Raw genomic sequence first — 1107142 nt, forward strand, 5'->3', positions numbered from 1 at the left:
TTATCACCTCGGCGATGTGCGTTGTTGATAATGCGCTAACTGGGCAATAAATTCCAGAGATAGCCGGCGATAAATATGCAAGCACTAAGCACGCTTTGCGATATTTATCGCCGGCCCTTGTTAATATGCCCCTATGTTTCTGTGTGAGTTCTGTCTTTGATTTAGGAGATGGTTTATTAGGCTGGGAGCTTTCTATTTGGTGAGTAGGCCTCTCTACATTTCTTTTTGCTGATCTGTAACTAGCGAGGGCAGAAATACCTCTTGACGGTTGCTGAGACTGTCAGTGGATATCATGGTAGGTAAGATCCCAAGACGTTCGTACGAAAAGCATAAAAACTGTCAAAGTTCTTTCAGGCTGGGAGAAGGGCGTTTACATTTTAGTCCTTTTGTCTTGTATGACTGCTGTCTTTGTACAGCGTTACCTCTTTATGTGGCTCCAACCGGCTAGTTAGTTGAAAATCCCTCTTTGCAAGTCTTGTTGCTGTCCCTAGACTTTATCTGAAGCGAGCAGGGAGCCAGGGAAAGCAAATGCCCATGATAGACGAACTGGATTCATCTGTCTCCCTTTTCCAGCTCCTTTGCTGCTAAACACAGAAACTTCACTGCCTTACATGCTAGCTGGACTGTTGATCTTCCTAGTGTTTTTATTACGGCGGATCTGCATGTTCTTATTTGCTGTTGCCTCAATATTGGCCATAATAAGTTTTTCAGAAAAGTTCAAAGTGCCGGGCAAATACATAGTAGGTGAAGCAATTATTCGCTACTGTGTCCGCAAAGGCGGCACTCCTGGGTTAACCAAGTCTGTTTTTGGAGTAAGATCTTTAGATAGATGTTAGAAATGAGGGGGCTCTGGTTGACGCAGGTGTGAACCCACAACAAGCAGGGACCCTTTACTTCTTGTCAGGGCGAAGGATGACTCCCCAGAATAACCCCTGCTCACCCTCTAGGTGCGTGGCGCGAGCAGTCTAGGCTAAGTCTCAGGCGTACACGGTTAAGCAAATGCAATTACACATACAGTAAACCCCCTGCATGCACCACAAATGGACACCAATCCGGTAGTATATAAAAATAAGCTTTTATGTAGTTTCAGCAGAGTTAAATACAAGGCCCAGTAACGTTGAACTGATGGGGCCACAATTCTTAGGAATACGGTAAAAGTTCTCTTTGTACGGAAAGTTCTTTAGGCGGGCACAAGGTAACTGTAGGCCTCAGCGCACTTCGTGCTGAGGCAGCGCCCAGGGAGCACACAGCAGATGACAGGGAAATAAGAACGTTGCGGACCCTGGATCCGATGCGAGCTCGCGGTCGAGTTCGTAAGTACAGTACCTTGTTTCTTGACGCAAAGGCGGGTGCGGGATTTCAGCGGCTCTTCGACAGAAGAGCGGAGCGGCGTCCGGGGCTCCAACACTTCACGATAGGGGTCTGATCTTCAGGCTCACGACACGAGCGGGTGTTGCAGGTGGCGGGTGAACAAAGCGGGGCAGCCGGGCACGCAGATACGTCCGGGCCGTCCGAGGCTGGGGGATGCTCACAAACGCCGATTCCGGCGGGAGGGTGAAGGTGCACAGCGAGCCTCCAGCGAGCGAGGTGACAGGGGCAGCCCAGCACAGCGTAGGGGGAGCGGCTCCGATCGAGCGAGGCTCTTCCCAAGGCGGGGGCGGCTAAGCAGTCCTGGTCACGGCTCAGGGAGGGACTGCGGCACGAGGGTCACAGCTCCGGCGAGGGAAAGGACACCACGGTCAAGCAGCAGGCGAGTGAAGATCAGGTAGAGCCCAATGGTCCTGGGGCTCCGTTCAGGGGGCAAGCTCAGTTCCAAGCCCTTGGAGATCGTTTTGGAAAAGCACAAGTCTTGAAAGTAAAAATAAAGCAAAGTCTTCAGCAACAGTTTCTCTTCTCCCCTTTGGCAGCGAGGTCACCACTGCAGGCCAATCCCCCAGGATAGGGACAGTCTTCCTCCTACAGCTTTCCCGGTGCCTCCTCCTCCGGCAGAGATTCTTCTTGGTCAAAAGCGGATCTAGTTTCTTAGGAGCAGGGCTCCTCCATTTATACCACAAATCTTTTGTTCTCCCAGGCCAGGGGGGCCCTTGCCTAGTTCAGTCCGGTTTCTGAGCACTTTGTTTACGTGATGCAGGCTTCTTCCTTCAGAGTGCAGGGCAGAGTCATCAGACGCTCCACAGGGGGTGGAGCCAGCCTCGAGGTAGCGGAGCACTGTCCTATTCAGAACCTAGGAACACTCCTCCCACCCATCTACCTGTCGATCGTCCTATTCATACCAGGCTACCTAGCCCTGCCCATCTGGGTTCCCCCAGCCCTGCCACTCACACCAGCCAGACACCAGATACACATCACGCAGAGGCGGCTGAAATGGTTAGGCAAGCAAAGGCCAACTTTCTAAAAGTGGCATTTGCAAACCCGGAATATTAACATAAACCTTGCGAAAAGATGTACCTTAACATTTCGAGTTCAGGCATACTAACCTCGATCTCCTACCATGTTCCCTGGGTCGGTTAGGATCATAGGGTGTAATAATCCAGGCCGCCCATACTGGCCTATGAGAACAGGGTAGCCTTACAGTAGTGAACAACAAAATGGCGGTCATTCACTACCAGGACATGCCACGCATCTAGGCTTGTCCTACCTCAGGTTCACAATGCACCCTGCCCGTGGGCCTACCAGAGGGGTGACTAACATGCAGCTAAGGGAAGGTTTCAGGGACCGGCAAGTGTGGGCACTTGTCGGTCGGCGCGTCAGTACCAGACTGCACGCAGGCTCTGCGATGGCAGACCTTAGACGTATTTTACCGGCCGCTTCTGTGGGTGGCACAACCCGTGCTGCAAGTCCACCAGCGGCGTTTGCCTTTACATGCCCTGGCACTCCTGGCGCACTTTACTGGGGTCTGATAGTAAATCAAACAATCCAATCATGGAATCCAACCAACATATACAATTTACATAGGGAGCACTCGCACCGCGACACTGGTTGGCAGTGGCACAGCGCGCTGAGCGGCCAACACCATAAAATCACATGAGGCACAGCGACAAAAAGAGGGAGGGAGACTCACGCCAAGGTGCCAGGTCTAACACGTGTCCCCTCCAGCTGAAAAGTGGGGGGAACTACCCTACCCCAGGGAGTTCCTCATCACTAAGGCGGAAAAATCTGGACAGACCGTCAGCATTGGCGTGATCCGTACCAGGGCGATGTTCCACCGTGAAATCCATCCCCTGTAGGGAAATGGACCACCTCAACAGCTTTGGATTCTCACCCCTCATATGCATCAACCATCTGAGGGGCCTGTGGTCCGTCTGAACCCGGAAGTGAGACCCAAACAAGTAGGGTCTTAGCTTCTTCAGTGCCCAGACCACAGCAAATGCCTCACGCTCAATAGCACTCCACCTCTGTTCCCGTGGAAGTAACCTCCTGCTAAGAAAGGCTACGGGTTGATCTAGGCCCTCCTCATTAATCTGTGAAAGAACGGCCCCCCCACCATGCTCTGAAGCGTCTGTCTGAACGATAAACTCTTTGGAGAAGTTGGGAGCCAAGAGCACGGGCGCCGTGCACATAGCAGTCTTCAAGGCCTCAAAAGCTCTCTGACAGGTGTCAGTCCAGATCACCTTCCTGGGCTGCTTCTTCGAAGTCAGCGCTGTCAAGGGGGCAACCAGGTTGCCATACCCCTTGACAAACCTCCTGTAGTACCCGGTGAGACCTAGGAAGGCTCTCACCTCTGTCTGGGTTTTGGGCGCCTCCCAATTCAGGATGGTTTCTATCTTGGGCTGAAGGGGTGCCACCTGGCCACTCCCAACTTGGTGTCCCAAGTACACCACGGAACCCTGCCCGATCTGGCACTTACTCGCCTTGATCGTGAGGCCTGCCTTCCGCAGCGCCATCAACACTTCCCAGAGGTGACGCAAGTGTTCCTCCCACGTGGAGCTGAACACGGCGATGTCATCCAGGTAGGCTGCACTGAACGAATCCAGCCCAGCCAACACCTGGTTGACCAATCTCTGGAAGGTGGCAGGGGCATTCTTCATACCAAATGGCATAACCCGGAACTGGTAGTGCCCATCTGGGGTGGAAAATGCTGACCTCTCTTTGGCCCCCTCGGTCAAGGCGATCTGCCAATACCCAGACGTTAGATCAAACGTGCTGAGGTAGTTGGCAGCCCCTAGCCGATCGATGAGCTCATCAGCTCTGGGGATGGGGTGTGCGTCAGTCCTAGTGACTGAATTGAGTCCTCTGTAGTCCACACAGAACCGGAGTTCGGGTGTGGCTCCCGGCGCTGCAGCCTTTGGGACCAAGACCACGGGGCTGGCCCAAGGACTGCTAGAAGACTCAATGACCCCGAGTGCAAACATCTTGGAGACCTCCTCCTTGATGCATGTCCTCACCCTGTCGGTCACCCTGTAGGCCTTGTGCCGCACAGGTGGGCTATCCCCAGTGTCCACATCATGGACGCACCAATCAGTGACACCAGGGACCAGGGAAAACAGATCAGAAAATTGTCCCAGTAACTGGCGACAATCATTCTGCTGCTCAGGGGTCAGGGTGGAAGAGAGGATGACACCATCCACTGACCCATCTTGCTCCTTGGCTGACAGGAGGTCCGGAAGAGGTTCTGCCTCCTCTTCCATCCCCGCATCTGTTGCCAAGAGCATGCCCACTTGGGACCTCTCCAAGTGGGGCTTGAGGCGGTTGACATGTAGGACCCGTAAGGGGTTCCTGGGAGTCTTCAGGTCCACCACGTAGGTAACAGGACTCTTGCGCTCCACCACCTCAAAGGGACCGGTCCACTTATCCTGGAGCGCACATGGCTCCACGGGGGCCAAGACCCATACTTTCTGCCCAGGCTGAAGCTCTACCAGAGTGGCATTCTGGTCGTACCACCGCTTCATCTCCTCCTGGCTGGCTTCCAGATTTGCCTCAGCAAGTTGCCTGAAACGCCTAGTCTGATTCCTGAAGGCCAGCATGTAGCTATATACATTCTGGGGAGGTTTCCTGGGAGATTGCTCCCAGCCTTCCTTGACCAGACTTAGAGGTCCTCTGACGGGGTGACCATACAGAAGCTCAAAGGGACTGAACCCCAGAGACTTCTGTGGCACCTCACGGTAAGCGAAGAGAAGGCATGGTAAGAGGACGTCCCACTTGCGCCTCATGGGTCCTTCTAGGCCCATTATCATGCCTTTGAGGGTTCGTTGAATCTCTCAACCAACCCGTTTCCTTGGGGGTGGTAAGGTGTGGTGAACTTGTAGGTTACACCACACTCTTGCCAAAGAGATTTCATGTACTTGGACATGAAATTGGTACCTCGGTCAGACACCACCTCTAGAGGGAATCCCACTCGGGAGAAAATTCCCATCAGTGCACGTCCCACCACGGGGGCCGTCACTGTCCTCAGAGGGATGGCTTCCGGGTACCGGGTGGCATGGTCCACCAGGACCAGGATGAACCTATTGCCCATCGCTGTCTTGGGGTCCAGTGGCCCTACAATGTCAATCCCCACTCGCTGGAATGGAGTACCGACCACAGGGAATGGCTGGAGTGGAGCCTTCTGCTTCCTTCCACTCTTTCCACTTGCCTGGCAAGTCTGGCATGTCCTGCAGTGAGTATCCGAACTCCTGCGCATTTGAGGCCAATAAAAGTGGGTGACAAGCCTTTCAAAGGTCTTGTCCTGCCCCAAATGCCCTGCCAATGGCACATCGTGAGCCAGCCCCAGTAGGAAGGCTCTGAAGTCCTGGGGTACCACCAGCGCACGGGCTGACCCAGGCTCAGCAACCTTAGGCTCTGTATATAGGAGGTCGTTCTCCCAGTAAATGAAATGCGATCCTGACTGATCACCTGCGGCCTGGGCTGCAGCCTGCTGCCGCATACCCACGAGAGAAGGGCACTCCTTCTGTGCCTTACAAAAGTCCTCCCTGGTGGGACCCCCTTCCTGCTGCCAATGGGTCAGCTCCGGTAGGTCTCCCAGTTCAGCTATCTGTTCCCCTGTAGGCTCCAGGGCATCCCCCTCAAGGTCTGCTTCCTCCTGGACCGTGGGAACTTCAGGGGCCGGCTTCCCGCGCCCCTTGCCCCTTCTCTCTGAGGCCGGCTCCTGGGCCTCCCTCTCAGGCTCCAGGACCTCTCGAGTACCTTTACTGGCTGCCATGGACCGTGTGGTGACACACGCCCAATCCGGCATACCCAACATCTCCAGGTGAGCACTCCGCTCCACCTGAGCCCAAGGTGAGCTCTCCAAATCGTTCCCTAACAAACAGTCTACAGGCATGGCGGGCCTCACAGCTACCTGAAGAGTACCAGAGACCCCCCCCCACTCGAAGGGAACCTGAGCCACCTTGCAGTGTCTCTCTGTGTTGTCAGCGGTAACAACGGGATAGAATGCATTGGGGACCACCTGCTCCTGAGACACCAGGTGACACCTGACAGCTGTCACACTGGCTCCTGTATCTCTAAGAGCTTCCACCCTATGGCCATTTATGGTCACCCACTGCCTGTACTTCTTAGTGTTCTCAGGCAGCTGGGTTGGAGGGACCACTTCACGGTCTCCTAGCGAGACCAGGGACATCTCTGCGGGACCCCACCCACCTTGGACATCCCTCTCCTCCCCCAAGGCTACACTCGTCACCTGCCGGGGTGGAGCACCAGTGGGTGCGGGTTTACCAAACATCGGACACTTCACATCAGAGGCAAAATGCCCCAAATTGTTACACCTGTAACATCTTACGGGCCCCTTCTGAACAGGAGGACCTGTCGGGGCCCCGGTCGGTTTCTGGGGTGGGGGAGGCCGAGAACCCTTCCCTTGGTTCCCTTGGGGATTATTTTGGGGCCCTTTTTGGAACTGCTTCTGTTTACCCCTGTCCCCCCCACTCTTCTGCTGGGGACCCTGCCCACCTTTGGCGGAATCTCCCACGGTACCCTTGTGGACCCTGGTACTGACCCAGCGGTCCGCCTCCTCAGCAAGCTTCCTCGGGTTAGTCAGCTTACTATCGATCAGGTGCTGGCGTAGCTCAGGAAAACAATTACTGGACAAGTGCTCCCATGCCATTAGATCAAGCAGCCCTTGATAATCATTCACCTTACTACCCTTCACCCAACCATCCAGCGCTCTGCAAAAGAAAGTCACATACTCCACATACGTACTATTGGGAATCTTAGTGCAACCCCTGAACCTCTGTCTATATAACTCAGGGGTCAACCCATACCTAGCCATCAATGCTTCCTTCATATGGGAATAAGAATTACGAACATCAACAGGTAAATCTAACAGTGTGTCCCGCCCCTCACTCAGGAACCTTCCCCACAACCCCGCTCCCCAATCTTTCTCAGGGACCCGGTGGGAAGACATGGCTACCTCGTAGGCTCTGAACCACTGCCCGATGTCGTCATTCCTGAAGAACTCCTTCACTACATCCTTAGGAATATAAACTCTTGGTTCCGCCGATCCTGGCGGTGTGCTGCCACCAGAGGGATTAAGCTCCAAACTTTTGGCTTTCAGCTCCAGCTCCCTCAGCTTCATGTCATGCTCTAATTGTAGTTTCTTTTCTTCCATGGCTAATCTTTGTTTTTCCATATCCATCTGCCCATGGAGTTTTGCCATTTCCACCTCGTGTGCCCGGGTTGCTGCCCTGTCCGCCAACTCCTCTGGCGACAGGCATCTGCCGAACTCATGGACACTTTCTGGGGGAATCACTTCCACCTGATTCTCTGGTGCCTTTGACTCATACCAGGCCCTCAGCGCCTTCACGAGTTGGGCCTTGTTTTTTAATCCAGTTTGGGCGATCCTGAACTTGGAGCACAAACCTTTCAAGTCTTCATTGGTACGATCCATAAGCGCGCCTTCTTCCCAATCTACGTCCTCAAATCCAGAGATTATGGAAGCCGCCCTTCCGGCGGAAAGTGAACCAGGCATGGCTCTAACAACGGAGATTCTTGGCAAAACAAAAAAACAAATGCTAGCCTTGTGGCTGTGTTACTGGTCTGCTCTTACTACGTGGCGATCAGTGATTCACTATACGTAAACCACAAATGCAAATCCGTAAATCCCACCGCTGCCACCAATGTTAGAAATGAGGGGGCTCTGGTTGACGCAGGTGTGAACCCACAACAAGCAGGGACCCTTTACTTCTTGTCAGGGCGAAGGATGACTCCCCAGAATAACCCCTGCTCACCCTCTAGGTGCGTGGCGCGAGCAGTCTAGGCTAAGTCTCAGGCGTACACGGTTAAGCAAATGCAATTACACATACAGTAAACCCCCTGCATGCACCACAAATGGACACCAATCCGGTAGTATATAAAAATAAGCTTTTATGTAGTTTCAGCAGAGTTAAATACAAGGCCCAGTAACGTTGAACTGATGGGGCCACAATTCTTAGGAATACGGTAAAAGTTCTCTTTGTACGGAAAGTTCTTTAGGCGGGCACAAGGTAACTGTAGGCCTCAGCGCACTTCGTGCTGAGGCAGCGCCCAGGGAGCACACAGCAGATGACAGGGAAATAAGAACGTTGCGGACCCTGGATCCGATGCGAGCTCGCGGTCGAGTTCGTAAGTACAGTACCTTGTTTCTTGACGCAAAGGCGGGTGCGGGATTTCAGCGGCTCTTCGACAGAAGAGCGGGGCGGCGTCCGGGGCTCCAACACTTCACGATAGGGGTCTGATCTTCAGGCTCACGACACGAGCGGGTGTTGCAGGTGGCGGGTGAACAAAGCGGGGCAGCCGGGCACGCAGATACGTCCGGGCCGTCCGAGGCTGGGGGATGCTCACAAACGCCGATTCCGGCGGGAGGGTGAAGGTGCACAGCGAGCCTCCAGCGAGCGAGGTGACAGGGGCAGCCCAGCACAGCGTAGGGGGAGCGGCTCCGATCGAGCGAGGCTCTTCCCAAGGCGGGGGCGGCTAAGCAGTCCTGGTCACGGCTCAGGGAGGGACTGCGGCACGAGGGTCACAGCTCCGGCGAGGGAAAGGACACCACGGTCAAGCAGCAGGCGAGTGAAGATCAGGTAGAGCCCAATGGTCCTGGGGCTCCGTTCAGGGGGCAAGCTCAGTTCCAAGCCCTTGGAGATCGTTTTGGAAAAGCACAAGTCTTGAAAGTAAAAATAAAGCAAAGTCTTCAGCAACAGTTTCTCTTCTCCCCTTTGGCAGCGAGGTCACCACTGCAGGCCAATCCCCCAGGATAGGGACAGTCTTCCTCCTACAGCTTTCCCGGTGCCTCCTCCTCCGGCAGAGATTCTTCTTGGTCAAAAGCGGATCTAGTTTCTTAGGAGCAGGGCTCCTCCATTTATACCACAAATCTTTTGTTCTCCCAGGCCAGGGGGGCCCTTGCCTAGTTCAGTCCGGTTTCTGAGCACTTTGTTTACGTGATGCAGGCTTCTTCCTTCAGAGTGCAGGGCAGAGTCATCAGACGCTCCACAGGGGGTGGAGCCAGCCTCGAGGTAGCGGAGCACTGTCCTATTCAGAACCTAGGAACACTCCTCCCACCCATCTACCTGTCGATCGTCCTATTCATACCAGGCTACCTAGCCCTGCCCATCTGGGTTCCCCCAGCCCTGCCACTCACACCAGCCAGACACCAGATACACATCACGCAGAGGCGGCTGAAATGGTTAGGCAAGCAAAGGCCAACTTTCTAAAAGTGGCATTTGCAAACCCGGAATATTAACATAAACCTTGCGAAAAGATGTACCTTAACATTTCGAGTTCAGGCATACTAACCTCGATCTCCTACCATGTTCCCTGGGTCGGTTAGGATCATAGGGTGTAATAATCCAGGCCGCCCATACTGGCCTATGAGAACAGGGTAGCCTTACAGTAGTGAACAACAAAATGGCGGTCATTCACTACCAGGACATGCCACGCATCTAGGCTTGTCCTACCTCAGGTTCACAATGCACCCTGCCCGTGGGCCTACCAGAGGGGTGACTAACATGCAGCTAAGGGAAGGTTTCAGGGACCGGCAAGTGTGGGCACTTGTCGGTCGGCGCGTCAGTACCAGACTGCACGCAGGCTCTGCGATGGCAGACCTTAGACGTATTTTACCGGCCGCTTCTGTGGGTGGCACAACCCGTGCTGCAAGTCCACCAGCGGCGTTTGCCTTTACATGCCCTGGCACTCCTGGCGCACTTTACTGGGGTCTGATAGTAAATCAAACAATCCAATCATGGAATCCAACCAACATATACAATTTACATAGGGAGCACTCGCACCGCGACACTGGTTGGCAGTGGCACAGCGCGCTGAGCGGCCAACACCATAAAATCACATGAGGCACAGCGACAAAAAGAGGGAGGGAGACTCACGCCAAGGTGCCAGGTCTAACAATAGATAATCTACCAACCTCAGTAACATCAGGTTGTGCTTTTTTAATTCTGAGAAGTGTTCCTGCAGATATTGTTGAGGTTTTAAATCTACATATGTTGACATCACCACCCACACATGACTGTTGTTCGCCAGGGCTGCTTCGTCTGTTATTGATGATTGCAGGCTAGTAGCTTAGTTAGTTATTCGTTTGACCTCAAGGTAAGCGGGTATTGTGTGCCATGCCTCGTCTGATTTTAGAGATACAAGTGACTGGAGAAGCACCGAGTAAATTCAGTAGTTTAGTCCGGATTGTTTTTCAATTTATAGCCAGCATTGGTGGGCAAGGGAGTTTGCCTCTGCTGCCCTCATTCTCCAGTAGAATTTTACTAGGGCACCTTGTCTTGCTGGAGTCTGTTTTTTAATCCAAATTCCAGCCTGATATATGCTTGTGATATGTGTCGTGGGATTGAAAATAGTTTCTAGAAGAGACTAGATTGTAAGGTGTTCAAACCTGGTGCATCTTTGGTTTTGAGCAATTTTGATTCGTACAAGATTGAGGGCATACATTTTGCTGCTACTACCTTCAAAAGGTGGTTTGTTGAGCAAACTGAGGGGTTTTTTGCAATATTTTGAATGCAAATAGGAGCTTGTTATCTTGTACTTGCCTTGAGGCAACGTGTTGCATATAGTTAAGGTGACGATCTAGATGTACCCCCAGATATTTATAAGTTGCGAACCTGTTCCAAGATGTTGCTGTTTGCCGTCCAGGTTAATATGGCTTGTCTTTTATGGGGACTCAAAAAGCACAAGACTTTTGTTTTTTGATAATGAATGTCCAGGTGTGTGGTTGTTGTATAATCTATTAGCTGAGTTATCAGTCGCTGTCAGCCCGAGGGGTTTTGCTGAGCAAGATAATAGCGCCAGCGTATTCCAGGCTTACTAGTGGTACATTTCGCCATTTTGAGGGGTCTCCCTATACTTGGCATAGATGATCCTCTAGGTCCGCTGTGTAAATGTAAAACAGGCAGGGGGGGGGGGGGGCAGGACGCACACCTGTTTTAAGCAATTGGTGGTTGATATTTTATTGGTTACACTCCGGCTGTCTCCTGGTTTAATTTGAACCCATGTTCTCGAATAAAGGTTAATAATTGCCTCGAGCAGTTTTGTAGGGCCTCCCCAGCTTTCCATTTTTTTCCGTAACTTTGCTCTGGGGACTTTATCGAAGAAGGCTTTGAAGTCTATGAGGCACGCAGGGAGAGTGCTTGATTTGTTGATGGCTTGCTCAGCCAGGAGAGTAGCTGCTGACAGGTTTGTTAGGGTGCTCATTACCACAAGGAATCCAGTTTGTGTTTTGGGGACTGCGTTTGCACTGGTCACTAAGTCCTCTAAGTCAGGCAGCAGGTTTGAGGTGTAGAGCTTGGCCTCCACGTCTTTAAGTGCAATTAATCTGTAATTGATAGCACCCAGGTATTATATGTCAGTTGAATAATGCTGCCGTGCCATGAATCTGGCATTGTGCCGGGCTCCAGTGCATGAATGAACAAAGAGGTTAGATGAATTGACCAAAAGGCGGAGTCTCTTTTGAACAAAGCTTGAGGCAGGCCATTAGGCCCTGGTGCACCTTCGGACCTTAGTTTTTTATGATGTGCCTAGCGAGCTTTTGCGTGATCTGTGGGCTGAAGTCCTTTCGGTCAGCCCACGTTGTTGAGTCCTTGCTTGAGTGCGTTTCTCTTTCAATGGGGCATATCATCAAGCGGCAGCGATAATTATCGCTGGCCGCGTATAGCGTGCACATTTCTAACGCCATCCATCACCGGATGCTTTCGCCCGGTTAGCGCACTATTAACAACGTGCTACGCCGAGGCGATAGAAATCCCGGCAATAGCGGTGAAAAGCGGCAATATCGCAGGATGTCCAGCGATACAAAACAGCATTAGGGAAAACATTGTAGATAGGGAGATTTGGACTTAGCATTACAATCCACCTCCCATGCTACATATGACTAAGTCAGAAAATTAGCAGGCATAAGAAACCGGCGATATACCCGGTTAGCACTACTTTTTATGTCGCTAGGCGGGTTAGCGATTTCCTTGTTGATAGGGAGAAGCTGTGTTAGCGATTATTTTCACTGAATTTCAGTCGGGAACGCCTACTTCGCATCTCATTAGCGAGGTGAGGCGCAAAGAAAATGGATGGTAAGGCATGGATTCACGTGTTAGCGTGTCCATGATGATAGGGCGATAAAATTATCGCCGCTTTTCGCCCGAAAACGGATGATAAAGCGGCGATAATTTTAACGCCGGGCCTTGTTGATATTTCCCAATGAGACTGGTTCCATGCTTAGAGTCGTTATCAGTTTCTAATGAGGAAGGATTATCCTTCGGTTTGATTGTGAGTGACGGGCGTTGATAGCCTCATTTAAGCTTGGGACTAGCTGAATCCCATCCAATTCTTCCTGGGTAGTAGGTGAGCTGTGCTGAGCTGCATCTTTATATGCAGTGGGTATGTGAACTCTCCAGGTAGATTTCATAATGTCTGCATTGTGGTGACTGTTGTGTCTGTATAATAGGCTGTTTATATTTGCCCAGAAAAGTTTAGAATTTCTTTGCCGACTGGCGTGGAGCATTGTCATCCAAATTGCCTCCTTGTGTGTATACTTTGCTGCCCTGATTGCTTTTTTATAATAATTTTTCATTTTTACAATTGTCGCTACTAAATCCTGAGTTGGTTGGAGGCCCTGAGAGCACGACATTCTAAGCAATTTGTTTAGTTGTTTTAGTAAGATCCTTAAGTTTCGTTTGAACCCCGCTGCACAGGTGCTCCCTGCTGCATTGTCTCTTGTGTACTTGGTCGGAAATTTGGAGTTTAAGGTTGTAACAAAATCCTCACATACCACTATCCTAGTTGATTTCTCGTTCTCAGGAGACAGTAGGGTTGTGCAGGCCTTCATGATGACATCAATGTTATCTTCGTTCCTTTTGAAGCGTTTTAAGTTGAAGGGCTGTGTTGTCGAATGAGGGCCTTGGCTAGCCAAGTCCTTTCAGGAGTGAGTTCTTGGGTGAATGTTCAGGGAAGTGGTCACTGTCAGATCTTTCTATTATGTTAAAGTTAGAGATGTATGTAAACAAATCTGGGTCCGCCAGGGTGAAATCTTTTATGGAACAGGTTCTGCTGGTTACCCTCGTGAAGGCCGCTAGGCAATCTGAAGGTCCTCGTCCGTGAACACGGACAGTTCTACCAACAAGGAGATGGATTTTTTACCTAACACGTCACATCTGGTGGCGTTGCCCTGCTTCACCTGTATGTAACCAGGTAGATTGTTGTCTCGACCCTGCAGTAGGTTCATGTTAAAGTCCCCTGACAGAATTATCCTTGCCTGTGGGCATGTTTCTTTTAATGTTTTAATCGACCCTACCAACGACTGGATTTTTTTTCCTTGTGATTGTGTGCGGGATGTATGTAAATGTTCAAGATTAACATAATGACGGGGTGTGGCTACTAATTTGATGCACTGCATCTAGGACGAGTCTAGGTCTACCTCTTCGTGTTCCCAGAGGATGTCGGTGGAAATGTAGATGGATAGACCACCTTTTGCTCTCCCGAAGCGGACTTCTTTTGTGGCTTTGTCATGGTGTTCTTTGTAGCCCACGACTGGTGTGTTAGTTAGCTGGCATGGGGCATATTATCAAGACAGGCGATAAAATTATCGCCGCTTTAGTGGCAGAAAACTGCCGCTAAAACGGCGATAATGGGCTTGATAATATGCCCTTGTGAAGGACATCTAACCTGAGCTTCAATTGGAATTCCATAGGACATATTGTCAAGCCCATTTACTGCCGCTAAAGCGGCGATAATTTTATCGCCTGTCTTGATAATGTGCCCCCAAGTTTCCTGAAATAGCAGGATCTCGTGTTCTTGGAGGAATTCTTGAAAGTCGTCCTCTTCGATCTTGCTGCTTGAACCATTCACATTCCAAGAGCAGATCTTACAACCTTGGGATGTTGCAGTGGAGTAATGAGACGTGACTCATGCCTGCAGTGATTAGTATTATGTGATGCTGGGGTAATATTACGTGGAAGCAAAAGTGTTTACCACTGCAAGGTCACAATTCCTTGTAGTTGTAAATCTAACCATTTACACCTGTAAGTCTGATTTACGTGCGCACGTCAGCTTGTGAATGGGGCCCACAGAGGTTTGTGTAGTCAGTTTCAGAGACCACAATGTTGTAACTTGCTTAGTCTATCAGTTGGATGTCCAGTGGTTATTTCTACTGATTTCTCAGCTTCAGCGGGGGCCATTTAATTGTGAACGTGCTCTCTATAAATGAATATTGCATACCACATTGCATTTAGATTCTTGCAAAAATGTGCTTTAAAATGCACCACGACAAGCCATTCTACCCAAAAAGGTTTGAGGGTGGGCACTAGGTGGAAAGGCATCATTCCCCACAAGAAAGGCATGGCTAGCTCTAGAATGACGTGTTCACAATCTCAATTGTTTAATATCTCCATGATGTTGTGGGTGTGGGAGGCTGCTGGGCAGTGATGTGACTTCCTGACCAGCAGCCCCAGTCTGAAAATAGTTCCAGCTTCACTGAATTGGGGTGAGGGCAGGTAGGGTGGCCAGGCTTCCATTGCCATTTGCAAGACACTTTGTAATCGTGCAAACTGCAGAGGGTGTTTGTATGGGCAGCAGCACGCAGCCTAGGAATCGCAGAAGACATTTTGGGGGTTAAGTTCCATAACCATGTCCTCTACATCAGGCCATTGTAAAAGATATAACTTGACTAGGCATTAAATATAAGTGAGAAATGGGGGGGCCAGGGCCCCTCTTCACATTCTGAAAGGGGGCCCCATTATTTAGTTTTACTCTACTTGTGTAATTACTATTCTGAACTTTCCAGTTTCTTTACCAAGTACTAAAGTATGCGGTACGCAGTAAAAAAAAACTTGCAAAAAACAGTAAAGAGTGGATGCTGAAACATCGAAAAATGCTGTGCCCCTGTTCCAGGACAGAGCAGCTTAGGATTTAGGATAGAGGCTATGAAAGGGGCAAAAGGAGAGGATCAGGGGCCAGGGCGCCAGAGCTATATTCCAGAAAGAAAAGTGGCTGAGTAACATATATACTATAAAAAATTAGTCTAATGAAAATAGATGACTGCAGTGTTATAGTGCCACCTACTGATGAAACATTGTGTATTTAATTAAATGGCAACCATACACAGTCACAGAAAATGTGAGTGGAACCCATTTTCGTCATTAATGAGCCATTGTGTCCCCCACAGTACAGTTAAAAAATTATAGCTCACAAACCAAAAACCTTTTTATTTCAACATTTTGGGAATCGTCATAGTCAATGAGGATGGTCGCATGATTATAAAATTAACAATTTCCACTCGACTTTAATGTAGTTTACTTTTTTATCCTCAACTTTGTTAGATAGATACAATTAAGCATTGACTGTTGTTCATTGCCACTTTTGAAAGGGAAGTTTGCAAAATGAGTTATTCTGGAACCATGGATGCTGCCCAATAACCACCTACTGTACCAGTATCCACAAAATACAAACAAAAGTCAACGAAATACTCTTAAGACCTGAAACAGCAATGGTAAATATCAGTACCCACTGCAGATACAAGACAGAAACCACCTAATGAACCAGGACCAGAAGAAAAGGTATTGCAATCTACAAATGTCTTTTTCCCATCAAATGAAAATATTGGTGGAGTTTGAAACAGGATCAATAGAGACATCTAGTGCTCAAAATAAACCTTGGCAGGACCCCTAATAAGTTGGACAAGTCCCTGAAGTGGGTAGACCATAGAACTAGATGTGGTCCAGTGGGCATGTTTTCGCCATGGAACTAGGATACTTGAGATCTAATCCCTGCTTTTTCACTTCATGTAAATAGGCTGGGAATAAACGCCGAATTCTAGATCTGGTCAGGGACCACAACACGGTGGCATTCCCCTAGGATGGGCAGTCCCTTGGCCTTGCCATCAGAATCACTGCAGCCCAAGTTGTGGTCTAGTAGACTGGCTGGAAACTGTGAAACAAGGAGACACGGGTTTCAATGCCAGCTTCTCCATGTGACCAATGGTGTTCTCTGGGTAAGCACTTTTTTAATGTGTTCCTCTACTCCGTTTTGGCAAGACTGGGAATATGTAGAATCAATCATCTGAAAGTTACTGGTAAATATGTGGTTTAAAACTGGATTGGCTATTACCTGCGGAAAGGGTCACTTCCACGTCTCATGGTATATTCACTAAAATGAAGTATGGTGGTAAATGAATAGCCCTTGAGGAAGTATTACTGTTTTGCTATCTTCGCTGCTTAATTTGAGCCTGTGGTTTTCGGTGCACTTAATTGGCAACACCGGCACTTATAACAGTCTGTGCATGGTGGCGTTGTTTGTCAAATGTAGAGATGAGCACAACAGCAGTTGTATATTAATCCCATATACATTAAAAACGATGAATGCCTGCCGACTGAGCTATTCTTAAAGTTTTGCGGGCCTGGGATGGTCTGAATTGTCAGATTTGTAGAAGTGTGATGGCAAGTAGTTGTGCTGGTATCGTTATTACCATCATTGGCAGGGACAATGGATGGTTTAAGCCCTTCCATGATCATGACGAGCTCAGCTCGTCATGAGTCACAGTGGAGCTGTGCTCATGACGAGCTGAGCTCGTCATAACTGCCGCGGCCCGCCCACGTGCGATAAATTCCCCGCCTGTGCGGGAGAATTAATCAGTGGGCAGGGTCGTGACGAGCTCAGCTCGTCATGAGCACAGCTCCACTGTGAGTCATGACGAGCTGAGCTCGTCACGAGCACAGCGGTGCCGCGGACCCCCCCCCCTGCACCATGGGGGAATTACCCTCGCAGGGAAGGGGTTAAATTGCAATGCCTCCTGAAGAGAGCCTCGGCACTTATGTTTTTACAAAGTAAGCACTGGCTATCTTGGGTCACCTACTTTAACAAACCACTTGCTCTTGGGCAAAATCTACTATACCTGTGCTTCCGTTCACTACAATGACAATATATGAGAACTTTGAAACAGGCTTAATGGAAGAAATAAACATCAAAGGCATATTCTCAGTGCAAGACACAGCACGTATTTCATTCACACATTCAAGGCTGTTTAAGGGCAGGTGGCAGCATTCTGTATTGCCTTCTCTGAAGCTAAACTTGCGCTTGAAGCTGCATTGCACAGGGCCCCTCCTGTTCTGCAGCTCCACATACCCAACCACCAACCGGCACCTCTTCTACAGCGCAAACAGGACTGAGAGAGAGTGAACAGAGCACCCTGCTAGCAATGGTGTAGCTAGACCTTTGGCCACCCGTAGCGGCCCCTGTGTTTGCCCTGCCCCGCGACGGCTGCAGGTAAGAGCGGGGAGAGCCCGCTGCCCCAAAACCTTGTGCCGCCCGGGGCAGACCAACCCCCCCAACCCCCTAATGCTATGCCACTGCCTGCCAGGCTGGTATATTGGCAACTCCAATACTCCTCTCTTGCTTGTCTTGATAGTGGGAAAAAAGTGAGACACTTAGAGTACATTCAGCAGCTCATTGTGGACCACGAGACAGACCACTCAAAAGGGGAGCTAACCCACAGATAATGAGATGGTTGGCCATCCTATGAGAGAGAAGAGGTGACAGAGCAAAACTAAGAGAGAGAATGAGTGCGCAGAGAAGGGCATGGTGCAGTGGAGGAGTGCAAGTGGCTCAAATGTGAAGAGATTAAAATAAAAAAGGGGCCCACAGAATATATCCCCGCAGTGGCAGCAGAATGCCTGGAGGTAGCCATGAAACAGCTGGGATCTCCTAGAAAAATACAGCAGTTGCAAACATATAGATGCTGCCTGTACTATACCTGTACACAGACATCACAATATTCATCCACTGAACTGTGGTACTATCTTTAACTCATCTCATGGCGGACTGGAAACTCTGACACTCTTTTGTTTCCCGGTATATCAGAGGCTACGGGGCCTGCTTTTAGAGGGAAAAGGGCAGGCAGGACCCAACCTTGAAGGCTTATGACCCTCAACCCGATTCTAGTCGCAGCCTCCTGCGTTGGAGCTTCTCATTTGAACTTTTTTGCCTTTGGCAGGGCTGACTTTGGTTTCAAGGCCGGCTCTGCCCCAGCTGAATTGATTGTGACTGCAATTGTTTAGCAAACTGCTTTCAGAGACCTCTGACCTGCCTCAATTGGCCCCTATTCAGTGGCAGCCAGCACAGGTAAGCGCGGTGTGGCGGGGCGGGACGGGGTGGGAGGAAGACGACAGGCGACGGGCTAGGTATAATTAATTAAATAAATAAATAATAGTTATTCTGTCGTCTGCCATCTTCCCCCCGCTGCGTTGCGCCCCGCCTCACCCCACCGGTCTTACCTGTGCTGGCCGCCGCCAGAGGCGCAACTAGAGCCGAATTTCGGGGGGGCTACTTGAAATTTTGGGGGGTATCTAATTCTTCCAGCAATAGCCAGAGTGGAGATGAAGGGGTGGAAAAACAACAAAGCCCCGTTAACACGTAAATGGTCTTTTAAAGAACCGTGAAGTACTCGGGTGCGGCTGGGATGAGCTCAAAAAATGTCTGTCTGTGTGTGTGCCCGGGAAGCTGTCTCAGCCCGGGCTGACACTCAGGACGAGGGAGGGGGCGGGGGGCCAGAAGCCCTTTGAGCCCAATGGGCATTGCGCGCCTGGCCGCCGCTGTCCTTATTATTTATTTATTTATTTGTTTATTTAAAGGTTTTATGTAGCGCTGGCTGGACCCAGAGGTATCAGAGCGCTTTACAGAAGCAAGAGCAAGGCACGCATCCAAGCTGCAATGGATACCAACAAAATACAATAAGGGACATGAGCAGCAGGATACACAATTAAATATGCAAAGACACATTAAGACACATGTGTAGTTACAGGAATGAGGTCAAAATCAAATAACAAAGTTAGTCAATAAAAAGTGCAAGCTCGGGTGGAGTCAGCACAAACAGAGCACTATACAGAAATTTACAGAAAAGTGGATAGACCAGAAAATAACTGAAGGACAATAAAGAGCAGGGCTGGAGGAAAATAAGGGGAGCACAGGGCGAAGCAAAGCCAGCAGGACAGCCGAGTATGAGCTGAAACACAGCAGCCGAAAGAGATCAGGTTCAGTAAGATTCATGGGCTGCAGTATTTATTAAGAAGATGGTGTTTCGGGTCTCTTTTGAAGCCAGGGTAATAGGGGTTACAACAAAGGTCACTCGATAAGGCGTTCCAGATGCTGGGCACATTTCCTGAGAAGGAGCGAGTCTGGGTGTATTTCTTTTTTAGTAGCGGGGGAACAAAAAGAAAAACATTGGAGCTTCTCAGTGGCCTGGTACTACCTGCTCTAGTGAGTTTATTGTTTAGGTAGTCCGGAGATTGAGAGTGAAGAGCTTTGTGGGTGATGCATGCGGTCTTGTAGATGCATCTTCCTTCAATGGGGAGCCAGTTAAGGGACTTGAGGGCAGGCGTGATATGATCATACCGTTTGCAGTCTGTAATAAGACGGGCAGCCATGTTGAGCACAGATCTGAGGGGGGCAAGGTGAGTTTTAGGAGTTCCGGAGAGTATGGCGTTACCGTAATCGAGTTTAGAGAGGACAAGCGATTGAACGACCCATTTGAAGTAATCATAGGGGATGAAGGTTTTGATTTTTTTCAGGTGTTTCAGAGTGTAAAGTGCTATTTTGGCTGAGTTGTTGATCTGGTCCTTCTGTGACATATCTTTGTCCAGGGTGAAACCTAGGGATTTAGCCCTGGTGGATAGAGTAAGCGGACAGATCAGGGCTTTGAGGACAGTGATCCAACCTTGAATAGGGAGGTGGTTACTTTTGGGTGAGAAAAGAATGATTTCCGTGTTATTGGGGTTCAATTTAAGATGGTTGGAGCAGAACCAGGATTGAATCTTACTCATTGCGGCATTGAGATGGAGAATGTCGCTGTGTGATTGGATTTTATAGTAGAGTTGTGTGTCATCGGCGTAAAGGTGATAATTGATCCTAGCTTGTTTCAAAATGATACTATTATAATTAACAATGTTGGTTTATGCCATTCATCAGAAAAAAAATAATTTCTTTCCACATTTCATGAATTAGCCTAATTTGTGTGCTTTACCTTTCTAAATCGTTGGATACAAAAAACACAGCTGTGGTTGGTACCACCACCGCACCTTATCATGCTGATTTGGCTGCAAACAAGAGTCTGCTTCAGAATTGTTTTTGTAATGAGCCCTGAACTACCAGCCACCCATAACACTCACATACACAATTCCTACCACAGTAAACACAGCCCCAACACTCCAAGCAATAACACTTCAGAGCTCAACAGTATACAGCACTTTCTTTCCCCAATGGACTGGACTAATAATGTGAACCAATTGTATCCCGCGTCATATTTCTAGAAGCTTCTTAACTATTCTCCACAATATAATCCTTTCATGATCCGAGGAGACGTGCTGGGGGCCTTTATTTCTCGGGTAATAAAAAGGACATCTCTCGCCTTAATGCCGCATTTCAGATTACCGGATGTAATTAGTCAACACATGCTGAGCGATTCAAATGGGAAACGGTGTACTATTTAAGCAAAAAATAATAACTGCCTGTCGTCCTTTATCAGGCGCCGGTGCCCTTTAAACTGAAAAGGCATGTGGTTAATGTTTCTCTGCCTCTTACCGAGGGGGGAGATTTTGCAAAATAAGTGAGAGACGTTAAGCAAGCAACTCCGGCGCGGCCCCAGTGTCAGTGGGAAATCATTGTATTTAGATAAAACAAGCTCGGAGACAATGGACTGCGAGTCCATCTGCACAACAGCTAGTCACATTTAACATTTTACAACGGGAAAAGGCGAATTGCTTTTGTAGCATTAATCAGCGCCTCGTCCTCTCCTTGTTAATGCTCCTGAGCGAGCAGAGTCTGTGATTACACCGAGCCTAATTCACTTTTCCCCCCGATGTTGGTTAAGCTTTAACCAGAAATGTGTCTATTCTAATGCATGTTGACAGCGTGTGTCCTGTTTGATTTTCCCTGGTTGGTTCAGTACATTAAAAGTCACAAGTGAGTCGGGCAGACCCATGATGCATTCGTCCTCAATAGGAAGTATATTTCTGCACTTTTTACTATCATAGGGACAAACACAAAGTTGTTGGAAAATGTGGGATTCAGTCTTGCTCACTAAGAATCTAATATAACTTTGCACAAACATTCCATTTCATTGTTTTAACTTATCAGCGCCATTTTTAAAGGGGGCACCCAAAAGCAAATAGCCAATGGCCCTAATCCAAAAGACGCAATTCAGCTTGAACCACTTTAGCCATCTTCCTTTTGGACAGTAACATCAGCAACCCCCAGTCAGACTCAAAGTCATAAAGGATTCAAGCTGTTCTTCACCGATTAGACGCAATGCACTAATCCTTTTTGGGTTCTGGAGTAGCGTGCTACTCGCCGAAAAGCACTTCAACACCCCAACAGGGGTAACAAGCGCTATATAAATGAAAACCTTTTTCCCTATTCAATCCCTCCGCTACCCTTCTGAATCCAAATAACTGATTAACATATCCACCACTCAAATGACTTTCATATTTCATTATACTAATTCAACACTAATCATGTATAGGTACCCGAGTAGCATGCTACTCGCCAAAAAAGCTCTTCGACGCCTCGTCAGGGGTAGTAAGTGCTATATAAATGCAATTACAATACAATGACGTTTTCTAGTACTCCTGGACACACAGGACATGCTCTAGTAACTCATGCTGAAGTACTACCTTTGATGTGGGCCGGGCTTGCATATATATATATATGCCTGATCACTTTTTGTGGTGACTGTGACAAGCTAAAATAATGGAATGGAATGCTACTCGGAGCAGTTCCCATAAACTAAGGGTGTCATTTAGAGTTTGATGGGAAGTGAAAAACCTTCAGTTTCTAAAGGAAACCCTAAATAAAGAGCAGAATCCACAGCGGAGATAACTCCATCTAGGAATACTACTGTGGAGGAAATTCAGTGGTTGGCGTCTATTACACACTATTTAGACTGTACACATATGCATACACTGCAATTAGGAGGGACTGGACGTCTGCGATATTTTTTGCATATGCCATACATCCACAAACTCTCCCCAACTCCCAGAGTTTTCAAAATCGTGCCTGATTTAGTTGAAAAAAAACGATATAAAATTTTAGGAAAAATTTCCAATTCTGAATTAAGAGCCACATGTACAAATAAGCAGGTGGCAAATCGAGATCACAAACCGTGCACCAAATGTTTGCATCTCTCTATAATTATACAATGCAAGATATGCGCTAACGTCATGTCACAAAATGTTCAGTCTCAGGAGGTCACAGGATGTCCTTCCTAATTAGTGTTAATTAAGAAGATCACTATTGTCGATCCCTAGCTATTGGCTATAAACATAGTGATATGGGCCTGCACAGGACAGTAGACCACCATCCCTGTATTAGCATTCCTAAACATGATGCTGGTGCTCCTTTAATACAAAATGTTTCTCATTTAGAACCACACTGAGGAAAGTAGGCCCCACAAGGCTGCCCCACACAATTCTCAAAGGTGCTGTTGCACTGTAGGAACAGCCTATCCTTTGCAAATGGGTTTACACCTCATTTGAGGAGTCAGAAACATTTCACTACAAATCTCAAGTAAGAGGGAGTGGTTTTGGAATAAGTTGGTAAACCATTTTTATGATTCAGAAAGTTTCTTCCAAATTGTAAAAGGGGTTTAGTACTTGGTGAAGTGGCACTTTATGTTTGTACACTTTGTAATTTCGTGACTTTTAGGGTTTGTGACAACAAACCCATTTCGAACATCTGGCCCTCGATTTGGTGAGATGTTGCTTTTAAATTATAATTTAACCAGAGGATAATGATGATATAGCTTTAATAGAGCCAATGAACAAAGCCATTCCAACCCATTGCTTGAGCTGGTGATCTTTATGCTGCAGAAGGTCCCTGGGAAAGGGGCGAGTGGATTTTTAGACTTTAGCCAAGTCCTGAAAGGACAGTCAGTTTGCTAATGGACCTGAGTAGTAGGCTATTTTTCTATACTAGAAATAGAGACGTTTATAGCTTCAAGACGAGCAGGCATGGGGCATCTCTTATTTCTACATGGTCACTTGACTTTGAACCACTCGAGTTGGAAAATGAAGGGATAGTAGGGGCTCTTACTACTAGTCAATAGGCCTGTGCCATCTTGGAATTCAGAAGTAGATACAAAGCTGGCAGTGCCAAATACAAAGTCAGAGTTCAGTGTGTAGTAAAAGTAAATGTTGGTTAGTGTGGGAACCTTTGTGATTTGTAATTTTTAGGCTTGAAAGGGTTTGTATCTTGAGGACTTTCGGAGTTTCTGCCTGTGAAGAAAAAAATGTTGTTCTCCCTTGCTCCATATTCCCTATGTGATTGAAACTGGCAACCAGGTTAGGTGACCAGAGATCCACAACATACATTTTGGATCAGTAATGTAATGATACTTCTAGGCTTCCAGTGTGTCTACTGTTGGCAACCTATCAATGGGGAAAAGAGAAAAGAGAGAAACTGCAGTAGATGCTCCTAGAAGCTGAAAGTACATTTACTTTAAACTTAGTGCCAGGATGTGTAAAGGATAAGTTAAACTATTGCCTGAACATGCTGCTTGATTTTCAGGAATGAAAGTCACAAAGAGCAACTGAAGACTTCTAGTGAACACTGTTAAGCACCATCAACAAATCTGTGAATCATTGCATAGCAAGAGTCCTCCCCCTTCATGAGCACAGTGAACGGCTCAGAACTGTTTCAATTTCCACAGCTCTCTCTCCCACAAGCTCCTACCAGCCCCATTCAAGGTGAAAATGTGTTGTAAGATCTGCAATGTGAACAGATTAAAAGCAGCAGTCAAGAGAATCAAACAACTTTATATCAAGCCACTGCTGTCCAGCTATATTGTTTGTTCCTTTATTTTCATCTTCATTGAACTGCCCCAACAATAATATCAACTATGTGGAGCCCTCATCAAATGAATCATCTGAACCTTCTCTGCTTGAGATTTTGAGTGCCATAAAATACTCTGTGTCAACGTTTCTGCACAGGGACAGATATGTGCATTAGCAGCTGTGGCTGACTGGCTTTTGGTGGCCTTAGCGCTATATGACCTTTCGGCAACTGTCAATGGTGATGTTACAGATAATTTGATTTAGTCTCATTTCCCCCAAAAACAAACACAAAGCATTCCTTCTAATATACTCCAATTAAAAAATTAGTTTGGCTGAACATTTTAAAAATTTCACAGGTTTATGGGTTTTTTTCTCAATCATTTTTGGGCATTTATCTTCAAGGCAATCAGAGATACGAGAATCAGTTCTTCAGAAGCAAGGGCTGTTCAGTTTCACAGTATATAGCTGTAAACAATTGTGATGTACAGGACCGGCGTTTATGCTGGGACCGCAACCCTCCACCTATTCGAATTTGGCGCTTACAAGCGGCGGCGCTGGATGATCCTCTCTTTCGAGCTTCCCTTAGTAATAGCACATCAGAATACTGTTACATTAATGGTGACACCTCTTCCTTTTGTCTGGTTGAGTGGGGCGCATTCAAGGTAGCATTCAGAGAGCATTGTCTGGGTGGTGCTCTGAATATGCACCGCCAGCTCGATAGTGAAATCCCCCAAGTGGAGACAGCATTGGTACACTACGAGAGACAGGCACAATTGTTTGCAGAGGGAAAGGAGCGCCTAGACCAAGCACACCGTGAACATGTTGCCTTACTGGAGAGACTTCACTGCCATAATGCCGTTCATTCTGCAAAGACACATTCTGAATTGGATAAATCAGGAGCGCTGCGTGCCTGGCTTGTCCGACAAGATCAGCCCCAATGTCCCATATTAGCCATAGGAACAGAGTCTGGGCCTCTCATTCACGCCCAGAGGGATACACATGCTGCATTCATGCAGCATTATACGTGCCTATACACATCGGCATCCACTGTGTCAGTGCCGGTGGTCGAGACCTTTATAACTAATGTGTCTTCCCCATGTGCTAACAAACCAGAGGTAAGAACTTAATAGCAACACCTCACTTTTTGAGATCAAAGAAGCTATAGGCGCGCTTGCTTCTGGCAAGACTCCGGCCTGGATGGGCTACCGCCTAAGTTCTATTAAAGGTACGCTTCCCTTCTCACCCCGCCCTTGAAACACACTACAATGAGGCTATGACAGCTGCTTGTCTGCCACCCTTGCTTCACAAAGCTCTTCTTATGTCTCTATCTAAACCTGGCAGAGATCCATTCATGCTGGAGTCTTATAGACCACTTGCAATCCTCAATACAGATTACAAAATACTCACTAAGATTATAGAAGATAGTCTGGCTCCTTTGGTCCCACATCTGGTCCATCTGAACCAAAATACGTTTGTATCAGCCAGAAATACTTCCCTCAATTTGCGCAGGCTCTTTCGCGTACTGGAGTATGCCTCTGCTGTCTAGCACCCTGCAGGTTGTCTGGTGTTAGATTTAGAAAAAGCTTTTGATTCACTGGAGTGGACTTATTTGTTTGAGCCACTTCTGAAATATGATCTGGGAACCCGTTTCATTTGCTTGAATAATCTCCGTAACACGCACCCTTTCGTCAGGGTAAAAATGGTCTGTCTAATTTCTGACCCCATATGAATTCGTAGGGGCACCTGTCAGAGATGTCCACCACCCCCACTGCTATTTTCTTTAGCAATGGAACCTTTGGCTCATGTCCTCCGTATGCAAGGTCATCAATAGGGTATTCCACTAGGAGATACAAGGACGATATGCTCCTGTACCTTAGGGACATACATCATGTTCCGTCGAACATTGCACGGACAATCACTGAGTTTACATTGTGTATTTGGCCTCAAAGTTAACTGGGCTATATATTGTCTTTTCCCATTGGCTACTGCCATGACTGATCCTGTCCTTAGAATAAAAGGTGCTCTTTTACCCTAGCAACCTGTCACATTCCATTAATTAGGAAAAATAATACATTATATGCCTGCAGACTTCCTAGATGTCAATCTTAAGCGAGCAGTGACCACACAGCGAGCACAGATGCTTTCGGGTGGCCCTACCACTTTCAGCGGAAGGGCCCATACCCTTCATGAAAATGGGGATGCTACTACCCCTACTGTATTGTTTTGCTAATCAAACATTTATAAGCCACGGCAAATCGCCCGTGAGGGTCTCGAGGAGCTGGAAATGTTGGTTGCTGCGAATGGTCTGATCATTCGAGCATCCACATCTTTAGTTCTTTCCTGACTTGCTGGACTGACGGTGCAGTCTGGAGGTGCAGGGGGAGGTTGATCCATGCCTTGGCTGCCAGGTGCGAGAAACAGCGTCATCTGCTGTTGGTTCGGTGGATCAGTGGGGTGTCTGCAAGGAAGATGGAACTGCATCAAAGATGTCTGGTTGGTTAGTGGAAGGTCAGGCGTTTGTTGATGTATGCTGGTCCTTCGTTGTACAAGGCCTTGTAAGCGTGGGTCAGCATCGTGAACTGTCATCACTTCTGAACCGGGAGCCAGGTGTGATGTGGATCCTTCTGGGGAGGTCAAGTATCAGTTTTGCTTCTGAGTTTTGTATTTTCTGGAGGCTCTTAAGGAGGCATACTGTGATTCCTTCATAGAGTGTGTTTCCATAGTCCAGTCTGCCGGTGATGAGGGCCTTCTGGAGTTGACTGGGAGCCACCCATTGGCATGTCCCAAGGGTGGTGGGGCGGGGAGACACATAACAAAATAAAAAATAAAAAGTACTTACCTTTTCCACAAGCACGACACCCTCCTTGATCCTTCTCTTCTCGAGGCAGGTAACAGGAAGTCTCCCGACTCCCAAGCCAATCCTGGCACTGCTCTCTTGCAGCATGAGAGCAGCGCTAGGATTGGTGGGAGCAGCCTCTATCAGAGCTCACAAGAGCACTGGAGGCCTTTGCTCTTTTTAACCCAGCTGTCTTGGTTAAAAAGGTTTAAAATGCACATGCCTGGCTGGCCGTCTCAAGCCGGCCAGCCAAAGAGACATGCGCTTTCTAAACTCAAGAGCACAAAGCTCCCTGCTGCCACTCAGCAGCAATGCGCCTGCTCCGTCCTGATGCTTAGTTCGGGAAGAGTCGGTTGCTGAAAAACAAAAGGGTAAGAAATAAACATTATAACCATTTCATTTTTCAGCTCTGGGCTGGGGGTTTTGTTTGTGGGATGACGCTCCTCCGCTCAAATGGAAGAGCCTCCCCTGGAGCCACCTGAAGATTTTGCGGATCATATAAATGGTGTGGAAGCAGTCGAATGAGACTGGATTGACTTTTTCTTCATGGATAGCTTACTATCCAGGATTTTGCTGAGGTTACAGGCATGGTCTGTTGGGCAGGGGGGTGGGCTGAGTTTTCGTGGGCCACCATGCGTCATTCCATGGCGAAGTGTTGTTCTCAAACATGAGGACTTCTGTCTTGTCTGTGTTGAGTTTGAGACACTTGTCCTTCATCCAGTCCATGGTGTTCATCATGCATCTGTGGAAGTTGGCTTTGGTGGTGGAGGGGTCTGTGGACAGCGAGAGGATGAACTGGGTGTTGTTGGCGGGGGATATAATGTTGAGTCCTTGCAATCAGGTTGTGTCACCCAGGGGGGTCAAGTAGGTGTGAGAGAGGCAGAGGGGCGATCCTTGGAGGACACCGTAGATGATCTTCCTGGGCTCTTAGGTGAATGGTGCGAAATGGATCCTTTGGGTTCTACCAGTGAGGCACAAGGGCATCCATTTGAGGGCATCTGCCTGGATCCTGATGTGGTGGAGTCTGTTGATCAGGATATGATGGGAGACAGTGTCAACATGGTGAACAGGCCATTTCTCTGTGGTCCAGGAGGGCTCTGATGTGGTCAGTGGCTGCGATCATGGCAGTCTTGTATGGTGGTCAGCTTGAAATCTGGATTTGGAAGGGATTCCGGAGGTTGTGGTCTTCTAGGTGTTGGGTGAGTTGCTGGTTTATCGCGTTCTCAAAGACTTTTTCTGGATAGTGAACCAGAGAGATGGGTTTGACTGCGTTGGCGGATGGCTTTTTCAGGAGGGGCCTCACTTCAGCGTGTTTCCAGTACTCGGGGAAGGAGGCCATGGTGATGGAGGTGTTCAAGACCTTTCTGATCTCGTCGCCAATTGTCTTGCTTTTTAAGGTTAAAAAGTGGTGGGGACAGGGGTCCATGGGTGCTCATGAGTGCATGGAGTTCATGATGGATATAGTGTCTCTCATGGTGAGGAGGTTCCAGTGGGTGAGCAGGTGTTCTGGTTTGTGTTCGTGGTTGTAAGATAGTTGATGCTGTCAGCAGCGGAAAGTTCCTGGGAGGGTGTAATGCTGTACTCGGTGGCTGCTGGATTGGTGAACTCCTTCATGATGGCAAAGAGTTCCTTGCTGTGGTTTGTTCTGGCTTCAAAGTGGTCAGCTAGGGCATTCTTCTTAGTCTCTTTCTGGAGGAGGTGGTACTTTTTACAAGCAGTACTGAAAGCAGTGTGGTCTCTCTCTATATGTCACCAAGCCCTTTTTTCCCTCGCTTGAACAACTGACAGGTGATTTTATTTGGCATGCTGTGTGGCAGAGGCCAGCAATCACTAAGCTTTACCTTCCACCTGATCAGGGGGACTTAGGAGTCTGACATTTTGAGCATTACTATCTGGCATCTCAACCGCAGTGGCTGTGATGGAGCAGGGTTTTTACTTTAAAAACCAAATACCTGTTTCATTTTCGCATGTTATAACTAAAAGTACTACTGATTAATTATTAAGTATTAAAAGTTTTTTTAATGTTGTCTAATCAACCTTATTAACAAGAGAATTACACGTGGAAAAGCTATTGCATGGCTACAATAATAAGTGAACTAAGTTGGTGAGCAAACTGACAGAAAACGATGTTGCTTATGTGATGTTATTGTGTTTGCGCTTTAAATTAATATGCATTAATGGCTTTTGATGTCGCAAATGGCTAGATAAATACACACACATAAGGGTATTAGCAGGGGAATAACACTGTATAATCATTTCCGTGCAGTAATTCTGTTTTATGTTTATTTTTGCTTAAGTTGTCCAATGTGGCCTACCCGAAAATGGCTGCCATCTACAGCCTGCATTTGAGTAGATGGAAATTTACAGAAAGGCTTCGCTCTGCCTGTGACCTTGCACCTCTGATGAACTGAAAAGCCATAAGCATGATGACAAGTCCGGGACATCTGCCAAGAGCCCCTGGAAGACGGAAAAGTTGATACGAACTTGTTATGAACTCACTATTGAAACAAATTCCCCTAGTAGAGACATCCGTAAAAGTATCGAATTAGTCATGGACGTTCAATTCTGCTATTCATTATTTGGGACAATCTATGCGTGAGAAAATCTCGCATAATATCGAAAAAGTACCAAGATGACATTATTTCCGCCATTCATCCGTTCTGAACAAAGAAATGTAACTTTATAGAATGTAAATTTTAGTATAAATAATAGTAGACTAGAGAGGTCTAGCGCCACTTCTTTCCGAGCTGATGATGCGAGGTCCCTATGCTGACGGAGAGGACGATGACTCTACATGACGACAGAAGATTCTAATTCTTCTACAGAGGACCGGTTCTGACTTAGGATCTGACATTTAGACAGAATAGGTAAATATGAGAGAAATGAAATTTGCATTTAATTGGCTTTTCTTACAAATTTTAGATAAATGAACAATCTGTTTGAATTTCTGTCTCGGGTGGTTATTTCTTGTCATGATTATTGAATTTATTGGTGTATTCTATGAAATGTTCTCGTTAGATCTACAAGCAACTAGCTGGTCGCATTGACCTCAAAGTACAGGCAGATTAGATAAAGAGTTCATAGAAGGTGTTTCTCCTTTACAGGGCATGGATAGAGTGATTTAGGGTGTATGTTGGTGTAATGGGCCCCACCAGCGTGTGATGTGTGTATGCGTGTGTGACTGTGAAATCCTTCCGTCCGTGGAAGTAGAGGGGATTCGGAAGCTCTGATCTGCACCAGTTTCTTGGTAGCAGAATGATGGTTAGCTATTGTCTTGATCTGGCGAAATTGCGTGTATATAGGCTTGCTGATTATTGATTGATATTTGTACTAACACTATATGTTGAAGGCGTGTTGAGTTCTATGTATTGTGGACGGCTTCTGGGATGTAGGGAGTCGGTGACAGTTCCGTACCAGAGCAGAGGGAGTGTTGCTCTCGGAAAAAGGCGGGATTGTTGGCCCTGTATGCAGACAGGGGAAAACGTGTGACAATTGAAGTTGCGCGTCGCATTGTCTGGGTTCGATAAGGTAGCATCGCCGTGTGTTGCCATAAGAAACGTATTTCTGTGTGAGAGAAGTGTATATGATAGCAAAGGTTATCTGTGAAACTCTGGTCTTAAGTCCCAGGGATCCGTAAGGTATTCCGTTAAAGCTTACTGCTGGAGAAGTAATAGGTATTCTCGGAGCTTGTTAGAAGGACAGGGCAGAGGTAAGCGCTGCTTTGTTAACATGTGATATAATTCTGTAGTAGGACAGACTGTTCGCTGTTCTCGGGAAAGACAGAATTCTGTGTGAATGTACTACATTTTCTGGTGTGAAAGTGCGGGAATGAGAAGGCATTTTTGGTTAATTGTGAAACTTTTAGGAGCATTCCGGAGGGAAACAGTTAATTGATGCTTGTTAGAAGGGTAAAGTAGAGGGATGTGCTACTTTATCAACGGAAGTAACGATTCTGTAGTAGGGCAGAGGTAAGCGCTGCTCTCGGGAAAGACAGAATTCTCGTGGGAAAGGTCTTTTGCTGTACTGTGGCTAGCGAAGCAGACAATGGAGATGTTTGTATGTTGTAACTAACGGACTTGTAGAAATTGAAACAAAGTCTACCAAGTAGTCTTGTAAAGGAGGGGTAGATGAAAGAGACAGGAGACAGGAGCAGAAGCGACTGCAGCGACTGCTGACGTCAGGGAGACCGCACTGTGATTGGACAGTGGGTTGGAACAGTGGAAGCGCAGAGATTGGTGTGCTAGTGTACGCCGCGCTAGGATTGGAAGACATACAGGGTGACGTAGACACTCCACGATTGGTGCGTTAGTGTGAGTCGCGCTGGGATTCGCGGACTGAGTCAGTGACGTAGACGCTCCAGGATTGGCACGTTGGTGTGAGTCGCGCTGCAATTGGACAGGAGATCGTACAGCTGTAGAAAGAGTAAACAGCTAGTGGAAAATAAGAAAGATGTATTACCACGCTGAGGAAAAGAAGAAGAAATCCTTACTTAGTAAGGTTAAGAACTGGTTTGACAAGGATAAGGATATTGTGACTAGGGAAGGACAGTTACTTCCTCCGATCAGAACCCCGGCATCCTTCATGGTTGCAAAATATGGGTATCATACCTGTATTTGGTTAGATGAAATACACTAAAGATGATGGAGTGTTAGCGTTCCCAGAACATGGTTCATTTAATCTGGCCATACTGAGGAACTTACGGGAGCAGATGATGGATCTAGAGCCTCGACCTAGGCCAACGCAGTTAAAGGCGTTGACTGAATGGGAAGATGAAATGCATGAACGAGAAAAGCAGAGGAGTGGAGGTAGCTACAGGTACATGTTTGGGCGAAAGTATGATCGCGAAACCCATCATGACCGAATGAGAAGGTGGCGTGATGCCAGTATGACCGAGGGATTATATCCTGTAAGAACGGCAGAGGAATCAGGAGGGAGAAAGTGTACAGAGAAAGAGCATAATGTAGAGACCAGAAGATATGGGGCAAATGAGTCTGATGATGATGTCTTAGAGGACATGCTCTATAAAAGACCACCCCCGTATAGACGAGAACCGGAGGTAGGAACAGCAGTTACCCCAATGAGAAACACTCTGCGGACTATAAAGACAGAGGCTACAGCCCCTGAGTTGAAAAGCAGTTGTTCTCTGGCGGAAAGAGAAAGAGAGAGAGATAGAGAGAGAGAGAGAGATAGAGAAAGAGAGAGAGAAAGAGAGAGAGAGAGAGAGAGAGAGAGAGAAAGAGAGAGAGAAAGAGAGAGAGAAAGAGAGATAGAAAGAGAGAATGAACTTGAAGATAAAAAGACCAGAGAACTAGCGAGATCTACTTCTGAACTAACAGAGAAAATCAGGGAACTGACTAAAAATCTTGAGGCTGTTACAGTGCCTGTGACAACAGGCCCGGTTATGCCGATTTTTGACAAGCAGAGGACGGGCGAAAGTGGTTTGACGGTGCCATATGTGGGCAATAGATTGATTGTACCTTCGGAGCAGGCAGAAATGAGAACGGGAGAAACACAGTGGAGAACAGGAGAAAATCAGTGGAGACATACCATATGTGGAGGGGAATTGAGTGTGCAGACTAACTCAAGTTTGAATTCTGGATGTGTGGAAGGAAACAGAGGATCAATTTTAGAACCACAAAGAGTGACAGAACCAGGGAGTGCAGAAAAATCTGTGATAACTGCTGAGGATTTGAATGATTGGCTGAAAACTTTACAGAAAAAGGAGAAAGTCACAGGGAATTGATGTAGCTAGGCTACGTATGGAAATGGAAGAGATGATTGTAGGTACACTCCCTACAGAAACGCTGAAGAATTATCAGGAAGGGGAGATTCTTTTCCTTTGCAAGAGTGTCACATGGAGAGCAAAGAACATACATGATAGGTTGAAAGGAATAGCCAGTGAATTGGGAATTGACATGGACAAGGTGAAAGTTTTACAAAAACCTTACCGAGTGGATTTTTCAGACAAAGATATTGAGAATCTAAACAATGCAGGCCGAACAGGACAGATTAAGGAAATGATTGCTTTGCTGAAGAAATGGGGAGATGTAGAGAAATGGAAAGACAGATGGTATCGAAAGCGAGAGGATGGGGCAGATAGAACTTACTCAGCATTTCCCCTAAAAGAAAAAGAGAAGGCAGTGACAGCTTACCCCATGAGAGAGATTCCAGGAGGTGGGTACGTACATGTCCCATGGACCAGACAGGATATTTTATCATTTACGATTGATTTCCCTCGACTAAGGGAAAAGCCCGTTGAGTGGTACAGACAGGTCGACAGATTTGAAAAGCTGTCAAAAGTGCTGTGGATTGACCTGAATAGTCTGTTTGATATAATTGTACCAGCAGACCTGTGGGCAGAATGTAAAATAGTCATAGACTGGCCCACTAAGGAATACCCGAGAGATCCAAAAACAGGAGCTCCAGACCCGGAGGTCATGAAGAAGTACGAGCAGGTTATGGCCTTTTTGAAAAATAAAGTACCCTCCAAGGAAACAGATTGGGTTAAAATAGATCGAACACATCAGGAATTGAAAGAGTCAGTACATGCTTATTATGAAAGACTGATACTAGCTTTTAAGCAGTTCAGTGGAGATGAACACTTGGGTGACAAGGATCTGAGTCATTTCGTGTATAGATTTGTGTACGGTTTGGTGCCTGAAATCAGTGACATGATAAGGCAGCGCACCGTAGACTGGCAGAGTAAGAAAATTGATGAGATTCTAAGACATGCAAAATACTTCAGTGATGAGATTGAGGCAAACCAGAGGAAGTTAAAAGAAAAGGCAATGTGGGCACAGGTGAAAGTCGCAGAAAGACAGGAAGCTCAATTGATTGAACAAGCAAACAACCCAGGAAATAAACCCAAGTTTGGTCCAGGAAAAGGGAAAGGGAACATAGAAGAGGCCAAAAAGAAGTTCCCGTGTCACAACTGTGGAAAATTAGGGCACTGGAAATCCGAGTGTAAGAATCCACCGTCTACTAACGATGATAAATCATCATTGAATTCACAGGTGCAGAGTGAGGGGTGTGGTCAGCATCGGCAACAGCAGAAAGCTGATAAGCAGCAGAATCAGGTGCTAAAACCACCCTTGCCACAGAGAAAAGGATCCCAGAAGTACAGCCCAGAATCGGGATTCTACGATGAAGAGCAGGTAATCAAACCAAAACGCGCAAGTGCTGTTTCACAGTACTGGCTGAAAAATGAGGGAAGTGACTCTGAGGGAGACTTCTGACGGTGCCGAAGAGAGGAGGAGGAGTGCGTACTTGGCGCAACTCTAGAAATAGACCAGGCAGGGCCTTTTGTAGATGGGAAAATTAATGGTGAAAGTATCACTTTCGTAGTTGACACTGGGGCCACGAGATCAACTGTCAGGTCAGCTGATATAAAGAATCTTCCTCTCTCGGACGAAGCAATCCAAGTAGTTGGTGTGTCCAACACACAGATCAAAACACTACTTACTGAACCAGTAAGGGTTAGAATAGGGAAATTTTCAGACATGCACCGATTTGTAGTGTGTGACACAAGTCCTGTCAACTTGCTAGGCAGGGATCTGCTGTGCAAGATGAATTGCACTATTTTCTGTACACCAGATGGAATAACCTTTGAGACACCTGATGAGGATGTTCTATACAGAATGACCATGGATAACAGAGAATGTGAGGCTTTGGGAACATATGCAATATTTAATCCAGATGCATTGCCCCCAGAGTTGAAACAGACAGTGAAAGCAGCAGTTTGGGATTTTACTGGAGAAGATGTGGGCCTGATGAGAAATGTAGATCCAGTAAAAATTACTGTAAAAGAGGGAGTGGTTTACCCAAACATACTGCAATACAGATTGACACCTGAAATAATTGAAGGAATAACACCCTTAATTGAGAAAATGATCCAGCAAGGGGTGTTAAGAGAAATATTGAGCAGCCCATGTAATTCACCGATAATGGGACTGAAGAAACCTAATGCAAAGTTCAGAATAGTACAGGATTTGAGAAAAATTAACAAGATTGTTGTGCCATGTTGTCCTATTGTGCAAAAACCATCAGTGATTTTGTATCAGATTCCCCATGATGCAGAATGGTATACGGTAATTGATTTGTGTCATGCTTTCTTTTCTATCCCATTGCATCATGACAGCCAGCCAATATTTTCTTTTAGATTTGGAGAACGGATTTTGGCATGGTGCCGAATTCCACAAGGGTATACAGAGAGCCCTTCAATATTTAATCAGTTGTTAAAGAAATCTCTGGAGAGTCTGACAATGCCTGAAAATTCAGTCTTGGTCCAATATATTGATGACCTACTTGTGGCATAAAAAACACGTGAAGCTTGTGAAGTAGACACCATTGCATTACTGAATCACTTGGCAGATGGAGGATTAAAGGTGTCTCCAGCCAAATTGCAGTTCTGTAAGAAAGAAGTCCAGTATCTGGGACACAATATTGAGAAAGGCCTGAGAAAAGTGACTATTGACAGGATCAAAATCATTAGAGGAATGAGAGCCCCAATGACACAAAGAGAGGTGAGAATGTTCCTGGGAATGGTGGGTTACTGTCGTCAGTGGATAAGTAATTTTTCCCTGATTGCCAAACCATTGATTAAATTGACCAAAAGTGAGGTGAAAGACCCATTAGAACTAAACCCAGAAGAAATGGCTGCATTCAGAGAGCTGAAAGACAGACTTTTTGAAGCTCCTGCCCTAGGAATGCCTGATTATGAAAAGGAATTTGAGCTATACTGTAGTGAGAGAAATGGATGTGCACTTTCAGTGTTAATCCAGAAACATGGACGTCTGAGAAGGCCAATTGCCTATTTCTCAGCAACTCTTGACCCAGTAGCTGAGGGGTTGCCAGGAGGCCTAAAAGCAGTAGCTGCTACCTGCAAAAGTCTGGAACAAAGTGAGGGAATCATAATGGGATACCCTGTAAGGGTATTCGTACCTCATGATGTGGCAATCCTTTTGACAAGGAGCCGGACACAGTTCATGTCTCATAGTCGGCTGACTAAATATGAGAAAGTCATTCTTGGTGCAACTAATGTAAGCCTGGAGAGATGTGTAAATGTGAATCCAGCGACACTGTTGCCTGATGCTGAATGTGTGGGAGTGAGAAATGATGTGGATCATGATTGCCTGGATGTACTTGATTACTGCACAAAGCCAAGGCCAGACATAAGAGATCAGCCACTGCCTCAAAGTGATCATGTGTTGTTTGTGGATGGATCTTGTCTGAGAACAGAAGAAGGAGTGTTGAGTGCTGCATATGCTGTGTGCAAAGTTTCAGAAGTTGTGGAAGCATCACCCTTGAAAGGAGTTAAATCCGCTCAGGTGGCAGAATTGGTGGCACTGACAAAAGCATGCAAGATTGGGAGGAGTGTGAGAGTGACTGTGATGACTGACAGCCAGTATGGCTTCGGAGTTGTCCATGATTTTGGCCAGCTATGGCTACAAAGAGGTTTCCTGACCTCAAGTGGAACTCCCATAAAGAATGCTGAAGTGGTTGGAAAACTGCTAGAGGCGATACAGCTGCCTAAAGAACTAGCAGTTGTAAAATGTGCTGCTCATGGTCATGGTGACGATTTTGTAACAATGGGTAACAAGTTTGCCAATGACATTGCACAATATTGTGCAAGGAACAATCACTCAATTAACAGGAGTAAAGAACGGGAAATGTCTTCTTGTTCATTAATGTTTACTAATGAAGTGGGGACATGGGAGGAAGTAAAACAGCTGCAGGATGAGGCAGAAGATGACGAAATGAGAGATTGGGTGAAAGCAGGTTGTGCACCTAGAGAAAAAGATCATGTGTGGGTCTATAGGGATGGAAGACCAGTCATGCCAAACAGCATGTTGTCAACAATGGCAAGGATGTATCATGGCCAAGGACACCTGGGGAGGGATGCTATGATAAGAGCCTTTAAGCAAACCTGGTACAGTCCAAAGTTTAGACTGATAGCAGAAAGTCTCTGCCAGAGATGTCTGATATGTCAGCAATTCAATCCTGGAAAGAAAACAGTGGTGAGCCTAGGAACAATAGGCAGGGAGGGAGGACCCTTCACAAGAATGCAGATAGACTTCATTGAAATGCCCCCAGTCAACAGATTGAGGTATGTCCTGGTGGTGGTCTGTTTGTTCTCAAGGTGGGTGGAGGCGTACCCAACTAGAAGAAATGATGGGATAACAGTGGCCAAATTACTGTTAAGAGAGTTCATCCCAAGGTACGGGTTCCCAGTAACCATTGAATCAGACAGAGGAGGACATTTTTATAATGAAATCATGAGTCTAATTTGTGAAGCATTAAGTGTACAGCAGAAGTTGCATTGTGCCTACCGACCAGAGGCTTCTGGGGTAGTTGAGCAGATGAACGGTACTATCAAAAACAGAATTGGCAAAATGTGCTTAGCCACAGGAATGAAATGGCCCGATGTCTTGCCTCTAGTCTTGATGACCATTAGGTCTACTCCAGACAGAACAACAGATTTGAGTCCACATGAAATTATCATGGGACGTGCTATGAGGCATGCATATGTACCAGTGAACAAGCTGATGACTATAACTGATGACATGATTTTGGATTACTGCAAAGGCCTGGCTGACGCAGTTCATTCTGTGTTTCACCAGGTTGGAGAAGACGCCACGACACTTGAAAAGAAACCAGCCCATGATCTGAGCCCAGGGGACTGGGTAAGGATAGAAGTCCACAGAAGAAGGAATTGCCTGGTTCCAAGGTGGGGAAGGCCAAGACAAGTCATCTTGACCACAACGACTGCTGTGAAGTGCGCTGGTGTGAAAAATTGGATACATGCAAGCCACACACTGAGAATTCCAAATCCAAGAGATGGTACTGGAAAAGAATACTTTGAAGAATCAGATTCCAGTGATTATGCAGACAGTGAGGCAGTAAGAAGGAAAAAGAATCCTGAAAGTGGGGAAAGTGAGTCAAGAGAAATTTTCATCCCACCAGAAGAGGTTCTGAAGAGAACAGTGCAAACTGCAGAAGCGAGTTCAGGCTCAGAAGAATTGCCTGAGGTTTCAATTGACAGTGACCAACACAAAAAGAAAGAAAGAAAAGAAAAGAACATTCCAACAGAAGAGACACCTGAATCGCATGAGGAAATTGGACAAGTTCCACCTGAGATAAATATTGAAGAAAAAGGGACAGACAAAGACAGAGAGGGACACATTGCAGAAAAACCCCGCGGAGGTGTAGGGAACATCAACCACAAGCTAGGTGAAGGGACAAGTAGACAGCAAGAAGATTGCGTGTCGGAGACACGAGGAGGGACAGAAGTAGGGAAATCTCAAGTGGTGGAAAAGGAAACTGTTGGGGAAAAGGAAGTTGTTGGAGAAAAGAAAGCTGTTAATGAACCAGAAGCAACTGGAACAGAGTCTGATGAAAGTGACAATGAGATACATGGAGGACGAGTTCTGAGAAAGAGAACTTGGCTTGGAGAAAGAAACAATAAAGAAGGAAAGCAAAAGAGAAATGCTAAAGGAGATCTTTGGCCAAATAAGATAAAGAGACTAAGGTACAGACTGACACGAGTTAACTCTTCGAAAGCTGAACAAGTGAACGAAGTGTCCAGTCAAAATCCAACTAAAGAAGAAGAAGCAAAGATACCTGAGAGAACTAAAAGAATAAGGAAACCAAACCAGAGGTACAAGTCACCAGAATGGATGTATGTGGCACTGCCTGAACAAGGAGAAGAGGCGGACAGCCAAGGAAGTCCAGAGGAGGCTTTACTGAAGGAGGTTGCTGAAGAGGAAGCTGTGGGAATCCTGAGAGTTATCTTGTCCGACATTGGAGAAAAGACGGATGTTCAGGACCTGATACAGTTTGATGATGATGAAGAGACAGTGAAAAGTGATGAAAATCCAAATTGAGTGAATCCAAGGAAAATCACTTGGAGAAGAGAAGAAGAAGCAATACTAAAATTAGTAGATTTTAATAATCTGGTGGGTACTTGCTGCCCTTAAAAGTTCAGTAGAAGAGTAGAAGAGGCTAAGTCAAAAGACACGGTCAAATTAACAAAATGGCTAACACTGAGAATAAAAGTAGATGTACCTTTCTGAAAAGATGGTGCAAAATGTGCTGCTGCTGTACAGGTTTATTAATGCTGCTTTGGAGCGTGCTTGCTCTATTGATTTCATTTAGAGTCACTATAGACAATTTAGAAGGTCATACTGAGAATAAGACTAATATAGGGAAGAGTCCATTAAAGGTAGTTCCAACTAGAACTAGTAATGTACATATACATAAGGATAGGTCAATTAACGATTTTTCTTGCAATGTTTTTTCTAAATTGTTGTATGAGTACGTAAAGACAATGGAAGTAAGGGATTGCTACGTCTGCATGCAATTACCTGCCTCTGTTTCGGAAGGAGTGACTTATCATCATCTTCCGGCTACGTATGGAATTTCCTGTAGTGTGTTGATTAGTATATTTTATCAGTTAGGGAAATTAGATTACAATATGTCTTAATATAGATAATATTCTTGGGCAGTTGCCTATGAATAAAGCACTGAATCCTGCAAAGGATGCTAACACTTTAGGTGAGATTTTTCTGGAAACCAAAGAATTAACCTTAGAATATGTTTTTAGAAATAATTTAACTTGCAGTTTGAAGGGAGAAGAGAAGAATTTTCTAGACATGGTTGAGAGAAGAAGATTGAACATGCACAAGAAAGCAGAAGGGCATAAAATGAGTGATGCAATGTGGGATATTGAAAAAGAAAAGGAGTTGAAAGATGGAGCCAGTCCAACTATGGCTATAGATGCCCCACAGAAAGGAAAACTGTGCATTACTAGGAAGAGATCCCAATATGATTATTATTTCATAGGGACTAGTGAGTGCCATGATACATACTTTATTGCAACCGGATGGGGATTTAGAGGAGGAGAAGATCCAGTTTTCCCGGGAGTGTATTATATTTGTGGGAATAAGGCTTATTACCGTTTGCCTGACCATTGGTTTGGTACATGTTATGTTGGCCTGGTCTTTCCAAAGATTTTTCACATGGATAGAGTAGATGATGCTAAATATTCTAACACATTAACACGTTATAGAAGAGAAACATGGACAGAAATTGTAGGAGATATTTTTGGAGCTTTAATTCCAGCAGTGGGAATTTCTTTGAATGCATTTGGCATTCGGAAGCTGTCAACAGTGGTGGATCGCTTGTCAACAAGCACCGCTGGAGGCTTTCTTTTGGTTAATACAGAAATGGTTCCTTTGCGTGCTATGGCGATGCAAAATCGACTTGCCCTTGATATTCTTTTGGCAAAAGAGGGTGGAGTCTGTGGAATGCTGAAAGTTCAACATTGTTGCACTTACATTCCTGACGAAAGTAAAGATCTAAAAGTCTATATCAAAAATATTACTGATTTCCATGAAGAATTAGTACCACTGGAAGCTGAAAGTATCTGGACTAAAATGGCTAACAAGATGATTGCTATTAAAAACTTTGTAGCTAAGATAGGTAGTACCATATTTGGTAAGATACTGTTTCCATTAACCTGTGTAATAGTTGCATTATTGATCCTTAGATTAGGATGTATGTGTTGTAGATATAGAAGAAATAAAAAGAAAATCACAAAAGAAAATGTTAAAAGAAGACAAAAGAAACCAGAAAGAGATCCACAAGAAATAGAACTAGAAGAGCTAAGAGAAAGCATGTATATAGAAACTAAAAAGGAAGATGAGATGGAAACTAGGGTCTAAAAACAAGAACAAGAAGATATTTCCAATTCTTCCAAAAAGGGGAGACAAAATTGATTTTTTTGGGGGGTTTTGATTTTGTGGTGATTATATATCACCAAAGGGGGGATTGATGGAGCAGGGTTTTTACTTTAAAAACCAAATACCTGTTTCATTTTCGCATGTTATAACTAAAAGTACTACTGATTAATTATTAAGTATTAAAAGTTTTTTGAATGTTGTCTAATCAACCTTATTAACAAGAGAATTACACGAGGGAAAGCTATTGCATGACTACAATAATAAGTGAATTAAGTTGGTGAGCAAACTGACAGAAAACGATGTTGCTTATGTGATGTTATTGTGTTTGCGCTTTAAATTAATATGCATTAATGGCTTTTGATGTCGCAAATGGCTAGATAAATACACACACATAAGGGTATTAGCAGGGGAATAACACTGTATAATCATTTCCGTGCAGTAATTCTGTTTTATGTTTATTTTTGCTTAAGTTGTCCAATGTGGCCTACCCGAAAATGGCTGCCATCTACAGCCTGCACTCGAGTAGATGGAAATTTACAGAAAGGCTTCGCTCTGCCTGTGACCTTGCACCTCTGATGAACTGAAAAGCCATAAGCATGATGACTAGTCCGGGACATCTGCCAAGAGCCCCTGGAAGACGGAAAAGTTGATACGAACTTGTTATGAACTCACTATTGAAACAAATTCACCTAGTAGAGACATCCGTAAAAGTATCGAATTAGTCATGGACGTTCAATTCTGCTATTCATTATTTGGGACAATCTATGCGTGAGAAAATCTCGCATAATATCGAAAAAGTACCAAGATGACATTATTTCCGCCATTCATCCGTTCTGAACAAAGAAATGTAACTTTATAGAATGTAAATTTTAGTATAAATAATAGTAGACTAGAGAGGTCTAGCGCCACTTCTTCCCGAGCTGATGATGCGGACGATGACTCTACATGACGACAGAAGACTCTAATTCTTCTACAGAGGACCGGTTCTGACTTAGGATCTGACATTTAGACAGAATAGGTAAATATGAGAGAAATGAAATTTGCATTTAATTGGCCTTTCTTACAAATTTTAGATAAATGAACAATCTGTTTGAATTTCTGTCTCGGGTGGTTATTTCTTGTCATGATTATTGAATTTATTGGTGTATTCTATGAAATGTTCTCGTTAGATCTACAAGCAACTAGCTGGTCGCATTGACCTCAAAGTACAGGCAGATTAGATAAAGAGTTTATAGAAGGTGTTTCTCCTTTACAGGGCATGGATAGAGTGATTTAGGGTGTATGTTGGTGTAATGGGCCCCACCAGCGTGTGATGTGTGTATGCGTGTGTGACTGTGCAATCATTCCGTCCGTGTAAGTAGAGGGGATTCGGAAGCTCTGATCTGCACCAGCTGCACAGGGGGTTATCAGGTTGCCAGTTGTATGACACCATGACTACATCCCCCTTGTGGGAGTTAACATGTATACTGCACCTTTTACATCCTTTTTCCCAAACAGTACTGTCCTGCTCATGACTCATGCTGGTTGTGTTTTGTTGCTTTTGCTTTTCCTTACTCGCTCAGTGATGCTGTATGCTCCAGCACTCCCGCTGCTTGGCACACCTGTGGGTAGATCGGCCACTACCCTAGCAGAGGTGGGCCCTTGGCATGAAGTAGGACTCCATAGTCTTGGTGATCTTTATCAGGATGGCGTTCTCCTGGAGGACCTCATCACTGATGCCGGGATTCACCTGGATCAGTTTCTACTATACAACTTTCTAACCCAGGCGATGGGGCTGCACTGGGGCGCAATTCAACAGGAAAACATGATGCACCAAGTGATTCAATATTTGCATGCTATGTGGACGGGTCACCATCTAATAAAATAGTTTGCTAGCTCTTTACCTACACACAATTCAGCGCCTCTTACATCACTACACCACTACTGGGACCGTGAGCTGGGTCACCCATGTTCATACAAACAGTGGCCGAGCATCCTGGCATACCCAGCCTTGGTGTCTCTTAATGCTTGTTTTTAATTAATTCAGTACTACATATTAAACAGGGCCAACCTCACTCCAGACAAAATCAACTGCTACTTTCACCGTACAGATGCTGCTTGCCCCTGCTGCCTCTTTCCAGACGCTGTTTTCCAGCATATGTTTTGGACTTGCCTCGCACTCTCCCAATACTGGCTGGGTATCACTACTCCCCTAGCCCACTGTACAGGGAACCCCTCATTACACACATCGGAGGTGTGCCGGCTGGATATGTTCCGACGCACAAAAATGAACCAAGTAACTGCATGGTTCTTGGACCTGGCAGTTTTGCTTGCTAAAAGTTTGATTTCTCACAGATGGAGATCACCCGCCCCTGTTTAGCACTTCACCTGGGCCCACTCCATGGATGCATGGGCTCAGGCTGAGAGCACAGCCCTGCCCCGAGAAGATATTAGAGCCTGTGTAAGTGCCCTATCTCTGCCAGCTGGGACACTCTGCTGACTGAGCTACAGTCTTCCTTGAGGGACGATGACCTCCCCTCCTTGATTATATTACGTCTAATGCCCGTTCACAGTTCTTAGTTTCACCGAATGGCACATTCATTTATGAGCACTGTTACCATCCCTCCATTTTATGTAGTAGAATTTCCGTGCTCTAGCATTCTACCAGTTTTTCCTCATTTACTGCGAAGGTATGGGCTAGTTATTTGGTTTAAAGTGGAAATGTGTTCTATCTTTTCATGCCTTCTCCACTCCAATGCTGTAGTCTGCACACTTCTATTAGCTACTGTTCTGCACACCTCTGCATTATCTATTATGCCACTAACAGGAGTGGATTGTTTGACGGTGTTGGTAACTGTATGTTCTACTCGTACACTACCTGTTACTCTGTATAAGTAAAACGATAAAAATGCTTCAAAAAAATATTCATTTTTTAAACAATTGTGATTTACAGTCATTCCCCATAGGCGTTTTAATTGCCACCAAACTAGGACCCTTGGCAACCTTACTATTATTTCCATTGTGTATGCCACTACTCTTATGGAATTGCTTAGGTAAGTTAGGAGCTGTCCAGACTGAATTAGTCTGCATGTGCTGTTTTGATGCAGGACACTTGATGCCAAAAAGCATCAAAGAGAAACAATCACCAGACTGCAAGTGATCACCATCCCATATATGAGCACTACCCTCAGTCACTCACTACAAGAGTTTCAAAACCTTTGGGTATTACATGCCTCATTGGGATTTCAAATCTCATTGATACGGGATTTTCATGATGATGTGCGATTGATGACATTAAAGGAATCAATGCAAACACAAGGAAATGATGGACGGAGCGATGAAACTTTTCAGACACTTACCCCCAGTCACAGATCTGGGTTGAATCCATCATCATTCTTTAGCTCACTTCGCCACCTCAGTTCAGACCCAGCCATATGCAAATCAGTCTTGACCCTGTGCCTTATGGGAACAGCCCAGCCTGAACTACCAAGCCAGGTCTGCCCTGAATCGGAAAGAATCATCCTGGGACCGGTTTCTGGGTAACATCCTTCATCAGCCAGGCTAGCTTGAATCCAGTGGCAAAGTGAGCAAGGGACCCACGTCAGGGAATACCCTGCTAACTTACAGTGAACAAAGCAAACACAAGGAGATGATGGACGGAGCACTGAAACTTTTCAGACACTTACCCCCAGTCACAGATATGGGTTGAATCTATCATCATTCTTTAGCTCACTTCGCCACCTCAGTTCAGACCCAGCCATATGCAAATCAGTCTTGACCCTGTGCCTAATGGGAACAGTCCAGCCCGAACTGCCAAGCCAAGTCTTCCCTGAACTGGAAAAAAGCATCATGGGACCGGTTTCTGGGTAACACACCTCATCAGCCAGGCTAGCTTGAATCCAGTGGCAAAGTGAGCAAGGGACCCAAGTCTGGGCATACCCTGCCAACTTAGGGTGAACAAAGCAAACACGAGGAGATGATGGACGGAGCACTGAAACTTTTCAGACACTTACCCCCAGTCACAGATATGGGTTGAATCCATCATCATTCTTTAGCTCACTTCGCCACCTCAGTTCAGACCCAGCCATATGCAAATCAGTCTTGACCCTGTGCCTAATGGGAACAGTCCAGCCCAAACTGCCAAGCCAGGTCTTCCCTGAACTGGAAACAAGCATCCTGGGACCGGTTTCCGGGTAACACACTTCATCAGCCAGGCTAGCTTGAATCCAGTGGCAAAGTGAGCAAGGGACCCACGTCTGGGCATACCCTGCCAACTTAGGGTGAACAAAGCAAACACAAGGAGATGATGGACGGAGCGCTGAAACTTTTCAGACACTTACCCCCAGTCACAGATCTGGGTTGAATCCATCATCATTCTTTAGCTCACTTCACCACCTCAGTTCAGACCCAGCCATATGCAAATCAGTCTTGACCCTGTGCCTTATGAGAACAGTCCAGCCTGAACTGCCAAGCCAGGTCTTCCCTGAATCGGAAAGAAGGATCCTGGGACCGGTTTCTGGGTAACATCCTTCATCAGCCAGGCTAGCTTGAATCCAGTGGTAAAGTGAGCAAGGGACCCACGTGTGGGAATACCCTGCTAACTTAGGGTGAACAAAGCAAACACAAGGAGATGATGGACGGAGCTCTGAAACTTTTCAGACACTCACCCCCAGTCTTAGATCTGGGTTGAATCCATCATCATTCTTAAGGTCAGTTCGCCACCTCAGTTCAGACCCAGCCTTATGCAAATCAATCTTGACCCTGTGCCTCATGGTAACAGTCCAGCCCGAACTGCCAAGCCAGGCCTTCCCTGAACTGGAACCAAACATCCTGGGACCGGCTTCTGGGTAACACACTTCATCAGCCAGGCTAGCTTGAATCCAGTGGCAAAGTGAGCAAGGGACCCATGTCTGGGCATACCCTGCCAACTTAGGGCGAAGAAAGCAAACACAAGGAGATGATGAACGGAGCACTGAAACTTTTCAGACACTCACCCCCAGTCACAGATCTGGGTTGAATCCATCATCCTTCTTTAGCTCACTTCGCCACCTCAGTTCAGACTTAGCCATATGCAAATCAGTCTTGACCCTGTACCTCATGGGAACAGTCCAGCCCGAACTGCCAAGCCAGGTCTTCCCTGAACCGGAAACAAGCATCCTGGACCGGTTTCTGGGTAACACCCTTCATCAGACAGGCCAGCTTGAATCCAGTGGTAAAGTGAGCAAGGGACCGACGTCTGGGCATACCCTGCCAACTTAGGGCGAGCAAAGCAAACACAAGGAGATGATGGACGGAGCGCTGAAACTTTTCAGTCACAGATCTGGATTGAATCCATCATCATTCTTAAGCTCACTTCGTCACCTCAGTTCAGACCCAGCCATATGCAAATCAGTCTTGACCCTGTGCCTCATGGGAACAGTCCAGCCCGAACTGCCAAGCCAGGTCTTCCCTGAACCGGAAACAAGCATCCTGGACCGGTTTCTGGGTAACACCCTTCATCAGACAGGCCAGCTTGAATCCAGTGGTAAAGTGAGCAAGGGACCGACGTCTGGGCATACCCTGCCAACTTAGGGCGAACAAAGCAAACACAAGGAATCAGTGAACTTTGCATTAATCTGATATGAAAATGATTACATGATTGTATACATCTTGTGAGATGGCATTTGAGATTATTAAATCACTTTTGATACTGAATTTCAGTTAAGATTCTTGAATATTTGGAAGTCTAGTGCTGTTTTGAAGTTTTGAGGTTTGTATATTCTTATTGAAGTTTTTTTATAGTTATGCTTTTAAAAGTGCCATGCTTGTGTAGCAACAAATTTGTTAAAGGCACGTAAATATCTAAAATGCAGTCAGAGTTCTAGGACTTCTACACAGAATGTGTATAAAGCCAATCTCAATACTTACAATGGATATTATTAAAATTATTTTCATGTTCGTTGTTTGTTCTTGAAGCCCAACTGGAGAGTAATATTATAGAAATCTCAGAACTTTGCAAACAATGGCACCCGGGCTTCGATAGCACACACGGAGTTACACAGTTTTAGACAACGTTATTGTGTTTTCAGCATTTTAGGGGTATACTTGATTGTGCTGTGTTTTGAGGTTAAGCCGTTTTTATTTTAAATAGGGTATTAGATTTCATTTCAGTTTAAAATGTTACTAGAGTTAAAAATGTTGGACATTTACAGTAGATGTTTCCACATTTTAAGGAGATTTTCTTCAATGTGTTTTTAACCAGATTTCCTCCGATTTTTAACTTTCACTTCCCCTTAAGCTCACAGGTGGAGTGACCTACCCACGAGAATGTGCTCGAAAATGTTATCTGGAGGGATTTTCTCTGACTTAGCATATCACCATACATAGGGAGTGCTATCTTCAAATTCTTTAAGTGCCTCTTGTGAAGAAGAAAAAAGCAGAGCCCGTGGACAAAGGTTTTCATGGGAGGACACCACTCACTGCTATGGCTGGCACCAGTCCCTTCCACCTCAATTTATTTATTTATTTATTTATTTATTTATTTATTTATTTCTGACATTTGTTAGCTGCAGCTTTCCGGATAAAACGTCCATATAAAAAATTGCCACTTCTGTTAGCGATAATGACATGCAAGAGAGGCATTCCCGTGCAAAAACAATCGCTAACCCCACTTTGCAATATGTACAAGGGAATAATCATTGAAGGTAGGAGGACTCAAAAAAATGCCTCTAACTGAAGTTAGAAGCAGTTTTTTAAGACCAGAAAATATTTGGTGTTAAAAATGGAGAGAACACCTAGGGCCTCATTTCAGCAGGTTTTGGTGCTGGACAGCGCTGCAAGCAATGTTGCTGTGCTCCCCTGCGACAAAACTACAGGGTAGGAATGCGCACCATCAATAAAATAGTGTGCATTCCTGGGCCTCAGTCATGAAAAGTGTTGCAGCGCTGCAACAAGACAACGTTGCAACACTTTTCACTACGCCCTTCTTGCGACACCACGGATCCGCTGTATTCACTGGACAGCGCTCCATTATGCAAGTAATGACAGATGCGTCTGAAATCCTGACATATCTGTCTGGCCAAAGTCACACATTGCTGCAGTTGTGTCACAAGCATGATGCAACGCCAGCAATGCATGGGGTCAGCCTATCCCTGTGGCACTGCGTCACCCTTACGCCTGCCATCAGGCAGGGGTAAGGTACTGAGGCAGTGCCGTCCTGCAATTGTCGCAGTGAAATCTGAGGGATTTCACTGTGCCACTCCTATGATGCAGGTATGATATGGCACAGGGCTTCACAGGGTCACGCATATGCCTACATGCATCACTTTGCAAATATGGCAAACGTGGTGCTAGTCTTGCCTGGTCCATTCTTGAGGGGTGCCAGGGTGTCGGCACAGTTTGAGATTCATCAGTGGTGGTTGCGCACTGCGGTGTCATTGTCTGTAAGCATTGGCGGAGTGGTAGTGCTGAGGGAGTTGACGAGACGTTCTTCTGTGGCCTTGATTCAGCTGCGAGGGGGGGCAATGATGGCGGTGGTGTGCAGTGGGCATGGTGAAGACGTGATGTATACAATGGTGGTCGGTCCAGGATAGTCCAGTGGTGTGGCTGTAGTTGAAGTTCCCCCCTGGCGGAGGAGACGTGCTCGACCGTGTGTCCTACTATGTGGCTTGCTGCGGTGACTAGCTGCTTGAGTCTGATGTTGGGGAGCTGGGGGTGGGGTTCTGGTCACTGGGGTTGTCCAAGTGGAACTTGAGCTCACCAAGTAGGATGTCATCGGTGGATGGGAGAGCCCGGGGTGCAATGAGGTCTACAATGGTATCGGAGAATGGGGGTCCTTGGCCCGGGGGGCCTGCAGATGAGGGTGCCGCAGAGGATGGGGTTGGGGTTGGTCCGGATCTGGAAGTTGAGGTGTTCCATGGTCACCGTTGGCTCATTAGAGTGCGTGGTCAGTCGGAGTGTGCCTCTGTAGGTGATGGCAATGCCTCCTCCTGGACGGTCGGGGTGGTCCTTGCCGGTGATTTAGTAGCCGTCAGTGATGGCGATGGTGATGTCCGGTCCGGTGCTTAGTCTGGTCCTGGCAGGCGATGTGGCACCCGGGGTTGATGGCAAGGAGGGTGCTGGTGTCGTAGTGGTGGAATGTCCGAGAGGAAGTGTGCTTGGTGCTGAGCGCGTTCCAGGGGCAGACAGATGCAGACGGGCTTGCCTTTGGCACGGGAGACGCGCATTACAACCCAGGCATTACATCGTAATGCCTTTACAATGCAAATACAACAACGCAGGTGCCTTTACATTGCATTCCATTACAATGCATTGCGAGGTCAGTAATGGGATACTTTTAAGTTTTAGGGCAGGTATGGGTTTCGGGTGTCGGAGATGAAATTTGGGGTGTACTATGAGGTAAAATTCGAAATTTGGGGTGTGTTTTGGGGTCAATTATGAAAATTGGGGTGTGCATTTGGGTTAAATATGACTTATAGGGTGTGTTTTGGGGGCTCAAAGATGAATTTTTGTGTTCAGGGTTTGCTTCGGGGTGCAAGGGTTAGTTTTAGGGTTGCACTCGCTGCAGTGGGAATAGTAATATTTACATCTCCCCTATCCAACACCTTCCCTACTGTGGCAATATGCCTAGTATAAATATGTATTATAATGTAATGTGATGTAATGTATGCATCGTAACTTCATATATTCCTTTGGCACACCAGTGGCACGCCGGCTGCGCATGGCAGCCCAACGGCCGCAATTGAGAAGTGCTGCGGGGGGGACTGGACAGCTGGGAGGTGGGAAACGCCGGAAAGAACACTCGATGGGGCGTGGACACGGGGTGTATGTGTGAGCGGGTGTTGTAAATATTTAAATGAGAGAAATCTTACCTCGAGGCTGGGTCCTGTGTCTTTGTTGCTAATGGTCTCCCGAGTCTGCTTCCAGGAACAGAAAGTAGGCAGCCAGGCTCTCTCCCCTAAGCCAATCACAACGCTGCAATGCGGCATTGGGATTGGTCATTGGTGCCGGGACAAGGAGTTCAGCCAGGGGCTGGAGGGGTGGGCATGTTCTTCATGCAAGCTGTAATGCAGCCTGCATTGCGAACAGGACAGTGCGCATGACTGCTTTGGGCGGCCTGAGTGGGCCCACCAAACAGTCATTGCGCACTAGAGTGGGCATGCCACTCCACCCCTGCCCTGCTCCGTGAGTGGAGCAGCCCTACCCACCCTCCCGCCCGCAAAGGAAACATAGCACAATTACATCAGGAAGTTATCATCATGTGATGATTTTTCCTCTTCTTGCACAGCTTGAAAGCAGTGGGGCGACGCTCTTCTGCCATAGCGGATGTGCCGCCCTGGGGGTGTGTCATCTACAGGTGCTAGGCCTATGCGACTCGACCCCCGGGCCTCCTCTGCTATGCGTTCCACCTTCTCCTTAATTGGACATTGACACTGTGGCGCAGTCCGCTGCACTCTCTCCAAATTTGTGACTCAGCCAGCAGGAGCCTCAGCCAGGTGGCATTTCACAGGCCTGGGTAAAGCAGTCGCCGATTAGTCCGCTGGTGAACCTCCTGATGCAGTTGATGCAGCAGGGCCCCCTTAGGCGTGAAGTTGCAGCGCTCCCACCACACAAGTTCGGCACAGCTCAGGGGCCTCACCCTCCACAGTGTTCAGCCAGCGCAACATCATCCGGCCTGTGATGCAAAGAGGCGCCACCCACCGTTGGCAATTCCCTCCGTGCACCCCGGTGTAGTGGTGGATCGTAGTATGCGATGCAGACCTCCCTACGTTGGTGCGCAGGAACGCCTCTACCATTCACAGCTCCAACGGGCTCAAGGGGGTCTTCTCACACAGGTCAGCAACATGTCTCCATGCAACCTGCCAGACTTCACCACCCGGTACGGGCGATGGCCGTGCCTCAATGTCTACCACCACCGCTCATCGACTCCACAGCCCCTCCACATCCCACTCCAGGCCCCAGATGCAGGTCCAGCGAGGCAGCCAGGCTCCAGACGCAGGTCCAGCGAGGCATCCAGGCTCCAGACGCAGGTCCAGCGAGGCATTCAGGCTCCAGACGCAGGTCCAGTGAGGCATCCAGGCTCCAGACGCAGGTTCAGCGAGGCATCCAAGCTCCAGACGCAGGTCCAGTGAGGCATCCAGGCTCCAGACGAAGGTCCTGCGACTCATCCAGGCTCTCATCCTGGTCATGCTTGATGTTGGGTGGCTTGAGAGTGTTGTTGATGTGTGCTGCACTTGGCCATGGCTGCTCCATTCTGCATTTCATTGTTTTGTTGCCTATTTTCCATTGGAGGTCGACTGATAGGCTATTTTTTCCAATAGAGGCAAAAAAACTCGCGTTGGGCTAACCAAAGTGCGGTTTTTTTGCCCAAATGGGCCTTCCGTTGGCTTTCGCCCGCTAATGTCGGAATTCCTATCGCCATCACGCTAATGTTAGTGGCAGTTTTCACCGCTGATCCATGAAGCTATTGCCATGTAGCGACGTCTTGTCGATACGTCGCTAACAAGGCGATAGTTTTCAGTGGTACACAGTGGTAAGAAAACTGCCGCTAACTAGCGTTAGCGGTAGTTGTCGCCAGTCCTTGTACATATCCACCAGTGTGTGTACAGAGTTACTCTATGTCACGGTTCTCCAAAGTTGGTTCTGGAGGGCCGGATCCATGCCAGATTGTTAGCATATCCCCATTTAGATAAATGTAGTTATCTTAAAATCTGGCATGAATCCGGCCCTCCAGGACTGGCTTTGGAGAACCCTGCTCCATGTTAATACTTGATATGGAGCAATAACTTTTTATTTTGTATTATATAATACCTGTTCCTTCCTCTAGGTACAGAAAATCCCCTTGAGTCACTTGCAGTTGGTTCCTCTGAAATCACCACATTTGACTGCAATTCCTGATAACTCCTAAAAGAGAGAAAATATGAAAAATCGAGTTAATGAAGAACCTCCAATTAGTTCAAACATTATATAATAACTTCACTTTATAAAAAGTATATGGCTTCTGTCTATCTTTCCACCTACAGACATCAAGCTTTAAGAAAAACAGATCAGGGCTTATGTCAAAATCGAAATTGACTCAAAAGTGAGGAAAATAGAGAATGGGGAAAATTAATCAACAAGAAAAAATTTCAGATCCCTGGAGTGGTACAATCCTTTAACCGATTTGGCATCAAATGGTTAAAGGTAAAATAAATAAGTTCCAAAATTACAACAGAAAGTGCTTTTTGTGATAAAAACTCCCAAACATTTTTATAGATAGTATTGAAGGGAAAAAAATGGTCCAAAACATTTCAGACATATTTACAAATTTTTAAGGCAATGGTAGCAGTAACCACATTTGCTGCGTTACGTTGCACTAAGGGGAAAACCCAGAGCATAGCTATATCTACCATGATTGGCCTGCCATTGGTATTATACCCTGCACCTGTGCTCTAGTGCAATGGTACAAGGGTGTAGCTACTGCTGGTGCTGCCAGTGGAGTGCAACAGGACCCAGAGGTGGGAGGGACCCAACTACAACAGCCTCTTGAGGTCTGAGGGCACTTAAATAACCATGCTGTAGTTCCAAAGCTGAAAACCATTAAATGTAACTTTTCATTTTGTTTTTATTTTCTGACATTTGCTGTGCGTTCAAAGACAGGGGTCAAATATCAGTCTAGTGTTCGTACAAATTGCTACTTGCTACGGGCCTATTAATCAAGGGGTTGCACCACTTTTGTGCCAGGCAACAGGGTGCAAAGCGACACAACCCTTACGATGCGATTTATCAAGCCACGCAAGGCCCACTTGCGTGGCCCTGAGAGGCTTGATATACCTAGGGAAATGCGCAAATTGCTGCATTGTGTTACTCTGTCCCAGGGAGGCGATCTATGGGTAGTGCATGGGTGTTCCAATGAAACACACATGGATTTTGGCACATTCCTAGGTTTACCATGAGTAGTAGACCTGCGAGTGCGTCAAAATGCTACGCCTCCACAGATGAGGCGTAACAAGGCGAAATATCTTTATTGCAGTAACGGTTTTTCCATTAGTGCTCTGAGGCTCCTCCCCCCTGAAATTCTTACACATTCCTTTACAAATAATAAATAGATTGATTTATTTAGAGATACAATCGTATCACGAAACAAATCAATGTATTTAAGTCTGGACTGTCTGTCCAGGCTGCCTGCCCAGCCTGCTCTGAAGCATGAGATAGAAGCCAGGCAGTAAATCAGCTTTCTGAACTATGATGCATGAAGCAGAGCTTACTGTTCTAAAGCCCTTCATTGCCATTGTAGTTTATTGCAATATCCACTATAGGCCAGTGATGCTTTCAGCATCATGTTTTCGGGCATTGGAGCCTCCGTCCCTGCGTGAGAGTAGCCGTCCGATCTTTCACAGGCATAGATCCCACCCTTTTCCATTCGTCACAAATAGGGGTGGATGCAAACACGTGTGTTTTGGTGCCTTGATCTTGGTAATGATAAGTGTTAGAATGCTAATCTTCTGTTATGTGTATTGTGCTGAGGCCCGTCGCCACACTAACCACACCCACTGTGACACCCCAGGCCCTGGCTGCACATCTCTGGCCCATTAGAAGTGGGAATGCTGCATTTGTACACCGCAAAATTGATCCAATAGACAAGCAGGCCAGGGTTCCTGTTCCCTTGTGAAGTTGATCCAAATATCTGAGTCAAGCCCAAAGTGAGAGATTTTTGCTTACAGTAGACAGTTATCTGCTGTATGGCATTAAAACTAGCCCTATCTTGTCCTTAGCAACATTAATGCCGAAAATATGGATTGATTTCTAAACAATTAGTGTTAATAACCTTAAGGCAATGTATGTCAGCGATGTAGTTCTTCTCCTATTTCACATTTTACTTAATCTTGCCTTCCTCAAGAGTTAGCTATTTAATCATGTTGTGTTACTGTATTTTTTCTGAGCATACTTTGAGCTGTGCCAGGTGTTTCTGAGGGGCTTTGCTTGATAGCTCTGACACTGAAACTGAAGCCAAAGCAAAGTGCCTGTCAGTGGGTTGGCCTCTCTGCAGAGCACACAGAACAATGGTCATGTATTCTATCTGCAATTGCAATTCTGTTCAAATGTGTGTGAAGGAGGTGCACAGATGGCAAAATATTTTCAGGGAAAAAGCACAAAGAAATAAATTGCTTAAATGTGAGTGAGTGCCGTGTATGTTTGGAAGTGGTGAAGTGAGGGAGATGTGAGAAAGTGCATTTGGCAAAGAGGTGGTTGAAGATGTGCAGATGGACTAGATGTGCAGAGAAAAAGGGCATACATATCTAACGTAAAGCGCACATAACTGAAGGTCAAAACTCCTTCAACAGGCCTCAATACTGTTGAAATTTCAAAATGTAAACATTTTCAAGGTTTATTATTTATAACAAATTCTCGTTGTTACTCATTTATCTTAAACAGCTAAAAACCAATGACAAAGCCAAATGTACTGACAGGCTTTAGGTGTAGGTCAGTTTTTGTGTTATATATCTGGAAGCAATTACATCTCGTTGTTACTCATTTATCTTAAACAGCTAAAAACCAATGACAAAGCCAAATGTACTGACAGGCTTTAGGTGTAGGTCAGTTTTTGTGTTATATATCTGGAAGCAATTACATCTCAGAGAGAAACCAAAATACCGTTCAGGTAGCACACTATGGGAATCACAGAAGTTTATTTTACATGTTCAATTTAAGAGATCCCCACATTTTTCAGCCCACTTAAAGAACTGTCTTCGCATATTCTATATGACTGATTGCAGTCATCAGCTAAGGACCCTTCCTGAAGCCAGGTTAGAGAATTTTCTTCCAAATTTGATGCCGCATGCAGTGCAACACTGAGCAAGCACACACTTTAAAAAAGGCTGAAGTTGTTGCGTTGTACAATTTGCACATTATAGTAACTGTTGAACATATTAATGCAGTAAGATATAGGACAGTTTTTAATGTGTTTAATATTTCAAGACTATATGTTCCCAGTGGTTTATAAGCCTTGCTTTAACACTAAATTGATTTGCTTTAAAAGGCACCATTTGCCTTTGCCAATCTTTAAAAAAAAAATTCTGGAGGAGGACCCAGCCTGGACCACGCGTTTGCACATTAACCTTGCTTGTGTTGCTTACTACATAAAAGTCACACCAAAGTTTTACACCTCACCACTTTCAAATGACACCAGCTGCCGCTGCTTTATTGCTCCTTGTTTTTTAGAAAGAGGAAAATGCCCAGGGGATTGTTTTTTTTGCCAGAAGATGTCTCTTCCTGCATAAAAAAAATCTGCTTACAATGCAGGCCCCCTTGCACCATGGTGCAAGAGTGCCTGCATTGTTCGCCAGCGCCAGGAAAAGGCAGGAATGCACCGTATTATATCAAATAAAGCATATTCCTGTCCTTTCCTTGTCACGCAGCGCAAGATGGCTTGGTGCGCTGCGTGACATATTGATAAATATGCCCCTGATTCTTTTAATACAGAGACTATTGTTTACAATTTGTTCGCTTACTGCAAAGTGTGTGGATTTTGTAAAGTGAACTATCTGAAAATGTTGCTTGTGTGAAAGTAAAGGCTGTAGAATGTTGTTTTCATCTAAAAGATAACAACATGTAAACACCTATAAATGAACTGTACAAATATTTTAAAATAAATAGACACGAAAGCACAAACAAAGTGCTCTTTTTCTAATTTTAAAGTGTGGAGGAAACAAAGATTTTAGTAGGGTCAAAACAAATCAAGAAACTTTATGTGGTGATGTGCAAATGACAGGTATTCTCTGGCACACATTATCATGTGTGATATACAGTTTAATCGATAACATTTTTTGTCTGTGCAAATTTAGAGGTCATTTCACTGAAAAATGTGCTGTATGTAAATGTCAGGGGCTACCACACCATGCTCTAGTAATATATTTGTGACAGTATGCTCCTAAATGCAACACCAGCGACATATTACACCCTTATCACTCTCCTACTGAATGGGCGACGTTCATTTGCGATACTTGTGCTTTGCGTGATGCTTAGATTTTCCAGAATTCTTATGAGTTCAGTTCATTGACGGCACCACCCCTAGTCTGGAAACCATTCCAGCATCACTGTTTACCAGGCCCGCAGGAGCTCTTAAAGCACTGGGAGATTGCTGTTAGCTCCATCTGATTCCCTCAGCTGCAGGAGTCAGACTCTAAGCAGCAGAATCTACTTAAGCACCTGTGGATGTACTGCAAAGGACTCATTGCATGTGCACTGAATGAATGTGCAGCACGCTTGCTCATTTCTGTAAATGCAAAGTGCGCCGTTCAAACCTGGCTGTCTGACACCAGAAGAGGTCAAAGAAGAAGTTATGCCCATGTTGCTGGGTGGCTTCCGGAGACAAGACGGTCACAGTAATCGAAACGTTCAGCCTGACGGTGAAGGGCAGACAATGGCAGTTAGTCGAAGAACATAGACTTAATTAGGACAGAGTGCTGGAATTGGGAAAATTCATTATCTGAGCATTGCTTGTTTAATTTTATGCTAAAAAAAAACAGAGGTAACTTTAAACAACTTTTTAGAGCCACTCATGCACAATTCTTAGTTATTAAAACCATAAGTAGGAATAGTTATCCTTCTGAGACCTGTGAAAAGTGTCCAGAATCTCTTTAAATAAGATTTTGCTCCCCAAAGTGAGATTCTCAGATGGATGGAACTCTTGTAACTGTTCTACACACTACTGTTTTAGAGATGGATGAGCCGACAAATTACCAGGGAGGACAAGTTAAAGGTCTGTCTTGGCCCTAGGAGACCGTCTTGGCTCTAACAGCCCAGGAATGAGCTGACCCATGGGAACATTTGGCATGAAAATCATGCACTAAAAATTATGCATAAATATTATAAAGTGTCTTTAAAGTTCAATAAAATATATATCTTTGACAAGCGTTTCAACTTCATCAGATTATATCACTGCATTCAGAGGCATTCATTAAATGTGATTGTTTTTAAACATTCATGTCCCCACCTCCCACACTGAGGACAATACCATTAGTGAACTCAGAAACAAGTCAGTATTTCAAGGTTTTCTCAAATGCAATAATTAAAAAATACTGGGCACAATACAATTAAATAATTGCCAAAGATAATGCAATCTGTTACCAAGTCTGGATTGTTGTCAGGTTTTGTGGTCTCACATTGTGCAACTCAGCCACTAGATTGGTATCTCATTCTCATTCTTGTTTGTTAGAAACGGGGGTCTCTAGTTGGCAGAGGTAGGTACCTTTGTCCAAATAGGGACCCTTGCTTCTAGTCAGGGTAAGGGGGATACACTTCTAAAATAACACCTGCTCACCCCCTTGGTAGCTTGGCATGAGCAGACTGGCTTATCTCAGAGGCAGTGTGTAAAGTATTTGTGAGCACATACAGTAATACAGTGAAAACACTACAAATGGACACCACACCAGTTTAGAAAAATAGGTAATCTTTATCTAAACGAAAACAAGACCAAACGACAGAAATCCACAAAACAGTATAAAAAATATCCTTAACAATAGGTTATTCTCTTCTAGACCAATGTGACCTGTAACAACTGTAATACTCTGTACACAGAAAAAGACTTTCATTCGATGTATATGGGCCGAATGAATAAATGTATGGTCAAATGTTATGATAACCCTTCTGGAAAACCCAATAAAAACAAGTTTGAGAAAAAAAAATAGGTTATTCACTCAAGTAAAGTTCCTAGCAACAAATAACTCCACCTGGAGTTATTACGACATCATGACAGGTGAAAATCCCAAAAAATGGCACAGACCGCGAGGTGCGCGGCGTGGGGCCTTGAGTCAAGCAGATCGACAAAGAATAGTACCTTGGAATTGATGAAAGCAAAGACGGTGCACCTCGTTGAGGAGGTAAAGCTTCGTTGGCACCTTCAGCATCGTTTCCTTACAACCCCAGGGGAGGTGATGCTTTTGTTCCTTACTGCAGCGCAGGGAAGGTGAGACGTCGGTTCCTTACTGTCTCGGTGAAGTGACGTCACGGATAGCAGCAAGGCGTTGGTTCCTTACGATGGTGCGATGTCGATAGATTCGGGAGTCACCCATGCCGAGAATCGGGTCCGCGTTGATGAAGCACCGGTGTCGATGAAGTCGGGACTGCGGTGCAAGACGGGACGGTGCGTCTTGGACATCACGAGCGGTGTCCCTGGCTCCGGTACAGGCAACGCCCTCAATGGCGGCTTTGGAGTCAATGCGACACAGCATCAGCAGGCATCAGACCTACGGTGCAAGTCAGGGTGGGGCGTCGCGTTCTTCACGGGCAGTGCCCACGGCTTAGGTGCCGGTTACGGCATCGTTTGCCGGCATCGGTGTTGCGATTTCCTTCTGTAGCAGCTGAAACAGCAGTTTCAGATGCAGAGAGACAGAAGGGGTGAAGTCTCTGTGTTCCTGAGACTTCAGAACAGGAGGCAAACTCAGTGTCAAGCCCTTGGAGATCTTTTCTTCAAACAGGTGACAAAGCAAAACAGCAAAGTCCTTCTTATCCTTTCCTTGGCAGCAAGCAGCCACTGCAGGCCAACCCCAGACAGCAAACAGCACAGGGGCAGTATTCTTCCTCAGCTTCTCTGGCTCTTCTCCTTGGCAAAGGTTTCCTCTTGATTTCTCAGAAGTGATCTAAAAGCCTGGGGTGTGGGCCCCTCTTTTTATACCCAAAAATCATTTGTTCTCTGAAGGCAGAGAGTGTCTGTACCCAGCCAAAAACAGTTCTGTCTTCACTGGTGCAGCTTTCTGGCAGGAGGTGGAGACAGCATTGTTGAAGACAGACCAGACCCATTCAGGTGAAAAGGAAATCTCCTTCCCCTACTCTAAATGCAACCCAGGTCTATTCAGCCCTGCCCTGACTCATCAGACTTCTGGGGCCACGGCCCTCCTCCAGCCCCTGTCATCCAAAAGCCAGACATGCAATACACAAACCTAGCAGAGGCACACTGGATAGTTAGGCAAGAAAATACCCACTTTCTAAAAGTAGCATTTACATACACAGAATGTAAAAATCACCCTCGCTAAAACATGCACTTTAATATTCTGAGTTCAGACATCCTAAACTGTATTTTCCTATCTTGTTCCCAGGGTCAGTTATGTTTATAATATGTTATAAACAAACTCCCCATTCTGACCTATGGGAAAAGATAGCCTTGCAATAATGAAAAATGAAATTGGCAGTATTTCACTATCAGGACATGCCACACACATCAGGGCATGTCCTACCTTTCACATACAATGCCCCCTGCCCACAGGGGTACCTTGGGCCTACCTTAGGGGTGACTAATATGTAGAAAATGAAAGGTTTAGGGACTGGCAATTGTGTGCACTTGCCAAGTCAACATGGCTGTTGGACTTGGCCCGTTTCCCTGAATTTATTTTTCTCGCTTTTATGGGAAGCAACATGTTATGTGAATGCATGTTAAACGCAGATGTTAAATGCTGGGCAATGGTGTACACACCTTTATCTCCCCCATGGTAGAGAAATGTATAGGCCATGTGTGGTGTGAGATGCCATAATGCATGCTGCGAAATGGCGTAAGCAGACTGACTTTCCCTATTTTAACATGCTACTTTTAAAATGGATGTCATGGCTGTGTGGTTGTGCCGCCTGACTGAGTTGGGTTACCAGTCTAGTTGTTATTTCCCAGCAACCCCAGCTTTTGGAGGGAAGTCTGGCACCCAGGGTGCTGGACACCTCCCCCTAGGACAGTTAGAACCAGTTACCCCAGACGCTTCTAGAAGCTTCTGGCACTGTCTGGTAGGTGGGGTGAGGGGCATATAAAAAGCAGAGCTGGGCTGCCATGTGCTCAGTCAGAGCATGGACCTGAGAGAGAGGAGACCTGCTGCCAGGGGGTACCGCCACATGGGCCTGTGTGCTGGGACCTGAGCTTATCTGCACCCCTCTGCTGTCCACAGGGTCAGGGAGAGCCTTAGCTAGGGCACCACTGGACCAGGGGAACCTCTGCCGGAGTATAGGCGGTTGGAGCTAGGAGGGGACTACACTACTGTGGCTGACTGAGCTGAGGCTCTGCTGTCCCCAAGATAGCTGAGTAATCCTGCCTGCCTGTCTGACCTTGCCCAGTGTGAGGGGAACCAGGGAGACCAACTCCAGAGTGCCTGCTGCTCTGCAGACTAGTGCCTGAGGAAGAAGAGCGCTATACTGGACTGGCCTGTGCTCCCTGCCTGCACCCTAGCGCCTCGTGGGACCCGGACTGCGTGCCCTGAGTAAGGTGAGCGCCATATTTGGTGGGCGCTGCGCTTGGAGGGACTGTATCCTGCCTGCTATCTAGCGCTTGGTGTGGGCGGCGCTATGTGCTGAGTGCCCAGGAGGAGAGGAGCACTACCTTTTGCCCCTGAAGCTGGTGGGGTTGATTAGCGCCTGGTGAGCACTGAACTTTATGACCCAGTAGCGCTGTGTGGCCAGGAGGAACTGTTTTGTACTTAAATGTTTCGCGGGAGCCTACCCTGCATGATTGCTGCCCTGAGGTTTATTTTAATAGCCGGTGCCCACCCTGCGGTATTGCGCCATTGCCCTGTTTGAGATACAGCGTGTGCCCACCCCGCCTGATTGCCGCCAAGGAATAAATCACCACTGCAGCCCGAGTGTAAGCGCGTCTGAAGCGCTTTGAAAGAAATCATCGCCGCAACCCGGGCGCTGAGAAAACCCCGGGCCGCTGCGCTGCCTACAGCGACCCGGAAGTGAGGCCGGATCGCGCCTGGTTGGGGGCGGGGCCTGCCCCGGGTGAAGCCGGAAGCCAGCAATGGTGTTGCGGGGCTCCCGTGGTGACGAGGGAGCCCCGTGTTGGCCGAGAAGTCAGGCGGGAGCCTACCCCACGCCTGTCACCCAGCCTGCAGCGGAAAGGGGAAGAGCTGATTGCCCGAGAAGGAGCGGGATTGTTATTGAAGCCCCGGGTCCCAGGAGGGGGCCCGGGTGAAGACCGGCGGCGTGCTGCAGGTGGCGGTGCTCTCATGCGCTGAGGAGAGCCCCGTGTGTGCAGCCTGAGAGGCAGGGGCACGATTGAAGCCTCGCGGGCCCCCTTTCTGCCCACATGGATCCGGGGAGCAGAGTCCCTGCCCCAGGGGAAGTCCGGCGAGGCGTTGCTGCCGCTGACGGGGCTATCATACACAGAGGAGAGTCCCGCGATCTCAGCAAAGAAGGAGACAGAGCCCAGAGCAGAACAAGGAGAGTCCCGGTGAGTGTGGGGCTCTAGCGGCAACGTGGGTGCCAAGGGGACCCAGGCCTACTGTGGTGGGGGGGTGTCAGGGCACACTACTGGTGCCCGCCCCCGGTGACTGTGCTGACTATACTTTATGCCCCGCCGGACAGTGAGTTCTGTGACGGTGGGCAAAATTTGCTTCCGAGTCCCAGAGAGGGACTCCAACTTCACCAGTCCTCTGTGTGGGCTCCTAATTGTACAGGGCCGCCGCAGTTAGGGGCATTCTGTATGTCCGCGCCCCAGAGGAGGGGGCGCTAAGGTGAGCCAGTGCCCATTCATTATTGCCACGAAGGGGGCAACTTGGATGATTAGAGTCCCAGAGTAGGGGGCTCCCAGGCACAGTAGCGCCAGAGGTTACTCTGCAAGTTTGGGGCAATTATCTCAGGTGGGACTACGTGTGCACCCCTGGTTATGTGTTTATGCCTTATGGTTATATGACTCATGCCTATTTTGATACCACGTGCATATGCGAGGGCCTGATGAGAGCTCCTAATATGATTATGCCAAGCTGTGCCTCTGCCCCATGAGAATGCCTCCATGCTCCCAGGTCACTGTATAATGCTTTTACCCTTATTGCAAGGTGGCGAAGGTTACGCATAATGTACTTAGGCCTCATGGACCTATGCTGTTGGTGTTCTGCCTCATGAGTTCTGCCTAATGTTTATGCCCACAGGTTCATGTTCGAGAATAATGCCTTTATGCCTACTACTGGATGCCTACTATGTTTATGCCCACAGGTGGAGGCCTAACATTTTCCCCTTACAGCTTTCCTGCCTCCTGGGTTATTCATATTGTTCATGCATATGGTGATGCCATGATGTTTCATTGCAGGTGTTCCGGCCTAATGCCTAGTATTATGCCCTGATGTGTTTTTATTGCAGGAATTGAGGCTGATGGACTTATCGTCATTTTCTTTGTATATCGCAATGGTTCTGGCAGGGGCCCGATTGGCCCCGCCATGTATATACTCTCCCCTGTAAAGATTGACCAGGTGCCGGTTGACGCAGTATAGAGATTACTGAAATCACCTTGTGTTTCCACAATACAAAAGTTATTCTTACACAATCTTGTGTAGCGTCTCTTTTTGGAGTATGCCTTGTGTGTCGCCTGTGTGTACTGCGTGGATGCTTTGCACATTTCCTCTGGAGTTTGGCCCACCCGCTCTGCACCACGTTACCCGTTTCCAACAATTGAGAACCTTGAGCTAAACTGAAACCTGGCATCTGGCTTGAGTCTTCAATGGCTCACCAACTTCTATTCTTAATTCTGAATATTTTGTGGCTGAAATAAGCTTAGATGCTGCTGCAAGTGTGATACCTGTTTTGTATGTGAGGATGTCTTGCCTTGCACTGCTGATTGCCAACTTGTACCTGTGCTTCATGTGAAGGTAGCTTACAATGCTGCATAATGCTGCACATTGTGTGTGTGTTTACACACACAGGCTTAGACTGCTGCTGCAGATGCTGTCCATATTCTGTGCCTGGAAAACTTGCATTGTTTCTGACTAGATCGGTATGTGTCCTTCCTGGTGCTGTACAGGTTTGGTGTGCGGAAATCTTGCTATAAGTGTGTGTCAATCTTGCACTCATACACCTCAGTGCTGTTCTTTACATTTGTATCAAATCTTAAATGCTGCTTGTTTGCGGTATCCAAGGAAGGCATTAAATTGATCTGGTCAGTGCTATACTGTTTCGATGTCTTTGAAGGAAGCTCACAGTGGCCCTGGAATAGCACACTTGTTACTTATCTTTGAAGAAAGCTTGCACTGTGTCAGAGTATCACACTAGTTCCATGTCTTTGAAGGAAGCTTGCACTGGCTGGCCCTGCAGTAACACACAGGTTCCATGTCTTTGAAGGAAACTTGCACTGGGCCAGAGTATCACACTAGTTCCATGTCTTCGAAGGAAGCTTGCACTGGCTGGCCCTGCAGTAACACACAGGGTCCATGTCTATGAAGGAAGCTTGCGCCGGACCAGAGTATCACACTAGTTCCATGTCTTTGAAGGCAGCTTGTATTGGCCCTGTAGTAAATTTGTTCCATGTGTTTGAAGGGAGCTTAAAATGACTAGCCCTGCAGTAGCATACTTCTTCCATGACTTTCAAGGAAGCTTGTACTGGCTAGCACTGCAGTAACACATTTGTTTCATGTCGTTAAAGAACACTTGCTTTGGTCCTGCAGTACCACCCTAGTAACATGTCTTTCAGGGAAGATTGTGATGCTCTTGGCCAGTGCTTTATGTCGTTTGTATGTGAACCAAAGACCCCACGCTCCTTCTCCTTGTGCTCTATTTCTGTCTGACCAAAAGACTGTTTTAGCTATCTCCCCAGCCTCACGTTTTCTCAATTTAATTTGTGTTGAGAGAAGCCGGACTTTAGGTAAGCACACTTCAGTTATTCATCAGACAAAGTGTTATTCACATATTAGTTCAGCCATTCAGGACAGCGTACATACAATTGGGCAGTGGATCAGACCTCGTCAGCCATTGGCTTTGTTGCCAGTTTGGCTCTGTCTATTACACAATTGCTGGTCTTTAGGATGCCAGGTAGTCTGAGTAACAGTATTTTGCCTCCTTACTCTGGACCTCAGGAGATATTTCCTTTAATTTATCCCCTAGCAGCTAACCTGAAAATGCAAGCTAGTGCTAATTGAGTAATGAGAGTACCAGCAGCTCTGCTATCATTGGACCACAACTTTGTTATGCAGATCACCAGGCATCACAGTTGCAAGCTTCAAAACCATGCCACCATCTTGAAATGGTATTATGCATACTTTATTATTTTTAACTGTTCCAAGACAGACCAATGTGAAACTTTACATTTTTATTTTGAGTGCCCCCCACATTTATTTGGCATGTTAATTTATTTTCTTTTTCATTATTGTTAACTTTTTCTATTTTAGCATATGGTCCCTATTACAAAAGTCCACAAAGGTCAGGGTCTGTAATCTGCAGTGTGACCGATTGGAGATTAGATAACCTCCGTGGGCATTCAGGATGCAGCGTAGCTTACTTCAAAAGCTTTGAATTACACAAATGGACCGATGCACCAGATAGTCAACCTGTGTGTCCTATGCCACCATTTGTTCAAACTCTGGTCCTTGGTATTGAAAGGATGTACCTGTGTTTGAGCAGTGTGCTTGTATGAGTGCAGGATATCCACCATGTTTTGTGAATGCATTATGCAGGATGCGCCTCTGTGAGTGCAGGATTAACACAGTCTTTTGTGAGTGCAGTTTAAGTGGTCCATGCGCTGAAATTTGTGCCTGTTTGAGTGCAGAGTAGGGCCTATTCCTGTGTGAATGCAGTGTGAGGAATGTGCTTGCATGTGGGCAGAGGTGTGAGTGTGGGTTGCCTGAATGTCTTTTAGTGCATGCGCTTTACCAAGGCCAAACATTTGTTAATGCTTTTTTATGGTTATGGCTTTGACATGCAAAAATGCAGTGCAGGGAGTGAAAATACAACAGACAGTGTATGTAAGTGGTAGTGAGTTTTAATATGGCAGATGCAGATTCTGTCATAGGAGGTTGAAGAGTGTTGGGAGCAGCTAACAGACTGAAATGTCATCCTAGTAGGGGGGTCCAGTTACTTTGCTTGCACTACTGTCCATGACAAACTAGCTATGCCACTGTAGAGTTAAGTTTGCACATTCTAGTTTAGGATTTGTACTGGAAGCATTCTTTTTCAGTACAAATGTTATTGCATATTCAACCCTAAAAGGACCGCATGCATTAAATGTATGCCGTGCACTTCAGCACACCTGCAATGTGTGGTTCTCTTGAGAAATGAAAACATTTCCCCTCATTAACACCTGTTTCAAGGTGTTTAATTTTGGATGCAACACCCGGCCTTGCTGTCTTAGTAGACTGGCCTTTGCATCAAAATCTATGGATGTTTTGGCTGATCTGCCCCAAGTAATGCAACTATAAAGAACCTTGATACAAAATGATGCAAGCAGCACACATTGCTTTTTTCACTGACGGAGGGGTACATTTCCAGCACAAAATACCTCTTGCGCTGGGAAGTAAATACTTTTGTGTCACTTTGTGACAGTACAATATCTTAGTAATTTTGGGCGTTAGTGTCAAAATAGGTAAGTCTCATAAAAGTGGCTATTCTATAAAGCAGTAATGCACCAAAAATAGATAGTAAGAGAATGCAGTTAAATGGTGTGCAAGGTACGGGGAAGGGGAAGGTGTTGTGTTCTAAGATTAGAACCCAGAGTATGAGCATGCTCCCATGGAGACTGTTGTTGGGGAGAGCATGGAATGTTAGAGGTTCTGAAATGGCAGTTGCCATCTGTTATTTGCCCATACCAGTCGCACTGTGTTTACTCAATAAACAACTCTTCAATCAACCTCTATACCAGCTCCAGAGATCTTTTCAGGAGGGTAGTCAGTTCCCTTGATCAATACGTTTTTGCTCTGGTGATATTCCATGCCATTCTCTTCCAAACATCTTCAGGACAGTTATCCAGAGACTCTTTCCACTTGCAGAAAATGTGTGAAGGGTATTCCTAAAAGAGGATCTAGGATGCAAACATCATATTCTGGTGAGTGCTAAGAGGAGGCAGATCAGGAAGGTGATTCATTTTTTTTTAATGGGGGCCCTCAGCAGCACAGTAAACTTGTGATGATGTCACCACTTTGTATGAGACACCTGTTAGGAATAGAAGAACATGCAATTGTTCTTGACACATCTAAAGAAGGCACTGGCAAAGCTCCAATTGCCACCTGCATCATTCTGCTCACCTGCCATCCTTAGCTGCATGTGATGTAGAGATTTGTACAGCCTCTCACCTTTATGTTTATAGATACCTAGCACTGACCTCTTTTCACAATCAGGAAACACAGAGATTATTTACGAAGCGGCCATCATCTGTTCCAGTCATGGCAGAAAAAGGCAGGAACCTCTCATTTTTCAATTTATAGGTGTAATTACTCATACTTGCCTCATTGTAACATTTCTTTTCATGCTTCTCCAGTGACAGCGAGATCAAGACAACTGAACACCACACAGATTCCCTGCACACTCATACTCATGTGAGTTTATCAGATCCAGTGCTGCAGTTAAGCCATTATAGGTTGTATACAGTATTTGAGGCCAGAAAGAGCAAAAAAATAAACTAAGGGCCTGATTACAAGTTCGGTGGTAAACCGCCATACCGCTGTGGCAGCCGTCCCAAGAAGACCGACAGCTCGGCGATCTCTACCTGCCATATTGCAATGTCACTGTTGGCCCCACTAGTGTTACTGACGACGGTGAATGTTTTTTTCATATGTGTCGATGCAGGTGTGTATATTTTTGACTGCACAAGTGTTGACTGTACACATATGCATTACAGATGTGAAAAAAACCTACTATCAGTACTTTGCCATTGCTGGAATCTGGCCCATATGTGCCCAGACCAGTCAGAGGGTAAATACTGCAAAACAGACGTACCTGGATTTTGGCACCAACAGGGTCGTTTTCTTCAGGGTCAAGATGCTGAGGTGAAGGAGGACCTGGTGGAAGGGATCCAAGTGGGAGAGTGAAGAAAGAAATGGCAATGGGCGAGTATGCAACCCAATTCCTTTGATTCCGACAACTCAAAGCAAAAGATCTTCCCTCCACGGTCGGCTCGTCTAAAAGCCAACTTGTAATTCGGACGGCAGTGAACTTGACTTTACTGCCCACTGACATCTGCTTTATCTCCTACCGACATTGCGGTGGTCTGAGAATGGCTGCAGGGTCGGCGGTGGTCCAGTGCTCCTTTCTTCTGCAAACCGACAAAATCATAATACGGTAGGTGGACTGCCTAATCGGCAGGCATTGAATCCGACACCAATGCTACAGTGGTCCCAATACCTCCAGACTCGTAATCAGGCCCAAAATCCAGAAAGTAAAACTTGTCCATACAAATCAGTGTATGTATATATGTGCTAATTCTCTAGCACAAACCTAGCCAAAAGGCAGCGTGTTTAATATCTCGCTTTTGGCTGTCGAACCTTAGAAGTACTTTGAAGATGACCACTGTTAGGACGGAAAAGTCCTCTGCATGGTAAGAGACATGTACCCCTGCCCTGAATTTCCAGCTGTACTGTTGTCTGGATCCCTAATGCTGATATTTTGTCATAGGTTAACACGGATCATCCATGTGTGCCAGGACATAAGTATGCCTCACGGAATGCAGTCTTGTTGGATCAGGAGGGGCGCCCAAATCACTACCCTCATAGCGGTAGAAGGCTGCTGCCTTCCCCAGGAGTTAAGCAGCACAAGTGCAGTGGTGGCAGCTTACTGTGTAGTGATCAGTAGTGGTAAACCTTTTTACCTTTTTAGGACCTTTTTACCATGTCAGTAGAGTGGAGCCCACAGGTTCACTCACAATTTTAAAAGTTCTGCTGCTATGTGCTTATCTCTGGTGCCCTTTAGGCTGCCTTGCGCCATGCAATCACTCTTGCAATATCATGCAAGGGTGTATGCGTGATGCCTAGCATAGGTTTTTCACTGCAAGGGCAGCCTTCCAGCATTAAATACAATGCTTATACATAGTTTAAAACTTTCACCACCTTGTACATGTTCTGTACATTACAGCACACATTCAAAGTTTTAAAACTTTTTGGGTGCAAAGCATTGTTTACCATTGAGTAGCTACAGAGTTGCATCAAAAACAATGGGCGGGTGCATAGAACAGCTATTTACCCACCTTGGTATGCCCCTTGACGCAGAACAGCGCAAAGTAGCGTTACTTAAGCAGTGGCGTATCCAGATCTTTTGGTGCCCGTGGCGGTCCCTGCATTTACTGCCCCGCAACGCCTGCAGGTACGAGCGGGAAAGGCTACTGACCCCAAAACTCATGCCGCCAGCGGCGGACCACCCCCACTTGCTACGCCACTGTACTTGGGGCTACTTTCCAGTGTAAACAAAGATTTTCGCTTGATAGTAAATAGTTTACCAAGACTTTACGCCCATACATATGGGTGACCTTTTCTGACACTGCACGGAGCAAAGCCTTGATAAATCTGGTCCTAAGTGTCAGAATGCTGCCCACCTCTCCCGCTTATCAATTTTCCTTTTTAGGACCAATAATTGCTTTCTCATCAAACATCATTGTCTTCCACATCAGCCAGAAAAAAAGCAAAATCCCTTGGAAATCGGAGAAGGCCTGCTGCCAAAAGTGGATGAGCTAATATGAACTCACTGAAATTGGCACTCCATAGGTGGGACCTCGTTGAATATTTCATAAAGTCATTAACCTAAGAGGGGAGATAATGGCTGCTCTCTCGTATTTGCCCAGAGGGCCTTGTGTTGAAGTGAGCTGCATTCCGAGAGGACAGAAGTTCCCTTGCCTAAAAATCTATGAGGGTCAGAGATGAAAGGCTCTCAAAAGTCCCCCCTGGTTTAATTCACAACACAACAAGAAAGTGCCACTCAGCATGCAGGCGGGGAGCCTGCCTCCCCTTACTGTAAGTAGACCGCAGCCTCTTAGATCTACCGAGACAAGGGACCAGCTGGGGATGGGAGGAGTCACCGACACATTACAGGAACTCTTGAATTGTGGGAGTGGGGGCAGTATCGGTCCAGGCGTCAGTGAACGCATGTGACGCACTTTTTTTAATGTCGTCTTTTAGTGATGGAGCCTGCTTGCTGATCGAGGCGGCCGTTCTGCGAATCAGCTATATCTGTTGGTCAATCTGGTCATCCAAAACTGACCGTAATATAAAAGAAAATCTAATTTAAAAAAATGCTTTTAAGCTTTACTCAGCAGTGACCGAAGTGCACCCGATTAAATCCATATATGTCACCATGCGTTTTGCTATATTCTTATGTTACAGGTTAATGTTCAAATAGAGTAAACTACCGTTTATATGATTATGACAATTTGTGTTTATGGAGAAGCTTAGGAAATAATAGCAGAAAAAAAAGAAAATGGTGCTAGCCTGAAGTGTTCTGCGACTTGCAATGCTGAAACGGCAGATATTTTACGTCTGCTGCTTGTCATGTACACACAGGTTGTAAAGTAAAATGGCAATTCGAAGATATATTTTGCATTACGGCCTTATGAAAACATGGCTTCTTCAGTCCCATGCACTTAAGCAGGCCAGGCCAAGAGAGGGGGCTGGATGGTGCTGTTTTTTCTCTCACTCTGTCACAACAAAATGCCGCAACATAGATTGGTGCGCTGCTTTGTACCAAAAATGTGTACATTTTGCCGATGGTGATGGTTGACCTACACTAAATTAGACAGGCTTTCTGGTGCATTACCTGTTGGAGTTGGAGGAGATCAATTAGCAGGATATGCCTTCCTCTAAATAGGGCACATCTGTATGAAGAAAAAATATATGTGGTTATCAGGGGATACCCTGTTACTGCTCCTACACCACAGTTTACAATTGAAAGTCATCAAGGGCCTGATTCTCAAAAAGCAGTTGTAAATGCACTCTCTCAGATTTTTCACTGCTGTCCAATCCAGTTGCAGTTTTATCAGAAGTACTCAGAGAAATTCTTTGTGAATTCCAAATGTGAATGAGCAAATAAATGTGAGTATTTTTTCTCATGGGAAAATGTCTGAATAATTGCAAATCCACGCGAACGCTATTTTTTCTTTATTTTAATTTTTTACATTTTTTATTGGGAAATCAGAGCAAGCAGAGAAAGTGTGTAAATTCAAGCAATACATAAAATGATTTAGGCTGTTAAATCATAGGAGAAAAAAAGAAAAAAACATTAGCTGACAAGTTGAAATCCAGACATTATTATTTAAAAATTGAACAATTAATTGAAATTTTGCCTCTGTTTTTTCTTTATTCTACATGGCAAAACTATTTTCTCTCAAGGAGAAACCCCATTCTCTGCACTCTAACCAATTTTAGCATTGTTCCCTACCCATTCTTACCTTGAAAATGGATTAATTCCTACTCTTTGCATAAGTATATCTGACCCCTTCCATGGGGCGAATGTCATGAAATGCATTTAATGCCCACCTTAATTGCACTGCACATGTATATAGCTAAAATGTTAGCAGTAAATGCTGTAGTTATCATATGCCTATAATTGCCTAGATTTCCACATTTTGTATGAATCAGTCTCACAGTTTCCTGACATCTTCAGTGCTCTTCGTGCAATCCAAGGCAGTTAGAGGTCCTGTACTCAAGTAACAGTGGATTTTCCATGAAGAAGAAAAAAAAAACATTAAGGGGTCGATTACGATGTGGCCCGGAAAGGCTCTGACCAACGGTCGGTGCCTTCCAGGCCACATCGTAATTGGCCCCTTTGTTTACTTTACGACCGCCGCATAACAATGCTGGCAGTCGGAAACTAAACCGTCCGGTCATTCCAACTGGCTTCCGACGGGCCAATTGGCCTGTCGGAACCGGCTCATAATCCCACAGGGTGGGCCTTTCCATCCTTGGGATTACGATGCACGGTTTCCAGCATGGTTTCCATGCCGGACTGTCCGATATGGAAACCATTTCGGAAAGCGTGTTTGAGGGCCCCCAGGAGGGCCCCCCTTTGTGTGTGCAGCCTCCAGTTTAGTGCTCCCTCTTGATCCCTGTACCCCATGGCAGGCACCTCAAGGTGTCTGCCTCGGGGTACAGGGATAAACAGCACCTCACATTTACCTATGAGAGCTTGTATAATGGACGGTTTACGGTCGTAATGCATGCTTCCATAGGGAAATGTAGGAATGCAACTGAACAGTGTTCAGTCACATCCTAATTAGGTGGTCGGGACCGCCGACCAGAGGTCGGTCCGTCCCAGGACGAGACTGTGTCAGGAAGACTTTAGTCCGCCCAACATCGTAATTAGGCCCTAAATATCATGAGTGCTACTGGTAGAGGACTTCTTGAGTTTCCATTCCAACGATATATCATTGTTTCTACATGTATACAATGTTGTACTCAGTACCTTGGATGTAACAAAATGTAGATTGTAAAATAGTGCAGAGTATAGACACTAAAACCAATTCCTTGAGTGGCATGATACATCACGAACCAGATAAAGAACCAATGAGTGGTGCTGCGCTTCCTGGCCTATAAACTGAGGGTTCATTACACGGAACAACACAAAGCAGCATGGACATTTGAAAAGTGGCAAGTAGGGAGATATGGAGACCAGTGCCATAACGAATTTGTTAGAAAAGAAGAGGAAGTGATTAGAGAACTGTCAGAGGTCACATTTTCATGTGATTAGGGAAAGGAAAAGAACACAAATCTCGAACACCCATATTCATAAAGTAGTTTCAGGCTGCATAATAAAGATATGGATCCATGCTTCTAAACCATTCATATTTTAAAATCTGGAAGCAGAAATTGAGGAAGAAAATTATTTGACATCAAAATGACAAAAATCCAATCAGTAGAATTGGAGTTAGGATTTTTTTATGTTTAAAGTAAAGAATAGCATCTAAAAAAATCAAAACGCCAACCACAGACATCTAGTCGCACAAGACCAGGGCAAAGTCGAAATTTATGGACCACCACAATGGAGCACATTTTGGATACACATATTGGATTTGGTCCAGTCTCCACTTACTTATGGACCAAGAACAAATCTTTTCAGAAAAATGCCTGAGAAGGTGAAGTTCAGCAGAGCAAGGCTACTCATGGTGTCCGAGGAGCAATCGTCGTCGTCAGAGAGACGCTCAATGAAGTTGTGGTGAAGATTTCTATGTTCATACTTAGTCTCTTTGATGAAAGTCAAAATCAGCAGCAGGACGAAGGTGCAGGCCGTAGCTGGCTAGGGCTCCACAAGGCCGGATACCCCTTCTGTGTGGAGCCGCTGAACAGGATTTGCTGTTGCAGAGAAGAACACTGCGGGAGCTACTGAGACATCAGGCTGACCAGCGATGCACCTTGGGCAGATTGGCGAGCAGGTAGGTCTTGGTCTCCCTCAGTTCTCAGAGCACATTTTGGCTGAAAATGATTAAAGTCCCATGTTTTGGATTTGGGCTATCTGGTCACCTTTATCACAACTTCCAAGGGTCCAGGACTGGATGGGCACCACTTGGTGGTTCAGAACTCACTCAGGTCAGGTCCAGGTGCAAGTTCAAGATGATTGGAGCCTTCTCTGTGAATGAGGCTCCAATCAGGAGGCCAAGCAAATAGTCCTTAGGGTCGCTATGGAAGTGCTGGTTGCAAGCAGAAAAGCAGGTCTCAAGCAGCAGAGCAGTCCTCTGAGGGCACAGGGCAGGCTTCAGGCAGCACAGCAGTCCTCTTGGAGCAGCAAGGCAGGCTTCTAAAGTACACAGCATGCAGGAGCAGCAGGACAGTCCTTTGAGTCCTTCCACAGGTCCAGAGGTAAACTGAAGAGTGGGCCTGAGGGTCCTAGTTTTATACCTGGTACCAGCTTTGAAGTGGAAGAAACTTCTGAAGCTTTCCCCACAGAAGTGGCTGGAATTTTCTATCCCTCTGCCCTGGTCCGAAGGTGTCTGGAGTAACAATGGCCTAGTGTGAAGTTCTTTATGCATGTGCTAATGCAGTGTCTTTGAAGTGTAAATGTGGCTGTGCACGGCTCTGAAAAAAAGACAGTCCCTCTATTGTGTGGCTGTCTACAGGGGCGTAACACAGGCCTCCACATCCCCCGCAGTGCGGGAGGGGCCCCAAGCTCCAGGGGGCCCCCTCAGCACTGCACTTCGGCCGGGGAGCTACTGATGGAGTCCGGAGGGGGCCCCTCCACGTTCCTTGCAGGGGGGCTCCCTCAATTATCGTTACTCCACTGGCTGTCTGAGAAGAATACACAAAGGCCAACTAAACCTAGTCATGTGACCCTGGAAAAGGCTGCAGGCACCAAATGCTTAGGACAAGAAAATACCAACTTTCTAAAAGTAACATAGAAAGAAGCGCAGCACATATGCACTCAATCAACTAATTCCAAACATGTATCAGTGATAAATAATAATAAACAAGATTATGCGAACATGGTGTGTGCACCAGATGAGGGGCTCTGCAGGCCACCTGATTCAAACAAGGAAAGCAATATACCTGGAAATGTATCCAGGTTAAATCTAGTGCACTACAAATGATGTCACCAAAAAGGTGTACGAAAAGTAATCACAAAGTAAACAAAATTCGTTTTCATTAAAAAGCTATCACAGCAGTAATCTAAACAATGTATCAATGTTTCAAAGTGTCCATGAAGTTCCAAACGATTTTCAGGAAACAGAACTGTATCAAAATCTGTTTTAATTCAGAATCCTCATAAATGGAATCCAATGATGCGCAAATGAAATGACTTGTATACAGCATACAAAGACATAAACTTCATAAATCCCAATGCATTTCGGGCTGAAAACCGCCCTTCATCAGGGGCATCTGAAAAAAGTAAATATGCAAATATAAACATTCAATACAATCTGTTGGTTGTCAAAAATAGCATGCAGACTGACAATTAAGCTCAAGCGGTCAGATACAGGAAACTACATGACAAATGGCATTTTCAGATATGTGACTTAAAATCCAACTTTACGATTAAAGAGGATTTTAAATTACAATTCCTTAGACACCAAACATGCTCCTAAACAAAAGTTATCACTTATTAAATGTAATAAGGTAAACCAATGTTATTCTATACGAGACATAGGCCTTGCAGTAGTAAAAAATGAATATGGGAGTTTTTCATTAACAGGACATGTAGAACTAAAAGTACATGTACATCTTTTTCATTCATTCATTCATATAGCTTTATTTCGGTTAAAACCCATAAAAGCACAAGTATATAATACAGGAACATATTGATAAAAATTCATAGAACATACTAAACCATAATACATTGGATAAAATAGTTAAAATATGCTAAAAAAAATCAAGCAATGAGACAATCAATGACCAAGAAAAGGAACAATAAATCAGTAAGTAAAACATCATAATACTACACATGATTTGCCTTAATTATTACATTTCTTGCATACCACATGGAGAGAAGAAATCTCGAAGTGACAAAGACAAACACAGGGGTCGTATCATGTTTTAATAGTCTAAAAACTTCCCTATAATCCCTAAAACCTCTTAATTTACAAAAGGAAATGATCCATTTAAATTGTGCCCTGATATAAGAGGGACAAAAAAGCAAAACATGCAAATCGGTCTCCTCTACATGCTCGCAACCAGGGCAGGGGCACCACCTAGAAGAGGAGGGCATCCATTTATTTGTCAAAGCCCGCAGTGGTAAAGATCCGTGTCTGAATTGGAGATAAAGTTTTTTTGCTAGCGAGGGCTGGATGTCATCCAAAAATATTTCAAAGACATAATGATCCTTCACCTCCAAAAATTTAAGAGACAGCCTGCCCAGGTTAGAGTCCAGATCACAGAGATTCAGGTGATGCTGTTTAAGAATACCCCCCAGCGCCCTCTTGCTAATCAGAGGGCAAGATGTTTCTGGCGAGGTCCACAAATCTTCCCTATGTATATCGTAGCAAAGTTGTTTAACATGTTTAAGCCACAAAATTTTACCCAATCCCCTAATAGACAATAGGTCGACTAGCTCCTCCTTGTAACTTAATAACTCTGGAGTAGACCAAAGTCTCCTCCAGTAAAACAAAGGTCGATGAAAAATAGTCTCCTGGATAGGGAACAATCCCAAATCCAGTCTTAAGGGGATCAAAGGAGTACTCTTAGGGAGGTTTAGAAGACGTCTAATGAAATTGTTTTCAGTAACGGACATAGAGCTGGCGTTAACATGGCCCTAAAGCACTACGCCGTATAATGCCGCTCCCCTAGCTTGAGCCCTGTAAATTTCCACTGGGGGACCCAAAGGTTTATAAGAACATTCATTAAAAACCTTTAGGATTCCACCTGATGATTGAATCAACTTGAGATTAGCCTTGACCATATGGGAGTCCCACTCCATCCTATCATTCAGGGTAGCTCCCAAATAATCAAATGTAGAAACTTTCTCAAGAAAACATCCCTCCAAGTGTGGATGGGGGTAAGTTGATGGTTAGGAATTAAAAACCATATATTTGGTTTTAGAAAGGTTTATCTCCAAATTTCTAGAGGAGCAGAAAGAACAAAAGGCCGTCAAGGTTCGCTGGACACCCATTGGAGATTTTGAAAGTAGAAGGGTGTCATCAGCGAACATTAGGGCCAGTATTCTGCGTGCTGCTAGAGTCGGAGAATCAAGATCCTTAGCCCCCAAAAGATGTGAAATCAAACCATTGATAAATAAGGTAAATAAGGTAGGGGCCAACACACACCCCTGCCTAACACCCCTATCTACTGGGAAGGGCGCAGAGAGCTCGCCATTCATACCATATATGAGGGAGCGCCCATCTCAAGTAAGATTAACCAGAGCTTTTTCCTCTGTACCAGATCAAAGGTGGATCTAAGATCCACAAAGATCAGGTAGAGAGAACCCTTCCCCAGAAACACCGTTTTCCAGTGTACCAGCTGCAACCTAAACAGTTGGTCAATTGTGGGGACTCTAGGATGGAAGAATATGAAATTCTTCCATCCAACTTTCAAGCCTAGTCAATAGAATTCGGCCAAACACCTTCTGGAGGACGTCAATGAGGCTGATAGGCCGATAATTTACTGGATCTAAAGGGGAGGCCTTTTTGTGGATAGGGATAATTTCTGCACCCTTCCAAGTATAAGGGATAGCCATACCAGAAAAGATTGCATTATAATATATCAATAGGTATGGTACCCAAACCGATGGTTCGCTTTTAAATAGATCCCCAGGGATCCTATCTAGACCAGGGGCTTTACCAGAGGAGAGCCTCAATAGGGCAGCCTAAATTTCAGAGGAAGTACAGAGTAATGGTTCGGGGACCCCTACTTCAATAAGGACTTGGGGAGATGTATTAGTTAAAAATGGTAATGATTCAACCACAGTGTCACTTGTCGGAACACTAAAAAGGGGCTTAAAGTGCCTCAACCAAACCTCCTCACTGAGGCCAGGTGTTATAGCTGGGGATCCCTCACATCTACCACACCTGACTAAATTCCAGAAAGTCCTGGAATCATGGCTATCCAGGGCATCCTTTATATTGGCCCACCTAGCAACCTCCCAATCTTTTTTAGATTCAGATATAACAGATTTATACAAGGATCTAGCTCCTCTGATACTATAAGAAGTACCATTTTTCACCTCCCATAAGAGTGCCCGTTTAGCATCCCTACAGCTAGAATTGTACCAATTGGCTTGTTTCCTCACCCCATTAAGCTTAGATTTTACCGTGATATAAAAAAAAAACTAGCGGCCATTGAAAAAAGTTTGGTGTGGATAACCTCTAGCTCTTTGAAGTATAATAAACCCTGTCTGGCCTCCATGAGAACAGATACTTCAGCCAGATGGGTGACCACATGTGAATATAAAGCCGCGATTTTGTTTGGGGTAGACAAGAACTTGGCCCACCTAATGCGACGTCCGCCAGCCACCGCTATTAGGTTGGATACTGCAGATTGGACCAAAGACCCTGGGGCTCGTGCTGGGTCCAAATGATGCAAAAATTCCAGACTGAGGAGATTACGGTCACTATCGGCCCTGACCACTATGGTAAGAGATTTAAGATGGGACCAAAACTCCACGGTTACCAAGATGTAATCAATGGTTGAGCTTTTACCCAGTCTGTTATAAGTATGCTTCCCAGGGGCATCTGGAGCAAGTCTGCCATTACAGGCTCACAAAGAATGAGATACTACAAGCTTGTTAATCTCAATAGCCAGAGGTGTAAGACGCAGAGCAGGGTACATAAGACAATCCTGTATATTCCAGGATAAATCTACCTCAGAGGTAATGGAGGGCATGCCAACCAGGGGTTCGAAGTGGCAATTAAAATCACCCCCAATGATCTTGTAAGGAAGTGTAGAAAACAAAGTCAAAAGGTCATTGAGGGCATTAAGAATGGTAAGTCCCAATTGTAAAGGGATGGGGCGTAGATAGATATTAATTACCAGTATCGAAGTACCATCCCCGAACTTCAGAATAGTACAAAGAATATCCGAGGAGTGGGAATCGATGACACTAACTGTACACCCCAGGTGGGTAGCCACCCAAGTACATAGGCCCCCCGAGGGTCGCCCCCTGGGACCCTGCACCGCCGGGACACTGTAAGAAGCAAAACCAACCCTGACCGGAGAAGTCGTCATCCAAGTCTCTTGAAAGAGACAGAGGTCGTAATTATCTATCAGTGCCTCCCAGACGGGGTTGGAGAGTTTAAGACCCAACCCCGCTACATTCCATGACCCTATCTTTTTAAATACAGTGCAACCTGCCCTATAAGCTGTTTACAGACTACATTAGGGGTGACATATATGTATTAAAAACTAGTTTTAGGCTTGGCTATGTTTTTCTTTTGTCAAATCGAATTGGCATTTTAATACTGCTTACAGGCCATAATGGCAGGCCTGGGATATCTATTAAGGGGCTACTTTAAGTGGGCGTCACAATAAGTGCTGCATGCCCACTAGTAGCATTTAATTTACCAGCCATGGGTGTATGGTGTCCCCCTTTACTAGGGTCTTACTAGTAAACTAAATATGCCAATCAGGTCTAAGCCAACTTTATCAGAGTGAGATCAAGCACTTTAGCACTGGTTAGCAGTGGTAAAGTGCATAGAGTCCTAAGGCCAACAAAAATGAATTCAGATAAACAGGAGGGTAAAAGGCAAAAAGTTTGGGGTGATCGTCCTGAGAGGACCAAGTCCAACAATGAGCTACAGCAGCTCTGTAGACATGGTTAAGTTCCACTTAGCATTACAAAAACCTTTTTTTTTGCTTTGGTATTAAAATTTGTGTCATTTACAATAACTGCACAAAATTGGCACAGAGCATATTCAGCTATGTTCCACTATGTCAATCTTCTTGCAGATATGTCCTATTCCATAGGAAGGGTGAGTTTAAAGAATTGCTCTCCACTACAGCAAACACTGCTTAATGGAATTGCACCAAACCTGGTATGGAAATAAAAAAAAAATCATAAATATGGTAAGTAGTTCATTAACACATTTATGTTACAATAATATATAGACAGTCTTCGAAGAGTTAAAGCTACAGATACATTGACCGATTGGAATAGATGAGGTAACCCTTTTTCTAGTTGTCTAATGCAGGATTTATGGATCCTCATAGGAAGTGTGGATGTTCACAATATGAAGAACATTTTGTTACAGGTACCGTTATGCGATGAAATAACGGTACAGGTGTGGGGATCATAAGGAGCAAGGAGGGCATCCATTGACCCCAAAGGGGATATGTTTGAGTTCCAGACTATACAATATAGGATTATACAAGGGAGATTTGGCACAGGGCCTGGCTTAATTCAAGGCCTCATGCTTACTCCGCACTGCGCACAGCTGAATAATGTGTGCAGCATTATGCCCACACAATAGCCGTGACATATAACTATGCCTAACAAGTGCTGTGTACAGAGGCTTTTGTCTGCATGAGGGCTCAGAGCATGTCCTACTAAAGGACAGGCTCTGTACAACCCAATCCTCACACAATCAAATACCATGAATAGTGTTATCAGAGTTATATAACTCACCTAAAAGGTACTTCAACGTTATTCTGATTTTGGGCACTGCCTGAAGCATCAAGCCACAGACAATGCCAGTATCTTGTAATTGTGTTATCTCTTAAGTGTGGCTTCTATAAAAATTAGAAGCCAAAAAATAATAAATAATAACGAACGGGGATTAGAAAGTCCTTTATAGGTGAAAAATAAAGATCTGCTGGCAGAATAGGGTGCTATTTTCGACCAGTGAAGATGGCTCTAATAAGAGCCTTTTTGTTAATTTCATTTTCTTATTACATTTCTTGAACTGTTGGACTTGGCCCTTTTTGCAGGGTCATCCCTCAACATATTGCCTTTCTCCTGTATTTTTTCTGACCTGTTGTTGGCGGTTTTATGACTCTGGGCACTTTACCACTGCTGATCAGTGCTAAAGTGCATATACTCTCCCTATTGTAAATTGATGTATGTATTAGTGATTCCATGATTGGTTGGTTTGGTTTACCTGTCAGACCCTAGTACAGTGCACCAGGAGTGCCCAGGGCTGGTAATCCAAATACTGCTGGTGGGCTTGCAGCACTGGTTGTGCCACCCACAGAAGCAGCCTGTAAAAGTGTGTCTAAGGCCTGCCATTGCAGAGCCTGCGTGCAGTCTGGTACTGTCATGCTGACTGGACAAGTGCACCCATTTGCCAGTCCCTAAACCTTCCCTTTTCTTCATATCAGACACCCCTATGGTATGCCCAAGGGCAGGGTGCATTGTAAGTATGAGGTAGAACATGCCCTGGTGTGTGTGACATGTTATAATAGTAAATTACAGCCATTTTCGTTTTCACTATTGCAAGACTACCTGTTCTCCATAGGCCAGAATGGGCAGTTTGATTATTACATCTTATAATCCTAACTGACTCAGAGAACATGGTAGAAATTCGAATTTAGTATGCCTGAACTCAGAATGATAAAATACATGTTTTAGTGAAGTTGGTTTTAACATTCTGTGTATGAAAATGCCACTTTTAGAAGTAGGTATTTTCTTATCTAACCATTCAAACCTGCCTCTGCTAGGTTGTGTATTCCTTGTCTGGAGTTTGACTGACAGGGCTGGGGAATTCCAGGAGACAGGGTGAGGTAGCCCAGTGGTGAATAGAGAGATCTGCATCTAGATGGGAGGGAGGAGTTGCACCTGGGACCTGAATAGGGATGTGCCTTCCATCCACAATGCTGGCTCCACCTCCTGTGGTGCGTCTGATGTCTCTGCCCTGCACTGTGAAAGGAAAGAAGGAGTCATGTAAACGAAGTGCTCCAGGACTGACCAAAACTGGTTTGGACTAGGCAAAGGCCTCTCTGCCTTCAGAGAACAAAAGGGAAACATAGTATAAGTATCGGGACCCTGATCCCAAGAATTTAGATCACTTTGGGAAACAAGAAGAAACCCTATGCTGAGGAGAGGAACCAAGAAGAAACTGAGGAGAGACTATCCCTGAAACTGGGGGATTGGCCTGCAGGGGTTGCCTACTGCCAAAGAGAGGAGAAAGGAACTTTGTGTCTACTTTTGCTCAACTTGTGAAGGATCTCCAAGGGCTTGGAAAAGAGCTTGCCTTCTGCTGAAGTCTCAGGGACAACAGACTTCAACCACCAGCCCCCCAGAGTTCTTTGGAAGTGCCTACTGCTGTTTTGGGCCTTCTGAGGGTCTGCGTGTCTCAAGGAACTGGAAGTGCGACTCACGGAGAAGAAGCGTATCACCGTCGCTGCCGCTGCCGTCGCATCACTGAACAAGGGTGTCGCCGCTGTAGCTGTCGCATTGCACCACATCACGACAAGCGCCCCACAACACCGAAGAAGCGTGTCGCCATCGCAGCCATCGTAGCTGACGCATTGCACCGCATCACAAGAAGAGTCTCGCATCGAGGAAGAAGCGTGTCGCCGTCGCAGCCGCTGCCGTCGCATCTTGGATGACGCAGCTGTAGCTGTCGCATTGCACCGCATCAAGAAAAGCGCCTCGCATCCACGGAGAAGCTTGCCGCCGTCGGAGCTGCTGCCATCGTATCTCTGAACAAGGGTGTCGACGCTGTAAACTGTTGCATCGAGCGGAAGCGTCTCACATCACTGGAGAAGAGTGTCGCCGCCAAAGCAGCTGTCGTCGCATCACTGGACAAGAGTGCGGCCGCTGTAGCTGACGCATCAAGCCAAGATCTCTCGCAACATCGGAGAAGGGAGCCACATCAGGAAGATCTTCACGTCTTTATTTCTTTGCACCAAACTTTCATGGCATCAACATCGTTGCAACACTTTTGTTGCCCTGCGTGTCGCATCTAAAGGTACATTGACTTAAAGTGTTGCATTTAAGAACTAAAGAGAACTAAGCTAAAACTACCATTTAAAGTAACAGTATTGTGGATTTTTGTCGTTTATGGTCTTGTGGTAAATCTATATAAAGAATACTTATTTTTTATATAAAACTTGTGTTGTGTCCATCTGTAGTGTTGTCACTTGATTACTGTATGTGTTCACAAATGCTTTACATACTGCCTCTGAGATAAGCCTGTCTGCTCATGCCAAGCTACCAAGGGGGTGAGCAGGGGTTATTTTAGGTGTGTACCCCCTTACCCTGACTAGAGGCGAGGGTCCCTATTTGTCACAAGTGCCTACCTGTGCCAACTAGACACCCCCAAGTCTAACATGAACCATTAACATACTTTTGCCTATTACTTCTTTGATTGCAATCTGATTATAATTTCAGCTAAGGCACATCAGGCCCTATTAGACAATGTGCACTAATCATAAAATTGTGTTGCGAATTTTGAGACATCACATATCTCGAAATTGGTGGATAATTTTCTTTATTGCCGCAGTCAGGGACACCAGATCTTGCTTAGCATGAAAAGAATGCAATGTCAGGAAACCATTTGTCCAGTTCTATGAAAGAGAGCTTAATGACTATGTCAGACATGCTTATATTTATTGTTCCCAATGTCATACATTAAATCTGGATGTGTAAACCTGTGAAGATAACAGTTTTCTTGAGGAGAAAATATCAACACAAAACGCACAATCGACTTTACATTTTCCCACAAGCCACAGTATATTTGCAAGGTCAATGCAATCACTTTTGTAAGACATTGTGCAACACTCTAAAGTCTCCAACTAAACTATACCCGAGAGGAAAAGATTTCCATATATAGAAAAAAAATCCATATATAGTAGCCTCTTGTGAGTGGACCTCTCATGATGATATCCTACAAGTCGATTATAGAGTTGTCAGGCAGATTATATATTAAAGATCATAATGTTCCCATGTATCAAGTGCCTTTTGATTAAAATCTGTACTCTATTTTACTTTTTTTCACGAGTATTTATCATGCTAAAGCAGATTTCCATGGCACTAGTTTCGGCTATGGCAGTGATTGTATTTGAACAATCTAATATGTGAAGAAGAATGTATTCAATCATTATATAAGAACCATACTTTGAACCCTCTAGGACTGTGATTAAGGTTATTGATGGTGCCTTATAACAACGTTTTTGCTTAAGGTTTAACAGATTAATGCCAGAGGGTAAGCAGAAATTGGGAGTTCAATGTAAAGCGCCATGCATAGTCTTCTCACAACACCTACAGTGCTTTAATTCTGAATATTTTTGCTTCAGAGTCTAAATATTTATTTTTCATGATCAATCTTAACAAATAGTACAGATGTGCAACAGTGAGTAATGGGGATGTTTTTCACCGAGCAGTTCTGAGTGACCATAAATAGATAACGAGAGCGATGAATGTATAAGTATAAAAATCAAAAACAAAGGATTGATTCAGAGCAGTAAGTGGGCAGACATAGATTAAAAAGTAATAATATGCATAGGGAACACATTTACTCAAACATTTATCAAATATTCTTAGATGTTGGGCTGCTTTTTATTTGTACGTGTAGTCCATAATTTGGTTGTGGTCACTACTGTCATCTTACCTGTACGTTTTCTGACACGCTTCCTATACATCTTTTCAGTCTCTTTGAAATATTTCAAAATTACACCTACGACGTTGGACCAGAAATCAGGTTAGTGGAGGTGTAGCTGCTGAGTTCACTCCCAAGACAACTGTGCCGCACATGTTCAAGGCCATCTTCGTAAAGGTTGGTTGCTATTTCTGGGTGACATTGCTGTGATTGTGAGCACACATCTCGGGGCACCCTGGCTATCAGCAGAGATGCTTCGCAAGCAGAGCGTGTTCTCCAGTGTTGAAGGTGACAACAGCTACTGTACCTTTCAACACAGACTCATCCATTAACTCGCCAGGTTCCCGATAATGACAGTTCTTTAAATGAACCACCAGCAGGAGATGTGAAATGTCACAGAAGAAGGTGTTACAAAGGAGATGCGGCAAGTACTTGCTCAAGGGCATGAATGGGGCAATTTACATAAAATATCATTACATTATACAAAACAGATTCAGATATTTCCCCAAAACGGTAAAACACCTAGTCTACTCATTTTCTTTCAAATTAATCTATCTTTTGATGAACAAATAGAAATTTCACTGCCACTTATTAAAAGGTATCTTTGTAAGAGAGATACACACACACACACTCTTCCTCTCTCTCTCTTACTTCTCGAAACAAGATGGATGCTGGAAAAAGATGGAAAACTCTGAAAAAGTTTATTTTGTATAGACACCAACAAATCACGGTTCTCCTCCGGGAAAGCAAGCATAACAGCATTTATATGTCTAATAACCTTATAGAAACAAATAACATTTCATACAATTTTATAAAAGTATCACAGATTATAAGGATGATTATTATTAATATTCATGACTAACACATGTATCGCAATCGTCTTTAACACAGACATATTTAGTATGAACTTAAGGACATGAAAGAAGAGGAGAAATAAGAATGTCTGACATCTTTAGTAAGCACTGGTTCACTGCACTTTTACAAGCTATCCCCCCTGCCTGGCGTTTTGTCTCACATAATAAAATCTGCTGCTCCTCTCTGCGACAATAAAGAAAATGAGGGACCAATTTTGAGATGTGTGGTGTCCCAAAATCCACTGCACCATTGTGAGACTAGCACGAGCAGTCGAACAGAAACAGCAGACAGTAATTAGCACACATTGTCTCCCTGTGTGATTAGAAGAGCACCTACTGGAACAAAAGAGGTTCTAAGCAAAAATATGTTAATGGTTCAGATAATTAAGTGTTCAGTGCAGCAGGTACTACAGAACTATTAGGAAATGCAAATCACACTCTCTTGAACATACACACGCACTCCCACATTTTGCTATCTTTCTTAACCAAAACAATCACCAAGCCTAGACAGAGAAAAGGTGCCTGTTATTGTGAAGATCAGACAATGTCAAAACATTCTTATGTCCAGGAATCGAATACTTGGATGTACAGAGGTAAAAAAGATTCTCTAACCATGGAAAATCTCAGATTACATGAAAGCTACATATAGATTATACAATTGGCGAGAGTGATAGAGGTGAAGGAATAAAACAATAGGAAATCTGAAGGCATGTGAGTTATGTATATGTTTTCTAAACCTCTATAGAACATAGCACGCATGGAAATCTTTAACAGAAAACATGGTGCCCATAGCTGTAAATCTTGGGATGCGTATGCCGATGTTCACATATTGAAGAGGCTTAAGAGTCTCTACCCCCTACTCAAAACTATACGAAGTCAGATAGGAATAAACAAGAGTTATGTAACTATCCTGCATAACTATCCTAGCATATTCATTCTGTATTGAAAAAATTCTGCATGCATACAATTAGGAAATTTGTGGTTGATGGGATGGAAAAGTCCTCTGCTTGGTAAGAGACGTGTCGTGTAGCATTGTCCTGAGTGTGCAACTGCACTGATGTCTGGATCCCAAATGCTGACTTTTTGGCATAGGTGAACACAGATAATGCGTGTGCATCATGCTAAAGGCCTGTCTCATGGATTGCGGTCTTGTTGAACTGGAAGGGGCGCCCAAAGCATAGCCCTCATAGTGGTGGAAGGCTACCGTCTCACCAGGGGTTAAGCAGCACAAGCGCAGTGGTGGCAGCATACCTTGTAGGAACAGTAGTAGTGAACAGGTCCTTTTTACCTTGTGTCACTGGAGTGAAGCCCAGCTCATTCACCTTTTTAAAAGTTCTGCTGCTGTGTGTTTAACACACCCGTGGGCTACATCAGATAGATGTGAAAGTGCGTGCATGGTGGAAACATGTGCTGAGTGTATGTGTGATCGCAAGAAGTACAATACACAAAGGTTGACGTGTTGTATAGTGCATACATGGTAAATGTGTGTATGCTGACTGTGTGTTTTTAAATAACTCACTCCGGTACAATACAGAAGGCTTTCAGTACTGAACAGTGCTCGCAGACTGTATGTGCTTGCTGCATGTGGTTATGCTTGTGGTGGCTAATACATGAGGATAACAATGCTGTGCAGTAAGTGTGCTGTGGATGTACACTGAGTGCAAGTGTGACTGCACTGGTGCATTACATGGAGGACTCTGAGTTCCATTTTGGACAGCCTTGCCTGGTGAAAACATGAGTAGAGAAATCCAAATGTGTGTACTGTTGCATATCTTAATAGATGAGAGGAACATGCACTGGAGAATAGGAAAGCCAGACTGTCTTTGTGCAGTTCAAAGGGCTCTTTGATTCAGCGATAGATCACAAGGAAGGGCCCTGGACACATCTCAGGAAGACAGAGATGAGGCTGATAAAGGTAATCATAAAGAATAGGGCTGGAGCCCGGTTGCGAGGATTTGGGTGTATGGCTGTGAAGCCTTATCGTGTAATACACTTGCATAAACTGTCCTGGGTCCAGTCGGGCTCATTTGCAAACTTTAAGCTCAACCTTCGGTAGCTGTGGTTGTGAGAAGCAAGAAATAACAAAGAAACAATGTGTAAAGCATTTAACAGTACCAAACAACGGAATACGAAAGTCACACAACAAGAAAGAGACACAACAACCATTTTTAAATATAGGGCGTATTTGTATGAATTTTCGCAGATCTTGATGATCAAAATCTACCTGAGGGTTCCGAAAATACAGATAGATTTCTGAACTTATGAATTCTTTTAAATTCAAACGCAAACAGGCATTGGTTAACAAAAAGTGTAATCTTTTGAAAAGTTTGAGAGAAATAGTTAAGCAACTCCGGCACGTATTGGGTGACCAAATCCGACAGGTGTTAGGGTTCCCTGTTAGCTCCCACTGAAGTGTACAAGGAATCATAACATTGAGCATGTGCCACTCTCTCATTGGTTCATTAGACGAGAGTATGTACTTTTGAGAGGATCCCTAGACCTGAAGGTGCATACTTTAGAGACGCTCCCTAACTCCTTTAAACTGAAGTCGCTTCCACGTATCAGTGCTTGGCTTACTGATCCGTCGTGTGAATGGTGACCACGCCCCCTACTTTCAGCTCATCGTTGTGTACTGCTCCGACTTCTGAACTTACTCTAGCCTCGTTCGAAGTAATGCAGCTAAGGTAGCATTTGTCATCTCCTATTTAGCGGGTAATGCCGCAGACTGGGTCGTTCCTTTAGTAGAAAACAACGATCCCTTACTATATGATTTTTCCCTGTTTCAAGCCAAGATGAAAAGCCTTTTTTCTAAACACACTTTTATGCAAGCTAGTGATAATGCCCTCCTTAACCTTAAGCAAGGAAATAAAGACCTCCTAACGTATATTACCAACTTCAATGGATTAATTGCTGAAACTCACTGGCCAGAGGAAAAAAGGACGTCTCTTTTCTATCGAGGGTTAGGGGATGAACTGAAGGACCTGCTCTCACAAATAGTCAATCCCCCAGAAGATTGCGCAGCGTTTATAGATCTAACCGTGAAGCTGGATCACCGTCTTCATGAAAGGAGAGGCGAAAAGACCCGTCTAAATCCTCCACGATATATTTGAGGAAAAACAGAAAAGAAAGACATACCCGAACCCATGCAAATTGGTGGAGTAAGAGGTCCGCTCTCTCTGGAAGAAAAAGACAAAAGAAGAAGAAACAATCTCTGTCTCTATTGTGGAAAAGGAGGACACTTTGCTAAAGAGAGCCCAGTTCGTCCTCGTTCCCCTACCAAAAACCTTGCCAGTAGTCACTCCTTTTCTACTGAAGCGGGAAACTAGAGAGCTTGGAAAAGGTAGAGGCCGATTTTCCAAGTATAGCGTCTTTTAAGGTCTCATCCACCGAAAAGAACCCACCTTTGACACCTAAACATTTTACGCTGCCTGTCACGCTGGTCCTATCACCTCACTGTCGAAAACAATTGTCTAATTTGCTTGATTCAGGAGCCACTGGCAATTTCATGGATATTCAGGTAGCCCGAACTGCTGGTATTCCTTTTTTGCGCAAACCTCTACCTGAACCCGTAAGGGCAGTGGATGGGTCCGAATTATCATCAGGGCTCATCACCTATCAAACACCTCAGATGGACATGATTTGCAATAATGGTCACTCTGAGGCTATCGTTTTTGACCTCATTGATGCCCCTAACTTTGGAGCAATTTTGGGGGTTCCATGGTTGCAGAAACATAATCCGTACATAGATTGGTACTCTCGTACAGTAACACTTAAATCCCAGTACTTAGTACTGAATTGCTATCAAGAAGCTAACAAAGGGACTGCTTTGTTGTGCTGTGCGTCAAAGGTCGACTCCCTAGCAACTAGCCTTCCTGCTATGTATGAGGAGTACAGTTCAGTTTTTGATGAGGCACAAGCTACTGTTCTACCTCCTCACAGGTCCTACGACTGCCGCATTGATTTGATTCCCGGAGCCCCATTACCGGTTAGTCGCATTTATGCATTGACAGCACCTGAAACAGAGTACTTGAAAGAGTACATCCACGATATGTTAAAAAAGGGGTTCATTAGACACTCTACATCTCCAGTTTCTTCTCCTCTTTTTTTTATCCCAAAGCGAGAAGGAGGTTTACGGGCTTGCTTGGATTACCGCACTCTTAATAAGCGACCATAAAAAACAAGTATCCACTTCCCCTTATACCTGTTCTTTTAGACCAGATCCGAGGAGCCAAAGTGTTCACAAAAAAAGATTTGAGAGGGGCTTACCATCTCATTCTAATCAAACCAGGAGACGAATGGAAAACAGCCTTCCGTACCAAATTTGGACTTTTCGAGTATGGTGTAATGCCGTTTGGTCTTTGCAATGCTCCTGCGGCTTTTCAGTACTTTGTCAACGATATACTGCGAGAGTATCTCGATATTTTTGTGATTGTATATATCGACGACATTTTGATATACTATCAAAACGAGCAGGAGAATGTCGTCCATGTGAATAAGATCCTTAAAAAACTGAAGGAACATCAGTTGTTTGCCAAACTCGATAAAAGTATGTTCCATACCACACGTGTGGAATTCCTGGGATTCGTGATCTCGCCTGAAGGGGTGCATATGGATCCAAAGAAGGTAGAGGCATTAGGCAAATGGCCTAACCCTAGTTCCGTTAAAGAAGTACAGTCCTTTATCGGTTTTGCCAATTTCTACCGTCGCTTCATACATCATTTTTCCGACGTGGTGAAACCCATAACAAGACTTGTAAGGAACGGAACACCCTTCAGTTGGACGAAAGAAGCGGAGCTCGCTTTCTCTTTATTAAAAGAAAGATTCACCAAGGCACCCATTATTAAACATGCAGACAACACGCAGCCATATTATGTAGAATCAGATGCTTCACAAGTGGCGGTAGGGGGTGTCCTCTCACAGCGTGATAAAACTTCAGGATGCTTACATCCCGTTGCTTACTTCTCCAAGACTCTCTTACCTGCAGAGCAAAACTACACCATCGGGGAAAGAGAATTGTTGGCTAATAAATTAGCGTTCCAAGAGTGGAGACACTATTTGTTATGTTCTACCCATGTGATTACCATTTACTCTGATCATAAGAATCTTCAATTCTTTAGAACAGCCAGAGCGCTTACCCCTAGACAGATGCGCTGGGTAGCGTTTTTTAGTGAATACGATTTTGTGATCACATACCGTCCTGGCTCTCAGCAGGGTAAGCGAATGCTCTTTCTAGGCTGGGTCAGGAGAAGAACATTATACAGAACGAAAGCACCCCCATCATTTCTGACGACAAGATCATTGGGGTAGGATATCAAAAGAGCGACCAGATCCTACGATTTTCTAGAGACCCAAAAAGAAATCTACCTAGAAATCCCACAAGACGAGTGGAACAAAGATCCTCAAAATCACATCCACGAAGGACTTTATTATCATGATAATAAATTGTTCTTACAACAAAAAGGGTACAAAGTTCCTCGTATACAGTGGCGAAGAGAGTGAAGTTGGTGGAGGAGATGTCTCAACCAATCAATAAGGGGAGACACGGGGGAATCCCCTTGGTGGAACTAGAGCTCTCACACACCCAGCAAGCTAGGTGTCATGCTTCATCATATGAGCACTGCCCCTCGTCAAGTCGGCGCTGCAATCCTTGACGGGCTCCCGAAATCGGGGCTCTTTGTCGGGGATCTTTTGTTCCTGCCGATAGATGCTTGGGGGTGAGGGGCCTAGTGAAGGAAGATGTAGCAGAAAGTGGATTAAAACTGGGTCAGTTAGTCCTAATTAACTATTTATTCCAGAGGTAAACTGCCCTATTAAAAATGGTGCAGAGTGGCTAAGTGCTAGGGATTAGGTATCTAGACATGTAGCTCTACTCTATAGGATCGACATGTTTCTTGCCAGTGGTGTCAGGAGGATCTAGGCAATTCATCAGGATCAGGGAAAAAAACTGTCTACATAAAGTGGTAAAGTGACAATTACATACCACGTCCTAAGGTCTGTTACCTGTTGGAGATGAAATAAGGAAATTAAAAACCATCTCTTCAATTTCTGCATAATTATAAATAGTGTCATAAGATTCACCGTGCTGAAAGTTTGTGGAAAAACAGTTTTAAACAGAACAGTGTCTCAATAAAGTGGGAGTGAAGGTCGGGGATTAAAACCACTACTAGGCCAATTTGGAAACTATGGAACAGCACAAGGACACTCACCTAATCGGGTTGCTACTAATGTTAGCAACGGTACTGGCGGCTAAAAAGGAACACCGATTGGGTCCTGTTAAAAAAGGAAGAAAATTACTGTCATTAGGTGGACCTTACGTAATGTTAAAGCGGAGAGCAAGGTGCCATCCACGAGGGTTTGTGAAGGCCATGGACGCCAGATTGCTGGGGGTGGAAACCACCCATAACGAACCCACAACAAGCCGACCAAGGCACGGAGAACCGGGGACCGGGCAAGCGTGTCATGGCCTTGGTAACCGGTAACCAGCGCATTAAATCAGCGAGGGGAGGGCTCGGCGTACGGGAGGCTCCAACTGCCAACAGGTCAGTGCAGCCCAGCGGAGGACGAGATTTAATCAAGTTACTCACCGACGTGAAATCACGCAAAGCAGATGACCTACCCAGACCGCCAGGAACCGGGGTGGTGAGGAGGTAGACGGAGCACGGCAAGATATACTCTGCTTCCAGGTGATTCACGGGGTTTGTCACGTAATGTCACGATGACTCTCATTGGATGTAAGAGTCACGTGATGTTCCGTGACGTGGTGACGTGACTCGTTCCTAGGTAACGAGAAGTAAACTGTATAGGGATTCTCGTTTGAGCAGTGGAGTTACGTGATGTTACGTCGAAAGATGACGTGTCTAATTCAGAGTAAATAACGTCTGTCATAGTGTTATGACGCGTGTAGTTGGTAAAAAAGGGGGTATTAAACTAAAAGGACTCATAAGCAGAGCGGCAGACATTGGAGGTGATAATCCATATTAACCGCAAGGTAGATCATGGAGTCAAAATACATGTAGAATACCAACTTGCGGATGCCATGTAAGCAACTAGTGTTGTTTAAACAGAGTTTCAGCGTATGTGAAAAACCATCTTGTGTCACATAAAAGTAAGTTCATTATATCAGGGGAGCTGGATATATGAAGATTATCTCCTCGAAATATCTCCATGTAGGGGTGTGTTGTATCGTCAATCATGTAGCATAGTAGCCAATACATAAACAACTGGATATCGAGTGTGGAAGAGGATGCCACTAATCATATTACTATACTGTGTGGAGCACAATAACGTACAACACGAAGGATGTGATCCTACCCTACTAGAGCCAATGTTTATAGCATCGATCAGAGTGAATCCGAGGTTGAATTACCAGTTAGGATAATGAGCTCCAGGGGATGTCGTCATTAAGACCATCGGTATGGCAAGATAATCTGTGTACCCATCTCTGTTCAAGCCGGAATAGAGCCGATTTGGAGATCCGAACATGGGATTCTAATATGACCCAATGGAGTACATCAGGGGAATGTTGAGCCTCCGTAAAGTGTTTGTAGAGCCTTGTTGTTGTGCGTAGGCAGCGTATATTACTCCTATGTTCAGTTATGCGAATCTTTACTGGGCGCATGGTCATGCCTATGTATTGTAGATTACAAGGGCAGGTAATCAAGTAAATACACTGTTTGGTATTGCAATTGGTGTGTTTCTGAAGACTCCACTTAAAAGTGGATCGTAACATGATTTCTTTGGTGGCTGTGGTGAATTTACAAACTGTGCACATGCCACAAGGGAAATGTCCTCTGACAGGTGGTAAGCCCCAAAGGGTGGTTTGTGGTGAGTTGTTATGTTTTGTAGGTCGTGTGTGAATCAAGATGTCTCTCAGGCTACAGGTTCTCGTGTAGGCAAACCTAGGTTTAGTTATCTGTAGGTCACCTGTATTGAGAATTCCCCAATGTTTAAGGATGGTCTTCTTGGTTAGAGCAGAGTTGGGTGTGAATGAAGTAACACATGTGATGACGTCCTCAGGTTGTTTGTGATGTACTTCTAGTAGGGCCTCTCTAGGGCTATTTAAGGCTCTCTTCATAGAGTCCTTAATCACCTTGGATGGGTAGCCCCTGGTCTTAAGGTTTTTCGCTAGAACTGAAGCTTCTGATTTGTAGTCACTGGTGGATGTACAGTTACGTCTGATACGTAAGAACTGTCCCACAGGAAGATTGTCTTTCAGAGCTTTAGGATGATGGCTCTGGTACAAAAGAAGGCTATTGCGGTCTGTAGATTTTTTATACAAGCTGGTAGAGAGTTGTCCCCCTGATAACTTGATGTTTAGGTCAAGGAATGCAATAGTCGTGTCTGAGATGGTGTGCGAAAATTTCAAAAAGGGGTTCTGTTGGTTTATCCATTGGACAAAGGTATTACAGATATCGACAGGGCCATGCCAAAATATCAGAATATCATCAATAAATCTTTTCCAAAGAATTAGATGTAGTTGAAACGGGTTGTGTTCAGTATTGATGATTTCTTTCTCAAAGGTCGCCATATATAAACAAGCCAGGCTAGGGGCAAAGGTACTCCCCATCGATGTACCTTGGCACTGGTGGTATAGCTGACCTTGGTACTCAAAAAAGTTTTCGGTTAGTGCTATGGATGCACAGTCCATTATAAATGTGACTGGGGTTGGAGAAGTCCACTCCAGCGAATTCAGGGCTGCTTCCACTACTGTCAGGGTGTCTCCCTGAGGAATGTTGGTGTACAAGGCCTCCACGTCGAGGGTAATGAGAAGGTCAATGTGGGAAGAGTCCTCAATCGAGTCAATTGTTCTGGTGGTATATCCCTCACCAGAGGTTGCAGGAAGTGATCCACAAATTTGGAGAGTGGTTCAAGTATTGAGCCGATGCCAGAAACTATTGGTCGGCCAGGACCGGGGTTATACCGTTGTGTATCTTAGGTAAGGTATAAAAGTAGGGGGTCCTAGGTTCAGTAGAAACCAGAAAAACTGCTTCTTTCTTGTTTATCCACCCATTGGTTAGTGCCTCATTAACTAGTATTGAGATAGTGTTGGAGAGACGAGGGGTAGGGTCAATAGTGATTGGAGTATAGTATTTATCATCATTAAATTGTTCTTACCCACATCGACAGTACTACAGCAACTAATGCAATGGTGTCACAATAGCGCCTTAGCAGGACATCCAGGTAGTGTTAAAACGCTCCACGCATGTCAGAGATGGTTTTGGTGGCCAGAAATGTCTAAAGATGTCGTCACTTTTGTGAATTCCTGTCCTACCTGTGCAAGGCAAAAGGCTTCCCATTGTGCTCCCACCGGCCTATTGAAACCTCTGTCGGTACCCCCGGCACCTTGGCATTCCATAAGTATGGATTTTGTCACCGATTTACCTCCGAGTCAAGGGCATACTGCTATTTTAGTGGTAGTCAACATGTTAACCAAAATGGCACATTTTGTCCCCTTAAAGAAATTGCCCTCTTCCAAAGAGCTAGTGCAAGTATTTACAGCCAATGTCCTTAGATTACACGGGTTGCCCTCTGTGATAATCTCAGACAGAGGGGCGCAGTTCGTTTCGAAATTCTGGCAAGGCATGTGTACAGCTCTGGGCATTGACCATCGGTTATCCACTGCTTACCAACCCCAAACCGATAGACAAACAGAGCGTACCAATCAAACCCTCGAGCAATATTTAAGATGCCTTCTTTCCCCTATCACAAGTAGTTGGACAGAGGCTCTCCCTTTGGCAGAATTCACCTATAACAACGCCATACATGCCTCCACAGGTGTTACCCCATTCTTTTTCACATCAGCCCATCACCCCAAGTTCATACCCGTGCCTTTCCCCAAAGAACTAGACAGCATCCCTGCGCTTGCAGAACACCATAAGCACTTATCGTCTGTGTGGGAAAAAGCCATAACGGAATTACAGAAAACCAAAGAGAGCATGAAAAGACAGACTGATAAACACCGGCGTCCAGAAACTGCCTATCAAAAGGGGGACAAAGTCTGGTTATCAACAAAAAATCTCAGACTAGCAGGACCCAAAAAACTACAACCCCGGTATATAGGCCCCTTTGTCATTACTAAAATAATCAACCCAGTCAAACTGAAACTACAGTTACCAGATGACATGCAAATACATCCTGTTTTCCATTGTTCTTTTCTAAAGAAATATCTCCCTCCTCTGAATCCTGAGAAACCCCACACCCATAACAGTGCACGGGGAAGAAGAATTTGAAGTTCATAAGATTTTAGATTCTCGTAGACTCAAGGGCAAACTTCAGTATCATGTGGACTGGGTTGGATATCCGCCAGTGGATAGATCTTTGGAACCAGTGGAAAACATCCATGCCCCTGTTCTAATCCGTAGATTTCATGCCCTACATCCCGCTAAACCACGCCCCGGGAGAGCGTCTTTGGGTGGGAGAACTGTTAGGGTTCCCTGTTAGCTCCCACTGAAGTGTACAAGGAATCATAACATTGAGCATGTGCCACTCTCTCATTGGTTCATTAGACGAGAGTATGTACTTTTGAGAGGATCCCTAGACCTGAAGGTGCATACTTTAGAGACGCTCCCTAACTCCTTTAAACTGAAGTCGCTTCCACGAATCAGTGCTTGGCTTACTGATCCGTCGTGTGAATGGTGACCACGCCCCCTACTTTCAGCTCATCGTTGTGTACTGCTCCGACTTCTGAACTTACTCTAGCCTCGTTCTTCCCTGTTCCTGCGTTGTATGTTGTGCAAGAAACTTCCCCGACACGAGACTTCGGAAAGAGGCTTTCCCCCGCTATTTCGCCAGAGGTGGTCACGCTACATAGCAAAACCAAAGGAAATGATGGACGGAGTGTTGAACATTGCAAGCACTCACCCCCAGTCAACTGATCTGGGTTTAATCCATCACCGTTCTTTAGCCCACTCTGCCACCCCAGTCCAGACATGGCCATATGCAAATCAGTCTGACCCTGTGCCTCATGGGAACAGTCCAGCCCGAACTGCCAAGCCATGTCTTCCCTGGACCGGAAACAAGCTTCCTAGGACTGGTTTCTGGCATTTCAGCCGTCTTCAGCCAGGCTTGCTTGAATCCAGTGGCAAAGTGAGCAAGGGACTCACGTCTGAGCATACCCTGCCAACTTATGGCGAACAAAGCAAAACCAAAGGAAATGATGGACGGAGTGTTGAACATTGCAAGCACTCACCCCCAGTCAACTGATCTGGGTTTAATCCATCACCGTTCTTTAGCCCACTCTGCCACCCCAGTTCAGACATGGCCATATGCAAATCAGTCTGACCCTGTGCCTCATGGGAACAGTCCAGCCCGAACTGCCAAGCCATGTCTTCCCTGGACCGGAAACAAGCTTCCTAGGACTGGTTTCTGGCATTTCAGCCGTCTTCAGCCAGGCTTGCTTGAATCCAGTGGCAAAGTGAGCAAGGGACTCACGTCTGAGCATACCCTGCCAACTTATGGCGAACAAAGCAAAACCAAAGGAAATGATGGACGGAGTGTTGAACATTGCAAGCACTCACCCCCAGTCAACTGATCTGGGTTTAATCCATCACCGTTCTTTAGCCCACTCTGCCACCCCAGTTCAGACATGGCCATATGCAAATCAGTCTGACCCTGTGCCTCATGGGAACAGTCCAGCCCGAACTGCCAAGCCATGTCTTCCCTGGACCGGAAACAAGCTTCCTAGGACTGGTTTCTGGCATAACCTCGCTGTGGCCAAAAGTTGCGTGTCATACCCGATTGGGAGCGTCCGCCCCTGCGTCTGACTAGTCCCGGCCGGAGCCGGCCAGAGAGGTGCACCCGCTTCTCAGGTAAGCGTGTTTGTCGTCTGCTCCGCTCGTATTTTAGTTTTGAGCCGGTCAGCGCAGCACGTTTCCTGGGAGGTAGGGGAAACCTTGTCTGCTCCGCTCCCGTCCAGACAGTTTTGAGCAGGTTCAATGTTCGTGGTTGCTCCGCTCCTGTAGACGCTTGACAGGAGCCAGCCAACATGACATTCAGACAGGTTCCAGACAGGTCTTGGCTGCTCCGCTCTTCTGTAGACTTTGATAGAGCCGGCCAGCAGGATTTGTCTGTGCACTCAGGGTGTAGTAGTATGAGAGAACCCTAAACCCCCCTCAGCATTTGAGTCCCTCTCTCCTCCATACGCTCCCATATCTCTGATGGTCTAGAACCGTTTCTTGGGCTATACCATCCTTATTCTTACCGTAACCCTGGTGTGTATGAAGGTGAAAGTGTTCTCTTTTGGTGTCGCTCCTTTTTAAGACCTAACGGCATCCGAGAGAAATTCTAAGCCTACTCATTGATCTCCCTGGATTCAAGAGGCACTTCTGGTTTTCTAGTATTCCGAAGACTCACCAGAAGTAAGTGAGCCATATGAGTAGAGTGGACATGTGTTAGACCTGGCACCTTGGCGTGAGTTTCCCTTCCACTTTTTGATGGTGTGCCTCGATTGTTTTGCTGGTGTTGTCCGCTCAGGGCACTGCGCCACGGCTAATCCGTGCCGCAGTGCAAGGGCTCCCTAGGTAAAGTGTACCTGTAATTGATGTCCATGATTGGTTCATTGGATTCACTGTCAGTCCCCAGTAGAGTGCACCAGGGGTGCCAGGGCTTATGGATGCCAATGCTGCTGGTGGGCTTGCAGCGCTGGTTGCGCCACCCACAGAAGCGGCCTTGTAAAATGTGTCTAGGGTCTGCCACCGCAGACCCTGTGCGCGGTCCGGGACCGTCGCGCTGACTGCGCAAGTGCCCCCACTTGCCAGTCCCTAAACCTTCCCTTACCTACATATTAGCCACCCCTCTGGTAGGCCCAAGGGCAGGGTGCATTGTAGGCATAAGGTAAGACATGCCCTGGTGTGTGTGGCATGTCTTAGTAGTGAATTACCGCCCTTGTCGTTTTTCACTATTGAAGGCTACCTGCTCTCCATAGGCCAGAATGGGCTGCTGGGATCACGCCAACGCTGTGACCCCAGTGGACTCAGAGAGCATGGTAGAAGTGTCAAGTTTAGTATGCCTGAACTCAGGATGATAAAATACTTCTTGTAGTCAAGTTTATTTTAGTATCCTGGGTTTGTAAATGCTACTTTTAGAAAGTTAGTATTTACTGACCTGACCATCTCAGTCCGCCTCTGCTGTGTGTGTGTGTGTTCTGCCCAGCAACAGTAAGGAGCAGGGTGGGGGGATCCCCAGAGACAGGTTGGCTGCCAGGTGGTGGGTAGAGAGATTACACCTGAATGGGTGGGAGGAGTACACCTTGACTCTTGAATAGACCTGTGCTCTGCCACCACAAAGCCGGCGCCACCCCCTGTGGGGCGGCTGATGTCTCTGCCCTGCTGCTGAAAGGAAAGAGCAGAGTCACCATAGCAAAGTGCTCCAGAACTGGACTGAGCCAGGCCTAGGCCCCCTGGCGCTAAAGAACAAAAGAATCATGGTATAAAAGTAGGAGCCTGGCTCCTAAGAAATCAGAATCCTGTTTACCACAAAGAACCTCTGCCCGACTAGAAGGAGAAGAAGACGCCGGAGGAGCTGGCCTGCTGCTTGCCTTGCTGAGAAAGGAGAGGAAGAGACTTACTGAAAAGACTTTGCTACTTTGTGCTTGAACATTCTCCAAGGGCTTGATCTGAGCTTGCCCCCTGAACTGAACCCCAGGAACAGTGGGTTCTCTGTGCTTCTTGCTCGTCCTCCAATTCGAGCCGTGTGTGCATCCCGCTGGAAAAGAGACTGCGCCCCTCATCGCCCCTCCTAGGGCCGTGACACTCAGAAGCTCGCCTGCCTCCAACCCGTGAGAGCCCCGCTCCGTCCGGAGCCGCTCTCTGTTCCCGGGCCAGGCCGCCTGCATCCCTGTCACCGCCTGCCATTGGAGTGCACTGAACGCGCTATCACCCCTCCTGCCGGAAGCCGTCCGACGACTGTGATCTACGCCGGGTCACCCAGCTGCACTGACCGTGCCCTGCGACCCCGCTTCGCTCTCCCCGGACATCTCAGGCCGCGCCGCCCCCGCTGTGGAGGCCCTCCTGCACCGCCGTGCTAAAGGGTCGCTGGCCGCGCCTGCCTACGTGCCCACACCTGCTGATTGAGGACCCAAGAACACTTCCGAAGCTGAGAGTCGCACCGACCTGTGCCGACTCTCCACATCACGAAAGAAGTTCCAGTATCGGGCTCGGGGCCCGCAACGCCTTATTTCCCCGTTCGCAGGAGCCGATCGCTGTGAGTACTGGAACCACAAGTAACACTTGCAAGAGACTCTAAAGTATCCATTTGAAGCTACGAACAACGAACATTTGCCCGCTTTACAACCTGGGGGCATAGCGAAAACGTTATTGGTCTTGTGATAAGTCTGCTGAGATATATATACCTTATTTTTACATAAAGAATCGTATTTTTATATATATCCAAGTCTGGTGTCCGTTTCTGGGGGGATTGATGTATTTACTGTGTGTATGATTGTAAGTGCTTAACCAACAACGCCTGAGGAATCGCCTTGGCTGCTCACGCCACGCACCTAGAGGGTGAGCAAGGGTCATTCGCGAGGGGTTATCCTGCGCCCTGACGTGGAGGAGAGGGTTCCTGCTTGACACAAGGGCAACCTTGCGCCAACCAGAGATCCCCGACTCTAACAACATGTATTAATGTGATTGTGGGCAGATCATCTAAATTCTCATTGTATTCCTTTCCAGGTCTTCCCTGATCAACTACCCACATTACCTGACACACAAACAAAACTTTAGGGGAAGAGTGGTGGTCACTCATGGGTTATTCCCCTCACTTTTAGCAAACAAGATCTCATGAGAGAGTGTTTCTGTCTCCCTCTGAGAATTGTCTTCTGAAAGTGTGGAGAGCAGCATCTTCGCTCCTGTGGAAAATCGGAACAGAAGTTTCCCCCTTCTTGGGACTAGCGCAACAACAGGATGGCGGTCTAGGGGGCCAGAGAGGAAACTTTGAACAGTTACCTTACCACCGAACATTTTTAGGGCAAGTTCCAAGTTTTATAAGATGACTGCCATGGACTACAGTGGAGGGGTCCTGCAGATGGGGATGCAGGCTTCATATGCTCAAAGGATGCTACGGTTCAGATGTGGTGGACGGGGGTGTCTCTGGGGTGTCCCTCGGTCATGGGGTGATGAAGGGCAGCTCTGGCTACAGCCATTGAAGGCTCTCAAAGTCCTCTACGTTGCAGTAGCTGGCTAGCTGATAATGGGCTGCTGGTTTCGTTGCGCCTAAGTTTGGGCAAAATACTTAGGTGGGGGCTAATGACCCTTGGGTATGATGAATCAGTACTCTGATAGCACTCTTGGCAGACATGGGAGCAGATTTTGGCTATCTTCTATTTGACCATTTGTTCCAGGAGATCAGCCACCTGATCTTTGGAGTCACTGAAGTACGTTAAAACTGAAAATTAACTTTTCCCTGGGTCAGGAACAGCAGACCCAGTCCAAACTTTACTAGCCCAAAGAGCAGCAGGTGCAGTCCTTCTGATGGTGCAGCCTCTCTCCATGCAGTTTCAAGGGCAGCAAGGCAGTCCTTCTTCAGTCCTTTCTTCAAGTTGAGAGTAATCTGGTGAGCAGGGTGTCAGGGGAACCATATTATACCCAGAAAAGTGCCCTGAGGGGACCACGCAGTTACAAGCCAATGTGCGACTGGGACCCCTCCAGCCTAGTGGTGTGTTTCCTTTAAAGTGTGGCATCTAGCTATCTACGAGTGCAGTATTCTAGTCACACTCAAAGTGTTGGAACCCTTCCTCAACTGTCAGGAGCTCAGTTTGGGAATGGGTTTTCCTGCCCTGTCCTTGTCTCCAATTTGTCTGCAGGAACAACCGGCATCATGCTTGGGAGTGCTGTTGCAGGCAGCCCTTCAAATGCAGTTTCCCCTTTGAAGCTCTCCTTTTGGGCTAACACGCTGAGTAGCCTTCCTGGGTAAGAAGGTAACCCCTCACTCTGTGGCAACAGCCTTTATGCCTTAGTCTGGAAGTCATTCACACGTCTCCCCAGACAGGCAGAAAGTTGTCTGTATGCTGGGGCCTTCAGCAAGGCCACAGAGCAAGCTGGACACAGAGTGGCAACTTCTTAAAAGTATCTTAACTTTTAAAGTGACATAAATCTTAACTTGGGCACTGAGTCGGATTTAATGCCATGATTAATTTGAAATAATACAGCACCCAGTTGGTAGTCCCGTTCAGAAGTTATGCAAAAAGAGGCTTTTTTTACACCGGGATTAACCTTTTGGTGCACAGATCACTGTGACTGACATCCAGGTGCAAACTCTGGTCACTCCCATGAATCTTGGTGTGGGTTTATCAACATCAGAGTTCTATCTGTTGTGACAGACATCCTTCACGAGGAAGAAGCAAGGGGAAAGATAGCCACTTCAAAGAACCTGACCACCCCAAAATAAAACTTCAAAGACTCAGACATTAAATTACATTTTGTTTCTTGAGAAAAGGACTATAAGTAAAGGAGTTTGAGACCCTGACTTTGTCATCTGCCCTGCAGCCAGACGGGCTGTGTGAGGAGGGGAAGCTCTTCAAGACTTCTGCCTGTGACCAGGACTGGGGGGCCAGGCCTGCCAGTCTCCCTGCTGTGTGAGGGGATATCACCCAGGGAAACCAAGATCACCTTCCTTGGAGCACCAACACCTGCCTGCTTGCCAAGATCAGTGTGCCCGGTGAGGAAGAGGAGAGCATTGGAAGGAGCAAGGTCCAGTGGGGAACCCTACTGTGAGGATTCCCTGTGTGAGGTGTGAGGTGTCCACTCTTGCACTGATCAAGCAATATCCCATGTGCTGGATTGTTTCAGCAACCCCCGTGTGACCGGAGGGGCTGCCGTGGACTCAGCCAAGGAGCGAGGGTTGTGTTGAAGGTGCCAGGCCTGCACAACGTCATGGTGGGTGGCCCCATGTGCCATGGAGGGGCCACTGTGAACATCAAGTCAGAGAAAGGAGATCAACCTCCCCCGTGCAAAGGGGAGTGTGCCTTACCATGTAATCACCGGAGTAGGAACAACCCCAATCACTAGAATCAGCCGGAAGTGTGGCCAGAAGGAGAAACCCGGTGCCTGCCGGGTGCTGTCACGTGTGACCATGCACAGCCCGGCTCTGCCGATCTGGAGCAGGACTTCACTGCGCTGCTGAAGGCTTCTATACCTCCGGAGCGGGTAAGCCTTGAACTGGGCCTTTGGGCCCCAGGAGACATACTGTCTTCCGGGCTGCAGCCCCATATACTCCTGTAACTGAACTTCCTAAAGGAGTCGGGAGGGAGAAATTTTGAGTATGGCCTAATAGTTTACTTTCCCTTGGTGCGGTCATCAGTGGATGGGGAATAACATCAAACCCTTTGCACTAAAGTTAGTAGCACAGAGAGTGGCCTGACAACTACTAGAGCCCTGACTTCAAGGGGCTTTGTGTTTTTGCTTTTGAATGTCGATTACCTTTGCATGTGCAGAACCAGAATTAAAAAACTTGTTTTTATCCCAAAACACGTATTTGTCAGGACATTGATTTATTGTTCACGCTCCTTGAATGTTGAGTTATGATTCGTATTCACTGATCTGATCATTGATAAAACTGATGATCTGTTGTCCCAACCAGTCCTGATACAAGGCCATTAACCCCTTCAGTGCCCATGACGAGCTGGACTCGTCATGGGCCGCGGTGGCGCTGTGCCCATGACGAGTCCAGCTCGTCATAGACCCCGCCCGCTAATGCAACGGCCGGCACTGGGCGGGGAAAGGGGCGGGCACTGAAGGGGTTAATATAAAATACTCTAATGGCAGAGAGTGAGCGAAGTGACCTACCTGGATGTCAAAATCAGTTCCCTTCATCATGCATCCATCCAGCCATCCATACTTCCATTCACATTTTTACCAACCTACCCATGCTTTTACTCATCCTTTCAACATCGACCCTTATGCCCTTCCCTCGTATTTCCCATACCGTCACTCATCACTTCACCCTCCCATTGACCCTTTCATCTTTACATCTACTGATCCTTTCACTCTTTCTTTATTCTTTTGTTTCACATTCGTTCACCCTTTCTTTCATCTTTCCTTCATTCTTTACCGGTTTAATTCCTTCTTTTCAGCCATCCTTCCTTTTCCCTTTCTTCCTTTCCCCTTTCTCTCTACCGATCTTTAATTTCTCTACTCCTTATGTTATGTTATGTTATGTTATGTTATGTTATGTTATGTTATGTTATGTTAATAAGGCTCTTAAAGCGCACTTTTACCCAAGGGTGCCCTGGCACTGAGATTTGTCTAGCTGGTATCCCTAGGCACCTGTACTTATTCTGTGAACAACCACGTTTTCAACCCATTCCTAAAAGAAAGGAGATCCGTGGAGTACCTAAGATGCACTGGTAGGTTGTTCCTGGCTTTAGTGGCACATAAGATAAAACTGCTGCCACCCCACTTAGCCTTTTTTACTCTGGGAACGATCACTTGCTTTGCTTCCAAGGAGTGCAGCACTCTCCCAGGGACATACCATTGAAGGCGTCTTCTCAGGTATTCCGGACCACTGCCCATCAAGGACTTAAAAACCATGCAAAGTGCTTTAAATTGTGCACGTTGTTTTATTGGGAGCCAGTGAAATTGTCGTAAGCCATTTCTAACCGAGACAAACCTTGGTGTGCCCGTTAGCAGCCTTTCTGCCGCATTTTGCACCATCTGGAGCCTGTTGAGATGTTTCTTTTGAATATTCAAGTACGGACTATCACAATAATCCGGATAGGACAAAATGAGGGCTGAGACTGCTATCCTAAAGCTTTCCTCTGGTAGGAAACTTTTTAATTTTCTCAAGGTTCTGGGGAGGAAAAAACTGGTCGAGACCACCCCACTGACCTGGTCCCCAAACGTAAGTTTGTTGTCCATCATCACCCCCAGGTTCTTGGCTTTCAACGTGGGGGATTGCCCATTTCCAGAGGTTGGAGTTATTCCCAAATATAATCACCTACGTTTTGCCTGCATTCAGCTTCAGATAGTTCGCAGACATCCAACCAGTTACCGCTTTCATACAGTCGTGACATCTTGAGGCAGTTTCGGCTTCTTTACCCCACTGAAGAAACAACACAATTTGTGTGTCGTCCGCATTCGATGTTAATTGCAGCCCAAAAGATCTTATTAGGGCAGCCAGCGGGCTCATGTATATATTAAAAAGTGTGGGGCTAAGGGCAGACCCTTGTGGCACCCCACAAGGAAGGGAGAAAGGCTTTGACCTATCCCTTCCCAGATCCACCGTTTGTAATCTGTCAGACAAAAATGATTTCAATAGGTTCCAGGCCTTGCCCTGGACCCCTGCTCTCGATAATTGGCCCATTAGAACTTTGTGATAGACCGTATCGAAAGCTGCTGACAGATCCAACATGATCAGGATAGCCTTACTGTTTCTATCTTCCCTTTTTCTATTGTCATCGCACTATCTCCCCCATCAGTCCCCTTTTTCCTGTTTTCATGATTTATCCTCCTCTCATGTCCACCACTCAAATTAATTTTAAAATCTCCCTATACTAATTCTCCAGAAATCCTTTTTGGGATCCTGAGTAGCGTTCTACTCGCTGAAAAAGCGCTTCGATGCCTCGTCAGGGGTCGTAAACACTATATAAATGCAAATGCAGTTACAATTCTGACTCTCTCACAGTATTTGGTACACGTGTCAGCCCTTTGGCCACGCCTCCTACACTGTTACAGCGTTATTTATGATCTGTTTCCTGGAGGTCGGCAGATAGAATGTGCTCATGACGAACAAGTCAATTTTTGGCAGACCATGGCAACCCGGCTGTAGCTGGAAAAGTGTGGGGAGGGGATGCGTGGGGCTCATGGCCTCCTGTGCACACATTTCGTAGGTAGTAAAAGGGAAAGGTGAATAATGTAAACCATTTCTTTGTTTTCATGAGAATAAAAAATACTTACAACTCTAATCAATTTTGGTAGTGCATTTTTTCAACTTTTGATCAAAGATGTTATAAATTTCCAACATCCAATTCCTTTTCCTTCTTGGAACACTTTCGTCTCTAGCCCATCTGAATTCTGTTCATCTCCGTGCATCGCCATGCGTGTCTTTTTGCAGTCACTATCTCCACAGGGTTTACAATTTTAATCTCTGGAACTCATTTACTAACTACAGTTTGGCATCAATGTTATCTCCACGGTCTGTCGTTTAATTATCTTCTGCTGAGGATTAAACACCAATCCTGTACGCGAAAAAAAAGCAGCAAAAAAATAAATGATGTTATTTGGGCTGATTCTTTCCTGCACATTAACGCGGGAAGCTTCCCGCTGGAGTTGCTGGTCTTATCTTCGAGCTGTCAAATCCTCTTATATTTTTCAAATAAGCACGTGTTTGATGTTTTTACGTTCTATTATACAAGCAAGTACCGTTGTGTGACTGCTGAAGGCACATCATGCCAAGCTCAAAAGCTTAAACAATGCAACTTGTTCATGTTTTGTGGACTGTTTGCTTAAGTTGAGCTACCACCGTTTGGTGGTACAGCTTCCAACGGACAACGCTGCAACAGGCGCGCGTACTAACGTCACGGCTGCTGAAAAGCGTGTAATCAGGGGCGTAGCTTCGGGGGTGGGCGGAAAGGGGTTTTTAGGGTGTTACCTCCCTCCCCCCCCCCCCCCCGAGATCTATCTGTCTACAAATAGGTGAGTCCATGTGCTTTCTGTCGGGTATGGTGAGATGTCTGTCGCATTCCATCAGAAATTGTTCCATACACACAGGCAAAAACGCAGGCACACTCTGGCCCTCACTGTTTTGAAGGTCCTCAAAAATATTGGTTATTTTGAAAATATTGTGTTTTCACTCTTAGTGCTCCTACCAGTCCATATTCCTTTTCCTTTCCACTGCCCCTTAGGCAGCTCTCATGCACCCTGCTTGTCATACACTATATTTAAACATTATTGGGCTTATTTATGAACCCCTTGCGCCGTTGGTGCGCCATGCTGCGTGACGCACTGGTGACGCAACCTACTGCGTGATATTTCAGAGCACACGTGAAGCCACCCTGCGTGGCTTTACGTGTGCTCGTAAATATCGCCCGTTTTCACGCAACATGTTGCGTGTTAGGGGCATGACATGGGTGTTGCTGTGGGTGTTCCCACGCAACAACCATGTTCACTGAGGCATTTCCAGATTTACAAGCAATCGTAAACTTGGAAATGCATCAGAATGCTACCCCACCACCAGGGGTGGCGTAGCGAGACCCAACAAGGAGAAATGTTTTTATTTCTCTTAGATTTTTTTCCTCTTTCTATGCGTACTGCATTCTACAGCACGCATTGGAAGAGGAAATTACCTCAAGTGATTGTTTTTATGCAGGATGGTACCCCTTCCTGCACAAAAACAATCTGCCCACAATGCAGGTATCCTTGCACCATGGTGCAAGGGTGCCTGCGCCAGCGTATGGTGGCAGTTTGTGCGCCAGCGCAGGGGAAGGCACAGAAATGCAACTTGTTGCTGTAAATATGTCACATCCCTGTGCTTCAAAACTAAGGTAGCGTGGCGGAGCAAAATAACTTGCGGCCCTGCACTGCTTTAGTTTCTCACAAATAAACCCTATATGCCAGCCTTTTTGTGCAAATTCTGAAGTTCACATCCCTTCAGTCTCACTCTGCGTGTAATCACCTACATTTTTTACAGTAGCGGCTGGCGACCTTCGAAAGAGGTGCAGCGTTAATGTTGATGACAAGATCCACAGAGCGATTGACGGAAGCAAGGAAGAGCAATTGACAAAGGGACTGAGTCGATAACGAAAACTGGACAAAATCATGGAATTGATAGCACATTTTCATAAAAATTTGGTTACAATGCAATACATTAAAAAAAAATCTGAAAGGTAGTTTACCAGGGGCGGCTCCTCCACTAGGGCACGGGAGCATCGGACCTCTACTTTCTAGCAGTGCGAGAAGCAGAAACAAAAAATGGTAACACTAACATTTTATGTTTCTGCTTCTTGTACTGTGAAATAGCAGAAGTGTTTATTGGGGGGGAGGGTGGGCGGGTCAGCTTTAGGGCACGGGAGGAGTGGCTTACCCACTGTTGCGGGCGCTGACTGTTTGGTCGGCCCTCTGGGGCTGACCAAACCAGTCATGCGCACTCTGCCCTTTCTCCATATAGGCTACAATGCAGTCTACATGTAGATAATGGCCTCCCCATAGGCGTCTGGCTGCTCAGCGTCCCAACTAATCACAGTACTGCCATTGCAGCGTTGTGATTGGCTTAGGGGAGGGGAGGGAGGTGCCTGCTTCCTGTAAGTTTATTTTATATTTAAATTAACCCCACCCCCTGGCGTGAACCCCCGCGCGACTCCCACTCCCCCTGCCAACCCCCCCCACCCGTGAGTCATGCCGGCCACGACTGTAGTATACCAGTAATCATTAATGGCAGGGAAGCTGTAACTAACAAAATAGATTAGCCATAAGGTACAGTTACCTTTCAAGAAAACACAAGAAGGCTGGAACCGAAGAGTTAGGTCTTTGAACTTGAAGCACAGTTGAAATTTGTAATTGTTTAATAATTATATCTGAATCATAGTCATCCACAACAGTAAAAGAACGTAACGCAATATTTTGATTCATTACCTTTTCCTTTAATTTTACGCATTCAAGTTTAGAAATAGACAAAGTAGGGGAAATCGACAACTTTAGCAGCATTCTTGTGAATTTGAAAGGGTGGTATCTTAGAGGCAAATATGTCATGCATGAATCGGACTCTTCAAGGGCCTCGAAGGCTGTGGTGCTAGTGGGTCTATTGCGTGACTGGCTTTGCTTTAAACATGCTAACTCACAGAAACCAATACAAATTATGCTTAGTAAATTCTTTACTCCTTTGAAGCAAAGCTGATTTGACTGACTTGGGCCCAGCCAAACCAGTCTTTTGGAAGCAAGCCTGTTCTGTGATTGACTTGTCTCCACCTCTACAGATCTTTCCACAAGAAGCCTGTCCTTCTACTGACTACATCACAGTCCTAGCTACGCCTACTGCCTTATCTCATGTTAGTTTGCCATGTCTCTGGCTAACAGAGACACATGCCTTTCATGAAAGGTCATGATTTCCTTGCCGGCCGGGTGGGACTTCACCGCCAGCAAAGACAATGGCTAGCCAGGGTCTCACTTCCATGTCGATACAAGGAATCAAGGAAGGGCAGGGCCGGACTGGTGTAGTGGGCATCGGCCATTTCCCCGAGAGGCTGCAAGGGTGGAGGCTGTTTTTTCAGCGGTGCGGTCTGTCGTGTCGTTCCGGCAGTACAGATGACACCGACTCTATGTAAGTAAACGTACTGGAGCTTTATGGCTGTACATCGGCTTCTTCCTAACTCCACCAACTATCTGCTGCCCCTAGCTCCTCCTTTTCCTCTCCTTCCGCCTCCCACCTTTCATTTTCCCTTGTCCACAGGTCCTAGCGCCCCTGCATGTATTTTCCCACAACATTACAGGGTCTAGTTTTGGTTTTGTTACTGGGGCTCCCAGTAACAAAAGCAGCAATGCACACTTGCGCATTCCACCCCTCCCCCCTCTCCCCGCCCCCCCTGACAAATTTGCCAGGGCTGCATTGGGTTCACTGTCCGGCCGTGGGAAAGGGCACAAACCCAATCTGGGAGTGATGTTTGAAATGCACTAGTAGTAGTCATAAATAAATAAAAAAAACGGACTGACCGGGCTACGCTTTACGAAAGCAGTCCTGAAAAGTGCTGCTCGTATCAAAGGCAATGCAGTTCTATAAATATATTCAATTAAGCTGTGAACAAGAACTGTCCTAGGTAATGCATTCAATATGGTCATAGGCATGAACGCATGCGCACACACCAGCGCGTGCTTCTGGACTCACCAAATACACTTTCAACAGTTGCTCTCTCACTGACAAAGGCAAAGCAGCTCTCAATCCACATCCGATTCCTCACGGCTTGAGCACACAATAGGCCACGACTTCGGGTCGGAAATATAGAGGGTGCTCAGTAGAGCATGTCTGAAAGACAAAGAGTGAGATAATGAGAAGGAGCTAGGAAAAGGGAGTGAAAGAGAACGAGTGAAAATTGACGAGGAGGGAATATAAACAGAAAAAGAGAAAAACAGCAGGGTTGCGTTCAAGTTAGAAGAGGGCAGATTTATCTGGCAATGTGTGGGAGGACAGACATCTTTTGGAGTGGACTTTAAATGTATGTTAGATAAACCTCCCCAGAAAACGTATAGTTAACTCTACCTCAGCATTTGGTTTACATAACATAAGAAACATGCTCTTTGGTTGCAGAAAAAAAGATAAACAAGATGTATTTCTAGTCACACAAAGTATTGGGTGGTTCGACCTGCAGGTTTCAAGGACCTTTAAGATGGACAATGAAGGGAGCACGCAAGCAAACTCAATGGCTCAGTTTCAAAAGCTTTTCACTAGAAAGAGTGCTATCACCTCATCGAGGGCAGATAACACATGCTGAAGGTAACTCTAATGTATGGCTAGCTTTTGTAAAGCTCTTGGAAGGTAGTGTAGTGTACTCGTTCTACGTATTTCAATTTACATCGTAATCCTTTCAACCTTGGCGTGCTACACTGGCAAGCATACTGTCTAATGTGCTTCTGGGAAATCTGAACTCATGAATACAAGTACATGTACTTGGACCAATGTGCACAATTCACAAACGACAAATGTCAGTTTGATTCTTCTCAATTTCTTTACATTCAATTGTATTCACAACAGTGATTTCTACAATGCAATATATCAAATTACATTCATATTAATTTGCATATGAATATTACATAATACCCATTATATTTCATTGATTTTCAATTTAGCATAAAGGAATGCTTGCTTGCGACGTACAAAGATTCAAAATCTTCATGCCCGCCCAATGCATTTCGGGACCTGTGTCCCTTCGCCAGGGGACAATCTGTAACAATACACAATAGCAATGTACAGGGTAGCGTTATTATTCATTTGTTGTACCACAGACTGCAATGTTACTGTGTGGAAAGGTGAAACTGTCATGCTTTTCCGACCAAGTGATCGTGCTCATGCTGAAACAAATGTGTCCTAATGTACTATTCAGCTCCATGCAAACCTCACCTCGTGTACTGGTAGCATGACCAACATTCAAACATCCTGCTGTGTTTTATTTAACTGAACCATATCACCCATGATATAGTACTGTTCAGAAATTAAACTTACTCAATAACACCTCCTCTAAAGACAACCTCCACTAGGTGACGTTCCCGAAAGTCTCTATCAGAATACAATACCAAATTAAAACCTAATTCAAAGCCTTTTTCTGAAAATGACTCTTGGTTTGACAGCCACTAACCTGCTCAAAGAATCTTCGTATACACCTAAAAATGGAAAATGTGACCAACGCCGTTCTCTGCAAAATTGAAAATATACCGAGTTGTCAGTAAGTATACGTACACTCGTTTAACAAATCCTTAAGGATTTGTCACACGAGTGCCCGAAATGCATTGGGCAAGATGAAGAATTTGAATCTTTGTACGTCGCAAGCAAGCATTCCTTTATGCCCAATTGAAACGCGATGAAATATAATGTGTATTATGTAATATTCATATGCAAATTAATATGAATGTAATTTGTCATATTGCATTGTATAAATCATTGTTGTGAATACAATTGAATGTAAGGAAATTGAGAAGAATCAAACGGACATTCGTCGTTTGTGAATTGTGCACATTGGTCCAAGTACATGCACTTGTATTCATAAGTTCAGCTTTTGTAAAGCCCATATCTATCTGATTTTCAAATAAGGATTACACAGTTCTTCTCAGGTGAAACAAGTCTGACTGTCTAGTCATGCCCACCCATATGTCAGCCTTGGTTCACCAGAGAAGAACTGTGTGATTCTCATTTGAAAATCAGATAGGTACGTGTTAGTATGTAACTAGGCCTTTGTTTTTTAAATTTATGAGTGGAGGGTGTCCTGGTTCTTTTTCCCTCTTAAGCTCCTTTCTGTGAAATGATAGCTTTTGTAAAGTGCCATGGCACCCTCTGGACAATCCTATTTATCAAAAGAGGGGGACTCTAGGAGCTATTCAAAAGGTCCGGTGACCCGTGCTCCCGAAGTTAAACTTATACCAAAAGGGAGTCACCGTTCCTAAGTAGAGAGAGAAAGAAGGGACAATGTCAGCGCTATAGGAAAGTAACATAAATTCACACAAATCGACAGGACAAGCTGCATGCATGTCTGAAAACAAAATAAAGGCACCCACTAACCTTCGTCTGTTCTGCTTGTACAGCTGCAACAGGGCGAGGCAGTGAGGGCTTCACCCTCAACGGTCTCTGCCTCAGTATCTCAGGAACTCTGTTTACACACCTGTTCGCTCTTTGCCGACATATGAAGCCGTAGTGCTTCCCTTCCTTACAATTCCCATTACTGAACCTTCAGAAATGGGGCGCACAGTGCTGTCTGCTGCACTTGTGAGTGAAAGATGCACGCCGAACACAAGAGACAGCAACACAGCCACTTTATTCTTCAAGCCACAGCTGAGTCTGCAGACTTATGTGGGATCAGAGGGTGTAGGATCAGGTTAACAGTCAATGGGGCAATTGAGGCATTTTTGCCTTAAAAAATAAATGCAGAAAAGCTTTCCAGGCAGGTGTAAATGGCTTTACAGTTGTATATTTGACCAGCACAAGATCAGAGAAATGAGCAGTAGAAACTCCTATGCAAGGGATGAGGAGTGAGTGGTACAAGGCATGGTTAACCTTATAAGTTTATGAACTCCCAAAAGTGTTTAAGTTGGTGAGCATTCACAAACTCCGATACAACCTTGGAAATGATCACAGATTTACTCCATCAAAGGGCTAGAGGAACTCTCCTTTCAAAATGGGAAGGAGAACGGGTTACCTCCAAACATGGAAATCTAGGGGAAGTGATCTCTCAACAAAGAACATTTTTTCCCAATGCAAAACAGAAAAGAAAAAAAGTATACATTTGTACAGCAACCTCTATTTCTGAGCCAGTGCTTAACTTTAAACTATGAAGAATTATGCATCAGGAAAATGGAAGCCCAGGGAACATGCCACAAGACATTCCCAGTAGCACCTGCCCCTGGAGTGTAGTGCTGGAAATGTTTGTGAAATCCAAAAGTAGTTAATCACACCCAATAGTAGGAATAATTTTACAGGTGCTGTTATAAAATGGGCTACTGGTTGATTGGGGTGTGAGTACTGGTCAAACAGCAACTACAATCCTAGTCAGGGTTAGGCACAAGCAAAACCCTTATTAATATGTGCTCACCCTCTGGTAGCTGGGCACAGAGCAGTAAGGTTTAACTTAGACCACAATGGAGCATGGATTGGCTACAGTTCAGATTGGTCCTGCTGAAGGTTTACTTTCTTAAGTTTTGCGCCAAGAGTCCTGTTCGTATTGAAGAAATTAACTGAGAGCGTTTGCTGGTGGTGGTCGGCGTGGCACGAGGAGCAGGCCGGGTGTCGCAGACAGGTGGGCTGCTACTTCGTGTTGGTGGTCCTCCATGGGTGATTGCTGGGAGAAGAGACTGGCTTGTGGCAGGTCATGCTTATTTTCTGTGCGAGGGGCATGGTTCTGGTGGGGACGGGCCTGTTTGCAATTGCGAAAAGTCTAAAAGCTTGAATTTAAGAGCTTCAGAGTCACACCAAGGGCCCAGGACCTGACAGGCACCTCTTGGGGGTCAGGAATTCGCTGAAGACTGGTCCAAGAACTGTGGATAGCCTGGTATGTCCCTGAGGCTCAGATCAGGAGGCCAGCTAACTAGCCCTTCGAGTCAGTCTGGAGACCTGGTTTCTCAAGATGGAGTCACAGGTCCAGTTCTTTTTCCACAGGCAAGAGGGCAGCAGGCTGCAGGGCAGCAGTTCAACACAATAGGTCAGCAGTTCCTTGTACAACAGCGGCCCAGCAGTGTGGCAGTCCTTGTAGCCGCACAGCAATCCTTCTTTCCGGCAGAGTATCCACCGATCCAAAAGTGTACTGAAGTGGTGGTGTCTCAGGTCCTTCTTTTATACACATATGTGCCTTTAAAGTGGCAAGACGCTTCTAGATGTATGCCTTTGAAGTGCACAGATGCCCTTACTCTCCGGCCCTAGCTGCAAGCTGGCTGAAGTGCAAATGTAGGGTTGTTAAGTCCTTTTGTGTGCAAACAGGATGTAGCCTATTCAGGTGTAAGTGAGGCTTGGCCAAGCTCCTCCCTCCCATGTTGCCAGTGATGGCCCATTCAGTCACACCCAAGTTCTCATTGTGTGTGGCTATCTGGACAAATACACAAAGGCCAGCTGCCAACTACACCCAGTCATATGATCAGAGACAGGCTGCAGGGACCAAATGGCTAAGGGAAGAAATTGCCAACTTTCTAAAAGAGGCATTTTCAGAATGTAATTTAAAATTCGATGTCACCATAAGTTAGGATTTTAAATTAGGATTCCAAAGATACCAAACAAGAATGTATTTCTTCCCTTTTAGAAATTACACTTATAAAATGTAATTAGGCAACTCCAATGTTATCATATGAAAGAAATAGGCCTTGCCGTTATGAAAAACGAACGTAAGAGTTTTTCATTACCAGGACATGTAAAACTTAAAAGTACATGTCTAACAGTTTAAATATACTGCTCTCTGGGCTATCCAGGGCCTACCTGTCACAAGCCACTTACCTGAACTCCAGCCAGTTCCGATGGGGTGACGACTAGACCCAACTCCTTTTGGGACCTAACTGTGGTAGCAATGGGAAGAGAAAACGCACTGTACTCAAGGGGAAGGGGGGATTGGAGGGAGAAAAGAGAAAACAAACCACACTGGACCACCGCACGTCTTTTCGTCAGGGTAGAGGGCCTCTGGGAAGAATGCCAGGTAACAGGATGTGCTGGATTCGAGTCGGGTACTGTGTCTGTAAGTAGGGAATAGTCACAATTAGCTAGGGCACACAAAAACACATAAAAGTGAATATTTGCTATTCGTAATGTCTTGAGTGAAGTTCGTTTGCAGTCTGGGTGGGAAGTAGGTGAGGGTTCCATTCTGGGTGTAGTTGGCTCTAATTTAGAGCTTGAAGAGAAGGTGCTCAATGAAGTGGATCGTGTTTTCAATTGCTGTGATGCAGTTGAGAGATTCCTTGAAAATGATCACAACTCCTCCTCCTAGTTTGTGTTGTCAGTCCCCTCTTGCGATCTTGTATCCTGCCAGGATTTATGTGATGATGTCTAGGGCTAATGAGGGGAGTCAGCCAGGTTTCAGTCAGGGGTAGGAGGTCCTGGGCCTTGTTGCTGAGCAGGTCCCAGATCTTGGTGGCGTGTTCACAGAGTGAGTATGTGTTCAGTAGCATGCATGAAAGTGATTCTGGGGGTGCTAGTTTGCTGGTTGGGTAGAATGGTGTTCTGTGGGAGGGCTGAGTGATTATAGGTGGTGCTTGCATTTTGGGTCTGGTATTGCATGTGAAATGGCAGTTTGTGCATGAGAAGGCTCCTTGTGTGGTGCAGCGTGGTGGCAGTGGGGGGATGTGCCGCCGGTGTTGAGCAATCACAGCACCACAGCATAGTATCTCGTGGAGTGGTAAGACCAACGTTCCTGTGGCTGGGAGAGGTCCAGTCACAGACGGGCGTAAATGGGCTTCAGCATGCCAGTGGTTGAGCCTCCTTTAAACAGGTCCAGGGAGGGCTGCGGGGAAAGGGGGATGTGCGGGGCTTAGCAGGAGCGAGGGAGAGTGGGAGAGGAAGAACGGTTGAAACAGTTAAGAAGCAGGGGGAGAAGCAAGGGAGTGGGTGGCATGAGGCGGGAAGTAGACATGTGGCAAAAAGGTGGAAAAAAGTGGAAAATAAGAGACACCGAGATGGGCACAAAAGGGAGAAAGAGCAAGCAAAAGTGACATGAAAAGGGCAAAAAAGTGAGCAAATGAGGTTCAAAAGGGTGACAAGCAAACACAAAGAGGCACATAAGGGTCCTCCAGATGACTTTTAGCATTGCAGGAAATCTGAGCTGAGCATTCACCCCGATTTTCCTCAGTTCCTCCAAGTGTTTGCCTAACTTCCATTGTCTGTCCTCAGTAGCTCGGTAAATATCCGATCCAATAGAAATGCCTTGAACTTTTGAAGTATTCTTTGTAAGGCCAATACTTAAGATTTCCTGTTTTACTGAATACGTCAAGAAATTAACAAGAATTCTGTGAGGTTTCTTATGCCCTGGCATCAACTTGAAATGATCTCTGTGTACCTTCTGTATTTCTTGCATAAGGTCAGTTGAGGAAGTAATTTGAGGAATGGCTTCTTTCAGAAAATGTACTACTTCACCCTGTCCAACAAGACTCATATGGATTCCTAGCTCAATTTTTGCCTTGAAATAGGAATGCAGGGGGGACACTCCGTTTTGGAGTAACCAGGCGCTTTACAAATTTCTTACATAGCATAACATAACACAGGGACGACATGATGTTAATGTTAGTGTTTCCAGTCCCTAGTGCTACTGAAACCGCTAAAGCTGCTGAGGCTCCAACGAGGGCTACCTCCTTTGGGAGAGGGAGGATTTAAGCTAGCCTTTCCTGAAAGGCTGGGGTTTGTCTTAACGTTTAGCTTAACTTTACCTTTCTTCTGCTGACCTCTGCCAATACTTGGTGTAGTCTTTAGCGTGGCATTAACAGCCGGGGTATTAATGGTTTGTGCAAGTATTTCTTTCTTACGCCAACGTTATTAGGAAATTACTAAAGAAGTAAAGCAGCAGGTCTAGATGGGATCCAAAATGAAATATACATCATCTTGGTAAAGGAGGTTACCCCAGTCTGGATAAGACAGTTAAATTCCATCCTATTGAGTGGGTCACGTGAGTCTAGAGGCAGCATATGAAAACCTGATAAAAAATCTGGCTGAGTGCCAGTCGTAACACCTGATCTCCTTGCTGAACTGTGATTATAAGATCTTTGCTAGCATTTTGGCTTCAAGGCTCAGAAGGGTGATGACTGGCTTATACATAAAGATCAAAAGGGATTCCTCCCTGGTAGGCACTTAACGGAGTTGATGCACTTATTGATAGGCTCCTTAGATTTGCCAACATCTTTAGAAACTCCTTTGGCTATCTTAACACTTGATGCAGCCAAGATCGTTGACAGAGTAAACTGGGAGTACCTGACAACCAGAATGAGGCATTATGGGATAGAGGACGTGTTCCTCAAAGTTATTCACCAATTTTATAATTCCCAGAGGGCTTGATTGTTGGTAAATAATAATTTATCAGAGCAGGTCAGGATACATCAATGTACCAGACAGGGTTGTCCCTTCTTCCTGCTCCTCTGTGACTTATATATAGAACCTCTGGCCCAAAGTCTAAATGGAATAAGAAAATGTAGCCCTTCGCAGTCAGCGAATTCTCGAAGAAAATAGCATTATACGCCGACGACTAAATGGTGTAAACCTCTGAGGAAGAAAGTGCCACCTTACAAATGACACTGGAGGTGAAGCAATTTGGGGAATTTTCAGGATATAAAATCAACAAATCAAAATCAGGAATAATAACTTGGAACTTCGTTTATGAGGGAGTTGAACATTATAAAGAAATAAGATAACTGGGAATAAGATTTGTGGAGAACTAAGGATATTACAAGGGTCAGTTTAAAGAGTCTTGGTAATGAGGTGGATAAGCAACTGAAAAAATGGTAGAACCTGCCACTCACAATCTACGGATGATGTAAACCTGGTAAAAATGCTCATCTTGCCAAGGTTTACCTTTCTAATCGATAACATCCCACTTAGTTTCAACAGGAAAGAGCTTGCCCAAATTCAAGAGAGAATGACCTCATTTATTTGGGCAAATAAGGCCATTCGGCTGTCCTGGAATAAACTCAGGAGGAAGCTGGATAAGAGGGGCCTAGCATTACCTGACATTCAGCTGTACTGCTGGGCATTCCAGATGAAAAACTGTTGATTGCTTCTCCTCAACCCTCATAAGTCACTAGCAGGAGACATGTTGTTGGAAAGTGGATTATTGGTAGGGGCAAATGTAGGTCTGCCACTGGCAATAAGGCCACTAACACATGATAGGACTCAGCATAGGTCTTAGAAAATTATTCCCATGCTCAACCCTTGGTAACGTGGCTTCAGGCAGAAAGGCTTAACTTCAAAGACAGGTATGTAAAGCATTTAAAAACACCAATTCAGTAAATAATTAAGACACAATACATAATAAAAATCCAACACCAACTTATAAAAATAGGAAATATTTTTATCTTTAAAATGACACCAAAACGACAAAAGTCCTATGTAGGGAACCGGAGATATGAATTTTCAAAGATTTAGCATTATATAGCACTTAGAAACATTTGCAGCCTCATGCATCAACCCAAAATCCAGTCGGTAAAATACCGATTCGGTAATAGCTCCCGGTATTAAGGAAAAAATACCCAATCCCAATGCATCAACCCAAAAGCAGAAATCGCTATTTAAGGAATCCTTAAATAGCGATTCTTTAAATAGGGATTCCTTAAATACCGATTCCTTAAATAGCGATTGCATTTAAGGAATCCCAAAGTGAGATTCCTTAAATGCAATGCATCAAAGTTAAAAAATTAGCGATTTCGCTAATAGGGGGAGCAAATTACCATGAAGATGAACTGCATGGTAATTTGCAAAAACTTTGAAAAATGCACTTTTGTGCATTTTTCAAAGTTTCATGTTGCGCACACACATGCCCTTAGAGCATGTGTGTGTGCAACATATGTGTACATATCATTTTCAGGGGTGCAACAGGGTGTCCTTTTGACACCCTGGCACCCTTGAAAGTGCTCCCGCTATTAGCGATTCGGTAATACCGAATCGCTAATACAGACTGGCTTTACATTCATTCCTATGGGCCTCCAAGCCCATAGGAATGAATGGGTAGGTATTCCTTATTACCGATTCGGTATTACCGATTCGGTAATAAGGAATATTAAGGAATCGCTATTTGAATAGCGATTCCTACATGCATAGCCTTTTGCTATTCCTTATTAGCGATTCCTTATTTTTCGCTAATAAGGAATCGCAAATGGCATTGTTGATGCATAGGCCCCATTGTGCCTTATTGGGATATCTGGTCACGATAGAACGGCTCAAAGTTTCAGGCCGACTGCAATGGAGCCCTGAGCAGCTACCACTCGCGGTAGGTCCCGGTCACAGTTTTTACCTTATGACTTAGAAACCTTTTCGGAGCTTTTCTTCCCGGGGTCCCTTGAAGCTCTCAGCTAGTGCAGTTTCGGGGAGGGTTCGCCGGATTGCCTTGCGATGAGCTCCCGGTCAAACTCATGGAAGTCTGACCTCCGGAGCGCTTCAGCGGAGCAAACCCAGGATCCAGGCAGGCACGCAATTGAAGGCAGGTGGCTTGGCTTTCGCGCTTGCTCCCGGTCACCTTTGCTGCGGTCGGACTTAGAAACTTTTACGGGGCTTTTTCTTGCGGGGTCCCTCAATGCTCTTCACCAGGCCGGATTCGGTGAGGGTTCGCCGGCCTTGGATTTCTTCTATTCCCGGAGCTTTTAGTGGGACGACCCCGGATGGCTTGGCCAGCTCGCGGTTGAAGGCAGGCGGATTGGCTGGCCAGGTTGAGTCAGTCACCTTATGGAGCTTTTTTTCAAAGTTGCTCCAAAGTTCTTCAAACTTCTGGAACTTCTTCCTGAAGTTCCCCAAAGGGTCCTAAAGTGTCTCAAACTCACTACAAGGGTCTGGAAGCTCCAAGATGGTCCTTGAAAGTTGAGGACTTCAGTTCCCACAATCCACTTGGACAAAAACCTTACCAATCCACTGGTATTTCTCCAGATTGAGGATCCTTGGTGGGGATGGTCCAGGTGAGTTTTGTAAACTTGTAGCTTGCAGGGAGTCCACTCTTTAGTTCTTTTACGGCAAGGTATTCCACAGGGCTATAGTTTCAGCTGGTGCAGTCTTCAGAGGGCAGGCCTTAGAATTTGCACCCCAACTTCTCAGCATGGCAACGTCTTGCTTTCTTAAGTTTCAAGCAGCAGATCTGAGAGACTCTGCCCCTCTCAGATTCGTATTCCAAGTTCTCTGGGTCAAGCAGGAGGTCACTGCTGACCAATGGGAGCAGGGCAACTCCCCTAGAATATGACCAAATCCTGTAGAGTGTGGCATTATTTTGTCCCAGAGTGCACCAAATCCTCCAAATTCATAATGGCTGATTTTCCAGCAAGGAGGTAAGAGCTGGCCAAACACACCCCTAGGATGGCTACTTTTCATAAACTCTCCCCCTTGCATCTGTGCATTCCTTCCATAAGCCTAGCTCTGGCTGAGGTGAAAATTATAGAGTTGTAAATGACACTAAGGCCTCCTCTTCTCTGAAGACCATGGTTTACGACTCCTCTCTGTGCTATGGAATTCCTGTGTAGCAGCTCACTACCCTCCCAGCAGAGCTGGTTAACCCCAGGGGCTCTTTATCACCTCTTCAAGGCAGCTTGGCTAATCCACTTAACTCTGACCAATCAGGATAGACCACTGGAAGGCTGAATCTGGACTTACAAACAAGAAAGTCTTATAACTTCTTGTATGTACACTGTAGGAGAAATTCAACCATATCATATTCTTGAGTTTATTAATACCATTCGGGGAAATCTTTGAATGGTACTTCTAGCCCTCTCCTACCAAGAGTTATAAGTTAATAACTTCCTGCTATGTTAACCTATGTGGCAGGGGATTTGCAATGAGAAAAATGACTTTGGCCCTTTTTCCAGCACCAGGACTTACAAAAACATATTTTATAAGTGCTTTGCTTATATCTACAGTACCCCCACCCCATGGGACAACTAGGGGAGACTTCAGGGGTTCTGAATCTGTAGAAATATTGCAGATCCCCCCTCCACAGGGCTCCTAGACACAAAGTCGAATTTGGGCAGCACTTAATCACAATGTGGGGAGTGAAATGTGAAATTTCACTTAACACAGGGCATATAAAGCTCATTTTATAAGGGTCTACTTTATAAATATCTGACTCCCCACACCTGGGACACCCTGGGGGTTCCTAATATGCCAAAACAGTGTAGGTTATCCATGTTCAAGTATCCCAAACCCCAAAGTCAAGTTTGAGCACAATTTACTTTTTAAACTGACCTCAGGCTTCAGCAGTGCACACATGCAAGTGCAGAAAAAGCTGCTGGCCTCTAAACTGCCATGCCCTATTGTGGGCTAGGGACTTCTAGGTAGTTGTAATCCCCATGCCCTACTATTTAATAGGGTCTGATAGGGTAGATCATGCCAACCCTTAGTGTACCCTAGTGTATGTAGGTGTTTTCACTGTATTCTAAATGTGTCTCTTTCGGCATATCACTGGCCCTGGGCCTGGTTAGGCAGAGCCCAGGGTCAGTCAGAGTCAGTTACCACCAGTACCATTCAGCAAAATGTTGGGTGGTGCCCAGGGCACAGGATGACTTTGCAACACATGTATAGAACAATGCTAGCAGGCCATCCAAGGGAGGGTTTCTCCTACATGTTTGATGGGCTGAAATTCTTCAAGAAGGTGAGGCTGAAGCGCCTTCGCCCAGCTGCAAGATTATGGTATGGGACTGGATCCTTACTGGGAATTCCAAACCACAACAAGCTATCACCAATGTGGGACTCCCCAGGAACCCCTGAAAGTATGGAAGACTGACTAGCGAGACTCTTGAGAGAGAGTGGCATTAATAAATGGGGAAGATAGTGGAAGGTGGTAAAGTGTTTTCATGGTATACATGGCAGGAACTCACCAAAGGGACATTATTTAGATTTAAGTACTACTAGATGACTGCTGGGTTGGGAACTCAAAGGTGATCTCATTTAGAGACCCATGCAATGGAGGAGGAGCTTCAGGACCTCTCATAAAGAAAAAGAAAGTAACCCTAAGCCACCACTACCTTCTTAATGCGACAGATTAAAGTAGGAAACTACCTCACCATGTCTGGAATGGATACTTGCCCGAAGCAGAATGGAAGGAGTTATGGCAAGTATCTATGAGATTACTTTATTCACTGGTGAAGTCTGCTGCATTAAAGAGTGTTAGAAATGTAGCCTCTAGTTGGCAGAGGTTTGCACCCTGTCCAAGTAGGGACCAACACTCTAGTCAGAGTAAGTCAGATTCACACCCAAAATTAACCTGTGCTCACCCTCTGGTAGCTTGGCACAGAGCAGTCTGGCTTAACTTTTGAGGTAAAAAGAGGACAAAAAAAAGCAGCACATAAGGGTGAAAGAGAGAGTCAAGAAACTCACAAAGGTGAAAAGCAAGCAATAATAGGCACAAAAGGGTGAAAGAGAGAGAATCAAGAGGCTCCAAAGGAAAGAAAAGCTAGCACAAAGAGGCACAAAAGGGTGAGAAGAAAGAGAGAGGGTGAGAAGAGAGCAAGTAAGGAGGGTGGAGGACGAGATGGGTGCCTCGAGGTGCAAGAGCTGGGTAAGTCATGGTTTGGAATATGAAATTCAACACAATATCATGACCATAATATTGAGGGACAAAATATCGAACATGTAAGTGACGTGCCATTGTGCCATGATTCCATAACAATGCAAATAACATCCATATTATATTCAAGTCAAAAAGGCTTTATTTCGATAAAAACATATCCTAAAAGCTGAATATAAATAGATTTTCCATTTTTTTAAAACATTTACAAGAATCACTAGATTTCATCAATTTTCAACAAAGAAATAAATACATTCTGTACAAGTTAAAAGCAATTAGCAATTTAACAATAAAAAGGAATTAAACATTAATTTTAAGCCTTTTGCTACGTAAATACCAGGCCCATGATAAAAATTTAGATAAACCACAGACATAAAGTGGGCGTGAATCTGACGTTCGGATACGCAGGGCCTCAATGTGTGACCTAGTGCCTAAAAGCCGACACAATGCTTTGAGCCACTTTTTCCTGGGTTTTACATATTCCGGGCATTGGAACAAGCAATAGTATAGAGGCCCATCAAGCACTCAGAACCTGCTCTCTTACGAAGTTTGACAATACACTTCCTTGAATGTTGTTGATACCTTACCATAATCAATGTCACATTATATCATGCTATGTACCATTTTGTGTTCTATATGTATCTCTGTGCCACAATCGTGTTCTCAGTGCTGTGACCTTTACATCAATTCATGTAAATAACACATAACAGAAACATAATTGATGGATGTAGGTGGTAGACTCTGCGCATCTAGGTCGATTGATTTATCATTTGTGTTTGAAGCCTATCGTACAATTAAAAAGAAGGGTAGGAACTGAGGGTAACTCACACCTTAAATACAGTGCCCATGATCTCACTATAGCTATACCAACAAACAAGAGGACGTACCGATGCACAAACAAATAAAAAAAATGCTAAACTAAAAATATCGATGTCATCCACAATGTCAATGTTAAGGTGATATGTCTTGTCGAGGGGCATGTTCAAGATGGCAGCTGTTTGTTAGCTCCAGCCCGGCCCAAAGGAAATTCTGCAGCATCCTATGGGACTCGATCTGGAGGCACCCACTGCTGTGTGGATGTCCCCCTTCAAAGTGATCCAAGCGAGAGGAGGTGTCGGTTACCTGCGTCCCCGAAATTGCAGACTGTGCCGGCTATGGAGTGCGCCAGGGCCGAGACAGGGCCGTCGTCCACAGGGTTGCTGTGAGACCGCACTGTGCTTGAGGTGGCATTGTGCAAAATCCTGGCTCCCTCAGCTGTTCACCTGAGGCCTTGAGCGGCCAGAGCATGTGGAGTATGGTGGAGAGAGTGACAGGGTCTCGCGACTCCATCGCTCCCCGCACGACCAGAGGGCTCCATCTGGTGCGGCCCGCGCTGGACCTAGGGCTGCAGGTCTATTGGCCACAGTACTACTGCGGCGGGACCACACTACACCTTGGGGCAGCAAGGAACCGGCCCCCTTCCCCCCAAAACAACAGACTTCTTAAGGCCTGGAGGGGCAGTTGTTTGCAGGACACTGTGCGGTGAGCAGCAGGGGCACGGAGGATCACAGACCAGCTCTGGACTATCGGCCTGTGCTAGTGGCGGCCTACACTGAACCTGAGGGGCATGTTTGATCCTGGCAGGGGGCCCCAAGATGAGGAGGTGGTGGATTGCTCTGAGGCCAGACCCACTTGCTGTTTGCTCTGTGGGACGATGAGCACCCCCGTGAGTTGATGCCTGCCTTCTGGTGCTGCTGTGATGGTGAGTGCGGGACCAATGTTGAGGGGCTCCTGCCTAGGGTATGCTGAGCCCTGAACAACGTGGTGAGTGCGGCCTTGAGAACTTAAGGGTCCTCCTGAGCACACCCTACCTAGCTCCTCAATGGGTTTACTTATCTGTGGACCCTTGCCCCCCCTCCTTCATCATTGAAGGGCCATATGTATTGACCCAATGGGGCTGTAGCGCTCCCCATGAGCCTCATGGTTGATGTCCACCACTCCGGGAGTGTGTTGTGATTTCGGGACAAGGACCTTGAGGGGGTTTTGGGGGCATTTACGGACTGACAAGCCCTTCCAAAGGTGATCACAGGTGGCCGGTGTCATTGTGGCCATGATAGTAAAACCAAAAACCTGCAGGAACTCTGCCCCAGGTACTGGGGAGGCTTTGGACCTGACCGTTCCTCTTGATTGTGGCACTGGAACTCTGGATCATCTTGAGGCCACTCCATGCGATCACTCAGTCTAGTTTGGATGTGTATCTTCTTCGGGCAGACCATTGGAAGCTGGCGGATTGCATGGATGAAGCTGAATCCTCCTCGACCATAATGTGACCCACACTGCAGGAAATCCAAGCCCAACTGAAAGACATGAAGACTGAGCTGACCTCCCTATAGCGCCGGGCAGAAGATATGGATGGCTGCTCAAGGCCTAACAATGACTGCTTCTTGGACTTCCTGGAACGTTCAGAGGGTCCGAGCATGAAACTCTTGCTCGAACATTGGCTGATTTCTACTGTGCTGGAAGGCAAGGTGCCTAAATTCTTCTGTGTGGAACGGGTGCATTAGCTGCTAGGGAAGCCACCTCCACAGGGTGCCTGGCCAAGGGCTGTTATTACCAGACGCCTTAACTATATGGACAGAGACCGAATATTGCAGTTGTTTCAGCCAAAGGTACCTTGGCGCTCTAAGGGCAGTACCATCACCGCATACCAAGACTTAATTGTAGAGGTGCAGTGTCTTCACACTTCATATACTGTAGTCAAACAACGCCTCCCAGAGCTGGACCTGAAGTATGCAATGCTGTACCCTGCGAAGCTCAAGGTGGTGTAGGGTGAGTCCTCTTACTTCTTCTCAACCCCTGGACCTTGCTCTATGCTAAGGGTATGGTGGAATTCCCACCAGACAACCAGAGCGCCAAAGTCTGAAAGACATCCTGACCGCTGCGTAGGAGATGCGGCCAGACCAAGAGCCACCCCTCCAGTGAGCAGGTGGCTAATGAGCCTGTGCATCAGGCAGTTGAGGAGGTGCTGCACCATGGACAGAATTATTTTGTCTTTCTGCGATCAGACCACACCTCAGTGGCTCTGTAGCCTCTGTCGATTGGCGCACATATTTTTCAATACTTTGAGCTTAACTGGGACAGCACTTGCGCCAGAGCACTGAAGTAGGATGCCCACAAGGTGGTCATGCAACACCACTGCATTGCCACTATGTGGAGGGCCCATTGAACCATGAGCATGGAACTATTGACCAGGAGCGTGACCTGCATCTACTTGAGACTGAGGTGCCCCTGCGAACGGCTGAGGTGGAACGACTCCAGCAACTGCACAATACTCATAGAGAGTTGGAGGCGTGCCTGGGGTACCGCAATTAGACATAACCTTACCCATCTACATGCGGAAGGGGACTGTTCGGGCAGGCTCTTGGCATGGCTGGTTTAGGGGGACAAGGCTCGCCCATCCATAGGGGCCATAAAGCTGGAGGCTGGCATGGTGGTCAACACGCAAGTAGCCATTAATTCCACCTTTGTTGAGTACTATAGCTCTCTCTATATGGCTGTGGACAGTGTATTTGCTGCCCGGTCCCAGGGTTTCCTGTAGGGGTTTCAGTTGCCCTGCCTGACTTTACTCCAATGAGCAGAATCGTATGAGCCCCTCCTGCTCAAAGAGAAATGTACAGCAATTGCACAAATTGCCCGGAACAAGATTCTGGGAACAGGCGGCCTACCAATTGAATCCTATGGCACCTCCAGCGCACACATTTCCCAGAAGATATCAGAAGTGTTTAACAAAGCCAGGACGAGGGGCCATCACCTGGACTTGCTCTGTGAAGAGCTGATAGCAGTTTTACACAAATTGGACTGTGACCCCCTTAATGGATGCTCCTACCATATTCTTTCCTCATTAAACTTAGGTTAGAAAATACTGGGAATGGTCCTAGCAAACAGGCTGCTATCCACTGTCAGGACCCTGGTGCATGAAGACCAATCTTACGCACCAGATAAGTGGCACAGTGGTGCTGGCACACATACGTACATGGCAAGGGCCCCCTTCCTCCATACTCCCCACTGATCCCTGTCTGGCATCTACCAGCACTCTGAGAGGTGGCCCACAATTATGACTTGACACCTTGGAGAGAGGCAGTGATTGACTAACGGGGGCACCTATTTATGGAGGGTGTACTTATGCCCTTAGCAGATTGCAAACTCGTACGGGGTCACAGCACATACTTTTTGGATGTATCATACTGTACAGCATGAAATTCATACGTTATGGGCGCTGGAAAGGGTTGAACCACCTCATTCACTGGTACTACATGCCATCCTGTTGCACAGTAGCATACAGAAAAATATTACGACCATTTACACTGCACTTCGCTTATCCCGTTGCACGTCAGATGGCAGGGCTAAAGCCAGATGATGATAGCTGGTCTCCCAACACCACTCACGGATAGTCATTTGTTTTGGGCGCTCCAACACCTCAAGGAGGTTTCGCACAATGGACCTAAGGCTAAAGGGGACAAATACTTGCACAGGTTCATTGTCCCCGCTTTTATGCTCTTCAAGCAACAGATCACAATGTCCTAGAAAGCGCATGCAAGTTCCAACATACACTGCTGCATCTCCATATTGCTGCGGTGGTCAAAAGCTGGGCTGGATGTCCTTGCAGTGGCGCATACATGTCGGGGAGAGACTGCTGGGGGTTGGAGCTGGGACACTTATATTAGCAACCTGGAAGGCGAAAAAAGACACACGTCCACCTTGAGTGCTGCCCTAGATCTTTGGATCCCACCTTGCAGTGCACATAATGGGTTGCCCTGGAGTGAGGAAGGCTGGCACTGTGCCCCTTCATGAGCTCCACGTCTAGTTTGGGTACTACCCTTGCTATGCTGGGTTCCCCTGAGGCGGTGGAGGAGATCCCGCTGGGGGTTCTGGTGGGCACCCTGGGATTAGTGCACCTACCAGTAACATACACACACACTGGTATGTAAGACTCCTTGCTATTGTCACAAAACTTTCCCCTTGGAGACCACGGGTGGGCGCCCCTGTGTTTTCCTCCAGGCTGGGGTCACAAATCACCTCTCCCGCCCTATGGCCCTCCTACCACGCTCCCGTTAGTTGCGTCCACGAATGTGCACATGCTTCCTTTTCATGGGCATTGCATTTGGGGTGCATTTATGGAGAGAATGGGCCTCGTTGCAAACTATCAGGTAACATAAACACGAGCACCTAGCCATCCTGTGCAAGGCAGAAGGTTAGATGTGAGGCACAGGGCTTGGACTCTGGACAAAATCTGCACCCTACCCTCCGTGGGTGGCCATGTGCAATAGGGGTAGAGCACAGTTCCTGCTGGAGGCCAGGCCCTTTCACGCATCCTCAGCAAGTGCAGAGCAGGGGTGAAGAGCTGGGCAATCCACCCTCTGTAGGCACTTTTCCCCCAGCTGTGCACATTCATGAACAGGAGGGATGTTCCACAGATGCTGAAGGGTCAAGCCTAAGGTAAGCTTCAAGGACCAAGCTTTGCAGGTCTGGAGCAAGAGCTGCAGATCCTTCAATAGGCTAACATGGGGCAATAAACTTTGCCCTGGGTTCATGGTACCAGGCCAGTTAAGCTTGCAGGTGCCACAGATTACCAAATGGTCCAGTGGTATCAATAATAATAATATCCCGGTATTTGTAAAGTGCAAACTAATCACCTATAAGGGTCTCAAGGCGCTGGGGGCCGTCGGGGAGATTAAGTGAGCTATTGCCCAGAGTCACATGATGCTGGCCTGATCTGCCTCCGGCGCTGGGGATCGCTACGCTCCGGAGTCAGCTGCCCCTGCACCACACCTCTCCACAGGGTATCTCCTGGGAGCCGCAGAAGATCCATGGATCCTGCCAAATAATCAGCTTTTTTTTCAAATTGAACTACAAGGAAGTCTCTATGGGACTACCTTGCATAGGCCTGGGTGTCAGGGTGGGCTCATAATACCCCTTTCTGTTTTTACCTTTTACGTTGTGGCGACCAGGTGCCCATGTCCTGTAACTGCGGTTATAACATTTTCCCTTGATGTTGCAGCCAGCAAATTAAATGATCCAGCTTTCACTGATCTGCCTTCAAATCCATGGTATAAGGTGGCCAGTGGGAGAAAAAACTACTTCAACCAATCAGATCATAGCATTTTTTTTTTTTATTATTGGAGCTGCAGAGGTCTGCGGATCTTGTACAGCAGATCTTCGAAACTTAATGGTCCACTCATCTCTAAAATGTTACTTTTTATACCCAAACAAAGCATGTAAAAAAAAAATTTAAATCGCGGGGGTGCGCGCACCTTGCGCGCACGGAGAAAAACCAAAAAAAAAAAAAAACATTTTTAATACGTAGTTTATTGTAAAATAAATATATAAAAAAAATAATAATACATACATGACTTAGCATTTGAAAAAACGTACAAATTCACTGAAAAAACCATAGGTTTCACACACGTTATAGTTAGGAATTAGCATTTAAAAAACCTTGCAAATTCACTTAAAAAACCATAGGTTTCACACATGTTATAGTTAGGTGGATATTTCACTCGTAAAAAACCAATGAAATTCCCCCGTTATAGTTAGTTCAGATAACTATAACTCGTGCGACCGCCACTCTATCACAAGGATGATTTCATCAGTGATGTCATGAGTGATGCCACTGACCATGTCATGAGTGATGTAATATGTGACGTCATGAGCAGGATTGCGGGCGCGCAAGTTATAGTTATCTGAACTAACTATAACGGGGGAATTTCATTGGTTTTTTACGAGTGAAATATCCACCTAACTATAACATGTGTGAAACCTATGGTTTTTTAAGTGAATATATATATATGTGTATATATATATATATATATATATATATATATATATATATATATATAAATATATATATATATATATTACCTACTGGCGGTCGCCAGTAGGTAGTTATAGTTAGGACCCTGTTTCCATAGGAAAACCGCAACATTCTATGTGGAATAACTTTGGCGCCGGTCGACGAATCCTCGCGAAATTTTAAAAACGAATGGGGCGCTACGCTACGCTCCTACCCTGAAAGTCTCGGGGGGATTCGTCAAGCGGGGGCTGAGAAAAAAGGGGGGTCCCAAAACGCGTTTTTCCCATGCATTTTTCCATAGGACCTTTAGACACAGCTACAGCCCGAACGGCTGAACAGAGTTACTTGAAATTTGGCAGAGAGGTAGTCTACAGGTCAAGGAAGTGCCTTTTGTAGGTCTGGTGTAAATCTGTTCAGTAGTTCCTGAGAAAATAGCATTTAAATCAATATATATATCTGTGGCAGCTTACGTGCGCTTACCGTGCGCTTACGGTAAGCTTACCGTACGCGTACGGTGCCGTGCGCGAGCGCGATTCTGATTGGCTGTTAGATCTTAGTAAACATTCGAATCGGTCGAAACCAGGAAGCGGCGGCCGCCATTTTCTCTCTCGCACTCTGAGGGGGGGAGGAAAAACAAAGGGTGAAAACATGTAAAGGGGCAGGTTAGACAGCTCCCAACCACCTAGCCTTGATTAAGGTGTCCCAAAAGAACCCCCAAGGCAAAAAATGCAATTTTTTTTTTTCGAAAAAACGCCGATTACGCTTACCGTACGCGTACGGTAAAAATTAATTATAAAAAAAAAGTATCCACACTTTCCCACCCCCGTGTGCAAAAGGTGCCCGCAGGGCACCCTTTGTGCATTGCATTTAAGTTAATGGAACATTTAATAGATTACCTTTCACAACGAAGCGCATAATATGTCCTCCGTGAGCGGACGGTGCGCGAAGCGCATTGTACGTACATGGCCCATCCAGCGTAACGTGGGCACGCGGTGCGCGTAGCGCACCGCGTGCCTACCGTGCGTGCACGGCACTAACTGCGTAAAGTGGGCGCACGGTGCGCGAAGCGCACCATGCGCGCACGGAACGCGAAGCGCACCGTGCGCGCACGGAACGAACTGCGTTAAGTGGGCGCGCACGCCACGAACGGCGTAAAGTAACTTAGCATTTAAAAAAACGTACAAATTCACTGAAAAAACCATAGGTTTCACACAGGTTATAGTTAGGAATTAGCATTTAAAAAACCTTGCAAATTCACTGAAAAAACCATAGGTTTCACACATGTTATAGTTAGCTGGACATTTTACTCATAAAAAACCAATGAAATTCCCCCGTTATAGTTAGTGCAGGCAACTATAACTCACGCGACCGCAATCCTCTGCTGATGACATATGTGTCTTTATGAAAAAAAAAAATTTGTAATATATGTATAGCTAAAATTTAATGGAAGAAGACATGGGCAAATAAGTGTCTAAATACAGTATTAGCATCAGCAGAGGATTGCGGTCGCGTGAGTTATAGTTGCCTGCACTAACTATAACGGGGGAATTTCATTGGTTTTTTATGAGTAAAATGTCCAGCTAACTATAACATGTGTGAAACCTATGGTTTTTTCAGTGAATATATATATATATATAACCATAAGTAATATATACATTTGTTAAGCCAACCTAAAGAATATCTATATATATATATATTTGAAAGCATAGTTATTATACATATTCATACAAAGAAATACACATATTTAGATACATACATATAATCAACACTAAGACATACTGCACAGCGTTTTCGGGAAACACAAAGGGAAATTAAGCAACATCTTACGTGCAAAATGGATTTTTGTGTCTATGTGTTACAATGTGACTGCCCTTTAAAATACATAGGTAGCACCAAGCTGGCAGTCCACAAGCGTATTTTGCAGCACATCAGAGCTATTGTTAATAAAGACCAGAATTACCCTGTAGCCAGACACTTTGAAAAAGTGCATGAAAGTAACCCCAAATGCCTTAGGTATTTTGCCATTGAATCAGTTCCCCAGAAGCGAAGGGGTGGCAATAGAGAGGCCATCAAACGTCGCTTGGAAACCCAGTATATATTAGAGTTTGATTCAAAATGGCCGGGGGGTCTCAATGTAACGGAGGACCTTTACACTTTTTTATGAGTTAAATTAATCTGTCTGGCAGTAGTGTATAGATATGGGGTACTTCTCCTCCTGGAAATGTTACATATGCATCTGATGGCTCTTGGGCTTGTTTTCTATGAACATATATTTTTAGTGATTGGTTTTTAAGATACTGCAGGGTAGGTTTTTATTTACCAAGTGTCTTTTTTATTGATCATTTTAAATATGTCACAAGCCACATTTTAGCCTATTACCTTACTATTGCACTTTAAAATCTCATGTTAACTTGTTTACTGCCCTACATATATCTATGTCTCCTACCTCAGTTCGTAAAGATTGCCTCATTTGCACCTCTAAGCATCAGTCACTTTATGTCCTTATAGCACTGTTGCATTCATGCACCTTATTTGATTAACTCTTGTTAAGTAGAGTATTGGACTATTGTGGAAATATACATAAATTAATTTTTGTTTTTTAATTTTCAAACACGGTTAGGTGAGCACAATATTAGTAGTTACATGTTATGGAATGAACTCTCTATTGTCATTAATTACCAACAAGGGGAAATGTTTAGAAATATTGAATCTTATAAATAGAGGCATTTAGGCCTTCAAATTTCTAAATACACATTTTGATATCTGCTATGCATTAGCAAATAATGATTATGTATAAATGACGAGATCAGTAGTATTTCTTCCATGTCTACTAGAAATGTAATGAGCACTTGCACTTTAAATAGTGGGCCTGTCAATGCGTGTGGTCAGGTGATCAAGGCCGCTTGGACGGCCGAAACGCGTCTGGACATTGGGGAATAAATAAATCAAACTGTTTGGTATCACAGAGGTCTGTGCCCGTGATTTCCTCAAGGAAAAAGAATTGCGAGTTGTTTCATATATATATATATATATATATATATATATATATATATATATATATATTCTACTGGCAGTCGCCAGTAGATAGTTATAGTTACAACCTAGTTTCCATAGGAAATCTCAAAATTCTATTTTGAATAACTTTGGCGCCGGTTGACGAATCCTCGCGAATTTTTCAAAACTAATGGGGCGCTCCGCTCAGCTCCTACCCTGAAAGTCTCGAGGAGATTCGTCAAGCGGGGGCTGACAAAAAGGGGGGGTCCCAAAACGCGTTTTCCCCATGCATTTTTCCATAGGACCTTTAGTCGCAGGTACAGCCCGAACGGCTGAACAGAATTACGTGAAATTTGGCAGAGAGGTAGCCATAAGGTCAAGGAAGTGCCTTTTGCAGGTCTGGTGTAAATCTGTTCAGTATTTCCTGAGAAAATAGCATTTAAAAGCATATCAATATCTATACGCGCGCACCGTGCGCGTACGGTAAAATATACCGTACGCGCACGCTGCCGTGCGCGAGCGCGATTCTGATTGGTTGTTAGATCTTAGTAAACATTCGAATCGGTTGAAACCAGGAAGTGTCGGCCGCCATTTTGTCTCTCGCAGTCTGAGGGGGTGAAAAAAAAGGTGGAGAACGTGAAAAGGGGGCAGAGTGGACAGTTCCTGATCCCCTAGCCTTGGTCAGGGGGTCACAGAAGGACCCCCAAGAGAGAAAAAAACATTTTTATTTTTTTTTAAATCGCGAGGTGCGCGCACCGCGCGCGCACGGCACGCACTGCGAACCGTGGATGCTCGGTGCGCGAGGCGCACCGTGCGCGCGCGTTGCGCGCAACTCGCGATTTAAAACAAATAAATAAATTCACGGTGCGCGCACGGTGAAAAACCTGAAAAAAAATAATTTAATAAATAAATAACTTAGCATTTAAAAAACCGTACAAATTCACTGAAAAAACCATAGGTTTCACACACGTTATAGTTACGAATTAGCATTTAAAAAACCTTGCAAATTCACTTAAAAAACCATAGGTTTCACACATGTTATAGTTAGCTGGACATTTCACTCGTAAAAAACCAATGAAATTCCCCCGTTATAGTTAGTGCAGGCAACTATAACTCACGCGACCGCAATCCTCTGCTGATGACGTCAGATATTACATCACTGATGACATATGTGTCTTTATGAAAAATAAATATTTGTAATATATGTATAGCTAAAGATTAATGGAAGAAGACATGGGTAAATAAGTGTCTAAATATAGTGATGTAATATCTGACGTCATCAGCAGAGGATTGCGGTCGCGTGAGTTATGGAGGAAGTTTCTCAGTTGCTCGTTGACTGTATTCCTGATTACATTTGCTGGCTAGGGAAGAACGTTGTATTGACAGCCACGTATCCTTTTCTCTTCTGTTCTTGTACTTTGACAGATATTCTTTACAAGACAGTGTTCAGGTCAGTTACTTATATATTTCCAATTGTCCAGTATAGCGAATTATCGATTTATACCCCTAGCGAGCCCATATTTTACGAGCCCATTTCTGTCTGCACTCTTGGCCCGGCCTTTATAGACTACACATACTGCATGAAACATTTGGAAAATATCACATGGAACGTACTCTCATCACATCTATAACCATTTTCACATACACCACCCACGCGCTATATCTATACACGTTCGGATAGTCACCATCTTATATGATAAGGCTATTACTCACCTGAATTCACGGTGCAAGACTGTACACGATAGCCTTTGGATACCGCCACCTACTTAAAAAACCCCATAACTCTGCCACCTACCCTGGGAGCACATTTGTTTGCATTTGTTAACAAATGTCTGCAACATCTATAATAACATCTGACTAATGTGGAATATCATATTAATTTGTACCTAGCCGTGAACAAGTCGCATGTACAATATTACTAGAGGCGACGAAACACGTGTTGGCTTGGGAACCACTGTGAAGACTGTGAAACCACTATGAAAACGAGAATATTAAATTGAAGGAATACACAAGAAAGAAACGAAGACTTGTTTATTGTGTTACATGCCTAAATTACATAACAATTTTTGTAACCATATTTCTGCGTGTGCTTGGGTACTCTTAATTTTGACTTTGTGTTGCTTTTGCCACAATTACTTAGGGAGGCTAGTGGTTCTCTCCAACCCTTTAGCACCGTAACTAATTTGAACTCCACAGATACCGGGTGTACTCACCATATGCGCCTATTATCTATTAACAATACCACTGCCTAGAACGTAAACTACATAACATAATAGAAGGCGGCTTTGGTGCACCATGAATACCTTTGAAAGTATTAAGAGTAGTAGAGACAAAGAAGCAGATTACCTCTTTAATAACAGGGATGATAATACATCGTTTTTCTCAGCTAACCCAGGGGCCACATCCAGACCGAATGAGGGCCTCAAAAACAAATTCCAACGTCTGGAGAGGCTACGGAAAAATGAGGCATCCAAATGGTGGGACGGGGCCACCCTGCGACAATATATTAAAATAAAACAAATACCTAGGGGGCTCCGTTCCCAAATCCTACTGACTTATGATGATTTAGACCCAGATCTGTTAACAGCATGGGAACAAGAATTAACAGAAAACTCCAATAAATTAATGGGGATACTGATCGAAAACTGTGATAGGAAAACGGCAAAACTGCAGACAGAGATAGGGACCCTAGAAGCAGAAATCAAACTACTTAACCTCACAGAAGCAACTGAAAAAAATTACAATATCTTGAATGACATCTTGAAACATCACATCTCAGAAATCAAAGCACGCAAAACCAAGAAACTCAAGAGAGATGAGGCTGATTACCGCAATGGTAGGATCTTTACCTTTGCTTCCAAATATGATCACCTTGTATCCAAGGATGACCCCACGAAACCTAAACTGGCAACTTCCGCTAGCTCTAGCAACACCTCACTCGACACACCAGCTACGAGTGGATCAGAACAGGGAGATACACGGACTGAAACAACAGATTTAGAGAATCGTTTTTTACAAGAGGTCTTACGCATCAAGAAAGGCAACAGGGAACAGAACAAACGCCCCCTAATAAGCCCAAGACAAGGAGAGGGAAGAGAGGAGGTAGAAAAAGAAGAGAAGGCAGGCATGAAAACGAGGTCATGGACCAGGAGAAAGTAGATAATGTCAGTATAATCAATCTATCTACCAAAATACTAACAAATGACGACGTAGCTCTCCTAAAAAAAGGTCTGAATTTTTGTCCCAAGAGTCACGGGAATGTGGTGGATCTAAAAATAGATTTGTTTAAATTCATTAGGAAAATGAAAATTAAAAAACATTTCATGTTTGCTAATGAAGTCAATAAAAGAAATACTGTTGATCGACAATCATATCCGTTGAGTGAGATAACTATCCAGGAAATTATTGATACCAGGCTACTCTTGTCACTAACAGATTGTGAGGATGAGATTACAACTGCAGATATTGTCATGCGGGATCTGAATGTGATAAGTGATGCACGAGTGGAGAGTGGTCTGAGAGAAAAATCAAAATGGACACCCACCTTACAGAGTGGGAACAGTATAGACATTTTCCACAATTTGGTTAACAATGATTTGGACAGGTTTGATCTAAAAAAACATACACCACATCTAAGGAATGACAACCTGACACATGGTGAGAGACAGGCATTAAAAAAGTTAAGAATTGATGACAGTATAATTATAAAGGCGGCAGATAAAGGGGGCAATCTCGTCATTATGTCTAACCTAGACTATGAAAACCAAATTCTCTCACAATTGGGAGATTTGGAATGCTACGAACACCTCACTACCAATCCAATCTGGAAACTGACAGACCATATCAATAGACACCTAAAACAATGGTATGGCATGGGTATTTTAGATCATGACGAATACAGCGATTTACAGGTAAACAAACCGAGATTCCCATGTATTTACACACTCCCAAAAATACATAAAAATCTACCCTTTCCACCGGGCAGGCCCATCATCTCAGGGATAGAAGGCCCCATGGAAAGAATGTCTGAATATGTCGACATTTTTTTAAAACCATTGGTATACAACCTTCCATCATTTATACGAGATACCAAACATATATTGGGGCTCATATCGGACATTACGTGGGGGCCTGACATGACACTAGTAACACTAGATGTGACAGCTCTATATACGAGTATCATAAGAGAATGTGGACTAAAAGCAATCAGGAAAATTCTAAGCACTAGATCTGCTAGCACATGGGAACACACAGAGATGTTAATTAACATGATAGAGCTTATCCTTGACAATAATGTTTTTCTTTTTAAGGATAAATGGTATCGCCAAAAACAGGGAGTTGCCATGGGCTCCAGATTCTCTCCTTCGTACGCTAACCTTTTCATGGGATGGTTTGAGGAGGAGTGGATCTGGGGCCATCATGGGTATGAATGGACAGAGTTCATTCTCTTTTGAGGCAGATATATCGATGACTGCCTGATGATCTGGACAGGAGACGATGAAAAACTTATGAAATTTGTTGAACACCTCAACAATATATACGGGGTTCCCACAACAGGCGCCATATATAAGAGGGTTAAAGATAGTATTCCAATAATGTCAGAAAACTCCAAAATGAGAGGTATTAGTTCCTTGTATCATTTATATCGGGAAAAGAATGTGTATGTACAACCTGAGCTAACGGTAATATTTAGAGGTCGCAAGAAGGTATGCGGCAGTCATGCATAAATCTATTCTAATATCCTACTAATACAAGGATATGTAGTATAAACATGAGACCCCAAGTACGGGTTTTTTATCGTGATTATATTGCCACTATCAAGCACTTTTGTGAACGGTGAGTTTCTGAAGAGTGGCAGCCATTTTGGGTGAGGACGTGATCCACGGAGTGTAAACGAAGAAAACTTTATTAGCAGCCTATCGCGAACATAAGTTGGCGTTATTAAAATCTCGTATTCCTCACGATGAAACCGCCAGAACGATATGTCTGTTGGGTTTGTGTATGTCATGTATTAGTAATTTGCTATATATGTGCCGCAATATGAGTGGTGGTTGATATATAAGGCACGAGTAACCCCCGAGAAAGAATAAGTGCACCGCCTGTCGAGTGGCTGAGTGGACATAATGCTAATCATATCGGATAGGGAATGCATCTGTGGGTTCATGTGTATCCCGGTTCGGAGAGTTTGAGAATTCTTGTCTATAGGAGAAAGACTAAACATGTGTCATCTGGTGTTGACTTATCAGATGTAGTTGTCAGTGACTATAGTGCATAAGTGAGTGACATCTTCAAACAAAATAATAACATAATATTTGGGCAAGGAAATTCTATTCCATACATAATTTCGAAAAAACATCGTTACTTAGTCATTGTATATTCACGACAAGAAATAATATATCAGTATGGTTATATATAAGACCTTACTTTCATTTGCCAAGAAAATAATGCATCTCATCATCAACAGTCATCCCCATGTCAGTCGCTCGTAGTTTCAGAATCCAAGATGCTTCGTTTCTACGAAGCATGAGTTCTCTATTTCCCCCTCTGGGGTTCCTCATGGTTTGCTCTATACCATAGAATAAGAAGTCCTTATGTATACCCTGCGATTGGCATTCAAGGATATGTGTCGCAATTGGGTATCTTAGATCGCCCTGTTTTACCGCCCTCATGTGTTCCCCTAAGGGACGAATCGTGCTACCCACATATTTTTTGTTACATCTGCACTCAATGTCTGCAACATCTATAATAACATCTGACTAATGTGGAATGTCATATTAATTTGTACCTAGCCGTGAACAAGTCGCATGTACAATATTACTAGAGGCGACGAAACACGTGTTGGCTTGGGAACCACTGTGAAGACTGTGAAACCACTATGAAAACGAGAATATTAAATTGAAGGAATACACAAGAAAGAAACGAAGACTTGTTTATTGTGTTACATGCCTAAATTACATAACAATTTTTGTAACCATATTTCTGCGTGTGCTTGGGTACTCTTAATTTTGACTTTGTGTTGCTTTTGCCACAATTACTTAGGGAGGCTAGTGGTTCTCTCCAACCCTTTAGCACCGTAACTAATTTGAACTCCACAGATACCGGGTGTACTCACCATATGCGCCTATTATCTATTAACAATACCACTGCCTAGAACGTAAACTACATAACATAATAGAAGGCGGCTTTGGTGCACCATGAATACCTTTGAAACTATTAAGAGTAGTAGAGACAAAGAAGCAGATGACCTCTTTAATAACAGGGATGATAATACATTGTTTTTCTCAGCTAACCCAGGGGCCACATCCAGACCGAATGAGGGCCTCAAAAACAAATTCCAACGTCTGGAGAGGCTACGGAAAAATGAGGCATCCAAATGGTGGGACGGGGCCACCCTGCGACAATATATTAAAATAAAACAAATACCTAGGGGGCTCCGTTCCCAAATCCTACCAACTTATGATGATTTAGACCCAGATCTGTTAACAGCATGGGAACAAGAATTAACAGAAAACTCCAATAAATTAATGGGGATACTGATCGAAAACTGTGATAGGAAAACGGCAAAACTGCAGACAGAGATAGAGACCCTAGAAGCAGAAATCAAACTACTTAACCTCACAGAAGCAACTGAAAAAAATTACAATATCTTGAATGACATCTTGAAACATCATATCTCAGAAATCAAAGCACGCAAAACCAAGAAACTCAAGAGAGATGAGGCTGATTACCGCAATGGTAGGATCTTTACCTTTGCTTCCAAATATGATCACCTTGTATCCAAGGATGACCCCACGAAACCTAAACTGGCAACTTCCGCTAGCTCTAGCAACACCTCACTCGACACACCAGCTACGAGTGGATCAGAACAGGGAGATACACGGACTGAAACAACAGATTTAGAGAACCGTTTTTTACAAGAGGTCTTACGCATCAAGAAAGGCAACAGGGAACAGAACAAACGCTCCCTAATAAGCCCAAGACAAGGAGAGGGAAGAGAGGAGGTAGAAAAAGAAGAGAAGGCAGGCATGAAAACGAGGTCATGGACCAGGAGAAAGTAGATAATGTCAGTATAATCAATCTATCTACCAAAATACTAACAAATGACGACGTAGCTCTCCTAATAAAAGGTCTGAATTTTTGTCCCAAGAGTCACGGGAATGTGGTGGATCTAAAAATAGATTTGTTTAAATTCATTAGGAAAATGAAAATTAAAAAACATTTCATGTTAGATAATGAAGTCAATAAAAGAAATACTGTTGATCGACAATAATATCCGTTGAGTGAGATAACTATCCAGGAAATTATTGATACCAGGCTACTCTTGTCACTAACAGATTGTGAGGATGAGATTACAACTGCAGATATTGTCATGCGGAATCTGAATGTGATAAGTGATGCACGAGTGGCGAGTGGTCTGAGAGAAAAATCAAAATGGACACCCACCTTACAGAGTGGGAACAGTATAGACATTTTCCACAAGTTGGTTAACATGATTTGGACAGGTTTGATCTAGAAAAACATACACCACATCTAAGGAATGACAACCTGACACATGGTGAGAGACAGGCATTAAAAAAGTTAACAATTGATGACAGTATAATTATAAAGGAGGCAGATAAAGGGGGCAATATCGTCATTATGTCTAACCTAGACTATGGAAACCAAATTCTCTCACAATTGGGGGATTTGGAATGCTACGAACACCTCACTACCAATCCAATCTGGAAACTGACAGACCATATCAATAGACACCTAAAACAATGGTATGGCATGGGTATTTTGGATCATGACGAATACAGCTATTTACAGGTAAACAAACCGAGATTCCCATGTATTTACACACTCCCAAAAATACATAAAAATCTACCCTTTCCACCGGGCAGGCCCATCATCTCAGGGATAGAAGGCCCCATGGAAAGAATGTCTGAATATGTCGACATTTTTTTAAAACCATTGGTATACAACCTTCCATCATTTATACGAGATACCAAACATATATTGGGGCTCATATCGGACATTACGTGGGGGCCTGACATGACACTAGTAACACTAGATGTGACAGCTCTATATACGAGTATCATAAGAGAATGTGGACTAAAAGCAATCAGGAAAATTGTAAGCACTAGATCTGCTAGCACATGGGAACACACAGAGATGTTAATTAACATGATAGAGCTTATCCTTGACAATAATGTTTTTCTTTTTAAGGATAAATGGTATCGCCAAAAACAGGGAGTTGCCATGGGCTCCAGATTCTCTCCTTCGTACGCCAACCTTTTCATGGGATGGTTTGAGGAGGAGTGGATCTGGGGCCATCATGGGTATGAATGGACAGAGTTCATTCTCTTTTGGGGCAGATATATCGATGACTGCCTGATGATCTGGACAGGAGACGATGAAAAACTTATGAAATTTGTTGAACACCTCAACAATATATACGGGGTTCCCACAACAGGCGCCATATATAAGAGGGTTAAAGATAGTATTCCAATAATGTCAGAAAACCCCAAAATGAGGGGTATTAGTTCCTTATATCATTTATATCGGGAAAAGAATGTGTATGTACAACCTGAGCTAACGGTAATATTTAGAGGTCGCGTAGTAAGGTATGCGGCAGTCATGCATACATCTATTCTAATATCCTATACAAGGATATGTAGTATAAACATGAGACCCCAAGTACGGGTTTTTTATCGTGATTATATTGCCACTATCAAGCACTTTTGAGAACGGTGAGTTTCAGAAGAATGGCAGCCATTTTGGGTGAGGACGTGATCCACAGAGTGTAAACGAAGAAAACTTTATTAGCAGCCTATCGCGAACATAAGTTGGCGTTATTAAAATCTCGTATTCCTCACGATGAAACCGCCAGAACGATATGTCTGTTGGGTTTGTGTATGTCATGTATTAGTAATTTGCTATATATGTGCCGCAATATGAGTGCTGGTTGATATATAAGGCACGAGTAACCCCCAAGAAAGAATAAGTGCACCGCCTGTCGAGTGGCTGAGTGGACATAATGCTAATCATATCGGATAGGGAATGCATCTGTGGGTTCATGTGTATCCCGGTTCAGAGAGTTTGAGAATTCTTGTCTATAGGAGAAAGACTAGACATACCGGACTATGTGTCATCTGGTGTTGACTTATCAGATGTAGTTGTCAGTGACTATAGTGCATAAGTGAGTGACATCTTCAAACAAAATAATAACATAATATTTGGGCAAGGAAATTCTATTCCATACATAATTTCGAAAATACATCGTTACTTAGTCATTGTATATTCACGACAAGAAATAATATATCAGTATGGTTATATATAAGACCTTACTTTCATTTGCCAAGAAAATAATGCATCTCATCATCAACAGTCATCCCCATGTCAGTCGTTCGTAGTTTCAGAATCCAGCATGCTTCGTTTCTACGAAGCATGAGTTCTCTATTTCCCCCTCTGGGGTTCCTCATGGTTTGCTCTATACCATAGAATAAGAAGTCCTTATGTATACCCTGCGATTGGCATTCCAGGATATGTGTCGCAATTGGGATCTTAGATCGCCCTGTTTTACCGCCCTCATGTGTTCCCCTAAGGGATGAATCGTGCTACCCACATATTTTTTGTTACATCTGCACTCAATGTCTGCAACATCTATAATAACATCTGACTAATGTGGAATATCATATTAATTTGTACCTAGCCGTGAACAAGTCGCATGTACAATATTACTAGAGGCGACGAAACACGTGTTGGCTTGGGAACCACTGTGAAGACTGTGAAACCACTATGAAAACGAGAATATTAAATTGAAGGAATACACAAGAAAGAAACGAAGACTTGTTTATTGTGTTACATGCCTAAATTACATAACAATTTTTGTAACCATATTTCTGCGTGTGCTTGGGTACTCTTAATTTTGACTTTGTGTTGCTTTTGCCACAATTACTTAGGGAGGCTAGTGGTTCTCTCCAACCCTTTAGCACCGTAACTAATTTGAACTCCACAGATACCGGGTGTACTCACCATATGCGCCTATTATCTATTAACAATACCACTGCCTAGAACGTAAACTACATAACATAATAGAAGGCGGCTTTGGTGCACCATGAATACCTTTGAAAGTATTAAGAGTAGTAGAGACAAAGAAGCAGATGACCTCTTTAATAACAGGGATGATAATACATCGTTTTTCTCAGCTAACCCAGGGGCCACATCCAGACCGAATGAGGGCCTCAAAAACAAATTCCAACGTCTGGAGAGGCTACGGAAAAATGAGGCATCCAAATGGTGGGACGGGGCCACCCTGCGACAATATATTAAAATAAAACAAATACCTAGGGGGCTCCGTTCCCAAATCCTACCAACTTATGATGATTTAGACCCAGATCTGTTAACAGCATGGGAATAAGAATTAACAGAAAACTCCAATAAATTAATGGGGATACTGATCGAAAACTGTGATAGGAAAACGGCAAAACTGCAGACAGAGATAGAGACCCTAGAAGCAGAAATCAAACTACTTAACCTCACAGAAGCACCTGAAAAAAATTACAATATCTTGAATGACATCTTGAAACATCATATCTAAGAAATCAAAGCACGCAAAACCAAGAAACTCAAGAGAGATGAGGCTGATTACCGCAATGGTAGGATCTTTACCTTTGCTTCCAAATATGATCACCTTGTATCCAAGGATGACCCCACGAAACCTAAACTGGCAACTTCCGCTAGCTCTAGCAACACCTCACTCGACACACCAGCTACGAGTGGATCAGAACAGGGAGATACACGGACTGAAACAACAGATTTAGAGAACCGTTTTTTACAAGAGGTCTTACGCATCAAGAAAGGCAACAGGGAACAGAACAAACGCCCCCTAATAAGCCCAAGACAAGGAGAGGGAAGAGAGGAGGTAGAAAAAGAAGAGAAGGCAGGCATGAAAACGAGGTCATGGACCAGGAGAAAGTAGATAATGTCAGTATAATCAATCTATCTACCAAAATACTAACAAATGACGACGTAGCTCTCCTAAAAAAAGGTCTGAATTTTTGTCCCAAGAGTCACGGGAATGTGGTGGATCTAAAAATAGATTTGTTTAAATTCATTAGGAAAATGAAAATTAAAAAACATTTCATGTTTGATAATGAAGTCAATAAAAGAAATACTGTTGATCGACAATCATATCCGTTGAGTGAGATAACTATCCAGGAAATTATTGATACCAGGCTACTCGTCACTAACAGATTGTGAGGATGAGATTACAACTGCAGATATTGTCATGCGGGATCTGAATGTGATAAGTGAAGCACGAGTGGAGAGTGGTCTGAGAGAAAAATCAAAATGGACACCCACCTTACAGAGTGGGAACAGTATAGACATTTTCCACAAGTTGGTTAACAATGATTTGGACAGGTTTGATCTAAAAAAACATACACCACATCTAAGGAATGACAACCTGACACATGGTGAGAGACAGGCATTAAAAAAGTTAAGGATTGATGACAGTATAATTATAAAGGCGGCAGATAAAGGGGGCAATCTCGTCATTATGTCTAACCTAGACTATGAAAACCAAATTCTCTCACAATTGGGAGATTTGGAATGCTACGAACACCTCACTACCAATCCAATCTGGAAACTGACAGAGCATATCAATAGACACCTAAAACAATGGTATGGCATGGGTATTTTAGATCATGACGAATACAGCTATTTACAGGTAAACAAACCGAGATTCCCATGTATTTACACACTCCCAAAAATACATAAAAATCTACCCTTTCCACCGGGCAGGCCCATCATCTCAGGGATAGAAGGCCCCATGGAAAGAATGTCTGAATATGTCGACATTTTTTTAAAACCATTGGTATACAACCTTCCATCATTTATACGAGATACCAAACATATATTGGGGCTCATATCGGACATTCCGTGGGGGCCTGACATGACACTAGTAACACTAGATGTGACAGCTCTATATACGAGTATCATAAGAGAATGTGGACTAAAAGCAATCAGGAAAATTGTAAGCACTAGATCTGCTAGCACATGGGAACACACAGAGATGTTAATTAACATGATAGAGCTTATCCTTGACAATAATGTTTTTCTTTTTAAGGATAAATGGTATCGCCAAAAACAGGGAGTTGCCATGGGCTCCAGATTCTCTCCTTCGTACGCCAACCTTTTCATGGGATGGTTTGAGGAGGAGTGGATCTGGGGCCATCATGGGTATGAATGGACAGAGTTCATTCTCTTTTGGGGCAGATATATCGATGACTGCCTGATGATCTGGACAGGAGACGATGAAAAACTTATGAAATTTGTTGAACACCTCAACAATATATACGGGGTTCCCACAACAGGCGCCATATATAAGAGGGTTAAAGATAGTATTCCAATAATGTCAGAAAACCCCAAAATGAGGGGTATTAGTTCCTTATATCATTTATATCGGGAAAAGAATGTGTATGTACAACCTGAGCTAACGGTAATATTTAGAGGTTGCGTAGTAAGGTATGCGGCAGTCATGCATACATCTATTCTAATATCCTATACAAGGATATGTAGTATAAACATGAGACCCCAAGTACGGGTTTTTTATCGTGATTATATTGCCACTATCAAGCACTTTTGCGAACGGTGAGTTTCAGAAGAATGGCAGCCATTTTGGGTGAGGACGTGATCCATGGAGTGTAAAAGAAGAAAACTTTATTAGCAGCCTATCGCGAACATAAGTTGGCGTTATTAAAATCTCGTATTCCTCAGGATGAAACCGCCAGAACGATATGTCTGTTGGGTTTGTGTATGTCATGTATTAGTAATTTGCTATATATGTGCCGCAATATGAGTGCTGGTTGATATATAAGGCACGAGTAACCCCCGAGAAAGAATAAGTGCACCGCCTGTCGAGTGGCTGCGTGGACATAATGCTAATCATATCGGATAGGGAATGCATCTGTGGGTTCATGTGTATCCCGGTTCGGAGAGTTTGAGAATTCTTGTCTATAGGAGAAAGACTAAACATACCGGACTATGTGTCATCTGGTGTTGACTTATCAGATGTAGTTGTCAGTGACTATAGTGCATAAGTGAGTGACATCTTCAAACAAAATAATAACATAATATTTGGGCAAGGAAATTCTATTCCATACATAATTTCGAAAATACATCGTTACTTAGTCATTGTATATTCACGACAAGAAATAATATATCAGTATGGTTATATATAAGACCTTACTTTCATTTTCCAAGAAAATAATGCATCTCATCATCAACAGTCATCCCCATGTCAGTCGTTCGTAGTTTCAGAATCCAGCATGCTTCGTTTCTACGAAGCATGAGTTCTCTGTTTCCCCCTCTGGGGTTCCTCGTGGTTTTCTCTATACCATAGAAGAAGAAGTCCTTATGTATACCCTGCGATTGGCATTCCAGGATATGTGTCGCAATTGGGTATCTTAGATCGCCCTATTTTACCGCCCTCATGTGTTCCCCTAAGGGATGAATCGTGCTACCCACATATTTTTTGTTACATCTGCACTCAATGTCTGCAACATCTATAATAACATCTGACTAATGTGGAATATCATATTAATTTGTACCTAGCCGTGAACAAGTCGCATGTACAATATTACTAGAGGCGACGAAACACGTGTTGGCTTGGGAACCACTGTGAAGACTGTGAAACCACTATGAAAACGAGAATATTAAATTGAAGGAATACACAAGAAAGAAACGAAGACTTGTTTATTGTGTTACATGCCTAAATTACATAACAATTTTTGTAACCATATTTCTGCGTGTGCTTGGGTACTCTTAATTTTGACTTTGTGTTGCTTTTGCCACAATTACTTAGGGAGGCTAGTGGTTCTCTCCAACCCTTTAGCACCGTAACTAGTTTGAACTCCACAGATACCGGGTGTACTCACCATATGCGCCTATTATCTATTAACAATACCACTGCCTAGACCGTAAACTACATAACATAATAGAAGGCGGCTTTGGTGCACCATGAATACCTTTGAAAGTATTAAGAGTAGTAGAGACAAAGAAGCAGATGACCTCTTTAATAACAGGGATGATAATACATCGTTTTTCTCAGCTAACCCAGGGGCCACATCCAGACCGAATGAGGGCCTCAAAAACAAATTCCAACGTCTGGAGAGGCTACGGAAAAATGAGGCATCCAAATGGTGGGACGGGGCCACCCTGCGACAATATATTAAAATAAAACAAATACCTAGGGGGCTCCGTTCCCAAATCCTACCAACTTATGATGATTTAGACCCAGATCTGTTAACAGCATGGGAACAAGAATTAACAGAAAACTCCAATAAATTAATGGGGATACTGATCGAAAACTGTGATAGGAAAACGGCAAAACTGCAGACAGAGATAGAGACCCTAGAAGCAGAAATCAAACTACTTAACCTCACAGAAGCAACTGAAAAAAATTACAATATCTTGAATGACATCTTGAAACATCATATCTCAGAAATCAAAGCACGCAAAACCAAGAAACTCAAGAGAGATGAGGCTGATTACCGCAATGGTAGGATCTTTACCTTTGCTTCCAAATATGATCACCTTGTATCCAAGGATGACCCCACAAAATATAAACTTGCAACTTCCGCTAGCTCTAGCAACACCTCACTCGACACACCAGCTACGAGTGGATCAGAACAGGGAGATACACGGACTGAAACAACAGATTTAGAGAACCGTTTTTTACAAGAGGTCTTACGCATCAAGAAAGGCAACAGGGAACAGAACAAACGCCCCCTAATAAGCCCAAGACAAGGAGAGGGAAGAGAGGAGGTAGAAAAAGAAGAGAAGGCAGGCAAGAAAACGAGGTCATGGACCAGGAGAAAGTAGATAATGTCAGTATAATCAATCTACCAAAATACTAACAAATGACGACGTAGCTCTCCTAAAAAAAGGTCTGAATTTTTGTCCCAAGAGTCACGGGAATGTGGTGGATCTAAAAATAGATTTGTTTATATTCATTAGGAAAATGAAAATTAAAAAACATTTCATGTTTGATAATGAAGTCAATAAAAGAAATACTGTTGATCGACAATCATATCAGTTGAGTGAGATAACTATCCAGGAAATTATTGATACCAGGCTACTCTTGTCACTAACAGATTGTGAGGATGAGATTACAACTGCAGATATTGTCATGCGGGATCTGAATGTGATAAGTGATGCACGAGTGGAGAGTGGTCTGAGAGAAAAATCAAAATGGACACCCACCTTATAGAGTGGGAACAGTATAGACATTTTCCACAAGTTGGTTAACAATGATTTGGACAGGTTTGATCTAAAAAAACATACACCACATCTAAGGAATGACAACCTGACACATGGTGAGAGACAGGCATTAAAAAAGTTAAGAATTGATGACAGTATAATTATAAAGGAGGCAGATAAAGGGGGCAATATCGTCATTATGTCAAACCTAGACTATGAAAACCAAATTTTCTCACAATTGGGAGATTTGGAATGCTACGAACACCTCACTACCAATCCAATCTGGAAACTGACAGACCATATCAATAGACACCTAAAACAAGGGTATGGCACTGGTATTTTGGATCATGACGAATACAGCTATTTACAGGTAAACAAACCGAGATTCCCATGTATTTACACACTCCCAAAAATACATAAAAATATACCCTTTCCACCGGGCAGGCCCATCATCTCAGGAATAGAAGGCCCCATGGAAAGAATGTCTGAATATGTCGACATTTTTTTAAAACCATTGGTATACAACCTTCCATCATTTATACGAGATACCAAACATATATTGGGTCTCATATCGGACATTACGTGGGGGCCTGACATGACACTAGTAACACTAGATGTGACAGCTCTATATACGAGTATCATAAGAGAATGTGGACTAAAAGCAATCAGGAAAATTCTAAGCACTAGATCTGCTAGCACATGGGAACACACAGAGATGTTAATTAACATGATAGAGCTTATCCTTGACAATAATGTTTTTCTTTTTAAGGATAAATGGTATCGCCAAAAACAGGGAGTTGCCATGGGCTCCAGATTCTCTCCTTCGTACGCCAACCTTTTCATGGGATGGTTTGAGGAGGAGTGGATCTGGGGCCATCATGGGTATGAATGGACAGAGTTCATTCTCTTTTGGGGCAGATATATCGATGACTGCCTGATGATCTGGACAGGAGACGATGAAAAACTTATGAAATTTGTTGAACACCTCAACAATATTAATGGGGTTCCCACAACAGGCGCCATATATAAGAGGGTTAAAGATAGTATTCCAATAATGTCAGAAAACCCCAAAATGAGAGGTATTAGTTCCTTGTATCATTTATATCAGGAAAAGAATGTGTATGTACAACCTGAGCTAACGGTAATATTTAGAGGTCGCGTAGTAAGGTATGCGGCAGTCATGCATAAATCTATTCTAATATCCTACTAATACAAGGATATGTAGTATAAACATGAGACCCCAAGTACGGGTTTTTTATCGTTATTATATTGCCACTATCAAGCACTTTTGCGAACGGTGAGTTTCAGAAGAATGGCAGCCATTTTGGGTGAGGACGTGATCCACGGAGTGTAAACGAAGAAAACTTTATTAGCAGCCTATCGCGAACATAAGTTGGCGTTATTAAAATCTCGTATTCCTCATGATGAAACCGCCAGAACGATATGTCTGTTGGGTTTGTATATGTCATGTATTAGTAATTTGCTATATATGTGCCGCAATATGAGTGCTGGTTGATATATAAAGCACGAGTAACCCCCGAGAAAGAATAAGTGCACCGCCTGTCGAGTGGCTGAGTGGACATAATGCTAATCATATCGGATAGGGAATGCATCTGTGGGTTCATGTGTATCCCGGTTCGGAGAGTTTGAGAATTCTTGTCTATAGGAGAAAGACTAGACATACCGGACTATGTGTCATCTGGTGTTGACTTATCAGATGTAGTTGTCAGTGACTATAGTGCATAAGTGAGTGACATCTTCAAACAAAATAATAACATAATATTTGGGCAAGGAAATTCTATTTCGACAAGAATTCTCAAACTCTCTGAACCGGGATACACATGAACCCACAGGTGCATTCCCTATCCGATATGATTAGCATTATGTCCACTGAGCCACTCGACAGGCGGTGCACTTATTCTTTCTCGGGGGTTACTCGTGCCTTATATATCAACCAGCACTCATATTGCGACACATATATAGCAAATGACTAATACATGACATACACAAACCCAACAGACATATCGTTCTGGCGGTTTCATCGTGAGGAATACGAGATTTTAATAACGCCAACTTATGTTCGCGATAGGCTGCTAATAAAGTTTTCTTCGTTTACACTCCGTGGATCACGTTCTCACCCAAAATGGCTGCCATTCTTCTGAAACTCACCGTTCGCAAAAGTGCTTGATAGTAGCAATATAATCACGATAAAAAACCCGTACTTGGGGTCTCATGTTTATACTACATATCCTTGTATTAGTAGGATATTAGAATAGATTTATGCATGACTGCCGCATACCTTACTACGCGACCTCTAAATATTACCGTTAGCTCAGGTTGTACATACACATTCTTTTCCCGATATAAATGATACAAGGAACTAATACCTCTCATTTTGGGGTTTTCTGACATTATTGGAATACTATCTTTAACCCTCTTATATATGGCGCCTGTTGTGGGAACCCCGTATATGTACGTATGACTGATTTCCGGTCATGTGACATCGTTCTTTTGAGATAAACACGCCGCGTCCCGTCTACCGGCAACTCGAATTCGGAGCCAGACGCGAGGGGGTAGTGTCACATCTCAGATACGTTCTCTTCGACCCAGAGGTAAGAAAGAACTTTTAGCACATTGGGCACAATTATATATGTGGCTGACCTTCTCTTGATTGAGGGACTATATCTTTCACAGTTAGAATAGACAAACTCGTATTTAAACGGAGACAATTGTATCTCATTCTTACTAGATGGGGTTCGAACTAAAAAGTACCGAATACCGCCTGTAATTGGAAGTCCATACCTTACAAGGGCCTGTCCCCCACGTCGTATGAATGTATGACTTGGAATTATCGTCATACTTGATGTACGTATTAATCATCTTGACTTACAATATTTTTCAGCATTGTTATTATTTCAACTCGTGTCCTGAGACATAGGTATTGATAGCCACGTATCCTTTTCTCTTCTGTTCTTGTACTTTGACAGATATTCTTTACAAGACAGTGTTCAGGTCAGTTACTTATATATTTCCAATTGTCCAGTATAGCGAATTATCGATTTATACCCCTAGCGAGCCCATATTTTACGACCCCATTTCTGTCTGCACTCTTGGCCCGGCCTTTATAGACTACACATACTGCATGAAACATTTGGAAAATATCACATGGAACGTACTCTCATCACATCTATAACCATTTTCACATACACCACCCACACGCCATATCTATACACGTTCGGATAGTCACCATCTTATATGATAAGGCTATTACTCACCTGAATTCACGGTGCAAGTCTGTACACGATAGCCTTTGGATACCGCCACCTACTTAAAAAACCCCATAACTCTGTCACCTACCCTGGGAGCACATTTGTTTGCATTTGTTAACAAATGTCTGCAACATCTATAATAACATCTGACTAATGTGGAATATCATATTAATTTATACCTAGCCGTGAACAAGTCGCATGTACAATATTACTAGAGGCGACGAAACACGTGTCGGCTTGGGAACCACTGTGAAGACTGTGAAACCACTATGAAAACGAGAATATTAAATTGAAGGAATACACAAGAAAGAAACGAAGACTTGTTTATTGTGTTACATGACTAAATTACATAACAATTTTTGTAACCATATTTCTGCGTGTGCTTGGGTACTCTTAATTATGACTTTGTGTTGCTTTTGCCACAATTACTTAGGGAGGCTAGTGGTTCTCTCCAACCCTTTAGCACTGTAACTAATTTGAACTCCACAGATACCGGGTGTACTCACCATATGCGCCTATTATCTATTAACAATACCACTGCCTAGAACGTAAACTACTTTCTCTAGTGTTGCACAGAGTGGAGTGGGAATAGTAAATTTTACTGCTCTGGAGTCCAATGCTTTCCCTACTTTTGCACAGACAGGAGTGGAAATAGTAAATGTTATCCCTCTGGAGTCCACTCTTTCCCGATTGTTGTACAGACTGGAGTTGGAATAGTAAATTGTACCACTCCGGCATCCAATGCTTTCCCTACGGTTGCACAGACTGTAGTGGGAATAGTAAATTTGACCCCTCCAGAGTCCAACGTTTTCCCTACTGTTGCAGAGACTGGAGTGGGAATAGTAAATTTGACCCATCTGAAGCCCAACGCTTTTCCTACTGTTGCACAGATTGGAGTGGGAATGGTAAATTCTACTCATCTGGTGTCCAATGCTTTCACTACTTGAGCACAAAATGGAGTGGAAATAGTAAATGTAACCCCTCTGAAGTCCAGCGCTTTCCAAGCTGTTGTGCAGACGGGAGTGGGAATAGTAAATTTTATCCCTACGGCGACCAACACTTTCCCAACTGTTGCACAGACTGGAATGGAAATAGTATGTCTATTTTTCACAGACTTTACTATCTTTTTAATATTTTCTAAATATATGTAATATTATTATTTGTTTAATTTTATACTATATATATATATTTTGTATTTTATATTTGCTTTCATTTGTTAATGTTTTATGTTTTATGTATTTATATACATGCTTTTATAGTAGAACATATAAAATAAAAACACAAAAAGTTTATATTTTGTAAAAGATATATATTTAATAATAGTGGTATGTTATGGGTATATATATATATATATATATATATATATATATATATATATATATATATATATTCACTTATAAAACCATAGGTTTCTTATAGTTAGCTGGACATTTCACTCGTGAAAAACCATTGAAATTCCCCCGTTATAGTTAGTGCAGGCAACTATAACTCACGCGACCGCAATCCTCTGCTGATGACGTCAGATATTACATCACTGTATTTAGACACCTATTTACCCATGTCTTCTTCCATTAATCTTTAGCTATACATATATTACAAATATTTTTTTTGCAGAAAGACACATATGTCATCAGTGATGTAATTTCTGACGTCATCAGCAGAGGATTGCGGTCGCGTGAGTTATAGTTGCCTGCACTAACTATAACGGGGGAATTTCAATGGTTTTTCACGAGTGAAATGTCCAGCTAACTATAACATGTGTGAAACCTATGGTTTTTTAAGTGAATTTGCAAGGTTTTTTAAATGCTAATTCCTAACTATAACGTGTGTGAAACCTATGGTTTTTTCAGTGAATTTGTACGGTTTTTTAAATGCTAAGTTATGTATTTATTTTTTTAAGGTTTTTCACCGTGCGCGTACCGTACGCGCCCGGTGCACTTCGCGCACCGTGCACGCGCTGTGGGCACACGGTGCGCTTCGCGCACCGCGCGCCCACGTTATGCAGTTCGCAGAATTTTTCCGTTTCTACCGTACGCGCACGCTAAGCGCACTCTGCGATTTTTCGAAAAAAAATTAAAAGAAATTTTGCCCCTTGGGGGTCCTTCTGGGACCCCCTGACAAAGGCTAGGGGGTCAGGAACTGTCCACCCTGCCCCCTTTTCACGTTCTCCACCTTTGTTTTTCACCCCCTCAGACTGCGAGAGACAAAATGGCGGCCGACACTTCCTGGTTTCAACCGATTCGAATGTTTACTAAGATCTAACAACCAATCAGAATCGCGCTCGCGCACGGCAGCGTGCGCGTACGGTATATTTTACCGTACGCGCACGGAGCGCGCCTATAGATATATATATTGATTTAAATGCTATTTTCTCAGGAAATACTGAACAGATTTACACCAGACCTGCAAAAGGCACATCCCTGACCTGAGGACTACCTCTCTGCCAAATTTCAAGTAATTCTGTTCAGCCGTTCGGGCTGTAGCTTGGACTAAAGGTCCTATGGAAAAATGCATGAGGAAAACGCGTTTCAGGACCCCCCTTTTTCTCAGCCCCCGCTTGATGAATCCCCCCGAGACTTTCAGGGAAGGAGCGGAGCGGAGCGCCCCACCTATTTTGAAAATGTTGCGAGGATTCGTCAATCGGCGCCAAAGTTATTCCAAATAGAATGTTGCGGATTTCCTATGGAAACACGATCCTAACTATAACTATCTACTGGCGACCACCAGTAGATAATAAACATACACATATGTATATTCACTGAAAAAACCATAGGTTTCACACACGTTATAGTTAGGAAATAGCATTTAAAAAACCTTGCTAATTCACTGAAAAAACCATAGGTTTCACACATGTTATAGTTAGCTGGACATTTTACTGATAAAAAACCAATGAAATTCCCCCGTTATAGTTACTGTAGGCAACTATAACTCACGCGACCGCAATCCTCTGCTGATGCTAATACTGTATTTAGACACTTATTTGCCCATATCTTCTTCCATTAAATTTTAGCTATACATATATTACAAATATTTTTTTTTCATAAAGACACATATGTCATCAGCAGAGGATTACGGTCGCGTGAGTTATAGTTGCCTACAGTAACTATAACGGGGGAATTTCATTGGTTTTTTATCAGTAAAATGTCCAGCTAACTATAACATGTGTGAAACCTATGGTTTTTTCAGTGAATTAGCAAGGTTTTTTAAATGCTATTTCCTAACTATAACGTGTGTGAAACCTATGGTTTTTTCAGTGAATTTGTACGGTTTTTTAAATGCTAAGTTACTTTACGCCATTTGTGGCGTGCGCGCCCACTTAACGCAGTTCGTTCCGTGCACGGTTTTTATCAACTTTAATAAGCCCTGTACATTTGGTGGCCTTCGGCCACCAAAAGCACAGGGGGTGAGGTCAATGTGGATAGTGTTTTTTTTATTTCGATTTTATAATTTCATGTTGCCAAAATTACGTTTTTTTTCTCTATTAATAAGCCCTGCACATTTGGTGGCCTGCGGCCACCAAAAGCACAGGGGGTGGGGTAAGTGTGGATAGTGTTTTTTTTATTTTTATTTTTTTACCGTAAGCGTACGGTAAGCTTACGGTAAGCGTACGGTAAGCGTACGGTAAGCGTACCCCGCGAAATTGCCGAAAAAAAAATAAAACCGTTTTTGCTCTTGGGGGATGTTTGGGGACTCCCTCAACATGACTATGTGGGAGGGAGTTGTCAAAACAGCCCCGTAACATGTTTTTGGCCATCATGTTTGATAAACAACACTCAGTGCGAGAGACAAAATGGCGGACGCCGCTTCCTGGTTTCGGCCGATTCGAATGTTTACTAAGATCTAAGAGCCAATCAGAATCGCGCTCGCGCACGCCACCGTAAGCTTACGGTAAGCGTACGGTAAGCGTACGGTAAGCGTACCGTAAGCGGGCTCAGATATATATATTGATTTAAAGGCTATTTTCTCAGAATCTACTGAACAGATTTACACCAAACCTACAAAAGGCACTTCCTTGACCTAGGGACTACCTCTCTGCCAAATTTCTAGTAATTCTGTTCAGCCGTTCGGGCTGTAGCTTGTTCTAAAGGTCCTATGGAAAAATGCATGGGAAAAACGCGTTTTGGGACCCCCCTTTTATCTCAGCCCCCGCTTGACGAATCCCCCCGAGACTTTCAGGGTAGGAGCGGAGCGTAGCGCCCCACCTATTTTGAGAAATTCGCGAGGATTCGTCGACCGGCGCCAAAGTTATTCAAAATAGAATGTTGAGGTTTTCCTATGGAAACGTGGTCCTAACTATAACTACCTACTGGCGACCGCCAGTAGGTAATCTATGTGTATGTTCATATATATATATTTGTTCTCAATATTAAATATCACTTACATTTATTAAATATACATTATATTAATGTTATGTATTAAAATGTTTAAGATTTACCATTTTATGCCGTGTATTTATTAAAAAAACTATATTTGTCTCATTTTTACTGATGTTAGTGTGAAATGATAATTTTGTAAATTATATTTTTATACTTACCTTTATAAGTATAGGGAAAACATATTTGTGTCAACAATAGTTTTTGACACGATATTTGTGTCACAATATTTTTGAAATCAATGTTATGTTTGTGATCCGTGTGTGTACGTATATATATGTATATATATATATATCCAAAAGACCACATGGATTCTCCGCACTTCCGTCAGGTGAACAGAGAAACACGAACCACAGGATATTATGGCACTTTTCTTTATTGTTCCTAAGATGTGACGTGTTTCGGACACCACTTGTCCTTGATCATATATATATAAATATTCACTGAAAAAAACATAGGTTTCAGGGGCGTTATAGTTAGCTGGACTTTTCACTCATACAAAACCATAGAAATTCCCCCATTATAGTTAGTTCAGCTAACTATAACTCACGCGCTCGCAATGCACTGCTGATGACGTCACATATTACATCACTCATGACATGGTCAGTGACATCACTCATTAGCTTGCTGCCCCATCCACCTCCTCCCTATCCTCTGTTGTATGAATCCATGGACTAGCCTCCTCCCTCCTGCCATGCATGGTCTGATGTGCCGCCACTGCCCTGCATTTAGCATGATGTACCAGTCCACTCATCCTGCCCTCCATTGCCCAATTCTATGGCCCATCATTGACCTCCTGCTTAGCCTCTGTGCTTTGCTTGCTGCCCCTATTCTCCTTCCCCCTGCCCTCCGATGTCTTTGTGCATGCCCCTGCCCCATCCTTTTTGACCACCATGTTCCATGGACCTGCCACTCCTATCTACTCTGAGTGTTCTGTTGAGCTGCCACTCCCCTACCACCTGCCTAGCATTGTCAGATGACTGTAACCTGTCCCTGCCACCTCCACCCTGCCTGTCCACATGCCATGCCCCTATCCCCTTCCTCCTGTCCTCCATGGTCCATTTTACTGCCACACCCTTCTGCCCTCCCTGGTCTGTTGTGCTGCAACTGCTCCTCCTGCCTGCCCCGTGCGGTCTGTTGTGAGGCCCCTTCCCCTGAACTCTCTTGTCTGTGCCCAGGTCCTGACCCTCCCTTCTATCCTCCATGGTCCTTTGTGCATGCCCCTGCAGGCTCCTTCTTGCCCATCATAGCCATTGTGCTGCCACTAACCCTCCCGCTTGCCATGCATGGTGTTCTGTGGTGCCATGGCCCCTCCCACCTTCACTGTGTGGTCAGCTAGCTGCTCCTGACCCCCTCCCACCTTCCCTCCATGGTCTGTGTGTATGCCATCATAGTCTCACTGTTGCTCTCCATGGTGTGTCTTGTTTCTAGTGCCCATCCTGCCTGACCTCCATGGTCATCTTGCTGCTCCTGCCCTGCCCCCTTGCCCCCAGCCCTGTGTTTCCATGTGCAGACCCCTATTCCCGCCCTCCTGGCTTGTCGTTCCATTGTAATGCCCCTGATCCGTCCCTCCTGCCCTTTATGGTCTGTTATGCTGCAGCTTTCTCTCCTGTCTGTCCATTATGGTCAGCTAGCTACCATTGCCTCTTTCCCCTCTGTTGTCTGTTGTCCATGTGCATGGTCCTGTCCCCTCCCTATTGCTTTCTATGGATTGTTGTGCTGCACTCCCGTCCCACATGCCCTGTGTGGTGTATTGTGCTGCTGCAAACCCTGATGCCTGCCCTGTAGGGTCAGTTTGGTGCACCTCTCAATGTCCCTCCTGTCCTCTGTTATCCGAGTCCATGTCCCTACCCCAATTCCTCCTGCCTACCATGATCCAATGTACCATACTTGCGAACATTTTGAACTTGGTAAGAGGGAGATTTTGAAATAAAACTGGGGTATTGATTTTCCCCTTTGAGTTACATTGAAAAAGAGAAGATTGTAGACAGGAAACAGATCAAGTAAAGCCCATTTGAGCTTAAAAACATTGGACGTTTCCTGGCTGAAACAGGTCTGTTGGCATGTATGGTTGTATGACCACTGCCTCTTCCTTCTGCCCACAATGGTCTATTATATTGCCACAGCCTCTCTTGCCAGTCCTGTATTGTTGGTTTGTTGCCCCTGCCCCCCTTTCCACTGCCCTCCATAGTCTGTTGTGCTGCCACTGCCCTTCCTGCCTAGTGTGGTCAAATTGTTGCCTCTGCACTCTCCTACCTGCCTTCAATTTTCAGAGTCCGTGCCCCTGGCCTCTGCCTCTCAACAGTATCCCAATGAACAACTAGATTGCTAACATTCTATATTTATTACAAAAGTGTGGAATGTCTGACGTCATCTTGATGTAATCAAAACTGTAATGCCTAGAGCATTTCCTTTAGAAATTACATATATGAGAGGGTCTTATTTGCATCAAAATTATGGTTAGTGCTCTAAAAAACTAAAATGAGGACATATTTTCTGAGTTTTCAAATAGCGACAAAGAACTTTTAAATTATTTGTAATCTTAGTTTTTTTATCCAGTTGACCACTTGATTAAATGTTGCATCCAAGGGGAGAGGGTGTGGTGTTACTTCCAGAGCTGCAGACTTTGCAACTGGGGAACCAGGTTGGAGTTTCTGCTTCAGCTCAACATTATGTGATTCTGGTCAAATCACTTAATCTCCCCATGTCTACAACCAAAATGAATTTGATCTTGTGTGATGTAACCAATGTTCATGTAAAGCACTCCAATACCTGACAAGTCTGCACTATATAAAACTGCAAATACACAAAAAATAAGTGCTTTGCACACTTCTGTCATTGGGCTACATTTGGGCTACATCACGGTGATATTTGGGCTACATTTGGGCTCTTTTGTCTCTGGTGGCCATTTTAGGAGATTTATTTGTTATGAAGTTTCCTAATTTCCTCATTTACTGCTGTCTCCTCAGTAGGAAATGCTTTCAGTTTTTTACTTTGATTCCATCAAGAAGGTATTCAGATATGTCACACATTTGCCATAAATTCTGAATGTTAGTAAAGCTACTGCTCACCACGGAAGTCTGCTGCTAGTATTAGAAGTGCATGTTTCAGTCTGCATATCAGAATTTTTTAATGAAATAGAAGAGGATTTGAGAAGTCACTCAAAATGTGCCCTAATTTTTCTTTCTTCAGCACTAATCATAATTTCTATGGCAAAATGAACCCCCTCATTGTGTTCCTTTTTAAATTAAATGTTTTAAGTGTTACCAGTTTATTCCAATCAAGATGGCTTCAGGTGTGCCATACTTTTGTCATAAGTAAGACAGTAAGCTCTCTAGTTGTTCTTAAGAACACTCTGGGACATTCTGTCATTGGGCTATACTTGGGCTACATCTGGGTGATATTTGGGCTACATTTGGGCTCTTTTGTCTCTGGTGGCCATCTTGGGAGATTTATTTGTTATGAAGTTTCCTAATTTCCTCATTTACTGCAGTCTCCTCAGTAGGAAATACTTTCAGTTTTTTTACTTTGATTTCACCAAGAAGGCATTCAGATGTGTCACACATTTTCCATAAATTCTGAATGTTAGCACTCTAGTTGCTCATTAGATCACTGTAGTAAAGCTACTGCTCACCAGGCAAGTTTGCTGCTGGTATTCAAAGTGCATGTTTCAGTCTGCATGTCAGAATGTTTTTATGAAATAAAAGAGGATTTCAGAAGTCAAAATGTGCCCTAGTTTTTCTTTCTGCAGCACTAATCATAATTTATATGGCAGATCTTGTAGCGGTGGTGATAATTTTTCCAAAGATGTTGATGGCTGTTTGAACATTTTGACTGCATATGTATCAAATACACACATATGCATGATACTTGTGAAGAAATACCATCTACCCATTGCCGAAGTCTGGCCCATATGTGGGCAGTCCAGGCATTGGGTATATGGCACAAAAAGGAGTCAGCTGTCTCTCGCTGCAGACAGGGTTGTAATCCTTGGTTTGAAGATGCTGTTGTGAAGAGGGGATGCAGTATTCCATATTGCATTGTATTAGATGTTGTCTCTTTAATTGCATGATTCCATGTTAGAACCATGTCTAGGTCACGGTTGGTAGGGTTCTGGGGAGGGAGTAATCTTTTGACCAGGATCTGTACTACACGCGACTCTGTCTTCTTCTGTTACTTGATATTCCTGATGCTGAATATGTCACAATAAATCTACTCTGGATTTATCTCAACATTTGATTGGAATTTGTACAACGTGGAGTTCGCTACAATTTGGTACCAGAAGTGGGGTGCTCTTGTTGTACAGCAAGCTGACCCTCTGGACTTCATTGGACTTCTCGTTTTGTGACACGGTACGTTGAGCAAGTTTTGAGTTTTGGGAACGGAGTCGCTGTGTTTTGATCTGCTGGATGTGTTTGTGATTAAGGAAACTACTCTTGCCCAGCTCCTTGTGGATCTACTGTCGCTGCGGCTCATGTTGCGAGGGGCCTCGACCGTGGGTCGACAATCTACATCAAGTGAGTGTTGTTTTATACAACTTTGAGACTTTTGGCCCTCCGAGTGCATTGTAATTCGGAGAACCGTTAGGCTAAGCAATTTTCAAAGTGTATCATCGCTTACCTCGCGACACCGCTCGGGAGGAGGTGATCTCCAGCGGTGCTCTTAATTCCAGGTTCCAGCGCTCTTCTTCCTCCAGCGTTCTTCCTCCTTTCTGTCTGGCTGCGGTGCATTCTGGGAAACGCGTTGACGCGCTGACGTCATACGCACGTTGGCGGCCATTTTGGATTGGGAAATCTGTTTTTCTCGGCGTTTCAAAGCTCAACGAAAGTAATTTCACATAAAGTACAAGAGGAGAACAGGAGAGGAATGAAGCGACGTTTGCTAGTGTGACACGGTGATTCACACACCACAATTCAAGGATTTAAGTACAGTGAGTTTCGGAATATTTCAAAGTGAGAGTGAAGGGAAAAATAAGTTCCTCATTGTTTATTTTTGCTTAACTGTCGTCGATAATAATATTAGACATTTGTTTGCAATGGCGTCCAGTCAGGGTGTCATTCAACCTGCGGCATTTTTACCAAAAGCAGGCAAGCCTGACCTAAAATGGGCAGAATGGCTCAGAGATTTTGAGAATTATCTCACAGCTATAGATGCAGACAATTACTCGCCGAAAAGGAAATTGGCTCTTTTGGTCAACCATTTAGGAACTGCAGGTCGCAGAGTTTTCGATAATTTACCAAGGCATCCTGCTCCTACGGCTGAAGACACAGTTTGGAATGTTTACACTGAAGGGAAACTACGTATGGCTAAACAATATTCTGACACTTCAAGCGTCCTTCTTGAAAGGTTTAGTTTTGCAATGTGCAAACAATCTAGCGAAGAATCAGTTGAAGATTACGTAGCGACTTTGAGAGTATTAGCCGAAAAGTGTGAATTTGGACCCGAGATTGATACTTACATTAGGGATCAACTTGTGTTCCATTGTTTTTCAAAGAAAGTTCAAGAACGATTGCTTACTTCACGTAATCCTAATTTAGCTGAGACAATTGACATAGCGAAAAGCATCGAGAGGTCGATTGTTACATCTAAAGTGTTGTCTGGCCAGTCAAATCAAACATTAGGTACTAATTTACAAACATCGGTACAACCGGTGTGTGCCTCTAATGTAAGTCTGGTTGCTGATGAGAATGCTGTGTGTGCTATTAATGACAGACAGTCATATAACAAGAATAGAATTTACAAGAACCAATCTCCAAGAGGTCAATTGGTTTGCTTTCGATGTGGCTCAAGAAGTCACATCGGGAACAACCCCAGTTGCCCTGCTTTGGGGAAAAGGTGCACTAAATGTCAAAAGATTGGTCATTTCCAAGGATCTTGCAGGAGTAACACAAACTTTAATGCAAATAGGGTCAGAGTATCCAATATTTCATTGTAAGAACAAGAAGTTCAAGAATGTATGACAAAATTTGAAAATATAGTAGTCACTATTGAAGTACCGGAGTCACTTGGGAAACCCATCAAAGGACCATTAGTTGATATGAGTATAGGTGGGATAACAATTCCAGCAATGGCTGATTCTGGAGCCCCTGTTACTATTCTCGCGGACTGCACATTCTATCAGTTTTGGCCCAATAATATGTCACTCACTGCCCCTGATATTAACCCCAAAGCATTTGGAGAACAAGATATAGAGCTTTTGGGTTATTTTCTGGATAAACTAGAGTGTCTAGGAAGGGCTGTTAGGATGAAAATATATGTGGCTGTTAAGGGAAGAGACATCATAGGTTGGAAAGATCTTGCTTTATTAGGTATTATATTACGGCCTGGTCAGGATCCTCCAATTGTCCTTGGTGATCTTCCTTCGAGCATTGTAGCAAGTATTCAATCTGATATGGAGGTGGAAAACATCATAAAGTCTTTCCCTAATGTGTTCACAAATACAGTAGGTGAGGTAAAAGGGTATGAACATAACATAAAGTTAAAAAAGAACCCTGTACCAATAATACACGAGGTCAGGCCGGTACCCCTCACTATCAGGAAGGAGCTAAAAGCTCTACTCAATAATTTAGAAGCTGAAGGGATAATATCGCCGATTGATTCCTCAGCATGGATTTCTCCGGTGGTTTTACGGAAGAAAAGGAGTGGGGATCTTAGGTTATGTGTAGACTTAAGGTCTTTAAATCAGAATATTCTAGTGGACTGTCATCCATTACCCATTATACATGAGATGTTAGCAAAGATAGGGAAATCAAGGGTTTTTTCCACCATAGATCTACACTCTGCTTACCATCAAATTAAACTCACCCCGGAATGTCAAGCTCTTACTGCGTTTGTGACTCCCTTTGGAGCCTACAAATATTTAAGACTGCCATTTGGATTAGCATCGGCGGCAAGCGTTTTCCAAAAACTGATGAATGGTCTATTTGGTGACATCCCACAGGTACAGGCATATCAAGATGATGTGTTAATACATACTGAGACTGAAGAGGAACACATTTGGATTTTAAAGAAAGTTTTGTCCATTTTACAAGACAGAGGCATGACAGTCAAGGCTAATAAATGCAAATTGTTAGTCAGTAATGTTGAATATTTAGGCCACAACATTTCACGAGAAGGCACAAAACCTAAATTTTGCAATGTGGAAGCAATACGTGATGCACCACCTCCCACAGATAAAGATGCTCTACGCTCATTTTTGGGCCTGTGTGAATATTACGCTAGATTTGTACCAGGGTATGCACAAGTAATTCAACCATTAAGGCATCTTCTTAAAAAAGGGATAAGATTTGAATGGAGTGACACTTTACATGAAGTTTTTGGGAAAGTGAAATTGTTAGTTATTGATGCCCCAGCATTACACCCATTTGTCGTAGATGCGAGTTCTTTCATTTCAGTGGATGCAAGTCAGAAAGGCCTTGGTGCAGTTTTTGGCCAATGGATAAATGGAAAAGAACAAACCATTGCGTTTGCTTCTCGCACCTTAACTCCTACCGAGTGCAACTATAGCACAATTGAGCGTGAGGCACTCACTATTGTTTGGGCGGTACAGAAATTTAAAACGTACATTTGGGGTATTCGTTGTGAGATTTTCACAGATCATAAACCTCTAGTCTCTTTACTATGTGGCAATGGTTTGGGGAAATCTTCAGCGAGACTAGTTAGATTACTATCCAAACTGCAAGAATATAACCTTAACATTATGTATATTCAAGGAGGTAAAAATATTCGTGCCGACTGTTTGTCTCGAATACCCCTGCCTGATTGTAGTGAAGGTGAGGATGATTTCCACAAAGATTGCGTAGTTGGCCTTATAGATGCTGTTGACAAATGCAATGGTAGCATTTCCCAAGAAGAGTGGGCTGCTGCAATGGAACTTGATGACACGCTTAAGAAGGTGGAAATTTTCAACAAAAGCAAATGGCCGGCTAGTAAGGGGTTGAGTAATGAGTTAAAAAGTTTTGCTCAAATTAGTGAACAAATTTCGTTTGAAAACGGGGTTTGTGTAAGAAATGGGTTGTTTGTTCCTCCCATATCGTTAAGAGACAAGATCATAGATATTGCACACGAAGGCCACTTAGGGATTTCTGCAACATGCAGGATTCTTAAAAACATATTCTGGTGGCCATGCATGGACAAGCAAGTAGCATTGTTTGTAGACAATTGTCCAAGCTGTGTTGTATCAGATAAACATTGGAAAGTGCACACAAAACCTTTGATCACCGTCCCTTTTCCAGAATTTCCATGGGATAAAATTGCATTAGATTTCTCAGGGCCGTTTAACATACTACCCACTGACAAAAGATACTGCATAGTGGCTATAGATTACCATTCTAAATGGGTATATTATTCATTTGTTGAAGCAGCTAATTCTATCAATGCTGTCTCATTTCTTCAAAACATTTTCAAAATTGAAGGCACTCCCAGTTATGTCATTACTGACAATGGCCAACATTTCACATCACAACAGTTTACCAATTTTCTGGAGAGGGCTGACATAAAACACGATTGTGTCGCTCTTTATAGTCCTTCATCTAATGGATTAGTTGAGAGGGCCAAAAGGTTTATTAAGGAAGGGGTACAGACAGCTATTGCAACAAATGTTGAGGTAGGTGCTTTCTTACAAAAGGAAGTTTGGGCCTATTTAACGACGCCTCATTCTACAACTGGAATCACACCTTTCAAAGAACTCAGGGAAAGGGAAGCTAGATCTAAACTGATGCCACAATGGTTCACGGATCTGGAAGCTGGCTCCTCGTTGCTTAACAAGAGGAACATCATGACGAATTATCAAGAGGTGAAATCTAGAGTTGCTCACAGGCAATTTCTACAAAAGAGGAACTATGATGGCACCTCTACTCATCATGTTCCTTTTATCAAAGTAAATGATTGGGTTATTATAAAAAAAACTTTTAAAATTTGCAAAGGCCAATCTAAGTTTACTTTGCCGGTTAAGGTAGTGAAAGTTACCGAATCCTCTTTATTCTTAGGGAGCAGAGGGTGGTGGAATAAAAACAGTGTGGTGAAGGTTTCTGATGATCAGGTTAAGATTTTCAACGAAGTCTATTCAAATGCATGTAATGGAGATGATGATGGGTTTAATTTTGGTCCTGATTTGAATGACAATTTTAGTCCGGATAACATTACTACCAATCCTAATTTGGATTTTACAATAGACCCTTCAGACCAATCCTCTATTCCCATGGATGAGGTATCTACACGTGATCATCGTGTTTGTAAGATGCCACAAAAGTTCAATGACTATGTACTGTATTGATGATTATTATTGTGTTGGGGTTTTGTTGTTTTGTTTATGGGGGGAGGGTATGTAGTATTCCATATTGCATTGTATTAGATGTTGTCTCTTTAATTGCATGATTCCATGTTAGAACCATGTCTAGGTCACGGTTGGTAGGGTTCTGGGGAGGGAGTTATCGTTTGACCAGGATCTGTACTACACGCGACTCTGTCTTCTTCTGTTACTTGATATTCCTGATGCTGAATATGTCACAATAAATCTACTCTGGATTTATCTCAACATTTGATTGGAATTTGTACAACGTGGAGTTCGCTACAGGGGACCTGAACAAAGGGATCCACGTCGAACTCTGATTGGAAGAACAGGAAAAGGGTGAGTACGCACCCCAAACCGTTCGGTTCTGCCAACTTGAAGCTGGCAGTCCCACCGCTGCGGTTGGCTCACCAGAAAGCCATCTCGGAGTACGGCCGGCGGTTAAACTCCTCTGTACTGCCCTATGGCAGCTGCTTTTCCCTGACCGTGACCCCGGCGCTCTGTGGTGAGCTGGCGGTGTCGGCGGTTCAGTCGCGGTCTTTGCAATAGCAATATGCCCAACTCGTATTACAACGGTTGAACCGCATTGCTCATGGCGGTCGGACCGGGTGTATGGCGGCTCACGGACCGCCAAACTCATAATAAGGCCCTAAGAGTGTCGGTGGTGTTGTAAAGTGCTCCATATAAAGGAACTGCTCACCACCTAAAAGTTGCGACCTAGGCAGGGTTTCTTCCTTCCTTTTAGGCATATATATATTTATATATACAGATAGAGCGAGATTACATAAAAAGTAACTACAGGACATGGTCCAATGTTGCTTTTGAGGAGTTGTGGTGACTAAAAATGAGGCTGAAGGCCAAGTGGTTTGGAGCTATCAACAGAACCCTGAGATGGCAATATACATTACACAAGTTATCCTTTATGTATTTTTATATTACATGGTTATTATGAGGTAATTTGATAGAAAACGCTTTTTCTTCAAAGTGCAGCTAATATTCAGCACTGATAGAAATGATATAATGTCAAGATTTTTCTTTACCTTTCGTGAATGTATACTTGATTAAATTATGGAAAAGAGTGAATGCCAGGGGATATATGGGTTTCTGTGGCTGCAGCATTTACCACAAAATTATGGATTTACTGCATTTGCACATAATTTGCATGCATGTGAGAAAATGTGCCTTGTGATTTGTTTTTCCTGCATTAATTCCGATACCCTTGCCGTACAATTTGGTCCTCTATGCCTGTGATGCCAGTTGCTCCAACAATGGCAAATCCCTGCAGAGCAGTTTCAGGCTGTTATTATGATGATCAAACCCATATTGTACAGGGAACCGTGAAATATTTATCATATGTCATTGGTCCCTGTCAAAAATGGGTTTTTATTTCATTGTATTTTGTATAATAAAAGCACTCAAACATGTAAATATATATTTACATGCAAGCAATATAATAATGGATAATGTAGTGGCAGTGTTAAGGACAACCCTGATGCAGGCGATGTAAGGATGAATAATTCTAGCACACAAAAGCGGGTGTTCACCTCAAAAGACATCCTTTATATTAAAAAAACAATGTACGAGCTATAACATACTGGAAGGCAGTTAACTTTCTGATGGGATTTCTGTTTCTTCTACATTGGTACAGGGACGCGAGCAATTTACTTAGCAACTGTCTTGAACGGTAGCTGTTCTTGGTGCTATATTGCCACCTTGTGGCCAGAACACAACTCCAGAAAAAAAATTCCTCTAGTAATGAAATGGTCTCTTTCACGATGCGTCTGTCAGCTCACACATATTTTTGTCCTGTCTTCTGTTAGAATGCAGCAATGGACATATGACGTTGACAATTCTACAACTAAGTAATACATTAGTAAAGGTATCAAAATCAGAGGGTTAAGAGTGTGTGATATTTTAGAGCATAGTTATATAGTCTTACGTTTATTCCTATTTTTGTCCCCCACGTAGTAAGAATTCCCTGCTATCCCTCCATTTAAGCCGGTGTCTCCCACTGTATGGAAACTCTTTCTCACGAGTGCTAGTGGCACTGAAATTAGTGTTTTTTCCTCACAAATCTGAAACTTGATGAGCGCCGACCATCTTTTTTCTCTCCCAAACAACTTGAATCGCCCATGAAAGTTCAAATTAAATGTGAAATTCCAACTACAGAAAAAAATGAAAACTGAGCAATCGTCGCATTTGCAGTGATTGTGAGACTCACCTTTAGCTGCATTGCTACTGAAGCACAATATTAATCTTGTGGAAATAATATCTTGGATATAAATGTTCTAAATGGAAAAAATTACAGCTCATGGAAAAATAGGAGTTCCATTTAGAACAATATAGCAACTCCCCTGTGCTGTTGCTTCTTATACCTTTATGCACACACAGGCACACTCTTACATGCACACACATACACTTACACACATAGGCCCAATTTATTCGATCAATGTCGGTTCACTAAGATATATAGGAATACACCATTTGGGAATATGTTTGCCCTAAACGTGTTCTTCTCATTTTTGCAAGTCGTTCTCCCCACTATCTCCAAGAACACTACAATGTTGTCTTTACTAGATCCTCTAAACTCCTTCTCTGTCGTTTGAATGCAGATTTTCGTAAGCATTCTATAACTTTAAGCTGGAAGCCAAAATGGTAAGTATTTAATGTACTTTTCCAGATCAAGGTGTTTCCCATATAGTGAAAGTTACATTCTGAACAAGAATAAATGTGAAATAAAAAAGTGGCAGTGTTAGGCCTGTCAGTCTTAGGGTGGCCTTCCGCCAAACCTTTTGTTTTTATCCTCAATTTTTTCTATCTCGTTTTTGCTGGCCTTAGGACTCTGCACACATTACCACTGTAAAGTGCATATGCTTGCTCCTTAAAACATGGTAGCCTTTGCTGATCCCCTATTTGCATATTTAATTTACTTGTAAGTCCCTAGTAAGGTGGGCATTGATATGCCATGGGCCTGTAACTTAAATGCTATTAGTAGGCCTACAGCACTGGTTGTGCCACACACTTAAGTAGCCCTTTAAACATGTATTAGGCCTGCTATTGCAGCCTGTGTGTAGAGTTTTACACATATATTTCAACCTGTGAAAATAAACCTTTTACCAGGCCAAACGTTCCTTTTTAATCCATATAATTCACCCAAGGGTAGGGCCTAAACAGCCCTCGGGGCAGGGTGCAATGTATATAAATAAAATTGGGACATGTAATTTGAACTTTTACATGTCCTGGTAGTGAAAAACTCTAATAGACTAACGTTAGAGTTACCTTATTACATTTAATGAGCTACAATTTCCAAATGGGAGCAGGTAACTAGTTCATGTTTGGTGTATTTGGAATTGGAATGAAAAATCCTAGCTTATAGTGAAGTTGGATTTTAAATTACAATTTTGAAAATGTCCCTTTTAGAAAGTTGACGTTTACCTGCCTTATCCATGTAGTGCTTGTAACCTGTCTCTGGGTCACATGACTCGGTGTAGTTGTTAGTCGGGCTTTGTGTATTCCTCCACACACCAGAGATCTTAGGTGTGCCTGGATGTGCTATCACTGGCAGGATGAGAGGGCGTAGCTGAGAATAGCCTTACTTACACTTGAACAGACTCTGCCCTGCCTCCACACAACGCGCTGCATACCCCCTGTAGTTAGTCTGTAGCCAGGACAGAGAAGGCGGGATGCCTGGGAACTTCAAAGGGAAACCTCTAGAAGGTCCCCCCGACACACTTTAAAGGCACAACTGTGTATAAAAACTGAACCTCAGGCACCAACTTATCAGCAGACTTCTGGACCTGTGGATAGATATAAGGATTGCTGTGCTGCTGAAGGACTGCTGCCCGCTGGACTGTTGCCCTGCTGGACTACTGCCTTGCTGGACTGCTGCCTTGCTGTGCTGACCTGCTGCCCTCTTGTCTGGGTGAGAAGAAGGACCGCACCTCCATCTCTTGAATACAGAACCCCAGAGTGACTCAAAGAGCTAGATGGCTGGCCTCTTGATCTGAAGCCTCAGGGACACAACAGGCTTCCAACAACCAAGTACCTGGACTCTGCCATCTGTGCGTCTACTCTGCCAAGTAGTGCCACCCCTGTCAAGGACCCTTGGAAGTCGGCCTATGGTGCTCTGCCAGACTCTGTAGATCTAGTGGAACTGACGTAGCTACTCTGCTGTGCGGCACAACCCTGAGCAGAACAGAGGCGTCACTGCTACTTCGTGGATCGGAACTGCTGCTAAGACACATTGGTTTATTGATAAATCGCAGAGCACAGTAGGCTCAGAGACGTTAGACTAAGGTAAGCCGATTGAACACAGGGGCTGTTGTTTTTATGAAGCTGTTGGCTTACATCATTTGACTTGACTAGTAAGAGAATGTATTTCTCCTTTTTTCTCTAGATTTCTTGGTCCTGAAGAGAACCCTGTTAATGATTGGGTTCGAAACGCGTCAACCTAGCGTTGTTTTTTGTCAAACAAACATTTTGATAATAATTTTACTGTTGGTTCACTGTAAATAATTTCTTGTTCACTGTGGAATTTATGACTGATATTATTTTGTGTACCTCCCCAAGACTGTAGTATATTTATACCGTTGTTTGGCTTGCTGCGCTGTTTTCCCTTCTTGGTTTTGCCTCTCAAAAACAAAGTAGTGTGGCCTAACCGGATGGGGAACGTGTTGTTGCTTGTAATATGTCTGAATTGTTGGTTGGGCTATGAATGATTGTGGATTGATTGGATGAAGTGATAGAGTGAGTGTGGTGTCTCTATGGTGATTATTTGTATTTAGATACAGTGTTTCATTGTAGTTTCAATTTCGAGTGAAACTGGTAAACTTTTTTGCATTGTTTGAAAATAATCGAAAGAATTGTGAAATAAAACGGAGAATTCAAATATGTTGGTCAGGTACTTTTGATTCATCTTCATTGGTACTTTTAGAAGTGGGCATTTCTGTGTGCTTATGATTCTTTGTGCCCTGCCTGGTTGTGTATTCACTGTCTGGTTTAGACCAACAGGAGAAGGGGATGTGCATTCACTCTAGACAGTCACAAGGGGGGTTGAGGTATGTCCTGCCTTTCCTGGGTGACTTAGCACTGGGCTGAATAGACCTTGGCTGCATTTAGAATGGTGGGAGGAGTTGCACCTGCACCTGAATAGGGCTGTGACTGACTTTCACAATGCTGTCTCCCCCCTACTGTAGTGTGTCTGTTGCCTGGGTTTGGGATTGAATGGGGGTAATGTGCACTTCTAAAGTGAGGTTGAAGTGCCACAGAACAAAGACTTTTGGGCTATATGTACAGGTGCTGTGACCACATGATTTTGGACACTGCTTGGACTTATAACCAGACGCTACGGGCTCTACAAACAGCACCTTGCCAGGTGGAGCTGTTATGCTGCCAGAAGGAACCACCATGGGACTTTATTTATTGTTCTGCCTGGCTCAAAAGGAGCCTGTGTGCTGGACTACTGCCTGCACGCCCACTTTGGTGCCTCACTGCTCTCCAAGGAGTGCCGTTATGCCCCCTTGTCCTTGTAAGCAAAGCGCAGGAGGAGCGCTTGTTACCTCCATAGCCGAGGAGGAGCGCGTAGTTTCTTTGCCCTCAACTGAGTGACTGGAGAGCACTTTTTATTACCTTGCACTCTTAGCCCTAAACCTAAGCGTGAGGAGTGCTTCCAATTTTGGAGACAGGGTTTGTTCTTCCTTTCTCCGGCATCAGCGCTTCCTGTGTGGCCAAATCAAACTGCATCAGCACGTTTGGGAACTCCCCAGGACCGCAAGGAGAGAAATGCGCCCCGATCGTCAAGCGGGCTAAAGCACTCCTTTCTTTGCCAAGAAGGGGGGGAGGGGCGGGTGAGCCCCTGGCCGAACGTGGCAGGGCCCCTCCTATTCTGACAAAGAGGCCGCTGCATTATCACCCAGGCAGAGCATGACTCGGCTCTTGCCTGACTATGAGAAAAGGAGGGCTTAGCCTCTAAAGTCCAGCCCAGCACTGCAGCGTCTCACTGGGAGAGGGGGTCCCCAGGGCTGTGAGGACCGCTCTGACTGCAGAACAGGCCTCACTGCCCAGACTGTGTTGCCAGGAGACCTAAAGCCTTCAGCCAGCAGTCCGCAGTGCTTCACCCCACCCACAGTGTTTGGCGCAGAGGTGTGAGTGTTGCATATTTTCTTGGGACTGCAGCAGTGGTGTGCTGAGCGTGGGGACCAGGCAAAGTCTCCCACGCAATCCCGAGTTGTCTGCCTTATCTTGCAGCAGTGTTAACTTCTGGCAGGCCCCGGAGAGGTCCTGGACACGCCGTGAGGTCAGAACAGCTTGTGGGGGTCATTCCGACACAGCCTTACTGGTGGCAGCTGCACCACGCATTCCTGGACAGCTGCCTTTCACAGAGTGGTAAGTGGGGGACTACGCAAGGGTTTCCCTCCTAAATCCAACAGTGTGTGCCTCCCCGTTCGTGCCTGCATCTACCTGAGGGCACGTAGCTGATTTTCAAAACAAGGTGAGTCCTTGGTGGGGGCCCGCTGCATTTATGCAGAAATTGGAAATATTGCACTCCCTGTAATAGGAGTGCAGGAGTAGCGAGGCCTGTTTGGGCTTCATGCTACCGGTCGAGATGGTGAGGCTCATTCTGAAATTACCCTATAGTGCCTAATAGGAGCGTCAGAACGTGAATTGGTAATCTGGGTGCATTAGTAACTACTGCCTGTTATGCCCTGATGTAATGATATTGTTGTAGTGGTTTACATGCTCAGGCCTAGGCAGTAGTGGTAATTGATGTTCCCTTACATACTACAGTTCATGTCCACAGGGATATGCACAGTAATGGTACCTCTCTAGGTGTGTTTAGGACATAAGTAATTACTTGATTGCACTATCTATACTGTTATGACAATTGCAAAGTCATGTATGATCTATGTGAAGTCATGACAAGTGCCTAGTGGCACAGTGATTTATGTGATTATGGTCTAATGTGTTTTATTTGCAACATAAAGGATATTTTTCAATAACCTTATGTTTAGTCTCTTTATGTGGTGTGCCTCGTGTGTCACTGGTACGTCTGTTGCCAAAGTGCTTTACACATTGCCTCTGGGATAAGCCTGACTGCTCTGCTAAGCAACCAAGGTGGTGAGCAGGGGTTATCTTGGACATATAACTCCTTTACCCTGACTAGAGTGGTGGGTTATGCCTGGCTCAGATGTACACCCTAGCCAACAAGAAATCCAGTTTCTAAGATTTTGCTAAACACATTACAAGCTGCATTCAGTATTACTCCAGGTAGTTCAGAAACTAGGCTCTGTATGCATACATCATTACACTGCAGAAGGAGTAGACATAGACTAACATTTCTTAGCTGCAGAATGCTCCCCAACCCATATCATACACAGTATTTTAGACCATGTGAGATAGCTCACTTCAGTAGACAAAAGAGTAAATGTGTATTCTCTTCAGGTCTCAAAGGCATGAGACGAAAAGTGGGTCCGAGTGAGGGTGCTATACCGTGTCTTTCCCAACTCCCCTTTTCCCCCTGTGATCTCATTAGATACTTTTAGCCTCCTTAGAGTACAAGGCGGATGTGACGAAGCAGCATTGAAGTCCAGTCACCCCTGCAGTGTCACATATGCATATCCTAAGAGTCCATAGTATTTTCAGAGTATGTAAAATTAGAATGTTCCAATTTGAATATCAAACGAAAGAAGTGCTTTCAAAATGCGTTCAATCTTTTATATATTTTGACGCGGTGTTTTTCGAAGCTTTTCAAGTATTAAGGCATTTTCAAGCCCTAAGAAGACAGATGTTTGTTAAAAGCCACAAAGCAAAGTTCCACGCTGACTGCAGACTGCTGCTATAGTCGGCGCGCCTTTGAATACATTATGTGGTGCTTTCATTACTGTTTTCAGCTGGCTTCATCTCTTTCGCATCAGGCAGGTCTGTGACAAAGCCTCAGAGCGGTTGTATTAATATTTTAAGGTATGCTTAGAGACCTTCAAAGAATAACTCTAGACTGTTTGTGATGAGCACAGCCATCAAGAGAGGCTGATTGTGGTAATATATCTCAACAGAAATGGGTTCTTCACAAAGAGGGCCTTTCTGTGTGATTCATGCGTTCACTTGCTTGACAATGCCACACTGATACGCACTGCCTTTCCTGGTAAATAGGTAACACAGTTGTCATTTACACATTTTATCCTGCCTCTTTTAAAATAAGAATGACTCTTTCCATGAACCTATATTCTAAATTGAAAGAATGTCTTCCGGTTTAGAGTGTATGCTCACCTGTCATCGATGACAGCGCCTGTGCTCCAATTAACAATTCTGGGAGGTGGGGGCTGTGGGGGGGCGGTATGGAGTATGCTCAACACAGAAGGGACTGATTTCTAGATGTTTTTACTCCATAGAAGATGACTACAGCACAGATGCTATCCCATTAAGAAGTAGATGTTGTACCGCAACAACAAGTGCAGGATATCAACATGCAAATGAATGACTCCAAGATATTGATTACAACTATAGCGTCAAGGTAAGCATAAAGGGTAAGAAATGTAAACCCATACCACATGCAAAAACACTGTAGATATAGCCACTCAATACTGTGGAAGGTCGATATTTTGTCACTCCAGACTGTGACATGCATTTGGATGAATATGGGTGGAATGCAGATGGGTTCATCAATGCATCACTTGTGTGTATGCCAGCAGCGGACAGTGCAGGTAAGCACGGTGGGGGTGTCGACAGATGATGGAATAGGACAAATTAAATAAATAAATAACTCCTATTCCGTCGTCTGTCGACATCCACCTGCAGCGCCCGCCTCACCGCGCTTACCTGCAGCGGCCACTGCTGTTGTATGCGTTGAACCAGCACACGAAGCATGCCTAAAAAGTGGTGGTATACAAGAAAGAAAGAAAGATGGAATTGCACATCTGCTAAAATATGATTTAGATGAGGGTGCCCAATTTTCAGGTACTTAGTAGCATATCCTATGTTTTTGATTTTGCACATTACTTAAAATGGAAACTTAGAAGAGCAGGTTCTGACTATCTCAGAGTACCTGTTTGCTAGTAAGAAGTGCCAATATTCTTCCATTAAAGTAGTGTGCCCCTACTGAAAAGTGCTGTCAATAAACCTTTCGAATTCATGGAGTGCCTCTACTCAGTACTGGACACAGTGCTTAATTTTAGCCGGGGGTTACAGGTGGGGCTCACCAATATTCATTTTTGAGGACCGGCGCTTAATTTTTTCCATCAGATTTTACCTACAGCAATGGCGTGAAAACACACAAGAGGGGAAAAAAGGAGAAATAGAAAGATGGCAAACGTGACAAATGGGAGTAAGCAGGAATCCACACGAGTGAGATAATGATGCAGGGAGTGTTTGGTGGTGGATGAAAGGCATGAGGTGGAATCAAGACTATGCAGGCTTGGTATTCATCACACCAATCTACAATAGTGCCAGACGCAGGCTTCTAAGCAAACCTTTGGGCTCCTGCACAAATCCTTTTACAAATTAAGCACTGACTTGACAGTACCTGCCAATTTACAAAACAGTTTTTTGGTTCATTTGTTTGGTCTTGTTGGGGACGCAAAATGAAATTTGGGAAGTCCAGATTAGAAAAGGACATAACTTGAACAATAAAACAGACAAAACACTTGATGTAGTCAAAAGACTACAATTTTTAGGCAACTCTACATACATTTCGCTCAAATTTGATGTACAACTGAACTTCAAAGTTTTCATTGTGTTCAGTGGAGATCACTGTTTCTCCCCGATTATTATTTTATCGATGAATCATTTACGAATTGCTGCTGGGAAACCACCAGTGGGAAGATGCACAGCTCTAACCATCAAATGATGACCAACTTACAAGGAGCTTGTCCCCCACATTGCCATAGGATAAACGATGTGTTAAGTGGTTTCAAGCCACACAGAGGTTTCAGAGTACTTACGTCTCTACAGGAGTCACATACGCAGCATCAAACCTGCAGTCCTTCCTGACCACTGTAAGTGCTAGCTTCTCTTCTCCTCCACTAATAATGCTGCCTCCACATGCCTTTAGGCTACTGTGATACATCATAGGACATGATTTCTGACTGGGTTGCCAGGTGATCAAGTTCAAGTACTACCTGTTTAGATAATCTACAGAAAACATTATGGGGCTCATTTATGAGCAAGTCATGCAGTACAGCGCAGCACAGCAAGTGACCTTGCTGCATGACAGAGGAAGGGCAGGAGTGTACCACATTTAAGTCAATATGGCACATCCCAGTCAATATGGCACATCCCATGGTGCAAGGGTGAATGTGTTGCATGCAGGATTGTTATTGTGCAGGAAGGGGAACCTTCCTGCAAAAAAAAACTATCCTGGGAGGCATATTCCTCTTGCAGCACACATAGAAAGAGGAAGAAACAATGAGAAATAGTAATATTTCTTTTCATTACGCCTCCGCTGGGAAGGTATAAGATTTTTGTGCATTCCCAGGTCTACAAGTTCTCATAAATCTGGGAATAGGTGAAAAGCCATGGAAGCTCCGTGGGAACACCAATGCAATGCCCATGGAACGCCTACTCTGAGCAGAGAAACCCAAGGCAGTAATTTGCGTTGCATTGCGTTACTCCAGATTTTTGAAGCCCCTTGGAGCCACGAAAAGTGGCTTTGCGAGGCTTTAAAAATCTGACTTAGAGGTTTGCGTCATGCATGCACCACGTTGTGTGATGCAAACGTGACACAACTCTCTCATAAAAAAGCCCCAGTATGTTCTGGAAGGCTCGGGAAATATACAAATAAGATATTCAACATATATGACTACATTTGTTGGATATGATAATCTTTATGGATGATAGGAAAGCCTATATGGCCAATTCAGTATGGAAAGTAGTACTCTTTCACATACTTGTTCATGCCTTTGTGAATCCTTCCAAAACACACAAAACTCGTTTAGTAAAAGTGTGAAGACTGCACAGTCTTGGGGCCAATTCACAAAAGTATTTAAGAGTATTGTAACACAGACATCGTGCAGCCCCCAATAACTTTAGATGACGATTACATACCTTGCCATGTCAAGTTGAACGAACAATCCTCTTTCTCCCCACAGCCTCTAATTAACTCTCCTAAAACAGGCAGCTCTGTCTCGTACACACGACCTGTCTAAGGAGCACATTACGTGCACGACATGGAACGAATCACAAAACAGCGCAGCCCCTTTAAGAACTCCAATACAGAAACAGGAAGTGGAGAGCTGGACGAGAAAGGTGAAGACGACGCGGAAGAAGCGGAGCAGCAGACGGAGAAAAGAACGGGGTCACGACCAACCTGGTTTTTAAACTGGGAGATCAGGAGAAGAAAGACCGACTTGGGTCCCAGCCCTTCTCCTGACAGCCAATCGACATTGCTACCAATGGATGACAGGTCCCCACCATGGGGGACCTGCCATCCATTGGTAGCAATGTTGATCTGCTGTTTATTGTACGTAACTATGTTATGTCTCCTTTTCTCTTGCAGAAATTATCAAATTTGACAGAGAAAACCGTTAGTTACACACCTATGTACACCTTAGTGTGTGTGCATAGTTCACGTAGGTTCAGGGTTATTTTACTCTGAACCACAGGTCCTGTAGAATGCCAATCAATTGGAAACTCATTGGCTGAAACATGTAGACCATTTCACTTGGATTATTTCACATCCTTTAAGAGACGTGCGAGATAACACTCTCTCATTCACGTTCAATTAACTTGCTTTTAACCCTACCCCAGGGACCGCATAATGAGAATTTGGTACCCCAGAGGCAGTTTACAAATTTTCACTTTCACGGTATCCACTCCTCACCTTCAAAAAAACACAACAAAAAACAGCTCCACATCGAAGCACGCCTAAGAGGCACTCGGCCGACTGGGTTGGAACCCTATGATGAAGCATGCCACCAACTAGGTTGGTGGGTGACTGTTCTTCTATAAACCAAATTGGTTCCCTGCAAGGGAGACTTCTTCGGATGACCCTGATGACCAAGGTTTTGAATACACTGCACCCTGTTCTATGGGCTCTTTAGGGCCTACCCTAGAGCTAAATTATATGTATTAAAAAGGCAGGTTTAGGCATTGCAAAATGTTATTTTGCGGGTCTGAATGGCAGGTTTAAAATTGCACAACAGGCTTCAATGGCAGACCTGGGACATATTTTGAAGGGCTACTTAGGTGGGTGGCACAATAAGTGCTGCTGCCCAGTAGTAGCATTTCATTTACAGGCCCAAGTACCTGAGGTACCATATCTGAGGGACTTAAAAGTAAATTAAATGTACCAATCAGGGGTAAGCCAATGGTACCATGTTTTAGGGAGAAAGTACACACAAGTTAGCACTGGTTAACAGTGGTAAAGTGCACAGTCCTAAAAAGTCAACAAAAAAGGGTTCAGAAAACAAAAGGGGTAAAGGCAAAAGGTTAGGGGGTAACCCTGCAGAGAGGGCCAAGTCCAACAGTCGGGATCCTGATGAGTTACATATTCACAGTAATTTAACTGTGCGTATTATTATAGCCTTGTGAAACTTTAGTTAATCTGCTATGTTTTCTGTATCTGTTAAGAAGCCTACACTTTGCAGTGACTTACATTTTGTCTGAATGGATGCTGCTCGAGGAGCTTCGGTGCTCGTTTGTGGTTTTGTGTTTGTTTTGTTGTAGCTGTTTGCTGAAGAAATAGTAAATTAGTAATGGTCTGTTGTCTTCAATAGTTTCAGATAGAGAAAATCCAGGTCTTCATTTCTTTACTGAATTTCCAGATGGTTCTCGTTGGCATATATTTCAGCTACAAATTAATTCAGCTTCATTGCTGACGGAATGTTCTTTGTTCAGTCTACGTTTACTTTTCTAAGAAATTGGATCCTATGCCATTAATGATCAATAACCTGTTAGCTGACCACAGTCAGAGAGTAATGGTACATACAGAACCAGCTTCTTACTCAGGGAACCCTCTATTTTAGGGTAATTATTAGATAAATTATAAAAGATCTTATGGCTGGAATCCGCAGCATGGTGATAATTGTTTCTGATCAGAAAAAAAGAGAAGGAAATAAACATACAAAAGACATGCAAAATGAGAAGTAGTAACTTGGATTGCTGTGGCTCTGAGAAATATGTGTATGTAGGAGTAAACAACAAACAAAATTATAAGCCTGCAATGGGACGGTTTGTGAAAAGGGAACATTCAGTACTATACTATGTAAAAAGAACAATTATTAATATAGATATTGAAACATTAATTCCAATTATGATGTATTGGGAAACACACATTTGGAGTGCTGAGTTTGTTTATGTTTAACGTTAATTTTCATATAATTTATAAAGCAGTTGCTCACAATAAGTGTTACTGGGCCAGTTTGTATATATTGCAATATTAGTAGGTCTCAGAGAAAAGCCAGGTTTTAAAGGCTTTTTAGAAATGACTCAGAGCCAAGATCGAATGTGGCTTCGATGGCGGTCGATTCCAGAGAAAGGAAGCTGGAAAAGAGAAACTTCAGACTTGAAACAAAGCCCTACACAACATAGGACCAGAATACCTGAACAGCCACATACATTTTACCCAACTGTCCAGACACTTGCCCTCTGCTTCACTCTCACACGTTCCTTGCATCAGCAAGAGCAATACTGGATGTCGCTGACTCTCCTACATGGCACTAAGACATGGACCAACCTCCCTCAAAACATCAGAGCCTCCTCCTCTCTTCTTGAGTTCCGCAAGAAGCTGAATACCTGGCTCTTAGTATAAGCGCCTTGGGGACCACAGACCTAAACACCTGGCCAAACGCATGGACACAGTCTCAAGTGATTAGTGTGCTATACAATTCAATATAACAAAACAGAAGCAGTACCCTCATATAAGAGCTTTTTTGAACTACCACTAGATTATCTGTGGTTTAGCATAGTGATCGAGGAATGTGATATAGCAAAACACTTAAATGACAGAGCGGCTTCAAAATGCACGATGCACAACATAATGTGCATTAAAATAGATTCATTTTTTAATGAGCAGCCAATGTATGCATGACAAGAGTAGATGTACATGACTAAATTTACCTGCACCTGTGCCCAGATGTGCTGCCTTGAAGGACCTAGATATGATGCAAAATGTAGTCATGGAGTACCAAGTAAAGCTAGTGGGCATGATCCATCTTTGGCCCAGTCATAGCTATGATTGCCAACCTTATGCATCATGAAAAAAGGGAGACATTGCCTCATTTTGCATAAGTGCGCAGTCCAAAAAGCAGCCAGAGTGGATATCTTGAAATCCATTGCAAGTTTGCAATCAAACATGCTTCCCAAAATGCAGATTAAATTGACAGATGTGCGAAGTTCACATGACCAGCAAGATTCAAACCACGGACCGGATTTTTCATTTACCTCCAACTTCCATGGTTTATCTGCATTAAACATGAGCAAGTGATTTCCCACCGCCCCCAGATGTGCCTCATACACTGCTGCAACTGCACAGCCAATGATAATACCCCTAAGCCTAAAACTAAACTGGGTATAGTCATCCCGCATGCTGAAGTTCACACACCTGGAATGGACAAGAGTGGCCAGAGGTACGGGAATGGGTTGGCCCCTGAGAAACTCCACATCCTACAGCAGTAAACAAAGTTGAGTAACGCAAACAGTTTGGGGCAACCATTTTGAATTAGCCTGTCAGGAAAGCATTGAGCCAGTGATTCTACAGATCCTAAGAGATCAATCGCACTCTGGTGCTCTCCTTTAGAGATTCAAGAGAGTTCCTCATTACTCTAAAAAGTACGTAATATTAAAACATAGAACTCAAAATGATAGCAAGATTAAAGGCTAGTAATCCCTGTAGCATTTTGAAAGCAAGACTGAAGCATGCCTTTAGGGATAGACCTGTGCACATCTGATGCTGAAGTAAAGCAAATTTGTATTTTCATCCCCATCATGAGGATTTGCTATATGTAGCTATAACTCATATCTAATAACCTACAATGAGTTCTTGGGTCTGAAAGTGTAGTGTGGGAAGTGTGACCAGAAAGGGGTATTTGGTTATTTCAGCATGGAAAATGCAAAGAATAGAATAGAATGGTACATGAATTGGAACAACAGTGTAAAGACAGAAACAGAGTAGAAAATAAAATACATGTAGATTCAGATCTAAACTCGCCATCGTCTCCAATAAGTTTCAGAAAACAATTGACCAGAGGGAAAAGTTAAAGAAAACAGATGAGGCCAAGGGCTGTATTACATAAAGTTCCCTGGCAGCACAACGAACATGAGCACCCGCTTTCTGGGCCCCTGGGGTATTTTGGTATTCCAGAAAGGGCCCCTTCAGTAATACTGATAGCACTGGCGGACATGTAGTGCTAGCACTATTGTGAGCAGGTATTCCTGCATTTTCATGGGAGGTGGTCCATGTAAATGTCGGAATCAGTTTGCTTCTGTGCCTATGCCGAATTACATACGTGAGTGCAGTGGCAAACATGCGCTGAGAGTGCTCCACAATGATGAGAGGCGCATTGTTAGCCTGCTCACCGAGGGCAGCCCTTTGGAAGCTGCAAGGAGGTCCCAAGGGCCACCCCAGACATGCCCCTGCAGGTAGGTAGAGTCACTCACTGCACCCACCTGCAGGGGGGATCTCGTTGCCCTCTTTAAAGTGCAGGTGAGTTGCCACCTGTACAGAGAAACACAATCGACTGTAAAAAGCGGCTCCATATTTTGCATAATTTCCAAGTGCGACACATGAAGACGTGTACATTTTACAGAAACTCGGTAAGCCAGTGCTGCCCTCGATAACAGGTTCATTTGCAAACACCCGACATCAAAATTATGAAACCTTACAGTATTCTAGGCAAGGCTCGTTTCTGAACGCAGCCGACCGATAACAGTATTCATTTCTGAAAAATGTTCTAATATCATATCCAATTCTCAGAGCTTTGTAGTAGCTGAGATGTTAACTGCACTGCCAGTGCGCGATGTTACAAGGAGTGCATTTGCGCTGTTTTGACACGCCATAGCTTGATGTTTGGAATTGTCTCATGCTGAGGGACCCCCACACTTGTCACTCTCCTAGGTGACGCCCCACCGCCAACACCTGAGGTGAACAGTGCTTGAACTTGCCGTGGCACGAGCCAAAAGTGCACGCAGGAAATTAACATGACAAAAAGGATGGGTTTAGGCAGTCTCCCTTAAAGAGGGTTGGCTGTATTGAGTAAGGAACAAGTCACTAAGATGGTTTTCTTCTGCGTATGACACTCAACAGCAGTGTATGACACTTTCAGTATGCCACTGAACCTTTCGCCCCCCTAGAACAGGCCCGTACTCCCACGCCCCAAGCCGCTGAGCCCCAGTGCCCAGACCACCTGCCACAGCCCCTACAAAGGCTCACCTGCTCCGTAAACAGTACAGGGACCCCTACACACAGCTCATCACAGACAGCTGGATGTATGGGACCAGCAGCAAAGCGCACAGAATACATATGTACAGCAAAGCATAGAATGCAGTGGAGCATACAGGCCATCATAGAGTGCATAATGCACATACAGCCTAGGACGGCGTGCCTGATGTACACATACTCATGTACAAGATGTAGGACAATCGCATGCCCTAGGCTAGGCTCATACTACTCAGTAAGCAGTGCGCAATTCATACAAACAGCTCAACAGTGCAGGATGTGTGTGTGTCTAGCAAACAGTACCCGATGCACAAACAGCACGTCACAGAGTACACAGACAGTTCAAAACCTTTTGGAGAACAGCTCAGTACGGATTGCAGTTCGCACACATACTGCCTCGTACACACTGCATGGTACAGATACAGCCCAATATAAAATTTAGGGCGCACAGACCTTAGCACACAGTACAGGATGCTCAGCACAGAGTGCATAAGGTGTGTTGTGCCTAGCGTGCAAACCAAGGTGCACGCAGCCCAGGATGCAGTGCAGATACACACGGCCCAACCTAAACTGCAGGATTCACTCACACAGCCCGACACAGACGGCAGGATGCGAACACAGCTGGTCGGAAGAAAATCTGACCGCACAGACAGCAACAGACCCCATAGCTCCGATCACCATCCACTATGCGGTTTGTGCGTGTAATCATTAAACAACTTTACCACATTATTACCACCCTGAACAGGTTTGGTTCCAAAAAGGGGCTTCCACCTAACTCCCGTCCCACCCACCACCTGACAAAAGTCGGCTTGTTAGTGGGCGCTCAAACAGAGACCCCACATATAACAAGGAAAGTATCCCTTCCAACTAACACGCCGCTTATGCCATTGAGGTTGGATCTTAACATCCGTCCCATCTTAGAGGTCATTGCCACTAGACCGGTGATGTACTGGAAAAGGCTCTGGAGTACACCAGAGCTAGTATGTTACAGAGACGAATTGAAAGTAATCCTGGGCACACTTGGGGCCGATAAGATTCCTTGGCTCCAGTATGTAAGGCATACATTAACTCATATTGGCCTTGCCCATCTCTGGGTTAACCCAGAGACTTCTACTCTAGGCATTTTCAAAAAAACTCTTGCCTTAACCTTTAAAGATTACTTTCTAATGAAAGCTTATAGCTCAGTCAGTCCATCTAGTCTGACAGATGCTTTCCTTGATGTTAAACCTTACTACGCCTTTGTACCTGACCTTGATGTAATCCAACCCATTTTAGCAAAGAAGCTGTACTTACAGTTCAGATATGGAACCCTCCCTCTTTATTTCTTTACTGATCGATGGGCGGGCGGTTCCAAGCATACTTGTCCTGGTTGTTCATCTGAACTGGAAACTACGATCCATGTTGTGCTTTTCTGCCCCGCATATGTCGGTATCCGGAAAAAATGGATCATACAATTATGTTTAAACTTGGGTATTAGGAGTTATCTTGATTTTTTTAGGATCATGCGAAGCGATTTAAACCCAGTTGTTGTGGTTGCAGTTTCTAAGTTTTTGTTCGCGATGTGGTCAATTCGTAGGAAACTAATACAGCAACAACACTGACTGACCTATTGATTATAAAAGGGGTTTGCTTACTGATTAATTACTATGACATCCTGTTTTTTTAAGATGGGCTATTGTATTAACTGGAATATGTATTCTAAATGAACTGTTTTATATTGTACTTTTATGATTTTAAACAATCGCAATAAAGTTTTTTGGATTGGATTGGTAATGGGAAGGGCAGTTTAAAATTTGGCAGTTTATTTGTACTATAAAAGCAGTGACAGAAAATGGACAGAACATGCGTTTTAAGCAAGCATTTCCTCCTGTACGCAACTAATTAGAGATGCTATTTTAAGCTCTGCCTGGAAATCCCCAAAAATCGGTTCAATGTCGTTTCCCTTGATTTAACTACATGGACAGCATTTCTAAACTAACAAACACCGAACGCACACACGCAGTAAACAGCAAAGGGGCGTGCACAATGCATTGTTAATATAACACAAATAAAAAGGATGGATCAAAGAAACCAACTAAGAATATTGCTCAAAACCACTATTCTCTTCTGCTGATGGACTAGGAAATAGGAAAACCACAACTAACGAGACACCATAGGTGAAGATTGCAATCAAACATGACAAGCGCGCGCGCCTTGCGCTCAAAGTAAAAAAAAATTGACGGGAGGCAGCAGGGGGAGGGAAAAGAGGAGGGGGCCTGCGCCTGTTTCCCTTGCGGGAGCGAGCAGGAACCAACTGTGAATTACTAACAGATGGTTTGAAAGCTCACTCACGCAAGGGAATCGCCAAACTTGCACGTGTTGCCTTTCAAAGCAATGCAATGCGTGCACGTTTTTGACTGCAAAACGGAATCGATTTCTAAAGGTCTTTTTCCTATGCAACGCATGCGCGCTGCGTAGGCGAGACCTAAAAATGTTGTATATATAAAGCAATGGTCTACCGTAAGCCACTGGTAGAGCTGCAAAAGTATTGCCTTCAATCAGGTGAAGTTTCCAAAACATGCATTATTGGAGTTTAGTATCATGTGAAATGGGAGGACCCGGACAGGATAAAGTGCATATTTCCATGTTAGGATAAAGCAACAATTCCGTATCACAAACCACTTATGACAGTAAGTTACAGAAAAAAAACTCAACTTAACAGTATAAAACATTGCGCATCAACTCATTAGATCCCCTTCCGTACCACCCCACCGAGACCCCTCTTAGGTAGAAACATTGGCTAGCACAGTATTATTTAATTGCCGTCCGAATTACATGATCTCAACCACCGTTCCCTTTAAGGCGCGCGCGCACCTTCCCTGATGTCGGCGCGCACTGCCGGATGTGGAGCGCGCACAACGCAACCAGGACGTCCCGCAGGAGAGAGGCAGAGGGGCCGCCGCTTTAAGAAGCGGGCGGCGCGAAAGGCAGGCACTTTTGCTCTGGTGCCGGAGAGAAGTCGTCAAGAGTGCAGGTAAGGGGGCTTGTGGGGGCTTGTGGGCTTGTGGGGGCTTGTGGCGGATTGGGTGGGCTTGGGGCGGCTTGTGGCGGTTTGGGGGGGCGTGTGGCTGCAGAGCGAGGGGATGATTGTTGCCTTTTGTTTACGTATTGATGGTAATCACAGCCCGTGAAGGGGTTCTGATTGCCATCAATACTTAAACAAAAGGCCACAATCGTCCCCGTGCTTTACTAACAAAAGAGTAGAGTCAGTTTAAAAACACAGCGTGTACCAAAGTACACGCTGTGTTTTTAAACTGGCTCTACTCTTTTTGTTAGTAAAGCGCGGTGCGGGGACTATTTCAGGCTTGAACTTTGGGGCCAGAGTTCGAGCCTCGAGGTCGCGTCCACATCCTGTGATTGTGGGCAAATCACTTAATCTCCCTGTGCCTGAATATGTAATGTAAAGACGGTGCTCATTTAAAGAGCTCCAATACCTTTGGGTCGAGTTTGCGCTATCTAAAATATGCACAAAAAAAAAGCAGTGGGACAGTAACAGAAAGTGAGTGGGGGCGGAGGGGTAGACGGACAAATGGGGAGGTATAGGGCAGGTTTCAATTATCTAATGTAGCACAGAGGGTTAATATGCCTGCTGCAAAGAACGCATACCATGTATTTTACAAAAACAGTATTTTATGTGCATAGGTCAGTTGGTTACTGCTTTTGTGACATAGATTCTTTTGTTACTCTGCAGCTCATAAGAGACAATCATAATCTAGCACAGTGACCTATAAACTGTCATCAAAGATCTGCTTACACATTGCATGGTACAAATTAGTAACTTATGTTTTTTCCTGTCTTTCATTATCCTGATGCTGCTAAAGCGGTTTATTTGGGTGGAAATACATTTGTATTGTTAAAGTCAATGCTAACCACTGTGTTATGTTCCGAATCCTGAATTTGTGCTTTTCCAGACAAGCACTCTTTAAAAATGCCTACCAGTATGAATGACATGTGACTTCTACACCTTGTAGTCCCCTTTTTACGTAGCATTTTCTCTACACTGATTTACACACATGATTCATTGTCTCTGTGTGTGTGATGTAAAGTGCTCTGACATCCTACAATGGCATGAGACAGTGGTTCCCAAACTGGGGTCCACGGACCCCCAGAGGTCCGTGACACATTCCCAGGGGGGGCCACAGGCAGCAGTTTTAAAAAGCAATGCAAAGTTCCTTGTATAAACAGCAGTTTTTGGGCAGCAATAAAAGGGTCAAGATAACTCCAGTGATTCATGTACCTGCTGCAGAGAGATAGGGGGTTTGTCTAGTGGCAGCTTTGAGTCATCTCAGGAAGCCCAGATGGTTAATATGCCTGCTGCAAAAAATGTCTACCACGCATTTTAAAAAAAAACAGTATTTTGTTTTGTGCATAGCTCAGTCAGTTCCTGCTTTTGCTACAGAGACTCTTTTGTTATTATGCAGTTCACAAGTTCCAATCGCATTTAGCACAGTGAGCTATGAACTGACATCAAAGAGCAGCAAGCAAACTGCATGGCACAAGTTAGTAAGTTATGCTTTTTCCCAGTCTTTCATTAACCCGATGCTGCTAAAAAGGTTTGTTTGGGTAGAAATAAATCTTTATTATTAAAGTCAATGCTAACCCCTGTGTTATGTTCTGAATCCTGAGTTTGTGCTCTCCAGACCAAGCACTCTTAAAAAATGCCTACCAGTATGGATGACTTGTGAATCCTAAACCTTGTAGTCCCCTTTGCCTTATGTAACATTTTCTAGTCACTGATTTACAGACGTACGATTCATTGTCTCTGTATGTGTGTGATGTAAAGTGCTCTGACACCCTACAGTGGTATGAAAGGTGCTATAAAACAAATTAAATACATGTGACAGTGGGGCTTTGGAGAGATGAGAGGCACTGTTGGAGGGTAGTAGTGAGGGAATCAATGAAGATTGACAAAAGATTGTTGTTTGCTGGTGCATAGTAAGGTCATTATTTCAATTCAATATATAATGACAAATGTGTTGTAAAATGCACAATTTCCCCCAAATGTTCTTGGGGGAAGAGGCCTCCAATGCCCCCTTTGTAGTGGTCAGACTCACTTGCTGCACTTGGTGTGCACTGTATAGGGACTAGTCTGCCAACATTTGCCAGAGCAGCTTTAAGTTTCCAGTCCAGCCTTGGCAGGAGCAGGAGCCCCAGGCTGTGAAATAAAACCAAACAATGGAAAGTTAGTCGCGAGATGCAGCACCAACCTTCCCATTAGGATTTTTCTATTTTTGCAAATATTTTAATATAAAAATACTAAAATCTTTAGTAATTTAAGTCTAGTCTTTGTTTGATGCACACACGTGTGTTTTTTTTTTCTTCTTCGAATTAGTTTTAATGTTTGACATTTAAATCATACAAATTGCCTGGGGGTCCCCGGCTGCCAGTAGTGACTCAATGGGGGTCCTCAGGAGTGTAAAGTTTGGGAACCACTGGTATGGGAGATGCTATAAAACAAATGAAATACATGTGACAGAGGAATGAGAGGCACCGTTGAAGGGTGATATTAAGGTAATCATTGAGGAATCCCAACAAAGATTGTTGTATGCTGGTGCATTGTAAGATTGTCATTTACTATTCCTTAAAATACAATTCAATATATAATGTTAAATGTGTTGTAGAATGCACCGTTCATTCCTAATTTTCTGGGGGGGGGAGGCCACTCACTGCACTTAGTGTGCACTGTATGGGGACTGGTCTGAAACCACTTGCCTGGGCTGCTTTGGGTTTCCACTCTGGCCCTGGCAGGAGCCTTGTACTGTGAAATAAAACTAACTATTTAAAAGTTAATCACCGAGATAGAGCACCAACCTTCCCATTACATGTTCCCGTTTTTTGCAAACTCTTCCAATATAAAATACTAAAATCATTAGTAATTAGAGTATTTGTTTTTGTGTGCCCATGTGTGTTTATTTTTTTCAAATTACTATTTAAATGTTTGAAATTTACATCATGCTAATAATGAAACACATTGGCACACGCCTGTTTGTCCTAGACTGGAATCCCAGGTAATTATTTGGTAATTTTTCCTATTGGGGTCTCTAGACCGGTCCCATTCATAGTTTGTGATTCTTCAAGCGTTTGCTGACTATCTTGTCTTCAATTGCAGGTTTGCAGTCTGTAAGGTATTTGGATATGAGTGGTCAGGTGCGAGTACCCACAAAGACAAGGTAATTCTGTGTACGTTCCTCGTTGGGTTGGGGGTTGCTGGGTAAATAGAATCACAATCTGCACCCCTTTTCTTTTGCAGGTTTGTGAGACCGTACTATGAATACAATTGCACAGGCAGACGGGAGTACAGGCAGAACAAACAGGTAATTGTTTGCTAGAGTTAAAGTAGTGCATCTTCTGTTACAGGTTTCGCTGCCAGAACCCCACATATTTAAGCTGGCTTACGTGAGTACAGGCAGAAGAGGTAATTGTTTGGTAGAGTTGGACTGTGGTGCGTCTTGAACATTGTAGTATAATATACTTACCCATGTTTTCTTCTGTTGCAGGTTTCGCAGCCAGAACCCCATACATATACACGGGCGTACGTGGGTACAAGCAGAAGAGGTAATTGTTTGGTAGAGTTAAACTGTGGTGCATCTTGATCATTGTAGTATAATATACTTACCCATGTTTTCTTCTGTTGCAGGTTTCGCAGCCAGAACCCCATACATTCACACAGGCGTACGTGAGTTCAAGCAGAAGAGGTAATTGTTTGGTAGAGTTAAACTGTGGTGCATCTTGATCATTGTAGTATAATATACTTACCCATGTTTTCTTCTGTTGCAGGTTTCGCAGCCAGAACCCCATACATTCACACAGGCGTACGTGAGTTCAAGCAGAAGAGGTCATTGTTTGGTAGAGTTAAACTGTGGTGCATCTTGATCATTGTAGTATAATATACTTACCCATGTTTTCTTCTGTTGCAGGTTTCGCAGCCAGAACCCCATACATTCACACAGGTGTACGTGAGTTCAAGCAGAAGAGGTCATTGTTTGGTAGAGTTAAACTGTGGTGCATCTTGATCATTGTAGTATAATATACTTACCCATGTTTTCTTCTGTTGCAGGTTTCGCAGCCAGAACCCCATACATTCACACAGGCGTATGTGAGTTCAAGCAGAAGAGGTAATTGTTTGGTAAAGTTAAACTGTGGTGCATCTTGATCATTGTAGTATAATATACTTACCCATGTTTTCTTCTGTTGCAGGTTTCGCAGCCAGAACCCCATACATTCACACAGGCGTACGTGAGTTCAAGCAGAAGAGGTAATTGTTTGGTAGAGTTAAACTGTGGTGCATCTTGATCATTGTAGTATAATATACTTACCCATGTTTTCTTCTGTTGCAGGTGTCGCAGCCAGAACCCCATACATTCACACAGGCATACGTGAGTTCAAGCAGAAGAGGTAATTGTTTGGTAGAGTTAAACTGTGGTGCATCATGAACATTGTAGTATAACGGATTGCATTCATGAGCTAGGCGTCAACGTAAGCCATGTTTCCTTATCTTGCAGGCTTTGTGGCACAGCAGGTTCAAACCGGCGGGCACGGAAATGTTCAAGCACAAAGCTGCCACTTTGGGAGAGTGCAGTGCTTCACCACAAAGGAAGAAATGTTGCCTTGTATCCAAGGAAGAGTGGATGAAAGAAATTGTGGAGGCTGAGACGCAGAAATCACGAAGCAAGGTTCGCGTGCAACTCTGGGAACTTTTTCAATACAGTCCAGACGTGGGCTTGATTTGCAAAGCATGTGCCGAAGCCAAGATTGTTGGGGACTTTTCCACAGGGAAGAAATGGAATGATGGCTGGAAACTGGATTACATGAAACGCCATCTACTTAGCAAAGTACACAAGTCTGCCATGGTGATATTGAGAAACAGAAGTGCTGCTGCCAGGTTTGGTTATAGAGTGCGGGCAATGCTGACAGAAACTGCCACTGACAAAGCAAATAGAATGGAAGTAGTTGAACGCAAAAGATCTGTGCCTGAAGAGATAAAGATTCTCATCAACAACGTGTTGCTGGCAGTCAAGATGAATACTTCAATGTTATCTGTACAAGACATCCATGACCACCTAGCTTTGTATGTCAAGTTACCAGACAGCTGGAGGAGCAAGAACTATGCCTTTGAGTTCCTTGAGGCCATCAATCGCGTGATACACTGTGAAGCTATGGCAGAACTTCGGCATGCTTTGTATCACACATTGATAATTGATGAGAGCACTGATATTTCTGTTTCAAAAATGCTCAACCTGTACTTCAAGTTCCGACCAGTAACATCAACAGAGCACAAAACACAGTTTGGTGGCATAGTGAAGCTGACTAGTTGTAATGCTGAGGCTATCACTACTTCTGTGAAAGAATTCTACACTGCCAATGAACTGGACCTTATGAAAATGGTCATGTTCACATCTGATGGTGCGTCCGTGATGCTGGGTAAGAATAATGGTGTTGCTAGTCGCCTTAAACAATCCATACCTCATCTAGTTGAGCAGCATTGTGTCGCCCATCGAGAAGATTTGGGAGTTGATGATGCCTGGAAAAGGGTTCCAATGGTTAAAGAGATGGAGACATTATTGAGGACTGTCTACACTGTGTTCTCCAGATCTCATGCAAGGAAGTCCAAGCTGGATGAAATTGCATCGGTCACTGAATGTGAAGTGGTCTCTTTTCGACCACTGAATGAAGTCCGGTGGCTTTCAAGGCATTTTGCTGTTGGTGCACGAATTCGTAATTACGAGGCTGTTCTTAAGTACTTTGAGCATGAGAAAGTTGAGGAGAATGATCCAGTTGCTAAATATTGTTATAAAAAGCTATCAAACTCCAACTACCATATTTCACTTGCAGTACTTAATGACATTCTGGGTGAATTTGCATCTTTGTGCAAACTATTCCCAAAAAGTTCTCTGACTACTGTTGAAGCTGTACAGTATGCAAGAGCAAAGATTGGCCAAGTTAAGCAACAGTATTTGGGGGACACTGTCTTTTGGAGCAGCAATGTAAGAGATCTGATGGTGTTGTACAAGGAAAGGCAAGAGTTTGACAGTGGGACTATTTTGTCTTTTGTTTCCCTTCTTTGTGAGCACATGCAAAAAAGGTTCCCTGAAGATGAGCTGAAAGAATGGGCAAGTTTTGAAATCCAGGCAATGGCAGCACAATCACATTTTGATTTTGGGACTGAGAATATACAAAGACTTGTAGAAAAGTATAAAAATGTCTTGGTCCTGGGTGATTGCGAAACACCAGAAGATGTTGTCCGACAATACAGAGACTATAAATATGTGGTTGCAGAACATGTAAAGGGTGGGTTATTTACCACCTTTCAAGACATGGTGAATTTCACTGTACGCAATGCTGCTCAGTATAGTGTGGTGTCTCAGCTTGTTGATGTCTGCGCAACGTTTCAGGCATCTAGTGTAGCTTGTGAACGAGGATTCAGCCTCATGAATACTATCAAGAGTAAATTAAGGAATAGACTAGAGCAGAAGCATTTGGCTATGCTGATGAGGACAAAGGCCTACCTCCTGAACGGGAAAGTTGACCTAGATCGAGTTTATCACCACTGGAAAAATGCCAAAGATCGCCGTGAGAAGCAACCCTGTCACCCCTCTAGTGATGCCACTTGACATGTACCCCTTATTGCTTATATGTGATATTGTATAGGCTCCCAACATTTCCCCACCCAATTAACAATGCTCAAGTTAAGAATATTTATTAAAATCTTATGATGGTACCACCGTTTAAGTCTTGTGCTTTTCTAAACTTGAAGTGTACTTGCCTGTGTAACCAATTCATGTCATGGCGTGTTTATCCAATTTGGAAACTGCCCTTAAGACACTTATTGTGGCACTGTATGTGTGAAAATGCACTATCTTTTCACTTTTTAAAGTAAATGTTCTGAGTGACATTTGGCGCTGCGCACACGCACGGTCTGGTTCCTGGCGCACATTGCCATGGTTGCAGTGCACAGAGACCCTCCACTGCCGCACACAGAGGAAAGAAATTAGAGGGCACATTGATCTCAACCTCTAATTGTTGTCCCATTATGGAGTGTGGTTCCAGTGAGCAGCCTCTATATCCCGCCCACTTTGCCATATTTTTGTGTGTTTCTGTGGGCATCCCCGTACCGTAAAAACCGGGCGTTCCAAATCCATATTGAAATCCATACCTCTTTTCCAAACTCCCAGATGGGGTGGGTTCTCCGCTTTGCATTGCCTGTCAATGTCACGTTTGGCAAGGGTGAGGCCCAGAAACAGTAAATGTGGTTTGTATCTATTACCCCCCACTCCCTCCATGCAGTGCAAGTGCAGGAGCTTCTGGGAAGATCCCATGCCAATACCTCCACCAGGCAATTGACCACCCCCCACCAGAAGCCATCTAAGGCAGTGCAGGACCATACTGTATGTAGGAACGTGCCCTCTTCCCGTTGGCAGCGCAAACACTCGGGGAGGCAGTCAGACCCATCCTCCAAAGTCAATGTCTAGTATAATATTTCCTGTGGGGATACTTTAATTGTATGAGCCTCAGGCGTGCTGAGATCGCCGCCCCCCCCCCCTGGGAGGCTCCAGCGCTTCTGTCCAGTCATCATCATCAACTGAGCCTAAATCAGTTGCCCAGTCCACCCTCAGGGTGTCTAAGGTAGTAGGGCTGTTCATAATTAGGGACTTGTAGATCTTCATGAATGGCCTAGGCGAAACACATAAGTGTTGGCATTGTGGGCCCTGTGTATATTATGACATGTCGCGTGTGGGGCATAAAGCCATCCTGATCCGGGTGTATCAGGTCGGGCAGGTGGGATAGCAATCTATTCGCCAGCAACTTTGCCGCCAATTTGACCTCTATGTTTAAAAGTCAAATTGGCCAATACGATGAGCAGAGTTCGGGTGGGCAACCTGGTTTCAGGAAGACCACAATTTTTGCTTGCCTACAGTCGGGAGGCATACAGTTTTCTTTCAGGGCAAGATGGACTGTGGCTAAATAATTGGATCCCAGAAGGAGCATGAACGCTTTAAAAAATTTGCAGGGAAACCCAATGGACCCTGGAGCTTTCCCGGGTTTCAATTCGAATATGGCAGTAGTCAGTTACTTAGCACACTTAAGAGACCCTGAGCAGATTTAGAGACCTGCAGGGACCACCTCCAATGTAATGGGGGCTTCTAAAGACTCTTGCGCATCCATGGATAGCGCCTTAGGTGGTATGTCACCAAAGAAGTCGTTAATTTGGGAATCTGTCAGGACTTCGCGTTTAGTATAGAGGGTTTGATAGAATTCAATAAAGTGGTGGACCACCTCTACCAGGTCTGTGAGTGTTGTGCCGTCACAAGTTCGAATCGCTGGTATTTGAACTGGTTACACGGTATGTTGGCACAGCCTATGTAGGAGCTTTACTTATTTGTCACCCCAATGAAAAATCCTGCTTTGCGAGGACAGCCATGTACATCTGGCCTCTTCCAGCAGTTCCCCTTGATATTGTTGTTGTAGTAAGCCTAATTGTTAGCGGACGCCAACCCCATCTCTCTCCCTACCACGTCTCTCTAATTCTAAGATCCGTGCTTCCAATTGTAAGAATTTGTTTTTTCGTCCCCTGTCTGCAGTGCAGTGGCTAATGTTGATCCCACATATAGTTAGTTTCATGGCTTCCCAAAGGACTATGGCAGAGGGGGTCGTCTACTCATTAAATGAGAAGTAATCGAGCAATGCTTTGTCTATATGTGTTCTGTAGGGTAACAAGTGTATTTGCCATGGCGATAGCCGCCAGCGAAGGGGAGGCTCGCTGTGGCCCACCAACAGTCGCATTTCCACAAGGGAGTGGTCCAAAAGGCCTCTGGGCATAATCTCTACTTCGGGTATTCTGTGGGTGTGTTCGCTGGTAACAAAGATATAATCAAGCCTGGAAAAATGAACCGTGGATGGGGGCGATGTATGTGTATCCTGCTGCCGCCGGGTGTAGCACCCTTCACGTATCTGTCCATACCAACAACTCTGCCATTGGTCCCAGCCTTGACTCTCGTGTTGCCCCATGTGACTCAGTATGTGTATCCCGCTGCCGTCGGGTGTAGCGCCCTCCATGTATCTGTCCATACCAACAACTCTGCCATTGGTCCCAGCCTTGACTCTCACGGTGCCCCATGTGACTCAGTAAGTCTCCAGCTGTCACGCTCAGAGTGTATCACATCATTCGAATCTCCACCGATAAACGCGAGGCCCTAAGGTATCTACCTCCAAATGTCTGTTACAAGTTCAACAAATGTTTGGTTCAGGGGTGGGGGCGTAAACACTGCCCAGCACCATAGATTCACCGCCCACTGTGCCCGGCACAAAGAAATATCTGACCTGTGTATCTACCGATGTTCGGATGTGTGTGAACGGGACTTTATGTTGAATCAATATGGTTACCCCTCTAGATCCTCTTGTATATCCAGCGTGAAAAACGTGTGTGAAGCTGAAGCGGGCCAGGCATGATGTTTTGGTCCCCAGTAAATACGTCTCTTGCAAAAGCAGGATGTCGACCCCCATGCACTATGCTTGTCTAAGAACAGCGCCTCGATGCACCTGGTCGAATAGACCCCGGGCGTTCCATGTGACAATGTGGATCTTCCCAGCTGGTGCTGCCTACTTCTGAGTTGTCATCGGGATACGGGACATGTACGATCAGGGGTGTAACCCATGGGAGGACCACTGCGTTGGGGCACTAAATGCGCTAACATAGCAATTGTGTAAAACAGAACAAATAACCAAATCCCCCTTTCGAATTTCCCACAGCAATACCTCAAGAAACTTTGAAGCATCTGTCGCAGAGAAGGGATTCTGCGCCTGTCCCAATGGGGATTGGGCACAGGATCCGTCCAAAGGATCCCCAAACACCCCATCTATTGAAAGTTTCCTGAGGAGGTAAAAATGGCCTGACTGTGTTGTGGGCCTCCAGATGATGAATCCGAGTCCTGAGGCTGGGTGTATGAGGCATCAACTGTCGTATCTCGTCTACTCACATGAACACCTCCTCAGGTGTGTCAAAAAACATGGGGCAGTCCTTATAACGGACACTCAGACGGGCCGTGTAAAGTAGCATATAAGCGATCTGTAGATCTTGGAGGTGTGTTTTCGCTTCAGTGCAAGACTGATGTTGTTGTACCAGCCGGGTGTAATCCGGGAAAATTATTATCCGGTGGGAGTCAAATGAATGGGATTCTTGTATCCTGGCCAGTCAAATGGTGTCTCTATCATGGAAATTGAATATCCGGGCGATAGCTAGCAGTGGTCTGGCACCTGGGGGAAGGGGTGGGGCGGGTACGCAGCCAGGGATCTGTGAGCACATTCTATAATAAAGCAGGTGGAAAGAGATTCCACTGGGACCCAGGATTAGAGCCACTGAGCGAGAAATGCACCATATGTGCCCTAGCAGCACTCAGGAAAACCCATAAAGTGATGGTTGTTTGTACGGGCTCTTCATTCAGCATCTTCTACATGAGGAGCAAGCCTGCTTGTGAATTTTTCGAGGGTGTCCACCTTTCCTTGAAGCGTAGAGACTGCATCCTCCACCCCGTGACCCTGGTCTCAGCTTGAGTGAGACGCTCCACGGCACTGCATAGATCTTTGCGCAGTAACATCACATCGGACCATAATGCTCCAATTTTGGCATCTAAAATATCCCAGGATTGGGTTATCACAGCCAGCAGTGTGGCATTATCTGGGGTACCACTCTAGCCTCCTGTTGCCACGGCCCTCCCTGCGCCCGACCCAGTGTATTTGTCCAAAGTGCTTTGCTCTGAAGAGGAGCCCGTGGGCATATCTTTGGACATGGTAGGCTTAAGCTAAGTGCAGTTGTTATTGGCGTTGGAAGATCCCCTCACGCCAGCAAATCGCAGCGTACTGCTTCCGGTGGACTGGCAGTTATGAGGTGCATCCATGCACTTGATTCACAGTGTTTCTGTGGGGGTTGGGGTCCAGGGGTTGCCTTAATGAGTGCTAGGGGCCGTCTCTCCCAGCCACAAGCCACACCGAGACCTGGCCCGGTCACCTCCATGGACAGGGAAACACCCATCCCTCGTGTAGTACGTGCTGCACTGCCCTGGCTCTGTTTGCTCTGCTCGTGGGTTGCTGGATCATCGATGGTCCCTCAGGATATGACAAGCAGGAGGATCTGGCAGGCCTCACCTCCTCTGTTGCTCTGTCCTCGATCAATGTTCTGCAGCCACACGTCACTAATTTCCACAGCGCTGGGTCTCCGCCATCTCCCACTGTCTGAAGGATTAACCACGCGGTAGATGGGCTCTCGCTGTCAGAACGTGTCTTGGTCTCTTCACTTGATGGCACACAATTCCAGGCACACACCGTTTCTGCTGCACCCCTTGCGGTGCCTCTGGGGAGTTGCGGGCCGTATGTGGCCGCCGGGACACTCACCTGCATGGCACGCATCACTTTGCCTCGGCCAGAGTCGCAGCTCGGGGAGAGCACAGCGGTCATACGTGTGTCATCATGGGCCAGCCCTCAGCCGATGGGGATTGGAAAGCTGCCGCTGTACACCTGATGTCTGTCTGAGTGCTGGAGGTATGTTTTATGGCTTTATGCAAGCCGGATTGCAACGGATAATGTACGGGCAACAGAAGCTCGCCTAAAGCGCATCCGCCATGTTGGACCGCAAGGCCACGCCCCCTTATTACATTGATTTGATTTATTTTGAGCAATTAATCACACTTTACATTGCCTCCTGCTAAGAGCAATTGCTAACTTCTTATCCCAGAGTTATTTACAGTTGCATAGATTGTTGACCATATTGTATCCGTGAGGATTATCCTCTGTAAACAGGGGGATGACGAAAGTCTGGGATCCATTAAACCATTAAAAGAGTTGGATGCAACTGAAGTACCCAAGTCACATATCACATCATGGACAAGACTCTTGGCAATATCCTGGGTGCTGCACCCAACAACGACCCCCATTGACTGTTGTGAGAAAATCCTACAGCAGTATACACTCATCCGTAGCTGAATAGCAATCCTCACCCTGGCATCATTTTCATGATAGCGATAATGGGACCTCTTGGTGAGCGCACCACTTCAGGTGTGACATTTGCCCCACGTTTGGTATGAAAGCACACATTTGTAAAGGTCACTGGAGTTTGCAGGCTGTAAGAAAAGATTGATGGACGGCTCTGGGTACTATCATTAGGGAGAAATTAAGTGAACAAGTTTGTAGTTAAATTACTGAATGTCTGAAGGAAAATTATACACAATAATCATAAGCGAACATTCCCACTAGACTTCTTCACATGCATTTTTGGAATTAACCCAACAGTCGCTGACCCAACATTTTATTTCCAGGATTTATAACATTCTTCTTTGACTACTTTAACTTGTATACATTTTAAACTTTTACATATATTACACCACATTTCTTCATAATTTGTTTTATATAAAAGCTATCCATCTTGCACTTTTATCTCATCAAAAAAGACACTACAATAAAATATAAATAAGCTACATCAGAATAAGAAAAAATGATTAACAGAATACTACTCTGTACCCCACTCGTAATCTACTGTCTCTCATTTATACCCACACGCTACACTAACACACATTCCCCATATATAATTCTCATGACCCACAATAATCCTAAATAGCACAGCAAGGAGACCTCTTCTTTTAGTCTTTCCTCGTGGTGTCTGGGTCCAGGGTCTCCACATAACCTTTGGCAATGTATGTTTCGGTGGCTACATAGCATACTTAACCACCTTCTTCAGGACCTCAGTCCAGTAGATTAATTCGCCAGCACAAATGGGGGTACATTTCAATAAAATGAAAACAACTAAATCTATGGATCACTGTATAAAAACATATTTAATAAATAATTTGAAACAATCTTTCTATACAAGCGAAAATAGAAAAGTAGGCTCCACCAAATCGCCTGAATCCACTCACCAATATGAGCAGTGAAAATTGTGCAACAAATTAAAAATAGAATACCATTATTAACAGTGAGTGGTGAAGGAAAAATATACATAGGGAAGGAAAAATATACACAGTGGCAGAGTTTGTTCAAGCCTTCAAGGGAGAGAGCTCTGCATATGGCCACGGAAAAACAATTTCAACAGAGTAAAACAGTTGTCTATTTAAACAGTTCCAGAGCAAATAGAACTAGTAGAATGATTGGCCTCATTGACTGTTGTGAGAACATCCCATGGCAGCATTCACTCATACATCGCTGAAAAAATATCCTCACCAAGGCATGATTTTCATGATAGCAATAATGGGACCTCTCAGTGAGCTCGCCACTTCAGATGTGACATCTGCATACCACAAGTTTAATCTGTACCTATTCTCAATATATCTGACAGTGCCAATCACATCTCTAGGGACTTTTTATTTTCTGTGGATGATTTTTGGCCCGTGTCAATAGCCACAGTCTTCCATAAAGTGATTGGAGAATGGAGTTCCAAGAATGTGAGATTTTTAAGTGAAATCCTGGCGCTCAGAAGAGACACGAGTTAGCAAGATGAGTAATTTAATAATGTTTTTAACATATTATAAGGTAGCACTCTGATATTTAAGAAAGACAATTTGAGTTCAAACAAGGAGTGTTAAGAGTATTTGCCAGGAAATTGGTGCATGAAGAGTGAGGCCAAAAATAGATATGGTAGCATCCATGTGCAAACACTGAAGCAAAGTATTATGGAACATATTCCAGCATTTCTTGCCACAGCAAATTATCATGCCACATGTTTAAAGAACTATGGCTCGAATGTATCAAAGCCCTACGTATGGATTTTTAATTTGTGAGAAATACTGACTCACAAAATGTTAATTTAGATGTATTAACATTACCTGTACTGCAATACCAAAGTGTTATGATCTGCAAACGCAAACTACTAAATCAGAATTAACATTTTGGTAAAAGTCACAAATTGCAAACTTGCGTGAGTGCTGGTAATATTGTGGCAATGAGGATGATAATTACTGTAGTAATAATGATGTGGCAATGGTACTAGATGTAAGGGTAGATGTAACTGTAATTGTGGTTAATAGTAATTAAACAGGTGGCTGGGAGAAACTCTCAAAAGGTTATGCACTAGCAGTGGATCACCTTCTGATAACCATTGCTATCACGGTTGGCTGTTGGGTGCTCTCCATATCAAATTAGCATCCTGAAAACCCCATCATAGGGCCATGGGTACTTTCTATAAACACAAAAAAGCAAGTAGGCGACCATCCTTAGGTGAGGCGCGTACTCAAGCAGCGACAAAAGCATTTTTTTAAAAGCACTTGTTGAAAAAAGTTTGCTGCTTGTATATAGTGCACATATATGAAATAAGGAAATTAATGTGTGTTGATTGAGTGTATTTTTCAGATGTAAAAAAGCCATTCAGACACTGCAGTAAGCTAATTACAAACAAGAAAATGTTATACAAACCCTATTATCCTATATCTGTTAGATGTAGCGCTGTCAAACTCCTGTGGTTCGTCTCTTCACATTTCTTGCACCGGACATATTCCAAGAAGTAGAGATCAGTGTGTGGATTTACATGCTACAGAAATATTCAAGCGTCTCAACAAAAAGTTTGAAATAAATTATGATTTATTGTGTATCAAAATGCCAGCAAGTGGTTCAGAGTTCGACAATCTTACAATTTGTAAAGACTTGCACATTGGTAAATCTTGTGACACATTTTAACCACAGTTTTCTCAACACCAGGGAGATGAAAGTGCTTTGCAATTATCATTAAGACACTAAAATGGACAGAGATAACTAATGGTGCATGATCTAATACTGGCACATTGCAACACATTTTAAGAAATGAGGAACTGCAGCAAATGTAGGTCATGGTGTTCCCGAGATAACTATATGAATACACAAATGCCCTGCGAATATGTATGTACAAAGTTGGACAAAAGTAATTGATTACTAGTTTTCAAAACAAGCGTATGCTGTGACACATTTGTACGAGCATGGACATGACTCAGCTTGCATGGAAACTGCTCACCTTTAGTCAGGTTTCCCTAATTTGTATGACACTAGAAAGTGGACTTCACTGTTATACACTAACACACCCTGTGATACAAGTATTTCTGAACAACGCAACATATATAGAATATGGGGACGATAACATAGCTCAACATTCATATAAATCACTGAGTTCCAATAGGTCATGAAACACTTGAAGGATTTTGAAAACAAGCACTACACCAAAACGTTAGTGTTACATTTTTTCTCAGTGCAATTCTATTCGGTTTTCGAGTACTCCAGTGTAATAAAAAATAGATATATTTTTATTTACAATTGTGGAAGCACACAGACTGCCCGGCTCCTTTCTTCCCTTCCAATCAATTCTTGGACCAACTCCTTCTAAAACAAGGAGACAACTGTCGCCAGCCTGGTTTACGTGCATTCTACAACCGCAGCGCTTCACAGCACTGTTCGCGTCTGCTACATCGATTCATAGTTACAAAAACTGAATTTAATTCAGTATGTAGAAAATATAAGCTAGTTTATTTCTAAAGCCTACTTTATGTTAGTACATTACTAAATATGCAAATATTGGAGACAAATATAGGCATTTGTGTTGAACAATGAAGTCACTTTTCGCAAAATGAGGGCAGTTGTTTAAAAGTGGTCAAAACCAAGATAATTATCAGCATTATGGGGCTGATTGCGATGGCGGGCGGACTTATGTACGCCCGCCATCGTATCCGAAACAAGGCCGCCCAACAATCTGTTGGAGGTCCCCACATAGGCATTACAATACGACCGCCACCACGGCGGTCGCAATGCCTTTATTTTGTGTTGCGGCAACTGCAAGACAAAAAGGGGACACTGCACATATCTCTGCATTATGTGGCAGGCACCATGCGGTGCCTGCCACATAGTGCAGGGATTTGTAGGGGGGCAGTCCCGATATCTGGGGTGCAGGGGGAAAGGGGGCCTGCTACGGGCCCCCAAGTGCCTTTCTGCCTGCCTTTTCATGGCGGGTTACCTGCCATGAAAAATGTAGTTGGAAAGGGACATCATAATCCCTACGGCGGTGCTTGGTAGGCACCGCCACTATTGTGGGAATAGGATTCCCCTCCGACAGGCTCCTTGAGCCCATCGGAACCGTGGCGGTCGGTCTTTCCGACCATGCCCGCCACTGTTATGTGGCAGGCTTAAAACCTGCTTACGATGGTGGTGAAACCGCCACTGACAGGCTGTCGGTGGCGATTTCACCACCATCGTAATCAGCCCCTTAGAGGGGTTGAGGACAGGGGTGATAACTTGTATCTGTAAACATAGTGCTTGTTCAATGGGCACAGTTCATCTGTTATTGACGGTGTGAAGCAAAACAAACAACTCAGACAGAAATTACATCACTCTGCTCCTCTAGGGGCCTAAATCACAAAATGAACATAAAATAGATCAACTACCAATTGCTGAAATAAGCAATTCCACAGGGGTTTTCTTTGAACATTGTAGACTGTTCTCCTGCCTATGCAGCACACGTGGGCAACAGTCTTGAAATACAATGCAATAGAAGATGTTGAAAAGGAGCCCCATTATGGCTGAACCACTGGCAAATATTTTCCTAATTACCCATCTACATTATGACTACTTTATCTCAATGTACCATTTGAAATGGCTTGTTTGTTCAGTGTGCTGCAAAGTTTAATTCTTTTACTCTTTACATGTAAAAGAAATACAATCGAAGATTTAAAAAATCCATGTTTTCCTGAAAAATTTGCTTTGAATCATTCAGTGAGAGCAGTCAGCTCTTGGTCTGAAAATGGAGCTAACCTTAAATCATCAGACCTTGAGTAAAATTCTTCAAGAAATTTTCAATTATGCTACAAACGCCCATTAAATTTGCATTTTAAAAAAAGTGGCTTCAGAAATAGCGACCAGAGGCAGAAATCGTATTAAATTATTTCTATCTATATTAAGACTCTGAAATTAAGACAAAAACATGCACCAATTAAGAATCACAAATGCCACATGGATTCATCGGTATGATGAAGTTCATTCGTGGAGGTTAAAGGATAATCTCGCAACTACAGAGGAGGTTTGTCGATGTACCTGATTTACACAACCGCTTAGCTCTACAGGGAGTGAGAACTAGGGCGGTCGTGATCGGTGAATTGGTCTCCATAAATTCTATTCTCATTTTTCCCTGAGCTTTCGGTCATCTGTGAAAATTTAAATATCCATGGAGGATGATGCTTTCCAGCTCCAAGCACTATTCTCCTTATATTTGAGGACTAAACGTCTGCAGATAACTTAGAATGGCAAATCTCTTGTCATTTTAGCTCAAAATGTCTACCTACTGGTCAACAAAGTGGTCAGTAATGAAATCAATGTTCTTGGAGGCTGATCAAATTTCAGGGGCTGCTGAACATCCCTATTATAAAGAATAAAGGCTGTTATAATGGTACCCCCTTGTTTATGTGACTTATGAGACACCTGTGAGTTGATGTTATTTGGTTCCACAATACTGGGGGTGCACCAACCTCCAGTACCATTCTAAGAGGCTCATACTCCATGTCTGTGCAAATACTACAGTGTACTGTGGCCTGTGGAAAGACCACGACATTTGACAGGATTTGTCCAAAACCATTTGAATGGTTTTAACATTCTTGACAATGTATCATCTTAAAATGGTCCACTCTCCCTTTCAGAGAAATAGACGAGAACACTGCCACTGGCCAATTTCAAGGTATAAAGCATATTTGGTACAAGTTTCTCCATGCTACTGGCATTCAAGGCACATAGAGGCCAGATATTTGCACCATATTGATATGATCACATCCCTGCCATGCGCTGGAAATTTACCAGAGAAGTGGAGGTCCCAGACAGGTCTGAGTAGCAGCTAACACAAGCCCGGTGTAAGTACTGATCCATAAAGACCCACATTTCAGGTGAACCATCTTTGGCATGAACTGAGAGCAGACGTAAAGAATTATTCTTGAAAAGTGCATAGTACACTTCTGCGGGTCACAAAACAACATACGAGGGTTTGGAAACACAAAAAGGAGAAAGCTGCAACAACTAAAACTGAATCAAGAGCTACAATGTAATAAGGACTTGGCCAGTTAAGTGAAAAATTAATGGGCTCCCTCAATTCAGTGCATGGAGATTTAGCAAAAGCCAAACAGTGGTTCTGTACCAAACGCTGAGAATGGGGCCAGCAGAAGAAACATTTGTTTGCTAAATTAAAAAACACATTTGTAAAAGATGACCAGTTTGGCTACTTATAACTTAACAAAAGCCTTCGAACAAGGAGGTTGCCAATAGTATTAGAAAATATGTTTGGCCAGCAGTGAGAATGTTTCACATAAACGTCACAACATATGTCCTTTACTGTTGGATAGACAGTAAGAGGTTCAATTCGGCATCTGGTCACTTGTAGTATTTTCTTAAATCTCAGAACTATGCTGGGATCTTTTTTTTTTTTGTGTTCCAGTGACAATGGACCTTTTGTTCAATTTTAAAGAAACCTAAATACAAGAAATAAAACGTTGCCTCCAACAGAACCTCCTTTAAATAAGAAAAGCTCATTCACCTCAATTGTAAGTATGTGAACAAGGCAAACAAATGACAATTTTAAGTGATATTTCGAGAAAATCTTAAAACCAATATTGAAATGTAAAATTGCAATTAATAGGTAATAGTATTTGAGTAAAATCATCAGCAAATATATTACATAACATTTTTTCTAAAATTAAAATGGCAGTTTTTGAAGATAAAATACAGAAATACAGTATGTTGCATGTATTTTTTTACATCATAAAAAAATGAAATGGAAAAAGAGTTTTCTATTCATCTGGATCATAGCTCAAAATGGGTCCCAACCATTTCTCCACTTCAGTCACCGTCATACCTTTCCTCAATGCATAATCCTCAACCTGAAGTGAAAAAGAACAAATCTTGGTGTTAGCTGCACGCTGACCAAAGACTATCGGTACATCGTTAATCGACATTGGATTTTGACAAGCCTGGACTGGTAATTTTCATTAGCAGTGCATTTAACCCCTCGATGAGTATTTAGGATTATCTTGCAGACTCACCTTTAAAACTCTTTGCAGGAGACATGAACAGGATGCGGACTCAGCGAATGCTGGTCAAATAACAAGCATCTGCAATGCAATAGGACTCGCATTTACGCGTGTTTGTGCTATTTGGCATTGTAAATGACAATGCCATTTATTTATGTTTTGGTTTTTAAAACATAAATAAAAGGCATTGTCATTTAGAATACCAATAGCTTAAACCAATAGCTTAAGCTCTCGCAAATGCAAGACCTGATGCATTCCAAATGCTTGTTTAAAAGTGTGTGTGTGGTGGGGGTTGCAAGCAGAAGGTAGCAGAAGGAACACAGAGTAGGGGGATGTGGGGAAGCAAAACTGAGGGTGCGGGTGTGGGGAAGCAAAACTGATGGCGCAATGGGGTAAGGAGCAGGGAGGGCATAGGGAAGCAAACAATAGACAGAGCAATGTGGCGGGCAAGGGGAGAAAAGTAAATGAGCGAGAGCAACGTTAAGTTAGGGGTCAAAGCACACCCTTTACAGGTAATCTGAGCCGAGGAGCAGAGCACAGCGAGCTGCCACTTTGGAACTGGAGAACTGCTCAGTAAAGCGCTCCAATACCTTACGGTCGGGTTCGCACTTGTGGTTGCCGTAGTGTGTGTCCAAAGAGACAGTTGCAACCAAATAGAGTTTATTTCTTTTTTGGATCCATTTCAGAGAGGAACACATTGAGAAAGCAGGGTAGTAGCCCTTTTTTGAAGTCATTATTTTTAGCAAGTGAGTGGAGGAGCAAACCTAAAGCATATTTATGTTTAACATAAATGTTAGTTCTGAAAATAAACACGTCAGATCTAGCGGAATTTACATAGGGCACCTTTGACCTCCCTAAAGGCATCGCTGAGCTGCCCCCTTCTGTCTCCCATGGACCCTGAAGAGCTCCCCGTTTGCTACGAGTTATACAAGCCGGTGGTCACAATTGTGCTCCAGCCCTCCTGCAGTAAGAGAAACTCATTAAAGAAAATAGTGCTTAGAGACTAAAGAAGACGTACCGTGTAACAACCGAAGTAAAAGGGCCAGTCCTCATGGGAGGTTACAAATTAAGACAAGGTGGTACTAACAAGCCTAATAACAAATAGGAAGCCAACATTTACGAAGGACAATGACACAAGCCAATGACAAATATGGGCGGAAAGTGGGTGGGGCTTCAAGTACATACTCCAATACAGCATGGCTCGCAGAGCAGCGCATGTGCTGCCCAGGCTTGACCTAAAAAACAGAGCTGACTCCAAAGTAACAACACCGAAGACCAAATTCTACCGTAAGCATCGAAAGTAGAGGCAGCCCTGCCACATGATGTAGAGGTGTAGCTCACCACCACAGCCGAGTAGGGACCCTCCTGTTGCACACTGACAAGCAACATGGCTTGTTCCTTTGTCTGGATGTCGGGAATACAAAGGCTCAGAGTGCCGGCCTGGTAACAGCAGAATCAACCAGCAGCAGGTGGCGGTAAGCAGATCCGTTCACTGCCACAGGTGGCTCAGCGAGCATGGACATAGAGGACATCTCAATTTATAAGACACTTCCTGTGTAGCACACCACTCTAGAATGCCTCACAAGAGTCTAAGCAGCAAATATCAGTGCCTGTGACGACCCACGACCATGTTGGGACTATCGACCATGAAAAGTACATCCTTCGCTGGAGAGCCACATATGCCCCGATTGGACAAGCATGGAGGGGCCCATTTTGGGAAAATCCACAGCCTGCAACCCAAGGAGACAAAAAGTTGGAGAGGCAACAAAACAGGGTTAGATTAGGGTAAAAAATAGGCACGGGCAGCCCGAAAAAAGTGGCCCACATTTGCGGATTGCGCCTTTACGCAAAACACCACTTAAGTGTTTTAAATAAAAGGGATGTTCTCTAAAAAATACATGTTTTCTTAACTTCACGGAGATAAATAAAATGCAAATATTGTCAGGAATCTGTGCATGGATTAGTTCACAATGGTGAACCACACCTGAATCTAAGTGAGGCCACTTCTGCTCAGGCCCCCTACCCCTGTTCAATCTGCGTACATTAATGGGCTGGCTCAGCGAGAGACTAGGAATCACACCTCTGCCCTGTTGGGAAAAGGGTACATAGAGGCCCATCTGCAATCAGAATGGCTGCTCAGACCCCCCCTGGGCCACTGGCAGTATCCGAACAGCACAGACACAGCCCAAATAGTCCACCACGCTACCCAAAAAAGCGGCCTACAGCTGCAACTCAGAAACGGCCCGTGGACCGAGTACTCTCCTTACCAACCCGACCCTGGAGGCAAACAAGAAACAAGAGCTTACGTCTCCTGTGCATACGGGAACCCTAAAGCAAGAGGAATGGGTTATGAAAAACCTGTGGCTCGGATTTCAAGCTGGAGGTAGGTGCCACCCTCAAGATGTAACGGTGTGTCTCTACGCCACACCTGAGTAACTCTCGAGAAACTTAACATCTAGGTGAAAATAGGCACAAATGGAATCTTCAGATCATTCAGGAAGATTTCTGGGATTGGAAAAGCTTCCGTTTCATAGGGATCATGTCAGCTCACACGGAGTCAAACAGCAGGTGTGAACAGAAGGTAGCTACCAAAATCTGGGAGTAGGAGCTCTAAAAGTGGAATGTCTGGATACATAGAGGCGGATAATTTCCCTGTGCTGAATCACACAGCAGACACACTAATAATGGGTTTGGGTGGGGCTGATCCAAATACAGGCACCTGGCATCGTGAACCTCCTGACTTCAGGTCCAAAGGAAAATTTGGTGATAAATGCAATGGGAGACACAGAAGAGGTAATTGTTTTGGATGTATGCACGCAGAGGCATCGTGAACCTCCAGCTTTAGTAGTTACAAGGGGGGTTCTTTATGGACAACACCTCTGAATTAACGCTATAAAGGAATACCTGGTGTAAGAAATTGGGGTAATTTTTAATAGTGGAGGAAAATTTACTGAAGCATCAACCACAATCCTTGTCAAGGTGAAGTACCAAAGTCACATGATTGTACATGACGTATTCTCTTTATTTTTCAGACAGCTTAGAACATTAGTGTGAGAAATTGTGTTGTTGGTTCAGTGGGGTGTTACCCTACTAAAGCAACAGCCACAATGCCGTCAGGGTGAACCACTAACGTCACAAAATTAACATGTGCTTAACCCCATGGTAGCTTGGTACTAGGCAGTCAGGCTTAACTTAGAGGGACTGCGTAAAGTATTTATGCAGCACACTAACAGTAATAAAGTGAAGACACAACACAAGAAAAATCGCAAACCAATTTAGAAAAACAGAGAAAAGTTTAATGAATAAAAGGACATCCAAATGAATAAAATCCAATCAGAAGAACCGAGGTAATAATTTAAGTCTTAGTGAAAAAAAGCACCTAAAAGATCAAAGAGTCAACCATAGGTATCTGGGCATGTGAGACTAGGACAAGTCAAAAGTTAAGGCCAACTGCGATGGAGCGAGCGTTGGATACACAAGGTGGGTTGGGCTAGGTGTCAGCTTACCTTCGGACTCTTGAAGAAAACTTCCTGAAAAGGTAGAAATTTAGCGGACCAAAGCAGCAGGTGGTATCCAAGGAGAAGGCGTCCTCATCAGGGAGCCGCTGGATGATGTCGCAGGGAAGGTTTTTATCTTTGGACATAGTCATATTTTTGATAGTTAAAAATCTCCACGGGGTGAAGCTGCAAGCTGTAGCTAATGAGGGCTTAAGGAGGCTGGATACCTTTGCTGGGAGGTCCCGCTGAAAAGGATTTGCTGCTGCGGAGAAAAACAACGGCAAAATAAGGCCGACCGCCAGTACATCTTTGGTGGTGCGCCTGGCTGGTAGGCCTATCGTCGGTTCTCCAGTAACTTTTTAGTAAACATTATTTTAAAGTCCTAGGTTCTTGGAGGAGTACCACTTGCACCACTACCAAGGGTGCAGGACCTGGTGGGCACCACTTGGTGGGGGTTGGGACTGACTCCAGCAGAGGCCAGGTGCAGAGTCCAAGGCCCCAGGAGCTTGTTATGTCCCCGTAGCTCACATAGGAGTTCAGCAAACTTGACCTTTGAGTCACTTCTGGTGGTACTGGGTTCAAGCCGATGGTCCAGTTCTCCTTCAAGCAGCAAGGCAGGCCGACAAGAAGCGGGGCAGTCCTCTAGTGGCAGCAGGGCAATCTTCCAAGGCAGTCCTTCTGAAGTGTTCCGCAGATCCAGGAGTGCACTTAAGAATTGTTCAGAGGGTCCAATATTTATACCTGGTGCCATCCTTTAAAATGGGGGGAGATCCTGGGCTACACCCACATCTAGTTCAGGAAAGTTCTTCCCTTCCCCTGCCAAGGCTTCAAGAAGTCTGGGATGACAAAGGTTGGTGTTAGGCTCCTTTGTGTGCATTAGAGGGAATAGTCTGAAGTGTAAGTGGGGCAGAAAACAGCTCTACTGCCAGCCATTGGGCCTACACCTATTACCCTCTGCCTCTCTGTCTGGCAGGAATACACAAACCTCAACAGCAGAGCAATTCACAATCATGTGATCCAGGACACAGCCAACAGGTATCAAATGTATAGGGCAAGAAAATGCCAACTTTCTAAAAGTGCAATTTTCAGAAGTGTGAATTAAAATTACCATTGAAGAAGATTTTAAATTACAATTGATTTGATTCCAAACATGATATTTCTACCTGCTCCCAATCAAAAGTGGTACCTATTAAATGCAATTAGGCAACCCAATGTTAGCCAATGGAAAAGATAGGCCTTACAGTAGTGAAACACAAATTTAGAGGTTTTTCACCACAAGGACAAGTACAAGGTAAACCAAACATGCCCTACCTTTTAAATACATGGTTTATTTGTCAGGTTGAATTGACAATTTAAAACTGCACTGTAGGCTGCAATGGCAACCCTGAGACATTTTTAAAGTGCTACTTTAGTGGGAGGCACAAGGAGTGCTGCAGGCCCTTTAATTTAATTTACAGGCCCTGGGTATATGTAGTACCACTTTGCTAGGGACTTACAAGTTAATCAAATGTGCCAATTAGGTGTAGGGCAGTTTTACCATGTTTAAGGGAGTAAGCACTAGCACATTAGCACTGGTTGGCAGTGGTAAAGTGCACAGAGTCCTAATGCCAAAACAAATAAGTTCAGAAAACAAGAGGGGTGACAGCAACAAGTTTAAAGGAACACCACATCAATTATGTCAGGTCTAACACAGGGTCAATAGGAGAATAAGCTGGAGCAAGTCTGAAAGAAGAGATGGATAGACAGAAAAAGGAAAGGAAGAAGAAATACTGAATGGAAGGAACAGTGAAAGAAAAGTAGGAAGGGTGATTGGAAGATTGGATGGGTGAGTGGGGAGATGGATGAATGAGTGAATGGACAGTGGATGGATACATAAAAAGCAAGACAGAGTAAACGTAAATCTGAGTGTGGGCAGATGGATAGATGGCTGACTGGCTTTGCTGACAATGGGTAGGTCAAAGGATGGAAATATAGGAGGAAGGAGGTTTGGATATATGCATAGAAGAGGGATGTGTGAATGGATGGATTGATTGATGTAATGGCTGATGAATTTAATAGGGACAAATTGAATGATTGGGTGACAGAATGTAAAAGTGAAACAGTCAGTATCAGTGGGTGGAAGAGTGAAAGAATGAATGGATAGATGCTTGGATGGAAGAGAAAAGAGAGGTCTTTTTAGGGAGGTTTGGGCTTACTTTCTTTACTTTCTTGGTGTCATCAGAGCTTTGGTTCAAAGTGGGGGGTATTTTCTGGCTACTCCCTTGCATGCAAGGCAAGGCAGTGACTGGGAGCCACCTTACAGCAACAACAATAATGAGGAAGGAAGTGTGTGAGATTAGTGTTTAATGGGGGAGCTATTGAAATATTAAAACTTAGACAGGTTGACAAGACCTTTAGCTAACCAAACGGGTGACAAAACATTTAAAGTGATTTCAGGGGACACATTAACACAAGACTGACGGATAAAACAGAATACTAGCTCTCTAAATAAGACATATATAGGGGCTAACAAAACAACATGTCAGCTGGACACCAAACCAATGATGTTGGTTAAGTCAAACATATTGCTTGAGAAAGTTGGTGGCACACTTCACCCCGTACTATCAGTAACTGTACAATATGAACCCCATAGAAGCAATGGATTATGATATATTCCTGGATGAGGAGAAAGTTCTACAATAACCGAAAAATAATGGTGAGCCACTGACACTCCAATTGAAATAGGGAATTAAAATTTTCCTAAGGAGACTAAAATCAACAAATGATCAGGGCCAGATGGATTTGTCACCTTTTCCAACAGGACAACTGTTCCTACTTGATTGGGATTTCTCACCAATTTGTTTACCCGTTTTAAAATGTCAGACAATGCCACACTGATCATGCTAGAAGCAGTAGTCTCCATTATTTCTAAACTGGGTAGGGATACAACGTTTTGTGACTTATACAGAGTGACAATTCTGAGAAGGCAACACTTTTACCAAGATTTTGTCTTAGAGACATTAGACAATTACAGGCCATCTGGTTAATTCTGACCAGTGCATCTTTTTTTTTTAGAAGACAAGGAGTGTATGGAAACATGAAAAACAGGTCCATTTCATCTGTCATGTTTGTAAATAAAGCAGGAGGATCAGAGAACTGCGATGTGGAAAAAGTGTTTAAGGAGGCGAACGGGTTTATAATCAATCAAGGATCTTGAGTAAGATTTGACTTTGTAATAAGAGGAAGTGTATGGCTCTAGAGGCTTGTGAGACTAAAATGGTAGAGGAATGCCTGATAGGCAATTTTACAGATTAATATATAGATTGTAAAGAAGTTTGGTAGAGGCTTGTAGAGTGGTTCCCAATGCAGTTACTTCTGGTAGTATTTGGAGGACTAGTCTGGGTAATCAATTTGAATATAGTGGTCAGTTGTTGCTGGGAAGCGTAGGGCAGAGTTTTAATTCACAGATAGGTTTTCAATGTCCATGATATCTGCTGGGAAGTGATTAGATAGCACTGTTCACTTAATCATGTTTATTTCGAGGAATATCATAGTTTGTCCAGCCACATTTGTGGAAAGGCAGAATATCCAGCATTGCTTTCTCTGAAAGTGCGATCTTTGGTTTAATTTATTATTTGCCTCCAGGATGGCCAACCTCAGGTCGTCAGGGGTGTGGTCTTTTACTAGGAAATGTGAACTCATTTTGGTGGCAGTCCTTTTGCAGTGAACCGTACTCTGGTAATCCGTAGTTTTACAAGTCTGGTGTTCATGCCGATATATCATAGGTGGCAAGGGCATTGGATCAGATAAACACAATCCTTTGTATTGCAATTTGTATGTGTCTTTTAGATCCAAACTTGAGTGCTGTCTAGGTGTATCTCCTTGGTTTGTTCCGCAAATTTATAGATGCCATGCTGCCCGAACGTTAAGTGTCTAGAGCCAGGTGGTAGGTCTCATAATGTGTATTGTTCCTCTTTAGATCTTCCACGTGGTCTTGTATGTACCAGCTGGTCTCGAAGGTAGCTCGTTCGTTTGAATGCAAAGCGAGGTCTTGGTAAATCCAGAATACCAGATTGGAGAATGCGCCAGTGCTTCCCTTTGATTATTTCTTGCCCTCGTCCGTTCTCTTTTGATGACCAATGTGTGGGTAATTGCAGGCCTCAAAATTCTTACTCAGTGTGGACGCCTCCTTCTCATAGTTGTGGAAGAGTTGCAGTTATGGCGTAAGCGCATGAATTAGCCAAAGGGGAGATTGTCACAGAGGGCTTTTGGATGGTGGCTGCTATATAGTAACAGATTGTTGCAGTCCGTTTCTTTTCTGAAGGTAGTGGTAGTTCGTTGTTCACAGTGATCATAAGATCCAAAAAAAACGTGACTGTGCTGTCAGAAACGATTTTGGTGAAGTTTAGAAAAGGGTTGAGGAATCTGATCCATTCGAAGAAGGCTTCACATCTTGGGAGATCGCTGCTCCAAAAGATGATGATGTCGTCTATGTAGCATCACCACAGTTTCACATTGTACAGAAAGGGATTGTTGTTGGAGATGCGAATGCGTTCAAACTCTGCCATACATAGGCAGGCCAGACTGGGGGCTAATGTGCTGGCCATGGAAGTTCCCTGGATCTGGTGAAAGAAGGCCTCCTGAAACTGAATGACATTTTCTTTCAGGGCTATAGTTGCACATTCCATTTTGAAGCTTACTGGGGTGGGGGATGTCCATATCTCCGCCAGGAGGCAAGTCTCGATCACTTCTAGTGCTTCTTCCTGTGGGATGTTGGTGTAGAAGGCCTCCATATCTACTGTCATCAGAAGTGTAATATCAGTAAAGACTGTATTTGCTGCAATCAGATTCAGGACGTCTCTTGTGTCCTTAAGATATGATGGAATTTTCTTCAATAGTGGTTGTAGAAAGTAATCACAAAATCTGCTGGGAGGTTTCAATAGGGATCCAATCCCTGGAACAATGGTGCTCCCTAAAAGGGGAGAAATGCCCTTTTGTATTTTTGGTACAGTGTAGAAATAAGGTATCCTAGGGTTGGAATTTATTAGAAATTCTGCTTCCTTGTGGGAGATCCAGCCTTGTGACTCAGCCCAGTTGACAATTGTTTGTATTTTAGTCTTTAAAGTTGGTGCTGGGTCTCTGGGTATTTGGCAGTAATATTTTGGTTGAAAAAAATGGGGGCTGTAGCATACGGTAGATCGGGTTCCACAGTTGTTGTGGAGCCGGGTAGGGGCCAAAAGGGTAACCATACATTGGTGGTGGTATGCTTCTATTACTTTTGTGGCTACCCACACTTTCGCCACTCAATGAGCTACTGAAAGATCACTGTGTACGGCAAAAGGACATGGGTTCTTCTTCCCATGAGCTTTCACCTCCGGATGCTTGGTAGTCTTTCCTAATATAGGGGTACACTTTCTCTTTTTCAACATTTTTATTGTCTTTTTGGAGTTTAGAGATTTTATGTTGCATTAGATACTCTTTATGTTAGCTCATTTCTGAATTTATCTCTGCTAGACGGGTTTTAAAGGTGGAGATTTGTATTCCTGCTTTAAGATTCTTCTCTGCAATGGTGATCTTGATAACCAGATCACCAGAGAGGTGTTTTGCTGTGTCAGGCTATTTGTGACCATTCACGTCTGAAACCTATATCCTCCAAGAAGATCTGGGTGCTGTTGTCACTAATTTTCCATTTGGGGCAGTATTAGCCCGTAAGTACTCTGTCATAAATACCCCATGTAGGGCTATCTTTTTCTGTTGTTTTCTGAGGGCTGCTACAGAGTTCTAATCTTCACCATTACTACTTGCTGGCCCACTGCCATCTGCACCCAGTAGAGAGGGGGCTCTTAGAATTTCAGCAACAATGTCATCATCATAGCTTAACACTTGGGTGGCCATAGTTAGTAGTGTATGTATATTTCTTAGCTCGTAGTGGGAAGCGAGATCAAATTTCCCTGGACTGTGTGTTTTGTCTTGAGTATAAGGTATTTTTCCATGGCACGGCTGCCATACATACATGTGTAACCAAACGGAAGGGACAGGGAATAGCATATTTACCGAGGCCCTATACCCATGTTCCTCAGGCACATGAATCGCAAAACAAGATAAGGTAGTTGCTCTGGAGGAGTTTAGTAGATCCTGAGTTGAGGTGGAATCAGCCTTGTCTGACCTAGTGACTCAGGGGAATCATCGCTATCCCATTTTGAACACCCAGGTGCACTAGTGAAGCCATAGGGGAGCACAGGGAACTGGAAATGCGTCAGTTTCACAGAGAACTGCAGATAGCACTGTGGGTCTGCTAAAAAGGGATATGGAAATAAGAGTCATTAAGGTCCAATGCAACCATTCAAGCTGGAGGATTGAGGGTAGACAGGACGTGGGCCAGGGTGAGCATCTTAAATTTATCCTTTTGTGGACAGGCATCGAGAGAGCAGATATCTAAAATATGATGGAAGCCTCCAGCCTTCTTTGGTACCAGGAAATAGTGGGAGGAACACCCAGCTGCTACGTCCTATGCCGGGATCCTCTCTATCGGTCCTCTAGCCAAAAGTGCGACACTTCCTGCTGCAAAAGGGATAAATGGTCCTCTATCAGCTATCCTGAGAATGGTAGAAGGTGCAAGGGGTGGAAATATAGGGAAGGGTGCAGTTGTAATGAACAATTTGTATGACCCACCAGTCTGAAGTGCATTCCGCGCTGGGAGAAAATGCTGGATTCTGCCTCCAACAGGTTGGCTGTGTGCCTGGAAGGACTTACTAAAGTGGTTTTGCAGCTGCTCCAGCTGGAGAGTCGGGCACTATGCAGAATGGGTGGTAGTGGTAACCCCTACCATAGCCACAGAGGGGGCAAAACGGTGAAATTGTCTCAGCGGAGCAGACAAACCCAGGGAACATGCTGTGGGCTTGCTATCATTGAATCGTTCAAGGGCCAAATCTGCTTTCTCGTCAAACAGACAGGAGCAGTCAAAGGGCATGTCCATAAAAAAGGATTGACCTCATCTAGGTGTGATAACTGAGTGCCACACTGGTACGGATTGTCTGGTGGAGGCACTTGGTTGTGTCCAGCCCACAGTAGATCACAAATATTGCTGCACTTCAGTTATCTTCAATCGCTTGATTGAGAGGGACTCTGTGGACTTCAGGCACAGCAAGTAAAACTTGGGCTATTGTGTCCTAAAGTGGAGACGCAGAGACAGCTAGCCTTGGTGGAGCGCAAGGCAAGGCCGGTAGAGAAAAACATGCACTTGGCGAATGCCTCAGAGTGCTTTAATTCACGGTCCAGAGGGGGTTGGGAAGGCATTCAGATTAATCCTGCCAGTTAAGGCCTGTATCACCAAGCCCTCAGGTGTCAGATGTTGAGTAAAAAAAGCTGGGTCGTCTAGGGCGCAGTGATAGCGCCAAGCTATTTGTCTTTCACTGATGATCTAGAGCATTGCTTCACAAATGCAGCTAGCAGGGCATCTGTTAGGGCCTTGTTATAAGGTAGTATAGGTTCAGTATGTGTCTGGTCTGTTTGTAAGGCCATGGTTTACCTTACCTCCATTGTTGATAGTTGTACATCAAGATTCTCAGCTGCTCTCCGCATTATGACTGCAAAGTAGGCACTGTGCTTAGTGGCAGAACCAGGGGTTAAAACCAAACCAATGTCTACAGAAATGTACAGACCACTAGCATCTTGCATTCTTCATACCAGTTGTCCTCTGCTTATTAAGGTATAAAAACATCTTCATCGTCTTGACTGTCATCATCTGAGTTTATTTCGACAAGGTTGTGAATGACTTTGACCCCGCCATGAGGCAAGGACAAAGTGTCTGAATCCAATGGGTTGCCAGAAGGCTGTGGCCCAGTGGGTCACAGCGCGGCCTCGGTCGTGGTCAAGACTAGTTAAGCTCAGTAGTCAAAGGGCATGATGGTCTGAGCCTTCTACGGCGATGGCATCAGCTTCAATGCATGCTGGTCCAACACAGGCACCAGAACCAGAGTCAGCACCGAAACCAGTGCAAAATTTGAAGGGGTTTGAAGAATCCAGCTAGCACAAAAGACAACCCCGTCAGCACACATCCAGCCAGAGGTCCTTGCTGTTCCTTGTGTCTTTGAAGAACAACAGAGGGAGCCTGTTGGGTGCCAACAAGGTACAACATGGTATTGTGGAAGGCCTCTATCTGTTGCAGCACAGCTGATGGACCCGGAAACTTGGCTGAATCAGGACGAGACTCGGAATGCAGTGCAAAGGTGTTCAACATCAGAGGTTTGGTGACACTACTGCAACTTCTCTGGAGATCAAGAGTACCATAAAGGGGCTAAGCCCTGCTTGACTTTCCTATGCTTCTCTTTTGACTTACTCAATGACTTGGACTGCGCGTGATAACCTGCGGCAGGAATGACTTCAGGAGCGGGAATGGGACCTTCCTTTCAACCTCTACTGGTCATGGCGGGGAGTCTTTAGGCATTTGGCAACATAAAAGCTTCACTTCACAGTCTCATATAGCCTGAAAATTAATCTCAGTTCAGTCGTTGCAGGCCCTGGAGTCATGTTCTGACCCCTAACACCAAAGGCATAACGCAGGAGGATGCATCAAAGCCATCTGTTAGTGAAATTGCTTTGAAGGTTTAAAACCTGTAGTTTTGGGAGGTGACATTTTTCCCTTGCATCATGGATTTACGGTCATTTTAAAGAAAATAAAGTCTCACCAAAGATAAAGGAGTAGCTGCGGATCTGTGTCTGGTAGAACGGAAAGAAAGGAACTGATGTCAACGAACAGGGGTGGCGTTTTTATGCGGTTCTGCATGTCACTTCTGGAGTGGAACAAAGGGGTTACGGAGCCGTATTACACCATCTATTGGCACAGAGTGGTACTGTTGAAACGTTTCCATATCAAGCCTGAACCCTGAGGAAATATTCAACGTGTGAGGAATGTGGGGTTAGAAGTAGCCATCAGATTTTTTATTACAACAATTTGTCTTTAGAATCTGGAAAGCGAACTGGTGCCACAAGTTGAAAGTACTCACAAATAAAACACAAAGTAGTTGAATGGACACATCAAGGAATGTGGACAAAAACTACAAATATAACTGAGTGTTGCAGATTGGGGAAATAGGTAGTTTAAAGTAAAATGCAGTATTAAGTGAGTTTACAAGTGAACAACTTGCACATACTATAAAGGTGCTATTACAGACCAGTCAAATGTAAGAGAATGGATAAGACATGGCTCATCTCTCCTCAACAGATGCAGGAGATACGGCAACATATCTCATATGATAAATCTGCTCTACATTTACTACATTTTGGAAAATAACTCTGTTAAAAATAATTATGATACTGTGGTATGACTGATCTATATGACCAAACTTTATATTTATCTTCCCATTTGCTGACAAAAACCTATAACACTCTCCAAAGAGGAGACTCAGAATGTTGGTTCTAGCGGACAAATTAGAGCTGCAAGTAGGATGGAAGACACAGAGGAAGCATAACAGAGGGTTTGTATTAGAAACTATGAAATGTGTTATATGTGGTGAAACTATTGCATTCACTCTTACAATACATCTGGAGAAGCATCAGCCTCAAGCATAAACAGAAACTCTGCTGTGGGAGGGAAACAGCCTTTGCTACAAAGTTTTTACCTTGTTTTACATTTTACATGTATTTTTAACATTCTAAAGACTGTTGGCATGCAAATCTTTACCCCGCAAGACAAAACAACGCATTTTAGGGTAATTAAAAAAGGGGGCTTGTGGGGTTCCCCACAATTATAAAATGTTCAAATAGTACCAAACCTGTAAATGAATAAGGCAATTAATTAAATATATTAAAATTTAATGTATAATTTCTTAACACTAGGTGGCAGTGTTTCAGAAACGGTAAGCATGGTAAAAGTATGCGTGGTAGTGGAATGCGTGGTGAAGGTATTTCTAATGTGAGTGAATGAAAATGCGTGTGAGTGATATGCGTTGTAAGCATTTCCCAGAGAGGCTGGAAGGGTAGGGGGGCGGTTTCGTAGCAGTGCAGTAGTTTTAAAATTTGTGCATAGCTCACTGGGTTACTACTTTTGTCACAGAGATTCTTTTGTTACTGTGCAGTTCATAATTTACAATCATAATCTAGCACTGTATGCTATGAACTACCATCAAAGAGCTGAATGCAAGCTGCATGGTACTTGTTTGGGCAGAACTGAATTCTTGTTATTAAAGTCAACCCTAACCACTGTGTTATGTTCTGAACCCCGGGTTTGTGCTTCTCCAGACCAAGCACTCTTAAAAAGAGCCTACAGGTATGCATGGGAATTCTACACCTTTATGTACTCTATGCCTTATGTAATATTTTCTATACACTGATTTACACATGTATGATTCATTGTCTCTGTAGGAGTGTGTGATGTAAAGTGCTACGACAACCTACACTGAAATGAGGTGCAATAAAACAAATAAAATACATGTGATAGAGGGGCTAAGAAAAGATTAGAGGTGCTGTTGGAGGGTGATAGTGAGGGAATCATTGAAGCGCCCAAACAAAGATTGTCATATGCTGGTGCAAAGTACGGTCATTTGCTATACTTCAAAAGCTAATACAAATGAAAATACAATAACAAATGAGTTTTAGGATGCAGCATTTTTCCCCCACATTTTCTTGGGGGAAGAACCCCCCAAAACCACCCTTTGTAGTGGTCTGTCTCGCTCGCAGCACTCACTATGAACTGTACGGGGGCTGGTCTGACAAAATTTGCCAGGGCTGGTTTGGGTTCCCAGTCCAGCCTGGAGTGGAAAACGCTTTCCGCCACATCATGCAACACAAACTTCATTCCCATCCGCAGAAGATGTCCTATTACCTAAATCCCATGAGTGAAACAACTCTAAAAGATGGCAAACTATAAAAAAAACTTCAGCTAATTCCTCACGATGGAAAGAGAAGGCCAGGAAACAATCACTTCAATCATTTGTGGGTCCTTCTTTACTCAAGGGGATAAGATGACAAAACCTACACATTCCAGTTGGGTAATATGGAATATGTTTTTTCCAGTTGGGTACTACAAGCTATGGGATCATAGATGTTGAAAAATAGCTTTCACATATGCAGTTTGCACAATACATATGCATAAAACATCAAATATTAAAGGAAAATCCTCAAGATTTAATGTGATTTAAAAAAAAAAAACAAAGGTAGCGGGGAGTGCCATAGTTAGAAAGGCACAACTTGGTATTCATAAAGACCGCATTTCACAGGAAATAAGGTCTTCCACTCAACACCCTCCATATTCCTTGAAGACACTAAACTCCCACAGATCCGTTTAGCCCAAGGATACTTGTGTTTTTTTATCATTACTCTTTCAAGGGCCTATGATTAACACAAATACATAACTTATCTTACTTTTCAAGAATAAGAAACAACAGACAATACCGGGGACTGTGAGTGTTGAAAAAAGGCTATCTGCTACAAGCTAATAAAAGCACTTACAAATGTATGCTTTTTCTGCTTCCATAAGAGTAGACACTTTGCCTCATGCTAACTGACCAGTGGTAAAGTGATCTATCTAGAGGGAAAATTATTTGTGTGGTAGCAGGGTATCTGCATTCCCTTTGTTGAACAAGTCTGCAGAGTCCTTGTATACTTCAGAATTTATGAGCATGTCTTTGGTGCTGGAGTGATTGATTCTATAAGGCGCGAGTGAATAAGACATTTACAGGAACTTTTTAGAAGGCAAGGTGACAGTTCTTGTGACACACTCAAAAATAATGCAGTGTGTTGAAATAAAACCTTGAAAAAATGTATAGTTCTAGATTATGCAAACTAGAATGTCTAGAAACAGTAAAACAGGTGTCAAAAACATTTTTGAAGTGTCTGATAAAAAAGCTGTAATTAACCCAGATAGAAGTTAATCTCTCTGAAGCAGATGCAAGATAAAGGCAACTCTTTGGGCATCGCTGCACAACCCTGCAGATGTAGCACAACTTCGGGAATAAGAGCCGATACACTTTGTCAATCCCCTGGCACTTATAGGCCATAATGTTTAAGTTGCCAACCGAAAGGTTTAAGGGAACAGTGGATAATGTTAATGAAAAGCCAGGATTTCAGAACCATCATGGACTAAACTGTGCAACTTGAATGAAATTTTCAGAGGTGAACACAGCTAGAAAATGTGAATGAATACAACAGGTAGTACATTTCACTGTAGTTAAAGGGATTGATAATCCCACTAATCTAATAACAAATGTGTACCTATCTGGATACTGAACATTTTTTCAGGCATCTGAGCTACTTATTAGCTGAAGAGCTACCTGTCTAGTTTTGGTTCCAACTGGATTACAGGCCTTTTAAAGAAACACTCTGACACTCCCCAGACATTATACCTAGGGCCCTTCAAGACATTCAGCTTATCCCTTGGTGCCTTGGGACAACCTTGCTCTGACCCAAAGTGCCTGAAAGTCATATAAGAAATGTTATAAATCCCAGAGCTATTGATTCTAGGTGAAGTGATAGAAGCAGAGTTGGAACTGTAAGAAGGACCACAGCTGTTGGCTTTGGAACTAATACCAAACTGGACCATTATCTGGTCACAGTGTGCAAGGTAAATTGTGCGGTGTCAACCCAAATGAAAAGCGACACATGATTTTCAAACCAGTCACCGCTCTAGCTTGAAATCCAACCAATCACACTAGTTGAAGGAAAAAAAAAAAGAATCTGCTCGGATAGCAAGAGAAACTGGTAGATGCATGAAGTTATTTTGGCTCAAAGAGCCTGTATGGAATTCTTTTTTTTAAAGTCCAAAATGTACTACTGCAATGATCTGAGCAATATGCACGCCAGCTTTGGCAGTAGTTCTCAGAATGTATTTTTTTTTTTATAGATTAAGGATCCTCAACTGTAGGCTTCCAATGATTTGTTTTTTTTAATTGTCTTAATAAACTTCACAAAGGAAGTCATTTTCCATTAGACAGTCATTCGACAAAAAAACATCACTAACGATCCACTGAGTGAATCCAGCAGACACAAAAGCAACCCTCATTCCCTAGAGATTTTTTTTCTCCATGTAGAGGTCTGTCTACAATTCAAGCCACCTTGATCATGCTGCTATTGTGCCAATCGAAGGCAGTGGAACATGTTTTGGCGATCATAGGCTAAACAGATAAACATTCACTACCTTCCTATTGATCCCCAGCAAAAATGACCAAATATTTCCGAATATTTTTAACATGAAACTTGAATAAGTGTGCTTTGATAATACTTATTACAAAGTACAACAGACTAAACTTATAAAATAGTTACATATATTTTGGACCAATTCATTCCTCTTCTTATATCCAGCCTTGAATGCATTGCAGTAAGATGATCCATTTTATTTATGTATTATTGTTATAACAGACTTTTCTCACATCTTAATTTTCTTACATCTTAACACTGTTGTGTGTGCTTAATTCTTGCACCCCCAGCGGCCATGGTCGGTTTAAGCCTTGAGTTCTACAAAGCTACCAGAAGGGTGGTGCCAAGGATGTCTTAATGATCTTTTGGAACTATGGCTTGGGGGTGCCTCTGATCTAGAATGACAGATTATTACACCTTTTAACTTTCTTTATTTTGCCAGTGATTTCCGAACATCTGAAAGGTGGCTCCACACCAGCAGAATTTAACTACAATATTGACAAAGCAGTGGTTTAGACGAAAACAATAGAATAAAAAACAGTTTCAAAGGAAATCATATGCAGGTAGATTCAGGATCTCTAGTTGCACAGAGAGGGTAGTGCCTAACTGGTACTCTGTTGTGTGTTATATACATACACAAATTGATTATTTGGTACTAATCTGCAGGTAAATGTATTTTTTGTATAATTTATTGGGTAAGGTGTACTAGGGCCCTTGTAGTCTGCAGGGGAAGAATCCCTTTATGCTGTTTTACATTTTAAATGTGTTAACAGCTGTGTGGGAGCTAAACGATTATCTTCTTTCTAGCAGCTGAACTGTTTACGGGTCAACAAGGAAGTGACTCTTGGGTGTTGGGTCAGTGTTAAAGGACACAGGTCAGCTCTCTACACCTCTAATTCTTCCTCTAATGGCTGACTGAAGAGAAGGTGGAGGGACCATGTCTGGGTAAAATATATCAAAAGGTAGATATCCCTGAGCATGTTGGTCATGTGAGCATATCTGTCCCTTAGCGTAGTCTCGCTCCTCAAGCACTAAAATGGTCGAAGGCAGAGATTCTTCTCAAACCCATCTAGACCTTTCTTGCTTTCTATGTCAGAGGCTTGGAACTATTATGCTTACGTCCCAAGAACCACACCCAACAGGGTTGCTGGGGAGAGAGGAACATCAGTGAACTTTTCCATTGCACTTCTTATGCGAAGGCACTTCTCACAGCTTCAATTATTAGGAGGATACATGGTGAGAAATCCCCAAAGCTTGGAATTACTACAGAAGAATGGAAATCTCTTACAAAGTCCCGAAGTACTTATTTCAGGTGCCGCAAAAGGAATAACAGAGGAACAAAATAACAGAAGGTTCCAACGCATAAGCTTGCTCCTTAAGATAGCTATGCAAGTGGTGCATTTCATGCAGATTTGAATATTTTGAAATCGATAACTGGGCTCTGTTCACATTACATATTTTGGGGAAGTTTGTAAATAATAAAACAAAATAAATGTTTGTCTGTCTCAGGTTAATGCAATTAATGATATGAGATCTTATTTAGAGTTTGGCGAATGGGACGCTACATCACAACGTGTCAAATATCTCATCTGCTGTATGACAAGGCCATATGTCATAATACACCTGAAATAGGGTGGACAGGATATCTGCCAAGTTTGTGACACAAAATACTGCCTGCCAATCTCTAAATAAAGCCCATAGCTTCTATATCTTTTACTTGAGAAAAAAGTTGTAGATTGTGTAATGGTGTTAATGCAATATGTAAAGACTTGTCGATTTGGTCATATATAGTTATTTTACGTAGCCATAGCATACATTGTCAACAATTACACACGTTGTTGAACTTACCCATAAGATTTTGTTTTTTTCATTTGGTTACATAAATAGATAAAATAGCAGTGCTCAACAATTGTAATATTTGGGGTTCATTGGAGAATGGTGGGCTACAGAGGTATTAGTACATCACTGACAACATTTATTAACATGTAGCTAGAAGTAGCTATGTTTTTAGATTACCAATTTATTTGGAAGAAAATTACCTGATCCTTTGAAATTTTACCAACAGCAAAGTATTTGGACTTTGGGTTGGAGAAATAGAGACCAGATACTGCAGCAGCAGGTGTCATTGCCAGGGACTCCGTTAACACAATGCCTATAAAAGTTAATGGAAAGGAGACTGTTAAAGGTACAACAAAACATTTCTTTTAGTTAGGTTTACATTTCAGATAGTTAATGCATGCGATTTATGGAACTCATATACATGTTGCTGATATGCAACAAAGTGAATGTTAGCTGAATGTGAATAGTGACTTTAAGGAACAAATGACTTATGTTTAGTAACCATATTTTGGATTAATACATGCCTCTGCAGAGTCATCACTTTTTTGAAAGAGCGCCCGGATACCAAGTGGCTACATAAGGGGTGTTGGAGTGGGTGTGGAACTCGGGCACCAAAATGGTGCACCCTTTAAGCTGTATGTGATTATACAACAGAATAAGCACTAGGAGATCAAATTCCCAAAAACGAAAATCGCACTCCACCCAACAATCATCCTAGAAATCCTTAAAGGAATTTTCATTGATGCTGGTAAGAGGGTCACCAGGACCTCGAAAATACGAGCAAAAAAATATAAAATTGACACTGGTCAGGTGGAGGGCCATAAGAGCTGCGTCCCCATTGTGATCAAAACATCCTTGCAGAGACAACTCATATCTACTTAAAGTTCACAAAAGATAGCCTGGAAGGTAACAAGAGTCAGTCCTCTGGAGCACCAAAGGGGGCATAATATTATGCTCCAGATCCCATCATCAAAATAAAAAGAGTTCAGGGAGGCTTCTCCCTCCCCCGCAAAGATCAATAACTTGGAGAAAACATTAAGGGCCTGATTAAGAGTTTGGCAGTCCCACAGCGGATGGTGCAACGCGCTGTCCGCAGTGGGACTGCCAAACCTGTGGTTAGACCGCATGCCCGATCAGGAGTTTTTTCCTGGTCTGGCGGGTGGTCTTGCATTCGTCTGAGAGCGGTGATCTGTCAGGCTCATAAAAGAGCCTAACAGGCAGACTGCCGTTCTTAGAGCGTCGACTGCACCTTCCTGCAAGGTGTGGCACACATGCCACACCATGCAGGAACTGGGGGTGCATATTTACAGGGGGGCACAACATGTGCCTCCCTGCATGCACCTCCAGGCTCAGAGGCACAAGGGGCCCAGTTAGAGCCCCTTTTGTTGCCTCACCGCCATGAGAAGGGTGGTTTTGCGGCACCACCAGCATATTACTGCCTCTGACTGCTGCAAGACCGCTGCGGGATCCTGGATCCCCAGCCGTTGCAGCTGTCCAGTGGTGGTCAGACCGCCACACTCAAAATGCCGAGGGAGGGCCCGCAGTGTGGCGGAGGTGGGACCCCCACCACAGTTCAGCGTTACTATGGATCGCCAAACTCGTAATATGTCCCTAAATGCCCCACAAATCTCCAGCTGGAGGAACACTATATAACATTAATGTTATGATGCAAAATTTAAAACTGTGTGTGCAGTCCAGAGCAGTGCATTCCAGAGGGTTTCCGGGGGTTGGAACGAGGAGTATGTAGTAGCAAATTTGTACACTGGCACAAATTTCTTGGGATGAGGTCAGAAGTTATTGCTATTTAATTGTTAGTGTTGCGATGCATGATCCTCTTCTAATTTTCTTAAGCCCCCTTTCCCCTTGGCCTAGGCGAGGGGGAGAGGCCAATTTCGCAACATTAACCTTGGGCAAGGTGACCGTGGGTGTAAAGCAGGGTCCCCTTGCACCTTGAAAATATTGAGGGAGGTGGCTAATTCTTCCCTTTCAACTGTGGGCAGGGTGAGGGGATTGAAATTGGCCCACTCTCACGAAGAGTGTTGCGTGGAGCGTGGCTTGGATGGCCAACATAGCAGACACATTTTGAGAGTACTCCAGCATAACCCCCACTATCCTGTATTATCCCGTTGATAGCAGACAATTCTGAAACCAGGTCACTTAAGTTCGGGACAGACCAAATGAAGCAGTTTGGCAGAGTGTTGAATCCTGAGGCCAACTGTTCTCAGCAGTCCAACCAAGAATTTGTGCAGTTGTGCCATGACCGGCCCACGATAGAGGTCACATACACACTCATTCCAGTGGGTTCACCTGAAACCTTCAGATTCTCCTGGGCAGTCTCAGCGGTCTGCCACAGGTTACTGGGACAGGGGTGAGGCTGTTCCCACCCACCTCCTATCACTTCGACTTAGCCAGACCCCATACCTGGCATGTTGAAGGAGGCTTGTTGTACCCCATCCATTAGAGGGTTAGGCCGATCGGTCCGGTTGTGGGAAGATGTCAGGGGTGCTGGTTGGACCAACCCCTGGGGCAGAAGATGGGGTGGACCCGCTGACTCAAGGAGGGCACTGTTTACGTGGGCTTGTTTTAGGTGGCGGTAACAAGCTCAGGTCTTAAATTGTAGTCTATGAAAGTGTCTGTGCCAGGCTTTCCCTGATGGTTGAGTGACAGTGTCCTTCAACACCTGCGATGTTGGCACAGAGGGCAGGAGGTACCATTATGAGGAGGTTCTCCCGCCCTGTGTCTCTCCTGGTTAATGGGCTGCCTTCCAAACTTGCTGCATATACAGATGATATTTCTTTATTTACCACCACCACCCCCCACCTCACTTCCAGCAATTGAAAACGCTGCATCCAAATATGGAGAAGTCTCTGGTTATCTTCTTAACTCAAGTAAGACGCCAGTTCTGTATAACAGAAAACAGTTTCCCCATCGACCCTCGTTATCTCACAAGTACTTTTCGCAAATAGACGGTGCACCAAAAAAAGTCTTTTCAAATGATCCAATTTATGTTCTTTTATTCTTTGTCAACTTTTTAAGATTCGGACTCAGCCAACGCGTTTCTTTCTAATGAACTTCGTCAGGGCTGAAAAAATGAATATAGATACAAACATATATATAAAACACTATATATACATCACAAAACACAACATACCACGATACTCATAATACATAACAAAGACATTTCAATACCATACACTTATATACAAATGAGAGAAAGGAAAAATAAATGGCACACATTACACATATAAATACACCACAAACAATATTAAGAATTTTAAAAAAAACATTTGCCAGTGAAGTATAAGAGAGAAGAGTCAAGCAATTGGAACCTACTACTTAAATGTCTAGTCTGAAATTGTATACAGCCTAACACATAATATAGAGCATTTGATGTAAAGGTAATATGATTAAAATCCCCACAAAAACCAATTGATTTCAGGGATTTAGTGTCATCGTGTTGATTGCCCCATACGTTAAGTGGCCTGATGATTTATAATGGTAAACGATCAATCAGAAATGCTTCTAGAGGGATATCGGCAATTATTAAGACTGACACTCACAAAAAGTTATTAATTATATTTTTCTCAGCCAATTCTTACCATGAATAATAGTTCAAAGGTAACCTCCAGACTTTTTGCTAAGTGTTCAAATTCCTGGTAGCGTTGTTTACTGTTATTCAAAAGAACCGTGTTCCCTAGTGAAAATAAATTACGCAATTACCGTATCCAAATCAGTTACCGAGAGGTTAAAGGAAATAAAAAAGGAAAAGAAAAAGAAAAAACGAAATGAATACGGGATACAGGAAATTTCAAGAGGAAAGCAAGCGTAATCTTACCTCTTAGTAAATCAAATGGTGCATATACGGTTAAATTATATGTATACCACCAAGTAAATCAAATGTACATAAAACTTCCAAGTGGATCCAAGGAAACAAATTCATTGGTAAATCAACATTGTAGTTGTATAATTTAATGCCAGTGTATGGGCTCCATTTTCTAAAAGAAAGAGTGAGGAATATCATGAGCGTATAATTCTAATCCCCCATCACACCAACCCAATTCCAAAAATCGGTCCGCAGAATTAAATACGGATTCATGATACATTGTTACATATTAAGCCATGTCAGTGGGGCCACTAACTATCACCGCCAAAATAAACGGGGCGATATGTTTATAAGTAAGTCATTGACCTATTTTTACTTCCAATAGAAAACGCTAATATTTAGAAATCTTTAATATATCTACAACGTGAGGTATTTACAATCGAAAGCATCAGAGATCACCTGTAAGACTTCGACACGGCAAGATTGCTAGATTGCTATGTAAAAAATACGCACCAAGTGTGGTCTTAAAATATTCTAATTGAAGTAAATTCACGCCGTACAGACTAAAGACGAGTACTAAACAAATCCTAATATTTCTTTACATACCAGTTAAGATATCTCATATAGATTACACCGAATCTCTCTACGAGCCACTCGATATAAAAGGGCTATATAAATATTCCATCTCGTAAAAAACATAACAAAAGGCACCGGTATCCCAGTCTTACCGTATGAAGGAGTATATTCTCAGATTAGCGGCGAAACCGTATGCCATCAGTCGAACTCTTTAAATAGAACCGCCCTTTGTATCACATGTTTAGGGATACGCATAGAAACATGTAAAACAACGTTACGATATGTAATCAAGGTTCCAGATAATTGGGCGCCATATTGGAGTGGTGTGTACACTAAGCGATTAGATATGAAAACCTAACTCCCGATTATGCCGATCAGATGAAACAGTAAGACATAAGTTTTAAGGAGGATTCTACGGAACGATTGACAGTTTAGTATATCGAGAGTAATCGGTCCGATGTCGTAATAAGTACATGTCATGTACCTTAAGGAATTTTATCATGAGAATTCAGACGCCATATTGGAATGGTGTATGGACCTTAAGATTATATATAATATTCTGGCTCCAATTGAAATAATCAGTTTAAAAACAGAAGAAAATGTGCGACAATTGAAGTTTAAAAACCAGTTTCAACGCGATTATTCCTTTAAATTGAATAGGAAACAGCTACTCATGGAGAGGGAGAAAAAACGCACAAGGTCATGAAGTAGAAAAGTTTTTTGGTCAAGAACAACAAATAATTATTTGTGTTAATGCGTTATTATGTAAACCTCAGTTGAGAGCTCCAAGTGCAAAACTCTATTTATGACACCATATACTCCCCGGTTTGGCATATTGTCCAACCGTCTATTTAGTAATATACTCGATATATAATGCCTTCTTGGCAAGATGGCAAAGAGGCCATTCTATGAGAGTGCCATGCCAAACAATACAAGTCAATATGAAAAAGTATATATATCTCGGTATAAAGAAGTATATGTATCTCTGCCAGTAATTGATATAATACTATACCCGGGCTCTATTGATCATTAAACAAGTGTAGTAAACAGCCATTTTTACTTCAAAATTAGCCCTTATTCCCATATCAGATCTAATATACTTCTAACGAGCAACCATATGTTGAAGTTTATGGTACACCTAATAAATAGCGTGTTGTGAATTAAGGCAAGTAGTTTACCAAATGAAGGTGGAAAGTATCATTCTTAACCCCTTGTGTGCCACGCCCTTTCCCCGCCCTGTGCCGGCCGTTGCATTAGCGGGCGGGGTTCATGACGAGCTGGACTCGTCATGGGCACAGCGCAACCGCGGCCCATGACGAGTCCAGCTCGTCATGGGCACACAAGGGGCTAAACATGTTTCTGAATATGGAGAAACCCACATTCGTTAATGCTTGCACAAAGAACCCTTTGTCTCACCACCGAGTTATAGAAAAGGTGGAAGAATAAATAGATGAAAAACCATCATAAGGTCCTAAGTATCCTAAATACGGACAGAAAAACCTAAAACAATGATGGGGAAAAGATCAGCATATTGGTTAATCATAGTATTAGTATCCTATAGAAAATAATGCATTTCCCCATCAGTGTTATGTCCCAGACTGGTTGCTCTCAAGCGACATATCCATTTCGATTCCTTTTGTCTTAGCAACAGGTCCCTATTGCCACCTCTCTTTGGTGCTGGAACATGTTCAATGGCATGGAACCAAAATGTTACATCTTCGGGATGTTCCTTGACATAATGATTAGTAATTGGATACCTGTGTGTCATTGGTTCTTATAGCCCGTCTATGTTCCTGAATTCTTAGTTTTAAACTGCGGATGGTGCTGCCGACATAAATGATGCCGCATCTACACCCCAGGACATATACCACATAAGTGGTGTTACAATTTATGAAATCCTCAATCATAAATTGTCTAGAGGTGTTAAATGAAAAAACAAGGGTTTTATTTCTACCCCATGGGCAGACATTACAAGATCCACAAGTAAAAAAACCTTTAGGTTTATTTGGTAGCCAGGTTGTCGTTGTTTTTGGAGTAATTACATAACTGGGACATAGAGTTCTTTTTAAAGAGGTACCCTTTCTGTATGTGATAGATGGTTTACTTTCGATCACATCTTTTAAACCAGGAACTCCCACCAATAGATGCCAATGTTTGCGAAAAAGGTTGAAAATGGTGTTACTATGGGAAGTGTACTGGGTTATAAATCTTGCTTTTGTATTGGTAACAATCTTGATTTGTTTATCTTGTAATGTAACATTCCTACTCATCTTGCTGATTCTTAATTCCGCTCTATCCAGAATCCTTTGGTCGTAACCCCTTCTAGAGAATCTATTCCTGGTGTCACTGATATGTGTACAGAATGTCGCATCCTCGCTACAATTCCGCCTAATCCTCACCATCTCACCAAAGGGAATGTTGTTCTTGACAGAACGAGGGTGTGCACTTGTTGCATGTAACACAGCGTTACATGCGGTCTCCTTCCTATATAATGTACTATGTATTTGTCCATGCTTGATATAAAATTGGATATCAAGAAAGTTGATACGTTCTTTGTGACACATCATAGTAAATTTTACATTATACGTATTGGTATTTAGAAATGATACATACTGGTTGAGTTGGTCAGTGGACCCAGACCAAAGGCAGATTACATCATCAATATACCTCCCCCAGTACACGATGTAATTGGTCCAGGGGGAGGCATCTCTGTTCCAAGCATGCTCCCTCTCAAACCAGCCCATAAAAAGGCATGCGTAAGAGGGAGCAAACTTGGAACCCATCGCTGTTCCGTGTATCTGCTGAAACCAATGGTCATCAAAAAGAAAAAAAAAAAAAAAAATACTACTTGCCTTGGAGTTAAAATATCAGCAAATCATGAGGAGATCATCTGCTTAAACTATGAAGCACTTAAGTTAAAAATAGGAACGGTTTAGCCAAATGGAATAGATTACCTCTAAGTAATCAGGGTCGCTCTAACATAAAAATGACAATTCTTCCTAAATGTTTACTTTTGTTTAGATTAATGCTCATTTTAATACCGATGCGTTCTTGTGCAAAATAGAATGGTCTTGGTCGCCATTTATTTGGAGCCACAAAAGTGCCTGCCGTGCCATGAAAACGTCCGATTCTAAAGGGTGGGTGGGCTCTTCCATCAGTAGATTACTGTTATTGGGCTTCCCTCTCTTCAAGATTTTTTAAATTGGAATCAGTAACATCTCACGCCGTCTTAAATGCTTTTACTCAGATCTATATAGTAATTTGGGATTTTTTGATCGGTCCTATTTTAAAAGGCCAGGTTTAAAACAATGTTTGTTTTGGCCTTATTTAAGAGCTTATTTTTAAGAAGTTGAAGATGTCAAAACTCATGTGGTGTACATCACTCTGGCATAATCGTAGCCTCTCTAGCTTCTCACATGACATATTTGTGAATCAATGATCCAGAAAGCAGTTACAAAGCACTAGCCAGCTTTTTGACAGAAATGCATTAAAATCTTTTAGCAACATCACCTCTCAATTCTCGTAAGCGACCTCTAGGTTCTTTAAGCACCTACAAATGCAGGTTTTGCTGGAAATTATCAGGGGAGATATTTCAATTTTGCGCATACCGATACTAGATTCATCATTATAAACTTATTCAAAACATCTACTATTCTCCTAAAACATTACATGAATGGGGTTGCCGGCCTGACTAACTGTTTTGGATGTCTTGATCGAGACGCAGATGTTGTCCATATTTTTTATCACCCGCAGGGAAATTCAATAGTTTTTTAAACCCAGGTCTTTCAGGGAATGAGCAAACTGATCAATATTAACATCAATCCAACATTAGCAACCATCATATTTGGATTGGCGCAGACAGGCATCCTTCATAATAAAGGGTTAGCGGCGGTGTTATTCATCTTAGATTATTATTAGTTCGCTAATGGCTGCAAAAGAATGCCCCGACCGTTATGGAAAGGTGGTACCAATTTTTCGACATTGCTGGTATGGATGGGGTCTTTAGAGGCTAATAACTAACATAAAAGGCTGAGACAAATTTGGCAACCTAGAACTAAAGTATTACTCCAGCATTCAGGCAAGTAAATTGAGAGGCAGGAGAGGAAAGAAGACAAAGTGCTCAAAACCTTGAATTATTGAATTATTTATGCGCACTGAACAACATGCCACTTGGTTTAACATGTTAATTGACTGCCACAAGTCTACTTATCTACTTCCTTTTATTTTCAACTCCAATTTATTCAGAATACATCTTTTTGCTTGATTACCAATACAGATAGAAGAAATCCATTTAGTTCAGTGTAGAGATCCATGCCTTGGACCACCCATTAAATCTAGGATTGTCTTCAAGGGTATGACAATTGTTCTTTAGAAAATCTATGCTAAAACCCCACTGTTTTGAGCCTAAAAAAACATACCTTGCACTTCCCAATTAGTACTCTCTCTTCTAGACATTCAGATAAAATTTATTCTGACTTTTCTTAAGCTCTCCTTTTCAGTAGAAGACGCCAAAGGAACAAACTTCCTCCTGCTCTTCTGACAGAAGAAACTCATGTTTTTTTCAGACATCTGTTGAAAACATGGCTATTTATTTTGCAATCCTTCAGATCAGTGAGCTTTTACCTTCTGTTATGTTGTTTCAGCCGCAAGAAGCTGTATGTGGTTTATAAATAAACATAATATCACACTTCAGCAGGCTAGCACACAATAGGGGAGCCAGAAGTTGTTTCGCTACAATGTTGATTGCCCTCCACCCTTGGGCAAGGTCGAAGGGCAACAATGCCATCTCACTCCCTGGCGCTTAGACAAGACACAGGAGGGAATCCTTTATCTCTCTCTTGCTCTATGGTCAGGTAAGGAGAATATGGCTCCTCCTGACCCTGGCCAGTCCTGTGGATCAGAGCAAAGACCTTGCTTTTTTTTAAACAAATCTGTCTCCAACCACCTTCACATGCTGTGGAGAGAAATTCATAAGAGGAGAGACATGCCTGCACAACTATGAATAATGCAGCATCAGGTCTCTCGATCCGTGCAGTTTTATTTTTTCAATATTTCTTTTCTTTTGTAGGGTTTTCTTCTCCAAAATTGTAAACATTAGGAGGAAAACACTTGAGAAAGTCCAATTCGCATGTACAAAGAGTTGCAAATGCATACTGTGGATCTATTTGTCCAAGCATTGGGTGTTCACAAACTCTTAGAAGTATAGCAATATTGTGAAAAGCACACTGAAAACTTATATTTTGCCTTTGATTTCCAAAATGACTAATGATTTTTGCCAAACCAAGAACAGGCACTAAGTACTGAGAGACCATGGACAATAACAAATTGGTGACCATCTGTTGAGTGGTTTCAACGTTCTGTACAGAGAAAAATTTCCTACGGTTAATTCCATTTTAAAGGTAAAGGAAACATTTGTTTCAGACCCCTCTTATAACTAATGAACCGTATGACTGATAGGCATCAGATGTGTATACTCTTGGATATCTCCCTACACACTTTTTACCACCATATCTAGAGCATATTTGTCAAGTGGATGGGGACTGAAGCAATGTTATCAAGGATACAAAATTTGGGTTTGTATGGAGTGAGGTATCAATCTTTACTAAAAAGACATGACCTTGCCTTTGCCATATATTTGACCAAAAAACAGTGGCAAAATAATGGCTAAACTGCCCAAAAATCACAATACAGCTCAACATAACTTCTGACCTTATAGGGATGGTGGCAGGGGGGAGATGATTAATCAGCACGAGAAGAATATTTCCTTCAGAAAGCGGGTTAACAAATGTACTGTACCATGACCGCCCAAGTCAATGCCATCACCGCCTTGTAATAATCTAACGTCAGGCTAGAATTGGAATGCTCTGTGTGTGTGGGATGTAGACTTAGAATGTTATGATTTAGAAGAGAGGCATTTGTTTGCTTCAGCATGGAGAGATAAGGAGCAGAGAGAGTCTGAGTAGCTGAGCAACAAATAAACCTTCTTCTACTGAATCCAGCCATGCCCGTTTGATAATTGAGCATGACGTTACAGGTTGGTGATGAGCGCTGAACAAGCCATATTATGGTGATATTACTGATAAGTCGCAAGAGTGCACATATTTGGTGAAGGGAAAGACCAGATCCGGCAAAAGTTTTGTCTTTAAATTCTGCCATCAGTCCTAACAATATATCTGAATTACATTATTTTTTAGGGATGACTTATTATTGCTCAAGGTATATTAAGAATTATGCCACAACTAGCACACCATTTAGATAATTAAGCAGAAAGGACAAGTATTCAAATTGAACAAAGACTGTGAAGAGGCATTCAAAAAGGTAAAAGAAGACATATCTTCAGCAGCAAACTTAAAATATTTTGATACAGAACTTTGCACAGAACAGATGGTCGCTGCTAGTCCTGTGGGACTTGGTGCAGTTTTGGTATTACTCAAACCAGGCAGTGAAACACCTCGATATGTAATATCACATGCCAGTACAAGCTAATTGGATATAGAAAATAAATATTTGCAGCTGGAAAAAGAAAATCTTTCATAATTTCTTGTATGGTAAACCTTTTGTAATAATAACGAATCATCAAGCATTGACCAGTATCATTTGGAAATCCAAAGGTGAAAATTCCCCTACAAATTGAGAGATGGGGAAATTGACTACAATATTAGAGCTGTTCATAAACCGGGAAAGGAATAGAATTCCAGCTGGTTATTTATGTAGACACCCACTTGGAAGTAAAATGGAACATGAGTCTGAAGCTGAAGAATAGATATGTTTTATAATAAGATCAGCAGTACCGGAAGTAATTTCAGAAAAATAATTACTTGATGCTTCTTAAAAAGGATGAAACAATTCAAGAGATTAAAAAAACAACTTAAATAAGTGGAAATATATAAATAATGCAATCCAATTGCATTATTTATATATTTATTTGCAATAATTGACAAATATTTTCGTTTTCCAATTGTAAAAGTCATATGGTCAACTTCGGCAGTGACATTTTCTCGACATGGGGAATACCAGATGTATTCAAAATCGATAATGGACCACTTTCAGTGGGAATGAGTTTGAAAAGTTCACAAATTAGAAAGGAATAACACACAGGAAAATAACTCCAATATGGCCTTAAGCAATTGGAATGGTAGAAAGGATGGCCACTATTAAGAAAGCTACGCAAAGTGCAAAACTATCTTAAATTTCTATAAACCAGGCTTTGTGTCAAGTCTTGCGTGATCATAGAAATACACCTCATGGATCTTCAGAGAAATAGCCTTCTGAATTTATGTTTGAGCAATCTCGACAAACACGTCTACCACACCTCCTGACAATTCCGACAAAGAACCATGATGAAATTGTGAAGAGAGACAAAGAAGTTAAAGAAAAGATGGTGTATTATGTAGCTCACAAAAGGAACATTCAGGAGTAAGGGTATCAAGTGGGTGAAACAGCGAAGAACAGACAAGAATTTCACAAAGTAGGTTCCACCCATCTCCATCAAAAGTGATGAAAAACATGGGATTGCAGTTACAGCACAAGATGATAGCAGAACAGTAGCAAGGAATAAAACATTTTTCAAGAGATATGAATTGAGAGATAATGAACAGAAAAGCAAACAAAGTGATGATCAACTGGAGCATAAAACTCTGATCAGAATATCTACAAGAGCTTTAAAGAAACCACAATGATTACTTGAACATTGTTACAGTTATTTGGGACAATCCTTTCATTTTTATTTTGTTTCTTTCTTCTCTTGGATTAAAAAAAAAGGGGGGGTGAAGAAATGTAATGATGTAATGTAATGTATGATTTTGAAGAGAGGCTGTTGTTGATATTGACATGGAGATGAGGAGCAGAGAGCAGTCTGAGTAGCTGAGCATCCAATAAATCTATTGCTACTGAATCCAGCCATGTCTGTTTGTTAATTGAACATGTTACACTCCTCATGCTTTCATACCCTGAAGATGCTGAGGAAGATTTTCATTTGGCTCTCAATCAGCACCTGGAAAACTGTCATGCACACCCTGGTCACACACAGGTAGGACTACAGAAACACCTTCTATGCTGGGATCAACAAAAAAACTCACCAGAAGGCTGAAGACCATTCAGACCTTGGCAGCCAAAATCTCTAAACCTCTCACACCCCACTCACATGACACCACTCCACACCTGAAGGAGCTCCGCTAGCTCCACATTCACAAATGAGCACAATTCGGACTCCTCACCTACACTTTCAAGGCACTATATAACACTGGCCCAGCATACCTCAACATTTGCATCTACTTTCACAAACGGTCCAGAAATTTCTGCTCGTCTGGACTCCTACTTGCACAAATCCCATGCATACAGATCTGGCGGTCAAACCTTTTCCTACATTGCTCCTAAGGCAGGGACCGGCCCGCTGTAACACATACGAACCTACTCCTCACTCTTGAATTGCGCAAGAAGCTGGAGACCTGGGTTTAAGATTAGTACCGCGAGGCACTAGCTGTGCCTAGACTCACACCTGCTAAGACCCAGGATACTCTCCGGGTGATAGTGTGCTCTACAAATCTGTATATTATAACTTAACTGCTTTTCAAATGTTTGCAGGAAGTTTTAGCTGCAGCAAGGCAGATGTGATGGAGTGAAATACTTTCTCTGAAGTACAAAATTGTGATATGAATCGTTGAATGAGCTATGAGGCCCCTAAGGGACATCCTTACTAATACATTTATCGCACGTCTTGATGAAAATTATGATCTATCTCTAGATCTGCTTTGAGAAAACCATTAAAGCCTCAATCTGACTAATAACCACTATAACCTTTTTCATGCTCTAAGCACAAGAGCCTAAATCCCTCTTCAGGTCCAGCTGGTGAAACCTCATCTTTCTAAGAGGTGTGAGAGGGAAAGAACACAGGCAGGACTACTTTCTGGGACAGGTGAATCTTAGAAAGGAAGTTGTCACTCATAGAACAACATTGTCATAGAAAAACACAGGCAAGCCCTGTATCTCTCACACTCAATGAGATAAAGTGCTAGAGACCAGAAATATCTTGAAGAATCTAGTTGTAAAATTAGATACATTATATTAATTCTATTGGCTCTATAGGAGTAGAGAGCAGATTGTTTAATTTTAATTTTTTTGAACATATTTTTATTGGCATTTATAATTTTCAAGTCATGAATACAGAAAATTATCAGTTTCCTGAACATGATAGTAGGAATTTGGCGTTACATCAGGTATAAAAGGATAATACAAATGTTCATTACTAAGGCAATTGACACTTCTGTCCCCGTCCCATGTACATTATGAAACCTAATCGGTATCACATTCAAGCTAGTGTTAATACTCTGTAATCTGTCACCGAGAGCCTCTTGTACACATAAGGTGCCTGGTGTTCTATGGTCTCTCTATTCCACAACACAATTGTCTAGCCAATGACTTCTCTCGTTCTAGGCTTTCAGGTATTCAGTAATCATGTCCAGTCCTTAGTGTTACTTGTAATAATGTTCAGTAGCATCATTAAGGGAGTCTGCAGTGGCCTTACGATGAAATGTATAAACAAGAACATAAAATAGAACAAACTGTCTCGGGTCTGTCACCAGAACCAGTGATGCATTATCAGGAGGTCTCAAGAAGAGTCACGAAAGGGGTTGCTTAATGGTCTGTAGCAGGGGGGAGGAGGGGTGAGGCTGAAGGGGAAATAGGCCACCTTAGCGCCGGTCAGTGATTCATTCCCTAGTGAGAGGGAGAGAAATGAATTGGGGGAGGCGAGGGGGGGGGGGGGGTCGGACCACCTAGAGAGCCATGATTCTGTCCCTCTGGGATGCAATACATCTCCCTCAACTGTTGCAATCAGTTGCTTTCCTTCAGTGTGCATCGGTCTCATCACCTGCATCCTTAGCAGAGTTGTTCTCAGCTGCTCCAGTCAGTGTGCCCTGTTCTTCCATCTCGCTCTCTGTATTTTTCCCCAGATGTTCCCATGACTCTAGTATCTCAGCCCATAGCCCCACTTTTGGGCATCTGCGAACACCCAGAGCATATCCTCTAATCAGGGCTCTCTCCTCTGCTCTTGCCCAGACCATAACATCTCCTAACTATGTCATAAGCCCTGGGGTCACCACTGATTTCCACGTCATTGCTATATGCCTCTTGGCCAGAGCTAGTACTAAGTCTATGAATTTGGAGCTACTTCCATTTCCGGGATCTGGGAAACAGCCCCAGGAAGCTTCCCCCGAGCTCCCAACCACTCACCCCACCTCGACCCCTTAGGGAAATCCAGCAATATCTCCGGCAATATAACTCCCGAGACAAACATTTTGAATCCCAACCCGAGATAACCCAAGCAATGGCCATGCACCCAAAACTGAAAAGTATAAATGACATTAGTAGAATACCACCTCCAGGTATCCAGCAGGGGCAAATCCGAGTGGAGTAGGCTGAGTATTGTGAGCTTTCCCCATGCTGCGTCAGCCCCAGTCTTAGTGTGTGCCCCGGCAAATGGACCAGTTAGTGTCTAGTATTCAGAGAACCCACTATCTGGGGCCCCTGGCTGAACAACAAAGGCAGAAATAGGCAAGCCTCAGCAGTCAAAGACCCAACTGAGCACTCGAGTTCCTCTTCTCCCATGCCATGCTACAGCCCCAATCAAAGACCACAGGGCAGACAGCCTCTAGTGCAGGTCCTTCATATCAGAACATCTATGGATTGTGGGGTCACTTTAGGCAGATGTTCCTTGTTAAGAAAGAGGTGTCCAATTTCGATGCAAATGATCTATGTTTCGAGGGGGTGCCGGTCTCAGCTTCATTCTATTGAGTCAGTGCTATGTCAGCCACTGCTATCAGTGCCACCACCTGTTCCTGCTCTGTCTGGGAAGGGGGATGATTTCTTCAGGACCCTACCCTGGGATGCACCCCATGTTTATTTCTTGGGTCTCTGTCTGGTGGGCCCTATCCTGGGCCGAGTTCTAGGGAATGTCGACCCAGCCCTATAGGCTTCCAGCCATTCCCATGCTGCACTCGGGTCTTCACAAAAGTGGCTAGTACCATCCAGGAGGATCCTAAGCTTTGCAGGGAAAATCAGGAAGAATTGCAGTCCCTCATCTTGAAGGGCTTTTTTTTGCAATAACATTTTTATTGATTTTACAAAGTACATATATAGAGTAGCAGTTGCATCATCAGCACCATAATACACTTATTCTGAAATAAGATACAATGAATTACATTCACAATTTTAACACTTCTCTGAGTTCGTTCTTCCGTAGTGTTAGGTCCACCATTAGGGATGTGCATAAGTTCCCTCGATACCTATTGCATGCTTTCCATTTCTTATCCCACTTCTTGGGGCACCCTCGAATTAGGAACACTTCCTTTTCAGCAATCATGCATCTGTCTAACTCCTGCACCCATACTCGTATGGATGGTGCATCTGCAGTCCCCCAGTGGCATGCTATTTCCCGTTTAACCAAGGTGAGGCCCAGCGTTGCCATCTGCTGCTCGATCTCCGTGAGGCCCGTAGCCTCCCATATGTTAAGCAGGCCCAGCTGAGGCGTGAGGGCCAGCGTTTTCCCCAGCGCGGTTTGGAGCTTAGTCGTGGCCCCCTCCCATATCGACTTGATCGCAGGGCAGTCCCATACCATATGGTAGAAAGTGGCCTCATGTTGGCAACCCCTAAGACACATTGCATCTCCCCTTGCCCCTATCTTTGCGAGGACGACCCCGGTCATATAGGACCTATGCAGGATCCTGAGTTGGATCAGGCGGAATCGGAGGGTGATCGCCGCCCTCCTAGGAGACATTAGTGCCTCCCTCCAGTCCTCTTCCTCTATGGGTCCTATGTCTCGTTGCCATATTTTTATCGAAGTGTCTCAAATGTATCGGGGAGGTTGTTGCAGAGTTTTTTATACGTCAAGGAGATGGCCCTTGAGTGTAATGGTCCGTCTAATAGTCTGTCCTCTAGAGGCGACGAATCCGGTATGTCCTGCAGGTTAGTAAATGACGTCAGAAGGGCATGTCGCATCTGGAGGTAGCGGAATATCTCTCCTTGCGCCATGTGGTAAGTCCCCGTCAATTCCTCAAATCTGAGAATGGAACCTTTTTTAATCATGTCCCCTACCTTTGAGATTCCAATCAGATCCCATTTGTCAAACCCCGGTTGAGAGCATAAGGTACCCAGTCTATGGGTTTGCCATAGTGGTGTCGCCTTCGTGAGGGTGTTTGCCCACCCTAATTGGGAATTCGCTCGGCGCCAGACATCAATTGTATGAGCCATGGGGCCAATAAATTTGTGCTTTTTGGCTTTAGTGTAAAGCGCACCCAAGTACCCTGCTCGTCCCGTTTGATATTTGTCTAGTACAAACGCCGGGTCATCAGGTGGTCGATATACCCAATGATTTACCACCACCAGCTGCGAGGCCCAGTAATATAATTTCAGATCCGGCAAGGCTATACCTCCATCGTACCATCCCTTGGTGAGCTTTGTCAGCGATACCCGGGGGGCCCCGCAATCCCACAACAACGTACAAATCTCGCTTTCTATAGCTGAAAATAGGAATCTGGAACTGGGTTCAGGAAGTTTTGGAGTATATATAAAAACCGCGGAAGAGCAAGCATCTTAAAGAGGGCGGCCCGGCCCACCAGGGAGAGCGGTAGGGTCCTCCAGTGTTCAACATCGGATCTCAGTCGGGCCAGTGGGGGGGCCAGGTTATGGCTGTAGAACAGGACCGGATTAGCCGTAACATACACCCCCAGATAACGAAAACCCTCTCTGGCCACCTCCAGCCTGCAGTCAGACGGGAGGGACCAGCCCACGGAGCATATATAGTACTGACTTTTTCCAGTTAATGGCATAACCGGAGTATTTTCCAGAGTTAGTGAAGATATTCAACACAGCTCAGATGGACCTATAAGGGGAGGCCAGATAGAGAAGGATATCATCTGCGTACAGTGATATTTTATCCTCCTGGTTCAGTGTCCATTTCAACCCCCTTACCATCACATCTCGCCTTATCCACGCCGCCAGTGGTTCAAGCATAAGGGAGAATATCAGTGGCGACAATGGGCAGCCCTGCCGGGTACCTCTTCGTAACCCGAAGGCCCTGGATGTGTGGTTATTGATCCGTATCTGACCCTGTATATCCTCATAGAGTAGCTGCACCCACTTCAAAAACTTAGGACCAAATCTGAATCGCGCTAGTACCTCAAATAGATATGGCCATTCTATGGTGTCAAAAGCCATGGAGGCGTCTAATGATAGGATCGCCGCGTCTTCATCACGCTATGGAGACGACGGATATTTAGTGTCGTGTTCCTACCTGGCATAAAGCCGGATTGGTCCGGGTGGACCAGGGAAGAGATGACCGTGCCCAACCTTGTGGCCAGTGCTTTCGCCAATATCTTAGCTTCCACACTGATCAGGGAAATTGGTCTATACGACCCACATAGATCCCCGGGCTTTCCGGGTTTTCGGATTACTACTATGGTAGCTAAACGTTGATCAGGTGGAAGTCGCCCAGTAACATAACTTTCATTGTACATGGCCCGGAGGTGCGGGGCTATCTGAGAGCTCGTCACTTTTAGAAACTCAATAGGGGTGTCATTGGGTCCAGTCGCTTTGCCCGAGCGGCTTTGGGCAATAGCTTTCTGGAGTTCCTCATCAGTGAGGTCTCCATCAAGAGTGTCTCTCTCTTGTTGAGAAAGGGTGGGCAGGTCACTATCGGCAAGGTGCCGGTGGGAGTCCTCTGCCGTGTATGTGGTAGACGGAAAATAGGCTTTCTCAAAATACTCTACAAACACGTCTGCTATGTCTTTGGGGTGTGTAACCGTCTCGCCGCTAGACAGTACTAGTCTCTGCACCCACCTATCTCCATGATCCCTTTTCTCAAACCATGCTAATGTCTTTCCCGCCTTATCTCCCAACTCGTATAGTCTGTGCTGCATATTTAAATGTTTAGTCATCATATGCTCCCTCGTCTTTAGTTTGTACTCCTCTTGTTTGAGTGTGAGACGGTGCAGTGTATCATCTACGGGATTAGTGGCATATTCAGATTCCCAGTGCTGAAGCTCGGCCTCTAACTGGAGTATCGTTTTGCGTTTATTGCGTATATAGCCTGTTTTTAGTGCCAGGGCCCTCCCTTTCAATACCACCTTGAATGCATCCCAGATGGTAAGGGCCGAGTCTACCGACCCTACGTTTTCGTCGAAGTGCTTCTTGGTATGTGTGCACAGGTCTTCTTTGATATCAGGTATTTTCAGCAACCATGGGTCTATTGCAATCGTCATTCGAGGCTGCCGTTCCCAGTGTGTGTGTGTGTATTCGATCCACACCGGGGAGTGGTCCGAGATGCCTCTCGGCAGAACCCTAGGCTGTGTAAAACTCCCTAGTGTGGCTGCATAGTTCAAGAAGTAGTCAATTCGCGACGAACTTTCGTGCGCATTTGAGTAATAGGTAAACTGCGGTGCGGCTAGATGTGTTGCGCGTCCAATATCTATGAGGCCCATAGCCTTTGTGAATTCTGAGATGAGCCCATTTGGTTTGATCCGGGGTCGCTGCGGGTGTCTGTCGGTTGTGTCGTCGATTGTGAGGTTGTAGTCCCCGCCTAGGATCATGGTGCCTGCCGGGAGGTCAGTCAGTATCCTCCCCAAGTCCGCTAGGGCGGCCTTACCCAGTGCCGGTGGTAGGTATAGCGAAATTATATTCAACGCTCTCCCCTCCCACTGAGCCTCCACAACAGCAAATCTACACCGAGGGTCAGCCCATATCCGGTGTACAATCAGGGCCAAGTTCTTCTTAATTAGGATACCTGTTCCTCGGGAGCCTGTGGTGTATTCTGCATGCACTAAAAGTTTATATCCCCATCGCGTAAGAACTTTGCTTTTGTTCCCAACTAAGTGTGTCTCTTGTAATAACACCACGTCTGGAGATTGGCGTTTTAGGTATTGCTGCACTATTTCTCGCTTTATTTTGTCCCCCATCCCATTTACATTCCAGGTAAGAATGGAAAGCGACACATCCCTGTCACCCCCAATCATCGAAAAGGTGGAAAAGCAGTATACTGCGGATCAGCAGCAGTGTATGTAACCTGATTGGTATCTGGTGCCTTGACATTGCAATACCTCTACGCTCCATATCGACTCTGTGTGGTGGAAGGGAGTCAGCACATACACCTTTGTGGTCACTCCTGCGACAGTCCCCCAAACACCACAGCTGCCCATGCATAGGCTTGCTACCCCCTTACTGCAGGGGTTTAGCTAGTAGGTACCGTATAGCTGCCAATTCCCCTGCCCAGAACTAGCTATACTCACAAACTTTTTCTTCTGCAAATCAACAAAACCAAAACCTTGTGAACTCCCTCCTTTTCCCCTCTCCCCCCTTCCCTCCCCCCTCCCTGCCCCACTGCCCGTGGATTTAGAACTGCCCACTCCCCAACATGGCAGAGTGCCTCTCACCCCCCCCTAGGATGTGAAAAATGTGCGTGGTCAGCAGTTCCAACCCTCGCATGATCACATTACAATAGTTAAGCCTTGCCATCCATTAATAATAACTGATGGGACTCTATATAGTCCCCTTTCGTAGGGCCCCGCCCTCACCCCCCAGTGTCTAAGGGTGCATATAATGTCTCATGGCGGGGATTGTTGTACTAGTTACCTTCCCCCCATCTCATTTGCTGGCCGGCGGGGAGTCTTCCTTTGCATGTCTCTCCTCGATTAGTCACTGTGGGTCAGTCGGCTGGCCCCCCCCCCCTCCGGAGGCCCGGATGTGGACGGTTTCGGGCAGCCCCCAGCTGGTCGGTTTGAGTTACCAGTGCGACCTCGTCTCTGTTTTCCAGTGCTGGCTTTACCCTCCATCCAGTCCCATGCCTCCTCCGGGGACTCAAAGAACCAAGTTGTCCCACCTGATTCCACCCTCAGTTTCGCCGGGAACAGCATCGCATATTTGATTTCTCGATCCCGCAGTTCCCGCTTTACTGCCTGAAAGCTACGTCGTTGGGCCTGCACCTTGGCAGTGAAATCCGGGAAAAAGGCCACTTCGCTGTTACTAACTTTCAGTGGGGGACCAGACTTAGCCGCTTGTAGGATGATGTCTCTGTCTCGATAGTTGAATACTCTGGCTATAATCGGCCGCGGAGGGGCCCCAGGTTTAGGCCGGCCCCCCGGTACCCTGTGTGCTCTCTCAATTGAGAAGTAACTAGACAAGGCCTTAGGTTTAAGTTTCTGGGCGATTAGTTCCTCCACATAGAGGTCCACCGCCGGCCCTTCCTCTCGTTCCGGAACTCCTAAAATTCGCACATTGTTGCGGCGCGCGCGACCTTCATAATCGTCAAGCAGCTGTGCCATTCTGTCCTGTTTTTAGTGCATATCGGCCATTTGAGCTTGCAGCTGTGATGTGTCCATCTGTAAAGCGCCAGTCACTGTCTTAAGTTCTTGTACCTTCTCGTCCATTTTCCGAAGATCCGCCCTTATCAGGGACACCTCCACTGTTGCAGAGTCCAATGAGGCACGCATTCCATTTATTGCAGCCATAACATCATGCAGCGTCGGCTCTGTCCCCTGCTTGGCACTTGTTTGTGACGGCTCTTTCTCCGTTGGCGGTGGTTCAGTCATGTTGCCTGCTTTGGACCAAGCGAACTTCGCCAGTTGTTTCTGTGCGTTGGCCTTAGGCCCTTTGCCACCCATCTCCATTGACGCCGGGCTCCCCCGCCAGGGCCGATCAGGAGACAAGGTCTATGTTTGGTAGCACCAAACTCACGAGCCCGGGGCACCCCGGGGGGCCCTGCTGTCTCCCGCTGCGTTATCGAATGCTTATTTCTTGCAGTCCCGGCCCCTCCAGGGACGCCCAGGCCCCCGCCTGTGACCAGATGCGAGCGCAGCAAGGGCCTACCTGTCTCGCTTTCCTCACCCGAGGTAGGGCCCAAGCCGCGATGGCTGCACTTGTCCGCCCGCCCTACCTGGTGCTCCCCTTCCTTTGGGACCCCCGTCGGTCTCCTCGCCTCTGCAGCCAAGGCCGGCCGCGTCGTCTCGCCTCCGGAAGGGCCCCGCGCCCGTATAACAGAACAATCGCTTAGCCCTCAGTGATGTACCCTGTGATTCGGGGCCATCCGTATCACACACTCGCCGCAGGCGGCAGCCCCATCAGTCCCAGGCCGGTGCGTTCGAAGGGCTTTTTTGACTTCCAGAAAAGAGGCCTGCTGTGTCTGAACTGCCACTATGAAATCCAAGAACACGGACACCTTTCCACTGTCCACCATAAACGGGCTTCCAGTTAGTGCTCTTTGGAGTATGGTGTCTCTGTCTTTATAGTGAAGCAGTCTATCCACAACTGGACGGGGTGGGCGACCGTTTGACAGTCGGAAGGCCGGCACCCTGTGGACCCATCCCAAACCATAGAAAGAGGTAAGGTGGTTCGCTGCAACTTCCGTCTTAAGCCAATGTCCCAAGTAAGACACCATATCGCTCCCCTCCGCCCCCCTGGGATGATCCTTCACTCTAATGCTGTTGAAACGTTATCGCCCTTCCACATCCTCAGCGTGCCACACTAGTGTACGCACTCTCTCTGTCAAGTTCTCCATTTTGTGAACCAGAGATTGAGTCCTTGCTGTAATTCCCCCATCGAGGCCTAAACTCCATTGACTCGGTCAGCCAGTTTACTGTGTTCAGCTCCTAAAAGGCCTAGGCCCACTGATACTGCACTAAAGTCTTGCTGGAGGGTGACCTTAGTGTCTGTTATTGCAGCAAGAACTTTGTCGAGGTGCACGTGTAGAGACATCAGGAGGTTCAGAGTCCTCAGTCTTCCCAATTTGGGGTTGGGAGGGCTCTCCAGCACTAGGCGGTGCCTCTGTATGTTTGGTCTTCGTCTTCCCCATCTTGGCGTGAGTGTCTTTCCCACCAGTGCATGTGGATTTGTTAGTGATAGGCGCAGCACATGTGGGTCTGGAGTCAAGAGGAGCGATCTGGGCTTTGGAGTAGGGGTCCACCCAGGGAGCCAAGGGTCTCTGCTGCCACACCAACACCCAGTCAGCCTGTAAGCTCCTCAGCAGGCTCACCTACATGTAGGGCACCACCAGAGCTCCTCCCCAAGACACCTCTAGCATGCCGCAAAAATAGCGCACCAACAGTCAGTGGTATTCAGTGGTCGGCACACAGTGGCCCTCTGACAAAAAGGCTATCTGTGGTGTAGACAAGTGCATTTTGCACTGATGCAGGAGACTCACAGGGGGGGAAGTGAAAGCACAACAGCTGCAGAAAAGAAGGAAGGGGCAAGTCTATGGTGTAAAATAGTCATCATTTGCTAGAGGTAACCTTCTATAAGATAGGCCAGGATTGTGTTTTTCCTGCACTTCTACAACAAATTAATGTGAAGACAGATATGTCCTGGCACATTAAATGGTGGTCCTTCACACTTGTGTGTGTATGCTCTGCACACTGCACCTATCATATGTTAGATAACTTGTTGGTTAGGTTAAACCTAGATATATTGGTACCATTGATTTGTGGATGGGATTTCAATTGTGTGTCTAGAGTACACATGGACTCTTCCCCCCCCTCCCCGGTTCCCTCACTGCCAAGGCGGCCCAAAACTTTAGATAGCAATGGGATATACATGATGTGCGGAGTAAAGCACATAATAAAAGCAGGGGGTAGTCATACTATGCAGTAGTTCACCAGTTGCATACCAGGCTAGATATTTTCCCCACAGAGCACTGAATAAGATACAAATGCAATGAAGATTATCTGTGTGTGACTTGTCCACTGTTGTATATTGTTTCCTGGTGCCGCCATGCATACCATCATGGAAACTTCAGTCTGACACCCTACAAGATCCAACATTCAGAGACACAATATGGGATGAAAATTCAACTACTCTGCAGAAAATGCAGACCTGAATAGGAATATGGGTGTAAAATGGGACACTTTCTAATTTTTAAGGGAGATGTGCATTAGAAGAGTGTATAGAGTAGGGTGAGTTACTGGAAGGAAAATTGTGTTTAAGGGGCTCTGCAAAATCTTGAAATGCAGGTAGTACATGATCAGCCCCAAGAAGATATTCTTGTGAAGTAAAGTAAATATGCAGCACTGCCTAAAAGATTGAAGTACAGACTGCAGGGAATAAACTGCAAATATCCATGAGAAGGGGGGACAGATGTGGCAGACTGCTGGTGCAGCTAATTAAAGCAGAGCAATGCACCCAAGCACTAAGGATAGAGTGGGATACAATTGGGGTGCAGCAGTTTGCACAAGGCACAATAATATCATTCCAGAGTGTTATGAGTCAGTGAATTCAAACAGGACAATGGAAAGCAATGTGAAGCTTGAGCTATTTCTTAGTGCAGCTCCTCTAACTCACTATCACGGAGAAATCATCTGTGATCAGATCTCTGCTGCATTGTTAAGATTCCTAGTGCATATGGATGGCTTCCAGACAGAATTCTACAAGATGTGCAAACAATAACTGGCTCCTGTGCTACTAGAGTTTTATATTGATGCACTAGAAATAGGATGCAATCCCCACCAAAAACAGCTGAGGCTTTAATAGCAGTAGTCCCCAAACCAGATAGAGAACCCCCAGCTAGTGCTCAATAGCAACTATTATCAATGTTATAAAGATATAAGTGATTTGGCTACTGCTGTTCCAACAGTATCTTGTCAATCCAGACCAGAATGGGTTAATTCCTGGATGCAGCACCGCAGGGGAGGATGATTCATCTCATTAATGAACTCCAGTAGGACCGCCTGAATGTGAGTTGGCCATGCTCAACATCAAAAAGGTATTTGATATGCTAAAGTGGAATTACCACTAGCTCAGGTTACAAGCCATGTGGTTCAGCTGAGGTATCATGTGATGGATACAGTTGCTGTATGCAGAAACCACAATCAGGGTGTATACTAGGAGGATTATATCCGTAGTTGAAGAATGCAGACGGGCACCCAACAGGGTTACACACAGTCGCCTCTCTTGCTTGCCCTAGCTATGGGGCAGTTGGCCTGTCTGGCTAAGATGGAAAGTGGCTTCAGCAGTATACCCATACAAAACAACATCCTACATCATATCCCTTTTTGCAGATGATATTCTGCTGTATTTTATTGATCTTGTGCGAGAGTTGCCCAAATTTGCAAAGTTTATGAAGATGTTTACTGACCTAGCTGGCTTATAGCTGACCTGGGCTAAGTCTTGCTCATTACCATTACATATGGACGCATTACATAGTGCAACACTTGTACGTGCCCAGACACATTTAGATACCCTGCTATAAATATCGATCACAATGAATATGAGGGTAAGTTGGTGTGGGCTATAGCACTGAGGGTACATTTATCAAGGCAACGTATGTTATCCATGATGAGTTGTGTTGTGCTGTCAAAACTGGTGATGCTTCCTCAATTATCGTATTGCTTTACAAACGTAATCATATTTTGCATTTTGAGGTTGTTGCTCCTAGACCTCCTGTGGAATAAAGGTAAGAGTTGAGTGGCCAGGTGAAAACTCTGCAATACCTATGGTGGAAGGTGGTGTGCAGGAAGCACAATCTTTTTTCCTGGCCGCACTGCTGCAGTGGCTGCCAAATTGTTTTGCCTCAGTACGAAGTGTGGAAATGAAATAATTATCTAAAGATGCAATCCTATTGACTATAGACACTATCGTGTGGGACAAGAAGGTTGACAAGCAGCACCTACCAAAGTTTCTGTATACAGCATCTACTTGCTGGCACAGGTGTATATCCCATGCAGGAGTCCCTTATGATCTGGATCTTCCCATATCGGGTATGACAGGTTTTTAAATATTGATGTATTGTGCACATGAATGCCAGTGATCTCAGGCAGGTATTATCAAAAGTGGGAATTTGAAAAGATTAGCTAATGGAATTATCTCCCAGCTTGGCAGTTCCTGATATATGTGTATCTGGTCTCTATAATATGGCATACATCAGGTTGTGATAATTCGGAGTCTCCAGCTTGCCTGGATTTACATGTGAGCTCCCACTTCATGTGGTGCCTATGAGGGTATCCCATAGCTGTGCGAGGCTCTTAGTAGTTTTGGGTGAATAGGATTGGAAGGACTTGAACTGAACTGGGAAATGTACCTGGTGAGTGAAACTCCTGAAACAGAGCGGAATAGTGCCAAGAAACATGTGATGGGAGTCCAGTCCAATGTGTGCATCAAACCCCTTCAATTCCATTTTCTCCAGAAGGTGCCAACGTTTATCATATGGTGTGGCTGGTCCAAATATAATCGTATTTTGGGGAAACGTGACTACCATTCTGACATCTGTGACATAAAGAATTAATCTCAATTTATCTGAAATATAGCTCATTGGTATTAGGATACGGCCTAAAATGCCATGGTAGTAAATAGACTAATAGATCTGGCTATGCAATAAGCCAAGTGTAAAATGCCTATGAACTGGAAGTTCAGTTTGGCTTCAAATTTTATAAGATTCAACTACAAAGTTACATGGTTAGCAGAAGCCAAGGGGAAGGTACTCAAGGTCATAGGAAATATAGATATAGCGGAAAGCTGAGATTCAGTATTAGAGGAGTGGTTGAATGTGGTGACTGGGGACACTGTGAGGTTTATGGAAGTTGTCATGGAAAACATTATTACTGTCTACATCACAAACATATCTATTCTTTGTGCGACTGGACCTTAAAATACATCGGATCTATATGAACTACACAGTGTTCTATTACTTTTTAAGTCTCGCTTGCGACAGCGTATGCCCTGCATGTGCTCTTGCTTGTGAAAGATATTGTATGCAACAAGGGGCTGGCAGCCCGCCCATTGCTTAACATTTGTCTGCTTCATTGACACTCTTATGTGCTGCCTTCTAATTGCCCAGCGTGTGCTGGCTTCACTTCCTCTTCTTTTGGCTGGAGCATGGGCCAAGTACTGGTGGCTTAAGCTTGATCACTGTCATCCCGCTTTTCGCGAAGTGATTGAGCACTATTTTTAATTCTTCTTCTTCTCCTGTTGTCCTTGTTTAATCTCTTATCGTTTGTAGCTATGTTTTATTATGTCTCACACACTTCAAAGATGCCCCTTTCTCCTTTGAAAAGAATGTTTATAGTGACAACCGATGTTATCTGCTTTTATTGTGACAACAGATGTTATTTGCGTCCAAATGTATTTTCATTAAGACATGGGTGCTTTCTTTATGTGATAACAGTTTTTGCCAAATATCATATTTCTTCTCATTTTCACGCATGGGGAGATTAACTGATGTGCTCATAATTACAGGGATATTGTGCGAAGACCTAACTAGAATTAGTAATGTCAATAGGTCTTGTCTGTAAGACTTTTGGCGCTGCCATTGTCTTTTGCTCATGCTGTACAGCATGGACATTGCAGACTTTGGTACTGGTATGTAGCCGCACTGTATAGCAGCATGGCTAACAATAATAATAATAAAAAGACTATAATGCATCCAGCACTAATGCACTAAATAAAAAAAGGTGCATTAGCCCGGACTGTGTCATAGCGCTTTTTTTAATTTGTTTTAGCAGCACTGAAGGGCATCCGTGCTGCTCTTCAGCATGGCTACAAGAAATTGCCAAAGCTAATAGCTTTTCATAGGTGAGACCTACTGTATTTACCAATGCTTATTCTCTCTGTATTAGGTAGTTCTACAAGGAGGTATACTTTGTGTGAATGGTTCACAATGTACCGCTCTATTTGCCATTGTGTTTGCTGATTGAACCCATCTGCAGAAAGTCAAAAAACATCATGAAAAAAACATTTATAACAAAGGCTGAGCTACCTGCAAGTCTGCATTGGGGACTAAAGGAAGAAACAAGAGTGTAACTGCCTATCAGGCTTCCAAGTGGCTTTTCTCCCTATTACTTCATCAGAATTCTGAATTCTGGTACCCAGAAGTACTGATACTCTGGGAACTGGTACTTCCAAGAAGCGGGATTATCAGTCCAAATAAAAGACTGACCATGAGAAATGAGGAATCACATGCAGCTATCTGTGTTTTCACACCAATTCACATGTTACACCTCATTTGCTGGCCAATTTTCACCCTGTCACATTCCCTTGAGTGGATCCGAACTAAACAAGAACTGGCAAAGCCAACAGGTTTTGGCTTTGCTTTAAGAGCTACTGACTTTGCCAATGTATTTTAGCAAATTGTACACCAGCGTGGCTTCTGTTCAGAATGGCTAAATGTTAATGGCATAGAGGAGAGTGGCGTGGAGAGGAGTGGACTATCAAACAGTTGAGTGGCTTACAGTAGAATATCGTGGAGAGTCATGGAGTGTTGTGGAGTGGTGCAGTGTGTCATGGAGTGGTATGGACTGTTGTGAAGTGGTGTGGAGTTGGGTGTCATGGAGTGGTGTAGCATGGTGTTTGGGGAGTGCAATAGAGTGGAAGGTCACAGAGTGGAGGGGTTTAGAGTGGACTACAGTGTCGTACAGTGGAGTGGAGTAGAGTGATGTACAGTGGAGTAGAGTGACAGAGTGTTGTAGAGTGGAAGGAAATTCAGTATCGTAGAGGGGAGTGGCACAGAGTAGAGTAAAGTGGCGGAGAGTGGCATAGAAGAAGCAGTGGAGTTGAGGGGTGTGGCGTAGAGTAGAGAAGATTGTTGCATCACGGAGAGGCATAGTGTGCCACAGAGTGGAGTGGCAGAGAGTGGAGTGAAGGGGCATGGAGTGGCGTAGAGTGTTGTAGAGTACAGTGACATAGAGTAAAGTACAATGGAGTGGCATTGAGAGGAATGGAGTGTCATAGAGTGGAGTGTCATAGAGTGGAGTGTCATAGAGTGGAGTGTCATAGAGTGGAGTGTCGTAGTGGAGTGTCATAGAGTGGAGTGTCAGAGTGGAGTGTCAGAGTGGAGTGTCAGAGTGGAGTGTCAGAGTGGAGTGTCAGAGTGGAGTGTCAGAGTGGAGTGTCAGAGTGGAGTGTCAGAGTGGAGTGTCAGAGTGGAGTGTCAGAGTGGAGTGTCAGAGTGGAGTGTCAGAGTGGAGTGTCATAGCGTCGTAGAGCAGAGTGGGGTAGATTGTAGTGGCATGGAGTAGAGTGGAGTGGAGTGGCATAGAGTGTCGTGGAGTGTTGTAGAGTGGCATAATGAAGTAGATAGGAGTAATGTGCCATAATAAAGTTGCTTGGAGTGGCATAGAAGGAGTTGCACAGAGGGCTTAGAGTGGAGTACATTGGATTAGAATATTGTAGAGTGGAGCAGAGTGTCGTAGAATGAAGGGGCGTAAAGTTTCAGAGTGGAGTAGAGTGAGTGGCATAGTGGTGCAGAGTGAAGTGCCGGAGTCGAATAGAGTGTCATACAGTGGAGGGGCATAGAGTGGAGTAGTGTGAGTGGCATGGTGTGGACGGAGTTGCATAGAGTGTCGTAGAGTGCCGTGGAGTAGTGTATAGTAGATTGGAAGGGCGTGGAGTTGAGTGTCATAGAATGGAGGGGTATAGAGCATCATACAGTAGAGTAGAGTGAGTGGCATAAAGTGGAGTGGTGTGCAGTGGGTGTTGTAGATTGGAGTAAAGTATCAGTGGTAAAGTGGTGAAGTGTAGAGTGGAGTAAAGTGTCAGAGAGGAGTAGGGTGGCAGAGTGTTGTGTCGTAAAGTGTTGTGTCGTTGAGTAGAGTAGAGTTGAGTCTTTGATGAGCCAAAGATAGAACAAACAGCAACACATCTGGCACTTTGGCTTGCAGTGGGTCTGTATTACGGATGCCACACCGAGCCACAAACTTGTTCCAGTGTTCTGCATAAACGGATTTGCAGAAGGACACCTGACTTTCAGAATGAAATCCACTTCTTTGGGAGGTAGATCGAATGTAGTTAACTGCTGCTGCTCAATCTCCATGCATGGAGATGTAGATTGTACCAACCCAGGTGCAAAACGCTGCCTTACTGCTGTGACAGAAGATACTTCTGATGGGGCAGCCTGATCGGAAGATAGATGCTCATGCCTCTGGGTGCCACACTGCCAGGCCCAACCTGGAGCCACCAGGATGGTCATTTCACACGAAGCGGAATTTGCCTCAGAGACAGCCTTCTTGGGAACTTCAATGCGCAAAAGTGTTGACACTACACGTTCACAGTGGTGCTAAAGAAAATAAACCTTGGGCTCTCACCACTGTGCAACTGCCATTCGTGATCCACTAGGAACCACCCACTGACTTTGTCCGCCCCGGTGATTTAAAATCCTGCCAGGTGTATAATCCGGCAGATGCCCTGGTGATTCTGCCAGGTCTAGAGGCACAGGGCCTCTTGGCACAAAGTCCAGGACCCAACCCCGCCTTGCCTGTTGCAATACCACATGGCGGTGCTGCCATACAAGAGGACCTGAACCAGCCTCCCCTTGGCAGATGGCAGGAAGGCTTTCAATGCCAAGTGATTGGCATACAACTCCAGCAGGTTAATGTCAATGCAGACCTGCACTGGAGACCAGAGGCCTTTGAACTCCACCTCTCTTAGAGGCCACCCCCAGCACAGCAGTGACAAATCTGTCACTATTCAGCTCAGGTGCGGCAGGGAGAAGGATCTGCCTCTGGTCCAATTGCAGTTGAGCAGCCAGCACTGCAGATCTCTTGCAGTCTCCTCTGAAAAATGGATGGAGTCCAACAGGTTCCCTGGGTGCTGGGCCCACTAAGAACTGAGAACCCACTGTTGAGGCCACATATGCTAGGACAAGCAGGATGCAGGAGGCCCATAGTCCCGCAAGCCACAGTGCCATCCTTACTGAGACCCAGGACTGAGGCAGAAATATCAAGATTACATTCCAGATGTCCTGGACTTGTTGTTCTGGAGGAAAGGCTCGAAAACGCACTGTATGCAGAATGGCTCAGATGAAAGGGAGCCTCTGCAAAGGAGGATGGTGTAACTTCGGCAGATTGATTGTTAATTCTAAAGATGTATGCAGGTTTGCCTTTGTCTCTGGGTGGTCTACGACTAACTGAGGTGAGCTCACCTTCAGAAGCTGGTTATCAAGTAGGGGAAGACTGGTACTCCCAACCGGTACTCCCAACCCCAGAAGATAAGCTTCGAGTATAGCCATCACCTTTGCAAACACCCGTGGGGCACTGGTGAGGCTGAAAGGGAGCACAGCAAACTGAAAATGCCACTGTAGGCCTGTAGGATGGGGTCAAGGAAATAGGCACCATGCAGGACCAACGCCACCATCCAGTCTCCTTGACTAAGAGCAGAGAGAATCTGGGCCAATGTATCTTAAATATGTGTTTCAATATGAAGTTGTTGAAGAAATAAGGCGAAGGCCTCTGTCCCTATTCTGCACTATTAAATAGCAGGAGTAGCAGCCATTTTTGATTACTGAGGCCGAGACCCTCTCTATGGCTTTTTTATCCATAAGAGCCTGGCCTTTTGGACGCAAAATGGACAAATGGACCTCCGAATGCTGCTGTGATGTAGGCTGAATAGGTGGCAGGATGGAAAGGAGTGCCAGGTGTAGTCCCTTTAAACTATATGCAGGACCCACCTGTCGAATATTATTTCTTGTCATCCGAGGAGCAAATGAGTGATCCTACATCTCACAGGGAGGTTATGTGACACAAAAGGGTAAACTAAAGTGGACTGAGGCTGCTGCAGGAGGCTTGAGGACTAGGATGTTTGTTGCCCTTGTTGGCTTTAGTGCTGCCTGCTAGATCTCCTACCCCAAGCCCAAATGAATTGGGTTACCTTTTAGTAGAGTGGCGAACCTTGACGTTGCCTGAAGTTGAAGCCCCTAGCAATGCCTCAGACAAGCTGAAAATGCTGTGGGTGCTGTCTCACATGAGTGAAAAGACAGATGGAGCATGCAGTTGCTGCCCTCTCTTTAAAGGGCTCAAGGGCATAGCCAGCCTTCTAGTCAAACAGGCGAGGCTCGTCGAAAAGCACATCGATGAATGACACTTTAATGTCTCTTGAAAAGACAGTGGATCTCATCCATGCAGAGCATATTGTGTCCAATCCAGAGCAGATGACTCTCTTGGCCACATCCTACATCTGAATGTTCTGTGCAAAATTTTCGCAACTGAGTTCCATAATGTGCGGGAGTATTGTCCTACAAGCAGCTGGTGTTAACTGATTAAAGGGCAAGGGTAGCTGATAAAAAATATCCTCTTTCCAAAAGGCTCTATTCTCTTCAGCTCCTTGTCTGACGGGTTGTAGAAAATGAATTGAGGTTAACTCAGCTGGTGGAGGCCTCTACCACCTGGCTCTCTGAAGCAGAGGGCTGCGTGAGAAAGTCAGGATCACCAGCCAGAAGCTGGCTAATGGCGATAATCCACTAGTAAGGTTTGGACTAAGTGACCACGAGACTGTCAGTCAGGGCCATATTAAATGGCAGCACAGGTTTGATGAGGCTTAGCCAGATTGCAACACCTCTCTGAGCATGCCATTCTTCACTTTGAGTAAAGGCAGTTCAAAGTTTAGGACTTTGGTTGCCCTTCTAATAATCATGGCAAAGGATGTCGATTCTTCTTTGGCAGTACCCGGTGAGAAACCAACCACTTGTCTGGGGAAGTACCCAGATTCTTCCAGGTCCGTATTATAATTATCATCCTATTGTGGGGAACATTCGTCCCCACCATCGACATCATTACCAAAAACTGCCTGGCTCTGGTCTGAGTCCAACCAAAAGAGGTGCTGAAGTACTGGAGGATGTACACTAAGTAAAGGCAGTGTCTTGTTGCAGTAAAAAATAATGGGTCTGGGCATATAAGAACTAAGCACACATGCAGCTTTGTCCAAGAGCAAAATGGATTCAGCTTGGAATCGGACCGTACAATGGGTTCAACGTCCTCATACAGCATCAGTGCCAGCATGGACACGGCAGGGACTGGCACAGATTATGGTGCCAGGTGTGAAATAGGCTCAGGAGTCTGATCTGAACTCAAAATTAGCTCAGGAGGCACAGCTGGCACCAAGGGCAGACCTGCTGGCGGTAGCATGGTTAGAGGCATCCACGAATCAATGGGACCCAAAGGCGCACCAGAGGGAACCGGTAAGGTGGTGAAAATGTGGTGGCCTACTTAGAAGTCTCTATTTGCTGTCTCATCATCGACAGAGAGGAACTCGGGGTGCATCAGACTCCACTGCAGAATCAGCTCTTCAATAGGGCATGGGAAAAGAGACAGTGGGTCACCTCGATGTCCTCAAGACTTGTCAGATGTAGAGCGGCGAGGCTGGTATGAGGGCTGCTTGGACTTCCTGCGTCACTTTTTTTTATCTTGACCTACTCAAAGACTTGGGGTGTGACAAAGATCTGTTGCATGACTTCTGTCGGTGCTCAGGGATGTGCTGTTTGGTGTGGTAATCCTGGATCATGTTGAGGTTCATCAGGGCACATCCCCCGCACAACCAAAACCAGAAGGATGCCTCATATGGATCGATCACAGACAACTTCGGTAGTCCCTATAAGGTGTAAAGACGTGTAGTCTTAGAAATGGCCATATTACCTTTCCACACTAGTAAAATTTGAAAGAAAAAAGCTTTGCAACTGACAAGAAAAAATAGAAGCTACCTCCAGATTTGTGTATGAATACATAGAAAGGAACACAATTGTTGGCACCTATATAGAGTTCCTGTTGTCACTTCTGATTTGGAGCAGAGTTGACACAAAATCACACATCATTACATATGTGCGTACATGAGCTATGCTAAAAAATCTTCTGGATCTTGTCTAGCCCCCTCAGGAAGTTTTAAAGGTGAGAAATCTGCAGTTAGGAGTACCCATCAAAAGCTTTTGATTCAGTGTTACGAAACTGCAAACAACAATTATTTGAATGAGAAGGGAGACTCTTCAATACCAATAGTGTAACTTATATTAAATAAACAACAACCACATAGCTTAGTTACATACTTCATATATTTTGGACTAGAATAGCTTCCAAGAGGCACCATGTCATCCATCATAAGAGTGATCTTCAGCCAGTGTTTAATTTGTAAAAGAATATGTTCTGGGGCCTAAATTTTTGCTGAAATGCCCAGAGTCGGCACTATCGAACATCGGGCAGCAAATGCCAAGTCTGTATAGTCTTCATTCAACCTCATATCTCTTTAGCCAGCACCAGAAGACACCTGCCTCTTTATCTCACTTCTTCAGGTTATTTTTCATCTCTGCTTTGTTCCTTTGTTGCTATTTGTCATTATTGTTCGGTCTTTCTCTTCCTCATTTTCCCTTTTTGTATTTTTCTCTGTGTTGCTCTGTATCAACGGTTGTTGAGGAAAAAGAAGTGCCAGTCTCCAAAAAGAGTGCCTGTGGGCACTACCTGTATGGAAAATGCTACTTACCAGTATGCATCTGTTCTTGGCATGTAATCTGCAGATCCACACACTAAGCATAGATCGCCATCTGGTGTTGGGCCCGGATGTTTGCACTTGTTTTTGTCTTGGAAAAGTCTTCGGAAGTCACAAGATAGGTGACTCCTCCTTTGGATGATAGTGCGCATGGGCATCGGCTCCATCTTCAGATTGTTTTATGCCAGCAGGGAAATGATGGAGTTTTGTGAGAAACATAAAAGATGCCCATGTATGCTGTATCTAAATAAGATAATACTAGAACAGATAATGGTAGCCGGGGAGGTGGGTGGGCGTGTGTGGATCTGCAGCTCTACATGCCAAGAACAGATGCATACTGGTAAGTAGCATTTTCTGTTCTAGGCATATGAGCTGCAGATCACACACTAAGCATAGATTGTATAGCAGTACGCCTCCTTAGCGGCGACCACCAGTATCTGTTGCAGTAGTTTGAAATAATGTTTTGAGTACAGCCTGGCCCACACTAGCTTGCTGTTTTGTTTGCACATCTACACAATAGTGCTTTGTGAATGTATGCGGTGTGGACCATGTAGCTGCTTTGCAGATGTCATGTAAGGGAATGTTCCCTAAAAATGCCATTGAAGCCCCTATCTTTCGGTAGAGTGTGCTTTAGGGGGAACTGACAATGTTCGTTTTGCTCTGCGATAGCAAATCTGTATGCATTTGACAATCCACCTAGCTATGCCAGATTTTAATATAGGGTTGCATTTATGTGATGGTGAGAAGAATACGAAAAGTTGTTTTGTCTTGTAAAAAGGTTTTGTTCTCTCAATGTAATAAAGCAATGCTCTTTTGACATCCAGAGTGTGAAGAGCTCTTTCTGCGACTGTTTGTGGTTGAGAGAAGGACACTGGCAACTCTACAGGCTGATTGAGGTGAAAGGGAGAAATAACCTTAGGGAGGAATTTAGGATTAGTTCGTAGAACCACCTTATTATGATGTATTTGTAAGAAAGGTTCCTGAATGGTTAGTGCTTGGAGCTCACTAACTCTTCTAAGAGAAGTGATAACCACTAAAAAAGCAACCTTCCATGTTAAAAACTGTAGCTCACATTTATGTAGAGGTTCAAATGCAGGACCCATTAGTCTTGTGAGAACTATATTTAAATTCAACACAGGTGAGGGTGGTACTCTGGGAGGAATTATTCTTTTGAGGCCTTCCATAAATGCTTTGATGGCAGGTACTCTGAAAAGTGATAAGTGTTGCCTATTTTGTAAATAGACCGCTATGGCAGCGAGGTGCAACCTAATAGATGTATAAGCCAAGTTACACCTTTGGAGATGTAGTAGGTAACCTATGATGTGTTGGATAGACAAATTCAGGGGATTGATGGTGTCGTTATGACAATATATAAAACATCTTTTCCACTTGGCTGCATAGCAGGCCCTAGTGGTGGGACGTCTAGCCTCCTTAATAACGTTCATATAGTCAGGGGGAAGGTTAAGGTAACCAAATTCTAAGACCTCAGGAGCCAGATCGCAAGGTTGAGCTGAGCTGGGTCCGGGTGTTTGATCTCTCCACGGTTCCGGGTTAAGAGGCGTGGGGAGAGGTGCAGTTTTTGGTGCGGAACCACAGAGTTCCAGTAATGTGGTGTACCACGGTTGTCTGGCCCAAGTTGGAGCAACTAGAATGAGAGTCAGTGAGTATTGCTGTAGCTTTCGCACCACCAATGGAATGAGTGATAGAGGCGGAAAAGCGTATGCAAATCTGCCTGACCAATTCATCCATATTGCATTGCCTTTGGACAATGGGTGTCGGAATCTGGCGGCAAAGTTTGGACATTTGGTGTTTTCGTGTGTGACGAAGAGGTCTATGTGTGGTTGGCCCCATATTTGAAAAAATGGTTGGAGAACTTGCGGTTGAAGTTCCCACTCATGAGTCTGTTGCGTTTGACGCCTTCACAGATCGGCTATGTTGTTTTGGACTTCTGGGACATGTTGGGCTAGGAGAAAAATGTTCTGCGGTACAGCCCATCTCCATTTGCTTTGTGCTAGATGAGAGAGCTGTAGAGAGTGTGTCCCGCCTTGTTTCTGTATGTAGTACATGGCTGTCATGTTGTCCGTGCGGACTAGGACAGCCTTGCATGATATTTGCTTTTGGAATGCCTTTAGGGCTAGGCATATGGCTAGTAACTCCAGGTGTTTGATGTGGAGTAATTTCTGTTGAGGAGTCGACCTGGCCTGCATGGTGTGATGTAAAAGATGAGCTCCCAAGCCGGAGAGCGATGCGTCCGCTGTAAGGACAATTTGTGGAACTGGCTCTAGGAACGGGCGCCCTTTGGAAAGGTTTTTGGTGTTCCACCACTGCAGAGAGCGGTGAGTGTGACTGTCTACCAACACCAGATCTGTTAACTGACCTTGAGCCTGGTTCTATTGGCGTCCTAGGAACTCTTGGAGAGGACGCATCTGGAGTCTTGCGTGAGGCACTATGAATATGCAAGAGGCCTTCATCCCTATGAGTTGCATGAACACTCGAGCTGGAAGAGAGTGTTGAGGCTGAAATTTGGTTATGAGGGCTTGCATGCTTGCTATCCTGGCTGGAGTGGGATACGCGAGCGCTTTTGAGGTGTCTATTGTGGCCCCTAGGTCCTGTTGTATGTGGGACGGTTGTAGGTAAGACTTTGCGTGGTTTACTGTAAACCCCAAGTCGTGGAGTAGTTGAATAGTGGCGTGAGTGTGGTGTACACACTGACTGTATGAGTTGGCTTTTATGAGCCAGTCGTCTAGATATGAGAAGACGTGACTGTGCTGTCTTCTTAGATGAGCTGCCACTACCGCCAGGCACTTGGTGAATAACCGGGGTGCTGTGGTGACTCCAAAAGGGAGTACTTTGAATTGGTAGTGTTGACCGTCCACTACGAACCTGAGATATTTCCTGTGAGATGTGTGAATGGGAATATGGAAGTAGGCGTCTTTGAGATCTAGAGTGGCAAGGAAGTCGCCTTGTGAAAGAAGAGGAAGGACCTGCTGAAGTGTGACCATGTGAAAATGGTCTGACTGTATGTAGAGGTTTAAGGATCTGAGGTCCAGAATAGGTCTCAGAGAGCCGTACTTTTTTGGTATGAGAAAATACAGAGAGTAAACCCCTGTGTTTTGTTGGTGCAGGGGAACTGGTTCTATTGCACTCTTTTGTGGGAGGGAGATGACTTCCTGCTTGAGCAGTGATAAATGTTCTAACGACATTGGGCGCTGTTTGGGTGGCTTGTTTGGGGGGGTAGAGGTGAGTTCTAGACAGTAGCCTGATTGAATGATTTGTCTCACACACCTGTCTGTGGTGATGTTGGTCCAAACAGGCAGGAACTGTTGTAATCTTCCCCCGACTGGAGTGGAATGGGCCGGGGGGGGAACGGTGGGAAGTCATTGGGTAGGGGTGGAGGCAGAGCGGGTGTTGTTGGTCTTGCCTCTACCTTTGTTATTGTTGCCTCTGTAGCCTCCTCTCTGGTAACCTCTGGTGAATGTAGACTGGGTGGGAGTCTTATAAGAGGTGGAGGGGTTGTCAGAGGAGTAGCCTCTGGAGGTGCCCTTGTAAGAGGGACGACAAAAGGAACGTCTGGGAGCTTCCGATTGCAAGGCTCCCATTGATTTAGCTGTGTCCGTGTCCTTCATCTTCTCAAGGGATGAATCAACATTAGGGCCAAATAAGTGTTCCTGATCGAATGGTTGGTTTAAGATGGAACTTTGTACTTCAGGTTTGAAACCTGAAATGCGTAGCCAGGCATGTCTACGCAGGAGAACACTTGTGTTGACAGCTCTGGAGCCGGTATCTGCCACGTCCAGCACGCAACGAATGGAGGTGTTGGTGATGAGTCTCCCCTCTTGTATAAGATGATTGGCTTTGTCCTTATATTTGTACGGGAGGTGTTGCAATAGGGTTTTAAGTCGGTCGTAATGTGCCCTATTGTACCTAGCTAACAGTGCTTGAGTGTTGGCGATACGCCATATGTTAGCTGCCTGTGAAGCGGTTCTTTTGCCAGAGGCGTCTAAGAGTTTGGACTCTTTATCGGGGGTGGAGAGTCCCCTGATGTTTGAGAGTTGGCCCTTTTTCTAGCATTGGAGACTACAAGAGAGTCCAGCGGTACAGGGCCCTTAATGTACGCTGGGTCTGCTGAGGCAGCCTTGTACTTTTTCTCAATCCTGGGGTTAATAACCCTAGCCCTGACAGGATCTTTAAATACCTCAGGTACATCCTTGGTAACTCCTTTTAGCATGGGCAGAATAGTGGTGGACCACCTTTGTGGGTTATCAAAGGTGTCCATAAGGAAATCCTCTTACACAGGGTCAGTATGTAAGTCAACCCTGTGGTATTGGGCAGCTCTGTGTAGAAGCTGATGAAAACCCATTGTGTCCTCTGGAGGGGAAGGCCTGGAAGGGTAGATGTCATCCTGTGGAACATTAGGGACATCTGGCGTACTATAATCGTCCCAGGGGTCAGGGGAATAAGGTGGATCCCCTAGTGGCTCATCATCCGCACCCCTTCCTGTGTCATCAGAGGTGTCATCATCATCATCCATTGGTGGAGGAGATGATGTAGGAGAATGGTGTGGTGGAGGAGGAGGTGGGTGAGGTGGTGGAGAAGGGACCCTGAGGGGAGATGTGGCAATGTCCCTTTTTTTAGGTGGTGGAGCCGGCACAGGCGTATCCAATGGTCTCTTCTTTGTACTTAAAGTCAGCTGACCAGCTTTAGGGTCTTTTAGAAGAGTTTTCTGTTTAGGGTCTGGTTTAAATATCTCTTCTGATAAAGGCTGGTCTTTCGGCGCCGACCTTATAGGTTCGGAAGACTTGCGCAACACCGACTCTGGAACGGTTTTGTGCTCCTTTGGCTTGGAACTGTGATGTTTTACAGTCTCTATGGCCGCTTGTGGAACTGGGTGTTTTTTCGGATCCGAAGGGTCTGAATCCAAAGCTTTAGGGATCGGCTTTTTGCTCAGCTCCGAGTGTTTTTTCAGAGTTGAGGGGGCGGTGCCTGTAGATTTTGGTGCCGAGTGCTTGGATGTGGGGGCAGCGATCGGCACGGAGGAGGAGGGCGGTTTCTTTTTCGGTGCCGGTGTCCACTCGGTACCGATGGTAGACTGACTCGAGCCTGAGTCACCTGAAGGCTTAGTAGGCTTCTTTGCCGGGCCCAAGGGCGGGGCATGGGAAGCAGTCTCTCGGTGTGCACCTGGGCCCGAAGGTGAAGGTGTGACCGAAGCCTTTTTCGATAGTGTAGGGAGGGGGTCGGCGTCGACATCTCAACTTATGACCTGCTGCCCAGGAGTGATGTCCTCGAGGTTGGAATCATCGGCTACGGAGGCGCTGACTGGGCCTTCTTCGATGCGCTGCTGTTCTGGTACCTCGACGCCCTCCTGGAAGATGTCATCAGGGATGGGTGCCGACGAGCGAGCCATTGTTCTCCTGGCTCGACGATCTCAAATGGTCTTCTTCGAGCGGAAAGAGGCACAAGCTACACAGTCTCTGGCCTCGTGCTCCGGAGACAAACAGAGGTGGCACACCTCATGCAGATCGGTGTGGGGAAATTTCGACCCACATTGAGGACATTTCTTGAATGGCGTCCTTTCCATGAGCCAGATACCAAGGCCCAGGTAGGCCCGAAGGCCTTCGTCGACGACCGGAATCGAGGACTTCAGTGTTGAAGAGACGCACGATGACTGGGAATCGTGATCGAAAACAATACCGGAGAAGGGTGAAGGATTGCGCGTCGAGAGTGGAATCGGTGACAGTTCCGAACTGGAGCGCGAGAAACACATCCGAGCCCGATGGCGGGGAAAAAAACAATCTGAAGATGGAGCTGATGCCCATGCGCACCATCATCCTAAGGAGGAGTCACCTATCTCGTGACTTCCAAAGACTTTTCAAGACAAAAACAAGTGCAAACATCCGGGCCCAACACCAGATAGCTATCTATGCTTAGTGTGTGAACTGCAGCTCCTATGCCTCGAACATACTGGTTCCAATTAAGTACTTGTTGCAGCCAACGTCAGCAATTAAATCGGGACATAAAGGTCCAAAAGTACAATGAGAAAAGCTAAATATAAGTATCAGAATTCAAGGGTTCTTTAGGCTAAAAATCTAGAAATCCCTCACGGCGAGTCTCATGACATGGGACCAATTGGCAATAAGTACTAGAAATCAATGAAAAATAAGCAATCATAGTTGGCCTGTCAGTGACAGACATATTACCAGTTTTCTCTTCAATGTTCGCCAATTTCCACATAGTCAGTTTTTCGGTGTGGTCAGGCTGGCTTGGGTAGCCTGGCGCAGGTCGAATGCCCTCGTAGCGGATCTTGCGAAGTTCAGCAACATCCAGCTGTTCACTGCTGCAGTAACTCCAGAACTCTTTTCGAACCCTCTCGTGGAGCTCCTCTGCAAATGCCTTTGACATGAAAAGAAAACACACGCCAAACAATTAATTGTGGGTGGCTGTTAATACACTTGAGGTTTTTTGCTAAAAGTCTGCATAATAAAAACAGTACTTAATAAAGACACTTCCCGCTTAACCCATCTACATTCATCAGTGGACTTAATCCCATGTGGAAAGACCATATTTATTTAATTTTGCATGATTTATTTTTTGACATTTTTTCTTATTTTCATAACATGGACTTTCTCATAAATACACTGCTTAAAACTCATACATAGATGCACAAACAATACTACAATAAATACAACATCACAACAATACACTGTGCAACAATAGTATTGCCTCCACTCACCATAGGACATAGGATTCCCCCCACTCATCAATCAGTATACATCACTCATTCACCACTCCCATGAACTCCATATACACAAATCTTTCAAACTCACAGAAAAAAAATCTTTAACAGATCGCAAAGGAGGCCATTCTTCTTTAGCCTTCCATTGCGACATGTACTAGCAATTTTTAGAAACACAAATAATGTAAGCCACCTCCTTCAGGACCTGACACTTTGTATTTTTTAATTCACCAAATTCAACAAGCAGGGGAATCTAGTAATCGAGGTCTGATCAGAGAAAATTCCAATTATTCATATGTAATCAGATATGGCTCACTAGGGGTGAACAGTGCATCTCCACTAATGGTTCAACTTCCCCATCATCTGGTTCTAGGGTCCATTCAGAAAGCATGGTACAAACAGCAATAACACCCATCTTGGAGCTAATCGCACACACAACCTGAGGGGTACCTCCTCTCTTCGTGTGTTGTCTCCAACCGGCGCCTCAAGGTCAGTAAAATGCAGCTGCTCTCTGCTTAAATTATAACTCGTGGGAACATACCATTTGTTTGCATATATTTCCCTGTATTGTGATCAAAATAAACGGAGGAATACATACCCTTTCTTCACCTATTTGTTTTTCTACAATCACCTCATAGCTTTTTCCACGTTTACCATTTTTTCCCTTCTATAGGTAAGCCCATTTTTACTATTTAATCATTACCATCCCATTATCTGTATATTTACCATGAGACTTTTTCCTTAACTTTTATATCTAAATAAATAATTATGTTATATATTTTTTTATCATCTTACCTTGACCAAATCCCCTAAATCTATCTATCTATATCCCTAAACAACCTTAAACCCTTACCCTTAACTCCCTACCCTAATTCCCAACACTTATTACCATAATGTTTCACCTTTAAGCCCTTAACTTTCACCCCTTACTTTGTCATCTTGACCCCCTCACCCATAAGCCCTTACCCATAACAACTTAGCCCATTTCACTTTACTCCTTATCCTTAACCCATAACCCATTGCTTGACCTACCCTTAACCTCTAGCCCTTATTCAGTTGCCCTCATCCTTAACTCTAACCCCTACTCTTACGCTTTAACTCTACTGACACACCTTCACTCTTTCCCTTTAACCCCTTATTCTCGGTCCCTTTAACCCCTTAGTCTCTTACACTTCACCCCACTCTTGGGCTCTTTCTCATATCCCTTTACTACTAACTCATCCCTTAACCAGTTACTCTTAGCCTCTTACTCCCTTTCATTTACATTCTAATATGAACCCTTCGCTTCCTTACCCTTAATGTCTTGCTCTTAACCATTTCCCCCTTTGCTTCATCCCTTACCATCACCCCTTTACTTCTTACTGCCTTGCTTCCTTAACTTAGCCCCCTACCACCATATCCTATTCTACTTACCCTTAAGTCCATACCCTCAGCCATTTACAAATACCAATATCCCCTTAACCTTAATCACTATCTCCATCCCATTCACCTCTTACCCTGAGCCCTTGCCCACTTACCCTAGCCACTTATCCCTATCCATTTCCTTAAATCCCTTAACCCTGTACCCTTAACACCAACCTTTAGAACTTGGCTTCAACCCCTTATCATTACCATTCAACCACTGCCCCTTAGCCTTAACCCCTTACTGTTTATCACTTATAGGTGTACCTTTAATCCCTTTCTGTTAACTTCTTATCTCTGAAGCCTTAACTATTTATCCTTATTTTCATTGTATGAATTGCAATGAACTGGCAAACGATTAGATGGTCTACAATGAAACTGTAGTCCATTTGGAAATACCTATAAGGAAATGGCATGACAAGGGACTGAATGTAAACAAATGATATGTGATCACCAGTTGGTCAAAGAAGACGTCTGACTTAACTTTAAAGCGATCTGTACTCTTAATTTTGTTACATGTCATGTTGTATAAGCAGAATGCTGAGAAAACAGCTGAAAATATAAGGGTGCCATGGCACACAACGTAGATTGAAGCCTTGCTCAAGAGAAGAAAAATTATTGGACAGGTTTGTTATGCGAGCAAGGAGATCCAGATCTGTGTCTGGAGGAGGAGACATAGTGAAGGCATTATTTTGTCTGAGAAGCATGCAAAAGGAATATGCTACTTACTAGTATGCATCTGTTCTTGGCATGTAGAGCTGCAGAGCCACACACTTAGGATAAGATCGCCATCTGGTGTTGGGCTCGGACGATTGCAGGTTGTTGTTGTCTTTGGAAGAAGCCTTTTGGTCACGATATAGGTGACTCCTCCTCTGGACAACAGTGCGCATGGGCATCCACTCCATCCTCAGATTGTTTTTCGCCATGATAGGAATTGATGGAGTGTATAAGAATAAAGAGAAAGGATGTCCATGTGTAATGCCTAATTAAGACAATGCTGGAACAGATACAGGTCCCGGGTAGGTGGGTGGGCGTGTGTGGCTCTGCAGCTCTACATGCCAAGAACAGATGCATACTGGTAAGTAGCATATTCCGTTCGAGGCATATGAGCTGCAGATCACACACTTAGGATAGACTATATAGCAGTGTCTCCCCTAGCGGTGGTCACCTGTATCTGTTGCAGCAGTTTGGAATAGAGTTTTTAGGACAGCTTGGCCTACGGAAGCTTGTTGTTTGGATTGCACATCAACACAGTAATGTTTAGTGAAGGTGTGTGTGTGGTAGACCATGTGGCTGCTTTGCAAATATCTTCTAAGGGAATGTTCCCTAAGAATGCCATGGAAGCCCCTATTTTACGTGTGGAATGCGCTCTAGGGGGAACTGTAAGAGTGCGTTTAGCTTTTTGGTAACATATTTGGATACATTTAACTATCCACCTGGCTTTATACCTGATTTTGAAATGGGGTTGCCTTTATGTGGTGGAGAGAAAGCCACAAACAGTTGTTTGGTTTTGCGAAAAGGTTTGGTTCTGTTGATGTAATAAAGCAAGGCTCTAAGGTATGAAGGGCTCTCTCAGCTACTGAGTCTGGATTAGGGAAGAAGACTGGCAGCTCGACTGATTGGTTAAGATGGAAAGGGGAAACGACTTTTGGTAGGAATTTTGGGTTTTTCCTAAGAACCACTTTGTTACGATGTAGTTGTAGGAATGGTTCTTCAATAGTTAAGACCTGTATCTCACTTACCCTTCGCAGGGATGTGATTGCGATAAGGAAAGCCACTTTCCATGTAAGGAATTGCAGTTCGCATTTATGCATAGGTTCAAATGGAGGGCCCATGAACCTTGTTAGAACAATATTTAGATTCCACACAGGAGAAGGTGGTAATCTGGGAGGAATAATTCTTTTGAGACCTTGCATGAAGGCTTTGATGGCTGGTACCTTAAATAGTTACAAGTGTTTTCGATTTTGTAAGTAGGCTGCTAACGCTGCTAGGTGTAGACGTATGGAGGAATACGCTAAATTGCATCTTTGCAAGTGTAGTAAATAGCAAATAATGTTTTGGATGGAAGCATCCAGTGGACGTATATTATTGTTAGTGCAGTAAATGGCAAATCTTTTCCATTTTGCAGCATAACACGCCCTAGTAGTAGGTCTTCTAGCTTCTTTTATGATATTCATACAGTCTGGTGGGAGATTGAGGTAACCGAACTCTAAGACTTCAGGAGCCAGATCGCCAAGTTCAGTTGCTGTGGATCGGGGTGTCTGATTTCTCCATGGTTCTGGGTTAATAAGGCCGGGGAAAGGCGCAGTTTTTGATGTGGAACTAGCGATAGTTCCAGAAGTGTCGTGAACCAGGGTTGACATGCCCAAGTGGGAGCTACTAGAATCAGTTTTAGAGACTGTTGTGTGAGCTTGCGTACCACAAATGGAATGAGTGGGAGAGGCGGAAAACGGTACGCAAATCTGCCTGACCAGTTCATCCATATTGCATTGCCCTTCGACTGTGGGTGTGGAAACCTGGCGGCGAAGGTTGGGCATTTTGCGTTTTTGTGTGTGGCGAACAGGTCTATGTCTGGTTGGCCCCATTTTTGGAAGAATGGAGTAGGACTTTGGGGTGTAATTCCCATTTGTGGATTTGTTGTGTCTGTCGACTTAGGAGATCGGCAATCTGGTTGTGAACCCCTGGAAGGTGTTCCGCTAGCAGGTAGATGTTTTGGGGAATTGCCCATCTCCAGATGTTCTGTGCGAGTTGGGACAGTTGGAGAGAATGTGTCCCCCCCTGATTTTGTATGTAATACATGGTCGTCATGTTGTCTGTGCGGATGAGGACAGTTTTGTTCCTTAGATGTACTTGAAAAGATTTCAGTGCTAGGAACACCGCTAGAAGTTCTAGGTGATTGATATGGAGCAGTTTTTGTTGAGTGGTCCATTTTCCCTGAGTGGTGTGTTGAAGGAGATGGGCTCCCCACCCTGTGAGAGATGCGTCGGTTGTCAGCACTACTTGTGGAAGAGGCTCTAAGAACGGTCGCCCTTTGGACAGGTTGATGGTGTTCCACCATTTCAGTGAGCGAAGTGAGCGGCTGTCCACCAACACCAGATCGGTAAGTTGTCTGTGAGCCTGGTTCCACTGTTGTGCTAGACATTCTTACAAGGGACGCATTTGAAGTCGTGCGTGAGGCACAATGGAGATGCATGACGCCATCATGCCTAATAGTTGCATAAACACTCTTGCTGGAAGAGAATGTTGAGTTTGAAATTTTAAGATGAGGTTTTGTATGTTGGCTATCCTGGCTGTGCTGGGATAAGCTATGGCCTTGGAAGTATTTATGGTGGCTACCAGATATTGATGTATGTGGGAGGGTTGCAGTTGAGATTTGGGATAGCTGATGGTAAATCCCAAGTTGTGTAAGGTTTGAATAGTGCGGTGAGTGTGGAGAACGCATTTGTCGAAAGTATTGGCTTTTATGAGCCAATCGTCGAGATACGGGAAGACATGGATTTGTTGTCTCCTGAGGTGCGCTGCCACTACTGCTAAGCATTTGGTGAATACCCTGGGTGCAGTTGTTACTCCGAAAGGGAGGACTGTAAACTGATAGTGCTGTCCGTCTACCACAAATCTTAGGTAATACCTGTGAGCAGGATGCATGGGGATGTGAAAGTATGCGTCCTTGAGGTCCAATGTGGCAAGGAAGTCGTCTTGTTGAAGTAGTGGGAGGACTTGTTGGAGAGTGATCATATGGAAGTGATCTGAGTGTATGTACTGGTTTAGTAGTCTGAGGTCGAGTATGGGTCTTAAGGTCTCGTCCTTTTTGGGGATTAGGAAGTATAGAGAATATACTCCTGTACCCTGATGTTGGAGTGGAACTGGTTCTATTGCGTGTTTTTGAAGCAAGGACCGAATTTCCTGTTTGAGGAGCGTAAGATGGTGTGGTGACATTGGACGGTGCTTGGGTGGTATGTGTTGGGGGTGTTCGTGAGTTCGAGGCAGTAACCAAACTGGATAATTTGTCTTACCCACTTGTCTGTTGTAATGGAATTCCAGACAGGTAGGAACTGATGGAGTCTTCCCCCGACCGGAGTGGAATGGTCTGGGGGGAGTGGAGGCAAGTCACTGTTTAGTGGCTGGAGAGGTGTGGGTGTTGGTATTGCCCCGACCTCGGCCCTTGGTGTTGTTTCCCCTATATCCTCCTCTAAAATATCCTCTGTTAGGGGATGTTTGTGCAGAGGTTTTGAAAGTGGAAGAGGTGTCTGTCCCAACGTTTTTGGAGGCTCCCCTATAGAAGGAGCGTCGAAAGGAGCCTCGAGGTTGTGGAGACTGTAATGCTCCCATTGATTTAGCAGTCTCGTTATCTTTTTTCATCTTCTCAAGTGCAGTATCTACTGCGGGCCCAAATAGTTGCTCTTGGTTGAATGGTTGACCAAGTATTGTTGTTTGTACTTCCGGCTTAAAGCCTGAAATACATAGCCATGCATGGCGTCTAAGTAGTATGCTTGTGTTGACCGCCCTAGAAGCAGTGTCCGCGGCGTCTAGTGCACATTTGATTGATGCGTTAGATATGAGTTTCCCCTCTTGGATGAGGTCATTGGCCTGGGATTTGTACTGATCTGGTAGGTGTTGTAAAAGATCTTCTAACTGATCATAATGAGCCCTATCATATTGGGCTAATAGGGCTTGTGTGTTGGCAATATGCCAATGATTAGCAGCTTGTGCTGCAACTCTTTTGCCCGAGGCCTCTAATAGCTTGGACTCTTTATCTGGGAGCGTTGGGTCTCCTGTTGTTTGGGAGTTAGCCCGCTTTCTTGCGTTTGAAGCTACTAAAGAGTCTAGAGGGAGCTGTGCTTTACTGTAAGCAGGATCTTGTGGGGCAGGTCTATATTTTTTTTCAATTCGGGGGTTAAGAACCCTAGCTCTGACAGGGTCTTTAAAAACCTCTGTGGCGTGTTTTATGACTCCCTTAATCATGGGCAAGATTTGAACTGATTTTTGAGACTGTTCGAATGTGTCTAGAAGAAAGTCTTCTTCGGGTGTATCTGAGTGCATGGTGACGCCATGGAAAAGTGCCGCCCTGTTTATCAGCTGCCCAAACCCTAGGTGGTCATCTGGAGGGGAGGGTTTGGAGGGGTATGTAGTGGGATCAGGAATATCAGGTAAAGGGTAAGCCCAGGCATCTAAGGGTGTCGTATCCGGGAGTGTGAAAGGATCATTAGGATCGTTAAGGTCATCCGGATCACCCCCTCCCCCTAAGTCATCATCATCATCCTGTGGAGGTGGTGTTCGGAATGCGGCGCAGGCTGGACAGCTGGATTCTTTATGTTCCGGCGAGAGACACAGGTTGCAGACCTCGTGGTGGTCACTGTGGGGGAACTTTGCTCCACATTGGGGGCATTTTTTAAAAGGTGTCCTTTTCATGAGCCGTGTCCGGAACCGGTCCGATTGAATTTCGACGTCGAGTTGTAAAGATTTTTCGCTTCGAAAGCTGGATTTTCAGAAGTTTTCAGCCGGAGTGGAAAAGTTCATCCGAACCCAATGGCGGAAAAAAACAATCTGAGGATGGAGTGGATGCCCATGCGCACTGTTGTCCAGAGGAGGAGTCACCTATCTCGTGACCAAAAGGCTTCTTCCGAAGACAACAACAACCTGCAATCATCTGAGCCCAACACCAGATGGCGATCTTATCCTAAGTGTGTGATCTGCAGCTCATATGCCTCGAACAGAGAGTTTCCCCGTACACCTCAGCGAGAGACCATAACCACAAAATCATTTTTTAAAGGTAGCAGTGAGACACAGTAGGATTCAAAATCAGACTCAATATTCGATTGATTTCTATCAATAACTATAAAGAAGCTCATTTTCGAAAGGATCCTAGGATGCAAAATGCCATTCACAAATCTAAATATACACAGGCACTGTGACATGCCATTAGCTCTCAACAGGATACTCCTGTTATTTGGGGAAATTTCCTTTTTTAAAAACAGAAGTAGAGAAATCATCCAGTCATGTTTTGCTGTAAAAGAAGGTTGTAATGACCAGACAAAAGGGTTTCTAACCAAGGCATGAGGGTCGTTTGTTCTTAGGAGATAGACTAATGTTATTATCAATGGCCTGTGCTTATAAAATAACACTTATGCAGTTAAATCAGAAGTAAAGTGTGGGTGTCTTGCTTTAAGCAGTAAAAGAATAGATTACAGAAATTGACTTTTAAAATTCAGCTCACATCAGGGAATAAGTATCTATCAAAATTACACAGAAGAGGCACATGAAGACTAAGGACCTTATTTAGCCTTTGGCAATAAGGACACTCCGTCAAAATATGACAGATATTGCATCAGCCATATTACCAGTGGTATAGGCTACAATGCACTTGGAATACAGCAGGCGGAAACTTTGTCAAGTTTCTGATAGAGTATCCTGTCCGCCAAACTCTAGTTAAGGCCCCAAGCTTTCCACCCACCAAGGTGTTAAGTCTTGGGAGTCCACCAGGAAGCGGTGTGGGTGAAACCCACTGGAAGATGTAATTTGCGGAAACGACCTGTCTGGTAAATGTTTAGTCACAGACCACAAAAGTGAGTACTCTCAATGCCACCAACATCATAGTGACTTATACAGTTTTTACCTTGGGAATTGTATAGTGCTAGAAGGGGAAGGGAAGGTGTACTAGAAAACATAAATTTGTCATCGTTTATTTGGAAGGGTTTTTTCTGTTTTCAAATGAATTGGTAATGTTGCCAGATGTTAATCTAATGGTCACAAAAAGAAGATAAACAAAAATACGTGTGCACATAATCATGGGAACTGAGAAACCCTGTTTTCAGATTAATGAAACCTTGATCCTTCTGAAGGTAAACCAGTCATTGTATTCATGACACTTCTCACAAATTGTAAATCTGATACTGTGTAAAGAGTCTAGGGGTTGCTTTATGAGTGGACAGGGGCGTGCTAAGGCAATCCCAAAGTGTTCTGTGATGGTGTAGTGAGGTTAAGCAGCCTTAGGCTTAACACAGAGGAGTCGGTACCTTGAAGGCTTGGGGACCAACCTGACACCGTTGGCCCACTTCGACAAGGGCTGGGGGGCTCGTGCAGTGGCATTTGGCGACATCTGCTTTTGACTGACCGGAGTCCTCTTGGTCTTTCTTTGGCTGTCTGCAGAATGCAGGGGACAGTTCCGCTGTCCCTCGGGAGGCCTTGGTTCCTGAGCGAAGGCTGGCAGGTCTACCATGCTTTGGGGGCTCAGAAGCTGCAGTACAAGTTGACTTCTTGTGCAATAGGCGAAGTCAGTGAGCAGGCCGGCAGGGTTGGTGCCAAGTCAGTTGCTGGGTCTTTGGTTCACACTGTGCGCCTCTCCTCGTCAAACTTGTCTTCCTTGAAGTCGTCAGGATCTGTTCATCTAGTGCCAGGGCTCCCCTAAATACTCAAATTAGGGGTGTTAGGGGATTGTATAGTAGTAGCCAATGGGCTACCGACCCTTTAGGTCACTACGCCTCCTATATGACCACTTCCTGTTGGAAGTGCGCATAACCCTGTCTCAGAAATCCTAAGTATGCCATCAGAAAGATGTCTACTTCTGAAAAATGGTGTTCACCTCTGTTTAGCCCACCTTAGAGGTGGTACTAGCCTTGGGGCGGCACGCCTACCTGACTAGCTAATCTTTGATCAGGTGCTAAAGGGGCTCTGGACAAGGGGGTCAGCTTCCTCTCCTGTGAGGCGGAGCAAGGTTCGCACTTCAAAGGCAGCAGCTCTTTGAAGCCTGCCAGCCTAGGAAGGCTAATCAGCAGGTCATCTAGTGGGTGGGGGCATTACACCTACTTCCCGGTAAGGCTTTTCTTCTGGGCCTCCTGAGAGCAGAGGCGATCACCCTAGGAGGTCAGAACAGTGTCTCGGATGGCAACCTCCAGAAACCAGTCAGGGAACACACCAGAGGCTGATAGGCTTTCAGGGCGGCACCTCTAAGATGCCCTCTGGGTGCCTGTATTGGTAAATCCAACACATGGATCAGAATGGGTTTAACAATACGAGATGTTTGATACCAAATATCCCTATTCTCATTGACGCCATCAAGTAGCTGGGGAAATTGTTTTCGCAGTGTCCAGCACATATTTTAAAATGGCTTCCCTGTCCACTGGCAGTAATAAGACTGACCAGCAAAGGGGCATATCTGCTCATGCAGGGATGCCCTCACATGTAATCTAACTTAGGGCTGTCAGGCATGTTGTAGGGATGATTTACAAATATTACATGCAGAATTGAGGGACATGACACACGAGGATGTGTGACATGTCGGGTTTTCACTTTCGTCTGCAAGACACGCAGCCTGCAATAGCAGCCTTGCATGTGCTTGGCGACGGGTCCTTTAGGGTGGTACAATTCGTGCTGCTGCCCTTAGGGACCCTCTTTAGTACCACAGGCCCGAGGAACCAGGGGCACCATTTACTAGGGTCTTACAGAGGGTGGTAAAAGTTTTGCTAATTGGGGAAACAATTGAACATTTTTAGGGAAACACTGGTACTAGAGACCTGGTTAGCAGGAATCCAGTACACTTCATTCAAAGTTGCATCAAATACCAGCCAAAAGTATGTGGGGGGGGATACTGCAACAAGAACCCAGCTCCCTACACGAATAATCACATAAATCCTGTTTGTCTCTCAGGATCCAGATGTAGTAAAATATGCAGGTAAATTTCAAGGAAAATAAACAGAACACCAAACTTGCATGCCTGAACAGCTCAGGAAACTCCAAAAGGACTGTAGCAATAAGACCGCCCAAGAGCAGCTTGAAGCTAACTTTTTCTCAGCCTCCACCCTTTTCTAAGAGGCCCTCTATTTCTCTGTTGAACTATCCCCTAGGAAAACATTCAGAGGCATTTTACTCTATCTCCCCCCTGGCGCTAGAAGCGCTTTCGTTCAGAACCTTGATGGTCTCTTGGAACCCATCCACGTCAGTAACGAGTTTACTATTCTCAGCGGATTTAATGTTTATCTAGAAGACAATGAGGACAAGGAGACTATCACCCTACTAGAGACGTTAGGGGCTTTGGGCCTATCCCAGATGATTCAATCACCCACTCATGAGGCAGGACACACGCTTGATGGGATATTCACTTCCATGCAAGGACTATTACAAGAAGAAATTCTCTCACTGACACGAACAGATCATTTTTTAATTAAGTTTGACTTGGCAGTTCCTAAAGCTCATCTGGAAAGGATAACAAAAACTCTCTCTTCTAACTATATAGGTTGGAACAAAGTAGATAAAGCCATGCTTCAGACTTATCTAGACGAGACACGTCCATAGCTAAATCTTTCTTCAGAATCAGCTGCCCTTAAATATACTGATTGGCTCAGTGAAGCATTTAAGGTCTCAGGACCCACTGGGAAAACCTCAGGGAATCGGAATTCTCCATCGACCCCTTAGTTTACCGATGCCCTGCCATAGGAAAAACAAAAGTGCTGTAGAATGGAGAGACGCTGGAGAGCGAAATAGGGCACAGAAGAAAAAGAGATGTATAAAACTGTCTTAATCCATTATAAAAATTTACTGAGGGCTGAAAAAAGGATTTTTTTACTAAACAAATTGAGAAAGCTAAAAACACCTCTAAAGACTTGTTCAGGGTAGTAAATAAATTGGTGTAGTTACCGAAGATCGAAGGAATCAAATGTGACCAAAATATTTGCGATTCGATTGCAGCAGCCTTTAAATCTAAAGCTGTGGATATCCATGACGCTTTTGTAGCCACGTCAGATCACAGCCCCAACAAATTTCCCATCTGTTCCAAATCTAAGAGGAACCATTTTTGTTATTTTGTCCCCAACCTCACCTGTGGTGGTAGACAAGCACATAAAAGAAGCCAAATCCAGGTCGCCAGCTGACCCCTGCCCACCGGCAGCTCTTAAAAGAGATAGTGGAGGTGGTGAGCTCTGTACTTAGAGATCTTCAATAACATGTTCAGCTCAGACAACTTTCCATCTATATGGAAAGATTGCTCCATTCTCCCTCTGTTAAAGAAACCTAATCTAGATGTGTCCAATCCAACTAATTATTGTCCTATAGCCAGTCTGCCTTTTCCGGCAAAAATAGTTGAATAAATTATGAATAAACAACTATCCCAATTCATTCAGGATTATGACCTGCATGTTCATTCCCAGTTCGGCTTCCGACAGGAGCACAGTACCGAAACGGCACTGTTCAACACCACTGAGGAAATCAGGGCCGTGATGGACAGCGGGGGTACAGCCGCCTTGGTTCTCCTCGATTTATCAGCCGCATTCCATACTGTTGACCATAATCTTTTGCAACAGCGGCTGGAATCGATGGGGGTCAAGGGAATGGCATTGACCCTACTGTCCTCCTTTCTGAAGGAAAGGAGATTAACAGTTACAATGGACAGGTACCAATCAGAGCCATATGTTTTACCATGCGTTGTCCCTCAAGGATCTTCTTTGAGTCCAACTCTTTTTAATGTATATGTCTCAGAACTCTCCCCTTTGATCCGAGAATTTGGCTTCAGCCTGACGTCATATGTTGACAACACCCAGATAGTCGTGGCAGCATATAGGCAACAGGCCTCACACACTCTACAGTTTCAGAACTGTATGAGAGAAATAAATAGACGGATGGGAACTCATTGTCTTAAGCTCAACTCTGAGAAAACCGAGGTGATAATCTTCGGTAACTTGCAACCTAGATGGGACAATCGTTGGTGGCTGGTAGAGATGGGTATAGCACCTAAACCAGTGCAAAAGGCGAACAATTTAGGAGTGTGGATTGACAACAAATTAGCACTATCACACCAGACAAATGCTATTGTCTCTGCCTCCCACTTTCTGATAAAGAAACTCAAGAAGATCCTGCTATACATCCCTATGGACTCTAGAAAGATGGTGGTAACAGGACTAGTCCAGACAAAACTGGATTATTGCAATGGACTCTACCTAGGTATGCAGAAGCAATAAGCAATATCAAAAAAAGCCCCAGATGGTTCAAAATACAGCTGCCCGGCTGTTGGGAAATATTTCCGAAGTATGACTCAATGTCCAAGGCGATTCGTAGACTCCACTGGCTCCCGGTGGCACAGCATATCAAATTTAAATCTCTTTGTTTAGCATCCAAGGCTTTGAACAACACAGGACCTCTTTCTCTCAGAAATCACTTTGCCTGGTACCAACCGTCCAGACAACTGCGCTCTACAGGAGCGAGACTGATGAAAGTGCAGAGAAAACAATCCACAGGTTGGGGTGGCGGAGGTTTATCATACGGCACAGCAAAACTGTGGAAAACGCTACCTGTTGAGCTTAGAGGGGCTACCTCCCTCACAATTTTCAGGAAGAAGTTAAAAACATGGCTATTTCAGAATTATTCACCGGACTGGGCGTACTGCATTCATAGCGCCGAGACACCCTCAGGTATTTGCGCGCACAACAAGTTTCATTAACATTAACTACCTAAGCGATGTCTCATTGCCATAGTGCAGCAAGGATGAGGATTCAAGTAAACATCAGGTCTGAAGCTTGGGGTAACTACAACAGGGAGTCTGAGTCAAGCTCCAGATGCCGTAGGCAATGCCATCAGGGATGGAGATGGACTGACACAAAAGCACAGGACACCGATAAGTGGGAAACAGGAGTGGGAGGCAAAGAGCCATATTGGAAATCAAACTGCCAGATACTTTGCAGCTAGTGGATTTAACATAATCTCAGATTATAGCGAAATAATTCAATTCATGGCAAAAAAGTGCATGCAATTTCAGTACACTTTTTTACTATTCATAGTTGGACATTAGAATATAATGTATTGCATACTGTAAAGGGGTGCAGGAGATTCAATGAACTTTGAAGGCATTTGCCTAAGTTAAATAGGAGAGCCTCTCTGATGTCACTACTGCTAATGTATTTCCAACAGCTTGGGTGGACCCTTTGTAAGTAGGTTTAAGGCTAGGACGTCTATGCTTTCTACTAGAATTGTTTCCCTGCTCACTTGTAACATATTCAGAAAGATGTCTGGAAGAAAAATGTCAAATTGAGGATTCATGTTGTGAGAAATATGTCTTCATAAATCAAATTTTAATAAGCAGGTGGACAGCAAGAGTGGGAGAAGAGCTGGGAATTCATTTTTTTGGGGGGCGGGGTTTGCATCCAGTTCTCTTCCTAGTAAATATTGCCTGCATGTTTGCAACTTCGATTATCATCTGCTTTTCTATTTTTACAAGCTTTATGTAAACACAACCTAGTGAGTAATTGGTGGCCCTTTGACAAGCACAGGTATGGCCCAAGTTACCAAATCTGAGCTTAAAGAACAAAGAGTTAAGGCACACACACATCCTTCAACCTAGCTGGAGATAATGGTTATTGGACATGTAACAATAACAGAGACCGCCAGGACTATTTATTTATTGCTGTTGTGAGCTCTGGTAACCTTTTGCCACAACAGCACACACACAATAAATCTACACTGTTATTTTTAGAGACTTTATTGCAAGCCAATTTTAGTGCAGAATAAATTAAACAAAATAATTGCACAACTTAGTAAAATCATAGCAAGAGTGTAAGCACATAAAGCAAATAATATGAAAAAAGACAACATATTATATACAGTGCATTTTTTTTAGAATCCCTATATGCCTAATCTTAAAACACCAAAGCTAGTGCCATAATGAAGGTTTATGTATTTCCAACAAATTCTTACCTGAACTTCATTTATTTACCAGTTTGTAGGTCTTTGTATTGGAAAAGGCTATGCTATGTCGCTAAGGAAAAAGAGGTTATGAAACTAACAGCCCTGGGCCTTCAAGGGCCCAGTTCGGAGCTGCACTGTCTGGAATGTCACGTCAAAGTCCTAATCAAGTCAAAGTCCTAAACCGAGAGCTCTGAACAGTTATTGTATAATCTATCATCTAAACCATATATTTGATATATACATATATCAGATTGTTGCACAATAATGAAAATATATATAATCTTTGCAAATGAATAACGACTTTTATGGTCCAAGACTATAAGCATGTGCATGGCATAGGGGGACCCACCCCTATTAAGCAAAATATGACACTGGCTGAGTTAGGAAGTCAAGGCCAATTACTTGCCACTGGTAATGGTCTTTTTGCTGGATACTTTATCTACCTGCAGATTCCTCACCTTTTGAATCTCCCAGGTGCTAGACTGGATCCTGAAAAACTCCTGCAATAGCTCCAGTGCAACGGTAAGTGGTGTAATTTGCTTCCGCAGGAACGCCAAGCCACTCGAGACATGAAAACAAGGGGATGAAAAAAGGTGTACCCCCTGCACGCTGCCATCAGTTTATATCCTTTTTCCATCCCTCACAGATGCTGAGTGTGGCTCTCTATAGAGGAATGAATACTGAGAGTGTGGAAGTCTAGTTTTGAATCTTGTTAACTCCTGAAAGTTAATTTCACAGAATGGGGAAGCAGGGGGTTGTGGAGAATCTGAAGGTAGAAATGCACCAGAAAGATAATTAATATGCATCAGAAAGAGAATTACTATGCAACAGAAAAACTATTATCATATTCTTTTGAATCAGTACCAAAGCAGCTCTCTCAAAACGGAGATCAGTGGATTTACACCAGGAAGTTCTTAAGGACCGAATGGGCAAAATGGCTCTCGTTGCGGAATTGATAGTTTTGGTGAAATAATGGATGAAAGCCCTTGTAGCGGCCTGGCAGATGTCCAAGAGAGGAATACCTTAAGCTAGGGCTCTAGTTGCAACTATTGTCATGGTATATTGAGTCATCATTATCATCATAGTATTTGCGGTAAATCACCCCCATTGTCAAGCTAATCACAATCCGAGACAAAAAATTGGTGAAGCCTCTGGGAATGCCTTGCGAAAGAGAAAGGGGTTGTCTAAATCGCAGTTTACATGAACATAGTGCGTTAAAGTGGAGTCAAGACTTGACCTTAGTCGGGGTCAAAATAAATTCGGAACAAGGTCGGACACCACGGTCAGCAGAGGCTTAAGCTTTGGCACCAGCGGAGTCGGGACCACCGTCGGTAGAAAAGGAACCAGCGCAGATCTTAGAGTTTGAATGGAAGTCGGCCCTGGAGTTGGTGTGGAACCTAAAGTGGGTTCAAAAGGCACAGATCGTGCCAGGAAGAATAAGCTGGTGGTAATCTGGCTGGAGGTTCCTGGGGATCCTTGGTGCTTGAAAGCATGCCTGAGGAGCCAAAAGAAGGCCAAAAATACACAACATGGCCTCCTTTAAGACCTTGAACTGCTGCAGCATAACTGATGGCCCAAGAAAATCAGAGTGCAACAGGACCAGTTGAGAAATCCATTCCATTATCAGTAGTGAGATTGATTGATACCTTGACGCTCTCCTGACTTCTCTTTGGACACAGATTGGTGGGATTGGGTCAAGTTCTTCTTCAACTTCTTATACTTCTACTTGGACTTTGATGTGGAATTACAAGATGACCTTGACTGCGAAGAGGACTGGTTAAGGGAGCGACCTCGACAGCAGGAACAAGTATGCACACTCGATTTGGAGTGGGACTTATGTGAGGTCTATGTGAGGTATGTAGCTTCTGGTGTTCGGCGTCATACAGCTTTGCTTCACAATCCCAGATCGACTTTGGATGCATGAGGCACACCCTTCATACAACTTGGAATCATGCCCAAGCCCAAACACCAGAGGAACACCTCATGCAGGTCTGTTACCGACATCTATTTTCAGCAGTCACTTTAGAGCTTGAACCCTATAGTCTTCGGTGGGGTCATAATTACCTTGCATACTGGGAAATATTTTAAAAGGAATATGTCAACAGACAAAAAGGGAGCAGAGCTCCGGATTCGAAGGCATGAAAAGAACAAAATTGACATCAGCACACAGGGTTGGTGCCTGTATGCGACCTAGCCACACACAGCATCGCTGCTGGGATAACGTCCGGATCCAATCTTGCACCTGGGGAATATCATAACGGTGAGGAATCTGTGAATAAAAATATCTATCAGAAATGATACAATTCGAAATGTCACATATTGTGAACTAAAGTTAATGAAATATTATAAAATTACTCTCTCATAGAGAGGCATTAGTGTGACTACATGGATTCTAAATCCAATAATTCACTGCAATGACATAGGAACAGTGGGTATCAGAACTTGTTTCCCACCGCTGATGTGTCAGAGAAATTTCAGGCAGCTCTCACTGACCTCTCTAAGAGCCTGCCAGACCAGCATATGAGAGCAGCCTACACAGCTTCTGGAGAGGAGGGAAAGTTCGGCAGAGACAGCTATTGGGGTGGGAGGCAGGTATTTTTTTTTTTACATTTGGGACAGGGAGGAGAGGCCATATTATGTATAGCGCTCCTATTAATTACTCCTTTGCATCTGTGTAGCAGTTGAAAGTAGTGGCAAATGATTTTTAGGGCCATACATAAAGTTATAGATGGGTAAAAAGTGAATAACTGTGGAATGTTTTTTGGCTCTGAGTACCATCAAAAACACAACTTCAGATTTACACACAAAGATAGACCTACCCAATCTGCCCTTCCACATGACAATCTCAGCCTGTTACAATTAATAGTGTGTACTACTAAATAGGTACAACTGAATTACTTTTCAAAGCATTAAAAATATATTTGGGGAGGAGCCTAGCGCTTGACCAAGATGGCCGCGTGAGCCTTGAGCTCCCGCGACCCTCGCGCCCTCCTGCATTTATCCTGTCCTAAATCCTGTTTTTCATGCACGGAATCCTGCAGATGATTCACAGCTGGGGCGATTGACGTTGTCCGGGCTAAGATCGCCCACCGGGAACCGAAGTTGTGCATGGCGGAAGATTGCGGCCTACCTCCGAAGGATGCCAGGGGCTCGCGTTGGCAGGATGCCCGGCCACTAATTGAACAACAGCGGCCTTGGAAGGTGTGAACTGGCGGACGGGTGCCGCTGCACTTTCACTTTCGATTTCTCGCCCTTTGCTTGCTCTGGCCCCGGAGTGCTTCATGCCGATCCCCTGATATCTGGAAGACCTGCACCCGACCCTGGCTGGCTGTTGAAGTTCTGGTTGACTCTGATTCCTCTGGCTGAGCGAGGGACGTCTTTTGTAACTGATCGCCCTGCTGTTCGAGATGCCGGCCAAATCGGAGGTAGACAAGCCGAAGTCTAAGGCTACCAGGCGGGGAGGCTATACCCAATCCAACATTATGGATCGCTATGCCCAGCAGAAGGGGTCGCCTGGTGGATCGGGACAGTCGCTGGAAGTACAGAAGGCCGATCCATCCCCAGCCTCGGAGTTATCATTGCAGGATATCATGGGGGCGATTGAGGGGATGCAATCATCGATTGGGCGACAGTTCGAGACCCTGGCGCACAAGGTGGACACGATTTTGGTCGATGTCAACTTGATTCGCGCGGACCTGGGTAAAACCAATGAGCGGGTCAAGTCCCTGGATCTCAAGACCACTGGCCTCGCGGATGATGTCTCGGAACTCCAGGTTGAGGTTCGTAAGTTACGGACCGCGAATGACCTCTCCGCCCGCCGGCTCGAAGACTTTGAAGGTCGGGCCCGGCGCAACAATGTGCGCCTTATTGGGGTCCCGGAAACTTCGGAGGAGCTCTCCGTGGATTTACTCGTCGAGGACTTGGTGGTGAACCATCTTGCGCCTAAGGGCCTCGGCAAGTTTTTTGCGGTTGAGCGGGCTCACCGAGTGCCTGGCGGAAGGCCTAAGGTGGGAGCCCCCCCGCGACCGATAGTCGCCCGGATCTTTCATTTTCGAGATCGAGACGCTATCCTGCAAGCATCGAGGGTGACAGGCCCGGTGCCTTTTCAGAATGCCTCTGTGAGCTTTTATCCTGACTTCACCCAGATGGTGCAGAAGCAAAGGCAGAGTTTCCTCGGGGTGAAGAGGCGGCTTAGGGAGATGGACCTGAAATATGCCATGCTTTTTCCCGCCAGGTTACGTGTGGTGTATGAGGATCGGACTTTCTTCTTCGAATCGCCGGACATGGCAGGGGACTGGTTGGATGCGCTCCCTCAGCGACAACCCGGCGGGGACCGTGTGGTTGGAGCGGAAGGCGACCGGGATGGACAGGAGTGATACCTCCGGTGTTGGTCTGTTTTGACTCAGCCCCAGACAGTGACTAACACCCTACTGCAGTAATGGGAGGGCGGCGGGGGGAAGATAGGAGCTCTTTCCTCCCTTGGGGTACTTTTTGTAGATTTGTTTTTTATAGGGCGACAGGCACACTGCAAGTTGGGGGGGCTTTGCAAGCAGACGCAGGGGTGCAGGGAGGGGGGGGGATTTGGGATGTTGGGGTTGTTGTTGGGGTTTTTTTTCTTGCAAGGCGTAGTAATTGTTGTCAGTATTGTCCGATTGTGGTTCTCCGGGGGGGGGGTGGAGGTCTCTTTGCGTTTGGGGATGGGGGGTAGGGGCTTAAACATAATTAGCTGGAATGTTAATGGCTTAGGGGATCGCATTAAATCGGGGATAGTCCTACAATTCTTGAAACGGACCTCGCCAGATGTGGTCCTCTTGCAGGAGACCCACCTTATAGGGAATACGTGTTATGCACTTAATAGAAAGGGTTATAAATTCATTGCTCACTCTGGGTTCTCCTCGGGCTCCAGGGGTGCGGGCATACTTGTTAGAGCTTCCCTACCATTCGAGGTTGACTCCACCATTGCTGATGATAGGGGGCGCTTTGTGGCTGTGGCGGGGAGGTGGGAGGGCAGAACGTTGGTATTGGTTTCTGTTTATGTCCCTCCTGCCCTGCAGGCCTCCACGTTTGCTGATCTGGGCAAGGCCTTGTTGGAACTCCCTGAGGGGATGCTGGTGGTGGGAGGAGACTTCAATGCGGTTGGATCTGGATTGTTCGATAGGTACCCACCCAGGGACACAGGGGGGGCCCAGAAGTGGCTTCCCGACTTTATAGATACCTTTGGCCTGGTAGACTGTTGGAGGCTACGGCACCCCACTCAGAGACAATACACCTTTCACTCCGGGGCCCACGGTAGTCTCTCTCGGATTGATTACTTGCTCACTCTGGCTGCGCACGCCTCATTGGTATCTGAGGCTAGGCACATGGCACGGGGTATATCCGATCACTCGCCAGTGTGGGCCCGTCTGGATATTGGCCGGGTAGTGGGGGGCAGGGTGGCTCCCATTAACCCCTGGTACTTTCGTGACCCCAAGCTGCGCAGTGCGTTGCTGAAGGCAGTTGATCACTATTTTCAGGATAATCAGGGTTCAGTTGAATCTGCGGTGTCCTTGTGGGAAGCGTTTAAGACCGTATTGAGAGGGGAGGCCCTTTCCTTGGTAGTGGCCGCCAAGCGGCGGAGAGACGCCGAGGTGACACAAGTTGAGGACGAGATTGCGGCTTTAGACGTGGCCTTGGAGGAGGAGGTTGCAGCGGCCACACTGCATAATTTGAGCTTGAAGCAATTGGAATACAGGGATCTGGTGACGAACGCTGCCAAGACCCTCAGTAGGGAACAGCAGGGTCGATTGTACGATGTTGGTGATAAGGCCGGGAAACTGCTGGCGTGGTTGGATAAAAAAAGAGCGCGTTAATCGAGTGGTGCCGGAGTTGTCGATGGATGGGGGAGAGGTTGTCGCTGACCCCGACGGTATAGTCCAGTGTTTCTCTGACTATTTTCGTACGGTATACACCTCGGTTTCGGATAGGCCGACTGAGGACTCGTGCGACCTTCTGCGTGATATTGCTCTGCCCTGCCTTTCTGCCATAGATAGGGATGACCTCGATGGAGATATAACTGTTGACGAAGTAGCGTGTGCTATCCGTGCGTTGCGATCGGGTAAGGCCTCGGGCCCAAATGGTTTGCCGATTGAGTTGTATAAGCTTCGTCCTGATAAGTTTGCTCCTCACCTGCGCGCCATGTTCGTGGAGGCGCGGGTGAATGGGTTTCTTCCGCTCGATCAACGACTGGCGACGATTGTGGTAATACACAAAGACGGTAAGCCCCGGGATAAGTGTGGTTCCTATCGGCCGATATCACTTCTCAACGCCGAGCCGAAAATCCTGGCCAAGATCCTTTCTTACCGCCGGGTGCTTGGAGATTTGATCCACCCGGACCAGTCGGCTTTATCCCGCACCGTAACACTGCACTGAATCTTAGACGCCTTCATGGAGTGATTGCTAGGACGGGCACGATGCGAGAGCCGGCCATTGTGGCGGCCCTCGATGCCACGATGGCTTTCGATACGGTGGAGTGGGCATACCTGTGGGCTGTGCTAGCCAAGTTCGGCTTCGGGCCTGGCTTTGTAGGCTGGGTGAGGTTGCTTTATGAGGGGCCCCTTGCTAGCGTCGTGGTGAACGGGCGGGCGTCGACACCGTTCGAGCTTGGGAGGGGCACCCGGCAGGGCTGTCCCCTGTCGCCGTTGTTGTTCGCCCTTGCTCTCGAACCGCTGGCAGCGTGGATACGATGGCACCCGGATATACGTGGGATTCGATGGTCGCCTGACCACGAGGACCGTATTTCGCTTTACGCCGACGATATTCTGTTATACCTCACCTCGCCTAAGAAATCTCTCATAGTGGTTTGTGACGTCTTGACTTCTTTCGGTAGGAATTCTGGTCTTGTTATTAATTGGGGAAAGTCATACTTGTATGTCCTGTGTGGTGATGTCCCACCTGTCCCGCGCAACTGCTCGATCCAGATCGCCCGGCAGGGCTTTTTGTATTTAGGGATCTATATTTCCACTGACCCCACTTTACGATACGAGAGAAACTTGCTCCCTCCCTTGGCACGCCTGCGGCGAGACGTGGCGGGTTGGCGGCGGTTGCCGCTTTCCCTCCTTGGCCGCGCCGCCCTGTTTAAAATGATGTCTCTTCCCCGTTTCCTCTATGCCTTGCAGAATACCCTTGACTTGGTCCCGGCCAGTTATTTCCGAGAGGTCGAAAGTCTCCAGCGTGCGCTATTGTGGGAAGGGCGACCGCGCATAGCGATTGCTAAGTTGACGCTTCCGTGGTATGACGGGGGTATCGCGCTTCCAGACATTCGACGTTATTATTGGGCCACTCAGTTGAGCGCGATTAACCATGGTGTCTATGGTCCGGCGCTGAGCCCCGGCTACGCCATGGACCGGTGGTTGCTGCGCGGGGGTAATTACCACAGAGCGTTGTACTCGAAGTCGTTGGACTTAACCCTTACGGGGCCCACCAGGGTGGCCGTGCACGTGTGGAAGGTGGCGACGGACTCACTGGGCTGGAAGGGTAAGCTTACCCTTGCCACCCCGTTGTTTGACTCCGATATTCTGGGAAAGCTTTGGCATACAAAAGGGTTTGAGAAATGGGACCTGATCGGTATATCCAGGGTTGGAGACCTTTTGGTTAAGGGTAGGGTGAAGTCATTCGAGGAGCTGCAAAAGGAATATGAGCTAGGGAGCACGGAGTTCTTCCGATACGCTCAAGTGTGTCACGCCTTGCGGTCAGTCCTTGTAGAGGGGGAGACGGTGCCTGAGTCCTCTCCACTAGAGGACCGGATCCTGGATGGCCATATGCCAGAGAGTACGATCTCTCTCATTTATAAGAAACTAATTAATGTTCGGGCAGATCTTCTTCTAGGGTTGCGCGATCAATGGACTAGGGATGGCCTCGAATTAGATGATGAGGATTGGCAGTACGCAGTTTCTTCTCCCAAAGAGGTCGCGATCCCTGCGCGCCTGCGGCTGGTGCAGCTTAAAATACTCCATAGAGTTTACGTTAAAGGGCCTAGGCTGGTCCATATGGGTTTCTCTGAGGAGGGCTTATGTAAGAGAGGCTGTGGTATGGTGGGCACCTTCCTACATATTATTTGGGAATGCGGTGCGATCATGGAGTTCTGGAAGCGAATCCACGATGTGATGGGGGAGGTGACGGGCATCGTCATGCAGCCGGAGGCGCGGTGTTGTCTCCTGAATGTTTGGGGTCCTACTGACCACGATGCGGCACAGACTCAGTGGGTGACCCTAGGGAACATGGTAGCTAAGCGGGACATCGCTCGCCTGTGGGGCTCTACTAAGCCTCCTACATTGACAGCGTGGATGGAAAACATGGATTGGAGCATGTTTAGGGAGAAGACAGTGTATTGTGCTCGAGGGCGCCCCCGGAAATGGCATACCGTATGGGGGCGATGGAACCAGTACAGAGGGGGCATATGCCTGCCCCCAGACCCGGACCCGCCTGAGGAGCAGCTCTCCCCTTAGCATTCTTTCCGGCTTTGTATTCTTTGCTGGTATGTGTTTGCCTTCTTGAGTCTCTGCCTTCCCCTCCTTTCTCTTACTATAGACCTGTGTCTGATGGACGAAATGGGGCTCGCTCCCCCTGATGGGAACCCTTTTTGTGCTTTAAGTACCTATCGCCTTGCTTGTGTTTGGGTTTGGGTTTGTGTTTATTTAAAACAAAACCTTTTGATTCTCCTATCAGTGAAATGTGGACGTTCGCTTGTGTTGCGCTTCTAAAGCTGCCGTACCTCCGGCTTGTCGGCTGAATAGCTGTGTCCCTGACTTAAATGAATAAAGGTTTTATAAAAAAATATATATATATATATATATTTGTGGCAAATATTTCACAGTAATCCAATGAAAACGGCCTCAGCATATCGATGTGCTACAAAACAAGAGGGAAAAGGTATTTCCACAATGAAAACCTACCTCAGCTAATCGGTCTCCCAATGCTTTCACCATGATGCTGCTGTAGTCATCACACTGGTTCTCATAATCTTTGCTCAGGTCGTCTACTCCAAAGCAAGCAACAGCGAACAGGCCGATGTAGTCAACAACACCAGAGTTCCTTGGGGCCACAAAGTCAGAGAGGCAGTAGTATGGATCTGTGCAAGAGGAGTCTTTTTCAGACTAGAGAAAAACAAACACATCCTTCGGTAAACAAGGGTAAAATAATGTGCTATCTAATTATTGTTGAGTATTGGGGAATCAGTATACAGAATCAACAGAAACCACTGAGTAGGGAAAATATGTTCATAAGCCATGATTTCACACAACATTTTTTGCAAATTGTAAACAAATGAGGATCTTATTGTAAATGAATCAGGCAACAAAATACACCTTGAGTGTATGTCTCATGATGAGGATGCCAGGCAGCCTTCAACCAAGGGAGTGAAATTACCCCTTTATCATCAAGGCAGAGATTTATTTCCAATAAAAAATGATTTAGTACCTGCATCTTTAGAGTCTCACCAATGTATAGGGCTGATGCATAAGGTTTTGTTACTGTAGGAAAAGTGACATTGTGATGCCCCATCTCCCACACTGGCAAAAGGCCCTATCTATAGTTTCTGGGGGACAAGTAATGCCCCTTTGGAGGTGGTGCTCTAGACAGCTGCCTCTTATTGCCTCAATATAGCATTGGCCAGGCAATGACCTAAGCAATTACAGGAAGCTCTTGTGGAGGGGGTCTTTTCCATCACTGCTGCACACAGAACAATGGTTCTGTAAGATTTTATTGTGAGACTCTCCTCTATTTACCGTGAATGAGAAAATGTGGCTTTCTTCACCACAGGTTCTTTCCACTGATAGAGCAGTCTTCAAATCACACATAAGGAGATTACTCGAGTTGGGGTACAGACTCTACTCCTTTTCACTATATCCTGTCATTATGGTTCTCTATTGTACCTGGCACAGAAGGGACACATTCAAGTGCTATTTCCTAATGATCCATAAATCATTTACAGGAGGTAAATTCCAATAATCCTTACAGGGCTCCTTTTATTTGTTTAGTGTATCAGGGACTAATCAGCCCAAATCGGGGATGACAGAGAAGGTACATTGAAAGAAGCTAAAAAGCATTGAGAAAGCCGATAAGCCTAGCCTTCAAAAATCTACACTCCTGCTTTACCCGCATTTATTTCGCTTGGCCTGGTCAAAATTCAGAATGGCCACCTTCATGTGACAAAATTTGTACTATTTGTCCATGTGACTGTGAGCAGATTTTATCTGGAGGAAATCATGTGGGCAAACACTCACAAGGGTGTAGGGTTAGTGTCTAAGAAATTTGACCATGCTCGGAGATTATTGAGAAACACTCCTTTACAAAGCCATTCACAAGACCGCTGCCCGGAGATCTTGCACACTGATATCGGTCTTATTAGTGTGATTTGGTGCGGGTGCAGTCAGACACACATACTCTGAATAGAATTCTGGAAATTAGCAGTTATTTGGCTGGTAAATAGGGCTTCACCTTTCTGAGAAATTAGCCCTGTCCATTTGTTTACTTTTTGCCCAGCCGGCAAGGGCGTAACACAGGCCCCTGCAGCCCCCGCGGTACGGGGGGCACCGAGCTGCAGAGGGCCCCCGAGCTGCAGGGGGCCCCCTCAGCACAATACTCCGGGCCAAGAGCATCGGAATAAATCCGGAGTGGGGGCCCCTCCGTGTATGTGGCAGGGGGCCCCCTCAACTTTCGTTACGCCACTGTATGCCGGAAGAGTCAACTCCTGGTACATGAAAAATAAATTGTAAAATTCAAAGTATTCTTTTGTTCCATGGCAATTACTCCTCTGTTTTGATATTCATTTAGATATGATTTAGACAGCAATAAAATACTTTTAAAGTGATTTCTTAAAGTTTGCTGAATTTGTTTAAGGCCTAATAAGGTAATAAAATTTCAGATTTCACAGTTTTTCCAATGGTTTTATTGGCTTGGACGAACAAGTTACCTACTTTTGGTAGTGCCTTATCTGATAAAGACACTATCTAGCTGCTGATTCCATACCTTGGAATATTTCCCAGGCATCAGACGGCATTGTTAACTTTTCAAGCACTACCTCTGCACGATGGCAGGGGGCATAATTTGGGTTGGGATCCATATCATAACTGATTTGCCTGGTGTCTATATAGGAGCCAGCCCATCACTCTGACATTGCTTGTTTTTCATGACCTTCCCACACCAGAAACGCATAGCCACAAAGGTTACTGATTTAACAGTATGCAGACACTAGGTACCTCATCAGGGCTACTCAATATGGAGAAATCTGTTCGCATAGTGGGGAGGATGGGATGGTCGGTAAGGAATTTGCGGCCAGATAGAGTCTTTACCAGATATGAGACGTCTAGCTGCAGATCTCTTCCCTTAGAATAGATATCTACCCGAACAATACCTCTCCAGAGGTGGGTCTGTGAACTGATTTATATCAGGAAGTTCTGCATGGCTGAAAGGGCAAAGTGCCCATCACGACAAACCTGACTTTCCAGGCAGTAGTGCTTTGTAAGTGTTTTGGAAGGACGCCTATGTTGCAGCCTCAGATGTCCAGGACACAGACTCTGCAAGCTAATGCAGTGTTCATAGCTTTGGCTCTGGAGGAATAAGCCTGCAAGCCCTTAGCGGGCTGCTTCTTGATCAGTGCTTAGCATATTTTATTGAAGAGCACAATCCATCATGACATGATCTGTTTCTGCACAGCCTCTCTTTCCTTTGCTCCGAAGAACCCAATGAAGAGTAGATCATCCACCCGGAACTCTCTGGTATAATCACTGTAGAACCACAACGCTATTTTTGGGGCCAGGTGGTGGTATTTCTCCTACTCTTTGGAAGAGTGAGGTGAAGCAAAGAAGATAGGCAATGTGAAGGAATGGCCTCAGTGAAAAAGTGTTACCACTTTAGGCAGGAAAGAGACATGTGCTCTTTATACTAGTTTGTCTGGGAAAAAAGTTGTATAGGAGGATGCACAGAAAGTGCTGCAGTTCACTAGCCCTCCAGGCCAATGTAATGGCCACTAGAAAGGCTTTTTTTAAGGTTAACAGGTGCTGAGGACTCAGAGTAAGCACATCATGAAGGTCAAACCAAAGTTCAGAACCACTGCCGTAGATTCCTTACCTTAGAATTAATACCTAAGCTATACCGTCCCGGAGGAGGGACTGTGGACAAGTTTAGACCAGGAAGTCCTGCAGGACAGAGCGGCCATAAATACCGTCCCTGCGGACTGGACTGTCCTGGCAGTAGTGCTTAGTGAACGTGTGCAGTGATGCCTGAAAAATGTCACAGACTGGAACAGCACGTTGCAACGCAGTGGTTGCAGCCTTAGCTCTGGTGGAATGAGCCCTTAAGCCTAGAGGAGGCTATTTCTTGGCCAGAGCATAGCAAATTTTGATGCAGAGGATGACCCTTCACGAGATAGTCCTCTTCTGCACAGCATAACCTTTCTTTGATCCAAAGTACCCCACGAAGAGTTTGTCGTCCACCGCAACTCTTCAGTACAGTCAAGGTAGACAAACAACACTCTTTTTTTAGTCCAGACAGTGGAGTCACTCCTTCTCTTTAGAAAGGTACAGAGGAGCAGAGAAAGTGAGCAAGGTGACAGATTGCCCCATGTGGAATAGTGTTACTACTTTCGGCAAGAAAGAAGTTCTAGTGCGAAGCACCAACTTATCAGGGAAGATAGTCAGGTAAGGAGGCCCAGATGATAGAGCCTGCAATTCGCTCACCCCCTGGCAGAAGTTATCGCCACCAAAAAGGCTGTTTTGATGGTAAACAGCCGGAGTGGGCAGTTGTGCAGAGGTTCGAACGGAGCACACATGAAGAAGGTAAGAACCAAAATTAGGTCCCACTGAGACATGATGAATGGGGCAGGCGAGAAGATATGTGCCGATCTTTAAGAAATCTATTTACAATAGGGGATTTAAACAAAGAGGGTTGGTCTGGTAGCTTCAAGAAGGAAGACAGGGCTGACATATACCCCTTAAGTGTGCCCAGAGAAGATCCCTGCTGGGCAAGGGTCACAATAAAGAGAAGGACTTGAGAGAGGGAAGCAGAAAGAGAAGATCCTCCCTAAGGGGCAGCCTGATCGGATGATTGATGCTCAATGGAGAAGCTTGGCATACCAGACTTTCTGTGCCCAGTCCGGAGCCACAAGAATTTCTTGGGCCCAGTCTCTCCTGATCTTCTTGAGCACTCTGGACAGGAGTGGAATTGGTGAAAAGGCGTACAGGAGGCCTCAGTTCCACTCGAAATGAAAAGCGTCGCCGAGCGAGTGCCGCCTTGGAAACTCAATTGTGCAAAACTGCTGATATTGCTTGTTCTTGGTGGAGGCGAACAGATCTTACCAAGGCTCTACCCACCTCTGAAAGAGACCTTACGCCACCTCCGGATGGAGACGACAAGGCAGCAACGGCTGAATTCTTCTGCCCTGGCATTCAGGGAACCAGCCAGGTGTTGAACCACCAGGGATATGCCCTGATGTTCCAGCCATGTCCAGAGGCAGAGGGCCTCCTGACATAGGGTCCACGACCCCACCCTACTCTGTTTGTTGCAGTACCACATGGTGGTGGTGTTGTCCGTGAACACCTGCACTACTCTTCCCAGGACAGAGGGAAGGAATGCTTTGAGTGCTATATGACTCGGCCGAAGCTGCAGAAGGTTGATATGGAGCCCGGACTCAGCCGGAGACCAGAGGCCTCTGATCTCTGCCTCCCGCATGGGACCGCCTCATCCCAGAAGCGATGCATCGGTCACCACTGTGAACTCTGGTTGAGGTAGGGAGAGGGAGCTGCTGTCGACCCAATCCTGGTTCATTAGCCACCACTGCAATTTGTGTGCAGTGCCCTTTGAGATTTGGATGCAATCGGACAGTTTCCCCTGATGTTGGGCCCATTTGAACTTCAGGTCCCACTGCAGAGCCCGCATATGCCATCTGGCATAGTCCACCAGCAGGATGCAGGAGGCCATCAGACCCAGTAGCCTGATGGTCATCCTGACCGAAACCCGGGATAGAGGCTGAAAGATCGGAATCATAGCCTTAATATCCCGGACTCGCTGTTCGGGAGGATAGACCAGAAACTGCTTTGTGGCCAGAACTGCTCCGATGAAGAGGAGCTTCTGAGAGGGAGGCAGGTGTGACTTTGGCACGTTGATGGAAAACCCCAGGAAATGAAGGAGGTCAGCCATAGTCTCGAAGTGGGAGACGACAGCCAGGGAAGAGCCCGCCTTCAACAGCCAGTCGTCGAAATAGGGGAAGACTGGAACCCCTGATCTGCACAGATGAGCTGCAACCACCGCAATCACTTTAGTGAACACCCGAGGGGCGCTGGTAAGGCCAAAGGGGAGCACGGTAAACTGAAAATGCTCGTGGCCTACCGTGAACCGTAGGTAATGCCGGTGGGCCGGCAGGACGGGGATGTGAAAGTAAGCGTCCTGCAAGTCCAACGCTACCATCCAGTCTCCAGGGCAGACAGGACCTGAGCGAGCGTCAACATTTTGAACTTCTACTTCCGGAGGATGTGGTCGACATTCCTGAGATCCAAGATAGGACGCAGGCCCTTGTCCTTCTTGGGTACCAGAAAGTAGTGGGAGTAACAACCACAACCTACTTCTGGGACAGGAATGCGCTCGATGGCCCCCTTTGCCAAGAGAGCCGCAACTTCCTGTTGGAGAAGGCCCAGGTGATCCCCTGACATGCGGTGGTATTGCGGTGGCATGGCTGTAGGGGTAGCCTCGAAGGGGAGGGTGTAGCCCCTTCGGACTATTTGCAAAACCCACCTGTCCGACGTGATGGTGCGCCAGTGGGGGAGGTGATGGCGAATCCTGCCGTCAATTTGCTTTTGGTGGCCCTGAAAGGTCGGACTAGGAGGGTTTTGAGGCTACTGCAGCGGGGCCTGTGGTGGACTGGCCCACCCACTGCGCCCAGAACCTCGGCGCTGCTTCCCACGCCCCTGGCCGTGCAGAGGCTGAACAGCTTGCGCCGGCCTGTGGCTCTAGGCGGGAATGGGGGCACCCCTTCCGTAGCCACGAAAGGGGCGAAAGGCAGACTGCGCAGTGTTCCAGCGCGTTGTCTGCCTTGTCGCCGAAAAGGCAAAGGGCATGTCCATAAGAGTGGACTGGACATCCCCCGAAAAACCAGGGACCTTAACCAGGCGTAGAGTTGAAGAGCTACCAACGTGGAAATCGTCCTGCCTAGTGAGTTGGCAGTACCCAGCCCACAGCAGATGGTAAACTTTGCTGCGTCTCTCCCTTCGGCAACTGCTCGAGAGAGCACAGCCCTGGCCTCCTTCGGGCACTGAGGCAGCACTTGCGCAACGGTATCCCACACAGAGTGCGTGTAACGGCCCAACAGACATGCGGTGTTTACCGACCGCAGTGCCAAGCTGGAGGATGAAATCATCTTCTTTCCAAGATGGTCCAGCTTTTTGGATTCCCTATCAGGTGGAGCGGTAGGGAATGCACCCTTGGAGTTGGAGGCTTGGACCACCAAGCTCTCAGGAATGGGGTGTTGGAAGAGAAAAGTGGGGTCGTCCGGGGCCGGGCGGTGGTGTCGGGCAATCATCTTGTCCACAGGAGCCCCTGTGTTGGGCCTGGACCAGGTGCCCAAAAGGATGTCAGTAAGGGCAGCAGGGGCTCCGAACAGCTCGCTGCCGGTTGAAGCATCTCGGTCAGGAGGTTAGTCCTGACTGCCACCGTAGGTAGCTTGAGGTAGAGAGCCTCGGCCGCCCTAGACAACACCACTGCGTATGAGGCACACGCAAAGGTCTGGGAAGTTATCCAGACCACTGGCTTCCCCCAGTTCCTCTCTCCAGTCCGGTTCATAACCTAACTGGTCGGTTAAACGGTCCTCAGACCCCTCTCATGTCCTCCTCACCCTCCTCTGGCTGCCAATCTGGTCTCACTCAAAGAGCCAGAGTAGAACAGGGGCACAAAAGTACCTGTCGGTGCCAGTTCCGGCTCCGTGTCTACCTCAAGGTGGAGGCCAGGATCGATGTCGGCTGGGGACACAGCCGACGCAGGCGGCGGACATGGTGCCGGTGGAATCGGCACCAAGGGTGACGTAACTAGGTCGACCGGCGCCGATCTGGATCCAGGCCTGGATCCAAGGGAATCCTGCGGTGCCGAGCCCGATCCCACCGGCGTCGAAGTCCCAGGGCCCCCAGCCGAGTCTGCGGGGCCCGAAGACGCGCCGGCGGAGTCGGGCTGCCCAAAGATGGCGTGCATCGCTTCATAAAACTGACGAAGCTGGGCAGGGGTCGCTCCCGGTCCTGGGAAAAGCCAGATCTGACCCTTCGGGAACTGCACGCGGAGCCGTGGAAGGGGCACCACCCGCATCCCTCAGCGGCCGACAGACTGGGAGAAGACGAAGAGCAATGATGCTTCTTCGACTTCTTCTTGTGCTTCGACTTACCTGACCCCAAGTGCGAAGACTTGGAGGAAAAATGATGGTGGCTCCTCAACCTCCTACACGACCGGGACTTCGAGCTAAGTGGAGCCGACTTCCAGGCCTGGAGTAGCTTTCAGGGCCGCTCCCACAAAGACTTCGTGGCCATTGTCCGGCAGTGGGAGCACGACTTGGGGTCGTGGTCGCGCTCCAGGCAGTAGAGGCACACGCGGTGCGGATCCGTCACCAACATCAGTCGGTTACAGGAACCGCAAGCCTTGAAGCCAGGCATCCCTCATGCACCAGGAGTCGATGGGCTCAAAAAACGAAGGCGACAAGTGTCGAGAAAAAGTCAGTCAAAAAGTGAATGGAGGTACCGCTCTCTCTGGAGCTGCGCTTGCTGGCACGGAAAAAGAAAGAACTCGCGTCAGTGTGCGAGGGCAGCGTATATGTAGCTACCTCGACGTCATCCCGGCGACCACGACGCCGATGACGAACGCAGAGTTGACCGATGCCACCTTTCGACGTGCAGGGGTACTGCTGACAAAAAAACTTTCTGGATCCAGTCTGATGCCTGGGGGTAATTCTAAGGCAAGGAATCTATAACGGACTGTTTCTTTCAGATAGCGCTGATACAGATCCACCACAGATGCTGGGTCAGATCCACCCCGGATCCATTAGGTGGCATCAGCGCAGGTGCCAGAGCCATCGGTGTGTTACCCAATGGAGCCCCCTCTGAGCCTCTGGGGCTGGAAGGCTTGCCGTAAGGGTCAGGTCGCCCAAATATGAGGCACAAGGCATCATAGAATTCTTTAAGCTGGGCAGGGGTCGCTCCAGCTACTGGAAAGGCTAGGAAGCGCGGAGCCGACCCAGGCACAGGTCCCACAGAACGAGGCATAGAGCGTTGAGACAAACAGGTAGAAGTTAAAGCATGCTTTAACTCTTGTGTTTCTTATGCCTCTTACCTGACCAACCTGAAGACTTCGAACAGGAGGACGAGGACTTAGGACTCCCAGAGCAATGCCCGACCTTCCTCTCAACCGAGAACGAAATCCCCGGGGCGATTAGCGTGGAGCCGAGCGTCAGGCAGCTCCCTCAAAGCCTTCGGAGCCACGGCCAGACAGTCCGAGCACGACTGAGTTGTGGTCGTGATCCAGGCACCAGAGAAAAATTAAGTGTGGATCCGCCACCGGCATTGCCCGAAGGCAGGCACCGCACAGTTTGAATTCAGAAGTCCTCTTTGACATATTGAAAAAAACCTACACACCAAAAATCGCTGACAAAACGTCAAAAAATGCCTGTCAAAAAGTGGCAGAGGTTAGCTCTCTTTACAAATCTGACCTAGCTGGCACACAAGGGTATTGCTCAAACAAAAGTCTTCCCGATCCAGCCTGACGCCTGGGAAATTCTAAGGTAAGGAATCTGCGTATAGATGTCTCTATCAGTTGAAAAGTTTTAAGATCCAGTCTAACTCCTGGGGAATATTCTAAAGCTGAGGGATCTATTGTTAGAAGTATCCATCAGAAAAATTATCAATATTGTTTTCAATTTCAACTCTAAAGCAAAACCATCCTTAGGTTTTCAGCAATTTAAGTCTGTGCTATATTCTCAGCTTAGTTTGCTGCATATTTGGGCTTTTGGTGTTATTCATTTTAGAATTTTGAGTAACACGGTATCCTTTCAGATTTAACTAAAAGTAAAAAAAGAATTCAATCTCCCGAAAAATTCTGGAGAAAGAAAATGATCAAAATGTTGAGTTCAGAATGATGACCCTGAATCTATGAGCGGTTACATTTGTTAATTTATGTCTAAGAAACATGGAATTATAAATAATATTCTGTGTGTTTGAATGAATGGTGAAGATAGAAAGTACAGAATCCCTGTCACCAGCAAGATTGAATCAAATCAGGTCAAATGAAATCATTTGGTTTATAAGTTAAAAAGCATCTTGCTTAATTTGGCCATAATGAGAAGGCAAACAGGGATGGAGAAAAATATAATGCAATTACTATTGTATCGATCAGCTGACAAATGTGTGCCATCCAATCTCTCGATTTGTTTGAGTCATGTGGAATAGAAAGGTTAAGCAAAGAGCTGAAAAGCATTTCTCAATAATGGCTATGGCATTATTTATGGCATCACTGCAAGTAGGTTATGGGGAATAACCTTGGGCGCAAGATCCAAAGTGTCAGGTAGCTGTAGATATTAAACATTAAAGGTCTTTAAAACTTTATAGAAGGATATCATCAGTAACCTCATGAGACTAGACAACATTTGAGAAACCTGGAAATAATCTGAAGCTGCATCTCAGATATTGGCATCTTTTGCAAGTCAAGTATCCTGGTCAAGCTCATGCAGGGTGGTTCCAGAAATAAAATCAATTCTTCAGCACAGCTGACCTATGGTATGCTTACCATGATGAAAGGATAGATACAAACACATGGCGCCCTTGTGGTGACTACCTATGTGATAATCAGGAGTGCAATCTGAGAGAATATTCCTGGCCAGTAAACTGGCATCCTGTGAAACAACTCTGAGCACTGGAGATGTTAGAATAATTTTTTCAGTGGATGCATGTATTTGAGAAGTCCAAAGATAATTCTGAGATGCAAGCTGCATTATTAGAATCAAGCATATTATCAGTACCTGCCCAGCCACTGCCAGGTCAGCGATTATGGTTTTAGAGATACAGTGCTGTTTAGGAACTACACAAGAAGAGGCCCTAGCTATACTATACTTAAATGCACTGACATATTTCAGACTTACAACACTATTGGGCAGTTTTAACTGTTGTTGAACCATCAAGGTTGTAGCCAACAGCACCAGGCATTTGTACTGACAGCTTGTGAGCAGAACAACAGTGGGAAGGTACTCCAGATTAATGGAGAGATTCTAAAAGGAATAGCTAGATGTGGGGCAACAAGTCAGACACTGCAATAATATCTAAACTAATCTTCACTATAACCAGCATCAGAATAACAGGAATTCTTCCATTCAGACCTTGCAAGCCCATTCAATACCTTGATGTAATTGAATGTGTCTAGAAGAAAGAATATGTGTAGTTAGCTTAGAGGATGGTTCTTCAGATGATAAATGCTAGGTGATATAAATCAACAAATGTTAAGTCACCCACCCCTAGGTGTTTCACTACACTGCTACCACTCGGTCCGAGATGCTCCTGCCTTTGCCCAGCACGGAGAAGAGTCTTCGGACGTAGAGCTCTCTCATATACCATGCTTGGGATGCTACCAAGCGACAAGTCTATAAGAAACATGTTGGCTATAAAGATCAGTTAATATATATTTGCAGGGGAAAATTTAGGCTTATCTATCCCTACAGACATATCTGGGTGATGGCAGGAATATAAAAATACAGTTATGATATCCAAACAACAAAAGCAATGCTTGTTTTGACAAGAGAGAGCAGATCTGAAGCACTGGAAACAAAAATTGCATCACTACATCATTAGCCATAACCGTTCCTAACTATCTAATGCTTACAAAAGTAGAAAGAACATGGAAGCAGCTAGTCACTGAGAATCATAATATCTGTAAGATAGTAGCATTCATCAACACAGTGATGACTGTCCTTTAACATTATAAGAAATTATATCAAATTACAGTATATTTGCTTTGGCATTAGAAAAATAACTCATGATCAGAGAGAATTTACATCCCTAATAACAGCAATATGAACACTGATGACATGTCAAATCTTAAACAAAATAAAAAGTACTATTCAAAAGTGGAAATAATTGATCAGACCTGTTGTCTTAATCCATAAAATATAGCAATCGGGTCGGCAGATTGTGGCTGTGCATCTTCTCCGTACAAATAGATATCATCTTGCACACTCTGAGCTGGCCAGAACCCTAAAATGCCACGTGCTTTCAACTTCTTTTGGCAAATCAAAGTCTTGAGCATGCTTTGGGCATCGTTGTAAACCTTCTTAGCTTCTTCTCCTATGGATGAAAACAATGTTGAATGGTCTTAATGCAGGCACCCATAAGCAATGTATTGCCATGAAATGTTAAACATGTACCATTCTGCCAATTTTTGTATGTGTAAGAAAATACAGATTAACACCCCATTTTAACTGTAGTGTCCTTATCAATCCATAAAACTAGCAAGAGCAGGAGAATTAAAGTTCAAACATACGTTTCAATTAAGTATGGTCTGGTAAAAGGCATATTTAGCTACACCTTCTCTTATGGAAACAACATTTTAATTTAAATAGAAATTGGGCACTGTACTTTATTACAGAAGTTAATAACGGAATTTGGGGCCATATGTATCAAGATTAGTAATTGCGATTTCCAAGACGCAATTTTTACAGAATTGCAATTTATAAATTGCTATTCCTAATGTATGGAACTTTTTATTTTAAATTCCAAGTGGGGTGCAAATAGTTCTACCTCAAGAATATTAATGAGGTAGATAACAATTGCAACTCACTAGGTATCTGCGCCATCACAGGGATGGTGGCCTGCTAGGGTCAGCAGACCACCTCGTCTGTGACAGCTTTTTTTTTTTATTGCAGCCGTCGCCAGGGGCAGCTCCTCCACTAGGGCGGAGGAGCGTCGCCCCACTGCTTTCTCGCAGTGCGAGAAAGCCAAACATTTTATGTTTGCTTTGTGCACTGTGGGTGGGCGGGGCTGCTCTGCTCTTTGAGCAGGTGAGAAGTGGTTTGCCCGCTCCTGAGTGCGCACCTATTGTTTGGTCTGCCCCCTCGGGCCCCCTCAGGATGCCCAAACCAGCCATGCACACTTTACCCCTTCTCCATGCATACTCCTTCTGCATGGGGAACAAGGTCAACCCATTAGCCCCTGGCTGGGTGGCGTCCCGACCAATCAAAACGCTGCTTGCAGCATTGTGATTGGCTTTGGGGAGGGAGCCTGGCTGTCTGCTGTCTGTTCCTGTTGGAGGCAGGAGTCGAGAAGATGCGGGACTCGGCGGAAAGGTAAGTTTAATTTTATTATTTTAATTTTTTTTTATTTCCCCCATTCCCCCTCCACCCCTCGCAAATCTCCCCCCCCCCCCTCCGTGCCCGCCCCCCACTCGTGAGCAATGCCGGCCACTACTGGCCGTGGCCCAGGGGATTCCTTCCCATTGTGAATAGGTTACCACTACATGTTTGTAGTAGGTAAATTATTTATGTTTTGCAACCGGAATGCCACTCAAAGTATTAATACATTCTATTTGAATCAGTATTTGGAAGTAAGACCCCTTCCAAATATCAAAGCAGTATTTGGTCGCAAACCCAAAATGCAATTCGGTAACGTGTTATTGATTCGCAGTTTGGGTTTGAAGCATACCAACATGGTTTTTTGTGGTCGCAAACAGGCCGATTTGGCAAATCAGCTCATTTGCAAATGCAAAAAAGTTGATACATATAGGTACTGATATTTATATAAACCACTCAACTGACTCAAGTCAGTCTCACTGCAGGCATTGGTGGGAATTTCCAAGCATACGACTTGCATACTCATGATGTAAGGGCGTTGTGACTAAGGCCTCTTTTTCTATAGGTTAGCCAATCATATGGCTATAAATTCAAGAGTAAGCCAGACTTGAGTCTGAAGTAAATCACATGTGCAATTTTATATTGTAACCACTAGTTTTGTTTCCACAAATAACCTCGGTATCATTTTCTGAAGTTTTTAGGAACAGTGTTTTTTTTCAATTTTTTTGTTTTACAGAAATAAATATTTTGGAATTAATTCATTAATAGAAAACATTCATTAAGTATTATTGACCATCCAGGCTTTACCACCTGGTAAGCAAGAGAGTTGATTGTTGCACACACAGAACCTATTATTTTTATTTATTTACTTTCAGCAGTGTTATATAGTTCAAACGTGACACGAGGTTGTTAAAGCACTTTACATGAGCATCAGTTACATTATACAACAACACATTCCTTTTTGTATTTTTAGGCACAGAGAGAATAAGGGTCCATATTTTGAGAGTTCCTAATTGAGACTTTTACTGATTTGCAAGTCACAAAATGCAATATACTAATGTGACTCAGCCACATTTAGCAATTCCTAATGGGGGTCGCAATTAATAGTCATGTCGCAATTTGCGACCCATTGGAAACCACGAAAAACACAGGGATGGTAGCCTGCTGGGGACACTAGGCAACCATGTCTGTGTTTGCTCTTAAATAAAGCAATGGTTTTTTTGTTTGTTTTAATGCAGCCAGGTTTCCTTAAAGGAAAAGAGGGTGCGTTTCAAGAAAAACGAATTTAACATTTCAGTTTCATTTTTAAGAGAAGGCAGTAGTCCCTGGGACCACTGCCTGCTCTTAAAAAACGCTTTCGCAACCAATTCACAAAGGGGGCTGACCACCTACTTGAAGCAGGCATTAAAATGCAAATGTTGTGCAACCGCATTTCGGTGGCAAAACATTTATACATCCCTCTGCGACTCGCTATTTGGAAGGGACGCCCGTAACACACTCCTTCCTAATACTGACTCGCAAACCTTATTTTGCGATTTGATAATAGGTTACCGACTCGCAAAAGAGGGTTAGTACATGTCAAATGGCTATTTAGCGATTGCAAATGGCCAGATTCTCCGTTTGCACCCGCTAAAACCTTTGCCTAGAATCACAAGTTGTTGAGCTTATGCCGAAACTTGCCGTCATGCCACATCCACCTGAGCAGTAGTGCTCAGCTTCATTAAGCCTAGGCTATACAGTATAGCTTTTGGAGAGCACTAATCCAAATGAAGGCAGAATGATGAAATAAAGGTGTTGAGTGCTGTTCAGGTGTAACATGGAGCTGAGACTATCTGCATCAGTCTATTTGCACCCATGCACATGTAAAGTGAGTGACAGCAAAGTTGCACAGTAACCTTTCATGTTAAACTCCCTGCAAATTACATTCCAGTTCCTTTCTGTAGGTAGAGCAATTGGTGAGGGAAATAAGATTTCAACTTGAGGCCTCAGAAAGTGTAACTTTGGGGGTCCAAGCCTCTCTGGACCCTCTGTGGTTTGGAGAGTCCCCATTTCATGCAACAACAGCACTACCCTCTGAATTATCCTATAATTCAATTAAGAAACCCGATTTAAATGTGTGTGTTTTTTTTATAAGGATGGTACTTTCCATGTATTTTTTTTAAAAAAAGGAAGAGTTGTTAAACAGAATAGACCCACATTCACTCACCCACTGTATTGTCGTTGAAGATTTTAGGAAATCCTCGGTTGGGGTATTTGCCACGGAGCTGCCAAACATCAAAAAAAGGTTTCCAGTCAATATAGCTTGCCAGCCTCTCCAAGTCGTAGTCTTCAAAGACTTTTGTACCAAGAAATTTAGGTTGGACTGTAAAGAATACAAAGCACACATCATGTAGTGTACATAAGTCAGAAAAGGATAGAGGTTCAAATAGGAATAGACTTTGATACTGCATTTTGTTTCCACAACCCTTCAAACATTTTAACCTTTAGTCACCTATCTCCCTAAAGTGCAGTCTCTGCAGAAAAGCAATATTCTCCATACACCAAAGAACCAACTAGTGGTGGCTAGGACTATGTTTTGACAAAACAATCCAGAATGAGAAAACCATCAGAAAGAATTGTTCAGACATAATATTACAATAACTTTAAACCACTGAAATAAAATGGGTCTTTTTGTTGTGGATATATTAAGCAGGGATCTCCAAAGTCGGTCCTGGAGGACCAAATCCATGCCAGATTTTTATCATATCCCTATTTAGATAAATGTAGTTATCTTAAAATATGGCATAAATCCGGCCCTCCAGAACCGCCTTTGGAGAACCCTGGATTAAGGTAGAGAGTTTGAATATCATTTGAGTTGTGTTTACTGTCAAACTCAGGGTTAGCGTAAAGATTCTAGTAAGGATTAGATTTGGATTTAGGGTTAGGATCATGATTGCAAATAACTTTTTAAAAAAGCAACAGTTAACATTATCGTTAAATTTAGGACTATGGCTAAGGAAGGGACTAGAGGATGGTTAAGTGTTAAAGTAAAGATTACAGTTATGGTGATAGTAAGTTTAAGGAAGGTTGATTAAAATTGCTCTAACTACTGCATTGCAATGGGTTACCTGTAATGGTATACTGAAGTCCATAATGACTTTGGGTCAGATCTACTAAGATAAGATTCGCAAAAAGTGGTCAAAATTTGGGAACCGACTTTTTGCAATTCCTATGGCATTTTGCGAACCAACCTTTGTACTAATAAGTCCATTCCCAACACAGTGAGTAGCAGGGAATCACAATTCGACCTACCTCATGAATATTAATAAGGTAGGTTGCAAAGTGCAACCCACTATGAAGCACCGCAATCACAGGGATGGTGGCATGCTGGCGTCACAAAGTCGGTGACTGCTTTTAAATAAAGCATTTTTTTTAAATGTAGAATATTTTTCTGAAGAAAAAAGGGATTTGTTTAAATAAAAAAGCTTTTTTAAAACGATTTTTTAAACAGTAGGCAGTGATTCCATGAAGCACTGCCTACTCCCCAAAATATTTTTGGGACTGTTTACAAAGGGGAGGGGGTCCCCTACAGACCCATTCCAGTTTGTGAATGGGCACTACCCTTAAGTAGTTGGTAAAATATTAATGTTTTAAAAACGGATTTTTGTTGCGAAATGCTAATACATACCATAAGGAATTGCTGTTTTGAAGGGACGCCCTAAACACGCCCCTTTCATGTAGTGATTCTTACCGGTATCTAAAACTCATTTAGCGATTTGGTAACATGTTACCGAATTCCTAAATGGGTACATTCGAAAAATACATTTTCTTGACACAAACCCTGGGATTTACTGAATTGCAGGGTTTGTAGCAAGAATATGAGTCTGTACATCTGGGCCATAGATCTGTGCCAGCTCGCAGGTGAAGAAGTACATTCCCATAAGCAAATCCACTGTTGGAACTACCTTCTTTGTCATTTCCTTTTAAGTGTACTATTGTCTGTTTTTTACAACAAGATGTTTTCAATGTTTATTGTAAGCTGTTTAGCATAATTCTTGTATGTTGGATGACTGATATATTTATGTGAATAAGAAGTCTAATAAAGTATCTTTAGAAACTACATGGTACTAACCGGGTGGATGAGTGGAATCCCAATCTATAAATAAACCTTTGTTTCTTGCTTGCTCTAATGTCAAATATCTTCTTTCCTGAAAAAAAAAGAAATGTATCTAGTCATGTTATCAATTATTTAACATCTACATGAAGCAATATTAAAACAAAAATAGCGATATTTTAAGCGGGGAGGGGGTGGGGGGAATGGGACACCAGAGACAAAAAAAAGTGGAATGTCTACATGAACACAAGGGGACAACACCAGTTATGTGGAGTGGTGTAAAACAGCAAAATTCCGAGCTAGAGCCAGGGGCGGACTGGACACTATACCACTCTGGTATTTTCCCAGTGGACTATAGATTTGGGTGGGCTGGCATGAGCTAACTATGAAAGCCCTCATGGCACACACAGACCGCACTGACTAGAAGCGCGAGGCTGGTTTGAACATCTGTGCCAGGGCTAATTTAGTTTCCGTTACAGTCTGACATAGAGCTCATCCAAAGGAAAGATGCACTGCACACAGCAAAGGCCAGCACCAGAAAAGGAGGCGAGAGCACCCACGTTGATCACAAGAGAGCTTCAGTCAGGGGGGAAACACAACAGAGCGAATGATGTATAGTGCTTTACATAAGAGCGAGCAAAGAGTTTAAATGAGCTGGATGGAAGCATAAAGAGAGCCCACCACAAAGCTTTAAAGACTTAAACAGAATTAAAAATACAGACAGACAAAATACTTTCAGCAAAAATAAATATATTGAAAAGAGTAAAGATGAGTAAATGGCTGATTCCAAATGAAACACCGAAAATCCACGTACTTCCTCAGAAATATTCAATGGAAACAGTGGTCTGGCCTAGCACCCATTTTAGTCAATACCATTATAGAAAACTGGGTTGCAATATAACTTACAGTCACAGCAATCCATTTGCAGTTAGTTATAATCTAGTAACTTTATGAGTGGAAAAATGCATTTCAGTTGACAGCCTACCACCGATATAACTAAAGATTTTCATAAACAACACAATACGCTCTCACAATCTTTTTTTCTCATTCTGTCTCTGGTCTTCTATTACACAAAAGAGGCTAGATACGTGTTTGGGTTCAAGAGGGTAGGAGTCATTGATGTTATTTGCAACAATATTAGCCTAGATATACAACATTCACACTTATTTTTCCTAAACACGATTGACTAACCACAATACAAATAAAATCCAAATCTCATAGCATATGATTTTCCTATCTTCATTAGAAAAATAACAGTAGAAGTACACACAAGCAAAACATATGCTTGCTTCACTGGAAAATTCACACTTTGCAAAGTCTTCAAAGATTGCTCAGATGCCAATTTCACCAAACGTTCCAGTGCGAGAAGGTTCTTGATAAAGTGGTTGTGTCAAACTTCTCACACAAATCATTCTGTGCAAGATTTCTCTTATTACAACTGTGCAACCATCACTCAGCTAATGATAGTTAAGTTTAAAAAAGCTTCAAAAATCTGTGGGCAAAACAACTTTGCATCACTTCACAACCCAACAATCTATCTAGGAATTTCGATTTCCTATGGAGAGCTCAGTTTCAGTTGGGTATCTGCCAGAGGGGAGAAGCAGCACAAGAAGATTTCTCATCCTTTTGACCTTGCGTTCATAGTCAGTGACAGTAAGCTAACTCAGTTTACCCATTCTAGATCCTTACAATGAAATATCTTTTGCGCTGCCTGCATGCATTTTACCAGGAATTTTCTGTCGCAGAGACAATCTAGCAAAATCTAAATTTATACAGAGATTACAGCTATTCCCCAGTAAAGAGGGGTCTATGAAAGAACATTTCTGCTCCTTTCACCCACCCTGCTGACTTCTCTGGGTAGCTGTGGACGAGAAGGTGAGACTTAGCCCAAGGGAGAAGCTAGGAAGTTGAGCAGGAGTGCAAGTACAATACAATTATCTCACTTGGAATAACAAATTGAATATCCAACCAGGGTTGTCGATTTTGTAAATACACCATCCTTTCATAATGCACTCCACAAAGTGCACAGACATTCTTAATCAATAACCAGTGTACTTATTTAAAAAAAAATATATATATCTTATTTAATTCATACACAACTTAATTAACAAACTACTTACTGGTAAGACTCTTGCTGGTGGAGCGACCAGGCTCAAGTCATCCTAGTGGCTCTGGAATGACCTAGGAGAGTGTGGTATCCAGAACTTCTGGGCATGAGCATTTGTCCTGCGATCAGGATACCGCTTCTGATTAATCTTCTGTCACAGCAGCAGGGCAGGGTCCTGAATGCGAACCTGCACAATCTACAAATCCATGTGTGGAGATTGAGAGGGGCAGTTGACTGCATTTTATCTACCTTCTGAGGATGTGGATGTTTTCCTTTCAAGCCATGTGTCCTCCTACAAAATCTATTTATGCAGGCAGCTGCAACAAATTTGTAGCCTGGTGTGGGGTCCGCAATACTCCTCAATACTGACCCCCTGCAAGCTAATCTGCCAGATGTTTTGGTGTTTTTTTTACCTGTGGCTCAGAAAAGACTTGCAGTGGGAATCACTGATGGTTATTTGTCAGCCCTTTCACACTCTGTTTTTTCCAGACCAACCTTGTTTAAATCACCTGTTGTGATGCGGTTCATTAAAGGTTTGGTACCCATGTTCCCTCCCACACCATTTTGCATTTTGTGGAGGGACACCAACTGCTAGAATAACATCAATGACTTGGGGTTCCTTGCAGTCAACTTTCGCCGCTCAATCTCCAAACAAAGAGATGAAGATAGTGCAGGCCCAGATACAGGATCATGCCCTTCTGCTATGAGAGACGTTGCTCCTGAAGCAACAACCTGATCGGAGGATAGATGCTTATGCCTAGGAGTTCTGGTACCACACTCTCCTTGCTCAGTCTATTCTGAACTTCTTCAGAACTATGTGCAGCTGTGGTAGCGGTGGGAAGGCGTACAGGAATCCCAAGTTCCATGCCAGGTGGAACGCATCTCCAAGAGAGAGCCATCTTGAGAATTCCAAATTGTAAAAATGTTTACATTGCCCATTCTCGGCAGTGGTGAATAGATCGAGCCAAGGTTGTCCTCATTCTGAAAAGATACCCTTTGCCATGTAAGGATGTAGCTGCAGTTCATGATCCATTAGGCATAAATGGCAGAATTTGTCCGCTCTGGAGTTTAGAGATCCCGCTAAGTGGGGCACCACTAGGACAATTTCCTAGCTATCTAACCACTTCCAGAGGTGTAAGGCTTCCCGATACAGAGTCCATAGCCCTGCTCTGTTTGTTGAAGTACCACATGGTGGTGGTATTGTCCATGAGCATGTGTACCAAATTCCCTTTGATGGATGGCAGGAAAGCTTTCAACGCCAAACTGATAGCCCACAGCTCCCACAGGTTGATGCGGAGCCATGCGCCCACCGAAGACCAGATGCCTCTGATCTCTACCTCGCCTAGATAAGTGCCCCAACCCAGTAGTGATGCATCCATCACCACTGTCAACTCGAGGTAGGGTAAGGGCAAGGGTCTGCCGCTTACACAATCACAGACTAGCAGCAGCCATTGCAACTCTTTTGCAATCTACACTGAAATCTAGACAAAATTGAACAGATCCTCCTGATGCTGTGCCCATTGGTACTTTAGATTCCACTACAGAGCATGTGATGTCATCTGAAATGCTTGGCCATCAGGATGCAGGAGGCCAACAATTGCAGTAGCAGTAGCCTCAGAATACTCCTCACTGAGACCCAGGACAGAAGGTGAAACATAGGGATCATAACACAAATGTCCTGGTCTCTCCGCTCCAGAATGTCCAGAATAGCTCCAATGGAAGTGAGCATCTGTGAAGGAGACAGGTGTGCTTTTGACATGTTGATTGTGAAACGCAATAATATGAGGAGGTAGTCTGGAAGTGGTGATGACTGCTTCAGCAGCCACTAGCCGAGGTAGAGGGTAGACTAGCACCAAAAACCTTAAAAAATGTGCAGTAACCATTGACAATACCTTTGTGAACACCTTAGGGGCACTGGTGAGGCCTAAGGAAAGCACTGCGAACTGAAGGTGCTCTTTCCCCACCATAAACCGTGACTAATTTTTATTCTAAGTGTCCAATGGAAAACTTGGGATCAGATCCAGTACTGTTATAACACTAATTTGTCCTGCTGTTTGGTTACTTTTATTCAGATCTAATAATTCTTAAAACTATAGCTGAATAATAATAAGCCATATTCAAATGAAATTGTTTAAGCATTATTCAGGGATACAAATGAAGTGTCTCGGAAATTGATATGAAATTCGCAAACAAGATGCCATTGATGATTTATTAGCGAAGCTTTTCAATAAATGGGGTAAAGAGATCCAGATTAAAATTTCTAGTAAAATGTGGCTGGAAATCTCTCATTTCAGCTATTAATCAGTTTGTGAAGCTAATGTTAGGCGTATTGACTTTTTTGCAACATGGAAGCTTTTTTATACTTTTAAGGTTTCTAGTATTCCTGGTACTAGGAAAATGTTTTAGTCACATCTTTCAGATGTTCAAATAGTACTGTGGGAGGCTAGGGGCATATGGTGAGGCTCTTACTGCAACTCACCTTACTTTGGGTTAAAGATTTTCAGTTTGTCAGCTCCAGAATTGATTATAATATCAATGCTTATCCCTATACAATACTATAAGCATCAATTTTGCATAAACAATTGACTAGATCACTCAATGAAATAAAATCTTATTTACATGCATCAATCACACATTCTTTGATCATGCAAAATTAGAAATCAATTAAGGTATCAACTCTCAATAACTGGAATGGTAAACTGCATAGAGTCATGCAATTCCAATCTTTTATTCCTTCAGCATGAATAATCATGAGAAGTTCAAAGAGGTATAGAAATGTTTTCAATAAATGAATGTAATGGTAATTATAAATTAATGAAATTGTTTTTAACTAGTTTTCTACCCTAACAAAAAAAGGCTAATCCCGGAGTGGGCCTATTACAAACCGATGTGGCATGATTCACAGTGCAGGGAGAAATCAAACAACTGGAACTGGGATCTGAAGAAGAATTGGTAGGACTTGCCCCAAATATACTGGAAATTATAGAAGAAGGATTATAACAGGCTCTCTAGCCACTGGTTACATACCCAGAAATTAAAAAAATGAGTTTGAGTTCAGAATGAAGAACAACATGAGGCAAAGTGGGTGCAAGGAGAGTTTGTAGCAAGCAATCCTGGTCTGATAGAGCGTGTCCAACCTGCCTGCCATAGAACCCAACTTCCCTCAGAGGGGGGGTGGGGGCACAGGAAAATCTCCCTAGCAGATTAAATCCAAAGTAGGCAACCGGTACTGGCAGACTCTTAGAGCAGGGGATCTATGGCTGCACAAGATAGACTACTGCCAATTTCAACGCTGGGTCAGTAAGGATGACAGTAGGAACATGGTTCACGGTAGGACCACATACTGTTGTACCAGATGTATCACCAGCAATCTCTTAATAAGACTACAGCAGACAGCTGACCCACGAGCAAAGATCAGTGTGGGCCGATGCCTTTCAATGTTTCCGCTTCTTCTTGTGCTTACTGTGTTTCTGCATGGACAGGTATTGTGCCAAACATTTGTACAATTCTTCTTGCAGTGACATTTCATGCCTTCAGGCCAAGGGGATACCAAAGGGGAAGATGGACGGAGCGTTTGAGCTAATCAAACACTCACCCCCAGTCAACTGATCTGGGTTTAATCCATCATCATTCTTTAGCTCACTCCACCACCCCAGTTCAGACATGGCCATATGCAAATCAGTCTGACCCTGTGCCTCATGGGAACAGTCCAGCCCGAACTGCTAAGCCAGGTCTTCCCTGGACCGGAAACAAGCATCCTGGGACCGGTTTCGGGTTCATAACCCTCTTCAGCCAGGCTATCTTGAATCCAGTGGCAAAGTGAGCAAGGGACCCACGTATGGGCATACCCTGCCAACTTAGGGCGAACAAAGCGATACCAAAGGGGATGATGGACGGGGCGTTTGAGCTAATCAAACACTCACCCCCAGTCAACTGATCTGGGTTTAATCCATCATCATTCTTTAGCTCACTCCACCACCCCAGTTCAGACATGGCCATATGCAAATCAGTCTGACTCTGTGCCCGGTCCTAGGAAGCTTGTTTCCGGTCCAGGGAAGACATGGCTTGGCAGTTCGGGCTGGACTGTTCCCATGAGGCACAGGGTCAGACTGATTTGCATATGGCCATGTCAGAACTGGGGTGGTGGAGTGAGCTAAAGAATGATGATGGATTAAACCCAGATCAGTTTACTGGGGGTGAGTGTTTGATTTGCTGAAATGCTCCGTCCATCATCCCCTTTGGTATCACTTTGTTCAGGCCAAGGGGGTCACTTTCTTTGAATCAACCACCAGTAAAGACTCCAGATTACCTGTAGAAAAGTTCAACTTTGTTCCTCGATCTGCAACCCGAGAGAGAGACATGCTTGACTCCTGGTGTAACAGTTCTAACACAACTACAGCCAACAAAAGAGACTATTCAGTACCACCATTCAAAGGTTGCCTGGGACCATCATACCCTAAAGTAGAACTGAGTTGACCAGAAAGTGCAACTGATCTCACAAGTAGAAGAGGATTTGGTCTCTGGAGGGTCCTCTGTTCCTGAGGCTTGGCCCATTTGTCCAAGAACATGTAGGTCTGGGTGGGACTGGCTCTCTGGTAATGGTGAAAATATGGCTGTGACGCAATTGTAATACTTCCACCTTATCCCTGGGGTACTCTACCACTTCAACAGGAAGGGCAAGATTGACCTCTCCACATTCAGAAGAAGATTTCTAGCTAGAATGTTTCATCATAACACAGACGGTCTAAGACTTTTCTCTGGCACATTGGTGAGAGGCACCATTCCTTGACTATGTACACAAGTTCTGCTGCATCTACCATTGCAGAGATGTGCATGTCCAGTGATATGGCCAGGTGAAGGAAAGGGTTTTACAACTGAAGGATGGGTATGGAGTGTCTCTTAGTTTGTTATAGCCTTAGCAGTTTGACTGCTCAATAAAGAAGAGTCAAAGAAACTGAGTATGTACAGGAAAGGCAAGGGAAGATGGAGTGGTGGTAGGCCAACTGCCTCATGTGAGACTGCAGAGAGCGACCTTTGACCCTGTCACCAGGCAGGTCGCTCCCCTCACCGCCACACAGCCCCCTGTGTGACTGGTGTTCTGCTGCCACTGCGCCCGTATTAAGCCGCCTGCCTCCAGGTTAAGTACTGTGCTGCCTTGTCTTTGCCTCTGTTTGTTTACTCCTGGTTGTTTTTGCGTGATTGTCTTTGCCTCTGTTTGTTTACTCCTGGTTGTTTCTGCGCGATTGTACCCCTGTACCATTTTGCCTTCTGTACCCCTGTGTGTTCGTCCTCCCCCCATTGAGCCCCCTTACTTTGCTGTCCCCTTGCCTCCATGACCCCGCCGTTTTTCTTTTCCCGCTGCTGCATCCCAGCGGCCCCGCCCCCTTGTCTCCCATTCGCCGCCCCGCTCCCGCCTCCCAGCTGCTCCTCCCTCCCTCTCCCCCTCATATGGAGGCCGCGCAGCGGACACGTGCAGCGGGCGTGCCAAACGCAATCCCGTCTGCGCCCGTCCGTGCCTGGACCGCGCCCAGTGCCAGAACCCCTGGCCCCCGCCGGAGCCAGAAACCTCGACTGAGATACAACTCCGCCACCCTCAACGCACTCAACACCGGACGACCACATGCCTGCCACCGAGCCACCCCGAAGCGCACCCACGGACCATTCACCTGTCAAGCCTGCAAATTTACCTGCCTCCGAACCTGCCCCCCGCCCGCCGGACCAAGCAACAACAACAACCACCTCAAATGCATCCTCCTCAACACACGCTCCGTCCACAAACACGCCGTCGAACTCTGGGACCTCCTCGACACAACAGCACCTGACGTCGCCTTCCTCACGGAAACCTGGATGAACGCCTCCTCGGTCCCCGACATCGCCATAGCCATCCCGGACGGCTACAAGATCACCAGGAAGGACCGCGTCAACCAAACCGGAGGAGGAATCGCCATCATCTACAGGAACACCATCAACATCACGACCAACGCCGAAGACACATTCCCCGACGCCGAACACCTACACTTCCAGATTCGCACCGACCCCAAGACCACCCTTAGAGGAACGCTCATCTACAGACCCCCGGGCCCACGCACACAATTCAGCGAAACCATCGCCGACTTCATCAGCCTGCACGCCCTAGCCTCACCAGAATACATCCTCCTAGGGGACCTGAACTTCCACCTGGAGAAAAACAACGACAACAACACCACCACACTGCTCGACAACCTCGCCAACCTCGGACTCAAACAACTGGTGAACATCCCCACCCACCTCGCTGGCCACACGCTCGACCCCATCTTCTCCACGAGCAACCACGTCTCCTTCAGCCACTCCACCGGACCACACTGGACCGACCACAGATGCATCCACTTCACCTTCAAAAAGACCACAGCACAACACCGCACGCAACAAATCCCCTGCAGATGCTGGAGCAAAATCACCACAGACCAGCTCCTCTCATCACTGAGCCAGAACCCGCCAGTCGACACCGCTGACACAAACGACGCAGCCCACAACCTCACACAGTGGATCACCAACTGCGCCGACGACCTTGCCCCACTGAAGAACCCCCCAGGCAAGACCGGCAACAGGAAAACCTCATGGTTCACTGACGCCCTCAAAGAATCAAAGAAATCCTGCCGGACACTCGAAAAAACCTGGCGCCACGAAGGGACTACAGAAAACATGACAGCCCTCCAAAACGCCACTCGCGAACACCACCAGCTGATCCGCACCACCAAAAGGACATCATTCAAAGAGCGGCTAAACAGCAACACCCACAACAGCAAGGAACTCTTCAGCATCGTCAACGAGCTCTCCAACCCCAGCGCCAGCAACAACGACATCACACCATCACAAGACCTCTGCAACTCCCTTGCCACGTTCTTCCACCGCAAGATCGCAGACATACACGACAGCTTTAGACCCCAGACGCCGCCTCCAGCCACCGAACCAACGATCCCCACCACCACCCTCAGCACCTGGACCACCATCAGCACTGAAGACACCACCCACACCATGAACACCATCCACTCTGGCTCCCCCTCTGATCCATGCCCCCATCATATCTTCAACAAAGCTGACATCATCATCGCACCCCACCTCCAGAACGTCATCAACAACTCATTCGCGTCAGCCTCCTCCCCTGAGAGCTGGAAGCACGCGGAAATCAATGCCCTTCTGAAGAAACCCACAGCGGACCCCAAAGACCTCAAGAACTTCCGCCCCATCTCTCTTCCTCCCTTCCCGGCTAAAGTCATCGAGAAGACCGTCAACAAACAGCTGACTGCATTCCTCGAGGCAACCAACTCGCTCGACCTGTCCCATTCCGGATTTCGAGGCAACCACAGCACCGAGACCGCCCTCATCGCAGCCACCGACGACATCAGGACCCTGATGGACAACGGAGAAACAACTGCTCTCATCCTCCTAGACCTCTCGGCAGCCTTTGATACCGTATGCCATTGCACCCTAATAACCCACCTCTTCAACACTGGGATCCAAGGAAAGGCCCTGGACTGGATCACCTCGTTCCTCTCCGACAGAACCCAGAGTCCGCCTCCCTCCCTTCCGCTCAGCGGCCACCGAGATCATCTGCGGCGTACCCCAAGGCTCCTCACTCAGCCCAACCCTCTTCAACATCTACATGAGCCCCCTCGCCGCCATCGCACGCAAACACAACATCAACATCATCTCCTATGCCGACGACACCCAGCTGATACTCTCCCTCACCAAAGACCCAGCCACCGCCAAAACCAACCTCCAGGAAGGAATGAAAGACGTCGCAGAATGGATGAAGCTCAGTCGCCTGAAGCTGAACTCAGACAAGACGGAGGTCCTCATCCTCGGACAATCCCCATCCGCCTGGAACAACTCCTGGTGGCCCACAGCGCTGGGCTCCGCGCCAACACCCTCAGACCACACACGCATCCTGGGATTCATCCTGAACTCCTCCCTCATGATGACCAAGCAAGTCAACGCCCTCTCGTCCTCTTGCTTCAACACCCTGCGCATGCTCCAAAAAATCTTCTGGTGGATCCCCACCGAAACCAGAAAGACCGTCACCCAGGCCCTCGTCACCAGCCGACTGGACTACGGAAACGCCCTATACGCAGGAACCACCGCCAAACTTCAGAAAAGACTTCAGCGCATACAGAACGCCTCCGCACGACTCATCCTCGACATCCCTCGCCAGAGCCACATATTCGCCCACCTGAGAAACCTGCACTGGCTCCCCGTCAGCAAGAGGATCACGTTCAGACTCCTCACCCACGCACACAAAGCACTCCACGACATGGGCCCCGAATACCTCAACAGCCGCCTCTCGTTCTACACTCCCACCCGCCAGCTCCGCTCCGCCAGCCTCGCCCTCGCCACCATCCCACGGATTCGCAGAACCACCGCCGGAGGAAGATCGTTCTCCTACCTGGCAGCCAAAACATGGAACTCCCTCCCCGCACACCTACGACTGACCCAGGACCATCTCACCTTCAGGAAACACCTCAAGACCTGGCTATTCGATCAATAGCGGCACCCCCCTCCCTTAAGCGCCTTGAGACCCTCACGGGTGAGTAGCGCGCTCTATAACTGTATTGATTAAATGATTGATTGAGATTACATGCTCATCCAGCTGTAAGCATTCCAGGGACATAAATACAGTGATGGCTTCCTCTGCGGTTCAGAAATGGGATGGAGAACTTCCACAGAATGGAATACATTACTAGACAGGTCCATTACAAGCAGGTCAATCTCACGTGTTCAACTGTCCAGGAAAACAGTGGAACAGAGTGTCCACATTAACGGTAGAGAAGGAACAGCTGCTGGAAAGTCTATATAAACCCTGTGTGAAATAATGTTGATGAAAGGACAAAACAGGGAAAATAGAAAAGCTCTTTATAGGTTACGTACCTTCAAAGATTCATAGTGATCCTGTCGAACCTCTTCATACTCCTCTGTTATTTCCTCAAAGAAATCGTCTTTTATATTTTCATCAAGCAGTTGAGAGCACTGAAATGAAAGAGGGGTCATAAAATGTAATATGCAGGATAATGTATAAATATGAGCAGTGCCTAGACATATTAAAAGACGAGACATCAAACTACATATGAATTAAAGCTGACCCATTTCGAAATACTCTAGTTGCAATTAAGATTTTTTTTAGCAATTTACACCAACAACGTCATGTTAGGTTATATCAGATCTGTAAATCAGTTACATGTCATTAGTGCAAGCCACATTAAAGCAGTGTCAAACAGTCAGAAGGAAGAAAAGAATAAAAAGCAAAGTGTTCCCAATCCGCTTGTTCTGGGGCCCATGGGTTTATTAAATTACCATGAGTACAATGGTTAGATTACAATACATAGCATAGCATAACAAAATTGACTATACACAACTAGAGAGCAATAAGGTGTTCTTTGACAATGCAGCTAATATATGTGCATATAGTCTATAAAGTGATTTCACGCTATTGTTCTTATGAACAACCTCCACTACAAAAGTGCTTTTTAATGTCCCTAAAAAGGGGCGTTGTAAACTGGTTCTCAACTAGCGTGGCTGTTATGAACGGGTGCATCCGCTTTTTTCCAACAACCCTCAAACGTGATGACGCTCTTGGTACTAATCCATGTGCCTAACTGTCAGTTCCTTCAAAATGATTCCCAACACTAGAGTAACTAGAAACAATGTGAGAATAATCTTAAAACAGAATAGAGTAATTTATAAAAAAAAATATGTCCTTAATAATACCCAATCAGTGTGGGTTAACTGAACCTCAGGATCCAGAAAATCCTTTGTCACCTGAAAAGCTCCAGTGCAGTCCTTGACAAAGTTAAATAACACAGACCATGATATCCAGCTGCAGCTCGCCATCTCTAAATGTATCTAAATATGGGTGCAGTGCCTATGAAGTCACTGGTACCACAAAGAGTCAAGCTTTCTGGAACTTGCTTACTTTCTAACTGTCCGCAAAAAATGGTAAAAAGGACCACTCACTTAGAAACGTTGTTCATTTTTGTTTAAACAATGCTCAGAGCATCAGGAGAGTAAGGGGATCATTTAGAGTTTGGCAGGGTTGAGCACCATGGCAGTGCTCCCACCCACCAACTCTGTGATTATCAAGTCTCATGTAAAGGTGGGGAACGGCTAGGTTTTAGACAGCAAAGGCTCAGCAGCCTTTGCCATTAGAAATCCTTGACCCAACAGCCCTTCTGCCAAAGGACCACTGTGTTACTGTGGAAGGTACTATGCCCGTCTCAGGGCAGGGCTAAGCCACTGACTTTCCCTGTCCATGTTTACCATTTGAGGCTGGGCGGCCAAAGCAGGGGAGACAAACAATGGCCCTACACGCAGAGGGACCAGTCCCAACGCTTTAGCTTCACGGCCTTTTAAAAAAAACATTCTTAACCAACCTCCTGCTTTGGAAGTGTATGCAAAGAAATCAAAACTGAAGGCTAGGTAAGGATAAGAAAACATAGCACCCACTCGTTCCTGTTGCCTCGATATTCCGGACCTCAGAGCAGGTTGGTGTAAACTTTGGGGGCATTTGCTGACACCGCGCTGGAGCGCTTGGGGGGCAGTTGCTGGACACCGCGCTGGGAGCGCTTAGAGGGCATTTGCTGACACCGCGCTGGAGCGCTTGGGGGAAGTTGCTGGACACCGCGCTGGGAGCGCTTTGGGGGCATTTGCAGACACCGCTTTGTTTTTCTTTACGTTATGGCGCAAGGACGCTAGTTATCTTCACTCCTGTTTCCAGTTCGAAGGGAGCAGATCGCGGAGGAGCGCTTATCGTTTTGGTTTTTTCCTTTTTTCACCACGCTCTCTTTACCAGGTGATTATTCGACCCCCAGGCGCATAAGAGGTAACTTAGATAGGAGGTTGCGCATTCCGGTTCTAACTGATCTCCCTTGTTTTCCTTCCCAGGCAGAATCGAAGGCTGTCACATCCCAGGGAGGTTCCCGGGTTATCTGTTGACCATCCACGCCTCATCCCTACCCTCCTTGGCTACCTTCCCCGATCCATCTCCATCCCCGTTGGTGTAAGCTACGTACTGCGGTGAGGTGGGTACGGGGGCGATAGCTCATGTCGTCTCTGTGAGAACACTCCGCAAGCCGCAGGTGAGCCTTGTGGGGTATCTGACAGGATACTACAAAAAATACTTTCAAGTAAAAACATATTCTGATCATTTGTAGTTTGTCCCTATATTTCATCTCGGCAAACCTAATAAAACAGACTCACAACAACTAATGTTTTCTTCCTTTTATTATAACTATCATTTGTTAGCTAATAACATGGTCCCAAAAAGCTCCTGCCCCGTTTTGTGGGGCCTTACATTATTGAGAAGGTAGTGAACCCAGTTGCATTGAAACTCACGTTGTCTCCTCACATGAGAATACACCCAGTCTTCCATGTGTCCCTGCTGCGAGCCGTTCACCCTGAGTGTGCTCGCTCCTCTCCTCCTTCCCCGGTTCTTAGAGACGATCACCTTGAGTACGAGGTTAGAGCGATATTGGGTTCCCGTCGTACCCGGGGGAGGCTTTACTATCTAGTTGACTGGAAAGGGTATGGTCCGGAGGAGCGGTCCTGGGAGCCCCTGTCTCATGTCCGTCATGCCTCCCTGCTGGTGCGGGCATTCCACATTGGCCACCCGCTTAGCCCTCGCCCTGCCACCCCTATCTGACCAAGGGGTTGGGTCTGTCTTGGGAGGGGGTACTGTCATGGTTCCCGGCAGTCGGCAGCGCGTTACCTCTTTGCGCATGCGGGATCGGGTTTTCGTTCCTGTCACGTAGCAGGCGGTTGGCGGTCTAGCTTCCGACCGGAAACCGCTGCTGCGTCATCCAAGCGCTTCCAGGGGACACCGCATAAACCACAGCGGTTCCCGCCGGCTCAGCGCTTCGGATTAACGCTGATGTCGTTCCTGTTGCCTCTATATTCCGGACCTCAGAGCAGGTTGGTGTAAACTTTGGGGGTATTTGCTGACACCGCACTGGAGCACTTGGGGGGGTAGTTTTTGGACACCGCGCTGGGAGCGCTTAGAGGGCATTTGCTGACACCGTGCTGGAGCGCTTTGATGACATTTGCAGATTCCGCGCTGGGAGCGCTTAGAGGGTTTTTGCTGACACCGCATTGGAGCGCTTGGGGGCATTTGCTGACACCGCGCTGGAGCGCTTGGGGGCAGTTGCTGGACACCGCGCTGGGAGCGCTTTGAGGGCATTTGCAGACACCGCGCTGGAGCGCTTTGTTTTTCTTTACGTTATGGCGCAAGGACGCTAGTTATCTTCACTCCTGTTTTCAGTTCGAAGGGAGCAGATCGCGCAGGAGCGCTTATCGTTGTGGTTTTTTCCTTTTTTCACCACGCTCTCTTTACCAGGTGATTATCAGAGCCCCAGGCACATAAGAGGTAACTTAGATAGGAGGTTGCGCGTTCCGGCTCTAACTGATCTCCCTTGTTTTCCTTCCCAGGCAGAATCGAAGGCTGTCACATCCCAGGGAGGTTCCCGGGTTATCTGTTGACCATCCACGCCTCATCCCTACCCTCCTTGGCTACCTTCCCCGATCCATCTCCATCCCCGTTGGTGTAAGCTACATACTGGGGTGAGGTGGGTACGGGGGCGATAGCTCATATCGTCTCTGTGAGAACACTCCGCAAGCCACAGGCGAGCCTTGTGGGGTATCTGACAGGATACTACAAAAAATACTTTCAAGTAAAAACATATTCTGATCATTTGTAGTTTGTCCCTATATTCCATCTCGGCAAACCTAATAAAACAGACTCACAACAACTAATATTTTCTTCCTTTTATTATAACTATCATTTGTTAGTTAATAAGATGATATATAAAATATAGATAACTCAGCTTAGCCTTTGTACGAGCTAGTGAAAATCATTTTATGTTGGACACGTATTAAAGCCTTTAACAATACTACTCCATATGTCATGTGTAAGGGCTGGCTCTGGAAACAGGGTGAGATGACCACAGAAAAATATACTAGTTGTCTCAGGACAGTTTGTCGGTTAGTAACATAGATCTTTTTGAGGTATGTTTGGGAGAGTGTCCCTGTCCCTTTCTCCACTCCAAATATTACACAGGTATGTATGCCTACATTATCTGAGGGTCAAGAAAAATCTATTGGGAGTAACCAAGATTAGCTAGACATCACAACATCAGAAGGAAGGCCAAGAAGATTACATAATCAAATTAAACACTATTTCATTAGATTGCTCAGTAAAAAGAAAGAACGTTGTGATGTATGTCAGAGTCTTTGGTGAGCAAAGCACTGTGTCAGAGAGATACAGCACTCTTTCATGGTTGTCACAACCATACTGATTTCAGATTTGTTCAACTGTAAAATTCAGTTATTCTGGTGATATGTGAGATTTGTAGTTGCATATCTGTATTTATGGCCATCACTAGTCATTTATTTTATAAAAGCATGACAGTTACCATGAAGCATGGTGGAGGAAGCTTGGCGCTAGTAAAACCATATAGTAGGGTTCAGGAATGGAGCAGCTATTTAACCTAGCCAAAATGAGAATGGAAAAGTATTCAACCGATGACAGAAATTCAGGTGGTCTTGAATCCGTCTGATGGATCATGCGAGGTCATCCAGGCCTTAGAAGATGAAGACGTAAAGTACATGGCCTCTTGTTCTAGACTTCAAAGCACAAGGAGTGATTTTAAAGCAACCAGAGGATAAGGGAGAGCTCAGTGTGTGAAATAAAACTGAAAAAACCTTTGGAAAAAGGCCAAACCCTGTCCATATTAGGCCCGGTGTGTCATACAAAGCACACTATAAGAAATTAATTTTCTGACAGTCACCGGAAAGCAGTTAAGTAAAGAGCAATACGACTCCTATCATTTAGGTTCAAAATTAGCATTACTGCAGAGTTCTGAATAACATGTAACTTCTGAATGAGATAGAGGGGCATCTGCCAAAACTTGGAGTTATAGTAGTCCTACAAGGTTGGACAACTGTCCTTCTACAATTTGGAGATAGCAATGAGAGGATCTTCCATAGAGCTTTAAGCAAGATAAGGTACATCAATGTAGGCTTGTTGGCATGCTCCTTAACATAAAGACTGATATCAAATATAACCCAGCCAAGATCTGAAGGCCATCAGATAGGTAAGCATTCAGTGGTGCCTTTGCTAAAGATTATCTCCGTCTTGCCTGAATTTAGGACCAAAGCGTTTTCATCAATCCATGCTGAGACAATTCCAAAAACTGGCCTGGTTTTGAGTTGCATCATGAGTTATATGTGCCAACAGCTGAGTGTCATGAGAATAAGAGTAGAAGACGAGTCCAAAAGATCTTAACATACTTTGTTCTATTTGATCAAGCAGCACATAACTCTCCTCATTTTTAATAAAGCCATTCCATCTGCATCCTTCACCGTACAAAAGTAATACAAAGGGGCCGATTGCGATGTCGGACGGATCGGTCAGTAGCCGTAACCGACCTACCTGCTGTTGTCGGTTACGGCCCTGCTAGTACGATGCGACCGAACAGGGTTCGGTCGCATTCATATACAAGACAATGCAGGCATGCATTCCGAGCGGAATGTATACCTGCATCCCTGAAAGCACGGGTGCAGTTCATCCCTGCACCCTGTGGGCAGCACCCCAAGGTGCCTGCCACCGGGTGCAGGGATCCACAGAGGGGCACCTTAGGTGCCCCCAAGCTGCCAGTCAGCAGCCTCGCACCCATGGGGGCCCTACTGGGGGCCCCCAAAGACAGTTTCCGACTGCCTTTTTGTGCCGGAAAAACCAGCACGAAAAGGCAGTGAAACGCTGCCATCGTACTCCCTCGGTCGCAAAGAGGCGGCCGGGGGAGTACTGGGAGATTTCCGGACGGCGGACGGGCTCTCCGAGCCTGTCGTCCGCAATCCGGAAATCCGTGTCGGATTCCTTTCCGACCGAGCCCATCAGAATGGCTCGGTCGGAAAGGAATCCGGCCGACACCTTCCGATTCGGTTGGAAGGGCTCCGACCATCGGTCGGAGCCCTTCCGACCGAAATCGGAATCGGCCCCAAAGTGTTGTCAAAAAGTGGTAAGCCCTATGTTAATTCTCATAAGCGCAAAAAACTGTACCACCTACATCAAACATTTTGAGAGGAACTTCCACAAAATTAAGACAAGGAGAAGCAGCCTACTGCAACTCACAATTCCTAAGACTGACTAATACAATTGACTTAGAGAGCTATCTTTGAGATATGGCCCAACGTTCCGTAGCTGGTACAATTCATTACTCTAGATATCCTCTTAGTGGAATTAGTTGCTTATTATTACTTGATCTTTGCTGGTAGCACCACACTGAAATCCCTTACTCTTTTTTAAGTCCTTTATATGTCATTTTGTCTACAAAAATAGAAAATATAAACTATTGAAAACACTATCAATTTACAGCACACACATGTTTGCAGAAACTCTGTAGCTATATGGCTAAAAAGATAATATCATTTTGGAGAGAGTCAAAAAGAGGCCAGCGTCCTTCAAAAGCTAAAAGAAATTATGGCAAAAGGAGATGGTCATCAGACATATATGCATCCCTTCAGTCGTGATAACTCCATATCTTGTTGTTACTGGTCATCAACCTTCTAATTTCAATGGAAAAATATTTATCATGTATATATGTATCAAGTTTATTAACTTTTGTATGTACTCTGTGTGTTGGTCCTAAACAAGGTGAATATCTGTTTTATGTATGTTGTATGGAAATGATACATTTTTTAAATAAATATTATGAAGAAGAATGTGATCCAATCAAAAGGTCAAATGAAAACACTGGTGGAATGTCTGCATATTAGGTCATCAAACATCTTTCAAGAAGAATGATATCACAATGTTTAACTTACAACCACTACACTCTTGGATGCGTCAAGCACGTGGATCACTGGAGAGCTGTATCGAGGTGCAATTTTAACTGCAGTGTGGGTTCTAGGAAAGAGACAAAAAAGCACAGAATAATGGTAAAAATGCTTTCGCATCGAAAATTTAATTGCCATTGTAAATAAACATAAATGAATTTAAAAGCATGCTATTGCACAATTTACACTATGATTAAAGTCATATATCCTTTGCTGCTTGAAAACATGTAGACCATAAAGAAAGTTACTTAAATGATTAGCTGTTTTTCTGATGGAAACTCTCTTTCCTTAACTTACGCAAAAAGCCACAGAGAGTAGACGGGAATTAAGCAAACATTCAAATCACTGCCTCGATACAAAATTACCTCACTCTTAACAAATGGTGCAGGCCGCTTCTTTCCTCTGAGTTCCCTATCTGTCTAGACAGCAATAGAAAGATTTCCAAAGGAGAGAAGAGAGTGAGCATTAACTGTCCAGTGCAGACATATCATTGCTATCAAGTAATGATTTCTTCATCTAAAAGGTTTTCCCTGCACATTTTTTTTGTCCCGCTTTTCATCTGTAGAACAACTCTCCACTATGCACAGTACTTTAGAACTACTTGTACTAAAAGGTCTATCATATTAGTCTATGCTAAAACCCTTAAGCCATCAATTTGTCTTCACCTCCATTTGCATTCATGATTTCATTACAATGCAAGTAAATGCCAAATCCACAAAAACGCAAAAACCTATAGGGGTTAAGCCCAACGGACCGGGGCCAGGTAAGGCTATTCAAAATTCAGAACACAAAACAATGAACCCGGCTCCGTACTACCGTATACTCCTACTACTCATGGAGTAACGAACAGTCAACTCTTTTATCTGTCCGAATGGAATTTTTGTTAGACCATTCCTGTTTCTTATTAATTTAAAAATTGATCAAAACTATTTTTTGGACTGAAAAAGAAACACAGACTTATCAAATTCACACATGAACTTACACGTATATACAATTCACATTAACATACATTTAAAGAAAAAAATGGACTTAGACACTGTGAAAAAATTATTGGCAACAGCGTGCAACATGACAAAAGCAGCAAATGAATTCATACATTAATCTGATGCAAAGCACATTTTTAGGAAAATTTATATCATATACAAAATTTAGTAATAAACATGAAAATATCCAATGTTATGAACCACATGTGTTATTCCAACTCCAGCGTCAAAAGAGTATCTGAATAGTATATCAATCCTTTATCCAATAATTTCCTTCAACTCTCGCAGCATTCAGAACTAACTAAATGCCTCCCAAAATGGCAACGCGTTTCAAGACCCAGGCGAATAGTACTGGGACTATGATTTGTGCGACCACTTTTGGTCCTGATACAAACAGATTCAGGCAAGTTATAATGAAAAATTGGCACTTGCTTGACAAATTAGAATGCAGTTTTCCAAAACCCCTGTTCGCAATGAGTAAAAACAAGAGTATTGGTCAACAACTAGTACGAGCAGACATCTTTCCCATTCAAAATATACAGTCTTTAAGATCGCAATGGCAATTGAAACCGGTTGAGGGCCATCATAAATGTGGAACGTGTGCAGCTTGCGATTCAACCATTGAAGGTGTTGAATTTTCCCATAATGGTACCAAATGGCGCCATTCAGAATTCCCTAACTGCAAATCAAAAAACATAGTGTATGCAATTGTCTGCCCTTGTGCCTTATTATATGTTGGCAAAACAAATCAACAAATAAATCAAAGGATCACGCAGCACCATTCTAGGATTAAAAAGAAAGTGTTGACTGCCCCTATGGTGCAACACTTTATTGACAATTCACATACTGAGAAGGATTTTAAATGGACGGCTTTGTCTAGCTTTGAAACAACCAAACGCTATTTTGATATTGATGCCGCATTATTGAGAAAGGAAGCTTATCTTATTTTAAAATTTGATAGTGCTTCCACTGGATTGAATGGCATGACTGAATTATCTAGAGTGTAGTGTGTATACTACAAATCCCATAATGCAATTCATGGGCATTTGCAAAAAGAGGGACTTTAGAGCGTTTTGATTGGGCAAATTTCCTCTTCCCATGATTCATAGCTCTCCAAACAGGAAGTGCTCTGGTTTGAGATGCAGAGTTGAGTTACAACCAGCATGGTGCACGAGTTGAATATTCCTTCTCGTTTCTGAGTGAAAAGTAAGTCACTGCTTTGCCCCTGTGTTTGATTGGTTAAAAATTACAATACTAAAAAACATACGACCGTATGCTTAAATGCGCTTACGTTTGTACTTCTTATAGATAATACCCGTGAGGGAAAGCACGCCCGTATTTGAGCAATAGGAAAGTCCATTACATTCAGAGTTTTGAATTGGTGAAGATGCGGTAAAGTAAGTCGCTTGTTAATAGTGTTTTAAAGTGCTTCATGCATTTTGACTGTTTGGATACATTGTTAAATGAGGACAATATCGTTTTTTCATTTGTAGAATAAAGAGTCTTCAAGGAACTCAGTCCTGCCCATACTCTGCAGTAAAGGTACATACCTTTTTGGTGCTTCCCTCTGGGGGTGTAAGTCGAGAGTAGCAGTAGATACATTCAATACTTTGGTTCTTTCATTTCAGAAATTCATACTGGCAAAGTGTTAAGGGAGTAACATAAACAAGTCCAGTGGCAGAAAAGCCCAAAACTCTTGGAGCAAACAAGCTAGAGCAGACGCTCCATCGCTAGAAAACAGGTACTCACTAAGTTAGTTACATGTACAAGAGAGAGAGTCAGTTCGGGTTGACGCTGTTATTGCATCATTTATTTATTTTGTTTTTTGTAGAATATCCGGTCCATTTATATGAAGCCCTGATGATAGTCCCAGTACTATTCGCCTGGGTCTTGAAACGCGTTGGCATTTTGGGAGGCATTTAGTTAATTCTGAATGCTGCGAGAGTTGAAGGAAATTATTGGATAAAGGATTGATATACTATTCAGATACTCTTTTGACGCTGGAGTTGGAATAACACGTGTGGTTCATAACATTGGATATTTTCATGTTTATTACTAAATTTTGTATATGATGGAAATTTTCCTAAAAATGTGTTTTACATCAGATTAATGTATGAATTCATTTGCTGCTTTTGTCATGTTGCAAGCTGTTGCCAATAATTTTTTCACTGTGTCTAAGTCCATTTTTGTCTTTAAATGTATGTTAATGTGAATTGTATATACATGTAAGTTCATGTGTGAATTTGATAAGTCTGTGTTTCTTTTTCAGTCCAAAAAATTGTTTTGATCAATTTTTAAATTAATAAGAAACAGGAATGGTCTAATAAAAATTCCATTCGGACAGATAAAAGAGTTGACTGTTCGTTACTCCATGAGTAGTAGAGAGTATACGGTAGTACGGAGCCGGGTTCATTGTTTTGTGTTCTGGACTTCCACAAAAACAGCACAAGATCCAGTGCCAGTGTGGCTGCTGGGAAGGTTACTTGAGCGTTTAAACCATGTCACTGTTGACATAATTAATACCCAACTGAAATAAGTAGTTATTCATCAGATTCAGAAACAACAATTGCGAGGATACTAATAAAACAGACAATCTTTAAAATTGATTTATCTATCAACTGGGGTCAAACTGCAGGAAAACCTGTGGCAAGCTTACTGCTGGACCAGGTGGTCTTGTGTCAAGTCAAGGATCCCCTATACAGCTAAAAAGCAGTGCTCAGTGCTTGTGAATGTTCACACAGGGATAAATAACAATCAGTTCTGCCAAGTATCACACATCAGGGGTGACACTAACACATTTTACTGCTGCTGTCCGAATCACTGCACTAAATTGCATTAGTCACGCATAACAGCAATCCAGGGACCACCTGATAACGAGGCGCTCAGCAGGACTGGCTGCATGTCACAAAAACAGCCAGTGCACTTTGGGCTTACTCTGGCTTGGTGACTAGTGTGCAGTGCAGTGCTGCTACAGTCTCTGACAAATTTTGGCACAGATATGAGTCAGCCAGTTTAGAGGGTGAGCAATGGCATGTTCAAGTTGTTTCGTTTTACAGTACTGTCAAGGTCACGGTGGTACCCACAATCAGGCCCACTGCCAGCCCATTTGACAGGCTTTCTGGGTGGACCACGTGGTCAGTGATCTGTGAACGTGTGAAGGAGAACAACACCTTGATCATTACAGGGATGGGCTCGGTCTGTGGCCCTCACGTGGATTGGATGGTGCCTTACCTTCTGTTGTTTAAAATTCTAACAAGTTACCACACAGAGCAGATGATGACTTCAGACAGTGCCAGGCAGCTCTGTATGTTTTATGCTAAAGTAGTGCTCATTGCTGGCAGGGTGTTGTTTACCCTGCTTCGCAAGTCCTGAAAGGCACATTGGCAGACTGCAGTGCCCCCAGACATAACATCGGTGACAGACACCTAGGCCAGGCGTAGGATTACCAGCAACTTCCTCTGAGCAGCGAAGGAGGACTCGGAGGGCAGACCGTTATGCACTGAGGGATGTCTACTCTGCAGCCAAACCAGCAGGACCGACACAGTGACCACCTAAAAGTAGAAGTGCCTGCTGCGTGTGGAAACCTATCTAAAGGTAATGCATCTACTTTTTTGTATCCAAAAGTAAAATGCAATACATCGCCCTGTTCAGTCACAGGTCTGAGTGAGCAGACGGACCCGACCTCTCAGCGTGCACCCATGGTGCCTACTGGATACGGTCTGTCCCTCTGTTCGTCGTAACACATGTGACTGTGCACACGCACAGGTGTCCTCGAATGTCTGCGTGGCTGTGCGACCACAGACTTTTAAATCCGCTGCCAGACTGAGCTCAGAAACTGCAGCAATTGTTCGCCGTACAGGCCGAAGCAAGAGAGGTCATACTAGGTCTGGGTCCTCTCTGCAATATTCAGCAGTCAGAGCACAGTCTGATTTTCCCAGCACCACTGGTCCGATGAAGACACACGCCATTGCCTGGTCGATCAATGTTCCTGGGGCTAGGATGGTTTAAAATGACTGAGTTTGATAGATAATTTTTGAGTTTAAATGCACTGGGCAGGGCTGACCGAGTCAAATTGGAAATGAGGCTAATGGAGGGGACTGGTGAAGACCAGGGTGGTTTCACTTCGGATTAATGGGGCTAGAATGGACTGGGTAGGAGAGCACTGGTTCTGTTGGATGCAAATGGGGCTAGAATGGTGTTAGAATGGACCATATAGTCAAACTAGTGCTTCTCATTGCTCAAAAGGTGGCAATTTGTTATATTTTGCTCTTTATAAGGACTTCATTGCTTAGTTTTACTGGTGAGAAAGTGCCACTCGTGTCGCACATTAGGCAGCAAAATGTCACTCGTAAGTATTTTAAAACCTGGGAAATGTCACACATAAGCAATCTGAAAACTTAGCAGCTATGAACAATTGGTATAGTGTATTCAGAAAAGCAGGCATAGGTAACTGATGCTGCTTTGAAACCTTTCAATTATAAATCAGTCAATGCAGTCACAAGAGTTTTATATGCCTCTGATGTCGACAGTTTTTCGACACCTACCATGTAATGGGTCTTCATCAGGTCAGATAAATTCACACAAAGCAGCAAGCCATGTATGTATCCAATGCAGCAATGATGATTGAAATACATACTGTTTTCCAAGGTAAAAATCTAAGAAACTGTACAGGATTGGGAATCAATCCCCTGACGGAAAAGGTGAGGACTCCATCTGTATGTACGGGTGCCAAATGTGAGCCCGCCACATGGCTGATTAAAAGTCAGTCAGACCGCCACCACAAGGAGCCTTATATAGAAGCATCCACGGAAGTGGGCATCCCGGAGGGGGAATAGATAGGATCACTAGCTGATCCATAATCAGAGATCATTGAGTGATTTTAATTAAATGGACTCAAAGCAGAATTATCTATTTCTTGGTTCCTGTGCCTGTTTTTCTGCACACCCCATTTCAATTGTTATTCATCACTGTGTGAACACTCATAAGCACTGAATACTTTTTTATACAGCAGTAAAACATTGGATAATTGCCGGATATGCATCTGAAGCATTTAACTGTATCTGAAATTGTCAAATCCTTTCATTGATTGCATAATTTAACTTGCATTCAAATTTGTCAAATCCTTAAATATTTCCAGTTATTGACCATGGGAATCTGACATTCCCCTTATACCTCATCAACTCTTGGAATGATATCTCGACAAACGCTAAATGAGTATATGCAAAGTTCAAAGCACATTTATCCCAATGCTTAATCTTGCTGTATGCTAGGCAATCATTGAACAGCATCTAGAGACTGTTCTCAAATTGTGCCTTTCACAAACATTTCTAGTGATTCAACAAGTTATTCATCTATGGGTTGCAACCATTACCAAATAAATATTTTGGCTGGCGGGATCCTTGGTTGTGCAAAAAAAACAAGCTCTGTCAGCCAACTGTTTGCAGCAGGACTGAATAAAAATGCCTTACAATTTTGTGAAAGGGTGCACAACTGCATGCTACACAGATTGCATTAAGTAGCTCAATTCTCAGGAGAACAGTGGTAGGAATCTCCTAACACAACAGAGGGCAAGATTTTCTCGGGACGATCTTTATGCTACTTCCGAAACCACAGCCCTGAAATAGAGAATCATCCCTGATTTCAAGAATTCTTATGGAGGCTGCAGTCTGTTTGGGTATATGTACTGAAATATCAGAAGTATATATGTGGTTGTGTAGTTGTTGATAGACAGACAGACAGACAAACAGACAGACAGACAGACAGACAGACAAATAGATTAGTTTAATGCGTGTGGATGGAGTTCTTACCAAAAGTTTTACTTGCTCTCTGGATTAACAGGCTTCTCCACTCTTTGCCATGCTGTTACGTGTGCATTTTTTAGTAGTAGTAGAAGGCTTTATTCGAGTTATAAACTCATAAAAGCACAACATGCATATTATAAAAACATCACACTTAATCAGGGCATTTCATTCAATACATTAAAACAGTTGCGCAAGCTTAATCATTGTAAAACAAAACATTATACAAATAAAACATAATCAAGAAACATTAGGAGAAACAGAAAGGGCTCTCCGTCTAATGGACCAAGCCCACCCCAGGTACTTTGCTATTCCCATAACAATAGGCTCCTCAGAAGTAGTGCAAATAATTCTCTGTGCCTCAGCCGCACTGGATGTCCCAAGGTTCTTGCAGATAGGGGTTAACCAGACCCTTCTTGGGGAGGCATAAGCCTTACAAGCAAATAGGAAGTGTCCCACACTTTCCTTAGTTGCGCCGCATGCTGGGCAGCACTGGGTGTTCAAACTCTTCCACCTGCCTGTTAGATCTCTCAACGGGAGGGAACCAGATCTTAATTGGAAAAACAACTTTCTGTCCATAGGAACAGTTATACTGTCCCAGTAATTTTCTAAAGCAGGACACATTTTACTTTCCAAAAAGCGACCTCCCATTGAGTCAGATTTAACCCTTCTCCAAAGCCTCTCATCTATCCATTCCCAATATAGTGCTTTAAGTATATTTTTGCTTGGGAACACTTCCCCCGACGGATTGTCCCAAAGGTTGGAAAGACCTAGTTCGCCTAGCAATACCCTTAGGTTTTTTAGCCATGATATTTTATGGAATGTATCACTCTTAATTATTGCCAGGAAGCCTTCCCCATAATGCCTAATTTCAGGGGTGGACCAAAGTCGCCTCCAGTATAAGATGGGACGCAGTCTGGCTCGGTCGGTTACCGATCTTCTTCCCAGGTCAAGACTAAGGGGGATTAATGGTGTACTCTGGGGCAATCCCGTAATGCCCCTAAGAAACCAGTTCTCAGCTATCTGTAATGAGGTTAAGTTGTCAAAGCCAAACAGCTCCGCCCCATATAAGGCCGATCCTATTGCCTTAGCATCGTATACAGCGAGGACAGGTTTTATGGGTTTTGTTTTGGATCTATTGTGCTCCACCCGTAAGGCCCCCGATATTTGCTGATGTTTCAGGACCGCCTTTTCTATGTGGTGGGACCAACCATAATTACTTGCGATTTGTACCCCTAAGTAGGTGAACTCCCTTACGACCTCAAGCCCGATATTATTCAAGTGTATCCTAGGGCGAGGCTTCTGTCCTTGGGAGAAAGCCATCAGCTTGGTCTTGCCTATGTTTACTTCCAGGCCATGCTCCTGGCAAAAGTCATCAAAAACATTCAGGGCCCGTTGCAATCCAGCTGGGGTTTTGGATATTATCAAAGTGTCGTCAGCGAACATCAGGATCGGAACCCTGATGCCCGCCAACGAAGGCGCATCCACACTAGCGTCCTGCATCCTGCTGACTATCCCATTGATATATAATGTGAAGAGCAAGGGCGCCATTGCACAACCTTGGCGCACCCCACGCTCCACAGGGAAGTCAGTAGAGGATTGGCCATTTGACCCCCACTGTACTTTGGCAAAATTGCATTCGTGCAACCTCATAACCAAAGTAAGCAATTCTGCGGGAATGCCTATCTTACTTAACACTGCCCAGAGCTTACCCCTTGGGACTAGGTCGAAGGCAGCCCGCAGGTCGACAAAAGCGACATACAGGCTGCCCCCACCAAGAAGAACCGTCCCCCACCGTAGCATAGTGAAGCGAAACACCTGGTCGATGGTACTGGTAGCCCTTCGAAAGCCTGCCTGAAAAGGGGAAAGAGAATCATTTTCGTCCACCCAGTCCATAAGTTTGTTTACCACCATTTTAAATTAAGTTAGTAGTGGTGATTGAGAGCCATCAAAAAGCAAAACAATATTTTTTTAGTATCTGAACGATGGACGAGAATGGAACAGAACAAACAGCAGGATACACAACATACAATATTTCACTGCTCACTTTAATGCCTTAAGAGAACATACTTGGAAGTTGTTGCTCCTCCAATCAACAAGGGTATCTTTATTGCAAGTCTTTCCATCTCCTTTGCAACAAAAATCATTTCATCCAAAGATGGCGTGATAAGACCGGAAAGGCCAATGATATCTGTTGGGGTGGGGAAGTCAAAAAAGAAATGCCTTAAAGAGGGATAGAAAGCGCACAACACGCCTACCCACAGAAAATGTAATGCATTACCTGAGTTGGCATAGCTTACAGCAGTTTATGTCAAAGAAAGCAAGTCTACCTTAGATATGCGTGATTTTTTTTTTTTTTAAAGCCTTGAAAAACATTCTGACTACTTTCTATAAATGACACTCTTGCCACCTCACTTTCTTCAGATGCAATTTTCATTAGATCTGATAGGCAAGATATTGCAAGAACACTTTTGTCTTCTGCTATTCTTGTGGACCCCAGGTGGGGATCAGACACTTTCTCAAGTTCTATTCAATAAAAGCATCAATGTGGTTCATATTAATTAAAAAAGATACATTGACAAACGAAAATGTATGGTTTATTTATCCAATCTCCAAAAGCGAGCAGGCAGGACAAAGGTATTTTAGAAAATAGCACTTGGAGGTTGTAATTGAAGCCTACTGAGTAACAACACACGTAAAAGGGGGGGGTCGCCATGGGAGGTTAAAAAATAAGACAAGGCGGTTCTAAGGAAGGACTACTAAGCTTATTGACCAATGAACAGCCACAGTTTACAGTGGACAATGACACAAGCCAATGAAAAATATGGGCGAAGAGAGGCAGAGCTTCAAGTCCCTACCTGAATAAAGCATGCCTCGCAGAGCAGCGCATGTGCTGCTCAGGCTTGACCTAAAAAACCTAACTGACCCGCTAATTCTCACATAAAAAAATTGAAAAGACTGGAAGGGTTTTACTTACATTTTATCCAGAGAACTATCTTTTTTTTAAATCTAATACACAGAGTAGTAGTCGGTATAACAGCTTCATTCCCAGCTACAAGCTGTAACCAAGAGATTTGGTGCTACTGTCCCAGATGTTCAGGTATCGGAATATTTAAATTTACTGATATAACGTGTAAACTGTAAGATTTCCTAAATTACATATCTTGCTATGTATGGTCAGCTTTTTAAAAAATTAAGGTAGAAAGCATTCCTAAAATCGCGGGAAAAAAAATAAATAAAGTTAGAAGGACTAACCTGCATTGTATTCAATAGCAGTCCGCAGTATTTTATCACATGGAGTCATGACTCCTAAATCGATAACTCTGACACAAGAAACAAAAGAGCAAACATTATTAACAGAACACAAATGTGCAAATGTATTTACTTCATTAGTTTCAAACATGTCTGAATGGTCTTAATTAACTTTTGCTCCTTTCAGAAGACGTATACCAGTAGATAATTTACAGGTCTGAATGTATAAATTGCAAATTTAAACTTAATGTGGTTGTTACCACAAAACTCAGAAACTTGATGTTGGTGTGAAAATGTGCACCTTGCTGATACAAAGATCCTAATTAGGCCCGATTCTCTAGTTTGTGTGAAATCTAATGCACTGTCACAAATTGTAATTGTTGATTTTCTATGAACATTTCCAGAAGCATAAACCCAAAGCAGTGTGAAGCAATACACCTTTTTTGTGGACTAAGGAAGGTCAAAGGTTCAGTTGTTGTTAGGTCAATGAAGTCTAAGAGGCACGGTGGCTGGAAAAAGCCAACTCTGACAAGCAAGCTATAGCACCGCTCTAGGCCACTCAAGCGAATTGTCTCCTTCTCCACAGTTGTTCCCAACTGAATAGTGTGTTCATCAATGCGGACTAAAAATCTCTTGAAAAACTTGAAGTCTCCATGCAATACAACAGTGAAGGAGCAGTCCACGACCAATTGAAAAAGTAATTATATTCAGATTACAGCACAGCATTTGGTTGGATGGGTCCTAACACTCTTCATAAGTAGGCTGAATGTTGCTTGCAAATGATCTAATATTGCCAGCCTGCCAAAGTGAAATCCTTCCTGCTGAATTTTCTGTCTTTGAGTTTGAAGGCTACCAATATGAAGGAGAGGAGTTTCGTCTTCAGGATGAAGGCCTGCACCACCAAGCTTCTAAGTAAAAGGTAGGAGGTGCTGAGAAACTTGATATCAGAAGGTGCGAGACTGGGTTTCCTCGCAAATATTGTTTAGACATCTGAGACAAAATGGAATCTCTGCCAGCCAGACAGAATCACTCCCAAGGAGACTGGACTGAAAATCAATAATGTCCCTCAGCTATGAAAGAGCAAATATTTCTCTGAGTACATTAGCTTTTGGTTTTCCAAAGGAGGAATGTTGCAATATCCAGTGTTTCTTTGCCTTTGAAAATAAGACCTGCCCCTGCATGGAGTACGGCTTTTGGGTTTTCAGGGGACAAGAATGAAGTTGGGGAGCCCTCTTTGGACGGACTGTTCTAGTGCAACAAGACTACAGCATAAGTTCAGTTCTGAAGAAGGGTGGATTTAAGATTCCAAATTACTGAAGAATGTATAAAAGAAAAGGGAAGGTTTTCAGATGATAATTACACATACAGCATTAAGTCTGAAACCTGAAAATAACAATTGAGATGTTGGAAAAGGCACCTACAAGGGTGAATGAGATGTCTGAAGCAAGAATATGGAATTGAAACAGTGGTCGGTCAAATAGAGAACTGTAGTAGGCTAATTCAGAGCATATTTTATCTTGTTTTGTGCCATTTTGGGGGATTTACTGATTTCCATTTGTCTGTCACAGTGACAAAATAGTGTTCTGGTACTGAATGAATCACTAAGATTGCTGATGTTGTAAGTTGAGTCCATGTCTGTAGTGAGAAAATCGCTTACATAGTGTCAATGATTCGCTTTTTTGTTTTGCCAATACGCTTCATTGTTTTACATTTCGATCTGACATAAACATTTGTACATTGGGACTGTGAGTTATCTTGCCACACTGTAATCTTATTTTCCATCAAACTGAGTACATATTGAGTAAAAGAACTTACAAAAGAAACAAAAAAATCTAACTTCCCACTTCCCCTCCCTTGAAGCTGCAACATGGAGAATATTTAAGGTCAACTGTTCGCTTCCCAATTCCCAGCACCCTCTCCAGCATCTACCCAAACTCTTGGGTAACATGCTGTGTATGTTATTTAGGGCCATGTACAATCATGCTGTTAGTTTCAGCCTAGACTCCCTACAAGCTACATATTCATTATTTGATATATCATCTCTCCAAAAGTAGACTTGTATTCTATAGATTCATCTAGAATGGTGTTCTATTGTTTCATGTACATCCACTGGTGTTGATCATTTGAGCACAATATCAACACATTTTGCGACTAAGCTCCTAATGTGGATATGTGAAGTGATACATTTTTCAAAAGCAGTTCGGTCTCTTGTGGCTGCTAATTTGTTTGGGCAGTGCAATGACTAATGTCTCAGATGAAAGTATTAGAATCTCTCATGGTCAACCCAGTTTAAAGCCATGATCAGTTTTTTAAGGAGCAGGTAATAGCTATCTAATGAGTTGCCTGACTCTGTGCCTCTCTCATCCTCCAAACATATAAGCGGGTCAGGAGATGCTATTGTGGGTAATCAAGCATGATGATTTTCATTTCCAAAGTGATTTCATCCTATGGGAGTTTTGTCATACACTGTATTGGTAATTATGGGATTGGTAAAGTCTCTGAGCTTCTCCGCCCTTAATCAAGGTTTACCTGCCTTTCCAAATTCAAGAAGTGAAAATGCAAGATATAGGTAATCATGATTCCTGACCGCCTTTTCACCTTCCTCTCATTACTGCATAGTCTACCCCTAAACACATTACTTCACAATAGCAATAAAACTGGCACCCTGTCTTCACCCTCTCACTTTTTCTCCCAATGTGCCAATGTCCCCTGCATTCCCTTCTTCTCAGGTACTTTAAGCTTGGTATTGGATAGCTTTGGTACCTACCTTACTTCATTCCAGTTCTCTATATACTAGTAGGTGCCCCATCTGCAGTTCACCTGATCTCTGCTGCTTTCATGACCTGACTCTAGTGTTAGGGCCTCACACATTGTTTATCGATCTTCAGTTTCAAGCCACTTCCATGACTCTTGTCTCTGAAGTCATATCTCTAACGTTGCAAACAAAACAACGCAGAGCCAACAATGGCAGGTGCAAGTTCTCCCCTGGCACATGCCCATGCTATCTTGGCATCTTCCCATATCTGTAAACATGGTGCTAGCAGATTCATCTGGCTGCTCCGAGCCATCACACTGACTAGCTTCTTTCGTGTTCCTCCTCCTACTCCTACAGCAAGTCTGCACCAAGGGGGTCCCTTATGCCAATCAGTGCCAGTCTCTAACAATCTTAAACCTGCCCTCCAGCCCACTGTGGAACAATCAATTAAAGACAGTCTGCTGAGAATGTCCCAATACTCAATATTTCTACCTCCAAACACTGCTTGGCAGGCTAGAGAGAACTGTGCTGAAGACGATGGTACAGTGCTATGTTCAGTAAAATACAAAAGGTAGAGAGATAACACATTCCTGTTAGTGATGATCAGACCGATGACTCCCCCTTTTTCTTGGAAAAGCAGAATGCTCTAAAGGATAAATAATTGAGGTAGATATTATAGAAAGATGTAGTAATTTTGAGAAAGGCAAGATTTTTCGCACTTGTGTTTTCTTGACAAGGGGTGAAAGATGATTAGGATAATGATTAAGCCTACAAAATACAGCACAGGGAAGATGGAAAGACAAGTCTGAAGAAAAGCCCTTTTAGGTGTAAAAGTATAACAAAGCTAACCTTTCTCCTGTCATAGAGAATTTGTATTTTGAAACAGAGTGTTCAAGAAAGTAGAAAATGTGCTACAAGAAGCGAGGGGAAGGTGAATCACTGCTGTAATAAGGTCTAGATAGAGTACACCAATCAAATCAGTAATTTTAAGGTTGACTGCTGCCCAACAGGCATTTCTCAAACAGCATTTCAGAGCAGAGATGTTAGACAAGATTTTATAAGCGACGGGGTGATTGCTGTGGCAATAAAGAGGACAACCCCTTTGGGGAGATTCTTGCTATGTAGATGCAGTCGGCTCCAAAACGAAAGCAGGAGAGAACAGAGCGAGGATAGCCGGGATGATGACTTCACAGGTTTTGGGTCTGTACATTCAGATATGTACAGCAGTCTGAGATGCAAAAGGGGACAAGGACACCTGTTTAGTCTACAGACAATCTAGCCTTCTGAAAAAGCAGCTACAGTAAGGGTTACAAAGCAAACGGACGGCATGGGGGAAGAGTGTAGGTAAGGGAATAAAGGGAATCAACAAGAGTGAAGGGAGGCATTCATAAGAAGAGAGAAGGATAGAAAATCCTGAAGGAGACAAAAAGAGTGTGGGTTGCAGACTACTCCAGGACAGAAAGTGCAAAGACTGCCATCAAGAGTAGGTGAAGTTGCAGCCTTCCTGGACAGCAGGTGATCATTTTATTATAAACTGAGCAAAAGTGTGTCCATTGAGACACTGCATCTTTAAGGAGATCCAGGGGCGCCATCCTTCCTGTGAGGCAGTTCCTTTTGAAGGAGATTTATGGCCTCTTCACCAAAACCCCCTGGAAAACAAAAAGATGAACGAGTTGCTTAGGGCTTCTCAGAGCATTCTTATAACAGACTTATAACAGACTATTGAGATTACAGGTAAATACCATTTCCTTCTTTGTCATGGATTATCTAATATCCATATCAAAAAGAGTAGAGCAGAAGAGCAAAATAAGTAACGCTTAACACCGGAGTATTCCAAGTACAATTATTAGTGAACAAATAAAAAGTGCAATGAGACCTGACCTACCAGAGTATCTGTTCTGGAGATGGAGCCTATGCAGTAGTGATTGGCAAAATATGGACCAATCTCCAGGTTTCTGCTCAGCAAATATCATATTCTGCCGATTCTACATCAGAGCAGTAGTAGCAGGTTTGTCTTCAGATGCTCTGCTATGACCATATACCTTTTCCTTATACTTCAGCGAAACTGCTGGAAATGGCATTGGACAATTAGTTTCCACGAGGATATAAAGGTGATTTAGCAGACTGACCCAATGCATCTCTATGCAGTTACAAGTCATCCGCCATTGATTGCACTGGTGGGCGCTCCTCTGCTGAAGGTTGCACCTCTGGAGAGAATAGAACATCAAAGATGCACCTCAAGCATCTTGCTGGAAAGGGTATCTGGCCTTTTGGCGCTAAAGAACTGACATAACGATCAATCATAGCACTAGAGATGCCAACAGTATTGACATCAACAGTCTTGGTGATGAATGCTTCAACATCGAATGCCTTAACATCAAGTGGCTCAATGTCAACCAGGAAAGGCAATGCCCGTGCATTGAGGAGGAGACTGAGGGTTCAGAAGGAAAATGAGACCTTGTCAACCCAAGGACTCAAGAAGCTCACTGGAGCCACCTGACTGGGAGGGCGAACTCACTCCTGTTTCATTTCCCAGTGCCTGTATGGTAGCTCATGGGAGATATTACATTTCATGACCGAGTGAGAATCGGGAGAGCAGATGACAAAAACATTGTGTTCATCTTTCCAGGACATCTCACCTCCACACAAAGGGCACCTGTCAGAAAAAGCCAGCATGCTCCACAAAAGTGTGTACTGCATAACACTGTGTTGAACTGATGACCTCCTTATTTGTATTGTGATATTCTGGATAGGCTTCGATGACAACACCACATGGGGCACAGCGGTAGTATAATGCCTGCATTGTATCCTGAGCTCTCTGTATAACTAAAATGCTCAATGTAATGTGTACTACGATGTACCCCCACTTGAAAATCCCAATAAAGTTGTTTAAAAAAAAATGCTCCACAAAAGTGAAAAGGTGAGGGGAGACACACCTCAGAGATAATGACAGGGAAAAATGGCACTTATCAGAAGCAAGATGGAAGAGTCCAAAGGAAAGGACATAATACAACAAATAGAGCCAAAATACCCCACAGAAAAAGGCAGGTTTTTAACCAAAAACAGTCTGAGAAAGGCCACAGTGTGTGGCGATCCTTCTCTAGTGAGACAGAAAAGTGAACTCCCTCGTCAACTCTGCACTTCAAGGTGGGTAGGCTGGCAAACTGTTGAGTTCATTAAAGAGGCTGTGCCTAATTGGCAGAGTGTTATACTCAATCTATTAGAAGCTACAACGTACTTTTTGTAGAGTTTCAAAAAGGATCTAGTATAGTAGTGTTTTCAGTCAAATGTAATATAGTAATAACTTGGCTAATTGGATTTACTTATAGGATTGTCTTACATGTAACATTTTTTTAAATGGTGGTCTGGGAATCCTGCACATGTGCGGAGTTAATCTTCTGTTTTTATCGCTGTCTACAGAGAAAGTGTCTTCCCCAGCTCTGCAGTCTTGCTGAGTTCGGATAATTACACATTAGGGTAAACACTACTTTTATGTTTGAAGACCTAAAATTGTTACTTGAACAATCCTGGGTGGAGCTTGTTATATAAAAGGAAGCTCTAACTATAGTGATGCAATTTTCATGACAAGAAACTACCAATGTCAATGTTTCCTTAAAGTGGCCAAACTGGCTATCTCATGTTGTAGTACTACAAGGAAATATATGCCACTGACATATTTCTTGTTTTTCTAGCTTTCTCCACAGCCTGTCCACCCTATCCCCTGCTGAAGTTCCCATTTTCAAGTGAACAAGAGTATGGTACATGTTTTTAGAGACTCGATCAGCAGTATACAGGGCTCTGCGAGACCAGTGGACATTAAAGTGTGTCCAGTCTCCATAGTGGATAGTGTCAACTAAACCCTGACCAGACTATGAGGAGAGTGGAAGCTTAATCTGCACTGCTTCAGACAGGCCTCTTTACCTCTAGCTGCAAGGGAGAAATACAATTACTTTTGTGAACTATTTACTCAGTCGCCAACAATGAGGTGCAGCCCTCAGTTGCCCATATGTGTGTGGTGTATTTGAGTATTACACGCAAGAAAACATGGCCGTTTCAAAAATAAGATTATGCCATTCCACTTTCTCAGGTGTTGATGCCCATTAGGAAGTCTCTGTATTGCTTTGTTGAGGATTTGAAGTTTAAATATAGCACATGTTCGGATTGGACTCTGGTTTCCCGCCAGTGCACACTGTTTTAGATGAATACTGGCTCTCTAGAGCATGTAGGCTGCATTTTGTCTTGGCTTGTCTTGGAGACTGAAGCATCAAATTAGAGAAGATGCTTGACAAGGCATTTGTGTAGCTGTTCCATGCAAAGCAAAGATCAAGTCAGGCCTACACAAAAGATGGAAGTTTTGCTTTTGTAAAATAATATGAACAGAAGTTATTGGACTGCCAAGGGATGAAAGCAGAATAATGACGTAAAGGATAAACCCAACTTCAAGCTGACTGAGAGCTGCATGCAGGATGACTCAAGAGACACTCTACCAGAAGTTATGATTATGTTTGGCCATTTTCGATCAAAGGATCCTTCCATTCTCTATCCCTACTGGTTGATTACTGGCTTCCCAGCACCAGTCTCCTGCAACCATACTATTCTGTTTGTTCCTCTATGTTCCTGTACCACTAAGGCACTCTGAGAATACCAGAAAGTGATGAGTAGTACTTTACGAAAAGCCCAAATAAATAAGTAGCGATCTTCAGTTTCCTTTTTTCCAAACAGTGGGAAGCCCACTTGTGGTCATATCCAATTAACTTTAGTTGATGAGCTAATAAATACTGCATATGATTTGCTTCAGCAGTGGCTCAGACCCACTGATCTGCAACGCAATGAGTCCCGACCTTCTGGAAAACTAAGTAAAATGGCACAGAACACTAGTTACATTTTGCAATAAATTGACTGATTTATAGATAATATATCTGGATAGGTTATAAAAGAAAAATGTTGGACTGCAAGAGCCATTAGTCAATGTGTTTAGCATCTAAGGTGCAAATGTTTACACAAAAAGACTTTTAATACGATGCATACCAATTTTCTAGGCACTAGAAATATTTTTGAGGCTCTTATCCCCGCTGCTGAGGATCCAAGGACATCCTGGACGTGTATGTTATTCAACATGTTAGCTTCCCTATATTTCCATGTGGTAAATAGTGATCAATGTTCACTAAATGAACATTGTCTTTACTTTGACATGCTACCTGCCACAACCCTGTTGGGTTTGACTTGAATGGTCATACAAGCTACCTTAGGAAAGCCTGCCAGATCTGGAGAATGTAGGGGAGACCAGCAGGTAGTTGTTACTTTGCCTTTTTATTTATTTACTGAGGTTAATGACAAGGTGCGTAACCAAGATTATCAATCTAAGAGATGGTTGAGTGGTCAATCTTTCCAACTCTGCTATTCGGGGGGGGGGGGGGACGGTCTCTGTCTCTGTCTGTCTGTCTCTCTCTCTCTCTCTCTCTCTCTCTCTCTCTCTCTCGTACGAGATTATACTTACTTGCGCTGAAGTAGCATTTCATGAAAACCGTATTCTATGCAACTTTTATATGCCTCTTTAAGCGCCAGGATACCCGTGGGGTGATAGTTGCGCTATACAAATATTTTATACAATACAATACAATAGTGTTGACAGTAGAATTTAAAGAAACAACGTACCCCAATGACACATTTACCTTTTTAATACAAAGAAATAATTTAGAAAACTGCACAACATGGTCTAAACACAATGAAATCAGTTTGTGTACCATGGGATAAAGGAAAACACTGGGAAGTGATTGTGATCATCAAACTGTTTGAGAACCTTGGTGACCAATAAATGTTTTAATATAAACCAGACACATACAAAAAGACAAACCTTAGCACCCACTAAGTTCAAGATGATTAGGAACAGGACTTGGCTAAAAACGGAGCCAAAGGACTATGGACAAAGGCAGTGCACATTGTGCTCTGGAAGCAATGTTCTGGTTACAGTGAATTGCAGTTTTACAACGCCAAAGCGTGTGTGCAGTGGGTTTTGGAAGCAGGGGGATAGGGCACAAGGTGTGGCCACTGGCTATGTACTACGTTTATTGTACAAAGTGTGCCATGGCAATAGGAGCACAATGATAGGTAGGAGATGTCTAAGGCAGTTTATTAAAGTGTGGTTATGATTTTTTACTCCAATCTGAAAATAATTGTTGGGAGGGTGCCACTTAGCACAACAAAATGAACTGTAAACTAAGCAGTTAATTAATAGAGGAGTTTACTAAAGTAATTTTACTTTGTACCATATAATCTCACAATTTACTCAAGGTGACTCTTTCCATTCCTAGTCTACATGTCTTTTCTTTTTCAGTTTCTTGTTTTCTGGGCTTCATGCCCGGTGATGCCCACCCCTTGGGTGGTTTTCCCAATACCACCTCTCAACTTCTTCTCTCCCACAGAACAAAGCCAAAAGGTAAGTAAAGTAATAAAGGAAAAAGGAAAATCACACAAGTGATAGGTTGGTGCTCTACATTTTCCTCTCAAGCCTTCCTCAATGTGCCCAGAGAACCAGCACCTTTAAAGATAGGAACACAGTAAATCTCTTCCAGAAGGCCCTTACTGCTCTCTGTGTCTGGTGTACTTTTCCCTTGTTTAATAAGCACCTGGTTTCTTGTACCGGTGAAAGTAACCTCCATCTCCCTCCTATTTCCTCCATTGAAGTTCTCCAAGTAACAGAAAATCATCTAAAAGCGGCCATTATTATTTTAATGAAGCCTTTTGAAAATAACAGTGTGGTTTCTTGTGTGCGTGCATCTTTGGGGTAAATGAACTAGAAATATAAATGTGTTTCTGACTGACTTTGGCAGGATCTGATTTTTTGGCTGATACACATCTCAAGGTAAGTTGTGGGAGAAAAGTGGGTCACAGCCAGTTTGCTTCTTCTGCTCAAGGTGATAACTACCTTGGTACATACCTGTGTGCTTGCCTGATGGCCAAGAAGGATGTACGGAGCAGTGTTTACAAGAACACTTTTGAAAAACGTATCAAACAGGTGAACTGCTAGAGAGAGAGGCAGCATATAGTGCCAAACTTTCTCTTTTATTACATGTAAGCCACTCCTAAGGTAGGTGCTAGGCAGCCCAAGGGGCAAGGTGCAATATATTTAAAAGGTAGGGCATGTACTTTTAAGTTTTACATGTCCTGGTATTAAAAAACTCCTAAATTCGGTTTTCACTACTGCAAGGCCTATCTCTCCTATAGGTTAACATGGGGATTACCTTAAAACATATTTTTAAGTGTATTTTCCCATTGGGAGCAGTTAGAAAATTGGAGTTTGGTGTCTCTGGACTCACAATTTAAAAACATATCTTTTAGTAAGGTTGATTTTTAATATGCAGGTATGAAATGGCTACTTTTAGAAAGTTGGCATTTTCTTACCTTAACCATCCTGTGCCTCTCTCTGCCTGTCTCTGAATACACGTCTGAGTTAGGGTGACAGCGGGGCTTTGTGCATTCCCCTCTAGACAGTCACAATAAGGAAGCTGGCGTGTGAAATTTGCATCCTGATGTCCCATCATCAGGCAGATGAGCCTCCCTGGGGTAGATTGGGAGAGAGGAGCGGACACTTGCACCTGAATAGGGCTGTGCCTGTCCCCACACAAAGAGCTGCATACTCCCATGTAGTGCGCCTGGAGCCAGATAAGGAAGGGCAGGGACCTTGTAAGGTGCAAAGGCCTCTTTGATGTCTTCCCCACTTCAAAGGTACATTCAGGTATAAGTACTGGACCCCTTACACCCCCAAATCAGTTGACTTTGGAATCTTGAGGAGACTTTGCAATGAAGAGGAGCTGTCCTGCCAGGAGAGACTGCCACTTTGCTACTTGCTTTGCTGTGTCGGCGTGCTGCCTGTTGATTGCTGTGCTGCTAAGAGAGACAGCCACTTTGCAACTTGCTCTGTGTGTTCGCCTGCTACCTCTTGCAGTGAGGGAGGATTGAAACTGATCTCTACAACCTTTTTAACTCAAGAACTCGAAGGGGCGTTAGCTTGCCCCTTATTGTCGAAATCTCAGAGCCATCAAGGACTTCAGTGGCATCCACACAATGGTGGATGCCCCTAAGGATCAGGCGCTTTCCAACTTTCCTAATCGGCACGTGCACAGAGCTGCAGGCGAGCTCTGCACCCCAGACTTGGTTGCATCCAGGGCATGCAACTCTATTCTGGGCTGCTCACCACCTGTACAAACGGCTTCCCGGTGTGCCGCTTGCGGGCGCTGACGAAGGATGCGGCATCAGTGGAAGTCCTTGTTCAGAGCGGCTCCCCCCTTGTGTTACCAGAGCAACCAGAGTGAAGCCTGAGGCTGGCACGTCATTAAAGTGAACGCTGCGCCCCAATGTGGACTACAGTATGTAGTCTCCCAGGAGGACACTGCGGCCAGTATCCTGTGGTTATGGAACCGCTGAGGCCGGTCCTGTGAGGTCGATGTCATAGCTCACAATCGCCTGAGGAGACTTCTGGTGACGCGGGCCCAAACCGCAGGGACATCAATTCAGCACGCAAGAAAGTACTATGACCCCTATAGCCGCACTGCACTTTTAACAGCAGCGGGACATGAGAATTTCACGATTGCGAGGGACCGAGTGACGTCTCCTGCATGCACCTTGTAACTGTGCCCCTTCTCTACACCTAACCATTCTAGGGGGCTTGTGGAGCACTGTTTTTGCCCACTGCAACGTGGATTCCAACTGTTGATGCCCGACAGGGATCATTGCAATCCCAAGAAACTTACCTTAAGTACTTGAGTAGAAGCACACATGTATACTGATTGCATAAAAGTTTTGAGTGGTCATACATGGACAAACACTTGTTGGATTTTTGTTGTTTTGGCCATATTTAAATGAGATAAAGAGTCTCTATTTTTCTAAACTGGCGTGGAGTTTTTAATGTGCTGCACAAGCACTTTACACATTGCCCCATAACTTAAGATTGACTGCCCTGCACCAAGCTACCAGAGGGTGAGCACAGTTTATTTTAGGTTGTGTAGTTGATCTACCCAGACTAGGATTGTGGTCTCAGGGTGCAAACCTCTGCCAACTAGAGACCCCATTTATAACACTGACTTTAAGACTTCGGATGTGTGTTGAACAGTATAACACACATGCAAAATGGGAAAAGTTAGGAGAAATAAAAGCATTTCTCCTATTTAAGGCCAGCGTCAAAGAGCGTTATTTTATGGTGTAAAGCCCTGTCTACTTTTATCGGTAGATAGGGCTTTGCATCAAAAACCATGGGTGGTTGAATGGAATGTCTATATCCCACCTATGAAACATAACTGAATACAGCACGAAGCTGCTTTGTGTGTATTTCAGGCAACCTTTTAGTAAATCTAAAATAAATATTTTTTACATGTTTGTGGCACTTTTGCGATACAAATCCAGCATAAAATGCTACTAAATCTGCACCCAAGTTCACTAAAAACATTGTTGTTATGGCTGGTGGAGGGTGGATTCAGGTCCCGGAACAGGAATGTTTCTCAGTTCGTGTTTAAAAACACTTTAGATTAATATTTTTCTTAAGGTAAAGATTTATTCTGGTGTACTAAGGCAAAACGCTTCGGTGTGTTACAAAAATGAACTCACTTGAATTTTAAAGACACCATATCATATTCTAACATGATTGTTGCATGATTTACATGCCAAATATGTTCAGAATTCGAGTTGTGCATGGGCTCTTGGAGCCAGAGATGACCCTTGGCTCGGCACGTCCTGTTAATTTGTTGGCTCATCCACCTCTATTTGCATGTAGATACATAAGAAGAGAAGAGGGAGGATCAGTATGGAATGGAAATCACTAGGGACTGGCTTGCTTTCCTTCTCTTTACTGCAGGCAAGTTTGCTCAAAGAGAAAAGGGTACAATGATGGGAATGCAGAACAGTGGGAAGAGACTTCTCTTTATTACAGGAAATAGGAGTAAGACTACTGGAATAGTACTGAGGAAAGGAGTTTTTTTGTACTTCAGGTATAATCTATGAATTTTATCACAGGGAATACCCTATCATGGTATTTGGGAATTTATTATAATAAGGAGCACTGCTTGAAATGCTGCAGGAGTGAGCCTTTTAGAAGGGTGAAGTAAGGCTTTCATGTTTTACGCTGAACTATATAAATTAACACATTAATAAGGCAGAGGCATAAGACAATAAACTTGATGTTTGATTGAAAGGAGTTGGAGGAAAGCAAGACCATCTCATCACAGTTTTAAGAGGATGGAGAACCAGGTGAGTAGACCACGCTAGTCACACGCATCTAATATATGTGTGTCTATGGCATGTCCGGAAAGTTTGAAAGACACCATAATGCTTAGATGCACACTATCACATATAGAACATGCAAAGCTGCTATACTTCACCTTACAAGCAGTATATGCAATATACCAAAAATATTGAAATATACAAAACTGTTTAAAAGGACTAAGCACACTACACTACATAAGAGCAAGATGCTTTCTAGTGAAAATATAGATAAAAGAAAACTTCTAACTCTTTACCTGAAATTGTTGCAGCCAAGAACCACACCTACGATATTTTTGCCAATGTCATGAACATCTCCTTTCACGGTGGCTAGCACTATTGTTCCATGGTAAGGATTCTAGGTAGACAGACAGACAAATATTTAAAATGAAGGCATTTGTAAAAGAAATGGCTAATACTGAGTTAATCATGGAGATAACTAAATTATTGTTAATATTAGTTTGTAATGGTTCTCATCAAAAACACACACCACACAATTGTGTTCCATTTAGACGTATTAGGTTGAGAATAGTACTATGGTGACCCATGTTAATTTAGAGTTAGAGTGGAACCTCACCCACAGCTCATCAGAAGACATCTGGTTATGAGGAAGAACAGAAGTGGACTGGACCCGTTGTCTGTCACCTTTATGGAAACTGGAGGGGCTGGACTTGCTCCAACTTGTACCCATGATTGAGAAGTGGACTACATGGTCATATGGCTGACCTCGAGCATGGCTACAGGGACATAAAGTGCTTCAAGAGTTCTTTTTCATGGAGTACCCAGCTGACCAGTAGAAAATAAACCTGGACTGGACCTTGCTAGTGGCCTCTGCTAGAGTGGGCCTTGGCCACTAATTGCTGTCCCGGATGTCACAGGAGTCTTAGAAAAGAACAATAGGATTTGTGTAGAATGTCTGCAAAGTAGGAACTTAGAAACTTTTTGGATTTTCAAGACCACTGAAGCATCAGCACGACCATGTGGCAAAGGTTTCTGCTTTTGCGAGAACTTAAATCAGATATAGCTTAAGTATTACCCCACTAGAAGATTTTGAGCTCTATAAACAAAACGGCTAAAGGCCAGATGTATGAAATGCTTGTTGCAAATTACTGGTCACAACCAGTAATTTTGTGACCAGTGTGAAATTTTGAGAACTGACTTATGTACAAATAAGTTGTTTCACAAAATTCGTTCACAATCAGACCTACCTCAACAATATTCAAGAGGTAGAACACAAACTGAGACTCACTTAAAAAAAATGTTTAAGACATTTTAAAAGTTTGTTTGGGAGTAGACAGTGGTCCCCTAAACTGCTACCTACTTCCCAACAAACTTTTTTTTAACATTCACAAAAGGAAAGGGGACCATGGGATCCCATCCCTTTTACAAATGGCTTACCACACAGTGTTGTGAGTCTGTAACACTTCAGTGTTTTGAGACCAAAAATTGGTTGCAATATATTGATAAATACCACAAGGAATCACTATTTGGAAGGCACACCCTAAGGAACGCTCATCTCAAATAGCAATTTGTATGCTCTTCAAAACCCATTTTATAATGTGGTAACCTGTTGCTTAATCTCAAAATGTTTTTTTTTTTTTTTACATTACATCAAGCATTTTTGTTGCTGCAAGTTCTGATTCTGAGCATTTGTAACCACATAAATGCCTTGTACATGTGACCCTAAGTGCAAAGGTAGAAATCTTGACCAGGCAAAAGCACGAAAAGTATCTTAACGGATAGATTTTGGTATATGTGAAATGTTAATTTTCCTGCTAAAATAACAGACCTCCTCTTACGGCTATCTGACTTTGAGAAGACGTTACCAGCCACGGCCCTCAACCTTGCCATCCTGGAGAATTTCTATTTCCATATCAGGTAAAATCTCTGACTGGGAAAACCCTTTTGGGGTATCCAGCCATCACAGTTGGCCCTAAATCGTGCGTAGGTCCCAGTCAAACACAAACTGTGACTTAGGATTGGCACTTTACTTTTTTTTGGCGCTTTTTGCCCTATCTACCAACTACAGGCACTCAGGAAATTAAAACCTTTCATTCCGTCAGCGGATCGCAAGACAGCGGTTCAAGCGCTAGTGATCTCCAAACTAGATAATGGTAGTGCTACCTTCGTGGGTCTAACAAAAGCAAAACTGGCACGTCTGAAGACAACTTTTAAAACGGCATCTTGACTCATCACAGGCTAAAAGAAAAGTGACCTCAAAGCCCTGAACTGGCTATCCTATGAGGCAAAGTCCATCTAAAAATTTCTCGCTTGACACATAAAGCTCTTCACCACAACACTCCAACCTACCTGGCCAAGAAACTCATCCTATCAGGCGAGAATAGAATTTTGTGAAGTACAGACTTCCTTTTACTGAAGCCCTACAAATTGAAAAAAAAGAAAACATACAATCATTCCTTCTCTGGATTTGCCCCCAAAATTTGGAACTTATTTCTCCTGAGACCAGATCCAACCCCTCAACTGATCTCTTCAAACGAAGAGTAAAACAACTTCTAATGAACAGATTCCTTCCCCAATGAAGATGCAACCTTTCCCAGGCCTTTTCCTTCCATGGCCTGCCCTTCCACAAGTCTATTTGATCCCACTACATACCGTTCATTTTTTTCTATGATGACACTCCACATATTATTTAATGTCCATTCGGAACTAAGGCTCTACGATCATCAACTACGCCCTTATACTCATTTTGTATTTCTCCCGCACTTGAATACTCTTATCTGTTTATGTTATGTTATGTTATGTTATGTTAATTTATTTCTTCTATAGCGCTCGGCTACTCCCAGGAGCATCCCGGCGCTTTGCTGAAGAACATTGGCAGACACAACAGAACACAACCACAAAGAGGAGACAGAAAGAAGACCAGATTATCTGAAAAAATAGAGTTTATTTTGTGAAAGCCACGTTTTAAGCTCCTTTCTAAAGGCGAGGAAACTGGGAGCCTGTTTAAGAGAAAATGGTAATTCATTCCACTCCTTCGGGACTAGGTAGCGGAAGGAGCGACCACCCATCCTTGTGCGCCTAATGACCGGGACTGTCATTTTGGATAGCAAAGATGATCTCAAGGCCCTGCCCGGTACATATCGGGAGAAACGTTTCCTTACGTACTTAGGGCCAGAGCCTTGTAGAGCCTTAAAGGCAAGAGTCAGGCACTTAAAGAGAATTCTTTTAGCGATCGGCAGCCAGTGTAAAGCATCTAATAGGGCCGTAGCGCCAGCTCTTCTCGGGAGCCCGTAGATAGCACGGGCTGCCAAATTCTGGACCACTTGCAAACGGGTCAAAAGATATTTTGGTAGACCCAAAAAAAGCGCGTTTGCGTAATCCAATCGCGATCTGATCAAAGCCTGAACAATAGTCTTCCTATGCTGAAAAGACAAAAGAGGAAGGAACTTTCTCAGCATCCGTAAGATGCCAAAACATTTACCTGAAAGGCACGAAACATGTGGCCCAAAGGACAATTCACTGTCCACGATCACTCCCAGGTTTTTTGCCTTAAGGGACACACTGTCAGGTGGAAACAAATCTTGAGGCCACCAGGCTTTCCAGTCTGGCTCAAAGGTGCAACCAAAAAAGAGCAGCTCCGACTTGTCGGGATTGCACTTTAACCCATTACACCTAAACCACTCAAAGACCGCCCCCAGACAATCCTTGATCTGTACGCCATCGAAGGTCCCGCCCCTGTCACAAGTGAACAGGAGCTGGGTATCATCGGCGTAAGATATGATCTGGGCGCCAAAAGACTCCGCGACTGCCGCCAGAGGGGCCATAAAGATGTTAAATAGCATGGGGCTAAGGATGGAACCCTGCGGTACCCCTACCTCTAGTGGAGCCATATCCGCGGAGAAAGGGGGCGCCCAGATCGTTTGTCGGCGGCCGCCTAAAAAGGATTTAAGCCAACTCCACACCGTCCCCCGAATTACAAGGAGGCGATCATGAGGGACTGTGTCGAAGGCCGCCGATAGATCTAACATTACCAGCATGGCCCTTCCTCCAGAGTCGAGTACTTCCCTGATGGCATCCGTGACCTCTAAGAGGGCAGACTCTGTGCTAAAATTAGCACGGAACCCAGATTGCGTGTCATGCAGCAAATCGTGCTCCTCGATGAAATTAGAAATCGTCCGATGTGCAAATTTCTCGGCCACTTTCGCCAGAGCAGGGAGAAGAGAGATGGGCCTATAGTTGGCATGGATGAGGGGGTCCGAGGTGGGCTTCTTGATCAATGGCAGGATCAGAGCATGTTTCCACGCTTGTGGGACTACTCCCGTTAGCAATGAAGAATTCAAGAGTGGATTCAGCAGGGCATTTAAAGCAGGTGCCACTTTCCCCAGATGTTTAGCTGGGCACGGATCAAGTGGAGAGCCTGATTCTAAGCCTGACAAAAGCTCCAAAGAGGTGTCAAGGCAAAGGTGTGGAAAAAGTGAAAGAGAAGGGCCTAAACTCTCCCTAAATACAGGGGGGGATGAAGGACCCGCGGCCAACTGAGAGCTAGAGTGGAGAAGGGAGGCTGGAATAGTTGTAATTTTGCTGGTAAAGAAAGTTGCAAGCTGTTTTATCCATTCTTCAGAATGAGTATGAGATAGCAGGGGACGTAAAATCCAAAACTACTTTAAAGATTTCCTTGCAGCCATTTTCGGCCTCATCAATTCGTCGCTCAAAATAAGCTTTTTTTTCCTTCCAAATTGACTGGTGATAAGCTTTAGTTATTGCTCGGAATTTCGCTTTCTCAGTCAAGTCGTAGGCCTGTCGCCAAACTCTCTCCGCCCTTTTACAGCCCTGCCGCTGCTCCCTTAACTGAGAGGTGAACCAAGGGGCCGACGCTCTACGTTCACCTTGTTTATCTTGCCTGATGTACAGCATTCTGATTCCCGAAAGGGTCACTTGTATAACATTATTTGTTTTTCTCCATGATGCACAGTACTCCCGAAAGGATCATGTCTGCGCTAAAATACTATAAATACAAATAAACTAGTTAAAAATTCATATCTCCGGTTCCCCTTATTGGATGTTAGTCATTTTGGTGTCATTTTTTTTTTTTTTTTTTTTTTTAACTCTTTATTTTGAATTGTTTGACACAGCAGGGAGGAAACCAGTAAGCACCACTGTCAGTCATATAAGGAGAGACATCAAGAACACCATTTCACAGTTTACATTACATTGCATTGGGAACATCCAAGAGGTCGCGGCAATGCCACCCTTCATAGACAGGCATAAAACACAAACCCACAAGTAAACCCTGCCGATGGAGAAGGCAGTCCCACCTCCGTGTCTCCCATAAGCCATCTGCCACTATCCCTCAGCACCGCCATGAGGTACATCTTGATTCTCATGTGCAGAGAGGTATCTCGTCAGGGGGGCCCAAATATCAGGGGGCCGGGACACAGGCGGCAACAATTCAGCATATAGCAGAACATTCTCCTGACAAGTACTCATATCCCGCAGCCATTCCTTAAACTTAGGGCTTCTCCCCCGCCCCCATCGGCACGTCACACGCCTCTTGGCCAGCAACAGCGCGCAGGTAACAAATCGTCGATCCGCCTTGGGTATATCTCGGGTGTACCCCAGCAGGGCCTGAAGAGGGGAAGGATGTAGCGGGCCACCCAGCATCTCTCCCATGGCAGCATAGACTTGGCTCCAATAATCGTCTATACTCGGGCAGGTCCAGGCCAGGTGTAAAAAATCGGACCCCGGGGAATGGCATCTATCGCATCGATCGTTGTCTCGGAGATGAAACCTGTGCATCTGGACTGGGGTGCAATAGAGGCGGTGTAAGAATTTATAATGAATCACACGGAACCTACTACTCGAGGAAATCATTTCGGTTTGCAGACAGCAGTACTCCCACTGCTCGTCAGTGAGCTCTGTAACGATCTCAGTCTCCCAGCCGGCCCGGGACCTCAAAGTATCCCCCCTGTCACGAGTATAGAGGCGCCTATAAAGCGAGGAGACCATGTGCGACGGGGATGTGGAGTCAAGAAGGTAATGGAACGGCTCTAGAATTGCGGGCTCTGACGGATATGCCGGCAGTACTTTTTGCAGGCCACTGCGCAGCCGTATGAGCGCAAAGACCTCCAGGGGGGTGGGGACGACAGCTCCAAAAAGGAGCGGGAGGTCCCGAAACCTGCCCTCGTGGAACAGGTCCCCCCAGCACGCAATTCCGTTTTTTTGTTTGATTCGCTGAAACAGACCCTCCTCAAGAAGTGGAAGGACCGGGTGATACACCAGTGGCATCAGTGGAGAATAAATTAGCGGCGCACCCATATGGCCAGCCAGAACACTCCAAGCATGCGCCGTAGCCTGAACAGGATTGCGGTCAGCCCGTGACGCGGGGACCTCCGCGAGGGCCACTCCCTCCAATGGGATCGGAGCAGCCAGCCAGTGCTCCACCGCTATCTGTGGCATGTAAGGGGTGGGGCGATACCAGTGATACGCGTAATGTGCCTGAGCGCAGTTGTAGTACAGTTCAAAATCAGGGATATCGAGGCCCCCCTGTGCGTACGGGCGCGTGAGCACAGCCCACTTGAGCCGCGGCCTCCTTCCCCCCCAAACCAAGCGGATAAGTTCCGACCGCAAAGCCCTGAAGAAGTATCCCCCCGGATGAAACGGTATGTTGAGGAATAGATAGAGTAGTTTGGGAAGGATAACCATTTTAATAAGTGAGACACGACCAGCCATGGTCAGCGGCAAGGTCAGCCATCTCCCAACACTTTTGCGTATATCCTCCAGCGCCGTGCCATAGTTCATACGCAGCAACTCGTGTCGATCCCTGGAAACCCGCACCCCCAAGTACTTCACCTCGGTGTCGCACCACTCCAACGGGAATTCAAGTGGGCATCTGTCAACTCCCTCAGCAAGGGGAAAGACCGCGGATTTGCCCCAGTTGATATGTATTCCCGAGTACAGCGAGAACCGAACGAACTCCCTCAGGATGGGGTTCAAGTGCACACGGGGGTGTTTGATATACAGTGTAAGGTCGTCCGCATAAAGCGACACTAGTATTTGCCGCTGCTGACAGCGCAAGGAAGCCGCGAGGTAGTTTTGCCGAAGACCGGACGCCAGAGGTTCTATTGCCAAGGCAAAGAGGAGCGGTGATAGTGGGCACCCCTGTCGGGTGCCCCTAGTAACCAGGAACGGTTCTGAGATTCGCCCGTTTATAAGAACTCGAGCCATGGGGCGGTGATACAGGATTTGGATCCATCTGGAGAATGCGATTGGCATGCCCATATTGCGCAGAATCAAATGAAGGTAGTCCCACTCGACCGAGTCGAACGCTTTGGTGGCGTCTAAGAACACCGCCACCAGCTCAAGAGAGGGATCGGCATTATTCAGGACCGAGAACAGGGTCCGCAGATTGTGGGAGGTAGACCTACCAGGGACGAACCCGGATTGATCAGGCAGGATCAAGTCCCCGATCAGAAGATTAAGGCGGTTCGCTAGAACCTTGGCTAAGATCTTCACGTCGCTGTTGAGGAGAGAAAGGGGTCTATAGGAATCACAGGAATCGGGGGGTTTCCCCGGTTTAAGGAGAGAGACTATCAGGGTCTCCGACATACTGGGCGGTAGCGAGCCGGTCTCATTCGCCTCCTCGAAGACCTCGCGCAAGACCGCCGCCAGCGGGTCTATAAAGGTTTTGTAGTAGTCAACAGGGAAGCCGTCTAAGCCCGGTGCTCTCCCCGATGATGTCTGCATGATGGCCTCCTTGATTTCAGCTATGCCTATAGGAGCCGCCAGAAGCTCCCGCTGGGCGTTTGAAAGCCATCCAAGAGTGAGCTCCGAGAGATACTCAGACATTTCTAACGGTGATTCCCGTCTGGATGAGTACAAGCCCGAATAGTGGGAGACAAAGGAAGAGAGTATGGAGGGTGTATCTCGGCAGAGGGAGCCATCAGGGCCCCTGACCTCCAAGATATGATTAGAGCCCCGCGGGGGCGAATCGCCCCCGCTAGGAATCTGCCGGGTCGCTCTCCTTCACCATACGCCCGCGCCATGAAGTGCTTCCCCCTAAAGTGGACCTCTCTCTCCGCAGCACGCTTGTATTCAGAGAGCTTGGTACGATATTCCAGCTGTGCTCCAGGATCTTCCAGGAAGTCTGTGGCACGTTCCAACGCCCCCAGATCACGCTCCAGGGAAGTTAGAGTAGCGCGGAGAGAGCGCAGCACCCCCGAGCCCTTCGAGATGCACACCCCTCGCATAGTGACCTTGAGGGCCTCCCACACCGTCGCAACGCTTTCCACCGACCCTCTATTGCGGTCTATAAAGTCCATGATCTCCTGGGACATTTCGTGCTGGAAGAGCTCGTCCCTGAGGATGTTAGGCTGCATGCGCCAGGGGAGCGGTGCACCAACCAGCCCAGTACTGGCCAGAGTGATCAGTACAGGTGCATGGTCCGAGAAGGTACGCGGCAAGTGGCGCGCCGCTAGAAGCGAGGTCCCCAAGCCCCTAGAAAGCAATATGTAATCCAACCGGGCCCATGTAGCATGTGGTGCCGACCAGTGCGTGCCCTCCCGCGTGTCCGGGTGAATCCGGCGCCAAGCATTTAACAGTGAATGGTGGGTCAGCAGGTCGGAGATATATGCCTGTGAGCGGGGATGGTGTGGAGCGTCTACATTGTAGCGGTCCAGCGAAGGATTCAAAGTAACATTAAAGTCTCCCCCCCAAAGCAGATGAGTGGATCCCACCCCCAGTATGACTTCCCATAGGGAGATAAAGTGCGTGGGCTCATCAATATTGGGCCCGTAAGAAGACATGATAGTAATCGTGGCATTGCCCATGCGACCCCACACAACGCAGAAACGGCCATCCGCATCCACTTTTTCCCCCAGAGGCACAAAAGGGGTGTGTCTCTTGACCAGGATGGCCGTTCCTCTTGAGTATGTGGAGTACGAGGAAAATAGGCTATAAGACGCCCATCGGGACGCGAAGTTAGGTGTGCCCCGGGGATCTGTATGCGTTTCCTGTAGCAACGCGATATGTATTTGGTGACGATCTAGATACCCCAGGACTTGGCGGCGCTTGCGCGGGTCACCCAACCCCCGTATATTCCATGCCAGGACATTCACTCTGCTATGTGGGTCTCGCAGCGCAACGCCCTCCTCCTGCGCCATCACACAGTCTGACACCGTATATCCCCCTGCGGATTGTCTCTCAGCCATGCCGGCTCACCCCGACACCCTCCCACCGCTAGACCAGACAGGCTGCCCGCCGCCAACTCAAGGCCCTTCCATAAGCAGTGCCCAACCATCCACTCCAATGAAGGTATGTGATCTGTCCAGCAGTTCCATGTAATGCTGTATGCACGTCTCCTCCCCTCGCCCATTCCGTCCGACTCAACCAACTCGTCAGAGGAAAACTTACCAAGCATCAACCCCCCCCAACAACCCTACCCCTCCCCTTCCCTCCCCTTCCCACCACGGCAGCCCAATCCTGCCGGGAGCCATACCCCCCCCAATCCTCCCATCAAGCAGAACCAGTCTTGTGGGGTACTCCCTCTGCGGGTAACGCCAGTGGGCTGGACCTACCCTCCCCAGTCCCGATATCTCACCCACCATGTCGCCGCCGCCGCCGAGGGCAGATAGCGAAAATGGGATGGGAAGGGGAGTGCCACGGCAAATAGCAGCCACCACAACCCTGCCAGCACCTCCGAAGTAACTAATGGCGAGAAGAGCGGGGCACTCGACCTTCATGCTCCCCCCCCAACCTTCCCGGGCTAGGGCCAGAGTCAGTGGACTGGAAAAAAAGTCTCCCAAAGAGTCAGATAGCCCAGCTGATAAAGTCCGACAGCCATCCTCCACAGCCAGAAAAAAGGCGTGAGCAAAGTGGGAAAAAGAAGAGACAGGGAGGAACAGCAAAGAGTGAAAAAAGGGGGTAGTGAGAGGGATGCAGAGGAGGTAAGACAGAATTGGACATTATGGCTTCATGATATAATACTCATCAGGCCGGAGCCGACGTGGGAGATCGGGACCCGGACCTCGCCCTGGGGCCATGCCGCGGAGACACGGACGGCCGCCGGTCCCTGAGAAAGTCCTCCACCTGCTGCGGGCTACCAAAGAAGTGGACCTTGCCCTGGTGCGTAATCTTGAGCTTAGCAGGGTAGAGCATAGAGTACGGAATATTGCGTTGTTGCAGCTTCTTCTTCACTCCTACAAACTTGCGACGGGCCTCCTGCACCATCTGGGTGAAGTCCGGATAAAACGAGAGCGTAGTATTGTCGTGCTGGATCGGTTGTTGCTCTCGGGCCAAGCGCAGCAGGGTGTCCCGGTCTCTGTAGTTGAGGAACTTGATTATCACCGGGCGCGGCGGAGCCCCCGGAACCGGCCGGGGCCCCAAGGATCTGTGGGCCCGTTCCACCACCAGTTGAGGCGAAAAAGCATCCCGGCCAAATTTATCCGTCAGTCGGCGCTCTATGAATTCCTCCATACGGCCACCGCCACTAGATTCCGCCAGCCCTACCAGGCGAACGTTATTCCTCCGGGAGCGCGCCTCCAAATCCTCGTTTTTCTCCGCAATAACTTTGAGTAGGCGGTCCATCTGCGGTAGTTTGGTTGCGTTAGTACCGGCCCCATCTTCTAACTCCGAGATCCGACCCTCCGCCTCTTTGAGCCTCTCTCCATGTTGGTCCAGCCGTTGCACCACCGCGTCCAGCCGAGTGTTCATAGTGTCAATCTTTGCGTCAATGGACGTCAAGCTCCGCTGCATGCCCACGAGCAAGGACCTCCAGTCCAGATCCTCCTCCTCGACGGTACTCGTCTCGCCCCCTTCTGCGTTAAAGGCGCGCGTTTTTTTACCCTTCGCGGGATTGAATTGCAGCGTTGATTGTTTCGTATCCGTCTTGCCCATCGTGACTGCGGTAATGGGGTCGGTTCACGCGGGGAGCAGGCAGGGCAATGCAGGCAATGGTCACGCGCTCCCCCACGCCAGCGTCTCGGGGCCTACCCTCCGGGGTCAGGCAGGAGATGTCCAACGAGTTATCCGATCCGGTCCACCACCGGCAGGGGGGTCTCGGCGTCCTCCACGCCCACCAGCCCCCTCACAGCCAGTCCCACAGCCGTCAGTCCAGCCGCAGGAGCGGAGCAGGGCCGCGGTAGCTAGCCCCCAATCAGGAGATCACCTTCGTGCACACCTCGCGGAGCAGGGCCGCGCTCCAAGGCCCCGCGCTCCCACGGCTCCGCACCGACAGAAGCAGAGAGCCTTCTCGTCCACCCCAGCAGTCTCCAGCAGGATAGGCGATGGGCCGCACGAGAGGCCACCGGGACACCACACGGGCAGTAGATCACCCGCAGCACCAGGGCTCCACAGACCCGGCACGCCCGCGCTGCCAACGGCTGTCCCAGCCCGCACTCCAGACTCACTCCCAGCAGTTCACGGAGGACGGGCACTCCACCTTCGAAGCTCCGCTCCTCCCGCCGCAGTATCGGCGCACAGCCCAGCAGCCCAGCAGGCCTCGGGGATCCCCGGCCTCCAGTAACGCCAGCGGCCGTCACGTAGCTCCGCCCCTCTCCACAGCTCGGGCGCCGGAGGCCAACAACGGTCGATTCCTCCCGCTACTGGCCGTCGTTCCGTCTCAGACTGACACAGGGTGAGCTGAAGACGCCCCGCTCCTCACCAATGTGGTCAGAGCAGCATTTGCTGGCCTGGAGGATGACTTTATAGGATCGGCATTTGCCTGGCCGGTTGGAGCCTCACGTAAGTGCGGCCATGACAGACCAGCGCCACCTAGCGCCCCCGTGTCATTTTTCTAATACATTTTTTTCTATTTTAGAAATTGCAGGATTTTGACTCTGTTGTGCTTTGAAATGTTTTATTGTTTTGGTACTGCTAAGTATCATACACGTTTCCTTAAGTTACGCTTGTTTCCTCTGTGCCACAGCTACTAGAGGTTGAGCCAAGTTTACTTACTAAACTTGTACGCTGGACCAAACAGGATTCACATCCTTCCCAACTAATAACCTATTTTCATAAACATGTCAACACCAGACCACTTGAAAGGTAAATTCAATGGTAGGATTGTAGAAGTGGGAGCGTTCTCCAAAGAATTGTGAGCTCATTCTGGAATCAAAGTGTTGATTAAAGGAATTAATAAGAGGCCTGCTTTAAAGGTAACTCCCAAGTACTTCACCTCTATGATAGGGCAAGGGCTTTTCAAGGGCCTGAGGGTCAACTTAATGGTAATATTGTGTGGTCTGTTCTCACCAGTATAAATGGTTTGGTTTTGTTGCAGTCTATGTACACACAAAGCTCTCTTACATGTGGTAATGCACATGTTCTAGGACTCTCATGATGGTTTCCTAGCTCCTTGGCTAGCTAAATACCACTGTTGCCATTGATGTAATCTCTATACATTTAGAAATGTGCCCAACATTGCTCTCAGCTTTTAGGCCCTGGATGTGATGACTTGCATCTGAAAATGAAACTTAAGAATTACCACAGCAACAGGGAACAGTGAAAGATTCCAAACGTGTGAGTAATTTACAATACCTAAATTTAGGTCTTCCATAGCCAGGGAAAGGACAAAATATCTGATGAGAAGACCTCAATTCAAGAAAGGGCCAGCACCATGGTCACAACTTCAAGAGGAAAACCATCCCCATAGGTAGGTGTTGACAGATTTGGTAGGACTTCAAGAAATAGGTCCTCGTTATCTTAGAGAAACCACATAAATAGAGAGCACCTTAGCCTCCTTGCATGCAATGCCATGGTGCTCATGTCAGGGGGGCAACATTTTCCCTCCCTACCTATATGTGATCAAAGATGGCCTCAACGGAAACAGAATTGGAAGGGACAAGCTAAAATCTACACTACTGTAGCACCTGATTATCCTTCACCACTCTGAAGCAATCAAGATAATGTCCCCCTTGTGGGAAATCGGTTTACTTGAAAAAAAGAAGTCGGGTGTATTGGAAACTAAACTTTTAGTCCTACAGAAACATATCCCTGAAGAGACCAGTTTAATGGCACTTTCCTCAAGCATAACTGAGGGCATTTATCGTTTACATCTGAGGGAAACAAGTTCATGTCTGGAGCAAAATCCAATCGAATCGAAGACTCTCTACCACCACATGATTGTGGGAGGAACCAGCTAACATTCTCTTGGCATTACAAGGCACTACAAAGCTTTCACATGAAGACTATCCAAGCCACATAACTGAGCCACTTCTAAAGAAGATTTTGTGGGGGCGTGGCCAAGATGGCGGACTAGGTGAACGTGCGGTTTCCCCTCTCCCGCGGGCACCTCGCAGAAAGCACGGTGTACGGCCGTTTCCAGCTGGCCGGCACCTCCGCAAATAGCCCAGAGAGTGCCCGCCGGACAGAGAAGGGGGGAGTGTCGGTGTTACCCGGCGGAATACAGCTGAGCCCGCGCTGCGGAGCCGAGGACGGCCCGACGCACGCGGGGACTGCCGAGCGGGGGGACGGACGGCTCTTGAGGAACTCCGGGCGGAAGCAACAGAGAGCGGACTGCGGCCCGCAGTCGCCGAGCTTCGGTGGCCCAGAAGTGAGCGGGACCGGCGCCTAACCCCGGGCGGCGACGTCGGAGGGGCGAGCAGATCCGGCGGAACAGAGCAGCATACCCGGGTGCACCCACCGCGACAGCCCAGGCAACGGAGGAGAGGGGGCCGGAGGCCCGGAGGTGCAGCGGATCGAAGCGGAGCCCGGGGGCCCCTACTGGGGGGCGGACACCAAGCAGGCAAGTGAGCGCGCTGCTGGTGCTGCCGGTGGGGGCCCGGGGCAGAAGTGTGGCATCCCCCCGGGGAAGGCAGGAGGCCTGCCGCCAGGTGCAGCGACAGAGGGAAGCCCGGGGAGCCTTGAGGGCCAACGGGGCGGACGGCGGACCCAGCGAGGGCGAGAGGCCCACAGCAGGGCGGCAGCTGCCCCGGGACGCGAGGAACACACTTAAAGGACCTCCCACGTGCGCGCCGGCGGGCCTACAGAGGCGGTACAGGCCAGGCCCCCCGGATCGCCCCCCCCCCCCCTGAGAGCGTGATACCCGCCGCGCGGGGACAGAGAGGTGGCCCGGGGCGCGATACGACCGGGGTGGAGCAAGGCCCTGGTCGGTGCTGGAGGTGAACTTGGAGCGGTGCGTGGTGGGTGCGAGGCCTCCGGCTGGGGGCACCTCGGAGAGTCCCTGGAAGAGACGCAGGCAGAGACGGGCGTGAGGAAGAGACCCTGAGCGCGGGCCTGAGAGCTGTTAGGGGCGCTTGAGCCCCTCCGGACGCCGGCGGCCAAGCGCCTCAGAGCTGCTGGGGGAGAGACGGCCCCTCGAGCGCAGGGTCGGAGAGGAGGACTGAAGAAGCAGTGGACCTGGGGTGGCCCGGACCGGTGGGGCGCGCCGGCCTTGCCCGGACGTTGGAGGCGGCGGAGCCAGGAGAGAGGACACGAGGCCGGCCTTGGTTGGGGGTCGAGAGGTACGGCGACCCCCGGATGGGAGAAAGGCCCGTTATGGTCCCCCCGAAGGGCCGCCGTGACAAGACCCTGAAGGAGTTATTCGCGAAGCCCCAGGCAAGGCCCACGACAGGCGCCATGGCGTCGAACACGGCGGGCAGCCCGCCCGGACAGACGGAGGGGTCAGAGCCCATCACCAAGTCGTTTTTGGAATCAATGTTCACCGGTCTGCGGACGGACATCCAGAACCTCCAAAAGGAATTCGCTGCGGAGCTTAAGGAAGTGCGCAGAGAGGTGGACAGTATTGGGGAACGGGTAGCTGTGCTGGAAGATAAAGGAGATGGCCGCGAATCGGAGCTGGCGGCACTCCAACAGGAAATCATCCGGATACACGACCAGCAGGTGGACTTACAGGCACATGTGGAAGACCTCGAAAACCGGTCCCGGCGCCATAATATCCGGATCCGAGGGGTGCATACCTCGGAGGACTCGAAGGATCTCTTTGCCTTTACGAGGGAACTCTTCAATCACATTTTGGAGCGCCCACTGGAGACGGAGCTGCGCATTGACCGAGCGCATAGAGTGGGCCCCCCGCGGGCCGCGGCGGCCAGCCCGGCAGATATCCTGGTGTGTGTTCAGGATTACCGCACCAAAGAAGAGATCCTGCGTAATGCCCGCCGGCAGCATCCCGTGAGGTTTCGGGACCACGCACCAGTCCTATATCAAGACTTGTCGGCGCTTACGCTCCATAAACGCAGGTTGTTCAAGCCCATCACAACCCACCTCCAACAACGCAACATCCGATACAGCTGGGGCCACCTGTTCCGACTGGTGTTCCGCATTGACAGTACTCTATATCAGCTGAAGTCCCTGTCGGAAGCAGAACAGCTGTTGGGGGTGACCTTACCACAGGAGGACAGTGAGGCGGACGGAGAACCGCCGATGGCCACAAAGGCGGGACCCGGCTGGCGTCGACAGGGCCGTCGTAAACGTACGAAGAAACCCCCAGCGGCGGAGATCCTCAGAGGGCAACAGGATGCATTAGAGACTGTCTCCGGCGGCTTGTGCAGCTCTCTGCCTGGGGAGGCAGTATAATGTCTGTTGCGGGCAACTCTGCTAGACCCCTGAAGGGGTTGTCTGCGGGAGAGGGGCCTCTTGGTGGTACTATTGTGCCTTACGCCCTTTCGATACCATCCACTGGTAAGTGGAGGACACTGGTTCTGGTCTCTTGTTGTTCTGATGTTGGGCTGTTTGGGGGGAGGGGGGGTTTGCACAGGGGATGGGGGTTCCGCGTCTGACGGGGAGGGGAGCGCAGCGGGAGGCCAGCGGGAGGGGGCGATCGGTGGGCAGTTTCCGGGCACAAGCGGCATCCCTAGCACGACACAGCTTGCTAATCGGGGTGGGATCATATGGCGCCTCCTACACTTAAGGTACTAACACTCAATGTTCGGGGCCTCAACAACCCCGTTAAGCGCAAGGCGATCCTGTCGTGCCTTGAGAACTCGCGGGCCGACATCTGCCTCCTTCAGGAGACCCACCTGCTCGCTCGGGACTGTCACCGGCTTCGTTCTCGCAGGTTCCCGGTCCAACTCTTCTCCTCTAGTCTTACTAAAACTGCGGGAGTCGCGATCTTAGTAGCCCAGCGTTTTCGAGGGGAGGTCCTGCAGAAGGAGGCCGAGGTTAGAGGACGGCTTTTGATATACAGGTTTGCCTTGGGGGCCCTGACCTTCACCATAGGCTCCCTCTATGCTCCCAACGAAGGGCAAGAGCGATTTTTGCAATCCGCACTCACGGAGATAACGGCGACGAGCGATAGGCTCATTCTTTTAGGGGGTGATCTCAATCTTGTTTTCGACAACGTGCGCGACAGGTCTTGCCAGCGTACATACCAAACGGGGGCGATTTCCGCGGCCGAGCTTGCTAGAGTGTGTGAGTTGGGGCTCGAGGATATATGGCGTAGCTTTCACCCGCAGGACCGGGAGTATTCCTATTACTCACACGCGCATAAAACGTATGCACGGCTAGACTATCTTCTAGCGTCGGCCGCGGTTCGAGAAATGGCCGTGGCAGTCGAAATAGGAGCGATCTCCCTCTCAGACCATGCCCCGGTGCATGTCGAATTGTCACTACCGCCGTTGGTACAGCCGGATAGGGTATGGCGTCTTCGGGACTCTTTGCTGCACCGGGAAGATGTGATGCAGCAGATCACCGGGAAGGTCAAGGATTTTTTTACGCATAACGGCAACGCTGACACGACCCTTGCGACGCAGTGGGCGGCGTTGAAAGCGGTCCTCAGGGGAGAGTTTATTGCCATAGCGGCTGCCGAAAACACTGAGCGGCGGAAAAAGCGGGAGGAGCTCACACAGCAAACCAAGGAGCTGGAACAAATGCATCAGAGGACAGGTGCCCCCAGGACGTGGCGCCAACTGCGGGCCATCCGACAGCAGTTGACGGCTCTCGATCAGGATAGGGCGGAATACGCTGCCCTCCGTTTAAAACATGCTTATTATTCCGGGGGCGATCGGTGCGGTCGCTTTCTTGCACACAAACTCCGGGAGGTCCGGAGGAGGCAGGGGGTGCCCGAGATCTGCAGGGAGGATGGCACGAGAGTAACAGACGACAGAGATATAGCTGACTCGTTCCGGGCCTATTATGCAGCCCTGTACGACGGGTCGGGGTCGGTGGGAGACGACGGGGCGGCCTTTCTGGACTCCGTCGAGCTATCCGCCCTGACGGGGGCCCAGGCGGACCGACTAGACGGGGATATACGCCCTGAGGAGGTGATTGCCGCCATCTCCCGGTTAAAGCTGGCGAAGGCCCCAGGGCCCGATGGCTTCACCGCCATTTTCTATAAAAAATTCTGCGCCCTCCTGGTCCCCGTGCTCACTCAGCTTTTCAATTCATTCTCGGTTGCGGGAGCGATTCCCCCGGACCTCTTGAGGGCACACATAGCGGTGATCCCCAAACCGGGGAAGGACCGGACCCGCTGTGGGGCGTACCGGCCCATCTCCCTGTTGAATGTTGATCTTAAACTCTACTCGGGCATCCTGGCTAGTCGATTGACACCCTGCATGCCACATCTTATTGATCCGGATCAGGCGGGGTTCATACCGGAACGGCAAGCCCCGGACAACACGAAACGGGTTATGCATCTAGTCGAGAAAGCCTCCCGCACGTCGGGTGAATATATGTTCCTGGCGATTGACGCCGAAAAAGCGTTTGATCGGGTCCACTGGCCCTACCTGGAGCAGGTTCTGTCGCGGATGGGGTTGGGGGAGAAGTTCCGCACCCACATCTTCAATTGCTATCGATTCCCGTCAGCTATGGTCCGGGTCAACGGCCACACGTCTGCTAGTTTCCCCATCACGCGGGGCACGAGGCAGGGATGCCCGCTGTCGCCGCTGCTCTTCGCGGCCTACATGGAGCCTTTGGCCCAGAAGATCAGGCAAAATCCGGGAATCTCCGGGATCAAGTTCGGGGGATACACTCATACCATCAGCCTATACGCAGACGATGTGTTGCACTCACTGTCAAACCCTAGGGAGGCGATACCAGCGTGCATTGCGGATCTGGACGCCTTTGCACGGGTGGCGGGGTTCAGGGTTAATGCGGACAAATCAATGGCGCTGGACCTCTCGTTGAATACTCCCACGCGTCAGTATTTGGAAGCTTCGCTCCCCTTTCAGTGGGCTGCGGACTCGATCCCCTACCTGGGGATTAAGCTGGCCTCCACGCTCTCACGGACGGTGACCTCCAATTATGCTGCTCTGCGTCAGAAGATCCGCAGAGAGCTTGGGCAGTGGAAACACTATCCCCTCTCGTGGCTGGGCAAGATTGCGGCGGTCAAAATGACCATCCTTCCGCAGATCCTGTACCTTTTCCGCACCATACCCCTGTACCCGCCAGCGGGCTGGATTCAACAGACGCAGTCGGAGCTAGCCCAATTTATTTGGAGCGGACGGAAGCCCCGCATGAAGAGGCGATTGTCCACTCTGACCCCCGAGAACGGGGGACTCGGGATCCCAGATCTCCAACTGTATTTTCAAGCCACGCAACTACGCTACCTGGTAGAGTGGAGTCGGTGGGAGTCAGAAAAACACTGGTTGTTTCAAGATCAGGCGGTGGCAGCTAGACCTTTGCAGGAAATCCCCTTCCTGCGGAGACAACACAGGCCCCCCAATCTCTATGCCTCCCATATTACGTGCGTTTCTGGGATCGAACTAGCGTGGCCCACGAGCTCACCACCTTCCCTTCCCCGCTTACCCCTCTGTTGGACAATCCGGACTTTTCCCCCGGTATGGTCTCGACAGCCTTTCATAGATGGAAGCCGGCTGGGTGTCGCTGCTTATATCACATGTACGACGCGGAGGGGGTACGTCCGTTCCAGCAATTCCGGCAGGAATACGATTTGCCGGAGGAGGAACGCATCCGCTATCTCCAGGTTCGACATTGGGCGCTGGACGGGAGGGTTCGACCGGGGGCAGACAGGCGGCTCTCTCTATACGAGCGGTGGTTACTAACGCGTACCTCCGACAAGCAATTGATTACGGACCTCTATAGAACACTTCAGCGCCGCTTCACACACACGTACAATGCAGGACGGCTACGTTGGGAGAGGGAACTAGGTAGATCATTGTCTCACGAGGAGTGGGAGGGCATATCTTACAGGGCCCGGCATTCCACGTACCATATGGGACTCACAGATACCCTAACAAAAGTGGCGACCTATTGGTACTACACACCAGAACGTTTACACGCAATGGACAAGAAGAGGGAGGCGTATTGTTGGAGGGGGTGTGGGCAGATAGGTACCCTGACTCATTTACTTTGGGATTGCGAGGGAGTCCGGGCGTACTGGACCCAGGTACTTGATGAAATCGATAAACATCTCGACACTACGATCCCGCGATTTCCGGCATATGTGCTGCTGGGTCTCCCTAACCCTCTAACATACCCACTCAAGTCACACAGAGGTAGGCTAATGGCCATAGCGCTGGGTTCAGCGGCACAGAACATACTTACTCACTGGCGCTCCCACACCTCACCGACCTTCACAGGTTGGCTACATCGCCTGTGGCATGTCCTGGGCATGGAGAAACTCACATTGACGCTAGCTGGGGAGGGTTCCAGGTATAGAGAATTGTGGAGGCCCTTCCTGTCCCTGTTGGCCACCGAGTTTAGGGAAGTTACCTGTCCTCGCTACCTTCGATTACTGAGGCTATCTGAGACACAGAAGGAAGAATGAAGACAGGGCACTACTGGAAATACGAGAACCTTGGTTTGACAGACGCGGAACGGAGGGAGGGGAGGGGGGAATGGGTGGGGGGGATCTTACTGTTTTTCTTTTGTACTACGGCATCCTTCTGGAGAGCTCTATGGCACTCCCATAGTGGTTGTGCGCTTGCCGCAGTGTGCACTATAGAACTGAGAGACTTAAGCATCAACCTGCGATTGCACAGAGTGCTGTCCATTTTTCTGACTGCGGTATTTGTTATGGAATGTCTTGAAATGCCAATAAAAGATTTAAACATAAAGAAGATTTTGTACATAAGCACTCTATTCCAGAGAGTTAGGTTTTCGCTACAAAGACCAGAACAAACTACAACTCCCCTCTTTTTGTGTGTAGCCCACAGCTATGGTGCACTGTGGACTTACATAACAGTTAACTTTCATCAACCACCCTCCAGACAACAAAAAGAAGGCAGGTGGCTAGTGCAACACAGGATGTATATCCTAGCCTGGACATGAAGCCCCCAAATAAAGAAGTCCAAACCAGCTACCAAAGGATCAACACACTAGAAAACCAAGGCATCCCCACAGCGTATGTGCCTTTTGCAGGGCCTAGCAAACTCCTCTTTTTAAGACCACACTCATTGCAGAAAAAAAGCTCTTCAGCCCAGTAGCCTCTATAAAATGTTGATTGTTTTCTCCTTTGTGACAAGTGACAGTGCATGTTCCTCCGCTATCATTTACATATCTCTGTTGAATGTAACAATATCTGCTGCTTATTATAAAGTGTTCAGATGCCTAACAGGCAATTATTTTCCATAAAACATTAATAAATAATGTAAAAGGGCTCATTACGATTTACCCTATATTGGGCACAATATTCCCTGAGCCCATGAGAGTTATTAATACCGGGGGCTGCAATAAATTCAGAAAGGAGATCAAAGGGTATTACAAGGTACCCTGAGGGAACATTCAGAAATTGGTAATTACCTGGAAAATTAGAAACATTGAATGTGATTCCCCCTGGTTATTCCTCATTTCTCCCTGTAGTTTCTCTCATGCACTTTATATACTGTAAGCAGCAAGAAGTATCAGAGTGAAGTGCAATGGATCATATGTGTTCCTTTGGATCTTGTAATTCAGATGGAGAAGTAATTCTCAATATAAGCCCCACTGAAATTATAGGGGCACACATAATGAGACACTTAATGTTTAGAGGGGATATGAAAATAATTACTGGAGAGTCAAACTATATTCACCTAAGCCAAATCAAAGAATACCAGCTAACACTGCAGCAGTAATACAAATATTAAAGCACGCTTTCTTAGTTATCTTTAACAATTTCCCAGTAGGCAAAGGGAAAATTCTTAACATATAAACGATGAACAAGTGCCAATTTATCATTTTATCGGTTATTACTGTTGATTTCACGGATATTGCCACAAATTCTGCATACTGCATGCACATAGGCAAGCAGTCTCTTCGGCTTGCAAACCACTTATACAGCTTGTCTTTCCAAGTTCAAAACTGCCCAATTTGCAAATATAGGCCACTTTTTTAGCCATTTGATTCACTAATGTGGGCCACTTTTAATTTGGTGTCTGGGCCTATTTTCTGCACCAGTCCGACCCTGCATCTTGGTATACCAGAGGAACAATGAACGTTCTTAACTGGGTTCCCTCCAACTTTCTTCGACTGCTCACTTTTCGCCTCCTATCTTCTTAGATGTATCTTTTTCCGCCTGGTGCTCCTGACTCCTATAGTCTCACCCCCTGTCACTGGGTATCCCCATGGGTCAGTCTTAGGCCCATTTCCTATCCTTCACTAAATCATCTCCCTTGGCAATATTATATTCCTTCAGATTCTTTCCACCACTTCTTACTGAATGACACAAAAACAATCTTCTTACTATCTCTAAACCCATACTTATTTCCAAAACCTCAAATAAGCTGTTTGACCTGGGAGAGATCATTGCTCGTGTATGTTTAATTTCTCAAAAATAGGAATCCAAATCCTAGTACCCATCAACCCCACTACTGTATCTACTTTAATCTTCTCCCCACCACCCTTCTTTCGATGCACATTCACCCATCATCCTGACCCCGAGCCTACTATTTCGCTGAAGGATGATGCTGGTGCTCTTTATCTCTTCCGCTAACAGTGGAGGAGGAAATGTATTTGATTCTCTAAATCTGTTACTTTGGAAACTGAAAACCCCAAGCCATAAACGGCAGTAGACACTTGATCAAAATATGTGACTCAGGGAAAGTCACTTAATCATCTTCTGTTTCAAACTGTCAATATAATTTAACATAAACATTTGTGTGATGAATGTATCTAAAGCACCACTTCATATGCATGCCCTTGAATGGTCTCCATTTACAGCAATCAATTTCTCCACATCTAGGTTTGCACTATATAAATACCTATTTCTAGACACAATACATACTAAAGACAGCCAAAGCTGACAGGTTCCCAAACATATGCCATAATCCTCATGCCACTACCACCTTTCCTCCCAAATAAACGACACAACATATCTCTTTCATTTAGTTTCTTCATATTAATCCCTGCTATTACCACAGGAAGGTCCTTCCTAGTGACCTTCAAGCTGAATCCTCTCCCTTCCATACAATCTCGACAAACTCACAGCTTCAGTCCTAGGCTTATGCATGACTTATCCACCTCTCGTCAAGGAACAGGCATCTCAACATTGACATACATTTTTTTGTAAATAATTTAGCATGGAAATTACAAAGATAGATGTGCCGTTTGACTACATTGTTTTCACCAACATAATGTTTACAATCATTCCACTAACTGGCCCTCACATACTGTTTGGTACTAAACACTGTGTTACCAGAAAATACAGATGATGCACTACTAGGATTAATAAATTGACTGAACTTTCCAAAAAGCTTTGCAGAACATGGTCAGTGTGGCCAGTTGCTGGAATGCACAACCTAGAGGCTGGGTTTGAGAAGCAAATGGATTGAGGTTACCCCAGCGTTTCTGGCAGTTTTCTTCACATAAAGAATGGTAAGATATCAGTGCAGAAATTAAGAGCATTCTCATCCTTTTTTCAATTACAGCTCTGATCTTTAAACAAGAAGCTGTGCTTACCCATGATGAAAAAATATACTTACATCTTCTTCTACAGAACCTGATAGCATCCTTGCCTGCTCTCTTTCCTTTTCCATGAAGGGAATGAGGTGCCCAACTGCTTTTTTCATCACTCGTGCTGACTTTATCACCTGTAGTGGGGGAAAAAAATAATTCAGGCACTGCACACTGGGTGTACCCTCGTTGATATCCTATTTATTTAAACTGAATGAAGTAGTCATTCTTACAGTGGAGATAAATTGTAAACAGAGTCTCTGACTTTCTTCTCTGACAAGGTGGCATGCTGTGTACTTTTAACCAAGGCGCTACTTAACGTTTTCATCATCTTATCAATGCACAAGGAAACTCAGATGCCATATTTTACTTTAACAGTGAAATATGCTGGGCCCTAACATGGTGCCAACGAAGATGGTTGCAATCTGAGCGGGCTCTCCCGTCCGTTGCTTGAAGTCCCCACTAAATTCTGTGTAACTGATCCCCATGGACTACAACATCCAAAGCGAAGAAGAAAAAGGAAGCAAAGAAATGTGGCACCTATTGCCTCAGTAGTCCTATCTACACAGTCGATGCAGCAATAAATAAGTGCACCACCCACTCCCTGGCACAGTATGGCCTTGCCGTGATCTGGTGTGACTGAAGCCTGTTGCTTGGCACAAGGGCAGCTTGGTAGTAACTGGAGTGTGTAGCAAAATACACAGCCTAATGAATGCCAAATAATGAATGCATTAATTCCTTACATAATGTGTGTGGCAAGCTTAGGACCTAGAAACCTAACTGTTTGAACAGTAATGCAAGCAAATGTGTACTTAATTGCCATATCTTATTCAGAACTACATTTTCACATTAGTCGCATTAACAAAACAGAGAAAATGGAAACTGGCCATTCTCCAAAAGCTGTAAAGCTATGAGTAGTGATATCAGTCATGTGGCCATCCTGCCTTCTTCGGATCGGACTGGGAAGGAAGCAGAAATTGTTTATTTGCTCACTTTCTGTGCACTTCTGGAAAAAGGATATTGTGAGTGTTCCGTAGCAGTAACACAAAAAGTGTGCAAGAGTGCCATTCCCCTCTTCAAAGGGAATCATATGAGGCAAAGGTATGAAAGGATAAAAAAATTAAGGATGGGCAGCACACACAGACTGGTTGCTGAAGTGACATACTGAGAGATCCATTTTCGACTGCAAGCCCAATGGCAGAATAAGTTATGCAGGCATAATGACATGATTTGGCATAGCAAAGCTTAGTTTGATAAATATATACTGGGTAAAATGCTTATGAAAACTGTTCAGGATTTAGTAAAAAAAGAGTAGGGAGGAGCAATTAAATATCTGAGAGGCATTTTAAGGGGTTGCCCTACATTTAGTTGTGACTGCTGAATTGTTATTATAAGTATTATTCTGATACATATAATTTGTATGCGGATAATGCATAATAAATAACTAATCACTTGAAAATGCAAACAAGTGTGTATTATAGGTTCCAGTGAAATAGGGTGAGGCTTCACCTACAATACCCTCTGCAGATGAGGGACCTCCAACAGGTTTTGTCCGACTGCTAATACTACCTATCTAACAGAGAATAAATCATTAGAGACAAGAGTGAAATATACATGCCCATCCTCTTTTTCTCCATAAAAGGTACAATGCTTATTATTTCTTTTTTGGGGTAAGGATATCTACTGAGTGTGCCCCATTAAACAGTGGAGGACAAATAAAACCACAAAATGGCAAAAATGCAAAACAAAGTAAATTTGAATAGGGCTGTAAAGCAAAATGTCCCTACTACAATATTCCTGTGGTCCCTGGTTCTCATTTCATAACTGCTGACTGACAAGTACTCTTTGCTGCACAGGAACCCTGTGCCCTGAGCCACCAGTCAGACACTCTACATGTTTTGGAGAACACTTCCTATAAATATGGAGATAATCCTAGGTAACTGATTAATAGTCATTGGTTGGAGTCCTTCTCTATTAAAAGTTGGGGAGGCTGCCTACTGGGCCTCCCTGGTGAATCTGTGTAGGTCGCCACTGGTCCGCTCCTCTCCCTACATAGGTCACAGTAGTCAGGCTTTTGTGCATCTGGCTTAGATCTATGAAGTCCTTGACAAACAGGGAAAGATTCTTTGAAGACACAATATCCAGTCAACAATGTGGTTTTCACTTATATTCATTGATACAAGTCATAAATAACAAGTTATAAGTATGAAGGGCCCAGGAGATGAGCACAACAGCCGTCAATGTTCTCCCCCCTTCATCATCACATTCTACCTTACCCATTCTGTTATATCATCTAATATAAGCCCATATGTATTGCATTCTCTAATATAAGCTCCTACAACTTTCTACATTCTAGACACCACAAAGATTTTGGATGGAGGAGGCTGTGCTGCTCTTATTTTGTTAGATCTCAGCGCAGCCTTTTATTGATGAACCATCAGCTGCTAATCCAAAGACTTAGGAAGGCAGGAGATGCAAGAACATCGCTAAAACAGCTACAGTCGTTTTTAGAGGACAGATCCTTTGTAGTCTTTGAAGAGGAAATCACCTCAAAGCGAATACCCCTTAGATGTGGGGTTCCCCAGGGATCTTCCCTGAGCCCCACTCTATTCAATGTCTATATGAGTTCCCTGGCAGATGTTGTAACACCTTTTGGCATTCAGATCATTACCTACGCTGATGATACCCAGTTGGTGGTTTCACTAAATCAACTGGACGATTCAGGCTCCAAGCTAGCCTTATGCCTTGAAAAGGTGTCGAGTTAGATGGACAGCTCTTGCCTAAAACTCAATGGAGCTAAGACTGATCTGATGCTCTAAGGTAACTCAACTTTGTTGAGCATAAGCTCATTCTGGCCCAGTTGTTTGGGGACACCACCTGTCCCAAAAGAACAAATTAAGAGTCTCGGGGTATGGCTGTATTGCAATCTTGATTTCCAAGAGCAAGCACGCAAGGTTGCAGCCTGTTGTTTTGGGATGTTAAAAATGCTAAGAAAGATCCTTCCCGTGCTACCCTTCATCGCTAGAAGACTACTGGTCCAAGCATTGATTTTGTCACGCCTTGATTATGCTAATGCTTTATATCTGGGAGCCCCACTCACCACCACCAAAAAATTGCAGAGAGTACAAAACTGTGCAGCACGTCTGCTTATGAATACTTCTAAGCGCCTTTCAGCTAAACCTGCGCTTGCATCACTTCATTGGCTGCCCATACAAGAGAGAATCCTTGTGTATCACACACAAAGTTCTCTCAGGGATAGGCCCGCCCACCATCAGTTCCATTATTCAACCTTATCGCCCTAATTGGTCTTTAAGGTCAGATGATAAACTATTGGCGGTAGTTCCAAAAATAAGAAAAATACGAAGCGGAGGGCGCTGCTTCCCGTACAATGCCACAAAACTGTGGAATCTTTTCCACTTGGTATTCGCCTCAAGTCAAATCTTGGCCAGGCAAGACATGTTCCACCACTGCCCATTGGTAGTTTTCAGGACCTGGCCTTTAATGTCAATTATGCGAGTAGGTTCCCTGAACTTTGACTTTCCTTTTGCAACATCAACGGATCTTTAATTCGAACATACTCCCCCAATGCAACATTGACACACCGTTTCTTCTTTTATATGCTCATTTTTTTTACACCTCACACGATTGTATTAGTCACTGAAATATTTGGCCTTCCTTGCCTCACCCAACACATTGCACTCTTCACACAAAGCCTTGATTTTCCACAAAGGGTTCAATAAAGCGGCACATTTCCTGCCTTTCATCAACTCAAATGGTACTGAACCAGTAACAGAGTGTAGTGTAGTCCTGTAACCCCATACTAAGTCTCTGATGGCAGCTTCACAAACAACTTTAGCCTTAATAGAACTCTGAATGCATTCCACCAGTACCCTATTGAAACTCTCAACGTTACCATTTGCTTGGGAATGATACAGTGGTGTGCTTAAATGCTTCAGCCCCACTTTGGTTAAGAAGTGTAACATGGTGAATGAGGTGATTGTACCCCATTGTCTGTCAATAGTTCCTCAGGAGCCCCTTCCTTGCTGAACACATCCTGTAAGAAATGAACCACTGACTTAGGTTTAGGTTCCAAAACACCTCTCATTTCTATCCACCTGGACCGATGATCTATTAATACAACAAAATACTTCATACTGTTTGGTCAAACGTGGAAAGGGCGTAATAGATCTACTGCCACACTCTGTCTGGACACAACACAGGCTTCGGAGACATGAATATTGTTTGGTACTATAAGAACACTGTACACACTTCCTTGTTAACAATCTCCACCTCTCGATCCACAATAGGCAACCAAAAGTCATGCCTTACTCTTCGTTTTGCAGCTGACATCCCAAGTGACCAGAGTGAGCTGTCTCTAATGTTCTTTGTCTGAAGCACCTTGGTGGCACCAATGTGCCATCCCTAAATAGAAAATTGTTTTCTGGAGATAGCTCGTCAGCAATTTTGCAAAACGGTTGTAAACTCACATCAACTGACTTTTCCTTATGCCAACTTATGATAGCAAAGTTCATAACCTGTTTCAACACATCCTCCCCCCGAGGGAATTTTGCCACTTTTCCAGATCAGAATAAATCACCATGTCCTCAACACTTGCAATGATGCATTCCTCTATTTCCTCTTGCTCTTTCGTATCCAACTCACCATCCTCCATGAGTAATCTAGATAAAAAAATCTGCCTCTAAGTTCTTTCCTCCTGCAATGTGGGTGGCAGTAAAGTTGAATTCCAGTTCCTTAGTTGGCAATCTTGCCAACCTAGCTGTTGCTCTCTTTATCTTAGTGCCGGACAATATATCAACCAATGGTTTATGGTCCGTTCTTAACCAAAACGTCCTGCCCCACGGATATGGTTTGAATTGTTCTATACCCCACACACAAGCTAAGATCTCTTTCTCTATCACTGAATACCTCTATTCCACTTCCTTCATCCTCCTGCCACCAATCATTTGTGATAGCACTGCTCCATATGTTTCATGACCCTCAGCATAGACCTGGTGTACTGGTGCTGCTACTAGGAAGGAAGAGGTGTGGCGCCGCGTCCAGGGCGACTGACGCCGGAATCTGGGGATCACGGTTCGATCCCCGGCGCCGACGGCAGATCAGCCCAGCACCATGCGACTCTGGGCAATAGCTTGCTTAATCTTCCCGACGGCCCCCAGCGCCTAGAGACCCTTACGGGTGATTGTTCGCGCTTTACAAATGTGGATTATTATTATATTTTGTTTAACTGGAAAAGGAGAGGTCCAAATAAAGTCTGCTCCTTTCTTTAATAGCACCCGGAAGCACTCCATGAGCCCTGAAACCTTTCTGATCAATTTTACATAAAATCCACACAATCCAATGAATAAGCGCATCTGAACTTTATCAGTCTGATGGGGAGCTTTGACAATACACTCTACAGTACTGGGTTTTTGTTTCACCTCATCCTTTGAAAGACTATGACCAAGATATTCAAATTCATTCACCCCAAATATAAATGTATCCTCTGCAACGGTCACTCAATTCTTGTGTAAGATCAACAATACTTCCTCCTCAACCCTAGAGTGTGTCTCTTTTGTATCCGCATGCACAAAAAAGTCGTCTTGGAAAACAACCACATTGGGTATATCTTGCAACATTCTGGTCATAACTTTCAGAAATATACTGACTGATGCCAGTCCAATGGCATACGGCGGAACTGAAAAGTACCATCGGGTGTATCAAAAGCTGTTAAATGACAGGACTGTTCATCCAAGACTACCTGATGGTACGCCGCACGAAGATCCAACTTCGAAAACCATTATGACTGGCCCACAGCTGTAATCAGATAGTCAATGCATGGAAAGGGCTAGATCTCCACACAGATCGCGTTGTTGAAAAAGTTTAGGTCCACGCATAAAAGTAAATCACCTATATTTTTCTTTGCTAACGTGATAGGTGACGGCCATAATGTGTCATCAACTAGTTCAATGAATCCATCATACTGTATAGTTTTTAACATATGTGTCAACTCACTTCTTATGCTATGTGGAACATTGCGGAGACCTATGCTTCAGTGGAGTTACTCCTTCTTTGACCTTAATAGTATGTACATAATCTTTTACTTGACCAATCTTATTCTGAGATACATTTTTTAATTTGTCTCGCCACTGCACCTAATCAGTTACTGAACTTATTAGTGAAACAGGACCCTTCTGACCCGGCTTGATAATCATGCCAAAAACAGCTTGATGTCACCATCCTAATACATTTATGCCTTTATAGGCTACATATACTTTTCCTTGTATAGTTTTACTGTCAAACGTTATGTCTCCCCAAAAATAACCCACCAGATCTATTCTATAGCCTAAAATGCTTTAGTCACAACATCTGGGGGTAACAATACTTTGTGTGACTAAAATTCTCTATATTTGTCGATTGATATGATTGATATTCTTCTGCCTCAGTCGATAAGAAGGGGCATTGTGATGATGGGAATTTTAACGGATACTAGGGGATCACCATACATTTTTTCATTATGTACATTTTATTTCCAAACAGTCCACCGACAATAATAACTCTTCTATTCTTTTCTCAACATTTTCATAATCATCACTCCCCCTTGGTCTTGAACACTCATAACAGGAATGCGTTTGCCCCCCCTGCATTCCTTTCCAAAGTGACCCACTTTTTTGGCACTTCTAGCATTCCTATTCAATTGCTGGACAATTTCTGAAATTCAACACGTTTGGTTGAGCCACATCAAAAACATGTTGATTTAGTTGAGGGATGACTCACAGAACGTCTACCGCCGCTACTGTCGTTTTCAATGCTACTTTTACTACCTCTGCTATGGTTTTCACTAGTCAGAGAACAATGTTGACCTTTATTCTGGGATCTAATATTCACAACAGGGACATGCAGATATGCAGCTTCCAGTTGCTTTGCATGCTGTTGTAAATACTCTATACCCCTGCCTATATCTATTGTTTCATCCAACGATGGGTTCTTCCATAACAATTTTGGTGTATCTTTTTTGAATTACACCTACAGACAATTTGATATTAAATCAATTGCGAAGTTAACTCCTCAAACTCACAGTAACTTGCCAACATCTTTAAAGCAGTTACATACGAGATTTACTTTCCCTTTACAACATGTACTTAGTAGTTTTACCTCAATCTGGAATTCATCCATATCCTCACTGTCGAGACCAGTATATTCTGGCCCTCAATTCCCAAGTTGTAGTACAACAAATTCCTTTTCCTATCCGCCTTAAATTTCAACCCATCAATGGCACCTAAATATGCGTTATGACCTGAACTTGCAACACCATTTTAATGATGGTTCACCAGGTTCCTGTAGAAAAGTACTAGGTGGGGGATTTACATCTTGATGGCTGGAGTATAAAGCAATGCAGCCATACAATAAATATATGGTAATGAACACTTTAGAAAAATATGGGTAACCGTATGTGATACTAAATAAATGTCATACTATATAGAAGTGGGAACTATAACAGTAAAGATGAGTCAATTGCTGAATTAATTTCTTAAATAGCGTGCCAATCGCTGCAGACACAATCAAAATGCTGAAGATAATGCTAAAATTGACAACTAAGCATGCCAATCGCTGTTGAAAAGAACACAACAGTTAAAACAAATTTTGCAATAAAATATCGTGCCAATCGCTGTTGACACCGTCTGGTAATATGGCTCCTGTATAGCGTGCCAGTTGCTGTTGAAACATATGGCATGCAGCACCTCGCTGATCCTCAAGGTCCTCAGAGGGCGCTGCACACTACTGGCAGTCGTTGAAAACAGTAGGCGGAAACAAGCTTTAATTCCTGTGAAGTTGATCTGCAACACCGAGATCCTTGATTTCAGCTGCACGACGGTAAGCCTCCTTTTTGTTTATGCAAGCCGATACTCACTTACAGTCAATGCCCATGCTGTGTTACACCCAAACATCTTTATAATTAACGCAAGCGGTTCCTCACTCGCAGCTCACACGGCTTCAAGCGCTGTGTCTATGACTGTCCTCACAAGAGCGCTGTGCCTATGATTGTCCTCACAAGCAGCTGTATTTAATAAATGCCCATCAAGATTGGTTCCTTGCGCACAAGATCCACAGTCAAAACTATTCCCGAACATGCCAAAAAACATTGTCTGGTAGTGGTAAAAAAATACACACCTTTGGAACTTTGCCTCACATAATGGGCACAGCTCATACGATCCCTGGGCCCCCAAACACAGCCATTACAGTACCTTGCCATGATAATTTGTAGAAACTTGTAAAAAAATTACCAGTCCAGATCCAAGCTTGTCGCCGAATTGTAAGGACACAATATCCAGCCAACTATGTGGTCTTCACTTATATTTATTGATATGTCAGGAACAACAATTTAGAAGTATGAAGGATCAGCACAAACTGCTGTCAATGTTCTCTCTTCATCATCACATTCTACCATACACATTCTATGTTACATCATCTCATATAAACCCATAAGTAATGTAATCTATAAAAATAAGCTCCTACTACTTTGTATATTCTAGACACCATAGATTTTTTGTCCTCAACTCGCTCGATCAAACATTTTGAACAGATCAGCCTTTGACCTGCAAAGAAATTGCAGATTACTATTGACAAAGACTGCAGCCAAGGGCATAGCCACTACTGTAACATAATCAACAGAGATGTGCTGAACGGTCATCTTCCTCATTGTAGTTTTTGCTCTGGCAAAAGAAAGCAGTGGAAGAAAAGCTGCAGTCACCGATTGGGCTATCTTGACAGAAATACTCATTTCCTGACTGACTGATTTATGGCATTTGTAACATACTCACTACCACCCAAAAGTAGGCCCTATCATGTTCTTACATAGAATACATAACTGGATGCAAACTTTGGAGCACTTTCTGAATTTGGAAATGTTGAGAAAATATCTTAGTTGCTTTCGGGGGGCAAATCAAGACAAATGGTCCAAGTAATGAAAAAGTTAATATTTTAAGAGGAAGCAAGTAGTTTGTTGTGTTACCTGAGATCCCTAATAGGATGGCAAAGAGACTCAGCAAGGAAGGTATTCGGAGGTCAAGTTGTTGATGCAGTTAAACATTTTACAACCCTGCTTAAATCAAATGCAGCCTCTGGCAAGAAGCCACTGCAGAGAACTCTTTGAAATGAAGACATGGTCTCTTCTTTTCAGAAGAGGGTTCTTTCTAAGATGAGTATTTGGTGCTCTCTGAATACAGCGGAGCTGTCCCGTGGGTAGCCCTGCACACAGACTATTAGAGAAATCTAAGCAAGAATTGAAGACATACCATTTTCCATAATCTTATGCTTGATGGAAATAAGTGATAAAATGGGTCTTAGCTTCAAAATTTGGTGGAAGCAGCTGTCTTTGACCTCTTCTAGTTCGGTGTCTATTGTACAGTTTTTTTTATTTTACTCAAAACATCCCCTTTTGGCCAAAGGCCTCGAGAATTGGGAAAGATATAAAGTTGACTTTACCTTTGAGACCAAACAATGTGTTTTCGGTTTAAGAATTATCATGTTGGACAGAGCTTTTATTCATCCAAAGTTTTAGCTTCTCCAATACTTCGTCACCATCACACCCGCATAGAGTACTCTTTCCGCAACCGTCTATATTAAATCACTGCGAGGTCACCTCTAGTACCTTTGCTTATTTGCTGAAGTCCATCTGAACTCACATGTGTGCCAGTGCTCTGTCACGGATGCAAGACGCTGTCGTAATTAGCAAAAAGTGTTCCTTAAGAGCAGAATGCCGACAGGCACTCAATCGTGTCATAAAATTGCGAAGAATGGTAACAATCATTATAATTCTTCAATAAACTGGCATTTAATGTGACACCCTCGAGTGCCTGTCATCAATCTGCTCTGAAACTGTAAATATATATATATGTTAACTGACAAAAAAACGAAGATTGCAGCGACGTTATAGTTAGGGAATAGAATTTAAGAAAACCTTAGAAATTCACTGAAAAAAAAAATTCAGTCATTTGAGATGTCACCAGTGATGTCACTGACCATGTCATGAGTGATGTAATATGAGAGCTCATAAGCAGTGCATTGCAGGGGCAAAGATTCTAGTTAGCTCAGGTAACTATAATTGTTGAATTACACTGGTGTTAGACGAGTAAATTCTGAGTCTACCTATAATGTCCCTGACACCTTTGTATTTTCAGTGAATTTCTAAGTTTAAAAAAAATGTTATTTCCAAACTACAACGTCGCTGCAGCCTTTGGTTTTTTAAGCAAATTTGAAAGATTTTGTTATTTTATTTCCTAACTGTAAACACTAACCTTCGATACTAAGTGTGTAAGTGAGTGCAAGAGTGTCTCAGTGGGAGTACAAATGTGAGTAGGTTTGTAAGTATGTGCGTGAATCATTAAGCGGGTCTGTGAGTTGTTGCGTGAGTCTCCGAGTAGATCTGTGAGTGGGTGAGAAAGACTGAGTGATTCTGTACATTGGGTGCATGATTGTCTGACTGTGTCTGTGAGTGGGTGCATGCATGAATGGGTCTGTGAGTGGCTGTGAGAGTCACTGAGTTTTTCTGTGAGTGGGTGCATGAGTGGGTTCTGCTCGTATTCTGTAGGCCTGGGCAGAGCTCACATTGTTTCACTCCACAGAGTTACCGAAAACTCTGCCAAAATCAGCAGAGCTCCATGAGCTGGCTGAGTATTGTTTGGCCACCCCTGATGAAGTCCCTTGGCTATTGAGAGTCGTTAGGCGCCAACAACCCCTATTGTTGCCACCAGTTGGTCCCCCACAGCGCGACTGCTGAGACCTCGAAGACCCCATCCACTTTCCCAACCACTCTGCAAATGCGTCTCCTTACATACCACTGGTTGGGGGATGAACTCCCCGTGACTGCTTAGGGTGATTGGGGGCCAAGAACCCCTATTGTTGCCACCAGTTAATCCCACACAATGGGATTGTTGAGACCTCATCGGAGGCCCCTCTCCCTTTCTCAACCACTCTGCAAATGCATCTCCTCTCACTCTACGGATTGGGGGATGAACTCCCCTTGGCTGCTGATGGTGGTTGGAGGCCAAGATCCCCTCTTGTTGTCACAAGTCCCCCACAGCGGGATTGCTGGGCTCATCTTAGGCCCCCGCGCCCTTTCTGAACCACTCTGCAAATGGACCTCCTGGAGCACTACTGGTTGGGAGATTAAGCTCCCTTGGCTGCTGATGGTCATTGGAGGCCAAGATCCCCTACTGTTCCCACAAGTAAGTACCTCACAGCAGGATCGCTGAGACCTCGTCGGGGGCCCCGCCCCCTTTCTCAACCACTCTGCAAACACACCACTTGGCACGCTACTGGTTGGGAGCTGAAGTCCCCGTGGCTACTGAGGGCTCATTGGGGGACAAGAACCTCTACTATTGCCACAAGTAACTCCGCCAAGTGGGATTGCTGAGACCTTGTCAGAGGCCATGCACCCTTTCTCAACCACTCTGCAAAGGAGCCTCCTGGCACACTTCTGGTTGGGAGAGGAAGTCTCCTTGGCTGCTGAGGGTCATTGGGGGCCAAGAACCCCTATTGTTGCCACAAGTAAGTCCCCCACAGCGGGACTGCTGAGACCTCATGGCCAGCCCCGCCCCCTTTCTTCATCACTCTGCAAAAACACCTCCTGGCGCACTACTGGTTGAGGGATGAACACCCCTTGGCTACTGAGGGTTGTTGGGGGCCTAGAACCCCTATTGTTGCCACTAGTTAGTTCCCCACAGTGCGATTGCTGAGATTTTGGCAAAAGCCGCGTCCCCTTTCTCAACCACTCTGCAAACGTGCCTCCTGGCGCACTACTGGTTGGGGAATGAAGTCCCCTTGGCTGCTGAGGGCCGTTGGGGCCAAGAACCCCTATTATTGCCACCAGTTAGTCCCATACAGCGGGATAGCGGAGACCTCGTCGGAGGCCCCACCCTCTTTCTCAACCACTCTGCCAACGTGCCTTCTCGAGCCCTACTGGTTGAGAGCAGGGCCGGACTGGGACCCGAAACCGGCCTTAGCAAACTGCTTGGCCGCCCCCCCCCCTGTGGGGCAGGAGAGGTTCGCCTGAGCTGTTTGCTAGGGCCGGTTTCGGACGTTTTTATTACAGGGGGCCGAAATTGCTGGCCCCTGGTAACAAAAATGGCCCCCAAGGGGCCCAAAACCAGTCTCCACCCTGGCGACCCACCAGGGAAACGCCTGGTGCCTGCTATGGCCAGTCCAGGACTGGTTGGGAGATCAACTTCCCTTGACTGCTGAGGGTCCTTGGGGGCCAAGAACCCCTATTGTTGCCACAAGTAAGTATCTCACAGCGGGATTACTGAGACCTCGTCAAGAGGCCCTGCCCCTTTCTCAACCACTCTTCAAACGTGCCTCCTGGTGCACTACTGGCTGGGGATGAACTCCCCTTGGCTGCTGAGGGTCAGAGGGGGCCAAGAACCCCTATTATCGCCACATGTAAGTCCCCCAGAGTAGGACTGCTGAGAACTCATCTGAGGCCCCGCCTGCTTTCTGAACCACTCTGCAAACGCACATCCTGGCGAAGTACTGGTTGGGGGACGAACTTCCCTTGGCTGCTGTGAGTCCTTGGGTGCCTAGAACCCCTATTGTTGCCACAAGTAAGTCTCCCACAGCGGGATTGCTGAGACCTTGTCCGTGGCCCCGCCCCCTTTCTCAACCACTCTGCAAAGGGGCCTCCTTGTGCACTGCTGGTTGGGCGATGAAGTTCCCCTGACTGCTGAGGGTCAATGGGGGCCAGGAACCTCTATTGTTGCCACAAGTATAACCCCCACAGTGGGATTGCTGAGACCTCGTTGGGATTACCGCCCTCATTTTCAACCACTCTGCAAAGGGGTCTCCTGGCACTCCACTGGTAGGGGGATGAAGTCCCCTTGCTGTAGAGGTTCTTTGGGGGCCAAGAACCCCTATTGTTGCCACAAGTAAGTCCCACACAGCGTGACTGCTGAGACCTTGTTGGAGGCCCGTCCCTTTTCTCAACCACTCAACAAACACGCCTTCTGGCGCACTACTGGTTGGGGGATGAAGTCCCCTTGCTGCTGGGGGTCGTTGGGGGCCAGGAACCCCAATTGTTGCCACAAGTAAGTCTCCCAAAGTGGGATTGCCGAGACCTTCCTTGAGGCACTTTTTCAATTACTCTGCAAATGCACCTCCTCACGCAGTACTGGTTGGGTGATGTAGTCTAGGGGTGAGCGTGCCGGTAAACTTTTCTTTGCCGGCGGTTGGGAGAGTTTTTGCAGGAAAAAAGTTCAAAGCAGAGCGTGGAGTGGCAAAACTCTGCCAGCAGAGCAGAGTTTACCGCCACCCCTAGTTTTCTGCTCACTTCTGACTTTTATTTTGCCTCTTTCTGCTCGTTTCTGTATTTTGCCTCTTGCTGTTTGTTTCTGACATTTATTCTGCCTCTTGCTGCTCATTTCCCACGTTTAGTTTGCCTCTTTCTGCTTACTTCTGACCTCTATTCTGTCCTTTTCTGCTTATTTCTCACTTTTATTTAGCCTCTTCCTGCACATTTCACACATTTATTCTGCTAATTCCTGTTTGTTTCACACCTTTATTTTGCTTCTTTCTGCACGTTTCTGACCTTTATTTTGCCTCTTTCTGCTCGTTGCTGACCTTTATTCTGCCTCTTTCTGCTTGTTTCTCACCTTTACTTTGCCTCCTTCTGCTCGTTGCCAAACTTTATTCTGTCTCTTTCTGCTCGTTTCTGATCTCTATTTTGCTTCTTTCTCGTCTTTTCCCCCTGGGACCACAGGGGGAGCCACAAGGTCCCTGCCTCCTGCGGGAGCCAGCATTGCTCTCATATGCAGGGAGCTGCTAAACATGCAGCACCCTGTCAGTCAGAGCAATCTTTTCATCTATTTCCCTAGCCGAAACCTCCTCATCCAGCAAGCGTGAGCATTTATCACCCCTTGCTGGCTGGAAGCGGAGTGTTTTCTCTGACTTGGTGGGAGCAGTCAAAGCTCCCGCCAAGTCTGAGCAAACAGCTATGTCCCAGGGGTGGGCACCCCAGGACAAAGAACGGAGACGACCCTGGGGGTGGCAGTCCTCAGGGCCATCATTTGCTCCAAGAGGGAGGCCACGCGGCCCCCCTCCATTGATCTGCACAGGCAGGCCCCGGGGAGGTGGGTCCCTGGAGCAATATATGGCCGGGGAGGGGGGCCACACAGCCCCTCTCCCGATTAAAAAAAAATATTTGGCACCGAGAAGGTAGTGGTCATTGGGCCTATAGAGCCTATGGAGGGGGGCCTGTGCGCCCACCTCCTTTTTATCACTAAAGCCCCCAGAAGCTGTCTTCAAAACAAGCAGTGGAGACGGATTTGCAGATTAAAAAGTGATTTTTGGCCCTGTAGGCCTCACGGGGGACTCCACCACCAGAGCTAGGGGGCCAGGGTATTCTTACCAACCCCCTTTTCTTTTTTAAAACTATTTTTGTGGGACTCTGCTGAAGCACAGTCCAAAGATGGCTGCCAACACTTCCTGGTTGAAGTGGTGGCAGCCAATCAGATCTCACCATGAGATCTGTGCTTAGGTTCCGCCCAGATATCCTTATTTGCTTCCCCTTACATTTCTCAACAACTAATGAATGAATTTACACCGGATAACCAAAATCTACCTTCCTGCCAAATTTGGTGTAATTCTGTCCAGCGGTTGGGGCTATGGTAATTTTTAAAGCTCCCATGGGAAATCGTATAGTTTTCTACCTCCCTTTTTCTCGGTCCCTGTTTGATGGATCACCCCAAAAGGTTCCATGGACAACAAGATTCACTATGACACTTTTGATGGAAAATTTTGCGAAGAATTGTCAAACGGAGCCAAAGATATAGGCAAGTCAAACAAGCATTGGCATAGCGAATAGGTCTCGCCTTTGGGACCTTATAAGTGTTTAGCCATGCAGCACATTATACATTCCATTACAAGTTTGCATTGCCAAATGAAATGTATCTTTTAGTCATATATAAAGTACATTATGCAAAGTTCCCCGTTGCTTGTGCTCTACATATATATATATATATATATATATATATATATAATATATATATATATATATATAATATAACAGTAAATGGCATAATCGCCCTGCCTCTTAAAATACATACTCAACAGTACTTGACATACGTGCAAGAGTAGAAACTGAAATGTGCAATAAGAAACATGAAGGAATGTCCCCGCTATCCTAAATTTTAATGGGCAGTAGCTCCATATATAATAACAGTGTCACCCACAGAAGAAATGAAATCACAGTTATTTATTCATCATATTTTAAAATTCATTACTTTTTTTTGTACAAAAAATGTTTTTCCACAAATGTTTTCTTTTTTTCACATAAATATTTTAAGTGAATAAATGTGAATACACAATAAATAACACCATTCATATGTACAATAAGCAAATAATCACAAGACAGAACAAGCCCTAGGAAAAAAGAAAAATTGACAACACTATACAGTGGATCAACTCACTACCAAATAGACCATGACTGAGTAACAAACCTACATGAATGTGAAACAAAAAAAACTATCCTAACAGGACAAAAAGAAAAAACATAACACAGAAACTACAAAACCAATACATCACTTAAAGCACATATAACGACAAAGGTGAAAACCGCTGACGCGCGTTTCGGATATGCCACTGCTTGAGGTTTCCTTCATCAGGGCGCAGACTTCGTCATTTTGGTTTGTAGCCAGGAAAAAGCCATCAACAATCACAATACACAGTGTGTAGTGTATAAAGCAAAATATCCAAAGGCCTAGTGTTAGGGCCACACTGGAATAACAGTAGACCGGAGGGCAGTGTGTCCAGACGGGAACAAATGTAATCTCAACTACTCCAATGGAAACTTTCTAAGGCCGTAATTCATCTGATATTGCTGAAATGGAGATCTCTCCATAGTATCCCCAGGAGATAAGGTATCTGTAAGGATTTTGAACACGGAATGAATCCCAAAATATCCTCAAGCATGCCAATGCAACCAAGTCCCAGGGCAATAAGACATAATTTCGAATGTTGTTCGCCAGTGCCGTAAAAGATACCTCCCCAGGATTTTTGCCGGTGAAATGTGCTACAAACCTCCACATTCCTCTCAAATAATTATCATTATTAATTGTATTTTTAGAACTGTACCTTTTGTCAGTCTTACTGTGATGTGGAGACACTAATCATCAAGGAGAGAAAAGGACTTTAACTAGGTCTATGGAACCTCCAGCATATGCAGCCCTTTTGAAAAGCAGGCAATTTGTCTAATGATTATTTTTAACTTTCAACATTTGACAGACTGTCAGCAGAAGCAGGTCCAGCTACATTGCATGTTTCCTGCTTTCTACCTGGGAGAGCAATCAATAGTCCCTACCTAGTGTTTGACAGTATTCGGGAAAGTAGCATCTGTTTAGTAGTGGTGAATACTGTATTTGGTTAAATAACCATCAAAGTACACACAACAAATTAAAACAAGCTCAAACAGACAATCAATACGCAGGAAAAAAATACTAGGACCTATATACACCAATACAGCCTCACTACAATTATCAAAACACATGTCAATACGTTCATTAAGATATTCATAATAACAATAATGTACATAATTCCAGCATTTCCCTTCAGGAAGGTTAAATACATAAAAAGCACAACAAGCTAAAATATATATTACTTCAAGTATCGACCACTCTAGCCACCAGGTTCACTTTATAGTAATTAGTTTGAACCAGCAACAATTTCCCTCCTACAGATAGGCAATTCTATCTTCACCAACCATATAAGGGCTGTGCAAACATACAAAAAAGTGACCGTGCATAATGCATAAAATACATATACTTAACTGCAATACATAATGGAAAAGGAACAACAAAAGAAACTCATTATTCCAAAGCCTTTAGGATTTTTCCTCTCCTAAAAAACATTGCTTCTAAAAATGTACTTACAGCAAATACTTTTTTTTGTGATGTATCACTTTTCAGGATCCTAAAGGCTTCTAAGTGACTGCCTGTGGTCATGCTACGACAGATGGCAACTAGCCATTTACGGCGTATGTAAAAGTACTCCTTGCAAAAAAACAGTACATGCTTTTCATGTTCCGGTGCCAGGTCGCAAATAGGGCAGATTTCAGTTTCTTTGTTTACCGACCATTTGCTTGTAGGGATTCTCAGTAGTAAAATTCCATCAACGAAATCTTATATACAAGTTTCTGGTTGGAGATGGGAAACTGTAATCTAAAAATTCTTCAAATAGTGGCGAGTGCTTATGAGCCAAGAACGTGATAGTTGCAGGGCCATTGTGGGTATTCATAACAGATTGGTCATTTATATAAGCCCAATACCTATATTTAAGTAGTTTAATATCAGATATTAAAATAGAATTGGTCTCATCCCACAAGTTCTGCATACCGAGTTTGGAAAACCATGCAGAAACAGATTTAACCCAAGGAATTTCCCTAGCTCCTTGAAGGTTCATTACCTCTACCAGAGAGTCTTTAAAGACTATAAGTTCTGGCGAAGACCATAGTCGGATCAAATATACTAAGGTTTTCAAAACGGCCCGGTGAGCATCTCGTTTTAGTCCAACATCAAGATACATGGGGACTAATGGGGTACTAGATGGTAAACATAATAGCCATCTAAAAAAGCTGTTCTCAGCAATGGTTAACAACTGCACATAGCATCTGTTTAAAATAAATAAATTTCATGAGGCAGACGTGTCTAAAATTAGTGCAGGAGCAGCAGCGGCGAACTGGAACGGCGCATGGTCTTGTGGACACATTCATTATGCTACTGGGGCGTAAACTGTGTCACATAAATTTGTGTGTGATCCTGGAAGTGTGCAAAAATGTTGTGTTAATGGCCAATTCAGTCTGAAGCCACTATAATGAAAACATGCACCAGTGAGCACAAGAATATTAAGAATCCATTACTAAAAACAAGGATTGGGTGCCCTAGGTATACTTCTCTATTTCTCCATTTGCTCTCTGTTCACGTTGCGGCGTTACCCGTGCTCTTACTAAAGAAAGGAGGCCCATGAAAGACAATAAACATGTTTTATTGTTACATATTCTTTCCTGCAGCATGCTCAGAAGGCAGCGTTACGTGCTGGCATCACACGCTGTAATTACAACAGGGCGGTACAAAAGGGAGTGGTGATGGACGGAGCATCAGAACCAATCAAACACTCACACCTAGATTCGGGAGGAGCCTAGCGCGCAACCAAGATGGCCGCGTAGGTGCGAGGCTCCCGAGGACCTCCGCAACCTCCCACGACTATCCTGAATTTATCCTGTCTCGGATGAGGGGAATGTGTTGGTGAGCCTGAGCTGAGGTGGCACCCGTTTCCCGTTGTCAAATCGGACCTCGGACACCGGAGTGAGCACCGATTGAAGTCTGCGGCCTTCTCCTCGCCAGACCCCGGATTTGCGCTGAGGGGTGACCCAGTGACAAAGTGAACAACAGCGGCGGGCCGGGCCTGGCGAGTCGCGCACTCCGCGCTTTCGCACCCCCTTGCAATCACTGCAGGGTTGGGTCGCGGGGCTCTTTGCGTTGGTGTGGTCTCGCTGGGAGACTTGGCCTGCCCGCCGGCTGTGACCCACCCCGCCGATCGGGGGTGGCCCCCCCCCGGAGCTTGTGGCCCTGATTGCCTGCCCTTCACGACGTGACTGGTGCGACCGGGAGACTAGTGGCCATGGCCACCAAACAAGATGGAGACCGGGCAAAGACCAAGCCGACCCGGCGTGGCACCACTCATCAGGCCAATAGTATGGACCGCTATACCCTCCAGAAGGGATCTCCCGGCGGACCGCACAAATCCCCTGAGGACCCTCCTGATGCCCCGGACCTGCCCACGGATCTGACTCTGCGGGATGTCATGGGCGCCATTGCCGAGATGAAGGCCTCGGTAGGCCAGCGGTTCGACACACTGGCACAGAAGATCGACTCGGTCCTCGTGGATGTTGGCCTGGTGAGGGCCGATCTTTCCAAGACCAACGACCGAGTTGATTCTTTGGCCCACACCGCATCGGGCCTTACTACTGATGTGGCGGCGCTACAAACAGAGGTGCGCCGGCTTAGTCAGGCGAGCGCGCTTATGGATCGGCGCCTGGAGGACTCCGAGAGTCGGGCCCGGAGAAACAACATCCGCATCATCGGAGTACCCGAGGGACGGGCGGAAGCGGCGGCGGACCTATTTGTGGAGCACCTGATCGCTACCCATCTCCAGCCGCGGGGGTTGAGTAAATTCTTTGCGGTGGAGCGGGCCCACAGGGTTCCCGGGGGAAGGCCGAAGGTCGGGGCCCCTCCGCGGCCCCTCATTGCCCGGATTTTCAACTTTCGGGACAGAGACGCTATCCTGCAAGCCTCCAGACTTTTGGGGCCGGTTAAGCTTGACAACATGGAGGTGAACTTTTATCCGGATTTCACCCCAGCGGTCCAGAAGCAGAGACTGAGCTTCCAAGGCGTCAAGCGCCGTCTTCGGGACTTGAACCTTAAATACGCAATGCTCTTCCCAGCCAAGCTGCGAGTGGAGGTAGAGGGTCGCACGCACTTTTTTGATCACCCCGATGCGGCCGGAGACTGGCTGGACACTCTGTCTGGGGATCGTGATCTGGGGGGCGGGGGGGGGCGGCGGGGGGGGACGGCACACTGGATCGGGACTGAGGGGGTGATGTTGGGCTTCACTCTGGACAAAAATGTTGCCACTCTCGATTAAGCATCTGTCTGTATAATTTCCCCTCCTATGGAGGTTGTATGGGGTCTCTTGGGGGTTCTCCCTCCTCCTCTAGGGGGCTTAGCTAGTTTTTATTATATATATGGGGCGACAGGCACACTGCACGTTGGGGGGGCTGTTCGGGCTCATGCAGGGGTGCAGGGAGGGGGGAGTTTTGTTGGGGTGGGTGGGTAGGGATGGGGGGGTGTTGTTTGTTTTCACCACAAGGCAAAAGTATCATTGTGCTAGCTCTATAGTGCTCTCGGGGGGACGAATGGTGGCTCTTGTCTATGATGGGGGGTAGGGAACTAACTCTGTTGTCCTGGAACGTGAATGGACTGGGGGACAGGATTAAACGTGGTGTGGTCCTGCAGTTCTTGAAGCGCATCTCGCCCGATGTAGTTTTTTTGCAGGAGACACACCTCATTGGCAACTCCTTCTGCGCCATGAATCGGCGTGGCTATCGCCTAGTGGCCCATTCGGGCTTTACGTCTGGCTCAAGGGGTGTGGGCATCATGGTTAAGAACTCGCTTCCGCTGGAGATTGATGAGGTGCTCCATGACGATAGGGGACGTTATGCGGTCTTGGTGGGAAGGATGGAGGGCAAAGTGGTGGTTTTTGTGTCAGTATACGTCCCACCGGGGCTGCAGTCGACTACCTTTGCGGACCTGGGGCGCCTCCTCCTTGGCCTTCCGGGGGGGGATTCTGGTGGTGGGGGGGGATTTCAATGCGGTGGTTTCCGGGACTGTGGATCGTCACCCCCCTAGGGACCTCCCCCGGGCCCAAGCGTGGCTCTCTGGTCTATTGGACACTTTGGGATTGGTGGATTGCTGGCGTTTAAAACATCCCACGCAGTTACAGTATACCTTCCATTCGGGGGCCCATGGTAGTCTCTCACGACTAGATTATGTCCTGGTCCCGGCGGCCTATGTTGGGAGGGTGGGAGAGGTGTGCCATTTGGCACGGGGTATCTCGGACCATTCCCCGCTCCTGTTACACCTGGACCTTTTTCCGAGGGGTGAGGGTAGGGTGGTCCCGATCAATCCCTGGTACTTGCGCGACCGCACTATTCGCGCTGAATTGATTAAATCCCTCCAGCGCTACTTTGACGAGAATGTGGGGTCCGTGCCTTCGGCTGTCTCATTGTGGGAGGCATTCAAGACAGTACTACGAGGAGAGGCCCTGTCCCTCATTTCCCACACCCGGAGGCGCGAGCGGGAGGAGGTGACCCGGGTGGAAGCTGAGATAGCCGAGTTGGAGGGTAATCTAGAAAGTGGGGTGATGGATGCTGTATTACATGTCCTCCAACTCAAGCAAGCGGCCTATAGGGCCCTCGTCACGGAGGCAGCCAGGGGCCTCAGTAGAGAGCAACAGGGGAGATTGTATGATGTGGGTGATAAGGCTGGTAAATTGATTGCGTGGCTGGACAAAAAGGAGAGAGCGATTCGTGTAGTCCCGCTGATTGAGAAAACAGACGGTGTGTGTGTTACTGAGCCGGAAGAAATTGTCTCCTGCTTCGCGGACTATTTCCGTGGGGTGTATTCCCCGGTGTCTTCCTGCTCTGAAGAGGATTCCCGTACCCTGCTCAGGGATATCGCACTGCCTTCCCTTTCGGAGGAGGACAGAGTGTCGTTGGACGCCGCTCCAACCTCCGACGAAATTGCCCTCGCCATACGTTCGGTCGCTTCCGGCAAGGCCATGGGTCCTAATGGTCTCCCCATCGAGTTGTACAAACTGAGACCGGATACACTGGCACCACATCTCCGATCGATGTTCCTTGAGGCCCATTCGGTGGGCTCCCTCCCGCTGGACCAGCGTCTGGCTACAATCGTGGTTATCCACAAGGAGGGGAGACCTCGGGACCGGGTTACCTCCTATCGGCCCATTTCGCTACTGAACGCAGAGCCTAAAATTCTCGCCAAGGTCCTGGCCAATCGGCTGGTCGGCGTGGTGGGCGAACTGGTTCACCAGGATCAGTCCGGCTTTATTCCCCATCGTAACACAGCTCTTAACTTGCGGCGTTTGCATGGGGTGCTTGCACGTGTTCAGTACATACGGGAGCCGGCCATTTTGGCATCCCTGGACGCCACCATGGCGTTTGATACGCTTGAATGGCCATACATCTGGGCGATGCTTGCGAAGTTTGGCTTTGGCGCAGGGTTCATCAGTTGGGTCAAATTGCTGTATTCGGGCCCATTGGCGCAGGTGGTGGTGAACGGCAGAGTATCGGCTCCGTTCGAGCTGGGTCGGGGCACGCGGCAGGGCTGCCCCTTATCGCCGCTCCTGTTTGCGCTTGCCTTGGAGGCCCTGGCAGAGTGGCTGCGGTGGGAGCCTTCCATCCGTGGTCTCCGTTGGACCCCCGAGCATGAGGTCCGCGTATCCCTATACGCTGATGACATCCTCTTGTACCTAGCTTCCCCACGTAACTCACTTATAGTACTGGTTGATGTTTTGCATTCATTTGGTCGTAACTCCGGCCTTGTCATCAACTGGGCTAAATTGTGCGTGTATGTTCTCTCTGGGGAGGCGCCCATTCTCCCGCGGGGCTGTCCGATCCAGATCGCCCCGCAGGGATTTCGGTACCTGGGCGTCTTCATTACTCTGGACCCGGAGGCCCGGTATGATCGGAACTTGCTTCCCCCCCCTCCAGCGCCTGAAGGAAGATGTCACGCGCTGGCGGCGCTTGCCGCTCTCGCCGCTCGGCCGGGCGGCATTGTTTAAGATGATGTCTCTGCCGCGCTTCCTCTACGCTTTGCAGAATACTATGGACCCCGTCCCAGCGCGCTACTTCCGTGAGGTGGAGAGTTTACAGCGCCGCCTGTTCTGGGACGGGAGGCCGCGTATCGCCCTGGCGAAGCTGACGCTTCCATGGTATGACGGCGGGATTGCCCTCCCGGATATCAAACGATACTATTGGGCCTCCCAGCTGGCTGCGATTAATCACGGCCTGTATGGGCCCGCTTTAAACCCGGCATTCGAAATGGATAAGACGCTACTCCCGGGTGGGGACTATAATCGAGCGCTCTACTCCAGCACGCCCGACGCTCGGCTGACCGGCCCCACGCGTGTCATGGTGTGAGTGTGGCACGCGGCTAATGTGGCGATGGGGTGGAAGGATCGTCTGACCCGGGCGTCACCACTATACGCGTCCGAGCAGTTGGGCTCCCTGTGGACCTCGAAGGGCTTCGAGAAGTGGGACATGATAGGCATTAGCAAGGTGGGGGATCTCTGGACGAGGGGAGGATTTAAAACGTTCGAGATGTTGCAGACGGAGTTCCACTTGCATGGCAGGGAGTACTTTCGGTATTTGCAGATCCGTCATGCACTGGGCTCCATCTTCCCGGACGTTGCAGCCATCCCGGAGTGTTCCCCCCTTGAGGATAGAGTGCTGGATGGACACGTTCCGGACAGCACGATCTCACTGATCTACAAAAAACTGATCAATGACCGCACGGGATTGCTGACTGCCCTTCGTGAGGCTTGGGTTGCCGATGGACTGGAGCTGGACGACGAGGACTGGACCCTTGCGGTGGCCTCCCCGAAAGAGGTGGCCATACCGGCCCGCCTTCGCTTCGTCCAGCTCAAGATACTCCACAGAGTCTACATGACGGGGCCGAGGCTTCTGCGTATGGGCTATGCTGTGGACGGGTTGTGTAAGCGTGGGTGTGGCGCTTTGGGGACCTTTCTGCATATATTGTGGGAATGCCCGGAGGTGGAGCGATTCTGGCGTGGTGTGCATGAGATCCTGCGTGTGGTTACGCATGTGGTGCTGCTACCCGAAGCGAGGAGATGCCTGTTGAATGTGTGGGAACCTACCGACTACTCGGCGCCACAGACGTGGTGGGTGACTCTGGGATATATGGTGGCCAAGCGTGATATTGCTCAACTGTGGGGATCTCAGAGGTCCCCGACTGTCTCGGCCTGGAAGGAGCATATGGATTGGTGCATGTTTCGGGAAAAGGTGGTGTATGTTTCGAGAGGTAAGCCTGGGACATGGGTGAAAGTCTGGGGCCCCTGGAACGCCTACCGCGGGGGAATCTGTACTCCACCGTTATTGCCCGATCCGTCGCCTGCCCCATCCCCGTAGCCGACCCATCTTCCCTGTTCCGGGCATTGAGTTATACCCAGCCCTAATCCTGATCTCTTCCCCTTCTTGATACTCCTATGGATTGGTAGGGTCCCCCTCTCAGGGGAGCACATGCTGCTATTTCCGATTGTAGATTGCCTTGTGGTTTTTTTTTTTTTTTTTTGGTTGTTATTTCAGTTTAAAATGAAACCGTACAGTGGGGTCCGGAAGGTGTGGCTATCAACGCTGCTAACTCCTGTGCATCTTCCTCAGCCGCAACGCGCGCTCTACAATGTGTATCATATGCTCCTTTTGTTTATTAGCGGCCGGCCGGAAGGTTGTAGGCCCATCTTTGTATATTTTTTGAGTTTTGTAATAAACGGTTTAAAAAAAAAAAAACACTCACACCTAGTCAACAGATCTGGGTTTGATCCATCACCGTTCTTTAGCCCACTCTGCCACCCCAGTTCAGACATGGCCATATGCAAATCAGTCTGACCCTGTGCCTCATGGGAACAGTCCAGCCCGAACTGCCAAGCCATGCCTTCCCTGGACCGGAAACAAGCTTCCTAGGACCGGTTTCTGGCATTTCAGCCGTGTTCAACCAGGCTTGCTTGAATCCAGTGGCAAAGTGAGCAAGGGACTCACGTCTGAGCATACCCTGCCAACTTATGGCGAACAAAGCGGTACAAAAGGGGGTGGTGATGGACGGAGCATCAGAACCAATCAAACACTCACACCCAGTCAACAGATCTGGGTTTGATCCATCACCGTTCTTTAGCCCACTCTGCCACCCCAGTTCAGACATGGCCATATCCAAATCAGTCTGACCCTGTGCCTCATGGGAACAGTCCAGCCCGAACTGCCAAGCCATGCCTTCCCTGGACCGGAAACAAGCTTCCTAGGACCGGTTTCTGGCATTTCAGCCGTCTTCAGCCTGGCTTGCTTGAATCCAGTGGCAAAGTGAGCAAGGGACTCACGTCTGAGCATACCCTGCCAACTTATGGCGAACAAAGAGGTACAAAAGGGGGTGGTGATGGACGGAGCATCAGAACCAATCAAACACTCACACCCAGTCAACAGATCTGGGTTTGATCCATCACCGTTCTTTATCCCACTCTGCCACCCCAGTTCAGACATGGCCATATGCAAATCAGTCTGACCCTGTGCCTCATGGGAACAGTCCAGCCCGAACTGCCAAGCCATGCCTTCCCTGGACCGGAAACAAGCTTCCTAGGACCGGTTTCTGGCATTTCAGCCGTCTTCAGCCAGGCTTGCTTGAATCCAGTGGCAAAGTGAGCAAGGGACTCACGTCTGAGCATACCCTGCCAACTTATGTGGATCTGCAGCTCTACATGCCAAGAACAGATGCATACTGCTAAGCAGCATTTTCCGTTCGAGGCATATGAGCTGCAGATTACACACTTTGCATAGACTGTACAGCAGTGTCTTCCCTAGCGGTGGTCACCTGTATTGGTTGCAGTAGTTTGAAAGAGTGTTTTAAGAACAGCTTGGCCTACAGAAGCTTGTTGTTTGGCCTGCACGTCAACACAATAGTGTTTAGTGAAGGTGTGTGTTGTAAACCATGTCGCTGCCTTACAAATGTCTTCTAGGGGAATGTTCCCTAAGAATGCCGTGGAAGCCCCTAGTTTGCGTGTTGAATGCGCTCTAGGGGAATTGTCAATGTGCGTTTAGCCGTTTGGTAGCATATTTGGATACATTTAACAATCCACCTTGCAATCCCAGCTTTTGAGATGGGATTACCTTTATGAGGTGGGGGGGAAGCTACAAACAAGTGTTTTGTCTTTTTTTTTTTTTTGTAAATATTTTTATTGAAATTAAGACATAAAACAGTACACATTGGCATCAGAGTCAGTAGAGTACTTGTCCAGTGCGAGTAGAAGGAAACATTCATGACATGGTGAAAAAGAGTGGGCGCAAGTGTTTTGTCTTTTGAAAGGATTTAGTCCTGTCAATGTAATAAAGTATAGCTCTTTTGACGTCTAGTGTGTGAAGAGATCTCTCTGCTACGGAGTCTGTATTTTAAAAAAAATACGGGTAACTCCACTGATTGGTTAAGATGGAATGCAGAGATGACTTTAGGAAGGAATTTTGGATTTGTTCTGAGAACCACCTTGTTACGATGTATTTGTAAGAAGGGTTCTTGTATGGCTAAAGTCTGGATCTCACTTACTCTTCTGCGAGAGGCGATTGCAATAAAGAAAGCTACTTTCCATGTGAGGAACTAAAGTTCACATTTATGTAGAGGTTCAAATGGGGGTCCCATGAGCCTAGTAAGTACAATGTTGAGATTCCACACCGGAGAGGGAGGTAATCTGGGACAAATTATTCTTTTAAGGCCTTCCATGAAGGTTTTAATTGCTGGGACCCTAAAAAGTGACAAGTGGTGTCTGTTTTGTAAGTAAGCGGCAAGTGCTGCTAGATGTAGACATATGATTGAGTATGCTAAATCACATCTTTGCAAATGTAGTAAGTAGCAAATGATGTTCTGGATGGACGCATCCAGTGGATCAATATTATTGCTAGTGCAGTAAATGGCAAATCTCTTCCATTTTGCCGCATAGCAAGCTCTAGTGGTAGGGCGCCTGGCTTCTTTAATGATGTTCATACAGTCCGGTGGAGGTTAAGGTAACCAAACTCTAGGACTTCAGGAGCCAGATTGCTAGATTCAGCGAAGTTGGATCGGGGTGCCTTATCTCTCCATGGTTCTGCGTTAGTAGTGATGGGGAGAGGCGTAGTTTTTGGTGTGGAACTAGTGAGAGTTCCAACAGTGTTCTGAACCACGGTTGGCGTGCCCATGTGGGAGCTACTAGGATCATTTTGAGAGACTGTTGTCTGAGCTTGTGTACCACTAGTGGAATCAGAGGGAGTGGCAGAAAAGCGTACGCAAATCTGCTTGACCAGTTCATCCATATCGCATTGCCCTTGGACAGCGGGTGTGGAAACCTGGCGGCGAAGGTTAGGCATTTTGCGTTTTCATGTGTGGCAAACAGATCTATGTCTGGTTGGCCCCACATTTGGAAGAATGGTAAAAGAACTTGTGGATGTAGCTCCCATTCGTGAATCTGTTGTGTCTGTCGACTCAACAGATCCGCAATCTGATTGTGAACTTCTGGAAGGTGTTCTGCAAGCAGGTATATGTTTTGTGGGATGGCCCATCTCCAAATCTTCTGTGCGAGCTGGGACAGCTGCAGAGAATGTGTGCCTCCTTGTTTTTGTATGTAATACATGGCTGTCATGTTGTCCGTTTGGATCAGGACAGCTTTGTTGGGTACATGGAGTTGAAATGATTGCTAAGAATATTGCTAGTAGTTCTAGATGATTGATATGGAGCACCTTCTGTTGAGTGGACCATTTGCCTTGAGTTGTGTGATTGAGGAGATGGACTCCCCATCCTGTGAGTGATGCGTCTTGTTAGAACTATCTGTGGAACAGGCTCGAGGAACGGCCGCCCCTTGGATAAATTTGTTGTGTTCCACCACTGCAGAGAGCGATGTGCGCGGCTGTCCACCAACACCAGATCTGTAAGTTGTCCTTGAGCCTGATTCCACTGATGTGCTAGACATTCCTGTAAGGGACACATCTGAAGTCTTGCAGAAGGTACAATAAATATGCAAGATGCCATCATGCCTATGAGTTGCATGAACACTCTGGCTGGGAGAGAGTGTTGGGCTTGAAATTTGGAAAGGAGAGCTTGTATACTGGCTATCCTGGCTGGACTGGGATACGCTAGAGCTGTGGAAGTGTTTATTGTGGCCCCTAGATATTGGTGTACCTGAGAGGGCTGGAGATGCGACTTGTTGTAGTTGATCGTGAATCCCAAGTTGTGCAGTGTTTGGACGGTTTGATGAGTGTGTTGAACACACTGGTTGAATGACTTGGCTTTTATTAGCCAGTCGTCCAGATTTGGGAAGACATGGATTTGTTGTTCCTTCTTAGGTGTGCTGCTACCACTGCAAGGCACTTGGTGAATACTCTGGGTGCGGTGGTGACCCCGAATGAATGACTTTGAACTGATAGGGTTGTCCGTCCACTACGAATATAGATACTTCCTGTGAGCAGGATGTATGGGAATGTGGAAGTAGGCGTCCTTGAGATCTAGTGTAGCAAGGAAGTCTCCTTGTTGGAGCTGTGGAAGCACCTGTTGGAGAGTGATCATGTGAAAATGATCCGAGTGTATATACAGATTGAGGGGTCTGAGGATGAGTATTGGCCTTAGGGTCCCGTCTTTTTTGGGGATTAGGAAATACAGGGAGTAAACCCCTGTTCCCTGATGTAGTAAGGAGACTGGCTCTATGGCTTGCTTTTGAAGCAGTGAGAGAACTTCTTGTTTCAAAAGTGTAAGATGTTCTGTGGATATTGGGCTTGGGTGGTATGTTTGGGGGGGTAGCTGTAAGTTTCAGGCAGTAACCATATTGGATAATTTGTTTTACCCACTTGTCTGTTGTGATAGAGTTCCAGACAGGCAGGAACTGATAATCTTCCCCCGACCGGAGAGGAATGGTCTGGGGGGAGCAGAGGATAGTCACTGTTTAGCAGCAGGGGAGGTGCAAGTGTTATTGTTACCTCGGCCTCTCCCTTTGTTGTTGTTCCCTCTGTATCCTCCTCTAACATATACTCTGTTGGGGGATGTTTGAGTGGTGTTTTTAAATGAAGATGAGGAGTCTGTACCCACGTTTTTGGAGGCTCCTCTATAAAAGGAGCGACGAAAGGAGCCACGTGTGTGTGGAGACTGCAGTGCTCCCATGGACTTTGCAGTCTCTGTGTCTTTTTTCATCTTCTCATGGGCAGTGTCCACAGCCGGTCCAAAAAGTTCTTCTTGATTTAATGGCTGATTTAGAATGGTTGTCTGGACCCCTTGCTTAAAGCCTGAAATGCGTAGCCAGGCATGCCGTCTGAGCAGAACACTAGTATTAATAGACCTAGAGGCAGTATCTGCTGCGTCAAGGGCGCATTTAATTGAGGCACTGGTTATTAATTTGCCCTCTTGGATTAGGTCATTTGCTTGAGTCTTGCATTGATCAGGCAAACGCTGTAATAGGGTCTCCAGCTGGTCATAGTGGGCCCTATCATATCTAGCCAGCAGTGCTTGAGTGTTGGCTATGCCCAGTGATTGGCCGCCTGCGTAGCTACCCTTTTGCCAGATGCATCTAGTAACTTGGATTCTTTATCCGGGGATGGTGCATCCCCGGAGGTTTGTGAATTGGCGCACTTCCTAGCGGTGGAAACCACTAGTGAATCCAAAGGCAGCTGTCCTTTAATTAACGCAGGGTCGTCAGGGGCAGGTCTATATCTTTTATTTATTCTAGGATTAACAATCCTAGCTCGTACAGGATCTTTGAATATTTCAGGGGCATGTTTAATGACCCCTTTAATCATTGGTAGTATTTGTACAGTTTTTTGGGACTGTTCAAATGTATCTAAAAGGAAATCCTCCTCTGTTGTGTCTGAGTGTATGTGCACACCATGAAAAACAGCAGCCCTATTAATGAGTTGTCCAAAACCAATATTATCGTCTGGGGGAGATGGTTTTGTTGGGTATGGTTGGGGGCTTGGGATGTCTAGTGGCACTGGAGGGGTATGTGCTGTGTCTGAGTTCCTCTTCTTTAATTGTACAGCTGTGACATGTCCTGTTTTGGATCGACAGGATCCGGATGAAAAAGTTCCTCTTCCTCGATAACTGCTTTCGGCGCCGTTTTTTTCGGTTCTGAGCGGGGCTGGGTTTTGTGCTCTTTAACCTTAGGAGGCATGGTAGAATCCTTTGGCTTGTTCTTCAGTTCCGAAGGCTTGGGTTTCGGAGCCGAATTATGATCTTCAGGTATTCAAAGCCGGTTTATCTATCGGCCTTGAGGTGTTCGGGGCCGGTTTGTCTTTCGCCGTGGATTTTGGAGCCCAATGTTCTTTGGCTTCGGTATCGAAGGTGCCGGTGGGACTAGTACATGCGGTCTGCTCGGTCCCGAGCTACCGGAAGGCTTGTCTTTCTTCTTCGGAGCTGGACCCGGAGGCGGGGCTTCTGAAGTGTGCTTTCAGTCGCGACTGGGGCCAACAGGCGAAGTCTTGACCAGTGCCTTCTGTTTTGGTGGGGTTGGAGTAGGGGCAGTAGTACTCACTCTTTGACCAGGAGTGATGGGGTCGTCTGCCTCTGACACGATTTGTAGATCTTCGTCGAAGATGTCCACTGGTTTTGGAGCTGATCTCTGCGCCATGATGGGACGTCGAGCCCGACGATCTCGAATGGTCTTTTTCGATCGAAAAGAGGTGCAGGCTTGGCAGCTGGACTCGTCGTGTTCTGGCGAGAGGCACAGGTTACAGACCTTATGATGGTCACTGTGTGGGAACTTCGCTCCACACTGGGGGCATTTTTTATACGGCATCCTTTCCATGAGCCGTAGGCCTTAACGACGTTGATAGACCCAGCGGCCCGCATCGACGACTGCAATCGAACCAATTAAAGGCGCGTCGAAGATTTCGATGTTCAAAGTCAATTCGAAGAGTGTTTTGCGCGACGAAAAAGTTTGAAAACGAAGTTTCGGACCGGTGCGCAAAAGTTGCATCCGAACCCAATGGCGGAAAAAAACAATCTGATGATGGAGTCGATGCCCATGTGTCCAAGGGAGGAGCCACCTACCTATCTTGTGACTTCAAAGACTTCTTCCAAGACAACAACAAGGTGCAAGCATCCGAGCCCAACACCAGAAGGCGATCTAATGCAAAGTGTGTGATCTGCAGCTCATATGCCTCGAACATGCTTTTTTCCTTGTGCTAATAACTTTGGTCCCATTTGACAGATCTTCACGAAGTGCTACTTTTTGACAAGTATGTGCATGGAAAGTTTTGGGGTGATCTGTCAAGCGGGGTCTGACAAAAAAGTGGGTGCCAAACGCAAAATCCCCATGCATTTTCCATAGACTTCTTTAAGAAGAGCTACCACAAACACTGCTGAATAGAATTACACTAAACTTTTCAGGAAGCTAGATCTTGGTCCTTAGAATGTGCTCTTTGTGGTTCGGTGTAAATACGTGAAGTCATTTTTGAGAAATTAAGGCTTAAATGCAGTTAAATATCAGGACGGTTGGGTCTGCAAGAGGTTTTATGAGACTCGCGGGGCAGCAATTTAAAAATAGAGCGTTCTGATTGCCCAAGGGAGCTTTTTTCCTCTTGGGCTATCTTGCGAATCCAGTGGGAGAGAGTGCTCCAATTAGCTGCCAGCAACATGAGAACAATGCTGCCATCACAGAACTGTCCTTATCTTATCCCAAAAATATAATATAAGGGGGCAGGGTAGGGATAGCCTGCACGGGACTCAGAGGGCCCATCGGGCCAAAATTAGCTAAATTCTGCGGAACTCCTGCAGGCTCACAGCAACAGCAAAAAAAGATGTCCTGGGGGTTGCTTAGTACCCCCTCCCCAAGCCATTTTCAGACCCACTGATCCCATCCCCCGAGGCCTAAAGCATTTTTAAGGTGAGGGTGGCCACACAAGCCCCCCCCCCTCCCTAACCTTTTAAAAGGCCCTGGGGACCCCACCCCCCAGAGCCATGAACTAAATTAAAATTAAAAAGAATGGGGGAATATGTGGTCCCCACCTCCCTGAGCTTTTAAAGGCCCCGGTGACCCTATCCCCGAGCCGGCACACTTGCTGCGTCCCGGGGAGCCCACCTCTGGGAAAAAGTAGTTTCTCTACCTGCACCGGTACGGGCAGGGAAGCATATGTTTGCTCCCATCTGGAGGGAGCATTTTCAAATTTCCTGCCTAACAGGAGCAAACAAGTCTGCTCCCTGGTGGCGGGAGCTTTGAAAATGCTTCTACCAGCTGGGAGCAGACTTGTTTTCTCTTTTCCTGCCTCCACTGATGGTCACGCAACAAGATTGCTCCCTCCCACATTGACCTCATGGTAGTCTGCTAGCCTTGCATTGCTCTGCACTTTGAAGCTGCCACCAGTGAGCCTTTGCACACTATAAATAAAATAAAATGTAGAACATTGTCCCATTTGTGTGCCCTGTTGAAGTGATCCTCACCAGTATCTTAATCCTCACACCACCCGTGAGTAGAAAGCCTGGTGTACTCAGCCTTTTCCCTCGAGTTTAAGCATAAAAAGGTTCTCTTCACTCAGAGTAACATAATACTACTAATATCAAACTGTCAAACACTTATGCTATGCAAGACAGCACAACCGGGTTTACGATGGCTGATAAACACACTAACTCACAAATTAAAATAGACCCAGAAAGAGGACTGAGAAGAAGCCGGACAGTTTTCTATTACCTGAGGTAAAAACATTTTTCCAGCACCAAAGAGTTCTCCAACCACCTTCATTCCACTCATGAGAGGTCCTTCAATGATGTTGAGTGGTCGAGGATAAAGCTTGTGGTTTAGTCTTGCTTCCTCTGTGTCCTCAATCACATACTTATCAATGCCCTGTTAAAAAAGAAAATGTATTGAGAGAAATACCAATATTTAAAATAAAATTATTCTTATTCCAGAGTCCCATGCCTATTTAAGACTACGACAGACATTTTATGTACAAAACACTACTACTAAGAAGGGCAGGTGGAGACAGGTCCTCATTGAGAACTCTAATGTCACCTGGGAAGCAAAAGAGGAAACAAATGAAAATGGTCGGAAGTGAGAGCTGGTGTTTCTACACTAGAAGTAGCTAGTAGGGCATATTGAAGAACAAGTGAATTATCTGTTGTAATGAGCATCTCCAAAAGGGTTTATTCATTCATTTTCTCAAAATTTCTAACCCACAACATCCTGAAAGTTACATGAGGACCAGAGAGCTGAGAGTGACTTAAAAAACTGCTAATGTTATTTAAATAATATCAAGACAATAATATATATATTCCCTACATATAATTGCACGGGTGAAAAACATTATGTTGTTAGCACAAGATTGGTTATTACTCATCATCTTTCCATTATGCCTGGCCTGCCTGCCTTCTTGAACAATTTCCTGATTGTGGTGCGGCTCCCATTTAAGGACAGGACTGTAAGTGGACTACATTAATAATCATGAAATACATAACTGCCCACAGGGCCAGCATAATGCAAGCTGAGTAAGCACTGGTTTCTCATACAAGGCTTCGCATGGTCAGCTTTTCAATACATCAGTGTGCTTTGACAATCATAAAAGAGTCATGGGGGGGCAGGGGGCAGGTGAGGGGTCATCTGCCTGTTTTTCTCTCATTTTCCAAGTGGAATATGGGTTGAACTGGAAGAAAGACCAGCAAATCTGATGTAGAAATTCATTCTACCACATATAACAAGAACACAATGAACTAAATGAGTATGTAACATTCTTATCATTTGCAAAAATATTTGCAGTGTTTTGTATGACATTGAATAGGTTTCTTAGTAAAGGTTATTTCTTTTCGAGGGGTGAGAGAGAGTATGTCTATTATTCTGCTTTCAGTGCTACCGTATCATATATATTATAACAATAACAAACATATTTTTTGCCTCAAAAGTTAATAAATAGATGTGAATCCATTCAGCAAAACCCCCAAACAACAAAAAACTTCTAGGATTTAAATGTTTCAATCTTTTAACCCTGTGCCCACACATGATACAGTTTGTTGCAAAGAATATTTTTACTAAGACACTTCCAAAGACTTTCTTGCAGCAGGTTACAGTGCATCAGAGTTCCCAAATTTGTGTCCTGCTGATCAATAGTCAAAGTCACTTTTTCACTTGATGGCCACAGCCTGCTGTAATCCCCGGGAGACTCATCAGAAGACCCTTAGGAAGAAGCATCCAATCAAGAGCTTGATTACCCTACCACCAAATTAAACCAAAATTGACTCCTTTGACAAACATTCTCATATCAGTGACCTTATACTTAAAATAAATGTGTGCATCATGAACCGTAGCTTGATTTGCAGCATTATTTATCCACTACAAGTGTTGAGAGCTTGTCTTTATCAATTTTGATTTCTATTACATTAATCTATTTCCTGGTTTCAATGCAAGGTGTGTCTTAGTTTCCCATGTCCTTCCAAATTAGACATTGAAATCACCATGAATTACTTACTTTAATGCACTATGGTCATTTTAAATTAACAGGTGTAAGGAATCGAGAAGTAGGAGGCTCTAATCATTGATTATTAATGTCCAGATTTTTTATAGATGATAAAATAGCCACACTGATTGAAATGGTTTTCTGAGAGTGCAACAACTCACCTTCACCAGGGAATATTCTAATCTTTCCTCGACTGTAGCAGTACGCCATTCATCAGTTTGAACTACTTTCTTGCCACCTTTAGCTTTGGTCTGTAATAGAGTAAATCAGTTGATAAAGTGGCCACTCGCATTTAATACAGTTTGAGAACATTTCGCTAAAGCACATTGATCTTGTTATTTCAAATAAAGCCAGGATATAATTGCAGCAATTGTAAAAATGCATATAAACACTGTTGTGTATGAAAGATAAATGGCAACAATTTCTCCTCTTACTTTTCATTGCTCTAGATTCCATGCAAAAGCAATCATTTTGCATGTTATGTGGGTAGCATGCAACATTCAATAATACACATTGAACAATACAGGTCTACAGTAAAAGCAAATTAAAGATGGACAAATCATACAAACATGCAATTTGGAAATATACTAAACAGCTACATTAAGTGCACATTTGGATAATAAGTCATGGTATACAAACTTAGAGAAACAATGCAATTCATTCCTTTTTTATTTGTTATATTCCACTGGTGATAAAAATATATTGTCCCTGTGCTATTGATGGTGCAACCTTTCATCAATCAAGGTAAATGCAATGAGATTAATGCCAAATATATTTGGCTCCTTCTAAACAAGGAATACAAAGGTTGATAAGTGAAACAAAAGCAGCGTTTTATGCAAATAAAACCATGAATGCATCAAACACATAGAAAGCAATTTTGTAAACAATCAAAGAATTGAAGGAAACCCATGGTCAAAAGTTGGAAACCAACGCGCAGGTCAAATGCAATGATTTGCAGACTTCTTTGAACTGAAAATAGCAGGCATACATGCATACGTATTGTCCAGCCCAGTCCTAACCCCTAGAGGTGAAGATCTGTTCAGTTATTGTGGAAATATAAAAAGTTTTCCCAAGTCTCCTTACTGAATTACAAGAACTGAATTCCTTTAAAAAAGAGCAGTAAGCAATTGGGCTCTGACTAGATGTTGTTCCTGATAAATTAGGCAAAAAGTTACTGACTAATTCATATTACATTGGTCAGATTACTATAAAATAGTTTTTAGAGACTGGCTGTGTTCCCGACAAATTAAACAAGCATTGGCATAGCCAATAGGTCTCGCCTTTGGGACCTTATAAGTGTTTAGCCACGCAGCACATTTTTCTGGGTGTTGTGGAGCCAGGAATTGAAGAGCTATACAAGTACTACATACTAGTTCAAGTACTCTGATTTAGAAATATATGCTTGCATTAGTAAACATTTATGGACACATTGTAAGGCACTTTAAAGCACAAAGACAAGTGCCTCGATGCAAGTTAACAGAGCTATAACATTCTTTATGCTGCTATCATATAGCTGTTTGAGGAATGCTATTGCATGCAGGGTGCCCTTAAGGTGTGCCAGTGTGGATTTTTACTCTCACCCTTTACTTTGCAAGTATGGCAAGGCTTACAACACTGTCCCCAAATATTTCTGAATATTTAGTGTTAAAATGGTAAATCATCCTCTCCACAAACATTATGGGGTATTTATATGCCTCTCTCCAAGTTTTAGAGGAAGGCATGGAGAGAAAGGGGAGCTTGGATGGTTAGAACACCGGCTTAGATGCTATAGTATGGTGTAATTGTAGCCCTTACATGTATGCTGATCAAAAGGGGTGTGGAGAAGTGTCACTAGTTGTACTGTTTTTAGGTCTCGCCTGACCCAGCGCGTGCGCTGGTCTGGCGAGACTTATTGAGAGGGCTCCAAAAAGTGCTACCAGGACAGCCTAGAGCTACAGTGCATGTGCGCGGGCGCGCGCGCCACTTTTACCGTGATTACTTTCACTTTAGCGGCCGCACGGCCGCTTTGATGTGTGATCGAGATCACATTCACTTTTGCGGCCGCACGGCCGCTTTGCATAGCCAATAGGTCTCGCTTTTGGGACCTTATAAGTATTTAGTTATGCAACTGTTGCATAGCTAAACACTTATAAGGTCCCAAAGGCGAGACCTATTGGCTATGCCAATGCTTGTTTTCTAATATCTTTGTGATAAGTTTAATGACTATAGCTTGCTCCAGAAAAACCTGAGGGTATCACACTACACATGCTCACATGGTACTTTTTTTTTTTTTTTAAAAAGAATTTTATTGTTTTGTAAAACAGTGAAAACAGTAGGACATTGAAGCGAGCCTTGTATACATATCCATAAGAAGAGCATCACCCCCTTGCACAGTCCCTCAACCAACCCAAGTTCTAATGCATTTCGAAATACCCTAAGGCCCCATCCCCCCACCGCCCCCCAGGTTCCCCTAGCCATCTGAGTCAGAGGAGTCCTCATCGGAGAGAGGTGGTGGTTCGCATATTTCTCCCCTGTACTTGTTCCATGCCCCCCAGACCTTGGCCCACTTGCGGGGACACCCCCGTCTAAGGAACACAGAACGTTCCGCAAACATGGCTGCGTCCATGTCTTTGCGCCACTTGGACAGCAGCGGCACCTCCTCTGCACCCCATTTTTGGGCTATATTTCTTTTGGCCGTTATGATGCCCAGCGTCACCCAACCCTGCGTCTGACGATTAAGGTCGTTGGGCTCCCACACATTTATCAAGCAGCGTCTGGGTTCCGGTAGCAGTGATATCCCACACGCCTGTGACATTGTACGCAGCACTCGTTTCCAGAAGTCTTGAATGAATGGGCAGTCCCAAATAGTGTGATAAAAGGTGCCCTCCTCCCCGCAACCCCGCAGGCAGAAGGGATGTGGCGCCCTGCCCAGCTTGTGTAGTAAGCATCTGGTGTAGTAGGAGCGATGCAATATACGAAGTTGCACCAGTCGCAGCCTCGAGGGTATACCCGCCTCACGCCACTCTGGGTCATCAAGGTCGCCAAGTTCGTCAGCCCACCGCTCCCGCAGGGTCCCCATAGGGTCCGGGAGATTGTTGACCAGCTTGCGGTACGTGAAGGAGGTGGCCCTCTTTGGCATATATTCTGTCAGCAACCTGTCCTCCAGCGGGGACGCCTCCGGAACCTTCGCTCCAGGCGCCAACTGTGTCATTAAGGCATGCTTCATTTGGAGGTAGCGGAACCATTCCGAGGGGGCCAGCTCGTACTGCTGCTGTAAGCACGCAAACCGAACAACCTCCCCCTTGTGCCACACATCGCCTATCGTCGATATTCCAATGGTATCCCAAGCGTCGAAGCCCTTGCTGTCTCTCAGACGTCCCAGCTTCCTGGCATCCCACAGAGGTGTTAGCTGAGTCAGGACTCCTCGCCATCCCAACTTGGCCTGAGCGGCATGCCAGATTGATATAGTCTGTCGCAGAGGGCCGACCATCCTCGATATCGATCGGGTGTCATACAGTGGGGACAGCATACCCCTCTCACCCAGTACGTCCCTATCCGCCTTGAACGCCGGGTCAGTTTGAGGCGCGTGGAGCCACTGGTTGATTACCTTCAGCTGCGCCGCCCAGTAATACAGCTGGATATCCGGGAGTGCAATTCCTCCATCATACCACCCACAGACCAGCTTAGACTGCGCTATGCGCGCCGGCTTGTTGCCCCAAAGCAGGCTGGACACCTGCGCCGCTATCGCACGGAAGTAGGCCGGAGGCACCTGGAATGGGGTATTCTCCAGTATATAGAGAAACCGCGGCAGAGCCATCATCTTGAAGAGCGCCGCTCTCCCGACCAGGGTCAGGGGCAGCGCTCCCCAGTACTGCACGTCCCGCTTAAGGCGGTCTATCTGAGGGCTGAGATTGCGCTTGAAGAACTCCGTCTGATCCAGCGCGATATGTATTCCCAGGTATTTGAAAGACTCCTCCGCCACCCGGAGCGGGCAACTCGACGGTAACCGCGGAGGTGGGCCCCGTAGTACCAGGAGGACCGACTTCGACCAGTTGATCGTGTACCCAGACGCCCGGCCAAAAATCTCGCAGATGTTCAGTAGCGTTAGGATGGAACTCCTCGGGGAGGACAGATATAGCAGTATGTCATCCGCGTAAAGGGAGACGCGGTCCTCCCAGTCGGCAGACCACCGGAGGCCTCGCATCATGGGCTCCCAACGGATCCAGGCCGCCAACGGCTCCAGCACTAGGGCGAAGAGCAGAGGTGACAGAGGGCAGCCCTGTCTCGTGCCACGCGTCAATGGGAAGTCCTCCGACATGTGTCCGTTGGCCGTGACATGGGCTAGGGGCTTAGTGTAGAGGAGCTGGACCCAGGCACAAAATTTCGGTCCGAACCCCAGATGTTGGAGTACCGCGAAGAGAAAGGGCCACTCCACCATGTCGAACGCCATGCGGGCGTCAAGGGAAAGAATGACAGCCGGTTCCTGCAACCGCCCCACGCGGGCCAGCACCCCATGCAGCCGCCTCAGATTGTGAGACGTACTCCTGCCAGGCATAAAACCGGATTGATCCGGGTGTACAATGTCAGATAGGTGAGGCGTGAGCCGAGCGGCCAACGCCTTCGCTAGGATCTTTGCCTCCGCGTTGATCAGTGAGATGGGACGGTATGAGGTGCATTGGTCCTTCGGCTTACCCGGCTTCGGGATTACCACAATGGTGGCCGTCCGCTGGTCGTCAGGGAGTTCCCCCACCTCGAGGCAGTGCGTGAACATATTCAGCAGGTGCGGCGTTAACGTCTCGGAGAGTCGCTGGTAAAGCTCAATTGGTATGCCGTTCGGTCCGAGCGCCTTACCGGGCTGCAGCGCGCCGATAGCCGCCTGGAGCTCCTCCACCGTGAGCTCAGCCTCGAGCGTCTCTCGAGCCTCAGGGGAGAGTTTGGGCATCTGCAGGTCCTTGATGTAGGTCAGTGCCGTCTCCACCGTCATGGTCGAGCTGGAGGAGTAGACCTCACGGAAGTACCCCGCCAGAGTGCGCACTATCACCCGTGGGTCCGTGACTGTCATTCCCTCATCAGTGCTCAACTGCGCAATCCCTCACATGGTACTTTTGACGAGTACAGGTCACCTTAATTAAAAACAAGTATTAGCATGGGCAATATGTTTGTTAGATTTTTTGGCAAATATATGCATTAGGCATTACAATGTTAAATGTATTAAAAGTCCAAATTGTGCCATCTAAAATGGTTTTACCTTCCTTGAAATAAAACAATATGTAAAAATGACCTTTCACAAAAATAAATGTAACAATTATGAAATGAGACGAAACCAAGGTAGAGCTATGTGTACAGATGCCAACACTGAAGTGCACTACATTTTAAGTGGATGTGCGCACATGGAGAAGTAAAATGCCATCACTTATAGTAAGCAGCGCCAGTGGCTGAAGTGGGCAGACTATTTGCCCAATGATGTATGGTGTGCACTGTAAATAGCGGATGTTATTATCACCCCATGTAACGGGGCTCGGTTTGCCGACCTCAAAAGGATTGGAGGCAAAGTGGCCTATCTAAAAAAGTGATCCTGTGGCCGGCATGCTATCCAAAGGTTTCTGCAGGGGAAGGCATTAACCCACTGAGCTCTTTGTATTTGCCAAATGTGTGCTAGGATGGAAGAGACGAGCTGGCCGGGGGGGAGGGGGGGAGAGGTTGCTTGGGGATGATATGGACAAAAACAAGAAAAGGTGTGAACTTAAGAACGGTTGTGGGGAAAGGGGTGAGGAGAAAGAATGCAGAAAGGGTTGGAGAGAGGAGGTGATAGAAGAGTATGTATGGGAGTGTGGAGGATAAAATTAAGTAAGTAAGTAATAGCTTTATTCGATATATGAAAACATCATAAAAGCTGTACAAATTCCAGAAAAGAAGGAAAAAATAAAAAATAATTTTTTTTTCAAGATTATAAAATATGATTAAGTCATAATCTACTACAGTTAATACAGTACAAATTTTCCCATCACGTGGTTTTTGTTATTTAATTTAAAACAATTAAAATTATAAAACTTAAAACTATTTAAAAAAGGAGGCAAGATTATTTACAAACAGGATTTAGCCCCCTAATTGACTGGATACTAAACACAGTACACATCTGCACTAACTTGGTTGGTTGACTTCCTTGCCAGAATCTTGGTTCTTATTAGCCAAGCGCAGCCTAGAAATTTAGCCACCCCGCATATCAGAGATAAGGATGATGAGTCTGTGCATAAAATGCGGAGTGCATTGCGATGGCTCATTGGCCCTAATAATTGTCAAGCTGGTTTAAGCCACCTGACTCTGGGAAGTCTGTAAGCTGGGCAGGCGAACAGAAAATGTGCAGTAGACTCATTATGGTAGGCACATCCTGGGCAGGGTGTCGATGCCATATTTGTACCTCTCCAGCTTGTGATGAAACTGTTGATCGGGAGAGTCCCAAATCTCAGTTTCATATATAAGGCCCTATCTTTGGGAGTCTGGATAAATTCCAAGTAGGGTTCCAGCTTACGAATGATTTTATACTGGAAAAATCCCTCTGTTAACTTCCCTAGTTTGGGATTCTGAATATCCTGTGTCTGCACCCACTCCCAGTAATTTCTTTTTAAAGCCTGCTTTGTTTGGGGGATCTGGCTATCCCAAGCCTCCTTAAAACCAATAGCAATTAAAATTTTCCGCAAATCTGATAGCCATTTAATCTTACTCCCTATGTCGGCTAGGATCAATTCATCAAGGGCGAGTGCGTAGTTGGACAATTCAGCCGTCCTTCTAATACGGGCCCAAAAAAGAAGGGGTTGCAGGCGTGCTATGTCTAAGATCGAGTGTCTACCTAGATCATAGAATAGGGGTTTCAAAGGCGTCGAAATGGGGAGGGAAGTCATATCTCTCATGAATTTGTTTTCAGATTTGACAAGTTCACCAACGTTTTGACAGCCCCAGAGCTCAGATCCATAGAGAGCAGATGGGAGAGCTTTTCCGTCGTAGATAGCAAGCACTGGGGCAACAGGCCTGCATCTGGATAGGCGTTGTTCTCTCAAAATTGCGCCAATTACCCACTTGTGATTTAAAAGCATCTTGGCTAAGTGGGGGCCCCATCTCATGTCCTTCGAGATGCGGATCCCCAGATAGTCGAAATCCTCCACAATGCCCAATGGGATAGCATCTAGGGTAATGTTGTTTTTAAAACGTTTGGAAGGATTGATACTCATAAGCTTGGTTTTGGTGGTATTTATTATCAACCCATGTGTTTTGCAGAAAGTGTCAAACCTGTTCAAAAGTTTCTGAAGCCCCCCTGGTGATTTTGAAATGAGTAGGGTGTCGTCGGCGAACAGGAGGGTCGGTGTCTTTTCCCCAGCCAGGGATGGGGCATCCGCCGGCTCCTGCCGCAGGAAATCCACCACCCTGTTGATGTATAAAGAAAACATGGTGGGTGCCAGCACACACCCCTGGCGCACCCCCCTGTTCACCGCGATCCTCTCCGTAAGTTGCCCCTGGGAACCCCATCTGATTCTAGCATAATTACCAATATGTAGACGTTGTATAATGTCTAGAATCAAAGGGGAGATGCCTAGTTGTTGTAGGGTCTGCCAGAGTTTCCCCCGAGGTACCAGGTCGAAAGCAGTCTTCAGATCTATGAAGGCCAAATACAAACTGCGTTTCCCTAGGATTACTATCTTCCAATAGATCATGAAGAATCGAAATACCTGGTCAATTGTCCCCACCTTTTGCCTGAAACCCGCCTGAAAATGGGACAGAATACTATTGTCTTCCATCCAGGTACCCATCCTGGCAAGGAGGACCCTGCCAACCACTTTCTGTATTACATCGATTAGACTAATCGGTCGGTAGTTGGCAGGGTCCTCCCTGTTCCCTTTTTTAAAGATGGGGACAACCTCGCCGCCTTACCTGGGGCAATGCTATTTATTGCTGTTTCCACCTCAGATAATTCAAAACACTCCAAAAGGTGGACAGAGGCATCAGGGGTGGTAATAATATCGGCGACTAGGGTGGGAGAATAGTTGTCGTCCGTGGAATACAACTTAGCAAAGTGTTCTTGCCATTGATTGCCAGTGACGTGGTTAGGAATTGGGGGCGAAGTACTCCTAACCCTGCTATTAATAAGGTCCTAAAACCCTTTCGAGTCTTTGTCCTTAGATGCTTGTTTTAATTCTTCCCGGTGTCTCTCATCCCAGGATTTCTTGGCCTCTCTTTGGGCCCTAGTATATTCCTTCCTTGCAATACCAACTGCAACAGGATCTTTATTCCTGAGTGCGAGAGAAAGGGCCACCCTTTTTTCCTTACAGCTTGTGGAATACCAAGGATTGCTAGGCTTTGCCGAGTGCTTTCTAGAGTCGACTTTCTTTTCGACAATAAAGAATGCGCTCAGTTTGGCGATTGTTTCTTGATAGGTTATGTGGAAATTTAGTTGGGCCTGCATTGTTCTATGGATGTTCATATATTCGCTGATCTCAGCATCTAAAATGCCCTCGATTGCCCCCATTTTGTGTTCCTCGTTGGCAATTTTAAGCCATTTAAGGCGTCTACAGCAATTTGAAGGAATAACTTCTCTGGAGGACAGGGTTGGTCTACTACTGCCCTCGACTTCAAATGCCTGCCAAACATTGTTTAGTTCTAGGCATTAAGGGTTATGATCGCTATCTACAGACGGTATGACTTCCATATCTCGCAGATCTCCCCATAACCTAACATCCATGAGGATATAGTCAATCCTGGACGGGGAGGTGATCCTGTTAAAAGTATTAGCCCCATGGGAGTCAGAATGTGATCTCCCATTTACGGCTCTAAGATTGAATTCCTGCGTGAGGGCATTTAGTTGGATGGCCCTCTGTGACCACCTCCTAATGGGGGGAAGCTCAAGGGGAGGAATGTCCCATGGAGGATAAAAGTGAAAAGCAGATTAGAGAGAAATGTATGAAAATGAGGAGGAGAGAAGGAAAGAGACAAATAGATGATTGGAAGGGAAAGGATAGAATTCGAAAATACCATCTGGAAGGAAGCAGACAGGGTGAGAAAACAATTTGAAGATGAGGGTGGACAGCAGCGGCGCCATCTGTTTCGAAAGCACGAGCGCGATAATTGCTAACAGATGGCGTTGCTGCTCGCTCCCGCAAGGGAAACGCCAAACATGCACGAGTACCAATAGGAAACAGTGCAAAACATGCACGAGTTGGAAAAAAGCCTGGAGCGATTCCAAGAGGTCACTCCAAAGCAGTGCTTGCGCGCTGCTTAGGCGAGACCTAAAAAGGCTTATATTTGACCATTATTAAGGCTCCTTGTTAGACCAGGACTATGTCCACAACTGCATACCAGTGTCTCAACTCCATTTGATGGCCAAACTACTTGAACAGGCCGTGTTTAATCAGCTATCCACCTTTGTAGAATTTCAACAGTTGTTACATTGAATGCAGGCAGGTTTCTGTGCCAGCTGCATCACGGAATGTGTAGTAATGACAGTGTTAGATGACTTTGCATGTATGCCTACAGGGAAGGTGTGGCAGCAGTGATCATGCTAGATCTCTCAGGGGCCTTTGATACCATTGACCAGCAGGGGTTTTTGTACTGCCTGGAGGGCTGCGGTATCAGGGGCTCCATCCATTCGTGGTTACAAAGTTTTTTGACTAACCAGACCACTTAAGTTACTATGGGTCCATTTTTATCCAAAGTGAAAGTACTCACTTCAGGAGTAACACAAGGTTCTGTCATTTCAACATTACATTTTAACCTGTATATAGTTCCACTGACCAATAGATACAATCATATGGACTGACTGCCCTAACTATGCGGATGTTATGCAGATTCTTTTCGCGATTGACGAGGAACCCAGTATAAGGGTGGAAAATCAATGCAAATGTATGACCTATTTCCAACAGTGGATGGCCAGCAAACATTTAAAGTTGAACGGTGGAAAGACAGATTCTGGCCCACTTCCCCCCTACAACAGTCTGGAACAACATGTTTTGACCAAATTCACTTGGCCAACAACCTAGTTCATTCCAACTTGTGAAGAATTTAGATGTGAAATTTAACACGACACATACAATGGAAAACCAAATAAAGTCTGTGACTAAGAACTGTCTTTGTTAATTATGGGTTCTGAGGTGTATAAATAATATGTTTACTACTCTAAAGGAATCATGAATATGAACATGTTTTTTTTGCCAAGGCTGGATTATCGCAAAGCTTTGTATCTGAATGTTCCAGCTAAATTGATAGATAGACTCCATCTGACTTAGAATGCAGGAGCTAGACTTATCTTTCATATTAAGAAATTTGAGTCCATTTCACTAGCTCTGGGGAAATTGCACTGGCCTCCAGTTGCTCAAAGAATTAGATTCAAATCTCTCTGTCTAGTCCATAAATCACTTTATCATCATGGCAGAAATCCACTTGCAAAAAACGTTCTCTCTTTAAATACCTAACTGCATTCTGAGATCCAATGGGGTTCTGTCGTCTCAAAGTGTCACTCGAATAAAGACAGCTTTCTCCGTGGCATAGACTGGGAACAGTATTCCTCTTAATATGTGAAAGGAAACATCTCTCCTGAGGTTCCGAAAACAACTTAAGACAAGCCTTAATCCCAGTGCCTAAGGGTACAGGCCATTACTGTGCACCATTTTATTTCTGTTGACGACGGACATTCATAAACTTTAGCACCTTGATACCTTTGTGTGATAGCTCGTGCTTAAAAAATAGCAAACACAATTTGTGCAGGATTATTCAACTGATGTTCATAGCATCACGATCAAGTCCAATGAAAACCAGTCCGTGGAATATTACCACCAGGTGTTACATGCATGGAAGGGGTCTATCTTTTGATTCTATGGGATTAATATTTCTTTATATAGCTCTTGACCAGAAAGTTTCTGAGCTATGGACATATGTATTGATTCTAATAGGGCAATTTCCATAGCACATATATGAGGGATTGACTAATGATATTGACTATCACATACAACATAATGACAAATACCACACACAATTTAAGGAGGAGACCACGTAGTTGCCATTCTAGTTTACAAAGAGGAACAGTTATTTAGATGAGGATGTACCGCATATGATCGTTTTCCTGCTTTTTTCTCATTGTCCCTGAAACTGGCAGCAGATACATTGTAATGTAGGGTGATCTTTGAATTGCACTGCTATTCTGCACTAGCAGACGTTACACTTTATCAACTATCTGCAAGTGCGTCAGCGTCCTCAGCATTAATATTTACATTGTGTAGGAGGCATGTTTTTTGGAAAGGGGGAGGCATGACACCATTGTTATGGGTACATCCCATGCTGCACGTATAGCGTATTCTATTCTCTGTATGGAGTAGATGCTTGTCTATATGTGGTGATTCTGTTGTCAGTCACACAGAGTCCTCAACTGCTATTGAGGTCGTTAGAAGACATACCACAGTAAGATGATTTAGAATTAACAACTTACGCCTCTTAGAACTGGGCTCTAATAGAAGCATTTTCCTGGATTCATAATCTGTTGTGACCACTGGTGATGGTGTTAAGCTCCTTGTGATCTATGAAGCTCTGTTATGAATAAAGGGCCATTCACTCATTTGTGAGATTGTTACGCGTAATGTGAATTCGCTCAGTTGTCCCAAAATCTAAAATGCATGCTGATATTAACGTATGATCATAGTAATGGCCAATGATTTATGTTCTTCATTAATTATTAAACGCACATATTGTTATTGACTCATTCATTGTATCACAATTATCGTCAATCTTGTGACACTGTAGCGATCTGAGACATTTTTATGTTAGGTTACTAAATCATGACTTTCATACACCATAGTATCTCAAGTGTGAACCTTTTAGTAACATTAGTGGTAATGCAGAACAATGTGGGTTATATGAACACAACATCATTTACTAAATTATGCCAGATTCATTTTCAGTGAAACACTGCTGATGATGCAAATTTGATCTGCATATAGACACTTACCCTCCATTGGTGAATATAAGTTCATACCCTGGTTTATTAAACTAGAGAACAAAGTATGTGGACATTGTGACATGCACACTATAGAGACTGTAATCCCAGTCACACACTCTAAAGGCACTATTTTGTTTAATTTACAAATTCATAGACAGATAGCACGAGTCCTTATGAAACACGCAGACTAATGCTTCCGCGTCTGATTAAACCCCTGGTGTTGTTTAGTGACCACACATAAATGGAGGCAAAAATCCAAGAAGGACATTCTCCGTTAACTACTGTTGACCATTTATATGTGCAATTTCAACAAGATTCAGCTACTCACCATTTTGAGAACTGCACTCTCTGCAATATAGTGGTATTTTACTCGGTGACATGAATATAGAGATGTTTTGCTTTATTTTGAGAGGCTCTTGTATACATTTATTTGAAGGTCTGCAAACTGGCTGATTGGTTAAACGTGGGGTAAGTATTTATACTGTACCTATGTAAATCAATCACATGGAACTGTTGTTAGGTTCCTAGAACTTACCCTTCTGTCGGCCTTTGGGCATAATGGTTGGGTCTGTGTTCTATACCAGTACATAAGAAAAGGTGCTTTCATTTTCAGACATTTGTATACCATGTATTAGCAACTATACAGCATTTACTATGAACATATACCCTTAGTCAAGGAAATAAGAGCCATATTGAGGAGACCTTACCAAATATTATTTTGTTTTGGGAAAAAGTAGAGGGTTGTCCCTGTTGTTCAAAGTTACATATAGATTCATTTAAGAATCCCTCACAAACCACAGATTCAAAGCATGTCTTATCAGCTGAATACACAGTTAAGCGGCGCCACCTTCAAGAGGCACCATTTTAAGAGTCACTGGTATTCCAAATGAGGTCATACTGTTTCAGTTTCTTTGCCTTTTTGCAGAATCCAAATGATTCCACTCCGCTCCTTTTCTGAAGCAATCTATTGTCATTATACTCATATATTAGACTTGGACCCACCTACGCTTGATGACTCAAAGAAAGGAATATGTTACTTACTCTGTAAGCATGTATTCGCAGCGTGCAGTGCCGTAGATTCATATGCTTAGCCTGCTCCTACCATCCAGTGTTGGGCGTGAACGTTAGTAAGTTGCTTTTCTTTGAAGAAGAATTTTGAGTCACAAGGTAATGTGACTCTTCTTATAGTCTGTATTGTGCATGTTCATCTGCTCCTTTGTTAGATGTTTTTCAGCTCATAAAGTGAGCTTAGGACAGGAGCAGTATAGTGACAGAAAGTATGAGCATCTGAGTAAAGTTAAGATAAGTTTGAGTGTTTTAGTAGAGAAGTAAATACGCAGCCAGTAGCTTCCGGGGAAGAGAGTAGGTGCATATGAATCTACGGCACTACACGCTACAAATAGATGCTTACAGGGTAAGTAACATATTCCATTCGTAGTATGCGTTGGGCGTAGATACATATGCTTATCATAGAATGTAAAGCAGTGCTTCCCATAAGCGGTGGATAGCTAGTGATTGACATTGGTGTTTTAAAAAGTGTTCGTAATAAAGCTTGATCCACTCTAGCTTGTTGATTAACTAAGACATCAACACAATGGTGTTTTGTGAATGTATGTAGGTTATTCCATGTAGCAGTTTAACAGATGGCCACTAAGGGGATGCTTCCTGGAAAAGCCATTGAGACTAGTTTTTTTGCACGTAAAGAGAGATCGTGCAATTACAGGTAGTGATCGCTTTGCTTTGTGGTAGAGAATTTGAACACATCTTACTATCCATCTTGCGATTCCAGCTTTAAAGATAGAGGAACCTTTTTGGGGGTTTAAAAACACAACTAAAAGTTGGCGTGTTTTGTGAAAAGATTTAGTCCTCTCGATTTATGCTCTTTCAACATCAAGGGTGTGAAGAGCTCTTGCTACTGAATCTTGTTTAGGAAAGAATACTTGTAGTTCAAAAGTTTGGTTTGCATGGATGCGGAAACTACTTTAGGGAGTAACTTTGGGTTAGTCCGAAGTACTAATTTATATGGCTACATTTGGAAGAAAGGGTCTTCTAAAGTCGGTGCTTGAAGTTCCCTTATTCACCTGAGAGATGTGCTAGCTACTAAGAATGCTACTTTAAATGTGAGGAACTGTAAATCACACTATTGCAGCAGTTCAAAGGGTGGTCCCATGAGTCTAGAGAGAACAATATTTAGGTCCCAGAAAGGTGCTGGTGGGATAAAAGGTGTAATGGCTCTTTTTTTAGTCCTTCCATAAACACTTTGAGTACTGGAATTTTAAAGAGTGACATGTTGTCTGTTTTGCACGTAAGTGGCAAGAGCTGCTAAGTGTAGTCTAATAGAGGTACATGCAAGGCCTGCTTGTTGTAAATTAAATCGATAACAAACAAGGTCTTGCACTGTTGGTAAGAGTGGTTGGATTTGTTTGGCTAAGCAGTAATGGACAAATCTCTTCCATTCGGCTGCATAACAGGCTTGCATGGTTGGCCTGCAATCTTGTTTTAGAATGTTCATGCATTCTTGAGGTAGATCGAGGTGTCCAAATTCTAAAACTTCAAGAGCCAAATCGTCAGATTGAGCTGTTTTGGATTTGGATGTATGTATGACCTTTCCCTGAGTTAGAAAAAGGGACTAGAGAGGCAGTTTCTCATGTGGCACCACCAACTGTTGTAGCAGGGCTGTGAACCATACTTATCGCACCCATGTTGGAATTAGCATGGGAGATTTTTGTCTTGGCTTTTGAACCACATAAGGAATGAGTGGGAGAGGGGGAAAAGCGCATGCAAATATCCCTGACCTGCTGATCCATAGACATTGCCTTTGGATTGTGGGCGACGAAATCTGGAAGGTAGGTTTTGGCATTTCATGTTCTGTTGTGTTGCAAAGAGGTCTATCTCCAGTGTTCTGCCCATTGGACATATAAGTGGAGGAGTGTTGTGTCGATCTCTCACTCGTGTACTTGCTGTTGCATTCTCCTGAGCATTTCTGCGAAGTCGCTGTTCACCCCTGGTAGGTATTCTGCTAGGAGGTGGATTCTGTGATGTATGGCCCAGTGCTATATCTGCTCTGCTATGTGTGAGAGCTGTATGGGGTGTGCACCCCCTGTTTTCTTCTAAATAATACATTGTGTCATGTTGTCAGAAAGAATCTGTACTACTTTATGATGAAGATGTTGCTGAAAAGCTTTCAGAGCTAATTGAACCGCAAGAAGCTCTAGGTGATTGATGTGGAAGTGGTTCTGAGTTGGCGACCAGAGGCCACGTATTGTGAGGTCCTCCATATGGCCAGGTCCTTGGCCAGCTTCCCCTTCTCGCTCACTCCTGAATTGTGCCATTGCTGTTTCTCCTGACTTCTGCCACACCACTCTGCCCGATCTCTTTCTGGACTGACTCTTCGCTCCCCACTCACCCTTTCTGTGCCGCTCTTCGTTCCCCTCTCTGTGTCCATCTCTCCCTTTCAGTGCCGCTCTTCATTCCCCTCTCTCCCTTGCTTTCCCCTATCTGCGTCACTTCTTCACTCCTCTCTCACTCTCTCTGTGCTGCTTTTTGTTCCACTCCCCCACCTTGCTGCGTTCTCCCTTATCCCTTTCTCATGCTCTTATGTGTTCAGTCTTCCAATCTACTGTGTTGCCTGAACCACTGTTTTCTTTGCAGATTCCCTAAACATGCTCTTTGCCAAACTCGCTCGTGCTTTTCAGATTCATTGTTTTGTCAGGTCTTATTTGTCCACAGATTCCTGGTTCTCACTCACACATGTTCCCCAGTGCAGCCCATTCCCCGCCCAGTTGTTCACCCCTCTCATGCCTCCCTCGCACCATGCCCAGCACCCCGCCCAGGTAACCTACTTATTGAAGGCCGCAGCACCTGAGCCCGTCCGCACCTGGAACACGCCCAGCGCCTGAACCCCTGGCCCCCGACCCTCCCACCTCAGGTACTCGGGAAACAACCTCCAGGCCCCCGCAACTTCAACTGCCATCTCGCCTCCCCTCACTGCATGGCCGGACCTTTCAGCTGCTTGCACTGCCCTCTATAGTGCATCACTATCCCTACCACACCTAAGTCCCCCCTAATTCCCCCCTAATTCAACTGTCTGCTCATCAAAACTCACTCTCTCCACAAACACAGCAGCGAGGTCTGGGACACCATATGCTCACTCACTCACTCCAGACTTAGTCTCTCTCACTGAGACCGGGCTCAACTCGGCATCAGCCTAGGTCAGGAGTGCCGTTGTACTCAGCGGATACAAAATAATCCACCACAACTGCACCGACAAGCACGGTAGCAGAATAGCGATCTTTCACAAAAAGGACATCAACTGCTCCTCCACCACTGACATCCCCTCACCGATCAAGGAGCACATGAACTTCCAAACCAACACCAGCAGCAAAACCACTGCTGCACCGTTGCATACCAACCACCCGGCTCCCGCCCTCTTTTTTTTTCAAAGATATCGCAGATTTCATTGCACCGCTAGCCATCCAGTCAGATGACTTCCTCTTCCTAGAGGACCTCAATTTTCATCTGGAGGCCACCTCCGACCCAAACACCACCATCCTACTCAAGACTCTAAAGAATCTCAGACACTCCCAAATACTGAGTCCACACAGACAGCAGGACACACACTGGACCTAATCTTCCCCGCCAGCTACAAAATCACCTAGAGCCACGCCAGCAAAATAACCTGGTCCAACAACTCCATAGTACACTTCCACATCACCATCACCTCCAAGCACCGGAACAACCTCCCCAGCACCCCCTCAGGAGCTGGAGCAACGTATAAGAGGACCTCTGGTCACACACCCTAGACACAACACTGCCTACCCCCTGCCAAAACCCCAACATAGTAGTCAGAAACTTCAACACCTGCATTACCAAAATGCACTGAATTTGTAGCCCCCCTCATACACCCCCCCCCCCCGGGCCACTTGTTTACTGACAAACTCATCAACACCAAACGCAACTGCAAGAAATTAGAAAGAATCTGGTGCACCAACAAAACTCATGCCAACAGGGTAACACAAAAAAACCTTAAACAAATACAGCTTCCAACAAACAAATGCCAAGAAAGAGGCCCTCAACACCCTCCTAAATGAAAGCTCCAGTCACAGCAAAGAACTCTATAGCATCGTCAAAGAGTTTACTAACCCAGCAGCAATAGAGAACACCATCACCCCCTCCCAGGGCCTCCGCGACGCCCTCCCAGAATTATTCCACAACAAAATTGCAGCTGTATACACACACTTCGACCCACAACCTCTTGAAACCCTCAGTGCACTATGCACCTTCAACAGCAACACCGCAGTCACCATCTCTACTGGGAACCCCTCACCACGTAGACCACCACCACCCTCATGTGCTCCATCCACTCCGGAGCCCCTGACCTCACCACATGTTCAATAAAGGAACTATCGCCATCATCAGGGAACTCACGCTCATCTTTAACACCTTCATCCCAGAGGCCTGCTTCCCTACCGCTTGGAAGTACGCGGATGTCAAACTTCTTCTAAAAAACCCTCTACAGACTCAACAGACCGCAAAAATACCCGCCCCATCTTGCTCCTTTCTTTCCCATCTAAAGTCATGGAATAAGCTATCACCATCCAACTGACAACCATCGCAAAACCAACAGGCTCCTGGACCCCTCGCAATCCAGCTTCTGCTCACCACCCTCATAGCAGCCACAGATGACATCAAAGCCCTCATGGACAGGGGCAAAACTGCTGCCCTCATCCTCCTAGACCTCTCTGCAGCCTTCAACAACATATCTCACCACACCCTACTCCTTGGCCTCCACCAGATGGGCATCCATGGAGAGGCTCTCAAATGGATGGCCTCCTTTCTCACAAGAAGAACCCAAAGCATCCACCTCCCACCCTTCGCCTCAGCTACAAAAAACAGTGTCTGCAGAGTCCTTCAAGGCTCCTCCCTCAGCCCCACCCTCTTCAACACCTACATGGCCCCCTAGCCACCCGGTCAAATCCCACAACATGAACATCGTATACTACGCTGACGACACCCAACTTATCCTGCCTTACTCCTCAGACCGTGCCATCACAAAAGTCAACTTCCACAGGTGCATGACCAACGTAGCGAGCTGGATGCAGAACAAATGCCTTAAACTGAACACCAACAAAACCAAAGTACTCATCAAGCCCACAGAGCACGCAAAAAACCTAGGCATCATTCTCAACAGCAACCTATACACAAAAAGACAGGAGAACACCTCAGCATGCTTCCGCATCCTCCGCATGTTGAAGAAAATCTTCAGACAGCTCCCCACAGACACCAGGAGCACCATCACCCAGGCCCTCATCACCAGGCGCCTGGACTACGGCAACACCCCTTACGTAGGGATAAACACCTATCTCAGAAACAGGCTCCAAACTATACAGAATGCTGCCGCAGGACTCGTCGTCAACCTCCCGATGACAAACCCATATGTACCCCCACCTCAGAGCTCTACACAGGCTTCCCATCAAGAAAATGCTGCCACGTCAATCTCCTAGCCTACACCTACAAAGCCTTCCACAACAAGGGCCCAGCTTACCTCAACCAGAGAGTAAACTTCCACCAGGCCTTGGACTACTCCGCTCCTCCTCGCCCACTCCCCCCGTATCCACAGATGCAGAAGCGAGAAGCCACTCCCATCTCGCACCCAAACTCTGGAATGACCTCACCCCGCACCTGCGATCAGCGACACCCCTACTAGAAGTCAGAAGGAGTCTAAAGACATGGCTCTTCAACAAATAGCCGGGAGCTGTGAAAAACAACCCCTCCCTACCAGCACCCGGTGATAAGTCACACTCTATAAATCCCTATTGATTGATGGATTGCCCCCCAAGCCTGTAGAGATGCATCTGTCGTAATGGTGATTTGCGTAACTGAGGCTTTAAAGGGCTGACCCTGCAACAGGTTGTAGCTTTTCCCCAACAGCAAAGAGCGATGGGTTTGCTGGCCCTTTGGCCGGTAAGATATGGATTCTTTCAGATTACTGCTCTTCTGGTCACCAGGAGACCATTTTTTTGCAACCTCTGTCTGAGAGTTTCCCTGGTGTCCACCAGAGTGTGATGGTACAGGTCAGTGCAGAACTCTTTCCATTTCACCACTAATGTTTCATTTTGCGATTAACTGGATTCAGAGGGAATTTGGCACGTTTGTGGGGTGGCCACACAACTCATTCCCATGTCAGGTTTAACCTTCATTAAACAATATAACGCTACATGTCGTAAATGCAAATTATGATGGAGATCTTCTTCCTAGTAGAAGTATTAGCCTTCCCTTTTAAATATTGTACTTTATTTTAAGTTTGATTTAAAAAGTGTTGTTACAGTTTACAGCTCCTCAGTTTATGAAACCTTTTTTTCCAATCACACATTTGCTTAAAGATTCTGTCAAATCTTTCGTAACACTGGATATGATATTTCCGTGCATAAACCAGATTTAGAGACTCATCTAGGTATTATACCACTACAACGCAACCACTACAACTAGCGACCACTTCATCGAAGTTACAACACATTTACAACTACAAAGGGGTAAGTTACAATGACGTAAATTATGACACATTTAAGGGTATTGGTGAATAGCAGTAATAAGGGTTTTTTAGGGGTTCAGGGATTGGTAGAATTTAGAGGTAGCGAGGGGCTTTTAGATTCAGGGATGGGTAGTGCATAAGGGTAGTAAGGGTTTTTGGGTAGTGTGGGTCGTGTTAAAGGTGTAGAAATTATCATTTAGGGTTCAGGGATGGGTACTGTGTAGAGGGAGAAAGGAGTTTTTAAGGTTCAGGGATGGGTAGTTTATGTGGGTAGCAGTGCTTTTGATGGTATGGGTAGTGTGAATGGGTAGTAAGGGTTTCTTATGGTTCTGGGATGTGGAGGGTATAGAGGTAGTAAGGGTTTTTAGGGTTCAGGGATGGTTAGTGTATGGGACAGTATGGGGTTTTAGGTTTCATGGATTGGTAGTGTAAAGAATCATAAGGGGGTTTTAGGGTCAGCGATCGATAGCGTATGGACTAGAAAAGGGTTTTTAGGTTGAAGAAAGGGTTGTGATGAGGGATAAGAGAAATGTGTACATGAACAACTGTGCAAACACATTGGGCAATTCCAACTCCTCGACCAATTCCAATCGGGCTTCCGCTCTGGACACAGCACTGAGACGGCCATCACTCATATAGTTGCCGATGCCCTCTCTTTGCTTGATCAGAATGAAGCCTGCCTACTAATACTACTCGATTTCTCATCTACATTTGACACGGTCAAACATGACAACCTACTGAACCTCTTGGAATGTAGGATGGGGCTCTAAGGCACTGTCCTAAAATCTTTTCTTAACAACAAAACGCAAAGAGTCAAATCCAATCAAACTCTATCCAACTCCAGTCCCTGCACACTGGGTGTCCCCCAAGGGTCCTCACTCTCCCCTATGCTCTTCGACCTTTTCATTGAACCACTGACTGTAATCCTCAAAGCTTCCAATATTCAATATCACATGTATGCGGATGATACCCAACTGTACATGAAATTATCTTCACCTGAAGATATCCAGTCACTCAACGGTACCCTGCACAAAACCTTAAACTGGCTAACCTCCAACCACCTCAAACAAAACGCCCTTACAACTGAAGTCCTCCTCATTTCACCCACTAAGCAATCCCCCACTGTGGGGAAATACTTAACAAACCACTCTCAACTGCACAGCACACATCATTGACTCCACTAAATCATTGGGAGTTGTACTAGACAAGAATCTAAACATGCAAGATCACATCAGAGCGTCTACCAAAGGATCGAACTTTCAATTGAGCATCCTTAGAAAACTTAACCTACCTCCCACAAGATGATTTCAAATCGGCGGTGCAAGCACTAGTCATTTTCCGACTTGAATATGGCAGTGCTACTCTATGCGGTCTCCCAAAACTAAGTTTAGCCCCACTCAGAGCATCTCTCAATGCTGCGACTAGATTTGTCACGGGTTCCAGGAAATCCAATCACATCTCGCCTGACCTGAAAGCACTCAACTGGCTTCCTTTTGAGGCAAGGATCCAGTTAAAAATTGCGTGTATTACCCATAGAGCACTACACTTCAATACCCCTCTCTACCTGACAAATAAGCTTGCGCTATCTGGTAGCGCAAGGCCCTAAATGAGCACCAGCACTCTGCTCCTTAAGCCAAAGAAATTCAAAAACTGAAAACCTACAAACGTTCTTTCTCCAGCATTGCCCCGAGAATCTAATACTCTCTACCTGTTGATACAAGACTAATTCCCTCAACTCTTGCCTTCAAAAGGGAAGTGAAAACTCTACTGATGAACAATTCCCTTAACTAGAAGCTTTGGTCCTTCTGCCGCCCTGCCTGTTTTTAACTGACTTTGTTACCACCTGGCTTCTGCTACAGCCCAGTGTCGCCCGCCATTATGCCACTGTTGTTCCTTATGTATCTTGTCCTAATTGCTAACTGGCCACTGTCATGGTCCAATGTCGCGATTATGTCACTGTTGTTCCTGATGTATACCGCCTTAAATTTCTCCCGTAGCCTTCGATCTATGTCTTTCGCAACTGTCATGTAAAGTGCTCTGATACCCGCTTGGGTCATATTCGCGCTATACAAAACTTTATATAAATAAATGAAAAATAAAATAATAAGGACATTTTTAGGGTTTAGGGCTATAGAGTGTTCAAGGTTAATTAGATTTTTTTTAATACATATATGTGTATCACTTGGTTGTGGTTTTTGTTTTAATAATTAATGTGGCTGTGACGAATAAGAATGCGTGGTAAAGTAGGTTTGTACCATATATTCCACATCAACAGAAGCACTCGTCCTGCATCACAGTTTTAAAACTTGGGTCAATTTATTTCAAATTCAAAATTGTACCTGGGCATAATGTAGCAGCTTCTCTGTTGCATCTGGATCTGTGTTCCAGATCAGGGTCTCACAAAGCTGTAAAAGCTCCTTCTCAATATCATCATACACAGGAAGGTTGCCGGCATTCACAATTCCCATATCCATACCAACCTGAATAGAAACATTGTATATCATGATAATTGTTCATTGAGGACATCACATATGAACATCGACAAGAATTTAAGCTACACATTTGTGAGACACTGGGTTGTTGGTTGAGAGGAGTGTGACCCTTTTCTCAAGCAACAGTAACAATCCTTGTCAGGATGAACCACAAAAGTCAGTAAATAAACCTGTGCTTAAACATCTGGAAGCTTGGCACAAAAGCAGTTAGGCTTAACTTAGAGGCAATGTGCAAAGTATTTATGCAACACTGAAACAGGAATAAAGTGAAAACATAACACAAGAAAAATCCCACGCAAATTCAGAATAGAGTAAAATAAAATATTTGACACTAAAACAACAAATATCCAATCGGTAGAACCAAATATATGCAACTTTCAAGGTTTCAGGTAAGTATAGCGCCTAAAAGCACGAAGCGCCACTTGCGGCTCTCTGGTTGTGTCAGACCGGGGGAAAGTCACAAGTTCAGGTGGAACGCGATGCAGCACAGGATGGTTATAGGGAACAGGTTAGTCCTTCCGTTCACAGTGGAGGAGGCCACAAGGAGCAGAGTTGCGAAAAGTCGACGCTGTATCACGAAGGGAAGGCCAGGATTCGCGGACGGTCATTACTATAGCATGATGATCCTGGCACGTCACACTTTCTATGCCAAAATAATTGAGAAGGCTAGCAAGAATGCTAAATACATTTTAAAAATATTATCTGGTTTTACTGATCCCTTAGGCTTTGCACCTCCCTTGGAAACTACCATTTCCCTCTGCTCTCAAGTGAGTAGTTTTTGAGGATAAGATCCAGAAAATTCTAGACAATCTAGTAGAAACCTCAAATAATGCTCCCATGAATTTTGAGAATCTACCAATGCCTACAGCTCAAGACAAACTACTGTAGTTCATCCCTCCAACGACGATCGAATTGGAAAATCTCCTTCCCATAAGGAAAACGGGCTCCCCTTTGGATCACCTTTCCCCTCAAATGATGAGTAGTAGGGAACAGCCTGGCCCCTATCTACCAAGAGCTCTTTACAACATCCCTGCATTCAGGGATTGTACCACCAACCTGGAAAAGGGCCAGTGTCAATCCCATGTTAAAAAAACCTAAGGTCGACCAGAAAATACTCTCAAACTTCAGACCTATTTCCTTGCTCCCAGGGATCTCAAAGATTATAGAAAAAAATTGTTAACACTCAGTTGACATTTTTTTGGGAATCTTCAAAACTCCCTCACCCGTCCCAGTCCAGCTTTAGGGCTCAACACAGTACAGAGACAGCACCTATGGAGATTACTTACTCCATTAAATTTACATTGGATGCAGGTCAGAACGCTGCTCTAATCCTATTAGACGTCTCAGCAACATTTGTCATGATTTCGCATGGGATCCTGCAACGCCATCTTACAGACATCATGGTGGAGGGGAAGGCGTCGGCCTGGCTAGGTTCCTTTCTGAAACATAGGGAACGAGTTGTTTGGCTTAAGCCATTTATCTCTGAGGCCAAACGTTTAAACTGTGGTTTAACATATATCTGAGCCCCTAGGCCTATCCCATTGAATCCTTCGACATCCAGGTGATCTTCTATGCAGACGATACCAAACTGCTGCTGACCTATAATAAAAATGAACCCAATGCCAAGAGTACATTTGCAGCATGCATGACAGCAGTAATAAGATGGCTCAAAAACAACTCTTTACAATGGAATCCTGGAAAAACAGAGATCCTGCCGTTTGGTGCCGACCCTCTTTCTGGATGGTTAGGGACATGGCCAGTACGTACTGCTCCTCCCCAACCTACTGATTTGGTCAGGAACCTAGGGGTGCTTATTGATACATGCCTATCCTTCCAATACCAGATTGCGGCTGTGGTCACGTCCACCTGCTGGATGCTAAGAAAATTCCCTAAAATCGTGCCTTGGAAAGCCCAGAAAACAGTGGTACAGGCACTAATACTGTTGAGACTGGACTATGCCAATGTACTATACATTGGACTCCCTAACTACCTTATGCACAGATTAAAAAACATTCAGAATATGGCAGTTCGTCTGCTATTTAAACTCTTTATGTCTGCCTCTATTACTCACTACCGCAACTAACTACACTGGCTTCAAGTGAAACAGAGGGTCATTTTTAAAGCCCTGACAGTAGCACACTCGGCTTTCTATGAAACAGGTCTCACCTACCTGCACAAAAGACTATTCCTGTACTGCCCTCAAAAACCCCTTCACTCACAGTCAGCCCATCTTCTGTCCATTCCCCTGTATCAAAAAGAAGAAGTGGAGCGGCTCAACCTGTTCGGTCCTGGCAGCCAAACTCTGGAATGATCTTCCTCTTCCCCCTTAGATGCATTTCTGATAAAATAAATAGCTCCAGAAACAATATAGAAACGAATCTGTTTAAAGAATAAACTATGCTGACCTCTTGACGGGCCAGCTGCCATAGCCTAGGACACTCTAGCAGTAGCTGCACGCTATACAAATCTCTTCATTTATTCATTTGGATGCCTTAGTTGACTCTGATGCTGGTTTAAAAGATCTACTCTAAAGGACAACTTCTCAAGTGGTTAGAGAGACATCTCCAGAAGCTCTGAGTATCAGCCTGTCTTGACTACGTCATTGCAACAAGAATGAGAGCTATGGACATCTACCTGAGCTTCCGCACTACATAAAGGACCAGAGGAAGTGGAGGAAAAACATGAGCAAATATCCCTGACCCTTCATCCATAGTGCTTTGCCCATGGTCCGTGGATGTAGGTACCTGGAGGCTAAGCTTAGGAATTTCACGTTTTTTTCTACAGTGATGAACAGATAGAAAGTGTGCGTCCCTCATCATTGAAAGTATTCTTTAAATACTTAGTTTAAGAAAATGGCTTATTAGTTGGTGAAGTTTGAATTCTCTCCAAGTAGTAAGTCCAAAATCTAGTCCGGTCCAACACACAAATGCAATAAATAAACTTGGGCTCAGCCACGGATAGCTATGAGACAGAGCAGACAGGCTTCAGGAAAAGTGTGTAAAGTGTTTAGCAGTTCCAAAATGATTAAAAAGTCAAAACAAAACACAATAAAAATCCAGCTTTTGAAAATAGAATAAAAAACTAATAAGGAGACAAAAATTAAGAAAATCCAATACGGGGAAGTGAGCAATATATATTTTTTTTACAATTTTAGGGCTCAAAGAGATGTAGCAGGGTTTGCATACAACAAGCGAGTCACCTCGGTCAAAGATTTTACCTTCTGACTTAGTCTCTGAAATTGAAGTTGAAATCCTCTAGCAAGGCAAGGCTTCTGGCTGCACCCAGCAAAGTCCTCTAGAAATGAAACAGATGTTAAGGTCTGGCTGAAAGCGCTGGTTTTGGCAGGAAGAGCTCAGAAAGGGAAAACTCAAATTTCAAGTCCACTAAAGTCCTCTTGACAATTGGATACTTTTTGCGCCTTCGACTGGTAAGGATTTTTACAGCAAGCCTTAGACTCTTTTTTGGAGCTCAAAATCCTCCAACGGAGCAAGCCTGAAATCTGGATCCAACAAAATCAAACATCTTTGCCGCAAGGTACTGTTGAGGCACTGAAGGTTTTGGTAGACCAAAAACTTTCAGACTTTCTGAAGCAGTGTCTCTTTGCTCTCTTTATATGTCTTCCAGGACCTCCGTGGCAGCGACTAGAGGCCACCATTAGGTTCCAGTCCAGCTCCAGTTGCTACTGGTCAGCTGGGTACTTCAGGAAAAAGGCCTTTTGAAGCTTGTCGAAGCCCTGTAGCCACGAACGAGGTTAATCAACTGACCATTGGCGTCCAGTTCTAAGTTTGCGGTACAAGTGGAAGCAGGTCCAGCCACTCCACATAGATCAGAGGCAGTTGGTCAAGAAAGTATTCAGATGAGCTGAGGGGTGAGGTGCCATTTGTATAGGATTCACTAGCCAGTGGGAGGGGATGACGTCTGGACACTCTTTAACTGATGAGAAAAAAGGGCCAAGGAAAACCTTCCACCCATGGTAGCATATTTGGTTTGGCTTACTGCAACCTATCCCAGAGTACACCATTCTGAGTAACATCCAACATGGCACCACTCTTCTGACCTTGGAGGTGGCTGGTGTCCCGGTCACAGTGTGTTTAGTGAAATGAGCAGTCCCTCTCCTCCTCAACGCGATGGAGCCAAACAGGTTACAGTTGGGTCCAGGCAACGAAAGCTTCTCTTCTCCAGGGTTTACTTTATACTTAACTATGAACGGGACAGCCTCACTACTGGAAATTCAGGCAGACAGAGTCTAGCTTATAAAAGGAATGTTTCCTAAATATTGATCAAACATCCAGCTTCACCACTGAATTGGATTTCTATTGAATACTAAAAATAGTGGTCGATACATTCTGTAGCATACCTCAAACCAAAGTTATCAAAAATAGTATTTTATTTGAATGTTAGTTTTGCTCATACGATGAGCTACAGCCCCTTTCACCGAAAATAGCTTTTATGGGCTAGTTACTTTAGCAACATGCCAATGTTAAATTCTTAAATGTTCCCTTTTAAGTACCATGCATCCCCTAAATTGTGGGTTACAATGTCTCCTTAAAGGTGACCTATTTAAAACATAAAAGTAGGGTTCCTTCCTGTCAAAATGGGTTCTTTTTTGACAGGTTAGTCTGCAGGTTTAAAAGTGGAAGCAGTGAGGCTACACATATAGACCTGAAGCATTGTTTTCTTTGACAGCGTAGTTGAAGGCACATCATGTGCTTTAGTCCACAAGAGACATTTAACTTTCCATGCCATTGATGAATTTTCTTGCACCATATACTTTGGCTTTGCTGTAGAGTTCAATATGTCAATTGGACATTAACCAATTTTACATGCTTTAGGGCTCAGGGCCAATACACTGGAGACTGGACAGGAGTATCCCAGTGTGTGTGCAGGCTGCAAAAATTAGCAATGCGTGTCAGCAAAGAATTGGGGTGACCATGCAAAAAGCAGCATTTTATAACACTTGGGTATTCATCTCCCACTCATGTACTTGTGGAGCGCGTCATACTTAGCAGGTCCGCAGAGTCGTTGTCCAGCCCTGTGAGATGCTCCTCTTGGAGTTAGATCTGAGGATGGATGGCCATGTGCTAAATCTATTAGGATCATGCTTACAGACGGGGTGAGTAAGAACCCCATTGTTTATGGATATGATACGTGGCAGTCACATTATGAGTCCTTACCAGGACTGTTTTGTTTTGAATGAACATGTAAATCACTACCAGCACTGATTGGGCTACTGTCAGATCTAGGACACTGATGTGATGCATTAGATGTTCTTTCATCCAGATAACCTGAAGAGTCACGTCATTCAGATGTGGCACTCCCGCATTCCACCCCTCCCTGGGAATGAAACATTTATGGTAATGGTCAACTGCAGCTGAGGTTGCATAAATGGTCTGCCCAGCAACAAGTTCTTGATGTTCCACCATTTAAGCCTATGCAGGTCTCTGGTCTACACCAGCACAACATCTTTCCATTGACTCATCACTTGTGACCTTTGCCTTGACAGAAAGTCCTGCAGTGGGCGAACGTGAGGCTGATCCAGCAGAACTACAACAATGCAGAAGGCCTTCATTCTCACCAGGTTCATAATCGTTCACACTGTTACAGAATGTGATGTCAGAAAAACAGGTAGCGTCACTTGAAATGCCATCACCCTCTCTTGATTGAGATAAGCTTTTCCTGAAACAGAGGTTGAAAGAGGTCCCAAGAGGAGATAACTCTGGTAAGGGCACGGATGGGACTTATTGGTATGGACTGTAAATCATGCCCTTTTCAGTAGCAAAATGGATGCCTGAGTTTGTGCTAGGCATTGCGGACAGCTTCTCCAGCTTGTTAGGCAATCATCTAGATATGGAAAAACATGAATCGTGTGGGGCACAGAGGTGCGATGACCACTGCTCAGCACTTTGTAAAGACACCTGGGACTCTTATGACTCCAAAGGGTAGAACTTGGAACTGATAGTGTAGTCCGCCTACCATGGTTGTATCAATGGTCAGCCAGATGAATGGGATTGTGAAAGAAGGTGTCTTTGAGGGCAAGGGGTGCCATGTAATCTCATGTGCAAAGTGAAGGAATAATGTCCTGCATGGTAGATACTTTGAAGTGTTCCAACAGGTTTTAATGATTCGGTGTTCTAAGGCAAAGCATAGGCTGTGTGGGACTGTCCTTCTTTGACATGAGGAAGTACAGGGATCTCAGTCCTTGACCATGTGAGTGTGGGGCACCCACTCAATGACACATTTGCTGAGACAGCCTTCAACTTCCTCTTACAGCAGTCTTCGATATTTTAGATGGTGGTGCCGTGTGTAACTCCAAGCATGGCCCTTGTTGGACAACTAACAGGACCCATATGTCTGAAGTTATTTCTTTCCAAAGTAGAAGGAATGACCTGATTCTCTCCCCGACAGGTAGTATATGATGAGGTGAATGCGTGGTAGGTAACTGCTTGGAGCTTTTCAAGAGTCATCCCAACCTCTACTTTGACCGTTGCCTCTGTAGTTGCCTCAGGCAAAGGACTTTTGGCATGACCTTCCTGAAAAGTCTGATGCTAGAGCCCCGAATGCCGAGGTGTAGATGCTGTGTTTATACTGACTCGTGCCTGTTGGCACACAAACTTAGCTTTGACAGGTTGCTTCTGGAGTGCCCCCGTGTGTTGGAGTCTTTTTAAATCTTTATGAGCATCGTGCATAATTTGCACCATAAAATGCTCACAGTCAAAAGGCACATTTATCAGGTGCTGCTGTACCTCTGGTCGAATTTATGACCCACAGCAATGTGGCTCTATGGATGATAATACAAGTATTCGACCTGACCGACGTTAGTATCAGAAGCATCTAGCACACAATTAATAGTGGTGTTTGAGATGAATTCCACTTCTTGGACTAGTTATTTTGCAGCAAGCTTCCTGGAGATGCTTAACTAGCTGTTCTACCTCCTTCCAATGATGCCCATCGTACCCTGAGTAGGCTCATAGAATTGATGATGCGACACTGTGTGACTGCCCTACAGGGTAGTGATTTCCTGCAGGTTCAATTTTACAGCTCTTCTAATCTCGAGGGGGTGCATCCCCAGCACACTGGAGTTCCCTTTTTGTGAGCTGAGTAGACAGCCACGGAGTCCAGTGGGATATGACACCGGATGTAGAGTTATGTCATAAGGAGCTGGTTTGTATTTTTTTCTCCTCCCCGGGTGTGACAACCCTGACTTTAGCTGACTCCATGCATCTGGTAATGCTTCTCAGTATTGGGAAGAACTGTTCACATCTTTCTGTCTTTAACAATGTCTCAACCAAACAATCCTCCTCCACAGCACGTAGCTTGCCTTCTTGATGATCACCCCCTCTTTCTAGAATAGCGTGATAATCAGTGGCTTAATGTTTGTGTTGTCATGAGCATCAACATCATAGCACTACCACTGTTACTTATCATCTGGTGGAATCAGGTCAAAGAAGGGGTAATGATGGTTAAAATGACTCTAGTGATCTGAGTTACAGTGTGTGAGCTGAATCCTTTGGTGAAGGTGATCTGTGTTTGGAGACTGTTGAGGTGGAGAAATGGGGAGGCAGTGGAGCTGGAGAAACATATTGCTCCCTGCACTTATTAAGGCAGGAGCAAATGGGGAGCTCCTCCGAATTTGCCTTTTCAAATGTAAGCCTCCTCTTCTTGAGTGGTATTGTATCTGCTGTCTGTTGCCAACGTCTAGATAGGATCTTCCTCAAGGTTGGGTGGATGCAGAGCTTTTGCTCTCTGACATCAGGCATCTCTGAAAGTTCAGTGGCCCGTTGTGAATATCTGGAAGTTCAGTGGGCGGGGGTGTATCATTCAACGTCGAGGCTGGGGTGGGGTTTAGGGGTTTCTCGGAGATGGTTTCAAAGCAGTCTTCAGCACTAAAGGTATCGGCTCCGTGCCTTGTGGTGGAGAAGGCATTGTTTATCCTTGAGGAACAGAACCCTTGTCTCAAGGCTTCTTGAGTGCCTCTGCACGATCATAGCACTGAGCACTACCTGGGGCAGTGGCCGAAGCAGACTGTTGAGGCCTCTTGTTCACTGTCTCGGGTCTTAATGCCTATCACCCTTGAGAGTTGTATTCTGCCTCCATTTGAGACCTTTTGGTGTTGTAACCCAAAGGGTTGATACTTAGGCAGTGGTCGAATTAGGAGTGGCCTTGGTCCTGGGTGTGGGCCTATTTGGGGCCTGGTTTCTTACTCCCCTACATCAGTGCCACTTGAGGAGAGGATATCTGGACTCTTCAGTCTGACCTGCGGGTAATCCAGATCTGCCTTCCCCTTCATAGTAAGCCCCCTCGAGGTCTTTGGTTATGAAGACTGATGTCAGCTCTGATGGTTCATGGACCTGATTTTATAATGTGCACAGCACTGCTCATATCTGTAGAGGACTGGCTTCTTGTTTTTAAAAGCCAGGCAGGCAAAAAGTTCGATCCCTGTTGGTCCTGACGTAAGCAAAGATTACAGAGTCGGTGATGGTCCAGCCACAGGAACATCATATTGCATTTAGGGCAAAAATTGAAGGATGTGTGCTCCATACCCTACCTTCACAAGAGTCGTTCTCATAAGACCTGATCTAGGTAACCCTAGGGTAGACTCTCTGCATGATGTAGCTTGGAATTCCAGTCACTGGAGTCAAACGGGTAGTGATTGTAGCTTGACTAACCTTGAGCTTAAGAAGAACTTCCAAAGGTGGGGGGGCGCTAGGTGGCGCACGAGCGGAATGGCCGCGATCTGGTGAGGCTCCCGCAGTACGGATACAAAATCCTTTAATTATCCTCTATCCTGCCCTTGCTGTGCACTAGCCAAATATATAGTGCGGAAGCTGGAAGTCCAGAGCACAATCGGTGCTAATCGCAGCGGTCAATGCTCAATGCTGAGAACTGAGGAGGCTGCGGACATCGGACAACGCTGAGCGGGCGTGCCCTCCGGGAGTCCTGGTGCTGTGACTGGGTTGTGGAGGGCACGCGAGTGTCGTGGCTTCCACATGGTGCAAAGGCCGGGGAGCCATCTACCCGCAGCTACCATAACAGTGAGTCTCCCTGCATACTGCGCGACCTCGCACGGGCCTCCCGCTGACTTGATCGTAATTCTGGGCACGCACTTCGTCGCCACACTGCCAGTGCGCTCATTAGGGGAAACGAGAAATTAACGTGATTAACGATGTGGAGAATACAGCGGCCATAAGTGGAAAGCGGCAGCTGGTGCGATCTTCATTGGTGGTCACCTCATCAGTGGATGGGAAGTCTCTGCGGCAATACTAAGAGCACGAACCTCACAGGGAAACCATTTATATGCAGAGGGAAGGAGCAGCATACTGGATGGTGCGGGTGAGGCCGGTAGTGCAGAATACGCTCTGATACTAATGGGCATTGGACTATTCATTACTTAGGTCCTGAACTGCTCTGATATCTAGCCCGCCTTGTCGAACTTACATCCTGCCACTACACTGCCAGAGCGGCGCGAAAGACATGCACTGTGTGGCCCTGTTTATTGGTGAGAAGTAGGTGGTGGCCACGGGCGGTGGGTGGCGGTTGGCGCGAAAATCACTTGGAGCTTACTGTGACTTGGGAGAACTGGCATAAGCGGAGTGGTGCGCCCCGTCAGCACAGGGAAGCGAATATTTATTTTATTAACTTCAAACCCTTGTTGGTAGAGGCAGCGATATATTGCACGGTGCAAGACGGGCCCGAAACGCTGCATAAGCATACATATTGGATGCCCTAGGGGCGGACAAAAGGGGGATCCACAGCTGTGATCTGCCGATAGATACACGGTCTTGGCTTTACAGCAACGGGAGTGTGACGGGTTCGAAGGACCTCATGACAGAGATAGGGAAAGTGACCCTCTATCTTTGTTGCAGAATCAGGACTGGCCCTTTAAGGAAGACGCAGACTCTGAGGAGGCGGAGTTGGCCCCCGTGACGTCGGCCTTTGTCGACCTATCCTTGGTCTCGCCATCATTGAAGATGGACGACCCGGAAGACGCCAGCGCGAAAGCCGTGGATGCCGAAGAAGAGTCGAGCGAGGAGCCGGGAGAGCGGAGGAGAAAGCTGCACGCCAGGGACGACGGAACGGACACCGGGAACAGAGCGGAACCATCAGGAGATGGGCCAGGAGGCCAAGTACACCGCGCATCGCCCAGCCGCACTTCAGTAGAAGTGTGGCTACCCGAGGTACGGAGGAGAATCCGGGGGGTTTTCTCATTGCAAGGGGGAAGCGGGTGAATTGCGGAAGGGACATCCCAGGGGGAGCGAGGGCATGACTACGTAGGTTCTCTCTCCTTAGGGAAACGTGTTACAACCTGTCACAGTTGGTGGTGGTCTCTGGTGAACTCGCAATTCCCGCACACCCGTCCCTAACCGTGTATATATATAGACCCCGCGAGCATCCCTCTAAAGTCCTATTCTCTTTCTTTGTTTATTTTATGACCTCGCCTCCACTGCCAGCCGTGAGGAACACCGGAGAGTACGAGAAGTCGGGGAGAGCGAAAGGAAAGCCGGCAAGAAAGAAGACCCGGATGGAAGCTACCTGGACTGTGATATTCTGTTTATTCCTGCCTTAAATAAACCACCTTCGTAAACTCGCCCTTGTATTGGCTCCTTCCCTTCTTGTCCACTCTACTGGGTGACAGGGAGATTATAGACAAGAGTGAATCTGGGTATAGGATCGCCAAACCATCTTACCAGCTGTATCAAGCCTACCAGTACACTTGTCTACGTTTGCCTACTGCAGGATGGGAAAGCCAGACACGCGCCAACCGAGACTCACCTTTGAAGCAAAAAAGGGCACTCGTCAACAGGTAGCGGAGGCGGAGAGCGGTGTAGAAGAGACGCTACAAGATAAACATGCGGAGCCCAGCAATGATGTGAAATCGATCCTATCGGAAGTGAGACAGGGCTTCGCGACTATGGCGGATAAGATGGACACACTCTCTACCCGTATGGATGCCATTGCCCGTAAGATTGACGGTCATGAAACGCGCCTAAAAGAAGCGGAACAAAGAATTTAGGAGGCCGAAGACACTGCGGCCCAAATGAAAAGCTCATTGAATCAGATGGATAAGCTGATGAAGATTATAGCTGTCAAGAATGAGGACATAGAAGCACGCAGCAGTCGTAACAACGTTCGTTTATTGGGCATACCAGAAAGCACTAACACGGGCAAGATGGAGGAATACATTGAACAGCTGCTCACCGCGGTGAATGGTGCAGAATCTCTATCCCCCCACTTCATTGTGGAAAAAGCTCATCGAACCCTTGGCCCATGATCTCCCCCTGGAAGCGCGCCCAGGCCCATCATCGCGCGACTACTAAATTACAGAGACACAGTCTTGCGTGTGGCCAGGGAGAAAAGGCAATTAAATTATAATGGTGTGTCCTTTACTATGTTTCCTGATTTCACCACGCATGTGCAGGAGGAGCGGCGTAAATTTACTGCAGTAAAACAGAAACTGAGGCAAGCTCAGATTGACTATGCCCTACTGTTCCCAGCGCGCCTCCGAGTTACTCACCAGGGTACTCAAACGATATACACGAAGCCGCAACAGGTGGAAGATTTCCTCAAGACACTCAAAAGACGAAAAAATGCACCATCCGAGCACGAAGGCCCTTTAGAAGCGCACCTGTCGGACGTGGAATGAACACCTCAGGAATTGGTGAAAGATCGCTCTGAAGTTGTCTATTTACACAATAATCACAGCATTGACATGTCTGAACAATAGACCATACGATGTCCACTGCCAACATTGTGAATTGGGACTTATGATGGTGGTAGCGCAGTCGGCCAGGACACAGACACAACGGATAGCCGGACACCCTCGTTGCCTATGTGGGGACTTGCTCGGCAGCGCAGGCCTCCCGGATGGGCGAGAGGTACCCGTGGGTCACCCAGCAGACCTTCCCCCGAATGGGTGTACCCCCACTATTTTGTTACTTTTGCCTTGGTTGTTTCTTTCTAGACCAGTTCATTACTGGGCTGGGTACGTTACACTGAGCATGTTTAACTGGGTTTTTGTTGCTGGGGTGGGGGGGGGCTGATTAACACTGGCATAATTGGGATGCTTCAGTGGGTGGGGGGAAGTTGGGAAGAGGCGGTTCACAGCTTTGACAACATTGGCATCTGTTATATAGAAGGAACAAGTGACTCATGTACTACACATATGTTGCACTACTTAATGTTGCAGGGTAGCCAATATTGTGAAATAGGATGCTATGTCAGCACAGGAAGATGAATCGATCTTGAGGATACTATCCTGGAATGTTAGACGGCTGAATGATCCCAGAAAATGCAGACAGATTTTGCCTATCTAGACAGACAGCAGGTACAAGTGGCAATGCTACAAGAGACGCACATAAATCCACGATCCCCTAATACATTTGCCGGCAAAAAGGTGAGTGCCTGAATTTTCTCTTCTTACTTCTCCTACGCATGCGGCACAGCCATACTGGTTAAAAAACGGACACCCTTCGCACTGGCTGGTACACTGGAGGATCCACAGGGGAGGTATGTGATTGCATGGGGGAGGTTGGGCAGGGACTCGGTAACAAAAGCGAATTGTTATGGCCCCAATGTAGATACGCCTGAATTCTTCACACCCTGTGGGGGAAAATCGTAGCTCTGGGGTCCACTCACATTATCTGGGGGGGCAATTTTAACGTTGCCCTGAATCCTGCGCAGGATAGGTCTAATGCTGCCATACATCATTATAATAGGTCTCAGGAAGTGCTACGGGGCATTATGGAAGAGGGTGGATTGATAGACGGGTGGCGTCACACACATCCACAGGTGACGGAAGGGACTCATTTTACATATTGCACCGGGACAAGGCTCGATTACTGCTTGCTATCAAGGGGGTTAGGGACTGGCATTTGCAATGTCACACATCTTGCCAGAACCTACTCAGACCACTGCCCTGTAAGACTTACGCTCGTAACACCTGGTTATGACAAGCCTAGACCTACTTGGCGATTGCAGCCGAACGCCTTGCTGGACATAGTCTTTCACTCTGAGCTCGGGGAGGAAATACGTGATTTTTTTCTTCATAATAAAGGCTCAGCAGATAGCGTGGAGGTCATCTGGGAGGCATTTAAGGCCACCATCAGGGGGTTTTATATTTCAAAAAGATTCGGAGTATTGAGAGACATACAAAGAATACTTAGGAATATCGAACGGGACTTGAAGAGGCTGGAAGAACGAATGGAGAAACAGGTCAGACACAAAAAGATTTCAGGGAAAAACTATCTGAGTATCAAGAATCTGCTGCCAGGGAGGTTAAATTCAAAGGACGCTACTGGGTAGCTCGCCGGTACGGCGAGGGAGAGCGTCCTGGGAAGGCTTTAGCCGAAATTACACGATGCCTGCGATTTAACACTCATATATTAGAAATAGAGAGGCCGGAGGGTATGCTCTGCCAAGATACTCTTGGTATCCTCGAAGCGTTCACCTCACACTATGCCACATTATACATATCGCAGCGCCATGGCACGGTGGACCTAGATGCATTCATGGGGGATGTAGCGCTATGCTGGCTCAGTGATGCGCAGAGGGAATTCCTCAGTGCCCCATTTGAGATTGATGAGATTAGGGATGCAATCATGTCTTTGAAGAACGGGAAGGCGTCTGGTTTGGATGGCCTGCCCGCTGAATTTTATAAAAGTTACATAGACATCATGGCGCCAGTACTTAAAGAAGTCTTCGAGGAATCCCTAGAAGTCGGGATACTTCCACCCTCGATGAGGGAAGTAGTGATAACGTCCCTCTTGAAACTGGGTAAACCCCACAGCTCCTGCGACTCCTTCAAGCCGTTTTCGCTCATAAATTGCAATACAAAAATCTTAGCCAAGGTTCTGGCCAATCGCCTGACTCTTCTGATGGACTTATTCTCCCTGACCAGTCCGGCTTCGTCCCTGGTAGGCACACTGTACTGCACACTGTTTTCCCTGATAATGATTGAACCGTTGGCATCTCGGTTACGCCAGAAGCATCAGGATAAGGCGTTTCGGTGTTACCAGCGACAGCTCCTTAGATCATTGTATGCTGACGACATATCATTATACATTAGGGATCCCCAACAAAATATCAATCCCCTGCTAAGGGAATTTCTGGTCTTTGGCAGACTGTCTGGTGTCAATATTAATTGGGAGAAATCGCAGATATTTCCTCTTACACCCGCGGTTCCTAAGTTCCCGCCGGACTTTCCCCTTGAGTGGTGCGACTCTGACCTCCAATACCTCGGCATAAAGGTGACTAGAGATAAGGATGAAACAATACGACTAAACTATGGTACGGCTATTACACGGCTAGCCAGTAATGTCACACGCTGGATCTCTGGATCTCTTTACCTCTATCGTTTGCAGGTAGAGCCTCCCTTATCAAAATGATAGTACTTCCCCAATTCCTTTACCTGTTCCTTAATATTCCCTACCATCCCTGGACGTTCTTCTTTAGAACCCTGCGCACTGAACTGATTCGATTACTCTGGGGAGGTAAGCAGTCATGACTTCAATGGTCCGTACTTACGAAGCCATATGACCAAGGAGGTTTTGATATACCAGATTTCGAGGTCTACTATGTAAGCGCACAAGCCCATTATGCATACCATTGGATACGACCTACAGCATATATGCCACAAGTGGCTACTGAAGATTGTCTCGCAAATCCTATTCCATTAAACGGCCTCATTCATGAACCTGCCAGTGCACGCGGGACACCACCCACAACGGTTACCAGCACAGTAGACGCATGGAGGCGAATGGCTGGCCTCCTCAAGTCACCTTTATTGTACTCCCCGCGTCTCCTGCTATCATATCACTCAAATATGGCGCTATTGCAGGAAAAAGGTTTTCACAATATGTGCAAGCGACTACATATCGCTAAATGGGGGGACCTATTCCATGAAGGCATGTTCCGATCCCTCGAACACATGTTTCAAGCAGTGCAGCCTACACCATTAGATGTATTCTTATATGTGCGACTGAGGCAGGGGATGAGGGCAGTTATTCCTGAATTCCCTCGAGAACCGGAGAATTTTGTCCCGTTACACTTCATGCTCAGTTCTCCGGACGGTAAATATCTGGTATCGGGTATATATCGATGCATACGTATACAACAAAAGGGTGTTATTAGCCTGGCACAAACATATTGGAGTGAGGAGTTGGGACGGGAAGTTACGGACGAACAATGGTTGTATTGCTGCACACAAACTGGGCATATCTCTGCCAGCTGTAGATTAAAAGTGATACATTATAAATTTTTGCAGCGTCTATATTATACGCCTGCCAAAAAATACAGATTGAAGTTATCAGATAATGACAGGTGTGAACGGTGTGGAAGGCATGGGGCGGGATTTCTGCATTTGGCGTGGGATTGCCCGGTGGTGTGGGAGTTTTGGATGCAGATATATGAGGCCCTCGACAAAATGATAGATAGCAAACTGATGAAAGATCCACTGATAGCGCTGTTGGGTTACACTGCACAAATACCCAAAAAGTACAGGAAATTTAGTGCTATAGCTCTACTGCTAGCCAAGCGTAGGGTGGCTTGCCGGTGGGGTAGAGGATGAACCCCAAAGTTTAAGGAGTGGTTAAAAGATATTTTATACTGTCAGGAACAAATGTCTGTCTATGCTGAGACACAGCCGATAGCCTCCAGACCCAGGAACATCTGGGGTCCGCTTCAGACCTTCCTCCTCCAAGGGGAGGCGGGGGACACAGACTCACCTCCTGCAGGTGGCTCATAAATATTGTGTGATATGTGCGGGTCCCTTTGGATCCCTGGCAGTGCCTTTCAAGACAGTTGGTGCTCCCTTTTTGTGGCTGTTTGGAGATATAGTAACAATGTCTGTTCTGCTATTGACTGATAATGAACTCCTATGCTGGCCGTTTATTTTCTTGTTTTCCTCTATCTTATTCTCCCTTCCTTTTTTTTTTTATCAGTATTCTTTAGGCTATCAATGCATCATATTTGGATATGTGCTAATGGCAACCTTGAGCAATATATGTGACACATGTTAATTGTAATGCAAATAAGAGGAATGTATAGAGAGCCACATTCCAATTTACTGTAAACTGTTATGTGGATGTCAAGCTGTACGGTTATGTTCTATGAAAAAATTATAAATAAAAGGTTTAAAAAAAAAAGAACTTCCAAAGGTGGACAAATAAAAGGTGTAGTCTCTGTCTGAGTGAACTGTGGGTTTCAGGAAAGAGTCACAAGTTATCTCAATACCCAAACATCTTTATGAAAACAAAATAAACAGTCTGCGACCTCCGCCCCCAGCACAATATTGAAGGAGTATGAAGAGCATGTGATCTATAGCAGCACATGCCACAAACCTAAAAATTACTATGGAGGACCGAACAGTGGGACTGGGCTAATATCTCCAGAGACAAAATATATTTCACCTATCACAGTAAAGAAATGTTACATAAAATAATGTACCAGTGGCACAGCACTCCTGCCCACCTACACATATTTGACAATTTGAAGCCAAGCACATTTCAGGTGGTGCGGTCAAAAGGGAGTGCTAACTGTTGTCCTACACTGCTGCACAAAATTGGCATGATACTGGAATGTGGTGCTGAAAGGGATATGCCTGAAAACAGGAGTAGACTTAGCTTGAAACTTTAAGAAAGAACTAAAGGTATCTTTCTCAATACTGTAACCAAGAGCTATCTTGCCCACGCAAGGGCAATCGCACTGTGAAGGTATATATTGCATTCCTGGTTGTTTTCCTGGTAATAACAAACATGATCACTACACCACCTGAGGTACTCTCTAAAGCACAGACTGAGTGCATATCTCCCCGTCCAGCATGAGTTAGTGCTGGGTGGAGACGTAATGAAATCTTAATATGGCCACTACTTTGCTCAACAATTCTGCAGTTCAGAAAACACTAATGTCCATGACCCTACTCAATCATGAAAAAGCTTTTTATATGGTAAACCTTTTGTGAGAGCTTCACTCTCAGTTTTGGATTGGGAGGGAATTTTAAAACTGATTAAAGTGTTGTATCCTTGACCTATGTTTGTTTGAGGGGCATCGACTCCACCCTACTTGTAGTTTTCTCATGCTAAGGAAGTCCCCCTTTTGCCACTCCTTTCAATTGAACACTGGGAATCCTCCATCAACATGTTTCAGAAAAAAACAGATACTCCTTATCGACAGCAACAATAAGCAATTATGGCCAGCTTTTTTAAAAGCTAGAATTAGACCCCACTGAAAAGTGCTGCTCAGATAAAAAATAATTTGTTGAGAACAAACATATCTTCAATGAAGCGGCACCATATTTTGAAAACGTGAGTTCGGGGTGCCGCTTCATTGGCGATATTATATTTATCTGGGAAGGATGCCAGGAAGAATTGGAGGATTTTATTGGTTGGTTAAACTTGGGGGATCCCAACCTGAAGTTTACATCAGAATTTAGCAAGGACAGGGTCAACTTCCTAGACATTTGCATCAAGGAAAAGGAGGGCCAATTGGAGGTTGAACTTTACAGTAAGCCTACCGATAAAAATACCTTACTACATTATAGTAGTTTTCATCCTAAAGCACAAAGGGACAACATCCCATTTGGGCAATTCCTGTGATTACGCAGGAATTGTTCCTCTATGTGTGATTTTAATAAACATTCAGAAGTTCTCAAACAGAAATTGAAAGATCGGTGCTACCCGAGGAGACTAATCAATCAATCCTATAAAAGAGCAAAGTACTATGATCGCGAGTACATGCTGGACCAACATAGGGTCAGGAATGTGGACCAAAAGAAAGACAAAATTGTTTTTGTAAGCCAGTTCAGTGACAATAGTAATCAGATTAAAAACATCTTAAATAGAAACTGGAAGATTCTCAACGATGGGCAGAATTTGAAAATAGAAAAAACATTGTTTGCCTATAGAAAGAAAAGAAATATTAGAAATAGCTTAGTAAAGACCTATAGGAATTGTAACAAAGAGGGGCAAGGTACCCTATAAGGGCAATAGGTAACAATAAATGTGGTACCTGTTCAATTTGTGTACATTTCTTAGTAGCAAAAAACATTGTTCACAATGGCCAGGAGATTAAGTGCAGTAGTCTCAACAATTGCCGTAGTAAAAATCTAGTGTACCTGCTGATCTGCCCATGCGGACGGGTTACATGGGCGAGACCAGCCGGGAACTCAGGTTCAGGGTTCAAGAACACAAATTGGCATTAAGAACAGGGAAAGAAAATGCACCCCTAACGGAGCATTTCTTGAGGCTGGGACACAGCTGTGAGGACTTGCGGTGGTTCATACTCGAGAAAATATCTGGAAACATGAGAGGGGGGACATAAATAAAAAAAGAAAACTGAGAGAACAATGATTTATTTGTAAACTAAATACTGTACAGAAAGGGTTAAATTCTCATGAGGACTGGATGTCGATAATTTCTTAAAAACCGTATATATGTGCCAACAATTTCTGTAGATTTGTTGTTACTAGTATGAGTCAATCAATCAATCAAGCAGTTCTGGACCATACAGCGGATATAGGATTAGTCTGTAGAATAGATAGATTCATATTATCCACCCATGCTTATTGTAACAGAAGAGGTCTTAGACAACAAAAAATATATATAAATAATTGGATGGATGACCGATTGTTTCAATCAGACAGTAACTAGTCGAGGGAAGATTTGGTCACTATCTCTAATCAGGTCAGAGATAAAAATAGGGATAACGAAATAAAAATCAAAATAGATATAATAAAAAAGGGGGGTATATCACCATGAGCTATAATGACAAAATTAAAAAAGTAGATGATGGTAGATATAGAAACAATGATGTTCCTACATAACAGAAATTTGAACTATGAGTGGTTATTAGCCCCCATTTCAATGTATGTTCAATATGGGATGAATTTTGATCTTGATGTGGATGTAAAGGTAAGTAATTAAATAAAGAAAAGAGATCTATGGATTCACAAGAGGAATGTATCTAAACGATAAACCCTAATAAAGTTTTTCGTGTTTACGAAATGAACTTAAAAAGAAATAGAAAGGAACGATGTGGACGGCCTGCTAAGAAAAACATCAATCACCCGGTGACGTATGATGTAGGGAGGGAAGTAGGCACGCCCCGCGTTCAACATATCACGCCTGAAATAGGGCTTTAAAAACAGATGACCGGCATGGCGCAAAGAGACGGAAAGAAAGCACCAGGACGGACGTACAAAAACGGCGCCAGTTTTCGGCTTTTAAATAAATAGGTAAGCGTGTGACTCAAAGATGGGTTCCTAATCGTCAATCTCTATTAGGCACAAGGAGAGAAGCTATAATAATATAATATTCAAAATAGAAAACTTTTGCTATTATCGTAACATTGAGAATGGGAGAAATAGCGTTTCTCACAATCATAGAAGACTGCAAGTAGTGTTCGTTAAGCTAGCGGATTACAGGCTGTGAGCGAAGACAAAAATGGGCTAACTAATCATGATTTCAACTTGGTATCTATTACCCAGGGCAACAACTAGATGTGGAGCAAAGTTTAATGTATATTTTGCCATATAACACTCGGCAATTTTCCTTTTTTCCGCGTAGTTGCAAACACATTGAGTCCAATTAGACGTGATGTAGGGGGGTGTGACTAAATACTTGCCATATAATATTGGAAGAAACAAAGGGAGACATGATTCTAAATGTCGGTAATGAAGTTGTTTAGTCGTTCCCACAGTGCAGGAAAGGAGGCTTTAATTAGATTTTTTCGTATACTTAATGCAGGAATTATATTTAAACAAATTCACTTTACATTTCAGAGCCTGATATTACGAAAGAAAAGTTCGAGTGGAATTATAAATCAATGCGGGTTCCTTGGATTAACAGTGGAGACAAAGTAAGCGGGTACAAGACTCCCCATTATAAATAGAGGAAACATACCCAACTGAATATAGGAACCTTATCTCTACAAACAAGGTAGATAAATATGGTAAATAAGGAATTAAAATTATGATGAAACCAGTAAAGAAAAGAGAGAGGATAAAAGGTTAACTAATGGCTAAAATTGCATTCATATAATTAAATACAGGGCGCAGGCGGAGGCTGTGACTTTCCAACTAAGGCCAGGTTGCCGCTATATACCAGGTGCCAGAGTTACACACGACAAAAATTATGAGGTAAGATATGAGGGGAGGACCCCATTGGAGATCTATCAGGAACAAAAATAGAAGTGAAAGAAAGTGTAATTTAACACACAGATCTAACAATATATAAAATAGATTTTTTCTTATTTTTTCTTTATGTGTGTCCCTAGATAAAAAATGGAATAATCGGGGCTCACAGTATTGAGGAGACTATTTGAACTTAGGGGCAGTTCTATCGCCTCAAGTAAGTTGTTATCATATATCATTCATTATAGCTCCTGTATAGAGTGATGCAGATACTGACGCAGTAGTGCGTAGTTGATGGGCTAGATGAAGAAACTACCCTATGATTTGTGTGAATGATGTTAGACTGAGTAAGTGAGATTGAGTGCTCAAGTGGGTTGAGACTATGTTGGTTTGTGGTATTGGCATAAAAAATATTTCTATTAGATGTAGGATAAGATATATGAAAGGTGTTAGTTGATTGAGGACATTACATTATAAATGTGGATATAATGTAGATTGGAATGATGTTACTGTATTTTATTTTGAAAAAATATATATCTGATTATGTCCATAGATTTTAAAAGAACGGGAGTCACAAAAACTACTGTCTTGAAAAAGAAGGCGTTATATGATTAGTCCTTCGAAACGCGTCGACGCTCTCACTATAGCCACAAATCTGTTTGTATACAAAATGATTTTAGATACCTATGACTTACAAAAAAAAAAAAACAGGACTAAGGTGGTCTAACTCTCTGTTTTGATTGTGGCAACTGATGACAAATGTTATTGTCTATCTTTTTAAACACTCTCGTGAAATGATTTTGGCATTTTTATGATGAACTGGTTTTAAATATTGAATGTAATGCAAATGCTTTTTTGTGATCTTCTTGATCAAAATGTTTTTTATACAATGTTTTTTTGATTGAATGTATTATTTTTAATAAACTTCAGCCATCAATCCATCTATTACTGGTTTTTGTGCCAATACGCAACAGACTCAAGAGTGTGAGTGGCCCATTAGAGTGGACCCGAGTGAATGTTACGTGGATTATGAATGCGAATTGAGGTAGGGATATCTAATTCTTCCCAGAGGACAACTTTATATAAAAAAAATAATTGTTACCAGAAAACATGGAGCTAAATCGGCAGTGCAGTGAGGTATTCTACTTTATCAGTCTGACACCACTCCAAGTCCCTTTCACTTAATCAAACTTTAGAAGGCAGACTTTTTGGCAATACAAAAGGCGGAAACCACATAAATAAATCTTTTGAGCTTTTTATATCAGGCTAACTTTCGAAATGGTCGAAGAGAGTGGGCGTGAACAATAATTATTACAAGAGTTAAAATTCTTTATTTGAATCGCTGAATGAGGCTTTGTCTTGCTTAACTACCTTCTACATTACATACTGTGATTTCCTTACATCTTATGGTTTTAACTTGAATTTCGGATACAGCTCAACACCTGCCAGGCAAGAATAATTATCTTGCATTGTCATTATTTGAGTTTCACCTTTATACATAAATCACAGATCAAAAGCGAATGATTCTTTTGGAGCACGTCAGGTAGCGCCTAGAATCATTTACCTTGAAAAGTGGCAGGAAAAGGCGAGAAAATAAATTACGTCATGAATAGAATAAAAAAACAAGTGAGACGGGGGTGGAACGGGTGGGGGGGAGTTGGGGATCGTTTTAAAAGCATACATCCTGTAAAGACATTATTAATAAAGGGGTTGGATACCCCGGCAGGACTTAAAACACTTATCCTAGGGTACAAAAGAATGTATCTATGTAGCGACGGAATTGTATTATGTACGAACCAAGGTGTGGTATGTAAAGAATACGGATGCTACAAACATCTATTATGGTACTTTTGTATTGCGAAACCCTGAAAACCAATAAAATATGTTTAAAAAAAATGAATAGAATAAAAAACCTTTTCAAACCTTAATATTTCTTTATATTTAAGACGGTAACAGAAGAAGAAAACTGCAATCTAATATTCAGGCTGGGCTGTATTGTTTTTATAACCCATTAACCTAAAAAAGTGTCTGACTCTAAATTACAAAACCGCGTCAATACCAAATTATTATTCTTATGTAATTAATGCACAGGAAACAAGCAGAACATAAATAACAAATCTCTACAAAAAGCTTGTTAACAAGGAAATGTTTATGGAAGGAAAATCAGACAGTCTTCAAGCACCTACCTTAATGGCATGATAAAGAAAAACACCATGCATAGCTTCTCGAATGGCCTCCATTCCTCGAAAAGAAAATGACAAATTGGAGAGCCCACCACTGATTTTGGCTCCAGGAAGTGTCTCCTAAGGTAGCAGTAAAGAAGGATAATGTTACTTACCCAGTAAGCATCTGTTCTTGGCATATAGAGCTGTAGATTCACATGCTTTGCATACTCCTGCCATCTAGTGTTGGATCCGGATGTTTGCAAGTTGTTTTTCTTTGAAGAAGTCTTTCCTAGTCATGAGGTAAGGTGACTCCTCCTTTTGGGGATAGTGTGCATGGTTTCGACTCCATTGTTAGATTGTTTTCCCGCAAGAGGGTGAGAATGGAGTAAGTAAGTGTAGTATAGAGATGTCCATTTGTATAAATGTATAATAAATAACTGCAACAACTACAGGTACCCGGGGAGGCGGGTGGACGCATGTGAATCTACAGCTCTATAGGCCAAGAACAGATGTTTACTGGGTAAGTAACATTATCCGTTCAAGGCATGTGTGCTGTAGATACACATGCTTTGCATAGACTATAAAGCAGTATTCTTCCAAAGCGGTGGCTAACCTGTAGCCGTTGCAGTTGTTTGGAAGAGTGTTTTAAGTACTGCTTGGCCTACATTAGCTTGTTGTCATGCTAACACATCTACACAATAGTGTTTGGTAAATGTGTGTGGTGTAGACCATGTAGCTACTTTACATATGTCAGCTAAAGGGATGTTACCTAAAAAGGCCACAGAAGCCCCATTCTGGTGAGTGGAATGCGCTCTAGGGGTATAGTCAAAGTCCTTTTGGCTTTAGCATAGCATATTTGAATGCATTTACCAATCCATCTCGCAATACCAGATTTAGGGATAGCATTGGCTTTGTGAGGTGGAGCAAATGATACAAATAGTTGTTTTGTTTTGCAAAAGTCCTTTGTTCTATCTATGTAGTACAATAAAGCTCTTTTAACTTCTAGCGTGTGAAGAGCGCGTTCTGCTACGGAATCCGGTTGAGGAAAGAAAACTGGTATCTCAACCGATTGATTTATATGAAAAGCAGAAACTACTTTGGGAAGGAATCTGGGATTGGTTCGGAGAAATATCTTGTCTTTGTGTAGCTGAAAGAATGGTTCTTCTAGCGTTAATGCCTGTAGTTCACCAACTCTCCTCAGTGACGCGGTAGCAATGAGGAAAGCGACTTTCCATTAGAGAAACTGTAAAAGGCATTTGTGTAATGGCTCAAAAGGTGGACCCATCAGCCTTGTGAGGACAATGTTGAGATTCCAGACTGAGGCAGGAGGAATCCTTGGTGGAATTACCCTTTTTAAACTTTCCATTAAGGCCTTGATTACTGGAACTCTGAAGAGTGACAGATGTTGCCTATTTTGTAAGTATGCAGCTACAGCTGCAAGGTGCAAACGAATAGACGTGTAGGTCAGTCCTGTTTGTTGTAAATGTAACAAAAACAGATAATGTTTTGTATAAAAGAGTCTAAAGGATTGACTTTGTTGTTGTTACAATGTACCGCAAATCTCTTCCATTTTGCAGCATAGCAAGTTCTGGTGGTAGGCTTTCTTTCTTCTTTTAGAATAGTCATACAATCTGGTGGTAAATTTAGGTACCCAAACTCTATGACTTCAGGAGCCAAATCGCTAAATTCAGTTATTTGGGATTTAGATGTCTGATTTCTCCATGGTTCTGTGTGAGAAGACTGAAGTTCAGGCAAAGTTTTTGATGTGCAACTAGTGACAGCTCAAACAGTGTGGTGTACCATGGTTAACGAGCCCATGTGGGAGCTACCAGAATTAGTATGAGGGATGTTTGCCTGAGCATCCGAACCACCCATGGAATGAGCGGGAGAGGCAGAAAAGCATAGGCAAATATCCCTGACCAATTGATCTATAGGGCATTGCCCTTTGATTGCAGGTGTGGGTACCTGGCACCGAAGTTTGGGCATTTTGTGTTTTCGGCTGTGGCGAATAGGTCTATTTGTGGACATCCCCACTGTTGGAAGTACGGAAGGAGAACCTGGGGGTTAAGTTCCCACTTGTGAATTTGTTTCCTTCTTCTGCTGAGATCGGCAATTTAATTGTTTACTCCTGGGAGATGTTCTGCCAGGAGATAAATGTTGTGATGGATCGCTCAATTCCAAATGGCTTGAGCGAGTGTTGACAGTTGCAGCAAGTGTGTCACCCTTGCTTCTGCACATAATACATTGCTGTCATGTTGTCCGTCCGGACTAGGACGGTTTAGGCTACAAGATGAGTCTGAAAAGCTTTTAGTGCTAGGAAGACAGCTAAGAGCTTCAGATAGTTGATGTGGAGAGTCTTGTGTTTGTTGCTCCATCAGCCTTGTATTGAGTAATGTTTGAGATGAGCACCCCAACCTGTTAGAGATGCGTCTGCTGTGAGTACGATCTGTGGAACAGGGTCTATGAAAGGCCAGACTGCTGATAAGTTTTGTGGGTTCCAGCACTGCAGAGAGCTATGTGTATGGCTGTCTACCAACACTAGATCGGTTAATAGACCCTGTTATGGATTCCACTGAAGTGCTAAGCACTCTTGTAGGGGGCGCATGTAAAGCCGTGCATGGGGTTCAATTTCTATGCAAGACACCATCATTCCTAGTAGATGCATGAACACTGGCTGGTAATGGTTGGTTGGGCTGAAACTGTTGAATGGCAGCTTGAATATTGTGTATTCTGGCTAAATTGGGAGAAGCTAGAGCTTTGACTGTGTCTAGAGTGGCGCCTAGGTAGGACTGCATCTGTGAGGGACGTAGGTGAGACTTTTGTGCATTGATAGTAAAGCTCAATCGATGAAGTAGATCTACAGTGATCTGTTTGTGCCGCAGACAGTTTTGATGAGTGCTGACTTTGATGAGCCAGTCGTCGAAGTAGGGAAAGACGTGAATTTGTTGCCTTCTGAGGTGAGCAGTGACTACTGCCAGGCATTTGGTAAAAAAGGGCGCTGTAGTCACTCCGAAAGGAAGAACCTTGAACTGGCAGTGCTTGCCTGCTATCACAAATCTGATGTATTTGCAATTAGCTGGATGAATTGGAACATTAAAATATGTGTCCTTCAAATCTAGGTTTAAAACCTGAAATCCTTAACCTGAAATCCTGAGGAAGATCCTAGTGTTAAACTCTCTAGCTGCGGTGTCTGCTGCATCTAGAGCACAACGAATAGAGGAATTGGAAATGAGCTTATCCTCATTCACTAAGTCTTGTGCTTTAGCCTTATGTTCGTATGGGAGATATTGGAGTAATTGCTCCATTTCGTCCCAGTGTACTCTGTCATATCTAGCTAAAAGGCCTTGGGTATTTGCAATGCGTCATTGATTTTCAGCCTGAGCTGCTATGAGCTTGCCAGAAGCATCAATTAGTAATCACGGAGGAGCATCCCCTGATGTCTGAGAATTTGCTCTCTTACGAGCATTTGATACGACTAGGGAATATAATGGCACTTGTCCCTTGATAAAAATGGGGTCTGTAGGAGAGGCCTTATATTTCTTGTCCACTCTAGGTGTTAAGATGTGTGCTCTGACTGGATCTTTAAAAATCTCATCAGCATGTCGCATCCTGCCTTTAAGCATTGGAAGTGATTGTGATGACCTGTGTGTAGATGCTAAGGTCTTAAACAAAAAATCTCCTTCTAGTGATTCTTTGTGGAGCTCTACCCCATGGTAATGTGCAGCCCTGGCAATGAGTTCTTGGTGTGATGCATTGTCGTCTGGAGGAGATGGTTTGGCTGGATAAAGATCTGGATCTGTATCACCTGAAGGATCCACCGTGTAATCTGTCCATGGATCTGTTGGAATAGCCATCTCCCCCATCATCTGCATCATCATCATCATAATGATGAGATTGATGAGAACCCGGAGGTGTAATTTGCAAAGGATTCTCAGGTGCTAATGGAGGTGCTGGAGGTGTAGGCGATGGTATATGAAAAGGACTTTGCAGCCACAGACTTTCTCTTCAAGGGGATTTTGTAAGTGCCCTCTTCTTGAATCTTGCATTTCTGAGGTGGCTTTACATAAATATGGCCAGTGTCAGGGTTAATATGGAGCCTCTTTTGCTTCTGATCGGGTGGTAACAGAATAGTGTCCAATTTTGGATCCAAAGGGGTCTCCTTGAGTTTTGGGTGTCGATGGAGGCTGACCTTTCGGCGCGGAAGGTTTTGGCTCCAAAGGCTGCTTGGCTTTTGGCGCAGAGGATATCAGCTCCGAGTCAGATTTGTGCTTCGAACCGGAGGCTTTCAGCTCCGCGGAGGCTTTCCGTGGACTCGGTCCCGAGCCGGAAGGCTTGACTGTTAGTTTTGGTGCCAGGCCTGAAGACGGGGCATCAAAAACATCCTCTCGGTGCCGACCTTGGTCAGAAGGCAGAGGTGGTGCTGAAGCCTTGTGTTTTTTCAGAGTTTGTGGGTGCAAGGGGTCTTCGGTACTTACGTCACCTTGTCCCTGCTGCAGTTCTTCGGCATCTAGGTCTATCTCGAGCTTTGATCGGAAAAGGCTTCCCCCTCCTCTGCCGCTAACGCCTCGATGTCCGGCGTGTTTCAATGCTTTGATGCTGCATCTCACAACATCGAGCCCGACGATCGCGAAGAGTCATCTTTGATCTGAACGATCTGCAAGTGGGGCAGTCTTCTTGTGCTCCGGAGACACGCACAAGTTACACACTTTGTGTGAGTTGGTGCGTGGATACTTCACGTGGGACTGAGAACAAAATTTAAACGGAGTCTGATCCATCAACCGAGAGCTGACCGGGCACAGTTAGGCTTCGAAGGCCGTCCATGAAGCTTTCCGATCGAAAAGTCGATTCCGATGTCGAAACGATATGCGGAGAAGTGGGAAACTCGTACGGAAACAATACCATCGAGGGTAGAGAGGATTGCGCGTCGAAGGGAACCCGAAGAACGGTTTCGAAACGGAGCGCAACAATACACGTCTGAGCTCGATGGCGGAAAAAAACAATCTAACAATGGAGTCGATGACCATGCGCAGTATCACCGAAAGGGGGAGTAACCTTACCTCATGACTAGGAAAGACTTCTTCGAAGAAAAACAAGTTGTAAACATCTGGACCCAACACTAGATGGCAGGAGTATAGCAAAACATGTGTATCTACAGCACACATGCCTCGAACATAATATTATAATGATTTCATAGTTACACAGCAAAAAACACATGAACAATCAAAGCATAGATACGTTTCCTTAAAGTGTTTTATGAATCTTCTTATTTTAACTTTATGTTGCTGAACAATACACTACTTACCTAGACTATAAATGTGCCTTTCATAATTATTTCAGTCTCAAAAAACATGCACACTAACAAACCAAGTGACAAAATATATCAACCAAGTAAGATTTACTCACTGAAGTACTAATGTTGAACTTGCTTCAGTTTCAGAGTACCTCAAAAGGAATACCAAGTTGTTTATTAAGATTCTCCTAGTAATAAGGGTCATAAATCCAGTCACCACACCTACCATATTTCAATGGTGGCGCACATGCCCATGCATTCCTTGCTAGAGGCCACTACATCCTATGGGGCGTAATACCATATCTTTTATCCCATCATTGTTAAGAATTAAGGGGCAGTCATGCTTAGAGTCCCACTGGAAAAAATGGTTTGAGTGGTTCAACAAAGAGAATTAACATTACTACTAAAGTCACATTTTTGCTCCCATTATATACACTCCATCTATTCAAAAGCTTGACCAAATGTCCAAGCTATACCAGAGGGAAAGAAGCTGGGCAAACTACTTACTGGAAAAATAGTTTAGGCAACACAACCTATTATACTAATGAGGTTTCACCACCCAAAATAGGACTAAGACAGCAAGGCTTACAGTAAGTGAGAAGACGAGCACTGGCTGTAGCTCTGAAAATAGCAACAAAAAGGAATGCCTTCAACATGCAATTTTAGAGGGCAGAGCATGTACAGAATACGCTTTGGTACCTTTCTGAATGGAATCAAAAGGCAAATCATAACATTTTCTTCTGGGAGACAAATGCTGCTTTTAATTAATGTTTTAAATACCAACTGAGTACAGCATGATTCCTGGCCCCTAACAGATGTGACCAAGGTCTATGCTTAGCCAAAGTCTCACGTGTTTTCACTGAATTAAATGTGCATTCCTTTCACACAGATAACACAAGCTGCTGATGACACTGAACCTGTGGCCATCGCCATGGCATTAGAATCCATCACTGGAATGAGTGATGTAAGCATTTTCATACGAAAGACAGAGGGAGTAAAATTCCTATAAATACTAAGGTGTAATAAGGGACAACAACTGTCAAGCAGCCATTTACAGTCTCAGTCTTACAAACGTTTTTTTTAAAGACCTTTCACCATGTCAATAATATTATCCACCCTTAGTGTTGTATGAGGATTATGAAACCAAATGAAGCATTACCTTCAGTTCCTGTGAAGATTAGACAGCCTTATACAGAAACTATTTATGTGGAGAGCTGCCATGCCGTACTAAAAACAAGTGACAGGCTCAAAAGCATAAACAATATTGTCATAACTTCAGTTCACAGATGTAACGCCCTCTAGGGTGAATGGCGTATCATTAATTTTAATGATCATACTCCGGATTTAGTTAATTCCTTTTGGAGTGGCCTTATCATCTTGGGTAAGACCAAACAGACAAAGGACAGATGGATTAATTATTAGCTTAGCACACAATGACCCAAAATATGGATTCCTCAAATTCCAATAAGATGGACTATATCATCCCCATCCCTATCTCCCGAGAATTACTGGTTACAATACATCCGGGTGGCAGGGAAATCCCTGCCACCCGGATGTATTGTAACTGGTAATTCTCAGGAGAGGGGCATGATATAGTCCATCTCATTGGATTTTGAGGAATCGGTGTTTCTTAACAGATTCCTGCATGCTTTCCTCTGGTATTTCATAAAGAGATATTGGCAGCTTTCACCAGCAGAAGTCTGTATGTGAAATACTGAAATACTTCAGACATATGCAGGTAATTTTGTAACCCTGATTTGACCAGTAACTTCTGTTAAGGGCCTAAATGGAATGAACATGGGACTCAAAATGAGGCACAGACAATGTTTTCTTTTTTTTATTCCGTCCAGTAGCATTAGGAAATTAAGGCAGGATAATACGGCCCATCCTAGAGAGGAAACAGTATATAAACCCATAAAATGACAACAAAATAGACACTCTTCTCTAAACAGTAAGCACCCGACACAAGAAGGTCAGGTACTCTTCCAAGTCAAAAGCATATTATTTCCCAAAATAACAGAAGACGTTCAGACACCCAATTAGGGTATGGTAAATAAAGATCCACAATTTCAAGATAAAGCTCAAATTTTGGGGGATTTCTTTGTATCCACTGGACAGGGGAGATTGAGAGCATTCTGTGTATGTGGGTGTGAGAAAGTGGATTATTAGTTGGGTGGATGGTAGTCCACCACAAGTAATAATGTCACTATTCTTGTGAGGTCCAATAAAGGTTACAGGAATTTAAAACGGAGCTCAACCACTTGTAGCTATGGCACAGAGTAAACAAGCTTAACTTGAGCAAATATGTTAAGCATTTAGCAGTACCACATAGTTACAAAGTCAAACACACAACACAATAAAAAAAAAAGAAAACACACTGCAATCTATAAAAATAGACAATATGCTAATGAACAAAATCCCATCAGAATGAGAAAGAGCCAATAAGGGAAACCAGAGCTATGATTTTATTATTTTTTTTTAAATATAACCAGCACCAAAAAGCACAAAGCACTAAAAACGGTCAACTGATCATGCTAGACAAGGACAGGGTAAGGTCTAAGGCCGATCGCGACATAGCGTGGGTTGGCTATATAAGTCGGATTGGTCCCAGTCAAAATGTTACATTCACACTTAAAAAATCTCAGCGAATGGAGAGTCTTCAGCGGGGCAAGCCTCCAGACTTGATCCGCAGACAGGGTTGTCAACAACAGATTAACAAATGATGAGGTCTTGCTAAAGCTGTCAACAAAAGCGGGAAAAGCACTGAGCAGGAAATGCCTGGAATTTGCGCTGAGGAAGGCACATACCTCAATCAGATGCTGCTTGGCATTAGGCTTGGTTAAGCTTTTTGCTTCAAACTTAGACTTTTTTCTGGAAATCGAATTTCCTCAGCGGGGTCAATCTATAGATGAGGAGGGTTTGATGTAGTCAGATGCCGGTTTTGCTGGGCCAGCTGAAATGGATTTGCTGCTGCCAAGAACGTATCGGGAGCTGCGGCAAAGTCAGGTCCAGTCCATCAGCAATGCATCCATGGCGGATCAGCTGGCAGGTTGGTCCTGGTTCCCCAACAGTTCTCCAAGCAAAAACTCTCAGGTTTTTAAGTTTAGGCAGGAGGAGTACACTTTGCCCCACTCAAGGGTTTCAGGACCTCAGGAATAGCACTTGTGGGTCAGGGCTCACTCCAACAGAAGCCACCAGCAGGGTCCAGGGAGGTCCAAATGAAAATGGTCAGCTGGGCTCTCCCAGGTAAGGGGGTTTTGAGCAGCTTTTGTATCCCTGTAGTTTAACATGAGGTAAGCCAACTGCCCCTGGAGTCCACTTCTTTGTCCTCGGGACAAGTGGGAGCAGGTCTAGCCCTTGAGGGTTCTCCTCACAGGTCTTTTAGCAGGTGCAGCCCTTCTTTTGTCTTCCAAAGGTCTAGTAGTGTTCTTGAGAGGGTGCTCAAGGGTGCCACATTTATACCTGGCACTAGTCTGTGGGTGGGGGTAACTTCATAACTAAAAGGGGAAAATGTTCCTAGGGGTAACCGTATACAACAAACAATCTCTGAGTGCCCCTGTCTACCTAAAATCCAGATGATAGAACATTGCATGCCCTGTGCAGTGCTCCTGAGTTCACCCTAGAGATGTGGCTATGGAAATAACCAACTTTTCCTATGTGGTCACTCCAAATATTGTTCTGGGGCAGCTCCTCTCCGACTGGGTCTGTTGCTTGTCTGACTAGGGGGACAAAGGAAGAGGGTAGGCATAGTTGCTACTTAAACCTGTCTGCGACAGGGTAGGCCTCTTTGAAGATAATTAAGTTCCTGGCACTGCTAAACCGGTCAACCAGTCAAAGGAACAGAACACCAACCCAAACCAAAGGCCTTGGTCTCAGGTCTAGGAGCAAGTTCACACATCAAGGAGCTATTCAGCTCTTGGGTGAGAATTGGAAGTTCATGCAAATGGGCTTCTAAAGGCTTTAGGTAGGCAACATGTGACTTTTTAAAAGAGCCTTTTGTAAAATATTTAGCACAAATACAACGTTACCAGTTAAATTAATTTTGTAACAAATATTTTTAAAAGTCAGTGTAGTAACTTTGTAGCTATTTCCTAGGAAAAGATAACCTTATTATTAATGTATCCCAATACTCTCCTATGGAACAGCTAATCCTGCTACAGTGAAAGGAAAACCGTGTCCTCACAGTGAAAAAGCCCTAAAAGCTATGTTCTTGGCATGTAGAGCTGAAGATCCACACACTGAGCATAGATCGCCATCTGGTGTTGGGCTCGGATGTTTGCACTTGTTTTTGTATTGGAAAAGTCTTTGGAAGTCACGAGATAGGTGACTCCTCCTTTGGATGATAGTGCGCATGGGCATCGGCTCCATCGTCAGATTGTTTTTTCGCCAGCAGGGAAATGATGGAGCTTTGTGAGAAACAGAAAAGATGCCCATGTATGCTGTATCTAAATAAGATAATACTGGAGCAGATAAAGGTAGCCGGGGAGGTGAAAGGGCGTGTGCGGATCTGCAGCTCTACATGCCAAAAACAGATGCATACTGGTAAGTAGCATTTTCCGTTCGAGGCATATGAGCTGCAGATCACACACTGAGCATAGATTGTATAGCAGTACCCCTCCTTAGCGGCGACCACCAGTATCTGTTGCAGTAGTTTGAAATAGTGTTTTGAGTACTGCTTGCCCCACACTAGCTTCTTGTTTTGTTTGCACATCTACACAATAGTGCTTTGTGAATGTGTGCGGTGTAGCCCATGTAGCTGCTTTGCAGATGTCATCTAAGGCAGTGCATTCCAAACTGTGTGTCGCGACACGTTAGTGTGTCAGCTGCTGTCTGTCACACAATGAGTCTAGGCAACGCGGTCTAGGCATCATGCAGGACAGTACTGTGCATGCTACTGATGCATTACCTGTTCCTGCGGAAGAGGAAGAGTCTCCTGTGGTGGACAGTGAGCCATGATTGGAGTCAGAGCACCGCTGCTGCTCGCAGCCACCCTCCTGCAGACCCATTGAAGCATCCGGCAGCGGCAGTGGTGGTGAGTAGACTTCCGGTGGCTCGTGCAGTGCTCTGAGCCACCCCCCACAAAATATTATTTTAATTCTTGCACATATTTACATATTGTTACTCCTAAATTTACAGCAGTCTTGGAAATGTATGTATGTTATTATTTTACAAATCATATATTTTGCTGGTAGAACTCAATTACCGTGTCGCGAATTGATGCATGTCTAAAAAGTGTGTCACCAACATGAAAAGTTTGGAAAGCACTGATCTAAGGGAATGTTCTCTAAAAACCCCATTGAAGACCCTATCTTTCTGGTAGAGTAGGCTTTAGGGGGAATAGATAGTGTACGTTTTGCTTTGTGATAGCAAATTTGTATGCATTTGACAATCCACCTTGCAATTCCAGAATTTGATATGGGGTTGCCTTTATGTGGTGGTGAGAAAGACACGAAAAGTTGTTTTGTCTTGCGAAAAACTTTTGTTCTTTCAATGTAATAAAGGAGTGCTCTTTTTACATCTAGAGTATGAAGAGTTCTTTCTGCGACTGTTTGTGGTTGCGAGAAGAATACTGGCAACTCCACTGACTGGTTGAGGGGGAAATAACCATAGGGAGCAATTTGGGATTGGTTCTGAGAACCACTTTGTTATGATGGAGTTGTAAAAATGGTTCTTGAATAGTGAGTGCTTGTAGCTCACTGACTCTTCTAAGGGAAGTAATGGCCACCAGGAAAGTGACTTTCCATGTTAGAAATTGTAACTCGCATTTGTGCAGAGGTTCGAATGGAGGGCCCATGAGTCTTGTGAGAACAATGTTTAAATTCCACACAGGTGAGAGTGGTACCATGGGAGGAATTATTCTTTTGAGGCCTTCCATAAATGCTTTGATGGCAGGTACCCTGAATAGCGACAAGTGTTGTCTATTTTGTAAGTAGGCTGCTATGGCAGCGAGGTGTAACCTAATAGATGTGTATGCTAGATTACACCTTTGGAGATGTAGTAGATAACCTATGATGTGTTGAATAGACACATCTAAAGGATTGATGGTGTTGTTGTGACAATATATCACAAATCTTTTCCACTTGCCGGCATAGGAGGCTCTAGTGGTGTGCATCTAGCTTCTTTGATCGCATTCATACAGTCAGGGGGAAGGTTAAGGTAACCAAACTCTAAGACCTCAGGAGCCAGATCGCTAGGTTGAGCTGTGCTGGGTCGGGGTGTCTGACCTCTCCACGGTTCTGGGTTAAGAGGCGTAAGGAGAGGTGTAGTTTTTGATGCGGGACTACAGATAGTTCCATTAATGTGGTGTACCATGGTTGTCTGGCCCATGTTGGAGCATCTAGGATGAGAGTCAGTGAGTGTTGCTGCAATTTGCGCACCACCAGTGGAATGAGTGAGAGAGGCGGAAAAGCATACGCAAATCTGCCTGACCAATTTATCCATATCGCATTGCCTTTGGACAATGGGTGAGGATTTCTGGCGGCGAAGCTTGGGCATTTGGTGTTTTCGTGTGTGACAAAGAGATCTATCTCTGGTTGCCCCCAAATGTGAAAAAATGGTTGAAGAACTTGAGGATGAAGTTCCCACTCGTGAATCTGTTGCGTCTGACGACTTCGTAGATCTGCTATGTTGTTCTGGACTCTTGGAACGTGTTGGGCTAGGAGGAAAATGTTCTGGGCAATAGCCCATCTCCATATGCTTTGTGCTATTTGAGAGAGCTGTAGGGAGTGCGTCCCGCCTTGTTTCTGTATGTAGTACATTGCTGTCATGTTGTCGGTACGGACTAGGACAGCTTTGCCTTATATTTGTTTCTGGAATGACTTTAACGCCAGAAATATGGCTAGTAACTCCTGGTGATTAATATGTATTAACTTTTGTTGAAGCGTCCATCTGCCCTGCATGGTGTGATGTAATAGAAGAGCTCCCTAGCAGGAGAGCGATGCATCCGCTGTTAGCACAATCTGTGGAACCGGCTTGATGAACGGTCGCCCTTTGGAAAGGTTTTGGGTGTTCCACCACTGCAGAGAGCAATGTGTGCGGCCGTCCACCAACACCAAATCTGTCAGCTGACCTTGAGCCTGGTTCCACTGACGTGCCAAACATTCCTGTAGGGGACGCATCTGGAGTCTTGCGTGAGGTACTATAAAGATGCAAGAGGCCATCACCCCTATCAACTGCATGAACACTCGTGCTGGAAGAGAGTGTTGCGGCTGAAATTTTGTTATGAGGCGTATGCTTGCTATCCTGGGTGGACTGGGATAGGCAAGTGCTTTTGAGGTGTTTATTGTATCACTGAGGTACTGTTGTATGTGGAACGGTTGTAGGTGAGACTTTACGTGGTTTATAGTAAACCGTAAGTTGTGGAGTAGTTGGATTGTGGCGTAAGTGTAATGTACACACTGGTTGTATGACTTGGCTTTTATGAGCCAGTCGTCTAGGTATGGGAAGACGTGAATTTGCTGTCTTATGTGAGCCGCAACCACCGCTAGACATTTGGTGAAGACAATGGGTGCTGTGGTGACTCCAAATGGGAGTACCTTGAATTGGTAATCCTGACCGTCCACTACAAACCGGAGATATTTCCTGTGAGAAGTGTGAATGGGAATATGGAAGTAGGCGTCCTTGAGATCTATAGTGGCAAGGAAATCGCCTTGTGAGAGAAGAGTAAGGACTTGTTGAAGTGTGACCATGTGAAAATGGTCTGAGTGTATGTACAGGTTTAGGGGTCTGAGGTCCAAGATGGGTCTCAGAGAGCCATCCTTTTTCGGAAAGAGGAAGTACAGAGAGTGAACCCCTGTGTTTTGCTGATGCAGGGGAACTGGTTCTATTGCATGTTTTTGTAGGAGGGAAAGTACCTCTTGCTTTAGCAGCGATAAATGTTCTGGTGACATTGGCCGCTGTCTGGGTGGTATGTTTGGGGGGTAGAGGTGAGTTCTAGACAATAACCTGATTGAACGATTTGTCTCACCCACCTGTCTGTAGTGATGTTGTTTCAGACAGATAGGAATTTTAGCAATCTTCCCCCGACCGGAGTGGAATGGTCCAGGGGGAGCGGAGGGAAGTCATTGGGTAGGGGTGGAGGCGTATCGAGTATTGTAGGTTTTGCCTCTACCTTTGTTATTATTGCCTCTGTAGCCCCCTCTTTGATAACCTCTGGTGAATGATGTCTGGGTGGGATTTTTATAGGACGTGGAGGAGTTGTCAGAGGAATAACCTCTGGAGGTGCCCTTGTAAGAGGAGCCACGAAAAGAACGTCTGGGAGCTTGCAATTGCAAGGCTTCCATTGATTTAGCCGTGTCGGTGTCTTTTTCATCTTTTCTAGTGATGAATCCACGGCAGGGCCAAACAGGTGTTCCTCATCAAATGGTTGCTTAAGTATTGTAGTTTGTACTTCTGGTTTAAAACCAGAAATGCGTAGCCATGCATGTCTACATAGAAGGACACTTGTGTTAATGGCTCGGGAGGTGGTGTCTGCCACGTCTAAAGTGCAACAAATGGAGGTGTTTGTTATGAGTTTACCCTCCTGTATGAGGCCGTTGGCTTTGGTTTTGTATTTGTCAGGAAGGTGTTGCAATAGGGTCTCTAACTCGTCATAGTGTGCCCTATCGTATCTAGCCAACAAAGCTTGTGTATCGGCGATTCGCCAAATGTTGGCTGCATGTGACGCTGTAAGTTTACCCAAAGCGTCCAAGAGTTTTGATTTCTTGTTGGGAGGTGGAGCATCCCCTAACGTTTGTGAGTTAGCCTTTCTGGCGTTGGAGATCACTAAAGAATCCAATGGTATTTGTCCCTTGATGTAAACAGGGTCTGCTGGGGCAGATTTGTATTTTTTTCTATCGTGGGGTTAATAACCCTAGCCCTAACAGGATCTTTGAACACCTCAGGTGCGTGTTTGAGTACTCCTTTTAACATGGGGAGAACAGAAGTGGATCTTTGGGATGTATTGAATGTTTCCATTAAGAAATCCTCCTCCACAGGGTCTGTATGTAAATCTACCCCGTGGTATTGTGCAGCTCTATGAACAAGCTGGGTGAAACCTATGGTGTCCTCTGGAGGGGAAGGTCTAGAGGGATAGATGTCATCTTGTGCTACATTAGGGACATCTGGTGTATTATAAACGTCCCATGTGTCCGGTGTGCGAGGCGGACTAGGATCCCCTAGTGGTTCATCGTCTGCACCCCCCCGTCATCAGAGGTGTCATCATCGTCCACTGGTGGAGGAGATGGTGTAGGGGAGTGGTGTGGAGGGGGAGGTAGAGGAGGTAGAGGAGGAGGTGGAGAAGGGAGTCTGAGAGGAAATGTTACAATGTCTCTCTTCTTTGGTGGAGATGGAGCCGGTAGAGGCATGTCCATTGGTCTCTTTTTGGAACTAAGAGTCATTTGACCTGTTCTTGGGTCTTTAAGAAGAGTTTTTTGGTTGAGGCTGGTCTTTCGGTGCAGTTTTTCTCGATTCCGAAGGCTTGCGTGGCATCGAATCTGGAGTGGATTTATGCGCTTTTGGCTAGGAAGCGTGAGATTTTTCAGTCTCTGAAGGAGTCTGGGGAAACGGTTGTTTTTTCGGTTCAGAGGGTTTATTCGGCTCCGAAGGTTGAGCATCCGTATTTTTTGGAAGTGGTTTTTTACTCGGTTCTGATGACTTTTTAGGAATCAAGGGGTCGGTACCAGTAGGTTTCGGTGCAGAGTGCGCTTATGTGGAACCAGTGGTCGGCACGGAAGAGGAGGACTGTTTGTTTTTAGGTGTCGGATTTGGTTTTCGGTACCGACGGCAGGCTGACTCGATCCCTAGTGGCCTGAAGGCTTTTTTGTGGACTTCTTTGCCGGGCCCGAAGGCGGGGCGTGAGAAGTATTGGCTCGGTGTGCACCTAGGCCCGAAGGTGAAGGTGTTACCGAAGCCTTTTTTGGTGGTGGTGGGAGGGGGTCGGGGTCCACGTCACTACTTACGACTCGCTGCCCAGGAGTGATGTCTTCAACGTCGGAGTCATCGAATTCAGAGGCGCTGACAAGGCCTTTTTCGACCCGCTCCTGCTCTGGTACATCGACGCCCTCCTGGAAGATGTCGTCGGGAATGGACGAGCGCGCCATTGTTCTTCGAACTCGACGATCCCGAATGGTTTTCTTGGAGCGGAAAGAGGCACAAGCTGGACAGTCTCTGGCCTCGTGCTCCGGTGAAAGGCAGACATTACACACCTCATGAAGATCTGTATGTGGAAACTTTGATCCACATTGAGGACACTTCTTAAAAGGAGTCCTTTCCATGAGCCAGATGTAATGGCCTAGGTAGGCCCGAAGGCCTTCGTCGACGACCGGATCGAGGACTTCGACTTGAAGAGATGCGCGATGACTAGGGATCGAGATCGAAACAATACCGGAGAAAGGGTGAAGGATTGCGCGTCAAAAGTTGGATCGGTAACGGCACAGAACTGGAGCGCGATAAACACATCCAAGCCCAATGGTGGAAAAAACACAATCCGACGATTGAGCCGATGCCCATGCACACTATCATCCAAAGGAGGAGTCACCTATCTCGTGACTTCCAAAGACTTTTCCGATACAAAAACAAGTGCAAACATCCGGGCCCAACACCAGATGGCAACCTATGCTCAGTGTGTGATCTGCAGCTCATATGCCTCGAACATAGCTTTTAGAGCTTTTTCACTGTGAGGACATGGTTTATATTATACTTTCACATATCCTACGTTTACATACCATACACCCAGCCTTATTGGATACTTAGGCCTACTTAGGCGCGACTCATCACATGTCTTCTCTATGTCTTTGCACTTCCACATTGAAAAATAATAAACATAATTATACAAAATAGGAGCGTTTCGGCCTGTTATTTTGACAAGTCAAATTTCCAGATTGAACCTGCACAGCCAGGATACTGGTGGAAGGCCTGTAGTTATGTTCTGCACTGTCACTGTAGAGGTGACACAGTGTGTCCCGCAGTCCACTAGTGAAATTTTAATTACATGCCCTTTATATATTATATAATATATTGTACACTTTGTACAATATATTAGTGACTTACAGTAAGTTAAATAAGTCAATTAGGTGTACAGCCAATTTCAACATGTTTTTGCAGTCAAAGCACATGCACTGGAAAGCAGTGTCCCCCGTGGGCGGAGTCCAAAAACCAGCAACAAAATCAAGCAAAAAGTGTGAGTGACCACATAAAAAGAGGCAGTTTCCTACAGCGGGTTATATGTTTCTTTATCACTTTCTGCCAAATTGCCTGCCAACTACTTTGCCACAATCATACGAGAATCTGACCCAAATCATTTTGTATGTACTTTGATGATATTTTAAGTAATTTCGACTAATAAATAAAAAACTTTTAAAGTGGTATAGACATACAAATGTTAGAAAGCTTCCCTACAGCAACATAAGTTAAACATCCTGCCTAGTCTGAGTTTTTATTTATTTTCCTTGGAAAGTAAGCGTAAATTACACTTGAATTGTCAACTTTCTTTTCTTTGGGCACATTTTCAGAACAAAAAACCAGGAACTTTTAACACAGCTATTATTCAACAAAAAATTATGATATCAAAGTGCAATACTGCACACATTGCCTACTTGCCCACTTTAAATTTCAATGTGTGACAAATTATGGCTTAAATCCAGCATATTCTATTATTAAAATAATGTAATTTATGCAGTCGCATCTCTCAAGCTGAAAATAACAGACTCTTTAATAACAGACACCATATTGCACCCTTCATTCTACTATCTAACGCTATTTGAAACATAGAATCTCAACTCTCCTACCGAGAATAAGAGATTATAGATCTGAGAAAGAACTCAATCTGGCTACAAATAGCAAACTTTGCTTGGCGATGGGGCAGTGACAAATCTTCATATCAAGTTGATAACAAGCAAGCAACTACTAAAATAGCATTTAAATACAATGAAATGTATGTTGTTATGGCTCACCTTTATAGTTTTAGTTGCTTCAATGAAGTTAATAGCATACAAGTTGTGTTCTTCCATTCCAGTGCCAATTGTCAGAATATTCGGGTCAAAGATAATGTCGTTTGGGTTGAAGTTTAATTTTTGCACCAGAAGATTATATGCTCTGGTGCACACCTTGATTTTGGTTTCTGTGTCTGTGGCCTGGTGACAATAAATAAATACAAATAAAATAAAAAAACATCATTGTGCTTTCAAGTGGATTTTGAGAAATAACACTTTGCATACAGGCAGCAAAATACTCACAATCACTCTCAAAATGTATTTTTTATTTATTTATTTAACAGATTCATATAGCACTTCTGCACACACAAAGTGATAGGGCGCTTGGATGAAAATATTTGAATTAAACTGCATCACTGGATAAACATATCTAGACAGTAAGTAAGTTATTGTGGGAAGAGAAGAACTTCTAAATACTGTTAACATTATTCCACATTGTCATTTCTGAAGCCTTAGGTCCTTTATCTACCACAAAGAAACCCAAAAATCTACACATTTTCATAAATATAAAAAAGTGTGTATCTTTTATGATGGCACATCAATCCATATTAGTGTACCAGAGACTGTACCCCTCCAATTCCTCACTACCGTCCTTCAACCTATTAGAGATACTAGGTCATGCTTTGCCCACTGCTTTAAAACCACTGCCTTCTGTCACTTTGGCTATATCATAAAACATTTACTATTTGTGGGCTCTAAGAGGCAAATTGAATGATTTTCCACCCAAGAACCTTAACAATAGTAGATGTGCTTCCACACAGAAAAAGTACAACATTCCTAAATAATAAAATGACATTTTAAATGCACAATAAACCAACGTTTATAGTTGTAAATAATCCGCTATTAAATAAATTGCAACACAGTTTAATTATTGTTGTCCTCCAGAGACAGATTATTTTGACACATTTTCTCATTGAACCAATATCTAGATTTATAGTGATGACTTGTAGATTTGCAGATGTATTTGACTAACTTACATCAACAATAGTCTGTTTTCTGGTGCCAAACTGGCTTTTCATTGCTGGGTAGCATCCCTTCAAAGCAAGAACCACAGATACATTTATTCTAAAAGAGACGTTCTTCCTCAGAGTCCTAATTAAGGTGATTGGGTTACATATAACAATGTCCTATAGACATTGATTTTTGTCAGTACTACAAAATAACCTTGAAGGTACTCCCAAATGTATTTTTTTCAATTTGGTTAGAAGTAAAGAGAACTCCAGTGAACTATGTGTCACTCACTGTCTAGTTCTCTTTATTGTCCATAGGTACTGATTACACTCTAATCAGAAACAACTTCCTAATAAAACATACACCTCCTTAATGTAAGATGACTTTAATCTTTTCAAATTAAATCTCTCGTTGTGGTTACTAAACTAGGTAGTGTTATGGCATTTGTGTCTCCTATTAGATGGATTTTCTACCATTTCCCCCAATTTTCAAGCCTTAATTATTTGCTTTGTTGGTTCCACATATTTGTTTAAAACTATAAACATTTTAGTTTCAGAACATACGATAAGTAGCCAATTGCAAAGTCCACTGTTGTATAGCTATATGCACGGCTATACTTCAATACAAACAAACTGAAAAAAGAAGATGTTTGCTGCAGTCCATTGCCATGAGTGATATCTGAAAATCAGAAATATATCCACTTAGTGGCCAATGGCAAGCTATGTAATCAATGTACTCTTTAAAACATCAGCACCAATTGTATCTACATTGAAAAATAACAACAATAAATCATGAATACCTTTAACCATGTATAGAGCTAGCACTGCAGTCTCACATCAACCTTGGGTTGAAGTAGCCAAGTGCTTACATTGTATAGTGTCATAGTTGCAAATTACCTGTTCACCAAGTGGTCGAATGTTGACGCTGCCTCTGTCTTATTTCAAACCTTTCCTTTTCCTAATGTCCAATAATAGGTTTGAGAGTCACTGTTCCCAGTTGTTCACGGCCAAATTGTAGAAGCAAGATTATTCAACTGTTTAACAGAATACTAGCATGCAGCCTCACACCCACTTAAGAGAGCTTGCTCCTTACCAGCTTGCAAAAGCATGTTCTTTGCTCCAAATTTCACTTAATTAATACAATCCTTGCTCATTCCCTTACAAATATGCCTTGGAAGAATGGGACTTATTGGACACAACTGTGTTTGACTTTCGTCATATGTACCCACACCAACCCCTCACACTCTGGTCATATTCAGTCCAAAGTATTTCAAGGTTTTAGTTTGTGTAAATGATGACGACAATGGACAGTATATAACATCTGTAGAAAGTAGTTTATTGTCTTGTTTCACACTTATGTATCCGGTTTTGGAAACTTCAAGAAATCTTAGCTGCTTTCCCTTGGTCTGCTTCCATGTTTCAGGGAAAGTCACATGTTTTTGGCATTTCTTTGTCTTACAGTGTGATATATTGATTACAATTACAACCCTAATACATTCTATTCAAAACTGGTCAAATGCCCAATAAACGTGCTCATCATATAACCGGCAAACACAATTTGTATAGCATTAGCTATGAAATTTTGAAAATGTGCTTTCCAGGGTTTGTCTGACAGACAGCTAGGAAAAAAGTAACTCACCTGCCCCACTTCATCGAAGGCCATAATGACTACAGCAGCTCCGTATCGTCTGATCTTTCTTGCTTTATCCAAGAAGTCTTCTTCGCCTTCCTTCATGCTTATGCTGTTTACAATACATTTCCCTTGGCAACACTTCAAGCCTGCCTCTATTACAGCAAAATTTGAGGAGTCAATGCACAGAGGCACCTGCAATCATACAAGAAGGTTTGTCATGTCTCTCTGAACATATTTAGGTCAGACCCATTCCAAATATTTCAAATCAAACAAAATGGCAGGCAAAAAATTGTGCAGTATAGGAAGAAACAGTTGCTGACCTATTACAACGCCTTTCCCAAGTTTTCAAAATCTTCTTTAACCCATTATGCTTACTGTAATACCTCCTGCTACCAGGGAGTTATGGGAGCACAACAACAACAACACATGTATCCTTCCTACTTCACAAGCGCTAAAAAAATAGCTCGGTCTATGAGGTCCAAAAAATCTCTATGCAATCAAGCTTCTTTTTAAGAGCAAGGCTCCACGGACAAACAATTCCTACAAAAAAAAAAGATTGTATGTGAATCCATAGAAGGGATCAACTCAGAGAACATTTGTTACAGGCCGACACCTCATTTTCTGAATCATGGGTTCTTATATAAATCCCACTGAACATCTGCACCAGAAATTGTGGTTCTGCTATAATGCATAAGGGAATGAAGCATAAAATCCTTGACTACTGTGTACAAGTCTTGGGATGGTCTAGAAAGGTTTCTAAAGGGACTCTTGAAAATATTTTGGTGAAGACACTATCCATCTATGAAATGGATTTCTCTTTAGATATGGGCTTTAGTTCCAAAGGAATAAATAGTCTCTTATTTTCTTTTGTCTTATACAGATATTTACATAGTGCTCTTTTGGCGGTAAGAGGTGCGTGATCTGTCAGCATGGAGGCACTGGCTGAGCAGGCAGATATGTTCGTATCACAGGTGTCTGTGGCTAAAGGCACACCGCACCCACGCTTTTTAGCAGTGGTGTTACAAAGCTGCAGATTGTAGGACTTGACCAGCACCAGCAGTCAGAGTCAATGCTATGTGATGTGCACTGTAGCAGTGCAATTTAACATACTGTACTATGTTGCACGTTGCACGTTGAGGTGGCTACAAAGTACGCTATGGTTATGGTAAGTGTGATTATACTCCCACTGGCCTGTGCACGGTTATTGGAAGCTACTGGCCTAGGATAGAAGCATTCGTAGCAAAGCAAGGTGACTTATAGATAAGTAATATACTGTGGTGATAAACAGAAAGGGAGCCTTCAGGGCTAAAGAACACAGTGCGCAACATTAACATGCATTCTCTCGGATGTATGACGTTACAACGCATACATTTACATCGCGGTACATTACATCGCGGTTTTGACAACGCAAGTCGTTACAACGACTTGCGTTGGAGGGCGCTGGACTTAGGAGTAGTATAATTTACTATTCCAACTCCAGTCTACGTACAGTAGGGAAGGTGTTGGATAGTAAATTAAACTATTCCTTGTCCTAGAGCGCCATCTAGCGCAAGTCGTTGTAACGATTTGCGTTGTAAAAACCGCGATGTAATGGCATCGCGATGTAATCCCCGCGTTGTAAACGATGTTTCCCATTCTCTCACATAATGGCATTTATTTGTAACTGTTATCTATTGGTCCACACTATTTTTGACACACAGACTACTAGCTAAATTTGAGCCAAAGTTAACAACTGTTTACTTTTTAAAATCTATGTCGACTGAATTTTAAGCATGTACAACGAACACATGATTACAGTGGGCAATCAAGGATGCCAGTGCCTTTCACCAGTTTCACTAGCAGGCAGTTGTTAGTGTTAATATTCATATACGAGCCTTAAGCCCTCAAAAAAGTCCAGATTCCCATAGGAGATATTATTTTCAGGCACCTGGATAAATTGAACTCCTTCCAAGAAAGCAGAAGTCCAGTGGTTGTGATGAGCCTCAGACTTCCAGTAGGGAGTTTTAACAGAGTAAAAAGGGACATGACTAGAGGCTTGGCCAAGGAAGGAAAGTAAAAGAGCGGGTATTAAGAAAGCGAGGAGAATCCCCCAGCCAGACACCTGAATGAGGGTGGGTGGCCAAGAAACATAAGGTAGACAACTATGCCAAAAATCTAGAAAAACTCAACACTCAAAAAGGAAGTTTTCACAAGATGGCCACTCTCCCAGACTTCCTTTTAGATCTTCCAATCTTAATTTTGAATCATACTGCCTCCTAGTCACTTAAAATTCCTTTAGCTTCATTAGATAGTTGCTGCGCATTCATATGTGCACACGAGACTTCAAGAAAGGGGTCAAAAACGGATGGTTGTGCTGAAACAGACTCTTCCCCACCCAAGAGGGGACCTAGCCATCATTCTGAATCTGCATTTCAATTGGGTCAACCAAAGCCATTTACTTTGGTGTGCTGACATTTTTTCTCTCTGCAGGACTGTTCTCTTCAAGAGCCATTCTTTCGCTCTTTTGTGGCAGTGAGGGTCAGAGGGTACAATAACAGGCAAACTTTTAGGATGGGCTTAGGATCTCAAGATGGTCGATGCTGCAAACCCTCATTCTGCTGAGGCTTTTTTTCCCACTGGTCCTCCAATAATGCTCTTATAGTGTGAAAGTCCTACACGCTCAAAACCAGCCTTTTTACATATTTCCACTAAGCAGCTTTCAAATGTTTGTTTTGTGAGTGGGTGCAACTTGGTAGTTATATACCTACACCATTGTTCACATAGTCTCGTCAGGAACAGGACAGCTACACCACCAAGTTAATTCAAGCAACACAAATAGGACACTGAGCTCCATCTTGCACCGTACCACCATAAAGTATGAAATCATTAGGAGGCACAGCTTTCTCAGTACAAGCTGACAATCTCTGGAACTCACAACCAGCCAAATTCTAAAGCATTCAGGAGCATATACACTTCAGAAAAAAGGTGAAAGCATGGTTATTTCCAAGATAACCACATCATACCACGACCAAGAATACAAACCGGAGAGAAAATGGTAACATTAAGTAGTTACAACAGTTGTCTACAAACGGTCGATCGCGAGCTACTGATAGCTCGCAGGCGCCCTGTCAGTAGCTCGCAGCCTGACTTCCACTTTATTACCCTATCGTCGTCGTTTTGTTTATTTTTTAGGTCTTTTGCAAGTGCTTGTCTGCCACCGTAGGAACCAGCTACTATTTGAGCCTATCTGGGGCAGGGTGAAGTGGTTGATGTAAGCCAGCATGGGCAGTGTTGACTGCCCACGGAGAACCGCTATGCAAGCCTTTTGCTGTGTGCCTTTGTGCAATGATCCTGTGCATTTTTGCGGCCGGAGTGGCAGCCTTAAAGGCATAATTGGTTCTCCATGCCGCAACACATGAAATGCAGTGCCAGCCACCTTAAGCACAACCAGACAGGCATTAGGTTTGTGGCCAAAACAAACTTTTTTTTTTTTTTTTAAAGATGCCTGTGCATGGCGTTATGCGAGGCATCTAAAACATGAGCAGTACTTCAAATAAGTAATAAATCAATCTGAAACACTGCTTTAATTTAATAATGAAATTAATGCAGCGTTTCACAGGCATCTTTTATTTTGAAATAAATAGTGTACCTTGCACGTTGTTCCTGGCCACAAAACGAAACCGATAACATAACTTTACATGTCTTTTCAATACATTTTAATGAAATAATGGGAGAAATGTAATGTGAAATTAAGTTCCTGGTTCCGGTTTGTGCCCAGGGAGAACTTTGAAGAGGTGATTTTAAAAAAACACAAAATGCGTGTAACACAAGGCTTTTAATTTCATGTGAGTAATTTAAAATGAAGTGTTGATTTTAAGAACAATGAATATAAGGCTTCACAATTCACTTTAAATGTATCCAATTTAAACCAAAATACTGCACCCTTGCAGTGGCCATATGTTCCTGTTGTAAACAAGGTCAATAAATTAACAAGGAGAGCTGAGTATGGGCCAAGCTAAGGTCTGTGGCACCTTCCTTGCGTGAGCAAAGACTTGAAAATGATGCAAATAGTGGCACAAAAGTCATATATGATGGAATGTTTTAGAAAATCACAACTTTTATTTCTCCTACATGCATAAGCATTTCATATGAGCAGCATATTACAGTAATACATTGAGGCATTTTTAGAAGTATTAGCTTTCGAACATGAAACAATCATGGACTCCCACCATCCCTGCTGACAATTCTATAATAATGGACCTAGTGGCAAGTCATGTGCACCATACATGTGGAATATGGTATTATTACAGGGAACTAATTTATAGTCTGTTAGGGAAGAATTTGTACAGTGCACACCCTGAACTCAGGCATTTCAAGGTCCGGTCATGTGATAATGTAAATAAATGAGGAAGATGCAATAAAATAATTGTATTGCAGCATTTGTATATTGTGCTTACTACCCTGCAAGCCAATCCATATAGTGTTTGTGGTGGAAAAGGTGTTGTCTTTATTTTGTGAGCCTATATAGGAAGTGTTCCATGTTGTGCATGATGACCACCGAGGTTTGATTACCGAGTTATCGAACGTAGTAGTGTGGTGGATGAAAAGGTGTTAGAGACAGATGTGCAGTTTATGGTTTTTAGTATGTTTGAACAGCACTGCATGGCCATATGATTTCTTATGATTGTAGTCCTCTTAGCTGGTTAGGTCAGGAGTATGCAGTTTGTTGAAGAGGGAAGCCAGGACTAATACCAGGCTCTCTGGTTTCATTTTGTGCATTGCAGACACTAAATCTTTAGATTATCTGTTTATCTCTCGTCAACGAAGCTGGGTGTGGAGGGACTTTGAGCATAATGCACAAGTTGCTTGGACTTTAGGAGCTCACGATGATTTTCACTGATCAGAAGTAGCTCTCACTGCAGAAAAGGTTGGAGACCCCTGGTCTACAACCTACAGGACCATCCCAACCAGCACACAACTTTCTATGTCCATTTAAACCATGAAAGGTTGATCTATGTATAGCCGGAGTATCATATAGTAATGTCAATTCATATATAACTGTCTGGCCCACATTAATACTGATACTATAATACTCTGTGGTGGGGCAGCCAACTGCGGTACATAAAGGCTGAATAATAATTCCCGTATGCTGCTTGATCCTCTTACACTCACATAAGATAGAATCCCTGACAGTTATGTCCATCACCCGGAGCTGCACCAGTCCATAGTATTAAACATTTCATTGCCAACTGAACAGGTGCAGAATAACTGAAGAGATCTGCCACATATCGGTGGCCAACAATGGACTCTAATTTTACCCACCACAGCAGATCTCAATTAGCAACACAGTAGGACTACTTCTAGACATCTCACAATGGGAATGAGAGAAGAGTTGTTAGCAACAAAGCACATCCCCTCCAAACTATGCCTGCTCAGGACCATGAACCTGAAATAAACAAAATATCTCATAATAGACACCTCAGTACAGTAACCAGCTAAGTGGACTATGATCATAAAATACCGTAAAGGGATATGCAGATGTGTTTCAAAGCTGCCAGCTTAGTAAAAAAAAAAACTGCAAATCTATTTCTCAATTCTACGTGCATCACACTGCTACACGCAGTGTCCCGCAACATGATACGTTCACCTCATGGGCCATCATGCAAAACTTGGGAACGCTTCCCACATAAGATCAAAAACAAAGAAGCCTCCCTTCCATTTACACACTAAACAGTGTAGCATGCTGAGAAGTTCTTCAGTGCCCCACACAGGGGTAGTAACCGCTATATAAATGTTGTATTGAAGGAGAAAAAACATGATTATAGTGTTCTGGGATTTGTTTAATTTATTCTGATTGTAAGTGTGAGAAAACAGACAAAAGATTATTCTGTTATGTATATAATTATTAGATTTGTTACAAGTGTTGAACATATCAACCCAATCAATGTGCAAAGCAATAAGTTAAAACGCCTCAATTTCGCAAACACGGATTTGAGGTCTGTTCTAAAATATATATATATAAAATAAGAATTGGATATTTTCTGTTACCCTTTTTTTCAAAGCATATAAAAGGTATTTTTCAGCCACGGTATCTGCTCCTAACATACTTAGCAGAAGATGCAGAGAAAATAGGCAGATGCACAATCGGTAGTCATGTCAATGTGAGAAGCAGGAACAAAGTCAGACAAGTCTCTTCTCATACAATATGGTTGACAATACATAAAGTCACTTTTCTTCAGGCTTAAGAACCCATCCTCATATGCATCATTCTGAAAAATATATGCAACCTCATATAAGTAACAAAGGGAATCCACAACCTTGGAAATGTCGGGTTCAGAGGCAATGAAGTTGCAAAATTTGCCCATTGCACTGGGTCCATCCAACATCCCATCGTCCATGTTGATGTCCAGGACCTGAGCTCCCATCTCTACCTGGGCTTTGGCAATACTCAGCGCTTCCTATTGCAAGGGGAAAAAAGCAAATACTTAAACTTTTTATAGTGGTTGTTGACTGGAATAGGAAAGATGCAGAATCACAAACAAAAGTGATGAGTTAATAAATGCTTAGCTATTTGGCAAACAACAAACAATAGGGATTAGTGATCTACATTGCTAGAAAAGGGGCTTATAATTCAGTGCTGTCACATTTGTCTAGCTCTTTGTTCTCCAATGTAAAGCAGGGAACTGTATGTATTCTTTCACTCTGTAAGTAAAGGCATAACTGCCACTGGTATGCTGTGAACTAAATACAAAGCCCTTGTGTCACTGTCGATGATCTGACTAGACCAAGGCTAATCTGTGCTATTGCACGGTTGGTAATGCATCTAATACTTCACACAGGAATCTCTACTCCCTCAGCAAACAAATGGGATTTTCCTAGTTTCTGAGCAGAAAGTCAAAGAGGAAGCTGTTTAATTTACTGTCCTCTATATCACTGTAGTATTGTCAAATTACAAAATGCATAAGGTTTATCAACCAATATAGTCCCCGTTATGTCCTGTGTGTCGGTCTGTTAATGTGCAGATCTTCAGCAACAAAGACAAGAAAACTAGGAAAACAAACTAAACTCTTTCTTGAAAGCCCACTAAAGTTGGAGTTTAAGCAAATAGTTAGCATTTGTTAGACAGTAGTTGTTAAGATTGTTTTTATATCATTGCCAATCAAATGATAAAGAGTACAGAAGGGCACCATCCACCTAGCCTTCATGGATCTGTCCTCAGCTTTCGACTGTGTAAACAGGGGAAAGCTGTGGCAGGCCATGAGGGAGAAGGTGGTGGATAGCGGTGTGGTCGATTTTTTGGCCGACCTACACAACAATACCAGAGCTAATGTGAGATATTCTCAAGAACTGTGTGTATCAAATAATTTTAAAATTAGAAAAGGTGTACGCCAGGGAAGTATTATGGCCCCCTTTCTTTTTAATTTTTATATCAACGAGCTAGATAGCGTATTACAGAATGTTCCAGCTGACTATCCCAGAGTCGGCAGGCAGGGAATTCCTATTCTATTGTATGCAGATGATGCCGTTCTAATTTCGAGAACGGAGAAGGGCCTTCAATCTCTCCTAGATGCTTTTAAACTATTTATGACAGATAGAGATCTTATGGTTAACAACTCTAAATCATTTGTCATGCAAGTAGGACTGCAACCAAGGAGGACTTTCACATTTAAAATTGATGAAGCTATAATTCCGTTAACAAAATCATTCTCCTATCTCGGGGTTCTCTTCGACGCTAAACTTAACTGGGCCGCTCATCTTGTAAAAAAGAAAGGAGAATTTGTAAGGGCAAACACCTCAATTTTTAACTTTGCTGCCAAAATTGGGAAAAAGCCCATCTGTGCCATGCTTAAACTGTATAATGCTAAGTCAGTGGCAACTGTAATCTATGGCAGCGAAATTTGGGGATATGTTGACGGTGAGCATCTGCAGATTGCCGAGAATTCTTTTCTGAAGCGCCTCTTATGTGTCCCTATAGGCACATCTAACTTTGCTGTGCACGAAGAGCTAGTGGCGCAATATTTAAGTGATTTGTTCTGCTTACGTCCCTTGACCTGTTGGCTTAAATTATGGTTAAACCAGGATATACCATTAATACATTTGATCATGAGGGATTTTCTGGGCCGGGATAAGGTATCGTGTACTCCTTGGATCAAATACCTGAAATCAAATTTTTCTAGGCTAGGTCGACTAGAACTGTTTGAACACCCGAGCAAAATTGTACAAGGGGATCTGGAGCTCATTAAACGGGCCTTCCTTATGGATAGGAGGTTCCGGAGGGAAGGCGTGGAGCTCCAGAAACAAAGCGTGAGGAAATTTGCCATGCTAAAAACTTGTGAAGCTATAGAACCGTACCTGTCTGGCTCATTGACCACACATGAAAAATTTTTGCTGACAAGGTTTAGGCTGAACCTTTTTCATCACCTGCTGATTAGACTAAAAACAGATATTTTTAATAAACTGGCAGCACCCTGCGGCTGCGACGGAAAGTCTCCGCAGGATTTGCTGCATTTTATATTTTTATGTAAGTTCTATGAGTTCCCCCGTAAGCGCTATCTGGTGAATCTTTTAAAAAAACTTGATTTTATACAAATCAGACCGGCACTAATGTATCTACAACTCTTGCATAGTGACTGTATCCTCCAAATGAAGGAATTTTTAAAACTAACTGTTAAACTGAGAATCTGTATGGACCAGTAACGTCTTATTGTGTATTTTGCACTATCCTATGCCTTTATCTTTAGTAATGTTGTATTTTGTGGTAAACCGTACAACTATTCGTTATTTGGCACTTTACTTGAATTGTGTTTTTATGTGTGATATGTATTTTATACTGTATATGTACTTTTATGGTCTATAAAAGAACCGAAATAAAGTATTTATGATGATGATGATGATGATGATGATGATAAAGAGTTTCTTTTACCTGAAAGAATATGACTAAGAAGCTAAGTTGAGGAGATGAATCAGAAAATCAGAATGTGCTTGGGGTATAACAAAAAGGACGTCAGGTCTTTTCAGGTGCAGCCCAGATTACCCACGTGTGCCTGAGTCTCCCCATGACAACTCAAATCCATCATGTAGGTTGCCACCTAGTGCACCAAAATGTGTTCCTGCAAGATTAAAAAGAGGCATGAGACACTAGTGAGGCTTTTTCTCCTGATCTTTAGCTATATGGTGAGGTAACAGGGAGCACTGGCCCAATTCCTGACTCTTCCCTCCACACCTGGAAGTAGAAAAACAACAGAGAAATCGATGAAGCTCACTGAAGGGTTCTGGCAGGTCTTTGAAGTGTCAGACAGACTGGAAGCAGTAGTTTGAGCAGTACACTAGTTAAAGTGCAGCTGACAGTGATAGAATGGAAGGGGAAACAGCCTTTACCATGAGGTTTTTACCTCGTTGTGCCTTTATCACACATTTTTTAGCATGCATATTTTTACCGCGAATATGCATTTACAACGCGTGCCAATACCACGCATTTAAGGTAATTTGGGGGGGGAGGGGGTGGGGGTCTACCTCCACAAATACATTGTTTTGCATCTAAAAAAATGTGTGGGATTGGCATGGGTTATAATTGCATAAATGTGTGCTAAAAAATGCGTGGCAAAGCCACATGATGTATTTCCAAGTGTTGAACCGTCGTACAACCAAATGGGAGCAGCACCACTGGGCTGCTTGCTTAACCACAGAGGGAGAGGAGATGCACATCTGGAACGTTTAAGGTGTCAAGATCAGGAGCATCCCATGTTTGAAAGTGTGGGAGTGACTACACTTTAGAATTTTCACCACAACAGCGCATCTGCAGAGGGTCATTTTTGCAAAAGCAGTTAGATCAGTGCTGGGATAGAGGTCTAGTTATGTGGTCATAGAGCAACCCACACATGGGATCAGACAAGTTTTTATAAAACAGTGATAGTCTCCATTAACTACTTGTAAGTCAAACACAAAAAATAAGTAGTGCCAGAGGGACATAATCTTTTGCCCCATAATTGAGTATTCGGATGCCTAGAAAGTACCTACTTCTGTGCACTTGCAATAGGGGGGAGAAAGCCGCAACACCCTACATTCAGACCTGAATGCCACAATGCATAAGTCTGACCAGGCATTCATAGCAGTTGAAATTAAAACGAAGGGCTTGGATGGCAGGATTGAGGGTCTATATCAATAACTTGATTTTTAAATTGAAGAGCACGCCTTCCATACATCAAGTCACTGCTGTTACTCTACCCTAATTACAGTATTTGGGGAGTTCCAGCCATGCAATCCATAACTCTTTAGGTGAAATGAGATGAGCCCAGCTCTGTATGTAGGGAAACACCACCGAGGTCATGGCGGATAAGTAGTTCTAAGTAGTGGAGAAACTGCAGAGGAATGTGATGGCATCACTGGATCAGAGCATCTAGATGGAGGTAAGCGCACATTGTGTAACCATGTTAGTGCTGAAGAGGGACAAAGAGAGGGCCCAAGGCAGGCAATACTGGAGATAGGACAATGCAAGTACAATCTCCAAAGACGAGGAAGTCTGTTTTGAGTGCCTTGGTGGAAGAAAGTACTGTTTTCCCCAGATTTTAGCCATCATCAGTAAGAAAGCTGCTATGGTACTGAAAACAGATCTGCATACCACAGCGCTTCCGGTCAACATCATACACTCCACCACACCTTCAATGGCGGCCCTTGAGAAAATAAACTGTATTCCAGCAGCCAGTCCCAAAATTCAAGAACAATCAGCAAAACATGCACTAAGGGAACTTTGATTTGTCAGACAGAACAATGCTGTACTGTTGCTGGTGCAGAGCAACATAAGCTTACATAGGAGGGAAAGAGCAGGAAGACCACAACCAAGGCTTGTATGCTTTCTTAAATACACTCTCTGTTTGGTTCACTAGAGAAACAACTGTGCCCCCCTTGATTAATCCTAATGAGATGTTTAGTTCTTCCTGTTGTAGGCACAGTCACGGGTTTCCATTCAATGAGCCAAGTACATTTAGCATAATTAACTAATTAAGGGGGAACAGAGTTATCGAGGTAGAGAGTGAGTAGAGTGAGTATAAATGAGTGAGCATGTGAGTGTTACAAGTCTTTTATACTTGTGAGTCATTGGCCATGACATACTCAAGATAATTCTTGGCTTATGGAGGCACTCAATGTAGCATGCTGTCACTGGCATACAGGAGGTAAATCTTGGCATAAGGGAGGGCACCATGGCAAAATGCAGGCCCAGACATACTGGAAGAAAGTCTTGAAATATGGGGACACCTATGGCAAAATGCGGATGCAGGCATATTGGAGGTATTTCTTGGCATCAGAGAGGACAACCATTGCATACTGGGGCTATAGGGTTCAGGTGCAGAAAGCAAACCATGAAAAAATACTGGCTCTAACATACTGGAGGTATTGTTTTGGCATAGGGCACCAATGGTATACAGGTTTCCGATACTGGCATACTGTAAGCAACTTTTGGCATAAGGGGTACCCATGACAAAAGGCTGGGAAACTGGAGGTATTTCTAAACATATAGGTGTCGCCCAAGGCAAATTCTGAAAAGGAAAATGGGTTCAACTTGTGATAAGCATTCCGACTCATCCCTTTCAAAGGTCACCAGATGCCACTGGGAGCTGAAGTCTGGGAGAGGCCATCCTGGTATTTCATGCACGACGATAAGAGTCTTGGAAACATTTCTCAAAACAGTAGTGATCCTGCTCATCTCCGGTCCATCTGCAGTGCATGACAAATATCTATTTTATACTTTTTGGGTTGTATTTTACTGCACAACGGTTGAAATTTTATTATGTTGTTTTATTGGTACAGTTATCTATAATGTTTACTATACAGTCAGCCCAATGCTGGCAATGTTGGCACTTAACAAATTACACAAATGAACATAATAACTCAACACATCAGACGTCCTGTCAGATGAACGTGGCTTGTGTGATGCCATTGTACAACTGAGATTTTGTGGATATATACTGTTTTAGTTTCAGACTTTAATGCATCCAACTCAGAAAGAGAAAGAGGGATATAAATTGCAATATTTGGGGCAGTGATTGCTTTACAAGAACTTTCAGAGCTGGGGGGGGGGGCTTAATCAGTGCTTCATTTGCATTAGCAAACCTAAAAGTACAGTTTTGTACTCTCGCCAGCGAACAGAGAGTCAGTGAATCAAGCAAAGTTCCTCAACTGTCAAAACAAATCCTGCTTTGTTTGAGAATGTGTGTGGGCAATTTGAGATTATCAATTTGAGATTATGCCAGGTGTTTTTATGTCAAGGCATCCCTGTGGGAAATAAAAAATTAATTTAACTCTATTTCAACGTTTCTTATCAACGTTACTGATTCGGGGGTAACGGCAGGGCTGTCTTGTATGACACACAGAATAATGTGTCAAAAATTGCACACGTTTTGTTGCGTTCGTTTTGTTCAGGGAAAAAGTACGCCGGGGGAGACATAGTTAGGGGATGATCTTTCTTCTCAAACTACAAGAGTCTCCGACTTTGTCACTGTAGGGCAACCCAATTCTGGGCGACACAAGGGAATACCATAATGTTTCCACAATCTCTAAATTAAACATTTACTCAACAGTAGATCTAGTCATAAAAACAAAACTCCAGCATTTTACAAGGGAACTTATTAAGGACTAGTAACCACGAGGACAAATGATGGCTGCAAAGCAAGAATGAATACAGCAAGATGTGTCAGCTAACAGCAACCTATGGATCACAGTTGACAGATCTAGCATCAGTAATTTTCTTTGCACTTTAGCTTGGGTCAGACATTCTTCTTTTGGGCTGATCAAAAGATGTTTTTGTTCAATCAATGGTTGTTATTCTGTGATAAAGAGGCCCCAATGATATTCTTCTTAGCAGATTATATACGGACACACCACGAGGGAACCGAAAGAATTTCAAGCACGACAGTGATGCCCCTTGACTACAGTACTGCTTCTTGATTCTTGCACCAGCTGAGTATAAACTCTCAGAGCTAGAATCTTTCTAGTGGTTAACTGTATGGCTTTCATGCATGGTCATTTCAAACACCAATGTGAGATGTAGTTGGCTTATGACCAGCTTTATCGTGTTCCACACAATTTGGGCATTCGCTGGCATTTTGCTAATTTGCTAAAGCCCAGACAGTCTCAATTAAATGGAGTTTCCAACAGCAGCAACATTTCTTGACTGACAGCATTTATAAAGAGTTTACCACACGACTGGGTCTCTTGGCAATGTGAGCCAGTCTAAGTGAAAATCTGGTAGAAATAGTTATCTGATAAAGGACGGAATTGGTTCCTAAGCCCTCGCAGCTTAATATGTTAGGAATGGGTGAACATTGCTGCGATCACCTTTAGAACATACAGAAATTAATTGCATCCATAAACATGTACTCCTCGCCAACTAGAAGAGGATTCCTAATAGCCTCCACAAAGTGTGTAGTGAAAGTGTGCTTCCTAGAAAATAGGAGGATCAAGAAAGATTTGTGAACCTAGTAGAGAAAATGATCAGATCAATAACCATTTTGAGGTTCTAGAATTCAACTTCGGCTGTACAGTGGAAAGTTATGGGGTAAACCATTGATTGTCTTTTCACTGTTAAGCATGTGGAATGAGCCCATTGTCCTCTGGACTCTCTGGAAAAGTCCCAACAGCTAGCAGTTCAAAAAGGTAAATCCTAGCTAGGAGTGCTTGTCCAGTCTTAGATGCCTTCACCAGTTATAGTGTGGAAAAGGTTTCAAAACCAAACGGAAAGCTGATCACTTCATTTCTTTCCTTAGATGTGAGAATTCAAATGTTGTGTCACACATATGTGCAGTGTTAAATGCAGCGACCTGGACTTGCATAATAGTTAATTTGCTGCTAGTGGAAAAGTGTGATTGTGCAATGCCTGGCGACTACACCTTCTCCTACAACAGTTCACTAAAACTACAGATTTTATCACAAATATTTTGGTTTTAAACACGAGAGCGTGCTGTATGCACTGGCTCATCTATATGAGTAACTCATTAATGAGGCCTTAGCCCTTCTGGAAATAATGATGTCAATGCGGACAAATGATGACCAGCAAATCAAATAATTGTAAGACTTTAACACTTGAGTAAGCCACTTTACAGAGAACCTAATACGCTGATAAGACCAACAGAACAACATGAAGGGGAAGGGGGCTTATAACTGCAGCGCAGGTCATCTTTGGTAATGGTTATGCCACTGGTTCAGGAGTACGAATTGCATCTTTACTTTGTTCCAGTTTACTTAGTCAGTAATTGTAAAATACAGAAAACACAGAGTTAAATGGATGGTCAGTTATGAGTTATTAAGTCTCCAAAGTCACCACTGAATGAAAGGCAAAAGGTGGCTGTAAAACATCAAAACTTAGATGGTCAGTAAAGACCTTCCAAAAGAATTGAGACAATGTCTGGACAAATTAGAATGACGTGTTCCTATTACAATAAATAGAAGGAGGCTACACATGCTAAGGTGGCACTCTTTATGTAGTCAACTAGCCAAATGCTAGATTCTGCTTAAGATGACAATGACACAGAGATGCTACACAATCATGTTAAGGAATTCCACTATGAGCAAGGGTATGGCTCAGAAAAGAACATTTCCTATCTATGAATAACAATCTTAAGTGGCAAGTGACTGTAGACAACCAAGCCAGTGAGCCTAGTACAAGTGGACGTTAGAAAGGTTAAATGCTCATATCCTTCTCCAGCATGAACAGCTCTCATACAGAAAAACAGAACCAGGTGATAACTCAAGGGGCATCATAGAAGACAAAAGGGTCTCTTGTATTTAGCCTTTGGGTAAGCAGCAGTCATCCATTCCTCTTGAAGGAAACCCCAAAACGATGTCTGAACTAACTACACGCGGAAGCTCTCCTCACTGTAGGAAGTGGTATATACGCATTTTGAGGTAATACTGTTTTAAGTCCCAGGCCGAAACTAAGTCCTTTATACCCCAGAACCGTACTGCATAAATTCCTGCATATATGGTCAATTGAAGAGTGATTTAAATTACATCAGGCCATCAATGAAACATGCAGCAATCTCTAATTAAAAAGCTCTGTTAGAAAGCTAACGTGAAAACAAAACATAGGTGGTGTGGGTGTCAGATGCTAAGGTTCAAATATACAAGGAGAGGGACTAGGAGCGCATCTTGTTCCCGCTTAAGTGCTCCCAACCGGTCTAAGACTATGACAAGAGTATGCAGCTCCTCAAGGGAGAAAGGTCGGTGGTAAGCTTAGGAATCAGATAGAGGTGGCAGAGACAGGGTTGGTGATTGTGCAATCGACCCGCTGGTACCCTTTTAGCCTATAAAACTAGCGCTGCCTTTGCTATCACCCAAGTGGCCATATTACCTTTCTTAATTGGGTCGGTTTTATTATGACCAAGGTATAATATACCCTTATGTTTATTTTGATTAAATCTGTGATTGTGTATCTTTTACAAACACAAGAACACTAACTCAACCACTCGGCAGATTAGGTCACCGGTCCTGATCAATTGCCCTTGGCAAGAAATATTTTGATATTTTTATGCACAACCTTATGAGCTGGAATGAACCATTACTCCCGCATTCAGCCACCAATGCTTTTTTTATCTTAGACAAGAGAACCCATACAGTAAAATAGCAAGGGTTCCTATTAGCTTATTTTAACCCACCAGCACTTACATCAATCTACACCCATAGAACCTACACTCACACTTCACATAAAGCAAAAGACCTCTGATAAAGATCCCCCTCGAGGGGTCCAATGGGCACTGCAGTGCCAGCCCAACAAGGAGCTGCTCTATGATGAAGCATCACACCCATCTGGGTGTGTGAGGGCTCTTGCTCCTGAGCAATCAGATCCCCCGATCTGATTCCTCAGCTTGCTATCGACCCTTCTCCCTTGAGGAACTACATACTCTTTTCATAGTCTTTCTCATGAACCGCCTGGCTGCATGGTTAAGAAGTAGTGAGGTGTATGGAGACTTAGTAAAAGATTGGACATGGATAGAATATCTCAAAATAACCGCTCAACAATGTTGTCAAAAACGATAGACGTGACTGGCTATTTCCAGACACTCGAGCAAATAGTGAAAACAAGGTCTGAGTAATGTAGTGGCTATTATGATAAAAGGTGTAGGACATTTCTATGGTCAGGACATTGTACTACTTATCTGTTTACATGGTGACAATAATCCCGACTAGCAGAAATGGAGCCGCACTAAGCAAGAGGAACTTCTAAGAGCTGGGACAATGCTTTCAAGGACTCAAAACACTGTATCCAATGTCAAAGAACAACAGAGGGGAACAGGGAGCTCAATCCCTTAGCTCCCATTTTTTCTTTAAGTAGATTAGAAAATCATATTAATGTTCCTAAATTTTAGAACACCTGTGAGTAGGTGAGTGAGTCTCTGTCGACAATAACTCAGCAGTTAGCCTGAGTTTATATAGAGCAGGAGAACCATGGGTTTGATGGGGTGAGAGACTGCTAGTTTATAGTGTTCTTCCTATTCCGCGAAACCCTAAATAAGTCCCTTAATTTTGAAAAAGGTAAATGGGAGCTGCTCCATTTGTTGAAAGGATGCTTTACAGTTCTGTTTTTAGGTTTTTGGAGACAGCATCTACAATCTAGGAGGTCCAACATTTGCAATGAAATTTAAAATTATTATGTTCATTTTCAGAGATATAGTAGAAGTGTGACATGTGAGCCTTTATATGGTGAGGTCATTTGTTTTATTTCACCGGTTCCATTCCCTTTTTTCTTTATGAAAATTGTGCGTCTTTTCTAAGGAACACTTTTTACATATCTAAAACTAACTGACCAATTGGCTTTAAAAAGCTTACTTCATAGTGTCCTGCCATGATGAGTTTTGCAAACTTTCTTGATCCTGCCACATTACAGCGTTCTCCGATGTTAACAAAATTAGTATATGGTCCAATTCGGAAGGGCTCCAAACCTAAGAGGAGAAAAAATAACTAATATGAAACTTAATAATAAAACTACTAACTTTTGCAACAGAGCAAGGGGATAAAGGACCTGAGATTCACCTAACAATGTTCAAACCAAATTAAAGGAGTTCTACAATTTTCCCTCATTTAATTCACTCTTTTGAATCTTCATCAGACCAGAAGGATGCTCTTCATGACCTTCAATAGTCATATGAACTACACACAGTCAGAAAACAAGAAAAGGGAATACTACCTTTTCCAGATGCCAATTAAAGCCTACAATTGAGGCTAGGAAAGGTACACTGAAGTATACAAAAAAGTGATGGATGGAAAGCTTGAATTAATCCCAGCCACTGGTTATTACTCGGGCCGCATCCCAATCCATTGTTATTATTTTGTCGATTTTATGCAGGGGATTATTAGTACACTTTATGAGACAACTAATATAGGCAGATTTAATGGGGAACATGGGAGAAATTAGTATGCACATCATTTTCAATCAATCAACTCAAATACTAAGTTAAACAAGTTTTGCCTACCTACATCTTTCCATTGTCCCTGTCGCTGTGTTCTTTGCAATAACAGATCACGAATGCCTGACTGCCTGGCATGCCAATCAGACAATAATGTGAAGGGCAAGATAACAATGATAATGCCAATTGTTATTATTTTTTTCCATTCAAATGATATCAGGCTGTTTGTAACTGTGCAAGTGGTACACCATAAGTATATTGTTTAAATGGACACCCCTCTTCCATCATGACTACTGAAACGTGCCACTTTCTCAAAGGAGGCTTTGATAACTGACCCTTGCTTAGTCGATAATAAGACTCACATCCACATTTGGCTTCCTTAATCAAAGATCAGGAGTAATACATGCACATCTGTTGGACCTTGGCCTGTGCTATACTGTTTCACCTTACTGTCAGTAAAGTAGCAAGCATTCAGATAGCTGAACATAGCGTCCCAACAATATCATGCTGATCAATTGATAATGTAGGGCTGAGACGGATGGTTTCATTGCTCCTGGTGAGGTTTTATCTAGGTAGCTTACATATAACTGGTAATAAAGTGTATTAAAACACGTTCTGTAAACAAGTGTGCAGACTTACTACTGACCATGAGAATAGAATTAAAATCAACATGTGCATATATATGGGAGTGTGTGAACTACGGCCAAAAACGACCTTTCTGTGTGATAATATAAATTGTGCTGTGGGAATTCAGCATCTCTAGTTACATTTTGCGAGGTCCAATGCTTCCTTTTTAATACATTTAAGTTCCCCTAGGGTAGGCCCTGAGCAGCCTAGGTGGCAGGGTGCAGTATATTTAAAAGGTTGGATATGTACTTTTTAGTTTTACATGTCTGGTTAGTCAAAAGTCTTAAATTTGTTTTTCACCACTTCAAGGCCTACCTCTCCATTAGGATAACATTAAAATGTCTTAATACATTTAATAAGTGATAACCTTCAACTGGAAGAAGGTGGAAAGTTCGGTGTGAGTTTCTAAAGAACTGCAATTTCAAGTCCTCTTTAATGGCAAAGTCAGATTTTAAGGCACAATTCTGAAAATGCCACTTTTAGAAAGTTGGCGTTATCTTGTCCCACTCCAGGCTAAGTGGGAAGGACTGGACCTACATATTGAACCCAAGACCACCAGAATGACTCCAAGGTTTAGTTTGCTGGCCTCCTATCAGAGGCCTCAAGGATAGAGCAGGCTTCTTCCATCTTGAACACAGCACCTGGATTCTGCCAGCTGTGAGTCCCGCCCTCCCAGGTGGTGCCACCCCATTCCTGGACCCTTGGAAGTGGACCTGCAGGGGCTCTGCCACCCCAACTGTGGTCCCAGCAAAACTGACACATCACAATGCATCGCCTCCCAGAAACTCTGCATCAGAGCTGCTGCATAATTCATTACCTCGCTTCATGACGCATCCCTGGCATAGGACTTCACATTGCTGCTCGTAGCCTCTCAGGAACTGCTGCTGCGCAACACATCAAGGACGCAGGCCTTCACATTGCAAGACCCTCATCAGTGGCATCCTCAACAAAGACGCAGGACCTCACATCACAGTCTCTCAGCACCGGTGCAATGCATTCTCAAAGTGGGACTCTGCAATGCTTCGCAATGAGGATTTAAGGTACTCTTGTCAGCAGGTCTAACTAAGCCCCAGTAGCCTGCCCTCGCTCAGTCGCAGTCTGGCTGAACATGTAACTTTGTCCTGGTCTGGCATAACCAGATAACCACAGACGGCGCACTGTGGTTTTTGTCACTGTTTTCACCTAAATCTTTCAAACTGTATTATCTCCAGTTCTATTGATTGGATTTTTGTAGTTTTGGTCTTAAATTATTTATTACATTTTACTCTATTTTTCTAAATTGATGTGAGATTTTTCTTGTGTTCTGTTTAACTTTATTACTGTGTGAATTGTTGCATACACACTTTGCTTCTAAGTTACGTCTGATTGCTCTGTGCCAAGCTACTAGAGGGTTGGGACAGGTTAATTTGGAGTTAGCTTGTGACTTCACCCTGACACGGACTGTGGTTGCTGTCTGAGTAAGCTTCATCCCCCTCAACCAGTAAGCCAATTTCTTACAATGTACACAAGTCACAGCTTGCTGGATGAGGGGGTTCGATGAATGGGTGGCCTGAAGAGAGAGAGAGGAAGGTATTGTGTGCATGGGTGATGTAAAGAGTACTTGGGATTATCGGTATGAATGTAGCTCCAGGAGATTGGTATCATAGCCTGGCAAGTACAGTGCAAGTGCATGAGCTGTTAGGTGACGTGATGGTAACTTGCACAGGCTGCTACTTTTAAGATAGTTTGCAAGTAGGAATGAAGAACATTTATATGTGGAATGGTGGCAAGCAGTATGGCTGCATAAGTGGATGTTTGGAGAGCAAGTATTGGTTCTCGAATAATAGTGAGCTTTCTTGGGAGTGGATTCCTTTTGTGGCTTAAATGATATAGAGAAGAACCACAGCAATAGATGTAGAATGGTTGCAAGTTTCTTACTGGGAGAACAGTGATGATGGAAGTTCCTGACTTGGGCGTTTGTGACTACCACCATAAATAAATTTGCTTATCATTGTCTTTCTACCATTTTGTCTTGCTCATCCCAGTTTTTCACTGCTGTTCTTTGAACGGTCTTTGGTGAAGATGTGTTTAATGGTAATGTAATTTGTTCATTTATTTATGGTATCAAGTTCTGCAAATGTGCCACTGTTTTTGTGAAAGACACTTGAACTTTTTTGTGTTGAGTCAGGTTGTGTTTTATATGTGTAATTGTCTGCTGGGTTTCGTCAGGTGTCTTCCTATTTCAACTGAGATAATATATAGACAGTGTTCAGATTGCTGTGTGTGGGATTTGAGGGCTGGTACTTTGATCGTCTGGAGATTTAGGGTTGAGCAGGGAGGGTTCCTAATTCTGGTGGGAGTTAACTATGCAACTTAATGGAATTGGAAATATGTATACCAGTGTGAACCCAGTCTCCCATTGAGGATGCTGACCCTCATTTAACACAAGGAACTCCTAGCTCATGTGGTAATGTAAATTTCACCATGGGAGGGAAATATATAGCACCTCTGTGATTCTGCCAAATACTAGGGAACGTCTTACAGTAGAAAGAGTCTCCTATGTATTGGTTCCTCTGGCATTGTTAAAGAAGACTAGGAAATATGAGACTCAGTCCTACCTATAACTTGTGCTTTGCTGTAGTTCACATTCTAGTAATGGAAAACATGGAAAAGAAGAAAGAATGAGATGCTATCTGGCTGCTCCAGATCTTAAAAGATTAAAAGTCAAGGAACACACAATTAAATAAAGGCAGAATATAATGCAGAATTAGAATTTAGTATGTTCTGAATCTGAAAAGGCACAGTGTTTATTTCACCTTCATAATATTGGTATCACATCCTTGGGAAGCAGTAAGTAGCATTAGCTTTAGATTACTGGAGGAAATTTGCTTTTATGCATGATCACCACAGATTTCTCACCTTTCATTGACCCTAATTTTTACGGGGCCTAGGACTCTGTAAACGTTATCCTTGTTAATTAAGTGCCTATGGCCCCACATTAAACAAGCTGAAATAGGTTTAACCCTGATTGGTGCAATTATGTTTCTTATAAGGCCATAGGATATGATGCAGAAATACACCCCTGGCATGGAAAGTGAAATGAAATCCCAAGAACCAGTTTTGAGTGACCACAGAGAAGGGGAATCCTCAGCACTCTGTGTAGGAAGCTGGCTCTGTAAATACTATACCAAGATGAGGTATGGTGTGCACCGAGTCCAGTAGAACCTCATAGGTAGGCAGAGGTAAAAGTATATAGCACCTTACTCTCTATTTGTGGTAGTGTGGGTGATCAGTAAGGCATTATCAGGGGGTAGTGTTAAGCATTTGTTGTACACACTCAATCAGCAAATGTTGTCACACACTCAAAGACTGAACTCAGACCAATTTTTTGTATCAAAAATAGTATTAACTTATTTTATTTCTAGAACCCAGCCAAGCCTGGCACAGGTAAGTGAAATAAATGCTTTGCAAAATATTATGCAGTTTTTACAAATTAATGCAAGTTCAAATGCAGTTGTTTGAAATACAGGTAAGTCAAGGTATTGAAACTACTGTACAGATTACTTTTTAGTTACTTTTAGATTACTTATTAGATTACTTTTTCTACTCATTGTGATATGCCTACATATCACACTGGGACATTTCCTAGAAAAAAAAGGTAAGTAAAAAAAGTTTTGCACAATTTTACTTATTTTAGGTTTCAATACAAATCAACTCCACACAAAACAATTTTTAGAGAAAAACAGTCAATAGGTTCCTATGGAGAGAAATTAAGTTAACAGTTACCAGGTAAATAATCGGTCTTTGGGATTGAGTTCCAGGGGTTAGAACAAGGGTTCCGCCAGGGTCAAGGATGCACTCTCGTTACACACGGGTGCAGAGTGCTGAGGCCCAATGTTATCCAATGGGGGATAGGGAGCCGCTGGTTGATGGCTGCTTACACGCAGGCCTCTGGGTTGTGGGAGCAAAGCTCCTGTGCTTAGGCTCAGGGCAAAGAGGAATCCTGTTTAGCACAAAAAGTGCACCCGTAGCCGCGCAGGGGGAGGCTGGGTGCAGAGTGCTGTTTTGGTGTTGGGTGCCCTGTTGGTTTCAATGGGGATTCTCCGGTTTCAACAAAGACTGCTGGCTCGGACGGAGATCTTCTGGAGGTGACCTCCGGTTGGAGAGGAAAGTTGGGATGCTAGGGGATGCTGGGACACCGTCGGTTGGGCCACCCAAGGCTTTGGGGCTGTAGGCATGGCACACAGTGATGTGTGCCATGTCGACTCTTCACCATGTTCTGCACCATAACAAGCAGACTGCAAAGGCAGTGTGTGAGTGTAAAGGTACAGGGCCTCCAAGAGTGGCACAATAAGCGCTGCAGCCCTTAGAGGCCTTCCCTGGTCACAGTGCCCTGGGTACCCGTGCTACCATTTACCAGGGACTGACCTGTGGCCAGAGATTGCCATTGGGTTTGGTCTTCAATGCAGTTTTAGGGAAAGAACATAGGCCCTGGGTACCTGATTGGCAAGAGCCCAGTGCACACTTAGTCAAAGTACATCAGCAGTTCAGCAAGAAGTGGGGGCAACCATGCAGAAAGAGGGCACTTTCTCACACTCTGGCCACACCTCTCTGTATGGACACACAGGCTCTGCACAGTGAGAGAAAGGTTTACTCATCTTGAATTTTGAGTGTTTGGGGCACTGTAGTATTGTTTGCAGTAGGGCACTTTTACCCCATTGGTTAGTAAATGCCCAGGAATATTCCCCTCCACTAGTCTGTGCAAGGCATAATGTGGTATCCCGAGGTATCAGCCTTAGATTACTTCCTGGACCTGTGGAAGATCAGAAAAGTATTGGACCAGCTGTTTGTGACCTGATTGGAGCCCTAAAGGACTATGCCTGCTCCCTCTTGTACCAAAGCACAAAGAAGTGAAATCCAAGGGTCAGTTGGCTGACTTTTGGTGTGGCTACAGTAACACAAGCTACAAGAAGCCTTTTTCCTGAAGTAACCAGCTAACCAGTAGCAACTGGACCTGGACCTCTTTAGTGGCGTAGCAAGACCTTTTGCCACGTGGCAGCCCCTGAGTTTGGCACCCGCGGCCGCATGTAAGAGTGGGGGAGGCCACTAGATCCAAAACTCGTGCCGCCCTGCGAAGACCGCCCCCCTCCCCTTGCTATGCCTCTGGACCTCTTATTTGCTGTTAGCCTATGCCTGACACCCTGAGATTCTGTAATTGAGGCCCCCGGTGTTCTAGGGGTCTTACAAGTGACTCCTGTGGTTGTTTGACCACCAGCTGTTACATGACATCAGACTCAATTTCAGCTTTATCCTGGTCAAGGCTCCTGGCATTAAATCCATGCTGTTTTGGGATTTAAATATTTTTCAGCAAGAAATCTCCAGAGCTTCAATGATTTTCTTCAAAAGAGTTGCAAAGACCCTCTCTGAAGTGGGATTGAGAAACTTGTTAAAACCTTCTGATGCCCATTCTTGTTGCCAGGACCAAAGCAATTGTATCCGACCAGGGCACCAGCGCGGATGACCTCAATTCACATCTAGGTCCCAGGCTATTGCTCCCATAGACTATAATTGAAGCTTTGTGCTTTTCGGCATTCTTTCTACTTAACAACTTTAAAAATTCATATCTACAGTTCCGGTTATTTGATTTTTGTCATTTTGGTGTCTGTGTTTATTAAATATTACTGAATTTCTCTAGTCGGCTTGGGATTTATTATTGTTTGGTGTTTTGACTTTACTACTGTTTTGGTATGCTGCATAACTACTTTACACATTGTCCTAAGTTAAGTCAGTCAGATCTGTGACATAGCTAACAGGGGGTCAAGCTCAGGTTAATTTAGTGACTTTAAGGATTCACCATGACAAGAAGTGCTATCATTCATTGTGGTGGGCAGTTTCTGACCCATAAATAATATTCCACTTTCTTACAAGTATCCACCCAGGGCAAACACATGCCTAATACATTCAAGATTTGCGTGTTTATTATAAATAGTCAAAACTATTATGAGTGCTTTATGCAGTCCGGTTCTCAAAATAATGTCAAGTACCTGATAACAACATATATCCATCAAAAACAGATGAGGGAGGTATTCTTGGTTTGCAGGTTTTCACAGCCTTTGCAATTTCCCTGAAACAATTGAAAGTGAACATATTTTAGTGAAGTCACAATAATCTGAAAGTCGGACACAGATTTTGAAAGAAAGCTAAGGCTCAGCTGGAGAGCCCCATGGAATAAAAAAGTTCAATTCAAATGAAAAAGTATAATAGGCATAGATGTACTCAAGCTTGGATAACTTATTTAAGCACATAGGCTGCAAAGAGAGAACTACTAATCCCTTATCAATACTAGTGGAATTGCAAACAACATATAATACTGACAGCAGTGGGTTAAATGGTAGACATGCTTTTGGGATAAATTGCAATAGCAATTGAACACTGCAGCCGAAGACATAGGGCACTAAAGCGAGCATTCACCTCCCACTGTACAGGTTACTCTGGTTTTAAAGCAGTGTACCAAAGAATAGGAACCTTCAAACCGGTTGTGATTTACAGAATTCTGACTCTTTGAGTGGCTATCTAAGAGACAATTGGTTTCAAGATAGGAAGGTAGAAGCTGTGCGTTAGTCTGCCTGCATGTTTCTGTGGCTGTGACCATGGATGAGTAATGCACATGCTAAGTCCTGCCAAATATTCTGCTTGTGATGCCGCAATTCAGTGCATTTTCCACCCCTACACCTTCAGTGAACCCTTGCTTCATCTATCTGCTTCATTGAGGGAAGGCCTTTGGATCTGATATATTCAGGGGCACTTCTGAGAAGAAAATAATATGAGATGAATGAAACAAGGGTGGCTATAGAGCAGAGAAGGAAGAAAGGGGAAAAAGGAGTATGAAAGGAAGGGGGAAGAAGTTAGAAAATAGGGAGCATAAACATTTCACATATATCAGCAAAGCTTGCATCACCCCATTCCACTCTTTCCGTCTTCCTTTAAACTCCATCACTGTTCTTTCCCTTTTCCAAGCTCATGTCAAAGTCATACCACCTTCTGGATGACACTGTTTCATTCCTTGATAAACTTGACACTATCCTGGACTCTTGCCCAACGTCCACTAATTTTTTATTCTCAGTGACCTAAATATTAACCTGAACAATGTTAATACGCTATAGTCAGGTCATTCTCCAATTAAAGCCAACTCAACTCGGAATCTACCTCGACTGGATAACTACATATTATATTCCGACATGTACTCACTCAGATGCCTAAGCGCCTCAATGACTATGCACTAGCCCACACAGAATTCACATCACCATGCTAGGACTCCAAAACCTCATCAAGTTCCAATGTTCGCACACTCAATGAGTGCTTCTTTTCTGCCTTTTCAACAAAAAATCCAAGCACTGGCCGGTCATTCCCCTCCAGTTACTGCCCCCATCCCTTGTCCCTCAGCTACCTTTCTTCTAAAATACTTACATTGTTGTTTTCAACAAGCTCACACTGCATTATCACCAACCACCACATCCTTAAAGCTCTTCAGTCTGTCTCTGGGAACTTCACTAAAAAGAATGAGCCATCCCCCATGTCAAGCTTTATTGCCATGGTCCAGCACAATCGACTAGCCACTATCCTTGGTCTACTCAGCCTCATAGTGGCATGCTTATGTTAACATCAACGGCACAGGCACTATTACACCTGCTTTTGATTTTCATTATCTATACACAGATCAGATTTTTACCTCACTGCCATCCTTTTACCCTGACTTCCAGTCCCACATCTCTAACTACCTAACCAACCCCATTCATTTTCGACTGACACAATAACTCAATCAGCTAAATCTTTGCTGTGCTCCTTTATTCAAGGATGCAAGCAAAAACCTCATCACCAACACCACAGGCACAGCTGGCCTAAAATTAGGAGCTGCTGAATATATGAAAGATCTGCCTCCACCTCCACCTCCACCTCCAACGAGCAAAGGCTCTAATCAATGCTTCAGTCATTAACATGTGCCACAGGAACAGCCACTTAAGTGACACTGTCACCAATGTTCAATGTCACTAACTTTGCTACATACACCCTCTTCAGTTTTAAAGGCACTCATCTCCTCCCAAAAAACACTAGATTGATTGGCTGGCTGCCAAAGACACAGACCCGTACAATTTGGTTGACATAGTATTTTAGGTTATTCACTGGGCATCCCATATACAACTCACAGATATCCCCTCATGCTATTTATCTGCAAGCAACCTGATTCTGAAAAATGATCTGTGCTTTCAACCCATTAACCCCTTTGGTAAAGTATCAAAATTTCAAGTCACTCCATGACTACATGTGGGCAATCCATTCAAGATCGATCTGGAGAACCACATCCCGAGGACAGTACTGACAACTTGAACTCCCTCACCAAGAGCTCAGAAAACCCCCTAACTACCAAGTTCCTAAATCCAACCGATCCAGGGGCATATAAATGTATACTGTTTATACATGTGTCAGTTTGTAACATGGCTCCTATTTAAACTTGTCAATCAGTTATGCTAGGTATGGCCTTTCTGGTAGACAATCTACACATTGAATTCATATTATTCTGGAGAACTACAGTCATCTTCAAAGTATCACCAAGTATGACCAGCACCAACACTCAAAATAAGGAAATATATTTGTAGGTATAATGCAGCCTTCTATCCCCTAATTGACATGAAACACATTTCCGGTTCATTATTTGTCAAGTAGTACTCCAGCCTGAGTTGTCACAATGTTCTAGAACCTTTCTTTTAACACAGTAGTTTATTTACCTTATATGTGCAGGAGTGGTTCCACAGCAGCCCCCGACGATGTTTACTAAACCATCCAAAGCAAAGTCCTGAAGACAGGAAAGGAAAATGTATTATGTTTGTCTCAGAGCATGAACAGCCAATTAAAACTATTTTGTTAGCACTGAGCGAACAGCTTCAACTATTTAGCATTAACTTGGAAGAAAATTCAGAATTACTTTGACATAAATCTAGCAAATGGCATCCATTACAGAACTGCAGTTCACCTTAATTCACTTCCACAAACAACATTTTACTCAAAAATTGTGATTCTTGATTTCAGTTTTGCTGCATCTGGGGAGTCAAGCTTAGTTTGAGAGATGTCCTATCTGTGCCAGATGTCAGGATAACAAGAATATAAATGCTTCCCATTTGAATTAATTGCATCAAATGTATCTTATGTGGAGAGCCCATAAATCTGGCATAGAGTTGAATCTTTGCTGGACACTACTGGCCTTTGTGAGTAACCTGCCCTAACAATATATTAAGCTTTTCTAAAAATCGCAGGCTAATCCACAGCTGCTAATAAAGTCATATTCAAAATGGAGTGCCTGAGTTAAGAGGAGCTTCTTAGCAAGGTATTCCCTTGTTCTGTGTAACAATGTATCCAACAGTGCCAGTGTGGATTTCGAAAGGACAGCATAGACTTGATTTCCATAGGTCACTTTCTGACATGATCGTCTAAAGACCTTGACTCTCTGTAATAAATGACAAGGAGATAAAGCAGTTCAAGCCAGTATTTACTCACTACATTGCCAGCACAGTTCGACATTATAAAGCACTGTTATACACATGTAAAAAAGGAGGCATATATGTCACAACCTACAAAAAATTGATCGTTAGTAATATCAATTACACTTCAGAGTGATGCAGGGCGAAGGGACGGAATATGAAGCATCTCTTATTGGTCAAGCACACTCATTCCAGTGAGAGGGAGTGATTCCAGTCCACGTTTTCCAGCAGCAGCGAGGTGCACGGAGCAGAGTGGAGCGAAGGTGAAGGCTGAAGGCTGTGAGGGCTGTGAATGGAAACGGCCAAACGGCCGAACGGTCAGGGAAATCACCGAGTCGAGGCCACAGAAGCTGTCACCGAAGCCGCCTTGCTGCCGACTGTTGAGCCAGTTGCAGGCACGGCATCAGTGAGCTACGCAGCCTTTTACTACAGCAGTGGTGGTAAGGCTTTACCCACAGCAGCGGCAGCGGCAGGCAAGGCTCTCCGGTTTTGGATCTGCTTGGATCTGCTTGGGTTTTCTGTGCCGGCGGTGCGGTTGGAGCCGTCTACGTTTTCTCATCACAAGGAGCGCATTGCAGAGCGGAGCGGCAGGGGAGCAAAGGAGCCCCCGTCCCCAGATGTGAAATCACCCGATGCGGTGAGCCACAGCGAAGTTGGCAGCAAGCTGAGAGAGCCGCGAGTGTCTCGAGTGTCTTGAGAGCTGCGAGCAGAGCAGGACACAGAGGAGAGAGGTGAGCGGAGGTGAGCAGAGGTGCACCCGCGCCGCGTCCCGCCGTGCTGCCGCCCAGGTGAGGGAGGTCTGAGGGAGGTCAGACTTGGACCGTGCTACCGCCGGGTTCGAGCACAGAAAAGGTTACGCCAAAGGAGGAGGAAGTGGCAGAAAGACAGCAGGTGGTCACGGCCGGCCTCACGAGTCACCACATTAGTCTGCACTTGATTGTATTAGGCTGAGCAGCAACCCTGGCGCCCTCTACCATTAGCAGGTGGTGAGTGGAAAAGTGGAAAGGGGAGACAAGACTGGAAGAGGCGAGGGAAGCGAACAGAGCGAGGGGTGTTTTATCCACCAGCACTCCACCCCACAACCCCTTTGCCCCGTGTGTTGCCGGCTTTGCAAGCTCCTGTGACCTGTGACCAGTGACCAGTGGTCTGTAACAAGCAGAAAGTGGCAGAAAGGTAGTAAAAAGGAAGTTGAATTTGAAGTTGATCTGTAGCGTGGGCAGCGGGCCCAGCGCTTCATCCACCTTCCCACTACACTTTCCGCTACACTTTCCTGCCACACCTGGCCCACCCAAGATGAGATCTGGCAAAGTGAGAACTCTGGACCCACAAAAGAAAAAGAAAAGTAGAGGAAAAATAACCACCGTTAACACAGACTTTGAGCCTGCATCAAATCTGTTGTTGTGTGATCCAGCATTCACAATTGACAGCACGCCCCAATCTACCTGTAAGGACCCGGATAGGATGGCCTGTAAATCCTTCAGCAAACAGCCCAAGATAACGTCAAAATTCACTTTCCTAAAAGATGCTGGTTCAGCGATCTTTTCAGGTAACACGGACATCGCTGGCCTCCCAACCCCCCTAAGTCCCTTGGTGACAGTCATCAAGGGAAGCTCAGTGGCAAACGGGGGGTCTAGGATCTTGCGAAGTAGTTACACGTCACCTGGCGTCACTACTAATCCATCAGAGGAAGCACTTAAGTCCTCCCTAATTGAGCAAGGGTGTCTATATAACTTAGCACCTTTTTACGTCGCCAAACCCAACGCTGCACATAAGTTACTGGACTTACAAACAGAGCCAACTGAAGAACGAGAAGAAGAGGAAGCAAACAAATCCTCTCCAATTAACCAAGTGTGTCAACACAACTCAGCACCTTCTTACGCTACCAAGACTAACGTTGCATACAAGTCACTGGACCGACAAGTAGAACAAATGGATGAAAAAATAAGTAATTTGGACGATTCAAATGAACTTAGCTACTCGCAAAATAAAGTTAAGTTCAGTATTTCGCGCAGCGAAAACGGCGAATCTTCAAACCACCTCAAAATGGCGAGATCCACGGCGTCGAGGACGGAGGGAGTACTTACCACCCCCGGGGACGGGGCAATAGATTCAGCCAACCAGGATCAATACAGAGAGAGGAAACCAGACCCCACTGGAATTATAGAGGACGTATTCGAGGTAGATGGCAGCACCAAAGAACTCTCCTACTTCGAGTCAAAAGAATGGGAAAACATGCTGCATTCATATGGGAATCCCACCTTCGGACACCCGCCTCCTCCAGTATCTCCAATGCAGGACAAGTGCGCGGGCCCTTCACAAGAAAAGGCATGGGCCACCGCCCTTGACATTCTTCAAAAATCAGCCGACGCCATGACTTATCAGGCGAATAAAATGGACATCCAAATCAGCCTCCTAAACACTCTAGCCGTGTACATAGTCAAAATTGACGTCAGGATCTCAAACTTAAACAGCCTGATAAAACCCCAAGAAGCGGCAGACCGCCCGCAACAAGGTTGTGACTGTATACCAATAGTTGAGAAACTCAGCTCACTTCCAGGGATAATGGAAAAGCTAGTGGAAGATCTTAAAGAAATAACAAAAGCCAAACCCATACCTGGAAAAGGTATTGTCGCTGACTTGGGAGACTCTTGCGAAGATCCACAAGTAATTACAGCTCCCAACTCAAGACTAAGCGGGGCTGAATGGACCAATTCCCCCCAACCCCAAGACTTCCCTGGGCTCGTGAGCCGTAAGAGGGCACAACAATCATCTCCGGTTAATAGCAAAGCAAATTCTTCCTGCCTTACTTCAACAGAACAAGAGCAGGGAGAACCACTGGGGAAGGGAACAAAACAAAGGAAGCGGAAAGGACGAAATAAAATGAGAAGGGGGAAACAAGATCTAAGCCTCTACCCTATGTTCAATTCTCCTAGACGGCCGGCCGCCACAGGGGTTGACATTCCAAAACACCCTGCCAGGTCTCCAATCATAAGGGAAGAACAACCAATTACGCCAGACACTAAAAATAGGAAGAGGGGCACTGGTCCACCATCAACGGAAAAGGACCCAGCAATGTTACCCGCAGGTAAAAGGGTGCACAGTGTGACAGAAGTGCAATCCACTAACATCCACCTGGCTCCCCCAAACATACCTATTAAGCAGATCACCACGAACCAAGCCAAACAGCCTGCTCTTCGACAAATTTTCCCGGTCATACCATGTCCTCAAACCAAGTTTTTACAATCAGCCACGCCAACAACCAACAGGGCGCATTTCCAGCTAGCTGCAAAGGGGCCGTTGGTCAACGGCAAAATTAAAAAGTCGTAGGAGCACCACATGAAGACCAAGCCACGGGTCCTCTGCGAAAAGCAGATCACACGTCTAGTGCACAAAGCATAGAGGCAACCCCAAGGACGCTAATTACTGCAGCGAGGGGGGACGCCTGCTTCACTTATTTCTATCCTGAATACCAGTCAAAAGGCAGCCATGACGTTTTAAATCGTGGCAACATCATGAAGCTGATCCAAGCATCAGGTCTGTCAAAACAAATAACCACAAACGAAACAACAAAGGTCACCTGGAGCTCAGAAGAGGCAATGAACAACATCCTAGGGCAAATAGACACCTTCAAGCAATGGGGTATACAGATAAAACGGGTTATCCACACATCCTGCAGGCAAGCCACGGCGAGGAACTCACACGCCCAGGGAGGGGCGCAGTATATTCGGTCCTCAGGGGTGCTCGTAACAAAACTCCCACCCCTGCTTACAAACAGAGGGAACAAGAGATGATGGCTCTACACCACTCAGGGATCCGGAAGAGGCAGCAACATGGTCATGGTTGGCTGGTACACTGAACACAACTCGCCTTTTACGATGACAGACCAACAGGGAATACCGCCACGCAACGACTTCCCTAAGAATTTGTTCATGGAACATCAACGGTCTAACAAGCAAACTTGAGGACAACACCACTATTTCCTATCTCCAGGAATTTGACCTACTATTACTACAAGAGACATGGCTTTTTGAACCGCAGCACGTAGAAGGTTTCAAAACTCACCACATTCCAGCCCAAAAATTGAATCGGTTGGGAAGAGGAAGCGGCGGCCTTACAATCTACATATCAATCAAAAACACAGTTACCTCTTGGGACCTTCTGGGCTCATCACATTGTCTCCAATGTGTGGGAATTTCTTATATCCCTAGTAATGGCCAACACCGGACCTTGATCTTAATGAACGCTTACGTCCGGCCAACTACAGCATCAAGGCTTTCCTTCATAGATGAAGTGATTTCGACAATAGTAAGAGTGAAAACAGGACCCTCTGATCCAGAAATCTTATTAACAGGTGATTTTAACATGTGGCTAATGTCTGATTTAGAGAAAAATGAGGTCACCAAATCACACGACAGCATTTGGGAGATACCACCGTTGGCCCATCCAGGAAGGCACAAGAACGACCCAAAGGGACGATCCCTTCAAGGCAATCTTGACTTTTTGGGCCTCAGAGCACTTAATGGTCGTTTTCCCTCAGTCAAGCCTCCTGGTTTCTCCTACATATCGAAAAAAGGTACCTCACTAATAGACTATACATTCGCTACCCTCTCTCTTTTTCAACAAATAACGGATTTCAGTTTAGGGAGCAGAACTGAAAGTGACCACTGCCCCCAAGTAATATCGTTGAGGACTAGGGTCATGCAACTTGATGAAGGAAGGGCACTGCCATCTGAGAGTTTTACAATCAATCTAAAACAAATTAAATGTTCCTTCAATAATCTTCAACTAATAGCAATAGAGGCCAAAGGACTTATTGAGCACCACTATAGACGCCCGGATGACATAATCTCCAATTGGTCAACATTTGCAACTGACCTCTCCGAAAAATATGCTCAACCAGTAAAACACGCGACCCAGATTGGGCCGAAGCAGATGCCCAACTCGAATCGTGAAATACAAGCTGCAACAAGATCCATGAACCAAAGCTGGCGGGCGCTAAAAAGTGATCCAACGGACCTCACAAAAATAACAAAATTGAGAGCGGCCCGCAGCTACTTAAAGAAAGCTAAAAGAGAGCTACGCAGAAATCAATAGAACTCGTTCTGGGTGAAATTGCAGCATGACATGAAAACGAATAACTCCGCAAGGTTTTGGAGGACAATCAATAACGCTTCTGGGCGTGCATCGAAAGTTGCTTCATCAGGTATTTTGGAATCTGAATGGGCAGCGTTCCTCCATCTCCACTTCAACAATCAGGATGCAACTATCTTAAATCAGAGGCCCCAAGTCAAACACAAAACGGCACACGAAGAAGCCGATTGGGCACTTGTTTCGAAAACCACAAATTTGCAAACAAGAGTTTGCTGGAATGATAAATTCAAAACGAAAATAATAAAAGAGAGCCTTCAGCCTCACAGCGGTACAGAAACTATAACAACCCAGAAGGCAGTGATTGAAAAACTGATAAAAAAGGGACGGAAGGACGGGGCCCCAGGCCCAGGAGGAATTCCACAAGCTTTGTTCAAGGACGATGTATCTTTTTGGGCTGGGAAGCTTAGCACTTTATTCAACTCAATTTGGCAGAACAAAACCATACCGCCTTCTTGGCGGGGATCCATTCTTGTGCCAATCTTTAAGGGTGGGGATAAACAATCACCGAGGAATTATCGCCTCATCGCCCTCATCGATAACGAAGCTAAGTACTTTGCGGGAGTTCTGCTTAACTCACTTAGGGAATGGGCAGACGACAATTCTGTTATTCCCCCAAATCAGACCGGGTTCACAAAAAATACAGGTACATCTGTCAATCTTATGACCCTCTCTTGTCTGATTGACCAAGCCAAGTCCAGCTCCTGCCCACTCTACATGGGTTTTATTGACTTCCAAGCGGCCTTCGACAATGTGAATAGATCAAAGCTCTGGAAGAAGTTGTCCAGTCTTAACATTCCAGCCAACCTCCTAAGAGCTTTACAACTTTTACATCAGGACACATGGGTCAGGATCAAGGTTGGGGACGGCTCAAAACTATCCCGCCCAATTCCAACGGGAAAAGGATTAAAACAGGGCTGTGTCCTGGTCCCGACACTTTTCAATTTATTTTTATCCGACCTTCCAGAAGCCCTAAACAAGGTTGATTCCCACGCTCCTAAAGTAACTGGCCTCTTGTTGTCAAACCTTTTATACGCCGATGACGTGGTGCTTCTGAGTAAAACAAAGATCGGAATGCAAAGGCTCCTGGACGCCACTCTTGAATATTCAAACAAGAATGAACTTGTGATTAACAACAAAAAGACCAAAATTCTGGTGGTTCGTCCTGGGAAAGCCAAGAATTTGTCCTGGACCCTTAATAAGGAAAGCACTGCCGAATCCAACTGCCATAAGTACCTTGGAGTCATATACAACAATAATGAGAAATACAAATCTCACTTAGAAGAACAAAAAAGGAAGGGTGCTGCACTTGCCTTTGTAATTGGCTCTATTCAAAAGAAACTACAAGGTCCAACCCTTGCACCTACACTACAGGTCGCCCAGGCGAAAATCATTCCTACTCTAACCTACGGCAGTGAAGTCCTTAAAGGACTAGATTGCTGCCAATTGGACAAAATAGTTTCAAAGATTTACAGATCAGTGTTAAAGCTTCCTCCTCAAACATCTCCGGCACAAATCAGGCTGGAATTTGGAATCTGCCAGCAATCACTTGCAAGAGCTATGACCTTTCTCGTGTGCTGTCACAAGCTAAGGTCATCTAAGGAGGGAAGTCTAGGCATCCATTTGTGGGCTAGTCTTGACACAAACAAATGGCGAGCAGGACACAACTACTTGGCAAAAGGCCTAACCACTTTAGGTCTAAATGATCTCTGGAACATGCACATAAGCCAGTAGGAATTCAAACGGCTAGCGAAAAAAAGCACAAAACACCTTTCAATAGTGGAAGACAAGGCTCGTCTAGCGAAAAGAAGTCACGGGTGACTGACGCTGCAATCTTACGCCTGGTCGACCTCACAACAGTACCTAATCGCTCCCTTCTCTGTACGAACAAAACTAAGTTTCCTAAAATTGAGACTGGGAGTCATTAACTTGTTGGTTCACTTGCCAAAATGGAAAAAAGAACGTGGGCAAGTTCTCTGCCGACTTTGTGGGGACCAAAAAGAAGACATTACACACATCATATGTCTATGCCCAAAACTACTGACAAACAGACGGGCCCTTCTCAAACATCACTGGAACACAGTGACTAGGGGGGCCAGCGCCCCCCTAGTCAACTAGGCCCGACCCCCACCCCTGCCTCTAATTGTCGTCCCCTGCATTGACTGTGACTTTTCCCTCCTTCCACTACATAGATCACTCCGCAGCCATCTACCGCTGCCTCCCCCAGTGGACGCTCCCCTGTGGTGCCTATACAAGTGGTATCCTTCCCTTGGACACTCGCCTTTGCCCCCCTGAGTGCCTCCAGGTAATCTCTTTTGCCTACCTGTCCTCCCTGATCTTTATCCCACCACCCACCTCCCTTCACTCCCTCTGCTTGTCCTCCCTCCCCCCTACACCCCCTCCCCCCTTCCTACCCCCATCGTCCTTTCCCTCCTGATCCTATAGAGCACACTTCCAATCGTGTAACCATCGTCCTGATGATGACCTAAAGTTAACAGAGGTCGAAACGCTGTCGACTCGACAACGCTATTCGCGGCAACCTAAGGGTCATTCGCAAATAACAAAATCATGTTTTGAGATTGTAAATACTTTCGTTTGATCCACTGCTTTGTTTTTGCCACCTCACGTTGTTTTCCTAATCACTTGTGTCACTGCGCCGTTTATTCACTGTAACACTTCCAGTGCACATTTGGTTGTTATGGTTACTGCAATTTAGTTGTAAGTTGTGGTTCTATATGCAAATAACAACCCTTCCACTCCTACCTGGTCTCCCGTGTACCCTTTCTGTGCTAGGTGATTGATACACAATTACATTGACTGTGTAATTACACATTACACAGTCCCATTGAATGATATACCAGTTAAGACATTGTCTTGTTGTTACAATATTCGCCGCTTCAACTGGGATAACGGGTTTACTCCTGTTTCTGTTTACTTTCATGCTTATGAGGGGCATGACCTGTTGACTACACTTTTTTTCTTCGAGGAAAGACATACTATCTCAGGTTACTGTAAGAAACTGGGTTGTTGGTTGAGTGGGGTGTTGACCATGCTCAAGCAACATTCACAATCCTTACCAGGGTGAACCACCAAATTCACTATATTAACCGGTGCTTAACCCTCTGGTAGCTAGGTACAAAGCAGTTAGGCTTAACTTAGAAGCAATATGTAAAGTATTTATGCAGCACACAAACAGTAATAAAGTGAAAACTCAACACAAGAAAAATCTCACACCAATTTAGAACAATAGGGTAAATTTAATAAATTACTTGACACCACAATGACAAAAATCCAATCAGTAGAACCTGAGTTATGATTTTTTAAACTTTTAAGTAAAAACTAGTGCCTAAAAGATTAAAGCGCCAAAAGCACCAACCGTGGACATCTAGTCACTAGAGACTGGGTCAAAGTTCAATAATAAAAGAAGTGGATAGCGCCTGGTAGGCGCTTAGCTTCGGACTTAGAAACAATTCCGACAAAAAGTGGCTGAGAAGGTAGAAGTTCAGCAGGGCAACATTGCAGGCTTGGTGTCCAAAAAGGAGGAGGCGTTGGTGTAGGGAAACCTCTGGACGAAGTCGCGTTGAAGATATCTAGTCTTTTCAAAGTCTAAAATCTTGACTTGAGGCTGTAGCCAACAGGGGCTCCACGAGGCTGATACCCCTTCTGCAAAGGACTGCTAAAAAGGATTTGCTGCTGTGGACAAGAACATCGAGAGCAAGAAACAAGGGAGACCCTTCTCACAAGGGACCATGGTAAGTATTGTATAAACAGAAACAATGGTTCCTGTGGAAAAATGTGAATAATACTGATAAAAGTATGCGCAATCGCAATGTGGGTTAGGGTTAAGTCGATATCCAAGGGAGTAAACCACATACAACTCAATATTTGGTACAAACAATAATTGCTTATGTAAATATAAATGCAATTTTTCAAAAAAACTATTTAAAAAAAACAACTGTGCACTGTGTCCCCAGTGAACATGGAACCAAAAAAGTGGTGAAATATTTGTGACATATACACCTGGTTTCCAACATTTGAAAGAGTCGACAATCAGAAGTAATTAGTAATAGACACAGCGTCCTTATATAATAATATTGTGGGTGTGACCACTCAGCCCTCCACAGGGCTTGGTCGCCCCACTCACTGCTGCCGCTCCTGCCTGCCTTTGCCGCCTCCTGCCTGCAGATTCCTTCGCTCGCTGCCTGCTGCTCCTGGGAATTTCCCGCTGCTCCTGGGAATTTCCCGCTGCCCGCTGCTTCTTGGAATTTCCCGCCGCTGCCTCCCTGCGGCCCCGCCCCCCTGTGATTCCATTCGCCGCCCCGCTCCCGCCACCCAGCTGCTCCTCCCTCCCGGCTCCTTACTTAAGGGGACCACAGAGTGTGACCTGCTCAGCCCTCCACAAGGCTTGGTCGCCCCACTCACTGCTGCCGCTCCTGCCTGCCTTTGCCGCCTCCTGCCTGCAGATTCCTTCGCTCGCTGCCCGCTGCTCCTGGGAATTTCCCGCTGCTTCTTGGAATTTCCCGCCGCTGCCTCCCTGCAGCCCCGCCCCCCTGTGATTGCATTCGCCGCCCCGCTCCCGCCACCCAGCTGCTCCTCCCTCCCGGCTCCTTACTTAAGGGGACCGTAGGGGACCACAGAGTGTGACCACTCAGCCCTCCACAGGGCTTGGTCGCCCCACTCACTGCTGCCGCTCCTGCCTGCCTTTGCCGCCTCCTGCCTGCAGATTCCTTCGCTCGCTGCCCGCTGCTCCTGGGAATTTCCCGCTGCTCCTGGGAATTTCCCGCTGCCCGCTGCTTCTTGGAATTTCCCGCCGCTGCCTCCCTACGGCCCCGCCCCCCTGTGATTCCATTCGCCGCCCCGCTCCCACCACCCAGCTGCTCCTCCCTCCCGGCTCCTTACTTAAGGGGACCGTAGGGGACCACAGAGTGTGACCGCTCAGCCCTCCACAGGGCTTGGTCGCCCCACTCACTGCTGCCGCTCCTGATTGCCTTTGCCGCCTCCTGCCTGCAGATTCCTTCGCTCGCTGCCCGCTGCTCCTGGGAATTTCCCGCTGCTTCTTGGAATTTCCCGCCGCTGCCTCCCTGCGGCCCCGGCCCCCTGTGATTCCATTCGCCGCCCCGCTCCCACCACCCAGCTGCTCCTCCCTCCCGGCTCCTCACTTATGAGCGACCGCGCAGCGGACGCGCGCAGCGGGAGCGATGATTGAACGCTGAAGGTGCGCCAAAGGTAAGCCCGTCTGCGCCCGTCCGCGCATGGACCGCGCTCAGCGCCAGACCCCCTGGTCCTCGCCCTCGCCAGCATACCCTGCACATCTATGACGCCAAAACCCTCCACGCACTCAACGCCGGCCGAAACACCGCCTGCTACCGAGCCACCCCGAGACGCACCCACGGACCCTTCACATGCCTGACCTGCCGCTTCACCAGCCTCCGACCCAACACCGCACCTGCTAAACCGAGCCCCAGCAACAAACACCTGATGTGCATCCTGCTCAACACCCGCTCCGTTCACAGGCATGCCGTCGAACTCTGGAACCTCCTCGACTCGACAGCACCAGACATCGCCTTCCTGACGGAAACCTGGATGAACGCCTCCTCAGCGCCCGACGTCGTCATCGCCGTCCCGGAAAGCTACAAAATCACCAGGAAGGACCGCGTCAACCAGACAGGAGGAGGCATCGCCATCATCCACAAGAACACCATCCGCATCACGACCAACTCCGATGACACCTTCACCTCCGCCGAACACCTCCACTTCCAGATACACACCGACCCCAAGACCACGCTCAGAGGCACTCTCGTCTACAGACCACCGGGACCACGCACACAGTTCAGCGAAGACATCACAGACTTTGTCAGCCCGCACGCCATCAATTCCACCGACTACATCCTCCTGGGGGACCTCAACTTCCACCTGGAGAACAACAAGGACCGCAACACCACTGCTCTGATGGACAACCTGGCCAACCTCGGACTCAAGCAACTGGTAACCACCCCCACCCACTATGCCGGCCACACGCTTGACCCAGTCTTCTCATCCAGCAAATACGTCACCTTCAGCCACTCCACCAATCTCCAGTGGACTGACCACAGCTGCGTCCACTTCAGCTTCAGTAAAACGACGACCCACCACCACCCTCAACAAGCCCCCCACAGGAGCTGGAACAAGATCACCGGCGACCAGCTCACCACCTTCCTCAGCCAGAACCCCCCCACCAGCTCAACGGACCCCAACGAAGCCGCCAACAACCTCACACAGTGGATCACCAACTACGCAGACACCCTCGCACCACTGAAGAAGAACCCCCCCAGCAGACGCGGCAGCAAGAAAGCCTCCTGGTTCACTGACGAGCTCATCACCTCCAAGAAGAACTGCCGCTCCCTGGAGAACACCTGGCGCACCAACCAGACCACAGACAACATGACGGCCCTCAAACACGCCACCCGCAAACACCACCGACTGATCCGCGCCACAAAGAAGACAGCCTTCAAGGAACGACTGGACAACACCACCCACAACAGCAAGGAACTCTTCAGCATCGTCAAAGAGCTCTCCAACCCCGAGCCCGGAAACAATGACATCACTCCCTCGCAAGACCTCTGCGACTCCCTCGCAGCCTTCTTCCACGACAAGATCGACAACATTCACAACAGCTTCGGCCCACCAACCACGAACCCCACCACCGAACCGATGCCCCCCACAGCCACCCTCCGCACCTGGACCCCAGTCAGCACCGAAGACACAACACGCACAATGAACACCATCCACTCCGGATCCCCTACGGACCTCTGCCCACACCACATCTTCAACACGGCCGACCACATCATCGCACCCCACCTCCGCGACATCATCAACGCCTCCTTCAACACCGCCACCTTCCCGGAGTGCTGGAAACACGGCGAGATCAGTGCCCTGCTGAAGAAACCAACTGCAGACCCCTCCGACCTCAAGAACTACCGCCCCATCTCGCTCCTCCCGTTTCCTGCCAAAGTCATCAAGAAGACCGTCAACAGACAGCTAGCCGCCTTCCTCGAGACCAACGGATCCCTCGACCACTCGCAATCCGGCTTCCGAGCCAACCACAGCACGGAGACCGCCCTCATCGCAGCCACAGACGACATCAGATCCCTAATGAACAACGGGGAAACTGCGGCCCTCATCCTCCTGGACCTCTCCGCAGCGTTCGACACTGTCTGCCACCGCACCCTGGTACAGCGCCTGAACAACACCGGCATCCAGGAGAAGGCCCTGGAGTGGATCACCTCATTCCTCGCCGGAAGAACCCAGAGAGTCCGCCTCCCCCCGTTCCGGTCAGCGGCCACCGAAGTCATCTGCGGCGTTCCACAAGGGTCATCGCTCAGCCCCACCCTCTTCAACGTCTACATGAGCCCCCTCGCAACCATCGCACGTTAACACAACCTCAAGATCATCACCTACGCCGACGACACCCAGCTGATCCTCTCCCTCACCAGCGACCCCGACGCCGCCAGAGCCAGCCTACATGAAGGGATGAAAGACGTCGCCGAATGGATGAAGAACAGCCGCCTGAAACTGAACTCAGACAAGACGGAGGTCCTCATCCTGGGATCATCACCCTCCGCCTGGGACGACTCCTGGTGGCCCCCCGCCCTGGGAGCCACCCCCAAGCCAACGGTCCACGCACGCAACCTAGGCTTCATCCTGGACTCCTCCCTCTCGATGACCAGACAAGTCAACTCCGTCTCGTCTTCATGCTTCAACACCCTGCGCATGCTTCGAAAGATCTTCCGGTGGATCCCCACCGAGACCAGGAAGACGGTCACCCAGGCCCTCGTCACCAGTGGGCTGGACTACGGGAACGCCCTCTACGCCGGCACCACCGCCAAACTCCAGAAGAAACTCCAACGGATCCAGAACGCCTCAGCACGACTCATCCTGGACATCCCCCGACACAGCCACATCTCCGGACACCTGAGAGACCTGCACTGGCTCCCCGTCAACAAAAGAATCACGTTCCGACTCCTCACCCACGCACACAAGGCCCTCCACGACCTGGGCCCCAAGTTCCTCAACAGCCGCCTGACCTTCCACAAGCCCACCCGCCAGCTCTGCTCCGCCAGCCTCGCTCTCGCCACCGTCCCCCGCATCCGCAGAGCCACCGCCGGAGGAAGATCCTTCTCCTACCTGGCAGCCAAGACATGGAACTCCCTCCCCATCCACCTCCAGACAACGCAAGACCATCTCGCCTTCAGGAAGCAACTTAAGACCTGGCTGTTCGAGCAGTAGCGTTCCCCCCCCCCAGCGCCTTGAGACCCTCCGGGTGAGCAGTGCGCTATACAAATGCCTATGATTGATTGATTGATTGATTAATAGGCACTGATAAATGGTTTGCTTTGCTTTTGTCGACGGCGTTTCGACCTCTAGGGGATGAGGGGTCTCTTCAGGACCTAATGATATAGGGACAGCTATAATAAAAGAGGAAATTAATATAGTCAATGTGAGCCATGAAGGCAACAGCGTACCTGTATTGGAACATATTGGGTGGCCTGTACCTGAGACGGAGAATGAACTGACCGCGTGAGCCACAATGTGTACACACTTTCTGGCACATGCATCAAGGAAGGCTTTTGCAATTCCAAATCTTATGCATGTAGGAATCGCTATAAAAATAGCGATTCCTAAACATTCCTTCATTTCGACTCGTAAATTGCGAGTCGCAATTAAGGAATGGCTTCCTATTTATTCCTATGGGCCTACAGGCCCGTAGGAAAGAATGGGAATTGCATGCTCTATTTGCGAGTACCAAATAGGTACTCGCAAATTGCGCATGCAATTTCAAGGGTGCAAGGGTGCAAAAAGGACACCCTGTTGCACCCCTGAAATTGTATTGTGCACCCATGTTGCGCACACACATTCCCCAAGGGCATGTGTGTGTGCAACATGTAACTTTGAAAAATGCACTTGAGTGCATTTTTCATAGTTTTTGCAAATTACCGACCAGTTTTCTTTTCTCTGTAATTTGCGACCCCTAATAGCGAAATCGCTATTTGTGAGTTTTGCATTTGGGATGATGCATCCGAAATACAAGAACAAACGTCGCAAAGAGGCAGATTCTGAGAATCTGCCCGTTTGCGACCGGTTTTTAGTTTGATGCATGGGGCCCCAAGTGTCGTAAAAGCATCTTTCATACCCGGAGTGAAGAATTCATAGCAGGAGCTGCCGTAAAATCAGGCTGACCGGCGATGCACCTTCGTCATATAGATAGGCAAGTTGTTCCGGCCACCTCCTGGTTACCAGAACAGGTTTTAGCCAAAAAATGTCCAGGTCCCAAGTTTTTAATTTTGGCTATCTGGGCACTTTTACCACCAAGGGTCCAGGACTGGAAAGGCACCACTTGAGAGGTTAGTACTCACTAAAGCTGGATCCAGGTGAGGGTTCAAGATGGTTGGAGTCATTTTTATCTCTGACACTCTGATAGGAGGTCAGCCATCTAGCACTTGGAGTTACTCTGGTAGTCCTGGGTTCAAGCAGTGGAACAGGGCTCAAGCAGCAGTGCGAACCTCTGAGGATTCAAGGCAGGCTTCAGGCAGCCGTGCAGCTCGTTCAGGTGCAGCCAAGCAGTCCTCTGAAGTGCACCGCAGGCAGTCATCAGAGTTGTTCCTCTGGTCCAGGAAGTAAAGAGTGGGCATGAGGATCCTATTTTAATACCTGGTGCCATTGGGCACAGGGTCAAGACTGATTTGCATATGGCTGGGTTCAAACTGGAATAGCATGGTGAGCAAAAAAACAATGATTTAGACCCAGATCTCTGTACTGGAGTGAATGTATGACATTGTTCTGCATTCTGTCCATCAATTGTTCTTTTTGCATTCTTCAAAGTAGTTGTTTCTTAGAGAATTCTCTTTGAAGTGTGTGAGGTTTCCTGCCACCCAAGCCCTGGATTGTGACTGTCTGCATGAACAATGCAGTGGTAACAAGACCTTTGCATGATCACAGGGCACAGCCTATTGATTTGCAAGTGGGACTATGCCCAGCTCCACTCCCCATCCTGCCAGAGATGGCCCATTCAGGCACACCTAATCCCTCTATTGTGTGGATGCTGGGGAGGAATAAACAAATTCCAACTTCACTCTGTCATGTGACCCAGAAACAGGTTGCAGTTACCAAATAGGAAAGGAAATTGAGAACTTTCTAAAAGGGGCATTTTCAAAATTATAACTTAAAGTCCTACTTTCCCAATAAAAAGGATTCTAAATTACAATTTCTCAGACACCAAAGATAAAATTCTTACCTGCTGCTGTAAGACGCTGCCTCTCTATACAGTGCACCAAAATTAGGTACACTGTGCAGCGAAGCCAGGCAAATCCCAAAGGAATTACAGAGGCACAACTGACACCCCAAATGCTCTCTTTTGTGGTAGTGTGGGCGAGTAGTTAGGCAGATCGGAGGGTAGTGTAAGCATTTATTGCATACACAAAGCTAGTAAATGAGAAACGCACTCAAAGAGATCTGACACCAATTTAGAAAAATAACTTGCCGTTTTATATCAATTTAGATACCAAGATCAATAGAATCGGGTGAGTACTTTTCGAGTTATATATTTTTACAATTTTCAAAAATGAGCAGAGCGCAATTTCTGGATTAGTAATATTATCCTATGGAGGAAAAACATGTATTGCATTCGAGCACTTAGCAGCGACTTACGGACTTTTCGTCAGGCCTTAATGTGAGTACAGGGCAAGGTCCAAGGCCACACCAACAGGTCACCTTGGAAGGCTTTGGGGCAACCGGTTGCAGAGGTGTGTCATGGCGACGGGTGACCCATCCACGTCAATGGAAGATTGGTCCGGTTACAAAGAGGCTGCAAGCAGGGACTGGGGCACCAGTCCGGGGAACCCACAGGGGGGCCCGACCCTTGGGATCCTTGGGCACACAGGGACACCCTTGGTCGACTTCTCCTCGGGTTGTGGGGCTTGGGTGCAGAGGTGTCTTTTGGTGTCTGATCCGGTGCTGGAGTTTCCCGCGGTTGAAGACTGCAGGCGACGATTGGAAGTCCAGTCTGGGCAAACCACAAGGATGGACTTAGCTCGTGTGGATCTGGGGTTCCCTTTGGCACGTTCCTTGGACTTGAGCTTTGGAGCTTAGGCGCATATGTGTTTTGAGGTATCAGGGTATCGGGAGCCAGGAGTCACAGACTCACTCTTTGTCTCCGTTTCACAGCAGAGGGGCAAACAGGACAGAGTAGGTCCCTCTTGATGTGGGTCTCACTGTCCCTGAAGTCCCTCGACAGACAGGTCGGTCTTCCTTGGTCTTAGTATCTGGACTGGAGACAACAAGCTTTGGCTGCTGCAAGGGACTCAGTACACCAGGGAGTGGTACTGTGCCGCTCCTGTCGGTCCTGGTGTCCCCACATTTGGACGGAGGACGGATCTGACCTGCAGGAGCATTGCAACCTCTTCCTGGGTGGCTGCTGTATCAGTAGTCCCCTCAGGCAGGAGATCGTTGTACCGGGCCTTACTTCTTTGGTCCCTGCGGCTGTTTTGGAGTAGTTCCTCTACGCCAAGGGAGTTTCTTTGGCAATTTGCAAAGCACTGACAGGTTCCTTGAGGTTTGCACAGTGGCAGGATGAATTAGTAGCTCCAGGAGGGTCGAGTGCAGCAGGCAGGTGGGCAGGGTTGGTGCTAAGTCAGTCGGGCTCCTCGGTTCTCTGGTCTTCTTTGTCCATTTCTTCTTTTGATCCATAGAAACCTGGTATCACTGGTCCCCTAAATACTCAATTTAGGGGCATTAGGGGGAGTGAGGGGTAGTGGCCAATTGGTTACTTACCCCTGGGGGCACTAGGCCACCTAGATGACCACTTCCTTTGGGGAGGGCCATCACCCTGTCCCAGAATTCCTAATTCCACCACCCACAAGATGGTGGAATTTCTAAAGTTGTGTTCACGTCAGTTTTGAGCTCCCTAGAGGTGTGCCCAGTCTGGCAGTACAACACGCATCCTGCGTAGCTAATCTTTCCATCTGTCCTGAAAGCCAGATTTGCACACCAAGCGTAGTGGGCTCTTTGAAGCTCCCTGCTTTGGAATGCTAATTCGCAGTTCATCCTGTGGGAGGGGGTGTAAACACCTTCTGCCCGAGCAGACTTTGTTTCTGAACTCCTGTGAGCAATGTGTAAGAAAGTGCCCTCTTTTTGCATGGTTGCCCCCACTTTTTGCTGAACTGCTTATGTACTTTGACTGAGTGTGGCCTGGGCTCCTGCCAAATAGGTACCCAGGGCCTATGTTCTTTCCCAAAAACTGCATTATAAATAAAACCCAATTGGGACCCTCTGGCCACAGGTCAGCCCCTGGTAAATGGTACCACAGGTACCCAGGGCACTGTGACCAGGGAAGGCCCCTAAGGGCTGCAGCACGTATTGTGCCACCCTTAGAGGCCCTGTACCTTTGCACACACACACACACACACACACACTGCCTTTGCAGGCTGCATGTTTCGGTGCAGAACAAACTGAAGAATTGACATGGCACACATCCCTGTGTACCATGCCTACAACCCACTGCACCGGCATAGGTCAGCCACCCCTCTAGCTGGGTACACTATACCAGTGGTGAAGGTACAGGTGCATGAGCCCTGTACCCCTACAGTGTCTAAGACAATTCTTAGACATTGTAAGTGCAGTAATGCCATTAAGAGTATATGGTGCTGGGGATTTGTCATTACAAACTCCACATTACCAGAATGGCTTTACTGAAAACTGGGAAGTTTGGTATCAAACATCTCAGCACATTAAACCCACTCTATGCCAGTGTGGGATTAAATTAATAATGGACACAGAGGGCATCTTAGAGATGCCCCCTGAAAAATGACCTAACACTAGTGTCCAGGCTGAGTGGCTGCTCACCAGCTGCCACCACCAGACATGTTTCTGGACCCCTGGGTCAAGAGCCTGCTACTCTTGGGGGTCTGAAACAATGGACATCCTGGGACGAGGTGCTAAGCCTCTTTCCCCAGGATGGGCAGGGTCCACAAACGCTTCAAAGGCTTGCCACCTTTGTGAGCATCCCCAAACCTTTTGCTGCTTCCACCAACTGGTCCCCACTGGTTCTGACCCCCACTTTGGGCAGGAAAACCGACGGGCAAACCAAGTGAGACAGGGAGGTGTGCCCACTTTGCCAACCCCACCCCTACTACCTTGCCTACTCAGACAAGAAACAACCAAGAAAAAAAGAAGAAGGACTGAGCAGTCGTGCTGAAGCTAATAAGAGGTGGACGCCCACTGACTTGGCCCAGCCCTACCAGCCTGTTCGTACCTCGAACCTGCAGAAGAGAAACTCCGGTGTGTCCTGCAGCCAGCAAACTCAAGAACATCGAGGACTTACCCTGCCTTCCAAAGACAAAACTTTGCCTCCTGTGAATACCGGATCTGTTCACCCACAGACTCTGGCTCCGGGCAAATCTGCAAGTCTGCACCACTCTGCATCCGTCGCACACGGTGCGAGTTCAAATGCCCCAACACCACGAGGAGGTCTCCCCGGCTCTGGTGATCTCTGACCTGCCTTGAATCTTCCGGCAAAGCCTGCAGCCTCTTTCTGGAGGATCCCCCTGACCACGACCGGAGCTGGTAACACAAACCCGATGCCGAAAGACACCCCTGCATCCGAAGTTCTAAGGCCTTGGGTGGCCCAACCGATGGTGTCCCAGCATCCCAACTTACCTTTGCAACTGCTGGTCACCTCCAGAAGATCTTCATCCCGAGCCTAAAGTTTGTTGAAACCAGAGAATCCCCATTGAAATCAACAGGGCACCCTACGCCAAACCAGCACCCAGCCGTCCCAGTGCAGCTGTGGGTGTACTTTGGCTGCTAATTCGGATCCCCCTATGCCCTGAGCCTAACACTTGGAGCTTTGCTCCCACAACCCAGTGGCCTGCTCTTAAGCAGCAACCAACCGGGGGACCCCTATCCCCCATTGGATAACATTTGGCCTCAGCACTATGCACCCGGCCGCTCTAGTGCCACTGAGGGTGCTTTGAGAGGGCATCCTAGATGCTGGGGGAACACTTGTTCTAACCCCAGAAACTCAACCCAAAAGACCGAATACTCACCTGGTAACCGATAACTTAATTTCTCTCCATAGGAAAACATTGACTGTTTTTCTCTGAAAAATGTTAAAAGTGTGGAGTTGATTTATACGGAAGCCTGAAAAATTACAATTGTGCAAAACTGATTTTACTTACCTTTTCTCTAGGAAATGTCCCAGTGTGATATCTTGGCATATTACACTGAGTAGAAAAAGTAACTTAAAAAGTAACTGAAAAGTAATCTGTACCGTAATTTCAATACATTGACTTACATGTATTTCAAACAACTGCATTTGAACTTGCATTCACTTCTAAACACTACATAATATGTAGCAAAGCATGTATTTCACTTACCTGAGCCAGGCTTGGCTTGGTTCTAGAAATAAAATACCTTATTATTTTATACAAACTAAATTGGTCTGAGTTCAGTCAGTGTGTACAACAAATGCTACACTGTACCTCATTTTGGTATAGTATATACAGAGCCAGCTTCCTACACAAATGCCCTTACCCCTGGGGGCCAGAAACTGGCCGTGGTGGCAGGCTGGTTAAGACCAGTCCATCAACACACTAGTAGTTGGTAGGTTTTCGGGGGCATCCCTAAGATGCCCTCTGGGTACATGTATTAATAACTCCCTCACTGAAATAAGTGTGGGTTTATTAATACGAGGTGTTTGATACCAAACACCGTATGTTTCAGTGAAGCCATTATGTAGCTGGGGCACTCATTTTGATCAGTGCACAGTACATACCTTAAGAAGGCTTTCCTGTTTACTTGCAGTGTCGAGTAATGAAACTAGACATCACAGGGGCACATCTGGTCATGCAGATATGTCCCCACATAATATATATGCACAGCGCCTTAGGGCTCAAAGGCCTGCTGTAGGGGTGACTTGCATATATTAGATGCCGTGACTTTGGCATGACACAGAGGAGTTTGCCATGTTATGTTTTCACTCATGGTTTGCACCATGTCAAGCAGCCTGCAATGGCAGTTTGTGTGGCATTTGTATGTGGGTTCCTTAGGGTAGCCTAATAATGCTGCAGCCCTTAGGGACCCTCTTTAGTACCAATGCCCTAGGTAGCTGGGGTACCATTTAGTCGAGACTTTCAAGGGTGCTAAAGTCCTTTGCCAACTGTAGCACAATTAGACAACACCTTGTTTTAGGGAAGGAGTGCTGGCACTGAGGTGCGGTTAGCAGGCCTCAGTGCTCGGTCAGAGATGAAGAATCAGCGTCTGGTATCTAGAAAGGGGGCAAAAAGTGCAGGGGGTAACTGCAACACAATCACAGTTCTCTACAGCTGCCAATGAAAAGTTAGCACTTATTAAATGCTAAAAGACAACCCAATAATATCCTGTGGGAAAGGTAGGCCTCACAGTAGGGGAAAATGATTTTGGAAGTAATTCAATATCAGGACAAGAAAAACTAATTACAATGCACCTTGCCCTTTGGCTTAATAAGAGGTTAACTTGCCAAGTGGAATTGGCAGTTTAAAACTGCATTCAGGCTGCATTGACAGACTTGGGACAGATTTTAAGGGGATACTTAAGTAGGTGGCATAATACGTGCTGCAGGCCAAATAGTAATATTTAATTTACAAGCTTTGGGTACATGGTATATCATTTTACTAGGGACTTATAAGTAATTTACATATGCCAATCAGATGTAAGCCTATTTTACGACATTTAGGGAGTGAGTACAAGCACTTGGACACGGATTACAGGGGTAAAGAGCACAGAGTACTAATGCCAGAAAAAGCTAATTCAGAAAAATAGGAGGGTAAAGGCAAAACGTTTGGAGGAAGATCACCCAAAGGCTGACAGGGCTAACAGTTACCAAAACCAGAAGTGTGAGCTACACATTAGCGTGTATGAAAGTGGGACGGTCATGATCCAGTCCTGGTAGATCAGTCTCCATATTTTCACTATACTGTTTGTAACCTGGAGGCCATAACACATTCTAATACAGCTTGGAACACTGGCACCAATACCTTGTATTCCACCTCCATTGACTGTCCCTTCTCTAGTCCTCCCTTCTCCACACTCACCATCATCTAATTATAAACCACACACAGTTTTGGAATAAAACCAGAAAGCATATTGCCAGCATAAATCAAGGTAGCGGGACCCTTAAACTGGAGCAAAGCTAATCATACACTGACAAAGACCAAACTTTTTTCTATAACCAAACCCACAGCATTCATGGTGGTCTCCACCCCCACCCTTCAACACTGCCTTCCTCTGTTATCCACCCTCCCAGTCTACTCACCCACGTGCATGATTCATAGGAGATATGGGACTACTCACACAAACCTCTTTTAACTCCACAAACCTACTGGCTTGACATCAAACCAAAGCTTCATAGGATGAAACAATGTATGTGAACCACACTCTCCATCTCTATCTCACTCAAGCACCCTCCTCTCAGAGACTGCTTTTCTGAGCAGGTCTCCCCCATACACCTCACTCAACACCCTACCCCTAAAAAGCTCAATAAGCGCACCCACCCAAACATTCTGGAGAATTCTTCCTCACATTCTACCTCCAAATAGTTAGCTATTTCAGAACCCTTAACACATTCTATTCCCACAATTTCCAGAGCTAGACTTCCTAAACTTAAAAATCAATCTACCCAAGCAAACTCAAAGAAATAATAAATTTCTGAACCAAAACCCCATATCATACATATCACAAGAAACCTGTCCTCATAAACTGAAGGTCTGCAGTCTCTAATTCAACAACCATATCACCTCTCATACGAGACAGTGATATTGATGCTACTGCATTCATGGAAACCCGTTCTGCTTATCCTCTATACCAGAGGTTCTTAACCTTTTGATTTTTGTGGACCCCCGGCCTAGGAAATTTCATTATTTGAACTTCAAAACAATACACAAAAATACAAAAACAAGTACACATCAAACAAATGGTCAAGTACAGAAATATTTTATTTAGTTCACAATCAAATGAAGAAAACATTTTTAGTATTGCTCCTTTATTTGTATGCACATTATTAATTTTAATTATTTTAACATTATTTAATTTGTTAACACAAATGTGGACTCCCACGAGTCCTTGGACCACAGGTTATGGACCACTACTCTATATCACTGTTTTGATTTTATCCTTCCACTATTATATATCCTCCTTCTCCACAGAGCAGAAAAGGCTGGTCGGGGTGAGCTTGTCCACAAGGAGTCCCTACAATGCAAATTGATTAACTCAAACGCCTACGATTTCTAATGCCTCACTGAGGATATTACACAATACCTAAACTACTGAGGCCGAACATCTTATACTGCCCTTCTGACAGGAAAAAGAGTGTTTTATTGGTTTCATTTACTTATCAGCTCATCGCCTTTTGTGATCAGAGTTTCCTGGGAGATTGCACCCTCCGCTGGGAAAAAAAACAAAGAGGCTCACACACCATCCTTCAATATTTTCTATCAGACGAAAACCAATGCAACTTCCATATCCAAAATAAGGATGGTAGCCAGGAGGTGCATTTCATAATGAAACACAATATGCAAATCTCTAACTGTCTAAAACTGGATTGGTTAGACCAGGTCTTCATTTTTTCAATTCCTGACATTAAAGCACCCTCCCCATGTAAAACTAGAATTATACTTCTAAAAACCTCAAACGCCTTGACCAAAATGACCTAGATGCCTTGATCTGTAAAAACAAGGCCAAACAGTAACCCAGCCAAAGTATTGGAGCACTATAATATTGGCCTCTATAGCATTACTGATTAATTATCCCTGCCACTTATAAACTGAAAAAAGGCAAAGAACCCTCCAACTGGTACAATGGTGATATAAATTAGATGTGAAAAAAGCAAACAACTGCCCACACGTATGCATCCACATTCATGAAGCCACCATCCTCACTCAGTAAGGACATCCCATATACCCACATTGAAGCATTCGTCTATCAACCCACACCAAACATTTATTTCTCACTCTTGCATCCATCTAGCTAAGCAAACGCACCCATACGTTCACTCATGCTGCATACATCAACAGCCAACCAATTATGTTTGGATTCTTGTATACAACCATCAACCATCCATCCATCTGTACAGCCATCTAACCAATAATATTCACCTGTAGCTGCATGTTCCAATATGTGTGTTGAGAGAGGGACAGAAAAATTGTGTTTGTCTGTTTTGCCATTTTGGTGATCTGTATGTATATGGGTCGCAGTATGTATGTATTCTGTTTGACCATCCAATCTTATCACAAAAATATGACAATTACAACAAACAACACATGTATCAAATATATGCCACTCACATTGATGTCACTAATGCTTACTGAAAGATGTCTTAACAGGTGTCAAGGTGACTCAAGTAAATACTGGCGAGGCTTTACTTAAAAATGAACTAAAATGGTACGTATTGTGAGTCCCCATTTGCTTAAGTACAGAGAGATGAGTTTGATCAGATAACATTTTCTTGCCATCATTAGAATCCTGGTCTCTACTGCAATTGCACTTTATTATACATTCGAAGAAAACAAACCAATGATTCTGAGTAAAGTAAAACCACAAAGAATTTAAGGTACCTTTATGTGTTTGGCAGTCACTTCAGGAGTTTCATCGTAACCTCCAAAGGTATTCGGGAGGCCTATAAAAACATTTGCAACACATTAAAACAAGCTATCGTTAAAAAAAAATCAATTTCTGTATACTTTGAGAAATTGAATACATTTATAAATAAGATGACGTGGAGGGACATGTACAAAGAGCGCTAGAGATCAATAGTAATCTATGAAAACAATTTTGTTTCAATGTTTCTAAGCAGCTACTGAGTTGCAAGAAATATGCTTATCCATATTTGCTAAATGTAATCTGTTCGGTGCCAGGTGCAGCCCGTGAAGGTAAGAGCGGTAGGGCAGGAAGATGGTGGTGGGGAGTTCGACATAAGATGAAGAGGGAAACCTAAATTTAAAAAAAAAAAAACATGTTTTTCTTTTTTTTATTTAAATCTCACTCGTCGTCGTATGTCAAATCCCCACCACCCCACCGCTCTCACCTGCACTAGCCACGCCTGTTCAGTGCTAAAAGGAAAGAGAAACAGTGTACTTTCTGTTAGACCTGGCATCTTTGGCGTGGTTACCCCTGACTTTTTGCCTCTACCTCCTGTATTTTTGACGCTGTGCTGGATTTCGTTTTTGCTGGTTTAGATGCTTTGGGCACTTTGCCACTGCTGATCAGTGGCAAAGTGCAAGTGCTCCCTAGGTAAATTGTTATATTGATTGGTTATCCATGATTGGTATTTTTGTTCCACCTGTTAGCCCCTAGTAAAGTGCACTGAGTGTGCCAGGCCTGGTGATTCAAATTCTACTAGTGGGCCTGCAGCACTGACTGTGCCACCCACAGGAGTAGCCCTAAAATGGTGTCACAGGCCTGCCACCGCAGTGCCTGGGTGCAGTTGCTAACTGCCATGCTGACCTGACCAGTGTCCACACTGGCCAGGCCTAACCCTTCCCTTTCTGTACACATTGAACACCCCTATGGAAGGCCCTAGGTACCTCCCTGGGCAGGGTGTAGTATATGTGAAAGGTAGAGCATGTATTGGTGTAGGTGACATGCTCTGGTAGTGAATTACAGCCATTTTCGTTTTTCACTATTGAAAGGCTATCTTGCCCATAGGCTATAATGGAGAATGCTGAGTATAATGTTTACCTGCATATCTTCCCATAGGTGCAAGATAGAAAATTAAAAGTCTGGTATCCCTGAACTCAGAATTTAATAACACATCTTTTAGGAAAGATGTTTTTTAAATCCTGTGTGTGAAAACAGGACTTTTAGAAAATGGCTGTTTCCTTTTCTGCCCTTTCTGTGTGCCTTAGCCTGTTTGTGAATTGACTGTCTGGTTTGTGAGTGACAGGGACAGGGGTGGCTCCCAGAGGCTGAATGAGTCAGCCCAGGGCTGAAAAGGGAAATTCCCCTGTAGATGGGTGGGAGGAGTAGCACCTGGGCCTGAATAGGGTTGTGCCTGCCTTCCACAATGCTGGCTCCACCCCCTGCTGGGCAGCTGACGACCCTGCCCCTCTCTCTCAAAGGGAAGAAGAAACCAAGTAAACAGACTGGCCAGAACTGGTTCTGACTAGGCCAAGGCCCCTCTACCTTCAAAGGACAAAGGATTTTGGGGTATAAGTGTTGGGACCCAGACTACAGAAAATTAGATCATCCTGGAATCAAGAAGGAACCTCTGCCAAGGAGAAAGCTGGAAGAAGACTGAAGAAGAAGGACTGACCTGCTGTAAGGCTGACCTGCAGTTGCTTTGCTGCTAAGGAAAGGGGAAAGACTTTGTTGTGTGCTGTGTCCCCTGGCTTGAAGGAATCTCCAAGGGCCTGAGTAGAGCTGGCCTCCTGTTAAGAAGTCCCAGGAGCAAAAGGACTTCACCCCCAGCTTCCCCCTGAACTCTGCTGTGTGAGTTCTGCCCTTCCTAGAGTGCTTGATCCAATTGTGGGGCATCTGGAAGTGGTGCCTGCTGTTGGGAAGCTGACCAAGAGAAAAGAAGTAAAAGATCTGCAACTTTTTCATGCACCGCCGGCTTAGCGAGAAAATTTCCGTCGCCATGAGGATCGTCGCAACGCCTGTCACCGCTGCAGCATCAACGTCGCGTTCATCTTCGGAGCGCATCGCCCCCGGAGCGGGAAGATTCCCGTCGCTGCGAGTATCGTCGCAGAGCCTGCCACCGTTGAGTGAGATCGTAGCACCGCTCGTTAGCGGGTCGCATTTTGTCGCTGCAAACATCGTCGCAGAGCCATCGAAGATCGTCGCACCGCTCGTTAGCAGGCCGTATTTCATTGCTGCGAACATCGTCGCAGAAACATCGAAGATCGTCGCATCGTGCCTTTGTGAGTAAATTTCTACCGGAGAAGCTACGCCTTGGAATCCATACAAGTATCGCCTCACTCCCCATACAGGCCGGATTCGTCGCACACGCCCGCTGCATGCAGCGGGGTTGTCGCATCGCGTCCCCAGGGTCTCAGGACTGACGCTGTTGCTTTTTTTCAATGCCTGAGCGCCGCTAGGAACTTTTATCGCATCACCAGGTACTGTTGGCTAAAATCGACGCTAATGTGGATTATTTTGTCGCTAAGCTAAGAACTCTTTTGAAACCATATTCTTGAACTGTGTATGTTGATTTTTTGTCGTTTTGGTCTTGTGTAGTTTATATAAAAGTACTTTATTTATCTGTACTGGTGTGAAGTCCATTTATGGTGTTTTCACTGTGTTGCTGTGAGTGTTGGTACACATACTTTCCACATTGCCTTTGATAAACCTGTCTGCTCATGCCAAGCTACCAAGGGAGTGAGCAGGGGTTATCTAAAGAGTGTATCCCCCTTACCCTGACTAGAAGTAAGGGTCCCTATTTGGACAGTGGTACCTACCTCTGCCAACTAGAGACCCCCAGATCTAACACTTTCAATTTGGGATCACATTTGATTTAAACAGGATACACATTTATTCAACTTTCACAAGGCACTGATGAGATAACTCAAATAATTCAGTCGGCAAAAAAACAGAAGGGCAAAATTTTAGATCACAAATACACGATTGATAAGTGAGAAACACCCAAATAGAGAGGCCTCAAGAATGATATCAACCATTCCTATAAACCCTGTTGCATTTTTAGACTCATTACGTGAATGACAGCAATGTAAAGTTGATGGTTGCCAATGACCAAGTTAGCAGCCCAATAATGTTCTTAACCTGGTTGTAATATCTGAGAGGGTAACGTATATCTATGACAGACAGAAGATGCCCAGTAGGAGGAAGGGACATTCCCTTGCCTTGGCCCATGTACAGCACCCTTGACATACCACAGTAAACCTTCCACCAGGCTATCATCAGGTCAAATATTTGTCAATCCTCTTTTCAGCTCATAGCCAAAGCATTGCAAGTGTTAAAAAAAGGCAAAGGATGTTGAATATAAAGATGAAGAAGATACAATGCTTCATAGCCCACTATGGTGTCCAGCACCGGGAAAAGCATTACCTCCAGAGATTTTAAACAAGAAGTCAAACTTTTCATTTGATGCCATGGCAAACACAGGTGCATTTTCCACCCAACTTCCAATAACATGCTTTACTGTTTTTTGACTATCTCGGTTCAAGATAGGTGTCCTTCCGTATAATTTGCAGATCACACAATTCCTTTCATACTCCCACATCTCAGGCTCCCTAGGCCTTGCAGCATTACCTTTCAAACACAATCATTTGCAATGTTGCCCCTTGCCTGATGCTTCCAAGACAGTTGCAGGACAGTAATCAAAACTAGTAGGTGGTTTAGTAGAAGTGAGCACATGCTCACCAAGAAAAAGACTAAGGCCTCCAGTCTGACCATTTAGACCCGTGACCTACAGTTTAAATGCACTTTAGTCATGCGTACCCTCATTTCGGTTTTGCTGCAGCTCATTCTTCTATTCCAACTTCTTTGTATTCTACTTAATGCCCCTATGTGAAAGTAGATTCCATGATGTCAGGGCTTTCAGCCCTGTCATCTGTAATCATGCTTGTTCCTTCCATCTTGATAAATTTTACGTCCATTAAAACGATTCACCTTTCTGTCCTTCAAGAGCACATAACCTTGAAACACAGTAGACCACTTGACGGGAACCTGCACATTTCTTATCCGTAATTTTTTTTATGTATTTATCAAATTTCATTCCAGTACACATTTCTTACCTCCTACTTTTTGGGTTGGTCCTGGATTGCCAAATTATGCTCCTGCTGGGTCTTTTTAGGTCTAGTCAACCAGACCATACAGTGGGCTCACGGCCCCTAATTTGTTTGGCTTACCATTTGGATGCATTGGTTGGCTTTGACACTCATTTGTTGCTTCTTATTTGATGGCTTGTCTTCCTCTTCTTGTGTTTGTCTCGCTCCTGGAGCACAGTCTTTTCACAATCCTAATAATTGGCTGACTTGTATCCTTCTATTGCTCACTTTTAGGGAGCTACATTTTCTGTTTTGTTAAGCACTCCTTCAGACAGCATGAGTTTTCTAGCTCTTGTTCTTATGTGTGGTGCTTTCTCTAAACTCCAGAAGTTCTGCCAAGTGTGCTATGTCCTCTCCCCTGCTCCGTGCTGTACAGGATGTTCCACCCTCCCCTCAGGTCACCTGCTTGGCTTTTTTATCCTAATTAGGTTTCCTAACCTAGGTATGTGGTCTCTTTCTGTTTGCAGTGTATGTATTTACCCTTTTCCATGCTGGATGTCTCCTCTTGAGTTTTGAGCAGCAGAGTGTTCTCCCCTCACCCATCCATGAGCAGACCAGTCGGTTCCACACATATTCCCCTTTTGAATGCTGGCTCATTAACAGCAGTCTGGGGCTGCAGCCAAAGTGGCACCAAATCTATCCAGGTGAAAGGGGAATGAATTTCCAAATGCTCCTTGACTTCAGTTAACGTTTGGCAAATAAAGAAACCAACGCCAAGACAAAGTAAATGATCTGCCAAAGATTACACAATTTGCCCAAGAGGGGATGCTGCAATTTAGGCTCCTACAATCAACACATCCTTTTTCCAACGTCAATAAAATTAACATGGGACATGCTATATTAATGCAGCGTTCTGGGCATGGCTTCAGTGCCCTATAAAGTTGTAAAGCTTAAGCAGTGGGGTGTTACCAGATTTTACAGTGGTAAATATTTACTTTCCCTGAAACTATAATTTTAGGAGCTGATTTTAGTTGGCAACGTACAATCATCTCCTTAAGTCAATTATTTAAAGCAACAATGTAAAACCATAATAGTATAACACAATTTATCTACGTAAAACAAGATATTTCAATCTAACAACAAACAAATGACAAAGTACAATAGAATCAAAACAAAACAAATGTGAACTGATTACTACACTAAAACAATACCAAGTTAATATAAAAGCACAACAATGAAACTAAAAAGCAATGCAACACACAACACACCTTTGTGAGACACGAACTTAAATTAACACAATAATACAATTGTAGTGTGCTATTGTGTTTTTCCTTTTTGTGCTGGGATAAGGTGTTGTCTTGGGGTGATTTCTATTTTGTTGCTGTGTTCTGGTGGTTAGTTGTCATGCTGCTGTGCTGCCTTTTGATGCGGTGTTATTGTTTTTGTGGTGTGCTGGTAACTCTTCTATGTTGGCATGATGTGCTGCATTGTACTGTTATTTTGTCATGTTATTGTGGTATGTTGTGCTATGCTCTTGCTTTGGCTTGTTGCGTTGTTATATTGGTTTGAACTGTTTCAGTTGCCATGTGCTAGTATAGTGAGTGGGTTGATCCATTGTGTAGCTATGTTATAGTGCTGGGATGTGTTTTTATACTTCAACCTTTCTGCTTAAACACGCACACATGCTTGCGGCTAAAGCGCGCTGAAATATACCCGTATAAATCAGAGGTTTGCCTTCAGATCAGCCTGCAAAATCAACATTTTAAAACTATATATCTGTAAAAGTCTGTTGTAAAGTAGCTCATATGTTCCTCTAAAAATACAACTGTGTGAAGAATCCCTTCAAACCCATTGGAGAAGGTTGAGCTCTAACAATGCTTCTTTACCATGTCATGCACATTACCTAATTATTGATGCGACTTCTCTCTGGCAGAATAGGGCAGTTGGATCTCCTTGGTCCACATACATCACAGAGCATATTGCAGCATTTCCCTGACATAACCTAAACTAGATACTAAAATGTTTCTTTCTCTTTGCCTGGGTGTGTGAAACAGCAGAGGGCATTGTGTCTGGAGGGTAAGTGGAAACAATGTTTCTGCAGATAGACTATGCATACGTGAGCATGCATACATATCAACAGTCAAATTTGGATTTCTTTTTCTTTTTGACAATGTTTTGCAAATAATAGCTTTAAAGGTGAGACCGATAGGCTTTGCTAATGCTTGTTTGAAATTGGGTTAAGCACTTTAGTTTGAAGGGATGTGTAATAATAATAAGCAGAGTGCAGCAGTCCTTATCTGCCTGAAAGATAATAAAAGGGACTGACTTGTACTCCAAACACAAGTTAGTTTTGAATAACAAGCTGACAATATGATTGTTAGTGAAAAGTGTTAACTCCTTCACTGAGTCAGAAATAGAGGATTCTAAGGGGAGCAGTGGAACATTCCTGAGAGGTCTTAAGCCCTGCAAAGAATGGGAGTGAGGAGTCCTAAAGGAGCTGGATTGATGCAAGACATGGATGGTATCTCTTCCAAATGCTTTAGTTTACAGCACTGGAAGAGTCTGTACATTACAGAAGCGCACTAATCTGCCCCTTGGAAGGAGAGAGGAAGAAGAAACTAAGGGGTCAAAAATGCAGCTCAAGAATTAGATACTCAGGCTAGCCAGGTGAAATAGACAGTCCCAAGCAGTTCGCATAGCTTAATGCAAAAAGTCTCCCCAGTCTTCAAATGTATGTAGTGTGTCCTTCTGTTACTATATATCACAAGCCGTGTGATGCTATATTTGCCCTCGTTGTAGACCATTCCTCTACTGTCACTTGGCTGTTTCCAATGTCTTAGTATGCATAGTGTGGTCATTGTTGGAAACACATCTACCCATAGTTTCGTGATGATGTTTTTAAAGTCAAACAAACAATGACTTGAGTGACTCCCCCTTTCAAAACTATGAAAGTTGCTTTGTTTGATTTCATAGCATCAATGTTATTTTTCTATTTTTGTTTTAACCAGTTTTTTCAATGGTTTGCCTTGCTTGTCTTACCCACCTGCATTTGGATAACAGATGACATAGGTGGTTGTACACTTCCCAATGGCTTCTATGAAGGGTCTCATTTCAACCGCCCCCAATGCGCAATTCAAACCAATGCTTAAAAAGTGGGAGAAAAAGATCATGAAAAGTCATTAGTTTGATTTTGTAATATTTTGCTCTCAAATACATAAAATAGTACATATTTCGAAACTAGGCTCGCTCCACCATCCATCCAGCCCATTTATCCGCATCCATCTTTATCTTTGTGAGAGAAAAGTCAATATCCCACCACATACTTTTCAACAGCACACGACACAGCTCATTAAAAAAAAAACTTTCTAAGCTTACCTGTGCCAGCTAGGAGTAATGTTGGTCAGCCAATAAGTTTAAAAAATACTCAATGCCCAAATATAATTCTGTCACTCTAAGCTTAGTAGTTATAGAGAAGACACAAAGCTTAAGGTGGAGGCTATGCTGAAATCTTGAGTATACAACTGTAGAATAAAACATAGTAAAGACATTTTGATGAAGGTATCACATTACCAAAGCTAAGTAACATGACTTCCAATGGATGCTTCTAACTGCAGATTCCTCACCTTTAGAATAGATACCAAAGCTGTACCTCACAAGGTGGAAGGTCTGAGTGGGCTCAGATCAAAAAGTCCTGCAACATTGAACAGGTGGAATGCACTAGCTGTCAGACTCGGCCGTTAAAGCAGTAGTTCTTCATGAACGTGTGCACAGATGCCCACATTGCAGCCTGGGAGATGTCCAGAACAGGCACTCTGCATGCCAATGCAATGGTAGTAGCTTTGTCCCCGGTGGAATGGGCCCTCAATCTTTGAGGATGATGTTTTTAGGATATTGTGTTGCAGATCTTAATGGAAAGAACTATCCACCTTGACAGGGTCCTCTCGGCACCTCCTTGCCTTTCTTTTCCCCAGAGAACCCGACAAAAACCCGACTGCCCACCCAATGGCCTGTGGTGTGACTGAGGTAAAAGCTTGTGGCTCTTTAAGGTCAAGTCAGAAGAGTCGCTCCTCGTCCATCGAAGAGTATGTTGGAGCAAAGAATGCAGGTGGGTGATAGATTACCCAACATGAAAAGGAGTGATGACTTGTGGAAAAACTGCAGCTTTGGTCCTGAACATCAGTTTGTCTGGGGACAAAGGTGGCGTAGGGTGGCTGCACCGAAAGCCTAGAGCTCACTAATGTGATGAGCTGAGCTGATTGCAATTAGGAAGGTGGTTTTGAGAGACAGTAGACACAGTGAGCAGTTGTTCATCGTCTCTAATGGAATACACTAAAGGAAAGTCAAGACCAAATTGAGATCCTATTGTGGCAACACAAAGTGTTTAGAAGGACACGTGTGTGTTAAACCATTTAGAAACCTCATCCTAACAGGCGACTTCAACAAGGACGGCTGGCCGAGCAAATGTAAAAAGGCTCAAAGTGCCAACAAATAACCCTTAATAGTGTTCACTGAAAGTCCTTCCTGAACAAATACAGGACCACATATTTGTCCCAGAGTCTGGCGTAAATGGTCTTTGTAGAGGGATGCCATGCAGCAAGATTAACATACACAACCTCAAGAGGGAGAGCGAACATAGTAAACTGCTACCGTTCAATCTCCAAACATGGAGGTGAAGACTGTGCAGGTCCAGGTGCAGAACCCTTCCCTGCTGCTGCGGCAGAAGTATCCCCTTCAGCAGTGGTAGCCTGATCAGTTCATGCCCAGATGTTCTGGGTACCACAATCGCCTGGCCCTATTGAAAGTCACTAGGATGACATGGGCCCAGTCATTTGTGATCTTTTTCAGAACACAGGGCAGGTGAGGCAGAAGTGGAAAGTAGTACAGGAGTCCTGTGCTCTGCTGTAGTCTGAATGCATTTCTTAGACAAAGTGCTTTTGGGAAAGCCAAAGGGCAGACGTTTTCACACTGCTTGTTCTAGACTACTGCAAACATATCCAGCCGCTGGTCCATTTGAGGTCAAGCAGCCACCACAACAGAGCCTTTGCACTCGCCTCTGAAACCTAGATGAAATCCAACAGGTTCTATTGTTGCAGAGCTCACTGAGACTTTAGGATCCACTACAGAGCCTGCATATTGCACCTGACACAGTTGACAAGTAGGATGGAGAGGGCCAGGAGGCCAAGAAGTGTTAGAGGCACTTTCACTGTGTTCAAGGATATAGACCGAGACAACTGGATAGTAGCCCGAATGTCCTGGACTTGTTGGACGGAGGGAAGGCCCTGAACTGCACTATACCCTGAATGGCTCCAATGAAAGGAAGCCTCTCCGAAGATGTTGGGTGTGACTTTGGCACATTGACTGCAAAACCAAACAATGTCAGAAGGTTCACCGTCATCTTGAAGTGGTCTATGACTGAGTGAGACACCCCTACCTTCAACAGCCAGTCATCCAGGTAGGGCAAAATTGGACTCCCCAACCTCCAAAGGTGTGTAGCGACCACTACCACACTTTTCGTGAACACCCAAAGGTCACTGATGAGGCTGAAGGATAGAATATTAAATTGAAAATGGCTATCTTGAACCACAGGTAAGGTCTGTGGGACTGCAGGATGGGTATATGAAAATATGAGTCTTGCAGGTCCTGGGCGAGGGCAGACAGAACCTGATCCAGTGTGAGCATCTTGCATATGTACTTCTGCACATTCACAGGGTGGAGATCTGAACTAGGGCTAAGGCTTCTGTTCTTCTTCTGCAGGAGGAAATATCAGGAGTAATGACAAGTCCCGATTTCCGATCTGCAACGCTCTCTATGGCTCCCCTGGACAAGACAGTCTGTACCTCCTGCAACGAAATGACCAGGCGCTCTTCTGAAAACCACCCTGAAGTGTGGGAGAAGATGGGGGAAGTTGTGGTGGTCGTAAAGAAATGAAATGGTCCCATTGAAAGATTCAGAGAGTCATCTGTCTGAAACGATTCTTTGCCACCACTGGATCTGGCCTCCTAGATGGTCATGTGCAACTAAGTGAAATGTAAAGCGGCTTAGTGGCTGAAGGTGCAGGTTTGGGGGACAAGGATATTGCTGCCCTTGATAACGTGTACGGTGTCTGCTCAAACCCTGTCCCTGACCTCAATAAGACTGGGATGCCTGATGCGGGGGTGGAAGGTCCTAGCACTGCCTGTACACCAACCTTCTGTGGAGCATTCTCAAAAGAAATTGAACTGCTGGATAAACTGCTTGGTAGACAACTAAAGGGCCAGGGAATGCACTGTAGTTCAGTACTCTTTAAAGTGTTCCAGGACTGAATCTGCCTTTTCGCGAAACAGACGATAGCCGTCAAAAGGGAAACATTGAATGAACACCTGGACATCCCCAGATAAGCTCATAAATGTCATTCAAGCATAACAATGGTGCACCACACTGGTGGCAAATGCCTGACCCAAGCAAAAAGTATTATCGAGTACAGACCTGGCAGATGAGAACATACGTTTCCAAATAACTAATATCGCTTCGATTCTCTGTCCGGGGTTTGTGGGAAACAAATTTGGATTCATCTTGCAGGTGGATACTTGAAGCAGTTGACTGTAGTCGGTTTTTGAGTCATAAAATGAGGGTTACCTTACGCCAGCCTAAGGCGCCTGCCTAGCTGTCTGATCACAGGAGGGCAAGAACAAGGCACCGCCCAAATGCCCACCAATTTGCCACCATAGGTCTCATTGGACTGCAGCAAAAGCTCAAGGGAAGCCTGTCCAGGATTTAACATCTATGTGAGAACATTTGTTTTGATTCCCTTCAGAATGGAGTTGTAGGTCCAAAAGCTGCACCTCTAATCACGGCAAAAGAAGAACTTTCCTCCATTGGTGGTCAAAGAGGGGGGAACCAATACAGTGTTAGGGGAAGTATCCAGCACACTGACCTTCTGCAAGCCAGGAGAGATTGTTTACATCATAATGAGAGGGCAAGTTAGAGAGTTGTAGGATGGGGACGAGTCCTGCTTAGCTTTTTTGTGTTTCCTGTTCAACTTCAATCTGGACTTACCCAAATACTCTGTGTATGACAAAGAACTGTAGCAGGAAAGACAAAAGAGTTAGCGCACTCGATTTCGATGAGGAGTGGGGCTTGCACAGTGACTTTCTTTGCTTGGCAACACACTTCACATTCTTGCATTGCCTTCCAGTTCATGAGGGTGCATTCTTAGCACAACTTGTGGTCGTGCCCCCAGCCTAAACACCAAAGGCATACTTTGTGCAGGTGTGTCAGAGACGTCTGTTTGCAACAGTCCCAGCATGGCTTAAATTCTGTAGTTTTCGAAGGGGATTCTGTGGGGCTATGTAAGCACCATGGATGTATATGTAAATAAATATACATGTATATGTAAATAAAATATATATATATATATATATATATATATATATATATATATATATATATATATATTTATTTTATCTACTGGCGGTCGCCAGTAGATAGTTATAGTTACAACCTAGTTTCCATAGGAAATCTCAAAATTCTATTTTGAATAACCTTGGCGCCGGTAGACGAATCCTCGTGAAATTTTCAAAACTAATGGGGCGCTCCGCTCAGCTCCTACCCTGAAAGTCTCGGGGTGATTCGTCAAGCGGGGGCCGAGAAAAAAGGGGGGTCCCAAAACACGTTTTCCCCATGTTATTTTCCATAGGACCTTTAGACACAGCTACAGCCCGAACGGCTGAACAGAATTACGTGAAATTTGGCAGAGAGGTAGCCATAAGGTCAAGGAAGTGCCTTTTGCAGGTCTGGTGTAAATCTGTTCAGTATTTCCTGAGAAAATAGCATTTAAAAGCATATCAATATCTATACGCGCGCACCGTGCGCGCACTGTGCGCGCACCCTGCCGTGCGCGAGCGCAATTCTGATTGGTTGTTAGATGTCGGTAAACATTCGAATCGGTCGAAACCAGGAAGTGTCGGTCGCCATTTTGTCTCTCGCAGTCTGAGGGGGGTGGAAAAAAAGGTGGAGAACGTGAAAAGGGGGTAGAGTGGACAGTTCCTGACCCCCTAGCCTTGGTCAGGGGGTCACAGAAGGACCCCCAAGGTAGGAAAAAACAATCTTTTTTATTTTTTAAAAATCGTGAGGTGCGCGCAGCCTGCGCGCACGGCACGAACTGCGAACCTTGGGTGCTCGGTGCGCGAAGCGCACCGCGCGCGCAGGGTGCGCGCACCTCGCGATTTTAAAAACAGAAATAAATTTCACGGTGCGCGCACGGTGAAAAACCTGGAAAAAAAAAAATTATAAATACATAACTTAGCATTTAAAAAACCGTACAAATTCACTGAAAAAACCATAGGTTTCACACACGTTATAGTTACGAATTAGCATTTAAAAAACCTTGCAAATTCACTTAAAAAACCATAGGTTTCACACATGTTATAGTTAGCTGGACATTTCACTCGTAAAAAAACAATGAAATTCCCCCGTTATAGTTACTGCAGGCAACTATAACTCACGCGACCGCAATCCTCTGCTGATGACGTCAGATATTACATCACTGATGACATATGTGTCTTTATGAAAAATAAATATTTGTAATATATGTATAGCTAAAGATTAATGGAAGAAGACATGGGTAAATAAGTGTCTAAATACAGTGATGTAATATCTGACATCATCAGCAGAGGATTGCGGTCGCGTGAGTTATAGTTGCCTGCAGTAACTATAACAGGGGAATTTCATTGGTTTTTTACGAGTGAAATGTCCAGCTAACTATAACATGTGTGAAACCTATGGTTTTTTAAGTGAATATATATATATATATTATTTTTTTTTATTCCTTTTATTTTGTATTTTTACAGGAAACCATTGTATTTTCAGTTGTGAATACAAAAAGACTCGCACTCCAGGATCGGATTCATAAAGTTAGTTGCATTGGTTTAAACAAACACAACTAACTTCATGAATCCAATTCTGAAGTGTGAGTCTTTTTGTATTCACAATGGTTTCTGTAATTGACTAACGGGTCCCGGCACCTGTATCTCGCACAGGTCGCGCTCAGGCGAACGTAATCGGCAATGTCTAACGTTTTCTTGTATATATATATATATATATATATATATATATATATATATTCACTGAAAAAACCATAGGTTTCACACACGTTATAGTTAGGAATTAGCATTTAAAAAACCTTGCAAATTCACTGAAAAAACCATAGGTTTCACACAAGTTATAGTTAGCTGTACATTTCACTCGTAAAAAACCAATGAAATTCCACGTTATAGTTAGTGCAGGCGACTATAACTCACGCGACCGCAATCCTCTGCTAATGACATATGTGTCTTTATGAAAATAAAATATTTGTAATATATGTATAGCTAAAATTTAATGGAAGAAGACATGGGCAAATAAGTGTCTAAATACAGTATTAGCATCAGCAGAGAATTGCGGTCGCGTGAGTTATAGTTGCCTGCACTAACTATAACGTGGAATTTCATTGGTTTTTTACGAGTGAAATGTACAGCTAACTATAAATTGTGTGAAACCTATGGTTTTTTCAGTGAATTTGCAAGGTTTTTTAAATGCTAATTCCTAACTATAACGTGTGTGAAACCTATGGTTTTTTCAGTGAATTTGTACGGTTTTTTAAATGCTAAGTTACTTTACGCCGTTCGTGCCGTGCGCGCCCACTTCACGCAGTTCGTTCCGTGCGCGCACAGTGAGCACGCGGTGCGCTTCGCTTCTGGCTTCGCTTTGCAGTTGAAACGCGTTTGATAACGGCAGTTTAAATAAAGCTTTGAACCGCACACGGCGTCGTCTTTTTTGGATGGATGTAGCAGGACCTGCTCTCGAGAGGTCCCTCGTGGCGACGCAGCTCTCGCTAAGGAGTGGCAAAGAAATACTCGAGAGAAACAAGAGGATATATATATATATATATATATATATATATATATATATATATATATATATATATCTATCTATCTATCTATCTATCTATCTATATAGATATATATATTATCTACAGGCGGTTGCCAGTAGATAGTTATAGTTAGGACCTATTTTCCATAGGAAATCCGCAACATTCTATTGGGAATATCTTTGGCACCGATTGACGAATCTTCGCGAAATTCTCCAAACTTTTGGCCAGCTCCGCTCCGCTCCTACCCTGAAAGTTTTGTGGTGATCCGTGAAGCGGGGGCCGAGAAAAAGGGGGGGTCCCAAAACGCGTTTTCCCCATGCAATTTCCCATAGGATCTGTTGTCGCAGCTACAGCCCGAACCGCTGAATGGAATGACACCAAATTTGGCAAAGAGGTAGTCCTCAGTTTGGACTCGTGCCTTTTGCATATTTGGTGTGAATCTGTTCAGTAGTTCCTGAGAAAATTAGGGTAAAAAAGTTAGTGATATCTATGGCCGCCGAGGATCCGCGGACCGTACCCGCACCGTAAGCGCACCCTCCCCGAACGGAGCGCGCACCCTCCCGAACGCGCGCTGAATGCTAATTGGCTGTCGAGCGTCTCTCTACATTCGAAACCAGGAACTGTTGGCGGACATTTTCTGCCTCGGTAGAAGCGAGGCTGAAGATAGAAGGTGAATAAGTGTGTAAAAGATATAAAGGGGGCAGAGTGGAAAAATTCTGACCCTCTAGATCTGCTTAGGGGGTCCCAGAAGGACCCCCTGTGGCCCCCCTTTTTAAAAAAAAAAGCGGCGAAATGCGCGCACGGCGCACGCATCCTATCGCGTTGGATGCATGGATTCTCTTGCGGTGGGTGCGCGGATCCACGGCAACGTTCTTTGAAAAACGACAAGAAATCATTGGTTGTATAACAACTTTCTACACTGAAAGGTAGGGTGTATATTTTTGTTTTTTAAAGGTATGATTGTTATTGGTTAACAAAAACAGATTGTAAGGAACATTATATATGATATGTTGATATGTTGAAAAGTCAAGCACACTTCCTGTCTTGTGTAGGAACATTGTGTGCTGAACTTGTGACCTGTAAGCTCAGTCCAGTGTTCCATGACCTGTTTCTATGGTAACAGGCAGAAGGCAGATTGGGGGAAGGGTTGAAATGTATTTCAGTTGGAAAGGGTTGAAATGTTTAACCAATAGAAATGTGTGTTTGCTTTTGAGTTTATGTGCGAAGGATTGTGATTTGATGTTTACATGTATAGTGGTGCTTGTCTAGAATCACACTGTGAGTTAGTGTGTATTTGGGATCAGTGTGAGAGAATCATTTGGTAACATCATGTATTTACTGACAGATAACTGTTTTAAAATCTGTCATGTTGTGAAGTTTTAGTAGCATTAGAATCCAGTCTTTGCTTATATGTTGATTAAATGAGTCATGCTTTGACACGGATGTGCTGTACTTAAATATGTAGATTGTGTGCAGTCCCCTTACCCCTTCCACAGTAGTGAATGAGTTTTGGTACAGTCCTAGGATAGTGTTGATTGTCTAAAATCACACTGTGAGTCTGTGTGCATTTGGGTAAGGATTGTGAGAGAAGCATTTGGTAACATCGTGTATTTGCTGACATATACCTGTTTTAAAACCGGTCATGTTGTGAAGTTTTAGTAGCATTAGAAGCCAGTCTTTGCTTATGCTTTGATTAAATGAGTCAGGCTTTGACACAAAAGTGCAGTCCTGAAATATGAAGATTGTGTGCAGTTCGCTTACCACTTCCACAGTAGTGAATGATTTTTGGTAAACTCCTAGGTATAGTGGTTGTTGTCTAGAATTACACTGTGAGTATGTGTGCATTTGAGAACCACTGTGAGAGAAGCATTTGGTAACATTGTGTATTTGCTGACAGATAACTAATTTAAAACCTCTCATGTTGTCAAGTTTTAGTAGCATTAGAAGCTAGTCTTTGCTTATGCATTGATAAAATGAGTCAGGGTTTGACACTAAGGTGCAGTACCATGTACTATTCTGTTCACTGTGGCAGAACTGAAAATTTAAAAGTTTTACCTGAGCACTGTCCTAGAAGTAGTCTGATTATTTAGTCAGTTTCTAAGTACCAAATAGACTGCTTCAAATGTCTATGCAGTATGCATGTAGTGTTCTAACATACTATAGACTTGTCTTTTACACCTTCAATTCCCTAGTCAGTATCCATATACTTCCAGGAAACATCCTGTCACTTCCTTTGCAGTCCTCTAGAGACCCATTCAACAGTATGTACTAATCCATTCACTGGGCCAAAACCCAAACACTTATAACTTCACCAAGACACTGTCTTTCCAGTACTCTTATGATTCAGTCACTGCCTAAGTATTCATGCACTGAGCCAGGTCTTAGCACATGGACTTCTTCAAACCCCTATCCACTATGCATGCAGTCCTCTAAGCACCTACACACTTGTCTTTCACACCTTCAATTCCCCAGTCAGTATGCGTTCACTTCCAGCAAACACCCTGTCACTCCATTTGCACTCCTCTAGTGACCCATTCAGCATCATGTACTAATCCATTCACTGCGCCAAACCCTAATAAATTCACCCAGGCACTCTCCTTGCAGTACTCTAATCATTCAGTCAGTACCCAAGTACTCCTCCAGTGACCCAGGCCTTAGTATATGGACTGCTTCAAACCCCTATCCACTATGCATGCAGTCCCCTAACCACCTACACAATTGTCTTTCTCACCTTCAATTCCCTAGTCAGTATCCATACACTTCCAGGAAATACCCTGTCACTCCCTTTGCAGTCCTCTAGTGACCCATTCAGCACCATGTACTAATCCATTCACTGTGCTAAAACCCAAACACTTATAAATTCACCAAGATACTATCTTTGCAGTACTCTAATCATTCAGTCAGTGCCTAAGTATTCATGCACTGAGCCAGGCCTTAGCACATGGACTTCTTCAAACCCCTATGCACTATGCATGCAGTCTTCTAACCACCTAGACACTTGTCTTTCACACTTTAAATTTCCTAGTCAGTATCCATACAGTCCAGCACTTGTGACTGCTTTTGCACTCCTCTAGTGACCCATTCAGTACCAAGTACTAATCCATTCCCTGTGCGAAAAGCCTAGCACTTATAAATTCACCTAGGCACTCTCCTTGCTGTACTCTAATCATTCAGTCAGTGCCCAAGTAGTCATGCAGTGAGCCAGGCCTTAGCACATGGACTGCTTTAAATGCCTATGCAGTATGGATGCAGTCCTCTAATCACCTACACAGTTGAGTTTCACACCTTCAATTCCCTAGTTAGTATTCATACTCTTCTAGCAAACACCCTGTCACTCACCCAGTGTGTCTCCTTATAGTACTGTAATCATTTAGTCAGTTAGCATGTAGTCTTTTAGTGAGGTAGGCTTTAGGGCATGAACTGCTTCAAAGTAGTATGCACTATTAATGTAGTGTTTTAACGATCGTCACACTTGTGGTTCAGGGCTATAGTTTCTTAGTCAGTTTTTATATAAAATGTGTTTGTACAGTAATGGAATAGTATAAATTTGAAAGTTATTAATATACATTTATTTGTGATTCTTTTTTACAGATACAGAACAGGAGTGTTTCTCATCTGTTTGCACTCTTCTCGTGCAATATTGTTTGGATGAAGGGTCCTTACGTGTTTCATCATACTTGCTGTGCCGCACGAGTATTTTTTGTTAGGATCCCCTCGTAACAGAACTCTTTGGCAAATCTTGCGAATGAAGAAGGTGCCATTGGTCTTTGTTTGCCCCTTGGAAAAAGTTAAAAAATTCTTCACCAATGAAGAAAAACGTTGTGGGCGTGGTGCCTTCTGCAAAAAAATTTCCTCAGATTCGGTAAATATTTTAAAGCTGCAACATTTACAGTTTTTGTAAGTTAAACTTATAAAATTTTGTTAGCTGTATACATTTTATATATCTGTTATTTTTTTTCTTGTGGTATTTTGTTGAGAATACCATGTTGGTTTTTTTTTAACAATCTTTCTGATTTTCCAGGTCTGTCGTCGACATCCGTGGTTCTCACATGAGTGTTCCGCCTTGTTGTTTTGTATTATTGTTGTTACATTTTGTTTATTAGTTTATTGTTTATATTTATGTTAATAAAAAAATAAAGTTTGAAAATAGTTTATCGTTTATATATTTATTATTATAAAAAATAAAGTTTGAAAAAAAAATTAATAATGTTTTTGGTTGTTCTCTTAATTGCTGTGTGACTCTTTCTTGTTCTTATTACTGTTATTTGATGGAGTCCACCATGGTGTTAAATTTTGGGGCACTTATCGCTGGAATACTGGTGATATCTGCAGTTTGCACCAACTTCTGAATAGTGTGTTAGATTTATCTCAACTTTACTTCCGTTAAAGTGCTGATAATGAAATGGAGAGTAGCCGTTACCGTGCAAAAAGACACGAGGTGCACCTTTGCGATTTATTCTAAATACTCAAATCCTGTATTGTATTGCACTGAGGTATTGCCTGCACTTACAGTGTACACACAAAATCTATTAAGAAATCTCATTGTATTTATATTGATTGGGAATAGTGCGTCAGGTGCTGGATCTTGACGAGATACACTGCTCAGTTCGTATATTGTTGTGCACACGAAAAAAATCACATCACAACTTTCACACCAATTGCAAAGCGAAACAAATTCCTGCGATAAGACACGTTAGCACCAGGGATTTTACACCTGCTTTCTGCTGGTGTTAAGCAGGACAACTACCTGCACCATGAAAGTAAACACAGCCAAGAGCCACACCAGAACACCCACAGGTGCCATAGAGTCAATGAGCATGATACAGGGATACCCATGAGGGCCAGAAGACTCGTGTCAACAACTGCAGGACCGCCAATGCCCCCCAAACCCACATCTTAGTAAGTGTGTCCCTGTGGTCATTGTCTTAGCATGATAGGCACGAGCCCTGCAACATCACAGTGTGCTGTCACCTCAGCGTTGGCAGTGAGCCTGGATGTGTAGCTACGTACGCATCCTCCTGCATGCACAACTGGCTTGTGCTGGTCTGTCGTTCACAGGTCAGTGCAGGGGTGTGCCTATCCGTACAGGAAGTGCGCTAAGTGTGTCTCTGTGTTCTGGTGTGGCCTGTTACAAGAGCAGCAGCAGTCGATGTTGTAAAGTGGCATGCACCACCTCCAAACAGCACTGTGATGTTGTAGTTGGAATGTAGCAGGAGATGCGCAAATAGGCATTACAATGGTGTGCCGTACGAGTGCTCGAGATACAACAGCTCACCGTACAAAAGTGTGGGGGCTTATGGGATGGAGGAGCAGCCGTTTGGCAACATAACACACAGTGAACTCGACCATGTGCCACATGCTGGGCATCTCATCCATGATGACCACGGTAGCAGACATCCCACAACACCAACGACTGGCCTTTGTACACATCCTCTATGAATGCAGCGTGGTTTTCACTTCTATGCTCGTTCAGTGGTGTGATGTTGGCAGGTTGTGTGACTTGTGCTCTTTGTTGGTGTGTTTCATTTTGGCCATTGTTAGTCTATATGTGTGTTGTACTTAATTGTGCATGTGTGCCATTCTGCCCATCTCCCCCCCCCTCCCCCTCCCCCCACTCCCTGCTTCTTCCTTTTCCTAGTGCTGTTGTGTCTATAATTTTGTTGCTGCACACATAAATACATGTAAAGAATATATTAGAATAGTTTCTTGATTCTTTTAGGTTTCAAAACTTCTCTGTTGGTTTCTTTTTAATTTTCCATATGAACCGTTTTTTTAATATTCAACAACACATAGAAGTCAGAAGTGCAACGTATTCTATCAACACACTTTCTAGAACATTCTACAATACGTGCAGGTTAAAAGTTCATCAATTTTTTAAAACTTTACGATATTTTTTTGTAACATTTTCTTGAAAATTTAACGACATGTGCAGGTTAAAAGTTGACGATTGTTTTAAGTTCAAACAGTGCCTTCCAAATGCAAGTAGCAAGTGTGGTTGAGCTGAGCAAATTTTATCCTATGATATGTACTCCACGTTGAAACTGCTTTTTCTTAACCAATCACAAAGATGCTTTTCCACAAAACTAATGTGCACCCTACTTTTAAAAAAGAATGCTTTTCATGATATCTTCAGAGATAAGTTATAGATAGGTATTAGCATTTAAAAAACCTTTGAAATTCACTGAAAAAACCATAGGTTTCAAGCACGTTATAGTTAGGAATTGGCATTTAAAAAACCTTTGAAATTCACTGAAAAAACCAAAGGTTTCAGGGGCGTTATAGTTAGCTGGACATTTCCCTCGTACAAAACCCTAGATATTCCCCTGTTATAGTTAGTTCAGCTAACTATAACTCGCACCCCCGCAATGCACTGCTGATGACGTCACATATTACATCACTCATGACATGGTCAGTGACATCACTGATGACATCACTGATGACATCTCAAATTACATCAACAGATTGCAATAGTCTTGTGACGTATAACAGGATATTGTGCGCATACAAAGAGATGCGTTCATCCCACTCCTCAGCCACTGGAATACCCCATATTGCGGCATCCTGATGTACCCAGGCGGCCAATGGCTCAAAGGCCAAGGCAAAGAGCATAGGGGACAATGGGCACCCCTGCCTCGTCCCTTTCCTAAGGGGGAACACCAGGGATACTGTGACATTAACTCGCACACAAGTCAACGGCTGCACATACAAAAGCTTAACCCACCCAATGAATTTAGGCCCAAAGCCAAGAAGCTTTAGGACAGCAAAGAGATAGCACCATTCCACTACTGAATGTCATTTTTGCGTGTAGGGATAGAAGGGCTGCTGGGTCAGTAAAAGCGGACTCTGTTTCTTGTAGAATCCCAAACAGCCTTCGAAGATTCAGCCTAGTCCCTCTACGAGGCATAAATCCAGATTGAGCCAAATGAATAAGTGAGGTGATCACTGTGCGCAATCGTAGGGATAGAGCCTTGGCCAAAATTTTGGCCTCACAATTAAACAGTAAAATGGGTCTGTATAATCCACAATCTGTTGGAGGCTTACCTTCCTTGGGTATCACCACTATCCCTGCTGTTCTTTGATTTAAGGATAGATGGATATCCTGGCCCCTCGGAACATACTTAACAGATGGTCCGCAGATTTATCTCACATACATTTAAATAACTCAACCGGCAGGCCACTCGGGCCCCATTGCCTTCCCAGATTGTAAGGCACGTACCGCTGTGCTTATCTCTTCTACCATCAGGTCTCCCTCTAATATTTCTTGGTCTCCTGCTGACAACTGTGAGAGGGCTATATCCCTAAAAAAAAACACACAGTCCGTTGCTGGGAGGTGAATGTGTATAGTGTCTCATAGTAAGCAGCAAACGCCTTGGATATCTTATTTCAGTGGTGTGTCGCATCCCCTGCCCATCTACTATCTCTGGGCCCATCTATTACCCGCATCTCTCTTGTCAAGCCATGCCAGTAGTTTATTGGCCTTATCCCCCACATCATAAACATTATGGTGGGTGGCCAAAGCCTGGGCTCTGGCGCTATCCTCCAGCAACGCCCGCAATTCCTGCTGGCGCAATCTTAACCGATGCCCCAGCGCTTGCAACGCAAGCTTCCCACCGGCAAAGCGATATTCCAATCATGTGATATCACTCTCCAAAATGTGTCTCTGCAGCCTCTTTTCTTTCTTAAACACCCCCACCTGGGCTTGGTCCCTGATCACAGTTTTAAACGCCTCCCACAGTGTTACCAGTGAGCTCATGGACCCCATGTTTTCTTTGAAAAATAACCCAGCCCGCTTCCTCATACTTCTTCTAAATTTCTTACCACGGGTCGATCTTAGGGGGTGACACATGGTCTCTCACCTGACCTTAAAGTATTGCTTCTACTGGGGAATGATCGGATACTCCCTGTGCCACATGTAGGGCCTTCTTAAAGTCACACAGACAGTGAGTCTGTGTGACCAGATAGTACAGTCGGGTGAGGCTCCATGAGCCGCCGACATGTGGGTAAATTGTTTGACTTCAGGGTGTTGATGACGCCATATATCTTTCAAACCCATCACCAGTAGGAAGTCACGTAGCGGTCCCAAACTCCTCCCTGAAAACAACCCCCTCCATAACATCTAGTTCAATGGAGACCACATCATTCATGTCTCCTCCCAAAAATAAATAGACCGAGTAGAGATTAAGGGTTTGCCCCATTGACATTCCAGGACCAGACTTTTAACAGTTTCGCTTGAGTCCCAGATAGATAAAGTACAAACGGTCTAGTCTCCTCTTCAGATCCTCCCAGAATAGATAGTGAGTGACCCCCTTCCCTCGTATCTCTTCTTCTGTGAGGTACTGGCTCCACCCAAACCACAACTGAGCACGTATATTCCAAACTGTGACATTGCAATAAGAACTCAACTTTCCCCAACCATAACCCCCTTCTACCACCTTGCAACCCTGCTGGATAGGTCCTGCATTCCCCAACTCCCCCACCTGCAGAGCACTTGTCGCCCCAACAATAACAATATGAGGGTGTGTCTCAGCTCCGCCGTGACAACCTGTAGAGAAAAATTTACATGGTATATATCCATGTTTTTTAGTTCTATACTGGTATCCCAAGTGGCCCTTGAGTCCAATAGTGTCTGATGAGGTGTCCCAGGAGTCTCTAGATGCATCTCTGCGTAGTTTAGTCCTTCTGTTCAATGTCAGCCCAGACTCTGTCCCCGTTCCGATGTTGACCCATAGCCCTGTTTAATCTTACCTTCAGGACAATCTTATAAATAGAGCAGTTCAATACCCATCACCTCTTCACACTGTCTCTGGAATCTCCCCCTCAGTTTGCCTCTCTTGTGGCTCCTCCACAGCCTTGTCTAGGTCTGGCCCTCCGCGGCCCCGCCGCGGTCCCTTGCCACCACTCCGGTCAGCCACACGCCATCCCTCCAGCCACTCCCAGGCTTCCTCCGGGGATGTGAAGTGCCATGTTTTGCCCTCCGCTATCACTCAAAGCTTTGCTGGGAAGAGCATCATGTATTTGAAATTGCGTACTCGGGAGTTCTCTCTTCACTATTTCGTAGCTGCGTCAATGGCGTTGGACCTGTATGGTAAAGTCTGGAAAGAAGCGAATCAAGGCGCATTTTCATAATGGAGATCTACCCTTGCTCTTGCTGCTTGAAGAATTGAATCCCTGTCACGATAAATAAAGATCTTGCAATTATCGTGGGCGGAGGAGCACCTGGTATGGGCCCAGTACACTCTGCCTGCCGAGAAAAACTTGAACAATCTTTTAGGTCGCAGTGTGTTCAGTATAAAATCCTCCAGGAAGAGATCAACACTGGGACCGTCGGTCATCTCCGGCACCCCCACCACCCTGATATTATTTCTCCTTGCCCTTCCTTCTTGGTCTTCAAGTTTTGCTGCCATAGATGTGGCCTGTTGCGTTGGGGACTGATCTTGTGTCCCTAGACGCTTCGTTGCCGACTGAAGTTGGGATATTTGGACCTCTGCCAGTGTGACTTTCTCACTGAGCTTTTGAAGGTCTGCCCAGATTAAATAGATCTCTATTGTCATTGTGTCTATTTTGGGCTCTAAAGTGCCTTTCACAACTTTGATCACCGATATTATTGCCCAGAGAGAGGGTTCCTCAGTTGCACCCCTATCCGTCACCATAGAGGCTTTAGGGACCGCACGCATAGTTGTCTATTTTGTTCATCTGGGGAGCCTCAGGTCCCTTGGGCATCAACATCGCTATGGGGTCCAACCATCTGAACTTCTCCCCAGAACACCTCTTCCTATTATGTCATGATGGATATTGGCCCAAAGTCTCTATCACCGCCTGCCAGACATCTCACAACTTCAGAAGTCACCACCGCAACCCAGGCTCAGCTGCCCCGCTGACATCACATCTACGCTGGGGTCCCTGGGGTCCGCCCACTCTTCGCTTCACTTTGGGCTTGGGCTTATGGTTGTGTGGGTTCCCATTCCTCCAGGCCGCGGTATCACCTTCTCACGTGGCCCCCCCAGAGCGGACTGTAACAAGAGGTCACAGGTGCATATTCTACACTACAGCTGTGTAATGGACCATGAGGAAATGTCTCCATGACTTTGTTTGCTTGTAATTTCAGCAATGTGATTGTTTCTCGAGCGTCTTGATCCACAAATCTGTGATAATATGAATTCTCTTCTACAGAACAGGACGAGACTACAAAGAGGGGAATTTCCACCAAACAAACGTACTTTCTACTAACTATATGGATTAAGTGTTTCTTTGTTCTCAAAATTCCTCTGCATCAATAACGCGTCACCAAAACTGGCGGGAAATGCGCTCGGAGGCCATTTGGTGAGCTGTTCATCAATGTGGGAAAAAGAGGCAAGGCCTTTGCATACTACTAAGGAAAATGAGCAAGGCCAAATGGGCGGACCTTGCAGATGATTTTGTGCATTTGCATACTCAGGGTAATTAAAAAGAAGGACCATGGACTCTGGTTTCAAGACAATAAAGAAACCACTTGCCACAGTCACTACAGACCAGATTGCGCTCCAACAGATCAACGATGCATTCACCTCCATTATGGATTTCAAATTGCTTTTCAACATGGAATATGAGAGGAAACACACTTGCTTTGCCTTTGCCAAGCTCAATAAATTAGGATCATTTGTGCTTTATAGAAGAGAAGGTTCAACTAGGGCACCTGCTGTGTTTATATTTGTAAGTGCTTCCTGTTTTACATTTTTGCTGCGGATTCTCAAATCCGTAGCGATTTCTTTATGTGAAAATTAAATAAGAAAAATGCTTTTTGGCCCTGACAGGGTCCCACAGCAAAAACAGCACCAGGCCTAGGGGGTCAGGAAATTCCTAAAGGAGTCTCTGCTTGGGAGTTGTAGCCCCTTTGATGCTGCGTGTATGCCCTGCTCTACCATTGGCATTTGGCCCTGCTCTACCCTGCCCTATAAGTAACCTTGAGAGGGTATTTACCGCTCTGATGATTGGGAAAGTAAGTGGATGCCTCAAGGGTGGTGGTTTTAAGCCCTCGATGATATTTTGTGCGGCACAAGGAGCTGCAGGCAGATAGGATTTGTGGGGCACCCACAGCTTTGGCCATTTCAGTATCTTTTTTGATATTTTACACCATCTGTCCAACTTGTGGGCTGAATAAATGCTCCCGATTGAAGGGTAAGTTGACCAGATGCCGCTGAACCTCTGACTTAAATTTAGAAACACGCAGCCAGGTGTGTCTGAGGAGGAGAATACTGGTGTTTACCCCACAAACAGCAGTGTGTTGTGCTTCTAGGGCACAGCAAATGTTTGTGTCTGCTATGATCTTCCTATCAGCTACCAATTCCTGGCGCCTCTTCTTGTGTTCATCCGGGAGGTATCGCAGCATCTCCTCCACCTTATCCCAGAGGGCCCTATTGTACCGGGAGAGTAAACCCACAGAATTGGCAATACACCAATGGACAGCAGACTGGCCAGCAAAGAGTTTCCCTGCTGCGTCAATCTTCTTACTATCCTGGTCGGAAGGGGGGTTGCATCCCCTAAGCCTTAAGAATTGGCACGTTTCTGGGCAATGTACACAACTTGGGAGTCATGTGGTAGATGACCACTGATGTAAAGAGGGTTGGAAGGAGAAGCTTTATATTTCTTGTCGATCCTAAGGGTAATGACATGCGCCTTCACCGGCTCCTTAAAGGTGTCAGATGCTGGTTTGAGCATTCCCCTTAGCATGGGAGAGTAAGGTATGGACCCAAGGGTGGCAGAGAGCATCCCCATGAAGAAGTCTTTCTCCTTTGGTTGCTTGTGCATCTCCAGCTTGTGGAATGCAGATGCCCTTTGTAATATGTCATGGTATGCAGTGGGGTCATCATGCAGAGAAGATTTTGCTGGATAGCGGTCAGGGTCAATGTCGCCCACGAGCTCAGCATCATAATCATCTCACTGGTGATCATGGGGCTGTGGATCATATGGTGTATCGTTGGGGTCACAAGGAAACCTCAGGCTATCACCCCCAACCCCAGAAAGAGGGGGTCCCTTTGTAGTAGCTGGGAGGTTGGGCTTGGAGGTGGTGGAAAGGAAGGCAAAGGAGGAGGAGAAGAAGGGTGAGATGGTATGCAATGCAATGAGGTGTTGGAGAGGTGCCTTTGTCATGGCGCTGAGGCTTTTTAGGTGTCAGCTCCGAGGGTGGATTGAAGGCCTCCTCGAAAGTCAGTTTCCTTTTGGGAGGAACAGGTTCCTATGCACGGAGAGCTGGCCTGGCTAGAATCCGTCCAGCCTCTGGGTTTTTGTGGATGCACTGCTGTCTGGCATCGAGCTTATCTTGAAAGCCCTGGAGGTTGAGTTGGTCTTGATCCTTGGAAGTGACAGAGGAACCTGCCCTGGACACCATTTGCTTTGGAGCAGAGGATGTCTGTTAGCCTGTTCGCAATGAGTCTGACTTCTGCTCCGAAGGTCTAGACTTCGAGGATGGCTTTGCTGGGGCCTTCGAGGCTGGAGTCGAAGAGCTGGTGCAAGTCAGAGGGCATTGCTTGATGGTGGGCAGGCTTTGGCACCAGAGATGGACAGAAATCAGATCCGACAGAGCAGTTCATCTGATCATGGCCTTGTGACAGTGACAGACCTGAGGCCTTATGATGGGCCTGTGAGCTCGACCCAGAGGGAGATGCTTGGCTTCTAAGTGGTGCTGAGGGTCGAGAGGCGATATGTCAGTACTCACTGCAGCCCTTTTCATAGCTGGATGCTGTGCAGGTGGAGTATCGTCCACTTCAACGTTGGAGCTGGAGTTTTCCTCTATCTCCAACACTTGCTCTGCACCGGAGGTCTCTGGATGCTGCTTGCCCTCGGTGCCCTGTTGTCTGAACAGGTCCAGAGTGTTGACTGCTCGGTTTGACCTACTGGCTTTGCCAATGTTTCCTGGTTTTTCAGCTTGATCTTAAACAGAGATAAGCTTAGAGCTGGGAATTTAACTGGGAACAACCTTTACCTTGAACTTGCATACCTTCCTTAATTTCAAGTCAATATTATACAGGCCTTACTTGTTAAATAAAACATGTTTACTTACCATAAAGGCTCAGCATGGGATACACTAATGACAAATGCCTCGCCAGTTTGGCCAGAAAGGGTACGTCCACTTTTATCCACAATTGTGCCTGAAATCTGAAAAATATATATTTATAAAAAAAGTTATCAAGCGTTTTCAGGTTAAGCTAATTTGGAAGAACAGAAGTATAAACTATCCCAGCTGTACGCTCTTAATTGCATTTATAGACAATATTGTACCATATCTTTAGTACATTTCTATACTTATTAGAAATATTAATCTGAAAAAAGTCACGGGAGAGTTACAATACTGTCAAGCAACAAACAACTTTTGTTTGTGGAGCCACACATTTCCTTTGTAAATGGTGGAACAGCCACTTACCAAGTCACTTTCCACTGGTAGTAGAAAAAGCTAATAGTAATGACCTAAAATGATATTTAGAAATTCAATTCTACCCATAGTCTCTTTATAGTCAATCCCCAATGCCCCAGTGTCTTTTTAAAGAAGAGCGCCCCAGTCGAGACATAGCATTACCTTTAAAAAAAAAATGTTTTGCCAACATTTGAAATCATTTCCCATTCAATCATCATGGTTACTGGTCTCAAACTTAAAAATCAAATGCAGATTACCATGAACATGGTCATGTTATACTGAATTTGGGACTGTTGGTTCTAAGAATGCTTCATTCCCTTGGACGGATTATCTTATATCCAAATTGTTTATTTTTCAAGTCAATCACTTTGTGGTTCTACCATTGACCTATAGTACTTGTTTTCACTAAACACTACATTATGTCAGTAACAAAGGACACATGGCTATAACAGGCTGCAAGTACAACTATAAACCATTCTGATTTCTAATTTTACCAGAGAAGTTGCGTTTACAACTTCACCTGGTTGTACAATGAATTAAGAGCTGCTGTTCTAAACTGGATAAGCATACATATACTCACAAAAATGGGCTTAGGTTCATACTCTTCTTCAAACAATTTTTGTATTGCAAAAAGGGCTGCCTGTAAGAAACAAACCAAAAAGATTATAAATGAACATGAGCTTTTTAGGATTAATTACCAACCACATGCCTAACTGGGCAGGGAGCACGGCTTGTACGCATTTACAACACGTATCTGCAAGTCTTATCACATCACTTTCAATTAATAGAACAGAAACATGAAATCTATGTCTGGCTTCCACAGCGAGCCCGCACAGCCATATTTAAAAGCCTTGAGTAAGATTAATTTTCATAACATGCCAATATGTTGCAATATTGTCATGGCCCCAGCTTTTCTACAGTTTCATTCTTTTACAAGACGAACAAGGATGTGATTTTGGTCTCCTCCAGAAATTCTTAAATTTTATTTCAACAATAAAGGTGGAAGCTAATGTTCTATGTAAAACAATTATGCGCTTCACATTTACAATGCAAACCTCTTCAACGTAGCCGTGACTATTAGGTGACATTTTTAGATAGAGCAAAGGCGCCCGTTTGACCTTACCAGAAGAGCAAACATCTAAACAGAACAGACAGACAAAAGTTATATATATATTACTCCTTTACAAGCCCTAAGAGTTTATGGTAGCATAAGTTACTGAGAGTCACTTTACTGTGTTACCAGTTAACTGATGATTCCAAACTGTTCTTCAGAAAATGCCAATTTGATGACATGTTGGATGAATCAGTAGTACAAAACAGCAAATTAAGTTTTGAAACTAAAATGATGAAACTATTTGTAATCATAGATCAAATTGTCAGACTGAAATCTTGTAGTCGCGATAGAGATCTACTAAAACTATTGGATATGGAAAGAGACAAAGTTGCGTTTGCAGAATACAGGGTGTATCGGTCCTGCATACTTGAATCCCTGTTTTTTTGTTTCTACAGGTCAGATATTTGAAAAAAGTTGATATGGACAATAACACCCCAGATAGGTTTTATAGAGCTCAGCTCCTTTTCTATGCCAACAACACTAATCTAAGTGGATTAAACTGCCATTTTAGCTGAATATACCAAGTAAATAGTCTTAAAAAAACACAACATTCTAAATCACCAGGGAAATAAACTGATGTTCAATCAAGTAACCCCAAATGCCCATACATCATAATGTCAGTTATGAATTGGCTAATCTGGGTGAATAAGGGGAGGAAACAGACTATGATCCAAAAAAGTAAGACAGCAGAACAAAGAGGGGTCACCAAAGTAAGGAAATGTGGGAAGCGGGTGGAGGGTAAAGAGGCGGGACAGCCACTCTTAGAGGACCATCAGCAACAGATTCACAAGCAATGCAAGAGATCATGCCCCTTCCTGAAGGCCCAGAGCATTCTTGCAGTTGTTTTGGAAAACAAAATTACCCCTGCCAAGCTCCCTGAATGCCTGAATAGGATGGAGACAATAACATTGATTGGTTTTCATTCAAGAATTATTTAAGACAGCCTGCTCACAAAGGATTTCTGGAAAATAGAAGGGCAGTACTAGTACACTTAGACAGTGGATAGTTCTACAGATTGATTAAGAGACAGTAGAGCTGGTGCAAATCCGTACCCTTGCTTTTTGATAGTTGCACTTAAAGGGCAAAGCTCCTGCGGTGCAAGGAGGACAGGAACGCTGCAGAGCCACTAAGACCTGCAGTTCTAGCATATGAAAAGGACTAATGGCAGCAACCCGAATATATACCAAACAACTGATGGTGAATGAAATTTAAGGACAGGGAATACTAAAGGACAAACCCAATAAGAGGCCAGACTACAGAGCTCATTACAACAAACCTTGCAGAAAAATCCTATGAGAAAGAGCCTAAGGCACAAGGTGGTTCCATGCCCTGATCCTAAAGTTGAGGAAGACGCTTCATTGTCCTTTGCAATCTCTAATGTGCCAGGGGCACCTACTGGGCACAGGAACCTCAATGAAGCTACATAAAGTAAAACTCTAAAAATGTCCCAGGCTTGAAAAATAGGTACACTCTCATAAAGGGTCAATTATTACCAGCAGGGTGTCTAGAATTGTTTAAAACAATTAGAGCTTCAGTATTTAAGTGAAAGGATCTTTCCCACGTTTACACTCGGGGACAGTATGAAAAAGAGGGTCATCACTATGTCTTGGGACTCCATGGGTGGCTTGTATTATTTATTCTCACTCACCAGTAATCAAGGTAGCAGGAGATAACTAGCCCTTCTAACAGAAGTGAGTGACTGGTTAATGCTGGCAGACTGAGATTAGCTTGGATGGAAACACCTTTAACTAGTAGTGTGAAACCCTTTTATAGACTGCAGGAAGTTCCCTTGTGCCAGTCACACTATGAGAGTAAGCATCATTTAGGTTGAAACCACAGCCAATCACCAAGCTGGAAAGAAGATAGATAATGTGATACAAAATGGCTATTTGAAGGATTCTTAGGGAGCAAAGATGTTTAATTTGTAAAAACCCAAAATGGATCAGCAGTCAACCTTGTGCTTTATTGTCAACTTTAATCCAGAGGAATGTTGACTATGTAATGATGTTCCAAATAATGCTGTCACTATGTTCCATAGTTGGTAATCTTAGTATCTGTGGAGTCAGTTGGAGCTGCGGTGCTTGGCCTTAATGGTGTCACAGTGCCAAATAAACTTCCTCTGTTAACGGGAATCATTGTCCTTCCACATTACAACATTCATTCCCATCAAAAGAAAGCGAAGTAAAATTCTAGGTTTGTCCCTTTCTAAGGGCAAAGGTTCCTGCATTTCTGCCAGATCTCATGAAAGACAGCATGTACGGAGGGAAAGGGGGAGGAGGAAGAGAGGACAGATTGTGGGTGGGGGCTACTGAGGGTTTGGTAAAGGGAGTCACTTTCAGACTGATCCTGTGTTGGTCAGTAAGCTGGACCCTGGAAACACTGCTTTGGTCTACATCACCTATAGATTCAGGGAGATCACACTCATCACCAGTTGTGTTACTGATTAAAGAAAATATATATATGGTGGGCAGGAAGGATATTCCAAAACGTCTAAAGCAAATGTGCTAATTTCAGAGAAGTTATTCATTGAACAGGGTGAATTATTGGGTGACTGTTAATTCCTACTGCACTGTAACCAGTTTATCTACGAACGATTCTCCTGACTTTTCACCTCTTCAATTTGGGAACAGGCTTTTACTTCCTTTCCTTTTCTGTTCTAGGCCTTCTTTCCCAGTTCATTATATTCAACAGGGTGACCTTCAGGATTAAAAAAATATTTAGAATCATTTTTATGTGTGCAATAATGGATGAAACTCTGCATCAGACTTTGTAATAATACTTTTTTTTCAAGGTTTATGCAGCTTTTCTTTTCTCCAGCAAGCCTTGTTTAAATTTCCATCTATACAAAATCTTCATGTACATGTTTGAAATGGTTCTTATTTAATAATACTGAAATTTCATTCAAATGATTTGGGTTAATTTGGTGGCCTTATTTACTTTATGGTGCCACTCAGACAAAGGCAATTTCCCAACTGGAATAAAAAGACCAGGTCAACTTTAAGCTATGGCTCATCTTCTCCAGGAATACATGGTTTATATTATACAGCCTAAAAACTGTCAAGGAGAAAGGCACAGATCTGATTGGTAGATGGCAACACTGGATGGCAATGTAGGCCTCCATTTCAAATCTACCAGCAGAATGCATGCACGCATTGGTACTATTAATGTTAATGTAAGGAAATACAATTATCTATAAATGTATTAGGATTTTTGCCCTAGACCACAGAAGTTAATTAATGAATGGCCCAAATAACAGTGTCATAGCTAGTAAATCTATGTACCTCAGATGAAGTGGAGTTGTTAATGGCTTGCCCATCATCCACCCAGAAAATCACCTCACAACAAATGACATAAGAGAACACCTGTCCTTACAACCTATTTGCCACATTTAAAGTCAACAGCAAATGATTGAAATAAACTCTTTAGTTGCTCTATCTCTTGCAATCCAGCCCACATGTGACAAGACCCATTTTTTAAAGATGTTCCAGAATTGTAGACGTTCTTACCTTTGAGTTAGCGGTGTCAAAAATTGTTTCCACAAGTAAGATATCAGCTCCTCCATCTAAGAGTCCTCTAGCCTGTTCTGCATAAGCTTCAACAAGCTCGTCAAAGGCTATTCAAACACAGAAAAGGATGGTTATTTCACAATCGACAATTGTATTATAAGCATAGTTGTCTGCCTTTGATATGCAGTAATAAAAATCCTAGATTTAAAATTTGTATTCTGTGTATATGTTAAACCAATAATCTTCCTGCTGGGACTTGGTCAGATTTATTTTTATCTGCACACAATGTACCAAAGTTCAGTTACTGACATGTTGTCTCTTTTCAACACAGTAGGCATTAAAGTAGCCCTGCTACTACTTTTCCGCATGAAATCCCCAGACCGTTCCTATCACTAACTCCATCCCCATTGATCTCTCAGGCTGGAAATGTCAATGCGCTTCCACCTTAGTAAGAAAGACATCCTTCCCCCAGTGCCTCCACAGCTCAAGCATCCATGTCCTGTAACATTCTCCTTAATTTATCCTCACCAGATATCACTCTGATATCACTCTGACATAACCTTGCAAACAAGATATCGATGATGAATGGCTCAGCTATTCTTGTTAGGCCCGGGGAAAATATAAATTACGAGTAGTTCATGTAAATTTGGACATTTTGTGTTATGCGTAATTCCGAACATTCCACCAAGTGATCACATGTCTTTGTAGAAAAACTTTACTACAAACATTACAGAATAATGCAAATGGCCAGAACGCAAGCCACTGTTGCTCACGCCACTTTTGTTTTTTGTGCTATTATTTTACTGCAAAATGCGTGCTTGTGTAAAAAATTGATGCAAGGACGCATTTCGAGCAAAAACATAGAGCTAAATAAAAAATTGCATTTCACATCATTAAGTATCATTTTCCCAAGATTTCACATAATTACGAATAAGCAAGATATGTGAATTTCGCACACCCCTAGTTCTTACTAATATTTTATCAGAGCTTCCATCGAAAGGTGATGTGCAATCAAAATTTTATACAGTGCCGAGACCAAACCGTTTCGAACGGAAAATGTAGTAACAAACGACTTAAAAGTGTTTTTTACTTGTGGCTGCAATGCTTAAACCCAGAAGGGGAATTAGGACTCAAAGACTGTGAAAGATGTTATCACAGTCTCATTAAACATACTAGTCACTTGGCTATAGTAGAGATTGGCTAATCTGTCCCTCTTTAGCAAGCATACCACTCCTTACAGAGTTTTGCAAGATCCATAAAACTACACTGTTTATCACAGTCTCTGCACCCACTCACCTAGGACTAATATTACAAAAAATCCCAGACCCCCTTTAGCCCTGTGAGCTTTAAGGGAAAATTCCAACAATCTTGGAGGTTTACTATGCCAGACATACATAAATAGATTACCTTGCTGCACATCCAGGACACTCTCATTAACTGTAATTGATAGTGCTATGTAAACATAAAGTTGGAAACACTGAGGTGCGGCCCACCAGTTTGTCATCACCCAAAGTCTGACAATATGTCCTGCAGCAGTTGAATGATATTTGCTCCATGCAGTTCTCCCAACTCTGGGGAGCTGTGGAAGCCCGAATACGTGATACATTTCTCCAATATTCTGAAGCAAATTGCACATATCATCACGATCTCCTCAGGACCCAGCTCAGTGATAACAATGCAATCTTGTTGTTAACCCTAAAGACTCTTACTGCAGTGTATTCCCTCAAATTTGAACAATCTCGAGAGAGCTCTGGCTCAGTAAGGGAGAGAACTGCTTTGTCAGCAAAGATCAAAATCTTGTCGATACCCTTAATTCTCACATTGTCTCGAATCCTAGGAGCCAGGTGTTCCACTGCTGCTGCACAAAATAGCTAGGAAAGTGAAAGCGTTTTCTCGTTTCTCTACCCAGGCATAGCCCTGAAGAATAAACCTCTTTGACTACCAACTTTGCTTATGGAGCTGCACAACTTGACTTAATCAGACCCACAGACCCTTCGCCCAAGTCAAATTCCTATAGCATACACTAAAAGAACGAGCAACCCATGGGAAGCAGTCTATCTACCATCAGATAGCCAATCCTGGCATAACGTTTGTGCAAACTGAACGGTGCAGCTCCAGCTTCCAACCATAGCAGACGTTACAAGTCCCCTTGGCCCAGTTTGCCAGAGGCGCTCTGTTGGACCCGTCAGCCTTAGGGCGGTCTACGTCCAAACTCTTTGCCTTAATCCCTACTATTTTCCAACCTCGTTTTTAATGGCTTTAGGACTCTTACCACTGCTAACTTGTGCTAATGTGCATGTGCCCACTCCTTGAAATGTGGTAACAATGGCTTATCCCCAATTGGCATATTTAATTTACTTTTAAGTCCCTAATAAAGTGGTACTACATGTGTTCAGGGCCTGTAAAGTAAATGCTACTAGTGGACCTGCAGCACTGATTGTGCCACCCATTTAAGTAGCCCATTAAACATGTCTCATGTCTGCCACTGCACCCTGTGTGTGCAGTTTTAAACTGCCATTTTGAGCTGGCAAATTAAAGCTTTTGCCAGGCCAAAACCTTTCTTATTAATACATATACATCTCCCTATGGTAGGACCTGGACAGGCCAGAGGGCATAGTGCAATGTATTTAAAATGTTGGACTTGTACTTTCAAGTGTTACATGTCCTGGTAGTGAAAAACTCTTACATTTGTTTTTCACAACTGCAAGGCCTACCTCTCCCATAGGATAACACTGGGCCTCCCTTATTACCTTTAACTGCAACTTCCAAATAGGGAGCAGGTAACCAGTTTGTGTTTGGTGTCTTTGGAATTGTAATATCTCTCATATGGTAAAGTCTGATTTTAAACTACAACTTTGAAAATGCCACTTTTAGTAAGTTGGAATTTTCCTGCCTTAGCCATTTAGTGCCTGTCTGTGGTTCTAATGACTGGGTGTAACTGGCCGTTGGTGTTTGGGTATTCCTCCTAGACAGCCAAACACAATAGAAAACGTAGGTGTCCCTGGATGGGCCATCACTGGCAGGATGGGAGGGCGGAGCTGGGCACAGCCCTACATACACTTTAATAGGATGTGTCCTACCTCCACACAAAGGGCGAAATATCCCCTGTAGTTAGTCTGGAGTCAGGGCAGGGAAGGTAGAAAGACTGGGGACTTCAAAGGGAAACTAGAAGCTTCTCCCACTTCAAAGGAAGGCCCAGGTATAAATACTGGGCCTCGGACAACAACTCTTCAGTACACTTCTGGACCTATGGATACTTTGTCAGGAAGGACTATGACTGCTGGATTGTTGCTCTGAAGGACTTCTAGACCGGACCTGCATCTGTTGAACCCTGGACCCCAGAGTGACTCTAAGGGCTAGTTGGCGGAACTGATGACTAGAGTCTCAGAGATAGAAGATTCCAACAACCATGAACCCAGCACCTGAACTCTGCCATCTGAGAGTCCTACGTTGCCAAGTGGTGCCACCCCAGTCCCCGGACCACTGGAAGTGGACCTGAATGTGCTCTTCCTGCCCATCTTTGGACCCAGCAGAACCAACACATTTCCTCTGCTGCGTGGTGCAATCCAGAGCACAACATTACACATCGCAACTGCGGCTAGGATTCTCTCAGTGCAAGGACTCCACATCAATTTTGCAGCATGCATTGGAACTGCTGCCTGTGCATCGCTTTCCCGACACATGCCCTCGCACTGCAAATCACACATCAACGGCACCCTCGATAACGACGCAGGTTCCCACATCACAGTCTGACAGCTTCTTGGAACTGATGCATCACCTCGATGCATGATGCACCCTCAATGCCGGACTTTGCAGTGCAAGCCCTCGTTGACAGGATCCTCAATGATGACTCGGGACCTTGCATTGCAGCTTCTCTAAATCGATGCATTGCCTCGGCTGTGCAAAGCATCCTCGGGGCAGGACTTCTAAACGCTATGTAACAAGGATTTAAGGTACTCTTGTTCAGTGGGCCTAACTGGGTCCTTGTAGCTGGCCTGCGTTCTATTGCAGTCAGCCTGAACTTGTGACTTTGTCCCAGTCTGACGTGACCAGATATCCACAGCTAATGTTTTGCACATTTTGGTGCTATTTTCACTGAAAACTTTAAAATTGCTTTTTTGTTGTTTGGTCTTGTTTTACTTATTAAAAATGAATCTATTTTTCTACATCTGGTGTGGGAACCTTTTGTGCTGTGTTTTCACTGTGTTACTGTTTGAAGTGTTCCATAAATACTTTAAACATTGCCTCTAAGTTAAGCCTGACTGATTAACAGGGGACTGAGCACAGGTCAATTTGAAGTTTGCTGTGGCTTCACCCTGACAAGGATTGTGGTTTCTGCTCGAGTAGGGTTTCATCCCCATTAACCATCAATCCAATTTCTTACAACCCAGCAGGTGATGAGTTGACCATGTTCTTTGCTAGAAAGCCTTGTGCACTCACACTGTAATTTCTTGTTTTCCAATCCTATAGGGGTCACCGGTCTAGCAGAGCTAACTTACTGCAGTAGCTTGCTAACCTCCTTGTGCTCTGCCATGCTTGTCTCATTAATTCAAAGTTTGTTTTGCAGTTCCCGGCTCTCTCTCTGTCATTTGGAGGGGCCTTTTTTTTTTTTTTAACAGATCTTTATACAGCGCGAACTTGACCCGAAGGTATCGGGTATCAGAGCGCTTTACATGGCACCAGTTGCGTTACATGAGGACACATTCCTTTTTTGTTAGGCACTGGAAGATAAAGTGATTTGCCCAGAATCACAGGATGTTCAGCATCATTGCCCAGACTCGAACCCGGTTCCCCAGATTCGAAGTCGACCGCCCTAGTCGTTAGGCCAACTCCTTTCCTCCTCTCCTTGTTGACAAATCTAATGTAGTGGTGTGCACACTGTGCATCCCCTCCGCCAACTCAAACCCCAGTATCTTGTAGGTATCCATGTGCGATTTTATCGTTCATAGACAATTTTGGCATTTGAAGATGAGTCAGAATAGATAACCCCATCAGTCTTTTATCCGCTGTTTCTTAAAGAAATCATTCACTAGAAGGAAGATTCTACACGTCTGCAATGTTATTAGGGGCAGATCTTCAAAATTGTACTGAAAATGCCATTACATGCAAATGCTTTAGAAGAAGGTATACATTGAATATTTTGTTCCTTGTCCCCAAAGTGGTGAATGCATGACATGGTTTCAAAAGGGGTTGTGGTCTTAAATGGTTCCAGTGTCCCTCTGTGTGCCCTGTCTAGATGAATGGGCTCACCACTCAGACATTCCAGATGGCTTCTAGTATCTTTTGTATGAAAAGGTTGACAACCTTGCCTTCTTCTTGGGAGCACCCTTGATTTGCATATTTTTTGTGGATTCATATTTAATACCAACATCAGAAAGCTTTTAAATGTTCGTGCTTTTCTTGGAACAACAGATTTTATTCTTTCTGGAGTAGACGTTGGACCATATATTTCTCCTGGTTTAAGGCTTCCTCATCCAGCATTTTTTTATGGACGGCACTTTACACCCTAGCTCCGAGATATATCTTTTGACTTCTTTAAAGTTTAGTTTCAGCTTCTCTCTGATCGCACCTATTTTTGTCCTAATGTCCAGGAAGAAAACTCTTTCATAAAGCTTCTGGTAATCTTTTCATAGTATGCCAATGTGGGCACTCCTTTGAATTTTTTCTCTATGCCTCGCAGTCTCCCAGTCTTGCTTTGGCTTGTTCTCTGCTCTATGAATTTTTTTTTACAATGGAGTCCCTCGTTCCTCCTTTTGAGGTAGCCACTGCACCTCAGTGTGCACTTAACACCAATACCTTGTTAGATGCCAAAGACCTGGCAGGGTACCACTCTCTCAGGGCTGCCCAGTAGTCCCCCCCCAACCCACGCCCCTCAGATCACCTCCAGTAGTCTATCAGATCCAGTTCTGGCTGTCCTCCCAGTTAATGGCTGGCCATTAGAAGCATGAGGGGAGCTCCACTTCAAATTTTATTGCAACATATCTTGTAGGTCTGTTGTGTCCAGTTCACGACCCCCAGTTTGCCTCGCTCAACCTCGATAGTTCCTCTTGGGATGCAAAGCAAGTCTTTTAATGCTTGCCTCCTCGTTATTTCTGGAGGGGGAAGGGTCATCTTGTAAATTCAAACAATTTGTTAAACCTAGAGCTCCTATTCGCACCTGGTAACATGGTTTAGTCTTCCCAACTTGGATCCCGTGTCTACAGCAGTGTAACTGTCCCCTTCTCTCCTCTGTTTATGGTGTGATCATCAGCTGCCCATAAGTTCTGCCATGTGATATTTGTGGGAGGTGCATCATTTTTCCTTTGCTACATCCTACATAGAGGTTGTGCGAGGCCTCACACTGTGTTCACAACTGGGCCCTCTGCGTTTTACTGAAGCTCAGCTATGTGTGTCCTATGTGGTTTTTGCTCTGGGGAATAAGAAGATGCCCCAGCATCTTTGGGACATTCAAATTAAGCAACATCAACAGTATTCGGGCCCAGCAGGAACCACTGCAATTTCAGTTAGCCGGACTCCACTTAACAATTCCCCTCGAGAAGCAGCTGGTGACTATCAGGCCTCTTTGTCGCCAGGTAATTCCCTTCTTGCATGCCCATGATTGACATGTTCAATGCACGGTCACTGTAGGAAGCTGGCTCTGTGTATACTTAAACCAAAATGAGGTATAAGTGTGCACTGAGTCCAGTGGAACCCCAAAGACAGGCAGAGGTAAATGTAGATAGCACCTTACTTTCCATTTGTGGTAGTGTGGGCGAGCAGTAAGGCTTTATCAGAGGGTAGTGTTAAGCATTTGTTGTACACACTCAGGCAAGAAATGATGTCACACACTCAAAGACTGAACTCATTTAGTTATATTTATTTTCTAGAACCAAGCAAGCTTGGCACAGGTAAGTGTAAATTGTACTTTTCAAGGTAGGTTGAACAATACAAGCAAGCTGAATAAAAATGACTTTGTTACACGTTTGTAAATACTTTGAATACAGTGGAAATTACTTTTAGATTACTTTATGGATTACTTTTTCTACTCAGTGTGATATGCCTAGATATCACACTGGGACATTTATGAGAGAAAAGGTAAGTAAAGCAGTTTTTAGATATTTACAGTTTTTCAAGTTCTCATACAAAACCCACTCCACACAAACATTTTCACAAGAAAGCAGTCAATGCAGCCCTGAGGGAGGAACTAAGGTTATCGGTTTCAAGGTAAGTACTTTGATTTGGGAATTGGTTTTTTGGGGTTAGAACCAGGGTTCCCCCATAGTCAAGGATGCACTCTTAAAGCACCCTCAGCGGCACTAGGGCGGCCGGGTGCCAAGTGCTGAGGCCCAATGTTATCCAATAGGGGATTGGGTGCCTCTGGTTGGTGGCTGCTCATGAGCAGGCCACAAGGTTGTGGGAGCAAAGCTCCTGGTGTTAGGCTCAGGGCAAAGGGGGATCCGAGTTAGCACCCAAAGTGCACCTGCAGCGGTGCAGGGGCGGCTGGGCGCAGGGTGCTGTTTTGGCATCGGGTGCCCAGTTATTTTCAATGGGAATTCTCCGGTTGCAACAAAGACTGCAAGCTCGGGGACAAAGATATTCTGTAGGCAACCACTGGTTTGAGAGGTAAGTTGGGATGCTGGGACATCGTCGGTTGGGCCACCCAAGGCCATGGGTCGTCGAGTGCAGGGGTGTCTTTAGGCATCGTTTTTTCTTACCAGCTCAGGTCGCGGTCGGGCGGTTTCTCAGGAAAGGGGCTGCAAGTGCCAATAGGAAATTCTAGGCAGGTCAGAGATCACCAGAATCTCAGGTCATGATCGCCGGGGAGATCTCCACGTGGTGTTGGACCACTCGAACTCAGGCCATGGGCATCGGGTGCAGAGTGTTTCAGACTCGTGGATTTGGCCATTGCCAGAGTCTGTTGGTGAGCAAATCCGGCACTCAAGGGGGACAAGGTCTTGGGTTTGAAAGGCAGGGCAGGTCCTTCGGGTTCTTGCGGGATGCTGGCTGCAGGACACACCAGGATTTGGCGGTAGCAGGTTCGAGGTGCAGACATGCCGGTAGGGCTGGGGCCAAGTCAGAGGGCGTCCTCCTTTTCTTAGTTCAGCACGGCTTCTTCAGTCTTCTTCTTGTCGGTTCTTGTCTGAGGAGGCAAGGTTCAGGGTTGCCCCTAAATACTAGCTTTAGGGGTGTTACAGGTAAGTAAAGGTCAGTACCAATGGGGGGGTGCATATGCCTCTCTCTGGTTGGCTGGGTCCCCCATCTGCAAGATGGTGGGGAGAGAGTTGTGCTTCACCTTGCCTCCCCCACCTGAGGGGTGGGGTTGGCAAAGGTGGGCACACCTCCCTTCTTCACTAGGTTTTGCTGCCGACTCTCCAGCCCAAAGTGGGGTCAGAACCGGTTGGGGCCAGTTGTTGGAAGCAGCAAATGGCTGGGGTAGCTCACAAAGGCGGCAAGCCTTTGAAGCTTCCCCTTCATGGACCCTGCTCATCCTGGGGGGGGTGGGGAGGTTTGGCACCTCGTCCCAGGATGTGCATTGTTTCAGGATCCTGAGAGCGGCAGGCTCCCGACCCAGGGGTCCAGACTCATGTCTGGTGGTGGCAGTTCGCGAGCAGCCACTCAGCCAGGACACTAGACTCAGGTCGTTTTTCGGGGGGCATCTCTAAGATGTCCTCTAAGTGCATTTTTCATTAAATCCTACACTGGCATCAGTGTGTGTTTAATGTGCTGAGAAGTTTGATACCAAACTACCCAGTTTTCAGTAAAGCCATTATGGTGCGGTGGAGTTCGTAATGACAAACTCCCAGCACCATATACTCTTAAAGCCATTACAGCACTTACACTGTCTAAAAATTGGCTTAGACACTGTAGGGGTACAGGGCTCATGCACCTGTACCCGCACCACTGGTATAGTGCACCCAGCTAGAGGGGTGGCTGACCTATGCCAGGGCAGTGGGTTGTAGGCGTGGCACACAAGGATGTGTCCACCCGATTCCGGAGGCGAGGGTAGGTGAGCCTGCACACAATCTATGGATTTCTGGACACTAACTGTTGGTGTCCCTTTTATTCCGCTGGAAATTGATGAGGCCGTACTATTTAGGCCCTTAGGTTCCGTGACATCAGTGGGACATTGCCCACTGTATTACGATGTGGGAGGTAGGTTTTCCCCTCTCATTTTGTGTAGATAGCATTTGATACCCTGGTCCTGACGAATTGCCCATGATCTTACTGACAACCAAGGCAAGAAACATGTCGACCGAATGAGAGTAGGACGTAGGCATCTAGGCACTTAACCCCTAGCTTTACGACACTCTATTGACTTTTAATCAGGCAATTTACCTACCAGAATAAATACAATTCAAGGAATAATTGACCTGTTTTAATTCACTTACACTACATCTACACTACTGGGCCCCTCACCCCCACTGCACCAAACGGCAGGGACAAAAGATCTCTGACAAAGAGCCCCATTTATGGCAGCCCGTCATGCATTGCAGTGCCGGCCCGATGAGGAACAAGCCCAGATGATGAAGCATGACACCGAGCTTGCTGGGTGTGTGAGGGCTCCAGTTCCGAAGAGGGGTCTCCCCCTCTCACTTTGAATAATAGGATTCACTTATTGAACCTACATATCGGACCTAGAACTCGCTGACCTTATATGTCTCCTCACCCTTAGGAACTGCCTACCCATCTTTATACACACAAGGATGTGTGCCATGACGACTCTTCACTTTGTTCTGCAACAAAACACGCAGCCTGCAATGGCAGTGTGTGAGTGTAAAGGTACAGGGCCTCTAAGGGTGGCACAATAAGTGCTGCAGCCGTAAGAGGCCTTTCCTGGCCACAGTGCCCTTGGTACATATGGTACCATTTACAAGGGACTGGCATGTGGCCAAAGAGTGCCAATAGGGTTTTGTCTTAATGTAGTTTTAGGGAAAGAACATAGGTCCTGGTTTGGCATGAACCCAGCACACACTCAGTCAAAGTACATCAGCAGTTTTGCAAAAAGTCGGGGCAACCATGCAAAAAGAGGGCACTTTCTTACTGTTGCCTAGAAGAGTTCTAACCCCTTGGACCATGTCACACACCAACACCCAAAGCAGACTCTTCTCACTGCACCAAGTGAACCCGGGAAGCCTCCACGCCATGTGCTGTGGCCACAATATCATAGCTCCTTTCCCACCTTGTTTTCTTCAGACTGCTCCTGCTGTGGATCATATTTGTGGGGCTCCGCTGATCCTGCTTTTCTGGATGATTCCACTTATTTGCTGGTTTGTCCTCACCAGGTCACCGCCAGATCTCTACACTGGGACTTTAACATGAGGATAGGCACCTGCTTTCCTTCCCCTTGAGGCTAACTCGGAAATTGATTTCTGCTGCCAGACTGCACTAGTCTCTGACTTCCCATTAGAGAATTTAGAAATTCATTAAGCCCAATAATGGGACAAAAGGCTCTCTAGGTCTCTTCTGTGGTCAAAAGATCCACCTCTGGCCTGACCAGTCTTTTCTCAAGTCTTACTCTTACCAAGAATCTTCACCTCTATGCTGCTGCTGAAGATAGAGAAATAGGTCAACCTCTCAGTGCCAGACTTCATGGTGCCCCACACTACAGTCAGTCTAGTGTCCTGGGTATTATCATACACCAAATTGGTCTTTATATCATCCATAATATCCTCTCTATTGGCTGACTCATTAAAAAGATATTTACAGAGCCTCTATTTCCTATCTCTGGGTGCAGATGCCTTAAAGTTCAAATACACAATCATTATAGCATAGTCGGATATTTTATTCAGGTCTATCTTTGCCAGCCTGGCCTCCTGTTCAAGCCTGAGAAGGAATATGCTACTTACCAGTATGCATCTGTTCTTGGCATGTAGAACTGCAGAACTACACACTATGCATAGATCGCCATCTGGTGTTGGGCCCGGATGTTTGCACTTGTTTTTGTCTTGGAAAGTCTTTGGAAGTCACGAGGTAGATGACTCCTCCTTTGGATCATAGTTCGCATGGGCATCAGCTCCATCCTCAGATTGTTTTTCGCCATCAGGGAAATGATGGAGTTTTGTAAGAAACAGGAAAGATGCCCATGTATGCTATATCTAAATAAGATAATACTGGAGCAGATAAAGGTAGCCGGGGAGGCGGGCAGGCGTGTGTAGATCTGCAGCTCTACATGCCAAGAACAGATGCATACTGGTAAGTAGCATATTCCGTTCGTGGCATATGAGCTGCAGATTACACACTATGCATAGATTGTATAGCAGTATCTCCTCCTAGCGGCGACCACCAGTATCCGTTGCAGTAGTTTGAAATAGTGTTTTGAGACAGCTTGGCCCACACTAGCCTGTTGTTTAGTTTGCACATCTACACAATAGTGTTTTGTGAATATGTGCGGTGTAGACCATGTAGCTGCTCTGCAGATATAATCTAAGGGAATGTTCCCTAAAAATGCCATTGAAACCCCTATCTTTCGTGTAGAGTGGGCTTTAGGAGGAACAGATAATGTACGTTTTGCTTTGTGGTAGCAAATTTGTATGCATTTGACAATCCACCTAGCTATCCCAGATTTGGATATGGGGTTGCCCTTGTGTGGTGGTGAGAAAGACACGAATAGTTGTTTGGTCTTACGAAAAGGTTGCGTTCTCTCAATGTGGTAAAGCAGTGCTCTTTTGACATCTAAGGTGTGAAGAGCTCTTTCTTGTTTGTGGCTGCGAGAAGAATACAGGCAGCTCCACAGATTGATTGAGGTGGAAGGGAGAAATGACTTTAGGGAGGAATTTAGGATTAGTTCGGAGAACAACTTTATTATTATGCATCTGCAGAAAGGGTTCCTGAATGGTTAGTGCTTGTAGCTCGCTAACTCTTCGTAGAGAAGTAATGGCTACTAGAAAAGCAGTTTTCCATGTTAAGAATTGTAGCTCACATTTATGTAGAGGTTCAAATGGAGGCCCCATTAGTCTTGTGAGAACGATGTTTAAATTCCACACAGGTGAAGGTGGTACTCTGGGGGGAATTATTCTTTTGAGGCCCTCCATAAAGGCTTTTATGGCAGGTACTCTGAAAAGTGATAGATGTCTATTTTGTAGATATGCTGCTATGGCAGCAAGATGCAGTCTAATAGACGTGTAGGCTAAGTTGCATCTTTGGAGGTTTAGTAAGTAGCCTATGATGTGTTGGATAGACACATCTAGGGGATTGGTGTTGTTGTTATGACAATATATTAGAAAACGTTTCCACTTGGCTGCATAGCATGCTCTAGTGGTAGGCCGTCTAGCTTCTTTAATGACGTTCATACAGTCAGGGGTACGGTTAAGGTAACTGAATTCTAGGACCTCAGGAGCCAGATCGCCAGGTTGGGTTGAGCTGGGTCCGGGTTTTGGATCTCTCCATGGTTCTGGGTTAAGAGGCGTGGAGAGAGGTGTAACTTCTGGTGTGGAACTACGGAGATTTCCAGCAATGTGGTGTACCACGGTTGTCTGGCCCAAGTTGGAGCAACTAGGATGAGCGTTAAGCAATGTAGCTGTAGTTTGCACACCACTAGTGGAATGAGTGGGAGAGGCGGAAAAGCGTACACAAATCTGCCTAACCAGTTCATCCATATCGCATTGCCTTTGGACAATGGGTGAGGATATCTGGCGGCAAAGCTGGGGCATTTGGTGTTTTCTTGGGTGGCGAAGAGGTCGATCTGTGGTTGCCCCCACATTTGAAAAAACGGTTGAAGAACTTGCGGATGAAGCTCCCACCCGTGGATCTGTTGTGTTTGACGGCTCAAAAGATCGGCTATGGTGTTTTGGACTCCTGGGACATGTTGGGCTAGGAAAAAAATTTTCTGAGGTATAGCCCACCTCCATATGTTCTGTGCTAGCTGAGAGAGCTGCAGAGAGTGTGTCCCGCCTTGTTTTTGTATGTAGTACATGGCTGTCATGTTGTCCGTGCAGACTAAGACAGCCTTGCCTGATATGTGTTTTTTAAATGCTTTTAAGGCTAGGAATATGGCTAGTAACTCCAGGTGGTTGATGTGGAGTAACTTTTGTTAAGGTGTCCACCTGCCCTAGATGGTGTGATGTAGTAGGTGAGCTCCCCAGCCGGAGAGCGATGCATCCGTCGTCATAACTATTTGAGGAATCGGCTCTAGGAACGGTCGCCCTTCGGAAAGGTTTTTGGTGTTCCACCACTGCAGAGAGCGATGAGTACGACCATCTACCAACACCAGATCTGTTAAATGACCTTGAGCCTGGTTCCATTGGTGTGCTAAGCACTCTTGGAGAGGACGCATCTGGAGTCTTGCATGAGGCTGTCATGGTTTTCTTGGCGAGCGCACACGGAGAAACGGTGCCGACCGTTCGCCGCGTAGCCAGGAACTACACCTCCCAGAAGGCCTAGCGCGTCACGCGAGACGTCGCGAGAAGACGCATAAAGCAGGAAGTCGGCTCCCGAACGTTGTCGGAAATTCTCTGCTCAGAAGTGCTTGTGTCCGATGCAGGTCACAGTCCACGTACTCCTGGTCCGGTAAAGGTGCTTGCACCACTACGTGCTCTTGTCTTGTTGCCAACCTCCGTTGGTGAGCGGCTGCTCGTGCGGAGGCTGGCGTTAGTCTTGGTTCGTACTCTCGTAGTACATTGGATCTGATCGGCCTGCATTGTCGGCCGGCGGGGGTGTGAGGCAGTCCCTGAGGTTCCTGGTAATTTGGCGCTCTGGATATGATCGGCCTGCATTGTCGGCCGGCGGGGGTGCATTACCAGTAAACGTTCGATAGGCCTCTCCGATACACTGAGTTCTATCAGTCACATCAGAATGACATAAGACCGTGTACGACTCATTGTATTGGGGCCAATCATTGCCACGGTTGTCTGGATTACATACGGTTCAGCTACTAGGCACAGTAGCACTCGAGGGGAAGAGCTAAGCGATTGAATGCAGGTGGCTTGCTGTGAATGTGAAGTAACAGAAGTACAGTAAAGTCTAATGGTCAACGTTACAGAGGCACTATGAATATGCAAGAGGCCATCATCCCTATGAGTTGCATGAACACTCAAGCTGGAAGAGAGTGTTGCGGTTGGAATTTAGTGAGAAGAGTTTGGATGCTTGCTATCCTGGCGGGACTGGGATAGGCTAGCGCCCTTGAGGTGTCTATTGTGGCAACGAGGTATTGTTGTGTGTGGGACGGTTGCAGATGGGACTTGGCGTGGTTTACTGTGAACCCCAGGTGGTGAAGTTGTTGAATAGTGGCGTGAGTGTGTTGTACACACTGATTGTATGAGCTGGCTTTTATGAGTCAGTCGTCCAGATATGGGAAGACGTGTATGTGCTGTCTTCTTAGGTGTGCTGCCACCACCGCTAGGCACTTGGTAAACACTCGTGGTGCTTCCGAATGGGAGTACTTTGAATTGATAGTGCTGACAGTCCACTACGAATCTGAGATATTTCCTGTGAGCGTTGTGAATGGGAATGTGGAAATAGGCATCCTTGAGGTCTAGGGTAGCAAGGAAGTCGCCCTGTGAAAGCAGAGGAAGGACCTGCTGGAGTGTGACCATATGGAAATGGTCTGAGTGTATGTATAGGTTTAGGGGTCTGAGGTCTAGAATAGGCCTAAGAGAGCCGTCCTTTTTTGGTATGAGAAAATACAGGGAGTAAACTCCTTTGCTTTGTTGGTGCAGGGGAACTGGTTCTATTGCACTTTTTTGTAGGAGGGAGATTACCTCCTGCTTAAGCAGTAACAAATGTTCTTGTGACATTGGACGCTGTTTGGGTGGTATGTTTGGGGGGGTAGATGTTAGTTCGAGACAGTAGCCTGATTGAATTATCTGTTGCACCCACCTGTCTGAAGTGATGTTGGCCCGGACAGGAAGGAATTGTTGGAGTCTTCCACCGACTGGAGTGGAATGGTCTGGGGGAAGTGGAGGGAAGTCATTGGGTGGGGGTGGAGGCAGAGCGGGAGTTGTTGGTTTTGCCTCTGCCTTTCTTGTTGTTCCCCCTGTAACCACCTCTTTGGTAACCTCTAGTAAAGATGGAATGGGTGGGAACCTTGTAAGATGTGGAGGGGCTATCCGAGGAGTAGCCTCTGTGGGTGCTTCTGAAGGATGAGCGACGAAAGGAACGTATGGGAGCTTGCGACTGTAAGGCTCCCATAGATTTGGCTGTGTCTGTATCCTTCTTCATTTTTTCAAGGGATACGTCCACATTAGGGCCAAATAGGTGTTGCTCATCGAATGGCTGCTTGAGTATGGAACTCTGGACTTCAGGTTTGAAACCTGAAATGCGTAGCCAGGCATGCCTACACAGAAGGACACTGGTGTTTATTGCCCTTGAGGCGGTATCTGCCACATCTAAGGCCCAACGGATGGCGGTGTTAGTGATGGTTTTACCTTCCTGTATGAGTTCATTGGCCCTATTTTTATACCTGTCTGGGAGGTGCTGCATTATGGACTCAAGCTCATCATAATGTGCCCTGTCATACCCAGCTAACAGCGCTTGGGTATTGGCAATGCGCCATATGTTTGCCGCCTGTGACGCTGTTCGTTTACCAGAGGCGTCCAGGAGTTTAGATTCCTTATCTGGTGGTGGTACGTCACCTGATGATTGTGAATTGGCTCTCTTTCGCGCATTGGAGACTACAAGGGGTGCGGGGCCTTTAATGTAGGCTGGATCAGTAGGGGCAGCCTTATACTTTTTCTCTATTCTAGGGTTGATGACTCGAGCCCTGACCGGGTCTTTAAAGACCTCTGGTGCATGCTTAATGACCCCTTTAAGCATGGGTAAAATTGAGGTGGACCTTTGTGTTGTGTCGAAAGTGTCCATGAGAAAATCTTCCTCCACGGGGTCTGTGTGTAGGGCAACCCCGTGGTACTGGGCAGCTCTGTGGAGGAGCTGGTTGAAGCCGATAGTGTCCTTTGGAGGGGACGGCCTGGAGGGATGGATGTCCTCATGTGGGGTGTAAGGGATGTCTGGGACACTATAATCATCCCAGGGGTCTGGGGAGCCAGTAGGAGTAGGGTCCCCTAGTGGTTGATCGTCCGCACCTCCCCCTGCATCATCTGAGGTGTTGTCATCATCATCATCTACTGGAGTAGGTGATGGTGTAGGAGAGCGGTATGGAGGAGGAGGAGGAAGAGGAGAAGGGATCCTTAATGGAGAGGTAGCAAAGTCTCTCTTTTTAGGTGGTGGAGCCGGTGCAGGCGTATTTAGCATTCTCTTCTTGATGCTAAGCATTAAGTGACCAGTCTTAGGATCCTTCACAAGAGAGTTTTTTGGGTAGGATCTGGACGAAACAGTTGCTTCTGTGGGAGGCAGATCCTTCGGTGACAACGGTGTTGGTGCCGTAGGCTTTTTCGGCGCCGACTTGGTAGCGGTTCTGGGTTTGGAACCGTGCGGTTTTATAATGTCTTTGGCTGATGGAACCTGTTGTTTCCTCGGTTCCTCGGTCCTTTTCGGCTTTGAAGCATGAGAGTCGGGCCCTTTGGTGGCAGTTTTTTGGTCGGCTCCGAGTGTGTTGTCGGTGTCGAGGAGCCGGTGCCAGTCTTTGACGCCGAGCGCTTGGATGTCGAAGCAGCGGTCGGCGTGGATGAGGAAGAGGACGACTTCTTTTTCGGTGTCTGTGTATGTTTTTCGGCACTGAGGGTAAGCTGACTCGAGCCAGAGTCACCTGAAGGCTTAGTAGGCTTCTTTACCGGGCCCGAAGGCGGGGCATGGGAAGCAGTCTCTCGGTGTGCACCTGGGCCCGAAGGTGAAGGTGGAACCGAAGCCTTTTTAGATGGTGTCGAGGGGGGGTTGGGGTCGATGTCTGTACTCACGGCCCTCTGTGCTGGAGTGATGTCTTCGACGTCGGAGTCATCTGCTTCGGAGGCACTGATGAGGCCTTCCTCGACCCGCCCCTGCTCTGGCACATCAACGCCCTCTAGGATGATGTCGTCGGGGATCGAAGATGACGAGTGAGCCATGGTTCTTCTAGCTCGTTGGTCCCGAATCGTCTTCTTGGAGTGGAAGGAGGCGCAAGCTGGACAGTCTCTGGCCTCGTGCTCCGGTGAGAGGGAGAGGTTGCACACCTCATGCAGGTCGGTGTGGGGAAACTTCGACCCACATCAAGGACACTTTTTGAATGGCGTCCTTTCCATGAGCCAGAAGATGAGGCCCAGGTAGGCCCAGGTAGGCCCGAAGGCCTTCGTTGACGACCGGAATCGAAGACTTCGAAGTTGTTGCGAGTCGCGTGGATTGGGAAAACGCGATCGAGACTATACCATCGAAAAGGGAAGGATTGCGCATCGAAAGAGAAAACCGGTAACGGTTCCGAACTGGAGTGCGAGAAACACATCCGAGCCCGATGGCGGAAAAAAACTATCTGAGGATGGAGCCGATGCCCATGCGCACTATGATCCAAAGGAGGAGTCACCTACCTCGTGACTTCCAAAGACTTTCCAAGACAAAAACAAGTGCAAACATTCGGGCCCAACACCAGATGGCGATCTATGCATAGTGTGTAATCTGCACCTCATATGCCTCGAACAGATTAATATATGGTAAATTCCTCAAAAAGAAGCACTGGATTTGGGCAAAATATGTAATGATGTTCCCCTTCATGTAATACCCTCCACAGATCTACCAGTCACAGGCCACAGAACCCTTTGCAAATAGCCTCTGAAATAACCATTTAGACAGCCTTCCCCATTCCCAAGAGTTCAAAATCTGAATTCAACAAAGCGTTGAGGTTGTTAGTTTGCAAGTTAATTTGATTACATTAATTAACAGCAAGAACAATAAAAACAGGGAATTTCTGTGGAATCCCACGCAATTCTGTTAATGAGCAGCTATACAATGAAATCACAATGTGCATGGCTCTCTAGGGTTCACACAGGTATTGTGGGAAATCCTTTCAGTCTCCTGTGCAGTCCTTACTTTTACTCTGCTTACTACGTCTCTTAAGAATAGGGGCTGGTTTGTCAGATTTAGACCACTTTATCTGAGTAAAATGGATTACCCTGTCAACAGCCTGGTCCACTTTTAGCCCGGGTATGGGGCTGCGCTTGACTGGCCAGTTGGCTTATATCTGTGAACTGTATTTCCTTTCTGTTAAAAGTGCATTGTAAATGCGTGTTGTGTTTAGAGAAGGGCAGTATATTAAGTTCTGTCAATTGTGGTCCTTCAAAAGTAGATTTGATGAAATTGTGTATAAATCCATCCCTCTCTCTCCCTATATCCGACCCAAATCTGACTGGAGCTACGGAGTAAGGGGGGCAGGGGGCACTTGAAAAGAGGCTGCACAGAGGGATTTGCAGGCAAGTCCGAGGGCTCCCAAACGGGGGCGGAGGTCACAAGGGGTCTTGGAGCACAGGGGCACAGTTGGTTCATAGGGACCCAGGCTGGACGGCTCGGGTGCAGAGTGGTTAGGCCGGCTGGGTGTGCAAAGATGCACTTCGCAGTCAGGGACAAACAGCTGGCAGGGGCAAAATCAAAGCAGCAGGGCCACTCTCGAAGTGGGTCTAAGTGATGCTGACGTCCCTCAATGGCTGCTTGGTCCTGGTGCAGTCACATTCCAAACTGGACACTCACGGTCCGTGTTTGGTGCAGGGCATCCGGTACCACAGGGGTTAGTATGGTACAGCTCCGGTTGGTCCTGGTGTCTTCATATTCGGTGGGAAAACAGATCTGACCTTCGAGAGCATGAGTACCTTCTCCTGGTTGTCTGCGGCGTCGGTCGGGCTGGAGAGCTGCAAGGTGGTAGACTGGACTCTGCTTGTCGGTGCCTTCAGACTGCAGGGGAGTAGCTCCTCTACTCCAAGGGATACTTTCGGTGTTTATTCAAGTGCTGTTTGGCTACCCAAAGCTTTGGTGGTTCTCCAGCTCACAGAATGAGTCAGTCTGTCGCAACTGTCCAGAGAGGGCTGAGGACGGCAGGGTTTTCACACCAAAGTCCAAAGTTCTCCTGCAGTTCTCGCCAGTCAGTGACTCTTCTTCTGTTGATCCTCCGAATCTGAGTTCTTGGGTTCCAAGGTGCCACCTAAATTTAGCAGCATTATGGGGAGTGACAGGTAGTAACCAATGGGCTATCTACCTTTAAGGTGTCTACACCCTCTGTATTGGCCACTTCTTGTGGGAAGTGGGCATAACCCTGACCCTAGAAGGCTAATTCTGTCCAAAACAACATGGAGGAATATGAAAAGTGGGGTCAACATCAGCTGGCCCGCCCTAGAGGTGGTACTGGTTGAATGTGGGAACACCTCCTAATCGAACTAATTTTCCCACATGTCTTGCAAAAAGTGGGGTTGGGACAGGGTGGGGGGGGCAACTCCACTACCTGGAGAGGCCTGTGTTTGCATAGCAAAGGCCGCAGGCCTTTCAAACTTCCCACCCTGGAATGCCCATCCTGTTTGGAGAAGGTGTGAATACCTCTGCCCAGAGCAGGCTTTGTTCCTGTCCACGGAGAGCAAGGGGTCTCACCTCAAGAGGTCAGAAACCCGTCTATGTTGGCTGGCTGGTCGAGACCAGTCAGGCAACACACTAGTAGTCGGTAGGTTTTCAGGGGGCACTTTTAAAGAGCCCTCTGTGTGCCTTTATCAATAAATCCAGCACTGAAATCAGTGTGGATTTATTAAGACAAGGTACAACTTGGGATACGGTCAAGCCATCATGTGGCTGGGGAACTCGTATTGACGAGTGGCTAGCCATGTACTCGTTATGGCTTCCCTGTGCACTGGCAATATCTAAGGGGGAACACATGCCCACACATGGGTATAGTGCACCCTGCCTTAGGGCTGTAAGGCCTTCTGTAGGGGTGACATACCTATACCACATGTAGTGCTGGCAGGCAGGGATGTGTGCCATGTAGCTTCTTTAGTTTTCTCTGCACGGACACACAGGCTGCAATGGCAGTTTGCATGAGCTTAGTGAGGGGTTCCTTTAGGGTGGCACAGTTCATGCTGCAGCCCTTTGGGACCCTCTGGTTTTCCAAGGCCCTAGGTACCAGTGCATCACTTACTAAGGATCTTAAAGGGGTGCCAATCGTGGAACAATCGCACAGTTTGGGGGAGGAACACTGGTGCTGGGGACCTGGCTAGCAGGAACCCAGAATACTTTCTGTCAAAACTGCCCCAGATACTTTCCTACAGATATCAACCAATAGACATCAAGAAAATTAGTCACATAAGGGAAATCTTTGGGACTCTGTCTCTCAAAATGAGTACAGTCATCCCCATGTAATGCAAGACAAAGAGACAATCGGACCCTGTGAGACACTTACTTTTCAGAGGTGATCCACAAACAAGAGTAAAAGGGCAAAATGGATCCTTGGGAACCCCAAAAGGTAAATGTTTCCCAATACAGCTCTTGCACAAGTTAGTGCTTTGTGCTCACTGCAGCAGAAATGGGGTTCTGGAGGAGCAACATTTTAGTTGTTTGCCCTTTATGCATTACCTAATCCATACATTGTACAGTAGCTCACAAGGGTTTTCATTGATCAGAAGTATCTCTCAATAGGAATGGTTGGAGGTCACTGAATAAAACGAACATCTGGACCATCGGTTCTTTACATTAAGAAACAAGCATTGGCATAGCCAATAGATCTCGCCTTTAGGACCTTATAAGTATATAGCCATGCAGCACATTATTCTGGGTGCTACAACATCTACTGCTTTTTAACATGGAAGCTTTGGCACTAATAGGCACATTATAGTACTGCATTAAGAAGTACTTATTTAAAGTGTTTTTTGTACAACTGGAAGTCTGAACTCACATATCTGGAAGTGCTTTCATACGCGATAATGAATAAAAAAGTGACAAATTCCCCTTATGCACTTTGCTTTGAGGTGTTATAGTCAATCACAATAGTGTCAACTAAGGCATAAGAATGCACATCAGCAACAACATCACCAACAATAAGTGTCACTAAGTCAAGTTGGGTTGTATTCTTAACTAACTTAAATTGCAATCAGTGTCAACTAATATAAATAGCACTGGTCTTTACCCACCACGCTTGTGTAGATGCACGTGGTCCCCTAGTTATGGAATGAAGCAATATAAAATAAAAGTCTATGACTGCAGGATAAATCAGAATTTTCGTTGAACCCTGAAAGAGCGGCTGCTCTTATAAAAGGTTCCTTTCTCCTTAATTATGCGAATCGAAACCTGTGTGTCCTTTGTTACCAGCCACCCATGAGCCTCACTCACAGTCCTGCTGGCCTGGCCTGTTTACCTTCCACCCTTGGGTTTTGAGGCATCAAGGACTGAGGCATCTGCCAAGACTCTGTTCCACCCTCAGAAGCTCCGAGCATACCTTGCCACATTGTTACAAAATGATTTTTGTTTTATAAAAACATATTTCAGATTACTGGCTACCAACTCTTCCTGTCTACTTCTGCCCTCAGAGTCTGCGAAAATGGGCCATTATGGGAAAAATGAATTTAAGAATAACCACGCCCCGCCCCCCATTCTTACAGAGGCCACCAGCAGTTGGATGTCTGTTAGATGTTTGACAAGGTGCATCCTTTGTTCTACTACCATTACATGAATTTCTGAGAACATGTTTTATTGAAGCAGGAGCATAACGACCTACAAGTGTACATGTGGCACCTAATGTCTGTGGAGACCAGAGTACAGAGGGCAAACCGCATATGATTAGGGAAGGTGGTGTAGCTTGGAAAGTGAGAGTGGGAGAGAGAGTGGGAGAGAGCGAGTGTGTGTGAGAGTGGGAGGGAGCGAGAGGGAGGGAGAGAGAGAGAGAGAGAGAGAGAGAGTTAGTTAGTTAGTTAGTTGCATGACTTGGTTAAAATCTGAGATAAGAAAGAACTGTTTATACTGGAGCAACTTCGACACGACAAAGAGTGGACAAATAGGCGCCACTGGAGAGGCCTTTTGATTAAGTAAACACAGCCTTAGAATGCCAAGAAAACACTACATTATCATCAACTGAGACATTTTCGTTTTGATGAAAACAAAATTGGTGAACATAGTTAACATTTCTCAACTGCAGCAATTCCAGCGGGCTCCAAAGTGGAACTTGGGGCCGGGGGCGTGAATGTCAGAGCCCTTGAGGTCATTACTGGACCCCACCACATGTAGTGAGCCACCTGGCCACTACAATACTTTGCTACCACTTGCACCCTGAAGGCCAGGCTTGGCCCAAAGGTTATAAATAAATGTGCCAATGCTGCTCGAGGCTAGTGCACGTAGTACCCTTCTAAAGTGTGGTGTGTGATTTTCTGCTGGCAACTGGAGGGCCCACCACAAGGCTAGGCTCTATGTACTTACCCCAGCTACATTGGCGACTAGGCAGGTCGAGCCTGGCAGTGAGCAGCTTTGCGACGGTGTGCACACACATGAGGCGCACTGTCCGAGGGGCATGCCTGCACATTGCCAATGACGAAAGGCAACGTCTGCTGCAGCGTCGGAGGCCGAGGGCGGTCTCATGGGAAAGGTAGCTCCAGATGATTGTGGAAACGGCTGCTCCACCTGCCACCCTCTGCAAGAAGCCTAGATTACTGCGGCTAAATCACGCTTAATTGGTGCATGTAAGATGGGCCAGCTAGCACAGCACTTCCAAATCTGTCGCCTGTGAAGAATCCAGGCCCACAGCTGGCCCTGTGAGGTTTTTCCTCTGTGGATGTGTGCCCCTAGAGGAGTTGGAGATTGTCATTGACACAGATGCCACAAGTAAATCACTAATACTGGGCAGCTCAAGCAGGCGACACAGACACCACATATCACTGTATGAGGAGTACAGTTTCCACAAAAATACCTCCCTAGTGACGCACTAATGTCAACAGCAGAGGAAAATGCGGCGGAAGCTCGGGCCCCAGAACACTACTCGAAACCCCCAGTCACAGAGCTACCTCTGTTTAGTCAGCTAGAGGATCCTCCACAGCTGCAAGTGGATTTGTCAGTTATAGCATTACTTCCACACTATGCACAAGACAGAGGAAGTGGTCAAAAGATCCATGATGCTGCACATGGGGGTGATGAACTTTATAAGTTGTTTATAGACTTACCTAATACAGTTGCAGACGCAGCAGTACAAGCCTTGACTAAGCACTTCGACCCACAATTAAATCCAGATTCATCAACATTTTAAGCTGCGTCAGGCACGTCAGCATGAGGGAGAGTCCGCAGATATGTTCTTTGCAAGGTTATGCAAGTTAGCAAGCACGTGCACAGGAATAGACAAACCAGTGGAGATTAGGGTGCAACTCATTCAAGTCCACGTCTGGCATTGTGAAAGTCAAAGAAGAACACGTGGAGGCAATTTGAAAGTGGCTTGAGAGATCACGTGACGCTGCTGGTGCTCAAATGGGCAGGAAGGCGTGCAGTAAGTGCAGGTTACGCAGTCATCCACCGAGACAATGCCCGGCGCAGGGCAAGACGTACCTGAAATTTGGATACCAAAACCATTCATGAAAGTGTTTTGAAGTGCAAACCATATATCGAAAAATGTCACAAACGGCAAGCGGTACAGCAAGGTAAGGAAATGTTCACTGGAGGAAGAGGAGCGCAATCAAGCACAGGCTGCACAGATGCACATGAATCAAGTGGAAGAAGAGGACGATGAGGAGGTATTTACAATTTCATTCACAGGCCTAAACAATCAGAAACTAAGACCACCTCCCATGTGCCAAGTGGATGTTGGGGGTGTAAAATTCAATGCACTCCTTGATACGGGAGCGACAGTAAATGTCCTCGATTCCAAGCAGTTTCTCAAGCTACACCCAAAACCTGAGCTAATACCAACTCGGGCGAAGATATACACACATGGGGAACCATTCCCATCCCGCCGCAAGGAGCTGTAGAAGTGGAAATCACCCATAGGGAGGGCAAATTCAGACAAAGTTTCATTTTACTAACAAGAGTACGGGAACACTCATAGGATGCTACAAAGTGGAGGACTTATGTCAGGTGTTAATCACGAGACAAGTTCATCAAGCTCATGTCGACGCCATCAAGGCTGAGTACCCTGAACTATTTGAAAGACTGGGGTGTTTGAAAGATGTGCAAGTCAAACTCCACATAGACTGGACTGTCAAGCCAGTGGGTCTGCTCGACCGACGTGTGCCATTTCACCTCCACCCACTGGTTGAAGCCGAACAGGAGAGGCTGGAGCAAGCTGGAGTCATAGAGAAAGTAACAGGCCCATCTCCATGGGTATGTCCCCTGGTTATTGCCCCAAAACCCGAACAACCAGGGGCCATAAGACTATGTATTGATATGAGTTTACCTAATAAGGCCATATCACTCCAACCATTGCGGAGATTGTAGCAGACATAAATGGGGCCAGATGGTTCTCCAAAGTGGATTTGAACTCAGGATACCATCAGTTAATGTTAGATGAGTCCAGACGTTAGATCACGACTTTTCGTTCAAACACCTGAGCTTTGGGGTGTTCTCAACTACAGAAGTCTTCCAGGATGCCATACACAAAGCCCTGTCCGGACTGGTAGGAATAATTAACGTAAGTGACGACATGTTAATCTTCTCCAGTACCCTGGAAGAACACCATGTACGGCTACGGGTCACTTTGCAGCAATTGGTGGAGCAAGTCATCACCAAAAATGCTACTTCTACTCCCACAAAGTGGAATTCTTTGGGTACAGATTCTCCAAAGGTGATCTACAGATGGACCCTCAAAAGGTCGAAGCAATTAGGGCGACGGCAATTCCCCCAAACCCAACCGAGAGTCACAGTTTTCTGGTGATGGCCAATTACTGTCATGCCTTGGAAGGCGACTTTAGGGGTCCAATCTCCACACACCTCTCACGCCCCCACAGGCTGTGTGGCAAGCTACATGGTGCTTTAGACTCAACCAAGTATTGGTGGCATTGTCCGTTGATGTCTGCTCCAATTCCCTGATGACTTATGCGCCGTTGGTACTTACTATGCTGCCATGTATAATGTACCTTTAGTAACACTGTACTGCCATATGTGATATGCCTTTACTAATGCCTCTGTTTATTTAGTGCTTTTGTGTCTTTCAGTAATCCTTTTGTTTATTTACATGTTGTACTACTTCTTCGATTTGCCCTTCACAAGCATCCAAAAGTATTAAGGGGAAAGTTATGCTTGGCCCTATAGTCTTTGCTTTTGGGCGCACCCAACATAGTGCACACCTTGGAACTACAGTTCCCAGACTCAAGAGCGAGGTGGCCATGTTGGGAGGGGCTCAAGTATAAAACGAGCCCTGCCATTGAATGCATGCTCGCTATTCCTCCATCTGCCTCCAGGAGAGGTCTTGTTTGGGTTTTCCAGCTTCCCGCATCCGCTGGTCGTTCCATTGATGCCCTTGGATTTTATCTGGCTGTCATCGGCTGGAACTGACGAGCCCGTCAATCTAGTGCAGATGATCTTCTGATGCCTGTTGACACCACCACCTCAGGTCTGAGATAGGCCTGATCTCAGGGGGTAAGAACGCACCATGCCACTCACTCGTATAGAAGTTGAAAGGCACAATTTTTTAAAACGCACAGTATCGTGTGAGGCAGGTCCCACATGCCACGCTTGACTACAGAATCTATTGAACTGTTGGGGGACATTGATGCCTAGTAAAACACTCACAGCAAGGTCTGATTAACCAGCGATTAACGATAAGGAAAACTGTTTTACAGACTAAATCTCAAGCTCATCTCAAGACTACTACAAAGAAGCCTAATAGGTATAGAAAGAAATACTAGTAGAACCAAACACCAAAGGTTACTTCATCATGTGCATCTATACCTATGCATGCTTCCGCTTACCAGTGTGCACCTTGTTGCTTTGCAGGTTAATAGAATCAAAACACTTGTTGGAGAAGTTGCAAGACTGTGTTCAGGGGAATATCATATGAACACTAAGGAACCAGAGGGAACAGGGGGGAACCATAGGAGAAATAGTTACAACCTGTGATTTTTCCCTTACAGGTCTCTGAGCCCGCAGTTCCCTACCAAACAATCCTTTCCCTCACATGGCCACTCAAATAGTCTGGCTATATCAGCATTCCAGACTTGGTGGTGCCTGGAGGTGGAACATTCTAGCAACAAGTAATTCCGGAGGAATCGCAGAGTTGACAATTACTGTGGGTGATTCTTTCCCCAATTGGCTACTTTGTCAGAACCGTTGAGAGCGTTAACGAAGACAGATGCTCAGTGGGAGTGGACCAGAGTAACAGTGCAAGCCTTCAGAGAGGTCAAGAGACGGCTGATCCATGGAAGGACTATCGCTTATTTCAGCCCATGAGGAAGGCCAAACTTATTGCGGATGCCAGTCCAGTGGGACTGGGAGCTGCACCACTGCAATTGAACAAGGTAGAATATCCGAGAGCCGTGCACGCACTGCAGTAGAAACACTGTATGCACAAATCGAAAGAGAACCCTGGCTATCCGGTGGGCATGTGAGCACTTCCACCTTTACCTGGGTGGCCAAAAGTTTCAAGTAGTTACAGATCACAACCTTTGGTGCCCTTATTCAGGGGCACAGCATGGAATGGACCGCGGAGAATCAAGAGATGGGCCGTCCAGCTGAAGCAGTGATTGTTTGAGGTGGTGTACTGTCCTGGGGTAAAAGAAACTGCTGACTACTTATCACGCCACCCACTAATAGCGGATCTCCGAACCCAGCAAGAAAGTGATCCCGGGGTGGAAGGGGTAGTGTAAATGGCTGGCCACCAAGAGATATCCCTGGAGGAAATCAGTGAGGCCACAAAATCAGACAGTTGCATCTAAAAGGCCAAGGAAGCGCTTAAAGAACACCATTGGAAGAATTTCTTGAAGGGGCTTAGTGGTCTTATCGAAGAGGAGCCGGGAGGCAGGAACTCAACTATGGCAGTGCCAAGATGAATTAAGTGAAAGTGAAGAAGGGCTCTTACTGAGGAGCCACCAGATTGTGCTAACACTGAATCTCTGGATGCAAACAGTCGAGCTGCCACACCAAAGTCACAAAGGGGTAGCCAAGACCAAGGTTCATCTCCGAAGTAAGGTGAGGTTCCCGGGATGAACCAGTTTGAGGAGAAAAAGGTGAGGAACTGCAAATCGTTCCTCATTACATGTGGTAAACCACCTGTAAAGCCAATCATTACTGAGGATCCCTGTACAAAAGCCTGGTCTTCTGCGAACCTGGACTTTGGGAGCTTTCCAGACAACCAAATCTCTGTAGTACTCATGGGCAGTAACACCAAATCTCCTGCTGTGTAACTGATAGGATTTATGGATTTTAAGTGTGTGAAGCCAGCTCTGGGAAAAATATATGCACTATTGGGGTTGCCAGACGAGATAAAAATGGACAAAGGGCCACCTTTTCGGGGTCATGAATTTTAGGAGTCTCTCACCCATCTCAACATCAAACATCGACAAATGACTCTTCTGTGGCCCCAAGCAAATGGGGAGGTGGAAGGATTTATGAGAACTCTTAATAAGGCCCTGAGGACTGGAGTAGAACTTGAATGATGCTTACATCAGTTTTTGAGAGCCCACAAGCAGGCTCCCCAAAGCACTACTGGGTGTGCACCGAGTGATCTCCTCATGAGAAGACCAGTTAGAAATGTAGTACCCGTAAGACCGCAATGGGAGCCCCTGGTTCTTGATATGATGGCTGCCCAAACAAAAGAAGAACCAACGAGAGAGTCAGCCGAAATTAGGCTCCTGGGAGAAAGAGCTTTGCGTGGGAGACATTTTCAAAATCATCAACCCGGTTGGAAGTTTCCAACTCCTTTTGAGAAAGGGCCTGTGGAGGTAGTTAAGGTGCAGGAACTCTGATCACTGCAAAAATAGGAGGGACGGTGTACGAGAGTAGGATCTGCTTCTTATAGTTACCCCCACTTTTTGCTGATGTATCACTGTTTTCGACATAGATTGACTGGGATCCTGCTATCCAGGACCCCAGTCTAGCTGCTTTCTCCTCTAAATTGATTGAATGTTCTTTAGGTACACTCCAGATTGGATTCTGGGGTACCCCTATCAGTCCCTAGGATATGGTATACTATGTACCCAGGGCATAGGTACCCCAGAGGCCGCTCAGGGGCTGAAGCATGTATTGTGCCACCCCTGAGAGACCATTCAAACTGACACCACAGGTCTGCTACTGCAGCCTGTGTAAGGTGTTGCATGCACCCGTGTGGCGTTTCAGAAGATATGCGCGGGACACAAGGTCGGGGTAAAGCAGGTTTTATTCTGTCCAATACTCGTTTTCTGTGTGTAGCCAGTATGCAGGTATAAACAATAGTAACAACAGGATGACTCCGCCTTGTCCTTCTTGCTTCCGAACGCCTTTCTCTTCATTCTTCTTCCTCCTGTCCCAGGGGTCGGAAGGCAGCTTGGATGGACTCTGGAACCCCAAAACAAATATAAAAATAGGGTGTAAGTGTTCCTGTGACGTAGTGTTGGTAGGGAAAGGGAGTGAGAGAGCAACCCAAACAACCCGGTGCCACACGTCAAGCGAAAAAGGAGTGAGGGTGGTGGGTTGGGGATTTAGCTATGTACAACGGTCGGTAAGGGGCTGGCGCCTCTATCCTTCAGGCCTCTCCCGCCTCCCTACTCAGCCCGCGAAGCGCTCTCGTACCTGGGTCAGCCACACGCCTCCAAGAGCGTGGCTCAGGAAAGCGTGTTCCCGGTGGCCTCCTGGCTCTCCCGCCGTCTCTGGACTCTTCTCCGCTCCTCCTGGGCTAGATATTCTTCCCGTACAGCTCTGCTCTCCGTCTCGCTCTCCGCTCTTCTTTACTCCTCTTCCTTCTCGCTCTTCCCGACCTCCGGTGATTCCATACACTGTCTTCCGGATTCCGTCTCTTCTTGTTGGTCCAAAGGGTGCGACATCATCGCTGGGGGCGGCGTCAGCTACCGCCGGGTTCCAGTTAAAGGGACCGGGGCTCAATTCTGTAATGTCCGATTGGGACTAATGGAACCAGTCATCCTGTTGTGGAAAAAGAAGAGGTGTGGTGACATCCTGTACCTCCCACCAGTCTCTGGGTTGATCTGTCCTTTCCCAGGGTACACCTTCCCCGTGACACTCCTCCTCCCCTGGAATCTCCAAAATGGGGAGAGGAAATGCTCTAGAGAGGTAGTCCGCACTACCATTGTCCACTCCCCTTCGGTGTTGAACTGTAAAGGAGAAGGGTTGGAGAGAAAGAAACCAACGGAGGACCCTGGGGTTATGAGCGATGTTGCGGCTCATCCATTGGAGGGGTGCATGGTCCGTGTACAGGGTGAACTGGTGCCGTTCTAGGTAATAGCGCAGCTTATCTATAGCCCATTTTACCGCCAGGCACTCACGCTCAATAGTGGGGTATTTCTTTTCCCTAGGAACAGTTTCCTGCTGATGTACACTATAGGGTGGTCTATTCCCTCTGGGGATAGCTGGTAAAGAACTGCGCCTATACCGTGATTTGAAGCATCGGTATGAAGGAGAAAAGGACGGGAAAAGTCGGGGGAGGACAGAACTGGGCTTGTGGTAATGGCGCGTTTCAGGGTTTGGAACGCCTCTAACATGGGTACCGTGGGGTGTAACAGAATTTTGATATCCTTGTGGAGGGTGTCTGTCAAAGGGGATGCCACCTCAGAGAACTGGGGAATGAAACGCCTGTAATAACCTATTAGGCCAAGGAATACTCTCATGTCTCGTTTAGTCGTTGGAAAAGGGGTGTCTGCGATGGCTCTAACTTTTTCAGTTTGGGGGGGGGGGTAATCATTCCATGTCCCAGAACATACCCCAGATATTGAACTTTTTGGTAAGCAACCCGGGAATTCCTGGCATTCATGTGCAAACCTGATTCCTTTACAGCCTGTAAGATGGTTTGTAGGTGTCTTAAGTGGGTCTTCCAATCCAGGCTAAAAACCACAATGTCATCAAAGTATGCCGATGAAAAGGAGTGGTGGTTTTGCAATACGGTGTTCATGATTCGTTGAAAAGTTGCTGGGGCCCGGTGTAACCCAAACGGGAGCACTGTAAATTCATAGAGCCCGTCTGGAGTGGAAAAGGCTGTCTTCTTTCTGTCTTCTTCCCTCAATGGCACTTGCCAGTAGCCTTTGGTTAGGTCTAATGTAGTGATGTAACTGGCCTCTCCTAGCTTTTGTATTAGCTCGTCTATTCGGGGAATGGGGTACGCATCGAAGGACGAGATCTCATCGAGGGCCCTAAAGTCCATACAGAACCGAATACTGCCGTCAGGCTTGGGAACCATCACAATCGGAGATGACCACTCACTTCTAGATGGTCTTGTCACTCCCAGTTTTAACATGTCTTGTACTCCTTTTTGTATGGCTTTTCTTCTGGCGGCAGGGATCCTGTAAGGTCGTTGTTTTACGACCCTTCCGGGAGGTGTCTCGATTCGGTGTTCCGCCAGGTTTGTTTTACCCGGACTGTCAGAGAACATAGGTGAAAAGGGGCTAAGAGCTTCTCTCAATTCTTCTTTTTCCCAATGTGTGAGGTCATCGTTGACCACCAATTGTTCTATAGTACTGGAGTTGCTGGTAAGCGTAGGTACGGTGAGAGTGGTGGTCTTGGGTATGGGTCCCAACCACTTCTTTAGCATGTTTATGTGAAACGTCTGGGTGCGACTAGGGGTTATTTGTAGTTTGTACGTTGTCTTTCCAATGGTGGCGATGACATTTCAGTTTTGAATTTTTGGGTGGACGTTGGTAGCAGCACTAATGCCCAGTCGTTTACACGTAGAATCCTCCACTTCTTTCCTCGGTTATAGTAATGAGTCTGTCGTTCCGGTTTCTTTACAAGGTGGGAATACGCCAGGTCCCGGAGTTTCCCTATCTTCATTTTCAGGCCTTGTGTATATTCCAAAATCCCTCTGGTTTCGATCGCGTCTTCCTTCTCCCAGGCCTCTTTCGTCATATCCAGGAGACTTCGCGATTGTCTTCCATAAAGCTTCTCAAAGGCCGAGCAGCCAAGGCTGCTCTGTACTTGGCTTCTTATCACGTAAAATGCCAATAGCAATAGCTGGTCCCATTCCTTGCCGTTCACCTCCAACATTTTTTTCAGTGTAACCTTCAGTGTCCCGTTATAGCGCTCAACAAGTCCGTCGATTTGGGGGTGATAAACCGAGGTCTTGATGGGACGCAGGTCAAGGATTTGGCACACTTCCTTCATAAGGCGAGACACAAAGGGGGTGCCTTGATCCGTCAATATTTCCTTCGGAGTCTGGGAACCAAATGACTACTCGGTCCCGCAGGCGCGGTGGGTGACTCTGGGATACATGATAGCCAAGCGTGATATTGCCCAATTGTGGGGATCCCAGAGGCCCCCTGCGGTGTCGGCCTGGAAGGAGCATATGGATTGGTGTATGTTTCGTGAAAAGGTGGTGTATGTGGCGAGGGGTAAGCCTGGGGCGTGGATGAAACTCTGGGGCCCCTGGAACGCCCACCGCGGGGGTATTTGTGAGCCGCCGCTGCTACCGGCGGCCTCGCCGGCTCCGTCTCCCTAGATGGCGCCCCTCCCTTGGCCGCGGGCGCGCGGTCCCCCAGTCCCTGATCTACTCCCGTCCCCCTCTTCAGAATTTTGCTGCTGGTTTGGATCCCCCACTTATGGAGCACGTGTTGTCACTTTGGATCGAGGGTTGCCTTGCGGTTGTGGTTTGTTTACGTTGTTTTGCGTTAAGAAAATGGAACCGTACTGTGGGCATGGAGCTGTGAGGCCTGCACCATTGATCACTCCTGTCTTCCTACTGTGCACCGCTGAGAAAGCTTTTTGCTGTATGTATGTAATATGCTTTTGATGCTCTAGCGGCCGGCCGTGTGGTTGTAGGCCCATACCTGTAACTTCTATAAACTGCAATAAATGGTTTCAAAAAAAAAAAAAAAAAAAAAAAAATATTTCCTTCGGAAAGCCCACTCTAGAAAATAGTTCCACGAATCTCTCAGCTATGTTACGTGTGGTGGGGGTGCGTAGTGGAAAGGCCTCTGGGAAACGAGTGGCGTAATCCACTATCACCAATGCATATACGTTCATTTTTTTTGTGCGGGGCAATGGTCCCATCAGGTCCATCCCTACCCTCTCGAATGGCGTGCCTATTATGGGGAGAGGCTGTAAGGGGACGGCTGGTGGTCGGTGGGTATTCCTTTTCTGGCATTTAACACATGACTGGCAGTGTATTTTTATATCTTTGTAAACTCCTGGCCAAGAGAAATGCCTCAAGACATTCTGAGTGGTTTTCTCCGCCCCAGTGTGTTCAGCCGTAAGATGCGAATGGGAGAAGAATAGGACGTGGTCCCGGAAGGATAGAGGCGCCAACAATTGGTGGGGGTTCAGTGGGGGATGCCTGTCGATACAGTAAGCCTTCTTTGATCAGGAAACGGGGATACACAGGGGTGTGACTATCCTGCGAGCTATGTCCCTGTTCCCATACATTATACAGTGTTGCATCATTGGCCTGGGCAAACTTAAAACTGCGATCTAAGAGCAGGGCCGGACTGACTACCGGGCGTTTTGGAATGCTGCTGAGCTGGGGGCTGATTTGGTTGATTGGGACCTGCGTGTACTGAACGAAATTCGTTTTGCTTTAATTATTTCGAAGTACACGCAGGTCTCCATGAACGAAATCAGCTCCCACCGCAGTGAAATCAGCCCCCTGCTCGGCAGAATTCCAAAACGCCCAGCGGTCACTCCGGCCCTGTCTAAGAGCCAGGGTTCCGGAGTTACTAGAGCTGGTACCGTACTGTTAGGATCACAGTCTGACACTTCCTTTCTCCCTGCTACCTGTAGTGTTCGTCTGAATAGATTGAGGAACTCAGGATTATCTGTTCCAATGATTAAATCCTCGGGAAGACCTTCTAATACCCCCATCTTTATGCTACTCCTTAGTCCGTCGGAGTGGGTGAGAGATATCAACGCCAGGGGATAGGGTTTAACATCGCCATGTACACATCGGATGTGTACGGTTGTGTCTGGCAATATCTGGTTTCGGGTAATCAGCACCCCCTGTATGACGGACTGTTTGCACCCTGAATCGAGGAGGGCCTTGATGAGCTTACCATTCACCTGTACACTTACATGAAAGGCCGTCCCCATTTCGGCCGTATACATAATGGACCTTGGGACATAACCCACTTCCATGGGTTCCTCCGTTGGCTTTCTCCGAGGGCACACGCGAGCTATGTACCCCCAGTCCCCACACTCAAAGCATTGGGGTCCTCCGACACTGGGTAGCTCTGGTTTCAGTTGGCGGATTTTTACTGAATCTTGTGGGGGTCTAGGCTTCTTCGCCAACTGTAGATTCTGTTGGCACGTTCTCTCAGAGTCCCATACCATCACATTAGGTTGTGCGCGAGAAAACGTAGTGGTCATCTCTATGGCCTGTGCTGCTGTCAGATGGGTGTGTTGGCGTAACCACTTCTGCGTGTTATAAGGGAGGGCGACCAAATATTGTTCTAAGTAAATCTTTTCCATAATCTCCTCCTTGGTACTGGTAACCGGGGTTAGCCACTTGTCTGCTGCCATCTTTAACCTAAAGAACAGGGTTTTGGGGTTCTCCCCGGGTGTTCCTCTCTCTTTACGGAAGCGCACCCTGTAGGCCTCTGCGTCCAGGCCGAGGTGATCCAAAATTATAGTCTTTATCTCTCCATATGAAGTGTCCCCAGTGGCATTTGCACTTGGTATGCCGCTTGCGCCTCTACTGTCAGCAGCGGAGCTAAGAAAAATGGCAATTTGTTCAGGGGCCAACTACATGCTCTTGCCACACTCTCGAAGTTAGTCAGGAAAGCGTCTGGGTCCTCCCCTGCTATGCATTTTTGTAAGGAAACAACAGATGGGGGGTGGTTTGTACTCGTACCTCACGAAAAGGGCTTACTGGTTTTTCTGTCACCATTTTCTGAAGCCCTTCCGTCTGAGCAGAAATAGTGTCCTTAAAGACATCTCGTTCGGCCTGGGCTGACGTCATCTGCCGCTCGACGGCCCACTCGAGCTTCTCCTGGCCTTTGATCAAGTGCTGTATCAGTGCATCCATCTTTGGTACACAGATGGGCTCTTCAATGCCCGCATTCTCCACCAGTTTTAGCGTTTCAGAAGATATGCGCGGGACACGAGGTCGGGGTAAAGCAGGTTTTATTCTGTGCAATACTCCTTTTCTGTGTGTAGCCAGTATGCAGGTATAAACAATAGTAACAACAGGATGTCTCCACCTTCTCCTTCTTGCTTCCGAACGCCTTTCTCTTCATTCACCGGGCGTTCTTCTTCCTCCTGTCCCAGGGGTCGGAAGGCAGCTTGGATGGACTCGGAAACCCAAAAGAAAAAGAAAAATAGGGTGAAAGTGCTCCTGTGACGTAGTGTTGGTACGGAAAAGGGAGTGAGGGAGCAACCCAAACAACCCGGTGTCACACGTCAAGCGAAAAAGGAGTGAGGGTGGTGGGTCGGGGATTTAGCTATGTACAACGGTCGGTAAGTGGCTGGCGCCTCTATGCTTCAGGCCTCTCCCGCCCCCCTCCCCAGCCCACGAAGCGCGCTCGTACCTGGGTCAGCCACGCTCCTCCAGGAGCGTGGCTCAGCGAAGCGTGTTCCCGGTGGCCTCCTGGCTCTCCCGCCATCTCTGGACTCTTCTCTGCTCCTCCTGGGCTAGATGTTCTTCCCGTACAGCTCTGCTCTCCGTCTCGTTCTCCGCTCTTCTTTACTCCTCTTCCTTCTCGCTCTTCCCGACCTCCGGTGATTCCACACACTGTCTTCCGGATCCCGTCTCCTCTTGTTGGTCCAAAGGGTGCGACGTCATCGCTGGGGGCGGAGTCAGCTACCGCCGGGTTCCAGTTAAAGGGACCTGGGCTCAATTCTGTAATGTCCGGTTGGGACGAATGGAACCAGTCATCCTGTTGTGGAAAAAGAAGAGGTGCGGTGACATCCTGTACCTCCCACCAGTCTCTGGGTTGATCTGTCCTTTCCCTAGGTACACCTGCCCCGTGACAACCCATTACTTAGATATAGAATCACTATATTTATTCGAAATCACTGCACATATAAACCTATCAGTCACCCCTATAGCATGCCTTATCAATCCTGAAGGCAGGGTGCTGGGTTTTATGTGAGAGGGTGCACCTGCATGAGCAGAGCCCCTCTGCAGCCTTCTGAACCCATTTTCCGGGATTGTTTGTGACGCAGCCAACCATATATATGTAAGTACATTATAACCTTGCGGTAAGTGCTAACTTTAAAACGGCTGCATAGAAACATGTCGTGTTTGGTGTCAAACACCTTGGAATCATATCTCCCCGCCAGTAACTGGTGGGGGAGGTATGATTCCACCCTCCTAGAGGGACTTATGTGACACACCGGGCTACCCGGTACCAGCTTTCTCGACCTGGGCATCACAAAATGGATGCTGCCAGCCACAGACACGAGTCTGCCCTCCTGCTGCTGAGCCAAGCTAAAGCATGGGAAGGCTTGACAATAGGTTTCCTGTCACAGAGAGGTGTGACCACCTCCCAGACAGGCTTTAGTGTATTGGGGCTGGGTAGGTGCACTCTGAGAGTGCTTTGAAGTCTGCACTGGGGGCACATGTGGTGTCCCTGTGCATAGTCCAGCTCAAACCGGTTGCAGGAGCCATTTGCTCTTGCTGTGGCGTGAAACTGGACAAAGGACATGGGTGTAGCCACCCCTCTGTCCTGACCCTCCCATAGGTGGGTCCTCAAAGTTTGTCTCACCCCTTCCTTGGGTATAAAGTAGGAACCCCGACTACAGGACTTTAGATTTTACCTGGACTAAACTCTGCTACAGAAACCAAGTACTTTGACGATCTACAGTTCGCTGGATGACTGAAGAATCTCCCTTGGAGTAAAGGAGTTACTCTCCTGGTTGCATCTCCCGAGCTCCTGAGGACTCCGAAGATTTCTGCAACATAGGAGGTGAGTTCTCGAGCGTCCCTGAGGTTGATCTGACCTCTCAGCAATTCGGAGACCAGTATCCCTCGTGGGGACCGTGCAACCTGTACTCCTGTGCACTGTGTACTTTTGCAGCAGCATATGCTTTTCGGCGATCCCGGAGGCTGTGCTTTGGCCTACTTGTAGTCCTGACCCTGAGCAGTAATTCCACCGAACATTTCCGGCCTACACTCCACGAGTGTTCCGTGGGCTGGTATTTCGTGATTCAGCTCGAGGTCTCTTCGTAATCCCCGGTCTGTTGGCCTGTGGGTCCCTGTGAAGGTAACTTTGACTCTCAGTGGGCTTTCCTGGTTGCTCCAGACGTGCACTGACTCTCCATAGCTTGGAGAGTCCCCAGGACCTTGCTGGTCCTTGCCGAAGCTTCTTTTCTCTGCCCGCGTGGGTTGCAGTTGCCTAGGCTTGTTGGTGTTCAATCCGGACACTGCCCCTGCCCCCCTCCCCTCCACTCGACATCCTTCGTGGGACAGCTCACCTCCGGACTTTGGTCATCGTCGACGTCTCCTGGTCCTCGTGGCTGCAGAGTCAATCATCGCATCTTCGCACCTGAAGCACCCGACATCGGTGGGCATTCGTCTATAGTGCACCTGGTCACTGTGAAGTGACCCAGACTTTGTCCCCTCTGCTTTCAGGTTCTGCTCACCTTGGATCCAGGCTTGGATTCCACAGAACACTTTTCATCTTCCCGGCAGCAGCACTTTTCCGCATCACGCCATTGAAAACGACGAAGGTTCCAGACATCACTTGACCCCTATGCACCCGGCTCCTCTGGGATAGGTAACACAGGTATCTCGGTACTCTCAAGGGTGCTGGCCTTAGTACCTTCTATGTTTGAAAGGGTTTGCGTAAAGTCCTCTCCAAAGTGGCCTTAATCTTTAAAATTCCAACAGTGACTTTCCCATAGGATTGTACGGAGCTCGCGCCTGTGTTCACACACTGCACCCGTCCTCCGTGGGTCCCCTGTGTCACTACTTTGGGTGGGTCCTTGGGGTCCCAGTGATTCTACGTGCTCTAGGCACTGTGTGTAGTCAAGTTGTGGTTATTATATCACTTTCGTAGTATATGGTTTGGTCTCCCTCTGGAGCCCACTGTGTATTGTGCTATTTACTGTCGTTCTAGTGATTTAATATTGTGTGCTTTGTTCTCTAATCTCTTAAAGAGGTTAGTAGAGAGTCTTTAGTAATAAATACATATATTTTATATATCTCTTGTGTGGTTCTCCTTTCATTTGGTCATTCAGGAGGTTCTAATCTGGTAAAACAAGCTGCTTTACATTCCTTCGAGACTTAGCCTGAAGGCTGCTCTCCATAGCTACCACTAGGATAGCTTTCAATAAAGGTTGTCTTTAACCTAATCATCAATAAGGGATGTTTGGACTGGTACAAGGTGCCCACTTTAATTAGTGGTTAGCATATACCAGGCCAACTTCTCACAGACAGAAGTGTCCAGAAATGTGTCATGGTTCAAGAAAATTCCAGGAGGTGGGCCGCCTGTCAAAGAAGAAATAACATGTGAACCTAGTGACACAATCTGGGAGGACTGTCCAAAGGTCTCCGAGGGGAAACGAGGGAAAGCCACTGGAGTGCAGGGTCTTCCAGAAGCTGAGGGACTTTGTTTGCTAAACGCCTACATAAGAATAAAGACTTATCTACATTGTTCTTTTTGTATGTGTGTCTTTTCTTTATTTTGTTTAATTAAAGGTTATGAGGAATGTAATGAGCCACCAGGCAGATACTTTGTTACCACTTGCACCCTGAGAAGTGGCGGCTCCTTCGCTAAGGAAGAGGAGCGTCGACCCCCCCTGCTGCTGGGCAGCAGTAAAAGAAAGGAAAAATAAACTGATAATGACACAATGTCATTTTCATTTTATCCTTCCCTGCTACAGCAGCATAAGGGCGGGGATGCTCTGATGACAGAGCAGGGAAGGAGCGCCACTAAAGTGTGCATGATGCTTTGACCAGCCCTCTCTGGCCAGCCAAACAGTCATGCATACTTTAACATGTACTCCATGTAGGTTGCATTACAGCCTGCATGGAGAACATGCCCAGGCCCCCAGTCCCTGTCTGAGCACCGAACCACGGGACTTAGACCAATCACAATGCTGAGATGACGTGGGACAGAGCAGCAAGGATGTAAGTGATTTATTTTTTATAATTAGTCCTCCTTACCCCCTCGCCACCCCCCACCCCACCAGATCTGTGTTGGCCGCTATGGACCCGGAGGGCCGGGCTCGGCCCAAAGGTTAGAAATGAAGGTGCCTATGCTGTTCCAGGCTAGTGCGCGTAGTATCCTTCTAAAATGTGGTGTGCAATTTACTGCTGGCGACTGGAGGGCCCATCACGAGGATGGGCCCTATGTACTGACCCCTGCTACACTGCTTACAGGACTCTACCATGCATGAGTTGTAGCTCTAAAGTGAGTCACATCACGCCAGACACAGAGATAGTCTTGTGTTTTTAAGTGGAGAGCACTTCGCATGCTAGATTCTTTGGGTCCACACTTACAATCCTAAAATGTAAACTACGATTCCCATAATGCAAACTGATCTCGGCAGAAAAAAATAAAACACGGAACTGGCTGTAGCCATTATAACCATCACCAGGTCTGCTTGCAACAGTTCTCTTTTTGAGAACCCCAGAAAAGCCATATAAAGCAACTAACCCAGTCTGGATCCTGGGTCAGCCTTGTCGCAATTAAACCCTTTGGCGACTGGGTATATGTTTTTTTACTAGGGGGCTCTTTAACAGCCTCAATTTTTTCCGGATTTTCACAGAGAAACGCATCTAGGTGTCAGATCCATAAGTGACTGGTACCGAAGCTCAAACAATTGAAGCATTGGGGGACGTCTAACAAAATGTAAGTCACTGCCTTGAGGGACCCTACAGTTCTTTTGCAGACCAACAAGGAAGTATCCACACAGTAAAGGGATGGTGGAAACTAAAAAAAATCTTTTACACATATGAAAAACCCATATGCGTACGCGATGCCCGGGGTAGATGTGTGTAGAGGCAGGAAAGCAATATAGTGCGGACATACGTAAGAATAGTGGAAGGAGAGAGGTCACATCAGGAGGGACACCCCATGTTTGCCTTACTGTGAGAGTAGGATGAAGCCTTGCCTGAATACAGTGAACGTCGGGTGGTGTGTGTTAATGTAGGAAAGTGTCTAAACAAGTAGCAGGCAAGTTGAGGATGCGCTGCTGTACAAGGCTGTAGAAAGTTTTAGCATTCAAGGTAATACGCGCACAAAATTTCCCCATGGACCTTAATCGGAGTGCACTTTAAACAAAGAAGGCAGGTATGGCAGGGACAAACTTAGATACCTATTAAAAAGTTATGCACATGTAATACATTTTTCTCAAAAAGCAAATAATACTGAGAGAGAGTCCGCAATGTGGCAAACAATGTTTTTTTGAAGGTCTGAGAGGGTTGGGACATATTTGGTTACTTGTAACAACTATTTTGTAACAATAGAACATCCATTTATGGAACACCGTGTCTGAAATTTCATGTTTGTCTTTGAACGGGGAGATTACGAGACGGACGCGAAAGCAAAAACACTTGAAGCATTGAGGGCGGTCCACCAACATTTAAGTCACTGGGGTGAGAGGCTCCTATGGGTCTTTTGCAGAGCAACAAGAAAGTATCCGCACAGTAAAGTGATGGTGGAAACTAAAACGCATCTTTTACGCATATGAAAGACCCACATGAGCATGCGGTGCCTAGGGTGAGGTGTGTAGAGGCAGGAACGTGTTTGGGGAGAGAACAGGAGCCATGTTTGCAGCAGCTGTGGCATGCGGGATACTAAAAACAACAAAGAATTTGTGAAATCACCCATGTGCGCTGTTCTGAAGATAAAGATTAATACAAAGAACACATTTTAAACAAACTTCAGATCAGCTGAACGCGCTAAACGCGTTTTATTATGCAAATGGAGTCAGCTGAGTGAAAAAACACATTTCCAACAGCGAAGCGGGAGAACACAGGAGCCACACAGAAAAGGCTGCTTCTAAAAATACACTTACGCACAACCGTGGCATTGAACACACAAACAATGTTACATTCCAGCAAACGTAATGCTTACAAAACAATGTGCTCCAGCTCCAATATAAATAAACACAAAAGGTTGCTTCTAAAAATAGATTTATAAAAGGCACTGACGCAAACTCAAAAGAAAATAAAAACAAAAAAAAACATGAGCAAAGAAACTCAAGCAATTGTATTAATCCCTTTACAAACACAATCACAAATAAAGAAGTTTGACAGTCACATGCTATAATGTCAACCAGTGGAGGGATATTGTACTTGGTCACTGATCTTGGGGAGGGATAAACACTAAAGGAAGCCATAAACAAATAGAAAGCAAGTTTTCAAGAGATGACAATGGAACCAGCTAATCGCAATCCTATGGGCGGGCATATAGCCATATAGTGAATACAGCATGCCTCGAAGACATTGCATGCGCGCTGCCTAGGCTCAACCTAATGATAGAAATAGGTTAAAAACAAAAACACAGAACAACTGCAATGTAGAAATCCAGACTAACTAGATTACAAGAACTGAATTATTTGACTTCCATTCCAATTTCCTCTCACACTTTGAGAAACAACTGTATAAAATTCGGTCTCAGGAGTTAAATATGATCTCCAAATTACAATTTAATTTAGCAACACAACTTTTAACATTCTTTTAACACAACACACAGCTCTATGCAGCTGTTCATTAGACACTTCATTTGTGCTTACTGATATTCCTGTAGTCCGGTCTTTCCACAGAAGGAGAAACAGAGAGTGTCTTGTTTGTCGGGCCCATGGCACCTGCAACATATCTCTTGATACCTGAAAAGGCACGATATTGTCAAATTGTGTGTGCTGCAAAATTACACAACACTCAAAATTGAAATTCCGCTCTTAGATGCAACCAACGTTTGATATTTAAGTTAAATTATGACTTAGTTTCAGAAGGAAAATGTTACTTACACTGTGAACATCTGTTTGTGACATGTAGTACTGTAGATTCACATGCTGTGCATACTCCTGCTATCTAGTGTTGGGCCCTGATGTGGGCAAGTTATTGTTCTTCGCAGAAGTCTTTTGAGTCACAGGGTATAGTGACTCCTCCTCTTACTGGTAATGTGTCATCGACTCCATTGTTAGATTGTTTTCCTGAATGGTGGGTGAGGATGTAATATGAAGCCATGCGATGTAGAGAGAGATGTCAATGCAAAAGAGGGAAAGAGATAGTAAGGAACACTGGAACAGCCACAGGATTGCGGGGAGGAGTATGGACGCATGTGAATCTACAGCACGATAAGTACCATTTCTGTTCGAGGCATGAGTAGCTGTAGATACACATGCTGTGTATAGACAGTAAAGCAGTCCTCCCAAAAGTGATGGCTAGCCTGTGGGTGTTACAGTAGTTTGAAAGAGTTTATATATTGGATTGCTGGGGGGCTAGCATATCCACACAGTAATGTTTTGTAAAAGTATATGGTGTGTATCAGGTAGCTGCTTTACATATGTCAGCTATTGGTGATGCTCCCCAGGAAGTTCATAAAGGCTCCTTTTATCAGAGTGGAGTGGGTTCTAGGAGAAATGGGTAAAGTCCTGTTAGTTTTAGCGTACATGTTTGGATGCATCTCATGATACATCTGGCAATGTCTGATTTGGACAGAGCCTTACCTTTATTAGGTTTAAAGAAAGCAATAAAGAGTTGCTGTGTGTTCCTAAATGTCCTAGTTCTGTCAATTTACTACATGAGGGTTCATTTTACATCCAAAGTATGGAGAGCTCGTACCGCAAATGAGTCAGGTTGTGGGAAAAAGACAGGAAGTTCAATGGATTAAGGTGGAACTGGAAAACCAACGTAGGGAGGAATTTGCGGTTAGTGCTGGGGGAAACCCTATCCCTATGTACTTGGAAGAATGGTTTGTATAAGGTTAATGCCTGCAACTTATTGACACGCCTTAGTGAAGTGATGGTGACCAGAAATGCCACCTTCCAAGAGAGGAACTGAAGTGGGGAGGAGTGGAGGGGCTCAAACGGTGGACCTATCAGTCTTGTCAGTACCATGTTGAGGTTCTATGCCGGCACCATATGGACCCGAGGGGAAATGACTCTGAGACCCTCCATGAAAGCCTTAATGACTGGAATCCAGAAGAGTGAGAAGTGTTGTCTTTTCTGGAGATAGGCAGCCACAGCAGCCAGGTGTAGCCATATGGAGGTGAAGGGCGGTCCACAACACCTGCAAGTGCAGCATATAGTAGACAATGTCCTGCACTGTGATCATTAAATGGTCCATGTATTTTGAGTGACAGTAGTACATGAATCTAGTCCACTTACTGCATAGCAGACACAGTTGGTAGGTCTGCATGCTTTCTTGAGAATGCTCATGCATTCAGGTGACAGATTAAGTTACCCAAACTCGAAAACCTCAGGAGCCAAATCACAAGGCTGAGAGACCTGGGGTCTGGGCGCCTGATTTCTCCAGGGTTCTGCGTGAGAAGGTCCGGCCTGTTGCGGAGTCTCTCGTGTGGAGCCAGTGAGAGTTTAAGCAAAGTCGCGAACCAGGGCTTGTGGGCCCATGTGCAAGTCGAAGCTTTTGAACCACAAATAGAAGTAGTGGCATAGGCGGAAATGTGTAGGCAAGTATCCTGACCAACTCAACCATAGTGCATTGCTGCTGTACTGTGGGTTTGGGAACTTGGAGGCAAAGTTTAATACATGGTTATATATTGTCCGTCCAGACAATAACAACTTTACCCATCAAGTTCAATGCTAAGTGAACAGCTAGGAGTTCCAGGTAGACCTTGGGGCACCCTGATGCCTGGGCTCCCACTGGTCTTAGACAGTCATGTCCTGTAAGTGTGCAGTCCATCCCGTAAGGGAGGGGTCTGCTGTAACAGTCCTCTGCAGAAATGGGTCGAGAAAAGACCGCCCTTGCAAAAGGTTGTTGGTGTTCCACCACTGCAGAGAGTGACACTAGATCGTCCCAATGACCTTCCTCATGAGCCTACTATTGTGCTAGGTATTCCTGCACCGGACGCATGCATAGCTTGGCACGGGGTACTAAAGCAATGTAGAAGGCCAATATGCCAAGGAGGAGCATGACCGTCCTGACCGTGACCTGGCTGTCTTGTTAGAAAATAGGGATCAGTTCTTGCATGGACTGGATCTGGTCAGGATTTGGCTAGACCATGCCAACCTCTTCAGTTGAAAATTGCCCCCAGGTAGGGTTGAATCTGGAGGGGTTGAAGGTGGGATTTCATGGCACTGATGGTAAGCCCTAACTCGTGTAGAAGGCTAATCGTGAGTTGTGTGATTTTGCAGCATTGCTGTGGGGTGGCACTCTTGATCAGCCAATCATCCAGGTAGGGAAAGATGTGCAGATTTTTTCCTAGCGTCTGGTCCACCTGCGGCCTAAATAGATGTTGACCATCAAATGGCAGATTAAGCAGGTTCTGCTGGACTTCTGGCTTGAAGCCGGAGATACAGAGCGAGGCGTGCCTGTGCAAGAGGACCCTGGACTTAATCCTCCTAGAAGCAGTGTTCGTGACATCTAATGCGCAGCAGAAAGTGGTACTGGAGATCTGTTTCCCCCTCAGAAACTATCTCATAACCAGTTTTTCTGAGCTCCTTTGGGAGATGTTGGAGGAGTTCCTCCATCTCATCCCAGTGGGTGCGGTCATACCTCAAGAGCAGCCCAACAGAATCAGCAATTCGCCAATGATTGGCCAAATGTGCGGCCACACATTTACTTGCAGCATCTGCACGTCTGATCTCTTTATCTGGTGGAGGGGTATCACTAGTGGCCTGAGAGTTGGCCCTCTTATGGGTAGTAGTAACAACCAGGGAGTCAGGTGGGAGCTGATCTCAAATATAAATGGGGTCAGCAGGTGAGGCCTTCAATTTCTAGTTCACTCTAGATGTAATAACCCTAGTGCAGACGGAATCTTGAAAAATGTCAGGGGTATGGTGCAGCATGACCTTGAGCATGGAGAGGCATTGGGTGGAGCAGTGGGTGGGGGAAGAGAGTCATAAACAGAAAGTCCTCCTCTAAAGGTTTGTTGTGAAGATACACCTTATAGAAGGAAGTGGCCATACCAGTAAGATCTTATTAGGATGTAGAGTCATTTGGAGGGGAGGGACAGGCAGGGTACAAGTCAAAGTCTGTGTGCCCCTGGCGGGTCTGCGTCATAGGAGTCCCAGGGGCCACCCTGCGGAGGTGTATCACAGGTGTCCCCACCCTACAACCTGCATTTCAGAGTGAGGGGACTCCTGAGGTGTAAGGCAAAGGAGGTCCCCTGGAGAAGCAGGCGGGGAAGGTCAGCACTCTAGAACAGGATGAGGCGATGGGTGTGTGAAAGGCAAAGGTCTAGTCACCTTGTCAGCTTTCTTGCACTTCTTGTGTAGAGGTGGCATGTCCAGGGCTTCTTCGAAAAACAGCTGGCATTTGGACGGCTGAGTAGCAAAGCCCATAGTATAGGCGAGGATCTGGCATGTATGGGGATGAATAACCAAATGTCTCTGTTGAGGGTTGATCTCCTCTTGGGAGTTTATGGAGGATTGGCTTGGTAGTACCCGTGCCGAGATCCGTCTTGCTGGTTGATGCTGAGGGTTTCGGCTCTGATTTCGTTGCCGAGAGGGTCAGCCCTGATGGGCGGGTCAACGCTAAGGTCGGTTTTGAAGCTGGCAGCCTCAATGTTTTTTTGGCACCAAGCCTTAGCTGAGCATTACATCCGAAGGTGGTGGTTGGTGCCGACAATGGCCCTAAGGTGGTGGTGGCCCAGTGGCCTGTCTCTGATGCTCCCAAGTGGCTGGATGACCCTTAGAATGGGGCTGCTAAACTTGTGAGCAGTGTGGAGGGAGAGGCTGTACTTTACTCACGGCTTGCTGTGCTGGTGGAAGATACTCAAACTCTAGGTCAGAGCCAGAGCGGTCGTCAGGGGAGAAAGCTTCCTCACCTGAGGCTGACAGCAGTGGCTGGTGCTCCTTCTTGATGTTTTTGGTACTGAATAAGTCCAGGTTGTCATTTCCTCTCCTACACAACATCTGAAGACGATGGGCCCAACGCTTGCAGAGGATTTGTTTTTGGGAGGAGAAGGGGCGACAGGATTCTCAGGCATCCTCGTTTTGCTCAGGTCAAAGACACAAATAACAGACCAAATGGATGCAAGTCTGAGAGTACTTTGTGTGGCAGCGAGGATGGTGGCGGAATGGTGTCTGTTCCATCACTATCAAAACATGATGGAGAGACGCGATGAGAAGACGGAAGAGGCCCCAAAGTGCGAGGCCCACGAGGGGCCCGAATGCCACTCAAGCTAAGCCACAATCATGGACTTGAGACGGAAAGAATAAGGGAGACGTGATTGATAACAATACCGACGGAGGGAAGGAAACCAAAAAGGGAACTGCAATGGTATTGAACTGCAGCAAACGTCCGAACCAGACGGTGGAAAGAAAGCAATCTAACAATGGAGTCGAAGACCATGCACATTACCAGTAAGAGAAGGAGTCATTGTACCTCATGAATTGAAAGATTTCTTCAAAGAAAAACAACTTGCACACATCAGGCCCAACACTAGATGGCAAGAGTATGAACAGCATATGTATCTACAGCCACACATGCCTCGAACATTTAATTTCTTCACATCTTTCATAATTTACAAAGGCAGACAAGGATCCCTATATAACCATCACAAAACTGCACTGGGATTTGGATTCTAACTGAACTCCTCTGATGGGACAGCATTGTCCATTACATTCAGTGATACCATTATACATGCGCCAAAAACAAACAAGCATTGGCATAGCCAATAGGTCTCGCCTTTGGGACCTTATAACTGTTTAGCCATGCAACAGTTGCATAACTAAATACTTATAAGTTCCCAAAAGTGAGACCTATTTGCTTTGCCAAGCGGCTGTGCGGCCACAAAAGTGAAAGTGATCGCGATCAAACATCACAGCAGTAATCGTGGTCAAGCACGGCGCATGCGCCCGCGCACATGCACTGTAGCTCTAGGCTGGCCTTGTAGCACTTTTTGGAGCCCTCTCAATAAGTCTCGCCAGACCAGCGCATGCGCTGGGTCAGGCAAGACCTAAAAACAGATTGAGAGCTTTAATGAAGATGAAGAGAAATGGGGCCACTCAAGGCTTGCCCTCTGGTCCTTGCTCTTGGCAAAGTGACTCATTATAGGCAGAGGGGCATTGGGAAGGTATGTGGGAGGTGGAGGAGAAAGAGTTTACATTTTGAATGTGTAAACCATACAGTTGATGCGCAAATAGGGAGCCTAAAAGTAACAGATACAAGTATTTTGCTGTAACACTAAACATGGATCTGATTGGTGACTTTTGATTTTTTCACTATTGTTGAATGCTACAAGTAGTTACAAGGTGGAATACCCACCAACAATGGCTGAAAATATGTAATAAAGACAAGATTAACAATGCTTCTGGTCAGTAGCCTTTCCCTTGAATGATATTAAATCAGTACATCCTATTTCATTGCTACACCCCAATCTGTGAATGGATACCCTCACCAGTAGTACACAGTTCATGTTTTTAGATTTGTTACTGCATACCTTTCTGGACACTGCTTGGATGCTTAGCCTCCCACTTCATGACCAGAACTTCACACATTTTGCTATTTGATTTCTTTTTTCTCCACTGTTTGTTATCTCCTATTGGCATGTTTTGCCTACATGCAGTGCTTAAACAAAATTGGATTCGATTTTGCACTTTTTCCTTTGTCCTTTATTCATCGCATGCCATCAATTTCTGAATTAATATAGTATTCTTTAAGTAATGAATTTCGATTCGAATTTCATTTAGCAACACCACAATGCCTCCAAAAACCTAGACTTTGATAGTCACTAAGTAACCAAATCTAGTCACAGAATCGCACTCAAATGGTGTAAATTTCCTTTTCATCTTTATTATCTATAAAGCGCTTTATACCAAGATATTTTACATAGAAAATAAACATGTTGGCAGCAAAACAGTGATAGATAGTAAAGAAAAAGACCCAAATACAAAAGATAAGGTAGTGAAATGCGGTCAGCTAAGATTTTGAAATGCATACAAAAACAAGCAGTAAAGAGCGTACAAAGTGAAGAGAGTAGCATAGGTAGGAAGGTAAAAAAGTTGAAAGGAGCAAAAATATAGATGGTACCTTTAGATAAATAAATTAAATCCAAGGTAAAAAAATACTGCCAAAGTTTTGTACAAATACAAACAGGGTGTCCGACCAAGAAAGAAGAACATAGACAGGGAGGTGCAGGAACAAGTTAAAATCTCCATTTTGGCAGATGAATAGAGTGGCGAGACATCTAGAAGTTAACACACAGAGGGCCAGATGTACGACCCTTTTTTGCAGTCGCAAACGGGAGATCAGCCCATTTGCGACCGCAATAAAGTGTCCAGGCATGTAAAAATGCTATTTTGCGAGATACTAACTCTCAAAATAGAGTTTGCGACTCTCGTTATTAGGAAGGGGCGTCCCTTCCTATTAGCATGTCTCAATGCCATGTACAATTGTTTTGCGACCACATTTGCGATTGGAAAACACTCGCAGTTTACCACCTTCTTCAAAGTAGGTAGTAAACCACTCACAAACTGGAAGGGATCCCCAGGGGACTCCTTCCCCTTTGTGAGTGTGTGTGAAAATATTTTTTAAGAGCAGGCAGTGGTCCCAGGGACCATTGTATGCAAAATTAAAATAAAAAGTCTAATTCTTCTTTTTTAAATGCATCCCGTTTTCCTTTAAGGAAAACGGACTGCATTTGTTTTTTTAAACTGCTTTATTTAAAAAGCTGTCACAAACAAGGTGGTCTGCTGACCCCAGCAGGCCACCATCTCTGGGAGAGCTAGCCATTCCCAATGGGGTCGTAAATTGTATTACTGAAATGGATTTGAAGGGATGGAAATATTGGATAAACACAGATGGAACCTGGTAATTTAAGGCTTAAAAAGATCACATAAAAGTATGGACCAGAGTCATCTGAAGGCCAAGAATCTCTTTTAGAAAGCTTTACCCAGGCCTCTTTCATCTTTACTTACACTGCTTTAGCTGCTCCCTGTTGTCTTTTGCACTGACTTTTTGTACAGTTAACTCAATAAATGTAGATGTTCATTTGTAATAAATACTTACTGCAGAGTGAAGCTTAATTTTTTCAAACAGATCAAGAAAAAGGAACGTTGCAAAGAATCCTCATTTTTATCTTAGGAATCTTCACTGATGTCAAACAGCTATGTGTCAGATCCCAAGGCCCCTTTTGAAAGAAATTAAAGCTGTCCTCAAAATATTATGTGCCTCTCAACAGGCCACAATACTAGCGTTTAGTGAGCACTTTCTTTTAGAGGGAAGCTAATTATAGTTAAAAAACAGTCAGCATTCTAAAATGAAGTAAGGAAAAATAAAAAGTAAATGGGGCTACACAGAGACCAGTTTGAAAAAACTGAAAAAGGCAAAATGGCATCTTTAAGGCAGGCAGAAGCTCATTTATCCCCTCAATGTCCTTACATGCCACTTGGTCACCATACATATTTTTATGAAATAGCGGGGTGCCAATCCAACCCAAATATACATCCCGCTGTAACTGCTGGGATGAGGACGGATTCTTTAAGACTTCATTGAAGATTCATGCGATGACAAACTAGGATTGCATTCACTTTCCCTTCATCATTGTGTGATCTGTAGTTGTGGTCAAGCAGTGAATGAAATTTATGTTCCGTTAAGAAGTGGCAGTTAGGAATGTGAAGACCATCTGAGACAAAAACTTTAGTTAATCAGACTGAAGAAGCCTGAATCCTTTGCTCTTTTAGTGTAGATGGTGGTCTCAATTCCCTCTTTGGGCCTTTCTTCTATATGAGGAAGAACTAAGAGTGGATCACTTTTCTTTTTTAGGTTGGATGAGCATACTCCATCGCTTGTTTATGGCTCCAATTTCTTGCAAGTGTTAAAAATTGGTACTGACTGGATTGTCGATCAATACTTCAGTGCGTAGGAAGAGTGTATCAAACCTAGTGCCATACGTTTTTTCAGTAGGTAAGTAGGAAAAGATTTTATGCAGCTGGATTCAATATATTCCCTCCGCTGGCTCCATTAAACCTGGGACTAAAGCAAGACGTAGTGTTCAGGGCTACAATCTTATGAAGAATATTGGCATCTTGGTGTACTAAGTATACAATGAAATGTTGAGTTTTTTGTTCTAAAGGCTTAAAACTTACAGGAGGTACAGATGGCATCCACTGTGAAAACTCCTGATGGTAACATTTAAGGAATTGCAGTGGAATAAATACCCCCACTTAAAGTCAGGTGTGGTTGGTATCTCTATACTGTGTTCTGATGGTGAAGCACTTTGGAATAAACTGGACATCAATGGAACCATCCACATCAAAGGCAGCCTCAACACTGAATGGAGCTTTCACTTGCAAAGGATCTCTGACAACTAAGTGTTTGAAATTAAAAAGTTTGTTGCTGTCATACCCATTTTCAACAGTAAGCATGTTGGCTGTGATCCATACCAGAGAGTCACATGCCTCTGTGTCGAATGCAAATGGTGGGAGAGGTGGTTCTAGTCTCTTTACCCACACTTTTTGGAGTCTCAACTTCCCTTTCTGTCAGATGCCTTCATGTGCCTTTTTGGGTCTCCATGGCATATTTTTCAATATAAAGGGCACTCATCTGTTGAGTGTGAGAGGTTTAGAAACACCACACATGGTTCATTTTTTTAAAAAATATCTTTATTTGCATTTCGTAAAGCGGACAGTTTCCAAATAACATAAAGATGAAGAAAGGGGGGGAAAGGAAGATAGGTGGCTACTTTTGCGTTGATGATACAAGAGACAGGTACATATTGTCGACATTAAGAATATGCCAACTGCGTTTTCTGATACACTTGTTACCCTTAGCACGCCTAATGTTCATGTGGCCATGGCCTGACCACAGAGTCCGTATTCAAGCGCCACGTACCAGTGTCTGTACATAGCAGAGGAAATGATGCACAAGTTACTTACCATCGGTAACGATATATCTGTAAGAGACATTAGTTAGTGATAGATTCCTTACCTTAGAATTACCCCCAGACGTCAGACCTGATCTGGAAAGTTTTCATCAGCAGTACCCCTGCGCGTTGAATGGTGGCGTCGTGTGGCTCCGCGTCCGTCGTAGGCGTTGTGATGCCGGGATGACATCGTGGCAGCTACTTAGACGCCGCTGATGTCAGTTCTGTACATGACTTTCCGCGCCAGGAACGCAGAACCATGCAAAATACTGACCACTGGTACATTGAAACTAGGGCCCTGAAAGGGATGACCTTAACCCTAGAAATTAGTTCGCAGAACGGGGAGGATGGGTGGGGCGGTAAGGAATCTATCACTAACTAATGTCTCTTACAGATATATCGTTACCGAAGGAAAGTAACTTTTGCATCTGAAAGAGACACGTTAGTGATGGATTCCTTACCTTAGAATAGATACCCCAGCAATATCACTCACGCGCCTAGAGGAGGTGATGGCAACGAGGAAAGCAGGCTTCAAAGTCAATAAACGAAGAGGACAGTTGTGCAGCAGCTCAAAGGGAGCGCACATCAAATAGGTAAGAACCAGATTCAAGTCCCACTGCGGCATCACAAAAGGAATAGGAGGTAAAAGGTAAGTAAAGCCTTTGAGAAATCTATTTACAACAGGGGACTTGAAAAGAGAGGGCTGATCAGGGAGCCTGAGAAAGGCTGAAATTGCAGAAAGGTAGCCCTTAATAGTGCCCAGAGCAGAGCCCTGCCGGGCCAAAGAAAGAAGCAACAAAAGGAGTTCTGAAAGAGGGGCAGAAAGGAGATCCACAGCCTTTACTGTGCACCATGCCACAAATGTGTTCAACCTGCAGGCGTATACCGTTTTAGTGAAGGGACGCCTGGCTGCCAGAATGATATCACAGACTTCAGGAGGCAAGCCAAATGGAATCAACTGTTGCCGCTCAATCTCCACGCAAGGAGGTGGAGGCTGGACAGGTTCGGGTGGAGGACCGTCCCCTGCTGCTGAGACAGAAGATCCTCCCGAAGAGGCTGCCGGATCGGGGGATCCACGCTCATACTGAGTAGGTTGGGATACCAAACTCTTCGAGCCCAGTCCGGGGCAACAAAAATGACTTGGGCCCGGTCGCGCCTGATCTTCTTCAGCACTCTGGGTAGAAGTGGTATAGGCGGAAAGGTGTACAATAGACCGCAACTCCACTCGTGACGAAAAGTGTCGCCGAGCGAGTGCCGCCTTGGAAATTCCAATGCGCAGAACTGCTGACATTGCGCGTTCTCTTCGGTGGCGAATAGATCTAACCAGGGCTCTCCCCACTATTGAAAGAGACCTTGCGCCACCTCCAAGTGAAGACGCCATTCGTAATCCATCATGCACCTGCGGCTGAGTTCGTCCGCCCTGGCATTCAAAGAACCTGCCAAGTGTTGAACCACCAAGGAAATGCCTTGATGTTCCAGCCATGTCCAGACACGCAGAGCCTCCTGACAAAGGGTCCACGACCCCACCCCGCCTTGCTTGTTGCAGTACCACATGGCGGCGGTGTTGTCCGTGAACACCTGCACTACTCTCCCCTTGACAGAGGGAAGGAATGCTTTCAGTGCAAGTAGGATCGCCTGGAGCTCCAGAAGGTTGATATGGAGCCTGGACTCCGCCGGATACCATAGGCCTCTGATCTCCGCCTCTCCCATGGGACCGCCCCATCCCAGGAGGAACGCATCCGTCACCACTGTGTGCTCCAGTTGGGGAAGGGAGAGTGATCTGCCACAGACCCGATGCTGGTCAATGAGCCACCACTGCAATTGTTGTGCAGTGCGCTCCGAGATCTGGACGTAGTTGGACAGGTTCCCCTGATGCTGAGCCCACTGGAACTTCAGGTCCTACTGCAGAAACCACATATGCCATCTGGCATGATTGGTCAGCAGGATGCAGGAGGCCATGAGGCCATGCGGCCCAGCAGCCTCAAGGTCATCCTGACCGAAACCAAGGATAATGGCTGAAAGAACTGAATCATAGCCCGAATGTCCCGGACTCGCTATTTGGGAGGATCAACCCGAAACTGCGCCGTGTCCAGAACAGCTCAGAAAAAGAGGAGCTTCTGAGAGGGAGTCAGGTGTGACTTTGGCACGTTGATGGAGAACCTCAGCAAATGCAGGAGGTCGGCCGTAGTCTAGAGGTGGGAGACAACTGCCTGGGGCGAGCCCGCCTTCAACAACCAGTCACTGAGATGGGGATGACTGAAACCCCTGATCTGGGCAGATGAGCTGCGACCACCGCCATCACTTTCGTTAACACCCGAGGGGCACTGGTAAGGCCAAAAGGGAGCACGGAAACTGAAAGTGCTCGTGGCCTACCGTGAACCGCAGGTAACGCCGGTGGGCCGGCAGGACGGGGATATGAAAGTAAGCGTCCTGCAAGTCCAACGCTACCATCCAGTCTTGCGGGTCTAGGGCAGACAAGACCTGAGCAAGTGTGAGCATCTTGAACTTCTGCTTCCGGAGGAAGCGATTGACGTTCCAAAAGTCTAAGATAGGATGCAGGCCCTTGTCCTTCTTTGGAACCAGGAAGTAGTGGGAATAACAACCACGACCCACTTCTGGCATCGGAACGCGCTGGATGGCCCCCTTGGCCAAGAGGGCCGCAACTTCCTGCTGAGAGGTGTCAAGTGATCTCTCGACATGTGGTGGAATTGAGGTGGCATGGCTGGAGGGGTAGATTTGAAGGGGAGGGAGTAGCCCCTTCAGACTATCTGTGAAACCCACCTGTCCGAAGTGATGGTACGCCAGTGGGGGAGGTGATGGCGAACCCTGCTGCCCGCTGATGTTTGATGGGCCTGAAACACCGGACTAGGAAGGTTTGGAGGCAGGGGTGGTGGTGGACTGACCCGCCCGCTGGCCCCGTGACCCACCTTGGCGGGTCCCACATCCGTGGCTGCGCAGAGACTGTTGCTGCGCAGGCCTGTGGCTCTGAAACAAACGTGTTTGGGCGACCCTTCCTTGGCCACGAAAGGAGCGAAAAGCAGAAGCCTAAGGAGTACACGTGGCCGAAAGGCCCAGGGACTTGGCCATAGCCCACGAGTCCTTAAAGCGCTCCAACGCACTATCTGCCTTGTCCCCAAAAAGGCTAGTGCCATCAAAAGGTATGTCCATCAGAGTGTTCTGGACATCCCCGGAAAAGCCAGTTGTCCTCAGCCAGGTGTGATGGCGTAATGCCACTGTCGTGGAAATCGCTCTGCCCAGCGAGCCGGCGGTGTCAAGACCACAACGAATCGTGAACTTGGCTGCATCTCTCCCTTCAGCAATAGCTTGGTAGAGCACTGTCGGGCCTTCTCCGGACACTGAGGCAGCACCTACACCACCGTATCTCACACAGAGTGGGAATAACGGCCCAAAAGGCATGCGGTGTTCACAGACCACAACCCTGAACTGGCGGATGAGAAAATCTTCTTCCCAAACAGCTCCAGTTTCTTGGATTCCCTATCCGGAGGTGCGGAAGGGAATGTGCTCGGGGATGCAGAGGCTTAGACAACCAAGCTCTCAGGGGTAGGGTGTTGGGAGAGGAAAATGGGGGGGCCTGGACCAGGTGCCCAAAAGAATGTCTGAAAGAGCGTCATTGAAGGTCAGCAGCGGCCACTGTAGGGAGCTAGAGTTGGAGAGCTTCGGCTGCCCTACACAACACCACTTAATAAGTACCACCCTCCTCCGTAGCCACGGTAGAAGGAGACAGTGCGCCAGGTTCTGGAGAAAAATCCAGTCCACCTGCGTCCTCCAAATCCTCTGCCCAGTTCGGGTCTAACTCACATTGGGCTGCGAGAGGGTCTTCATATCCCTCCCAGACCTCCCCGTCCTCCGTAACCTGCTGGGCAGGCAGAAAAGAAGGAGGAAGATGGAGAAAGGGATAGAAATTCTCCATCGGCTTCGGAATTGGCATCGATCGACACTGGTTCGGCATGTCTCCATGTCGGGGTGAAAGCCGTGGACGACATCGGCAGGGTGGCCGGTAGACGTCGACATCGTACGAAGTGAACCGACGACAGCTGTGATCCATGCATGGATCCACAGGGGTCTCTCTGTGCCGAGGCCGGAACCATCGACGACGTCGGGGCCGGAGCTGACGACGAAGAAGGGTGAGGACTCCCAGTCGAGCCCACAGGGCCCCAAGGCGTGCCGGCGGGGCCCGATGGGCCAAAGAGGTGAGCCATGACTGACAGGAAGTCCAACAGCTGGGCTGGAGTCGCAGACGGACCCGGGAAAGCCAGGTAGGCCGTCGGCAACTGCGTAGGTGCCGCGGGGGCGGCACCACACGCACCCTCAGCCATGTCACGCGACAGGCTAGGCGAAGAGCGACGGCGCTTCTTCAACTTCTTGTGCTTCGTCTTACCTGACTACGAGTGCGAAGACTTCGTCGAAGGATGATGGCGGCTACACGACCGGTCCCTCGACCTCCCACAGGACCTTGAACGGCATGGAGCCGACTCCCAGGCCTCAAGCAACTTTTCTGAGCCATGGCCCGGCATTCGGGGCACGATGTAGGGTCAAAGTCGCGCCCCAGGCAGTAGAGAAACTCGCGGTGCGGGTCCGTCACCGACATCATGCAGGGACAAACTTCGCAGGATTTAAAACTGGGCATCCCTACAGCACCAGGAGTCGAAAGACTCAAAAAAGACAGAGACAAAATTTCCAAACACTCAGTCAAAAACTGACTGGGGGTACCGCTCTCTCTGGATTTGCGCTTGCTGGCGCAGAAAAAGAAAGAACTGATGTCAGCGCACGAGGGCGGCGTCTAAGTCCCGGCGATCACGGCGCCTACAACGGACGCGGAGCCGCACGACGCCACCTTCCGATGCGCAGGGGTACTGCTGACAAAAACTTTCCGGATCCAGTCTGACGCCCTGGGGTAATTCTAAGGTAAGGAATCTATCACTAACGTCTCTCTTTTAGATTCATCCCGTCTTAACCTCATACATCCTTGATCGCACTTAGCTTTGCAGTCAAGTACTAAATTACAGCAAAATCAGATATCATTTATTATTTTCGTAACTCTAACCTTTAACCATAAAACTAAACAAACAAAGAAAATCGTCGTCGTCACAACGCCACACCCGACCAGAGTGTGAAAAATAAATTCATCTTCTGTGCAACCATACTGGGTTAGTGGAGCCTCCCGCTTGAATGGTCATCGAGAGGGTCAGTGTTCGTGTCCTTGTTTCCTTGGCTCATGGAGCACTCTGGTGCACCACCACACATGGTTCATGTGTGTCCTTTCTATATTTCTTCTTGTTTCAAGAATGAAACCTCGCAAAAAGCAAGGGTACTTTACCTCTGGTAAATAAAAATGAAAGTATAACAAATATACAATAAACAAAAAACAATAACTGGCATGCAAACTCAGACCCCCTTCTTTCCAAGGGTGGAGCTCTATCCGGACTCGGGTGTAAATAGGTGTGTGCCCCTAAAACCAGATTATGAGATGTGCAATTGTTTCAGATAGTTTTTTCTCTGCATAAGTTCTACAAGATACACACACTGCAGGGTTAAACTGCAAAGTTCGATGACAAATCTTCCCCAGTATATGTTTACTGCCCATACATTTTTAAATATTTTAAATAAGAGCCATAGGACCTTATGTACTAAGGGTTTTGGCGTTCACCAACTCTCCGATTCAGTAAATCAGTGTGTCTGTGAATGTTAAAACCCAAATTTTACTAAGCCCATCACATTTTTTTTAATAGGTTAACCAAATCTTTAAGTGGGGTAAGAAACCCATTATAAATCAATATTTGGAAAGGGATTTTTCCTAAAGGTGTCCTTTTCAGTTACCAATAATTTAAACTATGTATTTATGTTTTGTATCTGAAATCCTGTTGCAATACATTATTATTTTACCACTACCTCATTCACAAGCGCAAGTGTTAACAAAATCAGAAGCAGGCAGTGGTCAATTGGACCAGTGCCTGCTCTGAAAACACATACAGCCCCTGCAAGCCACCAGCCCTGTGATTGTGGCCTATCGTAGTGGGCCACAGTTTGAGACCTTTCTCATGAATATTGAAGAGGTACGTCGAATTGTGATCAACTATGATTCTGTATCGTGTGAACAGACTTATTAATACATAATGTATATGGTGAAAGTTGGTGCACAAATTGCAATCACTTTTACCTAATGCATTTTAGTACATGAGGTCTTTGTCTTTTATTATTCTGTTGTTATTAAACGGTAATAAGGGTATTAGTAACTTTTCATATTTACAAACCAGACAGAAAATGTAAAAAAAACTGTGAGGCCATTGCTGTTTTTTTAGGAAAATCTGCAAAGTTAAAAAATAAAACCAACAGACAGCAACTTATGAGCTAAACAGTTTCTCAAAGAGAAGTGTTTTTAAATACCTAACCGCAAGTCAAGCAAAAATGCACAATAAAGAGCAGGTAGCTTACATTTTTGGGTCTAATATACCAGATGGCTTGGTTATCTGTTTGCAAAAAACCTATTGTCAGCTTACCAAGAGCTTACAGTGACCTTAAAGCCCACCAATTGCTTACCATCGGTTGGTTTTATTGTCACTCGTGTTAGGTTTGCTTTTTATACAATGACTTACTCGGTCTAAAGTCGTTTTACTTGTGTCCTTCTACCACATACTTTGAAGAATCCACTTTTTTCCTTTTCTAAGCATTCCACTACAGTGCATGTGTTTCCCAGCTTTTTTCCTCATGTGCTCATCTCCCCCCTTGCTACGTGTCGCTCTCTTGTTCATCTGCTTTCTCCCTCCCTCTGACCCATACTGCTCTTTCCCGTCTCTTTTTGTCTAAGCACTCCAACAGGGTTTTCCAGCTGGTTCCCTTGTGTTTCCCCTCCTGCTCTAGCTTTCTCTCTCCTATCCATCTACTTCTCTGCCCTGCATGGTCTATCGTCCCTGTACTTCTCTCCCCCACCTCATGCTCCGCGTTGTGCTCTGTCACCTGTGTGCTTTTGTTGTGCTTCTATGCACTTTTCACAATGTGCTGCTTTTCTTCCTCTTCTCCTCCACTCACTGCTCTATTACCCCACCATGCACCAACATCTGTGGCCTTTTTATATTGCCACCTTTGTGCTAAAAGTTCTTTACTTTTCAACTACTGAGCCAAGTGACATCCACCATCTTGGACTGGTAGATATAGAATTAAAGCATGCACACGTCAATGGAATGCTGCATTTGCCATTGTGCCTGCTCTGTTTTTTTACAATGATGCATAGCGTCCCAATACTGTTTAGAAAATCCAAAAGGAATTGGCAAAGACAGGAGGTCTTAAAGGTGAGCCATATTAGCTTTGCCAAAGATTGTTAAAATTGGAACTTGAAACCAAGTCTGGGCCTAATATAAAGGGGCCGCACTTTGGCAAATGCAGCTGTGTGTGGAACTTCCGTTGCAACACTAGACTTTAAAAACGGCAGAAGATTTATCTTGATGGAATCCGCATTCCTGACAGAGTAGTTACATGGCAACATAGTACTTAGGGCGAAATCAGGTTTCTTAAAAAGACTAAGAAATCTACCTTACAATTTTGCACATCAAGAGAAAGTAGAAAATAGCATTTTTTCACTAGACTTTCACAGGTATTCAATTAGATCTCCTGCTACATTCAACACTAACATTTGCTACTGTGTGTATTTTAGGCTTTGTTTTGATTCCCACAAAATGTGATACAAATGTGCCTTTGAACCAAAACCATGGACTGGGAAGCTTGGAAATTACTTATTATGGTGTAATATCAGCTTTTACAGGCCTGCCATTGCACCCTGTATGCAGTTTTAAGCTGCCAATTCGATTTTGCAATATAACCCAGCTTGCTAAGTCTTAAACACCCCTTTTATTGCATACAAGTCTAAGGTAGGCCCTGGGTAGCCAACAGGGCAGAGTGCATTGCAATCAAAAGGTTGAACATGAACTTTTATATTTCATTTGTCCTGGTAGTGAAGAACTATTACATTTGTTTTACATGACTGTGTGGCCTACCTTTAACATTGGGTGGCATGCTTGCATTTAATAAGTGCTCAATTCTGGTTGGGAACAGGTAACCTTTCATGTTTGGTGTCTGATAATTTGTAATTAAAAATCCTCTTTGATGGTAAAGACAGATTTTAAGTTGCAATGTTGACAATATCACTTTTAGAAAGCTGGCATTTCCCTGCCCTAAGTATTTGGTGCCTGCAGCCTGTTCCTGTGGCACATGACTGGATGTAGTTTGCAGCTGAACTCTGTTTATTCGTCCCAGACAGCCACACAATAGAGTCATTAGGCGTGCATGGATGGGCCATCATTGGCAGGATTGGGGCAGAGCTGTGCACAGCCACACGTGCAAGTGAATAGGCTGTGTTCTGGGTTCACTCATAGGACTTGTCACCCCTGCATTGTTCATGGAGCAAGGGCAGGGGAAGTAGGATACTTCAGTTCACTTTCTGGACCTGCAGAAGGACTCTTCAGAGAACTGCCTGCTTCTTGGCCTGCTGTGTTTTTGAGAAGACTGCTTTGCTGCACCTGGAAGGACTGCTCTGCTGTCTGGAGCCTGTTTCAACTACTGGCTTGCTTCTTGGGCCCTGTTCTACTGCTTGAACCCAGGTCTACTCTAAGAGCTAGCTGATCAGAGCATATGGGACAGAAAAGTATCCAACCATCGTGAACTCGCACCTGGATTCAGCGCAAGTGAGTGCTAACTTCCACAAGTGGTGCCCTTCTAGTCCTGGACCCTTGGGGGTACAATAAAAGGTGCCCAGATAGCCAAAATCCAAACCTTTGGACTAAGAAAATATTTGGCTAAAAATTGCTCAGAGAACCAAGTGGAGACCAAGGCCAATCTGCTCATCTAACCACCTACGGTGCATCGCCAGTTGGCCCAACTTTGCGGCAGTTTCCGATACTTTTTTTGTGTAGCAGCAAATACTGTTCAGCGGTCCTTTGCCAAAGGGGTATCTAGCCTCGTGGAACTTTCATTGGCTACAGCCTTCAGCTCCATCCTCGAAAAAAGTACCAAGTTCAAACGAAAAAAATCTTCACAGCAACCTTCCTGACAATGATACTCCCTCCTCGGATACCGCTTGCCCCACTGATCTTTACCACCCAGAAAATTTTTCTTCAAATGTCTTCTAAATCTGAAGGTTAACGCCAACCGGGCCACTCCAATTCTAGAATCCAAATTGTGCTCAACCGCGTTGGGCTATATTTTTAGACTTTGACCCAGTTTTGCGTGACCAGATGTATGCTGTTGGCACTTCGAACTTTCAGGCCCTAGTTTTTACTGCTAACTTTAAAAATTCATAACTCCAATTCTACTAATTGGCATTTGTCGTTTTGGTGTCAATTCATTTATATGAATTTACTCTGTAAAAATTGGTGAGGGATTTTTCTTGGGTTGTGTTTTCACTTTATTGCTGTTTGTATCCTGCATAAATACTTAACACATTGCCTTTAAGTTAAACTTGACAGCTTTTGTGCCAAGTTACCGGAGAGTTAAGCACAGGTTAATTTAGTGACTTTTCTGGTTCACCCGGACAGGGATTGTGGCCTTTCCTTCAGCAGGGTTAACACCTCACTCAACACACAACTCAATATTTCACAATCAGAAGCAAACAGTATGTAATATAAACCTCAGGTATTAGTTAATACCTACTTAACAGTTCACATTATGTATATGCTTAGATATTTTTCCAGATAAGATCAAATAGATCCTTATGATTTCTAAATTTAGAAGTTATGTTTTCATTTTGGCGGAGCCTGGAGACCACCACAATGACATCTTTCCATGTTGCTCAGGCCATCCAATTAGATCACTGCTGGACAGCTGATGCACATGGACAGCACACACCGGGGATGAGAAGCAGAGGTGCAGTTGGTTCCATCTTTGCAGGACCTCATCCAAAGCATTCTGTTTTTTCAGAAGATGCAAAAGAACTCTCACCAAATGCTGGTACCTAAGAGAATGACGCCTGCCAGCCAAAGAACACTACAACGTCTGACCAAAGTCTGTGAAAGCAGCATGGATGGAATTCAAGAAGGCTGTTGCCTAGCAACATTCTCAGCAGTGGTAAGGCACTTCTGATAGGTGAGGTGGAAGGCGGCAATAACGAAATTCATCATGTGCTGAATCTTCCAGCAGGGCTTTTTTTGTGGAAAAGAGAACCCAATGAAGGACCATCCCCTTTGTGGAGCAGGTCTAGCAGTTTGTGACATTAAAGACTCAAGAAGATAGGATTATTTTCCCCCAAAGGGACAGAGACTTAGAGAGGTTAATGAGAAAAATTATAGCAGCTCAGAAACTGCAAGACTTTTGAGACAGCAGAAGGAAATGCTGGCCACTATGAGGAGTACCATGGATCAACTTGGGGAAGTGGAGAAGGCGGTCTTCAATAATAGGAAAGTGGGTGGAAATGAAGCACACAATAGCTGCATTGCAATTACTTGTGGCAGCACGGGAAGTCGAATGGGGTACATCAAGATGGAAGCAGAAACTTAAGACTTGGAGGTGAGTGGTTTGCAAGAGTTTAGGAGTGGAGTGTCAGGAGAAATGTTACAGGAGGAAAACAGATTAAGCTGGACTGCGGCCATCCTTTGGAATTAAAGGCACAATAATCTGTGTGCCATCAGCATAAGAAAAAAGCATAAGGCCATGCCCTTCAACTATGTCTGCCAGCGGGAAAACTTAGATCTTGAACAAAGTGGACTCAAGGAGGAGCACTGAAGAACCCCATACAGTAGCAAATTAGTCAAAGATGTATGCACTTTAGAGGAAACTTGAAAAGAATGATCTTGTTAAAAAGAAAAGAGCCAAGTCAACGCCAGGCCTTGGAGGCCCAGATCAGCTAGCCTGTGCAAGAGTACCCGATGGGAAATGGTATCAAATCCAGCACTAAGGTCCAGCAAGATGACAGCATCAGCACCCCCTCGATCAAGCTGTGATCTGAGATGCTCAGTTATGCTTAGCAACATAGTTTCAGTGCTATGTTTTAACCTAACTCCCGATTGTAAAGAATGTAAAAGCATGTTAATCTGCAAATAAGCCGACAATTGTTAATTAACATGCTTTTCAAGAGTCTTTGGAAATGTCGGAAGCAGCTAAATAGGCCACGAATTAGCCCAATCTGTGACTTCCAGATTAGATTTCTTGGGTAGTGGTTCCACCATTGTGTGTTTCCACTCCCAGGGCATTAAACCCTCAGTATGTGAAGGATTGAGTAGATTTACTATAACTGGAGCGAACGTCGGACAAATCTTTATCAGATTCCATCCTATCATTCTGAAACGATAAGAAAACCTATAGGTTTACAACTTGACTCTCTAATATTAAACAGCTCTCAATGAGCAAAGTGTTTGTTACCAAATAAACTGACGGAAGAAAACGTAGAAGTGAAAAATTAGTTTCTCACCTGTTTCAGCAGTTACATCCACGACTGCTTTGCGAGCCACTTCAGCAGAAACCTTATTCATGCGGTATGCCTAAAACAAAGGCAAACATGTTAATTCATCCTTTGGAAATATCAGAGATCACACAAAAGATAAACTGCTTGCATTGTAAAATTAGCAAAATTGTCACACCCATTTCATGGAGAAGCCTCAATAGAAAAATATCTTGAAGTTTTTCTGGGAGAGAAGTGGAATAGTGGCGTGGAACAGTTACTGCTAAACAACACAATGAGCAACGAAGTATTCAAACACATTAGAAAAATCATAGTGACTGACCTCCTTATTTGCATGTACACATGAAAAAGCAAAGTATGCACAACAGCTTTATTTCTGCACACATAGTAAATGAACTGGAGAAACACCACAGTCTACTACCAGCTGCATATCTACATTAAAAGGTTTGCAGTCTTTTACTGAAGTCCCAGTGGTACCCTGAAGTAGCAAAACAGTCTTGCCTTAATTAGCTCTCAGACACAGATTCTAGATGGGACATGAAAACAGCCCCTTCAATTAATTTTGTCCGATATCAGCCCCTGGACACCATCCCATCTGCACGATAGACAGTCAAACATTCCACCATCCTTCAACAAAGATCTCTAATTCACCCCTGAATGCAGTGCAGTCTTAACAAGCAAGAGTCATTCATTTGGGTAAGTCAGGGAAGGGTTTTCCAGGGGTGACGGAGGGTTTGTTGCTGGGCACAGGGTGGGGAACATGAAGGGAAAAAAATAAAAAGAATCTTCATTTGCCATACCGAAGTTTTAATATCCAGCCAATGATTGACTTAAGATGGAGTTCGTAGATGATGGCCAAGAAAGTAGCTAATGAGATAAGAATACTCTCTTGGAATGTGAATGGTCTGCGTGTCAGAGCTAGACGAGAGAGAATATTGCAATACTTGAGGGATTGCCAGGCACAAATTATTATTTTGCAGGAGACCAATTTGACAGAGGTTGAGAGTCGCGAGTTTTTTAAAGGTAAAAAATGGATCTCCTGTGCACTTGCAACAAAGCAGTTGGCGGTAACCAAGGGTGTTGCAATCCTGATAAAAAAGGGAAGGAATATTACTGTATAAGGTACTGTTTCAACTATCTCGGGTAGGTGGTTGGTAGCAAAGTTAAAGATCTATGGCCATAAATACACTCTGGTGGGCTATTATGGCCCAAATCAAGATGACACAGGTCCCCTTGTAGCCTTATATGCCGAGCTACTACATTTTCCTGATCCAGTTATAATGGCGGGGGATTTCAATGCTGTGATTGACCATAAATTGGATAGGTCATCAAATAGTAGAGCAGTAGTTAACCCGAAAATGTCGGCACTGGTACATCATTTGATCAGGCAATTGGGCCTATGTGATATTTGGTGGCAGAGAATGGGCCCATATAGAAGCTTTACATTTCACAATAAGAAATATAGGCATCACTCCAGGATTGACTACTTCCTAATCGATAACAGGCTAAGGGACTTGGTACTAGATATCCAACATATTGATGCACACCTTTCAGATCATTCAGCTGTAGTACTTCGCATAAATTTGGGCCAGGCAAGGCCTCAATCCAGATGGACATTAGATCGTTCCATTCTGCTGGACGCACAGTCTCTCGATATATTGAAACACGAGACAGTAGAGTTTTTTTATAATAACATGGGCTCTTCTTCAGTGGAAATAGTGTGGGACTCCTACAAGGCATATTTAAGAGGCAAACTGGGTACTCTCGCAGCAGCTAGGAGAAGATTATATCAGCAGAAGATTTTTAACTTAGAAGAGCAAATCTGGTTGTTGGAGAATGGTCTGACTTCTGGAAATAACCAGGGACAACAGGATACCAGGCTGACTGAAATCGAACTATTAAAGGCATCTCTTTCAGCCACCATCCAAGGAAGGTCAGGGGAAGATGGGAAACAAGCCGCTTGGCACATTTTGAATATTGGGAGGGATCTAACAAGTTACTAGCCTGGAAAGTTAATAGCGATCAAGTCAAAAACACAATTAAAGAGATCAGATGTAAACAAACGGGGGCATTACTCTCGGACAACCAGGCCATTGACTTGGCCTTTCATAAGTATTTTGGGGAAGTTTATCAGGAGGATTTAGTTGTTACTCAAGAAGAAGCTGCTAGTTGGTTGGCTCAAGACTCGATTGAACAACTATCAGCAGAGAAGAGTAAGCGTTTGAATGAAAAGATCAGTATAGTGGAATTACAGAAAGTATTAAGAGAGGGCAAGAAAGGAAAGGCTTCAGGACCTGATGGTCTTCCCCACGAAGTTTATAAGGCCCTGGCTGACAATTAGCACCGATTCTGCTACATATGTTTAATTACATTTTTTTGACTAGAGTGGGTTTTCCAGATTCATAGAAAGAGGCTACCATCGCTTTAATTCTGAAACCCGGCAAATCCCCCAAAAATTGTGATTCATATAGGCCAATATCACTTTTAAACTGTGATTATAAGTTATTTGTCAAAATCATAGCAGAAAGGCTTAATGGGGTTATTCCTTTGGTTGTGCACGAAAATCAAAAGGCTTTTATTGGTGGTAGAACGCTCAAAGAATTGACATTTAATCTCAATGGGGCGATAGACTTGGCCACCACCTATGAGCTCCCCTTAGCGGTTATGGCACTTGATGCCGCTAAAGCATTCGACCGTGTTAATTGGGTCTTTTTGAAGGCAGTAGTTAAATCTCTTAATCTTGGCCCAAATATATGTAGAACTTTGGAGGGCATTTATGCCGCCCCGATTTCTTGAGTTCTAGTTAATGGAGCCCTGACAGAATCGGTTCAGATTTCAAGGGGAACAAGACAGGGTTGCCCTTTGCCTCCTCTCTTATTCGATCTATATATTGAGCCATTAGCTAGAAGACTCAGGGCCTCTGCAGAAATTTTAGCATTTCAACATAATGGCTGGAGTAAAAAGATTGGACTGTATGCAGATGATATTTTGGTCTTCACTAGGGATATTCAGAGTGCACTTGAGTCCATTTTAACAATCACCACTGATTTTGGAAAAATCTCAGGGTATATGATTAATAAGCAAAAAACGGAGGTTATGACCTGGAACTTAGAAACGGATGGGATAAGACGCACTAAGCACATGAGATACTTAAGGGGTAAAGATTACACAGGACATCGCTAACCTCACGGAAGAAAATGTTGATATAGTTAAGAAGGAAGTGATTACCCTGTTGAAGAACTGAGCGCATCTCCCCTTGACTCTGTTTGGTTGGTCAATCTTATAAAAATGGTAATCCTTCCGAAGTTTACTTTTCTTTTTGAGGCTATTCCTCTCCCCTTCTGTAAAGCTTTTTTTTTTAAACTTCAGAGTCAGATCAGCTCTTTTATCTGGGCCTCTAAGGGGCCAAAAATTTCTTGGAAGTAGTTTAGAAGGAGACTGGAAAAAGGAGGCTTAGCGCTACATGATCTGCTCTTTTACTCCTGGTATTTTTTGTTAAAAAATGGAAGAATGCTTTTGGACATACCCTCTAATTCAGAGGTGGGTAGACTTTTTGAGGTCCAGTTGAGAAGCCAGAATCTGACGGAAGGAGGTTTTATGTTAAAGTACGCAGACCCAAAATACTTTAAAGAAAGTTAGACTGAAAATCTTACGAGGCATGGCTGAGACATGGTATAGAGTGAGGAGAGCTGTGAAATTGCCATATTTTAGCCACTTTGCTACCATCTGGGATTCTCCGGGCTCCCCCGAATGGGCTAAAGATGCGCTGGCCGTACCATTGAGGGAAGCGGGCATAGTAATCTGAAAACATCTCTTACATGAAGATCAGTTGATCTCCTGGGAGTATTGCAACCAGAAATCTGATCAAAGAATATCAAGATTTAAATACCTCCAGTTTCTAAGCTGGTTTCAAGCTTCTAGCACAAAAATTGGAGACTATAACGAATTTGAGGAGAAACTGATTTCTAGGTGGACTCCAATCAAGGAGATCGCACTTTGGTATTGGTGCATGGTGGAAATGGAGGATGGGAACTTCAGTCTCCCACATGATCTATGGCAAGTATCTATGAGTACTTTGTTCAAAATAGTAAAACCTGCACACCTGAGAAGGAACCATCTTTTCACCATTCACAGGGCCTATTTGTCTCCCCAGAGGTTATCGAAGTTTGGGAGAGGAGGAGATGTGGCGTGTCCAAAGTGGGGCAGCATGAAGGAAGACGATCTCCACATATTCTTACTTTGCCCAAGAATCCAGCCCTTTTGGAAGGCCGTGAGTAAAGCGCTATCTGATTCTTTGAAGATTCAAGTTAATGTAAGCGCTTTACTAGTTATTTTTGGGCTGTTGGACTCTCAAACTGTAAGCAATAAGAACCATGCGAACTTAGTATTTTATACGATTTTATTGGCCCGCAGAGAGATCTGCAAACTGTGGGTATCCCAGACTCCACCAAGGTATGAAGACTGGATATTATCTGTAAAGGGTGTGGCAAATTTAGATATGTCAATCAAGGGATGTCGAAGGCAGGAATTTTGGGCACCCCTTTTGAGTTGACGGAAGTAGTCCACTTAATGTATTAGACTGGGGTCCTATGATTAAGCCCTTCTCTGCCTCGGCTGATAGCACCTTTTTTTCAGTGTGGTAGGTTTTCCTCCACCTGGTATTGGTGTGCATTGGGTCTCGGATGGTGCGAGTTATTACTCCAGGGCTTCGCCAAGCGACTCCACCTCTAGCAACTCATGTCAGCATATGAGGTTATGGACATTTTGGCTGGTAAGAAAAGCAAAATGGTGGAATAGAGGCAAATGAGGACATAAAAAAAAAAAAAAAAAAGAGTCATTCATTCTATCACGAAATCCTCTCTTATCCCATATCAACAAAGGAAGAGATTTATCAGAGCCACCATAGCCCCCTAAGCTTGATTATTGCAGCTTACTTCAACTCAGTTAACCAAGTAATTATCAATGAATCCTTCAGGAAAAACAAACCACCATTCTCATAATCCACAGAATAGAAAGGCTAGTGACACCATTACAAAGAACTCCATTACCATAACTAAGACCTCCATTAGCTTCACTTCTCAAGAAGGCTCAGTATGAACACCATCTGCCCTACATGCATGCTGTGGAAATCCAGCCCTTATTAACCGTAAGACTACATACTGCGGTGCAAAACCTCCAGCCCTATCATTAGAAATAATGACTAACTGGTCATCCCACCCATTGACAAATCGCGGAAATAATTTCAGCTAATGAGGCTCTACAAACTGGTGCACACTCGGAGTCTCAGAAGCGTTTCAACACTAGCTGCCTTGCATGTTATTCCTTTCCCTTTCCAAACACCTAAATGAAAGTTTGAACACTTCCATTGCACAAAACACCAGAATACCACTCCAGTATTGGGTACTGAAAACATGTAAAATAAATACACTTAAGAAATACTCTCTGTACATAAGGGTACATTCATCTTACAAATTTACAAAGCCTTAGACAGGAGAGACCCTGCCTTGGGAGGGGTGGGGCGACTAGTCAAATAGTAATTACAGCCAATTCCCAGAGCCTAGTTCAGACTCATAGTGCTCACAGTACTTTAAATCAAGATGTCTTTTAGACCTACCTTCAAAGAGAAGATAATGTTAAAATAATGTTGTATCTGGAAAAAAAAAATAAGAATACAAAGCTTACCAGGTGTTCAAGGCCATAGTCTGCCTGAGCAACGCTTGTGCTGCTGAACGTGTTTGTCTCAACTATATCAGCTCCAGACATCAGGTACTCCTGCAATAACAAAAATATTCACAATTAAAGCAGTTCTTACCTTTTTTGATTCACACACATAAAACACAACGTTTCATGTGCACCAAAGAGGCTAGCAAAAGAACCATTTCCCAGACTGGTTAACATATTACGTCCTGATGAAATGAGAATTGGATAAAAAGGCACTGTCCTGTATTGGTCTATAGCCATCTATAAAGATATTCTCGCTCCATTGATAATAAAAATGTTCTGGATTATTAAAACCAAACAGAACGAAAATAACAGTGGTTGGTACAAGAATGCTCCCCCAGCAACTTCAAAGACATGTGAATTTTAGAAACAGAAGCACTACTAAATAGCCTTACGACAAATCTGGGGCCAGATGTATGAAGATAGGAATAGCGATTTCCTAATTGCGAATTGCTGCGAATGGCAATTAGGAAATAGCTATACTTAAAGTATGAAACTTTTGATTTTTATTAGCAGTTCCAATTGGATCGCAAATAGACCAACCTAATGCATAATAATAAAAAAGATACGCTGCCATCACAGGGATGGTGTCCTGCTGAGGTCAGCAGACCACCATGTATGTGATTGCTTTTAAATAAAGCAATCTTTTTTTTTTTTAAATGTAGCATGTTTTCCTTAAAGGAAAACGGGACGCATTTAAAAATAGAAAATTTAACGTTTACGTTTCATTTTTAAGAGCAGGCACTGGTCCATGGGACGACTGCCTGGTCATAACAAAATATGTATTTAACCACTCTCAAAGGGGAAGGGGTCCCTTGCAAATTAGTTACCACCAACTTTGAGTTGGTGTTAAATTGCAAATATTTTGCAACCGCATTTTGATTGAAAAACAATTGTACATAACACTGTGAATCAGTATTAGGAAGGGGCGCCCCCAACATGCCCCTTCCAAATACGGAATTAAATACCAAACTGCGACTAACAAGTTAGTTACCCAATCACAGTTTGTGCTTGGTAATTCAGAAACAGCATTATTGCATTCGTAAACAGCCCAATTCAGAGAATCGGGCCTTTTTCGAACGAAAACATGCTTCATACATCTAGCCTCTGATGCCTGAATGAGCAAGCAGTCTGAGGAGTCAACCAACTAACAGAAGTGCAACACCGGGAGCCCATAGTTCCCACTTCTACACACATATACACATGCACACACAATTGTACCTAGAGCAATACCTTAATTGATTAAATGGAAGTACAAGTATCATTCATTAACAACTCAGAAATATAGCAGGATAGTGTCAGAATAACTGCATAACGATGCGGTTCCTGAAATGAGATTAAGAATTTGACGATTTAGGGGTGAAAGAAGGGTTATTCATACCGTAAGAGATCTTGGAGAGGGTGTTCGAGAATCTTTATTATCCGTTTGTACAAAAGAAGTGTTTCTCTAAATCGGAGTGCCAAGATAGGCAAGTATGATGTCTACCACAGCAGCAGTGTTGGATATTGTATTCACCAAGTTACCCATTATAGGAGCACAGCTGCAAGAGGTGCATCCTTCTTGCCATGATAAAAATCTTTCGAGTTAAAAATCTATTGCATTATATGTTGGCCAGCTCTAGGTGTCGATCACAATATCCTAAAATGTTTGATAGAAAGTTTCATAGCAGTATTTAACTTGGATTCCAGATTGCAAATTACTGCAGAATCTGCCTGGTCAGTTGATTACTACATCTACTATTGGGATCTGTAATTCACCCACGGTCATCGGTTCGAATCCCAGTAAGTCCACTCATCCTTTCATTCACCTAAGGTCCATAAAATGGGTACCACTGAGCTTGATAAAAAATATCTCTGTTATTCAACTTTATAGCTATATATTACAGGAATGTATGCCTTGCAAATATATGCTAGTTACACTATGTTACATGTAGCAGGACAGGACGAAGTCTTCAGAAGCTTATCTCTAGCATGCCTGAAGTACCATTGACGTATTACGGTTAGCCACTATACCCTTACACAGCAGAAATAATGTCTATGAAGTATGTTTTTGCAAAGAAGGGCCACTTAATTAGGAGGGAAAAGACTTCCTACATAATAAAAAGCTCCTGGAGGATCTTGAATTCCAAAACCCGGAAAATATGGCTGAAAGTAAAAACAGCATACATCACACACAACAACTAGGCTGAAGGGATTAAATATCTGTACCAATACGGAAGAAAATCCAGGTATTAAATGTAAGAGAAACGGAAATAAGGCAAAAATAGAAAACTGGGGGAGATAAACTGCTTGCGAAATTACTATGATGACATTAAGATGCAGAGAGGAGTTGGTGTTGTATCCTTAACAAATGCTACACAGAATAAAGGAACAGGAAGCTTCCAACAGGAGTATAGCCGCCATGCTTGATGGGTCTCATATAATCGAAAGCCGCAAGGTCATCATGATAAAATGGTTTCCTAGAAAAGGGGGATATATGAAGTGAATTACAGGTAGAACTCATCATTTTCACAATGCCCATCTGTAGATGCCCAAGATGACCCCCAGAGATTTCCTCCATTTCTACAGGTATCGCATACCAAGGAAGGAGGTGCCACATAAACCACCATGCACTGACGGCGAGAACAAAGGAGACCGTGGCCTCACTCGAACAAAAGGAAGATGACGAAGACACTGTGCAGGCATGAAACTTGAGCAACAATTACTGTCAGCACCCAAAAGTGAGACAGGGTGTGTCTGTTCTGCGCCTAGTGGGTACATTTAACAGAAACCATTAATCCCCCAAGATTGCCAGTGTAAAGGCACAACAGTTGGAGATTTGATTTGCTTTACGCCCAATACACTCTACATATCATTCTGATGCAAATGATGGGGACACCATAGTAACTAAAATTGACAAGAGGTCCCACCACATTTAAGATTAAGTAAATTAAATTCATAGAACCAATCAATACATGAATCATGTAGTTTCTCAAAAACTTCCCCTAGTGGCTCATATACATTAGTTGCGATTTCAGATGGCCTCATATACTCTCAACAGGATTTGAAGAAATATGCAACTCATACACTCCTTTAAGACAGAGAATGTCAGCCTAAGGATTACATTAAATGTGGACTCATGGTGTAATGGACCTTTAAACATACAAATAATGTTCTTTACTGACAAGTCCTCCAATAGGATTGCATTGATAAGGCAAAACTATGCCTTCAACTGCAAAAGGTTTCCATTTATGTAGTGAAGGCAATTTGCACAATCATTTTCATTTTAGTATTTAACAAGTCTTTTGAACATTAAGCATCAAATCTATATAGTCTGAGTTAATCAGTCTCATGGAAATTTAAATGTCAAGGAAATGAGAAAGAGCAGTCAGGGATAATCTGACTGAAATTGAAAGAAAGTAGGACTGTAAAACAGATGAGGAAAGGAGAGCATATACGGTGGCAAAGAGTATGAGAAAGTGCTGGCCAGCTGAAGAGAAATAAAGAACTGTGATGAAAGTGTTGTGGGTCATTGTCTGGCAGAGGGGTCAGGGGGGAACACAGCGTAAACTGCTCATCAAATGAGGAAGATGGATATACAGCACAGAAGACTGGGGACTGCAGTGATTGTTGGGGAAAACATTAAAGCATTGGGCAGGGGAAAGTTAGTAAGAGCAATTTTTGGGCACAAACAAAGGTGGAAATGTAGGTCCAAAATATAGTATGAAACCCGAATAAGTTCTGGTCTGTACTCACATTCATATTTTCAACACTTAACAGCTGAATACCTTGTGAATTTTGTAGATGAGATCAGGACGGGTAATGCTCAGAAGATCATTATTTCCTTTCAGCGGTTTGGGGTGGTGCTTAAATTCGTGCCCCTGAAAATCCGCTTCTGTCAGAGTGTGCTGCTGAATCATGGTGCCCATGCCACCGTCCAAAACCATGATTCGCTCCCGTAAAATGGATTCAATTTCATCTTTCAGGCTCGAATGGCTAGCTGTAAAATATATCAAACAAATAAACATTAAAAACTTGATTTTTTATAAACAATTTCCTTTATGATTAGACCGTGTGTGACAGTTCAAATGTTTTTGAGTGTCTGAGAATCACAATTCTGCAAAGCAATCAATTTTAAGTTGCAAAACTGTGAAATATGATTAGTTCAGATAATTAACAGAAATTACCCTGGTCTGGAACCTATAGTTTGGACCCATCTAAACCCTGTAACTTGTACCAGTGAGAGGGCTACATGATACCTATCTGCGGGCCTCACGGGATCATGGCAGATTAAGGCAGAGAATGATGATCCAACCTGCATTGCTACTCTTTCTTGACCACAGCACCAATGAAGTTTAATCTCAGCTTTCTAAGTGTTCTGTAGTGTTACTTCCTTCTTTGGCTAAGATACTAGATGTCTGTAAGAGGAGTTATGCATTCTACAAAGTGCACACGGATGCAGCAGGATTTGAATGCATCAATGTCTACTAAGGAGCACACTAAAGTCAAGCGTTACTCTACAATCCAGCCTACATTCTGGTTTCAAACAAGCACACGTTCAGATTAGAAAGGGTGCTGTTGCAAGTAAACTAAAGAATATTTTGACAACACTTTGAATTGAACATAGATAAATAAATCAAATTGATAACCCATTGGTAGGAAGTACATTACCTAGGTGCAGTACTGTTTACCTTTTGTAAAAAACAAAGACAAAGAATAAATAATAGAAAACGCATTGGTAAAGCCAATAGGTCTCACAAATGCAAGAGCTATTGGCTTTGGCAATTTGTTTTAGCCATGTTGTGTAGCTGTTCAGCATGGCTGTAGATAGGAGTGGGATAGAGAGGGGTAGAATGGGGTAGACTGTGGTAGACTCAACATCATCTCATTCGCCTAGGACACCCAGCTGATCCTCTCCCTCACCAATCAAAACAACATGACTAGACACATTTTCCAAGAAGAGATGAAAGCCGTCGCCACCTGGATGAAGAAAAGCGGACTGAAACTCAACTCAGAAAATACAGAAGTCCTCATCCTTGGCTCCACCCTCTCAGCATGGAACAACTCCTGGTGGCCCTCAGAAATCCCCCCACCCCGACGGACCCTGCACGAAATCTCAGCATCATACTAGACTCATCGCTCACAAAGAACCGCCAGATCAACGCCGTCTCTCAACCTGCTTCAACACCCTCCACATGCTTCGAAAGACCTTCAGATTGATCCCAACGGAATCCAGAAAAACTGGACTACGGCAACACTCTCTATGCCAGAATCAACAAGAAACACCTTCTCAAACTCCAGACTGTCCAGAACGTCGCAGCCAGGATGATCCTCGACAACTTCCCCGTCGCAGTCAAATCACCCAACACTTCAGCAATCTCCACTGGCATCCAGGAAAAGAAAAATAACCTTCAAACACCTCACCCACGTATACAAGGCCATTCACAACACCGGACCCGCATACCTGAACAGCTGCCTCTCCTTCCACGCACCCAAAAGACACCTTGGATCAGCCCAGCCCTGATTGGCCACCGTCCCACGTATCAGCAAGACTAGAACGAGAGCAAAGTCCTTCTCCTACCTCGCTGCCAAAGCTTGGAACACCCTTCCCCTCCACCTCCAGCAGTCTCCCACATTGCCCCAGTCCAGGAAAGACCTCAAGACCTGAATTTTCGGGTGACCCCAGCACTCAACGGAGCTGCTCCTACCTCCCCAGTGTCTTGAGACCCTTACAGGTGAGTAGTTGCGTTTTACCAACCTGATTGTTCGACTGGAATGGGATAGAGTGAGGTGAAGTAGATTGGAGTGGGGAAGAGGTGGTGGAGTGGGGTGGAGGTGGTGGAGTGGGGTAGATTGGATGGGGTAGATTGGGGTGGTGTGTAGTAGAGTGGGGTGGGATAGATTGGTGTGTGGTATGGTAGATGGGAGTGGAGTGGGGTAGATTGGAGTGGACCGTTTAGGTTAGGGCTACGCTGATAGTGGCGGCCGTGCCTTTGCTTTACTTGCCGCAACAAAAGCGGCTGTGTGTTTTTCTTTGAAACTATCTATTTAAAAAAAAATGTAAATGACCTCATGCCACACTTACACTTTAATGGTGGCCACGGCTTAGATGAGGCGGGTCTAAAGAAAGGGGCGTGGCCATCATTACAGTGAAAGCGCGGCATGGGGCACTTATACAAAAAAAGCATTTGTTTGTCAATTTGACAAAATGCTTTTTCTTGTTAAAGCACCCCATACCGCGTTTTCACTTTAGTGGCGGCCATGCCACTTTCTTTAGACATGGCTCGTCTATAGAAAGGGGCGCTGCTGATATATAAAGTTAAGGCGCTGCATGGGCTTTTTTAACAAACTAGCATTTGTACTGCAATAGGTGTCGCATTTACAAAACTCACATAAATGCAAGACCTATTGCATTGCAAATGCTTGTCATTTTTGGCACCCACATACGTTTTAACAATGAAGTCTTGCCAGCATTCGGTCCAGTAAGTCAATAGGAGACAGAGCTCTCCCTCGTCTTCTTTAGAAATTTCCCACCGAAAAAGACAGAATGCATTTCGAAGAAATAGGCATAGCCATGGAACGTCACCCCCAACGGCAATCATGGTCTCAACTGCAGGCCAAGAAAGACAAAGAAGTTGAGCTGATCATATACAATGAATGAAAACATTGAAGCCATCACTTTAAGCCCAGAAAAAGGAATGATGAATATTCAACTTGGCTGATAAAGGAATAGATTAAGGGTCCAGGCGGACAAATATTGTGTATGCAATTGAAAATGTCAGGCTACCAGATCCAGGACTCCTTTAGCAAGTAGCAGCTGTCATCTGCCCCAAAGCGGTCATTACTGGGTTCCATTACAGAAATGTATCCTGATAATACAAGAACCCTGAAATGATGTCTACTTCCAGATTCATGGCGTAACTAAATGTTGTGAAGGAGAATGTGCCAAAGCCATAACAAATGTATTCAGTTCTTCTCAAACTGGCAGAAAGGATTACAGTGGCTGTAGCAAATATCTCTCCAAATAAACTTAATGAATAGAGGTGGCTGCAGCAAAGAAGCAAACCTACGGCAATACGTACCAAGAGGTAAATATGAATTATAGCATTATATGTGAGACTGAGTGCCGGAATAGAACACTATGGAAGATACAATTCCCAATGACTGCCTAATAACCTATGCCTCTGTTATTCAGCTGCAACAAGCATCACATTTAGAGTTTCTCAAGGCTCTATACTTTCATCTTTCTTTTCCCTGAGTTTTATATAGTGTGAACTTGACCTGAAGGTATCTTGCCTATTCATAACATATTCGGCCCGAGTATCCACAATGAATGCCCTCATCGGTACACACTTCTATGCAGGTGACAACCCAACCTACCTTAAACAGTAGGACCATTATGGGACAACTCAGTTGGGGGTTTAAATTAACCCCCACGACGAGATGCAATAAAACTGGCATTGCCTTAACAGCCAAAAGTAAGTATTTTTGGTGGGTTAGTCCTGACAACATTTTACTGCCCTCTGTTTCCCAGCTTAAATCCATAAGACCACTGCAATTCCAGTCCAGAGTGTACATAATTTAGGAGTCATCTTCTAAATAGATCTTCTTTGTCTCCCACGGTGAACATCCTTGCATTCACTTTACAAAGGTGCCTTCTCCCATAGGAAACTGCTTTCGGCCATGTTCTCCATCCTTGCATTTCCTAAATGGCAACTTCAGTCATTGGCATGATGTATTTGGGCTTGGAATACTGTAACAGCATGCCTTGCAGGTTTCATCTAAGATTTCTTCCTGTCAAGACAAGGTGCCTCCCCAGAAGTCATGTGCACCACATTTTTACGTCACACACCACAATGCATCCTACTTTCAACAGAACAAAGGCAACTTCAAATCTCGAAAATAAGGACAGATTCATTTGTTGACAAGGCCTTTTCTATAAGCCTTAGAATAATCTCCCTCTTAAGCACTTGTCACATTTCCTTCATTCAGGGTTTTCACAGACAACTACTTTTTAATTATTATATTCTAGTTTCCTGAAACCTGTGGGATTTCTTTTATATTTTTTCTCTGTTCTAAGTATGTTAGATTCAACAGCACCAAGAACTTTTGGTTTGTGTATCACTCTATAAACATTAATTAACATAAAACATCTGGTACAGAACAGCTGCCTTTAAAACGGCTTTCTTCACATTTGTTCCAGCCCAATCCTACCGAAGTATTCTGAGGTGGCACTTTTCAGGTCGCGCCTACTAGACCATAAGGTTGCGACAGAATTATTAAAAGATTACTAAGAACTTTAAATGGGCTTAGAGCTCTCTCATTGCATACTATTGGTTGGCTTTATGGACATTCATTTGCTTGCATCTCATTTGTTGGCCTGAAGTTTATTTTAGTTTCGATCTAGATCGTGGTACGGTGCTGCATATTTCCTTCCCTGAACCTGGTTCTTCACAGAACGCTCTTCTCCATTGTTGGAAATTTCGTCAGGCAGTGGGAACTTAATTCCGGAAAGAATGTTAAGAAGTGGACTAGGGAGTTCCAGAATGGTCCTTATCACTTAGATGTGGGTGATGATTAGAATAGCATAAGATCTGAAAAAATAATGCTCGATTGCGACTGACTACAAATGTATGAGTTCTGTTGGTAGGTCTAGGAGTTCTGTTGGTGCATATCGTCAGGGGTAGTAAGCTCTATATAAATACAAATACAATACAATATCTGCCAGAAATTATGTTGCTGTCCTACCCATGTTTGTGAAATGTTGCCAATGGAATGTAAGAGAGCTTTCACAATGGCTTTCTGTCTTCGTTTTTCTCTGAATTTGATTAAATATATGATGGCTGGATTACAAATACTGGTTTTGGTATATTTATTGATAGATATCTTATCTTCTAATATCTGCTAAAGATCCTCATATTCCCCAGACAAATGGTAAATACTACTAGCAGTTCTTATAACCGTCTAGTGATGGTAAAGATGACATTTAGGGCCATAAGTAGGTAAAACGTGTTTTGCGATTCTCTAATTGCAATTTTTAGGGAATCGCAATTAGAGAATTGCAAAACGGAATGTAGGTAGGATTAGCAAAATATTTTGCGATTCCCACCTATTCCTTATTTGCGAATCCCAAATTGAGATTCGCAAATAAGGAATACCTTGCCATTCATTCCTATGGGCTAGAAGGCCCATAGGAATGAATAGGAAGACATTCTCAATTTGCGATTCTCAATTAGAGAATCGCAAATTGAGAATGCAATTTCAAGGTTGCAAGGGTGTCAATAGGACATCCTTTTGCACCCCTGAAATAAACATGTGTGCACATGTGGCGCACATACATGCGCTAAGGGCATGTATGTGCGCCACATGGCATTTTTCAAATTTTTCCTTAAGCCAAAATCGCACAACTTGGGTGCTTCCTACATTGCATTTAAGGAATCGCAATTTGGGAGTCCTTAAATGCATTAGCAAAATAAGGAATCGCAAATTTTGCGATTCCTTATTTTGCGTGTGGGTTTTTGTGTGCTACATAGCACACTGCCCAAATTGCGATCGCAAACGCCGAAATTCGGCGAATTTCAGCATTCGCACCGCAATTTGGCTTCCTACATATGGCCCTTAGAAACATACGGGGGAATTTCTGATTGAGAACAATTTAGGTTTTTAATGAGATTAAGCATTTATTCTTGTGAAAAATTAAGGCAGACCTTTAATGGGTTGCTAGTAAAAGAAAGCATGGTAAAGAAGGAAATATATAATTTAATTAAGTCTCACACATTCAAGCAACCGAACCTGGCAAGCTATATCATTAATCATAGGCATGACTCACGGACAAACACAGGTTCCATGCAAAAAATGTTTTTGCATTGCTGGGCAACACCCTGTTTAAAGTTTTAACAGGGATTTCGAAATATTTTATCTTGCTTCTATATGCTTCTTCCTCGAGCGAGATTATTCCATATTCAAAACTAAGACAGGAGACGAGAGGTTCCCGTGCAAGGAAGTAAAGCCGAGGAGATCAAAAAATGAAAAGGGCAGCACTGATTATCTTAGAAAGCGCATAAAAATACCCACACTGCATTTAAACAGGCTAGATTAACGAGTTTAAAGCCTGTACTGTACAGGGTTTGTATAACATTTTGAATCCCTGCTTCGATGTGGAGAATGAGTGATTCAAGAACTCCTTATTTTCCATTTTTATTGATTCTTACAGATACATTAAGACAGAAACCCATGTATTTTGCTGTCTCTACTTATTTTAAATGTGGATAAAAACAGAAACTGGGTTTCTTTTTGAGTGATTCTAAATGTGGTCAGTCATGACTGCCAGGCCAATAGGTGTGATGTAGCTCAGATTTCATCTGGATTCAGGCATTGCTTTATTTTTGTGTTTCAGACAGACTGCATTTAAAATGAAACACAGATTTTGGTGCAAGTGAAAAACACATGGCACATGAAACATGAAATGAGGCCTAGTCAAATGCTTATTAAAAGTGGCACTTTTGGTGCATTCAAAGTGAAAGACATGAAATGAGGCCTGGTAAATGCTTTCAGTCTGAAATGTTCGTGCTGAATTAACCTGTGATTTTGCAGTGTAGAGAAAACATGATTTCAGTGGCCTCTTTAGCTTTGAAGATAATCATGGAATGTGTTCTCTCTTCCCAGCTCCATTCCTTGTAATCTACACTCCCTGTTCCTGTCTTAAGAGACTTCGGCTTTGTTGCATATTTAGACAATGCATATTCGGTTCATAACACACCTTCTTATAATGTGTATTAATTAACCATGCACCAACACTACACGCGGGGCAAAACGCATTTTGCATGAAAAGCTATCTGAAACATTAGCGCATGTTGCTATGAATATGTATTAACTGCTTGCGCTTTGAAAATTTGCACTGGTGCATGTTATGCTATGTTGTATATACATTGCACATTTTTGCATGTTGTGCACAAATAATAGAAAAGCTGCTTTAAATTAATAGCTTTTGCTAGGTAATAAATAATACAAGGTATTAGTATGGGGGAGGTAAACATAATGGATTTTATTTCATGAATTAATACTTTTTTGTGTTTGTTTTGTTTTTGGCCTACCATAAAATGGCTGCCTGGGAATCCAGCATGGCTGAGAATTGTGCTGAATGAGAAACGCATGTGCACAACCGGCTACATACTGCCAAGTGCCTCAAGTGAAGACAAAGGGGTCAAGGCCACAGTGAACTGTAAATCCTTGCTATTATGCCAAGGTACCAGTGTTTGTTGAAAATATCCTTCCTGCCTGCGATAGGAAAGGAAGGAAGAAATTGACTGATACATTTTTCTGCCTTAATGTTGCATATTTGCATAATTATTGATGGTGAAACAATCAGACTGTATTAAACATTAACGCTTCCTTTGTTAAAACTGGTATGGATTGGATTTGCAATGAGAACAGGCTGGTGAGACCCTCATGTCATCTATGGTAACCAATCACAGTGCAAGTTTTTTCTGAAACTGCAACATCATTAGTGTAGTCAGCCAAGAATTAGAGTATAAATAATGACCTCTTTGGAGGCGTGTTAGCTTTAAGGGCTTTAGAAGCTTTAGGGGACGTGTGAGCTTTTTGGGACTAGAAGAGATAGGAGGAGAAGAGGAGAGGGAACAGATGAGGCCAGACATCATATGGGTTAGGCACGTCGCGGGTGCAGCCTGGGAGGCGATTACGTCCGAGGAGAGACAGAGGGAGGTGGGGGCCTTTGCTTATATTTTTTCAGAGAGTCCTTGCACGTCATATTTTTGGCAAGGCAGATCACATTCCTCTGTGGATTGGCAGGTAAGTGAGTTTAAAAAAAAAGGAATTTTAGTGAACAGGCTTAAACAGCACTAAATATGTACTAAATATGTACAAGGTTGACATTAAAATGTGCATGTTTTCATATAAGTGCATTGATTTATCATTTAGTTTTTCTTATAATTGAAACCTGTCAGGCATACAAGCATGATTACACATTTATTGGTTGATAAATGTGGAAAGCTACTAGCTTCAGCTTAATTTTTCACAAACGTCAAAACAAATATGGATAAATACAGATAAAAGTAGCAAAAATTATATATATATAGATAGATACAGACCGAAATGTCAAAACAAAATACCACAAAGCTTGTGCGTACCCTTTACAAATACCAATAGCGCTGGCGCACTCAAAGCACCAGCACTACCTTCAGAGGGTATTCCCTAATTTGCATAGGGTGTGCCCTATGCAAATGAGGGAATTCCTTTGACTCTGCGCCGCACCATATTACAGAAGCGGGTGGTGAGGCAAAGAAGCCCTCAGGAGGTGCAATGAAAGTGCGCCAACTAAAAGATGGGACAGTGTTAGTGCGCCCCCTGATGGCAGCCGTCTGGTGGGGAGAAAGGGGGTCCTATGGACCCCCCAGACATCCCCTTACAGGTGGGTGCAGTCACTGACTGCACCCACTTGCAAGGGAATATCTATTCCCCTGTAAAAGTGCAGGCGGGTGCCGTCTACACTGTGAAAACACGGAGCGGCTGTAAAGCAGCTGCTCCGTGTTTTCATATGAATGCACTTCCCCGAGGGCAGCGCTAGTTCGCGGCTGCCCTGGGGGCAGCACATTCACCATTATAGGGTGCATTGTCATTGTTTGCGCCTGCATAATACGGCCCCTGATATTCCATCTGCATGTTGGTGTAGAGACAGGAGACAAACCTGCATGGTGATGGATTTGTGAGTATATGCTCGAGCTGTAAGTGTCTGCAGAGGACCCAGGAATATTTTGTGTAGTGCATGACAGGCAGCTCTGAGTTGATGGTATAATACGTGCCCAATGTCTTGGGGAGTGTTGTGACAGAAGCCCTGAAGAGTGGTATGAATTGATCTCTCGAACAGAGGTCAGAGAATGTCATGAGATTTTGTCCACGGGCGGGCATCCTCAGACCATTCCAGGCCCATCTTACACAGCCACCCGTGTCAACCTCAGTTCTCGATGCCTTGTAAGGGAGATAAAGATAGGTGATTTTTTGGGTGTTTAACCCCTTGAGTGCCCCGCCCTTTCCACGCCCTGTGCCGGGCGTTTCATTAGCGGGCGGGGTTCAGGACGAAATAGTCTCGTCATGGGCACAGCGCAACCGCGCTCCATGACGAGACTATCTCGTCATGGGCACTGAAGGGGTTAACTAATAAAATCAAAAGTTTGCGTACCTTCCCTTATGCATCTTTTTACATGTTTTGCACGTTGGCTTTCCTGGTAGAAGTACATATGAGTAAAACAATAGTAGTAGCAACAAAGTGTGGTGGCACAGTAGTAAATTAATGGCACATTTTAACTGTGATAGATTAATATTTTGAGTTATGTCTTAATGTATTTTGTTAGCTCATAATAGCTAGGGTGTCCTAGTGGTGGGCAATGTGGTTGTGAGGACAGGGTTACCCAACTATGGTCTTTATTACAATGAGCCTGTAAAGTCTGATGGGCCCAGTATCTGACGTTAATGGGGCCATAAGAACAACAAGTTTTTGTTTCTCACACAGAGATTTCGGCTGCTTAAAGCAGCCAAAAACCCTACTGTGCAAGACTGGGAGAAATAATGTGGAAACCGGTGCAGAAATACCAATTTTCACGTTATTTAAAAAAACAACTCATCATCCATGTTATTTCTCTGCCACCTGAATTACTGGGACCCTTGATAATGGTAACACCGGGGCAACTGGAATTTTTAGGGCCACTAGTAATCAAGGCTTATGTGGTATCTTGTGCGACACAATATCTGTGTAAACCCGACATGGTCCCGGTCAAGTATGGTTGTATTGAATAACACTAGAAGACCGCGCCTCCCTGATATACCTTTATATATCTTTCACTCGTGAGTTTACATTATAAGAGGCTACAGTACTGACTGACTGGTTATAAGGGACTGGCCACATTAAACCATTGACAATAGGGTTACAGAGTGAAGCACCACAATGCTCTAATGCATTATCAGCACTGTGATGTAATATACACTGACACAAGTTTATAAAATGGTTTTCCTCCCTCAGTTAGATTTTCCTTAGCTCTCTGGGACTTGTAGCTAGACTGTGGATCCACAGAGTGGGAATAACAGACGGAGCTCACCAATCAGTACTGGTGCAGCTTGTGACACTGGAGGGTGTATCAAATCTAAGGGACTGTCAGTATTACGTTAAAAACATTACCTGGAATTAACAAAACTAAAAAGGGTACACATTGTGGGAAATGCACAGATTGGTGCGCTCCGTCTGTTATCCCCACAAGTTTTCATGTTTATTTTGTCCATTGGACAAGCTGACCCAACCTCCTTCAGCACAAACCCTTGTATGGGAAACTGCATTTTTTGCTGGCAATGTAAGCTATATATCCATATCAACCATATGTTCAGAATAGTATGCATGGTTTATAATGGAAAGACTTTACTATTAAGCAAGCGCTCTAAGAAAATGTATTAAACCGTAAGCTCAGATTGCACTACTAAAAGTGGTTGCGTTATAAGCACACATTCACATTTGCAAAATCAAACAATGGGACTACAATGTTGAAAGAATGGTCCTTTTTTGTATGCAAATACCTGGAGAAGAGTGGAAGCAAGATTTGTAATTGTTTTCAAAATATAATGTAGCCAAATATTTGCAATTAGATTTTTTTTTAAAAGACTAACCTTACCAGCTGGTTTGCTAATCTTTCAAGCAATTTTTAAGGGTAACTTTGAATCCCATGTCTTTAAGGTGTTATTTAATAAAACATGTTTGATACAGACCAATATTTGAAAAAATCATAGTGGTGACTCGTGTACAAACCATCAAGGAAAACTTATGGGCAACATGTAAAATAAATCAATAATTATGAGCCACTTTCTTAAAGAAAGTTTCAAAAGTGCACAAGCAATTCTCTGACTTTGCATTGGTGCAGCCTTACAACTTACAGGAATTCACAAGATCTTACAGAAGTAGACCTGGAAACCATACTCCTGGCAAACGTTTGTGAATTCTATTTCAGCAGGAGCAGATATACACACGTGACTTTGCTCATGTGAATTGCCACAGAGCAAGTGCAAATTAATTTGTTTAGACTTTTTTATTTTCTCTCCAGTGGTCAAATAGATTCCTCCATGAACAAATCCATTCCCTACCATCCTCACCTTACTTTTTGGAAGGGGTGGTTCTTTCCCACCCTGAAAAATGTTTTACTCTTACCATGTCAGGAGCAAATTTCAAACCTTTTCCGGGGAGAATGGTTTGGAGAGAAGTTGATGAATGCCATTAAACATGCACGCTTTTTGGTATGTACAAACTCCAAGGGAATTCCGACCCTGGTCCTAACACTTCTCACCTGCTTCTGAACCCTAAGAGGAGATCTGCAAACATGAACATCTTCAAACAAGTGAATCCTTTTATCGGCGGAAAAACAGATTGTGCATGTATAAGCCAAGTTTACATGGGTAAAAAGCTCTGAGATTCGGGCCCATAATATTTGACTCAAACAAGACCTTGTAGATTTAATCTAGTTTTAAAATGTAAACTAGTCATTTGTCTAGTGCTTGGCACATGAATTACACAATGTGCTTAAGTGGTGAAAGTAAGGCTGTAAGCAGTCTTGATGTTTAGTTGGCAACCTATTATATTAAACAACATAGGTCCACTATGGACTTATTTGAAACACGGTTTACTCATTTGAAACACCAGTCTTTGATTATTGTTGTGGATGCAGCTGCTATCCACAAAGGACACCCAAATCAAAAAAAATATATATATATTGTGATCAAGGCTCAGGCGAGCCGAAACGCGTAATGGCGACAGAGAAATAAAAACTATTTGCACTACAAGTCGGGTCCGTGCCTCTCTCTTCTGGAGAATCGTAAGCGGGGAAAAGCTACGGAGGATTAAGCGTGATATATATATATATATATATATACATACAATCTTGGTCATTCAATGACTTGAATAAAGAATTCACAGCCCAACCAGATCCAACTAAATCAATACAATTTATTTACATCCTTTGAGAGTACAATAATTATGAGTGATCAAGTACTAATTATCTCACACAAGCTTCTACAATGAAGAAGCCAATTCCGAACAATCAGGGAACTCCAATTATAAGTTTCAAAAAAGGAATCACTTTTGGTGCCTGTAACAAATGGGAAATCCACGGAAGAATGAAAGGGCACCTGATGAGATGCTTGATCAAATCAAGAGCTAAATGCTGCTGGTTTACAGAGCACTGTGTTCCAATTAGGCCCACTCAACCAGAAAGAATCTCAGTGACCAGAGCGAGATGAAGCACCTGCATGCTCAACCAGAATGAATCTCAGGGAATCCGAGAACAGAGCGCGGCATAGAAGTTGCACGAACTTCCTGTAATCAGGAACCTCCAATAGGGTCTTACTCATCAGGAGTTACCTGGTTGTCCTGGATTGGCTCCTTTGTTGCAGAAGCTTGACCTGTGTAAGATAATTAGTGAACACCACTCATCCTATTACCCTGATGATTACCTCCCATTGACCCGGGATCGAAACGCCCGTCGACTACAAACTTATATAAACTTTACTTTTTGACCCCCAAGCCCAGAAATAATTCAAGGAGTCAAGACTCATACGTCTTGCGGAGGAGCCTAGCGCGCATCCAAGATGGTCGCGTGAGCACAGGGCTCCCCGGACCCTCGCTGCTCCTCGGAATTTATCCTGACTTTATCCTGACTTGGCTGACGGAATCTGGAAGGCGAATTCTGGCTGAACGTTGACCTTCTTTCAGAAACCGAATCGGACCTGGGAATCCTGATCTAAGGTGGTTTGAACTTTCGAGGCCCAATCGATGGCTGTGCCCGGTGCGAGGGTGACCTGTGGAGCCGGGGCGTAATTGAACAACAGCGGCAGCGGATCTGTGCCAGTGGCCGCTCCATTACTTTCGGTTTCACTTTTGGATCCCTGAGGGGCTGGAAATCGTAACTGCTTGGAGCGGCTGGGTGTTTATCTCTGCTGGATGCCCTTGTCTCCGCCTGCCACCAGTGTGCCCGTTGACTTTGGTTTCCTCGCCCGGCCGCATCACGGTATCTGGTGCGGCTTCTGACTGAGTGGCCGGTGCCCCCTTGACGCTTGGCCGGTGGTCCCCGTTGGTGAGCGTGGTTCTCATGGGTGGCAGGGGGGGCCCCGAGGGGCGTAAGACTAAGACATCCCTCCGCGGGGGACCGGTCCAGACGAACAACATGGACCGCTATACTCAAGGAAGAGGGTCCCCTGGAGCGGCCGGTGCCCCCTCGGACGAAGCTGGTGGTGGCCCGTCCATTTCTTCGGATCCGTCCCTGCAGGACATTATGGGCGCCATTAACGGCATCAAGGAGACTATTGCTACGCAATACGAGGCCTTGGCCCGTAAAATCGACACGGTGGCTATTGGTGTCGCACTGATTCGGGCGGATCTCTCTAAGACCAACGAGAGGGTTCAATCGCTTGACGTGCGGACGTCCACCCTGGTTGCGGATGTGTCGGACCAGCGGGCCACTCTCGGCGACCTAAAGTCGGCCAACGATCTGATGGCCCGGCGGCTGGAGGACTTTGAGGGACGGGCCCGCCGCAATAACATCCGCGTCATAGGCGTCCCGGAGACCTCCGACAACCACCCGGTGGATCTCATGGTGGAGGAGCTCATCCTCAAGCAGCTTGCCCCCGCCGGCCTGAGTAAGTTCTTTGCCGTGGAGCGGGCCCATCGAGTTCCGGGCGGTCGGCCGCGGCCGGGGGCCCCCCCGAGGCCCATTGTTGCCAAACTTTTCTACTACAGAGACCGAGATGTGATTTTGCAGGCCTCGCGGGCCCATGGCCCGGTCCGCCATGAGAATGCGTCTATTAACTTTTTCCCGGACTTCACCCAACTTGTCCAGAAACAGAGGATGGGCTTCCAGGGGGTAAAGCGTCGCCTCCGCGACCTGGGTCTCAAGTACTCCATGCTTTTTCCTGCTAGGCTCCGAGTGGAACACGACGATCGGACAACCTTTTTTGACTCTCCCGCGACTGTGAGTGACTGGCTTGACTCGCTGCCGGGCCGCGGGGACCGGCCTGGGCCCTTTGCTGGTACCGAGGGTGGCGGGTCTCCCTCGGAGTGACTTTGGTCCTTGACTTTGCCATTTTGTACTGTTCGGCTGGGTTCAACTTCTTTTTTGCATTTTGTTTCATTATGATCTATGTGGGGGGCGGTCGGGGACGGGTCCCTCTCCTCCTCCGGGGTCTTTCCGTAGAATGGGGTTTATGGGGCGACAGGCACACTGCAAGTTGGGGTGGTTTTTCTGGTCGCAGGGGTGCAGGGTGGGGGGAGTTGTAAGTTGGGGGGGTTGGGGGTTTTTGATTTGTGTGTTTTGTTTTTAATGCGAGGTCTTTGTTCTGTTCCAGTTTCGGGCGTTGCGCTATCTGCTGGGGGACCCTTGATCGATTGGAGGGGATGGGGGGGGGACGGGTTGAGGTTGATGTCATGGAACGTCAATGGATTGGGGGACCGTATCAAACGGGGTGTTGTGCTGCAGTATTTGCGACGTATGTCTCCTGATGTGGTGTTTTTACAGGAGACGCATCTGGTGGGTAACGTTTGTCATGCCATGAACAGGGGGGGGTACCGACTCGTTGCCCATTCTGGTTTCACCACTGGCTCTAGAGGGGTTGGCATTCTCCTGCGCTCTTCACTTCCGCTGGAGATCACCAGGGTAGTCCCGGACGATAGAGGGCGCTATGTGGCTTTGACTGGGCGGTGGGAGGGGCAGTCCCTTTCCTTGGTCTCTGTCTATGTTCCCCCGGGCCTCCAGAACTCCACCTTTTCAGACTTGGGTCGAATGCTGCTTGAGCTTCCTGACAGTCTTCTGCTTATGGGTGGGGATTTCAATTCGGTAGTCTCGGGCGACCGGGATCGCCACCCGCCCAGGGCCCTCCCTGCTGCGCAGGCGTGGCTTGGCGGATTCTTGGAGACCTTCGGTCTGGTCGATTGCTGGAGGTTAATGCATCCTACACAGTGTCAGTACACCTTTCACTCTGGGGCGCATGGGAGTCTCTCCAGATTGGATTACTTTCTTATGCCCGCGGCCCAGACTGCCCGGATTCGAGAGGTTAAGCACCTGGCCCGGGGTATTTCTGATCATTCCCCACTGTGGTTGCTTTTTGACACTGGGACGCGGTCTGCTGGGCGGATCGCTCCTATTAACCCTTGGTACCTGCGGAACCCCACGATCCGCTATAGCCTGGTCAAGTCGATTGACCAATACTTCCTTGAGAATGATGGGTCGGTGATGTCCGCAGTGTCCCTGTGGGAAGCTTTTAAGGCAGTACTCCGTGGGCAGGCCCTATCCCAGATAGTGGCGGCTAAGAAGGTTAAGATGGAGGCGGTGGTGAAGCTGGAGACCGACATTTTGGGGTTGGAGGCGGCCTTGGAGACGGGTGTCACTCCGGATGGGCTACATGCCCTCAGCCTGAAGCAGTTCGAGTATAAGTCCCTTGTCACTGACGCTGCCAAGACCATGTATAGGGAGCAGCAGGGTAGGTTGTATGATGCTGGGGACAAGGCTGGTAAATTGATTGCTTGGCTGGATAGGATGGAGAGAGTGAATCGTGTGGTCCCAGAGCTCCGGGTTGCGGATGGAGTGTGTGTAACTGAGCCTGGCGAGATTGTGGAGTGCTTTGCTGACCACCTCCGGGCGGTGTATTCCCCGGTGTCTGATAGAGATGAAGACGACTCTCGTCTTCTACTACGGGATATTGCCCTGCCCGGCTTATCCGTCGAGGACCGTGAGCAGTTGGATGCCCCCTTGTCCGTCGATGAGATTGCTACTGCGATTAGCTCCCTTCGCTCGGGCAAAGCCATGGGCCCCAATGGCCTACCGATCGAACTATATAAACTACGCCCGGATAAAATCGCGCCCTTCCTTCGTCGTATGTTTCAGGAGTCGAACGGGAGGGGTTCCCTTCCCGCCGACCAGCGCCTGGCGACTATAGTCGTGATTCCTAAGGAGGGTAAACCACGTGACCGCTGTGCTTCGTATAGGCCTATCTCCCTCTTAAACGCAGAACCCAAAATCCTGGCTAAAGTCCTCGCCAACCGCTTGCTGAGCGTTATCTGTGATCTGATTCATCCGGATCAATGCGGCTTCATCCCCCACCGTAATACCGCTCTTAATCTGCGGCGTCTGCACGGCGTCCTAGCTAGGGCGGAGTACTTTTCTGAACCAGCCGTATTGGTTTCCTTGGACGCCACCATGGCCTTTGATACCATCGAGTGGCCATTCCTCTGGGCGGTCTTGGAGAAGTTTGGCTTTGGGGAGGGATTTCTTAGCTGGGTGAAGCTTCTTTATGCCGGACCAATGGCTCAGGTGGTTGTCAATGGACGGGCTTCCCGGCCTTTTGCTCTCGGGAGGGGCACTAGGCAGGGGTGCCCGTTGTCCCCTCTGCTTTTTGCTCTTGCCTTGGAACCGCTCGCCGCCTGGCTCCGCTGGGAGCCCTCTATCAGAGGGATCCGGTGGGCCCCGGGCTTCGAGGATCGGGTCTCGCTGTACGCGGATGATATTCTTCTGTACCTCACCTCGCCGCGACAGTCGCTTAATGTTCTCTTTGATGTCCTCACTTCCTTTGGGAGAAACTCGGGTTTGATAATTAACTGGTCCAAATCTTGCGTGTACCCTATCTCTGGTGGCCCTCCCCTTTTGCCGCCTCTACTTCCTATCCAAACGTCTTCATCCGGCTTTAAGTACCTGGGGGTATATGTTTCGTTGGACCCGGCGGTCCGCTATGAGCAGAACCTCCTGTCTCCACTCCGACGTTTGAGGGTGGATACGGCTCGTTGGTGTAGGTTGCCCCTGTCTCCGCTTGGTCGTGCGGCCCTGTTTAAAATGATGTCCCTTCACAGATTTCTTTACGCACTTCAGAACTCCTTTGATGTCATTCCGGTGGCCTACTTTCGGTAGGTGGAGAGTCTGCAGAGGAGACTGGTTTGGGACGGGCGGGCGCGTATCGCTCTGGCAAAGCTTACTCTCCCCTGGTATGACGGGGGCATCGCGCTTCCTGACATTAGACGGTACTATTGGGCCTCCCAACTGTCGGCAATTAACCATGCCACGTATGCTCCTGGTCTGAACCCGGCGTATGAGATGGATAAATTCCTGCTTCCCGGCGGTAATTATAACAGAGCGCTTTACTCCCGATCTGCTGGTAGGACCCTCACGGGCCCTACTAGGATTGCGGTACGGGTGTGGAAGGCGGCGAATGTAGCGATGGGCTGGAGTGAGCGTTTAACGTGTGCTACTCCCTTGTTTGCCTCAGACCGCCTGGGGAGCCTCTGGACGACGAAAGGCTTTGAGCACTGGGACACGATCGGCATTAGCAGAGTGGGGGATCTGTGGGTTAAAGGCGCGGTCAAGACCTTCGCGGCGCTCCGGAGCGAGTATGAGCTTAGTGAGAGGGAGTTTTTCCGCTACGCTCAGGTTCGGCATGCCCTGCTCTCGGTTTTTGGGGAAGGGACCACGGTCCCTGTTTCTTCGCCCCTCGAGGACCGCATACTCGACGGTCACGTTCCCGATAGTACTATCTCTTTGATCTATAAAAAATTGATAAATAAATCGGGCTGACCTCTTGGTGCGTCTACGGGAGGCATGGACGGAGGATGGGGTTGAGTTGGACGACGAGGACTGGCAGTCCGCGCTGTCATCTCCTAAGGAGGTTGCCATCCCGGCCCGTCTCCGTTTGGTCCAGCTTAAGATCCTCCATCGCGTTTACGTGACGGGTCCCCGATTGGTCTCGATGGGGTTTTCTGAGGACGGGCTCTGTAAGCGTGGCTGTGGGCACAGTGCCACCTTTCTCCACATCCTGTGGGAGTGCCGCGAGGTGGTGGAATACTGGCGTCAGGTGCATGAGGTTATGAGGCGAGTCACCGGGGTCACGCTGTTGCCGGAGGTGCGTCGTTGTGTTCTGAATGTGTGGGAGCCCAATGACTATAACGCGGCCCAGACTCGGTGGGCGGCCCTGGGGAACATGATAGCAAAGAGGGACATAGCGCAGCTTTGGGGTTCGCAGCGGGCCCCCACCGTGTCTGTCTGGAAGGAGAACATGGACTGGTGCATGTTCAGGGAAAAGACTGTATGTGGCTCGTGGTAAACCCGGGGCTTGGAGTAGAATTTGGGGGCAGTGGAATGTGTATCGTGGAAGTATTTGTGCTCCCCCCCTGGTGGAAACGTCTGAGGTAGCCTTGTCCCCCTGATCCTTGATGGTTCCTTACTTATCTGGCACATCTGAGTATAGATTTGGTATTCCCGTTTCTCCCCCCCCCTACCTCTTAGTTCCCCTTCTTCTTGACTGCCATCGGGTGGTCGGGTATGGAAGTGCCCCTGCTGTGGCCCGACGCCCATCTCATGTTTTCTTGCTCGCTTTTGTTTTAAGTTGTTATTTATGTTAAAAGGGTGTATCCTGATTTCCTTTATGTGCAGTCTGATCTTCTGTAGGGTGCGGAGCCCCGGTGGGCCAGTCATTGTGTTTGCACTGTTTGAACTTTTTACCTACTAGCGGCCGGCCCAGGTGGTTGTAGGCCCGTGCTTGTACCCTTCTTTCTGCACAATAAAAATTTTCAAAAAAAGACTCATACGTCTTATTTGTGATGCACTTTTTCACTTTTAATTCACACCGCCACTTTCTTCACGTGTCTGAGCACATGATTACTCATTATTACTAGTCTCAAAGGATGTAAATAAATTGTATTGATTTTCTTGGATATGATTGGTCTATGAATTCTTTATTCAAGTCAATGAAAGACCAAAATTGTATAAAAATATATATATTTGTTTGATTTATGTATCACTCGTGGATAGCGGCTGTATACACAACAATAATCAAAGGTGGTGTTTCAAATAAGTCAACGTAGAACCAATGTTGTTTCATATAATGTATTGCCCCAGGTTCTTGGTTTAGGAGATTGGATTACCCTTGTATTTTGGTTTAGTTGGAAATCTAGACAGTTGACTTAAAGTATAATGTGGGTTTGTTTACAGTAATATTTTATGAAATAGCATGCCATAAGTTGTCACCACAGTGCATGGTATACAACGTGGCAAATGGATTTTAATAAAGGTAAGTAGATTTTGGAAGCATTCCATCTTTTGAAGTAGATATTTTATAAAGTTGCACAGCTCTGAGATTGGATAAAGTAGATTTTGCAACGGATGGTGGCCTGAGGTTCGGTGAGGGTCTACTGTGTCAGATTGCAAGACCATTTAGACATTTTGGAAGAAGGAGGGAGATGTGCGGTCTGCCACTTTAGGTGTAGGGATTCCTTCACATCTACTATTTGTGAAACTGGCAGGGACGTAGCTTCAAGGGGGGCGGGGGGGTTATGGGGTGGGACACCCCCCTGTTAAGTTCTTAATCAGTGTTGGCCTGCCAGTGTCAGTTGGATTGGCTGTGTGCAGCAACAATGACATTTAGTCTCTGTTGCTGCAGACTGGGTAGAGGTGGGCGAGCCAACATATTGACAGGGAGTGTCGAGCCAAAAGCAATCCGATGGAGAGGCTTGACTCTTAAAGCCGTAAACGAGCCGTGACTTGAAAGTATTTGGCATATGAATTATGCAAACAGACATCATGTTAAAATAAAATATTGTTGTTTTTAAAAAAAAACTATTTCTTTAACATGCAGATGCGTTTCATCTTAGAACTTCAGATTTTATCACTGCATTCAGAGGCATTGATTAAAAGAAAGAGTTTTAAACATAAACTTAAAATATTCGTGCCACACCCAGCCATGACAACAATGCCGCTAGTGAAATCAGTGGTAAGTTGTGATACTGGCAGGGACGTAGCTTCATATGTACCCCTTAAGTGGCCTAGATCAGCAGTTCTAAACTTGTGGTTCGGGGACCCCAGGTGGTACGGGATGCCTGCTAAGGGGAGCTGAGACTGCTTAGAAAATTAAATAATGTTGACAGATTGATAGCATATATAAAAAAGAAGCAAAATATAAAAGTAAATATTTTAAAATGTTCAGTAAATATGGAGGTATTTGAAATTGGAGGCTAAAAATTAAGCTGGTATCCTCAGTTTGATTTGTGGGAGCAGTGCAACAACATCAAACAGAATATAGTATGGACGATGGGTGGCCTAAATTGAATTTAGAGAAGTTAAGTAAAATATTTATTCATTTGTGTATTTGATTGTTAAAGGTTTGTGTCTGTATTTTTGTGCATTGGTTGCAGTTCAAATCATCAAAATTGTTCAGGCTGGGGACCCCGGTTTCCAGTAATGACTCGGTGGTGGTTCCTGGCTTCCAGTAATGATTAAGTGAGGATTAACAGAAGTCAAAAGGTTAAGAACCACTGGCCTAGATGTTATTATGGATGGAGCAACACAACAGTCTGCCAATCAAACAACAGAGGGTTTGTACAGTGCACTTCCTGTACTAACGCATTTGACGGTACTCTAATTTGTGATAATGAAGAAAGCTTGGTGAGATAAAATATTTGTCTAGGATCACACCATTTGTTCGAGAAGGGAAACCGGGATTGACCCCCGGTTTTCAGTTTACTTCAGTGTCAGAATTCAGTTACTAGATGGGTATCTCTTTCTCTTGCCTGTTTTACATCACAGCTCACTGCTTGGTCATTAATTCTTGGTACATGAGGTTTCTGTTGTTCATTCTTGTGCATAAGGTTATAATGTGGGGCAGGCAGGCGCCACATGAAAGCTCAGCACGCCTTGATGTACAGTGTCCAAGAGGACATCGATGAGCCAGAGCCAGGCATTTTGATTGAGATTTCAGTAGATCGGCCACCTAAGACTGGGCCCGGAACTGCACATGAAGATGTGTGTTCCGCACATAAGCGTCAAGGGTGCAAATTTGATTGAGCCCCTGTCTGTCACACGCATCAGTGAACCGCTTGCAGGGATTTAGGTGAGTAGGGTGCTGCCCGGACTCTGATGCAGCAGTAATTAAAAAGTTTGAAATGGATCTTAAGCAGGTCTTAAATTCATATCCCTTACAGGCAAAAACAATGCTTAAATTCCTAGCAGTTGTAGAAAGCATTGAGGTGATCCGTAACACAGATGCAGTACCTGTTTATTTTTCATTTTAACGTCATCTTGCATACCTGAAGAGTAGTTTCTTTTTTCAATATTGTTTTTTCATGCAACATATGAATCTTTTATCTGAACCGAGTTGCCTCAAGGCCAGTGATAAAGTACATCTTGGGGGCCGCATGTGACACTCCTGAGCTTTATATTCGGCCCCATGGGCAACAGCAGCACTGGGCTGCTCTTTACTCAACTTAGCACAAACATTTAAAAAAATTATAAACAGCAAGCATTTATTTAAAGGTTAATTGCAGTTAAAGAAAGTAAGTAACTAGGGTGTATCGCAACCCTTAAATTTAGTAACACCTTCATTTTTAAAGACAGCAAACGTATAAAAAATTATAGTCTCTTCAAAATGTGTATTTCATTAACCTGCCCATTTCACCTTAGTAAATCAGATTTTAGCAGTTCATTCTGAAGTTTTTTTTTCAAAGTGATAGTTTTCAAACATGAATTTAGAAACGGTCATGCTCCCCCCCCCCTTGCCCCCCCCCCCCCACAATGACAACAATGTCATTAGCGAATAAATCCAAACACTGGAGAAGGTTTTGTACAGCATGCATCCTGAAGTTATGTATTTCGAGGTCCTCTTACATCTAATAATGAAGAAAAAGGAGGGAAATTGAAATAAAACAATTGTCTAGATCACACAATTTGGTCAAGTGGGGAAGCCTGGATTCATCCTAGGTCTTCTTGTTCCACATTGTGCAATTCAGTTCAGCCACTAGTTGTACATGCTTCACTTACCCTACAACACCCCCCCCCCAACGACCATCAGTGTGGCCCTCGGTCACACCAAAGACCAAACTTTCCGGCCCCCAGGAAAATAATTGCGGATACCCATGCTTAGGCATATGGGCGAGATCCGGTTGTGAGGGATTGTACATGACGGAACGCAAGTGTGAACACTTGAGAGGAGTCTGAAAGTAGAGTGAATTTCTCACAGTCAGTGTGTCATAAAGGTGTTCAGACTTCACAGACATACAATTCTTAGCCTCACTGCAGAGCAAATTTAGCAATGGTCTCATATATGGCAAAGTATGTGTCAAAATGTGTGATAGAGGATACAGCAGTTAAAATATTGACAGCGCTAAAGGAATATAAAATGCAGCGCTTAAAGCTTATTTGGTGGACTGTGTGTGTGGGTTGGGGATGGTGACGTGAGGAGAAGAGAGTGGCAAGACGGTGTGAAGAGGAAAATGGTGATGTGTGAGATATGCAGATGGAGGGTTTCAGAAAGAAGTGAGGAAAAAAAGGGAGAAAATGTCTAAGAGAGTAAAAGAAAGTATCATGAAGGGGACAGAAGTTATTATTGAGACACTCTGAGGACCACCTCCCTTCCTACAGATCTTAGCAATGTTTATTCAGTCTCAAATGTTCACATTTGAAACATTTTCGATTCTTATTATTCACAACAAAATCACTGTTGTTACTTATTTATTTGATACTGCTAAAAAGTATTGGCAAAGTCAATAGGTCTGGCTTGTTTTAGGTGTAGGTCTGTTAGTCTATTAGATGTCTAGATGCAATAACATAGAACTCGTAGAGAGGAACTGCTGACTAGATGGCATGCTTTGTAAAGCACAGAAGTTTAGTTTTCATGTTTTACGCTACACCCTGAATTACTTAGGCCTATCCCTTTGGAAAGTTTTCCTAGTTACACTACTTTACCAATGCCCCTTTTAGAGATTCCCCACCTTTTTCATCTCACTTAAATCACTGGCTTCGTGAGATGATGGCCAGAGTGAGCTGATCAACAGTGGAGCTTCATGTCCCTCTAAGACCTTATGTGTGGCGCTTGCACAATGGGGACACAGTGCTCCAGCAACTGAAGTCTCCTTTTAAATTATGAGTTCCCCATCGCAGCATCGGTGTTGCTCTGAATCCCCTCATGTATGTGAGAAGTATCAGGCATAACCTAGGGGGACCAAACCAACTTTGTTCACTGTCATTAGGTTCAAGTTGGGTCTACAAATCCCCGAGCATTGTGCCACCCACTTCCCTTAGGCTCTGCCTGGACTGTGACCCATCTGTCTCTGCAGTGTGTCACAAAGCTAGTGTGTGGTAGTTCCATGAATGCTCTGAGAATAGCAACGTAAATAGGTACATTTTACTGACAGTATATTAGCATCCCAACGATTAGTTCTTATAACGCTTCATGTTGTGTCATTCTGAATCACTGAAAATAATGCGCTGATAAATCTGGGCATATGGTTAACACAACGTCTGGAGTCACAGTTGCATGTGTGACCGTTGACTGGAACCTATAAGTCAACGTGTTATACATCCATTTACACTTTATATTGTTGTCTCCCTTCAAGTCGTTAAACTGCGGAGTCCTGTCACAGTGGGTGAGAAGATAACTCCTGAGGCAATCAATCTGTTACAAGCCATTCAGATGGTTCTGTGTTTGCTAGATCAGTAGTGCAACCAGCTCAAGCCACACTAAGACATCGCCCTAAAACAACGATACACATTAGACACAATTCCTGTCATATGCATAATACAGCTCTAAGTCATACGGTTGTCTACTATTTGCCCTCTCAGTGGATACATCCTTTCATGCTAAACTGGCATTTGACAGCCGATCATTAATCAACATAACCACTGTGAAAAAGTTAGATTAAACCTACTACATCAACAACAAGTAGGATGGCACCAAAGCCACATCACTGGGAAAAGTAGCTCAAAACTTAACCACTTGAACCGAAGCAATGGACAACTATACACCCCAGTAGAACAAAACAAACTGCAATGTTCTACAGCACACTAATTCATGCTCATCTTCAAATTTATGGTACTATTTCTACATTTTTTAATAAAAGGGAGAAAGAATGAGGGATCACTGGTTTATTGCTGTGTATCTAACCACAGTGTACAGGGGTTTCATGCCCAGGTAGTTTCAAACTTTTCTTTCCTGGGGTTCTACTTTAAGGTGCCTTATGTCCTTACATGCTGCTAGGTACTCTGCAGCATTTTTTATTTTGCAGCTTTCACATAGCCCACTTTACCCGAATCCTGTCTTCTTCCAAGTGTGTTCTGCCGCTGGGTCTAGGCTACTTAAAGGCCTGCTCTAGCTACCCATCCTAAGCTTGGTCTGCTGATGTTAGGTATGGGCTAATGCTAGCCTACTCTCCTGGGCCTCTCTGCCCTGCAGTGCTCTGAGGAGGAACTGGAATAGAGTGGACAACACAGTACAGACTATTGCAAAGAGTCCGTACCCTGGCTGGTCTTACTTAACCAAATACCTGAAAACTAACACCCCTAACCCTGTCGTTTACCACCGTACAGTGGCGCCAGTCTACCCTATCCTTTTTATTAGGGGTACACCTTGATTATTAGGAACATTTCAGCCCCCCCCCCTTGCATTATTTACTAAGCTATGACCTCAAATAAGTCTTGACACAATATTCGAAGTACTTAACACTGCATCATCTACACAACAGTTAGCCAATCTAGCAACTTCAAGCTGGGAGGAAGCATGATCATATTTCCTGAAGCTATGCAAAAGGTACTGTATTAACCTCTGTAGTTATGGTGTACAAGAGGACATCAATCTGATATCTTCCATTTCAGTTATTCAAGCAAAATTAAACATATGCATTCACCTCCATCACCTGACATAAATAAATCAACGCAGGCAAGTGGAGCCAGGAAAAGTAACCAAGCGACACTGCACTGATGTGGACACATAAAATGCAGAGATTATTTGCCAGTATATATTACACAAGGTTTTGACTGTAGTTCACCTTCTTTTCTCATCACACAATGGAAAGAGTTCCTCATTATCTCCATTCTCAAATAAAGTATGGGATCTAACAAGCAAGAGTTGGCTTGTTTTCATTCCCCTCTCTCAGCCATCTCGCTGAACACATCTCATGCCTGCAGTTGCAACAAATCTAACACGAGGAATGATGTAACCAAGTTACTGTAAACACGAAGGACCTTTAGTCAAGTCAGGGGCATTTGTATCGCGCACATATCACTCACTTTTTAGGAAAAAAAAGTTGCAATTCTGTAACTATTGTTAGGTAGAAAATGGACAACGTAAGCAATAGAAGCATAATTTAAGCAAAGAGACTCATCTGACTCCTGTCTCAGCCAAAAGTATCTTAGACAATTTTCATGCGCAGATAATATAAGAACATTTGTATTAAGCACATATGCACCAGTAGCTGTCTCTAGGAATAGGTCTGCGACATGGATTATTTGTTAGGGCTAAAAAAAACAAGAGGAGTGAAGTGTGTACTTAAAACGGGAATTGCGTTTCTTGTCGCAAAGTGTTAGGAGGTTTGTTCCTGAAGTGACAGCCCATTGGGTCCAGGGGGTGCCCACCCTTAGATGTTACTGTAGGAGGGCCAGTATATGAAAAAGCTTATTCCTTCAATTCTCATAGGAGTGTGCAGGCTATGTTACGGCGACTTGGCTCACGTAATAGCCCTGCAAATGTCCCACAAGTACAGAGAAGCTGCAGAGGTGGCCAGACCACCTTCCATAAGCTTTGCCAGCTGACTGGACCCATCTGCCATAGGCTTAGTCTACTGGAGAAGTTATTGACAGAAAGTTATTGATATTTAGAAAAAGAACAATGTGTGTACCAATGTTATGGAATAAAACTGTTTTCTTATGGAATTCATGATTTTTAGATCTTTACTTTCAGAAATTATTTAAACTAGTAATTCAAGGGTACAGTAACAATTAAATGCATAAGAAAAAACTCTCAAATGAATATTTACCTACCAAACTCCACTTAATGAACATTTAAAAGTAAATTCATAGGACCAGTTTTACTGATAACATTAGATGGAGTGAAGCACTGACCAGAGTGATGACAAGAGGCTGTAATTCCAACAACGTATGTTGAATTGAGTAAGGAAAACCTTGGGTTTGGTAAGGTAAACTTTTAAAAGCTTTTTTGTCAACCACATGGTTTCAAAGACTATATATGTATTATCGACAGGACACTCAACTTCCTCCTAAAGACTAAGGAAAATGTGCCAAATGTAGAGCTATATACACAATCCAGATCCTTATAAATGTTGAAGGGACATAAATGACTGCCCTGAGTGGCTGAAAAGGATTTGCTAAATCACTAATTCATGAGGGGTCCCATACAGAATGTCGCCCACTGACCACCAGATCGATTTCAGGTCAGTACGGGTCACTCTGTATTTAGTCAGGTGGCAGAGAAATAGTGATTGGTCGATGGTGTTGAAAGTGGCTGATTGGGCTAACACTCGGTCTCCTCAGAAGCTGGCATCATCCATAAGTCACAACAGGTCATCTTGGACAGAAATTAATATTGTGTTGAAATCATACCAGGACAGAAGCCTAAACAGCATGTATCAAACTTGTGATATGTTCTGAGAAGATCCTCTGTGTATCTTTCAGCAGTAAGTACATTCTCATTAGACTAGAGCCACTTATCAGAACAGTCCTTAACCTCTTGAGTGCCCATGACGAGCTGGTCTCGTCATGGGCCGCGGTTGCGCTGTGCTTATGACGAGACCAGCTCGTCATAAACCCCGCATGCTAATGCAACGGCCGGCACAGGGCGGGGAAAGGGGCGGGCACTCAAGGGGTTAATCTTCGGCGAATTATTTTAAAAAAATAAGAATTTTTTACATAATTAGATCAAATATTTCCATTGTTAAACAAGTCAATATAAAATATAGATAAATATAAAGATATTTAAAAGCTGAATATGATACTATGATGTTTTCGATGAGATGAATAAATTATAGAAAAGAGCCTTCTGAGTAGAGTGAATAAGCACTGGTTTAACAAAACTAGAGGGGGGCCCCCTGCAAATTGCATGCAGGGGGCCGCCACACTCCGCACCCAGTCTGGAGCTCTCAGGCCAGGGACTTGCCAGTGCCGGAGGGGGCCCCTGGAGCTCAGGGGCCCCTTGCACCGCTGGGACTGCAGGGGCTTTTGTTACGCCACTGTGGATAAGCCTGTTGTTGAGGGGGTATGTCCAGATCATACATGGAGGTGGCAGAGCAGCACTCAATTTATTAAACCTCTCTTTCGCCTTTGATTGCATCTGTCATCGTATTTTAAGCATCGGTCTATCTGAGGGTGGAATTCGAGATTCAGCATCAGGTTGGATTCAATCATATATTAAAGACAGAAATAAAGCAGTTAAAATGTCATCTTTTCAGTCTAATATTAAACCAGCTACCCAAGGAGTGCTATGGGGGTCTCCAATAAGACCATCTTTGTTCAATAAATATGTGGCACCACTGGCCAAACTAACTAGATCTTTCAGTTTCACTTTCATAAGTTATGCTGTTGGTACCCAATTAGTAATTAGATTGGCTGATACCACTGGAGATTTTTTATTTTATGGAATACTGCCGCTAAGGTGGAAAATTAGCTCTTTTAAGTCACCAAAAGGCATGTCACAGTACTCTGCAAAACACCTACTTTAACAAGTATAAATTCACGTTATTCTCTTTGGTTCATAGTATCAGATAATTTTTAATTTGTGTGCTGCTAATTACTGAAAAACTGCCTAAAGTTGTAGCAATATGCAACTGCAACATGCACGTGAATACAATAAGCTAGCTCACTATCCCCGGATTCCAACCTGTGATATACATGTTACACTCGAAGATTGTTACCACTGATATGTGTTATGTTAAAAAGATTTCTAAAGTGTGTGGCTGCCCCCAGAAAAGGGACTTTCCGGTGCTGCCCACGAGTGAGACAAAGCAGAAGAGGGGAGAAGAGCAGATGCAACCTAGACCGAAAACAGACAGGTATTCAACTGTTTCTGGAAGCTTCAATGATTTTGGATCTTTCTTAGCTTAGGCGGCACAGAGTTCCATAAAGTCAGAGCCAGAGCTCGAAAAGAACGTACTCCCGATCAGGCTCTTATAGGGCAAGGTATAAAGGCTGGCTTCAGATAAGCAGAGTATAAAGCTCTATGAGGCACATATAATTGTATCAAGGTAGCTAGACTGGGTGCTCCTTGCTTGTGAAGGATTTTATGAGAGATGCATAGAGCTTTGAACTTCATGAGCTTCTCAACTGGCAACCAGTGAAGTTTAAATTAACTTACAAAGCTACCATACCATGTTAAAGCCTGTCTGCGCTGGTATGAAGGGTTAAATAGGTCTGGTGTTACCAACACAGGTTTAGGAGGGCTAGATCAAGGTTAGATTTTCATGGTAAACACTAACTATGTAAAATAGTTCTATGTAAAACTATTATAGGTAAATTTTGTATGGGGATAGCCTTAAACTCTGAATTAAAATTTGCCCTCCAGGACCAATGCTGAACACGCCAACAAGAGATTGAAGGATCAAGTCTCCTCATGTTTTAATTGTAGCTCTCCCCAGTTCATACAGCCACTACAGAAGTTGTGGGAATGAGAGGAGACCTGCAACAGAAGCGTGGCTGCAGTTGTTGTCTCGGCCATTGGTCTTTTACTGCTGCTACAGGGATCTCATGTTGGCCCATATCAGGATTGAGTGGTTCACCCAAATAAGGGTTTTATTAGCATTATGGTACTTTTATATTTGATTTCCCTATTGCAAATGTGCCATTACACATGCACGTAAGATTTAACAACTATTGGCAAAGCCAATAGGTCTCCACTATGTGAGATCTATTGGCTTTGTTAAAATTAATGTAGACATATTGTACACCTTTTGTAATATATTATATATATATATATATATATATATATATATAGTGCAAAAGTATTATATATTTATTGATAACTTTTGTATGGTGTGGTATGTCACTGTATAGTATGGTATGGTATGGTACATATGGCCTGTCATTGCATAGTTGCATAGTATGGTATGGTCTGTCATGGTATGGTTTGTCATTCTAAAGAATGGCATGGTTGTGGTAATCTTATCCTTCTTTTATGTTTACTTTAGAATTTAGAGTCATCAATGTTATTGGAGTATTGTGTATGTAATTTGGACATGTAATGTGTAAGTTGTAATTCACTGATGCAGGAGCTTAGGTTTGAATACTCTCATCAACAAGTTGCTTCCTTCTATGAAAAGTATGTCTTTCTATTAATACATTTGGTTGATCCTCAAACTGTTTCTCTAACCTCGCAACTGCTTCCTTGAAGACATTCCGTCCGTCTCCTTCACTGCTAGGCGGTGCTATAGGTACAAGATTCTGAAATATTTCTATAGCTGCAGTACCAAGGAAACTAAATAAAATAGCTTTCTTCCTGTCAGGTGAAAATGTAGTGCCATCAATAGCTACACTGTAATTCTTGATGTTGCTCTTCAAAGCAGTTTGAATACCTTCTTTTATGAACCTGTTGGCCCTTTCCACTTGACCATTGGCCCTGGGACAATACAACGGTACATCGCTTTATTACAATGGCATATCGTATTTTTAGGTATTTCGTTGAATAGTTTGGTATTGTAAGGTATGATAAGCCTTTCATTGAATAGTATAGTATGGTATGGCCTGTAAATGAAATGGTATGGTATGTCTGTCATTGCATGGTATGCAATTGTATACTATGGTACGGTATGGCCTGCCATTGAATAGTATGGTATGTAATTGTATAGTATTGCATGGTATGGCCTGTCACTGTATAGTATTGGATAGCATGTTATTGTACAGTATGGTATGGCAAGATATGGCCTATCATTGTATACTACACTATGGCATGGAATTGCCTGTCATTGTATAGTATGGTATAGTGTGACTGTCATTGTATACCATGGTATAGAATAGTCTTTCATTAAATATTAGGGTACAGCCTGGCATGGCATATATGGCATGCTATGGTATGGCCTCTCATTCTATAGTATGGAATTGTATGGCAGGTCAATGCATAGTATGGTATGGCCTGTCATTGTATGGTATGGCCTGTCATTGTACAACAGTGTATGATATGGCCTGTCATTGTATGGTATGACAGGCCGTCATCATTGCATATGTTCTGGTATGGTATGGTATGGCCTGCTGTTGTATAGTATGGTATGTTATGGCATGATCTGTCATTGCATAGTACAGTATGGCCTGTCATTGTATAATATGGGTTGGAATGGCATGTCATTGTATAGTATGGCATGGTCTGTCATTTTATAGTATAGTATGGTGTGGTCTGCCATTCTATAAGATGGGATGGTATGGTGTGGTATAGTATGGTATGGGCAGTCATTGCATAGTATAGTATAGAATGGCCAGTCCCTATGTGGTATTGTATGACCTGTAACTGTAAACTATGGTATGGCCTGTCATTTATAGTAAGGTATTGTATGGTATGGTCTTGCATACATGGTATGGCCTGCTATGGTATTGTATGGCCTCCTATGGAACACCTGTGAATTATTATATGTATACCATCATTTAAACGCATGTATTCAAGATACAAATGTGTGTATTTTCACAACTCATAAGTTGATGTCTGTAGAAAAACTGTTGCATTTACAAAATACACTTAAAACTATTATTTGAGTTGTAGAGATGTATTACTCATTTGTATACCTTGGTGCCAGGGGGGTTGCAGTTATGGTTTGTATGTACTACCCATATAATATTTCAGTTCAAATTGTCAAAGCCTTTTTTACATTACTGCTGGAAACCCTGGACTCTTCATGGGATGTTCACTTTTACATCACTAGTATTAGCAGCTCAGGATGATTTTAATTGAACATACGTAGCTCTTGTTACAGAAAAGGTTGGCGACACCTGCTCTAAAGTATGGCATGGCATGTCATACATGGCATGAGATGACCTGTCATTCATAGTATTGTATGGTCCATCATTGAATGGCATGGCCTGTCATTATATGGTATAGTATGGTATGGTATAGTATTGTATGGGAGGCCATTGTATAGTATGGAATGGAATGGTATGTTTTGTCATTGTGTAGTATGGCGTGGCCTGTGATTGTACAGTACGGTATGACCTGTCATTGCATGTCATTGAAGGCAATGGGCTGGTATTGTATGTTATGGTACGGTCAGTTACTGTAAAGTGTGATATGGTATTTCATTGTATGGTATGGTCTACCATGGTATGGCCTGTAGTCGTAAGGCCTGGTATGGTATTTCATAGTATATAATAGTATGGTGTGGTAAGGCCTGCCTTTGTTATGTAAGGTGTGGTATTGTATGGTATGGTCTGTTATTGCATAATATTGCATTGCCTGTCATTGTATAGTATGGTGTGGTATGACCAGTCATTGTACAGTATTTTATGGCCTGTCATTGTATTAAATGGCCTGTGATGGTATAGTGTGGTATATTATAGTATAGTTATAGCCCGTCTTTGTATAGAGTGGTAAGGTATGGTATGGCCTATCATTATAGAGACGGTATAATATTCCCTGGGTTTGTATAGTATGATATGGTCTGTCATTGGATAGTATGGTATGTAATAGTATGGCTTGCCATTGTATAGTATAGTATGGTCTGTCAATGGATACTGTGGTAGGAGCTGCCATTGTATAGTATGGTATGGTATGGCCTGTCATTGTATTGTATGGTATGGTACAGTCTGACGTTGTAGAGTATGATATGGCCTGTCATTGTACAGTAAGACAAGGTACGGTATGGCCTGTTGGTCTATAGCATGGGTACTCACAAACTTTCTCTCGGGGGCCAAATTTACAGTGTGGTTTGTGGCCGAGGGCCGCACCGGTGAGGGCTGGGTCAGAGGGGGAGCGGCGGGGCTAAACCAAAAAAAAAATTGTGACCATGAGGTTGAACACAGGTCCCTGCAGCAGACGCCTTCGTCCACTGAGCCACCAGACCCGGCATACACACATCTCTCTCCCTCTCCCCCTCCCCCCTCCCCTTCTCCCTCCCTCTCTCCACCTCCACCTCCCTCTCTCCCCCTCCCCCTCCCGCTCCCTCTCTCCCCCTCCCTCCCCCTCCCTCTCTCTCTCCCCCTCCCTCTCCCCCTGTCTCTCTCCCCCGTAGCCCTCCCTCCATCGCTCTCCCTCCGTCGCCCTCCCTCTGTCTGTCTCCCTCCCTCTGTCTCCCTCTGTCTCCCTCCCTCCCTCAGTCTCCCTCTATCTCCCTCCCTCCGTCCGTCGCCCTCCCTCTGTCTGTCTCCCTCCCTCTGTCTCCCTCTGTCTCCCTCCTTCCCTCTCCCTCTATCTCCCTCCATCGCCCTCCTCCCTCTGTCTCCCTCCTCCCTCTGTCTCCCTCCTCCCTCTCTGTCTCCCCCTCTGTCTCCCCCTCTCTGTCTCCCTCCCTCCCTGTCTCTCTCCCTCCCTCCGTCTCCCTCCATATCTCTCTCCCTCCCTCTCCATATCTCTCTCCCTCCCTGTCTCTCTCCCTCCCTCTACCTCTCTCCTTCTCCCTCCCTCCTTCTCCCTCCCCCTCTCCCTCCCTCCCTCTCCCTCCATCTGTTTCCCTCCATCTGTCTCCCTCCATCTGTCTCCCTCCCTGTCTCTCTCCCTCCGTCTCCCTCCCTCTGTCTCCCTCCCTCTGTCTCCCTCCCCCTCCCCCTCCCTCCCTCCCCCTCCCCCTCCCTCTCCCTCCCCCTCCCTCCCCCTCCCCCTCCCTCTCCCTCTCCCTCTCCCTCCCCCTCCCTCTCCCTTCCCCTCCCTCTCCCTCTCCCTTCCCCTCCCTCTCCCTGTCTCCCTCCCTCCCTCCGTCTGTCTCCATCTCCTTCCCTCCATCTCCCTCCCTCCGTCTCCCTCCTTCCGTCTCCCTCCTTCCGTCTCCCTCCCTCTGTCTCCCTCCCTGTCTCCCTCCCTCTGTCTCTCTCTCTCCCTGTCTCCCTCCCTCTGTCTCTCTCTCTCCCTGTCTCTCTCCCTCCCTCTCCCTCTGTCTCTCTCCCTCTGTCTCCCTCCCTGTCTCCCTCTCCCTCTGTCTCCCTCCCTGTCTCCCTCCCTCTGTCTCCCTCCCTCTGTCTCTCTCCCTCTGTCTCTCTCCCTCCGTCTACCTCCGTCTTCCTCCGTCTCCCTCCCTCCGTCTCCCTCCCTCCGTCTCCCTCCCTCCCTGTCTCCCTCCGTCTCCCTCCCTCCGTCTCCCTCCCTCCGTCTCTCTCTCTCTGTCTCCCTCCCTCTATCTCTCCCTGTCTCTCTTCCTGTCTCTCCCTCCCTCTGTCTCCCTCCCTCTCCCTCAGTCTCTCTCCCTGTCTCTCTCCCTCCCTCTCCCTCCCTCTCCCTCCCTCCTTCTCCCTCACTCCAACTCCCTCCCTCTCCCTCACTCCAACTCCCTCCCTCTCCCTCCCTCCCACTCCCTCCCTCTGTCTCCCTTCCTCTGTCTCCCTCCCCGTCTCCCTCCCCGTCTCTCTCCCTCCCTCCGTCTCCCTCCCCCTCCGTCTCCCTCCCTGTCTCCCTCCGTCTCCGTCCCTCCCTGTCTCCCTCCCTCCGTCTCCCTCCCTCCGTCTGTCTCCCTCCGTCTCCCTCCCTCCCTCGGTCTCCCTCCATCTCCCTCCCTCCCTGTCTCCCTCCATCTCCTCCCTCCGTCTCCCTCCATCTCCTCCCTCCGTCTCCCTCCCTCCATCTCTCTGTCTCCCTCCCTCTATCTCTCCCTGTCTCTCTCCCTCCCTCTCCCTCTGTCTCCCTTCCTCTGTCTCCCTCCCCGTCTCCCTCCCCGTCTCTCTCCCTCCGTCTCCCTCCCCCTCCTTCTCCCTCCGTCTCCCTCCCTGTCTCCCTCCGTCTCCGTCCCTCCCTGTCTCCCTCCCTCCGCCTCCCTCCCTCCGTCTGTCTCCCTCCGTCTCCCTCCCTCCCTCTGTCTCCCTCCATCTCCCTCCCTCCCTCTGTCTCCCTCCATCTCCTCCCTCCGTCTCCCTCCCTCCATCTCTCTGTCTCCCTCCCTCTATCTCTCCCTGTCTCTCTCCCTCCCTCTCCCTCTGTCTCTCTCCCTCTGTCTCCCTCCCTGTCTCCCTCACCCTCTCTCCATCTCCCTCCCTGTCTCCCTCCCTCTCCCTCTGTCTCTCGTCCTCCGTCTCCCTTCCTGTCTCCCTCTCCCTCCCTCTGTCTCCCTCCCTCCCACTGTCACCCTCCATCTCCCTCCCTTCCTCTCCCTCCCTCCGTCTCCCTCCCTCTGTCTCTCTCCCTCTGTCTCTCTCCCTCTATCTCTCTCTCTCTGTCTCTCTCCCTGTCTCTCTTCCTGTCTCTCCCTCCCTCTCCCTCTGTCTCTCTCCCTCTGTCTCGCTCCCTCTGTCTCGCTCCCTCTCCCTCCCTCCCTCTCCCTCCGTCACCCTCCGTCTCCCTCCCTCTTTGTCACCCTCCATCTGTCTCCCTTCCTCTCCCTCCCTCTCCCTCCCTCTGTCTCCCTCCGTCTCCCCCAGACTGCGCCTCTCTGTCTCCCTCTCTCTGTCACCCTCTGTCAACCTGTCTCCCTCCCTCTCCCTCCGTCTCCCGCTCCCTCCCTCTCCCTCCCTCCGTCACCCTCTGTCATCCCACCCCGTGTGTGTGTCAGCCCTCAGCCCGCGCTGAGACAGCTTCCCAGCGCGCACACACAGCCCCACTGAGACAGCTTCCCAGCGCGCGCACACAGCCGCACCCGAGTACTTCACAGGTCTTTAAAAGACCATTTACATGTTAATAAAGCTTTGTTGTATTTCACCTCTTAGGCCCCTGCATCTCCACTTTGACAATCACTGGAATCCCCCGGCCCCCACAGAGCAGAGTCTCAGAGTCCGGGCTGCTGCAGTGTTTGCTAACACTATTTAATTTTTTTTTTTTAAAACACAGGTAGGATGTCTGCAAGGTCCACGGGCCACCAAGGAAGGCTTGCCGGGCCGTACTATGAGTACCGTGGTCTATAGTATAGTATTGTATGATCTGGTATGGCCTGTCATTGTACAGTATGGGTTGGTTTGTCATGGTATAGGATGGTGTGGTATGGTAGGGTATAGCATTTCATTGTATGGTATGGTATGGTATGCTATGGCTTGTTGTTGTAGACAATGATAGGCCTGTCATGGTACAGTATGATAAGGCTTATTGTACTGTATGGCCTGTCATTATACAGTGTTGTATGCTACAGTATGTCTTGTCATTGCATAGTACGGTATCTCATTGTACACTATGGTACGGTATGTCACTGTATAGTATAGTATGGTATGATATGGTTTTTTTATGGTATGGTATGGTATGGCCAGTCGCTGTGTAGTATGGTATGGTATTGCTTGTCATTGTATAGTATGGTAATCTTTGTTACAATGTACATATTAAAGTACGGAAGAAAGCTCAATAAGAGCAGACAAACAAGCAAAATAAAAACACTTTCCAATGGCATGTTGTTTTCACACTAGAATGATTTATCCAACCCCTAATAATGCTAACATAAACTAACTTAAAACACCAAGTTTTTTTCATAAACATTATAATCATTCTCAAGTCATCCTATAAATCATGAAACATGTACCATGAAAGCACTTGTTACAAACTAAAACTGTGATTACTTAATTGCGGTAGCACAAAGCCGTTAATGTTATATTGAAATATCATTAAAAGCAATGCTAACAACCTGTGGCCAGCTGGTCTTGTTATGCTGCACCAAAGAGTTGAAGGGGAGAGTTTCAAAAGAACTGAACAAAGGAGAACAGAAATTGTACATGGTTCATGCTCCAGTGACAGGAAAGACACACATACTGAAAAAGAAGCTAAAGTGAAGTCAGCATGTGGTTACAGCAAATAAGACTGACAATGAAGAGAATGAACAGTAAGCAATAGGACGGCTCTAAGGCCCTTACGTAAACAAAATGTCTTGCAAGCAACAGCACATGGGCTGTTTCATGAGACCTAAAAAGGAGTAGACTGAGCTTCTCAACAGACACGAGACAATTTGAAACCTCTGCTGCGCTGTTCTTGCAGGAGAGGTGATGAAGGCTAGGTCATCTGAGCAAGCCATGTTTGGCTAATTATTTCTCCCATTTCACAATCTGGCACCAGTGTATTTCCTTAGACACATCCAGTAGGAACGCTCTCTTTTTTTGTTGTCTCCCATTAGCTGTTTCCTTATCTATTTGGTAGCGATAAAGAGAAAAAAAAGAGAAAGCAAGACAGAAGAATTAAAAGAGGTATAGAAAGATGGACAGAAAGGTTGAGAGATAAGAGATGGGGAGGAACAAAGGTATGGAAATAGAAATGTGCAGAATAAAGGAAAAGGATCTACAGAAAGACAGAGCAGTTAAAGAGGACAGTGTAGTAGTGGAAGCATGGACATTGAGAGAAGAGGAAGAGAAGGTAAGTTGAAGTGGATGTAGGAAGAAGCAGGGTAGAGTGTTAGAATAGAAAAATTATGTTTTTGATGTTGCACCAACTTGTCAATTTTCAGTCATGTTAGAGCACCTAGAGACATGTTGCAGCATATAAGAACAAAACTGTGATTTAGAATCTAGGAAAATCACTAGCAAACTAAGCATCATAGGTCTGCGAGGTGGAAGTGCAGATTAAGGGCAAGTGTGATTAGTGGTGATGTGCTCCGATTCCTGTGCTGCACGTCGAGCAGTCTTGAAAGTATACAGCAGCGCGGAGAAACGTCATTGTCAGTCAGAGCGGAAAAAAGTCCATCTGAGTCCAGCCAAAGCGATCTGGTGTGTGCAAGTGTCAGAGAGTGCCTGGGGCGAGATGGGAGAATTATGAATCTAGCCAGCCAAGAAGGTCTGACACTAGGACACTGTGCACTTTTATTACATTTGCTAGTTATGTAATGTGTCTTATACCCTTTTTGGATATGGATATATTGTCACTTGCACAGGTATTACATACTCTCGAAGTAAACAACATTTTATGATAGATATTGGGCAAATTGTTCATTTTTGTCCCTGTTGGTTTGCTGTGTTCTTACTTGGGGTTTTTTTGCCCGATCTTTTTATATTTTTGCATTCGTTGTGTGCTCTGCATACAGCGTTGCTAATTAATAAATGCACGTCGAATTGTACCAGGTGAAACATTATGCTTTGATAATAATATATTAGGGCCCATGGCACCCTTGCTGACCCACTGGACAAACCAATATTTTTTTTCTTTTTACTATTCTGAAATTTGTAGTTTTGCTTTCATCTTTTCACGATCAAAACTGGATAAGCTATTTAATCTTGACATCTTTTAAAATCTCTGCAACCGTTCTGCTAGTAAGTGAAGCCTACATTTGGTTAAGTACAATCTACTTTGCCGTACTTCTCATCTTAAAAACAAATTACGTTGTATTGTAATGCAGCATGGATGGAGGGTGAGAGAAGAGAAGAGATCTGCTTGGATGGGCATTTTTACTTTCATACAATATCTGAGAGTAATTGTGAGATCATTCAGTGTACTGATACTTGGGACCAGCGCTGGTGGACTATATTAAAGACTTCTGGATTGTCCAGAAGTGCGTGACATCTATTCAGTTATTCCATAACTTTTCATTTGGTGGTCTGTTTTATTCTCTATACAGTACTAGTGATGGGCAATGTTCATAGCAGAAATGTCTTATTTAAATATAAGAAGTATACGTTACAACTGACCGCTGCGTATTATTGTCTTAGTATTATTCTGGTCCAGAAATTAAATTACATAACTATATAAGGCGTTCATCCATACATAATTGTTTACAGGTAACCAAAGAGATCCCTCATACTTTGTTCAGCATTACTCTGAAAGAGTTAAAGCTTCGGGCACATACGTCAACCTCTCGGCCAAGTGATTGCAAATAGCAGCTGCGGTCCACGTGTGGGGGTAGGGACAGTGAGATTGAGAGAAATGCACAACCAAGATGATTCACACATACACACGTTCGAGCAAAGAAGGTAGTGATCATTACCAGGTCGGCCACAGCCGTGATGCACCCCATGGATGGTGGGAGACATGATGCAGAAGAGATTCAGACGGCCACCAAGGAACACCTGCCGAACAACAGAAGACAGGATTGGGAATCCTCTCTCCCGGTGGAATGAAACCACGCCTCCACAACAGGAGCCAAACCCCGCCTCTTGCAGAAGACTGAAAGCCCTTTTCCAAAATCAGCAGCCCCATTCACCCGGTGCACTTGTGTGAGTGTTTTGAAAGAGCCAGATGTATGTAGACATAAACGAAGGACATCAGTTCTGAAATAGAATGAACTAATAGGAACAGGCTTGAGCTACAGAATGTCACGTAACAACTAGCGCGCGCATATAATTCGTGAAATTTCTTAGTGGCATAATCCCGGAAGCGACACAACATTTTTGTTTTAAATAACCTATTTTTGTAAATGCTTGTAAGAACGCGTTTTAGTCATTCGTTACACCATAAAGCTTTACAGGAGTGAACTATTTAATGTTAATTGAGACGTTCAGAGTATGTCAATTTGAATGTATTGGAAATGTGAGAAAACGGATTTTCTTAGCTATGTGCGATTATATTTCTAATTGTGCGAGTTACATTTCTATATAATGTTGGACAGTTTAAAAGCTCAGTCTCTAGTAATGTATATACAGCCTCATGCCAAGCTGGCACCTTGAATCAGTCTACTATAAACCAATTTAGATTCGTTCATGTTTTTGTTTATATTGTGGCGAACAGACGAGTGATGTCTCGCTGACGAAGTCACTTTCGTAAAGGTCCGAGTTATTAAAAATAAACTTTGTTTCAAACAAGAAGCAGGCTGAAATTGAAGTCGTACATAACCATGAATAAAGTGAGTGACACTCCTCGCCAGTGAAATAGAAAACGGGCAACGCGAATAATGTAGTGGATGAGCGCGACCACCTTTAAGAGGTGCATACAGTCGCACATCGGAACGGCTTAAGTACGTAGTAAAGAATAAGTCAGTATAAAAAAAGCCAATGAGTGAGGAAAGGTGCTTTTTTTTCTTTTCGCTTCACATTGATCAATGCAGGGATAGTGTATGAGCAAAGTATCTATCACATTGTAACTAAAGATCAATAGGCTATAATACATATGCCAACTCTCTCATCATCCAAAATACCTCTATATGCTACTAGGAAGCCAAATATGTTGTCGCTACGTGGACACGAGAACGCAGGCGGAAAACAGAGCAATAGAGACCCGCCCCTGTGCGCACGTCACTGGGAGACGCAGAGGCAGGGCCAGTGAGGCAGACGTGCCCCCAGCTGTAGAGAGGGGCAGTGGAGCCCGAGGACATCATGCAGCCCCCTGCATACCCACCTCACAACGGGGACTTCACCTTCGTGTCATCAGCAGAGGCAGCAGGTGATGAGAGCTCAGTACCTACCACCAGGGATCCATTTCCAACCAGGCAGTTGTGCGAGAAGTAGCGCCTCCGGCCTTTTGCCTGTTTTAAAGTTTTCCTTTGTACTGTTTGTTTTATTTACCATTTATCGCGCAGTCTTGCTTATAAGACTCATGTTAACCGATTTATGAACGTAACGGGGGTAATGCGGCCTGGACTTTCGTTTCCCAAACACACAACTGGTGTGGGGCTAGGTTCGTTAGAGTACAGCGGTGTCCGATCTGTCCTCGGGTGACTGTAAGTGATTGGAACGCAGGTACTAGTTAGAATTGCTTCTTTGTGGAAACCAGTAAAGGCTTTCTGTCTGACCGCAAAGCCCTATCAACTTTTATGTCACCTTTTACTCTATTCAATTATATATGTACACAATGCAGTAGGTCTGTACAACAATACTTGCTTGCTAATCACAAGGTGTACTAGCGTATGGAAATAACTGGTGCGAATGGTACCTTTTCCACGTCTCTTAAGTAAACAAGCAGGGGGTTGAGATCAGCGGTAGAATCTAAAGGGTATACTAACTGCAATGGTGAGTACGACGGGGGAGGACTCGGGGAGCGTGGGAAGGGAGGTCAGAGATGTGGCTAAAATAACAAAATGCACTGTAATTATATTCTAGGCATTTCATTTACAGGTAACTATATAAAATGAGCAATACACACAAGTAAAACTGTGGTAAATGCATTGTTCTGGTAGGAAAGCTTTGTTTATTAATGCAATCACACCAGATGTCTGTCCGTGTTTCAAGAGGGTCCCTGATTTGAGTACTTTAAGATACACTGGGGAATAGTGAAATGTATTGATGGTGCAAGGAGGTCCCAGCCTGTAACAGAAAACACTGAATATACGCTTTTAAGACTCTCCGAACTAAGATGCTCTAGCAAACGTACTTTACTTTAAATAAATAAAATGATCGACTTCCTATATTTATAACTACTCTTAACATAAGGCCATTTTCACTATCATCCTAGTGTGAGCTGAAGTAAATGAGGCTTGACTAGATACCAATTTGATCATTGTCCAAAAGCTGTTAGGTGAACGAGTCACAACTTCAGCCCCTGATTCTAAACCATGTGCCTAAAACACTGAAGTATATTTAAAAAAAAAAAAACAACGGATGGAATGCTTGAATTAATTTCCGCCACTAGTAATTACTCGAGCCGCATCCCAGTTGATCATTATTTTGCACACCATGCCACCTCAGTTTGGACCCAGCCATAAGCAACTAATTCTTGATCCCTACCTTAATAGGAACAGTCCAGCCTGAACTTGAAGGCCATGTCCTCCCTGAACCGGAACACAAGCAACCCAAGACCTGTTTCACCCATATTAAGGCTCATCAGTCGGTTATAGCATGGCTCCAGGGGCACAATGTGCACGGGACCCATGTCTGGAAATACCTGTCGCACTTATAGGGTCACACTGAAGTATACAATCCATCGTTATTGGACTGGGATGCAGCCTCAACAGCTTTGCTTTCTCAAAGAACCGGTACATCATGTCAGTAGCAAAGTAAGCTTCCTTCTCTCACAGATTGCAGCAAGTGCATTCTTCCATTCCTAGCAGACCAGATTTAGCATTGCAACATAATAATATATGCTTTTATCGCTCTCGGAAAAGTCACAGTTGGAGCATGAGTGACATAAAGGTTACAGATCAAACTCTTCAGCGGGTGCTTAACTCACTGAGAAGAATGTGTATGTGAATGCATATGAGAGTGATGGCTGTTTTCTCAACATCCTGAAAGTCAATCAGCTGTCAGAGACCCTCTGTCTCTGCTGTCAATGACAATGTCATATCCTATAATCTTGCTACTGTCACTTTATTCTCTTTCTAGCCTTCTCTTGGATGTGCACCTCTTTGACTTAGATATGTCTCTTTTCATTGTCTCTTGTTCCAGCTTCATTTGTCCTAACCTTTCCCCGGACCCTCCCGCTTATCATTCACACCTCTTTCTATTTCATCCTCTTCTATCACAATTTAATATGTTACACTCACACTCTTCAAACTTTCATACTATCATTTTCTCCAGCTCTCATATACCACCTTCTCTTTCTTATCTTTCTCTATCACATCTTTCCCAGTCTCCACCAGTTAGGGTCTGCATAAGGATTTTTGCCATCCCTAGTTCAATATACATTTTTCAGTACCGCCTATTCTAGCAATAGTGACACATTTGCTGCTAATACTGGACACCCCTGCTCTTGGCAGTCCAGGCATCCACCTAGTATTGTCTTCCACCAAAATTGTCCCTGCTGTCTTGTCTCACCGTTCTGACTTCCCACAGCTACTCTCATGAACATGTTTTCTCATCATTCATCCCGCTTATATTTCTTAAATGAGTTTCACACTTTCTCTTCTCAACCCTCCACCTCCCTTTCTCTATCTCACATACTGTCCTCTCTTTTCACACTTTCCCATCACACACCCATAATTTTCCCAATCCTCTGCTCTGTGTATCCTTTCTTACTTCCCTCATTCTCAGCACAGACTATTCGCCTTGACAGTCATCTCACTATTGTATGTCTTACTCTTCTTACTTTCACATATTTTCTAATCTAAAAGTCTTACACACTTCTCTCAAAAACCCTCTTTTCTGTCAGTACACTCCTCCTAAAATCCCATTTTCAATCTGAATCACACGCCTCTCAATTAAATGCTTCTATCGCAAACACATGCACACATTCCATTTCCTCTTTCAAATCCTCCTGTCCCTGGCAACTCTCACTTACTTCCCCTTCTCACACTCTTAAACTCCCTTACACTACCTTCTCTTGTTCACATCCTTCCCTTTCTCAGCTCTTGTTTCTCACAAGTACTAATTGTTTCCCTCTTTCCTTTGCACTAATGCAGACTCTCAAGGAGGCCTGGGTTGAGATTTTATGTTCCTATCACCAGTTCGAATTGTGAATGATCATTTTTGGGTCAAGCTTAGTCTGATGGCCGAAAGACCAATTGTGAGCCTTATAGTGAGCTTACAGTCTACCCGGTGCTTACCTTTGGTTGGCTTTATTGTTACTCTTTTGCTTCTTCGTTTTCAATGGCTTGCCTTCCTCTTTTTGTGCTTGCCGCTCCCCTGTAGCATAATCACTTTATGATCCTTTTGATTGTCTGACTTGTACCCTTCCAACTCTCACAGTTAAGGAACTACTTTTTTCTTTTTTTGTTGAACATTCCAAGAGTGTGCATGTTTTTTCTCTCTCCCGCCCTCTCATGTGATGATTCACCCCTCAAGTACCCCTCCACACTGTTTTCTTCCCAACCCCTCCTAGGTTGTCTGTAAAAGCACAGCAATAGAGATATTTTTGCTAGGTTAGGACTGAAAGACTACAAGGGCTGGCACTAGGGTAAGGGCCTTCTGCTGCACTCATTCAACGGGCATCTGAGGCAGAATGTTTACTTAGTATGACACTTCTGAAGGCCCACAAATCTGCTCCTTGGGCAACTGTAAACAAGCAAATGGCGGAAAGTAAATTTGGCCATGGCAAGCATTTCCTTTTGTTGTTCTCCATCCCGCCAAGTGCCTGCACTCTGTATAGGTGACTCCTTCATATTGAAAGCTCACTCACATATGCTTCTCTCCCTGCCAAACTCTCTGCCACCTCAGTATTCCATGTTGTTTACCCACATGTGGCCTTCACCTCAGTCCCCTGTGCTGTTCTCCTTCATATGCTGCTTAACACTCCACAAGAGTGAATATATTTTCAGCTGTCTTTGTGCTTCTCTCCCCGCTACTGCTCCGTGTTGTTCTGTCTTATCCATCTGCCTTCCTGCGCTGCTTTTTCTCATTCCTTTTCGCTTAAGTACTCCCAAGAGCAAGTGAATGACTGCATAGTTGAGAGGATTCAATAATTGGGTTTGAAATTGAGTAGGTGTGCAGTAAAAGTTGAAAATGATCTGCCACATGCCCTGTTATTGATGTTTCTAGTGACAGAACTCAAGTCTAATATGTTGAAGCAGCTGGATAAGGATATGAGAGGTTATTGAAATGCACCACACCAAATGTAAGCAGAGAATGCATAAGAATTTGTGAAAAATGTTATACCCTTTACAATTTTACAGCTTATGTGAAATGATAGTCGCATGATGCTGGCACTCGGCCTGGATAAGTTAAAGCAAAGTGTGGATGAGTTTCCTATCTACAGTAAAAGGCCGTAAAGACTCAAGGCAATAGTCCTAGTTTTCTCTGGACTGATCCTTTCAGTACTGGGACATCAAACTGAAATTCAAATTGGTGTCCTCTCAAATTTCATTCCCAAAACAATGTAATCCTTAGTGTACTCATTGGTGCCTCCCGCCTGCCCCCAAACAGACGGTTAAAAACCTGAGCATATGGGTTGACTCTACTTTGACCTTCCAGGCTCAAACAGGGCTCCTAAACGGTCTTAAACCTCTGCTGGGTTTTTTCATTGCTAACACCCGTCAGGTTATTATCCAGGCCACTGTACTATGTAGTCTGGACTACGCAAGCTCTTTGTACCTAGGGGACAATAGAGCAGAGATACATCGCCTACAAGGGGCACAAAACTGTGTCGTCCGGATGCTCTTCGGCCTGCCGAGAACCTGCTCTATTTCAAAATTCATCAGGAGATTACACTGGCTTCCCCTGGAGAAACAAATCCACGTCAAAGCCCTCTGACTCTCCCATAGAATCCTGAACACCCAATTCCTCAATACTTTAGCCGATCTTCTCACGCCCTACACACCCACCAGCCAGCTGTGCTCTTCTGATCAGCACCTGGTGTCTGTTCCTCGGGTTAAGAGAGCCAGGGCAGGAGGGTGCTCTTTTCGTGTTCTTGCTCCTAAACTCTAGAATGCCCTCCTTGCGAACATCAGAAGCATCCAAAATTATGTGTCATTCCATAAGGCTATAAATACATATCTTTTTCCGAAGTAATCTGTTTCTCTATTCTGCTACCCTCCCCGCTCCTCTGTCTGTTTGAGATCAGCACTGGGACGCCCCTGTGCTGGGGCAGCCATGCGCTTTACAAAAACTATAACATAACATGCCCCCACCTTTTTATTTTTTTCTTCTATTGTGGATTTGTCTTTAATACCTGATTCTTTTTATTTACAGATTTGAGTGGCACCATTGCATCCCCGGATATTAAACTTAATCTTGAGGGAGAATTTACCAAAGAATCCACAGCAATTACATTTCTTAGACAGAGAGGATATGGCTGGTTGATAGAAGTAGATGATAATGATCCTGAAGATATCAAACCACTTCTGTAAGTTGCTGTTCATTTCCTCAACCGTTTAGGTTCTGTAGTTGATTTAGAGACCTTCTTTTTGTATTCTTGTTTTGCTACTGTGTTTTCTTAAGGTTATGTGTTGCAATCCTTGGTAAATGTATGATACACTCTTTTGCTATGTATTTTTATGTGAATCATCATTTAAAAAAATAACATTGTTTCCTTCACCTAGTCTTCTGTTGCTTTACATGTTCTCCATGGAAAGGAAATGTTACTTTCAACTGATCACTGTCTGTCACTGCAATTTCACTAAGAAAATATTTACCTGTTCATATTCAGGTCTAGAGCAAGAATATTCTTTAAATACTTTCTTTTAATTTTACTGGAGCGTTTATTATTACATGATGCAAGGTGTGTCACAAAGTATATTGTTTTTTTCTCTTTTCCTGTGACCCAGTTTATGGTCTGAATTATCCATTCTACTAAAACATTTCTCTCTTATTTGACCCTCCTAGTGCAGGCAAACTATGTGTTACAACCCAGACATTTCCATAACATTTAGAGATGTTATGGAAGTGTCTGGAGGACAAGGAATTGTTGGTTCATATCCCAGGCTAAAAGATTGACATTCAACATTAGGAAGAATTGAAAATGGGGTATCCTCTCACGTAGCCAGCTACAACATATCCCCCCCCCCCCCAATATGGAGACACTTTCAAAGTGAAGTATAAAATATATGTGGCTATGTAGCAAGCAATATTTGGAGCCCTCTTTTTATGGCAATGCCTCTTGTCCCAGATATGTCACAAATTAATCTATAGGAGGAAAAATGAATTAGAGATGTTTCATCCTACAATGGCCCATAATTGTCTCACTTAATTATTGTCATTATGAATCTATTTTGGAAATGAGGTTTGAATTTATTATCAACATATTGGGAATGTAAAAGTAGGGGATCAATATGAATTTAAAGTTTGAATTGAGTTCGCTACCTTGGTCGATGTATACTGTTTTTAACATGTCTGCTATAGAATCATTTGAGGAGAGGTGATCTGCAATGGATATGAGACTTTATTTTTAAAGAAACTAATAATATTTAAATGTAGATTTGCTATCATGTGTTTATTTTTTAATCTATTTTATATTGGATCGATCGTAAAGGTATCACATGATTTGACAGGGCATACTTGTTGTGAGATAATGTGGAGTCTTTCCTTTGTTTGGAATTTTGTTTCTACACATTTTTGAGGGGACGACGGCAGGTTTGGCTGAAACGTGTCACTGTATGGACAAATAAACGATGTTCCAGGAAATCCTGCTGTCTGGGGTGTTGGTGTTCTTTTCAGAGAAGAGAGGAACTTGGAATTAAATAAGTAAAGTGCTGGAGAGGAAAATTATGTTTACCATTAATGATAAGAGAAACCGAACATGACACTTTTTGAGCGAAAAATTAATAAAGTGCGTCAAATACACATTGTAGAAATGACAAACTAAGAATTTTAGTTACTGCACCGTAAAAGCAAGCAGAAAAACAGCAGTTTAGATTATATCATACGTGTAACATAGGGTGCGATTTACTAAAGAAAAAGAACTATATTTTATTAACATGTTAGAAAACATGCAAATGATGAACTCTCGCGTTCTAAAGTTTACCTTTAATCGTTTCTGAACATTATTCATATGAAAGAATAACCAATAAGATGATCAAATAGTATGATTAATACTGATTATGGATGTAAATTTTACTAAAATCTACCTTTTGTGTGCGTGAAACCGTGTACATCCAAAATGACAAATGAAAAGTAGGTGCTACACATTACTATTTGATGATGCTTCCGTGAAACTTGTATAGAATGTACTTCACCTCTATAACAATCTGTTTTGTCCAAAACTATATTAGAATTGTGTGATTTGTAATGTATTTACATGTTGGTACATACAAAAAGTTATAAGCACCTTATATTGAAGCGTATTATTTGGAATCCTACTAAATGTTCCTACGTACATCAGAAGTTATATTAAAACATGACAGCTCACTGACTGTGAAAAATGTCCCCAATATAACAAATTATGTGCAACAGTGTTTCGCCTTACTGAGTTCACATGAATTGAACGAGAGATCTTGCTACAATTATGTTACCATTTCATGACATCTGCCTGGGAAACTGTCCTCTTGAACTTTCTCCTATGCTATAGATAAAGGAGCATTGTTTTAATGTTTCACATACAGGATGGCTTAAGGACTAAGTATTTGTCCCACCTATTCCTCTGCATTTTGTGTCTTCTTTATGTCGCCTGACATGCACTCTATATGAACTGATCAATGGACTGGATGGTCTGACCAGATGAGGTGATTCCAGGAGGTGTAACCTCTGTAAACACTAGGAATATAATATTTTCTGACCTAACTGAGCTCTCTCTCTCTCATTATTATGTTGATGGTGATGGGCAATTTGCTGTTCTGTATCGCCTGCTGATTACTAACTGCTACCGGAGGTTTTGCAGAAGGCAAATTAACTTGCCTGATGCGAACTCCTCTGGTTTCTTTCCCAAACTGACCCATGTGATATAGGCGATTGCGGTCTCTATCTTTGGGGATAACTCGAACTGGCACAATTATCCCTTTTCTGAACTTTTGAGCTTTTGGTACTTATTAGATCGTTTTATTTTTTTTCTTATCACTTTACACGATCTATTGATGCACTTATCTTTCTATTATTTGATTAACTAAACTACATTTACTATTTTGACTCAGCTGTCATGATTTATCCTTGTATAAGTGAGAGCGCATTTTCAATTTGGGTTTACCAATGACTAGGGGAGATCATAATAGAGAGATCTCAAAGCATCAAATACTAATGTTCTTATTCTGTATAGCTTTAGCCGAACTCTTGGTATATATGATTTTTAGCTCGCCTACATTTCTTCGGGAGATTTGGGCTTGCAGTGATAATCCTATACCTTTATAGTATTGTCTTGTGAGTAATCAACATGAGCTTGACAACAACGTTGTAATTCAGTTGTCCAGTTACTGGCCCTCATTTGATGACTGATAGGGCTCCTTATATTCAACTTCTCTCGGCACCCACCAAGGTCCATCAAAGGACCAAGAGAGGAAATTGTATCCTTGAAATTCCGTCCCGTGTTAGTATTGGGGCCCAGTAAACGTTGCAGCATAAGCATGGTCCGACACTTGCTGAAGAGCACCGACACAGTGTTGTCAGACTCGAGAGATATATATATAACCGCATATATTACATCACTCATTACATGTTCTATGCCATCATCCAACGAGTGTGTTAGTTTGTTTTATTGCTTACGTAGTGGCAGGTAACTACCATGGTCATTCTCAACCTAATTTTGTACAGCATATTTTCAGCTAATGGGTGTAAGTTACAGTTGAGTTGTATTCATTATGCTCCACACAACGTTTTGGTTCAGCTGAAAAAGTTTCCAACAGGAGAAAGATTCTGCGTAGTAGATAATAACTTTTGTAAGTAACCTTGTGTTATTAGAGAGAATCATGTCAGTATGGTAATTTATATTTAACATAGAAAAGTGTGTTTAACAGTTACTAACCTATGTATGCATGCTTGTTTTGCTTCAGAACTGGGGCTATCTGTACAGTTTCCACCGCAGTATGAAGGGTGCAGATAGTATGAGCTTTAGCACCTTCAGATCTTGGTTATTTTTTAACAAATAGTGACTTTTTTGACAACTGTTGCATAGAATGTACTCTTTTTATTGGTAGATTCTTTTGAATACTCTGTGGTGTATTTATCATGAGAGTTTGTGTTTGTAAGCAGTGTGGTATGGAATGAACTCTATAGAGTAAACACCGCCTACAGTACTGAGTTTTCTACTGATGTCAACTTCATTTCTTAATGTAGGTTCGGTGTGTGTCAGGCGTTTCGTAGAGATAAAAGCAGTCTGTAGTAGGCCATTTCTTTTGGAATTGGCATTCACTATTGTGGCTTTCTGTGAACAGTTGTATACAGATTGAACTGTGTACTCAATGATGGCTTCCCATATATCTGTGGTTTATTGTTAATGTGAACTATGCTACCTGTAAAGTGTATGCTACAGGGTCAATGTTGTACATAATGCATGGTTTCAACCCCTAAGGGAGTTACTTCTATGTTGGTAGTAATAATGCCTGATCTTCTCCTGAGCTATTTTGTACTTTCTGTCAGACCTCTAATGCTGTAGTAATTTATACAACAATATACGGGGAAACAAAGCTTGGATGATGTCATAAGTGATGTCATCAATGATATCATTTGAGATGTAATCAGTTCAGTTCGAAGTGGATGGCACTAGCTAATCCTATGCTTAAAGACTTTGATGCAAAAATGGCAAAAGACTTAGTCACTTTCTAGTTTGGCGTGGATTGCACTGTGCTAATCCTATGGTGAAAAATTTTGCTAGAAAAACAGACATTTGGGGTGAGCAGATTCAGAGTGTTTTTGTATCTTACCTATAACTGCCATGCATCGTAAATGCATGCATTGAAAGGCATGTGTGGTAAAGGTTGTTCCCATTTGTATTGAATGTTGAAAATAAGCTGCCTGAGATATAACAAATATTGTGTAAATTGCATGTGAAAGTGTAGACAAATAATAGTTTTTCTGGCGTGTTCAACAGATTGTCAAACCATTTATGAAGTGGAATCAGTACCTTGTAGGTAGAAACACTGAATATATTTTCTTTTTTATATTGCCTAGTATTTGCTTGCACAATATTATTGGTGGCAACAGTAACATCACTTTAAATATTTAATAAAAAGGGACTTAAAACATTGTGCATTACAATTTTAAAATGGCCCATTCCTTTTTTAACTCCAGTTCCATATAAGTTAAGAACCAATTTTATTATGATAATGAGAAGCAGCAAACGGTAATGACGATATCCTGTTAGTTTCAACCACTTCTTCTGTGACCCCTTCAAATAAAAGCTTAGCAACTACCTATCCCACAGCATATTTTACTGAAATAAATACATTTTTTGGGCTCTACTGCGTACTGAGTAAGTCTTTCCATGCAGCAAAATAACTTACTACATTCCTTGTTCCTGGCATAATTCCAAGATTTTCGGGAAAATGAGTAGAATTACTCTCAAATAATCCTAGATGTCTGTGGGCCTTGTTCATCAATGTAACAGTTTAGACCACTTATCACTTTGGTAATGAAACTATAGCTTATTTCTCCTTCCAGGTGGGCCCTTTTGGGTTTTGCTATATAGGAGCTCAGAGTCTTAGGACTAAATCTTGTTTACTGTGATAGGGAACGATAACAAGCATTGTTTATGGAGTGTTGCTGAATAAAGTTTTACTTTTACATTGCTCTTACATTTTTACAATCATTTTACATTAATTTTTAGTCATTTATTTTATGCCACTTCCAAAGTTTGAATTACTCTTGTTGCACAGCATTGCTGTTATTGTTATTTCGGTATCTAGAATGTGTATTTACTCAACAAATGTATTATTGAAAATAGTGAAAGGCCTGGGTTAGTAACGGTATCCTTACTGTATCTAGTTTTCTCCTACTCCTAACGTTTTTGCACTGGATGTTACCATGCGTGTGTTTTGTTACTGCTTGTCAGTGGTGTTACAAATATGAACTCCATGCACTCATGTTATCAGCCATGCATGTCTCTCTGTGTAGCCAGAACAGTCTCTTCTGCGTGTTCCCCAGTTCCCTGTATTCTTTTGGCGAGCATTAAGCGGACATGATTTTTTTTTTTTCTGTTGCAACAACCTCTCAAGTATTTTAGAAACTCGGACTTGTCAAGAGTGCGGACAAAAATAACACACACTTCTGTGGCATGCAGTTTTCTTTGTAATTTTGTTTTCCTTTTCTAAGGAATGCATTCTATAGGCCATTTTAATGTTGCAGTATTTTCCATTGGTGCTAACTAAACAGTTTCCTTAATGTTTAACCTATGAGCATTGACAAATAATGCTGTTGTAAAAAGTCCCACTTACACACTTGTACACACACCTCCCACTTCTCAATGGGGCCTCCAATGGAAAGCAGGACTTTGGGGAGAAATGTTTTGTCAATTGCTTTAGCTGCTCGGCAAAGATCAAAGGGAGTATGAACTGTCACAACGTTCTTGCCTCAGCTGCCATAAGTGTATTCTCTATCCATTTCTCATTGAGGAGAGAGCATTTAAATAAGTTGTGCTGACTGCATTAATGTGTGACAGCGTGGGACTTGGCTATTTCATTGACTTGTTCACTTAGGCAAGATACATTTTAGTTGGCCAGCCTTCTGTGACTGCTAGCTTGTTACTGCAGAGCATCATTCTCCAATGTGGGTACTTTAAAATGGAGTGGACTGCTCTGTTGCGCCCTCTGTAGGGCCTGAACACATTGGTTCAGACTTAGTGGGAAAGGAACATCAGAGGCTAACTAATAAATACTAAGTGGAGTTAAATGCTTGGCTATAATAAAATGCTGAAGTACAACAAAAAGTTCTGATTTCCAGTTTAAATTCCGGCTTAGAGCCTACCAGACCCTGTGGTTCTATGTAAAATGCACCAGTTTCTGATTGATGGCTGTCCGAAATGTTGGCTCAAGGTGGATGATTTCTTATGTGATTTGGTTTTGACCAGCTGTGAGTGAATATGGTTGTGGTGACAAATTTACAGACCACTGCAGATACTCTGCCAACTATCTCCCTGACACAGTGTGTTCATGGTTTACATCCGCAGCTAAAAAAAAAAGTTTTGGTTTAAATTTGTGGCCACACGTCATAGCCTTGTTAAGAGACGCATAGCAGTTTAATGGTTAGAGTGCTTTGGACAATCTCTTGATCTGTCAAAAAGAGATCTGAGAGAATGACTAGTTGCAGAAAAGGTGTGCATGACTAGGGTTAGAACAGATGGATCGGTCATGTACGATTTTAGCGACTGGAGAGAGACGATTGCCATGCTGAAGAATAGTGAGGACGAGGTGGAACTATCACAGTATGATGCAACCCCATTGTCAACCTTCCCTTTTGGGCTCTATGGATAATGTGTTTTATGCTGTGGGATTTACTATCGAATGTTCACTGCTGATTTTTGGCCTTCTACAGTGGCTCCCACTGCTATGACACGTTTTGTTTGACACTGTAGCTCATTTTTGTCTATTTTTCTTTGTTGTTTAAAATAACTAAAAACCTTTTAACAAAAAAAAAAGAAATGCAGGCTGGGCAAACATGCCTTGGCTTTGTCTGGATGCAGCAATATATCTCCATGAGCCAGAGTCAGCCCTTCCTTGGAATAACTGCGCTACCTTTCGTTGTTGACTGAGCTGGTGCTACATTTTTACCTCATGAATCAATCTTCTGCCTGCAGCATGAAGGATTTGCCTTCTCTGTCCGTGCCACCCATGAGGAGAGAGATGACTTTATATTTGCTGGTGCTTGCTTAATTGTAAATGTGTGGGTACGGTGTATGGTTCTACCTGCTTAAGTGCTTATCTGTATTTGTGATTCTCAAGTGATTTGTGTGTGTGTGTGTATATACTTATTGTCTGTTTTAGTGTGTAACTGAGCTTTTCTGTATATGTGAGCGCCTGCCTGGATTTGAAGTTGTGTACCGTGTAGCTTTGTCAGACTCCTTGCTTTTTGCCTGTTATGTGCCTTTCTTGATGTTGGTCTTTGGCTGTTTGAATAAGGAGCTGTGATTGTCTGGTTGCCAGTCTGTGCCTGCCTGAATGGATGCCTCCCTGAAAGCAGAAAGCTATATGTGTGATGTGTCTGCTTGTGGTTGTCTGCCTGTGTTAGGTATGTGTGTTTGAGAGTGAATCCTGTGTTCTTAGATTGGAGCATTGAGCAAGCTGGACAGTTGTGTAAATCAATCAATCAGAATTTTAAAGTGCAATACTGTCAATCCTAAGGGTATCTGGGCGCAGAGGGTGCCAAGTCTCCGTCGAAAATCCAGGTCTTGAGTTTCTTTCTGAAGGGACAGTGCTATTCGGATGTGGAGGGGCAAGCCGTTCCAGGTCTTGGCAACGATGTAGGAGAAGGAACGGCCCGCTGCGGCTGCGTTGAATATGTGTGTCCACAATTTCTCTGGGATGCTTTTAGCTGGTATTCTTCAAGTAGACCGCTACGCTCGGCCAATGCTTTCCTGATGCCCACCTCCAGGGTTCAAAGGAAGAACTTGGGGGGGGGGGTGTATTAGTGCGCTATATAAATTGTTACAACATAACATAACAAGGGCGAGAGGCTGAGCACAGGTGTCTTTAGGGCAGATTGAAGTTCAGGCGGTGGTTGATGTAGGATGCTCCTTGGTTGTGAAGAGCTTTGCAGGCATGTGTGAGGATCTTGAACTGGCATCGTTTCTGGATGTGGTGCCAGTGGAAATTTCTAAGGTGAGGACTGATGTGGGTCTGTTTGAGGAGGTCCAGGATGAGTCAGGCTGCAGGGTTCTTTGTGGTCTGGAGTCTTCTGAGGAGCTGGGTGGAGATTCGGGCTTAGAGAGCATTGCCGTAATCGAGGCAGTTGGTGTTGATTGGGATCTATCTGAAGATTCTACAGAGCATGCAAAGGGTGTAGGGCAGGAGGAGGCCAGTGTGTTGACTTGTTTCATGGTCAGATGGCTGTCTAGGATGATGTTGAGGTTGCATACATAGTTGGTCGGTGTGGGTGTAGGTCCAAGTTTTGCTGGCCACCAGCTGTGGTCCCAAACGGAGGTGTTCTTACTGAAGATATAGCTGAGTTTGAGGCAGTTGTCTCATCCATTTGGCTACTTTGGTCATGGCATTGCAGAAGTTGGTTTTGGCTTTGGAGGGGTCCTCGTTGATTGAGAGGATTAGTTGCTTCATCTGCGTAGGTGATTATGTTGAGTCCTCTGGATCTGACGTAGTTTGCAAGGGGTGGTCATGTAGATGATGAACCTTGTGGTACGCCGCATATCATGTCTTTGGGTGTGGAGGAAAAGGGAGGCAGTTGTATTCTCTATGTGCATCCTGTAATGAAATGTGATCCACTTGAGGGCGTTTTGCTGCATGCTGATGTTGTAGAGTCTGTTGATAAGGGTTTGGTGGTAAACCATGTTGAACTCAGTAGAGAGGTCGAGGAGGTTAAGGGTTAAAGTTTCTCCATGGTTGAGGAGAGTTCTGATTTTATCTGTGGCAGCGATCAGCGCAATCTCAGTGCTGTGGTTGGCACAGAATCCTGATTGTGAGGCATCACGGAGGTGGTTGTGTTCCAGGTATTCGGTGAGCTTTTGTTTGATGGTTTTCTCGAGGGCTTTAGCTGGGTAGTGGAGCAGGGAGATCGGTCTGTAGTTTTGGAGGTTGCTAGGGTCGGCAGAGGGTTTCTGTAAGAGGGTTCTGACCTCTGCGTGTTTCCATCTTTCCAGGAAGATTGCTGTGGAGATGGAGGTGTTGAGGGAGCTGGTGAGCTCCGTGCTGATTGGGTTGGTTCAGAGTTTGAAAAGATGATAGGAGCAGGGGTGGGTGGGTACCCCTGGAGTGGGGGGACGACATGATGGCTGTGGTGGTCTGAGTAGAAAGTGGAGACCATGAAGTAGGTGCTGGGGGAAGGAGCGGGGCGCTGGTTGGCAAGAAGGAGGAGGCGGGCAGAGGGAAATTGCGGGAGGTAGGAAACTGCGTGGGAAAGACAAGAGGGACAAGGACAAAATGACACCAACAAAATAAACAATTACAATTAAAGCTGCTACACAGTTGCAGGCAATGGGCACAAGTTTGGCTGACTGCACACAGGCGCTGGGGAGCGGCGTAGATGTGTCACACAGACAATTACTGGGCAAACAGGAGGCTGTGAGCAGACGGGGAAGACGAACAATCAGCTGACAGTCAGGAGACCTGCTTTACTGGTGTGGATAGCTGGCACAGGACCTGGGGGTCACCAATTAGCATTGAAGACCCAGTGGGGTAATCAATGCCCTGTGGGGTCATCAATGCTACTACTGCAAGAGGAGCTTCATTATTTATTTCTGGAGCAGTCTAGAAACTGGTATTGCAATGTGATTCTAGCAACCTGCTAACCCTCTCACCTATCCATCTACACCCACTGATGTATCCACCCACTTACCCACCAGCTTTCTAACTAACACATTCAATGATCTCATCCACAGCTAGCTAGTACGCTCCACCCTACAACACAAAACACAGACCTTTAGCTTTGTGAATGATTGTCTTTTATGGCTTTAATTTGGGGCTTACGTACTGCACAGACATTGGAAGGAAGCCTTGTTTCATACCTCATGTTACACCCTTTTTCTCCTTGCATATTCAGAAATACACTGCAGACTGGTCATGCCCCTGGTGTAATGAAAAGCTGCAGTGGTCCATTATTACCAAAACTCTTTTCTAACCCAATAGCAAAAGAAAATCCCATGAGACAAATTGCATTTTGTATCTGGAATCGTACCATTCTGTCTTTGCTTAGTAGTAGTTGTGACATTTTTCCATAACTTCTGGAAGTCCGATCTCTGTTCTGTGTCCACTAGTGTGGGCTGACAAATACCTTTGGTGCTGGTGAGAGGAGTTGTCTGTTACAGTGTCCATACGAAAAACGCTGATGAGATTACCAAATGCCATTATATTGTTTCTTACAGTTTAGTTTCATTTCTGATTTTATTGTTGAATTACGCAAGACTTTTTGTGCTCTTCTCTCCCTTTGAGACTAGCATACGTCCAGGAGGAAGAACATACGTTAGTATTTGTTGTGTCACTGTTGGCGACCTAGCACCTCATGACTAGTGGCTTCAGCTGAAGAGAAATACTGCTAGAATACCCCACCCCATCGTAATATAATTCTCTTGTACATAAGCTGTTGCATCCTAAATAGATTTATGCTATATACAAGTATCAATACATGAATAGATAAATATTATCTATCAATGTATTTTTTAGTATGTCTTGATACTGGTTTTAACTTTGTGTCATGTTTGCCCCTTCATTTCGGGAGGAGCCAGGGTCTCAGGTGTCGGTGGTGTCGAAGGGTACTAAAAGACTCATTTCAATACTGTAAATTCTCTATTGCCAGATAACCTGCACAAACTTGACCCTCTTATCACAGTAGAGGGGAGGCGAGGGGTTATCTATAGATCTGTCGCCCTATGGTTGGTCATTTTCCATCTAATTTAATGGAAGAAGGCTTCTACTTTTTAGTGTACCAGTGCCTCTTGAATGAACTTAATTTCTGTCACAACAGTTCTGGAATTTCTTGAAAGAGCTGTATCTTGTCTACGATGGTTTAGTGCCCATACAGTTGGGATCAGTGAATTCAGCAGTAAATATGGTTCCTGATCCTATACCTATTCGTCATTATCCATATCATCATAAATAGGGCTCCCGGTTTTATGGTATTTATGTTTTTTTACATTTCCGTCTGTATTTATCCATATTTATTATGGGTTTTGTGAGAAAAATAAAGCTGAAACCAATAAAGATGCAGTCATGCTTGAATGCCTGCCAGGTTTCAGTGATATGGACACTTGCAGAAGATATATCGATGCACTTTTATGAAAATATGCGCATTTCAGTATCAGCTTTGTATATATCAACTGCCGTTTAATCCTCTTTACCAAAATTCCTTTCTTTTTTAACCCGTTTACCTATCAATCCACACAGTTATTGGCTTGGCAGTCATGGCAAAGTGTATTTAGAATCACTCAATAAGCACCCAATTTCCTTTTTTTTCCATATTTAAAAATAAATGCAGGCAAGAAAATAACTGGTTTTCTGTCTGTATTTATCTGTAAAAATGGAAAACAGGGAGCTTTAATCATAAAGCTCATTCAGAGCTGCACCTGTGACTATACTGAGTCTTAAAGCTTGAATGGGGTCTGAAGTGTTACTGATATCATGATATTGCTTATGTTAAATTAATTCGCCCTTTGACTATAGAAATAATGTAAGAAGAGGGTTAGCCACAGGGTAAACATCCTGGAATTACGAATCCAGATTTGACTTTTTCGGTTTAAATCTTTTTTTTTTTTTTAAATATATTTTTATTAAACCTTCGTGACAGATATACAGAAATTGCCGATTTATAATACTGATTGGTTACTCTCGTCCAGGTACAGTATACAAAGGATGATACAATAATTACATTAAGAAGTCACATCTCTGTCCACATTCCTGTGCATTTCTAACTCCACCACTGGAGATACACATATTTCACCTCTATAGATATTCCATTTGGTCCATTTTCGATCCCACTTTTTCGGGCACCCTCGGGTTATAAAAACTTGTTTCTCCGCAATCATGCATCTGTCCAGTTCTTTCCACCATACCAATGCGGAAGGCGGTGCCACCCCCCCCCCCCTCGCCAGTTCCCTCTTTACCAGTGTGTACCCCAGCATCACTAGCTGTTGTTCGATTTCAGTTAGGTCAGTGGCTGTCCAGATGTTTAACAAGCCCAATTTCGGTGTCTGGTCTACTACCGTCTTACCCACTGCAGACTGTATATGATTCGTGACTCTCTCCCAGAAGCGATGTACCAGCGGGCACTCCCATAATGCGTGATAGAAGGTAGCCTGCTGCCGGCAGCCCTTCAAACAGAGGTCATCCTGTTGTGCGCCTATTTTTGCCAGGGTTATCCCTGTCATATAAGACCGATGTAAAACCCTGAGTTGTATCAGTCTAAATCTAAGCGTGATGGCCGCCTCCCTAGGTTTAAATCGTTTTTACTGATTTTATAAGGTAGCAACATTACAACTTGAACAGTCTACATCCAGTGGCCGACGGGTGTTCTTTCGGATGCATGGTAAGTAGGTAAACATGAAAGAGTAAAGCGAGAGAAACTAAGAGCATAACAACAGCACTATTACGGTTAAGGTTGTAGAAAGGAAAGAGGAAATAGAAAAGGGAACCGGAGGAGAGGTTGTAGGTCGGGGGGGGGGGATAGGAAGGGGAGGGATCTCCCTCTCTCTCTGCACTGTTAATACTAGGATGTGGTTGCGGGCCGGTGGTGCGTAGCGGGCTCCGTAGCTGTGAAGCGTAAGACTCTCTGGTGTTAAGGGCATGTCAGTTCGCGAAACTCATCCACCAGGTACGCTATATGTGGCATCTTGTCAAACCGTGGCCACTGCTGTGAGCTTCTCCCTTCCCAGGATATCCCATAATTTGTGCAATTAATCCTGATGCAATGGTATCCTGACTGTCCCCAACCTGGCCAGCAGGAGTTGTTTTGCTACCCCCAGTGTAAGAGTGATAGCCTTGCCCCTGGGAGATTTTAATGGGTAAGTGAGTGGATTGGGAAGACCCAGTGGTATGAACGTGTGGGGAATTGAGGTATGTCTGTGTCGAACGTAGTGTCAATGGCCCTTAATACCTCTGTCCAGATTGGGCCAATCTTGGGACACTGCCGCAGAAGATGGGTGAGTGTACCCCTTTGTCCGCACTCACGCCAGCACATTCTGTTCCCCCTGGGGTCCCAAGTGGCTACCCTTGCAGGTTTGAGGTACCAGTAATGGGCTATTTTGAGGAGCATTTCCTCACTGGTGGTGTTGAGGGTGGATGTTCGTGCGTGGTGGAGGATATCACTCCACTCTTTGTCAGAGAATGAGTAATCACATTCCTTCTCCCATCTGGCTCTGGCAGGGGAGGGCATGGGGTGCACAGGCTGTATCAGGAATGCGTAGATGACGGACAGTAACTTCTTGTCTGAACTCCGCGTGATAAGCAACTTCTTGAACGGTAACAGTGGTCTGCTTGCATGTGGTTGAATCCATTGGCTAGTGAGCCAGTGCGCCTCAGCTAGATCTTACCATTTTGCCGAGGTCAAAAGTGGATAATATGTCTGTAGTTTGGCGAAATCCATAAAACCTTCAGTATCAAATAGGTCCCCCACCCTTTTACACTTAACTTCCTCCCACGCTTTAAAACCTGCACCCTCCATTGCCGGGATAAAATCGGGATTACCCATTAGAGGAGTCTGCGGGCATATCGGGGTGGAGAGATTTTGCTTCCTTTGTACCAGCCCCCCGTGTTCGATCTTGTGACTGGTGAGATATATACGCCTGGTGGTCTGTAGGGTTTGGGTAGCCATGGTACCTTCCAGATGTGCATCCCAGCTATGGCCTGATCTATAAAGCACCAGTGCATTTCGGTAAGTGTACGGGACCATTCCACCATGTGGCGCAATTGGGCTGCATGGTAATATTTGTAAATGTTTGGGACCCCAATCCACCCTCTGCCACCGTAAGATAAGCTTGTGATCTTGACATTCTCTCTTTCTTACCATATGAAGTCCCAAATTAGAGCCTGCAACTTGTCAGGGTGGCAGGGTTTGCAACACATAGAGCAACTTGTGGAGTAGAGTAATTTTGAAGGCAGCCAGGCGCCCTAACCAGGAAGGGTTCTGTGTTTTCCATTCAAGGAGATCCGTCTGAGTCATGGTGAGAAGATTACCATAGTAGTAGTCCGAGGTGGGCGTAACTCTGGGAAATATCTGGAGGTCGAGATACGGCCCACTGAAATGGGAACTGTTCGCGAAGACTTGCTCGCTCGGTATCCCGTAGCGTCATGTCAAGGACCATAGACTTTGAAATGGGAACTGTTCGCGAAGACTTGCTCGCTCGGTATCCCGTAGCGTCATGTCAAGGACCATAGACTTTTGGGGGTTAATTTGGAAGCCTGATGCAAGCCCGAAGTCTGAAATTTCTGCCATGGCCGCTGACAGTAAGTCAGCTGGGTTCATAAGTGTTAAGAGGACATCATCGGCGTATAACATGATCTTCTCCCTCCCTCCCATTAGAATTCCAGTCACCTTTGCCTTGCCCCTTAAGCGTTCGGCCAACGGCTCCATATACAGAGCAAAAAGGAGGGGAGACAGGTGACAGCCCTGCCTGGTTCCTTCCTCTATTGAGAAGGGGGGAGACTGTATTCCATTGACGCAAATGTTGGCCTGGGGAGCTGCATAGCAGGCTCGTATCCACCCGCGGAGTCGGAGACCGAAGCCTACCCATTCGAGCACCTGGTATAAGTACTGCCAGTGTACTCGGTCAAACGCTTTCTCAGTGTCAATCATAAGCACCAGTGCTCGGATCTGTGAGCATTGGGTTTTGACTAGGAGGTGGCATAGTCTTTTTGTATTGTCGCTACACCCCCGCTCCGGGATGAACCCTGCCTGTTCCAGATCGACTATTCCCTGAACGTATGGTGGCAGTCTCTGTGCCAATACGCTGGTGAAAAGTTTTGCATCCACGTTCAGCAGGGATATTGGACGGTAAAAACAACAACTTTTAGGGTCCTTGCCAGGCTTGGCGATGACAGTGATAGTGGCGTTGCGCATTGAGTCTGGGAGTATTCCCTGTGTGTCTATGGAGTTATATAGGAGTGTGAGTATCAGGGCCAGATGGGATGCAAATGTTTTATAGAACTCACCACCATAGCCATCGGGGCCGGGCGCCTTGTGCGGATGCAGTTTATGGATATCAGTAAGGACATCTTGTACTGTGATGTCCTTCTCTAGGGTACTTTATACAGGTACCTCTACCTCCGGTGGATACACCTGAGACAAGTATGCCTCAACGTACGATCCTTGTAACGACTCGGCTGAGTAGAGTGCTTTATAAAATCCCCAAATGCACATGCAATACCCTCATCCGTGTCGGAAACAGAGCCATCTGCTCCACGGATTTCGGTGATCCGCCAGTCAACCGCCTGCGCTCTAAGGCGATGCGCTAACATACGTTTCGCCTTGTTGCCCAGGCATAATATTTCTGGCGGAGCCGCAGTAGGGCGTATTCTGCTCTTCCCATATCTGTGGCCCGTAGCTCTTTACGTGCCGCCGTCAGTTGTCGTCTCCTGTCTGGGCCCTCCCAGGGGTGTGATCTGTCACGCTGCCCGTCCATTGTGATAAAGTCGCCCCCCACCACAGGTCTCTGTCCGGTGTGGTGATCAGACGGCCTAAGGCATCCTTGATAAACAGTTTTTGCTTGTCATTGGGGGCATATATAGTAGCTACCTTGTACCTGGCGCCTTGGATCCGTACATGTAGGGCCAAAAGCTGGCCTGGGATGTCTGCAAAAACACCTTCCCTGGGAAATGTGTGGTGAGCAAGATAGCCACCCCCGCCCTCTTGCCAGTCCCGGATGAAAAGTATTGACCGTCGAACCAGCGGGAGCGCATCCTCCGCCAGTCTTAAGGTACCAGGTGGGTCTCTTGTAGCATGCATATGTTGCACCTAGTGTCTTTAAGGAATGACAGAACCGCTAGCCACTTTGCTGGGGAATTAAGGCCCCGAACTTTAAAGCTGAGTATGGACACCATCTCTCATACCATTGCCTTCTGCCCTTCACCCACCCGGATACCCCACCAACCTGCCTCCCCCCCCCCCCATTGAGGGAACCAGGCATCAACATCCTAGAGAATGAGGGGAGAAAAATAAAATATAGGACAAAGTTCAACAAGAATTTCGAATCCAGCAATGTCTTACACCTGGGAGTCGCGCTGATCACAAATTTGGGGTCCATGTCGCTGCAGGGTGTGCACATCAGATCTAGAGGGTTTATCTTGGTGGGCTCCGCCGGCGGAATCTTGTTGTTGGGACATCGGGCACCGGCCCTAGCCAATGTGTTGTGGAAGTGCGAGACTGGAGACATGACGCAACTAGTACACCGCGTGTAAAGGGACATTTAACCTGCGAAGGTGGAAACTGGACACCCCGGGGTGTCAATGGTCATTGGCTGTGCCTTCATGCTACAAATGCTGGAGAAGTCATGTGCGTTCCTCTCGACTGTCGGCCTCAGTCGGCTTAGTCAGCTTTTTCGGCCCCTGCCGGCCGTGCGTCTTATTCGTCGCCCCTCGTCTGATGGCTCATGAGCATACGACCCTGATGGGCAGGCCTTCCGTAAGTCTGGCTTCCCCGGTAGAGCGCGAGCATCTGCTAAGGTGTGAACCAATCGAACTTCCTCCTTCCCTGTGAACTGCAGGTGGAAAGGGTGGCCCCACCTCTAGCGGATCACCTGGGCTCGGAGGAGATCAGTTAGTGGTTTCAGGGCCCTGCGGCGCTGCAACTTTGTTGGGGATAGATCCTGGTATAGCCCGATCTTATGGTCCTCAAAGTCAACAGTTCTCAGGTCTCTGGTTGCGGACATTATTGTTTCCTTTTGCTTGTAGTAGTGCAGGCATGTAAGTATGTTCTGGGGTTGGCCCAGTGTGGTCGCCGGTCTCCCTGCGCGATGTGTCCGGTCCAGCTGTATTTCCTGATCCCGCAATGCGGATGCCACATGTTTAAATAGCCGGGTCACAAAGTCCTCCATTTTGCCTACGATGGCCCGGGCTGGCACACCCCTAATTCGTATATTGGAATGGCGGGAACGACTTTGGTACTGCAGCTCATCGTTCTGGTCGCGGAGCTCCTGACGGTGGCCCTCCAACTCCTCTTTCCAGGCGTCGTAATTCCGTTCCGAGTCCAGTCGTTGGTCAAGGGCAGCGAGCTCCTGCCGGAGTCCCTTAATGTCTAGGGCAATGTCGCGCTTAAGTTCTGCAAAGTCCTTGCAAAGGGTACCGAACAGTAGTTCCATGAAGGCCTGCGTTATTGGGGACTCCTCTCCGCTCTCGTCCTCACCACCAGCCCTGTCCGGTTGACTCCCCTGATTCCTCCGCTTCCCACGTGGCGTCCGACTTTGAACAAACATGTCCTTAAATGAGGGATCTTTTTTCGGTTGACTGTGTGCAAACATCTCCATTTTGGCTCAGTTCCCCACTATGAGTCGACTGGCTACTCCCCCCGACGAAACACCTCCCGCAGGCTCCGCCAGTGGTCCCATGTGAGGCTAGGCAGTTACTGAGGCTGCAGAACCACACAGTCCCGGGGTGTCGTTAACATTGTTGAGGTGCCAGAAAAAGAGGCGGGCCAGCGCACCACGCAGAAGGCCGCAACCCTGGGCCCTCGCCTCCGGCAGGAGATCCAGTCGGGCCTCCAGAGGCACCAACAGTCACCTGCATGGGTATGGCTGGGGCCCGATGGGTCCCTAATGTGCGCCTCCCGTGTGGGCCTCACTCATTCTTGCCCGCTGCCCCTGCCGAGATCTGGGCATCCCGCCTCATTCCAGCATGACGTCTCTCCCTCACAAGGTGGGGGAGGCACCAGTGGATCCGCACAGTGCACTGTCTTCAGTCTTGACGGGGGACTAGGCCTCACACGATCACCCAGGACGCCGAGGCAGGCCACAGTAGGCTCAATATCCACGCCCTCGGCTCGGGCCCGGCTCCGGCAGCCAGCGGCCGTCCCAGCAGCCCTTGCAGACGCGGGCGGTCCTGGCGTAGGGCGGGTCGACTGGACCAGCAGCGCAGCGTCCTCTTGGGTCCCCCCTACACCCCTTGGCGCAGGCCTGGACGCTACTTGAGGTAAAGGCAGGGGGGAGGGATGATTCCTCGCACGCTACCCCAACCGGCAGGCCGCTTCTTCACCCCCGCACTCTCAACTCACTGCCTGGAGTAGCTTTGAACCGGGGAGCGCAGACGCAGCACTAGGCCGCCCAGGCGCGCTCCACGGCCCCACGGAACAGGCCGTGGCACACCCCACTGCGTACAGTGCCAGGCCCGCCACTCCGCAAGCCACTCTCGCCCTAGGCTCCGGGGCTGAGTTCTCCCTCTCTTCATCAACGCTGCAGACCCCCGGTGTTCCCCTGCTCGTCAGCCGCCTTCAGGCAGCGTCTGCCGCTGTAATCGGACACCGACGTTCCGCCTGGAGTCGGCTCTAGTCCTGCGGACCTCCGAGAAGCATGTCTTACATCTTGGCCATCTTGGACAACCCCCCAGATTTGACTTTTTCAAAGCATGTATTACAGAGTTGAGTGGGAGCTCATGTAGTAAATAGTCAAACTTTGAACCTGAAAGATCCTGAATCTACCAATGGGCCAAAAAGTTCAGTCCAGGAAGGACCTGGCTTAGCAGTACTGGCTGGACTGTTCCCATGAGGCACAGGGTCAAAACTGATTTGCATATGGCTGGGTTCAAACTGGAACGGCATGGTGAGCACAAAAATAATGGATTTAGGCTTAGATCTCTGTACTGGGGTGAATGTATGACATTGTTCTGCATTCTGTCCATCAACTGTTGTTTTTGCATTTGTCACCCCGAGTGGGAAGGGTATGCCCAGACGTGGGTCCTGTGCTCTCCATGCCACTGAAATCGAACTATCCTGGCTGAAGAGCGGTGAAACCCCGAAACTGGTCCTAGGATGCTTGTTTCCAGTCCAGGGAGGACCTGGCTTGGCAGTTCGGGCTGGACTGTTCCCATGAGGCACAGGGTCAAGTCTGATTTGTATATGGCTGGGTTCAAACTGGAACGGCATGGTAAGCAAAAAAAGGATGGATTTAGGCCCAGATCTCTGTACTGGGGTGAATGTATGGCATTGTTCTGCATTCTGTCCATCAACTGTTGATTTTCCAAAAAGTTCAATTACAATCTAGATGTTTATTGTGACATCTAATGCCAATCATTGAATGGATAGGACCTAGTGGTCATGTTTCTCACAAATATTAATGCATGTCTCTCGCTCTCGCTTTATACCGAGCTGGCTTTCAGAATTCTGAAACGATATGTTATTCTCTCTACTCTAGCTCTCAGTGATAAAAGCAGTAATATGACAGCACTGTGGCACAAATCATTCCAGCCCCAGTCTAGTGGCTGAGCCCACCACTTGTCTTCCTGTGCCTAAACTACTTAAAATTATTTAACAAAATCAAAGAAATGTAATGCACTTGTGAATATGTGAAATTCAAAAGTATAATTTGTGTTAAATCCTCACTGGATGTACCTGATAATTCTGCTAGCCCTCTCCCAATGCCCAATTTGAGTACAGTGCTTCCTGACAGTGTTTGAGTTATCTAATTGTTAGTACATCTAGTAGGAGACCCTAATATAGATGTTATTTCTACCACCAATATAAACCCTCTTCTTTTTTTTATTATGTCTGGCCTTTGAGGCTGCTTTAACTGTCTTGCCAGACTGTTGTTTTTCCTAAAAAAACATACTTCATATACATACATTAATTATTTGTTGTATGAATTTTAGCACACCTTGGTACCATATGCTGCCACCGAGTACGACTCTCCTTATTAAAACTTCTGAACGGTTTTGCATGCAGGTGTTGAGAACAGCAGGAGCTGGGCAGTACTACTGTCATACTGTTAGGATCGAACTATTTATGTTCTAAAAGTTGGGCTAATGCTTTCCCACATACGTGACTTGCACAATGGCCACATCCCTACATCCCTTATCACTTACCTTAGAAATAGTTTTGCTTTAATCAGAAGATGCTAGTTTCAAGAGTAGACTAGAGGCTTTTAATCTTTCACTTTTCGCTTTTGTCAAACCTAATTTACTACCTTCCGCACCAGAGTCAATCTATTCCTCTTTGCGGTTAATCCATTTCTTGCCTTTGCAAGTTAGTAGAGGGTGGAATAAGGAAAGAATAATTTGCCTGAGGAGAGTTTTATTAGATACTCGCAGCCTGCCACCTCTGTGTAATATTGGGTACATTCGGCTGGAGAAGAATATGTTAATTCATAGATATCTCCATCTACCGGTAGAATTGAAGGTGATTTCACCCGGGCTAGATATCAAAACTTGAACAGTTGACAGGCAAGCGAGTGTTCATCTACTTTTTGGTAGTGCAAATAGATTTTGAACACAGACTTGCTTTGTTCAGTCTAATATTGATTAATGTAGCTGCTTTGTGGAGCTTAAATTACTTTCTGTCATGCATGTGTCCTATGATATCCTCATGCTTGTAATCCAACATGTTTAGAGTTGTGAAGTATGTCCGTTTTCAGTCTTGTTTAATTTTATGAGTGTGAGCTTGATATAACATCTCATAACACAGAAAAATTTCATTTTTAATTCATAGGGAAGAGCTGGACATAGATCTGACGGACATTTACTACAAAATTCGCTGTGTGTTGATGCCTATGCCATCGCTTGGGTTTAACAGACAAGTTGTGAGAGACAATCCTGACTTTTGGGGTCCATTGGCAATTGTCCTTCTCTTCTCAATGATCTCCCTATATGGGCAATTCAGGGTAAGTAAAGTATCAGGTCAGTAGCCCTGTTTTAGCTGTTTCACAAACAATCATTTTGATTTTTGGTTTTCTAAATCATATTCTCCAAAATTGTACGTAACTTAAGTTTGGAAAATGTTACAAATGTATATTTTAAAGAAAATAAATTTGAAATCATACATGAACAAGTCACTGATAATCTTGCTGAAAATGTTGTATGTAACATTGAAAAGCCTTTTAAGTAACAGCAACTTCTGTTACATATTGGTCTTTTAGGCTTGGGGACTAAAGGCCAAAACACTTTTCTGCCTACCACAGTCATGAGCATTACAACCACTAATTGTGTTTTTGATTCATAAAGGAAAAATATTCTATATACTGTGTATATTAAAGTACAACAAACTATTTTTCCTACCAAAGATAAGAGGCGCTCATTATGCTACTCTTTTTACTAATATTCTGTATACATAAAAAAATGAAACAAGAGTAGTCTTAAAGGCAGAATTTGTTAATTTATATGTCTTTGTGCAGAACCAGTCTTTAGCAACTGCTTCATGCTTAAATACCACCTAATCCGGTGTGCCAAATAATATCACCCAACATTTTCATATAATTGCTTCTGAACTATTCTCAAAGGATCTCCTCCCCACAGAATTCAGTTTGGGAACTAAAAGGAAACGATCCCTATAATTATTTGTCCAGATATTTTGGAAAGATACCGTGTTCTGTCTACAAGATGAAAGATAACATCTTTAGTAACACAATGCATAATCTGTCCTGTGATATGAAAATTATACCACAATTATTGTTGACTTTACTAACACCAACAGATTGGATAAAACATGCCAGAGTCTAAATAATATTATGAGGCATTCCTGTACATTACTATAGAAAGAGGTTATTCTGTGTCAGTGTTCCTATTAAGCTTGTTTTCAATTTATCAAGCACTCCAGAGTAATCATTTTTTAGTCCTGGTTCATGGCAGATTCATTACGCTTTTTGCATCTGACACCTTTCTTGAAACACTTTCTTGTCATTGCCCCATCACAGAATGACTGTTTGATAAATGTGTATTATATTGTCAACCTGACCAACCTTGTTAGTGTGTTAGAGGATGCAGGATATGAGCCATATCAAGCCACTGATTTGCTCAGTGCAAGAATTGTGACAATGTACCATGCTCAGATTCAGTCTTGCCAGAATGGCCAACAGTCTTGTTAGACTTGTAGGTCCAAGCTTGATTACAAAAGGGACTCTGTAAGGGATGAACTTCCAGGCCATAGAATGGACAGCCCTACTCTGAAAAACACTCTTGCAGGAAACAAGGCAAAACAATTTGGTGAGCTTCTTTAACAAAGCTTTGAAACATAATCGTTAATATCCATCCAAGGAACAAATGAAATTCCTTGTTGATATCTCGTAGATGGATGGCTGGTCTTTGGCAGCACCACTCTTTATTTCTCATAGCCGCAACACACCAGTGTATGGAGCCCACACAGGCTTACATGTGAAAGAGATTGCACATTTTTAAGTATTGTCTTCCTATAAGGTCTTGCCCACCTGAGGCAGTTCTGAAAAGAAATTGAGGATATGCACTAAGGATGGTACAGTGAGATGCAGTTCACATTCCAGAACCCACAATAAGATTTTCATGAAAGGCTGAACCGAGGGTCTTTTGATGTTCAACCAATCCATCAACAGCATTAAATTCCTTGGATCTTCTCTGACATCACTATTGCTGTTGCCTCATTCTTAAATGTTCCCTTTGGTTTGCCTCACTAGCTTGAAACTACATGCATGACTGAGGATTTTACATCCTTGGTTTTTCAGGAAATGCTCTCTTTGAGTGAGGGACTGATGAGGAGTCACACCACATAAAATCATAAATGGGTACACGAAAAGCTTTGGGTTTCAAAAAAGAAGGGGTTTAGCAGGTATCTGTACAAGTCTGACTTAAATTAACATTAACAGCGCTGACGGCAGTGAGGTGTTGAAACCCGCTGGTGCCATCATCACTTGTAATAATGGCAGCCAATACAACATAATGCAAGAAAAAGAAGAGATGGCCAGCAGCTGTCTGCAGCCCCAGGAAAATCCACAGGCTAGAGGCAAATGATGCCTTACTCCTCCAGTCCACCACTATAGTAGGAGGAAACCTAGTGAATCATATACAATAGTGGCATGAAATCGCAAAAGACAGCGGGTGCTGAATTGCCTTGTGAAAAAAAAAATGGCTATGGAGTTGGGTTAAAATTTTCCCCTCTGAGAATTCATGTGCAAAAAAGTCCACCTGAAATCGTCAGGAGTGGGTAAAAGGGGATGTAGACCATGTTTCATGGCAACAAATTTGTTGAGGGGGAAATGTATTCCAGTTACTTAATGCTTTGAGAAATTAAGGTCTCAAACAAGAGTTCACACCCTATCTTTGCTTGAAGACTGAAAACAATTGGATAAAAAAATGAAAAACTAGGGGTTATCCCTCCAACGGGTTAAGCCTCAACTTCATCAAGGAAACTGTGTGTGTGGAAAGAATTTAGAAGGATCATACTTCTTGATCCCAGGTGCAGAAAATCGGTGTAATTTCCTCAGGTTTCTGGTAGGAAAGAATCGCTTTCAGCACAAAGTCCTTCCTTCCGACATGAAATAAGACCCACAGACCTTCTCCAAATGAATGACAGTCGTGGTGGTACTTCTGAGAAAGAAGCCATCTTCATCTATGTAGCCAGACAATTAGCTAATCAAGGCTTCCACACCATAGGAGGCTTAGAACTTAAAAATGACAGTCTCCCTTCTGCGTCTTCTGAAACTTGCTATCAACTGTTTTAACTCAACAAAAGCCCAAGTTCAGACCATTCACTATCTTGGAGCGGTCTTGGACCCCCAAGAAACAAAAGTGAATTTTCAGTGGAAAGATTGTTTTATCTAGCAGAGGTATTAAAGTCTTAAAAGAACAGCTCATCAGATAGTGTGTCTGATCTGATCTGATCTCATATCCAAAGACAAAAAGATTTCAGATTTATGTGACCTCATGAGACGTGCTCAACCAAATGGTAGGGAGCACCAGACACTAATGTATCAGTCATTGCTATAGTATATATAGCTTTTTTCAAATACGTAGACCCCCTTCCATCTATGTGGCCTTCTTCATCATCGGATTGCCCCTCATCCAGACTCTATCACTTCAAATCTGGATGGGCTTCGATATTCAGGGCTCTTGGTGGTGATCTCTTTGATTTTAATGTCTAGGCAGGAAAGATATCTGCTCAAAACTCGATAAATTGAGCAAATTATTCTGGTTGTCCATGCTAAGATTAAGTGGTTCCCTAATCTCTTGGACATAGGAAGCAGATAACTGCACAATTGATAGTCCTCCAGTTATCCCACATTATTTTCTTTGTGCTTTTTTTCAGACACAATGTCTCTGCTCAGAAAATGAGATTAAAAGCTGGGAAGCATCACATATTGCAAAACAAACTTTTCAAAGGCAAATAGACCACATAGGCAAGACTCAAAAGGCTTTGCACTAAGTTAGTGAACTGCCATACAATAGCTGGAGAATGGTGAATAAGTGCCAACACCTTTGAGGCAAATTGGGGAGCCAAAAGAAGAATCCTTAGCCTGGTATTTCTTCACACATCCAAAAGGTAAAACAAAGTCAATGCTTGCAAGGTAACTTGCACACATTGTGACCAGGTACTACAAATAGGATATCCAGGCATGTACTCCTTTGGGACAACAGAGATGTGAAAATATCTTAAGAGGTACGCAGCCCAATAAATTCTCCTTTGCTGAAAGAACAAGTAATGGGGCAAAAGCAGTAAGACGAGGATATTGCTACTGAAATTGCACAGTACAATCAATCAGAATCCGATTCTCAACTGTAGTCGAGTGAACAAAACCAACAGGTCCTCTCAAAATTGATGAAACAATACCTTAAGAAGTACAATAAAGAATGTGAGAGAGAGAGAGAGAGAGAGAGATTGATTTGTATGATAGGTTTTTATAACAAACTTATTGTATTTTCTCCTATTGTAACCACACACACAATATATATATTGTGTGTGTGGTTACAATAGGAGAAAATAAAATAAGTTTGTTATAAAACCTATCAAACAAAAATTACAACAGATTTGTTTTTTAAAAGCTAAAAGAAAATTCAGCTGAAGAACCCAAACAAAAAGCATTATTGATGGCTTCTTATTCTCAAGGCTTTGTGATGTGGGCGTTCACTGCCAGCTGAGGATTTGGGGCAGACCTGTCTGGCGGCCAGGCCCAACCGCTAACCATGGTCATGCGCAGCACGGGTTGCACATCGTTGGCGCACTTTAGCAGTGTCCAGCAGCGGTTCGGCCCCATGTGTGGGTGCAGGCCCTTCGACCAACCTGCACTACACATCTGAAGGCTTTGTGCAGCGTGGGTTGGTCACCATGGTTGGTTGGATGCACTGCCAGGCCCTGCAGCTGTTTGAGCATAATGCCATGGCTGCAGGCCAAAGCCTGAAGTTCAGTGTATGGAAACCTTTGAAATTCACCAGTCTTTTTTAAGAAACTATAACTCGTCTCCCATCTTGCACTGCTGACTACTGATGACATCGTCCATGATAGTGCTGTCGAAATTACTCTGAGTACGCTATTTCTTTTAAAAGGGGAAATATCTGCCTATGGCTGTAAGCAGCAGACTATTTGAAGAGGATTTAGCGCAGAGTCTTGCAGCTATTCGCACAGCACATGTCCAATGGCAGGGCATTAGTACTATTGGATGATGTCTTCAGTCATGTTGTTTGAGATGTCATTATTGATGTAATTTTATAAAACATGATTATTGTCACATGTGAAGTCCTAAGCAGTGGATGCCGGGTTACAAGTTATTGTTAGTTTGCCTAATCATAACTGTTTTGTAACCATTTGCTTGTTACTCTTTTGTCTTTTAAATCAAGATAATCAAGCTATTAGTCTGTGTTGCGTAACTGAATTTTTAACTTTAAGTTCATCTCTACAACAAACATCCACAAATTGACAGAAGGTTTCTCCAAATTTCTTTAAGACCAAAAGTGTGTCCCTTTACATATTTAAGAGAAACAATGAGCATTGGTTTGGAAAAATATTGTTCTGTCTTTGCACAATAATATATTTATGTGTCTTTTATAACAAACTGATATATTTGGAACTGCTGCTTCTCTGATAGAAAAAAATATATTTTAAAACACTTCATAAATACTACATGAGTTCATAATTGATCAATTTTCTGTTCAAATCGGAGACCAATTGCAGCACATGACTTTGTTGGCGGGCTTCATAATTACTACTTTTCAATACATTTTCAAAACATGTACTGTTTTTTTTCTTAAAACATTTTATTACTTTTTCAATTTTCAGCCCATCAATTACAACTTATTGCAGTTATACACAATAATGCATTACATTAAAATCACCGTAAAGTGTATAGTATATGAACACAACTATCCCAAAACATGTACTGTTAATGACTGACCATTTGTTTTACGTTTCAGGTGGTTTCTTGGATTATTACAATTTGGATATTTGGATCATTGACGATTTTTCTTTTGGCCAGAGTTCTCGGTGGTGATGTAAGTAGCTGCATATTTTAGCTCTGTGCATGGTTTGTAAACTAAACTTCACTTAGGTAAGGACTAACAGTCTTTTAAGAAGATTTCAATGGACCTTTACAAAGTTGTTTCAGGCAGTAAATACAGATGTAAGATCGAAAAACTCAGAAGGTAGGTGGGAGGCAACCGGATATTTCTCCACCCTAGTATTACTTGCGCACAGGCATGAAAAAGTGCTTTCAGGTGGAACTACTCTCTTGTTAGCATGTGACTACAAAAAGCAGGAAAATGTCATATTTTAATAGGTTGCATCACATTGCAGATTTATGTGAGAATGGTGGAATTCACCGGAGTAACACCCCAAACTACATACAAATTGGCATTATGTGCAGCCAACTTGTACCTTCTCTCATTTATATGTTTGCTGCTCTTTTTAATTAAAGTTTTCTCTTTCACCTTGGTTCCATATTTAGGGATTTTACTTCTCAAGTGTTTTTAATGACATTTATTGAGTGAGAGTGGATTACTTGGAGTTAGAGCTTTAAAAGTAGATTCTCGGACTTGTGCTTTGGGCGAGGGAGGTTGTCAATATCTTGTTGAATGGATGCCTGGGGCTTGGCCTTTGATTCCCCCTCCCTTTTTATATTCAAGAGTGCCTTATGTAGGATTGAGCATGCGCTAGTGCATGCACTCTTGCTCGCAAGAAACAATTGTTTACAACAAGCACTGGTAATTCTTCCTTTTTGCCTATGTGATTAATAATAAGCTATTTTTCATTGTAAATTGTAGCTCGGTGAGCAGTTAGTTGTGCGATATAAGTTACTGAAACTTTATTTAATTTTTTTTTTTGTGCTCCTATGAGTCAACAAGATAATGATAATTGTAATTGTGGTTCTGTGTAAAAGTGTGTAAAGGAGGAGCACAGCTCTCAACATATTGACAGTGCTAAAGCAAATGAATATGTAGTGGCCTGGAATGAATTATGGTTTCAGTAACTTATATTGTACAACTGCTCAACAAGCTACAACTTACAACAACAAGCATTTGCAATGCAATAGGCTTGCACTATTTAATGATAGAGCTATTGTTGTTACAAATGATAATGTGGCGGAGAGTGCCAACGGCAGAGGGTTGTTTTCACTTATCTGGGGAGCAGTGTGGTGCGCAGGTGAGGGGGCGGAAGACAAGCTCTTGTTATGTCATGCCAGGAGTGTAGCACAAAAGAGAAAGCATGCGAGAAGACCTAAAAGCGAAGATAGGCGTGGAGGCATGCAGATAAAAACTTGAAATAAACATGGCCATTTTTAACAGTTGAGCAGTAGAAGCTAACCGGCGCCGCGCTGAGAGTTAAAGTATAGTTAGTCTTTTTTTATTTTTTTAAAATGGAGGTGGACGAGCCTGGCCGTGCAGACCAAAAGGCGTGTTTGCCACACTTAAAGATACAGCATGTAAATTGTAAGCAAGAACAACATGGTAAGCTCAACGCGTTAACACTTACTATTTATAACCCATATGCCCCAAATGTCCCCCTCTGCGGGTTACCGACTGGGAGGGGGGTGCTGACCCGGGGCCAGCTGCGGGGATGGACTAATGAGGGAGTGGAATCCGTTGGGGATTTCTTTCTTGATGGCCAGTTGATGCAGCATGAGGAGTTCGTGCATGCTAATTCGGTGACTGATGCCTTGTTCCTTACCCATGCGACCATAGTACGTTACATTCGCACATATTGGTTTGCTGATCGCGCGGAGCCCCCAACCTTTCATTTACTGAGGTCCTTACACTTTATGGGTCATGGGCGATTTCTAGTGCGCTGGCTCTACCGCCTGAGGGAGCATTTATCGATCTCATTGAGGCATAGTAGGCAGAGATGGGACCTGGTCTTGGGACGAAATCTGGACGATGGGGAGTGGACTCGAATACTAGACCATCCCCGAAGAGTCTCACGGAACTGTCGCTTAAAGACAATCCAGTTGTTTAAACTACATGCAGCATACCTTGCCCCTGCAACAATACGTAAGATGTACCCCTCTGCATCGGCAGCATGTCCGCGGTGCCATGCGCCAGACGCTGACTTTCTGCACATGATGTGGAATTGTTCCAAACTGCGGGAGTTCTGGGCGGATGTGACGCGGGAGCTCGCGGCGGTAACGGGACGCACCCCTTGGGACACCATTGAAGCCTGTCTTCTGGGGTTATTTCCCCTCCCCAAAAAGGCAAAGCTAATGCGCAGATTCGCAGGGCTGGTTCTGATATTGGCGAAGCGCATGATAACGAAGCGCTGGAAGGCAGCTCGGGCATCGAGAATTGAAGCCTGGTGCGAGGAGGTGGGCAGTGGCGGAACGGGAGGCTTTATACCAGGAGGAATACAGGGGCCTGAGAAAACGACCGATCTCACTGGACTGGGCTCAACTGATGGAACAGTGTAAGGCAATAGAAGCCCTAGATCCCGCAATGTCACAAAATGCTATGAGAGTAAGTGGGGTGGATGCATAAACGCAGGGGGTCACATGGCGCTGGCGGAGCTGGGTAGGTGATGCAATTGTAAGCCCCGCTTTTTATCAGAGATCTCGGCTATGCCCTGCACAGGGTTCCCTCCTGGCCCCCTTCATGAGCTGGCTCTTCCTCCTCCCCCCCCCCCCCCCCTGGGGGGATTTGCCTCCCTGTCCCCTCTTCTGCCTCCCCTCTCTGTGTCCTTTCACCTCTCTCCCTTTCTCTCCCCCCCCCCCTCCCCGCCTCTGCCTCTCCCCCTTCCTCCCCCCTCCCCTCTTTTCCCCTTCCTCCATCTGTGTGTTGCAGATGTGAATCAGTGATCACAACCTTGACCAGGAATGCCTAGAGGAAGTCTCTGAAAATAGGCCAAAGAGAGCACAAGCAGATGGATTTAGCCAGGACCTGGCACATCTAGAAAAAGACAGCTTGGATGAGACATCCAAACATACTGCACAAATTTGTTTGGAGAAAGACATATAAAAGATGCAAAAATCCAGAAAGAGTATACAACGAGAGAGATGCAGGACAAAAAATGATAGCCAGGCCAAGAGAGCAAACACAATAAACAAGAGCATGGTACATCCAGACCTAAAGACTGCATGCATAGAACCATACAAGTGGGCCAAACATACCCAGAGACACCCCAAAAGAGAGGCAGAGAAGAGCTGAGAGTTGAGACGGAGAGCGTAGACATTTATAATCATCCTGGCAATAGGAGAGTGCTATGACAACAAGGGAGAGAGTAAACATATTGCATGAAAGACACCCAGTGAAACAGCACTGCCTGGCCCAGAGGCAGCCAGACAGAGACCACAGGCAGGGCCATGGGTAAACTGAGAGAGCACAGACCCGGAACCCTCAAGTATCCCAAGCCCGTGCAAGAGTAACTCAAACAGTCCAGGGTATTCAATTGCATTATCTGACTTGTAGTCCTGGTTTTATAATGGGATAAAATAGACTACAAATCCCAGAATGCAAAGGTAAAACCTGGACTGGCCGAGCTACTGACACCGGGAACTGGGAAACTTGGTAGTTCTGGATACAAATGAAAGAAAGGATGCCTAAGTGCATGCACAGCCCAAGCAACTAACCAAGACAAGAGATGCTCAGTGAAAGGGTGTATACCCGGGACCAGAGATACAGTGAGGGAGCAGAGACACAAATAGAAGGCGAAAGAGCACAGCCAGAGCCCAAGGTGTCCTGAGAGACTGGATCAGAGCAGTGACATCCAGAACAGCTGTAAAGTAAGGAGCAGAGATGGGCAGAGAGAGAATATGGCAGGGCCAAGATAAGAGATGCACAGAAGCAGACTCCTAGGTGCCTGTTCACGCCCTGGCTGCTCTCACGTTATCTCTGAGAATAGTTCAGGAGGGGGTGCGGGTTACTGGGAGCTCCTAATTGTATGCACAGTGCACCTCCCCCATCTACCTTTTGATTGCTCTGTTCAGACATTAATGAGTGGACAATACTCGCTAGTTACCCGTATCTTTCATTGGAGGCAACTGCTGTTTAAGAAGCGAACACCCACTGTGATGGGAGGCGCAAGGGGTTAATGTTTGTCTCAAAACAATAAACAAGCCACAGTTCCACAGCACTGTTTGCATATATCCAACATCTCCAAATAAACTCAAGCGTGTGAGAGCCTAGGTGAATATGGTTAATGTGGAGTACAGTGCGCTCATTGAGTACTGCAAGGAGTGCTGTATGTCATACACAAACTGTGATATGGAGCAAAGGCACAGTATGGAAAGCATTAACCATACGACAATCCCGCATATTTCATTTACGGTGGAGCACTTGCTAATCAGCACAGAAGCACACACACAAACACGGAGACAACCTCAAGCACACAAGGACACACACACATACATACATTTGTAGTTTACAACTCTGCAAAACTCATTTTTTAGGTCGAGTCTGTAGCAGCGCGCATGCGCTGCTCTGGCGAGACTTTATGTAAGGGGCTTCAGAAAGCTTTGGGCTTTGCTTGCGTCTTTCTAAGAATGACAGCACACAATTGGGCAAAGGCGGGTGCATGTCCCGCCTTTGCTTCGCCCACGGCCTTTTGCTTGCGGTTAACCTGCACGGGCGACATCTGTTTGCAATTATCGTGCACAGACACATGCGCGATAATAGAAAACAGATGTCTTGCTGTGGCGCACGCGCACCACTCGCTTTCTTGTTGGAAACACTTTGTCCAGCGCTCTGAAATTGTCCTTCGAGGCTCTCTGTACTAATAATTGCAAACCCTCTGCCTGTACTTTAAAATCGCTTCGCCTTAAGCTTTATCTACCCCTGTTATTATATTGCTTTGTACAGCGCTATGAAACCAAATGAGTTGCATTCACGCTACAGACAATAATAAATAAGTAAAAAGAAATTTGTAAAAAGGCAACTTTAATTTTAAAAGCCCTCTCCCTTTTGTTGTTGTTCCTAGCGCCTCATTTTTTTTTCCCAAGGAAATTGTTGTTTTCTTCAAATTATGTTCTTCACTTTGTTTTGTGCAACTCTTTACTTTTTGTTGCCCATGCCTACTCCTTTTTTAGCTTTTGCCTGAACAGTGCATGCAGTGCATGAGCTGTCCTTGCAAAACCTCTTGTAAACAAAAAAAAAAAGCTAACATCTGGATGAGTAAATTTGCCAAAATAGTCATTGACAGGGATTTGCTAAGAAACCTAGTATAAAGAAGTAATGGTTGCCCAGCACATGCCACCAGGGGGTGCAGCGTAGCTGTCAAGTCGCCTTCTGTCTGCGCTGTCTTCAGTCTCTGCTGTTCTTTGAGACAGCAGATGTCGTATGACACTTTCCAATTACAATTGTGGCACTACAAGTCCCAGCATGCACAGTGTCCCGCGTTCCAATAGCTCATAGTTCGCTACATAAATGCACTCAGCTCAACAAGTGCGATTGTGTGAAAAGCAGGAATGAACTAACACTTTTGTCATGACCTAGAGCAAATTGACGTCTATGGCTATGGCACGGCTATGGAGCACAGTGCTTAGACACTCTCAGGCCTTAGCACTATGTACAGACAATATAGCGATAGACACAGATTTAATAGTAACATATGGGTCAAGAGGCGGGCTTATAATTAGCTCTTTGTTTGACGTCACTGTTCAGAAATAGTTGGATGAGGCTGCAGTCTGAAACCAGCTGTAGTGTGCAAATACTGAAATAGGCAGAGAAGTTTAAGGGCAAGTGCAAGTCCCCCGCACCACATAATATACAGCCTGAAAGGAGATATACGCACCTCTGCAGAAGATCAGCATTCCTCGCATCGCTTCCAGCAGCAATCAGCGTGATTTACTAGCAGTTTCACTGAGAACGACCTCCCTGTCGCCGGATAGTAATGGTTGCCAAGCAGTGTTCTCGTTCACAAGTTACCAACTGGAAACAGTCCAGTGCGTTTCGAAATTCAGTGCTCTGGCACCCGGCCTTGAGTTGTGATTTCGTCTTCTCGCTGCCTCCCAAGTGCTCAGTTGCTGCTCGGCCCCAGTGCGGCCGTTTCCAGTGTCGGCTTCACCAGGAGAAACACATCTCGGTTTGAGGTGGCGAATTCACAAAACAGGAACCCTTTCACAACATGTATAAAAACATATTCTGAACTTGTTTTGAGGGTTGTGAGGATGAAATGGGTGTTCAGAGGTACATAATGACTTGTGCTGTTGTATTAGACACTGCAAACACACACTTTTGTGCTATCCACTTTTTAATTCCTGAAGTAAACTGGACTTCAGAAGAATGGGATTTATTCTTGTGTACAAAATATGCCTCACTACATAAACTGCTTTGGCCATGCTGCTTTTAGGACCTGTGTTGCCAAAATACACTTTTTGGTATTTGCTCAGGAAAACGGAGCAGACCTCAGCAGAATGTAATGCAGCAAAATAGCCCCTCTCTCACAACTATATAACATGGAGGTAAATGGCATCTCCATGCAAATTAGTTGAGGCTATGGGCAATTGCACCATGCCAGAAGTTTTTACAGTTAGGCTTAGGATGTCACATATAAATCAAGATCAATTGATAAGCGATGATGCGGCGAAATAACCAACTAAGCAGGCTGTGGGTAAACATTGCCACCATGTATTGAATAAAGCAAGTAGGGCATAGTGTCTTTTTGCCATTCACAGTCCAGGGGTGTGTTAATAGCACCTTGTTTAGGATGCATCCCATGTAGTAATAAGTCAGTCAGTCAATACTCTTTAATTTTTATTTCATTTCGTAGCATATAAAGTACAGGTACAAGAAGAATTCAGAAAATCTAATACAATAACAAGGCATCATGTAAAAACAACTAGCAATAATTAAGTTATAAAAAACAACTTGCAATATTCAAAAGCTATTTCACTCATAACACCAAACAATAAAATCACCTGAGCATTAATTCTTAACGAGCATTGGCATAGCCAATAGGTCTTGCTTTGGGACCTTCTAAGTGTTTAGCTATGCAACAGTTGATGTTGTTGCAACAAGGATATTGTACTGGATAACTAAACACTTATAAGGTCCCAAAGGCGAGACATATTGGCTATGCCTTATTGGGAAGAAAAGCAGATCTGGCCAAAAGTGCCTTCATTAAGAGTGAGAGCCCACAGAGTTAAAGTAGATCAGTCGGCCTGGACACAGAAGTGACAATCTGCAGCGTCTGCAGTGTGTGGGGCCTAGCACGTGGCACCTAGCCCGGAGCAAGGGTGCTCATAGAGCAGTGACTAAGATGACGGACAAGTGACACACTTAAATGATGATTACACTAAAGTTGAGGAAGAATCTTCTTACCAGCACCGTCTCTTCCTATAACAAAGATCGTTCAGCTGTCTTGTCTGTCCAGCTTTGCCCCATCCATCTGTAATCAAAATCATCAAAAGAAGAGCATAACTCCCTTCAGAAGAACCCTAAAAAAGCGTATCCTACTGAAAGCTGCCCAACCATGAAAACAAAACAATGGCTAATACGGACAGGGTTGGGGTGGCGCAAGGGAGACAGCACACAGTGCAACGGTGGGAGGGGAAAGCAGCAACGTTGCAAAAATCAGCTTCCGTGTTTGCCGAGAACATGAACCATGGCAATCTAAAATGAGGAGGGGGTAGGAGGTGGTGCGAAGGGGTCAGTAGTAACCTTGCAAACATCAGCTCCTGTATTTGCTGAGAATGTGGGCCAATGTAATTTAAACTTGCATAAGGGAGGAGGAGCCAGAGAAGATTAAGTGAGTTGAGAGCAGCAGCTCGGAGAGAGCAGAAAGACAAAGTAGTGCACTGAAGCACAACATTTGGCCCATAGTGAAAGGATCCATGTAGCACGGGCAGTCTTCAGAACGGAAGAAAACAGCCCGAAGGTGGGAAACATTTATGCTAGTGATCAATGAAAACAAAGACATTTGTAGAGGCAGGGGAAAGAACCAAGGGAAAGTACTGGTCATGTTAAAAAGCGCATAAACTGAATTCCGCATGTCTCGAAGAGACAGCGCAAGCACTGCCTAGGGGAGACCTAAAAAACAACTTACTAATAATCACATAGGCGAAACCGATGCATTACCAGTGCTTGTTTGGCATGCAGTTAATTTGTACAGACAGGGTTGATGTGCGAAATATATTTGTTTTTTGTTAGTGCACACTGTAAAGTGGAGGTCTTATTGGCTTGAAATGAGGAGGTGCATTACAGAATCCTTTCTCAAGGGAGTGAATTATTGTCCTACCACATCCAGAAATGGAATATATACGTACATAAATTAGTCATACAAAATCCATCCAAGAGTTCACTCGATTGTGGCCTCATGAAATTTAAATGATTGGTCTTCAATGTGAGGCACACTAGGAGAAATCGAAGATGCTGCGAGAAATTTGAATGGGGATACTGAAATCTTATATTTGAAGACCATAACAATAAAAGTTTATTTTTGCATGTTTCTTTATTTTCTACAACTGGACATTGAAGAAACAGTCGTGTTTTATAGGCGTGTGTGTTTTTTGGGTTTATCATAGTCGAAGCAGACTCCAGCGCCTCCTGCCTGCAAAGCAGTGCTGTGGGCATCTGTGTTTTACAGAACCTGGACGTGCAATATTCCACAGCGAGACATCATTCTAATGATATCCTATGCTATCATCCTATTCTTCATATGGATCATAAAAGTATTGTGGTTTGGCAGATCCATATTTTAAATAAAAATGAGTATGATCCTCCTTTTATTGGCAGCATGCTGCATGTGGGCCAATAAAAGGAGGGTGAGCAACAGGTCAGCAGACAGCAGATTTGTTAAATTCCACTGTAGCCTGCCTGTTAACAGTAGGAACAAAAGACTAGGTCAAGAAATCTGCTTAAGCTGCACCATTTTTCAATACTTTTCCAAAACTTTGCTTGTGGGTGCAGAGTGCTCAAGTAGTCCTATTGGGTGGAGACTAATTCAGCTGTTCTAGTGTGTTTTATAGCGCAGTAAAATTGTGCTCTGGTAAATGCAGTATGAATAGAGAAAAAAGGAAGAAATATGTCTATAATGCACCATCTTCCAACATGTTTCTAAAACCTTGCTTTCGGGGGGTGTAGGTGAAGGTGCCTAAATATTCATTCCTACTAGGCTGAGAACACTGCAACTTGCCTTCTATGTTTCAGAGTACACCAATTGCTGAGAATTGCCTCAGAATATAGAAGCCAAAGTTCTACACCTAGCAAGGTCGGCTGACCCAATATGTATTAAAATGTAACATTTGTGATTTTGCTACAATTTCTCCAGGGAAACTCCTCTAAACCCGTTTAATGTAATTACTGTGGCACATTTTCCAAAAAGGACCCTTTATGCTACTCGGTGAAGGTAGCCCTCACAAGTAATTTTATTTCAAACTCTTAGGTTGGCCTCCTCAATTCGCACTCTTTGCCCCCTTCCCAAAAGGTCGAGGCTAGTTGCGCCCCTGTTGTAAATTGTCTCACAGACTATATTAAATACCACATTACTCTTACCACTTTGAAAGGTACGTCTATGAATGTATTGGCATTATTTGGTTTGATTATGTGCTATTTAATTACATTTCTCTTTTAGCTTTTGTTATTTGTTTGTATAAATGTTGTGAGGTTATAAGAATTGCATTTTGTATGCAAATTATGGTTTGCATGGCTGTTGTGTGGCAGGCCCTGCGCTCACCCCACAGTGGGAGCCTCTTCAACTGTGGTTTCTATAGTGAAGAGCAACATATCCCATGGGAATTAAAATGGGAAATGGCACTTTGGCGTACCCCTAGATTCCTTTTTTTTGGCCACTCCTTAATGAGGCTGCACAAAATGTTCCCTGAAGACCCCAAAGTGGATGTACGTTTTTATTATAGTTTCACACAAATTCGCCAGACAATGCCAAAGTTATTAAAACAACTGAAAAATGCCTTGTTTGTTGAAGATCATTCAACATGTATGCCAGAGCCTTCTCTGTTCTATGTTCAGCAGAAATGCCTAGCTGGGTGATGCTTAAGAAGCTTTTTGTCATACTATTGGAATGTTGCAGTGTGCCTATTTGATTGACTTGTAGTTAGGACAATCTTAATGTCCCTAATGGTATATCCACTTCCTCCTCTCCATACTCATGGTGTCCTGACACAATGCCAGGTACCCTGCCACATTCTTTGCAAGCATAGAGTAAAAAACTAGCTTGGACACGAGGTACGTGCACACCCAGAGGCAAACTTACAGGAAACTCCCATACAGCATCCCTTTTCTTCCTTTTCAGGTGCCCCAGTTTCTCTTCACAGCATAATCAGTCCTCACAGTACAGTTGACTTTCCTTTTCTTTTCCTTCTTATGCTGTCAATACTGTTTCTGCTCTTGGCAGAGGCCTATTCCAAGGCTTGTTTTTGAACGATTCACTTTCCTTTTGCTTTCTAAGCTATTTGCTATACCACAAGTTCACACATATATATATATATATATATATATATATATATATTCACTGAAGAAACCATAGGTTTCACACATGTTATAGTTAGCGGAAATTTTACTGATAAAAAACCAATGAAATTGCCCCGTTATAGTTAGTGCTGGCAACTATAACTCACGCGACCGCAATCCTCTGCTGATGCTAATACTGTATTTAGACACTTATTTGCCCATGTCTTCTTCCATACATTTTTAGCTATACATATATTACAAATATTTTTTTTTTATAAAGACACATATGTCATCAGCAGAAGATTGCGGTCGCGTGAGTTATAGTTGCCAGCACTAACTATAACGGGGCAATTTCATTGGTTTTTTATCAGTAAAATTTCCGCTAACTATAACATGTGTGAAACCTATGGTTTTTTCAGTGAATTTGCAAGGTTTTTTAAATGCTAATTCCTAACTATAACGTGTGTGAAACCTATGGTTTTTTCAGTGAATTTGTACGGTTTTTTAAATGCTAAGTTACTTTACGCCATTCGAGGCGTGCGCGCCCACTTAACGCAGTGCGTTCCGTGCACGGTTTTTATCAACTTTAATAAGCCCTGTACATTTGGTGGCCTTCGGCCACCAAAAGCACAGGGGGTGGGGTCAATGTGGATAGTGTTTTTTTTATTTCGATTTTATAATTTCATGTTGCCAAAATATAGTTTTTTTACTGATGTAATAAGCCCTGTACATATGGTGGCCTACGGCCACCAAAAGCACAGGGGGTGGGGTAAGTGTGGATAGTGTTTTTTTTATTTCTATTTTTTACCGTACGCTTACGGTAAGCGTACGGTAAGCGTACTCGGCGAAATTGCCGAAAAAAAAATAAAACCGTTTTTGCTCTTGGGGGATGTTTGGGGACTCCCTCAACATGACTATGTGGGAGGGAGTTGTCAAAACAGCCCCGTAACATGTTTTTGGGCATCATGTTTGATAAATAACACTCAGTGCGAGAGACAAAATGGCGGACGCCGCTTCCTGGTTTCGGCCGATTCGAATGTTTACTAAGAGCCAATCAGAATCGCGCTCGCGCACGCCACCGTACGGTAAGCGTACGGTAAGCGTACCGTAAGCGGGCTCAGATATATATATTGATTTAAAGGCTATTTTCTCAGAATCTACTGAACAGATTTACACCAAACCTACAAAAGGCACTTCCTTGACATAGGGACTACCTCTCTGCCAAATTTCTAGTAATTCTGTTCAGCCGTTCGGGCTGTAGCTCTGTCTAAAGGTCCTATGGAAAAATGCATGGGAAAAACGCGTTTTGGGACCCCCCTTTTATCTCAGCCCCCGCTTGACGAATCCCCCCGAGACTTTCAGGGCAGGAGCGGAGCGTAGCGCCCCACCTATTTTGAGAAATTCGCGAGGATTCATCGACCGGCGCCAAAGTTATTCAAAATAGAATGTTGCGGATTTCCTATGGAAAAGGGGTCCTAACTATAACTACCTACTGGCGACCGCCAGTAGGTAATATAAATATATATATATATATATATATATATATATATATATGTATGTTTTTTTTAAATGTTTTTATTGATTTTAGTGACATTTATACAAAAAACATTAAACATGTTTCCCAGTTACTCATCTCATTACAGGTCCTACAGGGGTCATCGTTAGATATACATCAATCAATCCCTCCTCGGTCTGCATTTCTGCGCATCTCCAACTCCACCATGGGGGACACACATACATCTCCACGATACACATTCCATTTGGACCACTTCTTATCCCATTTTTTGGGGCATCCCCTGGCTACAAAACCTCAGTCTCCGCCAACATGCATCGGTCTAATTCTTTCGGCCACACGAATGTAGAGGGTAGATTGCCACCCCCCGATCCCCTCGCCAGTTCCCACTAAACCAGTGTGTAGCCTAGTGTCGCTAGCTGTTCAGTGTTGGTGAGGTCAGTTGCGGCCCAGATGTTCAGTAACCCCAACTGTGGTGTCAGGGTCACCTCCTTCCCCAATGCTGTCTGCATATGATATGTGGCTTCTTCCCAGAAGTGGCGTATGGCAGGGCAACTCCAGGCAATATGATAGGTGGCCTGTTGTTGGCAGCCCCTCAAGCAAAGATCATCAGGTCTGGTTCCCAATTTTGCCATTATTTTCCCGGTCATATATGATCGGTGGAGAATCCTAAGCTGTATCAGCCGAAATCATTGTGTGATGGCTGCTTCCCTTGGGCACATAAGAGCCAGTTGCCAGTCCTCGTCATCAATCGGTCTCAGGTCTCTCTGCCACTGCTCCCTAAGTTTACTAAAAGTACCCGGCAGGTTATTGCTTAGTTTTTTATATGTCAAGGATATGGCTTTGGAGGGTAGTGGCCCATCCAGCAAGCGGTCTTCCAGTGGCGACGATTCCGGTATGTCCGCAAAGTTTAAAAAGGCCGCTTGTAATGCATGTCGTATTTGCAGGTACCTGAATACCTCCCCCTGCGTCAGTTGATAGTGCCTCTGGAGTTCCCCAAACGTAAGTATTGAGCCCTTTTTAACCAGATCTCTTACTGCTGAAATACCAATTATGTCCCACTTGTCGAATCCAGGATGGTAACATAACATGCCGAGTTGCTGGGCATTCCACAGTGGCGTCGCCTTGGTGAGGGTATCCGCCCAACCCAGGCGAGAGTTTGCTTTGTGCCATATATCTAGTGTGTGTGAAGTGAGCCCGAAATATTTATTTTTCCTGTCCCGTGTGTATAAGGCCCCCAAATAACCAGAGCAGTCCATTTGGTACCTGTCTAGCATAAGCCGGTTCAGTAGGGGGGCGATACACCCAGTGATTAACAGCCACCAGCTGTGCTGCCCAAAAGTAAAGCTGTAGGTACGGCAATGCTATACCTCCATCATACCAGCCTTTTGTTAGTTTCCTCAATGCCACCCTGGGGTCTCTACCATCCCACAGCAATGGTCGAACCACACTTTCCACTTCTTTAAAATAGGAACCTGGGACTCGATGCGGACTGTTCTGGAGAATGTATAAAAAGCGCGGGAGGGCCAACATTTTGAAGAGGGCAGCGCGTCCAACTAGGGAAATAGGCAAGGACCTCCAGTGTTTCACATCCCTTCGTAGCCGAGTAAGTGGGGGAGCCAGGTTAGAATTATGAAAAAGAACCTGGTCCGATGTGACAGACTCCCAAATACTTGAAGCCTTCCTCTGCCACTGATATCTTACAATTTGCTGGAAGTCGAGGTACCTGGCCCCGGAGCACAAATAACACTGACTTACTCCAATTTATCGCATATCCAGAGTATTTCCCGAAATTCATGAATATGTTGAGCACTGCGTGTATAGATTTGTAGGGGGAGGCAAGGTATAATAGTATGTCGTCGGCATACAGGGATATGCAGTCTTCCAAGTCTTCCGCCCACCGCAGCCCTCGCACCATCACATCACGACGCACCCACGCCGGCAGGGGCTCCAATATGAGGGAGAATATCAGTGGAGACAGAGGACACCCCTGTCTGGTACCCCTTCTCAGCATGAACGCATTGGACGTGTAGTTGTTAACTCTCACTAGTCCCTGTATATCAGTATATAATAGTTTAACCCATCCTATAAACTTGGGTCCCAATCCCACCTTTTCAAGGACTGCAAATAAGTATGGCCATTCTATCGAATCAAATGCCATAGAGGCATCCAAAGACAACACCACTGCGTCCTCCTCTATAAATTCCCTACGCGCCATCACATTATGTAGATGACGTATGTTAAGGGCCGTATTTCTCCCCAGCATAAAGTCGGATTGGTCGGGGTGAACCAGGGAAGAAATAACTGCCACAAGTCGATTGACAAGGCTTTTCGCTAGGACTTTAGCTTCCGCATTGATCAGCGAAATAGGCCTGTACGAGCCACAGTTATCTGCCGGTTTTCCAGACTTATGGATCACTACGATTGTAGCCAAATGTTGATCCGCCGGCAGCCGGCCCTTCTCTTAACTTTCTTCATACATAGCCCGCAGATGTGGCACAATCTGGGAGGCCATGACCTTTAGAAACTGAATGGGAGTTCCATTTGGCCCGATCGCTTTCCCGGAAGTTATCTGCCCAATGGCCTTACAAATCTCCTCGTCAGAAAGGTCTTCATCTAGGGTGTCTCTATCTAAGTCAGAGAGGATCGGCATATCACTATCGAGTAGAAGCTGGCGCGAGTCTTCCGCCGTGTACGTGGTAGAAGGGGTATACATCTTCTCAAAGTAATCCGCAAATGCATCCGCATGTCCCTGGGGTGAGTAATTATCTCACCTCCTGGCAGTGTCAGATTGGGTACCCATCTCGCCCCCTGCTCCTGTCTCCAACCACGCCAGGGTTCTGCCCGCCCTGTCTCCCAGTTCGTATAGTCTGTGTTGAGTACTGTGATACTTGGCCAGCATATGTTCCTTAGTCTTAATTCGGTACTCATACTGTTTTAGTGTAAGTCTATGGTGGGTATCTTCTGAGGGATCATCTGTGTGTTCCCGTTCCAGCCCTTGGAGTTCCTCTTCTACCTGGACCAGTAACCCACGCTTCTTTTGAATGTACCCGTTCTTTAGGGACAAGGCTTGTCCCTTCAGAACCACATTGTATGCCTCCCATATGGTTTGTGCGGAGTCAACCAAGCCCAGATTTTCTTTGAAATAATTCCCGGTTTGCGTGCAGAGTTCTTCTTTTATGTCGGGTATGGTTAGGAGCCACGGGTTAAGGACGATGGTGGTGCGTGGCTGCCTCTCCCAATGTGTAAATTCAATCCGAACTGGGGAGTGATCCGATATACCCCTAGGCAGGACCTGGGGATGCCTAAAGCTCCCGATTGAGGCTGTATGTGTTAAAAAGTAATCGAGACGAGATAGACTTTAATGCACATTAGAGAAATAAGTATATGAGATGTCCGTTGGTTGGAGCGCTCGTCCTATATCGATCAGCCCCATTGCCGTAGTAAATTCTGACATAAGCCCATTTGGCTTCGCACCTGTCCGTAGTGGGTGTCTATCTTTTGTATCATCCATTGTCATATTATAGTCTCCCCCCATAATTAAGGAACCTACCGGGAGTCCTGTCAATATGTTACCGAGGTCTGCCAGTGATGTCTTGCCTAGTGCTGGTGGCAGGTAAACAGAGACAATGTTAAGTGCTCTCCCCTCCCACTGAGCCTCAACCACTGCAAAACGTCCCCCCGGGTCTGCCCACATCTAATGCTCAATAAAGGGAATACTCCGTCTTACCAGGATACCAGTCCCCCTCGAGCCCGTAGTGTAGTCTGCGTGCACTAGTAGTTTATACCCCCATCTAGTCAGGGCCTTACTTTTCAGACTGACCAAATGCGTTTCTTGTAGTAGTACAAGGTCTGGGGACTGTCTCTTCAGATACTGTTGCACTATCCCCCTCTTTATTTTGTCGCCCATCCCGTTAACATTTCAGGTCAGGACAGAAAGTGTTCGTTCTCTTTCACCCCCATCACATTCCAAGTTAAAATTCGCAACCCTGCAGATCATTGTGAACGGATGACTGTAGTATATTATCTGACTCATCTGAGTTATTCTCCTCTTCAAACGGACCCAAGTGCATATCAACATCAAACTGCCACATTTCAAATCAACAAAACTATTGGAAATTGAACCCCCCCCTCATCCCACCACCCTTTACCATATTGAATCCAAAACTACCCACTCCCCGACTAGGCAGTGCCTCTCTCCCCCCACCCTCCCCCCCCCCCCCCCAAATGCTGAAAAAGCACGAGCATATGCAGTCTCCATCCCTGCTGGTTTCATATTACATTTTGCCTATTGCTGTCCATCCTGTGTTTGTCCCGATTGGACCCACCTCGCTAGGACTCGCAGTTATTAAGCAGACCACAACCTCTTCCCCCAATCGGCCGCAAGCATGTTATAATCTAAGGAACCTTATCTCATCCCCCGGTACTTGCGCTTCCGTTGATCTACTGGCTGTCATTATGCTCCTCCGAGTCTATTCTGGCTCTGTCATCTTGTCACCTCTTTCAGCTGAGCCACTGCCGGGTACCTCACCCAAAGTACCTCTCTGTTGTCCGGGTCTGCCTGTGCGGTCTCTTCTTTGGCTCCCCACCCTTCGCCACTCCTCCATCCAGTCCCATGCTTCCTCCGGTGATGTGAAGAACCATCCTTTAACGTCAGACTCCACTCTCAGCTTCGCTGAGAATAACATTGCATATTTTATTTCACGATCTCGAAGCTCTTTTTTCACTGCTTGAAAGCTGTGACGCAGGGCCTGAACTGTAGCCGTGAAATCCGGAAAGAAGGTAATTTCACTATTGTCAATCTTTAGTGGGGGCCTGGACCTTGCCGTCTGCCGTATGACATCTCTGTCGCGGTAATTAAAGACCTGGGCTATGAGGGGGGGGGGAGCAGGTTTTGGCCTACCTCCCGGTACTTTATGGGCCCTCTCGATCGAGAAGTATCTGGACAAGGTCATGGGCTGTAGGTGTGTAGTTATTAGGTCCTCCACGTATAGATCGGCTGCTGGCCCTTCGGATCTTTACGGAACTCCCAAAATACGTATATTGTTGCGACGTGCACAACCTTCATAGTCGTCAAGCTGCTGTGCCATTCGCTCCTGCTTTTTCTGCAAATCCTCCACCTGTGTTTGGAGCTGGGAGGTATCGGTTTGCAGCGCCGAGTGACAATTTTGAGGTCCTTTACCCTCTCATCCATTTTACGAAAGTCTGCCCTGATGAGGGACACCTCCACTGTAACCGAGTCCAACGAGGTGCGCACCCAATTTATAGTCGCCATTACGTCGTGCAGCGTCGGCTCCGATCCCTGCTTAGGGGCAGGCTGAGTTTCGTCCTTCTCCATTTGGCGTGGTGCACTATCTTCTCCTGCTTTATTCCAGGCAAATTTGGCCAGTTTATTCTGGGTGTTGGCCTTGGATCCTCTGCCCGTTGCCATGTGTGCACTGTACCCTCTTGGGGGTCACTGAAAAAAGTCTGGGGCGGTCCCCGTTAGTTCCCGCTGCATGCCCAGCGAGTATAGTGTTCTCACCGTCGGCCTGTGGGGGTTTCCACGGACCGCTTCTCTGATGCCTCTCTGATGTTTCCGGAATAGAGCCGTGTTTTGTCTGGGGGGCTGTCGGTATGCGTAACTTTCCTTCGCCAAGAGGATACTCTGTAGTTGCCCGTTCCTATCACTTCTAGGGCGTGCCAAGCGGCGTGCCCCAGTCACTGCTCCCACCACTTCAGTTTCACCTGCCACCGACTTGGGCACGGGTGGGTCTCCCTTTCCTTTGAGGATTGTTGGCACTACCGACCGGGGCAGGGGGCGAAGTAAAACACTACTGGTTGTGGATATGGGCGCTGCTGCTCACCTCTGCGCCCCCCCAGGGCCCGCGGCCTTGCAGCGCCTTGTGACCGTATTAGGAGTCTTCACAGCCTCTGTTAGCCCTACTGCGCCGATTTATCGGCTTTTGTGCCCACTCAGAGGTATGTGCAGGCGGGTGTAGTCACATCCGATACACTCTTATTACACAGCTGGATGTTCCTTCAGGCGAGCTACCTCTGATCCATATGCCTGTTCCACACGATCGTCAATTAGGGGTGGGCAGTGTGCCTTCTGCGTGTGTTGGCACCTACTGTGCAGCCCGCTGTGCCCGTATTGGTGTCTCCTGGTGTTGTCAGGCCCCTCCTCTGTCCTCTATCGCCCCTGCTTCCGTTCGTGCGCGATCAGTTCTGCACTGGGCCTAGCAGGCCCACCAGACCGGGGGCTCAATTAGCGAGATCCACCGCTGCACACCCTCAGCCCCAACTCCACGTTGCAGCGACCAAACACTGAGCCCCACTCCCCTCGCGGAGCCAACCGTCGCAGCCTGCTACGTCCGCACTCTGCTCTGGGTGGGCCCGATGCCTCCAGGCGAGCCTCTGCTTCCCCTCCGCAAGCTCTGCACTCCGCCAGGTCCCGCCGGGGCCCAGCAAGTCTGCCAAGCCAGGGCCTCAGTTTGGGGTTGTGGCCGCGGGACTCTCACCTCACCGGCTTCGGACCGCTTCTTACACCCTTCCGATCGTCCACACCATATCGGCCTGACCCTTCGTCCCCGCGGGCTTGCTGACTGCCCATCAGCTGGTCGCTGCATAGTATCGGGTCTGCCACTCTCACGGGGCTTCAATCGCCAGCGCCGGATAGCGGGAAGCCGCCGTTACAGAGCCACCGTCTCCTTCACCGGGCACAAAGGCTCAGTGCCAGGGCTCTGATTTTCTTCTAATCTTCACCTCAGGTTGGACACGTCTTTAGACACGGTTGTTGCCGGTTTTCTATTTGGATGGCTCAGGATAACGCAGGATATCGAGCGGGGATGAGGGAGCACACTCAGGCAGCAGCCATACTCTTCAGCTGCTAGCCACGCCCCCCCTCAGATTTATATTTGAAAGGTGGCATTTGTCAAATACCAAGCTTCAATCGGGAAAACAATGAATTGTGCATTTAGCATGCTGTTTATAACGGTTTGTTAAGCTTTGCACACCTAGTGGGACATCCACTAATGTACATAGTTATATGTACCGATAATGATGAAATGCAAGGCCTTAACAGTGTGATCATTCACGTTGAGGAGCTGGCACCTAAGTAAAGACTTCTTGTGTGAAAGTGAGTGACCTAGGAATACAATGTGTTTCTCCGACTCATTTGTTCCAAAGCTTATTTTGCACAACCTATTTTCAGGTTAAATGCCTGTTCAAGGGCCAAATTTTACTAAAACTGGGGTCGGAGACCGGCATTGTCTCAAGGTTCTGGGGATTGTGGAGCAGTAGAAGATGTGTTTAGCTATCAAAACTCATTTTTCATTTTACCTAAGTTGTGTAAAATTTCTATAGTAAAAGAAGGTAAGTCTATAATTCTACATGAACATGGAGGTGAGGATTATTTTTAATTTTCTTAATGGCAATTTCTTTTAAACAACGTACATTTTTCAAACATCAACACAACCTTCTGTTAGGCATAGTAATTTGCAGAGTTGTCACACCAGTTTGTGCACAGCAATATCCCGATTAGATATCACATGATTTAACAACAAGGTTTATGTCTTGGCATGTTTTCTGCAACACATAGTGTAATTCCTGGATCTTTAAAGGGTACCCTAGTACGGGCAGGGCAATTCCATCAGTCAACCTAATACAAGAAATAGGAACTTAAGAACATGAAGTTTATTACATTGTTCCGATACCTTGAAGAAGCCACTCTCTGCTAGCGTACAACACTCTGCTGTGCTAGTGTGCACAACCCTCACAGTTGTGTTATAGCAGCGTGCTTGATGATGACTCGATGGTTTTCTCCAGGACTGCAGAAAGGTGGTTATAGTTTTTTGATGTGTTCATTGTTTCTCAGTTGATTCACAATTCCATATTTGCATAGGTTTTTCAGATACATTATTCTAATGCCCTCAGATTGCACTCCATTGCTCTTTTATATAATCTATTCCTACAAACTTGATAAAGGCATGCCTGGATAAGAGAGAAAGTAAACAAACACACTACGGTTATGCATATCGAGAAAGAACTGCAGTCAAACTAACGGCTAAATACAACTATCTGTGATTCAACAGATTAAAATAAATCTTGATAAGCCTTCGTTAGGAGGTTGCAAAGAGTTGGAGGCAACTGTTCAATTAGTTACTCTCACTCCTCATTTGACCCACCTTGTTGTAGTGCTCCATGGTTTTTAATATTTCAGTGGATTTCATCCCACCAACGGGCCATAAGCCTAAGTAATACACTTGAAAAGCCCGAAGTCCCAAACCTCCCTCTGCTAGGGACAGCTGCAAAATGCTCAAAGCTGCTCTGTGCTGGTTCCAGACCATAGAAAGTCCATAAGGAAAACCTTTCAATCCAGAACCAGCCCATTGGCACCCACTTGGGTAAATTGCCAAACTAGTGGAGTAACCTTTGAAGCACCACCATTTTGACCAGTGCCATTGTGCCCATCACTGACCGCTTCAAAGGCTTCCAGAACTCTGCGCAGCCCCTTATATTTCTCATTGCTAATTCCAAATTACCAGCCATGAGGTTATCGAGTCTGTGATATGTCATAACCCCAAGATATTTAAATGTGTGCTGCTCCCAAATGATGCCCCAGGATTCCCAGACCCAACTTTATGGTTTGGTTGAGGGGAAACATGCATTTCTTTGACAAATTAACATGCAAACCTGACAAAACCAAACTCCTAAAGATATACAATTGTGGACATTAACCGTTCTTCCTTCTGCACTCCTCAAAAATTGAAGCATACCGCCCACTTACAGCAAGATCATGTGTCTGCGGAATTTCCCTATCTTAGATGCCCCATAAAGGGTCTGTTGCCAGCGCAAAGAGCATGGGGGAAAGGCAATAGCCTACTAGTCCTACGGCGGATTCAGTATGGCTGAAAAATCATTCTTCCAGCCTTGACTCTTGCCATACGCCTGTTATACAGGAGCTTAATCCACCTTACCTATGCTTCCCCTACTGTGGTGTCTTTGACTTTCACCTTCTCTGCTTCTGGGTGAATCCTGTATGCTGTCTACTGAGATACCTGCGGTAAGCCATGGGGTGCTACTTATTACTCCTGATGGTCTCCGCAGTTTTGAATACTATTTGCATTATCAAGTCACGTAAGCCTGCCATGAAAATGCTGGCGGTGGGGAAACAAAGGCAAGGCCCCCTATTGCCCCTGTGCTTAGGGATGCATGCAGGGGGCACATGTGCCTCTCTGTTTGCATGCACCCCCTTTTCTGCATGGCATGGACTGCACAATCCATGCCGTGCATGAATGGCCTTTGACGCTTCCATTGCAGTGCCTCTCTTATAGGCACCGTTGTGGGACCGCCTTGCCGCCCCCCCATGCGAAAACTTTTAATCCGGTGGACTGCGGTCTGCTTTGGTGGTTTGGGAGCACGGCTGTGGCGGCCCGCTCGCACACTGCCAAAGTCGTAACCAGGCCCTTAGTCTTGTAAAAAAATGCCTGTTCAGAAAATAGTACTGTGATAAGCTTTAGTGTAACAAATATTTTCATGGCAAGTTGAAATAGTTCTACTGGCCAAGTAGAAGTTTTGATAGTTAAAGTAAATCCAGAGTGACTTATTTTTTTAATCTTATGGCTATAAGATCAATCACACTTTAGTACGGCAGTGCTGCAGGAATATGTGTAAAGTGTCTGTCAAGTTAGACAAAAATCCAGAATATTGAGGTAGTAGCCACATTTAGGTCATCTTTGGCTTTAGTGTTGGTTTTCTAAAAATATAGATGTAAGTCTTTCATTGCTAAAGTACTTGTCTTTTTCTCCTTAGGTCGCTTATGGGCAGGTCCTTGGAGTCATTGGATATTCTCTGCTTCCGCTTATTGTAATTGCACCTCTGCTCGTGGTGGTTGGATCATTTGAGGCTGCGTCTACACTAATAAAAGTATGTTATCTAAATGACACATTTTTATGCTAACTTTTTCGCTTTTGCTTGGTACTTCAGACACAGGAGTTTTGGTTTCATTTCTCAGCAATAGCTAATTAACTTTTGCTAACCTAAAATGTAGAAAGATCTACGATTTAAAAAATATTTGTTAGCATTTCTTGAGATAATGGACAGATGAACTCAAACAAGTGATACAAATGTATTTTTAATTACATTTACCTTACCTGTGCACATTACACTAAATAAAACATTCAAAAAGTAATGATTCTCAAGCTTTAAATATCTCTCATAGGTTCGCATGGTTAGAGTAATCCTTTCCTTCAAGTATGGTACCTCCTCATGCTTGCTGGGTAATATCAATATTAGCTTTGGCAGATCATCTTTAACTGCGGTTAGCCATACTTGGGACAGTGGGACTTTGCCTCTATCTTTTATTTTTGCTGGAATAGTAACAAGGACCTTATGCAGCTTCATCTGCTATAAACACACATATGTGTGAACTGGGGCTCAACTCATCTTAGTGTCATTGTTATATTGGCTGGTATTGATCTAGGTAGTGAGACTATGCAGGTACTGTTAAACCTAGACTTTAATACCTTCTACTGGGTGAAATTCCTCTATACTGCTAAGGTCCACTGAAACAGACGATCTGGGTTGGACAAAGTCAAGAGAATATCATCTGCTTATGGAACACACTTGTAGTTCTGTTCTTCTGTACAGACTTCATGGTCTTTGTGAAACTACTTAACTAGCAGTGAAACAGCTCTATACCAATGTCAAAAAGGGTTGGTGATGATAGGGAAGAACCCTGCAAGTTACCCCTGTATAACCAGAATGCATCCAGTACGGTCTTCTTCGTACAACTTTACCTGCTGGTGAATTATATAACAGTTTTGCCCAAATGATCAGACCTTGCCTAGCCACTTTTCCACTATTGCAAGGTATAACTAAACCCAGCACAGTAATTTGAATGTTTTTCACTATCTAGCATCTAATAACTTTTGCTTCAGGATTTTTTTTACGCTTCTTGTATTCCCATATATGGTCAGTGGAGAGGGCCACTTACTTAGCAAAGATAAAGCTTATTTGGGTAACTCTTTGTCACTTTTCAGTAGTGAAAATGATCCACTAGATCAGCGGTTTGTGTGACCATTACCACACGCTGTGATCAATAGCACTTATTGAGGAGGTGGGGCAGCATGTATCAGATGGAGAAATGTTCGGTTTAGTAAGTGTTGAAAGCTATGACTTTCCTTCTTTGCTTTAAGAATTATGGAATGTTGCTAATGATGCCACTTGAAGTGAAACTAATGGAAGTTCAGTCAGTGCTTAGACAGACTCTTGTTCCTACATCTTGTCTCCAACGTTTTCTATCTAGTAGTGCACCCATCTCTAAAAATCTGCTTTTGAGGAGCAAGTGTATTTTAGATGCACGTGCTGGACCTTATCCTGCCTTCAGGTGAATACGCTTAAAGAAGCATTTTTGAATAAAGTTGTGTGGACATCAACTATTGGCGTAGTCCTTATGACTCCGGATAATGTCCCCCCCCGAAATGCACAATGTCCCACACTGTAGACAAAAGGCATTTTTCTACCATGGAGTTTGGTATCGTGCACTGAGAGGACCAAAGAAAAGAAACCGAAACTCATTGGAAACTAGAGTGACTTCCAAAATTGGGGTTTCTGGGCGTCAAAAATCTGCTCTTTATCAGGTTGTATACAATGACTCAAATGTAATCAGTTTATGGCTTTCTCCTATTTTTAGATATTTAAGATAATATTGCCATTTAGGCTTTGCCTAAGTTGTCCTTATCTATAATGCTGTGTAGATCAAAACAAGGTGGGTAATCCGCTTACTCACACAAGATTACAATGGCAGCTCTTAATTTTGCATGCAGTTCCTGTACAAGGCAATAAGAACACAGAAGATAAAATACTGAGCGTCTTGCGCTATGGTGTAAGAAGAGTTGCAGTCACCTCTCTCTGAAGTTGTGCAGCAGGATCCAGTTTCCAATACAGGCAGTTCATAGGTTGAGCCTGCTCAGACTCATCAGATTTTCAATACAGATAATGAGGAGCAAGCGCATGCACTTTCAATGAACTTCCCTAAAACTGTTCCAGTTGGTTTTTTAACTGTACCAACACTTGAGAAACTATGACCAGCCACACCAATCGGCCACCCAGACAAGAGATCTGCATAGGGTGCCTCAAAATTGCATCCCAACCATTTGGCCATGAGCATTGTGCAACATGGCATGACTCACAGCCATGCCGTGCACCCAGATTACATGACCGGTTTGTTTCGGCCTTGAGCCATGCTCCGCTGACTATGGGCATGGCCATGGCCCTTGCATGCCCTCATCACATGGCTCCAATACCCATTGTGCTAGGCTTTTAGCCATGTACAGCAGGGTGGTGCATTTCCTCCACCCAAACTGTGTATCTCCCAGCACATGTGCTTTTTGCCCTTGCACAGAAGGTTCTTTGTCTATAGTTGCGGCATGGCCATATCTCTGCCCAATTCTTATTAGCCTATAACCCAGTGTTAGCCATACACAGCAGACTCTGGGTTCATGGTTTCAGCTTCGGACTTTTACCATTCCCTCTGGCCCAAAAAAACACCATAACTCATTCTGCAATGGGCTCTAGCTAAAGGGTGAGGCGTTTGGTAGTGCTTATACATACCCTTTAGCCACAGCACCCTGGGTTTCTGCCATATGCAGTGTATTTGGAACATTGTTCAGCTGTGCTCTGATAGCCCTTGGCACAACCCTATGCTCAGAGCGTGTGGCCCCAGATAACCCCGCACAGGCAGAGGAGGACATTCAATCATGCTATGTACGCTGCCCATATTTGCCTCAAAAATGGCTTTTGGCCATGCAGTATTGGCTCTTAGTACAGGGCTTCTCATTTTGCCTTACTCGGAATGCTTAGCCATCAAAACATAGTGCACATGCCCATGAGACTTTCAGTGCAAAAGAAACAAACGATGGACGCAATGCTGGACAATGCAAACATTCACCCCCAGTCACAAGGATCTAGATTTAATCCATTATCTTTATGCTCACCACACCACCCCAGTTTGGACCCAGCCATATGCAAATCAGTCTTGACCCTGTTCCTTGTGGGAACAGTCCAGCCCGAACTGCCAAGCAAGGTCCTACCTGGACCGGAAACCAGCATCCTGGGACCAGTTTCAGGGCATCACCCTTCATCAGCCAGGCTAGCTTGAATCGTGTGGTGTAGTGAGCACGGGACACACGTCTGGGTATACCCTTCCCACTTAGGGTGACATATGCAAAAGAAACAATTGATGGAATGCTGGACAATGCCTACTGATTTTATAGTTAAATGTGCATAAATCGCTCTTGAACGGAACTACTTCATTTTTAATGGAGAGTTCTTTGGTCAAATCAAAGAGGCAGCTATGGGCGCAGTTTTTGCCCCCGATATAGCTAATCTGTATGTTGCTGCCTTTGAGAACAAGGTCATCTATGATAATAACCCCTCTCAACAGAATATAAAGAAATATCTGCGGTACATTGATGATGTATGTCTGGCCTGGCAAGGTTCAATAGTTGAATTGCAGGAGTTTCATCTATGGCTGAATGGACAAAATGATGATCTACAATTTACTATGGAACATAATCAACACTCCATAAGTTTTTCGGGGATTTGAACATTGGGAATGATTGTTAGCAGTGAGCCTCTATACAAAACCTACGGCGAGGAAACACGCTTTTGAAATGCACAAGTCATCATCCATGTAATTTACGGGATAATCTCCCCTTTGATCAGTTTTTAAGGATTAAAAACAACTGTACCAAGAGGGAGGATTATTTCAGAGAATCAAAAATTCTACAATCTAAATTGATCATGAGAAAGTATCCCTATCGCCTTGTGAAACACTCAATGAAACGAGCATGGTATTATGATGGTCAAGCCCTGTTACAAGTAAAAGACCGTCAGGGTACGGATCATAATACGATTACTTGCAAGACTACTTTTGGAACAGAATCCAATACGATTAAAAAGACCATATTGAAGAACTGGCATTTAATACTCAAAGTGGATACACAGTGGGAGAAGCCACGTTTTGCATTTAAGCGAGGTAAAAACCGTAGAGATCATTTGGTTAGGTCATACAATGAATGTGCACAAAACTCATTACAATATCTTTGGGGTTTGACGCAAGTGTTAGGTCACTATCCGTGTGGCCATTGTGCAGCATGTGCCACCACATTAGTGGTAAAATCATGTATTCTCAATGACAAGTAATGCACTCTGAAATATCATATGAATTGTCTTTCAAAAAATGTAATCTACTGTATTCAATGTTCGTGTTCATTGTATTATATAGGAAAAACCACACAAGAGGTAAAGAAACGTATTATACAACACCAATCATGCATACTTTGCAAAATAACATCTGCACGCCTTGTTGAACATTATCTAAACATGTCTAATGCACCTTCTGACATGAAATGGTTTGTACTTGAGGTAGTCAAGGGTTCTAGAAGGAGCCATAATATTGATCGCCTGCGTACAGTAAAGGAAAACAGATGGATCTAGTCAGCAAAGACTGTGGAAAAGAGACTCTATTTATTTGTGGAATGGCACACCTTGGCGACAGTGTAATCATAGGTTATTTTTGGATTCCATGCATGAGTTTTCTGGTATTTTTTTAGGTCTCGCCTGAGCCAGCGCAGGCGCTGCTCTGCGAGTCATTTAGTAAGTGGGCTTTTAAAAGTGCTACCACATGCTTTTTCTGGCCTAGCGCTTGCGGTTACGCTTTCGGTTACGCGCACAGCCGCCAGTTTTCTGCGCCCGGGGCGCCATCTGGAGCGCGATCACTTTCACTTTTACCGCTGCTGCGCGCGCTCCACTCGCATGCTTCGTTCGACTTTGTTCCCAGGCATGTCTCGTAAGTCCGCGACTGACGCATTGCACACCCCCAGTCCGAGAGCTCGTTCGCCAGGGCTTCCCAGCAGGGTCGGGTTACTGCGCCCATGGAAAACTGAGGTAAACGTGTTTTTTGTTTGCACTTTAACATAAGCCCGTAATATTGTTACATTTGAAATATTTCAGTTTTGTTCTTCGTTTCGTTCGACTTCGTTCCCAGGCATGTCTCGTAAGTCAGTGACTGACTCATTGCATGCCCCCAGTCAGAGAGCTCATTCGGCAGGGCTTCCCAGCAGGATCGGGTTACTGCGCCCATGGAAAACATTCCCCATGCTGACAGCCGAACATCACTCTCTACTCCTCGGCCCTCTCGAAGAGCCTCGGAGGCGGATTGAAGCTGATACTGTTTTGATTGGACAGCTTTTTGTGTTTTTGCCCTCACCACTACCCACTTTTCTGTTGCTTTTCATTTCCCCTTCCCCCAGCTCCGCAAACTTGCTGCACCTGCGTGTTGCTTCCTTGCCTTCCTCTGTCACCCTCCTCTGCTCTTCTGTTGCTTTTTGTCCTACCACCAGTTCTCCGTTGCTCTGCCACCCCTCCTCTCTATTGCTTTTCATCCACCACTCCCTAGCTCTTCACTGTTGCTTCTCAGTGTCTTCCCTTCCCGCTGATTAATTTTCTTCTAAACAAATTATTATATGTTTTTATATACTTTAGGATATAGGTCTTATAAAGCGCTCGAATGCCGAAGCGTCTTGGCGCTGGTAAGTATGGAGAGGGACCAACAGTCTTCAAATATGGGCTCCCTGAAAAAGCTAGGTTTTTAAAAGTTTCCTAAAGCGTTGATGGTTATCTACTGATTTTAGCAAGGAAGGAAGCCCATTCCAGAGTCCTGCAGCACGAATTGAAAAGGCTCTACCTCCCCATCTAGCTTTCCTAATCCTAATAACCTGGATGAGGCTCAGAGTGCTGGACCTTAGCACACGGCTAGGAGTATAGGGGATCAGTAGTTTCTGGATGTCCTTGGCTCCGCCTCCAAAGACAGCCTTATGGACCAAGCATATCGCCTTAAAATCTATCCGTTGTTGGACGGGGAGCCAGTGTAGGGTTTTAATTCCCGCAGAGACCGATTGATCTCTGGGAATGTCCAGAAGTAATCTCGTCGCGGCATTTTGCAAAGCCTGCAGCCTCTTAAGTATTTCTTTACATGTATTTCTCTCTAAATCTCTCTCTAAACCTCTCTCTCTCAATCTCTCACTCTCTAAATCTCTCTATCTCTCTCTCTCTCACTCTGGTCGGTTGACATGCTAGCTGTCTATTTGGGAGTAGGATGTAGCTGATACTCAACAGTTACTATGTAAACAAGCATTGGCATAGCCAATGGGTCTCGTTTTTGGGACCTTATAAGTGTTTAGCCATGCAACAGTTGATGTTGTTGCACCAAGGATATTGTGCTTCATAACTAAATACTTATAAGGGCCCAAAAGCGAGACCTATTGGCTATGCCAATGCTTGTTCGTTGTTGGTTTTGCGCCGCGAAAAAGTTGCTGGGCGGTACGTTTATTGGTGCTGGCGCCAATTTGGAGTACACCCTGGTATGTCTACTGTTGTAGGGTGTTTGCGTTATCGCTTCTATACTCAGCCCTTACTGGGCTTGTCTTTGAAGGTGGCAGATTTGCTGCGTACGTCTTTGCTGTACACTGCCTTATGCCCTCCTTCTCTGGGCACTTTCCACATGTGAATTGTTCCATATTCCCTGTTGCTTCCGCACAGGTGTTTTCCACAATTCGGCATTGGGTTCCTACTGTAACACTCTTAAGGGGAGTGTTCTCTTCAGAATACTCATTTCTTTGGTCCCTGGGCCATTAGGTTGATCCTCATTAATTCCACTATCGTGCCTGGCTCCATCTCCTCATCTGTCTAGCGGTGGACCATGGCTCCTCCTGGGCAGGTGGCTAATGTCGCTTGCGTCTCTGGACATGGTCCTGTCCGCTTCTGTTTCCATATGACTGTTGGTACTTTTCACGTACTCTAGTATTTGATCAGGTAAAATGTTGTTTTACACGTATATTTTCTTAATCTATTTCTGCTCTGTGCTCTTCACACAGCAGAGTCGCGCAGGCAACGTTCCTTCCTGTGGTGTCCGTGGTCTTCGCCTCGGTCTGCTCATCCTACAAGCTCTTCTGTGGGTGTCCAGCTTGCCAGATACCCCCCCCCTTTTTTACCAGTTGCCTACATGCTGATGCATCCTTCACCTATGGGCTGCTCACGCTACCCTACAGGAGTTTATTTTCTATGCTTCGTGTAGTTATTCCATCCACACGGAATGCTGTGTGTTTCTGCCTTCCACATGTCTATCATTCTTACTGTAGTCCTGTATTGGGTACTTATGATTCTTGCCGTCCGCCCTCTCACTTGTCTTGTGAAGGAGCGACTGCGTGCTGGAGTGTCTTGTGTTTCTGGTACTACCGGCACTTCCTGGCCAGGGGTCGGCATCCTGCCAATGCTGCCCCACGTATCTTGACTGGTGCAGGTTCGACAGGGTTTTTTTTCCACTGTTGTGCATACTGGGCCAGTATGCGCTGCCTCTGTCATACCAGTTAGTCATTTCTCTGGGTTTTACTTCAGTCCACACATCGGATCCTGCGGATCCATTGGACCCTTGGCTCAGTCCTCTTCTTTACGAAGTCATGAACTCTCACTTCCGCACCGACATTTCTAGGTTTATGCTTTCTTTCTCTCAACCCGGTATACATACGGGGGTTTTCGAGCTGTTCTTTAACGGCTTGTGGTGCCTTTGCCTCCCATTGTTTTCCGCTCTTTTCAGAGCTTCATGGGCAGGTGTGACTGCGCTGGCTTGCAGTCCCCATTGTGTTTCGTCACCTTGCTGACGGCTAAGTTCTCTCGGGAACTTGGTGGGGTTCAGTCCCAGACCCGCCTCCTGTATGGGTTTGGCTTTGGTATCTATTCTAAGTTAAGGAATCTGCGGCTAGATGTCTCTGTCAGATGGACGAGTTATTTACCTTCGGTAACAATGTATCTGGTAGAGACACAGTCTAGCCGCAGATTCCTTAACGCCCGCTCGTCCTCCCCGTTCTGCGAGAACCTTTTCAGGTTGGGCTTCCTGCATTCGCCTCCCTCCAGGTGGCTCATTCTTTCTGCGGGGTGACGTCTTTTACTTCACTCCTACACAGAATGCTTATTTCTGTTTTGCTTGCGCTCCTGCGCCCATTCTTGTAATTGGGCAGTATGCTCATGTGTAATGTGCCTTTTGCATCCCTATGAGCTGTGTTGTCTAGTGTGGAATCTACTCATGTTTCCCCACCCCCACTATCCCCTTCTCAATTGCCTTGTGGTCTCTTACCTCCTCTGCAGTCCATTGGTTTCAAGTCTATTGGCTCTGCCTCTGTCTATGGGTCTATTACTGGGGATGCCACGTCCCTTCTGGTGCCGTCCTGTGGTAGATTGTCCTTGCTCATGTGTTACGGACTTGTTGTCCTTCACGATTATGTATTGTGGTTGCAGACTTTCTGTCGTCTGCCGTGATGTTTTTTCACATCATCTTCTACCTCCGGTGGAGGTTTAGCCTTTGCTTTTGCAGGGTTGCTTCTCAGAGTGGTGCTCTGCTCTTTCCCTTCACTACTTTTCAATATACAGTGCCTAGCACTGTCCTTTATGGTGCTATTTTTCACCATTCAAATTCTTTTGCTTTTTTGTCTTTTTTGCACAGTGTTCCTATAATCTCGCAGTTTTTGGTGGTGGCTCCGCGTTGTGGCGCGGAAAAGTTTCTCCGACGAAAACTGACGTGAGCGCGCCGGAAGGGGCATATATGGCTCCGCTGACGTCACGTCCGTGGACGACGTCAGGGCGGAGCCGTGTGGCGCAGCCCCCGGCGTGCAGAGGTGCTGCTGCGGAAAGTTTTCCGGATCCAGCCTGATGCCTGGGGATATTCTAAGTTAAGGAATCTGCGGCTAGACTGAGTCTCTACCAGATACATCATTACCGAAGTGAAGTAACTCGTCCGATAGATAATGTACGAACCGTTCACAAACCAAAGTGTGAATTGATCATGATTCATAAACTACCCCCTTAAGGACCATGGCTGAGAATTTACTTTTTTTCTTTTAATTACCAGTGGCTTTTTCCTCTTCTTTGGTTCGTTTCCGAATACTGCGGTGTTTGGACTGCTCTAAAGCTATCTTTTGTAATGCACATTCACAAACCACTAATGGCGTGAGGAGGGTTTTTTTTGTAACCAGTAACTGCCAAGGGGGGGGGGGGTTTATCAATGTAGGTTGGGAACCCTCAATCTCTTAGGGGAGAGAATGTGGCCTAACGGCTAGGGCGGTCAACCTCGGAGCTGGGGAACCGGGTTCGAGTCTCGGCAGAGACACTCAACATCTCCCCGTGCCTAACAAAAATGAATGAATCCGTATGTAACATAACTGGTGCTCATATAAAGCGCTCTGATACCTCTGGGTCTAGTTAGCGCTATATAAAACTCGACAAAAAAAAAAATATCCCCCAACCCAAAGTAACTTTTTGTGTTATAATATGGTCTGTGAGTCATTTTAGTTTGCAAAGTTAATGGTTTAAATATAGAATATTAGCCCTTTTGCAAAACAACTACGAAACAGATTTACAGCCAACAAAAGGGACTTCCTCTGAATAAAGTTCTGTCTTCATACTCTGTGTGGTGTTATCCCATTTGGCAGTCTTTGCTGTAGCGTAGAGTACAAATTCATATGGGTCATAACATGGGAACAAATACCTCATTTAAGGTGCTCCAGTTTCCCACCATTAACCAATTTGCATGAAATGTAATAAAGAGAATGCCAGCTAGAACAACAGTGCCTGTTAAATGTAACGTAGATTTATGCAACTCAAGTTACTTGTAAAACCAAAAAGTTTATTTCTCTTGGATAGTGCAACATAATCATAGCTAAAAAGTTCTATCAAACTCCATACCATATAAATAGTTCTTTTAAAAAATAAAATTGTTTTGATAGGCATTTTTTCTAATTGGAAAGAGTACTTCTTTCTATTAAAGTGGTGTAGTATCACACAAATGGTCTGAGGTGTTCAGTGGTTCTTAATTTATTGGAGCTATGCCTGATGAAGATACAGCTTTTGAAATACAGCTTTTAAAATAGCTACCTTTGCAGATAATTTTCCGGATCTGCTATCAACTCCCTATTAGTCATTGGATGTTGTGCTCAAAATCATGAGTTGTCTTATGATCTTGGCATACAAACTTAAACTGACTGAAAAAGATCCCCCCTTGTTTTTTTAATGGCCATCATTTCTAATTTGGATGAAACTTTTAAAGACTAATTATGTATGATATCTTGAAAGTTATATCAGTAGATAAGCTTAAGATTCAATAAAGAAAATACTGATGTTTAATGTAAAAAATAGTCCTTGTCTTCTATAAATACTCACTATTTTATTACAAAGTCCTGGGGCATGGTGATGCTAATTCTTCAGATTGTCAAAAATAAAATGCTTTCATGTCACGGTAGCTCTGTTTTTGATTCATTGACAAAGTCAGAAGCCCCAGTGGCTGGACATTGAGGAAATACTTGTTTATATGTATTCATACTAAATGTAAATATATCTATGATATTTCAAAACCTTATTGGAGGCCATTCTTCATGTTAAATTAATTACTGCTCCAAGAGACCAAATACAGTGCCAAACCACTCATGTAGGAGTATGTTCAGTTTGGACCAATGATATGTTTAAATGTAGTTCCTATGTGATTGGATTATATGACTTGATGAAGCTCAAGATAAAGGAATACAAAAATAGCTCTACTCAATTCTTGATAGTCGTACTCAACTGCTTGAAATTAAATCCAGGCAAGACCGAGGTCCTCATCCTCGGAAGGCAGCACTCAATTTGGTCTCCTGACTGGTGGCCTGCGTCAGTTGGTTTCTTCCCTTCGCCAAAGCCTAAAATTAAAAATGTTGGCATTTGGTTTGAAGAATATCTCAACTTTGATAGCCAAATATAGCTTTGGCAGGTAAATGTTTTGGCATCCTGAAGTCTCTTAAGAACATCATCAATCCGCTCCCTGCACTTGCCCAGAAGACCGTGATCCAGGCTGCAGTGATTTCACAGCTGGATTACTGCAACATTCTTTATCTTGCGGTATCTCATTTCAGGCTTAGACAGGTCCAGAATTCTGCACCCTGGCTCTTGTTAAAACCTCTTAGACAGGCGTCAATGGGCTCCACGCTTTCTAAACTTCATTGGCTTCCGCTGAAGAAACAGCTTGTATATTTTGCCCTGATATTTTGTTACATGATTTTTACGAAGACCGGCGCAGCTTGCTTGTATTATCCGAATTTCTCTCTATTCGCATTCTAGATGTCTTAGGTCCTCCTATGCTTTATGAGCGCAGTTTCCCAGAGTTGGAAGAGTTCGGATGGGGGTGGGGTGGGGAGCTCTTTTGTTCTGGAAGAGTCTTAAAACTTGGCTTTTTAGATGGGTATGCCTTGGTTCTGAGCTGCTGCGATTCTTTTGGGCAGTTTTGTGGACTGATTAGCGCTGGGACACAACTGTTGGAGTAGCCATGAGATTTATAAATGTCTTTCATTTCAATTCCTTTAAAAAATGTAGGGTAACAAATAATGCCTGTGTCTAATTTATAATTCTTAAGAAAATGTTAACTAACATTAACACCATTTCTGTCAAAGCCCTTGAATACTTGTGGGAGCAAAATGTAACTACCCGCGCAGTGATACGTCTGCTCAACAAAGTAAGGGTAACGGGCAGGGGTTTAGGGATGGGGCTCCAGGGAATAGATATTGTTGAAAAAAGATGATCTTTGACAAGGATATGTTCTTTAGACGTTTTTCCAAACAATTTCTTATAGTCCATATATAGATACAATCCTACCTGGAAAATGAATCAAGTTGACAAGCGCCTTGAACTATCCTCCCATAGGAAGGAAGAGGGACGGTTTAATGGAGAGTAGAATAAAATGGAAAGGCAAAGATTAACCCCTGAAAGGCAACCAACAGTTAGTATCCTGTATAAATGCCTGGATTGTGTTCCCTGGATCGCTCTAGCCTACTCCAACTCCACTCACCTCTTCAATCTTTGGTCTTTGTTCAGCTTAATTTTGTCAATTGTCTTACTTCAGGCTACTGTAGAAGTATAATATTCCTTGTTTTATTTACTGTTTAGTCTTTCACAGTCTTGAGTTATGCTTTTGTTCCCAAACACCCGAGAAATTATGCCCAAATTAACCTTTGGGTGATTTCAAACTCTGCTTCAAGAAAGTTCTCTCTGCACTCCCCAATTTCTCTTTGGCCTCATGCATCCACATCCAACAATTGTTCTCTGCAATTATCATGACCAATACCAAACTGTGTGCTCATTAGAAGTGAGATCAAGCCCAGGTAGTAAAGAACCCTCAGCTCTACTCGAAGAACAGGCTTAAGCTGCATGGTTGTGCAAATGGAGCCAGTCGAAACACAAGAGATAACCATTGCTCATTTGGAAAATGAAGTGAAGGACTTGAGAGAAAGGGTAGAACAGGCAGAAGAGGAGAAATTATTGGGGCAGCAGAAATTTGCATTAAAAACATCAGGAAAAACAAATTGTTCACACACCAGACTTACCCAGTCTATACAAGAGAGGAAGCCAAAATGCATGCAGCCAAGGAGGGTGGTTTAATCTTCTACCCTCTTCATGGTTCCAGCTATAGACCCTCCAAACTCTCCACTTTCAAACTTATACTATAACGCCACTCAGACAGAGCCGGAGGGGCGACTTTCATACAAATCAGAAAAAAATACAAGTAGCTGAAATACATAGTTACCTTTGGAAGCATGGTGCTAAGCCTAACGTTTCGCAGAAACCCAGAAATCTACCAGCCCCCGTTGCTGGAGAGTTGGGCATCTCATTTTATATATGACCCCAATCAGGAAACGAGAATTTGGGGATTGAAGCATGATGCAAGAAACGTATTATTAAATAATGTGCCCAAATCGATAGTAGTGAACCCAAGGATGCCCTGTATGTGATGGGTTAATAACATGGTGGATTTTTTAACAGAACCTGGTGTGTAGTATCTTCTGCGCACTCCAATTTACATTGCGCGATAATTCACTTTCACTATATCTCTTTGATCACAGGAGATGTAAGGCTTTTTCTTTATTTTTACGGTTTATGGCGTTTGTATTTAAGAAGTTTTTTTATTCTTGAGGACATCTTTGCATGTTTCCGCACCAGTCATTAACATCCGTTGTAATGGCGGCTATCGATCTGTGATTCGCACGTCTGCGCATGACCATACATAGGCGTTTTAGCCGGTGTCTGTTTGAGCATCACAGCAATCTGTAACACTCCAGTTTTTAGGTGTACACCAGTTCTGAATGCAGAGCTCGATTATGTCTATTGACGTTTTACTACTCGCGATAATTACACCGGCGGTATAATGGCAGTGGTTGGTGATGTCAGTCCTATTTGTTGTTGTGAGCACAAACATTTTAGAGTTAATGTTTTTCTGGTGACACTTTTATTTTTGTTTGGCGCAGTATTCTGGATTATTGTTTCTTGTCATGTGATGTTGCACAAGAACACCCACAAGGTGTTATATAATTGGTTTTCTTTGCAGTTATGTGCCTTCCCATGAACCACAGGCGTGAGGCTGATGTGCCTAACGGGCTGTTTTTTAATTTCTAGGTGTCCTTCTGAGGAAGGACCCCAGGGTCCGAAATGCATTGAGGGTTGATGTGAAGCTGACAGTTACAGGAAAGTCCTCCATAGATTCCACTAAATAAGTGTTTCTTTGAAATCATACTCTTTATGACTTGGATCTGAGCTAAGGTTTTTCCAATTGCTTCTAGAACAAATGCTAGAATTGTTTTTTAAAAAAAAAATGGATCAAGGCTCAACTAGCCGTGTAATAGTGACCTATATAAAAAATAAAAAGTAGCACTAAGGACTGAATATACAGGCGTCTAGTGAAAATAATGTGCACCATGGGACTACTCCCAATATGAGGAGCAGTGGCCATGCTCATATATCATACGTTGATTTAATGTTTGCCTCCAGACTGTGCAAACCGGACTGGGACCGAATACCCGACTGTATCTTAGAAGGGTGTGGCCATAATAATCTGCCGAACTTCTTTAGAAGGGAGCTGAGAACTATGAATTCTACCTCAGACTAGCTACGTAGCTGATGGAGAAGTTCACAAGACCCTACCTTAACTAATCGCTCCATTTTCCCAGAGTTACCCCATCGGCCCAAATCCACATAGGAATTTATTTAATGGGCAACACTAACTTAAATGGAAAAAATCTCAAACTGAAACCAAATAGAAAAGCCAAAAACATCTAACATCGATTGTCCCATTGCATTAAGTAGTTTCTTTTCTTTCTGTTCTCTCAAAATTGATCTTCTAAGGCGTATGAAAATTGAAGATAAACCAGGTAGATGGGTGTCCTTCCTGGAACCCAATCTGATGACAAGATCTCAAACTCAAGAGAGTGCACACACTGCCCTATCTAACACCACAAATTCTAGCTTAAAACAGTCCTTCTTGGGGAGTGTAAGGACACCGGTACCAGCTGCTTAACATACCCTGGGAGGTCCTGAGCGCCGAACAGGATCCTCCTTTCGATGCTTCGTGACACAAAGATAGCCAGCTGGTCAAGCTACGCTGCCAGCAGAGTTATCCGCTCCGGATAAAAGCCTGGAGCTCAAATCAACACACATGATAATGCAGGGGACTCCAGAAATCTCGACCACATCTGAAGCACTTCTTTCTCCTAAGTTAGATCCTGCATGTGCCAACCTGTCCATCGAACCTTGGTCAGTTCCTGACAACATCATCAGAAGGCATCTGAAGAAGTGCTGTCCTGAAGACCCCTCCCTTATCTGGATCCAGTTGGCACGACGCTGTTCCTCTAAGTGGGCCTTGAGAGAAACTGGCCACGAGGTCTGCTGTGTTCTGAAAAGCAATGGTGTTGAAGCACAAACATAGCCATCTTGAATTAAAATATTCTACTACCGGCTAGCCCTGTTCCCCTTTGGTATCTAGAGCTCTCACGACTGAATGAGTATCTGAGGAGGGCTAGTATGCAGCGGCCGTTCTGCAATAATGGAAGCATTTCACCACAGGGTGAAATGAAACTCTCTCTGAATTCCGTTTCCCCTAAAGAGCCAACACGCTTAAACATAAAGAGAGCTTTCTACTTGCTAAGACTTCAACACAGTTTTGCATTGGCCTCTTTAGCGTGGAAATTGATTCTGCTTCTTCTGAAGAATGACTTCGGTGCCATCTAGTGGCTTGAATAATTATCTTAACTTCTCTATTAATTTAACAGGTAAAACCTCCAATTAAAGATACATTAAAACAAACCAACACAATTATCACAAAACCCTCTGCCTTCATCAACGCACAAGCCAATTAAAATGGTCATCAGTAAACTATTACTTTTATGCACCTATCTCAAATCACTTTCTGCCATCTCCATCGCTTGGCAATACTGGCTGCAACATATTACTCAATCGAGGAACTTTCTTTCATCAGGCGCACATTAGTGGAGGATTCTGCTTGCATCCGCTGCCTTGCGGGTCCGTGAGCTGCGTGGGGTGAGCTATAAAGGAGAAGCATCCGTTTGGCTGTCGGTTCTCCCATATTACTGCTCCCAACAAATAGGGATTCCAGGCCGTGACTGCGGCGTTCTTCAGCTGCTCCCGCCCGTGCTTACAGACCTTTGCCCGGATCCTACTCATTGCTCCCAGAGGTTAGCCTGGCGGCTTAGTCGAACAGGTTTGCAGTGTGAGGAGGCAGAGGCGGTAAACTGGGATATTCTAAGGGAGGCCTAGGCATGTGTCAGCACAGTGGTGAGTGAGCATGGAGGCAGCAGGCCGGTAGGCTGTAGAGGGCTCTGGATCATGGCCCAGGCCTAGCGCCTGAAGACACCCTGGGGGCAACATAGTCTGTCCTTGGGGCCTCTAAGCTCGTTGTACACAGTAGTGCTCAGCCGAAAGGCACTTTAATCTGATACTGCTCAGGAGGGCCTCCTTCCCCCACTTACATTTATGTTCATTGGACGAACATCACCCCTTACCAGGTTGGATTCTACTTAAAAGTGCTTTGTGAGGCCCCAAGGCTGTATGCGTGTGCTCTTCCGATGTCTGTTAGGGAATAACTGTCTTACTCCTGCTGCAGTATACAAGCTCAACATTTACATGACGTTAAAACAATCCAGGCCTGCATTGAAGAGACAGGCCCTTTGGTGCTCAGTGCACAGCAGATTGGCCTGTTTCCCCTGTAGTGGGTACTTTTCAAGAGAGACTTAGAGCTGGACCAAAGTTTAGACGCCACCGTGAAACAGCAGAGACCTGGTTGCTCGTGCCCCCTCTAATAGTCTACTAAGGATGTAGCTCCTAGGTGGATCCTGGTGGAGGTAGGTGGGCTGGGCTGATCATTTACTCCACCTTTCTGTACTAGTTTGTCCGCCTGCAGTACTGCACCAGACTGTCCTCATCGTTCTGGTGTGCAAGGCACTCCGCCAGAGCACAGTGTACAAGCATTCATGTAGCAATTTATCACTATGTCAGCTGTTACCTTTCTCATTCATCTCTCTTGTCCCTGAAAACAAAATCTCTTCCCTGGGACAGGAATCCTGCGATCCGACCAGAACTGAAATGTTGTATGATCTTGATTAGCCGAACCTGTCAGAACGTGCATCGTTGGCTGACAAAGTGGACAACCTGTTGGAAGCTATAGAATTTTCAAACACTGCATTGGAAAGCAAAACAGAATAAGTGGCCATTGACCTCGTCCTTCTCCATGAAGATCAGTGGAAATTAGATGAAATAGTCAACATAAGACAGCTACATTAACCTACAGAGAGAATCAGATTTCTCAAGGACAGGACTAAAAACGCAGAGTTTCTGCATATTAATATTCGGATAGTGTACAGGGCCGAAGGAATTGAGGTTACAGAGTAGCACTCTTATTTGAAACACAGCTATCTGAGGCGGTGGTGCCGAATGGACTATCAAAGCTGTTTACAGTACAGGACTCCGGTTTCCGGCACACTGTCCTCCTCCATGTGCCCCTCCAAATCCAGTAGTTGCTCAACTATTAAGTTGTCTGGCAAGAGTCTCTATTCTACAGTGCTCCAGAAAAGCTGGTCGCTTCTTGTCTGATGGCAACAAGATAATGTTCTTCCCAGACTTTACTCTTCCTCTCCAGCACCAGTGTGCCTCCTTCAGTGTTTAAGATTATGGTGGATCAACAGACCCACTTTATCTAAAAGAAACATGTTAGTTATAGATGCTTTTACCTTAGAGTTACCCCCAGGCGTCAGACTGGATCCGGAAAGTTTTCGTCAGCAGTACCTCTACGTGTCGGAAGGTGGCGTTGGTCGGCTCCGCGTTCGTCGTTGGCGTCGTGTCACCGGGATGACGTCGCGGTAGCTACTTAGACCCCGGCCTTGCGCGTGGACGTCAGTTCTGTACACGACTTTCCGCGCCAGAAACGCAGAGCCATGCAAGACACTGACCACTGGTGCACATAACTAGGGCCCTGAAAGGATAACCTTAACCCTAGATATTAGTTCGCAGAACGGGGAGGATGGGTGGGGTGGTAAGTAATCTATAACTAACTAATGTTTCTTACAGATATATTGTTACTGAAGGTAAGTAACTTGTTCATCTGAAAGAGACAAGTTAGTTATAGATTCCTTACCTTAGAATAGATACCCCAGCAATACCAACGTCGGAAGTGGGTCTGCGAACCAAGATCACACCAGAAAGTCCTGGAGAACAGAACGGCCAAAGAAGCCATCCCTCCGGAATTGACTGTCAAGACAGTAGTGTTTCATAAAAGTGTGCTACGAAAGCCCACTGGGCTGCCTGACAGATGTCATTCAGAGAAACGCCTAGTCCAAGGGCAGTGGTTGCTGCCGTTGCCCTGGTGAATGGGCGCGCAGCTCACTGGAGGCTCCTTCTTCGCCAGAGAATAGCAGACTTTGATACACAAAACGACCCATCGGGAGATAGTCCGCTTGTGCATGGCCTGACCTTTCTTGGCGCCCACGACCACAACAGAGAGCTGGTCATCCACCCGGAACTGTTTGGTGCAATCCAGATAAAAGGAAAGCACAAGTTTTGGGTCCAGACGGTGGAGCCTCTCTTCCTTTTTCGAAGGATGCGGAGGAGGAAAGAAGGTGGGCAAAGTGATGGCCTGCCCGATGTGAAAGGCAGTGAAAACCTTGGGCAGGAAGGATGGACGAGCCCTGAGAACTATCTTGTCCGGATGGACAGGCAGGAAAGGAGGCTTAGATGAAAGAGCCTGGAGCTCACTCACTCTTCTGGCAGATGCGATGGCAACCAGGAATGCAGTTTTAAGCGTCGGAAGTCTCAAAGGACAGTTGTGAAGCAGCTGAAAGGGAGCGCACATTAAATAAGTCAAGACCAGATTCAAGTCCCACTGAGGCATAACGACGTGCAGAGGTACTGCTGACGAAAAACTTTCCAGATCAGTCTGACACCTGGGGGTAATTCTAAGGTAAGGAATCTATAACTAACTGTTTCTTACAGATATATCGTTACCGAAGGTAAGTAATTTGTTCTTCAACCTTACTGCATTACAAGTCTGTGAAAATCAACAGGCTGTCCTGGCTGCAGCAGCTTTACACAGTGGCCCATCATCAACAGATGATTCAGACACTTGCAAATATAGCAGTACGATTTGGTCACCTTTACACAGCGGCACTGCAGATCATCTACGGTTGGTGACCCCACAAACTGCCATTGAATTGTTGTAAATCCCTGTTTACTTATTACCCTTTTGAACCCAGTTACTTGTAAATGTAACAGTCTCACTATTCAAATTCATTTGCAGCTCCACGTGTATAATGCATTAATTGAGGGCCTGCATAATGATTTGATTCTCCACAACATGACTGAGGGACGCAGTTGCTGTTGTCTACATGCCTCTGTATTTAACATTTTGGGGGGCTGGGTATTTTCCCTCTGCCCTGGGTTGGGCGCACCGGATCGATGGAATTTTCAAAATGGCAAGGTGTGCCTATCACAGCCGATTTGCATTGACAAAGGGAGGAATATTCATTCTCCTTCGTATAATATTGGTTTCACAATGGCACCAAGTGATCCAACTGATCTTAATGACCTGGAATGTCTGGGGCATGCATACTTTTAGCAAAATACATATTATATACTTCTATGTCAGGTCCTGGGGTGTGCATGTTGTATTTATTTTTGAATCCCACCTAATTTAACTAGAAGAGGCCCTTATTGATCTGTTGTTCAATAACAGATTTAACGTGTTGGGTTCTACACATTACTCTGAGATGCAGGGTGCCTTTGACACTCCCATGTAAATAATGATGTTCTAATGCGTTCCCCATATTCGTAATGCCTTTACACTGAGGCTTATAATTTGTCTCCCCATATGCCTAGTATTATTTATATAATAGAATGTTGGGAATTGCATTTTGTGCTATGTTAAGTATTGCATAATCCTTCCCCATTGCTTGTTGTAAATGTGATCCTATCTTGCATATAACCTCTCTTAAGTTACTTGCTAACTGTGCCACGTTATATGTTTTAAAGACTTGGTACTAGCTTCTGTGCCTTCTGGAGATCTATTATTGTCTTGCACATGCTACCACACTTGGAGGAATGTTCCCACAGTTTTGCACTCTTGCAGTTTACAATTTTAAATTTACAACTTTATAAGTTGTCTTTATGCTCTACGTAGCTTCTGATTAGCCCGACTTGTCATACTCTTCAAAAATCTGTAAAAATGTGTTTTTTAAAAGGAAAAAAAGAAAAGTTAATGCATTTCACATAGTTTACTCCCAATCCTAGTCTGTTTTCTTCGTTTATCTGCAGCCCGTTCTCTTCAGCATGCCTGCCAATTAGAGTGCATTACAAATCGTGACTATAAATTCACCATCAGCTATCAAACATTCACTATAAATCTAGACTCTTTAGGAAACTGAAAATTCCTACCCTCAAATCAAAAGCTGTAATTATATCACACTCTCGATGACTTAACCCAATGGTGCCTTTCTGGGATCCCCTTGTTTTGCCTGAGTTCACAGCGTACCAATTCCTCAATGGTGATGTTTGTTATTGGGGTGATCATTCCTTGAGACACTGTACTGAAGCATAGCTTCTCCAAGCACACCTCATTTCTACTGTGTTTTACAATTTGTTTGTACCATCAGGAGCTTACATACCACGTACCCATTCTGTGTTTCACGTACCTTTTTCGGAGCCCTTCTTCACAGAGTTCACTAATTCCTGAAGTGGATTTTAGTTATTAGATTTCATTATCAGTTAGGTGACCCATGGTTGACCAATCCATTCTGGAATGTTCTGTTTGGTATTCACAAGAAGATTACTACCTAATGTGCGTTTCCCATTCTTCGTCCTGATGACCATGTAAAAATAACTTTAGCGAGTCGAAACATTGACACAATAATAGTGTACTGTGTTTGTATTTTAGAAGCCTGCAACTCTGTTAGAGTGTATATCAAACATCTGTGCATACTCCACAGTCACTATTTATGTATATATTTCATAGCACTAGCGCACTTTTTACTCGCTTATCTCACTATAACTGTGCTGTTGCATCGTTTAGGGAACACCATTCTATTTCAAATGTATAAAACAATAGAGCTTAATCAGTTCTTCTTTCTATGATTCTAAATGTTGAACAACTTCATAAAAATGTTTTTTTTCTAGTAAAACCAATCGACCAATAGTTATTCACTAGTTTACTGTGGAAGTTCTGATTAAAAGTAAAGCAACACTGATGAAGGGTACTTGATACTGGAGCTCTGGGCTAAGCTTTGGAACAATCTGGGCTTGTCTAGCCTGGTCTCTGAGACTTCAGTAAAACAAAGCTAACGGTTCAGGGAAGAACTAAAAATCTTTTCTTTTAAACAGTCATTTGGTTGCTACGTTACCAGAGGAAAAAGAGATTCCGTCAATCCCCAGTGTGCACTGAGGGCACTGCACTCTCATTTCTACCAGTGCAGCTTCTGCTTTGACTGAATTGAATCACTTGAACTTTGTCGTCACCAAATTATATTATATAGGGTTATAAGTCCAGAGGCAGTGATTGGTTCAACCACTTTACTGTACCTGAGATTTAATAAATCACAGCTCATTCGGCACAAATCTTTCTTTGCTCTTGAAGTAAATTTTTCGCTGATAACTCATACCCATTTTTTTCTTGCTGTTGACAGAATGAATCATAATGTCCTGAGGTTTCACTTGTGCCAGTGACTAATCGCTCTCTCCCTTATCTTGTAGCTCTCTTGCGTCAGAAAACGTCACATATCATCCTATTGGCTGAGAAATTGCAACACAAAATATTATGAAATGTTATTTGTGGCGTGTAGATTAAAATACTTGAGAATATTGGCACGGGTGACTAGTTCTTAGCTGTTAAAGGATTAAGATGCAAATTGTACATCTACTGGGTGCTTCATTCCTGTTTTATTGGATTAACCCTTTCATCTGTTAGTATCCTCTTAGATATTATTCAATTGTTAAATCTTTCCCATGTATGTATGACTTGTGAAATAATTTCCAAATCAGAGTACCTTTCAAGTATCAGTGGACATTATAATTCACTTGGTGGGTATTGAATCAGCCCTTTTTAGCTTGTCAACATTCCTTTTCCAGAGTATGTCTAAAGCTCTAGTGTGCTATTAAGGTAAAATCAATTGTCAATTAAAAATAAAGTTTTGGTGAGTGTTCAAAATCTCAACATCTTCCTAAACGTTTTACTGTGTCGTAGGTAGGTAATGGATATATTTCTCAAATGGCTACTAATCAATCAGTATGTCAGATTTTGGTATGTTAATATAATAGCTGGTGTTTCTAAAATGTAAATTGATCTTCTTGGATAGCCTTTTTCTTTGATTTCTGTAGTCTCACGTTATTGAGTGGACAATAGGATCTTATTTCTGTCACCCCAGAAAAGACAATCAGTGTCTTCTGGTTGAAGTAATGTACTAACTCTTATTAATCCGTTTTTAGTCATTGAATAATGGAATAACCAAATGCACCATGGAGGTGTATTGTAACTTCTTGTTTTCCATTGCCTCTTTGTGATTTTGACTGTTAAACCTCTTTGTCAGTGGGTGTGATGTTTACATTTTCCTTACACCCATCCAAATGTATTTTCTTTTTAGATAAAGTGGGTGAGCAGTGGTAATGCAGGTTCATCGATAGATTTAATGTTTTAAAACATTGATTCATCTAAATAAGCATTAGTTTTTTTGCATGTGTGCACTTCTTGCTAGCCCACCATTCCCTGTCTTATTTGTATAGTAGATATCACAAAATGCAGGCACAAGACACAGACGTGCTAGCAAGCAACTATAGGGTTGCAATTAATTTACAGATGAAAAACTGCTGCAAATATTGATAAACTCGAGAAATTGAGTAGGAAATGCACTATTAAAATTGTTCGTCAAACAAATGAGCAATACATCATTGGTATCAAAGTTACTAAAAAATAGAAATGTCTGTCCAGTAAATAAAAATGATTGTTTTTTTGACGGGTCTGATTTTATGTAAATTTGCATTCAGTTAATGGCTTTTTTTTTTTTAACCAGCTTTTCGGTGTGTTTTGGGCTGCATACAGTGCTGCTTCGCTTCTAGCTGGAGAAGAATTCAAGACTAAGAAGCCTTTGCTGATTTATCCCATCTTTTTGTTATATATCTACTTTCTATCATTATACACTGGTGTCTGAGGCATTGGTGGGAATGTGCTGTACTGTTACTTTCCATTCATGTTTAGAATGATGCGGAGTTTAACACAAAGGGCTGTGGGGGATAACGTTTTGTACAGTCCCCTCTTTATGCCTGCGGTCTGTATTAAGCATATATATGTATATAATTTAAGCAAATATAGCAAATAAATTTGTATCAAATACATTTCTAGGTTTTGTTTTAAGACTTTTCAAATTGTAAAATTTTAAATGTGAGAAGTATGGTGTTCATGACATTGTGTGTGTTTTAAATGACCTTTTCTTAAACTTACTGGGCTAAAGCCTAGGAATAAAGTGTGAAAGTTAAGCACTTTCTGAATAAAGTGAGCAAGTTAAGCACTCCCCCAACATGTATAATAATGAAGTAATAACTGTTATGAGAAAGGGATCGAAATACAAGTGCTAACCACAAGAAGGCATTGCAGTTTAATGCTTTATGATGTGAACTACCAGACCTCTGTAGAAGCCACATTCCTTGTGGTAGTTTTATGGTTGTCATCTAAATTTATTCCTATGCTAGTTAATTCTGCTTCAAATTAGCCGAACCTCTTGTGCGATTTAAATGCAGTTTTTTTTCTCTTTACAAAACTTTTTCTAGAAAATAGCTACGGGTAGATTTCCTAGGTGATGGTTCTTAGGTGAAAATTTCCTCGACAGCTGTACGTGAACCTGCTGAGATTAGCACAGCCTGAAAGTGCAATTGTTTTCTTTTTCGTTCTCTGTCAATATATTTGGAGGGTTTTATTTGTATTTTCTGTATAGATACCTACATACGTATTTATGAAGCTAAGCTCCGGTTTTCCGCAAGCATGAACATTGCTGCATATTCTTTATGGTGCCGAAGATAATCTTGATGCAGTTGTTACATTAAGACATTTTATAGATATTAACTTTGTTAAAAAAGGAAATAAATTATAAAGAATTAATGTTTACAGTATTATTTTTTTTCCTCTGCTGTGCAGCACAGCCGAACGCTTCAGTTCTTTCTTTGGGTTCCTCAGATGTGCATCTTAGTGAAGATTGATGCAAACACACAAGGAGGAGCAGAGAAACGTGAAGAAGTGGTGGCACACTCACAAAATGTGACCTGCTTCATCATCGGGCTGCTTCAGTACACCCCCGTGCAAACCAACGCTGGGGTGAAGCAATACGGTGGGGAAGACATAGTGAAGATTGATGCCTTTCTTTTGAAACTCTGAGTACCGTTCATGGGGAGACTATGGGTATTTTGGAGAGAAAAAAACATGAATTCGATCTGAATCCAATATTCTCTGTATAGACTTTGCATTGCCTCATATCTGCTTTAAATACTTCATCTTATTGTGCTCTGTACAATTTTTATAATGTATTTGGATATACTTTTGAGTCAAAGGTTTTTACAAATTTACAATTAAGTTTATATTGATCAAGGAGGAGTTCCTTGAATAATGAAGCTATAAGCTAGGGTGGTTTAATGAGATTGAAAGAATTTTGTTGACCGGTAATACAAAATTGACATTTTGCATGAAACTGTGATTGATTCTTCTACCTTTTCTCACTAGCACACAATGTCAAACACATTTGTTGCTCTTGTCCTGCCTTGATTATGGTTACTTTGCTTTGCCGAAGCCTGACTAATCGACTACACCTTAGGAAGGTAAATGAAAAATATATATTGGGGTTGAAAGCCATAAGAGCATTCTTAGAGTTTTAGTGATGTCAGTATGTGAGGGTAAGATAATCCCTGATCTCAGCACACTGCACTGTACAGGGAGCTAGGACCCATTGTTGCTCCTTCTGCTGTCTCCTAGCCAAAAAGCTTGTCAAAGTCAAACCCCGCTGCACTTATCTGAGCCATGCCAGGGTTTTGAACCCCCGCTTCTGTTGCACGCAGCCCAACCTTTAACTTCTATAAAATTTAGTCCACCCCGTTCTTGATGTTACTCATAAGGACCCAGAACACAGGTAGAAGTCAAATTGGACCTTACAAAATCTTACATCAAACACGGACAATGAGCCTCGCTATGAATCGTGCACATGCACTCTCCACTTCCAACCACACTTGGTAGGCTATTAAGTAGTCCTGATTCACCCCATCAATATACATCTCACACTACAACATCCCTCTCCACTCAAAGCAATTTGTTGAACCCGACCAGTGTATTCAGATCACATCATGCAAGAAAAGCACACCATTACATCTTCTCAACACAAGGCACCCACTGCCGTGACCCCATCATACCACAACCTCACATACCCAGCCAACACTAAAATAAACACCTCATCATACAATTCTACACTTGAGACCTTCTACAATTCTATATCTGAAGCCTTGCATTTCCTCCATGTTGCTGTCTCCTGACAGTTTCTCACATTCTGAACATCAGACATATCAGCGCAAGTCTGCTGCCCCTGCATTAAATCAGGGACACTCTAGCATGCACGCTTACTCCTCCTAGCATACCGGGATTGCCTACCAAATCATATATCCTAGATGTACAAGCTTGTACACCATTTTCTTTGTTCATCAACCAGGCTAGCAGCCCTCCTTACCGACACATCACACATTGCCTCCCAACCAGGTAAACCTACCTGGGATCCACTTGCCTCGCCCACAGCCACTGCCAGTGTAAAACACACCACCACACATTATTCAGTATACACTATACAGATCATACAGTTACTACAGAACATTTAAATAGATCAGGTGGTACCCTGAGCAGCAACACACTGTGAAATACCCGCATCTCAACCACAAAATAATTATTCATACTTATAAATGAAAGTTCATTGAAACTTCCAACCCAGCCCTCCCATCACAAGAACTCTCCTAACAAAGTACAATAGCAGACGTCTTCCACAAAGTATGGGCAAGACCCACCACAGACTAGCAAATCGAGCACCCCTCTCTTATGACACTGAACTACCTAACTCTTTCCCTTTCCACAACGTTCAGTCCCCCTTACAATGTCACCACATTGAACCACCTGATGCAAGTAACATCCAGTAGAAAAGTCAGATTTTTCTCTGATCCTTTCATTCATTATTTAAAAAATCATATTGCAACTTTTCCCGCCCACCCCGCCTCACCTTTTTCCAAGTTTCTTTGGTTTCTTGCATTGCTTATCACCTCTCCTTACCATCATGAGCTTGTTTAAAAAATTTTCAGGCAACCCCATTTTAAGAAATTGGGATATTATTTGGAATGTGTGGAAGCCCTACTCAGGCAACAACCACAATCCTTATCAGGGTGAACCACAATAATTTGGTAAATTAACCAGTGCTTAACCATCTGATAGCTTGACACAAAGCAGTTCGGCTTAATTTAGAGGCGATGTATAAAGTATTTATACAGCACACAAACAATAACGTGAAAACAAAACACAAGGAAAAAAGCCAATTTAGAAAAACAGAGTACATTTTAATAAATAAAGTGGTACCAGAATAACAAAAATCCTAAAGGCACAAAGCGCCTCTTGCGGTCATCTGGTCATGCTAGACTGGTACAGAGTCAGAAGTTCATGCTCACCATAACGTAGCACGGGCCAAATACAGGTACCAGATTAGTCCTGCTGAAAAATTACCCTCTTAAGTCCGGCATTGAAGGAGGCAGCTGAGCGTCCTCTACGGTCGTCGCTATTGCGCGAAGAGCAGGTAGAGCGTCATGGACAGCCGGTGCTGTAGGTTTACGTTGGGGATCGTTGTGGGCTGTTGTTGCTGTAGCTCAAAATGCAGTTCTCGTGGTGCTGGCAGTCACTAGCACTCATAGTGTGAGGTAGAGTCTTGGTGTAAATGGGCCCATTTGTAGTCACAAGCAGCCCCAACGTCAGGATTTTCACATTTTCTTTAGGTGAAGAAAACTCTGATGCCAGCCAAGTATCTAGGACCTGGACACATAAACCAGTCTTTGGCTTGGCAGCATAGTGTTGAGGACCTCGGTAAAGAGGAAGCTTCAGATTCAGTTACTGGTAACTGGAACGAGAAGTCAGACTGATGCACAAATGCAGAAGAGATCCCGCCCGGACTCTGCCCTTCTTGGAAGCAGCTGCCAAATGAAGCCGCAGGACCGAAGACGGAGGAATTCCCTGGTAACAGGTTACCGGTAACTGGAACAAGGAGTTAGACTGATGCACAAATTCTGAAGAGATCACGCCTGGAGTCTGCCCTTTCTGGAAGCAGCTGCCAAATGAAGCCGTAGGACAGAAGACAGAGGAATTCCCTGGAGACAGGGTTCTTGCATGTTCTGGAAGAAGGGTACGCAGAGAACAGGCATGTAACGAAGATACAGACATCAAGCGACTATTGACACTACCTGCCAGACATGCCAACGGTGCGCTATCCCTAACTAAGTGCTCTAAATCTCTATTGCGCCCATTCCAGAAAACGTTACTAATCTCCTCAATCCTCAGTGAAGTGCGCCGTTGAAGAGGATGCACGCACACTTCACACTGCTCTCTCTCATCAGAAGGAAATCTGGAGCGTTAACCGGATTACCTCGGGCGATCACCATCTTGGAAGATCGCCTCCTCAAAAGTGCAGTCCAAGGTAAATCCAAGGACTTAATCCTGCGCCGATCGACCATGGAACCTCCCAATTTGCTTCTCTGAACAATCGCATTAACCACTTGATGGTTTTCTCTCTGGACAATGCCACGATTCCTGACAACTGGTTACCAGGATGAATATATTCGTGACCAGTTGATGATGCATACGTCCAATATTGCAATTTAGAAATAATTATGGAGTGCTCGCAATCTTACATTATTGGAAGCTTTAGATATAGCTAGGGGTGAAGAATTAACTAACAAATGTGTTATAGTGGTTAACAAAGAGAAAGTGAATGATCAGTGTGTGCATGATGAATCCAAATTTATTGTGGTTAGAACCGTATCTAGAGGTGAGAAACCGCTTAGTGACAACAAACCTAAGAATGAGAAATCACCTAGTGGGGCAATCGACCTATCTAAAGGTAGGCGATGGGATTCACAAAAAAGTGCATGTGTAAGATGTGGCAGTGTGAACCATTGGGCCAATGATGGAGCGTGTCCTGCTAGAAATGTAACCTGTTTACGTTGTAAAAAAGTGGGTCATTATACATGTGTATGTAAAGGATCAGGATCTAGGTTTGTAGGGGCAGTTAATAAGGGTGATGATGCTGATAACACTGAGGAAGGATATATTGATCAGATTTTGTGGGTGCTGGATGACGATGCCTATAAAGGTTCTAGCGCATCAGATGATCGATCATTGGTATCTCCCCTTGTGGATCCCAACAAGGATAGAGTGTTGTGCATGAGAGATCCCAAATGTATCATCAAAATAGAAGGTCAACCCTTTTCCATGCTTGTGGATTCAGGAGCTTGATATACCATCATTGCAGGAGATAATTTTCAAAAATGTAAATCTTTTAAGGACAAAATTATATACAAACCTGAGTCATACAGTGGTGAGTCTGTGGAATTATCGGGATTTTTTTATTGCAGCAATGGCATATAAGAACAAAGAGCCCCATTGTTAGGCCTTATTCATCAGTCTGCTATGGGCATTCAGTTACATCCGGGGATGCATGAACAAGTATTACTGGGTGTTGCCATGGGCCAAGAAATAGACATTGCACAAGTGGGTGCCACTATTCATGGGAAGGATATCATACAAGCATTTCCTGAGGTGTTTACTAATAAATTGGGCAAGTTAAATGGTTTCAAACATTAAGTAGTACTACGCCGGAGTCGTCTTCCCAAAGTCCACAAGTTACGTAATTTACCAATGACTGTGAGGGATGGTGTCAAAAGTGAATAAAAAAAACTGGTGGATGCCGGCGTCATTGAGGTTATAGAGTCAGATTGGTTAGCATCCATAGTGGTGGCGTGGAAACCTGATCAAACTATTAGATTATGTGTGGACCTTCGTGATTTAAACAGCGCAAATTGAGTTGATAGGCACCTCTTTCCCAACTTAAATTACATGAAAGCTACCGTGAGTAAAAACAAATGTTTTTCAACCATTTACCTATCTGCAGCATATCATCAGATTGAATTGCATGATTTATCTAAACATTTGACCTCTTTATCACACCATTTGGAGCATACTAATTCAAACGAATGCCATTTGGTTTGGCATCTGCGTCTTCTATTTTTCAGAGATTGATGCAAAAAAGGATGTACAAAATCACGATGTGAAATTGGATGGGGTTTTGGAAAGACTTTGTTGTAATGGTCTAACAGTTAAAAAGAAGAAGTGTAAGTTGAGAGTAAACAGTGTAACTTCTTTGGGACACGTAATCGATACCAATGGAGTTAGTCCTCGTGAAAAGTTAGTACACAACATTGTCAATACTATAATTCTGGTTTGCAAGGATGATTTAAAATCTTTCTTAGTGGTAAGTGAATTTTACACCAGGTTTGTAAAAGACTTTGCTGATAAAACGAAATGTATGAGGAGTTTGCTTAAGAAATCGTGCAAGTTTGAATGAGATGAAATGTATCAAAAATAATTCAACACGATTAAATTGAAATTTGCAAATGCAAGAAAAAAAAAAAAAGTATCTAGGACCTGGGGGCATCTCTTGGGAATCGGGAACTCACTCCAGCAGAAGCCAGAAGCAGGACTTAGGCAGGTCCAGTTGCAGCAGGTCAGATGGTCAGGTGCAGGGAGGCATCTGAAGCTTGTGGTGTCAATGTAGCTCACAGAGGAGGTCTGCCAATTGACACTTGGAGTCACTCTGGGTAGCTTGAGATGAAGGCAACCAGATCCCAGGCTTCCTTCTGAACCAGCAAGGCTGGCCATTAAAAGCAGGACAGCCCTCTGGCAGCTGGGTAGTCTTTCCGTAACTCCCACAGGTCAAGGAACGTTCTGATAAGTGGCTCTGAGGTCAAATATTTATAACTGGGACCAGCCTTCAGGTGTGGGGGACTCCTTGTCCTACCCTCACATCTGGTTCTGGAAAGTTTTTCCCCTTTCCCCCATTTAGGCTCCAAACTGGGCTGACAAAAGGCAGGAGAGGCCTGGAGTCAGATTTGTTTGTGTGTGCAGAAAGCAAAGCCCTTTGAAGAGCAAGTGGGGCTGGGTACAGCCCCTCCCCAGTCATCCTGTCAGGGTGGCCCATCCTGTCCACACCTAAGCCTCCTTTGTGTCACTGTCTGAAAGCAGTACACAAACCCCAGCAGTAGAGCCTTTCATATTCACGTGACCCAAGACACTGGCAGAAGCACAGTTGGTTAAGACATGAAAATGCTAACTTTCTAAAAGTGGAATGTATGATAAAATTGTAACTTAAAATTTGTCTTCACCATTAATGAAGATTTTATCTTAGATTTCATTAGTGTGAACAGCATATCTCTATCTGCTCCCAATCCATAATAAGTTAAACCAGTGTTAGTCAATGGGAGAGTTAGCCCTTACAACTGTGAAAAACGACTTTAGGAGTTCTTAACTGCTAAGCCATAAAACGTAAGTACACATGTCCTACTTTTAAATACAATGAACCCTGTCCTATAAACCTTTAAAGCCTACTTTAGAAGTGACTAAAAAGTAAATTAAATTAAAAGGGAGGGTTTAGGCCTGGCAAATGGTTTATTTTTCCATGTCGAAATGGCGGTTTTGAACTGCTCTGCGAGCTGCAGTGGCAGGTCTCAGACCTGTTTTAAAGTGCTACTTTAGAGGGTGGCACAATGAGCGCTGCAGGCCCTTGTAGCATTTAATTTGCAAGTAAACTAAATGTACCAGTTATGGGTAGCCCAATTTTGCCATGTTTAAGGAGAGACCACAAGCATTTCAGCACTGGTTAGCAGTGACAAAGTGCAGAGAGTCCTAAAGCCAACCAATACAAATTCATCAAACAAGAGCAGAGCCGGCAAAAAGTGTGGGGGAATACCACACCAAGGATGTCTGGTTTAACTTCCTTCATCCTTGTGACAGATTCATTTAAAATGTTACCTTCTACGCCAGACTGCTGGAGTATACTATCTGCGATCAACTGCATTATCATATCGAAAATCACCACTTACTCGACCCTGATCAAGTAGGGTTGAGACCCTTCTGTGAAACTGAAATTGAAACTGCACTGGTCTCTATTTTGAATGAACTTATGATTGGAGCCCCTTGCACATGATTCCTCTTACTTTTTTTCAATCTGGTCACATGTGGTTGAAGGGTCTTGCTTAACTGTTGTCCTCTCAATACCGAGGACCTTTTATTCAGAGCTTATCGGGGCAAAGATATTCTTCTTGAGTGCCGCAGTGTACCTGCATCTGTGGCAGGCCCTCAGCTGTTTTTTTTTTATTTTTTATTCATATTTGCAATAATTACAAAACCATGCAAACAATAACACAAGCCAGTCGTTGTCGCAACATATCAGTGTACATAGTGTTGTCATGCATCATGCAGTTATGTACATACCTCATATTTGGTCATGCTATTCTGATGATGAGCTATACACATTTTTATACATGCCCTTAAGCTTCAGGGGCTACGCACATTAACATATTTTCATACATATGTGAATAGATAGAACCTTCATTTAGTTGCCATAAATTCGTGTAATCACACACAATCCCATACAATTGGCCTTGGCCTCTATCTGGATCTGAACAATAGTGGTCCAACATTTAGCGTACATTCCCCATGTACTATCTCTATCTACTACAGAAACTACCCATCCAAGGTGTCTCTAGTTTCCCCCGTGTCTTGTCGTTTCTGAGCCCACTGCATGAACGGCTCCCATATATCGCGAGGACGGGATGTTGATGGCATTAGTTCCCAGAACGTGTTCAATTGTGTGTGACCATATGCTACATCAGCCAGCCAGCCCTTTATCGAAGGCACCCTCCTCCTGCCCCAGCATACCGCCACTCGTCTTTTAGCGAATAGTAAAAGTAAAGCATGCAATTTGCGCGATTTGGGTGGCGTATCCTTAACATACCCCAGTATACCAAGTTCAGGGGATGGGGTATCCAATCACCCAACAATCTGATTCACCAAAGTAAAAATCTGAGACCAATAACTCTCGATCATCGGGCAGGACCATGCTATGTGTAAAAAAAGAGGCAGGGGAATATCTGCATCTCCAGCATTCATCGTTCTCCCTGAGCCCCATCCTTTTCAGACTGATAGGTGTCCTGTAAAATCTGTGCAAGTATTTAAAATGTATAAACCGTAACCTATAGTTGGGAGATAGCTCAGTAAGTTGCCCGCAGCAAAAGTTCCACTGTCCCTCAGTCAGCGGAGATTGAATGTCCTCATTCAAATATTGGAGGGATTTAGGTGTGACTACTGGTGCTGTGTTCTGCATTTGCCCATATATACGGGTGACCAACTTGCGCGGGGATTGGGAGCCCACCACGCTTTCCAAAGCAGGGAAAGTCGGGGGTGGGGGGCGCCGGGCAATCCTTGCTAAGTGCGCAGCATGCTGCTCGCACTTTGTGATACAAAAACAGTTCAGAGAAGGGTACAGTTTGGCCTTCTTCTGCCACCGGAGGGGACATGAATGTGTTGTCGGGAAAGAGGTCAGCAAATGTATGCAGGTGCATTTTCTTCTCTAAGGGTTTGCCAATGCCGTCTTCAATACACGGCAACATCAGGTTTTGCGCCAATGAAAGCGAGGGGGCATAGAGCAATGGGATTCTCGCCCTCTTGCGCACATCCTCCCATGTCCAACACAATGTTCCAGCAGAATCTAGATCTCCTCTAGGGCGTTTCACTTTTACACATATGGCTACTTTTAGCGGAACTGGCGCTGCAGCATCTTGTTCCACTGCCACATGTGGCTGGAAGGGAGTTGGGTGGGTCCAAAAATGCAAAAATTGGGCTTGAGCGCAAAGCGCATATAAACACATGTCTGGGGCGCCCAATCCTCCTTGTTTTAAGGGTAGCGTCAGCATGTCCTAAGATACCCTCGCCTGCCTGCCCACGCCAGTTCAACCAAATGCGATCTCAGGGTGGTAAAAAAATGCGATGTGAGCGGAATCGGTATGTTTGCAAATATGTAGAGAAATTTGAGCAGTATGATCATTTTAGCCACTGCGATCCTCCCTGTGAGTGACAAGGGTAGTCTTGCCCATATCTTTACCTTCTCTCCCAGCCACATGATTGCTTTCCCGTAGTTTAGGTTCCAGATTACTTGAAGATCTCAGCTTATCCATATCCCCAGATACTTGACCTCATCCGCCTCCCACTTCAGGGGATATTCAGAGGACACCTTTAGGGTGTTGCCTGTCAGGGGAAAAATTACCGACTTAGACCAATTTACAGAAATACCAGCCAGGCCTCCAAAACGAATGAATTCACGTAGTACAGGGTCTAGATTTTCCTTCGGGTTTATAAGGTAGAGGGTCACGTCGTCTGCATACAATGATATTAGAAGGTTCCTGGAACTGAACCCCATACCCCGTGCCGTGTGATGTTGCCTGATTCTGGCAGCCAAAGGTTCCCTTGCTATGGCGAACAATAGCGGGGAAAGGGGACATCCCTGCCTTGTACCCCGTGAAATGGGGAAGAGTTCTGAGACTAGGCCATTTCCCCTGACCCGGGCACTGGAATTGGTGTATAGCAAGCACATTTTTTTAATGAGAAGTGGGCTAAAGCCCATCCTACCCAATATGGCAAATAAATAGGGCCACTCGAGAGTATCGAAGGCCTTAGTGGCATCTAAAAACACTACCGCCGCCTAAACATCTGGGTGTAGGTAATGCAGGGTGGAGAAAATCGTACGTATGTTATGTGAGGTTGATCTCCCTGGGATAAATCCTGACTGATCAGGGAGCGCTATCACAGGCAACATCGGCTGCACCCGGTTTGCAATTAACTTGGCAAGGATCTTCACATCTACATTTATCAAGGAAAGGGGCCTATAGGAGTCTAACTCCTCTGCCGTTTATCTGGTTTTAGCAGTGTGATGATTAGAGCCTCACGCATGGACGCAGGCAGTATGCCCGCTCCCAAAGCCTCTTCATATATGGCTAGCAGTCTAGGGGCTAACTCTTCAGCGTATGCCTTGTAAAAGGCCGTGGTTAAGCCGTCTGGACCAGGGGCCTTGTCGGGGGGCAAGCTCCTTATAACCTGTACCACATCTTCCGAACCGATCGGGAGATCCATATATTCCCTGTGCATGTCATTAAACCACACCAGTGCAATCGAGTCTAGAAACTACTCCATCCCTTCCGGGCACGTGTCCTGATTAGCTGTATAGAGATTAGAGTAGAAATCAGAGAAGGCATTCAGGATATCTCCTTGCCCTCTAATCTTGTCGACAGATGCTGTGTGTAGTTCATGTATATATGTCATGGATCTTGGTGGTCTCAACATATCTGCCAGTGCTTTCCCCGGCCTTCACTCCTCCCCGTACCTTCTGGCCTCCGCATATTTTCCCAAGAATTTTACCTCACGCTGCGCTTCCTCAGCATAGTCCAGCTATATCTTGTTTGCCCGTATCATAGAATTGATGTTCGAGTTCTTTTATACTGGTTTCCAGGGATGCGAGCGTGCTTCTTTTAGGCCTCAGCACTCCAGCCTGCCGGGCTATACATTGGCCCCTAATTACAACTTTAAATGCCTCCCATAGGGATGTCTCTGTATCCACCGACCCAGTATTGAGTTCAAAATAGTCAGTGATATCCTTCCTAGTCTCTTCCTTAAAAGCGTCATCAAGTAGGGCATGCGGCGGGAGGCGCCACGCGAAGGCCCGACGTGGCAGACTTGGGATCAGTATTTTCAGCAAGCAGGGAGCGTGGTCAGATAGAAAGCAAGGCATGTGTTCCACATCAACAGTCCACATGGCTACATCTCGCGTTACTAACCAATAATCTAAGCGGGACCATGCATTGCGGTGAGCTGAGATACAGGTACCTTCCCTCAGTGCTTCATGTCTACTTCGCTAAATGTCAATTAGTCCATCATCAGCTATTATTTCCTTTAGGGCAGTGCTAGCCATCGGATTTAATGTTCGAGCAACTCCTCTCCTATCAATCGCGTCATTAAGGACCGCATTGAAGTCTCCCCCCCCCCCCCCCCACCATATAATCGTATTGCAACCAGTTACCCTAATCTGCGCCCAGACCTTGTGAAAGAAATCAGAGGAGTCGACGTCGGGATCATAGATAGCCACAATAACCACAGACATGCCACATAAAAGTCGCTGAAACAAGATATAGCGTCCCTCTGGGTCCCCCTGAACCGACCCCTCCCTCCAGTCTAATCCCCGCCTGATCAATACAGCTACTCCGCGGGCATAGTTGGAATATATAGCCGAGTAGCCATGCCCCCATCTATTATGGCGCAATCGCTGGGATGGTGTGGTGTTCAAGTGTGTTTCCTGCAGCAGGCAGATATCCACATTGTGTCGTGCTAAGTAGGCATGAACCAGTCTTGACTTCCTACCATCATTTAGCCCCCGAACATTCCAAGTCAAACAATTCAATGTGTTATCGGATCTATGCATATCTCACTTTGATACAAAGTTTGAAACAATCAGAACGACATGACCCTTCGCAGATGACACCAGACATACACCTAATTGCATTTATACTGGCATTGAACAACAGAACAGTCCCTTCCCTCCACCCACCTCCCACTCCAACCCCCCAACTAGGTTGTAGAGTACCCATCCTAAACATTAAACATAAACCAATGCTCAGCAAGCAAGGGAACTTTCCCATGGGGTCTAACTATGCCGACAACTACCCTGTATTGGACAGAAAAACTGCGGGGAACTTAGCCCGCCCAGAGTCACATTTGGTTAAAACAATGAAAGACAACGTGGGGAGGAATCTTGAAAATTCAAATGCACATATACATCAACAATACTCCAGCACTCATCTTAACAGCATGGCAGGGTCCATATACTCCTATTACGATACTCATATCAGTCATTGTCACTTAGCTGACCTCCGGATGCTCCCGCACTCTCCTGATGCCCTTTGGTTTTCTTTCCTCTGATGTGTTCAGCAAACTTCAAGGCTGATTTGGCATCGGTGAAGATGTGGGCAGTTCCCTCAAACGATACCTTCAATTTAGCCGGGTATAGGAGAGAGTATGGGATCTGCACCTGTAGAAGGGCACGCTTGGCTGGGAGAAATTCTTGCCTCGCTGCCTGTACCGCTGGAGTAAAGTCTGGGTAGAACGAGATATTATTTCCTTTATGCGTGATGCTACCCTTTTCTCTAGCCAGTCGTAAGATGAGGACCCTATCTTGATAATTCAGAAGCTTCGCAATAATAGGCCGGGGCGGCGCCCCAACAAGAGGTTTCTGCCCCAACGATCTGTGCGCTCTCTCCACAACAAACACCGCAGACAGACATGGGTCAAATAACTCATGTAGCAGTTCTGTGATATAGGTTTCCATTTTAGATATGGCGGTCGTCTCCGGAATGCCTGTAACGCGAAGGTTATTGCGTCTTGACCTGGCTTCCAAATCGTAATTTTTGGCTCTGATAATGCCGAGTAGTTTGTCCATATGCAGCAACTGTTCCTCTGTTTCTACTTGGAATTCAGGGAACTCAGTATGATGATTTGCCACCTGTGATTTAACAGAATCTAATTGTGAGGTCAGGGTATCCAGTTTAGTGTCAATGTTGCAGAGACTAGACCGCATCTCCAACATAAGTGTCCGCAAATCCTCACCCTGATCTTCCGCATTGAGATCTCGTTGGCCCTCCGCCTGTGTCTCCGTCTTCAAGTCCGCATGTCGCGTGGAGCGCTTATGCTCAAAGGTCAGCTTAGGCTGCTTAGCATCCTGTTTGCCCATTGCGGTTTTGATGTCTATCAGCACGTAGAGAAGAACAACAAATGCACCCCCAATTCAACGTTGTCAAATTGTTGTCATTAATAGTGGTTCCTACGTACTATACCACTTTCTTTAATGGTCCGCTTGTAATGCTCTGTGGTATGTGTGGGGGCTCAGCTGTTTGGAGCCAGTGCACACCACATATAGTTAAGCTTCCTAAGTGGGTGCCAGCTACAGATAGGGGCGGAGGCACATGTTGGTGTGGTCTGCCTCAAAGTGACACGATGTGTTCCCGGGACAGAACTTCTTTCACCACCCATCTTGGCCCTCTATCCAGCGCAGGGCTCGGCAGTGCAGCATCCACCTTCACAAGTTAAGAGTCAGGACAGAGGCAGCTAGTTGTAGAGTTACAGCACAGGTAAGTGATTCACTCAGCCGTCTCACACCAGTGGGGACCTAGCAGCCGCCACTGCACCGGTCCACTCTGTCTTTGCACGACAACTACACCTTCAGAGGGCATGAGCACCCACCAGTGTCTCAGGCGCTCCCAGTTGCTCAACACCAGAGGCACGTGTCACAGGCAACCGGCGATCAACGAGCAAGGCAGTCTCATAAGCCCAGGAGCGGTTACAGGCCAAAAAGTAAGGTGCCTCCAAGTGATGGCACCCAGTGCACCCACTGATAGCTACCAGGCTGCTAGGGTCTATCGCTCCAGTACCGGGGAGTGTGCGCTCCTTCTATTAACTCCTCTGACTCATACTTGAGGTCTGCTTCTCACACAGTTATCCATTAAGCGCCTCTGCCTCACCTATGAAACGTGCGCTGCAACCAGCCCTGGGAGTTCTCACAAAATGGCGGCTGCTCAATTCTCTGCCTGGTTTCAATGGGGCGCCTCGAATCCCCCACGCAGCAGGTATGGGTCGCGAGGGCGCCTCGCCTCCTCGACGAATCAAGAGCTCTTACCGCATCTTGAAATTGCCATCGCCTTCTTCGCAACCTCGGCGTGCCGCGGGTCACCCCGCCAGCACCCCCACCGGTAGCGCTGCCGTCTGGCGCTCACCGCGACGCTCCGGGCCCTCAGCTGGGTTGACCGCTATGGCAACAGCATGGAAAAGTTAAGTCATTCTTCTAAGGACCAAAGAGCTAATGCACTAGCATGGTTTTTCCACCTTGGCCTGCTGTTTCAAGACATGGGCAAATCATGCTTTGCTCTGCTTAGTGCCATTTTGCACCACTTTGTGTCAAGAGGGTGTTACTTGGGTTTTACTTGGGCCAGTTAGTGCATGCACCCATTGTTTTTGATTCAAAACCCGATTCCGAGTCAAAAAAATGGCTTATTAAAGCAGGCAATAACATAGAGAAATGTTTTCAGTTCTCACAAAGATCCACACATTGCGCGTATTTTGCACTGTACAGCATACAGACAATGTGTGGAATGTTTCAGATTTTGGGTAGGTATAGGAGAAGGGTATGCTTCCAGTACAAATCTATGCTAGATAGCAAGCACACACCTCTGGAACATGATGCAAAGGTTGTGCATGGTGCTAGGCTGATTGTTGGTGTGCCTGCTTAGGGGCTGTAAGCAGCAGCAGGCCATTAAAAAAATAATTAAATATATATATATATATATATATATATATATATATATATAACCTACTGGCGGTCGCCAGTAGGTAGTTATAGTTAGGACCACGTTTCCATAGGAAATCCGCAACATTCTATTTTGAATAACTTTGGCGCCGGTCAACGAATCCTCGCGAATTTTTCAAAATAGGTGGGGCGCTACGCTCCGCTCCTACCCTGAAAGTCTCGGGGGGGATTCGTCAAGCGGGGGCTGAGATAAAAGGGGGGTCCCAAAACGCGTTTTTCCCATGCATTTTTCCATAGGACCTTTAGACAGGGCTACAGCCCGAACGGCTGAACAGAATTACTAGAAATTTGGCAGAGAGGTAGTCCTCAGGTCAAGGAAGTGCCTTTTGTAGGTTTGGTGTAAATCTGTTCAGTAGATTCTGAGAAAATAGCCTTTAAATCAATATATATATCTGAGCGAAGGTTATTGCGTCTTGACCTGGCTTCCAAATCGTAATTTTTGGCTCTGATAATGCCGAGTAGTTTGTCCATATGCAGCAACTGTTCCTCTGTTTCTACTTGGAATTCAGGGAACTCAGTATGATGATTTGCCACCTGTGATTTAACAGAATCTAATTGTGAGGTCAGGGTATCCAGTTTAGTGTCAATGTTGCAGAGACTAGACCGCATCTCCAACATAAGTGTCCGCAAATCCTCACCCTGATCTTCCGCATTGAGATCTCGTTGGCCCTCCGCCTGTGTCTCCGTCTTCAAGTCCGCATGTCGCGTGGAGCGCTTATGCTCAAAGGTCAGCTTCGGCTGCTTAGCATCCTGTTTGCCCATTGCGGTTTTGATGTCTATCAGCACGTAGAGAAGAACAACAAATGCACCCCCAATTCAACGTTGTCAAATTGTTGTCATTAATAGTGGTTCCTACGTACTATACCACTTTCTTTAATGGTCCGCTTGTAATGCTCTGTGGTATGTGTGGGGGCTCAGCTGTTTGGAGCCAGTGCACACCACATATAGTTAAGCTTCCTAAGTGGGTGCCAGCTACAGATAGGGGCGGAGGCACATGTTGGTGTGGTCTGCCTCAAAGTGACACGATGTGTTCCCGGGACAGAACTTCTTTCACCACCCATCTTGGCCCTCTATCCAGCGCAGGGCTCGGCAGTGCAGCATCCACCTTCACAAGTTAAGAGTCAGGACAGAGGCAGCTAGTTGTAGAGTTACAGCACAGGTAAGTGATTCACTCAGCCGTCTCACACCAGTGGGGACCTAGCAGCCGCCACTGCACCGGTCCACTCTCAGTCTTTGCACGACAACTACACCTTCAGAGGGCATGAGCACCCACCAGTGTCTCAGGCGCTCCCAGTTGCTCAACACCAGAGGCACGTGTCACAGGCAACCGGCGATCAACGAGCAAGGCAGTCTCATAAGCCCAGGAGCGGTTACAGGCCAAAAAGTAAGGTGCCTCCAAGTGATGGCACCCAGTGCACCCACTGATAGCTACCAGGCTGCTAGGGTCTATCGCCCCAGTACCGGGGAGTGTGCGCTCCTTCTATTAACTCCTCTGACTCATACTTGAGGTCTGCTTCTCACACAGTTATCCATTAAGCGCCTCTGCCTCACCTATGAAACGTGCGCTGCAACCAGCCCTGGGAGTTCTCACAAAATGGCGGCTGCTCAATTCTCTGCCTGGTTTCAATGGGGCGCCTCGAATCCCCCACGCAGCAGGTATGGGTCGCGAGGGCGCCTCGCCTCCTCGACGAATCAAGAGCTCTTACCGCATCTTGAAATTGCCATCGCCTTCTTCGCAACCTCGGCGTGCCGCGGGTCACCCCGCCAGCACCCCCACCGGTAGCGCTGCCGTCTGGCGCTCACCGCGACGCTCCGGGCCCTCAGCTGGGTTGACCGCTATGGCAACAGCATGGAAAAGTTAAGTCATTCTTCTAAGGACCAAAGAGCTAATGCACTAGCATGGTTTTTCCACCTTGGCCTGCTGTTTCAAGACATGGGCAAATCATGCTTTGCTCTGCTTAGTGCCATTTTGCACCACTTTGTGTCAAGAGGGTGTTACTTGGGTTTTACTTGGGCCAGTTAGTGCATGCACCCATTGTTTTTGATTCAAAACCCGATTCCGAGTCAAAAAAATGGCTTATTAAAGCAGGCAATAACATAGAGAAATGTTTTCAGTTCTCACAAAGATCCACACATTGCGCGTATTTTGCACTGTACAGCATACAGACAATGTGTGGAATGTTTCAGATTTTGGGTAGGTATAGGAGAAGGGTATGCTTCCAGTACAAATCTATGCTAGATAGCAAGCACACACCTCTGGAACATGATGCAAAGGTTGTGCATGGTGCTAGGCTGATTGTTGGTGTGCCTGCTTAGGGGCTGTAAGCAGCAGCAGGCCATTAAAAAAATAATTAATATATATATATATATATATATATATATATATATATATATATATATATTACCTACTGGCGGTCGCCAGTAGGTAGTTATAGTTAGGACCACGTTTCCATAGGAGATCCGCAACATTCTATTTTGAATAACTTTGGCGCCGGTCAACGAATCCTCGCGAATTTTTCTAAATAGGTGGGGCGCTACGCTCCGCTCCTACCCTGAAAGTCTCGGGGGGGATTCGTCAAGCGGGGGCTGAGATAAAAGGGGGGTCCCAAAACGCGTTTTTCCCATGCATTTTTCCATAGGACCTTTAGACAGGGCTACAGCCCGAACGGCTGAACAGAATTACTAGAAATTTGGCAGAGAGGTAGTCCTCAGGTCAAGGAAGTGCCTTTTGTAGGTTTGGTGTAAATCTGTTCAGTAGATTCTGAGAAAATAGCCTTTAAATCAATATATATATCTGAGCCAGCTTACGGTGCGCTTACGGTACGCTTACCGTACGCGTACGGTGGCGTGCGCGAGCGCGATTATGATTGGCTCTTAGATCTTAGTAAACATTCGAATCGGCCCAAACCAGGAAGCGGCGGCCGCCATTTTCTCTCTCGCACTGAGAGAGATGATTAACAAACAAAGCACAAAAACATTTAAAGGGGCTGTTTTGACAGCTCCCACACACATAGCCATATACAGGGAGTCCCCAAAGATCCCCCAAGGCCAAAAACGGAATTTTTATTTTTTCGCTAATTTCGCCGATTACGCTTACCGTACGCGTACGGTAAAAAAATATTTAAAAAAAATAAAATATCCACACTAACCCCAGCCCGTGTGCAATTGGTGACCGATGGTCACCAATTGTGCATGGCTTATCACATAAGTAAAAAACGAAAAGATTACAAAAAAAAATATTAAAAAAAAAAATTATCCACACTCTCTCCACCCCGTGTGCAAATGGTGCCCGAAGGGCACCATTTGTGCATGGCTTATAACTACTGCAAAAAATTAAAATATTACCTTTAAAAACGAAGTGCATCATATGTCCTCCATGTGCGCACGGTGCGCGAAGCGCATCGTGCGTACATGGCCCATCTAGCGTAACGTGGGCACGCGGTGCGCGTAGCGCACCGCGTGCCCACCGTGCGTGCACGGCACTAACTGCGTAAAGTGGGCGCGCGGTGCGCGAAGCGCACCGTGCGCGCACGGAACAAACTGCGTTAAGTGGGCGCGCACGCCACGAATGGCGTAAAGTAACTTAGCATTTAAAAAACCGTACAAATTCACTGAAAAAACCATAGGTTTCACACACATTATAGTTAGGAATTAGCATTTAAAAAACCTTGCAAATTCACTGAAAAAACCATAGGTTTCACACATGTTATAGTTAGCGGAAATTTTACTGATAAAAAACCAATGAAATTCCCCCGTTATAGTTAGTGCAGGCAACTATAACTCACGCGACCGCAATCTTCTGCTGATGACATATGTGTCTTTATGAAAAGAAAATATTTGTAATATATGTATAGCTAAAAATGTATGGAAGAAGACATGGGTAAATAAGTGTCTAAATACAGTATTAGCATCAGCAGAGGATTGCGGTCGCGTGAGTTATAGTTGCCTGCACTAACTATAACGGGGGAATTTCATTGGTTTTTTATCAGTAAAATTTCCGCTAACTATAACATGTGTGAAACCTATGGTTTTTTCAGTGAATATATATATATATATACACATACATACATACACACATAGCTCTGAATTGTTTTCACCCTCTTGCACAGCTTTCACTCTCGGGCAGTTGGCACAGATAAATTAAACAATAAAATTTGTCATTTCTCTCACCTTACCTAATTGCGACACCTGACCGCTTCTTATTTGACCTTCGCTCTTAACCCGTCTCTACGTCTGTATGTACCTTCAATCTTTCTCTCTACATCACCTTTTTCTCCTCTCTCAATATTCCCACTATACCTCACTTGGCTTAATCTATCTCTACCATCTCTCATGACCATGCCCCTCGCAATCACTCTCTGTGCCTACTTGCATATCTATCACTGTTGATACCCTTGTTCCTATCTATCTCAACTCTCTCTCTACATCATCGTGCTTCTGACCTCATGGCAAATGTTTCCATCTGACCTTCATGTATCTCTCCTCAATCTATTTCACGTCTCACACAACATCTCTAGTCTTACCTCTTTATCTTTCCCTTAATGTCTCTGCTACCGTACCTGTTTCTCAGTCCTTTCCTTACCTTACCACTCCCCTTGCGTCTCTAGATCATATCTCGCTCTACCTCACATCTCCCTACCTGTCTGCTCCCTATCTCTCTACCTAACCTCTGAATTTACCTCTTCATTGGTTCATGACCTGAACTCACCTGTCCACCTCCTGTTTCTATTTTTCTGCCTCCCAATTTCTTTCCGTAGCCTCTCTAAATATCTTCTTTCTGGCTACCACTATTTCTATACCTTTACCCCCTTTTCTGTTTTTCAACTCCTTTGTGTTTCTTTCTTTCTCCCTCTCTGACGCAAACCTATCTCTCTGGAACACTTTCTTGATTTCAACAAACCCCTTCCATCTCAACTAGCTCTCTCAACTTCTTTCTTTATGGATCGCTATATCCCAACATCTCTTCCTCTACCTTGCAACTATCTATCTTTGTATAAATCCCATACCTATTTCTCTATTTCACATACACCTCTCATTTTTTTCTTTCTGCTCTACACCACATTTCTCATCTACCCTTTCACCCCTCTCTACCACATTTCTCTTTCTACCCTTTCATCCCTCTCACCCCTCTCGGTCTTTCGCTCTCTCTCCCTGACTCTATGTCTGGCCCTTTTTTTTGGTCTTGCCTGACCCAGCGCATGCGCTGGTCTGGCGAGACATTTAGTAGGTGGGTTTTGAAAGTGCTACCCACATTTTTGTGCTGGCTACAAGCTACAGTGCACGATGGCGTGCACGCGCACAGCTGCTCCCCGCATTCCCCCCTTCCTTCTCGCCCAGCCATCTGCCTTTCCTGCGCCAGCCTTCAGCACCATGCCCCTCCCCCCGCTGCTTTAGCGCGATCACTTTCGCTTTCAGAGTGATCGCGATGACTTTCGCTTTTACGGGACCCTCCTCTGCCTGTTTTTTCTCTTGTTCGCTGTCCCTGCTTACACGCTCTGTCCCAGATTCCTTACCCTTTCTCTGCCTGCTTTCTCTGAGCATCCTTTTTGCTTGCTTCTCCTGTTGATACTTTCTTTCCCTGCCTGCTTGCCTTCTCTGATGATCCTCTGTCCCTGCTTGCTTTCTGTGCTTTGCCCCCGATTCCTTGACCTGTTCCCGATTCCTTGCTATGTCTGTGCTTGCTTTCGATGACCCTTCTCTGTCCCTTCTTGATTTCTCTGCCCCTTCTTGATTTCTCTGCCCCCCCTCTGCCCTGCTTGCTTCACTGTCGCCGCATGCATGTCCCTGCTTTCTACCCCACTGCTGTCCTTTTTTGCTCTCCCTCTCCTTACTTGAAAAACCTGCCCTTGCAGTTCCCTGGTTTGTCTTCTTCGACTTACTCTCCCGCCTCCACACGTCCTCCCGTCTTTGCTTGCTCTTTATTGTCCTTACTTGCTCTCTCGGCCCCCAGACGCCCGCTATCCCTTTCTAATCCCCTTTTCTAGCTCTCCCCTGTCCCTGCTTGCTCATCCCTGCTCTGCCTGTCATTCCATGTGCAGCGCTCCTGCTCTTTCCCTCTGTTCCTTCTCTCACTCTCCCTGCTGCCCCTGTTGCTATACCTCCTCCTGACTGCTTTCCATAATCCGGCCTCTGTCTCCGACCTAACTCGTCTGCCCCTGGAGAGATCTGATGCCAGCCGATCGTTCTAATGGTACTCCTTTCATCCCTTTCCCTCTGTGCCTGTCCAGTAACAGGCATAAGCTGATTAACAAGGAGGGCTGGGTGTAGTTGTGCCTACTTTGCTGTGGGTTGACCTACCTGTGACCTTGCGTGCCTGCGACAGCCCCACATGGACTGGCATACACAGATGCCTAGTCTGGATTCCACCTTATCCCGCTTTCTTCCACCAACCTTCACTTCCTGTCTTTCAGTCTAATTTTTTAGGTCTTGCTAGAGTGATGAAACATCCACTTGGGTATTCACAGAACACCCAAGGGGTCTATGAGAAGTCACCAGAAGAGCTTGGTGAGAAATTATACCCCTGATTCACCAACCACGTAGCCTAAAAAGTCTTATAAATACTTATACGGTCCCAAAAGCGAGACCTATTGGCTATGCCAATGCTTGTTTTCTGTGCTTCTCATTTTGCTGTGTCTCTATCTTACATCTCTTGGTTATTCTCACCTGTCTACGTCTATCTCTCGCTGGCCTTACCGCCCTATAATTTACCTCTTTTTTTATACATGAACAGCACAAAGGACTTTGGAACCATTTTTTACCATTTGGATTTAAATAAACTCGCAATGCCCATACACGCTAGACATGTAAAACCACATGTTCTACACTGTTGCAATTAAGAGATTACAACTCACTCATACTATTTCTACATGAAAACAATACATTTGTTTTAAAGACTATTTTTGTAGAACATTCCATGGATCAAACAAAGGTATGAAACTGCGGCTTACTTTAAAATGGGTATCCCCATGTACCTGGTTAATCTGTGTGTGAGCTAAGAGAGAAGATTGAAAGCTTGGGTGCTTTGAAGAAATTCACGCATACATTTTTTTTTCTGAAAACAGTTGCTACTGCTAAGCACATATAATACTTATGTTATGGGCTATGACATGTCTGGAATTGTTGAACTGCTTCAACAGCCGTGAATCCTGGATATGCTATAGGGTTCTGGATTTCTTGGACTGCGCACTAGAGAAGACAATTGCTTCTGGCACCAATGAAAGACAATCGCTGGTTGCTTACTTGTTACTTCTGAAATAAAGAACTTAACTTGCTTACCTGCTTCCTGGGGCCATGACATGTCTGGAATTGTCAGCTGTGGAAGCAGCTGAACAATTCCAGCCACGTCATAGCCCTTGCAACTTAGAAAGTAATTGTATAGATATTTGTCGAACTGTGAAAAGTGCCATCAAAGCAGTCGAGTCATCTGAGTGGCTTTCACCAACAGATTTAGCGAAGAAAGCCAATGACCCATTTAAACTGTATGTAAGTGCAAGGAGTTTCCGAGAGTGAATATGGGTGGATTTTCCTATCTTACATAACACAATGTCAACACTGGGAGAAGCAAAAAAAAATGTACAACATTGGACTTGGTCAGTGTCTACCACTGAGTTGTTTCATACAGAGCCAGGGCTCCCGATTGTTATCTCAACTTAAAGTTATATATATATATTTTTTTTTATTTGTCCTCATAAAAGAAAGAAAGTGAGTGGTCTTTAAGCCGTACCACAGTGCTCCACTGGAGCCGAAAGAGGGGATTCGCCACCTTGCAGGTATCTTTCCACCTCAGAGGGTACCTGGGGACGCAGACCGCATGACACTTGGGAGTTAACCAGGATATTATTTCGTCCATGGTTTCTACATGAACCATCTTCCCAAAAATCTCACTTATTTCATAATCATTGGACTTTTTGTGTGTTCTAGAGAGTCACCAAACCCAAATTATTAACCCAATCTTCCCATAATCCCCAGAATCTTGTTCTTTTCTTTGCCTTGCAACCAATGTCCAACTTATGGACTCTAAACTGATGAAACCCAGTCAAAGTACTCTGGTGGGTTAGGGGAGATCCAATTTACGCAGATTTCCCTTCTTGCCAAAAGGATTAAAACAAACAAGTGAAGCTTGAGCCTTTGACAATTTGTTGTAGATATTATCATCAGGAAGAATTCCAAAAATGATTACAACTAGGCTTACCTTAATCTCTTGGCCAATTACATCTGAGATGGTCTTACCCACTTGCCTCCAGAAGCCCTGGATCTGAGGACACTGTATAAACATGTGCACATAGTCTGCATTCTGCAGGGAACATTTAATGCATGACTTCTCTCCGCCTCCCACATTGGACAGACTCTTTGAGGTCCAATAGGCTCTGTGGAGTGTGAACAGATGGTTTCTCCTCAATGGTGCAGCCTTGACAACCCTCCACAAAGTGCGCAGTGATACTTGTCAGTAAGCTGAGACGTAACAGGAAGGCAGTTCTCTTCTCCAGGGCTCCTCCATGGGTGATGGTGGTGGGTCCTCTTTAACAAACAACCAATACCATCTTGATACTTCTTTACTTTGAGGGGATACATCTTTACTTTGAGGGTTCAACTTAAAGTTATGCTGTTTGTATTTGTCCACTACCCAATGGCTTTTCACTTGTTTATATAACATTTTTGTAAGAAGCTAATATATTTTAGGAGGTTACCGTCCAATATGGTAAGAATATGTAGAAATGTATAAACAAAATTTCAGATTGAAAAAACTGAATGCTCAAATGGCTGAAGGCCCAATCAATCAACAGACTAAGTGTAAAATTGATTAGAAGCATGTTGAGCCTTTGGCCAATTTAATATGCTTTTCAACCAATGACAAAATTGGTGAGAGCTATTAGGAAGTCCGCCAATTTTAATTGTAGATTATTGAAAATGTTTACAAGCAAGCCACAGTTAGTGTTTGAATGGTTTCAGTGCTTTGAGGATACTAAGAAGGAAATAGAAACAAAATCACCTAATTTGCAAGAGTATGAGGTTATGTCACTGCTGTTAGCTGCAGAAGGATATTCTTGTATCGGTTAATACTCATCTGAAGTATGAAAGCCAATATTAATCATTTTCGCAAATATCTGCAGATGTAGCGGCCTTAAGTAAATTGGTATTTAATTCAATTGCTTTGCTATCCCTACATGAAAGACTTTCCCTCCTGTACTGGTTAACCTGTTAGGTACGTGAAAGGCAAGTCACCACACTACTGAAGCTTTTCTAGCCAGAAAATAATGAGTACCTGCATACCTTGTAGATTTATATAGCCCAGCTTATCATCCGTTAGGGTATTCAGGCACTGTCACATGGAGATTTAGGGATGGGTCCAGAATTACATGATCTTGTGCCGACACCGAGACATGTACCTGGATCCCCAGCTCCCTTGTCGGCAGCTCTGGCCGCTGTGCCACATCCACAAATGTTTTATGCAACAAGCACGTAGGCTTTTGAATAACACCCTGTACCAATGCAAGGATAGCAGAGATGGGTAGATGTGGTTACATTCATCAACCTCCATCACAAACTGCCAAATGGCATTTTGTAGCAACTGGCGACACAGAATCGCTCCTGAAGGGTCTTCAAATACACACTATTTCTGTAGCTCAGGTGAGACAGTTTGAATGCATCAACTAGCATTACAAACAGTACTCAGGAAAAATATTTCAATATTTTAAACCGATAAAAACAGCTGCTCAAGACAGTGTTACTTACTTTTCCAATGTTAGTTTTAAATTAATAACCATCCTAAGGTTTGTTTTGAGCCTAGGTTAGCTAAGGGTGTGTCTAGTGAACTAGGCTACAATTCAGTTTCCCAGAGAGGACACTTCCATGTAGTTAGTTGAACCTCTGTCTTAGTAGGAGTAAAGGAGTAAGCCTCAAAAACATCGTGGACTCCCTTCTTACTATAATAATCATGAAGTAAGTGAAAGGTTTCAGGGGTGTTTTAGTTAGCTGCCCATTTCACTCATACAAAACCATAGAAATTCCTAACTATAACTCGCGCGCCCGCAATGCACTGCTGATGATGTCACATATTGCATCATCGGGTGCGTGTTTTTCAGTTACATCATATACATCATATACATTTAATATCACGTGATATGCGCGATTGGTATGCGACTCCTGCTCCCGCGCATTCGCGACACATGCGCATTACGGTACGAGATGTTTGCGCGGTTGCGGGTCCCGCGTGACATCATATACATGCTGGGGCACGCTGGGTGCGCGTCTCCCGCAAAAAAAATGTATGTTCCAAAATGATATGTATGTGTCTTTAATATACATATTAAGGCAAGAGATTATGTAAGATATTCATCAAAATAATATATTAGTACTTATAATAAACTTATATTAAATATATTTTCGCGAAGTCTACTCTAGAGCCTAAGAACCAGGTCAACAGAGCTGCTGCAGAGCCAGAGAACCAGGTCTGCAGAGCTGCTGCAGAGCCAGAGAAACCAGGTCAGTAGAGCTGCTTTAGAGGGAGAGAACCAGGTCAGCAGAGCTGCTCTAGAGCCAGAGAACCATGTCAGCAGAACTGCTTCAGAGCCATAGAACTGGGTCAGCGGAGCTGCTTTAGAGCCAGATAACCAGGTCAGCAGACCTGCTGTAGAGCCAGAGAAACCAGGTCAGCAGAGCTGCTTTAGAGAGAGAGAACCAGGTCAGCAGAGCTGCTTTAGAGCCAGAGAACCAGGTCAGCAGAGCTGCTCTAGCTGACACTGACTGACTAACTGACTGACACTGACTGACACAGATTGACTGACACTGACTGACTGACACTGATTGACTGACACTGACTACTCTCTACTACTGACTCTCTACTACTCTCTCTCTACTACTCACTCTCTACTACTCTCTACTACTCACTCTCAACTACTCACTCTCAACTACTCACTCTCAACTACTCACTCTCAACTACTCACTCGCTACTACTCTCTACTACTCACTCTCTACTACTCACGCTCTACTACTCACTGTCTCCTACTACTCTCTCTACTACTCTCTCTACTACTCACTCTCTACTTCTCTCTACTATTCACTCTCTACTATTCACTCTCTACTACTCACTCTACTACTTTCTACTACTCTCTACCGTTCACTCTACTACTCTACTACTCGCTACTACTCTCTACTACTCACCCTCTACTACTCTCTCTCTCTACTACTCTCTACTACTCACTCTACTACTCTCTGCTGCTCTCTACCACTCACTCTCTACTACTCTCTCTCTACTACTCTCTACTACTCACTCTACTACTCACTCTCTACTACTCGCTCTCTACTACTCGCTCTCTACTACTCGCTCTCTACTACTCGCTCTCTACTACTCTCTCTACTACTCACTCTCTACTATTCTCTACTCACTCTACTACTCTCTCCTACTCTCTACCACTCACTCTCTACTACTCACTCTACTACTCCCTCTCTACTACTTGCTCTCTACTACTCGCTCTCTACTACTCACTCTCCTTACTCATTCTCTACTACTCGCTCTCAACTACTCTCTACTACTCACTCTACTACTCTCTCTCTACTACTCACTCTCTACTATTCTCTGCTACTCACTCTCTACTACTTGCTCTCTGCTACTCGCTCTCTAGTACTCACTCTACTACTCACTCTACTACTCTCTAGTACTCCCTCTCTAGTACTCCACTTCTCTCTACTACTCACTCTACTACTCACTCTCTACTACTCTCTCTCTACTACTCCACTACTCACTCTCTACTACTCTACTACTCTCTCTACTACTCTCTCTCTACTACTCTCTACTACTCACTCTCTACTACTCTAATACTTTCTTTCTGCTACTCACTCTCTACTACTCACTCTCTACTACTCTAATACTCACTCTCTACTACTCACTCTCTACTACTCACTCTCTGATACTTTCTCTACTACTCTCTACTACTCTCTACTACTAACTCTCTACTCTCTATTACTCGCTCTCTACCTCTCTCTCTACTACTCTCTACCTCTCTACCTCTCTACCTCTACACCTCTACCTCTCTGTACATGCGCACATATATATATGCATGATCGAACCCCCTTCAGGTAAGCAAGGAGAAGAGGCTACTTCGGGGAAATCAGTGAGTCCTTTATTAAAACAGCATGTGCATAATGCATTTCGGCTAAAATGGCCTTCTTCAGATGCGGCTGTTTCTTGGATGTTGCTCCGCCCCCACCTTTGAATGTCCTGCAACTACCTCATTGGAGGAAAGTTAATGACCCCTGATCACCTGGTCACACTGCCACTGCAATCCTCGGTGGACTCCATTACCCATATGCATTTATATATATGTATGTGTATATATATATACATATATAAACATATAAATTTAATCTGCATATCTATATAAATATAAATGCATGCAAACATATACATATATGCATACATATGCATGGTATGTACATGAAAGTTTGAAAAACTCTAATACAAGCACAGCAAAAAAGCCACCTAATTACAAACAGAATTGCTTTAACTTAAACGAGGGCGAGACCTGTTGCATTTTCAATGCTTGTTTACTTTTACTCCATCAAGAAAGCATTCAGATGTGTCACACATTTTCCATAAATTCTGTATGGTAGCACTCTAGTTGCTCATTAGATCACTGTAGTAAAGCTACTGCTCACCAGGGAAGTCTGCTGCTGGTATTCAAAGTGCATGTTTCAGTCTGCATGTCAGAATTTTTTTAATGAAATGGAAGAGGATTTGAGAAGTCAAAATGTGCCCTAATCTTTCTTTCTGCAGCACTAATCATAATTTCAATGGCAAAATGAACCCCCTCATTTTGTTCCTTAGCAAATTAAATGTTTTAAGTGTTACCACTTTATTCCAATCAAGATGGCATCAGGTGTGCCATACTTTTGTCATAAGTAAGACTGTTAGCGCTCTAGTTGTTCTTTAAAACACTCTGGGACATTCTGTCATAGGGCTATATTTGGGCTACATCTCGGTGATATTTGTGCTACATTTGGGCTCTTTTGTCTCTGGTGGCCATCTTGGGAGACTTATTTGTTTTGAAGTTTCCTAATTTCCTCATTTACAACAGTCTCCTCAGTAGGAAATACTTTCAGGCTTTTTACTTTCATTCCATCAAGAAGGCATTCAGATGTGTCACACATTTGCCATAAATTCGGAATGTTAGCACTCTAGTTGCTTATTAGATCACTGTAGTAAAGCTACTGCTCACCATGGAAGTCTGCTGCTGGTATTGAAAGTGCATGTCAGAATTTTTTAATGAAATAGAAGAGGATTTGAGAAGTCACTCAAAATGAGCCCTAATTAATCTTTTTCCACACTAATCATAATTTCTATGGCAAAATGAACCTCCTCATTGTGTTCCTTTTAAAGTAAACCACTCACTCGCTACTACTTTCTACTACTCACTCTCTACTACTCACTCTCTACTACTCACTCTCTACTACTCACTCTACTGTTCTCTACTACTCTCTACCACTCACTCTCTGCTACTCACTCTCTACTACTCACTCTACTACTCTACTACTCTCTCTCTACTACTCACTCTCTACTACTCTCTCCACTACTCACTCTCTACTACTCGCTCTCTACTACTCTCTACTACTCTCTCTCTACTACTCACTCTCTACTACTCTACTACTCTCTCCACTACTCACTCTCTACTACTCGCTCTCTACTACTCTACTACTACTCTACTACTCTCTCTGCTACTCACTCTCTACTACTCTCTACTACTCTCTCTACTACTCTCTCTACTACTACTCTCTCTACTACTCACTCTCTACTACTCACTCTCTACTACTCACTCTCTACTACTCACTCTACTACTTGCTCTCTACTACTCACTCTACTAGTCACTCTCTACTACTCTCTACTATTTACTCTCTACTACTCCACTACTCTCTACTACTCACTCTGTACTACTCACTCTGTACTACTCTCTACTACTCACTCTCTACTACTCACTCTCTACTACTCTCTCTACTACTCTACTACTCACTCTCTACTACTCACTATCTATTACTCACTCTCTACTACTCACTCTCTACTACTCACTCTCTACTACTCTCTCCTACTCATTCTCTACTACTCATTCTCTACTACTCATTCTCTACTACTCATTCTCTACTACTCTCTCTCTACTACTCACTCTCTAATACTCTCTCTACTACTCTCTCTACTACTCTCTCTACACTACTCTCTACTACTCACTCTACACTACTCTCCACTACTCACTCTCTACTACTCACTCTCTGCTACTCTCTCTACTACTCTCTACTACTCTCTCTACTCTCTTTTACTCATCCTCTACTCTCTACCTCTTTACCTCTCTCTACCTCTACCTCTCTCTACACGCACACATATGTATATGCATTTATATATATGTATATATATATACATATATATATATAATCTGCATATCTATATAAATGCATGCATACATATACATATATGCATGTTATGTACATGAAATTTTGAAAAACACTAATAACAGCAAAGCTAAAAAGCCACCTAATTACAAACAGAATTGCTTTAACTTAAACGAGGGCAAGACCTATTGCATTTTCAATGCTTGTTTACTTTGGTTCCATCAAGAAGGCATTCAGATGTGACACATTTGTCATAAATTCTGAATGGTAGCACTCTAGTTCCTCATTAGATCACTGTAGTAAAGCTACTGTACCAGGGAAGTCTGCTGTGGTATTCAAGTGGCATGTTTCAGTTTGCATGTCAGAACTTTTTAATGAAATGGAAGAGGATTTGAGAAGTCAAAATGTGCCCTAATTTTTCTTTCTGCAGCACTAATCATAATTTCTATGGCAAAATGAACCCCCTCATTTTGTTCCTTTGCAAATTAAATGTTTTAAGTGTTACCACTTTATTCCAATCAAGATGGCTTCAGGTGTGCCATACTTTGTCATAAGTAAGACTATTAGCGCTCTAGTTGTTCTTTAAAACACTCTGGGATTTCTGTCATTGGGCTATACTTGGGCTACATCTCGGTGATATTTGTGCTACATTTGGGCTCTTTTGTCTCTGGTGGCCATCTTGGGAGACTTGTTATGAAGTTTCCTAATTTCCTCATTTACTACAGTCTCCTCAGTAGGCATACTGTCAGTTTTTTACTTTGATTCAATGAAGAAGGCATTCAGATGTGTCGCACATTTGCCATAAATTCAGAATGTTAGCACTCTAGTTGCTCATTAGATCACTGTAGTAAAGCTACTGCTCACCAGGGAAGTCTGCTGCTGGTATTGAAACTGCATGTTTCAGTCTGCATTTCAGAATTCTTTAATGAAATAGAAGAGGATTTGAGAAGTCACTCAAAATGTGCCCTAATTTTTCTTTCTGTAGTACTAATCATACATTCTATGACAAAATGAACCCCCTCATTTTGTTCCTTTTTAAATTAAATGTTTTAAGAGTTACCACTTTATTCCAATCAAGATGGCTTCAGGTGTGCCATACGGTTATCATAAGTAGGAGTGTTAGCGCTCTAGTTGTTCTTTGGAACACTGGGAAGATGCAGTAGAACACAAAGGAATCAACTGACAGTCTCTGCCCTTGTTGGATGTACATGTTTTACTGAGAATGTCAGACTTCATTCTCACATGACTAAGAAAGATAATGTGAATTTATAGAAAATATGCTCTCAGTTTAGCTTATAGATCACCTTCCAAACCTCTGTGGGAAAAGCATGTGAAAATAGTTTTCTCTCAAACATGATTCATGATATCACAGCAGAAGGCTTTTTCATATGGTAAAAAACACCTTAGAACATACCACAATTCCTAAAATGAGTATGGTACCATCAACAAATGATTTATAATGTAACTAAAGTCTTAAAACCTTCTATTAACTGCAATGCTTTTTAATGAGGTGCTATCATGTATATTGGTCCCAAGATGGCTGCCAACACTTCTTGGATGAAGTACTGACAGCCAATCAGATCTCACGATGAGATGTGTGGTTAGGCTCCGCCCAGATATATATGTGATTTTACTTTTGATTTTCTCAGGAACGACTGAACGGATTTACACCATTTAAGCAAAAGGCATGAACCAAGGTCTACCTTTCTGCCAAATTTGGTGTAATTCCGTTCAGCAGTTCGGGCTGTAGCTGCGTCAACAGGTCCTAAGGGAAATTGCATGGGGAAAACGCGTTTTGGGACCCCCCTTTTTTCTCAGCCCCCATTTGACGAATCACCACGAAACTTTCAGGATCGGAGCGTACCGGAGCTGGCCAAAAGTTTGTGAAATTTCGCGAATATTCGTCAACCGGCGCCAGACTTATTGGGAATAGAATGTTGCGGATTTCCTATGGAAAATAGGTCCTAACTATAACTACCTACTGGCGACTGCCACTAGGTGCTATATATCTTCTGATCAGTGGCGTGATGAAACTTGAGGGGGCCCTCCTCCAAGGTACATGGAGGGGCCCTGCTCTGGATATAATCAGGAGTTCTCTGGCCAGAGTACTGAGCTGAGGAGCACCGTGCAGCTCGGGGCCCCTCCCCACACCGCAGGGGCTGCGGGGGCCTGTGGTACGCCACTAGCCCTGATCACTGAACCACAAAAGAGAAAGGCAGTGTAGACCCCCATGTTTTGCTGGAGATGTTCCCCAATGCCGGCTGGGGGGGGGGGGGGTATAGCTGTACCTGGAAATGAAGCAGCTTCTGTGTGACTGCGGCGACTGGAGCACTAGGAGGTAATGCACCAACGAGCCTATTATGCCCCTGACAGACAGCAAAGCATTTGGTAGAGGAGTGCAAGTGACTAGACAAGATTCTGATTCCACTACTTAGGATCCATCTAGAGTGCAAGTGCAATCTGTTCCCATGGGGGCACAGAGACCTCCCAAGAGCGCAGCCCCACTTTTATAGAGAAAAACTGAAGATGGATAGCAGACTGATTGACTAGGAATCACTTTCCCTTTCCCCATTCCAGTGCCCCAGACACCCTTCTTCCTTTGAGGACTACCCTACAGCCGGGAGTAGAATTGCATTACATGTTCCAGCTTATGGCCATAAAACGCTTTGCTAGTACTAATTGCGGGAACTTATAGTCCATCTTTTTTTTCCCTTCGGTTTAGCTATTATACGAAGTAGACAGTGTTGTGGCGAATGTTCCAGCCGCCGTACCCTAGTAGCCTCATTCAGTTAGCTCACAACTGTCTCCCAGAAGCATGTCACTGCACGGCAAGAAGGACCAGGCTAAATGTAAGAATGGGCCCCTGCACTGTGACATCTGGGGCAGTCCGCTGATTTTGTTGGGTACATTTTAGTGGGATTGATTGAGGTGCGGTATGCACAATGAAGAAAGTTAAAATGGACCAATTTGAATCTCTCAAGAGCTCTTTCACTCGTTGGCATGTTAGGGACCAGTCATTGTCTGAAAGTTGTGCCCCCAATTCTGCCTACCATGTGGTCCTAACATTCAGTAATTGTTGTTTTGTATCACTTTCTAGGGCTATGTACATCTACTTAACCATGTGTCTACTCACTCCCTACTCACTCCCAACCTTAAGATATTTCCCCATACGATAGACAGAGTGAGTACATTTGGAAAAATTTCCAGATATCCCTTGCTGTGCTGGCCAATTTTGTGTACTGGAGGAACTGTCATGCACCTAGTCCGAACATTTACCTCGCCTACTTGTATGGAATAAAGACCTCTCCAAGATAGAGGTCGCCTACCAATGTATATTGGCCATCCCTTCAGTGCGCCATGGACATTGTTGAATCACTGTCCTGGAACGGCGACAACTCCATATTTTATGTTCTCTATCAAAGGGAAGGCTATGTAGTACTCTAGTCCCTGTTTTCTACCAGATTATCTCAGTTTGTTTTACAATGTATGGGATACGTGCATCCAGGTCAACTCCCTTCATGAATAGTGTCGCCAGAGTGGCATTGCCATACGTTCCAGCCAGAAGTCACTTCTCCCAATTATCGTCCTCTTCCAGCCAGCCGGCTGCATGCTGAATATGGGCTGCATAGTAGTAGAGTTCCAGGTCCGGGACTGCTAGTACCTCCTGCCCCTAATCTCTCATCAGGGTGTTCAGAGACACTCGACTGCACTTACCAGCCCACACCAGAGAAGTCAATATACTATTAAGGTCTTTTAACAAAGTGGGATTCAACAGACATAGTGAGATCTGAATCGAGTATAGGTAACAGAGTTTTTGCAATTGCCACTCCCCATCACTGGGAGAGGGAGCTTGTTCTAAAACTTTATGGATGCTCTGAAACCCTCTAGGACACTTCCCACTTGTAGTTATACTGTTCATCCTCCGTGGCTTCCACCATGTTCCCCAAATAGCGAAACCTATCTAGGTCCCATCAAAGGCCCAGGTTGGGCAGGATTTCCAACGGAGTGCTGGTGAGTGTTCCAGTCGGGAAAATTATTTTTTTGCACTTATTCATCCTCAGCCCTGAGGCAACCCTGAAAGATTTCAATATTTCCAGCATGTTGCCTGTGACTTCCAGGGAGACCACATAGAGATTCAATGTGTGCTCTGCCCCCCCTGTGAATCCCCACTTTCCTATCACTTGTCCCTCACCAGTGGTTTGTGTGCTACCGTGAAAGGCAGCAGCAAAAGGAGCCCCCTGCCTGGTGCCCCAGCCTGTGGTGCAGACATCCAAGACCACTCGCCTGCCCTGACCCTCGCAGTATGGGCCGTGAACAGTAGACGGACCCAGCCGCAGAAGTTTGGGCCAAAGCCCACCGCCCCAAACACCTCCAGAAAATAAAGCCAGCTCAAGGTGTCAAAAACCTTTTTCAAGTCAACCAAGCACAACACTACTTCCTCCTGTCTCCCTCCCTCCTCGCATAACAAGTGTGTGAGTTTGCTTATATTCTTGGGCGTGCTGCATCCTGGGATAAACCCACACTTGCCTTCATGGACCAGGTGACACACCACATTTTTCAGTCTATTGGCCAACACCTGCAAAGTATCTTAGTATCACAATTTATCATTGTCGGGAGGAGGGGGGTCTGATGCATCGCCAGCTGATTTTCTCAGCATGCAGATGATCTCCTCCCTCATAGTAGGGGAAAGCTCCCCCTTCCACCTGGCCTCCTCGAAGACCTCCCGCAGGTGCTGCATGAGTTGCGGAGTGTACGTTTGATAATACACCATAGGGAAGCCACCACCACCCAGAGTTTTACCCCATGGCAGAGACTGTAAGCCCCCCTCAACTCTTCTAAAGTGATCTGGGCCTCCAACTCATTGCTCAGCACTGCCGGGACCCGAGGGAATGTCATATGGGCTAGAAAAGATTTCATATTGTTTCCCAAGGCTGCGCCCTTCCCACAGTAAATATGTTCTAGATGTACACTGAATGTCTCCATTATCTCCACTTGTGAGTGTGTAGTTGTGCCATCTGTCTGGGTAGGGTGCAAGATGGGAGGGAACTCAACTGCCCTCCATTGTATCTATGCTAATAACTTGCCAACTTGGCTCCCTCCCTATGTAAAGCTGCCTATATTCCCTGATTGACAGTTTGTCTAGCCTATCCCATATCTCTTCCACCTCCTTTTGTTTCGACTGTTTCTAGGAATTCGTTTTCACTCCTCTGTTGTGCTGGCATTACCCTCTCCTGTGCTGTCCGCTCCCGCTGTAGTTGCCGTTTTACCTCATAAGAGGTACTATATTCTCCTCTGATTACAGCCTTCATAGCTTCCCATTCAGTCGCCCTGGAGTTCGTCATGCTTCAGTTATGTTCCATATAGGCTGTGAGGGCGGTCTTCAAAGCGACCTTACATAGCACATCGGATAACACCTCTGGAGAAATCCTGCAGTGCGGCCAGTACCCCAGTTGCCACCCGTGCAAATTCCAACACCAGATGGGATTGGCCAGAGAGGAATCGACCCAGATGAGTTGTAGTCTTTAATCTGTCCGGGGCCATGCCAGCCACTAGTAAACGGTTCATTCAAATATATGTGTTGTGTGTCTGTGAGTGCCGGGTGTATCCTGACAGTACTGCTGTAATGTTCTCCAGCTGTCCAGCAATCCTGTAGTAGCCATCATGTCCCTAAGTGTGAACACCATCCCCGGCTTCGTGCCCTATCTCTGCTGTCTGTCTGTCAAGGGGGCCACCAAGTATGGAGTTGAAATCCCCTGCCCTGAGTATGGGTGCATCCACGTACCCCACCAAGAGATCTTGCATCTGGTGGAAGAAGAGACTATTGTCTATGATTGGGGCATACATATTCATGATACGCACCTTCGGGCAATCCACTGTGCCATGTAGGAGTAGGAATCGTTCCTCTACGTACACTTCCATATACGTAAGTGTGAAAGTCACTCCAGGTGCTAACCATGTTGAGTCCCCAAGCGTACTCTGAGAAGGTGGCAGACTACAACTATCCCCTCCATTTTTTAGTCACCCTCTCCGCTATTGGGTCTGTGATGTGTGTCTCCTTTGGGCTGGGAATGTCTAACTTATTGCATCTCTAAAAGGGCATCACTCTGTGTCTCTTGGTGAAGCCCCGTAATACTCTGATTCCCGGGCTCACTAGGTCACTGGAACCAAGCTATACCCGGCTGAAGAGCTCATAACAAGGGAGAAAACACTCTTGGGTTGCTTGTGTTCCCTTTCAGGGAGGACCTTGCCTGGCAGTTTGGAATAGGGTCAAGATGAATTTGCAGATGGCTGGGTTCAAACTGAGGTGGCATGGTGGGCGAAAAACAATGGATTGAAATGTGGCCCGAGTGATTGCTAGTGGCTGAGATTAGTTCAAGCATTCCATTCATCACCTTGTTGTTTTTCCGTTTGACGCCCTAAGTGCACCAGTATCTCCAGGCGTGGTTCCCAGGTTCACTGTACCACTGGAACCAAGCTATACCCGGCGGAAGAGCCCCTAACAAGGGAGAAACCACTCTTGGGTTTCTTGTGTTTTAGTCCAGGGAGGACGTGGACTGGCAGTTTGGGCTGGACTGTTCCTATTAGGAACAGGGTCAAGACTGATTTGCATATGGCTGGGTCCAAACTGAGGTGGCATGGTGGAAGAAAACCAATGGATTAGAATGTGGCTCGAGCGATTGCCTGTGGCTGGATTAATTGAAGCATTCCATCCATCTCCCGGTTGTTTTGTATGCCCACTAGTGGCATTCAATGTACAGGCCCTGGGTGCAGGTAGTACCACTTTACTAGGGACTTACTAGTAAATTAAATATGCCAATTGGGGATAAGCCAATATTCCCATTTTAAAAGTGAGCACAAGCACTTTAGCACTGGTTAGCAGTGGTAAAGTGCGTAGAGTCCTAGGGCCAGCCAAAAGATCAGCAAAAATAAGGGACGGAAGGCAAAAAGTTTGGGGGAAGACCGCCCTAAGGCTGACAGATCTAACAATACCGGTGAGGTTTCCCTTTCAATAACTGGGTATCCTATGTGGGTTAAAAACAAGTTATTTTGGATTTTTGATGAAAATAATGAGTCATCCATCCAGCTTATGTAGTAAACCTGTTTCAGCATTATGTTTCAGCCAAAGGGTAGACAGCCTTCGTCCTCGGGTACCCTTAGCACTTGTAGTGTGTTACAAGAAAATAACTATTTCAGGCGCACCCCACGATACAATAAAGCATAACATTGACAGCCGGTAATCAAATATGCCCCAAAAAAACATAGAAAATTAGAAGAAAAGCCATACCCAGATGCTCACATGGATCTGGAAAAGCATCCACGTAAAATCAGAACTGCGAGAACCCTTCCCGCACTTCAGAAACTACAATATCTACCCATCACTCCATTATGCTTTGAACATATCAGCACCGCCGCTTTCATTGCTGCTAATGGCTTTTAAGTACAGTGTATGATACTGGTTGTCGGGGACGTGCTATTGTAATATATAATGAAGGGTTTTACTTTGATTTAATATTTCAGGTGATGTGTACATACCCTTTGCTTTACTGCCTTGCAAAATTCCGGGTGTGGTTCCTCAGTAACAAAAAGTTCTGGTGATCCTGTTGGACCTCATCGGAAAGCCCTGGATAAGGGCTACTCTTGCTATTGATAATTCTGTCACCGGCGTGAGGCCTATTGCCTAGAATGAGGCCTAGAATGAGGGAGACGGGCATGGGTGCTCTGCAGTCGAAACAGAAAGGCCAGTGACCAGCCAGCATAGGATCTAGTTTTATTGTACAATGTTCCAACTGGCCACCAGGTTATGTTACGGGGATTTATATAGCGCGCGATTACCCAAGGGTGTCCTGGCGCTACCGTTTATTCCTGCACGAGGGGACAGAAGCTTTAACACTACCTATTGAACAACCAGGTCTTCAGGCTCTTCATGAAGGCCAGAAGATCAGGGCACATTCGGAGATAGGGCGGAAGGGTGTTCCATGCCTAGGTGGCTCGCAAAATGAAGCTTCTTCCGCCCCAGGAAGCCTTCCTTATCCGTGGTACTATAGCCAACCTGGCTTCCATTGACCGTAGCGTCCTTTTGGGATGATACCATTGGATGTTTTGTTTCAGGAACTCCGGGCCCATGCCCTGAAGTGCCTTAAACACGATACAAAGGGCTGTAAAACAGACCCGCTTCCTAACAGGAAGTCAATGCAGTTTGCTAATTTCTTTAAATAAAGCTTGGCATCTATCAGGATTCCTACGTTTTTTATGTTCTTTTTAGATGGTGTGGGAAGAGAACAGAGGGTGGTTGGCCATAAATTAGGAGTCCAGAAGTTTACATCATTCCGAAACAGGATGACCTCTGTTTTACCTGAATTCAATTTAAGGCAGTTATGAGACATCCACATACCCACCGCTTCCTGCAATCATGGAACTGTTTTCCAACTTCCAAATCCTGACCTGGCTGTAGTGACACAACAATCTGTGTGTCATCGGCATAGGAGGTCAGTTTAAAACCAAATGAACTAATCAGTGAGCCCTGACTTGGAACATACGTGGTCTTAATGACCATCGCAAGATTAGGTTGACGCATGCGCACTTGGCCAGACACCACATCGACATATGTCTTCTACAAGAGACCCACCTGTTACAGAAAGCGGGAGACCGATTGCGACATGCTAGGTGGGGTGAGGTACACACGTCTGGATGCTCCAGTTACTCTCGTGGGGTGGCTACCTTAATACGCAAAGGGTTACCATGGCAAACCTTTAAAGTAACTGCAGACTCGGAGGGCAGATATTTAATCATACTGGGGAAATTGTTCCATAAACAGATAATCCTAATTAACACTTACGGTCCCAACACGGATGACCCGGATTTTTTCCGGACAGTCTGGCTAAAGGCACAATCCCTTGGCGCGGGGGAGTACATATGGGGAGGGGACTTCAATGCCGTACTCTCGCTGGAAAATGACAGGGAAGGTGCGGCGCGCACGCATCATCCGCAAACAGCAAGTCTTCTTCGAGGTCTAATGGAAGAATATAACCTGTTGGACTCGTGGAGAATCCTGCACCCCGGCGAGCGTGAGGGCACATGCTTCACCCCACACAGAAAGGCGTGGTCTAGATTAGATTTTTGGCTAACAACTCCACATATTCAAGCCTGGACGTCTGACGTGCAACACAGAGCGCGTACTCTATCGGACCACTGTCCGGTTGAACTGGTGCTACGGGTCCCCAAACCATACATCGCCCCATTCACGTGGCAGCTACCTGCGCAGGCCCTGCTAGATCCGGTATTCCGCGAGGAGGTACACCAACATATACTTGATTACTTTGAACTCAACACAAACTCAGTGGCGTCGGTTGGCACCCTATGGGACGCGTTCAAGGTGGTAATCCGGGGCCATTGCATTGCGGGACAGGCTAGAGTGCTGAAGTCTATTAGAAATACACTCCAGAGACTGGAGGACCGCTTACATAATCTAGAAGTACAATATAGCTTGCACCCCTCAGCGACCACTCTAGCGGAAACACGCGCTGCCCTAACGGAATACCAGGCGGAGGCGGACAGGGAGCTTAAATTTCTACACAGACACGCAACGGCGCGCAGATATGGCGAAGGGGATCGCCCGGGTAGAACATTGGCCCGGCTGCTGCGCTCGCAAAGAGGTTCCTCTTACATTCCTTCTATAGAAACGGCGCAGGGCGACACCGTGCACTCCCCTCCAGAGATACTGGATACGTTCAGGTCCTTCTATAAAAAGTTATACCGCTCCCGGGGTGAGACTGACGCGGCAGACGTTGCTGATTATTTAGACACGGTTCAGTTGATCTGGTTTAATGCGCATCAACAAGGTTATTTCGATCGCCCCTTTGACATAGACGATGTGAAGGAGGCGTTGGGGTCCTTGGCCCCTGGCAAGGCGCCTGGACCGGACGGCCTTCCGGCACAGTTCTACAAGGAATACGCTGACATCCTCGCCCCCCGGCTGCTGGCTGTATACGATGAGGCGGCTGAGTCTGGGATGCTCCCCGCGTCCATGAGAGAGGCCCTCATTATTGCCCTCTTAAAACCCGAGAAGGCCGCCCAGAGCTGTGACTCTTATCGGCCGTTGTCCCTTATAAATACAGACGCAAAGATATTTGCGAAAATGCTCGCTTTGCGATTACAACCGGTGATGCCACTAATGATCCGCCCAGATCAATCGGGGTTCGTGCCGGGCCGTTCCACGACCCACAACTTACGGACCCTGTTCGGAGTGTTACACTACTTGGCTCCTCATGTCAAGGCCGCAGTGGTACTATTGGACGCCACGAAAGCGTTCGATTCCCTGGAATGGGCGTTTCTGTTCACCCTGCTGCAGCGAATGGGAGTAAGCGTCGCATTCATCCGATATATTCGCCTGCTCTATACCAACATCACTGCCCGTGTGAGGGTGAACGGGCTGGTCTCCGAGCCCTTTGGCATCGGTAGGGGCACGAGACAGGGTTGCCCTCTGTCGCCCCTACTATTCGCGATTGCAACCGAGCCCTTGGCAGCCCGGATCAGGCAACATCATGCGAACAGGGGAATTGGATTTTCATCCCGTGCGCTGACCATTTCACTGTACGCGGATGATATCACCCTTTATGTGACCGACCCGCAGGTTAACCTCTCCCCAATGATGAGTGAACTGATGAGGTATGGTCTGCTTTCAGGGGTGACTATTAATTGGGAGAAGTCGGTCCTCCTGCCCTTAACGGAGGCGACATCCCGCTTCACGCCGGATTGCCCGCTGAAGTGGGCGGACGGGCCGGTGCGCTACCTGGGCGTATGGGTTAGCACGGACATGCAGGAACTGTGGACGGAGAACTACGGGAGGGCCGTGCAGTGGATAGAGGAAAGGGTAGGCCGATGGAAACACCTGCCCCTGTCCCTGGCGGGTAAGATAGCTGTGACCAAAATGGTCATACTGCCCAAGCTCCTCTACCTCTTTGTTAATATCCCCCTCCCCTTGCCTAAACACTTCTTGAACAAGATACGATCGCTCATGATCGAACTGGTGTGGGGGGGTAGACAGCCGAGGGTAGCATGGGAGACGCTCACCCTCCCAGAAAGACAGGGAGGTATGGCGGCGCCAGACTTCGCGCTGTATGCGTATTGTGCGCAGGCGCAATTCCTGCACTATTGGGTACACCCCAGGCCGTATCAGCCACATGTGGCAATAGAGGCGGACATGGTTGGCCCGCTCCCGCTCCGCACTGCCCTATATGCGCCACACAAGAGCAGGCGGAACGAAATCGATACGGTGCGTGCGCTTCAGTGGGCCTGGGACGGACTGCGCCGCCGGGCCAAGTTAGATCTTCTCTATACGTCGGCAATCCCTCTGCGCGGGAACCCCATGTGGCCCCCGCTACAGAGCATGAAAACGGGAGAACGCGCAGCGTCTCGGGGTCTCCATACGGCGGGAGACGTCTTTCCTGATGGTGTCTTCATCACGCTACCGCAGATGTGCGCTGCGGAGGCCCCGACGGCGCTAGACGCCCTGCTACATCACCAGCTTCGCCACACATGTAGAGCACTGTTCCCGACATTCCCGGAGCCGCCGCCCAGTCTGATGGCTCTGGAAAATGTCCTGAAGGTGGAATCGGGGCGCAAGCTGATTTCTCGTCTATATAGCCGCATGCAAAGCGATCATCCAGTGGTGGCCCCGGCGGCGCGCGATCTGTGGAGCGCTGCGTTGGGAACTGAAATTCTCGATGCCCACTGGGACCTATGCTGCAGAATGCTTGAGACATTATCCCCTAACTACAGACTCCGGCTTATCCATTTCAAGTACATACATATGATATATCGCACCCCACGCAGACTTCATCGTATTGGCTTACGAGACACGGACAACTGTTGGAAATGCACTGCGCGTAGCGCTGACTTCTTGCATATGGCGTGAGAGTGTCCCATGATCGCCCCCTTTTGGGAGGAGGTGCTGCGGCTGGTGTGTCTCATTACGGAGCTTCCGATTCCATGTACCCCTCAGACTGCACTGCTGGGGATCCTACATATGGTCAAGCCTAAACATCGCCGACTGCCGGCCATGCTCCTCCTCCTTGCTAAGCGCCAGGTTGCGATACACTGGGGGGCTACCACAACGCCTACTATCAGGGAGTGGCTTAAGAGTGTTGTATACTGCCAGACGCAGCTCACCCTCTTCTGGGAGCTCCTGCCACCACGCACGCGCCCGCGGGACATATGGGGCCCTTTCTCACAGTGGTTGCTTCAAACACCGCTCGATCCGTTGTAGGGCGCTGACCCTCGAGCCGGATGACCGGGGGGAGACAGATGTCGAGATTGCTGAGGGGTTGCAGCGGCTGACGCTGAAGCTGTGGGAGATGTTGGGGGTGTATTGGGGGCTGAGACGAGGGGAGATTCCGCTCTTGTGTCTCGCTCTGGCACTATTGTGTGGATACCTATTGGCATTATGGACATCGTTGTATATGGAGGTGACTGTCTCGTCTATACTGGATTCTATACATTCTGCAGTGTATTGTGTTTGTACTGTTGTTGAAATGCAAATAAAAAGAAATTTAAAAAAAAAAAAAAAAAAAAAAAAAAACTAATCAGTGAGCCAAGAGAGGAAACGTAAACATTAAAAAGTAGGGGACTAAGACGACCCCTGAGGCACTCCACAAGGCAAAGAGAAAGGCTTAGAGTGACAATTGGCCAATGCTACTGTCTGTGAACGATCTGATAAAAAAGGACTTTAAAAGTAGCCAGGCTTTACCTTGAATACCACAATCTGACAGACGGTCCATCAATAAGCCATGGTGGACCGTATCAAAAGCTGCCGACAGGTCCAGCAAAACCAAGGCAGCCTTCCCTCCCCCATCTAAGGCCTCCCTGATCTCTTCTGTTGATTTTTATAAGTGCTGACTCCGTGCTGTGACCCTCTCTAAAACCATATTGCGTGGGGTCCAGCACTTTGTTATCCCGTCGAAATACACTTAGTTGCCTATTCATTTCCTTCTCCAGTATTTTAGCTGGAAAAGGAAGGCGAGAAATCGGGCGAAAGTTATTAGGGTCCTTGTAATCAAGATTCGCCTTTTTTAGTAATGGTAACTCTGAAGCCATTTTCCACATTTTTGGGAAGAGCCCTGTGTCAAAAATGCTGTTAAAAAGAGGGGCGAGGACTTGAGCTACCCGGTTTGGGGCAGATTTAACTACTGCGACCAGACATGGTTCAAAAGGCGAGCTAGATCTCACTGTCAAAAGGAGTTTAATAGTGTCAGTTGAGGAAATACCAGAAAATTTATTAAAAACCTGGGGGGAATCCTTTAAAAGTTCTACTCCCTCCTGACGGGGAATATGATCTATACTACTACAATTGAACGCGGAGAAAATAACCTACACCTTGTTCAGGAAGAAACTCGCGATATCCTCGCAGAGTTCCTGACTAGATTCAATTTTGCCAGTACGAGGGGAGATCAGCTCAGATACTGTTTGAAATATTTCTTTCGTCGAGTTTTTTGCTTGAACAATTTTATTAGTGAAAAAACATTTCTTGGCATTAAAAATTAAACCCTTATATAATGCCAAACTCTGTATCTTCTGTCTGCCTCCTCATAGTTCGTTCTCCAACTGCGGTGGCAATACAACCACGACATATCATGACTTAGGGCTTGACAGGTGAAGGGGTAGGCAAGTTCAGCTAGTTAAGAACTGTGGCATGCTGGGAGGCCCGACTAATATTCCATGAACAATTTGATATTTTTATTTTACGCAGAAGACCTGCACCAGCGTGTAAAAGAGAAGAGAGCCTACACAATGTAACAATTTGTGTGTTCTGAACCCCGGTGGGCCGCTGTGAAGTAGGACATTCAGTGGGCTATATACCTGACAAAAAAAAATCGAATCTTCCTGGTCTTCTGACAGCCAGTGTGCCTGGGATGTTGCAGATATTTGCATTTTTTAGGGCTTGTGCAGCTTCTTGTGGATTTAGGTAGGCGACTTGCCAAAAAATGTAGGAGTCTGTCTTATTACATTTTATGGCACGCCACTTGGTTATTTGAAAGCATTTTATTTAGATTTAGTAGTAGTGCATAGTTTTCAGTCTTATATGTTAAGTGGTCTTGTTAAGCGCTCCAATGCCCTCAGGCGTCTTGGCGCTGGCTGAGAACAGCAGAAAGAAGATCCAGGAACAATATTAGCAGGTAATAAAGAGCCAGGTTTTTAAAGATTTCATGAGTGCAAACAAATTTAGCACTGATTTGATATGCAGAGGAAGATTATTCCAGGCTGTTGCGGCTCCCAACACAAAGCCTCTGCCCAGTGGCGGCTCCTCCGCAATGGTGGAGGAGCGTCGCCCCACTGCCTGGCTCAGAGCCAGCAAATGTTAAATAAAACAATGCTCTTGCATCGTTTTATTTTACATTTGCCGGCTCTGCCAGCGGTGTTGGGAGGGCGGGGCTTAGGCATGGCAGGAGGAAGGAGGAGTTCTACGTGCTCTCCACTCCCTAAGTGTGCATATGTGTTTTGGCCGGCTGTCTCAGGCCGACCAAAACACACATGCGCACTTAGGGTTTCTCCAGCCCAGCTGCATTGAGCAGCTGGGCTGGAAAAACTCCAGAAATTCCCTGGTATGAGCGGGGCATCTTCCCTGCCTGCTCAGACCAATCCCCGCGCTGCTCTGCTGCATGGGTATTGGATGGGAATCTGGGTCACAGGGGCTGCTGGGACCCAGGAAGAGGAGAGTGGGCAGACGCAACGTAAAGGTAAGTTTCTATTTTTTTGTAAATAATATATTCCCCCGTGCAACGCCTCACCATCCTTTGTTAATGGCGGTCACCGCTACTTCTGCCGCCCTAAGAGAAGCGCTTAAACCTGGGTACTGACACCAATTTAGCAGAGGTAGAGCTTAGTGCTCTGGGAGGTGAAACCATGAGCAGCTGTTCTTAAAAAATTCAGGACCTTGTTCATACAGAGCTCTGTAAACAATGCAGAGAGCCTTAAAGAGCACCCTTTGCCTCACAGGATGCCAGTGAAGGTTTCTGATGGATCTTGAAACGGAGTGGTATTTAGGGCGTTTTAGAAGAGTATGGGGCGCTGCAGTCTGCAATGTCTGTAGCTTATTTAGGACATGCTGATGGGCATTGAGATACAGTCAATCCTCGACTGCACCAATGAGGTGACCACTGGTTTCTGCAGATATGTTGATATATATGGGATAATTGTTTTAATTAATCTTAAGGTGTTAAAAGGCAGCCGAGGTGACTGCTTTTGCCTGATCATGAAAAGATAAGGTGTCATTTATGAGGATGCCCACATTTTCTGTTTTCTTCACCGGAGTGGAAAGTGGTCCTAATTCTACAGGCCACCATTCTGGGGACCAGATAGATGACAGAGCCGAAGATAAGTACTTCAGTATTCCCCAAATTCAGTTTCAAGCAGTTCCTGGCCATCCAGGCAGTGGTGGCTCCTCTGCTAAGGTGAAGTAGCATCACCCACTCCCTTTTAGCAGTGAAATAAAGAGAAAATAAAATAACTTGTGTTATCATTTTATTTTCTCCTACTTCTGCAGCTTTGCATGAGGGGGCGGGGCTGGGGAGGAGTGGTAGCACCCCCTAAGTGCACAATGACTGCTTGGCCAGCCCTCTTGGGCCACCCAAAGCAGTCTTGCGCACTTCGCCTGTTCTCCATGCAGGCTGCATTACGGAGAACATGCCCAGGCTCCCAATGAGCGTCTAAGCACCGAAACACGACACTCAAACCATTCACAACGCTCCTAAGGCAGCGTTGTGATTGGCTGACTGGGAGCCAGGGTGTGCTTTCTGTTGTTGAGGTCAGCGAGAGAGGACTACGGAGGAGAGACGTAATGAGGAAGCGGCGAGAAGGTATGTTTTTTATTTTATTTCTTGCTGCCTACTTCCTCCGCCCCTACCTCCAATCTGTGCTGGCCACCGCTGCATCCAGGAACTGACAGCCTGCATACACTCACAGAACCCTGCCCCAACAACCTCAGCGCTACCATCCAGTGAGACTACTATATGGGTGTCATCTGCATAGGAGGTAAGAGTGAAACCGAAGGATCTGATTAAGTCTGCCAGTGGGGTGACAGACATTAAACAGCTTAGCGTATAAGGATGCTAACCAGTCCAGCACAATATTGTGCTTTCAAATATACACGTTGAAACTAAACCAGGAGTGGATTCAGTTATTCATCCCTTTATGAAAACACTCTATACACTAGACAAAGCAGAGAAGAACTGTTTCAGCAAAACATCCCAGTTGAGAGGCATAGTAGCCCAATACGTAGAGGACTGCCTGTCCCTCATTCTAGGCATTCCCAGACCCGACTGTCCTACCAGAAGCCCATCCATAAAATGAGCCTTATGCGTTGTTGCTCAGCCACACTTCAAAATGCCCCATACCTGGACGTCCTGCCATCCCCACCCTTAAAACATCACATACCTGGTGGTCCTGCAACCTCACCTCGAGCAGTCCCAATATGCGATTAATAAATCACAAAATACTGAAATCCTTCCACCCTGTTCTAACCCAGGGTTCACCACAAATACCCTTGCACTGCCAAAGAAGCAACATAGCATTACGACATAACCTCTGCTATCACCACTCTTCTATAATTGGCATCGTGCCCTACCCTCCATCCAAGCGCCATACCTGGCATCATGCTATATCTCTCCCTGCCCTAAACACCACCGTGTCATTTCCAGCATCCTTCCATTATGCCTCCAAAACACCACAGACCCATAACTGGAATCACACTTTACCTCACAAACCCAGGACTCCTTGGTCTGCCCTCATACCTGATTTGGCACTACCCCTAGCAAATGCAGGTCCCTCAGTTTTCAGCTAGGCTTCCTACAGAGAGAGGTCTCTCGATGTAGAATCAAAAGAAATGTACACTGGGTCTTTTGGGGTGTAGCTTATTTTTAATATAGGACTTTTCATTACAAGCTTGTTTATCCGTCTCGAAAGGACGTGTGTGTTCAGCTTGTATATATTAATATTACATGCAATAAAGGCTTTGTTGTATGCTAAAGCGAACAGTGCGAATTACATGTATCAGAATGCGTGGTGCGCGCCTAGAAAGCAGGCCTGCTCATTTAAAAGGTGTGGTCAATAAGGTGTGTTTGATTGCCATGCTATTCTGAGACTGACAGTAACATGTCAGGGAAGGAATATTTTTATTCTTTGATGCTCTTTTTCATAAGCACAGCAGCTGAAATGGGATTTGGACAAAATATCAAGTTCTACATATCAGGAGACAGAAATATCGGGAAAAAAATATTGTGATACAAAAATGTCATGATGTAAAAATATCATTGTCAGGAATACTGTTTTTTGCAGGTAAGTAATTTAGTTAAGAATATCGTTGTTAATATTGTTTTCAATAATATAGTAGTAAAAATATAGTTTAATTATCTAAATGTTTTTTAGTCCATATATTAATTTGATGTGTTATTATTGTTTGTATAATTGTTAAGATTTTTAAATGTAGTTTGCAATTTTAAGTGATTGTTAATTTAATTGCAAATAGTAATTTATAGTGTCGTAGTGAGTTGCTAGGTTTGTAGGGTATAGGGTAGGAAGTCAATTAAATAATTAACAATTCATTATTAATTTATTAATACTTTGCTTTCTTATTAATTGTGTAAATTGTGCGATTATTATAATTGTTAGTTATATCTTAGGTGTGGGCTGCTGGGTTTGGAGGGGTATAGGATGGCAAGTTAATTAAGTAATAATTAACAATTAATAAGTTTATTAATCAAATGATTATGTAATTTGTGTAATAATGAAATTATTATTTTTTTTTTTTAAAGAATTTTATTATTTTCCGTTGAACAGTACATTGTATTATTATTCGAGTACACAATTGTCCTGCATCGTACAGCAGTATATCATGTGACCCTACATCCAACCCTCCAAAAGCACTTCTGCACAGTTTTACACATATGATATCCACGCCCCACACGTCCGCCTCAAAATCCCTCTCATCAGTCTGTGTCAGAGGTTTCATCTTCCTGCATTGGTGGTGGGTCGCATATGTCTCCTCTAAATTTGTTCCATGCCCCCCACACTTTATCCCATTTACGGGGGCACCCCTGCCTGATGAACACTGATCTTTCAGCTAACATGGCCACATCCATGTCCCTTCCCCATGCGGACAGCGATGGCGCCTCCCCCGTCCCCCATTTTTGGGCTATGTTCCGTTTAGCTATCACAATCCCCAACGTAGCCCAGCTCTGAGCCTGGCGGTTAAGGTCATTAGGTTCCCACACATTTAGCAGGCAGCGCCTGGGTTCCGGCACCAGTGACACTCCCCCCGACTGGGACAGCGTCCGCATCACCCGTCTCCAGTATTCTTGGATTATGGGGCACTCCCATAAGGTGTGAAAAAAGGTACCCTCCTCCCCGCAACCACGTAAGCAGAATGGGTGCGGTGCTCTACCTATTCTGTGTAGAGTATGCCTGGTGTAGTATGAGCGGTGCAGAATCCGGAGCTGTACCAACCTAAGCCTCGAGGGTATACCCGCCTCTCGCGGCGATGCTAGTGCCTCCAGCCATTCCGGGTCATCAAACTCTCCTACATCGCTGGACCATTTCTCTCGCAGAGGTCCCATTGGGTCCGGCAGGTTGTTTACTAGTTTACGATACGTGAGTGATGTGGCCTTTTTTGGCATATAATCTGTCAGCAACCTGTCCTCCATTGGCGATGCCTCTGGAACCTCAGTGCCGGGCGCTAGTTTTGATAGTAAGGCGTGTTTAATTTGCGTATATCGGAACCATTCCGAGGGCGCCAGTTCGTATTGTTGTTGCAGGCGTGCGAATGGAACTACTGCACCCCCCTGCCACATGTCGCCCACCGTGGAAATTCCGATGTTGTCCCAATTATCGAAGCCCTTGCTGTTCCTGAGCATAATGACATTTTTAGATATATTTTATGTGCAGGGAGCTAGGTTTGTAGGAGTATAGAGTGGGAAGTTAACTAAGTTATAATTAACAATGAATTATTGATACATAATTATTTAATGAATTATTCATTATGCAAATTGTGTAATTTTATATTTTAGGTTGGGAATGTTGGGTTGTAGAAATAAAGGGTAGGAAGTTAAGTAATAATTAATTATTTATTATTAAATATGGAATGGATAATTATGCACATTATGTAATACTGCTGTATTTTAGTTCTATTTTAGCTGCAGGTTGCTAGGTTTGTAGGGGGTATAGGGTAGGACGTTAAGTAATAATGAATAAAACAAATAATTATTAATCCATTAGTTAACTGATTATCAATTATGTAAATTATGTTATACTTATTTATTTTAGTTATACTTTAAGTGTGAGCTGCTAGGTTGGTAGGGGGAAGTTAAAAAAAAAAAAATAAGTAACAATTTATTTTACTTGATAATTAACAATCATTGTAAATTGTTTTATTATTTTTGATCTTATATATGCTTTGATTTGTTAATTAATAATGTTCATACTAAAAATTTTATATTTGTTCTAAATTAATAGGGTTATTCAAATATGTGATTTGTTTGAAGTGAAGTACTTTCCCTACTGTTCCTCAGACTGGAGTGGTAATAGTAAATGTAACTCCCCCCCGAAGTCCAACACTTTAGTAAATCTTACCCACGAAGGCCCAACGCTTTTACTACTGTTGCACAGACTGGAGTGTGATTAGTCAATCTTACCTCTTCGAAGTCTAGCACTTTCCCTACTGTTGCACACACTGGAGCAGAAATAGTAAATCTTACCTCTTCGAAGTCAAATGCATGTTTGTAGTCGGTAACAGCCCAATTCAGTGAATTGGGTGGTTTATGACCACAAAAACAATTTTGTACATATGCCCCTAGAAAGGTCAACAGTTGACTGGTTTTGTGACCACGTTAAAGATCTCACTAACATGAGACCTGTGTCTCATGTTGTTTCTCCCTCGAAACAAATGATGATCCTCGCCAAATCTTGCTATCTTTTTGGGATTGCCTACTTAAGAATATTTTAGCAGATCATGTCATATAAGAAAATTCATTAGTAGCAAGCAGTCTGCCTCACAATAAATGAAGAAGTAGATTTTCAAGACTTAGCACAGTATGAGGAAGCACTCTGTTTTAACAAGAATCACAATCATTACAAAATGCTACATCACAGAAAAGGTGCTGTGGGATTTAAAGCAACATCCAGTGACCTTTGCCACTCCATCATCATGCTGCAAGGTGTCCTTTCCATTAATAGTCAGTGTTTTGACAAATGGTGGGATGGGCTTCTCAGCTAAATTTGCAAAAAGGAAAATTACTCTAAACTGGAGGCTGACATAATGCAATCCATCTGCACTTGGCGGTCTGTCCACAGACTCACTTGGAGCTCCCTTTGGACTACCTTATGTGTATTCCCTAGGTCACAGTCTCAGAAGTGTGGTGAGGTGGTTGAAACCAAGACAATTCACTAGGGGAGGTCCAAGTAGAAGCATCCAGCAGGTTATAAAAATGTACACCTCCATCCGTTGGGCCCCAGAAGAGGATGGCAAGGTCATGGATCCTTCTACTAAGTTGTGGAAGGCCTTCTTAGTAGCTGGTCCAAAACTGATGGGTCCTTCTAATATGAATGATTATTCACCCAATGAATAATACCATCATTAGTATGGTATTCAGGCGGCCTCAGATGAAGAATCTGAGCCTTTGGCGCGATGAGAAAAGGCGCAGGACAACTCATCCAGAGACGAAGACTGAGAAACAGATTCTTGCCCGAATGTCTATCAGTGAATGGAGGAGAGGATATATATTTCAACCTTGCTGGCCTGGGAAAGAAGCCAGCCCATGCGATGCCCAAACTTGACCTGGATGAGACAAAAGATCCAGATCCAGGTCATCCAAATGGGTGTCATCGCCAAGGGTGGTCAATTATGTGTGGGGGGGAAAAAATAAAGAGACTGCAGTGACCTCAGGATGACAAGGTGCTTTATAGTCTATGGGTGAAATGTTCCTATCCAGGTGATGGAGCAAGGTCTCTTATAAAAGAGTCTTGCTTGGATGCAATCCTCAAATAACGTACAACACTGTATTCAATCTGTTTGTAAATACTAATATTGCATTACACACATTACACTGAATCTAGGGGAAGCTTGCCTATGTGTATTACTAACAAGTAACCAGACTTTCATTAAAATGGCCGCCTAAACGCAGGATTCTTACTGCGCATGCATCTACTGCATCTACGTAGTATGACGTTTTCTATGCTTGGAGGGAAAACTTTGCAGCTGCGCAATAGCTTCTAAAATGGCCACTTGAAACTCACATGTTAATGCGCATGCATTGCTTAAACTAAACCTTACAAGTTCCACTAAATTGCTAATGCAAAAGATATATATAAGTAAATGGGATTAGAGCAGTGATAAGTGGTATACAGTGAATTCATTTATTTTCATATTCTAACATGTCTTTTTCTGACTTTATTATTAGTTCATATTTGGGCCTCGGAGGGTGACTGAAATCCCTACCCCACCTGACCTGTGCGCAAGCGCACTCAAATCTGCCCGAAACTATGATGACAATGTTGAAACTCAGCCAAGGTCACGCTGGAAAGAACCACTTCGGAACTTAACCCATCGACCCGGACAGAGGAAGGAGAAGATGTACAAAATATATACAATGTATCGATCATAATGTGAAATGCGAGTGAGAATAAAACTTGGGAAAGTAATTTAAGGGGCAGGAACACTGAACAATGAACCTAAAGTAAAATATTACATTTAGCATGGTATGATGAACTCTACCCCTTGCCTTGCCCAATCAGAAGTAGGGGTTTCCACGAAACATTTGGGGGTGGTACATGAATATAGAATAGTGTAACTGAGGTGGTTTAGTTAGTTAGATGACACAGACCCTACGCAGACTGCAGATGCCAGAGACCCTGCTCGAGAGACCGAAATACTGATCGAAGAATCCAATCATCTAGAAGGGATTCAAGAAAGAAAATTGAGGAGAGTAGTGCCAGAGAGGGGTGCGACGCAGACGTTGCACTTAGAAGAGATCACCCTCCTGGTCCTGAACCTGTCCTGATCTTTTATCTCCCACCTGTCCTGGGGACTTCTCCTGACTCATTGGCCAGGAGTTTGGTTCTCACATCATTCTAGGTAACTATAATTCTGTGTAGTATGTCCTGGTACTGATCTCTGTTTTCTCCCTCTTCAGGTACTGTCATCACGATATATTTAAATTGAGACTTATATTGAACCTTACATGATTTCTTTCTGAAGGAAAACGGTGTATAACATGTATTTGAACTTTGACTCACAAAATTATTGATTAGATAAAACTTTGAAACTCTATGAGTCTGTGGTTATTGAAGAATAAACCTTAAATTTAATTTCTACCTATTCATCTAGCAACTAGATTCATTGGCCAGAGGAAATTTATTATCAAGGAGATTGGGTTGGTAAGAATAAATTGACTCCAGTGGTACTACTAGCTTATTATATGCATGTTTATGGGCCCAGGTGAGTATATGGTGTCGGAGTAACCCAAGCTAGTAATCCGCTAGATCAGTTTTTCTTGGTAGCAGAGCTATGGTTTCTAGTTAGTTAGGTTTGGTTAATACATAAATCAATAATTCAATCCACAATATTTTCTACCTGTGTGTTTTGTTTTATGTTGTCTGGAAATTCCCGGGAATATTGAATAGCAGGTGGCGAATGGAAGCCACACTGCAGTGAGGTTACTGGTCACGATTTAGAGAAAGGTGCTGAAAGTTATGCAGAACTAGAAGCACTGATTTATGGACTATTTCTTCGTATGAAAATGAGAATAATTGGTAGCAAAGGTGTTCATTGGTGAAACTTTGGTCTAATATCACCTAGAAAGGGTAATACTGAAGGAGTAGCAGGTTCTCTGATGCTTGAGTGAAGAGTAAGCGGAAAGGTTTTACTCGTAGTGTGTGAAGAGTAAGCGGAAAGGTTTTACTCGCAGCAAAAGAAATTGACTATTCTTTGAAAATTAGAGAATCTGACAAAGTAGCAAATGTTTCTATGTTGTTAATTAACGCACTATACATGCAAGTTGGTGAGAAAATAAGTTTTCGCAATTACCTGGTAAAGGAGGGGTCAGTTGTGAGTGCTGCATTGACGTCACAGAGGGCCGCGCTGGGACTGGTTGGAACAGCGGGCGAGTGACTGATGCGAAAATTGTAAAGGAGGTGTCAGTAGTAAGGAGTAATACTGATGTCACTGAGAGCCGCGCTAGCATTGGCTAAACGCATAAGTGTAAAACAAAAGCTGATTGGTTACACAAATAGAAATGCACTAGTATTGGAGAAGCATTAGAGTCAAAGCGAACATCTGATTGACTGTAAACATAGAAGCGATACCAAAGTGGATGATGGACGGAGCGTTTGAGCAAATCAAACACTTACGCCCAGTCAACTGATCTTAGTTTAATCCATCATCATTCTTTAGCTCACTCCACCACCCCAGTTCAGACATGGCCATATGCAAATCAGTCTGACCCTGTGCCTCATGGGAACAGTCCAGCCCGAACTGCCAAGCCATGTCTTCCCTGGATCGGAAACAAGCATCCTGAGACCGGTTTCAGGTTCATAACCCTCATCAGCCAGGCTATCTTGAATCCAGTGGCAAAGTGAGCAAGGGACCCACATCTGGGCATACCCAGCCAACTTAGGGCAAACGAAGCGATACCAAAGGGGATGATGGACGGAGCGTTTGAGCAAATCAAACACTCACCCCCAGTCAACTGATCTGGGTTTAATGCATCATCAGGGTCAAGACTGATTTGCATATGGCTGGGTTCAAATTGGAACAGCATGGTGAGCAAAAAAAAACGATGGATTTAGGCCCAGATCTCTGTACTGGGGTGAATGTATGACAGTGTTCTGCATTCTGTCCATCAACTGTTGTTTTTGCATTTGTAAACATAGAAGCCCCAAGAATAATAATAGACAGTGGAGTTTGTATGTACGATCCGACATTAATAGGGAATCGCCTAGACAGAAGGTATTTAGGTGTTGCCCAAGAACAGTACATAAAAGGAAGATCTCACACAATGTACGGAGAGAAGAGAAAAATTTCATTTATGCAGAAAATGAAAAATTATATTAAAAAGGATAAACCCATTAAAACTAGAGAAGGAATTCTCATCGCACACCGCAAACGCCGGCATCCTACATGATGAAGGAGAGAGGCTATCATACCTGTGTATGGTTCCAAAATTGGATAGAATATACAAAAGATGATGGAATACTAGCTTTTCCAGAGTTTGGAACATTTAATGGAAGAATCTTACATAACTTATGCACTAGAATGAACAAATTAGAACCCAGACCCAGATTGACACAGTACGAGGCATTAGAAGAATGGGAGACTGAAGCATATGAGCGCGATAGATCAAGAAGTAACAGAAACTTGAGCAGATTTTATCCGAAATTTCCACGCGAAACCCGAGATAGTCAGATGAAACAGTGGAGACAAGCCATGGTGGCTGAAGGATTATATCCTGTATTGATGGCTGAGGAAAAGACAGGATGTAAATGTACAGAGAAAACAAAACAATTAATGACATGTGGTGGAGACTCAGAAGATGATTATTTAGAAGATATTTTAATGAAAAATCCTCCGCCTTATCAAGAAAAACCTAATAGAACTTCCCCCAGTGCCCCAATTCTAGAAACACCTTTGGTTCCACAGGTAGTACATGAAAATACAATGGAGAGGGTGCTTCAAGAGAGAGAAAGGGATAAATAAGAATAGAAGCAAATTAATACAGAAAATAACCCAGTTAAACAGGCATCCTGAAGCTCTGACTATACCAGTGACTATAGGTCCTGTTGTCCCATTGTATGGGGGATAAATCAAATTGTCACAATTGTCCTTCATGACTACTCCCATCATTGAACCTAGAAAAGAAAATATAATAATTGATGATCAAGCCAGTGAATGTGAGTCAGTGATTTCATTAATGGACTTACCGATAAGAGGGCAAATAAATGACACAGCCAGAAGAGTCACACCAGGTTGCTTGAAAGAAGTACGAATAGAGACATCCACCGGAATGAAAAGTGCCACAATAGTAACCCCAGAAAAAATAGAAAGATGGGCAAAAGAAATAGAAAAACCAAATCCACCACCAAAAATATTAGACATTTTTAAATTAAAAGTTGAATTAGAAGAACTGATAGCTGGGAATGTAGGACTGGATAGGTTAAACACTATAGTGAGGAAGAAATGCAGTTAATTTGCAGAAGAATAACCAGAAACACGAAAATATTTCATGAAAAATTGACAAATTTGGCCTCTGAAATGGGCATAGAGATAGGGAGATCCAAGGTGTTGCAGAAACCATGTAGAGCAGAATTTTCTGATAAAGATTTGGAAAACATGAATACGTCAGGAAGAAAATTGCAGATTAAGGAGTTGATGACGATATTGCAAAAATGGGGAGATTTAGACAGCTGGAAAGTCAGATGGACAAAGAAAAAGGAGGAAGCACAGACAAGTCGATCGACATCTGAATATTTGATGAGAGAAACCGAGAAGGCTGAAATATTGTGCCCAATGAGAGAGGTTCCAGGAGGGGGATATGTACATGTCGCATGGACCCGACAGGATATTTTATCATTTACTAATGATTTCCCTAAATTGAGAGAAAAGCCAGTGGAATGGTACAGGCAAGTTGAGAGGTTTGTGAAGGTTTCAAAGGTTGTGTTGAAAGATCTAGATGGTTTATTTGACATAGTGATGCCTGCTGATTTGTGGACAGAATGTAAAATTACAGTTGATTGGCCTAGTGAGGAGTACCCGAGGGATGTAAAAACAGGAGCCCCGTCAGAAGAGGTTATGAAGAAATATCACCAAGTAATCACTCTCCTAAAAGGAAAAATTCCACCAAAAGAAAAAGATTGGATAAAGATAGATCAACTCAGGAAAAGGTTGAGTTTGTACATGCTTACTATGAGCGCCTTTTACAGGCGTTCAAACAATATAGTGGATTTGAAAGTATTGGAGAGAAGGACAGGACTCATTTTGTGTATCAATTTGTGTCAGGGTTAAGGCAAGATATATCCCAAATGATTAAACAGCACATTCTGTGCTGGCAAGCGAAGCCCATAGAGAAGATCCTCAAATATGCAAAATACTGTGGAGATGAAATTGACACTAGACGAAAGAATTTAGAAGAGAAAGTGATGTCGACCCAAATGAAATTAGCAGAACAGCAAAAACTCCAGCTAAATAATCTGGCCGGAAATACGGTAAAGGGGCAAAGCCATGGTGAAAATAACGGGGGTAAACCAAAAGGGCGACTGAGCAGAGAAGAGGCAAAGAAAAAGTTTCCCTGTCATGGGTGTGGAAAATTGGGGCATTGGAAAAACGATAGTAAAAGTATACAGAATAATACTGGCCCAAATCAAAATTTAAATCCACAGACGATGAATGAGGTGAAAATGAGTCAACCGCAGCAGGTTGTAAACCTACAGAGTTAATTGCCACCTGCCCCTATGCCAAATTTTGTGAGTCAAGCCAAGTACAGTGTAGACACCGGATTTCAAAAAGGAAGTGGTAAGAAATATTTTGTGACATCAGTCAGGTCCATATATTGATGGTAAAGTAGAATGAAATGACATTACATTTTTGTTGGACACTGGTGCTACCGGTTCTACTGTGAGAACAGCAGACATCTCAAACCTACCCCTCTCGGGAGAAGCAATCCAAGTAGCGGGCGTTTCTAATAAACAAATTAGGACCACCATTACCAAACCAATGGAGGTACGAATTGGCAAATTCAAAGAGATGCATACATTTGTAGTGTGTGACTTCAGTCCTTTGAATTTATTAGGTAGAGATCTACTGTGCAAGATGAATTGCACCATATTTTGCACACCGAACGGAGTTGCAATTCAGACCCCAGACGAAGTATACAAAATCATGCTAGCCAAACAAGGAACAGAAGTAGATGAATTGTTTTCCATGATGACAAAAGATGACTTACCAAATGAGGTCAAAAGAACAGTAACTCCTGAAGTGTGGGATTTTACAGGAAAAGTAGGATTAATGACAAATGTAGATCCTGTGAAGGTGACTGTGAAAGAAGATGCAGTTTATCCAAATACTCGACAATGCAAAAGGAGTCCTGAAATAAAAGCTGATGTTGCAGCAGAAATCGATCGAATGGTCAAGGAAAGCATTTTAAAAGAAATAATGAGTAGTCCCTGTAATTCACCTATAATTGCCATTAAGAACCCTAATGGAAAATATAGGGTAGTTCATTTGAGGAAGATAAACAAGATAGTTGTGCCATGTTGCCCTATAGTACCTAACCCTGCAGTGATTTTGTACCAAATACCATGGAAGGCAGGATGGTTTACCGTAACCGATTTATGCCATGCCTTTTTCTCCATTCCACTGCATCCTGATTGTCAAATTTGAAATAAAATAAAATATGACTATCGTATTTATGTTTGGAATCGCATTCCTCAAAGATCTACTGAAAGTCTTTCGATTTTTAACCAAATTTTGAAAAAGTGTCTTGAAACATTATTGCTGCCTAGGGAGTCAGTCCTGGTACAGTATGTTGACGACTTATTTGTCGCACCAAAAACAAGGGATGACTGTTACTGATTCCATCGCTTTATTGAACCATCTAGCCAAAGGCAGACAAACTGTCCCCAGAGAAATTACAGTTTTGCAGAACAGTAGTTAAATATTTGGGACATCAGATAGAACGAGGAATAAGCCGAGTGACCTCTAAAAGTATAAAAATAATAAGACAAATGCAGTTTCCACAAACCCAAAAGGAAATAAGGTTGTTCCTTGGTGTCGTAGGATATTGAAGACAATGGATTGCAGGGTTTTCTCTATTGGCAAAACCCCTGATACAAATGACAAAGAAACGAGCAAAAGACCCAATAGAGTGGGAGGATCAAAGCATGGAAGCCTTAGTGAAATTACGAAATTGTTTGTGTGAAGCACCTGCCTTAGGAATGCCAGACTATTCGAAAGAATTTGCATTGTTCTGTTGTGAGAGAGATAATTGCGCACTCTCAGTCTTAACACAAAGACATGGTCTAATGCGACGTCCTGTGGCATATTTTTCTGCTACCTTGAACCCTGTAGCATCTGCATTGCCTGGTTGCTTAAAAGCTGTGGCCGCAATGTGCATGAGTCTGGAACAGAGCGAGTCCATTGTGATGGGACACCAGGTAAGTGTACGTCCCTCAATCAGTTGTAATTCTTTTAACAAGAACTCAAACTCAGTATCTAACCCCTAGTAGAATGACAAAATATGAGAGAATTATACTAGGGGCTGAAAACATGACCATAGTCAGATGTACTGTTCTTAACCCAGCTACCTTGTTACCAGATGCATACAATGAAGAAGTGAAAGATGAAGTCAAACACAAATGTCTTGACGTGACGGAACTCATTACCAAACCCCATCCAGGCGTACAGGAGGAGCCCTTGAAGAATGCCGAACATGAGCTCTTTGTAGATGGCTCGTGTATGCTCCATGAGGAAGGAGGCCTGAGTGTTGCTTATACTGTGTGTACATTGGCTGGAATAGTCGAAGCATCCTATTTACCAGGAGTCAAGTCTGCATAAGTAGCCAAATTGATAGCTTTAATCAAAGCTTGCAAAAGTGGGAAAAATTGGAGAGTAACCATTTACACCGATAGCCAGTATGGTTACGGGGTTGTGCACGACTTTGGCCAGCTCTGGATGCAGAGACTTCCTGACTTCTTCAGGGTCTCCCATTAAAAACTCAATATTTGTGAAGGTATTGCTAAAGGCAATACAATTGCCAAAAGAAGTGGCAGTGGTCAATTGTGCTGCATATCAGTCAGGAAATGACCATGTGACTTCAGGTAACCGATATGCTGACCAGGTTGCCCAACACTGCACAAAATATAAAATAGCAGTAAACAAGCAAATTGAAACATGTGGAAACAGCTGCCAACTTATGCTACTCTCAGGATTAGAAACATGGAAAGAAGTAAGATAACTACAAGATGAAGTGGAAACAAAAGAAAGAGAGGAGTGGGTAAAAGTTGGTTGTCAGTGAAGGGCAGAAGACTGTGTATGGGTTTATTTAGATGGCAGACCAGTAATGCCAGACTGTATGCTTGTACCAATGGCTAGGATGTATCATGGAGACACCCACATAGGTAGAGATGCTATGATTAGACTTTTCAGACAAGATTGGTTTAATGCAATGTTCAGGAATGTTGCAGAGTCTTTGCCAGAGATGCTTGACATGTCAACAAATGAACCCAGGCAAGAAAACAATAGTCAGTATGGGAAAAATTGGAAAGGCAGAAGGTCCATTTGTAAGACTTCAAATATATTTCATTCAGTTACCTGTTTGTCGAGGATTGAAATATATACTTGTCATAGTTTGTTTATTTTCAAAGTGGGAGGAAGCATACCCCCAACAGAAGAAATGACAGCTTGACAGTGGCCAAACTCCTATTGAGAGAACTCATTCCTAGGTTTGGTTTTCCAGTAACTATTGAATCAGACAGAAGGTCTCATTTTAATAATGAAAGAATTTGATTAATCTGTGAAGCATTTAAAATTGAACAAAAGCTGCACTACGCATACCGCCCAGAGGCTTCTGGAGTGGTAGAACAATTGAATGGCACAATTAAGTCAAGACTGGGAAAGGTGTGTGCATCCACCCCACTGGACTGGCCTGATGCTTTACCTCTTGTTCTGATGGGACTCAGAAGTATTCCAGACAAAAATACTGGATTGAGTCCCCATGAAATACTCATGGGAAGAGCAATGAGGCAAGCATGTATACCAGGACACAAGCTGTTGAATATATCTGATGATTTGGTACTGGAGTATTGCAAAGAGTTGGCTGACCAAGTGCGTTCTCTCTCTCACCAGGTTGGAGGAGACAGTTGCCAGGCAGCCGAACCAAATGTTTGATCTGAACCCCGGTGACTGGGTAGTTGTGAAGAATCACACTCAAGAATCATGCCTAGCACCAAGGTGGGAAAAACCACATCAGGTTATAATGGTTACAACAACAGCAGTAAAATGTGCAGGCTTGCCTAATTGGATTCATTCAAGCCACACCAAAAGAGTACCAGCACTTGACGAAGAAGGACCTCAACTGACTCAAGTAGTTGGGGCTGCTGAAGGTTGTACAGCTGAAGGATCAAGAATAACAGATCCTGAAATAGCTGACCAAGAACAAGCATCAGTCAGGAGGATTGGATCCCAGTAGTGGACATACCTGAAGTAATCGTGAGAACAAGAAGCCAAACCAGATTAGATAGCCAGGTAAAGAGTGAGGACCAGATAGGAGCAGAAGAACGCGCTCAGGTAAGAGAAAATACAACTGTTAGTGAACCTGAGCAGGACCAGACAAGGAGAGCACAATCTACTCATAAGAAATTGAAGACACAGCTCCTGAGTCTGAGAAGGAACAGATAGGTCTTAGAGAACACGTTCAGGCAGAAGAAATCAAGAAACAGAAAGACCTGAGCAGGACCAGTTAGGAAAAAAAAACGGGTTCAGGAGGAAGAAGAAAAACAGATTAAAATAAAACCTGAACAGGGTCAGACTAGTGAAGAACGCATCCAGGCAGATGATACTAAGGAGATAAGCCCTGGACAAGATCAGTTAGCGAGAGATTCTGAAGACGAAAATAACCAAGTTGTGCCACAAATCAACGAAAACAAAAGAAGACTTAAAGTGAAAGTGCAGTGCACGCTAAAAGAATCAGAAAAGGTGATAATTGGCCTAGTATTATCAAGAGATTGAAATACCACCTTAAAACAATAAGTGAAGAACCAGACCAAGTAGACGAAGTATCCAGCCAGTCTGGGCCCTCAACTGAAAACCCCAAACGAAGAAGTCCAAGATTGAAAAGACTGAATAATAAATTTAAAGGTCCTAAATGAACGTACGTTATTCTTGAGGATTTCGAGAATCTGGAAATAAATTAAGAAAGTGATGAAGAATTAAATGCAGAACAAATTGATGAAGTGAGACCAACTTGAAAGACATTTTTGTTATTTTTCCCAAAGATTCTGTCGCAGATTGAAATACTAAATTGAAGGAGAGAAATCTTATCCAAAAAGAAAATGGCTGACAATAGAGCTGCTGGAAAACCGAAACAAAACTGTGTAAAGAAATGTTGTAGAATATGTATATGTAGCATATTTTTAGTACTTATAATCTGGTTAGTACTAACAGTAGCCCTTCCCTATTTGATGGTTATGAATAAACAGACTAGCACTAAAACACATAAAAGGGTGGCTAACATAAAAAGGGAGAGAGTACAGTTAGAAGCACCAGATGAGTTAGATTTACATCACAAATCTGTTAGTACAATATGTAGAGACAATGGAAGTTAGCTATTGTTATGTGTGTATGAAATTACCAGCATCGGTGGCAGAAGGGGTAATATATTATCATTTACCATTAACATATGGTATTTCATGTAGTGTTTTAGCAAGCTTATTTTATAGAACAGGGAAATTACAATATTATTATTCTAATGTAGATGTGATTTTTTCCGAGGTTCCTATGCGAAAGAGCATGAACCCAGGCCTTAGTACTAGAGACTCACAATTCATGGGGGAATATTTTCTAACTATGAAAACAATAGATATAGCTGAAGCACACAAGCACAATTTAACCTGTAAATACATGAAGAAGAGAAGATATTTTTGAATTTAGTTGAGCAAAGGAGACAGGATTTCCAAAGAAGAGCTTCTGGACCCAAACCTCAGATACCTAAATGGGCTGAGAAAGAAGAGCTTTATGCAACTGTCAAGACTCATGCTGCAGTGTCCTTGGACTTTGAGAAGAAAGGGAAAATCTGTCTGCATAGGTTGAAAACAGAATCTAACAATGCATTTATTGGTTCCAGTGAATGTGGACATAATGTCTTAGTAATTGGGGGATGGGGACTAAAAGGAGGAACAGATCCAGTATTTCCTGGAATCTATTATGTGTGTGGAAGTAAAGCCTATTTTAGGCTGCCTGACGACTGGTATGGGAGTTGCTATTTTGGAATAGTATTCCCGAAAGTATACCATGTAAAAGGAATCACTGCAAGCAATGAAGACAATAACTGACTAATATGTAGTAAAAGAGCTAGTTTTACAGAAATAGTAGGTGATATATTTGGTGCATTGAAACCTTCAGTGGGAGTTCTTCTAAATTCACGAAAAATGTGTTAATTATCTACTGTAATTGATCGGTTATCTACTGACACTGCTGGAGGATTCTTGATGATCAACACAGAATTGGTTGCGGTCAGATCTATGGTTATGCAGAATCGACTTGCTCTTGATATATTATTGACAAAAGAGGGAGGAGTCTGTAAAATGTTGAAAGCGCAACATTGTTGCACTTCCATTCCTGATAAAGTGTTGAAATTAGAGGATATATTAAAAATATTACGAAATTAGAAGATTTAAAACCACTGGAAGTTGACAGTGTATGGTAGAAATTAACAAATAGTATTTCTACCATATAGTTGGTTTTCTAACGTAGGTCAAGGTATTTTAGGTCAAATAATAATGCCAATAATGGGAATATCATTATTAGTTTTAACAATTCTGTTTGGGCACAAATGTTGCAGGGAAAGAAAGAAGTATGAAGTGAATGAAAAGGGAAAAAAGAAAAAACGAAGAGATACAGCTGGAAGAAATAAAGGGAGATTTTTACAAAAAAAATGAGGGGTTTACAGCACAAAAGGGAAATGAAAGAGTTGAAGAAGAAATTGAAATAGAAAAGTGCTAAAGTTGGCATCTGATTTAGTAGTGGAAATTAGTGATGGCATAAAACGCCATCAGAGAGGGGATTAATGGAGCAAGGTCTCGTTTATAAGAGACTTGCTTGGATGCAATCCTCTCAAATAACGTATAACAGTGTAATCAATCTGTTTGTAAATACTAATATTGCATTACGCACATTACACTAAATCTAGGGGAAGCTTGCCTATGTGTATTACTACCAAGTAACCAGAGTGTTATTAAAATGGCCACCAAAAGTGCGGGATTCTTACTGCGCATGCGTCTACTGCATCTACGTGGTATGAAGTTTTCTATGCTTGGAGGGAAAACTTTGCAGCTGCGCCATAGCTTCTAAAATGGCCGCTTGAAACTCACGTTAATGTGCATGCTTTGTTTAACCTTACAAGTTCTACTAAATTGCTAATGCGAAATATATATATAAGTAAATGGGATTCGAGTAGTGATAAGTGGTATACAGTGAATTCATTTATTTTCATATTCTAACATGTCTTTTTTTGACTTTATTATTCGTTCATATTTGGGCCTCGTAGGGTGACTGAAATCCCTACCCCACCTGACCTGTGCATATTACATTTAGCATGGCGTGATGAACTCTACCCCTTGCCTTGCCCAATCAGAAGTAGGGGATTCCACGATATTGAAACATTTGGGGGTTGGACATGAACTTAGAATAGTATAACTGAGGTAGTTTACTTAGTTAGATGACACAGACCCTACGCAGACTGCCGATGCCAGAGACCCTGCTTGAGAGACCAAAATACTGATCGAAGAATCCAATCATCTAGAAGGGGATCGCAGAAGAAAATCGAGGAGGCACATACAAGAAGGGATTCGCGGAAGAAAATCGAGTAGAGTAGTGCCAGAGAGGGGTGCGACGCAGGCGTTGCACTTAGAAGAGCTCACCCTCCTGGTCCTGAACCTGTCCTGATCTTTTATCTCCCACCTGTCCTGGGGACTTCACCTGACTCATTGGCCAGGAGTTTGGTTCTCACATCATTCTAGGTAACTATAATTCTGTGTAGTATGTCCTTGTACTGCTCTGTTTTCTCCCTCTTGAGGTACGGTCATCACAATATATTTAAATTGAGACTTATATTGAAGCTACCATGATATTTTTCTGAAGGAAAACGGTGTATAACATGTATTTGATCTTTGACTCACAAAATTATTGTCTAGATAAAACTTTTAAACTCTTTGAGTCTGTGGTTATTGGAGAATAAAACTTTAATGTAATTTCTAAATATTCATCTAGCAACTAGATTCATTGATCAGAGGAAATTTATTATCAAGGAGATTGGGTTGGTAAGAATTTGGTGAAGGTAAATACAATCTCGCAGGTAAATACAAATTGACTCCAGTGGTACTACTAGCTTATTGTATGAATGTTTATGGGCCCAGGTGAGTATATGGTGTGTGAGTAACTCAAGCTGGTAACCCGCTGGATCACAGGTAAGGGTATGGTTACAAATATATCGAACTACAAAATGGCGATACCTTACCTTTGGGGGGATTATAGGCATCCTTACTGAATTTAGTTAGAGGCTGCATCATGGGGTTCCTTGGTTTGCTTTTGAAGATAAAGTTTGGTTCTGCATGGAAATGTTGGCTCACAAACAGACCACGATAAAATCATGAAGTCTACTGGATGGGAACAGACTGGAACTATAAATTAGATATCCAGACTGTACAGCCTCGAGAAAGAAGAATCGGTTTCATCCGTGAAATAGGCGTTGGCTATTGGGCTGTTGCACGGCCAAATTTAGCTACTGAACGACCATTGAAGTTTGTGAAGACAATCATAATTACTTGAAAGGACGTGAACGCTGATGATCAAGCCCATAAAGGCATAGTAAAGAATATATGTAACTCGTATAATGCACTCTGTGTGTTAGGTGCCTTCAAAGAGTTATCAAATATACAATTTATTAATGCACTTTTTTGGGGGTTAAAAGTTTGAACATGAGAGAGGGCCCATAGTGCTGCCCATCATCCTTTGCTGAATTTTCCCCAGTTATGACATATTCCACTTTTCATTGTTTTAGTGAAACCTGTCGCCTCATTCACGACCCTTGTTAAAATGGTCAGATGTATGATGTAGGAAGCTGGTGAAGATTTTGCTTCTTTGGTGCCATATTCTACTGCTTAGTCCACGGCCTCCCAGACTTTCCTTGCTGGGGCTAGATCAGAAAATATTTTTAGGATGGTGGATTGGATGGGAGATTCAGTTTTAAAGAGGTTTTACTTTGAGAAAATGTCTCATGCTGCATCATCAGTGGGGAGTAACCATTAAATTAGGATGTGTTAATCTCTTGTCCTGCCACAGAATGTAGATTTTCATAGCTATCTTTAAGCAAATTCTGTATTCTATTAAGGGCAGTCTTAAAATACATTTCTATTCAGTTCTATCATGATGTCTTCTGCTTTCAAAGACGAACAGTTATTAGTTGATGGTGGTTCTATCATATATTCTTCTCAGGTTATAATGCTCAATAATGATCCACTCTTAAGTTAGTTATTTTATTTCAGACACAAAGCCTGTGGAAAATTATGGGGATTGAAGGTATGGTTGGAATTAAACACCTTTGGTGCCACAAAGAAATTGATGGTGTTAATAGGTACAAATGATAACATGCAATGAGAGATTTTTATGTTGGTTCATATAGTAATATCATTTGAGTTTAAGTCACCTTGTCAAGGGTGGATAAGAAAGGTACCATTTCATTGTTGCTATCGATGGAAAAAGAAATAGATCAGCATAATGCTTGCTTCATGTCCTTAATAAAATCCAGAATTTTCTACAAATAGCACTGAAAATCTACATTGTGGTTTTCTTTTAATACGTACCCACGCTCTCTTCCCTGTTTGCTTACTCTCTTTCTCAGGACATCATTGACCTATCTCTAGCTGACAAGTCCTGAGAAGATACTATCTTCTTTAAGAGTTATTTCTATCTGCTGTGGAAGACCATGTCGTATAAGCACATTCTGCAAATGTCTCTTTTTTGTTTTTCTGTTTGTTTTACTCTTTTTCCAGCCCATCTCTTATTTTTCACTGCATTAACATGGCCTGGATGAGAAATGTCTTTCTCTCCATACATTTGAGCTGCACCTGGTTTCAGTGACCATTTTATCTTCAAGAAGAAAGGACATATTCACCAGGATAACGTGTGGCAATTTGTCACTTCCCATTATTGGTGACACAAATTACCTGTGGAAGTTTTTTTTGTTTAAAGTTGATAGACCTTCCTGTATTTTAGGCAGTACTCACATCTGTAGCCTCCGATCTGATGATCCATCATAACAATGTTCCAGCTCAAAGTAAGGTGATTTGGTTGTGGTTTTCTGTGTTAACATATAGTCATATATGCACAACGTTGGTAGGTGGGATATGTTGAGGCCGTGGGGGGATTTCCACCGCATGCTTGTGGTATTTTTGCCAGTTGCTTGTTTTTCTATACTATTCAGAAAACAATTAAAAAAATAATAATAAAAAAAATATATATATATATATATATATATATATATATATATATATATATATATATAAGCCAACAAAGATGCCCCTATTTCAAGGAACAAACTGGGAGCACTCAGGGTCTGGAAGCCTTTATTTCACTCAGCATGACGCGTTTCGTCGGGGCTGACTTTTTCAAATGCTGTTCAAACGTGAAAAAAGTTTTTCGTTTGTCGGTGACTCTTAAACCTCACAGGGCTCCTCCTTCGCAATTTCAGCAAGGAAGGACTGTATTGACAGGCAGTCTCTCCTAAATGTTCTTGGCCGCCATCTTTGAGTGTGGGTGTCATTACCAGCCTCGTAGTAATGTTGTCAAGGCGGTGTCTCTTTTTAAGTAAACTTTCATGAATGATGGGAAGGGAATTATAACAAAGATCGCATTCTGCCATTGCAAATTTTTCGGGAGTCCCATTGTTCTTTACACCAGCCCATTCGTCAGCCGCATTTCTCGAGATTCTTATGTCTGAGGGCACAAAATATAGTAGTTTGTGCTCTTCCGTGTTGTCACGAACCAGTTTCTTGGCAGATGCATTAGTCCTCTCTAGTTGCGGCGGTTCCGGCAGCATCCGTACAAAACTTCCCTCAAATGCCACCTAAGCTGCTGAACTCCTTTCGTGACGGGTGCCTCCTCCGTGCAGATGGCATGCACGTGTAAAATAAGCCAACAAAGATGCCCCTATTTCAAGGAACAAACTGGGAGCACTCAGGGTCTGGAAGCCTTTATTTCACTCAGCATGACGCGTTTCGTCGGGGCTGACTATATATATATATATATATTTTTTTTTTAAAAGACAATGTTCTTGGTCCTCACACGTTCCCTTTAGTGCTAGAGACTGTGATTTGTATATATGCAGCACGCGTTTCTGGTAATCTGTGTACTTCTACTGCAGTTTGTTTCGTGTGTGACTCATCCTCGATTTAGTGTAGTTTCTTACTAATTTCTAAAATACTGTTTCCCACATGATTGGAGGTGTATTTCTTCTTCAAAGTGCTTTCCTCACTTTCTAGTATCTACTGAGGTAGCATATCTTTCATTCCCTCATCAATGCTCTAAGAGCTTTCCTACCAACCATGATTTGGTTTCACAAAACAAATGGTCTGCTTGAATTCCTTGTTTCCATTGTAGTTTCTTCCTCTCGACTGATGTTTGGAGGGTGATCATGTCAGGGCTTTGTGGAACCGCATTACCACTATGTCTGTTCATTCGCAGGGATCCTAAAATTACACTACATGGCCCTCACAGATGCTGCAGTAATGCACTCTTAAGACCACAATGAAAGCGACGGGTAGCATATTGAGTTGCTCCACGCTGCAGCACCCTCAAGGAATGTACCCATCACTGTGAGCTGAAACAGACAAGGGAGAGAGAGGAATCGAGATAAAATGACTCTCCATGCGCTCCCTTGTGTCCAATCACCTCCCAGCAAATACGGGCCCTGCCCCAGCTAAAGCAGACAGAGCTGTCCAGGAGAGGGTCATTGTGGATATCAGCCCGAGGGTCATTGTGGATATCAGCCCACTGCTTCCGGCTGTCAAGAAACAATGCACAAACGCCAGTGCAAGTAGAAACATGCAGAAAACACAACCTTCTCCAAAGATCTTACTCTAAATGTCAAGCAAAGTTCCAAACAGCACTTATTGGGGACACCAGATTTCAGATGGAGACAGATGAAACAGGCTGTTGTGGGCCTGCAAGGGGGGGGGTCATAGGAGCCCAGGGCATAAAGCAAGCTATGCCTAGGATTTTTAAGAAAGCAAAATGTCTATTTGTTTAGCACAGGTTCAGAGCAATCGTATTGTCCACTTCACATGTACAAATTCACCATCACACAAGAAGGAATGTGACCTGAAGAGAGACTGATTTGGAGTAATGAAAATTACTAGTAAATTATATTCCGAGCTCCCACTTCATGATTGAGCCCATCCAAAACACAAGAATTTGTCTTGGATGTTGGAAAAGCCCAGTGATGAAGTATGCCACAAGATGTGGGTGAGAGCTTCTTTTCCTAAAAAGAGGTATCTCCTCTGTAGTAGTATAGAATTTAGCACAACCTGCTGCTCACTACACCATTTTGTGCAATGTCTTTTCTTTTGCTTCATTGTGGCGTGTCAATGTCATTCCTTCCATTGAGCGGGCCAGGCATCTGCAACCCATGAAGAGCTATCCCTGAATCAACTGAATACTATTCTGTTTTGCCTCTCTTGTTGAGCATGCATGGAGACCAGAGGGGCAAAATCTTCTTTTTGTGTCAGTGTAGGCTATATGGCATCTCTACAGAACCTAAAAGTGCAAGTGAATCCTCCCCAAGGCCCTGCTGTGGTCTCTTTGTTCAAAGACCCCTACAGAAGTCCTACTAAGGACTTCAGACCCACTCCTTTAGCTATGTTATTTTTAAATTCATCATAGTTCCATGCTTCATATTCACATTCTTCTTTCTCCATCAGCCTTTTAAGCTGACATCTTGAACATTGATACATGTTGTATATTATCTTAATTTATCCCCATCACTGTTCTACCCCATGCTATGCAACAATTTTTTTTAGAGCAGCGTTTTTAGACCAGCTTTCTTTGAACCAGTTGAACATTTCCTCAAAGGCTTCAGAGCAATCCTGGCTTCAATTACGGACTAGCGAATCAAGCTAGAATGCACAAATCCATCACAGAAATCCTCACCTGTGTACCATTCTGGGAGAGAGAGGGCATCATTCTGAAGTGCCTCTTTGACAATATTTCACATACACTGGATCTAGCTTGTTCTTTCCTAGGGGAGCAACAATAAATACCTGTCCAAGTTAGCCAACAATGTTTCTTCAAACACACATATCACCAGAAAGATAACGGGCCACAAACTAGAACAACATTTGTACAAATCACTACCCAAGACTGGCAGGGTCTGCTACAATATCCACAAAATGATGATAGTATAAAGCCAACATAGGATCCAAGAAAAGTTACTAGACTAAGCAGATCAGAGGTACATTTAAACCCTTAATAAAGTAAGATCTGCATCATTCACCAATATGTTTATGATGAATGTATCAATCACCCACTTTAACAACTAGACGTGTGCTTCATGTCATTGTTTGAATCAAAGATTAGATAGAAAACAGCCACAGCTACCCAAGCTTCAACCATTGCATTAAAGATGAATTTAATTAAATTACTTAATGACAAGAATTAAGATTGTCAAACAAAAATCAAAACTTCAAACATCCCTGCTCACTAATGCGTATCAAAATGACTCAATTCTTCCTCATAATTGTGCTCAACATCAGAAAGGAAAACAATGTGCTTCTTCTTTGAGGATCTATTGTCAATGACATCAAACATGCAGTAAAAACATCCCTTGTGAATGTCCTCAGTAAATCCCAAGGACCTCTCCAATAACCATCACTGAAAACTGAACTTTACATTCACAAGGAAAGTCTTGAAAAAAAGAGGCCATGAAAGCATCTGTGAGGGCATCTTGAGAGTCTCAAGATACATTTATGATTGGCTAATAGTGATTTAGAATTGGTAGAGCCACACAGTTTGTACAAATTGAAGAGAACTAGACAGAAACTACAGTGACCGTCGTCCTTCTAGATCTGTCCACCTCCATTGACAGTCAGCAGGACTGTTTTATGTTGCCCTCACACATCCCCTAGAGGATGTCATGATTCATCATAGGGCAGTGCTCCTCATTGGGCCGGCGCTACAATGCCCTATGGGTCCCCCCAAGGTTCACTTTGGCGGAGATCTTTTTAGATGCTTCTGATGATGAGTGCAAGTGAGGTGATTTGTGATGTGAAGTGGTGGGGTGTGAATAAAGGTTAAAACTGGAAAGGGAAATCCTGCACTGTACTTTGAGGGGATTGCCCTTCCAGGGTTAAAAAAAAAAAAATCAATGCCAGGTGAGTGCTACCTTAGTGGTTTAAAGGATCCCTGGTAGTCTGAGTGTTGAGACTTAATAGGGAAAGTATCCTATCGTCTCGTGGGGGGGGGACCGGACTACAGTCACCCCTTCACGAGTGTGTTGACATGTTTTGTGCCTATTCTGGACATAGGGATCCGTTGCGCTTCATCAGGACAGAAAACATATAGTGGACAAACTACCCGACACAGAGTTGATGCTACCTACTGTGTGTGTGTGTGTTGTTCTGGTTCCAACATGTAGGGAAGAAAAAGCGTCAAGAAAGAAAAGAGATGATTAAAATCCATGGTAGAGGAGACCTTCAACCACCAGTGGTGTCCCTAAGTCATGGGCTCATAGCTCGGTAGCCCAATCATAGTATGATGAAAAGGACGTACAAAAAACATGTAAAGGTGCAGGCTTGGAATAAAAAAAACTGGTAAGACACACAGTAAGTACCTCTGTGAAGCGCCCCAAGGTATAGCTGACACAGTGATGTCCGCAGGAGACGTCACTGCAACGCCGTTACACATGGTCAAAATATTTAACAGACGTTTGTATCAGGGGTATGTGTCCAAGGCATATCGTTGAAAATGTAAATAGTCACAGGATTTAGAGGTTATGTTGTGACTTCGTCAGTATTGGCCAGAGCAGCGCTCAGGTTGCATGTATTGCAGCTTATATGCCACAAAACAGCTTGCTGTCACAAAACATAATACCCCATAGCAGAGCTGTGGGAGGGAATGACCATTTACTTTATGAATTTGAGACAGACACTGTAAACATAAACAGTATGTACAGACATATATAACACATGCTTTAGATACATACCCTTGATGCAAACAGCTGTTAAATATTTTTACCATGTGTACTGGCATCGCAGTGACAACTTCTCCTGCGGACATCACTGTGTCATCTCTACCTTGGGGTGCCCCACAGAGGTACTTGCTTTGCGTCTCATCAGTGTTTATCCAAGCCTGCATCTTTACATGTCTATTGTACATCCTTTTCATCATACTATATGATTGGGGTACCAAGCTCTGGGTCCATGACTTAGGAACACCACTGGTGGATGACGGTCTGCTCTATCATGGTTTTTAATCATCTCTTTTCATTCATGATGTTCTCTCTTCCCTACAGGTCAGACCCAGAACACACACATAGTAGGTAGCACCAACTCAGTGTGGGGTAGTTTGTCCGCCATATGCTTCCTGTCCTGATGAAGCGCCACGGATCCCTAGGACCAGAATAGGTGCGAAACATGTTGACACACTTTTGAAGGGGTGACTGTAGTCAGGCCATCCCCTCGACACTATAGGATACTTCCCCTATTAAGTCTCAACACTCAGTCTACCATGGTTCCTTTAAACCCCTGAGGAAGCACTCACTTGCCGTAGGTGTTCTATCCCTGGAAGGGCAAGACCCTCATTAAAGTAAAGTGCAGGATTTCCCTTAACCTTTATTCACACCCCACCACTTCACATCACAAATCACCTCACTTGCACTCATCATACGGCAGCCACTAAAAAGATCTCCGCCAAAGTGACCCTTCGGATGACCCGTAGGGCATTGCAGCGCCGGCCCGACGAGGAGCACAGCCCTATGATGAAGCATGACATCCTCTAGGGGATGTGTGAGGGCAACATAAAACAGTCCTGCTGACTGTCCCCAGCCACAACTCTGGTTCCGGCACTCTCCACCACTTGAGAGACCCTGCCTTCCCTTTTTTTAGGAACATTGACCCTTTTTGATTCTTTGATTCATTATAGGAGCACATGATTTTGGACCTTTTAATCAAGCTCCCTGTCCCCCCTTTCTATTTAGCAAGGGGTCTTTTTGATACACACACTCATGAGTGTGTCAATGGAGGGTGTATGTGTCAAGTCCATTCTTGAAAACGAACGCCATCAAATCTACAATGACACATTGTAATTCAGTGGGAGAACACGGTTGTGGGATTCTGCTTTATCCTTACACTAGATTCACATAGCATCACTCCAACTTGCCTAAATCATATTTTTATATGGATTAGGGAAAGCCACATTTACTGGTTCAAGTAAATGTAGCTTTCACTAATCCAGATAAAAATATGAACAAGTGGCTCTCCTTTTCAATGGGATAACCCCAAACTCTCCACAATTTCCTCGATCACAGACCATGGTCACAGTGCTAAAGCAAAAAACCTGAAATTCATGGGTGTGATATGCCAAAAAATAAAGTAATCTAAAAACTAACAGTAGTGCCTCTGTCTTTACCATAGTACTCAAATTTCAAATCTAGAAATCGCTAGTTTATGAGCAAGACTTGGTAAATTCTGTCATTTTCTCACTTGTTTTGGTGGGCACGCGTATGGCTGTCAGCTTAACAACAAATATTATGCAGTCTTTTCCTTCATTCACAAGACTGTGTGAAACAAAGGCCCCTCCCTACCACCAAAGTCTGGCATTGCATTAAGACGTCATGAGGAATCAATAGTGAAACAGGTTGCACTGATTGGTCAGGGAAAGAGGAGACAGAAAACCCCATGGGTTCCACACTCTTGAGCAAGTTTAGCTGTAAAACCCCAATGAATTTGGTGCGCTCACGAATGAACATGACCACCTACTCTAAAATATCCCTGTAAACATCATGTGTCCACTGAAAACCTGTCAACTCTCCACCAGTGCCCCCTCCTACCCCCAGAGGGAGCTGCATTGTCCATTCCAACATACCATGACTTGATCCTTCGCCAGCCACGCTTAACTGGTTAAATCCTGGAGCCACGTAGTGGGTTGTCGATCCAGAGGGGTGAGGTGAAGCAAGACTGCCAGAGCTTTTTGGGAGACTACATGCCTGTGTTTTAATGTTTTTAACTCATCCCTCCCTCGGCCTTCAATTGTGTTGGAGATGCTCACACCCAGGCAACCACACAGGATGTAATTAGCCATTCTCCACAAATGGATTTATAGGGCTGATGAGAAGCCTCCCCTTCGCCCCCAATGTTTATGATAGGGTTTACCTTTTTATTTGGTGTATACATAGAGCTCTAGACCCTCAAATCCATCAGCCAGACCGGGAATAAGGAGGGCCTCCACACACTATGAACTCTTCTCTTGTCTTTTGTGGGGGCCTGCAGTGCAAGAATAGGTCCCAACCACTAAAATAATTTGTCACGAACACACCTGTACAAAGTCTGTGTGACATTCTCCTGGTGAACGTGTGCTGCAGCAACATGATCCGATAAAGATGCTAACACCACTTCTAGAACATCCAACAACTCTACTACCTGCTGTCAGGTCAGGGTCGAACCTCTCCAGACAAATGGTTTTTTAGAGTTGGTGGGGAGAAGCAAATCGCGATCATAGCCTGGAAGCCATATTGAAAGGTTGTCAGCAATAGGCTTATGGCTAGGAATTGACCGCAGAGGTGAAATCGAGAAGATCTGATATAGCCATCACCAGCACTCTGGATACAATGGGGAAAAAGTAGAAGCCTTGGAACTCCGCTTTTACATTACAACGGATTGGGGACCCACCCTATGGCACCTAAAATAAAAGATAGTGGAACTGGAAGATGGGGAATGCTACTTCAATATACACTTTTGCGGGGTGCCAGAAGAACAAGGACAGAACAGCATGAAAAGGCTGGTGGAAGACAAATTGCCTCATCTCTTGATCCAGACCTTTGATCCTTTCCGTTTGTCGCTCTCCCTATCAATGTGGATGGATTTGCTGAGGTCTCCACCAGTTGTAGCTCTTCGTCTGGATCTGTACATAGCCCTTCGCTTGGGTCCATCCTTCAGCACGCCATCAGAAGTGCTTCGACACCCCATGAGGCCCCACTGCGGAGGTCTTTTTCAAGGGGCAGGACGACTGAGTGGAGGACCCCACTACTATTACAGCCAATCAGTATAACAGCGAAACCCCTCACAAACGTATCTACACATGTGAATGGCCTCTCACATTGTGCAAGAAAAAAGGTCTTAACATTCTTGGCATCAAAACACATGGACACTGCGTTGTTGAAAACGACAGCTTTCCTACGAAGAATCTGAAAAACTGAAGCAAGATTGAGTTGGCAGGGTGTATTTCAGCAGCTGTACTTCAACCTCTGAGCCTTCTACACCCAGCCCAACTTCCAGGAAATGAAGGATAGCTCTATTAGTTAGGCAAACACTATCATGCATGATTCTGAAAATGTTGTCTAACCCCCAGAATGAAGATTTGTATGTGTGAAGCTTGCTATATAGACCTAGTGTGTGGTGACTTCGCTATCCAGTTTGCCTAGACTATCTAATGAATTTAATAAAATGCACACTTCGGTAAGCGGGCGACTAGAATCTGGACTCTGAAATTAACCTCGCAAGGACCTACCTGACTGACTCACACAGTGCTACAATAGGGCTGTGTTGGACGACGTGATGGAGGATCATGCTTTGATTGATATCTGTAGACTTATCCACCAGAATGATACAGTGCTCCTCGCTGTCCTGTGCTCCTGGCACACAATCGAGAACTACTTACTCCCACCCCCCTTGCATCAGTAAATGCTATATTTTGGAAGTGGCCCTTTCTGACCATGCACCTGCAATGGTCCAAATGGAATGGGCCATGACCAGGCTATTTCACAAACCGTGGTGCATGAACACTTCAAACTACAAGCTACTGATAAAGAAGCAATTGTTTAGGGATCATAACAAGAAGTTGTCAGACAATGGGCAACTCAGTTACATTACAGTCTCCACTAGAGGAACTGTTTGGAAGGTAATGTTCTCAGTATGGTATACGGGAATATACACCTGCCGTGAGTGACTCAACTGCATGTAAATCTGGTGTCCTGACTTTTTACCGGCCCACCCAACACACTAAATCAGGCATGCGTGCCACAGAACAAGCCTTTTCCTGTTAATGCCAATGTCCAAAAATACTTTTGTGACATTAAAGGTCCGAGGGGTGTTGGGAGGGAGGGGGGGGGGGGGGGGGAGCATAAGGCATGTCCTCTTTTGTCCACTTGGGACTAGTGTCCTTCTCCTGGATTGTTGACCTAAAGTAGTGGTGGGAGCATACCAATTTTGGCAAATTAATAGTCATAAACCAGCCTTTTTTGCCTATGTCATAAAGGAGTGCCCTGCTCGGATAAATGTTTTGCTTCAATATGGCAGTGAGGCCCTTGACATTCAGTTTGTGTGTAGAGTGTGTGGGTGATCAGTGTGCATGTGTGACATATGCAAGGGAGTGTGACTGTGTCCAATAGGAGAATGTTTGCTAGGACCAGTGGGAAGACAGAGGATGGATACCACTTTCCCCAAACAGTGGAAGAATAGGACTTGCAGTCCTGAAGCTAGAAGGGGGAGACCTAATCACTGAAGAGAGGGTGGATAATGAGATGGCTATCCTTAAAATTCTGTGAGGACCTTTTAGGAAGAGATTGACGATGATATATTCCTGTACACTGCCATTTGGTAGGCAGTCAAGCAGAAGTGAGTCAGCAAATTCTGTTGAAAAAGGTGGAGGTAGTGCCCTTTGTCTGTTCCTGTTAGCTACGATGACAGCCAGGTGCAGTGTCTCCATACTCCATTGCGCTCATATTTTGGATACTCCTGAATGAAGCCCCCATTGTCGCTACGTGCTGTGAGAACCATCACCTTGCACAAAGACTGATTCTGCACAGAGTTACAATATTATATTTGAAGGTGAAACGCCTCAAACCGTTTCCATAGCCTTGGACAGTGGTTCAACATCCTCTGTCTGGAAAATGAATATAAAAAGACGGACCCAAACCATCCCAATATATTCCAATGTCATGCTCTTCTCGATCAAGGAAAGGGGTGTAACGCAGAATGCTCAAAAGCTGCTGTAAGACCAGGGCTGGTGTCTGCATAACAGTCTCCTAGAGGTGAGAGGACATCACCTGAAGAGTGCTCAACAGGCAAGAAAAGCTGTGGGTGTCCCTTATGCCTAGAAGTCTGCTAGTATACTTACAGGAGTGAGGAGAGTACATGTCCCTGCAGGAAGAGAGACTGTTCAGTGGAAACGAAGCCATGTTCCTGGTGTGTGGGGCACAGAGAAGAAGCAGGCTGCCAAGTGGGAGTGCCACAGGATCAACGTTTGTTGTGAGGGGTTCTTCTGTTTCCCCAGAGTGTGGTTTTTGTTGGTGACTGCAATAAAACATTTAAGGCAAACAATGTAACATCTAGCATCCCTGAAACCCGAATGACTTGTGTTGCCTCTGTCAACATGAGGTGCAACCTCAGAGGGACTGTCAACGCCGAAGCAAGAGAACTGCCCCAGCCCAGAGACCGCAACAGTAAAAGGCATGCATTCACCAGTCTGGTGTGCCCGGTTATACCTGTAGCAGTCCATAAGAGAGACACAAGATTGAATGCAAGGCACCACCATCGGAGACTGAAATACGAACAAGAATAAGTTGCAACGGGATTGGTTCTTTAGCCCAAGACTCATTGCGCTAAGAACTGTTCAAAGTGACCTACAAGTTACCGAGGTGGCAACAGCTTCCAGAAACCTGCACATGTCCCTAATCTTGCCTCACATGGACTTGGACGGAGGTCACCACAGACATTGAGGGACATAATATGTAGAGGAAAGTCTGTGGTGCATGGCTTCTTTAAGTGCCTTTGGGTGAGATAGATTAACCTTGTAGTCATAACCCCTATCGAACTGTGTAGTATTGAGTCAAGTATCTGCCTCTAAAGTATCTCCCAGAGAAGCCCTTGGCTGCTCACTTTCTGTACTCTGAGGATCCAATGCAGAAAGGGTACATCTTTGCCTCATTTGAAGAATCATACAAGTGCAGACGCCAGTAGCAAACTATCTCAACCACCATGATTATAGCCCAATAGAGCCAGTCTTCCAAATGGGCCCCTAAATGGGGTTGACAAGAACGCAGGTGGTGCTGTTGGGGTTTGGCATGAGCACTTGAGAAAGTCAAGCTGTCTCAGCTCCCTATTCACATCGATAGCTGAACATGTCTTCTATCACCTAAAGAGCCATTACTATGAAAATGGAAAGAAAACCAATAGACTACTAGCAGCTCACCTTAACCAGTGGAAGGCAGCATCTGTGATACTGGCCACATACGATGAACAAAGGGCACCCAGTGTGATCCCACAGGCAATCTCGAACATGTTTGCCTACTACCATAGGAGCCAATACAGCTCAGAGGCAACACCAACCTAACATTAAGCAAGGTTCTTCATGGGGCTTTGTAGCAGGAAGGTTGTGATCTCCTGGAGAGAAGAAATGAAGGACGAATCCTCAGCTGCCACTGTGGATCTGCACTTCAACACAGCTTGTTTTTGTTGGGGAGGTGGGGGGGGGGGGGGGAAGGGGGGGAGGGCGTTGTTTGCTTTCTAGGGGAATTTTACAAATGGAACAAGGTGCTTCTGGTAGACTTCTACATAATGCTCACAAGGAAGCGAAGGACACTGGCACAAAGTCATTGCTTTAAAATAGGGCCATGATCTCGGTTCTTCCCAAGCCTGGTAAGGGTCCACACTACACAACTCCAGCTACTAGTGTATTTTGTTAACAAATGTGGGCAAGAATATACTGGCAAAAACAAAGACTTACCAGTAAAGGGAATTGTCCAGAGCCGCATGTGTAAGGATAATCTACAGAAGTATTCCTACTTTTTTGGCTCACCAAGAACTCCCTGGAGAAATGAAAACTGACTGTCTCTTAATACTGGAAAAGTGTTGGCCAGGACAGAGTGTGGATACCTGAAACATAAACTTGAAAGAGCACGTTTGGATCATGGCTTTATTGCTAAAGTGAATTGGCTGTACAAATAACTGAAGGGCCAGTTGAACTGTGGTGGTGGAATCCAAAATTCTACTATATGTGAATTACATTCTTCTTACTTTGACAGACCTCTGACTGCTTACTACTGATGCTCATGATGCCTTTTCTTTCTTTGCTGGGAACAGAATAAACTGGAACAAAACTGAGGCGCTACCCACATCGAGATGTACTATGCCGACATCAATTGCAGGCTACAATTTCCAGTGCAAAAGAAAGGAACTGAAGTATCTGGGGAGCTTCCTCAACAACGGCATTGAACAAATGGTGGATAACAGCCTAAGCTCGCTGCTTGCAAAGATGGACGATGATTATGCCAGGTGGTAGCAATTGTCGCTGTGGGACGAGGTGTTGATAATTAAGACGGCATTGCATTTCAATGACACATTGGGGACGCGACCATCCACGATGCCAAAACTATGCAAAATAGACTAAGGCATCAAATTAATGTGAGTAATTACGCAATCTCGCCTGAGAATCTCAGAACTCATAGCTGATAAGTACTATGGTGGAATGGGCTTGAAACACACAGAATCTTACTACCAAGCGTTACACCTATCTCAAATTGAGTACATGTTCCCAAACTCCAAAGACACCACGCAATGAGTATTACTGGAGACACAGACTGCCGATGACTGGAAAATCCTCTCTACTGTGAGATCACTACTCGCCATCCCAGCAGGGAGTTAACCTAATAGTTAGTGTGACGTAGTGAGTATGGAAACACGGCTACAAACACTTGAAAGTGGATCTATGTACCGACAAAAAAGCTACTATAGGGAACAACTCTGCTAAATGTGTCAGAGTATACCTTAGGCTGGAAGGCCTAGGATGATGCCAGAATACAAACAACTGATCAAATCATAATGTATGGTGAAATGTGAAGTTTGGTGGTTCCTGCAAGACAAATCAAGTTACCCAAGACACAGCTACAGCAACATACACATTGTCTTAGGAACAGGCAAGGGACTCCCCCATAGGACCTGCCAAAGTCTCCAATATTGAGTTACCTAAAGAAATGAGGTTGGTACAGGGGACTGGGGGCGAGACTGTATAAAAGCATGCTGACAAAACATTTCTCAAAAACCAGTGGGAGACGACCTACACTTTGCTTGGCAAACTGCCCTGGACAAAGACTTGTCCAGAATCCTAGAATCACCTGGGATGAGACTTGTGCAAGCTTGTCTAAAATTATACACTACAAAATGCGGCATAAATGGTACTAGACCCCTAGACCCATCCCAGCACTGTGGTTAGTTCATGCTAATGCTCTATAGGAGAGTCAGGGGCGGCTGGTGCTAATGGGCGTCGCCCTGCCCCCTACCACTCTCAGGGGAGAGGCAAAAAGAGAATTTAGAAAATCGCCACGCAGCAGGAAAGAAACTACTACTTGCTGCTCTCTTATTTTGTTATGGGCAACTGTGATGAACTTTGCAGATGTCCTGCTCCTGCTGTGCATGTGCCTGCTGGGCGAGGTATTCTTCGACCTGCAGGCACAAGCTACAGCTGTGACATCAGTGCAGAGGGCGTGCTGACTTTGAATGTCGTGAATACGTTTGAATTTCGGGCGCTTACACAATGGCCCTGGGAGGAGTTCAGAGAACTCCATTCATTTCAATGGCAGGGGGCGGGGCAGACTGAGAAGGAGAACGAGGTGATGGGTGGTAACAATTTAAACTCATCACGAGAGGGGGCGGGCTGTGGGAGGGGTGCAACTGGATTCTCTCTTCATTCCTCGTGTGCTTTCACTTTTGGAAACGTTACTTAAGAAGCGGAAGCTGTGCCCTTTCTCTGTGGACACCTCTTGCATGTTGGTTGCAACACAGGCCCAAAAAGAATACAGGTTGGCACCTATGTTCTCTTTAAGCTGAGATTACATGAGCCCCACTGGCTACATTAGAGAGTTCAGCTATTTTTAAGCACCAGGTTAAGCGATTTGCCCAGAATCACATTACAGGATATAAAGTCGGCGCCGAGACTCGCACGGCGCGTAGTGCTTTTTTTCTTCGCTCGAACCTCTGTTTTGCCTTGTGCACAGCCTGCGTTTTTCTCTTTTGGCAATGCACATACTATGCCTATGTCTTGTAGTGTTGTTCACCCCATGTCTGTCTCTGCAGAACACATCGCGTACCGCGTGCCTTTTCTGCAGCGTGGCAGCCGGTACCAGTCTCTTAGCGCTAGTTGCGGGCGGGGCTTCCTCTTGGTTTACACCCACTGGTGGTGGCCAGCTGCAGGTTTCTCCTACTGCCATGGTATGTCCCTATACTGGACTTCGACAGCCGAAATAAGAGCGGCAGGCTGTTCTTATAAACCAAAGCATTTATAATAACAACACGGCCTCCCTCCCCTTCACCAAGGTGTACTTCGCGCTGAGGCTCGTTAGGGCCAAATGTCTGCCAGGCAACAGTCATCCTCCCAGGGCCCTACAACTCCAAAAGACCGAACACTCGCGCCGGTGGGCAGTTGTTTTGTCTTGGCCTCCCAACCGTGCCCGTCCTCAGGCCTTCATCTCAGGGTCACACAGCCCAGTCAGAGAGGGGTCATCTTGGTTGTGCCGATCTTTTTAGAGGGAACAAAAAATCTAACTTGCACGCTGCATAATTAAAATGCACTCGTATAGCTATGATCAGTATGCACAGTTTTATAACATTGCATGAGTACACTTATATATTAAATGTGAATAATGATGTGCCCTAAATAGAAAATGTGAGTGAACGTGAACACGTATGCTGCAAACAAAGAGAATGTGCCCACTTTTAAAGCTAATGAAATTCAGCTCAATGTCTGGATCTGATAGATGGCAATGCTAAGGCAAATCGCTCTAGCACGGAAAAGACTCCCTGCACCAAAACGCATTTGTCTGTCTGTTTCTGGTTGTTACTGATGTTGGCCATTATGGTTTGTGTGTTAAATATTCTTGAACATTCACTGCCCTCAAGGAGGTCCGAGGTGCGGGTTCTCTGAGGCATACCAACATTTTTAAAATGTTGGTATGTATGTGCTGGCCTGTGAATTCAGAAAAGTAAAACTGCCTTTTACATACTTTCATCACAAGAGGCCTGTAGTTTTTTTTTTCCAAGTGTTATATAGCGTGAACTTGACCCAAAGATATCCGGTATCAGAGCGCTTTACACAAGCACCAGTTACGGACGGCGCAGGTAGATTAAGTGATTTGCCCAGAATCACATGATGTGGAGCATCGTTGCTGAGACTCGAACCCAGTTCCCTAGTTTTGAGGTCGACCCGTTAGGCCAAATCCTCTCCCCAACATCCTCTACCCAAGGTGGGAGGCAGATTAAAGTGCGCAAATAGATTCGCCTGGCCGGATCCCACCACCTCACGAAGCAGTGCCACATTCAATACTTACCTCCGCTCCGCACACTGGATGATCACATTGCGACCATGTCACCTCCCTCACATGGTGCCTTTCCGCACTGGTGCATCCAAGTCACACATGGGCTGCTGAAGCCACCTACATGTTACCCTGGGTGTCACAGCTCAACACACAGGTCATGGCAGCTTGGTTGCTAAGACCAACATACATTTGCGAATACATCGATTAGGATGACGTAGAGGACCATCAGAGCATGTACATTGCAGTGCAGCCCCTTGGCTAGGTCTTGCCAGCAATTCTGACACCTACCCTGGCTCAGTTAAAAAAAAAAAAAAAAAAAAAAAAAGGCACTGTGACTAGAAATCGGCTGTCTCGATAGGACAGTTGAATTTGCTTTATTCACATTGGTTTGAGGTCTCTGGTTTAACAGAGCAGCACTTCGTGGCCGTGACCAATAAGAATCTCCACTGTGGCACCTAGTCAGTATGAAGCAGCACTAGGGGAGTCCTGATCAATACGAACTGCACTGTGGAGCCATCATTGGTTAGGCATGAGCCTGGCACTCTGTAGTCTGCACACAATGTGCATTCACACCCAGAGTATAAATGACATAAGCGGATAGAGCCACACACAGTCTCACAAGCATGTCTTCTTCTCATCCTTGCCCCCTGATTGGACGTGGTTAGGTGTGTGCCTAGCACTGTTTGCCTAGGAGTCAGGACAGATACTGACTTTCCACTTTAAAGGTCGGCAGCAGGCCGCAAACACACAACCCAGGCTGAAAAGAGATAGTGTCACAAACACTCAACACGCAATGGCACCAACATAAACAGAAAAAGGCTAGCCACATCTGACAGTGGCAAAAACCTCAAATTTCACACATTCCACCTTGTATCTTGGCTTTATTAAGTTCTGTGGTTATACTGAATAAGCAGCTACCTACATCATTATCATATGAAATCCCTTTATTGAGGTCATAACTACACTTTCACAATTGCCTTATTAACCTTCTTGCTTTCTCAAATTTGCTTAAAAATACACCGTTTGCCCACCCTTTGCACACTGGCCACAGTTCACTCATTTCAAACTTTTACGCCCTACCACTTTTAAATGTCACCAGCCGCCACTGAGGAGATTCTCTAAAAGTGATGAGTTAACTTCTGGGAACCCACGTAGATGAAGGTTAGAGGCTTACCATGCTAGGCTGGGGCTGGTGTGGGTAGGACTTCGACTTGGGAGGGAGTGTCATTGGGGGCTTATGACAACATATGGAATGTAACATTTCGCTCACTTTACATTATGCTGAGATCATTGTACCGGTTAATACACTATCCTCAGAATACTCGTAATTCCCTAGTCATTCTTGTTTGCTACAGCCTTAGAATTCCATAGGAAAACCCTTTCTCCTTACTACTCAGAATAGAATACACAGTTTGTTAAATGAGGGATCTTTGTCCACTGAGGCCATTTCCTTCTCTCTCCCGCCCCCACCACCTCTTGAACTCCTTGATACAGTAACTGTATTCACGAGTGCAGTGGAGACAACTGCACTCAAATTTGCTAGAGGAGACCGCACTACTACTGCATAGTCTATTTTTTTCCGCAAATACTAAGTACAAATAGTTAGAATACATATTTAGGAACTATACAATGTTACAACATGGTTCAAGCTTTCATCCGTACTGAAAGAGCTTGAATAACTGGAAGAGTTTAAACTGTGTTTCACATAAAAGGTATATTTCTGAAATTCTTAAAATTGCATTGCAAAATCATATATCTTTAAAATTCAAATGAGTGACAGCTTGCTTTTTTTTTAGTTATTTTTTTTATTTAACGCAAGTATTATTTTACTTAAAAAAATACAAAATTCATTGTGGAAAAAAAAGTCTAAACAGGCTGTTTCTGCTCAGAGTTACCAACTATAAAGCAAGGGAAGCTTTTGCACACCGTTTTAGAAACAAAAACGAGATAACCAAGGCAAAAGTTCAAACCATCTATTCTGGGATTAAAGAGTCCGATTAAAAACGTTTGCAAAATACTAAAAGTGCAGCCAAACTCATATTTCCTCGTATGGTTTCGAACTCTACTGCAATGACAGCCCTTTTTCCCTATTAAACAATAAGAAATAACAGGAATTGACATTTAGTACCAAGACTAAAATACTGTAAACCTCAAAGCAAGTATACACATCTCTCAAATCAACAACACAATAAGAGGTTTAAACACTCCATATAAATCCATTCAAAGCATATGATGTTAACACGCTGTCAGAATTAGATAATTGGCTTATTGATGCCGCATTTATTTTATTTTTGTTAAACAAGAACGATTTAAACAAGGAAAATACATTAGGTATCAAAAGTACAAAAAATCTTACAGAACAGCTCATCGAAGGAGTCATACAACTTCCTTTAACCCTGAAGCAGTTGAATACTTGTGACTCTTTAGGACGGAAATAATTCACTGGTCTTGATGTAGTCACGGTCAGCTTACATTTGCTACATATCAGTGCTTTACAGTATTATTTTTCTTATCTATAGAAAAATGCTGGTGTAAATCCCTTCTCATGGCGGAAACAGCAGAGTTACTTTTATTTCCAAGGATTAAAGACATAGTAAAAACCTGAAAGCAGCATTCTATAGAATTTAGTTGGATGCATAATAGAATGGAGCATTGTGGACTTTAGCTTTATTCTTAAGTACAGGTCGTAAAATACCGTTATCAGCAGTACAGTTGCAGAGCGCAAGATAATCAAACATTTTGAACTTTTTATGCACATGTTAGTACCAAGGCTCAGAATAAACAAATTGGAAATGATCACCACCAGATAGTGTGAAGTAAATCTATAACAAAGGCAAGTGCTAAAGAAGGGCAGATATTTCCCTGTTTCAGATAGGCTTTGAATAAACTTTTTTTAAAGGGATCACCAACATCAGTTTACACATATGAGGAAATTTATAGTTTGAAGTTAGTGCAAACCAGGGTATTTGGCAAAGAAGCTACAAATATGACCACTAGAAATGCTACGCCATCAATCATTCTACCGAACAATTGGGTCAAACCGATTAGTTTTAGTGCCCAACTTCTAGTCAACTGACTAACTAAAATGTAACATTAGTGTCTTGAGTTCTAAGAAAGGGTTTAGGACTGGAAGGGATAAAATAAAATCTCCAAATCACCAACCTTCAGTTCTCAGCGGCCTAAAGATAGAAGAAAGCGCGATTTCCTGCTGAGGTTGGTCTCTTCACCAGGCAACATCTGTGCAGATCACTCTGTAGAACTGCAAGCCACAATTCTTAAGACATGGATGTTCTATCAAGGTAAAGAGAACAACCTCCACGCTTTGTACGATTTTGAAGAATCACAATTCAGTCACTGTGACTCTTCACTTGTTCAAGCATAGATATTTCACTTGACCTATGCCTGATGTGTAAAACAGAGTAATCGGTCAAACAGGACATTAGTAGCACACTTCGTAATCGAGTTGCTCCATACATTTTGTACAACTTCCAATAGTAGCTACAGGTGTGCCTTTTGGGCAAACAGATTATATATTACCAAGTTAAAGGACCAACTGGCAGATTTGATTCAAATCACAAAGCTAAAGAAAGTTTTCGAAGGCCCTAAAAGCAAAATGGAAAAAAGAAGACAGTGGAGCACAAATTTTAACTAGGCTCTAGATTTGGTACCTTCTACAGACTGAAATTTAATGATAGGCTCCAATGCACTACAATGAAAAGATGTGGGAGGTTAGAGATAAATGTACTATATTCAGCTCAGTATATTATGCAGAGAAACATTACAATGATTACTTGCATATTACAACCCTGATAACTAATGGGGCTCGTCAACCAGTGCATAGTATTTTCACAGTCCCCTCTGGGTATAATACATCGGCACATTAGAAAGGGGGTACAATGAAAATTACACTGTCATGCCTATCACTTCAACAAAGCAAGAACATGATATGGCTTGCTCATCTAGCTAGGTATCTCAAACAGTCATCTCCTGAACTAAAAAAAGTTAACTTAAACAAGATTAAAATAACACTAATGAATACATTAAAACATTCACTTAGAACAATGTTCCAGGGAACATTCAGGCATTTTACCCATTCGTTTACAACAGCCACTAACCTATCAGCAGTTTGCAAGGCAACAAAAAGTACTTTGCTAAGAAACAAATCCCAAGGGGTAACAACAGGTAGCTGTATCTTAGTAAGCCCTATGGAAATATATGCATGTGTGTGTGAGAGAGAGCGAGATTGTATATAGAAAACACACACACACTATACAGTGAGGCACCAAGGATTTACAGAGGACCAGTCACTTTAAGGATTTTTGAGGGCAGTGAACATACTTATCCCTTTCAAAGACAGAAATCTACTTTTGTAAGTTAAACACACCAGCTCTAAAACCATCTAGGCTTTTCTAAGAAGGCCTGGGTGTAGTCCCTTGCATCAATTTTAGGCAGACCAATATAGCACAAATGTGAAGTGCTGTTGTAACTTATGGCTCCCCTAGGTCTGCAAGTACTGATCAGGTTTATAGAATACATTAAGGGTATGGCTGACTGGACTACTACTGACTAGCACATGTGAGGCCATGTACTACATCTGCCGAAAGCGGAGCACCAATTTATCAAACTTGGCATACAGTCATTTACTGATCACAGATGCAACGTTTTGAATCAGAACCTTTAATAAAAATAAAATCCATGAACTTTCTCTAAGATGCTACTGAAATTTAGATACACATAAAAATCAGTTACTTGAAATGGCTGGTCCTTCTAAAATCGCTACCTAGCACGGTATAATGCTACTATCAAGATCTGCCAAAAAGTATCTTTTAAGCGAAGGACAAAACAGAAGGGTCATCCTAGGGAATTTAGGAGAACTACCCATCAGCATAACCTATAAACACCCAATGGCACCAACACGGTTTGGCTAATAGCTCCATGAACGGAGTTGGTTTTGAAGTAATATACAGATGCCTTACTTACCCACTACTAAAGTTTACACTTTAAAAATATTATGTCAAATACAAATGTATAATGTCTTTGTTGACAATGGTAGGAATGGTAATCTGGAAGAGAAAGAACACAAACTAGTAACTGAAATCCCTCCACAAATTTCACAAACCATCAAAAGTACAGCAAAGGTGATGAAAGTAGAGCTATGGTTCCGAAAAGGGGATTCCTAAGAACCTAATGACTAAATGGTGCATCAAAGATGTAGCCACCATTGTAGAAATAAGTGTTTTTGGAAGCAGAGCAAATAATCCTGCAGTCACATAGCCGTCCTGCAGGATAAACGTTAGGATGGAGCCTATTGGGTACTGTCTCAATGCTCAGAATGGAGCTCTGCAGAAGGTAAAGTGATTTACAGTTTTGGTGCTCAAAGCCCAGATGGAGACCAAAGGAGGAGATTCCTAAACTTTATTACGGTAAGGTTTAAAAATAAAAGATAAAAATCCATCTCAGCTTAATAATGTGTTACTTTCCAGCACCTGGCAACAGTGCAGTATGGTGCAGCACGTTGACCCATATTTTTTCAGGTTTCATGCTTCTTTGGAAATAGATAAAAGAGTTACAAAAAGGTTACAGAATAAAAGTACTGAGGAAATCTTGCAGCCATGAGTAGGCCTGCACAGAAGGATAATGCTTAGCATAAAGAAGAAAATATTTCCACACAAGCTGCCTAAAGAACTTTAAAATACTTGCATTCATTCCTCGAGTAGCCCTGAATAGCAGAAGGTGAAATTATAATGTGCCATAAACTCTATGGAGGCTGGTACAGATCTTGCTAACATGGTTTGGCGATTTACCAATACGAGACACATTATACACATCGGCATGATGCAGAAAGGAGGTGCTCCGCTTAAGAAAATTAGCATGGTAAATTAGCAAGTAAAGCATTGGTTTCATCATTACAATGTTCAATGTGTATACACCCAAGCTCTTCTTAAATCGATATCTCTAACTGGTCTTTTTTGTTGAGGATGGCTTTCTGTAACAAAGCATCGTTTGGTAGGAAACCGAAAAAGATAGTGTCATGATCTTTAGTGTTTTGGATAAAGGATACCAATGAGTGATGTCATTTCCATTGCTGTAGAGTAACAAGAGCCGAGAAAAAAAAATAATAATTAGCTGGAACAAGTGACCTCGGCACTGGATGAAAAAGAGGATTAATGAAACAGCAGCACAACATGGTTTCATTTAGTGCAAAATTACAGGAAAAATTCTAAACATTGGATAAACTGTAAAACCCTCTAGCCTCTGAAAATAGTACTACCAAATACATAATTTTGTCTATAGCAAAACCTGGTGCTGTGCCCAAAACTGAAAAAATGCAGTCCTCTGACCATCTCAGATATGACCGTCCCTTTCAGAGCACTGAATTAGCAACAAAAAAGGCGGGCGTCAGTGCTGTACTATTACACAGTGAGGGATAATTGGGCGGAGACGTGGGGATGGCTGTGTATTCCTCTTTACTTACTGTCGAGGTGCTCAATTTATCCAAGGGACTCTAGTAAGTACAAAGGCAGTGACTTGAATAAACAGCTCAAGTAGAAAGGATGTACATCTTCCGTTTGGCGCTACTACTCTAATGCAGTTTTGGAAAAGGCACCATTCTTGTTGAAGTAACTCAATGGCAAAAGTACCACTGACTCATAATGTGCGTTGCTGAAACAAACATTCGTATGAAAGACATGGCAGCCAAAGGTAACTATGAGAATCACTATGGGACAAACACATGCCCAAAGGAGAACTCTTCACTTGGGGGAAGGAAAAGAGGGGTGAAACTCAAAATAACTTCGACAAATTCTCAGACTTTTAAAAAGCAGACTCCTGAATCAAAAAGATCTAAATAAAAAAAAAAGAGTAGAAGTAAAAATCCTGCTAGTAGTTTAAAATGCAGAAACCTGCAATTTAGAGATTGAACTTGTTTCACATACTTAGTGTAATTAGTCATTTTGATATTATAAACATTGGAATACCTTGCAAAAATGTCATGCTTACTAGTAAAATTGTTTTTGAGCAGCTAGCCAATATTGTTTTTCAATTATGAAGCATGCTATGCCTTAGTTTAAAGACGGCAACACTTAAAATGTATTTTAAAACGATCTCCTTTAAAACTACTGCGCTGAAATGCCTTTGTTAAATGATTTTACGCTGTACCTGCAATATCTTTACAAAAATGAAGGTAAGGCGACTTCATTCAAGTCAGATCATAGAAATTAACTTAGTGTCTTGTTGCAGATGCAAAAAAATATATATATCTTTCATGCAGTGGAAGAAAATTGTAAGGCAACAAATGTCACATCTTGCACTTAAGTGACCTGGTTACTCTGTGTGAGCACTGATCTTCCTGAAATCCATTTTATGAAATGTCAGCACATTAACAACACCAACTTATTTCGATAAAACCAAAATGCTAGGGGGGTTGTTAGTATGAGCAAGTGAGACACCCATCAGCAACCAAATAGGTTGCAAGCAAATTAAGCAAAAGTGGAGTCAACATTCTCACTGTGCTTCTAATTATGCCAATATATGACTCTGGGAACTGAGGGCCCCAAACCCACTGCCATACATGCATAAGGCCTTAGTAATTTTTAGAGGTAACTACTGCTTGGTCATTACCACCTTGCAACATGCACTTTTTAAAACTTTCAAGTGGTTCAATTAAAGAGACAGAAGATTATCTTAAGTATGTTAACAGTATACCTCGATGCTAGCACAGCAGCAGTCACAAACTCAATTTCTTCCCAATTATTATGAGAGAGCACAGACAATCATACGCTTCAAAAACTATAGGCAGTGTTTGAGAATTGGCCTACGTCCCCCGCAAGCCAATGCTGTTGACCAATACGTTCAGAGGGTTAAAATGACGCTGTAGTGTTGTTCTCCAATTGTATTTACCTTGGCTCAGTCACCGAGTGTGGTGACGAAATTAGCAATTTTCCACTAATGGTTAACTTCAAATGTATCACAACAGTGTGACATAAAATCGTTATTTGCCTGGATGGGTACATTGACAGTATGGGGCATGGAAGTAGAATAGTCGCAGTCACTCAAAATCACTCATAACTATGTTTGACAACCTTTCCTGTTAGCACAAACATGTTAAAGAGGTCCAGGAAACAAATATTCAACAATTTAATGTAAAAAACACTTGCAGTTTAATAACCATTTCTGAAACAAGGCTATGCATTACGTTACAGAGAGCTAAAACCACTGCATTAGAAATGCACATGGTTTTAGTGGTATGCTCGTGGGCTCTGAATGTTCTAATGTGAAGGGAAAGGAGTGAGATTCTTAAGGACGTCGATAAACTCTCAGACTGAACACAAAAAAACATATCATTAAAGGCTGTCAAATGCTGGAAACTTTGTAACCTGACAGAACCTACCACGTACCTATTGTGAATACACAAGAGGATAAATAAAAATACGTCCTTACTACAAATGAGTTTTAATGAAAAGGTTGTGCACAAAACCCGAACTGGTGATTATTTTTTTTACGACAAAAATAAAAGTAAATCACTAGCTCGCATATTCTCAGTCGACAACAAACAGGGCTGCCTAGCCAAGAACACATTTTGTACATGCAAAAAAAAAAAAAAAAAAAAAAAAGTCAGTTTGCAGCAAAAATATCCTTTAAAATGTCAGTGCGCATGGCCCCCAGATTGTGTCGCCTGTGTTTTTTGCGCAGGTGGTATTTGCATAGTTTACCAGTTCAAATAAAGCACTGAATTTCTTTCCTAAAAATAAGTATAGTTCCTACCCACAATGCTGTAAAATGATTCCCTTGCATTAATAGGCCACCAGACTAAATACAAACTCACACAGCCTGTAGCATATGACGATGATGGTGGTGGTACGTCTTCCATATTGGCCGGGAAGGGACAGTCGAAGTTCTGCTGTTGCTTTCAAACAATAATCAAAGGAACCTAAAGCTTCTTCTGGAGGTGGCTATCAAAAAAAAATATCAAGGACGCAAAAAAATCCTGGCAAAATATTAAACATTTATATGAGTTAGAACAACTACATGATTACACACTTAAAATGTGGAATTACACAAGTCAGTTTTAACTTTGCAGTGGACTAAAAAACGTAACTCAAACCACTTAGAAAAAGTGGATTCCCTGCAAACAGTAGTGGAATAACTACCCAGATAGGTTTTGATGTGAGCACAGATCAGCTTTTCATATGTAAACCTTAAGCACCTGTAATTGGCAACTGAGAGCCTTGCCAAAATTCTATGATTCTTCAAAGATTTCTTCATTGACATTAGAAACGAGTGGGACATCAGGCTCAAAACAAGGACGAATGAACAGAAAGTGAACTGTGAAAATATAAGGCCCTGGATGGAATCTCTGGTCTGGTGACAAGCATAACACAAAGAAGTGCAATATACACCAATACTCACTTCGGGCAACAAAAGACAGAACCCGAGCAACAGTGCGGCCTTGCCATTCATCGGTCATCAAATATTTCTTCTGATACTGAACTACAATCTCTCCCTGTAATCTCTTAAATACCCTGTCCTTATGCTTACTCAGCTTTCTCTTGTTTCTTCCTGTGATAGCGATTGCAGAAATGTATTACGGTGTACCTTAACGATAGGCAGTGTACTGTCGGTTCAGCCATGACCAAGATGGCTTCTTGAGGTAAACAACCTGTATCCTGCTTTTTCTGTAAAGATACTTCGTGTTTTCCCACCTTCTAATAGTAGAAGGTTGTGGTGCATGGCTTGTAAACAATCCAAAATACTACAAACTTCAAAGATCTTGCACACAACTGAACAAAGGTAAACAATTTACTGAATAAGTGTAAGGTGAAAAAGGATGCTTCCTTGAAATTCCCCAACCTCTTCCACCGATTCCACCAATTAGAAATATAATCCTGAGTGCAAGATTCCAGGTGGGGGTAGAGTTCTCATTACATCAAAGGGAATACTGAAATGTCTCTCCCTTTTGATGCTGCGTACTGCCGCCATATGTTGAGTACAACTCTAAAGACATGAGTTCTCAATATTTAACACTACTGAGATATTTAGAGCTTGGTGTGGCGTCCTGGTCTGGGCAGTGCTGTTGTGTTTGAGGTAGACGAGGAAGCCGATGCAGCTGCATCCTCCGCTTCCTCAAGTCCATCGTGGAGCTCCTGGCTGATGCTGGACTGAAGCGCCGCAGGAGTCAGCCATTCCTTGGGCAGGCAGCTCTGGAGAAATGGTACACAGGAACTGAAGTATGCAAGGCGGTTCACCCAACGAGGGATTTCTTTTCCACAAAGGATCTGCAGAAGAAAAAATATCTGCAATCACTTACTGAGTACATATTAGAACGGCTATAGTGAGCTTCTTTATGTTGACAATAACCATTGGTTGGCTTAAAATACATGGACTAATTTTTCCCAGTTGAAGAATAGGATGTTGTACATTTTTCCAGTGCCATCAAACTCAGGTGCGAAGTCATTAGAGATACTTCAGTTCATAGAATCACCAAAGCAATAAAGATGAGACAAAAAGAAATCCAATTGCAGCCACACTCTTATGATGCACCGATAAAGCACACAATTTACAATGAAAAATGGTTTGCCTTATAAGACAGCCACTACGTATTAGCAATAGGAGTACATAAACTATTCAGGGCGCAAGATGAAAACAACTTTTAATAATATATGTCTGCAACCGATTTTCTGAGAAACCAAGCAGACAACCACTCAGAGGCTGGGTTTTAAATGTGGGTTTAATACATGGGCAGTAAGAAATGACAAACAAGAGAGTTGGCTTTACCACGTCACATACTACCCTTTATGGTTCATTTATTTGTTGTTGCAGTTTTTATACAGCGCAAACTTGATCCGAAGGTATTGGAGCGTTTTACATGAGCAACAATTACATTACACAAGGTCACACTTATTTTTGGTAGGCATGGGGAGATGAAATGATTTGCCCAGAATCACAGGATATTGAGCCAACGCAGAGACTCTAACCTGGTTCCCCAGCTCTAAAATCAGTAGTTCTGGCCTTTGGTTGTACCATAATCCAGTTCTGCACCCGTGCTATATTAGAGACACTGCAATTGTCTAAAAAATGGGGCACGATCACTCCTCTTCCCCATCTGCACCTGTGCAAGGGTGAAGAGTGAAATCATGATAGGGACCTTACTCTCCTCCAGTGTTGTTCTATCCAGCTACTGTGTGCTTGTTTCTAACTCACAATTTGAGTATAGGTCTGGCGGTGACCACTTCATAAAGGGCCATAGATGGTCCACCCAACGGAGAGTCTCTATTTAGGAGACTGTTGGAGGGTGTCTCCGGACTCACAGGCTGTGCCACTAAGCACAGCCTCCATGGAGGGCCCATATGTGGAGGCCAGGCAGTGTCTCTGTAGAGTGGTTCCTTTGCTATACTATGCTTGCCCTTATACCACACATACTAACTCAAACTCTAGAAGTTGATGTGAGAGTAGCGGACAGTGCAGCTTGGAAACAGGGAATGGTGGATACATCTCTGGGCTTTTACAGCAGTGCTGTCTGCATCCTGTGCACTAATACCGATTTAGAATTCCTGTTTTCTCAGTAGACACTGCAATTTTGTTAATATGCACTCAGGGCCTCCTCTCTTGCCAAGCCTGTCTTTGCAGCCACTCTGCACTTGTTTCTACCTCCTGAAATGCACATTGTTCAATGGTGCTAAATGCGAGGGAGTGCCACAAATGTTGCCCTTTAAGTGAACAAGTTTGCTGGTCTGGCGCTGCTTACTTTGCATTGCTTGCCTCTCCCAAAATAGATTAATGATACTAAAGAGGAAATACATCATAAATCAAGGCTGAATTAAAATTGAGCTGATTGTTTGCATGAAGCCGACATCTCATATTTCTGACTCACTCCCTGCTACGCTTTAAAAAAACTTCAGTTACCTCATCTCTACTGCATGGACCAAAATCATCCACTCCTCCATAATAGAGTGTTTCCATGCCATCCGCCCTCAAAAATTCACCCCCTCAAAAAAAAAAAAAACACAAGAGCCAACCAGAAACAGAACGACCTCGCGAATTACAGACCTATCACTAACCTCCCTCTTGAAGCCAAAATCATAAAAAATGTGTTCTGGCAACACAACAATCACACCTAAAGATTCAACCGGCACAAGACCTTCCAATCTGGATTCAGGAAAGGCTGCAGCACAGAGCTGCTATACTGAAGGTCACCGACGACCTGCACAGATCTCTGGATGAAGGCCAAGCCTGCCTCCTGGTCCTCTTGGCTGCCTTTTATACTGTCAATGCAACTGTCCTTCAATGGTTTGCCTCTTTCCTCAGCGGACGTTCACAGTTAATCAAATTAAATAGCTCTACCTCAAATTCAACACCAGTCTCTCAAGGAGTCCCGTAAGGGTCAATCCTGTCTACTATTCAACCTCTATATGGAACCCCTTACAGTGATCCTGAAAAAAAAGCCATAATTGCCTATCACCTCTATCCTGAGGATACCCAACTCTACATGAAAGTCTTGTCAATTAGAGATATCCAGCACCTAAACAGCACCCTTTCCATGGTCCCATCTGGCTAACTAACAATCATCCTACGCTTAACCAGAGCAAAATTGAACTGCTACTCATCCAATCAAAAAATAAGTCCTTTCCCGTAGACACCTGGCTTGACAACCTCACAGCGTAAAGCTGCAAACTATCAATCTCCAACTCTGCAAGATCTCTGGGGATTACACTTGAAAGAAACTTTACCATGAAAGGCCACATTAATGCCTCAGCTAAAAATGCGTTAAAACACCGGAGGAAAAAAAATCAAATCCATCATCCCCAGTGAAGACCTAAAGACTGTAGTACAATCCCTAGTCCTCTCCAAACTGGAATATGGTAATGTGACATTCACGGGAGCTCCAAAAACACACTTGGCTCCTTTGAAAGCAACACTCCAAACTGAGGCCAGACTTTTATAGGGGGATAGTCGCTTCAACCACATCACTCACACGCTTATGAAACTCAACTGACTACCACTCGAGGCAAGATGTATATTCTAAACTGCTTGCATAACAACCAAAGCTCTCCAATTGGAAAAACCAGTTTACCTTGCAAGCAAACTATCAAAAGCCGGACAAAAGAGACCCCTTTGGCTCTAACAGTTTGCTCATGATTCCACCCAAATTCAAGAAAGAAAAATCACGCACATGCTACTTCTCTAGGAGTGCTCCCAGAATTTGGAACTCCTTACCTCAGGACCTACAAGAAAATCACTCATTCCCTCATTTCAAGAAGAAACTTTAACTTCTTCTACTCCAATACCTGAACCCTCCCCCTAAACGATCTGATTGGCCTGGTGCTTCTTACCTGCACCCTCCCTCTAAACTAGAGCACCCCTTCTCTGGAAAAACTGACTACACTCTCCCACTGCCGCAACTCCCACCATATATACCTCAGAACTATATTGTTTGCATATCCTACTGTCTATAAGTACACCTCTCTGTATATGGTCACTATGTATCCCCATGTTCTCTCGTTGAGTAGTTGCTGCAATACAGTAAACATACCACACTGCCTATCGCATACCTCTTTTATATTGTTACTGATTACTGCTACTTGCTTATCATGTAATCGCTGCTACCATACGTATATCCTATGGTCTATTGTGTACTCTGTGTCATGATATTACTAGTTCTTGGCATGTAGAGCTTTAGATTCACATGCTTTGCATACTCCTGCCATCTAGTGTTGGGTCTGGATGTTTGCAAGTTATTTTTCTTTGAAGAAGTCTTTCCAGTCACAAGATAGGCGACTCCTCCTTTCGGGGATAGAGCGCATGGGCATCGACTCCATTGTTAGATTGTTTTCCCGCAGAGGGTGAGAATGGAGTTAGTAAGTGTAGAATAGAGATGTCCATGCGTATGCATGTAAAGTAAGAAACTGCAACAACTATAGGTACCTGGGGAGGTGGGTGGGCACATGTGAATCTACAGCTCTACATGCCAAAAACAGATGCTTACTGGGTAAGTAGCAATATCCGTTCGAGGCATGTGAGCTGTAGATCACATGCTTTGCATAGACTATACAGCAGTATACTCCCAAAGCAGTGGCTAACCTGTAGCTGTTGCAGTTGTTTGAAAAAGTGTTTTAAGTACTGCCTGGCCTACATTAGTTTGTTGCCTTGCCAACACATCTGAACAATAGTGCTTGGTGAACGTATGTGGTGTAGACCATGTTGCTGCCTTACAGAAGTCAGCTAGGGGAATATTCCTTAAGGCGGCCATAGTAGCCCCTATTTTGCGGGTGGAATGTGCTCTAGGGGGTATTATCAAAGTTCTTTTTGCTTTCACATAACATGTTTGGATACATTTCATGATTCATCGAGCAACGCCTTATTTAGATATTGGATTGCCTTTGAGTGGTGGCAAAAAAGCAACATAAAGCTGGTTTGTCTAGCGAAATTCTTTTGTTCTTTCTACACAATACAGTAGAGCTCTTCTAACATCTAGTGTGTGTAGAGCTCGTTCTGCTACAGAATCGGGTTGAGGAAAGAACACTGGTAACTCAACTGATATGAAAAGCAATAACTAGTTTAAGAAGAAATTTGGGATTGGTTCGAAGAACCACTCTGTCTTTGTGAAACTGAAAGAAAGGCTCGTGTATAGTTAATACCTGAAGTTCCCCAACTCTCCTTAGTGAAGTGATTGCAATGAGAAAAGCAACCTTCCATGAGAGGAACTGTAATTGACACCTGTGCATTTGTTCAAATGGTGGACCCATTAGCCTTGTAAGGACTATGTTTAAGGTCCATACTGGTGCAGGTGGGACTCTTGGTGGTATCACCCTTTTTAATCCTTCCATAAAGGCTTTATTCACTGGTACTGTGAATAGAGAGAAGTGTTGTCTGTTTTGTAAGTATGCAGTTACTACGGTTAGATGCAAGCGAATGGATGCGTAGGCTAGTCCAGATTGCTGTAAATGTAAGATAACATGTTTTGCATCGAAACATCATGAGTATTGTTATTGTTGTAATAGATAACAAACCGTTTCCAGTTTGCTGCATAACATGCCCTACTAGTAGGTTTTCTAGCCTCTTTTAGGATATTCATACAGTCTGGTGGTTATTGTACATAACCAAACTATGACTTCAGGAGCCAAATCGCTAGGTTGAGTTCTTTGGGATTTGGAAGCCTGATTTCTCCATGGCTCTGAGTGAGGATACTGGAGGTGAAATGCAGCTTTTGGTGTGGAATTATTGAGAGCTCAAGCAGGGTGATGAACCAAGGATGATGTGCCCATGTGGGAGCTATGAGAATCAGTTTGAGGGATGTTTGTCTGAGCTTCCGAGCTACCAGTGGAATGAGTGGGAGAGGCAGAAAAGTGTAGGCAAATATCACTGACCAGTTTATTCATAGGGCATTGTCTTTCGAGAGCGGGTGTGGGAACCTGGAGGCGAAGCTTGGGCATTTTGAGCTGTGGCGAAGAGGTCTATGTGAGGAAATCCCCATTCCTGAAAGTAGGGGAGGAGAATCGGGGGATGAAGTTCCCACTCGTGGATTTGCTGTCTGTCTGCTGAGAAGGCAGAAGATTGTTTACTCCTGGAAGATGTTCTGCCAGGAGATAAATCTGGTGGTGTATAGTCCATTTCCAAATGGCTTGTGGTAGGCGTGACAGATGGAAAAGGATTGTCTACCCCCCCCCCCCCCCCCCAGTTTCTGTACATAGCTGTCATGTTTGTGCGGACTAGGTCAGCTTTGCCAAGGAGGTTAATTTGAAAAGCTCTGAGCACTAAAACACGGCTAGTAGCTCAAGGTGATTTATATGGAGACTCTTGTACTTTAGACTCCACAACCCTTGGATTGTGTGATTGTGTAGGTGAGCACCCCAAGCAGTGAGTGATGCGTCTGCTGTTAGCACTGTCTGTGGGACAGGGTCGATGAAGGGTTGCCCTTTGGATAAATTTTTTGGGTTCCACCACGGCAGAGAGCGATGGGTGCGGCCATCTACCAACACTAGATCGTCCAACTGACCCTGCGACTGGTTCCACTGACTTGCTAAGCATTCTTGAAGGGGACACATGTGCTGTCTTGCGTGGGGAACAATTACGATGCAGGTCGCCATCATTCCTAGCAGTTGCATTAATACTCTTGCTGGTAATGATTGGTTGGGCTGAGTGAGAAGGCAGCATTGGGAGAGGCTAAATCTCTTTGAGTGTCTATGGTGGCTTCCAGAAAGGTTTGTGTGCTAGAAGGCTGTAGATGAGACTTCAACGTGTTCACTGTAATCCCTAGTTGGTGTAGTAAGTGAATAGTGGCTTGAGTGTGTTGGAGACACTTTTGGTAAGTGCTGGCTTTGATGAGCCAGTCATCCAGGTATGGGAAGACATGAATGCGCTGTCTTCTCACATGGGCTGTGACTACTGCCAGGCATTTGGTAAATACCCTGGGAGCAGTGGTGCATTCAAACGGTAGTACTTTGAATTGGTAATGATGACACGCTATCATGAAACGAAGGTGTTTGCGATGAGCGAGAGGAATTGGAATGTGGAATTATGCATCCTTTAAGTTGAGAGTAGACATAAAGTCGCCCTGATGTAGAAGTGGGAGCACTTTTTGAAGTGTCACCATGTGGAAATGCTCTGACAGTATGTAGTGATTTAGTTCTCTGAGGTCCAGAATAGGTCTCAAGGAGCCGTCCTTTTTGGGAATTAGAAAATACAGGGAGTGCACGCCTGACCCTTGATATTGTAATGGTACAGGCTCTATGGCTCCTTTCAATAAGAGAGACTGGACTTCCTGTTTGAGTAGATGTAAATGTTTTGTGAGAGCGTGGTGGAATGTTTGAAGGATTGTTGGTAAGCTCCAGGCAATAACCATGTTGGATAATTCCTAACACTCATTTGTCTGTGGTTATGGATTCCCAAATGGGGAGGAACTGTAGAATTCATCCCCCGACAGGTGTTAAATGATTGGGGGAAGTATAGGCAAGTCACTGCTTGTTAGGGGAGGGGGAATTAAGTGGTGTTGACCATTTGCCCTTTCCTTTGCCGTTGTTATCTCTGTATCCTCCTCTAAAGAAGCCTCTTGAGGAGGAGAAATGATGGTTGCCTTTGTACGAATTGGCAGTATTGTCAGAAGACATGGTCTTGGACCCCCACAATAGAAGGAGCGACGAAAGGAGCCACGATTAGAAGGAGACTGTAGAGCCCCCATGGACTTGTCCCCTTCCGTATCTTTTTTCATTTTCTCCAATGACCTATCTACTTAGGCCCAGAAGTGATGCTCCTTGTCAAATGGAGTATTTAAAATGGATTGTTGGACTTCAGGTTTAAAACCAGAAATCCTCAACTATGCATGTGTCCTTAGTAACACACTAGTGTTGATCTCTCTAGCTGCAGTGTCCGCAGCATCTAAAGCACATCTAATAGACAAACTGGAGATTAACTTATCTTCCTACACTAAATCTTGAGCTTTAGCTTTGCGCTCATCTGGAAGATATTGGAGCAATTGCTCCATTTCGACGCAGTGTGCTCTGTATCATACCTGGCTAGTAAGGCCTGGGTGTTGGCAATGCGCTAATGAGTCGTTGCTTGGGCGGCCACACTTTTACCAGAGGCGTCTAACAATTTTGACTGTCTGGAGGGGGGGGCATCCCCTGAAGTTTGTGAATTGGCCCGTTTATGGGCATTAGAGACAACCAAAGAGTCTAGTGATAACTGCACTTTAATAAAAGCTGGACCAGACGGAGCAGGCATATATTTTTTGTCCATTCTGGGGGTGAGAATACGAGCATGCATTATCTGCATGTCTCAACATACCTATGAGCATAGGGAGAGTCTGACTAGACCTTTGTGTGTTACTTTGCATTTCAAATAAGACCTCTTCCTCTAGAGATTCCTTGTGCAACTGTGCCCATGATATTCTGCAGCTCTAGCAAGTAATTCTAGATATCCTACAGTGTCGTCATGAGGGGAAGGCTTTGTAGGGTAAAAAACGAGGTTCGTTGGCTGTGGGTGAATCAGTGTTTTAGTCCAGGGATCGATCAGTAAAATATTATCCCCCCCCCCCCCAATCATCATCATCATCATCATCATCATCAGGTAGTGGTGGTGGAGAGTTAGTTGGTGTGATGAGTAAATGTGCCAGTGGTGGGGAAGGTGGTGTAGGAGGAGGAGAGGGGTTAGTAACTACATTCTTCCTCTTCAAAGGAATATAATAATGTGTGTCCTCTGACTCAGGTTTGCGCTTCTGAGGCGGTTTAGTAAGAACATGTCCTGTATCGGGATCAATATAAAGTTCCTTTTGTTTTGGGTCCAATTTGGGTGGTGGGACATCGAAAATCGGATCCTGGGGAGGAGGAGCCTAGCGCTTGACCAAGATGGCCGCGTGAGCTTAGAGCTCCAGAGACCCTCGCGCCCTCCGTCGACTATCCTGTCTCTAATCCTGATGGTATGCATGGCACCGTGTTGCTGAGTTGTCAGGGAGGCGATTGATGCTACCCGCGGTCGGATCGCCCATCGGGAACCGGACTTATGACTGGCGAAAGATTGCGGCCTAACTCCCGGAGATGCCAGGGGCTAGAGTTGGCAGGATGCCCGACTCCTAGTTGATCAACAACGGCCTGGTGAGGTGTGAACTGTCGGACGGAGGCCCTCGCTCTTTCACTTTCGGTTTCGTTCCCTTTGTCTGCCCGGACACTGTAGTGCTCTGGGTGGCTTTATAACCCCAGGGACGCTCGGTGGGCTACTTTGGCAGAACAAGGCGGACCTGCTCACTCTTTATACCTCTCTCTGAGAGGGGACGGTCTTCACTGCATTGGACTGCCTGGAGTCCATTATGTCGGGCAAGGCGGAAGGAGATCGGCTGAAGACTAAGTCCACCAGGCGGGGAACGTATTCCCAAGTCAACAGTATGGACCGCTACGCCCTCCTGAAGACATCGCCGAGTGGATCGAGCCAGGCGCCGGATGCCCAGAAGGAGGACTCGCCTGGGACACCGGAGCTCTCCCTGCAGGATGTCATGGGCGCGCTTGATGGGATGCAGACCTCGATGGGGAGGCAATTCGAGGCCCTGGCGCATAAGGTGGATGCCATCCTGGTGGATGTCAACTTGATCCGCTCGGACCTGGGCAAGACAAACGAACGCGTTAAGGACCTGGACCACAAGACCACGGGCCTCACTGATGAGGTTGCGGATCTGCAGAACGAGGTCCGGAAGCGGAGGGCCGAGAGTGACCTCGCCGCCCGCCGGCTGGAGGACTTCGAGAGCCGGTCCAGGCGCAACAACGTGCGCGTCATCGGGGTCCCGGAGTCCTCGGATGAGGCTTCGGCGGACCTGCTTGTGGAAGATTTGGTCCTCAATCATCTGAAGCCTAAGGGCCTTGGAAAGTTTTTTGCGGTGGAAAGGGCCCATAGGGTGCCGGGCAGACGGCCCAAGGCGGGTGCCCCGCCGCGGCCGATTGTCGCCCGGCTCTTTCATTTCCGAGATCGGGACGCTATCCTGCAAGCTTCGAGGGTGACGGGCCCAGTCCCCTTCCAGAATGCGTCGGTGAATTTTTATCCGGACTTCACCCAGCAGGTGCAGAGACAGAGACAGAGCTTCCTGGGGGTGAAGCGAAGACTTCGGGAACGGGACCTGAAGTATGCCATGCTTTTCCCCGCCAGACTACGGGTGGTGCATGAAGATCGGACATTCTTTTTTGACTCTCCTGTTATGGCCGACGAATGGCTGGACGCTTTGCCCCGACGACGGACCGGGGACGACACAGCCGAGCATGGAGACAGTGGCCGGGATGGACAGGGCTGATATCTCAAAGCCGGCCTGACTTGATTTGACCATATTTGAAGATTTGAACAGAGTGCAGTAACTGTGGAGGGTTGCGGGAGGACGAGGGGTGCTCTTTTCCTCCCTTAGGGTACTTTTTGTAGATTTTTGTTTTTGTAGGGCGACAGGCACACTGCAAGTTGGGGGGGCTTTTTAAGCTGCAGCAGGGGTGCAGGGTGGGGGGAGTTATGGGGAGTTTGAATTTGTTGTTGGGGGGTTTATTTCTGCAAGGCATGATGGTTATCCTCAGGGCTGTTCCATGGTGGCGCCTCGGGTGTGGGGTGGGCCTCTTTCCGTTTGAGGATGGGGGGTAGAGGCTTAAGTGTTATAAGCTGGAATGTTAATGGTTTGGGGGATCGCATTAAGAGGGGGATTGTTTTGCAATTTCTGAAACGCTCAATGCCAGACGTTGTACTGTTGCAGGAGACGCATCTCATAGGCAATACGTGCTATGCCCTGAATAGGAAGGGGTATAAATTCATTGCACACTCGGGATTCTCTTCTGGGTCCAGGGGTGTGGGCATCCTCGTTAGAGCATCGCTGCCTTTTGAGGTGGACTCCACCATTGTTGACGATAGGGGGAGGTTTGTGGCGGTGGCGGGGCGGTGGGAAGGAAGGACTTTGGTTTTGGTTTCGGTTTATGTCCCGCCGGCCCTGCAGGCCTCCACATTTGCTGAACTGGGCAGGGCTTTGCTGACTCTCCCGGGGGGCATGCTGGTAGTGGGAGGGGATTTCAACGCTGTGGGTTCCGGACTGCTGGATAGATACCCGCCCAGGGACACAGGGGGGGCTCAGAAATGGCTTCCAGACCTCCTGGACACGTTTGGCCTGATAGACTGCTGGAGGCTCCGGCACCCCACACAGAGTCAATACACGTTTCACTCCGGGGCGCATGGTAGCCTCTCCAGGACTACCTGCTCACTCTGGCCGCACATGCCTCGTTGATCTCCGAGGCGAGGCACATGGCACGTGGTATCTCTGATCACTCGCCAGTGTGGATCCGGCTGGATCTCGGTCGGGAGGGAGGGTGGCCCCCATCAACCCATGGTATTTCCGAGACCCCAAGATGCGCGGCGCCCTGGTAAAGAAGGTAGATAATTACTTTAAGGACAATCTGGGAACCGTGGACTCGGCGATCTCGCTGTGGGAAGCTTTTAAGACCGTGCTTCGGGGGGAGGCCCTCTCCCTGGTGGTGACTGCCAAGAATCGGAGGGATTGCGAAGTGCGGCAAGTGGAGGAGGAGATTGCGGCCCTTGAGGGGGATATGGAGGAGGAGGTCACAGAGTCCTCATTGCATGAGCTTTGCTTGAAGCAGGCGGAGTATAGGGACCTGGTGACGGACGCCGCCAAGACCCTCAGCAGGGAACAACAGGGCCGTCTGTATGACGTTGGAGATAAGGCAGGGAAACTCCTGGCGTGGCTGGACAGGAAGGAACGGGTCAATAGAGTGGTGCCAGAGTTGATTGGAGAGGGGGGAGAGGCGATTGTGGAACCTGAGGGGATTGTGGAGTGTTTCGCGGAGTATTTTCATAGGGTTTATTCCTCTGTGTCGGACAGGCCGCCCGAAGACTCGTCTGATCTCCTCCGTGATATCGAGTTGCCCTGCCTCTCTGACATAGATAGGGACGATTTGGATGGCGACATCACGGTTGACGAGGTGGCGGGGGCGATTCGCGCGTTGAATTCGGGTAAGGCCTCTGGACCGAACGGACTGCCGATCGATCTGTACAAACTGTTCCCGGATAGGGTCGCCCCTCACCTGCGCGCCATGTTTTTGGAGGCGCGGGGAGATGGGATCCTTCCGTTGGATCAGCGGCTGGCGTCGATCGTGGTCATACACAAAGAGGGTAAACCCCGAGATAGATGCGCCTCCTATCGGCCCATTTCACTCAACGCTGAGCCGAAAATTCTGGCTAAACTCCTGGCTACCCGTCTGATTAGGGTACTTGGCGATCTGGTCCACCCGGATCAATCTGGCTTTATCCCGCACCGAAACACAGCATTGAACCTGAGGCGTCTTCATGGCGTCATCGCCAGGGCGGGCACGCTGCGTGAACCGGCTGTTGTGGCATCTCTTGATGCCACGATGGCCTTTGACACGGTGGAGTGGGCATATTTATGGGCCGTGCTGGCCAAGTTTGGTTTTGGTCGCGGGTTTGTGAGTTGGGTCCGGTTGCTGTACGAGGGGCCACTAGCGAATGTTGTGGTGAATGGTCGGGCATCTACTCCGTTTCAGCTTGGTAGGGGTACTCGGCAGGGCTGCCCCCTGTCGCCTCTGTTGTTCGCCCTCGCCCTTGAACCGTTGGCTGCGTGGATACGTTGGCACCCGGATATACGGGGCCTTCGGTGGTCGCCTGATCACGAGGACCGTATTTCGCTTTATGCCGATGATATCCTGCTGTATCTTGCCTCACCTAAGAAGTCACTTATAGTGGTCTGTGACGTACTCGCATCGTTCGGTAGGAACTCGGGGCTTGTGATTAATTGGGGCAAATCGTATTTGTACGTTCTTAGTGGCGAGGTCCCACCGATCCCCAGAACATGTTCGATACAGGTTGCCCAGCAAGGTTTTGTGTATTTGGGGATTTTTATATCCATGGATCCTGTTGTGCGCTATGAGAGGAACCTGCTCCCCCCCTTGGCACGCTTGAGGCGAGATGTTGAAGGTTGGCGGAGGCTGCCGCTCTCCCTTGTTGGGCGTGCGGCCCTGTTCAAAATGATGTCTCTTCCCCGCTTCCTCTACGCCCTCCAGAACACCTTGGACTGGGTACCGGCCAAATACTTTCGGGAGGTCGAAGGCCTCCAAAGGACGTTGCTGTGGGATGGGCGGCCGCGAATAGCTGTTTCAAAGTTGACGCTCCCATGGTACGATGGGGGCATTGCGCTCCCAGACATCCGACGGTACTATTGGGCCACGCAGCTAAGCGCGATCAACCATGGGTTTTACGGCCCTGCCCTCAGCCCTGGGTATGCCATGGATAGGTGGCTGCTGCGGAGGCAACTACTACAGGGCGTTGTATTCGCGGTCCCTAGACTCGTCCCTCACGGGGCCCACAGGTGTGGCGGTGCGCGTATGGAAGATGGCGACCGACTCGCTGGGCTGGAAGGATAGGCTAACCCTCGCTACCCCATTGTTCGAATCGGAACGGTTGGGAAGACTCTGGCATACGAAGGGCTTTGATAAGTGGGATCTGATAGGTATATCAAAGGTGGGGGATGTGCTGCATAAGGGGAGGGTGAAGTCTTTCGAGGAGTTGCAGACTGAGTTTGAGTTAGGGCCTTCAGAGTATTTTAGGTATATCCAGCTGCGTCACGCCCTCCGATCAGTCCTCGTGGAGGGTGAGAAGGTGCCGGAGTCCTCTCCCCTTGAGGACCGAGTCCTTGATGGTCATATGCCCGAGAGCACGATTTCGCTCATATATAAGAAGTTGATAAACGTCCGGGCAGACTTGCTATTGGGGCTGAGAGAACAGTGGACCAGGGATGGCCTCGAGTTGGATAATGAGGATTGGCAGTCAGCGGTTTCTTCGCCTAAGGAGGTTGCGATCCCGTCGCGTCTGAGGCTGGTGCAGCTTAAAATACTGCACCGGGTGTATGTTACGGGGCCGAGGCTGGTCCACATGGGATTCTCGGAGGACGGCCTGTGCAGAAGGGGATGTGGTATGGTGGGTACTTTCCTGCACATCATTTGGGAATGTGGTGTCATTGTGGAGTTCTGGAGGAGAGTCCATGCAGTTATGGGGGAGGTGATGGGCATTGTGGTACAGCCGGAGGCGCGGTGTTGCCTCCTGAACGTCTGGGGGCCCACTGATCTCGATGAGGCGCAGACCCAATGGGTGACTCTGGGTAACATGGTAGCTAAAAGGGATATCGCGCGATTATGGGGCTCCTCGGGACCCCCTACACGGACCGCGTGGAAGGAGAACATGGATTGGAGCATGTTTAGGGAGAAGACGGTCTACTGCTCTAGAGGTCGCCCCCGGAAGTGGCATGCCATCTGGGGGCGGTGGAACCAATACAGGGGGGGAATATGTCTTGCCCCGGACCTGGAACCTCCCGAGGAACAGCTTTCCCCCTGACCTACCTTCCAGCACAGTTTGGTTTTGGTAACCGTTCTGGGCCTCTGCTGTTCCCCTTCTTCCTCCGCACACAGTCTTATACTTAGTAGATGAGTGGGGTCCTGCCTCCCCTGGGGGCTTTCGCCATGGGCTTTCAATGTTCTGCCTTGCTGGGGTTTGTTGTGTGTTTTTTCTGTGTTTATTTAAAATTGGACCTTTGCATTACTCATCGTACTGTATCGGGGACACATTACTGTATCTAACTTGCAATGCTGCCGAACCTTCGGGCTGTCGGCTGAATAGCTGTGTCCTGAATTTCGAAATAAAGGTTTTCAAAAATAAAAAAAAAAAATAAAAAAAATAAAAAAGAAAATCGGGTCCTGCTGCCTTCAGAGGAATATTTTTCAGTTTCGGCACAGAGGACTTGGGTGCCGGGTTGGAATTACTTTTTGGCGCGGAAGGTTTCAGTTCCGATGCAGTCATTGATTTCGGTGTCAAGGATTTCGGCTCCCAAGCAGTTTTCGGCTTTGAGCCTGAAGGTTTCGGCGCCAGATTTTGGCCAACTCAATCCCAAGCCAGAAGGCTTAGTGACGTGTTTAGGTGCCGAGCCGGAAGGCGGGGCATCAGAAACATCTTCTCGGTGCCAACCTTGGCCCGGAGGCAGGGGGTAGAACCGAAGCCTTTTGCTTGGCCCGAGTTGGATTTTGGGGCAAGGGGTGTTCGGTACTCATGGGACATTGACCTTGTGGTAAGCAGTCTTCCATCTCAGATTCCGAAACAGATACAAGTTCTTCTTGTTCTCCCTCGGCCCCTTGTGCATTGAATTCATGATCGGATCCTTCGCTGAAGATGTCCGATGTGTATTCAACATTTTGTCTCTGCATTTTGCAATGTCGAGCCAGACGATCAGGGAGCGTTTTATTCGATCGAAATGATCTGCACGTGTCGCAGTCCTATTCGTTGTGCTCCGGAGCAAAGCACAAGTTACACACTTCGTGTGAGTCGGTGCGTGGATACTTCGTGTGGAACAGAGGACAGAATTTGAATGGAGTCCGTTCCATCGACTGCGAGGTGAACCGACACGGTTAGGCTGGAAAGCTTTCCCTGAGGTTTCTGATCGAAATAGAGATTTTCCTCGACGGATATGATACGCGGAGAAGTGGGATACGCATTCCTAACAATACCGACACGGTTAGAGTGGATTGCGCACCAAGGGGAACCCGAAGAACGGTTTCGAGCCGGAGCGCAGCAATACACGTCAAAACCCGATGGCAGAAAAAAAAAAATCTAACAATGGAGTCGATGCCCATGCGCACTATCACCGAAAGGAAGAGCCACCTACCTTGTGACTGGAAAGGCTTCTTCGAAGAAAAACAACTTGCAAACACCCGGACCCAACACTAGATGGCAGAAGTATGCAAAGCATGTGATCAACAGCTCACATGCCTCGAACATAAAAGATAATAGCTGATCTGTAAATTAATACCACTTATTACACGTAAAGGCCGACAGGGGCTGACCCGCTACCCATCCTTGGTAAAGACGGCATAAGCTCCCGTGATGCAGTTAGAGCTGCCTCTAGCAAGTTCTAAAAAGATAGAGGTTTGCTGCGCAAAACTGTTCAACATCAGGGTACGACACCTCCAAATTGGTTTTCTCTACTTTGGAGTTGAATGATCTCTCCGGAATGGCAACGTTTAGTTCGACAGTAAATACAACAGCCAGTAAAAACCTACTCATGGCATTATTTAAGTTCACCAGTAGTACTAGTTCTCAGCTTGCAGCCTTTTCTCCTTATGTTGAGAAAGCTTTTCACCAGGTCCCACAGTGCCATTTGTGTACATTTTGGAGAGATATAACTGTTTTTCTTTCTTTAAAGCACTTGGTTGTATACATGTTCCCAAATACTGTAGCTGTGGTAAATCAAGCGCTGTGCAAAACCTCTCTCATTAGGCCAATTAACGCCAGCTCTAATGGCCTCATGTACAAAGGTGTTTTGCATTTGCAAAGCCTATGATTCACAAAAACACAGATGCAAAATACCCTTTTTAAACTGTATCAAGGTTTTTTATGGGTCGGAAAAGCCTTTCCAATTAGCAGGAAAAAAAAACTTGAGAGTGAAATTTATAAATAGGGTGAGTGAAAGGAGTATCCTCCTCCAAATAGGGAATCACATTTGAATGTACCAACGGTTTGAACACACAATGTGAACCATTGATCAGCTACTGGCCCCCGAGTTGGGGGAATAGCTGATTCGCAAATGAGATGCTGTCCTGTGAGACAGAACTAAGTTGCCCTATCTAGGATACAGTGCTGAAGATACCATACTTTAAATTGTAGTTTTGAGCAGCGCATGGGGCAAATTGCAAAGCCATGCACTTTGAGGTACCTCAAAACATCTACTACAGCCTTAATGTTTAGTGTGGTGCAATACACCAGGGTGATGATTTAAAATCCAGCCACCCAATTAGTTTAAGAAGACAAGACTTAAAATGGTTCAAAAGCTAGCTCATATCCGGAGCAACAAAAATACTTAGAACACTGGAAATCCTTGATAGTTGCAGCTAACTCCTCTCCAAGCTTGAGCTATCACTTGACATCAACCTCCATCCCTCCTGCAAAAACGTAGCCCCAACATTCAAAACCACCACGAGCTTGCTCCTCACGAAAGCCTGGATATCCTTCGACCCCGTACCTGAAGCTGAGATTCTCAAACTAATCTCCTTCAACCCCTCATCCCACCTCCTCGACCTTGTACCTTCCCTATTGACCAAAAAGCTGAAACTCTCCCTTGCACCACTATGGTGCGAAATCATAAACAGCTCCTTGAAATCCATCATCATACCAGACTGCCTCAAAGTCGGCCAAGTCACGCCACTATTGAAAAAGCCAGGCCTAGACACCAACTATCTGAACAACTTCAGACCTGTTTCCAACCTCCCCTTCTTAGCCAAAATCCTCGAAAAAGAGCGTTCTCCTACAACAGAATCAGCACATTGACAATATCAACCTGCTAGACCACCACCAATCGGGCTTCAGAAAAGGCTGTAGCACCGAAACCGTGATCTTTAACATCGTGGATGACATCAAGTCCCTTGATACCGACCAATGTTACCTACTCATCCTCCTAGACCTATCGGCAGCCTTTGACACGGTTGATCACAATCTACTCAGCAAGGTTCTCAAAGACCGAGTAGGTACGGACGAGGTGGTCCTACAATGGTTCTCCTTCTTTCACAACCGCTCCCAAAGGATAAAAATCAAATCCTTTAAGTCCGACCTACACCCTGTCAACAGAGGTGTCCCCCAAGGCTCAGTGCTCTGCCCTCAACTATTCAACATATGCATAGAACCCCTCACCACCAACTCTGAAAAAAGCCAACATCCCCTTCCACCTATCTGCAGACGACACCCAGATCTACTTGGAAACAACCTCCATTAACGACAATCTAAGACTCAACAACACTCTCAGAGAGGTTTAACAATGGCCATCAACAAACCACCTTAAACTCAATCAAGACAAAACTGAAATCCTCCTCCTCTCCAACAAAGAAGATAACCCTCAAATCGTAGAGTGGCTGAAAGCAATCGATGCTCTCAACAGTAATCTCACCCTGGCAAACTCGGTAAAATCTCTAGGAATCACCCTCGACCAAAAACTAAGCATGACCAAACACATCAAGATCTCCGCGAAGAGTGCCTTCCTCAATCTGTAGCTTCTCAACAAAATTAAACCCTTATCCCGCCCATGGACCTCAAATAAGCCACCCAATCACTGGTGTTATCTAGACTTGACTATGGGAACACAGTCCTCTCCGGTACAACTCGTTCCCACTTAGCGCCACTCAAAACGACTCTCAATGCTGCTGCCAGACCACTTATCTCCCGCACTCTGAGAACTAAAATGGCTCCCAGTCAAAATGAATGCCAGCTTTAGAACTGCCTGCTTCACACAAAGCCCTGCACACAGGGAAACCGGAATACCTGGCCTCCAAACTCAAGAATGCCAGCCGGACAAGAAACCTCAGGAGCTCCAACACCCTCTTACTCATCCCTTTGAAAACACACAAACAAAAATACGCCGCACTATCATTCGCTGGAAAAGCACCCAAAATCCGGAACTCCATCCCAGCCAATATCAGGACTATCCCCTCCTTTATAAAATTCAAGACTCCTAAAAAACCTCTACCTCAACCGTGCCTTGCCGAACTGAGAACCACCGCCAAAATGCACAAGCCTGCACTCTGCAGCCACCAGGCAATGTTCCAACACAACCTACCTCTTCCTGCACTTTACAGACCCTGCCAATGTTCCACCACTACCTACATCATCCCCGCTCCCTAACCCCCTCCACGCTCACCTCCTCTCGGAGGGAGGTTTAGCCCAAGACATTGTGCATGCATCGAGGCTACCTCAGGACCTCTCTACCTCAATGACGCACAGCACACTGGGCCTTTCGAACTTTTTTGCTTACCTTTGCCTCTTTTATGTGATTTCTCTCCTATATCTGCTGTAAAGCGCTCCAATCCCCTTGGGTCTGGCCAGCGCTATATAAAACCTCTTAAATAAAATAAAATAAAGAGCTAGCTAATTACACAACTCGAGATCTGACCTCATTCCTTATTTTTAGCTGACGCTGTATTACTACCAGCTAACCTATGCATGCAGAACTTTTCTACAATTATTGTACTTTATACTATAAAAGCCTAGTTGCTCAAATGTAGGAAAGTTGGCATATTCATGGTGCATGCAGGATGCAGCAAATCTCATGTAATGGGTCTGTGCTCCTCTATTCTGTTTTACTGGAACGCAATCCTCTCAAACTGCTCCGATATATGCGGGTTTGATCTTGAGAAATCACTCATACTTATAAGAAGGGATCTCAAGACACTGGTTGCTTTCACTAAATGTAAATTTAGTAGCACAACAATTGCTAGGCTAAGCCTGACAAGGCACTGTATTGAGCCCACTTCTCCTAAATTTGAAGAATGCTGGAATATAATCATTGACTGCAAGGCACTAGAAAAAAAACTTCCTGGAGGAGCAACAAGTACTGAGAATCTTAGAGTAAAATGGTGGTCACTTAAATATTTAGCAGAGAACACAGATATTTTTTGTTTCCTTTTGGAATTTATTTACAGCACAGTCATCCATATGTCCATGTGGTATACAAGATCACGTATGGCATTTTACATAAACAAAAGAACATAATTAGCCAAGCTATGCCCCTTACATCAAATACGATTTCTTCAACAATGACTGCAAGCATCTGTGCAAAGACAGGTAAACTACAGAAACCAATAGGTTTAAGCTACTGTCAGATACAAGGCTGCAGAAGCCCGTTTCTGATCTCATTTGCCCAGATGTTGAAAAAGTGCAAAAAAACCGACTGGTCACTTGTGGCATGCTGCCAAGTGCTTAGGTAATACTTCAACTTAACTGTTTCTCTTCTGACCTCTTATTCTGCTTGGCCGAACTATCAATGAGAATCAACTAGCACCCAATACAGGAGCAACCATTCTGCATCACAATTATCTTGTCTATGCTTATTAGCGGCAGCCTAGTCCAAAGGAAGTATTTTTGAACATAGTGGTTTAGTGTGAACCCTTGCCGTTCTTTGAAGTAACCAGGCAGAAAGGCCATGAGGACAGTTAGAGGAGCAGGATAGGAAGCAGTGTGTTACCTTCAGTGTGGGAGTGATATGGTCTTTCAACCTAGGATCAGACAAGAAGCAGCATGAAAGTCCGCCTTTACGGGTGACCCCTAAACGAAAGACAAATATTTAGATGTCCATGTGAGATAAAATCAATGCATGAAAGGGAATGGAAAGTAAGGAAAAGGGAGGCATAGCTTGATTTTTACTCTGGATGTTTCACTGAGCCCTGGTTTCCTGCTCATGTGGTTTTTTAATTGGAGCTTGGAGTCCAAGTAAAAACCGAACTGCTACACCTAAAAAAGTGAAGGACTGGCTGAAGCAAACTATGACAAGACACTGTGCCAGGATATCATACCAGATGAAACAAATGTAACACTTTTGATGAGGAAATTGTTAAGTGGTATATGTTCTCCATGATTTACTGCAGACATTGACTTTTGTACTGACTAGAGCCACAAGCTTAAATGATGGAAGTCATTAATTGATGACACAATCGACCCATCCAGTTGCATGGCATCTGACATTGGTGGATGGACACTTTGTGGATGACCAGCACATACCCTAGAGGTTAAGTGTAAAGGCAGATACCCTAGAGGTAGTCTACAGGATAGCCTGTAGACTGCTATCCTGTAAGTGTCTTAGGAACAAGAGTCAAAGCCAGTCCATGAGTATATGGTGGTGAGGAGGTCTGCAATGCCAAAATCCAGACATAACAAGGAGACTGACTGTATGGTGTCTCCTTCATCAGTCATGGGGAGGGCATCATTGACAACCTTTAATGCTGATTCAGAAGGGATGGGACAACCCTGATTCCTAAACACAGAGAATGGTCAGTCAATTAGACGGATCTGACATTTCAAAGTCTAACACATCCCTTCCACAAATCTTGGTCTAACCACATGGCCGGAATTTAAATCCTAGTGGATCCACTGATCTTTCATCCTCCCAATGTCAATAAAGAGTATTAAGTTGGGCAGCAGTAAATACGTGTTATTCAGTGCTAAGAGGCACCAAGAGATGGATGTGCGTTTCATTAATAGCATGTTATTTTTTTTTATATCACATTAGTGTGTGATGGCGGACCTATAGTAGGTACATCTTTAACCATTTTTTTGCCATGGAAGAGATGGATGATGGGGTGGTAGAAGTTCAGAGCTGAGATATAGCTCCTACATGCAGGGAATAACTTGAACTGCTTTTAGTGAAGATAGGAATTACCTTAATAAAGTGATGAGCTGACTGCCAGGTTAAGGAGTGAGTGTTTTGTGGGTGACTCAGTGATGTACTAGTGGAAGATGTCAAACTGATGTGGAGGTCTTAAATGAACTAACAATATTGATGAGGTAGTCTAGGACAAGTGGCTTGATTGATCGCCATTTTGAAATATACCAGAAGAACAGAAAAGTCATCAGCTGGTTTGCTGCAGATACCTAGGTTCAGCCATATGTGGCTGTGGGGTTTCTTGGGCTACATAACAAATGTTTATGGCTACCCAACTCAATAGTACAAGGTTTTCCATATCCTTTAGCGTTTAGCGTTTCCTAGACACATTCGCCTTCTGTAAAATTCCACACTCAGCCCAATAATATTGCCTGGGCCTACCATAACCTGTCAACTTTCAGTAAGAGGACAAGCAACAAAGAAGAGGTTCACAACACTGACCTCAGTTTCTACACGACTACCTGTGCTTCCACAACAGGGAGAGCTTGCAATGCTTACATCATGATTCATACTGTCAACATCAAATGCCTCATGCACATCCAGAAATAGGCAAATAATATGCAGTTGTGCTTGCACCTTAATGGTCACCCCGCACCCAGTAAAATCTATAAATGTCATGTATGGTATTGTATTACGGTGTCATAAAAAACATAAGTACTGACTAAGCCAAAAGGCTGGCAGTCATCAATAGACCTACTGGCATCAACAATGCTGGTTATTACAGTTACACGTTAATGCATATGTGATTGCAGATAAAGAAAACAAATACTGGCTTGCCAAACATACTGGCTTTGTCAATGCTTTGTATAGTTTGTGTTAAATTACCAGCACAACAGAGGGACAAGCAGAGTTAATCTGAGCTGTCAGCATATTTTTTTTGTTCGCCATCATAATTCCTATGGGGACTGTGGCAGAAGGTTGTTCTCTGATGTTATGGATCAGGAAAGGGCAACATAATAAAAAAAACACAGTGATGGGGAGAGGAGAATGAGATCTGCCTGGAGACTGTATTACAGTCTACCTTCATAGGATTGCCATTGTGAGGTTAATTATTTTTCTAGGTAAAGACTCAACATTTTTTAAAAGCAGTGTTGAACACATCAATGGCAGATTGCAAAGGGGAGCTGAGGTGCGTGAAGCGGCTGCTGCTACGCTACTAAAAGGCCTGAGCCGGCAGATTTGCGCCGGTAGGAGATAAAGTATTTGAGTGAGAGGCCTGGGAGCTTTGTGAGCGCAAGACTGGTGACCTTCTGCTGACGGCAGTGAGGAGGTATGTATGCGGATGAAGCACCTGAGTACTACATAGGGGAATAAGAACGGTTAGCAGCAAGGGGGCCCCCTGGACGGAGAGGGAAGTTCTTTCTGCTCCCACCCCCCTTGATAAATATTGACGTGCTGACTAGACGTGGAAAACCTGCCACAGGATGCCCAGAAAGCCGGTGACTGTCTGTCCAAGCTGGGGGGCCCAACAACAAGTAGGCAGAATGCGAAGCCGGACCAGATGTGAGGAAACCTCCCAGGGGCGTTGCAAGTGGTCGAGTGGTAATGGGTGAACAGTGAGCACTGCCAGCGAAGCAATAAGAGTGGCAAGGGAACCCTACTCCCGCCCCCCCCCCAACCTAAACAGAAACTCCAAGCACATAAGATGGCCCTGCACCCCTGGAAACCCAAGAGGGACGTGAACTGAAGACACAGGCCTTAAGTGTTAACCCACCCACTGGGGGGCAAAGTTATTATTCACCAATGAGTGGGTGACAAACTGTGACCACTCGAGGTGAAGTGGCTCCCTACCATATTGTGGAACTGCAAGAGCGGAGCACAGGAAACAAGAAATCCGAGGGAGGCAGCGTGACTTCCCCCACAAAACAGCAGAGGGCAAATAGAGGAAGCGAAGAGGGGGACACCTGTCGAAAATAAACGGTATAATTTAAGGCCTGGTGGGCGCAGAGCCTGGCCCAACCAGAAACGGGAGATCGTGCTGCAGCCCGGCAAAACGCTCAGTGGATAGACCAGAAAATAAACTGTTGAGGCACAAGCTGCGTAAAATAACCAAGGAAGCCTGATAACATAGATTGGCCACCTGGAAGACTCAAGTGCCGGGACCCATTATTCGAGATGGGGAAACCATCTAAACAGAGGGGTTATAACGCCCTCCGCATTGGGGGGGGGGGGGGGCACAGGAACCCAAACGGATGACGAAGAAGAGGTTGTGGAATCAGGTGAGGAGGCGGCTGCCAAGCGCCCCACTCCGACGGATATTATGCAGGCCATCACGGCATCCAGAGAAGCCCTAGAGACAAAGATAGATGCGATAGGAACGGACTTCAACTTGCTGAAGGATGATCAACGAAAGCTGAAGGAACGCGTGGCGAACACTGAAAAGACGATTGCTGACCTCCCTGATGCAGTAGTCGCACTCCAAAAGTTACTCAGTGCAGTCGAGTCCCAGACTAAAGTTCTCAAAGTGCGAGCTGAAGATAGTGATGGGAGATAGAGAAGAAACAATCTACGCATAATAGGAGTTCCTGAAAAAGAGGAAGGCACAGACATGGTACACTTTCTGGAGGAGTGGATCAAAACCGAAGTAGCCCCGGATGGCTTATCTCCCTTTTACGCACTCTCGCAAGCTCACAGGGTTCTAGCCAGACCACCTAGACCTGGAGCCCCTCCTCATCCCATAATAACACGACTACTTCACTTTAGAGATCGGGATCATGTACTGTATAAAGCTCGCCAAAAGAAAGACCTGCAAATGGATAACAGTACAGTTTTTCCAGACTTTACTAGAGAAGCGAAGCGACCGAGCATCATTCCTTGCCCTCAAAAAGAAGTTACGACAATTGCAAATTCCCTACGCGATTTCCGGCACGGCTAAGAGTGGCTGATCCAGGAGGAGTGCAGTTCTTTACTACGCCACAGGAAGCGTGGGAGTGGCTGGAATCTCGAAATGGTCATGAGGGACATAGTACTTTACCAGAGCTGACAACAAGTTGCACAGAAGAATAGCCATGCGACTAGAGCACCATCAACCAGAGGTCAAATTGGAGAGGCGCAAAGCATTACAGGTAGCAGCAGAACTCACCCAGTGACTCCAGTCCTAGATCGAGTAATAACTAACAAGATACGGACAAGTCGGGAGAGTCACTGGTCGCCAGCGAAGAATCCGACACAGAGTTGCCGGAGGTCACACCCCAAACAGCGGATGACATTGCCTGAGAGAGCTGTGGTCAGTAGGAGAGGTGATAGCTCTGCATGACACTGGGTGGACATAGAATTAAGTAGGGAATGCAAGGCTCCCAATTACCATTGGTCAAGAGGCAAGACCTGCAACGTATGCCAGAGGCTGACAATGCAGCTGAGACACCTTGGGGTATGGCCTGGCGGTACTCCGAGGCCTGTAGGGTAAGCTGCATAGCCCCACAACCACAAGGGGACTTTTTCGAACCTTAATTTCAGTTTGGATAGGAACCAGTTCGTGTGTGACTGTCCTGGGGAAGGGGAGTTTGGGTTTTTCGATATCTCAGGGGTTACTGTCACTGATACAGGAGATAGGGGAAGAGGAGGCACAAACGGTTAAATGGTACCCCCCATAGATCTTAAATGTGTATCTTAGAACGTACGGGGAGGCATACACCTTCGAGACGTCATCGAATTTATGCCTACTTCGTGCGAAGAGGGATACAAATTGCGTTGCGTTACAGCAGGAAAAGCACGTCATGACAAAGGAGGGTGCTGAACTTCCTTCAGCGTTGGTGGAGGGGACAGGTGTTCTTTACCAACTATTCGGCATTTGCTAGGAGGGTTTTGATCTGGGTGAGGGCAGGAGTGCCTTTCCAGAGTACGGGCTAAATAATTGACCCAGAAGGAAGAGATGTCATAATATCAGGACTATTGGATGGAAAAGATATTACCCTGGGTTGCCTGTATGGCCCCGATACGGAGCAGGCCTCGTATTTGACTCAGCTTTCCAGAACATTGGCATCTGTGTTGACGGGTTTGGTCATATTAGGAGAGGATTTCAACTGTATCATGGATGTGGGATTAGATCGTTCGCATCCACCACTCCCCGATGCTCCTATACACAAACTAGCAGAGGCTCAACATAGACTAGAAAATTCTGACCCCGATATTGGCGACTCGCCTTCTCCCGTATATGACAAGCTTGATACATCCGGATTAAGCGGGCTTTATTTCCACCAGAAACAGCATTGAATGTCCGACGGTTACTGCATGTATTAGAGAACAGATCCCACCATGAAGATGAAGCGACAATCTTAGCAGTGGATATTGAAAAGGCCTTTGATAGCTTGGAATGGACAAATCTCTTTGAGGTAATTAGGAAATTTGGACTGGGGCCTGACTTTATTAAATGGACGGCTCTTTTATAGAAGGATTCCACTGCTTGAGTTAAAACAGGCAGGGTGATTTCAGAAGCCTGCAGAATAGAACGAGGAACGAGGCAGGGGTGCCCACTGTCGCCCCGTTTGCCCTGGCCATGGAGCCGATGGCGGCTAGGGCTCGCACAGGCCACTACCACCAAGGGCTAGAGGTAGCTGGTCAGATTCACCATATAGCAATATATATACTTATTGTTATTCCTTGCAGATGTCGGAGAAGCATTCAGAGGAGCTAAAGAGCTTCTACACAGGCTGAGGCGCATTGCGGGCATAAAGGTGAACTGTTCAAAATCATGCCTTTTCCCAGTCAGAGCGGATACGGTGGGTACATGGGAGACGGAAGATGTCCAATGGGAAAATCATTGTTTGACGTACTTGGGCACCCAGATATATCACAATCAGGGGGATTTATTGGAAGGAAATGTGGGGAAAGCACTGAGAGGGATTAAGAGTAGCTTTGACTTCTGGGGGGCCTTGCCTTGGTCAGTGATGGGCAGCATTGCCCTCCTGAAGATGGTGACGCTGCAACTGTTGTATTACTTCACAGTGCTACCAGTTTGGATCCCAGCGCGAATGTTCAACCAACTCAAATCATTAGTGATCACGTTTATATGGGGGACTGGTAGATGTAGAGTGGCACTTGCCACATTTATGAGGTCAAGAGTAGAGGGAGGACTGGCAGTCCCCGACTTTGAGAATTATTATCTAGCATTACAGTTACAGTGACTTACAAAATGGATGACAGATAAACTTAGAGGCACAGGAGACCAGAGAGAAGAAGCGCCTACCCTGCGAGTATTATCGCGAGTAGTATTGAAACTACCCATACAAGAACACGATATCCCCACTGAACTGAAAACAGCACGTACATGTTGGAACAGAGGCCTGGGACGATCCAAAATGAAATCTCTATGCGCCAGAGATTCCGCTGGTCATGTGTAAAGCGATGCCTCATGGAGGCGACTGGCGTAGACGAGAGGCCTGGGGAGAACTGGGTTTAACCAAGATAGGGGACATATATGAGGAGGGGAACCTGATCCCTATTAGTAATCTTCGGGAAAGATAGGATATATCTGGAGGTGATGTTTTGCTACATATATTTCAATTGGTAAACTTTTACGTACTACACAGGGCCTACCTTACGCCGGGCAAGGTTAATAAATACTTTAATATGCAAACAGCGTTCTGCCCATGCTACAATACAATAGGAGCAGACTTCATACTTAAGTTTTGGGGCTGCCAGAGCCTGAGGGACTTCTGGGAGGAGGTGACCACGGTCCTAGCAGATGTAACGGACAAAGAGATAGCAATTACACCTGGGTATTGCCTTTTACATTGGTTCCCCCACACATACAAAAATAAAGTGACAAGTAAATTCCAGGTTCTTGGCCTAGTACTGACCAAAAGGGACATTACCAGTGATTGGAAGTCAAGGGATGGTCCTCACATACTCCGGTGGAAAAAATTATTTATAAAATGGGCAGACTGAGGGGGATATTCAATCGTAAATAGCTAAGACGACAGGGAGCGAAGAGACACTGGAGATAGCTAGGGCTTGGGCAGCAGTAGTGGAATTGTTAAAACACACGGAGAATGAGGGAGATGAGAACCAGGAAGAAGACACTCCTGCAGATGAAGGATGAGCCGTGATTCCTGAACTTCACTAAATGACGAGTAAGGGAATAAAACTGTTTTTAAAAAACAAAAACAAAAAATTCAATGGCAGGTTGCAAACACGTAGGCTACTTGCTTTTGACATTAAGAAGCGTCAATGGTGACAGATTTGCATGCATGTCAAACAGATCAAAGAATGGTTTGTCAGCCGACTGATCTCACTGCCAGATTACACCTTTTGCTTTCTAATGTTTCACTTCCTAGTTTCACTTCCTTCTCATTCGGTTTCTGTTTTATAGAGTATGCACAGCATTTTCAATTTGTTTATTTCAAATTTCTTTCATGAGTTATGCCTGCCTTGTAACACTGCTACAATCTTTCAATCAATTTTTAAGGTGTGACATATGGAAAACATGCTTAGAAGATGGCACTGTATGCTGGTAATACACTTCAATGTTGAATCCTTGGTGGGGATTGTGCTAAACGCAGAAAAATACTCAAAAGTATCCAGTTAAACTCTTAACAGGAACACGTCAGTATGTATGCCCAAGTGTTTAGCTTTTCAAAAGACGTGGATGAGACATTTGCTGTGAATGTGGAAATAAGACTGCAGAAATGGTCCCCTAAACACGTAACCGGGTCTGGCCAAGCTGAGGCCATCAACTTCATTATAACCTCTAAAAGAGTTACTTATGTTCAGTAATGAAATTGCTGGTGGATATAATCTTCCAGCTGGTTCCTCATCTTATGAATACCCCTCAAGGCACCAGATTGGTTCAGAAAACTCCCCCAGTAATAGTTCGCCAGCACCGTCAAGTGGTGCTATGCAGCATATGCGGTGACTCCACCCACCGATCCGGAAGGTATAAGAGTATGTTAGGTGCAAAGTTGCACACTGGCATAAGTTTCTGGTACTTTTTCCACAAGCCAGCAAGGGGTGTGGAGAAGAACAGAGACCATTAATGACCGCAACAAATAACAGGCCACAAAAAGCTTGCATGGCTTGTGATCTTACTGTGCAATGCACTAATTCGTTAAGGGAGGAGAGAAAACCGTAAATCATCTGCTGAAAGACTAGGTAGGCACAGGAGGGAAACTGCTACTTACCGGCTACCGTCAATAGATTGTAGTGCTGTAAATTCATTCTTAGCATACCAGTCATCTACTGTTGGGCTCAGACATTTGCAAGTTGTTTTTCTTCAAAGAAGTCTCTTGATTCATGAGATATGGTGCTGCGACTCCTCTTGGTGTACATTGTGCATGTTCACCGACTCCATGTTAGATTGTTTTCTCACAGTGGGTAAGAGTATGCGTGGAGTTTGACCAGGGCCGGCTTTAGCGTTGGTGGCGCCCGGTGCGACAATCATTTTTGGTGCCCCCACACCCCATGATTGGCTTCTCAGATGCTCTCACTACCACAGGCTAAAGTGCCCCTCATCTCTGCAATCATAAGTTATTGCCCCCCCAGGCTTCTGGGGTGGGGAACCACATGCGAACCTACAGACCTACACACTACGAACAGATGCTTACTGGGTGAGTGGCATTTCAAACTCATGGTGTTAGATACATATGCTTACAAGACTGTAAAAATGTGCCTTCTAGAAACCGTGGCTAGAGTGCGAATTATGCAATGTCTGAAATAAGGTCAGTAACAGTCTGGCCAACCATGGCCCGATGACTGGCTAGGATGTCCACACAATAAAGCTTGGCAAAGGTTTGAGGTGTTGACCAGGAGACTACAATACAAATACCAGCTAATGGAACAGTTCTTAGAATAGCCATGGTCGCTCCTTTCTTGCAGGTGGAGAGAGTCATGTGTGGGGCAGGTAGACCCCCACTTAGCTTTATGATAGGTGTCAATACATTTACCTATCCATCTAGCTATGACTACCTTGGAGATGGATGCCCTCTTTGAGGCTTTACAAAGGAAAAAAAAAGGCTGATCTGATTACGAAATAGCTTGGTGCAGTCAATGTAATACAAAATAGCTAATTTAACATCAATATGTGCAGTACTCTTTCTGCCAAAGTCAGGTTGCGGGAAAAACACTTGGAGCTCTATTATTTGGTTCAGGTGAAAGGGTGATACTGTAGGAACATTGGTTTCTGTTGCAGTACCCCACTCTCCCTCCCCCCTCCCCACACACACTGTCTGGCTTGTGATGCAACTTGGAGTGTAAAGTACTGGGTCACTGCTAACCAGGATGCCAGCAGGGCTTGAAAAATCATAACGTTTTTACTAGACCTGCAGGTCTAGTAACTTTAATAATCTACTCAACCTAACTGTAAGGTACTTTACTTGTGCACTGGTCTAAAATTGTGTGATACTAAACAAATATTTTGTCTTATGGGGCCGCCTTTTTCTTTAATCATCACATAAGAGCTCCTTCAAATATGCAAGTTCTTTATTTCTGCTGTACAAAACACTCTTTATTTACTAGACTAAATGTTTGCTCCACGGATAACAAGAATTGAGCCCATATAGAGGGTACACATGATCCCTGGCTTGCGTCTTAGTTCACGAATAGCATTGTCATCTAGGGAGGAGCAGGAATAATTCCCAGTTCATGTTTAAAAACTCCCTTTTCATAAATATATTACCAAAGCATGATGTAGTAGTGCACTGCCATTTACAGATAGAATATTTCCATTGAAATGGTCACAAAACTTACCCACTAACATGTAGTTTTACTGATAATAGCGCATAAACAATGTTTGGAAATTGGGTTTCAGCAAATATATTTAAAATTTGCACATCACCAACTAAAGTGTTCTAATATGTTTTGATCCTTCCAGAATTACAAAAATGGGTCTTCATAACTAGTGAAATATATTTGAAATGTTTGTAGAATTCACTTACTATTTCAGTGTTGTGTTATAAAAAAAAGCCTTACATTTTACAGCCTTTCATTTAAAATGCTTTGCACAGTTCAGGTGTCCTACAGTTCACTTTACAAAATCCTTTAACTTTAGTCACAGAAAGAAAACTAAATGTAGGAAGGCAAACTGACTTTTGACCTCAGTCTCTGAAAGCCAGCAAATGTGACAAGATAAGATTTAAAGGCATCTTTAGCGCTCACAAAGTGAAAGAGCAATAACAATGCCTTTAAATCTTACCTGGACACATTTGCTCTGCTCTCAGAGATAGAGGTCAAAAGTCAGTTGTCTTACTACATTTACTATTTATTCTGTGACTAAAGTTAAGAGGATTCTCAACTGCCAGAATGGGTGAGTAGTCCCTAAAAATAGCTCTTGCTCGACAAAGCAAGTGGGCAAGTTGATTTTTCAATCCCTGTCCAGTACCTGTATTCTTTCCCAAAACTGTACCACTGTTTCCACAATTGGCACACCTCTGACTCACAAAAAAGCCCCCTGTAAAAGGTACCAGTTGTACCAAGGGCCTTGTGACCAGGGAGGGTCTCAAAGGGCTGCAACATGTATTATGCCACCCTAAGATATCCCTCACCAAACACATGCACGCTGCCACGGTAGCCTGCGAGTTTTAAGACAAAAGAAAAGTCTCGACCTGGCATGCCCCCCTGTGTACCAGCCCTACCAGCACTGCAAGTGGCATAGATAAGTCTCCCCTAAAGCAAGCCTTACAGCCCTGATGCAGGATGCACTGTACCTCATGTGAGGGCATGACTACATGAGCAGATATGCCCCTATAGGGTCTAAGTCAATGCTTAGACATTATAGGTGCAAACTGAAGTTATACTGAGTATGTGGGCTGGGAGCTTGTCACTACGAGTTCCACAGCTCCATGATGGCACCAAACATCTCAGATTAATGAGTCCACACTGATGCCAGTGTTGGATTCATTAATATATGTACTCAGAGGTGCCCTCTGAAAACCTACCAACCCACTAGTGTGTGCCTGACTGGTCTGTACTCGCCTTTCACCTCTAGACATGTTCCTCACCTCCTGAGGAGGGAGCCCTTTGCACTCATGGGTCAGAAGCATAGTCTGCTCTGGGTGGAGGTGCTTCCCATCTAGGGACTCTCCAGCTAGTGGAGATGCCGCCCCCCCCTGACCAAGCCCCACTTTTGGCAGCAAGGTCGGCAGGAAATTTAGTAAGCAGGGGAGGTGTGTTCCCTCTCAACCAGGGCCACCCCTAAGGTGTCCTGAGCTGAAGTGCCCCCTCCTGTGACAATCCTCCATATTGTTTTGGAGGATTCTAGCCAATAGGGTTAGGGGTCTGCCCCCTCCCCAGAGGGAGTGAACGTACAAAGGGCGTAGTCACCTTAAAAGGCAAGTAGCCTATTGGCTACTACGTTTTAATCCCTGTAATGCTCCAAATTAAGTATTTAGGGGCACACCTGAACCTTATTCCACAGACTACCGATGACCTAGGAAGAAGAGGACAAGGAAGAGCAGTGCAGCAGCAAAGTCTGAAGACACCAACCGACTTTGCCCCAGCCCTACCGGCCTGCAACACTCAAAGATACTGCTACAAAAGAGCGACTCATTCCGCAGCTCAGCAATCTCCAGAACCCTGGAAGTACTGCCTGCCTTCTACAAAGAAACCCTGATCTCCCATGAACAGTGGACCTGTCCAGAGAAAACTAAGTTTAAAGACAAAAGCTCTGCCTGAGGAAACGCAAAGTCAGCCACCTCTGCACCTGATGCCAATGGCCCGAGTCCAAGAGGCCCACCGGTCCAGAAAACATTTCCTAGTTATTCTGCAGATCACTGGGAAACCCTCAGTCTTACACCAGAGAAACCAGATATCTGAATTGTGGTACGAGTACTCGCAACAGCAGATTGGCTACAGTGACCCTTTGTGAGTTGACCCCTGCCAAACTCCATGTGGACGCCTGCAGCCTCTGCCAGACAACATACCACCCCCCCCCCCCCCCCTCTCCCAACTGCATTGTTTTTTTTTTTTTTTGAAAAACCTTTATTACAATTTCAGAGAAATACAAGTATGGGCCTACAACCAATAGGCCGGCCGCTAAAATGCAGTGTGACCCTGGGTACAGCTGGAACATTCACGTCGATGAAGCCATAAAAGGGGGTCACTGGAGAGTAAATCCTTGCCGTCGGCCGCAGTTGTAGTCCATGAACAAACAAAGGTTTCATATTTTTAAGAAACGAAAAACAACAAACACACAAGGCAAGGAATTTTAAAGCAGTAGCATGTGCCCATCGTGTCGAGGGAGTAAACCAACCCGGGTAAACAGAGGGGGAGGGGGGCAAGGCCGAAGAAACCAAACTCGCATGTCGCAGGAGCGTACAGGAATGCGCGGGCTAGGGCGACAGCGCGGCATCTATCTCACGCGTCTGAGGCGGGGCACATATATCCCCGCGATAGGAGTTCCAAGGACCCCACACCTTACTCCACTTGCCAGGCTTGCCTCTCGCCACGTACACCGTTTTCTCTCTGAACATACACCAGTCCATGTGTTCTTTCCACTCGCTGACCGTGGGCGGCCTCTGGGAGCCCCACAATTGTGCAATGTCACGCTTCTCTACCATATAGCCCAGAGTCACCCACTGCGTCTGCGTCGCATTGTAATCAGTAGGCTCCCAGACATTCAACAGACATCGCCGTGCCTCCGGCAACAAGGTCACATGCGTGACTTCTTCTAACACCGCATGCACTCTGCACCAAAACCGAGTCACCTCCGGACATTCCCACAGGATATGGAGGAAACTCCCCAGTAGCCCACAGCCTCGCTTACACAACCCATCCACCGAATATCCCATACGCATCAAACCAGGCCCCGTGACGTACACTCTGTGGAGTATTTTAAGCTGGACGAACCGCAATCGGGCCGGGATAGCCACCTCTTTCGGGGAGGCCACCGCTGACACCCAATCCTCGTCGTCCAGCTCCAAACCGTCGGCAATCCAAGTCTCCCGCAATGAGGCCAGCAAACCCACCCGATCATTAATAAGCTTCTTGTAAATCAGCGAAATGGTGCTATCCGGCACATGGCTGTCCAAGACCCTGTCCTCCAACGGGGAATTCTCCGGAATAGCCACCGCGTCCGGAAACACGGAGCACAGGGCATGATGAACCTGAGCATACCGATAGTATTCCCTATCATTCAACTGATATTCAGTTTTCAGCATGTCGAACGTCTTGAATTTCCCTTTCGTCCAGAGATCCCCTACCGTGCTGATACCAATCGTATCCCACTTCTCAAAGCCTTTCGTAGTATACAGATAGCCCAAGCGCTGAGATGTATACAATGGTGTAGCCCGAGTCAAGCGATCCCTCCACCCCATCGCCGCATTTGCTGCATGCCACACCTGTACCGCGACCCGCGTCGGGCCCGTCAACCGCACATCGAGGGACCCCGAGTATAATGCTCGATTATAGTCACCGCCCGGCAATAGCAATTTGTCCATCTCAAAAGCCGGATTCAAAGCGGGGCCATACATCCCGTGATTGACGGCAGCCAACTGGGAGGCCCAGTAGTATCGCTTAATGTCCGGGAGGGCGACCCCCCCATCGTACCATGGCAGGGTTAGTTTGGCAAGAGCAATCCGCGGCCGCCCATCCCAAAACAAATCGACGCTGGAGACACTCCACCTCCCGAAAATAACGGGCCGGCACCAGGTCCATGGTGTTCTGTAGGGCGTACAAAAAGCGTGGCAGCGACATCATTTTGAACAGCGCTGCCCGGCCAAGTGGCGAGAGCGGCAGCCGCCGCCAACCCGCCACATCCGCCCTTAGGCGCTGGAGGGGGGGGGGGGGGGGAGAAGATTCCGTTCGTAGCGGGCCACTGGGTCCAGTGTTATAAAAATACCCAAATAAGTGAATCCCGACGTCGCAATCTGGATAGGGCACCCCCGCGGAAGGGGGGGGGCCTCCCCGGAAAGAACGTATACACAGGACTTAGCCCAGTTGATGACCAATCCGGAGTTGCGACCAAAGGAGCTCAAAACGTCCACCAACACAATGAGCGATTTGCACGGCGATGCAAGATACAAAAGTATATCGTCCGCGTATAGGGAGACCCGGTCCTCGTATTCCGGCGTCCATCTAAGACCACGCATCGAGGGTTCCCATCGCAACCACTCCGCAAGGGGCTCCAAACAAAGCGCAAATAGGAGAGGCGACAGCGGACAACCCTGTCGGGTGCCCCTGCCCAAGACAAAGGGAGCCGATACCCGTCCGTTGACCACTACCTGTGCCAGCGGATTGTCATAGAGCAATTTCACCCAACCGATGAACCCCGGGCCAAAACCAATCTTCGCCAATGCTGCCCAGATGTATGGCCATTCCAGGGTATCAAACGCCATGGTAGCGTCCAATGACACCAAGATGGCCGGTTCACGAAGGAATGGCGCGCGAGCAAGGACGCCATGCAACCGCCGCAGGTTCAAAGCGGTATTGCGATGGGGTATAAAGCCGGATTGATCCTGATGAACCAGGTCGCCCACAACCCGGATCAGACGATTGGCCAGTACCTTGGCGAGGATTTTAGGTTCCGCGTTTAACAAGGAGATGGGCCTGTAAGAAGCACATCGATCCCGGGGCTTCCCCTCCTTATGGATAACAACAATGGTAGCGAGACGTTGGTCAGAGGGGAGGGAGCCTGCCGCCCTAGCCTCAAGGAACATGTCCCTGAGATAAGGCGCAATAACATCTGGGCGCAACTTGTATAATTCAATGGGGAGTCCGTTAGGACCCATGGCCTTGCCCGATGCAATCGAGCGGATGGCCAAAGCAATCTCATCTGGCGACAGGGCCGCATCCATCACTACTTTATCCTCATCGGACAAGGAGGGCAGAGCTACGTCTCGAAGCAGCAGTCGAGAGTCTTCCTCCGAGCGTTCCGAGACCGGAGAGTAGACCCCGTGAAAATACTCCGCAAAGCAATCAACTATATCACCGGGGTCCGTCACACGCACACCGTCCACCCTCTCAACCTCCGGTACCACTCGACTCGCTCTCTCCTTCTTATCCAAACAAGCAATCAATTTCCCGGCCTTATCACCCATATCATACAAACGTCCCTGTTGCTCCCTGCTCATACTCCTAGCAGATTCAGTAACCAGCGCCTTGTAGTCGGCCTGCTTGAGCTCCAAGATATGCAATCTGTCATCCGTTACACCTTGCTCCAACTCACTCTCCAACTCAGTAATCTCATTTTCTAGCCGAACAACCTCCTGCGCAGCGCATTTTTTGGTGGAGGAAATGAGAGATAGGGCCTGTCCCCTGATCACCGTTTTAAAGGCCTCCCAAAGGGAGATGGCGGAAGACACCGACCCCACGTTGTCCTTAAAGTAATGTTCCAGAGACTTGACCAAGTCTGCACGAATCGTGGGGTTTCGTAGGTACCAGGGGTTGATCGGTGCCACCCTCCCCTCCGCCCCCAGGGCGATATCTAGGTGCAACAAAAGGGGGGAGTGATCTGCTATACCGCGTGCCAAGTGTCTCACCTCCCCGATCATCCCAGCTTGGGCCGCAGGAACTAGCATATAGTCAAGCCTCGAAAGACTACCATGGGCCCCAGAATGGAAGGTATACTGCGCCTGCCCAGGGTGTTTCAACCGCCAGCAATCTATCAGTCCCAGGGCATCCAGAAAACCCCCCAGCCAACTCTGGGCCCGAGGGAGGTCCCTAGGGGGGTATCGATCCTCAACTCCGGAAACAACAGCGTTAAAATCCCCCCCCAGGACCACCACCCCCCCCGGGAGCCCAAGCAGCAGACGTCCCAAATCAGCGTAGGTGGCCGTCTGCAGGCCCGGCGGGACATAGACCGTGACCAGCGTAATCAACCTACCCTCCCACCTCCCCACCAGCGCAGCGTAGCGCCCTCTGTCGTCGTGGATCACCTCATCCACCACTAACGGGAGAGAGGTCCTGACCAAAATGCCCACTCCCCTCGAGCCAGAGGTGAAACCAGAATGGGCCAGAAGGCGATACCCTCGTCTGTTCATGGCATGGAAAGAGTTCCCTATGAGGTGTGTTTCCTGCAGGAACACAATGTCTGGCGAGATACGTTTCAGAAACTGCAGGACTACCCCCCGCTTTATCCTGTCCCCCAGCCCATTCACATTCCAGGAAAGAAGTTTCAGCCCCCTACCCCCCATCCCTCCCAGCACAGAACATCCCCCTCCCGGGTGGCACAATCATAGTAGAATAGCATGAAATATTATCCCGCCTTGTGAAACAAACAAACAATCCCCAACCCCGTCCCATCAACCCCAACAAAACTCCCCCCTCCCTGCACCCCTGCGTGAGCCCAAACAGCCCCCCCAACCTGCAGTGTGCCTGTCGCCCCATTATAAAATTCACTACAAGAAGGACAAAAAAAAGAACCCCAGAAGGAGGAAAGGGCCCCAGCAAGCTCCCCGCAACCTCCAAACACCACGGGGCAAAGTGTCAACAACTGGAGTCCGGTGCAGCCACAGGCGCAAAACGTTACCAAAGCAGTCCAGCGCCAGAATCACAGTTCCATTCCTACTCCGGCGAACCTTCTCCGCTCTCCGTCATCCGCCCCTCCGGCTCCCGACTCTTGGGCAGGGCATCCAGCCACTCTCCCACCGCCTCCGGCCGGTCGAAGAAGTGTGAGCGACCATCTAGCTCGACTCGCAGCCTAGCCGGGAAGAGCATCGCATACTTGAAGTCCATGTCTCTCAAGCGCCGTTTGATGGCCGAGAAACCCATCCGTTGCTTTTGAACCGCTTGCGTAAAGCCTGGGTAAAAGCTAACATTAGAGTTCTCAAATCGTAATGGCCCCGCCACCCTCGACGCCTGCAGGATAGCGTCTCTATCCCGAAAATTAAAAAGTCGGGCAATGATCGGCCGCGGGGGGGCACCCACCTTAGGCACACCCCCTGGAACCCTGTGGGCCCGTTCCACGGCGAAGAATTTGCTCAGCCCTTTGGGTGCTAGATGAGTCACCACTAGATCCTCCACAAAGAGGTCCACAGCAGACTCCTCCGATCGTTCGGGCACGCCGATAATGCGGACGTTGTTCCGCCTGGCCCTGCCTTCAGAGTCCTCGAGGCGACGCTCGGTCAGGTCGCTTGCGAGCTGCAACCTCCGCACCGTCGTCTGCAAAGCGGCCACATCCACCGTTAGGCTCGACGCCGCTTGGGCCAACGAGTCGACCCGGTCGTTGGTTTTCGACAGGTCTGCTCTGACCAAGGTGACATCGATCAGCACCGAGTCCAACTTGTTGGCCAGAGTATCCAGTTGCTGGTTCACGGTCACCTTCATCTCCTCGATGGCCCCCATGACATCCAGCAGAGTCAATTCGGGTGATGCGCCCGATGCCTCCTTGGGCGGCTCAGGCGATTTACGTGATCCACTAGGGGATCCCTTTGGCTGAGCATAGCGGTCCATATTGTTGGCCTGAGAATAGGCTCCCCTCCGGGTAGATTTGGGTTTTAGCTTGTCGCCATCCACTCTTGTCGTCATCGTTGGCGATCAGCAAGGTCAGCACCCTCCAGCACCCGGAGGAAGGCCCGGGGATCCGGGCCGCTAGCTGATGTCCAGGCTTGGCACTCCGCACTCGGTGCAGCTCTCCCGACGTCTCCTCAACAGTTTCGGTCGGTCAACTCGAAACCGAAAGTGAAAGTACGAGTTCCAGGGCAGGCCCAGCCTGGCATGCCGCTGTTGTTCACTTTGCAGCCGGGCACCTCACCAACCCGAGTCCGGGACCAAAGCCGGAGAAGGCCGCAAACTTCAGGTCGCCAAAAAACCAGGTTCCCAGAGTCCAATTTCGATTTGGAAAACGAGTGGCACCTTAGCGTAAGATCATAGACAAAAGCCCGTCGAAAAAATCAGGATTATGACAGGATAGACGTGGGAGGTTGCGGAGGCCCTCGGGAGCCACAAGCCTACGCGGCCATCTTGGTTGCGCGCTAGGCTCCTCCCCCCCAACTGCATTGTTAAGCTGATTTCAAAGGACACCCTTGTACCCGGAGCCCCAGAGCCTTTGGGAGATCAACTAATGGTGTCCCGACGCTCCAGCACATCCCAACTTACCTGTGCAGCTGTAGGTTTCTTTCGTCCAGCTTCCTGGCCTAAGCCTGCAGCCCTTTCCCAAGTCTGAGATTCCCCCATTGGTTTGCATTGAGTGCCCGACGCTGTGTTGGCACTCTGCACCCAGCGGCCCTGGTCTGCTGGAGGTGCAGTGAGGTGGAGGTGTAAGTTTGGTACCCCCATGTGCTTACCTTTAACTCCGGAGACTGGGTTCCAAAACTTACCTGCAAGTGGTACCACTTTGATTGCCCCCTTTCTCCATTGGATAACATTAGCACCAGATACAGAGTTTGACCTCTGCACCTGGCCGCCCCAGTACCGTTGGTGGTGCAGTGAGGTCACTTTCCTGAACCTTGCCTGGTATTGATTCTTCATCCAAAAGCTCAATACTGTAAATCTCTTACTTACCTGCATATTGCGGATTGTGTTTCCTCCCATAGAATAACATTGTACTTATTGAAACATGAACTAAGTGCACATTTTTTTTACATTGAAAATAGGGACATTGCAAAACATCTTACTGCAATAAAATACCTTTGGTTCTAAGAAATTAATATACAAAAAGGAATATTTTTACAAACCACTGGTCTCACTTTATTTATTGTGTGTGTAATCATTTCTTGCCTGTGTGTGTACAACAAATGCTTAGCACTACCCTCTCATAAGCCTAACTACGTGCCCATACTACCACAAAAGAGAGCATTAGTATTATCTACTTGAGCCTCTAGAAAGCCTCTAGGGATCCACTGGACTCTGTGCACACTATACCTTACTTTGGTATAGTATATACAGAGCCAGCTTCCTACAGATACCACCTAAGAGCGTTCGTTCTAAAAACGAATCCGTCCCGGTGAACTTGGGAGAAAAGGTTCCCGCAGAGTGAGCTGTTACAGTTCACTAATGTGTATAAGAGTTAACAGCCACCAGGAAGGCCAACTTACAGGATAAGAACTGAAGGGGGGGTATGAATGAAGAGGTTTGAATGGTGATTCAAGGAGATTGGAGAGCACTACATTGAGATTCCAAGTGTGAAAGGGGGACACTGTAAGGGGTATCACTCTCAAGACTCTCCATGAAGGCCTTAATGACCGGAATTATAAAGGGAGACAAGTGTTTCCTCTTCTGCATTTAGGCTGCAATTTCAATAAAAGTGTAGATGGTTGGAGGAGTATGTGAAGTCTGCTTTCTACATTTTCAAAATTTCCTTAAAGCAAGATTTTACGGGTCAAGGTTGTTGAACAAAACTTTTCCATTTTGACGCACAACATGCCTGAATTCTGGTCCTTTGGCTTCCTTTAGGATGGACAAATTCCAGGGGAAGGTTGAGGTTCCCAAATTCTAGGACCCAAGGTGCCAAAACACATGGTTGAGCAGTCTGGGATTCACATGTCTCACTAGACCTTGCCTGTGTGCGAGAAGGTCTGGTTTAAGAGAGTGTTTCTTGTGAGATTTGATGAACATCTCAAGGAGGGTAGTAGCAGGGTTGAATGGCCCAAGTTGGTGCTATCAGAATGAGGAGTAGTGATGTTTGCCGGAGATTCCTCACCAAGTATGGAAGCAGTGGGAGAGGTAGAAAAGTGCAAGCAAGTATTCCTGACCAGTTTATCTATAGCGCATTGCCCATAGGCTGTGGGCATGGGTACCTGAAGGCAAAGCTTGGGCTTTTTGAGATTCCTGAGTTGACAAACAAGTCCATCCATGGGGTGTCATAACATTGGAAGTACTTGCGAAGGACTTGTGGGTGGGGTTCCCACTAGCAAACTTGTTCATGCATCTGTCCGCCCCCAGGATATACTCTGCCATGAAGTGAATGTTGTGATCGAGTACCCTATGACAAATTGCCTGGAGTGCCCTATGACAAATTGCCTGGGCTACGTAAGACAGCATAGGAGAGTGAGTGCCATCCTGCTTTTGTGGATAGTACATGGCAGTCTTGTGGTCTGTCTTGATGAGGACTGCTTTGCCCCAAATGACTTGTAAAAAGGCTTTCAGAGCCAAGTGAATGGCTAACAGCTCCAAGCAATTGATGTGGCAAGCCTGCGGTTGTGAGGGCCACATTCCCTATTGAGGTGGGCACACCAGTCTGTGTTGATGGTCACGTAAAATATTGTGTCTGCAAAAGGGTTGCCTTGTAACAAGTAACTGCTGTTCCACCAGTGCAGAAAGTGATTCGCTTTGGCCTATACCAACAACAGATTCACAGGGACTTCCACTTGGGACCATTAGACTGCAAGGCACTCTTGGAAGGTGGTACGTTTGAAGCCTTGCACGTGGAATAACGGTGATGCAGGAGGTGATCATTCCTAGACGGTGCATGCCAGTTCGCACTGTGAGCTGATTGGGCAGAAAAAAAGGAAACCGCTGCTCAAAACCAGAGACCGTTGGTCGGTGTGAGTGCTTCCATGGATGCGTCCAATATGCACCCTAGGAAGGGTTGATTATGCATATGCTGCAGGTGGGACTGGTATAGTGCTCATAGTGAAGTCAAGAAAGAACAAGGACACGGCAGTAGAGGGTGTGCTAGACACAGCAGCTTGCTGCTGCTCTTGTTCAGCCAATTGTAGAGGTGGGGAAAGACGTAAATGCACCCAGTTTGCAAATGCACATCCAACACTGCCAAGCACTTCATAAACCGAGAAGTGGTGACTGCTAGTGCTGGCCAATTACCACCAAGCTGAGATACCATTACTGAGTAGGGTAAACGAGGATGTGGAAATAGGTATCCTCGAGAATGAGCATGCTCTTGTTTTTATACAATTGCTCTACCCCCCCCTTCTTTTACATTTTTTTTAAATCCGTTTTTATCTGAAATGAAACATGGATAATTTGAGGTCAAGACAATATATTTTTTTGTGGTACAGCAGCATAGAGTGACTTAGGATGATGTATCAAGACTCACTAATACAAAAAAGAAAAGAAGGCAAAGCAAACTAGACTGTAACAACTGCAATAATGGAGTCTGCTGAGGATATAGATGATTAGTTCTGTGTGATATCACTGAAACCTGATGGAGGGCCTCGGGCTTGGGCAGTATTCCATTGGTGTGTCAAGGGCAATGTGGCACCATGGTGGGTAAGGGGCACTAGTGCTTGTGGGCCAATGTCAGCCGTCAGCACTGGGGATTGCTGTGCATGCCAGTGGGTAGGTAGGGGTTTGTGCCCACCAAGTGTTGCCTCCTGTCTTTCAGCCCCACCCCTCGTTCCCTCTGGCTGGCGCTCCACAGGAGGGGATCTGAGTGAGGCAGCATCCTCCTATTGTGCCGATTCGCAATCTGCCCATGCTCCCATGGCTAAGCTGCCTGCGTCCTGGTGTGTAAATGTGATCCCTAACTGCTGAAAGCAGTGTGCACTTTAGGGTGGGCATGTGTCGTTTTTAGCTTCAATGTTGGTGAGGTAAGTCTACCAGCATTTGCAGACTGTTCTATTGTCTACCCTTATGGGGAGCAGCTTGAGGGTATTAGCTTCTGCACGTGCTCATGTCAATGTGGCTAGCCAACGTTGGGGGCACGGGGCTGTAGGCGCTTTCCACGACACCACTATCTGCCTCATACACAGGACAAAAGCTAACTCTATGAACCTGTGTAAATATTTGCCACCCTTGGCCTTGGGGAGAAGGCCCAATAGACAGGACCCGGGTGCTGGTGCAAGGTTGTGTTGCGTGAGCTCGGCAAAAATATTTGTGATCTCATGCATCAGGCACTCCCATACCATGCGATAGTATACAGCATCCAATAACTGGCACCTGGGGCACTCAGGGGTGTGGGCTAGAAATAAACGCTTAATGAGCTGCGGGGACTGGTAGGCGTGATGTACATAGTTAAATTGCGTGAAGCAGAATCTCAGATTACGGAATACCTTTCACATGCTGGAGCATTTTGGACCAATCCTTGTCTGATAACTGTTGCGGAAGGACGTGGTTCCACCTAGCCCATGCACCCTCCGCGTATCCTGTTGGGCAGGAATTGGGGGGGGGGGGGGGGGGGGTGTAATATGTGGTGATGGCTTGGTGCGTGGTTCTGTAAATTAGGAGAGCATACAGTGCGGGGATTAATGTGGTTCTGCTGCCAGAGTGTTTCATGTTGCTTGTGTATTGTATGGTCAAGAAATGTCAGGAATTGACCAGCCCCCATGCCATAGGCCTGGCAGGGTGTCCCCTCCACCTCCAGTAAGAAAGCCTGGGCACCATCCACATATAGCGAGATGTGGTGGCAGGTCAGCGGAGAAAGAGGACACCCCTGATTGGTGCCACTCTGGATTGTGAAACTGTTGGGAGGGCAAATGAACAGTACAGACTCTCGCCATTGGGCTCTTGTAAAGTGTGAGGATCCAACCTAAATATCCCATATCAAACCCCATGTATTCAAGAGTCCGCAGTAATATGTCCTAGCTCAGGGTATCGACTGTCTTTTCGATGTCCAGTGACATGCCACCCGGCCATGGGCCTCCGCGCTCCCCTTGCAAGTGTCGGCGTATTCCCCATGCGGCGACCATGCCGTGACACAGTGTGACCACTTCATGAGCATCCCACTCCAACGCCCAAGACAGGGTAGATCGTTTTTTTAGGTCAAAGTATTTAGAGATGCCTTTTGTCAGGTTTTCCCTAAATGGGGGATCTGAAAGCGCTTCTTTTTGCAGCCTCCAGGTGGGTATCCTGGGGTGCAGCCTACCCCACTGTAGGGCTACTTGCAGGGGGCAGTGATCCGAGAGGGTGCTTGCCATGTACTCCAACTGACATTACTGCATTCCCAGTTGATCAGTCCATAGGAAAAGGTCTAACCTGGTATGAATGTTATGGATCAGGGAGTAAACAATTCCCGATCTAGAGGGTGCCTGAGAACCCACACATCATGCAAGCATCTCTGGGTAAGCCAATTATTAAAGTGCGGTCTCGTGTGGACGCATGCTGCGTTGCGCAGAGGGAGGAAAGAGCAGTCGTGCTATGTCCGGCGCACAGTTGAAATCGACGCCCTGTACCCCCGGAGGTGGATCATAGAACAGTGCAGGGGTGAACATGTCCAGAAAGCCCGATTGGTTGGGGTTCGGCAGATACACTCCCACCAGTGTGAGAGGAGCCCCATCAAGGAGTCTTTCCTGTGAGGATCTACTAAATATGGGACCGTCAGGGCAATACAGACGAGTAGTCTGCGAGCATGGGCCGATGCAGATGTGCCGTACACTTGCCCTCTACAATTCGTGCGGACCTTATGCAGCTCTGCTAGTGTGAGGTCTGCTTCTTGCAGCATTGCAAAGTGTGTGAGGCGGCGTTTGAGATAAGTATGAATGTGTTAGCGCTTTGCAGGAGCATTTATGCCACGCACATTCCATGCTAGGACATTATATTGTGGGTGTGGCTGTCCGTGTGGGTTCCCATATTGTATATCAATGGTGTGCACTGTGCTTAGTGAGCTCGTACACCAGTGCCCCATGTATATGGCGCCCTGTACCAGGTGGGACCCCCTCCCCCTTCAGCCAGGGTGTCCTGTGATAATGTGCTGATTTCCAGCAGCCCCTTGATTGACCTTGATAATAACAGTAAGATCGAAAAGCCTAAACGGTAGTTACACCCCCCCCCCCCTCCCTGGTTCAGCAGACTCTTGCATCCCCAGTCATGAAGTCCCAACCTGTGAACAATAACTGAAGAAACTTTATAAAAAGTAAAATGTGTCCTCTTTGGAGTCCATGTGGGGCATGGAGCCTCTGCAGTCCAGGATTTCCATAAACTGGGCCCATCCCAGAGAATTTAGTATCCAGCCTACGACAGTGGCCATGGTTGTCAACGATAAAGCATGCCCAAACAGTTCCCCTCCCATGCCAGAAATCGGTGCTCAGTCCTAGGAGAGTGTTCACAGTAGATCATCCGCTGATCATGGTATTAGCTCCAGACCATAACCAGTGCTTGTATTCGAAGTCCTGGAATCGCCCATGTCCGAACCAGAGTCCGACACATGTCCCTGTCTAAGAGAGGCAAAAGGATTCATGCTGTGAAGCCACTGCTACCACTCATGCCTCTTCTGCGGCTGCCTGGTCCTTAGTAGATCGTGTACGAATGTTCCTTCGTTTAGGTCAGGGGACCATCGGCCTGGTTCTCCGTGGAGTGTTGAGCCAAACATTTAGCGCAGAGCCAGGTCCACACATTCTTTGATGTTGAGAAGACTTGGGAGGTCTCACCATCCAGTACTTTGAGCTTTCCTGAAAACAAGAGTGCGTAATTTAGCTGCAGCAAACACTATATGAAAAAAGGTACCCCCTAAAAAACATTTAAGATCTGAGATCAAGGGGGAAAAAACCAATTGAATTCAAGACTGATTCAACACAGTGCCCTTTAACGTCCTCCGCTCTGTGGTGCAGCGAGGCTACCTCTTCTTTCATTACTAGAAACAGTCCCTAACACGGAAAGTATAAGGTTATAACCACAAAACTGGAATCAGCGTCAGGTGTGCATTTGTCACAATGGACCTTTTTTTAATGTATTTTACTTATACATAAAACATACACTAACAAAGTGAGCAAAGAGTGAGGGGGTTCTGGAAATCAATGAGATTTCCTGACTTCAGGCACATAGTGATAAGGTGACTGTTCAGTGATAAAGAATACAGTAGTCATGACAGAGAACACGCATCTTGTACACCTCAACAATCAAGGATTAAGAGTTGGAGCTAAGATGCTTTTGTCAACGACGTTTCGATCCCCAACAGCGGTTATAGGATCATCAGCAGGACAGGTCAATCTAAATGCCTGAGAGGTAGCTATGGGTCTGAGCTGTAGACCGCAATACAGGTGAGTACGGGGGACAGTACCCCAACGAGACAGCCTGGCGACCACAGTCACAGTGGTCAGTTGAACGATGTCCTACCCGTGGATCCTGATCTACACGGGGCGTGGGATGAGAATAGGGGATAGCTCCGTGGCCGTTAGTAGGAGGATAGAGGTGCTGAGCGGTTATCCTCGAGGCTCACAGTGGAGCGCAATGCGAGGAATACCTATAGCGGTATCAACGAGCTGGTATCGGTAGTGATATGGAGGAGGTCCCGGTAGCAAGCCAGCTTGTATTGCGGCCAGAGTTCTGGCTCCATCAGTGTGTGCAGGCTGAAGCCTTCTGTTCAGGACAGCTCTGATACTCTCTGTCGACACTTTAAGAATGAGCCAGGTCTGTCACGAAGACTCTGAATGGGGTCAACAGTGAGATAGTTTCCTTGATGGAGATGGGGATTGCTCCTTCCTATAGCTCTTTTTGTGAGATCTTTTTGGAAAGCATTTCCAGCCCGGAGACTTACCTGAATGTGAAGGGGTCCATGTCTATGTATCTGTGTGGCTTTCAGATGCATCAAAGAGCAGGAGTCGGAGGCAACAGCATAATGTTCCAACCCAACCATCTCATGCAGACATGTGGGCCCAACTGGGACATTTTCATGTGGCACCTGTGACAGTTTTAATCGTGAAATATCAGGAGTCAGAGTTAACAGTGAGGAACATGGTTAGTGAACTGTCGAGAGAGCTATGAACCCTTGTCTACGAGGTACGGAAAAAGAGGAACTGATGACAGGCCAGCTGGTCCCTAATGTACCCAGAGGTTATTACAAGGGGAGGATGGAGATGCAGCTGATGCGGCTTAACGCCGCTGGAAAGCTGTTGCAGGGGGAAATGTTTTGCAGACCAGACTGGCACCTGAAGGGATATTCATAAAGTGACAAATTTGTGGGAAGATGTATTAAATCAGGAATAGTCCGAAATATTAATACAATGTAGAGACATACATTCATCTGTTTAAAACCATTGACTGTCTAATTTCTTGTTTTATTTGTTTTATTTGTTCCAACAATAAAATGGATCGCCCTCTCAAACTTGTGCATACAGAAAGAAAAGGAGGTGCGGAACTAACAAATATTTATGGCTATCAAACAGTTTTTTGGGCACAAAAGGGACCCAAAGGGATATTTGAGACTATGAATATGCATTATATAGTGTCAAAGTTATTCCCTGAAAAAAGACTTAGCAACCCTCAACACCCCTTTAAAGTCCTACATTCCCATTGATCTAATATCATTAATTATTAATATGTAGATCCTTAGTGTTTAGTATACTTAGTAGACTTTTGCAGTATACATTAGTATGTCTATAGGAAAAAGTTTGGGGTATAGACAGAAGGCCTCCCTCGATAGGCTTCCATCGCAGGTTCCATTTCATAAAAGCCAATTGTAGGCACATTAGAACAATTCGGTTCAGAAGGGCAAAATGGTTGCTTCAACTCATGTATGAGTTTGGAAGATCCCACAATCGGAGATCCCTGATTCGGAGTACCCTGCTCCATTGTTTCATACATTGGATGTTTAGTTGAATGATCAAGTGAGCAGTGAATTGCAGAGCTCTGCTGAAACCATATTCAGGCTGTCAGGGCCCAGGAGAAACCTTTGCCTTTTCCTCAGGAGGCCTTATCAATATTAAAGAGGTTTTTGATATTTATTCTTCCATCTTTTTCAGTCTCATGAATTTTATTTTTCTACTTTTCTACATGCATCATTACATTTAATTGGCCTCCACAGCAATGGCTCATTGGGACTGTTTGATAGTCAAATATGGTTTAGTTTATTTAAAGTCCTTACATTAAGAAAAAAAAGGGTTTTAAGAAAGTGAGATGTACACGTAAAACCACAGGTCAAATACAAATGATAGGTATCAAACTTTCCTTCAGATCTTTTCAAGAAGCGGCATTCTCCCAACATTAGGGGAAAAGAAACCCAGCTATTATTAAATTGAAAAAAATGGAAAGAATTAAAAAAAAAATACAAATTACTTTTTGTTTAAGCCACAGAAGTTTTTTATTCTTGTAGGCGCCCTGACAGCTTTCAGCTTTATAAACAGTGAGCTTTGGGCTACATCAAGCCATTCAGCACAATGGTCTGGGACAGGATCATAAGCTCTCATGAGCTAAGGTATTTTCTTTGCATTTATCAATTTCAAGATCCCTTGCGAGGCTGGACTTAAGAGTTTGTTATATATCTGTTTTAACACAAAGGTTAAACTCCATACACATTGTGTTTACATTTGAAAAAGTAGTGCCTTGAATTGTGGCGCTGGTCTGTCAAGTCCCGAGGTAGTTTTAAGTGGATGCAATTTGAATCTTATGCCATGTTCTTTTATGCATCCCTTTTAAGTCCTACAAAATCACATTGTGTTTACTTACCAGCTGGTTTTGTAAACAAACAGTGAAGGGCGCAGAGTGCTCTTTGGGGACCAACTGCAGTTAAGGCTTGGTTTAAGAGCTGTGCATATGTGAGAAGCATGAGTAGTGAGGTTCTGGATTCATTCATTCATGAAAACTTTATTGCGGCTATTACAGCCATAAAAGCACATTGAACATTTACATCAATTTGGAATCCATGCTAGATAAAGAATACAAGATCATAGGATACATTAAAATGTAAACATATATTAATAATAATACCACTACAGTAAAGAAAAACAGAAAATCATCATTATGGGAATTTCATAAGTTAAAACATACAATAGGAATATAATTTAGGTTAAAAAAATTCATAAAAATCTAAAAAGCCCAGGGTCGACTTCCAGCCTGCTGGTATATACTTCTGCCACTCTCTCCAGTAACATTCTACTAACCATAAAAATCACAGGATTAGTCAATGTGGCGGGTGCAAAAAAAGGGCTAAGAATTGCTTGTGGTCTGATCCGGTTTTAACAAGTTCCTTCGTATTGACCACATGGAAAAAAAAAAAATCGAAATTGCAACAACATGAACCGGGTCGGTGTCAGATTTTAGGATCCTAAAAGATTCACGGTAGTTTCAAATGCCCAGGTTTCTACAAAGTTGGATAATCCATTTCAGCCTAGCCTGTTTGTATGCCACGCAGAAGAGCATTACATGAACTGTTGTTTCTTCCTCCACGTGGCAACCAGGACAAAGGCGATGGGATACTCCAGCCCACTTATTTGTTATCACATATAGCGGTAGTGTCCCATACCTAAATTGCAAAAGCAACTTCTTAGCTAGTAACGGTTGTATGGAGTCCAGCACCCGCTCAAATTCATAGTGACACTTAAAATCCAGGAACCCATAAATTAAACTCGTAGGATTAACGGACTGTAAGATTTTAGTCAGTTTATACTCTTTCAGTGCAGTTGCCAAGATTTTTTTTAGAAATGGCTGGGCAAGTTTCTTCTGGGTTAATCCATAGGTTCTCCCTTCCAAGTGCACGGAAAGAGTGCCTTACAAATGATAGCCAGGGTATACTGCCAGCCCCCAATGATGTCATTACCGCTTTTAGTTCTACCCTGTAGCAGCCCAATTCGGGATTGCTCCACATCCGCCGCCAATAAAGCAACGGACGTGATGAGATAAGATCCGCTATTGGGAGGATATAAGATCCGCTATTGGGAGGGTTCAGGATTCACTACGGACGTTGCTAAGTTAGCATACGTTAGTATAAGCTTGGCTGTCATGTTGCCGCTTTTGCACACGTTTCTACATACATTTGTTTTGCACAACTCCTCTGCCTGTGCTCGCTCACATGAGACCCGTCTACCTTTCACATCTCTTGGTGCACTCTGAGGCTCTGTCTGCATAGCGTGTTCAAGGTAAAAAAAAATGTGCTCGGTGAATCTGCTGTTGGTCAGTCCCATGCATGTTAGACATAATACTGCCACAGGTGCACTACTGAAAATCTGGTGCTTTTAATATTGCATTGTAGGCATGTTAAGACTCTCGAAGAAAACCTTTCAGAGAGGAAGAGCTGTGTTTGTCCGGAGATGTAAATCCTTGCATCAAAACCTGGAGGTATGGGGTCCCCCTGACATGGCCCAGAGGTCTTCTATAATTATCATAAACTAGTTCCTGGCACGGGGAATGAGGCAAGGCACATTAGGCCGTTTTTCCACTAGCTTTATAAAATGATCTCACCGTTCATATTTTATGGAATTGTAACAATGCTCACTATATTGAGTTTATGCATTTTGCTGCTAGTATTGGCTCGTGTACTGCATTATAGAGCACGTTAGCTAAAACAAACATTTTAAACTATACTGTGTCTCTGATTACTTATGTTGTGGACAAGTATGAGTGAGTTGGCGAAAGTGTTCTTGCTCCCGCGATTACTGAGAGAGTCTGAGTCACTTGTTCTAGGATGTCTAATCATTGGTAGCTTCGCTGTAGTACGGAGAACTAATGAGACACTATAGCTAGTCGGATAGGGGTTCCGGGCACTAAGGTGGGTTTGGTACACCACTATACACCAAGGTCCTGGTTTCCTGCGCGTAGTACTGTATATGTGCAGAATCCCTGCAACAGCATCATGGGGGTCTGACAATAACTGTGTAGGGGTGGCTGATAATTTTGCATTACATCTCTAATGCACAGTAAACAAAAACAAAAAAAAACAAAAAAAAGCATAGGCAAAGCCAATACATCGTGTCAATGCGAGGGCCATTTGCTTTGTTAATGTGAATGTCTTTTAACCATGTTGTATTTCAGCTTATCTGCTGTTTAGCATGGCAGAAAGTCACAGAAAAAGGATGGCCATGCCATTGTGCTTTTTTGTCTGGCAGGAGGGGCAAGACAAGGAACACAACATGGAGGGTTGGGAGGCAGCGCCTGAACTATGTAGCTTAAAATGAATGTGTCCATGCCTAATGTAACTATTGTTCATGTAAAGTACTTAAATATCTTTTGGGTCGAGTCGGCACTATAGAAAATAGCAGAAGGGGGAGGCGGGAAGGGAGTCTGGGATCTCGTCCCTGCATTTCACTGTCTAGATGACATAAAAATACACTTGTTTTAATTTTGAGGATACTTTTTTATACTCTTACATCATTGTTGTCTGTTACATGATTTATGTGCCAAAATAGTTTCAAGCCTCGAATCGTGCACGGACTCAGAGCTAGAGTCCTTGATGGTTTCCTTCCCCGTCGAGGGAATTCCTAAGCCTTCCCAAGCTCTCTTAGGACAGAAGCTTCTCCTCTTGCCTCCCTGACCGCAATCACCACGGTTGTAGTGACGTCCAACTTGGTATGAATACTGTACGGATGTTGGAATCGTTGTTGTTAATGCTCTGTATTTCATACTGAGACTATTTTCAGCAACTTCAATGTATACCTGGATTACAAGTTGTAAATTCATAAAGAAATGTGATACAGAGAAGGACTAATGCCTCAAACGCCAGCCTTCATCTTGGCCCCGCAACAGGGCGGATATGTTGAATAGGGCACTCATTAAATACTACTCTGAGGGACGCGATCCCACATTAGGATAATGTAACTCAGTAATACATGTAAAGTTAGCCTGCGGCTTCATGTCACCAAGACTACATCCGCTAGACTTGGTCATCTTTAAAAAAAAAAAAAAAAAAAAAATATATAAATAAATTAAAAAAAAACAAAAAAAAAAAAGTGTTTACATGCTTAAAGCTGCATATGAACTTTATCCACACTACAAGTTCCAGAATGTACAATTACTGTGACAAAACAGGGCTGTACATGAGTCATTCATAAACTAACAATGTTAGTTTCACATGACTGATGTAACTGGAAAATAGGGTTCCACAGCAGTGTTATTTAGATGCACTTTGCATTCACAACTGTGAACAATAATGCATTACCGGATAGTACTGTAATTTCGCAACTGCATATTTTTTCTGAACTTTGGCGACGCCCTCCATTTAAAAAAATGGCACACAGATTATCTGGGGTGTTTGGTTAAAGTCAAACAAGCAGGGGGAAGGGCAGGAGTAAGCAGTGCCTGGTGCGTGCTTCTGGTCCTAACTTGCAACAGGAATGGTGGCAGGTGGGAGGGGAAAGGAGCGACTGAATAGACAAGCACTCATATGGAGTGCCTAAACACAAATAGAAAAGTAGCTCCAAAAACAGGAGCAGTGGATGGACACAAGTACTTGCTTGGTTCATGCTCAAGGGGAGGGCAAAAGACAAGAAGAGGCATAACGCATGCATACCTTGACAAAGGGGAACGAAGGATATAAGAGAGACGTTCTCGCTAACAAATAGTAAGTTATGGGAGGGCTGTAAGCCCACTGATTATAAACAACATGTCTCAAAGAGACCTAAAAAGGTGCATAAGCTGAAATAAGTATTTAACATTGACTTGCCAGCTAACACTCAGATGGCTCAGCTGGGCTCTTCTATAATCGTATTTCCAGGAACCTCAGGCTTATTTGTTACAGAACTTTATGAATCAGCACACTGACTACTGCTAATTCCGCAAGGATATTTGGGCCAACAGTCCATCAGCCCCAGCACATTCACAGCAGGTAAAACTCAAAGTAGATACAGGGTTGAACAGCTAGTATCACTGGATTAGCTTCGCACCGAGCCGACATTGGGCACGTCATTCTGAAGTAAGTAAACAAATGTCCCCAACTCTTCAAAACATTTTCCAATGAAACAAAGACACGCCGTCGTAGCTTACCTGTGAACATTTTAAACAAATATTGCCAGGTCAGTGCCACACTATATTTGTGCATTTATAAAGCAATTTGAAGCAGAATTTACAAAATCTGGACTCAAACAAGATATTCGTTTAGATATTGCTTTGGTTAGTGATGCTGCGACTGACCGATGAAAAGGGGTGAAACTGTTTATTAAAAGCGCCCAAAGAATTGAGGCCTTGAGGAACGGCACTACCTGTACCCAGATCGTACTCCAAAGCTACACTAAATGCACAGTGCCTGCTACAGAAATAACAAAATACCAAAAAGTGACCCAAAATCTACATTATAACTAAAGCATGTTGGGTTGCTGATTGACACGTAGCAATATTGCCTGGGGTATGTTACTGAGTGTGGCTGAACAGACAAAACTACGTAAGATGCAGGAGTGTGGACAGCAGGATTACCTCCGATAATGCCGAAGAGAAGTGGTTGCAGTTTTTGTGCATTAGATGATACGCATTCCCTTTGAATTCCTTTCCAAGCTCTTCCACAATCTTTTCGATGTCATTTTCTGTGAAATCAGTACTCCCCAAGGCTATGGCTTCTCTAAAAGACAAATATGAAAGTCAATGAGAGAAAAACATGGAAACGCCCATCCCCTATCAACTGAACCCTGCAAAAAGGACAATAGTTTCACTGAGCACTATGGATTGCTGAAGAGTGGAGGAAGTCACTTTTACATCCCTTTATTGAGAAATAACACTGCGTAAAAAGCCTTAAAATTATAGAACGTCGTAGGTGTCGTGCAAACTGAGACAGAAATCAGGTTGCAGGTGAAGGGTAGGGGACAAGCCATGTAAAGGAGTCAATAACAGTAATTGAAGTTCATTCACAACGCTGCTTTTACAGTAATACAAATTGTAATTCCATTTTCTTTAGAGAAGTTATTTTTAAGCCTCTCGCTTACAACATCAAATTAGCTTCAAAATCTTTCTGAAATGAGACACCACTATGTGCTTTGTTGTTGAATGGTTGCAAAAAAGAACTGTAAAGCTCCTAAAAAGGCGGCAGGGCTGGAATGGGTCGTAATCTCGTTTTGTTTTCCGCCCATTGACAACTACTGTTCCTTCCTAAATGGTAGGTTTAAGAAAAAGATTCTACCTCAATCCTTATGTGCCACTAGCCCCTTTTTGCCTCAATTATACAGTGCTTATTTCCCCACTGTTACTGCACCCAAACTTCTGAAATCCCACCTCCCCAGCAGCACTGTAACCCAATTACCCAATGCTGCATTATGACCGACATTGATACCGAGGTGTTACATTTCATGGTTGTTCTCAATCCATACACCCTAAGGACCATGTTATACATTCACCATTGTGCAGTTTCTCACTCGGTATCAAGCGCACAGTGTCATGGATTATCTCCTAGCACACTTGTATTAAAAGAGGACGCAGCTGCTTTGGCGAATAACTGCTACAAATTCAATGGTGCGCTTACCTCGTGCTGCAACGCTCAGGAGTCTGTGCCTTGCCAGGACCCCTCTGTTTACATCCTTGATTTAGGTCAGCTGCCCACCTCCCCGCCCCAAGTTAGGCCTATACGATACATGTTCTTCAGGAAACATGGACTACGTTTTATACATAGTGCTGGCACAATCTGGTATCCGTCTTAGCTCTGTACTTCAACCATTGTGCCGAAGAACCGGAGCCAATTGGCACTCTGAGAGCACCACCGGCACCAAAATATTTATCTCATGCCTTTGGTCCCTGTTTTATTTAAAACAGACTGCTGAGCCCAGAAGAAAAGGATACGGTGTGCATGAGGAAAACATACGAATAACAGGCATTCTTTCCAGCAGGGCTGTACTATGAATGTTGGGTGGGTGCGTCTGTGCAATGCAGGAGAGGGTTTGTGGCGTAAACAGGATGACCTATATGCACACTTACCCAACACTATAGTTCCGACACCAGCGACTGTTCAGTTCAGCTCATTTACTTTCTGTTCTTACGGTAGTAATGCACTAACCATAAACTATCCAACCCACCATGGACACAAAACCAGCTGTATTGGCAAAAAGTACAAGCCAACTTGGCCTTTTGGGCCAAGCCATTCTACCACAACCCTATTGACAAGACCAAATAATATAGATGCCAAAGGAAGGCATACACGGGCCTCTCTGGCCTTACCAGAATGGAATTGTGATGAATGAATGTTTAACCTCATAACTACAAGTGACAGCACAAGAATTGGATAAAAGTTACAAGTGTGTTTGAACTTTAGGATTGTATCGTTTTCTTTCCCAGCGGAGCGGAGGGTCCTGCTTGGACAGTAAAATTTAAAGGTCTGTCAAATATTCTAGGTCCATGTCATGATGTGGTTTATAGGCAATGCATAAGACCTTAAAACTGATCCGTTGTCTGACTGGTAGCCAATGTAATTTCGGAATGGCTTGAGAGATGGAGCGAAATTTGGGAATCTGTAGCAGAAGTCGTGCAGCTACATTTTGTATTGTTTGAAATTTATTCAGTAGTTGCTGCTGTATATTTGGGTAAAGGTCATTGCAGTAGTCTATTTTTGATAGTACTAGTGAGGTGACTATTGTTTTCTATGAGTCGGAGGAATAAGAGAGTATTTTATTTTTAATAGAAGGAGGCAGAGATGACCGCATTGACTTGATCACGAAAGGAAAGCTTATTTTCTACTAGCACACCAGGATTCCTAAGCTTTCTCACTGGAACCGGAAGAGTTCCCAATTCCTGCGGCCACCAGGACAGGGAAAAAAAAGTGACCTGATTTCCAAACAGGATGACCTCTGCCTCCTCAGAGTTTAATTTCAAGCAGTTGTTTTTCATCCAATTGCTTACTACAGGCACGATGTTATGGAATTTAGTTCCAGTGTTGTCACTGCTGGACAGGGAAAGGACAATTTGAGTGTCATCAGAGTAGGATATTAACGATAAACCAAAATGATCTGATGAGTGTGGTCAAAGAGGTGCCAAACGTTAAACAATGTTGGGCTTAATCAGGATCCTCGAGACACCCCACATGGTAGTATAAAGGGTGTGGAGACAAAGTCCTCTAGTGCGACAGATTGTTCTCGCCCGGACAGAAAGGATCTTAGGAGGGCAAGTGCAGCATTTCTGATCCCGATGGTGGGAAGACAGTCAATCAACAGTTCACGATTGACCGTATCAAATGCTGCTGAAAGGTTGAATAAGACCAGGGCTGCTCTTCCTCCTGATCAAGGGGTTACCTTAACTCCTCTGTAGCCATGATAAAGGCAGTTTTGGTGCTGTGGCCACTTCTAAATATGAACTGGGTAGAATCCTCATAAAAAGGCCAAAATTACAAAGACAGGAGTCACAATGGAGAGCACAGGGGTCGCAGATACTAGAACCTCTACCCTCAAGTACTATATTACAAATTGGTTGGCCAGCAATTCCATGGCAATTCTAGTCATTAGGGCCTTTCACATAAGCATCAGTATGTCCACAGTGTACTGGCTTTGGTGCCAGAAGACGTGTCCTGAGGAAATATGAATTTTTATGGTCAATTGTGTCCCCTATCTTAGACCCCAACGGCTCCATGTACATGCTACAAGTACATGTATGTTCCCTCCAGTTCCAGCTAGGAAGACGCAAATACATGTGCGTCCAACGTCAACATATCTTCTTTCAGATCCGCCATGAATGGGTCAAATATTCCATTCCTAAGTATGATTGGCCACAGACTTTATATGGTTCACTTTTCTAGTTTTACAGTTCAGGCGAGTAGGCCCTGAATTCTGTCATCAAGCCTTTTCCTGCTTCTGCCTCTGAAATGCTCCAGCCTGGACCTGCATCCGTATCCATGAACTTTGTCCTACTCCCTGCGCGGCTAACGGTGCCTGACACGGCCTGTTGCCTGCCAAAAAACTGTATTCAGCCTTCAAGTTATCTGCCCCGCTCCTCATCCAATGCATTCCTGTCTAGTAGTTTAGGTAAACATCCTTCCAGCTACCGAGCAAAGAGCTTGGCCTCGCTGTCTTTATGCAAGTAATTCATAGCCCCTGTTACCATGGAAGATTCCTGCCCCCTCGCATCTCATGTAGACACATAGACGCTTGTACATGCACTAACAGTCAGTATAGAATAGATTCCGTCCGAGAAACCTTTCCTTCTGGATAACACAGTTCCTTAAACAAAGATATTAAACACAATTTGGGATTAGGTTGACCTGACCCCCCAGACTTTTGTCTCCACATGTAGAGCTAAATGTTAATTCCCCTTCACCCTCTAGTTGCACGTCAATCACACGTCATGCGGCTGCGCGCGCATCTCTGCCAAGTATTTCTGCTGACATTGCAGGATTCTCTTATGGATCCACCCACTTGTGACATCATTTTAAATGACGTTTCTAGTATACGCCTGTATTTACGCCTATTTTCATTACGTATGTGTATTCTTATCTGTATTATCAGCTGTTACGCCTCCTGCATCTGTCTTAATGCAATGCTTTTCATATATATATATTTACTTGTCAATAATGTATTGCCTATCCTTTCCTGAACCTTCGTGGTGATGGAATAAGATTGCCTAGTTCGAACTATGATTCCTTTGTAAGGAATAAAGCCCTTTTCAGAACCTCTAATACCACGGATTCTGCCTCTTATTTTGACTGAGTTATTCTTACTAGACTTTACCGCATAAAAATAGTACAGGTAATTTGAATATTTACCACAGTCTGCTAACAGATGAGTGAGCGCCTCATGAGCTCATGTCCTGCTGCTATGACCCCACAGTGGGCTTCAGGTAGCTCAAATTACACCCACTTTTGAGATATATCTCACACACACATATATATACACACACACATATACACACACATATAAAGTCTCACACACTAAATCCACGCTATTCATTTATGTACAAGCCCTAATAGTCACTTCCATTTAGTTTAGGTCTAAAATAAATAACTACATTTTCTACAAGCATTGGCAATGCCAATAGGTCCAGTTTTAATGGAATGTTGTATAGAAAGCATTGAAAGTAAATAGCAAGGAAATGGATATGTATTGGAACCAAAGAAATGTAGAATAATATAGGTGCAGGTTAAAAGGTCAGGTGATAGGTGCACTGTCAAGCCAGACCTAAAAATCCATGCAGGTTAAGGATTGCCCTCCTCCCATCTGTGCTACTGCCAATGAAAAACACCACAAATTATCTACACTTTAATAGCATTACAATGCCATGAGCTTACCCCTGAAAGTTCAAGCTCAGGAAGCTGGATAAATAAACAAAATGATCACAGCTGTTTAAAAAGCAAGACCTTTTCTTGTGGAAGCAGACAATTTCTACCCAATGAAGACTTGTACTCCTGCCTCCCAACATTTGGGCAGAGCCTAAGCCCCTCTTCTGGTGCTTCTCACATAATTGTCTGGAGACAGCTGTGCGGTCAAGCCAGACCATAACAAGCATTTACAATGCAATAGGTCTCGCAATGACATTGTTTTGAGCTATTGGCATTGAAAATGTTATTGTTTTTTTTCCCTTTGTGAAGCATTAATAAAATGGTGTAATTGAAAATGGCAATAGCTCACTTTGTTGTAATTGCAAAATCTATTGCATTGCATTTGTATTATAGTACATGCTCTCTCGAAACTCCTTTTACCTCTTGCTGAGCACAGGGGGAGTTTTAAATTGCTGTTTTCTTAGGCATTTCACGCATATTTAATATCCTGTAATGGTTTCACTAAAATGCGAAGATGTAACCATGACAAAAGTTGAATTATGGCAAACCCCCAACGCGTTTCTGGCGAGCAATTTTTGGAATACAAAGGACCTGCGCTGCGTTTCCCAGCAGCGGCCCAATCCCAGTAGCAATGCCGAAGTACTGGCCTTTGGAAAGCACATAAGAGCTCTGAATCCGAGAATCTCAAGAACAAAGAAAAAGTCTACTGAACAAGTAGGCATCACACACTAGAAATTGAGACGTGGCTAAAATGACCCTCGCTTGCTTCTTGCTTAAATACATTAAAGCATTTTAACTACTATTCGCACCTACTTGAAAAATCATGTATATTAATGAATAGATGCAACCCCCTTTTAATTGTTTGTTTGAAAACGTTCCGTTCTTTCCGTACTGAAAAAGAGTTGCATGGTGGACAAAATAAATATATAATTTAATTTGTGAGAAACAAAATAATTTATAAATGCCAGTCTGCTGTTCACATTTCAGTGAATTTTCAAAGCCTACAACTCATCTCAACAGCTCGCACAACCCCTACGCTTAGATGGCGCATTCATACCGTATGTTTTTCCATATTTAAAACTTCTCCTATGTGTATCTAATATCGTGACAAAGAGTTTGTGGTTCGTTATATATAGTCTACTCTACTCCTAAAGCACAACGAGGCCTCATCAATAATTGTATTTTTGGACATTAAGCTACAACGTGGCTAGAATGTTGCTTACCACAGCACTCTCGGTAACGTGAGGCCATACCAACCACACATTTATCACAATATACCGCACATTGTTGTGTGCCAATATGTGGCAGAGCTGCAGTTTAAGTTGGACGGGGAGGCAGCAAAAGCCCAGCAGTCGTGCCGGAACGAGGTAAGTGACACCGCCGGCGTTTCACACCTGTGACACGACACGGAGCTCTGTACACAAATGTAAACACACAGGGAGCGAGAGGTACCTACTGCGCAAGCGCACACCCTCACCTGCTTCCATCGTCACATTTAGTATACACATCGCCCTGCATACCTCTCATTTGCGTCTCAACATCGCTACGAAGTGCAGCGTTCTGAGCGTCTTAAAGGGCCAGGCAACCTAAAACTAATGCCAGGTTCAGAAACTCCACCGGGAGCCCAATGTAGGATTTATTTGCTTTTAATCTCGACTTTATCCAAACAATCACCGTTACCATGAAGGTATTTAAAACATTGTATGTCGGTATTAATTGTTATGGCTTGCATTGCCATAATATTTTGTGCTGGTTTGCAGCTAGGTTATTTCGAATCAAAGTTTTACTAGTCTCTTACTAGCTTATAACAAGTTTTTTTGGTAGTAGCCAGTGCTGTAAAGGACATGCGATCACGAAACCAAAAGCGATCGCCTTTGTGAAATACAAAGCCACGAGTGGTGCGCGCGCGCCCATATGCTTTCAATTCTCGCACCCCTGTCTGGGCACGATCATTGAAACCATATGGCAGGAAATGCGCATAATAGACACCAATAGGCCTGGGGCAGAGCTATGCGCCCGCCTCTGGCCTATTGGTGTCTATTTGACAAAATCACACGCACGGAAAGGCCAATAGCAGGCCGCAAAGGTAAAATCACACGCATGAGCATGTGCATTTTCCAGGGCGATTTTCAAAACCCAGACAAAAAGACTCTTGCCTGCGGAAGCACTGCTGCGCAGTGCAACGCTGGTCGCGAGTCCTAAAAATTACTCCCATCATGAAACTAAGTACAGGAAATAGGAACAAGTGATCCTGCGAAGACTCTGGAGAAAAACGATACCAGTAACTAATAGGTGTTAAATTCCTCCCCAGTTGGATTGCTGCCGTTGTTTCAAGTTGTATTAAGAACACAATTTGGCCATGGGCCCTTTTGTACATCAGATATTTTTTTTTTTTACAACTCCTACATAATCAAAGCAACTGCAATATACAAGTTGTTAATTAAAAACAAGGAGCAGAGTTTCTGATCTAACTATGGGTGAAGCAAGTCACAACAATGACAAATCTGTTTATGGAGTGAACACAAATATCTTATTTGTGGGCATGTTTCGCAGTACTGAGAAGCAGGTGAAACAACACCTGGATACCGGATGCACAGCTGAGGTGGATGAAGAACACACATAAAAAACTGTAGATTAAACAGAGCAAACTGTCTTCTTAAGGATAAAACAGTCATCACATATTCTAATTTCACATGAATGATGCTCTTTTAATTATTGAGCTGTAAACAATCCAAATGAAAATCCAATGACATTCATTGATGAACAGAACTGATATTCAAGTCCTTCAGAAAACTTATCAATAATGAATCTTGATAAAGTAACACAAAAGCATCAACAAAATCATTTCACAAAGAGAATTGTTGTTGTGGTTCATGCCCAATGCATTTCGGGATTACCCAGAATCCCTTCTTCAGGGGCTTGTATAGGAAAAAATTGAAAAAAGAACAAAATACACACTTCATTATGAAATGATGAATGTATCTGAACAAAACAAGATAACCCAAAGATACATCCAACAACTCCAGAGTGATGAAGACACACCTGCACGTGTACAAGTCCAGATAATTATCAACAACTGAGAAGGATGTGGAAACTGATGATAAAAATTGCTTGTGACACAAAAAAAACAAAAGAAAAGGCTGATAACTCCCACCCCCTTAGTGCACTGACGGGTGATGTGAACAAATCGTGTTGAATAAACAATCCTTACTTCACAACATTTAGACCTCGTGTGTTGATGCTGATCACAGAAGTGAATGTTTCACTCTAATTCACAATAAAAAAGAAACCAGAATTGATATTCAAATGCTGTCACCTGAATAAACACCATATAGGATCAACTAGTGCTCATATTTGGAACTCACTATAAAGAACGTGCGCGGGAACTCCTTTATAGAGATGTGCGAGTTGCAAAAATTGCAATGGATATGCCGAAACACGAAATCAAACTTCTCACATTCCCATTCGTGAGACATAGATAGCATAAAAAAACCGCACATCCTGTAGATAAAGTAGAGCTTAATTACCACGTCTGAAACGTTGCTGGTATCCAGTAATCACTCAAACTCCACAAAACCTCATAAGTGTATCAGAGTAAATCGGCAGACCGAAATCGGTCGAGGACGCAACCTGCCGAGTGTAATTGGCAAAAGGGAAACCTACAGAAAAAACAAAGAAAAGACGATCCGCCTTCCATAAAACCGTCGAGCGAACTCGATGGTATCACAAAATACTAATACAACTGCTATTTAGTTGCCACATTACCTGTATTCGTGATCAGCAACGCGTCAATATTAGCGGAGTTCGTGCGGGTGCAGGGATGGACAAAAAAAATCAACTAGCCGCTACCACGTTTAAAAACAACGCTCGACAGCGTCTGACGTCTATGTGACTAAACTACTATTGACATCGAAACCGGACTAAGACCAACTGTCGCCAATTGCTGACTGGGTCAAATGGCGAATTTTCAACAACCTTACGAAAAAAGCAAAGTAATAATGCTAATAAAAATTCTCTAAAAAATATAGACTGAACGCTTTTTAGAAAAATTGTTTGACGAATGCTGAAGACACATACCAAATAACGGTAGTCAACCAGCACAGAGTACGTCCATTACAATGAGTACTATGAAAGATACTGAGCTAGTGAGTAAATGAAATCTAACAACTACGTGTGAAAACTCAATAACTCTGCTTTAGAGTTGGAGAGTCAAGCTGGGCACTGTGGCTACGAAGTACATAGCACCTAGCCTCCTAAACACGGTAGAATACCATCAAGAGAGTAAAAAACATTGTCTTCATGTGAGAAAAAAGGCAAAAATGGTGATCAGAGTAAACTCAGAATAGTGTTCAATATGAGTGAGTCAAACTGAAAAAATGAAAGTGCTGGGAAAAAAAACAAAGTGTGAAAAGAAACAAAAGGAAAAGAAAAGTATGTAGCTGATAATTGTGTCAAAGAGACCATACTTACAGACTTGATACTTTATAAAAAGCACAACATTTCCAGTTTATCATTGAGCCCTACAGGTACCAAAGTGTGCAAATATTTGGTCCACCATACTTCCCTTTGAGCTAAAACCTTGGAACGGTCTGTACCTGGTTGTGCTGAGATAATTTCTAAGATCATGAATTTCAATTGAGCGATGGTGTGCTGGCATTCTATGTCCGGTTTATTGACGATATCTTTTTGATTTGGAAAAGCTCACAATCATTACTCGAATCTTGTATCAAAGATTTGAACAAAAAAAACTCACGGATTCAATTGACACACATCAGTTCTGAGTCTTTACCTTTTTTAGATGTATTGATCACTAAAAAGAGCAGGGTTTTGATGACCACTGTTTATTCTAAACCAACAGATCGGAATAATCTTTTGATGTTTTCTAGCTTTCATCCACCTTCATTGCTACACAATTTGCCTTTTTCGCAAGCTTTACATACCAAGAGAATTACATCAGAAAGCAGTCAGTTGGATAAGGCATTAGGAGACCAGTGTGCCAAATTTAAATCACGTGGTTATCCTGATCACGTGTTAGAAAACGCAGTGGTCAAGATCAGTCCAATTCAACGCAGTGCATTGCTTTCCCCTAAATCAGAATCACAGAAGACACAGAAATCGACAAGTTTTTGTTTCTAAATATTCCACAAATTCGGTCAATATCAGAAAAAGTATAAAATCAAGATGGGAACTACTCCAACAAGTCTCTGAATTTAATGGTTTATTTGCTGAACCTCCTCTTTTTGCTTACACGTGGAGTAACAACATTAAAGAGTTGTTGATAAGAACTCATCAAGTTGATTCAGTACTGTTTTCCGGTATGCGCAAATGTCAGAATTGTGTTAACTGCCACAACGCGATTACAGGCAACATTATTAATCACCCACATTCGGGCAAACCTATTTCACTCCAATATAACGGAGACTGCAATAGTGTCAATGTTGTTTATACCATCAAATGTCTCTGTGGATTATTGTACGTTGGCAAAACTTCACAGGAAATTAAGATTTGGATTACCGAACATAAAAGTTCGATCCGGACAAAAAATTTGAAGTCTTACGTAGTATCACACTGGTTACAACAACAGCACACCATCGCTCAATTGAAATTAATGTTCTTAGAAATTCTCAGCACAACCAGGTACAGACAATTCCAAGGTTTTGCTCAAAGGGAAGTATGGTGGACCAAATATTTGCACACTTTGGTACCTGCAGGGCTCAATGATAAACTGGAAATGTTGTGCTTTTTATAAAGTATCGAGTCTGTAAGTACGGTCTCTTTCACACAATTATCAGCTACCTACTTTTCTTTTTGTTTCTTTTCGCAGTTTTTTTTTTTTTCCAGCACTTTCATTTTTTCAGTTTGACTCACTCATATTGAACACTATTCTGAGTTTACTCTGATCACCATTTTTGCTTTTTTTCTCACATGAAGACAATGTTTTTTACTCTCTTGATGGTATTCTACCGTGTTTAGGAGGCTAGGTGCTATGTACTTCGTAACCACAGTGCCCAGCTTGACTCTCCAACTCTAAAGCAGAGTTATTGAGTTTTCACACGTAATTGTTAGATTTCATTTACTCACTAACTCAGCATCTTTCATAGTACTCATTGTAATGGACGTACTCTGTGCTGGTTGACTACCGTTATTTGGTATAAGTGTCTTCAGCATTCGTCAAACAATTTTTCCAAAAAGCGTTCAGTGTATATTTTTTTAGAGAAGTTTTATTAGCATTATTACTTTGCTTTCTTCGTAAGGTTGTTGAAAATTCACCATTTGACCCAGTCTGCAATTGGCGACTGTTGGTCTTAGTCGGCTTTCGATGTCAATAATAGTTTAGTCACATAGACGTCAGACGCTGTTGAGCGTTGTTTTTAAACGCGGTACCGGCTAGTTGATTTTTTGTCCATCCCTACACCCGCACGAACTCCGCTAATATTGACGCGTTGCTGATCACAAATACAGGTAATGTGGCAACTACATAGCAGTTGTATTAGTATTTTGTGATACCATCGAGTTCGCTAGACGGTTTTATGGAAGGCGGATCGTCTTTTCTTTGTTTTTTCTGTAGGTTTCCGTTTTGCCAATTACACTCGGCAGGTTGCGTCCTCGACCGATTCGGTCTGCCGATTTACTCTAATACACTTATGAGCTTTTATGGAGATTGAGTGATTACTGGATACCAGCAACGTTTCAGACGTGGTAATTAAGCTCTACTTTATCTACAGGATGTGCGTTTTTTTATGCTATCTATGTTTCACGAATGGGAATGTGTTGAGTTTGATGTTTTCGTGTTTCAGCATATCAATTGCAATTTTTGAAACTCGCACATCTCTAAAAAGGAGTTCCCGCGCACGTTCTTTATAGTGAGTACCAAATATGAGCACTGGTTGATCCTATCTGGTGTTTATTCAGGTGACAGCATTTGAATATCAATTCTGGTTTCTTTTCTTTTTTATTGTGAATTAGAGTGAATCATTCACTTCTGTGATCAGCATCAACACACGAGGTCTAAATGTTGTGAAGTAAGGATTGTTTATTCAGCTCGATTTGTTCACATCACCCGTCAGTGCACTAAGGGTGTGGGAGTCATCGGCCTCTTTTGGTTTTTTGTGTCACAAGCAATTTTTATCATCAGTTTCCACATCCTTCTCAGTTGTTGATAATGGTCTGGACTTGTACGCGTACAGGTGTTTCTTCATAACTCTGGAGTTGTTGGATGTATCTTTGGGTTATCTTGTTTTGTTCAGATACATTCATCATTTCATAATGAAGTGTATATTTTGTTCTTTTTTCAGTTTTTTTCCAATACAGAAATGAAATAGAAATTTTGTACTTGTATAGCACACTGCTGCCCCAGCGACAGGGCGTCCTGGCCCCTGAAGAAGGGATTCTGGGTAATCCCGAAATGCATTGGGCATGAACCACAACAACGACAATTCTCTTTGTGAAATAATTGTTTGTTTAAGCTTTTGTGTTACTTTATCAAGATTCATTATTGATAAGTTTTCTGAAGGACTTGAATATCAGTTCTGTTCATCAATGAATTTCATTGGATTTTCATTTGGATTGTTTACAGCTCAATAATCAAAAAAGAGCATCATTCATGTGAAATTAGAATATGTGATGTTGACTGTTTTATCCTAAGAAGACAGTTTGCTCTGTTTAATCTACAGTTTATGTGTGTTCTTCATCCACCTCAGCTGTGCATCCGGTATCCAGGTGTTTCACCTGCTTGTCAGTACTGTGTTTAAGGTTGGCTGCCTTTTCCGGTTTGCACGCACTAAGTGTTACACATTGGTTGTGAATTGTGTTAACTTTATTGACATAAGGAGTCCTTTTGCTTATTCCATTTGCTGTGCGCTGACTTATTTTTGATTTTTCACATGTTTCGCAGTAGTCATGAGACTACTATTTCTTTTTCTTAAATGGTGTCCCTTAGACCCATTTTCTAGGTAAAGAGTGAAGGTTAAGTCCTCTTCTCTGTTTGGTACCTTGCATGGCGAATGGTGCGAATCCTTACACTATTCTTAAATTATTCTTTTCCTCAGAACGCTTATTCTGCCACTCCTGGTCATCCTTCCAATTCAACTACACTACACAAGATAAGCCATCAGCCCTCCCTCCTCCAACTTCTGGGCTAGTATACCTACTACTGTGTGATGCACCATCCTACTCCTGGATGAATTCAGTCTGCCCTTGTCAACTCCTCTCCAAACTCCCTCCTCCTTGTTCAACTCACACTGATCTTTTCTCCCAATGGCATTTGACAGCTGTACAATATGCTCAGTAATTCCACCTTTGTCACCCTGGGACAACCACTCCCATATTAGGTTCAGAGTGAATCAAAACTACACCTTGCTATAGAACGTTTCTTCTTAGCCTCAGCTAGGTGCCACACTATAAACTATGGCTGCTCTTATAGTGCCAATTCCTATGGGTTAATCCCTGCTGCTCCTGGGTGGCCTCTGTCTGTATCTACCCACTCCTATGGGTTGCTACCCAACATTCATGTGTGGACTTCTCAGAGCATACACCAAGGCTGGTAGCACATTGTTCATTTCTACGGAGGGCTCCTCTGGTACTCGTCGTTGGACTCTTCCAAATATGTAACATGGCTGGTTGTAAACATCACAACGTTATGGATTGCTTCCCGCTAGTCCAGGTTGGACTGGATACCATGGATAGTTATGCATTGCTCCACTTCTGCTCCTGGCTGAATGTTTAGAGTCTACACCATAGCTGGTTTTATACAGCATGTTCTTATGGGTGCTCCTCTGCCTCTTCTAGGTGGACTCTTCAGGCCATATGCTGAAGTTGGTTGTATAATTTGCCAGTTCCTTTGGGCTGCATGTAGCTGCTCACGGATGGCCTTAAGCATATCCTACGGCTGTCTGTATAATGGTGGCTCCTGTGCCGTTCCTGGGTGGAATTCTCAAACAAGCATTGAAAATGCAATAGGTCTCACCTTTGATTAAGTTAAAGTCATTTGCTTTGCTAATGGTATTGTATAGCAACGCAAATGGCTTTAACTTAATAGACGGCGAGACATATTGCATTCTTAATGCTTGTTCAAACAGGAAACCCTCCGTGAGAGCCGCATTTGAAAGAGAGCAGTCCACAGACGTGTGTGAATTCTTGACTACAGGTGGCGGTAAGTTGTGGGTAATAGTGCTGGATGTTTATCTTTTTTGTGACCTAGAAATTAATGCTAAATAATTCTAGTTAAGATCCCGTTAGTATTTAGGGCGTGAGGGTCTTATGTGCACATGCCTGGAAAGCGGCTGAATATCCTGTGTGACGTCTTCCACCTCCATGCCATTTTTGATCCTACAGCGCTATGCATTCTGGGACTCGCAGTTCTGTTTTGGTTTGGCATGATGTCACGATAAAATGAAGAACGCCAGGCTGGAGTGAGCCGTCCACGTGGCCTTATGATGGGATTTCACCCTCTGCAGTTCTCACACGCACCTACACAAAAGCCACCCTCCCCTTTCAACAAACGCCAGGGCTTGATGTAGCACATACAAAAGAGACAAACCAGTGCAATCGGTTAGTAACTGAACAGCTGTGTGTGTTGAACATGCAGAGGATATAGCTGTGTGCAACTTGCATGGGCAGCTCCGCATTTCATCTTCTACAGATCAATGCACGTGCCTTTTAAGAAACATTGCCGGAGCACAGACCTGCAGTTAATCGAGTCCAAGCTCAAACCTTATCTCTTGGGTGATAAAAAGAGCACCGGTCATTTCATTTAAGTGAAACAGCTGCAATTCAAGGGTCAGGAGTCAGTTCAGTTTATGGCGCGTGCTATAGAAATGGGGAGGGCAGTGCCACGTAGTCGCCCCCTCGCCCTGGAATTAAGCAGCGCGCGGTGACGCTTTTCTGCCGTGTTCATCAGCTGCACTATTACAGGACGGGGGTGTTCTGCATAAGCCGGGCTTAAAGGCTATATGTACAGCTGCTACACATGTGACGTCAACGCAAAGCTGCTAAAACACTCAAAAACCCGGTGGATCAACTTCCTTGCCGAGGCCTGCGGTTTAAGGCCAAAGGCTGTGCTTCGCCGTAAATGCCTAAAAATTGCATTTTCCATCCACTCACTTCGCTGACTCTGATCACCCCAGGGGAACCATAACCTGCTCTATGGCACGCAGCAGCTGTAATGCACAGGGATCTGTACATCCCTTCACAAATAACACAAACAATAGGCAAGCGGCAAAGGCAGCGCCGCGGGTCAATGCACCAACTGCAGAGATCTGCGCGTGACTTTTGGACCACATGTGCCAATGTACATAGGCTCGCTCTGCCTTTAACTCAAAGTCGGTAGCATGATTATCGCTGGGATCTAGCTGGGACTGTTATTGCAGTGCTCAGAATCCCAGTTACAGCGCTATGTGATAATAGGCTATTGTTATTTATGACAGATTGCTTCGTCAAATAGACATGAGTAAAGATAAAAAGTAATACAACGAGATATTAATTTTTCTTACTGCAATGCCAAATTTCAAAATAAGCTTTCCGCACTGCAGACTTTCAGATTGCAGATGCAATAAGATCACCAACGATAAAAACAAGTGCTCGCCAGTCAGCCACTGTTTATTTTTGCATCGCGCTTTCACTTTAAAGTGAAAGCGCAATGCAAAAATAAACACGGGCGCCATGTCTCCTTTTGAGATGGCCCATCCGGACTGGACCGGGCTGTAGCCGGGGGATTGCTTGTCTTTATGGGGCCATGTGTTTAAACACAGGGCTCCATAAAGATAAGAAAACGTTTGCGAAGGGGGGAAAGCAGGCGAGCCCGTCCAATTGGGCCGTCTGAACAAGCCAAAGGGAGGCAACATGGAAAGCTCTTTTCCAATGGCTGGCCACCGTTTAGCATAAATGGTGACGCCAGCCAATGGAAAAGAGGGGCAGGGCTTAAAGCCCTTTACTGAAACTCCTCAAAATCATTAAATCTCGCTGAGCGAGCTGCGCATGTGCGTAGCCACGCTAGCAGAGACCTAAAAAGACATCACAACTGGCTGCATACTGCTCACTCCTATGGGGTGCCCCCAGACATACCTGTGTGAGGCCTCACAGAGCACATACCATGGCTGGAGATATGTTAGCAATTCTTGTGCTTCATATCTCTGTTGCTCCTGGGTAGACTCCACAGTGCATATGTTAGAGTTGATGTAAAATTGCACTTCTGGATGTTAACAACCTTTGCACCTCTTGAGGTCCAAATTCCAAATGGTATAAACTGTGATACAGACCACTCCAAAGATGGACATCTGCATGCAAGGCATCCACCAAGATCATTGTTAAGAGGGATTTACTTTTGGAATGCACATGGAAAAAATGAACAGCCACATTGGGGAAAGAAGAACAATGTCATACAAAAATCACTGACTACTTTATGGGTGATGTTTTCACTCTCAGAACTTTGCTCAACCATAGTTGCTCTTGCAGTTTTCTGTTACACAACAGACTGCCACAGGCTTTAGTCCCACACTACCCCTCATTATGGATTCTTCTCGATTTCAGATTTGCAAAATGTTTATTCTGCATTATACCATCAAAGTTCATAAACATAACATTATAAAAGAATTTTTAGCAGCGACAAATTAAAAATGAGAGTTCGGATAAGATGCATAAAATAGAAAACATACATATGCCAGATAGACAAGTAATAATGTAGCATACAGACTTATAAAAGCTAGCTCATTAAGCAGGCTAGATAGGTCATTAGCATTGCACTTTTTGGGTGCTTTTTTGCCTAATCCTGCAGATGGCCAACGAATACTGCAACCGCAAAGACCATGCATTGCCTAGCATCAGTTTTTAAAATTCTCAGACCATCTTTAAGTATACTGGAAAAAGAGTGGTATAAAGTGTTTTTTCCTAAAACTATGGTAGGTGGGGCACAAAAATAGGACACGCTCAACGGTTTAAGGGTCAGAACATGATGGACACTGCTCCTTACTAGACCTAGGTGCACGTCCCCAACTGGCTGTGAAGGTGGAGAGTGGCATATCTGAACTGCATATAGACCTTTCTAGCATTTATGGGTTCAAGTTCATCTAAAAACTGCTTTAGCTCAAATCCTTCCTTCTGCTGAAGGAATGTCAAGGAACCCAGATTGGATTGACTCTACAGTAAATTCAATTTGTGCTGCCAGTATACGCTCTTAATTTGGGCCTTTAGGCATCGCACTAGCTGCGTCAATCCAATTTTTGTGATGGCCAGCTTAACATACTTCAACCACGGAATGTCTCAAGCAAATTTGACTGGTAGGTGGACAGTTCAGGGGTGGCTCAGAGCTTCTTCCAATATAGAATTGGCTTTAAGCCAACTACATCTATTTTTTTTCCCCATGTTCAACCTTAAGGGGAGCAGCGGGGTGCTAATGGGAAGGCTGGTTAGTTCTTGCATGAAACGGTTTTCAGCCAAGCCAAGAATGGACATGTCCCTATGTCCCCATAGCTCAGAGCCATAAAGAGCTGAGCCTAATGCCTGGTAGTTTTAGACTTGTAATGCTGGAGAGAACGAGTGAAAAGGTAAGCCCTTGTGCAACATGACTATATCTACCTGAGGTTTGCCCCAACGCGAGTCTACACTTTGCTATGTGCGTAGGTCAGTTAAAGTGTACAGTAAGGGTAACTCCCAGATAGTCAAAGATGTGGACGTGTTCCAAAGGAGACCCTCTAAATGTGGGACTTAAGCACATGGTACGGCAAGGGTTGAAAACATATATTTAGTTTCAGCAATATTGAGGTCTAGGCCTCTTAGGCTACAAAAGGAGATTGTGAATGGAGCAGCGTGTCATCAGCAAACATCAGGGCGGGCACCCTGGTGGTTTTCAAGAGACGGCGCGTCAGACTCGTGATGATCCACATAGGTCACCAAATCATTGATGAAGAGTGTAAAGAGGGTTGGTACAAGAACACACTTGTGCCTGACCCCTCTTTTGACTGGGACAGGATCAGTCAATTCCCCTTTCCGGCTGCATATAACTTGGGCAGAATTGCTATCATCGAGCCGCAAGATTATAATCAGCAGATAGTGTGGGACCCCTATATTGGCCAAAATCTGCCACAGCTTGGAGTGAGATAAAAGGTAAATGCGTACCTGAGATCAACAAACACCACACAGAGGTGTCTCTGCCCTAGGTGAACAAACTTTCAGTATAACACAAGACGGCGCACCTGATCTAGCGTGCTAGTTCGTTTTCTGAATCCAGTTAGTAGGGGGGTGAGTGTGGCAGTAGTTTGTTCAAAGGGACCCTCGCAAAAAGCTTTTGGGTACAGTCAATTAGGCTTATGGGTCTATAGTTTCTTAGGAGATTATGAGGTCCCTTCTTAAAAAGACAGGGATGATCTCAGCCCCAGCCCAACAAGGGGGAATTGGGGCTCCCTTCATTATAGCACTGAAGATTATCACAAAGTAGGGCCTTCACACCTCAGGTTGGTTCATAAAAAGGTCCCCCTCCCCGAGACCTTTTCCAGCCCGAGGGTTTTTTGGGGGACAATTTTACTTGAGTAACATTCTCATGGCTAATATCTTGGCATTCAAGTTGATTGCCAGGCAGGGCTTGTAGCACCACCTTATGATTTGTCCCTAGAATAGCCCTACAGCATGGTGTGCAGGGGCCAACATCAGGAAATACCTAGTGTTCAGGGGTGGAGTATAAATTGGAGAAACGGGCAACCCAGCCGCCTGACATAGGTATGTAATTTTCGATCATACCAGAGCTCTCTGTATTATCTGTTGTAACAATGCTTCAGAACAATCATGAATCCTCTGTTTTTGCTGCTGCTAGCAAACCTAATTTTTTGGATTCCACTTCCCACTCTCTTGGCTTCTCGATTTACAAGTTCAGGGCTCAAAAAATCCAATCGCCCACTTGCATTGTCAAGCAAGATTTATTCAGGGCGACCTACTTTTAGGGACTACTCGACCTTTTTTGAAAATCCTCTAACTTCAAGGAAGACAAACTGATTTTTGACCTCCGTTTCTGAAAGCAGAGCAATTATGACAAGATAAGATTTAAAGGCATCTTTATTGCTCGCAAAGTGAACGAGCAATAAAAATGCCATTAAATGGTATTATTTTGTCACATTTGTTGGCTTTCAGAGACAGAGGACAAAAGTCAGCTTATCTTATTACATTTATTTTTCCTTCTGTGACTTAAGTTAGAGGAGTTTGTAAAGTGAACTCTGTGACAATTGAACTGTGCAAAGCATGTTAAATGAAATGCTTCAAATGAGCGACCCTTGACCTTGTTAGGTAGGTCGCTCCCCCTCCGCACAGCACCGCCTGTGCGTCCTGTCCCTGCCCCAGCTGCCGCTGATGAGGTAAGTTGAGGCCCTCCTGCGGCCAGTGGTAGGCCTTAGGTCTGTCCTATTGTTCATTGCACTGCCCGTATCGTTTACTCTTTTGCTGTCTGTGACTGCTGTTGCCTGTCTTCCCCCTGCGCCTGTATTCTCTCCTGTACCCTTCCTTCCTTCTGTTCCTATCGTCACCTCCGTGATCTGTGCCCTCTTTTTCCTTCTATGCCCCCGTAATCTGTGCCCTGGTGATCTGTGCCACGTTTTTCTTTCTGTGCCCTTGTGATCTGTGCCCCATTTTTCTTTGTGACCCCGTGATCTGTGCCCCGTTTCTTTCTGTGCCCCTGTGATCTGTTCCCCGTTTTTCCTTCTGTGCCCCCGTGATCTGTGCCCCGTTTTCCTTCTGTGCCCCCGTGATCTGTGTCCCATTTTTCTTTGTGCCCCCGTTATTCTGTGCCCTTGCCCCTGTGATCTGTTCAGTTTTTCCTTCTGTGCCCCCGTGATCTGTGTCCCATTTTTCTTTGTGCCCCCGTTATTCTGTGCCCTTGCCCCCGTGCCGTCCACCGCTCCCGTTCGCCGCTGCGTCCCTGCTCCCCCCCCCGACTGTCCATTCGCTGCCCCAACAACCTGCCTCCCAGCTGCTCCTCCCCATACATGGTGGCCGCTGCACGGCCGTGACGCTGGCGAGCCGAAGCCACGCCTAAGGCAAGCCCGTCTGCACCCGGACCGCGCCCAGACCCCTGGCCCCCGCGCACGCCACGACGCCCGCCACTGCGACTCCAGCACCCTCCACGTACTCAACGCCGGCCGATCACGCACCTGCTGCCTGGTCGCCCTGAAGAGCACCCAAGGACCCTTCTCCTGCCGGAACTGCAGCTTCACCAGCATCCGGCCCGCTAACTCACCTACCAAAGAACCCAACCACCTCAGATGCATCCTTCTCAACACCCGCTCCGCACGCAAACACACCGTGGAACTCTGGGACCTACTGGACTCCAACACCCCATACATCGCCTTCCTGACTGAGACCTGGCTGAACCCCTCCTCGGCACCCGACATCGCCATAGCCATCCCGGAAAGCTATAAAATCACCCGCAGGGATCGCACCAATGGAGGAGGAATCGCCATCGTCCACAGAAACTCTCTCAAAGTCTCAACCAACACCGACGACCCCCTCAGCACCGCCGAACACCCGCACTTCCAGATCCACACCGATCCCAACACCACCCTCAGAGGAACCCTCATCTACAGACCCCCCCGGACCACGAGCACAGTTCAGCGACTCCATCACCGACCTCGTCAGCACTCACGCCCTCACCTCCACTGACCTCATCCTCCTCGGGGACCTAAACTTCCACCTCAAGAACAACGACGACACCAACTCCTCCACCCTGATCGACAACCTCGGACTCAGACAACTCGTCACTACACCCACCCACTCCGCCGGCTACACGCTTGACCCCATCTTCTCCGCAAGCTCCGTCTCCTTTAACCACACCGCCGAGCTCCACTGGACCGATCACCACTGCATCCACTTCACCTTCCGGAAACCCACCACGCACCAGCGCACCCAACAGATGCCGCTCCGCTGCTGGAGCAAAGTCACAGAAAACCAGCTTTACACCTCCCACACCCGGAGCCCACCCACAGATCCGACCGACCCGGACACCGCCGCTCGCAACCTCAAACAGTGGATCAACGACTGTGCTAACACCCTCACCCCCTTTAAGAAGCCCTCCAACACCCACACTAGCAAGAAAGCCAGCTGGTTCACCGAAGAGACCCAGGCCTCCAAGCAAACCTGCAGAAAACTCGAAAAAACCTGGATCCGTGAACCAACACCGGAAAGCTACACCACCCACAAGAACGCCACCCGCAGACACCACCACCTCATCAGATCCGCCAAAAGGACCACCTTCAGAGACCGCCTAGACAACAACGCACACAACAGCAAAGAGCTCTTCAACATCATGAAGGAACTCTCCAACCCCAGCTCCAACACCAACACCAACGACATCCCACCTTCACAAGACCTGTGCGACTCACTGGCCACCTTCTTCCATTGCAAGATCGCAGACATCCACGACAGCTTCAACACCGTCACCAGCCCGGCAACCAGTGAGACCCCCGCTCCCACGACCACCACCCGCACCAACTGCCTGATCTCCTGGACCAACATCAACAACGATGACGACACCATCAAGATCATGAACACCGTCCACTCCAGATCCCCGAAGACCCCTGCCCACACCACATCTTCAAAGCAGCCAGCAGCAACATTGCACCCCATCTCCGGAAAACCATCAACATGTCCTTCGAGACAGCGACCTTCCCGGAGAGCTGGAAGCATGCAGAGATCAACGTCTTACTCAAGAAACCCAAGGCGGACCCCGAGGACCTCAAGAGCTTCCGACCCATCTCCCTGCGAAGATCATCAAAAAGGCTATCAACAAACAACTGATCAGCCTCCTCGAGGAGAACAGCATCCTGGACCCGTCCCAGTCCGGGTTCCGCAGCAACCACAGCACCGAGACTACCCTCATCGCCGCCACCGATGACATCAGGTCCCTGCTAGACAACGGAGAAAGCGAGGCCCTCATCCTCCTGGACCGGTCAGCCGCCTTCGACCCGGTCTGCCACCGCACACTACGAACACGCCTCTACGACGCTGGAATCCAAGAGAAAGCCCTGACTGGACCTCCTCCTTCCTCTCCGGCAGAACACAGAGCGTCTGCCTCCCCCCTTCCACTCCAAAGCCACTGAGATAATCTGTGGCGTACCCCAAGGCTCATCCCTCAGCCCAACGTTGTTCAACGTCTACAAGGCACCACTCGTCCACATCGCACGACCTCAACCTCATCTCTTATGCCGACGACACCAAGCTGATCCTCTCCCTCACCAAGGACCCCCACACCGCCAAAACCAACTTCCACGAAGGAATGAAGGCAGTCGCCGACTGGATGAGGAACAGCCGACTGAAGCTGAACTCTGACAAGACGGAGGTCCTAATCCTCGGATCCACCCCCTCGGCCTGGGACGACTCCTGGTGGCCGACTGCACTAGGAACACCCCCAACATCCACCGACCACACGCAACCTAGGGGTCATCCTCGACTCTACCCTCTCCATGATGAAGCAGGTCAACGTCGTCTCCTCCTCTTGCTGCTTCAACACCCTTGGCATGCTTCGCAGGATCTTCAAGTGGATCCCCACCGAAACCAGAAGGACAGTCACCCAGGCCCTCGTCAGCAGTAGACTGGACTACGGAAACACACTCTACGCAGGAGCCCCGGCCAAACTCCTGAAACGGCTTCAACGCATCCAGAACACCTCCGCACGCCTGATCCTTGACATCCCTCGCCGCAGCCACATCACACCGCACCTGAGAGTCCTACACTGGCTCCCTGTCAACAAGAGGATAACCTTCAAACTCCTCACCCACGCACACAAGGCACTCCACAACACCGGACCAACGTACCTCAGCCGACTCAGCCTCTACACCCCCACCCGCCAGCTCCACTCCGCAGACCGCACCCTCGCCACCGCCCCCTGCATCCGAAGAGTGACCGCCGGCGGCAGATCATTCTCCCACATCCATGGGGAACACCCTCCCCATCCGCCTGCGGCAGACCGAAGACCTTCTAAACTTCAGAAGACTTCTCAAGACCTGGCTCTTCGAACAGTAGCAGCTTCGCCCCCCACCAACCCCCTTGAGACCCTCGCGGGTATGTAGTGCGCTTTACAAATACCATGATTGATTGAAAGATGTCAGGCTTTTTTCAAACACACCCACTGAAATAGCTAAGTGAACTGTTCATAACTAGTGAAATATATTTGAAGACCCATTTTTGTAATTCTGTGGTGAAAAAATATTTTTATAGGATCAAAACAAAATTAGAAAACTTTACTTGGTGATTAGCACATTTTAAATATTGTTGCTGAAACCAAATTTCCCAAAACTATTTATGCACTATCGTCAGTAAAACTACGTTAGTGGGAAAGAGTTGGTGGGAAAGGTTTGTGGCCATTTCAATGGAAAATATGCCATCAGCAAATGACAATGCACTACCACATCATGCTTTGGTAATATATTTATGAAAAGTGAGTTTTTAAACATGAACTGGGAATTATACCTGCTCCTGCCCTGACGACAATGCTATTAGTGAACTAAGAGGCAAGTCAGGAACGACGTTTACCCTATATATGGACTCGATTTTTGTTATACATGGAGTAAACATTTAGTCCAGTAAATAAAGAGTTTTTTTGTACAGCAGAAATAGTGAACTTGCATATCTGAAGGTGCTCTCTTATGTGATCATAAAGAAAAAGACGGCACAATAAGACAAAATATTTGCCTAGGATCACACAATTTGAGACCAGTTCGAGGGTCAAGTACATTACAGTTAGGTCGAGTAGATTATTAAAGTTACTAGACCTGCAGGTCTAGTAACATTTGTATGATTTTTCGAGCCCGGAAGTTTATAGGCCCATCTAGCCACCTTGATCTTTGGGAGGTCTTATTGTTTAATAGCACAGGATAGCGCCATTCTTGCCGAGCTACACTGGTTGTTATACCAAGTGTTTTTTTTTGCCTCTTAACTAAGTGGCGGGTTTCCATATAAAAATAACTCGCTCAAGTTTTGCAAAAGCTGTATATGAACATTAGAGAAATTGGCCAAGGTGTCCCCCTCCACCAGGGGCTGCTCTAGTAGTGACAGGGACTCCCCAATTCCTTCAGCGACTAGTCTGTACAGTTTGGCAACTGACTATTGAGTGCCATATTACACTCCATTTGACCCTGTGCTTATTTGTGGCCAGGACAAACCTCCTGTCAAGGGGCTGCTACGGGAACTCACGTCTTCATGTCTAATGATAGCGCATTATGATCGTTACCTGAACGAGTTATAATAGCCATGTCTACAAGGTTGGGCCACAACCAGATATCAAGCAAAAAGTAATTTAAAGGACTAGATCTCTGCAGTCAATTAAATGTGTGGTTGCCTTCCTTGTCGGAATTTGTCCTACTGTTACATGCTTGAGGCTCATGTTTAGAGTAAGGGCGTTTAGTTGGATTGCCAAGGGGGAAAAATCTTTCCACAGGTGTGATTGCCAACTCTGGTTTAGAGCAGAGTTGGTCTTCCTCCTAAGAATGAAACCTAAAGTGGGCATCTAATGGTTTAAACTGGTAATTAAGGTCACCCCCACGATATTACCAATCTCAACAGGGAGTGCAGCGTCTGCCTCTCCCAGATGAAATGGCCTCCTGGCTGAAAGAGGAAAACCCTAGCCGCTACAGTGGGGTAGTGGTCCAAGTTTCTTGAAATAAACAGATATCATAAGAGTCAATGAAATCGCACCACTCTGGGTTGGACAACATCGACCGGAGCCTGCAACATTCCAAAAGATCAGCTTAAAAAGACGAATAGGGCTTTTGATATGCTGAAACATTCTGTGCATCATCCCCTTTGGTATCGCTTTGTTTGCCCTAAGTTGGCAGGGTATGCCCAGACGTGGGCCCCTTGCTCACTTTGCCACTGGATTCAAGATAGCCTGGCTGATGAGGGTTATGAACCCGAAACCGGTCCCAGGATACTTGTTTCCGGTCCAGGGAAGACATGGCTTGGCAGTTCGGGCTGGACTGTTCCCATGAGGCACAGGGTCAGACTGATTTGCATATGGCCATGTCCGAACTGGGGTGGTGGAGTGAGCTAAAGAATGATGATGGATTAAACCCAGATCAGTTGACTGGGGATGAGTGTTTGACATCATCCCCTTTGGTATCGCTTTGCAATGATTGGCAGTATAGAACGTAGTGGTCCCAGTTATAATACATCAAACTAGGTGTAAAAACAAATGAAAAATACAAAGAATCAAAAGAAATTAAATAAGTGTTTGAGTGTTATTTAATCACGCTCTACACATAATGCAATGTTTTAAAGAACAATTTTTACAAACATCATAAAAGCCTAGTTGATGTGCCCAACTAAGTGCAAGGGGAGGGGGAAGTGACTTGAGTGAGGTAGTGAAGTAAGTCACAAATACATCAAATTGGTAAAGCAATCCAATTGTTGGGCATATTATTCAATGCCATCATATTCTCAAAATCAGTCCAAGAAAGGTAAATAACAATTAAATACATAGCCATGTACAGTATATCAGTAATATGTCGACGTTTCGACCCCTGAAACTAAGTAGGGTTTTCAATCCTTACTGGCGGGGTCTTCCTCAGGACAAAAGTGAAGGGGCAGGGGCACCGTATTTAAAATGAAGGGAAATGCCTAGTAGGCGCAAGAAGTCGTCACAGGCGATGGGGGCTTCAAAGGCTCCGGATTAACGAGGTGGGGGAAGAGAGAGTGATGTACACTACAAATGGGGAAGAAATCCATAATATTAATCCAGTGCAATATGAACTGGCAGTTTATCGTAATTCTCTATTGAGAAACTTGACCGCTTGACGATTAATTCGTTATTCGAAGTATCCTGTCTTCCTTGAGTTAATTTATAACTCTAAAGAAGAAGCGCTAAACCGCCCCAATCCTTATACGCTGCTCTACTATTAATTTAATCAACGGTGACACGCCTACCCGAATGTGCCCTTATAAATACGGTCAAGTGCCAGTCATAGCCCTGCATTGTCCAGTGGTTCCTGTCCCCAGATTTGTGGGTACACAAGACTAAGTAACCTATAGTCCCTAGATAAGTTGTCCTGAAGAGACCCCATATCAAGGGTGGGTCGAAACGCCGTCGACATTTACAAAGAGAGGACAAGAAAGATTGTCCTTGTTGTTCTTAATGACCTTTTTTTTCATTTTCACTTAATTTTCACTTTCTTAGGCTAAAATCACTTCACTGGGACTCAATGTTTCACCCTTCACAATGTTGTTCCTGTAGTGCAATAATAAAAATGTTACTGTGGCAAGTACGATAATCACAGTTTAATTGATTAACATGAAATAAATTATATTTACTTCGGAAGTAAATAACCTTTTCCTGGGGTTTTTTAGTATTAATTTACAGTCATATATGGCAATTAATCCGTGCCGTGATCTAATTGATTTAAGGTCTCAAACTATCTGAGTTTATTTTAATTTAACCAGTTGCAAGTAATTTTTGCTTTATATTGACAAAGTGGTATATAGAAAATAAGTTCCTTGTGAACATTGTTTTCTGCTTCTTGCAAATACCCAGGTCACAAGGACATATGGGTCGCTCGTGTTTTGAAATAGAGTTCCCTATTCAGCCATGTTGTCTCAAGTCTGGTGCCTGGGAGTAAGGCCTTGTAGGGCTTCACATTTGTTCTTTTTCTTGTGCCTCATGTCTGCATGGAGTGCGGAAGTGCTTCTTCTGTCTATTTCTGTGCTAAATTTCTACAGCAAGAGTGTTTGAAATCTGGTGTTTTCTCCAGGGAAGGGAACTCAGTAGCCAAGCCTCCTTTGAGCTTCACAGCAACATGAGATCGCAACAGGATAAATTCAGTGCCTCTAGATGGTTTAATGTAGGCCTGAGAGGGGACTAATATTTCATTGACTGAGGTGGGCTCTTTGGAAAAACCTTAGTAGCTATCTAAACAAGGGAAGAATTTTCTTTCCACCTGGGGAGAAGAAAATAGGGGCGTTCTGCTGCTCGCCTTGATTGTGAACTATAGTGTTGACAGGGGACAGATTCAGCCACTTAGTCATAAAAGGGTTCCAAGGGGCTAAAGCGGGTGCAAGTGTATTAACACGGTTTTTTGTTTTGTCACTGGGCTCTAGGAAGAATGGCTAATCCTATCCATTGTCCTATAAATGTTTTTATTTAACCTTTGCCTTTAGAAATGACGGTATACAAAAAGAACAAGACATTATTAAGACTAGTGGTACTGAACAATTTGGCAAACACTTAGACTACAAGTTGAATGTATTTGCTATATGCTTGCAGTGACCTTCCAGTACTCACTGCCTTTCCAAAGCCCCAATTCATGTAAACAATTTGCCTGTGCGCTCCGATGGCATATGTACTGTTACACACAATCCCTTACTCCAAAAAAGTATTCTTTAAACAGTATCATCATATTGTTGGGGTCAAGGACAACAAGTTTTCAGTTTAAATTGGTCTTTGGGTCAAGTAAGCTCAACCCCCTGCAGCACAACCCTTTGGCTGCCAGTTTACAGGAAGTGCATTGTCTGCAATCAAGGTAATATTTGTGTCCATATGTTAATGCTATTTGAACTCCTATTTATGGTTTATTAATGCAAATTGGTACCAGTATAAAAATGTGCACGCATGCTTGCAAAATTTAACAATATGAAGCTATGTATTGATTAGATGCAAATATTTGCAGAAGCTTGAAAGCAAGAGTGATGAGTTTTTGCTTTCAAATAAAATGTTATCAAAAAAATGCAACGAGGAAATAAAATGTTTTGCTAAACCTCTCTGTTTAGGTACCATTTCTTTGAAGCATCGTCTAGGAAACGAATATTGGAGAAGCCATTAGGTCTGATATTGGTGGTCAGCCTTTTGGTTGGTCAACGCAGGTCTTGTTTTGATATGGTTTTTGTAAAACCTTATTGTTGTGGGAGCTGCCAGGGCCTCACTATTATAACAAACATTAGCAAAGAGCAACAATATTTTTTGCCTCGTAAGTTCCGCAAAATATGGGGAAGTTGGATGGGGTGTTATGGACTCACTAGGGATGATGAAACTGATATTACTCCTTCTCAATAGAGATACAGGGTCATGTCAATCTACAAATTTAGCTTGATTGAAAATATGTATACCACTATCAAATCGCCCTCACAGGACTACCGATAATACTTGGACAATAAATGTATTGTTATCTCACAGCCATGCTTCTATGTTTTGGAAAACAAAAGAACAACAAAAAAAGCAAACATTGCCACAGTAGTCCTTGCCACTGAACAAAACTACTTGAGTGCAGATATGCTGCTTGTGAAAGAATAGAATGCGGTCACTAACCGTGAAGCAAGGATAGAGATAGACACAGACAGAATTGTAACAAGAACAACAAGAATTTATTAACGCAAGGCCTAGTTAGTGGCCCAATTCTTAATTGAAGTCAAAAAATTGCACCCATGGTACATGTCTTTGCATTGGTGGAGATTTAAGGCTTTCAGGAGTTCACAATAATTGACAGAAGTAAGCAAGGAAACTATACTCCTAGAAAATATATATGAACTGCATTTTAGCACGAGCAACTATGCATGTGTAGGTTTGCTAATGCAAAAATAGGTTGAGCGTTTACAAGTACACTTTTCCTCCAACCACTTTTTTACCCAACCCTGAAAGAAGTTTTACTTTTGCCCTTGTCAGCAGTAAAGTTCCAACCTTTCTCAGTATGGGGAAAGGTTAGAGAAGAGCTGGTGAAAACCCCTAAAACATGCAAATTAGTAGGTTTTCACAGACTCAAAAGTGAATTCCAACCCTGAAACCATTGCTTAACACTACCTCCAGCGCCAGTATGTAAATATGTGGAGAAGTGGCAAAATAAGGAAACTGCTAGAATTCCAACCCTACTATAGATTTAGCCCTGGCATAATCAGAGAGGCTATTTATTATCAGAGCTCTTACATAATGAGATTGCTGCCACAATTTGTTGCCGCACTACATGGCACCAAAGGGACAAGTGGATTTTGTACAGGACAAGTAGATTTATGAAGCAACCTCTCCCATGGACAAGTAGATACAGGACAAGGAGATGTATGAAGCAAGCTGTCCCATGGACAAGTAGATATTTTATTAAATTCCACACCCCTGCAGTCAACTAAGATGGAATGGAAGCTACAATACAGAAGCATATTGACAAATTTTAAACCAGGGTGCAATAACCTTATAATTACTAGAAACAAGTAATTTCAAATTGGACACAGATTATCAACAGAATCAAGGTTGAGGAAATGGATATAGTCAAGCAGATAGTGGTTATGTATTACTAAATGTGAAATGCATAATTTACAACAATGAACTTCCGCATTTTGCAATCATTCAAAATGGAAGGCATACATCTTTAGAATAGGCATTCTAACCAACCATACTCACTTAAATTTAAAGGTATCTCCTAGCTCAGTAGAATCGCCAGGTGAGATTTCGAAGATACCAGAAAATGGGTAGGGGTGACCACCATATGCAAATTCTGAAAGACAAAAATATACATTTAAGAGAAATTGAAGGGCTTTTTTTTTTGTTTTTTTACGTTTTGCATGAGCACCAGTTAAATTACACAAGGACTTATTTGTTTTAGGCACTGGAGATTAAGAGATTTGCCCAGAATCACAGGATGTTAAGCCGACACCAAGACTCAAACCCAGGTACCCAGTTCCAAAGTATGCAGCTCTTGCTGTAATTTCACATCCTCTAATTTGCTACAAAAATGTTTAAAAGGTGCAGCTTTATACAAATAAAACGACCGATTTAGGCCCAGATCTTTGTAACGGGGGTGAATGTTTGATAATGTTCAGCATTCTGTGCATCTATTTGGTCTTTGTGTAAATAGACAGCTTCCAAACAGAGCTAATCCCTTTTCAATAGCAATTTTAGAATGCAAGCTACTGTAAGACTTTTGAACTTGTGGCAGGCAAAAACCTGCAGATCTGGAAATCCAAACTTGCTTTCAGACATCCTGAACGAGGGGACTATTAAGTATATTGTGTCCATTTGAAGAAAACTCTTTATGACTGTCAGGAATTGATACTGAATTTAACAAACTATTAGAAAACAAATTACCACCAACTGGACCCTCAGATCCCAGCTGAAGTATAAAATACTGGAAACACCATTTGGCTATCAATTCACCAAACCTACATCCATCTGCTTCTCTTTTTTTTTTTTGTTGCAAAAACAATTTATTGCATTCCTCAATTACAATTGCAATCCGCAATCTCCATCATATCGGTAGTCGTCTCCCGCAGATAGAAACCATTGCATAGTACAGTGTAGACCACTTCCAGCTACCAATGCACTGTCCCCCAACACTCCCCTAAGCAAATGCAATCCATCTGCTTCTCTTCAACATTCATTTAGATTAATTATTGTGCTTGTTGGCTAATGAAATAGTGATATACTAAAATGATTTCAGATTAGTTAGAGGGTCCTGGGGCATACAATTATACAACATTGGCAAGCATGGCTGTTTTGACTATGATGCATAAACGTTGAAGTACCAGTTTTAGTTTTACATATGGAATGCAGTGCTTCGTGTGCAGCTCTTAATCAATTCTGCATGCATCTATTTACGTTTATTACTGCCCATTCCACAGTGCACCATGCTGCAGACTTTACAAATGCCATCAAACATACAATAAACAGATGCACTGGTTCACACCCAGTTTTACACAAATATTAGCTCTCCTTCGTTATAGTTCATCCAGGCCACTGTCATGATTGCACAAGCTACATTTAAATTCATGGATTTCTTGAAGATAAAGGAAATTTAGCCTTGAAAAATATGTGTTAATTTGAAATCGATGCATTTAGTTGTGTCATGATTCTGCAGGCTACACTGTTTGTATTTTGAAAGCCCAAGAGGTGCCATCTTTCTTACACAACATTTTCTCCTTTCCCAAGTCTATCCTCGTCTGGGTCCCTCTCTAAATGAAAATCTTTTCCTACCATCAGCACACCTCCAAAAAGGTGCTTACATCTTTAATCAGTTACAAGTAACCAAGTTGACCATCGCTGGTGAAAAGTATGTTACAAAGAACCAGCCAGCAGATGTGCAAATAGTATGTAATGGTCATCTTTGTCTGGCTTAATCTCGTCATGCAAGTAGGCATAAATTAAAAATGATATCCACTCTTAGATCACTGTTCAAGAATATTGCCCTAGAAATTGTCAGCCAAAACTCCAGAAGAAAAAGAATAATCAGTCTCAGTTTCTGAAGTCTTTCTTAATTAGGAATCTCTTTACGTGGGAGTAAAAACCAATGCAACTGGGAGTAAACAAGGCATGCCTCACTGTGCCTGTTCACCCATGTGCCTGGGGATTTATCTCAGTCAAACTCCCACAACAAAGTTGCAATTGTCTCAAAGCACCATGATTCGATTCCTAAACCTATAACAACCTATAACTCCCACTGTCCCCTGAAGGAACAATATGAAACTAAGTTGTATAGTACACATTTGCTATGGCCCTCTCCTTTTTCTGTGAAATCAGAACTAAAAGCATCCATTCCATTGTTGGTTATGAAGAGTCAAAATGAATTAGATAGCAAGCGCCAGACACGAAATAATTCACAAAATAAAACTCAGTGTGGATTTTAAGTGACATTACCAGAGGATCTGAACAGAGGAGTCGGCCTAGTTTACAAACAGAAAGAATGTGAAATCATAAACTAAATGAGTGCCACTGGAACCAATCTGCAACTCACTGATGAGCCCCAATCAGGCCGAAACCAGTCTTTGTTTGGCAGTTTTGGCTGGACTACTTCTATTGGAGCAGGACCAAGACTGATTTGCACAAAGATGGTTCTATTCTGAGGTGGCATTGTGAACAAAATAATGATGGAATGGAGGCTGAAAGATTACCAATGGCTGAGATTACTTCAAGCATTCCACCCAACATTGTTTTGTTGGATTCAGACTTTCCGCAGTATTTTGCCAGACTAGTGGACTGGACTGGTCAGAAAGAACATTTTTTGAGCTATGTCAAACATGCTATACCCAATTACAATGAGGAAGATTTAAAACCAATATGGGCATTTTCAGAGGCATCCAGTCCAAAGTTCTATCTGACCCACCAGAGTTAATGTATGCTCAGCAAGCCCACACAGAACCCAAATCCTTTGAAAGCTGTGCACTATTCTCTTGGTTCCTCTGAAACGGTTACCAAAGCAGAATAACCTCAATTCAGCAACACTCAAAAACTGATTAATATAGCTGAAACTATAGAATTTAAGACTATTGCTAGTATCTATCTACCAGAACCCCCGATATATTCAATATCCAATTATTAAACAAGAATTTCTCTCCTCATTTTACAACATTGATTAGAACATTCTATCCCCTTATTTAACAATGAATTCATCAAGTGTGCTTTACTTTACCATCTCCAGATCTTTCCCACTGTCTCTCTTTGATCTGACAAAACTAAGCTTAACTTCCCACCCACAGTATATAATATCCGTTGAGGCACATTTCTTCCCTTGAAACTCAGATTACATCATTGTTGCCACTTATTCTAAAGCATGACGGCCATCAAAGTCTGATTTGCCTCCACTGCTTCTAACCTACCATCCATAGTTCCCACTGGGCTTTTAAGCTGTCCTGGTGCTTCAAATTAATTCTCTTAACAAGGCTTTGACATCTTCCAGAGCATCTTATGAGTCTTTGTTGCTACACTTGAATTTTCTATTGGATAATTCCACTTTCCTATGATCCTTGGATACATGCCACTTATCACCCTATGCAGTGCACTTTCTGAAAACTTACAAGCTTACTCTTTGCACCAGCAAACGAATAGGTTACTTAGTTTCGGTAACACCATATCTGGTAGAGACTATCTTACCAAAATATTATTACCTTAGAATATTCCCCAGGCGTTAAACAGGAACATCTTTAGCAGTACCTATGCATGCCAGTATGTGGCACAGATCGCTTCTCATTGATAGTGCTTATATAGGTGCCAACCTAGCGTGCTAAAAGGAGGCATGCATTTGAAGAGCCAGTTTGTCCTGGTAGAAGGTAGAATAAACTGGGTTAACCGAGAAGGCCAGAAGCTCGCTCTCCCTACACAAAAGTAATGGCTACCAAGACGACGGCCTAAGGGTCGAAAGTCTAAGACGACAGCTATGCATGTGTTCAAAGGGAGAAAACATCTGATAGGTTAAAACCAAATTAAAGTTCCACTGGGGCATAAAGAAAAGGGAAGGTGGAAACGGGCTGCAAACCTTTCAAGACAGGAGTCTAAAAAGGGTGACTTAAACAGGACAGGCTGATTCAGCATCCACAGAAAAGCAGAGATAGCTGACAAATACCCCTTAACTTTGCAGAGCCAACGAAAACACAAACAGTAACACCTCAGACGGTTTGGCATGAACAGGGTCAACATACTTGTTTGAACCCTAAGCCACAAACTCATCCCAACTACAGGAGTATCATCATTTTGTCGAAAGCCACCTGGCTCCCAGAATAACATCAACAACCTTGGAATAAGATCGAAAACACTGCGCATGCCCAGGAGCACTAGGCACTAGGATGATTTGGGCCCAATCGGTGGCAATGGTCTATAAAAGTCAGGGCTCTCAGGTGGCTTACCTGGCTTAAGAAGGGTAATAAGTATGGATTTACACAATAAAAGAGGAGGGGGGGCGGGGGGGGGGGGGTGCCCCACTCCAGCACTTCACTATACACTTGTAGTAGCCATGGAGTTAGAAGCACGCATATGTTTCATTGAATTCTGCAGGGAAACTGTGCCTTCCATTTGGGTGGGGAAGCTAGTTATCTAGAGGTCTCTCAGGCCTTGTTGGGTGAGTGCTGTTGTAGTGTGTGAGGAGTACATGTGGAGGAATTGGAGCAGTCTAGTTGTCTGCCCATCCCCCCACCCCAAAAGTATTGTTTGAGGTGTCAGGACGTGACATTTATTCCATAGATTTCGTACAAAACTAGGCTTGTCTGTGTTAAGGTCTAAGACAGGTGTCTCCAACGAGTAGCTCATGAGCTACCAGTAGCTCTCCAGCTACCTGTATGCAGCCCTGCCTATGACTACCGAAGCTTCTGCTTGGTTGAATTATTGTATGTATATCAAAATTAAAAAGCATGTATTCAAGATGCAAATGTGTGTATTTTCACAACACGTAAGCTGATGTCTGTAGAAAAATAGTTCAATCATCAAAATGTGTTTAAAGACGTCATTTGAGTTGGAGAGATTTATTATTCATATTTATACCTTGGTGCCAGGGAGTTAGCAATTATGGTTTGTATGTACTACCCATGTAATATTTCAGTAGTATTGTCAAATCCTTTGACATTATTGCTAGAACCCCTACCTAATGTACCAATGTTATCACTGCTGACACTCTTGGATGGGTGTTCACTTTTATATCACTAGTATTAGTAGCTTGGGATAATTTTCACTGAGCATAAATAGTTCTCGTCACAGAAAAGGTTGGAAACCCCTGGTCTAAGGAATTAAGTAAGATGATATGCTTCCCATGCCCCCACCACCACATGTAGGATGTTATATCTGCACTGGCTGTCATTTACTTCGTGAAGTAATTGATAGGGCAGTCCTCTCCTCACCAGGATGGCCGTACCATGGGCATATGACAAATAGTTGTAAAAAGAACAATGACTGCTCCACCTAGCTATTCGATGCGATTGCGAGTGTGTTGGAAAATGTGTCTTCTGTAGGACAGCAAGGTTTATTTTGTGACAGACAAGATATGTCAAGATCTGTCATGTCTTACAAGAAAGGAATGGACTTCAGCCTACTGGGGTTGCGCCTTTATAGGCATCGCGTACGTCCCACCTGGCATGGACAAAGTCGACATAGAGTTGCCAATGCCACCTATCAGTGCGCAGAGGTACTGCTCCAGATCTTCAGGATCAAGTCTGACACCTGGGGAATATTCGAAGGTAAAGAACCTGCAATTAAGTCTTTTCTGGAAATTCCAATACTTGTCCAGGCCCACAAGTTGTATAGTCTGGTAAACAGGGGACCATCGTATCAGCTTCAGTGAAAACAATCATCTCAGAGGCTTCCCTCCAACTGAAGGTAGCTTCCTGGCTCCTCGCAATCAGGAGGGACTGAGTTCCCATATTGCACCTTAGTTCCCAGTCCTTTGGGCCAGCTAACGTCATCCTGATGCTGGAGCATCAAATCCTATCCTCCAGAGAGGCATGAAGAGTCTAGTTGCCTTAAGCAACAAAGAAGAGGGGGGACTTGGATATTCTTCCAAAGAAAGACCTTCTGACCGAAATGGCAGACTCTTCTCCAATCCCAAGGCCCACATGTGACCTATAGGGACCACTATACACCTGCATCCTGCTCTCTCAGTTAAAGGAGGGGAGAGATAACATCTCACAGTCAAACTTCACAGAAACCAGCATCTGGAGGAGGCTCCAACACTGCCTCTGCATCAGCAGTGTTTGAAGACAGCAACATATTTCCCTTCAGTCATTTTGCTATGCTGTTGGGACTAGCACCATGCTCTTACATCACTAATGTACCCACTTCCTGCACATCGGGAGCTAGAATCGCTTGCGAAATAAACACCTGTGCAGCCTTACAAGATAAAGAGAAGATCGCACCTGTGCCGCCGCAGAAATTCAGACAAACATCATGAAATTTAAGCAACATCCACAAAAGTGTTCCCTTACTTCAATCACAGACCCAGCTGTGAAGGCCTCACCAGCCCAAGTAGGTACCTGAGATAGAATACAAGTACAGCGTCAGATCAGTTCTTGGTGTTCTGCTTCTTTATGTTTTTCACTCCTATGGTAGGGGAGGGTGGAGACTAACTAATATAAGGCAAAAATAGATCTCGTTCAGAGGGGGGCATGTATTGGGCAGAAGTGCCCAAAACCAAATGAGGCCCAAGGAACAGGGCAAACAAATGTGATACCTCATGGCTGCACCACCAAGTACCCTTCTAGCGGATTATTTGTATTACACATGGATCACCTCTTTCCTGAATGCCCAAGGAGAAGGTAAAGACGGCTTGGGAAGATGACCAGATTAACTAGTGCAGGCACAAGTAAAGTGGTAACATACTGCCTGGGAATTCTGCTTAAACCAGTTGCCAACAAACTGTGGGGTGCACCCACTAGGGCGGGGGTGGGGTGTGGAGTAACAAGAGTCCCACAAGTCTGAAACGCAGTCACAGATTCTTCTGTGGATTTTCTGGTCTATATTTGTTGTGTTTTTTAGCTTATTTTTTAAAGGCAATTGGGATTTTATTGCAGCTCTTTTGTTTGTGTGTATGAAGACAGAACCTATTGGAAAAAGCTAAGTGAGCAGGAAGGCTGACTTATTGTACTGAGAAAGAACTTTGCAATACTTTTTACAGGTGTCTGTATACATTTTTAAAATCTCAGTTGCAGTAAAAATGCAACAGTGTGGAATTCGTGACATCACACCAATATATTAAATATCCAGCAAGGGGCAATCTGGATGGAGCTTGAAGAGGGTGGGGCTTTGATGTGGGGTGTTTTTACGGAAGTTCTTCTTGGCCATGAAGAGAAGAACTGACCAGGTCTTGGAAGGGACTAGGTAGAACTTGGGGAGGTTACGTGGAAATTTCGAGAATAGGTTTTCAGGACTGCCCGGGATTGAAATGGAAATATCAAAACACATCTGTTGACTTTTCAAGACCAAAACGTGGTTGCAGAGGTTCAAGGAGCTGCAAATTCTAAGAAATGGTGTGTTTTAAGGCTCATTAGGACAGTAACACTGGTCAGAAATGAGACAGCTTAAAGACCACATTACATGGGGAGGAGTGTGGCTCAATGGTTCGAGCGGCAGACCCTGAAGCAGACCCTGAAGCAGAGTTCTGGCCAGGGACCAGGGTTCGATTCCCGCCTCGGCAGGGCTCGGGCTCAATTTCCTCGGACCGGTCTATTCTCGCCTCGGTGCCTATTCTAATCACGGGCCCCACGCTGCAACTCTGGGCAATAGCTTGCTTAGCCTCCACACCGGCTCCAACAGCGCTAAGGATGCCTGGCTTCACCCTGGGGGTGCCCAGGAGTGGACACTTCACAGGGAAAGCCAGGAGGGGTTCCACAGCGGTATGAGTATCAGCGCCAGGAAACCGTAAAGGCGACACCGCAAGGTGGCCGTCTGGTGACAGTGCGCTCTATAAGTACCTTGACATTTATATTTACATGGAAACGTATTTGATTTTTTGGGGAAAATGTTTTAAAATCACATTTGCCAATGCTGTGAGTCATAACCAATAAGGCTTAAAGGCTACTTTACAGAGATCAGGAATAGATCCAATTTAAAGACAATATAAACTGCAATGCAATGACACTTCTCCAAAAAAGGGTTTGAAATTGTGCATATATTTTGTCAGTATAAATGGTGTTTTAGAGCGCATTGAGGTAGTAAGTATAATTACTCTCATTTCTTTCCTTGCGTGCCTCCACTGTATAGTAACATGACAGTTTTTGTTTGCAAAATTAAGTTGAGTTTAAGACTGGGAGGACTCTTAGGGTAACTGTTCTCTTAACAGTAGTGGCAGTGTTTTTACATCTGTTCTTTAGAAGAAATTGAGACTGGACGTGCACTACAGAAATTACAAAAATACAACAAACTGGAGGCATTTGGGAGTAAAGAGTAGGGCCTCCTACTCAACCCCACTATCCATGTCCCAGGTATTCCCAGTTCAGAGTAATGCTGAGACCGGGGTCTAGTCATAAACATTAAGAACCATAGTCTATCGGCTGTTATGTGCCAACAGGATTAACAGTGCTGCTTAAATCCCTACCAAGCATAATGGAGAGCAGGTATGAGGTAGAGTGTTGGGACTCAGCTTCCCTATTCCAATTCACCTCAGCTCTTCCTTATCCTCTGCATTTTACTTTCCTCTGCCAGATGTAGCTCGGCTATGCTACACACCATTCTTTGTGCTAGTTTCCCACTCCCGCCTCCATCCCCTACCCTTCTTTCCTCCTCTTGAATCTGCAGAAAAGGGTATACCCATCATTAATTCAGCAAAAGCGCTCCGATACCCTCACCGGGTCTAGTCCGCGCTATATAAAACTTTATAAATAAATAAAAAGTCTACTGCCCCTCAATTGTGGCTCTCTTTTAACTACTCAACCATTGACATGGACGTTAATTGTCTGCGTTTTCAAGGGCCAATCGCTACAATCATGTGCCACTTTCAGCTCTCGTCTCCTTACTTCAACCCAGTTCTTTGTCATGACTTTTCACCTCTTGCGCCCCATATATGTTTTCCCTTCACTCCAGCTCCTTTAATTTACATGCTTTTACCATCCTCATGCTTTATCTTCTTTCTTCATAGTGATACACCTCTCCCTCTTTCATATGATGTTCTATCTCTTCACCCAATTATGCTTTTCTTCCTCCAAGGGTCATAACAACACCTCTACTCCACTCTTTACTGTTTTACTGCATCTCATCTTTCACTACTTTAGCTCCTCATGCCCCTTCACAAATAACCCTTTTCCTCCTTCAGGATAGCTGTTCTTTCCATCAGCTAGAGCCACCCCCTTCCACTGCAGCTCTCACATCCTACCTCCTTTTCCCCTCTCACCCTTTGGGTCCTCTTTCCTCAGCAGTTCCATTCCCTGTCTTTCGCCTCAATGTTCTGCACAGCTGGTGGTCTCCAGTGCGGTAGATGCTGGTTACAGAATGTTTTGGAAATACTGGGCAGGTTAGGCTATGTTTCTGCAGCCATTCATGATGTCAGCTGAGCAGCTTTTTAGGAGACCGGTCTCATCTACAAGTATATGGCTTCCTGACATCGCACCGATGCCGTCCTGAATTGGCACGCTGTGAGGATAGCCGGTTCTGCCTTGTCTGTCTCTTTACTGGTGATGTTATTAACAAATAACCTGAACCAAATCAGGACTATGCGGGCAAACTATACATCTCTGTCCGAGTCAGATCAGTCATGAGCAATCTTTGGAGATTCCAATATAACAAAAAGATCAATTTCCAAATGTGTGGTTGTTTATCTTCAAATACAAGTGGCACATACGATTTGAGGGTTAGTTGACAACTCTGAAAAAGTGTGGGTATGCAATTCCCAGAGTAACTATTACTTTCCAGAACTGCTGATACTTTCATTTTAGAAATATTGAACCACTGATGGGAGGTGCTGGTACTCTCCATTTCAACCTAGTAGCCTGAAGATATAGGTTGCTCTGGCTCCAAAGTTACCTCTATGGAGATTTTTAATTAGAGATTTTCATGAGATCTGGATGGGGTTTTAAAGAAGAACTATAAATGCTGTCTTCTAGAGTGGTGTCTGAACGGATGGGGCTTTGTAAAGGATGTTATTAGTGCTCTGTAGAATGGGTCCTAGCTAGGGCTTTGCAGATGTCCGAGTGGCCTTTGATAAGTCGAGATAGGGCTTGGTCTAGGTATGCGTTTTGTAGATTGAGTTTGGGCAGAAATTTACAGTGTTCAGGGTAGACCTTAGTAGAAGAGAGTAGATTGCACTTTTCAGAGTCAATCTAAATTTGCCTTTAATGAGCGTTTATGGATGGGGCTTTTGCACCTGTAGAATTCCCAGTGTTTTGAAGATTTAGTAAGCCTCCTTACACTCCACTCCATCCACCGCCTTTGGAGGTTTGAGGAGGCACAGACTCAAAAACCTTGAGCTCACGGCACTTGGAATAACATTTGAAGACCACTGGCCTAAGCAGTGCAAGTATGATGGACGCAAACTCAGTTCACTTAACAGAAGCCAACAAACGTACAAATAAAGACTTGTGAATTGTTGCAGTATTGCTTAGTGAGGAGAAAGTCAAACACCCATGTGTCTGCCTGGCTGATGTCCAAAACGAGAAGGCTGGAGCCAGAGCAAAAGAGTAGTATTTTTCACTGGTGAAATGATCTTGAACGCCCTGAAGAGGTTCTTTTTGACACCGGCGTGGCACAGCATGATGCAAAGGACAACCCATCAGGATAAAGTGCTTTACTGAACTGTCTTACCTTTATCCACACCAGTGAACCAATTGATGAAGAAAAGAACGCAGGGAGCATGACAGACTGCAACACATGGCAGGGGAACACCACTTTCAGGAAAAATGATGCACGATTCCTAAGCACCAGTTTGTCAGGGAAGAAGGCCATATACGGAGTCTCTGCTGAAAATGCCTGCAGTTTGCCGAAGTGACACACCACTGTAATTGCAATGAAGAACAGGGTTTTCAAGGTCAACAGTCTCAGTGTACAACTATGGAGAGGCTCAAATCAAAAATGGTAGAACCAAATTGAGGAGCCACTGCGGCACAATGAAAGGAGCAGTAGGAACCGGGCCCAGACGGGCTACCGGCTGAATTCTACAAGGCTGGCTCGGATATCTTAGTCCCGGAGCTCCTACGCATGTATGCGGCGGCGGCGGAGGGAGTTGCCCTGCCCCCAACACTGAACGAAGCCACGCTGGTCTCTATACTTAAGCCAGGCAGGGACGGCACGCAGGTGGGCTCTTACCGCCCATTGGCTCTACTAAACACAGACTATAAGATCCTTGCTTCTGCGCTGGCTAGGAGGCTGGCCCCTCACGTACCCACTCTTGTACACCGGGACCAAAATGGGTTCGTCCCAACGCGCCATACCTCCTACAACATCCGCAGGCTCTTCCGGGTACAGGAATACGCCACGCGGCAGTGGCCAAGGGCGGGATGCCTGATACTGGACTTGGAGAAAGCCTTCGATTCCGTCGAGTGGCCGTACCTAAGGGCAGTAACGGAGAAATACCAGCTGGGGGGGGGGGGGCTATAACGCCATGATCGCCCTGCTTTACAGTGAGCCGACCGTCCGGGTCCGCACGGGCCGCATCCTCTCGGACGCCATCCGAGTCCGCAGAGGCACCCGCCAGGGTTGCCCGCTGTCGCCGTTGCTATTTGCACTGGCAATGGAACCCCTGGCTGCGACACTCCGGGCACACGGACTGGAATGGGGAATCCCATTAACGGACGGCCTCCACACGGTGTCTCTATATGCAGATGACCTGCTGCTATACGTCAGAGACATGACCGCCATCCCTGCTTCCCTCGCTGACGTGTTCCGCACCTTCGAAGCACTGTCGGGCCTGAGGGTTAACTGGGCCAAGTCGGGAGCCTACCCCTTTGGCTCGGAGACACCTGAGTGCGACGTCCGACTGGGGGGAGACAGGCTGCGGTGGTACCCCACCACCTTCCGCTACCTGGGGATACGGATCTACAGATCCCCGGCGGACGTCCTAGATGGGAATCTCCTCAGAGCGATCACATCCGTGCGTACGCAGGTTAGCTACTGGAACACCCTGCCCCTCAGCGTGCCTAGCAGGGTAGCACTGACTAAAATGATAGTGCTGCCCCGCCTCTTGTACTACTTCGCAAACCTGCCCTTGTATGTGCCCGTCAAAATATTCCGCGACCTGGAGGTATTGCTGCGCAACCTCATATGGAACAAGGGGAGGCCGCGGGTAGCACTGGCCAAACTGTACATGCCCACTGACTCTGGGGGCCTAGCGGTCCCCAATATGGAGCTATATTATCTAGCAGCGCAGATGCAATGGGTGGCGGGGTGGCTGAGCGGCAAGCAACTAGAGGACACTGCCTCGTACGCGGCTGCTTGGACGCGGACGCAAGTCCACACGCTGTTTCATCCGCTGACTCGTGCGCCCTGCCCCTCCCAGGTTCACCTGGCGGTGGCGCGCAGGTGTTTCCAGAGGTGCCTTCGCCTCACGCGCGCGACCACACCGTACGCTCCGGAGTTACCATTATTGGGCATGCCTGGCCCGACGGGACCCCTCACGGAGGCCCGTTTGGCAGGGTGGGAACAGGCAGGTGTAGATACGCTAGGTGACCTGTATGAGGACGGCGACTTGCTGACGTTTGCCGCCTTGGCTGACGGCACGGCGCTCCCGGCAGGACAGTTCCTCCTGCATGCCTCCCTCATGCAGACGCTCTCGGCCTCTTGGGGTGACATGACGACGGAACTGCCGGCGCATACCTTCATCCAATATCTACATAATATGGGCAATGGCGCACATGTCATACACTGGCTGGTGCAGGCACTCCTCGCACACTCGCGACTGTCCACCTCGACACTAAGGGAGCACTGGGCGGCGGACAGGGGCAGAGACTGGACAGATAAAGAATGGGCGATGATACTGGCCAGCCCGACTAACGTCCCACGCAACCCCCGCTTCAAGCTCATACAATATTACATACTGCAGCGAGCGTATCTCACTCCGGAGAAGATCAATAGATATTTCTTGCGGACGGATGCCGCCTGCCCACGGTGCTCGTCACCAGGAGCGGACCTTTTGCATATGCTCTGGCATTGTGCGGACGTGCAGACATATTGGAGCGACGTGCTGTCACTGATCGAGCGCGGCGCGGATGGACGGCTGCCACGCACGTGGGAAGCGTGTATCTTGGGCCTGTACAGGCGTACAAAAGCGAACAGAGTACAGGCGCGCTTCTGGGACATGGGGCTTGTTACGGCCAAACGCTTGCTCACCAAGCACTGGAAGGCGACGGCCCCTCCGCACATCAGGCACTGGAGGGCATCCTTCGTCAACTGGGCGCAGGCGGAAAGTGCAGTGCTCCTCCGTGAGGAAACTGCGGGACTCAGGCAGTACCCCATCGCTCACCTTTGGGATGGCCTCCTTGCCACCTTTCAGACGGCCTGCCGAACCCGTGGGATAACCTAAACACTAGGTGGGCACCGATATACTACTAGCTTGATGGCAACATGTTTGAGACCCTGGTGGGGATAGCTCCCGGCCCCCTCGGTCTGTTTACTCCCCTGACACATCTCATATACTGCGCGGCAGGCTACTACTGTCGGATATTTCTTGCGCTGTGTTATGGCGCACGCGCGGGACTTACCGCCGCTGCTCCTCGAGAGGGCGCGCGCACACTGATGACCCCCCCCCCCCCTCTTCTCCCCCCCCCCCCCCCCCTCGCGACCGGCCACTCGACGCGCTCCCCGGACGGCCCGGCTACGTCCTGCTGGACAGCCCCTATCTCCTCACACATTGCTGCAAGCGGATCTCCACTTCCCCCCCCCCTCCCCCCCCTCACCCCTCTTCTTCTAGCCCCTTCCCGAGTTCTCGACCCTGGCCTTGATCCCTAAGTTTACGTTGCACACCCGGGGAACAGCTCGGCGACTGGCTACACTCCCTAGCAGAGCATGTGTTCCAACACAGCAACAGTCACCACGCGCATCCTTGCGAGCTATGCTACAACCTCCTTGTCGCGCTCCAACCCACGCTACACGCGGGTCATCGGGACTCCGATGCCCACAAACCAGGGCACTTGACGGACAACCCAGCACCCAACACACATCCTCCTGTGAGCCTAGGAGCTAGCTGACAATGCTGCGCAGCGGGCTGATACACAGCGCCCCCCTCACACGCGGACAATGCGCTTTAGCTGAGAAACGACGCGACACATATCAGAAAAAGCACCACCGATTCGCTTACACGCAATGTACACACCTGAATCCTCTATCTAGGTTCCACTGAACTCCGCCGCCGGACCTCCGGGTTGTCGGCTAAACGGCTGTGTTTAATCATCTGACTGTATGTGTTCGAACATTGCCGACCTGATGCTCTGGCGCAGAATTGTACATTGCCAATTGATGCAACTATGGTTAATAAAAGTTTTCAAAAAAAAAAAATGAAAGGAGCAGTAGGAAATGTTTGTGAAAGCTTATTTAATAAACATATCACAGGGGATGATATGAATGAGGGTTGCTCACGCAAACACAGAAATGCAGAAAAGGCTGATAGCCACTCTTTTTAATGCTCAAAGCAAAGTTTTTGCCAGCCCAAATATACGCAGAAAAGTAGATAATCTAGCCGGCTCAGTTAACTTGATTTTACTCACATCAGGCAACAAACTTGGACAAGTGGCTTGAACAAAAAGATTTGGCAGAAGTAGGGCGATCAGCTAAGATGAAGATCACTATCTCCAACAGTAGATCAAAACCTTGCAGTTGGGGGGGGGGGGGGAGGAGCCTAGCGCTTGACTAAGATGGCCGCGTGAGCTTAGAGCTCCGGAGACCCTCGCGCCCTCCGTCGACTATCCTGTCTCTAATCCTGATGGTATGCATGGCACCGTGTTGCTGAGTTGTCAGGGAGGCGATTGATGCTACCCGCGGTCGGATCGCCCATCGGGAACCGGACTTACGACTGGCGGAAGATTGTGGCCTAACTCCCGGGGATGCCAGGGGCTAGAGTTGGCAGGATGCCCGACTCCTAGTTGATCAACAACGGCCTGGCGAGGTGTGAACTGTCGGACGGAGGTCCTCGCTCTTTCACTTTCGGTTTCGTTCCCTTTGTCTGCCCGGACACTGTAGAGTTTTGGGTGGCTTTATTACCCCAGGGACGCTCGGCGGGCTGCTCTAGCGGCGCACGGCGGACCTGCTCACTCCTTATTCCTCTCTCTGAGAGGGAACAGTCTTAACTGCCTGGAGTCCATTATGTCGGGCAAAGCAGAAGGGGATCGGCTGAAGACTAAGTCCACCAGGCGGGGAACGTATTCCCAAGTCAACAGTATGGACCGCTACGCCCTCCTGAAAGCATCGCCGAGTGGGTCGAGCCAGGCGCCGGATGCCCAGAAGGAGGACTCGCCTGGGACACCGGAGCTCTCCCTCCAGGATGTCATGGGCGCGCTCGACGGGATGCAGTCCTCGATGGGGAGACAGTTCGAGGCCCTGGCGCATAAGGTGGATGCCATCCTGGTAGATGTCAATCTGATCCGCTCGGATCTGGGCAAGACGAACGAACGCGTCAAGAACCTGGACCACAAGACCACAGGCCTCACTGATGATGTAGCGGATCTGCAGACCGAGGTTCGGAAGTTGAGGGCCGAGAGTGACCTCGCCGCCCGCCGGCTGGAGGACTTCGAGAGCCGGGCCAGGCGCAACAATGTGCGCGTCATCGGGGTCCCGGAGTCCTCGGATGAGGCCTCGGCGGACCTGCTGGTGGAGGATTTGGTCCTTAATCATCTGAAGCCTAAGGGCCTTGGGAAGTTTTTTGCGGTGGAAAGGGCCCATAGGGTGCCGGGCGGGCGGCCCAAGGCGGGTGCCCCGCCGCGGCCGATTGTCGCCCGGCTCTTTCATTTTCGAGATCGGGACGCTATCCTGCAAGCTTCGAGGGTTGCGGGCCCAGTCCCCTTCCAGAATGCGTCGGTGAATTTGTATCCGGACTTCACCCAGCAGGTGCAGAGACAGAGACAGAGCTTCCTGGGGGTGAAGCGGAGACTTCGGGAACTGGATCTGAAGTATGCCATGCTTTTCCCTGCCAGACTACAGGTGGTGCATGAAGATCGGACATTCTTTTTTGACTCTCCTGTTATGGCCGACGAATGGCTGGACGCTTTGCCCCGGCGACGGACCGGGGACGACACAGCCGAGCATGGAGACAGTGGCCGGGATGGACAGGGCTGATATTTCAGAGCCGGCCTGACTTGATTTGACCATACTTGAAGATTTGAACGGAGTGCAGTAACTGTGGAGGGTTGCGGGAGGACGAGGGGTGCTCTTTTCCTCCCTTAGGGTACTTTTTGTAGATTTTTTTGTTTTTGTAGGGCGACAGGCACACTGCAAGTTGGGGGGGCTTTGTAAGCTGCAGCAGGGGTGCAGGGTGGGGGGAGTTTTGGGGATTTTGAGTTTGTTGTTGGGGGGTTTATTTCTGCAAGGCATGATGATTATCCTCAGGGCTGTTCCATGGTGGCTCCTCGGGTGTGGGGTGGGCCTCTTTCCGTTTGAGGATGGGGGGTAGGGGCTTAAGTGTTATAAGCTGGAATGTTAATGGTTTGGGGGATCGCATCAAGAGGGGGATTGTTTTGCAATTTTTGAAACGTTCAATGCCAGATGTTGTCCTGCTGCAGGAGACGCATCTCATAGGTAATACGTGCTATGCCCTGAATAGGAAGGGGTATAAATTCATTGCACACTCGGGATTCTCTTCTGGGTCTAGGGGTGTGGGCATCCTCGTTAGAGCATCGTTGCCTTTTGAGGTGGACTCCACCATTGTTGATGATAGGGGGAGGTTTGTGGCGGTGGCGGGGCGGTGGGAAGGAAGGACTTTGGTTTCGGTTTATGTCCCGCCGGCCCTGCAGGCCTCCACATTTGCTGAACTGGGCAGGGCTTTGCTGACTCTCCCGGGGGGGATGCTGGTGGTGGGAGGGGATTTCAACGCTGTGGGCTCCGGACGGTTGGATAGATACCCGCCCAGGGACACAGGGGGGGCTCAGAAATGGCTTCCAGACTTCCTGGATACGTTTGGTCTGATAGACTGCTGGAGGCTCCGGCACCCCACACAGAGTCAATACACGTTTCACTCCGGGGCGCATGGTAGCCTCTCCAGGATTGATTACCTGCTCATTCTGGCTGCACATGCCTCGTTGATATCCGAGGCGAGGCACATGGCACGCGGCATCTCTGACCATTCCCCAGTGTGGATCCGGCTGGATCTAGATCGGGAGGGAGGAGGGAGGGTGGCCCCCCATCAACCCATGGTATTTCCGAGACCCCAAGATGCGCAGCGCCCTGGTAAAGAAGGTAGATAATTACTTTAAGGACAATCTGGGAACCGTGGACTCGGCGGTGTCGCTGTGGGAAGCTTTTAAGACCGTCCTTCGGGGGGAAGCCCTCTCCCTGGTGGTGGCTGCCAAGAATCGGAGGGATGGCGAGGTGCGGCAAGTGGAGGAGGAGATCGCGGCCCTTGAGGGGGCTATGGAGGATGAGGTTACAGAGTCCTCACTACACGAGCTTTGCTTGAAGCAGGCGGAGTATAGGGACCTGGTGACGAACGCCGCTAAGACCCTCAGTAGGGAACAACAGGGCCGCCTGTATGACGTTGGTGATAAGGCAGGGAAACTCCTGGCGTGGTTGGACAGGAAGGAACGGGTCAATAGAGTGGTGCCTGAGTTGACGGGGGAGCGGGGAGAGGCGATTGTGGAACCTGAGGGGATTGTGAAGTGTTTCGCGGAGTATTTTCGTAGGGTTTATTCCTCGGTGTCGGACAGACCGCCTGAGGACTCGTCTGATCTCCTCCGCGATATCGAGTTGCCCTGCCTCTCTGACATAGATAGGGACGATTTGGATGGTGACATCACGGTTGACGAGGTGGCGGGGGCGATTCGCGCTTTAAACTCGGGTAAGGCCTCTGGACCGAATGGACTGCCGATCGACCTGTACAAACTGTTCCCGGATAGGGTCGCCCCTCACCTGCGCGCCATGTTCTTGGAGGCGCGGGGGATGGGATCCTTCCGTTGGATCAGCGGCTGGCGTCGATCGTGGTCATACATAAAGAGGGTAAACCCCGAGATAGGTGCGCTTCCTATCGGCCCATTTCACTCCTCAACGCTGAGCCGAAAATCCTGGCCAAACTCCTGGCTACTCGTTTGATTAGGGTACTTGGCGATTTGGTACACCCGGATCAATCTGGCTTCATCCCGCACCGAAACACAGCATTAAACCTTAGGCGTCTTCATGGCGTCATCGCCAGGGTGGGCACGCTGCGGGAACCGGCTATTGTGGCATCTCTTGATGCCACGATGGCCTTTGACACGGTGGAGTGGGCATACTTATGGGCCGTGCTGGCCAAGTTTGGTTTCGGTCGCGGTTTTGTGAGTTGGGTTCGGTTGCTGTACGAGGGGCCACTAGCGAATGTTGTGGTGAATGGTCGGGCATCTACTCCGTTTCAGCTTGGTAGGGGTACTCGGCAGGGTTGTCCCCTGTCGCCTCTGCTGTTCGCCCTCGCCCTTGAACCGTTGGCTGCGTGGATACGTTGGCACCCCGATATACGGGGCCTTCGGTGGTCGCCTGATCATGAGGACCGTATTTCGCTTTATGCCGATGATATCCTGCTGTATCTTGCCTCACCTAAGAAGTCACTTATAGTGGTCTGTGACGTACTCGCCTCGTTCGGTAGGAACTCGGGGCTTGTGATTAATTGGGGCAAATCGTACTTGTACGTTCTTAGTGGCGAGGTCCCACCGATCCCTAGAACATGTTCGATACAGGTTGCCCAGCAGGGTTTCGTGTATTTGGGGATTTTTATATCCATGGATCCTGCTGTGCGCTATGAGAGGAATCTGCTCCCCCCCTTGGCGCGCTTGAGGCGAGATGTTGAAGGTTGGCGGAGGCTGCCGTTCTCCCTTGTTGGGCGTGCGGCCTTGTTCAAAATGATGTCTCTTCCCCGCTTCCTTTACGCCCTCCAGAACACCTTGGACTGGGTACCGGCCAAATACTTTCGGGAGGTCGAAGGCCTCCAACGGACGTTGCTGTGGGATGGGCGGCCGCGAATAGCTATTTCAAAGTTGACGCTCCCATGGTACGATGGGGGCATCGCGCTCCCAGACATCCGACGGTACTATTGGGCCACGCAGCTGAGCGCGATCAACCATGGGCTTTATGGCCCTGCCCTCAGCCCTGGATATGCCATGGATAGGTGGCTGCTGCGTGGCGGCAACTACTACAGGGCGTTATATTCGCGGTCCTTAGACTCGTCCCTTACGGGGCCCACAGGCGTGGCGGTGCGTGTATGGAAGATGGCGACTGATTCGTTGGGCTGGAAGGGTAGGCTCACCCTCGCCACCCCATTGTTTGAATCGGAAAGATTGGGAAGACTCTGGCATACGAAGGGCTTTGATAAGTGGGACCTGATAGGTATATCCAAGGTGGGAGATGTGCTGCATAAGGGGAGGGTGAAGTCCTTCGAGGAGTTGCAGACTGAGTATGAGCTAGGGCCCTCAGAGTATTTCCGGTATATCCAGCTGCGTCACGCCCTCCGATCAGTCCTTGTTGAGGGTGAGAAGGTGCCGGAGTCCTCTCCCCTTGAGGACCGAGTCCTTGATGGTCATATGCCCGAGAGCACGATCTCGCTTATATATAAGAAGTTGATTAATGTTCGGGCAGACATGCTTTTGGGGCTGAGAGAACAGTGGACTAGGGATGGCCTTGAGTTGGATAATGAGGACTGGCAGTCAGCGGTTTCTTCTCCTAAGGAGGTTGCGATCCCGTCGCGTCTGAGGCTGGTGCAGCTTAAAATACTGCACCGGGTGTACGTGACGGGGCAAAGGCTGGTCCACATGGGATTCTCGGAGGACGGCCTGTGCAGAAGGGGATGTGGTATGGTGGGTACTTTCCTGCACATCATTTGGGAATGTAGTGCCATTGTGGACTTCTGGAGGAGAGTCCATGCAGTTATGGGGGAGGTGACGGGCACTGCGGTACAGCCGGAGGCGCGGTGTTGCCTCCTGAACGTCTGGGGGCCCACTGACCTCGATGAGGCGCAGACCCAATGGGTGACTCTGGGTAACATGGTGGCAAAAAGGGATATCGCGCGATTGTGGGGCTCCTCGGGACCCCCTACACTGATCGCGTGGAAGGAGAACATGGACTGGAGCATGTTTAGGGAGAAGACGGTCTACTGCTCTAGAGGTCGCCCCCGGAAGTGGCATGCCATCTGGGGGCGGTGGAACCAATACAGGGGGGGGGAATATGTCTTGCCCCGGATCTGGAACCTCCCGAGGAACAGCTTTCCCCCTGACCTACTTTCCAGCACAGTTGGGTTCTAGGAATCGTTTTGGGCCTCTGCTGTCCCCCTTCTTCCTCCGTACACAGTTTTTGTAACTAGTAGACGAGTGGGGTCCTGCCTCCCCTGGGGGCATTCGCCATGGGCTTTCAATGTTCTTGCCTTGCTGGGGTTTGTTGTGAGTTTTTCTGTATTTACTTAAAATTGGACCTTTGCATTACTTTTTGAATTGTATTGGGGACACATCACTGTATCCAACTCTTAATGCTGCCGAACCTCCGGGCTGTCGGCTGAATAGCTGTGTCCTGAATTCTGAAATAAAGGTTTTCAAAAAAAAAAAAAAAAAAAAAAAACCTTGCAGTTGGATCCACTCAATCTCCACAAATGCTTTTCTACCGGGAAAGTAGATCCTCTTCATGAGGAAGTTTAAGTGTGTGGCAGAAGTTAAAGATCTACTTTGGGAAGTACTCAACTCTCCTAACAACCACAATTGACTGTGCTTGGTCAAACTTGACTTTCTTCAGGACCTGTGGGATCCACTGCAGAGGTGGAAATGCGTACAGAAAGCTGGGACTCCATCAAAGGCTGAACATATTACCTAAATAGAGATAAGAGGAAACTCTAGAGCACAGAAGACTTGGCACTGAGTGTTTTTGGAGGTAGAACATAACCAACCGAGGCTGCGTCCACTTGGCAAAAATATTCTACACAGTCTCCCGGTTCAGATGCCATTCATGAAGACTGCTGGGCTCCTCAGCCCTGATGTTGAGGTATCCCACAGGGTGATTGACAGTCCGGGAAATCCTGTCATGTGCCAGCCATAACCAAAGCCTCAAGACAGGGAATGATACCTACCTCCTCACTCCAAACCACAAGGAGGTAGTTTTGTCCATCAGCACCTGACAGAAGGCATAAAGGCCTCTAGGGCCAACTGGATGGCTCGCAGCTCCAAGTGATATTTAAGATGATACAACTCCATCTAGGACCAGAGATTTTGAATCTTCACCTTGTACAGGTAGCCTCCACATCACAAAGATGAGACCTGCAATTACTCTGAGATCTGGAAAGGGCAAACAAATGGCCGGTAACAGGTCAAATTGGCATAATTTATCCACCACTGAAGGTCCTGAGCCTCAAATACATGGTTCTTGTCCAGCAGGAATCCCCAATGTGAGTAAGCTGCAACCAGAACTGTGTTGAAGGGCATGCATTTGCCAACAGGTGTAAGGTGTCAGAAGGATGCATAATGTCCAGAATCCAAGGGTCCCTCAAACCAGAGCAGGGTAGAACAGCAATTCCCACCTGTAACATCAGGATCACTGCCTGAATGTCCCGGACTTGTTACAGAAACCAGTCAAGCCCAGAATAGCCCGAAAAAGAAATTCAACTGCACAGCACTGGAGATAGGATTCGGACTCTATGGAGAATCCCAGAGAGGATTATATTGACTACACTGCTGGAGGTGGTCGGAAACTAGCTAAGGCATGCCTCCTTCAGCAGCCAGTAATCAAGGCACAATAATACATGTATGTCTATGTGAACATGTACTGTAACTATATGAGCAAGTGTCAATAATTTGAACTTCTCGTTTCAGTGGAAAGAATTCAAGAATCTGAAGGTCAAGAATAGATTTCTGCCCCCACTTCCTTCTTGGGAATACAGTCACAACCCAGCTCTCTCGCTGCCTCAAGCATGAATTCAATAAATTCTATGGCAAGCATTAGCAGAGCTTCTCTGGACAGAATATTTGCATGAGCCATCAATTGCCAAGTGTAAACTAGGGAATGTGGGAACTTTGGAGATCGGCATTAATGAGAATTAAATGAATTTACAATATGTATGAATTTATTGTAAAAACAAAATTTCTCTTACATTCTAAGCATTTAATCATCGGATGCACATAAACCAAAATCCCTTATGTTAACAAAAATATTCCATTAATGTAAAATTAACTTTTAGTTCATTGTGCACTCTTGAGTTATTCAGTAACTCTTTCTACTGTCGCACATTGGTTAAACAGAGATTGTCGATAAAATCAATAGTGTTCAAAAGCCCCCCCTCAACATTTTGTCAAGATTTTGGGGGCGGGTTTGGTTTTCTTTAATGCCTTTTTCATCACTGCTACTGCGTTTATGCATATTGTTGTTGTGACAATGTTACTTTGTAGTTGTGACTTTCATTCAAAACTACAAACATGGAGCCATTCTACGTCTACTATGTTTTTAGGTTGTTTTGACTCTTATGATTGACGATCCTGGCCTAGATATAGACTGGCAATTTACAGACCAATATTTACTCTATTATTGTGCAATCGAAGGGAACATGTTCTTAGCATTTTAAAAGTTGCTGTCAGGCTAAAAAAAGTTGTGTTTAATATTACCAGTTACTGGAGTACTGATTCATAGCCAGTTTGTGGCAATTTGTTCTTACGATCCATTTGATTTTAAACCTATATCGATAGCCTTTTTTGGGATCTTAACCCAAGTTTACTGATGTTATGTATTTAGTTTAAGTGAGGTGTATATTATGATTCATTGTACTTCTGTTTTTTTCCCAAAAGCTGAATAAAGTTCATATTGATCGACTGAGACTGGCATCGAAGGGAACTTCTACTGGCCTTGTATCTTACTGATATGATTAAAATCATTTTGTATGAGAATGGCAGCATTGCTTTATTTACTTTTTTCTCTCACCAACTCAGTTTTATCTTTTTTGTTGTTGCTTTTCCAGTGTTATATGGCTGTTAGGGTCATTCTCGACATTGCTAAGTTAGCATGACCTCTGCTGCCAGGATGCTTCTTTTGCGCACGTTACTACATGATTTTATTTTGCAAGCCTCTGTTTGTGCCTTTCACATGAGAACTGTTTGCTTTCTGCGTTTGCTCCTTATTCCTGGAGTTTAGTCTGAACACGATGTGCAAGGTCGATAAACATGCCCCTTGTTATTCTGTTCTGGTCAGTCCCTAGCACCTAGACAAAACATGCTACACACAGCTGCAGTGCTGGAGACTTGTGCTTTGATATTACGGGGATGCATGTTGTTCAAAGGGCTCTTGTTGAGAGACCTTTCCTTGGAGAAGAGCTATGGTGTACCTATGATGTAAACCTACCATCTAGGCTTTAAGGTATGGGGTCTGCTGACAAAGCCCAGAGATCTTCCTTTACATCATAAACTTCAACTTACCAAGGGGAGGGTGGTTATGTCTTATCCTCCTTTTTCCACGGTCTGTATATAATGACAACCCCCTTTGTATTCTATAGTATTGTAAAAATGCTAACTGAATTAGGTTTATGCATTTTGCTGCTAGTATTGGCTCGTATACTGCATCGTAGAGCACGATAGTTAAAATAAACATTTTGAACTATACAGTGACTGACAATTCTTATTGTGGACAAGTATGAGTGAGTGAGAGAAAGGGTATGTCTCTCACCCCTAATTCCTGAGAGAGTCAGGAGTGTTTTGTTTTGTCTAATCATTTGTAGCTTCATGACTGTAGAAGAACAAATGAGACACTATAGCTAGTCGGTTTTGGAATTTTGGGTACTAAGGTCGTAGGAAGGTACAACCCTTATACACCGAGGTCCTGTTTTCCTGAGCATAGTTCTGTGTATGTGCAGAATCCCCACAACATGGCGCCGCCAACGTTTGGTCTGATTCTTATCTGCGAGACTCCCGAGTAGTGCTTGTCCACAATCCCCTCACTTCTTTTTCCAGAGACAGCTGTGACGGTATAGCCTCCTATATCGTGATATTTTATAGGGTTTTCAAGCATTATTTTAAAAGGTCTTTCTCTTGTCACCCTTTGTTGCGCTGCCACGCATAGGTTGTTCTTTCTTGTTCATTATGGCAGTTCCCATTACGGCTCCTAACCGTGCAACGCTCAAAGCTTATTTGACTCAACATGGAGTGCCTGATGCAGGTGTTGCGCTTATCTTTGTTGTAGAAGCAGGTCTAGCATTCCGCTTCGAGGTACATTATTCTTGGCTCACCTTTCCGGCGGTCTATGGAATAGATTTCTTTCACGAGCATACTGCCACCTCGATTCCGCAGGAGTATAAACCCTCTAGAACTCCAGAGGTTCCGCTAACGGCTTGGCAACACCAAATATGGTTTAATGGCGCCCTTCCACACCCAATGACACCAGTCCGTTTAGGCCCCTTACTCTAGAGCTGGGGCCACTTGGCCTGTTTTGGCTGGGTACACGACACACCCAACTTATTTCACTGCTACTGTTCTAGAGCTACACGCATTACATACTTCGTTGATACGTATACGTAGAGCGGTTATTCAGTTCATGCCGTGCAACTTACAGGTGGGACCACCTGGTGCTGCTGCGCAACCACCTATGTTATGTTATGTTAAATTTAGCTTATAAAGCGCACGTACGCCCGTAGGCTTCATGGCGCTGTAGGAGGTTTTCAGAGCATAACACAACAACAGGAGGACAACTTAGAACGTCTAAGGATAAGCTTCTCGAAAAAGCCAGGTCTTAAAGGCTAGTCTAAAGGCTAGAATATCCTCGTGTGACCTTAAAGAAGCTGGCAAGGAGTTCCAGAGGGAGGCAGCAAGAAAATGAAAAGAGCTGCTGCCCTGACGTTGTTTCCTAACAACCGGCACCATGAGCAAGTTTTTGTGACCAGAGCGGAGGTTGCGGGAGGGGGTGTATCTGGCAAGCAGATTGATGATAAATTTGGGGCCTTTACTTTGTAATGCCCTAAAGATAATGCAGCCGGTTTTAAAAGCCGCCCTCTGGGCTACCGGCAGCCAGTGCAGGTCTGCCAGGCCTGGCCCGATGGACTGCCATTTAGGAAGCCCACAGATCAGCCTGACCGCCTGATTTTGAACCAGCTGCAGCCTCTTGAGCTGCCCGGCTGGAAGGCCCAAATATAAACTATTTGAGTAGTCCAGCCTAGACAGCACAAGGGCGATGGTCACCTGTATCAGGGCAGAATGGGTTAGGAAATGGGCAATCTTTCTAATCTTGCGCAGCTGAAAAAAGCAAGCGGAAACAACTGACCCTACCTGACTTTTCAGGGAGAGGTCTTCACTAAAGGTGACTCCAAGGCTCTTAACTGTGCGGGAATTGGAGGGGGGGGTTTCCCATCTCCAAAGGCCAAAATTGAGGTCCCCAGCTGAGTTCGCTCTTCCCAGGCAAGATCAATTCAGTCTTGCCTGGGTTAAGTTTTAGGTGGTTAAGGCCCATCCATCTCTGGATATGAGCCATGACCTCCCTAAACTCAGTGACAGCATCCGGCGACCCCAGGGGGAAAACCAATTGCAGATCATCTGCGTAATTAAAGATCCACACTTTGAATTTCCTCAAGGAGAACAAAAGGGGACGCAAGTATAAATTAAATAAAAGGGGGGACAGGGATGAGCCTTGAGGGACCCCGCAATCGTTCTTAATTCTAGGGGCTGTGAAAGTGCCCAGTCTCACTGCTTGAGTCCGGTCGGACAAGAATGATTCCACCCAGCTCAGGGCAGCACCTCTGAGGCCTGCCTGCTCGACACGGCCGACCAAAATAGTATGGTCGACCGTGTCGAATGGAGCAGACAGGTCAAGAAGCACCAGTGCCTGGTGGACATCCCTGTCTGCGTTACACCGAAGTGTATTCTGGACTGTCAGGGTTACCGTCTCGGTCGAATGGCCTGGACGGAACCCAGCTTGATTTGGCTCCAGAAATCCAGTGGTTTCCACAAAGTTGGAAAGGCAATTGGAGACGTGAGCCTCCAATATCTTGGATAGGAACGGCAGCAGGGATATAGGACGATAATTTGATGAGTCCTGAGGGTCCAGGCCTGGTTTTTTAATTAGAGGGATTAGCAGAGCGTGTTTAAAGCCAGTAGGTACCCTGCCCTGGGTCAGTGATTTATTTAGTAGGGGTAGAATCCCCTGAGGGATAGTCTGACCGATTTCCGAGAAGATGTGGGGGGGGCAGATGTCGTTAGGGGATCCGGACTTTACCCTCGTCAAAAGTGAAGAAAAAGTTTTACCATCAATGACCGGGAAGGTATCTAATACAGAGGGATTGTAAAAGACGTCATCCAAAGGAAGTGACGTTGGGGAACTAGCAATGCTCGATTTGATAGTGACAATTTTTTCTCTGAAAAAATTATTCAGGGAATCACATAGCTTCTGCGTAGGAGCTATTGAAGGGGCTGTCCTGTCGTTGTCACAGAGTTCATTAACTATATTAAAAATATCTTTGGACTTGTTGGATGACGATAAAATTTTTGAGGAGAAGAAATTAAGTTTATGTTGTTTTAAAAATTTTTGATAATTTTTCCTAGTGACGCAGAAGGTTTCCCTATCCTGTGAAGAGTAGGTGGCTCTCCACTGTCTTTCTTTCTGTCGTACCCCTAATTTAAGTGCTCTAAGTTCTTGAGTGAACCATTTGTGGGCATCATTACCTCTAATGTTAGGTAGGTATACAGAGGGGGCGAACAGATCTGCTGCATGGAGAAGCCAGGAGGACAGTGCCCTCTCGTCAACCTCCAGATCTTCGTCTAATGGGGGAAGGGTGTTATTCAACGTGTCCATGAACCCAGAGCGGTCCATGGATTTCCATTTGCGGAACTCTTTACCCATGGGAGGTTTGGCCTTGTGCTGCCCTTGAATTTCTAGCGGAAACTGGATAAGATAATGGTCTGACCAGATGCAAGGGCTTATAATAGGAGAGAATGATGGTACGTTGTATGTCCAGATTTGGTACAAGCTGTGACCCTTCTGGTGAGTGGGAGAGTGAATGTGTTGGACCAGGTTTAGATCTGTAAGCAGATCCCTCAGTTCTCCAGCTTGGGTGTCTGTGTCTGTTCTATCGAACCAATAATTTAAATCCCCCACTAGGACAGTTTTAGAGTGCTTTATTACATGGGAGGCCAGTTGTTCTGCCAAAAGTACTGGATAGTTGGCCATGTATTGGGGAGGACGGTATAACAGAATTACAGTAAGAGCCCCGCTCTCTGAGTCTAGTGTGATTACCAAATTCTCTGTGTTGGGGAGAGTGAGAGAAGGTAATTCCCGGAAATGAAAGGATTTCGAAATAATTGCTGCTACCCCACCTCCAGCCTTCCCTTGTGCACGGTTGGCAGTCAGAATGTAGTAGTCTGAGGGAAGTGATGCCAGAATGTCCGGCAAAGAATGAGGGTTGGTCCATGTTTCGGTCAACAACAGAAGATCTGGTTTTTCTTCCGTCAGGAAAAGGAAGATGTTGACCTGGTTCTTTATTAGGGACCTTGATGGGTCACACCACCTACACCCGGTGGTGTGACCCATCACTCAGTTGATGGTTAATTCAGTCATGGGCAAGCGTCCCCAGAATAAGGATGAATTTCCTCATAGGCTTGCCGAGAAATTTGGTCAACTCAAGGCGGTTTACCCTAATACGACACCTGTGGAGAAATACAGGATTCTGACGATAAGTCTGCCGAAAAACCTGGTTCCCGAATTAGCTGATTGTAATACTTGGGGTAAAGTGTTTGCAGTGGTATATTTGATGTGCTTCGGCACACCCTCAATGACCGTTCTACCATCAGTGATGAAACGTTTTCAAGATGAACACGGGGCCGAGGCGGCCCTCGAGTTGGGAATGAGACTGGTGTGGGTGTTCGACATGGTTTGCGATATGATCCTTGCAAATGTTAAGGGTGATGCTGTAATCTTACAAGTGGCGCAACTCTTGGAGGCTGTGGCAGACAAGCAACGCGAATTGCTAAAGATTATTGCTAAAGCTCATAAAACCATAGGGCGCAATAGTCTGGGAATCAAACCTTTTACTCAACCACAAACTTAAAATCAAACTCAAGGTCAGCAAAAGGCCCTGACTGATCAAGATGGGTGCCCGTTCTTTCCTAAAAGGAACTGGAGAAATAAAAAACAGGGGCAGAAACAACAGAAGCAGGGATCGCGTGCTGGTTCACTGACACCGAGTCTTCCGAGTGTACTTAAGACGTGCGCAATCACGTGAAAATTAAGACTCCTGATAGATTTCAAGTCCCTAATCTGCGCTCTCCTAGTCCTTTACAGGACACATCGGACTCTCAGGTCAGTGGAGGGGACCGCCAAAACCATGGCAGAGGTCAGACCACACAGCAGGGACGAGATCTACCTCGACAGTCTGACGTTAAAGCCAAACAAGAGGATCTGCCTTGTTTTAGGCCACCGTATTAGAAGAAGAAACTTGCTGCTTTAACAGCGAAATATGCCTCAGACTGTGAGAACACATCCTCTAGACTAGACATGGGCGGTGACTCTGCTCGACTGCGCAGTGGAGGTTACCATAGTGCAGGAGGTTGCCATAGTGCAGGAGGCCCTGTGTCCCTGTCTGGAGGCGAGAGCAACTGATACATTTATAACAGTTGAAACAGTAGACACACGAGCTGCACCCCCGGATAGACTATGAAATAGTCTTCCAAATTGAAGGGGATTGTTATGAGGATGATTGTGGGGCGATCCGGAAGCAGTCCTCGGCTGTGCCGCTTCAACCCAGACAGGAAACAGGCAGCAGTCTAGTTGCGGAGCAGGCAAGAGGTGAGGAGTCAGACGGAAGCAGACGCGGTTCACATAAAACGGACAGGAGAAGAAAGGAGTGTGTGCGGTGTTGGTGAATGTAGAGCGGTGCACCCGGAGGAGGACGAGAACGGAGCGAAGGAGGAGGACGAGAACAGAGGACGAGAGCGGAGCAGAGGACGGCGAGAGCGGAGCAGAGGACGGCGAGAGCGGAGCAGAGGACGGCGAGAGCGGAGCAGAGGACGGCGAGACGGGGCCAGGAGAGCGCCAACTACAAAATGACCAAACCTGGCAGGCTGAAGGGAGGAGAAGATGCCCCGGGTCCCAACGCCACGGTCCAGGGAACGGGCCGTGGCCTAAGGCAAGTGTCTTTCAAGGGCCTGTTTGGGTTGGGCTGGTGAGAGAATACGGGGAGGTAGGACACAATAGCGGTGGCGATACAATTGTAGAACCCTCACGACCCCCCCCTTTTGTCTCGCAGTCACTAGTGAAGGTAGCACAGAGTCAAATGCACACAACCCTACTGACGCTGACTCCGGCTTGTTTTGTTTCCTTTCTCCCTTCCCCACCCATCGAGTGCATACACGGAAGGCCAGAGAACCCAGCCCAGTACGTCCAGGAAACAAGAGACACAGGAAAAGACGCCGGCTCTTGGATTTTGAGCTTATGTATCACGGACAATCAGCAGAGCACGAACTCCTAACTCTTGCCCTACCCTACCTCTGAGACCACAATAAAAGAAGTCATGCATTCCCTGACAGTGTCCTGTGATCCGTTTACCCATGGAGGAGCCCCTGTCCCACAGGGATATACAGCGTACACTCAGTGGTTTTCTGGGAAAATTTCACCTCTTCATATGACATTTTGTTGACGGAGGCGGCTTGGCCCACACTATTTGTGCTAGCTGCTCCTTGAGGGGAAGACGTGATACTTCTTCGTTTTTCGCGTTGTGTCCCTAAGGAACACACTAGGGTTTTTGCAGCAGAGTTGGCTCTGGCCCTTGCCCCAGCGGTGTACCGTAATCAGGTGGGCTGGGATAGAGATTCCCCAGCACATGAGATCCTGTAACGTTCTATGCCTCAGACACAACCGCAATATCCGATCAAACGTTAAGCTAAGGCTCCTGTTTGTGATATTCTGACTCAGTTGGAGTATCAAGGAGTGACTGAACCCTGCGTATCACCGATGAATAATCCTCTTTTTCCGGTATCAAAACCTGATGGATCGTATCGCATTGTCTTAGATTATTACCATTTGAATAGTCATTGTCGTACATTTACGGTACAAAACACTCACAGCTCTGCGTTGGTGAACAGTCCAATTCTTAAAAAAATACAAAAACTACAGTGGATATATCCAATGGTTTCTATAGTCACAACTTGGCTCCTGAGAGCAGTGACTGGACAGCATTCACCGCCGTCGGAAATAATTTACACGGTTGTCTATGGGGTATACAAATAGCCCAGGGGCATTTGCTTCACGTGTTAGGTTTTTGTTAGATAACAAAGACCCCAATGCGTTCTCGTACGTTGTTGATATTTACCTGATGGACGATGAACTAATGCCGCATCTTGTCTGAGTTGCCCGCATTATCTTGTCGTTTGCAGACTATGGATACAAATTCAATTTTGCAAAATCTCATATCGCACATTTTGTGGTGCACTTTTTGGGCTTGAGCTCAATAATGAAGGACAGGGGTTAGCTGCCCACTTTCTGGAGAAGTATGCACAATTGAGACCTCCTTCTACACTGAAAAAGCTACAGTGTTTGCTGGGATTTTTAAATTTCAAGAGGAAATGCATTCCCGATTATGCCCAGCGTATTAAACCACTTTATGCGTTGATACAACAACCTTTTCTTCTGCCAGCTGGCTTCTGGAACACACCTCTGTCTTACAATCTTTGCAATCAGACTTGCTTGCAACGAACTACTTACTGACGCGTGGCAACACCACTGACCTGGTAATACATATCGTTACGGGCAGAGTGGGTTTCACTTACTTGACGTTCAATGAGGGGGACACTGTACCCATTGCATACAAATCACATTTATATACAGCAGCTGAAATGCGATTTTCGAATGTTGAAAAAGTTTACGGCGGTCCAGATGGGGATTCTGAAAGAACGCTCGCTGGCACAGTGGAAACGCATTCTTATGGTCACGCCTCTCCCTGCTCTAGAAGCAGTGACTAAGGCAAGTGTATCAAACTCTAAAGCATTACACCCCAGTTGGATTCTATGGGCTACTTCTTTGACATCCTCTGATGGCACGTTTATCTATGATCCTGCTCTTCAGACACAGGAGTTCTTACAGTATGAACATGTTCATCCTCCTCCTCTGTCATTACTTCCTTTAGATGAATACAAATGTATCTATACTGATGGCTCAGCCCAACAGGCCGTAGGTTCCAAACAAGCTTATTCAGCGGCTTGCGCTATTGTGGCTGGTACTATTGTCAATGGAGGGTTTAAGTCTTCCATAGTGCATACTCAGGCACTTGGGGACTGTACCGCACAAATGGTGGTGCTGCGTTCGCTCGTTCTTGCTCTCAAGTTTGCTTATCCTAATGTGAATACTCTTATTGTATTTGATTCTTACTTTTGTGTCCAGTCTTTAATGACAACTTATTCTTTTGGTCACAAAATGACTATAGAGACTCTAAAGGCAGCGCAATAAAGCACAAATTGGTTTGGGTGGCAGAACCTAAAAAACGTCTCCCACTCACACAGCTTATCCATACTCTTAGCCATCAACGTGTGGGAGCACCTGCTTTTGGTAATTCTTTGGCTGATGAAGCGGCCAAATCTGCAGTAGTCACGTGTTCCGTAGCAGCAGTTACAAAGTCCATGACTAAGAGTGATAATGAAATGTTGGCAGCTATTGCTGCTATGAAGGATGGAACTGCTCCTCCGCAGGGTTCCTCTTCAAAGTATTCCTATCATTTATCTCCCGAACAAGTTCCTTATGCTACAACTCCTACGGTTGGGGATCGGCTGATTCCTAACCAGGACCGCAGATCAGCTTTGATCTTTGCCGCACACGAAGGCATGGCTTCTGCACATGCCGGAGTGTCGGCGACAGTCTCTATTTTAGAGCAACGTTACTGGTGGCATGGTTTATATAAACAGACCCGTAATTTTGTACTTTCGTGTGACATTTGTCAACAAATAAAACCATCTACGGTCTCGCGTTCCCCATAAACACTGCTATACATATCAAATCAGCCATTTGGCTGTGTTTATCTTGATTACTGCAGTCCGTTTTCTTCTGATACTGCATATAAACATTTTGGTTGCAGTTGTTTCATGCACTAGATTCATTTAGGTTTGGCCGCAACGCAGTGCTGATGCTCGAACTGTCACAAGAGATGTGTGTCTTTATAGGAACATTTGCATGCGGAACCTTCTATTCTGACCAAGGTCCAGCATTCGCCTCGAAGGCGTACATGGACGTAATGACGGCGCAGGTGTAGTTTTCGTCTCCATACAGGCCTGAAGGCAATTCCAGAGTGGAGCGAATGAACCGTGACTTAAAGCAATCTTTGACAGCTAGGATCTTAGGTAATGGAAGGAATTGGCTGGCCCACTTTTATGGGGTTCAAAGTGCATTAAATAAATGTTTGTGCCAGACCTTGATGATCCAAATGTATTCTTACCCATACTAAATTGATCTATTCCAATTCTTCTAGAACTCAATTGACCAAACAGGGTTATGATCACTGGAAAGATACCATTGATTTAAAATCAATTTGGGGTACTAAAACTTGGCAGGTTCAGGGTACTGAGGCTCTGCATCGTGCCTGCCTGATTCCGAGTCATATTTTGTTTTTGAATGAGACAGTACACCAAACCACGTGTTTTGGTTTGGCGACTGCTAAAAATTTGACTATCCCCAAAATCCCTTCCTTAGTGGAATATGATGATTGGCAAACAAACTAATTATACCATCGATGTGTTACAAGCTTTGTTTCGAAACGACACTTAATATTTCAGAGATTGACCAATCCAGTTGGTGGTCTGGCAAAAAAGTTCAAATGCATGTCATCTTCGTTTTAACAATGTAACACAAGGTTTCACACAAACTCGGCCAGATCCTCGTTTTCCAACTACACATACATTCACCACATATTCGGTGGGTAAGTTATGCCAACAAGGGTTGGAACATTCCACTTTTTAAAAATATATATTTTTATTAAGTTTTGGCATATAAAAAGACAAAAAAATACAAATCTTCAAAAAGAGACATAAATCAATAAATAACACAAATGAAACATCAGCTTGACATTTGGAAGAAGAAGCATGTTGCTGAACTGAAGGATCCATCCAATTTACCTTGATAAGTACAATTATACAACACAGTGCTACGTTTCAATAAGAGAACATGACCAATGAACATCTTAGCGTGGATCGATATATCACACCCAGCAACAGATATTACCGTTAACCACAAACGCCACATAACCACTGTAACACGCATACAATGTACCCCAAGAGCATAACCGCTCCCTTTCAAATGACCAAAAAACCCTCCAGGCTGCGTGCGCTCAGTCTGAATCATAATCATCATCACAATCAGCAGTTTGCCTTGCAAGATTATGCTGCGTATAGAGGCCCCAAAACATCTTCGGCCTATTACTAGGAGCGAGCAACTCACTATACACAGCTGATTGAGTGTTACAAAACAACATGTCCCTTTCCCACTCAACAATGGTAGGCACAGGCCCCCGTATCCATCGCATAGCTATTCTCTGCTTTGCTAACAGGAGGCCCATGGCCACCAACTTCCTCACTCCCTTTTTGAACGGTTTAGTATAGCCCAACAGCGCCAATAAAGGGTCAGGGGCAATCGGCAACCCTGTAATATCAGTGAGGGCCCTAAATATATATCTCCAATTTGTTTCAACAGCTGGGCAAAGCCAGGCCACATGTAGAAAATCCGCCCCTCCCATATTGCATCTGTCGCATCTATCCGTCTCTCGGAGCCCAAATTTAAACAATCGTAGCGGCGTATAATGTACTCTATTAAGGAATTTGAAATGAGTAAGTCTGTGCCTACCATTAAGCGAGATCTTTTGCTTAACCACACAACAATGCCAAATTTCATCCGTAATTTGTGTGTCAAGTTCTGTTTGCCAATCTAGTCTCACTTTGGGGTAGGCCGTGTGAGTAGTGGGTTGTGCCGAGGCATAGAGGCAAGAGACCAGCTTCACATGTGACTTAGATCTCAGCAATGTAGTTCATGCTGGAAGTTCAGGGGGTTCGAACAGGTCATCCCCCCCATAGAGCTCGCAAAGAGAGTCGTAATCTATAAAAGTAGAATTCTGAGAGTGCAGTAGGGGGATCGATCCCCTCTACAAACAAGTCTCCCATATCACATATGTGCAAGGTTTCGAGGGCTTGGAGTGCCCCCCGTTCCGAGCTAAGTGGTAACCACTGACACCATGCCACCCCAGGTAATGGTGAATCTAAATAGGACCCGGCCTGTAGTTGAAGCTGAGTGTGCCAAGCATGAGTCGTTGAGTTCACAGAGTCTAATACTCCACAGCGCCGCATAGGAGGCGGAGTCAGTAAGCGGGCAAGGGTTCAGGGAGCATCACAACTTTCTCTATTTGTAGATGAGGTAGGTCTGCGGGGCAATGAATCCAGGGGTGCGCATGCGAAGCCTGCGCTACCCTATAATATAATTCCAAGTCAGGAGCACCCAGGCCCACAGAGGAATACAGCATTGTGAGAGTTTTAAAGGCGACACAAGGGGTCTTACCCGCCCACGCCAATTTACATAAGTGTGTGCGCAATTCCCGAAACATGCATTGAGGGACTACTATGGGTATATTTACGAACAGAAACAAAAAACGAGGAAGAACTATCATTTTCATAAGGGAGACCCTGCCTACCAATGAGAGGGGGAGGCGTATCCACCGATCAAGGTCTGCGCTCAGTTTGGTGATCGCTCTACCATAGTTGGCCCCGATTACTTGATCTGCATCAGCATGTATCTGAATACCTAAATACCGGACGGGGTCAGTCGTCCACTGCAAAGGGAAATCTAATGGAATTTGTACTGTAGCCAGTGTTAATGGATGGATGAGAGACTTATCCCAGTTTATTGTAAGACCTGACAGTCCGCCAAATCGGATCACTTCCCTGATGAGTGGCGAAAGATTACTAGCCGGATCACGTACGTATCAACATTTCATCGGCATAGGCCGAGATAATTAGGTTGTAGTCCGGGAAGCGGAGCCCCCTATGACCAGGATACTCGCGTATCGCACAGATCAACGGTTCCACCGCTATAGCATAAAGCAAAGGAGATAGGGGGCATCCCTGTCAGGTACCCCTAGTAATGGGTATTGGCTTTGAGACCATATTACCAGTCCGCACTTTAGCTGACGGGGAGTTATATAGCACGGAGATCAGCTGTAAAAAAATCTCTCCCACCCCCATTCGCCGCAAAACGCCCTCATAATTCCATTCAACTGAAACGAAAGCCTTTTCGGCATCTAGAAAGACCGCCGCAGCCCGAACCTCAGGTCTAACATGCCGAAAAGCTCCGAACACAGTCCGCAAATTATATACCAGAGTACGACCTGGAATAAACCCGGCCGTTTCCGTCCCAATTAGAGAAGGTAACAATGCAGCGAGAAGAGTGGCCAGTATTTTAGCGAATATCTTAGTATCAACATTCAGCAATGACAGGGGTCAATAAGAGTTACACTTTTGAGGGTCCTTGCCTGGCTTTAGTAACGTGACAATTAGTGCCTCCCGCATGGAGGGGGGCATTATTCCACTCTCTCCCATCTCCTAAAACCGCGTGCTTAGATGGGGCAGCAGCAGATCACTGAACGCTTTGTAGAAGGGGATAGTTACGCCATCCAGCCCCGGAGCACTACCCTCCCTCATGGAGCTTAATGCAAAACAGAGTTTCCGCATCTCGAGTGGACGCATCAGAAACTCCCTGTGATCATTTGTCAAGAACGGTAGCTTAATATATTCTAAATAATGCAGAATATCGCCATCTGTGGGCTTAACTTTAGACGTGTATAGTTCCTGATAGTATCTGCTGAAACATCTATTAATATCAGCCTGATCTGTCAGCAGTGTATCCTCCTCATCCAGAAGCTCATGTATAGTGGAAGACTCAATTCTGCGCCTGGTCAAAGCAGCTAATACCAACCCAGGTCTATCACCCTCACCATAGACCCTGGCCGTGGCATACTTCCCCCAATATGCTTAAGCTCACCATCAGCAGTACTACGATATTCCTCTAATGTATCCTTAAGTTGCTCCTGCACCTGGGAGTGAGTATTGTGCAACAAGTCTGCTTCCAAGTTAGCCAGTGTAGTTTTGAGTAGAGACAACCTAGTTCTAATTGATCAGAGAACCCCCGCGTGTTTTGTAATTGCGATCCTACGTATAAAAACCTTAAATGTCTCCCATACCATCGAAAATATATCGACTGAGCCGATATTAGTGCGAAAGAATTAGTTAATGGCGCCTGCAAGTTCCGCTTTAAAGACTGAATCGAGTAGGGAGTAAGACGGAAAACGCCACAGGAAGGGGGGAGGCTGTCGCGAAGGTACCGTAAATTCTAACACAATGGGAGAATGATCAGAGAAAGTACGGACTAGGATGGTGCAGTTCTGAACCTGAGCCATCAAAGAGGCCGAAATAAACCATTAGTCAATTTGTGTGTGTATGTCGTGGTAAGCTGTGTAATGAGTGTACCCTCCTTGGCGTGGAGATCTAACTCTCCATATATCTACCATATTCAATTGCAATGTGACATCAGTTAACACTTTAGCTGCAGTTGAGGGTGCCCTGGGAGCACCCTTAGAGCAACCAGGAAGGGATCGAGGACACAGTTAAAATCCCCTCCCCAGACAATCGGTAATGCACCAAAATCCTTAATAAGTGCTGCAAGAGATAAATAAAATTGTGGATCATCATAATTAGGGCCGTAAGAGTTAACTATCAGAAAGTTTGTCACTACCATAACATCTAGTGATAATATACCGGCCAGCTTGGTCAGTGACAGTGCTCCAATTGTAATCCGGATTAGCCCATGTCAGCACTCCGAGAGTGCGAGGAGAACCCAGCTGCATGAGCCGCACCCGCCAATGCTTTAGTTGGAAGGAATGTGCTGTCGGGATGCAAGTGAGTCTCCTGCAGCAATGCGAGGTCAATGTCCCTCCTCTTTAGGTAGGCAAATACATTACGCACTTTCCTGTGGTCATTGAGACCCCTGACATTCCAGGTCAGAAGTTTCAATCTGTGGGCGTGACCTCGCGTTACATTATGTTGGGACAAGTAATGAACATTTGTCTACACTGACGTGCGACCATGTATAACCATATGCGTATAGCAGACCACCAAGGCATTGCTATTTCCTTCTCCCATGCCAAAAATTCAACGCAAAATGCAAACAGTCCCAACTCGCCCCCCACCCACGCTTTGCGTGTCCCAACTCTGCAAAGTCGATTTCCCATCCCTCCCAGAGAAAAACACCACAATAAAACTCTGAATGAAAAATACCAATACACTACAAAAGAAATGTGGCGGACATAGTGTCAAAGTGCGTGGAACGCATAGGGGTAGATGCTGGCAGGCAGCCCAACATTTGGCCTTCTCTGCTCTCGACCACCCAACCATAAGGCGCTTGACACCTTGCGCAAACAAGAAAAAAAGGATTTGGTGATGAGCCAATCTACTAAACGATACTAATGTATACCCAATAGCTCAGGGCGAAAAATACGAGGATTCCCCCCCTGTGAACAGACAGCAATTGACACCAGCCGACCGGCAGCACTACATTCAAATAACAAATGCAAAAACATTACAAATGATCTAAGAGGTGCATCATGAAACAGAACGCCACTTTATCACCAGATTAATCATCATCATCTAGTCTTCCCGAGGGCCCTGCCTCCTGGATGTACCGTTCTGCTGGATCTATCGCGCCCGCCCTACCCCACTCCTTTAGGGCCTTTTGAAGGGAGTGAGGATCTGTAAAGATTTGCTGTCTGCCATCGCGCCGTACCCGGAGTCTTGCTGGATAGAGCATCGCATAGTCAATGTTCAGTTCACGCAATTTGTGCTTCGCTGGAGCAAATTGCATCCTGGCCTCTTGGACCTTCAGGGTGAAATCAGGGAAGAGGGAGAGGTTTGAGCCTTCATATCGTAGTGGACCAAGTTCCCTGGCCTTATGCAGCGCAGCATCCCGGTCCCTGTAATTCAAACGTTTTGCAATAATAGGACGTGAGGGAGCACCAGGAGAAGGCCTTGGGCCAAGAGACCGGTGCGCCCTTTCCACAACAGACTTAGGCGAAAAGACCTCAGGGCCCAGGAGTGTAGTGAGCAATTTTTCTATGAACAGCTCCATAGTCCCCGTCGCAGTCATCTCTGGAAGGCCCGTTATTTGGAGGTTGCTCCGCCTCGTCCTCGCCTCCAAGTCCTCAGCCCTATCCCGTAGAGCAATAAGAGCCTTCTCCATATTTTTTTGAACAGCATTAGAGTCCGTTTGGGCCTCCTCGGTTTCAGTGATGTGGCGCTCAGCCATATCCAGGCGCTCAGCATGCTTGTCGACCCGTTCGGACATCCGGTCCATTCGGTAGGCTAGAGTGTCTATTTTAGCGTCTATAGCTTTTAAACCTTTCTGCATAGTGGCAATTATGGACTTAATCTCTACAATAGTGTCCTCTGTTGGGCGCTCCGTGTCCGACAGTGCTGTCTCCGCTACCTCATACTTCCGCCTGGATTTGCGCTGCTCAAAGTTGATTTTCGGCTGCATTTTATCCGGCTTGCCCATTACCCCTGCTGTATAGACCGAACGTAGCCGCGCAAGTGTTGGCAGATCAGGAGTCTCCCTCGTAGTATGGTGTAATACACGAGTCAGTGAAGGGTCAAGAGCAGACAGCTAGTTGCGTTTTGCGGCATGTAGTGAAGATCCAGCCAAGACCCAGTAATGCAACGATATATGTTGTGCATCAACAGGCCCCCGAAGATAGACAACAATGAAGCACCCACATGCCCCAGGTGCTTTCCCCCACACAGGCCTCGTGCGCACCCCGCCAAGGGGGTCTTACTAAATACAGGGCACTGCGCTGTCCACAAAGCACACAGTCACAGGGAGGGCACTGGGATCCAATCCAATGCAGCTCTGATGTTTCGATTTCGTGCCCACTCAGCGCTGTGCTCCAGAAGCAGTTAGGCAGGAGATCAAGGCAGGAAAGCGGCAGCAACACCCCATTCACCGCAAGCAGGAGAGACCAGGGCTCACAAAAGTAGAAGGAAGGAGCATGACTCACCGCCTAACTCCCCCTCGTTGCCAGGATCTCAAGCAGGCCCAACGCACCACCACAGGACAGGATGGCGCAGCGACCCAGCCAGGAGGCCACTGCAGTGCCGCTGGACACCCGCAGCACCATACAGGGTTCGCAAGGAAAGGGAACCTCCCCAGTGCCGAAGATATAGCCAAGGATTTTCCTCTGTTAGCAAGATCACAGGTATTTAGGTCTATAGTTGCCTAAGGGTCTGTTTTGACTCATTAGACCCGTGGACATTTTTGTTGTATTGCGAGATACTTTTGGGGAATATATCCACGCTTGGTCTTTAAATGTTCCCTTAGACCCTCTATTCCTTGTTGGTTGTTTTTGTCTGCTGACAACCAGAGATCTTCCTTTATATAATAAACTTCAACTTACCAAGGGAAGGGTGGTTAGGTCTTATCGTCCTTTTCCCACTGTCTGTATATAATAACAACCCCCTTTGTATTCTATGGTATTGTAACAATGCTAAATATCAAGTTTATGCATTTTGCTGCTCGTATACTGCATCATAGAGCACGATAGTTGAAATAAACATTTTGAACTATACAGTGGCTCTGACAATCCTTATTGTGGACAAGTAGGAGGGAGTGAGCGAACGGGTATGTCTCGCTCCCGCGATTCCTGAGAGAGTCGGGAGTGTTATGTTCTGGGTTGTCTAACCATTTGTAGCTTCGTGATTGTGAGAAGTTGGCCTGGCATATGCTGGTCACTAGTTATAGTGGCCACCTTGCACCAGTCCAATTCTACTCTTATGGTAGATAGGTTTAAGACAACCTTTTAAAGAAAGCTATCCTAGTGGTAGCTGTGGAGAGCAGCCTTCAGGCTAAGTCTCAGAGAAATGTAAAGCAGTTTGTTTTACCTTATAATCTTTTGAATTACCAAATGAAAGGACACCACAGGTACATATATCAAATATATATGTATTTATTTCTAGACACTCTACTAATCTCTTTATGAGATTAGAAGTCAGGAACATATGCAAATATCAACGTTTCACAATAAGTTAAGCACAAATATGGCTGGGGCCCTAGGGGCGTACCAGACCATATACTAAAAAAGAGGTTTAGGAAAGTCGACTTGCAAGGGGACAAGGCCTAGGGCCTGTAGAATCGCTGGAGCTTCACTAATCCACCCATGGCAGGTAAGTAAGAGACCCACGGGAGACGCATGCAGTGTGAGAACACAGCCGCGGGGCCAGGAAGATGGATGCCCACGGATGTCGGGTGATTTCAGGTGATCAAGGGTGTTTTGACTTCAGCCACGAGGTCCAGCCACGAGGTCCAGGAGGCGTTGAGGATGACCAGGAGCTGGAGTCGGAGTGTCCCACGAAGTCTGCATCTTACTGAGGTGTCGGCAACCGGATTGGAGCCAACAAGCCTTGGCAAAAGCAAGTCTCGTGGAATTTGAAGAAAGTCAGCGGTGCAGACCAGCAAGGTCTGAGGGACTCACCCAGCGAGGGTAAGTGAAGGCAGGCCTGGAGCAACCAGGGAAGCCCTTTGGTACGATGATAAAGTCTTCAGGGGACCCACAAGCCAACGGGCAAGGGATCGCAAAGACGCCTCATGAGGATTCACTTCACAGGAGCCCACGGTCACTCGGGATGAGGTAGGCCTCTGATTTTCAAAGGATATCCTGCTGGAGGCTTGGACCACACGTGGTCCAATGCACAAGTTCGTAGAACGTCGTGAAGGGGTTGCACTCGACAATAGTGCACGGTGCCCGGGTATTGCGGTTCCTTGTCACTCGCGGGGTCCACTCGCCTCAGCTCTGCTGAGGACTCAAAATGGCCGTTGAGATGTCAGGAAATCCACTTCCGGGGCTGCAGGGACTTCGGACTCCAGCAGGAGCGGGAAAGTTTGCAACCGTTTATTCAAGCTCTTGGTGCCTGCCAAGCAGGGGAGTCACTCCTTGACTCCAAGGGAGATTCTTCTGTCTTCCAAAGGTAGTGGAACGTCGAAGGGCCAGGATTCTTCTTGTAGAGCGTCGTCCAGGGATATCTAACTTGCAATGGCAAGGGTTCCCTAACTTATACTAAAGGAAAAGGGGGGGGGGGGACTAGCTCTATGACCACTCCTCTGGGAGGGTCAGGGGAGGGGGTGGTTACACCCACTTCCCTTTATCCAGTTTCGCGCCAGAGCAGGGGATGGTAGCCCCTGAACCGGTTTGAGCTGGCATATGCACAGACTAGCCTACTGCTCCCCCAGTGCAGGACTTCAAAGCACTCTAGGAGTGCACCTACCCAGCCCCAAAGCACTAAATCCTGTCTGGAAGGTGGTGACACCTCACTGTGACAGGATGCCTATTGTTGGGCCTCCTCCACTGTGAGTTTTAGTCAGCAGCAGGAGAACAGCCCAGTGTCTGTGCTGGTGGCATCCATTTTGTGATGCCAGGACTCTTTCAGATTTCCACCATGTTTCCACAGTAGGTACAGGTCGTCCCCTCTAGAAGGGTGGGATCATACTCCCACACCAGTTACTGGTGTGGGGGTATGATTCCAAGGTATTTGACACCAAACACGACATGTTTTGATGCAGTCATTCCAAAGTTAGCATTTACCGGTAGGTTATAATGCACTTAAGAGTATATGGTTTAACCGCATCTACAAACAGCTACAGAGAATAGACTCTGAGAGCTGCAGAGGGACCCTGCTCAGGCAGAGGCACCCGTTCACATTGTAAACCAAGCACCCTGCCCTCAGGATTGATAGGGCCTGCCTTAGGGGTGACTGATAGGTTTATATGTGTGTGTAAGGTGAGATATAGAAACCTATACCTCAGTGAGGAGTGCTAACACTACCTCACCCAGGCTGCAGTAGCAGGCCTGTGGTGTCAGATTTAGTCTGCTTCCCAGGGGTGGCATAATACATGCTTCAGCCCCTGGTAGGCCTGTGAAGTACCTATGCCCTTGGTACCGAAGGTACCATATACTAGGGGCTCATAAGGTACAACAGTATCCGATCACTAGTGCATCTAATATGCACTCCAAGTTGTTTAGAGAGAACAGAGAGACTGGGGCCCTGATTAGCAGGGACCCAGCCAGACTATAGCCAGAAACCAGTGTTAACATAAGAAAAAAGTGGGGCAACACAAGTGCAGATCCTACTCTCCTAAAGTGATTGTAGGAGAACAAATGAAACACTATAGCTAGTCGGTTTTGGGATTTTGGGTACTAAGGTGGTAGGAAGGTACAACCCCCCCATACACAAAGGTCCTGTTTTCCTGCGCATAATTCTGTGTATGTGCAGAATACCCGCAACACCAGTTCCCAGGTGATCTGCTCATGTGTTTCACTTTAATAAAAATTCACATCCATTCACTTTTAACTGCTTATCATGGAATATAGAAGCTCGCACAGCCACAATTAGAATACTTTAAGGTTTGACTAGGAGTAGATATGCATACACTGATTCTGAACCAGAGAGCCTGGTCTATGTTCTTGTTTGATTATATTGTGGCTTTACAACATGCAGTCATTTTTTCATATAAGCGGATGTACATTGTTGATATGTCCTTCTGTCATATTTTTGGACACACTGATCAACTTCATAGGAAGACTTTTTAAAGATTTCAATGACGGTGTGAAGAGGCTGAGGTTGCTTACAGCAGATTCAATCTTTTTGGGCCCGATTCTATGTAAATTTCACTCTTCAGTACACGAGTATACAGCAAAATCTGGGACTCTTTTTCTTTTGCCGCAACAAATTATATTCTTACATTTCCCTGCAGTATAATTTGTTTATTTGGTGCTAAATGAAGGAAGAGGTGTGGCGCCGCGGCCTGGGCGACTGACGCCGGAATCTGGGGATCACGGTTCGATCGCCGGCAGCAGATTAGCCCAGCACCATGTGACTCTGGGCAATAGCTTGCTTAATCTTCCCGACGGCCCCCAGCGCCTAGAGACCCTTACGGGGATTGTTCGCGCTTTACAAATGTGGATTATTATAATAAAAGGGCTTGTATAATTCATGTTTTTCGCCATTTTTTGTATTTATTTTCCTTTTGCCACGTAATGACTTGCCCTGTATCATGAACCAAATTTACATATCACAAATATTTAAAAAAACACAAATCACAAAAAATGTTCCAAAATGTTTAAATATTGGTTTATCCATATTTAAAATTTTGGTGCCACACATTTTGGTATCATGTTTGACATTCTCATTCTATTGTGTCTTACAGCCTTGATAAAATGGTTAGTGAAGCGGCTAAATACTTGTTAGCTGATTTTAACCTACATTGTACTTCATAAAAATGTTACATCTATCTGAATTAGTTACATATCATGAGATGTTGATGCTTGGATTGTTAAATCTAATAGTAATGTTTGCAAAAAAATTCACACTTCTTGTTACTTAATAAATAGATTTCGCCATTAGGCCCCTCAAAAACTAGTTTTTCAGGAAATCTATTGAAATAAGGAAGAGGATACCCACATAAGGCATTTATTCCCATAGTGTAAAATAAACAATTCAAGGGGGACTTTGCAGGGAGCTCTTTATGCTTCAAGAGTGTCTTTGTTTAAACAAATTGCACGGACTTCTCATACATACCTCTGCCATATACTTGGATTCCTGAATGGAAAACTCCAATTCCCAGAGTTGAAGTGTATTCATTTATCCAATACTGAAATAAAAGAATAAATTCGATGTTTGCAGAGTTTATTTTCAAAACAATTGAAATTTCTTTTTCTAAGTCAGGTGGTAGACTGAAAGACTGAACAGACATTATTTGTTCAATTTGCATGGAAAGCAAAAAACAAATATCAAAATAGGTAGTAAACCTTGTGGTGCTTGGTAACAAATAATAGAATGCAAGCAGCAAGGTGTATGGCGATGGAGTACAAAACAAAAAGGTAACACTTGTTTCAAGGGAGAAGTTATAGCTTTAAGTGGTCATGGTCACTAGAGGTGCTGATTTTGGACCACTCTGAAGGCAACTAGGGCAAAGACAGATTTACCTAATTTGTCATAACATGTTCAGAGTTCCACCACAAATTAAATTATTTTGTCTGGTTATCAGCAAACTACACACAGTTGTAAAATAGAACATATTTTGCTAAAACCAAAGGATGTGAAACTAAGTTAAGAAAAAAACAGAAGGATTAGGTTTAAAACTGAAGTCATCCTTGCTAACAGAGGTACTGTGCAAGAAAAGCATCCAGGAGAAAGGATCCCAGTGCATGGAACTATTTAAGAAGTAGAGAAATCCAAAAGAAATAAGAGTAGATAAATCAATTGATACTTGTAACTTATTAAAAATGTCCCAAATATATCTGCAAAACGAAAAATTGCCCTTTTAATACAACCAAGGGGAGACTATGTAAATCTAAATAGTCCTGTTGGTACACAAGCACCTAAGGAAAATGTGTTTGACAGGAACAGAACCAGCTATTTTTTAAGGCAATTTCTTGTCAACAAAATCGATCTTTAAAGGCATTTTGACTATGCCCTTATTTTCCGGCCAATTAACAACACTTCCTTTGCATAGGTGACAATACATGTGGAGCTTAAACCAGTTCAGGTATACTCTCAACTCAAAATGTTTCCGTTGAAGTGACTACAGAGCCATCAGTAGCCTTAGACAATATTCAAAGCTTTCTATGCACAAAAATTAATAAAACGATTACAGTAAAAATCCTTAGGAAAGAAAAAAAGTATTTTTAACAACTTTTAACCTGACTTTTTTCCTCACACATGGGATGAGACAGTACTGGCAGATGACAGACAACAATTCCTGCCTCAGACAGACCTACGGAAAGAATCACTGCTAGTGATGTTTGATCTGTCCATATCTTTTAAACACTACTGATCATGAGATCCTATCTAATGACTCAAGTACCCCCAGATTTTTGTCATCTGTTGCTGGACCTGTTTGTTGGCATTAGGACTATCACTGGCTAACATGGATAATTACCATATACCCGACTGGAACATTTAGTTCCTAGTAAATGGTACTACACATACCCCAGACCTGTTAATTAAATACTACTAGTGGGTCCCTAGCACTCATTGCACCTCCTACTAAAGTAGCATTTTAAAACGTCTCAGGCTTTCCACTTGTAATGAAGTCTTCAAACTGCAGATTTAACTTGGCAAAATAAACCTTTAGGCAAGCCTAAATCTCTCTTTTTAAAACATATAAAAGTCACCCATAAAGGCTCATAGGGCGGGGTGCATTGTATTTAAAAAGTAGGACGTGTGGTTAGGTTTTACATGTTCTGTCCGTGAAAAACTCCTAAGGTTTTTCATTGTTGCAAGGCCTCTCTCTCCTATTGACTAACATTTCGTTACCCTATTACATTTAATGAGTGCTAAGTTTGATTTAGAGCCGATTGAAATATGCTGTTATCACTCAAATGAATTGCAATTTAAAACCCTCTTTAATGGTAAAGTCAGGTTTAAGTTACAATTCTGAAAACGCCACTTTTAAAAAGTAGGCATTTTCTTATCCCAACCAGCTGTGCCTTTCTGCTGGTGTCCTGGGTCATATGAATGGCTCTGCTGTTGGGGTTTGTGTATTGCTTCCAAACAGTGAGATAAAGAGGGGTTAGATGTGGACAGGATGGGCCATCCTGGCAGGATGAATGGGGGGTGAGTTGTACCCAGCCCCACTTACACTTCAAAGGGCTTTGCTGACAGTACACCCAAAGGAACCTGAACTCAGACAAGCCTTGCCTTTTGACATCCCAGACAGTTTGGAGACTTGAAAGGAAAACGGAAATAACTTTCCATAACCAGTGCTGGGGTTAGGACAGGGAGTCCCTCACACAAGAAGGCTGGCCCCAGGTATAAATATTGGACATCCAAAGCCACTCATCAGAACACTCCTGGACCTGTGGAAGTTACAGAAGGACTGCCCTGGTGCTTGAAGGACTGCCCTGCTGCTTGAAGGACTGCCCTGCTGTCTGAGAAGGAAGATTGAACCTACTTGCCTTCATCCTGGGATAAACAGAGTGATTCCAAGGGTTAGGTGGCTGACCCTCCCGGTGTCAACTACAGGGACCCAACAAGCTTCAGAAGTGTAAATCTCCCAACTAGAGGATACGGTCAAAGAGCACATTAACACCACAATACACCTTTTAGCATCTTCTATGGACCTGGCACTGCCAGTGGAAGATGCAGAAAGTGGCTCGCAAAGAAACAGATCTCCAATTTAGCCGTTTTCCATAGGGAGCAGAAAGGGAAAAAAACTGGAGGAGTCCTTGAAAATGTGTGTGACCGCAATCTATAACCACAGATAATTTCTCTCTCCATTTCATCATTTTAAACACACAGAGAGCAGGACTTCTTACAGGGGAACCCCATCCTCCCTTCCCCCAACATGATCCTTAGACAAATTAGAATCAAGTGTGAGGTGCTCTTTTAATGGAGGAAAATACTCGTTTCCTCAGACTTAATGAAAATTGGGCAACGGAAAACGTGATCTGGTGAATCAAAAAAGGCGAGAGCTTGTACTGGAGTATATGCTGATGTACCCTGCCTAGTTAAAAGTGATACTTCAGTCGAAGTCCCACTTCTTTAAAAAGCCAGACGATGCACATGGCATGGATTGAAGAGTAACACCCTCCCCCCCCCGCCCCAACTGCGAAGGATGAGGAGTCGTGAATCTAACCAGAGACCACTGTCACAGTGATAGTAAGGACAAACACGTGTTGGATGCATTTGCGGGGCTCGCAAAGACAACCAAGAACTCCCCTCCCTCATCAGGAACATTATAGAGATATCAGAAGACACTCACGAGAAGACCAATGGACCTGGAAGGGGGCACCCACTCACAAGCAAAGTCAAAGCAACAAGAGAGACAAGGGAAAGAACACCAGATGAGACAGCTGCACCTCAAATAAATTATACAGCATGACTGTCTGCATGAACTACTGATTAGGTCAATTGGGCGTATGCTACTGGGATTTGATAATTTAGGGATACATGTTCAGAGCTCCAAGGCACACTACAGTGCTCTGGACAGCAAGCAAAATGACAGAAAAAGCTGACTGCAATAAGGCCTCTACTCCAATCTGCACCCCTCCGCCCGCAATCAGAAGTTTGCATTACTGTAATCACAGAACATAGCTGAGGACTGGTAAAGTGGCAGGACCATGTTAGTTTTAATTTAAGGGGAACGGTTGCTGGGGATTACAGACCTTTCCAGAATTTGACTGTAAGCAGTTATCAAGCTCAGAGGAACAAAAAAGGAAAAGTGGGGAGAGAAAAGGAGGTTGGGAATGTTTCAGTTATTGTTCGAAATAAAAGTACTCATATCACCCAGTGGTCATGACCATAACATTGGGACAGGGACACAGTAAAGGAGAAAGGGGAACTTAATGAAATGACGCCTATAAACTACAACAAAGTAATCCAAAAACTCTTGCAGAAAAAAATAGCCTAGGAAGCAAAATTGAGACAGGAATTGTAGCCCAGTGTTTACGCTGACAAGCCCCAGACACTGTGCTGCTCTAAAAAACACACCTGATGTATGAAAGTTGAATAGGTCAATATTGGTCTGTAGCCCGTACAAGCTTCTCCCGAGAGATTTGGCAATACTTGCAAAGAATAACCCCCTTTCCAAATAGCTAAAGATAGCTTCATCCAAAAGGTAAAACATCAGAACTAACAATAAACAATGGCAGCAGAGTGTTTGAGAAAAGGTAGATGCTATACTGCTATACTCATTAAAGGCAATTCCCCATTGCATGTAATGGGAGGGGATTTCAATAGCATTGCGCTATTTGAACTAGACAGGACATTTCTTCCACTAAAATGCACACTTCACTGATTGCATCTCTTACAGTCTCACAATTTGCCAAGCTATGGCCTGTCAAACAACTGGAGGCTGAAACACCCTGGTGAACAACAATATTTATATTTTTCTGGGCCCCATACAACATGCTCCAGATCAGATCGTATATTTATCCCGACAAGGAAAAACTCCTCCTATAAGAGAACAGAATTCCTGGTGGCATGTGCATGTGTGTGTGTGTGTGTGTGTGTGTGGGGGGGGGGGGGGGAGATAAACAGGATGCCGCATCATTCTCCCCTGATCTGGACGATAGGAGTGATGGCAACAAAAAGAGGGACTAACTGGAGGCTAAAAGCATGGGAGCTATAAGGGCAAGTGATCAGGACGTACCCCATTTTATACTTCAAGGAGAATGAGGTAACTGTTGGCTCCTTAGTGAGGCTCTGGGAGGAATACAAGGATGCACTCGCGGACATAAATGAGGAACATTATTGCTCGTATGGAGAAATGCAAGACCGAGAAAATTAGAGTGGCAGATCCAAGCTCTTTAAGCTGGAAAAAACACTGACCACTAGAATGACCCTACAGCTTGTAAGGCTATTCGAGATACTCAAACAAGACTTCCAAAATGTGGTGCAAGACACGATGCATCAGCAATTCCTGGCAATGAAGCATAAATGATATATGAGATGGGGGAACAAGGAGGGCAATCTTTTGTTTTGACTTGGTAAGAGGGAGGAAGAGGCCAGATGGGTAAGAGAATTAACAGATGACATGGGTTTGACCAGAGAAACAGGTGCAGAAATAGCACGCGCGTTCTCACAATACTATAGCGCCTTCTATGAACCTGAAAACTTGACTGGGGAAAGATTAAACTAAACCAAGTAAGTACAAGTAAACTGGACTGACTAACATTAAGTGATGAGGATAGGAAAGATATGTTAATTGATATAAAGCCAGAAGAGGTCACAGAAGCGATCAAACACATACAAAGTGGAAAAAAAGTGGTCGCAATGCTATACCAGAGGAGTTACACAAAAAAAACTCAGCAATACTGGGAGCCCACCTGCCCATTCTGCAGCTGGATGGCCCTCCTCTATCGGGATCCACCTGAAATAGTTATGATCAATAGGATGATGTCCAGTTCATTCCATACGAGAAAGGGCACCCGGCAAGGATGGATACTCTCCGTGCAGTTTTTTTTGCATTGTGTTGAACCACTGGCATGCAGGGTAAAGGCTTTCACTGTAAGCCAGGGCTATCCTGCTTTGTATTTTACAACCTCATGAACCAGATTAAAGATTATCCATGTGTCCAAAAAGTACGACAAGCATACTGGATATAAAATTAACTGGGAAAAGTCCATTCTACGTAAAACCAGTGGCTGGAATATAATCCAAGAACTTCCCCAGGGAATTTAAGTTTCTAAAGAAGGGTACGAACACGTTGATATTTATATAATACCAAGGGCAGGCCTATTTATAGGAAGAAACAGCAGATTTATAAACAGATGGAATTTGCTAGAGATCCCTCCCCCTTACAATAATGGGACAATGGATTTACTTTAAAATAGTAATTTTGACAAAATTATTTTATGTAATAGGAAATACGTCCTTTCCCATAACAGAGGAGATCTTTCTGGCTAGACAGACAACCGCGGACTTTACTGTGGGATGGAGGCACCCCAAGACCAGCAAAAAACAAAACTCAGTAGGTTCACATACAATGGAGGGATTGCTCTACCAAATATAAGACCCTATTACTGAGCGGTTAAGATTCTACCAATAAATGACTGACCCTACAGTTAGACTGGAAAGATAGAGGATGGAAACACTACTATGTACTACATTTACAGTGGCAAGGGAAGAAAAAAACCTGCCTCCAGCCAGTCATCTCTGGCAGCCTGGGATAGAGCAACATCTCTTCTGGAATAGAAGGGTAACATCACAAAGGAAACACCACTGTAGTAAGGGGATATAATGAAATAAATCCATATGAGGATTCGAGGCATAGTATCGCATTGGAAACTTCAAATTAGGTGACAGTGAGGGGGCAATTTAAACCATTTTAAAGCCAGAATTGTAACTGCATTTATATAGCGCTTAATACCCCTTATGAGGTGTTGAAGTGCTTTACGGCAATTTGTACACTACCCCTGAACCCAAAAAGGTTTAGTGGTGAATAAGTATAGGCAAATAGGAGGTAATTTGAGCGGTGGACACATGAGTCTGTTTGTTGGATTGAAAAGGATAATGGGGGTGGGTGGGGGGGGGGGAGAAATAGAAAAGGGAATAGTCTAGAAAGTGTTTATTGGGAGACCATGGTAGTAAGAGGCGATTTGGGATGGGTAAAGGAGAGATGGGGGAGGGCAGAGTCTCTAGAAATGGACTAGAGAGATCATAGTAGTAAAAATGAGGTTTGGGAGGAGTCCAAGGAGGGATACATGAGGGAAGAATTTAGAAAGGGTTGTTTGGGAGATCAAAGAAGTAAAATGAGAGTTGGGGTGATACAAGGAGGGAAGAGTCTAGAAAGTGTTATTTTGGAGATCCTAGTAGTAGAATAAGGCGTAGGATGAGCCAAGATGGAGGTAGAGGATATATTGCGAGAGGTACAGGGTGAATGAAGTATAGGTTAGTGCATTCTAAAGACTCCAGTTTAAAAACAAAATCTACACTGTTGGAGTAAAGTAATAAATATATAGATACATATGTACTTCGAGGATAAAGAAAGGTAATATATCAAGATCTAAGTTGTATTTAAAAAACAGACTTTCAAGTGTTGCTGTACTTTAGGCTAATTAATTTATTTTTTAGTTTTGTTTTTTTAATATTTTTTCGGACTTTCAATAGTGAAGCAATTGAAGATAAATAATTATGATAATATTTACATATTGTGATCGATACAGAGAACATTAAGTATCTAATCAAGTAATTAATATAAAAACTATGCAGTAATCTATATACAAGTTAAGCATAGAATAATCTATGTATATTTAACCATAGGTAATATGTACATTTGTTAAGCAGACATAAAGAATATCTATATATTTAAAACATAATTATGATACATATTTATACAAAGTAATACACATCTAGATACATACATATAATCAAATTAAACGTTTATATACACAGGGATATGCTGTATATTTGTGTTGGAGTATGGTGGTTATGTAGGAAAGAGCCAACTCGAGTGGTCTTCTGAAGATACAATAGTTATCCGTGGATCCTATTTTTTTGTTTAAATATCTTTATTGGCATTTTTTTTTTTCTTTAAACATGGCTGATAACCCGTATCTATACAGAAGCTTTAGATGTGAACATCAAAAATGCAATTACCATGTGCAGAATAGCTTTAACCATCGCCATAATATAAAAAGAACACATTCACGCTATTCCAGAATACTGACATTTATATCATACTTGAACATATGCATGAGTACCTCCGTGTGCCATTGCCCACAGTCAAGCTACTTTGTAGGATTACCAATTAATGTCATTGCTATCTTTCATGTACTCATAGCACATTTTATCAAAACCGTCCTAACAGGAGCTCCCGCATGTGCACCAGGTGCATCCAGCGCATAGCCGTTCGGGTCGTATCGGCAAATTCACTGTTTAATAGAAGAAAGGACTTAGATAACTGCAGAACGCATATATCGATCACTGATGAGTACCAATAAAGCATATTTTCCAAAATATTCTAAACAGAACAAAAAACTTAACATAAAAAGAACATCTGCCATCCATGAAACCCTATTAATGTTAACCATGCATGACTGTATCTAAGTTACCATTAGAGCACTACAACACAACCGCACACACAAAGGATAACTGTCACATCGCACGTTATTCGTGGATCTTATGATTGGGGGAATGAGTTCCATAGTCTGGCTGCTTGAACAACAAAGGATGTTCCACCTATGTTATTTTCTTGTATGGTAGGGATTTTGAGGTGAGGTGCCAATCTGGAACTGAGGTTTATTTGTTGAATGTTACTTGGCGATTTTGTTCCTGATGAAAAGTGGTCCTGCTCCATGTACTGTTTTGTGGGTAATATAAAGCGGCTTGAATGTGGCAACATGTAACCAATGTAGGGCCCTCAAGGAATGGGAGATGCAGACTGTGGCTTTACATGTGCATCTGGCAGCAGTGCTGTATCCGTTGTAGTCTTTTCATGGTAGATAAAGAATCTGTGGTAGAGACATTGGCGTAAGCAAGTTCAAGAGAGATAGTGGGGGGGAAGGGGGGGGAGGGGTGATGTATTGCAGAATTTTCATAGTAATGAAGCTTAATCTTACTAATTTGTCTACTTGGGCATCCATTGATAGCTTGGGGTCCATGGTAATTCCAGGGTTTCTTACTTCCTTAGATACTTTGGGAGGCTGTACCAAATCGTCAGGCCAGTCACCGAGTGGGTAAACAAAATTCCAATCACCACAAGTTACTATTTCCATTTTGGAAGCATTCAATTTGAGATGGCTCCATGTCTTTCACTGATCAACAGCACTGATAAAATATAGCTTGCTTCAAGGTTAGCTGAATGCATTCGGTAACTGTGGGACCCGGAAGTAGGTGTGTAAACTGGCGTACCGGTGAGAGAACCAATGGTTCAGAGCCCACGCTCCCCACGGGAACCATGAGGCTTATATTTAGACTTTAACATCCGAATCATCCTTCAAGAACGGCTTGAAGGCACAACAAACTACTCTCTAATAAAGGTGTAGTACACAGAGGTTCAGGGTGTGGGTGCACCTTAGCGAGTGCAGACCCCCCATTCCTCAAATTCCTGGTCCTGACGAAAACCTAAGAATTACTAGAAAGGTTGAAACATGTTGACCACACACATACCAACACTGATATCACTGGCCATTAATACCAGTTACGATATCTATTCACAGGTTTTAATCGTGCCAAGTGGCTTCACATTAAATTATTAGGAAGCACACCGCTGACACTTAATATATCACTTTTATTTTTCATCATTCACGTTTTCACTCACCTACACACACGAAAACCCGCTCCGCTGGAATTCCAGGCGTCGAAGCACACCCTGACGGCATTCGGCGGTCAGGGTGGGACCCAGAGGATGAAGCATGTCACCAACCAGGTTGGTGAGTGATGGGTCTTTTTCCAAATAGGAAATTCTTTTGCCCTGAATTATTCCTTTCTCTATCTCTCCCCCCTTCTTTTCGATTGAATCTTTTTCGACTGCATCTCTCTCCCTCCTTTGTTTTATACTCGTAGCTGTATAAACACACACAGTTAAGGAATGCCCTGCTGGCCGAGGAGCAAATTAGTCCAAAATGTCTGAATATCCTCAGTTTTAAAACCGGGTGTTCCACTGGGAGCAACAGAACGGGACAATTTCATCCTCCTATAGGGCCACCATCAACACACTGGATGAGCTACAGGATTTGAGGGCCAGACAGGTGACAGACTTTGGGGTAATGGAAGACTAAGACTGGGAGACCGCACTGATGCGCTCTAGGGAAGTTGCCATGAAAGAAAGACTGCTCTTGAAAACTTTCACCATCAATACTACAATAAACACTGTCTCTTTAGAAAGGGATGGGCCCAAATAACTATATTTTCCTGAAATTTGACTTTGAAGAGGGCACCTTTCTGCAAACAATATAGTGATTTGACAGACTACAGGAATACTTGCATAGCAATCTATACAAGTTGCAGCACATCCTAGAATGTGAAATCCACCACAGCTTCAATTTGTAATTTTGGGGATCTCCAACGACGTGGACTTCGGAAATCTCACATAGTATCGAGGAAGCAGAGGGACTTTTATGGGATATGTGTTGGTGCTGAAGTCTTGAGTCATAGGGAGAGAAGAGGGGCGAGATCTTTTAGTTCGACAAAAAGGTTAATATGATGCTTTGTCTTAAATCAAATCACTTAGCAACTTTAAGTACACTGTTAAACAGCTGGGAAAGGGAAACGATTTGTGTACTGATTTTAAATTATCTATCATAAAACAAAAAGATTAAGTAGAAACAGTACAAAAAAAAAATGCATGGGTGGAGGCTGACATAGAAGAAGCTGGCTGGAAGACCCAGGTAACCATATACACAGAGATCACAGATAAAAACACATGTATGCCTCTTTCGGGACCTTGTCCAAAGTAGCTTATTAAGATGACCAAGTAGTATCTCTTTTTTTTAGTATAATGACTGCAAATGATCAACTGACCCATGGATGTTATCACAGCTTATGCATGTTGTAAGAAAAAAAAAAAGAAAAAAAAAAAATCAATAAAATTGAAAAGAAAAGCAATGCCGTGTTGTAAAGTAGAATCCTACCATGCCTGCGTAAATCCATCATAGCCTTTTGGTAAACCCATTAAGGTACAGGCCAATGGGTTTTTACACACTGCATCCAAATACAAAGGGTCTGACCCACCAAAGCCCAGAAAAGAAAACCTTAATTGATAGAATCATTTCTACTTTTGGTCCAGACTGATATTTTTACGGGATTCACATAATGTTTCCAGAAACACTCCAAGTCTATAACACAAAGATTTCCTGTAGTACTCTAATGTGTTAAATTTACTTATGTGGATTCCCAAGTAGACATATAGATCTGCAACCTTAACCGACGCAAGAGTGCCAGTGCACAGTAATTTGTTTTCTCCAAGAGGAAAGGCCACTTCACCTACAAACAAAGAAGGTTTTCTTTCCATTCCCACAATGAAAACACATTTTAAAAACGAAAATTTGCTTGTGCTTAGAAGGCTAAACACTACCAGCAAGAGATATGTGAAAACTCACAAACATGTGATGCTGTGGGAGTTCACTTACTTTTGTATGGTGCACCACAAAAAAAAACTACAATCACGCTCCTAAATTTAACCCCTTCCATGCTGGACGGATTCCCCTGCTGTGCTGATCTTTTCCTGCGCGGGCGTGGTCATGACGGAACGGTTCCGTCATGAGCACAGCTCAACCGTGGCTCATGACGGAACCGTTCCGTCATGAGCACCGAAGGGGTTAAGCTGTGAATGGATTAAATTTACCACACTCCTCAGTATAAACGTATTATTCCACAGATCTGGATTAGAGATTCAGGACTGGGAATTTACGAACACCACATGTTTTTGAGGATTCAAAATATACTCTGGTGAGTAAAATGTTTAGTGAATTGGGCCCATAGGTATCAAACCCTCAAACTGAAACAGGCTGCAAGAAACTGTTTACATGCAAAGATTCCACAGACTTGTTCTTGACACTCAATGAAGGAAAATAAGGTGTAAAAACAAATTTCTGCAGTTCAACTTAAATTTTCCTTTAGGGAGTGGGAGGCTATATTTTGCATAAACAGTGTTTTAATACTCTTGACGGGTAACATTCCTGAAAATTACCCTTTCCTCTTCATCAGGGAAACGGATTACTATTTGCTTTACTAACACACAGTAGCTGAAGTTTCTAAATGCTGACGGATGGGGAGGTCTGATAAAGACTAATCCAGGAATAAGATAGGATTTTGAAAAGGCTTTAGAAACATGGTTCACCACTGTTCAAGAAACATATTTGAAAGAAGCAAATAACCCTGCAAGATGAAAATATGCAAATGTAATGAAAACGGTGACCAAAACTAAGCAGGTTTACATTTAGGCCAGTCCGCATGCACTTGCAAAACATGGCTTCTGCTACGTGGATATGATATTTGATTATCAAGGTAACTACGGCCTGCAAGACAAAACAATTATTTATCAGTAGAAGAGATTAAATGTATGACATAAGGTATAGTTATCAAATACTACAATCACACTACGGCAGGGTGACTATTGCGATAGTAGTAGTAAATCATATTCACACCTGTTCACCCAGATTTCAAGAAAAAGCAAAGCTCACTTTGCAACCAACAAAGACATTTGTCAACATGATATTTTCCACCTTCGAGGTCCTAGCCTTTGAACCAGTGATGATCTGATAAAATGGATGACTATTATGTTGTGGCTGGCGTGTCATGGCAGTCAGAAGGACGCTACATCACAACGCCAGTGATAATGAAGAGGTGTGTTAGAACTTTGTTGGGGCTCTATGAAGAGTAGAGAGGAAAATGGTTGGTAAAGGAGTGATGTGGACTAACAGTAACTGAGGTGGTTACTGAGAACCGGGGACCAGACAGAACACTGAAAGAAGAAGAACCAAGCAGATTCCATGTATTTCTCATTTAGAGGTTTTGTTAAAGCACCACTACATTTCATATATGGGAAATTTCATAAGAATGCGACTGGAAGGGCCTCAACTGTGCCAGCATTGGAAACACTGATGATCCCTAATAAGGGCGACACTGGTCATGGGCTGCATGTGTTCCGGCTCGGGACAACCTGGCCTGGCAGTTAAGACTGGACATTTCTACTTGAGCAGGGTAAAGACTGATCAGTATATGTCTGGGTCCAAAAAGATGGCATGGTGTGCAAAATAACAATGGACTGGGATGCGACAGAGTAATAACCAGTGGCGGAGATTAATTCAAGCATTCCATCTTTCACTGTTTTGCATACGTCAGGGCATTTGACCCGAGAACAGCGCCAGCTTTGAAGCAAAAGTTCTGAAATGTCAACTTTGATAGCATCAAAACTGCCACACACACAAAAACAAGCATTTGCATAGCCAAAAGGTCTGATGTTGGCTCCTGGCCTTTTGGCTTTTGACAATGCTTGTTCTATAGTGTCATGTTTTCAAAAGTGTTATTGTAGGCAAACCTGCAGAACCCTCGTCAACCTAAATAATGCAAACACTGGCTAAAAGCAACAAGCATTTGCAATGCAATAGGTCTCGCATTTGTTGGAGTTGGAGCTATTGACATTGTAAATGCCAATGTTTGTTAGTTTTGTTTTTTAAGTGGGGTGATAATTTAAATAAACAAACAAGGAACATATTAACCTGTAATAATGTACTAGAATCTGTTGGAGGAATATGGTTAAAGACCAGTGTGCACACTGATGAGAGGCATTCGAGTCCAGGACAGTGTCTCCTATAAATGAGCAGTGCGGACCCTGAGTAACAGTCTCTTAATCATGCAGTTTTGCCATCTGCACTAGTCCGGTTATCATCAGCGCTATTCTTATTATTGTCATCGGCACCAGTCTCGTTATCCTCAGCGCTATTTTCGTTGTCATCAGCACTAGTCTCATTGTTATCATCAGTGCTATTCTCATTGCTGTCATGAACACTAGTCCCATTGTTATCATCAGTGCTATTCTCATTGCTGTCATGAGCACTAGTCCCATTGTTATCATCAGAGCTATTTTCATTGTTATCACCACTAGTCCCGTTCTACTCTGGGCTATTCTCATTGTTGTCATGGGAACTAGTCCCATGGTTATCAGTGCTATTCTCATTGCTGTCATGAGCAATAGTCCCATTGGTATCATGAGCGCTATTTTCATTGTTGTCATGGGCAGTAGTCCCATGGTTATCAGCGCTATTCTCATTGTTGGCATCAGCACTAGTCCCATTGTTATCATCAGTGCTATTCTCATTGTTGTCAGGAGCACTAGTCCCATTGGTATCATCAGCGCTATTCTCATTGTTGGCATCGGCACTAGTCCCATTGTTATCATCAGTGCTATTCTTGTTGTTGTCAGGAGCACTAGTCCCTGTAACAGTTACCCAAGTATAAGGTCCATGGCTAGCTGCATATCTGATGGTCACTGATTTACATTGGTAAAAGGCTTCTGCTCCGGTCCACCCCGCCTGTAGCACAGCGCCTCACTGTGAGGACAGATGAGGTGTTAAAAATCAGAGAACAGAAAGCGCGCCAGCAAGAAAGTGGATGAGGCACATTCGGGCTAATGAAGTGTCCGAGACCAATGTAATAGGAGGCAGAGAAACACTGAAGGCAACGCATCTCCAAAAAGATCGAACAATAGGAACCGGTGCATCGCACACTTCCAGCTGCACTCACAGTTTTAATTGCATTTACATACCACTTACTACCCGTGGCGAGGCGTCGAGTTATGCATGACATACTAAATAGCCCATACTCTCTCTCAGAAGTCACCCCACTTAAATTTACTGTCACTACCTTCAAACACTTGTACAGAGTTCCGCAGTCTTAATATGGCTCGCTCTACTGCACCACGCTTCCCTGTCAAATGAATCCCAAAAAAGAAGCCTGCGAGTGGTGCGCGCGCCACAGCGAGACATGTGCTTTAAATTATCGCGCCCGTGTCTGGGCACGATAAGTGAAACCACATGGCATTTGATGCGCGTAATAGACACCAATAGACCATGGGCGGAGCAATGCGCCTGCCTTTGGCCTATTGGGTGCTGTCTTAGTGAAAAACACGAACGCAAAAGGCCAATAGCGGGACACAAAAGGAAAAGCACACGCATGCGTGTGCGATTCCTAGGGCACTCTGAAACCCCATTTTTAGCTACTAAATGTCTTGTGCTGCGCACTGCACCGCTAGGCGCGAGACCTAAAATTATTTTGGGGTTACAAAGCACACATGGACATAGTAGTCCAAATGGAACTACATGTGTGTGGACATGCTCCATGAGAAAGGACAGAATGCCATCACTTACGGTGGTTAGCCAGAGGTTAAGAGGGGTGACCTACTGCCTCATACTGTATGGTGTAGAAAGTGGAAGAAAAATGCTAAAATAGGATCTATGCAGCGGCGGCTCCTCCATAGGGGCGTCGCCCCACTGCTTTCTCGCAGAGCGAGAACCAAAACCATAAAATGGTAAAACTACCATTTCATGTTTCGGTTTCTTGCAGTGCGAGAAAGCAGAAGTGCCTGGAGTGCATGTTTGGGGGCGGGTGGGTGGGCGTTCCTGCTCGAGTGCAGGGGAGGCGTGGCTAGCCCACTGTCTTGGGGGCTGACTGGAGGAAGCAATGGGAGGACTCGGAAGGTAAGTTTTTAATTTTAATTACATCTGCCATAGCGTGCACACAGTCGAGGGGGGGGCGCTCTTCACGTGCCTGTAACAACCTTCACCAAGGCTGCTTTAATCAGTGATTGCATTTTTATTGCTGCATACCAATCACTAGCTTGTAGAAGGCGCTGAGACCATCTGTTGTCATATTAAGTCGGAAAATCAGCTAAGTCCTAATTTTCTAATTACCAGAACAAGCTCAAATGTTGCCGTTGCCCAGTGCTGTCCTTAATTTTGCTAAGTTTGAGCATCTAAATGTGTCATCTGGTGGTTCGGAGACGGAGTTACCCGGAAATATTTAAAGCGGCGCTAAAGTCACTGCCACCCCCGGCCATGCCATATTGTCTCCCCCCAGGAATCAAGTGTGAACCCGCTACAAATTAATAAAACGCAGTCGTGAAATCCAGAGCTCTGCCGACCATGAATTTAATTATTTTGCGGTAACCTGTCAACAGCTCATGAAAACAACCGGTGGAAAGTACAAATTAATTACCAGATAATTGTGTGTGCTTTAATTATGCGGAGTCCATTCAGTGGCGCTGCAAACAACCTCTAAGTGCCGAGTAATAATGGAAGCTGCGACAGAGACTAACAGGTTGAGGGACGCACACAGGCACCCCTACGATTTTAGCAGGTCAGTGCATGAGTGGTGGTATTTTATGGTGGTATTTTATTTTTAATGATATTTCCTTCTCCGCGCAGCCCAGCGCTCGGAAAGGGCTTGAGTGTCAGCATAGACTGCCCTGTGTTCAGCTGCTCTTCGTCCCACCCCGCCGGTTGCCTGCTCTCGGAGCTGGCATCTCAGTTAAATACGAGCAAAGTGATGTTCATAGTAAAAGGGGATGGGGCGAAAAGGCATGTCCACTTTTTCTAACCGATAAGCGACCCTCTGTGAAAAAAGTTACGTTACTCTGTTTTGGGCAGCGAAAAAATGTGAGAGCGCAGATTTGTGCAAATTCCCTAATGAAGCAGTGGAAGCACGCTCACTTACACAAGTGGGTGTGCACGGAGGGCTAGCGTGTTGTGGCTCTAACACAATAACGTGGCTCTCAAAAAGAGAGCTTATGCTAGTCTCACACGTGTGTGCGTGTGGCCATGTGTGCATGTATACGTGGGTTTATGTAAGTGTCTGAGTGTGTCTGTGTGTGGAGAATGTGTATTTGCGTGAATATGTTTGCCAATGTTTTAGATTGCCTGTATCGGTGTGTGTGTGAGTCTGTGGGGGTCGGTGTCAGTTTCTGTGGCATGTTTGCGTGGCTGTGTCTACGCGTGTGAACGTGGGTGACCGCTGCTTGCGTCAGTGAATGTGTGTGGGTCTCTTACCGCCAATAGAATATTGGTTTCTTTTTGCGCGCCTAGGATGTCAGCAGAGCAACTGATAGACAGTTTTGCTGTCACTCTTTGTTAGAACAGATTCACAATTGTTTTATTAACCTTCCTGATTTCTCAAATTTGCTTGAAGATGCACCATTTGCCCACTCTTTCAAAATTTTCCTCGGGGGAGGACCCCCAAACCCCTCGCAAGTGGTTCGGGCTCGCTCACTACAGTGCCGTACGACAATTCTTGTATGCCTCAACACTTTCAAATGTCACCAGCCGCCACTGGATATATGTATACTTTTAGAAAAATCAAAATGTCTTGGTTAGCGCCAGAACTATTGATCACCAACCAAGTGTCACACATCTGTAAAAGTACAGCAACTAAACTTTCACAGTAAGAACATTGAAATAAAAACCCTGCAAAAGTAAGTCTGACAAAGAAAATTATTACTTATACTTGTTTATTTTCGCCTCAAATGGGATAATCATAAGTTACTAACCACAGGATACCAACAGATCAAACAATTTGAACTTTTACATTTGAGCACTCAAATCCAATGGAAGTGGCACAGTGAATAACATGCATCTATATCTCATATTACACTTTAGCCAACGTCGTACTGTCCCAGACATTCATAGCTCCATCAGAAATAAAAAAAAAATAGTTCAATGGGCTTTGCTTTCCTCCCTGCAAAAGGGCTCTGCACCGAAATAAAAGCATATTGATTGCAAGCTATCCATCTACGTTAAGCCATCCCATTACTGCCCTCACAAGTGTAAAAGAATATTAATGAATATCAAGGCATTGAAAAGGTTTTAAAAACTGCCTCTTATTCACATTTCTTAACATTTGCAATTTTTGCAGTGACCCATATCTATGGCATCGCACGGCTGATGCACTTTGATGAGCCAATACTATTCCCTCAAGTATAGGCTTGGCCCTTGATGGAGAGCATAGCAGAGTTCCTCCAACACACTCCCCGACACCTCCCTCATCGGCTCTGCTCTTGACTGCTGGCAAGCCAACAGAAAGCTCACCTTTCACATCACAAGTACAGCTTCTATTTATAAGACTTGATCAGGGGTATTCGTTTCACATCCATGTTCGTTTGGAGCCCGCCTCAAGAAACGCTGCAAGGAAACAAGGGGGAAACCATCTACTCTGTACATACACTACTGTGTTGATAATTTCTACAAAGCCTTTTGCCACGATAGGTTCACCACATAGTACCAAGTAATAATATTTCATTACACAGATATCCTTAACCTATTAATATCTCTAGTTCCATCATGCTGTTGTGTTACTGTAGGTAAGGCTGTGAAGAACCCCCTACTATTAAAACAGCAGAAACAATAGTTAGCCAATAGATTTCAAAGATATGGAGATGTGTCTTAACTGAGATCCTCTTTCTAAATGTTCTCATGCTTAGACCATTTACCAAACCAACAACTATTGGAATCAGCAAAGGATGAAGGACATTAACACTTAAGTGTTGTGGATTGTGGGAAGGGATGTAGCTAGTACAGCAGATGCAGTAGCAGTGGGGGCCAGTGTGCAAGTGGTCCTCTGCACCACAGTTATGGCTGTATTTTACTACCCAACTGAAGACTTCCTCTATAGCATCAAGTCCGAGGGCACCCTTGATACACAAAGGAGACTTCCTTAGTAGGAAACCAGACATCGTGAACTGCACCTACCTGCTGGGAGACCTCTTCTTGCTGCCAGCGCTGTTCCTACCGTCCCTGGGTGCCTCCCTGCTGTGCGTCTCCGCCGCCGCCATTACCTTCCGCGGCCGAGAGCGGGGGGAGACTACAGCCCCCAGAGTCCTTTGCGGGCATTGACGGCATACACGCGCCCGGAGGCATAAAAGCCGGTCGCTCCTTCCTGAGAGCGGGAAACCAGACATCGTGAACTGCACCTACCTGCTGGGAGACCTCTTCTTGCTGCCCTGCTGCCAGCGCTGTTCCTACCGTCCCTGGGTGCCTCCCTGCTGTGTGTCTCCCCCGCCGCCGCCATTACCTTCCGCGGCCGAGAGCGGGGGGAGACTACAGCCCCCAGAGTCCTTTGCGGGCATTGACGGCATACACGCGCCCGGAGGCATAAAAGCCGGTCGCTCCTTCCTGAGAGCGGGAAACCAGACATCGTGAACTGCACCTACCTGCTGGGAGACCTCTTCTTGCTGCCCTGCTGCCAGCGCTGTTCCTACCGTCCCTGGGTGCCTCCCTGCTGTGTGTCTCCCCCGCCGCCGCCATTACCTTCCGCGGCCGAGAGCGGGGGGAGACTACAGCCCCCAGAGTCCTTTGCGGGCATTGACGGCATACACGCGCCCGGAGGCATAAAAGCCGGTCGCTCCTCCCGCATCGCGGGACGCTGGTCGCTCCTCCCGCATCGCGGGACGCTGGTCGCTCCTCCCGCATCGCGGGACGCGCGCGGGCGGCGGCGGGACAAGGGCGGGACAAGGGCGGGACAAGGGCGGGACAAGGGCGGGACAAGGGCGGGACAAGGGCGGGACCGTCTGTGGCCGTCCGGGGCCGGAAGAGGCCGGGCTGGGCTCACCCCCTAAATTGTTGGTATCTCCATAACCGGCCCCATACAGGTACTGTTGTTGATCCTTGTGATTTCCTGCATATTATAGAGGTTGTGGACTGGGATCGTCAGTAGCGGACTAATCTCCACGGCAACTTTCTCTGAATGTAAGCACGATAGAGTGCGGGTTATTCTGCGCTATTTTTTGGACTGTTGAACTTGTCTCAGGGCTTTCTTGTGATTCTAGGTATAGCCCTGTCCAGTAATAGTTATGCCAACTCGCTCCGGGAAAAGTCTGAGGGGGAACGAGGGGGTATGGTGGGCACCATGGATCAATTTATTACGCGTGTGGCCAATGTCATTGACAAGGAAATCATTATGGCTGAACGCCGGCTATCCCAAAGTCCGTTTACTGATAGGCGCTCATCGATTGGCCAGCTAGCCCAAATATCCTCCCCGGACTGAACTTCGCTGCCCAACGCCCCCCACTCCTTAGATCACCCTCGAGTTGCGGCCTTGAGGGCCAACATCGAGGGCCTCGAAAGCCTGACAGCCACGACACTCAACACCCAAAATCAAGTGGCTCCCATCCCAGCAGTAACTAAGTTAGGCACTCTTTCCTCCTCCCCACATTTGGTTGATTCCACCATTTCCCTAACTTTGCCTTCTATGGCGGACACTTGGGTTCAGGCTGAAATCCATCCGGCCACTACTGAGAGTGCAAGATCCGCTACCCCCCGGATAACCAGACTGTTAAAGAATCGTAAGAACAAGAGGCGGGTAGGCGTTAGGAGGGGTGATCTCAATAAAGTAGTGGAAGGAGCACTTAGATCGCTTCAGGAAGAAAATAATCTTGAGGGGCCTGCTGCTATTGTGTCCAAATATTCTGCTGCGGATAGTGCAGCGACTTTCCCCCTAGATTCCCTCCCCACTAAAAAAATGGAGGATATAATAAAATCCTTACTCCTTCCAGTACTTGACAGAATTAAAGGGCTAACTGAGCGTGTGGATAAGTTGGAACAGACAACTTTAGACAACTTTTTTTCCCTAAAATCTTTCATAAAAATGCAGTTAAAGACGAGGGAAGAAGGACTTGGTGGGGGGGGGGGGCATGACGGCAATACGCTGTCAACAGCTCTATATAGCTCAGCAACCTCCACCGACAGGATACCAGTTGGGTTGGAAACACCTAACTGTAACCTGTACCCTACTGTGTTAGTGGAGGATACTGTCAGTCATCCAGTTCACACCTCCCACAAGCATGTGGCTAAATCTAAGACTCCCAAGGTTCCAAGCCATATCTCAGGCAATAAGATGACACGCCCCTTAGTCCCGGTTGGCTCAGGCGACGAAAATGTATTTAGCATGTCTACCCCGCCAGCAGCTCGTAGTATAAATGAGACCCCAACCGCTAGTTCAACTGGAATTGCAAAGGCAAACACAGTGGAGCCTGATGAGGCCCCTTCCTTAAGCGGGTCCCCAATATAAATCTGCCTCCAGATTGCCAGCCCTATGTGGTTGTGCTGACTGGTGTACCGGTCCTCAGCCCGGGCAAGAGTGAGCCCTATACTGACTTGTTTACCAAGACTCTATTCTGGCTCAAAGGGAATAGACCCCTGCCCGAGTCATGGGAGGGCCGGATAATCCATGTACGCAGAGTGGGTTGGATTGGAAGTAGGAAAAAATCCACCAAAGGGGATTGCATTATAGTGAACTTTGAAGATCCAAAGGTTGCCAGCTACATATGTAGGGGCTCTAGGAAGGGAAATAGCTCAGTAAGCAGCGTGGGCTCAATCCATACCCGTGATCTTAGTTATTTTAATCCTCCTAACCCGCTCGTGAGACAAAGTGGACTCCACACGAGGGAGAGCTGGGACAGCTACCCTTCCCGTGGTAACACTTCTAAATTCAGCTTATTCAACATAAACTTCAGCCAACCACAGGTTTGTCCTTGGCAAGGCTATTGACACACAACTTGCCCTAGACATGAGTGCCACATTGAAGCACCTGGTGAATTAGCCATCGGTAACTCTCCCATAGGAGATCAATTGGGGAGTCCTTCCACTTGTATTCTCCAGTCTCTACCGATCCCGTGCGGACACTCAGGCTACACATGATTCTAGTAGGGGTTCGCCCACTAAGAGCCTCTTGACTACTTATGACGTGGCTCCACTTGTTGGTGATGTAAACAATATTACTAACTCTATTCTCACTACAAGTGCATTAGCCCCAAGTCAGGGAAAGGACCCAACTGCGCCTTTGAAGGTAGCCAGCTGGAATATTGCCGGTTTAGAGAGAAACTTAGCCATCCCTGATTGGAATGCATTTATTGAAACCTTTGGGATTTGCCTGTTCCAGGAAACTTGGTGCCTGGAACCACAGCATAAGCTGGGCTTTACTACCTATTTTGTTCCAGCTGTTCGACCCAAGGAAGGCAAGGGCGCCCTTCCGGTGGGCTTTTAATTTGGGTGAGCATTTCCCTGCGGTGTTCTATTAAATGCATTGCCACTATTTCCCCGGATTTACAGAGACTCTCACTTCGAGGCCCGTGTGGAGGGCCGGAACTTGAAATACTTAATATTTATGTTAGAGGCTCTAGGGGTGGAGGATCTATTCTCTCTCCAACCGGCATTGATGAGGAACTTACAAACTGTGGCTCAAACTCCCTTGTCCTATTAGCGGGGGATTTTAACTGCACTTTCGAACCTCTTGCAGCGGAGGATGTGCTGGGTTATAGAGATGATGATGCAAGAAGAGGCATTCCGCCCCTGTCAATTGCTCCAATCAAAAGATGGTCTCAAAATGCTATAGACCTCAATGCGCTCTGTCTGGAATACGGACTGAGAGCTACCAATGGCAGATCAAAGTCTGACCAAAAAGGGGGCACATACATTCAACAGAATAGGCCATTCCTCCAGGATCGACTACATTATGTTGAACTTTTGCCTGTGGTCCTTCTTGGTGGATATGGAGGTCCGCCCGTCTATAGACAGTGATCACAACCCCTTACTCTTGTCTTTGTCCCCCTTGTGGAAGGGCAGCCCTCCTACCCCAATTCCTCATGTGTGGAAATTATCACACGAAGTATGTCCTTCTAACTGCGGCAGGCGCCTGAAATGGAAGACCTTTATTGGCAATGAGGCCAAGATGCGGGAGGCACAATCCATAATGGCTAATATCTCACCGCGCCTAGACTCCCCCTCCATCAGTGCACTAGAGATATCTGCAGTTTTTGTACAAACCACAAAGGCTATAGGGGAGTTATTTATAGCCAAGAATGCGGGCAAGGGGGCTAAGAGAGATTCAAGGAAGGGCCCACGCGGGTGGTTCTCAGATGCTTGTCGAGCGGCCAAAAGGGAACTATTAAAAGCAGTAAAAGCTAAGAATAGAACCCTAGTATGTGCAGCCAGGGGCAACTACAAGAGGGCACTAATAAAAGCAAAGGCAAATTGGGAAGACCAGTTTTGGCGCGACCTCAAAGCCGCAAGCACAAGGAAGGATGCAAAGGGTTTTTGGGACCTTTTGAGATCCAGGGAGAAACCTGCGGACACAATGATTACGTGTAATGTACCAGAGAGTGCATGGGTTGACCACTTCACTAAACTTTACTCAATGGCTCAGGAAGCGGGGGTTAGCTTGAGTGTTCGACACCCTTACGACTCTGCCCAATTTAAGGATGAGCTTCTGTTTACACCCAAGGAAGTAGAGGGGGCAATAAATAATCTGGTCCCCAACAAAGCAGCAGGTCTGGACGGCATTCCCGGAGACCTGTTACGCGCCAATTCAGAACATTGGGGAAAACTCATCTCTGCCCTATTAAATTCTAATTTTGAAGGGGCAACTTTTCCGACTTCATGGAAGGGTGCTGAGGTCGTCCCTATTTTTAAGAAAGGCTATCGGAACGACCCAGCTAATTACCGTCCAATAAGTCTTTTAGATACCTCACAAAAGGTGGCTGGAAAGGTAGTTCTAACCAGGATATTGCAGTGGGTGGAGGATAAGGGCATTCTCTCTGACTTTCAGGCAGGGTTTAGATCAGGCATGGGGACAATAGAGCAATCCTTTCGACTAATGATGCTTTACTGGAAGGTTGTTCTTTTGGCCAAGGGCAGTCTATACCTTGCCTTTATAGACTTGCGGACTGCCTTCGACCTAGTTCCCCGTAGCCAACTCTGGAGAGTGCTAGACGAACTGGGTATCCCACCCTATCTGTTAAACCTGTTAATAAATCTTCACGCGGACAACTTTGCACAGATCAGGTGGGGTAGCCAGGGGCAAAAAACAGCATGCATCCCTGTAAATAGAGGGGTACGCCAGGGATGTGTTCTTGCTCCTACCTTGTTCTCCTTATATGTTAATGGAGTGGTGGAGCACCTGCTCCAACACCCAGCAGATGCACCATCCCTGGCTGGCAGAAGAATACCTACCCTTCTATTTGCAGATGACACCCTCCTGATCTCAAAATCCCCGGCAGGTTTGCAGTCTATTAACTAACTTTAAGTCTTTCTGTGATGCGAGAGGGTTAGTTATTAACACTGCAAAGACCAAGTATTTGGTCCTCAATCCCCCTAAAAAACTGGCTAAACCACCGACCTTAGATTCTGTCGCTCTGGAGAGAGTCTCAGAGTTCGATTACCTGGGTGTCCGACTCGGTGACTATGAGCTGGAATTGCCACCTTCAAAAGATGTTGTTGACCCATAAGAGGGTGGTGGGTGCCTTGCTCAAGGAACACCGCGCTTCATCCATAAAACCCATCGCTGCTGTTCTGGACATTTACAGGGCAAGGGCTGTTAGCGCTGCTCTATATGGGGCCGAACTCTGGGGGGTTCAAAAGGTAGATCTTCTATCCCGTTCGGAAAATAAATTCCTTAAAGATCTAATGGGGCTTCCCTATAGCACCCCAACCCTCCCCTTGTTTCTAGATACGGGAATTCGCCCACTGAGCGATCAAGCAAAGCTTCGCCCTCTCCTCCTATGGGCAAGAATATGGAGAACACCAGAATTATCCAGCTACGCAGACGGCCTAACCGACGTGCTGGGTTCATTAGCCTGGGCTAAGATTCCTTGGCTGAGGGAAGTGAAGCGTCTTCTCTTCAACCTTGGCCTCGGCGAAAACTGGACCAATAGAACTGCTCCTCCTAAGTTAGAGTTGAAAAAGATCTATTGGGCCTGGGTAGCTGGTACTAGAAATAGTGATGCCAAATTGTGTAGGACATCTATGGACTTTCTCCTGATCAAGGAAGTGTATTTCTGTGAACCCTACATTGACATTATTGCAAACCGCAAAGATAGGGCTTTGTACTTCCAATTCAGAGTAGGTTTACTCCCCGTTGGTGATCCGACATCTAGTTGGAAGGTTCCAACGCAGACAACTTCCTCCTGCCCCTTCTGTGAAAATAGGCTTGAGTCTGTACCCCACCTATTGTTTGAATGCCCGGCTTATGCAGCCCCCGGGGTAGATGGCTCAAGCCTCTTTGCAGAGAACTTGGAACCAGGCTCCACACAGAGGCCATGCGAATATTAAAAAATGACCCACGGCCACTTTTTGCCTGTGGGTTAGCCAAGTTCCTAGGTTGGGCTTGGCGCATTAGATCAACTAGGCTTTCCTATCTTGTTTAATTTGTTTTTTATCCAAATATTTTGGCTTTTACTTAAATTATTGACACCAGTAGCTGTTCTGAAATGTTTGGCTATCTTTTAATGCACTGATGTCTTTTAATATTTTAATGTGTACCTTGTGTATGTATGCTTTTAAGATATATTTATATCGAAATAAAGCCTTCTTGACTAGTAGGAAACGTGCTGCATCCGATTTTTAATTTCCCCTTTTTGGGTTTATGTTTTCACAATACAATAGCCCAAGGCATTAATTAGCTTAGCATTTCCCTTAGGTTTTTTTCCTCCTAGTCATACACACTTCAAACTCTGTGGGGAAAGCACATCCATTTAATAACCTTCTGCATTAACCGGAGGGAAAACGAGGAGATGTTGCCAGTCATTATGGACCAGGCTTTCCCAGGCTGAATTTGCTAAAAACCGGTCATGAAATTGTTGATATTCTGAGCCCGACTGTGTTCCCTGGTCTTGGTGGCCAATGTATCTATGATCCATGAGTTTCTTCTGGGTTTATCACTCTGCACCCCAAACAAACCACTCATACATAGTTCAAGCAGTTGCGCAGCAGGAAGCTCCCATAGAGCTGCTAGCATGGGCATGCTACATACACAGGACATCTCGGATACACAACACACGTCAGTTTAAAAGACAAAAGGTGAACAAAACAAAAAGGTCTCATACATTGTAAACGAAGCTTACGACCCCTACCCACGAAAGGTTATATTATTTCTTCATTTCAAAGTTCAACATCTGCAGTCAAGCTTCTTGATGAGAATACCGTTGAATATTCCAGCAGCGTCTACCTCGCAAGAAACAATAAAACACCAAGAATATTAAAATTAATCATTTACTGGTCAAAATCCAGGCTTTCCAGAGCTTACTAAATAAAAGCATCAAAGTTTCCCTGTGATGCTACGAAGGGACAGCATTCCATCCTTTTGAAGCCATGGAGAAAGTTCCATCTCCAAAAGGAATACATGAGTCCAACGTTCTGTTAGTAGAAAACAAAGAGCCGGATTAAAGCTCTTCCAGGTTTATTATACTCTGAATTTATAGGCCATAAACCCTAACTTGCCGGCAAATTCCTCTGTGGATAATTACCATGCTTGACCAATGCACAGGCGTCCAAATACTAGGAAAATGTGTTCATGCTTAGAAATTCCAATGAATTTTAAACATTGCAAGATGTTTATAAATCCTTGGGAAGATACTTAAGCAGTACTATGTCTCTATAGCCTTTAACAACAGAAAACAACCTATCCCAATACAAACGTTTTAAAAACAAATATATTTTAAATACCCAGGTCCAAAAATAACTAGCAGAAATGGCAGATGACTTACCATGCATCAATCTTTGCAGATTGGCACTTTCCAAGATGTAACATGCATTCTGAATCACTGTGACAAAGAAACAACCTTGAGGCCATGTTGTAAAAAGCAGACAAACAATGGAATCCTTCAATCAAAATACAACTACGTGGCAGCTAGCTCCTAAGACATCCCGCACAATTACACCATTCAATGAACGATCGATGGTGGTCAAGACCAGAGCACTGTCCTCGAGTGTATGATCACAAAATCATTCAGCAAAAAAAAAAAAAAAAAAATGGTTTATATACAATATAACTAGAGTGAATAGGCTTCTTTATATGCGACGAACTCCCCGTCAGCTATTCGTAACTGACAAAAGGATTCTGCCCACTGTAAGCAAAAAGATTCCATTTTGTACAGCACAGAATTCCTTCTCACCAAATATTCAACGGGATCCAGCCGTAACCCCTGAAGGTGACAGTTAGTGATATTTTTAAAATGCAAGAGCATGGCAACTGTAGTCGCGCCTCAAAATGAAAACATGACATCATATTGATAATTTTGTAAAGAAACAAAAGACCTATATGTACAATAAATATATCCACTGATATCAAATGAAAGGGGAGGTGTAAAAAAATAAATACATAAATAAAGAAGAAGAACTGCACTGCTATCAAGGTGCCAGTGTAAATAAGGCATGCCTTCGTCTTCTACCCGACCTCTTGCCAGGTGGCACTGATAACGGCTGAATACCACAAGTAAGCAACAGGACTATGCGGATTTACAAATGTATGCTGGTGTTGCCTAGGTCTACATCAGCTCGCAAAAATAAAAGCAGAGTGAGGAAGGAAAAAGAAATCAAAAAAAAAAAAAAATCTCCAATTGTCAAGAGCCTACATTATGTCAAATCAATTACTTCAAGCATTCATTATGAGTGCAGCACTAACCTTAATCTTTCATTTGACGGGCAACTCTTTGCAGGTACTGGATCATGGGAAGCACATATATCTATTTGTACTCCTGAATTGATCACCAGTGTATAGCATGGTTATAATGAGTCACTTGTGTCCATCGTCTCCATTCTCATTGGTGTAAGATGCAGAGCTCAGGATTTCCTTTTTCCCTCCTTGCCCTCTGGCCAGTTTGACCAGGCTGACTAACCTAGGTCCAATGTAATCACTGTCGAGTGTCTTGCAGGTCTCTCTGCTCACCAACATTCATACAGAGGTGCTGGGGAACCCAGTGCAATCTCAGGCATAGTGACCCAATTATCTAAGTAAAACATTCACCTCCTGATGGACTGTCTTGGCGCCACTGAAGATTGGATGACCCCAAACTCCCTAGAACTGAATCCACTGAAATGTAACTTCTATTGATAATGTACTATGATCCACCTGCCCTAATTTCAACTGTCGTTTTCAATTTAATCAATCTTATTATTGGATTTCACAACTGACTTGTTTGGATTTTGAAACCCATATCTCAAGTTGTTTAAACAGTGCACACTTCTGTCATACCCTTAAAAAAAACAATTCCCCCTCTAATTCAACACATGCCTTAATGGTCGTTTTAACCCCTTGCATGCCCGCCCCTTTCCCCGCCCAGTGCCGCGCTTAACATTAGCGGGCGGAGTTCATGACGAGCTGGACTCGTCATGGGCACAGCGCCACCGCAGCCCATGACGAGTCCAGCTCGTCATGGGCACTGAAGGGGTTAAGGTCACCTTTGGTTATTGTGCCACAGGCTGATGCTCATTTAGTCATAGGTGCAAATATATTTGACCAGTTGTTTTATATTTTTACTAGTTTCCTTTGAACTACTAAACACAGTGCAGAACACACTCTGCTGTATCACCTTAAGGGACGTCGTATGTCACCCAACATACTTGTTGGAAAAACTGCACATCTCACAACTGCATGACCGTCTCTAGAACGGGCATTCCAAGTTCGAAGGAAGTCAAGTGGCCCTGTAATACAGTCAGAGAGAAATATGCCTGCTGCCCCATCAGGAGCCCATTCTGTAAATGTAAGGAAATGCCTTTTTGCATTTTCACCACCACATGCTGGGTTTCCAACTCTGAGAGTGCACCGAGGCTTGCTAACCAGACCTCAATGCCAGTGTTCTAACCTTATAAAAAAGCTATGTTGAACTGAAAACACCCATCAGCATGTACTGCCTTACTTATAAGGCCCTAGTATATTGTACCTAGGGCATGTAAGGCAGCGTGTTCACACAGGGCTGCAGCACTAGTTGTGCCACCATGTAAGTGACAAGGACAAAATGGACCTCAGCCTGCCACTGCAGACTAAAAGGGCAGTTTTTCCACTGCTAGTTTGACTTTGACATTACAACTAATGGCAAATCCCCCACTTACCTTAATATTATATGCAAGTCTCCCCTAAGGAAGGCCTATAAAGCTCTACGGCAGAGAGCTATACATTATTAAGCAGGACTTATATTTTTCATGTCTTAACAGCAACACTACCAAATTGTTGTTTTGCTGTGGAAAGGTTAGTAACCACATTGGCTAACACAGTGTTACTGGCTGGCATTCCAGTCTGGCTAACTCTGAATGGGACTACCTAAGTGGGTCATGTAAGGGATCAAATTAATCATAGCATTAAACCCAACCCGATGCCCAGGTCGCATTTTAAGTCACTATTAAAGTAAGCAACTTTTAGACAGTTGCCACTCTGCACTCCAGCTAGTCGAGTGACCTCACAAAGCCCTAGCACACAGATTGCTAATCGCCTGGAAAGACATGCGAGTGATTTCCAGGCCCAAAAACAAAGTCAGTTGCTGCAGAGCGAGGTGTGACCTACTCTCCCAGGATGGCCAATCGGGGTGTTAGACCGAAAGGCGAGCTTCAAAGGGGAAGGCACCTATGAAGGACCTACTGCAACAACATGCTCCAGCAAAAATCACTCTCTTTCCAAGATGTAAACACCACAGACCCAAGCAACACATGGATTACCCATTCTTGGTCTACAGCAATATCACATATGTGTGACAATGATGCACACAGATGCAAACTATAAAAGGATTTTTTTTAAATCAACAGGGCTAAGCTGCGATTCAACTTCAACATGCATGATCATGAAATGCTTTCCAGAAGACACTGCACTGGATCCACAGGAGCAAATATTCTAATTCAAAGTTCTATGTGCTTCCCACAAAGGTGGTGACATGAACATAACCGTCAACTCACCAGATAATTTAAGTTTACACTTGGAGGAGCCTAGCGCTTGACCAAGATGGCCGCGTGAGCTTAGAGCTCCCGAGACCCTCGCGCCCTCCGTCGACTATCCTGACTCAAATCCTGATGGTATGCATGGCACCGTGTTGCTGAGTTGTCAGGGAGGCGATTGATGCTACCCGCGACCGGATCGCCCACCGGGAACCGGACTTATGACTGGCGAAAGATTGCGGCCTAACTCCCGGAGATGCCAGGGGCTAGAGTTGGCAGGATGCCCGACTCCTAGTTGATCAACAACGGCCTGGTGAGGTGTGAACTACCGGACGGAGGCCCTCGCTCTTTCACTTTCGGTTTCGTTCCCTTTGTCTGCCCGGACACTGTAGTGCTCTGGGTGGTTCTATAACCCCAGGGACGCTCGGTGGGCTATTTTGGAAGAACAAGGCGGACCTGCTCGCTCCTTATACCTCTCTCTGAGAGGGGACGGTCCTCACTGCATTGGACTGCTTGGAGTCCATTATGTCGGGCAAGGCAGAAGGAGATAGGCTGAAGACTAAGTCCACCAGGCGGGGAACGTACTCCCAAGTCAATAGTATGGACCGCTACGCCCTCCCGAAGACATCGCCGAGTGGATCGAGCCAGGCGCCGGATGCCCAGAAGGAGGACTCGCCTGGGACCCCGGAGCTCTCCCTGCAGGATGTCATGGGCACGCTTGATGGGATGCAGACCTCGATGGGGAGGCAATTCGAGGCCCTGGCGCATAAGGTGGATGCCATCCTGGTGGATGTCAACTTGATCCGCTCGGACCTGGGCAAGACAAACGAGCGCGTTAAGGACCTGGACCACAAGACCACGGGCCTCACTGATGAGGTCGCGGACCTGCAGAACGAGGTCCGGAAGCTGAGGGCCGAGAGTGACCTCGCCGCCCGCCGGCTGGAGGACTTCGAGAGCCGGTCCAGGCGCAACAACGTGCGCGTAATCGGGGTCCCGGAGTCCTCGGATGAGGCTTCGGCGGACCTGCTTGTGGAAGATTTGGTCCTCAATCATCTGAAGCCTAAGGGCCTTGGGAAGTTTTTTGCGGTGGAAAGGGCCCATAGGGTGCCAGGCGGACGGCCCAAGGCGGGTGCCCCGCCGCGGCCGATTGTCGCCCGGCTCTTTCATTTCCGAGATCGGGACGCTATCCTGCAAGCTTCGAGGGTGACGGGCCCAGTCCCCTTCCAGAATGCGTCGGTGAATTTTTACCCGGACTTTACCCAGCAGGTGCAGAGACAGCGACAGAGCTTCCTGGGGGTGAAGCGAAGGCTTCGGGAGCGGGACCTAAAGTATGCCATGCTTTTCCCCGCCAGACTACGGGTGGTGCATGAAGATCGGACATTCTTTTTTGACTCTCCTGTTATGGCCGATGAATGGCTGGACGCTTTGCCCCGGCGACGGACCGGGGACGACACAGCTGAGCATGGAGACAGTGGCCGGGATGGACAGGGCTGATATTTCAGAGCCGGCCTGACTTGATTTGACCATATTTGTAGATTTGAATAGAGTGCAGTAACTGTGGAGGGTTGCGGGAGGACGAGGGGTGCTCTTTTCCTCCCTTGGGGTACTTTTTGTAGATTTTTGTTTTTGTAGGGCGACAGGCACACTGCAAGTTGGGGGGGCTTTTTAAGCTGCAGCAGGGGTGCAGGGTGGGGGGAGTTATGGGGAGTTTGAGTTTGTTGTTGGGGGGTTTATTTCTGCAAGGCGTGATGATTATCCTCAGGGCTGTTCCATGGTGGCGCCTCGGGGGTGGGGTGGGCCTCTTTCCGTTTGAGGATGGGGGGTAGAGGCCTAAGTGTTATAAGCTGGAATGTTAATGGTTTGGGGGATCGCATTAAGAGGGGGATTGTTTTGCAATTTCTGAAACGCTCAATGCCAGACGTTGTACTGCTGCAGGAGACGCACCTCATAGGCAATACGTGCTATGCCCTGAATAGGAAGGGGTATAAATTCATTGCACACTCGGGATTCTCTTCTGGGTCCAGGGGGGTGGGCATCCTCGTTAGAGCATCGCTGCCTTTTGAGGTGGACTCCACCATTGTTGACGATAGGGGGAGGTTTGTGGCGGTGGCGGGGCGGTGGGAAGGAAGGACCTTGGTTTTGGTTTCGGTTTATGTCCCGCCGGCCCTGCAGGCCGCCACATTTGCTGAATTGGGCAGGGCTTTGCTGACTCTCCCGGGGGGCATGCTGGTAGTGGGAGGGGATTTCAACGCTGTGGGTTCCGGACTGCTGGATAGATACCCGCCCAGGGACACAGGGGGGGCTCAGAAATGGCTTCCAGACCTCCTAGACACGTTTGGCCTGATAGACTGCTGGAGGCTCCGGCACCCCACACAGAGTCAATACACGTTTCACTCCGGGGCGCATGGTAGCCTCTCCAGGATTGACTACCTGCTCACTTTGGCCGCACATGCCTCGTTGATATCCGAGGCGAGGCACATGGCATGTGGTATCTCTGATCACTCGCCAGTGTGGATCCGGCTGGATCTCGGTCGGGAGGGAGGAGGGAGGGTGGCCCCCATTAACCCTTGGTATTTCCGAGACCCCAAGATGCGCAGCGCCCTGGTAAAGAAGGTAGATAATTACTTTAAGGACAATCTGGGATCCGTGGACTCGGCGATCTCGCTGTGGGAAGCTTTTAAGACCGTGCTTCGGGGGGAGGCCCTCTCCCTGGTGGTGACTGCCAAGAATCGGAGGGATTGCGCAGTGCGGCAAGTAGAGGAGGAGATTGCGGCCCTTGAAGGGGATATGGAGGAGGAGGTCACAGAGTCCTCATTGCATGAGCTTTGCTTGAAGCAGGCGGAGTATAGGGACCTGGTGACGGACGCCGCCAAGACCCTCAGCAGGGAACAACAGGGCCGTCTGTATGATGTTGGAGATAAGGCAGGGAAACTCCTGGCGTGGCTGGACAGGAAGGAACGGGTCAATAGAGTGGTGCCAGAGTTGATTGGAGAAGGGGGAGAGGTGATTGTGGAACCTGAAGGGATTGTTGAGTGTTTCGCGGAGTATTTTCATAGGGTTTATTCCTCTGTGTCGGACAGGCCGCCCGAGGACTCGTCTGATCTCCTTCGTGATATCGAGTTGCCCTGCCTTTCTGACATAGATAGGGACGATTTGGATGGCGACATCACGGTTGACGAGGTGGCGGGGGCGATTCGCGCGTTGAATTCGGGTAAGGCCTCTGGACCGAACGGACTGCCGATCGATCTGTACAAACTGTTCCCGGATAGGGTCGCCCCTCACCTGCGCGCCATGTTCTTGGAGGCGCGGGGAGATGGGATCCTTCCGTTGGATCAGCGGCTGGCGTCGATCGTGGTCATACACAAAGAGGGTAAGCCCCGAGATAGATGCGCCTCCTATCGGCCCATTTCACTCCTCAACGCTGAGCCGAAAATTCTGGCCAAACTCCTGGCAACCCGTCTGATTAGAGTACTTGGCGATCTGGTCCACCCGGATCAATCTGGCTTTATCCCACACCGAAACACAGCATTGAACCTTAGGCGTCTTCATGGCGTCATCGCCAGGGCGGGCACGCTGCGTGAACCGGCTGTTGTGGCATCTCTCGATGCCACGATGGCCTTTGACACGGTGGAGTGGGCATATTTATGGGCCGTGCTGGCCAAGTTTGGTTTCGGTCGCGGGTTTGTGAGTTGGGTCCGGTTGCTGTACGAGGGGCCACTAGCGAATGTTGTGGTGAATGGTCGGGCATCTGCTCCGTTTCAGCTTGGAAGGGGTACTCGGCAGGGCTGCCCCCTGTCGCCTCTGTTCGCCCTCGCCCTTGAACCGTTGGCTGCGTGGATACGTTGGCACCCGGATATACGGGGCCTTCGGTGGTCGCCTGATCACGAGGACCGTATCTCACTTTATGCCGATGATATCCTGCTGTATCTTGCCTCACCTAAGAAGTCACTTATAGTGGTCTGTGACGTACTCGCATCGTTCGGTAGGAACTCGGGGCTTGTGATTAATTGGGGCAAATCGTACTTGTACGTTCTTAGTGGCGAGGTCCCACCGATCCCTAGAACATGTTCGATACAGGTTGCCCAGCAAGGTTTTGTGTATTTGGGGATTTTTATATCCATGGATCCTGCTGTGCGCTATGAGAGGAACCTGCTCCCCCCCCTTGGCACGCTTGAGGCGAGATGTTGAGGGTTGGCGGAGGCTGCCGCTCTCCCTTGTTGGGCGTGCGGCCCTGTTCAAAATGATGTCTCTTCCCCGCTTCCTCTACGCCCTCCAGAACACCTTGGACTGGGTACCGGCTAAATACTTTCGGGAGGTCGAAGGCCTCCAAAGGACGTTGCTGTGGGGTGGGCGGCCGCGAATAGCTATTTCAAAGTTGACGCTCCCATGGTACGATGGGGGCATTGCGCTCCCAGACATCCGACGGTACTACTGGGCCACGCAGTTGAGCGCGATCAACCATGGGTTTTACGGCCCTGCCCTCAGCCCTGGGTATGCCATGGATAGGTGGCTGCTGCGCGGCGGCAACTACTACAGGGCGTTGTATTCGCGGTCCCTAGACTCGTCCCTCACGGGGCCCACAGGTGTGGCGGTGCGCGTATGGAAGATGGCGACCGACTCGCTGGGCTGGAAGGACAGGCTAACCCTCGCTACCCCATTGTTTGAATCGGAACGGTTGGGAAGACTCTGGCATACGAAGGGCTTTGATAAGTGGGATCTGATAGGGATATCCAAGGTGGGGGATGTGCTGCATAAGGGGAGGGTGAAGTCTTTCGAGGAGTTGCAGACTGAGTTTGAGCTAGGGCCTTCAGAGTATTTTCGGTATATCCAGCTGCGTCACGCCCTCCGATCAGTCCTAGTGGAGGGTGAGAAGGTGCCGGAGTCCTCTCCCCTTGAGGACCGAGTCCTTGATGGTCATATGCCCGAGAGCACGATTTCGCTCATATATAAGAAGTTGATAAACGTCCGGGCAGACTTGCTATTGGGGCTGAGAGAACAGTGGACCAGGGATGGCCTCGAGTTGGATAATGAGGACTGGCAGTCAGCGGTTTCTTCGCCTAAGGAGGTTGCGATCCCGTCACGTCTGAGGCTGGTGCAGCTCAAAATACTGCACCGGGTGTATGTTACGGGGCCACGGCTGGTCCACATGGGATTCTCGGAGGATGGCCTGTGCAGAAGGGGATGTGGTATGGTGGGTACTTTCCTGCACATCATTTGGGAATGTGGGGTCATTGTGGAGTTCTGGAGGAGAGTCCAGGCAGTTATGGGGGAGGTGACGGGCATTGTGGTACAGCCGGAGGCGCGGTGTTGCCTCCTGAACGTCTGGGGGCCCACTGATCTCGATGAGGCACAGACCCAATGGGTGACTCTGGGTAACATGGTGGCTAAGAGGGATATCGCGCGATTATGGGGCTCCTCGGGTCCCCCTACACTGACCGCGTGGAAGGAGAACATGGATTGGAGCATGTTTAGGGAGAAGACGGTCTACTGCTCTAGAGGTCGCCCCCGGAAGTGGCACGCCATCTGGGGGCGGTGGAACCAATATAGGGGGGGGGAATAGGTCTTGCCCCGGATCTGGAACCTCCCGAGGAACAGCTTTCCCCCTGACCTACCTTCCAGCACAGTTTGGTTTAGGTACCCGTTCTGAGCCTCTGCTGTTCCCCTTCTTCCTCCGGACACAGTCTTATAATTAGTAGATGAGTGGGGTCCTGCCTCCCCTGGGGGCTTTCGCCATGGGATTTCAATGTTCTGCCTTGCTGGGGTTTGTTGTGTGTTTTTTCTGTGTTTATTTAAAATTGGACCTTTGCATTACTCTTCGTACTGTATCCGGGACGCATTACTGTATCTAACTTGCAATGCTGCCGAACCTTCGGGCTGTCGGCTGAATAGCTGTGTCCTGAATTTCGAAATAAAGGTTTTCAAAAAAAAAAAAAAAAAGTTTACACTTGCCATTTTGTTCCAGCCACACACAACTACAGAAGTTAAAATGGGGAAAAACTGAAAAAAACATCAACGGGATAATCCATATGACTGTGAAACATCCTTGCCCAATCTCTTATGGGACAACCACACTGTCAAATAATCAGGAGATATCTGAAAATTAAGATTTTTAAACTAGTCCTCAACCAGGATCTCCAGTTACAGGGGCCATACCAATTGCCCTCACCCAAAGGCCTGAGTACTACCCAATGCCCCAACGGAGTTTTCAACTAAGTGGGCCACACCACCCCAAATGCCACCTGGGACAAGCAACAGAATAATCTACCAACATATCTAACATAACTCCCATCACAACCAATACCTGCATATGATCATGCTGATTCCCACCAAGATAGGGGCCACTTAGAGGAAACTACTGGCAAAGCCAAATGATTTTCTGCTGAGCCAACATACCAAAAGGGTTCCTAAGCACCAAAGGTTTAAATATTAAGCACATTAAAATATGCTTTATGAAGTAAAATAATTCAATCCAACTTTCATCCATTAAATTCTTCCCAAAAATATAGTTGAACCATAGTTTGGCAATTCTGGCACCATCTAAGGAACTTTCCACACTGTACATAAAAAAAAACAACACCCACCATGCAATCATTTTCAAGAAGCTTTGTAGATATCCATTATCAGAATTGTAATATGGGGAAAACCAGAGTTGCTGAGGTCATTAATTCAGATAGATTTTTCCAGCCAAGGTAAAACACGTAATTCAATTGTTTTCAAGATTACTTTTTCCTACCTTTTTTTTTTTTTTTAACAACATGGGACTTATTTAGTAAATCCGAATTGGAGGTTATGTATTTTCATATACATCATTATTTGCATCAGATTATATATAGCAGCATGCAATATAAAACTGCCTGGACGTGGTTTACTGCTGCTTAAGAAAAGGGGTGTCTGTCGAGAGATGGTGCTCTTGGGACGCACAAGCACAAATGCCATATTACACTTCTTGTGATCTGTAGCCTTAGGGCTTACAAGAAAAGATTAAAGAACGGGATGATATATTGGCCTCAAACAATTTCCTACCCTACAAAGTCGAGAACCGAAAGGTCTATCTACACTCCTAACTTTTCATTTTAGAAAATATTTTACCACTCCTACAAAAAAAATTTTTACGAATTAAATGAAAAATCACCAAGTGGAGCTCATTATAGCTTTGGTGAGAGCGCATCAAGACTGGTGCAATGGTATACACCCCTACCTCGCAAAACGCTCATAACAAGCAGCAAAAAAAAGTGGAAACAGGCAACCAGAAGAGGTCGTAACAAAAGAATATGGAAGTCCCATTAGAAACTCTACTGACTTCTAGTGGTGGTGCTGAATACATTCCAAGTCCTGAGCATATGTACAAGGACTACCAGAGCAAATAAACTACAAGAATTGGCCTTTTACAAGACCGCAATTGGGTAAATATGGTCCTACCCAAGACAAACTATCAATGTCCAAGCAGCAAAGGGGCAGGCCCTTAAAGTACATGGATAAAGTCTAAGAAACAAATGTATTCAATCTGTGAAAAACAGCCTAATCAATCGATTCCTGAACTCCTCAAAAACATCATTTTAAACAAGCCTCTGGCCATTACTATGGGATACAGGAGCAAATACAGGGCCCATCTTGTGTTTTGGAAGGGAAACCCAGACGCATGTGCTGTTCTCCAAATCTTTAACTCTCACTAATCCTTTCTGTCACAATCAATCTAGCATCTGAATTCGAACACACAACTGTGCTCAAGCAGAGGCACACAAGTAGTGCTTCCTTTCTGCAAGTTACCCCTCTCTGTACTACAGAGAACATCAACTGTTTCCCAAACAGTAATCACCCATGCAGAAACGTAAAGGCACCCTAAAGAGACTGGAAGTTCAAATGGTTGGCACTGTGTTGAAGTGCGGTTCCTTTCAGAAACAGAATGAGGTAAAAATGCCTTGGAGTTTCCTTTTAGATCAGCACTAGTCTCCAACTAGCTAACCACTTGACTCACAGTGAGGGGAGTCTTCAGAAATAAACTATAATAAGATACTAGAGGTGGACGATCATTTTATGCTGAACCTTCCAAGTCACTTCGTTAGTGACAAGCGCAGAGATATACAGCTTTTCACCTACCGCAAGAACATGATTTAATTGGATTTAGCATTCTTGTCTGTAGGTAAAAACCATGGATTGCACACTTTCTTCTCTTATGCCTAATCCCAGAAACAAAAGTTGACTGTGGGTTAACGTTCACCATTATCAACCCTAGCAGCACAGCGTTGAGGTGCACTGAATTCTGAGGGAACGGCGCAATAGTAAATTACATCACAACTTCAATGGTGCTCCCACCTTAATATGCTTGCGCATTACTGCAGGGAATCACCCTGCCCCAACAAACATACCCATATACTGTACAGTAAGTCAAGCTATTCCTTTTTGACCCAACATAAACAAGTTTCTCCCTTCTGTAAACCCCTTGACAGCTGTAGTGACATAAATACATCATAAAATGGTGCGCTGAAAACATTCTTAGGATATATTTCTATACACAAACACATCACAGGCACAAGCCACAAATATTAAGGGAAGTGCCTCTCCCGTGCCTGAAAAAAACACAGAGAAAGTATCCGACTCAGGAGAGCACAAACACCTAAGCTTTCAAGAGGTTAAGTAATCTTGGTGCACTTAATGCTTAAGAGAACATTGAAGATTGGGAGACGCCAATGCTGAATAATAAACAATATCACTAAAAAGGTATACATATTTCTTTTCGACCAATCGTAAATTGAAAGCGTAGGGTGCATCCTCAATTGCTGATCACGCTAATCTCAAACATGGCACACACACTCCAAAGGATAGTCAGCTTGCACAGCGCACTGAAGCATGACAAGCTGCTCCCCTCAAGCTCCTTTCGTTCCATCCTTCGTATTGATTTGCTACAATTCGAACTATAAGCCTGACATTTTCTAAAGGCAGAACATTAAAATGGAACCTTGCGGTTTCAAGAACCACTATAATCGAAAATAAAAATCATATTCCACGAAACCATTGATCGACTGACTTCCTTTCAGGGAGGAAGCGGTCAAGGAGAACAATAGAGCCCCAGATTTCCAGAGTCGGGTACTCTTTTTGCCAATTTCCTCAGAGAAGTCAGCTTAGCAACACGTCTGATTTTAATAGGGGTAGGATCACTGCTATACCTATTTGTCACTAAAAGGAGTGCAATAGGACCGTGTGGGAGATGCTTTTGAATGAGCAGATGTCACCTAATACGGGCCTGTATATTTGTTCCAAACCTTTCCCAAATTTGAATAACAGTAATTCGAATAAAGTCCCACCAGAAACAAAGCAAGGTTTCAGACATTAACACTCTCTCCAGCTCTCCTTTATTTCCTCCATCAATCAATGCAGCTCACTGGCACATCCAATCTACAGTCGTCTGATGGCCCACTCGAGTCGGTCACTTCCTATTCGCAAATTACACTCCTCAGCTTGCATGGTTAGTAAGCAGGAATGAGCCGTGTCGTTTTAAGGTGCAGGATGTCTACCGGAAAGGTGTAGCCCCATTTAAAACGGCTGTAATGAAAACGAGTTCGTTTTGGAGCGGAAGCCGTCCGCCTCGTGTCCTATGAGAGGGAAGAGAAAAGTACTAAGAGGACGAGCTATGAGGCCTATTCATAGCACGCCTAGTACTCCGGGCCTCAAAAAACATGCCAGAAATAAATCAATCGTAAAAACTTTATTCGATTCCAATACGATAACAAAAGGAAAGTCACAAACTAATATATACCAACTAAAGCATTGTAAAAAGGGGTTTAGAAAGGCGATGACACGCACACGGCTTCAAGGCCATCCCCATCATCTGTACTTTACAATACTATGCGCCCGATGTAAAAAGGTTGCAGGTGGTCTGTTTTCCCACCAGGGAGATGGAGTAAATTACTCCTTCGCACTCACAGAGGTGCTGCCAGGGCCGGCTTTAGGGCGATGCGGGCGCTGTATTTAGCAATGGTTTATGATTTAAAAGCACCTGCTGCAGAGTTCCTTGTTCGTCCAGCTCTCAGGCAGCAATTAAAACGTCAAGATAACTCTTGTGATTAATGTGAGAGAGATATCCCAGTTACGTCTAGTGACAGATTCGACTCACCATAAAGTAGCGCAGAGGGTTATTATGCCTGCTGCAAACAGCAGATCTGTATTTATGCGGATAGCTGAGGGTAAAGCCAGTCATTACCAGCGCTTTAGAAGATGAGGAGTACTTTTGTCAGGGGGTAGTGAGAGAATAAGAGTAGGTCCTTGGGTAAGAAAAAATTGGCACACGGGGCGCCACCAGCACGAAAGTCAGTCCTGGCTGCTGCCCACCAGATTTAGAAAGGTTTGCCGGCTCAGTGAACATTTGTAGCATTGGCAGGGTCAATGCATGGAAGATTGACGGGCGGCTCCGCCAATGTGACAGAGCCGTGCGGCAAACGTAAAATGCCCCCCCCCCCAAAAAAAAAAGAAAAACAAAAAACAATAAGATGATCCCAAAGGAGTATTTTCTTTTTTGAAAACAATTGCATACTCGATGGAGAAACTGGAATACTTTTCAAAGCAATGCTCCTTAGCGCCAGGTTTCTCTTGGCAGTGACAAGCACTGACAATCGACGGTATGTCCGCCCATTTAAATTAGATGGGCGGACATACAAAGAGTTTCCGGCCCTTACTCAGCCGGGCTGTTGGAGGGGTTTCACCATGGCAGATGTAGTACTCTCTCCCCATAGTCAAACCTATGGCCCGTACGATTTTAATTCAGGAGGTCAGACCATAACGTTGGCGGGAAGAGAACTCTGTTGCCATTGCGACTAAGTTCCCTCTCGGCCAACGTTTAAAATCAGGCCCCAATTCCTTCATACAGTAAACTAGCTGTAGTCTCCTTCACCCCAACCGGTTGAAAAAAACCTCCAACAACGAATTTTTGTTTTCTCTCTGAAACGCAGGCCGCATGTCGAGAGAGGGTGGCAAAAAGCTGGTCCAATTTTGGTAACAGTGCTCATATTTGCTCTTGGATGCCACTATTTCAGTTTGTGCCTTTTTCAGATTTCTGAGGTATTCAGATGTTGTAGACTTGGAAATGTGCATTTTGATCCCGAAATAAAATACCAGATTTACAACAACAAAAAATCTGGGACAATGCTAAGACTACTATTTAATGTATTTTTTTATACTTTTTATTATAACTATAAATGAACGGTAGCAGTGGTTTGTCCCCCTCATTTCAATACAGCAAGCAACACTGTAGATTAAGAAGTCCACAGACAATTCATGTCTTGGCCAGGGCCCGCTCGGCAAGAAGACTCCTCATTCAGCTTTTCCCTCTGCGGCAAAGGCAATAAGAGAGACATCTGTCTTTGACTTTAGAAAGGAATCGCAAACAAAGTGCATGATCGCTATGGTTAGCAAAGTCTATTATGCAAGACGTTTACGTTTCTGCTCCAAGCAGAATGGGTAACATAATACTGACCCGGATATGCAAGAGTGTAAATACATAATTCTTGGAACTTTGATGCATGCCCCTAGCATACTACGAAGGGCCCAAGAACGCTGCAGAACACCCCATTACATGGTAAATGAAACCACCAATTGCCTGAAATTAGAGCCCCGTACTGTACATGTGAAGGTGCATGCATCTATTAAAAGGTTAGGAATCTTACAAATATATTTGAAGTAAACTTAAGTCAGAATAGGTACTTTCTCGCTCAAGAGTAAGTTCTATTAAAATCTTTGCGTAAGAAAGCACTTTTTGTTGATTTCGGAGACCCTGGTACACAAATCGAAATACCCCAGAAAATATGAAACTGAAATGGTAACAAGATCTGGGCAGGATGGTCATATCGGAATATATGGAGCCATTAATGTCCTGTATGCAGGTAGCAATACAAGCCTGATGTATGTTAGTTAAACTGAAGATTCTGCAACGAGGGAGTATGTAGTCAGCATCATTTGTGAGGTCAACATTAAAGATATGCCTCATGAGTTGAGAGTTGGAAAGCACTTTTTAAATATCACAAGATGTCACCCTCCCGCATGATCCAGGATTTCTGGAAAAAAGTGCAAGAATTGTAGGTTAGTCTGTTGGCACTCCCTGTCGATTGACCAGCAAGCAAAAACACATCTACTGAGAATATGGGACAAACAAAACATGCTGAGACTTCACAAAAGATTTGTAAACCTGGACATGGTGATGATGTGCAGATATTGTCCAAAAGTGGGGTAATCAGGCAGTCCTTATGACAGATATGTGGGGTGCAAACTACTGGTTCATAGCAGCTGAGAGGGTCAACTACACTAGGAAAGGATGTCCAAAGAAATTTAAAAACCTATGGTTGATCATGACGCAACACTTTGGTTTCAACTAATCCAAGGGAAAAGTAGCCTTGAATTCCTAAATGGGCACTCTGTTCTATCAATTACGAAATTGTACTGTTTATTCTCTCACATTACCAACTAGGTTATCAATAGACTGATAGATGTAAACACTGCTAGCTCACATTTACATGTTGTTGCATTTTTCCATTTGTTTTGAAAGGAAAATAAATAAAATTAAAAAGATGCATTCTGCCTCTTCGCGTAAAATCTTTTGACCAGCACAGTCTATACATTTCTAGATTAGAGTAACCATCTGAAACATTAGAGGACATGCTAGTTGTTGATACAACTACAGCACTGCACGGGACAGCTTCAGGGTGATCAGTGTTATGTAGTGCCTTGAAACTGTGGGTGAGGAGTTGGAATTGTGCTGGTTTGTGAATGGGGAGCCAGTGGAGCTCCTTCAGGTATGGTGTGATGCGAGTGGGAGGCTGAGAGTGAATCTGGATGCAGAGCTCTGAATAGTCTGCAGTCTTCCGGCGAGTTGTTTGTTGATCCAGACATCGATAATGTTCCCACAGTGCAGCTTGCTTCTCACCAAGGTGTGCGACAGTTTTCCGGGTGCTGATTGGGAGATATTTAAAAATCCTCCTCAGCATTTTCAGGGTATGAAAGCATGAGGCGGTGAAGGCAATGACATGGGCGGTGTTGAGTTTGCTGTTGATGATAATCGAGGTTCTTGGTGTGGGTGTCTGCACTGGCACAGCTGGCCACCAGGTGTAGTCCCACTGTAATGAGCTGTTCCCGACTCACGGTTTCGATCTTATCAGTTCAGCTTTAGACAGTTGGTCTTCATCCAGTAGGAGATTTCAGTCATGCAGGCACTGAACTTGATCCGGGTACTGGAATTCTTGTCCATGAGGGAAAGAATGAGGTGCTTGTTGTCGGCGGAGGAGAGGATGCTGATATTGTAAGAGCAGATGATGCTGGCTTGAGGGATCATGTATGTGTTGAAGAGGGTCGTACTCAGGGAGAATCACTGTAGAACTTTGCAGAGGAGGTCACAGGCGTCCGAGGTGTGTGGTGCCAGGCTTACTGACTAGGTCAGTAAAGTCAGGCAGCAGATCCATCGAGGTGCGTGTCCTTGGAGTCCGATGTAGCGTAGGTGTTGGAAGAGAATAGGGTGGGAGACTGTATCAAAGGCTACAGAGAAGTCTAGGCAGATGAGGACCGCCGTGTTTCCTCTGGCCAAAGTAATGAGGATGTCATCCGTGGCAGCGATGAGTGAAGTCACCATTACAAGCTGTCCTCTTAAACTTATAGAAGATAATGCTCTGTCCGGACAGTGGGTCTAGAAACATCCCAACACAACAAGTGGATTAGGGAAAGTAACCTGTGCCTCTACAATTCAGAGACCAAAGTATTACACTTTGGCAAGATGTACCCAAGCCAGCTACTCTTCAACTGGCTAATGCCACTGGACAATAAGGCCTGGTGAAGGAAACTTCACCAGCTCAGCCTTAAAAACTTTACCTCAGCCTTGGCCTGAAATGAAGTGACTCTGCCTGACCCACTGCAGCTCAGGATATTCTGCTGCAAGATGCCCTGTGCCAAGAAATCCGTCTCTCTGCAACCATCCCCACACAATTCGGGAACAGGGGTGAACCCTGTGTGGTGCAGGGTACATGTGAGGCAGCAATTTGGGAGAGCTGGGGAAAAGAGCTAACTACAGGCAGTAAAGAATGGGGTCTGAAACAGAGTGCTGCTGATAAGTGACAGCATCTACCCACTGTCCTGCATAACTCTTTGCTGCACCAAAAACAATTTCTCACTGCAGGGTGGGCAGTTTGACCAGTAGTTTCCTTATTAAAAACCTTGAGGATTTTGCACAGTGCTTAGGATGCAAAGATTTTAAAAAGTACTAAGTTGGAATAATTTGCAATTTCGCAAACACCTAGAGAATAAATACTTCAACCAACGTTATTAAAAAAAAGCTCTAACCTTACAATCTGCTCTCTTTCATAGATCATACATAGGTCATAGGTAGGGATACAGTGTCAAACAGCAGGTTAACTGAATGCATATCTTCAGTAGTCACATCCATATTATACATCCATCACATTGCAAACCTACTTACAGTCTTGCCATGAGCACATTTGGACTGTAGTAGGAATAGCATGTACACAGGCACCCTGAAAAGATCCTTCAAACAACTCTAAAGCGTACAAAACCAGACTGCATGCCTCGGCCTATAAAGGCCTGATGGTAAAAGGACAAAAAGAATGGAAAATATCAGGGAGTGCATGAATACGATGGAAAGAGATATTATATATTTTTTTTGTCTTGATTGACTATGCTAATGCAGTCAGTGCTTGAACATTAGAGTGGGACACATGGGAGGGAGCAAACAGGAGCGGCCAGAGAAGGTAATTCTGAACGAGGGACTGCTTCACTTCAATAGAACCACTTGTTTGGAGGCGGCAGGGTGCATCCAAATAGACAACAGAATTAGGTGAGAAATGAAAACTCTACTAGACTAAGCCGAGACATGATTGACAAAGCCTCAAGCCAATGCTGAAAGAAAATTACAGAAGTAAGCCAATGGTCTGAAGGGGCAGACAGAGTTCACGTCACATATTTTCAAGCAATAAAACTTGACAGCTGCACTGCCAAAAAACCATACTTAAACACAGATACCTAAAACTCAAGCCAGCCTTGTTCTGACAGGGTTTCCATCACTCCGAACAAGAACCAAATGACAAAGTAGGGAAGAACCTGGCTACTTAATAATGTTGTGACCATATGGCCCTCCAAACAGAAGCCCATCATCCGCACTAGGCATAACCTGATAGAATTGTAACAAAAATGTGACTAATCTATTTGTAGAAAAATATGCTGGTTAACCTTTTTGTTCAATAACTCCTCCCCTTCTATACTTCCTGATCTCTCCTTGGTGCACTGAAGAACGGGTAAGCAGCAGATTAGCAATCACCATCAATCAGTAACTATGGTTAAATTAATTTATTCCAAGACATAATAGTAAAAAACAAGGTCCCTAAAAAGGACAGAATTCTGAAAACATGGTTGTAGTTAGAAATAGAAAAGCAGTAAAAAAAAAAAAAAAAAAAACATTTTAAAAAAAAAATTATATATATATGTATATATTAAAAAAAAACTCAAATATGCAACTATGAAGGACTCCAAAATGTTATTTTGTTATTGTATTTAAGCAACAAGAGCAAACCCTAGACCTAAGTGAACAAGGATATACAATTATATCAAGCAAACAGCTGTTCTCACTGGTATCATTTAAACTAATTTCTGCTAATTAAAATCACTATATGTAATGAATGCTTATGACAACAAATATGCCCAGCACGCATCTTATTTTAATGTAAGTAATTTTCATAACAAGACATTTTGCCAATTGACTTTTTAATATACGATTTCAGTCGTTTCACTTCCTTCTATTGTCTCTTCGCTGTGTTTTTCTTGTTCTTCACTTGGGACACATTAGACTTCTTTTAAAACTTTGATAATGTAATTTCACAAATAATTGTTATAAAAATTACTCACACAGAAATAAGACGAATGATGGTCATGTGTTGTCTTAAGCATTAATTACATATAGTGATTTCACCAATTATCATAAATGTGCTGAAATGAAACCGATGAGAACCACTGTAACCTTCTATACAAAAGAGAAAATCTAGCAAACATGATCCAATTGGGTACCAAAATTGTGAAAAACTACTTTCTGTGGAAGGTGAACGACATGTTAGTTCAAGCTAAACGGGTTACTCATTCACTATTGGCAATTTTCGTTCCTCTGACTCATCGCTTCGTCAGCCTCAGCACCGCCACATAACTGCAGGACTCCTTCCTCCTCCAAACAGGTACTAACTTGAAGGTCTTCAGCTGCCTCAAAACTGCCGACTTCTCACCGGTTCCCACTTAACTCCATACAATAAAGAATGCAGTGTAATCTGCTTATGTTTTAACAAAGGCAGACCCTTTGCAGATGTTGATATTGTACCACCTTTGATTGAATACACAGTATATGTACGTTTGGCTAAAACAAAGAGCTTGGCATATCTTCCCTGAGCAGACATTCGAGACTGAGCACTATTTGTGCGGCGTGGCCTTCTCTCTTCGTGGGTGCAATATCATTCACCCATAGAATTGTCCCTTTCATAGCGTTGCAAATATGTTTAACTGTTAATTTTGTCTTTAAAGTCACAAAATCGTATTGAAACAGACTGGCTCATTAAAAAAAAAACAATTATAAAAATGGGTCGCACTGCTTCAAACGCTGGACTTATCTTGCATAGTCTATAATTACAATACATTACCATGAAGTAGCGGTTTCATGCTCTCCTTTCAACATCTCCACCCAACCTACTACCACCACTCACCATGTCGTACACATTGAGAATGACGGGCTGGTTGGCCATGCTCTCCGCCCAGTGCCGTTCAGTTCTGCTCCCCGGGCTCAGCCCTCCGCCAGGTCACAATGGGCGCCGGCGGGGTTAGCTGAGCCCACACTAAGCGCCCAAGATCAGCGCGCACGTCCAAAACTCCACATGGCCACCTCACTTCCCGCGGCTTGAGGTAGCGCCGCTACAGGTGGCTTCGTGACGCTCGCTGCCTCCACCGCCCGGCTCCCAGTCCCGCCAGCGAGCTCAGCCAGGTAAGCACCGGCAGCTGAGGCTCGACCACAGCTGCTGTTCGGTGCTCTTCTACCTCAGTCTGCTTGGTGAGAAGTTGGGGGAGCGGCCTGGTTACGTAGATAAAGGATCCTATACCCAACGATGAGCCGTAATAGTCGTAGAAAGAGGACTGTATGAGGGCACAGCTACTGTAAAAGAAGAGAGGCAGGAGCCGGACTTGTGCTCACGCCGTGCTGTTTCTGAGTCTGTCCTCATACATGCCAACATTTCAGAAGAGCAAAGTGGGAGATTTAAAAAAAAATCGGGAGAATGAGGCCTTGAATCGGGTTACTGTCATGTATGGGCTTTGGAAGTGTGCTGTTGCAGGATCGGACATTTGAAACGCAAATGCACGTTTTTTTCTTACCTTCCAGAAGCATGGAGCGCAATGGCAGGCAGAGAGAGGGTGATGCAAGTGTTGTGCACTGGCCCGGCAGTGCATATTTTATTTTTATTTATTTTTTTAGTGCATTTTTATAAAGCGCGGACATTACCCAAAGGTGTCAGAGCGCTGTACAATAGAGCTAGTTACGTTACAAGAGAAAAGTGGTACAGAATATAACATTACACAGACTAAAAATGAAGGGTACACAAACACAAAATCCAACACAGCACACAGGGGAGAGGAATGTACAGGAAAAAATACAAATTTACAAAGATGAGCGAACTTCCAAGAGGGGCCTGAGAATGAAGGGTACACAAAATTCAATACAGCACGCAGGGGTGAGGGATGCACAGGTAAAAATACAAATTTACAATGAAGAGCGAACTTCCAAGAGGGGCCGGAGTATGAAAGTATTAGTTCTGAAAGTGTCTTTGGAAGAGAAGAGTTTTGAGTTCAGCTTTGAAGATCCGGGTAGAGGAGGTGGCACGGAGCAATGGGGGAAGTGAGTTCCATATTCTCACCGCATTGCCTGAGAAGGATTGTGCCATCGATCTTTCCCTTTTGAAGACGGGGGGGCTCAAGCAGAAGCTTTTCCGCATTACGAGAGGGTCGAGAGCCTCCGGACAATTTCAATTTATTTGCCAGGTAACGAGGGGAGGACGTGTGCAGGGCTTTGTGTGTGATGCAGGCAGTTTTGTAAATAGATCTTGCCTCAATCGGAAGCCATCGAAGAGAGGACAGGATAGAAGTGATGTGGTCGCTTCGTTTAGACCCTGAAATGAAGTGAGCTGCTGAATGGAGGATGGGTTGAGAGGGGAGAGGTGGGATTTGGGTAGGCCCGTCAGAAGAGAATTACAATAATGCAGTCTTGAGAGAACCAGCGATTATACCAAGGTTTTTAAGTCTTTCTCCGGGAAGAACCGACGGATCCCCCATAGATGGCGCAACTGGTACCGTGCGTTCTTGGCAATAGAGTTGATGTGGGAGATTAAGTTGAGTCTTTTGTTAAGAATGACACCTAGAGATTTAGCGCTGTAGACAATGATGGGTTTGTTGTTGAGCAGGTTCAGCTGATCCATCCACGATTGAACAGGAGGAGGTGAGAGAGAGGTCGAAAGGAGGAGGAATACAGTTTTGGCGGGATTTAGAATGAGTTGGTGAGCTAACATCCAGTTGTGGATGGAGTTGAGAGTAGAGTCGAGTAAAGGGAGATCGTGTGCAGAAGACACCTTGAGGTAGATTTGAGTGTCATCCGCATAAAGATGTTAATGGATCCCAGATTTGTTTAGGAGGTTCCCTAAAGGTTCCAGGTAGAGATTAAACAGAGTGGGTGCCAGGATAGAACCTTGAGGGACACCTTGACCTCCTGCCAATGGAGATGAAAGACTGTTCGCTATCTTAATCATTTGGGATCTGTCTGAGAGGAAAGATGCAAACCATTTAAGCACTGTGCCATCCAATCCCATTCTCTGTTGAAGAGTGTTGAAGAGGGTGCTATGATTAACAGTGTCAAAGGCTGCAGAGAGGTCTAGAAGAATCAGAAGACACGATTCCCCGGAGTCGAGTATATGCAACGCATCATCAATCACTTGCAGCAGGGCTGTTTCAGTGCTGCAATTTTGGATGAAACCAGATTGGAAAACATCGAGGAGATTATTGTCCATAATATGTAGAGAAAGTTGTTTCGCAACACATTTTTCAGTGATTTTCGAAAGAAAAGGAAGGTTGGTGATAGGGCGAAAGTTGTTGAGGTCGGTTGCATCAGCGGAGGTTTTTTTTAGAAGAGGGGTAACCTGTCCTGATTTAAGGGCAACAGGGAGGGAGCCTTGAATGAGGAAGAGATTAACTAGCCCGGTCCAGTAAGAGAGAGTATGGGTGTAGAAATCGATGGCGATGATGCTAGGGATGGGGTCAGAAGAGTGGTTGGATGGTTTGGTTTCAAGGATGCATTTGAGGAGGTCATCTTCCGAGATAACGTCAAAGTATTGCCAGGTGACTAAGGATTTCCGCTCCTCAAAGGGGGTGGGGTGGGCGACTTGTTCCACCAGTGCTTTGACCTTTTCATCAAAGAAAATGGCGAAATCGGCTGCTTTCTTTGTGGAGTCCTCGGGCTTAGTAGTTAGGGGAGAACAGTTTGGGTTTTTGATGAGGTCAAAGAGTTTTTTGGGCCTGTTTTTGGCTGAGTCAAGGAGGGATCTGAAATGGGATGCTTTTTTATGGAAGATGTGGTTGTGGAATTTGGATCTTTCTGAATGTAGCAGAGAGAGATTGAAGGTAGAAGGAGATTTTCTCCAATATTTCTCCAGGATTCTAAGGTTTTTCCTTTCATTGTAGAGAGCTTTATTGAACCAAGGTGCTGAGGGGGTGTGTCTTTTCCTTTTGCTTTGGAGTGGAGCGACATTGTCGATTTCAACTGCTAGGACTGAGAGGCACTGAGTGGTGAGAGCATTGACATCCACGTTAGGGTCAAGTCTAGGAAGTGACCGCATAGCAGAGTCACAAAAAGTGTCAAAATCAATGTTTTTAGTGCTGCGGAACCAGGTGGTAGCTCTTTTAGGTTGGCCGAGAGTTATAACGTGCGAAAGATGAAAACGGAAAGGAACGAGGAAGTGGTCAGACCAGTCTACATGGATGGGGGGAGCAGTAGTCAGCAGGTCTGCTTTGGATATGACAAGATCCAGAATTGAGCCCTTGGAATGAGTGGTTTCAGAGCAATGTTGGAAGAGATCGTTGGCTGAGAGAAAGGTGGCAGGCTTGTTGGCAGCCGAGTCTTCCAAAGAGCCCCAATGGAGATTAAAGTCACCCAGGAAGATCTGTCTGTCACTTTGAGAAAATTGGTCACTGATGAAGTCAGTGAGTTCCTCCAGAAAGGAAGAGCAGTGTCCGGGCGGGTGGTAGATGGCATGGAATCTAAAGGGTGAGCCATGATGTATTTGAAGTTCTAGGGATAGGCATTCGAATGTACGGAAAAGGGTGGTAGGGAAGGCTTTCATTTGAAGAGAATTCCTGAAGATGATAGCGACACCGCCCCCAATTTTGTCTGATCTGTCATTTCTGAGGATAGAGTAGTCAGTGGGTACCAGAAGATCAAACAAAGTATGAGAGGAGTCATTAAACCAGGTCTCAGTGAGGAAGAACATGTCAAGATTCTGGAGGGTGATAATGTCAGAAATTTCCAATTTATGTCTGATTGCAGAGCTGCAGTTGTGGAGCAAGCAGTGCAGCTCTGACGCAACTGTTTTAGTGATGGGGGTGTTAGGCCTGTTAAGGGAGATAGGGATAAGATTCTTGAATGAGGGTGCCCGGTAAGAGGGAGGCTGTTAGGTTCTGACAGAGGAGATGGTCTGAATAGTGCACTGCGTAGAATTAATGGGAGATGAAGGTAGAGGGGGAGTGACGCTGGTGGTCCTGTAGCTGGCCAGTAAGTTGGAGATGTCTGTAGAGGACAGAATGTGGTTTGCTTTATTGGGGCGCAGGAGCATAGAACTCCTCGGAAGGGTATTAGGGAAGGGGGGCATCTTTGCGCTTAAAAGTGAGATGGACGCTACAAGCTTAGAAATGGAAGAGATGAGAGAATCAAGTTTATTTTCTAGGGAGAGGAGAGCTGAGCACGGAGTGTTGGGTGGCTTGATGGATAAGGGTGGGAGTGCAGAGGGTGAGGGGGGATGGGTAGGGGAACGGGATAAGGGAGGTGGAGCAGAGGGTGATTGAGGACGGGGAGATATGGATGAGCGGGAAATGGGAAGGAGTGAGGGAGGACGGGGCAAGGTGGGGGAGGAGGAAAAGGGAGGAAGTGCAGAGGGAGAAGGAGGGAGGGGAGGGGTGGGGGAATGGGTGGGGAGTTGGGGAGCAAGGGTTGAAGGTGGGGAAAGATGGTGGGCGATAGGAGAGGATGATAAAACAGAGGTGGGAAGAGAAATATTTTTACTGGTGTTGAACAGAGGGGAAGAGTAGAGATCATAAATAGGAGGAGAAGGTTGAGGAGTCGGAAGGGGGTCAAATGAAGGCCAAAGGTAAGGGGAGAAGAGGCTGAACAGGGAGGAGAGGACAGGGGGTTAGATGAATGCCAAAGGTACGTGGAGAAGAGAGGAGAGGGTGCTGTACAAGGGGGGGAGGTAGGGGGATCCAAGGAAGGCCAGAAGTATGGGGAGAAAAGAGAGGAAGGTGCTGGACAAGTACTGTAAGTTATGAACGGTGATTGAAGGGGGACAGGCAACAGGTGGAGTGAGGGGGAGACGAGGAAGGAATTGTCGAGGAAGGAGACATGGTTAGGAAGCACAGGAAGAGGGAGGGGAGGTTGAAGAGAGAAGGGAGGTGGAAGAGAAGAATTAAGGGGACGGGGAAGAGCGGAAAGGGATGAGGTGAAAGGGGGAGGGGAGGTAGAAGGGAGGTGGAAGAGAAAACTTAAGGAGACGGGGGACAGGGAAGAGCGGAAAGGGATGAGGTGAAAGGGGGAAGGTAAGGAAAGTTGATCGGTAGACCAGGTTGTAAAACAGGTGGAATAATAAGGGGGGGAGGTTGATTGGATTAGGGGGGAGGAGAAAGCGTTAGAGAATCGGGCAAGTGCAGGGTGGGGAGGGGGAGTGGATGCCAGAGGCAAGGTAGAAGAGCTAGGGGGAGGAACCAATTTGGAAGGGGGAGGGGAGGGAGCAAAGGTAGGGGGGAACAAAGGGTAGGCCTGTGACTCCCGGGAATGCGGCTTGATCGAGTATCGGGGAGTCAGGGGAGGAGAAAGGAGATGAGCTCAAAGGAGAATCCGGGGAAATCATAGTTGTATGGGTTGGACGAAGGGAGTGGAAGAGATGATCAAAGAGGGAAAGACAGGAGTCTGTAGCTTGTATCATGACAGTACCATTATTGTAAAGTGTAATGGTAAAAGAGCCATTAAAGCTAGTGGAGGGGGACATTTTTAGCCGCTGTCGATGCGGGATGGATGAGGAGGAGGAGACGTTGAAGGAATTGAAGAAGCTGGTGGACCAGGAAGGGATATCGTGAGTGAAAATAATTAAGTCATTTTTGAGTTTCCCTAGGCACCCATTATGGAATTGATCAACAAAGAGGGAATCAGGGAATTGTTCAATGGTGTTGGGCTTGAACCGTTTTGCTGCTGCTTTGGTCAGATTGGGTGGGTAAATGACTTTGAAGCAGTTAATTCCCGACTTAATTCGAATGGAAGCCATGATAGGGAGAGGAGGGGCCACCAGGGTAGCGATAGCGCAAAGAAGAATAAGAAGAGGAGGGCGCATATTCCGGAAGTCAAGTGAGGCTAATCCAATGAGATTGTGGACAGGAGGCGACTAGAAATGCACGGTCAGGGACTCTGGTCTAACTCCCCTCTAAACCATCATACCGGTGGGATAGAAGGCTAGGTTGTGTCCAGTGGAGGAGAGGGAGTGGATCATAACGGGGCCAAAACCTACCACCCAGGGAATAGGACCTCCAAGTATGGAGGTCAGCATGGAAGTGGGAGTCCCCTAGAGGATCACAGTGCTAGGTAGAGACATTGATCCTGACCTGGATTGAAACTCCGGGCAAAGGCAGCTCTCCGGGCAGGAATATGGCCGCCGTAGTAGCAGGACCAGAGGGGAGGTCATCCTGGTTAAGCAGAGACAAAGGCGGTTGGAGGGCAAGTAGAATAGGACAGATAAGGAGGAACTCTTGGCCACCCAAGGTGGGCCAGCTGGTGCGGCAACTCTTGGGCTCCCACGCTGCGGGGACCCAGGGGTGTCTTTATGCGCCTCTGGCACGAAGATCATGACGTGGGTGGCGGGCGCCTCCGGGCACGAGCTTCGCTGGGGGATGCAGTCCCCAAACAGGAAAGTGCTGGTGCACCAATTCTCGGGCTCCGGCGTTGCGGGGGCTCAGGGGTGTGTTTATGCACCTCCGGCACGAGGATCGTGACGCGGCTGGTGGGCGCCTATGGGCGTGAGCGTCACTGGGGGATGCAGTCCACAAACAGGAAAGTGCTGGCGCGGCAACTCTTAGGCTCCCACGCTGCGGGGGCCCAGGGGTGTCTTTATGTGCTGCAGATCGGAGCATATAAATTCTCCCTACTTCCACGGACAGAGTAATTCCACAGTCACACGCTCATACACTCATCATACGCTAGGGCCCATCACACTAACATTCATAACTATTACTCTATCCACACTGAAGATACAAGAGAAATCCTAAACCAATCTGCATCTAATGCGAGGTCAATGCGACCTAAAAGATATGTCTTGAGTCATGATTTTAAACACAGGAAATACATCCGGAACTCAATAAATGACAAAGAAATAACCACCCGACACTGATATTCAAACAAAGGTTATCTTTTATCTAAATTAGTTCAAATGAAAGTCAATCATTAGCAAGATCATTATTCTCATAGTTACCTATTCTAGCTAAATGGGTCAGGACAGGTCTCTCAGTAAAGTCTCCCGAGTCGCCGTCCTCTCGATCAGCGTCGATCCTCTCAAGCATAGGTTCAGGAAGAAGTGGCCTTAGACCCTCTCTAGTCTAACAATATTTATAGTGAAACTAACAGAATAAAAGTAACAAACAAACTCTAAACGTCCGTTGAGCCGCTGAGCAGAGCGAGCAGGAAAGGATGTTGACTTGCAACATTTAGAAAATCTCCGCTCCCAAAAATCACAAAAATAAAAACACGGAAGAAGGAAGCTCAAGCTAGAAAATGTTACATCCATGAATGCTTTTCCTCGGAACCATAGTGAAGCCACCGCAAGTTTATCAGAGTTCATTGTGGCTTTATTCTTCTCCAAGGGCAATTGGCAGCGAGCCTGGAGCTGCTGTCCTCACGGAAACTTTTAATACAGCCAGAGGCCATGGTCAGGTGGTTTTCAACCATATTCAGCGAGGCCTCTCATCACATTTCAATCACTCGAGTGCAGGCTGTAAATATCGGCCATCTTGGATTAGGCCAAAACGGACCATCTTAATTAAAAGAAACACAAAACAACGTTACCACATCGTAATGGTTATACAGTGTTAATTCCCACTAATACCCTTATGTGTATGTAATTACCTAGCCATCTGCGACACAAAGAAGCATTAAAGCACGTTATTTTAAAGCGCAAACACGAAACAAATAGCACTTTAGCCACACATATTTAATTAATTTGCACACTTAGTTCACGTATTATTTAGGCAACATAAATGCATCCCCACGTGTAATTCTCTCATTAGTAATGTTGATTAATCAAGAACTTTAACAAAATTAGTAATTAATAATTAATTATCAGTAATTTTAATTATGACATATAAACATAAACTGGAGTTTAAATCTCAATAAATTTTCAATAGAAAACTCTGCTCCAGCATATGCACCTCCGGCGTGAGGAAGGTGACACGGCTGGTGGGCGCCTCAGGGCGCGAGCGTCGCTGGGGGATGCAGTCCACAAACAGGAAAGTGCTGGTGCAGCAATTTTCAGGCTTCCGCGCTGCAGGGGCCGAAGGGTGTCTTTGTGTGCTTCCGGCGGGAGGATCATGACGTGGCTGGCGGGCGCCTCCGGGCACCAGCGTAGCTGGAGGATGCAGTCCCCAAACAGGAAAGTATTTACAAAAGAGGTCTAGGATATAGGTACAGCACTTATCCCTGTCTCGGGAATATCAGTAAATGTATGGTGCAAGGATCAGAGAAGCAAGACCCCTTCGCTTCCCAAAAGTGGAAGAAAACTTTCACTCAAAGCAATATAAGGAATTTTGATCCGCACTCATATGCAAAATACAAGTCCATCTAATTTGTGTGTTTTTAGATTGTTCTTTATTTTCATATCCTTTCTTCTAGTAGCCTGGAAAGTGCTTGTGCAGCAAATCTCCTAATCTTCTATTACTGTCTATTAGGTTATCAGGGGTTTCAGGCTCCCCCCTTATAGGGTTCTTGGGCTGAGCGCTGCCAGTGTAACCCCCTTCCTCCGCCCCGTGTACCTGCTTCTCTGCCTGTCGGGAACCTCTTTACATCGGAGCCTGAACTGTCTGGCCCAGCCTTGCCGAGATGGTCAGACTACCTTCCTGTTCGGCGGGATCTGATCTCCGCGCGGCCCCTGGTGTCAATGGCGTATCTCCAAAGTTGCGGTCCGGCGCTTGCAGCCGCCGCTACCCGGTTGCGTGCTCCTGTCCTTCCGCTCTGTGTACTCCTACGCAAGCCGGGGCCTCCTCACACCAGAGCCTAGGATAGCGGGCGCCGACCTGCCGGAAGGAGCGGACAATTTCACCCGCGATCGGGACCTGTATGTTGTATGTCTCGAGGCTCCCGCTGCTTCAGGGCGGGGACACTGCGGGAAGTCTGCGGTAGCTGGCGGCCACAAGGGAATACTCTTCCTCCTGCCGAGCAGTCCTCCGCAGTCCTGTGGCGAGCCGAAGGCGAGGGGATCAACGATGGGGTGTGGGGGGGCGCTCGATCAGCCGTTCCCCACAGGGCAATGTCAGCATCCCCCAGGCCCCGTACCTCCAATGTTTAGGGTGCCGCAGTAGGTCTCCAGACAGGGCGCTTCAGATCCCAGGCCGCAGAATGGCAGCTGCAGTCGCAGTATCACCCGTTGGCTGGCTCTCTCCGCTGTGCAGCCGCCTAGGGTGAGTTGACAGGAGCGTCGGCACTATCTGCTCACCATGCTGTGCCTCGGCACTCTGGTGCCTCGCTGCTGGCGGCCTCAAACCAGTGGGCCTGGGGCTCGTCTCCCCCAGAGCGCGGTAATTCCGGTCTCACAAAATGGCGGGCACAGTCCTCCAGGTAGCTGGAAAACCTCGGCGACCCGTATGAACGGGACCGGTGCCTGTGAGCGGACTCTTCTCCGAGGCGGCCTCAATGTAACAGAACGGCGCTGCCGCTCAAGATATATATTGGTCTCTCTGTTGAATTACAGTACAGAAGGTCTTGCCCTCGCCTCTGGTCCGGCCATAGAGCATACCCTGCGTTCTCTAATGCCTGCCGCTCGTATTCCGCTTTTTGCACCCTAATCTCACAAAACGGGTCTGAGAGGAGTTTGAATGTCTTCCCCCTTCCTTCGCACCCAGTCAGACAGACATACAAAACCCCCGCTTCCCCAAACCCTCGTGTGTGTCAGCCCGGGCTGAAACAGCTTCCCGGGCACACACACAGCCACCCCCGAGTACTTCACAGGTCTTTAAAAGACCATTCGCTTGTTAAAGAGGCTTTGTTGGTTTTTCACCCCTTCTAGAGCCCCTGCATCGCCACTCTGACTATTGCTGGAAGAATTAGCACGTTACACATTACCAAGCCCTGTCAGATGAAACCCCGAGGAATCGGGTTTTTGCTTGCAGGAATCGGGAGGCGGGAGACTAGCCTTGAAATCGGTAGTCTCCCACCTGAATTGGGAGGGTTGGCATGTCTGTGTCCTATACCCGCTAATTAGGTCAGCTGCTGAAATGTAAAGTGGCGGGGTCCCGGTTATGAAAGACACTGTCAATCAACTGCGGCTTCAGTTTGAGCTTATGACTAATTGCTTGAGCTGAAGTATATTCTTGACCGAACGGGGCGTGGAGTGTATCCGATTTGCCAGAACAACGCCATTCCTTTGTTGAGTCACTTCTTGGAATACCAGGATTTATCATTCTTCACTGGGGGTGGGGGGCGCAGAAAGAAGCTGTGGTCTCAATTAAGAGAGTAAAAAAGAATGTTTTATTAGGATAGGTGCAAAGCTAAATCTCAAAACATTACATTTCTTATTACCCCGGCTCACTAGATACATCAGATTTTATTTAAGAATCACTGTTTTCTGATTTCTACAGATAAATACAGACAAAAAAACATTTATTTTCCTGTTTGTATTTAAATGTGGACTAAAACAGAAATGTGTACAAAAACAAAAATTAGGTTGTTTTTTGAGTGATGTTATGCCGTCAGTCAGAAAAGCCAAGCCAAAAGCTGTGTGGATTGACAAGTAAGGAGAGGAGGAGGGGGGGGGGGGGGGAAGTTAAATAAAAAAAACACATTTTAGTAAAGAAGCTTAACCAGCAGTAGATATACAAATGGTTGATGCTAAAATGCATGTTCTAATATAAGTGCATTGATTTAACAACTGTGGGAACTCATAATTGGAACCTGTCAGGCATTCAAGTATGAGTGCATATTTATTGGTTACATTTATGTGCAAATACACTACCTTCAGCTTAATTTTTTTTCACAAAACACAAGCTGAATATGGATAACCCCCCCCCCAAAAAAATAGGGATAAATACAGACCAAAATGTGAACAAAAAAAATACCATAAAACCAGGAGCCCACATTATATTACAAGACTTGAGGCTCCTATTATGCCTTCTTTTCTTGCCTTTATTTAATAACAGCCAAGAAATAAATCAACGTGTCCCATGAACCCCTAGCGAACAGCTACAGTAAAACATCACAATGGTATACATCAATTACAAATCTAAGATGGTGCTCCAGCGCGGAGTGCAAAATCCCTCCCTACTGCCACGGACCAAATGATCTCACACACGCACACTATCCATACATCCGCTGGTGGGGCCCATAACACCAACACACACTCACCATCAGTCCGTGCGAGAGGCGATTATCCTTCTAGGCGCTGGATAATGAGGGAGGAAGATACCACTTTACCCTAATGAGCAATAAACCTACAAACCCTTCTCATACTCATTAGGCCCTAGATTCCACATTTGGTATTACCCTCATAACTGGGACGGATCTGTTAGTTGTAGTTAAATGAAATTCTAATTCTCTAATTAACCTTTTCAATAACACATTGCAATGAATAAACAACCCAACTCATTTCTGTAGATGTTTAAATCCAATTTATATTAATATTGCAGATTAAAATCATTCATTTGATCAAGTTGCCATTCATATTTACCAATTCTGGCTAAAGTCGTCCTGTATGTCAAATCTGGCAGTCTCGCAAATCTATGCCCATCAATTTTAGCAGGTTAAGTTCATCAGGATTTTGGGCATTAATTCAGTCCGTCAAAGATTCAGGCTAACAGCTGTCCTGCAGTGTCACCGTCCTCTCCGTCAGCATATCATCAGGAAATCGAAGGAGCGACCGTTGAATCTAATTACCTCTCAATTCTACCATAATTTATAGTAAAATCACATTCCAAAAGTATTGAATATTATTTTAGAATGTCTCTGATTGGTCAGTCAAATTTGTTCAACAGGGTTCCCATGCGGTAAATGTCTCTTTAGATGTAGTTCATAATTTTTCCGGTCCAAAGTATCTTTTTATTGTTTCTTTCAGGGCATCTGGCTTGCAGCCCAGAACGACCTTGGTAGGCACAGTCGCATTAGGGTCACAGGAAGGCTGCTGATGGTGACGCATGCGCACTTCACCCAGAGACTTTTGTAATGGAGTCAATCCGTCAGATAGGGATGTCAGCCATTTTGTGGCCACTCCAAAAGGTCAACTTAAGCAAAGAAACACAAAAACGTAATTAATACACAGAAATGACTAATAAAATGTAATTCCCTCACTAATACCCATATGTGTGTGTATTTATCTAGCCAAAAGCAACACTCAATGCGGTTTATACTTACTAAATAAAGCACGAATCACCCTTACATCACTAAAGCAACATATATCATGCAATGTTCTAATTATCTACCATTAATATGCCATACGAAATTTAGTTTACGTAATTAATTATGCCATGCAGATGCAAATCCCACGTGTATTTCGGTCATTAATAAGGTTGATTAATTATTTCCACATCACTCCAAACCATTAGTACAATTAAAATTAATTAATCTAATTAATAAAACGACATACAAAATGGAGTGGGTATACAAAATTTTGCATAACCCGCTCCAGCAATCCCCCCTTTGGTGATTTTATCACCACACCACCCAAAAATTTTGTTCTGTCTTTACGGAATCTTGAAAATGTTTTCTTGCTCTTAATCATAATTCAGTTTCACCTTCGTCTTCTCTTTTTACTGATTCATACATACTCTCCTTCCACTCCTCCAATTCTATTTCTTCAATTTCTCTTTCTTGTTTCTTATCTTTTCTTTTTGAATTTTCTCTTTTTATTCTCTTCTTATTTTTCTTGTTTCTACAGCACATACAACATAATCTTATCATTAAAACTATGCAGATTACACATATTAATGGAAACAATATTTTACCTATAAGTGTACTACCTATTTTTACTAAGAAATTCTTAATAGCAGCTATTTTCTTTCCAATTCTATCCCAAACACTTTCAACCTCCAGTGGTGCAAGTTCATCATGCAATTCAGTAATATTCTTAATATAAGTTTTCAGATCTTTGCTTTCGTCAGGAATGTAAGTACAGCAATGTTGAACTTTTAGCATTCCACAGACTCCACCCTCTTTTGCCAATAAAATATCAAGGGCAAGTCGATTTTGCAATACCATAGCACGCATGGCAACCATTTCAGTATTAACCAATAAAAATCCTCCTGCGGTGCTTGTTGACAAGCGATCCACTACTGTTGACAATTTTCTAATTTTGTTTGCATTCAGAGTTATTCCCACTGCTGGTATAAATGCCTGAAAAATATCACTTACAATTTCTGCCCAAGATTCTCTCTTTGTTCTAGCTAAATGATTACTTAAGCTATGTACACCATCTACTCCTCTATCCATATGAAAGATTTTTGGAAAGACCAGGCCTACGTAACATGTGCCATACCAATGGTCTGGCAAACAATAATATGCCCTGTTCCCACAAATAAAATATAATCCTGGAAAGACTGGATCTCTTCCACCTTTGAATCCCCATCCACCCATGATTCGATATGTATCATGGCACTCACTATTACCTAGAAAATAATTATCATACACAGTTTGATTTCTTCGAATGCAAAATTTCCCTTTCTGAGGCCAATCTAAAGCTATAGTTGGACTAGCTTCTCCTTTCAAATGTTTTTCTTTCTCTATATCCCAGATTGTTTTCTCCACTTTCCCTTCTGCTGCTTTTCTTTGCATTTTCAATCTTCTTTCCTCGACCATGTCTAGGAATGTCTTTTCCTCCTTCTTCAAACTGCATGTTAGATTGTTTCTAAAATTATACTCTAATGTTAGTTCCTTAGTCTCTAAGAAAAATTCACCTAATACCTTAGCAGGTTTTACTTTGTTCAATTTGTTATAAGAAGGCACTTGCGCAAAAATGTTATCTACATCTGAAAAATAATATTCTAATTTCCCTGTCTCATAAAACAAACTAGCTATTACACTACATGTTATACCATACGTTGCTGGAAGGTGATGATATGTCACTCCCTCAGAAACAGATGCAGGTAACTGCATACATACGTAGCAGTCCCGTACGTCCATTGTCTTTACATATTCATATAATAACTTTGAAAATACATTATTAGAAAAATGTTATTGACCTGTCTTTATGCAAATAATTTTTATCTATTCTAGTTGGAACTACCTTTGGAATTTTCCCTATATTAGTTTTGTTCTCACTATGTCCTTCTAATGTATCTATAGTAGCCTTAAAGGAAATGACAAGAGCAAGGATGCTCCATAAAAGCATTATTAATCCTGTACAACAACAACACATTTTACACCATCTTTTCATGAATGTACATCTACCTTTACTACTTTCTATGTTAGCCATCTTGTTAAAATGGACCGTGTCTTTTGACTTAGCCTCTTTTACTTCACAACTAGTTTTTTTTTCCCCCCAAGGTTCTAACACCTATTTGGTTCTACCAGTTACTATTTTTAATTCAATATCTTGTTTTCTTCATCAGTAGTTTTCTTAACTTATTCAGTTTGGCATCTTATCGTTCTTCACTCTCCTCTCGTCTTCCAAATATGGATTTTCCTGAACTTCCGTTTCTTCTTCTCCAATGTCGGACAAGAGAACTCTCAGGATCTCCGATTCAATTTCATTCTCAACCACTTTCAGTACAGTCTCCTCTGGATTTCCATGACTATCTGCCTCTTCTCCCTGTTCAGGCAGAGCCACGTACGTCCATTCTGGTGACTTATACTTCTGGTTAAGTTTCCTTGTTCTTTTACTCTCTTTGTCTTCAGTTAATTCGTCTTCTTTTGATTTTTCTTGACTTGTCACGTCATTCACCTGTTCAGCTCTTGGTGAATTCGCTCGTGTCAGTCTGTATCTCAGTTTCCTTATTTTATTGGGCCAAACATCATCTCTTGCAACTCTTTTCACTTTACTTCCTTTGTCATTCTTTTCATTCCTCCAAGCTCTCTTTCCTAGAACTCGACCTTCAGGTATTTAATTTTCACTCTCTTCAGACTCTGTCTCAACTTGCTTTGTCTTTTCAGCAACTTCTTCTTCCACCACTTGTTTTGTTTTCCCTACTTCTGTCCCTCCTCGGGTCTCCGGCACGTAATCTTCCTGCTGGCTACTTGTCCCTTCACCTAACTCGATGTTGCAGTTCCCTACACCTCCTCGGGGGTCTTCCGCATAAATCTGTCCCTCTCTCTCTGTACCTGTCCCTTGTTCACTTATATTTGTTACTTCAGGTGGAATTTCTCTCAGTCTCTCAACTGGTACTTCCTTTTCACGAATTTCTTTTGTTGCGTCTTCAGTACTCTTTCCTCTTTTCTTCCTGTGTTCCTTCTTGGAACCCTGCGCTTCTTGCTCGTTTCCAGAATCACTAGATTCAGAAATCTGCAATCTTCTTCTCAGAGCAATACTTCTGTGGACTAAAGCTGATTTTTGTTCTGTTTCCCCCCTTTCAGAGTTTCCTTGTGTCTTTGACCCTTCATCATCTGATTCAGTGCTTGATTCTGATTCATCAAAGTATTCTTTTCCTGTGCTGTCCACCGGATTTGGAATTCTCAATGTATGACTGGCATGGATCCAGTTTTTCAGTCCAGCACACTTCACAGCTGTGGTCGTGGTCAAAATGACTTGTCGTGGTTTTCCCCACCTTGGAACCAGACAATTTCTTCTTCTGTGGACTTTCATCCTTACCCAAACACCTGGGCTCAGATCAAGGGCTTGCTTCTTTTCAAGTGTGGTGGCATCTGGTCTAACCTGATGAAACACAGAATGAACTGCGTCAGCCAGGCCTTTACAGTATTCCAACACCATGTCATCAGAAATTGTCATCAGCTTGTTGACTGGTATAAACACATGTCTCATTGCACGTCCCATGATTATTTCATGAGGACTCAATCCTGTGGTTCTGTCTGGAATCGCCCTGATTGTCATGAGAACTAGATGCAAGACATCAGGCCATTTCATACCTGTGGCCAAACACATTTTCATAATTCTATTTTTGATAGTACCATTCATCTGTTCAACCACACCAGAAGCCTCTGGTCGGTAGGCACAATGTAGTTTTTGTTGTGCATTCAATGCTTCACAAATTAATCCTACAATTTCATTATGAAAATGTCCTCCCCGGTCTGACTCAATTGTCACTGGGAACCCGAACCTGGGGATAAACTCTCTCAGCAGTAGCTTGGCTACTGTCAGCCCATCATTTCTTCTTGTTGGGAATGCTTCCACCCACCTGGAGAATAGGCAGACTACTACCAAAACATACCTCAATCTGTTACAGGGAGGCATCTCAATGAAATCCACTTGCATTCTGGTGAAAGGCCCTCCTTCTCGACCTATTGTTCCCAGACTCACTACTGTCTTCCTGCCGGGATTATACTGCTGACATACTAAGCATCTCTGACAAGGACTCTCTGCCACAAGTCTGAATTTTGCATTGTACCAGGTCTGCTTAAATGACCTGATCATAGCATCTCGTCCAATATGTCCCTGGCCATGATACATCCGTGCCATGGTAGACATCATGCTATCAGGCATAACTGGTCTTCCATCTCAATAGACCCACACATGATCCTTTTCCCTTGGGGCACATCCTGCTTTTACCCACTGTCTCATTTCCTCATCTCCTGTCTCATCCTGCAATTGTTTTACCTCTTCCCAAGTTCCCACAATGTTAGTGAACATCAATGAGCAAGAAGACATTTCTCTTTCCTTAGCCCGATTCACCGAATTCTGATTCCGTGCACAATACTGTGCCATGTCATTGGCATACCTGTTCCCAGTGGCAATATAATCACCACCTTGACTATGTGCAGCACATTTTACAACAGCCAATTGTTTAGGCAGCTGTATCGCCTCAAGCAACTTTCCAACCACTTCTGCATTCTTAATGGGAGTTCCACTCGAGGTCAGGAAACCTCTTTGCAGCCATAGTTGGCCGAAGTCGTGGACGACTCCAAAGCCATACTGGCTGTCAGTTATCACAGTCACTCTCACACTCTTTCCAATCTTGCATGCTCTAGTCAAAGCCACAAGTTCTGCTACCTGGGCTGATTTCACTCCTTTCAAATATGATGCTTCGATTACTTCTGCGACTGTGCATACTGCATACGCTGCACTCAGCACTCCTTCATCCGTTCTCAAACATGACCCATGCAAAAAGGAGCAGGAACAGGAGAAGAAAAGGTTATTAGCAATTGAAAATGCAGCAGCTAAATTAGTGCAGCAAAAACTTAAGAAAAGAGAGACCCCTGACACGATGATGGTAGCTTCACCAGTGAGTCAAATGACTGCTGTTACTAATTTCCCACAAGACGCCCAGAATGCACTAGGAGGTAACACACAGGTAGCTGCACCAAACCTACAGGCACAGCCCATCAATAACAATGTGCAACAACAGGCATACACCAATGAGCAACAACATCAGTATTATGGTAATGAGCAGATGAGGTATGCAAATACTGGGATGCGAGGGAGAGGTAGAGGATTCGGCTTCCAAAAACCTGCGCCACAGCCAGGAGCACGACTGTGCTACTACTGTCAGCGACCAGGACACCTTATGAGGGAATGCTATATCAAAATGTGGGATGAAGGGAGGTCGGTGGGTAGAGGACACCCACAGCAAGCTCAAGTGCCAGTACAATACTACCAGCAGCAGCAGCCGCTGCCGCCCCAAGCAGTATACTCCTATCCTTCCCCAGCACAGCAGCCAATGCTGCAGCAGGTACAGTTACAGACACCTGCGATGGCCCAAATGCAGCCCCAGATCCGACAAGCACAGCCACAGTTACTTCAGCCACAGATGCCTGTGTACCAAATGGTGCCACAGACACAAGCTCCCGTGCCTCAGGGAGCCACGATACTGCCCCCCACCAATCCCTTTTCACAGGGCACCATCCAGCAGTACCAGGCTGGAGGGTATTCAAGTTAGGACAGCCCACAGACAACTCTAGTGTGTCCCGTGTTATCGTGCCTCACAAATGTCAGAGAGGACCCAGTTGTGTATGTCACGATAAACAACAAAACTTACAGTTTTATGGTTGACACAGGTGCTACGTTTTCCTGCATTAGGGAAGGAGCACTGCCCATCTCCAACCAGAGCGCAGACACACAGGGTTTCTCTGGGGCAATAATAAGGGTCCCTTTCACCAAGCCAGTACCAATGGAAATAGGAGGTAAATGTATTCAGCAACACCTGCTCTACTCAACACAGTCCCCAGTAAATCTCTTGGGACGAGACCTCATGGCCAAATTAAATATGACAATTAGTTTTAAAGAGAACGGCACAATGACTTGCTCCATTCCTGGTACATCAATGTGCAGGATGATGGCTGTCACTGTGAATTCTTCCCTGAGAGACGAGATAAGAGCCCGCCCAATGGATGAGCAAGCATTCTCCACAGCGGTACATATTGTTGTTGCCAACACACCAGAGATGAATGGGCGCATTGTCCAGCTTCCCAAAGAATTTTGTTTTCGTCCCCAATCACAGGACATCCCTGCGCCTGACAAAAATATGATCCTAAGAATACACTGTCTTGAAATAACACCCACGTATGGATCCTTCTTAGCACTAGACGACTATGCCCACACATGGGCCTGTGTCATTTTCATTGAACCTGGACATCAGGTAAGGAATATTTCAGATCACCAACTATTTGGAGAGCCTGAGGAATATTCCAAAGCGGAGATTATTTACCAAAATCCAGTACCTTTGTCGGTGATAGTTGAGATTAGAACTCCAACTCCGCCCGAAGTATTCAATGCTACCCGTGACTCAGACTTAGCTCAGGTACCAAGCATCCTTTGGACAACAGGTCCCAATGACGTGGGGCTCATTAAATCAGCTGCACCATTCAGAGTGACACTGAAACAAGGTGCCCTTCTACCCAGAGTGCGCCAGTACCCTTTGTCTAGGGAAGCAGAGGAGGGAATTGCCCCTACCATACTAGCGCTGCTAGGTCAAGGTGTGATATACCCTTGTATTTCGCCGTGTAACACGTGCCTTTTTCCGGTGCGGAAACAGAAGACAAATCAATGGAGATTGGTGCATGACCTTCGCTCAATTAACAGCATAGAGATCCCAGAGTTTCCCATTGTCCCAGACCCTTCAGTGATACTTACCAACATCCCACCTGATGCTAAATTTTTTTCCGTCATTGACCTGAAAAATTCATTTTTTAGTGTCCCTCTACACATAGACAGCCAGTTCTTATTTGCTTTTTCATTCCAAGGTAGGCAATTTACATATAAAAGATTACCCCAGGGGTACTGTGAGTCCCCCAGTGTGTTCAACAGAGTTGTCAAAGATGACTTGTCAAATTTCCAATGCGACAGCACCTTGCTACAATATGTCGATGACATACTCCTCTGTAGCACCACAGAGCAGCAGTGCCGACGGGATACAGTTGCTCTGCTTACAACACTGGCACAGAGAGGATACAAAGTAGACAAACAGAAACTCCAATACTGTCAGGAAGAAGTACAGTACCTAGGACAGCTGATCTCAGCATCAGGGAGAAGAGTTACCCCAGGAAGAGTAGAGGCAATAAGAAACACTCCAGAACCTCAGTCAGTTAAAGACATGCAAAAGTTCCTAGGGTTAGTGAACTACGTTAGACAATGGGTTTTTGACTATTCTACCATTACTGCACCACTCCTAACAGCTGTCAAAACGGCCAAAGACAGGCATAATAAGATTGACTGGACACCTGAAATGACATCAGCCTTTGCAAAGTTGAAAGATGAGATTACAAACGCACCTGTGTTAGGCTCTCCTGACTACACAAAATAATTCTATCTATTCACTCACTGTAATGGACAGGTCATGACAGCAGTCCTCACGTAGAAGTACCCCATGGGCCACAAACCCATTGCTTACTTCAGTGGCATGTTAGACTCGGTAATGAAAGGCCATTATCCTTGTGAGCAGGCCTTATCAACCGCAGCATTTGCTGTTGAGAAAAGCACCCCCATAGTTATGGGCTCCCCTCTGACACTGTACACTGAGCATGCAGTATTCGCAGTAATACAAAAAGCTAAAACAACTCTCACCACACAAAGAGTGTCGGGATATGAAGTCATACTGTCGTTACCATCTTTGAAGGTTGTCAAATGTCATACTGTGAATCCTGCCACGTTCTTAGTTCATCCCATTGCCGCCACTGATGATGACAGTCATGACTGTGCTACATACTGTCCCGATGAGTCAGGAACAGCGAAAGAAGACCCATTGCCAGATAGTGTAATTTACTTTGTTGACGGTTCCTCTACCATTGATCAAGAGACAGGAATAAGATACACAGGTGCTGCAGTGGTCAGAGCACAACAGAGGGACTCCTCTGACTCACTAGACATCGTACAGCAAGTAACATTGCCATCACATTATTCAGCACAGGCAGCAGAGTTGGTAGCTCTGATTGCAGCCCTCAAACATGGAGCTGATAAAAGGATTACTGTATACTCAGATTCTGCGTATGTCACCACAACAACACATTCCAGCATCCTGAGATGGAAAAGGCGTGGTGTGAGAAGTTGGCCTGGTATATGATGCTCACTAGTTAAAGCGATCACCTTGTACCATGCCAAGCAACCCTTATGGTGTGGTTGTAAGTCAACCTCTTCGGACTAGCTGCCCTAGTGGTAGCGTAGGCTAAGCAGTCTTTGAGGCTAAACTCGTGAAGCGTGTTAAGCCAGCTGTTTTACCAAATGCAACCCCCTTTTATACCAATGAAAGGACACCACACAGATATATATTCAAAATATATATGTATTTATTTCTCAAAGTAACCCCTAGTCTCTTTATGAGCACAGGAGCACAAATCGTCAAACAAGATTACAGTAGAATACACAGAAGTTGCACTTTATATGGATAGGCCCTGGTGGCCGCTCAAACCATATACTAAAATAGTGGTATAAGTACCACGAACAGAAAAGGGAAAAGGCCTAGGGCCTCTAGAATCGCTGGGCCTACAAGGAGCTAACTTCAGTTAGTGACCAGGAGGTCCACGGGTGGCGTGTGCAGAGCAAATAGTCACACGCGTGCTCCCATAGGTTTCAATGGGTGCGTAAAAAGTACAAAGTTACTGCAAAGAGGATCTTCCGGATGGACTAGGAACTCAAGATTTGGAACACAGGCACTAGAGATGTAATACTACACTTGGGCACAGGTGTGCCAGCTTTACCTCACCCACAGGAAGCGGGTGCATAGGCCTCAAAGTGCGTCGGGTTTCTTCTATCTGTTCCGTGGAGCTTGAAGACAAAGATGCTGCAGGCGGTCGGTCCGGGAGAGATGCAGTGGATCCAAGAGTGGATCGGAGATGTTGAAGACCTGTAAGCAGAGGGGGACAGTGTTCACAGTCACTAGCCAGTGACCAGCGTGGCACCAGGTGGGTACCAGGCAATGTCGGGTGCAAACAGGAAGAAAGGTGTAGCTTGTCTCTGCAGCCACGTGGTCCCTGGAGGTCGACGACGTCCAGGAGTTGGTTCACGAGCTGTCCCACGCAGGCTCTCGCTGTCGGCGGTGTCGGCGACTTGATCGAAGCAAACAAGCCTTGGCAAAAGCAATTGTTGTAGGAGATGAAATAAGCTGATGGTTCTGACCAGCAAGGTCAGAAGAACTGCTCCTTTGGAGGGGAGCAAGGGCCAGTCTGGAGCAACCAGACCAGCGGTGTATTTCGAAAAGTTCGTCGCCAAGATGGCTACTAGCCAGAGGGCCAGCAACCGGTTAGGCGCGTTGAGTGGCAAAATGCAGAAGGGCCCCACGCAGATCGTGGAGATGCTGGAGGGCTCACCTTTAGTGCAGATGCTGCTCGGGTGTTGGGCTTCTCAGATCCCAAAGCACAACTTGGAGGGAGCCTCGGTTGTTGCACTTGTCAGCTTGTCGTGGTCGTTTCAAGATGGCTGGCTCCACGTGTCTCGGTGCCTCCACGGGTCTCCTCTTTTCAGGGACTGTGGATCGGGCGGTGAGAGGTCTGGAGGTCCAGGTCTTGTCAGTCTCTGGGCTCGGGCTCCGGCGGGAGGCGGCGGCAAAGCAGACGTTGATTCGCTGGATGGTGCTTGCGTTAGCAAGGTGGTCACTCCCTGACCACAGGGGAGATTTCCTTCAGTCTTCTGTGCAGCAGAATGTCGAAGTTCCCGTCTTCTTCTTAGTTTCAAGTTGATTCCAGGATGTCTGAAGTCTTAGGACACAGCTCCTACCTTTAAGCGGATTCTAGGGGCCGGACTACCTGCTAGGTCCCTCCCTATGGGTGGGACCAGGAAGGGGGGTGGTTACACCCCCAATCCTTTGTCCAGCTCGCCCCAGGCCCGGGACTGGTGTGCCCCAGGACCGGTTTGAACTGGCATATGCACCGAGGCTCCTTGTGAGCCACAGGCATGTCTGGTTTCTTTCAAGCCCTACCTGACCAATACACAAAATCCTGTCTGGGGTGGTGCATGCACCTCCCCTGGCAGGAAACCCTTTGTCCACACCTCCCAAGCTGGAAGGACTCCCAGCAGCAGGAGGGCAGACTTGTGTCTGTGGTGGCAGCATCCATTTTGTGGAGCTGAGGCTATGTCTGATTTTACCCGGGTTTCAGGTACTGTACATGTCGTGTCCCTCTAGAAGGGTGGAATGCTAACCCCGTCACCAGAATTGGCGAGGGGTTAGTATTCCAATTCGTATGACACCTTACTCGACATGTTTTGATAAAGCCAAACCAAAGATAGCATTTAACCGCGAGGTTCATAATGCACTTAAGAGTATATGGTATGACGATATCTGGAAACAGTAGAAGGAAGTTGTTCCGACCACTGCAGACAGGCTCAGCTCATGCCAGAGCACCATCTCACATGGAACCAAGCACTCTGCCTTCAGGATTGTTAAGGCCTGCCATAGGAGTGACTTATAGGTTACCAGGTGTCCCATTTAAGGTTAGGTATAGGTATACTACACCTTAGTAAGAGGTGATTACACCAACTTACCCCAGCTGAGTGAACAGCCAGTTGTGTCAAATTGTTAGGCCAAGCCTGGGGTGGCATAATACATGCTGCAGCCCCTGGCAGGCCTTGGGTACACCAATGCCCTGGGTACCTAGTGTACACTGGTACAGGGGCTGACAGGGTGATCCACTTCCAATTGGTTATGCACCTAGGGTGCATAGTTTAAATTTAGTAGAGAGAACAGCAGGCTGGGGGTCTGATTGGCAGGCCCACAGCCTCAGTATGTCAAAAACCAGTGAAGCAAAAAGCAAAAATTTGGGGTGACCATAGGATAGCAGACCCTACTCTCCTACACAACCCCCCCCCAAACGCTGGGACATTAAACTAGCCTTGACCAGTCTCGTCTTCATGTCCTAAGTGGAAGTACCTGGAGAGACCATCTGCATTCCCATGGTCAGTACCTGGCCGGTGCTCCACTGTAAAGTCCATCCCCTGTAGGGAAATGGACCACCTAAGCAGTTTGGGGTTTTCACCCTTCATCTGATTTAGCCACAAGAGGGTCTTATGGTCGGTCTGAATCTTGAAGTGAGTGCCAAACAAGTATGGCCTCAGCTTCTTCAGGGCCCACACCACAGCAAAGGCCTCCCTCTCAATAGCTGACCAATTCTTCTCTCTGGGGGTCAACCTTCTGCTAATAAAAGCAATGGGTTGGTCTTGACCATCTACATTAAGTTGTGACAGCACAGCTCCCACACCCAACTCAGAAGCATCTGTTTGGACAATAAACTCTTTGGAGTAGTCAGGACTTTTCAGGATAGGTGCAGAGCACATGGCCTCCTTCAGGTCATCAAATGCCTTTTGACAGCTTACTGTCCACTAAACCTTTTTGGGCATCTTCTTGGATGTCAGATCATTAAGAGGAGTCACAATGGACCCATAGTTCTTAACAAACTTCCTGTAGTACCCAGTCAAGCCCAAGAAAGCTCGAACTTGAGTCTGGGTGGTTGGAGGGGACCAGTCCTTGATGGATTGTATCTTACTCTCCAGTGGTTGAACTTGGCCTCCACCTACAAGGTGGCCCAAATATACAACCTTACTCTGCCCTATCTGGCACTTAGTAGCCTTTATAGTGAGGCCTGCCCTTTGCAGAGCCTCAAGAGCCTTCTTCAGGTGGATCAGGTGATCCTCCCAGGTGGAGCTAAAGACAGCAATGTCATCAAGATATGCTGCGCAAAAGTCATCCAACCCAGTAAGGACTTGGTTCACCAGCCTTTGGAAGGTGGCAGGTGCATTCTTCAGACCAAAGGGCATCACCACAAACTGGTAGTGCCCACCTGGGGTTGAGAATGCTGTTTTGGCCTTAGACTCCTCAGCTAATCTGATTTGCCAATAGCCAGCTGTTAAGTCAAATGTGCTCAAAAACTTTGCAGAAGCTAGTTTGTCTATGAGCTCATCTGCCCTTGGAATAGGGTGTGCATCTGTCCTGGTGACAGCATTGAGTCCTCTGTAATCCACACAGAACCTCATCTCTCTCTTGCCATCTTTGGTGTGAGGTTTGGGGACCAGAACCACTGGGCTAGCCCAGGGGCTCTCTGAGGGTTCAATGACACCTAATTCCAGCATTTTATGTACCTCAGCCTTTATACAGTCCCTGACGTGGTCAGGTTGTCTGTAAAGCTTGTTCTTTACAGGCAGACTGTCACCAGTGTCCACCACATGGGTACACCAGTCAGTTTGACTAGGTATCAAGGAAAACATATGTGAAAATGATTGTAGAACCTGTCTACATTCAGTCTGCTGATGGGCAGTGAGGTTGCCTCCAAGGGTCACTCCTTCAACTGAGCCATCTTCAGGGTTCTGAGACAACAGGTCTGGGAGAGGGTCACTCTCTTCCTCCTGTCCCTCATCTGTAGCCATGAGCAAGCCCATGTCTGCCCTGTCAACATATGCTTTAAGCCTGTTAACTTGGAGTACCCTGTGTGGACTCCTGGGAGTTCCTAGGTCCACCAAGTAGGTGACCTCTCCCTTCTTTTCCAGGATTGTATGGGGTCCAGACCATTTGTCTTGGTGTGCTGCTGGGGCCACTGGCTCCAACACCCATACCTTCTGTCCTGGCTGAAACTCAACCAAGACAGCCTTTTGGTCATGCCAAGCTTTCTGTAAGGCCTGGCTTGCCTCAAGGTTTTTGGATGCCTTCTCCATATACTCAACCATCCTGGAGCGGAGACCAAGTACATAGTCCACTATGTCTTGCTTAGGCTTTTTGAGAGGTAACTCCCATCCTTCCTTCACTAAACACAGTGGGCCTCTTACAGGGTGCCCAAACAACAATTCAAAGGGGCTGTAGCCAACTCCTTTTTGTGGGACCTCTCTGTAAGCAAACAGAAGGCAGGGTAGAAGGATGTCCCATCTTCGCCTGAGCTTTTCAGGTAATCCTTTGATCATACCCTTTAGGGTCTTGTTGAATCTCTCAACAAGCCCATTGCATTGTGGGTGATAAGGGGTGGTGAACTTGTAGTTGACACCACATTCCTTCCACATAGCTGTCAAGTATCCTGACATAAAGTTGGTACCTCTGTCAGATACTACCTCCTTAGGAAACCCCACTCTGGAGAATACTTCCAGCAGGGCCCTGGCCACAACAGGTGCTGTAGTGGTCCTAAGGGGAATTGCCTCTGGATACCTGGTGGCATGATCCACTACCACCAGTATAAATCTGTGCCCAGATGCAGTGGGAGGATCCATGGGACCCACTATATCTATTCCCACTCTTTCAAAGGGGACCCCCACCACAGGTAGTGGTATTAGGGGGGCCTTTGTTGTGCCACCTGATTTGCCACTGGCTTGGCAGGTCACACAGGAGCGACAAAACTCCTTTGTATCTTCATTCATATGAGGCCAGTGAAAGTGAGGGACAAGCCTGTCCCAAGTCTTATTCTGGCCTAAGTGTCCTGCTAAAGGAATATCATGGGCCAAGGTAAGAAGGAAGCCCCTAAATTGCAGAGGTATAACCAACCTCCTGGTAGCACCAGGCTTGGGGTCTCTAGCCTCTGAATAAAGGAGCCCTTCATCCCAATACACTTTATGGGTACCTTGAGCATTCCCAGCAGCCTCAGCAGCAGCCAGCTGTCTGAGGGGTTCAAGAGAGGGACAGGATAACTGAGCCTGCCTCAAGTCAGCCCTTGAAGGTCCCCCTGTCCCCAGAAACTCAACCTGATCAGGTTCAAGCTCTTCAGGGACAGTTCCTTCAGGGTCCTCTAGATCAGCTTCCTGGGAAGGCTGATCATCACTCTGAGGCAGGGGGGAAGGCACAGCCTTGACCCTCCTGTTCTTCTTCTTGGTAGGTGCTTGGTCCATTGTTCCAGGATCCAAGACCTGAGGTTCAGTGAGGCACTTTTTGGCCTGTGACCTGGTCACAGCAAGGACATGTGATGATATACCTAACATCTCTGCATGAGTCCTGTACTCCACTTCTGACCATAGAGAACTCTCTAGGTCATTGCCCAACAAACATTCTACTGGGAGGTCTGCACTAACCACAACCCTTTTGAGGCCAGTTACCCCTCCCCATGAGAAGTTAACAACTGCCACACTATGTGAAGTAGTGGCATTGCTGGCATTGGTCACCAGGTAATTCTCACCTGGTATGTACTGTCCAGGGTCCACAAAGCCTGGTGTCACCATAGTGACACTGGCACATGTGTCCCTGTAGGCTTGAGCCACTTTTTCATTTATTAAAGGAGTCTGTCTGTACTTGCCCAGGTTACTGGGGCTCACAGTCAGGGACAAATCAATGTCCCCATCACAGATCAAGACTGTCTGTGTCAGGGTTCTGTCTAAGTCAGAATCTCCTTCAGTTCCCATAGTGATTCCCACTACACCCTTTGTCTGGGGACCAACACTGCTAACAGTAGTACTGGGAGCAGGTGCCTTAGGGGCAACAGTGTTGGGGGCTCCACCCTTCTTACAATCACTAGTCCAGTGAGTTGTATTCTTGCAATGATTGCACCAGGGTTTCTTTTGACCTTCTTTATTCTTTCCCTTGGATTGTTGTTGGGACCCACCCTCCTTAGCAGTAGTTTGGGGCCCTGTTGAAGACTTCTGGTCTTTAGATTTCTGATCTCCACCCTTTTGGTCTGTTTTCTTCTGATCACCCCCTTGGCCCTGGTTCTGGTTCTTTTGCTTAACCCTGGTTCTGACCCATTTGACTGCCTTCTTTCCCAATTCTTGGGGAGAGGTCAGATCAGAGTCAACCAAGTGTTGATGCAGTTGCTGGTTTTGACAGTTATTTAAAATCTGTTCTCTCATCATCAAATTATACAATCCTGTAAAATCAGATACCTTACTTCCCAGCAACCAACCCTCCAAAGCCTTAGTGGCACATTCAACATATTCAGACCAGTCCTGAGTCTGTGTCTTTTGGGTGTCTCTGAACATTAACATGTACTGTTCAGTGGTTAAGCCTAACCCATCTACCAGAACACTCTTCAGGACCCTGTAATTTCTGACATCCTCCTCTCTAACAGTGAGGAGTCTGTCTCTGCCTCTTCCTTCAAAGGAGAGCCAGAGGATTGCTGCCCACTGGTCTTCAGGAACCTGCTGTACTTTGCAGGCTCTCTCAAGAGCAGTTATCCATTTGTGGATGTCATCCCCACTTTTGTAGGGGGGCACAACCTTAGACAGGTTCCTATTATCAAAGACCCTATCTTTGTCCTTAGGGACAATGCTGCCACCAGTGGGTATAGACCCACTCTCTCTAGGTTGCCTAGCCTTGTTCAGTTTTTCTTCCATCAGGGCTACTTCTAGCTCCTGCTTCCTGATCCTCAGCTGGGCTTCCTGCATTCTGGCCTCATGTTCCCTCCTCTGAGGGGTGGTCATCCTTTTCCTGGAGTGACCTTGAGAGCCTCTAGAGCCATGAGAAGCATTGGAGTCACCTGAGCGATTCCTTTGCCTCCCAAGCCCTGTGTTAAGTCCACTGGGGAGATCCAATGGGGTAAACCCACTGTCAGTCCCCAATAGCCTTAGTTTAGCTGGGCCAAGTATAACACTTGGCACTGGGCTAGTTCTCCCTTCATCATCACTACTTTCTGTATCAGCACCTTTATCACTCTCATCCTCTGTGGTATTATTGCCATCTAAGGGGTGACTATTGGAACTGGGTACCTCTGTAGCATCTTCAGAAGGGGGGCCTCCTGTTCCTGACCCTAAGGGGGCTAACTGGGAAGCTTTCTTGAGCTCTCTCTGATTCTCATCATTTTGCAAGAGTTCTCTGAGCTCAGCAGAGGTAGGGTTCTTGGGCTGTTTAAGGCCTCTAAGAGTTGCCAAATGCCTGAGCTCATTCTGGTTAAGGGTAGCAAAGATGGATGGTGCCCTCTGGGGGTCACTCTCAACAGAGATGGGTACAGTGGACCCCTCTGCCCCAGCCATTGCTCTTAAGTGTGGGTGGATGTGTTGCAATCTACCTACACTTGGGTTTACCTACTAAACCTATCTAGTAGTTGTAGTCAGGGTGTGCTACTCCCTTTGCTCTACAACAACTAAGTTCAGTAGAACTTATGTATATCTAATCTTGTTTTATATGTACCTACAGGTACCTATGTGATCTTTCAATTGGTAACCAAGAGATTACAATGGTAAAACACAGCAAGCTCAAATCCAACCGCTGCTCACCAATGTGAGAAGTTGGCCTGGTATATGATGCTCACTAGTTAAAGCGATCACCTTGTACCATGCCAAGCAACCCTTATGGTGTGGTTGTAAGTCAACCTCTTCGGACTAGCTGCCCTAGTGGTAGCGTAGGCTAAGCAGTCTTTGAGGCTAAACTCGTGAAGCGTGTTAAGCCAGCTGTTTTACCAAATGCAACCCCCTTTTATACCAATGAAAGGACACCACACAGATATATATTCAAAATATATATGTATTTATTTCTCAAAGTAACCCCTAGTCTCTTTATGAGCACAGGAGCACAAATCGTCAAACAAGATTACAGTAGAATACACAGAAGTTGCACTTTATATGGATAGGCCCTGGTGGCCGCTCAAACCATATACTAAAATAGTGGTATAAGTACCACGAACAGAAAAGGGAAAAGGCCTAGGGCCTCTAGAATCGCTGGGCCTACAAGGAGCTAACTTCAGTTAGTGACCAGGAGGTCCACGGGCGGCGTGTGCAGAGCAAATAGTCACACGCGTGCTCCCATAGGTTTCAATGGGTGCGTAAAAAGTACAAAGTTACTGCAAAGAGGATCTTCCGGATGGACTAGGAACTCAAGATTTGGAACACAGGCACTAGAGATGTAATACTACACTTGGGCACAGGTGTGCCAGCTTTACCTCACCCACAGGAAGCGGGTGCATAGGCCTCGAAGTGCGTCGGGTTTCTTCTATCTGTTCCGTGGAGCTTGAAGACAAAGATGCTGCAGGCGGTCGGTCCGGGAGAGATGCAGTGGATCCAAGAGTGGATCGGAGATGTTGAAGACCTGTAAGCAGAGGGGACAGTGTTCACAGTCACTAGCCAGTGACCAGCGTGGCACCAGGTGGGTACCAGGCAATGTCGGGTGCAAACAGGAAGAAAGGTGTAGCTTGTCTCTGCAGCCACGTGGTCCCTGGAGGTCGACGACGTCCAGGAGTCGGTTCACGAGCTGTCCCACGCAGGCTCTCGCTGTCGGCGACTTGATCAAAGCAAACAAGCCTTGGCAAAAGCAATTGTTGTAGGAGATGAAATAAGCTGATGGTTCTGACCAGCAAGGTCAGAAGAACTGCTCCTTTGGAGGGGAGCAAGGGCCAGTCTGGAGCAACCAGACCAGCGGTGTATTTTGTAAAGTTCGTCGCCAAGCGGGCCAGCAACCGGTTAGGCGCGTTGAGTGGCAAAATGCAGAAGGGCCCCACGCAGATCGTGGAGATGCTGGAGGGCTCACCTTTGGTGCAGATGCTGCTCGGGTGTTGGGCTTCTCAGATCCCAAAGCACAACTTGGAGGGAGCCTTGGTTGTTGCACTTGTCAGCTTGTCGTGGTCGTTTCAAGATGGCTGGCTCCACGTGTCTCGGTGCCTCCACGGGTCTCCTCTTTTCAGGGACTGTGGATCGGGCGGTGAGAGGTCTGGAGGTCCAGGTCTTGTCAGTCTCTGGGCTCGGGCTCCGGCGGAAGGCGGCGGCAAAGCAGATGTTGATTCGCTGGATGGTGCTTGCGTTAGCAAGGTGGTCACTCCCTGACCACAGGGGAGATTTCCTTCAGTCTTCTGTGCAGCAGAATGTCGAAGTTCCCGTCTTCTTCTTAGTTTCAAGTTGATTCCAGGATGTCTGAAGTCTTAGGACACAGCTCCTACCTTTAAGCGGATTCTAGGGGCCGGACTACCTGCTAGGTCCCTCCCTATGGGTGGGACCAGGAAGGGGGGTGGTTACACCCCCAATCCTTTGTCCAGCTCGCCCCAGGCCCGGGACTGGTGTGCCCCAGGACCGGTTTGAACTGGCATATGCACCGAGGCTCCTTGTGAGCCACAGGCATGTCTGGTTTCTTTCAAGCCCTACCTGACCAATACACAAAATCCTGTCTGGGGTGGTGCATGCACCTCCCCTGGCAGGAAACCCTTTGTCCACACCTCCCAAGCTGGAAGGACTCCCAGCAGCAGGAGGGCAGACTTGTGTCTGTGGTGGCAGCATCCATTTTGTGGAGCTGAGGCTATGTCTGATTTTACCCGGGTTTCAGGTACTGTACATGTCGTGTCCCTCTAGAAGGGTGGAATGCTAACCCCGTCGCCAGAATTGGCGAGGGGTTAGTATTCCAATTCGTATGACACCTTACTCGACATGTTTTGATAAAGCCAAACCAAAGATAGCATTTAACCGCGAGGTTCATAATGCACTTAAGAGTGTATGGTATGACGATATCTGGAAACAGTAGAAGGAAGTTGTTCCGACCACTGCAGACAGGCTCAGCTCATGCCAGAGCACCATCTCACATGGAACCAAGCACTCTGCCTTCAGGATTGTTAAGGCCTGCCATAGGAGTGACTTATAGGTTACCAGGTGTCCCATTTAAGGTTAGGTATAGGTATACTACACCTTAGTAAGAGGTGATTACACCAACTTACCCCAGCTGAGTGAACAGCCAGTTGTGTCAAATTGTTAGGCCAAGCCTGGGGTGGCATAATACATGCTGCAGCCCCTGGCAGGCCTTGGGTACACCAATGCCCTGGGTACCTAGTGTACACTGGTACAGGGGCTGACAGGGTGATCCACTTCCAATTGGTTATGCACCTAGGGTGCATAGTTTAAATTTAGTAGAGAGAACAGAAGGCTGGGGGTCTGATTGGCAGGCCCACAGCCTCAGTATGTCAAAAACCAGTGAAGCAAAAAGCAAAAATTTGGGGTGACCATAGGATAGCAGACCCTACTCTCCTACACGTGGCTTCCTTAAAACCGATGGCACACCTGTGATGCACAAACAGTTACTTGAGGAACTAATAGATTCATTAACATTGCCAGCAGAAGTGGCTGTAGTAAAGTGTACTGCACACACAAATGGCCAAGATTTCATTTCCAGAGGGAATGCCATGGCAGATTGGGCTGCAAAAGCAGCTGCCAGAGGGCCCCGACCTGTACCATCTCAAGTGACAGAGCAAAATACCTGTGCCCCCATCCTGCTTGCTCAAGATGCACCTTTAGTAATGCAGGTAGATACACAAAGTACAGTTGATGACACAACACTTCCATACACTATAGATGACACACAGCAATATGATATCATTGCACAACTACACCTACGAGAGATACAGGAGAGTGCCCCTCCTGAAGAGAAAGAGCTGTGGAAGAAGAGGGGAGTGCAACAAGATGTCTCAGATTTTATTTACAGACAGACAATGACAGGGAAGCCAGTTATGTCACAGGCACTATTGCAAGTAGCACTCACTCAGTTACACCTTCCGGCACATGTCCCTCGTGATATCATGTCCACAACTTTGCAGACAGAGTGGTTCATCCCCAGTGCATATGAGCAGATACAACTCTTTGTTCATCGGTGCCTCATTTGTCAACAATATTCACCTAACCCAACTATGAAGACAGTTGCCTCAACAATACCTAGGCCCAAAGGTCCCTTTAGAGAACTCCACATTGATTACATAGACATGATTGACAGATGCAATAATTACAGGTACCTCATTGTAGTGGTATGCCCTTTCTCACGGTGGATTGAAGCTGGACCATGTGTCCATTGTGACGCAAAGGCCGCAGCTACTTTTTTGCTTCGTGAGGTCATTTGTCGCTGGGGATTACCGGATGCTATTCGAAGTGACAATGGCCGCCATTTTTCAAATGATATCTTTGCCATAATTACCACGATGTTAGGAATAAAACATAAATTGACGTCAGCCTATCATCCACAAAGCAATGGTATTTGTGAGCGCCTTAACTGCCTACTCAAAGCCAAAATCAGTAAGATAAGTGCCACAATTGGAAAGAAATGGCTCTATTGCCTTCCCATTGCTCTGTTCGCACTCAGAAAAACGCTCCCAGTTCTGACCATCACCTCACACCTCACCAGCTTGTCACGGGCAGATCAATGAATGTGGTTGTTCCCTCCACCAGACCTAAAGTAGACACTGAAACGTCTTCTGAGATTGTGAAAGCTGAATTGTTTGATTACTTGTGTGCTCTAACTCGTGCTGCAAAGTTCCTTTCTATTCAGATATCAAGGACACAGAACAAGGGCTCTATTTCTGATGGACTTCCACCTATTTGCCCTGGGACAAAAATCTTCATAAAGAAACAAGTCCGGCAGTGGAAAGATCCTAAATTTGAAGGACCCTATCAGGTTATAGACTCTTTGCCTACTGCAGTCCGAATAGCCGAAAGGAAGGCATGGATACATCGGAGCCACGTGAGGATCCACCCGGCACCATCCCAGGCCTGAACTATGGACAAGAGGAGGGCATCATGTGTCCGTGGTTTATCCAAGAGAAGGAGTATGAAGATCGCATGGCCATCTATGGACTGAGACACAGTAACAGACGTTCCTCGCAAACCGAACTTTCACTAAAAAAGATATGTACAGTCATCAGTATTTTCTTTGTTGCATTTGTAATTGCAGTCACTGCATTTCATTGGGTTGTGGTGTATCCAGAGAGAGGGGGAGGTACAGCTGGCAATATTAGATCTACCCTAGGACAACCCCAGTGTGAGACACTTCCTGGCACCTATGCACCACCCACTCTGGCACCTTCCACACCCCCTGCTAACCCAACAGAATGGGATATGGTACTGGATATCACCCTGAATGCCCATGTGCCAGATACTCATAAAAAATTCCGCCAGAATAAGCGAAGTGTTGGGGATAAGTTGATTGTCAGAGGCATAAAGGCACCTGCCAGGTATACGCCACGTATCACTCGCAAGCAAGCAGTGGCCTCGCCAGTAGCAGACTGGGTTAGTAAACTTCAGGACACCGTTTTGTACACCTATGACCAGCATTCCATGCCTGGTTTCCACTCCCAGCGCACTGATAAGATGTCAGAGGATAATGGGGTTCACAATGCACTATTTGACAACATGTGGTACAGAGACATGAGGGAGGTTGGGAGGAAGGTCACGAATGAATCCTGCTTTGTGTGCTCTCACATCCCTCATGCTGTGGGCGCAGACAAATTGATATTTCCCAGAGAAGTGACACCACCCACTGCCAAATGCCTCCTACATCTGTTTCTTTGTCGCATACATGGTCAGATACAGCTCCACTCAGCCACAATAGATGGTGCGTTTGTGAATACTACAGAGTGGGATGACAAGTATGTCACATTTACAGTTGTAACAAATCCATCAGAGTATGAAAGGAGAGTAGAGGTTTACCGTGGTATGGAAATGCCCGCCGGCCTGATGGAGGTCTGGAGATACCAGTTTAAGAGACTAGGGTACTTCACCTTCCCAACACCCCCGTCAAAATGCCACTCACCAGTGCATCGTCAAGCCAACTATAATGATCCCCAGTGCCCTTGTCGGTGGAGGCCAATATTGCGCCTACAGGCCAACATTTATTTTAACAGCAAGTGGAATGGCCCACATGACTTGATATGTAAGGCAGCCTCCTTAGGGGATGCCATTGTGGAGGAAGATGACACACATCGTATTAATAAGAAGACAGGGGAGGAGTGCGCTGAGATATGGGCACAAGAGACTAGAAGATACACTTTCAATGAGGGTACAAAATACAAACCAAAGAGAGCATACAAGCTAAAGTATCCTCTCCTTTGTTTCCTAGGTAATGGAACGATTTCTGTGGGCCGCAACACAAACTGCAGCAGCACAATTTTTAATTCGGACCTTCAGTACGGCACCTCCAGCCTCATGGACATCTATTGGGCCTGCGGTGAACACATTTATCTGCATCTGCCACCCCACTGGAAAGGACTCTGTTCCATCGTTACGATGCATGAACTGCACCTGGTTGTACCAGCATCGAACATTTCCCGCATCCATACCCACCCGATGACAGGTGATGTCACCCTGCTCCACCACCGAAAGAGGAGCATCTGGAAATACTTCTCAAATGGCCCATTTCACGAGATTCCACAAGAATTCCTCCTTTTCAACGAAGCTGAACTATTCTTCGGGGGCGCTGTCCCCATGTTCCAGACAAAAGCCAATGCTCGCTGGCTCCAAGTGACGCGATACAAGCTGATGTAGCTCGTCAACAACACCCGTGATGGGTTCAACGCCGTGAAAGAAGAACTGAGACCTCTGAGACTTATGGTTCTAGAGCACAGATATGTTCTAGATCAGCTAACTGCGATGAGTGGTGGTGTATGCGCAAGGGTGGGAAAGTCCTGCTGTACTTTCATTTTGGCTAATGATGTGGTGTTGTATCTCTGGCCATGGTTTGCATTCCATGGCTACTATTCCATCTAATTTGTCCTGTACTGCAGTGGGCAGGCCCTTCTTCACTGGTAAAAGAACCTACAATTACCCTCTGTTACGTCCCATTTTTCTCCCAACTCCTGATGCCATTTCTCCTTCATTCTTGAAATGTACTGTGCTGGATCTTCATTGCTTTGCATTGTTTGTGACATCAAAGAGCCAATGTCGGGAACGTCAGGAAACTTCCTACGCAATTCATTCCATAGGGGTGATCTAATCTTATTGAAGGGGTTACCATCACACCGTGTGTTAGTAGTAGACAGTCTTGTGTCAATGCGTGTGAACATATCCTCTGCATCCTCTCCAATCAAGGAGGTGAGCAGACTTTTTACATCTCCAATTGCCAATGGGACACCTGCAGTGTGTTTTTCAAAGGCCTGTATCCATTTTCCAGCACCCTCTGTGAGGGGTGGGAGTTGTTTCTTCAAATTGTCCTTGTCCATAAGTGACCAAGGAACATATAGGGGGGGATCTTTAACATTTTTAAATAGCAGGGGTAGCTGGCGTGTCACCCCTGTAGGCCTTGTGTTGTCATATCTACGTGAGTATTTCTGCCAAACTTTTAGGCCTTTGCTCATGTAGTCGTAATCCCAATCGTCATCTCCTGCCCCCTGCAGAATACATTCTTCAGCTGTGGCCATTTCTTCTGGTTCAAATGACCCGTCTCGAGGCCAGACATTCATTTGAGGTGCATTAGCTTCTGTCCAACCTGCTAAATTATCTGAGAATGGATTGACATAATAGTCAGACCCTTCTCCAAGTATCACTATCTCATTTGGCGTCAGACCATTGGTCATTGACGGTAATGGCCTGTTAGGGGCCATGTGATGCAGAGTTCTAGATCTTGTTGTTCGCAGCGTTGCAGTACCTGATACATCATAATCTTGTGGGATGTCATCAGGTCGCCCATGGCTACCTAGCACTGCAAGTCTCTCTCTCTCTGTCCTTCTCTGCCTTCTCCATCTTGTTTCTGCCCGTTCGAGCACACTTGGCAGATCAAAATTATCAAGGTCCATCTGTTGTGCCTCTGGCCTGCGCGGTGTGACTACTGGTGGCACTACCTGAGGTATGTGCATAGATGGGGGCGTAACAACTGTTGGCAGAGCTTGCGGTATGCTTGGGTTGATCGTCAGAGGAACTGCTGGGTTAATCTGAGGTGGGGCTGGGGCCATGCTTTGGACTTCCTGATTGAAGTCTATCCATGGCTCCTGTTGTGGTGGGATCATTGGGACCCAATCCACTACGTGAGCCTGCAGCTCCAGCCAATTCACTTAGTGTTGGTGGCTGCCTTCTTCTAAATTGGCCTAAGCCACCCATTAGTTCAGTGAGTTGATCCTCTACCCTATCCACTTGTAATGATAACCGCTGTATTGTTGCCGGGTGGCCAGTGGGGCTCCCTGAATGCTGCTCGTGTGACATGTCCCCTGATTCTCTACCCGTTCCTTGGTGTAAGTCGTGCTCTGTTCTCCATCTGCTAATGTCCGCCTCAGTGGTTATTTCAGGGCGATATTGTTCACTATCCCTGTTTCCTCCATTGAATTGTAGCAAGTACTCTTCCTCTCGCTTGGGACCTGTGTTAAGGGGCCGCCACCCGCTATGGTGTGTCTGTATATTGCTGTGCTGCTGGCCAGGGGAGAGGAATGGTCCATAGTGTCTAGTCCTTGTCTCTAAGGGCTCGCTATTTTCAGTGACAAATGTAGGTGCTATAGGGTTAGGCCTAGGAAGCGGCAGGTGGGAGCTGTGCTGTGAACCACCAGAGGCTCCATCACTCTCTGAGCTCTCTTCCTGCTGGTGAGCTGCAGAGTTGGGTGCTGGTGTCAATTTTATTGTGAATAGCGCGTCAATCTGACCTGGCATTCCTGATGTTGCACACTGCACCCCTGGGCTTTGGGAGCTTAGGGTTATTTGGCCCTGCACATTCTCTGGCATGCTGTCTGGTGAATCTTCTGAGGGCACTGAGGCAGAAATATCCTTATGTCCTACAGCTGCCTGATCATTTAAATTAGGCTCTAGGTCAGCCTTGACGACTCGCTCTGTATACATGGCATCTGCGTCATAGGCTGGTGGCGGTGCGGTAGGAACTGGGGCCTTTTCATCATTGTCCTTAAAGACTCTCCACAGAGCCAGGGTCTCTTTACGTTTATCTAGTTTGTTACCAGAGTACTTCCCTTCCAGGAATGTTGCAGCATGATCTAGTACTGCCTTATTGAAGGTACCCTCTTTTGGCCAAGGGTGTAGCATAGTCTGTGTGAGCTTGTGCAGCTCTCCACAATGTTTTCTTATACGTTTCCCCTGAGCAGTAAAGTTCTTAATCACGTGTTCTAGTGGTGTTGCCATTATTCCCTAGCGGTGTGTGCATTCAGGAATAACAGTGTACCTCCACTGGGTGTTACTTATCAGCCTCACCCAAGTTAAGGTTGGAGCATGAACAGAGGATGGGGATGTACCCTCTGAAGGGGACACCACACAGCCTTTTTCTTTATCTACCGTTATTTATAACCTAGGGTATTTTGTGTGGGTTGGCTATTTATGACAGCAAATTAACAATGTTATTCTCTTGGTAACAGGCGGTTTTGTAAGTATCCCCACAACAATGGGTAGTGCGTTATAGAAAGGTGTCCTTGTAACTGCTCTATGATACTTAATGAGGGCTGCTGCTGCTGCAGCTGCTCATGTAGCTGCTGGGCGTGATGCTCACAAACCAGGGGTAAGTTGGGGTCGTTGAGTGCCTGCAGCAGTAGCGTGAGCTGTCCACAGCATAATGCGTCGCTAGTGATTTGTGAACCTTCCTGTTGTTCCAGGTGGCTGGTGCCTGGAGGAGACGGTGTGAATAGAGGGGATGGTGTAAGTTGTAGTTGGTGAGCGAGATCAGGGCTCCCCAGCTGGGTTAATTCCGTGGAGGAGTCTCTAGCAGCACATGGCGTCGATGGGGACACTAGTGGCGACTGCAGTGGTGTATCTGGAGTGTCTCCCACAGAGGGGGTGCTTCGTGGCCCCTCAAGTGTAGGGTCTGGGCTCAGAGTAGTGGGTCTACAGGTTGACACTGGGAGGCGCAGCTGCACTAGGTGCAGTGAAGATACTTTTACCTCAGTGCCCTGTGCTAGTGTGACTCCCAGCAACTTCCACGCTTTGGCTATCAAGGCACTTTGTCGCTTCTTAAAGGTTGCTATAGTCTGTGTGCCAGGATTGTGCACTGCTATTATTCTGTCATCTAGTATGTGCAGAACTATCCCAACCGACTGATGTTCACTATAGCTCATCTGTATCCCTTAGTACTCTATATATATATATATATATATATATATTAATTACCTACTGGCGGTCGCCAGTAGGTAGTTATAGTTAGGACCCCTTTTCCATAGGAAATCCGCAACATTCTATTTTGAATAACTTTGGCGCCGGTCGATGAATCCTCGCGAATTTCTCAAAATAGGTGGGGCGCTACGCTCCGCTCCTACCCTGAAAGTCTCGGGGGGATACGTCAAGCGGGGGCTGAGATAAAAGGGGGGTCCCAAAACGCGTTTTTCCCATGCATTTTTCCATAGGACCTTTAGAACGAGCTACAGCCCGAACGGCTGAACAGAATTACTAGAAATTTGGCAGAGAGGTAGTCCCTATGTCAAGGAAGTGCCTTTTGTAGGTTTGGTGTAAATCTGTTCAGTAGATTCTGAGAAAATAGCCTTTAAATCAATATATATATCTGAGCCCGCTTACGGTACGCTTACCGTACGCTTACGGTAAGCTTACGGTACGCGTACGGTGGCGTGCGCGAGCGCGATTCTGATTGGCTGTTAGATCTTAGTAAACATTCGAATCGGCCGAAACCAGGAAGCGGCGGCCGCCATTTTGTGTGTTTCACTCAGAAAAAAAAGAGTGAAAACAAGAAAAGGGGGCAATGAGGAGAGTTACAGACCCCCTTACATTTGTGAGGGGGTCAAAGAAGGACTGTAAAGTACAAAGAAAACATTTATTGATTTTTAAAAAAATCACGGGGTACGCGTACGGTAAGCTTACGGTAAGCGTACGGTAAAAAAAAAATAAAAAAAGAAATGAAATTCAGATTTAAGTGTTTAGATATTAGGGGGCTCTAAAAAGCCGTTGTGTTTATGAAAAGATTTTTTAGTGGTACCTACAAGTAAGTACCGATGCAGAGTCTAAGGTTCAAGAGGAAGACTCTGTTCCCTTCATCATTGAAGTGCACACCATCTCCTCTATAAATGTCTATAAATGTCTTGCATGTCGTAACGCAAGTTGTTGTGGTAAATGGAACCCATACCATAGTCACGGAGGAAAGCAGAAACAGATTTGTTGACGTGCTTCCTTGCTTTGTCAATCATAGCATGAAATGTGGTGAGTGTAAATCTGACATGTTTTCAACATTAATTTTAAAGGAATACGGACAGTATGTAATTTTAATGATGCAACGATGTAGAGCTGATGGTTCAAAATTGGATACTTTAATAAAGAAGTTTACAGGACAGCAATTATCAATTTCAGGAAAAACTTTTGTAACAGTTGCAATAATTTTCCATGATGGACCTACTGTAACTTCTGGACATTACACAGTTTATCTTAAATGTGAAAAAGGCTGGACACTGTGTAATGATTCCCAATTGATTTTCAAACAACGTTTGCCTTTTGATTTAGCAAATTCCTATCTAATCTTCCTGAAACCTAAATTTTAGAGAGATTTGGCAAGATCTGGACAAAATAATTTTACCATTTTACTGGATTACCATTGCAATTTTGTAAAAAAAAGATTTTTTAAATTATCATTTGGCCTAATGGAAAGATAACCAATTGTAATGTGGACTTTTTTAATTTTTAATGAAACTTTCAAAAACCAATAATTTAGAGATAATCGGTAACATCTGCACAATTTAAATTTTGGAATGTTATTGGACTGCCATTGGAAATTTTTTCAAAAATGATTTAAAAAATTACTATTTGGCCATGTGGAAAAGTAACCAATTCTATTGTGGACTTAATAAATTATTCAAAAAATTTTCGTGAACCAAAATGTTACAGAGAATCGGTGAGATCTGGACAAATTAAACTTTAGAATTTTATTGGATTACCGTTGGAAATTTATTCCCAAAAAAATTTTAAAATTACTATTTGGCCTAAAGGAAATGGAATCAGATGTATTGTGGAGTTATTTGAGATATAATATTGTGATTATACTTCTGAAACAAACATATCAGACGGTATTTTAAAGAAATAAGTATTGGTATTAGATGATATTTTTTTAGAATATTATGCATTTCTATAATGTTAAGTTTAAGTAAAAAGAGATTCTGGGCTTTTTTAATACAATCTTTGTGATTGTTATTTTTTTTTGCCCGCTGTAAAATGATGAATGCAATTGCTTTCACAATTTATAGTGAAATGCAATATATTCTGAAAACAGCAAAAATAAGGCAAAAATATTTTTTGAAAAATATGTAAATATGTGTACTGTATTATAAAATGTTTTAAAAATAGTAATACTTTTTTCTTTTTTTTCAGATTGATATAGAAAAATTACGAAAACTAGAACCATTTTTAAAGCTATTTTTTTAAAAAACAAATGAATAAATATTTTTTTGAGTGGGTATGGTAAGTCAATAATAATAATTGTAGTCTCTCAAGGACCTTGTAATGTGATTATTGATTTTTAGTGTTTTAAAAAAAAAAAAAAAAAAAAGTACGCGCACCGTACGCGTACGGTAAAAAAAAAAAGAAAAAAAGTTTTTAAAAACATATGTAAAAAAAAGATGAAAGATAAGGTTGGCTCTTAAAAGAACCGTTGTGTTCATGCAGGGACAGAGGAAAGAAAGAATGGGAAAATTATTCAAAGCGACAAGTGTGCTGATCTATTTTGTTGTTCACTAGGGAAACACTGGTCTCCCTATGGCAAATTAGATCTTGACAAAAGGCGCATCGAATATCAACCCTCCGAAATCGAGGGTTCATTTCCAGAGGGCCAGCAAAAGGAGATGCTCCCCCCACAGATGAAGGGCTCACCTGACCTGCAGAAGAAGGAGTCAGCTCTGCAGATGATGGTCCAGGCTGAGCTGCTGTGGATGTACTTGCTTGTCTTTCTGAAGAGTTACTTCCAAAAAGATGACCATGTGTCCTTCTGTGTACATCCTTGAGGTGTCTCTTCATGGTATGATTCCCAAAGGAATACTTCCTGTCAGGATTACCTCTTGAAAGTACACGCTGACACAGCTTGCAAGTTACTAAGGGTGCATTCACCTTTTGCTGGCCTTCAGGAAAAGTAAAATAATCCCATACATAAGAGGGCTTTTGTTTCCTCGCTCTCTGCCTCAAAACAGTGCTGCTAGTGCTAGCCTCACTCTCAGAAGAGCTATGCTGTTCTGCCATCGTATCACAAAGACAACCCAGCTCCTTCTCCTAAGGGATCACAAGCAGAAATGAGAGGAATGGGTGTGGTGTAGGAGAGTTCTAGAACTGAAAGTAGTTTCAACCAATCAAAAGTTGTGTTTCATGATCACATGACCTACCGTACGCTTACGGTACGCTTACGGTACGCTTACGGCAAAAGTGCGCATGCGCGTAAAAAAGACACGCGCTTGCGCGCATGCGCATAACAGACACTACCCGACACTTCTGCGTAACGTGCGCGTGTAGCGTACGCGCGCACGCGCCCCACGCGGAGTACGCGCGGCTACGCAAATTGCGTAACTATACGCAAGCAGCGTAGAAAAATTACGGGCGTTGCGTAAACCGTACGCTTACCGTAAGCTTACGGTACGCGTGCTAAAAAAATAATAAAAAAAAAAAAAAAAAGTACTGCAAATACATTTTACATGTTTATTTTAAAAAATATATTAAAAAAAAACATATTAAAGAATTTTAAAAATTTAACCATAGTCTTTATAAAAGGTAAGAAAATTAAAATAAAAATATGTTAAAAAAAATAGAAGAAAAAAAAAACAATTAGCATTTAAAAAACCTTGCAAATTCACTGAAAAAACCATGGGTTTCACACACGTTATAGTTAGGAATTAGCATTTAAAAAACCTTAGAAATTCAGTGAAAAAACCATAGGTTTCACACACGTTATAGTTAGGAATTAGCATTTAAAAAACCTTAGAAATTCAGTGAAAAAACCATAGGTTTCACACATGTTATAGTTAGCTGTACATTTTACTCGTAAAAAACCAATGAAATTCCCCCGTTATAGTTAGTTCAGCTAACTATAACTCGCGTGCCCGCAATGCACTGCTGATGACGTCACATATTACATCACTCATGACATGGTCAGTGACATCACTCATGACATCACTGATGACATCTCAAATGACATCACTGATGACCTCACTGATGACATCATCCTTGTGATAGAGTGGCAGACCTCCTCTTCCCCTAATAAAACCTTTGATACACACATTCAAAAATAGAGACAAAAATTTACAAAACAATGGACATACCAATAACAGTTACAACAACCTCTTCAGTAATTCTAAGATCCACATACACATCCACTCATTCACCAACAGTCCAATACAGTCACTCATACATGTACTCACTTATCATATGTACTCATACACCTATACATCCTGTTACACAATGCCACTCATCCATAGAGCTACTCACACACATAGTCACTCATGCCAATAAAGAATCAAACATACATTTACTTGCATATACAGTTATACACACACCACCACACTTACTTCTACGGAAACTTACACATACTTAGTCTTTTAAACAATTACTTATAGAAATACATACTTATTCATACAGGAACTCTTTCAATCTCTCACTCTCACATATACTCACATATATAAACCAATAGTCACATATACTAGTTTTAAACATATGTAGTTACTCATAAAGACACTATTGAGACAGTCATTCACTCACTAACACACCCATACACACACTCATCCACCCATGCAGTCCTGCACACATGCTCTGTTCAACACATACAAACAGTGAGTCACTCATTCATGCACCTATGCACTACGTCATACCCCCCACCGAACCATGCAGACACTCATACTGATACTCAAAAAACCAACTAATAACCTATATAGACACCCATGTAGCTACTCTCCAACCCATGCAGCCACTTATACACAAAGTGAGAGACTGATACAGATATTTATATATTTAAACATTACTCACTAAGCCATGTATTCACTATGATACACTTAATCAGTCAGTTACACAATCAATTTTTCAAAAAGAAATCATCCATTTAGACAGTAATATACCCATTTATTCTTCCATCGACCTTGAGATATACATATAAAAAACATATTTAATTTTCAGAAAAACACACATTCACTGGATGATGTCATCAGTGAGGTCATCAGTGATGTCATTTGAGATGTCATCAGTGATGTCATGAGTGATGTCACTGACCATGTCATGAGTGATGTAATATGTGACGTCATCAGCAGTGCATTGCGGGCGCGCGAGTTATAGTTAGCTGAACTAACTATAACGGGGGAATTTCATTGGTTTTTTACGAGTAAAATGTCCAGCTAACTATAACATGTGTGAAACCTATGGTTTTTTCACTGAATATATATATATATATATATATGTATATATATACTGCTCTCCTTATGTGTCAGTAGTTAGGGAGGAGGCAGGGTGGTCAAGTATGAGCTCGTCCCCTAATGCCTCTTTGATGGTTAAATAAAATGCCTCTTTAATCGCCCGTTTATCTGCACCGTTATAAACTCCTCCTGGTGAGAAGTCAGGAAATTGCAGGGCACCAGGATGTTCACCAAGGCAGTAAAGAAGGACCTTGCTTCGCAGGGGGTTACGGGGCCAGGAGCTGGTGACCTCAGTCGGTATTTCTAATCCTGGAACTATCATAGAAACCTGCACATATATGGTGTCTGCGGTTTTATAAGTTCTGTAACCAAATATTCTATTCATCTGTGTACCTATGCTGTTCCTCAAACCTTGGTGACACCTAGTTAATGTAAGCAGCACTGGAAATGGTTAATGGTTTGGAAAGAAGGTAGCACTAAACAATATACCTGTAACAATCGTGACGCACAAAAACTTTCAAATAAAAAAAAACACAAACTTTAAATCAGAAATCACTACAGTTATCAGTGGCAGATCAATACATGTGGGAGTACAAAAAGCATTTACAGTCCTCCCTAGTTATTGAATCTCACTAACAAACCAATCCTCTGCATTAGGCAGTGATCTTCTGTTACACTGTAAACCCTACCTAGCAGGCCTTACCCTAATAGGATCGGTATAGGCCAGTCAACATCAACTTAACCAAACCGTTATGTTCTTATACATTCAATACACATCTGCAGATCATTAAACATATTATCAAAAAACAAATAGCAAATAACTGTGCACGTAAATAATATGGCCTCACTAAAATCAGTTTCTGTGCCAGCCAGTGACCCTTACTGCAGTGCCCATATAAGCACTAACCACAAAAAAGTGCTACTGTTACACTTAATAAACCTCTGTATGCGTCAACAAACACTACCCGAAATCATACAGTCCCAAAATTCTACATGTGTTTCAGGAAAAAAGCAATTCAGGCACGTTTAGTGTTTCTATTTTCAAACAATGACTGCATACTTTGCCCACTGAAGGACAAAAATACATGTGCTTCCTATATTACAATGGCGCACACACAAAAGGGAAACTGACACAAAACACAAAAATACCCAAAAATATTTAATCATAACATCCAATAAACCATCCCGGGATACCTCTTATAATCCACATCAATCAGGCGATATCCGTTAACCTGTTAGCTAGTCAGGCACGAAAAATCCAGCCTCTTCCCCACTTGTACTGACGTAGGGGTGTCTCCACTGCATTCAATCAGAGGAGCACCATCCTATTGCTGAAAGATAACGATAGTAAATCGAACCGCTCCTTCCCTCTACCAGGCCGATCCCTTGACCCCCTGGTAAAGAGGCCCTCTCTATTCCACTATATGCAGAGAGGCACTATAGCAAGCTCTACCGAAAAAAAATGAATAATACCTCTGAAAAGACTGCAGACATAAACAGTCTCTCCCTTATCCCTTATTTTTATTTTTTGTCTTTCTTCCTATGTCTGTTTTCCACACAAAATATGATATACCAAAAATGGAGCTAAGTGAGCCCGTGAAAGACGCAAGACGCACTCAAGGCACAACAATAGCACACATCTATATATAGCAAAGAATAAACACATAAATCAGCTAGCTTCCTAACCGTACTCTCCAGCTCAGAATTCCATGCCGCACACACAAGCCTCCCCAGTTAAAGAATGTCCTTAGCGAGACCAACCAGACAGGAAAGAAACACTGAGAGAGGGAGTAAAACACAGAGGTCCTCACAAGTGCTCCTTTCATAAACCGTCACCAAAAGTCTCTCACGTCAGGTAGCATAATACTCACCCGAGTGCCTGTACTCGGAGGCTTCGGCCAGAAAGGAGTCACGAGTGCCCAGTCTGCGTCCCCTCGAACCCAGCCATTCCTGCCCCCGTCTGCTGGCACTGCTAATCCGAGTCACGGCACCAATATGTTGGAGGAAAGATTTATTACGGGACAAGGAAGCTGGGGGCGGTACTCAGAGCCCCGGGAGCCACCACAGAACTGAGCAGGAGAGTGAGTCAGGGACAAAAGGGGCACCTTAATTTGAGCCGGGGTGCCTAGGAACGCTTGCTCTAAAATTGAAGAAAACAGACATGTGAGACATGGAATTGGAGGCTGAATACAATGGCAGTTTAATGAGAAGATGCAACTTCAAAGAAACTGCAAGATAAAGGTATAAAATACAAAATACAGAATTCAGGTAATCACATGTCCATTCTCTCCGTATCTGACTGTTTGAGAGAAAGAAAACACATTTCTAAGTGCATCATGAGAAACAAGTTATACCAAGGAGAAATGTTTCAGAGTATAAGAACTCCGTCACCTAGGAACTGTCACGTCTACTCTAGAGCAAGCATTCCTGCAATTACAATGTATACATTGTGTGAATAAACATAAAGAGAACAATGGTTAAACATAACAGGACATTTCATATAGGTAAAATACAACACAATGCTAAGCAGACGCAGAAGCAAACGCAAGAGCTTCAGAGCTCTTGGGGAAAACCTACACGCACCCCTTTTATATCATTTTATGGGCTCCTTCGCACGCCACTTCTACCTACGTACGCTACCCAAAAAGCCTCGTCTGTAGATTTCACCAGACATGTCGTCATTTACCCACTTAATGCTGACAATGAACTAGGTGAAAAGGTCAGTTTCTCAGGCCAATCGCTTGTCATAAGTTTCACAGAGCAAGCAGAAAATATAAGCAGATATTGTACGTGAATTAAATATATACATGTATAAATCTCTTCAGTTCTCCTAACTTGACGCTCTGCGGTTGCCACTTCCTGCCCAGAAAACAAGTGCCAGGCCAGGATGCAGCTTACTGTATTGCGAAGTCTCAAGGGGATGCTGAACTTTGATACCGAGCACAGAGCACTGGGGTAGGGTGGGGGCTACTAGTTTGGAGCAGGAGGCCGCAGAAAGAGGAACTGAATATGAGTTGGGTCAGACCTGCCATCAGCCTGTAATACACTAAAATGGCAGAGCTATGGTCAATTTAACAAAGGCCTACATTTCGAATAAAAGGGCCTACACAGCACGGTCAAGTGGGAGGGATGTCTTAGGACAATTATATGGGACAATCAGTCCCTTTCTCAAACGAACATCACAAAATCACTTTCTGGCAAAGGTACATCTTTTATGTCTGGTCGTGGTTTGGTACAGAAATCAAGTACATCCAGACAATCATGATCAACTTCATCTCTTACCTCCACAATCTCATTATCAGGCAATAATGTTGCTGGATTCACATTCACACATCTTGCAAGACTCACATTAGTGGCACCCAATATGACCTTTTCATACTTAGTCAGCCGACTGTGTGTCATATACTGAGTACGACTCCTTGTCAACAGAATTGCTACATCATGGGGTACAAACACTTTCAATGGATATCCCATCACAATTCCTTCACTCTGCTCCAAACCTCGACATGTTGCAGCCACCGCTTTCAAACATCCAGGTAAACCTACAGCTACTGGATCTAGCATTGATGAAAAATATGCAATTGGTCTTCTCATTTTTCCATGTTTCTGGGTCAACACAGAAAGTGCATATCCATTTCTCTCACTGCAATACAACTCAAATTCTTTCTCATAATCAGACATTCCTAATGCAGGTGCTTCACACAAACCATCTCTCAATTGTCTAAATGCTGCCAATTCTTCTTTGTTTAATTCAAGGGGATCTTTTACATCACTTCTCGTTAATCGCACCAAAGGCTTTGCGATCAAGGAAAAGTTCCCTATCCACTGACGGCAGTACCCTACCATTCCCAAAAACATTCTTACTTCTCAGGTTTCAGGTTTTAAGGTCTTTATTTCGATAATAAAATCCTAAAAGACAGCAAAATCAGCGCATACAGTTTGGACCATGCTTTACAATCACCATATACTGTCCAGTTTACAAGTATTTATTTACACACAATAAAAACAATACATTAAAAAACCCTTGTTAAACATCCCATTTATATTTAGACAACCCGTCTATGTATTTTTTTAAAAGTATAAAAACAGTAGATAAAACCGTCTTAAACACTATAAAATATCCATCATTAGATAAAATATTTTAAATACAATTCAGATGAGCAATCCTTTCTACCTGTTTTTTAGTTCTGATAATCCAAACCCAGCCAAGAAATTTCGCTGTGCTCACCACAAACAACTCTGAGTTATTGGTCTTTAATACCCGGATGGCCTCCGCAGACCTACTGCAGGTAAGGCGTTGGAACAGAGGTTTTATCCATTTTCTACGTGGGTCTTGATACAGGGGACAGGCAAATAAAAGATGACGCTCAGTCTCCTTATGGCCAGGACACCACTGACAAAATTCGGTTACTCCAGAAGCCCAATTTTTAGTGAATGAATTCAAAGGCAGAGATCCCACCCGAAACTGATGGTAGAGTTTCTTGTCAAGAGGCCTGGTAATAATATCCCAGTAATTCTCGCGGGAAAGATCCAACTTGTTAGCCAGGAACCTTCCTGTTAGACTGGTAGAGCTAGAAGCAGACACTAGGGTTTGTCGAACTGAGGCCCAATACAATGCTTTAAATTCTTGTTTGGTGGGAAACACATTAGTTCCTGGAGACACCCACAGCTGTTCCAATCCCATTTCAACCAAAATGGTTTTTACCGTGCGTAGCCATGGAATTCTCCGGGATCCCTCAATGGACCTAACTTCAGCAAGTTCGTTCGCAAATATGGCAAGGTCGGGAGAAGTCCAAATCCGTCTCCAAAGGGCTACCAATCTGAACCTTGCCATCTCATTTATTGGGTTACATCCTAAGTCCAAACAAAGGGGTATAGATGGAGTAGATTGCGGTAGCCCCACTAAACTCCGCAAGAACTTACACTGTGCTTTAAACAGACTAGAAAGATCCATATACGCCCAGAGATCAGCACCATATAAAATAGCAGCGTTAATCTTTGTGTCATAAATTTTTAGCGCTGGGTGCACACATTTGGTGATGGATCTCTTTTGTTCCCTAAGGAGACAGCCAGTTAAGCGTGCCAGTTTTAGCTGCTGTTCGACCACCTGCTCCTTCCATCGCAGGCGAAAGTCTAGGGTCACCCCTAGGTAGGTCATATGATCTACTTGTTCCAAATTAGCCCCACCCATGCTTACCGAACTCCGCACCGAGAGGTTCTTAGTAAAAACCATAAACTTAGTTTTGCCTACGTTTACCTTCAGATCGTTGATGACACAGAACTCCTCAAAGCGGTTCAGAGCCCGTGTAAACCACTTCTGGTCTTAGAGAGGAGTAGGGTGTCATCAGCGAAGATAAGCATGGGGAACTTCTTCCCGGCCAGGGATGGAGCATCAGTGGGGAAAGCCTTAAAAAAATATACTACCTGGTCAATAAATAACAGGAAGAGTGTGGGCGCCAAGACACACCCCTGACGAACCCCGCGTGTTACCGGGAAGCTGTTCGTCACTTGTCCTTGACCTCCCCACCGAACCCTTGCAAAGTTGTCCTCATGCAGTTTAACAATTAAATCCAGTAGTTCCATGGGCAAACCCAAGTCTCTCAAGACACGCCACAGTTTAGCCCTCGGCACCATGTCAAAAGCCGCTTTCAGATCGATAAACGCGGCGAAGATTTTTCCCCCGCCCAACAGACCCACCTTCCAGTAAATTAGACAAAATCTAAACACCTGGTCGATGGTGCTGGTGCCAGATCTGAAGCCTGCTTGCATGGGAGACAAGATGCCCTCAGAAAACATCCAACCCTGAACTCTACCTAAGACCATTTGTGCAATCACCTTTTGAAGAGAATCAATAAGGCTAATCGGGCGATAATTGCCCGGATTAGACCGATCTCCTTTTTTGTGAATTGGAAGGATCTCAGCCCCCTTCCAAGTCTTGGGGATTCTAGCTCCTTTAGCAATTGCGTTGGCTAACCTGGTAATATACGGTACCCAAAGTTCTTGGTTGGCTTTAAACAGGTCAGCGGGGATTAGATCCATCCCCGGTGCTTTCCCCCGCTGAGTCAGACCTAAGGCCAATTCAGTTTCATGTTCTGTAAAGAACAGGACCCCACCTTGATCAAACAATGTATACTCATTACTTAACATGGTGGAGGATTCCGAGATCTCAGACCTAAATTGGGCAGCATAAAAATCCACCCAGGTTTCGGGGGAGACATGATTTATAGGCGTTTGCGAATCTGGGTCTCTGCCCCACTTTACAAGTTCCCAAAATTTAGTCTGGTTATTGGATGTAGATGCATCCAGAAGATCGGACCAGTGCCTATCTTCCCACTCTCTTTTAGCATCCCACTGGGTTTTTTTATACTGTACCCTTGCTAGCTTGACATCACTCATAACCCGAGACTTGACCGCTTTAACTAGTTGGCTATAGGCCTCCCTGCATTTCCCATTGCACCACTTCTGACGGGAACCAAGTTTTTTTAACAGGCCTTCTAAACATGGAATGGATAAAAGAGATTTAAGCTGCTCAAAACAACATTCGTGAGACTCGATAACATAATCGAGGCCAACCCCCTCAAACTCAGTGGGCATAGGTTAATTCACCGTGTTGGTGGCCAAATTTTTAATACTTTCAAGGAGAGAGGCGTCACCCACTAACCTAGACCATTTCAGCCTTCTTCGGTCATTGGTCAAGGTGACAACTCCTGACCTAAGAGTATCTGGATTCCTCAATCTATTTGTACCCGGAAACCTTAAACTAAGCGACAAAGGATTGTGGTCGCTTTCTGGGCGGAATACCACTTCCATGTCTATCATATATTGCCAGAATTCCATTTTTAGCAAAATATAATCTATGCGGCTTTTCCTTAAACCATTATCATAGGTATCGCTGGCGCATTGATCTGATATGGAGCGACCATTAACTGCCCTTAAGCCCCTATTCAAACATAAGGCCATCCAGTTCAAAGCAGCCTCAGTCCCTTTAGCAATTTTATCAATTGATAAGTCCGGAATGTTCCAGACTGCATCCTCTGCAGACCCCCAACTGTCCCCAACTGCCTGAAGCGGCTCAAAGGTGCAGTTCAGATCACCCGCTAAAACAAAAAAAATTTCGCTTCCCAACCCATCGAGATACCTGTCCACTACATCAACAATACCAGGGCAGCGGCCTCCAGGTAGGCCTCGTGCATAGATGTTAATAATAATCAGGTCCCGATGGACAGCTTTACTCAATTTAATACCCAAGAGGTCTTGATGTTCTACAAGTATTTCAGACAGGTGAACTCCCAAAGCCTGCTTCACCCTGATCAGTAGCCCCCCTGAAGCGCGCCCTTTGCTACCACTGATTGCAGGTTTGAAAAAATTAATAAACCCAACCCTATGGATTGGGACCGTTGCCCAAGTTTCCTGGAGTAATATGATATCGAAAGTGTCTATGAATTCCAACCACTCCTCTGAGTGTAGCCGACCCTTGATCCCAGCCACATTCCAGGAGGCTACCTTTAGTATATCGTGTGGAGTTGTTACGTTACTTTTGGATAATTGAACCATTGGCACAGTAGTAGCTGGGTTCTCCACTACCTTCACAGGTTCTGCCCTTATCTCGAAACTGGGAATCATACGTACACTATCCACCCCCACGATTTCCTCTAAAATATCCTCAACGGACGCTTCGACCGTCCCCCCTATAAAGTTTAACATTAAACCCCCCTCTTCAGCAATCCCAGGAAAAGATTCCACCCTTTCAGGCCTAGTTACTACATTCCTACAACACTCAGCAGTGCTGTTCACCCTAATTGGTGGATGTAGTCAATCGACAGCCTCGAGGTCGGAAAGGGGGCCATAGTGATTGAAAAGTAGAGGGTATTGGGGCGGTAAGGTGTTCTAACAGTTGGACGCCTCCTATCTAGTAATCTCATAGGTGGGGGACCTGGTGGGAATTTAAAATGTCTTTCGGGATAGAAGTAAGCAAGGCCCAAAGTTTGTACATCCCCCATTCTTGCAAACCTTGCTTCCCTTCGAATGGACTCTACCACCCAAGGGTCCTTAAACGATACCAAAATGCAATCACCCTCTAAATCTTTGGTCCCATAACCCACCCAATCTACTCTCCTCACTAATAGAATTTCAGTTGAAGTTGATGGCGGGAGGGGGCGATTTTTGTTAAGCCAGAATACTACTTTGTTGCGTAAGTCCCTGTCTGTCTCTTTAACACCCTCCTTTACAGGTGCTGCCCCAGTTAACACAATGGTATATTGATTTGCTTCTGGGGGTAAGTCAGTACGAGGGTAAGCATACTTAGCAATGTTTCCCCCAGTATGGGTAATGGGATTACGAGTAGTGGCTGGCTTTCCTAAAGAAGGCTGGGATGAGGTGCTAGGTGCGACGTTTGCCCTGTCGTCCGACCAGCCTGCTTGTGCTCGTTGCGCAATTAACATGGAGGTGGCTTTACTGGATTCCTGCGCCAAGGTGCCTACACCTACAGCGCTAACTTTATCCCCGAAACCCCCCAGTGCCGAAGACTTGGTTGCTACAACCCCCGCTGCTCTACCAGAGCTATCATTGTTTGTACACTTAATTGTATTTGTCTGAGAAGTGGAAGCCCCCGCTACTATGGAGGGGACGGATAACTTCTGAAGTAAGCGCATGTTCATATTCGCGACAGACTCCAAAGCATCAATTTTAATAGTCATCAACCTGGTTCGCTCAAGAACGGGGAGCAAGAGAGTTTTGATCATGGCCTCCATTTTTACCAACAGGATTTCGTCGCTATTAAAACAGGTAGGGCAGGGATCTGATGAACCAAGGGGGGTTAGAGTGGGGCATAGTACGTTGGGAAGTACCGGGGGGAGTTGCGTAGCAGTGGGCAGCTGCGAACCAGCTGCACAGGTACTATTAGAAGCGTTTGATTTAAACAGCTTCTGTACTCTCCCCCCTTGATTGCTCTGGATCTTTTTCCTTTTACGGTCTATTTGTCTGAAAGGATCAATCACTTCCAATAGGTTCGACACCAAATTGTTGATTGTGTCCACACTATCTGTGCCCCTATCTTTGGCCCCGCTATTCTGGGTATCATCCGAGCTCAAATCAATATTGTCTAAAGAATGCAGGGAACCCACCCCTTCTCCCTCAACATGCATTAATGCCTCCGTCGTTACTGAATGTAAACGATTAGACGGGGCTTGAGCCACAGGGCTAGGAATTGTAGCAAGGGCACCTAAGGAGGAACGCTTACCACTAACTAAATCTAGGGAAAGCCTTTTCTCGGTCATTGCTATTTCTTTTTCTAAAATCCCAGTTGCTCGAGTTATAAAAGCATCAAGCGGTCCAGAAACTATCCCCTTAGAAGTTTGCAGTTGAACTGTGCGATCTTTACCGGACCTTAAAGTCATATTAAGGTATATTGGGGCAAACAATACCTAGAACAAACCACTATCTGTATTAATAGGTAGATGCCCTCTGCGATAGAAATCACAATAAAATAGGAAGAAAACCCAATAATTGTAGACCAGCCCAACCTCGTCCAATCACGGACGGCCACAGACTTGTCCCGGGCTACTCCCGTGTGCTCAACGTTGACCTTGATGACAAAATGAGAAATGTTCATTGGCTGCTCTGTTATTACGATCTTTAGGTGGCATAACAAGAGTCAGGAAAGCAGTTTAGCGAAGGAAGGCCAACCGCCGCAGTACTCAACAAATAAGCAGCAGAAGAAACTGGGTTAACAACCAGAAATAGTGCAAACAGTCCGTTGGAAAGCAAAGACCACAGTACCTTGGGGTGACCAATGATGGTGTAGCAGAGGGGTTGCCCCGCCCCGTCAGCGGTGGGCAAGGACGGGCCCGGGCGCGTCCCGCGCGCGTCCCGCGCTGCGGGATTATTGACGGCCTTAAATCCCCCCCTAATGATGCGATTAACAGGCGCCCGGGGCAGGGGTTTCTGGGAAATGGTGTTTTTGTCGGCCGTTTCCCTCACGGCTTTACGAGACAGGAGCAGCCCTCCAGGCAAAGTTCAATTCCAAGCGCTGTTCCCCTCACGGCAGGGCAGGACCAACAACCTCAGGTGAGTAACAGTGGGCAAAGGATATGCGCGTCAGTTTCCAATACTGGCACAGACTGTCTTTCAGTGGCCAGCCCTTGAAGGCAAACAGTTCCCCAAATGCGGTAGATTTAAGGCTTGACCGCTGTGTCAGGAATACGTGCCCCTTTTTAATCTTGTAGGGCAGTGTTTCAACTGTCCAATACCTCCCCCGGTGATGCGCTCCTTAACATGCTGATAATCACAGTGTCACTCTCAGAGTGAGTTCAAAGGGGCCCCTCCACAATCGGTAAATGCAGTTCCTAGCAAGCCTGTGAGGAAACTAAGGCAGCCCCGCACTTCTGAACAAGGGCAGTTCAGTGTTGACTAACGCTGTGTCCCAGCAACCCGCTACAACCCGGCAGTTCCACTCGCACTGCTGACCGTACCTGGGCAGGTGCTGGCTCGGGGCTTCCTTGCGAGGCAGGCTCCTTCTCCCGAACACTCCTCGGCCTCCGGCGCTGCTCTTCCTGTCCCAGCCAAAGCGTGGGGAAGCCCTTGCGGCCGGACCAATGATAGCGCGGCACGCTGGTGACGCTACGGAATTCCTGGGTTGCTGTAACCAATTCCAGCGCGACCCCGGTGTAGTGCTCAGGGTTCCCGAGGTTCCCGGGCCAGCAGCGGTGATTCTGGGGCAGATTTTGGCTGCACTTGAACATGGGCAAGCGGCGGTGACCTCGGGGGCAGTTACCGTTCACGTTCCAACCCGAGGCCCGCAGCGGTGACTCAGGGCAACAAGCACTTCCGGCCTCTTCTTCCCTCCGGCTCCAGCAGCTGTAGGGGTGAAAGGATCCATTCTTACTTCTCTTTGAGTTATGGGAGCTCTCATTCCTTTTATTATTCTGATTCTGTCTATTGTTATTTTCCTTAGTCCTTTCTCAATGTTGTGTCCCAGATACTGCACTTCCTTCTTGCAAAACTGTAATTTTGCGGGTGACACTTTAAGTCCTCCATCTGCCAAATGATTCAGTAAGGCTATTGTATCTACCTCACAGGCTTCACGTGTTTTTGACGCCACCAAAAGGTCGTCAATATATTGTACCAGTACAGAATTTTCTGGCATTTCTAGACTCTCCAAAGATCTCTTTAACAACTGATTGAATATTGAGGGGCTCTCTGTATACTCCTGTGGGATTCGGCACCATGCCAAAATACGCTCACCAAACCGAAATGCAAAAATTTGCTGACTGTCATGGTGCAATGGGATGGAAAAGAAAGCATGACACAGATCAATTACTGTGTACCATTCTGCATCATGGGGAATCTGATATAAAATCACTGATGGATTTGGTACAATGGGACAACATGATACCACAATTTTATTCACCTTTCTCAAATCTTGCACTATCCTGAATTTCCCATTAGGCTTTTTCAGTCCCATTATCGGTGAATTACATGGACTAATAATTATTTCTCTCAAGATTCCTTGTCTGATCATTTTCTCTATTATAGGAGTTACACCTTCAATTATTTCAGGTGTCAATCTGTACTGTGGAACATTTGGATACGTTACTCCTTCTTTTACAGTTATTTTAACTCTAACTACATTTCTCATTAGTCCTACATCCTCTCCAGTGAAATCCCAAACCTCTGCTTTTACAGAATTTCTTAGTTCTTTTGGTAATTCATCAGGGTTGAATACAGCATATGTTTCAGTAACTTCACTTTCTCTGTTAGCTAGGGTCATTTTATACAATACATCATCATCTGGTGTTTCAAAAGTTATTCCATCCGGAGTACAAAATATAGTGCAATTCATTTTGCACAACAGGTCCCTACCTAATAAATTCACAGGACTGGTATCACACACCACAAAGCGGTGCATTTCTGAAAATTTCCATATGCTGACCTTCACTGGTTCTGTAAGATAGGTCTTAATTTGCCTGTTGGACACACCAACTACTTGGATTGGTTCATCCGAGAGAGGAAGATTCTTAACATCAGCTGATCTAACAGTTGATCGAGTAGCACCAGTATCCACTAGGAAAGTAATATTTTCATCATTAACCCTCCCATCTACAAAAGGTCATGTCTGGTCTACTTCTAGAGTTGCGCCAAGTACGCACTCTTCTTCCTTCCTTCGGCACCGTCAATAGCTCTCTTCTGCGTCACTCTCATCACGTTGCAGCCAATACTGCGAAACAGCGCTAGCGTGTGGCAGCTTATTTACCTGTTCTTCATTGTAGAATCCCGATTCACTACTATACTTCTGTGTGTTTCTGCTCTGTGGAAAAGGCGGCTTTGGCTCCTGATTCTGTGGGGGAACAACTTGCTGCTGATGCTGCAGTTGACCACTCACCTCATGCTGCACCTGTGGGTTCAATGATGGATTTTCATTGTTAGTACTCGGGGGAAATTTACACTCGGATTTCCAATGCCCTATCCTGCCGCAATTATGACACAGAAATTTCTTCTTAGCTTCTTCGATGTTCCCTTTGTACTTCCCATTATTAAATTTTGGCTTGGTCCCTGCTTGTTCCACCAATTGTGCTTCCTGTCTCTCCGCTACCTTTACCTGTGCCCACATTGCCTTCTCCTTTAACTTTCGCTGTTTTGCTTCAATTTCATCACTGAAGTATTTAGCACGTCTCAATACTTCATCTATTTTCTTGTTTTGCCAATCTACCGTATGCTGTTTAATCATATCACCAATTTCTGGTCGTAGACGATATACAAATCTGTATACAAAATGGCTCAAATCCTTTTCACTCAGATTCTCATCTCCGCTAAACTGCTTAAAAGCTTGTATTAGCCTCTCATAGTACGCATGTACTGACTCTTTACTTTCCTGGTGTGTTCGATCAATTTTTACCCAGTCTGTTTCTTTAGGGGGCACTTTATTTTTCAAAAATACCATAACCTGCTCATATTTCTTCATTACCTCGGGGTCTGGTGCTCCTGTTTTAGGATCCCTAGGATATTCCTTGGTTGGCCAATTTATCATTAGCTTACACTCTGACCATAGATCTGCTGGTACAATTACTTCAAATAGACTATTCAAATCAATCCATAGTACTTTAGACAATTTTACAAATCTGTCTACCTGTCTGTACCACTCGAAGGGGTTTTCGCGTAGTCGAGGGAAGTAATTCGTAAATGACAAAATATCCTGTCTTGTCCATGGAACATGTACATATCCTCCTCCTGGAATCTCTCTCAAAGGGCACTCTGTCACTACCTTCTCCTTTTCTCTCACAGGAAAGGCTGAAAATGTCTTATCTGAGGCATCATCGCGTTTTCTATACCACCTGCTTCTCCATTTATCCACGTCTCCCCATTTTCTCAGCAAAATTATTATGTCCTTAATTTGACCTATTCGTCCTGTGGTGTTCATATTCTCAATGTCCTTTTCAGTGAATTCTACTCGATATGGTTTCTGCAAGGCTTTTACCTTTTCAATATCAATACCCATTTCATTTGCCACTTCTTCTAATCTTTCATGCACGTTTTTCGCTCCCAGGTTGCACTTTTACACAGAAATAATAATTCTTCAACCTGATAGGTTTTCAATTTTTCTGTCGGGATAGTCCCTACGATTAATTCTTCCAATACCATTCGTAACTTGGCCACATCAATTGATTGGGATTCTTTGTCCTTCCTCTGCAAGCTTCTTAACCATTCACTTAACTCGTCTGTTGATGGTCCTACTGGTTTTTCTACACTTCCATGTCCAAAATAATTTTGTGTTTCTGACACTGTCTCTATCATTGTCATACGTCTTTCTGCACAATTCTGATCTACAAATGGATTATTTGTAAAATTTGGTTCCATTACACTCATAGTTTGCCGCCATGGATTCTCATTCTGACTCACTCTTGGTTGTTCTACAGGGTTACTATTTCTGTAAGGGACTGTCAAACAATGCTCACTCTCCTTCTGTGTTTCAAAAATGGGCATTACTGGACCTATTGTTACTGGAACAGTTACTGCTTCTAGATTCTTGGTCAATTCTCTTATTTTCTCAGTTAATTCCAGGGTTGTTTTTGCTAATTCTACAGAATTTTCTCCATCTGTTCTTCCTTCTGATCTCTTTTCTACCTCTCTGGTACCACTGTTTTTACTCAAACTTTGGGATTCTGGTTCCGATTTTATAATTTGCATTGTTTCTCTCATTGGGGCACTTGGAGTTAACATTTCTGGTTCTGATCTATACGGTGGTGGATTTTTATAGTACATATCATCAAGAACATCATCCTCAGACTCATTCGCTCCATACCCTCTCGATTCCAAATTATGCCTCTTTTCCGCACACTTTCGACCTTCATTCTCTCCTACAGTTCTTACAGGGAACACACCCTCAGTCATACTCGCATCTCGCCATCTTTTCATTCGATTACTATGCGTTTCATGTCCGTATGGTCTTCCAAACCAGTACCTATATCCTCTACCACTTCTTTGTCTTTCTCGTTCATGCATTTCGTCTTCCCATTCTGTCAAAGCCTCAAACTGTGTCGGTCTAGGTCTTGGTTCCAAATTCATCATTCTTTCCCTTAAGTTTCTTAAAACAGCCAAATTAAATGAACCATGCTCTGGAAAAGCCAATACTCCGTTGTCCTTGGTGTATCTCACCCAGTTATCCAACCAAATACAAGTATGATACCCATATTTCGCAATCATAAAGGATGCAGGGGTTTTCGGTGGAGGAAGTAACTGTCCTTCCCTAATCTTAACTGGTTTGTCTTTCTTAAACCACTTCTTAATTCTCCATAAACAGGTCTTCTTCTCCTTCTCTGGTGGGTCGTAATACATTTTCTTGTTTTTCGCGCAACGCTAGTCCCCCTTTACAACTGTACCGCTAATCTATCCAATCACAGCGCGACTTCACACTAATGCACCTATTCAGAGCGTCCACGTCACTGTCATAGTCCTCGAATCCTAGCGCGACTCACACTAACGCACCAATAAGGAGCGTCTACGTCACCCTGTTTCTTCTCCAATCCTAGCGCGGCGTACACTAACGCACCAATCCGGGGCGTTTTACAGTTCTGACTGACTGTCCAATCCCAGCGCGGTCATTCTGATGTCAGCAGCCGCTGCGGCAGCTCCTGCTCCTGCTTCTGTCTACCCCTCCTTTACAAATCCGCTCAGTAAGTTTTTGTTTCAATTTCTACACTTCTGTTAGTAACAACATAGAAACATCTCCATTGTCCGCTTCGCTAACCAAAGAACAGCAAAAAGACCTTTCTCACAAGAATTCCGTCTTTCCCGAGAGCAGCGCTTACCTCTGCCCTACTACGGAATCATTACTTCCGTTGATCAAGTAGCACATCCCTCTACTTCACCCTTCTAACAAGCATTAGCTAATTGTTTCTCTAGCATTTAAGACACATAGTTGGAGACTCAATGCTCCTGAGAAATAAACCTAGAGTTTCGCAATCAACCCAAATGCCTTTGCATTCACACTCGTTCACACAAGAAAATGTAGTACATTCACACAGGATCCTGTCTTTTCCCGAGAACAGCGAACAGTCTGTCCTACTACAGAATTATGACATACGTTAACAAAGCAACGCTTACATCTCCTTTGTCCTTCTAACAAGCTCAGAGAGTACCTATTACCTTTCCAGTGATAAGCGTTATCGGAATGCCAGTTGGATCCCTGGTACCTAAGACCAGAACTTCACAGGTAACCTTCGCTATCATACACTCTTCTCTCACACAGAAGACGTCTCTAATGGCAACACACAGCGATGTCACCGAATCGAACCCAGACAATGCGGCATGCAACTTCAATTGTCACACGTTTCTCCTGTGTACCTACAGGGCAATAACAATTCCGCCTTTCCCGAGAGCAGCGCTTACCTCTGCTCTACTACGGAACCATTACAAACTTCCGACTTCCTACATCCCAGAAGCTGTACCAACAACATTAAACTCGACACAACTCAACATAGAGTGTTAGTACATAAATCAATACCAATCAATTACCAAAATCAATAAGCAATGTACAAGCAATAATCACTAAACCAAACAATAACAAACCATCATACTGCTACCATAAAAACTGCTCCAGCGCGGAGTGCAAAATCCCTCCATACTGCCACGGACCAAATGATCTCACACACGCACACTATCCATACATCCGCTGGTGGGGCCCATAACACCAACACACACTCACCATCAGTCCGTGTGAGAGGCGATTATCCTTCTAGGCGTTGGATAATGAGAGAGGAAGATACCACTTTACCCTAATGAGCAATAAACCTACAAACCCTTCTCATACTCATTAGGCCCTAGATTCCACATTTGGTATTACCCTCATAACCGGGACGGATCTGTTAGTTGTAGTTTAAGTGAAATTCTAATTCTCTAATTAACCTTTTCATTAACACATTTCAATGAATAAACAACCCAACTCATTTCTGTAGATGTTTAAATCCAATTTATGTTAATATTGCAGATTAAAATCATTCATTTGATCAAGTTGCCATTCATATTTACCTATTCTGGCTAAAGTCGTCCTCTATGTCAAATCTGGCAGTCTCGCAAATCTATGCCAATCAATTTTAGCAGGTTAAGTTCATCAGGATTTTGGCCATTAATTCAGTCCGTCAAAGATTCAGGCTAACAGCTGTCCTGCAGTGTCACCGTCCTCTCCGTCAGGATATCATCAGTAAATCGAAGGAGCGACCGTCGAATCTAATTACCTCTCTATTCTACCATAATTTATAGTAAAATCACATTCCAAAAGTATTGAATATTATTTTAGAATGTCTCTGATTGGTCAGTCAAATTTGTTCAACAGGGTTCCCATGCGGTAAATGTCTCTTTAGATGTAGTTCATAATTTTTCCGGTCCAAAGTATCTTTTTATTGTTTCTTTCAGGGCATCTGGCTTGCAGCCCAGAACGACCTTGGTAGGCACAGTCGCATTAGGGTCACAGGAAGGCTGCTGATGGTGACGCATGCGCACTTCACCCAGAGACTTTCGTAATGGAGTCAATTCGTCAGATAGGGATGTCAGCCATTTTGTGGCCACTCCAAAAGGTCAACTTAAGCAAAGAAACACAAAAACGTAATTAATACATAGAAATGACTAATAAAATGTCATTCCCTTACTAATACCCATATGTGTGTGTATTTATCTAGCCAAAAGCAACACTCAATGCGGTTTATACTTACTAAATAAAGCACGAATCACCATTACATCGCTAAAGCAACATATATCATGCAATGTTCTAATTATCTACCATTAATATGCGTACGAAATTTAGTTTACGTAATTAATTAGGCCATGCAGATGCAAATCCCACGTGTATTTCGGTCATTAATAAGGTTGATTAGTTATTTCCACATCACTCCAAACCATTAGTACAATTAAAATGAATTAATTAATCTAATTAATAAAACGACATGCAAAATGGGGCATAACCCGCTCCAGCAATGGCACCACTCAGGGCCTCTCTCGACTCCGCTGCAAGGCTCATCACAGGTTCAAAACAATCACATCACGTCTGAGCTGAAGGCACTAAATTGTCTCCTGTATGAAGCAAGGATACATCTCAAAATTGCATGCATGACCCACAAAGCTTTACATTTCAACACCCCAATATACCTTGCACAAATAGTTGAGCTCTTTGCTGGCTCCTGATCCTCTAAAGACTTCAGCACCTTACTGCTCAAGCCACAGAAATTCCATAAAAAGTAAACATATAATCGAGCATTCTTGTGTATTGCACCCAGAATCTGGAATTACCTGCCCCCTGAAATCAGACTGAATCATTCTACGATTTCTTTCAAAAGGAAAGTTAAAGCAATACTGATGAAGACATTTCTGGCCTCGATCCCCAGCTCCACAGGCACTCTAGGACTCGCTTGTTTATATCTGTCTATACTGAACTGTTAGGATTGCATTTTGACCTGTTGGTTTACTGTTACTACTTCCTTTACCTCTGTGATTGCCAATCTGTAAAGCGCTCTGATAGCCACAGGGGTTATGTTAGCACTATATAACACTTTTAAAATAGATAAACCCTGGTCCCCTTGTTGCTTCTGCCAGACACTAACCCCACAGAGACAGCCACAACAGACATGGCAATCTGAGTGTAGGAAAGTGCTCCTTTTGACATCGTCACCTCCACTTTTTGGCTGGTATTTGATGCAATCTTGATAGAAGTGCACTGGGTTCCCACTGTCCCGGTCCCCAGTGCCAGATCTGTTTCCCTTAAACTGTACAATGTTTCCCCAATTGATAATACCTTTAGCACTGCTATAAGTTACAAGTAGATGGTACCCCTGGTACATAGGCCATGGGTACTAAAGAGGGTCCCTAAGGGCTCCAGAATGTATTGTGCCACCCTAAGGGACACCTCACCACACTCATGCAAATGGCCATTGCAGGCTGCGCGACATTGTGCAGACAAAAGTGAAGGTACGCAACATGGCACACCTCCTGGGTACCATGCCTGCAGATACTGCATGCAATATATGTAAGTCACCCCTACAGCAGGCCTTACAGCCCTAAGGCAGGGTGCATTTTATTGCATGTGAGGACATATCTGCATGAACAGATATGCCCCTGTGATGTCCAAGTTGATTTTTGGACCTTACCAGTGAACAGGGAGACCATCTTGAGTATATGTAGTGGGCACTAGTGATTAAGGATTCCTTAGCTACGATGGCTTCACTGAAACCAAAGATGTTTGGTATCTAACATCTCATATTCATAAACCCACACTGATTCCAGATATGGATTTATTAATACATGCCCCCACAGGGTAGGTTACCCCATGAAACCTACTAATCCACTAGTTTGCTGGTTCACTGGTCCAGGCCAGCCTGCCACCACAGACACATTTCTGACTCCCTTTAGGAGGTGAGAGCCCCGCTCTCAGAGGTCATGAACAATACCTACTCTGGCAGAAAGTGTTTACAGCTCCACCAAACAGGATAGCTAGCAATCAACATATCAAGGTTGAGGCTTCAAAGCCATGCCACCTTTGATATGCAACCCCAGCACCCCCCAGACCTGGGAGATGTCACCCTATGCCCCAAGGGCCGTTTGGCACCAGGACAGGCAGGAAATTAGTATGCAAAGTAGCATGGAGCACACCCAGGACATCTTGGTGATGGGAGAATTTAGGAAACTGGAACAGGGTTATTCCCACTTCCCACAGGAGGTGGTCATATAGGGGGGGCATAGTGACCCCAGGGGTAGATAGCCCATTATGTACTGCTCACCACTCCCCTAATACCTCTAGGTTTAGTATTTAGGGCCTCCTTGAATCCAGAACTTCCAATTGCACTGACTGAAAAGAAGAAGAGGAAACTGAAGAGCTGAGCCCCGCAAGAACAGACAATTGCTGTGGACTTTTGGCAGCAAACCCTGCCTCCCACACAGAAACTTGACAATTGCAAAGACATGACTCATCCTGCAGCTGTGCATACTCCACAAGCCCCAGAGGGTTGCCAGTGCTCCACAAAGCAGCCATCATCTCCCTTGGAGTAGACAAGCTATTCCCCTGCAGTCTGCAGGCACTAACTGGGATGTCTGGTTTAAAGAAGCTGCTGTCTACCAGTAGCCGTGCAGAAGGTCAGCTCACTCAAGAAGGCCAGATCCGTCTGCCTGCCAAGCTTGAAGACACCAGTACCTCCATGAGCCCTCCTGCACCAATACTTGGTGTTCCGGATCCTTACCACGACCAAAGCTTGTTGAAAGTCTTGTCCAGACTCCAACTACAGCACTGACAACCAGCTGACGAGGGATGGCAGAGGCCAGCACCAAGAGCTGCCCGGCTGTCCTGTTTTTGTCCTGTGCTGATCCGGACCGACAGTTGTGAGCACCTTGATGCATGAGAGCCAGCCGACTACAAATACTGTGCACTGAGCCACCCGGACCGAACCCAAGGAAACCAACTGCTCCACCGTGCTCCCATGACCCGAGCTCCTGGACTCGTCCCGAAGTCCCCTTTTGCAGCCCATTTCCCGGTAGCCCCCTTTTCCCTTCTACCGCGTGCGCAAGGCTTCCAACCTGTCCCGCACCTCTGCACTTGGACTCACCAGGGCAGATACAACCGATCTGCTGGTGGAACTTTGATCCTTGTCTCTCTACCACCTCACAACCAAAAGGGGTCCCACAGAAACGTATTGCTAGTATATGTATATGTACTTAGTGAATGTTCTTTCTCCCGTGGGAAAGCATTATGCATAAATAGCACTGTTGGTTAACATTGCTAAATCTGTAAAAAGACTGTCCCGTAAAAATGATTACGAAGTTCTTGGGTTCAAAATAAATATACAAATACCTGTTACTTCTCTAAATTGGTGTGGATCTTCTTTTTGAGTGTGCGCATCGTTTATTGACTCTCTGAGGAAACTGGGGTGTGCTGCCTGTGTGTCTAAGACACAGGTATGGCTGTCACCAATGACTGGTCAGGAGCCAATATTCTCTTCTGCCCTGCTGTTGGCGGTCGCTGGTTCCCGCATGAAGCTTCTGAGGTATGGGGAAGTCTCCCTGCGGCACACCTGGTTAATTGCCCCTGCGGGGAGAAACTAGACGAGGGGAGCCCCCTTTGGGTGTTAAAGAGACCCTTGCATTGATTTTTGTGGGTGTCTGCAAGCATTCCTTTGGGGGGGGCTTGGAGATGGGCATGGACCCTTGACATGCATGGCTGTATGGTGACAAAGATAGGGGTTCAGTAGGACGCAACGACCTGAAGATAACCCCTGGCACAAAGACAGCAGGTAGGTGCCGCCTTGTGGACACTGGCTCTGGGTGGCAGGAGACAGGGGCACCAAGTGGCTTGACTGGTGATCCAGGGAGGTCGGCGTACGGGGGCTAGGAGATTGGCTCAACATTGGGAACTTGGCATACGGTCTGGTGGATGTGTGCCTGACTGTGTAGAGTCTGGGACCTGTTGACTGTGACCGGATAGGCAGATAACTCTGGTGGTGGTTGCCTGCGTGTTCTATAGAGCTGGTGGGCACTAGGGTGCATTCCCACAAGTCGAACATGGGCAAGGACAGGCTGGTATGCTAGCATCCAAATAATACCATCACACAGTACACAACCCCACAACAGCAGCCCTAGCGATTCACGGGGCAGGGCAGGGCAGACATTTTAGAGGGTCCACCCGAAAGGGACCAGGAGCCCACCAGGGCGGAACTTTTGGCTGCCATACAGGGATCTCAAACTGTTCTCAAACACAATACACAAAATTTTCCATCAACATTAACCTCCTTCCAGCTGACCTACAGAAAGTAATGGACAAAATCACAACAATCGTGTGCTGGGGCTCCTGGAGAGGGCAGAGAGGGACCTCAGCGGAAAACGTCCTCGAGAGCAGCAGGGTGAGAAGAGAGCTGAGGCCACAAGGCTGTCATACTGGGGGACCTGTACCCTAACAAGTACTTCATCACCTTTGAGGGCGCGCGGACAGAGTTTGCACTAAGGCCAGAACATTTCTTGCACCACACGGGTTTTGGACAGGTGTCCAGGCAGACTTAGTCCACACTTCCTGCTGCACCCAGGGCAATGGGCATTTTGGGTACCCTGCTGACTTGTTGATCAGACGTGCACTTGATCTCCCTGCTCTATAAAGCCATGAGGTTGGACGCGGCGGGCTCCCAGTCACAGGCACATACGGCCTGGTACGTACACCTGGAATCACCTCTACAGGATGGGGATTGGACTTGCATTTGTGAGCTCACGCAATCAGTTTCATACAATGTCATCTTTAGGCTAGTGCAGTACAATTTCTTGCACCACAAGTATCTAACCCCAAAGCCCTCCATTGCATATCTCCTGCTCGCACGGACAACTGTCCTAATTGTGGTACACCGGGTCCAGATTTCCCCCACTTTGCCTGGGGCTGCCGAGCATGCAGGAGTTTTGGAGCCAGGTGGTGGGTGAACAAGCGCTAGTTACATACCTGCGGATGAAGGCAAGCCCTCAGTGCTGCTTGCTGGGAAACATCAGAAGGCCCAAGGGTCGTAAGATGGGTTATACATTTTTCCAGTTGGCACTGGTGCTCACCAAGGGCAGGGTGGCCATCACTTTTATGGGCCAGCATGCCCCAGATATGGCTCACTGGCACAAGAATGTAGCGGAATGGTCTCTAGCCGAGGAACCCCACACAAGGCTTAGAAGGTGCGATACCAAGGTGGGGGAGGATCTCCTTGTGTGGTAGTGTTTGTGTGAAAGGCTTTTGGATCCTGATTCTACAGACATGGATGATGATGGTGACAGTTCTGATAGCTCCACAAGCTTTGTTCGGTCCGTTACAGCGGGACCGACCCCATGAGAGGGATGTGGATGTATGGTTTATGTGTTGTGATTTGCGCTTCTGGGACACAGCGTGTAATGGCTCGCCTGAGTTTACTGCAGGGACGACATGGGTGAACACTAGGCTAGACCCCAACTTCCCTCACCGCCTCCTTCGCCCAACTAAGTCAAAGCAAATGAGGGAAGGTGGGGAAGAAGGAAAACAAAACAAGGGAAGTAAGAAGGGGTAGACGTCCGCTGGATCTTCTGAGAGAGTTTTCTAGCACCCTAAAGAGGAAAGCACAAGGTGAGTACTAAGTATGAATGCAAGCAGGCTACTATAATACCCCTCCATATTCCTAAGGGATACCTTGGATGGAAGAAGCCAATATGTGTGAGGAAACCGTTCCCAGGGACGATAAAACACCCCCACTATCTAGAAGGACGGACAAGGGTCAATAAGTAATAGGACTGCAGAAGTTAGCATGTGAAACAAGAAAGAAAGATAGGGTACTGACCTAGGTTAGAATCACCATAGGAATGATGGACCCCTTAAGCAAAACTATAAATATACCTGTTACTCCTACACGCAGGGAAAAACCAAAAAACGTATTTCCCTAAGCAGGAGGAGGTACGGAGCAAAAGGGAAAAAAAGCAGGGGTCAAAAATTATGCAAAGTGCACTGACGAAGAACTGGAATCTTTTGTAATACTAATATGTCTTCTTTCTTTATAGAAACCAGAAAATAAAAGAATCTCCAGACATGCGCAAAGGAACACAGGACCTTCAGATAAGTACTGTTCCTCTATCAAAAATAAAGCTGGTATTCTCCCCAAAAAAACAAAGATACCGTGATGCTTTAAAACCCCTTGCCTAATTCTTAATTTCGCAGAACCAGGGGCAAAGGGTTCATTCTAACTGGAGCTCCTAGTAACAAAGTAACCTGACCAGAGAAGAGGCAGCAAACAACCAGCCCCGGAAGAACACCCGAGGACCCAGGAAGCAGAATAACACAACAGGAAGCCAATAACACCACGAGCGACCGAAAACGAAAGCCGGAGTTCAAGCACAGAGACAGGTATGCTGGGAAATGTTGAATGCGGTGGGAGGCCTGGTGGGATCCGAACTGGAACGCGAAGCGCGTTACCAGCGTGGATCCTGTCCTTAAGTATCTCTCAAGCGCCGTTCTCGGCCGCTGACAGGGAACGGCGGGTGCTCCGTTTTCAAGTGCGGATGCCGTTAAAGGCAATGCATGCCACGGAGCCTGACACAGAGTCGAGCAACTGTCTTTCACCCTTTCAGACTTTGTATACGATTTCCAACGTGATTGCTCATTGTGAGGCATGGGCTGTCTCACGCCCCACCTGATCTATACTGCATATGTAATTCTAATCACCAAAATGTTATGTTATATAAAACTGATAAATGAAGGTTGTTAAGGAACAAAAAAGGTTTAATTGCGATGATGTTTTACAGTCTGATGTTAGTGCCAATCTCTTTTTGAGACCATCTCGGCCTTCACACAAGCACTCTTCTATGGTGAGGAGGGTGAAGGACTTAGTTTCCCTGGTCGCCCTCGTGGAGGTGAAGTGACAGACAGCAAACAAGCATTTGCAATGCAATTGGCCTCACCTTTAGGACCTTATATGTATTTAGCTATGCAGCACATTATCCTGGGTGCTGAAACATCCTCTGTTCTTTAACATGGAGGTAAAGTAGCACCAAACTGCGGAACAAGCCAGGTATGGGAACACATGGAGAGAAATACTGCCTATCAGCAGGAAATTGTATTGTCCAAAGCTCTGTTTTTAATATAAAATCAGCCCCTTCGGTGGTCATATCACTGAAAATACAAGATATGAAAAACATATTATTGTCTATAGGTGCTCGTTGAATACAAGTTTCTATGGCCTGCAATCCAGGGAATGCTAAAAGGATTCTGGTATTTTACTGACCTCTGCTGGTCGTTTTCTATCAAGACACTTAAATAGAGGCAGTTGAACAGAAAAAAAGTCCCTAAGCAAAGGCGGAAGCAGACAAGTCCTAGGCCTGATCTCCAGATTCCACAAAGTACGTTAAAAAGATCTTCCAGACAGCGCATACGCTGTCTAGGCTCGACCTAAAAATAATTACAGAGATTAATGGACTCTCAAACACTTCTTAGGGCAGCACTGAGGGGTGGGCAACAATCCCTACTCTGCCAAGGACGGTCACACCAGCTCCAGGAGGGCATAGGTTACAGTTTACCAACGGAGCTATAGCTCCTGGTCTCGCATCTTGGGGCCCCTGTGGTAGCATGGTGTTGGAGGGGTGGGGCCAGAGGCAGGGTGTCAAGTGTACAGAGGGCTGGTACCACCCCTCAGCGATACAAGTGGTTTTACCTGTGTGTTCCTGGTAGATTAAGGGAAGGGAGTGCTATGGCATTCATTCTCCTGTGTTGGACTCACATATAACAATTTGTAAATATAGATGCTTGGTTGCCTGCGAGAGCTGAGTCGGAGTGGCGCCACAGCGAAGATACGGAACGGCGACACTCGAGGTGAGGGAAGGCCGGCGGGCCTACCAGACACAGCGCAGCCGACTGATAACCCGTAGCTGTGTGACGATGAGGTGTGGGCCCTCTCCTGTTGGGGAAGAACAAGGAACCCTGAACGTCCTCCACACGGGCCTGGCAGAGAGACCAGGAGCAGCCCTGCAGCCGTAGTCAGAAGTGGATTCGAGGGGCCAGCTGAGGAGACAGTACAGTCAGGTGAGGGCCTCTGTTGGGGCAACTCACACAGGGCCTGAGCGGGCGTGGCGGGAGACCGGGAGGTTCTCCGCGAAAAGTGAAGGAGCTGGCAGGGCCGAAGAGGTGAGGGGCGGCGAAACAGGGCATTGAACTGCTGCGCCAATCTGAAGCTTTGAAGCTCAACGACGAAGGCCTTGCTCCCTCCTTACCCTCCTGTCTGCTGCCCGCAACCAACATAAATCACAACCACTCGGAAGCAATTTGAGGGGCCTTGGGATCCCCCAACATAGCGAAAGGGCCCATGAAGCTGCCCTGACGGCAAGGGAAGAGTGAGTGACGCGGGGCCATAGATGGGGGTAACGGCAACAGGGGAGAAGCAGACCGGGGGCCCAGATCGCATTGCACGGCCCAGAGGATCTAGGAGGGGGGGACAACAGCGGTAGAGGGAGACGGCGATACACCCCACCAGACTGAGCCCAAGAAAAGACTCTTGGAGGGCGTTATAGATTGACGCAGTGGCACACATGGAGACTGCTCCTGGGTCGAGATCTCTGCTCCACTGCCACCTTCGTCGAGCCCAGAGCGGTCAGACCGATCGGTGGCATGACACATGGACTCATCTCTTGGTAATAGCTACCGGCAAAGTGAGGATGGATAGATCCGTGAAGGATATGCTTAACAAGCTGCCTGGTCTGCAGGGCGAGGGCCCGCTTTCTCAAAAGAGTACAGCAGCACTGGAGGGAGCGGACGGGATGGAGGCTCCAATCAGTCACGCCTTCTTGGAGTCGCTCTTCTCTTCCCTCCATGAGGACTTGTCAACTATGAAGCGCGATCTATCAGCCGATCTGAGTGAGGTTCGCTGGGACCTAGTCTCTTTGGCAGAAAGGATCAATACACTGGAGGAGCATGAAACCAGCAGGGACGAGGAGATAGAGGGCCTCCAACAAGAGGTCATTAGATTTCTCGAGCAAAACCTCGACCTCAAAGCAAACACAAAAGATCTAGAGAATAGGTCCCGGCACAACAACATCCGTATCCGAGGCATAGCGACAGGATGGAGGTTTCAAACATTGAGGCCCTGGTAGCTGATCTTTTTTGCTCACTCTTAGGTAGAGCACCGGATTTCCATATCAAGCTCGACCGCACAAACAGAGTGGGACCACTGAGGCCTGCCCCGGCCCCACCGGTGGACATATTGACTTGCGTGCATGACTTTCAGCTCAAAGAGCGCATACTCAGGGCTGCCAGAGATGCCCCCACTTTCCAATTCAAAGGTCAGAAACCTACATTTTACCAGGACCTAGCAGCTTCTATGCTGTTGAAACGCAAAGCATTCTGGCCCGTCACCACTCATTTGCGGGCAGCTGGCATCTCATACTCATGGGGTCACCCCTTCTAGTTGATCTTTCCCCTGGATGGGGTAGTCAGCAGATTTGCTCGGTAGCTGAGGCACGCAAGCTACTAAATATAGATGCACCAGCGGCATCTGAGTAGCCATGAGACAAGTCAAGCCAGAATCGGCGGAGCAGCCACAGATGGACCACCATCAATTCTCCAACTCATACACTGCATCCTTATCTGGATACTATGGCCAAAGAGAGACAAGCAGTCCTGGTGACCCTAATTAGCGACATTCCTGGATCGTCGACACCATGAGCTATGGGTAGCGGTGGTGAATATACTGCTGGTCCCTTCTCTTGCTATTTGACCTGCTTTAATAAACGCATATGTCTGGTCTGGGTGGGAGGGGAAAGGCATTGGCCTTTGGTACCCTTTATTGCCTTCCTAGGAGCGTGATGCACTGGTCATTCGGCAGCTACATGATGAAAGTCCTTGGGTTTCTAGTTCACTATGTTGGGGTTTTCTTTTGTATTAGTTGTTGTCCTCCCTCCTGGGCTCCTACATGCCTGGCCCCATTGCTCGACAATTGCCTCCCACCCGCTCACACAGATCCTAGACGACATAGATAAACACTTTGATACTCAGATACTGCGCTTTCTGGCATATGTTGTCTTGCGTCTGCCCAGTGCACTCACTTTCCCCCTCAGATCACGCAAAGGCAGTCAAATGGGGATAGCCCTAGCCACGGCTCTGCAAAACATTCTATCTCACTGGGGCACAGATCGGATCCCACTTGTCAGGTTTGGCTACTTAGATTATGGCATGTCCTGGGAAAGGAGCGTATATCTCTGTCGCTTCAAGGGGACAGTGCCTGTTTCGCAGACCTGTGGCACCTATTCCTTGCCCTACTGACTACAGAAATGCGGGAGCTTACCTGCCCCAATTACCTGCGCCTCTTGCGTCTCACAACACCCCTACAAGACACGCCCTAATCTGCACCCTTAGCCATCATATCTCGGGGGGGCCTTGACTTCATCCTATGGACCTTGTGCCATGCGAGTTCAGGGGCGGTCCGGGAGGGTAGCTGGGTGGGGGCCTGGGAGGAGACACAGGAGGGAGAGATAGGGGGAGGGGGTGGTTGGGCTTGTTCCTCTTTACTTTTCCTCGTCCTCACAATGTGCCTTGTTGAATATGCATGTTATACTTAGCTTATATCCGACGACACTGTTTGATTAAATTTTTTGAATATACCAATAAAAAGCTTTAAACCTAAAGCTTTGACATCAGAGAGACATTTTAAAGAACCCAGAGAAAGAAGGACAGTTAATTTAGCAGATAGATACTTCAGAGACATAGAGGAGTTTTCAGACCAACTGAGAAACACATTAAAAATCATTCTTTCTGAAAATAAATTATGTTATTTTAAAGATCTCTCAGCCCTTCTTTTTTTAATGTCCCTGTCTGCACTCCCCCCTTACCTTCGTCTGTCACTCCAGCCCTTCCAGACTAAAGCCTCAGCCTTGTCTCCCCCATTGCCGCAGTGAAACCCAGCCTAAAAACATGCAGCCCCATGCCGCACACTGGGTACTGTTGGCCGGGTGGAAATCAGACAGGGTCCCTGAGCATACGCAATGGCTGCATCAGTTATGATATCTTTTAGGCATGGAGTGGCCGTCAATGGCTACCCTTGGGAATAAATCGGAGTATGCTAAAATCTGGACCCCCTTTATTTCCATTCTATCCACAATATTCCGAGAATTGTCCTGTCCTAACTATCTCCGGATTTTGAAATTGATCCGGGAGGATGGTGTGGTAACATAGTGCATTCTAGTGTTGAAGGACCCCATGACTCTCCCTGGCACTGTAGGATATCATATCCATTAGTTTACAAACCAGATTGTATTTTCTTTGTTTTTGCTCACTGGAGAGGGACGGGGTGGGGGTGGGGGGGGGGGTTCTTCCTGTTGTTCTTTGGTTTTTCTCTTTAAATGCAGACCCACTAGCACTTAATGGTTTGTTTCAGGCTTTGGTAGGCTGCTGCTTACACTCCACACAGTGCAACAGTCTCTGTCACTATCCCCTCATTGTGGACGTTAGGCCTACCACTCATCATCCTTTACCAACGCGGCCAGCCCTGCCTGGGTGGTAGGCGACATGCTGTGTATTTACCTGATTGGGAAGCCTTGATCTCACTGCCTGCCCTCCTGGTTTGAATATGACTCTGCCGGCCCGCTGGGTTGTAGGCGATACTGTATTGTATTTTTACATTAAGTGTTCTGCTAATAAAAATCGATTTAATACTAAAAACATGCAGCCCCAACAAAGTGACCACACCATACAGCCAAAATATTAACAGATGGCAACCCTCCCTAACAAAAAGTACTTCCTGATGCACTAAGTAGGCTTAATCTAGCCTGGCCATTCACCCTTACTTCACTCAGGAGGGGAGTAGCATCCAGAATCACGATCACGCCCACAGGATTATCAGGCAGGGGGCCATCCTGCTCTTGACCGTCACCCTTGATGACCGCAGACGACCGCAGACCCTGCCCATGAACTAAACTGACATGCCCCTGACTGATTAACCTGGACTGTGCCACTCGTCTGAAATACCCCTGGGAGAGATGGTGCAGAAAGAAGCTAGGACATCAATTACGAGAGTAAAAGGTCACTGTGTTAAAACAGCTACCAAAGCTAGGTCTCAAAATATTACATTTTATAGAAATCCCCACTTCACTAATACATCTAATTTTGTTTAGCCCCCATCACCCTTAAACCTCCCCCATTTTTAAATTGTCCCAAGCAATCCACTGCATCTTCTACTCCAATTTTGCCTTCTCTCACAACTGGCCTTTCAAACGAACCAAGCGTTTGCCTACCATGCGCTACTCCCTTTTTCCTCAGAGGTCTCTCGGGCACCCCTGTTTGGATGTTCCTGCCTACGCCCATTCTACCTTTCACTTTCCACTTTCTGGCTGCAAGCGTCCATCTGGGGACACCCGAGCCCTTCAGATTAGTTCATCACCCATGTCTTTTGTCCACCAAGCAGAAAAGCCCTGCACAGGTGTTTTCCTGCACTCCACCCCCCCCAAAAAAACCATTTACAGGCACATGCATTAAAGGAAAAACTGGTCGCAAACGGGCAGATTCTCAGAATCTGACCCTTTGCGACCGGTATGCAAAAATCGCAATTTAAGGAATCTCTAAATTGCGATTACTTAAATTGCGATTGCATTTAAGGAATCCCAAATTGAGATTCCTTAAATGCAATGCATTAAAGTAAAAAAATTAGCGATTTCGCTAATAGGGGGTGCAAATATGAAGTTGAACTTCATGGTAATTTGCAAAAACTTTGAAAAATGCACTTTTGTGCATTTTTCAAAGTTTCATGTTGCGCACACACATGCCCTTAGAGCATGTGTGTGTGCAACATATGTGCACAGATCAATTTCAGGGGTGCAATAGGGTGTCATTTTGACACCCTTGCACCCTTGAAATTGCATGAGCAATTTGCGAGTACCAACTGGTACTCGCAAATTGCTAATGCAATCTCCAATTCATTCCTATGGGCCTGGAGGCCCATAGGAATGATTGGGACGGCATTCCTTAATTGCGACTCGCAATTTGCGAGTCGCAATTAAGGAATGTGTAGGAATCACTATTTTTATAGCGATTCCTACATGCATAGGCTTTTGGAATTCCTTAATTGCGATTCCTTAATAATCGCAATTAAGGAATAACAAAAGTCTACGTTGATGCATGTGCCTGTTGGTGTTGGAGACGATGGCTCAAACAGCCTTCCCTGCCAACCCCTCTCCCCATCAAACAGTTAACACCACAATCTGCAAGCTAGAAACGACCAGCTTGAAACTATTGACGCTTCAACAAGGAATGTTAGTTTCCCAAAAATGAAAGGAACAGCATCAGTCCTGAAAAGGTGAACGTATTGCACTGTATTACTGTGTTGTACTACGCCTAAGCTCTTGCTGTCACAAAACAACACATTTCTCTATTCTTGTGCCATGCCTTCTTAACTGCACTGTGCTTAATCCCTTCTAGCCACACACTCTGTGCAGCATCTCCATCAACGCACATATGTCCCTGACCACAAACGACATATCCGCTCCAGATTGAACTTCATTGTCAGACCTGAACTTTGCACCAGACATTGTCATCCAAGTGTATTTAAGGTAGATCAGGGCGGGCTGTACAATGCACCAGTTCCAATTACCAGGGCAAAAGCTGGCTCCTACACATTCCACTCTCACCCTATTATTCAACCTAAAAGCCATCCATTCTAAAACCCAAGGATTTCCCAAACGGATGTCTCTCCATCTGTTTTTCCCGCCCATCAAACAAGGGAATGCCCAATAAACCAGATTGTTATAGCAGCTGACAATGGTCCCACAACACAACCTAAAACAACACAAACAAAAGGCAACTTTAGGCCTTATTCAGCAACTTTAATCCATAGGTTTGATATACCACGCTCAAGAACTTGAAGACCAACTTCCCAGCTTTCTAATGCTATTCATAGTAAAACTCAACCTGTCTGCTTATATTATCTCAACCAGTTCATATGGAATTGGTACCAACCTGCTCTCTGCCTTCAGTGCAGTTTTCTTCAGCATCCGAAGCATAACTGCTGGAATTGAAAAGCTATTAACCTTTGATTGTTTGGGTGACAAAAATCACCTCGCCTTATACACCACTTGTTCTATAAATCTACACCAGGCCTATACTGGACACAAGCTTCCTCCTAGTGCTTGCAACACTACCACCTACCTATACCCTTCTGGCCCATGTTTGACTGCCTCAACCACAATTGTAAAACCCCTCATGCATCTGGAATGCATCTACAAACAAATACCTTTCTTACCCCTCTCTCTAGCAATTCAGTAAAACAAAATGCGCCAAAACACCACAACATACGCAACCAGAACAGCCATAGCTCACAACTTCATACACATATAATTTAAAGCATTCTAGTGAATAGGGACCCTGTTATAGGTCTCCTAGAAAGCCTCACCACACCCTTTTCTTTCACCCCACCTGCCAAAATTATTTTCCCCAACTCACCAGTAGAGGCCTCATAACCGCAAAAATACTTTCTGTACAACCCACATCTGATGTTTGGGTGATTCACTTTAAATCTCTTTATGCCAGTGCAACCTCGTCGTCTCCTCCAGATCTCTTACATGATGAGAATAATATTTGTGACCAAACTGCCATTTTACATACATACTACTTCATGTTGCCTTCAGGGATTATAGAGCTGCATTTGACCTAGTTCCAAGAAGGAGACTGTGGCAGTCCTTGCTGAATTGGGAGTTCAACCGGGCCTTTTAAAAATTATAATACACCCGCACAAAGATAATTTTCCTCTGGTCAGGAAGGGCACAACGGCTGAATGGTGAAATCAAAGCAGACAACGGCAGTCCTGCGTTTTAGCGACAACCTATTTCCTCTTTTTATCAATGGCTGCATTAGCTTCTTGTCTAGTTGTGAAATGATGCCTAAGACTGGCTGGGGAGCGAGTTCCAGCCCTACTTTTTTCTGACGACACTCTGCTCATTTCTAAATCACCTGAAGGTCTCCAAATGTGCTCTATAGTTTTCTTATTTTGTGACATGCACAGGCTGGAGTCAAATCCCAGAAGACCAAATGCACGTGTTTTAGTTGTGTGAAATCTTTTAGGGATAAAATGAGGACAGGGATACTCTCATTGAGAGAGTTAATGAATTTGACTATTTGGGGATAAGGCTAACCAACTCTAATTCATGGATGTCACAAATCACAAAAATCTCCCTCATAATGCATAGGGCTTCAGTCGTTCTCAGGTTTGCTGATCACTTTTCCTCATACCCAATTTTCACTGTAATAGATATTTACAAAGCCATACATTTTGCTTCTTACGGTGATGAACTGTGGGGCCACGGCGATGTTACAAATCTAGGGACTAATACTCCTCTGCTTCCTCTAAGATTAGATCTCATACTGAAGCCCATTGTAGAGTTCACCAAATTGAGGCCTATAATATATTGGATTCGTATTTTCTGTGTCGATGAGCTAAGACCATTTATGGATGCTCTTCATTAAATTATCACCAGACCTCAAGCATCAATGATCCCATCGTTAATTTACATCAAGAAGCCCCTACTCAAACTTGGCCTAAGAGACTGCTGGTATAATCCATCTTATGGGAACTATTTATGGAAAACGAGGAATCCAATAGCACTAGGCACTTTGTCGCAAGTGTATTTGCACCATAAAACTGCTTTTAAGTATGAGGAAGTTTAGGCCACCTTAACCCACTTCTTTTAAGATCTTTGTATTTGAAGTTTGGATATGGTGTTCTACCACTAGCTAAATTCACATTTATGTAGTCTTGATCCACCATCAAGTCTAAATCATGTCCTCTCTGCCTTACGGCATAGTCATCTGAGGAACATCTATTGTTTTTCTGTGCCACTTATTCCAGATGTAGGGCTAAATGGGCTGCTTTCTTATGTCCTGGGTATATTGGATAGGATAAATGTGCTCACAATATATAAAACTGACTCTAGAATGTATATTGTCTTCTCTTTCTACATTTCAGCATGTTAAGTGGCTGATAAGCTCTAAACCATTAGGGAAGTTGGACATTCTCGATCTACAATACGTTTTTTTTGTTTTAAATGTAGTCGCTTAATCAAATTATTTTTATTGGGAGTTTTTAGGATTATAACAATATTTGTTCATTGTCCTTTAAATGTATTTGTCTATATAGGTGCCCACATTGTTTACTTTGTATTTTGTTGATGTTTATTTTTATCTGACCTAACAATAAAGACAAATGAAATACAACAGTTGATGCACAGAATGCAGAACAATGTCATACATTCACCCCAGTACAGAGATCTGCGCCTAAATCCATCGTTATTTTGCTCAACACGCCACCCCAGTTCAGACATGGCTATATGCAAATCAGTCTTGACCCTGTGCCTGATGGGAACAGTCCAGCCCGAACTGCCAAGCCATGTTTTGGAATGGCATGGTGAGCAAAAAAACGATGGATTTAGGCCCAGATCTCTGTACTGGGGTGAATATATGACATTGTTCTGCATTCTGTCCATCAACTGTTGTTTTTGCATTTCTCACCCGAGTGGGACGGGTATGCTCAGACGTGAGTCCCATGCTCTCCATGCCACTGGAATCAAGCTATCCTGGCTGAAAAGGAGTGAAACCCCAAAACCGGTCCTAGGATGCTTGGTTCCAGTCCAGGAAGGACCTGGCTTGGCAGTTCGGGCTGGACTGTTCCCATGAGGCACAGGGTCAAGACTGATTTGCATATGGCTGGGTTCAAACTGGAATGGCATGGTGAGCAAAAAAATGATGGATTTAGGCACAGATCTCTGTACTGGGGTGAATGTATGACATTGTTCTGTATTCTGTCCATCAACTGTTGTTTTTGCATTTCTCACCCCGAGTGGGACGGGTGTGCTCAGACCTGAGTTCCGTGCTCTCCATGCCACTGGAATCAAGCTATCCTGGCCGAAGAGGAGTGAAACCCCGAAACCGGTCCTAGGATGCTTGGTTCCAGTCCAGGGAGAACCTGGCTTGGCATTTCGGACTGGACTGTTCCCATGAGGCACAGGGTCAAGACTGATTTGCATATGGCTGGGTTCAAACTAGAATGGCATGGTGAGCAAAAAAACGATGGATTTAGGCCCAGATCTCTGTACTGGGGTGGATGTATAACATTGTTCTGCATTCTGTCCATCAACTGTTGTTTTTGCACTAACAATAAAGACAGCCAGACTTTCTTAAAAGACAATCCCAGATAATTAGGCTGCTATGGTTACCTGCCAACATACTTTTCTCAGTCATAGACATAATAAAGTGCACCACATCTCTCCTCACTACCAGCTCCGACCTGCCTCTCACCAAAGCTCCATTAGCCACAAACTACATTAAGGTTTCTCTATATGCATCTTGGTAGATAGCGCTAATCAATTGTCAACCCTCACTTTCCCATCAACCGGACCTATTGCAGTACCGTAGTCTTTTGTGCATCTGCTCCCAGTATCAGCCCACAGAATCTCTTCCGCTGTGAATGACACAAAGCAACAACTATGTTATTGTCCACACCAGGCATGTGCCAGGGCCTAAAAAGAATATTTTGCTGCAAACAACCCAGCATAATATGCTGCAGTAATGTTAGCAATCTCATATCTCTTTCCTTCTGGCTGTTCACCAGTGCCACAACCATATGGTTGGCGACATTGAAAGTGACCTTATTTGCCAACTCTGGACCCCACAACACCAGAGCTACCATCATCGAGAAAAACCCATGAAAGGCTAGACTTCTCCCACCCTTATGCCATTTCCGTAGCCGCCTTGCAAAACACAACTTGCCTTCTCAAAACAGACCACGCTGTCTGCTCCTGCTGCATCTGAAAAAAGTTATATTCCCACTGGAAATGATCCTCTAAAGTCCACATCGTCACACTCTTAAAATGTCTCACAAAACACAGCTAAACTCTGAAATCTGTTCTGCCCTACACTGAAAGCCTCTTCCTTTGGAGTGGTATCTTTGCACCCAACATGGAATACCTTAGCTTTACTGCACAAAGTCCACCCAGCTACATCTACAATGCATGCAAAATGAAAGCGACCCTGCAGTCTTTCTATCTTGCACGATTCCATATTGCTTTCCACTACTTTTTCCTCCAACAACCTCATCACCTCTATGTTTGTTTGCAGTTGCCAAACTTCCATGGCTATCATGGTTAACTCAATGCCCAAGAAAATTAGGATCACGTCCGGAAGCCCTGCCACAGGTATTTATCCCACCAACATGTGCAAACAAGAAGTCGTCCAAATAATGATTGATAAATTCATAACCAGAACTTGATAAAACAACACGGCAAAAACGTACCAAAATTTTCACACTTTGCCAGCCTGTATGCTGACTTAATGCCACACTTTGCCAGCTCTGCTTCCGCATCACAGCACCTAACCAAACCATCCACAGATGGAGACTGCACCACTGCATCTTCTCTAGGATGGAAATCATTCATTGACTGCCCTTCAGGCCATGGCAAGTGATGAATCATCAGAAACTCACTAGCAGTTTTCTATAGGCCATCCCTTAAGGGGGAAATCATTAGGTCCTCCAAGGGCTAATAATCGAAGAGGCCTGCCATCTTAACCTCTGCTGCTTCTTTATGCAACTTCTCCCAAACCACTTCTGGCCCTGATCTGTATTTTGCTTTTGTGTTGACAACTAAATAGCTACTTCAGCTCTAAATTATTACTGCATTGATTTAAGTATACAGACCTGCATATGATTTGCTCCACTGACATCATCAGCAGGGCTTCTATGCCATTATTGTCTAATTATGAAGTGCAGATTTGTTTTCATCAATGCGAATTTATAAATGTGTCATTCAGCACTTGCCCTAGTGATAGGCTTCTATGATTGGAATATGTGTCTATGTGAGTAATAGAGTGAGAAAGTAAAAACAAGCATTGGCATAGCCAATAGGTCTCGCCTTTGGGACCTTATAAGTGTTTAGCCATGCAACAGTTGATGTTGTTGCACTAAGGATATTGTGCTGCATAACTAAATACTTAGAAGGTCCCAAAAGCGAGACCCATTGGCTATGCCAATGCTTGTTCTATTAAACCCACTGATCTACATAAATCATTGGTTAACTTGTACAAAAACAAGTACCCAAGCTCTCATCAGGAAGAAGCTTGCACCAACTCATTTCTCCTGTTAGCGCAGCCTAAAACAGAACCAACTGCTAACCATATATGTGGGTAGAGGATGTGGCATAATGGCCAGAGCTGCTGGAGCTGGGGAACCAGGTTCGAATCTCAGCGTCGGCTCAAAGTCCTGTGATTCTGGGCAAATCACTTAATCTCCCTGTGAACGAATGTGTCCTTAACTGGTGCTCATGAAATGCACAGTGTTGAGGATTAAGTGCCGGAAACCACCGGCTCAAATGAAGCACTGACATAAATGCATAATCAGGGATGACGATTCGATCCCTTTGTAATCTCGCCTTAGACAGGCCCACCATAACACAACATTCCACTGCTTCAGCACCACCAGACTCAAACGCACCATATCACTTACAAACAGGGCTTTAAACACATAAGCTAAAAACCTATGCTTAGCATAGTGTGCATCCCGACTGTTTTTTGCTGCTTCTGTCATTGCAGCCAGACATATAATACAACAAGTAATGTTACACCTACAACAAGCCAGGACTATTGGCTTTGTCAATGGGTCCTAGCTGCATATCATAAATAAGCCCCACTGCGCCATTGTATATAACTTTGAAACTACTTCAGTTCTGACATTATGAGACTCTGAAAGAACTAAAGAGATTCTCTGAAGATGCATCAAAGGCAGTGAAGGGCCGTAATCCGGCAGTATTAAAAAGTGATTCACCCTGAGGGCGAGGGCAAAAATGGAGAGCCCGATAGAGACCCGTCTAGGCACCTGCTTTTTAGAATTGCCGGTGATCAGCACCGGCAGGACCCGGCCCATTTAAAGCCCTGCTTACTGAGAATTAACTCTTGTAAGCAACGCTTAGGAGATCTAGTGCCATAAACCTAGTGTGTACGTCCATAAACCTTGAAGAAGGTGGACACTAAGCTGGCAAGATGGCACAGTCGATTAGTGCAAAGAGGTCTGGCAAAATATTGTTCTGGCTACCAGACGCTCAAGTACAGGCAACAATAAACAAGCGTGTTCCTCGCGCTAAAAGGAGGCAGCAGGGGGAGGGGCGAGAGGAGGAGACGAGTGAAAGCGTTTCACTTGCGAGAGCGAGCAGTGCCAGGAGCGATAATTACTACCATATGGCACCGCACGCTCCCGCAAGTGAATCTACACACGTGCACGCGTTGCCATTGAAGGCAATGGAATGCGTGCATGTTTTTGGCTGAAAAGCCAAAGCGATTGCAAAAGGTCTTTTTGCCTATGCTACGCATGCGCGCTGCGTAGATGAGACCTAATGAATGTAAGAAACAGGAAATGCGAAAAGGCATAAAAGAAAGAGGCGGGATGAATGTGTATGAGGAGGGTTTACGAGTATGAGGTGGATTTTGAAAAACAGAGGATGTAACTGTGTGATGAGAGCGGAAAAGTACATTGTGAGATTGCTAGGAAGATGGTGATAAGAGCGAGGGAGCGAATGGCAGGTGTTTGTGAACTGATATGGAGGTAAGTATGAGGGCGAGATCAAGCAGGGTGTCAGAAGATGGACAGATGAGGCATGTGGAAAAAAAGCATTAGTATGGTGAGCTGAGGATAATTTCAAGAGAGAAGAGGTGTGGGAACGAGAGGATAATTTGTGAGACGGGAGAGGGAAGTTGCAATCTTTGAGTAAGGGAGTAATAGCCAAATGCCCAATGGCCACCAATCAGGAGATTGCATATCATCAACCGAAACAACAAATGTTGTGCCATTGCTGTGCCATTATCTTCACATAGGCTGACAAAAATCCTTGCAAATATTCTAGTAGATGGAGAGGGAGCTCAAAATAAGAGATAGGGGGAAGAAGGAAGAGGTGGTGGAAAGACAGAAGAAGGTGAGAAATGACAGGGGAGAGTAAGTTTAAAGACAGTAGGGTGGGGAGATGAGGCTGAGAGTGACAGATGCAGGAAGGAGGAGTATGGAGATGAGGGTGAGAGCAAAGGGTGAAAACAGCGGACTGTGGAACAAAGATGAGTGGAGCAATTGAAATGAGAGAAATGGAGGAATAAGAGTCCACAAGGTCAATTTATGAGTAATAGGGAGGTGAGAAGGGCTACTTTCCCATTAAAAGTTCTATGCAAGGTATATCAAGGGCCACCGCATTTCATATCTAGGATTTATTGAAAAAATTTAATTTGTGTCCACCTCAGTACCCTAAAAGTTGCTGCATGTCGCGAATAAGACACTGTATATTCATTTAGCAGACTGCTATATGGGACCAAGTACTTCTCAATGATGGTGTCATCGAAGGTCATGGTTGAGGTAAGTTTAAAAAAAACAGTTAATACAATTTGTTACTTGATTGTCAGACCAGTGGAGTCAGTGTAACTCAATGCTTAATTTGGTCCAGTGTTTGCGGTGTCAGTCTGCTGTCTATTATTTAGCACATCTACTCAACACAGGGTTCAAAACTTTAAAAACTAATACAACCACCAGGTCCAGACCATCCTTACAGCTTGAGGTAACCTGGAATAGACAAAAACGTCACACTTGAATTGTGGGATGGTTATTATTTGGCAGTACTGGCAGGGACAGTGGGTAGTACCAAGCACGGCTGTCTCCTGAGGAATACCTCTGGCCATGACACTTATACTGTTACAAATTAGGCACCAATGTACCACTATTTTGACATGCAGCATGAACTGCTATTCCAGTAATGAGGCATTCACATGCCTGATCTACACCTTGAAATGGTATGCTAACAGATAAACTTGTAGTATATTGCATTTATCTTTTTATAAAGTGAAAGACTACACTTGAAGGCATCTTAGCACTGCCGAAACATATCACAGATCAAACTTGGAGGTCAGTTACTACCATTTGCTAGGCAAGATGGAGACTGAAATTTGGAAAGGATAAAGCCAAGCTTTAAGGGCTTTTAACAGATTAGGCTCCTCATGTATTAATATCAAGAGATGGTTCCATTGTACTGATGCAGCTATAGAGAATGTCCTTCCCCTATTTTTTTACTTGGCGACTACAGCTCATGTGGTCCACAACTCATTACCCAAGTCTGCTGCAGGAAATTACTATTCATGGAGCCTTGAAGTTGTGCTTTATTTGTGGACTCTATGTACCATACCAACCATCACACACTTAAGTGTTTGCCTGCTCCACTCCAGCCTGAGGGGGGACAGAAGTAGGATAATCGGTTTGAACAACAGAAAATGACTGGATTGTGAATGACAGGCAGAGGAAGCAGCAGGAATGGCAGGAGTAACAAAAAGTGACAACAAAACATAAGAGCAAAGTCAGATATGATAGCAGCAGGAGTTGTATCCCGCAACATCAGTAGGATTGGCAATATAAGATAGCCCCCAGAATTGAATGCAATGATAGCTGCAGGCCCAGCAGGATATGTTAGTAATAGGAGCTGCAGGCATTCACAGAGTCAGTGAAAGTAGCTAGATGGCAGGATATGACAACAACAAGAGTTACAGCAGTGACAGTATGACTCAAAGTGGCTTCAGACAGACTTGTAAGATAGGACCAAAGCATATCTTACAGCAGTGAAAGTCAAACCAGAAAGGGAATAGAGTGACTGCAGGTTTACTGATGGAATACCACTTGCATTAAAATAGCTCATCCACCCATATATACCATCTCAATGGATAAAGCACTTACTCCAGATATTTATGTGTAACCTACATGACTCAGTGGCCTGGATTGTACCACTGGCATCAAGGGAGGTTTACATCACTTCTGAAGTACAAAATCTGTCCTGCAGTGTAGGGAACCCTGCAATGCAACTTCTCTACCTTCTGTGAGAGAGAGAAAACATGTCATGCTGTAACTATTCTATGAGAGAATGAAGCTTGCACTGTTGCTGCCAAGCTGTATATATTCTGTACGTAGGGAAGTTCCATTACTGGTATGAGTACCTGTTCTGTAAGGGTAGAGGTGGGGGAACCTGAACTGTTTCTGAAGTGCTTTACCTGTTATATAATGAAGGGAAGCTTTCACTGCTGTTGCTCAACCAATGAGGCTTGAGCTTTGTCTACCATGAGAGAGGTAAACGTGCTGTTGTGTATTCCTGTACTTTTTGCATGTGCGAAGAAACCTAGTTCTACTCCTCTTGCTGAGAATGCCTATTCTGTACCTATTCTGTGTGTTAGGGTATCTTGCATTGCTGGTAACGAAGGTTGGTATAAACCTTTTCGTTATACAAAAGGCAAAACATTTGGCATTGCGCATGCTTGTTTTTTTATAAATCTTTTTATTGCATAGAAAAGACATAATTTCACAGTGACGGTAAGCAGCATAGATTGTAACACTAAAGTGTTGTTGTTCCAATGACAAATTCTAATCAAATCCACCTGGCTCCCATCCACCCATCCACTGCGCATGCTTGTTTTGATGCTAATTAAAGAGTGAACTGTCACAAAATATGCAGAGTTTGCTTTTGGTTTTGCAAATGAAACATGTATTCACAGTTTTTGGAACGGATTAGAGTATGTAGAGCCCTAAGGTCAACACACATAAGGAGGTTTCCATTACTCTTCTTTGTCAATAAAATGGACGACATCGTCACTGAAGGTCTTAGGAAATTCTTGGAGCTGCTGGGTTCTTAGGTCATCCCCTTGGATAGCGAGAACCGGACCTGGAGCATTTGAATTCAAAACAATTTGCAAAAGTCTTTGGTCTTTTCAGTCCAGGACACAAACATCTTTGGAGGTTACATAACTTTTGATAAATGGCCTTCCCTCCTTGAACTTAGCTTCGGCGCAGAAATAACCATAGAAATCACTGTTTTCTTCCTTCAAAGTCTACCTCTCTAATGTCTGGACTCTCGAGCGAGCCAATCAGAGGAGCAAACTTCACCTTGGAGATTATATGGTGACCCAGAGTCTACCATAACTTTCAAGTCACTGTTTAACATCGCAGGGTGCATATTGGAAGTTTGTTTAGTATCCTAGATATGACATTCCTTTGGATATTTCATCCAGTTCTCTGACAACCAAAACTATTCCCTGGCATGGTCTCAACTTAGGTTCCAGAATGTCATTGTCAACAGGGTATGTGTTGCTTAAGAACTTGGGCAACTCTAGGGGCCAGATGTACGACCGCAAGATTTAGCGAGTCACAATTTGCGCCAAATTGCGACTTGCAAATTGCAACTTGCTAATTTCAAAATACCAACACAACCGTTCCCCAAATAGCAACTCGCAAGTGACTCGCAACACAAAATTACGACTAGCAAATTGCGACACGCTAAATGCTCGCAGATAGCGTATGCAGTTGAAAACATGCTTTTTGCATGCGTATTTAGCGTACGCAGTTGAAAGCATGCATTTTGCATGCACAAATAGCAGCGGTGAATAAAGATTGAAAAGAAATCACTTCCTGGTAGAAAAGATGGACCCCAAACCAGGAAGCTGTGTCCCTGGAGAATCCGGATCAAAATTACAAGCACATGGCAAGGTACAGCAGCTCAGTACAACACCGATACCCAAAGAGAGAACAGCACAGCAAGATGGTCAGCCAGACAAGTGAGAAAGAAGGGAAAAAGAGGCTGCGCAAAGTTTTCTGAAAAGAAATTGACATTATCATCGAGGATGCTGCAACAATCATGAGCAGCGTTTTGGTCGGAGTTCTCATACTGTGCCAGAACCCGACAATAGAAAATTATGGCGAGACATGCAGCTGTGCGTGAACGCCCTCAGTGTAGCTGACAGGTCAATTGATGATAAAAAAAAGAGGTGGTATGACCTTTGGTCAAGGGCAAAGGAGAGGGTGGCTGCACGGCTGCGTGATGCCCAACAAACAGGAGGTGGCCCATCCAGCCTCCCGGAAGCCTCCACAGCAGAGGCAATGGTGAAAGCCACCCTAGAGTCGGAGGCAGTAGTGGGAATTGGAAGCTTGGACACATCCCAACCTCCATCACCCCCAGGTAAGTGAGAAATGAATGCCATATTATGTCACAGTCTAGCCAGCACCCCACATGCATACCCCACACACAGGCCAAACTGCATCTACATGCTCTGTCTACACGATAAAAAAGTCACAGTTGGTGCATCATGGGAAATTTAGCACATGACACTAACATTGCTGTTAGGGACTGACATGAGTTGTGAACATAGTACCACCACAAAGATAGTGACGCAAAACATTTCCTTTATTTTTCCTTTTGCAACAGATACATCTTTGGGAGGAGAACCGAGGGAAGATGACACAGATTCTGAGCAGGAGCAGGGCCAGATGGATGTAGGGCTGGACGAACCAGGTTGTTCCCTGTCATTGGGGAGTGCACAAGTGCTTGACACAACAGCCCCACAGCAGCAAGCAACATCACGTCGCACTCTGGGCACAAGGGATAGGGTACACCGTTTAACCCAGCGATCACGAAGGCTGCTTCAATCCCGTATGCATGCTCCTGCCAACCCCATAGCAGTTAATCCATCTCCTGTTGCTACCCTTGAGGAATCAATACTAAAAGTTCAGCACCTGCAACAGAAACATATCAGGGTGATGAATATGAAGCTGAGCAGGGGATTTGAAAAAATCACACTACAATTGTCTGACAATCAGGCCCGTATTGAGGGCAAATTTGATGCCATGACTGAAGCTATTGTGCAGCTGTGCACAGAGCTGAAAGAGGACAGAGCACAGAACAGGAGGATGGTGCGCAGCAGGTATCAGGAGTGCGATTAAACATATGGCCCGTAATAAGACGCCTGGGGTGGATGGTATTCCTATAGAATTTTATGCCAAATATGTTGAGTGTCTGGCCCCGCGATTACAGGCAGTCTACAAGGACGCCTATAAAGTAGGGAGGTTGCCAGGGAGGCCATTATCATTCTGCTCCTGAAGCCAGGGAGGGAAGCCACGGATGTGAGGGCGTACCGTCCGCTTTCAATGTTGACGACAGATTATAAAATACTGAGTTAGATCTTGGCATCCCGTCTGCTCCCATATATGTCGAGGTTGTACACCGGGACCAATCGGGTTTTATTCCCAAACGCAACACGGTTATTAATGTGAGACGACTGTTGTGAATAATGGAGGAACATCAGGCACCGCGGTCGAGGGCAGTGATACTGGCAGTGGACATAGAAAAGGCATTTGATAGTCTGGAGTGGCGGTATCTATACCAGGTGATGAGTAAGATGGGTCTGGGTGAGGCGTATGTAAGATGGGCTCGAATTTTGTATGAGTCTGCGACAGCCAGAGTACGAACAGGGGGAGTGGTATCGCCGTCCTGCTCGGTTGGAAGAGGGACGCGCTAGGGTTGCTCGTTGTCGCCACTCTTGTTCGCATTGGCCATTGAGCCACTGGCGATGCGAGCCAGAACAGGGTGGCAATATGCTGGGCTGGAGCTGGGGGGGGGAAGTACAGTACATCTCGCTATATGCGGATGACCTGCTGATGTTTTTGGCTGGGCCTGGTGAAGAGCTCCAGGGAGCAATGGAGCTACTGCGGTTATTTGGGGAGGTATCGGGGCTATGCGTGAATTGGGAGAAGACATGCCTGTTCCCTGCAACGCAAGCAATGGCCCCCCCTCCCGGTCTGGAGAGAATAAGGTGGGAGCCTAGATGTCTCCGGTATTTGGGGACTAACATATACCACGAGCAGGCGGACTTAGTGGAAGGCAATGTGCACAGAGCAGTGCGAGGTGTAAGAGGGAGTATGGCATTTTGGAGCACCCTGCCGCTGTCGGTGGCGGGCAGAGTCGCACTACTGAAAATGGTGGTGCTGCCCAGACTCTTGTATTATTTCAGGACGCTCCCGATTTGGATACCAGATGGGGTGTTTAAAACGCTTAGAGCCATGGTAGGGTTTTTTTTGTGGGGGGAGGAAGGCGGAGAGTGGCACTGGCTACGATGATGAGACCCAGGGCAGAAGGAGGATGGGCGGTTCCTGACTTTGAGGGGCACTACCTGGCGGCTCAGCTGCAGTGGCTTACAAAGGCGGTGGCACGGGAATTCCGGGGCCCGAGTGGGTCGGGCGATGGCTGGATCCCAAAACATGTGTTGTCCTTTATAGTACTTGGGCAGCGATTGAGGGTGGGGGAGTTAGGGCTAGAGGAGAAGACATTGAGAGCCTGCTGGAATAGATGCAGGCGAAGGAGCGGAAACAAGTGTCCATATGCCCCGGAGATTCCCTTGGGCATGTGTACGGCGTTACCGCATGGAGGAGACTGGTCGGAACTAGCGGAATGGGAGGAGATGGGGCTGCAAATGGTCGGGGATCTCTATGAGGAGGGGGCTCTGTTGCCTTTCCAGACACTACAGGATAGGTATGGCTTCGCAGGGGGGCCTTTTTGCTGCACGCTGCACTGATTGCGGCGATTCAGAAGCATTGGGGTGAAGGGCTATCGGAGCCACGGACATCTCTCACATGTCAATATGTGGTGATGGCAGCGGGGACAATAAAGGCAGTAGCATGTTTGAATCGAAGAATGGTGACGGAGGGACTGCTGCCGCTGACCCAGCTGCGCGAGAAATGGGAAACAGACCTAGGGAAAGAGATACCTGAGACGGCTTGGGTTAAAATAGTGGAAAGGGCCTGGAAGGGAACGCGGAACGCTCAGTTCCAACTAATTCATTTTTACGTCCTTCACAGGGCATACTTAACTCCGAAACAGATAAATAAATACTTTCAAGTGGACACTGCCAGTTGCCCGCGGTGCAATAGGGAAGCGGCGGATCTCCAACATATGCTCTGGAGCTGCCCGCAGCTTGGAACATATTGGGAGGAAGTAGTTGAGACCCTAAACGAGGTGACAGATAGGCAGATAGAGCTCGCCATGGGGGTGTGCATTCTGCACTGGTTTCCCCACACTGCACGAACTAAGGTAATAAGCAAATTCATTGACCTGGGGCTTTTGTTGGCTAAGCTGTAGTTGACAAGGCAGTGGAAGTCGAAGCAGGGACCTAGAGTAGAACGGTGGAAGGCGGAGCTTATAAACTGGGCGGCCAGTGAAAGTATAATCCGGATGCAACAGGCCAGGAGAACGAACAATGAAAAATCGATGGAAACAGCACGGGCATGGGAAGCATTGGTAACTCAGTTGAGGACTCCAGAGTTAGAGTCAGATACTGATACATTAGAGGAAGCGGGGGACACTGAGGGAGGGCACAGACTGTAGATGGATAGCAAGGGGAGTGACGCGGGAGCGAAGGAGTGGGCACCGAGCACTCAGAAACGGAAGCTCGGCCTCCTTGAGAAAAGAGGTTCACACACCCCGGCACGTAGGTGATGAATGATTATCCTCGCTAAATTAATGGGAGCACACCGGTGGGAGGGGATAAGGGGTAGGGGGAGGGAGGGGGAGGAACACACAGGGGGCATTCAGGTTGAGAGTATTGGGTTGAGCAGAAGCACTTGATTTTTAACATTGATGGTAAAGGCACTGAGGGCGGGGGAAGAGGGATAATCAATCGCAGCTCAGTATATGAGGAGAACGGAGTTCAACTAACATAAAAGCTGGCATTGTAACGAGGGAAATGTCTCCAACCGATGAAGTGCTTCACTTGTGGGGAGTTGAATGTGTTGAAAACTTAATAAAAAATATTTTTTTTTTAAAAATGGTGCGCAGCAGGTCACATGAAGTGCACTCCATGACAATGGCAATTGGTCGGCTGGCAACGGCCACAACCCTGCACAGTAAGCGCACCCTGGCCCTGCAGGTTGAAATGGGCCACTACAGTGGCGATGTAGCAAGGGGCCTACAACAAATCACTGCTGCTGTTGAGGCTATTCAAAATAGCATGGTAGCTACTGGAGGAGGCACAGACACTGCTGACAGTGAAGTGTCCAGCCACAGCAGTGTTTCCACTGCTGATGCACCAACCCAGCGGAGAAGTAGCAGTCGGCAATCTATGCTCCTAAGTGCAAGATCCCCACATGCAGGACACGGGGGGCAAAAGATAATTATTTTTAATGTTACGTTCATTTCCTTTTTTGGTGTGGTGAAGTAACCACTTTGCATTTATAATTTGTGTTGTCAAAGCTGTCTGATATGGACAGGTGGTCCCATAGTCTAAATCAATATGACCTTAAAATAAAGGCAAATAGCAATACACAGTTTGACTCTCTCTTGTGTAGTTTATTGTGCATAGTTATGAATATTAATGACGTACCTTGAAAAGTAATGTCTGGCTATGTGGTCCCTGCGCCTTCTCCCCTCTGCTGGTAAGCTTACCTCACTTGGTTGGTGGGCTGGGGGTCCAGGCTCTTCATCCCCCTAGTCTGTATCTGACAACTCCATGGGCAGGCCACACCTGCATGCAATGTTGTGGAGAATGGCACAGCTTGCCACAATTTTGCAGACTGTCGCAGGCATATAGTGCAAGGCCCGGCCACTCTTGTGTAGACACCTGAATCTTGATTTGAGTATACCAAATGTGTGCTTGATAACTGACCTGATGCCTCTATGTGCCCTGTTGTATCTCCTTTCATATGTGTTGGAGGGAGACAGGGACGGTGTGAGTATCCAGGTACGCAGGGCATGTGCACTGTCACCTGCAAGGAGATGTAAGAATTTGAGACAACATGCAGACAGACATTTATGTGCAAATACATCTCACTGTGGGGATTCATTACCTAGTAGGTATCCTTCATTAAAGTCACCTATTTCTGATTTCTGGTATAAGCCACTGTGCTTGAAGATGCATGAGTCATGTGTGCTGCCTGGAAATTTGGCCTCAATGTCTGTGATGATGTGGTTTGCGTTACAGACAACTTGGATGTTTAGTGAATGTGTGTATTCTATGCGTGATGGTGACCATATGGGCACATGGGTCCCATCTATGCAACCTATGACCTGTGGGAAGGGGAACAACCTTTACAACGCAACTTTTACAACGCACTACACTTACAACGCATTTTTTACAACGCAACATCCACTACAACGCATTCCATTACATCGCAGGACACTACAACGCATTTTTAAAAACTACCTTTACAACGCATTCCATTACATCGCATACTACCTTTACAACACATACCATTCAAACGCATAATATTACACTACACTATCCAACACTTACCCTACTGTTGCACCCCCTGGAGTTAGAATAGTAATTTTTACCCCTACACTATCCAACACTTACCCTACTGTTGCACCACCTGGAGTTAGAATAGTAATTTTTACCCCTATACTATCCAACACTTACCCTACTTGTTAGACCTGGCACCTTGGCGTGAGTCTCCCTTCCTCTTTTTGTCGCTGTGCCTCATGTGTTTTATGGTGTTGGCCGCTCAGCGCGCTGTGCCACTGCCAACCAGTGTCGCGGTGCGAGTGCTCCCTATGTAAATTGTATATGTTGATTGGATTCCATGATTGGACTGTTTGATTTACTGTCAGACCCCAGTAAAGTGCGCCAGGGGCGCCAGGGCATGTAAATGCGAACACCGCTGGTGGGCTTGCAGCACTGGTTGTGCCACCCACAGGAGCGGCCGGTAAAATATGTCTGAGGTCTGCCATCGCAGAGCCTGCGTGCAGTCTGGTACTGACGCGCCGACCGACAAGTGCCCACACTTGCCAGTCCCTAAAACCTTCCCTTAGCTGCATGTTAGTCACCCCTCTGGTAGGCCCACGGGCAGGGTGCGTTGTAAGCCTAAGGTAGGACAAGCCCGGATGCCTGGCATGTCCTAGTAGTGAATTACCGCCATCTTGTTGTTCACTACTGCAAGGCTACCCTGTTCTCATAGGCCAGTATGGGCGGCCTGGATTATTACACCCTATGATCCTAACCGACCCAGGGAACATGGTAGAAGATCGAGTTTAGTATGCCTGAACTCGGAATAATAAGGTACATCTTTCCGCAAGGTTTATTTTAATATTCCGGGTTTGCAAATGTCACTTTTAGAAAGTTGGCCTTTGCTTGCCTAAACATTTCAGCCGCCTCTGCATGATGTGTATCTGATGTCTGGCTGGTGTGAGTGACAGGGCTGGGGGAACCCAGATGGGCAGGGCTAGGTAGCCTGGTATGAATAGGACGATCGACAGGTAGATGGGTGGGAGGAGTGCTCCTAGGCTCTGAATAGGACAGTGCTCCGCTACCTCGATGCCGGCTCCACCCCCTGTGGAGCGTCTGATGACTCTGCCCTGCACTCTGAAAGAAGAAGCCTGCATCACGTAAACAAAGTGCTCAGAAACCGGACTGAACTAGGCAAGGGCCCCCCTGGCCTGGGAGAACAAAAGATTTGCTGTATAAATGGAGGAGCCCTGCTCCTAAGAAACGAGATCCGCTTTTGACCAAGAAGAATCTCTGCCTGAGGAGGAGGCACCGGGAAAGCTGTAGGAGGAAGACTGTCCCTATCCTGGGGGATTGGCCTGCAGTGGTGCCCTCGCTGCCAAAGGGGAGAAGAGAAACTGTTGCTGAAGACTTTGCTTTATTTTTACTTTCAAGACTTGTGCTTTTCCAAAACGATCTCCAAGGGCTTGGAACTGAGCTTGCCCCCTGAACAGAGCCCCAGGACCATTGGGCTCTACCTGATCTTCACTCGCCTGCTGCTTGACCGTGGTGTCCTTTCCCTCGCCGGAGCTGTGACCCTCGTGCCGCAGTCCCTCCCTGAGCCGTGACCAGGACTGCTTAGCCGCCCCCGCCTTGGGAAGAGCCTCGCTCGATCGGAGCCGCTCCCCCTACGCTGTGCTGGGCTGCCCCGTCACCTCGCTCGTGGAGGCTCGCTGTGCACCTTCACCCTCCCGCCGGAATCGGCGTTTGTGAGCATCTCCAAGCCTCGGACAGCCCGGACGCATCGGCGTGCCCGGCTGCCCCGCTTTGTTCACCCGCCACCTGCAACACCCCGCTCTTGTCGTGAGCCTGAAGATCAGACACCCTCGTGAAGTGTGGGAGCCCCGGACGCCGCCTCGCTCTTCTGTCGAAGAGCCGCTGAAATCCCGCACCCGCCTTTGCGTCAAGAAACAAGGTACTGTACTTACGAACTCGACCGCGAGCTCGCATCGGATCCAGGGTCCGCAACGTTCTTATTTCCCTGTCATCTGCCGTGGGCTTCCAAGTCGCCACCTCAGCCTAGAGTGTGCTGAGGCCTACAGTCACCTTGTGCCCGCCTAAAGAACTTTCCGTACAAAGAGAACTTTACCGTATTCCTAAGAATTGTGGCCCCATCAGTTCAACGTTACTGGGCCTTGTATTTAACTCTGCTGAAACTACATAAAAGCTTATTTTTATATACTACCGGATTGGTGTCCATTTGTGGTGCATGCAGGGGGTTTACTGTATGTGTAATTGCATTTGCTTAACCGTGTACGCCTGAGACTTAGCCTAGACTGCTCGCGCCACGCACCTAGAGGGTGAGCAGGGGTTATTCTGGGGAGTCATCCTTCGCCCTGACAAGAAGTAAAGGGTCCCTGCTTGTTGTAGGTTCACACCTGCGTCAACCAGAGCCCCCTCATTTCTAACATTGGTGGCAGCGGTGGGATTTACGGATTTGCATTTGTGGTTTACGTATAGTGAATCACTGATCGCCACGTAGTAAGAGCAGACCAGTAACACAGCCACAAGGCTAGCATTTGTTTTTTGTTTTGCCAAGAATCTCCGTTGTTAGAGCCATGCCTGGTTCACTTTCCGCCGGAAGGGCGGCTTCCATAATCTCTGGATTTGAGGACGTAGATTGGGAAGAAGGCGCGCTTATGGATCGTACCAATGAAGACTTGAAAGGTTTGTGCTCCAAGTTCAGGATCGCCCAAACTGGATTAAAACACAAGGCCCAATTTGTGAAGGCGCTGAGGGCCTGGTATGAGTCAAAGGCACCAGAGAATCAAGTGGAAGTGGTTCCACCAGAAAGCGTCCATGAGTTTGGCAGATGCCTGTCGCCAGAAGAGTTGGCGGACAGGGCAGCAACCCGGGCACACGAGGTGGAAATGGCAAAACTTCATGGGCAGATGGATATGGAAAAACAGAGATTAGCCATGGAAGAAAAGAAACTACAATTAGAGCATGACATGAAGCTGAGGGAGCTGGAGCTGAAAGCAAAAAGTTTGGAGCTTAATCCCTCTGGTGGCAGCACACCGCCAGTACCGGCGGAACCAAGAGTTTATATTCCCAAGGATGTAGTGAAGGAGTTCTTCAGGAATGACGACATCGGGCAGTGGTTCAGAGCCTACGAGGTAGCCATGTCTTCCCACCGGGTCCCTGAGAAAGATTGGGGAGCGGGGTTGTGGGGAAGGTTCCTGAGTGAGGGGCGGGACACACTGCTAGATTTACCTGTTGATGTTCGTAATTCTTATTCCCATATGAAGGAAGCATTGATGGCTAGGTATGGGTTGACCCCTGAGTTATATAGACAGAGGTTCAGGGGTTGCACTAAGATTCCCAATAGTACGTATGTGGAGTATGTGACTTTCTTTTGCAGAGCGCTGGATGGTTGGGTGAAGGGTAGTAAGGTGAATGATTATCAAGGGCTGCTTGATCTAATGGCATGGGAGCACTTGTCCAGTAATTGTTTTCCTGAGCTACGCCAGCACCTGATCGATAGTAAGCTGACTAACCCGAGGAAGCTTGCTGAGGAGGCGGACCGCTGGGTCAGTACCAGGGTCCACAAGGGTACCGTGGGAGATTCCGCCAAAGGTGGGCAGGGTCCCCAGCAGAAGAGTGGGGGGGACAGGGGTAAACAGAAGCAGTTCCAAAAAGGGCCCCAAAATAATCCCCAAGGGAACCAAGGGAAGGGTTCTCAGCCTCCCCCACCCCAGAAACCGACCGGGGCCCCGACAGGTCCTCCTGTTCAGAAGGGGCCCGTAAGATGTTACAGGTGTAACAATTTGGGGCATTTTGCCTCTGATGTGAAGTGTCCGATGTTTGGTAAACCCGCACCCACTGGTGCTCCACCCCGGCAGGTGACGAGTGTAGCCTTGGGGGAGGAGAAGGATGTCCAAGGTGGGTGGGGTCCCGCAGAGATGTCCCTGGTCTCGCTAGGAGACCGTGAAGTGGTCCCTCCAACCCAGCTGCCTGAGAACACTAAGAAGTACAGGCAGTGGGTGACCATAAATGGCCATAGGGTGGAAGCTCTTAGAGATACAGGAGCCAGTGTGACAGCTGTCAGGTGTCACCTGGTGTCTCAGGAGCAGGTGGTCCCCAATGCATTCTATCCCGTTGTTGCCGCTGACAACACAGAGAGACACTGCAAGGTGGCTCAGGTTCCCTTCGAGTGGGGGGGGGTCTCTGGTACTCTTCAGGTAGCTGTGAGGCCCGCCATGCCTGTAGACTGTTTGTTAGGGAACGATTTGGAGAGCTCACCTTGGGCTAAGGTGGAGCGGAGTGCTCACCTGGAGATGTTGGGTATGCCGGATTGGGCGTGTGTCACCACACGGTCCATGGCAGCCAGTAGAGGTACTCAAGAGGTCCTGGAGCCTGAGAGGGAGGCCCAGGAACCGGCCTCAGAGAGAAGGAGCAAGGGGCGCGGGAAGCCGGCCCCTGAAGTTCCCACGGTCCAGGAGGAAGCAGACCTTGAGGGGGATGCCCTGGAGCCTACAGGGGAGCAGATAGCTGAACTGGGAGACCTGCCGGAGCTGACCCATTGGCAGCAGGAAGGGGGTCCCACCAGGGAGGACTTTTGCAAGGCACAGAAGGAGTGCCCTTCTCTCGTGGGTATGCGGCAGCAGGCTGCAGCCCAGGCCGCAGGTGATCAGTCAGGATCGCATTTCATTTACTGGGAGAACGACCTCCTATATACAGAGCCTAAGGTTGCTGAGCCTGGGTCAGCCCGTGCGCTGGTGGTACCCCAGGACTTCAGAGCCTTCCTACTGGGGCTGGCTCACGATGTGCCATTGGCAGGGCATTTGGGGCAGGACAAGACCTTTGAAAGGCTTGTCACCCACTTTTATTGGCCTCAAATACGCAGGAGTTCCGATACTCACTGCAGGACATGCCAGACTTGCCAGGCAAGTGGAAAGAGTGGAAGGAAGCAGAAGGCTCCACTCCAGCCATTCCCTGTGGTCGGTACCCCATTCCAGCGAGTGGGGATTGACATTGTAGGGCCACTGGACCCCAAGACAGCGATGGGCAATAGGTTCATCCTGGTCCTGGTGGACCATGCCACCCGGTACCCGGAAGCCATTCCTCTGAGGACAGTGACGGCCCCCGTGGTGGGACGTGCACTGATGGGAATTTTCTCCCGAGTGGGATTCCCTCTAGAGGTGGTGTCTGACCGAGGTACCAATTTCATGTCCAAGTACATGAAATCTCTTTGGCAAGAGTGTGGTGTAACCTACAAGTTCACCACCCCTTACCACCCCCAAGGAAACGGGTTGGTTGAGAGATTCAACCGAACCCTCAAAGGCATGATAATGGGCCTAGAAGGAGCCATGAGGCGTAAGTGGGACGTCCTCTTACCATGCCTTCTCTTCGCTTACCGTGAGGTGCCACAGAAATCTCTGGGGTTCAGTCCCTTTGAGCTTCTGTATGGTCACCCAGTCAGAGGACCTTTAAGTCTGGTCAAAGAAGGCTGGGAGCAATCTCCCAGGAAACCTCCCCAGAATGTATATAGTTACATGCTGGCCTTCAGGAATCAGACTAGGCGATTCAGGCAACTTGCTGAGGCAAATCTGGAAGCCAGCCAGGAGGAGATGAAGCGGTGGTACGACCAGAATGCCACTCTGGTAGAGCTTCAGCCTGGACAGAAAGTATGGGTCTTGGCCCCCGTGGAGCCGTGTGCGCTCCAGGATAAGTGGACCGGTCCCTTTGAGGTGGTGGAGCGCAAGAGTCCTGTTACCTACGTGGTGGACCTGAAGTCTCCTAGGAACCCCTTAAGGGTCCTACATGTCAACCGCCTCAAGCCCCACTTGGAGAGGTCCCAAGTGGGCATGCTCTTGGCAACAGATGCTGGAATGGAAGAGGAGACAGAACCTCTTCCTGACCTCCTGTCCGCCAAGGAGCAAGATGGGTCAGTGGATGGTGTCATCCTCTCTTCCACCCTGACCCCTGAGCAACAGAATGATTGTCGCCAGTTGCTGGGACAGTTTTCTGACCTGTTTTCCCTGGTTCCTGGTGTCACTGATTGGTGCGTCCATGATGTGGACACTGGGGATAGTCCACCTGTGCGGCACAAGGCCTACAGGGTGACTGACAGGGTGAGGACCTGCATCAAGGAGGAGGTCTCCAAGATGTTTGCCCTCGGGGTAATTGAGTCTTCTAGCAGTCCTTGGGCCAGCCCCGTGGTCTTGGTCCCAAAGGCTGCAGCGCCGGGAGCCACACCCGAACTCCGGTTCTGTGTGGACTACAGAGGACTCAATTCGGTCACTAGGACCGACGCACACCCCATCCCCAGAGCTGATGAGCTCATCGATCGGCTAGGGGCTGCCAACTACCTCAGCACGTTTGATTTAACGTCGGGGTATTGGCAGATCGCCTTGACCGAGGGGGCCAAAGAGAGGTCAGCATTTTCCACCCCAGATGGGCACTACCAGTTCCGGGTTATGCCATTTGGGATGAAGAATGCCCCTGCCACCTTCCAGAGATTGGTCAACCAGGTGTTGGCTGGGCTGGATTCGTTCAGTGCAGCCTACCTGGATGACATCGCAGTGTTCAGCTCCACTTGGGAGGAACACTTGCGTCACCTCTGGGAAGTGTTGATGGCGCTGCGCAAGGCAGGCCTCACGATCAAGGCGAGTAAGTGCCAGATCGGGCAGGGTTCCGTGGTGTACTTGGGACACCAAGTTGGGAGTGGCCAGGTGGCACCCCTTCAGCCCAAGATAGAAACCATCCTGAATTGGGAGGCGCCCAAAACCCAGACGGAGGTGAGAGCCTTCCTAGGTCTCACCGGGTACTACAGGAGGTTTGTCAAGGGGTATGGCAACATGGTTGCCCCCTTGACAGCGCTGACTTCGAAGAAGCAGCCCAGGAAAGTGATCTGGACTGACACCTGTCAGAAAGCTTTTGAGGCCTTGAAAACTGCTATGTGCACGGCGCCCGTGCTCTTGGCTCCCAACTTCTCCAAAGAGTTTATCGTTCAGACAGACGCTTCAGAGCATGGTGTGGGGGCCGTTCTTTCACAGATTAATGAGGAGGGCCTAGATCAACCCGTAGCCTTTCTTAGCAGGAGGTTACTTCCACGGGAACAAAGGTGGAGTGCTATTGAGCGTGAGGCATTTGCTGTGGTCTGGGCGCTGAAGAAGCTAAGACCCTACTTGTTTGGGTCTCACTTCCGGGTTCAGACGGACCACAGGCCCCTCAGATGGTTGATGCATATGAGGGGTGAGAATCCAAAGCTGTTGAGGTGGTCCATTTCCCTACAGGGTATGGATTTCACGGTGGAACATCGCCCTGGTACAGATCACGCCAATGCTGACGGTCTGTCCAGATTTTTCCGCCTTAGTGATGAGGAACTCCCTGGGGTAGGGTAGTTCCCCCCACTTTTCAGCTGGAGGGGACACGTGTTAGACCTGGCACCTTGGCGTGAGTCTCCCTTCCTCTTTTTGTCGCTGTGCCTCATGTGTTTTATGGTGTTGGCCGCTCAGCGCGCTGTGCCACTGCCAACCAGTGTCGCGGTGCGAGTGCTCCCTATGTAAATTGTATATGTTGATTGGATTCCATGATTGGACTGTTTGATTTACTGTCAGACCCCAGTAAAGTGCGCCAGGGGCGCCAGGGCATGTAAATGCGAACACCGCTGGTGGGCTTGCAGCACTGGTTGTGCCACCCACAGGAGCGGCCGGTAAAATATGTCTGAGGTCTGCCATCGCAGAGCCTGCGTGCAGTCTGGTACTGACGCGCCGACCGACAAGTGCCCACACTTGCCAGTCCCTAAAACCTTCCCTTAGCTGCATGTTAGTCACCCCTCTGGTAGGCCCACGGGCAGGGTGCGTTGTAAGCCTAAGGTAGGACAAGCCCGGATGCCTGGCATGTCCTAGTAGTGAATTACCGCCATCTTGTTGTTCACTACTGCAAGGCTACCCTGTTCTCATAGGCCAGTATGGGCGGCCTGGATTATTACACCCTATGATCCTAACCGACCCAGGGAACATGGTAGAAGATCGAGTTTAGTATGCCTGAACTCGGAATAATAAGGTACATCTTTTCGCAAGGTTTATTTTAATATTCCGGGTTTGCAAATGTCACTTTTAGAAAGTTGGCCTTTGCTTGCCTAAACATTTCAGCCGCCTCTGCATGATGTGTATCTGATGTCTGGCTGGTGTGAGTGACAGGGCTGGGGGAACCCAGATGGGCAGGGCTAGGTAGCCTGGTATGAATACGACGATCGACAGGTAGATGGGTGGGAGGAGTGCTCCTAGGCTCTGAATAGGACAGTGCTCCGCTACCTCGATGCCGGCTCCACCCCCTGTGGAGCGTCTGATGACTCTGCCCTGCACTCTGAAAGAAGAAGCCTGCATCACGTAAACAAAGTGCTCAGAAACCAGACTGAACTAGGCAAGGGCCCCCCTGGCCTGGGAGAACAAAAGATTTGCTGTATAAATGGAGGAGCCCTGCTCCTAAGAAACGAGATCCGCTTTTGACCAAGAAGAATCTCTGCCTGAGGAGGAGGCACCGGGAAAGCTGTAGGAGGAAGACTGTCCCTATCCTGGGGGATTGGCCTGCAGTGGTGCCCTCGCTGCCAAAGGGGAGAAGAGAAACTGTTGCTGAAGACTTTGCTTTATTTTTACTTTCAAGACTTGTGCTTTTCCAAAACGATCTCCAAGGGCTTGGAACTGAGCTTGCCCCCTGAACAGAGCCCCAGGACCATTGGGCTCTACCTGATCTTCACTCGCCTGCTGCTTGACCGTGGTGTCCTTTCCCTCGCCGGAGCTGTGACCCTCGTGCCGCAGTCCCTCCCTGAGCCGTGACCAGGACTGCTTAGCCGCCCCCGCCTTGGGAAGAGCCTCGCTCGATCGGAGCCGCTCCCCCTACGCTGTGCTGGGCTGCCCCGTCACCTCGCTCGTGGAGGCTCGCTGTGCACCTTCACCCTCCCGCCGGAATCGGCGTTTGTGAGCATCTCCAAGCCTCGGACAGCCCGGACGCATCGGCGTGCCCGGCTGCCCCGCTTTGTTCACCCGCCACCTGCAACACCCCGCTCTTGTCGTGAGCCTGAAGATCAGACACCCTCGTGAAGTGTGGGAGCCCCGGACGCCGCCTCGCTCTTCTGTCGAAGAGCCGCTGAAATCCCGCACCCGCCTTTGCGTCAAGAAACAAGGTACTGTACTTACGAACTCGACCGCGAGCTCGCATCGGATCCAGGGTCCGCAACGTTCTTATTTCCCTGTCATCTGCCGTGGGCTTCCAAGTCGCCACCTCAGCCTAGAGTGTGCTGAGGCCTACAGTCACCTTGTGCCCGCCTAAAGAACTTTCCGTACAAAGAGAACTTTACCGTATTCCTAAGAATTGTGGCCCCATCAGTTCAACGTTACTGGGCCTTGTATTTAACTCTGCTGAAACTACATAAAAGCTTATTTTTATATACTACCGGATTGGTGTCCATTTGTGGTGCATGCAGGGGGTTTACTGTATGTGTAATTGCATTTGCTTAACCGTGTACGCCTGAGACTTAGCCTAGACTGCTCGCGCCACGCACCTAGAGGGTGAGCAGGGGTTATTCTGGGGAGTCATCCTTCGCCCTGACAAGAAGTAAAGGGTCCCTGCTTGTTGTAGGTTCACACCTGCGTCAACCAGAGCCCCCTCATTTCTAACACTACTGTTGCACCCCCTGGAGTTAGAATAGTAATTTTTACCCCTATACTATCCAACACTTTCCCTACTGTTGCACCCCCTGGAGTAAGAATAGTAATTTTTACCCCTACACTATCCAACACTTACCCTACTGTTGCACCCCCTGGAGTTAGAATAGTAATTTTTACCCCTACACTATCCAACACTTACCCTACTGTTGCACCCCCTGGAGTTAGAATAGTAATTTTTACCCCTATACTATCCAACACTTACCCTACTGTTGCACCCCCTGGAGTAAGAATAGTAATTTTTACCCCTATACTATCCAACACTTACCCTACTGTTGCACCCCCTGGAGTTAGAATAGTAATTTTTACCCCTACACTATCGACCACTTACCCTACTGTTGCACCCCCTGGAGTTAGAATAGTAATTTTTACCCCTATACTATACAACACTTACCCTACTGTTGCACCCCCTGGAGTAAGAATAGTAATTTGTACCCCTATACTATCCAACACTTGCCCTACTGTTGCACCCCCTGGAGTTAGAATGGTAATTTTTACCCCTATACTATCCAACAGTTACCTTAAATGCAATGTAATATTATGCGTTGTAATGGTATGCGTTGTAAAGGTAGTATGCGATGTAATGGAATGCGTTGTAAAGGTAGTTTTTTGAAACGCCCTGAACGTCTCAGGATCGTTTAACAGACACGATAATGAGAACGCAACCACTTGTGAAGGTTTAGTTATTTTAATGAAGGCAAAAATAATACAAGGAATAAACAAAGGTTATAGTCACTGGAATCCTCCAGGCTAAGTACGTTACCAGCCCACAGCACGGATGGTCCTAACCGTCCTCTGCATATACGCCGATCCCGGCGTATGCCAACAGAGGGCAGAAATGAAATGGCCGACAATGCCAATCGGTAGGCTGTGAGGGGCACGAAGAGTGTTGGGGAGAATCGAGGAGTCAGGGAAACACCCAGCCGGGGTCTCTACCTGAAGGGAGCAGCCGCTCAACCTCTTCCTCAGACTGCACCGGGACGCGGAGTCACCTCCTGGTGATACGTCACCGATACCCCAATCACAAGCAAAGAAGACTGAACCGAGAGCAGCCGCTCGATCGATCCCGGGGACTTCCGAGTCTGTAACGCGGCAAACACCTCCTGGTGTGCGTTACAGCTGGCAGTCCCTGTATCTCTGGTCGGGCTGGGAGTTACGACTCCAACCAGCAAAAGCGCCTCTGCGCTTTGACTCAGCCGAGTCAAAAAGCGAAGCTCAATGGTTATCCGGTAGAGCTTCCGGGTCCTTCACAGGTGACGATGGGGAAAGACACCGCCCAGGGAGTAACGACTCGACCTACCTCCGTTCTTGCCTTACTGGAGCACCACTCCGGAACACTGCTCTTCACTAAGCAGGTACGTCGGTGTAAACACAATATCCGACAGCGTTGTACCTCCCGGTTCCTCCCTTTATAGGGCGTGTTTTCCTTGAGTTATGTAACAGCTCTCCTGTTTACATAAGGGCGTGTTTTCCTTGAGTTATGTAACAGCTCTCCTGTTTACATAAGGGCGTGTTTTCCTTGAGTTATGTAACAGCTCTCCTGTTTACATAACCTCTCAACCGCTAAGCATCCTGGGAGATGTAGTCCGTTTTCGCTGGTTACCGTTTTCCTCCCCTCGCATGACAGGAATTCTTGACAGTACATCCTCCCTCTCAGCGGCTCCCCACGGGTCCAGCGCTGGCAGGAAAACGCCGATGGAACAAGGAGACCAAGCGCGGAGCATGAACCCCTTCAGCCGGTTCCCATGACTGCTCCTCCGGGCCATAGCCTTTCCACGCAACCAGGTACCACAGCTTCCCCCTGCGCCATTTGGACGCCCGTATGCCCGACACTTCATACTCCACCTCCGACTCCACGCATACCGGCCTAGGTGTCCCAGACGGCTTGGAGGGTGCTGGTTTGAGCAATGATACATGAAAGACAGGGTGTATCCGCAATGACTGGGGCAAGCACACCTTCACGTTCACGGGACCCATACACTTGGTAATTCGATAGGGGCCCATGTACTTGGGATGGAACACACTGTTCTTTCGAAACCTCATGTTTCTTGTGGATATCCAGACGTAGTCTCCAGTGCGGTACAGTGGCCCGGGCCTTCTCTTCCTGTCTGCCGCAGCCTTGTATCTTCTCTTGGCCTCTATTAGGACAGCCCTTGAGCGCATCAACGTGTCTTTTATGTGTGCCACCCTGTCCGCTGTGGCGGGAATCCTGTCCTTTCTGAACGGATGCAGAAATGGCAAGAACCTGGGATGTTGGCCATAGTTGCTATAGAACGGAGATGACTGTGTGGAGCTGTGAGTGGCGTTGTTATAGGCTATCTCTGCAACCCATAGCAAGTCGACCCATTCTTCCCTGCCCTGGTCCACAAAACATCGCAGATACTGTTTGAGCGTTTGGTTCAGGCGCTCGGTTTGGCCGTCCGTTTGAGGGTGGTAGCTGGTGGACAGGGCGGTCTTAACATGCAGCGCAGTGCACCAAGTCTTCCAGAATTGCGCAGTAAACTGCGACCCCCGGTCCGACACGATCACCCCAGGTAATCCATGCAGTCGTACCACATTCTTTAGGAGTAGTGACGCCAATTCCCCGGCCGTAGGGACTCTCTTGCAGGGGATGAAGTGCCCCATTTTCGTCAAGTAATCCACCACCACCAGTATTGCCGTCATCCCCTGGTCTACCGGTAGGCCCACCACGAAGTCCAGTGATATGCTATCCCATGGTCTATCCGGGGTCGGAAGTGGATGTAAGAGCCCTTGGGTTCGGCCATGGTCGGCCTTCATGGTAGCACACGTAGGACACTCCTGTCCCCACCTCCTGACATCCACTCTCATGGTCGGCCACCAGAAATGCCGTCCCATGCTAGCCACCGTTTTTTCAAAGCCCAAATGACCTGCGCATGGAGAGTCATGGCACCAGATGAATGCTTGTTTCCTTAGCCTAGGCGTGGGTATCAATAGGCACCTGCCCTTCAGGGGTATCCCGTCCTTCAGCTGCCATTCTCTGTGACTGAGGAGCCACCTCCGCCATGCGAATGACCTGATCCCTCTCTTTATTCCCCTCAGGAAAGTATCCGGTTGGATAACCCCCAATACCATCCTCGGGGAAATGATGGAATGCTTGGTCGCAGGCAATGGTTCCTTAACTGCAGATTGACGGGACAGGGCGTCCGCCTTCCGGTTTTCCGTCCCCGGCCGATATGTGATGCGGAAGTTGAACCCCGCAAAGAAGATCATCCACCGCAGCTGTCTGGGAGAAAGGTGTCTTGTGGCCGTCATGAACTGTAGGTTCCGATGGTCCATGTACACCGATACCACATGTCTTGCCCCCATCAACCAATGCCTCCATTCGGTGAAGGCGTCCTTGATTGCGAGAAGCTCCTTCTCCGCAATATGGTAGTTGCGTTCGGCGTCGTTGAGTTTGCGGGACATGTACGCAACGGGATGAAGCACCCCTGTGTCGTGGTTGCGTTGGGACAAGATAGCCCCCAGCGCCACATCCGATGCGTCCGCTTCCACCACGTAGGGGAGATCCGGATAGGGGTGAGCCAACACCGGCGCCTTACCAAAGGCGCTTTTCAGGGCCTCAAAGGCTGTGTTCGCTTCAGGGGACCAGACAAACTCCTTGGACTTCCTCAGTAGCTGTGTGATTGGGGCCACCAATCCTGAAAATCCATCTATAAACCGCCTGTAAAAGTTGGCGAAGCCAATGAAACTTTGGACGTCCTTCACGCTTTGGGGCACCGGCCATTCTTTCACCGCCTTGATCTTTCGTTCTGCCATCTCCTGTCCCTCTGGACTCAGCATCACTCCGAGGAATTCCACGGATGTGACGTGGAAGTCACACTTGCTGAGTTTACAAAACAGCATGTTTTCCCTCAGCTTTTGGAGCACAGCTTTGACGTGGTGTACGTGCTCCTCCACACTGGACGAATAGATGAGGATGTCGTCGATATATACGACCACGTAGATATCCAACTCCTCTCTGAATACCTCATTCAAAAAGTACTGAAAGGCTGCCGGGGCGTTGCACAGACCGAACGGCATGACGAGGTACTCAAAAAGGCCGAACCTGGTCTTAAAGGCGGTCTTCCACTCGTCTCCGTCCCTCATGCGCACCAGATGGTATGCCCCTTTCAAATCCAACTTGGTGTAGATACGAGCTTTCTTGACCTGTTCCAGAAGTACACTGATGAGAGGCAAGGGGTACCGATTCTTTACGGTTATCGCATTCAATGCCCTAAAGTCCACACAGGCTCTCAGCTCCCCATTAGCCTTCGGGATGAAGAAGAGTGGCGAGGCGGCCGGAGACTTGGACGGGCGGATGAATCCTAGCTTGAGGAGTTTATCCAGGTACCCCTGGAGATGCACGTTTTCAGGCTCCGTCAGGGCATACAGCCTGCCGCTGGGAACGCTGGCCCCTGGCACCAGGTCGATCTGGCAGTCAAACTGTCTATGTGGTGGTAGCACTTCCGCCTTCACCTCATCAAATACATCCTCAAAACTGTGATAAGCCTGGGGGAGAGCCACATCTTTTTCTGCCGCTGTAGCCACCGTCTGACTCCCGCTCTCATCTGCGTCAAGGGATTCCGTTCTTATTCCACAATGCAGGATGCAATACGGTGACGTCAGTTCGATGCGATGTGTTGGCCAATCCACAGAGGGGTTGTGTTTCTGTAGCCACGGCAATCCCAATATGACGCCATATTGGGGCGCTCGGATGATGTTAAAATCGATTTGTTCCAAATGGTTCCTCCCACATCTCATCGGAAGGACCCCCGTGTGCTGCCCGATGGGCCCCATCACCAATCGCCTTCCGTCTACAGCATAGACGTCTTCGGGTACAGCTTTGGGAAGAAGCACTAGCCCTAGCCTGCATGCCTCGTTGTGGTCCATAAACATGCCAGTGGCCCCTGAATCCACCATGGCCACAACGGGTATCCACTGGTCATGCACTCCCACGTGCACCGTGAGAAACAGGTGTCGTTGTCCCTTAGTGACCGAGTTGGAAAGTGAAGGGATGGATGAGTGACTCCGAGATGCCCCTTCTTTGGTCTGGGAGTCCTCTAGTTTTCCGCCGGTACGTCCACCACGGCTGTTACCGACCGGTTGGCCCGATAACGTGACGTCTTCGGTTTGGCAGGGCATTCACGTACGTAGTGGCCTTTTTTGCCACAATATAGGCACAATCCTTGTTTACGGCGTGACTCTTTCTCCGTGGCTGTGAGGCTCGCTCGTATTGCGCCGATGTCCATGGGTTCTCCCTTGGATGCGGTGGCAGTTTCAGGACTTCCCACTGTCACATAGGATGGAAGGGATTTTCCTTTTCTACCATGATCCCCCTTTCTTTCACTTAGCCTATGTTCCAGCCGTAATACCAGGTTGATAAGGCCCTCACATGTCTTGGGTTGTGGGTCAATATGAGCCACGGCGTCCTTGAGCTCATCGCACAGCCCGTGATGGAAGAGCGCCGTCTGTTTAGCAACAGGCCACTTGGTTTCCGCAACCAGCCTTCGGAACGCGTTGAGATACTGCACCAGGTCGTTGGATCCCTGTCTCAACTCAAGCATTTCACGGTCCGCCGTGTACGAGTCAGCCCTTCTGTCGAAGACCTTCAGGAATTCCTCGCGAAAAGCACCCCAATCACATAAGATGGGGTCGTCCCTGCTCACCAGAGGTACGGCCCATTGTGCCGCGTTTCCAGCCAAATAGGATATAAGGAAAGCCACACGAGCCTGACTCGTGGGGAACGCCCTTGGTTTGCACGATAAATGTAGCGCCACTTGTGTGAGGAATACCTGCACTGTGTTAGGATCCCCACTGTACCTCTCTGGTGTTGCCAAGGGGACGGCTACCGGCATTTCCACTACTACCGCAGGGGTCTGGTTCGTGAGGGAGGTGCTGGGCATGAGCGGGTCCAATTGGATAGCATCCAGTCTGGCTTTTACATCGGCTGTTTCTTGCCTGGAGGCAGCCAATTCAATGTGCACGGTCGCTAAAGCAGCCAGCACATCATCAAGTGTTGCCATGTCTGTTATCGACCGGGAGACAGTTAGTGTTATTAAGGTCGGATATTTTGTAACGCCCTGAACGTCTCAGGATCGTTTAACAGACACGATAATGAGAACGCAACCACTTGTGAAGGTTTAGTTATTTTAATGAAGGCAAAAATAATACAAGGAATAAACAAAGGTTATAGTCACTGGAATCCTCCAGGCTAAGTACGTTACCAGCCCACAGCACGGATGGTCCTAACCGTCCTCTGCATATACGCCGATCCCGGCGTACGCCAACAGAGGGCAGAAATGAAATGGCCGACAATGCCAATCGGTAGGCTGTGAGGGGCACGAAGAGTGTTGGGGAGAATCGAGGAGTCAGGGAAACACCCAGCCGGGGTCTCTACCTGAAGGGAGCAGCCGCTCAACCTCTTCCTCAGACTGCACCGGGACGCGGAGTCACCTCCTGTTGATACGTCACCGATACCCCAATCACAAGCAAAGAAGACTGAACCGAGAGCAGCCGCTCGATCGATCCCGGGGACTTCCGAGTCTGTAACGCGGCAAACACCTCCTGGTGTGCGTTACAGCTGGCAGTCCCTGTATCTCTGGTCGGGCTGGGAGTTACGACTCCAACCAGCAAAAGCGCCTCTGCGCTTTGACTCAGCCGAGTCAAAAAGCGAAGCTCAATGGTTATCCGGTAGAGCTTCCGGGTCCTTCACAGGTGACGATGGGGCAAGACACGGCCCAGGGAGTAACGACTCGACCTACCTCCGTTCTTGCCTTACTGGAGCACCACTCCGGAACACTGCTCTTCACTAAGCAGGTACGTCGGTGTAAACACAATATCCGACAGCGTTGTACCTCCCGGTTCCTCCCTTTATAGGGCGTGTTTTCCTTGAGTTATGTAACAGCTCTCCTGTTTACATAAGGGCGTGTTTTCCTTGAGTTATGTAACAGCTCTCCTGTTTACATAAGGGCGTGTTTTCCTTGAGTTATGTAACAGCTCTCCTGTTTACATAAGGGCGTGTTTTCCTTGAGTTATGTAACAGCTCTCCTGTTTACATAACCTCTCAACCGCTAAGCATCCTGGGAGATGTAGTCCGTTTTCGCTGGTTGCCGTTTTCCTCCCCTCGCATGACAGGAATTCTTGACATTTTTAAAAATGCGTTGTAGTGTCCTGCGATGTAATTGAATGCGTTGTAGTGGATGTTGCATTGTAAAAAATGCGTTGTAAGTGCATGCGTTGTAAAAGTGTGCGTTGTAACGACATACATCCCTGTGGGAACCTTGCTATTCTATAAAATTGCATTTCGGTCATTTCAAGTTCCTCATCATTCCTTGGCAGATAGATGTGTTGATGGATTTGGTGTAGCAGGGCATCTAGGAAATTGTGGAATAAACATGAAAGAGCACTCTGTGACACACCTCCAGCCACTGCAATTACATCTTGATAGCTACCAGTGGTCAATAGGTGGAGGGAGCACAACATGTGTTGGGATTGCATTGATGCGCTGGGTTCTGCTTTCCAAATGTGGCTTCAGGGTGTCTGTGAGGTCTAGGATGACAGTGCTACTCAGCCTGTACTGTTCATATATCTCTTCCTCCGTCTTCTCAAATAATGTCAACCTGACTCTGAAAATCCTCTCCTGTCTGCTCCTTCTCTGCAGAGCTGCAAGTATCCGTATCCTCCTCACTATCACATACAGGGCAGCCATTCTGGAAAGGGCCTGGTGCATTTTGGGACTGTTCTTAGGTCTCGCGCCTAGCGGGGCACTGCGCAGCAGTGCTTGCGCAGCGCAAGACACTTTGTAGGTGAAAAACGGGGAATCTAAGCTGACCTAGGAATCGCACACGCTCGTGCGTGTGCGTTTCCTTTTCAGCTACCCCATTGGCCTTAGCGTGCGTCTTTTAAAGAAAGACTGCACGCTATTGGCCAAAGGCAGGCGCATTGCTCCTCCCACGGCCTATTGGTGTCTATTACACGCACCAAGCGTGTAATAGACACCAATAGGCCGTGGGAGGAGCAGTGATCGTGCCCAGACACGGGCGTGATACTTGAAATCACATGCTTGGCTGTGGCGCGCGCGCGCACCACTCGCGGCCGTGTTTTGTACATTTCCCCAGCGACTTTGAAACTAGGAGATGTGTCTTAGTGCCTCCTCATCATGTCTTTCAGGCTCTTGCATCACCATGATGGCTGTGAGTAGTAATTCATTTATTTCGGATACAAACAATATAAATTGCCTCAAGTCACTGTATGCCGCCTTTCTCGTGGTTACATCATGTTAACACAGTTCAGTTCAAAGATCACACTCACTTTTCAGATGATAAAAGTTGTCGGGTCAGTGGTGCCACAGTTCACCTACGTGTCCCTATATCAGTGCATCGTAGCAGTTCACCAGTAGCTTGTGTTTGGAAGATTGTGAGTGCTTAACTCAAAATGATTTCAGAGACCGGCCTCGGCAGCGCATGCGGCAGCTTCTTGGTCTGGTGTGCAGCGAGGCGGGGTAATCCTGAGTGAAGGAGCGGTGCATCGATCAGAGCAGGCTCCAAGGGACGGTGCCACAGCAAGGGGTGAGGGGCAGGAGTCCACCCATGCCCACACAGCAGGAGAGACAGGGCCGCGAGACCTCGAAAGGAAGCCTAATGGCGTGTGTCAGAGCGGGGGTGTGGGGGTTCTGACTGTGTTCACCACATAGCAGGTAGAGGCGCACAGCAGCGCCATTAGCGCCATTTTAAAGGGCCGTCCAGTGAAAAGAAAAAATCTTACATGCTTCCCCAAAATACATCATTAACAATCACAAATGCAAGGTGCTTTAAGGGTTTTTAACAATACATTGTTCAGCAGCCAAGGAATAAACAGTCCGCAGTCACATCAGCAACTCAGTTTGAGATAAAGCTCTGCGAAAGCCCCACACTAGGTTGTGCAGCGCGAGTCCAGGAACGATGACAGAAAAACGCTGACGTGACAGAGAACACGTTGTGCAAATAATGTGTGAGAGGCACGGGGAGAGAGCTCTGAGAGAACTAACTACACTTTCAAAGGGCAGTCTGCGCTGACGAATGTTGGAAGCTGGAGAATGCTGTGTATTTATCGGTTAGGAATGGAGAAGGTCGCTGAGAGCGCGGGGGAAGAAAGTGTGAAATATGTTTTTTTTTTCTAGCAAGCACTGGAATATTTAAGATATTTTCAAGCGCAAATAAGAGCGCAAGGCCATGTGAGGGATTACTGTCTATGGCCGCAGAGAAATTTAGCTGGACGGTACGGTCTTCAAGGGACTACAGCCCTCTCTAAAAAGAACAGTGGTCGGTTCATGACGTACTAGACATTCATAAATCGCACAAGACTGCTCTTGAATGTGCATCGTGACCGCGGAGACTTGGATCAAGGGCATAAAGGCACCCCCCTGAAATTGATGCATGCGTTATGGTGGAGGGGGCTCTTTCAGTCCAAAACCTATGAGTATTTGTGCAATATGTGAGTCTCAGCGGAACTTCGTCACATTAGTAGGGAGGCCCCATCATTTCACGCTACGTCATTGGCTGTGTATCTATTTAAAAGTAACACGTACTGGGTGTTCATTTAAAAGTGCCAGTACGATCTCACGAGCGTTCTGAAAAAGAAAGGCAGCGTTAGGGTCACGACAACAGAGAATAGAGGTCTTTAGGAAACACTGACTCGTGTCTATTTTTCCTGTGACTGTGTGCATTTAGTTTACAAACGTTTTTAGGTCTCGCCTGAGACAGCGCTTTAGCGCTGTTCTCGCGAGAGCTTTTGTAAATGGGGGATCTGGAAGTGCAAACGAGTGCTTTCAGGCCTCCAAATACAGTGCATGTGCGCCGGGCGCGCGCACCATTTGGTAGCCTGAAAGCACTCGTTTGCTTTCACTTTCGCGGGCCGCACGGCCGCTTTGATGTGATCGCGATCCCCATTTGCCACCCCCTCCCTCATCCCACTTCCTGCTTGTATTTCCATTTCTATAGTTCATCGTTCTCTACTTAACTTCTCGCCGCCAGTTTCTTCCTGAGCACCTTTCCCGTCCCCTGTTCCCCGCATCTCTTCTTTCTTTCATTCGCCACACGGCCGCTTTGATGTGATCGCGATCCCCATTTGCCACCCCCTCCCTTATCCCACTTCCTGCTTGTATTTCCATTTCTATAGTTCATCGTTCTCTACTTAACTTCTCGCCGCCAGTTTCTTCCTGAGCACCTTTCCCGTCCCCTGTTCCCCGCATCTCTTCTTTCTTTCATTCGCTCCTCTTTTCTCCTTTCCATTCTTCTCCCCGCGGCTCTTCCTTCTTTCCTCTTCTCTCATTTCCTTTATTCTCCCGCTTCTCTTTTCCTTCTTTCTCCGCGCATCTCTTCCTTCTCTCCACTTATCTGCAGCTCTCTCTCCCCTTTACATATCTTGGTCATGAAGCTAATATATCGTGTGGGGGAAGGGAGGGCGATGCAGAAGCTGGGCAACGGATACAAAACGTGCTTGCAGGGTCTAGTTTCTCGCCAGCCATTTTCCCAGCCTTCTCCCGACTGAGTGCCAAGCATGAAAGGAAGCCGCCAACTTTAAGAGCAAGTGCAAATAATTGAGATACTTTTAAAAGTTGATAATGTGCTTGCATCATGGAGTGTTTAATGCTGAGTTAGAAAGCCGCTCAGCGTTTGAAGTGCTGGGTTGATTTATTTCTGAATTGCAAGGTGGTTAACCTCCTGTTGTATCGTAATTGCATAATGTCCCATTGTTTGTTGAATCTCTGCGTGGCATTTTATTAATTGGTAACTCCAGTGCCTGGGACGCCAGTTGATTCCTCGCCTCATAATTTAATTTCAGTGCATCACGTTAAGTGCGGCACATTATCACATCTGTGGATGAAGACGGCAAAATGTTCACCACGAGAGATGAGATGGCATCGTAAAAAATACAATTTCCTGTTCTCTTGCTGGTGGATAAAAATGCACATTTTGGATGGGAATATGGAGATGTTTCGTTTCCTTTATCGCTGCTGTCAAGAATTCAGTGAATCCACTTATACAGGCCTCTTGCACAATAATGGTGAAGGCAGGTAGTAAACAGTGGAAAAGTAAAAGTATGCTGTAATCTAACATAATGTGTGTGAATACCTGTGCACTCCAAACGGGTGCTAAATTTCCCCTGTAGCTAAAGGTGCGTTTGTCATCAAATAATACACGCAGAGATGTTTTCCTGGCTCCTCTCACTGTAATCCACCTGGTCGTGAATATGGATATATCATATGTAATTGGATAGGGAAAGGCTCGGCACACCGCAACATTTTGTCTATCTTACTGCTTTATCAAAGGGCACAAAGTGCGATCGCGATCACTTTCACACAGTGCATGTGCGCCGGCTGCGCGCACCATTTGGCAGCCTGCGTGTACATTTTGCGGGTGCTTTGATGTTCTCAGTGAGCCGCGCGGCCACTGCGAACATCAAAGCGCCCGCGAAATGTACACGCCATTTGCCACCCCCTCCCTTATCCCACTTCCTGCTTGTTTTCCACTGGAGCATTACGTTACACTTTGCTCTGAAGTCCTGGTGACTTTACTGGATTAAAACTACTGCCTATACAGTTTCCCCTACAAAACAGAAAACGCTGCATCCACCATCCCCTGCTTTGCAGCAAATCCTCCTTGTTTTTTCTTGTCTCTGGGGACCCGCGGTAGCGGATGTAATATATGATCACGTTTTATGTAATTGTTGCATACATGCCTAGAGACCCGATTCAGGAGGGATACACCCGATTTTTTACGCCAAACGTGTCTATTTTGGTGTCTACATTGCTTCTGATTCGATACAAATCAATGAAGAAAATACATTCTCCCGATTATTTTTTTTTTAAGGCTCCCAACTTTTCCTCTTCCAAAATACTGGCACGTACGTGGTTTCATTCCTTGCTCGTTCAGTGTTTCCACCACTCAGTGACATGGCCGAACAGGAGGTGATAAGATATACGTAAAACAAAGTGAAATGACTAAAGTCACACACATCCTTTGCTTACGTTAGGCCAGTGTGCGCTGTTTTGTTTTATGTTAATTAGATGCTTTTTATTTCTGTGCATGTGCAGTTTCAGTGAGAGTTTTTTTCCGTCGCTTTTTGATTTGTTCCATCCAAATAGAAAGCAGAACATGACAGAGCAAGAATTACATGGAATTGTATTTTTCTTTGGAAGGACTGAATTTTGTGATCCAACTGAGCATGTTCTTGAACTTTGTATTCTGCTGTCACAGCGGGTGACTGGCAGACAGTTTTTCCAACGTTTCTAATTAAAAAAAACATTTGCAATGCAACAGGCCTCACATTTCTGCGAGTTTGAGCTATTGGCATTGTAAATGACAATGCCTTTCATTTATGTTTTGGTTTTTTGAAACATAAATAAAACGCATTGTCATTTACAATGCCAATAGCTTAAACTCGCGTAAATGCGAGACCTATTGCATTGCAAATGCTTGTTTTTCTGGCAGGAGGTGTCTGGCAACACCCCTCCACGAGGATGAGGCCCAGTGCATGCATGAATCCTGTTGCAGCTCCAACAGTGTTTCTACTGTTGCTTACATGCGCCATCTTGTGGTCAGTGAGCGCAAGCGTGTATCTTCTGCACCTTCTCACTTTACTAGTATGTGCAGCTGAAATTGTATTTATTTAATTTTATTTTTGGGGCTTTACATAGCACAAACTGGACCAGCTCGGTGTCCAGCACTACAATCCAAAAACTATGTAGTTCTATTACATTAGATTTTGTTACCATAGATTACAAATTGGAAGTTCCAAACGGGAAGAATCATTATTTAAATAAGGCACTTGCTGTGCTAGGTGCCATGTCTTCCCTTCCATTCTTGTGACTCTCATTGTTGGACCAGGCCCCGGGCCAGATTATCAAGGGGCCTAACAATAATAGGACAAAAACTGTAGGAGATGTAAAAACAAAACACGGGCCTACTTAGCTTAAGGGGCATTGAAACAAAATTAATCTAGCGATGAAAGCCTTCTCAGTTGTTCCAGAAGCCATCTTGGTAATATGCACTTTCTCTGATTGTCAGTCTGGTGATGACGCATCTTTTAGTGACGCATGGAGGCTGTATCTTTTCTCTCGCCCCGGAGTTATTTCCACTGTGTTCCCAGAAACTAGAACGCAGAGTTGTTGAAGAGCAGCATATCAGCAGTGTCACGCGACTGTGGAGTCCATTGTTGGCCACCTTGATTCAACTCTTGGAAGCACACATTTGAAGAAGTCTCTTTCTTCATCCCACAGCTTAAAGAGCCTTTCAGTGATGAAAGCATTATCCACATCCGAAGACTCTCCTGTAGTGGGTACGTCTAATGGACAGGCAATCTCTCCTCCTGACACCATCCCATTGGTCAGTACAAAACTTTGCCATGCACCAGAAGTTTTTGGCTAAGTATACAATATATACTGAAAACAGTGAAGGGGAAGTTGTTGGGTAGATGATAGTTAAGGATGGGATTGTGGGAAGCGAATGATGGTAGTGTCTCATTAGGTCTCGCGCCTAGCGTTGCAGTCCTCAGGATTTTACCACACTGGGTTCACAATGTTAATACTTTTTTCACCTTTAAAGTTGTTTGTTGTGTTAATAGGGCGCCTTACTAAAGGTGAAATGTTTCCAGTTGTCTACCTTTGATTTTCCTTTATTTCTAAAGCTACTTCTTTACCTCGAAAGTGTTTGTCGGGGAATTGGGGTGGGAGAGTCGGGTGAAAAGGAGGCCTAAGCTTACTTTACACTCTCCTTGGATGTTAGTCCAAACTTGTGTGCTTTGGGTGCAAGCAGCAGGCATCAGCGGGTTGTCATTAACTAGGAGGTGTGGGGTAGAGGGCCCTGCCTTCTATCGAGGCAGGGGCGGGTTCATCCTGCATGGAAGCATTGTCTTCCGACACCAAGGTCGTGCTTGATTGGTCTCCTGCAGGTGCCGCTTGTGCGCGTTGGTTGTTAGCAGAGGTGAAATCTCTTCTGTCATAGTGTGCTCTCACCAGGTCTCCCATCTCTGCATTGATGGCGGGGTCTGTAGCCCCTTGTCTTGCAAAAGATCACAAAACATAGCTATACTGGGTTTACCTCCCAGGTCAAACAGGATTACTTTAGAAGCAATCCCAGAGTCATTGGATGATCATCCAACTACTCTAGAAGTCATTTTCACATCATCAGACATCATCAAGCTCTTGAAGTCATCAGCAGAGTTTAGAAACTTGAGCTCGATGACTTGTGGATGACTTGAAAATGAGCATCTGATGACTTCACAAGGTGTGACTATTCCTGATGACTTCAGGAGGATTTAAGAATGAGTATGCAATGACTTCACAAGGTGTGACTATTCCTTATGACTTCAGGAGGATTTAAGAATGAGTATGTGATTATTTCATAAGATCCAATTGTGCTTGATGATTTGAAAATAAACATCCAAATCTCCACAAGCATCATTTCTTCTTAACATGATGAAATTGCTCCTTCTGTTTTGAGAATGATTATACTTCTAGTGCAAGAGGTAAAAACCCATTACAACTAATCTTTTACCACTACTACCATCACCCCGCATACCATCACAATGCAACTACCATTACTCGGCAATGCCATTACAACGCATGGCATTACAACGCATGGCATTACAATGCATATGCATTTACCACACATGCTTTTACAACGAAATTTGTTGTAAATGCATGAATGGTAGAAGCATATGTGATTTATATGTAAGTATAAGGTATGTATAGGGTTTGGGTTTTGGAGTGTAGGGTTATATGTTTTGGGGTTCAGGGGTAATTGAACGGTTAAGGCGTTTGGGGTGCTGGGGTATTTTTAGGGTTCAGGGTGGGTTTAGATTTTGGGGTGCAGGGGTATTTTTAGGGTTCAGGGTGGGTTTAGGTTTTGGGGTGCAGGTTTATTTTTAGTGGTCAGGAGTAATTTTAGGGTTAAGGGCATGTTTGGGTTTTGGATGCTGGGGTATTTTTAGGGTTCAGGGTGGGTTTAGGTTTTAGGGTGCAGGGGTATTTTTAGGGTTTAGGTTTTGGGGTGCAGGTTTATTTGTAGTTGTCAGGGGTAGTTTTAGGGTTAAGGGCATGTTTGGGTTTTGGGGTGCCCAGGGTAGTTTTGGGGTTCAGGGTGGGTTTAGGTTTTGGGGTGCAGGGGTATTTTTAGGGTTCAGGGTCGTAGTAGCTTTTGGGGTGCAGGTTTATTTTTAGTGGTCATGGCTAATTTTAGGGTTAAGGGTATGTTTGGGTTTTGGGGTGCTGGGGTATTTTTAGGGTTCAGGGTGGGTTTAGTTTTTGGGGTGCAGGGGTATTTTTAAGGTTTAGGTTTTGGGGTGCAGGTTTATTTTTAGTGGTCCAGGGTAGTTTTAGGGTTAAGGACATGTTTGGGTTTTGGGGTGCCCAGGGTATTTTTGGGGTTCAGGGTGGGTTTAGGTTTTGGGGTGCAGGGGTATTTTTAGGGTTCAGGGTCATTTTAGGTTTTGGGGTGCAGGTTTATTTTTAGTGGTCATGGCTAATTTTAGGGTTAAGGGTATGTTTGGGTTTTGGGGTGCTGGGGTATTTTTAGGGTTCAGGGTGGGTTTAGTTTTTGGGGTGCAGGGGTATTTTTAAGGTTTAGGTTTTGGGGTGCAGGTTTATTTTTAGTGGTCCGGGGTAGTTTTAGGGTTAAGGACATGTTTGGGTTTTGGGGTGCCCAGGGTATTTTTGGGGTTCAGGGTGGGTTTAGGTTTTGGGGTGCAGGGGTATTTTTAGGGTTCAGGGTCATTTTAGGTTTTGGGGTGCAGGTTTATTTTTAGTGGTTATGGGTAATTTTAGGGTTAAGGGTATGTTTGGGTTTTGGGGTGCTGGGGTATTTTTAGGGTTCAGGGTGGGTTTAGTTTTTGGGGTGCTGGGGTATTTTTAAGTGGCATGGTGGGTTAGGGTTTTGGGGTGTAGGGGTGTAGGGGAATTTTTAGGGTTCAGGGTGTGTTTGGGTTTAGAGGTGCTGGGGGATTTTTAGGGTTCAGGGTGGCTTTAGGTTTGGGGTGTAGTAGAAAATTGAGGGATCAGGGTGTGTTTTGTTTTTGGGGTGCTCATGGTAATTTTAGTGTACAGGGTTCAGTTTAGGTTTTGGGGTGCTAGGGTAGTTTAAGGGTTCAGGGTGGGATTGGGGGGTGTAGGGGTATTGTTAGTGGTCAGGGTGTGTTTTAGGGTTCAGGGTGGATTTGGGATGCCAAGGGTAATTTAAGATTTTAGTGGGCATGGGTATTGAGGTGGTATGGGTAATTTAACAATGTTAGGGGTGTTTAGTTATTGGGATAAAAAAGGACTTTTTTGGTTTTTAAAAAAAAATAATTAAAATTAAATATATATATACATATCATATTAAAATATATATAAATTTACCATAAACACTTTTACAAAGTTTATGCATTCACAGTGCACACCTTTGCGTTGCCATGGCATGCGTGGTAAAGGCATATGCGGAGTAAAAGTTTGCGGGGTGATTATATCGCGTGGTTGTGCATTTTTATACAAAGGTGAAAAATTGCTTTGCAATTTTTAATAAACAAAAAGGGCAGAAATGGTGCTGTGCATGAATAGCAAAATGTATGCAGCGTTAAAGGTTGGAAATAGAATTTCACGCACCTAAAAGTGGAAAGACTATAATGCCTCTATCATAGCTGCCAAGATTTCAGATTGCGTATGTGTGACATTTTCATATTTCACTGTAATTAGGAGTGACATTCAACGACTATGAGT

At 45.1% G+C, this 1107142-nt stretch overlaps 3 protein-coding genes across 3 annotated transcripts; 1 reads left to right on the forward strand and 2 right to left on the reverse strand.

The window, feature by feature from the left end:
- Positions 1-195466: 195466 nt before the first annotated feature.
- Positions 195467-652084, reverse strand: MTR (5-methyltetrahydrofolate-homocysteine methyltransferase). Its single transcript, XM_085611389.1, has 34 exons — positions 651816-652084; positions 613807-614018; positions 610001-610090; positions 604328-604397; positions 583658-583750; positions 543137-543243; positions 539097-539156; positions 538166-538260; positions 518284-518384; positions 511131-511192; positions 486613-486680; positions 483874-483953; positions 476646-476758; positions 466145-466285; positions 459855-460040; positions 457227-457406; positions 440028-440144; positions 417567-417707; positions 395905-395994; positions 393988-394140; positions 361983-362090; positions 339474-339574; positions 326214-326281; positions 325029-325149; positions 316166-316247; positions 309224-309322; positions 298231-298306; positions 296326-296481; positions 292922-293118; positions 281719-281919; positions 258186-258378; positions 218579-218691; positions 197226-199782; positions 195467-197086 (listed from the first exon to the last, which is right to left on the reverse strand). Exons 1-33 carry the CDS (start codon positions 651859-651861, stop codon positions 199693-199695), a joined length of 3810 nt encoding a protein of 1269 aa, XP_085467515.1. The 5' UTR covers positions 651862-652084; the 3' UTR covers positions 195467-197086; positions 197226-199692.
- A 931-nt stretch (positions 652085-653015) lies between these two features.
- On the forward strand, positions 653016-730387 carry YIPF4 (Yip1 domain family member 4). The gene is made up of 6 exons (XM_085611391.1): positions 653016-653206; positions 658321-658474; positions 679270-679441; positions 684930-685007; positions 706648-706761; positions 729306-730387. The coding sequence occupies exons 1-6, from the start codon at positions 653140-653142 to the stop codon at positions 729441-729443; spliced, it is 723 nt and encodes a 240-aa protein (XP_085467517.1). The 5' UTR covers positions 653016-653139; the 3' UTR covers positions 729444-730387.
- An 89099-nt stretch (positions 730388-819486) lies between these two features.
- Positions 819487-990793, reverse strand: DESI2 (desumoylating isopeptidase 2). The gene is made up of 5 exons (XM_085611392.1): positions 990443-990793; positions 944665-944737; positions 901148-901241; positions 872037-872178; positions 819487-820776 (listed from the first exon to the last, which is right to left on the reverse strand). Exons 1-5 carry the CDS (start codon positions 990479-990481, stop codon positions 820537-820539), a joined length of 588 nt encoding a protein of 195 aa, XP_085467518.1. The 5' UTR covers positions 990482-990793; the 3' UTR covers positions 819487-820536.
- Positions 990794-1107142: the final 116349 nt, after the last annotated feature.

Source organism: Triturus cristatus, chromosome 6 (assembly GCF_964204655.1).
Source record: "Triturus cristatus chromosome 6, aTriCri1.1, whole genome shotgun sequence".
Classification (NCBI taxonomy): Eukaryota; Metazoa; Chordata; class Amphibia; order Caudata; family Salamandridae; genus Triturus; species Triturus cristatus.

What these genes read in the sequence shown, in the direction of transcription:
- DESI2 (XM_085611392.1), bottom strand. Translation starts at nt 990,481, where the DNA reads ATGGCCAACCAGCCCGTCATTCTCAATGTGTACGACATG. An exon ending in AATCCAAGTATATGGCAGAG is followed by an intron (nt 901,242 to 944,664) that starts GTATGTATGAGA and finishes TTTGTCTTTCAG; the next exon opens with AATTTGCATATGGTGGTCAC. An exon ending in TCTCTTCGGCATTATCGGAG is followed by an intron (nt 820,777 to 872,036) that starts GTAATCCTGCTG and finishes TTTCTTCTGCAG; the next exon opens with ATCCTTTGTGGAAAAGAAAT.
- YIPF4 (XM_085611391.1), top strand. Translation starts at nt 653,140, where the DNA reads ATGCAGCCCCCTGCATACCCACCTCACAACGGGGACTTCACCTTCGTG. An exon ending in GAAGATATCAAACCACTTCT is followed by an intron (nt 658,475 to 679,269) that starts GTAAGTTGCTGT and finishes TTTAATTCATAG; the next exon opens with GGAAGAGCTGGACATAGATC. An exon ending in CCCTATATGGGCAATTCAGG is followed by an intron (nt 679,442 to 684,929) that starts GTAAGTAAAGTA and finishes TTTACGTTTCAG; the next exon opens with GTGGTTTCTTGGATTATTAC.
- MTR (XM_085611389.1), bottom strand. Translation starts at nt 651,861, where the DNA reads ATGTCTCCCACCATCCATGGGGTGCATCACGGCTGTGGCCGACCTG. An exon ending in CAGGTTCTGTAGAAGAAGAT is followed by an intron (nt 339,575 to 361,982) that starts GTAAGTATATTT and finishes CTGTCTACCTAG; the next exon opens with AATCCTTACCATGGAACAAT. An exon ending in CTTCAACGACAATACAGTGG is followed by an intron (nt 293,119 to 296,325) that starts GTGAGTGAATGT and finishes TTTCATCCATAG; the next exon opens with GAGAAGAAGCTAAGAAGGTT.